Raw genomic sequence first — 1048674 nt, 5'->3', positions numbered from 1 at the left:
CTACTAGGGGCATGCAGCTGTTGAAAGAGATGAACAGTTACGAGTGAGAGGAGTTGTGGGTATAGACAGTTCCTGAGTAGGAGAGAGCTGTATTTGAAGTGTGAGAGAAGAGGGCTGGCAGAACAGGAGGGCAGAGAGCTCTTCTCCATGGAGCTCCCAATCTAGGGGGAGGGGTGAGATGGACAGGTGACATGAAAGTCATCAATGTGCACCACAAAACACCTTGATTGACAGCACATATGAAGCTGCTGGCCTATTCTCAGGTACAACCTGCTGCCTCTTTAGAAGAACCAGTCCTTTCACTAAATGATACTTTTCTATTTTCTCCTAACACACTGTTTAACCTATGAGAGCCACCAAGACTTCTGATGGGCCTGGGTGCTGGAGGGCACAGTCATAGAAGGCGGTATAATCCCCCCCTTCCTCATTTAGTACATTACTAAGGTATGCACTGCTGCAAAGTACTTACAGGGGGCGTGGTCCCTCCAGGCTAATGTAGCTTAATCATAATAACGGGATGTAGTTAATATCTCGGCTGTCATAATACAGACGCCAGGATCCCGACAGCCGAGAATGCCGACGGCTGCGCCAGGGCTATTCCCACTTGTGGTTGTCCATGACACCCAAAGAGTGGGAATAGAACCTGTGGCGAGCACAGCGAGCCACCGAACCCGCAAAGGGGCTTTCTATCACTCACCCAGCCAGGGTCCCGGTGTCGGTATACTGACCTCTGGGATCCTGGTTGCCGGGATTCCGTCCCCAACCCACAATCACACTGTGCCCAAAAATGGGATTCTCTGCCACAGTGCAGCTGAATTGAAGGAAATTGCATCTTATTATAAATATAGACGGGTGACCTAAAACTGCCTGCTCACATGTGGTGGTAATGACAAGTATTTCTGCATAATGGAAGTTGCTGTGCACCCCTCCACACAGTAAGGAACTAAGGAACACACCTACACTGTAGATATGCGTTCTACCTTTTATCTCATTTCAATATCACCCCACAAAATGAAATGCACTACTCTGAAAATTAAGAGAACCAGTGCATACTCTGGACTTAAAAAGAAATACTGCCATTTCACCAATCTCCTCCCATCGACCAGCGTCATTTCTGTACATCTGCAAATGCCTTAGTCTTGCTTCGCAAATACACGCTTTTCTGCTTCTGTGCTATTGAGGTACCAGTTCCTTCAGAGAGGATTTTAGGATTTTTTGCTGTCCATTTTTGTTTTGCCTTGTAAATGAGGTTTAATGCCTTCAGTGAAACTATTGTATCATAGCATCCAGATAATTAGTACCGTACGTAAAAGGCATATAGAATGAGAGTGACATCTAGTGGATACAATTTGGCATTGCATTCGACAGTTAAGTACTTGAGAGAAATTTCTCATACCACGTGATTTTACGCACAGACGTCAGCGATATCTGTTCCTGTCACCTCATATAATGATACAAGTTAATGGATGCTACTATGATAGAAGACTGCTGGAAACAGAGGCGTAACTAGGGTTTTTGGAGCCCAGGGCAAGATGGAAAATGGCGCCCCCCCCCCCCCCCCCCCAAAAAAAAAAAAACAGCAAAAGAAGCATGTGCGCGCGTCGACAAAATGGGCGTGGCCACACTCCAGAAGGGGCGTGGCCATGCGCCAGAAGGGGTGTGGCCACTGAAAATGGCCCACGGTGCCAGTTACATTGCCCCACAGTGCCAGATACAATGCCAGATACATGCCCCACAGTGCCAGATACATTGCCCCACAGTGCCAGTTTCATTGCCAGATACATTGCCCCACAGTGCCAGTTACATTGCCAGATACATTGCCCCACAGTGCCAGTTACATTGCCCCACAGTGCCAGATACATGCCCCACAGTGCCCAACTGTGCCAGATACATGCCCCACTGTGCCAAATACATGCCCCACTGTGCCAGATACATGCCCCACTGTGCCAGATACATGCCCCATTGTGCCCTACTGTGCCAGATACATGCCCCTCTGTGCCAGATACATGCCCCACTGTGCCAGATACATGCCCCACTGTGCCAGATACATGCCCCACTGTGCCAGATACATGCCCCACTGTGCGGCCCCTCCGGTCACTCACCTGCTGTTGTGTCTGTGAGGGGAGGAGAGCGCAGCGTCGCGCCTCTCCTTCCCCTCACCGTTCCTGGTCTCCGGCGGCTGTGTGGCGCCGGTTCGCCAGCCAATCAGAGCTCGCGGACCGGCAGCCAATCAGGAGCCGGTCCGCAAGCTCTGATTGGCTAACGCCGGAGACCGGACACACGCAGCGCTGCTGGCAGCGCTGCTAGTGCTCTGGCGGCGGTGAGGGGAGGGAGAGACGCTGCGCTCTCCTCCCCTCACATTTCGGCGTGATGGGGGCGAGTGGGGCATGATGCCCTGGCCGCCGGTGGCGCCCCCCTCTCCTGGGCCTGCCAAGGCGCCCAGGGCACGTGCCCCACTCGCCCTACCCTTGTTACGCCTCTGGCTGGAAATCACAGATTATCATACAGTATACACAGCATGATTAAAGGAACATGTGTTCGAACACATATGAATATTTTTAGCTTCTGAAAAACTCTATTCAAATTATTTAAGGAAATGACCACAAAGTTACATCGCTTGGTGAAAGTGTATGCCGTATATTTAGGTTTTTAGAAATTGTTGGCAATGGGCCCAGGGGCAAATGCAGGATTTCTGGAGGGGGATTTTTGCAAGCCCATGAAGGATGCATAATTAGGATGTAACAAGCTATAGTCTGCCCCAGCAAAGTACAGTTTATATAATACAGTAAAGTACCTCAGACATAATCAGGCCCAATGATCACGGTAAGCCACTTACCAGACTCTCTCTGGTGCAATGATTGACCAACAGTAAAAGAAAGGAAAATGGTGACCTCACAGACAATAATATTTGTATTATCCTTCCCCAATTTTATTTACTAGGATTTGATACCTGTTTTAACTACGGGAAGGTGCACCCAGGAAGTTTACATAATTGTACAACATACTGTACACAAAAGAAAGTATTCCCATTAAGGGACACTCACGGACTAATATCACAAGCTTTATTAATACTGTAATAGTCAGCTACTGTATATTCGGTGACCATAAATTTTTTTACAATTTTACATTTATTTCAGGGTTTTTTTTAAAAACAGTGACATATAAGGTGATAAATGTGAAATAGTGACAAATGTGTGAAATAACTAATTAAAATACTACTGTATAACCACTGTCTGTTTGTGTTATTTCAGTGGCATAATATCTTGTGACAAATCTCATTAACAAATCAAGCCTTAGCAGGAACCTGTCAGTCAGACTGGTCCCCACGAGGTCTTTGCTATCGCAGTTCTACATGTATTATGAGCAGTTTCCCCCCTCCATGAACAAACAGCACAGTACAGTACAGGCAAAGCCAGCACCCAGGTAACCCTCACCGGCCCAGCTGAGGCCAGTATCTCTGTTTTCCACCAGCAGGCATTAGAGAAACCCTGTGGTTGCTCAGAATGTCATGGCAGCAGGTACCAGTAGAACTGTGTCTTCCAACACAATCCCTGACACCAGCACGCCCCCAACATGCCCGCCAACAAAAGCCACCCCTAAGACATGCCTATTGGAATTGAATGGATCTCCAATGTGAGTGACAAATGTACCAACCACTTCAGCAACACTCCCGCTACTATAACACTTTCAAGATGGACCATCTCTGTGTGTCTGACTGGCCACCTCCCAAAACATTTCCAATACATTTCTGATACCGTGCATCTGACTCACAACTGTACCTCTGTGAATGCACAGTCTAATGCATGCACCATAGATGTTTTTATGGTTTTTCAACCACGTGCGGTAGCAGAGAATTATTAGAATAAGGCCCACATCTCCTATCAAATAAGACAATAAAAACAATAGACACAATACAATCACCATGCTTTAGTGGCATAAATCCCAGTGGAAAACAACCCGGAATGTAGATCACTAATGCAGTCACATTTGAGGACTAGAAGAAGCCGATTTTCTTGTGGACAGCACCTTCAACCAATCACTAACCAAAGGTCAACGAGGAGTAGAGACAGATTTAGCAGAATGAGCATGTTGACTGACAGTCATGGTGTCTCGTGTGGAGGCTGGCAGAGAGTCCCTTAGAACAAAGAAGACGCTGAACCTCGTCCAGGGTCTTGGCTGGATGGAATCTATTTTGGTTATTTTATCATGATACAAAAATGAAATCCCCAGCGGTAGTGGTAGCGAATGTTACTGTCTCTAAGCAGAGAAGTGATAGGATTGAAATCTCTCCTTTTAAAAAGTGAAGCTGGAGCAATATACTGTGTACCTGAAGTGAATGCACTTGAAACGACACAGACGGAAGCTTCCTGGTCTCACCGAGAATGTCCTATTTAGCAGTATAGTAGTGACAACAAAGAATAACATCTCTAGGCTGAAAAAAAGTCCTGGGATTAAGGGGGCGGAGGGTCCTATGCGCTTTGTCTAGCATGAGATGGTCCTCAGGAGCAGCAGGAGACAGGTGAGTAAAAAGCTTTTTAGGTATTTATCTTGGAGGGCAATTCAACCTCCTCTGGGATGCCCCTGATACAGAGGTTATTACTTCTAACTTTGTTGTCTTGGTCTTATTGATGTTGCAGAAGAAGCACGTCTTGTTTCAGACTTTGAAGTTCAACATCTGTCGCTTGTTGCGAAAAGATCACGTCATCTAATTTGGATTCAAGGTGATCACTCCTGCCACCAAGGTCATTAATCTCAGCCTTAAGAAAATTAACTGCTTTATAAACTTCCAATCAGACTGCTTGAACAGCCAGGCTGCGCAGGTAGGAGTCGTTGTCTAATCGATTCTTTCACAATTAAATTGCAGGGCAGTGCAACACACAAACTGTGCACCCTTGTCCTGTGCTTGGTGGCCCCCAGCATGTGAGTAGATGGATGCAGATTTTGCTGCGGAAGCAAGATCTGCGTCCATCTCAGAATAGCCCCTCACAGTCCATATAAATAACCAGCACAACGCTGAGTGGAATCCAAGAAGACAGTAAACAGTGAGTACAGCAGCAGATGGGATGAACCACAGGTACACCGGACGGACTTGAAGTTAAGTGTTGGTGGCAAGTCTGTGTGCAGTGTGGTAGCCACAGAGCTGTTAAATATTTACACAGTGGTAATGAAGTTCACTGAAGGTTGGCAGCGTGGAAGCAGCAACGCTGATAGATGTAATACAGGAAGGTGGAATTCAGGTAATGGCAGTAGTACATGGGGAGTAGAGTAATCACTGGAACAAACACAGGATATGCTGGAGCCTAGAACAATCCTTTAGAAAGGAACACAGTTGTTCAGGCAATGAGCTGTTCCTTGAGTCAGGTTGATATTAGTGATGAGCACCGGAAATTTTTCGGGTTTTGTGTTTTGGTTTTGGGTTCGGTTCCGCGGCCGTGTTTTGGGTTCGAACGCGTTTTGGCAAAACCTCACCGAATTTTATTTGTCGGATTCGGGTGTGTTTTGGATTCGGGTGTTTTTTTCAAAAAACCCTAAAAAACAGCTTAAATCATAGAATTTGGGGGTCATTTTGATCCCAAAGTATTATTAACCTCAATAACCATAATTTCCACTCATTTTCAGTCTATTCTGAACACCTCACACCTCACAATATTATTTTTAGTCCTAAAATTTGCACCGAGGTCGCTGGATGGCTAAGCTAAGCGACCCAAGTGGCCGACACAAACACCTGGCCCATCTAGGAGTGGCACTGCAGTGTCACGCAGGATGGCCCTTCCAAAAAACACTCCCCAAACAGCACATGACGCAAAGAAAAAAAGAGGCGCAATGAGGTAGCTGTGTGAGTAAGCTAAGCGACCCTAGTGGCCGACACAAACACCTGGCCCATCTAGGAGTGGCACTGCAGTGTCACGCAGGATGGCCCTTCCAAAAAACACTCCCCAAACAGCACATGACGCAAAGAAAAAAAGAGGCGCAATGAGGTAGCTGTGTGAGTAAGCTAAGCGACCCTAGTGGCCGACACAAACACCTGGCCCATCTAGGAGTGGCACTGCAGTGTCACGCAGGATGGCCCTTCCAAAAAACACTCCCCAAACAGCACATGACGCAAAGAAAAAAAGAGGCGCAATGAGGTAGCTGTGTGAGTAAGCTAAGCGACCCTAGTGGCCGACACAAACACCTGGCCCATCTAGGAGTGGCACTGCAGTGTCACGCAGGATGGCCCTTCCAAAAAACACCCCCCAAACAGCACATGATGCAAAGAAAAATGAAAGAAAAAAGAGGTGCAAGATGGAATTGTCCTTGGGCCCTCCCACCCACCCTTATGTTGTATAAACAGGACATGCACACTTTAACCAACCCATCATTTCAGTGACAGGGTCTGCCACACGACTGTGACTGAAATGACGGGTTGGTTTGGACCCCCACCAAAAAATAAGAATTTACTTACCGATAATTCTATTTCTCGTAGTCCGTAGTGGATGCTGGGGACTCCGTAAGGACCATGGGGAATAGCGGCTCCGCAGGAGACTGGGCACAAAAGTAAAGCTTTAGAACTACCTGGTGTGCACTGGCTCCTCCCCCCATGACCCTCCTCCAAGCCTCAGTTAGGATACTGTGCCCGGACGAGCGTACACAATAAGGAAGGATTTTGAATCCCGGGTAAGACTCATACCAGCCACACCAATCACACTGTATAACTCGTGATCTAAACCCAGTTAACAGCATGATAACAGAGGAGCCTCTAGAAAAGATGGCTCACTACAGCAATAACCCGATTTTTTTGGTAACAATAACTATGTACCAGTATTGCAGACAATCCGCACTTGGGATGGGCGCCCAGCATCCACTACGGACTACGAGAAATAGAATTATCGGTAAGTAAATTCTTATTTTCTCTAACGTCCTAAGTGGATGCTGGGGACTCCGTAAGGACCATGGGGATTTTACCAAAGCTCCCAAACGGGCGGGAGAGTGCGGATGACTCTGCAGCACCAAATGAGAGAACTCCAGGTCCTCCTCAGCCAGGTTATCAATTTTGTAGAATTTTACAAACGTATTTGCTCCTGACCAAGTAGCTGCTCGGCAAAGTTGTAAAGCCGAGACCCCTCGGGCAGCCGCCCAAGATGAGCCCATCTTCCTTGTGGAGTGGGCATTTACAGATTTTTGGCTGTGGCAGGCCTGCCACAGAATGTGCAAGCTGAATTGTACTACAAATCCAACGAGCAATAGTCTGCTTAGAAGCAGGAGCACCCAGCCTGTTGGGTGCATACAGGATAAACAGCGAGTCAGATTTTCTGACTCCAGCCGTCCTGGAAACATATATTTTCAGGGCCCTGACAACGTCTAGCACTTGGAGTCCTCCAAGTCCCTAGTAGCCGCAGGCACCACAATAGATTGGTTCAGGTGAAACGCTGAAACCACCTTAGGGAGAAACTGAGGACGAGTCCTCAATTCCGCCCTGTCCGAATGGAAAATCAGATAAGGGCTTTTACAGGATAAAGCCGCCAATTCTGACACGCGCCTGGCCCAGGCCAGGGCCAACAGCATGACCACTTTCCATGTGAGATATTTTAACTCCACAGATTTAAGTGGTTCAACCCAATGTGACTTTTGGAACCCAAAAATTACATTGAGATCCCAAGGTGCCACTGGAGGCACAAAAGGAGGCTGTATATGCAGTACCCCTTTTACAAACGTCTGAACTTCAGGGACTGAAGCTAGTTCTTTTTGGAAGAAAATTGACAGGGCCGAAATTTGAACCTTAATGGACCCCAATTTCAGGTCCATAGACACTCCTGTTTGCAGGAAATGTAGGAATCGACCCAGTTGAATTTCCTCCGTCGGGCCTTACTGGCCTCGCACCACGCAACATATTTTTGCCAAATGCGGTGATAATGTTTTGCGGTTACATCCTTCCTGGCTTTGATCAGGATAGGGATGACTTCATCCGGAATGCCTTTTTTCCTTCAGGATCCGGCGTTCAACCGCCATGCCGTCAAACGCCGCCACGGTAAGTCTTGGAACAGACAGGGTCCTTGCTGGAGCAGGTCCCTTCTTAGAGGTAGAGGCCACGGATCCTCCGTGAGCATCTCTTGAAGTTCCGGTTACCAAGTCCTTCTTGGCCAATCCAGAGCCACGAATATAGTGCTTACTCCTCTCCATCTTATCAATCTCAGTACCTTGGGTATGAGAGGCAGAGGAGGGAACACATACACTGACTGGTACACCCACGGTGTTACCAGAGCGTCTACAGCTATTGCCTGAGGGTCCCTTGACCTGGCGCAATACCTGTCGAGTTTTTCCCAACGGTTTATAATCATGTGGAAGACTTCTGGGTGAAGTCCCCACTCTCCCGGGTGGAGGTCGTGCTGAGGAAGTCTGCTTCCCAGTTGTCCACTCCCGGAATGAATACTGCTGACAGTGCTATCACATGATTTTCCGCCCAGCGAAGAATCCTTGCAGCTTCTGCCATTGCCCTCCTGCTTCTTGTGCCACCCTGTCTGTTTACGTGGGTGACTGCCGTGATGTTGTCCGACTGGATCAACACCGGCTGACCTTGAAGCAGAGGTCTTGCTAAGCTTAGAGCATTATAATGGCCCTTAGCTTCAGGATATTTATGTGAAGTGATGTCTCCAGGCTTGACCATAAGCCCTGGAAATTCCTTCCCTGTGTGACTGCTCCCCAGCCTCGCAGGCTGGCATCCGTGGTCACCAGGACCCAGTCCTGAATGCCGAATCTGCGGCCCTCTAGAAGATGAGCACTCTGCAACCACCACAGGAGGGACACCCTTGTCCTTGGTGACAGGGTTATCCGCTGATGCATCTGAAGATGCGACCCGGACCATTTGTCCAGCAGGTCCCACTGAAAAGTTCTTGCGTGGAATCTGCCGAATGGGATTGCTTCGTAGGAAGCCACCATTTTACCCAGAACCCTTGTGCATTGATGCACTGAGACTTGGCTCGGTTTTAGGAGGTTCCTGACTAGCTCGGATAACTCCCTGGCTTTCTCCTCCGGGAGAAACACCTTTTTCTGGACTGTGTCCAGGATCATCCCTAGGAACAGAAGACGAGTCGTCGGAACCAGCTGCGATTTTGGAATATTGAGAATCCAATCGTGCTGCCGCAACACTACCTGAGATAGTGCTACACCGACCTCCAACTGTTCCCTGGATCTTACCCTTATCAGGGAATCGTCCAAGTAAGGGATAACTAAAATTCCCTTCTTTCGAAGGAATATCATCATTTCGGCCATTACCTTGGTAAAGACCCGGGGTGCCGTAGACCATCCATACGGCAGCGTCTGAACTGATAGTGACAGTTCTGTACCATAAACCTGAGGTACCCTTGGTGAGAAGGGTAAATTTGGACATGAATGTAAGCATCCTTGATGTCCCGAGACATCATGTAGTCCCCTTCTTCCAGGTTTCTTAATCACTGCTCTGAGTGACCCAATCTTGAATTTGAACCTCTGTATGTAAGTGTTCAAAAATTTTAGATTTAGAATCGGTCTCACCGAGCCGTCCGGCTTCGGTACCACAACAGTGTGGAATAATACCCCGTTCCCTGTTGCAGGAGGGGTACCTTGATTATCACCTGCTGGGAATACAGCTTGTGAATGGCTTCCAAAACTGTCTCCCTGTCAGAAGGAGACATCGGTAAAGCCGACTTTAGGAAACGGCGAGGGGGAGACGTCTCGAATTCCAATTTGTACCCCTGAGATATCACCTGAAGGATCCAGGGGTCTACTTGCGAGTGAGCCCACTGCGCGCTGAAATTCATTGAGACGGGCCCCCCACCGTGCCTGATTCTGCTTGTAAAGCCCCAGCGTCATACTGAGGGCTTGGCAGAGGCGGGAGAGGGTTTCTGTTCCTGGGAACTGGCTGATTTCTGCAGCCTTTTTCCTCTCCCTCTGTCACGTGGCAGAAATGAGGAACCTTTTGCCCGCTTGTCCACGAAAAGACTGCGCCTGATAATACGGCGTCTTCTCATGTTGAGAGGCGACCTGGGGTACAAACGTGGATTTCCCAGCTGTTGCCGTGGCCACCAGGTCTGAAAGACCGACCCCAATATAACTCCTCCCCTTAATAAGGCAATACTTCCAAATGCCGTTTGGAATCCGCATCACCTGACCACTGTCGTGTCCATAACCCTCTACTGGTAGAAATGGACAACGCACTTATACTTGATGCCAGTCGGCAAATATTCCGCTGTGCATCACGCATATATAGAAATGCATCTTTTAAATGCTCTATAGGCAAAAATATACTGTCCCTATCTAGGGTATCAATATTTTCAGTCAGGGAATCCGACCACGCCAATTCAGCACTGCACATCCAGGCTGAGGCGATTGCTGGTCGCAGTATAACACCAGTATGTGTGTAAATACATTTTAGGATACCCTCCTGCTTTCTATCAGCAGGATCCTTAAGGGCTGCCATCTCAGGAGAGGGTAGAGCCCTTACAAACGTGTGAGCGCTTTATCCACCCTAGGGGGTGTTTCCCAACGCACCCTAACCTCTGGCGGGAAAGGATATAATGCCAATAACATTTTAGAAATTATCAGTTGTTATCGGGGGGAAACCCACGCATCATCACACACCTCATTTAATTTCTCAGATTCAGGAAAACTACAGGTAGTTTTTCCTCACCGAACATAATACCCCTTTTTGGTGGTACTCGTATTATCAGAAATGTGTAAAACATTTTTCATTGCCTCAATCATGTAACGTGTGGCCCTACTGGAAGTCACATTTGTCTCTTCACCGTCGACACTGGAGTCAGTATCCGTGTCGGCGTCTATATCTGCCATCTGAGGTAACGGGCGCTTTAGAGCCCCTGACGGCCTATGAGACGTCTGGACAGGCACAAGCTGAGTAGCCGGCTGTCTCATGTCAACCACTGTCTTTTATACAGAGCTGACACTGTCACGTAATTCCTTCCAACAGTTCATCCACTCAGGTGTCGACCCCCTAGGGGGTGACATCACTATTACAGGCAATCTGCTCCGTCTCCACATCATTTTTCTCCTCATACATGTCGACACAAACGTACCGACACACAGCACACACACAGGGAATGCTCTGATAGAGGACAGGACCCCACTAGCCCTTTGGGGAGACAGAGGGAGAGTTTGCCAGCACACACCAGAGCGCTATATATATACAGGGATAACCTTATATAAGTGTTTTTCCCCTTATAGCTGCTGTATTGTTAATACTGCGCCTAATTAGTGCCCCCCTCTCTTTTTTAACCCTTTCTGTAGTGTAGTGACTGCAGGGGAGAGCCAGGGGAGCTTCCCTCCAACTGAGCTGTGAGGGAAAATGGCGCCAGTGTGCTGAGGAGATAGGCTCCGCCCCTTTTTCGCTGACTTTTCTCCTGCTTTTTTATGGATTCTGGCAGGGGTTAAAATTCATCCATATAGCCCTGGGGGCTATATGTGATGTATTTTCGCCAGCCAAGGTGTTTTTATTGCTGCTCAGGGCGCCCCCCCCTAGCGCCCTGCACCCTCAGTGACCGAAGTGTGAAGTGTGCTGAGAAGCAATGGCGCACAGCTGCAGTGCTGTGCGCTATCTTGGTGAAGACAGGACGTCTTCTGCCGCCGATTTTCCGGACCTCTTCTGTCTTCTGGCTCTGTAAGGGGGCCGGCGGCGCGGCTCTGGGACCCATCCATGGCTGGGCCTGTGATCGTCCCTCTGGAGCTAATGTCCAGTAGCCTAAGAAGCCCAATCCACTCTGCACGCAGGTGAGTTCGCTTCTTCTCCCCTTAGTCCCTCGATGCAGTGAGCCTGTTGCCAGCAGGTCTCACTGAAAATAAAAAACCTAAAACTAAACTTTTCACTAAGCAGCTCAGGAGAGCCACCTAGTGTGCACCCTTCTCGTTCGGGCACAAAAATCTAACTGAGGCTTGGAGGAGGGTCATGGGGGGAGGAGCCAGTGCACACCAGGTAGTCCTAAAGCTTTACTTTTGTGCCCAGTCTCCTGCGGAGCCGCTATTCCCCATGGTCCTTACGGAGTCCCCAGCATCCACTTAGGACGTAAGAGAAAAGAAGCAATTAATCTCTCCTTGCACAAACTGGCTCTACAGAGGCAAGATGTCCACCTCATCATCATCCTCCGATATATCACCGTGTACATCCCCCTCCTCACAGATTATCAATTCGTCCCCACTGGAATCCACCATCTCAGCTCCCTGTGTACTTTGTGGAGGCAATTGCTGCTGGTCAATGTCTCCACGGAGGAATTGATTATAATTCATTTTAATGAACATCATCTTCTCCACATTTTCTGGATGTAACCTCGTACGCCGATTGCTGACAAGGTGAGCGGCGGCACTAAACACTCTTTCGGAGTACACACTTGTGGGAGGGCAACTTAGGTAGAATAAAGCCAGTTTGTGCAAGGGCCTCCAAATTGCCTCTTTTTCCTGCCAGTATAAGTACGGACTGTCTGACGTGCCTACTTGGATGCGGTCACTCATATAATCCTCCACCATTCTTTCAATGGGGAGATAATCATATGCAGTGACAGTAGACGACATGTCCGTAATCGTTGTCAGGTCCTTCAGTCCGGACCAGATGTCAGCATCAGCAGTCGCTCCAGACTGCCCTGCATCACCGCCAGCGGGTGGGCTCGGAATTCTGAGCCTTTTCCTCGCACCCCCAGTTGCGGGAGAATGTGAAGGAGGAGATGTTGACAGGTCGCGTTCCGCTTGACTTGACAATTTTGTCACCAGCAGTACTTTGAACCCCAGCAGACTTATGTCTGCCGGAAAGAGAGATCCAAGGTAGGTTTTAAATCTAGGATCGAGCACGGTGGCCAAAATGTAGTGCTCTGATTTCAACAGATTGACCACCCGTGAATCCTTGTTAAGCGAATTAAGGGCTCCATCCACAAGTCCCACATGCCTAGCGGAATCGCTCTGTGTTAGCTCCTCCTTCAATGTCTCCAGCTTCTTCTGCAAAAGCCTGATGAGGGGAATGACCTGACTCAGGCTGGCAGTGTCTGAACTGACTTCACGTGTGGCAAGTTCAAAAGGTTGCAGTACCTTGCACAACGTTGAAATCATTCTCCACTGCGCTTGAGACAGGTGCATTTCACCTCCTATATCGTGCTCAGTTGTATAGGCTTGAATGGCCTTTTGCTGCTCCTCCAACCTCTGAAGCATATAGAGGGTTGAATTCCACCTCGTTACCACTTCTTGCTTCAGATGATGGCAGGGCAGGTTCAGGCCTTTTTGGTGGTGCTCCAGTCTTCTGTACGTGGTGCCTGTACGCCGAAAGTGTCCCGCAATTCTTCTGGCCACCGACAGCATCTCTTGCACACCCCTCTCGTTTTTTAAATAATTCTGCACCACCAAATTCAAGGTATGTGCAAAACATGGGACGTGCTGGAATTTGCCCAGATTTAATGCACACACAATATTGCTGGCGTTGTCCGATGCCACAAATCCACAGGAGAGTCCAATTGGGGTAAGCCATTCTGCGATGATCTTCCTCAGTTGCCGTAAGAGGTTTTTAGCTGTGTGCGTATTCTGGAAAGCGGTGATACAAAGCGTAGCCTGCCTAGGAAAGAGTTGGCGTTTGCGAGATGCTGCTACTGGTGCCGCCGCTGCTGTTCTTGCGGCGGGAGTCCATACATCTACCCAGTGGGCTGTCACAGTCATATAGTCCTGAGCCTGCCCTGCTCCACTTGTCCACATGTCCGTGGTTAAGTGGACATTGGGTACAACTGCATTTTTTAGGACACTGGTGTTAGGGTCTCCTGCCCTGTGCTGCCACGTCGTCATGGCAACCGGGAGACAAGTGCTAGCGGAGTAACCTGAGCGTAGCTGATACTACGGTTCGGGTCTTTTGCTGTGCAGTGGTTACAGGCTCTGTGCACGGCAGGGGATCCGGTGCTGGTTTTTGTGCTCACAGTCTGTGAGGTCTGAGTGGGGCGTGGACAGCACCTGCTATATAAACCCTCTTCTCAGGTTAGGCAGATGCTGCTGAATCTTTGTTGGTTAGTCAGTTCCTGAAAGCTAGCTAGTACTGTGTAAACTTTGTATTTGTTTGTTGCTTACTGCAAATAGGCCTTGGGATTTGGTATTACACTCTGCCAATCCAGACCTAGCAGTAAGACTGGAGTCAGTCGTTTAACCTGCTGGGGTTCTTTTGCTACTCTGTGAACCTAGCAAGTTTGCGGCTGTATTCTCAGACTTGCCTGCCAAAATCCTTTCTCACTGTGCAAGGTGTTCAGGTGTCAGTTTAGTGGCAGTAAGCTGAACCAGTGCACTGCAAGTGAGGACTAGGATTGTGGAGACTCTCCTTGTGTCTATTATTCCATCTCTGACCAAGGAGTTTACTGCCACACCCGTTGGTAACCCTTTAGGGTTTTGCTGTTGCCCTTAGCAACAGCATTTCGGGTTCTCTACGTATTAAATCACTACATCTCGCTTCTTTCCATCTGAGCATTCCTAATACTAGGGAGACACCCAGTTTCTTAGCCTTTGGGCTTCTCTGTTCACTTTGTGTTTATTTTGTTACCCTATCACCTTCTGTGTATGTAATGTCATATTCCCCAGTCTGTCTGTGAGTTCATTTGTTTTGCATCCCTCACCGTTCAGACACCAGTACATTCCTGCCGGCACTGGTGTGCATAACACATGGGTCCTCTGAGAGCATTTCTTGCAGTTCCGGGTACCGAGTCCTTCTTGGCCAATCCGGAGCAAAGAATATTGTTCACACTCCTCCGTTTATTACAATTCTCAGCCCTTGGGTCTGAGAGGAAGAGGAGGGAATATATAGACCGACTGGAACACCCACGGTGTTACTAGTGCGACCACAGCTATCGCCTGAGAGTCCCTTGACCCAGCGTAAAAGCTTTTTTATCTTTTTATTGAGGTGGGACGCCATGTAGTCCACCTGAGGCAGTTTCCATCAATTTGCAAAACTGCGTGAAGACTTCCTGATGAAGTCACCACTTTCCCGGGTGGAGGTCGTGTCCACTCCCGGAATGAACACTGCTGACAGTGCGCTTACTTGATTCTCCGCCCAGCGAAGAATTATGGTGGCTTCTACCCTCGCCACCCTGCTCCTTGTGCCGCCCTGGCGGTTTACATGAGCCCCTGCGGTCTGACTGGATCAGAACCGGTTGGTCGCGAAGCAGGAACTCCGCTTGACTTAGGGCGTTGTATATGGCCCTTAGTTCCAGGATATTGATGTGAAGGCAAGTCTGTTGGCTTGACCACAAACCTTGGAATTTTCTTCCCTGTGTAACTGCCCCCCACCCTCGGAGGCTTGCATCCGTGGTCACCAGGACCCAGTCCTGAATGCCGAATCTGCGACCCTCGAGAAGGTGAGCACTCCGCAGCCACCACAGGAGAGACACCCTGGCCCTGGGGGATAGGGTGATTAACCGATGCATCTGAAGATGTGATCCGGACCACTTGTCCAGTAAGTTCCATTGTCCTTGCATGGAACCAGCCGAAGGGGATGGCCTCGTATGATGCCATCATCCTTCCCAGGACTCGAGTGCAGTGATGTACTGACACCTGTTTTGGTTTTCAATAGATTCCTGACCAATGTCATGAGCTCCTGAGCTCTCTCTATCGTATCGGGAGATAAACCCTCTTCTGGTCTGTGCCTAGGATCATGCCTAGGCGAGGCAGATGAGCTGTAGGAACCAACTGCGACTTCGGAATATATAGAATCCAGTCGTGTTGCCGTTTCACTTCCAGAGAAGGTGATACGCTATCCAGCAACTGCTCTCTTGATCTCGCTTTTATGAGGAGATCATCCAAGTATGTGATAATAGTGACACCTTGCTTCCGCAGGAGCACCATCATATCCACCATTACCTTGGTGAAATTGGTAATGACAATCCCGTACCGCAATTCTGAGGTACGCCTGATGAGGTGGATAAATGGGGACACGAAGGTATGCATCCCTTATGTCCCGATTCATTTCAGGCTTGCAATGACCGCTCTTAGCGATTCCATCTTGAACCTGAACCTTTTCAGGTATATGTTCAGGGATTTTAATTCAATATGGGTCTAACCGAACCGTCTGGTTTCGGGATTATAACATGGTCGAATAATTACACCCTCTTGTTGAAGGAGGGGACCCTTGACCACCACCACCTGTTGAAGATACAATTTACGAATTGCAGTTAACACTGGCTCCCTCTCTTGGGGGGAAGCCCGCCGGGTCCTCGGTGAGGGGGCATCTTCTCACAGTCCAGCCTGTATCCCTGCGATACAATTTCTATTGCCCAGGGATCTAACAGGGAGTGAACCCACTTGTGGCTGAACTTACGAAGGCGTGTCCCCATCGGGCCTAGCTCCGCCTGTGGAGCCCCAGCGACATGCAGTGGATTTTGTAGAGGCCGGGGAGGACTTCTGTTCCTGGGGACTAGCTGTGTTGTACAGCTTCTTTCCTCTGCCCCCGGCTCTGACAAGAAAGGACGCACCTCAGACTTTCTTGTTTCTTTATTCGAAAAGCTGCATTTAATAATGTCGTGCTTTCCTAGGCTGTGCAGGAATATAAGGCAAAATATCAGAATTACCAGCTATAGCTGTGGAGACCAGGCCCGAGAACCTTTCTCCACACAATCCTCAGCCTTCCATATGCCTCTTAAGTCGGCATCATCTGTCCAATGTATATTCTACAGGACACGTCAAGCAGAAATCGACATAGCTTTTGTCTCTAGGACCCAGTATACTCATGTCCCTTTGGGCATGCTTTATAATTATATATCTATCACTTAAGACAGCATCTTAAAATATTTATATGCATACTAGGGTCTCAATCCCTGCTGATAAGGTACCTGTCCACGCTGCCACAGCGCTATAAACCCATGCCGACACAATTGCCGGTCTGGGTAGTATACTAGAATGTGCACACTATCTGCAGGATCCCTGAGAATAGCTAGTGCAAACAGGACACCCAAGGGGAAGATTCTCAACACATCCTGGCCCTAGTGGGGAAAGGATACAGCCTGAGAATTCTCTTGTGGGAAGCTGCCGTCTCTTGTCTGGAGATTCCCGCTCTTTTTCCTCATGAGAGGAGGGAAATTTACCTCAGCATTCTTCCCCTTAACATGTGTACTCTCGTGTCAGGGACAGATGAGTCATCAGTGATATGCAATCATCTTTTATTCCAATAATCATATATTGAATATCTTTTAGCCCTCTTGGCTGTAACTTTGCATTATCGTAGTCGAGAGTGGAGTTAAACTCCGTGTCGATACTTTGTTATTTTGGATAGTGAACATAGAGAGACTCTGAAGGACTCTGTGACATAGGGACCAGGGCCGTAACTAGCGGGGGGCTAGGGGGGCACGTGACCTGGGCGCAGCATTCTGGGGGACGCAGAGAGAGAGAGAGAACAGGTGGCAGACCCGGCAGCAGCAGCGATATACATAACTTGGAGCTCGCGGCTGTGAGAGGCGGACCCGCGATGGAGCTGTGACAAAGATGCCGGCTTCTCCTTGGAGCACTGGTGAAGCCGCGCCTCCCGAGTCTGCCTCTCACAGCCGTGGCTGTCACTCACCACAAGGTTCAGGCACCGCTGTGATTACTCAGCTCTCTGGCAGCCTGCTGAAGTCACTAGAGGAGGCAGCCAGCAGAGTGTCAGTGCAATCTCTGCTACGCCCTGCCTCCCGCCCTGCAATCTCTGCTATGCCCTGCCTTCTCTGCAAGTGACCTTTATTATATGGTGGCTGGTCCCTGCTCCAGGACCAGCCACCCGTGTGCTTCGCTGATGTGAACCAGGTGGCCCGCCCCCCTTCATCCACCGAGCCCACTCCATACTGCCCTAATTTAAACTATGGATCTCCATAGTAGCACAGAGGAGCTAAGAATTAAAGACACACCTTACTAAAGGTAAGCTTATGTGGAGTCAGTAAGATGTTGTAATGTTATTGTAGGGAATGGGGGCTGTAGTGTAGTTGTGTAGTGTAGTAGATATGGTATGTAGTGCAGTGTATAGGAACATGTAGTGTAGTAATGTAGTGCAGCGTATAAGGGGTTATAGTGTAGTAATGTAGTACAGTGTATAGGGGTATGTAGTGTAGTGCAGTGTGGCATATAGGGGGATATTTGTGATGTAGTATAGTGATGTAGTGTAATGATGCAGTGCAGTTACGTCGTGCAATGTATGGGGACAAACGGGGCATGTAGTGGAAGATGCTGTTAGGGAGGCCATGTGACAGAAGTTAAGAACATCTGGGGCACACGGTGGACATGTGGGGAACACGCTGCTGTGTGACATATGACAGATGCTTAGGGCATCTGGGGCACACAGGGGGGCAGTATAGTCTAATAGTATCCACTTTTTTCTAAATATATGGTCATTTAGTGTGATAATGCGTGTGTGGTGCATTGGAGAGTGAGAGGGGGGGGGGGGGCGCCAAATTGCAGCCTTGCCCCGGGTGCCGAAAATCCTAGTTTCGGCCCTGTAGGGACAGACCAGGGTAGATTTCCTTTCTGTTCCCTAACCTTTTGTGCAATAATTTTACCTCAGCACTTACACATATCCAAACAGGTGTCGGCGTTGTTGACGGAGACACCCTCCCACACACTTATCCGCTCTATCACCTCCTTAGAGGAGCCTTTTACCTCAGACATATCGACACACCACACACACAGGGGATGCTCTATTTGAAGACAGTTCCCCCACCAGGCCCTTTGGAGAGACAGAGAGAGAGTATGCCAGCACACACCACAGCGCTATATAATACAGGGATGTACACTATACTGAGTGATTTTTCCCCTATAGCAGCTTATATACACAGTTTTGCGCCTAAATTTAAGTGCCCCCCCTCTCTTTTTTACCCTTTGTGTACCAGGATACTGCAGGGGAGAGCCTGGGGAGCTGTGAAGAGAAAATGGCGCCGGTGTGCTGAGGAAGAAGGCCCGGCCCCCTCAGCGGCGGGCTTCTGTCCTTTTATGTACTTTAATGGCGGGGGTTAATGCACATATACAGTTTATCAGACTGTATTATGTGCTTTTCGCCAAGTAAGGTAATCTAATTGCTGCCCAGGGCGCCCCCCCCAGCGCCCTGCACCCATCAGTGACCGGAATGTGTGGTGTGCTAAGGGAGCAATGGCGCACAGCTGCAGTGCTGTGCGCTACCTTAATGAAGACCGGAGTCTTCAGCCGCCGATTTTCAACTTCTCTTCGTTCTTCTGGCTCTGCAAGGGGGACGGCGGCGCGGCTCCGGGACCGGACGACCGAGGACTGGGCCTGTGTTCGATCCCTCTGGAGCTATTGGTGTCCAGTAGCCTTAGAAGCCCAAGCTAGCTGCAAGCAGGTAGGTTCGCGTCTCTCCCCTCAGTCCCACGTAGCAGTGAGTCTGTTGCCAGCAGATCTCACTGAAAATAAAAAACCTAACAAATACTTTCTTTTCTAGGAAACTCAGGAGAGCCCCTAGGGTGCATCCAGCTCTGGCCGGGCACAGATACTAACTGAGGTCTGGAGGAGGGGCATAGAGGGAGGAGCCAGTGCACACCAGATATAGTACCTAATCTTTCTTTTAAGAGTGCCCAGTCTCCTGCGGAGCCTGTCTATACCCCATGGTCCTTACGGAGTACCCAGCATCCACTAGGACGTCAGAGAAAACAAAATGGATTATCTTATGCTTTATACTATACTAGTGAATATAGATCACCTTTGATATTGTGATTATTAGGTGTATGCATAATATACGTACTATCCCGTAGTACATATATATAGCTGTTAGGCCTTCAGCAGGTTGTCTCTGTCACAGTATTCGACAGCTCCACCCTTTGATCAGGGACATTATCCATGTGCCCTGTCATCTCAGGGGAATTTCTGGGAATGTATAGTTCGCTAATAATCATTTCATGTAGTATTGCTATTCTGCGTCTGACAGTAGCCTTCTAAATACAACATAGGCCGCACCTGTAGGCAGTGAACATCAAACGAATGGCTATAATCACGTCGGGGTCACCAAAGAATAAACCTCATCACAGAATACATCATCACATACAATATACTTAAAAAACATTTTCCTAATCCTTAAAATTGAATACTAGGATTTAAACATTTATCCTTTCCAGTCCATATCATAATGTCTTGGTTAAAGTTCTTCTTTTACATCATGGGCCTCCTTTATATACTTGGCAATACACGTATCAGGATCTGTAATGTCTTTGGTCAAATAAGCAGAGCAGTGAACTCAAAGTGATGGTCCCGGAAATCAAACACTATCCTCCAATTTGTGGTATTACAGAATGTAAAACAATGTGGTAGTATAATAGTTCATGTCCAATGTCCTGGAATCATCATAAATATCCACTGTCCTGGAATGTCCTATCATAAAGTTCAATCATGTTATCAATAACTTTTAAATGAAATAAAACGTCAACTCCCAGTTGATTAATCATACGACTTCATTAGCCATAGGAGAACTTATTAGCCACCTTTACCAATTCGAGGTTTTATTGATGCTCTGGTGGCAGGAACATGTTTCCTGATTACTGAGTCAATTACTCTTTTTAGGAATAGTTCATCCTGCAAGAAAACTTTTCTCAAGTTATTATGTGTTTTTGTATAAAATTGCTAAATGAATCTTCTTAAATAACAAACATCTTCAGAATTAATAGGTAACCAATTGTATATCATATCCTAAGGACATAGTGACAACTAACATTCCCCGTTATGTATGATATCTTCTTTAGCTTTTGAATCTACTCCTGGTAAAATACATTTACTAAATCATAAACTTTAATGAACATCCTATGTAACCATTACTCTTTATATACCTAACTCATTATATCTAGCACATCTAGAAACATTAGGTTTGTATAATGTAACAATCCTTTCACATTCCCTTAAATCAATCTTTCTTATCTGCATAAGTTAATTTTTCCTGTATTATTGACCTATTTTATTTCCACTAACTGAAATACACCCGATATGTGTAGCTGATATTATCACCAGTGGTTCTTTCTTGAGATACTGTTGTATCTATACACATGTACCTGTTTCATTATTATTACAACTCTATAAAGTTTTGGTAATCGCATCAAATGTAACTTACATAGAGAACTTTGGTCTGTTACTAAAATGCTGATGTCTTTGTATACATATCTAACAATTATAATAATAATTAGCAATACAACTTATATAGCAGCAGTACCCAAAATCTTTCCAACAATTAATGGTATTGCTGGACTGGATACTCCTCAGAATAATATCTTAAATTATTAAATTATCCATACATTAATCTATATATCTCTCTTCAAGTGGAGTATAATACTCACAACCAAGTTTTTTCAAAGTGTGTTCATTACACCGGTCATAAATCTCTCTGGATTTCCTGCTTAGAAATAAAAGAGGAAGGAAGGGTCTTATTGAAATAATTCCCATCCACAATAATGGATGAGTACTCATACCTACACCACATGTCTGCTCGCTCTCTCTTCAAAGAAAAAAAATCAAGTCAGTCTTAATGCTGTTATAAATAACATCGCTCCCAGTATACTTTCAGAAATATTAAAAGTCCTGTAGGATATTAGCTTATAAGCACATAGTCTATTATCAATGATCATAATCATCTCCATCTCGATTGAAGGGTTCATTCAAATATAACTCTGTGGTAGTAACAGTAGTAAAAGTCTCTGTATCTCCATACAATTGTTTTTTTTGTTAGTATTTAGGTTCCTTTAAGCTCTGGTCTCTGACCTTTTCATTTCATTGCAAGCTCATGGATCTAGGTGTCCTTCTTCTGCAGTCTTTTCAACGGCTGTATCAGTAGTCAGCGGTACTTGCCCAGGACCATCCTATGCGATCTGTAATGGAACCGAAACATAAGCAACTTCTCACCATAACACCGTCTCCACTCTCTCAGTGATTTGTCCTGTGCCGAACTGTGTGTTTTCGTGTTGGTTAAATATCTTTCCAAGGTTCTTGCAGCTTTTGATATTCTTGTAACTGTTTAAATAATTTGTGTGACACATTTGAACCGTCAAATCATTTTGTAGTTTTGATTCAGTCTCTGGATAATATATCTTTGCTCTGGATAATATATCTTCAAAAAGAATAACAAAAAATTATATAGAAGAGAGACTAAGCAGAGGCTTAGGTGTAATTCTACCACTATTGAACCAACGATTGGACCATGCCATGATTAAAATTCTGCCTTTCCTGTCTCTTTTGTAGATTAATAATGCTTAATTCTTTAAACCTTCCCTGTCAAATTATTACTTTTTATTCTCAACATTACACATATTAATTGAAAAATATTTTCCAAACTCCTATAAACTCTTTCTATCAGTAAAGAAACGTTACTGCCTTTGAAACAATAGATCACACATCTGGCCTTATTATTCATTTCTCAAATAGCGCAGCAAACTCCGTTGCTTTACTTTACCCCTTAACACCTGTTACACATACTATAGTTCCTTTTTAACATTAAACTATGTTGTATTAAAACAATGTTGTTTTTTAATCAACCCAAACATCTGCAGTAAACATGCTGTAGCTTTCTTTATCACCATCACTATCCCTCTCATTATCACATAATTTGTTATTTTGGTCATATGCCAGAACACAATGTACACTTCTCCATTAAACTTCATCCTACCATAGAAAGCTTGTGAATCTATTTCATGATAGTTACCCTTAGATTTGCATAACTCATGACATTTCCCATTAATAAAAGTTGGCAGCAACACTTTATTATTACTAATACTAATTCACTAATTCACATACTAATTTCGGTTAACACACTGTAATTCACCATCCCATTATCCCCTATGGATGCTAGAGAAAGTTTTCTCCAGTTACTGTCAGTTTTTAAATGCAATGTAATTCTTTATAATTGTCTTACTCATCCACATTATATTCCTTATACTCCCCACTTTTGGGGGTGAGGAAGACAAGTATGCAGCTGTATCAAAGCTGTATACTGTCAGAGGTAAGATGTACACATCATACAAAATCAACTGCTTAACCACAGTTTTAAACATTTTTTTTTTGTTCTTGCTTATACATAAGTTGTTGGTTTGGCTCTGACTGTGTATCCATAATGTCTTATTCATGATAAAGTGTAATATATTGTATTACCTTCTATAAAAAAAATTTTTTTTATGAACTTGAATGCATGCACCCAGCATTTACAAAAAAATTACTGTATTTAGAGCTTTATCATCTGGTCATACATATATATCTATTAATAAATGTGTACCAAGGCTCCACCCTCTGAGGGTTTTAACTGTCTTTGGCCTAGTGCCAAATAATGACCTATGTAGTTAACTATGTCAGCACACCGTTGAATTTTGTCTTGCGACACCTTGTGTCCTGTTCTGCAAGAAAACACAACTGTTTAGTATCTGACACCAATACTTCAAATAATTTATAGCACAAAGGTATATCATCCACATACTAGTTACACCATCTGTAGGTAAAAAGAATATAGGTTATTTTTGCAAGTACAAAGAAAGACTGTCTATAAATCTTTTGCATAATCTAGTCCAATACAGTGTAATTTATTCCATCAACATTACATTTTTTTTTCTCATTGGGTAGTCTGTATTCTACCATTACTTACACACCAGGTTAGTAATCATACTACATCATCATACTATACATTTATAAATTTCTTTGCTTATCTCAAAATATCTTTCAGACTGGCCAGTCCACTCAGTCCACTCTTCACAAGATCTACGTCTCACATCCACACTCATTATTTGCTTCCATGCACAACTACAAACTTTCCTTGGACTGTATCCATTCTATGGAATGCCTTGCCACATACACGGATTCCCTGAAAACTTACAAACTTATCAACACCGCTCACATTATCTGTATAGCTTTTCTATGCAATCATATCCCCACACTTTCTGGCTACGGAACCTGATTCATCACTGCATATCGTGCAGTCCACTAAGAACCTCTGCAATCTATATCTAATACAGTATATCAATGCCTATACTTTGTTAAGGATTTTAGCAAGCATATCCTTTACCTCCATTAATAGAATCACAGGGTAAGTGATATATATATATATATATGCCATGTATCCAACTGAATCTGTCCCTACTCTATACTTTCTGGAATCTGTAGAAATACCTCATCCGTGATGCAGTATATTTTACACTGTAACTTACAAATTAGGTTTCTTCCAAATAACTTTGAAGAATTGGCTAAAAGTATGTTAATACTGGAATCGTAGTGATTAATTGCTTGTAGCAATCTGTGATTTACAGCATATACTTTACAGAATGATACCTTTATCTTTCCTTATGATTTTAGCTGCTGCTGCTTTGAAAACTCTCCCCCCGTACAGTCCACATCTGAGAAGGAGAAGTATTGTTTGCAGCCTTAGGGCGTAGTCTTCTTGACTGTCTGCCAGATGCAAATCTGTTAGCGATAACGCTGTTAGCGCTGACATTTCTAGCCTGTATATGCTGCTGGGATTTTTCCTGATTACAGTTATGCTCCCATAACTACACTTTTTTTTATTCTTGGCAGCTTTTTCTACAGACTATCTGTTTAAGATATTAGTTCTTATATTTAAAAAAATAGAGTAGATCATTTGTATAACAAACATTTAAACTTGCAAATCATTGTCCTCCAACAGCATTTGTAGCGCAAAACATATCTAGAGTATTGCTTATGCTTATTATGATCTATCATTAGATGAAAAAAAATCAAAACTCACTGAACCCTTTTTTTTTTTCCTTTCTCTCTCATGGCTTATGCTGCTGCTGGAAGGGGGGGTAAGGCACAAGTTTGGGCTGTCACAGCTTCATAGCTCTCTGTGCTACACAGCGTTGGAAACTGAAGACTTATTCTACAGGGGATTTAAGACTATCTAGATATTAAACAATACCATATGGAGCAAAAGTTTTACTTCATAGTTAAATAATAACACCAGATAAACACATTTTTAACTACACAGCTTTTAGATCTGCCAAAAGCCATTTGAACATGAACACTCAAATTTTTAATTCTATTTTTTTGCTTCAGTTCACCACATATATATAAACCTTATTTACAAGACTTGTAAACATGCCAAACAGTCACAGACATGTTTCTATTAGACACCGATCTGAGAATATACTTCATAGAACAAACACTGAACTTTTATGTTTGACATACAAGACACCATAAAACACAAAATGACATACAGTTTCGCCAGCGCAAGGGCGTGTTCTTTTGGTACCAAAGTTTTATAGTCTTTTTTTTTTTTCATAAGTTGGGCGCCCATACATTAAATAATAATAAAAAACAGTTTGCAAACTTCAATATCTTGCAGATTTCAACAGTTTTGCCGATTTCAAAATACGCTTAGTATTGGTTGATCAGGCCAATATTATACAGCATAATTGAAATGCACAACATAGTTTGTTTTTCTTCACATTTTCTGTAGACTGTACCACTTGGTCACAGTACTATACAAAATTGGTGCTTCTATGGAATATTTCTTCCATACATGATATGCACACTTAGGGTTAATCCTCCCTGCCCTTCCCATACGCTGAAAAATTTGCAATCCCTGCAATTTTTCACACACGCGACACGTCTGTCAACTGGGAAACTGCAGTAGTCCCTCTTATCACAAACTACAATCACAAAGCAACACGCCAAGTTAAAAGTTGCCTGTCTCTTAGTGCACTACAATGTTAGCAAACAGACTTAGGTTATGGTTAACACAACACCTCTTTAGAGTTGCTCAGTTCTATTGTGCACAATAAACAATGTTAATAAACAAGGTTAGCAAACAGACTCAGAATATACTTGGGACTCTAGTCCGTAGATTCCGTTATTTACCAGAATCCATATATGATTTAAAACAATCAGCAGCTACACAGTATTACAGAATAAAATTTCAATCAAATTACTTATAATCAACTATAATCTCGGGTAATCACCCTATTTATTTCATTTACCCTTCTTGCACATGTATGTCGCTACTCACTAGGGATGTGATTTATGTGTTTTCACATTACTTTGGCCCTTATCTTATCTGACACTCACAGTGTTAACTGTGAGCTCAGATTGGAATCCATTCAAACCCAATGAAAAAGGTCCAAGCATTCACTCACACAATTACTCTCATAATGTGAAAAACAGAGGTCACTATTTCTCTGCCCATATACAACTTTTGAATTAATTAATTAATTTTACATGCACAACAAACACGACAAGATCAGGTCCCTGGGTTATTTTCCTAGCTTAGTCAATCTCCTCACTCCTAATTCTCATATTATAAATATAAAATCACACAGACAGCTAGCAGGCATAGAAACAGCATGTACTGGAATATAGCACATACCATGTTATTCCATACTTACCAGTGCTGTAATGACTTGGGATATTCCTTCCATCCTCAGCTGCTGGCTGGCTGGCACACCCCTTTGAGAATTCGATGAAGAGATTGAGATATATAGGTCCAAACTACGAGCCCCCACATTGTTGAATACTTAGGGTTAATAAAATTAACCATCTTATTGCTGTTTGAGTTGTTGTTAGGTAAAAGAATGAATTGAAATTAGATTTAGAAAAATCAATTAATTATTTATTAAAAAGGCCACGCCCGCATACAGGTTGAGAGGGAACATCCTCTCAAGCCTGGGTCAAAATGCTTCAACAGATACATGTCAAAACAATGATTTTTTATAACATACCAGTTACGCCCCATTCTTATAACCCTCCCATATAAGTTCATTCATCTGGAATACAGTGTTATGCAATATTAGGACAATTGGCACAAACAAACAAGAAATATTTAATCACGTCAGAGTCACAGGTTTTTGACCCAGTGGTCTCCATAAGTCCTTGATAATATTAAAATATCCAATTCCTATTTTTCCATTGTCTACAGTGTGTGTGTGGGGGGGTAATTCCTTTTTTGGAATTAAACAGAACTTCAGATGTGCGTACGTGGAATTAGTACTAGCCAATAAAGTTGTTTTCGTCTTTCTTTCTGTGTATAGAGTTCAAATGGAATACAAATGAATATGTGCTGTATCATCTAGCTAAAAACAAAATGGATTGTCTTATGCTTTATACTATATTAGTGAATATAGATCACCTTTGATATTGTGATTATTAGGTGTATGCATAATATACGTACTATCCCGTAGTACATATATATAGCTGTTAGGCCTTCAGCAGGTTGTCTCTGTCACAGTATTCGACAGAGACTGAGTAGTACCCAAATTGCGAGCCAACAAGTTAGTAGTAGGATTGGAACCCAGGACTACAGCAGTGCCTACGTGCCTAGATATATGGCCTGTGTTGTGAGAAACGGGAGTGCTAGATTCTTCTTCGGAGATTGGCATAATGCTCAAAGCCCCCTCCTGGGGCTGAACTAAGGCAGGAGCCCTTTCTTCACTGGCCTGGGCTAAGGCAGGAGCCCCCTCTTCACGGGGCTGGGCTGAGGCAGGAGCCCCCTCTTCACGGGGCTGGGCTGAGGCAGGAGCCCCCTCTTCACGGGCTGGGCTGAGGCAGGAGCCCCCTCTTCACGGGGCTGGGCTGAGGCAGGAGCCCCCTCTTCACGGGGCTGGGCTGAGGCAGGAGCCCCCTCTTCACGGGGATGGGCTGAGGCAGGAGCCCCCTCTTCACGGGGCTGGGCTGAGGCAAGAGCCCCCTCTTCATGGGGCTGGGCTGAGGCAAGAGCCCCCTCTTCACGGGGCTGGGCTGAGGCAAGAGCCCCCTCTTCACGGGGCTGGGCTGAGGCAAGAGCCCCCTCTTCACGGGGCTGGGCTGAGGCAAGAGCCCCCTCTTCACGGGGCTGGGCAGCGCTCTGAAGACTCTCTGGCTTGTCAGCGCTCTGAAGACTCTCTGGCTGGGCAGCGCTCTGAAGACTCTCTGGCTGGGCAGCGCTCTGAAGACTCTCTGGCTGGGCAGCGCTCTGAAGACTCTCTGGGGCTGGACCCTCTGAACCCCTCACTGGGGCTGGACGCTCTGAACCCCTCACTGGGGCTGGACGCTCTTAACCCCTCACTGGTACTGGACGCTCTGAACCCCTCACTGGGACTGGACGCTCTGAACCCCTCACTGGGGCTGGACGCTCTGAACCCCTCACTGGGGCTGGACGCTCTGAACCCCTCACTGGGGCTGGACGCTCTGAACCCCTCACTGGGTATGGACGCTCTGAACCCCTCACTGGGGCTGGACGCTCTGAACCCCTCACTGGGGCTGGACGCTCTGAACCTCTCACTGGGGCTGGACGCTCTGAAGAACCCCCTCTTGGGGCTGAACGCTCTGAAGAACCCCCTCTTGGGGCTGAACGCTCTGAAGAACCCCCTCTTGGGGCTGAACGCTCTGAAGAACCCCCTCTTGGGGCTGGACGCTCTGAAGAACCCCCTCTTGGGGCTGGATGCTCTGAAGAACCCCCTCTTGGGGCTGGACACTCTGAAGAACCCCCTCTTGGGGCTGGACACTCTGAAGAACCCCCTCTTGGGGCTGGACGATCTGAAGAACCCCCTCTTGGGGCTGGACACTCTGAACCCCTCACTGGGGCTCGACGCTCTGAACCCCTCACTGGGGCTGGACACTCTGAAGAACCCCCTCTTGGGGCTGGACACTCTGAAGAACCCCCTCTTGGGGCTGGACACTCTGAAGAACCCCCTCTTGGGGCTGGACACACTGAAGAACCCCCTCTTGGGGCTGGACACTCTGAAGAACCCCCTCTTGGGGCTGGACACTCTTAAGAACCCCCTCTTGGGGCTGGACACTCTTAAGAACCCCCTCTTGGGGCTGGACACTCTGAAGAACCCCCTCCTGGGGCGACAGGCTTGGAAACTCCTCCTGGGGCAACAGGCTCGGAAACTTTAGGTGGAAGACCAGTTTTGTGACAGATGGTATTTAAAGATTGAAGATGCACTCTGCCCCCATTTCTTGCTTTTCGAATGGGACAAGTTAGAATAAAATGTCCTTGACCCCCACAATACAGGCAAAGTTTATTGTCTCTATGATGCTGGCATTCTGTTTCTGAGAGGCTAGGTCGAGGGAAACTTTGGAACCTGCCTCTTGTCTGTGGAGGAGAGGTGCCCCTAGCATGCCTAGTCCATGGGTCAGAAGAAAACTCCTTTTCTGGAGCTATTTTACTGGGGTCACCAGTCTCTCCAGGAATTCAGGTAGAATGCATAGAATACTGGATACTAAAGTCTGTCGCTGGTCTAACTTTTCCTTTAAAATCCCCAGTTGTAAGAAATCTGAAGAAGGTGATGTCCTGGGAGCTGAGGGGTTAACGAGCTGTGAGAAAACTCCCTCAGGCAGACTGCAATAATCTCCCCTGCTGTTTGTTTTTGGCCAGTTCATACTGTCAGAATCCGTTTGGATTTCCCATTGTGAGAACATATTAGCAGGGACTGATGTTCACGGTACAATAGCAAGTTTATTAAAGCAGTGTACAACTGTAAACAATAAATATAAACCAGGAATAACTAGAGAACACAAAAAGAAAGGGAGAACTGAGGGGACATGGGATGCCAGGAGACTGTGAATACACGGGATGCCAGGAGACTGTGAGTACATGAAAACGGTGTAGACTGTGGAAATACTAGAGACACTGTGGACTGTGAAGGCACTTTGCAATAGGATTGTTCAGTAGTGGATATTGCACCATAGCAGGATGCAATTGAACAGGGAATGCAGGGTTGCAGGATTGCACTGTGGTAGAGTATGTAACATACCAGGATAACAGGATTGCACTGTAGCAGGATCACAGGATAGCACTGTGGTAGAGTATGCAACCTAGCAGGATAACAGATTGCACTGTAGCAGGATCACAGGATAGCACTGTGGTAGAGTATGCACTGTAGCAGGATAACAGGATTGCACTGTAGCTGGATCACAGGATAGCACTGTGGTAGAGTGTGCAACATACCAGGATAACAGGATTGTACTGTAGCAGGATCACAGGATAGCACCGTGGTAGAGTATGCAACGTAGCAGGATAACAGGATTGCACTGTAGCAGGATCACAGGATAGCACCGTGGTAGAGTATGCACTGTAGCAGGATAACAGGATTGCACTGTAGCTGGATCACAGGATAGCTCTGTGGTACAGTATGCACTGTAGCAGGATAACAGGATTGCACTGTAGCTGGATCACAGGACAGCACTGTGGTAGAGTATGCACTGTAGCAGGATAACAGGATTGCACTGTAGCTGGATCACAGGATAGCACTGTGGTAGAGTATGCACTGTAGCAGGATAACAGGATTGCACTGTAGCTGGATCACAGGATAGCACTGTGGTAGAGTATGCACTGTAGCAGGATAACAGGATTGCACTGTAGCTGGATCACAGGATAGCACTGAGGTAGAGTATGCACTGTAGCAGGATAACAGGATTTCACTGTAGCTGGATCACAGGATAGCACTGTGGTAGAGTATGCACTGTAGCAGGATAATAGGATTGCACTGTAGCTGGATCACAGGATAGCACTGTGGTAGAGTATGCACTGTAGCAGGATAACAGGATTGCACTGTAGCTGGATCACAGGATAGCACTGTGGTAGAGTATGCACTGTAGCAGGATAACAGGATTGCACTGTAGCAGGATCACAGGATAGCACTGTGGTAGAACCTGGCAGTTCTATGGATAATTTAGCAGTAGAGACCAGCATAACCAGGACCAGGAACTGAGACAACCTTGACACGATGAACTGGCAACAGGGAGCCTGTGTGGCTGGCCTAAGTAGTGAGTTCAGGTGCTGCTCACAGTTGTGGTAACAGCTAATAATCAAGCTGCAGATACAGAGCAGAGTGCTGAGCACCAGAGCAGAGAGCGCCACCCCAGGCATGGAGGAGAAACTGCATGGATCGTGACAGTTATGCTGCATCAGACCAGTGGTAGTGTCCTGGCCATCAGTCATTCCAGTGACCAGGCAGTCACAATGGTATACGCTGCTGCTATGTCCACTGCTGCTGAATTATTATAATAATAATAATAATAATAATAATAACAACAACAGGTCCCTTACAGTGTTGCAATGTTGTGCTGCATCAGACCAGTGGTAGTGTCCTGGCCATCAGTCATTCCAGTGACCAGGCAGTCACAGTGGTATGCGCTGCTGCTATATGTCCACTGCTGCCATATTATTATAATAAAAATAATAATAATAATAATAAGTTATAACAACAACAACAACAAGTCCCTTACAGTGTTGCTGTGTTGTGCTGCATCAGACCAGTGAAGGTGTCCTGGCCATCAGTCATTCCAGTGACCAGGCAGTCACAGTGGTATACGCTTCTACTATATGTCCACTGCTGCTGTATTATAATAATAATAATAATAATAATAATAATAATAACAACAACAAATCCCTCACAGTGTTGCTGTGTTGTGCTGCATCAGACCAGTGGTAGTGTCCTGGCCATCAGCCATCAGTCATTCCTGTGCCGCATATTGTATTATATAACTTTAAAAAAATAATGGAAAACAAAAATTTGGAGGATGAAATAGGGAAAGATCAAGAACCACTTCCTCCTAGTGCTGAAGCTGCTGCCACTTGCCATGACATAGACGATGAAATGCCATCAACGTCATCTGCCAAGGCCAATGCCCAATGTGATAGTAAAGGGCATGTAAAATCCAAAAAGCCAAAGTTCAGTAAAAAAAAACCAAAAAATAAATTTAAATGGTCTGAGGAGAAATGTAAACTTGCCAATATGCCATTTATGACACGGTGTGGCAAGAAACGGCTGAGGCCCTGGCCTATGTTCAAGACTAGTGGTTCAGCTTCACATGACGATGGAAGCCCTCATAACTGAGGCCTTGACACTTATGTTGGTGTTAGACGTGCGTCTGGTATCCGCCATTAGTGCAGTGGGATTTAGACGATTGATGGAGGTATTGTGTCCCCGGTACCAAATCCCATCTAGATTCCACTTCACTAGGCAGGCGATACCGAGATTTTGCCAGTTAAGTCCAGTGATTTGGATTTATAATTCCAGTGATTTTTGCCATTTTATTCCAGTGATTTTGCCATTTAATTCCAGTGATTTGGACGTATAATTCCAGTGATTTGGACATATAATTCCAGTGATTTTGCCATTTAATTCCAGTGATTTGGACGTATAATTCCCGTGGTTTTGCCATTTAATTCCAGTGATTTTGCCATTTAATTCCAGTGATTTGGACGTATAATTCCAATGATTTGGACATATAATTCCAGTGATTTTGCCATTTAAATCCAGTGATTTGGACGTATAATTCCAGTGATTTTGTCATTTAATTCCAGTAATTTTGCCATTTAATTCCAGTGATTTGGACGTATAATTCCAGTGATTTGGACATATAATTCCAGTGATTTGCCATTTAATTCCAGTGATTTGGACGTATAATTCCAGTGATTTGGACGTATAATTCCAGTGATTTGGACATTTAATTACAGTGATTTTGCCATCTAATTCCAGTGATTTGGACGTATAATTCCAGTGATTTTGCCATATAATTCCAGTGATTTGGACGTATAACTCCATTGATTTTGCCATTTAATTACAGTGATTTTGCCATTTAATTACAGTGATCCTGCCGTAAATCCAGTGATCCTGCCGTATAAATCCAGTGATCCTGCCGTATAAGTCCAGTGATCCTGCCGTATAAGTTCAGTCCAGTGATACTGCCGTATATACAGTATACCCTGTTTCAAAGCCGATTACTGAGGCCATAACAACTATGCTGGTGTTAGACGTGCGTCCGGTATCCACCATTAGTGCAGTGGGACTGCAGTGCCAACCCTAGATGGGCCAGGTGTTTGTGCCGCACACTTGTGTCGCTTAGCTTAGTCATACAGCTACCTCATTACCCTCTTTTACTTCTTGGCATGATGTGCTGTTTGGGGACAATTTTTTAAAGTCCCATCCTGTCTGACACTTCCGTATATGGGGTGGTATTCATGTGACCGCCGGTCAGCTGACCGGCAGTCACATGACCTCCTCCATGAGCCCGACGGCTCACTATCCCGATGGTCGGCATGCCGACCAACAGGGACTATTTCCACTCGTGGGTGTCCATGACACCCATAGAGTGGGAATAGAACCCGTGGCAACCGCAGGTCGCCACCGAGCCCGCAAGGGGCTTGCTGCACTCGCCCATCCCCGCCGGGATCCCGGCGTCGGTATGCTGCCGGGATCCCGGCGTCGGTAAGGTGACCGGCGGTCAGGAGACCGCCGGTCACCAGTACTACACCCCCGTATATGCCCAGTGGTACTGCCATTTAACTCCAGTGATTTGGATTTATAATTCCAGTGATTTTGCCATTTAATTCCAGTGATTTGGACGTATAATTCCAGTGGGAATTGTTTGTGTCGCTTGGCTTAGTCATACAGCTACCTCATTGCACCTCTTCTACATCTTTGCATGAGGTGCTGTCTGGGGACTAGCTTTTGAATAGTGTCATCTTGTCTGCAACTGCAGTGCCACTCCTAGATGGGCCAGGTGTTCTTGCCGCACACTTGTGTCGCTTAGCTTAGTCATACAGCGACCTCGGTGCAACTTTTAGGCCTATTAACAATATTGTGAGGTGTTCAGAATAGACTGGAAATGATTGGAAATAAATGCTATTGAGGGTAATAATAACGTAGGAGCAAAATTACCCTCAAATTCTGTGATTTTAGCTGTTTTTATGGGTTTTTAAAAAAATCATCCAGATCCAGATCCAAAACACGAAAGGGTGATTTTGGCAAAACCAAAACACGAAAGTGGAATTAGAACCAAAACCAAATCACAAAACACGAAAAGTACCAGCCGCACATCTCTAAATTAAACATGCAGCGGGTTCAATATGGTCAGAAAGACAGGTAATATGACCAGCACAGAGATGCTGGCAAGATGGGAATCAGAAGGGAGCTACAAAAGAGCCCTCTGATTATTCACAGCACTTGGGGAGGCAAGTAACTAGATATGTGCGGCGGGCACTTTTCGTGTTTTGTGTTTTGGATCTCGATCCCTGCTCGTGTTTTGGATCTGGATTGCTTTTGCCAAAACCACCCTTTCGGGTTTTGGTTTTGGATCTGGTTGATTTAAAAAAAAAAAAAAAAAAATTATATATATATATATATATATATATATATATATATACAGTACACTGCTCAAAAAAAAATAAGATTTTACTTACCGGTAAATCTATTTCTCGTAGTCCGTAGTGGATACTGGGGACTCCGTAAGGACCATGGGGAATAGACGGGCTCCGCAGGAGACATGGGCACTTTAAGAAAGAATTTAGATTCTGGTGTGCTCTGGCTCCTCCCTCTATGTCCCTCCTCCAGACCTCAGTTAGAGAAACTGTGCCCGGAAGAGCTAACAGTACAAGGAAAGGATTTTGGAAATCCAGGGCAAGACTCATACCAGCCACACCAATCACACCGTATAACTTGTGATAAACTTACCCAGTCAACAGTATGAACAACAACAGAGCATCAGTTCAACCCTGATGCAACAATAACATAGCCCTTATTGCAGCAATAACTATATACAAGTATTGCAGAAGAAGTCCGCACTTGGGACGGGCGCCCAGCATCCACTACGGACTACGAGAAATAGATTTACCGGTAAGTAAAATCTTATTTTCTCTAACGTCCTAGTGGATGCTGGGGACTCCGTAAGGACCATGGGGATTATACCAAAGCTCCCAAACGGGCGGGAGAGTGCGGATGACTCTGCAGCACTGATTGAGCAAACACAAGGTCCTCCTCAGCCAGGGTATCAAACTTGTAGAACTTTGCAAAAGTGTTTGAACCTGACCAAGTAGCCGCTCGGCACAGCTGTAATGCCGAGACCCCTTGGGCAGCCGCCCAAGAAGAGCCCAACTTCCTAGTGGAATGGGCCTTAACTGATTTTGGCAGCGGCAATCCAGCCGCAGAATGAGCCTGCTGAATCGTATTACAGATCCAGCGAGCAATAGTTTGCTTTGAAGCAGGAGCACCAAGCTTGTTGGAAGCATACAGGATAAACAAAGATTCTGTTTTCCTGACCCTAGCCGTTCTGGCTACATAAACCTTCAAAGCCCTGACCACATCAAGTAACTCGGAATCCTCCAAGTCAGTAGTAGCCACAGGCACCACAATAGGTTGGTTTATATGAAAGGATGAAACCACTTTTGGCAGAAACTGTGGACGGGTCCGCAATTCTGCTCTATCCGCATGGAAAACCAGATAGGGGCTTTTATGTGACAAAGCCGCTAATTCTGACACACGCCTAGCCGAAGCCAATGCTAGTAGCATGACCACCTTGCCACGTGAGATATTTCAATTCCACCTTCTTGAGTGGTTCAAACCAGTGGGATTTCAGGAAACTCAACACCACATTAAGATCCCAAGGTGCCACCGGGGGCACAAAAGGGGGCTGAATACGCAGCACTCCCTTCACAAACGTCTGAACTTCAGGTAGAGAAGCCAGCTCTTTTTGAAAGAAAATGGATAGGGCCGAAATCTGGACCTTAATGGAACCCAATTTTAGGCCCAAAGTCACTCCTGGCTGTAGGAAGTGAAGGAAACGGCCCAGCTGGAATTCCTCCGTAGGGGCATTCCTGGCCTCACACCAAGCAACATATTTTCGCCATATACGGTGATAATCTTAAGCTGTCACGTCCTTCCTAGCCTTTATCAGCGTAGGAATGACCTCATCTGAAATGCCTTTTACCGCTAGGATCTGGCGTTCAACCGCCATGCCGTCAAACGCAGCCGCAGTAATTCTTGGAACAGACAGGGCCCTTGTTGCAACAAGTCCTGTCTTAGAGGAAGAGGCCACGGGTCCTCTGTGAGCATTTCTTGCAGATCTGGATACCAAGTCCTTCTTGGCCAATCCGGAACAATGAGTATTGTTCTCACTCCTCTTTTACTTATGGGTATGAGAGGAAGAGGAGAAAATACATAGACCGACTGGAACACCCACGGTGTCACCAGTGCGTCCACAGCTATCGCCTGAGGGTCTCATGACCTGGCGCAATACCTCTGTAGCTTTTTGTTGAGGCGGGATGCCATCATGTCCACCTGTGGCAGTTCCCACCGACTTGCAATCTGCGTGAAGACCTCTTGATGAAGTCCCCACTCTCCCGGGTGGAGGTCGTGCCTGCTGAGGAAGTCTGCTTCCCAGTTGTCCACTCCCGGGATGAACACTGCTGACAGTACGTTTACGTGATTCTCCGCCCAGCGAAGAATTCTGGTGGCTTCTGACTGAATCAGAACCGGTTGGTCGCGAAGCAGGGTCTCCGCTTGACGTAGGGCGTTGTATACGGCCCTTAGTTCCAGGATGTTGATGTGAAGGCAAGTCTCCTGACTTGACCACAGACCTTGGAAATTTCTTCCCTGTGTGACTGCTCCCCACCCTCGGAGGCTTGCATCCGTGGTCACCAGGACCCAGTCCTGAATGCCGAATCTGCGGCCCTCGAGAAGGTGAGCACTCTGCAGCCACCACAGGAGAGACCTGGGGGAAAGGGTGATTAACCGATGCATCTGAAGATGTGATCCGGACCACTTGTCCAGTAAGTCCTCGCATGGAACCTGCCGAAGGGAATGGCCTCGTATGATCCTTCCCAGGACTCGAGTGCAGTGATGCACTGACACCTGTTTTGGTTTTAATAGGTTCCTGACCAGTGTCATGAGCTCCTGAGCTCTCTCTATCGGGAGATAAACTCTTTTCTGGTCTGTATCTAGAATCATGCCTAGGAAAGGCAGATGAGCCGTAGGAACCCACTGGGACTTTGGAATATTTAGAATCCAGCCGTGTTGCTGTTACACTTCCAGAGAAAGTGATACTCTGTTCAGCAACTGCTCTCTTGATCTCGCTTTTATGAGGAGATCGTCCAAGTACGGGATAATTGTGACACCTTGCTTCCGCAGGAGTACCATCATTTCCGCCATTACCTTGGTGAAGATTCTCTCGGGGCCGTGGAGAGACCAAACGGCAATGTCTGAAATTGGTAATGACAATCCTGTACCGCAAATCTGAGGTACGCCTGATGAGGTGGATAAATGGGAACATGAAGGTATGCATCCTTTATGTCCAGAGACACCATAAAATCTCCCCCTTGCAGGCTTGCGATGACCGCTCTTAGCGATTCCATCTTGAACTTGAACCTTTTCAGGTATATGTTCAGGGATTTTAAATTCAATATAGGTCTGACCGAACCGTTCGGTTTCGGGGCTACAACATGGTCGAATAATAACCCCCTCCTTGTTGAAGGAGGGGAACCTTGACCACCACCTGTTGAAGATACAATTTGTGAATTACAGTTAACACTATTTCCCTCTCGTGGGGAGAAGCCGGCAGGGCCGTCGGTGAGGGGGCATCTCCTCAAAGTCCAGCTTGTATCCCTGAGACACAATATCTATTGCCCAGGGATCCAACAGGGAGCGAACCCACTTGTGGCTGAAATTACGAAGACGTGGCCCCACCGGGCCTAGCTCCGCCTATGGAGCACCAGCGACATGCGGTGGATTTTGTAGAGGCTGGGGAGGACTTCTGTTCCTGGGAACTAGCTGTGTTGTGCAGCTTCTTTCCTCTGCCCCCTGCCTCTGGCAAGAAAGGACGCACCTCGGACTTTCTTGTTTCTTTGTGATCGAAAGGCTGCATTTGATAATGTCGTGCTTTCCTAGGCTGTGCAGTGTCAAACTCGAAAAATATTGTTATTCTCATGCCTTGTACTAACCCCATGTGCTTGCCCGCTGCACGTGCACATTCTCTCCCGTGCGTGCGCATATTTGCAGTTGCGTGACGGCGCCTCCACGGACATGCGCTCAAGCGCGTGGTATGTGCATTTACTGTAGAATTTGTGTGCGTCTGGCGGGCGACTCGATTGTCACATAGTTAATCCACATAGTGTATTTCATAGGTTATGGTCTCCTTAATAATATCAGTAAGTTTGTTTAGTGTAACTGGTTCATGGACAGAGAGATCCCTCTTTACATGATACGAAGGATCAGACAGGTTTTGAGCAGTGGTGTTTAGTATGCAACGGTAGAGTACATTATTAGTAACATTCCGGTGTTGGTTTGAAAGAGATTAATCGCTCCTGCGAATAGTTATGGTTATAAGAAGTTTATGGACATTTACTGTATTTGCAATTCATTATCCATGCGGCGGGAATCCTGAGATTCCCTCCCACCTGAGCAGTATGAAATAGTCACAGCCCACCTGTTTGAATCAACCTATGACCTTTTGTTATAATGTGAAGACAGATTCCTGTGTCCAATGAACAATGAGATTGTAGGCCCCTTTGTAGTGTACTGTATGTAGTGTATATAAGAACAGCCAGTCTGGGCCAGCTCAGTCTACTCTCCACAACGGTTTTCATCATTGACTAACTAGAGAGCTGGTACCAGGACTGCGCAGCGATCATTCCCCAGTGTGTAAGTTTTTCTCTGTAACCAACTTGTTCTCTGTTTGTATTTGCCATACTCTCTCTCTCTCTCTGTTATTGTTAAACTGTTGTATATTGTATAATTTCTGTTATTTCTGTTTAGGTGTTTATGTTAGTGCTGTAGTGTATAAGATGTAACTGTTTTCCCCTTTTACATACTAAAATCTCGTTAGTAAAGGTTTTGGAACCTTAAAAGGAATTTGTGTGTTTATCATTACATTGCTAAGGGTATTCGGAGCATCTCAATCGCTCAAGCGGCTTTTATGTAATAGAGGTTAATCAGCGTTACATTGTGTTGCATACAAGGTTTACTGTGTATCATCCTGTGAGCGTCTGCGCCGCTCGTGTTCCTCTCGTGGGCACAGCGATCGCTACGCTAGTAGTGTAGCATTACGGTACTCGGACCGCCTATAGCGTGCTCGATACCCAGCGTAAGCCGTGAGCGAACGTGCCGCTCGTGCGTCTCGACCACGGCCTAGCGTCTGCTACGCTAAGTGCGTACCCTTACGGTACCCCGTACGCCCATTGCGTACTGAGTCTCTTACCAGTATATAGCGAATGTTATAAGATAAATAATTAGCTTTATCAATTGGCGGCTCGTCCGTCCTCCACATATCCGCTCTAGCGAACACAAGCAGACTTTATCTGTCAGCAAAGGGCGGGAAGGCGTATCCCTTCGTATCCGTGTTGGTGGTGAGGGATACGGTAGTGCTAACTAGATAAGCGTCTGCATCGCTACGCTGTAGGAGTGCTGGTGGAATCCGGAACCGGAAGGTAAGAACAGTACGCTATTGTCTTTTAAAACTGTTTTATTCCTGTTTGATACACATTGCGTACGCAACACACGCACACACCTGCATTTTTCATTTGTGTAATTTCACATCTCGCTTTCCTGTTTGCCATTTATCATTGATAACGTGCTGAGAAAGATTTGTTGCTATTGGTAGTTAAAAGTAAAATTAATACGTAAGGGAGTAATTTGTAAAACACGCACACGGCTTGCCTAAGATACAAGGAAGTTCTGTGTGGTGCTCAGTAAATGATTACAGTTAAATATAATTTGCATTGATAGAAACGTGTTACTTGTGTTACTGTGGATGTGTCTGGCCTGTGTACACGTGTCCTTAGCAAAGGGCGGGACAAGCGTACGCGACGCAAGGGCTGATGCACGTAGCGTATATTACGCAACGGAGCGTATGGGTACGCCCACGTAATACAAATCACATGATAGTATTGTTTTAGTAGGCGATACGGAGGCAACGTGATAATAGCGCAAGTCAATCTCAGTGTCCTAAATTTTAGCGTAAATAATCCTTCTCTTGTTGTAACTCCTTTTGGGACTAAGACTGCGATACTGAATGAAAGGGATTTCTGCGCAGAAACGAAAGTAAAGAGTATATGAGGTGAAAGAGTGTGTATACATACATATAAGTTTCTCATTTTTGGGTGGAACCACAGGAAATCGAGTTCTCGTGAGGTACATACGTGAAAGTGACAGCGCGGTGGCTTGGAAGGCATCCCTTGTTAAACATATTAAAATAAGAGCATTAGAGTATAGCAGACCAGGAGGTCACGGACCAGGAGATCCAGAGACAGACCAGGAGGTCTAGGTACAGCGGACTAGGAAGTCCGCTATAGATAGAGTCAAGAAGCACAACACCAGGAGGGTTGGTGCAATACCCATATAGGCCATTAAGCTCTGGCTGAAGGAATTCGCAGCCACAATTTTCGATTCCACTGGTCGTTCCGCACATAAGATTAGTTGCTTATGTGCAGAACGATTGTACCGCATGTAATTGTGTGCATTAGTTAGTAACTTGACCCAGTACCATTTGCGTACGCTAGAGGGGTCATAAACGCTATTTGTACATTCTAACGTGATTTGTGTAATTTTTTTTATTTTAAGGGAGGTTCACTGGTCACTCAGGAATTCTCCAGCAACTGATGTTTACTGGGAAGGGTTTAGTGCTCTTCAGATCACACACGTTCCAGTAAATAGAGGTTCAGGTCGCAGGGGCCCTAGGTTGAGTACGCCAGCGCTAAGGCAGTGTGTGGGCGTATTGGTCGACGTGGGCGAGTGAGTGAAGGTACTCGGTAAACTTTCACCGTCGGCCTACCCCGGACATCTTGGTTTTTGTAAGGGTTCGCTGAAGACCCTGATTTGAAGGTCAGAGGTAGTGAAAGCAACAACTGCAAAGATGGGGGCCAGTTGTTCAGGTAGGGGGCGATCAACCCTGGTTCAGGTTGATTTAGTAAACCGGCCAATCGGGTAGGCAAGGTATATCATGTGTGAGAAATACGGTTCACACACAGAGGTTTTGTGCGATGAATGGGAAAGAATGACTGTGCATGACGGGGAAAAGTTCCCACAGGTAGGCAGTTTTAGCCCCGAGGTGTTACAAAATCTAAGGAGAAGGATATGTCTCATTAAATCTGCAAAGAGACGGATCAAACATTATGATTATTTACAATTATGGCAACAGGAAGGTGAAATACAGAGAGGATTGGCTCAAGCGGCTGGATCTAACCCTATCAGGAAACTGATAGCCACCGCACCACCACCACCATACATAACGGGAGAGAAAGTGGTTACAGAGAATGGCACACTGGTGTATGATAAACATGCACTTAGTAACTGTATAGATGTTAAGAATAATGTAACTAAGATTGTTGATGCTAATACTAACTCGTGCAAGCTGTACCCTGTTTTAAACTTTCCCCAGGATTGTGACCAAGAGGATGAACCCACAACAATATCGGCACTCTCTCTAGCAGCCACCATAGCAGAAACAACAGTGGGCACGTCCCAACCAGTAAGAGCAGTATCAAAGGCCCCTAGTGGAGGGACAGGTGAGGTCGTATCAACTGGTAAGTACGGCACTGTACACTATGCTGAAACCATTACACCACATGTTATAGAATCTACTCAGAATGATGTTATTGAACTTAATCCCGTTAGGGTAATTGCAGTACCAAATGGGAAAACTGACACTTCAGGAGTCACTCCTGTCAGAAACATCGCCATGCACTGCCCTTTTCCCCAAACGGAATTAAGATCAATGGTGTCTGAATTCCCTGATCCTAGGAAAGATTTAGTTGCAAGCCAGAAGTACATTAGAGAGCTAGGACATACTGTGGAGCCCAATAACAAAGATTGGCGGACATTGCTGAGGGCATGTTTACCCTCCAATGTTGACTCAGCGAGATTTACAGCTGACTGTAGACTAGATGAAGAGGTACCCCTTACTGAGGAGTACAATCAAGATAATGTGAAAAGAATTAATTTGCAGCTGGGAGTATATTTTCTCCATCAAGCAAAAAGAGGGAGAAATAGCTGCTGATTATTTTCATCGGGCACTACAGGAAATGGCTAAGTATACAGGGATAGAAGACATTAAGACAAATGTGAATCATAGAGAAGTAGCAGTATCTGTGTTAATGGATGGTTTAAAGGAAGTATTGAGGACGAGGGTACAGACCACCCAACCATGTTGGCGAGGTTTGTCGGTGGCTACTTTGAGAGAGGCCGCTATTGATCATGATCGGAACATCACCAGACACAGGGAGTCGCAGAGTGATAAGCTGATGGCCGTAAGTATACAGGCCCTTACCACAAGGCCAACTCAGCATAAGTCTCAGACCCCTGTGGGTAAGTCAAATGTGGTAACTTGTTATTACTGTCATAAAGAGGGACATTTTGCACGAGACTGTAGATTGAAAAGTGCACCAAAATCATATCAACCCCCTAGACAACGACATGACACACGAAATTGGGATCAAGGACCGCAGAGACGGAGTTATGAGCCACACGCAGGGGAAACAAAAAGGTATCCCCCAAGAAGAGACTGGAAAGTCTCTGATAGTTCCCATTTACCCCCTTCACAGGTAATAGCTGCCAGCGCAATGCAGGGAGGTCACCACATACAATAGGGGTGGGGCCACACCTGTAGTCTGCAGCCAGTGAAATTAATTGCGAGCCTTGGAAGTGAACCCGAGGTCACAATTGATGTAGCTGGTAAATCTCTAAATTTCCTTGTAGATACGGGGGCGGCCAAGTCAGTGATAAATTCGACCGTGGGCATGAGAACCACTGGTAAAACAATTCCAGCCATGGGAGTAACAGGAGTAGTACAACACTATCCTTTAAGCAAACCTGCAGAGATTACGATAGGGCCTTTGCACACCAAGCATTCTTTTCTGCTGGCTGCATCGGCTCCGACTAATCTCCTAGGGAGAGATTTACTGTGCAAAATGGGATGTGTCATATATTGTACTCCTGAAGGTGTGTTCTTGGACATACCCGAAAACCACGCTCAGGAAGTGCAGGATATGCTAGACTCCCCAACAAGATTAATGTCACACACTGTTATTGTAAATAGGTGTCCATCCAAAGTAGAGGAAATGATTTCCCAGATACCGGAATCACTTTGGACCAAGGATGGACAAGACACTGGATTAATGGCAAACGTAGCCCCAGTAGTTGTACAAGTAAAAGATGGTAGGATAGCTCCAAAAATCCCACAATACCCTCTGAAGCCAGAGGTGGAGTTAGGAGTTTACCCTGTAATAGAGCGCTTGCTACAACAGGGCATTCTGGTAAGGACGTCCAGCACTGCCAATAGTCCCATCTTCCCTGTTAAAAAGAGTGGGGGGAGGGGTTACAGATTAGTGCAGGATCTAAGAGGGATCAACAAAATAGTTGAGAGTCAATTCCCCGTAATGTGCCAAATCCAGCTGTCATCCTTATGCAAATCCCTCCCACTGCCAAATTTTTCACTGTGATTGACCTCTGCTCCGCCTTCTTCTCGGTATCTCTGCACCCTGACAGTCAATACTTATTCGCATTTACATACAGAGGAGTTCAGTACACCTGGACTCGCTTACCACAAGGTTTCATTGACAGTTTGTGACCCTGCCACAAACCCAGCAACAGATTAGAACGTTTTTAGGAATGTGTAGGTATTGCCGCAACTGGATCCCAGGTTTTTCCATACTAGCCTTGCCTTTACAGGAGATGGTCTCCTCAAATAAACCTGATCGGATTTCGCACACAGACGAGTCTGAGATGGCATTTGAGAGACTTAAACAATGCCTAACGCAGGCACCAGCATTAGGCATGCCATTATGGAAAACCCTTTGAGCTGTACGGAACAGAGAGTGCTGGGTGCGTGGCAGGTGTCTTAACTCAGAAGCATGGTGATGCCAGCAGGCCGGTAGCCTACTATAGCGCTCAGCTAGACACGGTAGCGCGATCCCTCCCCACATGCTTGCGAAGTGTTGCAGCAATAGCATTGCTAGTAAGTAAAAGCGAAGATGTAGTACTAGGACACAACCTCACAATTCATACACCACATGCAGTGTCAGCTTTACTGAATTCGGCCCAAACCAGACACGTCTCATCAGCACGGTTTACAAGATGGGAATTGGCATTGATGGCCCCCGTAAATATCACCATAAGGAGATGCAGCGCATTAAATCCTGCAACATATCTCCCAGGTGTGCCTGGACAGGCACAAAGGGTGGAGGATGAGAGTGATGGTGAAGGAGGATTTAGTAAGGAAAATGACACACATGATTGTATGGAATATTTGACTCAAAATTTCACGGCAAGGCCTGACATCAGTGACAACCCACTGGAAGATGTAGATTTTACTTTCTACACTGACGGCAGTTGTCACAGACAGACAGACTCGGGAGACTTGTGTACTGGATACGCAGTCGTAGATGACCAAGGTACCATAGAAGCTGAACCCCTAGGCCCACCACACTCAGCACAAGTTGCTGAACTGGTTGCCCTAACCAGAGCATGCGAATTGGCTAAAGGCAAATCAGCCAATATCTACACAGATTCTAGGTACGCCTTCGGAGTAGTCCATGATTTCGGGGCCCTATGGCGCCTCAGAAATTTCATGACGGCAGCTGGCACACCCGTAGCGCATGCAGCCCACATCAAAAGACTTCTAACAGCGATACAGGAACCCGACAGAGTGGTTGTTATCAAGTGTAAAGCTCACACGTATAGCCAAGACCCAGTATCACTTGGTAACAGCCGAGCAGACGAAGCTGCTAAATCAGCAGCCAGTAACCCCACACAGACAGACAGCACACAACTGATGGTATTTAATACTGTAAACACACAGAAATTATATGAAATGCAAAATTTGTGTTCACCACAAAAAAAGGCAGTTTGGAGGTCAAAAGGATATGGCCAGGAGTCCTCAGGACTCTGGACAGACGGACAGGGTAAGCCAGTGGCACCCAGAGCATACCTTCCAAGTCTAGCGGAAGCGGCACATGGACTGACTCATCTAGGCAAAGAAGGAATGTGTAAGTTGGTAAGAGCTTATTGGTGCGCCCCAGGATTTTCTTCCCATGCGGGTAAAAGAGCGATGACATGTCTCACCTGCTTGAGGAAGAATATCGGAAAGGCAATACCAACAGAGCCATCCCATATCCCTCCTACAGATGGTCCTTTCCAGGTAATACAAATTGATTTCATACAATTGCCACCTTGTAGAAATTTAAAATATGTATTGGTTTGTATTGACGTGTTCTCAAATTGGGTTGAAGCATTTCCCGCGGCCACAAATACCGCTGTGTTTACTGCAAAGAAAATTGTGCAGGAATTTGTGTGTAGGTACGGTATCCCTAGAATCATTGAGAGTGATAGGGGTACCCATTTTACAGGTGAAGTTTTTCAAGCAATGTGTAAGTTAATGGGAATTAATAGTAAGCTGCACACTCCGTACCGCCCCCAGGCGAGTGCGAAAGTGGAAAGAGTGAACAGCACTATTAAAAACAAATTAAGGAAGGTAATGGCTGAAACAGGATTGTTGTGGCCCGAAGCTTTGCCAATCGTATTATACAGCATCATAACCACTCCCAGGTCCCCTCTTAATCTTTCTCCTTTTGAAATTCTGTTTGGTCGACGACCCCATGTTATGATTAACCCCCAGGATGATTTGAAATGTAACAATGAAGTCACTGTAAAGTATTTAGTTAAGATGAGTAAGCAATTGAGGAATCAGAATGATAATCTAAAGTTGGTGATTCCTGATTTACCAGACAGTAATTGTCATGACATTGAACCTGGGGATTATGTAATGATACGGAATTTTCTACGCTCAGGTTGCCTTATTGACAGATGGGAAGGACCATATCGAGTCTTATTGACCAGCACGACAGCATTGAAGGTTGCCGAGAGAGAGACTTGGGTCCATTCGTCTCATTGTAAAAAGGTTGCTGACCCAGAAAGGTCCCGTGATAAAGAACAGACGGTAGAGGTTGTATCACTAGAGTGTCTGTTCCGGGAAAGTTGAGACGACACCTGAGCGCTGAGAATAATAAGACCGGAGGCATTTGTCGAGCCAGATTTCTTTTTCCCTTTTGCTATTTTCTCCAGTTCCCATCTCCCTCCTATTCTCCTCCCCCCTTCTTATTTTTCTCCTTTTCCTCCTATAAGATGGACTTGCCCCAAGAGACTGTGATCCGGATTTTCCTGTTGACCATGATGTTGACCAGAGCAGTCTGTTTCGGTGAGAGTACCATGGAGTTCGAGAAAGGATCTGGAATGGGTTCTGATGACCAGGATGGAGGCGTAGTTTTCCAAGAGCAACATAATCACAGAGTAAAGGCGAGTATCAGAAAACGATCTGGTAGCATTGACAATAGAAGGAATTGTGAAGGATTGTTAGCTGAAGAGAACTGCATCTGTAGGCATTGTGACAATATAGTTGAGGATGGGTGTATCAAGAAATGTCAGTCCAGTTTTAATGTCCACATGGACCGGCATCCATTGGGTGACTATCACTCCTTAGTGGGTAAAGTGTTAAATCAGACAGACTGTTGGGTATGCTCTCAAGTACCTCAAGGTCATAGCAAATCAGGACTAGTACCATTCCCTTTAACTGTAGGAGAGGTACTTGAGTTAAGTGGTGGGAGGCCGGTGGACAAGAGGTTTAATATCTCTAGTCCTCCTAGTTTGAAGCTCCACCAGTATCATGTGGATAGGTCCTTAGTATGCTTTAACATTTCCAATCCCCGAAAGCCGGGAAATTGGGAAGTGTCATGGAGTAATCAAACCATGACCTTTTCATATAGAGCCGATAGAATGCCCATAGACACAGACCTTATACGCCAGATAGCCAACAGTGGAAAATATTTCCGGTATAGGTACACTCTAGGAAGTAGGACCATGCGAGTTGGAGAAGTATCACCAGGATACTGTGCACATATCGTACAACCTGATACGTGTACTAGACAGATGGAAGAGTTAGGGTTAGGAGATTTCACATGGAAAATTTGTAACATGGTTATGTCATACTCCGTCCCATATGTTCTCCCCGATGATGCATATTTCATATGCGGGAGAAAGGCGTATAAGTGGCTTGCCCCAAACTCAGAGGGATTGTGTTACATTGGAAAAGTACTGCCTGAAGTAATGACTGTATCCCATAACAAAATGAAAGACATTCACCGCGGTGCCCAAGCTCCTTATTACACTCATTACGAGCACGTCGTTAAAAGGCACCTGATAGAGAGGACAGAGCATCCGGCCTCTGATCTGATCCATGAATCCACCGGGATTCAATTCTTACTCGCGTTAGATATCACTCGTACCGCCAGAGGAGTGATAAATTATAGATATATATCTGCGCTAGCAAACTTGTTAGACAATATCACCGAAATGTATGACGACACGTTCAGGTACACTGGGAAAGAGTTACAAGCCTACAAAACAGAGCTGGTTCAGCATAGGATGATTCTCAATTATCTCACAGCAGTGACAGGCGGGTATTGTGTTACCCTAGCAACTCAGTATGGTGTAAAGTGCTGCACGTATATTACAAACAGCACTGAGGACCCGGCCGAGGTTATAGACCAAAAGATGGATGACATTTTGCAATTAAAGTGGGAGTTTCGAAGGAAACACAATCTCACACTCGCTGCTGTGGGTAATGAGCTGACCAGTTGGGTGTCATGGTTGAACCCACGAAATTGGTTCTCTGGTTTAGGAGAATGGACCCAAGGTATTATAATGGACGTAGGGAAATTTCTCTTATGTATTCTGGGAGTCGTCATATTGGTTGGCCTGATATTTAGATGCGTTCAGGCTTTAACGAAGTGTAAAGGTAGTACCAGAGTGATGAGTCTGAGGAGCGAGGACACTGTAATAACAACTAATTTGATTTATGACCCAACGATAGAGACAATGTTGTAATGAAAATGTGATTCCACGGTCCGTTTCTTTCACCCGTTTCTCCTTTGTTTTCCTCCAAGGTACAAAGACATCCGCTTGGAAGAAGAATTTGACAACCTCTTTTATACAGACCATTGATGAACTATGCCACAAGCCCCCAATATCCCTAGTGACTTTAACTTTTACGATAGCCCAATACTTTAGAGACTGTAATTTTATGGACAATGGAAAAGCTTTTGCTCGCTATTTATAGCAAAAGCACAGAGAGACATCAGACAACATGTACATCAAGACAAGACACCAGACAAGACCTCAATCGGCGACTGTTTATTTAAACTCACATAGTTTACGACTGCATTTATAACGATTGTTTCTTATCTTCATCTCTACAACCTCCAGGTAATGACACACATAGTCGACAGGGAATATAGACACATATATCAGCATTCACATGTTCCCCCCCTTTCATGTGTCATCAACTAAATGTGCTCCCCCATTTGTTGCAACCAAAAGCCGAAAAGAGCTCGGTAGAGTTTGACAGCCCATCCACAGACCCTTGATAAGGGATAAGAAGGATTCAAATGTATACTTCGCAATACCTCGAAGCTTGATTTAAAACACGTACGGCACAATGATACATGACCCCTCAAACATGGATTTCATACACACATGCTTTTACTATCTCACTAGGTCATATCTTTCTAACCTTCTCCTCTCCTCCCTTACCCAATCATAAAAAGGACATATATTTTTCTGTTTTGTTTAGGAAGTGGCAGTTATTGGCGACTGCCAAAGGGTGGACTGTCAAAGTCGAAAAATATCGTTATTCTTATGCCTTGTACTAACCCCATGCGCTTGCCCGCTGCACGTGCACATTCTCTCCCGTGCGTGCGCATATTCGCAGTTGCGTGGCGGCGCCTCCACGGACATGCGCTCAAGCGCGTGGTATGTGCATTTACGGTAGAGTTTGTGTGCGTCTGGCGGGCGACTCGATTGTCACATAGTTAATCCACATAGTGTATTTCATAGGTTATGGTCTCCTTAATAATATCAGTAAGTTTGTTTAGTGTAACTGGTTCATGGACAGAGAGATCCCTCTTTACATGATACGAAGGGTCAGACAGGTTTTGAGCAGTGGTGTTTAGTATGCAACGGTAGAGTATATTATTAGTAACATTCCGGTGTTGGTTTGAAAGAGATTAATCGCTCCTGCGAATAGTTATGGTTATAAGAAGTTTATGGACATTTACTGTATTTGCAATTCATTATCCATGCGGCGGTAATCCTGAGATTCCCTCCCACCTGAGCAGTATGAAATAGTCACAGCCCACCTGTTTGAATCAACCTATGACCTTTTGTTATAATGTGAAGACAGATTCCTGTGTCCAATGAACAATGAGATTGTAGGCCCCTTTGTAGTGTACTGTATGTAGTGTATATAAGAACAGCCAGTCTGGGCCAGCTCAGTCTACTCTCCACAACGGTTTTCATCATTGACTAACTAGAGAGCTGGTACCAGGACTGCGCAGCGATCATTCCCCAGTGTGTAAGTTTTTCTCTGTAACCAACTTGTTCTCTGTTTGTATTTGCCATACTCTCTCTCTCTCTCTCTGTTATTGTTAAACTGTTGTATATTGTATAATTTCTGTTATTTCTGTTTAGGTGTTTATGTTAGTGCTGTAGTGTATAAGATATAACTGTTTTCCCCTTTTACATACTAAAATCTCGTTAGTAAAGGTTTTGGAACCTTAAAAGGAATTTGTATGTTTATCATTACATTGCTAAGGGTATTCGGAGCATCTCAATCGCTCAAGCGGCTTTTATGTAATAGAGGTTAATCAGCGTTACATTGTGTTGCATACAAGGTTTACTGTGTGTCATCCTGTGAGCGTCTGCGCCGCTCGTGTTCCTCTCGCGGGCACAGCGTCCACTACGCTAGTAGCGTAGCATTACAGTACTCGGACCGCTTATAGCGTGCTCGATACCCAGCGTAAGCCGTGAGCGAACGTGCCGCTCGTGCGTCTCGACCACGGCCTAGCGTCTGCTACGCTAAGTGCGTACCCTTACGGTACCCCGTACGCCCATTGCGTACTGAGTCTCTTACCAGTATATAGCGAATGTTATAAGATAAATAATTAGCTTTATCAGCAGGAATATAAGGCAAAAGATCAGAATTACCAGCTATAGCTGTGGAGACCAGGTCCGAGATCCCTTCTCCACACAATCCTCAGCCTTCCATATGCCTCTTAAGTCGGCATCACCTGTCCATTGCATATTCTACAGGACACGTCAATCAGAAATCGACATAGCGTTGACTCTAGAACCCAGTAGACTAATGTCTCTTTGGGCATGTTTTATATATATATCTCTTAAGACAGCATCTTTAATATATATATCTATATATATATACCTATATATATATATATACATACTAGGGTCTCAATCTCTGCTGTTAAGTTACCTGTCATCGCTGCTACAGCGCTATAAACCCATGCCGACACAATCGCCGGTCTGAGTAGTGTACCAGAATGTGCACGCTATCTGCAGGATCCCTGAGGATAGCTGTTAAGTCAGGGCTACCTTTTGGGCTAACGTGACACCCTAGGGGAAGATTCCCATTGTATCCTGGCCCTAGTAGGGAAAGGATACTCCCTGAGAATTCTTTGTGGGAAACTGCAGTCTCTTGTCTGGAGATTCCCGCTCTTTTTCATCATGAGAGGAGGGAAATTTACCTCAGCTTTCTTCCCCTTAAACATGTGTACCCTTGTGTCAGGGACAGATGAGTCATCAGTGATATGCAAATCATTTTTTATTACAATAATCATATATTGAATACTTTCCTGCCATTTTGGCTGTAACTTTGCATTATCGTAGTCGACACTGCAGTCAGACTCTGTGTCGATATCAGTGTCTATTATTTTGGATAGTGAGCATTGAGAGACTCTGAAGGTCTCTGCGACATAGGGACAGACATGGGTAGATTCCCTGTCTGTTCTCTAATCTTTTGTGCAATAAATTCACCTTAGCACTTAATTACACATATCCAAACAGGTGTCGGCGTTGTCGACGGAGACACCCCTCACACACACATTTGCTCCATCTCCTCCTTAGGGGAGCCTTTTACCTCAGACATGTCGACACACAAGTACCGACACACCACACACTCAGGGAATGCTCATCTGTAGACAATTCCCCCACAAGGCCCTTTGGAGAGACAGAGAGAGAGTATGCCAGCACACACCCAAGCGCTATTAACCCAGGAATAACACAGTAACTTAATGTTAACCCAGTAGCTGCTGTTTATATTGATCTTTGCGCCTAATTATGTGCCCCCCCCTCTCTTTTTACCCTCTTCTACCGTGTATCTGCAGGGGAGAGGCTGCGGAGCTTCCTCTCAGCGGTGCTGTGGAGAAAAAACATGGCGCTGGTGAGTGCTGAGGAAGAAGCCCCGCCCCCTCGGCGGCGGGCTTCTGTCCCGCTTAAATATACATTTTCTTGGCGCGGGCTCATACATATATACAGTGCCCAACTGTATATATGTGTACTTTTGCCAAAAGAGGTCCACATGCTGCCCAGGGCGCCCCCCCCCCCTCCTGCGCCCTGCACCCTTACAGTGACCGGAGTATGTGAGGTGTGTTTGGAGCAATGGTGCACAGATGCAGTGCTGTGCGTTACCTCATGTGAAGAACGGAGTCTTCTGCCGCCGATTTCGAAGTCTTCTTGCTTCTCATACTCACCCGGCTTCAGTCTTCCGGCTCTGCGAGGGGGACGGCAGCGCGGCTCTGGGAGCAGACGACGAGGGTGAGATCCTGTGTACGATCCCTCTGGAGCTAATGGTGTCCAGTAGCCTAAGAAGCAGGACCTAGCTTCAGAGAGTAGGGATGCTTCTCTCCCCTCAGTCCCACGATGCAGGGAGTCTGTTGCCAGCAGAGCTCCCTGAAAATAAAAAACCTAACAAAATACTTACTTACAGCAAGCTCAGGAGAGCCCGCTGAACAGAACCCAGCTCGTCCGGGCACAGATTCAAACTGAGGTCTGGAGGAGGAACATAGAGGGAGGAGCCAGAGCACACCAGAATCTAATTCTTTCTTAAAGTGCCCATGTCTCCTGCGGAGCCCGTCTATTCCCCATGGTCCACTAGGACGTTAGAGAAATAAAGGGAACACTTATGTAACTCCAAGTCAATCACACTTCTGTGAAATCAAACTGTCCACTTAGGAAGCAACACTGATTGACAATCAATTTCACATGCTGTTGTGCAAATGGAATAGACAACAGGTGGAAATTATAGGCAATTAGCAAGACACCCCCAATAAAGGAGTTGTTCTGCAGGTGGCGATCACAGACCACTTCTCAGCTCCTATGCTTTCTGGCTGATGTTTTCGTCACTTTTGAAAGCTGGCGGTGCTTTCACTCTAGTGGTAGCATGAGACGGAGTCTACAACCCACACAAGTGGCTCAGTAGTGCAGCTCATCCAGGATGGCACATCAATGCGAGCTGTGGCAAGAAGGTTTGCTGTGTCTGTCAGCGTAGTGTCCAGAGCATGGAGGCGCTACCAGGAGACAGGCCAGTACATCAGGAGACGTGGAGGAGGCCGTAGGAGGGCAACAACCCAGCAGCAGGACCGCTACCTACGCCTTTGTGCAAGGAGGAACAGGAGGAGCACTGCCAGAGCCTTGCAAAATGACCTCCAGCAAGCCACAAATGTGCATGTGTCTACTCAAACGTTCAGAAACAGACTCCATGAGGGTGGTATGAAGGCCCGACGTCCATAGGTGGGGATTGTGCTTACAGCCCAACACCGTGCAGGACGTTTGGCATTTGCCAGAGAACACCAAGATTGGCAAATTCGCCACTGGCGCCCTGTGCTCTTCACAGATGAAAGCAGGTTCTCACTGAGCACATGTGACAGACATGACAGAGTCTGGAGATGCCAAGGAGAACGTTCTGCTGCCTGCAACATCCTCCAGTATGACCGGTTTAGCAGTGGGTCAGTAATGGTGTGGGGTGGCATTTCTTTGGGGGGCCGAACAGCCCTCCATGTGCTCGCCAGAGGTAGCCTGACTGCCATTAGGTACCGAGATGAGATCCTCAGACCCCTTGTGAGACCATATGCTGGTGCGGTTGGCCCTGGGTTTCTCCTAATGCAAGACAATGCTAGACCTCATGTGGCTGGAGTGTGTCAGCAGTTCCTGCAAGATGAAGGCATTGATGGGACATAATGTCTCGCTCCATCCACCAACGCCACGTTGCACCACAGACTGTCCAGGAGTTGGCGGATGCTTTAGTCCAAATGCCCGACTGTCGGGCGTTTGATCGCTCGGGGTGCCGGAGTCGGCATGGTGACCACCGGGATCTCGAGCACCAGTCACATGACCAGATCTCCTTTGTTCACTTCTATCTATGGGGGTCATTCCGAGTTGTTCGCTCGTTGCCGATTTTCGCTATGCTGCGATTTGTTGCAAAATGCGCATGCGCAAGGCACGCAGGACGCATGCGCTTAGTTATTTAACAAAAAACTTAGTAGATTTGCTGTGGATTCTGCAGCGCTTTTCAGTCGCTCTGCTGATCAGTGAGTGATTGACAGGAAAGGGGCGTTTCTGGGTGGTAACTGAGCGTTTTCCGGGAGTGTGCTAAAAAACGCAGGCGGGTCAGGGAAAAACGCGGGAATGTCTGGAGAAATGGGGGAGTGGCTGGCCAAACACAGGGCGTGTTTGTGACGTCAAACCAGGAACTAAATGAACTGAGCTGATCGCAATCTGTGAGTAGGTCTGGAGCTACTCAGAAACGGCAAACAATTATTTAGTAGCAGTTCTGCTAATCTTTCGTTCTCTATTCTGCTAAGCTAAGATACACTCCCAGAGGGCGGCGGCCTAGCATGTGCAATGCTGCTAAAAGCAGCTAGCGAGCGAACAACTCGGAATGACCCCCAATGAGCCCTGTGATCTATGCAGTTTGAACCGAATTGCAAGTTTAAAAAATAAGAATTTACTTACCGATAATTCTATTTCTCGTAGTCCGTAGTGGATGCTGGGGACTCCGTAAGGACCATGGGGAATAGCGGCTCCGCAGGAGACTGGGCACATCTAAAGAAAGCTTTAGGACTATGTGGTGTGCACTGGCTCCTCCCCCTATGACCCTCCTCCAAGCCTCAGTTAGGATACTGTGCCCGGACGAGCGTACACAATAAGGAAGGATTTTGAATCCCGGGTAAGACTCATACCAGCCACACCAATCACACCGTACAACTTGTGATCTGAACCCAGTTAACAGCATGATAACAGAGGAGCCTCTAGAAAAGATGGCTCACTACAGCAATAACCCGATTTTTTGGTAACAATAACTATGTACCAGTATTGCAGACAATCCGCACTTGGGATGGGCGCCCAGCATCCACTACGGACTACGAGAAATAGAATTATCGGTAAGTAAATTCTTATTTTCTCTAACGTCCTAAGTGGATGCTGGGGACTCCGTAAGGACCATGGGGATTATACCAAAGCTCCCAAACGGGCGGGAGAGTGCGGATGACTCTGCAGCACCAAATGAGAGAACTCCAGGTCCTCCTCAGCCAGGGTATCAATTTTGTAGAATTTTACAAACGTATTTGCTCCTGACCAAGTAGCTGCTCGGCAAAGTTGTAAAGCCGAGACCCCTCGGGCAGCCGCCCAAGATGAGCCCATCTTCCTTGTGGAGTGGGCATTTACAGATTTTTGGCTGTGGCAGGCCTGCCACCGAAAGTGCAAGCTGAATTGTACAACAAATCCAACGAGCAATAGTCTGCTTAGAAGCAGGAGCACCCAGCTTGTTGGGTGCATACAGGATAAACAGCGAGTCAGTTTTCCTGACTCCAGCCGTCCTGGAAACATATATTTTCAGGGCCCTGACAACGTCTAGCAACTTGGAGTCCTCCAAGTCCCTAGTAGCCGCAGGCACCACAATAGGTTGGTTCAGGTGAAACGCTGAAACCACCTTAGGGAGAAACTGAGGACGAGTCCTCAATTCCGCCCTGTCCGAATGGAAAATCAGATAAGGGCTTTTACAGGATAAAGCCGCCAATTCTGACACGCGCCTGGCCCAGGCCAGGGCCAACAGCATGACCACATTCCATGTGAGATATTTTAACTCCACAGATTTAAGTGGTTCAAACCCATGTGACTTTTGGAACCCAAAAACTACATTGAGATCCCAAGTGCCACTGAAGGCACAAAAGGAGGCTGTATATGCAGTACCCCTTTTACAAACGTCTGAACTTCAGGAACTGAAGCTAGTTCTTTTTTGGAAGAAAATTGACAGGGCCGAAATTTGAACCTTAATGGACCCCAATTTCAGGCCCATAGACACTCCTGTTTGCAGGAAATGTAGGAAACGACCCAGTTGAATTTCCTCCGTCGGGCCTTACTGGCCTCGCACCACGCACATATTTTCGCCAAATGCGGTGATAATGTTTTGCGGTTACATCCTTCCTGGCTTTGATCAGGATAGGGATGACTTCATCCGGAATGCCTTTTCAGGATCCGGCGTTCAACCGCCATGCCGTCAAACGCAGCCGCGGTAAGTCTTGGAACAGACAGGGTCCTTGCTGGAGCAGGTCCCTTCTTAGAGGTAGAGGCCACGGATCCTCCGTGAGCACCTCTTGAAGTTCCGGTTACCAAGTCCTTCTTGGCCAATCCGGAGCCACGAATATAGTGCTTACTCCTCTCCATCTTATCAATCTCAGTACCTTGGGTATGAGAGGCAGAGGAGGGAACACATACACTGACTGGTACACCCACGGTGTTACCAGAACGTCTACAGCTATTGCCTGAGGGTCCTTTGACCTGGCGCAATACCTGTCGAGTTTTTCCCAACGGTTTATAATCATGTGGAAGACTTCTGGGTGAAGTCCCCACTCTCCCGGGTGGAGGTCGTGCTGAGGAAGTCTGCTTCCCAGTTGTCCACTCCCGGAATGAATACTGCTGACAGTGCTATCACATGATTTTCCGCCCAGCGAAGAATCCTTGCAGCTTCTGCCATTGCCCTCCTGCTTCTTGTGCCACCCTGTCTGTTTACGTGGGTGACTGCCGTTATGTTGTCCGACTGGATCAACACCGGCTGACCTTGAAGCAGAGGTCTTGCTAAGCTTAGAGCATTTGAAATGGCCCTTAGCTTCAGGATATTTATGTGAAGTGATGTCTCCAGACTTGACCATAAGCCCTGGATATTCCTTCCCTGTGTGACTGCTCCCCAGCCTCGCAGGCTGGCATCCGTGGTCACCAGGACCCAGTCCTGAATGCCGAATCTGCGGCCCTCTAGAAGATGAGCACTCTGCAACCACCACAGGAGAGACACCCTTGTCCTTGGTGACAGGGTTATCCGCTGATGCATCTGAAGATGCGACCCGGACCATTTGTCCAGCAGGTCCCACTGGAAAGTTCTTGCGTGGAATCTGCCGAATGGGATTGCTTCGTAGGAAGCCACCATTTTACCCAGAACCCTTGTGCATTGATGCACTGAGACTTGGCTCGGTTTTAGGAGGTTCCTGACTAGCTCGGATAACTCCCTGGCTTTCTCCTCCGGGAGAAAAGCCTTTTTCTGGACTGTGTCCAGGATCATCCCTAGGAACAGAAGACAAGTCGTCGGAACCAGCTGCGATTTTGGAATATTAAGAATCCAATCGTGCTGCCGCAACACTACCTGAAATAGTGCTACACCGACCTCCAACTGTTCCCTGGATCTTACCCTTATCAGGGAATCTTCCAAGTAAAGGATAACTAAAATTCCCTTCCTTCGAAGGAATATCATAATTTCGGCCATTACCTTGGTAAAGACCCGGGGTGCCGTGGACCATCCATACGGCAGCGTCTGAACTGATAGTGACAGTTCTGTACCATAAACCTGAGGTACCCTTGATGAGAAGGGTAAATTTTGACATGAAGGTAAGCATCCTTGATGTCCCGAGACATCATGTAGTCCCCTTCTTCCAGGTTCGTAATCACTGCTCTGAGTGACTCAATCTTGAATTTGAACCTCTGTATGTAAGTGTTCAAAGATTTTAGATTTAGAATCGGTCTCACCGAGCCGTCTGGCTCCGGTACCACAACAGTGTGGAATAATACCCCGTTCCCTGTTGCAGGAGGGGTACCTTGTTATCACCTGCTGGGAATACAGCTTGTGAATGGCTTCCAAAACAGTCTCCCTGTCAGAAGGAGACATTGGTAAAGCCGACTTTAGGAAACGGCGAGGGGGAGACGTCTCGAATTCTAATTTGTACCCCTGAGATATCACCTGAAGGATCCAGGGGTCTACTTGCGAGTGAGCCCACTGCGCGCTGAAATTCATTGAGACGGGTCCCCTACCGTGCCTGATTCTGCTTGTAAAGCCCCAGCGTCATACTGAGGGCTTGGCAGAGGCGGGAGAGGGTTTCTGTTCCTGGGAACTGGCTGATTTCTGCAGCCTTTTTCCTCTCCCTCTGTCACGGCTCTGGGGAGACAGAGGGAGAGTTTGCCAGCACACACCAGAGCGCTATATATATACAGGGATAACCTTATATAAGTGTTTTTCCCCTTATAGCTGCTGTATCTTTAATACTGCGCATAATTAGTGCCCCCCCTCTCTTTTATAACCCTTTCTGTAGTGTAGTGACTGCAGGGGAGAGACAGAGAGCTTCCCTCCAACGGAGCTGTGAGGGAAAATGGCGCCAGTGTGCTGAGGAGATAGGCTCCGCCCCCTTATCGGCGGCCTTATCTCCCGTTTTTCTATGTATTTTGGCAGGGGTTAAATGCATCCATATAGCCCAGGAGCTATATGTGATGCATTCTTTTGCCATCCAAGGTGTTTATTATTGCGTCTCAGGGCGCTCCCCCCCAGCGCCCTGCACCCTCAGTGACCGGAGTGTGAAGTGTGCTGAGAGCAATGGCGCACAGCTGCAGTGCTGTGCGCTACCTTGTTGAAGACAGGACGTCTTCTGCCGCCGATTTTCCGGACCTCTTCTGCCTTCTGGCTCTGTAAGGGGGCCGGCGGCGCGGCTCTGGGACCCATCCAGGCTGGGCCTGTGATCGTCCCTCTGGAGCTAATGTCCAGTAGCCTAAGAAGCCCAATCCACTCTGCACGCAGGTGAGTTCGCTTCTTCTCCCCTTAGTCCCTCGATGCAGTGAGCCTGTTGCCAGCAGGTCTCACTGAAAATAAAAAACCTAAACTAAAACTTTCACTAAGAAGCTCAGGAGAGCCCCTAGTGTGCACCCTTCTCGTTCGGGCACAGAGATCTAACTGAGGCTTGGAGGAGGGTCATAGGGGGAGGAGCCAGTGCACACCACATAGTCCTAAAGCTTTCTTTAGATGTGCCCAGTCTCCTGCGGAGCCGCTATTCCCCATGGTCCTTACGGAGTCCCCAGCATCCACTTAGGACGTTAGAGAAATATATATATATGTTTAAATATTTCTATTGTTTGAACTTGTTGTTGCACTTTACTCCAGTGCGGTTTGTTCACGTGCTCTTTGTTCACCTTAGTGCGCTTTGTTCAAGGACAATTCCATCTTGCACCACTTTTTATTTCTGCCACTGCTATGTGGCAATGTTTCATAGCGCTACAAACTGCTGTGTGTTTGTGACATCAAAGATGCCACTGATAGCATCGCCCACCCCTATTGCTTGAGGATGATTAAGGGCCCCAGTGCATTGCTTTGCCCAGGAGCCTACGCTGCTGTCAAGATGGCCCAACCCACACACATATGTAAATATATATACACGTCACTGGTTACACCTCCATATCAGTAGCTACACACCTGCAGTGTTGGTCACACCCCGTATGGTGGCACGCAATAGGCCCTTCAGAAATTTTAGCTCCAGGCCCATGATGTCCTTAATCTGGCACTGGTTCTGCTGCATCAGTCACAGTGGCGGTGTCCTCTGCTGCCGTATGTCCAGTGCTGCTGTATAATAAGTCCCTTACAATGTTGTTGTGTTGTGCTGCATCAGACCAGTGGTAGTGTCCTGTCCATCAGTCATTCCAGTGACCAGGCAGTCACAGTGGTATACGCTGCTGCTATATGTCCACTGCTGCCGTATTATAATAATAATAATAATAATAATAATAACAACAACAACAAGTCCCTCACAGTGTTGCTGTGTTGTGCTGCATCAGACCAGTGGTAGTGTCCTGGCCATCAGCCATCAGTCATTCCTGTGCCGCATATTGTGTTATATAACTTAAAAAAAATAATGGAAAACAAAAATTTGGAGGATAAAATAGGGAAAGATCAAGAACCACTTCCTCCTAGTGCTGAAGCTGCTGCCATTTGCCATGACATAGACGATGAAATGCCATCAACGTCATCTGCCAAGGCCAATGCCCAATGTGATAGTAAAGGGCATGTAAAATCCAAAAAGCCAAAGTTCAGTAAAAAAAAAAAAAAATTAAATGGTCTGAGGAGAAATGTAAACTTGCCAATATGCCATTTATGACACGGAGTGGCAAGGAACGGCTGAGGCCCTGGCCTATGTTTAAGACTAGTGGTTCAGCTTCACATGATGATGGAAGCCCTTATAACTGAGGCCTTGACACTTATGTTGGTGTTAGACGTGTGTCTGGTATCCGCCATTAGTGCAGTGGGATTTAGTCGATTGATGGAGGTATTGTGTCCCCGGTACCAAATCCCATCTAGATTCCACTTCACTAGGCAGGCGATACCGAGATTTTGCCAGTTAATTCCAGTGATTTGGACGTATAATTCCAGTGATTTTGCCATTTAATTCCAGTGATTTTGCCATTTAATTCCAGTGATTTGGACGTATAATTGCAGTGATTTGGAAGTATAATTCCAGTGATTTTGCCATTTAATTCCAGTGATTTGGACGTATAATTTCAGTGATTTGGACGTATAATTCCAGTGATTTGGACGTATAATTCCAGTGATTTGGACATTTAATTCCAGTGATTTTGCCATCTAATTCCAGTGATTTTGCCATCTAATTCCAGTGATTTGGACGTATAATTCCAGTGATTTGGACGTATAATTCCAGTGATTTTGCCATATAATTACAGTGATTTAGACGTATGACTCCAGTGATTTTGCCATTTAATTACAGTGATCCTTCCGTAAATCCAGTGATCCTGCCGTATAAGTCCAGTGATCCTGCCGTATAATTACAGTGGTACTGGCGTATAAGTCCAGTCCAGTGATACTGCCGTATATACAGTATACCGTTTCAAAGCCGATTACTGAGGCCATAACAACTATGCTGGTGTTAGACGTGCGTCCGGTATCCACCATTAGTGCAGTGGGACTGCAGTGCCAACCCTAGATGGGCCAGGTGTTTGTGCCGCATACTTGTGTTGCTTAGCTTAGTCATACAGCTACCTCATTGCCCTCTTTTACTTCTTGGCATGATGTGCTGTTTGGGGACTATTTTTTTAAAGTGCCATCCTGTCTGACACTTCCGTATATGTCCAGTGGTACTGCCATTTAACTCCAGTGATTTGGACGTATAATTCCAGTGATTTTGCCATTTAATTCCAGTGATTTTGCCATTTAATTCCAGTGATTTGGACGTATAATTCCAGTGGGAATTGTTTGTGTCGCTTGGCTTAGTCATACAGCTACCTCATTGCACCTCTTCTACATCTTTGCATGAGGTGCTGTTTGGGGACTAGTTTTTGAATAGTGTCATCTTGTCTGCAACTGCAGTGCCACTCCTAGATGGGCCAGGTGTTCTTGCCGCACACTTGTGTCGCTTAGCTTAGTCATACAGCGACCTTGGTGCAACTTTTAGGCCTATAAACAATATTGTGAGGTGTTCAGAATAGACTGGAAATGATTGGAAATAAATGTTATTGAGGGTAATAATAACGTAGGAGCAAAATTACCCTCAAATTCTGTGATTTTAGCTGTTTTTTATGGTTTTTTTCAAAAATCATCCAGATCCAAAACACAAAAGGGTGATTTTGGCAAAACCAAAACACGAAAGTGGAATTAGAACCAAAACCAAAACACAAAACACGAAAAGTGCCAGCCGCACATCTCTAAATTAAACATGCAGCGGGTTCAATATGGTCAGAAAGACAGGTAATATGACCAGCACAGAGATGCTGGCAAGATGGGAATCAGAAGGGAGCTACAAAAGAGCCCTCTGATTATTCACAGCACTTGGGGAGGCAAGTAACTAGATATGTGCGGCGGGCACTTTTCGAGTTTTGTGTTTTGGATCTCGATCCCTGCTCGTGTTTTGGATCTGGATTGGTTTTGCCAAAACCACCCTTTCGGGTTTTGGTTTTGGATCTGGTTGATTTAAAAAAATATATATATATATATGTCACTGACCTAGGTTGGGGGTGTTGTGAACTCGGGGGTTCTTCCGATGGTAGGGAAGAGGAACCACAGTTGGGTCGGAACAGGGATGGCCTGATATAGGTCTTCCTCATACAGGACTCTGACAGTAAGGCTTGGTGAAAATATTGAAGAACTTTATTGCAGGAAGGGAGCAACACAATGTCACATAGCAGAGAGGGAACGTATGGGGGAATGTCCAGGCATATAGAAGAACTTGTAAGCAATGTTAAAGATACTAATAAATGAAGTACTTGTGAGTGATGGTGAAAGACACTGAGAACGATGGTTTAAAGATGCTGATGATTGAAGAGCTTGTGAGCGGTGTTAAAAGATACTGGTGACTGAAGAACTTGTGAGCGATGTTTTTAAACACACTGATGATTTGAAGAACTTGTGAACGGTGTTTAAAGACACTGATGATTTGTAGAATTTGAGAGCGGTGTTTAAAGACACTGATGACTTGTAGAACTTGAGAGCGGTGTTTGAAGACTCTGATGATTTGTAGAACTTGAGAGCGGTGTTTTAAAGACACTGATGATTTGTAGAACTTGAGAGCGGCGATTAAAGACACTGATGATTTGTAGAACTTGAGAGCGGTGGTTAAAGACACTGATGATTTGTATAACTTGAGAGCGGTGATTAAAGACACTGATGATTTGTAGAACTTGAGAGCGGTGATTAAAGACACTGATGATTTGTAGAACTTGAGAGCGGTGGTTAAAGACACTGATGATTTGTAGAACTTGAGAGCGGTGATTAAAGACACTGATGATTTGTATAACTTGAGAGCGGTGGTTAAAGACACTGATGATTTGTATAACTTGAGAGCGGCGTTTAGCCCGCAGCCCGCGCTGACTCCAGGAAGCACTGGTGACTGGACCGCAGAGGAACACACCAGCCGCTGGGAACGCTGGAAACTGTGCAGCAACTGGCACCTGGAAATTCCGGAGACACTGGAGTACAAATGCAGAGAGACTCGCCGGGAACAAGAGCACTGGCATCCACTTCAGGGGAAAAGACGATACTCAGGCGCCGAGGCTCTGCCCGGCGTCTGACTTTGAATCTCCCGCCTCCGCCGGATTGGCGGAACAGTTTGATGATGTCACCTGCTCCCCGCCTACGTGATGCCGGGTGTCATGGCCAATCCTTCGTGGCCAATCTGGAACAATGAGTATTGTTCTCACTCCTCTTTTTCTTATTATCCTCAGCACCTTGGGTATGAGAGGAAGAGGAGGAAATACATAGACCGTCTGAAACACCCACGGTGTCACCAGGGCGTCTACAGCTATCACCTGAGGGTCTCTTGACCTGGCGCAATACCTCTGTAGCTTTTTGTTGAGGATCCAAAATCCAAAAGGGTGATTTTGGCAAAACCAAAACACGAAAGTGGAATTAGAACCAAAACCAAAACACAAAACACGAAAAGTGCCAGCCGCACATCTCTAAATTAAACATGCAGCGGGTTCAATATGGTCAGAAAGACAGGTAATATGACCAGCACAGAGATGCTGGCAAGATGGGAATCAGAAGGGAGCTACAAAAGAGCCCTCTGATTATTCACAGCACTTGGGGAGGCAAGTAACTAGATATGTGCGGCGGGCACTTTTCGAGTTTTGTGTTTTGGATCTCGATCCCTGCTCGTGTTTTGGATCTGGATTGGTTTTGCCAAAACCACCCTTTCGGGTTTTGGTTTTGGATCTGGTTGATTTAAAAAAATATATATATATATATATATATGTCACTGACCTAGGTTGGGGGTGTTGTGAACTCGGGGGTTCTTCCGATGGTAGGGAAGAGGAACCACAGTTGGGTCGGAACAGGGATGGCCTGATATAGGTCTTCCTCATACAGGACTCTGACAGTAAGGCTTGGTGAAAATATTGAAGAACTTTATTGCAGGAAGGGAGCAACACAATGTCACATAGCAGAGAGGGAACGTATGGGGGAATGTCCAGGCATATAGAAGAACTTGTAAGCAATGTTAAAGATACTAATAAATGAAGTACTTGTGAGTGATGGTGAAAGACACTGAGAACGATGGTTTAAAGATGCTGATGATTGAAGAGCTTGTGAGCGGTGTTAAAAGATACTGGTGACTGAAGAACTTGTGAGCGATGTTTTTAAACACACTGATGATTTGAAGAACTTGTGAACGGTGTTTAAAGACACTGATGATTTGTAGAATTTGAGAGCGGTGTTTAAAGACACTGATGACTTGTAGAACTTGAGAGCGGTGTTTGAAGACTCTGATGATTTGTAGAACTTGAGAGCGGTGTTTTAAAGACACTGATGATTTGTAGAACTTGAGAGCGGCGATTAAAGACACTGATGATTTGTAGAACTTGAGAGCGGTGGTTAAAGACACTGATGATTTGTATAACTTGAGAGCGGTGATTAAAGACACTGATGATTTGTAGAACTTGAGAGCGGTGATTAAAGACACTGATGATTTGTAGAACTTGAGAGCGGTGGTTAAAGACACTGATGATTTGTAGAACTTGAGAGCGGTGATTAAAGACACTGATGATTTGTATAACTTGAGAGCGGTGGTTAAAGACACTGATGATTTGTATAACTTGAGAGCGGCGTTTAGCCCGCAGCCCGCGCTGACTCCAGGAAGCACTGGTGACTGGACCGCAGAGGAACACACCAGCCGCTGGGAACGCTGGAAACTGTGCAGCAACTGGCACCTGGAAATTCCGGAGACACTGGAGTACAACTGCAGAGAGACTCGCCGGGAACAAGAGCACTGGCATCCACTTCAGGGGAAAAGACGATACTCAGGCGCCGAGGCTCTGCCCGGCGTCTGACTTTGAATCTCCCGCCTCCGCCGGATTGGCGGAACAGTTTGATGATGTCACCTGCTCCCCGCCTATGTGATGCCGGGTGTCATGGCCAATCCTTCGTGGCCAATCTGGAACAATGAGTATTGTTCTCACTCCTCTTTTTCTTATTATCCTCAGCACCTTGGGTATGAGAGGAAGAGGAGGAAATACATAGACCGTCTGAAACACCCACGGTGTCACCAGGGCGTCTACAGCTATCACCTGAGGGTCTCTTGACCTGGCGCAATACCTCTGTAGCTTTTTGTTGAGGCGGGATGCCATCATGTCCACCTGTGGCAGTTCCCACCGACTTGTAACCTGTGCGAAGACTTCCTGATGAAGTCCCCACTCTCCCGGGTGGAGGTCGTGTCTGCTGAGGAAGTCTGCTTCCCAGTTGTCCACTCCCGGGATGAACACTGCTGACAGTGCGCTTACGTGATTCTCCGCCCAGCGAAGAATTCTGGTGGCTTCCGCCATCGCCACTCTGCTCCTTGTGCCGCCTTGGCGGTTTACATGAGCCACTGCGGTGATGTTGTCTGACTGAATCAGAACCGGTTGGTCGCGAAGCAGGGTCTCCGCTTGACGTAGGGCGTTGTATATGGCCCTTAGTTCCAGGATGTTGATGTGAAGGCAAGTCTCTTGACTTGACCACAGATCTTGGAAATTTCTTCCCTGTGTGACTGCTCCCCAACCTCAGAAGCTTGCGTCCGTGGTCACCAGGACCCAGTCCTGAATGCCGAATCTGCGGCCCTCGAGAAGATGAGCGCTCTGCAGCCACCACAGGAGTGACACCCTGGCCCTGGGGGATAGGGTGATTAACCGATGCATCTGAAGATGTGATCCGGACCACTTGTCCAGTAAGTCCCATTGAAAAGTCCTCGCATGGAACCTGCCGAAGGGAATGGCCTCGTATGATGCCACCATCTTTCCCAGGACTCGAGTGCAGTGATGCACTGACACCTGTTTTGGTTTTAATAGGTTCCTGACCAGTGTCATAAGTTCCTGAGCTTTCTCCATCGGGAGATAAACCCTTTTCTGGTCTGTGTCTAGAATCATGCCCAGGAAAGGCAGACGAGTCGTAGGAATCAACTGCGACTTTGGCATATTGAGAATCCAGCCATGTTGCCGTAACACTTCCAGAGAAAGTGCTACGCTGATCAGCAACTGCTCTCTTGATCTCGCTTTTATGAGGAGATCGTCCAAGTATGGGATAATTGTGACTCCTTGCTTCCGCAGGAGTACCATCATTTCCGCCATTACCTTGGTAAATATTCTCGGCGTCGAGGAGAGACCAAACGGCAACGTCTGAAATTGGTAATGACAATCCTGTACCACAAATCTGAGGTACGCCTGATGAGGTGGATAAATGGGGACATGAAGGTATGCATCCTTTATGTCCAGAGACACCATAAAATCCCCCCCTTCCAGGCTTGCGATGACCGCTCTCAGCGATTCCATCTTGAACTTGAACCTTTTCAGGTATATGTTCAGGGATTTTAAATTCAATATGGGTCTGACCGAACCATCCGGTTTCGGGACTACAAACATGGTCGAATATTAACCCCTTCCTTGTTGAAGGAGGGGAACCTTGACCACCACCTGTTGAAGATACAATTTGTGAATTGCAGTTAACACTAATTCCCTCTCGTGGGAGGAAGCTGGCAGGGCCGATTTGAGGTATCGGTGAGGGGGCATCTCCTCGAATTCCAGCTTGTATCCCTGAGACACAATACCTATTGCCCAGGGATCCAACTGGGAGTGAACCCACTTGTGGCTGAAATTTCGAAGACGTGCCCCCACCGGGCCTAGCTCCGCCTGTGGAGCCCCAGCGTCATGCGGTGGATTTTGTAGAGGCCGGGGAGGACTTCTGTTCCTGGGAACTAGCTGTACTGTGCAGCTTCTTTCCTTTGCCCTTGCCTCTGGCAAGAAAGAACGCACCTCGGACTATCTGTTTTTCTGTGATCGAAAGGACTGCATTTGATAATACGGTGCTCTCTTAGGCTGTGAGGAAATATATGGCAAAAAATTTGACTTTCCAGCAGTAGCTGTGGAGACCAGGTCCGAGAGACCCTCCCCAAACAATTCCTCACCCTTGTAAGGTAAAACCTCCATATTGTTATGAACCACAGGTAGTGGTTCATTTCTATTTTATGTTTATTTAGTTGTCTTGCATGCCAGGATTTCCCATTGCTCTGTTTTAGATTACTCTTGTCTGCTGCCGCTGGTGAGTCTGTGCAATTGCAGCTTGTTCCCATGTGTTCAGCCTCATCTGGCTGCTAATTGCATCTTGTCAGCTTGGAGTCCTGCAATAGGCCAGCTGCACTGGATTATTAATTAGGCCTCTCTGTTATATGCTGGCTGATTGCAGTTCGCAGATGCTGGTGATATTTCTGGGTTTTCAGTCTGCTTGAGTTCTGAGCTTGGTTCCTGCTAGTTCCTGAGCTTCCTGAATGCTGAATCTGTTTGCTGAAAGTGTTTCCAGTCCTGCTGTATCCGGTCGTTCCTGTTCTCAGTTGTCCTGTACTCGGAAGTCGTCATCTGTTCCTGGAGTCCTGACTGAGCACCTTTGAACATCCAGTGGTGTTCGTGAGTCACGGCGTAGCCGTGTGTTGCGGCTTGGGCCGCTTAATTATTTATCTTTTATTATTTGTGTTCCGGAGCTTTTGCAGAGGATTCCACTCCCACAGATCCACTCTGGTATCCAGCGGTGCTGGGTAGGAGTACGGACTAGTGGATTTTGGTTGTCCTTTTCCCTGGCGGGTTACCACACATACCTCAGGTTTAGTCAGTTAGCTTGTAGCCCCTGGCCTGGTTGTTTAGTCAGAGGGCCCCTTGTTATCACCCTGTCTCGGATTTCCCTTTGTCTCCCATTAAGACCTGAGGGGGCATCGGAGTTGGGCAGACATAATCCGCCCTTCAAACGCGGCTGCCATGGGCTCAAGCAACCATAGTCTCGCAGGGGATTTCTGACCACACGGGCGAGACAACGGAGTTAGGGCGCCAGGGGCTATTCCCTTTCCATTCCCCTTTCCCAGCATTACGTCCTGGTGCTCTGGACTCGCTTCATAACATCTCCCTTGTTCTGAGCACCAGGAACCTAACATTATCACCAGCCATACTACAAAAAAGAAATAAAACTTTTTTTTCTATTTTGGCCCAGTCCAGTGTCTAGTCTAGAATCCAGTCCGGTGTTTTGAATCCAGTCCGGTGTTTTGAATCCAGTCCGGTGTTTTGAATCCAGTCCGGTGTTTTGAATCCAGTCCGGTGTTTAGAATCCAGTCCGGTGTTTAAAAAAAAAAAAAGTCTTGTTTTGTTTAGCAAAATTTAGTCTTGCCTTGCCTTGTCTTGCCTTGCCTTGTCTTGCCTTGCCTTGCCTTGTCTTGTCTTGTCTCGTCTAGTTTTAAATCCTCCTATGTCTACTATGCAAGCCCTGCAGGCATCTCTCGCAGCTCTGAACTCTGTATTCAGTGCTTTGAGACCAGAGCGACTAGAAGTTTTGCAGCAATCCCTAAAGCAACTGCAAAACCTTCTGACTAAAATCTTGCTCATTTTGCCAGAAGTCGTTGAGAGTACATCTATCTCTAAAGAGACTCTTGCTCACAGTATGGTGACAAGAGAATCCTCTGGTCTAATTGAAGAGAAAAGGTTTAAAAGTTTTCTGCGGCCCAGGCTCTCAGAAGAGGAGCGTCTGCGTCGCAGAAACTTAAACTTATGCCTATATTGTGGGGGTTTAGGCCATTATCTGCAGACCTGTGAGTTGCGCAAGCCAAAGTGTGGTGACGAGTCTTGCCCTCTGGCCAAGTTGAGTCATGATACAAGACCTACTCCTGTCTCTACTGTGGCAGAGGCACTTGTCACACAACCCACACAAAAAAGCTCTCTGTCCTATAATTGGGGTCCTTGGGCAAGGGAGCCCCATTATAGATTCAGGAATCAAAAGAGAATGTTTCTCTCCTCTCTTGAGGTTCCTGTGGAAGCGGAGTTGCAAGTCCCTGGAGTGATGCCTGATGCCCAGGTTCCTGGAGTGGTGCCTGATGCCCAGGTTCCTGGAGTGGTGCCCGATGCCCAGGTTCCTGGAGTGGTGCCCGATGCCCAGGTTCCTGGAGTGGTGCCCGATGCCCAGGGTCCTGGAGTGGTGCCCGATGCCCAGGGTCCTGGAGTGGTGCCCGATGCCCAGGGTCCTGGAGTGGTGCCCGATGCCCAGGGTCCTGGAGTGGTGCCCGATGCCCAGGGTCCTGGAGTGGTGCCCGTAGCCCAGGGTCCTGGAGTGGTGCCCGTAGCCCAGGGTCCTGGAGTGGTGCCCGTAGCCCAGGGTGCTGGAGCGGTACCCGATGCCCAGAGTGCTGGAGCGGTACCCGATGCCCAGAGTGCTGGAGCGGTACCCGATGCCCAGAATGCTAGAGCGGTACCCGATGCCCAGAGTGCTGGAGCGGTACCCGATGCCCAGAGTGCTGGAGCGGTACCCGATGCCCAGAGTGCTGGAGCGGTACCTGATGCCCTAGCTTATAGAGGGACATCAAATATTATAGTTCAGGTGTCCATATCGGAAGGGGTCTCAGAAGCTGTTACCCCAGGTAGGGACTTGAAAAGCGCAACCCTAGAAAGGGTCTCTAAAACCATAGTTCTTGAGGGGAACTCGAGAAGCAAAACCCCAGAAGGGATCTTTGAAGTAATATCCCCAAGTGGGGTCTCGAGAGACGCAGCCCCAAAGAAGGGTCTAGAAGTCGCTTCCCCAGGAAAGAACTTAAGAAGCATAGCATTAGTGGAGGATCTGAACGTTATTGCTTCAGCAAAAGTCCCGGAAGTCATAGTCCCGGGAGAACTTTCGATAATTATCGACTCAGAGAGGGAGGCCGATGGCCCGATCCCAGTCAGGGAGGCCAACGGCCCGGTCCCAGTAAAAGAATCCGAGGTGCTGGCCCCAGCGGGGTTCTCGGAGGCCACTGCCCCAGCGGGGTTCTCGGAAGCCACTGCCCCAGCAGGGTTCCCGGACGCCACTGTCCCAGCGGGGTTCCCGGAGGCCACTGCCCCAGCGGGGTTCCCGGAGGCCACTGCCCCAGCGGGGTCCCCGGAGGCCACTGCCCCAGCGGGGTCCCCAGAGGCCACTGCCCCAGCGGGGTCCCCGGAGGCCACTGCCCCAGCGGGGTCCCCGGAAGTCACTGCCCCGGGTGGGGTTCAGAAAGTCACTGCCCCGGGTGGGGTTCAGAAAGTCACTGCCCCGGGTGGGGTTCAGAAAGTCACTGCCCCAGGTGGGGTTCAGAAAGTCACTGCCCCGGGTGGGGTTCAGAAAGTCTCAGCCCCGGGTGGGGTTCAGAGAGTCTCAGCCTCGAGTAAGGTCAATAGTGACCAGGTCCTAGCAAAGCACTCCAGTCAGTCAGATGAGAAGGAAACAGATCCTGACTCTGATATCTCAACATCCATAACCTTTGATGGGGACTTCGCCCAATTTCTGGCGCTTTTCAAACACTATTACACTATTATGTTGTCTAGACCATTTCTGGGCATCACTTCAGAAAACCTTGGGCTCTATCTGATTTATTCTTTTAGAGGAGAGCCTTCTGAGTGGGCAACCAGCCTAATGAAAGCTGAAGATCCCATTCTTCAGGATCCCCTAGCATTCTGTGATGCAATTGTTAAAAGATACGGTTCCAAAGAAATTGGTTCAGGTTCCTCTAAGTCACCCGTCTTGTCTGCTGAGAGTCCACCAAATACTGTAAACTCTGCACAAGAGTCCCAGCCCGATGTTTTGACTGCAGGATGTGCTTTTTTGACTTCTTCTTCTTCTAATAATAGTACTTTACCAGAAAGTTCAGCTCCCAAGGGTAAGAAACCTGTCTCTGATTTGAACGCAGCCTTGCTGGGTGGTACCATCAGTTCAGACAATGTTTGGGGAATTACCTTGGTCAGACCTAAAGAGCTTTGTAAAAAGAAGAAGAAGAAAAAGAAATAATTTTTTGACTCTTGCCTTGATTTAAAAAAAAAAAAAAAAAAAAAAGAGTTTTTTTTTTCTCCTTGTGTTGTGTCCTGTGGCCACCGTTAGGGGGAGGGCACTGTTACAAGTTGTTGCTACAGCTTGTTTTTGTTTTCTTGTCTGTTAGACCAGTGTGTCAGGTTTTTTTTTTTTTTTTTTTTGTATCCCTTGTTCTGGATAGTCTGAATTTTGGGGTCTTTTGACCCCTCCTCAAGGGGGGGGGGGGGTAATGTTATGAGCCACGGCTGTGGCTCATTCCTGTTTTGCATTTTTGTTATGTATTTTATGTTATACTTCTGTTTATGTTCCCCGTGGGTGTCATGGGGTGCTCGGAGCTCACCCTTAAGGAGGGGATACTGTTATGAACCACAGGTAGTGGTTCATTTCTATTTTATGTTTATTTAGTTGTCTTGCATGCCAGGATTTCCCATTGCTCTGTTTTAGATTACTCTTGTCTGCTGCCGCTGGTGAGTCTGTGCAATTGCAGCTTGTTCCCATGTGTTCAGCCTCATCTGGCTGCTAATTGCATCTTGTCAGCTTGGAGTCCTGCAATAGGCCAGCTGCACTGGATTATTAATTAGGCCTCTCTGTTATATGCTGGCTGATTGCAGTTCGCAGATGCTGGTGATATTTCTGGGTTTTCAGTCTGCTTGAGTTCTGAGCTTGGTTCCTGCTAGTTCCTGAGCTTCCTGAATGCTGAATCTGTTTGCTGAAAGTGTTTCCAGTCCTGCTGTATCCGGTCGTTCCTGTTCTCAGTTGTCCTGTACTCGGAAGTCGTCATCTGTTCCTGGAGTCCTGACTGAGCACCTTTGAACATCCAGTGGTGTTCGTGAGTCACGGCGTAGCCGTGTGTTGCGGCTTGGGCCGCTTAATTATTTATCTTTTATTATTTGTGTTCCGGAGCTTTTGCGGAGGATTCCGCTCCCACAGATCCACTCTGGTATCCAGCGGTGCTGGGTAGGAGTACGGACTAGTGGATTTTGGTTGTCCTTTTCCCTGGCGGGTTACCGCACATACCTCAGGTTTAGTCAGTTAGCTTGTAGCCCCTGGCCTGGTTGTTTAGTCAGAGGGCCCCTTGTTATCACCCTGTCTCGGATTTCCCTTTGTCTCCCATTAAGACCTGAGGGGGCATCGGAGTTGGGCAGACATAATCCGCCCTTCAAACGCGGCTGCCATGGGCTCAAGCAACCATAGTCTCGCAGGGGATTTCTGACCACACGGGCGAGACAACGGAGTTAGGGCGCCAGGGGCTATTCCCTTTCCATTCCCCTTTCCCAGCATTACGTCCTGGTGCTCTGGACTCGCTTCATAACATCTCCCTTGTTCTGAGCACCAGGAACCTAACACATATGACTTTTTGAGTCGGCATCACCTGTCCATTGCCGAGTCCACAGGACCCTTCTTGCAGAAATTGACATAGCATTTATTCTAGTACCCAGTAGACTAATGTCTCTTTGAGCATCTCTCATATATAGGACAGCGTCTTTAATATGCCCCAAAGGTCAACAATATAGTATCCTTGTCTAAGGTATCAATTTCCTCAGATAAGGTATCCGTCCATGCTGCTACAGCACTACACACCCAGGCCGACGCGATCGCCGGCCTCAGTAAGGTACTTGAATGTGTATAAATGGACTTCAGGGTAATCTCCTGTTTTCTATCCGCAGCATCTTTGAGGGTAGCCGTATCCTGTGACGGCAGGGCTACCTTCTTGGATAAGCGTGTTAAAGCTTTGTCCACCCTAGGGGAGGATTCCCAGCGTAACCTGTCCGTTGGCGGGAAAGGATACGCCATAAGAATCCTTTTGGAAATCTGCAGTTTTTTATCTGGAGATTCCCAAGCCTTTTCACATAACTCATTTAGCTCGTGTGAGGGGGGAAAGGTTACCTGTGGCTTCTTTTACCCATACATATGTACTCTCCTATCAGGGACTGGGGTTTCCTCTGTGATGTGCAACACATCCTTAATTGCTATAATCATATAACGGATGGATTTAGCCAATTTTGGCTGTAATTTTGCATCATCATAATCGACACTGGAGTCAGAATCCATGTCGGTATCCGTGTCAACAATTTGGGATAGTGGGCGCTTCTGAGACCCTGTCGGCCTCTGCGACATAGGATCAGGCATGGGTTGGGACCCTGACTGTCCTGAGGCTTCAGCTTTTTCTAACCTTTTATGTAAGGAATTAACATTATCATTTAAAACCTTCCACATATCCATCCAATCAGGTGTCGGCGCCGTCGGCGGAGACACCACATTCATTTGCTCTGCTTCCACATAGCCTTCCTCATCAGACATGTCGACACAAGCGTACCGACACACCACACACACACACAGGGAATGTTCTTTTTGAAGACAGTTCCCCCACAAGGCCCTATGGAGAGACAGAGAGAGAGTATGCCAGCACACACCCCAGCGCTATAACCCAGGAATAACACAGTAACTTAATGTTAACCCAGTAGCTGCTGTTTATATTGTGTTTTTGCGCCTAATTTATGTGCCCCCCCTCTCTTTTTACCCTCTTCTACCGTGAATCTGCAGGGGAAAGCCTGGGGAGCTTCCTCTCAGCGGAGCTGTGGAGAAAAAATGGCGCTGGTGAGTGCTGAGGAAGAAGCCCCGCCCCCTCGACGGCGGGCTTCTGTCCCGCTTAAATATGCATTTTCTTGGTGGGGGCTCATACATATATACAGTGCCCAACTGTATATATGTTTACTTTTGCCAAAAAGAGGTTCCAAATGCTGCCCAGGACGCCCCCCCCTGCGCCCTGCACCCTGCACCCTTACAGTGACCGGAGTATGTGAGGTGTGTGGGAGCAATGGCGCACAGCTGCAGTGCTGTGCGTTACCTCAGTGAAGAACGGAGTCTTCTGCCGCCGATTTGAAGTCTTCTTGCTTCTCATACTCACACGGCTTCTGTCTTCCGGCTCTGCGAGGGGGACGGCGGCGCGGCTCTGGGATCGGACGGCGAGGGTGAGATCCTGCGTACGATCCCTCTGGAGCTAATGGTGTCCAGTAGCCTAAGAAGCAGGACCTAGCTTCAGGGAGTAGGGCTGCTTCTCTCCCCTCTGTCCCACGATGCAGGGAGTCTGTTGCCAGCAGAGCTCCCTGAAAATAAAAAACCTAACAAAATACTTTCTCTCAGCGAACTCAGGAGAACTCACTGAAAAGCACCCAGCTCGTCTGGGCACAGTATCAAACTGAGGTCTGGAGGAGGGGCATAGAGGGAGGAGCCAGAGCACACCAGAACCTAAATTCTTTCTTAAAGTGCCCATGCCTCCTGCGGAGCCCGTCTATCCCCATGGTCCTTACGGAGTCCCCAGCATCCACTAGGACGTTAGAGAAAATAGATTTTATCCGCGGTAGCTGTGGAAACCAGGTCCGCGAGACCTTCCCCAAATAAATCCTCACCTTTGTAAGGTAAAACTTCCATATGCTTCTTTAAGTCAGCATCACCCGTCCATTGGCGGATCCACAGGGCTCGCCTAGCAGAAATCGCCATGGCATTGGCTCTCGAACCTAGCAGACCAACGTCTCTCTGAGCGTCTCTCATATATAAGACTGCGTGTTAATGTGACCTAAGGTCAATAAAATCGTATTCCTATCCAGGGTATCAATGTCAGCTGACAAATTATCTGTCCAAGCCGCAACAGCGCTACAAACCCAAGCCGACACTATTGCCGGTCTGAGCAAGGCACCTGTATGTGTATAAATTGATTTTAAGGTAGTTTCCTGTCTGCGATCAGCAGGATCCTTGAGGGCTGCCGTGTCTGGAGACGGTAGCGCCACCTTTTTGGACAAGCGCGTTAACGACTTGTCCACCCTGGGTGAGGATTCCCACTGTAACCTGTCCTGCGCAGGGAAGGGATACGCCATAAGAATTCTTTTGGGAATCTGCAGTTTCTTGTCTGGAGTTTCCCAAGCCTTTTCAAATAACGCGTTCAGCTCATGAGATGGGGGAAATGTTACCTCAGGTTTCTTTTCCTTAAACATGTGTACCCTCTTGTCAGGACAGAGGGGTCATCTGTGATATGTAAAACATCCTTTATTGCAATAATCATATAATGAATACTTTTGGCCACCCTTGGGTGTAACCTCGCATCATCATAGTCGACACTGGAGTCAGAATCCGTGTCGGTATCAGTGTCTGCTACTTAAGACAGGGGACGTTTCTGAGACCCTGAAGGTCCCTGTGACACAGTCAAAGCCATGGATTGACTCCCTGTTCTATCCCTGGACTCAGCTTTGTCCAGTCTCTGATGTAATAAAGACACATTTGCATTTAAAACATTCAACATATCAACCCAATCAGGTGTCGGCGTTGCCGACGGAGACACCACAATCATCAGCTCCACCTCCTCCTTAGATGAGCCTTCCGCTTCAGACATGCCGACACACGCGTACCGACACTCCCACACACTCAGGGACATATCTATATGGAGACAGTTCCCCAATAAGTAGAGATGTGCACCGGAAATTTTTCGGGTTTTGTGTTTTGGTTTTGGGTTCGGTTCCGCGGCAGTGTTTTGGGTTCGAACGCGTTTTGGCAAAACCTCACCGAATTTTTTTTGTCGTATTCGGGTGTGTTTTGGATTCGGGTGTTTTTTTCAAAAAACCCTAAAAAACAGCTTAAATCATAGAATTTGGGGGTCATTTTGATCCCAAAGTATTATTAACCTCAATAACCATAATTTCCACTCATTTTCAGTCTATTCTGAACACCTCACACCTCACAATATTATTTTTAGTCCTAGAATTTGCACCGAGGTCGCTGGATGACTAAGCTCAGTGACCCAAGTGGCCGACACAAACACCTGGCCCATCTAGGAGTGGCACTGCAGTGTCACGCAGGATGGCCCTTCCAAAAAACACTCCCCAAACAGCACATGACGCAAAGAAAAAAAGAGGCGCAATGAGGTAGCTGTGTGACTAAGCTCAGCGACCCAAGTGGCCGACACAAACACCTGGCCCATCTAGGAGTGGCACTGCAGTGTCAGGCAGGATGGCCCTTCCAAAAAATACTCCCCAAACAGCACATGACGCAAAGAAGAAAAAAAAGAGGCGCAATGAGGTAGCTGTGTGAGTAAGCTAAGCGACCCTAGTGGCCGACACAAACACCTGGCCCATCTAGGAGTGGCACTGCAGTGTCACGCAGGCTGGCCCTTCCAAAAAACACTCCCCAAACAGCACATGACGCAAAGAAAAATGAAAGAAAAAAGAGGTGCAAGATGGAATTGTCCTTGGGCCCTCCCACCCACCCTTATGTTGTATAAACAGGACATGCACACTTTAACCAACCCATCATTTCAGTGACAGGGTCTGCCACACGACTGTGACTGAAATGACGGGTTGGTTTGGACCCCCACCAAAAAAGAAGCAATTAATCTCTCCTTGCACAAACTGGCTCTACAGAGGCAAGATGTCCACCTCATCATCATCCTCCGATATATCACCGTGTACATCCCCCTCCTCACAGATTATCAATTCGTCCCCACTGGAATCCACCATCTCAGCTCCCTGTGTACTTTGTGGAGGCAATTGCTGCTGGTGAATGTCTCCACGGAGGAATTGATTATAATTCATTTTAATGAACATCATCTTCTCCACATTTTCTGGATGTAACCTCGTACGCCGATTGCTGACAAGGTGAGCGGCGGCACTAAACACTCTTTCGGAGTACACACTTGTGGGAGGGCAACTTAGGTAGAATAAAGCCAGTTTGTGCAAGGGCCTCCAAATTGCCTCTTTTTCCTGCCAGTATAAGTACGGACTGTCTGACGTGCCTACTTGGATGCGGTCACTCATATAATCCTCCACCATTCTTTCAATGGGGAGAGAATCATATGCAGTGACAGTAGACGACATGTCCGTAATCGTTGTCAGGTCCTTCAGTCCGGACCAGATGTCAGCATCAGCAGTCGCTCCAGACTGCCCTGCATCACCGCCAGCGGGTGGGCTCGGAATTCTGAGCCTTTTCCTCGCACCCCCAGTTGCGGGAGAATGTGAAGGAGGAGATGTTGACAGGTCGCGTTCCGCTTGACTTGACAATTTTCTCACCAGCAGTTCTTTGAACCCCTGCAGACTTGTGTCTGCCGGAAAGAGAGATCCAAGGTAGGTTTTAAATCTAGGATCGAGCACGGTGGCCAAAATGTAGTGCTCTGATTTCAACAGATTGACCACCCGTGAATCCTTGTTAAGCGAATTAAGGGCTCCATCCACAAGTCCCACATGCCTAGCGGAATCGCTCTGTGTTAGCTCCTCCTTCAATGTCTCCAGCTTCTTCTGCAAAAGCCTGATGAGGGGAATGACCTGACTCAGGCTGGCAGTGTCTGAACTGACTTCACGTGTGGCAAGTTCAAAAGGTTGCAGAACCTTGCACAACGTTGAAATCATTCTCCACTGCGCTTGAGACAGGTGCATTCCACCTCCTATATCGTGCTCAGTTGTATAGGCTTGAATGGCCTTTTGCTGCTCCTCCAACCTCTGAAGCATATAGAGGGTTGAATTCCACCTCGTTACCACTTCTTGCTTCAGATGATGGCAGGGCAGGTTCAGGCGTTTTTGGTGTTGCTCCAGTCTTCTGTACGTGGTGCCTGTACGCCGAAAGTGTCCCGCAATTCTTCTGGCCACCGACAGCATCTCTTGCACACCCCTCTCGTTTTTTAAATAATTCTGCACCACCAAATTCAAGGTATGTGCAAAACATGGGACGTGCTGGAATTTGCCCAGATTTAATGCACACACAATATTGCTGGCGTTGTCCGATGCCACAAATCCACAGGAGAGTCCAATTGGGGTAAGCCATTCTGCGATGATCTTCCTCAGTTGCCGTAAGAGGTTTTTAGCTGTGTGCGTATTCTGGAAAGCAGTGATACAAAGCGTAGCCTGCCTAGGAAAGAGTTGGCGTTTGCGAGATGCTGCTACTGGTGCCGCCGCTGCTGTTCTTGCGGCGGGAGTCCATACATCTACCAAGTGGGCTGTCACAGTCATATAGTCCTGAGTCTGCCCTGCTCCACTTGTCCACATGTCCGTGGTTAAGTGGACATTGGGTACAACTGCATTTTTTAGGACACTGGTGAGTCTTTTTCTGAGGTCTGTGTACATTTTCGGTATCGCCTGCCTAGAGAAATGGAACCTAGATGGTATTTGGTACCGGGGACACAGTACCTCCAACAAGTCTCTAGTTGCCTCTGCAGTAATGATGGATACCGGAACCACGTTTCTCACCGCCCAGGATGCCAAGGCCTCAGTTATCCGCTTTGCAGCAGGATGACTGCTGTGATATTTCATCTTCCTCGCAAAGGACTGTTGGACAGTCAATTGCTTGGTGGAAGTAGTAAAAGTGGTCTTACGACTTCCCCTCTGGGATGACCATCGACTCCCAGCAGCAACAACAGCAGCGCCAGCAGCAGTAGGCGTTACACGCAAGGATGCATCGGAGGAATCCCAGGCAGGAGAGGACTCGTCAGAATTGCCAGTGACATGGCCTGCAGGACTATTGGCATTCCTGGGGAAGGAGGAAATTGACACTGAGGGAGTTGGTGGGGTGGTTTGCGTGAGCTTGGTTACAAGAGGAAGGGATTTACTGGTCAGTGGACTGCTTCCGCTGTCGCCCAAAGTTTTTGAACTTGTCACTGACTTATGATGAATGCGCTGCAGGTGACGTATAAGGGAGGATGTTCCGAGGTGGTTAACGTCCTTACCCCTACTTATTACAGCTTGACAAAGGCAACACATGGCTTGACAAATGTTGTCCGCATTTCTGTTGAAATACTTCCACACTGAAGAGCTGATTTTTTTGGTATTTTCACCAGGCATGTCAATGGCCATATTCCTCCCACGGACAACAGGTGTCTCCCCGGGTGCCTGACTTAAACAAACCACCTCACCATCAGAATCCTCCTGGTCAATTTCCTCCCCAGCGCCAGCAACACCCATATCCTCCTCATCCTGGTGTACTTCAACACTGACATCTTCAATCTGACTATCAGGAACTGGACTGCGGGTGCTCCTTCCAGCACTTGCAGGGGGCGTGCAAATGGTGGAAGGCGCATGCTCTTCACGTCCAGTGTTGGGAAGGTCAGGCATCGCAACCGACACAATTGGACTCTCCTTGTGGATTTGTGATTTCGAAGAACGCACAGTTCTTTGCTGTGCTTTTGCCAGCTTAAGTCTTTTCATTTTTCTAGCGAGAGGCTGAGTGCTTCCATCCTCATGTGAAGCTGAACCACTAGCCATGAACATAGGCCAGGGCCTCAGCCGTTCCTTGCCACTCCGTGTGGTAAATGGCATATTGGCAAGTTTACACTTCTCCTCCGACGATTTTACTTTAGATTTTTGAGTCCTTTTTTTACTGATATTTGGTGTTTTGGATTTTACATGCTCTGTACTATGACATTGGGCATCGGCCTTGGCAGACGACGTTGATGGCATTTCATCGTCTCGGCCATGACTAGTGGCAGCAGCTTCAGCACGAGGTGGAAGTGGATCTTGATCTTTCCCTATTTTTGGAACCTCAACATTTTTGTTCTCCATATTTTAATAGGCACAACTAAAAGGCACCTCAGGTAAACAATGGAGATGGATGGATACTAGTATACTTATGGATGACGAGCGACTGCCGACACAGAGGTAGCTACAGCCGTGGACTACCGTACTGCGTCTGCTAGTATAGACTGGATGATAATGATATAAAAAAATATATATATCACTACTGCAGGACAGGTATATATTGTATAATGATGGACCTGCTGGACACTGTCAGCACTGCAGACTCCTAAACTACTAGTATGAAGAAGATAGAAAAAAAAAAAACCACCACAGGTAGGTATACAATTATGGACGAGCGACTGCCGACACAGAGGTAGCTACAGCCGTGGACTACCGTACTGCGTCTGCTAGTATAGACTGGATGATAATGATATAAAAAATATATATATATCACTACTGCAGGACAGGTATATATTGTATAATGACGGACCTGCTGGACACTGTCAGCACTGCAGACTCCTAAACTACTAGTATGAAGAAGATGGAAAAAAAAAAAAACACCACAGGTAGGTATACAATTATGGACGAGCGACTGCCGACACAGAGGTAGCTACAGCCGTGGACTACCGTACTGCGTCTGCTAGTATAGACTGGATGATAATGATATAAAAAATATATATATATCACTACTGCAGGACAGGTATATATTGTATAATGACGGACCTGCTGGACACTGTCAGCACTGCAGACTCCTAAACTACTAGTATGAAGAAGATAGAAAAAAAAAAAAACCACCACAGGTAGGTATACAATTATGGACGAGCGACTGCCGACACAGAGGTAGCTACAGCCGTGGACTACCGTACTGCGTCTGCTAGTATAGACTGGATGATAATGATATAAAAAATATATATATATATCACTACTGCAGGACAGGTATATATTGTATAATGACGGACCTGCTGGACACTGTCAGCACTGCAGACTCCTAAACTACTAGTATGAAGAAGATAGAAAAAAAAAACCACCACAGGGAGGTATACAATTATGGACGAGCGACTGCCGACACAGAGGTAGCTACAGCCGTGGACTACCGTACTGCGTCTGCTAGTATAGACTGGATGATAATGATATAAAAAATATATATATATCACTACTGCAGGACAGGTATATATTGTATAATGACGGACCTGCTGGACACTGTCAGCACTGCAGACTCCTAAACTACTAGTATGAAGAAGATGGAAAAAAAAAACCCCACCACAGGTAGGTATACAATTATGGACGAGCGACTGCCGACACAGAGGTAGCTACAGCCGTGGACTACCGTACTGCGTCTGCTAGTATAGAGTGGATGATAATGATATAAAAAATATATATATATCACTACTGCAGGACAGGTATATATTGTATAATGACGGACCTGCTGGACACTGTCAGCACTGCAGACTCCTAAACTACTAGTATGAAGAAGATAGAAAAAAAAAACCCACCACAGGTAGGTATACAATTATGGATGAGCGACTGCCGACACAGAGGTAGCTACAGCCGTGGACTACCGTACTGCGTCTGCTAGTATAGACTGGATGATAATGATATAAAAAATATATATATATCACTACTGCAGGACAGGTATATATTGTATAATGATGGACCTGCTGGACACTGTCAGCACTGCAGACTCCTAAACTACTAGTATGAAGAAGATAGAAAAAAAAAAAACCACCACAGGTAGGTATACAATTATGGACGAGCGACTGCCGACACAGAGGTAGCTACAGCCGTGGACTACCGTACTGCGTCTGCTAGTATAGACTGGATGATAATGATATAAAAAATATATATATATCACTACTGCAGGACAGGTATATATTGTATAATGACGGACCTGCTGGACACTGTCAGCACTGCAGACTCCTAAACTACTAGTATGAAGAAGATAGAAATATAATGAATGACGGACCTGCTGGACACTGTCAGCAGAATGCGTTTATAGAATAAAAAAAAAAAACACCACACGAGTGTTTAACTTTTTCAAGCAGACAATATACTGGTGGTCACTGCTGGTCAGTCACACTGGCACTCTGGCAGCAAAAGTGTGCACTGTTAAATATGTACTCCTGCTATAACTGCTCCCCAGTCTCCCCCACAATTAAGCTGTGTGAGCAGTGAGCACTACTCAGCACAGTCAGATATACATAGATGATATTATCATGCAGCACACTGAGGCTGAGCACAGATATGGTATGTGACTGTGTATTGTTTTTTTTCAGGCAGAGAACGGATTATATTAAATAATAAATAAAACTGGTGGTCACCACTAGTATAACTATCAGCAAAACTCTGCACTCTCTGAGTACTCCTAATGCTCCAGTAAATCAAGTGTCTCACTCTCTATCTAAACGGAGAGGACGCCAGCCACGTCCTCTCCCTATCAATCTCAATGCACGTGTGAAAATGGCGGCGACGCGCGGCTCCTTATATAGAATCCGAGTCTCGCGATAGAATCCGAGTCTCGCGAGAATCCGACAGCAGGATGATGACGTTCGGGCGCTTGGGTTAGCCGAGCAAGGCGGGAAGATCCGAGTCTGCCTCGGACCCGTGTAAAAAGCGTGAAGTTCGGGGGGGTTCGGATTCCGAGGAACCGAACCCGCTCATCTCTACCAATAAGGCCCTTTGGAGAGACAGAGAGAGAGTATGCCAGCACACACCCAGCGCCAACTTACACTGGAAACAAATTCCCAGACAAAACAGCGCTTTTATATAAATAAATATATATATACACTCACTGCGCCAAATAAAAGTGCCCCCCCCCCTCTTTTTTGCCCTCTGTCACCGTGTTCAGCAGGGGAGAGTCCGGGGAGCCAGCTTCTCTGCAGTGTGCTGTGGAGAAAATGGCACTGGTTAGTGCTGGAGGATCAAGCTCCGCCCCCTCAGCTGCGGGCTTCGGTCCCGCTCAAATTTCCAATACTGGCGGGGGATTATTTAATATACTGCCTCGCAGCCTATATATATATGTTAGCCAGTCCCTAGAGGTTTAACATTGCTGCCCAGGGCCCCCCCCTGCGCCCTGCACCCTTCAGTGCCCGCTGTGTGTGTTGTGTGTGGGAGCAATGGCGTGCAGCGTTACCGATGCGCGTTACCTCAGAGAAGATCTGAAGTCTTCTGCCGCCTTTGAAGTCTTCTTTCTTCTTATACTCACCCGGCTTCTATCTTCCGGCTCTGTGAGGAGGACAGCGGCACGGCTCCGGGAAGAACGGCGAGGGTGAGACCTGCGTTCCGACCCTCTGGAGCTAATGGTGTCCAGTAGCCTAAGAAGCAGAGCCTAACATTTAAGTAGGTCTGCTTCTCTCCCCTCAGTCCCACGATGCAGGGAGCCTGTTGCCAGCAGTGCTCCCTGAAAATAAAAAACCTAACAAAATTATTTTTCAGAGAAACTCAGGAGAGCTCCCCTGTAATGCACCCAGTCTCCTCTGGGCACAGGATCTAACTGAGGTCTGGAGGAGGGGCATAGAGGGAGGTGCCAGTGCACACCCATCTAAAGTTCTTTATAGTGCCCATGTCTCCTGCGGAGCCCGTCTATACCCCATGGTCCTTACGGAGTCCCCAGCATCCTCTAGGACGTAAGAGAAAATTATTTGGATAATAATCCTTTTATTTGGAGTTATTATATTTATATGCAGCACAGGAGCGCATACCCCTAAACCACACACATACACACACGGCAAAGCCTGTCAAAATTATTTGGATAATAACCCTTTTATTTGGAGTTATTATAATAATATGAAGCACAGAAGCGCATACCCCTAAACCACACACACGGCAAAGCCTGTAAAAAATATTTGGATAAAAACCCTTTTATTTGACGTTATCTACTATATAAAAGTGAAAATGTGTCCTTCTGTTTGTCTTTCTATACAGATCCACAGTTTACAAGCGAAGATTGTGAAATTTGGCATACAAGCGTATTAAAACATGCCGAAGGCAACTAAAAAAATTAGAAATCCCTAGCACCCCTAGGGGGCGTGACAGCAGCACAGAGTATATCAGGAGACAGCATAACTGCAGGATTGCTGCACCCATGTACTCCAAAATTGATACACATCTATCTTACACTCTGGAAACAAACACTGTGGGGGAAAGACACCCCTAGCACCCCTAGGGATGAGGCAGCAGCACTGAGTATTTCAGGAGACAACATAACTCCCGAATGCCTGGACCAATTTACAACAAACTTGGTACACATATGACTTACAAGCTGGAAACAAACACTGTGGGTGTAAGACACCCCTAGCACCCCCAGGGGCGATGCAGCAGCACAGAGTTTTTTAGCAGACAACATAACTCTGGAATGTCTGGAGCGATTTACACCAAACTTACTACACATATGACTTAGACTCTGGGAACAAACACTGTGGGGGTAACACACCACTAGCACCCATAGGGGGTGGGCCAGCAGCACAGACTTTATCAGGACATGCATGATATGTCAGTGGTGACAGGGCTGCATGTGACAGGGCCAGTGACATGATGTGAGCAGGGGAATGCAGGTAGCACAAACCCACACACAGAGAGTTATATAGTGGAAGTAGCACGGTTCCCCAGCAGCACAAAGTATATCAGGAGATACATAATGTGCTGCGCTATATAAGAAACTGTAAAAAGATCGATAATTTCAGTGGGGCACTGACATGATGTGAGGAGGGGAATGGAGGCAGCAGTAAGCCACAGAATGAGAGTTGTATAGTGGGAAGAAGAGCAGGGTCCCTTGGGGGAACACAAAGGGGTCCGGCCACTACACAAAGTGCGTCAGAGAAGCAAGATATGCCTATATACTAGATCTCCAACCAACGTAAATTAATGAACAACTATCATTTTAATTTACCATCGTCATACTGTAGCGAAGCACGGGTATTCAGCTATCTACAATGTTATTTTTACTATGTGTTTAATATTTAAATTTATTTTTGTAAAAAGACATTCTTAAAATCCTGGGCAATGCCGGGTACTCCAGCTAGTTATAATAATATGCAGCACAGGATAGTGTACCCCTAAACCCACACACATGTCAAATACTGTAAAAATTATTTGGATTAAATATTAAGAACCCATTTATTTGGAGTAAATAATATACAGCACAGGACAGCACCACTGGACTTATACAGCTGTATCGCTGGACTTATATGGCAGCACCACTGGACTGGACTTATACAGCCACCACTGGATTTATGGCAGCACAGGATACCACCACTGGACTGAGGCAGCACCACTTGACTGGACTTATACAGCTGCACCACTGGACTTATGGCATTACAGGACACCACCACTGGAGTGACTGGACTGATGCAGCACAAGACACCACTACTGGACTGATGCAGCTGAAGACAGCACCACTGGACTGGACTTATACAGCAGTACCGCTGGACTTATACGGCATTACCACAGGACTAATACGGCAGCACCCCTGGACTTATATGGCAGTTCTGCTGGACTTATATGGCAGTTCTGCTGGACTTATATGGCAGCACCACTGGACTGGACTTATATAGCAGCACCACTGGACTTATGGCAGCACAGGACACCACCACTGGAGTGACTGGACTGATGCAGCACAAGACACCAGAACTGGACTGATGCAGCACAAGACAGCACCACAGGACTGGACTTATACAGCACCACTGGAGTTATACGGCTGTACCGCTGGACTTATACGGCAGTACCCCTAGACTTATCTGGTAGAACCGTAGGACTTATATGGCTGTACCGCTAGACTTATATAGCTGTACCACTGGACTTATACGGCAGTACCGCTGGGCTTATATGGCAGTACCGCTGGAGTTATACAGCAGTATCACTGTACTGTACTTATATGGCAGCATCACAGCACAGGACTTATGCAGCACAAAACAGCACCACTGGACTTATGGCAACACAGGACACCATCACTGGAGTGACTGGACTGATGCAGCACAAGACACCAGAAATGGACGGATGCAGCACAAGACAGCACCACTGGACTGGAGTTATACGGCAGTACCACTGGAGTTATATGGCAGTGCCGCTGGAGTTATATGGCAGTACCGCTGGAGTTATATGGCAGTACCGCTGGACTTATCTGGCAGAACCGCTGGACTTATCTGGCAGAACCGCTGGACTTATCTGGCAGAACCGCTGGACTTATATGGCTGTACCACTGGACTGGACTTATACGGCAGCACCACTGGACTGGACTTGTACGGCAGCACCACTGTACTGGACTTATATGGCAGCATCACTGGACTGGACTTATATAGCAGCACCACTGGACTTATGGTAGCACAAGACACCAGAACTGGACTGATGCAGCACAGGACAGCACCACTGGACTGGACTTATACAGCACCACTGGACTTTTATATGGCATTATATGGCAGTACACCTGGACTTATACGGCAGTACCCCTGGACTTATACGGCAGTACTCATGGACTTATACGCCTGTACCGCTGGACTTATATGCCTGTACCGCTGGACTTATACGGCTGTACCGCTGGACTTATACGGCTGTACCGCTGGACTTATACGGCTGTACCGCTGGATTTATACGGTACACTGGACTTATATGGCAGCACCACTGGACTGGACTTATATAGCAGCACCACTGGACTTATGGCCACACAGGACACCACCACACTAATTATTGCAGCACAGGACACCACCACTGGACTGATGCAGCACAAAACTGTCTTTTCCTCTGGCAAAGGCTCCCCACTTATCTGCAGCAGTCCTCCATGGCTGCGTTTTTGGTCCACAGCATTTCTCGCTTTGCACCAACTCCCTAAGTTAACTTATGTGAATGACACCAACGTTATCGTTCCATTCTGACCTCTCTTTACTGCTCTACTCTCCCACATGACACAATAGCTTCTCCGCAATCTCCACTTGGATGGCTAAATATAAGCTCAACATATCACAAGAGGAGCTTTCCACCACCAATTGTCACATTCTCCTCAACAGTCATCACCACGTTCCCCATATGTGCTACCTAGGATCATCATTGACTTTACCCTTAACTGAACTCTTCACATTCTGTCTTAAGCCCCATCCTATCAACTTCATAGTCGCAACAATACAAAGATTCACCGTTTACTCTTTCTGGATGTCACAAGACAATTGTATAATACTCTCATCTCCTGTGCTTGATTATTGTAATCTCCTCTTCTCTGACCTGTTTGTCTCATATCTGGCCGTGCTGCAATCCATCCCAAATGTGGTAGCACACCTAGTCTTCAAACTCCACCTCTTTGCAAAACACTCCTTTGGCTCCTCATTCCTTCTAGAAAATAGTTTAACTTTCTTATGCACACCTATAAAACACTAACACTTCCCTTCGCCTATATCTCCAACCTGGTCTATAAGTACTCTTTTACTCGACCATCCTGTTCTGTCTCTCTTCCTCTACTATCACCTCCTCACACTTGCATCATCAGGATTTTACCTGTGCTGCTTCCCAGCTTTGGAACTTAGTGCTCTGTATTACCAGACTCACGTCCATCTTTCAAGCACTTCCTCAAAATTAATTTTTTTGTGCTCACCTACCTGCCCCATCCGAGATAACGGACTCCTTATGCTCCACCGTCCTTTCCACTCTTCTCACCACCATTTGTTTCCTTGTTCTTACTGAAAGTTAGCTCTCGCGATCATGGCCCTCCCTACCACCATTCCCTTAGTTCTCTTAGAAAGGTTTTATCTACAGTAGTCTGGATGTATCTCCATAAGTAAATGCTTTTATAATTATCTAATTGATTTTTAGTGATGCTTTTGTTTCTCTTGCCCCTTACAATATTTGTATTTTAATTGGTATATTTTCTCATCTGGCTCGCAGGGCCATATTTTGTGGCCCACAGAAAGTAGTGTAGATACAGTGAGAATTGGGATGTTGGGACAGAAATTACATTGCAGTGTTTCTGTCTTGGTTCCCCTCATATATCTACCACTCTACACTGAGCTTTGCAGAGGATGGGGACTCAACGTTGTCAGCGTCCGGAGTCTTACCGGTACGCTGGGGCCGTGGGGCTGGCTTCCTTGGCGATGTGCGGGCAGCGGCGGAGGTGGGCTGCTGCGCCAGATCCGTGGGCAGCAGTAGCGGCAGTGAGGGCGTCCGCTCGTGGCGGCGGGACGTCGCTACAGTGGGTCGCTCTTGCTGAGCCATTGCTAGGAGACCAGGGGCAGTGAGCAATGTGGCTTTGCAAAAAGGTCTGCATTACTGGGCGCCGCCATGTTGGAGACCAAGTTTTGAGCATAGTTCCTGTTTCCTGTCTCTTCCAACCAATCCAGGTAAGCTCTCCTATAAAAGGGGGCTGGTTTAGGACAGGGATGCCAGTGCTTCAAGTTACAACCCTGTTGTAGGTGCTTTAGCCTGTGCTCCCAGGATTCCTGCTGTATTCTGGTTCCTCCTGATCCTGCTTGGTCGGTTCTCGGTTATTGCTGCAGCCCTGCCGTTCCTACCCTGCTACTGCCTGTGGAAGCGCCCCTGGAAAACCCGGTCCAGTAAGACTCTTTGGGCACAGTCGGCCCCGGGTCTTCTGCCTCGTCTTTCAAGCCACACTCCACAGATCTCCTTCACCAGCCGCGCCTTTGTACCACTGACCACCGCCTGCAGATTATCATCTTCAGCCTCGTTTTCCAAACCACAGTCCACAGTCCTTGTTCCCAGCCACTTCTTTAACCATCATCCACAGTTCCACAGTTCATCATCTACAGTCTCGCCTTTCAAAACACAGTCCACAATTCTTTGCCTCCAGCCATGTCTTAACCATCGTGCTCTAGCCTCGGTTCTCTACCTCAGCCCTGTACATAATAAATACTTTCCACTGACTCTCCCCGCCTACGTTCTTCATTGCTCCGTGTCCCATGCGAAGGAACTATATCCAGCCTCCTCATCTGGTTCATTCACAGCCTGCTACCTCCTCGGGCAAATCTCAGCTGCCGGATCCTCAAACTCTGCTAGACGTGACAGTAAGCACTGGCCCAATGGATTCGATGGGTGATCAGGCCTCAGGAGGGGATTCAACTACAGATATCTGGTCTCGCTTAAGTAAGCAGGAGGCCACACAATCTCAAATCGTGCAGTTCATGCAGAGTATGTCCGAACGTCTCGATTCTCTCTGTGTTGCCATGACGGCCTCTCAAGTATCTACAGCTGCTCCCACATGCTTCCTCCTGTACCAGTACCACTTCCACGGTTGCATTTGCCACCTCCCAATAAATTCGATGGGAATCCAAAACAATGCCGCAGGTTTCTTTACCAGTGCGAAATACAGTTCGAACTACAGTCGGCCAACTTCCCATCGGCACGAACCAAAGTAGCCTATATAATTTCTTTACTTACCGGGCAAGCGTTGGAATGGGCTTCACCTTTGTGGGAGAGGATGGATCCCATCTAATCTAACTATCCAGAATTCGTGGCCACCTTCCGAAAAATCTTCGATGAACCGGGCAGGACTTCAGCTGCCTCGTTGGAGATCCTGCGTCTGCGTCAGGGCACGCGTACGATCAGTCAGTACGTGATCCAGTTTTGCACCCTTTCCTCGGAACTGAACTGGAACGAGGAGGCTCTCATTGCAGCTTTCTGGAGCGGTCTCTCCGAAAAGATCAAAGATGACCTCGCAACTCAGGACGTACCTGATAAGTTGGATACACTAATTTCTTTATGCAATAAGTTAGACCTGAGGTACAGAGAATGCTGTATGGAGAGGTTGTGGTCAGATCGCCCAAAGCCTAGAGTTGTTCTTCCACCAACACCATCATCACCAACTGCGGAAGAACCCATGCAGATTAATCGTTCCTGCCTCTCCAATGAAGAACGTCAGAGACGGCGACAAGGGAACCTCTGCCTGTATTGTGGTGCATCTGATCACTTTGTTAAAACGTGCAATCTACGTCCGGGAAACGCCCGCTCCTAGTTTGTGCTGGAGAGGTCAAGCTAGGAGAATTCCTAGAATTACATACCAAGAAAGAGTCTGTCCTGTTAACCCCATTGGAGCTCCCTTCTTCTTCTCTTCTCATCCCTGCACTACTCGACTCCGGAGCCGCCGAAAGCTTCATTACGTCAGCTCTGGTCAAACGATCTGGAATACAAACAGTTCCTTTGGATCGTACCATTTCTGTTACCGCAGTGGATGGAAGTTATATCCCTGAGGGTATTATATCCTATTCCTCTCAAGATGAAGGTCGGAGTTCTCCATTCAGAAGAAATCTCTTTCCTTTTAATTCCTAAAGCCTCTCATGAACTAATCCTAGGGTTTCCATGGTTAATCAGACACAATCCCCACATAGATTGGCAAACTATGGATGTTCTCTCTTGGGGACAAGACTGTTTTCAGAACTGTCTACCTTCAGTTAGACCTCTCCTTTCTTCCAGCCCTTCCAGCCTTCCTGTGGAGTACCAAGCTTTTCAAGATGTTTTCAGTAAGCAAGGGGCGGACACCTTGCCTCCGCATCGTACTTGGGATTGTCCCACTGAGCTAGTACCGGGTAAGACTCCTCCCCGAGGTCGAATTTACCCTCTCTCACTTCCCGAGACACAGGCCATGTCGGAGTATATCCGGGAGAACTTGGAGAAAGGGTTCATCAGGTCTTCTACATCTCCGGCTGGAGCAGGGTTTTTCTTTGTCAAAAAGAAAGATGGGGGGTTGCGGCCCTGTATTGACTATAGAGGTCTCAATGACATAACAGTTAAGAACAGATATTCGTTACCTCTGATTTCAGAACTGTTCGACCGTGTTAAAGGAGCTACTGTATTTACTAAGTTGGACTTACGGGGGGGCCTACAATCTTATACGTATTCGCCCAGGGGACGAATGGAAGACGGCATTTAATACCCGCGATGGCCATTATGAATACCTGGTAATGCCTTTTGGCCTATGTAACGCCCCAGCCGTCTTTCAAGAGTTCGTTAACGAAATCTTCAGAGATCTTCTCTATGACTGCTTGGTAGTATATCTGAATGACATCCTCATTTTTTCTAAGGATCTGAAGACCCATCGGGAACAAGTTAGAGAAGTGCACCTTTGAAGTACCCACAATTCCATTCCTCGGTTACATTCTTTCAGGGCAGAAGTTACAGATGGACCCCGCTAAAGTCCAGGCGATTCAGGATTGGGCACTTCCAGCTACCCTTAAAGGAATTCAACGTTTCCTGGGGTTTGCTAACTTCTACCGAAGATTCATTCAAAATTATTCTTCTGTCATAGCTCCTATAACCGCATTAACTAGGAAAGGAGCCGATCCTGCCAAGTGGTCTCCTGAGGCTTTGGAAGCTTTTTCATCTTTAAAGGAGGCCTTCACGACTGCCCCAGTTCTTCGACAACCCGATCTCAGCCGTCCGTTCCTGGTGGAGGTTGATGCCTCTACTGTGGGAGTGGGAGCAGTATTATCTCAGCTTTTCGAGGACAAGAAGATGCATCCCTGTGCGTTCTTCTCGCGAAGATTCTCCCCCGCTGAACAGAATTATGCTATTGGGGAACAGGAATTACTGGCAATTAAGTTGGCCTTTGAGGAGTGGAGGTATTTGTTGGAGGGAGCTCAGCATCCAATTTCGGTAACCACAGATCACAAGAACCTCCTGTATCTACAGTCAGCCCGATGTCTGAACCCACGCCAAGCAAGATGGGCACTCTTCTTTACCCGTTTTAATTTTAAACTCAGTTACCGACCAGGTTCCCTCAACAAAAAGGCAGATGCCTTATCTCGCTCCCTAAGTTCAGAAGAACCCTCTGACCGTTCAAAAGAGCAATTTATCCTGGAATCCACCTCTTTTTCTGCAACTAATACCTCTCCACTTCCTCCTCCAGGGAAGATCTTCGTTGCACCAAATCTGCGCAAAAAACTTCTCACATGGGCTCACTCCTCCTCCTCCTTCATGGGCCATGCGGGCGGTCATAAGACACTTAAATTAATTCAGCGCTCCTACTGGTGGCCTCATCTCAGGACTGACGTTCAGGAATTCGTGGCTGCCTGTCCAAAATGTGCTCAGCATAAAAGTGCCAAAGGTCCACCAGCCGGGTTACTCCATCCGTTACCGGTACCACTAAGACCATGGACGCATATTTCTATGGACTTTATTACATATTTACTTATGTCTGGTGGGCGGAACACCGTATGGGTCATAGTTGACCGATTATCTAAAATGGCACACTTTGTTCCTCTGGCTAACCTTCCATCTGCATCCCAGTTGGCAAAATTGTTTATAACAGAGATCTTTCGACTCCATGGTCTACCACAGGAAATCGTGTCTGATAGAGGTCCTCAATTTGTGGCCAAGTTTTGGAGATCCCTATGTTCTGCTCTTGGCGTGAAATTAAACTTCTCCTCAGGCTATCATCCCCAAACGGATGGTCAAACAGAGAGAGTGAACCAGGATCTGGAGACTTTTCTGCGTTTATTCATGTCCTCCTCACAGGACAACTGGCTGGACTTCCTCCCATTCGCAGAATTTGCCCATAACAATCTTTATCACTCTGCCACAAAATCTTCTCCATTCTTCATTAATTATGGTTACCATCCAAGAGTTCCTGACTTCCAACTTCTGCCTACGCATGAGGTTCCTGCCGCAGAGTCAACACTTTTACAACTTACTGAAGCCTGGAAACAAGTTCACAAGACTTTGCTCAAGACTTCCAAGAGATATAAGACCTATGCAGATCTGAAACGAAAAGCTGTACCAAGCCTTAAGGTAGGAGATCGTGTTTGGGTTTCCACACGTATTCTAAGATTAAAGGTCCCTACAAAAAAGTTTGCTCCCAGATTTATTGTGCCTTACCCAATCGAAAAAGTATTGAATCCTGAGGCTTACAAAGTGAAATTACCTCCGCAGTTAAGAATTCCTAATGCATTTCATATTTCCCTCTTAAAACCATTGGTACTTAATCGGTTCAGAGCCGCTCTGCCTAAATCACCAAAGATCCAATCAGCACATGGAGACAAATTTGAGATTCACAAGATCCTTGATTCTCGCAGACGTTATAGTCGCATCCAGTACCTTGTCGATTGGAAGGAGTATGGGCCAGAGAAGAGATCTTGGGTAGATGCAGAGGATGTCTATGCTCCAAGACTTCTTCATGCCAAGTTTCCAACTAAACCACATAGGTGTCCGGAGTCCACCCGCAAAGGGGGGGGGGGGTACTGTCAGCGTCCGGAGTCTTACCGGTACGCTGGGGCTGCGGGGCTGGCTTCCTTTGCGATGTGCGGGCAGCGGCGGAGGTGGGCTGCTGCGCCAGATCCGAGGGCAGCAGTAGCGGCGGTGAGGGGGTCCGCTCGTGGCGGCGGGACGTCGCTACAGTGGGTCGCTCTTGCTGAGCCATTGCTAGGAGACCAGGGGCAGTGAGCAATGTGGCTTTGCAAAAAGGTCTGCATTACTGGGCGCTGCTATGTTGGAGACCAAGTTTTGAGCATAGTTCCTGTTTCCTGTCTCTTCCAGCCAATCCAGGGGAAGCTCTCCCTATAAAAGGGGGCTGGTTTAGGACAAGGATGCCAGTGCTTCAAGTTACAACCCTGTTGTAGGTGCTTTAGCCTGTGCTCCCAGGATTCCTGCTGTATTCTGGTTCCTCCTGATCCTGCTTGGTCGGTTCTCGGTTACTGCTGCAGCCCTACCGTTCCTACCCTGCTACTGCCTGTGGAAGCGCCCCTGGAAAACCCGGTCCAGTAAGACTCTTTGGGCACAGTCGGCCCCGGGTCTTCTGCCTCGTCTTTCAAGCCACACTCCACAGATCTCCTTCACCAGCCACGCCTTTGTACCACCGACCACCGCCTGCAGATTATCATCTTCAGCCTCGTTTTCCAAACCACAGTCCACAGTCCTTGTCTCCAGCCACGTCTTCAACCATCATCCACAGTTCCACAGTTCATCATCTACAGTCTCGCCTTTCAAAACACAGTCCACAGTTCTTTGCCTCCAGCCACGTCTTAACCATCGTGCTCCAGCCTCGGTTCTCTACCTCAGCCCTGTACATAATAAATACTTTCCATTGACTCTCAAACCCCGTCTACGTTCTTCATTGCTCCGTGTCCCATGCGAAGGAACTATGGCCCTCATTCCGAGTTGTTCGCTATTTGCCGAATATCGCTATATTGCGATTAGTCGCTTACTGCGCATGCGCAATGTTCGCAGAGCGCATGCGCTTAGTTATTTTACTCAAAAGTTAGGTATTTTACTCACGGCATTACGAGGATTTTTCTTCGTTCTGGTGATCGGAGTGTGATTGACAGGAAGTGGGTGTTTCTGGGCGGAAACTAGCCGTTTTATGGGTGTGTGTGAAAAAACGCTGCCGTTTCTGGGAAAAACGCAGGAGTGGCTGGAGAAACGGGGGAGTGCCTGGGCGAACGCTGGGTGTGTTTGTGACGTCAAACCAGGAACGAAACTGACAACTGATCGCAGTGGCAGAGTAAGTGTCGAGCTACTCAGAAACTGCTAAGAAATTTCTATTCGCAATTTTGCGAATCTTTCGTTCGCAATTCTGCTATGCTAAGATACACTCCCAGAGGGCGGCGGCTTAGCGTGTGCAATGCTGCTAAAAGCAGCTAGCGAGCGAACAACTCGGAATGAGGGCCTATATCCAGCCTCCTCATCTGGTTCATTCACAGCCTGCTACCTCCTCGGGCAAATCTCAGCTGCCGGATCCTCAAACTCTGCTAGACGTGACAAACGTACAGTATTTAATGCATCTGAAAAAAGGCATATCTACAATGTGACTTATCTCCTATATATTTGCCTTGTGTGTGCCTGGCCCTCTAACGCTGGGCGGAGTTAGAGGCCTGGGTGGAGTTACCAGCTCCTGCCCTGCACAGAACTGAGCAGCAGACACGTCATCCCACCACATCTCCAACCAGGTACGTAGCACGGCGACCACAGCCCACCCTCCCCACAAGACCAAGGCACACTCTCTCCCCCCCCCCCCCCTGCAGTGTGTACAGCCGCCGGCCTCCCTCTACACGCCGCGGCTACATTCACCCCCGCTAATAGCTCACACTGCTGCTGTGTCGCGGATACACACTACCGCAGCACGGCCGCACAGCGGACTTCCCCCCCCCCCCTGCACAGTCTACACACACGCCGGCCTCCCGCTACACGCCCCTCATACATTCACCCCCGCTAATAGCTCACACTGCTGCCGTGTCGCGGATACACACTACCGCAGCACGGCCGCACATTGGACTCCCCCCCCTTCCCCCTGCACAGTCTACACACACCCAGGCCTCCCGCTACACGCCCCTCATACATTCACCCCCGCTAATAGCTCACACTGCTGCCGTGTCGCGGATACACACTCCCGCTGCACGGCCGCACATTGGACTCCCCCCCCTTCCCCCTGCACAGTCTACACACACGCCGGCCTCCCGCTACACGCCCCTCATACATTCACCCCCGCTAATAGCTCACACTGCTGCCGTGTCACGGATACACACTCCCGCAGCACGGCCGCACAGCGGACTCCCCCCCCCCCCCTGCAGTCTGGACAGACGCCGGCCTCCCGCTACACGCCCCTCATACATTCACCCCCGCTAATATCTCACACACCTCACCCATGGCCCCCCCACACAGTCCCGCAGCACGGCCACCCACAGCACGGACGCACACACTCCCCAACACCGCCCCACACAGCCTCCTGTCCACAGTGCACCATGGCCACATAGTCCCGCAGCACGGACGCACATATTCCCCAGCACGGTCGACCACAGGCCACCCTCCACACAAACACTGTCTTCCCTCCCTGCACAGTGTGTACAGCCGCTTAACCCCCTCCCCACACCGCGGACACATTCACCCCCCCCCAACATCTGGCACACTGCTGCCATGCCGCGGCAACACAATCCCGCAGCACTACGCACACACCACACTTGCATACAGACCCCAGCACGCACGCACAGCGAACACTCTCCCCACAAGCCCCACACACACTACCTTCCATCCCTGCACACTGTGTGCCACCGGACCCCCTCCCCACACCGCTAATACATGCACCCCCACCAACATCTGACACACTACAGCCACGGCGCACACCCACAGAGTCCCGCAGCACACCCGCACACAGTCCCCAACACCGCCACACACAGACTACTTTCCCCACAAGCCCAACACAAACTGTCTGCCGACCCTGCACACTGTGTTACGCCGTGCCCCGTCCACACACCTAGCCTAGAAACCACCCTCTCCAACATCGCTCACACTACATCCACATACACCTTAACTTTTATGGAGAGATTACGGGGGCGTAGCCCCTTACGACGGTGTGAAGAGTGCCCGTAGGGCGCGATGAATCACCTAGTGCAGGTTAAATAGGTTTGTTTTTCTTAAGAAACATAAGAACTGCTGTTGCATGGGGATATGGACCCTGCAATATGCATGCTGAATGCACATGTAATATTCACCTGCATTCGATGTAAATGCACTTGTCTGAACAGCCTTTTTCAGCTTCTCCATAGAGTGCAACCACCATCTGCTCAGAAATTTGGTAAGGGAATTGAGACAATTTCAGAGAACTGCAGTTCTCTAAAAGTGATTATTTCTAAGTTCTTAGTGTTTGTTCCAGTTAAAGGCTAATTTCGCTTTCAAGTATTTTTCTCTTAATGTTGAAATGCAGAAGACAGACCTTAAGGGTCAAAATGTGGCCAAAATAGACCTGCAACCTTTCACTGTTTACAATTTCTAGTACAGTATATAAGCAGTAATCTGCCTTTATGCTTCTGTCATACTTCAATGTGGTACAGATACAGTCGTTAAAGAGATTGGGACGAATGATGGACTCTAATGTTTAATATCACTGAGCTGGACTTATACAGCAGCAGCACCACTGGACTTATGGCAGCACAGGACACCACCACTGGAGTGACTGGACTGATGCCGCACAAGACACTACCACTGGACTGATGCAGCACAAGACAGCACCATTGGACTGGACTTATACAGCAGCACTGGACTTATGGCAGCACAGGACACCACCACTGGACTTATGGCAGCACAGGACACCACCACTGGAGTGACTGGACTGGTGCAGCACAAGACACCACCACTGGAATGACACAAAATAACAGGTCGCCACCCCACGCGCCACGCTACTTTACCGCACAGACACTGAGGAGACACGTCCTCTCGCTACACTCTCCAGGACTGGAGTGAAAATGGCGGCGATGCGCGGCTTCTTATATGAAATCCAAAACCCACGAGAATCTGACAGTGGGATGATGATGTTTTGCCTCGTTCTGGTTTCTGGATCTGGTGGGAAAAACCAAGCCGGACTCAGATCCGGACTCGGAGCGTGAAGTTCGGGGGGGTTCGGTTCTCATGGAACTGAACCCGCTCATCTCTACAAGAAACTAGGCAGGACAGAGAGAGACACTAAACGTGGCTCCATGTAAACAAGGCCATCTGCCGGAAGCCTCATGACCAACAGGCTAAATTAGCATTGTGCTCCTAGGCAACATTCAAAATTGCGTCTCTGTACCATGCAGAATGAGAGATTTGTCAAGAATGGCAGAAATTCTTTGTTGAAATATGAAAATATCTGTTATAAGTGAACAAGAGGTAGACTGTTACTGAGACCCTTGAAACTCTATTCAACATAGGCGGCGTCTAGTTGATCGCACGGGCTGCAAAAAGTGGCAGCGTGCGATCAACTCGGAATAAGGGACAGCCTTGTGTACCTGTAGGTCTGTCTGTTATTACTCTGTTTTAGTCTATGACTGTTGTTCCAATTGCAAAGCGCAACGGATTTTGCTGTGCTATATAAGAAACTGTTAATAAATAAATAACGTGGACAAAATATACTGCACCTATAGATAATATTACTACTATTATTTGCCATTTTATATCTTGCAAAAGATATTGGGGTATATGCAATTGCGGTCGAATTCCCGAAATTGTCGAATTTCGGGTCATTTTCGACCAAAAAAAAAAATCGCCTATGCAATTCAGTGCTTTCCGACCAAAAAACGGACTTTCAAAATTCGACTTTTTGAAATTCGACTTTTTGCAAATTCGACTTTTCTGCAATGATACAAGTGCTGCAATTCGACCAAAGCATATTCAATTCAAGTTTGGAAATTCGACAGCAGTGCTTTTAGACAGCAAATTCGTCATTTTCAATCCGCCACACTTTGGAGGGTGAAAACAAATAAAAAAATTTTAAACATGTTTTTTTTTGTGTTTTTTGGGGGGGAATAGCAGATCTATTTATATTAGAAGGGATTAGGTACTTTTTTTTTTTTTTTGGAGGCACAAATATTATTTATATATTTTTTAAAATATTAATTTTTTTTTTTTATGCTGGAACGGTGAAATCATAAAAAAAAATGGCGTGGGGTCCCCCCTCCAAAGCATAACCAGCCTCGGGCTCTTCGAGCTGGTCCTGGTTCTAAAAATGCGGGGAAAAAATTGACAGGGGATCCCCCGTATTTTTAAAACCAGCACCGGGCTCTGCGCCTGGTGCTGGTGCCAAAAATACGGGGGACAAAAAGAGTAGGGGTCCCCTGTATTTTTAACACCAGCATCGGGCTCCACTAGCTGGACAGATAATGCCACAGCCGGGGGTCACTTTTATGCCGTGCCCTGCGGCCGTGGCATTAAATATCCAACTAGTCACCCCTGGCCGGGGTACCCTGGGGGAGTGGGGACCCCTTCAATCAAGGGGTCCCCCCCCCCCAGCCACCCAAGGGCCAGGGGTGAAGCCCGAGGCTGCCCCCCCCCCCATCCAATGGGCTGCGGATGGGGGGGCTGATAGCCTTTTGTGATAATAAAAAGATATTGTTTTTTCCAGTAGTACTACAAGTCCCAGCAAGCCTCCCCCGCAAGCTGGTACTTGGAGAACCACAAGTACCAGCATGCGGGAGAAAAACGGGCCCGCTGGTACCTGTAGTACTACTGGGAAAAAAATACCCAAATAAAAACAGGACACACACACCGTCGACAGTAAAACTTTATTTCATACGTCGACACACACATACCTATGTTCACACGCCGACATCGGTCCTCTTCTCCATGTAGAATCCACGGATACCTGAAAAGAAAAGATCAATATACTCACCTCAGCCATGGTCCAGAGATAAATCCACGTACTTGGCAAAAAAACAAACCGAACACCCGCTCCATGCCGGACTGAAAGGGGTCCCATGCTGACACATGGGACACCTTTCCACGAATGAGACCTGTCAGTGACAGCTGTCACAGAAAGGTCTCTAAGCCAATCAGGAAGCGCAACTTCGTTGCGCTCACCTGATTGGCTGTTCGCTGTCTGTACTGTGACAGCACATCGCAAAGCCGCTCCATTACTTTCAATGGTGGGAACTTAGCGGCTAGCGGTAAGGTCACCCGCCGGTCAGCGGCTGACCGGCGGGTGACCCCACCGCTACCCGCAAAGTTCCCACCATTGAAAGTAATGGAGCGGCTTTGCGATGTGCTGTCACAGTACAGACAGCGCACAGCCAATCAGGTGAGCGCCACGGAAGTAGCGCTTCCTGATTGGCTGAAGGGACGTCAGTGACAGGAGTCACGTGATGTCCCGGCATTCGGGAGAAAGGGGTCTGATGTGAAAACATTGGACCCCTTTCTAGTCCGGTATGGAGCGGGTTTTTGCGTGTTTTTTTTTTTAAACAAGTACGTGGATTTTACTCTCTGGACGTGGATTTATCTCTGGACGCTGGAAGGTGAGTATAATTTTTTCACAGGTACCCTCGGATCGTCGGAGACCGTGGCAGTCGGCGTGTCAACATAGGTAAGTATGTGTGTGTCGGTAGTGTGTAATAAAGTTTTACTATCAAGGTGTGTGTGTCCTGTTTTTATTTGGGTATTTTTTTCCCAGTAGTACTACAGGTACCAGCGGACCCGTTTTTCTCCCGCATGCTGGTACTTGTGGTTCTCCAAGTACCAGCTTGCGGGGGAGGCTTGCTGGGACTTGTAGTACTACTGGAAAAAACAATATCTTTTTATTATCACAAAAGGCTATCAGCCCCCCCATCCGCAGCCCATTGGATGGGGGGGGGACAGCCTCGGGCTTCACCCCTGGCCCTTGGGTGGCTGGGGGGGGGGACCCCTTGATTGAAGGGGTCCCCACTCCCCCAGGGTACCCCGGCCAGGGGTGACTAGTTGGATATTTAATGCCACGGCCGCAGGGCACGGCATAAAAGTGACCCCCGGCTGTGGCATTATCTGTCCAGCTAGTGGAGCCCGATGCTGGTGTTAAAAATACGGGGGACCCCTACTCTTTGTGTCCCCCGTATTTTTGGCACCAGCACCAGGCGCAGAGCCCGGTGCTGGTTTTAAAAATACGGGGGATCCCTGGCCAATTTTTCCCCTGCATTTTTAGAACCAGGACCAGCTCGATGAGCCCGAGGCTGGTTATGCTTTGGAGGGGGGACCCCACGCCATTTTTTTTCCGGGTTTTTCACGTTTTTTTACCGTTTTTTAAAATCGCGGCAAAATCCGCCAAATCGGCCGATTTTCGCCCGCGACTCTGGCGAATCCGTTTTTCATTGAATATGGTGAATTCCGGAAGCCACCTTCCGGGATTCACCTGTCGAATTGAGTCGAATTAAAAAACGGCGAAAATTGCCGCGAATTCGACCGCAATTGCATATACCCCATAATAGTACATATTTCATAATACAGAGCATTTAGACGAAGCTGAAGTTAGCTTCTTATTCGGCCAGCTTCTTATTCACTTCCTATTCAGCTCCAGTTTCTTATTCGGCTCCAGCTTCTTATTCAGAGAATATTATATTAAAGTAAATTAAAGAAGGATAGATCAATAAGTTAACATTGCATAAACTTGAAATATTGTGCCTTATACCAATTTACATTACATTTTGCATCAAACAAAAATAATTTGGGCATGAAAATGGTGGTAAAGTGGGCACAGGCACCAGATTTCACCATTTTGAATAAGAAGCGGTTGCTGGACAAAGGTTAAACAGCATTGGTCAACAGATTTCACACTTGAAACCCACACAGGGTGGTCACTTACATATAACCTGCTTGCAACTTGCCTTGACCAACAAGCATTTGGGCATGAAAATGGATGGTAAAGCGGGCCAAGGCACAAGATTTCACCATTTTGAATAAGAAGCTGTAATTCTGCAAGGGTTAAACAGCGTTGGTCAACAGATTTGCCACTTGAAACCCACACAGCGTGGTCACTTACATATTATCCACCTGCAATTTGCCTTGACCAACAAGCATTTGGCCATGAAAATGGGTGGTAAAGCGAGCACAGTCACCAGATTTCATTATTTTGAATTAGAAGCTGTAGTTCTGCAAGGGTTAAATAGCGTTGGTCAACAGATTTCATACTTGAAACCCAGGAAGAGTGGTCAGTTACATGTCACCCACCTGCAATTTGTCTTGACTAACAAGCATTTAGGCATGAAAATGGTGGTAAAGCGGGCACAGTCACCAGATTTCATCATTTGAACAAGAAGCTGTAGTTCTGCAAGGGTTAAACAGCATTAACAGATTTGAAACTTGAAACCCACACAGGGTGGTCACTTACATAACATCCACCTGCAATTTGCCTTGACCAACAAGTATTTGGGCATGAAATGGGTGGTAAAGCAGGCACAGGCACCAGACTTGTAGTTCTGCTACAGTTAAACAGTGTTGGTCAACAGATGTGAGATCTGAAACCTACACATGGCAGTCACTTATATATCACAAACTTGCAATTTGCCTTGACCAACAAGCATTTGGGTATGAAAATGGGTGTCAAAGTGGGCACAGACACCATATTTCATCATTTGAATAACGAGTTTTATGGTAAGAAGTACTTACCCTTGTTAAAACTCTTTCTGCGAGGTACACTGGGCTCCACAAGTCTGGATAATGGGGTGTAGAGTAGGATCCCGATCCGAGGCACCAACAGGCTCAAAGCTTTGACTGTTCTCAGAATGCACAGCACCGCCCCCTATATCACCCCGCCTCCCAGCACAGGAGCTCAGTTTAGTTAACCAGTCCAATGCAGTAGCAGGAAAAGAGACGACAACGGTTAGTAGCCACATACACCACACTCTCACGACAAGAGAAGTGTCAGCGGCTGATGCCATATCAACCCAAAGACGCTAAGTGTGTCAGGGTGGGCGCCTTGTGGAGCCCAGTGTACCTCGCAGAAAGAGTTTTAACAAGGGTAAGTTCTTACCATAAAACTCGTTTTCTGCTGCGATGTACACTGGGCTCCACAAGTCTGGACAATGGGGATGTTCTAAAGCAGTTCCTTATGGGAGGGGACGCACTGTAGCGGGCACAAGAACCCGGCGTCCAAAGGAAGCATCCTGGGAAGCGGCAGTATCGAAGGCATAGAACCTTATGAACATGTTCCCGGAGGACCATGTAGCCGCCTTGCAAAATTGGTCAAGGGTCGCACCACGTTGGGCCGCCCAAGAAGGTCCAACAGACCGAGTAGAATGGGCCGTAATGTGAACTGGAGCTGACAGACCAGCCTTCACATAAGCATGCGCAATCACCATTCTAATCCACCTGGCCAGGGTCTGCTTGTGAGCAGGCCAGCCACGTTTGTGAAATCCAAACAAAACAAAGAGAGAATCAGACTTTCGAATAGAAGCAGTTCTCTTCACATAGATACGGAGAGCCCGTACCACATCCAAAGACCGCTCTTTGGGAGACAAATCAGGAGAGACAAAAGCTGGAACCACAATCTCCTGATTAAGGTGGAACGAAGAAACCACCTTAGGTAAATATCCGATCGAGTCCGAAGAACCGCTCGGTCACAGTGAAAAATCAGATATGGGGTACTACAAGACAAGGCCCCCAAATCCGACATTCTTCTAGCAGAGGCAATAGCCAGCAAGAACACCACCTTAAGGGAAAGCCACTTAAGGTCAGATGAACCAAGAGGTTCAAATGGAGGCTCCTGCAACGCCTCCAAAACCACCGACAAGTCCCAAGGAGCCACAGGCGGGACATAGGGAGGTTGGATACGCAACACACCCTGAGTGAAAGTATGAACATCAGGTAAAGTCGCAATTTTTCTCTGAAACCACACCAACAAGGCAGAAATATGAACCTTGAGGGAGGCCAGACGCAGGCCTAAATCTAGGCCCTGCTGTAGAAAAGCCAAAAGTTTGGCTGTACTAAACTTGGAAGCGTCATAATGGTTAGATGCACACCAAACAAAGTAGGAATGCCAGACCCGATGGTAAATCCGAGCAGAGGCCGGTTTCCGGGCCCGCAACATAGTTTTAATGACCTCTTCAGAAAAACCCTTAGCTCTTAAGACGGAAGCTTTAAGAGCCACGCCGTCAAAGACAGCCGGGCTAGGTCCTGGTAGACACAGGGGCCCTGAACGAGGAGGTCTGGGCGTAGTGGAAGTAGAAGTGGACGCTCTGACGATAGGCCTTGCAGGTCTGAGAACCAGTGCCGTCTGGGCCACGCCGGAGCTATGAGAAGCAGATTTCCTTTTTCTTGCTTGAACTTCCGAATTACCCTGGGCAGGAGTGACACCGGAGGGAACATGTACAGCAGCCGAAACCTCCACGGCACCGCCAGCACATCCACGAATGCTGCTTGAGGATCCCTTGTCCTTGCTCCGAAAACCGGAACCTTGTGATTGTGTTGAGACGCCATCAGATCCACATCTGGAAGACCCCACCGTTCCACGAGGAGTTGAAACACTTCTGGATGGAGGCCCCACTCGCCGGCATGCACGTCCTTAAGACTGAGAAAGTCCGCTTCCCAATTCAGGACTCCCGGAATGAATATTGACGATATTGCCGGTAGATGGCGTTCTGCCCAACGTAGAATCCGTGAGACTTCCTTCATTGCCAAACGGCTTTGAGTGCCGCCTTGATGATTTATGTAAGCCACTGTGGTGGCGTTGTCCGACTGTACTTGAACATGACGGTTCTGAATCAAATGCTGGGCTAGGTTCAACGCATTGAAGACCGCCCGCAATTCCAGAATGTTGATCGAGAGGAGAGATTCCTCCTTGGTCCACCGACCCTGCAAGGAGTGCTGCTCCAGCACCGCGCCCCAACCTCTTAGACTGGCATCTGTCGTCAACAGGACCCAGTTGGATATCCAGAAGGGACGGCCTCTGCACAATCGTCGGTCCTGGAGCCACCAGAGCAGCGACAGACGGACCTCCGGAGTCAAAGAGATCATTGGAGACCTGATCCGGTGAGGCAGGCCGTCCCACTTGGCTAGAATAAGCTTATGGAGGGGGCGAGAATGGAATTGAGCATACTCTACCATGTCGAATGCTGACACCATGAGGCCCAGCACCTGCATTGCCGACTGTATCGACACTTGCGGACGAGAAAGGAAGCAACAAATCCTGTCCTGAAGTTTCAGGACTTTCTCCTGAAACAAGAACAACCTCTGGTTGTGAGTGTCCAACAGCGCTCCCAGATGCACCATGCTCTAAGCAGGGAACAGGGAGGATTTCTTCCAGTTGATGAGCCACCCGTGGGCTTGTAGAAACCGGACCGTCATATCCAGATGACGCAGGAGAAGATCTGGGGAATTTGCCAGAATTAATAAGTCGTCCAGATACGGCAGTATCCTGACCCCTTGATGGCGGAGTACCGCCGTCATCACCGCCATAACTTTGGTGAAGACTCGCGGAGCCGTTGTTAAACCAAAAGGTAATGCCTGAAACTGGTAATGGAGGTTGCCAATAGCGAACCTCAGGTATTGTTGATGTGACACTGCTATAGGAATATGCAGGTAAGCATCTTGTATGTTCAGGGAGAAAATGTAGTCCCCAGGTTCCAAGGCCAGAACTATAGAGCGAAGGGTTTCCATACGGAACTTGGAAACCTTCACAAACTTGTTCAGTGCCTTGAGGTTGAGAATGGGCCGGGAGGACCCATTCGGTTTCGGGACTAGAAACAGCGGAAAATAGTACCCCCGGCCCCTCTGAGCAAGAGGCACCTGTACTACGACTCCTGTATCCAGGAGGGTCTGTACCACCGAATGCAGAGTGTTTGCCTTTGTCTGGTCCGACGGGACGTCTGTCTTGCAAACTCAATGAGGGGGTCGGTTTTTGAAGGCTATGGCGTAACCTCGAGTGACGACTTCCCGTACCCAGGCATCTGAAGTGGTCTTCAACCATTCTTGGGTATACCCTAGAAGCCGGCCCCCCACCCTGGGATCCCCCAGGGGGAGGCCCGCCCCGTCATGCGGCAGGCTTATCGGTCTTGGTTGCTGGCTGACGGGCAGCCCAGGCTCTTTTGGGCTTCGGCTTACCAGGTTTGGAAGTGCGGGCCTGCTTATGGTACGCCTGACCTTTTGCTTTACCGAAAGGACGTGCCTTTGGCCTTCGACACAGAAGGAGCTGTATTAGGCAGACAGGCAGTTTTGGCAGTGGCCAAGTCAGCCACTATCTTATTTAAGTCCTCCCCAAACAGAATATCCCCCTTGAAAGGGAGTACCTCCAGGGTTTTTCTAGGGTCCAGATCCACAGACCAGGATCTCAGCCACAATATCCTGCGAGCCAGGACTGACGTAGTAGAGGCCTTGGCTGCTAGGATACCGGCATCAGAAGCCACCTCTTTAATATAGCGAGAAGCTGTGACAATATATGACAAGCATTGTCTAGCATGGTTAGAGGAGACTTCAGCTTCTAACTCCAAGGCCCATGCTTCAATAGCCTCTGCCGCCCATGTAGCTGCAATAGTGGGCCTTTGTGCAGCACCCGTGAGGGTGTAAATCGCTTTTAGACAACCCTCGACACATTTATCCATAGACTCTTTTAGAGACGTGACGGTAGTGACAGGTAGAGCTGAGGAAACCACCATCCTAGCCACATGTGAGTCTACTGGAGGCGTTTCCCAATTCTTAGACAGCTCTGGCGCGAGGGGATAGCGAGCCAGCATCTTCTTTTGAGGCACAAACTTCGTACCCGGGCTTTGCCAGGGCTCCTGACGTATATCCACTAGGTGGTCAGAGTGAGGCAAAACTTGTTTAATCACCTTCTAACGCTTGAACCTATCTGGTTTCTTCGGAGGAACGGATGGCTCGGGATCATCCGTAATCTGCAGAATTAATTTAATAGCCTTCAAAAGATCAGGAACATCCACATGTGAACTACCCTCCCCATCAGCCGTATCTGAGTCAGAACCTGTGAGGTCAGTGTATGTGCTGTCTTCATCAGACGAGGTGTCATTGACAGCAGTGGATTGTGAGGAGACGAGCGCTTGCTTAGAGGACCTCTTGGACTTAGGCGAGCGTTGGTCAGACTTTTTAGTAGTCAGGGACTGGTTCAACTTCTTTAATTGAGCAGATAAATCGTCCGCCCACGGCGGGTTAGCTGCAGGGACCACATATGGTTGTACCGGCATTGGGGGTCCCATAGGGGGTGTTAGTTTATGAACTAGCGTATGCAGAAGCGTGGAAAAAGTGGCCCACGGAGGGTGAGTATGTGCCTCCGTTGCCACAGTCCCACTGGGGGGCAAGGAGCCTCCAGAACCAGAGCACACAGCTGCTATATTCTCCCCACATGTGCCTGTGGCTTTAGCAACACCAGCAGTGTGTTCTGCCCCAGAACCGTTACCTTCAGAAGCAGACATGATATAACTTGCAGTATGAGGTAACACAGTACAATTATTAGCAGCACTATATCCCTAAACCCAAACCCCTGCGCAGTGTAGTCAGCACCAGCAGAGATAAAGGAGAGATATGATGAATAAATCACAGAGAAAAATACGTAATACAGTATATCTTTGTGAAAATCCTATATTAAATAACACCTGACGCACCAAGCCCCCTCAGGTTATAGAATATAGGGATAGCAAGTTGAGTGAAAGACACGAGATGGACACCACTCAGCTATCAATGCGCACACAAATAGTCACAGTTTGTACAATGCAGAGGTTATTACAGACAATAATACTGCACTGGACTAGCTTACACAGCTATATAGTCAATAGATATAACACTACACAGTAAGAAACTGGATGTATATCACAGGGTAATTGTACTATAAACCCCTGACTAAATGCACTCTTTCTTAACTAACACTGACTAAAAAGGCAGGTAGAATACTTAAGTGTCATGTAAAGGCACAGCGCTGACAACCAGGCGGCTTTACATAGGATTTGCCCAAGCAGTCCCAGGAACAGTGAGCTGAGGAGTAATGGCACCGCAGACACTGACAGGGAGTGAGGAAAAGACAGAGATGCAGCTCCAGGGCGGGAACACTTGCTGGAAATGGCGCCCTGGGGCTGGGGGAGGGGCTTCAGGTCTAAGCCTTATCCCCCTTGCTGGCAAAACCACCGGGTACTGTGGGCGATATTAAAATCGGTTTTAAGAGAAAACCTGACCTGCGCCCATGCCCTGGTGATCTAGTGGGATCGCCTGTATCCACAGTGTCCACCGCCAGCGCGCACGGCCCGCCTCCCACTAACCGCGCCGGATTGCGATAAAGACCGGGTCCCACGAGCGGGACCCACTTACCACCTCCCGAAGCGCGACCACGCGATCCTGGAGAGCCCCAGCCGTGTGTGTCTAACATGAAGAAAACCGGTGCCTCCGCTGTAGGTACCCAGCAAACAGGGCTCGGGAGTGTACAGCGCCGCTGGGGAGAGCTGGAGCTGCAGCAGTGAATGTCACAAGACATTTACCACCGCTGCTGCCCTTGAAGTCTTCACTTTTTACCTCATAAAAAGCTTTTCTATAGGGCTGCTTTGGAGCAGCCCCTCTGTTAAGTGCCTGCTTACTGCAGCACCAACTGACAAACTGAGCTCCTATGCTGGGAGGCGGGGTGATATAGGGGGCGGCGCTGTGCATTCTGGGAACAGTCAAAGCTTTGAGCTTGTTGGTGACTCGGATCGGGATCATACTCTACACCCCATTGTCCAGACTTGTGGAGCCCAGTGTACCCCGCAGCAGAAAATAAGCTGTAGTTCTGCAAGGGTTAAACAGCGTTGGTCAACAGATTTCACACTAGAAACCCACACAAGGTGTTCAATTACATATCACCAGCCTGCAATTTGCCTTGACCAACAAGCATTTGGGCATGAAAATGGTGGTAAAGCGGGCAGAGACACCAGATTTTGTCATATTGAATAAATTACTGTAGTTCTGCATGGGTTAAACAGCAATGGTCAACAGATTTGACACTAGAAACCCAGACAGGGTAGTCACTTACATATCACCCACTTGCAATCTGCCTTGACCAACAAGCATTTGGGAATGAAAATGGGTGTCAAATCGGGGACAGACACCAGATTTCGTCATTTTGAATAAGAAGCTGTAGTTCTGCAAGGGTTACACAGCGTTGGTCAACAGATTTGACTTGAAACCCACACAGGGTGGTCACTTACATATCAATGACTTGCAATTTGCCTTGACCAGCAAGCATTTGGGCATGAAAATGGGTGGTAAAAGGGGCACAGACCCCAGATTTTGTAATTTTGAATAAGAAGCTGTACTTCCACCAGGTGTAGTATTGTATGCCGGCGGCCGGGCTCCCGGCGACCAGCATACCGGCGCCGGGAGACCGGCCACCGGCATATCGACAGCGTTGCGAGCGCACATGAGCCCCTTGCGGGCACGGTGACACACGCCATGCTATTCTATTCTCCCTCCAGGGGGGTCGTGGACCCACACGAGGGAGAAAAAGTGTCGGTGTGTCGGCTGTCGGGATTCCGACGCCGGTATACTGTGCGCCGGGATCCCGACAGTCAGCATACTGAAGACCACCCCTTCCACTAGGGTTCAACAGCGTTGGTCAACAGATTTCAGGTCTCAAATTGGTCAAGGCAAATTGCAAGTTTGTGATATATAAGTGACTACCATCTGTGGGTTTCAGGTCTCACATCTGTTGACCAAAGCTGTTTAACCCTAGCAGAACTACAGCTTCTTATTCAAAATTACAAAGTCTGGGGCCTGTGCCCGCTTTACCACCCATTTTCATGCCCAAATGCGTGTTGGTCAAGGCAAATTGCAGATGCGTGATATGTAAGTGACCACCCTGTGTGGGTTTCAAGCGTCAAATCTGCTGACCAACGCTGTTTAACCCTTGCAGAATTACAGCTTCTTATTAAAAATGGTGAAATCTTGTGACTGTGCCCGCTTTACCAACCATTTTCATGCCCAAATGCTTGTTGGTCAAGGCAAATTGCAGGTGGGTGATATGTAAGTGACCACCCTGTGTGGGTTTCAAGTGGCAAATCTGTTGACCAATGCTTTTTAACCCTTGCAGAACTACAGCTCCTTATTCAAAATCATGAGATCTCTCTGTTCATAAATTGGTCCCAGGTAGATTATTAGTGATTACTTGCCACATATTCTCCCAAACATACACATTTATAGTGCTCTATGCACCCAATCAAGACCAACCGTCCTGTTATTGCTCTTATCTTCCCCGTCTTGAATCCCTTTTTGCAGGTATTGTTGTCCTGGGAGGTGACTTAAACTGGACTATGGACCCATCCATTGACACTTAGCCTACCACCCCTAAATTTTCTAAACAAAAACATAAACAGGTTAAAAGGGTATTTCTCGAACTCCAACTTGCTGACTTTTGGAGGGTTACACACCCTTCTGACCGGGATTTCTCATTCTACTCTCACCCACATCAGGTTTATTCCTGTTTAGATTACTTGTTTTTAAGCCACAGACACCTCCCTTTGCTATACGAAGCTTCCATTGGCTATATTACTTGGTCGGACCACACTCCGGTGTTTATGACACTTTCGGCTCCGTCTCGGTCTCCTGGCCACTGGACCTGGCGCCTTAATGAATCTGTCCTTCAGGATAAGTACTGTAAGGGTGAATTAAACAAGACGCTATCCGATTATTGTTCCATTAATGACACAGAGGAGGTCTCGAAAGTGACTGTTTGGGAAGCATATAGATGTGATATATGGGCAAATTGATACAATTGGGCTCTTACATGAAAAGGGAAAAAGTGGCCCTTACTACCGCACTACTCCACAAAATTACTTATTTAGAGACTCTCCACAAATCCCTCTGTCCCCTTCAGAATTCGTAGAATTGACTGAGGCTCGCACACAATTAAAGAAAATCCTCAACAAAATTTTGAGATTAGGTGACTGTGCCCGCTTTACCACCCATTTTCATGCCCAGATGCTTGTTGGTCAAGGCAAATTGCAGGTCAGTGATATGTAAGTGACCACAATGTGTGGGTTTTATGCATCAAATCTGTTAACCAACGCTATTTAACCCTTGCACAACTACAGCTTCTTAATCAATATGGTGAAATCTGGTGTCTGTGCCCGCTTTACCACCCATTTTCATACCAAAATGCTTATTGGTCAAGGCAAATTGCAGGTCAGTGATATGTAAGTGACTACCCTGTGTGGGTTTCAAGTGGCAAATCTGTTGACCAACGCTATTTAACCCATGCAGAATTACAGCTTCTTATTCAAAATGGTGAAATCTGGTGACGGTGCCCGCTTTACCACCCATTTTCATGCCCAAATGCTTGTTGGTCAAGGCAAATTGCAGGTGGGTGATATGTGACTACCCTGCGTGGGTTTCAAGTGGCAAATCTGTTGACCAACGCTATTTAACCCATGCAGATCTACAGCTTCTTATTCAAAATGGTGAAATCTGGTGACTGTGCCCGCTTTACCACCCATTTTCATGCCCAAATGCTTGTTGGTCAAGGCAAATTGCAGGTGGGTGATATGTAAGTGACCATTCTGTGTGGGTTTCAAGTGTCAAATCTGTTGACCAATGCAGTTTAACCCTTGCAGAACTACAGCTTCTTATTCAAAATGGTGAAATCTGGTGACTGTGCTCCCTTTACCACCCATTTTCATGCCCAAATGCTTGTTGGTCAAGGCAAATTGCAGGTGGGTGATATGTAAGTGACCACCCTGTGTAGGTTTCAAGTGGCAAATCTGTTGACCAACGCTATTTAACCCTTGCAGAACTACAGCTTCAGATTCAAAATGATGAAATCTGGTGACTGTGCCCGCTTTACCACGATTTTTATGCCCAAATAATTTTTGTTTAATGCAAACTGTAATGTATATTGGTATAAGGCACAATATTTCAAGTTTATGCAATGTTAACTTATTGATCTATCCTTATTTAATTTATTTTAATATAATATTTTCTGAATAAGAAGCTGGAGCTGAATAAGAAGTGAATAAGAAGTTGGAGCTGAATAAGAAGTGAATAAGAAGCTGGCTGAATAAGAAGCTAACTTCAGCCTCGTAGCATTTAGGGGCTAATTCAACAAGGAACGTAAAACTGCAAAAATTGCGAAAATACGCACACAACAGTCATGCATGAAGTAAAATCTGAGACAAAAAATACAACTTCTGAGAAGTAGCAAAAACTGCGTATACACTACGAAAACTAGGTGTGTAGGGGGCATACACGCCTAGTTTTGTATACTGCAATCATTGTAAACTGTAATCATTGCTTCATTACCCCCAGCTGATACACCTCACACTGCTGACCACAATTCACTTTACTCATGCTGCTTTCACATCACAAAACCTGCTTTTGAAACGGTTCTTTAAACGGTTCTTAAAACGGGTCTGAGCAGTTAAACCCCCTTCACATCGCATGTTGTAACCAGTATATTACCATTTCATTACCGTTTTGGTGCCTATCACACTGAACCCGTTTCACCCATAGAAAACAGTGGTTGTCATTATAAATGGACTTTTCTGGCCCACACATTATTAATAATTATTAATTAATTATTTATTTATTTATTAATAATTTGGATAGTCGTACGATGGAACCCAGCAGCTTGAAGCATTTTAACCATGTTTTTATATGAGTGCATCCTTGACTGTCCCAGTTATTTGTCTGCAGATTTCCTCATCCTCTCTGATTCTTAGCAGCTCCCTCACCTCTTCGTCACTCCAAGTTGCCATTGTATAATATATTTGCAGTAAGAAAACACTTCTAAACCCACTCTCATGTGTCTGATGTGTTTTTCCTCCAGCTTCCTGCTTCTGCCTGGTGACATCACACCTCCTGTGGCTTGGAAATACCGTTTCAGAGCCTTTCACACTGCACAGTGAAACGGTTCTGAACCGGGTAGGACCCTGCTTTTTAACCGTTTCAAAATACCAGTATTTTGAAAACGGTAAATTCAAGGTGGCCCTTTCACATCGCAGCTAGAACCGTTTAGGAAGGCTGAAAAATCGTCAATTTACCGGGTTAAAGCTGCGGTGTGAAAGGGGTATAAGTAACCTAATAATTATTTAAGTTAATAACAATGCAAGTTTGTCAAGAACACACTTGTTTTCCTACAAACATGTACAGTACAATAACATTTACAAGCAAGTTTTTTGTTTTTGTTTTTTTGGTTAATGGCTTTTCTTTTTGTTTAAAAGCTGAGGTTTTTTATGATTTAAAGCAGCAAACAATGTATTATCTTCAAAAATCATACCCACATACATGTGTAAGGTTATTTGTTTTTTTTTACCCTTGACAAAGAAAATAAGATTTTAAACCTACTGGTAAATCTTTTTCTCATAGTCCGTAGAAGATGCTGGGGACTCCGTAAGGACCATGGGGAATAGACTGGCTCCACAGGAGACATGGGCACTAAAAAGAACTTTAGGTATGGGTGTGCACTGGCTCCTCCCTCTATGCCCCGCCTCCAGACCTCAGTTAGAGAAACTGTGCCCAGAGGAGACGGACAGTACGAAGAAAGGATTTTGTAAATCCAAGGGCAAGATTCATACCAGCCACACCATTCACACCGTAAAACATGGGAGATACGAACCAGTCAACAGTATGAAACAAAACCAGTATCAGTCCAAAACTGATCCAACTGAAAAATAATAAGATTTTACTTACCGATAAATCTATTTCTCATAGTCCGTAGTGGATGCTGGGGACTCCGTCAGGACCATGGGGATTAGCGGCTCCGCAGGAGACAGGGCACAAAAAGTAAGCTTTTAGGATCACATGGTGTGTACTGGCTCCTCCCCCTATGACCCTCCTCCAAGCCTCAGTTAGGTACTGTGCCCGGACGAGCGTACACAATAAGGAAGGATCTTGAATCCCGGGTAAGACTCATACCAGCCACACCAATCACACCGTACAACTTGTGATTTGAACCCAGTTAACAGTATGATAACAACGAAGGAGCCTCTGAAAAGATGGCCCACAACAATAATAACCCGATTTTTGTAACAATAATTATGTACAAGTAATGCAGACAATCCGCACTTGGGATGGGCGCCCAGCATCCACTACGGACTATGAGAAATAGATTTATCGGTAAGTAAAATCTTATTTTCTCTAACGTCCTAGTGGATGCTGGGGACTCCGTCAGGACCATGGGGATTATACCAAAGCTCCCAAACGGGCGGGAGAGTGCGGATGACTCTGCAGCACCGAATGAGAGAACTCCAGGTCCTCCTCAGCCAGGGTATCAAATTTGTAGAATTTTACAAACGTGTTCCCCCCTGACCACGTAGCTGCTCGGCAAAGTTGTAAAGCCGAGACCCCTCGGGCAGCCGCCCAAGATGAGCCCACCTTCCTTGTGGAATGGGCATTTACAGATTTTGGCTGTGGCAGGCCTGCCACAGAATGTGCAAGCTGAATTGTACTACAAATCCAACGAGCAATAGTCTGCTTAGAAGCAGGAGCACCCAGCTTTTTGGGTGCATACAATATAAACAGCAAGTCAGACTTTCTGACTTCAGCCGTCCTGGAATTATATATATATATATATATTTTCAGGGCCCTGACAACGTCTAGCAACTTGGAGTCCTCCAAGTCCCTAGTAGCCGCAGGCACCACAATAGGTTGTTTCAGGTGAAACGCTGACACCACCTTAGGAAGAAACTGGGGACGAGTCCGCAGTTCTGCCCTGTCCGAATGGAAAATCAAATATGGGCTTTTGTAAGACAAAGCCGCCAATTCTAACACTCGCCTGGCCGAGGCCAGGGCCAACAGCATGGTCACTTTCCATGTGAGATATTTCAAATCCACAGATTTGAGCGGTTCAAACCAATATGATTTGAGGAATCCCAACACTACGTTGAGATCCCACGGTGCCACTGGAGGCACAAAAGGGGCTGTATATGCAATACTCCCTTGACAAATGTCTGGACTTCAGGAACTGAAGCCAATTCTTTCTGGAAGAAAATCTACAGGGCCGAAACTTGAACCTTAATGGACCCCAATTTGAGGCTCATAGACACTCCTGTTTGCAGGAAGTGCAGAAATCGACCTAGTTGAAATTTCTTCGTGGGGCCTTCCTGGCCTCACCCACGCAACATATTTTCACCACATGTGGTGATAACGTTGTGCGGTCACCTCCTTCTTGGCTTTGACCAGGGTAGGTATGACCTCTTACGGAATGCCTTTTCCCTTAGGATCCGGCGTTCAACCGCCATGCCGTCAAACGCAGCCGCGGTAAGTCTTGGAACAGACATGGTACTTGCTGAAGCAAGTCCCTTCTTAGCTCCCGAGGCCATTAGTCCTCTGTGAGCATCTCTTGAAATTCCGGGTACCAAGTCCCTCTTGGCCAATCCGGAGCCACGAGTATAGTTCTTACTCCTCTACGTCTTATAATTCTCAATACCTTGGTTATGAGAAGCAGAGGAGGGAACACATACACCGACTGTTACACCCACGGTGTTACCAGGACATCCACAGCTATCGCCTGAAGGTCTCGTGACCTGGCGCAATACCTGTCCCGTTTTTTGTTCGGGCGGGATGCCATCATGTCCACCTTTGGTCTTTCCCAACGGTTCACAATCATGCGGAAAACTTCCCGATGAAGTTCCCACTCTCCCGGGTGGAGGTCGTGCCTGCTGAGGAAGTCTGCTTCCCAGTCGTCCACTCCCGGAATGAACACTGCTGACAGTGCTATCACATGATTTTCCGCCTAGCGAAAAATCCTTGCAGTTTTGCCACTGCCCTCCTGCTTCTTGTGCCGCCCTTTCTGTTTACGTGGGCGACTGCCGTGATGTTATCCCACTGGATCAATACCGGCTGACCTTGAAGCAGAGGTCTTGCTAAGTTTAGAGCATTATAAATTTGCTCTTAGCTCCAGTATATTTATGTGGAGAGAATTCTCCAGACTTGATCACACTCCCTGGAAATTTTTTTTCCCTGTGTGACTGCTCTCCAGCCTCTCAGGCTGGCCTCCGTGGTCACCAGCACCCAATCCTGAATGCCGAATCTGCGGCCCTCTAGAAGATGAGCACTCTGTAATCACCACAGGAGAGACACCCTTGTCCTTGGATATAGGGTTATCCGCTGATGCATCTGAAGATGCGATCCGGACCATTTGTCCAGCAGATCCCACTGAAGAGTTCTTGCGTGAAATCTGCCGAATGGAATCGCTTCGTAATAAGCCACCATTTTTACCAGGACTCTTGTGCAATGATGCACTGACACTTTTCCTGGTTTTAGGAGGATCCCGATTAGCTCGGATAACTCCCTGGCTTTCTCCTCTGGGAGAAACACCTTTTTCTGGACTGTGTCCAGAATCATCCCTAGGACCAGCAGACGTGTCGCCGGAACAACTGCGGTTTTGGAATATTTAGAATCCACCCGTGTTGTCGTATAACTACTTGAGATAGTGCTACTCCGACCTCCAACTGTTCTCTGGACCTTGTTCTTATCAGGAAGTCGTCCATTTTCTTTGAAGACGAATCCTCATTTCGGTCATTACCTTGGTAAGGACCCGGGGTGCCTTGGACAATCCAACGGCATCGTCTGAAACTGATAGTGACAGTTCTGTACCACGAACCTGAGGTACCCTCGGTGAGAAAGGCAAATTTTTGGGACATGGAGGTAAGCATCCCTGATGTCCCGGGACACCATATAGTCCCCTTCTTCCCGGTTCGCTATCACTGCTCTGAGTGACTCCATCTGGATTTTAACTTTTGTAAGTGTTCAAATATTTCAGATTTAGAATAGGTCTCACCTAGCCTTCTGGCTTCAGTACCACCATATAGTGTGGAATAATACCCCTTTCCTTGTTGTAGGAGGGGTACTTTGATTATCACCTGCTGGGAATACAGCTTGTGAATTGTTTTCAATACTGCCTGTCGGAGGGAGACATTGGTACAGCAGACTACAGGAACCTGCGAGGGGGAAACGTCTCGACATTCCAATCTGTACCCCTTGGATACTACTTGTAGGATCCAGGGGTCCTGTACGGTCCCAGCGTCATGCTGAGAACTTGGTAGAAGCGTTGGAGGGCTTCTGTTCCTGGGAATGGGCTGCCTGCTGCAGTCTTCTTCCCTTTCCTCTATCCCTGGGCAGATATGACTCTTATAGGGACGAAAGGACTGAGGCTGAAAAGACGGTGTCTTTTTCTGCAGAGATGTGACTTAGGGTAAAAAACGGTGGATTTTCCAGCAGTTGCCGTGACCACCAGGTCCCATGGACCGACCCCAAATAACTCCTCCCCTTTATACGGCAATACATCTTTGTGCCGTTTGGAATCTGCATCACCTGACCACTGTCGTGTCCATAAACATCTTCTTGCAGATATGGACATCGCATTTACTCTTGATGCCAGAGTGCAAATATCCCTCTGCGCATCTCGCATATATAGAAATGCATCCTTTAAATGCTCTATAGTCAATAAAATACTGTCCCTGTCAAGGGTATCAATATTTTTAGTCAGGGAATCCGACCAAGCCACCTCAGCTCTGCACATCCAGGCTGAGGCGATCGCTGGTCGCAGTATAACACCAGCATGTGTGTGTATACTTTTTAGGATATTTTCCAGCCTCCTATCAGCTGGCTCCTTAAGTACGGCCCTATCTGTAGATGGTACCGCCACTTGTTCTGATAAGCATGTGAGCGCCTTATCCACCCTAAGGGGTGTTTCCCAACGCGCCCTAACTTCTGGCGGGAAAGGGTATACCGCCAATAATTTTCTATCGGGGGAAACCCACGCATCATCACACACTTCAATTAATTTATCTGATTCAGGAAAAACTACAGGTAGTTTTTTCACATCCCACATAATACCCTTTTTTGTGGTACTTGTAGTATCAGAAATATGTAACACCTCCTTCATTGCCCTTAACGTGTGGCCCTAAAGGAAAATACGTTTGTTTCTTCACCGTCGACACTGAAATCAGTGTCCGTGTCTGGGTCTGTGTCGACCGACTGAGGTAAATGGGCGTTTTACAGCCCCTGACGGTGTTTGAGACGCCTGGACAGGTACTAATTTGTTCGCCGGCCGTCTCATGTCGTCAACCGGCTTGCAGCGTGTTGACATTATCACGTAATTCCATAAATAAGCCATCCATTCCGGTGTCGACTCCCTAGAGAGTGACATCACCATTACAGGCAATTTGCTCCGCCTCCTCACCAACATTTTCCTCATACATGTCGACACACACGTACCGACATACAGCACACACATAGGGAATGCTCTGATAGAGGACAGGACCCACTAGCCCTTTGGGGAGACAGAGGGAGAGTTTGCCAGCACACACCAAAACGCTATAATTATATAGGGACAACCTTTATATAAGTGTTCCTCCCTTATAGCATTTAATATATATTCATATCGCCAAATCAGTGCCCCCCCTCTCTGTTTTAACCCTGTTTCTGTAGTGCAGTGCAGGGGAGAGCATGGGAGCCTTCCCACCAGCATTTCTGTGAGGGAAAATGGCGCTGTGTGCTGAGGAGAATAGGCCCCGCCCCCGGGCTTCTTCTCCGGAGTTTGTGATATCTGGCAGGGGTTAAATACATCCATATAGCCTCAAGGGCTATATGTGATGTATTTTTCGCCATACAGGTATTATACATTGCTGCCCAGGGCGCCCCCCCCCCCGCGCCCTGCACCCTCCGTGACCGCTGTGTGAAGTGTGCTGACAACAATGGCGCACAGCTGCAGTGCTGTGCGCTACCTGATGAAGACTGAAAGTCTTCTGCCGCCTGGTTCCGGACCTCTTCAATCTTCAGCATCTGCAAGGGGGGTCGGCGGCGCGGCTCCGGGACGAACCCCAGGGCGAGACCTGTGTTCCGACTCCCTCTGGAGCTAATGGTGTCCAGTAGCCTAAGAAGCCAATCCATCCTGCACGCAGGTGAGTTCACTTCTCTCCCCTAAGTCCCTCGATGCAGTGAGCCTGTTGCCAGCAGGACTCACTGAAAATAAAGAACCTAAAAACTTTTTCTAAGCAACTCTTTAAGAGAGCCACCTAGATTGCACCCTGCTCGGACGGGCACAAAAACCTAACTGAGGCTTGGAGGAGGGTCATAGGGGGAGGAGCCAGTACACACCATGTGATCCTAAAAGCTTACTTTTTGTGCCCTGTCTCCTGCGGAGCCGCTAATCCCCATGGTCCTGACGGAGTCCCCAGCATCCACTAGGACGTTAGAGAAATAACCCTTATGTAAGCAACAACTATATACAAGTTTTGCAGCATGTTGTCAGCACTGGGACGGGCGCCCAGCATCCTCTACGGACTACGAGAAAAAGATTTACCGGTAGGTTTAAAATCTTATTTTCTCTTACGTCCTAGAGGATGCTGGGGACTCCGTAAGGACCATGGGGATTATACCAAAGCTTCCAAACGGGCGGGAGAGTGCGGATGACTCTGCAGCACCGAATGAGCAAACATTAGGTCCTCATCAGCCAGGGTATCAAACTTGTAGAATTTTGCAAAAGTGTTTGAACCCGACCAGGTTGCTGCTCGGCAAAGTTGTAACGCCGAGACGCCCCGGGCAGCCGCCCAAGAAGAGCCCACCTTCCTAGTGGAATGGGCCTTAACCGAATTCGGTAACGGCAATCCAGCCGTAGAATGAGCCTGCTGAATCGTGTTACAGATCTAGCGAGCAATAGTCTGCTTAGACGCAGGAGCGCCAACCTTGTTGGCTGCATACAGGATAAACAGAGCCTCTGTTTTCCTAACCCGAGCCGTCCTGGCCAAATAAATTTTCAATGCCCTGACCACATCCAGGGACTTGGAATCCTCCACGTCCCTTGTAGCCACAGGCACCACAATAGGTTGGTTCATATGAAAAGAAGAAACCACCTTAGGAAAAAATTGAGGACGAGTCCGCAACTCAGCTCTATCCACATGGAAAATCAGATAAGGGCTTTTGTGAGACAAAGCCGCCAACTCCGACACTCTCCGCGCCGAAGCCAAGGCCAATAACATGATCACTTTCCAAGTGAGATACTTCAACTCAACTGTTTGAAGCGGTTCAAACCAGTGAGACTTAAGAAACCGTAACACCACGTTAAGGTCCCATGGTGCCACCGGAGGCACAAAAGGAGGCTGGATATGCAGCACCCCCTTCACGAAAGTCTGGACTTCCGGAAGAGAAGCCAATTCTTTTTGAAAGAGAATGGATAGGGCCGAAATCTGAACCTTAATGGAGCCTAACTTTAGGCCCAAATTTACTCCAGTTTGCAGGAAGTGGAGAAAACGGCCCAGATGGAATTCTTCCGGAGGAGCAGTCTTGGCTTCACACCAAGACACATACTTCCTCCAGATACGGGGATAATGTTTCGATGTCACCTCCTTCCTAGCCTTAATCAGAGTAGGAATGACCTCCTCCGGAATGCCCTTCTCCGCTAGGATCCTGCGTTCAACCGCCATGCCGTCAAACGCAGTCGCGGTGAGTCCTGGAACAAACAGGGTGTCACAACTGAGGGCCTGAGCTGACCGGGAGGCAGCCTCAGTTGTAGGGGCTGAGATGTAACGGAACCTGGGAGGTTGTATCAGACCCCTAGACATGTAAGTAACATGTAGAATAACTGCCCGAAGGCGTGACCACGACAACCAGGATAAAAGTCAATGATGTTTATTATGACAAACTCCGTAACACAGCAGCAGTAAAAGGAAACATAAAAGTCAACAGAGGATAAATACAATTCCTGGGTACTACAGGGTGGCAAGGGCCACAGGCACTGGTAGTGTGAGACAGTTCTTATAATCTTCTAGTTGGAAAGTCCTTACCAGGCCTGACTGTAGCAATGGAGAGAACCCAGGATCGTACCAGCTGATGTTCCAGGAAAGGCTGGGCTGCTGAAGGTAAAACGGCTGCTGTGGATACTGGCTGGAACCAGACTGTTGTTGGTACGGAGTGGATACTGGCTGGAACCAGTTAAATAATAAACGAACTTGAGAGCGATGAAATAATAATGAAGTTTGGAGTTTGAGAGCGGTGAAATAATAATACCGGTGGAGAGTGGTAAACTGCAGAAAAGGACACCGGCCCTTTAAGAGAAGCTGTACACTGCTGGAAGCTAGGCTGGAAGCAGGTGATTGTTTGAGAGCGGTGAAATAATAATACCGGTGGAGAGTGGTAAACTGCAGAAAGGACACCGGCCCTTTAAGAGAAGCTGTACACTGCTGGAAGCTGGGCTGGAAGCAGGTGATTGTTGTAGCTGGAAACAGGTGAGTCCAGAATGGATCGGAGAGTCAGGCTACACCGCAGATGGAATGCTGGTGCGGGTCTCTATAGCAGAAGTCTGGAGACAGGAGCTGGAACCTGGAAGACAACCACAGGAGAGAGACAAACTGGAACTAGGTTAGACAACCAAAGCACTGACGCCTTCCTTGCTCAGGCACAGCATATTTATACCTGCAGCAAGGAAGGGGTTGGCTAGGCAATTATGCAGATTAACAATACAGACAGCAGATTGGTGGAAATGATCAGATGACAAAATCCAAGATGGCTGCGCCCATGCAGACACTTGGAGGGAAGTTTGGTTTGTAATCCATGTGAGAATTGAAACAGCAATGGCGGCGCCGGCCACAGGAGACAGGAGACGCCAGACTGATGATTGCACATCTAAACCACGCGGGCACAGCGGAGGCCGCGGCTGACGTAATCGCCACTCTGACACTCTGCATGCAGGAACTCAGGGACAGCGGTGGAGGCCGCGGGGAACGCCATTCCAGATGTTACATGGCGCCGCGGTGACCGCGTCTCAGAGTGACAGGAGAGGAGGCAGGAATGTGGACATCAGTGTAACGGATGGGATCCGGTCCTGGAACGCTGAGCCAGCCTCAGGAGGCATCTGAAGGGTAAGTAATGGCGTCCAGATACCCGGATCGTGACAGCACCCCCCCTTTAGGAGTGGCCCCAGGACACTTCTTAGGCTTTAAAGGAAACTTTGCGTGGAAATTTCGGACCAAGGCAGGAGCATGGACGTCTGAGGCATTGGTCCAAGAGCGTTCTTCAGGACCATAGCCCTTCCAGTCAATGAGGTTTTGTAACTGACCGTAACGGAAACGTGAGTCCAAAATCTTGGCCACCTCGTACTCGACTCCCCGTTGAGTCTGAACTTTGGGAGCTGGAGGAAGTGCGGAATGAAACCGATTCAGGATCAGCGGTTTCAACAAAGAAACATGAAATGTCCTGGGTATTTTCAAGAAGGATGGTAACTGTAACCTGTAGGCAACAGGATTGATGACTTGTTCAATCTTGAAGGGTCCGATGTAGCGAGGTGCAAATTTCATGCTGGGAACTCTCAACCTCAAATTCTTCGTGGACAGCCACACACGATCACCCACCTTGAGAGCAGGAACCGCTCTACGCTTCCTATCGGCAAACTTCTTATACCTGAATGAGGCTTTAAGCAGGGCTGCGCGGACGTTCCTCCAGTTATTTGAAAACTGTTGCAAGGTGACATCCACTGCTGGAACAGAAGTTGCGGGAAGCGGTTGGAATTCTGGGACTTTAGGGTGGAATCCATAATTAATGAAGAATGGTGTAGAAGAAGATGAGGAATGGTATTGATTGTTGTGGCTGAACTCGGCCCAAGGAAGGAGTTGAACCCAGTCATCTTGAGAGGAAGACACATATATACGGAGGAAGGCCTCCAAGTCCTGATTCACCCTCTCGGTTTGACCATTGGTCTGAGGATGGTAAGCCGTGGAAAACTTTAACTTGACTTGGAGGGCTTGACACAAACTTCGCCAAAATTTGGCTACAAATTGTACTCCACGATCCGAGATGATCTCTTCAGGAAGACCGTGAAGTCGGAAGATCTCTTGTATAAACACTTGAGCCAACTTGGAAGCTGACGGAAGACCGGTGAGAGGGATGAAATGTGCCATCTTGGTGAACCGGTCAACTACCACCCAGATGGTATTAAACTTGTTGCAGATAGGTAGATCGGAAACAAAGTCCATCGACAAATGGGTCCAAGGTCGACGGGGAACAGATAATGGAACCAGTTGCCCCGCAGGCGACTGGCGGGAGACTTTGTGTTGGGCACACTTTGGGCAGGAGGCAATAAATTCCATAACGTCCTTCTTCAGAGTTGGCCACCAGTAGGACCTAGAAATAAATTCAAGGGTTTTCTGAATGCCTGTATGTCCAGAAAAACGGGAAGCATGGGCCCAATGCATGAGCTTCTTCCTTAGAACTGGCTTAACAAAACTTTTCCCTGGTGGAGGCGTAGAGTCCATCCCTACCGTGGAGAATGCCAACGGATTAATAATAGGATGCTTGTCTGCAGACTCGGACTCATTTTCTTGCTCCCATGAGCGGGAAAGGGCATCGGCCTTACGAGAACCCGGACAGAACTGGAGTTTAAAGTCAAACCTAGAGAAGAAAAGTGCCCATCTGGCCTGACGAGGATTCAGACATTGTGCGCCTTTGAGATATAAAAGATTTTTGTGGTCGGTAAGTATGGTGATTGAGTGGGAAGCTCCCTCCAACAGGTATCTCCACTCCTCCAGAGCGAGCTTGATGGCTAGCAACTCCTGATCGCCAATGGCATAGTTGCGCTCAGCTGGGGAGAACTTCCGGGAGAAAAAACTGCAAGGATGTAGATGTCCATCTTTGGCCCTCTGGGATAACACTGCTCCTACTCCAACGGAGGAGGCATCTACCTCTAAGATAAAAGGAGAGTCGGTGTCGGGCTGTTTCAGAACTGGTGCAGAGATGAACCGTTGCTTCAGAAGGTGAAAGGCCTGTGTAGCTTCCTCGGACCACTTGGACGGATTAGCACCTTTCCTGGTTAATGCAGTGATAGGCGCCACAATGGTGGAAAAGTCTCGTATAAATTTTCTATAATAATTGGCGAACCCTAAGAACCTCTGGACCCCTTTGAGGCTTAAGGGTATAGGCCAATTCTGGATTGCTTGGAGTTTCTCAGGATCCATCTCTAGTCCGGAACCGGACACAATGTAACCTAGAAACGGAATGGTTTTAACTTCAAACACACACTTCTCCAATTTACAATAGAGGTGATTGACACGGAGACGGGAAAGAACCTCTTTTACCCAGAAACGATGATCTTCGAGATTATTAGCAAAGATGAGGATGTCGTCTAGATAAACCACGACATGGCGGTACAAGATGTCCCTGAAAATCTCATTCACGAAGTGCTGGAAGACTGCTGGAGCGTTGCTCAATCCGAAGGGCATGACGAGGTACTCATAATGTCCGTCACGGGTGTTAAAGGCGGTCTTCCACTCGTCACCCTCACGGATTCGGATGAGATTGTAGGCACCCCTCAAGTCCAGCTTTGTGAAAATAGTTGCACCACTAACTCTATCAAAGAGCTCGGTAATCAGGGGTAAAGGGTATCGGTTCTTGACGGTAATGTCGTTCAGACCTCTGTAGTCGATGCACGGACGCAGACCACCGTCTTTCTTCTTAACGAAGAAGAAGCCTGCGCCGGCTGGAGAAGAAGATGGTCGGATGAAACCCTTCGCCAGGTTCTCTTTGATGTACTCTTCCATGGAGTGTGTCTCAGGCAGAGACAACGGATAAGTTCGGCCTCGCGGTGGAACCTTCCCTGGAATGAGGTCGATTGGGCAGTCCCATTCTCTATGAGGAGGAAGGATATCAGCAGAGGCTTTACTGAACACGTCCGTGAAGTCTTGATATGGAGGAGGCGGAACATCAGATGACCTGGGGAAGGAAGAACAAACAGGAAGAACTTTGGCTAAACAAGTCTCAGCACAGGAGGGACCCCATGCCAGTATTTGCGTAGTCGTCCAGTCAATTGATGGGTTGTGGAGACGGAGCCATGGAAGGCCTAAAACCACTGGATGTGTGGCTCTTGGAATCACTAAAAAAGAAATATACTCAGAATGAAGAACTCCCACTCTCAGACGAACTGGAAGAGTCCTTAAGGAAATGACTGCGTCAAAAATCTTGCTGCCATCCACGGCAGTCAAAGAGATGGACGAAGACAGTCTCTCGGTGGGTAGGGACCACCGTTTAACATAAGCTTCGGTTATGAAATTCCCAGCTGCTCCGGAATCAAGGAGGGCAATGACGTTCCTGTAACGTTGAGCAATTTGGAGCAACACTGGGAGGTTACAGTCATGAGGAAATGGAGAGGAGATCATTACTCCTAGCCGTCCCTCTCCTTGGCGAGCTAGGATCTGGAGTTTCCCGGACGTTTGGGACAGGCATTGATAGTGTGCGACGGAGCTGCACAGTAGAGACAGAGAGACTCAGAGAGACGTCTTCGGCGCTCAGCGGGAGATAGACGGGAACGACTAATTTGCATAGGCTCATCCTTGGATGGAGATGGTTGACGAGGAGGAGGAGCAGAAGATTTAGGAGTAGATGATCTTCCTCGCTCGGTTGCTCTCTCTCTGAAACGTAGATCAACCTTCGTGCAAAGAGAAATTAGCTCATCCAACTTAGAGGGCAAGTCTCTGGTAGCTAACTCATCCTTGATGCGTTCTGATAAGCCATGCCAGAATGCAGCATACAGGGCCTCGTCGTTCCATGCCAGTTCGGATGCCAGGATTTTAAACTGTATAAGATACTGTCCCACAGTACGTGTTCCTTGGCGTAAACGGAGAATCTCAGATGAAGCAGATGTTATCCGGCCTGGCTCGTCGAAGATGCGCCTGAATGTAGCTACAAAGTCAGTATAGGAGGATAGCAGGGGATCAGACTTCTCCCATAAAGGTGATGCCCAGTCAAGGGCTGAGCCACTGAGAAGGGAGATGATATAGGCAATTTTGGTACGGTCACTGAAGAAATTGCCAGGTAGAAGCTCAAAGTGGATTTCACATTGATTGAGAAATCCCCTGCAGAACCTTGGAGATCCATCAAATTTTGCTGGCGTTGGAAGATGAAGATGTGGACTGGAAATGGGTAAGGTGGGTGGGGTTACAGCTGGTGTCACTGTAGTGGACGCACCGGACGTGCCAGGTCCACGGAGGGTCGTTTGAATCCCATCCAGCCGTATAGAGAGATCCTGGAGACAGCGGATGATGTGGCCCTGTGCAGCCTCCTGATGTTCAAGTCGGGCTGCCAGTTCTTGCATCGGCCTGGCCGCTTGATCCTGGTCTCCGGCTGGATTCATTAGGTCAGTGCTTACTGTCACAACTGAGGGCCTGAGCTGACCGGGAGGCAGCCTCAGTTGTAGGGGCTGAGATGTAACGGAACCTGGGAGGTTGTATCAGACCCCTAGACATGTAAGTAACATGTAGAATAACTGCCCGAAGGCGTGACCAGGACAACCAGGATAAAAGTCAATGATGTTTATTATGACAAACTCCGTAACACAGCAGCAGTAAAAGGAAACATAAAAGTCAACAGAGGATAAATACAATTCCTGGGTACTACAGGGTGGCAAGGGCCACAGGCACTGGTAGTGTGAGACAGTTCTTATAATCTTCTAGTTGGAAAGTCCTTACCAGGCCTGACTGTAGCAATGGAGAGAACCCAGGATCGTACCAGCTGATGTTCCAGGAAAGGCTGGGCAGCTGAAGGCAAAACGGCTGCTGTGGATACTGGCTGGAACCAGACTGTTGTTGGTACGGAGTGGATACTGGCTGGAACCAGTTAAATAATAAACGAACTTGAGAGCGATGAAATAATAATGAAGTTTGGAGTTTGAGAGCGGTGAAATAATAATACCGGTGGAGAGTGGTAAACTGCAGAAAAGGACACCGGCCCTTTAAGAGAAGCTGTACACTGCTGGAAGCTAGGCTGGAAGCAGGTGATTGTTTGAGAGCGGTGAAATAATAATACCGGTGGAGAGTGGTAAACTGCAGAAAGGACACCGGCCCTTTAAGAGAAGCTGTACACTGCTGGAAGCTGGGCTGGAAGCAGGTGATTGTTGTAGCTGGAAACAGGTGAGTCCAGAATGGATCGGAGAGTCAGGCTACACCGCAGATGGAATGCTGGTGCGGGTCTCTATAGCAGAAGTCTGGAGACAGGAGCTGGAACCTGGAAGACAACCACAGGAGAGAGACAAACTGGAACTAGGTTAGACAACCAAAGCACTGACGCCTTCCTTGCTCAGGCACAGCATATTTATACCTGCAGCAAGGAAGGGGTTGGCTAGGCAATTATGCAGATTAACAATACAGACAGCAGATTGGTGGAAATGATCAGATGACAAAATCCAAGATGGCTGCGCCCATGCAGACACTTGGAGGGAAGTTTGGTTTGTAATCCATGTGAGAATTGAAACAGCAATGGCGGCGCCGGCCACAGGAGACAGGAGACGCCAGACTGATGATTGCACATCTAAACCACGCGGGCACAGCGGAGGCCGCGGCTGACGTAATCGCCACTCTGACACTCTGCATGCAGGAACTCAGGGACAGCGGTGGAGGCCGCGGGGAACGCCATTCCAGATGTTACATGGCGCCGCGGTGACCGCGTCTCAGAGTGACAGGAGAGGAGGCAGGAATGTGGACATCAGTGTAACGGATGGGATCCGGTCCTGGAACGCTGAGCCAGCCTCAGGAGGCATCTGAAGGGTAAGTAATGGCGTCCAGATACCCGGATCGTGACACAGGGCCCTTGTTGTAACAGGTCTTCCCTGAGAGGAAGAGGCCACGGATCTTCTGTGAGCATTTCCTGCAGATCCGGATACCGGGCCCTTCGAGGCCAATCTGGAACAATGAGAATTGCCTGAACCCCTCTTCTTCTTATGATTCTCAGTATTTTTGAGATGAGAGGAAGAGGAGGGAACACATAGACCAACTGAAACACCCACGGTGTCACCAGTGCGTCCACTGCGACCGCCTGAGGGTCCCTTGACCTGGCGCAATATCTCTGAAGTTTCTTGTTGAGACGTGAAGCCATCATGTCTATTTGAGGCAGTCCCCACTGACTTGCAATCTCTGCGAAGACTTCCTGATGAAGTCGCCACTCTCCTGGATGCAGATCGTGTCTGCTGAGGAAGTCTGCTTCCCAGTTGTCCACTCCCGGAATGAAGACTGCTGTCAGAGCGCTTCCATGACTCATCGCCCATCGAAAAATCTTTGAGGCTTCTGTCATTGCCACTCTGCTCCTTGTGCCGCCTTGGCGGTTTACATGAGCCACTGCTGTGATGTTGTCTGACTGAATCAGAACCCGTAGACCTTGAAGTAAGGTCTGCGCCTGACGAAGGCCGTTGTATATGGCCCTTAATTCCAGAATGTTGATGTGTAGACAAGCCTCCTGGCTTGACCACAGACCTTGGAAGTTTCTTCCCTGTGTGACTGCTCCCCATCCTCGGAGGCTCGCGTCCGTGGTCACCAGAACCCAGTCCTGGATGCCGAACCTGCGACCCTCTAGAAGGTGAGTACTCTGAAGCCACCACAGGAGAGACACCCTGGCCCTGGGGGACAGGCGGATCATCTGATGAATCTGTAGATGTGACCCAGACCACTTGTCCAGAAGGTCCCACTGAAAAGTCCTGGCATGGAACCTGCCGAATGGAATGGCCTCGTAAGACGCCACCATTTTTCCCAGCACTCGAGTGCAGTTATGTACCGACACCCTGTCTGGCTTCAACAGGTCCTTGACCAAGCTCTGAAGTTCCTGGGCCTTTTCTTTTGGAAGAAAAACCCTCTTTTGTTCCGTGTCCAGAATCATGCCTAAGAAAGGCAATCGGGTCGTTGGAACTAACTGTGAGTCTGGTAGGTTTAGGATCCAACCGTGTTGTTGCAACACCCTCAGGAAGAGTGATACGCTGTCCATCAATCGTTCTCTCGATCTCGCTTTTATCAGGAGATCGTCCAAATATGGGATAATTGTGACACCCTGCTTGCGCAGGAGCACCATCATCTCTGCCATTAATTTGGTAAAAATCCTCGGGTCCGTGGAAAGCCCAAACAGCAACGTCTGAAATTGGTAATGACAATCCTGCACCACAAATCTCAGGAACGCCTGATTAAGTTGATAAATGGGGACATGAAGGTATGCATCCTTTATGTCCAGGGACACCATATAATCTCCCCCTTCCAGACTTGCGATGACCGCTCTGAGCGATTCCATCTTGAACTTGAACCTCTTCAAGTATAGGTTTAAGGATTTTAAATTCAGAATGGGTCTGACCGAACCGTCCGGTTTCGGGACCACAAACAGGGGGAACTTTGACCACCACTTGTTGAAGGCACAACTTTTGAATTGCTGCCAGAACTACCTCCCTCTCTGGGGAAGAAGTCGGCAGTGCCGATTTGAAAAACCGGCGAGGAGGCACCTCTTTGAATTCCAGCTTGTACCCCTGGGAAACAATGTCTATTGCCCAGGGATCCACCTGAGAGTGAACCCAGACATGGCTGAAAAGACGAAGACGTGCCCCCACAGGAGCGGACTCCTCCCGCGGAGCCCCAGCTTCATGCGATGGATTTAGTAGAAGCCAGGGAGGACCTTTGTTCCTGGGAACTGGCTGTAGTTGGCAGCTTTTCCCCCTTGCCCTTACCTCTGGCAAGAAAGGAAGATCCCCGAGCTCTCTTGGATTTATGCGACCGAAAGGACTGCATCTGATAATGTGGCGCTTTCTTAGGCTGTGAGGAAACATAAGGTAAAAAAATAAGATTTTACTCACCGGTAAATCTATTTCTCGTAGTCCGTAGTGGATGCTGGGGACTCCGTAAGGACCATGGGGAATAGACGGGCTCCGCAGGAGACTGGGCACTCTAAGAAAGAATTAGGACTACTGGTGTGCACTGGCTCCTCCCTCTATGCCCCTCCTCCAGACCTCAGTTAAGGAAACTGTGCCCGGAAGAGCTGACATTACAAGGAAAGGATTTTGGAATCCAGGGTAAGACTCATACCAGCCACACCAATCACACCGTATAACTTGTGATAACATACCCAGTTAACAGTATGAACAACAACAGAGCATCCACCAAACGGATTCCAACATAACATAACCCTTTATTAAGCAATAACTATATACAAGTATTGCAGAAGAAGTCCGCACTTGGGACGGGCGCCCAGCATCCACTACGGACTACGAGAAATAGAATTACCGGTGAGTAAAATCTTATTTTCTCTAACGTCCTAGTGGATGCTGGGGACTCCGTAAGGACCATGGGGATTATACCAAAGCTCCCAAACGGGCGGGAGAGTGCGGATGACTCTGCAGCACCGAATGAGCAAACACAAGGTCCTCCTCAGCCAGGGTATCAAACTTGTAGAACTTTGCAAAAGTGTTTGAACCTGACCAAGTAGCCGCTCGGCACAGCTGTAATGCCGAGACGCCTCGGGCAGCCGCCCAAGAAGAGCCCACCTTCCTAGTGGAATGGGCTTTTACTGATTTTGGATGCGGCAATCCAGCCGCAGAATGATCCTGCTGAATCGTGTTACAGAGCCAGCGAGCAATAGTTTGCTTTGAAGCAGGAGCACCCAGCTTGTTGGATGCATACAGGATAAACAGCGACTCAGTTTTCCTGACTCCAGCCGTTCTGGCTACATAAACCTTCAAAGCCCTGACTACATCTAGTAACTTGGAACCTTCCAAGTCACGAGTAGCCGCAGGCACCACAATAGGTTGGTTCAAATGAAAAGAGGACACCACCTTTAGCAGAAATTGCGGACGAGTCCGTAACTTTGCCCTGTCCATATGGAAAACCAGATAGGGGCTTTTATGTAACAAAGCCGCCAATTCTGACACACGCCTAGCCGAAGCTAAGGACAATAGCATGACCACCTTCCACGTGAGATATTTTAACTCCACGGTTTTAAGTGGCTCAAACCAGTGTGACTTCAGGAAACTCAACACCACGTTAAGATCCCAAGGTGCCACTGGTGGCACAAAAGGGGGCTAAATATGCAGCACTCCCCTTACAACTGCAGGAAGAGAAGCCAGTTCCTTTTGAAAGAAAATGGATAGGGCTGAAATCTGGACCTTAATGGACCCCAATTTTAAGCCCAAAGTCACTCCCGACTGTAGGAAGTGAAGGAAACGGCCCAGCTGGAATTCCTCTGTAGGGGCATTCCTGGCCTCACACCAAGCAACATATTTTTGCCATATACAGTGATAATGTTTAGCCGTCACGTCCTCCCTAGCCTTTTTCTGCTAGGATCCGGCATTCAACCGCCATGCCGTCAAACGCAGCCGCGGTAAGTCTTGGAACAGACAGGGCCCCTATTGTAACAGATCCTGTCTGAGAGGCAGAGGCCATGGGTCCTCTGTGAGCATTTCTTGCAGATCCGGATCCCAAGTCCTTCTTGGCCAATCCGGAACAATGAGTATTGTTCTCACTCCTCTTTTTCTTATGATTCTCAGCCCCTTGGGTATGAGAGGAAGAGGAGGAAACACATAAACCGACTGGAACACCCACGGTGTCCACAGCTATCGCCTGAGGGTCTCTTGACCTGGCGCAATACATTTGTAGCTTTTTGTTGAGGCGGGATGCCATCATGTCCACCTGTGGCAGTTCCCATCGATTTGTAATCTGTGTGAAGACTTCTTGATGAAGTCCCCACTCTCCCGGGTGGAGGTCGTGCCTGCTGAGGAAGTCTGCTTCCCCGTTGTCCACTCCCGGAATGAACACTGCTGACAGTGCTCATACGTGATTCTCCGCCCAGCGAAGAATTCTGGTGGCTTCCGCCATCGCCACCCTGCTCCTTGTGCCGCTTTGGCGGTTTACATGAGCCACTGCGGTGATATTGTCTGATTGAATCAGCACCGATTGGTTGCGAAGCAGGGTCTCCGCTTGACTTAGGGCGTTGTATATGGCCCTTAGTTCCAGGATATTGATGTGAAGGCAAGTCTCCTGACTTGACCACAGCCTTTGGAAACTTCTTCCCTGAGTGACTGCCCCCCACCCTCAGAGGCTTGCCTCCGTGGTCACCAGGACCCAGTCCTGAATGCCGAACCTGCGACCCTCGAGAAGGTGAGTACTTTGCAGCCACCACAGAAGAGACACCCTGGCCCTGGGGGATAGGGTGATCAGCCGATGCATCTGTAGATGCGATCCGGAACACTTGTCCAACAGATCCCATTGAAAAGGTCCTCGCATGGAACCTGCCGAAGGGAATGGCTTCATATGACGCCACCATCTTTCCCAGGACTCGCGTGCAGTGATGCACCGACACCTGTTTTGGTTTTAAGAGGTCTCTGACCAGTGTCATGAGTTCCTGAGCCTTCTCCGTCGGGAGAAAAACCGTCTTCTGGTTTGTGTCCAGAATCATGCCCAGAGAGGGCAGACGTGTCGTAGGAATCAGCTGCGACTTTGGAATATTCAGAATCCAGCCGTGCTGTTGTAACACTTCCCAAGAGTGTGCTACGCTGATCAGCAACTGCTCCCTGGACCTCGTCTTTATGAGGAGATCGTCCAAGTATGGGATAATTGTGACTCCCTGCTTTCGCAGGAGCACCATCATTTCCGCCATTACCTTGGTAAATATTCTCGGTGCCGTGGAGAGACCAAACGGCAACGTCTGGATTTGGTAATGACAGTCCTGTACCACAAATCTGAGGTACCCCTGATGAGGTGGATAAATGGGGACATGCAGGTAAGCATCCTTTATGTCCAGAGACACCATAAAATCCCCCTCTTCCAGGCTTGCAATGACCGCTCTGAGCGATTCCATCTTGAACTTGAACCTTTTCAGGTAAATGTTCAGGGATTTTAAATTCAAAATGGGTCTGACCGAACCGTCCGGTTTCGGTACCACAAACATTGTGAAATAGTAACCCCTCCCCTGTTGAAGGAGGGTAACCTGCACCACCACCTGCTGGAGATATAATTTGTGATTTGCCTGTAACACTAATTCCCTCTCTGAGGGGGAAGCTGGCAGGGCCGTCGGTGAGGGGGCATCTCCTCAAAGTCCAGCTTGCATCCCTGAGACACAATATCTATTGCCCAGGGATCTAACAGGGAGTGAACCCACTTGTGGCTGAACTTACACAGGCGTGCCCCCACCGGGCCTAGCTTCGCCTGTAGAGCCCCAGGGACATGCGGTGGATTTTTGTAGAGGCCGGGGAGGACTTCTGTTCCTGGGACCTAGCTGTGTTGCGCAGCTTCTTTCCTCTGCCCCCGCCTCTGGCAAGAAAGGACGCACCTCGGACTTTCTTGTTTCTTTGGTCGCAAGGCTGCATTTGATAATGCTTTCCTAGGCTGTGCAGGAATATACGTCAAAATATCAGAGTTACCAGCTATAGCTGTGGAGACCAGGTCCGAGAACCCTTCTCCACACAATCCTCAGCCTTACATATGCCTCTTCAAGTCGGCATCATCTGTCCATTGCATATTCTACAGGACACGTCAAGCAGAAATCGACATAGCTTTGTCTCTAGGACCCAGTATACTCATGTCTCTTTGGGCATGTTTTATAAATATATATATCTATTAAGACAGTATCTTTAATATATATATCTCTCTCTCTCTCTCTCTCTCTATATATGTATATATATATATATATATATCTACATACTAGGGTCTCAATCTCTGATAAGGTAACTGTCCACGCTGCCACAGCGCTATAAACCCATGCCGACGCAATCGCCGGTCTGAGTAGTGTACCAGAATGTGCACGCTATCTGCAGGATCCCTGAGAATAGCTGTTACGACAGGGCTACCTTTTGTGATACCCCAGGGGAAGATTCCCATCGTAACCTGGCCCTAGTGGGGAAAGGATACTGCCTGAGAATTCTTTGTGGGAAACTGCAGTGTCTTGTCTGGAGATTCCCGCTCTTTTTCATCATGAGAGGAGGGAAAATAAGAATTTACTCACCGGTAATTCTATTTCTCGTAGTCCGTAGTGGATGCTGGGTACTCCGTAAGGACCATGGGGAATAGACGGGCTCCGCAGGAGACTGGGCACACTTAAAAGAAAGATTAGGTACTATATCTGGTGTGCACTGGCTCCTCCCTCTATGCCCCTCCTCCAGACCTCAGTTAAGGAAACTGTGCCCGGAAGAGCTGACATTACTAGGAAAGGATTTGGAATCCAGGGTAAGACTCATACCAGCCACACCAATCACACTGTACAACTTGTGATAACCATACCCAGTTAACAGTATGAACAACAACTGAGCCTCAGTCAACAGATGGCTCAAAACAATAGCCCTTTAGGTAAGCAATAACTATATACATGTATTGCAGAGAGTCCGCACTTTGGGACGGGCTCCCAGCATCCACTACGGACTACGAGAAATAGAATTACCGGTGAGTAAATTCTTATTTTCTCTGACGTCCTAGTGGATGCTGGGTACTCCGTAAGGACCATGGGGATTATACCAAAGCTCCCAAATGGGCGGGAGAGTGCGGATGACTCTGCAGCACCGAATGAGCAAAGGCAAGGTCCTCCTCAGCCAGGGTATCAAACTTGTAGAACTTAGCAAATGTGTTTGAACCCGACCAAGTAGCAGCTCGGCAAAGCTGTAAAGCCGAGACCCCTCGGGCAGCCGCCCAAGAAGAGCCCACCTTCCTTGTGGAATGGGCTTTTACTGATTTAGGATGCGGCAATCCTGCCGCAGAATGAGCTTGCTGAATCGTGCTACAGATCCAGCGCGCAATAGTTTGCTTTGAAGCAGGAGCACCCAGCTTGTTGGGCGCATGCAGGATAAACAGCGAGTCAGTTTTCCTGACTCCAGCCGTCCTGGCTATATATATTTTCAAAGCCCTGACTACATCTAGTAACTTGGAGTCCTCCAAGTCCCTAGTAGCCGCAGGCACCACAATAGGTTGGTTCAAATGAAACGCTGATACCACCTTAGGGAGAAATTGGGGACGAGTCCTCAATTCTGCCCTGTCCATATGGAAGATCAGATAAGGGCTTTTACACGACAAAGCCGCCAATTCTGACACACGCCTAGCCGAAGCTAAGGCCAATAGCATGACCACTTTCCACGTGAGATATTTTAGCTCCACGGTCTTAAGTGGCTCAAACCAGGGGGATTTCAGGAAATCCAACACAACGTTAAGATCCCAAGGTGCCACTGGTGGCACAAAAGAGGGCTGAATATGCAGCACTCCCTTAACAAACGTCTGAACTTCAGGTAGTGAAGCCAGTTCTTTTTGAAAGAAAATAGATAGGGCCGAAATCTGGACCTTTATGGATCCTAATTTTAGGCCCATAGTCACTCCTGACTGTAGGAAGTGCAGGAATCGACCCAGCTGGAATTCCTCTGTAGGGGCCTTCCTGGCCTCACACCAAGCAACATATTTTCGCCATATACGGTGATAATGTTGTGCTGTCACATCTTTCCTAGCCTTTATCAGCGTAGGAATCACTTCATCTGGAATGCCCTTTTCCGTTAGGATCCGGCGTTCAACCGCCATGCCGTCAAACGCAGCCGCGGTAAGTCTTGGAACAGACAGGGCCCCTGCTGTAAAAGGTCCTGTCTGAGAGGCAGAGGCCATGGTTCCTCTGAGATCATTTCTTGTAGTACTGGGTACCAAGTTCTTCTTGGCCAATCCGGAACGATGAGTATAGTTCTTACTCCTCTCTTTCTTACTATCCTCAGTATCTTGGGTATGAGAGGAAGAGGAGGGAACACATAAACCGACTGGTACACCCACGGTGTCACTAGTGCGTCCACAGCTATCGCCTGAGGGTCTCTTGACCTGCCGCAATATTTTTTTAGCTTTTTGTTGAGGTGGGACGCCATCATGTCCACCTGTGGCCGTTCCCAACGGTTTACAATCTGCGTGAAGACTTCTGGATGAAGTCCCCACTCTCCCGGGTGGAGGTCGTGCCTGCTGAGGAAGTCTGCTTCCAAGTTGTCCACTCCCGGAATGAACACTGCTGACAGTGCTAGCACGTGATTTTCCGCCCATCGGAGAATCCTTGTGGCTTCTGCCATCGCCATCCTGCTTCTTGTGCCGCCCTGGCGGTTTACATGGGCGACCGCCAAGATGTTGTCTGATTGAATCAGAACTGGTTGGTTTTGAAGCAGGGGCTCTGCTTGACTCAAGGCGTTGTAAATGGCCCTTAGTTCCAGTATATTTATGTGTAGTGAAGTCTCCTGACTTGACCACTGTCCCTGGAAGTTCCTTCCCTGAGTGACTGCCCCCCATCTTCGGAGGCTTGCGTCCGTGGTCACCAGGATCCAGTCCTGTATGCCGAATCTGCGGCCCTCGAGAAGATGAGCACTCTGCAGCCACCACAGCAGAGACACCCTGGCCCTTGGGGACAGGGTGATCAACCGATGCATCTGAAGATGCGATCCGGACCATTTGTCTAACAGATCCCACTGAAAGATCCTTGCATGGAACCTGCCGAAGGGAATTGCTTCGTAAGAAGCCACCATCTTTCCCAGGACTCGCGTGCAGTGATGCACCGACACCTGTTTTGGTTTCAGGAGGTCCCTGACCAGCGATGACAATTCCTGGGCCTTCTCCACCGGGAAAAACACCTTCTTCTGTTCTGTGTCCAGAATCATGCCCAGGAAGAGCAGACGCGTCGCAGGAATCAGCTGCGACTTTGGGATATTCAGAATCCAGCCGTGCTGTTGCAACACTTCCCGAGAAAGTGCTACGCTGACTAACAACTGCTCTCTGGACCTTGCCTTTATAAGGAGATCGTCCAAGTACGGGATAATTATAACTCCCTTCTTCCGAAGGAGTATCATCATTCCGGCCATTACCTTGGTAAATACCCTCGGTGCCGTGGACAGACCAAACGGCAACGTCTGGAATTGGTAATGACAGTCCTGTACCACAAACCTGAGGTACTCCTGGTGAGGTGGATAAATGGGGACATGCAGATAAGCGTCCTTGATGTCCAGCGACACCATAAAATCCCCCTCTTCCAGGCTTGCAATAACCGCCCTGAGCGATTCCATTTTGAACTTGAACTTCCTTACATAAGTGTTCAAGGATTTTAAATTTAGAATGGGTCTCACCGAACCGTCCGGTTTCGGTACCACAAACATTGTGGTATAGTAACCCCGTCCCTGTTGAAGGAGGGGAACCTTGATAATCACCTGCTGAAGGTACAGCTTGTGAATAGCCGCCAGCACTACCTCCCTTTCCCTGGGAGCCGCTGGCAATGCTGATTTGAGGTAACGGCGAGGGGGAGTCGCCTCGAACTCCAGCTTGTATCCCTGAGATACCACTTGTAGAACCCAGAGATCCACCTGTGAGCGAACCCACTGGTCGCTGAAGTTCCGGAGACGCGCCCCCACCGCACCCGGCTCCACCTGTGGAGCCCCAGCGTCATGCGGTGGACTTAGTGGAAGCAGGGGAGGATTTTTGTTCCTGGGAACTGGCTGTCTGGTGCAGCTTTTTTCCTCTACCCCTGCCTCTGGGCAGAAAGGATGCGCCTCTGACTCGCTTGCCTTTCTGAGGCCAAAAGGACTGTACTTGATAATACGGTGCTTTCTTAGGCTGTGAGGGAACCTGAGGTAAAAAAGTCGACTTCCCAGCTGTTGCTGTGGATACGAGGTCCGAGAAACCGTCCCCAAACAATTCCTCACCCTTATAAGGCAAAACCTCCATGTGCCTTTTAGAATCAGCATCACCTGTCCACTGCCGAGTCCATTATACTCTCCTGGCAGAAATGGACATTGCATTAATTCTAGATGCCAGCCGGCAAATGTCCCTCTGTGCATCCCTCATATACAAGACGACGTTGTCACAACTGAGGGCCTGAGCTGACGGGAGGCAGCCTCAGTTGTAGGGGCTGAGATGTACCGGAACCTGGGAGGTTGTATCAGACCCCTGGACATGTAAGTAACATGAATAATAACTGCCCGAAGGCGTGACCACGACAACTTGGATAAAAGTCAATGATGTTTATTATGACAACTCCGCAACACAGCAGCAGTAAAAGAAAACGTAAAAGTCAGCAAAGAATAAATACAGTTCCTGGGTACTACAGGATGGCAGGAGCCACAGGGCACTGGTAGTGTGAGATAGTTCTTATGATCTTCTAGATGGAAAGTCCTTACCAGGCCCGACTGTAGCAATGAAGATAACCCAGGATTGTGCCAGCTGGTGTTCCAGGAAAAGCTGGGTTGCTGAAGATAAAACAGCTGCTGTGGATACTGGCTGGAACCAGACTGTTGTTAGCACGGAGTGGATACTGGCTGGAACCAGTTAAATAATAAATGAACTTGGGAGCGATGAAATATGAACTGAAATGTAGAACTTGAGAGCGGAGAAATAATAATACCGGTGGAGAGTGGTAAAGTGTAGAAAGGACACCGGCCCTTTAAGGGAAGCTGTACTCTGCTGGAAGCTGAGCTGGAAGCAGGTAATGTTGTAGCTGGAAACAGATGAATCCACAATGGATTGGAGAGTCAGGCTACACCGCAGGTGGAATGCTGGTGCGGGTCTCTATGGTGGAAGTCTTGAGACAGGAGCTGGAACCTGGAAGACAATCACAGGAGAGAGACAAACAGGAACTAGGTTTGACAACCAAAGCACTGACGCCTTCCTTGCTCAGGCACAGTGTATTTATACCTGCAGCAAGGAAGGGATTGGCTAGGCAATTATGCAGATTATCAATACTGAGAACAGATTGGTGGAAATGATCAGCTGACAGAATCCAAGATGGCTGCGCCCATGCAGACACTTGGAGGGAAGTTTGGTTTGTAATCCATGTGGTAATGAAAACAGTAATGGCGGCGCCGGCCACCGGAGACAGGAGGCGCCAGGCTGACAGATGCACATCCAACCACGCGGACACAGCGGAGGCCGCGGCTGACGTAATCGCCACTCAGATACTCTGCATGCAGAAGTTCAGGGACGGCGGCGGAGGCCGCGGGAGACGCCATGCCAGGTGTAATATGGCGTTTACTGTGACAGCGTCCCAGAGTGACAGGAGAGGATACAGGAATGTACACATCAGGATAACAGATGGAATCCGGTCCTGGAGCGCTGAGCCAGCCTTAGGAGGCATCTGATGGGTAAGAAATGGCGTCCAGATACCCGGATCGTGACAGCACCCCCCCCTTTAGGAGTGGCCCCAGGACACTTCTTTGGCTTTTGAGGAAACTTGGAATGGAATCTCCGGACCAAGGCAGGAGCATGGACATCAGAAGCATTGGTCCATGAACGTTCCTCAGGACCATAACCTTTCCAGTCAATAAGATATTGTAGTTGACCGTAACGGTGACGTGAGTCCAGGATCTTGGCCACTTCATACTCAACGCCTCGTTGAGTTTGGACTTTCGGAGTTGGAGGAAGTGAGGAATGAAACCGATTCAAGATCAGCGGTTTCAACAGGGAAACATGGAATGTCCTGGGTATTTTTAAGAAGGGAGGCAACTGGAGTCTGTATGCAACAGGATTGATGACTTGTTCAATCTTGAAAGGACCGATATAGCGAGGTGCAAACTTCATACTGGGAACTCTTAACCTCAAATTCTTTGTGGATAACCATACCCGATCACCCACCTTGAGAGCAGGAACTGCTCGACGCTTCTTATCCGCAAACTTCTTGTACCTGAACGATGCCTTGAGCAGAGCAGATCGTACGCTCTTCCAGATATTGACAAACTGATGCAAGGTGATATCCACTGCGGGAACAGAAGTTGCTGGAAGCGGTTGGAACTCAGGGACTTTAGGGTGGAATCCAAAGTTGGTGAAGAATGGTGTTGAAGAAGATGAAGAATGATACTGGTTGTTATGACAGAACTCGGCCCAGGGAAGTAATTGAACCCAGTCATCTTGAGAGGAGGACACATAGATGCGGAGGAAGGACTCCAAGTCCTGATTCACCCTCTCAGTTTGACCATTGGTCTGAGGATGGTAAGCCGTGGAAAACTTTAGCTTGACTTGGAGGACTTGACATAAACTTCGCCAGAATTTGGCTGTGAATTGAACTCCTCGATCTGAGATAATTTCTTCTGGAAGACCGTGGAGTCGAAAGATCTCTTGTATGAATACTTGAGCCAACTTGGAAGCTGACGGAAGACCGGTGAGAGGAATGAAGTGTGCCATCTTGGTGAACCGGTCAACTACCACCCAGATGGTATTAAACTTGTTGCACATGGGCAAATCTGTAATAAAATCCATCGACAAATGGGTCCATGGTCGACGGGGAACAGATAGTGGAACCAGTTGCCCCGCAGGCGACTGGCGGGATACTTTATGTTGAGCACACTTTGGGCAAGATGCAATAAACTCCAAAACGTCCTTTTTCAGAGTTGGCCACCAATAGGACCTAGAGATAAACTCCAGGGTTTTTTGGATACCTGTATGTCCGGCAAAACGGGAAGCATGGGCCCAATGCATGAGCTTCTTCCTTAGCATCGGCTTCACAAAACTTTTCCCTGATGGGGGCGTAGAGTCCATCCCTACCGTGGAGAATGCCAACGGATTTATAATAGGATGCTTGTCTGAAGACTCTGACTCATTTTCTTGCTCCCATGAGCGGGAAAGGGCATCGGCCTTGCGATTCTGAGAGCCCGGACAGAACTGGAGTTTAAAGTCGAACCTGGAAAAGAAAAGTGCCCATCTGGCCTGACGAGGGTTGAGACATTGTGCGCCCTTCAGGTATAAAAGGTTCTTGTGGTCTGTAAGTATGGTGATTGAATGAGAAGCTCCCTCCAACAGATACCTCCACTCTTCTAGAGCGAGCTTGATGGCTAGCAACTCCTGGTCGCCAATGGCATAGTTGCGCTCAGCTGGGGAGAACTTCCGGGAGAAGAAACTGCAAGGGTGTAAATGGCCATCTTTAGCCCTCTGAGATAACACCGCTCCTACTCCAACGGAGGAGGCATCCACCTCTAAGATGAAAGGAGAGTCGATGTCAGGCTGTTTCAGAACAGGCGCAGAGATGAACCTTTGTTTTAAAAGATGAAATGCTTGCATGGCTTCTTCAGACCACTTGGACGGGTTAGCACCCTTCTTAGTGAAAGCAGTAATAGGCGCCACAATGGTGGAAAAGTCTCGTATAAACTTTCGGTAATAGTTGGCGAACCCTAAGAACCTCTGGACCCCTTTGAGGGTTAAGGGTACCAGCCAATTTTGGATTGCTTGTAGTTTCTCAGGATCCATCTCTAGTCCGGAACCGGACACAATGTACCCTAGAAACGGAATGGACTTGACTTCAAAGACGCATTTTTCTAATTTGCAATAGAGATGATTGACACGGAGACGGGACAGAACCTCTTTAACCCAAAAACGATGTTCCTCTAAATCGTTGGGAAAAATGAGGATATCGTCTAGATAGACCACGACATGACGGTATAGAATGTCTCTGAAGATCTCATTGACAAAATGCTGGAAGACAGCTGGAGCATTGCTCAATCCGAAGGGCATGACGAGGTACTCATAATGTCCGTCACAGGTGTTAAAGGCGGTCTTCCACTCGTCACCCTCACGGATCCGGATGAGATTGTATGCACCTCGCAAGTCCAGCTTTGTAAAGATGGTAGCTCCGCTAACTCTGTCAAAGAGCTCAGTAATCAGGGGTAAAGGATAACGGTTCTTGATGGTAATGTCGTTCAAACCTCTGTAGTCGATGCACGGCCGCAGACCACCATCTTTCTTTTTTACAAAAAAGAAGCCTGCGCCGGCTGGAGAAGAAGAAGGTCGAATGAACCCCTTTGCTAGGTTCTCTTTAATATATTCCTCCATAGAATGCGTCTCAGGCAGAGACAACGGATAAGTTCGGCCTCGAGGTGGAACCTTCCCTGGAACGAGATCAATCGGACAGTCCCATTCTCTATGAGGAGGAAGGATATCAGCAGAAGCTTTACTGAACACATCCGTGAAATCTTGATATGGAGGAGGTGGAACATCAGACGACCTGCTGGAGGAAGAACAGACAGGCAATACTTTAAACAAACATGTCTCAGCACAGGAGGAACCCCATGCCAGGATTTGCGTAGTCGTCCAATCAATTGTAGGATTGTGAAGACGGAGCCATGGAAGGCCCAGGACCACAGGATGTGTGGCTCTTGGAATCACTAAAAAAGAAATAAGTTCGGAATGAAGAACTCCCACTCTCAGACGAACTGGTAGAGTCCTTAAGGAAATAACTGCATCAAAAATTTTGCTGCCATCCACGGCAGTTAAAGAAATGGACGAAGGAAGTCTCTCGGTGGGTAGGGACCACCGTTTAACATAGGCTTCGGTAATAAAGTTCCCAGCTGCTCCGGAATCAAGGAGGGCAATGACGTTCCGATAACGTTGAGCAACTTGAAGCGAGTCTGGGAGATTACAATCTTGAGGAGATGGAGAGGAGATCATTACTCCTAGCCGGCCCTCTCCTTGGCGAGCTAGGATTTGGAGTTTCCCGGACGTTTGGGACAGGCATTAATGGTGTGAGACGGAGCTGCACAATAGAGACAGAGAAACTCGGAGAGACGTCTTCGGCGCTCAGCAGGAGTTAAACGGGAACGGCCAAGTTGCATGGGCTCATCTTTAGATGGTGACAGTTGACGAGGAGGAGGAGCAGAAGATTTTGGAGCAGATGATCTTCCACGCTCAGTTGCTCTCTCTCTGAAACGTAAATCAACTTTCGTGCAGAGTGAGATTAGCTCATCTAACTTAGAAGGTAAGTCTCTGGTAGCTAACTCATCTTTAATACGCTCAGATAAGCCATGCCAGAATGCAGCATACAGGGCCTCGTCGTTCCATGCCAGTTCGGATGCCAGGATCTGGAACTGTATCAGATATTGTCCTACAGTACGTGACCCCTGGCGTAAACGGAGAATCTCGGATGAAGCTGAGGTTACCCGGCCTGGCTCGTCGAAGATGCGCCTGAATGTTGACACGAAGGCAGTGTAGGAAGATAGCAGGGTGTCGGACCTCTCCCATAACGGTGATGCCCAATCAAGGGCTGAGCCACTGAGAAGAGAAATAATGTAGGCAATTTTTGTACGGTCACTGGGAAAATTGCCAGGTTGTAGCTCAAACTGAATCTCACACTGGTTGAGAAATCCCCTGCAGAATCTTGGAGATCCGTCAAATTTTGCTGGCGTTGGAAGATGAAGACGTGGAGCAGAAGTGGGTAAGGTGGGTGGGGTTATAGCTGGAGTCACTGTGGTTGACGCACCAGACGCGCCTGATCCACGGAGAGTTGTCTGAATCCCATCCAGCCGAGTAGAGAGATCCTGGAGACAGCGGATGATGTGGCCCTGTGCAGCCTCCTGATGTTCTAGTCGGGCTGCCAGTTCTTGCATCGGTCTGGCCGCTTGATCCTGGTCTCCGGCTGGATTCATTAGGTCAGTGCTTACTGTCACAACTGAGGGCCTGAGCTGACGGGAGGCAGCCTCAGTTGTAGGGGCTGAGATGTACCGGAACCTGGGAGGTTGTATCAGACCCCTGGACATGTAAGTAACATGAATAATAACTGCCCGAAGGCGTGACCACGACAACTTGGATAAAAGTCAATGATGTTTATTATGACAACTCCGCAACACAGCAGCAGTAAAAGAAAACGTAAAAGTCAGCAAAGAATAAATACAGTTCCTGGGTACTACAGGATGGCAGGAGCCACAGGGCACTGGTAGTGTGAGATAGTTCTTATGATCTTCTAGATGGAAAGTCCTTACCAGGCCCGACTGTAGCAATGGAGATAACCCAGGATTGTGCCAGCTGGTGTTCCAGGAAAAGCTGGGTTGCTGAAGATAAAACAGCTGCTGTGGATACTGGCTGGAACCAGACTGTTGTTAGCACGGAGTGGATACTGGCTGGAACCAGTTAAATAATAAATGAACTTGGGAGCGATGAAATATGAACTGAAATGTAGAACTTGAGAGCGGAGAAATAATAATACCGGTGGAGAGTGGTAAAGTGTAGAAAGGACACCGGCCCTTTAAGGGAAGCTGTACTCTGCTGGAAGCTGAGCTGGAAGCAGGTAATGTTGTAGCTGGAAACAGATGAATCCACAATGGATTGGAGAGTCAGGCTACACCGCAGGTGGAATGCTGGTGCGGGTCTCTATGGTGGAAGTCTTGAGACAGGAGCTGGAACCTGGAAGACAATCACAGGAGAGAGACAAACAGGAACTAGGTTTGACAACCAAAGCACTGACGCCTTCCTTGCTCAGGCACAGTGTATTTATACCTGCAGCAAGGAAGGGATTGGCTAGGCAATTATGCAGATTATCAATACTGAGAACAGATTGGTGGAAATGATCAGCTGACAGAATCCAAGATGGCTGCGCCCATGCAGACACTTGGAGGGAAGTTTGGTTTGTAATCCATGTGGTAATGAAAACAGTAATGGCGGCGCCGGCCACCGGAGACAGGAGGCGCCAGGCTGACAGATGCACATCCAACCACGCGGACACAGCGGAGGCCGCGCCTGACGTAATCGCCACTCAGATACTCTGCATGCAGAAGTTCAGGGACGGCGGCGGAGGCCGCGGGAGACGCCATGCCAGGTGTAATATGGCGTTTACTGTGACAGCGTCCCAGAGTGACAGGAGAGGATACAGGAATGTACACATCAGGATAACAGATGGAATCCGGTCCTGGAGCGCTGAGCCAGCCTTAGGAGGCATCTGATGGGTAAGAAATGGCGTCCAGATACCCGAATCGTGACAGACGTCCTTTATATGCTCTATGGTTAGCAAAATAGCATCCCTGTCGAGGGTATCAATGTTGTCTGACAGGGTATCAGACCATGCTGCTGCAGCACTACACATCCATGCTGAAGCAATAGCAGGTCTCAGTATAGTACCTGAGTGTGTATAAACAGACTTCAGGATAGCCTCCTGCTTCCTATCTGCAGGCTCGTTTAGGGCGGCCGTATCCTGAGACGGCAGTGCCACCCTTTTAGATAATCGTGTGAGCGCCTTGTCCACCCTAGGGGACGTCTCCCAGCGTAACCTATCCATTGGCGGGAAAGGGTACGCCATCAGTAACCTCTTAGAAACCACTAGTTTCTTATCAGGGGAACACCACGCTTCCTCACACAATTCATCTAACTCATCAGATGGGGGAAAAGTCACTGGCTGCTTTTTCTCCCCAAACATAATACCCTTTTTAGTGGTAACTGGGTTAATGTCAGAAATGTGCAACACATTTTTCATTGCCGTAATCATGCATCGGATGGCCCTTGTGGACTGTACATTTGTCTCATCCTCGTCTACACTGGAGTCAGACTCCGTGTTGACATCTGTGTCTGCCATCTGAGCTAGCGGGCGTTTTTGAGCCCCTGATGGCCTCTGAGACGCCTGGGCAGGCGCGGGCTGAGATGCTGGCTGTCCCAAGGCTGTTACATCATCGAACCTTTTATGTAAAGAGTTGACACTGTCGGTTAATACCTTCCACATATCCATCCACTCTGGTGTCGGCCCCGTAGGGGGCGACATCACACTTATCGGCTCCTGCTCCGCCTCCACGTAGCCCTCCTCATCAAACATGTCGACACAGCCGTACCGACACACCGCACACACACAGGGAATGCTCTGACTGAGGACAGGACCCCACAAAGTCCTTTGGGGAGACAGAGAGAGAGTATGCCAGCACACACCACAGCGCTATATAACACAGGGATTTCCACTATACTGAGTGATTTTTCCCAATAGCTGCTAATACACAAATTGCGCCTAAATTTATGTGCCCCCCCCTCTCTTTTTTACCCTTGTCGTACTGGATACTGCAGGGGAGAACCTGGGGAGCGTCCTTCCAGCGGAGCTGTGAAGAGAAAATGGCGCTGGCTGTGCTGAGGAAGTTAGCCCCGCCCCCTCAGCGGCGGGCTTCTCCCGCTTTTTCTAATGTTAATGGCGGGGGTTTTTGCACATATACAGTGTTATACACTGTATTATGTGCTAATTTATGCCAAAAGGTAAACTAATTGCTGCCCAGGGCGCCCCCCCCAGCGCCCTGCACCCAACAGTGACCGGAGTGTGTGGTGTGCTATGGGAGCAATGGCGCACAGCTGCAGTGCTGTGCGCTACCTTAATGAAGACAGGAGTCTTCAGCCGCCATTTTTCATCTTTATCTTCCGTCTTCTGGCTCTGCAAGGGGGACGGCGGCGCGGCTCTGGGAACGGACGATCGAGGTCAGGCCCTGTGTTCGATCCCTCTGGAGCTAATGGTGTCCAGTAGCCTAGAAGCACAAGCTAGCTGCAAGCAGGTAGGTTTGCTTCTCTCCCCTAAGTCCCACGTAGCAGTGAGTCTGTTGCCAGCAGATCTCACTGAAAATAAAAAACCTAACAAATACTTTTCTTTATAGTGAACTCAGGAGAGCCCACTAAGTGCATCCAGCTCAGGCCGGGCACAGATTCTAACTGAGGTCTGGAGGAGGGGCATAGAGGGAGGAGCCAGTGCACACCAGATGTAGTACCTAATCTTTTCTTTAAAGAAGTGCCCAGTCTCCTGCGGAGCCGTCTATTCCCCATGGTCCTTACGGAGTACCCAGCATCCACTAGGACGTCAGAGAAAGTTGATTTACCTGCAGTAGCCGTGGAAACCAGGTCTGCGAGACCTTCCCCAAACAATTCCTCACCCTTGTAAGGTAAAACCTCCATATGCCGCTTTGAATCGGCATCACCCGTCCACAGTGCTCGCCTGGCAGAAATCGCCATAGCATTCGCTCTGGACCCCAGTATGCCTACATCCCTCTGAGCCTCTCTCATATAAAGGACCGAATCCTTAATATGGCCCAGGGTCAATAAAATATTTCCTTATCCATTGTATCCACATCAGTAGATAAGGTATCAGTCCACGCTATAACAGCGCTACAAACCCAGGCCGACGCTATTGCCGGTCTGAGTAAGATACCGTTATGGGTGTAAATTGACTTCAAGGTAGTTTCCTGCTTGCGATCAGCAGGATCCCTGAGGGCCGCTGTATCCTGAGACGGCAGCGCCACCTTTTTGGAAAGGCGCGTCAACGCCTTGTCCACCCTTGGGGAGGATTCCCACCGTATCCTGTCCTTGATCGGGAAAGGATACGCCATAAGAATCCTTTTGGGAATCTGCAGTTTCTTGTCTGGAGTTTCCCAAGCATTTTCAAATAACTCATTTAATTCAAAAGAAGGTGGAAAAGTAACCCCAGGCTTCTTTTCTTTAAACATGTGGATTTTAGGATTAGGCACCGCGGGGTAATCTATAATATGCAGCACATCCTTTATAGCAATAATCATATAATGAATACTCTTTGCCAATTTTGGCTGCAACCTGCATCATCATAATCGATACTGGATTCAAAATCTGTGTCGATATCAGTGTCAACTACCGGAGAAAGTGGGCGTTTTTGAGACCTCGAAGGCCCCTGTGACATAGGGAAAGGCAGGGTATGACCCTTTGTACTGTCCCTGGACTCTGCTTTGTCCAAACGTTTGTGCAATTAATTCACATTTGCATTTAAAATATTCCACATTTCCATCCAGTCATGTGTCGGCGTTGCCGACGGAGACACCACACTCATGCGCTCCACCTCATCCCTAGGAGAGCCTTCCGCTTCAGACATGCCGACACACACGTACTGACACACCACACACTCAGGGAAGACTCTATCTGGAGACAGTTTCCCCACAAGGACCTTTGGAGAGACAGAGAGAGAGTATGCCAGCACACACCCAGCGCCAATAACCCTGGACAAAAAAATTACCCAGACACAGCGCTATTTGTATATTCACTGCGCCAAATTATGTGTCCCCCCCTTCTTTAAAACCCTCTGTCACCGGTGATCAGCAGGGGAGAGTCCGGGGAGCCAGCTTCTCAGCGTGTGCTTGTGGAGAAAATGGCGCTAGTGAGTGCTGAGGGAGAAGCCCCGCCCCTCAGTGGCGGGCTTCGGTCCCGCTCTTTGACCAAACTGGCGGGGATACCAAAACACAAATAAGTGTATATTTACTTACAGCCAGCCTAGAGGAATACATTGCTGCCCAGGGCGCCCCCCCCCCTCCCCCCCCCCCGCATCCAACAGTGTGCGCTGTGTGTGTTCTGTGTGTGAGCAATGGCGCGCAGCGTTACCTCAGTGAAGATCTGAAGTCTTCTGCCGCCTCTGAAGTCTTCTGCCTTCCTATACTCACCTGGTTTCTCTCTTCCGGCTCTGCGAAGGAGGACGGCGGCGCGGCTCCGGGACGAACCGCTAGGGGAGACCTGCGTTCTGACTCCCTCTGGAGCTAATGGTGTCCAGTAGTCTAAGAAGCAGAACCTAGCATTTAAGTAGGTCTGCTTCTCTCTCCTCTGTCCCACGATGCAGGGAGCCTGTTGCCAGCACTGCAGGTCTCCCTGAAAATAAAAAACCTAACAAAATACTTTCTTTTCAGGAAGCTCAGGAGAGCTCCCTGTAGGGCACCCAGTCTCCTCTGGGCACAGTATTAAACTGAGGTCTGGAGGAGGGGCATAGAAGGAGGAGCCAGTGCACACCCATACCTAAAGTTCTTTTTAGTGCCCATGTCTCCTGTGGAGCCCGTCTATTCCCCATGGTCCTTACGGAGTCCCCAGCATCCTCTAGGACGTAAGAGAAACATATGTTCAATAACATCACCACAATAATTGTGATTTTGTGGACATTTTAATTATAAACCACTTTTGTTTTGTTTTTTAAATATTTTCACATTGAACAAAATAATAACAAAGAAAATAAGAATTTACTTACCGATAATTCTATTTCTCGTAGTCCGTAGTGGATGCTGGGGACTCCGTAAGGACCATGGGGAATAGCGGCTCCGCAGGAGACTGGGCACAAAAGTAAAGCTTTAGAACTACCTGGTGTGCACTGGCTCCTCCCCCTATGACCCTCCTCCAAGCCTCAGTTAGGATACTGTGCCCGGACGAGCGTACACAATAAGGAAGGATTTTGAATCCCGGGTAAGACTCATACCAGCCACACCAATCACACCATATAACTTGTGATCTAAACCCAGTTAACAGCATGATAACAGAGGAGCCTCTAGAAAAGATGGCTCACTACAGCAATAACCCGATTTTTTGGTAACAATAACTATGTACCAGTATTGCAGACAATCCGCACTTGGGATGGGCGCCCAGCATCCACTACGGACTACGAGAAATAGAATTATCGGTAAGTAAATTCTTATTTTCTCTAACGTCCTAAGTGGATGCTGGGGACTCCGTAAGGACCATGGGGATTATACCAAAGCTCCCAAACGGGCGGGAGAGTGCGGATGACTCTGCAGCACCAAATGAGAGAACTCCCGGTCCTCCTCAGCCAGGGTATCAAATTTGTAGAATTTTACAAACGTATTTGCTCCTGACCAAGTAGCTGCTCGGCAAAGTTGTAAAGCCGAGACCCCTCGGGCAGCAGCCCAAGATGAGCCCACCTTCCTTGTGGAATGGGCTTTTACAGATTTTGGCTGTGGCAGGCCTGCCACAGAATGTGCAAGCTGAATTGTACTACAAATCCAACGAGCAATAGTCTGCTTAGAAGCAGGAGCACCCAGCTTGTTGGGTGCATACAGAATAAACAACGAGTCAGATTTTCTGACTCCAGCCGTCCTGGAAACCTATATTTCCAGGGCTCTGACAACGTCTAGCAACTTGGAGTCCTCCAAGTCCCTAGTAGCCGCAGGCACCACAATAGGTTGATTCAGGTGAAACGCTGAAAACCACCTTAGGGAGAAACTGAGGACAAGTCCTCAATTCCGCCCTGTCCGAATGGAAAATCAGATGAGGGCTTTTACAGGATAAAGCCGCCAATTCTGACACGCACCTGGCCCAGGCCAGGGCCAACAGCATGACCACTTTCCATGTGAGATATTTTAACTCCACAGACTCAAGTGGTTCAAACCAATGTGACTTTTTGGAACCCAAAAACTACATTTAGATCCCAAGGTGCCACTGGAGGCACAAAAGGAGGCTGTATATACAGTACCCCTTTCACAAACGTCTGAACTTCAGGGACTGAAGCTAGTTCTTTTTGGAAGAAAATTGACAGGGCCGAAATTTGAACCTTAATGGACCCCCATTTCAGGCCCATAGACACTCCTGTTTGCAGGAAATGTAGGAATCGATCTAGTTGAAAATTCCTCCGTCGGGGCCTTACTGGCCTCGCACCACGCAACATATTTTCGCCAAATGCGGTGATAATGTTTTGCGGTTATATCTTTCCTGGCTTTGATCAGGATAGGGATGACTTCATCCGGAATGCCTTTTTCCTTCAGGATCCGGCGTTCAACCGCCCTGCCGTTAAACGCAGCCGCGGTAAGTCTTGGAACAGACAGGGTCCTTGCTGGAGCAGGTCCCTTCTTAGAGGTAGAGGCCACGGATCCTCCGTGAGCATCTCTTGAAGTTCCGGTTACCAAGTCCTTCTTGGCCAATCCGGAGCCACGAATATAGTGCTTACTCCTCTCCATCTTATAATTCTCAGTACCTTGGTCATGAGAGGCAGAGGAGGGAACACATACACTGACTGGTACACCCACTGTGTTACCAGAGCGTCTACAGCTATTGCCTGAGGGTCCCTTGACCTGGCGCAATACTTGTCGAGTTTTATAAACATGTGGAAGACTTCTGGGTGAAGTCCCCACTCTCCCGGGTGGAGGTCGTGTCTGCTGAGGAAGTCTGCTTCCCAGTTGTCCACTCCCGGAATGAATACTGCTGACAGTGCTATCACATGATTTTCCGCCCAGCGAAGAATCCTTGCAGCTTCTGCCATTTGCCCTTCTGCTTCTTGTGTCACCCTGTCTGTTTACGTGGGTGACTGCCGTGATGTTGTCCGAATGGATCAACTCCGGGTGACCTTGAAGCAGAGGTCTTGCTGAGCTTAGAGCATTGTAAATGGCCCTTAGCTTCAGGATATTTATGTGAAGTGATGTCTCCAGGCTTGACCATAAGCTCTGGAAATTCCTTCCCTGTGTGACTGCTCCCCAGCCTCGCAGGCTGGCATCCGTGGTCACCAGGACCCAGTCCTGAATGTGCGGCCCTCTAGAAGATGAGCACTCTGCAACCACCACAGGAGAGACACCCTTGTGCTTGGTGACAGGGTTATCTGCTGATGCATCTGAAGATGCGACCCAGACCATTTGTCCAGCAGGTCCCACTGGAAAGTTCTTGCGTGGAATCTGCCGCATGGGATTGCTTCATTGGAAGCCACCATTTTTTCCAGAACCATCTCATTGATGTACTGAGACTTGGCTCGGTTATAGGAGGTTCCCGACTAGCTCGGATAACTCCCTGACTTTCTCCTCCGGGAGAAACACCTTTTTCTGAACTGTGTCCAGGATCATCCCTAAGAACAGAAGACGAGTCGTCGGAATCAGCTGCGATTTTGGAATATTGAGAATCCAATCGTGCTGCCGCAACACTACCTGAGTGTCACAACTGAGGGCCTGAGCTGACGGGAGGCAGCCTCAGTTGTAGGGGCTGAGATGTACCGGAACCTGGGAGGTTGTATCAGACCCCTGGACATGTAAGTAACATGAATAATAACTGCCCGAAGGCGTGACCACGACAACTTAGATAAAAGTCAATGATGTTTATTATGACAACTCCGCATCACAGCAGCAATAAAAGAAAACGTAAAAGTCAGCAAAGAATAAATACAGTTCCTGAGTACTACAGCATGGCAGGAGCCACAGGGCACTGGTAGTGTGAGATAGTTCTTATGATCTTCTAGATGGAAAGTCCTTACCAGGCCCGGCTGTAGCAATGGAGATAACCCAGGATTATACCAGCTGGTGTTCCAGGAAGAGCTGGGTTGCTGAAGGTAAAACAGCTGCTGTGGATACTGGCTGGAACCAGACTGTTGTTAGCACGGAGTGGATACTGGCTGGAACCAGTTAAATAATAAATGAACTTTGGGAGCGATGAAATGATAATTCCGGTGGAGAGTGGTAAAGTGTAGAAAGGACACCGGCCCTTTAAGGGAAGCTGTACTCTGCTGGAAGCTGAGGCTGGAAGCAGGTAGTGTTGTAGCTGGAAACAGATGAATCCACAATGGATTGGAGAGTCAGGCTACACCGCAGGTGGAATGCTGGTGCGGGTCTCTATGGTGGAAGTCTTGAGACAGGAGCTGGAACCTGGAAGACAATCATAGAAGAGAGACAAACAGGAACTAGGTTTGACAACCAAAGCACTGACGTCTTCCTTGCTCAGGTACAGCTTACTTATACCTGCAGCAAGGAAGGGGTTGGCTAGGCAATTATGCAAATCAACAACACAGACAGCAGATTGGTGGAAATGATCAGATGACAGAATCCAAGATGGCTGCGCCCATGCAGACACTTGGAGGGAAGTTTGGTTTGTAATCCATGTGGTCTGGGAAACAGTAATGGCGGCGCCGGCCACCGGAGACAGGAGACGCCAGGCTGATAGATGCACATTTAACCACGCGGGCACAGCGGAGGCCGCGGCTGATGAAAAGACCACTCTGTATGTGGAAACTCAGGAACAGCGGAATCCGGTCCTGGAACGCTGAGCCCGCCTTAGGAGGCATCTGAAGGGTAAGTAATGGCGTCCAGATACCCGGATCGTGACAGCACCCCCCCCTTTAGGAGTGGCCCCAGGACACTTCTTAGGCTTTAAAGGAAACTTTGCGTGGAAATTTCGGACCAAGGCAGGAGCATGGACGTCAGAGGCATTGGTCCAAGAGCGTTCTTCAGGACCATAGCCCTTCCAGTCAATGAGATACTGAAGTTGACCGTAACGGTGACGTGAGTCCAGGATCTTGGCCACTTCATACTCAACGCCTCGTTGAGTTTGGACTTTCGGAGTTGGTGGAAGTGAGGAATGAAACCGATTCAAGATTAGCGGTTTCAACAGGGAAACATGGAATGTCCTGGGTATTTTTAAGAAGGGAGGTAACTGGAGTCTGTAAGCAACAGGATTGATGACTTGATCAATTTTGAAAGGACCGATGTAGCGAGGTGCAAACTTCATACTGGGAACTCTTAACCTCAAATTCTTCGTGGATAACCATACCCGATCACCCACCTTGAGAGCAGGAACTGCTCGACGCTTCTTATCCGCAAACTTCTTGTACCTGAACGATGCCTTGAGCAGAGCTGATCGTACGCTCTTCCAGATATTGGCAAACTGATGCAAGGTGATATCCACTGCGGGAACAGAAGTTGCTGGAAGCGGTTGGAACTCAGGGACTTTAGGGTGGAATCCAAAGTTGGTGAAGAATGGTGTTGAAGAAGATGAAGAATGATACTGGTTGTTATGACAGAACTCGGCCCAGGGAAGTAATTGAACCCAGTCATCTTGAGAGGAGGACACATAGATGCGGAGGAAGGCCTCCAAGTCCTGATTCACCCTCTCAGTTTGACCATTGGTCTGAGGATGGTAAGCCGTGGAAAACTTTAACTTGACTTGGAGGACTTGACATAAACTTCGCCAGAATTTGGCTGTGAATTGAACTCCTCGATCTGAGATAATTTCTTCTGGAAGACCGTGGAGTCGGAAGATCTCTTGTATGAATACTTGAGCCAACTTGGAAGCTGACGGAAGACCGGTGAGAGGAATGAAGTGTGCCATCTTGGTGAACCGGTCAACTACCACCCAGATGGTATTGAACTTGTTGCACATGGGCAAATCTGTAATAAAATCCATCGACAAATGGGTCCATGGTCGACGGGGAACAGATAGTGGAACCAGTTGCCCCGCAGGCGACTGGCGGGATACTTTATGTTGAGCACACTTTGGGCAAGATGCAATAAACTCCAAAACGTCCTTTTTCAGAGTTGGCCACCAATAGGACCTAGAGATAAACTCCAGGGTTTTTTGGATACCTGTATGTCCGGCAAAACGGGAAGCATGGGCCCAATGCATGAGCTTCTTCCTTAGTGTCGGCTTCACAAAACTTTTCCCTGATGGGGGCGTAGAGTCCATCCCTACCGTGGAGAATGCCAACGGATTTATAATAGGATGCTTGTCTGAAGACTCTGACTCATTTTCTTGCTCCCATGAGCGGGAAAGGGCATCGGCCTTGCGATTCTGAGAGCCCGGACAGAACTGGAGTTTAAAGTCGAACCTGGAAAAGAAAAGTGCCCATCTGGCCTGACGAGGGTTGAGACATTGTGCGCCTTTTAGATATAGAAGGTTCTTGTGGTCTGTAAGGATGGTGATTGAATGAGAAGCTCCCTCCAACAGATATCTCCACTCCTCTAGAGCGAGCTTGATGGCTAGCAACTCCTGGTCGCCAATGGCATAGTTGCGCTCCGCTGGGGAGAACTTCCGTGAGAAGAAACTGCAAGGATGTAAATGACCATCTTTAGCCCTCTGAGATAACACCGCTCCTACTCCAACGGAGGAGGCATCCACCTCTAAGATGAAAGGAGAGTCGATGTCAGGCTGTTTCAGGACAGGTGCAGAGATGAACCTCTGTTTTAAAAGATGAAAAGCTTGCATGGCTTCTTCAGACCACTTGGACGGGTTAGCACCCTTCTTGGTGAAAGCAGCAATAGGCGCCACAATGGTGGAAAAGTCTCGTATAAACTTTCGGTAATAATTGGCGAACCCTAAGAACCTCTGGACCCCTTTGAGGGTTAAGGGTACCGGCCAATTCTGGATTGCTTGTAGTTTCTCAGGATCCATCTCTAGTCCGGAACCGGACACAATGTACCCTAGAAACGGAATGGACTTGACTTCAAAGACGCATTTCTCTAATTTGCAGTAGAGATGATTGACACGGAGACGGGACAGAACCTCCTTTACCCAGAAACGATGTTCCTCTAAATCGTTGGCAAAAATGAGGATATCATCTAGATAGACCACGACATGACGGTATAGAATGTCTCTGAAGATCTCATTGACGAAATGCTGGAAGACAGCTGGAGCATTGCTCAATCCGAAGGGCATGACGAGGTACTCATAATGTCCGTCACGGGTGTTAAATGCGGTCTTCCACTCGTCACCCTCACGGATCCGGATGAGATTGTATGCACCTCTCAGGTCCAGCTTTGTAAAGATGGTAGCTCCGCTAACTCTGTCAAAGAGCTCAGTAATCAGGGGTAAAGGATAGCGGTTCTTGATGGTAATGTCGTTCAAACCTCTGTAGTCGATGCACGGCCGCAGACCACCATCTTTCTTCTTTACAAAAAAGAAGCCTGCGCCGGCTGGAGAAGAAGAAGGTCGAATGAACCCCTTTGCTAGGTTCTCTTTAATGTATTCCTCCATAGAATGTGTCTCGGGGAGAGACAACGGATAAGTTCGGCCTCGAGGTGGAACCTTCCCTGGAACGAGATCAATCGGGCAGTCCCATTCTCTATGAGGAGGAAGGATATCAGCAGAAGCTTTACTGAACACATCCGTGAAATCTTGATATGGAGGAGGTGGAACATCAGACGACCTGGGGGAGGAAGAACAGACAGGCAACACTTTAAACAAACATGTCTTAGTACAGGAGGAACCCCATGCCAGGATTTGCGTAGTCGTCCAATCAATTGTAGGATTGTGAAGACGGAGCCATGGAAGGCCCAGGACCACAGGATGTGTGGCTCTTGGAATCACTAAAAATGAAATAAGTTCGGAATGAAGAACTCCCACTCTCAGACGAACTGGTAGAGTCCTTAGAGAAATAACTGTATCAAAAATTTTACTGCCATCCACAGCAGTTAAGGAAAAGGACGAAGGAAGTCTCTCGGTGGGTAGGGACCACCGTTTAACATAGGCTTCAGTAATAAAGTTCCCAGCTGCTCCGGAATCCAGGAGGGCAATGACGTTCTGATAACGTTGAGCAACTTGAAGCGAGACTGGGAGGTTACAATCTTGAGGAGATGGAGAGGAGATCATTACTCCTAGCCGGCCCTCTCCTTGGCGAGCTAGGATTTGGAGTTTCCCGGACGTTTGGGACAGGCATTAATGGTGTGAGACGGAGCTGCACAATACAGACAGAGAAACTCGGAGAGACGTCTTCGGCGCTCAGCAGGAGTTAAACGGGAACGGCCAATTTGCATGGGTTCATCTGTAGTTGGTGACAGTTGGCGAGGAGGAGGAGTAGAAGATTTTGGAGCAGATGATCTTCCACGCTCAGTTGCTCTCTCTCTGAAACGCAAGTCAACTTTCGTACAAAGTGAGATTAGCTCATCTAACTTGGAGGGTAAGTCTCTGGTAGCTAACTCATCTTTAATACGCTCGGATAAACCATGCCAGAATGCAGCATACAGGGCCTCGTCGTTCCATGCCAGTTCGGATGCCAGGATCTGGAACTGTATAAGATATTGTCCTACAGTACGTGATTCCTGGCGTAAACGGAGAATCTCAGACGAAGCTGAAGTTACCCGGCCTGGCTCGTCGAAGATGCGCCTGAATGTTGACACAAATGCAGTGTAAGAAGATAGCAGGGTGTCGGACCTCTCCCATAACGGTGATGCCCAATCAAGGGCTGAGCCACTGAGAAGAGAAATAATGTAGGCAATTTTTGTACGGTCACTGGGAAAATTGCCAGGTTGTAGCTCAAACTGAATCTCACACTGGTTGAGAAATCCCCTGCAGAATCTTGGAGATCCGTCAAATTTTGCTGGCGTTGGAAGATGAAGACGTGGAGCAGAAATGGGTAAGGTGGGTGGGGTTATAGCTGGAGTCACTGTGGTTGACGCACCAGACGCGCCTGATCCACGGAGAGTTGTCTGAATCCCATCCAGCCGAGTAGAGAGATCCTGGAGACAGCGGATGATGTGGCCCTGTGCAGCCTCCTGATGTTCTAGTCGGGCTGCCAGTTCTTGCATCGGCCTGGCCGCTTGATCCTGGTCTCCGGCTGGATTCATTAGGTCAGTGCTTACTGTCACAACTGAGGGCCTGAGCTGACGGGAGGCAGCCTCAGTTGTAGGGGCTGAGATGTACCGGAACCTGGGAGGTTGTATCAGACCCCTGGACATGTAAGTAACATGAATAATAACTGCCCGAAGGCGTGACCACGACAACTTAGATAAAAGTCAATGATGTTTATTATGACAACTCCGCATCACAGCAGCAATAAAAGAAAACGTAAAAGTCAGCAAAGAATAAATACAGTTCCTGAGTACTACAGCATGGCAGGAGCCACAGGGCACTGGTAGTGTGAGATAGTTCTTATGATCTTCTAGATGGAAAGTCCTTACCAGGCCCGGCTGTAGCAATGGAGATAACCCAGGATTATACCAGCTGGTGTTCCAGGAAGAGCTGGGTTGCTGAAGGTAAAACAGCTGCTGTGGATACTGGCTGGAACCAGACTGTTGTTAGCACGGAGTGGATACTGGCTGGAACCAGTTAAATAATAAATGAACTTTGGGAGCGATGAAATGATAATTCCGGTGGAGAGTGGTAAAGTGTAGAAAGGACACCGGCCCTTTAAGGGAAGCTGTACTCTGCTGGAAGCTGAGGCTGGAAGCAGGTAGTGTTGTAGCTGGAAACAGATGAATCCACAATGGATTGGAGAGTCAGGCTACACCGCAGGTGGAATGCTGGTGCGGGTCTCTATGGTGGAAGTCTTGAGACAGGAGCTGGAACCTGGAAGACAATCATAGAAGAGAGACAAACAGGAACTAGGTTTGACAACCAAAGCACTGACGTCTTCCTTGCTCAGGTACAGCTTACTTATACCTGCAGCAAGGAAGGGGTTGGCTAGGCAATTATGCAAATCAACAACACAGACAGCAGATTGGTGGAAATGATCAGATGACAGAATCCAAGATGGCTGCGCCCATGCAGACACTTGGAGGGAAGTTTGGTTTGTAATCCATGTGGTCTGGGAAACAGTAATGGCGGCGCCGGCCACCGGAGACAGGAGACGCCAGGCTGATAGATGCACATTTAACCACGCGGGCACAGCGGAGGCCGCGGCTGATGAAAAGACCACTCTGTATGTGGAAACTCAGGAACAGCGGAATCCGGTCCTGGAACGCTGAGCCCGCCTTAGGAGGCATCTGAAGGGTAAGTAATGGCGTCCAGATACCCGGATCGTGACACTGAGATAGTGCTACACCGACCTCCAACTGTTCCCTGGATCTTACCCTTATCAGGGAATCGTCCAAGTAAGGGATAACTAAAATTCCCTTCCTTTGAAGGAGTATCATAATTTCGGCCATTACCTTGGTAAAGACCCAGGGTGCCGTGGACCATCCATACGGCAGCGTCTGAAACTGATAGTGACAGTTCTGTACCATAAACCTGAGGTACCCTTGGTGAGAAGGGTAATTGGGACATTAAGGTAAGCATCCTTGATGTACCGAGACATCATGTAGTCCTCTTCTTCCAGGTTCGCAATCACTGCTCTGAGTGACTCAATCTTGAATTTGAACCTCTGTATGTAAGTGTTCAAAGATTTTAGATTTAGAATCGGTCTCACCGAGCCGTCCGGCTTCGGTACCACAACAGTGTGGAATAATACCCCGTTCCCTGTTGCAGGAGGGGTACCTTGATTATCACCTGCTGGGAATACAGCTTGTGAATGGCTTCCAAAACTGTCTCCCTGTCAGAAGGAGACATCGGTAAAGCCGACTTTAGGAAACGGCGAGGGGGAGACGTCTCGAATTCCAATTTGTACCCCTGAGATATCACCTGAAGGATCTAGGGGTCTACTTGCGAGTGAGCCCACTGCGCGCTGAAATTCATTGAGACGGGCCCCCACCGTGCCTGATTCTGCTTGTAAAGCCCCAGCGTCATACTGAGGGCTTGGCAGAGGCGGGAGAGGGTTTCTGTTCCTGGGAACTGGCTGATTTCTGCAGCCTTTTTCCTCTCCCTCTGTCACGGGGCAGAAATGAGGAACCTTTTGCCCGCTTGCCCACGAAAAGACTGCGCCTGATAATACGGCGTCTTCTCATGTTGAGAGGCGACCTGGGGTACAAACGTGGATTTCCCAGCTGTTGCCGTGGCCACCAGGTCTGAAAGACCGACCCCAAATAACTCCTCCCCTTAATAAGGCAATACTTCCAAATGCCGTTTGGAATCCGCATCACCTGACCACTGTCGTGTCCATAACCCTCTACTGGTAGAAATGGACAACGCACTTAGACTTGATGCCAGTCGGCAAATATTCCGCTGTGCATCACGCATATATAGAAATGCATCTTTTAAATGCTCTATAGGCAATAATATACTGTCCCTATCTAGGGTATCAATATTTTCAGTCAGGGAATCCGACCACGCCAACCCAGCACTGCACATCCAGGCTGAGGCGATTGCTGGTCGCAGTATAACACCAGTATGTGTGTAAATACCTTTTAGGATGCCCTCCTGCTTTCTATCAGCAGGATCCTTAAGGGTGGCCATCTCAGGAGAGGGTAGAGCCCTTGTTCTTACAAGCGTGTGAGCGCTTTATCCACCCTAGGGGGTGTTTCCCAACGCACACTAACCTCTGGCGGGAAAGGATATAATGCCAATAACATTTTAGAAATTATCAGTTGTTATCGGGGGAAAACCACGCATCATCACACACCTCATTTAATTTCTCAGATTCAGGAAAACTACAGGTAGTTTTTCCTCACCGAACATAATACCCCTTTTTGGTGGTACTCGTATTATCAGAAATGTGTAAAACATTTCTCTAACGTCCTAGTGGATGCTGGGGACTCCGTCAGGACCATGGGGAATAGCGGGCTCCGCAGGAGACAGGGCACATCTAAAAAGCTTTTTAGGTCACATGGTGTGTACTGGCCCCTCCCCCTATGACCCTCCTCCAAGCCTCAGTTAGGTTTTTGTGCCCGTCCGAGAAGGGTGCAAACTGGATGGCTCTCTTAAGGAGCTGTTTAGTAAAGTTTTTTTTTAGGTTTCTAATCAGTGATTCCTGCTGGCGACAGGATCACTGCAACGAGGGACTTAGGGGAGAGACTTGCAACTCACCTGCGTGCAGGAGGATTGAAGTTTTAGGCTACTGGACACTGAGCTCCAGAGGGAGTCGGAACACAGGTCAGCCTGGGGTTCGTCCCGGAGCCGCGCCGCCGATCCCCCTTACAGACGCTGAAGAAAGACGGCGGAACGGAGGTCCGGAAACAGGCGGCAGAAGACTTCACAGTCTTCAGAGAGGTAGCGCACAGCACTGCAGCTGTGCGCCATTGTTGCTACACGGCTCACTGACACGGTCACGGAGGGTGCAGGGCGCTGCTGGGGGCGCCCTGGGCAGCAATATAAATACCTATTTGGCAAATAAATACATCACATATAGCCATTAAGGCTATATGTATGTATTTAACCCAGGCCAGTTTTCCTAATAACCGGGAGAAAAGCCCGCCGTGAAAGGGGCGGAGCTTATTCTCCTCAGCACTCAGCGCCATTTTCCTGACCAGCTCCGCTGGTGAGGAAGGCTCCCACTCTCCCCTGCACTACAGAAACAGGGTTAAAGAGAAGGGGGGCATAAATTGGCGATATAATTATATATTAAGAGCCCATATATAGAAACAACACCTTCTAGGGTTGTTATATACATTATGGCGCTTTTGGTGTGTGCTGGCAAACTCTCCCTCTGTCTCCCCAAAGGGCTAGTGGGTCCTGTCCTCTATCAGAGCATTCCCTGTATGTGTGTGCTGTAGGTCGGTACGTGTGTGTCGACATGTATGAGGAAAATGTTGGTGAGGAGACGGAGAAAATTGCCTGTAATGGTGATGTCACTCTCTAGGGAGTCGACACCAGAATGGATGGCTTACTTATGGAATTACGTGATAATGTCAACACGCTGCAAGCCGGTTGACGACATGAGACAGCCGGCGGACAAATTAGTATCGGTCCAGGCGTCTCAGACACCGTCAGGGGCTTGTAAAAACGCCCAATTACCTCAGTCGGTCGACAGACACTGACACGGACACTGACCCCAGTGTCGACGGTGAAGAAACAAACGTATTTTTCCTTTAGGGCCACAAGTTACATGTTAAGGGCAATGAAGGAGGTGTTACGTATTTCTGATACCACAAGTACCACAAATAAGGGTATTTTGTAGGGTGGGAATAAACTACTTGTAGTTTTGCCTGAATCAGATAAATTAAATGAAGTGTGTGATGATACGTGGGGTTCCTCCGACAGAAAGTTATGGGCGGTATACCCTTTTTCCCGCCAGTAGTAAGGGCGAGTTGGAAAACACACCTTAGGGTGGACAAGGCGCTCACACGCTTATAAAAAACATGGCGTTACCGTTTCCAGATACGGCCGCCCTCAAGGAGCCAGCTGATAGGAAGCTGGAAAATATCATAACAGTATATACACACATACTGGTGTTATACTACGACCAGCAATCGCCTCAGCCTGGATGTGCAGCGCTGAGGGGGCTTGGTCGGATTTCCTGACTGAAAATTTTGATACCCTTGACAGGGACAGGATTTTATTGTCTATAGAGCATTTTAAGGATGCATTTCTATATATGTGTGATGCGCAGAGGCATATTTGCATTCTGGCATCAAGAGTAAATGTGATGTACATATCTGCCAGACGAAGACACGACAGTGGTCAGGTGAGGCAGATTCCAGACGGCATATGGAAGTATTGCCGTATAAAGGGGCGGTCCATTGGACCTGGTGGCCATGGCAACAGCTGAAAAATCCACCTTTTGTTACCCCGAGTCACATATTGGCAGAAAAGGACACAGTCTTTTCAGTCTCAGTCCTTTCGTCCCCATACGGGCAGGCGGGCGAAGGCCAGTCATATCTGCCCAGGGGGAGAGGAAAGGGTAGAAGACTGCAGCAAGCAGCTCATTCCCAGGAACAGAAGCTCCTCACGGCTTCTGCCAAGTCCGCAGCATAACGCTGGGGCCGTACAAGCGGACTCAGGTGCGGTAGGGGGTCATCTCAAGAGTTTCAGCAACACTCGCAAGGGAACTCCGGGATCCTACATGTAATATCCCAGGTGTACATTGGAAATTCGAGACGTCTCCCCCTCACACAATTCACAGGCTGTATTCCCAGCAGGTGATAATCAAAGTACCCTTCTTACAACAAGGAAGGGGGTAGTATTCCACACTATATTGTGGTACTGAAGCCAACCGGCTCGGTGAGATCTGAAATATTTGAACACTTACATACAAGCGTTCAAATCAAGATGGAGTCACTCGGAGCAGTGATAGCGAACCAGGAAGAAGGGGACGATATGATGTCACTGGATATCAGGGACGTTTACCTACAGGTCCAAATTTGCCCTTCTCACCAAGGGTACTTCAGGTTCCTGGTACAGAACTGTCACTATCAGTTCAGACGCTGCCGTTTGGATTGTCCACGGCGCCCCGGGTCTTTACCAAGGTAATGGCCGGAATGATGATTTTTCTTAAAAGAAACATGGACGCTTTCCTGATAAGGGCAAGGTCCAGAGAACAGTTGGAGGTCGGAGTAGCACTATCTTAAGTAGTTCTACGACAGCACGAGTGGATTCTAAATATTCCAAAATCGCAGCTTTTTCCGACGACACGTCTACTGTTCCTAGGGAAGATTCTGGACACAGTCCAGAAAAACGTGTTTCTCCCAGTGGAGAAAACCAGGGAGTTATCCGAGCTAATCGGGATCCTCCTAAAACCAGGAAAAGTGTCAGTGCATCATTGCACAAGAGTCCTGGTAAAAATGGTGGCTTATTACGAAGCAATTCCATTCGGCAGATTTCCCGCAAGAACTCTTCAGTGGGATCTGCTGGACAAATGGTCCGGATCGCATCCTCAGATGCATCAGCGGATAACCCTATATCCAAGGAAAAGGGTGTCTCTCCTGTGGTGATTACAGAGTGCTCATCTTCTAGAGGGCCGCAGATTCGGCATTCAGGATTGGATGCCGGTGACCACGGAGGCCAGCCTGAGAGGCTGGGGAACAGTCACACAGGGAAAAAATTTCCAGGGAAGTGTGATTAAGTCTGGAGAATTCTCTCCGCATAAATAAGCTTAGAGCAAATTTATAATGCTCTAAACTTAGCTAGACCTCTGCTTCAAGGTCAGCCGGTATTGATCCAGTGGGATAACATCACGGCAGTCGCCCACGTAAACAGAAGGGCGGCACAAGAAGCAGGAGGGCAGTGAAAACTGCAAGGATTTTTCGCTAGGCGGAAAATCATGTGATAGCACTGTCAGCAGTGTTCTTTCCGGGAGTGGACGACTGGGAAGCAGACTTCCTCAGCAGGCATGACCTCCACCCGGGAGAGTGGAAACTTCATAGGGAAGTTTTTCAACATGATTGGGGACCGTTGGCAAAGACCAAGGGTGGACATGATGGCGTCCCGCCCGAACAAAAAACGGGACGGGTATTCCGCCAGGTCATGAGACCTTCAGGCGATAGCTGTGGATGTTCTGGTAACACCGTGGGTGTACCAGTCTGTGTATGTGTTCCCTCCTCTGTTTCTCATAACCAGGGTATTGAGAATTATAAGACATAGAGGAGTATGAACTATACTAGTGGCTCCGGATTGGCCAAGAGGGACTTGGTACCCGGAACTTCAAGAAATGCTCACAGAGGACTAAGGGCCTGGGGAGCTAAGAAGGGACTTGATTCAGCAAGTGCCATGTCTGTTCCAAGACTTACCGCGGCTGCGTTTGACGGCATGGCGGTTGAATGCCGGATCCTGAGGGGAAAAGGCATTCCATAAGAGGTCATACCTACCCTGGTCAAAGCCAGGAAGGAGGTGACCGCACAACGTCATCACCACATGTGGTGAAAATATGTTGCGTGGGTGAGGCCAGGAAGGCTCCACGACGGAAATTCAACTAGGTCGATTTCTACACTTCCTGAAAACAGGAGTGTTTTGGACCTCAAATTGGGGTTCATTAACATTTAAATTTCGGCCCTGTAGATTTTCTTCCAGAAAGAATTGACTTCAGTTCCTGAAGTCCAGATTGTAAAGGATGTATTGCATATACAGCTTTTTTGTGCCCCTAGGGGCACCGTGAGATCTCAACATAGTGTTGGGATTTCTTAAAATCATATTGGTTTGAACCGCTCAAATCTGTGGATTTGAAATATCTCACATGGAAAGTGACCATGCTGTTGACAAATATCTCACATGGGAAGTGACCATGTTGTTAGCCCTGGCCTCGGCCAGGCGATTGTCAGAATGGGCGGCTTTGTCTTACAAAAGCCCATATTAAAATTTTCCATTTGAACAGGACAGAACTGGGACTCGTCTCCAGTTTCTTCATAAAGGGGTGTCAGCGTTTTCACCTGAAACAACCTCTTGTGGTGCCTGCGGCTACTAGGGACTTGGAGGACTCCAAGTTACTAGACGTGGTCAGGGCCCTAAAAATATATATATATATATATATATATATATATATAGTTAGGACGGCTGGAGTCAGAAAGTCTGACTTGCTGTTTATACTGTATACACCCAACAAGCTGGGTGCTCATGCTTCTAAGCAGTCTATTGCACGCTGGATTTGTAGTACAATTCAGCTTGCACATTCTGTGGCAGGCCTGCCACAGACGAAATATGTAGATGCCCATTCCACAAGGAAGGTGGGCTCATCCTGGGCGGCTGCCCGAGGAGTCTCGGCATTACAACTTTGCCGAGCAGCTACGTGGTCAGGGGAGAACACGTTTGTAAAATTTTACAAATTTTGATACTCTGGCTAAGGAGGACCTGGAGTTCTCTCATTCGGTGCTGCAGAGTCATCCGCACTCTCCCGCCCGTTTGGGAGCTTTGGTATAATCCCCATGGTCCTGACGGAGTCCCCAGCATCCACTAGGACGTTAGAGAAAATAAGAATTTACTTACCGATAATTCTATTTCTCGTAGTCCGTAGTGGATGCTGGGCGCCCATCCCAAGTGCGGATTGTCTGCAATGCTTGTACATAGTTATTGTTACAAAAAATCGGGTTATTACTATTGTTGTGAGCCATCTTTTCGGAGGCTACTTCGTTTTGTTATCATACTGTTAACTGGGTTCAGATCACAAGTTGTACGGTGTGATTGGTGTGGCTGGTATGAGTCTTACCCGGGATTCAAGATCCTTCCTTATTGTGTACGCTCGTCCGGGCACAGTACCTAACTGAGGCTTGGAGGAGGGTCATAGGGGGAGGGGCCAGTACACACCATGTGACCTAAAAAGCTTTTTAGATGTGCCCTGTCTCCTGCGGAGCCCGCTATTCCCCATGGTCCTGACGGAGTCCCCAGCATCCACTACGGACTACGAGAAATAGAATTATCGGTAAGTAAATTCTTATTTTTTCATTGCCTCAATCATGTAACGTGTGGCCCTACTGGAAGTCACATTTGTCTCTTCACCGTCGACACTGGAGTCAGTATCCGTGTCGGCGTCTATATCTGCCATCTGAGGTAACGGGTGCTTTAGAGCCCCTGACGGCCTATGAGACGTCTGGACAGGCACAAGCTGAGTAGCCGGCTGTCTCATGTCAACCACTGTCTTTTATACAGAGCTGACACTGTTACGTAATTCCTTCCAACAGTTTATCCACTCAGGTGTCGACCCCCTAGGGGGTGACATCACTATTACAGGCAATCTGCTCCATCTCCACATCATTTTTCTCCTCATACATGTCGACACAAACGTACCGACATACAGCACACACACAGGGAATGCTCTGATAGAGGACAGGACCCCACTAGCCCTTTGGGGAGACAGAGGGAGAGTTTGCCAGCACACACCAGAGCGCTATATATATATATACAGGGATAACCTTATATAAGTGTTTTTCCCCTTATAGCTGCTGTGTCTTTAATACTGCGCGTAATTAGTGCCCCCCTTCTCTTTTTTAACCCTTTCTGTAGTGTAGTGACTGCAGGGGAGAGCCAGGGAGCTTCCCTCCAACGGAGCTGTGAGGGAAAATGGCGCCAGTGTGCTGAGGAGATAGGCTCCGCCCCCTTATCGGCGGCCTTATCTCCCGTTTTTCTATGTATTCTTGCAGGGGTTAAATTCATCCATATAGCCCAGGAGCTATATGTGATGCATTTTTTGCCATCCAAGGTGTTTTTATTGCGTCTCAGGGCGCCCCCCCCCCCAGCGCCCTGCACCCTCAGTGACTGGAGTGTGAAGTGTGCTGAGAGCAATGGCGCACAGCTGCAGTGCTGTGCGCTACCTTGTTGAAGACAGGACGTCTTCTGTCGCCGATTTTCCGGACCTCTTCTGTCTTCTGGCTCTGTAAGGGGGCCGGCGGCGCGGCTCTGGGACCCATCCATGGCTGGGCCTGTGATGGTCCCTCTGGAGCTAATGTCCAGTAGCCTAAGAAGCCCAATCCACTCTGCACGCAGGTGAGTTCGCTTCTTCTCCCCTTAGTCCCTCGATGCAGTGAGCCTGTTGCCAGCAGGTCTCACTGAAAATAAAAAACCTAAAACTAAACTTTTCACTAAGCAGCTCAGGAGAGCCACCTAGTGTGCACCCTTCTCGTTCGGGCACAAAAATCTAACTGAGGCTTGGAGGAGGGTCATAGGGGGAGGAGCCAGTGCACACCAGGTAGTTCTAAAGCTTTACTTTTGTGCCCAGTCTCCTGCGGAGCCGCTATTCCCCATGGTCCTTACGGAGTCCCCAGCATCCACTTAGGACGTTAGAGAAACATTAATATGTCATGTAGGTAAACTTTCAACAAAGTTTTTTTTCTTTTCAGCCTGCATTTGTGGATTCACCAGCAGGAGTCGCTTGTCTTGTTCGACGCATCCTGTCAGTAGGCATGTTATGCGTGGCTGATGTTAAATTGTGACATCAGAAACCTTTACGCAAAAAATGTGACAAAGTGTACATTTTTTCGCAAAAAATGCGGACTTTTAAAGCTCATCGCAAAATTTGCAAATTTGACAAGTCCACCTTTTTTTTGGTAACATTAAATTAGTGTTGCAAATTTTCCGTTTGGGCGTGCTTTCGCAATTGGTCGCAATTTTTGCTAATTTTTACAATTCTTAGTAAATTAGCCCCTTAGTCCATATTAAGGGGCTAATTCAGTAAGGATAGCAAATTCTGCTAATCAGTAGAATTTGCTATCCTTTTTCTCGCATGCTGGGGGCCGCCCAGCATACTGACCGACACCCCCCCCCCCCCCTCCCCTCCCCTTCGACAAGCAGAAATTGCAATAGTTTCGCAATTACTGCTTGCTAGCAGAAGCTAAAGATGACTCCTGCCGGCGCAGCTTAGCTGCGGTCGCAGGAGTCCCGGCGCCATTTTACCTGTCGCGGCAGCAACGTGTGCCGCAGCGACCACGCCCCAGAGAAGACTCCGGTTGTCTGCTTCCGTCCACCGTTCGGGTCGCCCCGCCCTGGAGTCTGAGTGTTGGCACTCCCCCCCCTCTGCCTAATTGACATGCAGAGGCAATTGCATTTTCTGTGGCCCCCCACAGAAAGTGCGGGCACATGCGTAGTACGAGCGCTCCTCATGCGCCCGCCGGCCCACCACAAACATTCCGGTTGGATCGCGATTTGCGATCCAACCTGAATTAGCACCAAACCTGCGGGGTAGATGCTAGAATCAAGTGGGCTGAGGGACCTTTTCCGTAAGTGGGAGGAGTTACGACACAAGGGGGAGGAGCTAGGCCAGCGGGATAGTTCCTCTACTATCCACGCCACCAACTATTACCTTTAGTAATTAGGTGGTGAGCGAAGCGGAGCGGAGCGAGCCACCGTGCCCGAAGCGTGGCGAGCGAAGCGAGCCCGCGAGGGTACTTTTCGGGTACCCTGTTCATCCGTAGCTCCTCCCCCTGGTGACGTAGCTCCTCCCCTCAATACGTCACAAGGTCCCTTCAGCCCCTTCGATATAGAACCAACCCAAACCTGATGACTACTGTGTGGGCGTGTGTACTCGCGTATAGTTAAACCAAACGACGACCACGCCGGAAATCATACTTTTCCCTTAACAATCATGGACGCAATCTCTTATTCTACTTCCGGTCCCACCTTTTTTCCGGTAGTCGCTGTCCGTGACGTACGATTCTCGCGACTCTAGCCCCGCCGGCGCATCATCACCAGGTACAGCAGAAACATGGCGGATATGGCAGAGGGTAAGTAGATTATAGTTTTGCTTTCATGCATATTACAGAAAGCAGACTGCAGGGATATGGCTTGGAGCTGTTTCATGCTGCCATCCATCATTGCTGTATGAAGGAGGGAATACAAAGATTTATCACTGACTGATGAACATTCGTCTTCACGTTAAATATTTATTTAGTTTCCTGTGTTGTTTTTTTTTATTTTGTTTCTATGTAGCTGTGTTTATAGAGAGACCTTTTCTGCAGTGTATTTTAACCAGTCCCCAAAATGAAACGTGTTTAAGGTATCTGGCTTCTCACAATATGGATTTTAGCAAGAGCGCGGAAAGTAATTTAGTAATTTACTCTATTGGTGCAGGAATTTAATATTAATTTGAAAACACTTCATTATGATAATAACATGCAGATTCAGTTAATGTTGGAAAGCGAAGTGAGGAAATCCTGTTTCTGTAACCTGTATTATAGCATTGCTTCACATTCCGGTAACCTTGCAGCTAATTAAATCTGTCCCTTATAGTAGTTGCACATACAGTAGGTAACTATAGTGGGAAATGTTTTCATGCAAGTTTTAGTTGCACTAAATTGGGGCACCATGCCCGAAGCATGGCAAGCTAAGCGTGCCTTGCGAGGGGCCACGGTGCACTAATTGGGGTTCCCAGTCACTTTACAAAGAAAACAACTCTAAAAAAAAGTTTTTAAAAAAAAAAACCTCCTGTCGATCTAATGCATGTTGACCAATAGTGGTCGACCTAATGACCCATACCCATCTCACCATGCTCTTCCCTATGCTGTTGTTTAGCTAAATGTTTGAGTTGGTTACGTCATTGATCTTTGTAACATTGTTGCTGTATACACTACCTAGTAAAATAATGGGCTTATTTATTTATAACAACTGCCCTGCACTGCCTTTATTATTGGCTTATATAACATATTCTTTTAGGGAGTGTCTCATATTTTTCTCATCAGGCATATGTTTAGGACCTTGTGTTTTTTTTTATGCTTTAAGTGTGGCAAATTTTGTTTTTAACAGTTCTATATTACACAAGAAATAGACATTATTCGTTAGATAAAGCAAGTGACACAAGTGTCAGCACGACAGTTTACCATTCTGTGAAGAATACGTTCTGCTGCAGAGCATTTCCATGCCTGTTATCTACTATACATAGGGCAAAATTCAGTTAGCCCTATAAGTTGCCTTAACGTGTTTCCATCAGCATTGCGTGTTGCGTCTCAGGAGGCTAACTCTGATCACAGCCTGCGGAGGTGCGAGCAGAATCGGCCAACTGTAACTGCCCACAGCACCTCATGGTTATATGAATCCAGACCTTTGATATAGAAGAAACCATGGGCAAAGTATTTCAGCCACACTACTTTCACATCTGTAATATGAAGTTTGGAGTGACCACTTAATTTAGGATTGTGAATCATGGTAAAATATAAATGTATTTATTTTATTTTTTTAAGTTTCTAAGTATGGTTTTTATGGAGCTTTTATTTAGGTTTCACATCTATTTTTTATGTATACTTACTGTGTTATCTCTTTGCAGGTAGCATAGATGACCAGATTGAATACACTGCCGCGCAGGTAAGGTAGAAAAAAAAGAAAAAAGATCACAGGCTAACCAAATTCATATTATTCTGTACATGCTCAATTCCTTACATTTTAGGGGTTCTGCAGTGTAAGGGATATTGGCTAATAATAGGGCGATTGGGGTTGGATGATAGTGTGCAGTTCTAACATATCAGCTCTCAGCTAGGCAACTTACATACAGGAAGCACATTTCCTGTCATGGTACCAAATTTCCATTAGAAATAAGTTTTCACTATCTGAAACTCATACTAGCAGGCCTTCTAGCAGCTGATGACTTAGTTATGAGTTCAACTCAATTATTTTTCCTTGCATAACTATAGCCATTCTTTACAAAAGAAAAGTTGGCACTATATCCATCTCGGTGTCAGCAAAACATTGTGGATCTATATCTTATGTTAATGTTTTTAGGCTCACGATGATGGTGAGATCTCCTCTACAGCTGCGAGACTGGCCCAGGTAAGGATGTGATTGGGAAATTACACGTAGCTACAAAGTATAGATGTTATAGCTGCTTTTATGGTACTCCCGCCTTTCTTTACTTAGTGTTTTGTGTTTTTTTTTTTTTTTTCCTAATTAAATGTTTACCTTACACTTTTCTTTCAATTAGCAGTTCCACAATTTTGTTATGGGACCATATAACTGCTTACTTATCGTTCATGGCAGCTATATGATGTAGCTGACTTCTGATGTCTACCATATAAACACTGGTGAGAGAGAATATATATATATATCTCTATATCTCCTATATATTAGCCCAAGTCTGTGACTCTGTGCTGGGCGGAGTCACAGATGTGGGCTAAGCTACTGACGTCACACACCCTTCTCCCCCCGGACCTGCGCCGAAGATGTGAGGGCGGGAGGCGACGCTCTGTCTGAAGCCGAGCGCCTGTCACTCCCGCTCCCCGCCTGAGCCCCGGCGCCTCTCTCCTGCCGTCTGCCCAGTGAGGAGAGAGGCAACCCTCCGTCCGGACCTCCAGGTACAGCGGGTCCCCGGCTGCCGGGGGGGGTGAGGAAAGATGTGCCTGGCGCCCTGGGGGGGGAAGATGTGCCTGCCGAGGGGGAAGGACCCACAACATCTACAGACATCCTCCCCCATCCGCATTCATTCCCCGCAACCAACCCCACCCGCACCACCTCCTGACCTCCTACCCCACTGCACCCATCCCTCAACCACCCGCAGCGCCTCCAGACCCCCTCCCCCATCTGCCACACTCCCGCACCTGCTCCTCCCCCACATGCATCGCTTCTGGACCCCCTACCCCACCCTCAGCGCACTCACCCCTTCCCCACCCGCACCACCTTCTGACAGCCTGCCCCACTGCACCCGCCCCTCCACCACCCGCAGCACCTCCCAACCCCCTCCCCCATGTGCTGCACCTGCCCCTCCCCCACACACGGCGCACTCGCCCCTTCCCCACCTGCAGCGCCTCCGGAACCCCCTCCCCCATCCGCCAGATCCCCGTACCTGCCCCTCCCCTACCCGCCGCACCTACCCGCTGCTCCTCTTGACCCCATCTGCCAAACCCCCCTACGCCACACGCGTCACTTCCGGACCCCCTACCCCACCCGCGGTGCACTCGCCCCTTCACCACCTGCAGCGCCTCCGGAACCCCCTCACCCATCCCCCAGATCCCCGTACCTGCCCCTACCCGCGGCACCCCCCGCTCTCCTCCACCCATACCGCCTCCGGATCCCACTCCCCCGCACATCCCCACCTGCAGCGCCTCACGACCCCATCCGCGTTCTCCCCCACACCCGCTGCATTCTGTACAGTGTGCCCTGCAGGCGCTGTTCACACCGTCGCAAGGGACTACGCCCCCTTCACCATCCAACGCCCTTTCATTGTGCAATATTTAACCACTCACAAAACTAGGAATGCAGGTAATACTTCATATAATACATATATAGAACGGCATACAGGGGTTAAGGGGGCGTAGCCCCTTACGACGGTGTGAAGAGCGCCCGCAGGGCGCGATGAATCACCTAGTATATATGTGTGTGTATATATATATATATATATATATATATATATATATATATATATATATATATATATATATATATATATATATATATATATATATTCTCTATATATCATTTTCTGAGGCATTTTCTCTGTAGGATAAGTACAGAAAGCCTCAAAATATGACTTGTTGGACTTGCTTGAAATTGGATTGAGAAACTTCTTTTTTTTGTCCATACAGTGACACTTTTACGTTTTACCTGTGGCTCAATTACTTGTGTTCGGAACATGGTGGATTATTTCCAATATCTACTGGTTAAGGACTTTAAGAAAAAAAAAGGATATCCTTCTCCATTCCCTTTATAAGTTTTGTTACATATATGTATATGTATTGTTTTGTTTTGTTTTGTTTTGTTCAGATGGCTGGCATGCCCCTCTCCAATCTACAAGCACCCCCACCGCCTACCATGGGGATGGGCTTTCCACTTGGCCTGAACACAGAAGGCAATAAACCACCACAAAATGATGGACGTCCTATGGTTAGCTGCTCTTTTTATTTTGTTGTTTTCTCTAGTGAGATAAGTATGATATCTTTTACATATTGTTCCGAAACTGTATTCTTATCAGCATTATCTTTCCTTTAATAAATCACACTCTCACTTGGTGCATTCTCTTTTCTTTCCATCTTTTAGGCATCACTCATTGAACAAGATTCCTCCACCATAAGGTCCCTTCTTCTTCCCAGAGGTAATGAGATAAGATTTTGCCATGGGAGTTCACATCTTTATTTTTAGTGCACTTTAGTAATCTGCTCTTCTGTGTAACTGTAGGCAACCTTCCGATTGCTACTGCTATCCCTCCACCCTCCATCGCCCGGCAACGTCTTCTCAATCAGCTATCGGGAGATGATTCCAGAGAGGTACAATATTCCTATGTGATCTAGTATTTTGCAACTGTGCATTAGTGATATTATGTTTGTGTCTCTTTTTTTAATCTGAAGACTTGAATGACGCACATTCTGCTGTACTGTTTGTCATATTGATTTATTGTTAGGGGGAGTGGCTGTATATTTATCACTGTTATTCCTTTTCCGTCTATCTATTAAATACTGTTTTCTTGTTGGCGCCCTGCATTTCTGAAAATTATATATCTGCTTTGATGTTTAGATGGAGGACTCCTCCATGGGTCCAAAGATTCCCCAAGTTCTTGAGAAAATTCTCCAGCTTAAGGAGATCAGACAAGAAGAGATGATTGTGTCAGTGGCTACAGGTAATAATAACTTTTCTATGATCAATGAGAAAATCTATTGGTGAATAAAATGAAGAACAGAAATTTCTCGTACGTCCTAGAGGCTGCTGGTTTTCATATTATTAGTACCATGGGGTATAGATGGGTCCACCAGGAGCCATGGGCACTCTAAGACTTTGATAGTGTGGGCTGGCTCCTCCCTCTATGCCCCTCCTACCACCGGAGGGGGGGGGGGGAGGGAGGGAGAGTAGTGTCCACCCCGCTGAGGTTAATGGCCACACTCTCCACTGACAGGACACTGAGCTCCTGAGTGTGATGATCGTTATCCCCCAAGGCGACCGCTCACTCCCGCAGCTTGTCGCCACCCCCTAACAGAGCCAGAAGATCGTGGTGGTGAGTGTAATACTGGTGACCCGACAAGTGGGGAGCCGGTATAAATGGCGGCATCAGGGTGCGGGGCGCAGTACTAACACTGCGCTCCGGAAGGCTCAGTGGTAATGATGCGGCGCTGTGAGGGGTTCCCTGGGCCAGCAACGATACCCTATTCACTGGTCACTCAGCTAGCAGGGACTTCGGTGGCGCTGCTAGCGCCGCTACCTCAGGCCAGTTTAAAGATTTAAATTGTGCGGGAAGACGTGCCATGTTAAGGGGGCGGAGCTTCTCGGAGTGGAATCCGGCGCCATTTTCTCCCTGCAGATCCACCACTGAGCTGCTGACAGGGAGCGCTGACCCTCCACAACTCCAGTTATCCTGTGCGGTACCAGTGGGTGGTAGAAGGGGGGGAATTCTGTATTTTGCTGTGTATTTCTATTAAGGGTACACAGCGCCATGCAGTTGTTTTATAACTGCCTATTGGGGCGCTGTGTGTGCTGGCTCCAAGCTTTATTTCTCTGAAAGTACTGGGGGGGGGGGGGGGGGGGGGGTGGACTGTGTCTGACATTTTCCTGTGTGTGTATGCAAATTCCCACATAACCATGTCCAGGGACTCTGTGTCTTGTGAGGCAGAATATGTATCTTCTCCAGAGGAATCCATTCCATGTACTCAGGAATGTAATATTTTGTCTCAGCCCTCTGAATCTGACCACAGTGGGTGGCTTCTAATAAGGGAATGATATCCCAGATTTCTACTAGGATTGCGCATTATGAGACTGAATCACAGATTTTAAAACAATCTGTGGAGGCTTTGTCTGGTTCTGTCCCCACTACCTCAAAATCCCCTGGTGTATCCAAAAAACGTGCGCTTGCTCAAATTATGCAGGTCGACACGGACACCGACTCTGACACGACAGAGATTGATGCGGATATGCAAGGGGTGAGGCTTCCCTGGCAAGAGGGGTGCAACTCATGATTGAGGCTATTGGTATGTGTTACACATTACTGACAAACCACTTGAACAGGTAGAGGAGGCTTGCTTTACAGACAATGAGAAAGTCTCCCTGACCTTTCTGGCATCTAAGGAATTAAAAGCATTATTTGAAAAATCCTGGGAAAATCCAGAGGAAAAAGCTTCAGATTCCAAAAAGGTTTCTTATAGCTCTTCCTGTCCCTGAGGATGACAGGAAAAAGTGGTAAACCCGCCTATTGTAGACTCTTCTGTATGTAGACTGTCTAAGAAGGTGATTTTACCTGTCCTGGGGTCTACCGCGTTGAAAGAACTGGCAGACCGCAAGATTGAAACTACACTCAAATCCATATACACTGCTTCAGGAGTGGCATTAAGGCCCACTATTGCCTGTGCATGGATTTCTAAAGCCACAGTAAAGTGGTCAGGCACGTTACTAGAGGAATTAGATTCTATGGCTAGAAGTGACATTGAATTGTTTTACGTAACATACAGGATTCTGCGGGTTTCATGGTGGAGGCCATGAATGACCAGGGTAATCTGACTGCAAGGACGTCGTCCATGGCTGTTTCAGCACGCAGGGGACTCTGGCTACGTCAATGGTCTGCAGACGTGGAATCCAGGAGAAGTGTGGAGAACCTACCTTTCACAGTTCAGGCTCTATTTGGGGAAGCATTGGATGCGTGGATCTCCACAGCAACCGCTGGTAAGTCAACCTTTCTTCCCTCAGCCTCTCCGACGACGAAGAAACCTTTTTCTACGTCCTCTGTGCAGTCCTTTCGGTCTGCAAAAGCTAAAAAGTCCAAGGCTCCTACCACTTTCTGCAGAGGTAGGCGTGCAAAATCCACAAAGCCGGCACCTGCTGGTGCCCAAGAACAGAAACCTGCCTCTGTGTCCTCAAAATCCTCAGCATGACGGTGGACCTCCCTGCCTGGAGAACGGGCAGGTGGGAGCGAGGCTTAGACGTTTCATTCACGTTTGGGTGTCGTCCGGTCTGGATCCCTGGGTACTGGATATTGTGTCCCAGGGATTCAAACTGGGGTTTCAAGAACTCCCACCCCACAGGTTTTTCAAATCAGGCCTGCCAGCTTTGCTGACAGAAAGAGCTATCCTTCAGGAAGCCATTCACAAATTGGAAAGGTCTGCTATTATTGTTCCAGTCCCACCTCATCTGGTACACCAGGGTTACTATTCAAACCTTTTCGTGGTACCGAAATCGGATGGTTCGGTCAGGCCAATTTTGAACCTGAAGTCGCTAAACCCTTATCTGAGGGAATTCAAGTTCAAAATGGAGTCTCTGAGAGCGGTGATCTCAGGGCTAGAGGAGGGAGAATTAATGGTATCTCTAGATATCAAGGACGCTTACCTCCACATTCTGATTTGGCCACCACACCAGGCTTATCTCAGATTTGCACTGTTGGATTGTCACTATCCGTTCCAGGCACTGCCATTCGGCCTCTCCACAGCACCGAGGGTGTCCATCAAGGTAATGGCAGCGATGATGATTCTCCTCCAAGCAGGGGGTGAATATAATTCCATATCTGGACGATCTGCTGATAAAGGCAGCTTCCAGGGAAAGGTTGTTGCAGTCCATTGCTCTTGCGACTCAACTGCCCAGGGAACACGGATGGATCCTGAATCTTTTAAAGTCACATTTGGAGCCGACAAGGAGATTCTTTCCTAGGGATGATCCTCGACATGGAGATGCACAGGGTATTTCTTCCAGTGGAAAAAGCGTTGGTGATACAAACGATGGTCCGGGATGTATTGAGCCTTGCCCGGGTATCTGTTCATCAGTGCACTCTCCTTCTGGGGAAGATGGTTGCCTCCTACGAGGCGCTATAGTACGGAAGATTTCATGCACGGTCCTTCCAACTGGATCTTCTGGACAAGTGGTCGGGATCTCACCTGCACATGCACCAGAGGATACATCTGTCACCGAAAGCCAGGATTTCACTCCTGTGGTGGCTACAACTGCCTCACCTTCTCGAGGGACGCAGGTTCGGGATTCAGAACTGGATCCTTCTAACCACAGATGCAAGTCTCAGAGGTTGGGGTGCAGTCACCCAAGGGGAAATCTTCTAAGGAAGTTGGTCAAGACTAATACATTCTAGAGCTAAGAGCCGTGTACAACGGCCTTCTACAAGCGGCGCATCTTCTACAAGATCAAGCCATTTAGGTACATAGAAACATAGAATTTGACGGCAGATAAGAACCACTTGGCCCATCTAGTCTGCCCCTTTTTTTATCCTTTAGGCAATCTCAACCCTTTCTGAACCTTAATTCTTTGTAAGGATATTCATATGCCTATCCCAAGCATGTTTAAATTGCTCTACAGTCTTAGCCACTACCACCTCTGATGGGAGACTATTCCACTTATCCACTACCCTTTCTGTGAAGTAATTTTTCCTTAAATTTCCCCTGAACCTCCCCCCCTCCAGTCTCAGTGTATGTCCTCGAGTTCTAATATTTCTCTTCCTTTGAAGAATGTTTCCCTCCTGAACTTTAAGACCCTTGATATATTTGAAAGTTTCTATCATGTCCCCCCTTTCCCTTCTCTCCTCCAAACTATACATGTTAAGATCTTTTAGCCTTTCCGGGTACGTTTTGTGATGTAGGCCATGCACCATTTTAGTTGCCCTTCTTTGTACACTCTCTAATGTATTTATATCCTTCTGGAGATATGGTCTCCAGAACTGGACACAGTATTCCAGATGGGGCCGCACCAATGACCTATACAGTGGCATTATCACTTCTTTTTTCCTACTACTGATTCCTCTCCCTATGCAACCAAGCATCTGACTTGCCTTTCTCATTGCTTTGTTGCATTGCTTTCCTGCCTTCAAGTCACTTGAAATAGTGACTCCTAAATCCCTTTCTTCCTCAGTAGTTTCCATTATAGTACCCTTGATACTATATTTAGCCTTTGGGTTTTTGAGACCCAAGTGCATGATTTTGCATTTTTTAGCATTAAAGTGTAGTTGCCACGTTCTGGACCATTTCTCAAGCCTACCTAGGTCATGAATCATTTGTTTTACCCCTCCCGGTGTGTCTACCCTGTTGCATATCTTTGTATCATCTGCAAAAAGGCATTCCTTCCCTTCAATACCATCTGCAATATCACCAACAAAGATATTAAAGAGAACTGGACCAAGTACAGATCCCTGGGGTACTCCACTGGTAACATTTACCTCCATAGATTGCACTCCATTAAGTACAACTGTCTGTTTCCTATCCTGCAACCAGGTTCTTATCCATTTAACTGTTTTATAATCCACCCCCACGCTTTCAAGTTTATTTAGCAGTCTGCGATGTTGGACAGTGTCAAATGCCTTACTAAAGTCTAGATATGCTACATCTACAGCTCCTCCTTGATCTATTATTTTCGTCACAGAGTCAAAAAAGTTAATAAGATTTGTTCGGCATGATCTCCCACCAGTAAATCCATGCTGTTTTGGATCCTGTAAGTGGTTTGATTTAAGATATTCCACAACTTTCTTTTAATAGTTTTTCCATTACTTTCCCTACTACTGATGTAAGGCTTACTGGTCTGTAGTTACTTGCTTCTTCCTTGCTTCCACTTTTGTGCAGTGGAACTACATTTGCTCTTTTCCAGTCCTCTGGAATAGCACCTGTATTTAGTGACTGGTTAAATAATTCTGTTAAAGGTGTAACCAGCACATCTTTTAGCTCTTTGAGTATCCTTGGGTGTATCCCATCTGGTCCCATTGATTTATCCACTTTTAGTTGTGAAAGTTCTGTTAGGACCTTCTCCTCTGTAAATGTACTTTCATCTACCTTATTTTTATGAATGTCCTTGCAACTTAACTGTGGCCCCATCCCTTCTTCTGTAGTAAATACTGAGCAAAAATAATTATTTAGGTGATCTGCTATTGCCTTGTCACCCTCCACCAAATGCTCACTCTCTGTCTTAAGTTTTATTATTCCTCCATTTGATTTTCTCCTTTCACTTATATACTTAAAAAAAAAAGTTTTGCCCCCTTTATCTACTGACTGGGCCATTTTCTCCTCAGTTTCTGCCTTTGCACGTCTGATCACTTTCTTAGCATCCTTCCGTCTGTCAAGATACACCTCTTTGTCATTATTATTTTGAGTCTGTTTGTATTTCCTAAAAGCCATCTTTTTTGCTTTCACACTAGTTGATACTTCTTTTGTGAACCACACTGGCTTCCTTTTCCTGGTGCTTTTTCTAACCCTTTTGATACAAAGATCAGTTGTACTTAATATTGCACTTTTCAGTTTTTCCCACCTCTCCTGCACTCCCAAGTTCCACCAGTCCGCCAATGAATCACTTAAACAGCTCCCCATTTTTGCAAAGTCAGCATTTCTAAAATCCAACACCTTTGTTTTTGTGTGACAGGTGTTGAATCCTGTCTTTATACTAAACCATACTGCTTGATGATCACTGGATCCCAGGTGCTCACCCACATATATGTTGGATATCCTATCACCATTTGTAAGAATTAAATCTAATATTGAATCTTTGCGAGTGGGCTCCGTCACCAATTGCTTGAGAGATGCTCCCTGTAAGGAATGTAGAAATTTGCCACTTGTAGGTGAACTTGCAAAAGACCCCTCCCAATTTACATCAGGTAAATTAAAGTCTCCCATGATTATGACTTCTCCCTTTAAAGACATTTTAGTGATGTCCAACAATAGGTTCCTGTCCAAATCCTGCCCCTGGCCTGGTGGTCTATAGATCACCCCAATGCGAATAACATCCTTCTCCCCGGTTTCTATGGTGACCCAAAGGGCCTCAGTTTAGTCTTCAATATTTTGTATTAAAGTAGCATTTATGCTTTCTTTCACATACATTGCTACCCCTCCTCCTATTCTTCCTATTCTATCCTTCCTAAATATATTGTATCCTGGTATAGCTATGTCCCAGAGCTCTGGTTTCTCTTCAGAACGAACAAATCTTTCGCCTTTTACTAAAGATCTCCGTGGAGAGGAGCCAAACCGAGTTTTACAAATCCTTGGAGTGACGCCCACCAATCTGGGCTATATATATATATATATATATATATATATATATATATATATATATATATATATATATATATATATATATATATATATATATCATATATAATATATATATCAGGAATCACACTGTGTCCTTTACACCATGAATACACCTCCCTAAATGTAAAGATATAGTACACCTGACCACAATGACCAAATGATCAAAGGAGGTAAACACCAGAGAGCATGCAATAATAAACTGTTTCACTGTGCAACTTCCCCACACATGCAATGCCAATTACAAGCCAATCATTACATCAAAAAACATACATGAGTTTGCATAAGAGAGAGCTGTAGTGAGCAGTTTGTGGAAGTCTTTTCATAGTGTAAAGAGACAGATAACATTAGTACAGGTGAGAATTCAGTTGGTTTTGGTAAGCTATAGACATAAATTTGAGTAGTTGTGGATAAAGTGGAAAGGTCTTGCAGCGTTCCTATCACAGATTTAAGTTCTAAATATGGGTTACTCAGGCTGGAGTAGTTTGATGTGTAGAGGAATTGGACTCACATTTGTTTGAAAGCTGTCCTTTAGTGGCCCAGATTGTGGAATGATTGTTCTTCTGTTTTCCTTCGGTTTAACGTTGGTGTAACGTTGAAATTATTTTTAAACTTGTAGTTATCCTTTGAATAATGTCCTTTGAAGTAATGGCCCACAAGCCTACGGCCTAAGCCTTCCTGGTGCTCTTTAAGTAATAGTCGGACAATGTAATGACGGTGGCCTACATTAACCGACAGGGCGGAACGAAGAGCAGAGCTGCAATGTCAGAGGTAACACGAATCCTCCTCTGGGCAGAAAGGCACGCGTTGGCGCTGTCAGCAATCTTCATTCCGGGAGTGGACAACTGGGAAGCGGACTTCCTCAGCAGACACGATCTCATCCAGGAGAGTGGGGCTTCTATCCGGAGGTGACAAGTCTTTGGGGTGTACCTCAAATAGACAACATGGCCTCCTGTCTCAACAAGAAGCTTCGGAGGTCCTGTTCCAGGTCACGAGACCCACAAGCAGTGGCGGTGGACGCCTTGGTGACTCCGTGGGTGTTCCAGTCAGTGTACGTGTTTCCTCCTCTTCCACGGATTCTAAAACTCATAAAGAGAACAGGAGTTCAGGCTAGATCCAAGGCCTCTTCCTCTTCGGGAGGACCTTCTGCGACAGGGGCCGTTTGCTTATCAAGACTTACCACGGCTACGTTTGTCGGCATGGAGGTTGAACTCCAGATTTTAGCTCGGAAGGGCATTCCGAACAAGGTTATTCCTACCCTGATACAGGCTAGGAAAGGAGTAACGTCTGAACATTACCATCGCATATGGAAAAAGTATGTCTCTTGGTGTGAATCCAAGAAGTTTCCTATGGTGGAGTTTCAACTGGGACGGTTTCTCCTCTTTCTGCAAGCAGGTGTGGATATGGGCCTGAGTTTGGGTTCCGTAAAGGCCCAGATTTCGGCCTTATCCGTTTTCTTCCAGAAACAACTGTCTTCACTTCCTGAGGTTCAGACTTTCTTAAAAGGGGTTCTGCACATCCAGCCTCCCTTTGTGCCTCCTACGGCGCCCTGGGATCTTAACGTGGTGTTACAGTTCCTCCAATCGGGTTGGTTCCAGCCTCTACCGGGGGTTGAGGTCAAGTTTCTCACGTGGAAGGCTGTCACTTTGTTGGTCTTGGCTTCTGCTAGGTGTGTGTCGGAGTTGAGGGCTTTGTCTTGTAAAAGCCCCTACTTGATCTTCCATGAAGATAGAGCTGAGCTCCGAACGCGTCAGCAGTTCCTTCCGAAGGTTGTGTCGGCATTTCATGTCAACCAACCTATTGTGGTGCCAGTTGCTACTGACTCCTCCGTTCCATCAAAGTCCTTGGATGTTGTAAGGGCTCTGAAAATGTATGTGAAGAGGACGGCTCGTCACAGAAAATCGGACTCTGTTTGTTCTGTATGATCCCAAGAAAATTGGGGGTCCTGCATCTAAGCAGACGATATCTCGCTGGATCAGGGTCACTGTCCAGCATGCATATTCTACGGCTGGGTTGCCGTGTCCAAAATCTGTTAAAGCCCATTCTACTCGTAAGGTGGATTCTTCCTGGGCAGCTGCCCGGGGTGTCTCGGCTTTACAACTTTGCCGTGCAGCTACTTGGTCTGGGTCGAACACATTTGCTAAGTTCTACAAGTTCGATACTTTGGCCTAAAGTTTGGTCAATCAGTTCTGCAGGAGCCTACGCGCTCTCCCTCCCGTTCTAGGAGCTTTGGTACATCCCCATGGTACTAATATGGACCCCAGCATCCTCTAGGACGTAAGAGAAAATAGGATTTTAATTACCTGGTGGTAAATCCTATTCTCATAGTCCGTAGAGGATGCTGGGCACACTGCAGTTAAGTACTGTTTTTGTTACTTGGTTAAGTAATATTGTTCAGCCGTTGCTGAGTTTTCCACTATCTGTGTAAAATTCTTCTCTCAAAGTTGTCCGTCTCCTCGGGCACAGTTTCTAGACTGGGTCTGGTAGGAGGGGCACAGTGGGAGGAGCCAGCCCACACTATCAGTCTTAAAGTGCCAATGTCTCCTGGTGGAACCGTCTATACCCCATGGTACTAATATAGACCCCAGTATCCTCTACGGACTACGAAAAAAGGATTTACCGGTAGGTAATTAAAATCCTATTTTCTGAGTTATCACTGATCCTCCCCTTCAATAGAATATGTCCCTTTTTTATTAAGGTAATTAATGCTTTTTAGTGTGTGTGTGTGTGTGTGTGTGTGTGTGTGTTTTTTTCTTCCCATAAGCAGCATTTTCACCTCACAGCACCTTTTACCACCTCCTCCCTCTGTAAACCCTTAATGCTTTCTGCTCTTTGACATTTCTCCTGGTTTGCCTCTTACTTGTCAAATTGCATCATCTTTGTCTCTACACCCAGCTGTACCTCTCCTTCCCATTAGGATCCCTCAAGACTCTGATTTTCTTCTCCTTTTACACCACTTATAGGCCCAAATGTATTAAGATTTCTCTGACGTCCTAGTGGATGCTGGGAACTCCGTAAGGACCATGGGGAATAGCGGCTCCGCAGGAGACACGGCACAAAAGTAAAGCTTTAGGACTACCTGGTGTGCACTGGCTCCTCCCCCTATGACCCTCCTCCAAGCCTCAGTTAGATTTTTGTGCCCGATCGAGAAGGGTGCACACTAGGGGCTCTCCTGAGCTGCTTAGTGAAAAGTTTAGTTTTAGGTTTTTTATTTTCAGTGAGACCTGCTGGCAACAGGCTCACTGCATCGAGGGACTAAGGGGAGAAGAAGCGAACTCACCTGCGTGCAGAGTGGATTGGGCTTCTTAGGCTACTGGACACCATTAGCTCCAGAGGGATCGAACACAGGCCCAGCCATGGAGTCCGGTCCCAGAGCCGCGCCGCCGGCCCCCTTACAGAGCCAGAAGCAAGAAGAGGTCCGGAAAATCGGCGGCAGAAGACATCCTGTCTTCACCAAGGTAGCGCACAGCACTGCAGCTGTGCGCCATTGCTCCTCAGCACACTTCACACTTCGGTCACTGAGGGTGCAGGGCGCTAGGGGGGGGCGCCCTGAGCAGCAATAAAAACACCTTGGCTGGCGAAAATACATCACATATAGCCCCCAGGGCTATATGGATGAATTTTAACCCCTGCCAGATTACACTGAAAAACGGGAGAAAAGGCCGCCGATAAGGGGGCGGAGCCTATCTCCTCAGCACACTGGCGCCATTTTCCCTCACAGCTCCGTTGGAGGGAAGCTCCCTGGCTCTCCCCTGCAGTCACTACACTACAGAAAGGGTTAAAAAAGAGAGGGGGGCACTAATTAGGCGCAGTATAAACAATACAGCAGCTATAAGGGGAAAAACACTTATATAAGGTTATCCCTGTAAATATATATAGCGCTCTGGTGTGTGCTGGCAAACTCTCCCTCTGTCTCCCCAAAGGGCTAGTGGGGTCCTGTCCTCTATCAGAGCATTCCCTGTGTGTGTGCTGTGTGTCGGTACGTTTGTGTCGACCTGTATGAGGAGGAAAATTATGTGGAGGCGGAGCAAATTGCCTGTAATAGGGATGTCACCCCCTAGGGGGTCGACACCTGAGTGGATGAACTGCTGGAAGGAATTACATAACAGTGTCAGCTCTTTACAAAAGACAGTGATTGACATGAGACAGCCGGCTACTCAGCTTGTGCCTGTCCAGACGTCTCATAGGCCGTCAGGGGCTCTAAAGCGCCCGTTCCCTCAGATGGCAGATATAGACGCCGACACGGATACTGACTCCAGTGTCGACGGTGAAGAGACAAATATGACTTCCAGTAGGGCCACACGTTACATGATTGAGGCAATGGAAAATGTTTTACACATTTCTGATAATACGAGTACCACCAATAGGGGTATTATGTTCAGTGAGGAAAAACTACCTGTAGTTTTCCTGAATCTGAGAAATTAAATGAGGTGTGTGATGAAGCGTGGGTTTCCCCCGATAAAAAAACTGATCATTTCTAAAAAGTTATTGGCATATATCCTTTCCCGCCAGAGGTTAGGGTGCGTTGGGAAACACCCCCTAGGGGGGATAAAGCGCTCACACGCTTGTCAAAACAAGGGCTCTACCCTCTCCGGAGATGGCCGCCCTTAAGGATCCTGCTGATAGAAAGCAGGAGGGTATCCTAAAATGTATTTACACACATACTGGTGTTATACTGCGACCAGCAATCGCCTCAGCCTGGATGTGCAGTGCTGGGTTGGCGTGGTCGGATTCCCTGACTGAAAATATTGATACCCTAGATAGGGACAGTATATTATTGCCTGTAGAGCATTTAAAAGATGCATTTCTATATATGGGTGATGCACAGCGGGATATTTGCCGACTGGCATCAAGAGTAAGTGCGCTGTCCATTTCTGCCAGAAGAGGGTTATGGACACGACAGTGGTCAGGTGATGTGGATTCCAAATGGCATATGGAAGTATTGCCTTATAAAGGGGAGGAGTTATTTGGGGTCGGTCTTTCAGACCTGGTGGCCACGGCAACAGCTGGGAAATCCACGTTTTTACCCCAGGTCGCCTCTCAACATAAGAAGACGCCGTATTATCAGGCGCAGTCCTTTCGTTCCCATAAGGGCACGTGGGCAAAAGGTTCCTCATTTCTGCCCCGTGACAGAGGGAGAGGGAAACGGCTGCAGAAATCAGCCAGTTCCCAGGAACAGAAGCCCTCTCCCGCCTCTGCCAAGCCCTCAGCATGACGCTGGGGCTTTACAAGCAGACAGGGAGGCAGTGTTGGAAGCCATTCACAAGCTGTATTCCCAGCAGGTGATAATTAAGGTACCCCTCCTGCAACAGGGAAAGGGGTATTACTCCACACTGTTGTGGTACCGAAGCCGGACGGCTCGGTGAGACCGATTTTAAATCTAAAATCTTTGAACACTTACATACAGAGGTTCAAATTCAAGAGAAGGGGACTACATGGTGTCTCTGGACATCAAGGATGCTTACCTTCATGTCCAAATTTACCCTTCTCACCAAGGGTACCTCAGGTTTGTGGTACAGAGCTGTCACTATCAGTTTCAGACGCTGCCGTTTGGATGGTCCACGGCACCCCGGGTCTTTACCAAGGTAATGACCGAAATGATGATACTCCTTCGAAGGAAGGGAGTTTTAGTTATTCCTTACTTGGACGATCTCCTGATAAGGGTAAGATCCTGGGAACAGTTGGAGGTCGGTGTAGCACTATCTCAGGTAGTGTTGCGACAGCACGATTGGATTCTCAATATTCCAAAATCGCAGCTGGTTCCGACGACTCGTCTTCTGTTCCTAGGGATGATTCTGGACACAGTTCAGAAAAAGGTGTTTCTCCTGGAGGAGAGAGCCAGGGAGTTATCCGAGCTAGTCAGGAACCTCCTAAAACCGAGCCAAGTCTCAGTGCATCAATGCACAAGGGTTCTGGGAAAAATGGTAGCTTCCTACGAAGCAAAGGCCATTCGGCAGATTCCACGCAAGAACTTTCCAGTGGGACCTGCTGGACAAATGGTCCGGGTCGCATCTTAAGATGCATCAGCGGATAACCCGGTCACCAAAGACAAGGGTGTCCCTCCTGTGGTGGTTGCAGAGTGCTCATCTTCTAGAGGGCCGCAGAGTCGGCATGCAGGACTGGGTCCTGGTGACCACGGATGCCAGCCTGCGAGGCTGGGGAGCAGTCACACAGGGAAAAAATTTCCAGGGCTTATGGTCAAGCCTGGAGACATCATTTCACATAAATATCCTGGAGCTAAGGGCCATTTACAATGCTCTCAGCTTAGCAAGACCTCTGCTTCAAGGTCAGCCGGTGTTGATCCAGTCGGACAACATCACGGCAGTCACCCATGTAAACAGACAGGGTGGCACAAGAAGCAGTCAATGGCAGAAGCTGCAAGGATTCTTCGCTGGGCGGAAAATCATGGGATAGCACTGTCAGCAGTATTCATTCCGGGAGTGGACAACTGGGAAGCAGACTTCCTCAGCAGGCACGGCCTCCACCCGGGAGAGTGGGGACTTCACCCAGAAGTCTTCCACATGATTGTAAACCATTGGGAAAAACCAAAGGTGGACATGATGGCGTCCCGCCTAAACAAAAAATTGGACAGGTATTGTGCCAGGTCAAGGGACCCTCAGGCAATAGCTGTGGACGCTCTGGTAACACCGTGGGTGTACCAGTCAGTGTATGTGTTTCCTCCTCTTCCTCTCATACCAAAAGTACTGAGAATTATAAGACGGAGGGGAGTAAGAACTATACTCGTGGCTCCGGATTGGCCAAGAAGGACTTGGTACCCGGAACTTCAAGAGATGCTCACGGAGGACCCGTGGCCTCTACCTCTAAGAAGGGACCTGCTCCAGCAAGGACCCTGTCTATTCCGAGACTTACCGCGGCTGCGTTTAACGGCAGGGCGGTTGAACGCCGGATCCTGAAGGAAAAAGGCATTCCGGATGAAGTCATCCCTACCCTGATCAAGCCAGGAAGGATGTAACCGCAAAGCATTATCACCGCATTTGGCGAAAATATGTTGCGGGGTGCGAGGCCAGTAAGGCCCCGATGGAGGAATTTTCAACTAGGTCGATTCCTGCATTTCCTGTAAACAGGAGTGTCTATGTGCCTAAAATTGGGGTCCATTAAGGTTCAAATTTCGGCCTTGTCAATTTTCTTCCAGAAAGAACTAACTTCAGTTCCTGAAGTTCAGACGTTTTGTAAAAGGGGTACTGCATTTACAGCCTCCTTTTTGTGCCTCCAGTGGCACCTTGGGATCTCAATGTAGTTTTGGGGTTCCTAAAGTCACATTGCTTTGAACCACTTGAGTCTGTGGAGTTAAAATATCTCACATGGAAAGTGGTCATGTTGTTGGCCCTGGCCTCGGCCAGGCGCGTGTCAGAATTGGGGGCTTTATCCTGTAAAGGCCCTTATCTGATCTTCCAGACAGGGCGGAATTGAGGACTCATCCTCAATTTCTCCCTAAGGTGTTTTCAGCGTTTCATGTGAACCAGCCTATTGTGGTACCTGCGGCTACTAGGGACTTGGAGGACTCCAAGTTGCTGGATGTAGTCAGGGCCCTGAAAATATATGTTTCCAGGACGGCTGGAGTCAGAAAATCTGACTCGCTGTTTATCCTGTATGCACCCAACAAGCTGGGTGCTCCTGCTTCTAAGCAGACTATTGCTCGTTGGATTTGTAGCACAATTCAGCTTGCACATTCTGTGGCAGGCCTGCCACAGCCAAAATCTGTAAAAGCCCATTCCACAGGGAAAGGGGCTCATCTTGGGCGGCTGCCCGAGGGGTCTCGGCTTTACAACTTTGCCGAGCAGCTACTTGGTCAGGGGCAAACACGTTTGCTAAATTCTACAAATTTGATACCCTGGCTGAGGAGGACCTGGAGTTCTCTCATTCGGTGCTGCAGAGTCATCCGCACTCTCCCGCCCGTTTGGGAGCTTTGGTATAATCCCCATGGTCCTTACGGAGTTCCCAGCATCCACTAGGACGTCAGAGAAAATAAGAATTTACTTACCGATAATTCTATTTCTCATAGTCCGTAGTGGATGCTGGGCGCCCATCCCAAGTGCGGATTGTCTGCAATACTTGTACATAGTTATTGTTACAAAAATCGGGTTATTGTGGTTGTGAGCCATCTTTCCAGAGGCTCCTCTGTTATCATGCTGTTAACTGGATTCAGATCACAGGTTGTACGGTGTGATCGGTGTGGCTGGTATGAGTCTTACCCAGGATTCATAAATCCTTCCTTATTGTGTACGCTCGTCCGGGCACAGTATCCTAACTGAGGCTTGGAGGAGGGTCATAGGGGGAGGAGCCAGTGCACACCAGGTAGTCCTAAAGCTTTACTTTTGTGCCCAGTCTCCTGCGGAGCTGCTATTCCCCATGGTCCTTACGGAGTTCCCAGCATCCACTACGGACTATGAGAAATAGAATTATCGGTAAGTAAATTCTTATTTAACAAGAGATAAATTGGGGACTTATTAAGAGTGATAAATGACAAGCCAATCAGCTTCCTAACTGCTATGTCACAGGCTGTGTTTGAAAAATTACGAGCTGGTTGGTTGGTCATTTATCACTCTTTATCCGTCCTCACTGTTGGGTAAATGTATAAAGCAGTGATAAGAGTGGAAAAGTTGCCCATGGCAACCAATCAGCTGCTCTGTATAATTTTATAGTATGCAAATGATACATTTTACTTCAGTGCTGATTGGTTGCCATGGACAACTTCTCCACTGGCTCACTTCTTCACTCTTATCACTGCTTCATACATTTACCCCTTTATCTTAAGGTTTGATACATTTGGGCCTTAAGTTCCTCTGGTCTCTGCTACCACCTGTATGCCAATGACCCTTTAATTTACCTCTTTCCCTGATCTTTCTCCAATATCACCTCCTGTATGTCAGCTTCTCCACTTGTCACAACGTGTCTAGGAACTTAACTACCCCCCTCTATCCCTCTTCTCTGTTCCCCAAGACCTTTGTTTGAGTGTCTTCCTTGACTGCACTTTTTTTTTTTTTAAACTGCATATAATTCCTCTCCCAATTCCACCATTTCCACATCTGTCACATTATTAAGATCCAGCTATTTCTCACCCTGGAAGCTACTCATATTTCAACTTTACTACTGTATTCTGCTCCTCTCTGGCCTTCCATCTCCAACCTTGCCCCTCTTTAATCTTTCTCTTGCAGCAAGGCTGGGGGAAACTGGACCATGGGATTGCAGGTTGGGGCTGGAGTTGGCACTTAAACTGCAGCTTTTAAAATTAGCTCCTCCCCAGTGTTCTTTAGGTGACTACGGAGTAGGACATGTTTTAGGGAACCTTTTGAGGTTTCATTTTACCGACATTGTTTCTTCGGGTACTCGATCGCATCACAGATCAACCGGTGATGGTTATCTTAGTGGCTCCAGACTGGCCACGCAGGTTGTGGTATGCCGACATTCTCAAACTGTCCGTAGGTCCTGGGTGGTGTCTTCCACTTCGACCAGACCTACTACTACAAGGTGCGTTTCTAAATGAGGAACTTCCTCGGTTGACTTTAGTGTTCTGGCATTTGAGACCAAGGTTTTGAAAGCTAAAGGATTTTCTCGCTCAGTAGTCCGTACTATGCCGTGAGCCTGGAAACTGGTTTTGTCACGGAATTTCCACAGGGCATAGAAACTCCTACATCGGGGGTGGTTGGGGGTTTGGAGGTCAGTTTAAAGCTTTGTTCTTTAAAAGTACAAATTTCAGCCCTGTCAAATTATTTCTATAGGCGTTTGGCCCTTCTTCCAGATGTCAGTACCTTTTTTACAGTGTGGTGTGTATTAAATCACCGTTTTGTCTGCCATTAGTGCTGTGGGATCTTAGTCTGGTCCTACCGCTCTATAACAAGCTACATTTGAGCCTTTTGATTCAGCGGATCTTCAGTTTGTTACTTCTATGCTGGTGTTCTTTTTGGCTATTGCTTCAGCTTGGTGTGTTTCCGATTCGAGGCCTTTGTCTTGTAAGCCACCTTTTCCCGTCTTCCATGATGATAGGAACTGTACAAAGAACTGCCCTGTGTTCCAGCTGAAAACTGTTTCGGCTTTACACATAAACGTGGTTGGCCTGCTACAAAGTAGACGATTGCGCATTGTATCCGCTTGGTCATCACTTGAGTCTATTCTAGTGTGGTGCGACTGGCACCAGACCGGGTGTCGGCACATTCCACTAGGGCAATGGCGAACTCCTGGGCAGCGTGACATGGGGCTTTGGTAGAACAGGTCTGCCATGCAGCTACATTGTCCTCTGTCTACACATTTGCTCATGTTTACCATTGTCCTGTTTTGCCTACGGTGACGCTCACTTTGGGCATACAGTTTTCCAATCAGACAGCATAAGCATTCCCTCTCCTGGGGGTAGCTGTTGAACATCTCCTGGTCCAATGTCCCCCAGCCTTGCTGCAAGAGAAAAGAGACTTTTTGGTTACTTACGCTTGAATCCTGTTAAGCAGGCTGGGGGACACTGCATTCTCTCCCTCATGCTCAGTTGTACTGGGTTTTTGGTTCTTGACTGTCTTTTCCCTACTGGTCTGTTTCTCCTGCAGGGTCCACAGATTATCCACAGGATAAACATTTGTATATGAGGTAGCATCAGCGGATTGGCACCAACGATCAAAGATTTTAGCCTCCCATAATGCAACGGGCCAGTCCCCTATGTCCCTGGCTCAAGCAATTCAGTCTTTTTGTTGGTGCGTCAGGAGTCGAACCACGATCTTTGAGCTGCTCACTCTGGCAGCCATAAGCTTGTTGTTTTAATTTATTTTTATAGTCTTATGTTTTTTGAGCGAGTTTTCTAAAAAGTGTCGTACACGTACATTAGAAAGAGTCGCTCCAACAACTCTCCGCCGCGTCGCGACAATACTTACCCACGTGTACAGTGCTGTTTCGGCGGGCGTCTGTGTCGGATGTACTAGCAAGTCCAGCTGACGTTACCAGGTTGTGGCCGGAGCAGGGGTAGAAGGTAAGGCATCGGTTCATCTTAGCGGGGGGAGATGCAAGACACAGCCGCACTGTTTCGGGAAGGAGACTACCGAACATTCGCTGACGCGGCTACCACCTCGGGTGGACCAGCGCTAGGCCCCAGGGATCATAGGCTCCAGGGATTAGTGTGAGGCCATGATCCCTGGGGTTGATGTCGGTAATGGGGAGTAAGATGCTCTCCTGGTCGCCCCTCCCCCCGGTTCATGACCAGTTTCCCGCCATGAACTGATTTTCCGCTTCCGTCTGATACGCTATGTATCTAAAGGTCCCAGTCGCAGCATAGGAGGCTGTGTGACTTGGGCATCGGTGTTCACTGTAGGTTCACTGGGCGTTTGTGTACACTATTGGCGTCAGGATCCACTCAGCATTCATTAACGTATTGATCGATTCTGGAAGCGGGGTGAAGTCTCCCTGTATTCCACTTAACTGAGCCGGGTGATACAGCACTAAGGGGGTAATTCAGAGTTGATCGCAGCAGCAAATTTGTTAGCAGTTGGGCAAAACCACGTGGTCTGCAGTTATGGCAGGTATAACATTTGCAGAGAGAGTTAGATTTGGGTGGGTTATTTTGCTTCTGTTCAGGGTAAATACTGGCTGCTTTATATTTACACTGCAATTTAGATTTCAGATTGAACACACCCCACCCAAATCTAACTAATATTTGCTGCTGCGATCAACTCTGAATTAGGCCCCAAGTCTCTACCTACCATTAAGTATGAGTAGTTGGAAAAGTGCATGATGCATATGAGTCTGTAAACTATAGCGGTTTCTTTTGCTGTGTGACTGAATACGTTTAAAGTCCTATATAAGGAATTGCAGTAATTTGTTTCTCCTACATACTTGAAATTTATCTGTAGTTGAATATGTGCTTATTATACTAATGTGTATCCTGTGACTGATTGCTAGTGTGATTGCTGACTTTACTATTTCTGTCAGTTTCTGTGTATATACTGATCCTCAATGCTGGTGCAAAGCAGGGAGGTATCGGATTGTATGTCACTTTAACAAGTTTTAAAGTGATTTCAGTCATAAATTGTGTCGTTAACACTGTACAGGTGTGTGATTTGTATATCATGTCTAAGAGATGCAAGGGTGAAGAGGATACACTCCACAGCTGCACCAACACTCATTTCATGTTTGTCTTGCAAATCTGGGTTAACCTCTCAGGATCTGGTTCAAAATGGATTGTGTGCAAACTGTTTTAGCTTTCACCAAAGCCTCCTGAATAATCCAATGCAGGCACAGGTTCAAGTTGAACCCCCATGGGCTACTTTTGCACAGACATTATCCAATATAGCTGAGCGGATAATGCCAGCTCCTTTGTCAAGGATAGGTTACCCAGTTAACCCTTACATGTAACATTCCCCCTGGGGTTATCACATCCAGTCCAGGAATCTGCAGCCTTTCAACAAAAACAGGCTGAGAGGCCGATGGAAAGTATATCACAGAGACATGAAACAACATCTACACAGTCTACACATGTTTCAGATGGGGACTCGTTTGAGGATGAGGACTCATCACATTCCGGATCTGCATACAGAGATGAGGATGAAGGTCTCAGCTCAGTGGACATACATGAGCTAATTAGTGCTATGAAAGCCATTCTATCCTTGGTGGAGGCAGCAGAGCCTTAGTTAAAATCCAAGGCACCTGTGTTTAAACGTCCCAAAACAGTCAGGACTGAATTTCCTGGGTCAGAACAACTGATGGAGATTACACAAGAGGCTTGGGTAAACCCAAGTAAGAAGCTTAGAATTCCAACGAAATGCATTTCCCATTATCCTCTTCCAGCTGGCGACTGTTTAAAAAGGTAGGTGGCTCCCAAAGTAGATACACATGTCATTCGATTGATGTGAAAATCTACATTACCTCTGCCTTCAACATCATTAAATGATGTTGCGGATAGGAAAATAAATTTACTCCTTGTCTGGGGCAATTGTAAGTCCTGCCGTAGCCTCAGCCGGGATGGCAAAAGCAGTGGCAGCCTGGGTTGATGCATTGGAGGATGATCTTTCATTGGTATCTAGAGAGCACAAATCCCATATTGCACATATTAAACGGGGCTATTTTTATGGAAGAAGCAGCCTTGAATATGGGTACTATTGACTCTCAAGCATCAGCCTCAGCAGTAGCAGCTCGCAGAGCTGTTTGGCTATGTACATGGAATGCTGAAAGTTTTGGAGTCTCTGCCTTTTACTGGAGATATTCTTTTTGGTAAAGAATTAAACAGTATTTTGGAGTCAGAAGCAGACTCCAAGAAAGTGAAGTTTCCTTCCACACACAAATCCAAACCTAGATTTCCAGCTTTTCGGCCCTTTCGGACCCAGGGAAAAGCAAGGAAAGGGTTATGGCAAACCGTCTCATTCTGACAAGTCTGGTAAGATTAAAAAGCATTGGCTACCAGAGGGCCAACTTCCAAGCCAGAAGATAAGCCATCAGCCTGATGGTTCGGGCCTCCACCTAGGGGATCCCAGGGTGGGAGGCTAACGTCTTCATTTTGCACAGATCTGGCAGCAGTCCACCACAGATGCCTGGGTGCAAGAAGCGGTATCTTGCATTTATGCGTTTGCCTTCAAGAAACACCCTCCTCAAAGGTTTATTTGTACCAGCCTGTCTTCAGTGGAAACAAAGGCCAGGGCTTTGCAAGAGGAAGTTCAGAAGTTGCTTCAGTCAGGAGTGATAAATCCAGTTCCTCCAGTGCAACGAGGACAAGGTTTTTATTCCAACCTGTTTCTAGTTCAGAAGCCAAATGGGTCGTTCCGGCCCATAATCAATCTCAAAGTGCTGAACAAGTACATTTGGGTGCCTCTGTTTCATTTGGAGACTTTTACGTTCCATTATTTTGGCCACAGAGTCGGAGGATTTTATGGTATCCCTGGATATACAGGATACTTACTGACGTGTTCCTCTAGCACTGTCCCATCAGTGCTAGACAGTGCTATCTCAGTTTTGCTATTCTTCAGCAACACTTTCAGTTTCAGGCCCTACCATTTGGACTGGCCACAGCTCCCAGAGTGTTCACCAAATTTATGGTGGTTATGGCGGCTTAACTCTGTCGGCAGGGAATAAGAATTTTTCCATCGATTTATTAATCCTGGCACAATCTCAGAAATTGCTTCAGTATCATCTGCAACAGACAATAGCTTGTTTGCAGAGACAAGGTTGGCTCATAAATTGGGCAAAGTCGTCCCTGGTTCCATCACAACGGATAACTCTCTTGCGGGCTGTGTTGGAATACGTGTTTTCAGATAGTAATTTTACCTCTGAACAAAATATCCCAAAATTAGTCGAGGATCCAGGAGCTGCTACACAGTCAAAGGGTATCCATTCACGCAGCAATGCGTGTGATGGGAATGGATATGTCGACATGGTGGCGTATGCTCAGTTCCACTCGAGGCCTCTACAACATCTGATCCTTTCCAAATGGAATGGGTTACATCAGACAAAAAAAATGCAGACTATGGTCCTTCCTCTGGAAGTAAGAAGGTCATTAGCCTGGTGTCTACAGGGAGACCCTTTTGGATATCAGATTGGGAGGTTCTGACAATGGATGCTGGTCTTCAGGGCTTGGGGAGCAGTGTCCGGAAGAAGTTCCTTCCAAGGGCAGTGGACCAAGGAAGAAAGTTGGCTGCCAATAAATATATTGGACCTTCGGGCCATATATATATGGCACTCATTCGGGCAAAGGGCATTCTTCAGGGTAAACCAGTTCAAATTTGCTTGGAAAATGTGACTGCAGTAGCATACCTCAATCATCAGGGAGGAACTCCAAGCCAAAAAGCAATGAAGGAGGTAAGCTGCATGTTAAGATGGGCAGAACTTCATCATCCAGCCTTGTCCGCAGTGTTCATTCCGGGAGTCCTAAACTGGGAAGTGGATTTTCTCAGTCGACGCACCATTCATGCAAACAAATGGACTTTACACCCTGAGGTCTTCCAGACTCTGGTAGACAAGTGAGGGTTACCGGAGATAGATCGCATGGCGTCCCGTCAGAACAACAAAGTTCCCGCATACGGGTAAAAGACAAAGGATCCCAGGGCATCCTATGTTTCCACCGATTGCCCTGTTGCCCAGGGTGATGCAAAAGGTAAAACAAGTGAAGGGTGCCATGATACTAATAGCTCTGGTACACAGATCTGCAGAGGCTGTTGGTGTATTCTCCGTTCCTACTCCCTTAACGTCCAGACCCCCCCCACCCCCCCTCAATAGCCTCCCTAGATTATAAACTCTTCAAGCTGAGTACGGTGCTGCGAAGCCTGTGTGGTGCCATAAGTTAAAAGGAGATAATGATAATAAAAGTAAAGGATACATGCTTGCAAAAAACTCTTCCCAGTGTTCCAGTGAATCTGTTTTAACAGCTTTCAGAGTAAAGGGGCCTACACATGGTGCAATATTTCTTCTAATATGAACTATGTAGTCCATGTCGGAAGAAAATATAGTGCATATCGCAACTTGTGGAAACTCCTTGCGATGCTGATGTGGCATCGCAAGGAAAAATAGACTCTGCAGGTAGCCCAACATTGACTGTATCGGTGGTGCTGGGCTCTGGCAACATCAAATAGTCAATGTCGGCATTTCCTGCATTGCGCCCTGTGTACCCGGCTTTAGATAGTTTACTAGCCAGTCTCCCCCCTCTTCTATTCTGTGAGATTTAGTGGGAATAAGCCAAAATGTAGGTTTTAATCAATAAAATAGTGTGAAACCTGAAGTAATATAACAGTTCTTACAGTGGAGTGTTTCAGTTTTCATTTAATTTTGACAGCGCTTGTCTTATAGCTTCTTAATTGACCTACTCCATATCTCATGTCTACATTATTTCTCATACGTCCTAGGGGATGCTGGGGATGCTTCAAGAACCATGGGGTATAGACGGGATCCGCAGGAGACATGAGCAGACTATAAGACTTTGAATGGGTGTGAACTGGCTCCTCCCTCTATGCTCCTCCTCCAGACTCAAGTTAGATTCTGTGCCCAGAGAGACTGGTCACACACTGAGGAGCTCTACTGAGTTTCTTGGAAAAGACCTTATGTTAGGTTTATTATTTTCAGGGAGACCTGCTGGCAACAGGCTCCCTGCATCGTGGGACTGAGGGGAGAGAAGCAGACCTACTTCTGAGTTCAAGGGCTCTGCTTCTTAGGCTACTGGACACCATTAGCTCCAGAGGGTTCGATCACTTAGTGCGCCTAGCTGCTTGTTCCCGGAGCCGCGCCGTCACCCCCTTTACAGAGCCAGAAGACAGAAGCTGGGTGAGTATTGGAAGATCAGAAGACGGCGTTTGAGGTACCGCGCAGCGGTCGCGCTGCGCGCCATGCTCCCACACATAACACGGCACTGCAGGGCGCAGGGGGGGCGCCCTGGGCAGCATTGTACCCTCAAATGGCACTGGCAAAAGTAAAAACAGTGCCTAGGCACTAGTTAAGGGACCCCCGCCAGTATAAATATAACATTTAAGCGGGACTGAAGCGCGCCATGTAGGGGGCGTGGCTTAGCCCTCACAGCTCTGACGAAGGGGCTGCGTCCCCGAAACGTAGATCTAATAAAGACACGGCTTTGCTTCACTTCAATTACAAGACTCCCAGTGCTGCACTTATTTCCACAGATAGATATATATATAGATATATATATATATAGATATATATATAATTTTTTTTTTTTTTTTTTATTATTTTTTTTTTATATTAACCAGTCTGGGCAGTCTTTTACTCGCTTCAGTACCGGGATAGGCGCTGGGTTGTGAGCTGGCAGAACACTCTCTCTCTCTCTCTCTCTCTCTCTCTCTCTCTCTCTCTCTCTCTCTCTCTCTCTCTCTCTCTCTCTCTCTCTCTCTCTCTCTCTCTGTGTCTCTCTCTCTCTCTCTCTCTGTGTCTCTCTCTCTCTCTCTCTCTGTGTCTCTCTCTCTCTCTCTCTCTGTCTCTCTCTCTCTCTCTCTCTGTCTCTCTCTCTCTCTCTCTCTCTCTCTCTCTGTCTGTCTGTCTGTGTTGTGGGTCTTTCTCCTATAGCCCCAGTGTGGTTGTGGGTGTCGACATGTCTGAGGCTGAGTGCTCTTCCCAGGAGGAGGCTGGAGTGGGGACAGAAAATACTGTGAGTGACCGTGTCGGCACCGCCGACGGATGATTGGGTAAATATGTTGAGTGTTTTAAATGCAAATGTGACTCGGTTGACTCAGAGATTTGATAGATCTGAGTCTAAGAACCAGACATGGAGGAAATCCATGGAGGATGCTTTGTCACAAGCTCAGACCCCTTCGGGGTCACATAAACGTGCATTTACCCAGATAGCTGATACAGATAACGACACGGACTCTGATTCCAGTGTCGACTGTAGTGATGCCAGATTAAATACAAAACTGACTAAAAGCATTCAGTACATGATTGTGGCAATAAAAGAAGTGTTGCATATAACAGAGGACCGTGCTGTCCCTGATACAAGGGTCTGTATGTATAAAGGAAAGAAACCTGAGGTAACGTTTCCTCCCTCTCATGAACTGAACGCGCTTTTTGAAAAGGCTTGGGAAAATCCTGACAAGAAGATACAGGTTCCCAAAAGAATTCCAGTGGCATATCCGTTTCCATTTGGGGACAGGGAAACGTGGGAGTCAACCCCCATGGTAGACAAAGCTTTATCGCGTCTATCCAAAAAGGTGGCACTTCCGTCTCCTGACATGGCAGCCCTAAAAGATCCTGAGGATCGTAAGCCGGAAAATACACTAAAATCCATTTATGTCACTACAGGGTCGCTACTCAGGCCTGCCATTGCTTCGGCATAGGTGAGTAGCGCTATTGAAAAGTGGGCAGACAACTTGTCATCTGAGAGAGATACTCTAGACAGGGATAACGTGCTTTTGACTCTGGGTCATATCAGGGACGCTGCAGCATATTTAAAAGAAGCTGTAAGAGATATTGGCCTTTTGGGATCAAGGGCAAATGCCATGGCAGTCTCAGCAAGGAGAGCATTGTGGATTCATCAATGGAATGCTGACGCTGACTCTAAGAAGGCGATGGAGTCGTTACCGTTTAACGGTAGTGTCCTGTTTGGTGACGGCCTCACTGACCTGGTGTCTGCGGCCACCATGGGTAAGTCGTCATTTTTACCTTATATTCCTGAACAACAGAAGAAAATGCCTCACTATCAGATGCAGTCCTTTCTGCCCAATAAATTCAAAAAAAGGACGAGGATCCTCCTTCCTTGCTGCGAGAGGAAGGGGAAAAAGGTCACAGGCTGTGGCAAGTTTCCAAGAGCAGAAGTCCTCTCCGGCTTCTACCAAATCCACCGCATGATGCTGGGGCTCCTCTGCGGGAGTCCACACCGGTGGGGGCACGTCTCAGACTTTTCAGTCAGGTCTGGGTGCACTCGGACCTGGATCCTTGGATATTAGAAATAGTAACCCAAGGATACAGATTAGAGTTTCAAGACGTGCCCCCTCACCGATTTTTCAAATCGGCCTTGCCAGCTTCTCTTATAGAAAGTGAGGTAGTATGTGCTGCGATACTAAAGTTGTGTCAAAATCAAGTAACCCCCGTCACAACAGGGGGAAGGCTTTTATTCGAGCCTGTTCGTGGTCCCGAAGCCGGATGGCTCAGTCAGACCGATTCTGAACCTAAAATCCCTCAATTTCTTCCTAAAAAAAATTCAAATTCAAGATGGAATCTCTCCGAGCACTGATCGCCAGTCTGGAGTAGGGGGATTTTATGGTGTCGGTCGACATAAAGGATGCCTACTTGCATGTCCCCATATATCCTCCACATCAGGCTTACCTGAGGTTTGCTTTTCAGGATTGTCATTACCAATTTCAGACGTTGCCGTTTGGTCTGTCCACGGTTCCGAGGATTTTCACCAAAGTAATGGCGGAAATTATGGTTCTCCTGTGCAAGCAGGGAATCACAATTATCCCGTACTTGGACGATCTCCTCATATAGGCGAGATCCAAGGAGCAATTGCTGAAAAATGTTGCCCTTTCATTGACTATTCTGCAACAGCATGGTTGGCTCCTAAATTTGCCAAAATCACAGTTGGATCCGACGACACGGCTGTCATTCCTGGGTATGATTCTGGATACAGAATTGCAGAGAGTTTTTCTTCCAGTGGAGAAGGGTCGGGAAATACAGAACATGGTAAAACAGATTCTGAAACCAGCGAAGGTGTCAGTTCTTCAATGCACTCGGTTGCTGGGGAAGATGGTGGCGGCCCACGAGGCCATTCCGTATGGCAGGTTCCATGCCAGGGTGTTTAAGTGGGACCTGTTGGACAAGTGGTCCGGGTCTTACCTGGACATGCACCGGCAAATAATTCCATCTCCCAGGACCAGAATCTCCCTTCTGTGGTGGCTGCACAGTTCTCACCTTCTGGAGGGATGCAGGTTCGGGATTCAGGATTGGATCCTGGTGACCACAGATGCAATGCTCCGAGGCTGGGAAGCAGTCACACAGGGAAGAAATTTTCAGGGAAAGTGGTCAATCCAGGAAGCTTGTCTAGACACAAACATTCTGGAATTAAGGGCCATTTACAACGGCATTCTGCAAGCAGAACGTCTTCTTCGAGGTCTGCCTGTCTTGATTCAGTCAGACAACGTGACAGCAGTGACGTACATAAACTGCCAGGGCGGAACAAGGAGCAGAGCGGTGATGGCCGAGCCCACAAAGATTCTTCGCTGGGCGGAAAGACATGCCAGCGCTCTGTCAGCAGTCTTCATTCCAGGAGTGGACAACTGGGAAGCAGACTTCCTCAGCAGACACGATCTCCATCCAGGAGAGTGGGGTCTTCATCGAGAGGTCTTTGCAGAAGTGACAAGTCGTTGGGGAATTCCTCAAGTAGACATGATGGCGTCATGCCTCAACAAGAAACTTCAGAGATATTGTTCTAGGTCATGGGACCCTCAAGCGATAGCGGTGGACGCCCTAGTGACACCGTGGGTGTTTCTGTCGGTATATGTGTTCCCTCCACTTCCACTCATTCCAAAGGTGATAAAAATTATAAGAAGAACAAGGGTTCAGGCGATACTCATTGTTCCGGATTGGCCAAGAAGGGCCTGGTATCCAGATCTTCAGGAGTTGCTCATAGAAGATTCCTGGCCTCTTCCTCTTCGGGAGGCTGTTGCAACAGGTACCGTGCGTGTATCAAGACTTACCGCGGCTGCGTTTGACAGAGTGGCGGTTGAACGCTAAATCCTAGCCCGAAAGGGTATTCCCAGTGAAGTCATTCCCACACTTCTTCAGGCTAGTAACAGCAAAGCATTACCACCGTATTTGGAGACCATATGTGTCTTGGTGTGAATCCAAGAAGGCTCCTACGGAAGAATTTCACCTGGGGCGTTTGCTCCATTTTTTGCAAGCAGGTGTGGATGCGGGCCTAAAGTTAGGCTCCATTAAAGTACAGATTTCGGCCTTGTCGATCTTCTTCTTTTTTTTTTTCCCCAGAAAGAATTGGCCTCCCTTCCAGAAGTTCAGACCTTCGTGAAAGGCGTGCTACACATCCAACCTCCATTTGTGCCTCCTGTGGCACCGTGGGATCTTAATGTGGTGTTGCAGTTCCTGCAATCGCATTGGTTTGAACCTTTGCACAAGGTTGAGTTAAAATTCCTTACTTGGAAAGAAGTCATGTTGTTGGCGTCCGCAAGGCGGGTGTCTGAGTTGGCGGCTTTGTCTCACAAAAGCCCCTATTTAATCTTACATGCTGATAGAGCAGAGTTGAGAACTCGTCAGCAATTTCTGCCAAAAGTGGTTTCATCATTTCACGTGAACCAGCCTATTGTGGTGCCAGTGGCTACTGACGCCTTGGCGGAATCAAAGTCTCTCGATGTGGTCAGAGCTTTGAAGCTCTATGTCGCCAGAACGGCTCAGATTAGGAAAACAAAGGCTCTGTTTGTCCTGTGGGCTCCCAACAAGATTGGGGCTCCTGCTTCTAAGCAGACTATTGCACGCTGGATTTGTAATACGATTCAGCAGGCTCACTCTACGGCAGGATTGCCGTTACCGAAATCGGTGAAAGCCCATTCTACCAGAAAGGTGGGCTCATCCTGGGCGGCTGCCCGAGGGGTCTCGGCGTTACAACTTTGCTGAGCTGCTACTTGGTCGGGATCAAACACCTTTGCCAAGTTTTACAAGTTAGATACTCTGGCTGAGGAAGACCTCTTGTTTGGTCAATCGGTGCTGCAGAGTCATCCGCATTCTCCCGCCTGTTCAAGAGCTTTGGAATAAACCCCATGGTTCTTGAAGCATCCCCAGCATCCTCTAGGACGTATGAGAAAATAGGATTTTAATACCTACCGGTAAATCCTTTTCGCTTAGTCCGTAGAGGATGCTGGGCGACCGTCCCAGTGCAGGCTGTATCTGCAGTTTGGTTATGGTTACGCTCATGTTGCGTTGAGTTCAGTCAATCTGTGACTGTTGTTGGTCATTCTGTTGAATGCGTTGTTGTTGAATGCCATGTTGTATGGTGTGTTTGAGGTGGGAGCTGGTATGTATCTCACCTTAGTTTTAAAATAATTAAATAAATCCTTTTCCTCGAAATGTCCGTCTCCCTGGGCACAGTTCCTATAACTGGAGTCTGAAGGAGGGACATAAAGGGAGGAGCCAGTTCACACCAATTCAAAGTCTTATATTGTGCCCATGTCTCCTGCGGATCCCATCTATACCCCATGGTACTTGAAGCATCCGCAGCATCCTTTACGGACTAAGAGAAAAGGATTTACCGGTAGGTATTAAAATCCTATTTTCTCTATACACTGTATATGTTTAATATTCTGAGAGGGACAGAAGTTTTTGTCATGCTTTTATCTTTTTTTTATGGAAATTTATACTTCCAAGTTCATCTTTAACATTTTAGAAGAAGAAGATTATGATAATGATCCTCGGCAGGCTTACACAGCATCCGAGACAGAAGAGGAGACCACTGGACAAAAGAAGGAGGTATGAGGAGAACACCGAAAGGAATATGGGGAAGTGGCCTTTGTGTAAATCAATGATTTCATTAGGAATATGGGACCTGATGATGATAATGCGAATTATAATATAAACAAAGCACTAAGTTCTGGAAATAAGTTATTATGTATTGATGGATTATTAAATCTAAAATACCAATATACAGCTTATGCATAATGAGAATATACAGTTGTGTAGTGAAGACCAAATTATACAGGTTACTGGTTTCGGTCTACAAAATTATTATAAAAGCACTTGTGAATGATTTTTGAATGATGTTTTGGTTTGTTGCCGATTTTATTTTTTACTTTAAAGCTTGCATTGATGTTTAGTCGAGACCACGTTTTCATTTTTTCAGTTAAATTCGTTGCCCAGAGTTGAGTAAACATGGTATACATTCGTATAATAATTTTTTATTTATATAGTGCTTTTCTCCAGCAATAGAACACATTTCTCTAGCATCCGTAAGGGATATTGGGGAATCTAGTACGATGGGTATAGATGGGGTCCAAAGGAGCCAGTGCATTTTAAATTTCTTCAACTGGGTGTGCTGGCTCCTCCCCTCTATGCCCCCTCCCACAGGCAGTTTAGAAAAAGGGCCCTCAGGAGAGGATGCACATCTCTGAGCTCCAGAGAGTTTTCTACAATTTCTTTTTCATGTTTGTCATTTTCGGTATGTTGTTTGGGCAACAGCATAACTGCACCATGGGAGTTGGGGGGGGAAGGGGTCGTCACCGGCCTTACAGAGGTGCAGAGCCGCTTTCACGCTGCAGGATCATGGTCCTGAGGGGTTGTTGTTCAGCGGGGCACTGCGCCTTGGCTGTCACAGCTGCAGCACGCCGCACACCCCTAACTCTGCCTGAAGGGGACATCTGTGGTGAGTAAAAACCGGGGGCCCCGGTTCACTGTGCGGCTGACCACGGGCGTGGCGTACGGGACCCTACCAGGGGTGGGTCCCGCTAAAATCCCCCGTGTAGACTGGGACAAAACTGCTTAGACTAGCACTTGTGATGCTATAAGGAGCTATAATATAAACTTATATTATACAAGCTATAAAGAGACTTTGCTAGTATAGTATATCACTGTAGCTCCGGCGCCATTGTAGGGGGCGGAGCTACCTCAGAGCGGGACCAGAGGCATTTTGGCGCCTTCCTCTGCTTAGTGCAGCCATCCAGAGCGTACACAGCGCTTCCGGACTCCTCGGCAACGCTGGATATCTGGTACAGGGTGTAGCAAAGGGGGAGAGCCGCTATTGTACACTATCTGGGTCCTCTACAGAACAGAATTTGTTGGTGTTTACTGTGATATAGTTAGCTGACAGCCTACCTGGGGCTGTACAGCTAGGGGTGTGCTGGTGTCCTTCTCTCTGTGTGTGTCCTCTCACATACAGTAGGGCAGGTTTGCAGTATAACTGTCTGGGTGTATGTGTATGTAATTGTGCTTACTGTGAAACAGGGGTAAACATAAGCTGTGCAGTGTATGCCACACTTGATTCTCTCCATTATCATTTGATTTTATTTCATGTGAAAAATGCAGTCAATCTTCACAAGTCAGTGAAGTGGCTGGGGGAGAGGGTCCAGAGCCCCACTGGCTTGGATCTCTTAAAACTATGATGTCAGACTTCCGGTGGGCGGGCCGAACGACCCGGCTGCCCCTCTGCAGAGCTCTCCCTCCAGGCGCGCTACCTAACCTATCCCAGCGGCCTAACCTGGACCGGGGACCCCGCAATTTCACCTGCGGGTCCCGGAGATAATAGGGAGCAAAGTGGAGTGTGTCCCGGCTCGCTCCCCCCCCCTTCCCCCCTCTGCTTCACCCGCCGGAGTCCGCACACGCAGTGTGCAGTGAATGACGGCGGCCATCTTGGACCTCGTGGAGGATCGAGACTAGGCCGCCTGAGGGATCCCGGACCGCTCATAGCATCCCGCTGTGTCCCACGGCAGCCCGACGGACCCCAGACCGCTGGCTGGCAACCCCACTCCTCCAGGCATGTGCGGAAGTGTCTCACCCTGCCGCTGCAGCCGCCCTGTCTCCCCCTGGCCCTCGTGGAGGATCGATACCGGGCTGCATGAGGGATCCCGGACCGCGCATAACTTCCCGCTGTGTCCCCTGACGGCTCACCGGACCCCGCAGACTAACAACCCTATTTCTCCAGGTACGTGCGGAAGTACCCCGCCCTTCCGCTGCAGCCGCCGGGTCCCTTGTCTGGGAGCCTGGTGTGCCCCGTGCCCCCTGCCCTCATTGAGGAGGGGCGGACCCCCGCAGTCCCTGCACCGCACCACCAGCCTAAACCATCGGCTGACCGGCACTGGTGGCAACATATACATCCTGCTGCTCCCTGCTTGTGCCTATCGGAGAGGAAAACACACTACGCGGCCAAGGCTTCTCAGGTACCGCGCTGGTTGCTGCCTGAGCTCTGCCCTTGCTGCTATTACAAGTCGCCTCCCTACCTCCCCTCCCTACTACATTTGAGCCTGGATGAAGCTTAATTTACTTTGGCCTTCCTGAATACAGTTATTATTTTGCCCCTGCCACTGGCCTCCTCTCCCGCTCCAGTGCTGCCTGACCACCACCTTCCTGGGGAACTGAAAACCTCTTGCTACACACCCCCGCCTTTCTTGTTCTCCGAGTGATGGACTTTCCTTTACCCTTACCGGGCTACTCTTGAATCACATTCTCCACTATGGAAAAATACGTGGCTAAAACGCCCCGCACGAATAGGAATTCTCAAAATAAAAATAAACCAGCAGCTAAAGATAAAGAGCATAGCCCTCTCCAGCAGGGGTACCCGTCCTCCCCCCGGTAGGAGAGACGCAGATGACCTGTCGCTTGCCGAAGTCCGAGCTAGCCCGTCCTCCATACAAAAGGCCAGAGAAATCTCCGAGATCATCTCGCCTCTTTTAGACGCAAAGTTGGCGCCATTGATGGAGGCCATTACGTCAGCGGCAGCTCAATTGACCCAACACACACAACGTTTGGCAGAGGCCGAGGACCGGATCTCCACCTTAGAGGATGATCATCATGCGATCCAATCACTACAGCAATCACATGACAGCACACTGATGGCCATGAGCGATAAACTCGAGGATTTGGAAAATCGCAACCGCCGGAACAACTTGCGCCTGATTGGCCTCCCAGAATCGGTTAAACAGAAAGACCTACTGGACTTGGTTACCTGCTGGCTCCCCACAACTCTTGATCTGCCCCCCTCGCCCACTTCCTATCTGGTTGAACGAGCACACCGCATCGGCCCCGATAGACGATCTTCACGATCCTCCCAATCACGCCCTAGGCCTGTAATTTTCAAGCTACTAAACTACCTTGATTAGGTGAAGATTATGGAGGCCTATCGCAGATGCTCTGACCTCCGTTATGAAGAATCCAAACTTCTGCTCTTTCAGGACTTTTCTTTCCAAGTTTCAACGCAACGAAGAGAATTCTCCCCTGTCTGCAAAGATCTATTTTCCAAAAACATCAGATTCGCTCTTCTTTACCCTGCAAAATTAAGAATCTTTCATGCCGGCAAACCACATTACTTCGATACCCCGGACTCTGCTCGAAACTTTCTCCAAGTCTCTACCCGCATCACAGTCTGATTCTGGGATGGACGATGCTGATTGACTTCTCTAAAACCAAGCACTTCTTTTTCTTTATCTTAGTCTATTTTCTCTCTTCTTTCTTCTACGATGGCTAGTACTCTGTTGACTATTTACATTTGGCTCCTACAGCCACTGCTGTGTGAGTGTTATTCTCACCCGTTGAGGTTGCGGGGATGGCGGGAGGTTCTTCTTCCATTTTCTCTGTCAGCCCCTTTCTCTTCTTTTTCTATTCATACTAAGGTTTCTGTTACATATGGATGGTTTTTACTACTGTCATATTGGGTTAAAAATGTAAAAATGTTTTTGACAGGTGGCCAATGTTATATTGGTTAGTATTTTCGACATGTATCTTTGTATCTTAATGTTTCGTTATATGTTTATTGTGACTTCCTGACGTATTCCTTTTGTCCCTCCCCCGCTCGCTGGGACGGGGGTTTGGGCTTTAGATTGTGGATTCTCCTTCTGCGTTCCATTGGACTAGGCATTGGCTAATGCCGGTCCCTAAGGATGCTGAGTCCCCCTTTGATAGCTCAAAGAGGTCTCTCAAGTTTCTCGTGGAACGTAGAGGGCCTGAACACACCAATTAAGAGGAAAAAAATGCTGAACCACCTCAGGAAATTCCATCCTGATGTGGTGTTTCTACAAGAAACGCACTGGCGCCTTACTGATCCTAATAGACTTAGGTACACTTGGGTTGGAGATTTTAGAAGCGCCTCCTACACTACCAAAACAAGGGGAGTATTACTCCTGTTTCGTAAATCACTACACTATGTAATTAGGGAGGAATGGATAGACCCAGAGGGTCGATTTTTGTTTTTAAAGGTGGATATCGAGGGGGAATGGTTCACTCTGGCGTGCATCTACGCCCCCACAGGACCAAACACTTCCTTTTTCTCAGACATCTGTTAATTTACAGGACTGGGTGGAAGGCCCCTTGATTTTAGGGGGAGATCTTAATGTTGTTTTAGACCCGATGTTAGACGTGTCAGGCGGACCCAGACAATTGGGCTTGAGTAGTCCGACTCCTCCACCATTGTCCCTAATGCTAGACACACTGCAGCTCATGGACCCCTGGCGATTCCTTTATCCTGACTCTAGGGAATACTCTTTCTTCTCACACCCACATAAAATATTCTCTAGCTTAGACTACTGGCTAATATCCGCCTCTTTGATCCATAGAGTAGATGACGCCGCCATAGCCAATATTCTTCTATCAGACCATGCCCCCGTCACCCTATCGATTGCTTTGACCACACCCCACTCGTATTCTCATATTTGGCGGTTCCCAGAACATCTAGCCCATTCGGAAGACTTCAAACTCTATTTGACCCAATCATATCTTAATTATACATGTGATAATGCAACACATATTGATGATATGAACCTCTTTTGGCAGGCTTCTAAGCCGGGTATTAGAGGACAAATAATCTCATATGTTGCTGCTAGAAAGAAACAGCTTCGGGAGAGGATGGCCAAGGCTTCCCTCCAGGTTGCTTCTGCTTATTCCCAGTTACTAGCTGATCCGTCCGAAATGAATAGAGTACTATATAAAGATGCTAAATTAGTCCATGATACCCTTTGCACTGAACAAGCCAAACTGTTTCTCTCCTTCCAGTCCAACAAATATTTTCGATGGGGTAATCGCTCCGGGAAATTATTGGCAAATATGGTGAAGGCTCACACGTCCCCTAAATATATTTCCTCTATTCGAGACACTCACACCCCACCCGCAGTGACACAGGAAACAATTAGTGACACCTTCCTGACCTTCTTTGAAACGTTATATACCGCCCCCCCCTGACCAACCAGCAATTAGCGCAGACTTTCTGACACAAGCTGGCCTTCCCACTTTGTCGGAATAGGACAAAGATTTTCTTACTACTCCCATCACTACAGCGGAATTGGAAGCGGCCGTTAAATCTTTAACCAATGGGAAGTCCCCGGGCCCTGACGGACTATCGGCGGCCTATTATAAACTACTCCTCCCACATATAAGTGACCACCTGCTAACATTATACAACTCAATCTTAACAGGACATCCAGCCCCACCTGGTTTTAACATAGCACGGGTTATAGTCCTCCCCAAACCTAACAAAGATCACACTTTAGTCTCGTCTTACAGGCCAATCTTATTATTAAATCAAGATTTTACATTATTCACGAAGATGCTTGCTTCCCGCCTCCAGCTGGTTCTACCCAAACTGCTCCATCCTGCTCAGACAGGATTTTTACGCAATAGACACTCTGTACGTAATGTCCGTTCTTTACTAGCGGCCATGATTAAAACTCATGACTCACTGGAGACCGGAAACATAGTCCTGAGCTGCGATGCAGACAAAGCCTTTGACCGGGTCTCTTGGGACCATATGTGTAGAATACTTAGGTTTCAGAATTTCGGTTTGATTTTCTCCAGGTGTTTCGTACCCTCTATCAAACTCCACAAGCCTTCCTAACGATTAATGGTCACAACTCCAGACTCTCTTCCCTACAACGTGGCACCAGACAGGGCTGCCCCCTATCCCCCCTACTCTTTAACTTAGCCCTAGATCCTCTTCTCCGCCACTTTATAAAGGAAACGAGATGGCAGGGTATAAAATTGGCGGATCGAGAACTTAAATTCTCGGCATTCGCGGATGACATTTTACTTTACTTCAGCAACCCCCAGTTGGGCATACCACACCTACTCGACATTTTAGACTCCTTCGAACAAGTATCTGGGTTCAAAATCAACTATTCTAAAACGGAGGCCCTGGCCTTTTTTCCCTCTGCCAAATTGGATTGGGGCGACACTTTCCCATTCCACTGGGCCACGAATAATTGTATTACCTATCTAGGTATTGTGTTCCCAAATCATCCTGCTGAACTATATTCCCTTAACTTTTCCCCATTGTTCGCTAGGACATATACTGACTTCGCTAGGTGGGCCCACCTCCCCCTCACGTACACAGGCAGGAGTCATTTGTACAAAATGATCAGTTTCCTGTGTTTCTTATACGTTCTTCAGATGCTTCCGCTGATCCCGCCCAGGGATATATTCATTCAATTGGACAAGGCACTATCCAAATTTATTTGGGCGGGCAAACGCCCTAGATTCTCATTGTTTAAACTACGTCAACCTCGGTCCCTTGGGGGCTTGAATTTGCCGTGTCTATATACTTATGCTCTAGCGGCCAACTACAGGATTGCCTTGGACTGGATAGGCGGACAAAACACATATGCTAATACATATTTAGAACAATCCTTTGCACCTTCTTGGAATCTGGTATCCCTATTACACACAACTCCCAATTCCATGCCGCATAATGTAAAGAACAATTTACTTTTGTCCTCTACCTGTGCGGCCTGGCGATCGGTCCGCTCACAGCTTAAACTATCGCGACACACGTCGCTATTCTTACCTCTATGGGGTAACCCAAACTTTAAACCCCACACAACTTCTCCCATATTTCATACTTGGTATGACGGAGGTCTGAAATACATCCATCATTTTTTAGACACTGGTAATTTATCCTTGCTTACACATTCACAGGTTATGGCACGTTTTCCACACTAAAGGGGGGTACACACGGAGAGATCCGTGCTTAAAAGCTAAGCAATCTTGGTAGATTGCTTTGATTTTAAGCACGGATCTGCCGTGTGTATGCCCCCCAGCGATAGCGATGCGCGGCCCCGCTGTGCTGAGCGGGGTGAGAGATGTGTGCTGAGCGGTCTGTGTTAAGATCGCTCAGCAAACATCTCTCCCGTGAGTACCCCCCTTTACAGATCCCATTATTCCCCTTCCTTCAAGCCTGTAGCTATGTGCAAAGGGTTCTGTCCTTGATTCCATTACAGGATAAATCCCACAATCTAGATGCAATCCTACGCCTGAACGCGAATAGTTGCTTTTCTACAGCCCTCATACACTCACACTCTCGCATCTTACTAGATATAGAATCTGGCTCAGTGGGACTCATGAAATGGAGACTGGAGTTTCCGGATCTTTCTCTGAAACTGATTTTAGAGGCTAACACCTACTTGGATAAAACACTGGGTTCAATTTCATATTCAGAAATGCACCAGAAAATCTTGCATAGAGCGTATGTCACCCCAAAATTGCGACACCTTATCGGGGATGCCTCTTCATCCCATTGCTTCAAATGTGCTGCCCCAGATGCAGATCTGGTCCATTGTCTATGGTCCTGCCCTAAGGTGCAGGCTCTCTGGCAAGCACTCCAGTCATATATCACAACAGTCCTACAGATACAGTTTGATATCACTAAAACATGGGCATTTTGGGGCATATATCCGAAACCCTCCCCTGTCAGACTGTCTAAAGGACAGCGCATTTTATTAATTAAACTAGCAGCTGCCACCAAGAAGACAATCCTTTCCCAGTGGATCTCTGCCGATCCCATACCCATCTCACTATTACAACCTAGGATCTCTCATCTTTTCCACCTTGACTGGACTAACACCACTTTACAGAAAGAAAAAATGACTGCACAATTCTTTCATATTTGGCTACCCTATGTCCTAACTCTTCCCCCGATCATAAAGGAGGCTCTACGAAACTGTTTTAAGGATACTAAATGGTATATTCTGGAGACTCTTGATTCCACAGCCCCCTTCTGATCGCACTATTATTAAATACTCAACTAGCCTATTGTTATTGCTATCCCTTGTTATACGATACCTAGGTATTTCCTCTAGTGTGTAGTATTGATATCGTTCGGGGCCTAAGTGGAGCACTATTGCCATTATAGATTCTATCACTGTTACGACTTTATGTAATTTTTCTTTTAATGTGTTCATGTAATACATGTTGTTTCTCATTTGACAAAAAATAAATAAATAAACTATGATGTCAAATGTCATCCCAGCTGACTGCTAATGTGCAGAAGACCCAGCTATTGCAACAAGCTGTTGCAGATTTAGCTGCTAGGGCAGATGCGGCATAGCCCTCTTTCTCTCATGCAGGACCACAAAAAAGTGGTTTACCTGTACTACTCTCTGATACAGATGAGGATATACAGGAGGATGGGGAGGACTAAGACCCCGTTAGTGGGGATCCCAATTCTGCTCAGGGTATTGAACCCCTAATTCTGGCTATACGAGACGTGTTATAGATCCCTCTAGAGGACGCTGCGTCACAAAACAAGCCTAATGTCACTTTCCCTACAGAGTTAGATGACCTATTCAAGCTGGCCTGGAAAAATCCAGACAAAAAATTCCAAGTGTCCAAAAAAATTTTTGCACACTTTCCCATTTGCTCCTGAAGGTAGGAAATTTTGGGAGGAACCCCCAGTGGTTGATGTCTCAGTCTCTTGACTGTCCAAAAAGGTGGTGATGCCTGCCCCGAGCTCCTTTACCATAAAGGATCCCGGGGATAGGAAAATAGAGACTACACTCAAATCTATTTACATGGCAGCAGGTGTATCGCAAAGGCCGGTCATTGCGGGTTGCCATGCCATGCATTCCTGGGCCACTCAAATTCAGGGGGGCCTCTCAGGGGATATTCCCTTGGTCACTATGGTGACCCTCCTAAAACACATTCAGGACACTACATGTGTCCCCTGTGATTCGCTCAAGGAGATGGGGAACATCTATGCTAGGACTTCTGCCATGAAGTGTGTTGGTGCACAGGGCCTTGCGGTTGCGTCAGTGGATTGCGGACGCACAAGCCAAACATAGTGTGGAATACCTCCCCTTTTATGGGGAATGGCTCTTTGGGGTTGAATTAGATACTTGGATTTCCAAAGTTACGGCTGGGAAATCTACGTTTCTCCCCTCCGAGGCCCCGCCGGCGAGACGCTCCTACCCGGGGCCGTCTGTCCAGTCCTTTCAGTCTCACAGATTTCGATCTAAGGCCAGAGGTGCCTCCAATGCGACTAGAGGCACCAGAGGTAAGTCTAGAAAGCCTGCAAACACCAGCTCTCAGGAACAGACCACCAGTTCTGCTTCCGCTAAGGCCTCAGCATAACTGTGCCCATCCACCACGAGGGGATCTCGAGGTGGGAGCTAGACTGCGTCACTTCAGCCGCGTCTGGGAGGCTTCCTGCCAGGATACCTGGGTCAGAGATCTCGTTTCTCAGGGCTACAAGCTGGAGTTCGACTGTACTCCTCCCCAATAATTTTTCAAATCAAGCTTACCAGCTTTGGAGGATATGCAAATTACATTGCAACAGGCCATCCTAAAGTTGGTCCAGTCCCACGTGATTGTTCCAGTACCAATACCACAACGCGGAAAAGGGTTTTACTCAAACCTGTTTGTGGTACCGAAACCGGACGATTCCGTAAGACCCATTTTGAATCTCAAGTCTTTGAATCCTTACCTGGAGGTGTTCAAGTTCAAAATGGAATCCCTGCAGGCAGTGATTGTGGGTTTGGAAGAACAGGAATTCATGGTCTCCTTGGATATCAAGGATGCCTACCTCCATATTCCGATTTGGCCGCCTCATCAGGCGTACCTGCGGTTTGCCCTGCTGGACAATCACTTCCAATTCCAGGCACTGCCCTTCGGCCTGTCCACAGCTCCGAGTGTGTTCACAAAGGTGATGGCAGAAATGATGTTCCAGCTCTGGGTCCAAGGAGTCAACATTGTTCCTTATCTGGACTACCTTCTGATCAAAGCAAGATCCATGGAGCTTTTGTTGCTCCATATCGACCATACTATCCAATTTCTGTCACGCCATGGGTGGATTCTCAACTTACAGAAGTCCCACCTGGAGCTGACTCAGCGGCTTCTGTTCCTGGGGATGTTGATGGATACTGTGGCCCTAGCAGAGGAAAAGGTGAGAACACTTCAGGAGATGGTCCGCCTGGTGATCCGACCTGCTCGAGTGTCCATCCATCTTTGCATAAGATTGTTGGGGAAGATGGATTCCTCATATGAGGCGCTCCAATATGGCATGTTCCATGCCAGAACTTTTCAGCTGGATCTCCTGAGCAAATGGTCCGGTTCACATCTTCAGATGCACCGGATGATACAGCTGTCGCCTCAGGCCAGGCTTTCCCTCCTGTAATGGCTGCAGTCCTCCAATCTACTGGAGGTCCGGAGTTTTTTAATTCAGGATTGGATCCTCCTCATGGCAGATTTGAGTCTACGAGGATGGGGAGCTGTCACCCAAGGGGCGCAGTTCCAGGGCAGGTGGTCTGCCCACAAAAGCCTACTTCCGATCAACGTTCTGGAACTTTGGGCGATTTACAATGCTCTGATTCAGGCCTCTCCTCTGCTCAAGGGTCACGCAATCCAGGTGCCGTCGGACAACGCCACAGTAGTGGCATACATCAACCGACAAGGAGGGACAAGAAGCAGGGCCTGCATGTGAGAGGTGTCAAAGATACTTGTCTGGGCGGAAAGAAATGCAAGAGCAATCTTCATTCCGGGTGTGGACAACTGGGAAGCGGACTTCCTGAGTCGTAACGATCTCCACCAACGGGTATTCTAGCAGGTCATCAACCGGTCGGGCTGCCTGCAAATAGATATGATGGCTTCTCGTCTCCACAAGAAACTTCCCTGGTATTGCTCACGAATCAGAGTCCCTCAGGTGAGGGCAGTGTACGCACTGACGTCGCCTTTGCCTTATCGGCTGGTTTACATGTTTCTTCCGATTCAGTTGCTCCCAAGGGTGCTCAAGCGCATTAAAAAACATGGGGGTCAAGGCAATTCTAATTGCCCCGGATTGGCCTCGGAGGGCTTGATATGCGGATCTTCTGGACATGTCTGTCGAAGACCCTTGGCCTGTACCACTACGAAGAGATCTTCAACAAGGACCATTCGTCTACCCGGACTTACGGCATCTTCGTTTGACGGCATGGAGGTTGAGCGGAACATTCTAGCTCACAAGGGCCTTTCCAAGAAGGTTATTACCTGTACTATCATGGTTTAGGCCAGGAAACCTGTGACGTCAAAACACTATCATCATCCTAGTGCGGGGAACGCACGTATCCACCTGCAGAGTTCTACTTGGAACGTTTCTTGCGTTTCCTGCAGGCTGGTGTGGATAAGGGCTTACGTCTGGGTTCCATTAAGGTCCAGATTTCAGCTCTCTCCATTTTCTTCCAGAAGAAATTGGCACTGTTGCCAGAAGTTCAGACCTCCTTGCAGGTGGTACTCCACATTCAGCATCCTTTTGTGCCGCCTACGGCGCCCTGGGATTTGAATGTAGTGTTGGAATTTCTACAGTCCTCCTGGTTTGAACCTCTGATGACGGTAGAAGACGACGATGTTACTGGCCCTGGCTTCTGCTCGACGCGTCTCGAAATTGGGGGCCTTGTCGTGTCTTTTACGAGGACAGAGCGGAGCTCTGGACTAGGCAGCAGTTCCTGCCAAAGGTTGTCTCTGCGTTTCACTTGAATCAGCCTATTGTGACTCCATCCAGTTTTGGCGCTTCTGCTCCTCCAGAGACATTGGATGCTGTGTGAGCCTTGAAGATCCATGTCAAGAGAACTGCTCGGATCAGAAAGACGGATTCTTTGTTCGTTGTCTATGATGCACAGAAAAAGGGTTGTCCTGCTTCAAAGCAGTCCATTGCTCGTTGGATTAGGCTTACTATTCAACAGGCCTATGTGTCGGCAGCCTTGCCTATTCCTAAGTCTCTGAAGGCCCACTCTACAAGATCAGTGGGTACTTCCTGGGCGGCTGCCCGTGGAGTCTCGGCCTTGCAACATTGCTGAGCTGCTACCTGGTCGCGGAAGAACACTTTTGTGAAGTTCTACAAGTTTGATACCCTGGCCAAAGAGGATACCCAGTTTGGGCAGGCAGTGCTGCAGCAGTCTCTGCATGTCCCCGCCCGTTCTGGAAGCTTTAGGACGTCCCCATCATTCTAGACTCCCCAATATCCCTTTATGGATGCTAGAGAAAATAGGATTTTAATTACCTACCAGTAAATCCTTTTCTCTTAGTTCATAAGGGATATTGGGCGCCCGCCTCAGTGCGTTGACTTTTTTGTAAATTCTTGTTATGTGATTACCTGTGCAGCTGTTGCTGCTGTTGTTACCAGCCGTTGCTGGTTGTTATATGTAGTGGTGTGCTGGTATGTAAATCTCACCACTCTTTGTTATCATATTTCCTTCTCTCATATACGTCCTTTCTCCTTTGGCCACGTTTTTACCTATAACTGAGCTGTAGGAGGAGGCATAGAGGGGAGGAGCCAGCACACCCAGTTGAAGAAATGTAAATTGCACTGGCTCTTTTGGACCCAGTCTATACCCATCGTACTAGATTCCCCAATATCCCTTATGGACTACGAGAAAAGGATTTACTGGTAGGTAATAAAATCCTATTTTTACAAAGGATTTTCAATTACAGCATGTAGAAAACCGCACACAACACACACACACACACACACAAAAATAAATACCTAGAGAGCACAAAAAGCATAATGTAGGGTTATTGCAGTCATTTTTGGTAATAAATTCCACGGGTTGTATATAATTCTACCCATGAAAGATACCAGATGAGACAGCTGTATTCAGAACACTACGTAGGATTACCCTGGGTGGAATAGAGCGCTCCTAGAGTAGATTACTCAAAATGTGGTTGCAGCATCCTAACGCTCGCAGTAGGTCCTAACATAATAGTCTGGTCCGTGTATTTTTGATTCCATCCACGAGTGTACCAGGTGAGGAAGCCATGTTGGACGTACTACAAAGGTGGTACTGTGGGACATATACTATACAAGCACCTAAGGCATATATTGGAAAACTGACACGTGTAATATCATATACACCATCCGAAGCAGGCATCTGGGGTGCACTGGGTAGGTTGCTGCTGGCAGGGTGTGCAAATAATAGAGGTATAGCATACAGTGGGGGTCACAGGAAAAAATATTAAGAAAAAAGCAAAACACAGTGGTATAAAAGGCATATTAAAACATTGGTGAGGTCAAAATAAAATTAATGGAATTAGATTTTACGTTTCTCCAGGGAGCAGAAGATGATATTTGCAGTAGTAAGGGAGCAATGAGGTCCAGTCACATGGGTAGAGGAGACCGTCAGCAGGGGTCCCGGAGGACTGTTTACAGTAGTGGAGGTTTAGAAGTGGGCACAAGCTGGAAGCATCGGGAGGATTGAGGAATTGGTGTCAGACAGTAGATAGTGGAGTAGTGTGGCAAGAGAGTTGGAGATGAAGAGTTCATGGATAGCAGGCAGTTTGTTACAGATGGATCTGGAATTCCAGGGGGCATAGGAGAAAGGTATAGGGCAAAGTGGGGAGATATGGAAGAGACTTGTGGGGATGGGCTGGGAGGGAGATGAGGGCAGGGAGTTAGGATGGGTATTGGCTTGGTGTGTGGAAACATGTTGGCAGTTAAATAGCAGTATAAAAATAGATAAGTTGAGAGGAGAAAATATAGCGGGAAAATAACACAAGTTGAGCACATTCAGAGTTGATGCTCAAGCCGGTAAGTAGTTGAGAGAGTTAAGCTGAGACAATGCACATAAATTGATGAAGTACAGTAGATCAGAGAACAGTGAAAGTTAGAAGTACAACTACAATAGCGTGTTTAAAGAGAAATAAACAGGAGATATTATGAGTACATAAAGAAAATACTGGGATAAATAGTGTTTAAAAGTGCATGGATGTGTGTATGATAAAAGCAATGGCAATGCAGACTGGAATTTAAGTGGCATAAAGGAAAGTTGTTATTGGTACAGAAATGATGAAGTCAGAAGTTTTGAAAAACAAAAAGTAAACTAATAAGAGCAGCAAGCAAAGTGATTAAGTCATTGCAATGTACAGGGAAGGAGTTCAGCAAGGCGTGTCCAGGTTATGGAGACGGCAAGTGTTTGAGGTAGTGGGTTAGACGACCTAGTAGTTACATTAAAGCAGTCCTTAAGAACAGAGATGGCTGATAGTGTTCTTCTGTTTAACTCCTGAATAACTCCAGCTTCTATGTAAAAATTCTTATAGCACTTTGTACTGAGCGATTTGGTAAAGTTGACATGAATAAGAGTACATTCTTCTGAATCCTATCTGCTGTATACAGATCCCCAGTGTTGTATACTGCTAAAATGTTAGAAGTTCTCTCCAAATCATTGGCTCATTTAGGCTGCTGGTTCTCATGTATTTTTAACTTTGGGAACTGTGTTATCAGCCTAAAGTTAGTCATATTGTTTTCATCATTCCCCAAAAAATAAAGTAGGTGGGTGTATCATATACAACTGAACGCTTTCTTTCTCACAGAAAAGTCGCAGGAGAAGAAACCGTAAGAAAAGAACACGCAGAAGAGCAGCTACCACCATTGTGGTGGTAGATGAACTGAATGAGGCAGCAGAGGCTGACACAATAGCAGGGAAAGTGGAAATAGAATATGTGACAGAGGAGCCAGACATCTATGATCCTAACTTCATTTTCTTCAAAAGGATCTTTCAGGCATTTAAGGTGCTTTGTTTGACTTACCTTCTTTGAAACTGTGTGAATGGTTTAGGTGTTGATCAGTATTCTGGAACATGACAATTAAGTAGAGTCAGTGAGGCTGATTTGAATTCTGGATGCTACATAGATTCTATTTTATGTGTGAAAGTTTTACATCTATGCAAATGTGCAACAAGGAATTCATCTTAACTGTAGAAATGTGACAAAGGATGGATGGTAATCTTTGTCGGTGTTAAAGGCCCTTTCTATTCTCTGTCTCACGTCATCTTAAGCTGGGTATACACTAAACGATATGTCATCCGATTCGGCTGATTGAATGGACATGTACCCACTGATGCTGGTGATGCATGCGCGCTCCTGCAGGTCGTCGTCTGCGACCTAATTCGGCCATAAATGCAGGGCTGACTGGTTGTCATTAGCGAGAGCTATGCTGCCAAATGCAGCATGGTCCCCTATGTCGCTGCCCACATCAAGTGTGTATGCACTTGCCAATGCCTGATCCCGTCGCTGCTGATGTCTGGCTGGGTACATATTGCAGGGACGTGCAGTCAGGGGAGGCAGTGCCTCCCCTGTCATTAATGATTAAATTAAAACAAAGTAGATACTTATGACAGATTCTGTGTCATAAGTATCTTATTTATAAAAATGTGATCATTTTTTTGGTTTAAACCTTGTTTAGTTCATTTAGGAGCACCACGAACGGTGCATCCCGCTGCCAAGTATAAATGGCCGGAAGCACGGGGCGGACAGGGGGCGTGGGCAAGCAGAGTGCTGTAAAAGCCCATTAACAAAAACAGTGTTAGCGGCACCCATACAAGTGCCTCCGTGCAGGGACGTGCTTTCAGCTCATATGAAAGCACGCCCCTGTCACTGAAGGCGATGTGATTGGGCACCAGATTCAGCACTGACAGTGACTGTATCCGGCTGTCACTGTCAGTGCTGTACAGGGTGGGAGATAGCTAGTGTCAGCTGCACCTGCATCATATACGCGTCCCTGTGCTCCCCGTCATCACACATGCGGCCCTGTGCGCCCCCCCCCTGTCATCAGATGTGCGGCCCCCCCATCTTCAGTAGTGCAGTCCGTGCGCCCCCCCCCTGTCATTATACGTGCGGGTGTGTGACCCCCCCTCCCGTCATCAGATGTGCGGCCCCCTCCCCCAGTCATCTGATGTGCGGCCCCCTCCCCCAGTCATCTGATGTGCGGCCCCCTCCCCCAGTCATCTGATGTGCGGCCCCCTCCCCCAGTCATCTGATGTGCGGCCCCCTCCCCCAGTCATCTGATGTGCGGCCCCCTCCCCCGGTCATCTGATGTGCGGCCCCCCTCCCCCGGTCATCTGATGTGCGGCCCCCTCCCCCGGTCATCTGATGTGCGGCCCCCTCCCCCGGTCATCTGATGTGCGGCCCCCTCCCCCGGTCATCTGATGTGCGGTCCGTGTGCCTCCCCCGGTCATCAGATGTGCGGTCCGTGTGGCCCCTCCCCCGGTCATCAGATGTGTGGTCCGTGCGCCCCCCCTCATCAGAAGTGTGGGCCGTGCGCCCCCCCGTCATCATATGTGCGGTCCGTGCGCCCCCCCCCCCCCTGTCATCAGATGTGCGGTCCGTGTGGCCCCTCCCCAGGTCATCAGATGTGCGGTCCGTGCCTCCCCTGTCATCAGATGTGCGTCCGTGCGGTGAGGCCGGTGAGGGCCCCCCCCCCCGGCGGTCACATGCCCTGTCCTCCGCTCGTACCAAGATGCCTATGAATGAAAGCATCTCCTGACTGGCGCACCGCACCCGCACTACGCTGCGCCCGCCCTCCCTGCTATATCCCAGCAGTGACAGGAGCCGCAGTGTAACAGCATAGCGGCAGCAGGAAGCAAACGGACCTAGGCACTATCTGCAGCACTGCTGGGCCGGCTCCACACAGCAAGCTGCAGGCGCTGACACTGTAGTAAGTGTCAGCATACATTTACTACTTTATTTCCACTCATCAAATCTCTCCACCCCTCACCCTCTCTCTCCCCCCCCTCCCTTCCTCTCTCTATCTTTCTGCCTCTCCCTCCCCCTCTCTTTCTTTCTTTCTTTCTCCCTGTCCCTCCCCCCTCCCTTCCTCTCTCTATAGGTGGGTACACACTGGAAGATATATCTGCCGATCATTTGATCGTCCGATATATCTATGGACGGATCGGGCAGTGTGTTGAGCATACACACTGGCCGATCCGTCGGGGACTGACGTCATGAACTGGGCGGGCGCGTACACACGCCCGCCCAGTTCAGCTGTCAATCACCGCCGGCCGCCGAAGCATGTGTACAGGCAGTCGGCCGACCGCCCGTACACACACAGCGATGTGCCAATATATCGGTAGATATATTGGCTGTCGGCTGTGCTGCGGGGCCAACACGATACGTCTGTGAACGACTGAGTTCACAGACGTATCGGCCGTACACACTGTCCGATGGACCCGCGATATATCGGCCGTTCAAGAGAACGGATGATATATCGGCTAGTGTGTACGGGCTTTATCCCTCTCTTTCTCTCTCCCTCAGTCCATCTCCCTCTCACTTACTTTCTTTCTCTCTCTCTCTCTCTCTCTCTCTCTCTCTCTCTCTCTCTCTCTCTCTCTCTCTCTCTCTCTCTCTCTCTCTCTCTCTCTCTCTCTCTCTCTCTCTCTCTCTCTCTCTCTCTCTCTCATTCCCCCCTCTCCTTCTCCCTCAGCAGTGGTCGAGGTGGTGTGTGGGTGGAGGTTAAGGTGGTGCCCTGTGGGTCCCCAGAAATGAGAGAGAGAGTAAATAAATAAATATATATGTATATATGTGTGTGTGTTAAGCAGTGTGGGTGGCACGCATGGGACTGGCATTCAATTCAAATAAGTGGACAAAAACCGTCTACTTCATGATCAATGTTTCGGTATTACTAACCTCCGCCAGGATCCTGATGAAGGTTAGTAATAATACCAAAACGTTGATCGTGAAGGAGACTCGTGTCCAGTTATTTGAATTGAATGCCAGTCCCATGCGTGCCACCCGCACTGCTGATATATTCCTAGAATGAGAGCTACCGTATATATATTAGTTCTTAGAGGGCCCCCATGTCTTCAGCACCGCGGGCCCCCCGGAGCCTTAATCCGGCTCTGGCCATGATGAGTCGGACTGACTTATTACAGTACGCTGCAGCCGGCTGTAGTAAAGCAGGAAGAGGAGAGGCTTTTTCCCTTCCCTCTTCTCCGCTACTCCTGAGTGCAGCGTCCACCTGAGCAGGCACAAGCGACATGCAAGCTGCCGAGGAGGCCCCTGACCAGCAGCGACTCACCAGCACCTGGCAGCAGCAGCCCTCAAGAGCAAACGGTCAGTGAGTGGGTTTTTGGTAGAGGGATTTTATATATATGTATATGTATGTGTATATATAATTTTTTTTTTTTTTTTACCCTGGCACTCAGTTACAGCACTAGGACGCACTTTATTATTATGAAACATCAGGCTGCTTGATGGGATTAGGAGTCCCTGCCTTTCTTTCTCTCTCTCTCTCTCTCTCTCTCTCTCTCTCTCTCTCTCTCTCTCTCTCTCTCTCTCTCTCTCTCCCTCACTACTCTCAGCTATTGTGTTAATACCCCATGTTTTCTTCTGTCAACTTCATAGTGCGGCACCCACGGCGACCCCTACACATTTTGTACACACACTAGCCAGTGCCTCACCAGCCACTGACCTCACCGCACGCCACTGACACATTGTATAGTGTGTACCCAGCTTTAGTCTATACTTGTATTGTATCTATGCGAGATTATGTTTTGTGTGTTTGTACAAATAATGATGTGCTTTGTGAGATAAGATTTGTGAACAGACATGCAGAACTTTACACTCTACATGTTGTGTGAATTTGCAGCTGACAGATGATGTAAAACGAGAAAAAGAAAAAGAGCCAGAAAAAGTGGAGAAAGTGGAGCCTGTTGTTCCCAGGAAACGTTTCGAGGAAGAGCAAATGGATAGTGATAGCGACAGCGATGATGAGGTTAGAATTGGAGATGGAGCATAAATATTGGACTTCCAGTGTATTTATTTTTAACCAATTATGATTATTTTCATTTACAGGTTTTTCCTAGCAGAGCTTAGTATTTTTCGTTTTCTCCTTATGAACTTCAAATACAGTACTTTATTTTGCTACGTGTCTTCGCTTTCAACATTTACTTTATGCCCAGCTGTTTGCAGTGCATCCTTTGTCTAAACTTATTTTCTTTAACTACTTGTCTTTTGTTTACAGGACAAAAGGAATGATGCACCTAAACTGTCTAAGAAAAAGTTGAGGAGAATGAATAGGTTCACTGTGGCAGAACTGAAACAGGTAACAAAGCAGGAGATGACTGGGGGGAAGCATCAAAGAATGGAGGATGTAGTTTTGCATATGTGTGGGCTGAAGCATAAATGGTGAATAACAGAGATAAGTGAAATAGTTATGTACTGTGCTTAATTTGGATAGAAAGAAGAGTGTTGACAGAAGCAGGAAGCTTTCCAAGTAGCAGAAATAAGAAGTGACTGTGTTGATTGATATTGAGTGCATGATTTGAGCCAGTATCAGGAAGGCAAACCTTAATTGCATTGTTTGTATTTCCTCAGCTGGTATCACGTCCAGATGTGGTGGAGATGCATGATGTCACTGCTCAAGACCCCAAACTTCTTGTACACTTGAAAGGGACCAGGAATTCTGTTCCTGTTCCCCGTCACTGGTGCTTCAAACGCAAATACCTACAGGGCAAGAGAGGAATTGAAAAACCACCCTTCCAACTGCCTGACTTTATTAAAAGGACAGGCATTCAGGAAATGAGGGAAGCACTTCAAGAAAAGGTAAAGATGCAAACTAAATTAACAAAGTAACTGTATATAGAAACATAGAATTTGACGGCAGATAAGAACCACTTGGCCCATCTAGTCTGCCCATGTACGTACGTACACACACTCTAGAGTAACCTTTTTTTTTTTTTGGGGGGGGGGGGGGGGAGCCATTAAACCTACCAGTATATTTTTGTATTGTGGGAGGAAACCGGAGTACCCAGAGAAAACCCATGCAAGTATGGGGAGAATATACAAACTCCACACAGGGCCTTGGTGGGAATTGAACCCAGGACTTCAGTGCTGTGAGGAAATAATGCTGACCATTACACCATCCGTACTGCCCATGGCTGATTTTAATAGTTGTCTGAAGGTGGACACTAAATATTCATAATGTGCTTGTTGGAAAATGTGTCCAAAAGGTGATTTTCCCAAACCTCCCCCCCCCAATGTGGCTGTACTGTTTGTGCACCCAGTTTTGAAAGTGCTCCTGTCTCATTGATTTTAAAGCCATGGTCAAACCTTGGTGTTCCGTACTGCATTAGATAAATCATTTTCTGTTACTGTGTCTCATCAGCAATAGTGCACAAAATAAAGTTTTCCAGTTGTTTTCTAGTATTATATAGTATTTTATTTTTATAACATTTCCTCATTAAATCTGTTACTACTTCTAAATAAAGGAGGAGCAAAAGACAATGAAGTCCAAAATGAGAGAGAAGGTCCGACCGAAGATGGGAAAAATTGACATAGACTATCAGAAGCTCCATGATGCATTCTTCAAATGGCAAAGCAAGCCAAAATTGACCATCCATGGAGACCTGTACTATGAGGTGAGGAAAAAGTAACTGAACACAGCAGTAACATTTTTATAGGCAACCATATGGGCATTACGACACATAGGGGCAGATGTATAAAGCCTGGAGAAGTGATAAAGCAGTGATAAGTGCAAGGTGATAACACACCAGCCAGTCAGTTTACATATTGAAGCTGATTGGCTGGTGCGTTATCACCTTGCACTGATCACTGCTATATCACTTCTTCAGGCTTAATACATCTGCCCCATACTGACTAATACTGACCCATACTGACTAAGATGATGCATGAATGAACTTGTTTTCTGACCATAAGATTTTTTTTCTCTGTATTATGATCTGAAAGAGGTCACTGGGTTATTAATGTAGCATTGCAATGTAGGCAGAGAAGGAAGTGGCATTGCTGCTTCAGCAACTTTGCACTGAGCAGATTGTAGATACAAACTATATATATCTCTAATAAATAATATTGAACTCTGAGAGCTCAAATGTCAAAAAGGATCTCCTCTGTGACACATATGCAAAACGAATTCAGGCTTTTACCAAGTCTTACTGGTTTTAATACCTATATATTGCCATGCCTTTACTCCTCTTATGTAGCCCATACACTTGTGCGATAGGGCATACAATCCTTCGATTTCGACAGTATCTGAGAGAAATCGAAGGATTGTATGCACATTTTAGGTACCATGAGATGCGATGCGCAGACACGCTGCTCGAATGTCGCGTCTCATGATAGTAAATGCTGCACATAATTTTCGCATCGCAGTGCGATCGCATGTGTTTTTTATAAACACATGCAATATATCGCACTGCGTTGTGCGATGGGCACCCGACTCGGCGGTGACGTGCCCATCATCTGATTACCATGCGATTTATTGCATGGTAATCACTTTGGCTGTTCAGGTGCGATTTCATTGCACCTGAACTGCCGGTGCGATGCCCCGCGATGTCGCGGGGCATTGCACAAGTGTATGGACACCATAAGGAGGACACTGCTTAAGGCGATGATAAATTTATTACTTTGAAAGTTTGTATGTATATCAATATAGATAATAACACTTGAACTGCTTTATAACATCCACCTTTCGAACCCTTGATTCCGGTGCAGATGAAATTTGTAACATAGAAGACAGTATTTGTTTTTGGATATTAAGAAGACCGGCAGCGAAGTTGCTCTGTCTTGTAGGTCTCCATATATAACTTTTAATGAAGACAAATCTTTTGCATGAAGAACAGTTCTTTTTATTTCTCTGACGTCCTAGTGGATGCTGGGGACTCCGTCAGGACCATGGGGAATAGCGGCTCCGCAGGAGACAGGGCACAAAATTTAAAAGTTTGACCACTAGGTGGTGTGTACTGGCTCCTCCCCCTATGACCCTCCTCCAAGCCTCAGTTAGGTTTTTGTGCCCATCCGAGCAGGGTGCAATCTAGGTGGCTCTCATAAAGAGCTGCTTAGAGTAAAAGTTTTGATAGTTTTATTATTTTCAGTGAGTCCTGCTGGCAACAGGCTCACTGCAACGAGGGACCTAGGGGAGAAGAAGTGAACTCACCTGCGTGCAGGATGGATTTGCTTCTTAGGCTACTGGACACTAGCTCCAGAGGGACGATCACAGGTACAGCCTGGATGGGTCACCGGAGCCGCGCCGCCGACCCCCTTGCAGATGCCGAAGTAAGAAGAGGTCCAGAAACCGGCGGCTGAAGGCTTTTCAGTCTTCATGAGGTAGCACACAGCACTGCAGCTGTGCGCCATTGCGCTCAGGCACACTTCACACCGGCGGTCACTGAGGGTGCAGGGCGCTGGGGGGGGCGCCCTGGGCAGCAATGTTAATACCTTTCTGGCTAAAAAGAATACATCACATATAGTCCATGAGGCTATATGGATGTATTTCACCCCTGCCAGGTCTCAGAAAAACCGGGAGAAGAGCCCGCCGGAATAGGGGGCGGGGCCTATCTCCTCAGCACACAGCGCCATTTTCCTACACAGCTCCGCTGCTAGGAAGGCTCCCAGGCTCTCCCCTGCACTGCACTACAGAAACAGGGTAAAAAACAGAGAGGGGGGGGCATTTTTTGGCGATATTATATATATTTAAGCAGCTATAAGGAAACAACACTTATATAAGGTTGTTCCTATATAATTATAGCGCTTTGGTGTGTGCTGGCAAACTCTCCCTCTGTCTCCCCAAAGGGCTAGTGGGGTCCTGTCTTCTATCAGAGCATTCCCTGTGTGTCTGCTGTGTGTCGGTACGTGTGTGTCGACATGTATGAGGACGATGTTGGTGTGGAGGCGGAGCAATTGCCGGTAATGGTGATGTCACCCCCTAGGGAGTCGACACCGGAATGGATGGCTTTGTTTATGGAATTACGTGATAATGTCAGCACGCTGCAAAAGTCGGTTGACGACATGAGACGACCGGCAAACCAGTTAGTACCTGTACAGGCGTCTCAAACACCGCCAGGGGCTGTAAAACGCCTTTGCCTCAGTCGGTCGACACAGACCCAGACACGGACACCGAATCTAGTGTCGACGGTGAAGAAACGAACGTATTTTCCAGTAGGGCCACACGTTATATGATCACGGCAATGAAGGAGGCTTTGCATATCTCTGATACTGCAAGTACCACAAAAAGGGGTATTATGTGGGGTCTGAAAAAACTACCTGTAGTTTTTCCTGAATCAGAGGAATTGAATGACGTGTGTGATGAAGCGTGGGTTACCCCTGATAAAAAAACTGCTAATTTCAAAGAAGTTATTGGCGTTATACCCTTTCCCGCCAGAGGTTAGGGCGCGCTGGGAAACACCCCCTAGGGTGGACAAGGCGCTCACACGTTTATCCAAACAAGTGGCGTTACCGTCTCCTGATACGGCCGCCCTCAAGGATCCAGCTGATAGGAGGCTGGAAAATACTCTAAAAAGTATATACACACATACTGGTGTTATACTGCGACCAGCAATCGCCTCAGCCTGGATGTGCAGTGCTGGGGTGGCTTGGTCGGATTCCCTGACTGAAAATATTGATACCCTGGATAGGGACAGTATTTTATTGACTATAGAGCAATTAAAGGATGCATTCCTTTATATGCGAGATGCACAGAGGGATATCTGCACTCTGGCATCAAGAGTAAGTGCGATGTCCATATCTGCCAGAAGAAGTCTATGGACACGACAGTGGTCAGGCGATGCGGATTCCAAACGGCATATGGAAGTATTGCCGTATAAAGGGGAGGAATTATTTGGGGTCGGTCTATCGGATTTGGTAGCCACGGCAACAGCCGGGAAGTCCACCTTTTTACCTCAGACCCCCTCCCAGCAGAAAAAGACGCAGTCTTTTCAGCCGCAGTCCTTTCGTTCCTATAAGAACAAGCGAGCAAAAGGACATTCATATTTGCCCCGAGGCAAAGGAAAGGGTAAGAGACTGCAGCAAGCAGCCCCTTCCCAGGAGCAGAAGTCCTCCCCGGCTTCTGCAAAGGCCTCAGCATGACGCTGGGACCTTACAAGCGGACTCAGGGGCGGTGGGGGGTCGCCTCAAGAATTTCAGCGCACAGTGGGCTCACTCGCAGGTGGACCCCTGGATCCTGCAGGTAGTATCTCAGGGTTACAGGTTGGAATTCGAGAAGTCTCCCCCTCGCCGGTTCCTAAAATCTGCTTTGCCAACGTCTCCCTCAGACAGGGCGACGGTATTGGAAGCCATTCACAAGCTGTATTCTCAGCAGGTGATAATCAAGGTACCCCTTCTACAACAGGGAAAGGGGTATTACTCCACGCTATTTGTGGTACCGAAGCCGGACGGCTCGGTAAGACCTATTCTAAATCTGAAATCTCTGAACCTGTACATACAAAAATTCAAGTTCAAGATGGAGTCACTCAGAGCAGTGATAGCGAATCTGGAAGAAGGGGATTTTATGGTGTCCTTGGACATCAAGGATGCTTACCTTCATGTCCCAATTTGCCCTTCACACCAAGGGTACCTCAGGTTCGTGGTACAAAACTGTCATTATCGGTTTCAGACGCTGCCGTTTGGATTGTCCACAGCACCCAGGGTCTTTACCAAGGTAATGGCCGAAATGATGATCCTTCTTCGAAGAGAAGGCGTATTAATTATCCCTTACTTGGACGATCTCCTGATAAGGGCAAGATCCAGAGAACAGCTGGAGGTCGGAGTAGCACTAACTCAAGTAGTGCTCCAACAGCACGGGTGGATTCTGAATTTTCCAAAATCCCAACTGATCCCGACGACACGTCTGCTGTTCCTAGGGATGATTCTGGACACTGTTCAGAAAAAGGTATTTCTTCCGGAGGAGAAAGCCAGGGAGTTATCCGAATTCGTCAGGAACCTCCTAAAACCTGGGACAATGTCTGTGCATCAATGCACAAGAGTCCTGGAAAAAAGGGTCTCTCTGTTATGGTGGTTGCAGAGTGCTCATCTGTTAGAGGGCCGCAGATTCGGCATACAGAACTGGGTCCTAGTGACCACGGATGCCAGCCTGAGAGGCTGGGGAGCGGTCACACAAGGAAGAAACTTCCAGGGCGTGTGGTCAAGCCTGGAAACGTCTCTTCACATAAATATACTGGAACTAAGAGCAATCTACAATGCTCTAAGCCTGGCAAACCCTCTGCTTCAGGGTCAGCCGGTGTTGATCCAGTCGGACAACATCACGGCAGTCGCCCACGTAAACAGACAGGGCGGCACAAGAAGCAGGAGGGCAATGGCAGAGGCTGCAAGGATTCTTCGCTGGGCGGAAAATCATGTGATAGCACTGTCAGCAGTGTTCATCCCGGGAGTGGACAACTGGGAAGCAGACTTCCTCAGCAGACACGATCTTCACCCGGGAGAGTGGGGACTTCATCCAGAAGTCTTCCACATGATTGTAGTCCATTGGGAAAGACCAATGGTGGACATGATGGCGTCCCGCCTCAACAAAAAACTGGACAGGTATTGCGCCAGGTCAAGAGACCCTCAGGCAATAGCTGTGGACGCTCTGGTAACACCATGGGTGTACCAGTCAGTGTATGTGTTTCCTCCTCTGCCTCTCATACCCAAGGTACTGAGAATTATACGGCAAAGGGGAGTAAGAACGATACTAGTGGCTCCGGACTGGCCAAGAAGGACTTGGTACCCGGAACTTCAGGAGATGCTCACGGAAGATCCGTGGCCTCTACCTCTAAGAAGGGATCTGCTTCAGCAGGGACCGTGTCTATTCCAAGACTTACCGCGGCTGCGTTTGACGGCATGGCGGTTGAACGCCGGATCCTAAGGGAAAAAGGCATTCCGGAAGAGGTCATCCCTACCCTGGTCAAAGCCAGGAAGGAGGTGACTGCACAACATTATCACTGCATTTGGAGAAAATATGTTGCATGGTGTGAGGCCAGGAAGGCCCCGACAGAGGAATTTCAACTGGGTCGATTCCTACATTTCCTGCAAACAGGATTATCTATGGGCCTCAAATTAGGGTCCATTAAGGTTCAAATTTCGGCCCTGTCGATTTTCTTCCAGAAAGAATTGGCTTCAGTTCCTGAAGTCCAGACTTTTGTAAAAGGAGTACTACATATACAGCCCCCGGTTGTGCCCCCAGTGGCACCTTGGGATCTCAATGTAGTTTTGGATTTTCTCAAATCCCATTGGTTTGAGCCACTCAAATCGGTAGATTTGAAATATCTTACATGGAAAGTAACCATGCTACTGGCCCTGGCTTCAGCCAGGAGAGTGTCGGAATTGGCGGCTTTATCGTATAAAAGCCCATATCTGATTTTCCATTCGGACAGGGCAGAATTGAGGACGCGTCCTCATTTTCTGCCTAAGGTGGTATCAGCGTTTCACCTGAACCAGCCTATTGTGGTGCCTGCGGCTACTAGCGATTTGGAGGATTCCAAGTTGCTGGACGTTGTCAGAGCATTGAAAATATATATTTCAAGGACGGCTGGAGTCAGAAAATCTGACTCGCTGTTTATACTGTATGCACCCAACAAGCTGGGTGCTCCTGCTTCTAAGCAGACGATTGCTCGTTGGATTTGTAGCACAATTCAACTGGCACATTCTGTGGCAGGCCTGCCACAGCCTAAATCTGTCAATGCCCACTCCACAAGGAAGGTGGGCTCATCTTGGGCGGCTGCCCGAGGGGTCTCGGCATTACAACTCTGCCGAGCAGCTACGTGGTCAGGGGAGAACACGTTTGTAAAATTCTACAAATTTGATACCCTGGCTAAGGAGGACCTGGAGTTCTCTCATTCGGTGCTGCAGAGTCATCCGCACTCTCCCGCCCGTTTGGGAGCTTTGGTATAATCCCCATGGTCCTGACGGAGTCCCCAGCATCCACTAGGACGTCAGAGAAAATAAGAATTTACTCACCGGTAATTCTATTTCTCGTAGTCCGTAGTGGATGCTGGGCGCCCATCCCAAGTGCGGATTGTCTGCAATACTTGTACATAGTTATTGTTACAAAAAAAATCGGGTTGTTTATTGTTGTGAGCCATCTTTTCAGAGGCTCCTACGTTATCATACTGTTAACTGGGTTCAGATCACAAGTTGTACGGTGTGATTGGTGTGGCTGGTATGAGTCTTACCCGGGATTCAAAATCCTTCCTTATTGTGTACGCTCGTCCGGGCACAGTATCCTAACTGAGGCTTGGAGGAGGGTCATAGGGGGAGGAGCCAGTACACACCACCTAGTGGTCAAACTTTTAAATTTTGTGCCCTGTCTCCTGCGGAGCCGCTATTCCCCATGGTCCTGACGGAGTCCCCAGCATCCACTACGGACTACGAGAAATAGAATTACCGGTGAGTAAATTCTTATTTTTTTTGGTGTGGGTGGGTTTAGAACAGAGGTAGTAATCTGCTTTCAATTAAATCAGTATGCTGTGATTCCAACTTTGTCATGAAAGGGAAGGGATCCTTTCTCTTGTTAGATGTCTTCTGCACTCTGAGAACCTATGTTAATAGGACTCTAGAGACTTATACAATGGATGACCTTGGGCCTAATTCAGACATGATCGCTAGGCTGCATTTTCTCACAGCCTGCGATCAGGTCTGAACTGCGCATGCACCGCAATGCGCAGGCGCGTGGGCGACTGCACCGGGTGTTGGTGCATAGCGACGAGATGGTGCGAAAAAAGCGATCCCTCGGGCAATCGCAAGGAGATTGACAGGAAGAGGGTGTTTGTGGGTGGTAACTGACCGTTTTCATGGAGTGTCTGGAAAAACGCAGGCGTGTCCAGGCGTTGGAAGGGAGGGTGTGTAACGTCAAATCCGGTTCGGAAAGGCTGAAGTGATCGCAGCAGCTGAATAAGTCCTGGGCTGCGCAGAAACCGCACAAAATCAGTTTGTGCAGCTCTGCTACACATGCGTTCGCACACTTGCACAACTAAAATACACTCCCCCAGTAGGCGGCGACTATCTGATCGCAGGGCTGCAAAAATCGCTGCTCCGCGATCAGGTCTGAATTACCCCCCTTATCCTCTGTTATACTCACAAGAGAGGTTGCCAGATGGGTTACTTCAGTATTTCTCTGACGTCCTAGTGGATGCTGGGACTCCGTCAGGACCATGGGGAATAGCGGCTCCGCAGGAGACAGGGCACAAAATTTAAAAGTTTGACCACTAGGTGGTGTGTACTAGCTCCTCCCCCTATGACCCTCCTCCAAGCCCCAGTTAGGTTTTTGTGCCCGTCCGAGCAGGGTGCAATCTAGGTGGCTCTCATAAAGAGCTGCTTAGAGTAAAAGTTTTGATAGGTTTCTTATTTTCAGTGAGTCCTGCTGGCAACAGGCTCACTGTTACGAGGGACCTAGGGGAGAAGAAGTGAACTCACCTGCGTGCAGGATGGATTTGCTTCTTAGGCTACTGGACACTAGCTCCAGAGGGACGATCACAGGTACAGCCTGGATGGGTCACCGGAGCCGCGCCGCCGACCCCCTTGCAGATGCCGAAGTAAGAAGAGGTCCAGAAACCGGCGGCTGAAGGCTTTTCAGTCTTCTTGAGGTAGCGCACAGCACTGCAGCTGTGCGCCATTGCGCTCAGGCACACTTCACACCAGCGGTCACTGAGGGTGCAGGGCGCTGGGGGGGGGGGCGCCCTGGGCAGCAATGAGATTACCTTTCTGGCTAAAAAGAATACATCACATATAGTCCCTGAGGCTATTTGGATGTATTTCACCCCTGCCAGGTCTCAGAAAAACCGGGAGAAGAGCCCGCCGGAATAGGGGGCGGGGCCTATCTCCTCAGCACACAGCGCCATTTTCCTACACAGCTCCGCTGCTAGGAAGGCTCCCAGGCTCTCCCCTGCACTGCACTACAGAAACAGGGTAAAAAACAGAGAGGGGGGGGCATTTTTTGGCGATATTATATATATATTTAAGCAGCTATAAGGAAACAACACTTATACAGGTTGAGTCTCCCTTATCCAAAATGCTTGGGACAGAAGGTATTTTGGATATCGGATTTTTCCGTATTTTGGAATAATTGCATACCATAAAGAGATATCAAGGAGATGGGACCTAAATCTAAGCACAGAATGCATTTATGTTACATATACACCTTATACACACAGCCTGAAGGTCATTTTAGACAATATTTTTTATAACTTTGTGCATTAAACAAAGTGTGTCTACATTCACACAATTCATTTATGTTTCATATACACCTTATACACAAAGCCTAAAGGTCATTTAATACAATATTTTTAATAACTTTATGTATTAAACAAAGTTTGTGTACATTGAGCCATCAAAAAACAAAGGTTTCACTATCTCACTCTCACTCAAAAAAGTCCGTATTTCGGAATATTCCGTATTTCGGAATATATGGATATGGGATACTCAACCTGTATAAGGTTGTTCCTATATAATTATAGCGCTTTGGTGTGTGCTGGCAAACTCTCCCTCTGTCTCCCCAAAGGGCTAGTGGGGTCCTGTCTTCTATCAGAGCATTCCCTGTGTGTCTGCTGTGTGTCGGTACGTGTGTGTCGACATGTATGAGGACGATGTTGGTGTGGAGGCGGAGCAATTGCCGGTAATGGTGATGTCACCCCCTAGGGAGTCGACACCGGAATGGATGGCTTTGTTTATGGAATTACGTGATAATGTCAGCACGCTGCAAAAGTCGGTTGACGACATGAGACGGCCGACAAACCAATTAGCACCTGTACAGGCGTCTCAAACACCGTCAGGGGCTGTAAAACGCCCTTTGCCTCAGTCGGTCGACACAGACCCAGACACGGACACCGAATCTAGTGTCGACGGTGAAGAAACGAACGTATTTTCCAGTAGGGCCACACGTTATATGATCACGGCAATGAAGGAGGCTTTGCATATCTCTGATACTGCAAGTACCACAAAAAGGGGTATTATGTGGGGTCTGAAAAAACTACCTGTAGTTTTTCCTGAATCAGAGGAATTGAATGACGTGTGTGATGAAGCGTGGGTTACCCCTGATAAAAAACTGCTAATTTCAAAGAAGTTATTGGCATTATACCCTTTCCCGCCAGAGGTTAGGGCGCGCTGGGAAACACCCCCTAGGGTGGACAAGGCGCTCACACGTTTATCCAAACAAGTGGCGTTACAGTCTCCTGATACGGCCGCCCTCAAGGATCCAGCTGATAGGAGGCTGGAAAATACTCTAAAAAGTATATACACACATACTGGTGTTATACTGCGACCAGCAATCGCCTCAGCCTGGATGTGCAGTGCTGGGGTGGCTTGGTCGGAGTCCCTGACTGAAAATATTGATACCCTGGATAGGGACAGTATTTTATTGACTATAGAGCAATTAAAGGATGCATTCCTTTATATGCGAGATGCACAGAGAGATATCTGCACTCTGGCATCAAGAGTAAGTGCGATGTCCATATCTGCCAGAAGAAGTCTATGGACACGACAGTGGTCAGGCGATGCGGATTCCAAACGGCATATGGAAGTATTACCGTATAAAGGGGAGGAATTATTTGGGGTCGGTCTATCGGATTTGGTAGCCACGGCAACAGCCGGGAAGTCCACCTTTTTACCTCAAGTCCCCTCCCAACAGAAAAAGACGCAGTCTTTTCAGCCGCAGTCCTTTCGTTCCTATAAGAACAAGCGAGCAAAAGGACATTCATATTTGCCCCGAGGCAAAGGAAAGGGTAAGAGACTGCACCAAGCAGCCCCTTCCCAGGAGCAGAAGTCCTCCCCGGCTTCTGCAAAGGCCTCAGCATGACGCTGGGACCTTACAAGCGGACTCAGGGGCGGTGGGGGGTCGCCTCAAGAATTTCAGCGCACAGTGGGCTCACTCGCAGGTGGACCCCTGGATCCTGCAGGTGGTATCTCAGGGTTACAGGTTGGAATTCGAGAAGTCTCCCCCTCGCCGGTTCCTAAAGTCTGCTTTGCCAACGTCTCCCTCCGACAGGGCGACGGTATTGGAAGCCATTCACAAGCTGTATTCTCAGCAGGTGATAGTCAAGGTACCCCTTCTACAACAGGGAAAGGGGTATTACTCCACGCTATTTGTGGTACCGAAGCCGGACGGCTCGGTAAGACCTATTTTAAATCTGAAATCTCTGAACCTGTACATACAAAAATTCAAGTTCAAGATGGAGTCACTCAGAGCAGTGATAGCGAATCTGGAAGAAGGGGATTTTATGGTGTCCTTGGACATCAAGGATGCTTACCTTCATGTCCCAATTTGCCCTTCACACCAAGGGTTCCTCAGGTTCGTGGTACAAAACTGTCATTATCAGTTTCAGACGCTGCCGTTTGGATTGTCCACGGCACCCAGGGTCTTTACCAAGGTGATGGCCGAAATGATGATCCTTCTTCGAAGAGAAGGCGTATTAATTATCCCTTACTTGGACGATCTCCTGATAAGGGCAAGATCCAGAGAACAGCTGGAGGTCGGAGTAGCACTAACTCAAGTAGTGCTCCAACAGCACGGGTGGATTCTGAATTTTCCAAAATCCCAACTGATCCCGACGACACGTCTGCTGTTCCTAGGGAGGATTCTGGACACTGTTCAGAAAAAGGTATTTCTTCCAGAGGAGAAAGCCAGGGAGTTATCCGAACTAGTCAGAAACCTCCTAAAACCAGGGACAGTGTCTGTGCATCAATGCACAAGAGTCCTGGGAAAAATGGTGGCTTCTTACGAAGCGATTCCATTCGGCAGATTCCATGCACAAATTTTTCAGTGGGATCTGCTAGACAAATGGTCCGGATCGCATCTGCAGATGCATCAGCGGATAAAATTGTCGACAAGGACAAGGGTCTCTCTGCTATGGTGGTTGCAGAGTGCTCATCTGTTGGAGGGCCGCAGATTCGGCATACAGAACTGGGTCCTAGTGACCACGGATGCCAGCCTGAGAGGCTGGGGAGCGGTCACACAAGGAAGAAACTTCTAGGGCGTGTGGTCAAGCCTGGAAACGTCTCTTCACATAAATATACTGGAACTAAGAGCAATCTACAATGCTCTAAGCCTGGCAAAACCTCTGCTTCAGGGTCAGCCGGTGTTGATCCAGTCGAACAACATCACGGCAGTCGCCCACGTAAACAGACAGGGCGGCACAAGAAGCAGGAGGGCAATGGCAGAAGCTGCAAGGATTCTTCGCTGGGCGGAAAATCATGTGATAGCACTGTCGGCAGTGTTCATTCCGGGAGTGGACAACTGGGAAGCAGACTTCCTCAGCAGACACGATCTTCACCCGGGAGAGTGGGGACTTCATCCAGAAGTCTTCCACATGATTGTAGTCCATTGGGAAAGACCAATGGTGGACATGATGGCGTCCCGCCTCAACAAAAAACTGGACAGGTATTGCGCCAGGTCAAGAGATCCTCAGGCAATAGCTGTGGACGCTCTGGTAACACCATGGGTGTACCAGTCAGTGTATGTGTTCCCTCCTCTGCCTCTCATACCCAAGGTACTGAGAATTATACGGCAAAGGGGAGTAAGAACGATACTAGTGGCTCCGGACTGGCCAAGAAGGACTTGGTACCCGGAACTTCAGGAGATGCTCACGGAAGATCCGTGGCCTCTACCTCTAAGAAGGGATCTGCTTCAGCAGGGACCGTGTCTATTCCAAGACTTACCGCGGCTGCGTTTGACGGCATGGCGGTTGAACGCCGGATCCTAAAGGAAAAAGGCATTCCGGAAGAGGTCATCCCTACCCTGGTCAAAGCCAGGAAGGAGGTGACTGCACAACATTATCACCGCATTTGGAGAAAATATGTTGCATGGTGTGAGGCCAGGAAGGCCCCGACAGAGGAATTTCAACTGGGTCGATTCCTACATTTCCTGCAAACAGGATTATCTATGGGCCTCAAATTAGGGTCCATTAAGGTTCAAATTTCGGCCCTGTCGATTTTCTTCCAGAAAGAATTGGCTTCAGTTCCTGAAGTCCAGACTTTTGTAAAAGGAGTACTACATATACAGCCCCCGGTTGTGCCCCCAGTGGCACCGTGGGATCTCAATGTAGTTTTGGATTTTCTCAAATCCCATTGGTTTGAGCCACTCAAATCGGTAGATTTGAAATATCTTACATGGAAAGTAACCATGCTACTGGCCCTGGCTTCAGCCAGGAGAGTGTCGGAATTGGCGGCTTTATCGTATAAAAGCCCATATCTGATTTTCCATTCGGACAGGGCAGAATTGAGGACGCGTCCTCATTTTCTGCCTAAGGTGGTATCAGCGTTTCACCTGAACCAGCCTATTGTGGTGCCTGCGGCTACTAGCGATTTGGAGGATTCCAAGTTGCTGGACGTTGTCAGAGCATTGAAAATATATATATTTCAAGGACGGCTGGAGTCAGAAAATCTGACTCGCTGTTTATACTATATGCACCCAACAAGATGGGTGCTCCTGCTTCTAAGCAGACGATTGCTCGTTGGATTTGTAGCACAATTCAACTGGCACATTCTGTGGCAGGCCTGCCACAGCCTAAATCTGTCAATGCCCACTCCACAAGGAAGGTGGGCTCATCTTGGGCGGCTGCCCGAGGGGGTCTCGGCATTACAACTCTGCCGAGCAGCTACGTGGTCAGGGGAGAACACGTTTGTAAAATTCTACAAATTTGATACCCTGGCTAAGGAGGACCATTCGGTGCTGCAGAGTCATCCGCACTCTCCCGCCCGTTTGGGAGCTTTGGTATAATCCCCATGGTCCTGACGGAGTCCCAGCATCCACTAGGACGTCAGAGAAAATAAGATTTTACTTACCGATAAATCTATTTCTCATAGTCCGTAGTGGATGCTGGGCGCCCATCCCAAGTGCGGATTGTCTGCAATACTTGTACATAGTTATTGTTACAAAAAAATCGGGTTGTTTATTGTTGTGAGCCATCTTTTCAGAGGCTCCTACGTTATCATACTGTTAACTGGGTTCAGATCACAAGTTGTACGGTGTGATTGGTGTGGCTGGTATGAGTCTTACCCGGGATTCAAAATCCTTCCTTATTGTGTACGCTCGTCCGGGCACAGTATCCTAACTGAGGCTTGGAGGAGGGTCATAGGGGGAGGAGCCAGTACACACCACCTAGTGGTCAAACTTTAAAATTTTGTGCCCTGTCTCCTGCGGAGCCGCTATTCCCCATGGTCCTGACGGAGTCCCAGCATCCACTACGGACTATGAGAAATAGATTTATCGGTAAGTAAAATCTTATTTTTTCTCTAGCATCCATAAGGGATATTGGGGAGACTTAGTACGATGGGGTATAGACGGGGTCTAAAGGAGCCGGTGCACTTAAAATTTCTTCACTGGTTGTTCTGGCTCCTCCCTCTATGCCCCCTCCCACAGGCAGTTTAGAAAAAAGTGCCCTCAGGAGAGGATGCACATCTCCGCAGCTCCAGAGATTTTTCTTCAGTTTCTTTTAAACTTTTACTATTTTCGGTATGCTGTTTGGGCAACAGCATACCTGCACCGTGGGAGCTAGGGGAGAGACGGTCACCCACCTTGCAAGTTGTCAAGAGCCTCTTCACCACTGCAGGACCACCGTCCTGAGAGGTGGTTTGTACAGCTGGGCACTGCGCCTTAGCTGTCGCAATCGCAGCATGCCGCACATACCTAACAATAGCTTGAAGGGGATGACAATGGTGAGTACAAATCCGCTAGGGGGGTCCCCCGATCCAAAAATGCGGCTAACATGCAGTGGATGCATATGGGACCCTCCCTGTGTACACACTGGCTAGCGGTGGCTTAAACTAGCACTTGTGTTATGTTTTTAAGCTATTTGGGAGATATTGCCAGTATAAAAAACGCTGGAGCTCTGGTGCCATTGGTGGGTCGGAGCTACCTCTGAGCGGGACCAGCGGTATTTTGGCGCCTTCCTCTGCTTGCAGCAGGCACACACAGCTCCTTCTGACACTCAGAAAACGCTGGAAAGCTGGTACAGGGTGTAGCAAAGGGGGAGAAACGCTATGTACACAATCTGTGTCCTGTAAGGGACTGTGGTCATAGGTGTTTCACTGTGATATAACAGCTTACAGCCTCACTGGGGCTGTGTAGGTGGGGTGAGCTGGTCTCCTCTCTCTATCTCCCCCTCACATACAGTAAGGGGCAGGCTTGCTAGTTATCACTTGTATGTGTGTGTGATTGTGCTTTACTGTGAATATGGGTAAACACAAACTATGCAGTGTATGCCACAGCAGATTCTCTCCCTTATCTGATTCTGTATCATGTGAACAATGCAGCCAATCTTCACAACTCGGTGAAGGGGCTGGGGGAGAGGGTCAAGAGCCTTCCTGGCTTGGTGCCCTTAAAAATATGATGTCTAATATGTCCTCACAACTCGCTGCTAATGTTAAAAAAACTCAGCTACTACAACTGGCTGTAGCAGACTTAGCTGCCAGGGTAGACGTTACACAGCTCCCCCTCTCTCACTCAGGACCACAGAAGCGTGGTTTACCTGCTCTACTCTCTGATTCAAATGAAGATGTACAGGAGAATTTGGATCCTGTTAGTGGGGATTCCACTTCTGCTCAGGGTATTGAAACCCTCATTCTGGCTATAGCGTCACAGTAGTTGTTTTTCTTTACACAGAACAAGCTTAAAGTCACTTTCCCTGATTCTGCAGAGTTAGATGACCTGTTCAAGTGATCCTGGAAAAATCAATACAAAAAATGGCAAGTGTCAAAAAGATTTTGCACACTTTCCCCATTTGCTCCTGAAGGTAGGATATTCTGGGAAGAACCCCCGGGGGTTGACTTATCAGTCTCTTGACTGTCTAAAAAGGCGGTGCTGCTGCCCCGGGCTCCTTTACCATAAAAAGACCCTGGGGACAGAAAAATAGAGACTTCACAGCAGCAGGTGTATCGCAAAGGCCGGTCATAGCGAGTTGCTGAATGACCCATGCCATTCATACGTAGGCTACTCAAATTCAGGAGGGCCTCTCCGGGGATATGCCTCTGGTCACTACGGTGACTCTACTGAGGCACATTCAGGACACTGCACGTGTCCTCTGTGACTCACTCAAGGAGATGGGCAATATTAATGCTAGGACCTCTGCCATGGCAGTGTCGGCGCGCAGGGCCTTGTGGTTACGTCAGTGGATAGCGGACGCAGTGTCCAAGCGCAGTGTGGAATCTCTCCCCTTTGCTGGGGAATGGCTCTTCAGGTTTGAGTTGGATACGTGGAGTTCTAAGGTTAGTGTGGGGAAATCCACGCTTCTCACCTCTGGGGCCCCGTCAGCTAGGCGTTCCTACCCAGGGCTGTCTGTTCAGTCCTTTCGGGCTAACAGATTTTGATCTAGGGTCAGAGGTGTCTCCAATGCGGCTAAAGGCTCCAGAGGTAAGACAAGAATACCTGCAAAAACCAGTTCTCAGGAACAGAGCACCAGTTCTGCTTCCACTAAGTCCTCAGTATGATTGTGCCCACCAACACCGAGGGGATCTCGAGGTGGGAGCTAGACTGCGTCACTTCAGGCATGTCTGGGAGGCTTCCTGCCAGGATACATGGGTCAAGGACCTCATTTCTCAGGGCTACAAGCTGGAGTTCGAGGGTGCTCCTCCCCAACGATTTTTCAAATCAAGCTTATCAGCTTTGGAGGATACGCAAGTTACGTTGCAACAAGCCATCCAAAAGTTGGTCCAGTCCCACATCATTGTTCCAGTACCAATACAACAACGGGAAAAGGGTTAGTACTTCAACCTGTTTGTGGTACCGAAGCCGGATGGTTCGGTAAGGCCCATTTTGAATCTCAAGTCCTTGAACCATTACCTAAAGGTTTTCAAGTTCAAAATGGAATCCTTAAGAGCAGTAATTGCGGGCCTGGAAGAACAGGGATTCATGGTCTCCCTGGATATCAAGGACTCCTATCTTCATATTCCGATTTGGCCACCTCATCAGGCTAATCTGAGGTTTGTCCTACTGGACGATCACTACCTGTTCCAGGCACTACCCTTTGGCCTGCCCACAGCTCAGAGGGTGTTCACAAGGGTAATGGCAGAGATGACGTTCCGGGTCCAGGGGGTCAGTGTTGTCCCTTACCTGGACGATCTCCTGATAAAAGCAAGATCCAGGGAGCTTTTATTGCTCCATATCGACCGCACTATCCAACTTCTGTCACACCATGGGTGGACTCTCATTTACAGAACTCCCACCTGGAGCCGACTCAGCGGCTCCCGTTCCTGGTGATGTTACTGGACACTGTGGCCCAGAAGGTGTTCCTCCTGGAGGACAAGGCCAGAGCACTTCAGGAGACGGTCTGCATGGTGATCCGATCTGCTCGAGTGTTCATCCATCTTTGAGAAGATATGTCTCTTGGTGCAAGGAACGCACGTATCCGCCTGCGGAGTTCCACTTGGGACGTTTCCTACGTTTCCTGCAGGCTGGTGTGGATAAGGGCTTACGTCTGGGTTCCATTAAGGTCCAGATTTCAGCTCTCAATTTTCTTCCAGAAGAAATTGGCACTGTTGCCAGAAGTTCAGACCTTCTTGCAAGGGGTACTTCACATTCAACCTCCTTTTCTGCCGCCCACGGCACCCTGGGATTTGAATGTAGTTTTGGAATTTCTACAGTCCTCCTGGTTTGAACCTCTGATAACTGAGGAAGGCAAGTACCTCACGTGGAAGACGGTGATGTTATTGGCCCTGGCTTCTGCTAGGTGTGTCTCAGAATTGGGGACCTTATCGTGTAAAAGCTCCTACTTGGTCTTTGAGGACAGAGCGGAGCTCAGGACTAGGCAACAGTTCCTGCCGAAAGTTGTCTCTACATTCCACCTCAATCAACCTATTGTGGTTCCGTCAAGTTCCGACCTTTCTGCTCCTCCTGAGGCATTGGATGCTGTGAGAGCCTTGAAGATCTATGTCAAGAGAACGTCTCGAATTCGAAAGACTTGATTCCTTGTTCATGCTCTGATGCACAGAAAAAGGTTTGCCCTGCTTCTAAGCAGTCCATTGCTCGTTGGCTTAGGCTGACTATCCAACAGGCCTATGTGTCGGCAGTCTTGCCTGTTCCTGAGTCTCTCTAAAGGCCCACTCTACAAGATCGGTGGGCACTTCCTGGGCGGCTGCCCGTGGAGTCTCGGCCTATTATGCTGAGCTGCTACCTGGTCGCGGAAGAACACTTTTGTTAAGTTCTACAAGTTTGATACCCTGGTCAAAGAGGATTCCCAGTTTGGGCAGGCGGTGCTGCAGCAGTCTCCGCACGTTCCCGCCCGTTCGGGAAGCTTTGGGACATCCCCATCGTACTAAGTCTCCCCAATATCCCTTATGGATGCTAGAGAAAATTTTCTCGTAGTCCATAAGGGATATTGGGCGCCCGCCTCAAGTGCGTTGACTTTTTTGCAGGTTGTCTTTTCTATAGTTACCTGTTCAGCTGTTGCTGTTTGATTACCAGCCGTTGCTGGTTGTTTTGTGTTCGTGGTGTATAAATTTCACCACTCGTTGTTTATGTTCCTTTTCTCATGTATGTCCTTTCTCCTTCAGGCACTGTTTTACCTATAACTGCCTGTGGGAGGGGGCATAGAGGGGAGGAGCCAGCACTCCCAGTGAAGAAATTTTAAGTGCACTGGCTCCTTTGGACCCCATCTATACCCCATCATACTAAGTCTCCCCAATATCCCTTATGGACTACGAGAAAAGGATTTACCAGTAGGTAATTAAAATCCTATTTCTCTTTCATCCACTAGGACACTGGAGTCTCATACAGTAGGGGTGTGAAGCTTGCAACCGGAGGTGTGGCACAATCTAAAAATTAGCATTGTCTGCACAGCCGGCTCCTCCCCCTTCACATCCCTCCTTCCCCAGTTTGCGCTGGAGGTACAGCACGTGGGAGCACTGAGCCCCTGACTAAAATCTAAAACAAGTGTACTGCGTCCACCTAATAAAGGGAGACAGCCTGTTTTCTATTGGAGAGACAAAGATCCCTTTTGAAGGGACCTGCATCTCTCGACAAGGAGATCCTCTAATCAAGGCAGATTGAGTACTGGTTGCTATAATAGGGCCATGTTATTTTTTTTATTATTCTTTTCCCCTGTCAGCAGTTTAATGTCTTTCCCTAGTTTGCATCACACATGAGGTCGCCACAACAAGCGGTCACCAGGGTGTACCGCGGGTCTGGAGAGCGCGCCGGGGGGGAGAAAAAATTATTATTTTTTTTAATTTCATTTATTTATATATTTTTGGCCTGTTCTTTTTTTCTCTATAAGGAGGGGAACAGTACTTCCAGCCGAATCCGATACCTTTGCTTCCATCATCTCACAGCCTTTCTCTTCCTAGTTTAAAGGGTGAAAGCGCTGCGAAGTACCCTGGTAGGGGGTTTAAACAACATGTCTAAAGCATCAACCAAGACCTCCAAGACCTGTTATGTTTGTACGAAGTGTAACAAGAAGAGTAAGCGGGTTGGCAGCTCCGGGGTGTGCGACTCCTGCTTAGACAAGGATACTCCACCTGGAGATGGCAGAATCACGCAGGCAGCAAACGGAATAGGCTGCGGGATTCTCAAAGACGATGGAGGAATTTCTCATCAGGTTAACACCGCCCGCACAAGCAGAAACGACTGTGCGCAAGGCTGTTAAAAGACCTCTTCCTATTATACCGGAATCAGAGGAGGAAGAGGGTCTTCTCATTGATACAGAGGAAGGTGAGTTAATTGAATCTAACCTAGATGCCGGTTTTCCGGAAGAGGACACGGCAATCTCGGGTCTTGATTCTTTAATTGACGCGGTAAAGGAGATCCTAAACTTTAAGGTAGAAGAGGTAAAGGAGCCAGAGGATTTCGAATTGTTCGAATCCCAAAAACCGCGTTCAGCAGTGTTTCCCATTCCCAAATCCCTCCAATCTCAAATGGAGGAGGCTTGGAAACAACCTGACAAACGCTTTCAATTTCCGAAGAGGTTTCAAGTAACTTATCCCCTACCTAAGGGTGTAATGGATAAGTGTGAGACTCCACCAGTAGTGGATGCTTCCTTAGGAAGTTTGTCGAAGAAGACAATCTTACCAATACCTAATGTGACGACTTTAAAGGATGCTCCAGATCGTAAGGTTGACACAGCTTGAAAGTAAATTTTTGTAGCAGCAGGTGCAGCACAGAGACCTACGATTGTCTGTGCTTGGGTCAACAAGGCCATGGGAGCATGGTCTGGGCGTATTGTACAGGCTGTTGAGGAGAAAAATAGCTTAGAGGAGATTACACAACTGGCGGAACACATTTGAGAATCTGCTGCATACTTGTGTCAAGCCTCAAAGGATATTAGAAAGATAGCATTGCACATCTCCGCATCGGCCATATCAGCTAGACTGATTTTATGGCTCAGAGAATCGCAAGGAGACTCTGACACCAAGAAGGTGGTAGAATCCATCCCCTTTGGGGGTGAGATGCTTTTCGGTCCAGAGATGGACAAGTGGATTTCGCAAGCTACAGCAGGGAAGGCCACCTCTCTACCTACTCCTTATACGAGAGCCACTCTACTGATTAGGAGAGGTTATTCGGGACCAGCGTTCAATTCATTTAGATCACAGTCCTTTCGAGCCTGAGGAAGAGGTTTCGGTACTCAAGTACGTGGGGGCAGAGGTAGAGGCCGCTCACAGGCAGCAGCCAGAAAGAAGGATAAACCTGCTGACAAAACCGTGACATGACAGCCTACCAGCTCACCTGGGGTCCCCCTTGGTGGGCGCACATCTGGAAGGTTTTTGGGACATCTGGGCCAAAACCTCACCAGAACTTTGGATAAACAACATAATCTCCCAGGGGTACAAACTGGATTTTCAACAGAGGCCTCACAGTCCGTTTTTAACAACGGGATTGCCTCGGTGCCCTCAGAAAGCAAAAGCACTACTGACAGCAATTCAAAAATTGCTACGGTCAGAGGTCATTATTCCAGTTCCCGCCTCTCAGAGAGGAACGCGTTTCTATTCCAATCTTTTTGTAGTGCCAAAGCCAGATGGGACGGTCAGACCGATACTCAATTGAAAAGTTTTAAACCAGTTTCTAAGGGTCTACAAATTCAAGATGGAATCAATCCAGTCGGTCATTGCAGGCTTAGAACAAGGCGAGTTCATGGTATCCATGGACATAAAGGATGCATGTCCCAATCTGGGCTCCTCACCAGGCTTATTTAAGGTTCGCACTGGTGACTGATCACTACCAATTCAGGGCCTTGCCGTTCGGTCTATCATCAGCCCCAAGAATCTTTACGAAGATCGTGGCAATCATGGTTGCAGAATTGAGACGGTTGAGGGTCACGATTATACCTTATCTAGACAATCTACTGATCAAGGCATCCTCTCTGGAACAGTTGATCAAGGATGTTCAAACATCTCATCAATTTCTTCTTCAACATGGGTGGATTGTGAATTTCCAGAAATTCAACCTCATGCCAACTCAACGGATTCAATTCCTCTGTCCCATCTTGACACTGTACAATTGAGAGTATTCCTACCAGAGAACAAGGTCCAGGACCTACAGAGATTAGTGGCTCAGGTACTGAGGACACAAACTGTTTCTCTACACCTCTGTGTGCAATTTCTCGGGAAGATGATGGCGTCATTTCGAAGCTCTCCAATACGGCAGACTTCATTCCAGACCATTCCAGATGAACCTCATTACTCAGGGAGCAGGGTCACACTGGCTCTTGCATCGAAGAATCCAACTTCCACCAAAGATACGGATCTCCTTAATTTGGTGGTCGCTACACAAAAACCTTGCTGCAGGCAAGAGATTCGGCATTTCTGATTGGAGGATCCTGACAACGGACGCCAGTCTCAGAGTTTGGGGTGCCGTCTTAGAGGAGCATCAGTTTCAGGGCAGATGGACGCTACTGGAGAGCAGCCTACCCATAAACATTCTCGAACTAAGAGCAGTTTACTTAGCCGAAGACCTAGTCAGGGGTCAACACGTAAAGATACAGTCTGACAATGTCACGACGACGGCTTACATAAACCGTCAAAGAGGAACAAAGAGCAGGATGGCGTTAAAGGAAGCCATAAAGATCCTGTTGTGGGCAGAAAGGTGTAACATCATCCTCTCGGCAGTGTTCATTCCAGGTGTGGAGAACTGGGAAGCAGATTATCTCAGTCGCCAGGACATGAATCCGGGAGAGTGGTGCCTACATCCACGGATTTTCAACATGGTGGTGAGGAGATGGGGTCTACCTCAAGTGGACCTAATGACGTCTCGGCACAACCATCAGCTGCCCAGATGTGTCCAGGACAAGAGATCCAGCAGCAGAAGGAGTGGACGCATTAACAATTCCTTGGTGTTACAGGAGGGTTTACATTTTTCCACCTTTCCCACTCATACCCAGGGTTCTGAAAAGGGTGAAACGAGAACGAGTGTGGGCAATTCTAATCGCACCAGATTGGCCCCGCAGGAGTTGGTACTCAGACCTGCGGGGGTTACTAGCGGAAGATCGTTGGCGGTTACCTCAGAGAGAGAACCTGCTGTCTTAGGGACTGTTCCTACACCCAGACCTGAACAGGCTGCGTTTAATGGCGTGGCTATTGAAACCCGGATCTTAAGAAACAGAGGGATACCAAGAACGGCCATTCCTACGATGATTGCCGCTAGGAAGCCGGTCACAGCCATGCACTAATACAGGATTTGAAAGAAGTACATGGACTGGTGTCGGGAATGTGGGTGGAATTTGACGAACTTCCACTTATCCAGACTTCTACTTTTCCTTCAGGCCGGTCTAGATGTAGGACTGAGGCTGGGCTCTCTGAAGGTTCAAATTTCGTCTCTCTCCATCCTATTTAAATAGTGGTTAGCATCCTTACCAGAGGTTCAAACCTTTTTTACAGGGGGTCCTGAGGATACAACCCCCTTTTCGTCCTCCCACTGCGACATGGGACTTAAATTTGGTGTTTGAATTTTTTAAATCGCCAACTTTTGAGCCGTTAGCAAGCACAGACCTGAAATATCTCTCTTGGAAGGTCACATTATTGCTTGCCTTGGCTTCGGCCAGGATGGTTTCTGAGTTGGAAGCCTTATCGTGTAAGAGTCCCTTTTTAATTTTTCATGAGGATAGGGCAGAACTCCGTACAAGAGCAGATTTCCTTCCTAAGGCTGTTTCGGGGTTTCACGTAAACCAGCTAATTGTGGTACCATCTTTCCAGGGGCTCGCAGATGGGGATGTGTCCTTGGATGTTATCGGAGATTTACGGGTATACGTACAAGTTACTTCGTCCTTCAGAAAGTTGGACCATTTGTTTATTCTTTGTGATGGGCCAAAGAAGGGTTGGCCAGCATCTAAGCAGTCTTTGTCTAGATGGATTAGACTTGCCATTCGGCAAGCTTATATTTCCTGTGGCAAACAGGTTCCGGTTCAGACGGGTGCTCATACCACCAGATTAGTGGGTGCCTCATGGGCGGCTGCCAGAGATGCTTCCACTACTCAACTTTGAAGAGCGGCAACGTGGTCCTCAGCCCACACGTTCGCAAAATGTTACAAGTTTGATACCTTTGCGTCCGGAGACTCTTAAGTTTGGATGCTTAGTTTTGCAGGCCACCGACAGCACTCCCTCCCTGGGGGATAACTTTGGGACGTCACCTACTGTATAAGACTCCACTGTTCCCTAGTGGATGAAAGAGAAAAGAGGATTTTGGTACTTACCGATAAATCCATTTCTCTGAATCCTCTAGGGGACACTAGACGCCCGCCTCGGTGCTGTCAACCTGCTGTGTTCAAAGTTCGTGTTCAAACAGTTCGTGCAAACAGCGTTGGTTTTTCTGTTAAGAGTTTCTTGGATACTGTTTGATATGTTGTACGGTTCGGTTCCTCGCCATGGCTATAGTATCATATCCTATTCTGTCAGTCAAATTTTTCAAACTGGGGAAGGAGGGATGTGAAGGGGGAGGAGCCGGCTGTGCAGATATTGCTAATTTTTAGATTGCGTCACACCTCCGGTAGCAAGCTTCACACCCCTACTGTATACGACTCCAGTGTGCCCTAGAGGATTCAGAGAAATGGTTTTATCGGTAAGTACCAAAATCCTCTTTTTGATAATTTTACATCTCCTAGAATGTGAGGGCAAATTCTATTGGATTAGTTTTTCGTGTGCAGCGTGTTATGCAGCCTCCTGGTGCTCTTTTCAATCATTCGCTAACTTTTACGGATTCATGGTTTTTAATTTTTTTTATTTTTGGACCGTACTGTAGGTGTGACATTCAGTATCTCCTGAATGTATCTACCTTTAGGGACAACTTTAGGACATCCCCCAAGAGGATGATAGAGCACACTGCAATTTGTCATTCATCCACTCTGGGAAACAATGCTAACCTTGTTGCATGAGTAATGGTGGGTACACACTGATAGATATATCTGCAGATCAGTTGATCAATAGACGGATCAGGCAGTGTTCTGTGCATACACACTGCCTGATCCGTCGGGGACTGACGTCATGAACTGGGCGGGCGTGTACACACGGCCGCCCTGTTCAGTTGTCAATCGCCGCCGGCTGCCGCAGCTTGTGTACGGGCGGTCAGCTGGTCGCCTGTACACACACAGCTATGTGCCAATATATCTGTAGATATATTGGCCGCCGGCTGTGCTGCAGGGCCGACGCGATATGTCTGTGTACGAGGAAGTTCAGACATATCGCCCGTACACAAATCACTAGAACGCCCGATTTATCGGCCAGTGTGTACTGGCTTTTAGCCCTTAGTGTTAAAGTGAAAAGTGTATGAATGAGAAAAGAGGATTTTTGAACTTACCAGTAAATTTCTCTAAATCCATTTGCGTTCCCACCACTACTTTTGCTCTATTACCATTATTACGCTCTATGTTTTGAGGGATTTTGATTGTTCTGTTCTATAGTATGTGGTTTGTTAGTCTGTATCCTGATCTCTGATTGGTGATCGAACAGAGTGTAGAGAAGAAATGCTAAACTGCAAGCAAATTCATAACTTTGTATTGACTCCTTCAAAAGCAAAAAGGTTAGCAAATAGAGAGGTATTTATCTGCAATTCCAAAAATCTTCTTTTTGTACTTTATATTAAATCTTTTTTGTCTGAAACCATTAGGGGTACAGGGCACCCCACACCTTTTACACTGCAGGTCTCTCCTACAATGCTGAATGCGGTCAGAGGACATTGGGTTTTCCGCTAGTTTAATTCTGTTATATCTCCTGTGAAATGTGATTGGTAAATTACTAACTTCCTTGGAAGATTACAGCATTGTTTTTTAAATTCAGTCCTCGGGACACCCTAACAGTGCATGTTTTCCATATCTTCTTGCTGGAGAACAGGTGTATTCATTACTGACTAACACATTTTCAAAGATACACAGGTGTTTCTAATTATTTCACTTGTTCCATTAAACCAGGCATTCCCAACCACGGTCCTCAAGGCACACTAATGGGCCCTACTCACTGGCCGAGGTGCCCGACGGCCGATACGGCCGACGAGCGACCCGGCAGCGGGGGGGGCAGTGACGGGGGGAGTGAAGCTTCTTCACTCCCCCCGTCACCCGGCTCCATAGACGTGCAGGCAAATATGGACGAGATCGTCCATATTGGCCTGCATGCACAGCCGACAGGAGACCAGCGATGAACGAGCGCGGGGACGCGCATCGTTCATCGCTTAAGTCTCCACACTGAAAGATATGAACGAGATCTCGTTCATTTATGAACGAGATCGTTCATATCTTTCAAAATATCGGCCAGTGTGTAGGGCCCATAACAGTGCAGGTTTTAGTGATATCCAGGCTTCAGCACAGGTGACTTAATTAGTTGCTCGGTTATTTTGATTTAACCATCTGTGCTGCAGCCTGGATATCACTAAAACCTGCACTGTTGGTGTGCCTTGAGGACCGTGGTTGGGAATGCCTGCATTAAACAGACGATATATATCTGTAGTACATCAGTGGGTGTGTCCACCCATTATGTCTGGGAATGACGTCATTCACCGACCTATAAGGTTGACCCTACTTCACAGATAATGCCGATATATTGGCATGTCTGGCTGTGTGTACAAGTGACCTGCCCGACCGCCCGTGCGCTGATTGTAGGGACTGACATCACAGCTCAGCGGACAAATTCAAATGCCGCTCAGTTGTGATGTCAGAACAGACACATCGATTGATAAGTGGATCTGTCAACCTAGTGCGTACCCACCCTAACACTTTGCAAAATATGTCTTACAATGCTCCATCTTCTGGCTAAGCTTTTATACATCAATGGTTCCAGCATCCCCCCTTCCAATGCACTAAGGGGTCTATGTAAAATAAGCCTTGGCGAGAGAGAGAGTGGACAGAGCTAAAAGAACCAACCAACCAGCTGCTGTCATTTCTCTGTCATCCATCTGAGGGACGCTGCGCAGTTACTTGTGGGGTTAGAGGTGTGTGGTAGTGGAGTTTGGCACAGAATCTATCAAAAAGCTGCCTCCTCCCCCCTCTAACCCCTCCCATCTCCTTCCTGCTCAGCCATCACTCAGTTTTAGTTTTGTGCCTGTGGAGTACAGACACAGTTTTTCTTTCTCCTTAGATTTTTTTTTTTTTTTAGTTTATTTTCAGGTGTACCTAGTCCCTGGTACTACTGGAGTGGGTTTAGCATCCCACTCTGAGCTGCTGCTGGAGGCCACCACACTTTGGTCACTGGGGCCTTTATTCACTTCAGGACGGCACAGTAAACCGGACAAGGCTACAAAGGGCAAAACTGCCTCAGTAGTTTATTTTTCCTGTTCACAGTGTGGCTCAAAGCTGGCTAAGGGTAGTGCTGACGCAGGTACCCTCTGTACTTCGTGCTCTGGTGCATCAGTGGCGGATCAGCAGGGAAGTTCCACAGATCAGTCTATGCCCCCATGGGTCAAGAACATGGTGGATGCCATTTCAGATTTGCGTCAGTCTAGGTCGGAGGCTGAATCTGCTCAAACTCAGGTGGAGCCTCTGTGGGCCCAAAATATGGGCAAGTGTCTTACTGATTTAACCCATTCTTTAAATAAGTTTGTTAATTCTGCCAGCAGTTCCGCTGCTATTAAACGACCATAGCCGTTACCCGCTTTAGCGTTTCCGGGAGAGGAGTTGGATTCTCTGACATCTCCATTGGAGGAAGGGGAGGTAGATCCTGAATGGGACGAAGTTTCGGCTTGGGAAGATGAGGAGCTATCTACTAGTTCAGGTGTTAGATTACTAATAGAAGCCATTCGTCAGACTCTTAATATTCAGGATACAGCAGTGGCGGAGACTTCCTCTTCCTTCTTCAAATGACAGAAGAGACGGGTTATTGCCTTCCCTTCTTACTCTCACTTTGCGGATATTTTAAAAGAACCCTGGCTTAAACCGGATTCTCGTTTCCAGGCTCCTAAGAAATTAAAATTTCTATATCCTTTTACGGAGGAAGATACAAAATTTTGGGAGCCAGCCCCAAAGGTAGACGCTCCTATTTCACATTTGGCAAAAGCTACGGTTATTCCTTCGGTTCAGTCCGTGACCTTAAAAGACCCTACCGATAGGAAAATAGAAGAATTACTAAAATCTGTTTTCTTTATCAGGTGTCTCTCTCCGTCCAGTTCTGGCGGGTGCCTCGGTCCTTAAGGCCGTGGATGAATGGCTAGCACAGGTCGTATTTGGAATGCAGTCGGACGATCCGTCGGAAGCCATTCAATTAGCAGAACAGATTTCGAAGGCACTTACTTATGTAGGTGAGGCCTTGTTAGATTCTGTTGCGATACAGTCTCGGGTTTCTGCCTTGACCGTATCGGCAAGACGGTCTCTTTGGCTTAGGGTTTGGAATGCTGATTCGGACTCAAAGCAGACCTTGACGGCAGTTCCTTTTGAAGGGGAGTTTCTTTTTGGGTCGGAGTTGAAGAAGATTATTTCAGATACTACTGGAGGAAAGAGCCCCTTTCTTCCATCTGCTCCTCACAAACCGAAACCTACAAGGTTTCGGTCCTTTCGTACGCAGGGCAGAGGTAGTTTCCAGTCCTTTCGTGCCTTCTCCAGATTTCCACGAAGAGGGGCATTCAGAGGTAGAGGATCTCAAGCTACTCGCAGACCGGCCAGTAAGCCTGCCGACAAGCCTGATGCATGACGCTTCAGGTCTTCCGAAGGGATCGATGAAGGTTGGGGCTCGGTTACTTCAGGTCAGGGAAGTGTGGCTCCTGTCGAAACCAGATCGGTGGGTAATTGGGGTCATATCCAGAGGATATATGTTGGATCTCGAAGAGACAGCCCCATTCCGGCTATTCGTCACACCTCTCCCAGACGATCCCTCCAGACGTCAAGCTCTTCTTCAGGCAACAGCAACCCTCTTACAAAATGGAGTAAACCTTCCGGTTCCCTCTCCTCAGAGGGGTCGGGGTTTTTACTCGGGTCTTTTTCTCGTGGACAAACCGGATGGTTCGTTCCGACCCATTCTGAATCTAAAAGCCCTCAACCCGTATCTCTCAACCCAAAAATTCAAGATGGAATCAATTCGTTCAATTATCGCCGCCATGGAGCCAGGGGAATATTTGGCTTCAATAGACATAAAAGACGCCTACTTACATGTCCCGATTTGGATAGGTCATCAACTTCTTCTGAGATTTGCAGCCGGGCCGTGGCATTTTCAGTTTCAGGCTCTTCCCTTTGGTCTCTCTACGGCTCCTCGGGTCATGGGTCATGTCGTCGCGGTTCTCCGTTGTCAAGGGGTCAACATCACTCCATACTTGGACGATCTGTTGGTCAAGGCCCCGTCAGCGGAAATTCTCACTCAGAACCTGCGTCTAACGACAGAGACTCTGCAGTCGTTCGGGTGGATAATCAACTTTCCAAAGTAGTCTTTACTTCCTTCCCAGAAAATGGTTTTTCTGGGACTTTTATTCAATACCAACAGCCAGAAGGTGTTTCTTCCTATGGACAAGATTCAGGATCTGCAGTCCAGAATCCGGACCCTGTTACACTTACCGGTAGTGTCGGTCCTCAGATGCATGCAGGTGTTGGGCAAGATGGTGTCCTCCTTCGAGGCAGTCCCATACGCCAGATTTTATGCCCGAACTCTTCAGGCTCAGATTCTCAGCTGTTGGGCTCGGCCGGATCCACGTCTCGAATTGCAGTTGATCCGCTTGCCAGTAAAGACTCGTCAGTCGCTTCACTGGTGGCTTCACAGTCACAATTTGAGAAAAGGAGCACCGTTCACGGTTTGGTCTTGGTTGATGGTCACCACGGACGCAAGTCTCAGCGGTTGGGGAGCAGTGTTCCAGACTCATCACTTCCAGGGGCGCTGGACCAGTCAGGAGTCAAAATTACAGATCAACATTCTGGAATTGAGGGCGATCCGGTACGCACTCCTTCAGATTCAAACCATGGTACAGGGTCATCCGGTTCGTGTGCAGTCCGACAATGCCACAGCAGTGGCTTACATCAACAGACGGAGGAACTCGCAGCTGGTCCGCAATGAGAGAAGTCGCTCAGATTCTCACGTGGGCGGAACGTTGGGTTCCCGTAATATCCGCAATTCACATTCCCGGAGTCGAGAACTGGGAAGCAGATTTTTTGAGTCGTCACACGATTTATCCGGGAGAATGGGAACTTCACCAGGAAGTGTTTCTCTCTCTAGTGGACCGCTGGGGACTGCCAGACGTAGACCTAATGGCGTCTCGACTCAACAAGAAACGTCCTCACTATGGCTCGCGGACTCAGGATCCTCAAGCATTTCTAATCGATGCTCTAACAGCTCCGTGGCAGTTTCAACTGAGTTACGTGTTTCCGCCGATTCCACTGCTTCCACGTCTACTTCAACGCATTCGGCGAGAAGCTCTCGCAATAATTCTGGTGGCTCCAGATTGGCCACGCCGACAGTGGTACACTCTTCTGAGCAGCATGGTCGTCTGAGACCCCCTTCGTCTCCCCCTGCGACCAGATCTTCTTCTTCAAGGGCCTTGTCGCCACCCAGATTTAAGTCGGCTGGCTTTGACGGCTTGGTTCTTGAATCCAAGATTTTAAAAGCAAAAGGTCTTTCGCGTTCTGTTGTACAGACGATGATTCGGGCTAGGAAGCCGGTGACTTCCGGCATTTACCACAGGGTATGGCGTATTTACATTGCTTGGTGCGAAAAGCAGGGCTTGACTCCGCATTTGTTTAGACTTCCTCGCCTGCTCTCTTTCCTTCAGGAGGGTCTCGATAAGGGCCTGAGGCTTTCTTCACTAAAGAGTCAGGTTTCAGCTTTGTCGGTTCTTTTTCAAAAGAAACTAGCGATCATTCCAGAGGTTCAAACATTCCTTCAGGGAGTACTTCGAATTCAACCACCTTTCTCTTTCATCCACTAGGGGACACTGGAGTCTTATACAGTAGGGGTGTGAAGCTTGCAACCGGAGGTGTGGCACAATCTAAAATTAGCATTGTCTGCACAGCCGGTTCCTCCCCCTTCACAGCCCTCCTCCCTCAGTTTGAAAAATTGTGCCAAGGAGGTAACAGGCACAGAAGGAGCTCCTGCTCCATTTCAATACTGAGACTGAGTTAACCTAATGAAAAGGGGGACGAAAGTCTTAACAATAGAGAGACAATGATCCCTACTAAAGGGGATCTGCATCTCTCCTCAGAAAATCCGGAGCACAGAGTCAGCAGTGAGTACTGGTTGTAAAAGGGCCCTAGTTATAGTTAAACTTTAGATACAGGGCATAAAAAGAAAAAGAACAGTAACAAATAGCTTTTTCATGGATCCAGGAGGCAGTTTAACAGTCTCCCTCCCGCAGACCACACACGCTGTTAACCTTCTAGCTCTAAGCACTGGAACTCAGCAGCACAGCTTTCCCCACCGCCCCCCTCCTTCCCCTGGCGCTGTGACACAAGGGGAGACAGCAAACTGGCCAGCTAGACAAGGGATCACTTTTAAATACCGCTTCATGTCCGCTCCCCCGTCCGCCCCTCCTGCCTATACAAACGGAGGGCTGAGGGAAACATAGCGCGGCTGTCAACGGCCGTATAACGCCTCCGCTTAAACACAGCGGGATACTTCAAAAGTGCCTCCCGCTGAAACGATCTATCGCGGCTAGCAGCCGCAGCTTCCCCTGCAATCCGCCGGGACCTGGGCTGTACCCCCCACACGCCTCCCGCCGCCGGCGTTAGTACGAGGGCGCTGGGGGGCTGGAACATCTGACAGGGGAGAAGAGCAGCAGCGGCTTCTCAACGCGGCTGCCGTATAACTTAATACCTGGCAGGTTAGCAAGCTCCCCCGCCGCCCCCCTTCTTTTATAGACCTCCAGCTGCCAGCGCAACATGGAGGGAACTGGGGGAGACAATAAATGTGGAGGGAATGTATAGAAAACGGGCTGGGGCAGAGTGACACTTTAGTGAATATATATATATATCTATATATTAAATATATAGTGGCGGCCATTTTAAAACTATTAGAGGCGCCTAAAAGTTTCCATTAGAAGGTATACGCCCCTTTAGACTAGTTAGGCTTCCAGACCAGTCATAGCAACGGAACAGATTTTGTTATGATAGAACACTGCTCCCTCTAGTGGATATTTTATATATAGGACTCTGCTGCAATGGATTTTCAATGTACTCTAACAAAGAGTTGGCTATATATTTTCAAGGGACTTCTACACAAAACAAAATTAAGGGAACGACTGGATCACAAACCCGACCCCAGAACTGAAATACAGTTGGGTGTGCGAGGGTGGCAACAGCTGGTGATATTATTCTTATTATTCTTATTATTACTTAAATTTTTTATTTTTTATGTATAGGTCCACATTTACCTTAACCTTTAATAGGATTACTGAGACTTGCCAGTCGGACTTAATCCCCTGCTGTAATGACTTAATCCCCTGCTGTATTGTTCGAAGACAATAGCCGAAGGGTTTATGCTAAGAAGTCATGTTGTGCCTATGCGCAGAAAACTAGTCGAGATAACCGGGGACTCATCTGTAGTATATAATGAAATTATCCAGCTAGATGAATCCGGTGTACCTTTAATATCCATCACCCTTTACGGTCTTTCTGTTCCTATTATAAAGGTGGAAAGCACTGAGAAGCGCTCTATGGGGTGCGGCTTCAGATGTTAAAAGCACTTACCAAGAGCTTATTATGTGTGCACAAACTGTAATAAGATCAGCGCTAGTTTGGGTAACTCCCGGGTATGCGTTCCTGTTTAGTTAAAGGCGCTCAACACGGGAGCAAGGTTCCGCCAAAGATTTCAAAAGAAATGTCAGAGACCATGGAGGTATTCTGATTTAACTGAATCCCTCCTGCGCAAGCATTATGCAATGTGAGCAAGGCGTTTCAGAGAAACCTCCCCATCTTACACGAAGGAGGAAGAGGGTCTTATAGTTGAAAGGGCGAGATAATTGAGTCTGCCTTAGTTCAGGAGTTTAGATTCCCTTATAGAAGCGGTTATGGAGATCCTAAGTTTCCTGACGTAAGGAGTTAAGGAACCAGAGTGTTTTTCGATTTTATTCGTATCCCTCTCCTCGTTGACAAATGTCACCTATGCCTAACGTGACCGCCTAAAAGGATATGTCCTGTCGCAGGGTGCACACTGCATTAAAATCACATTTTATAACAGCACATTTGTAGCATGGGCTGGGCGTAAAAGTCGCCTGGAGGAAATTTCTCAGCAGAGCATATCCAAGAATCAGCGACTTATATGTGCCAGACTTCAAGGGTCGCTAGTAACACAGCGTCCCACATCTCTGTTTTGGCCAGTTACACTAGAAGAATTTTATGGCTCAGAGAATGGCTAGTGGTCTACGATTCCAGGAGTAGAGGCTGTTCCATTTTGGGGATTAGATGTTATTTTAGGAGTTAGACAAGTGGATTTTGCAGGCAACTACAGCGAAATCTACCTTTATACCTACTACTTACTCGAGCACCACTTCACACGTTAGAGGAGGTTGCTCGGGACCAGTGTTTAAGTTCATTCGATCGCTGTCGTACCTAGCCAGAAGACCGTCGACACCACAAAAGCAGGACAAACCTATGGCAGGAGGGTCTTCCTGCTCACCTGGGGTCCACCTTGGGGACGTCTGGGCCAAAACATCACCAGACGTCTGGGTCACCAAGATATTTCCCAGGGTTACTGGATAGAAGTGCAAGAGTGTACACTCAGGCTGTTTATTAACAACGCGAGGGCCTAAGGTGCCCGTTGCGAGCAGGAGCGTTACAGAAGGCAAGAATCCTGCATACAAAGGCTTAAGTCGCCAGTCCCTAATCCTCACTGAGGAACGGGATTTTATTCAAAACTTTTGGTAATGCAAAATACCTTCATATTCCGATTCGGACCCCTCACCAAGCTTACTTAAGATTTGCACCGGTGTGGGATCACTAGCGAATCAGGGCCCTGCCTGTCTATAATCAGCCCCAAGACTCTTTATAAAGATCATAACAATAGCGATGACAGGATTGAGACAGTTGGGGGTCACGATCATACCTTATCAAGACGATCTACTGCTCAAGACCTCTTCACAGAAACAGCTGATAAAGGATGCTCAGCATCTCATCGAATTCTCATTCAACATGGGTGGATTGTGAACTTCCAGAAATCCAACCTCATGCCAACTCAAGGGAGTCAATTCCTCTGTCTCATCTTGAACACTATACAATTGAGAGTATTCCTACCAGAGCACTAGATCCAGGACCCACAAAGGTTAGTGGCTCAGGTACGGAGGACACAGATGGTTTCTCTACACCTCTGTGTGCCACTTCTAGAGAAGAGGGTGGCGTCATTCACAGCGCTCCGGTACGACAGACTTAATTCCCGACCATTCCAGATGACACTCATTGCTCAGGGAGCAGATTCGCACTGGCTTCTACATCAAAGAATCCAACATCCACCACGCATACGACCCTACGGATTTGGTTGTCATTGCACAAGAATCTCGCAGCATACAAGAGATTCGGCATTTGGGATTGGAGGATCCTGACAACGGACGTCAGTCTCAGAGGTTGGGATACCGTCCTAGTGGTACAAAGTCCTAACGGTTTGCAGATTCAGGATGGAATAAATCCAGTCAGTTATTGCGGGCTTAGAGCATGAAGGGCAGCCTGCCCAGATACATTCTCGAACTGAGAGCTGTTTACAATGCGCTTCTCTTAGCCGCAGACCTAGTCATGGGTCAACACTCAACGATACAGTCGGACAATGTCACGACGACTGCTTACATAAACCATCAAGTAGGAACAAAGAGCAGGATGGCATTAAAGAAAGCCACAAAGATCTTGTTGTGGGAAGAAGGGCGAAACATCATCCTCTCTGCAGTGTTCATTCCAGGTGTGGAAAACTGGAAAGCAAATGATCTCAGCCGCCAGGACATGCATCCGGGAGAGTAGTGCCTACATCCACGGATTTTCGACACGGGGGTGAGGAGATGTGGTATACCTCTAGTCGATCTAATGGCGCCTCGGCGAAACCATCAGCTTCCCAGATCTGTGTCCAGGACAAAATATCCAGCAGCAGAAGGAGTGGACGCAGTAACACTTCCTTGGTGTTACAGGAGGGTTTACATTTCTCCACCTTTCCCACTCATACCAAGGGTTCTGAAACGGTTGAACCGAGAATGAGTATGGGCAATTCTAATTGCACCAGATTGGCCCCAAAGGAGTGGGTACTCTGATCTGCGAGGGTTACTAGTGAAAGATCCTTGGCGATTACCTCAAAGGGAGGACCTGCTATCTCAGGGACTGTTCCAACACCCAGACCTGCATAGGCTGCGTTTAACGGCGTGGTTATTGTAACACGGATCTTAAGAAACAGAGGGATACCTAGAACGGCCATTCCTATGATGATTACCGCTAGGAAGCCGGTGACAGCCCTGCACTACTACAGGATTTGGAAGAGGTACATGGACTGGTGTCAAGACCGTGGGTGGAATTCGGCGAATTCCAGACTTCTACTATTCCTTCAGACCGGTCTAGATGTAGGACTGAGACTGGGCTCTCTGAACGTTCAAATTTCGTCTCTCTCCATCCTAGGTCAGCAAGCAGTTAGCATTCTTGCCAGAGGTTCAAGTTTTTTTACAGGGGGTTCTGAGGATACAACCCCCTTTTCGCCCTACAAAGGCGCCATTGGACTTAAATTTGGGTTGGAATTTTTCATATATCCAACATTTGAGTCGTTGACAAGAACAGACCTGAACTATTCCTATTGGAAGGTCACGTTCTTGCTTGCCTTGGTTTCGCCAGGCGGGTTCCTGAGTGGGAGCCTTATTGTGTTAGTCCTTTGAATATCTCATGGAGTTAGAGCAGAACTCCGTACAAGAACAGGTTTCCTTCTTAAGGTTGTTTCGTGGTTTCACGTAAACCAGCCACTTGTGGTCCCATCTTTCCGAGGTCTCGCAGATGGGGACGTGTCCTTGGATGTTGTCCGAGCTTTACGGGTATACGTACAAGTTACGTCGTCCTTCAGAATGTCGGACCATTGTTTGTTCTTTATGATGGGCCAAAGACGGGTTGGCCAGCATCTACGCAGTCTGTGTCTAGGTGAATTCGACTTGCTTATATTTCCTGTAGCAAACAGGTTCCGGTTCAGACGGGTGCTCCTACCAGATCAGTGGGTGCCTCGTGGACGGCCGTCAGAGGTGTTTTCACTACTCAACTTTGCAGAGCGGCGACGTGGTCCTCAGCCCACACGTTCGCGAAATTTTACAAGTTTGATGCCCTGGCGTCCGGACGCTCTAAGTTCGGACGTTTAGTTTTGCATGCCACTGACAGCACTCCCTCCCTGGGGGATAACTTTGGGACGTCCCCTACTGTATAAGACTCCAGTGTCCCCTAGTGGATGAAAGAGAAAAGAGGATTTTGGTACTTACCGATAAATCCATTTCTCTGAATCCTCTAGGGGACACTGGACGCCCGCCTCGGTGGTGTCAGTCTGCTGGGTTCACACTTCCTGTTAAAAGGACTCTTGTGACCCACGTAGTTAGTCCCAGGACTTTGACAAACAAGGTCATAGGATCAAATCACATTGTGGCTCTGTGCCTAATATGGATTTTACATAGTTTTTCCAAACAGCGTTGATTTTCCAGTTAAGAGTTCTTGGGTGCTGTTTGATAGGTTGTACGGTTCGGTTCCTCGCCATGTGCTCAAGTGTCATGTCCTATTCTCTCAGTCACGTTTTCCAAACTGAGGGAGGAGGGCTGTGAAGGGGGAGGAACCGGCTGTGCAGACAATGCTAATTTTAGATTGTGCCACACCTCCGGTAGCAAGCTTCACACCCCTACTGTATAAGACTCCAGTGTCCCCTAGAGGATTCAGAGAAATGGATTTATCGGTAAGTACCAAAATCCTCTTTTTGTTCCTCCGGTTCCTCCCTGGGATTTAAACTTGCTCCTTACGGCCCTTAAAAAATCTCCATTTGAGCCTTTGGAATCTGTGGAACTGCGTTATCTGACACAAAAAGTTTTTTTTTCTTTTGGCTATTGCTTCCGCTAGACGAGTGTCTGAGTTGGCGGCTCTTTCTTGCAGGCCACCCTTGTTAGTGTTTCATGAGAACCGGGTGGTTCTGCGGACTAAGCCTTCTTTCCTTCCAAAGGTTGTTGCAGCATTTCATTTAAATCAGGACATTGTCCTTCCAGCTTTTACTCCGTCGTCTTCTCCTGGGGAGAATTCCTATTTGACCCTCCTGGATGTTGTTCGGGCCTTACGTATTTATTTGTCTCGCACGGAGTCTTTCCGTCGTATGGATACCTTGTTGGTGTTGATTGATGCTCCCAAACGAGGTTGGCCGGCTTCCAAGAACACTGTGGCCCGTTGGGTAACTTCGGCCATCAGACAGGCTTGTGTGTCGTCAAATGTTTTGGTTCCTGACTCAATCAGGGCTCATTCGACTAGAGCAGTTGGAGCATCTTGGGCTGTTCGCGGTGGTGCATCTATTGAGCAGCTGTGCAGGGCGGCGACCTGGTCGTCAGTCCATACTTTCACAAAGTTTTACCGTTTTCATACTTTTGGTTTGGAGACTGCCTCTGTTGGGCGTCGTATTTTACAGATTGCTATGCCGTCAACGTCTCCTTCCTCTCATTAGCTTGCTTTGGGAAATCCCACAAGTAACGGCGCAGCGTCCCTCAGATGGATGACAGAGAAATAGGGATTTTTGTTTACTTACCGTAAAATCTTTCTCTGAGTCCATATGGGGGACGCTGCGATCCCTCCCGTAGTTTTGTCTGGTTTATTTGGTTGTTTTTTTGTTCGGGTCTATCTCCTTTGGCTTGGCTAAACGTTAACTGAGTGATGGCTGGGCAGGAAGGAGATGGGAGGAGTTAGAGGGGGGAGGAGGAGGAGGCAGCTTTTTGATAGATTCTGTGCCAAACTCCACTACCACACACACCTCTAACCCCACAAGTAACGGCGCAGCGTCTCCCAGATGGACTCAGAGAGAGAGATTTTACGGTAAGTAAACAAAAATCCCTATTTTTCAAACACAGCCTGTAAAATGGCAGTTAGGAACTGACTGGTACTTTATCTCTGTCTACTCTATCTCCAAGGTTTAGTAAATAGACCCCTAAATACCAAAGGGTTTTAACAGAAGTACAAAAATCACAGATCCCATCACTCTACATCAAGGTCTCTTAACCATTTAGGCCCTTAGAAAATGCATAGAACATTTTTTAGATTGTTACTATACAATATGTGGAGACAATATTAGTGCAGGTTGAGTTTCCCATATCCAAATATTCCGAAATACGGCATTTTTTGAGTGAGACTGAGATAGTGAAACTTTGTTTTCTGATGGCTCAGTGTACACAAACTTTGTTTAATGCACAAAGTTATTACAAATATTGGCTAAAATGACCTTCAGGCTGTGTGTATAAGGTGTATATGGAACATAAATGCATTCTGTGCTTTGACTTGGGTCCCATCACCATGGTATCTCATTATGGCATGCAATTATTCCAAAATACGGAAAAATCCAATGTCCAAAATACCTCTGGTCCCAAGCATTTTGGATAAAGGATACTCAACCTGTATTGTGATTTATGGCAAACTTTTGATTATATGCACTGCTAGACTATTCCATAAGATCAGTCATAATGATTCTCCTATTTACTGCTTATTCTGTGAAAGCAGTGAACACGAGTCATTTTTTCCTTTTCTTTCTGATACTAGGGAAAAGAGTTTGAAACCCGTTTGAAGGAGAAGAAGCCAGGCGACTTATCTGATGAGTTGAGGATAACTCTGGGAATGCCTGTGGGACTGGTGAGTTTGCCTGCAATGATGGGCAGATACATAGCAATGCACAACAATAATGTGTTGTACATTTCGCCTTTGCCTTGCTCAACTTCAGTACATCCAGATAACAAAGGTGCTAAAGCATATGCTATAAATACTTTGGGGAGACGGCTATGTGTACTGTAAATAGAGATCTATGATTTAATGCATTAGTCTTTCCTCTATTCACCTGTTAAAAAAACAATAGTTGTATTCAGCAGATGCCCATGTGCAAAAGTAACTTTGTGTTTGAATATGTATGTTGAGTCAGTCATCCTGTATATGTGGCATATGTGATCTGTCCATGTATATCTGCCTGTGTATGTGGTAATTTCATGCTTGCCTTGTTTTTGTGTTTTTCCGTTGCAGAACTCTCATAAAGTGCCCCCTCCCTGGCTTATTGCAATGCAGAGATATGGGCCACCCCCTTCATATCCCAATCTTAAAATCCCTGGTCTGAATTCTCCAATTCCTGAGGTAAGGGCGTTAAACCTGCTCTTTCTTTCTACTTTAATCTTCTTTATTCAACCTCATATTGGTAGATAGACTTTGTTGCTGTTGTCTGATGTGCATTTTTCCACTTGCCTTTACTTGTAGTGCTGCTATTCCTTCACACCTTTATTTACTTTTTATTTCATTACTTTAGGGCTGTTCGTTTGGATACCATGCAGGTGGCTGGGGAAAGCCACCAGTAGATGAAATGGGAAAACCCCTTTATGGAGATGTTTTTGGGACAAATGCATCTGATTTTCAGGTAAACTGGTGTTCCATTATTATATTGCACATTAGTTTGACTGCCTTGTGGTTCTATACGTGCAGTTATTCTGGTCTTCGATATGTAACAAGTGACTTTCTCAGAGTTGGGGGAGGGGCTATCAGTTTAGCACAAATTGTTTTAAATTTGCTTCTCCAGCTTTGAAGTTTCTCTATTGTCAGCCATGAACCAGAAGGATGATGATCTCCATTTCTTCGTTTCTGAGACAATTCTAGGAGACTGCCTGCAGCAGCAATATCACTGTTCGCAGTGATAAACAGTCTGCCCTGAGCCAGAAAGAATACTGTGCCTCTACAACATAGTTCATAAATGGTGGTAGACTTGTAAAGTCCTTTATAGCTTAAGATATTTCTACTGAGCACATCACATTTTTGGCTGAATCAATAAGGTGACACTGAGTAAACCCACTTGTTCCCGCTCTAGTTCTCCCTTACAATGCTGTTGGATGACATGGTTTCTACTCTCTCTTATTGGAAATGTGAATCCATACAGCTTTCTATACATCTGTATGTATTGTCTGTCTTTTTATAGAGTAAGAATGAAGAAGAAGATATAGACAGGACTCCTTGGGGAGAGCTGGAACTTTCTGATGATGAATCATCCTCCGAGGAAGAAGATGAAGAGAGTGATGAAGATAAACCAGATGAGACTGGATTCATTACACCTGCTGATAGGTAAGTGGCATTAGATCACAGAAAATCGCAGGTTGCATCATTCGCCATGATAGATTAGGAATTTAGAATATATATATATATTTTTTAACTTTATTTTAACTATCCATACTTTTATTATTTATTAATGTTCTTTTACTCCTTTACAGTGGTCTAATTACTCCAGGAGGGTTTTCCTCTGTTCCTGCTGGCATGGAAACACCAGAACTTATTGAGTTGCGAAAGAAGAAGAATGAAGAAGCCATGGATGGGTAAGAACAATTTCCATAGCTCCAAGTAATGTCATCACACAAACTCAGTGTCTTGCAGGTTGTTATAAATATCCACTTCAAATATAGTAGACTACTACTGATGGAATTGGATTTGTGGTCCTCGCATTATATTTTAAAAATGTAGACTTACTCCTGTATATTATAATACTCAAAAAAAAAAAAAAAAAATTTGTTTTTTCTCTTAAATCACGTAACGTCTCCTAGGGAGATCTGTAACGTTGTTACTTTCAACCAGTATGATTTTAATATATAAGCAGTGCCTCTCTGTATATGGTAAGGGATAGAAATCAAAGGTACATTTTTGAATGGGTAGAAGTTCACCTCTTTTCTGTAACATTTATTTTAGTTTTTTGTATTTTATACAAAGGTCAAGGATTAATCTGTACACCTTACATTAACTATACTGGCAGATGGGGATGTTTTTGTCCCATTTTAGTCTAAGGATTTGCTTTAGAACTGGCTCCCTTTTTATTTGATCTGTTATTTTAGACTTTCTCCTACACCCGCACATAAACACAAACACCCCTCTGTGCTTGATGTAATGAATTTACAAGACTTATCTAATTGTAAGATAGCTGTCAACATTGCCCATACACATAAAGCATATGTCAGCAATGATTCCTAGAAATAATTATAAAAACACCGCATAGTGCAGTAGATAAAATAATATCTAATAAGATGTGAATACAGTTATAATATAGGAAACTAGAGAGAGCTTATATTCAATATTGCACTAAAGGTTTGGCTAGTCCATACATAGACTGGCTCTGAGCCGTGCTTTCCCGGCCACTGAACTGGTTTCTCTTTCATCCATCTGGGGGACGCTGCGCTGTTACTTGTGGGTTATAGTGTGTGGATGGGAGTTTGGCACAGAATCAAAACTAACTCCTCCCCCTCTAACCCCTCCCATCTCCAGCCTACCACTAGATCACCTCAGTTTTAGTTTTGTGCCTGAGGAGTACAGGCACAGATTTCCTTATCTATAGATTTTAGTTAGGTTTTATTTATTTCTTTTAGATTTTTCCAATTATACTTAGTCCCTGTTCACAGGTGACAAGTATAACAGGAGTGGGGTTAGTCAGTATGCATTTACTCACTCCTTTTCGCCTCAGGGGAGTCACCATACTGAGGTCACTGGGGCATGCTCATTCCGGGCCTCAGATCCGAGGAGGCAACAGATCTGTCACGGTAGGGCAGCGAAATACCCCCCCCCCCGTTCCTAACACCCCCCCCCCCCCGTTCCCCCACCCCCCCTCCTGTTCCCTCTAATATGTATGGGGGGGACTGTTTTCACAGGGCGCACTAGCAGACGGGATCACTCAGATCACCACCGCTAGTTTAACTGAACAGAGCGCTAAGGTCCCTTCATGGAAGGGGACGTATAGCGCGGGGCAGGCAGCTCTAGCGAACGGTATCTCTCAGATCACCGCCGCTAGTGTAACAGGGCAGAGTGCTGAAGGTCCCTTCAGGGAAGGGAATGTATGGCGCTCGGGTTACTGAAGGGGAGCGGTAACCGCGGCGGGACGCAGGGGGAGATGATGTCTTCCCGCCTTGCACTCCCGCCCTGCAGCGTCCGCCGTCCTCACTCTGGGGGCGGGTCCCAGCTTCAGGAGCTATCTTCTTGCTTGCTGCCGGAGTGGAAGCGGGGGACACTGCGCTGACGCCACACACTGACAGATCAAGCATCTCACCCTGTATATCTCACAGGCGGGGAGCAGCATGATAGCAAGTATTGCTAGGCTTTTGATATTGTAGAAAGTATCCTGCATAGCTCGATGGGCTAGTAACTGGTGTCTGTACTGGCAATGGTGGTCGGTTCCTAGGTTCAAATCCCATGAGTCTGAGGTTTCCCAAATGCTGTCATTACATTACTTTAGAGTTATTTTAGTACTCACACTGTGAGCTTTACAGGAGGGGTACACAATTTTTCAGCATATGTATAAGGTTTTCTCTGGAAGCCTTATATAGAATTTTCCTGGTTCCTTTATTTAATAAGTCACTGATAGAAAATAGCAATGGCTAGTAAGCCAGACAAACCTGCTAAAGGGAAGACAGGCTCAGCTGTATATTTTGCCTGTTCTCAGTGTGGTTCAAAGCTGTCAAAGGGTAGCACGGATCCTGGTTCGCTCTGCACGGCATGCTTCGTGACACCTACACCTACAGTAGAGCAGCCTAGTGTATCAGCAGATCAGTCAGTCGCTCCTTGGGCCAGGAACATGGCCGACGCTATTGCTGATTTACGTCAATCCCAGTCAGGGGTGGATTCTGGTCAGTCGGCTATGGAGCCACCTTGTGCAAGGAATATGGAAAAAAGTATTGCAGACTTAGCACAGTCTATTAACAAGATTGTGACCGCTTCAAGTTCAGCGGCCGCTAAACGACAGCATCCGTTGGCCACTATCACCTTCCCAGGAGAGGACTTGGATCCGGTATCCGCTCCTCTGGAGGAGGGTGAACTGGAGTCTGAGTGGGAGGATACTTCCGCCTGGGAAGAAGAGGAATTATCTACAAGTTCAGGTGTCAGATTATTGATTGAGGCCATCCGTCAGACTCTTAATATTCAGGATTCGGCGGAGGCAGAGACTTCGTCAGGTTTCTTCAAGCGTCAGAAAATACAAGTAATAGTCTTTACGTCTTATACTCATTTCGCAGACATTTTGAAGGAACCTTGGCTTAAGCCAGATTCACGATTTCACGCTCCTAAGAAATAAAAAAATTTGTATCCTTTTGCAGATGAAGACACAAAATTCTGGGAATCTGCTCCGAAAGTGGATGCTCCTATTTCTCATTTGGCGAAGGCTACGGTAATTCCTTCGGCACAATCAGTGACATTAAAGGATCCAACAGATCGGAAGATTGAAGCTATTCTTAAATCGATTTTTGAATAGTCAGGTATTTCTCTGCGCCCAATACTTGCTAGTGCCTGGGTCCTTAAAGCCGTTGATGAATGGTTGGCCCAGGTGGTATCTGGCATGCAGTCGGATGACCCATCAGAGGCTATTTAGCTGGCTGAACAGATCTCTGAGGTTGTCACCTTTGTTGGTGAGGCCTTGCTAGACTCTGTCTCACTACAGTTGCAGGTATCTGCTCAGGCGGTTACAGCAAGGTGTGCGCTATGGCTTCGTGTTTGGAACGCTGACTCTGATTCAAAACAGACATAGACAGCGGTTCCATTTGAAGGAGAGTTCCTCTTTGGTTCAGAGCTTAAAAAGATTATCTCTGATACTACAGGTGGTAAGAGTCCGTTTCTTCCAGTTGCTCCTCAGAAGTCAAGAGCGACTAGTTTTCGATCCTTCCGTACTCAGAGTAGGGGCGGTTTCCAGTCCTTTCGAGCCTTTTCAAGATTTCCACGTGGAGGCGTGTACCGTGGTAGGGGCACAGGCACCTCGCAGAGCGGCATTCAAACCTGACGACAAACCTGCAGCATGACGCAAGGACTCCCCTGGAGGGATCCTTGGTGGTGGGAGCACGGTTACTACAGTTCAGAGAGGTGTGGCTCCTGTCGCATCCGGATCAGTGGGTGACTGGAGTCATAACCCGAGGTTACATTTTGGATTTCGAAGAACCTGTTTCTTCATCACTCCTCTTCTGAGCGATCCCTCCAGACGACAAGCAATAACTCAGGCTACTTCCACGCTTTTGAAACCAGGAGTAATTCGTTCAGTTCCCAGAGCTCAACGCGGTCAAGGGTTTTACTCAAGCCTTTTTCTGGTAAACAAACCGGACGGTTCATTTCGACCCATTTTAAATCTAAAGTGCCTGAATCCTTACCTTTCTGCAATGGAATCGATTCGTTCAATCATCGCAGCCATGGAACCAGAGGAGTATTTGGCATCTATCGACATAAAGGACGCTTATCTCCATGTTCTAATTTGGTCGGGTCATCAATGTCTGTTGAGGTTCGCACTAGGGCCCTGGCATTTCCAGTTTCAGGCTCTTCCCTTCAGTCTTTCCACGGCCCCTCGAGTATTTACAAAAATATTGGGTCACATGGTGGCGGTGCTCAGAGAGGTCAAGGGATCAACATTACTCCTTACCTGGACGATCTACTTCTAAAAGCTTCCTCGCCGGAACTTCTACAACGCACCACGACCACTCTGCAGTCCTTCGGATGGATTGTGAATTTCCAAAAATCTTCCCTGACTCCCTCTCAGGAGATAGTGTTTCTAGGTCTACTGTTCGACACAAGGAGGCAGAGGGTTTTTCTACCTCAGGACAAGATTCAGGATCTCAGGTCAAGGATTCGCACTCTGTTGCAATTGCCGAGGGTGTCGGTTCTCAGATGTATGCAGGTGTTGGGCAAAATGGTAGCAACGTTCGAGGCGGTACCATATGCCAGATTTCATGCTCGTGCCCTTCAGTCGCAGATTCTGGGCTCTTGGAATCAGATGGGTCCGCATCTGGACTTGCAATTATGCCAACTGTCGGTTCAGACTCGACAGTCTCTACTTTGGTGGCTTCACAGTCCAAATCTAACCAAGGGAGCACCGTTCACGGTATGGGATTGGATGATGGTCACCACGGACGCCAGCCTCACCGGTTGGGGGGCGGTGTTCAGTCTCAACATCTCCAGGGGCTCTGGAGCGTTCAGGAATCGCAGTTACCAATCAACATTTTAGAGTTAAGAGCAATTCGGTACTCTCTGGTTCCAGATACAGGACAGTGTCGGGGGTCACCCAGTACGCATTCAGTCAGACAACGCAACAGCAGTAGCTTACATAAACAAGCAGGGAGGAACTCGCAGTTGGAGAGCCATGAAGGAAGTCACACACACATTCTACAGTGGGCGGAGAAGTGGATTCCGGCCTTATCCGCAAATCACATTCCAGGGGTAGACAACTGGGAAGCAGATTTCTTAAGCCGCCACATAATACATCCGGGGGAATGGGAACTTCATCAAGAAGTCTTTCTGACCCTGGTGTCTCAGTGGGGAACACCCGACATCGATCTCATGGCATCCCGCCTGAACCGAAAGTTACCTCAGTACGGCTCTTGCACTCAGGACCCTCAAGCAACGCTAATTGATGCATTCACAGCCCCGTGGCAATTTCGTCTCGGATATGTGTTCCCTCCAATTCCCTTGATACCGCGTCTTCAACGCATTCGCAGAGAAGGTCTACCAATCATTCTTGTAGCACCGGACTGGCCTCGACGTCAGTGGTACACTCTTCTTCGCAGCATGGTGGTCGGGGAACCGTTCCGTCTTCCTCTACGACCCGATCTCCTCTTACAGGGTCCTTGTCACCATCAGGGTTTAGATCGTCTGGCTTTGACGGCTTGGTTCTTGAATCCAACATTTTAAGAGCTAAAGAGTTATCTCGTCCAGTGGTAAAAACCATGCTTCAGGCTAGGAAGCCTGTCGCTTCTCGTATTTATCACAGGGTATGGCGTATTTACATTGCTTGGTGTGAAAGGCGTGGGTTGTCCGCACACCTCTTCCAGTTACCTCGTCTGCTCTCTTTTTTTTTTCTCCAGGAGGGTCTGACTAAGGGACTTCGTTTGTCTTCCCTTAAAGGACAGGTTTCAGCACTGTCGGTACTTTTTCAAAAAAGTTTGGCTGTCATTCCGGAAGTTCAGACCTTCTTGTTGAGTTACGCTTTCTTACTCTTAAAGTGGTTTTTCTCTTGGCCATTGCCTCGGCTAGGCGTGTTTCTGAGTTGGCAGCACTTTCTTGCAGGCCACCTTTGTTGGTTTTTCACGACAATCGAGTGGTTTTACGTACAAAGCCTTCCTTTCTGCCTAAGGTTGTGTCGGCTTTCCATATGAATCAGGACATTGTTCTTCCGGCGTTTGTTCCAGAATCTTCTGGAGGGGATTGCCATTTGGCCTCCTTGGATGTTGTTAGAGCATTCCGCATATATTTGTCCCGTACAGAATCTATTCGACGTACGGATACCTTATTGATTTTGTTTGCTGCGCCCAAGCGTGGCTGGCCGGCCTCTAAAAATAGTGTTACGCTGGGTTACTTCTGCTATTAGGCAGGCTTATGTTTCCTCAGAGTTACCTATTCCTGATTCTTTGAGGGCTCATTCGACTAGAGCTGTTGGGGCCTCTTGGACTGTGCGCGGTGGAGTGTCCATCGAGCAGTTATGTCGAGCGGCAACCTGGTCTTCCGTGCATACCTTCACAAAGTTCTACCGTTTTCATACTTTTGGTTTGGAGTCTGCCTCTGTTGGGCGTCAGATTTTACGGACGGCTATGCCGTCCACGTCTCCCTCCTCTAATTAGCTTGCTTTGGGAAATCCCACAAGTAACAGCGCAGCGTCCCCCAGATGGATGAAAGAGAAATGGGGATTTTTGTTACTTACCGTAAAATCTTTATCTGATTCCATCTGGGGGACGCTGCGATCCCTCCCGTATTTTTGTCTGGTTTCCTTGGTCAGGTTCTATCCTACCTCCTCTGGCTTTGCTAAACGTTAACTGAGGTGATCTAGTGGAGACGGGAGGGGTTAGAGGGGGAGGAGTTAGTTTTGATAGGTTCTGTGCCAAACTCCCATCCACACACTCTAACCCAGAAGTAACAGCGCAGCGTCCCCCAGATGGAATCGGAGAGAGAGAGACTTTACGGTAAGTAACAAAAATCCCCATTTTTTGGGTTTTTATTTTTTTATTTCTTCATGTCCATTTTGTCTGGTGTATGGATGTGTGTATGTCTGTTTATATTATACAATTTAATATGCACTCCTGTGTTCATGGATGACTGATCGCATCGGAGATCTAAAAGAAAATAAACAAAATATGCAGTTGTGGTACACACCAAGTGCATGATTCAGAGATGAACGTTAATCACACATCCACTGAGTCTTTGAACGCAAATGCAGCAGGAGGGGTGTAGTGTGAAAAGACCCCCACTGCTGGTATTTCCATTCCAATGGAGGTGTGGCATTGAATCATCTGCATAAACATCGGACAGCTGTGCAACCCTCAGGTTACTCAGGATGTCCAGTTAATTAACACAGCCAGGGCCAATTAAGCTGCGGCCACTGGGTTTCACACACCCAGAAAACTGGACTAACCCACCCCCATTTTCTGGAATGGTGCACCCCGACACCCCTCAAGCGGCTGCAGACTGTCACTTACCTGATATCTTCTGCTTTACTGCATCCGTCATTGCTATTCCTGATCTGTACATGTGCAGTGCAGCTCAAAAATAACCAGAAAACTGGGAAATATTACTCCAGTATCCAACTCTGAATGAGGCTCCAAGTATGTTAGTTAGATCAGAGCAGGTTGACTCAGCTGTGATGAAATATTTTTCATGCAGAAATTGCTTCTATTATTTCTTTTCAATTCATCACTTCTGCAGAATTCTTTGTGTAGTCAGCATACATCAATGTTGTCCTCTCCACATGTTTGATTTCTGCTTGTTTTTTATTTTATGTTCAACAGTACAGAGACACCACTGCTCTTTACCGTGCTTCCAGAGAAGAGGACAGCTACTGTTGGTGGTGCCATAATGGGATCCACTCACATCTATGAGATGTCCACGGTGAGTTGGGAAGTGAGCGGGGAACAGTGAAATGGTGCATACAGTGGACTGTTGGAAAACTGGGGAATAAAAAGTAGATCTATCTTATATGGTCATGCAGTGCCGTTTCTAGCGGCGGGCGAGCCGTGCAACCGCACGGGGCGCCCGCCGCGGCACTTTGTTACTCCTTATCGCCTCTGCCCGAGCGCTCCTGCTCGGGGGGCGGGGCTTCGCGGAATGACGCGTTTGCGTCGTGACGTCACGACGCAAACGCGTCATTCCGCGAAGCCCCGCCCCCCGAGCAGGAGCGCTCGGGCAGAGGCGATAAGGAGATAAGCATGAAAGGAGGAGGCGGCCGGCGCGAGGGACGTGAGTCGGCGGGACCGAAGAGCGGGAAGACGTAAGTATTCTCTCTCTCCCCCCCTCTCTCCCCCCACTTGAAACCTGCCTGCCGCTGCCGCACTGTGTAAAATGGGGACACCTGCCTATGGGGATACCTACCTGCCGCACTGTGTAAAATGGGGACACCTGCCTATGGGGATACCTACCTGCCGCACTGTGTAAAATGGGGACACCTGCCTATGGGGATACCTGCCTGCCGCACTGTGTAAAATGGGGACACCTGCCTATGGGGATACCTACCTGCCGCACTGTGTAAAATGGGGACACCTGCCTATGGGGATACCTGCCTGCCGCACTGTGTAAAATGGGGACACCTGCCTATGGGGATACCTACCTGCCGCACTGTGTAAAATGGGGACACCTGCCTATGGGGATACCTGCCTGCCGCACTGTGTAAAATGGGGGCACCTGCCTGCGTACTGTGTAAAATGGGGGCACCTGCCTGCGTACTGTGTAAAATGGGGGCACCTGCCTGCGTACTGTGTAAAATGGGGGCACCTGCCTGCGTACTGTGTAAAATGGGGGCACCTGCCTGCGTACTGTGTAAAATGGGGATACCTGCCTGCGTACTGTGTAAAATGGGGATACCTGCCTGCCGTACTGTGTAAAATGGGGATATCTGCCCGCCGTACTGTTTAAAATGGGGATATCTGCCTGCCGTACTGTGTAAAATGGGGATACCTGCCTGCCACACTGTGTAAAATGGGGGCGCCTGCGTACTGTGTAAAATGGGGATATCTGCCTGCCGCACTTTGTAAAATGGGGACACCTGCCTGCCGCGCTGTGTAAAATGGGGACGCCTGCCTGCCGCGCTGTGTAATATGGGGACACTTGCCTGCTGTAATGTGTAAAAAGGGGACTTTTTTATTTTTATTTTCTTTCCTTCCTTCCTGTGGTGAATGTGATATCAGAAGAGGCCACGCCCACTTTAATGAGACCACACCCATTTTAATCAGGCCACACACCCTTGTCGGGAGCGCACGCGCCTTCTTTTTCTTTTTATGGCTATATGGGGGGGGGGCACGCATTTTTTTTTTTAGAGCAATTGGGGGGGGGGGGGGGGGGCGCATTTTGAAATCTCGCACTGGGAGCCAAATTGTCTAGAAACGGCCCTGTGGTCATGTCAGTATGTGGCTTGAGATGTTTAAGTGTGAGCTTTAGAACACTCCTAAAATCCATTTCACTATAGACAGAGCAGATTTTTTTTTCTGTTAAACCTGCTTGACTGAGCTCTCCTTAGGGCTAAAACACACAAGCCAGCATTTGCCGGCCGGGAAAAAGCCGGATGGCTTTTTCCCGTGCCGGCATTGTAATGAACAGTGAGAGGCTACAGGGCCTCACACTGCACGGCCCCGGCCCGGCTGCCGGGTTGCAGCCCGAACTATCCACTGGAAGATCCGGCTGCCGGGCCGTCTTTGCAGCCAGTAAACCGTGTGTGTGAAGGGGAGCTTTCACACACAACGGGTTTTTTCTCAAGCCGTGTCTGATGCTGCGCATGCGCACAGCATCACACACGGCTCAAAGCCGTCCTGTGTGCGAGACTCTGCCGGTTTCTCCCAGATGGCAAAAAGCCGGACAAAGTTTGTCCGGCTTTTTGCCATCCGGGAGAAACCGGTCAGTGTGTTACAGCCCTTAGTTTTGAAGTAGGTGGAGATAAAACCACCCGTAACCAGAGATCAATGCATTTACCTTTGTGGAGGATAGTGACCTTATCCACACATGTGACTGGTTTAGCGAGAGGGTGGGCTCATGTGACATCGGCTATCATGATGCAAGGAAGGGAATGAGGGAGGCAAAAAGCAAGCCACAGACTAGATACTGCAAAACTCATCTTAGATCAAGTTGTTCCCTTTCTATCTTCAGGTCATCAGAAGTATTTTATTACCACATGAGTCAATAAATCGCTGCAGAAATGTTTCCTGAAATGTTCGGGTTTGATGCAACTGCACATATCCATAGAAGCAATGATCGCTAAAGTTTAATAGGATTAGATTGTGACTCTAACCGTTTACTAAAGAAGGTTACAAATTTGCAGCTTTGAAGTACTGAAGCCATCTGTTAAGTCATTGCCTAATCATATAATGTAGTTGATAAGATGCACTGTAGGTAATGACTTAGAGTGAAATACATTTTAAGTCTTGTAAACTTCTACCTCCACCCCTTCCCCAGGCCCTTTCCCGTAGAGGTGCACCCACAGAGCCACAAGGTGTAGAGGTAGCACTGGCACCAGAAGAGCTTGAAATGGATCCATCTGCAATGACACAGAAATATGAAGAACGAGTCCGGGAAGCTCAGGAGCAAGTACAAAAAGAGGACTTCAGTGACATGGTGGCTGAACACGCAGCCAAGCAAAAGGTTTGCTTTTACGATAGAAACCATCTTTATTGTATTTAACGAGCATTTTACTCATGTTTTTAATTGTTACTTATTATTCTTATTGTGCCACCTAATGTATGCTCAGCTAATTAAAAGTAATTGCCAGTTATTTGGTCTCGTCCATAGATCATTATATTTTTTTACTTGTTTACAATTACTGAAGACAGATACTTTCTGATGGTTTTTTTTTTATGTCACATGCAGTTCTCAAATCGTTGTAATTTATTCAATTCTTATGTCATATAATTAATTTTTTATTCTTCACCTTGTTTGCATAGCAAAAGAAAAGGAAGGGACAACCGCAAGACTCTCGTTCAGGAGGCAAAAAATACAAGGAGTTCAAGTTCTGAGTACACTCAATTTCCTCTTTGTTTTCATTCCTTGTCGATCACTTATGTTTTTTTTTGTTTGTTTGTTTTTTTCGTTTTGTAATAAAGCCTGTTTATCTGTCTTATAATTGTCGTTTGATTTTTGCATATATCAGTAAACAGAAGATTGATAAAGTGTAGTGGGCAGGCATAGACTAAATTTGTGAAGAACATGTTCGGAATACTCTGCTGTAAGTTGAGGCGATATTGTACTTGAGTTAATGTTGAATCCATGAAGTCGAAAACTGCCGAAAAGACGGCAGTTTTCAACTTTTTTAGGTCGGAAGGGGTTCCAACCTATTCAAGCTAAACCCAAATTATTCGACAAGTCGAGGAATTCGACTTGTTGAAAAGCACGTGGATCAGCGAAATAGCTGCCGATTTCGACCATCTCAATTCGACTTTAAAAAAAAGTCGAAGTGAGATGCGGGGAGAGCCGTGGGCAGACGGGGGAGAGCAGCGCCGGAGGATGTCAGAGCTGCTGCTCACAGCAGTGTTCACCCAGCTCTAGCAAGCGAGACCTCGCTTGCTGGAGCTGGGTGGACGCTGCAGTGAGCGGCGGCTGTGACATCCTCCGGCTACGCTGGCCGCTGCTCTCCCCCGTCTCAGCTCCCGCATCTCAATTCGACTTTTTTTTAAATCGAATTGAGATTACATTGAATAGCCCAGGTTGGATCCATTCCGACAAATGAATGTCTGAATGGATCCGACTTCAATTGAATATACCCCTATATGTTGTGCATGCATCCCTGTCTTTAATGCGCATATGCCGTTCATGCTCAAAGCGATTTGTGCACATTCATACGCAGCATTTTTCCAAATGTATTATTTTATCGTTTTAGTTTTTATTTCATAAAACATTTGCATATTTTGCTTTTGTGTCATACTTTCAATATCCATTTTCTTAGACTCTTCAGCAAAGTAGAGCACATTAGCACATGAAAAGTGCTTTAAATCTGAAATTTGTCCTCAATCATAGATATGTACATAATAACCCAAATTATTTTGTTCAAGGAAAACTTGCTGGGAAATACAGACGTGACCTCATACATCTTGCCTCAATACGCCACATAGCAGGAGATGTCTGGCGTGCGTGAGCTGACTGGTCCCATGCAACTCTGTTGGCATCGGTTCACTATTGTTGCTGATAATGCATCTTACATCGCTATGCGAACAAGACGCACAAGCAGACTCTTGCGGTTATGCAGTTGCTATGCAAATTGGATGTACAAGCAGCTTGTGCTGAATAAAATTATATTCGTCATGCCTATATTCTGTGTACTACTGCGGTTGTATCTGCATAAGAAATGCTACATTACAGTGATTTCTGTAACGTGCCATTTCATATACAGATACAGCCACATTCACGCACAGAATATAGGCTAGTCACATATTTTAATCCACATAAGCCGCTTGCACATTCAATTTACATAGCAGAGCGAATAAGAGACTTTTTAATGGAAAAAGTCACACACAAATACGCTCTGCACTACTGAGTCACTAGAAGGGCTGTTCAACGTGACTGAAGCAAGGATGTATGAGGACACATCTGTGTGACTTATTTGTTATTTATGTAAATGAAAGTTTACATTTAAGTTTTTTTAGTCTACAGTTCTAGCTGAAAAGACAGCACAGGATAAGAATTCATAGGTGAAAATTAGGATTTTAATTACCTACCAGTAAATCCTTTTCTCGTAGTCCGTAGAGGATGCTGGGGTCAACGTTCGTACCATGGAGTATAGACTGGTCCACCAGGAGCCATTGGCACTTTATGAGTTTGACAGTGTGGGGTGGCTCCTCCCTCTATGCCCCTCCTACCACACTCAGTCTAGAAACTGTGCCCGAGGAGACGGACATCTTCGAGAGAAGGATTATACACAGATAGTGGCGAGATTCATACCAGCTCACACATACAAGGCAAACCAAGCTAACGAGCTTGTAACTCGGCAAAAGCTGAAACATTACTTAACCAAGTAACAAAGGCAGTACTCCACCAAGAACAAAGTTAAACTGAATCAGATAACCACTGCAGGATCACGAAGCGCTGGGCGGGCGCCCAGCACCCTCTACGGACTACGAGAAAAGGATTTACCGGTAGGTAATTATAATCCTATTTTCTCTTACATTCTAGAGCAGGCATTCCCAACCACGGTCCTCAAGGCACACCAACAGTGCAGGTTTTAGTGATATCCAGGCTTCAGCACAGGTGACTTAATTAGTAGCTCAGTTATTTTGATTTAACCATCTGTGCTGCAGCCTGGATATCACTAAAACCTGCACTGTTGGTGTGCCTTGAGGACCGTGGTTGGGAATGCCTGTTCTAGAGGATGCTGGGGTCCACATTAGTACCATGGGGATGTACCAAAGCTCCCAGAATGGGAGGGAGAGCGCAGAGGCTCCTGCAGAACTGACTGACCAAATTTTAGGTCCTCAGAGGCCAAAGTATCGAACTTGTAGAACTTAGCAAATGTGTTCTACCCTGACCAAGTAGCCGCTCGGCAAAGTTGTAAAGCCAAGACACCCCGGGCAGCTGCCCAGGAAGAACCCACCTTACGAGAAGAGTGGGCCTTAACAGATTTGGGACATGGCACTCCTGCCGTAGAATACACATGCTGGACAGTGAACCAAATCCAGCGAGAAATCGTCTGCTTAGAAGCAGGACATCCAATTTTCTTGGGATCATATAGGACAAACAAAGAGTCCGATTTTCTGTGACGAGCAGTCCTCTTCACATAGATCTTCAAAGCTCTCGCCACGTCCAAGGACTTTGATGTAATTGAGGAGTCAGTAGCCACTGGCACCACAATTGGTTGGTTGATATGAAAAGCCGATGCATCCTTTGGAAGGAACTGCTGACGCTTCCTGAGCTCAGCTCTGTCTTCATGGAAGATTAAATAGGGGCTTTTACAGGATAAAGCCCCTGACTGACACACGTCGAGCAGAAGCTAAGGCCAACAAAGTGACTGACTTCCATGTGAGAAACTTGACCTCAACCTCCTGTAGAGGCTCAAACCAATCCGATTGCAGGAACTGTAACACCACGTTAAGATCCAACGGGTGCCGTCAGCTCCTCAAAGGGAGGTTGGAGGTGCAAAACCCCTTTCAAAAAGGTCTGAACCTCAGGGAGGGCAGCCAATTGTTTCTGGAAAAAAATAGATAAGGCTGAAATCTGGACCTTTACGGATCCCAAACGCAGACCCATATCCACACCTGCTTGCAGGAAGAGGAGAAACCGTCCGAGTTGAAACTCCACCATAGGAAATTTCTTGGAATCACACCAAGACACACATTTTTTCCAAATGCGATGGTAATGTTTAGGCGTTACCCCTTTCCCAGCCTGTATCAGGATAGGCATAACCTTGCTTGGAATACCCTTACGGGCTAAGATCTGGTGTTCAACCGCCATGCCGTCAAAAGTAGCCGCGGTAAGTCCTGATAAGCAAACGGCCCCTGTTGCAGAAGGTCCTCGCGAAGAGAGAGGCCACGGTTCTTCCAGCAGTAGATCCAGAAGATCCGCGTACCAAGCTCGCCCTGGCCAGTCTGGAGCAATGAGAATTGCCCGAACCCTTGTTGTTTTTATGAGCTTTAGGATTCTTGGAATAAGTGGAAATGGAGGGAACACATACACTGACTGGAACACCCACAGAGTTACTAGGGCTTCCACCGCCCACTGCTTGTGGGTCTCTGGACCTGGAACAGTACCTCCAAAGTTTTATTGAGACGTGAGGCCATCATGTCTATTTGAGGCACGCCCCAACGACTGGTCACGTTTGTAAAAACCTCCGGATGGAGGCCCCATTCCCCTGGATGGAGATTGTGTCTGCTGAGGAAGTCTGCTTCCCAGTTGTCCACACCTGAAAGGAAGATCGCCGACAGCGCCAACGCGTGCTCTTTGTTCCTCCCTGTTTGTTTATTTAGGCCACCGCCGTTACATTGTCCGAGTGTACTTGAATGGCCTGATCTTATAGAAGATGAGCGGCTTGGAGAAGACCGTACACGGCTCTTAATTCCAGAATATTTATTGGAAGAATGGCTTCCTGATTTGACCATCTTCCTTGGAAGGTTTCCCCCTGGTTGACCGCTCCCCAACCTCTGAGACTTGTATCTGTGGTCAGAAGGATCCAGTTCTGAATTCCGAACCTGCGGCCCTCCAGAAGGTGAGGCATTTACAGCCACCAGAGGTGCAAAATCCTTGCCTTCGGCGACAGACGTATTCTCTGGTGCATGTGCAGATGAGACCCCGACCATTTGTCCAGGAGATCCAGTTGGAAGGGTCGAGCACGGAATATTCTGTACTGTAGAGTCTCGTATGAGGCCACTATCTTCCCCAGAAGGTGAATGCACTGATGAACTGATACCCGGGAAGGCTTCAAGACATCCCAGACCATAGACTGTATCACCAATGCTTTCTCCCTTGGAAGAAACACCCTCTGCACTTCCGTGTCGCGGACCATCCCCAGAAAAGACAATCTCCTTGTCGGCTCCAAATGTGATTTCGGAAGGTTCAGGATCTAACCGTGATTCCTGAGCAGTTGAGTCGTAAGAGTAATCAACTGTAACAACCTCTCCCTGGATACTGCCTTTATCAGCAGATCATCAAAGTAGAATTATGTTTACTCCCTGCCTGCGGAGAACCATCATCTCCGCCATCACCTTGGTGAACACGCTCAGTGCTGTGGAGAGGCCGAATGGCAGAGCCTGAAACTGAAAGTGACTGTCTAACAGTACAAATCTGAGATAAGCCTGGTGCGTCCGCCAAATCGGAATGTGGAGGTACGCATCCTTGATATCCAGGGATACCAGAAACTCCCCCTCCTCCAGACCTGAGATCACCGCTCTCAGAGATTCCATTTTGAATTTTAACTCCCTCAGATAGGGGTTCAAAGATTTAAAATTCAAAATTGGTCTGACCGAACCATCCGATTTCGGTACCACGAAAAGGTTCGAATAGTAACCTTTGTTGTGCATATGAGGTGGTACTGGGACAATGACCTTGTGACCCTGCCAATTTTTGGATGGCTTCCTGTAGGATAGCCCTGTCTGGCAGCAATACTGGCAAGCCTGATTTGAAGAATCGGTGAGGCGGGAGCTCCTGAAATTCCAGCCTGTACCCCTGGGACACAATATCTTGCACCCAGGGGTCCAGGCCCGACGTCACCCAAATGTGACTGAACATTCTGAGCCTCGCCCCCACCGGTCCTTCCTCCGGGCCGTGCGTTCCACCGTCATGCTGAGGATTTTGATGTACCAGAAGCAGGCTTCTGGTCCTGGTAGCATGCAGCAGCAGGTTTTTTGGATTTTGCCCGCCCTCCTCTAAAGAAGGTGTTATGCTGCTTTTTTGTTCTCGTTTTAGGAGTCCGAAAGGACTGTGACGTAGCTGAAGAAACAGGTTTCTTCATGGCAGGCGCAGCTGAAGGAAGAAAGGGTGACTTACCCGCTGTTGCTGTGGAGATCCACGCATCTAGTGCTTCCCCAAATAGGGCTTAACTTGTGTAGGGTAGGTTCTCCACGCCTTTCCTGGATTCCGTGTCAGCAGACCATTGGTGCAGCCAGAGCCCTCTACGAGCTGAGACCGACATGGAAGATATCCCAGCAGCCATCGAACCAAGGTCCTTCATGGATTCTACCGTAAATCCTGCAGAATCCTGTATGTTACGTAAGAACAATTCAATGTCACATTTATCCATTGTATCCAATTCCTCAAGTAATGTGCCAGACCACTTTACTATAGCTTTAGAAATCTATGCACAAGCAATAGTAGGCCGTAATATCGCCCCTGAAGCCGTGTATATGGATTTGAGCATAGTGTCAATTTTGCGATCAGCCGGTTCTTGCAACACGTCAGATCCCGGGACAGGTAAAACCACCTTTTTTGACAGTCTGGATACCGATGCGTCAACTATGGGTGAGGTTTCCCATTTCTTTCTTGGGATCTGGAATTTTTACTCTGGGTTTTCCCAGGATTTTTCGAATATAGCATTTAATTCTTTAGACGCAGGAAAGGTTAGCGAGGCTTTCTTAGTATTGGTGAAGTAAGCCTCATCAACCTGCTCAGGTATTGTGTCAACAATATTTAATACATCTCTAATGGCTTCAATCATTAACTGCACCCCTTTTGCAAGAGATGCAGCCCCGATCAGCACTTCCCCATCACCATCTACCTTGTCAGAGTCTGTGTCGTCTTGCATATTCTGGGCAAGAGCACGTTTTTGAGAGTGAGTGCCAGGGGGCCCTGAAGGTGCTGACCCGGACCAAACAGCCATAGAGGTCTGTAAAACCTGAGTTGCATTTTCATTTTGTGCTACTCTAGTAGAAATCTGAGAAATCATACTCCTTGACAGAGGTTAACCACTCCAGTTCTCTTAATGGAATCTGTGCTAAACCAGAGCAATCCTGATTACATGGAATGGGATCATCCTGAGATGACATATCTTCCGCAGCATATGACACAGAATCTCTAGACATGGCTTATGTGAGACAGCAAGCAACCCCACACACATGGAAATGGCAGACAGAGTTCCCCCACTAAGAATGCCAAGAGAGAGACAGAGTTTGGAGCCAACCCACACACACTGCCTTGGGAGATAAGGACACCCCTTACCAGCACTAACTGTGTACCTTAATAGATTACACAGTCTAAATCACAGCCCCCCCCCCTTCTACAACCCCCTGGTACCGTTACAAGGCAGCTGGAGTCTATGTGGAGGGACAGCTCTCCCCTGTCAGCATCTGCATGCAGGAAAGATGGCGCTGAACGCTGCTGGGTCCGCTGGGAAGCTCCGCCCCCTTCCATGGCGCTGTCTCCCGCTCATGTTTGAATTTTTATACTGGCCTGAGGTGAATTGCTGGCGGTGATCTGGGGTCCCCAACAGGCTGTATGACCAGTTTGGGTTGTAGACGCTGGCTCAAGGCGCCCTCAAAGCTCTGCACCATGTACCGCTGAGTCCCGGAGCGCAGACCCTGTTGCCGCCATCTTCACACCAGCTTCCCGCTTGTCAGGGGGCCGGTAACTAACTCGCCACCGACGTCTTCTGGCTCTGCGAGGGGGTTGGCGGCATGCTGCTGGGGTGAGCGATCCCATGTGACTGTGAGCGATCTGTCCACTCAGGAGCTCAGTGTCCTGTCAGCGGAGATAGTGGCTCGCACCCCTCAGGACGGACACTACTCCCCCTTCCCCCCCTTAGTCCCATGAAGTAGGGAGGCTGTTACCAGCAGCCTCCCTGTGCTTAAACTCTATTCCAAAAAAAATAAAACTAAAGAAACTCCTATGGAGCTCCCCTAGCTGTGACCGGCTCCTCCGGGCACATTTTCTAAACTGAGTCTGGTAGGAGGGGTGTAGAGGGAGGAGCCAGCCCACACTCTCAAAGTGCTAATGGCTCCTGGTGGACCCATCTATACCTCCATGGTACTAATGTGGACCCCAGCATCCTCTAGGACGTAAGAGAAATTTTACTTTCATTTGTACCCGAAAATACACCTGTACAGTTTTTATGTTAATTTCAAAACTTAGAGACGTGTTCTTTACATGGTGTAATGTTCTTTGTAACCGAACGCCACCATTCATCTTCTACATGGCACTAAAACCATTTTCGGCTGACTGGTACCTGGATAACCGCACAGTCCACCACCTTGTGTTAGTAATAGCTCTGCAATGGTTTATCCTCCTTGTAGAGGGCATTTAGGATCATCTGTCTCTCCGGTCATATAACTTCCAGTAGCAGAAGTAGTATTTGACCTCTGCAGTACAATCATTAGCTCAAAGACTGCTAATATTTTGTTTCTCACAATCCATTGGAAACAAAACTGTTTTCGCATGATATATAAAAATGTTCTATCAGGAAAGAGCTGTGTTTTTGTTTTCTTATAACTAATTGGAATCCAAACAAATGATCATGTAATTTCCCTTTTGGAAAATATTTCCTATTGTATATGTACGTGCATGCCTAGATCCTACTTAGTATCGCCATAGAAAATTGGTATAAAGCTGCCTTCCTTATATTTTCTTCAACATTTCCCGTGACATACTTAACGTGTTTATTTGTTGTTACAAGTAACAACAAGCACCTGTAACAGTCTAAGCAAACTCAAAGTGTCTTGCAGTTTGTCATAAATAGCCACTTCAAATATAGAAAAAGACTTCTGATTTGGAGGCACTCTTGTGGTGCACACATTTTCTTTTTCATCCACTAGGGGTCACTGGAGTACTCTTGGGATATGGATGGGACGTTAGCAGGATAGGCACATTTAAATATTTAAATTAGTAACTCTCCACCCCCCTCCATACTCCCAAGGTACCTCAGTGTTTTTTCTGTGCTCAATCAGGGTAGAGCACACGTGGAGATTCTCCACGTTATTTCTATTTTTTACTTTTCTTTTTCTTTTGTATTTTTCCTTTTTACTCTTAATCCCTTCACAACTTATAAAAGAAGCTTGGGTCCGGGATTGTGGAAGCTGCTGGTGCAGCTATTGGCTTGTCGGCGCTTACCAGAGGAGCACCGCCATAGACCACAAGCAGCTCAGAGATTGTCACTGAGCTGCAGGAAGGAGCTGAACAGAGCTTACACGAGAAGCCCTATCATAGCCTCCAACATCATCCTCAGGTAAGAGCGGGCAGGCACCACTCCTTTCATGTGCATTGCGGGGGGATCGGGGTGGTCAGATCACGCTGCCGCCTGCCGTGTGGGGACTGCTAGTTTATTAAGTAATCTGCTCCCACTGCCTCTTCCCTAGCCCTACCGCATACACTGGTACCGCTGGCCGCCCACCGCCGCTGCTTCCCGGCTCCCGCCCGCTGATAGTTCTCACTGAAGTGGAGCTCGTGGTGGGGATCCGGGTACCGCTGACCGCCCACCGCCGTTCCCCAGTTCCCGGCCGCTGATGGCTCTCGCTGAAGGGGAGCTCACAGTGGGGATCCTGCCGCACACAGCTTCCACACTGCCTGCGGCTCAGCCCTCACTCAGACCGCAGACAGCGCTCACTGCTGCCGTGGTCTGTCTCCATTACAAGCAGTGCCGCTGCAGGGGGGAAATCGTGGGGGGAGGTAATGCCCACAGCAGCAGCAGTAGTCCTAAGTCTGCTTGTAAGGCTATGAGTCATATTAATAAGCTGGGATAATAAGGCTGTATTACTATAATGTATTACTGTATCACTTTAAAGGGGTTATAAATGTAACGGTAAAGCATACATATAACCTCACATGATTGCTGTGTTATACACTGGATTATAAGCACATGACTGGGGGCCATTTTAACTCAACTTCCTACTTCTTCCAGGAAGTTTGCAGTCCTACAACACTCGGCCACTGGATGTAGCAGGGGTGTTAGTAGGAATTTTGTACAGTTCAGGTTTCAGATAGTGTGGCCACGTGCACTGCACATCAGCCATATACACAATTTAATAAAATTTTTACTGTTGTGGGACTTGTGTGTACTTGTATACTTGTTTGTGTACATCAGGCATGTCCAACCTGCGGCCCTCCAGCTGTTGTGAAACTACATATCCCAGCATGCCCTGACACTGTTTTGCTGTCAGAGAATGCTAAAGCTGTGTCAGGGCATGCTGGGATGTGTAGTTTCTCAACAGCTGGAGGGCCGCAGGTTGGACATGCCTGGTGTACACAGTAAGTAAGGCGCACCTGCAAAATCAAAAAAGCAGCTTAACTGCAAGGTCTGTGCGAGTGTGTTACCTGATGTAGCTACCACATGCACAGTATGTTTTGGAAATACAGCTACAAATACGGTTTCTTCTGATCGTCCATGGACAATGCTAGTGGATGTAATGTCTGGGTTACAATCGGAATTGGCCACCGCTCGAAAGGAGCGTGAGGCGGCTAGATCTGAGGCTCGGGTGATACCGTCTGAGATACCGGAAGGGTCTCAGGAGATGTCTATGACTTTGCAAGGGTTACAAGGTCCAAGTCTAGCTCGGTACAGAAAGATAGTTATCATTTGTCTTATAAATTACCAGTTTCTGCTATGTTACATTCTGACGATTCAATGCCAAACCTAACATCGCAAGATGAACATGAGGAGGGTGAATTGGACTAGCAGTCAGATAGTGAGGTTACTGATAGTCCAGCCATTGATAATCTCATCAGGGCAGTACGTCAGGTTCTAAATTTTACGGTGTTAAAGAACCTTTCAAATGATGGTGTCATTTGCTAAACGAAAAAGATCTCCGGTGTGTGTTCCTTATTCAGATTCTATTAATAAGCAGTTAACAGAGGCTTGGAAGAATCCGGATAAACCCGTTCCCAGAGTCTGACGCCTAAATGGGAGAATCCACCGACTGTGGATTCGTCGGTGTCAAAACTTTCTAAAAAGTTCCATTCCAGTACCAGCTGCTACTACGCTTAAAGACCTGTCAGAGCGCAAGCTAGAAGCTATGCTAAAGTTAATGTATACAGCAGTAGGGGTGTTGCTTAGACCTGCTTTGGTGGGAGTTTGGGTGAATAAAGCTGGAATTGCATGGATAACACAGCTCAAGTCGGCCCTACAGGACGACCACCTTATACTTCTCGCTGATCACATCTGTGAATCAGCCGAGTATCTATGTACGGCTTCTATGGATGTCGGCCAGGTTACTGCTCGCCTTTCAGCTTCACTAGTTGCGGCGCAACGTGCACTTTGGCTGTGTTCTTGGCTGGCGGAGGCAGAGTCCAAAATGAGGAATAGAAGCATTACCTTACGCTGGTGAGATGATGTTTGGTCCTGAATTGGACAAATGGATTTCTCAGGCCACAGGGGGGATAAAATCTGTTTTCCTACCATTGCCTACACAGGTTCCTAAACGAAAAATATTCAAGACCAGCATTCAAATCCTTTAGAACTCAGTCCTTTCGAGGCCGTGCTAGAGGTACAACCACACACAGTAGACGTAGTAGAGGATGGGGTTTTCAACAAACCACTAACCGTCGTCAGGACGCTAAGTCCAGTGGCATGACGGGCTTCCAGCCCATCTCGGGTCTTCAGTTGTGGGATCACATCTTCAGACTTTTCATTTGGCGTGGTTTCATACGTCCACAGATGGGTGGACCCGCAATTTATTGTTAAAAGGTTACAAAATAGAGTTCGATTGTCTTCCACCAATGCGCTTTTTCAAGACAGGTCTGCCTGTGTCAGAAGACAAAAAGGCGGTTATACAGACCGTGATTCAGCCTCTGCTAGATTCAGCAGTTTTTATTCCGGTTCCAATTCAGCAACAGGGTCAAGGTTATTATTGCAGTCTTTTTGTAGTACCAAAGTCGGATGGCTCTGTCAGATGATATTGAACCTAAAGGGGCTTAATCAGTACGTCACTTACTACAGATTCAAGATGGAATCCCTGCGGTCAGTGATTACAGGTTTAGAGTCACGGGAATTCATGATTGCGCTGGATCTCAAGGATGCGTACTTACACATTGCCATTTGGCCACCGCATCAGGTGTACTTAAGGTTTGCAGTACAACAAACCTATTATCAATTTCAGGCCCTGCTGTTTGGCCTCTCGGCAGCACTTCGGGTATTCACAAAAGTGTTGTCTGTGATGATGGCTCATCTCAGATCCCTGGGACTGATAATAGTTCCGTACTTAGACGACCTTCTCATCAAAGCTCCGTATCAACAGATACTCCTTCAACATGCCTTGCTAACTTACAATGTACTAGTTCAGCACGGTTGGATTGTTGACTTCAAGAAATCAAACCTGATTCCGTCTCAAAGACTTCAATTCCTATGAATTATTCTCGATACGGTGGATCAACAAAAATTACCTGCTAGAACAGAAAGTACAAAGTATTCGTCATCTGGTACAGTTAGTGCTCAAACCACAGACAGTCTCGGTGCATTCGGCTATTAGGAAAGATGGTAGCGTCTTTCGAAGCGCTCCAGTTCGGAAGATTTCACTCACGTCCTTTTCAACTAGATGTTCTCGCACAGTGGTCAGGATCGCATCTACAAATTCATCAGATGGTGCTGTTGTCTCCACGGGCCAGAGTATCACTACTCTGATGTCTCCAAGTACACAATCTCACCGCAGGGAAAAGGTTCAGCGTCTGGAATTGGATAATTCTAACGACGGACGTGAGTCTCAGAGGTTGGGAAGCAGTGGTCCAAAATTGTTAGCTTCAGGGTCTCTGGTCAGACCAGGAAAGATTACTGTTAATAAATGTCCTGGAACTCAGGGCAATTTACAACGCGCTACGACAAGCAGTACACATGGTCCAGTCAGACAACACGACGGCAGTCGCATACATCATCAAACAAGGAGGAACAACGAAGTCGCATGGCCATGCGGGAAGTTGCTCGAATCCTCAGTTGGGCCGAGCATCACCAGGTGATATTGTCGGCAGTGTTCATTCCAGGAGGGAACAACTGGGAGGCAGATTATCTCAGCCGTCCGGATTTTCATCCAGGAGAATGGGCATTAAATCCAGAAGTGTTTCAGATGTTGGTCCAGCGGTGGGGTTACCCACAGGTGGATCTAATGACATCTCGCCAAAATCATCAAACATCCCAATATGTGTTCAGAACACGAGATCCAAAGGCAGTGGATGCTCTCACGATCGCGTGGCCGTACAGCCTCATGTATATTTCCACAGTTTCCGCTGCTTCCTCGTTTGCTAAAGCGTATCAAACCAGAGTCCACGACAGTCATACTAGTGGCGACTCATTGGCCTCGGAGAGCATGGTTCTCGGATCTCCGCGGGCTACTCGCAGACGATCCTTGGCCGTTACCGCTACGTCCGGACCTGTTACAACAGGGTCCGTACCTGTACCCCGGTTTATCGCGGCTGTGTTTGACGGGGTGGCTGTTGAAACCGCCCTCTTAAGAAGAGAGGGCATTCCAGAATCTGTTATACCAACCATGTTACGTGCTAGGAAGCCAGTTACGGCAGCTCATTATCACAGGATTTGGCGTGCCTATATAGGGCGGTGTGAAGCTCGGAAGTTTCTGACATCTTTCAAGTTATCCCCTCTCTTGCTATTTTTACAGACTGGGTTAGATGGAGGACTACGTTTATCTACACTAAAGGTGCAGGTCTCTGCCTTGTCAATTTACTTTGAAAGGCGTTTGGCTCTTTTGCCAACAGTACACACTTTCCTGCAAAGGTGTCCTCAGTACAACCTCCATTTATACCACCTACAGCTCCATGGGACTTGAATCTGGTGTTAGATTTTTTACAGTCTTCACTTTTTGAACCCTTACAACAGGTGGATGTTAAGTTTCTCACTTGGAAAACCGTTTTTCTGCTAGCCTTAGCCTCAGCAAAGCGTGTTTCAGAATTGGGTGCCTTGTCATGCAAGCCACCGTATTTGGTGTTTCGTGATGACAGAGCAGAACTTCGGATGAACCCCGCTTTCCTACCAAAGGTAGTATCATCTCTTCACATCAATCAACCAATTGTAGTTCCGGTATTATCAGAAAGTGCAGGAACTCCAGCTACTTTGGATGTGGTACGCGCACTATGTGTTTATGTAGCCCAAACATCTACAGCACGTAAAACGGATACATTGTTTGTACTCTATGATGCAGTAAAGATGGGTTGGCCAGCTTCCAAGCAAACCTTGTCCAGATGGATTAAGCTGACCATACGTCATGCTTACCTTCATGCTAGGCTACAACCTCCTACATCAGTTTCAGCTCATTCCACATGTTCTGTGGGAACTTCATGGCCAGCAGGTCGTGGAGCTTCTACGTCACAACTATGCCATGCGGCTACATGGTCATCAGTGCACATGTTTGTGCGCTTATACAAGTTTTAGTCAAGAAAATACCATTAGAATCCAGAGGCGCTCAAAAAAAACAAATAAAATACATTCATAGTGCATCAAATGTATACAAAAGACCAGATCAATTTTAAATCTTTTTGGTGAGTCTTATACCTAAAATATGGGTCTACTTTTTTAGGAGTAGACAGTCACGTTTTTGGGGGGAGCTGAAGTTCCACCAGTATGGATTCTGTATACCTCTGATCTTCTTCTCCACACTTGATACCCAAAAAAGAGAGACAAAAACCTCCAATGGTGCAATACCTTTTATTCACTGTACTAAACATATAAAAAGGGATAGGGCTGGTCTCTCACCATATGAAGTGGTCTACCAATTAAGTAGACAATAACAGCAAGTTTTTAAAGATGGTTACACTTGGGCGTCCCCGGAACCAGCCGTCCAACTCCACAGGTGATGTCACAACCGTCTCCCTCACAACAAAGTCCTCCTGCCGACGCGTTTCGACACAAGCAGTGTCTTCATCAAGGCATAAGGAGGATCTAACATTTCAACCTATATATACCCATCTTAATTAACAATGGGGCAGACCTATTTCCAGACATGGAACAACTATCTTCTAAAATTCCTATAACAACACTAACATCACATTCAATTTCAAATCCAGTCCACATTTTACAGTGAGCCACAGATTCCCGCCATAAAGGAAAGCCGGTCTTCAGACAGTAATTCCCGCCGGCCGGAAGTCGTCATCACGGCCGCGACCGGAAGTGTGTCATCGACGATCCACTCCACCTGGAAGAAACGGGTGCACGGCTTCATGTATCCCACCGGAAGTGTGTTGTCCATGTGATCTCTTCTTTATATTCAGAGATTCACCATTCTCGGCCATATTGGTTTCATTAAAAGTCCTAAACAAAGTCACTTTAATGAAGGGAATCACCTCAGGAGAAGGGGAAAACACCGGAATTAAATTATTTCTAAACAACATTAAAACAACTCTTAATTCCTATAAATAATGTGAGACATATTCTAATAGGAGAATTTTGGAATAAACTCTGTAAAATAAGTTTTCTTAGAAAAATTCCATTACAAAATACATAGAATTTTTATAAAAACCATTTCAATTCGAAATCTTTGTTAAGTCCTTTCGGGGCGAGGGTACCACAGTTATAGATCATGGTCATTTCACTTTTAGCTAGTTTGGACCCCAAATCATTTCCCCTACTGTCTCCCCTAATGTGTTTCAAACCATAAAAATTCCTGATGTGGGTTATATCGCAATTGTGGATGTTTTTAAAGTGTAAAGAAAGGGCATGCGTTTCCATACCTTTTGTGATATTCCTCAAATGTTCTCCCAATCCTACTTTTAGGGGTCTCCCCGTGCGCCCAATATAAAATTGGCCGCACGTGCACTCGATGCAATAAATTACATTTGAGGTATGACATGTGATTAGATCCGTTACCATAACCTTTTTATTGTTGATCTTAACCTCTGTTATTTTCATACCAAAAGTATTCTTTACTTTCTTACAACTCGTGCATAACCCACATCTATAAAAACCAGTGGATAAAGTTTTAGGACCTTTTGGCGATACAGGGCACATACTCCGTACCAATTTTGTTTTGAGGTTGGGGGCCCGCCTCAATATGCACAATGGATTTGAAGGTAAATCTTCCTCTATCACTGGATCCTTCTTTAACACTTGCTAGTGCTTCTTAAAAATCCGTTGAACCTTAATATGCTGTGATGAAAAGTTCGTAATGAAAGCCAATTTAAATTTATCCTCTTGTTTCCCTTTTTCCTTGCCCACTGGTTTCCTTAAAATAGTGTCTCTATTCAATTCTAAGACTTCTTGGAAAGCCTTTTCCGTCTTATCTTTATCGTACCCACATTCATTAAAACATTGTGCCATTTCACCAGCTTGTGTCTGAAAAACTTCCTTTTCCGAACAGTTTTTCCTCAATCTCCTAAATTGTCCTGATGGTATAGACTATAACCATCTTTCATGGTGACAACTGTCCCTGGAGATAAAGGATCTAGAATCGGTGGGCTTGATAAAATTCTAGATCCTTTATCTCCAGGGACAGTTGTCACCATGAAAGATGGTTATAGTCTATACCATCAGGACAATTTAGGAGATTGAGGAAAAACTGTTCGGAAAAGGAAGTTTTTCAGACACAAGCTGGTGAAATGGCACAATGTTTTAATAAATGTGGGTACGATAAAGATAAGACGGAAAAGGCTTTCCAAGAAGTCTTAGAATTGAATAGAGACACTATTTTAAGGAAACCAGTGGGCAAGGAAAAAGGGAAACGAGGATAAATTTAAATTGGCTTTCATTACGAACTTTTCATCACAGCATATTAAGGTTCAACGGATTTTTAAGAAGCACTGGCAAGTGTTAAAGAAGGATCCAGTGATAGGGGAAGATTTACCTTCAAATCCATTTTGCATATTGAGGCGGGCCCCCAACCTCAAAACAAAATTGGTACGGAGTATGTGCCCTGTATCGCCAAAAGGTCCTAAAACTTTATCCACTGGTTTTTATAGATGTGGGTTATGCACGAGTTGTAAGAAAGTAAAGAACACTTTTGGTATGAAAATAACAGAGGTTAAGATCAACAATAAAAAGGTTAAGGTAACGGATCTAATCACGTCATACCTCAAATGTAGTTTATTGCATCGAGTGCACGTGCGGCAAATTTTATATTGGGCGCACGGGGAGACCCCTAAAAGTAAGATTGGGAGAACATTTGAGGAATATCACAAAAGGTATGGAAATGCATGCCCTTTCTTTACACTTTAAAAACATCCACAATTGCGATATAACCCACATCAGGAATTTTTATGGTTTGAAACACATTAGGAGAGACAGTAGGGGAAATGATTTGGGGTCCAAACTAGCTAAAAGTGAAATGACCATGATCTATAACTGTGGTACCCTCGCCCCGAAAGGACTTAACAAAGATTTCAAATTGAAATGGTTTTTATAAAAATTCTATGTCTTTTTTAATGGAATTTTTCTAAGAAAACTTATTTTATAGTGTTTATTCCAAAATTCTCCTATTAGAATATGTCTCACATTATTTATAGGAATTAAGAGTTGTTTTAATGTTGTCTATAAATAATTTTATTCCGGTGTTTTCCCCTTCTCCTGAGGTGATTCCCTTCATTAAAGTGACTTTGTTTGGGACTTTTAATGAAACCAATATGGCCGAGAATGGTGAATCTCTGAATAGAAAGAAGAGATCACATGGACAACACACTTCCGGTGGGATACATGAAGCCGTGCACCCGTTTCTTCCGGGTGGAGTGGATCGTCGATGACGCACTTCCGGTCGCGGGCGCAATGACGCTCTTCCGGTCGCGGTCGTCATGACGACTTCCGGCCGGCGGGAATTACTGGCTGAAGAGGACAGGCTTTCCTTTATGGCGGGAATCTGTGGCTCACTGTAAAATGTGGACTGGATTTGAAATTGAATGTGATGTTAGTGGTGTTATGGGAATTTTAGAAGATAGTTGTTCCATGTCTGGAAATAGGTCTGCCCCATTGTTAATTAAGATGGGTATATATAGGTTGAAATGTCAGATCCTCCTTATGCCTTGATGAAGACACTGCTTGTGTCGAAAGGCGTCGGCAGGAGGACTTTGTTGTGAGGGAGACGGTTGTGAAATCACCTGTGGAGTTGGACGGCTGGTTCCGGGGACGCCCAAGTGTAACCATCTTTAAAAACTTGCTGTTATTGTCTACTTTATTTGTAGACCACTTCATATGGTGAGAGACCATCCCTATCCCTTTTTGTATGTTTAGTACAGTGAATAAAAGGTATTGCACCATTGGAGGTTTTTGTCTCTCTTTTTTGGGTATCAAGTGTGGAGAAGAAGACCAGAGGTATACAGAATCCATACTGGTGGAACTTCAGCTCCCCCCAAAAACGTGACTGTCTACTCCTAAAAAAGTAGACCCATATTTTAGGTATAAGACTCACCAAAAAGATTTAAAATTTATCTGGTCTTTTGTATACATTTGATGCACTATGAATGTATTTTATTTGGGGGGTTTTTAGCGCCTCTCGATTCTAATGGTATTTTCTTGACTACAACCGTTTCTGGAGTGTGGGGTGACACTTCTTCATCCATTTTTGAAATCAGAAGGCAGCCATTATCATAACTTGTTTACTTGCTTATACAAGTTTGATACGTTTGCGCCATCAGCATCTAGCTTTGGCCGTCTAGTGTTACAGGTGCCAAACAGCTCTCCCGCCCAAGGGTGAAACTTTGGTATGTCCCAAGACTACTCCAGTGACCCCTAGTGGATGAAAAAGAAAATGGTATATTGGTACTTACCAGATAAATCCTTTTCTTTGAATCCACAGGGGGCACTGGGCGCCCACCCAGAGCAGTTTTTACCTGTCTTGTGGTAAGTTCAGTGAATCTTATGGTAACACATTCTCACCGACCTGTTCAAATGTTCAGGTGATAGCTATTATTGTGCCAACTGTTTAGTTGTCCGTTACGTTATGTGTCAACTTTATTGTTGTCCGTTATGTTATAATGTTATATGTAATTCTCTGTTGTTCATCTTCTCTATCGCTCCTGTTCGGCTTAGTAAAAAACACTGAGGTACCTTGGGAGTATGGAGGGGGTGGAGAGTTACTAATTTAAATATTTAAATGTGCCTATCCTGCTAACGCCCCGTCCACATCCCAAGAGTACTCCAGTGCCCCCTGTGGATTCAAAGAAAAGGATTTATCTGGTAAGTACCAAAATCCTAATATTTAAAAATAATGTAGACCTATTCATACACATTATTATTATTATTATTATTATTATTATTATTATTATTATTATTATTTCTCTAGCATCCATAAGGGATACTGGGGTCACTTAGTATGATGGGGTATAGATGGGGTCCAAAGAAGCCAGTGCACTTTAAATTTCTTCAACTGGTTGTGCTGGCTCCACCCCTCTATGCACCCTCTCACAGCCAGTTTAGAAAAATTTGCCCTCAAGAGAGGATGCACACTCTGGAGCTCCAGAGGATTTTTTTTCAGTTCTTTTACATTTTTTATTTATGTTACAGAGTATCCATCTCCTGCACAGGGGATTGAATCCCTCATACTTGCTATCAGGGATGTGTTAAAAATCCCAGCGGAAGATGCTGCAGTACAGCAGTCATTCTCTTCACAAAAAAAGAGTTAGCGTCACCTTCCCTGATTCTTAGGAACTTGATGACATGTTTAAGTCAGCCTGGAAAACCCCTGTTAAAAGATTCCAGGTTACAAGATGTTTTCTAAACACCTTCCCATTTACCGCTGAAGGCAGGATAAATATTGGGAAGAGCCCCCTGCTGTGGACGTATCTGTCTCACGACTATCTAAAAAGGTGGTATTACCGGTTCCTGGCACCTCTACCTTAAAGGATCCTGGGGATAGGAAAATAGAGACTACATTAAAATGTATTTACACAGCAGCTGGGGTATCGCAAAGACCTGTGATAGCGGGTTGCTGGATCACACATGCCATTCACACGTGGGCGGTCCAGACTCAAGAGGGCCTTGCGGGGATTATGTCTCTGGTGAATATGGTTACACTGGTAAAACACATTCAGGATACTGCTCGCGTCCTGTGTGACTCTATCAAGGAGATAGGTGCTATTAATGCAAGGACTACTGCCATGGCAGTGTTTGCGCGGAGAGCCTTGTGGCTGCATCAGTGGATAGCAGACGCAGAGTCTAAGCGCAATGTGGAGGCGCTTCCTTTCTCAGGTGAGTGGTTATTCAGGGTCGAGTTGGATACGTGGATTTCAAAGGCTACTGCGGGGAAGTCCACGTTTCTCCTCTCTGGGGCCCCACCGGCCAGGCGCTCCTACCCGGGGCCATCTCTACAGTCCTTTCGGACCACTAGATTTAGGTCAAGAGCCAGAGGAGCCTCAAATGCTGCAAGAGGCACCAGAAGCAAGACAAGGAAACCAGCCGCTGCAGGTTCTCAGGAACAAAGCACTAGCTCTGCTTCCACCAAGGCCTCGGCATGACGGTGTCCCCCCACCCCGAGGGAATCTCAAGGTAGGAGCTCTGTTGCGTCACTTCAGCCACATCTTGGAAAGCTCCTGCCAGGATGCCTGGGTAAGGGATCTAATTTCTCAGGGCTACAAGCTGGAGTTCGACAGTGTTCCTCCCCACCGATTTTTCAAATCAAGCTTACCAGTTTTGGAGGATACGCGAATTACACTGCAACTGGCCATTCTGAAGTTGGTCCAATCCCAAGTCATTGTTCCAGTGCCACTGCAACAACAGGAGGAGGGTTACTACTACAACCTGTTTCTGGTACCAAAACCGGACGGTTCGGTAATGCCCATTTTGAATTTAAAATCCTTGAACCCTTACCTAAGGTTCTTCAAGTTCAAGATGGAATCCTTGCGAGCAGTGATTTCGGGTCTGGAAGAATGGGAGTTTATGCTTTCGCTGGATATAGAGGATGCTTATCTTCATATTCCGATTTGGCCACCTCCATCGGGCTTACCTACGTTTTGCCCTGTTGAACGACCATTACCAGTTCCAGGCGTTGCCCTTTGGCCTGTCCACGGCTCCGAGGATCTTCACGAAGGTGATGGCGGAAATGATGTTTCAGCTCAGAGTCCAGTGGGTCAACATCGACCCTTATTTGGACGATCTCTTGATAAAGGCGAGATCCAGGGAGCTTCTGTTGCTCAATATCAACTGCACTATTCGGCTTCTGTCAAATCATGGCTGAATTCTCAATTTGCAGAAGTCTCACCTGAAACCTACTCAGCGGCTCCTGTTCCTGGGGATGTTTCTGGATACAGTGACTCAGAAGGTATTCCTCCCAGAGGACAAGGAAAGGATGCTCCAGGAGATTGTGTCTTAAGGCCGAATCGGATCTCCATCCATATTTGCATACGATTGTTGGGAAAGATGGTACACTAGCCTCCTGTGAGGCTATCCAGTACGGAAGGTTCCATGCCAGAACTTTTCAATTGGATCTCCTGAGCAAGTGCTCTGGCTCACATCTTTAGATGCATCAGATCATACGCCTCCCACCTCAGGCCAGGATTTCCCTCCTGTGGTAGCTACAGTCCTCAAACCTGCTGGAAGTTCGAAGTCTTGGGATTCAGGATTGGATCCTCCTCACAACTGACGCGAGTCTGAGAGGATGGGGAGCTCTTACCCGAGGGGCTCAGTTCCAGGGCAGGTGGATAGCCTGCGAAGCCCTACTTCTGATCAACATTCTGCAACTTTGGGCGATCTACAATGCTCTGCTTCAGGCCTCTCCTCTACTCCGGGATCAGGCCATTCAAGTGCAGATGGTGGCATACATCAAACGGCAGGGCGTAACGAAGAGCAGAGCCTGCATGAGCTCTGGGCAGAAAGAAATGCAAGAATAATGTTGGCAATCTTTATTCCGGGGGTAGACAACTGGGAAGCAGGCTTCCTAAGTCATCACGACCTCCACCTGGGAGAGTGGGGCCTCTACCCACAGGTGTTTCAACAGATCACTGACCTGCGGGGCTGCCCACAGATCGACTTGATGGCATCTTTTCTCAACACGAAGCTTCGCCGGTATTGTTCAAGAACCAGGGATCCTCAGGCGATAGCAGTGAATGGACTGACGCCGCCGTGGCCTTACCGGTTGGTCTACCTGTTTCCTCTGATTCTGTTGTTCCCGAGGGTGCTAAAGAGCTCAGGCATCAGAGTCCAGGCAATTCTGATTGCCCCAGACTGGCCTCGGAGGGCGTGGTACGTGGATCTTCGAGACATGTCCGTCGAAGATCCTTCGCCTCTACCAATGAGAAGAGACCTTAAGCAAGGCCCGTTCGTCTTCCAGGACTTGCGGTGGCTTCGTTTGACGGCATGGTGTTTGAGCGGAACATCCTAGCTCGCAAAGGCCTTTCCAGAAAGGCTATTACAACCAGGTTTCATGTCAGGAAGCCTGTGACGTCAAGACACTACCATAATATCTGGAGGAGATATGTCTCCTGGTGCGAGGAGTGCACATATCCTTCTGCGGATTTTCACCTGCATTTCCTGCAGGCTGGAGTGGATATGGGCTATTTTCTGCCAGAAGAAGTTGACAGTGTTGCCAGAAGTTCAGACCTTCTTACAAGGGGTACTTCACATACATCCTCCCTTTGTGCCACCAACGGCACCCTTGGATTTGAATGTGGTATTGGATTTTCTTCAGTCCTCCTGGTTTGAACCGTTGATGACGGTAGAAGACAAGTACCTTACGTGAATGACGGTAATGTTACTGGCCCTGGCTTCTGCTAGGCGTGTCTCTGAATTGGGGGCCTTGTCATGTAAAAGTCCATACTTGGTCTTTTATGAAGACAGATCAGCGCTCCGGACTAGGCAGCAGTTTCTGCTGAAGGTTGACTCTGCATTCCACTTGACCCAACCTATAGTGGTCCCGTCAAGTTATGGCACTTCTGCTTATCCGGACGCATTGGATGCTGTGCGAGCCTTGAAGATCTATATTAAGGACGGCTCTGATCAGAAAGACGGATTCCCTGTTTGTGATCTATGATGTGCAGAAAAAGGGTTGCCCTTCTACTAAGTCCATTGTTCGTAGGCTTAGACTGTCTATCCAGCAGGCCTATGTGTCAGCAGCCTTACCTGTTCCTAAGTCTCTGAAGGCCCACTCTACAAGATCGGTGGGGTCTTCCTGGCCGGTTGCCCATGGGATCTCGGCCTTGCAACTATGCCAAGCTGCTACCTGGTTGGGGAAGAACATCTTTGTGAAGTTCTACAAGTTTGATACCCTGGCCAAAGAGGATACCCAGTTTGGGCAGGTGGTGATGCAGACGTCTCTGCCCGTTCTGGAAGCTTTGGAACATCCCCATCGTGCTAATTCCCCAGTATCCCTTATGGATGCTAGTGAAAATATACGTTATGGTAAGAACTTACCGTTGATAACGTGATTTCTCTTATGTCCACAGGTATCCACAGGATAACATTGGGATATTGTCGAGCGACAGCGAAAATGGCACCAACACGGTCACGAGCTTTCTGGCCTCCCAGGATGCATTGAGGCCTCCACTATATAGTCCCGCCCACTGACTCAGTCAGATCAGTTCTTTCCACAGCGATTTTAGGCAGGAACATTAGGTAGAGACCTGTACAGGCGATAAGAACACACATGCACACCCTTCCATGCAAGAAGGAAGAGGTTTAGTGATTGTCTAGATCCTCAAATCAGATGCGTCAGGGTGGGATCCCTGTGGATACCTGTGGACATAAGAGAAATTACGTTATCAACGGTAAGTTCTTACCATAACGTATATTTCTCTGGCTGGGTCCACAGGATTATCCACAGGATAACATTGGGATTCCCAAAGCCATTTTAGTGGTGGGGATGCTCCTGATTGCACAGGTGGACCTTTCGCCCGAAGTCTGCGTCATGAGAGGCAAAAGTATCCAAGGCATAATGTCTGATGAATGTGTTTATGGAAGACCATGTGGCTGCCCTACATATCTGTTCTGCTGATGCACCCTGCTGTGCTGCCCAAGAAGGACCTACCTTACGTGTAGAGTGTGCAGAGACATTAGCCGGAATAGGGAGATCTGCATGAGAATAAGCTTCTGATATTACCATTCGGAGCCATCTCGCCAGCGTCTGTTTACTAGCAGGCCAACCTCTCCTATGGAATCCGTAGAGGATGAAGAGAGAATCTGTTTTCCTGATGGCACTAGTACGATCTATGTAGATTCTTAAAGCCCGGACCACATCCAGCGACGCTTCTCCCGCAGATAGTCCCGATATCTGAAAAGCTGGGACTACAATTTCTTCATTCAGGTGAAACTTTGATACCACCTTTGGAAGATAGCTAGATCTCGTTCTGAGAACTGCTCTGTGTGGAAAAAACTTAGGAAAGGAGACTTACATGTTAATGCTCCTAAATCTGACACTCTTCTGGCTGACGCCATTGCCAGTAAAAAAAAGAACTTTAACCGTTGACCACTTAAGATCTGCTCTCTCAAGTGGTTCAAACAAAGGACCCTGGAGAAATTTAAGAACTAAATTCAAATCCCAGCGAGCTGCAGGAGGAGCAAATGGAGGTTGAATATGTACTACTCCTTGGAAAAATGTACGTACATCCTGTAAATCAGCAATCTTCTGCTGAAACCATACAGTCAATGCCGAGACTTGCACCCTCAAGGAAGCAACCTTTTATCCAATCCTGCCTGAAGGAAATCCAAAATCCTAGCTACTTTAAAAGATCTCTGATTGTAATTTTTTCCAGTACACCAGTGAATATAGGCTTGCCATATTCTATGATACACACGGGCCGAAGAAGGCTTTCTTGCTCTAAGCATGGTTTGGATTACTTGTTTCGAAAAATCCTTTAGCCTCTAAGATAGAGGTTTCAACAGCCACGCCGTCAAAGATAGGCGATCCAGATGACTGTGATAACAAGGACCCTGCATTAACAGATCTGGACGTTGAGGGAGCAGTATCGGTGCTTCCATGGACATTCTCAACAGATCTGTGTACCAATGCCTTCTTGGCCAAGCTGGAGCTATTAGAATAATTGCTCCTTTTGCCTGTTTTATCTTTCTCACAACTCTGGGTAACAGAGATATCGGAGGGAACAGATATGCCAGCTGAAACCTCCATTCTACTGACAGTGCGTCTACCAGGACCGCTCCTGGGTCCCTTGTTCTTGATCCATACCTCGGAACCTTGTTGTTTAGACGAGACGCCATAAGGTCTATCTCCGCTAGACCCCATCTGTTCACCAGTGTCTGAAACACTTCCGGGTGTAGTGCCCATTCGGTTTCCTAAATGGTATGCCGACTGAGAAAATCCGCTTCCCAATTTAGTACACCCGGGACAAATACTGCTGACAATGCCGGGAGATGGAGTTCCGCCCATCTTAGAATGGGAGTTACTTCCTCCATCAGACTCTTGCTGTGAGTTCCTCCTTGATGATTGAGGTATGCTACTGCCGTCGCATTGTCTGAGCGGATCTGGACTGGTCTTCCTTGTAGATTGTCCTTTGCCTGAACTAGAGCCAAGTAAACGGCCCTTATCTCCAACAGATTTATCGGCAGGCGACTTTCCCTTGCGGTCCATTTTCCCTGGAACCATGGGCTTCCGAGTACCGCCCCCCAGCCTTGCAGGCTGGCATCTGTTGTCAGGACTTGCCACTCTTTTATCCAAAAGGGTCTCCCTTTGTTTAAATGGTCTGTCTGTAGCCACCACGCTAGAGACCATTTTACATTTACTGGAATCTTTATCATCTGCTTCTTTATCGTTTGATGATTTCCGTTCCATTTGGTCAAAATCAGGTGCTGCAATGGTCTGGAGTGGAATTGCGCATATTCCACCATGTCGAAGGTTGATACCATCAGACCCAACAGTCGCATTGCTGCATGGACTGACATTGTCTGGGCTTGCAACGCTTCCTGAGCCATGACCTGCACTTTGACTATCTTTTTCTCTGGCAAGATAACTTTCTATAGGTCTGAATCCAATATGGCCCCCAAATGAACCATCCGCTGTGACGGATTCAGAGACGACTTCTCCCAATTTATGAGCCACCCGTGTCTCTGTAAACAAACTATCGTCTGTTGAAGATGGCTCAACAGTAAACCTTGCAACTGTGCTAAGATTAACAGGTCGTCGAGGTATGGGAATATTCTTATCCCCTGCTTGCGCAGACAAGCTGCCATAACCACCATGATCTTGGTAAACACCCTGGGTGCTGTAGCTAGCCCGAAAGGCAGAGCTTGGAACTGGAAATGTTCCTGGAGGATGGCAAACCTGAGGTAACACTGATGTGACAGTGCTATAGGCACATGTAGGTAAGCATCCCGTACATCCAGAGATACCATGTAATCTCCCGGTTCCATAGCCAACATTATGGAGCGTAACGTCTCCATGTGGAACTTCGGGATCCATATGTATTTGTTCAACATTTTCGGATTTAGAATCGGTCGATATGACCCATTTGGTTTCTGGATTAGAAATAGATTGGAGTAATACCCCTGTCCCTTTTGTGATGAAGGTACTGGGACAATCACACCTGACTGCAGTAATTTTTGGACTGCTTCTTGCAGGGCATTGGCCTTTGACTCTATACGAGACGGGCTGGTGCAAAAAAATCTTTGAGGAGGCTGCCTCCTGAACGGGAACCCATACCCCTGAGATACTACCTTCTGCACCCAGGCATCAGCTGTTGACTGTTGCCATATGTGTGCAAATTGAAGGAGTCGGCCCCCAACCCTGGAATCCTCCAGGCGGAGGCCCGTCTCTTCAGGCTGAGGGTTTCTGTTCAGGTTTGGAAGCTGGCTTTTTGCTAGCCCACTGCTTCCTACCCCTGGATTTAAACTGGGGTTGTTTAGGCTCCTCTTTTGCTTTCGCTTTGCTTTGCTAACGAAAAGAGCGAAATTTTAAACCGTTGGACTTAGGGTTATAGGTAGCCGGAAACCTGACCTTTTTCGATTCAGCCTCTGATTCTAGGATATCCGATAAAGGTTTTCCAAATAATATATTACCCACAAAAGGCAATGCTTCCAATTCTTTCTTGGATTCCGCATCTGCCTTCCAGGTACGTAGCCAAATTGCTCTGCGAGCGACTACTGTCAAGGCTGAAGCTTTAGAAGCATCTGTACCTACATCAATTGCTGCTTCTTCCAAATACTGGGCAGATTGTCTTAAATGGCAAAAACAATCCTCTTGCTCCCCCGAAGGAGAAGGGATGCTGTTCTCTAGTTCCTCTATCCATTCGCCCATAGCCTTTGCTACCCAGGCCGAAGCCATAGCAGGTCTTACCACTGCTCCTACTATAGAAAAAATATTTTTCAAAAGGCTCTCTACCCTTCTGTCTGTGACATCATTCAAAGAGGTAGATGACAGTGGTAAAGCAGATTTATGCACGAGTCGCAGAACATGTGCATCTACTTTTGGAGGAACTTCTCTCTTCGAACAATCCCCAGCAGGAAATGGATAATAAGAATCCCATCCTTTAGGAATCTTATACTTTTTACTGGGCGCCGCCCAAGACTCATCCATCATTTCCGTCAACTCATCTGACGCTGGAAATTCAGCTTTCACTGATTTTGTTCGTTTAAATACAGGTGCTTTTGCTTTTAACGCTGTCTTGGCTGGCTCTTCCAAAGAAAGCACAGCCTTCACGGCATTAATAAGTTCAGGTACATCTTCTGAACTAAAGCTTTGCGACTGATCATCATACGGAGTTGAATCTATTGTTTCCTCATCATCATCCGATGTATCATCTTGTGTAGTCACCTGATTTGAGGGTCAGAACAGGACTGACATTACATAGAAAAGTTAGCACACATACTAGCAGTCAGTCACATGTTAAAGCATTAGACATTGTCATATGAGAATACAACCTCCAAAACAACTTATACATAAGTAGGAAAATTGTACTTCTGTTTTAACTGGTTCTATTTTCAACATAACATGCAGAAAACACAGTAATATACAGGTCTCATATGCAATAGGTATTAAAAATTAACAATGCATACTAAGAAGTAGAGAGAATTTCTAGTACTGTATACCCTGCCTCCAGAGAGCGGGATGCAGGGAGACTCACCACACTTCCATATCCAAGCAAATACGCTCGTAAGACACTGAATGGATTCAGACGCTACTGGTGTACACTGCCGCTCTTGATAACTGATAACGGACACGGACGCTCACCAACGGACGCTGAGCGACTTCCACGTGTATGCAGACGCTAAGGCCTGCGACTCGGTCTGGGCGGGTTTATATCCAGTGTACACAACCGCAGCGTCTAAGCTGCGACCGAGTACTCTCGTGGTAGCGTCTGAGCCGGAAGTGAGGTCATTTAGTTCATGAAACGAGAGACGCAGGAACTGGCCATGAACTCGGAGGAGGGACGGCCAGGAGAGCGTCTGAATCCCCCCGTTGACTTAAACTCCCAGGATCGCGGCCTCTACCTAGTCCTGGTGCCTATGATCCCCAGAGCGTAGCGCTGTCACACTCGAGATGTTCGGCGCATCAACACACTGTTTGTAGTCTCCACCAAAACAGTGTAGCTGTGTCCTGACCCCTCTAGTAAGAGGAAGTCCATAGACTCACCGTCTCCCCCATGCTCTGGCCACAGCCTGGTTACGTCTGCTGGACCTGCTAGAACATCCGACACAGATGCCCGTCGAGACAGCACTGATACCCGAAGGTAAGCGTTGTTGCGACCCGTTGGGGAGTTGTTGGAGCGACTCTTTCTAATATGCGTTTAAGACGCTGTTAAGAGAAGTTGCTCTATAAAAACATTATAGTAAGTCTATAAAAATAAAGTAATGAAAACTTGAGGCTGCTTTCACAGCAGCCCTGTGACCATGCGGCTTCCTGCCGCACCAAGCAAAAAACTGATCTGACTGAGTCAGTGGGCGGGACTATATAGTGGAGGCCCCAATGCATCCTGGGAGGCCAGAAAGCTCGTGACCGTGTTGGTGCCATTTTCGCTGTCGCTCGACAATATCCCAATGTTATCCGATGGATAATCCTGTGGACCCAGCCAGAGAAATAGGATTTTAATTTCCTACCGGTAAATCCTTTTCTCGTAGTCCATAAGGGATACTGGGTGCTCGCCTCAGTGCATTGACACTTCTGCACGTTTTTCTTATATCGGACTGATTGGGAAAGAAAAGAGGAATCTGTATTTGGCGCACAGTTGGAGAGTAAATATAATTTTAAATTTAACTTTTAATGTTTATTAATTAAAATAATGTGAAACACAGAGGTTAAAAAGTGACAGACAACATATATGTGAATGAAGAAAGAATAAAGATTTGTGAAATAAAGATTTAAAATGGTGTTTACGCATTGTTCTACTTGCTATATATCACCTTGAGAGACTTGCTCCTAAATATTAATGGGTTGCAAGAGAAGGTTACAGTGACTCTGGCGCAATGAGAGCGTGACTCAAACCATTTTGTATTTGGGCTTGATTATAGCTGTACCAAATCTGGCACCTGCTATACCTTACTCTACTGTATAAGGTGTCTGCTATTGGTATTGTTAATAGACTGCCCACTTATGAGTCATCTCCTTGCTCTCTCATTATGGGACATGAAGTGTCTCAATTTCTTTACAGACAAATACTTTAATAGGGAGAAGTAGAACCAACTTCTCAGTTAGTTCAATGGTTCTGCTTCCGCTGACAGGACACCCTTAGCTCCTGAAGGGTGCTGAACACAGCTCCAGCCTAGCCAGCGTTCACTCCCACAGCACTGCCGCCACCCCCTAACAGAGCCAGAAGTCAGAAGACAGGTGAGTAAATATTGGAGTCCTGCAGAGAGGGGTCCTCCGGTCATCGTGGCGGCATACAGGTACAGCGCAGGGCGCTTTGTGTGGACTGGCAATTCCCTTTGTGTGTTTTTCTCTGACAGACATTAGGAAGGTCTGTCCCCAATAGGCCCCCGTGTGCCTGTGGGGGTGTGTGTGAGTTTACAGTACACGTGTGCAACATGTCAGAACACAGGGAGGATTCTTCTCCAGAGGAACCCATATTAGAAGCACAAGAGGGTAATATGGTGGCCCTTCCCTCTCAGAAGGAGCCGTTGTGGGTGAGACCATTGCAAACTAATACGTCACAACTTGCTAAAAAAATTTCAGAGTCTGAACAACAGACCAGGTATTGGAGACAGTCTGTGGAAGACGCGTTATTAGCGATTCCCTCACTTTCCTCCACTCACAACCCTTCCAGTTCACCTAAAAGGTCTCTCCCAAATTAGGCAGGGGGACACAGACACAGATTCCGACACGGATGTAGACACTGGAGAGTTGAGAGGAGTTGATCCCAAATTGTCGAAAAGCATTCAATGTATGATAGTCACTATAAAAGAGGTGTTTGAATTTCCTGAAGCAAAATCACTACCCGAGGAAAAAGATTATTTTAAATGAAATAAAAAAACAGGTGGTGACTTTCCCTCCTAAGGATTTGAATGCATTTTATGAAGAAGCTTGGTCTAACCCTGAAAAGAAATTTTCTATTCCCAAGAGGATACGTGTTGCATACCCGTTCCCTGAGGACGACAGATGTAAATGGGAGTAGATGGTAGACACCTTAGTTTCCAGACTGTCTAAGAAAATCATTTTGCCGGCACCAGGGTCAGCTTTCTAAAAAGAACCTGCTGACCGCAAACTGGAATCTACGTTAAAATCTCTCTCTCTCTCTCTCTCTCTCTCTCCCTCTCTCTCTCTATATATATATATATATATATATATATATATATATATATATAGAGAGAGAGAGAGAGAGCTAATGGAACGGCACTCAGACCCACCATTGCGTGTGCGTGGGTGGGTAATGCTGTGGAAAAATGGTCCGACAACTTATTACTTAATATAGACACAGTTGATAAAGATGACCTGATCCTAAATCTCAGTCATATCAAGGATACTGCAGGTTATTTAGTAGAAGCTATGGTTTATTAAATTCAAGATCCTCTGCTATGGCGATTTCAGCTCACAGGGCTCTATGGATTCGTCAGTGGAATGCTGATGTAGAATCAAAGCGAAATATTGAGGCATTCCCTTACACTGGTGAGGCACTATTTGGTGACAAACTGGACGCCATGATTTCAACGACAACATCAGGCAAGTCCGCTTTTCTGCCTTCTGCAGCACCTCTGGCTAAGAAAGATTTTCATACTCATACGATGCAGTCCTTTCGTCCCAACAAATATAAAAAGGCAAAAGGTACCCCCTTCGCTGGTCGAGGGCGGGGTAGAGGTCGAAAACCTGCCACACAGGCAGGTTCCCAAGGGCAGAAGCCAACTGCTGCTTCTGCTACAACCACTGCATGACGCTGGGACTCCCCTTCAGGGGTCCGGTCGGTTGGGGGGCGATCTACTATTCTTCAGTCAGGTCTGGGTTCACTCAGGTCTAGATCCTTGGGTACTACAGATAGTATCTCAAGGGTACAAACTGGAATTTCAAGATCTTCCCCATGCCAATTTTTCGAATCAGCCTTACCAGTTTCTGTTCAGGACAGCACAAAAGTGCTGGACGCAATACAGAAATTATGTCAAAACAATGTAATTTCCTTGGTTCCTGTAATGCAAAGAAAAACAGGGTTTTATTCAAGTCTGTTTGTGGTACCGAAGCCGGACGGTTCGGTCAGACCGATTTTAAACTTAAAATCCTTGAATCTTCATCTGAAACTGTTCAAATTCAAAATGGAGTCACTGAGGGCAGTAATTTCCAATCTGGAAGAGGGGGAATTTATGGTGTCAGCGGACATCAAAGATGTTTATTTGCATGTTCCCATATACCCTCCACATCAAGCGTACCTGAGGTTTGCAATTCAAGACTGTCACTATCCGTTTCGGACGTTTCCTTTCGGCCTCTCCACGGCTCCGAGAATATTCACCAAAGTGATGGCGGAGATGATGGTTCTCCTTCGCAAGAAAGGAGTCAACATAATTCCTTACCTGGACGATCTCCTCATAAAGGCGAGATCCAAGGAAACGTTAGTGCAGAACATCGCACTGTCCATGACGGTGCTTCAACAGCACGGTTGGATTATCAACCTTCCAAAATCTCAGTTGGAACCAACTATGAGATTATCATTCCTGGGAATGATATTGGACACCGAGGTACAGAAGATATTCTTACCTCTGGAAAAGGCTCTGGAAATTCAGAGGCTGGTCAAACTACTTTTGAAACCAACACGCGTGTCGATCCATCAGTGCATCCGCCTGATGGGCAAGATGGTAGCAGCTTATGAGGTACTACAATATGGCCAATTCCATGCCAGGGTTTTCCAGTGGGACCTGCTGGACAAGTGGTCAGGATTGCATCTTCACATGCATCGAACAATAATCCTGTCGGCAAAGACGAGTTTCACTCCTGCGGTGGCTACAAACTTCTCACCTATTGCAGGGACGCAGGTTCGGGATTCATGCCTGGGTCCTGGTAATCACGGATGCAAGTCTCCGAGGTTGGGGAGCAGTCAGGGAAAACTTCCAAGGAAGATAGTCAAGCCAAGAAACGCTTCTTCACATAAACATTCTGGAGTTGAGGGCAGTCTACTACTGCCTTCAACAAGCAGTTCATCTTCCTCAAGGTCATCCCATCCAGATCCAATCAGACCATGGCAGAGGTGACCAAAATACTCCTCTGGGCAGAAAAACATGCAACAGCTCTGTCAGCGGTCTTCATTCCGGGAGTGGACTTCCTCAGCAGACACGATCTCCATCCCGGGGAGTGGGGCCTCCACCCCCGAATTATTTGTGGAAATAACAAGTTCTTGAAGTATTGTTCCAGGTCGAGAGACCCACAAGCAATAGCAGTGGATGCACTGGTGACCCAGTGGGTGTTCCAGTCAGTGTACGTCTTCCCTCCACTTCCTCTAATACCCAAAACTCTCAAGATTATAAGAAGAACAAGGGTGCGGGCGATACTCATCGCCCCAGATTGGCCAAGAAGGGCTTGGTATCCAGATCTTCAGGAGTTACGGATAGAAGATCCTTGGTTTCTTCCTCTTCGAGAGGACATTCTTCAACAGGGGCCGCTGGTTTATCCAGACTTACCGCGGCTGCATTTGACAGCATGGCTGTTGAACGCCAGATCCTAGCTCGTAAGGGTATTCCAAATGAAGTCATTCCCACACTTATTCAGACCAGGAAAGGGGTAACGTCCAAGCATTACCATCTTATTTGGAGAAAATGTTTCTTGGTGTGAATCCAAGAAGTCTCCTCCGAGTTTCAATTAGGACGTCTTCTCCTATTTCTACAAGCTGGTGTGGATGCGGGCTTAAGATTAGAATCTATCAAGGTCCAAATTTCGCCTTTGCCCATTTTCTTTCAGAAACAGTTGGCCTCCCTTCCTGAGGTTTAGACGTTTGTAAAAGGGGTTCTGCGCATCCAACCACATTTGTGCCCCCCGCGGCACCATGGGACCTTAATGTGGTGTTGCAGTTCCTTAAGTCGGACTGGTTTGAGCCTCTGCAGGAGGTGGAATTGAAGATTCTCACTTGGAAAGTGGTCATGCTACTGGCCTTGGCATCAGGCAGACTTGTGTCTGAATTAGGGTCTTTGTCTCACAAGAGCCCTTAATTTTTCATGAAGATAGAGCTGAACTAAGAACACGTCAGCAATTTCTTCCCAAGGTTGTGTCTTCTTTCCATATTAACCAACCTATAGTGGTGCCAGTGGCTTCTGACACCTCAGCCGTTTCCAAGTCCTTAGATGTCGTCAGGGCTTTGAGGATTTATGTTACTAGAACGGCTTGGATTAGGAAAACAGAGGTTCTGTTTATCCTTTATGACCCCCACAAAATATGGTGTCCTGTTTCTAAGAAGACTATTGCACGCTGGATTAGAGGTAAGATTCAGCATGCTCATTCCCCGGCAGGATTGCCAATACCGACTTCAGTTAAGGCCCACTCTACACGGAAAGTGGGTTCTTCCTGGGTGGCTGGCCAGGGTGTCTCGGCCTTGCAAATTTGCCGAGCAGCTACTTGGTCGGGTGCAAACACGTTTGCTAAATTTTACAGGTTTGACACCTTTACTGCTGATGACCTTCTCTTTGGTCAGTCAGTGCTGCAGGAACATTAGCACTTCCCGCCCGTACTGGGAGCTTTGGTATATCCCCATGGTACTAAAGTGGACCCCAGCATACTCTAGGACGTAAGAGAAAATAGGATTTTAATATACTTACCGGTAAATCCTTTTCTCGTAGTCCGTAGAGGATGCTGGGCGCCCGCCCAGTACTCGTTCTTCCTGCATTGTATATTTTCTTCTTACACATGTTTGCGTGTGTTATGTTATTTTACAGCAGTTGCTGTTGTGTTAATTATGCTTCGTGACATGTTGTCAGTTGTGACAATGCTAAATTCTTTTGTCGTATAAACAACCCTTAATGAAGTCTAAGAACACTGTACGCTGTTTACTTAAGAAGTACCGGAAGGGTACGCCAGTTGCGTAGCGATCGCTCAGCCGTAGGCGAGACGCTCAAGCGTCACGTTCGCTCACGGCCCAGTGATCACAGGACAGCACGTTGTTGGCTATGACTAGAGTAATGATTCGCTATGGCGTAGCGTACGCTCGAGACCACGAGGAGATCACCAGCGGCGCAGACGCTCACAACGCTATTCCTTTATGTCTAAAACTTTTATCAATGAAATACACAGAATACCTTAATGTGAATACAGGGTGATTGTGCAACTTTGTGTAACCTAACTAACTACAAAGCTGCTTGAGCGTCACCGACGCTCAAGTGAACACTTAAAACTATAGAAAATACACAGAATACTGGTTTAGGGTCCAAAGCCTATTAACTGTATTATATCTAATATACTTGTAAAAAGAATAACAGTACAAATGATACACTACAATATAACAGAGACTTCCTAACCAAAATACAATACTATCTAATACAATACAATACTAGTCTAGGGGAGATGTGAGAGAAAAGAGAAGGGAGAGAGAGAAATGGAGAGAGATGAGAGAAATTGGCTCACAGTAAGACAATGATTACGGAGAGAAAACTTACGCACAAGGGGAAACGATCGCATGCGCCTGGACATCCAGCACCCGATTTTCAGCAATGAGAACCGTTGAAGAGTGAGAGCTGGATGTGGTCGGCCTGCCTATTTATGCCCCACACACAATGCAATCCAATGGTCCCTACAATCCTGTCGTCCATTGGACACAGGAATTCGGCTTCGCATCATAACAAAAGGTCATAGGTTGATTCATACAGGTGGGCTGTGACGATTTCCAACAGCTCAGGTGGGTGGGAAACTGGGTTTCCCGCCGCATACCTGAGTATGAGTAAATAATAGAAATGGACATAAACTTCTTATGTCCATAACTATCCGCACGAGCGATTAATACGCTCCAAACCAACACCGGAATATTGTTAATTAAATACTCTTCCGATGGGTACCAAACACTGCTATATGATTCCTGTTAGACCCTTCGTACCATACAAAGAGGGATTCCTCCGTTCAGGGACGTTCTATGTTAACTAAACTTTCAGAAACCATTAAAGGGATCATGATCTATAAACTACATTAATTATGAAAATGTGTAACGAATGAGTCGCACGCTACGACTACATAAACTCTACCGTAAATACGCATACCGTGCGCCCGCGGGTGCACGCTATTGCGGGTATGCGCCTTCACGGGAGAGCGTACGCATGCGCAGCGCGGACCAGCGTGAGGTGCAAATATGGCAGCATGTATAGAGATATTTTTCTGACTTTGACAGTCCACCCTTTGGCAGTCAATAATAACTGCCACCTTCTAAAACATTTCAAAAGGAGAAAAATATATGTCAGGGGTTAATTCATTTCCATGGTTGGGTAGGGGAGGAGAGAGGAGTAGGTGTGAAGAGGGTATGACCTAGTGAGATAGCAGAAGCATGTGTGTATGAGTCCATGTTTGGGGGGGTCATGTATCATCGTGCCGTACGTGTTGTAAATCAAGCTTCGAGGTATTGCGAAGTATACATTTGAATTCCTTCTTATCCTGTGGTACAGGTCTGTGGATGGGCTGTCAAACTTTACCGAGCTCTTTTCGGATTTTTTAACAAAATGGGGAGCACATTTTAGTTGATGATACATGAATGGGGGAATATGTGATTGTTGATATCTGTGCCTGTATTCCCTATACTATGTGTGTTATTACCTGAGGGTTGTAGAGATGAAGATGAAGAACACTTATGGAAAATGCAATGATATTCTATGTCAGGTAAATGTACATCTGTCGTCAAAGTTTTGTTCGGTATCAGTTGAAAGTCGTCTTCTTTGCGCTGTTTTGCTCCTTAGGCATGAGCAACAAGCTTTGTCAGTGCCATCAGATTTACAAAGAATGTTGGGCTAGCGTGAGTTTAAAAATACTAGGGAAACTGGGGATCCATGGCAAAGTTCATCAAGTGTCCATTTCTCAAGTGGTCAAAACTCTTTCTTTGGTCCATCCGTTGTCTGTATAGCGTCTCGTCAACTTCCTCATCCAAGGGGGTCTTGTTATCTTGGAGAAAAGCAGAAAAACAGGTGAAAGAAACGGACCGTATAATCGCATTTTCATCACATCCTGGTTTCTATCATTGGGTCATAAATCAAATCCAGGTTAATTACGGTTTCCTCACTCCTCAAGCTCATCACTTTTGTACTTTGTTTGCACCTCATTAAAGCCTGCCCGCATCTAAATATCAATCCAATGGATATAACAACACCCAAGATACATAGTAGAAACTTTCCAACATCCATTATGACTCCTTGAGCCCAGTCTCCTAAACCGGAGAACCAATTTCGCGGGTTCAACCATGACACCCAACCAGTCAGCTCATTACCTACAGCAGCAAGGGTGAGATTGTGTTTTCGGCGAAATTCCCACTTCAATTGGAGAATATCGTCCATCTTTTGGTCTATGACCTCTACCGGATCCTCGGTGCTATTTGTGATATACGTGCAACACTTTACGCCGTACTGTGTTGCCAATGTAACACAATATCCGCCTGTTACTGCTGTAAGATAATTAAGAACCATCCTATGCTGAACTAGTTCTGTTTTGTAGGCTTGAAGTTCTCTTCCAGTGTATCTAAACGTGTCATCATACATTTCAGTGATATTATCTAACAAATTGGCGAGTGCGGAAATGTATCTATAATTCATCACTCCTCGAGCGGTGCGAGTGAAATCTAACGCTACCAGAACCTGAATCCCGGTGGATTCATGGATAAGATCAGAGGCCGGATGCTCTAACCTTTCTGACAGTTGTCTTTTAACTCGGTGCTCGTAATGAGTGTGAGTATAAGGAGCTTGGGCACCACGGTGTATGTCCTTCATTTTGTCATGTGTTACAGTCATCACTTCAGGCAATACTTTTCCAATATAACACAATCCTTCAGAGTTTGGGGCAAGCCACTTGTACGCCTTTCTCCCGCATATGAAATATGCATCATCGGGGAGAACATATGGGACGGAGAAGGACATTACCATGTTACACACCTTCCAGGTGAACTCTCCTGACCCTAATTCTTCCATCTGCTTAATGCACGTATCAGTTTGTACGATATGTGCACAGTATCCTGGTGATACCTCTCCAACTCTAGTAATCCTATTTCCTAAGGTATATCGATACCGGAAAGATTTTCCTCTACTGGCTATGTGGCGTACAAGCTCTGTATCTGTAGGCATTCTATCTGCTCTATGCGAAAAGGTCATGGTAAGGTTGCTCCATGACACTTCCCAATTTCCCGGCTTACGGGGATTGGAGATATTAAAACATAAGAGGGACCTATCCACATGGTATTGGTGGAGCTTCAAACTAGGAGGGCTGGAGATGTTAAACCTCCGGTCCACCGGTCTCCCACCACTTAGCTCAAGTACCTCCCCTAACGTTAAAGGAAATGGTACTAGCCCTGATTTGCTATGACCCTGAGGTACTTGAGAGCATACCCAACAATCTGTTTGGTTTAGTACGTTACCCACTAAGGAGTGATAGTCACTCAATGGATGCCGGTCCATATGGATATTAAAACTGGATTGGCATTTCTTTATGCATCCATCTTCAATCAAATTGTCACAAAGCCTACAGATACAGTTTTCTTCAGCTAACAATCCATCACAATTTCTTCTATCGGATCGTTTTCTGATACTCGCCTTTGCTTGTTGGTTTGGTTGATCTTGGAAAACTACGCCTCCATCATCATAATCGGAACTCATTCCAGAACCTCTCTCGACCTCTATGGTACTCTCGCCGGAACAGACTGCTCTGGTCAACATCATGGTTAACATCAAAATCCGGATCACAGTCTCTTGGGGCAAGTCCATCTTTGAGGAGAAAATAGAGAAGAATGAGAAGGGGGAAAAAGAAATTTTAAGGAAGAGGGGATGGGAAGTGGAGAAAAACAATAAAAGGGAGAGGGGAGTCGACAACTGCTTTCGGTCTTCAAGGCTCAGGTGTCGCCTCAGTCCTCCTGGAACAGACACTCCAGTGATACAACCTCTACCGTCTGTTCCTTATCACGGGACTTCTCTGGATCAGCAACCTTCTTGCAGTGGGATGAATGGACCCAAGTCTCTCTCTCAGCAACCTTCAATGCTGTGGTGCTAGTCAATAAGACCTGGTATGGTCCTTCCCATCTATCAATAAGACAACCTGAGCGTAGAAAATTTCGTATCATTACATAATCCCCAGGTTCAATGTCATGACAATTGCTACCTGGTAAATCAGGAATCACCAACTTCAGATTATCATTTTGATTCCTCAACTGCTTACTCATGTTAATCAAGTATTTTACAGTTACTTCATGGTTACATTTTAAATCATCCTGAGGGTTAATCATGACATGCGGTTGTCGACCAAACAAGATTTCAAAAGGGGACAGATTAAGAGGGGACCTGGGAGTGGTTCTGATGCTATACAAAACAATGGGTAAAGCTTCTGGCCACGTCAATCCTGTCTCTGCCATTACTTTACTCAATTTATTTTTAATAGTGCTGTTCACTCTTTCGACCTTCGCACTCGCCTGTGGACGGTACGGAGTGTGCAGCTTGCTATCAATTCCCATCAACTTACACATTCCTTGAAAGACGTCACCGGTAAAATGGGTACCCCTATCACTTTCAATGATTCTAGGGATACCATATCTACATACAAATTCCTGCACAATTTTCTTAGCTGTAAACATAGCGGTATTTGTGGCTGCTGGAAAAGCTTCGACCCAATTCGAGAAAACATCTATACAAACAAGTACATATTTCAAATTTCGACATGGGGGTAATTGAATGAAGTCCATTTGTATTACCTGAAAAGGGCCGCCGGCAGGTGGGATATGGGATGGTTCTGTAGGTATTGCCTTTCCAATATTCTTTCTCAGACAGGTAAGGCATGACATTGCTCTTTTACTTGCATGAGAGGAGAATCCTGGGGCGCACCAGTATGCTCTTACCAATTTGCACATCCCCTCCTTGCCTAGATGAGTCAGCCCGTGAGCTGCTTCAGCCAGACATGGAAGATATGCTCTGGGGGCCACTGGTTTACCATGTCCATCCGTCCAGAGCCCTGAGGACTCCTGGCCATATCCCTTTGCCTTCCAGACTGCTCTTTCCTGTGTGGAACACAAATTCTGCATCTCACACAACTTCTGTGTGTTGATGGTATTAAATACCATCAGTTGTGTGGTGTCTGTCTGTCTGGGGGTAGCAGCTGCAAGCTTTGCGGCTTCGTCTGCTCGGCTGTTACCAAGGGATACTGGGTCTTGACTATATGTGTGTGCTTTACATTTGATAACAGCCACTCTGTCGGGTTCCTGTATCGCTGTTAGAAGCCTTTTTATATAAGCTGCATGCGCTATCGGTGTACCAGCTGCCGTCATGAAATTTCTGAGGCGCCATAGGGCTCCGAAATCATGTACTACCCCGAAGGCGTATCTAGAATCGGTGTAGATATTGGCTGACTTACCCTTAGCCAATTCACATGCTCTGGTTAGGGCGACCAGTTCAGCAACCTGGGCTGAGTGAGGTGGACCTAGCGGTTCCGCTTCTATGGTGTCTTGGTCATCTACGACTGCGTATCCAGTACACAAGTCTCCCGAGTCTGACTGTCTATGACAACTACCGTCAGTGTAGAACGTGAGTTCTGCATCTTCCAGTGGATTGTCACTGATGTCAGGCCTTGCGGTAAAATTTTGGGTCAAATATTCCATACAATCATGTGTATCTTCCTTTGTATTAAATCCTCCTTCCCCATATCTCTCACCTTCCACCCTTTGTGTCTGACCAGGCACACCTGGGAGAAATGTTGCAGGATTTAATGCGCTGCATCTCCTTATGGTGATGTTTACTGGGGCCTTTAGTGCCAATTCCCATCTTGTAAACCTTGCTGATGAGACGTGTCTGGTTTGGGCAGAATTCAATAAGGCAGATACCGCATGTGGTGTATGGATTGTGAGGTTGTGGCCTAGCACGACATCTTCGCTTTTTGTCACTAGCAATGCTATCGCAGCAACGCTTCGCAAGCATGTGGGGAGGGACCGCGCTACCGTATCTAGCTGAGCGCTGTAGTATGCAACTGGCCTGCTGGCATCACCGTGTTTTTGGGTTAGTACACCTGCTGCGCAACCAGCACTTTCTGTTCCGTATAGTTCAAAGGGTTTCCCATAGTCTGGCATACCTAGTGCTGGCGCCTGCGTTAGGCACTGTTTGAGTCTCTCAAATGCTGTTTCGGATTCGTCGGTATGCGAGATCCTATCAGGTTTGTTTGAGGAGACCATTTCCTGCAGAGGTAACGCCAATATGGAAAACCCTGGGATCCAATTACGGCAATACCCACACATTCCTAAAAACGTCCTGATCTGTTGCTGGGTTTGTGGCAGTGTCATGTCTCTAATGGCTTGGATTCTATCAGCGGTCAGGTGTCTCAGTCCTTGTGTTAGACAGTGTCCCAAATATTTTACCTTAGTTTGGCATAATTGCAACTTGTCTTTGGAAACCTTGTGACCTGTGTCTGAAAGATGAAACAGGAGCTGTTTCGTATCCTTCAGGGATGCTTCCAATGAATCAGAACACAGTAGTAAATCATCCACATACTGTATCAATACTGATCCACTCTCTGTTTGGAAAGACTGTAAACAATCATGCAAAGCCTGAGAAAATATACTTGGACTATCTATGAAACCTTGGGGTAACCGAGTCCACGTGTATTGGACTCCTCTGTATGTGAATGCAAACAAATATTGGCTGTCAGGATGCAGAGGTACCGAAAAGAAAGCGGAGCAGAGGTCAATAACAGTGAAAAATTTGGCAGTGGGAGGAATTTGCATTAGGATGACAGCTGGATTAGGCACTACGGGGAACTGACTCTCAACTATTTTGTTAATCCCCCTTAGATCCTGCACTAACCTGTAACCCCTCCCCCCACTCTTTTTAACAGGGAAGATGGGACTATTTGCTGTGCTGGACGTTCTTACCAGAATGCCCTGTTGCAGCAAGCGCTCTATTACTGGGAAAACTCCTAACTCCACCTCTGGCTTCAGAGGATACTGTGGGATTTTTGGAGCTATCCTACCATCTTTTACTTGTACAACTACTGGAGCTACGTTTGCCATTAATCCAGTGTTCTGTCCATCTTTTGTCCAAAGTGACTCTGGTATCTGAGATGTCATCTCTTCTACTTGGGATGGATTCCTATTTGTCATAATGGAATGTGACATTAATTTTGATGGGGAGTCTAACATGTCTCGTACCTCCTGAGCGTGATTCTCAGGAATGTCCAAGAATACACCTTCAGGAGTACAATAAATGACGCAACCCATTTTACATAGTAAGTCTCTACCCAGGAGATTAGTTGGTGCAGATGCAGCCAGCAAAAAGGAATGCTTGGTATGCAAAGGCCCTATTGTAATCTCGGCTGGTTTGCTAACAGGGTAGTGCTGGACTACTCCTGTTACTCCCATGGCTGGAATTGTCCTACCAGTGGTTCTCATGCCCACTGTCGAATTTATCACTGACTTGGCCGCCCCTGTGTCTACAAGAAAGTTTAAAGTTTTACCAGCTACATTGATTGCGATCTCTGGTTCACTTCCAAGACTGGCAATCAATTTTACTGGCTGCAGATTACAGGTATGGCCACACCCCTAGTGGGTATGCTGACCTCCCTGAATCCCGCTGGCAGCGACTACTTGTGAGGGGGTTAGCTGGGAACTACCAGAGGCATGCCAATCTCTGTTCGGGGGGTATCTTTTTGTTTCCCCTGTATGTGGCTCATAACTCCGCCTCTGTGGATCCTGATCCCAATGTCTTGTGTTGTGTCGTTGTCTAGGGGGTTGGTATGATTTTGGTACATTTCTTACTCTACATTCTCGTGCATAGTGTCCCGGTCTGTTACAGGAATAACAAGTTATTACAGTTGACTTACTTACAGGATTCGATGGTACATACGCAGGCTGCTTTGTGGTCAGTGCCTGTATACTTACTGACATTAACTTATCACTTTGCGACTCTCTGTGCCTGGTGATGTTTCTGTCGTGATCAATAGCAGCCTCTCTCAAGGTGGACACTGACAGACCTCGCCAACATGGTTGCGTAGTCTGTACCCTAGCCTTTAATGTTTCCTTTAAACCATCCATCAGTACAGATACTGCTACTTCTTGATGGTTTGGGTTGGTCCTAATGTCTTCTATACCAGTGTATTTTGCCATTTCTAATAGTGCTCGGTGAAAATATTCTGTTGCCGTTTCGGACTCCTTTTGCTTAATGGAAAATATTTTATTCCATTTAGCAACGGCTGGGAAATACTCTTTTAGCTGCAAATTTATCCTTTTTACATTATCCTTGTCGTATACATCGGTAAGTGGTATATCTTTGTCTAGTCCACAATCAGCCAAGAATTGAACTGAGTCGACATTGGAAGGTAAGCAAGCTCTTAGCACTATCTGCCAATCCTTATTATTGGGCTCTAAGTGTTTCCTAGATCCCTGATGTATTTTTGGCTTGCCACCAAATCTTTTCTGGGGTCTGGGAATTCAGACACGATAGTCCTCAATTCCATTCTAGTAAACGGGCAATACATGGCAATGTTCCTAACGGGTGTGGCTCCTGATGCATCCGTTTTCCCATTGGGAACTACTATCACCTTAACTGGATTAACTCTAACAACTTCATTCTGTGTAGATTCTACAGCTTGTGGTGAAATTGTTTCAGTGTAATGCATGGTGCCGTACTTACCCGTTGACACGACCTCACCTATCCCTCCGCTAGGGGCCTTCGCTAATCTCGTAGGTGTTGCTGTGCCTACTGTGGTCTCTGCTATAGTGGCTGCGAGAGAGAGAGCTGAAATTGTTGCCGAATCGTCTTCTTGATCACACTCCTGGGGAAGGTTCAAAACAGGGTACAACTTGCACGGGTTAATAATTGCATGAGTTACTTGGTTAACATCATTAACATTTACAGGGTTACTAAGTGTTTGTGTTTTACAACCCAGTGCGTTTCTCTCCGCAATCAACTTCTCTCCTGCTATATATGGTGGTGGCGGGGCTGTTGCAATCAATTTTCTGTTAGGACCAGCCCCCGCCGCCAGAGCCAAACCTCTCTGTATCTCACCTTCCTGGTGCCATAACTGTAAATAATCATGATGTTGAATTCGTCTCTTTGTTGATTTTATGAGACATATCCTCCTCCTTAAATTTTGTAACACTTCTGTGCTGAAGCTACCTATTCTTGGGAATTTGTCCCTGTCTTGTACAGTCATTCTCTCCCATTCATCACATAAAACCTCTGTGTGACTTCCGTATTTTTCACACATGATGTACCTTGCCGACCCTACTGGTCGGTTCTCTGAATCAACCCGAACCGAGGTTGATCGCCCCCTACCTGAACAATTGGCCCCCATAATCTGCAGGTGTTGCTTACTACTCCTGTGATCTTTATATCACGGTCTTCAGCGAACCCTTACAGCAAACCAAATTATTCACAATAGGCCGGCGGTGGCGGTTTACCGAGTACCCCACTCACTCGCCCACCTCGACCAATACGACCTGATCACACCGATATGGTGCTGGCGTACTCGATACAGGGCCCCTATGGAACCTTCGGTTTACTGGAACATATGAGGGTTACCCGCAGGACACTTACTCTTTCCAGTAAAGGTGGGGTTGTTAGATAGTTCCTGAGTGACCAGCGAACTTCCCTTCCAAAAATAAAAAATTACACAAATCACGTCAGAATGTACAAATAGCGTTTGTGACCACTTTACTCTAATGGTATTAGGTCAGATTACTAACTACTGCACACAATTACGTGCGGTACAATCGTTCAGTACATGAGCACTACTTGTCATGTACTGAAAGATCAATGGAATCGAAAATTTCGGCTGCGAATTCCTTCAGCATGAGCTTGTATGGCCTATATGGGTTCTGCACCAACACCCCAGGCGTTGTGCCTCTTGTACCTTTATAGCGGACCTCTTTGTCTATTTTACCTGTTACCTTATGACCTCCTGGTCTGTTGCCTTATGACCTCCTGGTCTGTTACCTTATGACCTCCTGGTCTGTTACCTTATGACCTCCTGGTCTGTTACCTTATGGTCCGCTATACTCTAATGCTCAAATATTATTTAACCAGGGATGCCTCCCTAGCCACCGTATATGTCACTTACACGTATGTTCCTTGACGAGTACCCGACTTTCCTTTTGGTTCAACCTCTAAGTTATATAAACTTATGTGATAAAAACACACTCACTCAACACATGTACACTTTGTTTCTATATCTATTTCTGCGCAGAAATTTTCTTCAGCCCAGCTGTGTTACCAATTAGGAGCAGGATCTGTTAAACTAAATTTCAGATTTTTTTTTTTTTTTTTCAAAAATAGATTTGCGTTATTTACCGCGTCGCGTTATTTATCGCCTTTGCGTTAATTATCGCTTTTGTGCTAAAATCCAACTTTTTCGTGACTTGAGCTACGTGGGCGTAACCGGACGCTACGTTGCGTAATGTACGCTGCGTGCGTCTGCCTTTGGATTGCGTACGCTAGTCTTTGTTAGAGACACGTGTACGCAAAACAAAGATCCACCGTAACACAATTTCTACTTTTATCAATGTAGATGATCCCTGATCATCTACCGCACACCACACTGGCTGCCTTATCTCCTAGACAAGCCGTGTGTTGGTCTATACTTTAACTATTACCTCTACTATGAAATAACAGCAAATCTCTTTTTGCACTTTCTATCAACTATAAAAATTGGCAAACAGGAATAGTGATATACGAAATTGAAAAAGAAATGTAGATATATATGTATGCGTGCGTGTATACGCAAGACAGAAGAAAAATAAACAGTTTTAAAAGACACAAGCGTTTTGTTCTTACTTCCGGTTCCCGGATTCCTTCAGCACTCTTTATCTAAGTGAAGCAGACGCTTATCCCGTCAGCACTGCGAGACAACCTCCCACCCTTTGCTGGAGGATAATGTCTGCTGATCTACCTAGTGCAGATATGAGAAGGACAGGACGAGTCCCCAATTGACAATGCTAAATTCTTTTGTCGTATAAACAACCCTTAATGAAGTCTAAGAACACTGTACGCTGTTTACTTAAGAAGTACCGGAAGGGTACGCCAGTTGCGTAGCGATCGCTCAGCCGTAGGCGAGACGCTCAAGCGTCACGTTCGCTCACGGCCCAGTGATCACAGGACAGCACGTTGTTGGCTATGACTAGAGTAATGATTCGCTATGGCGTAGCGTACGCTCGAGACCACGAGGAGATCACCAGCGGTGCAGACGCTCACAACGCTATTCCTTTATGTCTAAAACTTTTATCAATGAAATACACAGAATACCTTAATGTGAATACAGGGTGATTGTGCAACTTTGTGTAACCTAACTAACTACAAAGCTGCTTGAGCGTCACCGACGCTCAAGTGAACACTTAAAACTATAGAAAATACACAGAATACTGGTTTAGGGTCCAAAGCCTATTAACTGTATTATATCTAATATACTTGTAAAAAGAATAACAGTACAAATGATACACTACAATATAACAGAGACTTCCTAACCAAAATACAATACTATCTAATACAATACAATACTAGTCTAGGGGAGATGTGAGAGAAAAGAGAAGGGAGAGAGAGAAATGGAGAGAGATGAGAGAAATTGGCTCACAGTAAGACAATGATTACGGAGAGAAAACTTACGCACAAGGGGAAACGATCGCATGCGCCTGGACATCCAGCACCCGATTTTCAGCAATGAGAACCGTTGAAGAGTGAGAGCTGGATGTGGTCGGCCTGCCTATTTATGCCCCACACACAATGCAATCCAATGGTCCCTACAATCCTGTCGTCCATTGGACACAGGAATTCGGTTTCGCATCATAACAAAAGGTCATAGGTTGATTCATACAGGTGGGCTGTGACGATTTCCAACAGCTCAGGTGGGTGGGAAACTGGGTTTCCCGCCGCATACCTGAGTATGAGTAAATAATAGAAATGGACATAAACTTCTTATGTCCATAACTATCCGCACGAGCGATTAATACGCTCCAAACCAACACCGGAATATTGTTAATTAAATACTCTTCCGATGGGTACCAAACACTGCTATATGATTCCTGTTAGACCCTTCGTACCATACAAAGAGGGATTCCTCCGTTCAGGGACGTTCTATGTTAACTAAACTTTCAGAAACCATTAAAGGGATCATGATCTATAAACTACATTAATTATGAAAATGTGTAACGAATGAGTCGCACGCTACGACTACATAAACTCTACCGTAAATACGCATACCGTGCGCCCGCGGGTGCACGCTATTGCGGGTATGCGCCTTCACGGGAGAGCGTACGCATGCGCAGCGCGGACCAGCGTGAGGTGCAAATATGGCAGCATGTATAGAGATATTTTTCTGACTTTGACAGTTGTATGCCGTGTTGTGAGGCATGTGAGAGCGGTGTGAGCTGGTATGAATCTCACCAATAGTTTAATGTTAAATCTTCTCTCGAAGTTGTCCGTCTCCTCGGGCACAGTTCCTATATTGAGGTCTAGAGGAGTGGCATAGAGGGAGGAGCCAGTTCACACAGCTAAAAAAAAGTCTTAAAGTGCCCAGGGCTCCTGCGGAACAGTCTATACCCCATAGCACTAAAGTGGACTCCAGCATCCTCTACGGACTATGAGAAAAGGATTTACTGGTAGGTATATTAAAATCCTATTTTTTGGGGGGTTAGCACTTTTTAAATAGACATTGGATCCATCGGATCAGAGCCGTAACTAGGTGTATGCCGATGGTGCCTTGCCCACAGCGCAAATGCAGTGAGGGCGCACCATCGGTCATCACACCTGCTAGCTCCGAGCCCAGACTGCTGATGGTGCGCTGCCTGTGTCCCGCTGATGGCGGCGCCACCCACCTGTGTCTTTCTGAAGCCACCGCCTGGACACAACCGTGTCCCGCTGAAGCCGCTGCCACCCACCCACCTGTGTTCCGCAACTTCCTCTGAACTTGAAGCCGCCGCCCACCCATGTCCATGTCAGGTGGGTGGGCGGCTTCAAGTTCAGAGGAAGTTTTCAAGACGCTGCGGCGTCTGTGTGACAGGCAGCCTTTTCAATGGCCCAGTGGCAGCCCGGCCCCCTCCCCTGCAATTCGGAAGCCGCTGCTGCCCACAAGACTCCTGCTGCTGAAGCCGCTACCCGCCCGTGTCCCGGTGAAGCTGCCGCCGCCCGCCCGCAACAGCACGTGACTACACTACATGACACTATACTACACTACACTATACTACACTATATTACACTACACTACACTACACCACAGTACACTTCACTACACTACACCCTAAGGGTAGGAGGGGGGGGTTTAAGGGGGAACCTGCCTGCCGTACTGTGTTGAAGGGGGACTCTGCCTGCCATAATGTGTAAAAGGGGGACTCTGCTGTAATGTGTAAAAGGGGGATGCTCTCTGCCATAATGTGTAAAAAGGGGACGCTCTCTGCCGTAATGTGTAAAAAAGGGGACGCTGTCTGCCGTAATGTGTAAAAAAGGGGACGCTGTCTGCCGTAATGTGTAAAAAAGGGGACGCGCTCTGCCGTAATGTATAAAAAAGGGGACACTCTCTGATGTAATGTATAAAAAGGGGACACTGCCGTAATGTGTAAAAAGGGGGGCGCTGTCTGCCGTAATGTGTAAAAAGGGGACGCTGTCTGCCGTAATGTGTAAAAAGGGGGGCGCTGTCTGCCGTAATGTGTAAAAAAGGGGACGCTGTCTGCCGTAATTTGTAAAAAAAAAAAAAAAGGGCACGCTGTCTGCCGTAATGTGTAAAGAGATGACGCTGTCTGCCGTAATGTGTAAAAAGGGGCTCTACCTGGTGTAGTGATGCTACTGTGCGGCATAATTTGAATAATGGAGACTACTGTGCACCATTATATGAATTGGTGATATTTTGTGGCCACAAACCTTTCCCGTGGAGCCACGCCCCTATATTTTTTGTGCGCGTCTACGCCACACACTGCCGCCAGTTTGCATTAAGGGGGGGGGGGGGCGCACCGATGCCGTTTCTTGCACACAGCGCTAAAATGTCTAGTTATGGCACTGCTTAGGATTATTCAGAATGATCTTATATTGCTTAGTTCAGGCTACAGTGTCTGTGGGTGAGTGGATACAGTTTATATAAGTCATTCAATTTTGATATTATTTGTATCCACAGCCACTCCACAGAAATTCATAGATAAGTGGTAATATTATGTATCAATTTGATTCTTTTGTATCTATTTGTAGCTGCTTATGAGTCATCAGCTAGCACTACTGTGTTAAAAATTGAATGTTTAGGTATAGAACAGGAACCGGCAACTGGCGGACCGCGGTCCATCTCCGGACCGCAATGGACAGAACAGCGGACCGGTTTACTAATCTAAGATAGACTCTAATTATAAATACTGGCAGGGGAAGGAAGATGGCAGTCACACTGTAATGACGCAGAGAGGCAAGAGCGTCCATCTTCCTTCCCCTGCAGAGCGTCCTGACGCGGCGTCCCACGTGAGCGGGCTGACGCGACGACTCTTGTGAGTAGGCTGACGCGACGTCACGGGACTGATGGAGGCTGAGTGGATCCCACGCACCACAGCGTGGAGGAGCCCTGACTGGACCCAGCCCCCGCACCCAGGGGACTCACCCTCTCAAGAGGAAACCAAGCTACCAGGCGGCGGAACCGAGAAGCACTTTTTAGTGCGTCTGCGGGTTGCGGCCTGCCCGTCCCCACGTACGTGGGCTTTGTACATAAGGGTGAGCAGTCATATTTTGAAACATATTTTGTGTCTGTATTGCACAAGAAAAGATACTGCGCTCCACTGTAGGGGTTTGGGACGCAATTAATTCTTACACCCTGGGAGTAAAGAAGTCATCGTATACATAAGATTACAATTAGGTATTACAAATGTATACAAATAAAAAAGTGAAGTATCACTGGCGCAAGATGTGTAATCGCCCATTAGTGGGGAAATATCACAGCCCAGGGTTTTAATCCAAACACAATGGGACATTCACAAGAACAAATACACAAACTTCTCAGTGCAGTGTGTATTTGTTTTATTATAATAAATTGATTTTTATTACTGATTTTCATCCCATTGTGTTGTGTGTGAATTAAAACCCTGGGCTGTGATATTCCCCACTAATTACACATCTTTAAGGACTGTCCTAGCGCCAGTGATACTTCACTTTTTTCATTTGTATACTATTCTAAAGAAATTGGTGTTTTTTCCCCCCCTGTGGAGTGGTGTATCAAGGCAGCTGAGTCCTTTCTATTTGCTTACTGTAGATCAGGTGAATCCTGCATCCGGACCAAGTCTGGAACGGCACAAAGGGCACCCGGTGACGCTGCAGTATCCGTGGAGTTACTCAAACATTGTGCTGTGGATAAACATGTTTTATAAAAAGCGTAAAGTTGACACTGAAAATAGGAAGTTTCTGTCGGAGTGGACCTAACTATACTGTTTTACGTTGCCTGAAAGAACTGGAGCTGTTCCACTTTGCCTCATATGCACCAAGGCGGTCGCTATTATTAAAAGTGGAAATTTAAAGCGACATTACGAAACAAATCATCAGGATTTTCATAAAAAGTTTCCTCCTGGTAGTGCAGCGCGTAAAGACAAACTGCAGTCTTGTCCGTCTTACAAAAATAGTACGGCTATACTAGTTCGGTGCATGAGCGAACAACAAAAATCTGCAGAAGCAGCGTTACACATATCCTGGACGCTTAGTAAGCACCAGAAGCCATTTTCGGACTCTCAGATCATAAAAGAATGTATGTTGGAAACAGTCATAGCACTTTTTGAAGAGAAGAAGGACATTCTTGCAGCTATTCAAAGCATTCCTTTGTCATCAAGAAGCAATACAAGAAGAACAGAAATTTTAGCTGCTGACAACAAAAGCAGCTTGCTCGAACTTCTACATAAGGCACCTTGTTACGCCATTGCACTTGACGAATCTTGCGACATTGTTGACAATGAACAAATGTCCATTTTTGGGGGTAATTCCAAGTTGATCGCAGCAGGAAATTTTTTAGCAGTTGGGCAAAACCATGTGCACTGCAGGGGGGGGCAGATATAATATTTGCAGAGAGCTAGATTTGGGTGGGGCGTGTTCAAACTGGAATCTAGATTGTAAAAATAAAGCAACCAGTATTTACCCTGCACAGAAACAAAATAACCTACACAAATTTAACTCTCTCTGCAAATGTTATATCTGTCCCCCCTGCAGTGCACATGGTTTTGCCCAATTGCTAACAAACTTGGTGCTGCGATCAACTCAGAATTACCCCCTTTGTGCGATGTTATGACGTTGAAAGTAAACTATTTAGAGATGAGTTGCTAGCAATATTGCCATTTAAAGGCAAGACTCGCAGAGAAGATTTGTTCAAGACTTTTGATGAATTCATTACAAAATCAAACATTAGCTATGATAAAATTGTGTCCATTTCCACTGACGGCGCCCCGGCCATGATAGGCAAAGAAAAGGGTTTGGTAAAGAGAATCAGGGATAAGAATGCTGGGATATTATCTTATCAGTGCATAATTCATCAGACATCCCTTTGTGGCAAACTCAGTGCTACATTGAAAGACGTAATGGACACCTTGGCCAGTATTTACTAAAAATCCGAGTTTGGCCGATTTGTTTTTTTTTTTCTAAGTCCCAATCCGGGAATTCAAGCAGAAAACTCGGCAGTGTCTGGTCTATTCGTAATGGTTTGATTGGCAAAGTTCTGAAATACGAATGAATAGACCATCGGTCAAACGCGGTTGTTATTTCATACAATACGGGCATTCACTATTCATTCGTATTTGGGTGTTAGTCTCTGAGTGCTCAAGTGCGGGTCTATTTTTTTTCGATTCGTTAAAAAAAGCAGCAAAAAAATAGGCCTGCTTTTTCCAGTCGAGTTTGGATAACTATGCACGGATCAGTGAGATCTGTGCATGGTTATCTATGGGAAAGGGTCTGTTTAGTGTAAAAACTGAAAAAAAAATGCGTGGGGTCCCCCCTCCTAAGCATAACAAGCCTCGGGCTCTTTGAGTTGGTCCTGGTTGAAAAAATATGGGGGAAAAAATTACAGGGGTTCCCCCATATTTAATCAACCAGCACCGGGCTCTGTGCCTGGTCCTGGTTCCAAAAATACGGGGGACAAAAAGCGTAGGGGTCCCCCGTATTTTTCAAACCAGCACCGGGCTACACTAGCCAGGTACATAATGCCACAGCCGGGGGACACTTTTATAGTGGTCCCTGCGGCCCTGGCATTACATACCCAACTAGTCACCCCTGGCCGGGGTACCCTGGAGGAGTGGGAACCAATTAAATCAAGGGGTCCCCCCTCCAGCCACCCAAGGGCCAGGGGTGAAGCCCGAGGCTGTCCCCCCCATCCAAGGGTAGCAGATGGGAGGCTGATAGCCTTTTGAAAAAATTTGAATATTGTTTTTAGTAGCAGTACTACAAGTCCCAGCAAGCCTCCCCCGCAAGCTGGTACTTGGAGAACCACAAGTACCAGCATGCGGTGGAAAACCGGGCCCGCTGGTACCTGTAGTACTACTACTAAAAAAATACCCCCAAAAAAACAGGACACACACACCGTGAAAGTATAATTTTATTACATACATGCACACCTCCAAACATACATACTTACCTATGTTCACACGAGGCTCTGTCCTCTTGTCCCTGTAGAATCCTTGGGGTAATTGTGAAAAAAAATATACTCACATAATCCAGTGTAGATTGTGTCCAATGTATAATCCACGTACTTGGCAAAACAAAAAAATGGAAACCCGACCACGCACTGAAAGGGGTCCCATGTTTACACATGGGACCCCTTTCCCCGACTGCCAGGACCCCCCTGACTCCTGTCAAAGAGGGTCCCTTCAGCCAATCAGGGAGCGCCACGTCATGCCACTCTCCTGATTGGCTGTGTGCTCCTGTAGTGTCTGTAAGGCAGCACACTGCAGAGATACAATGGAGCGCCTATGCGCTCCATTGTAGCCAATGGTGGGAACTTTGCGGTCAGCGGTTGACCGAAAGTAACCTCACCGCTGACCGCAAAGTTCCCACCATTGGCTACAATGGAGCGCATAGGCGCTACATTGTATCTCTGCCGTGTGCTGCATCACAGACACTACAGGAGCACACAGCCAATCAGGAGAGTGCCACGACATGGCGCTCCCTGATTGGCTGAAGGGACCCTCTTTGACAGGAGTCAGGGGGGGTCCTGGCAGTCGGGGAAAGGGGTCCCATGTGTAAACATGGGACCCCTTTCAGTGCGTGGATCGGGTATGCGGTTTGTTTTTTTGCCAAGTACGTAGATTATTAAAAAAAGGACACGACACACTGGATTTAGGTGAGTATAATTTTATTTTCAGGTACCCTGGAATCGACGTCGAGACGTGGGCTGAGTCGGCGTCTGAACATAGGTAAGTATGTAATAAAGTTGTACTTTCAAGGTGTGTGTGTGTCCTGTTTTTATTTGGGTATTTTTTTTGCAGAAGAACTATAGGTACCAGCGGGCCCGTTTAACCCCCGCATACTGGTACTTGTGGTTCTCCAAGTACCAGCTTGCGGGGGAGGCTTGCAGGGACTTGTAGTTCTTGTGCAAAAAACAATATTCTTTTATTTTACACTTGGCTATCAGCCCCCCATCCGCAGCCCATGGATGGGGGGGACAGCCTCGGGCTTCACCCCTGGCCCTTGGGTGGCTGGATGGGGGGACCCCTTGATTTAAGGGGTCCCCACTCCTCCAGGGTACCCCGGCCAGGGATGACTAGTTAGTGATGTAATGCCAGGGCCACAGGGACCTATATAAAAGTGTCCCCCGGCTGTGGCATTATCTCTCTGACTAGTGGAGCCCGGTGCTGGTTCAAAAAATACGGGGGACCCCTACGCTTTTTGTCCCCCGTATTTTTTGCACCAGGACCAGGCGCAGAGCCCGGTACTGGTTGATCAAATATGGGGGAACCCCTGTCAATTTTCCCCCCATATTTTTTCAACCAGTTCCGGCTCAAAGAGCCCGAGGCTGGTTATGCTTAGGAGGGGGGACCCCACGCAATTTTTTTCAGATTTTTAAACACTTTAAAAACCTTTTTAAGGTACACAATGAAGCCCTGCACGGATCTCACAGATCCGGCCGGGATTCCTTGTGTTTTGTCAGGCAGTGTTTTACTCATCACTCCCGTAAAACACTGCCTGATATTACGAATCACATCGACATCGGAAAATACAAATTGTGAAAAGTCGGCAGCTTAGTGAATGACCGTATCAGGATTCAAAAAGTTGCAGTAAAATGCACCCGATACCATTCGAGTTCAAACACCCTTCAAAACGGCCAAAACACGAATCTTTGTAAATATACCCCCTTGATTAAGTTGATCAATTTTATGAGGTCTCGCTCTGCTCTTCAGCACAGACAGTTCAAAGAGTTCTTGTCTGAATGTGATTTGGCCTATTCCGATTTATTACAACACAACAATGTTCGCTGGCTGAGTAAAGGCCAAGTTATTGAACGATTTTGGTACATAAAAGATGAAGTGACAGCATTCCTGGAAAATTTGAATACCGAAGAAGCAAGGAAGTACATGGAGTTCCTAGCCAACAAGTGCAATATGCTAGATGTGTCTTTTCTGAAAGACATTCTCAAAAATTTAAATGAACTTAATACCGAGTTGCAAGGGAACGGAAAGTTAATATGTGATCTGATACAAAGTGTCTCTGCTTTCCGTCGCAAGCTTGATATATTTGAAAAAGACATTGAAAAGCAAGAATTTATTCATTTTCCAACTACTCTTCAATTAAGAAAAAATAATGCTGAAATGAACACTGCAGTATTTACAAGTTTTGTCTCAGATCTTAGGAGGGAATTTGCAGCAAGATTCCAAGACTTTGCAGAGATAGGGAAACTGTCACATTTTATAAAAACTCCTTATGAAGTTTCTCCAGCAGGAGAATGGACTGGACTGATGTAGCTGAGAAGTTGTTGAATTTCAAAACCTACCCTTCAAATGGAGATAATCGACATGCAAGAAGATGCTTCCTTGAAAATTTACAAAACTGCATCCACTGAAGATTTTGGGGCTAAGCATGTTTTAGACAAGTACGCAAATTGTAAAAAAAACTGGCTATCAACATAGCCACCATGTTTGGCTCCACATACATATGTGAGACCTCTTTTGCCAAGATGAATTTTCTGAAAAACAGACATCGATCAAGGTTAACAGATGCCCACCTTGAAAACACTCTGCGTATTAGTTGTTCTCCAAGAGTTCCAAACTTTAATATACTGTCTCAGGATAGGAAGTGCAATTTCTCGCATTAAGGGAGTGATTCAGGTTGGTTTGCAAAAGCAAAGTTCTTCTTTAATGTACAAAAACATGTGCACTGCAGGTGGGACTGAAGTAAAATGTGCAGAGAGAGTTACATTTGGGTGGGGTGTGTTCAAACTGAAACCTAAATTGCAGTATAAAAATAAAGCAGCCAGTATTTACCCTGCACAGAAACAAAATAACTCACCAAACTGTAACTCTCTCTGCACGTTCCATCAGCCCCACCTGCAGTGCACATGGGGCCTAATTCAGAATTGATCGCAGAAGCAAATTTGTTAGCAGTTGGGAAAAAACATGTTCACTGCAGGGGGGGGGGGGCAGATATAACATGTGCAGAGAGCGTTAGATTTGGGTGGGGTGTGTTCAAACTGACAGAAATCGAAATTGCAGTGTAAAAATAAAGCAGCCAGTATTTACCCTGCAAAGATCAAAATAACCCATCTAAATCTAACTCTCTCTGCAAATGTTATATCTGCCACACCTGCAGTGCACATGATTTTGCACAACTGCTAACAATTTTGCTGCTACGATCAACTCTGAATTACCTCCATGGTTTTGTCCATTAAAGAAGGAATTTGCTTTTGCAAACCAACCTGAATCACTGCCTAAGAGTAACATAAAGACTCGTAATCGTAATGTCTAGTAAAGTTTTATTTAAGGCTTAAAATTCCTTTTAAGGAATGTAGTATATTACTTGTTTCAGCAACAAAATAAAAGCTTGTTATTATTTACATTCCAGATATTTAATTTTGTGTTTTTTTGGACCTCGATCAAAATAATTAGATAACATCCGGACTCCATTAAAAATTACTTGCCTACCCTGCCTTATACAGTAGAGTAAGGTATAGCAGGTGCCAGATTTGGTACAGCTATAATCAAGCCCAAATACAAAATGGTTTGAGTCACACTCTCTCATTGCGCCAGAGTCACTGTAACCTTCTCTTGCAACCCATTAATATTTAGGAGCAAGTCTCTCAAGGTGATATATAGCAAGTAGAAGGTCTCAGTCACTCAATGTGTTGTAAAATTATAAACACTGTATTGAATGAATTATAACCAGTGATTTGAACAGGCGATTAATAAGGGACCAGATACAATAAACCAGAACAAGGCGTGGACACCATTTTAAATCTTTATTTTTTCTTCATTCACATATATGTTAAGTCTGTCACTTTTTAATCTCTATGTTTCACTGTAGTCTAAGATAAATCTGTGAGTTATTTTCACATTATTTTAATTCATAAACATTAAAAGTTATATTTAAAATGTATATTTACTCTCCAACTGTGCGTCAACAAATACAGATTCCTGGGGGGGCGTGGCTTGGCCGAGCATGGAGTAAGGAGCTAGGAGTTAGAGCTCCGTCTATCCTGCTTTCTTTATCCTGATTCCCCCGCTGGTGGCTGCTACTGACCTGGCTCATCCGTTGTGACTCTTAACCCTGCTAATTTTGAGGGGTCTGCGGGACTGTGTTTCTGCCCTGGGGGGGCGCTGGACGGATCGCGGCCTACACCGCTCAGCCTCACTCCTTCCGCCCGGCGCCATCTTGGGAACTAATAGCGGAGGCCGGAGCCGCGCTGGGACGGAGCTCTCTTCACTCGCACCCTCTGCTGTTTTTTGCTGAACCGGAGGTCGGTGTGTGTCCCTGTCTCCTTCCATCTTGCGTCTGGCGGGCTGAATGTCCCTGTGTGGCGGTGATAGTTACTGACAGTGCGAGGGTACATCTGTCTGCACGGACCGTCCCTCCTCATGTCCCCTGCCTCCCTGCACTGCTGGTCGGAGCCTCCCAGTCTACACTACTCTGCCTGCGGGGCTGCCTGGATACCTGCAGCTATCCTGCTCTACCTACACTGCTGGTTGACGCTTCCATATCTACACTACTCTCCAGGAGGGTCCACTCAGAAGCCTGCTGTTGATTATACTGCCTGACTACTGTCACTAAAGATTTCCTTTTCCTTGCCTGGGTTCATTCACCTGCGTGAGACTCTAGAGGCCTGGGGATTTTACAGCCTGTGGTGAGCACGTATTGTTTGTTCTATATCATTGCTGAGGGAGTCCTCTCTCTGCACCCGTGTTCCACCCGTGTCCCATCATGGTGCGTGGGGGCAGTGCTGCTGCTGCTACCGCTGCTGCTAAGCTTGAAAAATATGCTAGAGGCTCTCAATCCTCCTCCCAACCCACCCGGGGTGCTGCTCCCCCATCCCCCCCTTCCCCCTCGGGGTCACCTCCTCGAGAGGACGACACGTCTCAGTCGACGCAGCAAATTCTTTTGGCCATATCCACGTCCGAACACAGAGTCATGGATAAAATCGGCCAAGTACAAGTGGATATCACTTTAATCAGACATGACATGCAAAAGATTCGTGAACGGGTGGGGGAGGCGGAGCACCGTATCTCCGACCTAGAAGACGTCACCAATCCTCTTAAAGATACGGTTTCCAACCTCACAACCCAGATGTCAGCAGTTAAGGCGAAGCTTTCCGATATTGAGGGAAGACTGCGTCGTAATAACGTTCGCTTTGTGGGCCTCCCGGAGAGAGCGGAGGGCTCCTCCCCAGAATCGTTCCTCGAAACATGGCTTCTCCGTTTATTTCAACGCGATGACTTTGGTCCTCAGTTTTCTGTGAAGAGGGCCCACCGATTGCCTGCCAGGGCTCCTCCCCCGGGCGCACCTGCACACACTTTCATAGCCCGTTTTCTACATTACAGGGACCGGGATGCGGTCCTGCGGCTGGCCCGCACACAGGGTCCTTTGAAATTTGACAACCATGATATTTCTGTTTATCCGGACTTTGCCGTAGATGTCCAGAAGTCGCGTACGCAGTTCCTTCAGGTCAAAAGAAAGCTTCGTGACCATCAAATTCAATATGCCATGTTGTTTCCGGCACGTTTAAGGGTGGTGTATGATGGCTCCACACACTTCTAAAATACCCCTCAGGAGGCAGACCCTGGCCCCCTATCTGAGGACTGTCTCTCCCTCAGAGGTCGCATTGTCTGCTGGGTTTTGTACTCCTCCTATCCATGTAGCGGGGATGATCTTTATTTCTAGGAGCTGAATGCTAGGATATAGCCTTTTTGTAGAGGCAATAGTTGTCTCTACTCCCTAGGGTTGTTATAGGTTTTCAGCCTTAGTTTAGTTAGGTTTTTTTTGGGATCCAGGCGTGTCTAGTTTGGGATGGATATGCAGGGAGGGGGGGGGGGGGGTTGGGATGTTCTGGGTTTGTTCTTTTTTTTTTGTATATGTATTGCTCCATGTGTCACTGTGCTATTTTTTTTCTTGAACTGTAATGTGTCCATGATTGTTTCTATATATGCCTTCTGGTCTCCGGATGCTCTGCCTGTCTGCTGGCGGGGGGCCGTAGTGATCCCTTTGCTCCTTCCTCCCCTACACTATGGGTTCCTCTCTGTTGCGTGCCTTGCTTGCCTTGGATTTTCCTCTTCTCCTGCCTCTCCATATTTGCCCCTTGCTTCTTTTCTCCTTCTGTCCTTTCTCTCTTGTACCCATGGCTGCAGGGGTTGATGGACTCCGCATACTCAGCTGGAATGTGAGGGGCCTGAACGACCGCATAAAGCGGGCTCTGGTTTTATCTCAGGTGAGAAAGTATAGGGCAGATGTCATATGCCTCTCCGAAACGCACTTGGTTGGTACTAGAACCTTGGCTCTCAGGAAGCCCTGGGTGGGTCTCTCCTATCATTCCACCTTCTCTGCTAACTCCAGGGGGGTTTCAGTTTTGGTGCGGAAGTCTGTTAATTTCCATTTAGTTCATAGCCAAATTGACCAATATGGCAGGTATGTATTTCTTAGGGCCTATGTTAACCGTACACTTTTGCACATACTTGCTGTTTATGTCCCCCCCCCCCCCCCCCCCCCTACAATAATGAAGTACTCAGGCAGGCAATGTCGTTTATTGCTACTTCTCCCTCAGCACCGGTCCTTTGCATCGGAGACTTCAATAATGTTTTAGATAAAGTTTTAGATAGGTGGGCTGAACTTCCCCCTTCTCTACCCTCTGCTTCCCCGTCCCCCACACCGTTTGTGAGGTTGGTTTCCAAGCTTGGACTCCTGGATGTTTGGAGGTTGAGACACCCCAAACAACTCCAATACTCCTGCCACTCGGCCAGCTTTCACTCGTTCTCGAGAATAGATTTGTCCCTCGTCTCCCCTGATCTCACTGCTAGAATACTGGATGTCCAGTACCTTCAGAGGGGAATCTCGGACCACTCACCTTTGCTGGTAGCCCTAGATTCTGTGCCTGTCAGTGGGGCTAAACTGTGGAAATTGAATCCCTTCTGGTTGACCTTGTTGACTGACCACGAGGCCTTGATTAGTGAGTGGAGTGATTTTGGGGTTCATAATGCGTCCTGTTCTGATCAACTGGTTAAGCATGACGTATTTAAAGCTTCACTACGGGGCTCCTTCATACGACAAATAGCTAGTGTCAAGAAATCTAGTAGGGAGGAGGAGGTGCGCCTGGAGCTTGCCTGTTCCAAATCCGAGTCTGTTTACCTTACTACTAGGACCCTTGGTGATCGAGTAAGATGGGATTTGGCCAGGAAAGCCTGGTCTGACCACTTGCTTGATAAATCAAGGGGCAAATTACTTTTCTCCCAGCACACCCTCTATTCACAATCGGACACGGGGGGTAGTTACTTGGCCTTTCTGGCTCGGGGGGAGAGAACTGGGGGTTCCATTCAGCAGATCTGTGATACTCAGGGGGAAATGGTATATGCCACTCTTGAAATAGCCCAGGTTTTCCAGTCCTTTTATTCCTCGTTGTATGCCTCTAAAGTCACCTATACCCCCACTCAACTACAGCAATATCTTTCATACATTGCCCTGCCGCAGTTGTCCCAACAATCTGTAGATATTTTAGATGCTAATATCACTCCAGAGGAGGTTGAGGCTGCTATTGCCTCCTTCCCTAATAAAAAGGCCCCGGGTAGCGACGGTATACCGGTTGAAGTCTATAGACAATATCGTGCATACTTTGTCCCCTATCTTTTGACTCTCTTTAATGCCTTGTTGGAGGGTGCTCGTCTACCTCCCTCTATGTCCGAAGCTATTATTGTGGTGACCCTTAAAACCGGGTAAAGACCCTACGGCCCCGGAGTCCTACCGCCCAATCTCATTGCTACCTACTGATGTCAAGATTTTGGCCAAAATTCTGGCACTTAGACTCAATAGTGTTATCACCTCGATCATTCATGATGATCAGACAGGATTTATGCCAGGCAAGTCCACTCTCCAAAATTTGAGGCGACTGTTTTGTCACCTGCAGATGGGGGACCGGCCCGAGTCGGGGGCTGTGGTGGTTTCCTTGGATGCTGCCAAGGCCTTCGACTCTGTGGAATGGGAGTATTTGTGGGAAGTCCTTAGACGGTTTGCTTTTGGCCCCAAATTTATACGCTGGGTACAATTACTCTATTCCTCCCCCGTGGCTCGAATATCTGTCAATGGCTATGTGACGTCCCCATATGCTTTGTCCCGTGGTACTAGACAGGGCTGCCCACTGTCCCCTGCCCTTTTTGCCCTGGCTGTAGAGCCATTGGCATGTTTCATCAGAGCGTCCCCTGATGTTAGGGGCATCACTATTGACGGACATGAGGATGTTATTGCATTATATGCCGATGACATGCTCTTGTTCCTCAGAGACCCTGATGCTTCCCTGACCTCCCTCCTGGGTATTGTTGATACATTTGGCCTTTACTCCGGCCTGACTATCAACTGGAATAAATCTAATGTCTTTCCCATATCTGGTATTCTTCCTGACCCGTTGCCAGTTGTGTCCTCCTTGGCCTGGACTCTTCGCTTTCAGTATCTTGGTGTCTGGATCACTCCTAATGTTAAGTCTTTTGTACATCAAAACATTGACCAGGTCACGGTGGATCTGAAGCGACGGATTCATGTATGGAAGAAGCTTCCCCTTACTGTCACGGGTCGCATTAACCTGATCAAGATGGTGATGCAACCAAAATATCTTTATCTATTGCAGCACTCTCCTACCTATATCCCCAAGAAAATTTTCACTAACATTGATATTGTGCTTTCCTCCTTTGTTTGGGGCGACAAACGCCTAGGGTTGCCCTGAGAGCTCTGGTTAGGGCTAAATTGGATGGAGGTTTGGGCTTTCCCAATCTCCGGGCCTATTATCTAGCTGCTCAACTTGCACATTTGTCTAATTGGATTCTCAGTAGAGATAGTCCCACGTTTGAGAGATTCTTTGCCCAGTGTGTGGGGTCTCATTTCTCCCCTCTCCAGTTCCTTCTTTCTGCCTCTTCTACTGCTGGTCTTCCTCCTTTACTCCGTCAGTCGCTACTTGTGTGGCGTCAAGCTCACTCCTACTATACATGGCAAGGTACAGACTCTGACACGCCACTTTGGTTCAACCCAGGGTATAGGGAGTTGTTGCAGCTCTCACAGGACAACATATGGATTGGGGCGGGCCTTACCACAGTTTCGCAACTGTATGATAACGGTGTTTTCAAATCTTTCACACAACTGAAGGAGGAGCTTGAAATATCCAATAGATCCTTTTATCGCTATCTACAGCTCCGCCATGCGGTGCAGGCACAGTTTGGGACCTCGCCCCCGTCCATTTCTGACTCCCCAATTAAAGATATGGTTAGGAATTTGGGTGCAAGACACCAAGTTTTCATTTTATATGGTATTCTTAATGCCCACATCTGTCCGAATATATTTGACCAACTTAAACTTAAATGGGAGCAAGACATTGGCTCAATTACAGATGACCAGTGGCTACAGGTGTTGAGCTCACTTAAATATTCTACTCAGTGTGTCAAATATCAGCAGGTTTATTTCTTTGTTCTGCATAGGACGTACAGAACTCCAGTTTCTTTATGTAAAGCAGGCCTACGGCCTGATAGTACCTGCCCCAGATGTGGTGCCCCTGAATCTACCTTTTGGCACCTATTATGGCTGTGCCCCACTGTATATGCCTTTTGGGAAGCAGTTTGGTCGGACATTCTGCTCACTGAACCTACGCTGCCCCCCCTCTCTCCTACTATATGTATGTTTGCGCTAGACTTAGAGGAATCCTACTGCCCGGCACTATATAAATATGTTCTTTACCTGACTACCTTAGCTAAGGTGATTATAGCGCGTAACTGGTTTGCTACTTCTTCCCCCAATGTGTACAACTGGCGAGCCCTAGTAAATGAGGTGTCAGGACATGAGAGGTTTACACATAGGTCTAGAGGGACCCTACCCCATTACTTTAGCAAGTGGTATAGGTGGAATACCTCCCGTCTGGCTACAGCTGGAGCTCTATTCTCTGACTAATTGAGGCTTAGTATGTGAATTTGCGATGTTGCCGTGACACTTATTATCTTTTTCTATGTGACACTGTGACACAGATGGTATTATTTAATGTATTCTTCCTGTAATTTTTTCTTTGTTTTGTTTGATGTTCTGGTTTTGTTCTGGTTTTGTTCTGTATTTAATGTTTTTTTTTCTTTTCCCTGTGAAAAACTTCAATAAAAAATTACACAAGTTAAAAAAAAAACAAATACAGATTCCTCTTTTCTCTCCCAATCAGTACGATTATCAAGTATACTGTAGTTGGCAGCACCCCCTACACAATAAATGAATTTTCTCATTAATTAACCAAAAGGGGTTTCTTAGAACCGATGTATCACATATGAACATTGATAATTACAAGCAGAGAGTGCAGATACCCAACCCATGTGTGGTTTTTCTTATATACAAGTATACATGTTCAGCTGTTGCTGTTTTGCCAGCCGTTGCTGGTCGGTTTGTGGTGTGCTGGTGCGTGAATCTCACCACTCAATGTTTATGTTCCTTCTCTCAAGCATGTCCATTCTCCTTCAGGCACAGTTTTACCTAGACTGGCTGTGATAGGGGGCATAGAGGGGAGGAGTCAGCATATCCAGTTGAAGAAATTTAAAGTGCACTGGCTCCTTTGGACCCCATCTATACCCCATCGAACTAAGTGACCCCAGTATCCCTTATGGATTACGAGAAAAGGATTTACCGGTAGGTAATTAAAATCCTATTTATTATCCTTTATTTATATGGCGCCACAAGGGTTCCGCAAGTACATAAATAATCAAAACAGGAAAACAGCGACTTACAGTTGAAGACAATATAGGACAAGTACAGGGTAAATAAACATAGCTGTGTCAGCAGATGACACTAAAATAAGTATCAGTTGGCAGAAAACTGCATGATTTGGTACAGTTGAAGATTATTAAAGTAAGAAAAAGGATAAGCACATGAGAGAAGAGGGCCCTACTCGTTTGAGCTTACATTCTAAAGGGAGGGGCTGACAGACAGTGGTAACACAGATGGGGTATAAAGAGCATGGAGCAGAGGGTTAGGATGAGATTTGGCTGGGTTTGGTGAAGAAGTGGGTCTTGAAAGCACGTTTGAAGTTTTGTAGAGAGGTAGGGAATTCCAGAGAAAGGGAGCAGCATGTGAACAATCTTGGAGGTAAGAGTGGGGGAAGTAATCACTAGGCAGGAGAGTTGGCGTGCATTAGCACAGCAAAGAGGATGGGTGGGAGTGTAAAGGGAGAAAAGGTCAGAGATGGGTGATAAGGAAGAGTGGGTAAGGGCTTTGTGGGCGAGTGTGAGAAGCTTGAATTGGATTCTGAAAGGGAAAGTAAGCCAATGAAAGGGATAAATGTGTTTTATGAGAAAGATACACCAACCTGCAGCATTGAGAATAGATTGGAGTGGAGAGAGGCATTTGGCAGGGATGCCAGCCAGAAGGAGATTACAGTAGTCTAGTCTGAAGATGACCAGTGACTGAATAAGGGTCTTAGTAGCATCTTGTGTCAGAAAGGGTCTGATCCTGGAAATATTTTTTTTAATGAAAACAGCAGGTATGTGAGAGGTGCTGAATTTGTGGTTTGAAGGAGAGGGAGGAGTCAAGGATTACTCCAAGACAGCGCACTTTGGGGCTAGAGGAGATAGAAGTGCCATCAATAAATAATGAAATTGTGGGAGGTGAGGTTGTGGGGGAGGGTAGGAAGATGATCACCTCAGTCTTAGACATGTTAAGTTTAAGAAAGCGCTGGGACATCCAAGAAGAGATAGCAAAGAAATAGTTGGAGATATGAGTGGGGTAGAGGTCCGGGGAGGAAAGGTAGATTTGAGTATCATCAGCATAGAGATGATGTTGAAAGTCAAAAGAACTAATGAGTTCACCTAAAGAGGATGTATAGAGAGAGAAAAGGAAAGGATCAACAACAGAACCTTTGGGGACACCTAGTGGGTGGTGGAGTCATTATTTATGAGAGGAGACAGAATGAATGGTCAGAGAGGTAGGAAGACAGCCAATAGAGGGCAGTATCATGCAGACCAATGGAGTGAAGGATTTACAGAAGGAGAGGGTGATCAAAAGCAGCAGAGAGGTCAAGAAGAATAAACAGAAAGTAGTGTCCCTTAGATTTAGCAGCATGGAGGTCATTGCAGACTTTTGTGAGGGCAGTTTCAGTGTAGTGGAGTGGAGAGGATGGAAGCCAGACTGGAATGGGTCAAGCAGTGAGGAAAGAAAGGAAGTAAGGCGGTTGTAGACAATATGCTCAAGGAGTTTGGAGGCAAAAGGGAGGAGAGATGGATCGGTAGTTGTAGAGAGTGTTAGGGTCAAGGTTGGGTTTTTTAAGAATAGTTGGAATGAATGCATGCTTGAAGGCAGAGGGGACAGTGCCTGATGAGAGGAGGAGATTAAGAAGGTGGGAAAGATGGGAGCAGGCAAAAGGAGAGAGGTAGCGGCTGAGGCAGGAGGGAATAGGGTCAAGTGGGGAGGTGATGGTACGGGGGAACAGATGAGCCATGACTTTCTCACCAGATACATGGGAGATGTTAGAGTTGGTGAGAGGGATGGTTTAGGGTGGTAAGGGATAGGAGGTGGCTGATGGTCTGGTGTGATGTCCTGACGTATGGACTCAATTTTATATGTGAAATGGCAAAGTCAAGAGCAGAGAGCGAGAAGGGGAGACTAGGTGTAGGTGAGCAGAGAAGTGAGTTGAGAGTGGCAAAGAGGTGCAGGGTTTGGAAGACTGGGAGAAGATGAGGTTCTTGAAGTATGACTGTTTAGTGAGTGAAAGAGCAGCACTGAAGGACGAGAACATAAGTTTGAAATGGAAGAAGTCTACCTTAGAGCGTGATTTCCTCCAGTGTTTCTCAGCAGTACATGAGCATTTTTGCAGATATCTGGTGCATTTGGTGTGCCTGGGTTGAGGTATTAATTTGTGAGGGTGAATAGTGGTTGGTGGAGTGACAAGAGTCAAGAGCAGAAGGAATGCATTGTATAGGGAAGTGTCTTGTTCAGGGCATCAGAGAGAGAGAATAGGAGAGAGAAGCGGGTCAAACAAGGAGGATAGGAATGTGGTGTCAATAGCCTCAATGTTACGCTTAGTGATGGTAGACTTAGGAGGTAGAGATGGGGAAGCAGAGAGAAAATTTAAAGTAGAGCAGGTGCTAGTCAGAGAGGGGAAATGGGGAGTTGGAGAAATAAGAAATATCACAACGGTGAGTAGTGACCAGATCCAATGAGCTCCCATTCACATAGGAGGGTGAGGAGGTCCACTGGGAGAGACCAAGTGAAGATGTGAAGTTAAGGAGTTTAGAGGCAAGCGATATTGCACAGTGACGTCATGCTGCGACCAGGCCGTGCATGCAATTTTGGACGATGAATTCAGATTGAGCTGAATGCACTGCCGACCTGAGAATCGTCAAAGACCCGTGGGACCACGCATTGGCTGTCATCAGCCAGTGGGTGGCCCCACGGGTCATTTACTATATCGCCTAGTGTGCACACACCTTTAGACACAAACTTTCTCCAGCAGGGTCCACAGGTTATCCACAGGATAACAATGGGATATGATGAAGTGACCAATAGATCAAAGCTTTTCTGGCCTTCCAGCATGCAACGGGCCCATCCATATATCCACGCCTCCTTGCTCAGGCAAATCCATTTTTTGTTTGGTGCAGCAGGAGCCAGACCATGATCAGAGGGCTGCTGGTTTTTAGCAGCCCTAAGCTTTCTTATTTTATTTTTATAGTCTTACTAATTTTCCTGAGTGATCTTTCTAAACAGCGTCTCATACGTAACTTGGAAAGAGTCGCTCCAACAACTCTCTGCCGGGTTGCGACAATGCTTACCCACGAGTACAGTGCTGTTTTGGTGGGCAACTGTGTCGGATATACTAGCAGGTCCAGCAGATGTTACCAGGCTGTGGCCGGAGCACGGGGAGAAGATAAGGCATCGGTTCCACTTAGAAGGGGAATACGGACACAGCCGCACTGTTTTGGGAGGAGACCACCAAACAGTCGATGACGCAGCTGCCACCTCGGGTGCACCAGCTCTAGTCCTTAGGGATCAGAGGCTCCAGGAATAGTATGAGGCCACGATCCCTAGGGTTGATGTCAGCAGTGGGGAGTCAGATGCTCTCCTGGTCGCCCCTCCCCCCGGTTCATGACCAGTTTCCTCCGAGTCTCCCGCCAAGAACTGTTTCTCGCTTCCATCTCAGACGCTGTAAATGAAGGGGACCCAGTCGCAGCATAGGCGGCTGTGTGACTGGTGCGTCCGTGTTCACTGAGCGTCTGTGTTCACTATAGGTTCATGGAGCTGCAGTGTACACTAGTAGCATCTGGATCAACTCAGCGTTCACTAACGTATTGATCGGTCCTGGAAGCGAGGCGAGTCTCCCTGTATCCCACTCTACTGAGTACGGGTTATACAGCACTAAGTCTCTATCTACCCTTTGAGTACGAATAGTTAGATAAGTGCCTATTGCATATGAGTCTGTATACAGTTACTGTTGTTTCTTTCGCATTGCGCATCAATACGTTAGATCTGTTTAAACATGATGCAGTAATATGTTCTCCTACATACTTAAAATGTAGTTGTAGTTGATGATGTGCTCATATTGCTTATTATACTAATGTATAACATGTGACTGACTGCTAGTGTGATTGCTGACTTTACTATATTTCTGTCAGTTTGTTTATTCTGATTCTCAATGCTGGTGCATGGCCTACCCTTTAAGAAGTGATTACAGTCACAAATTGTGTAGTACACTGGAAGTATTGATTATTTATCATGTCTAAGAGCGGCAAAGGTGATAAAGGTACACTCACAGCAACACCAACACTCATATAATGTTTGTCTTGCAAAGCTGTGTTATCCTCTCAGGATCTGGTTCAGGATGGTTTGTGTGCAAATTGTTTTAGCTTTCACCAGGGGTTAATGAAAAATACAAGGTAGATTCAGGTGCAGATGGATTCACCTTGGGTTATGTTTGCACAGACTTTATCCAGTATAGTTGACCGGATGGTGTATCACTTCCAGCAGCAGCTTCTCAAAAGAAACAAGCTGATAAGCCGGTGGTAAGTAAATCTTCACCCTCACAGGCTACATATGATTCAGATGAGGATTCATCGGAAGATGAAAGCTCAATAAATACGAAGCATACGAAGAGGAGGAGGAAGGTCTAAGCTTGGTGGATATAGCTGAGTTAATTAAAGCAATGAAAGCCATTCTGTTCTTAGAGGATTCAGCAGAGCCTGTGTTAAAAACCAAGGCACCTGTGTTTAAACATCCTAAAACAGTTAAGACTGATTTTCCAGGATCAGATCAGCTGACGGAAATTATGGAAGAGTTTAGAATTCCTAAGAAATGGAATTCCAATTATCCTCTTCCAGCTGGGGATTGTTTAAAAAGGGAGGTGGCTCCTAAAGTAGATACGCATGTAATTCGATTAGTGCGAAAATCTACATTATCTTTGCCTTCAACATCATTAAATGATATCACGGATAGGAGAGTGGATGGTTTTCTAAAAAACATTTTTTCCCAGTCTGGTGCAGTCATAAGGCCAGCCATGGCTTCAGCTTGGATGGCAAAGGCAGTGGCTGCCTGGGCTGATATATTGGAGGGGGATTTTTCTATAGCTTCTAGAGAGCAAAAATCCCATATAGCTCATATAAAACAGGCTGCAATGTTCCTGGAAGAAGCAGCATTGGATATGGGTACTATTGCCTCCAGGGCATCAGCTTCAACAATAGCTGCTTACAGAGCAGTTTGGCTACATGCGTGGAAAGCTGATTCAGAATCTAAGAAAGTTTTGGAATCTTTGCCCTTTTCTGGAGATATTCTTTTTGGTAAAGAATTGACAGATATCCTGGAGTCAGAAGCAGACTCCAAGAAGGTCAAGTTTCCTTCCACATACAATTTCAAACCTAAAGTTCCGGCCTATCGGTCTCAAGGAAAAGCTAAAGGAAAAAGTGATGTCAAGCAGCCCCAATACAAGAAGTCTGGTAAGACTAAAAAGCATTGGGCTACCAGAGGACCGGTTGGGAAAACAGATAATAAGCTATCAGCCTGATGCTGCGGGCCTCCACCTGGGGAACTCCAGGGTGGGGGGGCTGACTTCTTCAGTTTGCACAGATCTGGTGGTATCTCTAGGTTATGCTTTTGCCTTCAAGAAGCACCCTCCTCAAAGGATTTTTTGTACCAGCCTGTCTCGGGTAGAGACGAAGGCCAGGGCTTTGTTAGAAGCAGTTCAGAAATTGCTTCAGTCAGGAGTAGTCATTCCAGTTCCTCCTGCACGAGGATAGGGTTTTTACTCCAAGCTGTTTTTAGTTCAGAAGCCAAATGGGTCATTTCGGCTCATTCTCAATCTCAAAGTAATGAACAAATACATTTGGGTACCTCTGTTTACATGGAGACGTTACGTTTCATCAATTTGGCTGTGGAGCCAGGGGATTATATGGTATCCCTGGGTATACAGGATGCTTACCTACATGTTCCTGTAGCACTGTCCCATCAGATCCTCCAAAAGCATTTTCAGTTCCAGGCCCTTGTTACGCACACCAGTGCTAACAGGAGTATACTGGTGTATGAACAGAGAGGGAAGCGAAGCAAACGAACTCACAGACAGTATAACATAACATACACAGGAGGTGATGGAATAACTAATAAACACAAAGTGAACGGAGAAGCCCAAAGGCTCAGGAATTGGGTGTCTCCCTAGTGTCAGGAATGCTCAGATGGAATAGAGCGGACCATGAAGCGATGTGTAGTGATTTAACATGTGGAGCACCTGAAATGATGTTGCTAAGAGCAACAGAAAAAAAACCCAAAGGGTTACCAACGGGTGTGGGAATAAACTCCTTGGTCAGAGATAGAAATATAGACACAAGGAGAGTATCCACAATCCTAACCCCCACTTGCAGGGCACAGGTTCAGCTTACTGCCACTAAACTGACACCTGGACGCCCTGCACAGTGAGGGAGGATTAAGCAAGCAGGTCTGAGAGTACAGCCGCAAACCTGCTGGGTTCACAGAATAGCAAAAGAACCCCAGCAGGTCAAACAACTGACTCCGGTCTTACTGCTAGGTCCGGATTGGCAGAATGTAGTACCGAATCCCAAGGCCTGTAAATATAATGTTTCATGCGCTTTGTGTTACTAAAGCTGCTCAAATAAAATAATGGAAATTGATAAACAGTAATGAGCGCTTAGAAAAGTTATAGAAGGAAGTGACAGGTAAAAAACTTTTTTACCTGTCACTTCCTTCTATAACTTTTCTAAGTGCTCATTACTGTTTATCGAATCCCAAGGCCTATTCGCAGTAAGCAACAAGTAAATACAAAGTCACACAGCACTAGCTAACTCTCTGGAACTGACTAACAAACAAAGATTCAGCAGCATTTGCCTAGCCTGAGAGGATGGTTTATATAGCAGGTGCTGTCCACGCCCCACTCAGACCTCACAGACCGTGAGCACAAAACCAGCGCCGGATTCCCTGCCGTGCACAGAGCCTGTAACCACTACACAGTAAAAACCCGGACCGGAGTATCAGCTGCGCTCAGGTTACTTCGCTAACACTTGCCTCCCGGTTGCCATGGCGACGTGGCAGCACAGAGCAGGAGATCCTAACAGTACCCCCCCCCTCTGATGAGGGGTCAAAGAACCCCTACCACCGGGTTTATCGGGGAACTGCGAGAAGAAAGAGCGTATCAGTCTGGGGGCATGAAGATCACAACTGCGCACCCACGACCGCTCCTCCAGGCCATACCCCTTCCAGTGCACCAAAAATGACAGCCGACCCCGAACCATCTTGGAGTCAAGAACCCTTTCAACCACAAACTCCCTCTGACCCCGTATCAGAAGAGGAGAAGGTCTTCCACTGGAAGAAGGATTACTAACCGCCAGTTTTAAAAGGGAACAATGAAATGTTTTATTGATACCCAATGAACGGGGCAGATCTAACTGAAATGCCACCGGATTGATAACCCTGGTGATCTTAACAGGGCCGATGAACCGGGGGCCAAACTTATGAGATGGCTGTCTTAACTTCAAATTCTTGGTGGACAACCAGACGAAGTCTCCTAATTTGAAGCTGCAGGGTCTTCTCCGCTTATCAAAAACCCTTTTGGTCACTAATGACACAGACACAAGGGCTTTCTTCACTTTCCTCCAAATACCCCTAAGGACCGAAACAACAGAGGAACCACCAGACGTGGAATCCAGTGGGTCAAAAAAATTGGCCTTAGGATGATGCCCATACACACAAAGGAAGGGAGAGATCCCTGTAGCAGAGTGAGCCGCGTTGTTATAGGCAAACTCCGCCATGGACAGATGAGCAATCCAGTCAGTATGACACTTGGAGACATAACACCTGAGGAACTGCTCCAAGGACTGGTTCACCCTCTCAGTCTGCCCATTAGACTGTGGATGGTAGCCTGACGACAAGCTCACAGAAATCTGGAGATCAGAACAAAATGCCCTCCAGAATTTGGCCACAAACTGGGATCCACGGTCAGAGACTACATCAAGTGGCAACCCGTGGAGGCGCACAACATGCTGCATAAATAACTCAGACAGGCGTCTGGCCGATGGCAACCCAACCAGTGGAACGAAATGCGCCATCTTCGAAAACCTGTCAACGACAACCCAAATGGCTGTCATCCCCGAGGATTTGGGCAAGTCCACCACAAAATCCATGGAAATGTGGGTCCATGGCTTAGACGGAATAGAGAGTGGATGTAATGGTCCGACAGGAACCCCTCTAGAAGTTTTATTTCGGGCACAAACGTCACATGCCCGAACCCACTGATCCACATCCCTAGCCACCGAGGGCCACCACACCGCCCTAGACAGCAACTACCGAGTTCTGGCAATACCCGGATGCCCTGCCGACCTCTTGGCATGGAATTCCAGGAACACTCGCTGTCTTAACCTAGGAGGCACAAACAAGAGACCTACCGGAAGGTCTGGAGGAGCCTGCTCCTGTGCTCTAAGGACTAATGATAAGAGGTCCTGGGTAATGCCCACTTTAATACATGATGGGGACACAATGGGCAATGGCTGCTTGGTGGTCTCTTGAACTGGAGCAAAACTCCGCGAGAGCGCATCAGCCTTGATGTTTTTTGACCCAGGGCGATATGTTATCAAAAAATTAAAGCGAGCAAAAAACAAAGCCCATCGTGCCTGCCTGGCATTGAGCCGCTTCGCTGACTCTAAATATGCCAGATTCTTATGGTCGGTGAGAATTGAGACCACAAACTTAGCCCCCTCAAGCCAGTGTCTCCACTCCCCGAGTGCATCCTTTATAGCCAACAATTCCCGGTTACCCACATCATAATTCATCTTGGCAGACGAAAATTTACGGGAAAAATAAGCACAGGGATGAAGGCGATTATCAGACACCCCCATCTGAGAGAGCACTGCCCCAATACCTATCTCAGAGGCATCCACTTCTACCACAAAAGGACGCTCTGGATCTGGGTGTCGCAGCACCTTGGCCGAGACAAATGCCCTTTTGAGACGGGCAAAGGCCGCTTTGGCCTCACAAGACCAGTGAGCAACATCCGCCCCTTTCTTAGTGAGTGCCACCAAGGGGGCCACTATAGACGAAAATCCAGCGATAAACCGTCTATAAAAATTTGCAAAGCCCAGAAAACGCTGAAGCGCCTTCAAACTAGTGGGCTGCACCCAATCCAGGACTGCCTGTACCTTAGAACCCTCCATTTGGAAACCTTCTGAGGAGATAATATACCCTAGAAATGCGATTTGCTGGACTTCAAACTCGCACTTCTCCAGCTTCGCCCTAAGCTGGTGGTCTCTGAGTTTCTGGAGGACTAAGCGTACATGCTTCCGATGTTCCTCCAGGGAATGAGAGAAGATTAGGATGTCATCTAGATAAACAACTAAGAATCTATCCAAATATTCCCTGAGCACATCGTTCATGAATTCCTGGAAGACTGCCGGGGCATTAGAGAGCCCAAAAGGCATCACCAAATATTCATAATGCCCTGAGTGGGTATTAAAGGCAGTCTTCCATTCATCCCCCTCTCTTATTCGGATTAGATTGTAAGCACTGCGTAGGTCAATCTTAGAAAAAATGGTGGCAGTACGAAGCAGGTCAAACAAAACCGAAATGAGAGGCAGTGGGTACGAGTTTTTAATCGTGATACGGTTCAATTCCCTGAAGTCGATGCAGGGTCGCAACGAACCATCCTTTTTACCAACGAAAAAGAACCCCGACCCAACTGGGGACTGTGAGGGTCTGATAAATCCCTTAGCCAAGTTCTCCTGAATGTACTCTGCCATAGCCTGAGTCTCAGGACGTGACAGGGAGTACAACCTGCTCTTGGGAAGCTTAGCATCCGGCAACAAATCAATGGCACAGTCATAGGGGAGATGGGGAGGTAGTACCTCCGCAACTTTTTTGGAGAACACATCCGCAAAATCTGCATAACATCCTGGCAATCCTGGCAAACTTAGCTGCGAGAGCCTGACTGGAAGGCTCAAGCAACTCCTGAAACAATCACTACCCCAACTAAGAATCTCCCCAGAGACCCAGTCAAATTGAGGGTTCTGGGCCCTTAACCAGGGTAACCCCAAAACCAATGGGGCAAAAGAACAGACAGTCACATAAAAAGACAATTTTTCAGAGTGTGTGGCTCCAATAAACAAAGGAATTTGGCTGGTGCAGGAGGTAATTTTACCCTGGGACAATGGTTCCCCGTTTAACCCACAGATCTCAATCTCTGATGCCAAAGGTACTGAGGGAACAGAGTGTTCCAGGGTGAATTGACGGTCCATGAAAACCCCATCGGTCCCACTGTCAACAAAGGCCTCAGTCTTGACAGTTTGACCGAGGATCTCCAAAGTCACCGGAATGAGAAAAGTCTTTTTAGGAAATTCTGACTTCTGGCCTGACAGGATATTTCCCATCACCCTCAGGCCCTGAAGTTTTCATTTTTTTCTGGGCATGATACTACAACATGACCTTTATTCCCACAGTACAAACACAAACCCTGCGGTCTCCTCCGCATCTTCTCACGCGAGGAGAGGCGGGTAGCCCCAATCTGCATAGGCTCCTCGGAATATTCCTCAGAGTCTGAGGTTCCCGTGGGAATAAAGGAAACTGCGGTCTCCCTTTTAAGCCTACGCTCTCTCAGCCGTCTATCCACCCGGATGGATAACTGTATGAGCTGATCTAAGCTATCAGACGAGGGATATTGTACCAGTTGGTCCTTTATCTGGTCAGAAAGGCCCCTTCGGTACTGGTTTCTCAGGGCTGGGTCATTCCACTGGGTATCATGAGCCAACCTCCGAAACTCCGTACTATAAACCTCAGCTGGCCGTCGCCCTTGCTTAAGAACCGTAATCTGAGCCTCGGCTGAAGCCATCTTGTCAGGGTCATCATACAAAATGCCCAGTGCCGTAAAAAAAGCATCAACACTTTTAAGCGACGGACAGTCAGGCTGTAACCCATATGCCCAGACCTGTGGGTCTCCTTGTAGCAAGGAAATCACCATGCCCACCGGCTGAATCTCCGACCCAGAAGACTGGGGCCTAAGCCTGAAATATAGCTTACAGCTCTCCTTGAAACAAAAAAACTGCGAGGGATCTCCAGAAAAACGATCCGGGAGATTTACTTTCGGCTCCTTAACCCCTGAACTTGCCGCTACTGCTGCGGGAGCTCCGCTAGCGGCCTGCGGGGTGTTCATTTTAATGGACATCTCATTAAATTGTCGAGTCAGGACCTGCACCTGATCGACCACCTGTTGCAAAGTATTTTGAGGGGTATGCTCCATATTCCCACAAAATTTCAACAGGAGTAGGGCTGCTGAATATGTTACGCACACCAGTGCTAACAGGAGTATACCGGTGTATGAACAGAGAGGGAAGCGAAGCAAATGAACTCACAGACAGTATAACATAACATACACAGGAGGTGATGGAATAACTAATAAACACAAAGTGAACGGAGAAGCCCAAAGGCTCAGGAATTGGGTGTCTCCCTAGTGTCAGGAATGCTCAGATGGAATAGAGCGGACAATGAAGCGATGTGTAGTGATTTAACATGTGGAGCACCTGAAATGATGTTGCTAAGAGCAACAGAAAAAACCCCAAAGGGTTACCAACGGGTGTGGGAATAAACTCCTTGGTCAGAGATAGAAATATAGACACAAGGAGAGTATCCACAATCCTAACCCCCACTTGCAGGGCACAGGTTCAGCTTACTGCCACTAAACTGACACCTGGACGCCCTGCACAGTGAGGGAGGATTAAGCAAGCAGGTCTGAGAGTACAGCCGCAAACCTGCTGGGTTCACAGAATAGCAAAAGAACCCCAGCAGGTCAAACAACTGACTCCAGTCTTACTGCTAGGTCCGGATTGGCAGAATGAAGTACCGAATCCCAAGGCCTATTCGCAGTAAGCAACAAGTAAATACAAAGTCACACAGTACTAGCTAACTCTCTGGAACTGACTAACAAACAACGATTCAGCAGCATTTGCCTAGCCTGAGAGGATGGTTTATATAGCAGGTGCTGTCCACGCCCCACTCAGACCTCACAGACTGTGAGCACAAAACCAGCGCCGGATTCCCTGCCGTGCACAGAGCCTGTAACCACTACACAGTAAAAACCCGGACCGGAGTATCAGCTGCGCTCAGGTTACTTCGCTAACACTTGCCTCCCGGTTGCCATGGCGACGTGGCAGCACAGAGCAGGAGATCCTAACAGCCCTAGATTTTGGGTTAGCCACAGCTCCCAGAGCATTTACCAAGATTATGGTGGTAATGGCAGCTTATCTCCACCAACAGGGGATAAGAATATTTCTATACCTCAACGATCTTTTAATCCTGGCACAGACGCAGGAATTGCTGCTATGTCATCTGCAACAGACAATAACGTGTCTGCAGAAACACGGGTGGATCATAAATTGTGCAAAATTGTCTCTGGTTCCATCACAACGGATGACTCACTTGGGGGCTGTACTGGATTCAAGGCTTCAGAGAGTAATTTTACCTCTGAATAAGATATCCAAGGTCCAGTCAAGGATTCAGGACTTGTTACACAGTCAAAAGGTATCCATTCACGCAGCAATGCTCGTGATGGGTTTGATGGTGTCAACATTCGACATAGTGGAGTATGCACAATTCCACTCGAGGCCTCTGCAGCATCTGATTCTTGCCAAATGGAATGGGTTGCATCAGATAATAAAAACACAGACTGTTTATTACGATAGAAGTAAGAAGGTCATTAGCCTGGTGGCTACAGACATCCCATCTGGACAAGGGGAGACCCTTTTGGATATCAGATTGGGAAATTCTGATGACAGACGCCTGTCTCCAGGGCTGGGGAGCAGTGTCAGGAAGGTTGTGTTTTCAGGGGCAATGGACCAAGGAAGAAAGTTGCCTGCCAATAAACATATTGGAACTTCGGGCCATATACAGGGCACTGATTCAGGCAAAGGACATTCTTCAGGGAAAACCAGTCCAGATCCGCTCGGACAATGCGACGACATTAGCGTACCTCAACCATCAAGGAGAAATTTGCAGCTGAAAAGCGTTGTAGGAGGTAAGTCACATACTAAAGTGGGCAGAACTTCATCATCCAGCCCTGTCTGCAGTGTTCGTTCTGGGAGTCCTAAACTGGGAAGCGGACTTTCTCAGTCAACACGCCAATCAGGCAAGCGAATGGGCTCTACACCCGGAGGTCTTCCAGACTCTAGTAGACAAGTGGGGGTTGCCAGAGATAGATCTCATGGCGTCCCATCTGAACAACAAAGTGTTCAATAACAAAGGATCCCAGAGCGATCTTTGTGGATGCCCTGTCGGTGAGATGGGATTTTCATCTGGCTTATTTGTTTCCTCCAATCACCCTATTTCCCATGGTGGTGATAAAGATAAAGCAAGGAAAAGGTGCCGTGATACTAATAGCTCCGGCTTAGCCCAGAAGACATTGGTACACAGATCTGCAGAGGATGTCGCTGGATGTTTCACTTCTGCTCCCTTAACGTCCAGATCTACTGATGCAGGGTCTTTGTTATCACAGACATCTGGATCCACTGTCTTTTTTTTTTAAACATTAGAATTTTTATTGAAGATTTTTCACACAGAAATGGGGAACAGAAAAAAGAGAAAAGGGGAACATAGGGGAAGTCCGGAATGGTTACCATAATCAAAGCACTTGTAACGCACAGTTGGATGGATATACAGTTGGTTACATTAGGCATTCAGAATCAAGAAGAAGAAGAAACACAAAAAAGAGGCTTAGCACAAACAAACACTAAGAAAAAAATAAAAAAAATAAAAATCATCTGATATCACAACATTCTTATAGAGGTCAATCTAGGTGGGATGAAGCACAGATAAAGCAATTGGAGAGCTATAGACGGTTAGCCTACCTTCTCTCCCCCTATAGTCGGACCAACCTAACCATTTCAGGTGAATAGAATTAGCTGAGGAAGAGTATTTAGCTTCCGCTGTTTCAAAAATAAAATGTTTGTGAATCTTATTTTGAATAAACGCTAAAGAAGGGAGATTCTCAGATTTCCACAATTGGGCTATAGCAGCTTTAGTAGCTATCAAAATATGCCCCAAGACGTAGCGATCGCCTGTAGAAAGAAGGTCTACGAACAAATGAAATAATGCTAAAGCTGGGCCCAGGGGGATGGTGACTCCTAAAATCATGCTAATCATATTGAAAACTTCTCTCCAAAGTGGTTGTATAAGTGGGCACGCCCAGAAAATATGAAAGATATCCCCCGTTGAGCCACATTTCCGCCAACATAATTTAGATTGTGAAGGCCAGATCCTATTTTGTCTTTCAGGGGTGAAGTAGGCCCTCTGTATAAGCTTGTAGAACATTTCAGAGTGGTTAATACATTTGGAAACTTTAAAACAAGACCTAAATATACCGTCCCAGTCTGCATCAGTAAAGGATCTATTCAAATCTCTTTCCCATAAAATCTGAGCTTTGAATTTAGATTGTGTGCTGTTAGTCAATTGAAAATGATACCACCACGTAATCCCACCTTTATGTGAGGATGTCTCCAGTCAGCTTTTAATGTAAGCCGGAAAAGAAGGTTTGTGAAGATGTGGAGCCCGTGAGTGTAACCAACTTCTCACCTGCAAATATTTGAAAAAGTCTTGAGTCCGAATCCCAAATCTCTCTTGTATTTGAGAAAAGTACATCAAGACGTCACCTATAAAAAAATCGCCTACCTTGGAGAGGCCCCTCCGAATCCAGTCTTCCAGGGTAATATTAGGAATCAAGGACATAAGAGCAGATAACGACAGACATGGGGACGGTAATTTAATCTCTTCCGAAGAGGACACTAGTTTATGCCATGAATCTAGGGTCGTTTTAATAGACTTGCAAGATCCGGATCTACTTTGGGCAGCAGAGGGTGGCAACCAAAACAAATCAGAAAGAGTAACAGTATTCAAATAAGAAGCTTCCAGAATAACCCACGGTTTCATGCTCGAGGTGTCAAACCAGTCCCTAGACTGACTTAACAAACAAGCAGCATGGTACTTTTCTATGTCCGGGAAAGCTACCCCACCGGATTGTTTGGGCAGAATAAGAATCTTTTTAGCAATTTTCGGCCTAGAGCCTCCCCACACGTATCTAATCAGGACCTGGTTAAATTTCTTATAGAAGAGTTTGGGAAGGGGTCTTGGTATGGCACGAAATAGATACATTAATTTCGGCAATAAGACCATCTTGGCAGCAGCAATCCTACCCAGCCAAGACACCTCCTGCAGCATCCACTCCCCAGTCAGCTCCGTAAAGGCTTTTAATAACGGGGCATAATTACATTCAATTAAATTATCTTCACTGGACAAATTAATCCCTAGATATCTCAAGGAGCAGGATTTCCAGGCATATTTGTACGTTTCCTTCAACCGAGAGACCACAGTCGGAGATATATTGAGTGGGAGGGCCTCAGTTTTATTAGTATTTAGTTTGTAAAAGGAAACATCCGAATAGTCTTGAAGAACGGCATGTAGTACTGGCAAGGAAGTCTCAGGATCAGAAAGACATAACAAAATGTCGTCCGCAAATAAGCTGATTTTGTGGGAAATACCCCCTATAACAGGGCCACTAATCGAGTCCCAGGATCTAATGCAAGCTGCCAGGGGTTCTATCGCCAACGCAAAAATAATAGGAGATAACGGGCAGCCCTGACGAGTGCCATTAGAGATATTAAAGGGTGAAGAAAGGTATCCATTAACAAAGACCCTCGCACAGGGCGTGGAATAGAGAGCCAGGATAGAGTCTAAGATCCTACCAGAGAAGCCAAATTTGGCCAGAGTTAATCTGATAAAGTCCCAGTTCAACCTATCGAACGCCTTTTCGGCATCCAGAGACAAAACTAGGAGGGGTTCTTTTCTACAGGCAGAATGTTCAATGACATTAATCACCCTTCGCAGATTATCTGGGGCCTGTCTGTTTAAGACGAAGCCCACTTGATCAGGGTTGATCAGAGAGGGGAGGAGGGGACTGATACGGTTGCCAATTAATTTGGCATAGAGTTTTAAATCCATATTTAATAGAGCAATTGGTCTAAAATTTTGGACTGAGGTGGGAGTTTTCCCCGGTTTGGGGATGGTGATGATCTGAGCTTCCAGCATTTCTTTGGGGAAGCACCCAACTTCTGAGGCTTCATTAAACACCGATAGGAGCACTGGAGCCAAACTCTCCTTAAAAGATTTATAGAAACCAGAATGATAACCATCGGGTCCCGGGGCCTTTTCTGCTGGGAGGGAGTCAATAGCTTTTTCGACTTCTGCTAGAGTCCAAGGCGCACTAAGAGAGCTACAAGACTCCGGTGACAGCGAAGGGAGAGGAAATTTGCCCAGAAAATTCTAAACATCCGTGCCTGTAGGTTGAAAAGTGGAAGAATCCTCCTTCAAGTTATATAGTTTGGCGTAATAAGATGCAAAAACTTTTGCAATTTCGTCAGGATCATAGACTCTCTTACCCCTATCCGAGTGGATAATGTGAATTTTTTTCTTTAGCCTTCCTGCCTCTCAGCTTCCTTGCCAGCAGTCTACCAACCCGGTTACCATAAGCATAGAATTTTTGGTTCAGTCTATGTAGGTTGCGTTGGACTTTCGCTAAATAGAAAACGTTTACCGCCTCTCTGGCTTCCTGCAATGATCTAAGGAGGGTTTTATCATGTGGGTGTGTCTTGTGAGCACTCTCAAGGGAAGCGACTGCAAGCTCAGCTTGTTCACATTTTTTACGATATTCCCTTTTAAGTTTAGCTGCTGTTTGAATCGCTGTCCCTCGTGTTACTGCTTTGAGGGCACACCAGAATGTAAAGATGGATGTCTCCCGAGGAGAGTTCTCAGAGAGGTAATAATCCATAGTGGTTTGGATAGCCTGCTTAGTCTCCGGCTGAAGGAGACTTTGTTTACCTAAGCGCCAGGGGGCCGGGGTAGTCTTTCTACTACCAATATCCCATTCGATGAATAGTGGGGAGTGATCCGACCAGGACATGGGGAGAATGGAAATTTTACAGATGGACTGTAGAGTCCACTTATCCGCTAAAGCAAGGTCTATTCTGGTATAAGAGTCATGTACTGGAGAATAAAATGTGTAGTCCGTGTCCATTGGGTGTTTAACGCGCCATAGGTCTAAAAGATAATTTTCCGCCAATAACTGGCGGAAGCCCTTCGCATTCCTATGGAGCTGACTGGAGAGTGAGGTCCGCTTGCCAGAGTTATCAACCAAAAGGGTCAAGGGTAAAATTAAAGTCCCCCATGAGAAGTAAAGCGCCTGTGGCCAATTGTTGTACCTTAGCACAGAGTTTCCTACAAAATGCTAGTTGCTTGGTGTTCGGGGCATAGCAGGAAACTATCGTCACCTCTTTATTTTCAAGAGTACCCACTAAAATTAGAATTCTCCCCTCCGGGTCGCAGTATTGTGACGTGAGGGAAAAAGCGCAATGTTGAGACATTAAGATTGCCACCCCCGCCTTCTTCGCTGGTCCATTGGCCAAATAGCAATGGGGAAATCTCACATTAGTAAACCGTGGAGGGGCTGATTTAATAAAATGTGTCTCTTGGACGGCTATGATTTGAGCTTTAATTTTATGAAAATAATTTAATGCTAACTTCCTCTTATGTGAGGAGTTAAGACCCTTCGCATTTATAGAAACAATGTTAACCATACTGCAAAGGAATCGAAGATTGCATAGTTACCATCAGCCAGCTGGCATGTAGAAAGTTTGAGCAACAATTTCCGGACAGAAGGAGAGGAAAAGGGAAAGAAAGGACAAGAAAAAGGAGAATAACAGTTAAAGGAAACATAACATTAACCCCTCTTGGGGGCATGGTTGGACGCCTAACCATGGCGACTCAGAATTAGTCTGTGGGGGGTAGTGGTCAATCTGCCCACACCCGAACTAAAATTCAACAAGATGCAGTTCCTCGGACCTTTATCTCTGGTCCCCCGTACCGCCAGCCTTCGGGACTAAAAAAAAAAAGAAAATAAGTATTCTAGGGTAAAATACCCAGCTACCAAAGAGACGTGGGCGGTAGACGGAGCAACAGAGGCAGACAACAAACAGTAAACCAGCTGTGTCGAGGCATCACCTGGAGAACAGGCTAACAGCATTCAAATCGGCCTTACATAGACACCCGTAATAAGCAACTGCCAAGGAACTGGTGTAAAATATGAAACATGACATAACAAAATGATTAGAAAGATACAAAAACAATGCAAGTGTAGTGGAACAGAGGATACTCAGAGCTCAGCAGCCGACGAGGCCCAGTCCCGCTGAAGGCCCCGTTCGGGAGAGGTGTGTGTAGAAGAGCTTACAGAGTTCCATGACGCGAGGATCTTTTTCCCCTCCTCGACATTTGTTATAACGACAGTAGAACCTTCTCGAGAAATAAGCAACTTTGTAGGAAATCCCCATCTGTATAGAATGTTCTCTCTGCGTAGCACTGACGTGATGGGGTAAAGAGAGCGCCTTTTCGCTAGAGTAGCAGAGGACAGGTCTCCGAATATCTGAAGTGAGCCCAAAGCCTCCGAAGCAGTATCCGAGGGTCTAGCAGCTTTCAAAATTGCCTCCTTCACGTGGAAATAATGTACCCTCATAAGAACGTCTCGGGGGACCCCATCAGGAGCGTTCCAAACTTTAGGGAGCCTATGGATGCGATCAATCAGAAAGTCCGCCGAGCGGTATGAGGGAAGGAGTTTGCTAAAGAGGTCAACTGCAAAGTCGTTTAAAGCGCTATTGGCGACAGCCTCCGGAACACCTCGCAACTTTATATTGTTACGTCTCGATCTGTCCTCTAGTTCAGAAAGCTTGTCCTTGAGTGCCGTTACCTCGGTTTGAAGCAGTTCATGGGAAGAGATCAGGTCATTATGCAACGACACTATTTCACCCATTTTTGTTTCTAGGTGATCGGTGCGGCCACCAATCTCATCAATAGATCTCTGGCATTCCTTCATAGTCGCTCTGAATTCAGCCGCAACTTCATCCTTAAATTGCGTTAGGAGATGCTTCATAGCGCCCACCGTAAGTGAGTCACTGTCCTCGATAGAGCTGGTGTGTGTGGTAACAGTGATAGGGGCAGACGCATCTCGAAGTGGCGAGGACACAGGTACAACAGATTTAGAGGAGCCACTCCGTACATCTTTTGATTTAGCGGTTTGAGGAGAAGGTTTAAAGAACGCCACTTGTAAAACAGATTTAGCGGCCTTATATTTCTTGGGAGGCATAATAAAGCTGACCGACACAAATAACGGGACTGGAGATAGGAGTAATATCAATCAGAGAAGGATCCACATGAAGGTTGAGTTGTCATGTCATGTCATGTCAAAGAAGCAGTCGGGTGGAGGCAGAATTGTCTCAGAGCAGTCACATCATAATCATAATAGCGTGGTCAATCCACCATGGGGACATCGCATCCGATAGTCATGGCAGGTGCTGGGATAGCTGCGTTTCTATGAAGACTGCAGAATAATATGTATTATGTATCGAGTACACTGTGGGAGAAGTGCATGTAGTTACACCCAGTGGCCACAAGATGGGGCAGTTGTAGTAGAAGAAGGCACTGCTGAGTGAAATTCCAAAGCACCACAGGAAAGGGTATTGCCCAGATCTCTCAACAGAGGCCCCAGAGTGGGAACACAGTCAAGATTGTGCCAGAGGGCCACCAGACTCAATGCAGCCCCAGGTCAGAGTCCCCCACAGCACACAGGCACACTACCTCTGATTATCCTGCCCCTCCAGAGAATCCAAGATGGGCACCGCGTCTCCTGGGCGCCTGTCTCCCTGCTGTCCCCCACTGCCAGATGCCTCCTCTGCCTGCTGTACACGGTGGGTGACCTCTCTGGGGGTCTGGGGAAGCCAGCCATTGGTGCCTGCGCCCGGGGGGGGGGGGGTATCCGCGCTGCTTCCCGGCGCCGCGTCCCCGCTATGGATCTCCAAACGCGGGTGTAAAATGTACGCGAGGCCCCGGCTTCCGGAGGTGCGTAGGCCGCAACCTGTAGGAACAGAGCAAACTGCTCCGTGGCGAACTCTGCTGGGCACAGGTGTGTTACAGGGGGGGATGTAGAGCCCCCGGAGGGTGTCCACTGAGGGTGTTGACCCTGAAAAACAACTTTAATGAAGGTGGGTAGAGGAGCCAGGTAGAAGCACGTCTGCACTCACCATCCAGAACACGCCCCCTGGATCGACTGTCTTTGACGGCGTGGCTCTTGAAACCTCTGTCATTAAGTCAAGAGGATTCTCACAACAGGTAACTCAAACTATGCTCAGAGCAAGGAAACCTTCCTCAGCTTGCATTTATCACTGAATATGACAAACCAATATTCATTGGTGCAGTGAACGGAAAATGGATCCTAAATCTTTCAGAGTTTCCAGGGTCTTAGCATTCCTTCAGGCAGGAATGGATAAAGGTTTGAAGGTGGCTTCCTTGAGAGTGCAAGTATCAACATGGACTGTATGGTTCCAAAAGAAAATTGCCAATTTACAGGATGTGTGTACTTTTTTACAGGGAATGCTGCGCATTCAACCTCCTTTTGTTCCTCCTACAGTGACTTGGGACTTAAGTCTAGTCATGAAAGCCCTTCAAGTTGCCCCGTTTGAACCACTAAATAAAGTGGATCTTAAATGGTTGTCAGCTAAAGTTCTCTGTCTACTGGCTATGGCGTCAGCTAGAAAAGTATCGGATTTAGGGGCATTATCATGTCATTCCCCATTTCTGATTTTTTTATCCAGATAAAGCAGTTCTCAGAACTAGATCTGGGTATCTTCCGAAGGTGGTGTCTAAATTCCACCTTTAATTAAGAAATTGTAGTCCCGGCTTTCCAGGTACCGGGCCTTTCTGCGGCAGATGCATCGCTGGACGTGGTCCATGCATTAAGGATCTACGTGGATCGTACCAGTGCCTTCAGAAAGACAGATTCTCTCGTCATTCTCTACAGATTTCACAAGAGAGGATGGCCTGCTGATAAGCAGACGCTGGAAAGATGGCTTCGAATGACTATTTCAGAAGCATATTCTCAGGCTGATCTCCCAGTTCCAGCTAATGTCTCTGCTCACTCTACTTGTAAGGTAGGTCCATCTTGGGCAGCACAACGTGGTGCTTCAGCAGAACAGATATGTAAGGCAGCCACATGGTCTTCCATTAACACATTCATTAGACATTATGCCTTGGATAACTTTGCCTCTCATGACACTGAATTCGGGCGAAGGATTCTCCTGTCCAATCAGGAGCGTCCCCACCACTAAATTGCTTTGGGAAATCCCATTGCTATCCTGTGGATAACCTGTAGACTCTGATGGAGAAATATACGTTATGGTAAGAACTTACCGTTGATAACAGTATTTCTCTTATGTCCTAGAGGATGCTGGGGTCCACATTAGTACCACGGGGTATAGACTGGTCCATTAGGAGCCATTGGCACTTTAAGAGTTTGAGAGTGTGAGGTGGATCCTCCCTCTATGCCCCTCCTACCAGACTCAGTTTAGAAAATGTGCCCGGAGGAGCCGGTCACAGCTAGGGGAGCTCTACAGAGTTTCTCTAGTGAAAGTTTTTTTTTTTAGAGTTTATTATTTTACAGGGAGGTTGCTGGCAACAGCCTCCCTGCTTCATGGGACTAAGTAGTGTCCGCCCTGTGGGGTCTGAGCCACTGTCTCCACTGACAGGACACTGAGCTCCTGAGGGGATCGAACGATCCCCACCACAGGGGATCGCTCACCCCAGCAGCATGCCGCCATTGGCACTTTAAGAGCTAGAAGATCAGTGTCGAGTTAGTCACCGCCCCCCTGAGCCGGTGTGAAGATGGCGGCAACAGGGTATGGAGCGCAGTACTAACTGCACTCCGGGGCTCAGTGGTACATAGTGCGGTGCTGTGAGGGGCGCCTTGAGCCAGTGCCTACACCCTACACTGACCTCCAAGCCTGTCAGGGTCCCAGGATCGCTGCCAGCACAATTCCTCAGGCCAGTATAATCTTCAGAAGAACGGGAAGACAGCGCCATGTAAGGGGGCGGAGCTTCTCCTCAGAGCGGACCCAGCAGCATTCAGCGCCATTTTCCTGCATGCAGAAGCGCAGTCAGTGAGAGCTGTCCCCTCCAATTCAACTCCAGCTATCTGTTACGGTACCAGGGGGTTGTAGAAAGGGGGGGAGGCTGTGTACAGACTGTATAACCTATTAAGGTGCACAGTCAGCGCTGGTTAGGGGTCTCCCTATCTTTTAGCGCTGTGTGTGGGTTGGCTCCAATCTCTGTGTCTCTCTTGCCATTCTTATGGAGGAAACTCTGTCTGCCCTTCCCTGTGTGTGTATGGAGCGTCTGTGGTCTCCATTAAGCTATGTCCAGGGACTCTGTGTTAGCGCAGATACCAGCAAGGGAGCCTGAGTGGATATCCTCTATTAAAACTATGATTTCTCAGATTTCTACTAAGGTTGCACAGAATAAATCTGCAACTCAGGTTTCACAGAACTCTATGGCAGTTTGGTCCGGTTCTGTTACCTCAGGACCCCCTACTGTATGTTCCCACAAACGTGCTCTTGCCCAGATTATGCAAGATGACACAGATACCGACTCTGACATGGCAGACGGTGATAGGGATGTGCTGAAGGGGGCAGCATCCCTTGCAAAAGGGGTGCAGTTGATGCTAGAGGCCATTAGGGATGTGTTGAATATTGCTGATACAACACCTGCGCAGGTTGAGGAGGCTTACTTCACTGACAATAAGAAAGCCTCGCTAACCCTCCCTAATTAAATGCTATATTTGAGATAGCCAGGGAAAACCCAGAGAAAAAATTCCAGATCCCAAGAAGAGTTCTGATTGCTTTCCCTTTCCCTGAGTAGGATAGGAAAAAATGGGAAAACCCACCCATAGTTGATGCATCTGTGTCCAGACTCTCAAAAAAGGTGGTTTTACCTCTTCCAGGATCTACCGCGTTAAAAGAACCGGCTGATCGCAAAATTGACACTACGCTCAAATACATATATACGGCTTCAGGAGCGATACTGCGTCCTACTATTGCCTGTGCATGGATTTCCAAAGCTATAGCAAGTGGTCAGGCAAGTTACTTGAGGATTTGGATACAATGGATAAAAGTGAAGTTGAATTGTTTTTACGTTACATTCAGGATTCTGCAGGATTTATGGTGGAATCCATGAAAGACCTGGGTTCTGATGAAGGAAAATCAAATATACATCTGTATTGCCTCAGAAATTGTGCTTTTAAACTTATAGTTTCAGCATCTGTAACTAGTATTTTAATTTCCATATAGAGTCAATTCACCTGAAGTAAGGTTTTCTGTCAACCTTTGTTCTATCTTCTGACTAAGAGTGTACGTGTCTCAATAGAGACCCTTGTATTTAGATAACCAGAACCTAATGACATTTTATGAAGTTTTATGTCAGGAGAAAGAGGACATGATAATGAATATCTGATGGATCCCTGCTTTGGACAAGCAACATGTTATTATGAACAAGAATGACCCTTATACTGACAAGGCCTATTGAGGAACCCATTTGATGTGCACAGGAGATCCAGGATTCATGGAGCCAGTCTTCCATCCTCAGGAGATCGGTCATTGCAATTAGCTCAGCTGACCATATTTGGCACTTCCAGTTATTGCCCATCAACCAATCCATGTTCCACATGTTATCTAGATGTACGCCCTATTGATCAATTAGTTATGAATTATTGTATAATTATGTACTATATATATGTACACCTGACTGTCCTGAAGACACAGGTTCATTGATGAAGTCTGTCTTGGGTCACGCTTCTCTGCGCAGAATAATAGGCGTGGCTTCCGATTTGATAATAAATTCTATATGCTGAATATCATTGCAACGGAGACTCCCAAATTCTTATTATAGATAATTAGCATTAACATATGGGAGCATCGTCCGATTAGCTTCATCCCGCTGCTACGGAAGACCACCTTTCCCAGATGCAACAGACAAAAGGGACATCAGCCGGATGCACTCAGAGGTAACTATACCTTTTTTTATATATACATAAAACCTGTACCCTTGCTCTGCTGACTCTGGTCAAAGTATTCTGTGGCTGCTGGGACACTAGCTATACTGAACTAGGGAAAGTTGGTGAGTTCTTGTGATCCATATTCATGCATAATTAAGTAGCACATTCATGCACTGTTATGTCTTTTAAATTAAGGTTTTTCTCTCTCCTCTCTCTGCTCTGTTTGCCAAGGCACTGATAGTACTGCGTAGTATGCATATAGCATTGAGATAAAGGGAAATTGATTGCCTCATCCTAACTGATGCCGCTGTATTATTGTGTTATTTGATAGTCTAAAGTACACAGATAAGATATTGTATGATTTATGCAGGCTTCAATAGAAACTTGAGTTTAGTTTTGTTTTTGATATTGTTTTAGTTACGGAATACTATTCCCTATGAAGGAATAAGGGAATAAAGAAGTGTGTCACTTGCTGGTATATGACTTATAAGTTTGGCTCCCCAAATTTCTGAAAGACGCTGATACGCTGTCTATTGGAGACTCTTTGTCGCCACAGAGAGCAGTCCAGGCTATAAATTGTGAGTAATAATATACTGTGTTGTTGAAAAATGGGAAGTGACTCTTCAAAGAATAATGATGGTACGGCTGTTAGTTGTATGTTCAGCCTCTATGGACAGCAATGTGTCTAGTATGTTTCTAAGTGGAATGACATCACACAGGATGAGACTGTACCATTTCCTAAAACGGGCAGTTTTGACCCCGCAGCACTTCAATGCCTTGAGAAGCGGATAAAGTCAGTTATAAAACCTAATGAGCGCAGGGATATCTTCCATGTCTGTCTCAGCTCGCAGAGGACTTTGGCTGTGCCAGTGGTCTGCCAACGCGGAATCCAGGAGAGGTGTGAAGACCCTACCCTACACAGGTCAGGCTCTCTTTGGGGAAGCGTTGGATGCGTGGATTTCTACAGCTACAGCAGTTAAGTCTTCTTTTCTTCCCTCAGCTGCACCTGCTATGAAGAAGCCTTTTTCTTCAGCTGCATCACAGTCCTTTCAGGCTGCTAAAACAAGAAAGGCCAAGCCGTTCAACACCTTCTTCAGAGGTCGGCCAAAATCCAAGAAACCTGCTGCTGCGGATTCCCAGGAACAAAAGCCTGCTTCAGGTACGCCAAAGTCCTCAGCATGACGGTGGACCGTGCGGCCTGGTGGTGGGACCAGTGGCGTCGAGACTCAGGCATTTCAGTCACGTCTGGGTGTCATCCAGCCTGGACCCCATGGTACAGGATATTGTGTCCCAGGGATACAGGCTGGAGTTTCAAGATCTCCCTCCTCACCGTTTCTTCAAGTCAGGCTTACCAGCTTTGCTGGCAGACAGGGCTATCCTACAGGAAGCCATCCAGAAGTTGGTGGAGGCACAGGTCAATGTACCAGTTCCACCCAATGTGCAAAACAAGGGTTACTATTTGAACTTTTTCATGGTACCGAAACCGGATGGTTCGGTCAGGCCCACTTTAAACTTAAAATTGCTAAATCCCTTTCTGAGAGAGTTCAAGTTCAAAATGGAGTCTCTGAGGGCGGTGATATCAGGTCTGGAAGAGGTGGAATTCCTGGTATACCTAGATATCAAGGATATGTACCTCCACATTCCGATTTGCCCGCCGCATCAAGCTTATCTCCTATTCGCTCTGTTGGACAGTCATTTTCAAATCCAGGCCCTGCCATTCGGCCTCTCCACAGCACCGGTTCTCCTCCACAGACAGGGGGTGAACATAATTCCATATCTGGACGATCTGCTGATAAAGGCATTGTCCAAGGAGAAGCTGTTACAGTCCATTGTTCTCACGAACCATCTACTCAGGGAACACGGTTGGATCCTGTATCTTGTATCTTCAAAAATCACATTTGGAGCCGACCAGGAGGTTGTCCTTTCTGGGAATGATCCTCGACATGGAAGTGCAGAGGGTGTTTCTCCCAGAGGAGGAAGAGTTGGTGATACAAACAATGGTCCGGGATGTTCTGAAACCAGCCCGGGTGTCTGTTCATCAGTGCATTCGCCTTCTGGGGAAGATGGTGGCCTCTTGCGAGGCTCTGCAGTATGGAAGGTTTCATGCTCAGCCCTTCCAACTGTATCTCCTGGACAAGTGGTCGGGATCTCATCTACACATGCACCAGAGAATATGTCTGTCGCCAAAGGCCAGGATTTCACTCCTCTGTTGGCTACAATTACCTCACCTTCTAGAGGGCCGCAAGTTCGGGATTCAGGACTAGATTCTTCTAACCACGGATGCAAGTCTCTGGGGCTGGGGTGCAGTCACTCAAGGGAAGCCCTTAGAAGGAAGGTGGTCAAGACAGTAATCCGGTCTGCCAATAAACATTCTGGAACTAAGAGCTGTCTACAATGGTCTTCTCCAAACGACCCAACTTCTGCGAGATCGGGCCATTCAAGTGCAGTAGGACAATGTAACGACAGTAGCTTACATAAACCGAGAGGGCGGAACGAAGAGCAGAGCTGCAATGTCAGAGGTAACAAGAATCATCCTCTTGGCAGAAAAACATGCGATGGTGCTGTCTGTAATCTTCATCCCGGGAGTGGACAACTGGGAAGCGGACTTCCTCAGCAGACATGATCTCCATCCAGGAGAGTGGGGACTCCATCCGGAGGTGTTCACAGAGGTAACAGATCTTTGGGGTGTACCTCAAATAGACATGATGGCCTCTTGTCTCAGCAAGAAGATTCGGCGGTATTGTTCCAGGTCGAGGGACCTGCAAGCAGTGGCGGTGGACGCCCTAGTGACTTCGTGGGTGTTCCAGTTGGTGTACGTGTTTCCTCTACTTCCACTCTGAGATTGCATTAGAGTGCAATTTATCACAAGGTAAGTAAAAAAATTTTTTGACATAGATTAAATAGAAACACAAATCTTAAAAATAGATGTGTGTTAAGTGTATCCAAGCTATTATTGCAAGGAGCTTATATGCTCAACGTGGGTCAATAGGTTCTATCATAGTTGAATTCCATTTACTTAACCTGAAAAGTCTTAACCTTGAGGATTGCATTAAGATGTAATTATTCCAAAACTATTGGTGGAAGTCTTCAATTCATACTGACTAATGCCAGTTATAGGAGTGATCTAGACTCAATGCCTAATGTGTATCTTAGAATGTTACTACTCCAAGAAGTCTGAAAAAGATGTATGTATCATCAGATTTGGTGAGATCATAATAATTTCATGTCTCGATTATGGTTTTAAATTTTAAGATATAAAGAGAACATTCACAAGAAAGGTTGATAACTGTTGTTTTCATTCATTCCTTTAGGTGTCATGCTATCTAGAAGAAAAATCCATCTAGTTTCTCTCTTTAGCAGTTCACCATCTAGGTCTCCTCCCCTTATGCCCAAGGTGACTTTCTCTAGGGCAAATGCTTTGAGGCCTTTAGGGGAGCCATCATGAAATCTCAGGAAATGCTTGGCAACAGGTGTCAGGATTTTAAAATTTGCTTGATCTTTCTTAGCATTCCTGACAGAACCCACGTGTTCCAAGATCCTCTGTTTTAGAGGTCTGATGGTCTTGCCTATATAGCCTTTGCCACAAGGGCATTCAAGGCGATATATGACTCCCGAAGTTCGACAATCCACATAGTACTTGATGTACAAGGTCTTTTTGAATTTATCCTGTAATGATTTAGTTTCCACCATATATTGGCAAGCCTTGCAATTTTTGCACTTATAAAAGCCTTCTGAGTTGTACAGGCTTTTGGAAATAGATGGTAGATGACTTATAACCAAAGTATCTCTCAGGCTTCTCGATCTCCTCCAGCTTGCCTGGACCTTTTGAGGTAGGATTTCACAGAGGTCTGTGTCCATCATTAGAACTGGCCAATGTCTCTGTAGGCTTTGTAGAATGAGTCTCCATTCTGTGTTAAATGTGCCTATGAATCTAGGGCACTCTTTATCCTGTTGTGGTTTTCTATCCAGATTGGGGACCAGTAAAGAGTCTCTTGTTCTTTTATGTGTCTCCTTTTTGGCAGTTCTTATAACTTCCCTACTGTATCCTCTAGTTTTAAACCTACTGGCAAGTTCATGGGATCTCCTCTTGTAGGTCTGAGGGTTGGAGCAATTCCTTTTGATCCTCAGGAATTCTCCTTTCAGTACCCCTCTAATGGTAGCAGGTAGATGTGAGCTGCTTGCATGCAAGATACTGTTCGTAGCTGTCTCTTTACGGTAAAGGTCTGTAGATACAGTCCTATCTCCCTCCATTCTGATTCTTAGATCTAGGAAGTGTATTTCTTCCTGACTTATTTCGGAGGTTAGTTTTAAGTTCAGTGAGTTGTTATTGAGTTTTGCAATAATGGTAATGGTATATTGCTTTTGCGGCAACAAGATACAGATTGCTCTCTGAACAATTAAGAGATGCAGGTGATATATTTCAATCATGTGGCAATGCACGGGCTTGCCACTAATGATGTATAGATACGAGTAGTCCCAACGGATAGCAACACGTCATAAAATGTGAAATACCCGCGCCGCTGACCGATTGGGAGCGGACTGAATAAAAGGTTACCTCATCCGCTGCCTCAGGTTACCCTGACGAAGCGAATGCGAAACGTACGTAGGACTTGAGCGTCCTACATATCTGTTTCTCGTGTCTAATTATATAGTACACTCCATAACAATTGAACATCTGTATAGTACTGACTGTGCAGCCTCCTAATTCATATTACGGCATTGAGCGGTGCAGCGACAGCCGGTGAGATAAGGGTGATTGCGACCAGTACAGGGGCCGCCCTGCACCGTGTGTACTTATTAAGATCCGAGACTGCACAACATGCCTAGATAGCAGAGCTGATATTGTAACAAAAGGACTCGATATGCTGTCATCTATCGGAGCTGGCAAATATATATTACAAGGGTCATAGATACAGTGGGAGCCAGATAAACATATATGATACGTGCAGAATGTGCCACTTACTATAAGAATAGATACAAGGTCCAGACCATAAGTATATGGATGTTATGTACACAATTAGATGGTAGCCCTATAATTAATTCTGATACCTACAAGTTATATTAGAATAATAGTCTGTGATATATTATTTCTTATTTACTCTATATTGAATTATTCATAAATACAGCAATACCTGACACTTTAAGTGAGAGGTAGAATTATTGTTCATCTGATACTATAGGTGAGAGATGATTCACTGATTGTACAGTGGAATAATATACGGATGACACCTGACACTATATGTGAGAGGTGACTTGTTGATGTAACCATCATTTGGTACATCTGACACTATAAGTGAGAGATGGTCCACGTATTTTCACTGTGGAGATATATGTGAAAGACACCTGCCACTATAATTGACAGACACTCTGTGGTTTGAATCCATACTATAATATCGAAGTACTTTTACTTTATAATTGGATTCTATAAGTGAACAAGGTTTCGGATTATATAGAACTATACTCATCATCACTTAGAGGTTATTACTAATTTTTCCCTTACTATCATTCAAGCCAATTAACTATAAGGCTTGCTGGTCTCTTATTCATTAGACTGAACGGAATAGGATAATAAAGATCTATATATTCAGACTACCTCCTACAGAAGCACTACAAGGCATACATAGATGCAACATCAGTTGCAAGGTTTAATTCCATCTAAGGAATAGGTCTGGGCAGTAAGCCAAGGACCAAAAAAATCTATAATAAGAGGCACACTGTTACAAATTCATGACTGTATCATTCATAGCTTTGTAACCATATTCCAACCTGCTACAAATTGATGATTGTATCATTTTCAGCTCTGTAACCAAATTCCATCGAGAGATATGTCTGGGCAGTGAGCCAAGAATCAAATAAATAAATAACAAGAGATATATTGTCACAAATTTTATGATTGTATCATTTACAGCTGTACCTAGTCTATCTGCCATGCAGTTTATTTCAAATCTCTATAAGGATACACCATAATAAATGAGCTGTATTAATACCTAGAAAAAATTATAAGAAATAGATAGAGATCTACATGGAGTGTATTTAGACATTATATTTGGAGAACAGATACGAAAGAGACGCTCACAGTTTTTAATATCTTTGTTTATTGTCTTGTGTAAGTTCACAGTCTCGTTATGTTGTCACAATAAAAGTATATGTTTTTAGAATATTTCGCAGTAGTTATCTCAGAGGGCATGAAATAGACCATGTCGATACATACATATTTTTAAGAAATGAATTAAAAGTTAATTTTTATTATAACATAATATCTAGTGCACCAGTGTCCTGCTTCTAAGCAGACTATCTCTCACTGGATCAGGTACATTATCCAGCATGCGTATTCTACGGCAGGATTGCCGTGTCCTACGTCTGTTAAGGCCCACTCTACTCATAAGGTGGGTTCTTCCTGGGCGGCTGCCCGGGGTGTCTCGGCTTTACAGCTTTGCCAAGCGGCTACTTGGTCTGAGTCGAACACGTTCGCAAAGTTCTACAATTTCGATACTTTGGCCTCTGAGGACCTACAGTTTGGTTGGTCAGTTTTGCAGGAGCCTCCGGGCTCTCCCTCCCGATCTAGCAGCTTTGGTACATCCCCATGGTACTAATGTGGACCCCAGCATCCTCTAGGACGTAAGAGAAAATAGGATTTTAATGACCTACTAGTAAATCCTCTTCTCGCAGTCCGTAGAGGATGCTGGGCACCCACCCAGCGCTTCGTTTTCCTGTAATGGTTTTCTGGTTCAGTACAACTTTGTTTTTAGTTAAGTACTGCATTGTTACTTGGTAAGTAATGTTTCAGTGGTTGCTGAGTTTCCAAGCTTGTTAGCTTGGTTTGCCTTGTATGTGTGAGCTGGTATGAATCTCGCCACTATCTGCGTATAATCCTTCTCTCGAAGATGTCCGTCTCCTTGGGCACAGTTTCTATACTGAGTATGGTAGAAGGGGCATAGAGGGAGGAGCCAGCCCACACTCTTAAACTCTTAAAGGGCCAATGGCTCCTGGTGGACCCGTCTATACCCCATGGTACTAATGTGAACCCCAGCATCCTCTACGGACTACGAGAAAAGGATTTACCAGTAGGTAATTAAAATCCTATTTTTTCCTAAGTCCACAGGGATCCAACCCTGATGCACCTGATTTGAGGATCCTTTTACTCGCTAACCTCTTCCTTCTTGTACGGAAGGGTGTGCATGTGTATTCTTATCGCCTGATTAGGACTATCTATGATGCTCCTGCCTTGAGCGTTGCAATACAACTGATTTGCCTGAGCATGGAGGCGGGGATATATGGACGGGCCTGTTGCATGCTGGGAGGCCGGAAAAGCTTTGACTGATTGGTGCAAAACCGCTGTCGCTTCATCATATCCCATTGTGATCCTGTGGACTTAGGAGAAATTCCGTTATCAACAGTAAGTTCTTACCATAACATATATTTACTGGTAGATGTTTTTGTCCCATTTCAGTCTAGGGCAGTGGTTTCCAAACGTTTTTGTGTCACAGCGCCCTAGAGTATCAGATTTTTTTTCATGGCACCTCTAGGCCAAATGTTTCTTATTGAGAAATTCTGTAAAAATAAATAAATATTCAAATTAGGTAAATTGTGGTTGTATGTCATCCCTAGACTCCGTTATGTGGTGAAGGACAGGATTCACTTCTGTTTGTGAAAGCCACAACCACTGGTTTTGTCTATTACATTGACCTTAAATAATTTTTAATTGGTCGCGGACCATCAACCCATGGCACACCTGCAAGTACCCCGAGCCACCTCAGGGTGTCTAGGCACACCGTTTGAGAACCACTGGTTTAGGGCTTTGCTTTGGAAACCCTCCTCTACTACACACACACTGGAACTTGGGCATGCAGCCAGGGCTAAGCTCTATTATGATGTTTTTTTCAAAGATTGGGGGACAAAGTCAATTAATGCTCTCACTATAATAAAATACACATATACAATACATGATATGTGAAAGTCCATGTAAGGGATCTCCCCGGAGACTGTGTGGTATTTTCAACTCTCTCTTGGACTTTCAAGTGTTCACAAATATTCCTGCAGAGGATGGTCTCAAAATTCATGTAATCAGAGAAGAACAAAAAGAAAGCAATATAGTGTAATATGTTCCAAAACTGAAGAAAGTTTCAAACACTGAAGGCGTTTTCAACAGAGATTTCTCCTTCACCAGTAAGTGGGTCTAAGATTATCGTACCATACTCACACCCAAGAGAAGTAAGGTCCATATGTAATGGTTTCTCTCATGTCCTAAAGGATACTGGGGATCCATTTAGTATCATGGGGTATAGACGGGTTCACTAGGAGCCTTGGGCACTTTAAGCCTGGCTGCTTCGTGGGACATGGGGGGGAACGGCCCAATCTCTTGAAGGGTTAATGGTCCCGTTCCCTGCTGACAGGACACTAGCTCCTGAGGGAACTATTCACACGACCCACCACGGCAAGCATTCATTCCCGCGGCACGCCGCTACCCCTAATAGAGCCAGAAGAGAGAAGAGTGGTGAGTACTAAGCCGGCGTCCCGGCTAGCGGGTCGCCAGCCATTATGGTGGCATGAGGGTACAGAGATGCATGGCTTCTTTGGGGGCGGCGGAGTTTCCAGACTTAGTACACAGTGCGAATGCGCCACTTCTGAGGGAGCAAACTGAGTCTAAGTACACTACGGGTTTACACAGTACCCAGACTGGCATTATAGACTTAAAAGGCGACTGACTCCATTTTAAGCACTAACATTACTTCAGCCAGTATAAAAAAAGTGATTAGACCGCGCACCATTGACGGGGTGGGGCTTCACTATGAGTGGATTCAGCAGCTTACCAGTGCCATTTTCCCTCTGCAGTTGACACAGACGCTGACAGGGACGTGCAGCTCCTCCGGAGAGACTCCAGATTACCTCAGCGGTATCAGGGGGCCAAAGCAGGGGGGGAGCGCTTACTACTAGTGTACTAAGTCCCCAATCTGGGTACTTAGTCTGCGACCTGGCTAAGCTTGGCATTAGCAGTAAGGGCACTGTGTGCTAGCTCCAGGATATCTCTGTGTCTCTCCTGAAGGGCTCTTTCTGGGTTAATTGTGCTTTTAACCTTTTTCCAGTGTGTGTGTGCTGTCACTATCATAGTATGTCAGACAAAGAGTGTGTTTCATGTAATGCACAGTGTTCATCTTCTCCAGGGGGTTCACAGCAGTTTACTCAGTGCAGTGTACCCTCCCAGGCTAGTGGGGCAGAGCCAGCTTGGCTGGATAACATTAGGGGAATGATTTCCAATATCTCTTCTAAATTGTCCCGCAATAAGAAAGAGACGCAATACTTAAGACAATCGATGACTGAGTTTATGAACAGAGACTCAGTACCCAAACCAGCGTCTCAATCCCCTGCCATTTGTCCGCAAAAACGTCCTTTGGCTCATATCCTGCAGTCTGACTCTGATGATGATGGGTCAGACATGGAGGAGGGGGAGGTGGACTCAGAGGTGGGGGAGGCTACTCTGTCACAGGGAATAGAGGCTCTCATAGAAGCTATGAGAGACATTCTGCATATCCCTGATAAAGTAACAGAGGAGAATGAGGAGTCTTAATCCTCAGCCACTTTTCCTGTGTCAAAGGAACTAAATACAATATTTGAAGAACCTGGGTTAATCCTGATAGGAAATTTCAGATCCCTAAAAGGTTGATATCATCTTTTACCTTTCCTCCTGAGGTTAGAAAAAATTAGGAAAATCCACCGATAGTGGATGCATCAGTATCTAGGCTGTCATGGAAAATTGTATTGCCTGTCCCTGGTGCAGCTTCCCTAAAAGACACGGCTGATCGTAGAATTGAGAATACACTAAAATCTTTGTATACAGCTGCTGGTGTGGCACAGAGACCCACTATAGCATGTGGGTGGATTACTAAGGCCATCGCAAACTGGTTGGGTAACCTAATTGAGGGGTTAGGTACCTTGCCTAAGGGGGTGATTATTTTACTCCTGCAACATATACAGAACTCTGCAAATTTTATGGTGGAAGCCATAAAAGAAATAAGCTTACTTAATGCAGTGGCGTCACAAGGGGGGTGCAGGGGGTGCGGCCCGCAACCGGGTGTCACCCGCCAATGGGTGACACCAAAATGCCTGCTTCTGCTCAGTGACAGCTGCAGTTACATTATGTGCAGCACTCGACTCCTGTCACTGAGCAGAAGGCGGCACTGCACATACAGCACTCCATGAGAGGCAGCACGCACCTCCCGAACCCCCCAAGTGACGAAAAACGGGGGTCGGGAATCAAAGCCCTGCCCCCTCCGCAAAGCCATGCCCCCTCCGCAAAGCCACACCCCTTTATATGCCGGCGCCGCACCGGGTGTGCAAGGCGTTGGTGAAACCTCTGCTTAATGCTAGAGATGTGCGGCTGGCACTTTTCGTGTTTTGGTTCTAATTCAGCTTTTGTGTTTTGGTTTTGGCTTGGTTTTGCCAAAACCACCCTTTCGGGTTTTGGTTTTGTATCTGGATGATTTTTGAAAAAAACATAAAAACAGCTAAAATCACAGAATTTGGGGGTAATTTTGCCCCAACGGTATTATTAACCTCAATAACATTAATTTCCACTCATTTGCAGTCTATTCTGAACACCTCACAATATAATTTTTGGGCCAAAAGGTTGCACCGAGGTGGCTGTATGACTAAGCTAATGTTAGGTTCCTTGTGCTCAGAACAAGGGAGATGTTATAAAGAGAGTCCAGAGCACCAGGACGTAATGCTGGGAAAGGGAAACGGAATGGGAATAGCCCCTGGCACCCTACCTCCGTTGTTTTACCCGTGCTGTCAATTCACTCTTGCGAGACTATGGTTTCTTGGGCCCATGGCAGCCGTGTTTGAAGGGCGGATTAAGTCTGCCCAACTCCGATGCCCCCTCAGGTCTTAAAGAGAGACAAAGAGTGAACTGAGACAGGGTAATAACAAGGGGCCCTCTAACTGAAACAACCAAAGCCAGGGGCTACTGACTAGCCTAAAACTAAATGTATGTGCGGCTTGCCGCCAAAGGAAAAGAACAACAAAGGAAATGCTGTCCACACGCCGACACAATACTTTTGTGTATCGGCGGAGACAGCATAAGCAGAACCCTCTGCAAAACACCAGTGACAGATATAACCAAGGAATACAGCGGCCTAGGCCGACGGACGCGGCAGAGCCGCTACTCACGGAACCGGTACAAATACTGGGAAACGGACAGGAACCCCGAATGCTGCCGACACAGACTCTCAGAACTGGAGGACAGGCAGAATCCAAAAACGACAGACCGGTGGACACCAAGAAGCCAGAAACTCGACCAGGCATAGGCAAAGCCACAGGACTTCTGGACAGGAATGCTTCACGGCAGGACACGGGATCAGACACAGGAATCGACACAGGGACTGACACAGAAATCGACACAGGAAGCAGCTAGACAGACACTGCTAGACAGGAGCTCAGGAACTGGCAGGAACAAGCTCAGAACTCAAGCACTCTGGAAGACTGGAAACCTAGAAATATCACCAGCGTCTGTGAATTGCACTCAGCCAGCATATAACAGAGAGGCCTAATTAATTATGTCATGCAGCTGCCCTGTTGCATGACTCCAAACTGACAAGATGCAATTAGCAGCCAGGTGAGGCAGAACACATGGGAACAAGCTGCAATTACACAGACTCACCACCGGCAGCAAACAAGAGTATTCTTAAACAGAGCAACGGGAAATCCTGGCCTGCAAGACAACTTATAAACATAAAATAGGAATGAACCACTACCTGTGGTTCATAACAGTATCCTCTCCTTAAGGGTGAGATCCGAGCACCCCATGACACCCACGGGGAACATAAACAGAAGTATAACATAAAATACATAACCAAAATGCAAAATGGAAATGAGCCACAGCCGTGGCTCATAACAGCTAAGCGACACAAGTGGGCGGCACAAACACCTGACCCATCTAGGAGTGGCACTGCAGTGTCAGACAGGATGGCAGATTTAAAAAATAGACCCCAAACAGCACCTGATGCAAAGAAGAAAAAGAGATGCAATGAGGTAGCTGGATGACTAAGCTAAGCGACACAAGTGTGCGGCACAAACACCTGGCCCATCTAGGAGTGGCACTGCAGTGTCAGACAGGATGGCACTTAAAAAAAACACTAGTCCCCAAATAGCACATGATGCAAAGAAGAAAAAGAGGTGCAAGATGGAATTGTCCTTTGGCCCTCCCACCCACCATTATGTTGTATAAACAGGACATGCACACTTTAACAAACCCATCATATCAGTGACAGGGTCTGCCACACGACTGTGGCTGAAATGACTGTTTTTTTGGGCCCCCACCAAAAAAGAAGCAATCAATCTCTCCTTGCACAAACTGGCTCTGCAGAGGCAAGATGTCGACCTCATCCTCATCCTCTGATTCCTCACCCCTTTCACTGTGTACATCCTCCTCACAGAGTATTAATTTGTCCCCACTGGAATCCACCATCACAGGTCCCTGTGTACTTTCTGGAGGCAATTGCTAGTAAAGGTCTTCCCGGAGGAATTTACAATTCGTTTTGATGAACATCATCTTCTCCACATTTAGTGGAAGTAACCTCCTACGCCTATCGCTGACAAGGTTACCGGCTGCACTAAACACTCTTTCGGAGTACACACTGGAGGGGGGGGCAACTTAGGTAAAATAAAGCCAGTTGTGCAAGGGCATCCAAATTGGCTCTTTTTCCTGCCAGTATACATACAGACTGTCTGACATGCCTACTTGGATGCTGTCACTCATATAATCCTCCACCATTCTTTCAATGGTGACAGAATCATATGCAGTGACAGCAGACATGTCCGTAATTGGTGGCAGGTCCTTCAGTCCGGAAGAGATGTTACCTTTTGCTCCTGTCTGCCCTGCATGACCGCCAGCTGCTGATGGGTCACGTTCCGCTTGAGTTGACAATTTGCTCACCAGCAGGTCATTGCACCTCTGCACACTTGTGTCTGCCGGAAAGAGAGATACAACGTAGGCTTCAAACCTGGGATCGAACACGGTGGCCAAAGTGTAGTGCTCTGATTTCAACAGATTGACCACCCTTGAATCCTGGCAAAGCGAATGAAGGTCTCCATCCACAAGTCCCACATACTTTGCGGAATTGCTCCATCTTTGCTCCTCTTTCAATTTCTCCAGCTGCTTCTGCAAAAGTAACAAACAAAAAACCAAGTGGCGCTTGACAATCAGATAATGAGAAACATTTATTAAATGTAAATAAAATACAATACAGCAACCTCCCGGGGGTGTGATACAATTTTAAAACATCACAATAATGTTGATAAACAATATAATATGGTTAAACACCTGATATATGATTTTAGCACCTATTAAAAACAAATAATGAAGATTCAATTACCAATATTACCAAGAGGGTCCCGGATTGTGCAGAGTTCAATGTGTACACTAAAATGTACAGGTGATTTCCAAATGGATAACTCACAGTTGTGTGCATAAAGAATTTTGCATATGGCACAAATTGAATACGTTATTCAGCCGGTATGAACGAATATAATGATGAATGGAAATACATGCACCTCTTGACGCTGGGCAGGAGCTTTCGATGCCTGCTCCCTGGAGCTATCCCGTTGGCCATGGAAATGTTGAACAGGGAATGTTGATGAATGAAGAACGGTGCTGCGGCGCGCAGGGAGCTTGTTTTATCCGTCCTCACCCAGACGATGTTGCATCTGAAAGCTCCGTGTCTCCAACACGGAGACCGATGACTGGTGAAGCCGGAGTAATAGCAGGGGTCAGGCCGAGTGCACTGACCAACAGCCAGCCTGTCGTTCGTGCCGCCAGGCAGTGTTAGAGCGGCTGAGGCTGGAGCTGTGTAAGTAGAAAGCTGCTGGCTGGGATCTCCGAGCCGTAGCAGTCAAACTGGGCTCCTATGCACGGCTCTGGAGGGAGATTGAAGTACACAGCGGTACTGATCCTCACGGAGTAACCTGTGTTCCTTAAATCATATATCAGGTGTTTAGCCATATTATATTGTTTATCAACATTATTGTGATGTTTTAACATTGTATCACACCCCCGGGAGGTTGCTGTATTGTATTTTATTTATATTTAATAAGTGTTTCTCATTATCTGATTGTCAAGCGCCACTTGGTTTTTTGTTTGTTACTTATGTGTGTTAAGGGATTGGCAATTCCCTTTTACAAGAGGCTGCTGACAATCACATTGCAGTTATACTCACCAGAGCGCATAGTGCTTTCTTTCACATTGCTTCTGCAAAAGCCTGATGAGGGGAATGACCTGACTCAAGCTGGCAGTGTCTGAACTGACTCCACGTGTGACAAGTTCGAAGGATTGGAGATCCTTGCACAAGACTGAAATCATTCTCCACTGTGCTTGAGTCAGGTGAATTCCCCCTCCTTTGCCTATATCGTAGGTGGATGTATAGGCTTGAATGGCCTTTTGCTGCTCCTCCATCCTCTGAAGCATATAGAGTGTTGAATTCCACCTCATTATAACCTCTTGCTTCAGTTGATGACAGGGCAGGTTCAGGCGTGTTTGCTGGCACTCCAGTCTTCGGCACGCGGTGGCTGAATGCCGGAAGTGGCCTGCAATTTTTCGGCCCACCGACAGCATCCACTGCACACCCCTGTAATTTTTCAAAAAATTCTGCACCACCAAATTAATTGTATGTGCAAAACATGGGACGTGCTGGAATTTGCCCAGATGTAATGCACGCACAATATTGGTGGTGTTGTACGATATCACAAATCCCCAGGAGAGTCCAATTGCCATTCTGCGATGATGTTCCTCAGTTTCCGTAAGAGGTTGTCAGCTGTGTGCCTCTTACGGAAAGCGGTAATACATAGCGTAGCCTGCGTAGGAACGAGTTGGCGTTTGCGAAATGCTGCTACTGGTGCCGCTGCTGTTGTTGCTGGAGGAGCCCATACATCTACCCAGTGGGCTGTTACAGTCATATAGTCCTTAGTCTGCCCTGTTCCACTTGTCCACATGTCCGTGGTTAAGTGGACAGTGGATACAACCGCATTTTGTAGGACACTGGTTACTTTTTCTGACGCCTGTGTACATTCTCTGTATCGCCTGCCTAGAGAAGTGGAACATAGATGGGATTTGATACCGGGGACACAGTGCCTCCAACAATTCTCTAAGTCCCACTGAACTAATGGCGGATACCGGACGCACGTCTAACAACAACATAGCTGTCAAGGCCTCAGTTATCCACTTTGCAAAAGGATGACTGCTGTCATATTTAATTTTCCTCACAAAGGACTGTTGGACAGTCAGTTGCTTACTGGAATTAGCACAAGTGGTCTTCCGACTTCCCCTCTGGGATGACGATCGACTCCCAGCAGCAGCAACAACAGCAGCGGCAGCAACAGCAGGCGTGCCACTCAAAGATCCTATGGAGGAATCCCAGTTAGGAGAGGATTCCTCAGTTTTGACAGTGACATGGCCTGCATGACTACTGACATTCCTGACTGAGGAGGAAGTTGACGTTGAGGGCATTGGTGGTGTGGCTTGCAGGAGCTTGGGTACAGGAGGAAGAAGGGATTTAGGTGTCAGTGGACTGCTTACGCTCTTACCCAAAGTTTCACAACTTGACACTGACTTCTGATGAATGCGCAGCAGGTGACGTTTAAGGGAGGATGTTCCTAGGTGGTTAACATCCTTACCCCTACTTATTACAGATTGACAGAGGCAACAGATGGCTTGACACCTGTTGTCCTTGGGACGAAGAAGCCCATTGTGATGCCTAGGTAAACTACCAAAAAAGCCACCTCTTCGGTGTGGAATTATTTCTCCACAAATCCGGACAACAGGTGTCAAGCCATCTGTTGCCTCTGTCAATCTGTAATAAGTAGGGGTAAGGATGTTAACCACCTAGGAACATCCTCCCTTAAACGTCACCTGCTGCGCATTCAAGGGAGGATGTTCCTAGGTGGTTAACATCCTTACCCCTACTTATTACAGATTGACAGAGGCAACAGATGGCTTGACACCTGTTGTCCGGATTTGTGGAGAAATAATTCCACACCGAAGAGGTGGCTTTTTTGGTAGTTTACCTAGGCATCACAATGGGCTTCTTCGTCCCAAGGACAACAGGTGTCTCCCCCATTGCCTGACTTAAACAAACCACATCACCATCAGAATCCTCATCATCAACTTCCTCCTCAGCGCCAGCAACACTCATATCCTCATCCTGGTGTACTTCAACAGTGACATCTTCAATTTCAATATCAGGAACAGGACTGTGGGTGCTCCTTCCAGCACTTGCAGGGGGCGTACAAATGGTGGAAGGAGCCACCTCTTCCCGTCCAGTGTTGGGAAGGTCAGGCATCGCAACCGCCGACACACTTGGACTCTCCTTGGGGATTTGTGATAAAATCTCAGAACTCACAGTTCTTTTCTGTGCTCTTTCCAGCTTAACTCTTTTAATTTTTCTAGCGGGAGGATGAGGGCTTCCATCATCATGTGAAGCTGAACCACTAGCCATGAACTTAGGCCAGGGCCTCAGCCGTTCCTTGCCACTCCGTGTCGTAAATGGCATATTGGCAAGTTTACGTTTCTCTACCAAAAAAGAAGAGGAAAAGACTCTCGTTTTTTCGGGGGCACTCATTGAAAAATATTGCATAAAATCTAACTTTTATTAATTACCATTAAAAGCTGTTGCCACCAACCAGGACTGGGACAAAAACATACACACATAAATACAAAAATGACAAAACAATAGAAAACAACAAAAAAATGACAAAAAAACCACACCTAGGTTTGCGTGTGGTATGAACACGCCATGGGGAGATATGCCTGACGCAGTCAGGGCCAATATGATAAATACTGACACTAGTTCCTGCAACAGTTAGCCTTAACAGTCCCCTAACAGAAGGAGACAAATAGTGGGCTGGTATAGTCGGCTAACACAGGAAACAGAAACACTGTAGATAGATTTACCAACAATACTTCAGTCTCTTGTAATAAATGCTACTGGCGTAGAGTAAATAAGTAACAATGATGGTTTAGTGTGTGTTCAAACTTCATAGTAAGTGCAGTCTCCCCATAGATTGCATTTCATTGGTTCCTTTAAAGAGGTAGTAGCGAAATAATCTTAGTATTTATTCAGGATCTAGGATATAAATATCCATAATATAAACAAAAAATAATAATAATAATCTTGTAAATGTTACAGTGCAAATACTGTTAATTTTAACTTTCACAAGAGGCATTTTTGGATACTAATGGATTGAATAATTAGTATGTCTTTTGAGAATTTTGTTCCCAATTGATAGGGAATGGGAGACTAATATTGACACCTGGACGTAATGCACACACCAGGTCTCATCAGGCACCAGCACAGGCTTAATTGATAGCCACACACCTTTGCTCCTGATTGTACATTACCTAGTTATAAACAACTCCAACACCCGGTTACAGGGTGTCTCACTGAGGAAGCCAGAAAGCGAAACAGCTGTCTGAGGAGACTCAGTGCAGTGCAGCCAGAGCCGGAACCACACACCCTGATATCCACGCGCAATCTTAGGTACCTTTCCTTTCGAGTGACAGCCGGCGGGTCCACATGGTGGGTAACGGATCCTGCAATACCCTGCGGCATCAGGACCGTTACTACCATTAGGGTCCCAGCACTGTTACCAAACTACTTTCTTCCAGGCACTATAGGCAAAAAAGAGGTACCGCTCACCTTGCATCAATGTATTTACATATGCAAGGAAGCAGCATACACTCATAAGGGGATTGGTGCTCTTTATTTCATCTTACTGATAACATGTATCTTTAAATCTCCCTTTTTTCAATGCTCTCTCATTGTCGCAAGGAGAACTCAGAGGACATCCTGCGCTGTTACATCAGGGTGCCCGTGGGTGATCTTTTCAAAAGCAGAAGCATTCTACCTGTTTCTAACCCTTAGGTGCAGATGGGACACGCTCATTCACTGTATTAATGCATGTCACACAGTGAACAGTAGCCACCCCACTACATCTATGATAGGAGTGCCTTTTTCTTCCCCTTTTCTGCAATCTGCAGCAGCTCATTTGCTCTTCACCTCTCTAATTCACCAATATGACACATGTGTCAGAGGATAGATTGGATATTTACCCTGGTTACATTGATTCCTGCATATTGAAATGATGGATATATATGAAGAGCAACAGTGATATATATATATATATATATATATATAACATGTATGTTCCTGCACTCACATCAGAACAATAAACAACAGTGAGGTGCTCCCTAGTGGAGATCTCCCTAACAGGGTAGACCCACAATATTTAAACAAAAGTCCAACAGTGTGGAGGTGCACTCGTCGAGTTCAAACAGTCAGCGACTTCAATTTGTTCACAACAGCTTTACTTCAGTCTATATTCGGCTCATTAGGTCGACGTTTCGATCCTCATTCAGGGATCTTTCTCAAGACAGGCTTCGATTTACATACAATATTTTGAAAGCATCATATATTGATTATCAGAAAATCAATATGTCATGTTCGGACAATAAATGTGCTGTATGGTTTAGTCAGGCTTACTTCTAACGGGATTTGGTGTGGTTACTTAGACACACAATCACGGAGCAACTCAGACAACATAGGAAATCACCACAGTGTGAGAAATGCTGACACCCTCTACAGCACATTTATTGTCCGAACATGACATATTGATTTTCTGATAATCAATATATGATGCTTTCAAAATATTGTATGTAAATCGAAGCCTGTCTTGAGAAAGATCCCTGAATGAGGATCGAAACGTCGACCTAATGAGCCGAATATAGACTGAAATAAAGCTGTTGTGAACAAATTGAAGTCGCTGACTGTTTGAACTCGACGAGTGCACCTCCACACTGTTGGACTTTTGTTTATATATATATATATATATATATATATATATATATATATATATTTATTTATTTTTTTGCTACAGCTTGTTTTTGAGGCATACTAGATACGTCTGCCCAGACAACTTCAATTAGTAATTGCCTGCCTGTACCTGAGATACAGATCAGGGTGTTTTTTATAGTGGATACTCGATACCAAGAAATTATTTACTAATATAAGGCTTACCGGTTTACTGCACTGAGAAAATTAACAGTATTTGCACTGTAACATTTACAAGATTATTATTATTATTATTTTTTGTTTATATTATAGATATTTATATCCTAGATCCTGAATAAATACTATGATTATTTCGCTACTACCTCTTTATAGGAACCAATGACATGCAATCTATGGGGAGACTGCACTTACTATGAAGTTTGAACACACACTAAACCATCATTGTTACTTATTTACTCTACGCCAGTAGCATTTTTTACAAGAGACTGAAGTATTGTTGGTAAATCTATCTACAGTGTTTCTGTTTCCTGTGTTAGCCGACTATACCAGCCCACTATTTGTCGCCTTCTGTTAGGGGACTGTTAAGGCTAACTGTTGCTGGAACTAGTGTCAGTATTTATCATATTGGCCCTGACTGCGTCAGGCATATCTCCCCATGGCGTGTTCATACCACACGCAAACCTAGGTGTGGTTTTTTTTGTCATTTTTTTTTTTTGTTTTCTATTGTTTTGTCATGTTTGTATTTATGTGTGTATGTTTTTGTCCCAGTCCTGGTTGGTGGCAACAGCTTTTAATGGTAATTAATAAAAGTTAGATTTTATGCAATATTTTTCAATGAGTGCCCCCCAAAAAACGAGAGTCTTTTCCTCTTCTTTTTTGGTATACTAGTGTTCACTCTCAGGGGTGCACCTCCACATGAGTTACTGCTATAGTATCCTTCAATGAAGGATTAAATTCTAAACTACTGTGGTTTTTTCCAATTCATTCAGTGTCATATCATATTTCACCACCTGTGCTCAAGTTTCCCATATCCCCTTTCTCCCTCTACATTAAAGTTTACGTTTCTCCTCAGACAATTTAAATTTCTTTTTTGGGGTCTTTTTACTGAACTTTGGCTTTTTGGATTTTACATGCCCCCTACTATGACATTGAGCATCAGCCTTGGCAGACAACGTTGATGGCATTTCATCGTCTATGTCATGGCTAATGGCAGCAGCTTCAGCACTAGGAGGAAGTGGTTCTTGCTCTTTCCCTATTTTATCCTCCAAATTTTTGTTCTCCATTATTTTTTGGGAGTTATATAAGACAATATGCGGCACAGGAATGACTGTAATGATTGATGACCAGGACATTACCACTGGTCTGATGCAGCACAACACAGCAACACTGTAAGGGACTTCTTGTTGTTGATAATAATGATGATAATAATAATAATAATAATAATAATATTATTATTATTATTATACGGCAGCAGTGGACATATAGCAGCAGCGTATACCACTGTGACTGCCTCGTCACTGGAATAACTGATGGACAGGACACTACCACTGGTCTGATGCAGCACAATACAACAACACTGTAAGGGACTTGTGGTTGTTATAATTATTAGAATACTGCAGCAGTGGACATATAGCAGCAGCGTGTATAGGGGGTAATTCCAAGTTGATCGCAGCAGGAAATTTTTTAGCAGTTGGGCAAAACCATGTGAGTGCAGGGGGGCAGATATAACATTTGCAGAGAGAATTAGATTTGGGTGGGTTATTTTGTTTCTGTGCAGGGTAACTACTGGCTGCTTTATTTTTACACTGCAATTTAGATTGCAGATTGAACTAACCACACCCAAATCTATCTCTCTCTGCACATGTTATATCTGCCTCCCCTGCAGTGCACATGGTTTTGCCCAATTGCTAACAAAATACCTGCTGCGATCAACTCAGAATTACCCCCATAGTCACTGTAATGACTGATGGCCAGGACTCTACCACTGGTCTGATGCAGCATAACACAGCAACACTGTAAGGGACTTGTTGTTATTATTATTATACGGCAGCAGTGGACATATAGCAGCAGCGTATACCACTGTGACTGCCTCGTCACTGGAATGACGGACAGGACACTACCACTGGTCTAATGCAGCACAACAACAATGTAAGGGACTTGTGGTTGTTGTTATTATTATTATAATACTGTAGCAGTGGACATATAGCAGAAGCATATATCGTCACTGGAATGACTGATGGACAGGACACTACCACTGGTCTGATTCAGCACAACACAACACCACTTTATACAGCTACACTGGATATATGGCAGCAGAGGACACCCAACACTGTGACTGGCTGGACTGATGCAGCACAATACCCTGACTACACTGGACAGCACAACACAGCACCACTTTATACAGCTACACTGGATATATGGCAGCAGAGGACACCAACTCTGTAACTGGCTGGACTGATGCAGAACAATACACTGACTACACTGGACAGCACAACACAGCACAAGACTCGCCACCCCACTTTCCCGCTCCCACACAGACACTGAACACTGAGGACATATCCTCTCAATACACTCTCCGAGACAGGAGTAAAAATGGCCGCGACGCGCGGCTCCTTATATGGAATCCAAATCCCGCAAGAATCTGACAGCAGGATGATGACGTTTTGCCGCGTTCGGGTTTCCGAGTCAGGCGGGAAAACCCGAGCCTGACTCAGAAGGCAAAGTCCGTTAGGGTTCAGTTCTCTTAGAACCGAACCCGCTCATCTCTACTTAATGCACGCACCACTGTTATGGCAGTGTCAGCACGCAGAGGCTTATGGCTATGCCAGTGGACTGCAGGATGCGGACTCCAGGAAAGGTGTGGAAGGCCTACCCTTCAAAGGAGAGGCCTTATTTGCAGATGAACTAGACAAATGGATCTCCAGAGCTACTGCGGGTAAGTCCACATATCTTTCTTCTGCAGCTCCCCTATCCAGGAAGGCCTACTCAGGACCTAATCTACAGTCCTTTTGGACTGCCAAGTTTAAGGGTAAAACCAGAGGTACTTCTACAGCCACCAGAGGTGCTAGAGGTAAACCACGAAAACCAGCAACTGCAGGTTCACAGGAACAGAGCTCAAGTTCTGCTTCCTCAAAGCCTTCAGCATGACGGTGGACCATGATGCCTGGAAGACCGGCAGGTGGGAGCCCAACTAAAATTTTTCAGTCACATCTGGACAACATCATGCCAGGATTCCTGGGTCATAGATATTATTTCCCAGGGCTACAGACTGGAGTTTCAGGAGCTCCCACCTCACAGAGTCTTCAGATCGGGCTTACCAGTTTCACAGGAAGCAAGTATAACCTTACAGGATGCCATTCAAAAACTGGTACAGACTCAGGTCATTGTTCCAGTTTCACTTCATCTGCAAAACAAGGGGTATTATTCCAACCTGTTTCTAGTACCGAAACCAGGCGGTTCGATAAGGACGACTTTGAACCTTAAGTCATTGAACCAGTACTTACGAGTGTTCCAATTCAAAATGGAGTCTCTGAGAGCGGGGATCTCAGGTCTGGAAGAAGGGGAATTCCTAGTGTCTATGTATATCAAGGATGCGTACCTTCACATTATGGCTCAACAATACGGTATATAGATAATGATGTCCATAGCATAAGGGAAGAAACTAACATCGGGGGGTGGGGGGGGGTATAGAAAGTCTTAATAGGTCAAATAGAGATAGTAGTGAGGAAGGCTGTATTAAGTATGATGGTGGTGGAAAGGGTGGGAAAAGAAAAACAGTCAGTAAGGGTAGTTTTAGAAGGGCACTTGTAAATTTGGATAAGATACCATTAAAACAAATGGGCATGGGAAATACTAAGCTAAAATGTATGCTTGCGAACGCAAGGAGCCTATCAGGTAACATGGGGGAATTGGAATGGCTTGTATCAAAGTCTCAGTATGATATTATAGGTATTACTGAAATATGGTGGGACGACTCTCCCGACTCGGGGCAATATTTACTAATATTCGTGTTTGAGTCCGTTTGTGTAGTGTTTAAACTCGTTTTGTATCGGGTGCATTTTCATGCAACTTTTTGAATCCATATACGCAAAGTTACTAAGCATTCGACTTTATGGTTTTCGTGTTTTCCGATGTCGATGCCAGTCGTGTTTTTTGGGCACATTTACGGCCTTCATTGTCGTTTGCGTACGTGTTTTTGTTGTATTTGCTGTTTTTTTTCCTAAGTTAAACGCGGCAGGGTTTTTTTTTTTCCCGCGGCCGCATTTTCACTTTCAGTTTCGATTTTCATCCCCGTTCGGGATTGGTTGTGTTTCAGATGGTAGGAGTGTCTGTGCGCAACCATATAAATACGCCCCAAACCGTCCGCACCTCGTGGGTTTAGTTAGTGGTGAGGAGGAGGGAGGTTGTGCTGTGGAGGTAGGTGAATTTGTGGTTTGGTGAGGAGTGTTGGTAGCGATTTCTGAGTGTGGTATTGTGTTTGAAAGTCGTCTTGTCATTCTTGTCTTGTATTTTGTGGCTTTGTCTCATTTTGTGTCCAAGGTATTTTTCTTTATAGTCCCTTGTCAGTGTGTGTGTGTGTGTGTGAGTTGTGTAGTGGTAGTGGAGGAGTGTGTTGTTTGTGTTTTTTTTTTCTTCTGTGTTAACTGTTTAGACACATAATTATGTGTGACTCAGAGGTGGGTGAGGTGGAGGGCGTGAGTGAGGGGGAGGAGGTAGGTCAGGTGGAGGAGGTGAGTGTTAGTGAGGTGGAGGAGGTTGCTGCAGCAGCCTCAAGTGATAGTGACAGTCAGAGTGCTCCGCAGCCACGCACCACTACTAAGAGTGGGCGGAATGTTAAGTTTAGTTTTTCAGAAAATGTGTCATTGGTGCGTGAGCTGATGAAGTATCAGAGGCAGCTATTTGGGCCTGAGTCCGCCAAGGTGCCAACACGGAGGAAGACTGTGTTGTGGGCGAAAGTAGTTGCTGCTGTCAATAGTGAGGGGGTGGTCAAGCGGACGGAGGACACGTGCCGCAAACGGTACTATAACATAAAGCGACGTGTCAAGTCCAAAATGGCCAAGGAGGCCAAGTCGGCTCGGAAAACCGGTGGTGGGCAGCCCTATATTGCAAGTTATCTGGGGTATGAGGAGCCCATGCGGAATCTAATACCTCCAGAAGTTGTCTCTGCAACCCATGTCCGGGATTCAGATAGGCTCAGGAAGAATGGTGAGCATGTGTATTTGCATTTACATTTTTTTTTTTTTGTAATGTGTGTAATGTGACGTTGCATATTACTCCCATCTTCAAGTGTGTGTCAGCAAATACATTGTTTTGGTTAATGTTTTATATAAAAGCCAATGTAACATCTTACTTTATTGTATGTCATGTGTTTTTCTGACAGATATTTTGCATGTGTAGTTTGGACTTGGTGTGTCTCTGAATTGTCCTGCAATAATGTTTTACTTTTGGGCGTTTTTGTAGAAAAAATTGTGACTATGTTTTATATTTAAGTGATCCATGTGCAATTTTTTTTAAAAATGTGGTTGTCATGTTAGAGGCTGGAGTACTGGAAAGTGGTTTGGAAACCACTTACATGTGTAATGTCATCTTTATATAATGTTAATTATTTAATTTAAAAACCAATTTGTTTTTTTGTTTTGTTTTTTTTTTGCTTGTATTTGTACCATGACACCACACTGCAGTGTAATTTTTTTTTAAATTGCTGTATTTTGTTTTTGCTCATATAGTGGTAATGTGTCTTTGGAGTGCCACATCACAGAGCAAATTATATATTGCATCTGTAATATTTTTCCTTCCAATACAAAATGAAGTTGTGTGTTTTTTTTTTTTTTTTTAAATCTTTTCTTGAACTTGTGGCCTATGTCAGTGTCCTGTACATGTTTTCCTGTGTTGATGTTGCCATAGTGCATATGTGTTTTGGTCATTGTTTTTTTTTATTTTTTTATTTCTGGTCCTTATGTTTGTTTTAAATAAAAACCAAGCATTTCTAAAAGAATAAATGTTTATAAGCATAATGGGTGGATGTATACACAATAGCATGATTTTTTAATATAATTCATTTTATACAGTGTCTGAAAAAAACAGTACTACTCGTCGGCCAGTAACTCCTATCACATCTGATGATGATGACGCTGCGGAAGCAGGTAAAGTGTCCATTGTAGTATAGGGTATGCTTGTAAAGGAATGGGCATAACAAAATTGCACTTTCATTAAAAGGTCCATCAAAAGAAGTATGGAGCAGCAGAAGTGGCACTTCTGTAAGACATCACCACAAAAAACCTGTGGCCGAAAAGAAAGCAAGGTCGTATGTCCCGGCACAAACACAGCAGGCTACCCCGCCACGAAGATTATCGTCCGTATGTTCTGTACCCCCACTCCAAATTTTGGACACACCTCCAAGACGTCATCCACACTCCCCTCATCTTGATTGTGAGTATCAAACTGAAAAAAATGTGTAAAATGTCAGAACATAATCAAAATCAGTCATAACCGCATTAAGTAAAAACACATCCAAAACTAAAATACTTACCGCAGTAAGTAAAAGCTGAAATGGAATCCAAGCTAAATGGCCTTGTCCACATCCAGTAAAGATATGTATGTCCACTTGAGCCATACAGTATGACATTGGGTGTAAGATGCTGCAACAAAAAAGCATGTTGGTTTGTTTTCAAAAAGTAAGGTTGTTTTTCCAAAATTCACATGTGTGCTTGAGGTAACATTGCAAAATACATATAAAAACATTACTATGTTTGTTTGAACAAAGCTATAAGGTAACACATTATGTATTCCAATGTGTTTTTATGATGGAGTATGTGTGAGCTACAATAAAACTAAAGTGTTTGCTTTCACAATTAAGTAACCAGACACATTTACCTCAAACAGGCATATGTATGCATTTAAGCTATGAGTGATGATGTTGCTAGCCAGAATAGTTGAAAGCAACAGTGAATGACATGTGTTCCATGTGTAGTGTTTTTTTAACATTTCACAAACATATGGATAGCTAACGGAGATTTGTTTAACATTTTAGCTTCGAGTCCTGGGAACAGCATCCCTCCGCAACAACCCCAACACAGTGACATGGAGGAGACAAACATCTTAGAAATGCAGCCATTAATGCAAGGAATGAGCTCCCCAGCACCTGTGAGTACACCACCACAGCAAAGCACACCACCACCACAACACAGCCCAACAACACCAGGAACACAAGGCCCTGATCAGGTGTTTTGGACTATTTGGGCTAGACAGCAGGCCACTAATGAAGATTGCCTGCATAAGCAGACACAAATGTTTGCAAGCCTACCATCTCACCTCAGAAGAATATCAAGAAATCTGAGTAGACAAAATTAACAAACAACCAGAATAGGCAATACCATGGAATTCATGCGTACAGACATTACACAGGTCATGGGCAACTTACAGCGCATAATGGAAGAACAGCACAGACAACAGCAAAGTTATATGAGCATTTTTCAAAACAATCAAAAGATTAATGAAAGTTTATTTCGAATAGTAGACAATCAAAATGCTGCTACACGTAAACTCAATGCCATCCTCACTAACCTGAATGAAACACTCAGATGCATGCACCAACAGCAAACAAGCAGCAGTTCTGGTACGACTACTCCAAATATCACGCCAGTCTCATCACCACCAAGACGGTCCACCAGAGCACGACAACATGACAGTGCTAAAGGCAAAGGGCAGGACAAGCAGCCACCCCAAAAAACGTGAAAAAAAACAAGTTAGACATTTGTGATAAGTAACTCAAAATAGTTAGCAAGTGTTTTTGTTGCTAAAAAAATATAACACTTAGCTCCTTGACCCTTTTTTCAACATCATTAATTATAAGTGGGCCAACAAAAAAACATAAATTTAGTACGCACATTTATTAATTAACATTTTTTTTTGGTATTGGAGGAGGGAAATGTTGATGGAGCCACACATACATGTTAGCAGGAAGTAAACTGACCACTTGATTTTTTTCTAATCATTACTCTTTCTAGATTCCAATCATTCTCTTTGCCTGCAGATACAATAATTGCCAGCCAGGCAGAATGTCTTTAGCAGGAAGTAAACTGACCACTTGATTTTTTTTCTAATCATTACTCTTTCTAGATACCAATCATTCTCTTTGCCTGCAGACAATCCAAATTACAATGTTAGTGATACATATCTTAGCTATCTTATCTATACAACATTACAAGAAGAACAGAATTGAGTTGCGTAAAAAGCTTGTAATATGTTGCCTTTGTTTTGTTTTAAAAACATTGTCCAAATGAATGTCAGTATTGTTGGGACATGTTTGTGTGTGATCAAAATTATTAAGCATGTTTTTACACATGATGCTGAAACAAACAAATATGTACTTTTACAACAAAAATCAAAAACTGTGTATAATAATGTATATGTGTGGCAAACTGTGTATTTACTTACACATCATCAAGTTTACAGCATCAAACATTAGGAAATAAATTATTCCTGATTTACAGTAAGTTTGTGAGTCTTAAATATGATGGAGCATCACACATAGGGACACATGTATTCCTCAAGGCTAACATATTATATGTTGAGGAGTGTTTTTTGGGAACACAGGTTCTCAAACTCGGCCCTCAGGAACCCACACAGTGCATGTTTTGCAGGTCTCCTCACAGAATCACAAGTGACATAATTAGCTCCACCTGTGAACCTTTTAACATATGTCTGTGAGTAATTCATACACCTGTGCTTCTACTGGGTTACGAGAAAAACATGCACTGTGTGTGGTCCTGAGGGCCGAGTTTGTGAACCTGTGCATTAGGACGTTACACACAATGATAAAGTGAAATACTAAATGGATGATGTGGGCTTGTAAGAAATTAGCACTGCAAGTTTACGATCACTTATCCAGACTTAATGCATGCCACTCATAATCTGTTGTTTTGAGATTAAAAATACACACAATACACATGCGACATTTGTTTTTCATATAGTGAGGGTATGTTTGTATGTGTCAAGGAGACAGACACATTCTGAGTAATGAAAATTTGTATAGTTTGCTGCGCTGTGAAAAAAGCTGCTCAGGTTATTTTTGGAGTGCAATTTTGGAGATTTGAGCCGAGCGCTATGTATGATAATGCGTAGTGTTCTGTGTAATTGTGTAAAAAATAAATATAAAATAAGATAATAAAAATAACAATAAAAAATAAAATACAAATAAATAAATATAAATAAGTGAAAATAAATTAATAAAAAACAGCTCCTCTGTTGATATTTTGTTGGAGCTTTAAGATGCTTTTTTCAGCAGGTAGGAAAGTCTTTCAAATGAACTATCCCTAACTTACCCTGTTTCTTCTTCTTTAATGTGGCCGTGATCGGGAGTAACTTCCGTTGTTGATGGTGGTGGTGTTACTTTTGCTGGGTAAGCTAGCCTCTCCTGTGCTGAGGCTGTGGCTGCTACCCGAGTGCCTTACCCACTTGCCGTGCTGCGGCCGCTCCGCCGTAGCCGGAAGTTCGGATCTTCACTTCCGGTAGTTCGAGTGCTGGCGGCGGCGGTACTGGCGTCCTTTTGTGTCTTGCTTCTTCTTATCCAACGCGTTCCGAATCCCAGTCTGGATTCTTTCTCAAGGAGATGTTAAAATGTTTGTGATTAGGTTCCTTTTTATATGCTAACTTTATTTAAAAAAACAGGAAGTGACCGGAACCGGACGTGAGGTTTCCGGCGGCAACCTCATGGTAAAACAAGAGGGGAATATATACAAAAGTATTCCCAGAGTTAAAAAATGTGAGACAATTGCACTTAAAAGGAAGGGAAAAGGGGAGGGAGAGAGAAATTATAAAAAAATAAAAATAAAGTTGAAATTAAGATAAGACTAAAATTACAAATAAATAATAATAAATAAAAATAAAAATAAATAAATATAAAAATAAAATAAAATCAAAATAAAATTAAATAAAAAATAAAAATAATAATGAAAATAATAATGAAAATAAAAATAAATATAAAAATAAAAATATAAAAATAAAAATGATACTGAACAAATAATGATATATATGTGATGTGGTAATGAAAATGAGGATTACAAGAAAACGTTCAGCTCTATGTCGATGTTTAGACCATATGGTTCTAAGGTCTTCATTCTGTATATCCATTCAGTTTATTTTTTCTTTAATGTTTTCACAATGTCTTCTCCTCAGCTGACCCACAGTTTTCTACCGATTTCACAAGAACCACAATATCATAACAAAAAAAGTAAAGGATTCCACCACTGCACGACTTGTGCTGGCTGTAGGAATCAGAAAACTTCAACAAAACCAACAATCATCTTCAAATCCAACACAACAAAAGAAGAATTTGAAATTAGAGATCAAGTAACCTGCCATACAGAAGGGGTCATCTATATCTTGGAATGCACATGCGGAAAGCAGTACGTGGGGCAAACCAAACGCAAACTGAGAACAAGGATAGCAGAACATGTTTACAATATAAAAAGAGGTTTGAAAACACACAGCGTGTCAGCTCACTTCCTCGAACAACACAATCAAGACCCCATTGGGTTAATATTCATTGGGATCCAAAATGTTGAACCTGATTGGAGAGAAGACATTGTGAAAACATTAAAGAAAAAAGAAACTGAATGGATATACAGAATGAAGACCTTAGAACCATATGGTCTAAACATCGACATAGAGCTGAACGTTTTCTTGTAATCCTCATTTTCATTACCACATCACATATATATCATTATTTGCTCAGTATCATTTTTATTTTTAGATTTATTTTTATTTTATTTTTATTTTCATTATTATTTTTATTTTTTTATTTTATTTTATTTTTATATTTATTTATTTTTATTTATTTTTAATTTTAGTCTTATCTTAATTTAAACTTTATTTTATTTTTATTTCTCTCCCTCCCCTTTCTTTTAAGTGCAATTGTCTCACATTTTTTAACGCTGGGAATACTTTTGTATATATTCCCCTCTTGTTTTACCATGAGGTTGCCGCCGGAAACCTCACTTCCGGTTCCGGTCACTTCCTGTTTTTAAAATAAAGTTAGCATATAAAAAGGAACCTAATCACAAACATTTTAACATCTCCTTGAGAAAGAATCCAGACTGGGATTTGAAACACATTGGATAAGAAGAAGCAAGACACAAAGGACGCCAGTACCACCGCCGCCAGCACTCGAACTACCGGAAGTGAAGATCCGAACTTCCGGTTATGGCAGAGCAGCCGCAGCACGGCAAGTGGGAAAGGGACTCGGGTAGCAGCCACAGCCTCAACACAGGAGAGGCTAGCTTACCCAGCAAAAGTAACACCACCACCACCATCAACAACGGAAGTTACTCCCGATCATGGCCACATTAAAGAAGAAGAAACAGGGTAAGTTAGGGATAGTTCATTTGAAAGACTTTGCTACCTGCTGAAAAAGCATCTTAAAGCTCCAACAAAATATCAACAGAGGAGCTGTAAACATTGCACTTTCCCTTTCCCTCCTTATTAATTTATTTTCACTTATTTATATTTATTTATTTGTATTTTTTTTTTATTGTTGTTTTTATTATCTTATTTTATATTTCTTTTTTACACAATTACACAGAACACTACGCATTATCATACATTCTGAGTAATGGATTTTGGAAAAAAAGGCAAAACATCTATGTATGAATACACAACAAATGAAATAAGCAAACCAAGCTTACCTTAGAAATAGCGATTGATGATCTGTTGCCTAACCTGCCTCCCTACATCAGTACTCCAAGTATCACCAGATGTCTCTAATTCCTCTGCTTGCTGGCTGCTTTCTTCCTCCTCCTCAACATGTGGCAAATGTTGTTGCAAACACATGTTATGAAGAAAGCAGCAGCAGTACACAATTTGAGTCACCTTGGAGGGACTATACAACAAAAGGCCACCAGACTTATCCAGACACCGAAACCTAGATTTCAGCACACCAAAACATCTTTCTATCACATTCCGCGTGGACTTATGTGCATTATTGTAATTGTGTTCAGCAGAGGTATCAGGTCGGGACAATGGATTTAGAAGCCAAGAGAAACAGCCATATCCTCCATCACCTAAAAGACAGATATAGTAACGTGATTCATGTTAAGATACAGCAACACATAAGTAACACACTGTGGGGCAGATGTATTAACCTGTAGAAGGCATAAGGAAGTGAAAAACCAGTGATATGTGCAAGGTAATAAAGGCAGCAGACAATCTGTTCCTAAATGTTAATTTACATATTGGATCAGATTGGCTGGTGCCTTTATCACCTTGCACAGATCACTGGTTTCTCACTTCCTTATGCCTTCTACAGGTTAATACATCTGCACCTGTATTTGGACAAAGTATACGCAGGCCTACACATATCAAATTACATACCCAGCAGCCATTCATCTGGCATTTGTCTGTCCTCAAACTTATCAAAGAGGGATGACTGAATGAGGAAGAAGGAGTCATGGCAGCCCCCAGGGTAACCAGCAACAACACTCATTATTTTGAGATTTGCATCACAAACCACCTGCACATTTGTGGAGTGTTCGAAATGGCGGTTTGTATATATGTGCTGCCTGCCCCTAGGTGGTCTCAGCTGAATGTGTGTGCAATCTATGGCTCCAAGCACATTGGGCATGCCAGCCAGCTCATAGAAATCTACCCTGATGGCATGCCACTGAGACTCCTGGGTAGGGAAGCAGATTGAGGCCTCGATGTGGGGCTGCAAAACAGCCAACACCTGTGTGAACATTTTAAAGAACAATAAACATGAGATTTTAGGACAGAACTGGCCACTGAGAAATTAAAACAAACACAAAACAGAAGAGGTCGTTAGGTATACATCACCTGTGTTAAGATTCTGGAAAATGAGGGCTGTGAGATTCCTATGAGATCCCCAGACACAGCCTGAAAGCTGCCAGTAGCCATAAAGTGCAACACAGCCAGGAGTTTGTGCAGGCCTGAGACAGGGCGAGAGCGTGCTGTCTCAGGGTCTAGGCCCAGTTTGATAAGGTCATACAGACGGAAAATGTTGTTACGATTTAGACGGAACATCTGTATGACCTTATCATCGGACAATGTGTTCAAGTTTAAACGCCCCCTAAAAAAACGAGGCCTGCGCAGCCTCCGTGGAACCTGTACAACCTGCTGACCATGTTCAGTTTCTTGGCCCTGGGTACTTACAGGCTGATGTCTGAGTCTGAGGAATCCCACAGCACACAAAAGATCACTGGCCCACAGTCCTGCTGCCATTTCTGAGTGTAGGTGTATTGAAATGGGCCTAACATCCTTTTATAGGCATCCTAATTCAGGTGTGAGTGATTTTTTTATTTGCAACACATGTAAACACGACTGAAAAAAGCAGGTCTATTTTTTTGCCGCTTTTTTTAACGAATCGCAAAAAAATACGACCGCATTTGAGCACTCAGAGACTAACACCCAAATACGAATGAATAGTGAATTCCCGTATTCTATGAAATAACAGCCGTGTTTGACCGATGGTCTATTCATTCGTATTTCGGAACGTTGTCATTCAAACCATTACGAATAGACCAGACACTGCCGAGATAGGTGCTTAGTGAATTCCCGGATTGGGACTTAGAAAAAAAAACACAAATCGGCCAAACTCGGATTTTTAGTAAATACTGGCCTGGGTTGCAAATTTGGAGGAGTATTCTCTTTTCAGGAGAGAGAGGGCTACCAAAAGGGGAGGAGGGGTTTGTCTCTTTGTTAAACCATAGCTAAAACCATACTTAATAGATGTTATTTACGAGGGGACTGGAGATAACGTGGAGTCACTATGGGTTGAGATCACTAGTGGGAGCACTGAAGCAAAGAAACTAATCATTGCACGTTCTACAAGCAACCAGATATTAACATACTTGAGGAGGAACAACCCTTACAGCAAATTGAAAAAGCTGCAGGAATTGGGGACATCCTAGTGTTAGGGGATTTTAACTATCCTGATAGCAGCAGGTTCTTAAATACATTAAAGGATCAAAACTTGACTTAATTAGTCGAGGACCCAACTAGAGGTAAAACTATTCTGGACCTAATTATTACCAATAATGTGGACATTACAGTATATCAAACACTAAAGTTGGGGAGATCTTGGGAAACCGTAATCACTATATGATCACATTCGACATCAGTTTCAAGAAACATAGCTATAGGGGAGCAACCAAAACATTTAACTTTAGAAAAGCTAACTTCAATATGCTGAGACAGGCACTAAACGTCATTGACTGGGAAGTTTTGTTTCATGGTAAAAACACTACGGAAATGTGGGATGTTTTAAAAGGTTTGCATGATAGCAATATTCACAAATTTATTCCCTTGAGCAGTAAACGCAGGAGTACTAAACACAAGCCAATGTGGCTTAATAAGGAGGTCAAAGAAGCAATGGCTAACAAGAGGCATGCTTTCAAAACATTTAAATCTAATGGAGGGGAGGAGTCATTCCAGTATTATAAGGAATGCAATAATAGATGCAAAAGAGTAATAAGAGCTGGTAAATTAGAAACGAAAAGCAAATAGCTATAGAGAGTAAAACCGATGCTAAAAAGTTTTATAAGTACATCAACAGTAAAAGGTTAAAGGAGGAGAACATAGGCCCTTTAAAGGATGAATTGGGAGCTTTAATAAATGATGATAAAATAAAAGCAGAAATACTGAACAATTTTTTCTCCTCAGTATTCACCAGGGAGAATCAGACGGTGACAGTGGGGCATAATGATAGTGAAGGTAATGACTCTTGGCTTGAAGCTTGTTTAAGTGAGGTAGTAGTCCTGGAGAGACTAAGCAACATAAAGATTAATAAATCACCAGGCCCAGATGGTTTTCATCCAAGGGTTATTATGGAACTTAGGTCACAGCTAGCAAAACCCCTATACTTGATTTTCCATAGTTCAATAGATCAGGCATGGTACCAAAGGACTGACGCACAGCTGAGGTAGTGCCTTTATTTAAAAAAGGAACTAAAAATAATCCTGGTAACTATAGACCAGTTAGTTAACCTCTATAGTGGGTAAAATATTGGAAGGCATTTTGAGGGACAGCATATACGATTATCTGCGGGCTACTAAGTTTATTAGCAAAAGTCAGGATGGGTTTGTAAGGGACAGATCATGTCAAACAAACTTAATTAGCTTAAAGGAGGAAGTGAGCGAGAATCTTGACCAGGAAAAAGCAGTGGATGTGGTGTATTTAGATTTAGCAAAAGCCTTAGATACAGTGCTTCATAGGAGGCTGATCATCAAATTAAGGGACCTTGGCCTAGGAAATACTATTTGCACATGGATAAGTAATTGGCTGGATAGAGTACAACAAGTAGTGGTCAATGGGATGTTCTCCAGCTGGGCACCAGTAGTAAGCGGAATATTGCAAGGGTCTGTACTTGTCCCGCTACTGTTCAATATATTTATCAATGATCTAGGTATAGGCCTGGTAAGCACAGTGTCAATCTTTGCAGATGACACTAAACTGTGTAAGGTAATTAATTCAGAAAGCGATGTGGAGTCTCTACAGAATGACTTACTTAAACTTGAAACCTGGGCATCTAAATGGAGAATGAGGTTCAATATAGAAAATTGCAAAGTTATTCATTTTGGGACAAAAACACACTTGAATCCCACGCTCTAAATGGGGAAAATATAGGGGTAACTGTGGTGGAAAAAGATTTGGGAGTGCTCCTAGATAATAGGCTTAATAACCAGTACACAATGTCAAAATGCATCAAAGAAGGCAAGTAAAGTGCTTGCGTGCATAAAACGGGGCATTGAGACAAGGGACGAGGATGTAATCCTGCTGCTGTACAAATCATTGGTACGTCCGCACCTGGAATATTGTGTTCAATTTTGGGCACCATATTATAAAAAAGATATGGAGGAACTAGAAAGAGTTCAAAGGCGAGCTACTAAATTGATTAAATGGTTAGAGACACTGGAGTATGAGGAAATGCTTACTAGGCTAGATATATAACACCAAAAATGTATAAGTGCGCTTCAGTGACTCAAAACACAGTAAATAATTAGTGGGTGTTTGTTTTCACACACAAAAACCAAGAGACTTGTTTATAATGTAACCGTTTTACTATAACAAATATAATGTTACAATTTAAGAAGTTAGATGAAATGTAGCAGCTCAAGTTTAGCACACAACAATAAATGTACAACAGCACATATTAAAATAATACACAAAAATCCATTCAAGCTGGTAATTGATTCAGCAATAGATCAAACAGAGGTGGCCTGTTGATATATAAAACTCAGTGTCTCTTAGCTATGCCACTAGTGCCACAAAGTTATTTACTCGTTAATAAAATAAAATATAATGGTGATCTCCCAGATGTAAATGAACAAATGACTCCAATTATCCCATCACTGGCGTCCCAGTGCAGGGTAAGTCCTCCTTATATAGTTTTACCCGATCAAGCGGGATTTGTATTATTTACCCCCCTCTGGAGATGTACTCCCACTGCAGCACTATAGCACAAGTGCAATAACTATCATCCAAGTGGGTACCTTCATAGATTCCAGCTGGTGGGCAGCGTTGAAAGCACAAAAATGGAGGCAGCGGAGACCACAAGCGGCCGACACTACAGCGAGCACGGTCACAAACCTCAGTGAGCGGCACGATCGTGAGTGTAGCGGATAGCCTCTGTAGGCGGCACACATAGATGCGGCAGGGATCGGCACATATGCAAGCGGTAGGAGACCTCCATGAGCGGCACACAGACAGTGGCTGGATATTCAAACAGGGAATGATCCAACGGGTGATGACGTCAACACGCTTCGTCTTGTTAATTCTCGGGACGTCCTCAAGACTTTTGCAAAGCCTTAGTTTGTGCAGCTAGTGAACCCCGAACATAAGTGAAATAAATTAAAAATGTATAATCTATTCTTGCGCCAGGAGTATTTGGTGTTGAATGCACATATTCTACTAGGCTAAATATGTATATATATATATATATATATATATATATATATATATATATATATATAGAAAAGAGGTGTCTAAGAGGAGACATTATTAATATCTTCAAATAATAAGATTTTACTCACCGGTAAATCTATTTCTCGTAGTTCGTAGTGGATGCTGGGAACTCCGTAAGGACCATGGGGAATAGCAACACCGCAGGAGACTGGCCACAACTAAAAGAAAGCTTTTAGACTAACTGGTGTGCACTGGCTCCTCCCACTATGACCCTCCTCCAAGCCTCAGTTAGGATACTGTGCCCGGAAGAGCTGACACAATAAGGAAGGATTTTGAATCCCGGGTAAGACTCCAGCCACACCAATCACACCGTATAACTTGTGATACTATACCCAGTTAACAGTATGAAATATAACTGAGCCTCTCAACAGATGGCTCAACAATAACCCTTAGTTAGGCAATAACTACATACAAGTATTGCAGACAATCCGCACTTGGGATGGGCGCCCAGCATCCACTACGGACTACGAGATATAGATTTACCGGTGAGTAAAATCTTATTTTCTCTGACGTCCTAGTGGATGCTGGGAACTCCGTAAGGACCATGGGGATTATACCAAAGCTCCCAAACGGGCGGGAGAGTGCGGATGACTCTGCAGCACCGAATGAGAGAACTCAAGGTCCTCCTCAGCCAGGGTATCAAATTTGTAGAAATTTGCAAACGTGTTTGCCCCTGACCAAGTTGCAGCTCGGCAAAGTTGTAAAGCCGAGACCCCTCGGGCAGCCGCCCAAGATGAGCCCACTTTCCTCGTGGAATGGGCTTTTACTGATTTAGGATGCGGCAATCCAGCCGCCGAATGCTCCAGCTGAATTGTGCTACAAATTCAGCGAGCAATAGTCTGCTTAGAAGCAGGAGCACCTATTTTGTTGGGTGCCTACAGGATAAAAAGCGAGTCAGTTTTCCTGACTCCAGCCGTCCTGGAAATATAAATTTTTAAGGCCCTGACTACGTCTAGTAACTTGGAATCTTCCAAGTCCCTAGTAGCCGCAGGCACTACAATAGGTTGGTTTAAGTGAAAAGCTGATACCACCTTAGGGAGAAACTGGGGACGAGTCCTCAATTCCGCCCTATCCATATGGAAAATCAGATAAGGGCTTTTACATGACAAAGCCGCCAATTCTGACACACGCCTGGCCGAAGCCAAGGCCAATAACATGACCACTTTCCACATGAGATATTTCAAATCCACAGTTTTAAGTGGCTCAAACCAATGTGATTTTAGGAAACTCAACACCACGTTGAGATCCCAAGGTGCCACAGGAGGCACAAAAGGGGGCTGAATATGTAGCACTCCCTTTACAAATGTCTGAACTCCAGGCAGTGAAGCCAGTTCTTTCTGGAAGAAAATCGACAGAGCCGAAATCTGGACCTTAATGGAACCCAAGTTTAGGCCCATAGTCACTCCTGACTGTAGGAAGTGCAGAAAACGACCCAGCTGAAATTCCTCTGTTGGGGCCTTCCTGGCCTCACACCACGCAACATATTTTCGCCAAATACGGTGATAATGGTTTGCGGTTACTTCTTTCCTGGCTTTTATCAGCGTAGGAATGACTTCCTCCGGAATGCCTTTTTCCTTTAGGATCCGGAATTCAACCGCCATGCCGTCAAACGCAGCCGCGGTAAGTCTTGGAACAGACAGGGCCCCTGCTGTAGCAGATCCTGCCTGAGCGGTAGAGGCCATGGGTCCTCTGATATCATTTCTTGAAGTTCTGGGTACCAAGCTCTTCTTGGCCCATCCGGAACCACGAGTATCGTTCTTACTCCTCGCTTTCTTATTATTCTCAGTACCTTTGGTATGAGAGGCAGAGGAGGGAATACATAAACCGACTGGTACACCCACGGTGTCACTAGAGCGTCCACAGCTATTGCCTGAGGGTCCCTTGACCTGGCGTAATATCTAGTTTTTTGTTTAGGCGGGACGCCATCATGTCCACCTGTGGCCTTTCCCAACGGTTTACCAACAGATTGGAAGACTTCTGGATGAAGTCCCCACTCTCCCGGGTGTAGGTCGTGTCTGCTGAGGAAGTCTGCTTCCCAGTTGTCCACTCCCGGAATGAACACTGCTGACAGTGCTAAGACGTGATTCTCCGCCCATCGGAGAATCCTTGTGGCTTCTGCCATCGCCATCCTGCTTCTTGTGCCGCCCTGTTGGTTTACAAGGGCGACTGCCGTGATGTTGTCTGATTGGATCAGTACCGGCTGGTTTTGAAGCAGAGGCCTTGCCAGACTTAGGGCATTGTAAATGGCTCTCAGTTCCAGAATATTTATGTGTAGGGACGACTCCTGACTTGACCAAAGTCCTTGGAAATTTCTTCCCTGTGTGACTGCCCCCCAGCCTCGAAGGCTGGCATTCGTGGTTACCAGGACCCAGTCCTGTATGCCGAATCTGCGGCCCTCTTGAAGATGAGCACTCTGCAGCCACCACAGTAGAGATACCCTGGTCCTTGGAGACAGGGTTATCAGCCGATGCATCTGAAGATGCGATCCCGACCACTTGTCCAAGAGGTCCCACTGAAAGGTTCTTGCATGGAACCTGCCGAATGGAATTTTGCTTCGTAAGAAGCTACCATTTTTCCCAGGACTCGTGTGCAGTGATGCACCGATACCTGTTTTGGTTTCAGGAGGTCTCTGACTAGAGAGGACAGCTCCTTGGCTTTCTCCTGCAGGAGAAACACTTTTTTCTGTTCTGTGTCCAGAACCATCCCCAGGAACAGTAGGCGTGTGGTAGGAACCAGCTGTGACTTTGGAATGTATAGAATCCATCCGTGCTGTTGTAGCACTTCCCGAGATAGTGCTACTCCGACCAACAACTGCTCCTTGGACCTCGCCTTTATAAGGAGATCGTCCAAGTACGGGATAATTAAAACTCCCTTTTTTTGAAGGAGTATCATCATTTCTGCCATTACCTTGGTAAAGACCCTCGGTGCCGTGGACAGTCCAAACGGCAGTGTTTGGAATTGGTAATGGCAATCCTGTACCACAAATCTGAGGTACTCCTGGTGAGGATGGTAAATGGGGACATGTAGGTAAGCATCCTTGATGTCCAGGGATACCATGTAATCCCCCTCCTCCAGGCTTGCAATAACCGCCCTGAGCGATTCCATCTTGAACTTGAATTTTTTTATGTATGTTTTCAAGGATTTCAATTTAAAATGGGTCTCACCGAACCGTCCAGTTTCGGTACCACAAACAGTGTGGAATAGTAACCCCGTCCTTGTTGAAGTAGGGGCACCTTGACTATCACCTGCTGGGAATACAGCTTGTGAATTGCCTCTAGCACAGCCTCCCTGCCTGAGGGAGTTGTCGGCAAGGCAGATTTGAGGAAACGGCGGGGGGGAGACGCCTCGAATTCCAGCTTGTACCCCTGAGATACTACTTGAAGGATCCAGGGATCCACCTGTGAGCGAGCCCACTGATCGCTGAAATTTTTGAGGCGGCCCCCCACCGTACCTGGCTACGCCTGTGGAGCCCCCGCGTCATGCGGTGGACTCAGGAGAAGCGGGGGAAGAATTTTGATTCTGGGAACTGGCTGGCTGGTGCAGCTTTTTCCCTCTTCCATCGTCTCTGTGCAGAAAGGAAGCGCCTTTGACCCGCTTGCTTTTCTGAAGCCGAAAGGACTGTACCTGATAATACAGTGCTTTCTTAGGCTGTGAGGAAACCTGAGGTAAAAAAATTTCTTCCCAGCTGTTGCTGTGGATACGAGATCCCAGAGACCATCCCCAAACAATTCCTCACCCTTATAAGGCTCTATGTGCCTTTTAAAGTCAGCATCCCCTGTCCAGTGTCGGGTCTCTAATACCCTCCTGACAGAATGGACATTGCATTAATTCTGTATGCCAGCCGGCAAAATATCCCCCTGTGCATCCCTCATATATAAGACGACGTCTTATGTTCGCAAAATAGTATCCCTGTTTGACAGGGTTACAGACCACGCTGCAGCAGCACTATCTGCAGGTCTCAGTCTAGTACCTGAGTGTGTAAATACAGACTTCAGGATAGCCTCCTGCTTTTTATCAGCAGGTACCTTCAAAGTGGCCGTATCCTAAGACGGCAGTGCCACCTTTTTTGACAAACGTGTGAGCGCCTTATCCACCCTAGGGGATATCTCCCAGCGTAACTTATCCTCTGGCGGGAAAGGGTACGCCATCAGTAACTTTTTAGAAATGACCAGTTTCTTATCGGGGGAACCCACGCTTTTTCACACTTCATTCACTCATTTGATGGGGGAACAAAACACTGCCTGCTTTTTCTCCCCAAACATAAAACCCTTTTTTAGTGGTACTTGGGTTAATGTCAGAAATGTGTAACACATTTTTTATTGCCGGGATCATGTAACGGATGTTCCTAGTGGATTGTGTATATGTCTCAACCTCGTCGACACTGGAGTCAGACTCCGTGTCGACATCTGTGTCTGCCATCTGAGGGAGCGGGCATTTTTGAGCCCCTGATGGCCTTTGAGATGCCTGGGCAGGCGCGGGCTGAGAAGCCGGCTGTCCCATAGCTGTTACGTCATCCAGCCTTTTATGTAAGGAGTTGACACTGTCGGTTTATACCTTCCACCTATCCATCCAATCTGGTGTCGGCCCCACAGGGGGCGACATCACATTTATCGGAATCTGCTCTGCCATCACATAAGCCTCCTCATCAAACGTGTCGACACAGCCGTACCGACACACCGCACACACACAGGGAATGCTCTGACTGAGGACAGGACCCCACACAGCCCTTTGGGGAGACAGAGAGAGAGTATGCCAGCACACACCAGAGCGCTATATAATTTAGGGATTAACACTATATTGAGTGAATTTTTCCCAATAGCTGCTTGTATATACAATATTGCGCCTAAATTTAGTGCCCCCCCCCCTCTCTTTTTAACCCTTTGAGCCTGCAAACTACAGGGGAGAGCCTGGGGAGCTGTCTTCCAGCTGCACTGTGAAGAGAAAATGGCGCCAGTGTGCTGAGGGAGATAGCTCCGCCCCTTTTTCGCGGACTTTTCTCCCGCTTTTTTATGGATTCTGGCAGGGGTATTTATCACATATATAGCCTCTGGGGCTATATATTGTGATATATTTGCCAGCCAAGGTGTTTTTATTGCTGCTCAGGGCGCCCCCCCCCCAGCGCCCTGCACCCTCAGTGACCGGAGTGTGAGGTGTGTATGAGGAGCAATGGCGCACAGCTGCAGTGCTGTGCGCTACCTTGGTGAAGACTGATGTCTTCTGCCGCCGATTTTCCGGACCTCTTCTTGCTTCTGGCTCTGTAAGGGGGACGGCGGCGCGGCTCCGGGAACGAACACCAAGGCCAGTACCATGCGGTCGATCCCTCTGGAGCTAATGGTGTCCAGTAGCCTAAGAAGCCCAAGCTAGCTGCAAGCAGGTAGGTTCGCTTCTTCTCCCCTTAGTCCCTCGATGCAGTGAGCCTGTTGCCAGCAGGTCTCACTGTAAAATAAAAAACCTAAAATAAACTTTCTTTCTAGGAGCTCAGGAGAGCCCCTAGTGTGCATCTAGCTCGGCCGGGCACAGAAATCTAACTGAGGCTTGGAGGAGGGTCATAGTGGGAGGAGCCAGTGCACACCAGGTAGTCTAAAAGCTTTCTTTTAGTTGTGCCCAGTCTCCTGCGGAGCCGCTATTCCCCATGGTCCTTACGGAGTTCCCAGCATCCACTAGGACGTCAGAGAAATATAAAGGGTCATTACAAGGAATTGGCAGTGGACTTGTTTATTAAAAGAACTCTGTATATAGGGCACATGGGCACTCACTGAGGCTAAAGGAGAGAAAATTCTGTACACAAGGTATGAAAGGGTTCTTCACAGTAAGGGCAATAAAGATTTGGAACTCCCTGCCGGAGAAGGTAATAATGGTAGACTCTTTAAATGCATTTAAAAACAGATTGGACAAATTTCTGGGAGTGGTAAGAATCATAGTTGTCAATTGGTACTAAACAATTACTTCAGCAGGTGCATTATAATATGAACAGCTTAACACAATAATTGTTGAACCCGATGGGCTTTTTGCCTCTTTTCAATCTCACTAACTATGTAACATTCTGATTTGGCCGCCTCATCAGGCTTATCTATGGTTTGCACTGCAGGACTGCCGTTACCAGTTCCAGGACCTGCCGCCATTTGGCCTCTCCATGGCACCGAAAGTGTTCACCAAGGTGATGGCAGAGATGATGTTTCTACTCTGCAAACAGGGAGTGAACATAATTCCATACCTGGATGATCTTCTTATAAAGGCACCATCCAGGGAGCAGTTGATGGCCAGTATTCGCCTCTCAACCAGACTACTCCTGGATCACGGGTGGATTCTGAACTTACCAAAATCTCACCTGGAACCGACGCAGAGGCTTTCCTTTCTGGGAATGATACTAGATACGGAATCTCAGAGAGTGTTCCTTCCCGTGGAGAAGGTTCTGGAAATCCAGTTGATGGTTCAGGCTGTCCTGAAGCCAACCCGAATCTCAGTGCATCTGTGCATTCGCCTTCTGGGGAAAAGGGTGTCCTCTTACGGGCCGCTTCAGTATGTAAGGTTTCATGTGCGGCCCATCCAGCTAGATATATTGGACAAATTGTCCGAATTACATCTTCACATGCACCAGAGGATCCGTCTGTCTCGTAGAGCCAGGATCTCCCTTCTGTGGTGGCTATAGACTTCTCACCTCGTCGAGGGTCAGAGGTTCAGGATTCAGAATTGGATTCTGCTAACCACAGGCGCAGGCCTCAGAGATTGGGGAGCAGTCACCCAGGAGGTGCAGTTTCAAGGAAGATTGTACAAGTCAGGAAGTCGTCCATCCAATAAACATCCTGGAACTCAGGGGTATCTACAACGCCCTTCTGCAGGCCTCATCTCTACTTCGGAAATCAGGCCATTGATGTCCAGTCGGACAATGTAACGGTGGTAACGTACATAAACCGACAGAGCGGAATGAAAAGCAGAGCAGCAATGTCAGCGCTGTCAAAAATTCTCCTCTGGGCAGAAAAACATGCCGTGGTGTTGTCGGCGGTCTTCATTCTGGGAGTAGACAATTGGGATGCAGACTTCCTCAGCAGACACGACCTGCACCCGGGGGAGTGGAGCCTTCACCGAGAGGCGTTCAGGTGCTTGACACGTCGGTGGGGATATCCACAGATCAACATGATGGCCTCTCGTCTCAACAAGAAACTCAAGCTGTATTGTTCCAGGTCGAGAGACCCACATCTGTCTCTCTACTGTATGTCCCTACTATGGGGAAAATTCAATTGTTTAATTTCACCTGATCTACCATCTAAAGTGACGGGAGATTGCAGAGCGATATGCAATTGTCCCCCATGATCGTGCCCATATCAGTCGGGTTTAGCTGTGTAAACTGGCAAAACCTGACTAAACAGATGGACACGGCGTGAAAAGTCCACGGGGTACGAACTGAAGATCTCGGGCCCATTGGCAGCAACATTTGAATAGTGCCGACAGGCATGTGTGGGTGCAGGGACCCGCGATAACATTTGAATTCCCCCTTTATATCTATCTGTCTACTGTGTGTGTATATATAGATATATATATACATATACTATATATATAAATATATATATCTACTGTATGTGTGTAGGGGTTGGGTCTCAAATGCTGGCGGGCGAGATGCCTGCGCTCAGAATACCGACCACTGCATCCTGCTGTTTAGAATCCTGAAAGGGGTCATGAAGCAAGCTACCCCTCACCTCCCCGTTGGTGCCTAACTCCTCTTCCCCACAGCCTATCCCCAACCCTCCCCCGCAGCATAAACCTAACCCCAGACAATCGGGATCCCGGCTGGCATTCTGAACAGAGTCGGGATTCCGGCGTTGGCCTTTTGGCAGCTGGGATCCTGACCAGATCCCATCTGTATGTATATCTCTACCTGTCTATCTACTGTAGAGATTATATTATATCTGCCACTTACTACAGTGTGTAAAAGGTTGCCCTGTGCTCCATACCAGTCCCAGTATGGAAGTAGACAAATATATATCCAATATCCGGCTGAACTCAGGGACGTAGAGTAGGACATACTGTGTGTGTGTGTGTGTGTGTGTGTGTGTGTGTGTGTGTGTGTGTGTGTGTGTATATGTATGTATGTATATATATATTTATATTGTCTACATGTATCCAGTATAATCTATTCTGCATTTATCCAACTAGGATACTCTTGTGGCCCTCTATAGTACTACTATGATGTGCAAAGTCTTAAGATTCCGAAGATGTGTCTTCCAGCGCTTTTAGAACCCTTCTGGAGTTGCTGAGATGCCCTACCAAGGCTGCTGCTCTACAGTTTTCAGACTCCGGACTGGAGGTGTCATAACACCCATTCTCTTCTGATGCAATCTTTCTTATGAGTCCATTGGAACCCTTTCAAGTTGCTACAATCTGATATTCAGACACATGACAGACTAATAACACTGTATCAATACAAACACAACGGTATGCTGGGACCTACAATTTCACAAAAATGGAAAAGCTGGCTACTGTCCAGGCCTAACATGACGTAGTGGAGAAACACTTGTAGATATTTGTGGGGAAAGCCCTTGTGAGCCACTAGCAATGAAACAGCCATTAGCATTGTAGTACAGTTACTGATGGTGGTGGCTGACCTTTACTTTAGTCAACTCAGTGCCGGATTTCCACTAGGCACATGTCTAGGAGCGGCACAGCAGTTTCCCTCCCCAAAACCAGAGGAGCATTACAGAAGTCATCTCTCCTTCTTGTGGTGGTTTTAAGTGCGGCGGGGCTAGCAGGGTGGGCAGACACCCCGCCAGCGCCATCAGTGGCTGCCTGCGCTGTTCATCACCCACCCTGGCTGCCTCCCACTGCACGCATCCCACCGCCAGCCTTCTGCTGGCCGCATATCCTCTCCCCTTCCCGTCTGTCCGCACTTCCCCCCCTCCCCCATTGCAGCTACACACTTGAGGTTGGGCAGGAAGAGCTGGGAGCCAAGGAACCGGATGGTGGTGAGTGACAAACACACTCTCTCACTCTTTCTCATCTGGTGCAATGCTTTAAGGGGCTACCTGGTGCAATGTGTATACAGTAGACCCCATCCCCCCACATCAGAGCAGTGGCACAGCACGACATTCTCCTCTCCCGCCACCGCAGCTGAGGATGAAGGGCGGACGGACAGGTGGGTCGGGAGGAATGGCTGCAGAGGCAGCGAGCAAAGGTACAGCTGGTGAGTTATTAAGCCCTGTAAACAGGGTTTTTTTGGATTTTCAGCACCCGATGTCATTGTGCTTGGAGGAGGGGGGCGGGCAATATCATTGTACCTAGGGGCAGCCTGACCCCTAAATCCAGCCCTGAGTCCAGTCAGTATTTTTCTGTGATATCATGCTCTCTGTTGGATACAGTGCCCTCAGGGATAAATTTACAACTGCCGCTTAGTGGAAATGTAAAATTGTATTAAGAGACAGATTTTCTACGTGTCTGTATTTCAAAGCCAATGATGATTTTAAAGTGGCAACAGAAATAAATGCTTAATGAGTCTGGTTTAGCATTCATTTCTGTGGCTGCTTTTTACCCACTGGTGTATCTATAATGGGTGTGCTGCGGTGCACACCCTGCACCCATGTTCTTTACTTCCTTCTCCGGAATCTGGTGTTGGCAGCTGCAACTCTGCACAAATCACTGAGCAAATGGTGTGGTGGCCATTTTACCAGTGATATGCTCATGAACAGTAGGAAAATCATAGGGAAATGGCCACCACACTTTTTCCCGGAGACCTGTGGATGTGCAGCAGACTCGCACAACACCAGAGTCTACACCATGCCTCGTCAGCCAGTGAGGTTGGGCCCATCCGGAGAATGCACATGCGCTCCCTCCTCTCTTAATATGCCTCTGCTGTATAGGAATTCATATTGGTGGTCTATAAATCTATTAGAACCTGTAATCTGAACAGCAAAGGGCAAAGGGGTAGATGTGCTAAGCTTCTACAAATGAAAAGTGGTAGTGTTGCCATAGCAACCAATCAGGCTCTAGCTATCATTTCTCTTGCATTCTAGAAAGGGTGAGGTTCATAGGGTCGACAGTCACTTAGGTCGACCCACTATTGGTCGACAGTGTTTAAGTCAAAATGAGCAAGGTCGACATGACAAAAGGTTGACATGATTTTATTTTTAAATGTTGGTGTCGATTTCTTCGTAGAGTGACCGGGAACCCCAACTAGTGCACCATGTCCCCTCACATGGCTCCCTTTGCTCACCATGCTTCGGACAAGATGCCTCCCTGCACTCGGCACAGCTTACTGTTCCCAATCGTAGTCCACGTGGATCGTAAAGTATGAGAAAGTTAAAAAAACGTGAAAAACCTAATGTCGACATTTTGTCATGTCGACCTAGTGACCACGTCGACCTAGAAACCATGTTGGCCTAATGCATGTTGACCAATAGTGGTCGACCTAATGACTGTCGACCTAGAGACCGGATACCCCTAGAAAATGATAGTCAGAATCTAGTGGCTCTGGGTAATACCATTTTTAGACGCATTAGTAAATCTACCCCAAATTGTTTTAAAAGAATGATTTAGTATTATACCTTAATGAAATTAATTATGAATACAGTTTGCATTTAAAATGTTGTGATATATTGCTGCAGCTTTTTTAGCAGAATAAATTTTACAATAAATGTAATAAACACAAGTTTATAGTAATGTACGTTAATATGCAAGTAGGGGAGGCAATAGCCCTGATGGAGGTAAGCGCTGTAGGATTGGGTCAAGGGAGTGTGTCATCGGATTTCGCCCCTTTTAGAGAATGGAGGGGAAGAGAAAAGTAGGGACTTGACGATCAGATACTGCAGGCAAGTGCAGGGTATTAAGTGATGTAGAGAAGATGGGAGGTCCATGGGATGAAGGACTGGAGGTGACCTGGAGAGAGCAAAAGGCTGAAGCACAGAAAGATTGTCCTCTTTGCATTTCCCTCCCACTCTCCCCTACTAACACTGCAAACCTTTCTGTGTAGAATATTTCTTTTTGGAATGGGTGGTGCGAGGAACACAATTGCAATCTAAAACAGAACTGCAAGTACAATTTTAGCCATTTGGGGCCTAATTCAGACCTGATCGCTGGGCAGCAATTTTCTCTTACGTCCTAGGGGATACTGGAAATCCAATTAGTAGCATGGGGTATAGACGGGTCCACTTGGAGCCATGGGCACTATAGAAGTTTGATAATGGGTGTTGGCTCCTCCCTCTATGCCCCTCCTACCAGACTCAGTTTAGAACATATATGCCCGATGGAGCCAGTCACATCTCTGGAAGCTCCTGAAGAGTTTTCTGCATTTATTTTAAAAGTTTGTTATTTTCAGTCAGGACTGGATGGCACCAGCCTGCCTGCTTTGTGAGACTTAGGGGGGATAACGGCCCAACCCCACTAAGGGTTAATGGTCCCATTCCCCGCTGACAGGACGCTAGCTCCTGAGGGAACAATTCGCAAGCCCCACCATGGCGAACGTACATTCCCGCAGCACGCCGCCACCCCTAACAGAGCCAGAAGAATGAAGAGTGGTGAGTACCAAGCCGGCGTCCCTGTTAGTGGGTCGCTGGCCATTATGGCGGCATCAGGGTACAGGACGCACGGCTTCTACATGGGGCGGACTGAGTCTCCAGACTTAGTACACAGTACCCAGACTTGCATTACAGCTTAAAAGGTGGCTTACTCCATTTTATGCACTCAGACAAATAAAGCCAGTAAAGAAGAGCGGGAAGACCGTGCACCATTGAAGGGGCAGTGCTTCACTATGAGCGGATCCAGCAGCTCACAGGCGCCATTTTACCCTACTGCAGCTACACAGACGCTGACTGCAGGGAAGGAATAGTACCCTGTGGTGAGCCACTGGGCCCGATGCATGGCGAGCGCTGTGAGCCCGCGAGGGGACATGTTGTCAGGATTCTGGTAGATGGGATGCCGTTGTTGGTCTAGTGACAGCCGCCATCCCGTCAGCCACGATTTCATATGTATTAACTTGAAAGGTAGCCAAATAGTCCCAAAGTAAATCTTTTTAAGAGAGTAGAGGCCTCATGATTTTGTACCATATCATCCAATGTCAAATAAAAATATACATAAAATTGTTACAAAGTCTGATGACATTTGTAGCATTCCTAAGTGTCCGATGTGATTTCCAATGTATGCTGGCACTGTCCGAATATCCAGTAGTGGATTGAAATTGCCTTCTGTGCCAGATTCTTGTAATAAATGTATATAAAAGAAATGCCATGTGTGAAGCTCTGCTATGCTTTTCATTTACAACAGAATTATTTTTAGTTGGTTTTCTTTAATAGGCAAAACCATATTGCACTGCAGGTGGGGCACATTTAACATTTGCAGAGAGATTGAGACTTGGGTGGGATATATCATTTCTGTGCATAGTAAATATTGGCTGCTTTTTTTACACTGCAATTTATATTTCAGTTCACTGGTAGCCTATATTAATTAGCCATAGTATTCCTCTTCAGGGGCAAACGCAGGATTTTCATGGGAGGGTTTCCGTACATGTATGTATGTGTAATATATACATACACACAGCATGCATACTGTACACACATACACACTTAGCATACATACACACAGCAGGCACACACACATGGCATACTTACAAAAACACATATACACACTGCAGGCACACACACAGAGCATACATACACACAGCATATACACAGACATAGCACACATACATATGCATACACACATAGCATACATACAGCATATACACACACATAGCACATACATATGCATACACACATAGCATACATACAGCATATACACACACATAGCACATACATACAGCATATAAACACACATAGCATGCATATATACATAAATACATATAGCATATATGCAAAATACAAACATAGCATACATACAGCATATACACACAAACATAGCATACATACAGCATATACACACTCATAGCATGTACATACAGCATATACACACATAGCATACATACATAAATACATATAGCATATACACAAACATAGCATACATACAGCATATACACACAAACATAGCATACATACATACAGCATATACACACATAACATACATACAGCATATATACACACACACATAGCATATTCATACAGCATTTACACACACATAGCATGTTCATACAGCATATACACACATACAGAATGTACACAAATAGCATGTATACATATAGCATATACCAGGGCTGGCCAAACCAGTCCTCGAGATCTACCAACAGTTCACATTTTCCAGACCACCTAGTCGGTGCACAGGTGTAGTCATTACTAATTAAGAAGTGCTGCATTCATTCCTAACTGACAATTCTACAGATCTCCAGGAGCCCTGGAAAACATGAACTGTTGGTAGATCTTGAGGACCGGTTTGGCCAGCCCTGGCATATACACACACAGCACATACATACATCATATACACGCATTACATGTATACATACAGCATATACACACACATAGCACATACATACAGCATATACACACAAATCCTGGAAAGAGAAAATCAGGATGAAAATTTCAAGTCCTTCATTGTGGATAGTATCAGGTTCATCCTATCAAATAATTTATTTTGGTTTGAAACCTTTTTACCTACAATTACATGGGACAGCCACGGGCACCAGGTTCGCCCCTAGTTATGCCAACCTATTCATGGCACACTGGGAAGATCTATCAGTGTACAGTGGCCGTGAGTTTGGGGTGAACCTGGTTCTGTGGAAAAGGTACATTGAGGACATTTTCTTTATTTGGAGGGAGGACCCCACATCACTGAACTCCTTCTGTGAATATCTAAATACGAACAGTAAGAATATCCAATTAACATTCAATATCAGTAAAGAGTACGTTCATTTTCTTGATTTATCCATATTTGTTGAAGATGGACAAATCCAAACTCGAACATATATAAAACCTACCGACTGCAATTCTTATATCCCTTATGACAGTATTCACCACCCTAACTGGCTCTCGTCAGTCCCAAAGAGCCAATTCCAACAACTACGAAAGATTTGTTCGAAATTAAGCGATTATAAAGAACAAGGTGAGACCTTAAAAAAACAGTTTAATGGGAAAAGGATACGACAGTATTCGACTAGAAGATCCATATGAAAAATATGAGAAAATCAAAACGGATTCCATGTTGAGACCAAGGAATCAGGAAGATAAAGAAGAGAAAGCTGAAGGAAAAACGGGGATTACATTTATTACAAAATTTAACAGTCAATATAAGGAATTCGAACATATTATTAAGAGAAATTGGAGACTGCTACTTCAAGATCCAATCATCAAGGATTACGTGACTGTAAAACCCCAGAGCGGACAACATAAGGAAAAAATAAGAATTTACTCACCGGTAATTCTATTTCTCGTAGCCCGTAGTGGATGCTGGGAACTCCGTTAGGACCATGGGGAATAGACGGGCTCCGCAGGAGACTGGGCACTCTAAGAAAAGATTAGGTACTATCTGGTGTGCACTGGCTCCTCCCTCTATGCCCCTCCTCCAGACCTCAGTTAGGGAAACTGTGCCCGGAAGAGCTGACATTACAAGGAAAGGAAATTTTTAATCCAGGGTAAGACCCATACCAGCCACACCAATCACACCGTACAACTTGTGATAACCTTACCCAGTTAACAGTATGAACAACAACTGAGCCTCACTCAACGGATGGCTCATAACAATAACCCTTAGTTAAGCAATAACTATATACACTTATTGCAGAAAATCCGCACTTGGGACGGGCGCCCAGCATCCACTACGGACTACGAGAAATAGAATTACCGGTGAGTAAATTCTTATTTTCTCTGACGTCCTAGTGGATGCTGGGAACTCCGTAAGGACCATGGGGATTATACCAAAGCTCCCAAACGGGCGGGAGAGTGCGGATGACTCTGCAGCACTGAATGAGCAAACACAAGGTCCTCCTCAGCCAGGGTATCAAACTTGTAGAACTTTGCAAATGTGTTTGAACCCGACCAAGTAGCTGCTCGGCAAAGTTGTAAAGCCGAGACCCCTCGGGCAGCCGCCCAAGAAGAGCCCACCTTCCTTGTGGAATGGGCCTTCACCGATTTTGGATGCGGCAATCCAGCCGCAGAATGAGCCTGCTGAATCGTGCTACAGATCCAGCGAGCAATAGTTTGCTTTGAAGCAGGAGCACCCAGCTTGTTGGGTGCATGCAAGATAAACAGCGAGTCAGTCTTCCTGACTCCAGCCGTTCTGGAAACATATATTTTCAGGGCCCTGACTACGTCCAGCAACTTGGAGTCCTCCAAGTCCCGAGTAGCCGCAGGCACCACAATAGGTTGGTTCAAATGAAACGATGACACCACCTTCGGGAGAAATTGGGGACGAGTCCTCAATTCTGCCCTGTCCATATGGAAGATCAGATATGGACTTTTACATGACAAAGCCGCCAATTCCGACACACGCCTAGCCGATGCTAAGGCCAACAGCATGACCACTTTCCACGTGAGATACTTTAGCTCCACGGTCTTAAGTGGCTCAAACCAGTGTGATTTCAGGAAATACAACACAACGTTAAGATCCCAAGGTGCCACTGGAGGCACAAAAGGGGGCTGAATATGCAGCACTCCCTTAACAAACGTCCGAACTTCAGGTAGTGAAACCAGTTCTTTTTGAAAGAAAATGGATTGGGCCGAAATCTGGACCTTTATGGACCCCAATTTTAGGCCCATAGTCACCCCTGACTGTAGGAAGTGCAGGAAACGACCCAGTTGGAATTCCTCTGTAGGGGCCTTCCTGGCCTCACACCAAGCAACATACTTCCGCCATATATACGATGATAATGTTTTGCTGTCACGTCTTTCCTAGCCTTTATCAGCGTAGGAATAACTTCATCCGGAATGCCTTTTTCCGCTAGGATCCGGCGTTCAACCGCCATGCCGTCAAACGCAGCCGCGGTAAGTCTTGAAACAGACAGGGCCCTTGTTGCAGCAGGTCCTGTCTGAGAGGCAGAGGCCATGGGTCCTCTGTGCGCATTTCTTGTAGTTCCGGGTACCAAGTCCTTCTTGGCCAGTCCGGAACAATGAGTATTGTTCTTATTCCTTTCTTTCTTACTATTCTAAGTACTTTTGGTATGAGAGGAAGAGGAGGAAACACATATACCCACAGGTACACCCACGGTGTCACTAGGGCGTCCACAGCTACCGCCTGAGGGTCCCTTGACCTGGCGCAATATCTTTTTCGCTTTTTGTTGAGGCGGGACGCCATCATGTCCACCTGTGGCAGTTCCCATCGGTTTGCAATCAGTTGGAAGACTTCTTGATGAAGTCCCCACTCTCCCGGGTGGAGGTAGTGTCTGCTGAGGAAGTCTGCTTCCCAGTTGTCCACTCCCGGAATGAACACTGCTGACAGTGCTTGCACATGATTCTCCGCCCATCGAAGAATCTTTGTGGCTTCCGCCATTGCCATCCTGCTTCTTGTGCCGCCCTGGCGGTTTACATGGGCGACCGCCGTGATGTTGTCTGACTGAATCAGCACTGGTCGGATTTGAAGCAGGGGCTCTGCTTGACTCAGGGCGTTGTAAATGGCCCTTAGTTCCAGTATATTTATGTGTAGAGAAGTCTCCAGACTTGACCACAGCCCTTGGAAGTTTTTTCCCTGAGTGACTGCCCCCCACCCTCGGAGGCTTGAATCCGTGGTCACCAGGACCCAGTCCTGTATGCCGAACCTGCGGCCCTCGAGAAGGTGAGCACTCTGCAGCCACCACAGAAGAGACACCCTGGCCCTTGGGGACAGGGTGATCAGCCGATGCATCTGAAGATGGGATCCGGACCACTTGTCCAACAGATCCCACTGAAAGATCCTCTCATGGAACCTGCCGAAGGGAATGGCTTCGTATGAAGCCACCATCTTTCCCAAGACTCGCGTGCAGTGATGCACCGATACCTGTTTTGGTTTCAGGAGGTCCCTGACCAGAGATGCTAATTCCTGGGCCTTCTCCACCGGGAGAAACACCTTCTTCTGTTCTGTGTCCAGAATCATACCCAGGAAAAGCAGACGCATCGTAGGAATCAGCTGCGACTTTGGAACATTCAGAATCCAGCCGTGCTGCTGCAACACTTCCTGAGAGAGTGCTACGCTGATCAACAACTGCTCCCTAGACCTCGCCTTTATGAGGAGATCGTCCAAGTACGGGATAATTATAACCCCCTTCTGCCGAAGGAGTATCATCATTTCGGCCATTACATTGGTAAAAATTCTCGGTGCCGTGGACAGGCCAAACGGCAACGTCTGGAATTGGTAATGACAGTCTTGTACCACAAATCTGAGGTACTCCTGGTGAGGTGGATAAATGGGGACATGCAAGTAAGCATCTTTGATGTCCAGCGACACCATAAAATCCCCCTCTTCCAGGCTTGCAATAACCGCTCTGAGCGATTCCATTTTGAACTTGAATTTCTTTATATAAGTGTTCAAGGATTTTAAATTCAGAATGGGTCTCACCGAACCATCCGGTTTCAGTACCACAAACATTGTGGAATAGTAACCCCTTCCCTGTTGAAGGAGGGGGACCCTGACAATCACTTGCTGGAGGTACAGCTTGTGAATTGCCGCCAGCACTACCTCCCTTTCCATGGGGGAAGCTGGCAAGGCTGATTTGAGGTAACTGCGGGGGGGGGGGGGGGTCGCTTCGAATTCTAGCTTGTATCCCTAAGATACAATTTGTATAGCCCAGAGATCCACCTGTGAGCGAACCCACTGGCTGCTGAAGTTTCGGAGACGCGCCCCCACCGCACCTGGCTCCGCCTGTGGAGCCCCAACGTCATGCGGTGGACTTAGTGGAAGCAGGGGAGGACTTTTGTTCCTGGGAACTGGCTGCATGGTGCAGCTTCTTACCTCTACCCTTGCCTCTGGCAAGAAAGGATGTGCCCCTGACTCTCTTGCCTTTCTGGGAACGAAAGGACTGCATTTGATAATACGGTGCTTTCTTAGGCTGTGAGGAAACCTGAGGCAAGAAAGTCGACTTTCCAGCTGTCGCTGTAGACACGAGGTCCGACAGACCGTCCCCAGACAATTCCTCACCCTTAGAAGGCAAAACCTCCATGTGTTTTTTAGAATCAGCATCTCCTGTCCATTGCCGAGTCCATAAGACCCTCCTGGCAGAAATGGACATAGAACAACAAGTGATGTTGAATACACCGTTGGCGCTCCCACCCTTTAAACAAAAGTCACGTGATAGTCTTAGTGAAATAGTCCCAAAATGAATCCTATGTCTCGCTTGCAGTGCCGGAGCGGGCGGCGGCACTGCAAGTCTGTGAGAGGAGTGTGGCGCCGCAAATCTGTGAGAGGAGTGTGCCACCGCAAGTCTGTGAGAGGACTGTGAAGGAGACAGATTGTAGTCAAACAAGGTCCAGCGGCCAGCATTTTGCGTGAAGAGAGGAGGGAGGAATTCCGGAACCTTCCATTTTTTACTCTTTTCATTGCTCCATGCTGGGAGCCCGACACGGTACGGTTCCAGTTTTATTATAGAGTGAACTTGTCACTTTTATTGGATATGAGCATTTTATGTATTTTATAATTGAATAAACTCATTTCTGTCTAAAATACTACACTATATACGTTATTTCTTATTTTTATGTATAACATCTACGTATAAGGAAAATCTCGAATTTAATTTTGAAATTGGAGAAGAATTAACACCCAGAAGGAAGGACACTGCAAGCGAGACATAGGATTCATTTTGGGACTATTTCACTAAGACGATCACGTGACTTTTGTTTAAAGGGTGGGAGCGCCAACGGTGTATTCAACATCACTTGTTGTCCATTAGCTATTTGGGTGACTGGGAGTCACCAGAATACACGTAGGCTGCTTCTGTTTCCACCAAGCGCTATTTTCTGTTTCACTCATATATTTTCAGAAATGGACATAGCATTAATTCTAGAGCCCAGCAGGCAAATGTCCCTCTGAGCATCCCGCATATATAAGACGACGTCTTTGATATGGCCCAGGGTTAGCAAAACAGTATCTCTGTCGAGGGAATCTATGTCGTCTAACAGAGTATCTGTCCACGCTGCTACAGCACTACACATCCAGGCTGAAGCAATAGCAGGTCTCAGTAGAGTACCAGAGTGTGTATACACTGACTTCAGAATAGCTTCCTGCTTTCTATCCGCAGGCTCCTTTAGGGCAGCCGTATCCTGAGATGGCAGGGCCACCTTTTTAGATAAGCGTGTCAGTGCCTTGTCCACCCTAGGGGATGTTTCCCAACGTAACCTGTCCGTTGGCGGGAAAGGGTACGCCATCAGTAACCTCTTAGAAATCACTAATTTCTTATCAGGGGAACTCCACGCATCTTAACACAATTCATTTAATTCATCAGATGGGGGAAAAGTCACTGGCTGCTTTTTCTCCCCAAACATATAAACCCTCTTGGTATTAACCGGGTTACTCTCAGAAATGTGTAATACATCTTTCATTGCAATAATCATGTATCGGATGGCCTTGGTCATTTTAGACTGTAAACGTGCCTCATCATCGTCGACACTGGAGTCGGACTCCGTGTCGGCATCTGTGTCAACCATCTGAGATAGAGGGCGTTTATGAGCCCCTGACGGTTTCTGAGTCGCCTGGGCAGGTGCGGGTTCAGACCCCGGCTGTCCCAAGGCTGCAGCGTCATCAAACCTTTTATGTAAGGAGTTTACATTGTCATTTAAGACCTTCCACATATCCATCCAATCAGGTGTCGGCCCCGACGGGGGCGATACCACACTTATCTGCCCTTGCTCCGCCTCCACGTAACCTTCCTTATCAAACATGTCGACACAGCCGTACCGACACCCCGCACACACACAGGGAATGCTCAGACTGAGGACAGGACCCCACAAAGTCCTTTGGGGAGACAGAGAGAGAGTATGCCAGCACACACCACAGCGCTATATAACACAGGGATTTTCACTGCTAATAAGTGATTTACCCAATAGCTGCTTTTTTTGTATTGTTTTGCGCCTAAATTTATGTGCCCCCCCTCTCTTTTTAACCCGTCTTGTACCTGGATACTGCAGGGGAGAGCCTGGGGAGCTGCTTTCAGCGGAGCTGTGAAGGGAAAATGGCGCTGGTGTGCTGAGGAAGAAGGCCCCGCCCCCTCAGTGGCGGGCTTCTGTCCCGCTTTCCATGTAAAAAAATGGCGGGGTTTTTTACATATATACAGTGCTAGACTGTATATATGTATGTTTTTATGCCAAAGGTACTTCAATTGCAGCCCAGGGCGCCCCCCCCCCCCCCAGCGCCCTGCACCCTACAGTGACCAGAGTGTGTAAGTGTGCTGGGAGCAATGGCGCACAGCTGCGGTGCTGTGCGCTACCTTAATGAAGACAGGAGTCTTCAGCCGCCGATTTCGTCATCTTCAAGCTTCTGTTCTTCTGGCTCTGCAAAGGGGACGGCGGCGCGGCTCCGGGAACGGACGATCGAGGACAGGTGCCTGTGTTCGAACCCTCTGGAGCTAATGGTGTCCAGTAGCCTAAGAAGCACAAACTAGCTGCAAGCAGGTAGGTTTGCTTCTCTCCCCTTAGTCCCACGTAGCAGTGAGTCTGTTGCCAGCAGAAGCTCACTGAAAATAAAAAACCTAATAAATACTTTCTTTACTAGTAAGCTCAGGAGAGCCCACTAGGAACATCCAGCTCTGGCCGGGCACAGATTCTAACTGAGGTCTGGAGGAGGGGCATAGAGGGAGGAGCCAGTGCACACCAGATAGTACCTAATCTTTTCTTTAGAGTGCCCAGTCTCCTGCGGAGCCCGTCTATTCCCCATGGTCCTTACGGAGTTCCCAGCATCCACTAGGACGTCAGAGAAAAGTGGTTAGGAGTGCACTGGAAGTCCCGGATAGAACCATGACCATTCGATCCAAGGGATTCTATAGATGCGGAACCTGCCAGATGTGCAGAAATGGTAAAAGCCGAAACTCCACCATCACCATATACACCTCGACTACTAATAAGAAAGAATTTTATATTGGGGATTTCATCACCTGCGATAGTAAAAACGTGGTTTAACTGATCCAATGTACATGCAACAAACTGTACGTCAAAAGGACGACACGGAAACTCAAGGAAAGGATGAGTGAACACTTGAGAAACATCAGAAAAGGCATAGACACTCATGGAGTATCCGCACACTTTAAGAGAGATCATATGTGTAAAATCTCTGAAGTCTCATTATTTTGTGGAATCCAGTTAGCCCAAAAAAACTGGAGAAAAAATAATGTTGAGGTAAGACTAGTGAGGACAGAAATGCGCACTATCTTTAATTTGGGGACCCTACAACCAAATGGAATGAACCTAGACTTTGAAACAAAGTGGTTCCTCTGAATATTCATTTCCTTAAGCCATCTGTACGAGATATCTTATTCATAGCCAGTGTGGGATATGGACATTTAATTTGGTCTAGTCCACCTTGTGCCATCATAAAATGGTCCCTATTCATTATACATTATCTATACTGGCCCATTATATGTTATTTAAAACCACCCTATTCATATATTATGTAATTTTGACATCATTCATCACATTCATCCACACTCATTATTGTTGATGTACATTTATGAGGATCTACATTATGTACAATAGAAATGTACTCAAAGTTCTTCATATTCCCATATCACTATAATTTTAGTCCTGTAAACAGGCTGTTCTGTTTTTCATAATATTGATCTGTCATAGTTTGAATATGCTACACCGCCTTTCTCGATACTTGCTGTGTCCACCTTTGAGTTTAACAATTATCTTCCCTTCAGGTCAAGAACTGGCAAGGTGTGCTGTACTTTGGTTATACTTTCTTGTATATACTATTTTATTCCCTAAAAGCCCCATAATTCCTATCTGGGCCCCGGTAGGAAAGATTTTTTTGAAAGATTGCTTTTGTGAAATTTTATTGTGTAGCACGTATAAGATGTATGTTTGCTGTTGGCGGAAGTGGCACGTTCCACTGCGGACTGGTGGAACGCATGACATATCACTTCCGGTTTTTAGGGGAACACATTCCTCACTGAGCAGGCGGCTGTGCGCTCCACCGTGATATGATGTAGCGCGCAGCGGACCGCCTTCCAGCGTAAGAGGGGAAAGACTGCTACTTCCGCCGGAAGCTGTGCGTTCCACTGTGGGACGGTGGAATGCACAGCGGGTAATTCACTCCCCTTTTATGTACTTTTTTCTTTTACAATTGGGATCCCACTATGTGTACAAATAGGATTTTAATTACCTACCGGTAAATCCTTTTCTCATAGTCCGTAGAGGATGCTGGGGTCCACATTAGTACCATGGGGTATAGATGGATCCACCAGGAGCCATGGGCACTTTAAGAGTTTATGCCCCTCCTACCAGACAGTCTAGAAACTGTGCCCGAGGAGACGGACATACTTCGAGAGAAGAAAATACACAGATAGTGGTAAGATTCATACCAGCTCACACATAGCAATGTAAACCAGGCTCAACAGCCTGAACAATCTCAGCAATGGCTGAACACAATACTTAAACAAGTAACAACACAGTACTAAACCAAATAACAAGGTAGTACTGAACCAAGAAACAACTGCAGGAAAACGAAGCGCTGGGCGGGCGCCCAGCATCCTCTACGGACTACGAGAAAAGGATTTACTGGTAGGTTATTAAAATCCTATTTTCTCTTACGTCCTAGAGGATGCTGGGGTCCACATTAGTACCATGGGGATGTACCAAAGCTCCCAAGGGAGAGCGTGGAGGCTCCTGCAGAACTGACTGACCAAACTGTAGGTCCTCAGAGGCCAAAGTATCAAACTTGAAGAACTTAGCAAAAGTGTTCGGCCCCGACCAAGTAGCTGTTCTGCACAGCTGCAAAGCCGAGACCCCGGGGCAGCCACCCAGGAAGAACCCACCTTACAAGTAGAGTGAGCCTTAACAGATTTTGGACACGGCAAACCTGCCGTGGAATAAGCATGCTGGATAGTGAACCTGATCCAGCGACAAATCGTCTGCTTAGAAGCAGGACACCCAATCTTGTTGGGATCATAAAGGACAAACAGAGAGTCTTACTTTCTGTAATGGGAAGTCCTCTTCACATAAATCCTCAAAGCCCTCACAACATCCAAGGACTTTGAGGTAATTGAGGAGTCAGTAGCCACTGGCACCACAATAGGTTGGTTGATATGAGAGGAAGAAACTGCTGAAGCATCCTGAGCTCAGCTCTATCTTCATAGAAAATCAAATAGGGGCTCTTGTAGGACACTGCCCCCAATTTAGACACACGCCTTGCCAGAGCTAATGCAACAGTGTGACCACCTTCCAAGTAAGAAACTTGACCTCAACCTCCTGTAGAGGTTCGAACCAATCCGATTGCAGGAACTGCAACACTATGTTAAGATCCCAAGGTGCCGTAGGAGGCACAAAGGGAGGCTGGATGTGCAGACCCCCTTTCAAGAAAGTCTGAACCTCAGGGAGGGAAGCCAACTGCTTCTGGAAGAAAATGGACAAGGCCGAAAGCTGGACTTTAATGGAGCCCAAACGTAGGCCCACATCCACACCTGCTTGCAGGAAGAGGAGAAACCGCTCAAGTTGAAACTCCACCCTAGGAAATTTCTTGGATTCACACCAAAACACATAATTTTTCCAAATGCGATGGTAATGTTTAGACGTTACTCCTTTCCTAGCCTGTATCATACACTGACAGAAACACCCACGGAGTTACCAGGGCTTCCACCACCACTGGCTGTGGGTCCCTCGACCTGGAACAATACCTCCGAAGCTTCTTGTTGAGACGTGAGGCCATCATGTCTGTTTGACGTGACTTGTCACCTCTGCAAACACCTCTGGGTGGAGGCCCCACTCTCCCGGATGGAGATCGTGTCTGCTGAGGAAGTCCTCTTCCCAGTTGTCTACACCCGGAATGAAGATTGGTGACAGCACCACCGTGTGCTTTTCCGCCATGAGGATGATTCTTGTTACCTCTGATATTGCAGCTCTGCTCTTCGTTCCGCCTTGTCGGTTTAAATAGGCCACTGTCGTTACATTGTCCGACTGAGTTTGAATGGCCCAATCTATAGAAGATGAGCCACGTGTAGAAGACCATTGTACATGGCTCTTAGTTCCAGAATGTTTATTGGAAGGCTGGATTCCAGACTTGACCACCTTCCTTGGAAGTTTCCCCCTGGGTGACTGCTCCCCAACCTCTGAGACTTGCATCCATGGTTAGAAGAATCCAATTCTAAATCCCAAACCTGCGGCCCTCCAGTAGATGAGAAGTTTGCAGCCACCAGAGGAGCGAGATTCTGGCTTTCGGTGACAGACGTATCCTCTGGTGCATGTGAAGATTAGACCCTGACCATTTGTCCAGGAGATCCAGCTGGAAAGACCGTGCATGAAATCTTCCGTACTGTAGAGCCTCGTAGGAGGCAACCATCTTCCCCAGAAGGTGAATGCACTGATGAACCGATACTCGGGCTGGCTTCAGGACATCCCGTACCATTGATTTGATCACCAATGCTTTCTCTACCGGCAGAAACACCCTCTGAACTTCAGTGTCGAGAATCATCCCCAGGAAGGACAGTCTTCTCGTCGGTTCCAAATGTGACTTTGGAAGATTCAGCATCCAACCGTGATCCTGGAGCTGTCGAGTTGTGAGAGCAATGGACTGCAACAACTTCTCCCTGGATAATGCTTTTATCAACAGATCATCCAGATATGGAATTATATTCACACCCTGCTTGCGAATCAGAAGCATAATCTCTGCCATTACCTTGGTGAACACCCTCAGTGCCGTGGATAGGCCGAATGGCAGCGTCTGGAACTGATAGTGACAGTCCAACAGTGCCAACCTGAGATAAGCCTGGTGTGGCAGCCAAATAGGAATGTAAAGAAATGCATCCTTGATATCTAAGGATACCAGGAATTCCCCTCCTCCAGACCTGAGATCACCGCTCTCAGAGATTCCACCTTGAACTTGATTCCCTCAAATATGTATTTAACGATTTGAGGTTCAATTTTGGTCTGACCAAACCGTCTGGCTTTGGCACCACAAAAAGGTTTGAATAGTAACCCTTGTTTACCAGGTGAGATGGAACTGGAACAATGACATTTGCCCTTTCCAATTTTTGAATGTCTTCTTGTAAGATAGCCCTTTCTGTCAGCAAAGCTGGTAAGCCTGACTTGAAAAATCTGTGAGGTGGGAGCTCTTGAAACTCAAGTCTGTACCCCTGAGATACAATATCTTGTATCCAGGGGTCCAGGCCTGAGGATGTCCAGACCTGACTGAAATTTTGTAGATGTGCTCACACCTGCCCAACCTCCAGGCTGGGAGGTCCACCGTCATGCTGAGGATTTTGAGGAAACAGAGCTCGGCTTCTGTTCCTGGGAACCTGTCGGTGCAGGTTTTCTGGATTTTCCTCGACCATCTCTGAAGAAGGTGGCCAGGGACTTGGACTTCTTAACCTTTGCGGTTCGAAAGGACTGCATTGTAGATGCAGAAAAGGATGTCTTTGGTGTCGGAGTGGCTGAGGGAAGAAAGGTTGACTTACCCGCGGTTGCCGTGGAGATCCACGCATCCAAAGCCTCCCCAAATAGAGCCTGACCTGTGTAGGGTAGGTAATCCACACTCTTCTTGGATTCCGCATCCGCAGACCACTGGCGCAGCCAGAGTCCCTGCGTGCCGACACAGCCATGGAAGATGTCCGTGCAGTCAGATTACCAATGTCCTTCATGGCCTCCACCATGAAACCCACAGAATCCTGTATGTGACGTAAAAACAATTCAATGTCACTTCTATCCATAGTATCTAAATCCTCTAGTAATGTGCCTGACCACTTTACTATGGCTTTAGAAATCCATGCACAAGCAATAGTGGGCCTAAGAGCCACGCCTGAAGCAGTGTATATGGATTTGAGTGTAGTCTTAATTTTGCGGTCTGCTGGTTCTTTCAAAGCGGTAGACCCAGGGACAGGTAAAACCACCTTTTTAGACAATCTGGAAACAGAAGCGTCTACTGTAGGAGGGTTTGCCCACTTTTTCCTATCCTCTTCAGGGAAAGGGAAAGGAAAAGCAACCAGAACTCTCTTTGGGATCTGGATTTTTTTCTCTGGGTTTTCCCAGGATTTTTCAAATATAGCGTTACCTTTCCTGCATCTAGGGAATTTAAGGGCGACTTTCTTATTTTCAGTAAAATAAGCCTCCTCGACCTGTTCAGGAATGTGTAAAACATCCCTAATGGCCTCAATCATTAGTTGTACCCCCTTAGCAAGGGATGCCTCCCCCGCAGTATGTCCCCATCACCGTCATCCGTATCAGAGTCGGTATCCGTGTCGACTTGCATTACTTGGGCAAGTGCATGCTTTTGGGGGCATAAACTAGGGGACTTAGATGAGGTAGTGGGAGCTGAATACGATAAAACCTCCACAGATTGTTTTAAAACCTGTGTTTCAGTCTCATAATTAGCTATCCTAGATGAAATCTGGGATATCATACCTTAATAGAAGCCACCCACTTGGGTTCGGGTTCAGAGGGCTGAGACAGTGTATTGCATTCCTGAGTTCATGGAATAGACTTCTGGAGAATATACATACTCTGCAGCACAAGATACAGAGTCCCTAGACATGGCAATGAGGGATATATAGCATACACACACACAAACACACATACACAAAAATTGTCAGACAGTTTCCCCCAGTACCTTCAGAGAGACATAGAGTTATGTAAGCCAGCCCACACAGCGCCCCAGTAGACAGATATATAATAAATGCCTGGCACTGACTGTGCAACCTTAATAGACTACACAGTAATGTTATTAACAATCACTCCACCCCCCCCCCCCTTCTATAACCCCCTGGTACCGAACAGGATAGCTGGAATTATGTGGAGGGTCAGCGCTCCCTGTCAGCGTCTCAGTAGTGTGATCTGCAGGGAGAAAATGGTGCTGGTGAGTGCTGGATCCGCTCTGAGGTGAAGCTCCCCCCCTAAAATGGTGCTTCTTCCCGCACTTTGTAACATTATACTGGCCTGAGGTAAATGTTGCTAGCAGTAGTACAGTGTCCCTGATAGCTGCTATGACCAGTTTAAGGGTGCTTGCGCTGGCCCAGGGCGCCCCTCACAGCAACGCACTCTGTACCTCTGAGCCCTCTGGAGCGCAGCTGCAGCGCTGCGCTCCCACCCTGATGCTGCCATTCTCACCGGATCCCCGCTTGTCGGGTCACCGGTGTCCAACGCAACACCGACGCCTTCTGGCTCTGTTAGGGGGTGGCGGTAGTGCTGCGGGATCGAGCTGTCGCCTCAGGTGCTTGCGATCGACACCCTCAGGAGCTCAGTGTCCTGTCAGCGGTGCTAGTGGCCATTAACCTCGGAGGGTTGGACACTACTCCCCCCCCCCCCCCCCCCTTAGTCCCACAAAGCAGGGAGGCTGTTGCCAGCAGCCTCCCTGTGCCTAACGCTAATAACAATAGGAAAACTAGAAAAACTATGGAGCTCCCCTAGCTGTGACCGGCTCCTCCGGGCTCATTTTCTAAACTGAGTCTTGTAGGAAAGGCATAGAGGGAGGAGCCAGCCCACACTATTAAACTCTTAAAGTGCCCATGGTCCTGTTGGACCCGTCTATACCCCATGGTACTAATGTGGACCCCAGCATCCTCTAGGACGTAAGAGAAATATGGAATATATGTATATATATTTATAAGGTCCTTTACATGTAAATTTATTTTCTATTTTATGCGATGTTACTAATCTCGCCCCAGATAAAGGACTTCCTGCCTACAATTATACAACCATGCCCTCAACACATACCTTGACAAAAACTGTGGTCGACATGCGTTGGTGAGAGGGCTATAGGGACGTGCAGTCAGGGGAGGCAGTGCCTCCCCTGTCATAATGAGTAAAATAACACAAAGAAGATATTTATAAAACATATTCTGTTTCATAAATATCTTCTTTGCATTTTTATAATAATCATTGCCCTGTAAATGCAGTCCAGTGTTTATGCGAGGCAGCAGGATCTCTGCCTCCCATTGATAATTGGCAACCGTCTGAAGCGGGGGGCGGGGCCAAGCCACGGGCTTTAAAAGCCCATTGAAAAACATGAGGAAAGAGGCAGCTATATCGCTGCCTCATTGACGGGGCTGTGCCTTCAGCCCAGATGAAATCACGCCCCCTGTCAGTCATAGGACAGCAGATCTTGCCCTGGTTCTGAGTAACTGGCCAGAGGGCTGAGAATTGTATTAAGCCACGCCCCCTACTGTGATTAATGCGGAAGCACCCGAGCACACTGGAGCAGCCAAAGCAGTGCAAGGATTCCTGGCAACACCAGACTTTCTTCAGCCTCAGCTGTTTCACAAACAGCATTTGACATGTGCCTGACCCCTGTCTGGAGGAGACTGATACCATCATGGGAGACGCAAGCTCTGTGTACATGAAAGGTAAGCAGCTAGCAGCCAGGGACCATCAATCATTGCCACTCTGCACTATATGACCGGCATTTACATAGGTGACAGCAATACAGGGTGAGTAACCCTCAGCTCCATAACTTTGTTCACAGACACAGGATAGAGTTGCTCCTTACTGTACTAAAGAGCTCATTCAGCAGCAATTCTGGCCATCTGCACATGCGCAGCGCGCGTGCGGTACCGTTCTTATAGGGATCGCATCTTGGAAGAAAGCGATTGCTATGTAAATGGACATTAGTGGAGGGGCGGCGACATGGCGTTGGGATGGTATGGTCCGGACAACGGAGGCGCTTTCTGGGCAGCTACAACAAGACGTCACACGCGGCCACTGCAGCCTACCTGCATATGCAGGGGGTCAACCTTAATTCCTGACTCAGCATCGCTAATTCCTGACTCAGCATCGCTAGCCGCCGATTAGCATGCTGGGAGTGATGTGCTGTGACGGCTGCCGGGGGTGCTGTGCATGTGTGGTCAGCTAAGACCACACTGCACAGCGCCCTCTTCCAGGGAGGGTTCCGGGGGAATCCTCTACTGGCTACAAGTGCAGTGTGTAGCCCATAGGCTACAATGGACTACCACCATCAATGGCAGCAGCCAATATCGGGATTGCTTTGCATTAAGAATATTGGTAAATCATGCAGCATAACATAGAAACATATGGGGGATGCGACTGCTGACGGAATGGAGGGATCGCAGCAGGCTGCGGTCACTGCTTCTTACATTCGGGGGATACTTAATATTTGTGGCTAACTCCCTAAAATGGGTGTTTTTGGGGATATAGCCACAAATATACAATACTAAATGGGCCCCACTCTGTCGTAACATTTGAGCAATTATAAAACACTGAGATCTATGCTTGAATGAAATCCTTTTATTAAGGTGTCTATGCATGAAACAACACTGGCGTATTTATAATGGGTGCAGTGTGTGCAGGGGGGGGGGGGGGGGTCCAGGGGGCCCCACACCGCACACCCTGCACCCATTAATAGAAATATTTACCCTCCGGAGTCCTGCAGCACAGCAGCAGCGCAGTCAAAATCACTGGGAAAATGATGCGGCGCCATTTTCCCAGTGTTTCGCACATGCGCAGTAGGTAAATCACTGGGAAAATGGCTGCCGCGCCATTTTCCTGGAGATCTGCGCTGGCACTGTAGACTCTGGGACCGTAGTGCCCAGAGTCTACACAGCGCTGTCAGGTAGAGAGGAGGGGCCCAGCCAGAGTCTGCACACGGGCCTCCTCCTCTCTAGAAACGCCCCTGTGAAGTAGTGAAAAGAGTGGAGAAATAGACCAGTGGAAAAGTTGTCGATGGCAACCAATCAGCATCTCCCTTACATTTTACAGAATGTACTTGAGAAAGGCATCCTACACAGCAGATTGGTTGCTATGGGCAACTTCACTGGTCCATTTCTCCACTCTTTTCACTACTTCATGGATATTTGCATATTTATAACTAGACTCAGCTGCTGAATTCTTTCTGTTTTGATGTGTGGCAACGTGTGAGCCTTGCGTTATACTGTGGTTTTATTCACCCAAACTATACTGTAAAGATCCCCTTCCACCCCCATGTGTGCCTCCCTAGCAACTGACTTCACCGCACGTCACTGTATGGACACCTGAGGACTTTCTAGGTCATCCTTTTTAGAGGTGAGGTAATCCAGATACTTCTTTACTCTCTGGAATTGGGTTTAACATCCACCTAGACCGACTTTAATGGTGCTGCCCACTTGTTTTATTATTACCTATGTATGAAGTTTTTATAAATACATTTTTAATTTTAATACCATATTCTACACTCCTGATACATTATTTCCTCCATATATATGCAGGATACTCGTGAGATTGGGAGGAGCTGTGAGTCACAATTGAGGACTCAAGACGTATAAAAAGGAACCGCTACGGACGTCTTGACACATCGAACACTGTGAGTAGGGTACGCCCACATTCCTAGAGTGTTCCCACATCCCTAAAATCTCGGTTGACAACATATTGGGTGTCTTATTAAAGAAACCGCTATACTGTATATGTTGACCAGTACTTACTGATGTAAGTATGGTACGTTCTCTATACTTACCTTGAAAGTAAATTTAAAGAAATTTTAAGAGAGGGAATATACCCTTATGATGTGAATTTTATCAGATTGGCTGTTTTTTTGGATTCCTTTCCCCTTCCTTGAGATCTTATAAGACAAGAAACGCTGTGCGTGACCATTTACCTCAGTGGGAAGATTCAAGAATGAAAGATACCTTTACATGAGGAGAATTTCACACTTAGACATGAGTACGGTACGCATACACCATCATCCCCTAAGGAAATTGAGGAAGCACATGTGAAGCTAGACCACATGACATTGTTGTAACATTTTTTCTTTTGAGGGACGTTGGACTTTAGGAAGATTGCACTTCCAGTGAGAATACCACTTCAAGGAACACTGTTGGGATGCTCTTTTCTTCTGTAATTTTTAGACCATCTTTGTTCCCTCACTTACTTAATTAGACTTTTGTCAGTGCGCGGTGGAGCCAAACTCAATTTGTTCTTTATTCTGTCTTTTATCGGGTGTAGAGTGACACCCACAGTGTACCCCCACTGCAGCCGCTAAGGGCGCAGCAGTTTTCTATATACTCCATTTTCATATACACACATAGCATGTAAACATACAGCATATACACACACATAGCATGTATACATAAAAGTATATATATATATACACACACACACACACACACACACACACACACACACACACACACACACACACACACACACACACAAACACAGCATACATACAGCATATGCACACACACATAGCATGTATACATACAGCATATACACACAGCACATACATACAGCATGTACACACAAATAGCCCATACATACAGCATATACACACACATACATAGCATACATACAGCATATACACACACATACATAGCATACATACAGCATATACACACACATAGCACATACATATAGCATATACACACACATAGCACATACATATAGCATACACACACACACACACACACACACACACACACACACACACACACACACACACACATCATGTCCCCCTCCACCTCAAACATCAGGACAATGGGTGCCTCACCCGTCCAGCATAACTAAGCCCCGGTATATGCACACACCTGCTCGCTGCTCTCTGCCTCACCCGACTCTGGCCAGCTCTGATACAGAAGTCACATGGGACGGGAGAACTGCCCGGGAGAAGCTGCACACACTGCCTCTGCAGCTACAGCAGCTCCTCCTACACACTCTGCCAGCCGCACAGCCACAGCCTGCCTCCTCAGTCAGTCAGTCAGTCACAGTGTGATAGGAGGCAGCTACCGGCAGCCGCACAGCATGGGGCTTAGTTAAAAAATATATAAATAAAAATCGGTAAGCTGTGGCGATAGATCGGCGAGCAGGGGGGGTTTCTAGGTACTCGGAAACCACCTCCCTGCGTGCGCGTATTAGTGATGAGCGGGTGCGGATCCTCGGGATCCGAACCCGCCCGAACATCACCTTTATATTCACGGGTCCGAGCAACTCGGATCCTCCCGCCTTGCTCGGTTAACCCGAGCGCGCCCGAACGTCATCATCCCGCGGTCGGATTCTCGCGAGATTCGTATTCTATATAAGGAGCCGCGCATCGCCACCATTTTTCACTCGTGCATTGGAGATGATCGTGAGAGGACGTGGCTGGCGTCCTCTCAGTTTCTATGTTCAGTGGGCTGCAAATTGTGCTGCAAATATCTGTGCTCAGTGTGCTGCAAATATCTGTGCTCAGTGTGCTGCAAGTGCAAATATCTACGTTCTCTGCCTGAAAACGCTCCATATCTGACTGTGCTCAGTGTGCTGCAAATATCTGTGCTCAGTGTGCTAATTGCTTTATTGGGGGGACTGGGGACCAGCAGTATTATATAGTAGGAGGACAGTGCAGAGTTTTGCTGACCAGTGACCACCAGTGTTATACGTTCTCTGCCTGAAAAACGCTCCATATCTGTGCTGCATTGTAGTATATAGTAGGAAGACAGTGCAGAATTTTGCTGACCACCAGTATAACTATATATATAGCAGTACGGTACAGTAGTCCACTGCTCTACCTACCTCTGTGTCGTCAAGTATACTATCCATCCATACCTGTGGTGCATTTCAGTTTTGCACAGTTTGCTGACCACCAGTATATATAATATATAACAGTACGGTACAGTAGGCCACTGCTCTACCTACCTCTGTGTCATCAAGTATACTATCCATCCATACCTGTGGTGCATTTCAATTTTGCACAGTTTGCTGACCACCAGTATATATAATATATAGCAGTACGGTACAGTAGGCCACTGCTCTACCTACCTCTGTGTTGTCAAGTATACTATCCATCCATACCTGTGGTGTATTTTAGTTGTTGTGCGCAGTATATATAGTAGGAGGACAGTGCATAATTTTACTGACCACTAGTATATAATATATAGCAGTACGGTACAGTAGGCCATTGCTATTGATATATTACTGGCATATAATTCCACACAAAATGGAGAACAAAAATGTGGAGGGTAAAATAGGGAAAGATCAAGATCCACTTCCACCTCGTGCTGAAGCTGCTGTCACTAGTCATGGCCGAGACATTGAAATGCCATCAACGTCGTCTGCCAAGGCCGATGCCCAATGTCATAGTAGAGAGCATGTAAAATCCAAAAAACAAAAGTTCAGTAAAATGACCCAAAAATCAAAATTAAAAGCGTCTGATGAGAAGCGTAAACTTGCCAATATGCCATTTACGACATGGAGTGGCAAGGGATGGTTGAGGCCCTGGCCTATGTTCATGGCTAGTGGTTCAGATTCACATGAGGATGGAAGCACTCATCCTCTCGTTAGAAAACTGCAGTGCCACTCCTAGATGGGTTAGGTGTTTGTGTCGGCCACTTGGGTCGCTTAGCTTAGTCACACAGCGACCTTGGTGCACCTCTTTTTTTCTTTGCATCATGTGCTGTTTGGGGACTATTTTCTAAATCTGCCATCCTGTCTGACACTGCAGTGCCACTCCTAGATGGGCCAGGTGTTTGTGTCGGCCACTTGGGTCGCTTAGCTTAGTCACACAGCGACCTCATTGCACCTCTTTTTTTCTTTGCATCATGTGCTGTTTGGGGACTATTTTTTGAAGTGCCATCCTGTCTGACACTGCAGTGCCACTCCTAGATGGGCCAGGTGTTTGTGTCGGCCACTTGGGTCGCTTAGATTAGTCACACAGCTACCTCGTTGCACCTCTTTTTTTCTTTGCATCATGTGCTGTTTGGGGACTATTTTTTTGAAGTGCCATCCTGTCTGACACTGCAGTGCCACTCTTAGATGGGCCAGGTGTTTGTATCGGCCACTTGGGTCGCTTAGCTTAGTCACACAGCTACCTCATTGCGCCTCTTTTTTTCTTTGCATCATGTGCTGTTTGGGGACTATTTTTTTGAAGTGCCATCCTGTCTGACACTGCAGTGCCACTCCTAGATGGGCCAGGTGTTTGTGTCGGTCACTTGGGTCGCTTAGCTTAGTCATCCAGCGACCTCGGTGCAAATTTTAGGACTAAAAATAATATTGTGAGGTGTGAGGTGTTCAGAATAGACTGAAAATGAGTGGAAATTATGGTTATTGAGGTTAATAATACTATGGGATCAAAATGACCCCCAAATTCTATGATTTAAGCTGTTTTTGAGGGTTTTTTGTAAAAAAAACACCCGAATCCAAAACACACCCGAATCCGACAAAAAATTTTCAGGGAGGTTTTGGCAAAACGCGTCCGAATCCAAAACGCGGTCGCAGAACCGAATCCAAAACCAAAACCCAAAAAATTTCCGGTGCACATCACTAGCGCGTATGATCTTGTTGCGAGCCGCCGCAGCTCATCCTCTCTGCAGGTCCCGGTCATTGTTAGGTGACCGAATGTCATAGTACTTCCGGACGGCAGCTTCCTGCTGGTCGCTAGGCAACGGAGATGCCTGGTGGCCAAAGGGGCATATGTGGCTGCCTCTAAACATGCAACACTTCAGCTGCATGGAGTACTCATTAATTGAGGCTTGGCTGAGCTAGACTCCGGATTGGTTCCTCTGCTCTTTATATTGCAGTCAGCCCTGCCAGGACCTGCTGGTTATAGCTTATGCCTGCAGTGTGAGCCTCTGGTCTGTGTTCTTGGTGCCTGTAACCTTCTGTCTGTCTCAGTATTCCTGTTGATTCCTGGAAAACCCTGTATGACTGACCTGCTATACCTGCTGCCAGTATCCTGTCCAACTGGTTCCATTCCACCGGCAGCTAGAATCCTGTGTGACTGGCCTGCTTCACCAACTGCCAGTATCATGTTAAGCTCATTCCATTCCACCACCAGCTAGAATCCTGTGTGACTAGCCTGCTTCACCAACTACCAGTATCATCTTAAGCTTGTTCCTTTCCACCACCAGCTAGAATCATGTGTGAACGGCCTGCTTCACCAACTGCCAGTATTTTGTTAAGCTGGTTCCATTCCACCGACAGCTAGGCTCCTGTGTAACTGGCCTGCTTTACAAACTGTCAGAATTCTGTTAAGCTGGTTCCATTCTACTGTGAGCTAGAATCCTGTGTGACTGGTGTGCTCCATCTACTGCCAGTATCCTGCAACTGGTCCTGCTCTAACAACAGCATATGCTTCAGACTGGCCCTGCTCCAATTCTAGAATATCCTGCAAGCTAGTCCTGCTCCAACTCCAGCATATCCTGCAAACTGGTCCTACACTAACTCCAGCAAATCATGCAAGCTGGTCTTGCCTTAACTTTAGCATATCCTGCAAGCTGGTCCTTCTCCTAAGTTTCCAGCATGTCTACAATTTGTACCAGAGCCGGCTCTAGACCTTGTGGCGCCCAGGGCGGAAGTTTCCTGTGGCGCCCCCCGTTCCCCGCCTCCAGGTAAAATACAGTTGGTGCACGCCAAGGGCGCACGCCCCAAAACAGGGGCGTGGCTTCTTCATAGTTATCCCCCTGTACTTGTGCCCCGTTGTAGCTGTGCCCCCAATAGCTGTACCCCCAGCAGCTGTTCCCCCTGTAGCAGTGCCCCCTTTAGTAGTGCCCCCTGTACAGAGGCAGAACACTGGGAGACAACTGAGTAATCTGCCGCCGGGCTCCCGCTCTGAAGGGGGGCACCTCTCCTCCCATTCTGTGACACCAGTGAATTAAGTTAATTGATAGCTGCCGCTATCTTTTAGTGGCCGACTTCCTCACTGGTACCTGCACCTTACAAATCACACCCTCTTTATTGTACACATTTTACAAGTGTCATACCCAGGATTAGAACCCATGACCTATTACACTGGAAGCAGACACCTTACTGATGAAGCTGTTTGTGTCTGTATAGGAAATCTGAGAATTTTAACTATATGAAGATACTTCTCTGACAATTACACGTAACTTCATATAGTTAGCATTCTCGTGCTTCCTCTACAGGAGCAAATAGCTCCATCAGTAAAGTGTCTGCTGACACACACACACACACACACACACACACACACACACACACACACACACACACACACACACACACACACACACTTATCTTGATATAGGAAATATGGGGGCACCAATATTTATCTTGCCTCCGGGCAACTGGGACGAACTTACGCCACTGCCGCTGTAGCAGTGCCCCCAGTATCTGTCCCCTGTAGTTGTGCCCCTGTAGATTTGCCCCCCAGTAGCTGTGCCCCCAGTAGTTGTGCCCCCCTGTAGATTTGCCCCCAGTAGCTGTGCCCCCTGTAGCAGTGCACCCTGTAGTTATGCACCTAGTAGTTGTGCCCCCTGTAGCTGTGCCCCTAGTAGCAGTGCCCCCTGTAGCAGTGCCCCCAGTAGCTGTGCCCCTTGTAGCTGTGCCCCCCGTTGATTTGCCCCAGTAGCTGTTCCCCCTGTAGCAGTGCCCCCAGTATGTGCCCCCTGTAGATCTGCCCCCAGTAGCTGTGCCTCTTGTAGCTGTGCCCCTGTAGTAGTGCCCCCAGTATGTGCCCCCTGTAGTAGCGCTGCTTTGAAACCCTAGAAAAACCCCCACAATACTTACCAGCCTCGCTCCTGCTTCCGGACCGCTGCTGCTGCTGTCTCCGGGCGCTGCTTCCTCTCTATGGGAGATACGCCATGACGTCTCTCCCATAGCAGAGCCGCACTGACACTAGGGGTCAATTTTGACCTCTAGCGTCAGTCAGCGACGCCGGCTGCAGCGGGCGCACACGGCGCTCGCTGCAACTGGGGAGCGAGTAGGGAGGGAGGGTGGATCAGTAGCGGCTCAACGCGGCGGCGCCCTCAGGGTAGCAGCGCCCCGGGCAAAAAGCCTGCTTGCCCGTGGCAAGAGCCGCTACTGATTTGTACCCTATACCTCATGATTACCTTACGAATTACATAGGGCCTTACTGTTCTGAGCATAAGACCAAGCAGTCACTTACGTACTGGTAAGTGCACTTGCTTTATGGGAACAGCGGGTGACTGTTAGTGGCATGAAGACCTTGCTAGAGTGACTCTAGGGGTCTCATGTGAATTTGGTATATCATAACACCTTTACACAGGGCCGGATTAACAGTGGGGCGGATGGAGCTGCAGCTCCAGGCCCCCCATTGAAAATAGGCCCACAGGATCGCTCCAGTGATGACAGGAAAATAAAATCCTGTCATCAGCAGCAGCTCACTCACCTCACGTCTGCCCGGTCACCTTGACCCCGACTCGGCTGGCTGAAGTCCCGGCCACCCCAGGACCTGACCGAGACTGGCTTCACCGGCATGAATCTGCCTGAGGCTCCGCCCCCAGGCCCTTCTGAGGCTCCGCCCCATACAGCCGAAGCCCCGCCCCCGTCATCCGACTTCTCACTGGCAGCAGCACATACTGTAAAGCCTTGCGCCCTGTCTGGTGTGGGGCTGCACACAGTGCACAGTGCGCATAAGAAATGTAACAGCCAGAACAGGAGAAGAGCAAGATAGGTGGTGGGTGGTGCCACAAACTCAGTACATAAATTATGTAAGAAAACAGGGGGCATAAGTGAATTATATTTTAAAAGGGGGGACATGATGCTCAAGTTATATAAAGGGGAGATAGTGGGCATAAGTTGCATAAACATATACAGTGGGATGTACTATCACTAATCGCCACCCCTCACCGCTAATCACCTATGTACTAACATATGTGATTAACATCGCAATGCGGTATAGGAGGCCCCTGCGATGTTGTCTGCAGGGGTCGGCGGGGGTCTCCGTCACCTCCCAGACACGGAGGTGATGTGTGCAGGGAGTCCCCGGGCTCCTCCTCCTCCCCCCTGCAGCCGGAAGGAGACAAGTCTGTGCTGTGGGGGAGAAGGAGGAGGGGGGCCGCACTAGCAACTTACTGCACACAGGTATGCCGGGATGGGGAGGTCGTCGTGAGCGAGGATGCAGCGGCGGTAAGAAGCCCATTTGCTTCTATAGGGTATCGCCATCAAAAGATGATGATACCCTCTGCGGCGTAAACCCGGTGGCCTGGGGTTAGTACATATGAAAATGCGGTAAAACCCCGGAAACAGGTGTTTTACCGCATTTTCCCTTTAGTACATCCCGCCCATAAGGAGGAACAGGGCCACAAGTTTAATATGAAGAAGATCAGGAGGCACAACTTAGGTATGAAAGGGGGGATCTGGGTACAATGTAAATAAATATATATAAGGGGGGCAAGTGACAATAAATGTAATATGTAAAGGGGTATGTGGCATAAATTAATAAAAGCATACATTAACATTTTATTTAAGATACGATAGCGGCATAAGTTAAATATATAAGAGGGGTGGGCACTAGTTAAATTAATATTTAAGGGGGGACAGGAGACACAACTTAAATATAAATAGGTGGGGTGCAGGTGGCAGAGCAATATATTCTAATGGGGACAGGGGCATACGTGAACTATAAAAGGGAGAACTGGAAGCACAAGATAAATATGTAATGGTGGACAGGGAACACGTTAAATATATAAGAGGAGACCGGGGTACAACTAAAATATATATAAATATGTAAGCGGAGAGCATGTGACATAAAGTACACATTAATTAAGCATAAAAAGGGACAGGTTGTACACATCAGACGTTATATAAGGAGTGAAGGCAGGTGACATATAAGAATTAAATACTGTATAAATATTTATAGGGAAATTACACAAAAATGTAATTTGTTCATGTTGTTTAACCCAAGGTATTGGCATCATTTTGGTATGCCCTGGCAATCTATGGGGCTAACTGCATGGTCACACATTGGGGGTAATTTCAAGATGATCGCAGCAGAATTTTTTTTAGCAGTTGGGCAAAACCATGTGCACTGCAGGGCAGTGACGTGCGGTGAGGTCATTGGCTGGGGAGGCACTGAGATAGATATATATATATATATATATATATATATATATATAGTGGTCGAACTGGAAATTTTGAAGTGACGGTATGCAAAAGTCAAGGATGCAATTATTTCGGCGCGCGAGCTCCAGAAGAGTGGACGTGGTCACCCAATAGGGGGCGTGTGCAGTGTAGTAGAACCCCTTATACTATCTAGTACTGGTGCCCCTTTCACCTTATAGCACACAGTACGAGCTGAAATTCACATTATAGCACACGGTACAAGCCAAAATTCACATTGTAGCACACTGAATGAGCCGAAATTCACATTGTAGCGCGCTGAATGAGCCAAAATTCACATTGTAGCACACTGAATGAGCCGAAATTCAAATTGTAGCACTGAATGAGCCGAAATTCACATTGTAGCACACTGAATGAGCCGAAATTCACATTGTAGCACACTGAATGAGCCGAAATTCACATTGTAGCACACTGAATGAGCCGAAATTCACATTGTAGCACACTGAATGAGCCGACATTAACATTGTAGCACACTGAATGAGCCGACATTAACATTGTAGCACACTGAATGAGCCGAAATTCACATTGTAGCACACTGAATAAGCCGAAATTCACATTGTAGCACACTGAATGAGCCGAAATTCACATTGTAGCACACTGAATGAGCAGACAGTCACATTGTAGCACACTGAATGAGTGAAATTCACATTGTAGCACACTGAATGAGCCGACATTCACATTGTAGCACACTGAATGAGCCGACAGTCACATTGTAGCGCACTGAATGAGTCGACATTCACATTGTAGCACACTGAATGAGCCGACAGTCACATTGTAGCACACTGAATGAGCCGAAATTCACATTGTAGCACACTGAATGAGCCGACAGTCACACTGTAGCACACTGAATGAGCCGACATTAACATTGTAGCACATTGAATGAGCCGAAATTCACATTGTATCACACTGAATGAGCCGACAGTCACATAGTAGCACACTGAATGAGCCGACAGTCACACTGTAGCACACTGAATGAGCCGACATTAACATTGTAGCACACTGAATGAGCCGACATTAACATTGTAGCACAATGAATGAGCCGAAATTCACATAGTAGCACACTGAATGAGCCGAAATTGTGACAGCAGAGACAGGGAGAGAGTGACGGCAGGGAGAGAGAGAGAGTGACGGCAGGGAGAGAGAGAGTGACGGCAGGGAGAGAGAGAGTGACGGCAGGGAGAGACAGAGAGTGTGACGACAGTGACAGCAGGGAGAGTGACAGTAGAGACAGGGACAGTAACGACAGGGAGAGAGGGTGACAGCAGGGGAACATTACCTGAATGTGGTCGGCGGAGGCACCCATGGGCAGCGGCGGTGATAAGGAGTCCTTTGGTGCGATGAGGTCCTTCTAACCGCCATTTGTTGCGGGTGAGCAGCTGGTGGCTGGTGGCGGTGAGCGGCGGGCGGCTGGCGGCGGTGAGCAGCATGCCAGGGGCGTAAGTTAATACCAGACGCCCGGAGGTGAAAAAGATCATATTGCCCCGCCCACTCAGCCCAGTTCAGGTATACACACAAAGCCACATATACACGCATACAAACACATATATAAAAATACACAACCCGCCACATTTACAAACAGGCATACACACATATTATACCACTTATACACAAATAGCCACACATATAGCCACATATCTACATGCTCATAGTCACACACACGCAGCCACATTTACACACACACACGTCCCCACACTGACACTCTCCTCCATTAGTTCCAGACTGAGCTGTCAGTGGGGCAGGAGCCGGGCTGGCGGCGGCGGGCGGCTGAGAGGCTGTGAGCCGCGGCCTTTCATGCGGGAGCCGGGCGGTTATGAGCGGTCAGTGGGGCGGGGGGCCGGAGCAGGGCTGGCGGCGGCGGGCGGCTGGACGGCTGTGAGCCGCGGATCTTCATGCGGGAGCCGGGCAGTTTTGACCTATCAGTGGGGCGGGGGACGGGAGCCGGGCTGGCGGCGGCGGCGGGCGGCTGTGAGCCGCGGGTCTTCATGCGGGAGCCGGGCAGTTTTGACCTATCAGTGGGGCGGGGACGGGAGCCGGGCTGGCGGCGGCGGGCGGCTGGACGGCTGTGAGCCGCTGCTTTTCATGCGGGAGCCGGGCAGTTGTGAGCCGTGGGAGCCGGGGGCAGTTGAGGAGTGGAGCGGGGATGGGACATGGGAGAAGGTAGGAGCTAGTAGGTGGTGACAGGACCAAAATTACCGCTGTCACAGTGATGTGCGTGCTTTCAGATACGCTGAAAGCACGCCCCTGCTGTTCAGCGGCACTTGGACAGGTGCCGCTTCCATTAGTTTTTTCAATGGGCTTTTACAGCCCTCTGCTTGTCCCCGCCCCCTGCTTCCGGCCGATAACAATGGAGAGCGGGAGGCACCGTTCTCGGTGCCGCACAAATACATTTCAACAGCCATTTCAACTGAAAAATTATTAACATAATATAAATAAAATACTTTTGACACAGAATATGTGTCATAAGTATCTTCTTTGTATTATCTTAATAATTAATCACAGGGGAGGCACTGCCTCTCCTGCCTCCCCTGACTGCACGTCCCTGCTGCAGGGGGGCAGATATAACATTTGCAGAGAGAGTTACATTTGGGTGGGTTATATTGTTTCTGTGCAGGGTAAATACTGGCTGCTTTATTTTTACACTGCAATTTAGATTTCAGTTTGAAGACATCCCATCCAAATCTAACTCTCTCTGCACATGTTATATCTGCCTCCCCTGCAGTGCACATGGGTGGTCATTCCGAGTTGTTCGCTCGCAAGCTGCTTTTAGCAGCTTTGCACACGCTAAGCCGCCGCCTACTGGGACTGAATCTTAGCATAGTAAAATTGCGAACTAAAGATTAGCAGAATTGCGAATAGACACTTAGCAGTTTCTGAGTAGCTCCAGACTTACTCGGCAACTGCGATCAGTTCAGTCAGTTTCGTTCCTGGTTTGACGTCACAAACACTCCCAGCGTTCGCCCAGACACTCCCCCGTTTCTTCAGACACTCCCGCGTTTTTGCCAGAAACGGCAGCGTTTTTTCACACACCCCCATAAAACGGCCAGTTTCCGCCCAGAAAAACCCACTTCCTGTCAATCACATTACGATCACCAGAACGAAGAAAAAACCTCGTAATGCCGTGAGTAAAATACCTAACTGCATAGCAAATTTACTTGGCGCAGTTGCAGTGCGAACATTGCGCATGCGCAATTAGCGGAAAATCGCTGCGATGCGAAGAAAAATACCGAGCGAACAACTCGGAATGACCACCATGGTTTTGCCCAACTGCTAAAAAATTTCCTGCTGCGATCAACTTGGAATTACCCCCATTATGTATTTTTTCCACAAGTTTTATGGTGATTTTCTTTAAACAAAGCTGTTATTGCTGTTAATGTACGATGTGCTTGATATTGCTCTTATGTCATAGAATGGAACTCATGACGTTGATCTGTGTATTATAGAGTTTTCTCCTATAAAAGGTCATTTGTATGTCATAAAGTTATAGATGATTCAATTTATTCACAGAGCTGAGGTTGTGGGTTTGATTTCCACCATTGCTCTAACTGTGTGGAGTTTGTATATTCTCCCCGTGCGTGCGTGAGTTTCCTTCAGGTACTCCGGTTTCCTCCCACAGATTAATTAACCCTAGTGTGTGTGCGTGTACATGTGATAGGGAACATAGGGCCTAATTCAGTAATGATTGCATGTGCAAAGCTTTGCAAATGTAATCCTTACCAATGCAAATGCAGGTGGAGGTGCAAAACACATCCTTCCTGCATTTGCGATCTCTAAACTGCGATCCGATCGCAGTTCTGTGACTTCAGGCTGAGAGCTTACTCAGACTAGCAGTCGCAGTCATTGGCCTCACCACTCGCGTTTCCACGACCGTCGGGCGTCCGTGCCCCTTCCTCCGAATGCCTCTGTGTGCTCTTAGTAATAACAGTAAGGTGAGTGTGACATATATTAATAACACTGTACAATGTAGAGCGCCACAGTATGGAGGGAACAGCCCTGTGCCCCCAGCTGTCAGCTGAACATCTGTTCCGGGCTGTGCTTGACTCATCTTCTAGGTCAGGGGCAGCCTGGGATTCCCCCAGACGCTCCTCCCACTCTCCCGTCTCCTCCTTCTCTGCATTGAGCAGGAAAACACGAGGAGTACTGTATGTGCCTTGTATGATGGCGAGGAGTACAGGATACGGATTGATAGCTACCCTCCAACCCCAACACTTGTAGTTCAAATAGTCATAAACTGCTCACATGTACGATGTCTAGGCACAGAAAAAGTTAATTACCAGAGAAAAAGACCAATGTTCATGTATTTGGGTTGGGTATGCGTGACCGGCAGTCAGGAGACCGCCGTTCAGCATACCTCCGGCGGGATCGCGGCTGGGGAATGCCAGCGCAGGGGGTGAGGCAACAAGCCCCTTGCACAGGTTTTATTCCCCCTTCTATGGGTGTTGTGGACACCCACGGGTGGGAATAGTCACTCTTGGTTGGCATGCTGACTGTCGGGATTCTCATGGGCGGGATGTAGGGGGAGGTAATGTGACCAGCGGTCTCCTGACCGCCAGTCACATAACTACATCCCATGTATTTACCTAATTTGTGTTTTCAGAGTGGACTTATTTATACCCCTTTCAGACAGAAAATGAAATTACCGGGTGAAGCAGTTCCACCCGGTAATTTCATGAAACACACGGGTCCTTTTTCTGTGTGAAAAGGTCGACCCAGGTTGAAATTCCCAGGACTTCGACCCTGGATTTGACCAGGGTCGGAGACACAGGAATTTCGACACGGGTTGACCCTTTCACACAGACAAAATACCGTGTTGATCTGCAAATTACCGGGTCGAAATTTTCGACCCGGTAATTTGTTTGTCTGTGTGAAAGGGGGGTAAGGGAGGTCTCGGCAAAATGACCTGGCATTGAAATGCCAGGTAATTGCCGGGACCTTCAGACTTTTCTGTCTGAAAGTGGTATAAATAACCAGTATTTGCATTCTGGCAGACTTTGAAAGAATAGTTTTCAAGGAGCACCATTTTCTTACTCCCCTTATGTTTCACACTGGCTGCCAGGGCCGTAACTACGTGTGTGCCAAGGGGGCTTGGCACACAGCGCAGTTGCCCTGGGGGCGCAACGGCCAGCGGCATGTATGAGTCAAATTGACTCATTACATGCCGCCTCTGTGTGCGCCGTGCGCCGCGCTGGAGGAGAGAGACCAGCGCCGGGTTCAAGGAGGAGGAGGGAGGGGGAGCAGGGAGCCGCAGCAGCGCTATTTGATTGGTAGTAAGCGCCGCTGCAGCATCCCCCTCTCCTTCTGTATTGGCTGCCCGGCGCTGCTATGGATGCTGGGATGCGGTTCCTTCATCCCAGCATCCACAGCAGCGCCAGGCAACCAATACAGAAGGAGAGGGGGATGCTGCAGCGGCGCTTACTACCAATCAAATAGCGCTGCTGCGGCTCCCTGCTCCCCCTCCCTCCTCCTCCTTCTCACCTCACACAGCCTGCACCGAGAGGGAGCTGCACGAGGAGCCTGTCAGCGGGGAAAAGGTAAGTATGTCTCTCTCTCTCTCTCTCTCTCTCTTTCTCTCTCTCTCTCTCAGGGGGACACCGTCTGCCGCAATGTGTAAAAAGGGGTCCTGGCTGCCGCAATGTATAAAAAGGGGGTCTGGCTGCCGCAATGTGTAAAAAGGGGGCCTGGCTGCCGCAATGTGTAAAATGGGGTCCTGGCTGCCGCAATGTGTAAAAAGGGGGACTGGCTGCCGCAATGTGTAAAATGGAGTCCTGGCTGCCGCAATGTGTAAAAAGGGGGACTGGCTGCCGTAATGTGTAAAAAGGGGGGGTCCTGGCTGCCGCAATGTGTAAAATGGGGTCCTGGCTACCGCAATGTGTAAAAAGGGGTCCTGGCTGCCGCAATGTGTAAAAAGGGGGACTGGCTGCCGTAATGTGTAAAAAGGGGGGGTCCTGGCTGCCGCAATGTGTAAAATGGGGTCCTGGCTGCCGCAATGTGTAAAAAGGGGGACTGGCTGCCACAATGTATAAAAAGGGGGTCTGGCTGCCGCAATGTGTAAAAAGGGTGCCTGGCTGCCGCAATGTGTAAAGAGGGGGCCTGGCTGCCGCAATGTGTAAAGAGGGGGACTGGCTGCCGTAATGTGTAAAAAGGGGGACGCTGTCTGCTGTAATGTATAAAAGGGGCTCTACCTGGTGTAGTGGCGCTACTGTGCAGCGTAATTTGAATAATGTAGACTACTGTGCACCGTAGTATGAATTGCTGTTATTTTGTGGCCACGCCCCTTCCCCCGTGAAGCCACGCCCCTATAAATTTTTCGCGCGCCTGCGGCGCGCACTGCCCCTGTCTTACATGTGGGGGCGCCACTGTCGTTTCTTGCACACAGCGCTAAAATGGCTAGTTACGGCACTGCTGGCTGCGCAGCCTGCAGGGGTAGAGGGGGCAGGCATGGAAACGTGAGGAGCTGCTGCAATACTGTAGGCCTGCTCTATCTGACAGTTTCTGAGCGCTGCGGCTGTAAAGTAAGGTCAGTATGTTTGTCAGTAAGTGTAATCTGTGTCAGTAAGGGGTGTCTGTTAGTAAGTGGTATCTGTAAGAAGTGTCTGTGTCAGTAAGTGTGTTTGTGTCAGTAAGTGTGTCTGTGTCAGTAAGTGATATTTGTCAGTAAGGGCTGTTTGTGTCAGTAAATGTGATTGTGTCAGTAAGGTGTGTCAGTTTGTATGTGCTAGTAAGTGTGCATTTGTGTCAGTAAATGGAATCTGTTTTATTAAGGGGTGGCTGAGTCAGTAAGTGGTATCTGTCAGCAAGGTGTATTTGTGAGTCAGTAAGGGGTGTCTGTCATTAAGTATTTATGTGGCAATAAGTGATGTATGTGTCCGTAATGGGTATCTGTCAGTAAGTGGTGTCTGTGTCAATAAATCTGCGTATCAGTGTTTGTCAGTAAGGTGTGTTAGTATGTGTCAGTAAGTCTGTGTCAATAAGTGGTGTGTGTGTGTGTGTCTGTATCAGTGTGTTTGTGTCAGTAAGTGGAATCTGTGTCAGTAGGGGGTGTATGTGTCGTAAGTGGTGTCTGTCAGTAAGTGTGTCTGTCAGTAAGTGGTGTCTGCTCCATATTGCCCCATCTTTTCTAATCTTTCCACATCTGCTCTGTTTTGCCCCACCATTGCCCCCTTTCTATTTCTGTGCATGTTGATACAGCTCTCTGTATTATATGGTGGTCACTGTGATGCTCCTTGCACGATATGGCGGTCACTGATGCTCTGTGTTATATGGTAGCCACAAACTTTTTCTTGTTACAGTTAACTATTAATTGGTTGAAGGTAGGCCCTAGCTATGATCTTCATGGAGATAGCCACACTCATGGCACAGGCCACACGCCATATTTAGACCACAGTACACATATCACATCACTATTCACACCACCACAGCGCTTGCCACACCTCCTTCTGAGGCACACAATAGGCCCTTCATAAATTTCAGCTCCAGGCCCATGTGAACCTTAATCTGGCACTGCCTTTACATGCAATCTAGGGTCAGCTGTGCTGGTGAATAAGCGTTTACATACACAAATTGTTTAGAACACTAAGGGCCTAATTCAGACCTGATTGCTAGCAGGCGATTTTTGCACTGCTGCGATCAGATCGTCGCCACCTACTGGGGGAGTGTATTTTAGCTGTGCAAGTGTGCGAACGCATGTGTAGCAGAGCTGTGCAAACAGATCTTGTACAGTCTCTGCACAGCCCAGGACATACTCAGCCGCTGCGATCACTTCAGCCTGTCCGGGACCGGAATTGACATCATGAAACCTCCCTGCAAATGCTTGGACACGCCTGCATTTTTCCAACCACTCCCTGTAAACGGTCAGTTACCACCCACAAACGCCCTCTTCCTGTCAATCTCCTTGTGATCGCCCATGTGAATGCATTCTTCGCACAAAGCCATCGCTAAGCGGCGATCCTGCGCATTGCAGTGCATATGCATGCGCAGTTTAGACTTGATCGCAGGCTGTACGAAAACGCAGCCTAGAAATCAGGTCTGAATTACCCCCAAAGGGTGGTATTCAATTCTTTTCACCCCCTTCCACACCCGTTCTGTTTCTGATGACTGGGGTGATATAATCATTTCAGCTCGCTACTTATTTAAATACACTGACAATAATATCAACAGCCCATCACCATAAAAACACATTCACAAACCTCCTACAGCATTATCTCTCTCTCCTGCTTCTATTAGCTGGTGACATTTCACCAAATCCAGGCCCAAACCACTTGCCCCACTCACATTTATATGAATCACAGCATTACATAAATTCAGCTAAACTCACAAACATCTCCCATCACCTTACAAATCACTAAAATAAGCCTTTGGAATGCACGCTCTGTTTGCAACAAACTAACATCCATCCATGACCTCTTCATATCTAACAACTTCAACCTGCTGGCCATAACAGAAACATGGCTCACACAATCAGACATGGACTACCTTACAGCACTGTCACACGGTGGTCACCAACTCATACACATACACACCTCCAGGCCTGCTAACAGTAAAAGTGGTGAGGATGGAATATTACTAACCCAATCTTTCATATACACAGTTTTACCACATGTTCCACCACTCACATAATTTGAAGTACATTCTGTTGGAATTTACACTCCTTTCTCTCTGCGTGTTGCAGCTGTTTATCACCCACCTGGGCAACCCAAACACACTTTCTGGAAGATTTTTCTGCCTGACTTCCTATCCTCTGACATCTCCACTATCATCATGGGTGATTTCAATATCGCTATTGATAGTCCAAAATCTGCTGCTCATGCCTCCAGACTACTCTCTCTAACCTACTCTTTTGGCTTCTCCCAATGGACTGACGCCTCTATTCATCAGGAGGGCCACTGCCTTGATCTTGTATTCACCAGACTATGCTCAGTTTCCAAATTAACTAGCACTCTTTTACATCTCTCAGATGGGATGTAATTATGTGACCGGCGGTCTCCCCCTATAGCCCGCCCACTTAAAATGCCGACAGTCGGCGTGCTGACTAGCAGGGACTATTCTCAGTCATGGGTGCCACGACACCCACAGAGTGGGAATAGAACCTGTGGCTAGCACAGCTCACCACCGTGCCCGCAAGATGCTTGTTGATCTCGCCCCCCCCGCCGGATACTGCCACTGGGATACTGTCATCGGTATGGTGACCGGTGGTCTCCTGGCCGCCGGTCACGCATACCCAACCCACTCAGATCACAAACCTGTTATCTGCATGCTCTCCCCCATTACTTCAAACTCAATGCCACTGAAGTCTTCAAATCCTCCTCAAACCTGCTGAAATATTAATGCTATTCATTTTCAAGACCTTTCGTCCTTTCTACTAGAGATGAGCGGGTTCGGATCCTCGGAATCCGAACCCGCCCGAACTTCAGGTTTTTTTACACGGGGCCGAGCGACTCGGATCTTCCCGCCTTGCTCAGTTAACCCGAGCGCGCCCGAACGTCATCATCCCGCTGTCGGATTCTCGCGAGGCTCGTATTCTATCGCGAGACTCGGATTCTATATAAGGAGCCGCGCGTCGCCGCCATTTTCACACGTGCATTGAGATTGATAGGGAGAGGACGTGGCTGGCGTCCTCTCCGTTTAGACTAGAGTACTAGAGAGAGACACAAATTTTGGGGAGCATATTATTAGGAGGAGTACTACTTGCTGCTGATAGTGTGACCAGTGACCACCAGTTTAATTAATCCGTTCTCTGCCTGAAAAAAAACGATACACAGTGTGACACAGTCACATACCATATCTGTGCTCAGCCCAGTGTGCTGCATCATATGTAATACTGTATATCATTATCTGACTGTGCTGAGTGCTCACTGCTCACACAGCTTAATTGTGGGGGAGACTGGGGAGCAGTTATAGCAGGAGTACATATTTTAAGTACAGTGCACACTTTTGCTGCCAGAGTGCCACTGCCAGTGTGACTGACCAGTGACCACTGACCACCAGTATTGTGATTGTCTGCTGACCACCAGTATATTGTGATTGTCTGCCTGAAAAAGTTAAACACTCGTCGTGTGGTGTTTTTATAAACGCATTCTGCAGACAGTGTCCAGCAGGTCCGTCATTACATAATATATACCTGTCCGGCTGCAGTACTAGTGTGATATATATATATTTTAATTTTATCTCATTATCATCCAGTCTATATTAGCAGCAGACACAGTACGGTAGTCCACGGCTGTAGCTACCTCTGTGTCGGCAGTCGCTCGTCCATCCATAATTGTATACCACCTACCCGTGGTTTTTTTTTTTCCTATCTTCTTGATACTAGTAGCTTACTTTAGGAGTCTGCAGTGCTGAGTCTGACAGACAGTGTCCAGCAGGTCCGTCATTACATAATATATACCTGTCCGGCTGCAGTACTAGTGTGATATATATATATATTTTAATTTTATCTCATTATCATCCAGTCTATATTAGCAGCAGACACAGTACAGTAGTCCACGGCTGTAGCTACCTCTGTGTCGGCAGTCGCTCGTCCATCCATAATTGTATACCACCTACCCGTGGTTTTTTTTTTTTTGCTATCTTCTTGATACTAGTAGCTTACTTTAGGAGTCTGCAGTGCTGACAGACAGTGTCCAGCAGGTCCGTCATTACATAATATATACCTGTCCGGCTGCAGTACTAGTGTGATATATATATATATTTTAATTTTATCTCATTATCATCCAGTCTATATTAGCAGCAGACACAGTACGGTAGTCCACGGCTGTAGCTACCTCTGTGTCGGCAGTCGCTCGTCCATCCATAATTGTATACCACCTACCCGTGGTTTTTTTTTTTTCTATCTTCTTGATACTAGTAGCTTACTTTAGGAGTCTGCAGTGCTGAGTCTGACAGACAGTGTCCAGCAGGTCCGTCATTACATAATATCTACCTGTCCGGCTGCAGTACTAGTGTGATATATATATATATTTTAATTTTATCTCATTATCATCCAGTCTATATTAGCAGCAGACACAGTACGGTAGTCCACGGCTGTAGCTACCTCTGTGTCGGCAGTCGCTCGTCATCCATAAGTATACTAGTATCCATCCATCTCCATTGTTTACCTGAGGTGCCTTTTAGTTGTGCCTATTAAAATATGGAGAACAAAAATGTTGAGGTTCCAAAAATAGGGAAAGATCAAGATCGACTTCCACCTCGTGCTGAAGCTGCTGCCACTAGTCATGGCCGAGACGATGAAATGCCATCAACGTCGTCTGCCAAGGCCGATGCCCAATGTCATAGTACAGAGCATGTAAAATCCAAAACACCAAATATCAGTAAAAAAAGGACTCAAAAATCTAAAATAAAATTGTCGTCGGAGAAGCGTAAACTTGCCAATATGCCATTTACCACACGGAGTGGCAAGGAACGGCTGAGGCCCTGGCCTATGTTCATGGCTAGTGGTTCAGCTTCACATGAGGATGGAAGCACTCAGCCTCTCGCTAGAAAAATGAAAAGACTCAAGCTGGCAAAAGCACAGCAAAGAACTGTGCGTTCTTCGAAATCCCAAATCCACAAGGAGAGTCCAATTGTGTCGGTTGCGATGCCTGACCTTCCCAACACTGGACGTGAAGAGCATGCGCCTTCCACCATTTGCACGCCCCCTGCAAGTGCTGGAAGGAGCACCCGCAGTCCAGTTCCTGATAGTCAGATTGAAGATGTCAGTGTTGAAGTACACCAGGATGAGGAGGATATGGGTGTTGCTGGCGCTGGGGAGGAAATTGACAAGGAGGATTCTGATGGTGAGGTGGTTTGTTTAAGTCAGGCACCCGGGGAGACACCTGTTGTCCGTGGGAGGAATATGGCCATTGACATGCCTGGTGAAAATACCAAAAAAATCAGCTCTTCGGTGTGGAAATATTTCAACAGAAATGCGGACAACATTTGTCAAGCCGTGTGTTGCCTTTGTCAAGCTGTAATAAGTAGGGGTAAGGACGTTAACCACCTCGGAACATCCTCCCTTATACGTCACCTGCAGCGCATTCATAATAAGTCAGTGACAAGTTCAAAAACTTTGGGCGACAGCGGAAGCAGTCCACTGACCAGTAAATCCCTTCCTCTTGTAACCAAGCTCACGCAAACCACCCCACCAACTCCCTCAGTGTCAATTTCCTCCTTCCCCAGGAATGCCAATAGTCCTGCAGGCCATGTCACTGGCAATTCTGACGAGTCCTCTCCTGTCTGGGATTCCTCCGATGCATCCTTGCGTGTAACGCCTACTGCTGCTGGCGCAGCTGTTGTTGCTGCTGGGAGTCGATGGTCATCCCAGAGGGGAAGTCGTAAGCCCACTTTTACTACTTCCACCAAGCAATTGACTGTCTAACAGTCCTTTGCGAGGAAGATGAAATATCACAGCAGTCATCCTGTTGCAAAGCGGATAACTGAGGCCTTGACAACTATGTTGGTGTTAGACGTGCGTCCGGTATCCGCCGTTAGTTCACAGGGAACTAGACAATTTCTTGAGGTAGTGTGCCCCCGTTATCAAATACCATCTAGGTTCCACTTCTCTAGGCAGGCGATACCGAGAATGTACACGGACGTCAGAAAAAGACTCACCAGTGTCCTAAAAAATGCAGTTGTACCCAATGTCCACTTAACCATGGACATGTGGACAAGTGGAGCAGGGCAGGGTCAGGACTATATGACTGTGACAGCCCACTGGGTAGATGTATGGACTCCCGCCGCAAGAACAGCAGCGGCGGCACCAGTAGCAGCATCTCGCAAACGCCAACTCTTTCCTAGGCAGGCTACGCTTTGTATCACCGGTTTCCAGAATACGCACACAGCTGAAAACCTCTTACGGCAACTGAGGAAGATCATCGCGGAATGGCTTACCCCAATTGGACTCTCTTGTGGATTTGTGGCATCGGACAACGCCAGCAATATTGTGTGTGCATTAAATATGGGCAAATTCCAGCACGTCCCATGTTTTGCACATACCTTGAATTTGGTGGTGCAGAATTATTTAAAAAACGAGAGGGGCGTGCAAGAGATGCTGGCGGTGGCCAGAAGAATTGCGGGACACTTTCGGCGTACAGGCACCACGTACAGAAGACTGGAGCACCACCAAAAACGCCTGAACCTGCCCTGCCATCATCTGAAGCAAGAAGTGGTAACGAGGTGGAATTCAACCCTATATATGCTTCAGAGGTTGGAGGAGCAGCAAAAGGCCATTCAAGCCTATACAATTGAGCACGATATAGGAGGTGGAATGCACCTGTCTCAAGCGCAGTGGAGAATGATTTCAACGTTGTGCAAGGTTCTGCTGCCCTTTGAACTTGCCACACGTGAAGTCAGTTCAGACACTGCCAGCCTGAGTCAGGTCATTCCCCTCATCAGGCTTTTGCAGAAGAAGCTGGAGACATTGAAGGAGGAGCTAACACAGAGCGATTCCGCTAGGCATGTGGGACTTGTGGATGGAGCCCTTAATTCGCTTAACAAGGATTCACGGGTGGTCAATCTGTTGAAATCAGAGCACTACATTTTGGCCACCGTGCTCGATCCTAGATTTAAAACCTACCTTGGATCTCTCTTTCCGGCACACACAAGTCTGCTGGGGTTCAAAGACCTGCTGGTGAGAAAATTGTCAAGTCAAGCGGAACGCGACCTGTCAACATCTCCTCCTTCACATTCTCCCGCAACTGGGGGTGCGAGGAAAAGGCTCAGAATTCCGAGCCCACCCGCTGGCGGTGATGCAGGGCAGTCTGGAGCGACTGCTGATGCTGACATCTGGTCCGGACTGAAGGACCTGCCAACGATTACGGACATGTCGTCTACTGGCACTGCATATGATTCTCTCCCCATTGAAAGAATGGTGGAGGATTATATGAGTGACCGCATCCAAGTAGGCACGTCAGACAGTCCGTACTTATACTGGCAGGAAAAAGAGGCAATTTGGAGGCCCTTGCACAAACTGGCTTTATTCTACCTAAGTTGCCCTCCCACAAGTGTGTACTCCGAAAGAGTGTTTAGTGCCGCCGCTCACCTTGTCAGCAATCGGCGTACGAGGTTACTTCCAGAAAATGTGGAGAAGATGATGTTCATTAAAATGAATTATAATCAATTCCTCCGTGGAGACATTGACCAGCAGCAATTGCCTCCACAAAGTACACAGGGAGCTGAGATGGTGGATTCCAGTGGGGACGAATTGATAATCTGTGAGGAGGGGGATGTACACGGTGATATATCGGAGGATGATGATGAGGTGGACATCTTGCCTCTGTAGAGCCAGTTTGTGCAAGGAGAGATTAATTGCTTCTTTTTTGGTGGGGGTCCAAACCAACCCGTCATTTCAGTCACAGTCGTGTGGCAGACCCTGTCACTGAAATGATGGGTTGGTTAAAGTGTGCATGTCCTGTTTATACAACATAAGGGTGGGTGGGAGGGCCCAAGGACAATTCCATCTTGCACCTCTTTTTTCTTTCATTTTTCTTTGCGTCATGTGCTGTTTGGGGAGTATTTTTTTTGAAGGGCCATCCTGCGTGACACTGCAGTGCCACTCCTAGATGGGCCAGGTGTTTGTGTCGGCCACTAGGGTCGCTTATCTTACTCACACAGCTACCTCATTGCGCCTCTTTTTTTCTTTGCGTCATGTGCTGTTTGGGGAGTGTTTTTTGGAAGGGCCATCCTGCGTGACACTGCAGTGCCACTCCTAGATGGGCCAGGTGTTTGTGTCGGCCACTAGGGTCGCTTATCTTACTCACACAGCTACCTCATTGCGCCTCTTTTTTTCTTTGCGTCATGTGCTGTTTGGGGAGTGTTTTTTGGAAGGGCCATCCTGCGTGACACTGCAGTGCCACTCCTAGATGGGCCAGGTGTTTGTGTCGGCCACTAGGGTCGCTTAGCTTACTCACACAGCTACCTCATTGCGCCTCTTTTTTTCTTTGCGTCATGTGCTGTTTGGGGAGTGTTTTTTGGAAGGGCCATCCTGCGTGACACTGCAGTGCCACTCCTAGATGGGCCAGGTGTTTGTGTCGGCCACTAGGGTCGCTTAGCTTAGTCAACCAGCGACCTCGGTGCAAATTTTAGGACTAAAAATAATATTGTGAGGTGTGAGGTGTTCAGAATAGACTGAAAATGAGTGGAAATTATGGTTTTTGAGGTTAATAATACTTTGGGATCAAAATGACCCCCAAATTCTATGATTTAAGCTGTTTTTTAGTGTTTTTTGAAAAAAACACCCGAATCCAAAACACACCCGAATCCGACAAAAAAAATTCGGTGAGGTTTTGCCAAAACGCGGTCGAACCCAAAACACGGCCGCGGAACCGAACCCAAAACCAAAACCCGAAAAATTTCAAGTGCACATCTCTACTTTCTACAACAACTGCTCTCACCAATTTCTGCATTCACTTCTCCTGAGATAGCTGTATCACACCTGAGCCAGACTCTTTTTATAGCCCTTGATGAAGTGGCTCCAGTTACCTATCACACTCCACGTAGGCTTAGATGTCAACCATGGCACTCGAAATTAACAAGACACCTACAAAAACTCTCGAGTAAAGTTGAACCTCAGTGGCTTAAATCTCGTAAAACAAGCAACTTCCTCACGCATAACCCTATCTACTACTCCCATACCAATGCCAATTTTTTTTTTCCAAACTCTAATCTCTGTTCAAGCCTCTAACTCAGGCATTCCGAACCACGGTCCTCAAGGCACACTAAAGGCCCGTACACACTGGTCGATATATCGTCCGTTCTCTTGATCGGCCGATATATTGCGGGACCGTCGGCCAGTGTGTATGGCCGATACGTCTGTGAACTCCGTCGTTCACAGACGTATCGCGTCGGCCACGCAGCACAGCCGACGGCCAATATATCTAACGATATATTGGCGCGTCGCTGTGTGTGTACGACCGCCCGTACACATGCTGCGGCGGCCGGCGGTGATTGACAGGTGAACTGGGCGGGCGGGCGGGCGCCCGCCCAGTTCATGACGTCAGTCCCCCGACGGATCAGGCAGTGTGTATGCACAGCACACTGCCCGATCCGTACATAGATATATCTGCAGATCAATTGATCTGCAGATATATCTATTAGTGTGTACCAACCTTAACAGTGCAGGTTTTAGTGATATCCAGGCTTGAGCACAGGTGACTTAATTAGCACCTCAGTTATTTTGATTTAACCATCTGTGCTGCAGCCTGGATATCACTAAAACCTGCACTGTTGGTGTGCCTTGAGGACCGCGGTTGGGAATGCCTGCTCTAACTCCAAGCAACTTTTTAATACATTTAAATCACTTCTCAACCCTTCCTCACCCAACCCACCAGCCACTATCAGTGCCACCAGCCACAAGATCTTGCTTCCTACTTCAAGGACAAGATTGATAAAATCCAAGATGAAATGGTATGTTCTCCCTCAACCAGTGAACTGCTCAATTCCCTACCTGAACCATCTGGCACATTATCTTCATTTGATCCCACAAATGAAGATGGCGTATCAACACTCTTATCCTCCTACTCTACTACTCTCCTCTTGATCTTATACCCTCACAAATAACTAAAGCTATGAATGAGACATCCATAGATAAATCTGTGTCTTTTACACCGATTTATTCAACCTTACTATATATATATATATATATATATATATAGGAAATATAGAGATTGGTGGCACTCACGCAGACTTGATAAATGCAGGAAGAAGTTTCTTTATTTGCCAAACTAAACTTCTTCCTGCATTTATCAAGTCTGCGTGAGTGCCACCAATCTCTATATTTCCTATATTGTCTATTACTGACCTGGAGGGCACCGCAGCAAAGGTATTTTTTCACTTTTTTGGAGTGCCAGTATGACTTTGGATATATATATATATATATATATACACATAGCCCTTTCTGATATGCATCACATTAACATGCAATTTTTTACCCAGTCATATATTGGTGGTGCCGACAGGGCCACCCACCCGCGTCTGTGTCCCTAATATAGTTTTCACTTGGGAACAACATTCATCCACCTGCATGTTGACACACATGTCCCAATCAGGAGTCGGCGGTGCCGACAGGGTCACTCCCACAGCCGTTTTGGGAAGCACTCCGCCTCAGACATGCCGACACACGTGTACCAAACATGTCAGAGAGACACAGAAAGAGTTTGCCAGCTCATAACCCAGCGCTTAATCAACAGTTCTGAACACTATAGAATGTCCCCAAACCTGCAGCGCTTTTATATTAAACATATATTGCACCAATTTTACTGTGCCCCCGCCCCGTTTTGCACCCTGATACTTTCAGCAGTGTGAGGAAGGACCAGCGTCTCTGCAAGAGAAAATGGCGCTGGCTGTGTGAGCTGTGAGGGCTAAGCCCCGCCCCGTAATGGTGCGCTTCAGTCCCGCTATTTTTGTTAAAATCTTTATACTGGCGGGGGTTAGGACAGTGCCCCGGCACCTATGTCCCCTGTTGCCAGTCCTATATTGAGGTATATATGCCACCCAGGCCTCCCCCCCCCCCCCCCCCCGCGCCCTGTAGTGCCTCTGTGTGTGGGAGCATGGTGCGCAGCGTGCGATCGCTGTGCGGTACCTCAGAAGCCGTCACTGAAGTCTTCTTTGCTTCTTCTACTCACCTGTCTTCTGACTTCTGGCTCTGCAAGGGGGGTGACGGCCGGCACTGGGAATGAGCCACTAGGCGTACCTAGTGATCAAACCCTCAGGAGCTAATGGTGTTCTGTAGCCAAAGAAGCAGAGCCTTGAAACTCACAGAAGTAGGTCTGACTTCTCTCCCCTAAGTCCTACGAAGCAGGGAGACTGTTGCCAGCAGTACTCCCTGAAAATAATAAACCTAACATAAAGTATTTTCAGAGAAACTCAGTAGAGCTCCTCAGTGTGCATCCAGTCTGCCTGGACACAGATTCTAAACTGGAGTCTGGAGGAGGGGCATAGAGGGAGGAGTCAGGTCACACCCTTTGAAAGTCTTAAAGTGCCCATGTCTCCTGCGGATCCCGTCTATACCCCATGGTTCTTGAAGTGACCCCAGCATCCTCTAGGACATATGAGAAACAGGGTATAGTAGGAATTATTTCCTGCCACTAACAGATCTTTAGGGCAGTGATTCCGATTTGTCCATACGATTTTGACTATATAGTCAAAATCGTAAGAAAAGTTAGTGCAAATTGCACAATGTGTATGCTCTTGTGATGCCGATGCGTGCTTCCGACAGGCAGGCAGACTGTGCAGGCAGGGTTGATATTGGCTAGATCGGAGGCTCATGCCTCCGGACAGTATCTAGCCGATTTTCTGCCATAAGCGAAATTGCACCGTGTGTATGCACCATTACAGTTAGCATTTTCCGGGTCACCGAGCTGGGCATGGGTGTATGACCAACTGTCACATTTTCCAGGTCACCTTCCTGGGCACAGGTGTATGACCAACTGTCCCATTTACCAAGTCACCTAGCTGGGCACGGGTATATGACCAACTGTCACATTTTCCAGATCACCTAGCTGGGCACAAGTGCGTGACCAACTATCACATTCTAAAGATCCACAGTTGTCCTGGAAAATGTGAGCGGTTTGGAGTCTGAGGAAAGAGTTTGAGAACCACTGTTATACAGGTCCTCTGGCCAGAAATCTATGTTTATTTTAAAAAATTTTATTAAGTCGGCAGAGTGCTGTTGTGTTAAACTGATGATATATGTAAATCTGTATTTATGTGTTAAGGTGCATACACACGGAACAATAGAACACACGATGTAGGCGTTCCCATTCGAACGGAACAACCAATTGTTTACATTGTTCCGTGTGTATGAAAGAGAACTAAGCCAATGCGCACACCTGCAGATTGCTTGCGACAGCCTCTGATCTTTTGTACATGCAAGAAGATCTGAGGCTGTCGCTAGCGATGCCATGCTGCCGAATGCAGCAGGGCACCCGCGCTACCCCCCCAAGCATCTATTGTCGCCACCGGCATCGGTAAGTGTGTATGCACTTGTCAATGCCAGCCCTGCTTCCAGGTCCCGTCGCAGACCATAAGTAGTAGTCACGTGTGTACCCACCTTTACATTCTAGAGGTCACATTTGAGCAGGGACGTTTCTTGGGGCGGGCGAGCCGTGCAATCGCACGGTGCGCCCGCCGCGGCACTGACTGTGGCTCCCTGGCTTCCCCCTCCTCCCTCTCCCTGAGTACCGAGCTCGGGGGGCGGAGTTTCGCTGAATGACGTGGTTGCGTCATGACGTAACCGCATCATCCCGCGAAACTCCGCCCCCCATGGGGAGCCAAGCTAAGAAGGAGAGGCGGCCGGCACAAGGAGCGACTGGTGAGGCGGTCCGAAGAGCGGGAATCACCTCTCTAAGTATTCTCTCTCTCTCTAAAATGGGGACACTTGCCTGCCATAATGTGTAAATAGGGGGACACTTGCCTGCCATAATGTGTAAAAAGGGGACACTTGCCTGCCGTAATGTGTAAAAAGGGGGACACTTGCCTGCAAACAGCCCTGCATTTGAGTCACCTATTTATACATCATAACAAGATACCTTGTAACTACAGAGAAGACTGGGATCAGGTGTAACATGCATTTCTTTACAGCTCAGTCAGACACAGTCTCACTGTAATGGGCCCTACACAATGGACGATATCTAAGACCGATATGAATGATATAGTGTTCATATATGTTCGAGTGGAGGCACCGACGTTGAACAATGCGCGTTCCTGCGGTCATTCATCGTTGATTTTTCATCATTTTTCAATGGAAGCCATCATTTATATCGATCATCATTCAAATCACTCTAGTCGTCCAGTGTGTAGGGCCCATGAGTCAGATGCAATAAACAGGCAATGCCAATGTTCACGTAGTTGAGTGACTATATGCAATTGTGCGTGCACAAAAAATTCTGAAAACCCCTACAAAAGTGTATGCACAAAGATATTGCAATTGGTATCAGAAAGGTGGTGGAAAAGAGGATTAATTACCTACCGGTAAATCCTTTTCTCGTAGTCCGTAGAGGATGCTGGGGTCCACATTAGTACCATGGGGTATAGACGGGTCCCTTGGGAGCCATGGGCACTTTAAGAGTTTAATAGTGTGGGCTGGCTCCTCCCTCTATGCCCCTACTACCAGACTCAGTCTAGAAACTGTGCCTGAGGAGATGGACATACTTCGAGAGAAGGAAATACACAGATAGTGGTGAGATTCACACCAGCTCACACTTACCAGAAATCCAAGCAAACCAGCTTGAAACAAGTCCGCAATGGCTGAACAACAGTACTTAACCAAATAACAAGGCAGTACTTAACTAAGTAACAGATGCAGGAAAACAAAACGCTGGGCGGGCGCCCAGCATCCTCTATGGACTACGAGAAAAGGATTTACCAGTAGGTAATTAAAATCCTATTTTCTCTATCGTCCTAAGTGGATGCTGGGGTTCCTGAAAGGACCATGGAGAATAGCGGCTCCGCAGGAGACAGGGCACAAAAAAGTAAAGCTTTACTAGGTCAGGTGGTGTGCACTGGCTCCTCCCCCTATGACCCTCCTCCAGACTCCAGTTAGATTTTGTGCCCGAACGAGAAGGGTGCAATCTAGGTGGCTCTCCTAAAGAGCTGCTTAGAGAAAGTTTAGTTTAGGTTTTTTTTTCTTTACAGTGAGTCCTGCTGGCAACAGGATCACTGCAACGTGGGACTTAGGGGGAAAGTAGTAAACTCACCTGCATGCAGAGTGGATTTGCTGCTTGGCTACTGGACACCATTAGCTCCAGAGGGATCGAACACAGGCCCAGCCGTGGAGTCCGGTCCCGGAGCCGCGCCGCCGACCCCCTTGCAGATGCTGAAGCGTGAAGAGGTCCGGAAACCGGCGGCTGAAGACTCCTCAGTCTTCATAAGGTAGCGCACAGCACTGCAGCTGTGCGCCATTTTCCTCTCAGCACACTTCACTGGGCAGTCACTGAGGGTGCAGAGCGCTGGGGGGGGGCGCTCTGAGAGGCAAATATAAACCTTATACAAGGCTAAAAATACCTCACATATAGCCCATAGGGGCTATATGGAGATATTTAACCCCTGCCTGACTGGAAAAATAGCGGGAGAAGAACCCGCCGAAAAAGGGGCGGGGCCTATCTCCTCAGCACACGGCGCCATTTTCTGTCACAGCTCCGCTGGTCAGAACGGCTCCCAGGTCTCTCCCCTGCACTGCACTACAGAAACAGGGTAAAACAGAGAGGGGGGGCACATTAATGGCTATATATATATATATATTAAAGCAGCTATAAGGGAGCACTTAATATAAGGATATCCCTTGTATATATAGCGCTTTGTGGTGTGTGCTGGCAGACTCTCCCTCTGTCTCCCCAAAAGGGCTAGTGGGTCCTGTCTTCATTAGAGCATTCCCTGTGAGTTTGCGGTGTGTGTCGGTACGTGGTGTCGACATGTATGAGGACGATATTGGTGTGGAGGCGGAGCAATTGCCAAATATGCAGATGTCACCCCCCAGGGGGTCGACACCAGAATGGATGCCTTTATTTGTGGAATTACGTGATGGTTTATCTTCCCTTAAACAGTCAGTTGAGGACATGAGGCGGCCGGACAATCAATTAATGCCTGTCCAGGCGCCTCAAACACCGTCAGGGGCTGTAAAACGCCCTTTGCCTCAGTCGGTCGACACAGACCCAGACACGGGCACTGATTCCAGTGACGACGGTAGAAATTCAAACGTATTTTCCAGTAGGGCCACACGTTATATGATTTTGGCAATGAAGGAGACGTTACATTTAGCTGATACTACAGATACCGTAAAACAGGGTATTATGTATGGTGTGAAAAAACTACAAACAGTTTTTCCTGAATCAGAAGAATTAAATGACGTGTGTGATGAAGCGTGGGTTGCTCCTGATAAAAAGTTGATAATTTCAAAAAAGTTATTGGCATTATACCCTTTCCCGCCAGAGGTTAGGGCGCGCTGGGAAACACCCCCTAAGGTGGACAAGGCGCTCACACGCTTATCCAAACAAGTGGCGTTACCCTCTCCTGAGACGGCCGCACTTAAGGATCCATCAGATAGAAAGATGGAAGTTATTCAAAAGAATATATACACACATGCAGGTGTTATACTACGACCAGCTATAGCAACTGCCTGGATGTGCAGTGCTGGAGTAGTTTGGTCAGAATCCCTGATTGAAAATATTGATACCCTAGATAGGGACAATGTTTTACTGTCGTTAGAACAAATAAAGGATGCATTTATCTATATGCGTGATGCACAGAGGGATATTTGCACACTGGCATCTCGGGTGAGTGCTATGTCCATTTCAGCCAGAAGAGCCTTATGGACACGACAGTGGACAGGCGATGCGGATTCAAAACGTCACATGGAGGTTTTGCCGTATAAAGGGGAGGAGTTATTTGGAGTTGGTCTATCAGACTTGGTGGCCACGGCTACTGCCGGGAAATCCACTTTTTTACCTCAAGTCACTCCCCAACAGAGAAAGGCACCGACCTTTCAACCGCAGCCTTTTCGCTCCTACAAAAATAAGAGAGCAAAGGGCTTGTCGTACCTGCCACGAGGCAGAGGAAGAGGGAAGAGACACCAACAGGCAGCTCCTTCCCAGGAACAGAAGCCCTCCCCGGCTCCTGCAAAAACCTCAGCATGACGCTGGGGCCTCTCAAGCGGACTCGGGGACAGTGGGGGGCCGTCTCAAAAATTACAGCGCGCAGTGGGCTCACTCGCAGGTAGACCCCTGGATCCTGCAGATAATATCTCAGGGGTACAGGTTGGAATTAGAGACGGATCCTCCTCATCGTTTCCTGAAGTCTGCCTTACCAACCGTCTCTTCCGAAAGGGAGAGGGTGTTGGAAGCCATTCACAAGCTGTACGCTCAGCAGGTGATAGTCAAAGTACCCCTATTACAACAAGGAAAGGGGTATTATTCCACTCTATTTGTGGTACCGAAGCCGGATGGCTCGGTAAGGCCTATTCTAAATCTGAAGTCCTTGAACCTCTACATAAAAAAGTTCAAGTTCAAGATGGAGTCACTCAGAGCAGTGATAGCGAACCTGGAAGAAGGGGACTTTATGGTATCCTTGGACATCAAGGATGCGTATCTACACGTTCCGATTTACCCCGCACACCAGGGGTACCTCAGGTTCATTGTTCAAAACTGTCACTATCAGTTTCAGACGCTGCCGTTCGGATTGTCCACGGCGCCTCGGGTCTTTACCAAGGTAATGGCCGAGATGATGATTCTTCTTCGAAGAAAAGGCGTATTAGTTATCCCATACTTGGACGATCTCCTAATAAGGGCAAGGTCCAGAGAACAGCTGGAGACAGCTTTAGCACTATCTCAAGAGGTGCTAAGACAACACGGGTGGATTCTGAATATTCCAAAATCCCATTTAATCCCGACAACTCGTCTGCTGTTCCTAGGAATGATTCTGGACACGGTTCAGAAAAAGGTTTTCCTTCCAGAGGAAAAAGCCAAGGAGTTATCCGATCTGGTCAGGAACCTCCTAAAACCAGGAAAAGTGTCAGTACATCAATGCACAAGAGTCCTGGGAAAAATGGTGGCTTCTTACGAAGCAATTCCATTCGGCAGATTCCATGCAAGAATATTCCAAAGGGATCTGTTGGACAAATGGTCAGGGTCGCATCTGCAGATGCACCTGCGAATAACCCTGTCACCAAAGACAAGGGTGTCACTTCTGTGGTGGTTGCAGAAGGCTCACCTATTAGAAGGCCGCAGATTCGGCATTCAGGATTGGATCCTGGTGACCACGGACGCCAGCCTGAGAGGCTGGGGAGCAGTCACACAAGGAAGAAACTTCCAGGGAGTATGGACGAGTCTGGAAAAGTCTCTTCACATAAACATTCTGGAACTAAGAGCAATCTACAATGCTCTAAGCCAGGCGGAACTTCTCCTGCAAGGAAAGCCGGTGTTGATTCAGTCGGACAACATCACGGCGGTCGCCCATGTAAACAGGCAGGGCGGCACAAGAAGCAGGAGTGCAATGGCAGAAGCTGCCAAGATTCTTCGCTGGGCGGAGAATCACGTGATAGCACTGTCAGCAGTGTTCATCCCGGGCGTGGACAACTGGGAAGCAGACTTCCTCAGCAGACACGATCTTCATCCGGGAGAGTGGGGTCTACATCCAGAAGTCTTCAACATGTTAATAGACCGTTGGGAAAGACCAATTGTAGACATGATGGCGTCTCGCCTCAACAAGAAACTGGACAAATATTGCGCCAGGTCAAGAGATCCACAGGCAATAGCTGTGGACGCACTGGTAACTCCTTGGGTGTACCAGTCAGTGTATGTGTTTCCTCCTCTGCCGCTCATACCAAAGGTATTGAAGATCATACGGCAAAGAAGAGTAAGAACAATACTAGTGGTTCCGGATTGGCCGAGAAGGACTTGGTATCCGGAACTTCAAGAGATGCTCACGGACGAACCGTGGCCTCTACCTCTGAGAAGGGACCTGCTACAGCAGGGTCCCTGTCTTTTTCAAGACTTACCGCGGCTGCGTTTGACGGCATGGCGGTTGAACGCCAGATCCTAAAAGGGAAAGGCATTCCAGAAGAAGTCATTCCTACCTTGATTAAGGCACGGAAGGAAGTCACCGTGAAACATTATCACCGCATTTGGCGAAAATATGTAGCGTGGTGCGAGGATCGGAGGGTTCCGACGGAGGAATTCCAACTGGGTCGTTTCCTACATTTCCTGCAATCAGGATTATCTATGGGTCTCAAATTGGGATCCATTAAGGTTCAAATTTCGGCCCTGTCAATATTCTTCCAAAAAGAATTGGCCTCTGTCCCTGAGGTCCAGACTTTTGTCAAGGGAGTACTGCATATACAGCCTCCTGTGGTGCCTCCGGTGGCACCGTGGGATCTAAATGTAGTTTTAGATTTCCTCAAATCCCATTGGTTTGAACCATTGAAAAAGGTGGATTTGAAATATCTCACATTGAAAGTGACTATGTTACTAGCCCTGGCCTCTGCCAGGAGAGTATCTGAATTGGCGGCTTTATCTTATAAAAGTCCTTATCTAATCTTCCATTCGGATAGGGCAGAACTGCGGACTCGTCCGCATTTTCTCCCTAAAGTGGTATCAGCATTTCATCTGAACCAACCTATTGTGGTGCCTGCGGCCACTAGCGACTTGGAGGACTCCAAGTTGTTGGACGTTGTCAGAGCCTTAAAAATATACATTGCAAGGACGGCTGGAGTCAGAAAATCTGACTCGCTGTTTATATTGTATGCACCCAACAAGTTGGGCGCACCTGCTTCTAAGCAGTCGATTGCTCGTTGGATTTGTAACACAATTCAACTTGCACATTCTGTGGCAGGCCTGCCACAGCCTAAAACTGTAAAAGCCCACTCCACAAGGAAGGTGGGCTCATCTTGGGCGGCTGCCCGAGGGGTCTCGGCATTACAACTCTGCCGAGCAGCTACGTGGTCGGGGGAGAACACGTTTGTAAAATTTTACAAATTTGATACCCTGGCAAAGGAGGACCTGGAGTTCTCTCATTCGGTGCTGCAGAGTCATCCGCACTCTCCCGCCCGTTTGGGAGCTTTGGTATAATCCCCATGGTCCTTTCAGGAACCCCAGCATCCACTTAGGACGATAGAGAAAATAAGAATTTACTTACCGATAATTCTATTTCTCGGAGTCCGTAGTGGATGCTGGGCGCCCATCCCAAGTGCGGATTATCTGCAATACTTGTACATAGTTATTGTTAACTAATTCGGGTTATTGTTAAGGAGCCATCTTTAAGAGGCCCTTTCTGTTGTCATACTGTTAACTGGGTTTAGATCACAAGTTGTACGGTGTGATTGGTGTGGCTGGTATGAGTCTTACCCGGGATTCAAAATGCCTCCCTTATTGTGTATGCTCGTCCGGGCACAGTACCTAACTGGAGTCTGGAGGAGGGTCATAGGGGGAGGAGCCAGTGCACACCACCTGACCTAGTAAAGCTTTACTTTTTTGTGCCCTGTCTCCTGCGGAGCCGCTATTCTCCATGGTCCTTTCAGGAACCCCAGCATCCACTACGGACTCCGAGAAATAGAATTATCGGTAAGTAAATTCTTATTTTCTCTTACATCCTAGAGGATGCTGGGGTCCACATTAGTACCATGGGGATGTACCAAAGCTTCCAGTACGGGAGGGAGAGTGCGGAGGCTCCTGCAGAACCGATTGACCAAACTTTAAGTCCTCAGAGGCCAAAGTATCGAACTTGTAGAACTTAGCAAACGTGTTCGATCATGACCAAGTTCCGCTCGGCAAAGTTGTAAAGCCGAGACACCCTGTGCAGCTGCCCAGGAAGAACCCACTTAACGAGTAGAGTGAACCTTAACAGATTTTGGACACGGCAAGCCTGCCGTAGAATAAGCATGCTGGATAGTAAACCTGATCAAGCGAGAAATCGTCTGCCTAGAAGCAGGACACCCAACCTTGTTGGGATCATAAAGGACAAACAGAGCGTCCGACTTTCTGTGACGAGAAGTTTTCTTCACATAAATCTTCAAAGCCCTTACAACATCCAAGGATTTTGAAGTAATTGAGGAGTCAGTAGCCACTGGCACCACAATAGGTTGGTTGATATGAAAAGCTGACACAACCTTCGGAAGAAATTGCTGACGCATCCTGAGCTCAGCTCTATCTTCATGGAAAATCAAGTAGGGGCTCTTGCAGGACAATGCCCCCAATTCCGACACACGTCTATAGCAGATGCTTATGCCAATAGTGTGACCGCCTTCCAAGTAAGAAATTTGACATCAATCTCCTGTAAAGGTTCGAACCAATCCGACTGCAGGAACTGCAGCACCACATTAAGATCCCAATGTGCCGTAGGAGGCACAAAGGGAGGTCGGATGTGCAGAACCCCTTTTCAAGAAAGTCTGGACCTCAGAGAGGGAAGCCAACTGCTTCTGGAAGAAAATGGACAAGGCCGAAATCTGGACTTTAATGGAGCCCAAACGTAGGACCACATCCACACCTGCTTGCAGGAAGAGGAGAAACCGCTCAAGTTGAAACTCCACCGTAGGAAACTTCTTGGATTCACACCAAGACACATACTTTTTCCAAATGCGATGGTAATGTTTAGATGTTACTCCTTTCCTAGCCTGTATCAAGGTAGGGATAACCTTGTTCAGAATCCCCTTCCGAGCTAAGATCTGGCGTTCAACCTCCATGCCGTCAAACGTAGCCGCGGTAAGTCTTGATAAGCTAATGGCCCCTGTTGCTGAAGGTCCTCGCAAAGAGGAAGAGGCCTCGGATCTTCCAGCAGTAACTCCAGAAGATCCGTGTACCAAGCCCTTCTTGGCCAGCCGGAGCAATGAGGATCGCCTGAACTCTTGTTCTTTTTATTAGTTTGAGAATCCTTGGGATGAGTGGAAGTGGATGGAACACATACACTGACTTGAACACCCACGGAGATACCAGGGCGTCCACCGCCACTGCCTGTGGGTCTCTCGACATGGAACAGTACCTCCGAAGCTTCTTGTTGAGGCGGGAGGCCATCATGTCTATATGAGGTACGCCCCATAGACTTTTCACTTCCGCGAACACCTCCGGATGGAGGCCCCACTCTCCTGGATGTGTCCACTCCCGGAATGAAGATTGCTGACAGCGCCACCGCATGCTTTTCCGCCCAGGGGATGATTCTTGTTACCTCTGATATTGCAGCTCTGCTCTTCGTTTTACCTGGTTGGTTTATGTAGGCCACTGTCGTTACATTGTCCGACTGAACCTGAATGGCCTGATCTTTCAGAAGATGTGCCACTTGTAGAAAACCGTTGTACATGGCCATTAGTTCCAGAATGTTTATCGGAAGGATGGATTCCAGACTAGACCACTTTTCTTGGAAGTTTTCCCCTTGGGTGACTCCACCCCAACCTCTGAGACTTGCATCCGTGGTTAGGAGGATCCAATTCTGAATCCCAAACCTGCGGCCCTCTAGTAGGTGAGAAGTTTGCAGCCACCAGAGGAGCGAGATTCTGGTTTCCGGTGACAGACGTATCCTCTGGTGCATGTGAAGATGAGATCCCGACCATTTGTCCAGGAGATCCAGTTGGAAAGACAGTGCATGAAATCTTCCGTACTGTAGAGCCTCGTAGGAGGCAACCATCTTCCCCAGAAAGCGAATGCACTGATGAACCGATACCCAAGCTCACTTCAGGACATCCCGGACCATTGTTTGTATCACCAACGCTTTCTCCGCCATCAGAAACACCCTCTGTACTTCCGTGTCGAGGATCATCCCCAGGAAGGACAGTCTCCTTGTCGGCTCCAAATGCGACTTTGGAAGATTCTGTATCCATCCATGATACTGGAGTAGTTGAGTTCAGAGAGCAATGCTCTGTAACAGCTTCTCCAAGAAAGGCGCTTTTATCAGCAGATCGTCCAGATAAGGAATTATGTTCACACCCTGCTTGCAGGGGAGTAGCATCATCTCCGCCATGACCTTGGTGAACACCTTCGGTGCCGTGGAGAGGCCAAACGGCAGTGCCTGGAACTGATAGTGACAGTCCAGCAGTGCAAATCTTAGATAAGCCTGGTGAGGCGGCCAGATCGTAATGTGAAGGTACGCATCCTTGATATCTTTTGATACCAGAAATTCCCCTCCTCCAGACCTGAGATCACCGCTCTCAGAAACTCCATCTTGAATTTGAATTCCCTCCAATAAGGGTTCAATGACTTTAGGTTCAATATTGGCCTGACCGAACCATCCGGTTTCGGTACCACAAACAGGTTTGAGTAAAAACCCTTGTTTTTGAGGTGAGGTGGAACTGGAACAATGACATTTGCCTTTAGCATTTTTAAATGGCTTCCTGTAGGATAGCACTTTCTGGCAGCAAAGCTGGTAAGCCTGATATGAAGAATCTGTGAGGTGGGAGTTCTTGAAACTACGGTCTGTACCCCTGGGCAACAATATCTTGTACCCAGGGGTCTAGGCATGATGACGCCCAGACGTGACTGAAATTTGAGTCTTGCTCCCACTTGCCCGACCTCCAAGCTGGGAGGTCCACCGTCATGCCGAGGATTTTGAGGAAGCAGAACCAGGTTTCTGTTCCTATGAACCTGCTGGAGCAGATTTTCTGGATTTCCCCCGACCTCCTCTAAAGAAAGTGGAAGGGGGTTTGGACCTTTTAACTTTCGCGGTCCGAAAGAACTGCATACTAGACGTAGGATAAGATTTCCTAGTCGGCGGTGTTGCTGAGGGAAGGTAGGATGACTTACCCACAGTTGCCGTGGAGATCCACGCATCTAATGCTTCCCCAAACAGAGCCTGACCTGTGAAGGGCAGGTTCTCCACACTTTTCTTGGATTCCGCATCCGCAGGCCATTGGCGTAGCCAGAGTCCCCTGCATGCCAAGACAGCCATGGAAGAAGCCCTCGCATTAAAATAGCCAAGGTCCTTCATGGCCTTCACCATGAAACCCGCAGAATCCTGTATGTGATGTAAAAACAATTCAATGTCACGTCTAGCCATAGAATCCAATTCCAACTATGGCTTTAGAAATCCACGCTCAGGCAATAGTGGGTCTTAAAGCTACGCCAGTAGCTGTGTATAGTGATTTGAGCGTAGTCAGGTAAAACCACCTTCTTTGACAACCTAGATACAGAAGCATCTATTACAGGCGGGATTTCCCACTTTTTCCTGTCCTCCTCAGGGAAAGGAAAAGCAATGAGAACCCTTTTTGGGATCTGGAATTTTTTCTCCAGGTTTTCCCAGGATTTTTCAAACAATGCATTTAGTTCCTCAGACGCAGGGAATGTAAGGGAGGATTTCTTATTGTCAGTAAAGTAAGCCTCCTCTCCTCTACATGCTCAGGTACCTTATCAGTAATGTGTAAAATGTCCCTAATAGCCTCAATCATGAGTTGCACCCCCTTAGCAAGGGATGCATCTCACCCGTGCATATCCCCATCACCGTCCTCTGTATCAGAGTCAGTATCCCTGTCAGCTTGCATTATATGGGCAAGAGAACGCTTTTTAGGGTATACAATTGGGGTCTTTGATGAGGTAGTGGGAGCTGAATATGACAAAGGCCATCATTCCGAGTTGTTCGCTCGCTAGCTGCTTTTAGCAGCTTTGCACACGCTAAGACGCCGCCTACTGGGAGTGAATTTTAGCTTTGCAGAATTGCGAACGAAAGATTCGCAGAATTGCGAAAATAAATTTCTTTGCAGTTTCTGAGTAGCTCGAGACTTACTCTGCCACTGCGATCAGTTCAGTCAGTTTCGTTCCTGGTTGGACGTCACAAACACACCCTGCGTTTGCCCAGACACTCCCCCGTTTCTCCAGCCACTCCCGCGTTTTTCCCAGAAACGGCAGCGTTTTTTCGCACACACCCATAAAACGGTCAGTTTCCGCCCAGAAACACCCACTTCCTGTCAATCACACTTCGATCACCAGAACGAAGAAATTTCTTCGTTAAGCCGTGAGTAAAATACCAAACTTTTTTGCAAATTTACTTGGCGCAGACGCACTGCGAACATTGCGCATGCGCAGTTTGCGACTAATCGCTCCGTTGCGAAAAACACTAACGAGCGAACAACTCGGAATGAGGGCAAAAACCTCCACAGACTTTCTCAAAACCTGTGTTTCAGTCTCATTTTGAGCTATCTGAGGTGAAATCTGGGATATCATTCCCCTAATACATAGGTTCTCAAACTCGGTCCTCAGGACCCCACACAGTGCTTGTTTTGCAGGTTACTCACTGACACATTTTAAAAGGTCCACAGGTGGAGCTAATTATTTCACTTGCGATTCTGTGAGGAGACCTGCAAAACATGCACTGTGTGGGGTCCTGAGGTCCGAGTTTGAGAACCTGTGCCCTAATAGAATCCACCCATGGGGGTTCGGATTCAGAAGGCTGAGACAGTATATTACAGTCCTGAGTACATGGAATAGACTATTCAGGAGACGATACACACTCTGCAGCACAAGAAACAGGGTTCCTAGACATTTTTAGTTGACCTATACAAAAACACACACACACACACACACACACACACACACACACACGAAAATGCAGACACAGTTTCCCCCAGGGTACCTTCAGATAGACACAGAGTATGTGGAGCCAGCCACACAGCGCCGCAGTAGGCAGTTAATACACTAAACGGCCAGCGCTGACTGAATAACCTTAATAGATTAAACAGTGATTACTACACTCTACCCCCCCCCCCCCCCGTCTATAACACCCTGGTACCGCAGAGGTATGCTGGAGTTACGTGGAGGGCAGCGCTCCCTGTCAGCATCTCTTCAGTGTGATCTGCAGGGAGAAACTGGCGCTGGTGAGTGCTGGATCCGCACTGAGGAGAAGTCCCGCACCCTGTAATGGCGCATCTTCCCGCTTTCACAGAGTATACTGGCCTGAGGCGATTTAGCTGCTAACAGTGGGATTAGCCCGTTAGCATATGTGACCAGTGTATGATATTTGTGCTAGCCCAGGGCGCCCCTCATAGCACCGCACATCAAGTACCGCTGAGCCCTCTGGAGCGCAGCCTGTCAGAGCTGTGCTCCCACCCTTGTGCCGCCATTCCTGCCGGCGACCCGCTTACCGGGTCGCCAGCGTCATACTCACCACTCTTCTATCTTCTATCTTCTGTTAGGGGGTGGCGGCCGTGCTGCGGGAGTGAGCGGTCACCTCGTGGGCTTGCGACCGGCACCCTCAGGAGCTCAGTGTCCTGTCAGCGGAGATAGAGAACCATTGACTTCTAGAGTTGGTTCCTACTCCCCCCACTAAGTCCCATGAAGCAGGGAGGCTGTTGCCAGCAGCCTTCCTGTACCGAACACTCTTAGAAAAACAATAAAACTAGAAAAACTCCTAGGAGCGCCCCTAGCTGTGACCGGCTCCACCGGGCACATTTTCTAAACTGAGTCTGGTAGGAGGGGCATAGAGGGAGGAGCCAGCTCATACTATTAAACTCTTAAAGTGCCCATGGCTCCCAAGGGACCCGTCTATACCCCATGGTACTAATGTGGACCCCAACATAATCTAGGACGTAAGAGAAAAGTGAATGATAACGTTTCTGGGTGGAGGCTAGAAATGCACACAAGAATCCGACGTTCAGTGGGCGTGCTAATGCAAGGGTCTGTGTTTACTTATGCACAGCTGAAAGCATAGAAGGCCGCGGTCAGACAAAGAATCACGAGTAGGGCCCTCTTCCCTCATGTGTTTATCCTTTTTCTTTATTAATCTTCAGTTGCACCAAATCCAGCAGTCTTCTGCCACCTGATACTTATTCCAGTGTCATCTGCTGATGTAGATATTCTTATTTACCCTGTACTTGTCTTATATTGTCGTCAACTGTAAGTTACCGATTTCCTGTTTTGATTATTTGTTTATGTACTCTGTAATTGGGCGCTGCGGAACCCTTGTGGCGCCATATAAAGGATAACAATAATAATAATAATAAATGCACCAGCTATAGGGCTGGTGCAATTTTTGATAAAGCGACTGATCGTAGCGTATAAGGATGCACCAACTGATATTGCAGCATGCACGGATGCTAGAAGTGGGAGTCTCAGTCCCAACAGATTCCGCCGCACAAATGTACACAATGAAGGGTCTTTTTATCAGTATTTGCATAAAGCTGCAGACACCAATAAAATAGGATTTTAATAACCTACCGGTAAATCCTTTTTTCGTAGTCCGTAGAGGATGCTGGGGTCCATTTTAGTACCATGGGGTATAGACGGTTCCGCAGGAGCCTTCGGCACTTTAAGACTTTTTAACAGTGTGAACTGGCTCCTCCCTCTATGCCCCTCCTCCAGACCTCAGTATAGGAACTGTGCTCGAGGAGACGTACATATTCGAGAGAGGATTTACTAATAAACTTGTGGCGAGATTCACACCAGCTCTCACCATATACAAGAAACATGTCGGCTAACATGGCCTTTAACATAACTCATGCCAACCAGCATGTATAACGTAACAGCAACAGCTGTCAACATCTAAACATAAGTTAATTAGCAGGAAAAATAGAGCACTGGGCGGGCGCCCAGCATCTTCTACGGACTACGAGAAAAGGATTTACCGGTAGGTTATTAAAATCCTATTTTCTGTTACGTCCTAGAGGATGCTGGGGTCCATTTTAGTACCATGGGGATATACCAAAGCTCCCAGTACGGGCGGGAAAGTGCTAATGTTCCTGCAGAAAGGACTGACCAAATTTTAGGTCGTCAGCAGCCAAGGTGTCAAACTTATAAAACTTAGCGAACGTGTTTGCACCTGACCAAGTAGCAGCTCGGCATTTGCAATGCCGAGACACCCCAGGCAGCCGCCCAGGACGAACCCACTTTCCTTGTAAAGTGGGCTTTTACCGAAATCGGTAAAGGCAATCCTGCCGTGGAATGAGCGTGCTGAATGGTACCTCAGATCCAGCGCGCAATAGTCTGCTTAGAAGCAGGACCCTCAATCTTGTTGGGGTCATAGAGGACAAACAAAGATTCTGTTTTCCTATTCTTAGCCGTTCTTGTGACATAAGTCCTCAACGCTCTGACGACATCCAAGGACTTTGGGACGGCTGAGGTGTCAGAAGCCACTGGCACCACCACTGGTTGGTTGATATGAAAAGAAAACACAACCTTTGGAAGAAAGTGCTGACGTGTTCTCAGTTCAGCCCTATCTTCATAAAATATTAAGTAAGGACTCTTGTGTACCAGAGCTCCTAACTCAGACACTCGTCTGCTTGAGGCCAAGGCCAATAGCATGACCACCTTCCAAGTGAGAAACTTCAACTCCACCTCTTGTAGAGGCTCAAACCAGTCCGATTTAAGGAACTGCAACACCACATTAAGATCCCATGGCGCCGCAGGAGGCACAAAGGTAGGTTGGAATGCAGAACCCCTTTCACGAAGGTCTGGACCTCAGGAAGAGAAGCCAATTGTTTCTGAAAGAAAACTGAGAAGGCCAAAATCTGAACCTTGATAGATCCTAATCTCAGTCCAGCATCCACACCCGCCTGTAGAAACAGGAGAAGTCGTCCTAATTGAAACTCCACTGCAGGAGACTTCTTGGATTCACACCAAGATACATATTTTCTCCAAATCCGATGGTAATTTTTGGACGTTACCCCTTTTGTGACCAGAATAAGTGTGGGAATGACTTCATTGGGAATACCCTTACGGGCTAGGATCTGGCGCTCAACAGCCATGCCGTCAAACGCATCCGCGGTAAGTCCTGATAAACTAACGGCCCCTGCTGAAGCAGGTCCTCGCGAAGAGGAATAGGCTGAGGATCTTCCAGTAATAACTCTTGAAGATCTGGATACCAAGCTCTCCTTGGCCAATCTGGAGCAATGAGAATTGCTCGAACCCTTGTTCTTCTGATGATCTTGAGAATTTTTGGTATTAGTGGAAGTGGAGGGAACAGATACACCGACTGAAACACCCACTGGGTCACCAGTGCATCTATCGCTATTGCTTGTGGGTCTCTGGACCTGGAACAATATTTCTGAAGCTTCTTGTTGAGGCGTGATGCCATCATATCCACTTGAGGAACGCCCCAGTGACTTGCCACCTCCGCAAAGACTTCTGGGTGGAGGCCCCATTCTCCTGGATGGAGATCGTGTCTGCTGAGGAAGTCTGCTTCCCAGATGTCCACTCCCGGAATGAAAATTGCCGACAGAGGTTTTGCATGTCTTTCTGCCCAGAGGAGTATCTTTGTCATCTCTGCCATTGCCGCTCTGCTTTTTGTTCCGCCTTGATGGTTTATGTAAACTACTGCCGTTACATTGTCTGACTGGATCTGTATGGGACGACCTTGAAGAAGATGTGCCGCCTGATGCAGACTGTTGTACACAGTTCTCAATTCCAGAATGTTTATGTGAAGTCGAGTTTCTTGACTTGACCACCTTCCTTGGAAGCTTTCGCCTTGCGTGACTGCTCCCCATCCTTGGCGACTTGCATCCGTGGTCACCAGGATCCATGTCTGAATCCCGAACCTGCGTCCCTCCAGGATGTGAGACATTTATAGCCACCACAGGAGCGAAATTCTGGCTTTTGCTGACAAGATTATCTTTTGATGCATGTGGAGATGCGACCCGGACCACTTGTCCAGTAGGTCCCACTGGAAGACCCTGGCATGGAATCGCCAATATTGTAGCGCCTCGTAAGCCACTACCATTTTCCCCAACAGGCGAATGCACTGATGAATTGATACTGTTCTTGGTCTCAAAAGTTGTTTGACCATGCTCTGGATCTCCTGAGCCTTTTCCACCGTTAGAAATACTCTCTGTACCTCGGTGTCCAGTATCATTCCCAAAAATGATAACCTCATCGTCGGTTCCAACTGAGATTTTGGAAAGTTGATGATCCAACCGTGCTGTTGAAGTACCGTCAGGGATAACTCTATGTTCTGGATTAGCTTGTCCCTGGATCTCGCTTTTATGAGGAGATCGTCCAGGTATGGAATTATGTTGACTCCTTGTTTGCGAAGGAGAATCATCATCTCCGCCATCACCTTGGTGAATACTCTCTGAGCCATGGAGAGCCCGAACAGTAATGCCTGGAATTGGTAGTGGCAATCCTGAACTGCAAACCTTGGGTATGTTTGATGTGGCGGGTAAATGGGGACATGCAAGTAAGCATCCTTGATGTCCACTGACACCAGAAATTCCTTTTCTTTCAAGCTGGAAATCACCGCTCTCAAGGATTCCATCTTGAATTTGAATCTTTTTAAATAAAGATTCAGAGATTTTAGGTTTAAAATCGGCTTGACCGAGCCATCCGGCTTCGGTACTACAAACAGGCTTGAATCAAAGCCTTGATTCCTTTGTTCGGCAGGAACCAAGGCAATTTTTTTGTCTTGACATAATTTGTGTATTGCGTTCAGGACATTTGCGCTGTCCTGAGCAGAAACTGGTAAGGCTGATTTGAAAAATCGGCATGGGGGAAGGTCCTGAAATTCCAACTTGTAACCTTGGGATATTATCTGTAAAACCCAAGGATCCAGGTCTGAGCGAAGCCAGACCTGGCTGAAAAATAGTAGACGTGCCCCCACCCGATCACACTCCCGCAGAGGAGCCCCAGTGTCATGCTGTGGTTTTTTCAGAAGTAGTTGCTGACTTCTGCTCATGGGAGCCTGAGGGTGTTGTACGTTTTCTACCTTTTCCTCTCCCTTTTCCTGTGAAAAAAGGGGTACTTTTAGCCTTTTTGTACTTGTTTGTACTTGTTGGGCCGAAAGGACTGCATAATATGAGAATTATATACTTTTTTAGCCGGCGTAGCTGCTGACGGCAGAAATGCTGACTTGCCAGATGTAGTAGTTGATATCATGGCATCTAATTTCTCTCCAAAGAGGGCCTTACCATTGTATGGGAGCGCCTCAATATTTATTTTGGATTCTACATCAGCATTCCATTGGCGTATCCAGAACGCCCTGCGGGCTGAAACCACCATAGCAGAGGCACGTGAGCCCAGTAAGCCTACGTCCTTCATAGCCTCAACCAAATAACCTGCAGAATCTTTGATATGACCTAGAATTTGCAGCATGTCATCTTTATCGACCGTGTCAATATTAACAATGAAGTTATCTGCCCACTTTTCGACTGCGTTATCTACCCACGCAGAAGCAATTGTGGGCCTAAGTAATGTACCCGCAGCAACACAGATGAACTTTAAAGTCGTCTCTAATTTGCGGTCGCTGGTTCTTTTAATGAAGCTGACCCTGGGGCAGGCAAAATGATTTTCTTTGACAACCTAGAAACTGAGGTGTCTATCATTGGGGGTGTCTCCCACTTACGCATATCCTCTTCTGGGAAAGGGTACTCTACCCGCAACCTTTTAGGGATAGCAAATTTATTTTTCGGGTTAGCCCAGGATTCCTCAAAAAATGTATTTAAGTCCTTAGACGGAGGAAAAGTCACCACCTGTTTTTTTATTTAATTTAAAATAATCTTTTTCCTCAGGTGGAGGTGTTGTGTCAGGAAATTCCAACCTCTTTTATAGCGACTATCATACATTGAATGCTCTTAGCCAGTTTGGGGTCTACCCCTCTCAAATCCCCAGTGTCGACGTCAGTGTCGGAATCTGTGTCAGTGTCCCTTTGCATAATTTGGGCCAGGGACCTTTTCTGGGAACTGGAGGGGTCCCGAGTGGATGATGTGGAACAATCAGCAAATAGAGCATCTTCCACAGACTGCCTCCAATGCTTTGTCTGTTCCTCAGACTCAGAGAATTTCTTCGCTAGTTTAGCCATATTACTCTGCAGCTTTCTCACCCACACAAGCTCAGAACACTCTTGTGTCTCTAACATGGGTTCCTCTGGGGAAGAACTTTCTCTAGACATGTTACACGCGTGTATAGTCACACCACTCACACACACACACACTAATGGGGACAGACCTACACTAATGTCTGTCAGAGGGACCCAGAGGGAATTGCCAGTCCACAACACGCGCCCTATATGTATTACATACGATGAATATACATATATACCAAAACAGCGCTTTTTTATCCAATGTGAAGCCCGCAGACTTCAACAAATTATGTGCTCCCCTCCCCTTATATAACACCCTGGTACTTGTATCAGTGATGTGTGAGGAGAAGTAGCCTGCAGGATCAGTGCTCCGGCGTCTCTGTGAGGAGAAAATGGCGCTAATTGAGTGTTACAATCAATTCTGAGGTGAATCCCCGCCCCCTGTAATGGAGCGGTTCAGCCACGGTAATATTTATACTGGCAGGGGGTGGTGTACATCAGCGGCTCACATGTATGTACATTTTGCCAGTGAGAGTAAGGATTTGTCATGTCCCTCAGAGCGCGCCCCTCCCCGCGCGCTCTGCACCCTGCACTGAGAGACATGTTGCTGCGCAGCGTCCCGCGCTGCACTGGTACCTTTACGCTGCCATGATGACCGGAGGGCCCCTCTCTGCAGGTCTGTGGTTAATACTCACCAGCCTTCTGACTTCTGGCTTTGTTAGGGGGTGGCGGCAGTGCTGTGGGAGTGAGCAGCAGCCAGGCAAGGGCTGTGTTCAGTACCCTTCAGGAGCTAATGGCGTCCTGTCAGCGGAAGCAGAGCCATTAAGCTAACTGAGAATTTGGTTCCTACTTCCCCCCCTAAGTCCCACGAAGCAGGGAAGCTGTTGCCAGCAGCTTCCCTGTAAAATAAAAAAACCTAACAAAGTCATTTCCAGCAGAACTCTGTAGAGCTCAACTGGTGTGCATCCAGTCTCCCGGGCACATTTTCTAAACTGAGGTCTGGAGGCGGGGCATAGAGGGAGGGGCAAGTTCACTGTTAAAATAAGATTTTACTCACCGGTAAATCTATTTCTCGTAGTCCGTAGTGGATGCTGGGAACTCCGTAAGGACCATGGGGAATAGCGGCTCCGCAGGAGACTGGGCACAACTAAAGAAAGCTTTAGGTCACCTGGTGTGCACTGGCTCCTCCCACTATGACCCTCCTCCAAGCCTCAGTTAGGACACTGTGCCCGGACGAGCTGACATAATAAGGAAGGATTTTGAATCCCGGGTAAGACTCATACCAGCCACACCAATCACACCGTATAACTCGTGATACTATACCCAATTAACAGTATGAATATAACTGAGCCTCTCAACAGATGGCTCAACAATAACCCTTTAGTTAGGCAATAACTATATACAAATATTGCAGACAATCCGCACTTGGGATGGGCGCCCAGCATCCACTACGGACTACGAGAAATAGATTTAACGGTGAGTAAAATCTTATTTTCTCTGACGTCCTAGTGGATGCTGGGAACTCCGTAAGGACCATGGGGATTATACCAAAGCTCCCAAACGGGCGGGAGAGTGCGGATGACTCTGCAGCACCGAATGAGAGAACTCCAGGTCCTCCTCAGCCAGGGTATCAATTTTGTAGAATTTAGCAAACGTGTTTGCCCCTGACCAAGTTGCAGCTCGGCAAAGTTGGAAAGCCGAGACCCCTCGGGCAGCTGCCCAAGATGAGCCCACCTTCCTTGTGGAATGGGCTTTTACAGATTTTGGCTGCGGTAGTCCAGCCGCAGAATGCGCCAGCTGAATTGTGCTACAAATCCAGCGAGCAATAGTCTGCTTAGAAGCAGGAGCACCCAGTTTGCTGGGTGCATACAGGATAAACAGCGAGTCAGTTCTCCTGACTCTAGCCGTCCTGGAAACATAATTTTTCAAGGCCCTGACTACGTCCAGTAACTTGGAATCCTCCAAGTCCCTAGTAGCCGCAGGCACTACAATAGTTGGTTCAAGTGAAAAGCTGATATCACCTTAGGGAGAAACTGGGGACGAGTCCTCAATTCTGCCCTATCCATATGGAAAATCAGATAAGGACTTTTATATGACAAAGCCGCCAATTCTGATACACGCCTGGCCGAAGCCAAGGCCAATAACATGACCACTTTCCGCGTGAGATATTTTAGATCCACGGTTTTTAGTGGCTCACACCAATGTGATTTTAAGAAACTCAACACCACGTTGAGAACCCAAGGTGCCACTGGAGGCACAACCGGGGGCTGAATATGCAGCACTCCTTTTACAATGTCTGAACTTCAGGTACTGAAGCTAGTTCTTTTTGGAAGAAAATCGACAGAGCCGAGATCTGTACCTTAATGGAGCCTAATTTTAGGCCCATAGACACTCCTGCTTGTAGGAAATGCAGAAATCGACCTAGTTGAAATTCCTCTGTTGGGGCCTTTTTGGCCCCACACCAAGCAACATATTTTCGCCTTATGCGGTGATAATGTTTTGCAGTTACATCTTTCCTGGCTTGAATCAGCGTAGGAATGACTTCCTCCGGAATGCCCTTTTCCTTTAGGATCCGGCGTTCAACCGCCATGCCGTCAAAACGTAGCCGCGGTAAGTCTTGGAACAGACAGGGCCCCTGCTGCCGCAGGTCCTGTCTGAGCGGCAGAGGCCATGGGTCCTCTGATATAATTTCTTGAAGTTCTGGGTACCAAGCTCTTCTTGGCCAATCCGGAACCACGAGTATCGTTCTTACTCCTCGCCTTCCTATTATTCTCAGTACCTTTTGTATGAGAGGCAGAGGGAGGAACACATAAACCGACTGGTACACCCACGGTGTTACCAGAGCGTCCACAGCTATCGCCTGAGGGTCCTTTGACCTGGCGCAATATCTTTTATAGCTTTTTGTTGAGGCGGGACGCCATCATGTCCACCTGTGGCCTTTCCCAATGGTGTACAATCCTTTGGAAGACTTCTGGATGAAATCCCCACTCTCCCGGGTGGAGGTCGTGTCCGCTGAGAAGATCTGCTTCCCAGTCGTCCACTCCGGGAATGAACACTGCTGACAGTGTTAACACATGATTTTCCGCCCATCGGAGAATCCTTGTGGCTTCTGCCATCGCCATCCTGCTTCTTGTGCCGCCCCGTTGGTTTACATGGGCGACTGCCGTGATGTTGTCTGATTGGATCAGTACCGGCTGGTTTTGAAGCAGAGGCCTTGCCTGACTCAGGGCATTGTAAATGGCCCTCAGTTCCAGAATATTTATGTGTAGGGAAGTCACTTGACTTGACCAAAGTCCCTGGAAGTTTTTTCCCTGTGTGACTGCCCCCCAGCCTCAAAGGCTGGCATCCATGGTCACTAGGACCTAGTCCTGTATGCCGAACCTGCGGCCCTCTTGCATGGAACCTGCCGAATGGGATTGCTTCGTAGGAAGCTACCATTTTTTCCCAGGACTCGCGTGCAATGATGCACCGATACCTGTTTTTGCTTCAGGAGGTCTCTGACTAGAGATGACAGTTCCTTGGCTTTCTCCTCCGGGAGAAACACTTATTTCAGTTCTGTGTCCAGAACCATCCCCAGGAACAGTAGACGTGTCGTAGGAACCAGCTGTGACTTTGGACTGTTTAGAATCCAACCGTGCTGTTGTAGCACTTTCCAAAATAGTGCTACCCCGACTAGCAACTGCTCCTTGGACCTTGCCCTTATAAGGATATTGTCCAAGTATGGGATAATTAAAACTCCCTTTTTTCGAAGGAGTATCATCATTTTGGCCATTACCTTGGTAAACACCCTCGGTGCCATGTACAGTCCAAACGGCAGTGTCTGGACTTGGTAATGGTAATCCTGTACCACAAAATAAGAATTTACTTACCGATAATTCTATTTCTCGGAGTCCGTAGTGGATGCTGGGGTTCCTGAAAGGACCATGGGGGAATAGCGGCTCCGCAGGAGACAGGGCACAAAAGTAAAGCTTTCCGATCAGGTGGTGTGCACTGGCTCCTCCCCCCATGACCCTCCTCCAAGCCAGTTAGGTACTGTGCCCGGACGAGCCTACACAATAAGGGAGGAATTTTGAATCCCGGGTAAGACGCATACCAGCCACACCAATCACACCGTACAACTTGTGATCAAACCCAGTTAACAGTATGATAACAGAGGAGCCTCTGAAAGATGGCTTCCTAAACAATAACCCGAATTAGTTAACAATAACTATGTACAATTATTGCAGATAATCCGCACTTGGGATGGGCGCCCAGCATCCACTACGGACTCCGAGAAATAGAATTATCGGTAAGTAAATTCTTATTTTCTCTATCGTCCTAGTGGATGCTGGGGTTCCTGAAAGGACCATGGGGATTATACCAAAGCTCCCAAACGGGCGGGAGAGTGCGGATGACTCTGCAGCACCGAATGAGAGAACTCCAGGTCCTCCTTAGCCAGAGTATCAAATTTGTAAAATTTTACAAACGTGTTCTCCCCTGACCACGTAGCTGCTCGGCAAAGTTGTAATGCCGAGACCCCTCGGGCAGCCGCCCAAGATGAGCCCACCTTCCTTGTGGAGTGGGCCTTTACAGATTTAGGCTGTGGCAGGCCTGCCACAGAATGAGCAAGCTGAATTGTACTACAAATCCAACGAGCAATAGTCTGCTTAGAAGCAGGAGCACCCAGCTTGTTGGGTGCATACAGGATAAACAGCGAATCAGATTTTCTGACTCCAGCTGTCCTTGCAATATATATTTTTAATGCTCTGACAACGTCCAGTAACTTGGAGTCCTCCAAGTCACTTGTAGCCGCAGGCACTACAATAGGCTGGTTCAGATGAAATGCTGACACCACCTTAGGGAGAAAATGCGGACGAGTCCGCAGTTCTGCCCTGTCCGAATGGAAAATCAGATATGGGCTTTTGTAAGATAAAGCTGCCAGTTCTGACACTCTCCTGGCCGAAGCCAGGGCTAGTAACATGGTCACTTTCCATGTGAGATATTTTAAATCCACCTTTTTTAGTGGTTCAAACCAATGAGATTTTAGAAATTCCAAAACCACATTGAGATCCCACGGTGCCACTGGAGGCACCACAGGAGGCTGTATATGCAGCACTCCCTTAACAAAAGTCTGGACTTCAGGAACTGAAGCCAATTCTTTTTGAAAGAAAATCGACAGGGCCGAAATTTGAACCTTAATAGATCCCAATTTGAGACCCATAGACAATCCTGATTGCAGGAAATGTAGGAATCGACCCAGTTGAAATTCCTCCGTCGGAGCACTCCGATCCTCGCACCACGCAACATATCTTCGCCAAATGCGGTGATAGTGTTGCACGGTTACTTCCTTCCCTGCTTTAATCAAAGTAGGAATGACTTCTTCCGGCATGCCTTTTTCCTTTAGGATCCGGCGTTCAACCGCCATGCCGTCAAACGCAGCCGCGGTAAGTCTTGAAACAGACAGGGACCCTGCTGAAGCAAGTCCCTCCTTAGAGGTAGAGGCCACGGATCTTCCGTGATCATCTCTTGAAGTTCCGGGTACCAAGTCCTTCTTGGCCAATCCGGAACCACTAGTATCGTTCTTACGCCTCTTTGCCGTATAATTCTCAATACTTTTGGTATGAGAGGCAGAGGAGGAAACACATACACCGACTGGTACACCCAAGGCGTTACCAGCGCGTCCACAGCTATTGCCTGCGGATCTCTTGACCTGGCGCAATACCTGTCCAGTTTTTTGTTGAGGCGAGACGCCATCATGTCCACCATTGGTCTTTCCCAACGGGTTACCAGCATGTGGAAGACTTCCGGATGAAGTCCCCACTCTCCCGGGTGAAGGTCGTGTCTGCTGAGGAAGTCTGCTTCCCAGTTGTCCACTCCCGGGATGAACACTGCTGACAGTGCTATCACATGATTCTCTGCCCAGCGAAGAATCCTTGCAGCTTCTGCCATTGCACTCCTGCTTCTTGTGCCGCCCTGTCTGTTTACATGGGCGACTGCCGTGATGTTGTCCGACTGGATCAACACCGGTTTTCCTTGAAGCAGAGGTTCTGCCTGGCTTAGAGCATTGTAGATTGCTCTTAGTTCCAGAATGTTTATGTGAAGAGACGTTTCCAGGCTCGTCCACACTCCCTGGAAGTTTCTTCCTTGTGTGACTGCTCCCCAGCCTCTCAGGCTGGCGTCCGTGGTCACCAGGATCCAATCCTGTATGCCGAATCTGCGGCCCTCCAATAGATGAGCACTCTGCAACCACCACAGAAGAGATACCCTTGTCCTTGGAGACAGGGTTATCCGCTGGTGCATCTGAAGATGCGACCCTGACCATTTGTCTAACAGATCCCTCTGGAAAATTCGTGCATGGAATCTGCCGAATGGAATTGCTTCGTAAGAAGCCACCATTTTTCCCAGGACTCTTGTGCATTGATGTACAGACACCTTTCCTGGTTTTAGGAGGTTCCTGACAAGCTCGGACAACTCCTTGGCTTTTTCCTCCGGGAGAAAAACCTTTTTCTGAACCGTGTCCAGAATCATCCCTAGGAACAGCAGACGAGTTGTCGGCATTAACTGGGATTTTGGAATATTCAGAATCCAGCCGTGCTGTTTTAGCACTTCTTGAGACAGTGCTAATCCCCTCTCTAGCTGTTCTCTGGACCTTGCCCTTATTAGGAGATCGTCCAAGTATGGGATAATTAATACGCCTTTTCTTCGAAGAAGAATCATCATCTCGGCCATTACCTTTGTAAAGACCCGAGGTGCCGTGGACAATCCGAACGGCAGCGTCTGAAACTGATAGTGACAGTTTTGTACAACGAACCTGAGGTACCCCTGGTGTGAGGGGTAAATTGGAACGTGGAGGTACGCATCCTTGATGTCCAAGGACACCATAAAGTCCCCTTCTTCCAGGTTCGCTATCACTGCTCTGAGTGACTCCATTTTGAACTTGAACTTCTTTATGTACAGGTTCAAGGACTTCAGATTTAGAATAGGTCTTACCGAGCCGTCCGGCTTCGGTACCACAAATAGAGTGGAATAATACCCCTTTCCCTGTTGTAGAAGAGGTACCTTGACTATCACCTGCTGAGAGTACAGCTTGTGAATGGCTTCCAAAACCGTCTCCCTTTCGGAGGGGGACGTTGGTAAAGCAGACTTCAGGAAACGGCGAGGCGGATCTGTCTCTAGTTCCAACCTGTACCCCTGAGATATTATCTGCAGGATCCAGGGATCTACCTGCGAGTGAGCCCACTGCGCGCTGAAATTCTTGAGACGACCGCCCACCGCCCCCGAGTCCGCTTGAGAAGCCCCAGCGTCATGCTGAGGCTTTTGTAGAAGCGGGGGGAGGGCTTCTGTTCCTGGGAAGGAGCTGCCTGTTGGTGTCTCTTCCCCCTTCCTCTGCCACGTGGCAGATATGAATATCCCTTTGCTCTCTTGTTTTTAAAGGAACGAAAGGGCTGCGGTTGAAAAGTCGGTGTCTTTTTCTGTTGGGGAGTAGCTTGAGGTAAAAAGGTGGATTTCCCGGCTGTAGCCGTGGCCACCAAATCTGATAGACCGACTCCAAATAACTCCTCCCCTTTATACGGCAAAACTTCCATATGCCGTTTTGAGTCCGCATCGCCTGACCACTGTCGCGTCCATAAACTTCTTCTGGCCGAAATGGACATAGCACTTACCCGTGATGCCAGTGTGCAGATATCCCTCTGTGCATCACGCATATAAAGAAATGCATCCTTTATTTGCTCTAAAGACAGTAAAACATTGTCCCTATCCAGGGTATCAATATTTTCAATCAGGGACTCTGACCAAACTACTCCAGCACTGCACATCCAGGCTGACGCTATAGCTGGTCGTAGTATAACACCTGTATGTGTGTTTCTTTAATTGCGGCCGTCTCAGGAGAGGGTAACGCCACTTGTTTAGATAAGCGTGTGAGCGCCTTATCCACCCTAGGAGGTGTTTCCCAGCGCGCCCTAACCTCTGACGGGAAAGGGTATAAAGCTAATAACTTCTTTGAAATTAGCATCTTTTTATCGGGGGCAACCCACGCTTCATCACATACATCATTTAGTTCTTCTGATTCAGGAAAAACTATAGGTAGTTTTTTCACACCCCACATAATACCCTGTTTAGTGGTACCTGTAGTATCAGCTAAATGTAACGCCTCCTTCATTGCCAAAATCATATAACGTGTGGCCCTACTGGAAAATACGGTTGATTCGTCACCGTCGCCACTGGAATCAGTGCCTGTGTCTGGGTCTGTGTCGACCGACTGAGGCAAAGGGCGTTTTACAGCCCCTGACGGTGTTTGAGGCGCCTGGACAGGCACTAACTGATTGTCCGGCCGTCTCATGTCGTCAAACGACTGCTTTAGCGTGTTGACACTATCCCGTAATTCCATAAATAAAGGCATCCATTCTGGTGTCGACCCCCTAGGAGGTGACATCCCCATATTTGGCAATTGCTCCGCCTCCACACCAATATCGTCCTCATACATGTCGACACACACGTACCGACACACAGCAGACACACAGGGAATGCTCTTAACGAAGACAGGACCCCACTAGCCCTTTGGGGAAACAGAGGGAGAGTTTGCCAGCACACACCAAAAGCGCTATATATGACAGGGATAGCCTTATAATAAGTGCTCCCTGTATAGCTGCTTTTATAATATAATTTTTGCCACTATTTTGCCCCCCCTCTCTTGTTTTACCCTGTTTCTGTAGTGCAGTGCAGGGGAGAGACCTGGGAGCCGTCCTGACCAGCGGAGCTGTGTAAGGAAAATGGCGCTGTGTGCTGAGGAGATAGGCCCCGCCCCTTTTCCGGCGGGCTCGTCTCCCGCTCTTTAGTGTATTCTGGCAGGGGTTAAATATCTCCATATAGCCCCGGAGGCTATATGTGAGGTATTTTTTAGCCAAATAGGTTTTCATTTGCCTCCCAGGGCGCTCCCCTCCCAGCGCCCTGCACCCTCAGTGACTGCCGTGTGAAGTGTGCTGAGAGGAAAATGGCGCACAGCTGCAGTGCTGTGCGCTACCTTTAGAAGACTGAGGAGTCTTCTGCCGCCGATTCTGGACCTCTTCATGTTTCAGCGTCTGCAAGGGGGCCGGCGGCGAGGCTCCGGTGACCATCCAGGCTGTACCTGTGATCGTCCCTCTGGAGCTGATGTCCAGTAGCCAAGAAGCCAATCCATCCTGCACGCAGGTGAGTTCACTTCTTCTCCCCTAAGTCCCTCGTTGCAGTGATCCTGTTGCCAGCAGGACTCACTGTAAAATAAAAAACCTAAGCTAAACTTTCTCTAAGCAGCTCTTTAGGAGAGCCACCTAGATTGCACCCTTCTCGGCCGGGCACAAAAATCTAACTGGCTTGGAGGAGGGTCATGGGGGGAGGAGCCAGTGCACACCACCTGATCGGAAAGCTTTACTTTTGTGCCCTGTCTCCTGCGGAGCCGCTATTCCCCCATGGTCCTTTCAGGAACCCCAGCATCCACTAGGACGATAGAGAAATCTGAGGTACTCCTGGCGAGGATGGTAAATGGGGACATGCAGGTAAGCATCCTTGATGTCCCGGGATCCCATGTAATCCCCCTCGTCCAGGCTTGCAATAACCGCCCTGAGCGATTCCATCTTGAACTTTAATTTCTCTGACGTCCTAAGTGGATGCTGGGGACTCCGTCAGGACCATGGGGATTAGCGGCTCCGCAGGAGACAGGGCACAAAACTAAAGCTTTAGGATCAGGTGGTGTGTACTGGCTCCTCCCCCTATGACCCTCCTCCAAGCCTCAGTTAGGTTTTTGTGCCCCTCCGAGCAGGGTGCAATCTAGGTGGCTCTCTTAAGGAGCTGCTTAGAAAAAGTTTTTAGGTTTCTTATTTTCAGTGAGTCCTGCTGGCAACAGGCTCACTGCATCGAGGGACTTAGGGGAGAGAAGTTCAACTCACCTGCGTGCAGGATGGATTGGCTTCTTAGGCTACTGGACACCATTAGCTCCAGAGGGAGTCGGAACACAGGTCTCACCCTGGGGTTCGTCCCGGAGCCGCGCCGCCGACCCCCCTTGCAGATGCTGAAGATTGAAGGTCCAGAAACCGGCGGCAGAAGGCTTTTCAGTCTTCATGAAGGTAGCGCACAGCACTGCAGCTGTGCGCCATTGTTGTCACACACTTCACACCAACGGTCACGGAGGGTGCAGGGCGTTGCTGGGGGCGCCCTGGGCAGCAATGTATAATACCTTATTCTGGCTAAAAATACATCACATATAGCCCCTGGAGGCTATATGGATGTATTTAACCCCTGCCAGGTCTCAGAAAAACGGGAGAAGAAGCCCGCCGAAAAGGGGGCGGGGCCTATTCTCCTCAGCACACAGCGCCATTTTCCCTCACAGAAAGGCTGGTGGGAAGGCTCCCAGGCTCTCCCCTGCACTGCACTACAGAAACAGGGTTAAAACAGAGAGGGGGGGCACTTATTTGGCGATATGTATATATATATTAAAATGCTATAAGGGAAAAACACTTATATAAAGGTTGTCCCTGTATAATATAGCGTTTTTGGTGTGTGCTGGCAAACTCTCCCTCTGTCTCCCCAAAGGGCTAGTGGGGTCCTGTCCTCTATCAGAGCATTCCCTGTGTGTGTGCTGTGTGTCGGTACTTGTGTGTCGACATGTATGAGGACTATGTTGGTGAGGAGGCGGAGCAATTGCCGGTAATGGTGATGTCACTCTCTAGGGAGTCGACACCGGAATGGATGGCTTATTTAAGGAATTACGTGATAATGTCAACACGCTGCAAGGTCGGTTGACGACATGAGACGGCCGGCAAACCAATTAGTACCTGTCCAGGCGTCTAAAACACCGTCAGGGGCGTTAAAACGTCCTTTTACCTCAGTCGGTCGACACAGACACAGACACGGACACTGACTCCAGTGTCGACGGTGAAGAAACAAACGTATTTTCCTTTAGGGCCACACGTTACTTGTTAAGGGCAATGAAGGAGATGTTACATATTTCTGATACTACAAGTACCACAAAAAAGGGTATTATGTGGAGTGTGAAAAAACTACATGTGGTTTTTCCTGAATCAGATAAATTAAATGAAGTGTGTGATGATGCGTGGGTTTCCCCCGATAGAAAATTATTGGCGGTATACCCTTTCCCGCCAGAAGTTATGGCGCGTTGGGAAACACACCTTAGGGTGGATAAGGCGCTCACACGCTTATAAAAACAAGTGGCGTTACCGTCTCCAGATACGGACGCCCTCAAGGAGCCAACTGATAGGAGGTTGGAAAATATCCTAAAAAGTATATACACACATACTGGCGTTATACTGCGACCAGCGATCGCCTCAGCCTGGATGGGCAGCGCTGGGGTGGCTTGGTCGGATTCCCTGACTGGAAATATAGATACCCTTGACAGGGACAGTATTTTATTGACTATAGAGCATTTAAAAGATGCATTTCTATATATGCAAAACTCTGGCATCAAGAGTAAGTGCGATGTCCATATCTGCCAGACGATGTTTATGGACACGACAGTGGTCAGGTGATGCAGATTCCAAACGGCACATGGAAGTATTGCCGTATAAAGGGGAGGAGTTATTTGGGGTCGGTCCATCGGACCTGGTGGCCACGGCAACAGCTAGAAAATCCACCTTTTTTACCCCAAGTCACATCTCAGCAGAAAAAGACATAGTTTTTTCAGCCTCAGTCCTTTCGTCCCCATAATATCTGCCCAGGGATAGAGGTAAGGGAAGAAGACTGCAGCAGGCAGCCCATTCCCAGGAACAGAAGCCTTCCACCGCTTCTGCCAAGTCCTCAGCATGACGCTGGGGCCGTACAAACAGGTGCGGTGGGGGGTCGTCTCAAGAGTTTCAGCACGTAGTGGGCTCACTCGCAAGTGGACCCCTGGATCCTACAAGTAGTATCCCAGGGGTACAGATTGGAAATTCGAGACGTCTCCCCTTCGCAGGTTCCTGAAGTTTGCTTTACCAACGTCTACCTCCGACAGGGAGGCAGTATTGGAAACAATTCACAAGCTGTATTCCCAGCAGGTGATAATCAAAGTACCCCTCCTACAACAAGTAAAGGGGTATTATTCCACACTATATTGTGGTACTGAAGCCAGACGGCTCGGTGAGACCTATTCTAAATGGAGTCACTCAGAGCAGTGATAGCGAACCAGGAAGAAGGGGACTATATGGTGTCCCTGGACATCAAGGATGCTTACCTCCATGTCCAAATTTGCCCTTCTCACAAAGGGTACCTCAGGTTCGTGGTACAAAACTGTCACTATCAGTTTCAGACGCTGCCGTTTGGATTGTCCACGGCACCCCGGGTCTTTACCAAGGTAATGGCCGAAATTATGATTCTTCTTCAAAGAAAAGGCGTCTTAATTATCCCTTACTTGGACGATCTCCTGATAAGGGCAAGGTCCAGAGAACAGTTGGAGGTCTGAGTAGCACTATCTCAAGTAGTTCTACGACAGCACGGGTGGATTCTAAATATTCCAAAATCGCAGCTGTCTCCGACGACACGTCTGCTGTCCCTAGGGATGATTTTGGACACAGTCCAGAAAAAGGTGTTTCTCCCGGAGGAGAAAGCCAGGGAGTTATCCGAGCTAGTCAGGAACCTCCAAAAACCAGGAAAAGTGTCAGTGCATCATTGCACAAGGGTCCTGGGAAAAATGGTGGCTTCTTACGAAGCGATTCCATTCGGCAGATTTCACGCAAGAACTTTTCAGTGGGATCTGCTGGACAAATGGTCCGGATCGCATCTTCAGATGCATCAGCGGATAACCCTGTCTTCAAGGACAAGGGTGTCTCTTCTGTGGTGGCTGCAGAGTGCTCATCTACTAAAGTGCCACAGTTATGCATTCAGGACTGGGTCCTGGTGACCACGGATTCCAGCTTGAAAGGCTGGGGAGCAGTCACACAGGGAAAAAATTTCCAGGGAGTGTGATCAAGTCTGGGGACTTCTCTCCGCATAAATATACTGGAGCTAAGAGCAATTTACAATGCTCTAAGCTTAGCAAGACCTCTGCTTCAAGGTCAGCCGGTATTGATCCAGTGGGACAACATCACGGCAGTCGCCCACGTAAACAGACAGGGCGGCACAAGAAGCAGGAGGACAATGGCAGAAACTGCAAGGATTCTTCGCTGGGCGGAAAATCATGTGATAGCACTGTCAGCAGTTTTCATTCCGGGAGTGGACAACTGGGAAGCAGACTTCCTCAGCACGACCTCCACCCGGGAGAGTGGGGACTTCATCGAGAAGTTGTTTCCACATGATTGTGCACCGTTGGGAAAGACCAAAGGTGGACATGATGGCGTCCCGCCTGAACAAAAAACTGGACAGGTATTGCGCCAGGTCAAGAGACCCTCAGGAAATAGCTGTGGACGTTCTGGTAACACCATGGGTGTACCAGTCGGTGTATGTGTTCCCTCCTCTGCTTCTCATACCAAAGGTACTGAGAATTATAAGACGTAGAGGAGTAAGAACTATACTCGTGGCTCCGGATAGGCCAAGAAGGACTTGGTACCCGGAACTTCATGAGAGGCTCACAGAGGACTCAGGGCCTCTGCCGATAAGAAGGGACTTGCTTCAGCAAGTACCGTGTCTGTTCCAAGACTTACCGCGGGTGCGTTTGACGGCATGGCGGTTGAACGCCGGATCCGAAGGGAAAAAAGGCATTCCGGAAGAGGTCATTCCTACCCTGGTCAAAGCCAGGAAGGAGGTGACCGCACAACATTATCACCACATGTGGCGAAAATATGTTGCGTGGTGTGAGGCCAGGAAGGCCCCACGAAGAAATTTCAACTCGGTCGATTCCTGCATTTCCTGCAAACAGGAGTGTCTATGGGCCTCAAATTGGGGTCCATTAAGGTTCAAATTTCGGCCCTGTCGATTTTCTTCCAGAAAGAATTGGCTTCAGTTCCTGAAGTCCAGAAATTTGACAAGGGAGTACTGCATATACAACCCCCTTTTTGTGCCTCCAGTGGCACTGTGGGATCTCAACGTAGTCCTGGGATTCCTCAAATCACGTTGGTTTAAACCGCTCAAATCTGTGGATTTGAAATATCTCACATGGAAAGTGACCATGATGTTGGCCCTGGCCTCGGCCAGGCGAGTGTCAGAATTGGCGGCTTTGTCTCACAAAAGCCCATATCTGATTGTCCATTCGGACAGGGCAGAGCTGCGGACTCGTCCCCAGTTTCTCCCTAAGGTGGTGTCAGCGTTTCATCTGAACCAGCTTATTGTGGTACCTGCGGCTACTAGAGACTTGGAGGACTCCAAGTTGCTAGATGTTGTCAGGGCCCTGAAAATATAGATTTCCAGGACGGCTGGAGTCAGGAAAACTGACTTGCTGTTATCCTGTATGCACCCAAAAAACTGGGTGCTCTTGCTTCTAAGCAGACGATTGCTAGTTGAATGTGTAGTACAATTCAGCTTGCACATTCTGTGGCAGGACTGCCACAGCCAAAATATATAAATGCCCATTCCACAAGGAAGGTGGGCTCATCTTGGGCGACTGCCCGAGGGGTCTCGGCTTTACAACTTTGCCGAGCTGCTACTTGGTCAGGGGCACACCCTGGCTGAGGAGGACCTGGAGTTCTCTCACTCGGTGCTGCAGAGTCATCCGCACTCTCCCGCCCGTTTGGGAGCTTTGGTATAATCCCCATGGTCCTGACGGAGTCCCCAGCATCCACTTAGGACGTCAGAGAAAATAAGATTTTACTTACCGATAAATCTATTTCTCGTAGTCCGTAGTGGATGCTGGGCGCCCATCCCAAGTGCGGATTGTCTGCAATACTTGTACATAGTTATTGTTACAAAAAAATCGGGTTGTTATTGTTGTGAGCCGTCTGTTCAGAGGCTCCTACGTTTGTCATACTGTTAACTGGGTTTAGATCACAAGTTATACGGTGTGATTGGTGTGGCTGGTATGAGTCTTACCCGGGATTCAATATCCTTCCTTATTGTGTACGCTCGTCCGGGCACAGTATCCTAACTGAGGCTTGGAGGAGGGTCATAGGGGGAGGAGCCAGTACACACCACCTGATCCTAAAGCTTTAGTTTTGTGCCCTGTCTCCTGCGGAGCCGCTAATCCCCATGGTCCTGACGGAGTCCCCAGCATCCACTACGGACTACGAGAAATAGATTTATCGGTAAGTAAAATCTTATTTTTTTTATGTATGTGTTCAAGGATTTTAAATATAAAATGGGTCACACCGAACCATGCGGTTTCGGTACCCCAAACCGTGTGGAATAGTAACCCCGTCCTTGTTGAAGTAGGGGCACCTTGAGTATTACCTGCTGGGAATACAGCTTATTAATTGCCTCTAGCGCAGCCTCCCTGCCTGAGGGAGTTGTCGGCAAGGCATATTTGAGGAAACGGCGGGGGGGGGGGGAGACATCTCGAATTCCAGCTTGTACCCCTGAAATACTACTTGAATGAAACAGGGATCCACCTGTGAGCGAGCCCACTGATCGCTGAAATTTTTCTGAGACGGCCCCCCACCGTACCTGGCTACACCTGTGGAGCCCCCGCGTCATGCTGTGGACTCAGAGGAAGCGAGAGAAGAATTTTGATTCTGGGAACAGGCTGACTGGTGCAGCTTTTTCCCTCTCCCCATGTCTCTGTACAGAAAGGAAGCGCCTTTGACCCGCTTGCTTTTCTGAAGCGGAAAGGACTGTACCTGATAATACAGTGCTTTCTTAGTCTGTGAGGAAACCTGAGGTAATGGATACGAGGTCCCAGAGACCATCCCCAAATAATTCCTCACCCTTATAAGGCAGAGTCTCTATGCGCCTTTTAAAGTCAGCATCACCTGTCCAGTGACAGGTCTCTAATACCCTCCTGACAGAATGGTCATTACATTCATTTTGGATGCCAGCCGGCAAAATATCCCTCTGTGCATCCCTCATATATAAGACGACGTCTTTAATATGTTCTCATGTGTGACAGGGTCACCGACCACGCTGCAGCAGCACGATCTGCAGGTCTCAGTCTAGTACCTGAGTGTGTAAATACAGACTTCAGGATAGCCTCCTGCTTTTTATCAACAGGTACCTTCAAAGTGGCCGTTCCTAAAACGGCAGTGCCACCTTTTTTGACAACCGTGTGAGCGCCTTATCCACCCTAGGGGATATCTCCCAGCGTAACTTATCCTCTGGCGGGAAAGGGTACGCCATCAGTAACTTTTTAGAAATTACCAGTTTCTTATCGGGGGGAACCCACGCTTTTCACACACTTCATTCATTCATCTGATGGGGGAACAAAACACTGCCTGCTTTTTCTCCCCAAACATAAAACCCTTTTTTAGTGGTACTTGGGTTAATGTCAGAAATGTGTAACACATTTTTTATTGCCGGGATTAAGTCACGGATGTTCCTAGTGGATTGTGTATATGTCTCAACCTTGTCGACACTGGAGTTAGACTCCGTGTCGACATCTGTGTCTGCCATCTGAGTGAGCGGGCGTTTTTTTTTTTTTTTGAGCCCCTGATGGCCTTTGAGACGCCTGGGCAGGCGCGGACTGAGAAGCCGGCTGTCCCACAGCTGTTACGTCATCCACCCTTTTATGTAAGGAGTTGACACTGTCGGTTAATACCTTTCACCTAACCATCCACTCTGGTGTCGGCCCCACAGGGGGCGACATCACATTTATCGGCATCTGCTCCGTCACCATATAAGCCTCATCATTAAACATGTCGACACAGCTGTACCGACACACCGCACACACACAGGGAATGCTCTGACTGAGGACAGGACCCCACAAAGCCCTTTGGGGAGACAGAGAGAGAGTATGCGAGCACACACCAGAGCGCTATATAATGTGGGGATTAACACTATAACTGAGTGAAATTTCCCCAATAGCTGCTTGTATATATAATATTGCGCCTAAATTTAGTGCCCCCCCCTCTCTTTTTAACCCTTTGAGCCTGAAAACTACAGGGGAGAGCCTGGGGAGCTTTCTTCCAGCTGCACTGTGAAGAGAAAATGGCGCCAGTGTGTCTGAGGGAGATAGCTCCGCCCCTTTTTCGCAGACTTTTCTCCCGCTTTTTTCTGGATTCTGGCAGGGGTATTTACCACATATATAGCCTCTGGGGCTATATATTGTGGTATTTTTGCCAGCCAAGGTGTTAATATTGCTGCTCAGGGCGCCCCCCCCCAGCGCCCTGCACCCTCAGTGACCGGAGTGTGAGGTGTACATGAGGAGCAATGGCGCACAGCTGCAGTGCTGTGCGCTACCTTGGTGAAGACTGATGTCTTCTGCCGCCGATTTTCCGGACCTCTTCTTGCTTCTGGCTCTGTAAGGGGGACGGCGGCGCGGCTCCGGGACCGAACACCAAGGACTGGGCCTGCGGTCGATCCCTCTGGAGCTAATGGTGTCCAGTAGCCTAAGAAGCCCAATCCGGCTGCAAGCAGGCGAGTTCGCTTCTTCTCCCCTTAGTCCCTCGCTGCAGTGAGCCTGTTGCCAGCAGGTCTCACTGAAAATAAAAAACCTAAATCTATACTTTCTTTCTAAGGGCTCAGGAGAGCCCCTAGTGTGCATCCAACCTCGGCCGGGCACAAAATCTAACTGAGGCTTGGAGGAGGGTCATAGTGGGAGGAGCCAGTGCACACCAGGTGACCTAAAGCTTTCTTTAGTTGTGCCCAGTCTCCTGCGGAGCCGCTATTCCCCATGGTCCTTACGGAGTTCCCAGCATCAACTAGGACGTCAGAGAAAAAGTCTTAAAGTGCCGAAGGCTCCTGCGAAACCGTCTATACCCCATGGTACTAAAATGGACCCCAGCATCCTCTAGGACGTAAGAGAAACTGTGATGCGTGCACATCTGCGTCCTCTGAACCCAACAGTGTACAGTATACCGTTCTATACATTTCTCAGGAGGCACACCCTAATGAATTGTGCTGCGCACGACAGTCGCTACGTCCGAACATGACCCTCTCCAGGAGGGACAGAACGCTCTGTTCCTGGACTTCCCTATTAATTTAGGATTGACATCACCTGTGTTGAACTTGTTAAAGAGAAAGCTATTTTACAACAGGTGATGGCAATCCGAAAAATAAGAGAAGTCCAGAAACAGAGCATTTTGTCCCTCCTGCAATGGGCCATGTTGGGAGGTAGGCAGTGTAATATTTATATTTTACAATAGAAAAACACTGCACTGACAGGTATTATAAGGATTACAGATTATGGTAGGATGAATCAGACATCTCCTACTGTCATCCCACAGGCCCAGAGTAGTAGCCAGGGGCCACATTTGACAGACTCTACTATAGCCGCAGGTGAGACACTGTCACTAACTGAGACAGCCGTGCTCCCTACACCATGATTGGTCAGCACAGCGATGACGTCAAGGAAGGAAGCCTCGCCCGTAAACATCGCTCAGCAGCGCTGATTGGCTGCAAGCAGGGAAGGCGCATGTTACAAGCCACGGTCATCTGTGATTGGTCGCGTGACTCGCGTCCTGCCCGTCCACGAGCACTCCTCCTCCGCCCGTGATTGGCCGGTGTCTCAGTCTCCTCTGGTCTCACTCTCTTCGCCATGTCCGAGCGCTCCGTGTCTACGGGGCCCTCGGGGGCCACCGTCATCTCCACACCGGGGGGGTCCTCCCTCAGCGGTGACGTTCCCGTTACTGGCCCCGCCCCGGCCGCAGGAGGTCCGGTTCGCATGAACTTATACGCGACCTGGGAGACAGACAGAGGCAGTGCGGCCTGCGTACCCAGGTGTGACGTAAGCACGTACTGTGATGTCATTCACACCTGCAGCTGAATAGGCGGGAGGAGTTAGGGAAGTCCTATGTATGACTGAGTGACGGTGTGTGGAGAGGGTGGGCAATGGGCACAGGCAGAGCAGCTGTATACCACTTATACTTATGTACTTTATGCACCTTCACCAGTGAATGCAGCAGGGCTATGTGTGTGGGAGTAGTGCATAAGGGTACGCCAGAATGCACTGTGTATTCCTGGATAATGTTTAGAGACACCCGACTTTACACCCACATACTTCCCTTGTGTAAACACGCTGCAGGCTGCTATTAGTAGGATATTGGCATCACTGGTTGACAATAAACAAGCAGCTGGTACAGGTTGAGTATCCCTTATCCAAAATTCAAAATCACACATTTTTGGTTCCCCTACTAAGATAATAACACATACATCTATATATTATACGTCTATATAATATATCTATATATACACACATAATATAGATGTCATTAGCTTGGTAGGAGAACCAAAAATGGGGGATTTTGGATAAGGGATGCTCAACCTGTAGTGTGTTTGTGTAAGAGAAATGTTATGTTTAGGTGAAGAGAAAGGGTGCATCTAAATATTGTCCTGGAATGCACAGTGTGATGCTGTCTGGCAGCTGGTACAACCGTTGCCAAGGTGGGCTGTTCTGAGTGTGTGTGTGTCCTTTCACATCTCCTGTACCAAAGCTTTCTAGGTGATTGGGTGGACATTTTGCAGCAGACTGTATATTCTTTGTGGTGCTACTATTCAGTGGGGATTTGGAAAGTTTGTTATTTATTATCAGTTATTTATATAGCGCACACATATTCCGCAGCGCTGTACAGAGAATATTTGCCCATTCACATCAGTCCCTGCCCCAGTGGAGCTTACAATCTGTTCCCTATCACATGTACACACACACATTCACGTTAGGTTAATTTTCGTTGGGAGCCAATTAACCTACCAGTATATTTTTGGATTGTGGGAGGAAACCCACGCAAGCACGGGGACAATATACAAACTCCACACAGTTAGGGCCATGGTGGGAATTGAACCCATGACCTCAGTGCTGTGAGGCAGCAATGCTAACCATTACACCATCTGTACCGTAAAGTTCTAAAGACAGCTATCTAACTGCTCTTTAATGTTTGTTTCATTGTTCCACCTCATTTGGTTGCGACCCACTGTACCTGGTCAGTTGGCTCCTCCTGAGTGGCTCGGTGTGGGGCCTCGATGTAGTAGATTTGCAGGGCCACTACTTGGTCCTTTACACACACTTTTATTTGTTTCTACTGGTTAGACTCCTTCGCCTCCAGAGATGCTGGGAACGTTCCTTCTGTAAGTGGACAGCTTTGGGACGTCCCCATTGTCTCACTCCAGTGTCCCTCATGGCTGAGAGGGAAACAAAATTTGGGTTCTTACTGTCTAAATCTGTTTCTCTGATGCCGTTGGGGACACTGGACACCCTCCCGTTTAGTCCTGGTTTTCCTGGGTGTGATTCGCTTGCTGTGTCTAAAGACTCGGGTTACTCAGAATGTCCGTGAAACCGCACGGTCATGTCAGTAACACTGCTTCAAAGGAAGCAACCACTGGCTTCAGCACACTCAGAAAACGGAACTCTATCAGCAGCATGTCAATCATGCTGTGGCTTTTGGGGCACTGCGACTTTGGACGCAGGACCAAATCTGCACATCTACGGAAATCTCAGCATCAGACCCTCAGTTGCTTTGAGAGGTCACATGGACTTGGTGCATACTTGCTGACTATTCCTGAGTGTCATGGAGACTCCCTGAAATAGTGGTGAACTCCATGAATTCCTGAAGAGTCTAGCAATGTCCCTGAGGCTGGGCTGGGTGTGCGCAATAAAGTGATAACATCATTACTTGCAAATCACCATGGAGAAAAGCATAAGAAGAATTTGTACTACAAGAAAATGGGTACTGCTCTTCAGCACACTGAAAGCCTACAGGCATGTCCAAACTGCGGCCCTCCAGCTGTTGAGAAACTACACATCCCAGCATGCCCTGACACAGCTTTAGCATTCTCTGACATCAAAACTGTATCAAGGCATGCTGGGATATGTAGTTTCACAACAGCTGGAGGGCCGCAGTTTGGACATGCCTGCAGAGCTGTGTGCTAAAGTATGTGTGAAGAATTATAGCTGTAGTGCAAAAGGAGATGTGTTCTCCAGAGACTGTGTGTTACATTACAGCAGGGGTCAGGGAACTTTTTCACCTTTTACCCCAAAATATATTTAGATACGCAGATGTTACCCCCTTTAGTTGATTATATTATTGTGCATATATACTGGTTATCACTGTTTATATGGCATTTCTGAGATAATGTGTGTGTGTGTGTGTTTATATATATATATATATATATATATATATATATATAAAGTTGGAGAGATAGGGTTCGGCGCTCAGTGTTGCTAAAAAATGGTAAATTAAAAAGCCAAAAAATATATATATGTATAACATTTATTTTATATAATTTTTTTTTAAATATATATGAGAGTAAAAAAAGTACATAAAAACATAAAAGTATGAACCAAGTAAATTTTACAAGGATAAGGAGATCAACTTAACTTAAGAAACAGCAGGGGATTAGTGCAGGAAACCCAACGCGTTTCGTCTCATCAGACTTCTTCAAAGGGAAGGGACATAATGAGCTTCCCTGTCTATTTATAGCCAGAGTACCTGGTAAAGGGGTTGTGACATCACTGGTGGTCACATGATGCAATTAAATATTGCAGGCTTTAAAAATACTTTTTAGTGCAATGGAATTACATGAGCTAGACATTCAGAGCAGAGTTAGTGGTTCTAGAGATCAAAAAACGGGTTTTAAATAGTCTACAGTCCATAAATACAGTAAATACGATATATTAGTGGCATTTCCGCCAAACTTCCGGTGCCGGGTGCCGGATCTTCGTCACGTCCGCCCCACTTCCGGTCCGTGATTGCGCATGCGCCCGCGGAGTCTCCCGGCTTTCAGGATGTTCTCTACGCTTGTGTCCACGGCTGTCCTCGGCAGGCGTCAGAGTGTGCAGGAGGGTTCTGTCTCTAAGGACTCTGTCTCTTTTTTTACTCTCATATATATTAACATTTTTTTTATATAAAATAAATTTTATACATATATATATATTTTTTGGCTTTTTAATTTACCATTTTTTAGCAACACTGGGCGCCGAACCCTATCTCTCCAACTTTCTATACGTCTAGCAGTGCGGTACCGGCACTGCATCCTTAGGGCCCGGCAGACACCTTTAATGAGGTTATGTGTGTTTTCTTATGGTAATTTTTAGGTAATTTTAATCTCATTTTAGATTATTTACTATAATTCTTTTTACTGAGATCATACTTCACAAGTGGCGCTGTACCTCTCCCCCTCTCTCTCTCTCTCTCTCTCTCTATATATATATATATATATCTATCTATCCAAGCAAAAAGTAATACAGGTGCGCTAGTTTTGGATAATCAGTCCTTTAGGCATATAGCTCCAGGCTGAAGCACAGGCACTAATAGGTGCCGCAGCAAACTTCAAACAGGGGACTCCGGACTTCTAGAAAAAAAAAATAAATAAAAAAAAAAAAAAAAATATATATATATATATATATATATATAACATAGTATCTAAGGTTGAAAAAAGACAATTGTCCATCGAGTACAACCAATTTGTGGTCTCCTATGCACGATTATTTTGTAAAATTTTTTGACTGAAGTTGATGACTGCCGTTACGTTTTACACCTCTTTTTTATAATAACCATATTGCGTGACTATGCCCCGTAACCCTGGATATCCTTATCCATTAGGAATTTATCTAACCCATTCTTAAAGGTGTTGACTGAGTCAGCCATTACAACTCCCTCAGGCAGGGAATTCCAAACATGTATCATCCTTACCGTAAAAAAGCCTTTACGCCGTATTGTGTGGAATCTCCTCTCCTCTAACCTGAGCGAGTGTCCACGAGTTCTCTGTGTTAATCTAACCAAGAACAGGTCCTGCGCAAGATCTGTATATTGTCCCCTTATATATTTGTAAATGTTGATCATGTCCCCTCTTAATCTCCTCTTTTCCAGTGTAAACTTGCCTAGTCTTGCAAGCCTTTCCTCGTATTCCACCGTCTCCATACCCTTAATTAGTTTGGTCGCCCGCCTTTGAACCTTTTCTAGCACCAGGATATCCTTTTTGTAGTAAGGTGCCCAGAATTGTACACAGTATTCAAGGTGTGGCCTCACAAGTGATTTATATAATGGGAGTATAATACTCTCGTCCCTAGCATCAATTCCCCGTTTTATGCATGCTAATATCTTTTCTCTAACGTCCTAGTGGATGCTGGGGACTCCGAAAGGACCATGGGGAATAGCGGCTCCGCAGGAGATGGGCACAAAGTAAAAGCTTTAGGACTAGCTGGTGTGCACTGGCTCCTCCCCCTATGACCCTCCTCCAAGCCTCAGTTAAGATTTTGTGCCCGAACGAGAAGGGTGCAATCTAGGTGGCTCTCCTGAGCTGCTTAGAGTAAAAGTTTAAATAGGTTTTTTTATTTTCAGTGAGACCTGCTGGCAACAGGCTCACTGCATCGAGGGACTAAGGGGAGAAGAAGCGAACTCACCTGCGTGCAGAGTGGATTGGGCTTCTTAGGCTACTGGACATTAGCTCCAGAGGGACGATCACAGGCCCAGCCATGGATGGGTCCCGGAGCCGCGCCGCCGGCCCCCTTACAGAGCCAGAAGAGTGAAGAGGTCCGGAAAATCGGCGGCAGAAGACGTCCTGTCTTCAATAAGGTAGCGCACAGCACCGCAGCTGTGCGCCATTGCTCTCAGCACACTTCACACTCCGGTCACTGAGGGTGCAGGGCGCTGGGGGGGGCGCCCTGGGACGCAATGAAAATACCTTAAATGGCTAAAAATACATCACATATAGCTCCTGGGCTATATGGATGTATTTAACCCCTGCCAGTTTTCCACAAAAAAGCGGAAGAAAGGCCGCCGAAAAAGGGGCGGAGCCTATCTCCTCAGCACACAAGCGCCATTTTTTCCTCACAGCTCCGTTGGAGGAAGGCTCCCTGACTCTCCCCTGCAGTCCTGCACAACAGAAACAGGGTAAAACAAGAGAGGGGGGGGCACTAAATTGGCATATTAATATATACAGCAGCTATATTAGGGAAAAACACTTATATAAGGTTATCCCTGTATATATATAGCGCTCTGGTGTGTGCTGGCAAACTCTCCCTCTGTCTCCCCAAAGGGCTAGTGGGGTCCTGTCCTCTATCAGAGCATTCCCTGTGTGTGTGCTGTGTGTCGGTACGCTGTGTCGACATGTATGAGGAGGAAAATGGTGTGGAGGCGGAGCAATTGCCTGTGTTAGTGATGTCACCCCCTAGGGAGTCGACACCTGACTGGATGGTCTTATGGAAAGAATTACGTGATAGTGTCGGCACTTTACAAAAGACTGTTGACATGAGACAGCCGGCAAATCAGTTAATACCTGTACAGGCGTCTCAAACACCGTCAGGGGCTATAAAACGCCCGTTACCTCAGGTCGATACAGACACTGACACGGACACTGACTCCAGTGTCGACGGTGAGGAAACAAACGTATTTTCCAGTAGGGCCACACGTTACATGATCACGGCAATGAAGGAGGTTTTGAACATTTCTGATACTACAAGTACCACAAAAAAGGGTATTATGTGGGGTGTGATAAAACTACCAGTAGTTTTTCCTGAATCAGATGAATTAAATGAGGTGTGTAATGAAGCGTGGGTTTCCCCCGATAAAAAACTGCTAATTTCTAAAAAATTATTGGCATTATACCCTTTCCCGCCAGAGGTTAGGGCGCGTTGGGAAACACCCCCTAGCGTAGATAAGGCGCTCACACGCTTATCAAAACAAGTGCCGTTACCGTCCCCTGATACGGCCGCCCTCAAGGAACCAGCTGATAGGAAGCTGGAAAATATCCTTAAAAGTATATACACACATACTGGTATTATACTGCGACCAGCAATCGCCTCAGCCTGGATGTGCAGTGCTGGGGTGGCTTGGTCGGATTCCCTGACTGAAAATATTGATACCCTGGACAGGGACAATATATTATTGACTATAGAGCATTTAAAGGATGCATTTCTATATATGCGAGATGCACAGAGGGATATTTGCACTCTGGCATCAAGAGTAAGTGCGATGTCCATTTCTGCCAGAAGAGGATTATGGACGCGACAGTGGTCAGGGGATGCGGATTCCAAACGGCATATGGATATTGCCGTATAAAGGGGAGGAGTTATTTGGGGTCGGTCTATCGGACCTGGTGGCCACGGCAACGGCTGGAAAATCCACCTTTTTACCCCAAGTCACCTCGCAGCAGAAAAAGATACCGTCTTTTCAGGCTCAGTCCTTTCGTCCCCATAAGGGCAAGCGGGCAAAAGGCCACTCATATCTGCCCCGGGGCAGAGGAAGGGGAAAAAGACTGCAGCAAACAGCCTCTTCCCACGAACAGAAGCCCTCCCCCGCTTCTGCCAAGTCCTCAGCATGACGCTGGGGCCTTACAAGCGGACTCAGGCACGGTGGGGGCCCGTCTCAAGAATTTCAGCGCGCAGTGGGCACACTCGCAAGTGGACCCCTGGATCCTGCAGGTAGTATCTCAGGGGTACAAATTGGAATTCGAGACGTCTCCCCCTCGCCGGTTCCTGAAGTCTGCTTTACCAACGTCTCCCCCCGACAGGGAGGCGGTATTGGAAGCCATTCACAAGCTGTATTCCCAGCAGGTGATAATCAAGGTACCCCTCCTACAACAGGGAAAGGGGTATTATTCCACGCTGTTTGTGGTACCGAAGCCGGACGGCTCGGTGAGACCCATTTTAAATCTGAAATCCTTGAACACTTACATAAAAAGGTTCAAGTTCAAGATGGAGTCACTCAGAGCAGTGATAGCGAACCTGGAAGAAGGGGACTATATGGTGTCTCTGGACATCAAGGATGTTTACCTCCATGTCCCAATTTGCCCTTCTCACCAAGGGTACCTCAGGTTTGTGGTACAGAACTGTCACTATCAGTTTCAGACGCTGCCGTTTGGATTGTCCACGGCACCCCGGGTCTTTACCAAGGTAATGGCCGAAATGACGATTCTTCTTCGAAGAAAAGGCGTCTTAATTATCCCTTACTTGGACGATCTCCTGATAAGTGCAAGGTCCAGAGAACAGTTAGAGGTCGGAGTAGCACTATCTCAAGTAGTACTACGACAGCACGGATGGATTCTAAATATTCCAAAATCGCAGCTGATTCCGACGACACGTCTGCTGTTCTTAGGGATGATTCTGGACACAGTACAGAAAAAGGTGTTTCTCCCGGAGGAGAAAGCCAAGGAGTTATCCGACCTAGTCAGGAACCTCCTAAGACCAGGCCAAGTGTCAGTACATCAATGCACAAGGGTCCTGGGAAAGATGGTGGCTTCTTACGAAGCGATTCCATTCGGCAGATTCCACGCAAGAACTTTTCAGTAGGATCTGCTGGACAAATGGTCCGGATCGCATCTTCAAATGCATCAGCGGATAACCCTGTCTCCAAGGACAAGGGTGTCTCTCCTGTGCTGGTTACAGAGTGCTCATCTCCTAGAGGGCCGCAGATTCGGCATTCAGGATTGGGTCCTGGTGACCACGGATGCCAGCCTGAGAGGCTGGGGAGCAGTCACACAGGGAAGAAATTTCCAGGGCTTGTGGTCAAGCATGGAAACGTCACTTCACATAAATATCCTGGAACTAAGGGCCATTTACAATGCCCTAAGTCAGGCAAGACCTCTGCTTCAGGGTCAGCCGGTGTTGATCCAGTCGGACAACATCACGGCAGTCGCCCACGTAAACAGACAGGGCGGCACAAGAAGCAGGAGGGCAATGATGGAAGTGGCAAGGATTCTTCGCTGGGCGGAGAATCATGTGATAGCACTGTCAGCAGTGTTCATTCCGGGAGTGGACAACTGGGAAGCAGACTTCCTCAGCAGACACGATCTTCACCCGGGGGAGTGGGGACTTCACCCAGAAGTCTTCCACATGATTGTGAACCGTTGGGAAAAGCCAAAGGTGGACATGATGGCATCCCGCCTCAACAAAAAACTGGACAGATATTGCGCCAGGTCAAGGGACCCTCAGGCAATAGCTGTGGACGCTCTGGTAACACCGTGGGTGTACCAGTCAGTGTATGTGTTCCCTCCTCTTCCTCTCATACCAAAAGTACTGAGAATCATAAGAAGGAGAGGAGTAAAGACTATACTCGTGGCTCCGGATTGGCCAAGAAGGACTTGGTACCCGGAAATTCAAGAGATGCTCACGGAAGACCCGTGGCCTCTACCTCTAAGAAAGGACCTGCTCCAGCAGGGACCATGTCTGTTCCAAGACTTACCGCGGCTGCGTTTGACGGCATGGCGGTTGAACGCCGGATCCTGAAGGAAAAAGGCATTCCGGATGAAGTCATCCCTACCCTGATCAAAGCCAGGAAGGATGTAACCATACAACATTATCACCGTATTTGGCGTAAATATGTTGCGTGGTGCGAGGCCAGGAAGGCCCCTACAGAGGAATTTCAACTGGGTCGGTTCCTGCATTTCCTGCAAACAGGACTGTCTATGGGCCTCAAATTAGGGTCCATTAAGGTTCAAATTTCGGCCCTGTCAATATTCTTCCAAAAAGAACTGGCTTCTGTTCCTGAAGTTCAGACGTTTGTCAAGGGAGTACTGCATATACAGCCTCCTTTTGTGCCTCCAGTGGCACCTTGGGATCTCAATGTAGTTTTGGGATTCCTAAAATCACATTGGTTTGAAACACTCACCACTGTGGACTTAAAATATCTCACATGGAAAGTGGTAATGCTGTTAGCCCTGGCTTCAGCCAGGCGTGTCTCAGAATTGGCGGCTTTATCCTATAAAAGCCCTTACCTAATTTTTCATACGGACAGGGCAGAATTGAGGACTCGTCCTCAATTTCTTCCTAAGGTGGTTTCAGCATTTCACTTAAACCAGCCTATTGTGGTGCCTGCGGCTACTAGGGACTTGGAGGATTCCAAGTTGCTGGACGTAGTCAGGGCCCTGAAAATATATGTTTCCAGGACGGCTGGAGTCAGAAAATCTGATTCGCTGTTTATCCTGTATGCACCCAGCAAGCTGGGTGCTCCTGCTTCTAAGCAGACGATTGCTCGTTGGATTTGTAGTACAATTCAGCTTGCACATTCTGTGGCAGGCCTGCCACAGCCAAAATCTGTAAAAGCCCATTCCACACGGAAAGTGGGCTCATCTTGGGCGGCTGCCCGAGGGGTCTCGGCTTTACAACTTTGCCGAGCAGCTACTTGGTCAGGGGCAAACACGTTTGCTAAATTCTACAAATTTGATACCCTGGCTGAGGAGGACCTGGAGTTCTCTCATTCGGTGCTGCAGAGTCATCCGCACTCTCCCGCCCGTTTGGGAGCTTTGGTATAATCCCCATGGTCCTTTCGGAGTCCCAGGCATCCACTAGGACGTTAGAGAAAATAAGAATTTACTTACCGATAATTCTATTTCTCATAGTCCGTAGTGGATGCTGGGCGCCCATCCCAAGTGCGGATTGTCTGCATTACTTGTTTATAGTTATTGTTACAAAAATCGGGTTATTGTTGTTGTGAGCCATCTTTTCAGAGGCTTCTTCTGTTATCATGCTGTTAACTGGGTTCAGATCACAAGTTGTACGGTGTGATTGGTGTGGCTGGTATGAGTCTTACCCGGGATTCAAAATCCTTCCTTATTGTGTACGCTGGTCCGGGCACAGTATCCTAACTGAGGCTTGGAGGAGGGTCATAGGGGGAGGAGCCAGTGCACACCAGCTAGTCCTAAAGCTTTTACTTTGTGCCCTGTCTCCTGCGGAGCCGCTATTCCCCATGGTCCTTTCGGAGTCCCCAGCATCCACTACGGACTATGAGAAATAGAATTATCGGTAAGTAAATTCTTATTATTAGCCTTCTTTGCTGCAGTCCTACTTTGGGTACTACTGCTTAGTTTGCTATCTATGATGACACCTAAGTCCTTTTCCAGTACAGAATCCCCTAATTTTACCCCATTTATTAGGTAGGTGTTATATTTGTTCTTGTTACCACAGTGCATTACCTTACACTTGTCTGTATTGAAGCGCATTCTCCATTTCGCTGCCCAAGCTTCTAGTTTAACTAAGTCATTCTGAAGCGACTCAGCATCCCCCTCCGCATTTATAACTACACAATTTGGTATCATCTGCAAAAATTGACACCATGCTCTCTAGACCTTCTGTTAGGTCGTTAATGAAAATATTGAACAATAGCGGTCCTAATACTGAGCCTTGCGGCACACCACTTATCACTTCAGTCCAAGTTGAAAAAGATCCATTAACCACAACGCGCTGCTCCCTATTATTTAACCAGTTTTTGACCCAAGTGCATACTGTGCTTCCTAGCCCTGATTCTATATATATATATATATATATATATATATATATATATATATATATATATATATTCTTTTTTTATTATTATTTTCACCAGTTATTTTTTGGCAATGAATGGGTTAATTGACACGTTCCCTCCAAAACACCAGAATGAATGTAAGAAAGATGGATGAGGGGGGATGGGGGCACGACTTTTAGGAGACAGATGGTCACATCCTCACCTCAGTAATGTCAGTGGGAATTTCCCACTGTTATGTGGGCCACTGTCTGATCCTGCGGAACTCCGTCAGCGGTCTGCCACAGAACACTTCAAGTTCTGTGTGTAGGTTGGTGGGCGGACAGGACAGGACAGCGCAGGACGGGTGTGCGTGCGTGAGGGAGCGTAGAGTGACGTCAGCACGTTACACTGCGGCCAGGAACACAACGCAGGGCGGGCAGGTGGGAGCGCGGTGTGATGTCAGCACGTCACATCGCGAGCCGGCCGGTGCTGGACGGGGCTGTGTCTCAGCAGCGCAAACGTCCATTACCCCCAGGAATTTCATTTTTACCCCATTTGGGGTAATTTACCCCTGTTCCCCGACCACTGCATTACAGATAGTGTATGCTGTATTATAGGTGACCTGTTCCCAAAAATGCGTGCTGCACTACAGGAGATGCGTGTGCACATGAACCTAGTGGAAGAGAGAGTGGAGTTAAAGGTGGTCATTTAATAATAATAATAATAATTTTATTTATATATCGCTTTTCTCCAGGTGGGCTCAAAGTCGCTTTACAAGCATCAAAAACCTAGCACAGAGGTTTAGTATTACAGCAAAATTAAAACAAACAAAAAAAGTGAACATAGTGTTTATAATGAACTTAACGCAGGGTTGTCACAGCCATTTAAGATGCATTAAAACAGAGTGCAGAACTTTAATGCACAGTCACACTTATGTTAAAGCACTTCTTGTTAGTGAGTTCATGGGCTAAAGAACAAACAGCTATGCAGACTCTTTATGTGGCCATTGTAGATTTTTATTTATTGCCTCATATCACATTTGCACATTACCTACCTTATCTAACTGTTAAATAACTTGGTAAATAAAGAAACATCAGAACTGTATCTATAAAGTCGGATTTAAGCCAATTTTATGACACCACTCTCTGTGTCCTCATTTTATGTTACCTTGAGGTATTGCCAGTGCTATTTTTGTAGAAAAATATGTTCATGAATTCCCATGGGGCAGTGGTGGGTGGAGCTGTGGGTAATGTGGGAGGAGCTACACTGGGGGAGGGCGACCGTTGCAAGAATAAAGAATTGCGTGCGCCGCAAAAAGGGGTGTGGTCTTGCTGTAAGGGGGCGTGGCTTTGCTGCAAGGGACATGGTCTTGCAGGAAAAGACTACCTTATACCCCAGTTTTGGAACCCACACGCCCAGACATTGCCTACCACAGGCAAAAAAAAATAATCTAGATTCATGCCCCTTACATTATTTGTCATTTTGCCTCCTCATAGTAATGCCCATTACACATTATACCACACACCGTAATGCCCATTAAACAATATGCCACACACCATAATGCCTATTACACAATATGCCACACACCATAATGCCCATTACACATTATGCCACACACCGTAATGTCCATTACGCAATATGCCACACACCATAATGCTTGTTACACATTATGCCACACAACGTAATGATGGTTACACATTATGCCACACACCGTAATGCCTATTACACATTATGCCACACAATGTAATGTCTATTACATGTTATGCCACACACCGTAATGTCTATTACACATTATGCCACACACCGTAATGTCTATTACACGTTATGCCACACACCATAACGCCAATTACATATTATGCCACACCCAGTTATGGCCCTGACACTATTTTATGCCCCATACACAATAATGCCCCTTACAAATTATGCAACACAGTAAGGCTTCTAATTACTTTTATCTTTTGTCAGGGGTCTCATGCTCATTGCAAAGGGTTTCATGCAAGTTGTCAGAGGGTTTCATGCTCTGGGTTCCATGGGGGGTAATTCCAAGTTGATCGCAGCAGGAAATGTTTTTAGCAGTTGGGCAAAACCATGTGCACTGCATGGGGGGCAGATATAACATTTGCAGAGAGCGTTAGATTTGGGTGGGTTATTTTATGTCTGTGCAGGGTAAATACTGGCTGCTTTATTTTTACACTGCAAATTAGATTGCAGATTGAGCACATCACACCCAAATCTAACTCTCTCTGCACATGTTATATCTGCCTCCCCTGCAGTGCACATGGTTTTGCCCAATTGCTAACAGAATTCCTGCTGCGATCAACTTGGAATTACCCCCCATGCTCTTTGCCAGGGGTTTCATGCACGTTGCCAGGTGTTTCATGTGCGTTGCCAGGGGTTTCCTGCACGTTGCCAGGGGTTTCATGTACGTTGTTAGTGGTCTCCTGCGCGTTGCCAATGGTTTCATGCGCATTGTCAGGGGTCTCATGCTCGTTGTCAGGGGTGAGGGCGGTGGCGGGCAGTGAGTATAGCCACTGGTAGCCACAGTAAACGTCCTGGCAGCTGCCCCATTAAAGTTTGGGAGGGTGGGTGTGGGCATCAGTATGTATATTGCTAGTCCCCCACAGCCCCCATAGTGGATTGAGATGCACTGGGGGCTGCAGAAGCGCTTCCGTCCATAGCACTGTAAAAAAACCCTCCTAAAATGCTCGCCAAATGTGACCTCTAGCGACTGTCTCCTCCGCGACAGCCATTATTGGTGGGTTTTTTTACGCTGCTATAGACGGAAGCTCTTCCGCAGCCCTTGTTGCGTCTCAATCCACTACAGGGGCTGCGGGGGACTAGCGATATACTTACTGATGCCCGCACCCACCCTCCCAAACTTTGAGGAGGAAGCGGCCAGGACATTCCAGGACACTGTTCCAGGTGACATAATTTTGAAGAACACCTTCAGGAACGGCATTCCAGCTGAAAAATAGCCCGGGGTATTGCTTTCTTAGTACACAAATGATTGCTTTGCAGGTCTCAGAGATGATATGTCCTAAAGCTTGCGGATAGATGAGGGAGCCAAACTTGAGATCAGCCAGGGACCTGCCAGTAGCCAGGAAGCATAGGCCCTCATTCCGAGTTGTTCGCTCGCAAGCTGCTTTTAGCAGATTTACTCACGCTAAGCTGCCGCCTACTGGGAGTGAATCTTAGCTTCTTAAAATTGCGAACGACGTATTCGCAATATTGCGATTACACCTCTCTTAGCAGTTTCTGAGTAGCTCCAGACTTACTCGGCATCTGCGATCAGTTCAGTGCTTGTCGTTCCTGGTTTGACGTCACAAACACACCCAGCGTTCGCCCAGACACTCCTCCGTTTCTCCAGCCACTCCCGCGTTTTTCCCAGAAACGGTAGCGTTTTTCCGCACACACCCATAAAACGGCCCGTTTCCGCCCAGTAACACCCACTTCCTGTCAATCACACTACGATCACCAGAACAATGAGAAAGCCGTGAGTAAAATTCCTAACTGCATAGCAAATTTACTTGGCGCAGACGCACTGCGGACATTGCGCATGCGCACTAAGCGGAAAATCGCTGCAATGCGAAAAAAAATACAGAGCGAACAACTCGGAATGACCCCCATAGTGTTGCAACCAATTTCTCCTCCGCACAAATGGCCTTCCGTAACCTGGTATCTCAGTGTAGGGAGTCACCAGATGTAGTATTTCTATGACAGCATAGGCAGCCACAGCTTGAAAGCGATGAGCATCCATAACTATCAGAGCAAGGAAGCACTTTGTAGAGCAAAACAACGCAGAGCAGTAAGCTATGTAGAGCGTTCAGAAGGTAAACCTAGCTTCAGAAAACACAAAGCAACACTGCACAGAGAAAATGGCATTTTCCGTATTTCCTCTTTCTCTAACGTCCTAAGTGGATGCTGGGAACTCCGTAAGGACCATGGGAATAGCGGCTCCGCAGGAGACTGGGCACAACTAAAGAAAGCTTTAGGACTACCTGGTGTGCACTGGCTCCTCCCTCTATGACCCTCCTCCAGACCTCAGTTAGAATTTTGTGCCCGGCCGAGCTGGATGCACACTAGGGGCTCTCCTGAGCTCTTAGAAAGAAAGTAATATTTAGGTTTTTTATTTTCAGTAAGATCTGCTGGCAACAGACTCACTGCTACGAGGGACCTAGGGGAGAGAAGCGAACCTACCTGCTTGCAGCTAGCTTGGGCTTCTAGGCTACTGGACACCATTAGCTCCAGAGGGATCGAACACAGGCCCAGCCTCGGTCGTCCGGTCCCGGAGCCGCGCCGCCGTCCCCCTAGCAGAGCCAGAAGCAAGAAGACGTTCCTGGAAATCGGCGGCAGAAGACTTCGGTCATCATTAAGGTAGCGCACAGCACTGCAGCTGTGCGCCATTGCTCCCCAGGCACACCACACACTCCGGTCACTGATGGGTGCAGGGCGCTGGGGAGGGGGGGGGGGGGGGGGGGGGAGGGGGGGCGCCCTGGGCTGCAATATAAGTACCTTACTTGGCAAATTAACACATAATATAGCCTTTAAGACTATATATGTGTAAAATCCCCTGCCATAACTGTATAAAAAAAGCGGGAGAAGCCCGCCGGAAAAGGGGCGGGGCTATCTCCCTCAGCACACTGGCGCCATTTTCCCTCACAGCTCCGCTGGAAGGATCGCTCCCCAGGCTCTCCCCTGCAGTTCCAGACTACATAGGGTAAAAAAGAGAGGGGGGGCACTAAATTTAGGCGCAATCTGTGATATATAAGCAGCTATAAGGGGTAAAATCACTGTGTAGTGTGTATCCCTGTTTTATATAGCGCTCTGGTGTGTGCTGGCATACTCTCTCTCTGTCTCCCCAAAGGGCTTTGTGGGGTCCTGTCCTCAGTCAGAGCATTCCCTGTGTGTGTGCGGTGTGTCGGTACGGCTGTGTCGACATGTTTGATGAGGAGGCTTATGTGGAGGCGGAGCAGGTGCCGATAAATGTGATGTCACCCCCTGCGGGGTCGACACCTGAGTGGATGGATATGTGAAAGGAATTACGCGACAGTGTCAACTCCTTACATAAAAGGTTTGACGACATATCAGATGTGGGACATCCGGCTTCTCAGCCCGTGCCTGCCCAGACGTCTCAAAAGCCATCAGGGGCTCTAAAACGCCCGCTACCTCAGATGGCAGACACAGATGTCGACACAGATACTGACTCCAGTGTCGACGATGATAAGACTAGTGTACATTCCAATAGAGCCAGACGTTATATGATTACGGCAATGAAAAATGTGTTGCACATTTCTGATATTACCCCAGGTACCACAAAAAAGGGTATTATGTTTGGGGAGAAAAAACTACCAGTGGTTTTTCCCCCTTCTGATGAATTAAATGAAGTGTGTGAAGAAGCGTGGGCTTCCCCCGATAAGAAACTAGTAATTTCTAAAAAGTTACTAATGGCGTACCCTTTCCCGCCAGAGGATAGGTCACGTTGGGAGACATCCCCTAGGGTAGATAAAGCGCTCACACGCCTGTCAAAGAATGTGGCACTACCGTCTCCGGACACGGCCGTCCTAAAGGAGCCTGCTGATAGGAAGCAGGAAGCTATCCTGAAGTCTGTTTATACACACTCAGGTATTATACTGAGACCAGCTATTGCTTCAGCATGGATGTGCAGTGCTGCAGCTGCGTGGTCAGATTCCCTGTCAGAAAATGTTGATACCTTAGACAGGGACACTATATTGCTAACCATAGAGCATATTAAAGACGCAGTCTTATACATGAGAGATGCACAGAGGGATATTTGCCGGCTGGCATCTAAAATAAGTGCAATGTCCATTTCTGCCAGGAGGGGTTTATGGACTCGGCAGTGGACAGGGGATGCAGATTCTAAAAGGCACATGGAAGTTTTGCCTTACAAGGGTGAGGAGTTGTTTGGGGATGGTCTCTCGGACCTCGTTTCCACAGCGACAGCTGGGAAGTCAGCATTTTTACCCCATGTTCCCTCACAGCAAAAGAAAGCACCGTATTATCAGGTACAGTCCTTTCGGCCCCAGAAAGGCAAGCGGGTTAGAGGCGCGTCCTTTCTGCCCAGAGGCAGAGGTAGAGGGAAAAAGCTGCAACATACAGCCAGTTCCCAGGAACAAAAGTCCTCCCCCGCTTCCTCTAAGTCCACCGCATGACGCTGGGGCTCCACAGGCGGAGCCAGGTACGGTGGGGGCCCGTCTCAAGAACTTCAGCAACCAGTGGGCTCGCTCACGGGTGGATCCCTGGATTCTACAGGTAGTATCTCAGGGGTACAAGCTGGAATTCGAGACGTCTCCCCCTCGCCGTTTCCTCAAATCTGCCTTGCCAACAGCTCCCCCGGACAGGGAGGCAGTGCTGGAGGCAATTCACAAGCTGTATTCGCAGCAGGTGATAGTCAAGGTACCCCTCCTTCAACAAGGAAGGGGTTACTATTCCACAATGTTTGTGGTACCGAAACCGGACGGTTCGGTGAGACCCATTTTAAATTTGAAATCCTTGAACACCTATATAAAAAGGTTCAAGTTCAAGATGGAATCGCTCAGGGCGGTTATTTCAAGCCTGGAGGAAGGGGATTACATGGTATCACTGGACATCAAGGATGCTTACCTACATGTCCCCATTTACCTTCCTCACCAGGAGTACCTCAGATTTGTGGTACAGGACTGTCATTACCAATTCCAGACGTTGCCGTTTGGTCTGTCCACGGCACCGAGGGTATTTACCAAGGTAATGGCCGAAATGATGATACTCCTTCGAAAAAAGGGAGTTTTAATTATCCCATACTTGGACGATCTCCTTATAAAGGCGAGGTCCAGGGAGCAGTTGTTGGTCGGGGTAGCACTATCTCGGGAGGTGCTACAACAGCACGGTTGGATTCTGAATATTCCAAAGTCACAGCTGGTTCCTACGACACGTCTACTGTTTCTGGGGATGGTTCTGGACACAGACCAGAAAAGGGTGTTTCTCCCGGAGGAGAAAGCCAAGGAGTTGTCGTCTCTAGTCAGAGATCTCCTGAAACCAAAACAGGTCTCGGTGCATCACTGCACGCGAGTCCTGGGAAAAATGGTAGCTTCCTACGAAGCAATTCCATTCGGCAGGTTCCATGCAAGAATTTTTCAGTGGGATCTGTTGGACAAGTGGTCCGGATTCCATCTTCAGATGCATCGGCTGATAACCCTGTCTCCAAGGACCAGGGTGTCTCTGCTGTGGTGGCTGCAGAGTGCTCATCTTGTAGAGGGCCGCAGATTCGGCATACAGGACTGGGTCCTGGTGACCACGGATGCCAGCCTTCGAGGCTGGGGGGCAGTCACACAGGGAAGAAACTTCCAAGGGCTATGGTCAAGCCAGGAGATTTCCCTACACATAAATATTCTGGAACTAAGGGCCATCTACAATGCCCTAAGTCAGGCAAGACCCCTGCTTCAAAACCAGCCGGTACTGATCCAGTCAGACAACATCACAGCGGTCGCCCATGTAAACCGACAGGGCGGCACGAGAAGCAGGACGGCGATGGCAGAAGCCACAAGGATTCTCCGATGAGCGGAAAATCACGTTAGCACTGTCAGCAGTGTTCATACCGGGAGTGGACAACTGGGAAGCAGACTTCCTCAGCAGGCACGACCTCCACCCGGGAGAGTGGGGACTTCATCCAGAAGTCTTTCAGCTGATTGTAAATCGCTGGGAACGGCCACAGGTGGACATGATGGCGTCCCGCCTCAACAAAAAGCTAGAAAGACATTGCGCCAGGTCAAGAGACCCTCAGGCAATAGCTGTGGACGCTCTAGTGATACCGTGGGTGTACCAGTCGGTTTATGTGTTCTTTCCTCTTCCTCTCATACCCAAGGTACTGAGGATAATAAGACGAAGAGGAGTAAGAACTATACTCATTGTTCCGGATTGGCCAAGAAGAGCTGGTACCCAGAACTTCAAGAAATGATCTCAGAGGACCCATGGCCTCTGCCGCTCAGACAGGACCTGCTGCAGCAGGGGCCCTGTCTGTTCCAATACTTACCGCGGCTGCGTTTGACGGCATGGTGGTTGAACGCCGGATCCTGAAGGAAAAGGGCATTCCGGAGGAAGTCATCCCTACGCTGATTAAAGCTAGGAAAGAAGTGACCGCAAACCATTATCACCGCATATGGCGAAAATGTGTTGCGTGGTGTGAGGCCAGGAAGGCCCCAACGGAGGAATTTCAGCTGGGCCGTTTTCTGCACTTCCTACAGTCAGGGGTGACTATGGGCCTAAAATTGGGTTACATTAAGGTCCAGATTTCGGCTCTATCGATTTTCTTCCAGAAAGAACTGGCTTCACTACCTGAAGTTCAGACATTTGTTAATGGAGTGCTGCATATTCAGCCCCCTTTTGTGCCCCCAGTGGCACCTTGGGATCTCAACGTGGTGTTGAATTTCCTAAAGTCACATTGGTTTGAAATATCTCACGTGGAAAGTGGTCATGCTGTTGGCCTTGGCTTCGGCCAGGCGTGTGTCAGAATTGGCGGCTTTATCATGTAAAAGCCCTTATCTGATTTTCCATATGGATAGGGCGGAATTGAGGACTCGTCCCCAATTTCTCCCAAAGGTGGTTTCAGCTTTTCATTTGAACCAGCCTATTGTGGTGCCTGCGGCTACTCGTGACTTGGAGGATTCCAAGTTGCTGGACGTAGTCCTGGCCCTAAAAATCTATGTTTCCAGGACAGCTGGAGTCAGAAAGACTGACTCGCTATTTATCCTGCATGCACCCAACAAGTTGGGTGCGCCTGCTTCAAAGCAGACTATTGCTCGCTAGATCTGTAGCACGATTCAACTTGCACATTCTGCAGCTGGACTGCCGCATCCTAAATCTGTAAAAGCCCATTCCACGAGGAAGGTGGGCTCTTCTTGGGCGGCTGCCCGAGGGGTCTCGGCTTTACAACTTTGCCGAGCAGCTACTTGGTCGGGGTCAAACACATTTGCTAAATTCTACAAGTTTGATACCCTGGCTGAGGAGGACCTAGAGTTTGCTCATTCGGTGCTGCAGAGTCATCCGCACTCTCCCGCCCGTTTGGGAGCTTTGGAATAATCCCCATGGTCCTTACGGAGTTCCCAGCACCCACTTAGGACGTTAGAGAAAATAAGATTTTACTCACCGGTAAATCTATTTCTCGTAGTCCGTAGTGGATGCTGGGCGCCCGTCCCAAGTGCGGATTGTCTGCAATACTTGTATATAGTTATTGGTTAACTAAAGGGTTATTGTTGAGCCATCTGTTGAGAGGCTCAGTTATATTTCATACTGTTAACTGGGTATAGTATCACGAGTTATACGGTGTGATTGGTGTAGCTGGTATGAGTCTTACCCGGGATTCCAAATCTTTTCCTTATTGTGTCAGCTCTTCCGGGCACAGTATCCTAACTAGGGTCTGGAGGAGGGTCATAGAGGGAGGAGCCAGTGCACACCAGGTAGTCCTAAAGCTTTCTTTAGTTGTGCCCAGTCTCCTGCGGAGCCGCTATTCCCCATGGTCCTTACGGAGTTCCCAGCATCCACTACGGACTACGAGAAATAGATTTACCGGTGAGTAAAATCTTATTTTTTACTGCACAGCCCACTGTGCACTGTACAGCCCATTATTCAAATTTCAAGGGGATCCTAACGACAGTTGTTCTAGTGTGTATTAAAACAGCGATAAATTGCTAGCGACCTAATGATACAACATATCGTTAGGAAGAGCGCAGTGTATGTATGCTCAATACCGCTTGTTCTGGGCTCAAGGTAAATCGTCAGTGAAGTCGTAACAATTGCTGGTCACTCCAGTCTGTACCCTCCCCCAGATGAAGCAGCTCACGCCCTCTTCAGCACAGCTTGAAATACTTTTTTAAAAGTAGGCAAGTGCTGTATGACAGTAAATGAAATATTAAAATTTCAAAACACCAATACATTTTTATGAAAACATTGAAAACCAAGAAACTGTTCACACTGCTCTTTCACAGCATTCTTAAGGGCCCTACACACTTAAAGATTTCCCTTAACGATATGAACGTTCTCGTTCATTAATGAACGAGAACTCGTTCATATCGTTCAGTGTGTAGATACCAATGATGAACGATGCTCAGCCCCGCGCTCGTTCATCGTTGGTGCCCGGTCGCTTATGCATGCATGCCAATATGGACAATCTCGTCTATATTAGCATGCAGTGCTATGGAGCTGGGTGACGGGGGGAGTGAAGAAACTTCACTCCTCCCCCCCCGTCACCTTTCCTCTGCCGCTGGGTTGCCTAGTGTGTAGAGGGCTTTACTGTACATTAGTATGAATTTACAATCATAGTCCATTGCCTTGCGGCAACTCCAGAGCATAAGTGGAGGATTTCATAGGAAAAGGAAACATTTTTGGGAACAAATGGTTTCCATTACAACCAGTTGATATGTTGTCGATGTAATACATATTTTCTTCCTAGGCTGTTTTCTCTGACTCTTCGGAAACTTATTATGTTGAAAGACCTAGATAAAGATTTACCATCCGTTGTTATTGCCGTAAAGCTTCAGGTAAATCCTTTTAATGTATACACTGACTATATTATTTATAACAAGGGCACTTCTTATATTTCTAATGGGGGACTTAGCATTTTATTTATAATGGGGCAGTAATAATGTTGAGGGGCACTTAGGGGTATATTCAATTGAAGTCAGATCCATTCCGACATTCATTTGTCGGAATGGATCCAACCTGGGCTATTCAATGCATTATCATTTCAACTTTAAAAAAAGTCGGATTGAGATGTGGGGGGGGGGGGGGGGAGACGGGGGAGAGCCGCGGGCAGACGGGGGAGAGCAGCGCTACAGCAGCAGCTATATAGCCGCTGCTGTAGCGATGCTCTCCCCCGTCTGCCTGCGGCTCTCCCCCGTCTCCCCTCCTCGTATGTCTGTCTCTCCCCGTCCCTCCTCTCCATGGCCCCACATCACAACCGCCGCTCACGACAGCGTCCACCGGGCTCCAGCAAGCGAGGTCTTGCTTGCTGGAGCCGGGTGGATGCTGCTGCGAGCAGCGGCTGTGACATCGTCCTGCTCCCCCCGTCTGGCTGCCCGCGGCTCTCCCCGTCACTGATCCCGCATCCCACTCACTTCGACTTTTTTTTAAAGTCGAAGTGAGATGGTCGAAAAGGGGGCCAAAACCGGCAGCTATACCGCCGATCCACGTGCTTTTTCGACAAGTCGAATTCCTCGACTTGTCGAATATATTGAATAGGTCAGAACCCCTTCCGACCTAAAAAAGTCGAAAACTGCCGTCAATTGAACTCAATTCAATTGAACATACCCCTTAATTACTAATTGCTAATTATTAGCTGTCCATTAGTCAGAGGTATGTTGAGCTGCATATTCAGCATTGGGCCTAATGCTGGGTAGTGCTGGGCTTTTAGGAATTGAAGGAAAAGGGTTTTCTTCAAAATGTTTGTATTGGTTTTCCCATTCTGACAGGCAGGATAGCTCAAACAGAATCTAGTGTGCATTATTTCGCCTATCAGAACAATGTATAAAAAAAATCCTGCATTCTTTCTGGTTTTGTTATTAAATATTTAGTAAGATATTTTCTCTAACGTCCTAAGTGGATGCTGGGGACTCCGTCAGGACCATGGGGATAGCGGCTCCGCAGGAGACAGGGCACAAAAATAAAGCTTTAGGATTAGGTGGTGTGTACTGGCTCCTCCCCCTATGACCCTCCTCCAAGCCTCAGTTAGGTTTTTGTGCCCGTCCGAGCAGGGTGCAATCTAGGTGGCTCTCCTAAAGAGCTGCTTAGAAAAAGTTTTTTAGGTTTTTTATTTTCAGTGAGTCCTGCTGGCAACAGGCTCACTGCATCGAGGGACTTAGGGGAGAGAATTTCAACTCACCTGCGTGCAGGATGGATTGGATTCTTAGGCTACTGGACACCATTAGCTCCAGAGGGAGTCGGAACACAGGTCTCACCCTGGGGTTCGTCCCGGAGCCGCGCCGCCGACCCCCCTTACAGATGCTGAAGATTGAAGGTCCGGAAACAGGCGGCAGAAGGCTCTTCAGTCTTCATGAAGGTAGCGCACAGCACTGCAGCTGTGCGCCATTGTTGTCACACACTTCACACCAAGCGGTCACGGAGGGTGCAGGGCGCTGCTGGGGCGCCCTGGGCAGCAATATTTTAATACCTTATGGCAAAAGAATACATCACATATAGCCATTGAGGCTATATGTATGTATTTAACCCATGCCAGTTATCTAAAACTACGGGAGGAAAGCCCGCCGAAATAGGGGGCGGGGCTTATTCTCCTCAGCACACAGCGCCATTTTCCTGCTCAGCTCCGCTGTGAGGAAGGCTCCCAGGACTCTCCCCTGCACTGCACTACAGAAACAGGGTAAAACAGAGAGGGGGGGCATTTTTTGGCGATATATTGGATATATTTAAGCTGCTATAAGGAACAACACTTATATAAGGTTGTTCCCATATATATTATGGCGCTTGGGTGTGTGCTGGCAAACTCTCCCTCTGTCTCCCCAAAGGGCTAGTGGGGTCCTGTCTTCGATAAGAGCATTCCCTGTGTGTCTGCTGTGTGTCGGTACGTGTGTGTCGACATGTATGAGGACGATGTTGGTGTGGAGGCAGAGCAATTGCCGATAATGGTGATGTCACCCCCCAGGGAGTCGACACCGGAATGGATGGCTTTGTTTATGGAATTACGTGATAATGTCAGCACATTACAAAAATCAGTTGACGACATGAGACGGCCGGCAAACCAGTTAGTACCTGCCCAGGCGTCTCAGACACCGTCAGGGGCTGTAAAGCGCCCTTTACCTCAGTCGGTCGACACAGACCCAGACACAGACACTGAATCTAGTGTCGACGGTGATGAAACAAACGTATTTTCAAGTAGGGCCACACGTTATATGATCACGGCAATGAAGGAGGCTTTGCATATCTCTGATACTGCAAGTACCACAAAAAGGGGTATTATGTGGGGGGTGAAAAAACTACCTGTAGTTTTTCCTGAATCAGAGGAATTAAATGATGTATGTGATGAAGCGTGGGTTAACCCAGATAGAAAAATGCTAATTTCAAAAAAGTTATTAGCATTATACCCTTTCCCGCCAGAGGTTAGGGCGCGCTGGGAAACACCCCCTAGGGTGGATAAGGCGCTCACACGCTTATCAAAACAAGTGGCGTTACCGTCTCCTGATACGGCCGCCCTCAGGGATCCAGCGGATAGGAGACTGGAAACTACCCTAAAAAGTATATACACACATACTGGTGTTATACTGCGACCAGCCATCGCCTCAGCCTGGATGTGCAGTGCTGGGGTCGTCTGGTTGGATTCCCTGACTGAAAATATTGATACCCTGGATAGGGACAGTATTTTATTGACTATAGAGCAATTAAAGGATGCTTTCCTTTATATGCGAGATGCGCAGAGAGATATTTGCACTCTGGCATCGAGAGTAAATGCGATGTCCATATCTGCCAGAAGGAGTTTATGGACGCGACAGTGGTCAGGTGATGCGGATTCCAAACGACATATGGAAGTATTGCCGTATAAAGGGGTGGAATTATTTGGCGTCGGTCTATCGGATCTGGTTGCCACGGCAACTGCCGGAAAATCCACCTTTTTACCTCAGACCCCCTCCCAACAGAAAAAGACACCGTCTTTTCAGCCGCAGTCCTTTCGGTCCTATAAGAACAAGCGGACAAAAGGACAGTCATATCTGCCTCGGGGCAGAGGAAGGGGTAAGAGAGGGCAGCAAGCAGCCCCTGCCCAGGAACAGAAGCCCTCCCCGGGTTCTGCAAAGCCCTCAGCATGACACTGGGGCCTTACAAGCGGACTCAGGAGCGGTGGGGGGTCGACTCAAGAATTTCAGCGCACAGTGGGCTTGCTCACAGGTGGACCCCTGGATTCTGCAGGTAGTATCTCAGGGTTACAGGTTGGAATTCGAGAAGTCTCCCCCTCGCCGGTTCCTAAAGTCTGCTTTGACAACGTCTCCCTCAGACAGGGCGACGGTATTGGAAGCCATTCACAAGCTGTTTTCTCAGCAGGTGATAGTCAAGGTACCCCTCCTACAACAGGGAAAGGGGTATTACTCCACGCTATTTGTGGTACCGAAGCCGGACGGCTCGGTAAGACCTATTCTAAATCTGAAATCTTTGAACCTGTACATACAAAAATTCAAGTTCAAGATGGAGTCACTCAGAGCAGTGATAGCGAATCTGGAAGAAGGGGACTTTATGGTGTCCCTGGACATAAAGGATGCTTACCTGCATGTCCCAATTTGCCCTTCACATCAAGGGTACCTCAGGTTCGTGGTGCAAAACTGTCATTATCAGTTTCAGACGCTGCCGTTTGGATTGTCCACGGCACCTCGGGTCTTTACCAAGGTAATGGCCGAAATGATGATTCTTCTGCGAAGAAGAGGCGTATTAATTATCCCTTACTTGGACGATCTCCTGATAAGGGCAAGGTCCAGAGAACAGCTGGAGGACGGAGTAGCACTAACCCAACTAGTGCTGCAACAACACGGGTGGATTCTGAATTTTCCAAAATCTCAGTTGACCCCGACGACACGTCTGCTGTTCCTGGGAATGATTCTGGACACGGTTCAGAAAAAGGTGTTTCTTCCGGAGGAGAAAGCCAGGGAGTTATCCAAACTTGTCAGGAACCTCCTAAAACCAGGGACAGTGTCTGTGCATCAATGCACAAGAGTCCTGGGAAAGATGGTGGCTTCTTACGAAGCGATTCCATTCGGCAGATTCCACGCACGAACTTTTCAGTGGGATCTGCTGGACAAATGGTCCGGATCGCATCTGCAGATGCATCAGCGGATAACCTTATCGCCACGGACAAGGGTGTCTCTTCTGTGGTGGTTGCAGAGTGCTCATCTGTTAGAGGGCCGCAGATTCGGCATACAGGACTGGGTCCTGGTGACCGCGGATGCCAGTCTGAGAGGCTGGGGAGCGGTCACACAGGGAAGAAACTTCCAGGGAGTATGGTCAAGCCTGGAGATGTCTCTTCACATAAATATACTGGAGCTAAGAGCGATTTACAATGCTCTAAGTCTGGCAAAACCCCTGCTTCAGGGTCAGCCGGTGTTGATCCAGTCGGACAACATCACGGCAGTCGCCCACGTAAACAGATAGTGCGGCACAAGAAGCAGGACAGCAATGGCAGAAGCTGCAAGGATTCTTCGCTGGGCGGAAGATCATGTGATAGCACTGTCAGCAGTATTCATTCCGGGAGTGGACAACTGGGAAGCAGACTTCCTCAGCAGACACGATCTACACCCGGGAGAGTGGGGACTTCATCCAGAAGTCTTCCACATGATTGTGAACCGTTGGGAAAAACCAATGGTGGATATGATGGCGTCCCGCCTCAACAAAAAACTGGACAGGTATTGCGCCAGGTCAAGAGACCCTCAGGCAATAGCTGTGGACGCTCTGGTAACACCGTGGGTGTTCCAGTCAGTGTATGTGTTCCCTCCTCTGCCTCTCATACCAAAAGTACTGAGAATTATACGGCAAAAGGGAGTAAGAACGATACTAGTGGCTCCGGATTGGCCAAGAAGAACTTGGTACCCGGAACTTCAAGAGATGCTCACGGAGGATCCGTGGCCTCTACCTCTAAGACGGGACCTGCTTCAGCAGGGACCGTGTCTATTCCAAGACTTACCGCGGCTGCGTTTGACGGCATGGCGGTTGAACGCCGAATTCTAAGGGAAAAAGGCATTCCGGAAGAGGTCATTCCTACACTGGTAAAAGCCAGGAAGGAGGTGACTGCACAACATTATCACCGCATTTGGAGAAAATATGTTGCGTGGTGTGAGGCCAGGAAGGCCCCCACGGAGGAATTTCAACTGGGTCGATTCCTACATTTCCTGCAAACAGGATTGTCTATGGGCCTCAAATTGGGGTCCATTAAGGTTAAAATTTCGGCCCTGTCGATTTTCTTCCAGAAAGAATTGGCTTCAGTTCCTGAAGTCCAGACTTTTGTAAAAGGAGTACTACATATACAGCCCCCGGTTGTGCCCCCAGTGGCACCGTGGGATCTTAATGTAGTCTTGGATTTTCTCAAATCCCATTGGTTTGAGCCGCTCAAATCGGTGGAGTTGAAGTATCTTACATGGAAAGTAACCATGCTACTGGCCCTGGCTTCAGCCAGGAGAGTATCAGAATTGGCGGCTTTATCATATAAGAGCCCATATCTGATTTTCCATACGGACAGGGCAGAACTGCGGACGCGTCCTCATTTTCTGCCTAAGGTGGTGTCAGCGTTTCACCTGAACCAGCCTATTGTGGTGCCTGCGGCTACTAACGATTTGGAGGATTCCAAGTTGTTGGACGTGGTCCGGACATTGAAAATATATATTTCAAGAACGGCGGGAGTCAGAAAGTCTGACTCACTGTTTATATTGTATGCACCCAACAAGATGGGTGCTCCTGCTTCTAAGCAGACGATTGCTCGTTGGATTTGTAGCACAATTCAACTTGCACATTCTGTGGCAGGCTTGCCACAACCTAAATCTGTCAAGGCCCATTCCACAAGGAAAGTGGGCTCATCCTGGGCGGCTGCCCGGGGGGTCTCGGCATTACAACTCTGCCGAGCTGCTACTTGGTCAGGGCCAAACACGTTTGCAAAATTCTACAAATTTGATACCCTGGCTGAGGAGGATCTTGAGTTCTTTCATTCGGTGCTGCAGAGTCATCCGCACTCTCCCGCCCGTTTGGGAGCTTTGGTATAATCCCCATGGTCCTGACGGAGTCCCCAGCATCCACTTAGGACGTTAGAGAAAATCAGAATTTACTTACCGATAATTCTATTTCTCGTAGTCCGTAGTGGATGCTGGGCGCCCATCCCAAGTGCGGATTGTCTGCAATACTTGTACATAGTTATTGTTACAAACAAATTCGGGTTGTTATTGTTGTGAGCCGTCTGTTCAGAGGCTCCTACGTTTGTCATACTGGTAACTGGGTTCAGATCACAAGTTATACGGTGTGATTGGTGTGGCTGGTATGAGTCTTACCCGGGATTCAATATCCTTCCTTATTGTGTACGCTCGTCCGGGCACAGTATCCTAACTGAGGCTTGGAGGAGGGTCATAGGGGGAGGAGCCAGTACACACCACCTAATCCTAAAGCTTTATTTTTGTGCCCTGTCTCCTGCGGAGCCGCTATCCCCATGGTCCTGACGGAGTCCCCAGCATCCACTACGGACTACGAGAAATAGAATTATCGGTAAGTAAATTCTTATTATTATATATTTAGTAAATATTTAGTTAAATATAATAATTTTAAAAAAATGTTAACGAAGTCCTGTTTTATGTTCAGTGTTCTTAAAACAGATCAATTTAGTCTCCTAACTAATAAACGTCTCTCTTCATTTACAGGGCTCAAAAAGAATTTTGCGCTCAAATGAAATTTCTCTGCCAGCTAGCGGGGTTTCAGAGACTGAACTACAGTTAACATTCTCTCTGCAGGTGACTCAATAGCTTTCTTTCCTTCCCTTTTTGAGATGCTTTTCTCACTTACATCTCTATTTTCCCTGTATGTCTGCTAAATATCCTTACTGTTCTTTATATTTTTATCTTATCTTTACAATTCTTTCCTATTTCATGGTCATTTTTTAATACCAGTGGCATACCTAGTGCTAATGCTTAACACATCCTTTGTGTGTATGTGTGTGTGTTTGTTTCTACGAAAAAGCGCTTTTGCATTTTCCATTTTGTATTACTATACAGATTTAGTTAATTATAGTAGGACTAATGCGTAACCATACCTTATCTTATTTTCAATGTCATCTGTCTCTGAGTGCACTTTATATGTTTTAATATGTTTAGTCTATCTACCAGTAGCGGGCACTCAGGATTTTTGCTACGGGCACACAGGATTTTTGCCCGGGGCGCCACCTTCCGAAGGGCGCCGCCGCCGTGGCAAGATCCGCTACTGGTGGTGCCCCACGCATCTGTGCGGTGCTGTGCTGTCACTGCTGTGCGGTGCGCGATGATGTCATCGTGCACCGCATGGCATTGTGGGACCGGCACATAGATGCTAGGGGTCATAATTGACCTCTAGTGTCTATGCTGTGCTATGGGAGAGACGTCATGACGATCAGAGGAGTGGCGTCGGAGACGGAGGTCAGCTGCGGTCGGGAATCAGGAGCGGGGATGGTGAGTATTCATTTATTTATTTTTCTGCAGCGGGGTACACTGGGTTCCACAGGGATAACATCGGGGTGTAGAGTAGATCTTGATCCGAGGCACCAACACGCTAAAGCTTTGACTGTTCCCAAGATGCTCAGCGCCGCCTCCTCTATAACCCCACCTCCGTGTACAGGAGCTCAGTCTGTAAGTTGGTGTCTGCAGTGCAGGCAGCTAACAGGTGCAGCCCTGAAAAAGAGCTTTTAAAAGTGAAGATAGAAGACTTCAACGGATGCAGCAGAGGCACTGTCCGTGCTAGATGTCATTCTGACATCTCCTGCTGCAGCTTCCTCACCTCCCCCAGCGGCGCTGTATACTCCCGTGTCCCTGGTTGCCGGGTACTTACAGCGGAGACTCCGGTTCTCTACAGGCACACACATCAGCTGCAGCTCTCCGGGATCGCGTGGCCGCATTCAGGGAGGAGGTAAGAGGGTCCCCCAGGTGGAACCCGCTGGAAATCGCGATCCGGCGCTGCCATTAGGCGGGCCGCGCGCGCTGGGGTGGACACTTTGTCAGTACAGGGATCCCACTAGACCACCAGGGCAGGGGCACAGGGCAGTTTTACTGAAAACCGTTTTCATATGGCCCACAGTACCCGGTGATGAAGTCCAGCAAGGGGATAAGGCTCTGACCTGTAGCCCCTCCACCAGCCCCAGGGCGCCATTTAGAGTAAATGTTCCCGTCCTGGAGCTGCATCTCTATCGCTCTCCCTCACTCCCTGTCAATGTTTGGGACTGTTTGGGCAAAGCCTCCTCTGTAAAGATGCCTGCATTATCAGCGCTGTGCATTTTACAGGACACTACAGTACTGTATTCTACATGTCTGTTGACAGTGTTAGTTACGAAACGGTGCATTACTTCAGGGTAATGTAGTACAAGTACCCTGTGATATACATCCAGTCTTTACTGTGCATTGTTATATCTATTACTCTGTATAGCTTTACTTAGTATTGCTAGTCCAGTGCAGTTTTAGTGCTTGTCATAATTTCTCTTATGTCCTAGAGGATGCTGGGGTCCACATTAGTACCATGGGGATATAGACGGGGCCACTAGGAGCCACTGGCACTTTAAGAGTTTGAGAGTGTAGGCTGGCTACTCCCTCTATGCCCCTCCTACCAGACTCAGTTTAGAAAATGTGCCCGGAGGAACCGGTCACAGCTAGGGGAGCTCTACAGAGCTTCTTTAGTAAAAGTTTATTTTAGAGTTTTTTTATTTTACAGGGAGGCCGCTGGCAACAGCCTCCCTGCTTCGTGGGACTATGGGGGGGAGTAGTGTCCACCCTGCGGGGTCTGAGCCACTATCTTCTGACAGGACACTGAGCCCATGAGGGGATCGAACGTTCCCCCCCACAGGGGATCGCTCACCCCAGCAGCTTGCCGCCACCCCCTTACAGAGCCAGAAGATCGGTGGCGAGTTAGTCACCGCCCCCCCTAGCAAGCGTGGAGCCCGTGTGAAGATGGCGGCAACAGGGTATGGAGCGCAGTACTAACTGTGCTTCGGGGCTCAGCGGTACATAGTGCGGCGCTGTGAGGGGCGCCCTGAGCCATCGCCTACACCCTACACTGGTCACACAGTCTGTCGGGGTCCTGGGATCTCTGCCAGCATAAATCCTCAGGCCAGTATAATGAAGAGCGGGAAGACCGCGCCATTCAGGGGGCGGAGCTTCTCCTCAGAGCGGACCCAGCAGCGTTCAGCGCCATTTTCCTGCCTGCAGAAACGCTTTCAGTGATGTGCAATCCCTCCAGAGCAACTCCAGCTATCTCTCACGGTACCAGGGATTTGTAGAAGGGGGGGGAGGCTGTGTAAAGACTGTGTAACCTATTAAGGTACGCAGTCAGCGCTGGTTTAGAGTCTCCCTATACCTGGAAAGCGCTGTGTGTGGGTTGGCTCCAATCTCTGTGTCTCTCTTGCCATTCTTGGGGGTGAAACTCTGTCTGTACTCCCCTGTGTGTGTGGAATGTCTGTGGTCTCCATTAGCTATGTCCAGGGACTCTGTGTCATTTGCTGCAGAGGATATGTCCTCTCAGGATGATCCCATTCCATGTAATCAGGATTGCACTGTTTTAGCACAGATACCAGCAAGGGAGCCTGAATGGTTGTCCTCTATCAAATCCATGATTTCTCTTACGTCCTAGAGGATGCTGGGGTCCATATTAGTACCATGGGGTATAGACAGGTCCACCAGGAGCCATTGGCACTTTAAGAGTTTAATAGTGTGGGCTGGCTCCTCCCTCTATGCCCCTCCTACCAGACTCAGTTTAGAAAATGTGCCCGGAGGAGCCGGATACAGCTAGGGGAGCTCTACAAAGTTCTCTTAAAAAATCGTTTTTTATTTCTTTTCAGGTTTTGTTATTTTACAGGGAGGCTGCTGGCGACAGCCTCCCTGCAGCGAGGGGGGGGTGGTGGTGGGGGAGCAGTGTCCGCCCTGCGGGGTCTTGAGCCACTGCTCCCGCTGACTGGACGTCCGCTCTAAAGGAGTCTGATCGCACCCCGCCACAGGGGAACGCTCGCCCCGGCAGCTAGCCGCTGCCCCTTCAGGTGCTGAAGAAGTGTCGAGTAAGTCACTGTCCCCCCTTGCAAGCGGGGGGACAGTATGAAGAGGGCGGCTAGAGGGTAGGAGCGCGCTCCTGGAAGGCTTAGCGGTACTGCGGTGCGGCGCTGGGGGGGGGGGGGGGGCGCCCTGGGCCAGCTGCGGACCCTACACTGGTCACATCAAGCCTGTCGGGGTCTGCGGATCCAGGCCAGCACAACTCCTCCGGACAGTATAATCATTCAGAGAGCGGGAAGACAGCACCATTGAGGGGACGAAGCTTCTCCTCAGAGCGGACCCAGCAGCGTTCTGCGACATTTTTCCTGCCTGCACTCACTGCAGAGTGGATCCAGGTCCCTCCAGAGCAATCTCCAGCTATCTGTACGGTACCAGGGGGTTGTAGAAGGGGGGGGAGGCTGTATTATAGGCTGTGTTACCTATTAAGGGGCACAGCCAGCGCGGGTTTAGGGTCTCCCTATACTCAAATAGCGCTGTGTGTAGGTTGGCTCCAATCTCTGTGTCTCTCTGCCACTCTTGGGGGGGGGGGGAACTCTGTCTACATAATACCCTGTGTGTTTGTGGGGTGTTTGAGGGTGTGTGACAACATGTATAGGGACACTGTTTCATATGCTGCAGAGGATTTGTCTTCCCAGGAGGACTCCATACCATGTAATCAGGATTGCACTGTTTCAGCGCAGATCCCAGCTAGAGAGCCAGAATGGTTAGTCTCTCTGAGGGGGACTATTTCTTAGATTTCTGATAGGGTGGCTAGGACTGAGCATGCCACTCAGGTCCTCCAGTCCTCTATGGTTGTATGGTCTGATACTGCCTCCTCGGGGGTCCCCTGCGGTACATTCTCACAAACGTGCACTTGCAATTATGCAGGATGACACGGACAACGACTCTGACGCTGCAGACGGTGACGGGGATGTATTGAGGGGGACAGCATCCCTTGCTAAGGGGGTGCAGTTGATGATTGAGGCTGTTAGGGATGTTTTACACATTTCGGACACAGCTTCGGAACAGGTGGAGGAGGCCTTCTTTACAGATAATAAGAAGCCTCCCCTCACTTTCCCGGCATCCACACAATTAAATGCTATCTTTGAAAAGGCATGGGAAACTCCGGAAAAGAAATTCCAGATTGCCAAGAGGGTCTTGGTGGCTTTTCCCTTCCCTGAGGAAGATAGAAAGAGATGGGAGTCCCCACCGATCGTAGACGCCTGTCACGGTCCGGCGGATCGGGTTCCGGGACCAGCGGTACTTACCTGTCCGGATGCTCTGGCGCGGTCCCTCCGGTGGGGGTGCGGGCTGCTGGCGAGGGGCACAACTTGCAGGCATGTCTGGGAGGAGAGGGCTCAGAAGCAGCAGCAAACATTTGTGCAGCTTCCAGCTGCAGAGGTTCGGGATGGGCGTCGCCGCCTTGGAAGGGTCGGCTAATCTAAAACACTCAGTCACCTGCAAGGTTTGCAAAACCAATGGGAAACAGTCTGCAGGTATAAATCTAGGGATTTCTGGGTAAGCAAATTGCCAGTGCAACGTCTCTCACACAGCATTGTGTGTGCTAGTTCCCTGTGCTCCACAGCATTGCTTCTATAGCATCCTGTTCCCTGAGTTCTCACCTGGATTGCTGGATCTACACCCGGTTTTTTCTCTAACGTCCTAAGTGGATGCTGGGGACTCCGTAAGGACCATGGGGGAATAGCGGCTCCACAGGAGACTGGGCACATCTAAAGAAAGCTTTAGGACTATCTGGTGTGCACTGGCTCCTCCCCCTATGACCCTCCTCCAAGCCTCAGTTAGATCTCTGTGCCCGAACGAGAAGGGTGCACACTAGGGGCTCTCCTGAGCTTCTTAGTGAAAGTTTTAGTTTAGGTTTTTTATTTTCAGTGAGACCTGCTGGCAACAGGCTCACTGCATCGAGGGACTAAGGGGAGAAGAAGCGAACTCACCTGCGTGCAGAGTGGATTGGGCTTCTTAGGCTACTGGACATTAGCTCCAGAGGGACGATCACAGGCCCAGCTTGGATGGGTCCCAGAGCCGCGCCGCCGGCCCCCTTACAGAGCCAGAAGGCAGAAGAGGTCCGGAAAATCGGCGGCAGAAGACGTCCTGTCTTCAACAAGGTAGCGCACAGCACTGCAGCTGTGCGCCATTGCTCTCAGCACACTTCACACTCCGGTCACTGAGGGTGCAGGGCGCTGGGGGGGGGGCGCCCTGAGACGCAATAAAAACACCTTGGATGGCAAAAAAAAAATGCATCACATATAGCTCCTGGGCTATATGGATGCATTTAACCCCTGCCAGAATACATAGAAAAACGGGAGATAAGGCCGCCGTTAAGGGGGCGGAGCCTATCTCCTCAGCACACTGGCGCCATTTTCTCTCACAGCTCCGTTGGAGGGAAGCTCCCTGGCTCTCCCCTGCAGTCACTACACTACAGAAAGGGTTAAAAAAGAGAGGGGGGCACTAATTAGGCGCAGTATTAACTATACAGCAGCTATAAGGGGAAAAACACTTATATAAGGTTATCCCTGTATATATATAGCGCTCTGGTGTGTGCTGGCAAACTCTCCCTCTGTCTCCCCAAAGGGCTAGTGGGGTCCTGTCCTCTATCAAAGCATTCCCTGTGTGTGTGCTGTATGTCGGTACTTTTGTGTCGACATGTATGAGGAGAAAAATGATGTGGAGACGGAGCAGATTGCCTGTAATAGTGATGTCACCCCCTAGGGGGTCGACACCTGAGTGGATGAACTGTTGGAAGAAATTACGTGACAGTGTCAGCTCTGTATAAAAGACAGTGGTTGACATGAGACAGCCGGCTACTCAGCTTGTGCCTGTCCAGACGTCTCATAGGCCGTCAGGGGCTCTAAAGCGCCCGTTACCTCAGATGGCAGATATAGACGCCGACACGGATACTGACTCCAGTGTCGACGGTGAAGAGACAAATGTGACTTCCAGTAGGGCCACACGTTACATGATTGAGGCAATGAAAAAGGTTAGGGTGCGTTGGGAAACACCCCCTAGGGTGGATAAAGCGCTCACACGCTTGTAAGGGCTCTACCCTCTCCTGAGATGGCCGCCCTTAAGGATCCTGCTGATAGAAAGCAGGAGGGTATCCTAAAATGTATTTACACACATTCTGGTGTTATACTGCGACCAGCAATCGCCTCAGCCTGGATGTGCAGTGCTGGGTTGGCGTGGTCGGATTCCCTGACTGAAAATATTGATACCCTAGATAGGGACAGTATATTTTTGCCTATAGAGCATTTAAAAGATGCATTTCTATATATGCGTGATGCACAGCGGAATATTTGCCGACTGGCATCAAGTCTAAGTGCGTTGTCCATTTCTACCAGTAGAGGGTTATGGACACGTCAGTGGTCAGGTGATGCGTATTCCAAACGGCATTTGGAAGTATTGCCTTATTAAGGGGAGGAGTTATTTGGGGTCGGTCTTTCAGACCTGGTGGCCACGGCAACAGCTGGGAAATCCACGTTTGTACCCCAGGTCGCCTCTCAACATGAGAAGACGCCGTATTATCAGGCGCAGTCTTTTCGTGGACAAGCGGGCAAAAGGTTCCTCATTTCTGCCCCGTGACAGAGGGAGAGGAAAAAGGCTGCAGAAATCAGCCAGTTCCCAGGAACAGAAACCCTCTCCCGCCTCTGCCAAGCCCTCAGTATACGCTGGGGCTTTACAAGCAGAATCAGGCACGGTGGGGGGCCCGTCTCAATGAATTTCAGCGCGCAGTGGGCTCACTCGCAAGTAGACCCCTGGATCCTTCAGGTGATATCTCAGGGGTACAAATTAGAATTCGAGACGTCTCCCCCTCGCCGTTTCCTAAAGTCGGCTTTACCGATGTCTCCTTCTGACAGGGAGACAGTTTTGGAAGCTATTCACAAGCTGTATTCCCAGCAGGTGATAATCAAGATACCCCTCCTGCAACAGGGAACGGGGTATTATTCCACACTGTTGTGGTACCGAAGCAGGACGGCTCGGTGAGACCGATTCTAAATCTAAAATCTTTGAACACTTACATACAGAGGTTCAAATTCAAGATTGAGTCACTCAGAGCAGTGATTGCGAACCTGGAAGAAGGGGACTACATGATGTCTCGGGACATCAAGGATGCTTACCTTCATGTCAAAATTTACCCTTCTCACCAAGGGTACCTCAGGTTTATGGTACAGAACTGTCACTATCAGTTCAGACGCTGCCGTATGGATGGTCCACGGCACCCCGGGTCTTTACCAAGGTAATGGCCGAAACGATGATATTCCTTCGAAGGAAGGGAATTTTAGTTATCCCTTACTTGGACAATTCCCTGATAAGGGTAAGATCCAGGGAACAGTTGGAGGTCGGTGTAGCACTATCTCAGGTAGTGTTGCGGCAGCACGATTGGATTCTCAATATTCCAAAATCGCAGCTGGTTCCGACGACTTGTCTTCTGTTCCTAGGGATGATCCTGGACACAGTCCAGAAAAAGGTGTTTCTCCCGGAGGAGAAAGCCAGGGAGTTATCCGAGCTAGTCAGGAACCTCCTAAAACCGAGCCAAGTCTAAGTGCATCAATGCACAAGGGTTCTGGGTAAAATGGTGGCTTCCTACGAAGCAATCCCATTCGGCAGATTCCACGCAAGAACTTTCCAGTGGGACCTGCTGGACAAATGGTCCGGGTCGCATCTTCAGATGCATCCGCGGATAACCCTGTCACCAAGGACAAGGGTGTCCCTCCTGTGGTGGTTGCAGAGTGCTCATTTTCTAGAGGGCCGCAGATTCGGCATTCAGGACTGGGTCCTGGTGACCACGGATGCCAGCCTGCGAGGCTGGGGAGCAGTCACACAGGGAAGGAATATCCAGGGCTTATGGTCAAGCCTGGAGACATCACTTCACATAAATATCCTGAAGCTAAGGGACATTTACAATGCTCTAAGCTTAGCAAGACCTCTGCTTCAAGGTCAGCCGGTGTTGATCCAGTCGGACAACATCACGGCAGTCACCCACGTAAACAGACAGGGTGGCACAAGAAGCAGGAGGGCAATGGCAGAAGCTGCAAGGATTCTTCGCTGGGCGGAAAATCATGTGATAGCACTGTCGGCAGTATTCATTCCGGGAGTGGACAACTGGGAAGCAGACTTCCTCAGCACGACCTCCACCCGGGAGAGTGGGGACTTCATCCAGAAGTCTTCCACATGATTATAAACCGTTGGGAAAAACTCGACAGGTATTGCGCCAGGTCCAGGGACCCTCAGGCAATAGCTGTAGACGCTCTGGTAACACCGTGGGTGTACCAGTCAGGGTATGTGTTCCCTCCTCTGCCTCTCCTACCCAAGGTACTGAGATTGATAAGATGGAGAGGAGTAAGCACTATATTCGTGGCTCCGGATTGGCCAAGAAGGACTTGGTAACCGGAACTTCAAGAGATGCTCACGGAGGATCCGTGGCCTCTACCTCTAAGAAGGGACCTGCTCCAGAAAGGACCCTGTCTGTTCCAAGACTTACCGCGGCTGCGTTTGACGGCATGGTGGTTGAACGCCGGATCCTGAAGGAAAAAAGGCATTCTGGATGAAGTCATCCCTATCCTGATCAAAGCCAGGAAGGATGTAACCGCAAAAACATTATCACCGCAATTGGCGAAAATATGTTGCGTGGTGCGAGGCCAGTAAGGCCCGACGGAGGAAATTCAACTGGGTCGATTCCTACATTTCCTGCAAACAGGAGTGTCTATGGGCCTGAAATTGGGGTCCATTAAGGTTCAAATTTCGGCCCTGTCAATTTTCTTCCAAAAAGAACTAGCTTCAGTCCCTGAAGTTTAGACGTTTGTAAAAGGGGTACTGCATATACAGCCTCCTTTTGTGCCTCCAGTGGCACTTTGGGATCTCAATGTAGTTTTGGGTTCCAAAAGTCACATTGGTTTGAACCACTTAAATCTGTGGAGTTAAAATATCTCATATGGAAAGTGGTCATGCTGTTGGCCCTGGCCTGGGCCAGGCGCGTGTCAGAATTGGCGGCTTTATCCTGAAAAAGCCCTTATCTGATTTTCCATTCGGACAGGGCGGAATTGAGGACTCGTCCTCAGTTTTCTCCCTAAGGTGGTTTCAGCGTTTCACCTGAACCAACCTATTTGTGGTGCCTGCGGCTACTAGGGACTTGGAGGACTCCAAGTTGCTAGACGTTGTCAGGGCCCTGAAAATATATGTTTCCAGGACGGCTGGAGTCAGGAAATCTGACTCGCTGTTTATCCTGTATGCACCCAACAAGCTGGGTGCTCCTGCTTCTAAGCAGATTATTGCTCGTTGGATTTGTAGTACAATTCAGCTTGCACATTCTGTGGCAGGCCTGCCACAGCCAAAAATCTGTAAATGCCCACTCCACAAGGAAGGTGGGCTCATCTTGGGCGGCTGCCCGAGGGGTCTCGGCTTTACAACTTTGCCGAGCAGCTACTTGGTCAGGAGCAAATACGTTTGTAAAATTCTACAAAATTGATATCCTGGCTGAGGAGGACCTGGAGTTCTCTCATTTGGTGCTGCAGAGTCATCCGCACTCTCCCGCCCGTTTGGGAGCTTTGGTATAATCCCCATGGTCCTTACGGAGTCCCCAGCATCCACTTAGGACGTTAGAGAAAATAAGAATTTACTTACCGATAATTCTATTTCTCATAGTCCGTAGTGGATGCTGGGCGCCCATCCCAAGTGCGGATTGTCTGCAATACTGGTACATAGTTATTGTTACCAAAAAATCGGGTTATTGCTGTAGTGAGCCATCTTTTCTAGAGGCTCCTCTGTTATCATGCTGTTAACTGGGTTCAGATCACAAGTTGTACGGTGTGATTGGTGTGGCTGGTATGAGTCTTACCCGGGATTCAAAATCCTTCCTTATTGTGTACGCTCGTCCGGGCACAGTATCCTAACTGAGGCTTGGAGGAGGGTCATAGGGGGAGGAGCCAGTGCACACCAGATAGTCCTAAAGCTTTCTTTAGATGTGCCCAGTCTCCTGTGGAGCCGCTATTCCCCCATGGTCCTTACGGAGTCCCCAGCATCCACTACGGACTATGAGAAATAGAATTATCGGTAAGTAAATTCTTATTTTCTCCTCGTATGCTGACCTCTCCGAGTCACCATCCCTCTCAGCGAGTCTCAGTTACCCCAGTCTACAGTCTTCCTATCCGGGTTTCCGCCAGACGTTCGTCCACAGACGTACAGGTCCTGCCGACGCAACCGCTCTAACAAGTAAACAGCTAGGGCACCTGTGGAACCTCCTTTAAAGCTCTATGAAAAGACTTTCATTCAACCTGCTCGGCTAATCCTGCCTAAAGTCACCGATACCAAACTGCACCCCACAATTCCGGATTCACAAAACCCAGTCCCCGTGACAGTTTGCACTGGCAGTATGGATCCGGAGGGTGCTCATGGTTCCGGTACGGATCTTCTGCAGGGCATAGCAGCTCGTCTGGAGAGTCTAGAGGAATCCCAGCGCCAATTAGCTTAATTTATTCAAGGGATGGCTACCCGCCAGGATTCCATGCAAGCCGACATTGCTCATGTCGCCACTGGTCGACGCCCGGAGACTCAGCAAGTCCCGACCGCCCCAGTTCCTATGGTAGCTTCCCCTTCATCCCTGCGACTACCGACGCCCACCAAATTCGACGGGAACCCGAAGATGTGCCGCGGGTTCTTAAACCAGTGCGAGATTCATTTCTCTTTACAGCCCTTTAACTTCCCATCACAGAAGGCAAAGGTAGCATATATCGTCTCCCTCCTGGCCGGTCCAGCCCTGGATTGGGTGTCACCCCTGTGGGAGAGAGCTGATTCTCTACTTGACAAATATGATGAATTCATCGCTACCTTCCGAAAATTTTTCGATGAGCCCGGAAGAACCACGTCGGCATCAATCGAGATAATGCGCCTCCGGCAGGGAGACCGGTCTGTGGGACAGTATGTAGTACAATTCCAGACCTATGCTTCAGAATTACGGTGGAATGAGGAGGCACTAGTATCGGCCTTCTGGAAAGGTCTGTCTGACAAAATCAAGGACGAGTTGGCTACCCGGGACCTTCCGCCCAAATTAGACGACTTGATTTCCCTTTGTACCAAGATTGACCTTCGTTTTAGAGAGCGACAGTTAGAGAAGAATCGTGGGGAGCGCCCAAGGTTCCGTCCTCCTCCGCCTTCTTCCTCGAGTGTGTCAGCTGAAGCGTCCCAGGATGAGTCTATGCAGATCAATAGGGCTCGTCTCTCGCCAGAGGAGCGTCCGAGAAGGCGCAGGGAGAACTTGTGCCTATACTGCGGAGGTTCTGGACATTTGGTAGCCTCTTGCACCCAGCATCCGGAAAACTAGCGCTCCTGACCAGAAGAGGAGACATTAGGTTAGGAGTGGTGACATCGTCTCCATCTCGTTCTGAGCCTGTCCTAGAGGTTTCTTTGGGCCTGCCACAGGGTTCTAAAGGGTTTTTCTCTCTCCTAGATTCGGGAGCTGCTGAAAACTTTATCACGGCAGATGTGGTACAGCGACTACGGATTCCTACAGTTGAGCTTTCCTGACCAATTGCCCTTTTCCGCTGTAGATGGAAGTCGAATCTGCAGTGGAGTAGTTACCCACCAGACTCTTCGCCTTCAGCTATGTGTAGGAGCTCTCCATAAGGAGTTACTTAATTTCTTAGTCATTCCAATAGCTACTCATGAAATTGTTTTGGGACTTCCTTGGCTCCAGAAGCACAACCCAAGAATCGATTGGGTGAATATGCAAATTTTGGCCTGGGGAGAGTCGTGTGCTCAAACTTGTCTACAAGTGTTAAACATGTGAATAAGAGCCAACTGGAGATCCTACCACAAATTCCGTCTCAGTATTCCTCCTTTTCTGATGTCTTCAGCAAACAGGCAGCAGAAGTCTTACCACCCCACAGACCCTGGGACTGCCCTATTGACCTGATTCCGGGAAAGATTCCTCCTAAAGGGCGAATATATCCTCTATCGGCCCCTGAGACCGACTCCATGTCGCAATACATCAAGAAAAATCTAGCTAGAGGATTTATTTGGCCTTCTACCTCTCCAGCCGGTGTGGGGTTCTTTTTCGTCCAAAAAAGGATGGTGGTCTTCGTCCCTGCATCGACTACCGGGGTCTGAACGACATAACAATAAAAAATCGTTACCCGTTGCCCTTGATCTCAGAGCTATTTGACCGGGTTAAGGGTGCCTCTGTCTTTACCAAGTTGGACCTCAGGTGAGCATACAACCTGATCGGATCAGAGCAGGTGACGAATGGAAAACGGCGTTCAACACTCGTGATGGGTACTTCGAGTATTTAGTCATGCCCTTCGGGCTTAGCAACGCACCAGCAGTTTTCCAAAATTTTGTAAATGAAATTTTCAGTGATTTACTCTATAGTTCTGTAGTAGTCTATTTAGATGACATACTCATTTTCTCAACCAACCTGAAAGATCACCATTCTCAAGTCCAAGAGGTGCTGCGGAGGCTTCGCCAACATCATTTGTACTGCAAATTGAAAAAATGTCTTTTCGAACAATCCTCCATGCCCTTCCTGGGCTACATAATATCTGGTTCAGGATTAGAGATGGATCCAGCCAAGGTACAAGCGGTTCTAAATTGGTCCAAACCCACCACCCTTAAAGTAATCCAACACTTTTTGGGTTTTGCAAATTTCTACCGGAGATTTATCAAAGGATTCTCCTCTATAGTGGCACCTATCACCGCTCTCACTCGAAAGGAGGCTAATCCCAGAGAATGGTCAACATCTGTAGATGAAGCTTTCCAACGATTAAAACAGGCTTTTACTACAGCTCCAGTGTTGAGGCAACCCGATGTCAATAAAGCCTTTGTTTTAGAGGTAGATGCTTCGGCCGATGCTGTGGGAGCAGTTCTCTCCCAACGTCTGAATGACAACAAACTTCATCCTTGCGGGTTCTTTTCCAAGAAGTTCTTACCAGCAGAAAGGAACTATACGACCGGAGAGCAAGAACTACTGGCTGTTAAGTTAGCATTGGAAGAGTGGCGGTATCTCTTGGAGGGGGCTAAGTTTCCTATCACTATTTTCACTGATTACAAGAATTTAATCTTTCTCAGGAATATTCAGTGTTTGAATCCTCGTATAGCCCGATGGGCAATGTTCTTCTCAAGATTTAATTTCTCCCTAACCTTTCGACCTGGTTCTCAAAACCAGAAGGCAGATGCTCTCTCCCGATCCTACTCCTCTGAGGATTCCAACGACTCTCCTTCTCCTCAGCCTGTATTGGAGTTTCGGAACTTCGCCTCCACTAAACTACAGCCTCCATTGGGAAAAGTGTTCGTACCTCCTCACCTTCGGAAGAAATTACTGACCTGGGCCCATACCTCTCGGTTTTCCGTTCATGCTGGAGTCCATAAGACAACCAACCTTATCCAACGCTCGTATTGGTGGCCTGCACTGAAGTCTGATGTTTCCTCTTATATCGCCTCCTGCACCAAGTGTGCACAGCATAAGATCCCTCGTCTTCGGCCAGCGGGAGAGCTAATACCCCTAACTATTCCTAAGATGCCATGGACCCACCTTTCTATGGACTTCATCATGGATTTACCCTCTTGTAAAGGATTTACTACTATTTGGGTAATCATAGACCGCTTCTCTAAGATGGCTCGTTTCGTACCTCTTAAGAGTCTTCCCACCGCACCCGAGTTAGCTCAGCTTTTCATTGCAGAGATCTTCAAGTCCCACGGTCTTCCGACCGAAATTGTTTCTGACTGGGGAGTCCAGTTCGTGGCTTGATTCTGGAGGGCTCTCTGTGCTGCCCTACGGGAACAGTTAAAATTCTCAACGGCATATCATCCTCAAACCAATGGAAGTACAGAGAGAGTCAATCAAGACTTGGAGATGTTCCTCAGAATTCATGTCTCTTCTTCTCAAGACGACTGGCTAGAACTACTACGATGGGCAGAGTTTGCTCACAACAACTCATACCACTCTTCTACAGGTCATACCCCTTTCTATACCGTATATGGCTTCCATCCTCGAGTTCCTCAGTTCCTGGCTTTACCAGCTCAAGATCTTCCTGCGGTTCAGGAATCTCTCAAGAGACGTTCCGGAGTTTGGCGAAAAGTTCACCGAAATCTACAAAAAGCCTCCGCTCGCTATAAGTTCTGGGCTGAGAAGAAGGGTGGTACCTAAATTGGCAGTTGGAGATCAGGTCTGGCTCTCTACGCGCAATTTAAGGTTACGTGTTCCATTTATGAAGTTCGCTCCTCGCTACATTTGGCCCTTCCCAGTTGAACAAATCATCAATTCCGTAACTTATAGGCTTAAGTTACCCCCGTACCTGAAAGTCTTCCCAGCCTTTCATGTTTCTCTTTTGAAGCCTTTAGTGTTAAACAAGTTTTGTAAGATCCTTCCTCGCTCTCCAAAGGTTGTCACGGATCGTGGTATTGAATTCGAGATCAAGAAGATCCTTGACTCCCGAGTAAGACATGGACGTCTACAATATCTTCTGGATTGGAAGGGCTACGGTCCTGAGGAGCGTTTCTGGGAGGATTCTTTGGATGTTCATGCTCCCGCTTTACTTCACAAGTTCCATGAAGAAAATCCCAGCAAACCTGGTGGCCGTCCAGTGGCCATCCCTAAAAGGGGGGGTAATGTCACGGTCCGGCGGATCGGGTTTCGGGACCAGCGGTACTTACCTGTCCGGATGCTCTGCCGCGGTCCCTCCGGTGGGGGTGCGGGCTGCTGGCGAGGGGCACAACTTGCAGGCATGTTTTGGAGGAGAGGGCTCAGAGGCAGCAGCAAACATTTGTGCAGCTTCCAGCTGCAGAGGTCCGGGATGGGCGTCGCCGCCTTGGAAGGGTCAGCTAATCTAAAACACTCAGTCACCTGCAAGGTTTGCAAAACCAATGGGAAACAGTCTGCAGGTATAAATCTAGGGATTTCTGGGTAAGCAAATTGCCAGTGCAACGTCTCTCACACAGCCTTGTGTGTGCTAGTTCCCTGTGCTCCACAGCATTGCTTCTAAAGCATCCTGTTCCCTGAGTTCTCACCTGGATTGCTGGATCTACACCCGGTTATTTCTCCTCGTATGCTGACCTCTCCGAGTCACCATCCCTCTCAGCGAGTCTCAGTTACCCCAGACTACAGTCTTCCTATCCGGGTTTCCGCCAGACGTCCGTCCACAGACGTACAGGTCCTGCCGACGCAACCGCTCTAACAAGTAAACAGCTAGGGCACCTGTGGAACCTCCTTTAAAGCTCTATGAAAAGACTTTCATTCAACCTGCTCGGCTAATCCTGCCTAAAGTCACCGATACCAAACCGCACGCCACAATTCCGGATTCACAAAAGCCAGTCCCCGTGACAACGCCTCTGTCTCCAGGCTGTCCAAACAGGTGGTATTACCGATCTCGGGGTCTACCGCGTTAAAGGACCCGGCAAATCGCAAGGTGGATGCTATGCTGAAATCCATTTACACGGCTTCAGGGGCTATATTGCGGCCTACTATAGCCTGTGCTTGGATTGCTAAAGCTATTGCCAGGTGGTCAATCACTCTACAGGAGGAGTCGTCTACGTTGGACAAAGGTGACGTTGATTTATTTTTACGTAATATTCAGGATTCTGCAGGGTTCCTGGTGGATTCCATGAAAGACCTGGGTTCCATGGCTGCGGGGATCTCCTCCATGTCTGTCTCGGCTCGCAGGGGTCCCTGGCTGCGCAACAGGTCTGTGGACGCGGAATCCAGGAAGTGTGTGGAGAGCCTACCATACAAAGGTCAGGCTCTCTTTGGGGAGGCGCTGGATGCGTGGATTGCCACGGCTACCGCGGGTAAGTCTCCTTTTCTCCCCTCAGCTGCACCGGCTATGAAGAAGCCTTTTTCATCTTCCACGTCACAGTCCTTTCGTCCCGCAAGGCCTAGAAAGAATAAGCCTTTGAACACCCTCTTCAGAGGTGGTCGTGCCAAAGGAAAGAAACCTGCTCCCGCAGGTTCCCAGACCCAGAAGCCCGCTTCTGATACCACTAAGTCCTCCGCATGACGGTGGACAGCTAGGCCTGGAGGAAGGTCAGGTGGGGGCAAGACTCCGGCAGTTCAGCCACGTCTGGGTGTCGTCGGGTCTGGACCCCTGGGTTTTTGGATATAGTGTCCAGAGGGTACAGACTGGAGTACCAAGATCCCCCGCCTCACCGTTTCTTCAAGTCAGGCTTGCCAGCCCTGCTGGCGGACAGGACAATTCTTCTGGAGGCCATCAAGAAATTGGTGGTATCAGAGGTCATTGTTCCGGTCCCACCTAAACAGTGGAACAAGGGTTATTATTCGAACCTTTTTGTGGTACCAAAACCGGATGGTTCGGTACAGCCTATTCTAAATCTTAAAGTCTTTGAACCCTTACCTCAGGGAGTTCAAATTCAAGATGGAATCTCTGAGAGCTGTCATCTCAAGACTGACGGAGGGCGAGTTCCTGGTGTCTCTGGACATCAAGGATGCTTACCTCCACATTCCCATTTGGGCGCCGCATCAAGCATATCTCAGATTTGCACTGATGGACGATCACTATCAGTTCCAGGCGCTGCCGTTTGGCCTCTCTACGGCACCGAGGATCTTCAAGGTAATGGCGGAGATGATGGTTCTCCTCCGCAAACGGGGTGAACATAATTCCATATCTGGACGATCTCCTGATCAAGGCGTCGTCCAAGGAGAGGTTGTTGCGGTCCATCGCGCTCACGACACAGCTGCTCAGGAAGCACGGTTGGATCCTGAACCTTCCAAAGTGTCATCTGGAGCCGACAAGGCGGCTGTCTTTCCTGGGAATGATCCTCGACACGGAAGTGCAGAGGGTATTTCTCCCGGTGGAAAAAGCGTTGGTGATTCAAACAATGGCCCGGGATGTCCTAAGACCTACCTGGGTATCGGTTCATAAATGCATACGCCTTCTGGGGAAGATGGTTGCCGTCTACGAGGCTCTGCAGTATGGCAGGTTTCAACTGGACCTCTTGGACCAGTGGTCGGGCTCTCACCTACACATGCACAAGAGGATTCGCCTGTCTCCGAAAGCCAGGATTCACTCCTCTAGTGGCTGCAACTTCCACACCTTCTGGAAGGGCGAAGGTTCGGCATTCAAGACTGGATCCTTTTAACCACAGATGCGAGTCTAAGAGGTTGGGGAGCAGTCGCTCTGGGAGAAACCTTCCAGGGACGATGGTCGGATCAGGAGTGACTCCTTCCAATAAACATCCTGGAACTCAGGGCCGTGTACAACGCCCTTCTGCAGGCAGCACACCTTCTACAGCATCATGCTGTTCAGGTGCAGTCGGACCACAGTGGCCTACATAAATCGTCAAGGCGGAACAAAGAGCAGGGCTGCCATGGCAGAGGTGTCAAAAATCCTCAGCTAGGCAGAAAGGCACGCGGTGGCGATGTCAGCAATCTTCATTTCGGGCGTAGACAACTGGGAAGCAGACTTCCTCAGCAGACACGATCTCCATCCAGGGGAGTGGGGCCTCCATCCGGAGGTGTTCGAGGAGGTAACCAGTTGGTGGTGAGTTCCCCACATAGACATGATGGCCTCACGCCTCAACAAGAAGCTACGGAGGTACTGTTCCAGGACAAGAGACCCACAGGCAGTGGCGGTGGACGCACTGGTAACACCGTGGGTGTTCAAGTCAGTGGATGTGTTCCCTCCACTTCCTCTGATACCAAAGGTTCTTCAGCTCGTGAGAAGAACAAAGGTTCTGGCAATCCTCATTGCTCCGGACTGGCCAAGGAGGGCTTGGTACGCAGATCTGCTGGATCTTCTGCTGGTAGATCCATGGCCTTTACCTCTTCGGGAGGATCTGCTTCTGCAGGGGCCGTTCGCTTATCAAGACTTACCGCGGCTACGTTTGACGGCATGGCGGTTAAACGCCAGATTTTAGCTCGGAAAGGTATTCCGAGTGAGGTCATTCCTACCCTGATACAGGCCAGGAAGGGGGTAATGTCTAAACATTACCATCGCATTTGGAAGAAATATGTTTCTTGGTGTGAGGCCAAGAAGTTTCCGGCGGTGGAGTTTCAACTTGGACGTTTTCTCCTTTTCCTGCAAGCAGGGGTGGATATGGGACTGAGATTGGGCTCCATCAAGGTCCAGATCCCTGCTTTGTACATCTTCTTCCAAAAACAATTGGCTGTTCTTCCTGAGGATCAGACCTTTTCGAAAGGGGTTCTGCACATCCAGTCTCCCTTTGTGGTGTCTACGGCTCCATGAGATCTTGATGTGGTGTTGCAGTTCCTGAAATCTGCTTGGTTTGAGCCTCCGCAGGAGGCTGATTTCAAGTTTCTCATGTGGAAGGCGGTCACCTTGTTTGCCTTGGCTTCTTCACGACGCGGGTCGGAATTGGGGGCTTTATCTTGTAAAAGACCCTATCTGATCTTCCATGAAGACAGGGCGGAACTTAGGACTCGTCCACAGTTCCTGCCTAAGGTTGTGTCGGCTTTCCACATCAACCAACCTATTGTGGTGCCAGTGGCTACTGACTCCTCAATTACTTCAAAGGCCTTGGATGTAGTGAGGACTTTGAAGATTTACGTGAAGAGGACGGCTCGTCATAGGAAAAGTGAATCTCTGTTTGTCCTCTATGATCCAAAGAAAATTGGATGTCCTGCTTCTAAGCAGTCGATTTCCCGCTGGATCAGGTTCACTATCCACCATGCTTATTTCAAGGCAGGATTGCCGTGTCCAAAATCTGTAAAGGCCCACTCTACTCGTAAAGTGGGCTCTTCCTGGGGGGCTGCCCGGGGTGTCACGGCGGTACAACTCTGCCGACCAGCTACTTGGTCTGGGTCGAACACGTTTGCCAAGTTTTACAAGTTCGATGCTTTGGCCTCTGATGACCTCAAGTATGGTCAAGCAGTGTTGCAGGAGCCTCCGCGCTCTCCCTCCCGTACTGGGAGCTTTGGTACATCCCATGGTACTAATATGGACCCCAGCATCCTCTAGGACGTAAGAGAAAATAGGATTTTGGTTACCTACCGGTAAATCCTTTTCTCGTAGTCCGTAGAGGATGCTGGGCGCCCGCCCAGCGCTTCGTTTTCCTGCATTGTTTTTTATGGTTCAGTGTTACCTAGTTTCTAGGTAAGTTCTGCGTTATTTACTGTTTCAGCTGTTGCTGAGTTGTTCCGGCATGTTGGCCGGATTCGCATGTTTGTGTGAGCTGGTATGAATCTCGCCACTATCTGTGTATTTCCTTCTCTCGAAGTATGTCGTCCCCTCGGGCACAGTTTCTAGACTGAGTCTGGTAGGAGGGGCATAGAGGGAGGAGCCAGCCCACACTATTAAACTCGTAAAGTGCCAATGGCTCCTGGTGGACCCATCTATACCCCATGGTACTAATATGGTCCCCAGCATCCTCTACGGACTACGAGAAAAGGATTTACCGGTAGGTAACGAAAATCCTATTTTCTCAGATTTCTATTAGGGTTGCACAAAATGAATCTGCAACTCAGGTTTTACTGAGCTCTATGGCAGTTTGGTCCATTTCTGTTACCTCAGGGCCCCCCTCAGGAGTTTCCCATAAACGTGCTCTTGCACAGATTATGCAGGATGACACGGATACCAACTCTGACACGGCAGATGGTGATGGGGATGTGCTTAGGGGGGCCGCACCTCTTGCTAAAGGGGTGCAGTTAATGATAGAGGCTATGGCCCTCATTCCGAGTTGTTCGCTCGCAAGCTGCTTTTAGCAGCTTTGCACACGCTAAGCCGCCGCCTACTGGGAGTGAATCTTAGCATAGTAAAATTGCGAACGAAAGATTAGCAGAATTGCGAATAGACACTTCTTAGCAGTTTCTGAGTATCTCCACACTTACTCGGCAACTGCGATCAGTTCAGTCAGTTTCGTTCCTGGGCCCTCATTCCGAGTTGTTCGCTCGCAAGCTGCTTTTAGCAGCTTTACACACGCTAAGCCGCCGTCTACTGGGAGTGAATCTTCGCTTCTTAAAATTGCGAACGAAAGATTCTCAAAATTGCGATTACACACCTCTTAGCAGTTTCTGAGTAGCTTCAAACTTACTCGGCATCTGCGATCAGTTCAGTGCTTGTCGTTCCTGGTTTGACGTCACAAACACACCCAGCGTTCGCCCAGACACTCCTCCGTTTCTCCAGCCACTCCCGCGTTTTTCCCAGAAACGGTAGCTTTTTTTCACACACACCCATAAAACTGCCAGTTTCCGCCCAGAAACACCCACTTCCTGTCAATCACATTACGATCACCAGAACAAAGAAAAAACCGTGAGTAAAATTCCTAACTGCATAGCAAATTTACTTGGCGCAGTCGCACTGCGGACATTGCGCATGCGCACTAAGCGGAAAATCGCTGCGATGCGAAAAAATTTACCGAGCGAACAACTCAGAATGACCCCCCTGGTTTGACGTCACAAACACTCCCAGCGTTCGCCCAGACACTCCCCCGTTTCTTCAGACACTCCCGCGTTTTTCCCAGAAACGGCAGCGTTTTTTCACACACACCCATAAAACGGTCAGTTTCCGCCCAGAAACACCCACTTCCTGTCAATCACATTCCGATCACCAGAACGAAGAAAAAACCTCGTAATGCCGTGAGTAAAATTCCTAACTGCATAGCAAATTTACTTGGCGCAGTCGCAGTGCGAACATTGCGCATGCGCAATTAGCGGAAAATCGCTGCGATGCGAAGAAAATTACAGAGCGAACAACTCGGAATGACCACCTATAAGTGATGTGTTGAATATTGCAGATACAACACCGGAACAGGTTGAGGAGACTTACTTCAGAATTGAAGGCTATATTTAAGAAAGCATAGGAAAACCCGGAGAAACAATTCCTGATCCCTGGAAGTGTTCTGGTTGCTTTTCCCTTCCCTGAGGAGGATAGGAAAAAATAGGAAAACCCACCTATAGTGGACGTGTCTGTATCCAGACTCTCAAAAAAGGTGATTTTGCCTGTTCCTGGATCTACCCCCTTAAAGGAGCCGGCTGATCGCAAAATTGATACTACGCTCAAATCCATATACACGGCTTCAGGGGCGATACTACGGCCCACTATTGCCTGTGCATGGATTTCCAAAGCTATAGTAAAGTGGTCAGGCACGTTACTTGAGGATTTGGATACTATGGATACAAGTGACGTAGAATTGTTTTTACGTAACATTCAGGATTCTGCAGGATTTATGGTGGAATCCATGAAGGACCTGGGTTCAGTGGCTGCAGGAATTTCTTCCATGTCTGTTTCAGCTCGTTGAGGACTGTGGCTGCACCAGTGGTCTGCCGACGCGGAATCCAGGAGAGGTGTGGAGACCCTACCCTACACATGTCAGGCTCTCATTGGGGAAGCGGGTAAGTCACTCTTTCTTCCCTCAGCTGCACCTCCGGATGGTTCGGTCAGGCTCATTCTGAACTTAAAATCACTAAACCCCTTTCTAAGGGAGTTCAAGTTCAAAATGGAGTCTTTATGGGCAGTGATATCAGGTCTGGAGGAGGGGGATTTCCTGGTATCCCTGGATATCAAGGATGCGTACCTCCGCATTCCGATTTGGCTGCCGCATCAAGCTTATCTTCGATTCGCACTGTTGGACTGTCATTTTCAGTTCCATGCCTTGCCATTCGGCCTCTCCACAGCACCGAGGGTATTCACCAAGGTGATGGCGGAAATGATGGTTCTCCTCAGCAGACAGGGGGTGAACATAATTCCATATCTGGACGATCTGCTGATAAAAGCAGCTTCTCAGGAAACATGGTTGGATTCTGAATCTTCCAAAATCTCATTTGGAACCAACGAGGAGGTTGTCCTTTCTGGGAATGATCCTCGACACGGAAGTGCAGAGGGTGTTTCTTCCAGGGGAAACAGCGTTAATGATACAAACAGTGGTCCGGGATGTCCTGAAGCCAACCCTGGTGTCGGGTCATCAGTGCATTCGATTTCTGGGGAAGATGGTGGCCTCTTACGAGGCTCTGCAGTAAGGGAGGTTTCACGCTCGGTCCTTCCAATTGGATCTCCTGGACAAGTGGTCAGGGTCACATCTACACATGCACCAGAGAATACGTCTGTCGCCAAAGGCCAGGATTTCACTCCTCTGGTGGCTGCAATTACCTCACCTTCTGGAGGGCCACAGGTTCGGGATTCAGGACTGGATCCTTCTAACCAAGGATGCAAGTCTCGGGGCCTGGGGCGCAGTCACTCAAGGGGAAACTTTCCAAGAAAGGTGGTCAAGTTTGGAAGCTGGCCTGCCGATAAACATTCTGGAACTAAGAGCCATCTACAACAGTCTTCTCCAGGCGGCCCATCTTCTGAGAAATCGGGCCATTCAAGTGCAGTCGGACAGTGTAACGACAGTGGCTTACATAAACCGAAAGGGCGGAATGAAAAGCAGAGCTGCAATGTCAGAGGTAACAAGAATCATCCTCTGGGCAGAAAAACACGCGTTGGCGCTGTCAGCAATCTTCATTCCGGGAGTAGGCAACTGGGAAGCGGACTCCCTCAGCAGACACGATCTCCATCCAGGGGAGTGGGGTTTCCATCCGGAGGTCTCAAGGAGGTAACAGATCTTTTGGGGCCAAATCGACATGATGGCCTCTCGTCTCAACAAGAAGCTTTATCGGTATTGTTCCAGGTCGAGGGACCCGCAAGCAGTGGCGGCGGACGCCCTAGTGACTCCGTGGGTCTTCCAGTCAGTGTACGTGTTTCCTCCACTTCCACTCATTCCAAGAGTTCTCAAACTCATAAGGAGAACAAGAGTTCAGGCAATCCTCATTGCTCCGGACTGGCCAAGAAGGGCTTGGTACGCGGATCTTATGGATTTACTGCTAGAAGAGCCGAGGCCCTCTTCCTCTTCAGGAGGACCTGCTGCAGCAGGAGCCATTTGCTTATCAAGATTTACCATGGCTAAGTTTGACGGCATGGAGGTTGAACGCCAGATACTAGCTCGGAAGGGCATTCCGAACAAGGTTATTCCTACCCTGATGCAGGCTAGGAAAGGAGTAAAGTCAAAACATTACCATCGTATATGGAAAAAATATGTATCTTGGTGTGAGTCCAAGAAGTTTCCTGCGGTGGAGTTTCAACTGGGACGTTTTCGTCTTTTCCTGCAAACAGGTTTGGATATGGGCCTGAGGTTAGGATCCATAAAGGTCCAAATTTCGGCCCTATCCATTTTCTTCCAGAAACAGTTGGCTGGCCTCCCTGAGTTTCAGACTTTTTTGAAAGGGATTCTGCACATCCAACCTCCCTTTGTACTGCCTACGGCGCCTTGGGATCTTAACGTGGTGTTGCAGTTCCTCCAGTCGGACTGGTTTGAGCCTCTACAGGAGGTTGAGGTCAAGTTTCTCACGTGGAAGGCTGTCACGTTGTTGGCCTTAGCTTCTGCTAGACGTGTGTCGGAGTTGGGGGCTTTGTCATGTAAAAGCCCATACTTGATCTTCCATGAAGACAGAGCTGAGCTTCGGACACGTCAGCAGTTTCTTCCGAAGGTTGTGTCGGCACTTCATATCAACCAACCTATTGTGGTGCCAGTTGCGACTGACTCCTCAATTTCATCAAATGCTTTAGATGTTGTAAGGGCTCTAAAGATCTATGTGAGGAGGACTGCTCGTCACAGAAAATCGGACTCTCTGTGTGTCCTTTATGATCCCCCAAAAATTGTTTGTCCTTCTAAGCAGACGATCTCTCGCTTGATCACTATCCAGCATGCGTATTCTATGGCATGCTTGCCGTGTCCTACGTCTGTTAAGGCCCACTCTACTCGTAAGGTGGGTTCTTCCTGGGCGGCTGCCCGGGGTGTCTCGGCCTTACAACTCTGCCGAGCTGCTACTTGGTCGGGGGCGAACACGTTCGCAAAGTTCTACAGGTTCGATACTTTGGCCTCTGAGGACCTTAAGTTAGGTCAATTGGTTCTGCAGGAGCCTCTGCGCTCTTCCTCCTGTTCTGGGAGCTTTGGTACATCCCCATGGTACTTATGTGGACCACAGCATCCTCTAGGACGTAAGAGAAAATAGGATTTTAATTACCTACCGGTAAATCCTTTTCTCGTAGTCCGTAGAGGATGCTGGGCGCCTGCCCAGCGCTTCGTGATCCTGCAGTGGTTATTTAATTCAGTACTGCTTAGTTCTAGGTTGGTTAAGTACTGTATTGTTACTTGGTAAGTAATCTTGTTCAGCCGTTGCTGATGTTTCAAGCTAGTTTACCTTGTGTGTGAGCTGGTGGGAATCTCGCCACTATCTGTGTAAAATCCTTCTCTCGAAGATGTCCGTCTCCTCGGGCACAGTTTCTAGACTGAGTCTGGTAGGAGGGGCATAGAGGGAGGAGCCAGCCCACACTCTCAAACTCTTAAAGTGCCAGTGGCTCCTAGTGGACCCGTCTATACCCCCATGGTACTAATTTGGACCCCAGCATCTTCTACGGACTACGAGAAAAGGATTTACTGGTAGGTAATTAAAATCTTATTTTCTGCATTGTACATGTGACTGTGTGTGTGTGCATATAGCTGCTGCGTGATTTCTACTCTGTGTATCTCACTCAGATTGCTATCCCTATATTCTGTACCCCGAGGGGGGCTAAGTGCATCAGGGTAATTTTCTCTTACGTCCTAGAGGATGCTGGGGACTCCATAAGGACCACGGGGTATAGACGGGATCCGCAGGAGACATGGGCACACTATAAGACTTTGAATGGGTGTGAACTGGCTCCTCCCTCTATGCCCCTCCTCCAGACCTCAGTTAGATTCTGTGCCCAGAGAGACTGGACACACACTAGGGGAGCTCTCCTGAGTTTCTCTGAAAAGACTTTGTTAGGTTTTTTATTTTCAGGGAGACCTGCTGGCTACAGGCTCCCTGCTTCGTGGGAGTGAGGGGAGAGAAGCAGACCTACTTCTTCTGAGTTAAAGGCTCTGCTTCTTAGGCTACTGGACACCGTTAGCTCCAGAGGGTTCGATCACTTGGTGCGCCTAGCTGCTTGTTCCCGAAGCCGCGCCGTCAACACCCTCACAGAAGCCAGAAGAAAGAAGCCGGGTGAGTATATAGAAGAACAGAAGACTTCAGTGATGGCAGAAGACTTCAGTAACGAGGTACAGCGCAGCGGTCGCGCTACACGCCATGCTCCCACACATACTTCCAACGGCATTTACACGGTGCAGGGCGCAGGGGGGGCGCCCTGGGCAGCATGTTACTGAGGTAAAGACTGGCTGAAAGAGATATATTAGAAGTGCCTAGGCACTATATATAGCCCCCGCCAGTATAAAGATTGAAATTTGAGCGGGACTACAGCGCGCCAAGGTGGGGGCGTGGCTTAGCCCTCACAGCTTACCAGCGCCATTTTCTCTCTACAACAGACTGCAGAGACGCTGACCCGGACCCCCACTCTCCTGATCAAGTAACATGGAGCAAAAGGGGGGGGGCCACAGTAATTTGGTGCTATTATAACAGCGCAGACATCTGATATTCTTTCTCAGTACTGAAATAGGCGCTGGGGTGTGAGCTGGTAAACTCCCTATGTGTTTCTCTAACAGGCTTCCCTGTGGGTCTGTCCCCTATAGCCAGTGTGTGGGTGTGCGTGTCGGTACGGTGTGTCAACATGTCTGAGGCTGAGTGCTCCTCCCCGGAGGAAATTGCTGGGGGCGCTGAGAAGGATTTGGGAGTGACTCTGTCGGCACCGCCGACTGCTGATTGGGTGAATATGTTGAGTACATTGAATGCAAATGTGGCGTTATTGACTAAAAGGCTGGATAAATCTGATTCTCAGGCACAAACGTGGAGAAAATCCATGGAGGACGCCTTGTCTCAGGTACAGGCCCCCACAGGGTCACAAAAGCGTTCATTTACCCAAATAGCGTATACTGATATCGACACGGACTCTGATTCCAGTGTCGACTATAGTGAGGCCAGTTTACATCCAAAATTGGTTAAGAGTATTCAGTACATGATTGTGGCTATTAAAGATGTTTTACATATTTCTGAAGTACCTGCTGTTCCAGATACACGGGTTTGTTTGTATAAGGAAAAGAAGCCTGAGGTGACGTTTCCCCCCTCTCATGAACTGAACGCTCTTTGTGAAAAGGCTTGGGAATCTCTTGATAAAAGGTGTCAAATTCCCAAGAGAATTTTTATGGCATATCCTTTCCCCTCTGACGACAGGGAAAAGTGGGAGTCATCTCCCAATGTGTACAAGGCTCTGTCACGGCTGTCCAAGAAGGTGGCGCTTCCGTCTCCCGACACTGCTGCCCTCAAGGACCCTGCGGATCGTAAGCAGGAAACGACATTAAAGGCCATTTATGTCACTACGGGTGCACTGCTCAGACCTGCCGTGGCGTCGGCATGGGTGAGTAGTGCTATTGCTAAGTGGGCGGATAATTTGGCATCTGACATGGATACCCTGGATAGGGATAACATTCTTTTGACTCTCGGTTATATCAGGGACGCTGCAGCTTAACTAAAGGATGCGGCGAGGGATATTGGCCTCTTGGGATCAAGGGCCAATGCCATGGCAGTCTCAGCCAGGAGAGCGCTGTGGATTCATCAATGGAATGCTGATGCCGACTCCAAGAAAGCTATGGAAGCTCTCCCATATAAAGGTAGTGTCTTGTTTGGTGACGGCCTCGCTGACCTGGTGTTTACCGCTACAGCGGGTAAGTCATCCTTTCTTCCTTATGTTCCGACACAACAGAAAAAGGCACCCCATTATCAGATGCAGTCTTTTCGGCCTAATAAATACAAAATAGAAAGAGGGTCGTCCTTCCTTGCCTCTAAAGGTAGAGGTAGGGGAAAAAGGTCGCCTGCAGTGCCAGGCTCCCAGGACCAGAGGTCCTCCCCGCCCTCCGCATGACGCTGGGGCTCCCCTACGGGAGTCTGTACCGGTGGGGGCACATCTACGACTCTTCAGTCAGGTCTGGTTTCACTCGGGCCTAGATCCTTGGGTGTTAAGACATAGTGTCCCAAGGGTACAAACTGTAGTTTCAGGAGGTGCCCCCCACCGATTTTTCAAATCAGCCTTGCCAGTTTCTATCCCAGAAAGGGAAGTAGTGAGTGCTGCGATACAAAAGCTGTGTCAACAGAGTGTTATTGTCCCGGTACCCCCGTCTCAACGGGGAGAAGTGTTTTATTCGAGCCTCTTTGTCGTACCAAAGCCGGACGGCTCAGTCAGACCGATCCTGAACCTAAAATCCCTCAATCTATATTTGAAAACTTTCAAGTTCAAGATGGAATCTCTTCGAGCATGATCTCCAGTCTAGAAGGGGGGGATTTTATGGCGTCAGTCGACATAAAAGATGCCTACTTACATGTCCCAATATATCCTCCACATCAAGCTTTCCTGAGGTTTGCGGTGCAGGATTGTCATTACCAATTTCAGACGTTGCCGTTTGGTTTTTCCACGGCCCCGAGGGTCTTCACCAAGGTAATGGCGGAAATGATGGTACTCCTACGCAAGCAGGGTGTCACAATTATCCCGTACTTGGACGATATCCTGATAAAGGCGAGATCAAAGGAGCAGTTGCTAAGAAATGTGGAAATCTCCCTGACAGTTCTGCAACATCATGGTTGGATTCTAAATTTGCCAAAGTCACATGTTGATTCCGACAACTCGGTTGTCTTTCTTGGGCATGATCCTGGACAAAGAACTGCAGAGAGTGTTTCTTCCAGCGGAAAAAGCTCTGGAAATCCAATTCATGGTCAAGGAGATTCTGAAACCGGCAAGAGTGTCTATTCATCAATGCACTCGGGTGCTGGGGAAGATGGTTGCAGCTTACAAAGCCATTCCGTTTGGCAGGTTTCATGCCCGGGTGTTTCAGTGGGACCTGTTGGACAAATGGTCCGGGTCTCACCTGCATATGCACCGAAAAATAAGTCTCTCCTGTGGTGGCTTCAAAGTTCTCACCTCCTAGAGGGACGCAGGTTCGGGATCCAGGATTGGGTCCTGCTGACTACGGATGCAAGTCTCCGAGGCTGGGGAGCAGTCACACAAGAAAGAAGTTTCCAGGGAAAATGGTCAAGCCAGGAAACTTGTCTCCACATAAACGTTCTGGAATTAAGAGCCATTTACAACGGCCTTCTGCAAGCGGAACACTTTCTTCGAGGTCTACCTGTCCTGATACAGTCGGACAAAGTAACAGCGGTGGCGTACGTCAACCGCCAGGGCGGAACAAAGAGCAGAGCGGCGATGGCGGAGGCCACAAGAGTTCTCCGCTGGGCGGAAAAGCACGTGAGCGCTCTGTCAGCAGTCTTCCTTCCGGGCGTGGACAACTGGGAAGCAGACTTCCTCAGCAGACACGATCTCCATCCAGGAGAGTGGGGTCTTCATCAAGAGGTCTTTGCAGAAGTGACAAGTCGTTGGGGAATTCCTCAAATAGACATGATGGCGTCTCGCCTCAACAAGAAGCTTCCGAGGTATTGTTCCAGGTCAAGGACCCTCAAGCCAGTGCAGTGGACGCGATGGTAACTCCGTGGGTGTTTCAGTCGGTTTATGTGTTCCCTTCACTTCCTCTCATTCCAAAAGTGTTGAGGATCATAAGACGAACAAGGGTTCCGGCAGTACTCGTCGTTACAGATTGGCCACGGAGGGCCTGGTATCCGGATCTTCAGGAATTGCTCATAGAAGATCCTTGGCCTCTTCCTCTCAGAGAGGACCTGTTACTGCAGGGGCCATGCGTATTTCAAGACTTGCCGCGGCTGCGTTTGACGGCGTGGAAGTTGAACGCCAAATCCTAGCTCGAAAAGGTATTCCCGGGGAAGTCGTCCCCACTCTCCTTAAGGCTAGAAAGGAGGTCACGGCTAAGCATTATCACCGTATTTGGAAAAATATGTGTCATGGTTTGAAGCCAAGAAAGCTCCTACGGAGGAGTTTCAGCTGGGGCGTTTCCTCAATTTTTTGCAGACAGGCGTGGATGCAGGCCTAAAATTGGGTTCCATAAAAGTGCAGATTTCGGCTTTATCTATTTTTAAAAAAGAATTGGCCGCCCTTCCAGAGGTTCAGACTTTCATGAAGGGAGTGTTGCACATCCATCCTCCATTTGTGCCACCCGTGGCTCCGTGGGATCTTGACGTGGTGTTGCAATTTCTTATGTCTCACTGGTTTGAACCTTTGCGAAAGGTTGAGTTGAAATTCCTCACTTGGAAAGTGGTCATGCTTTTGGCCTTGGCGTCCGCAAGACGGGTGTCGGTGTTGGCGGCTCTGTCTCACAAGAGCCCCTATTTGATTTTCCATGAGGATAGAGCGGAATTGAGAACTCGTCAACAATTTCTGCCGAAGGTAGTTTCTTCATTTCACATAAACCAACCCATTGTGGTGCCTGTGGCTACGGGTGCCTTGGCTATATAAAAATCTCTCGATGTAGTTAGAGCTTTGAAAATTTATGTCGCCAGAACGGCTCAAATTAGGAAATCAGAGGCTCTGTTTGTCCTATATGCTCCCAACAAAATTGGGGCTCCTGCTTCCAAGCAGACTATTGCACGCTGGATCTGTAATACGATTCGGCATGCTCATTCTACGGCTGGATTGCCGTTACCGAAGTCGGTGAAAGCCCATTCTACCAGAAAGGTGGGCTCATCTTGGGCGGCTGCCCGAGAGGTCTCGGCGCTCAACTTTGCCGAGCAGCTACGTGGTCGGGTTCAAACACTTTTGCTAAGTTCTACAAGTTTGATACCCTGGCTGATGAGGACCTCATGTTTGCTCAATCGGTGCTGCAGAGTCGTCCGCACTCTCCCACCTGGTCTGGAGCTTTGGTATAGACCCCATGGTCCTTTTGGAGTCCCCAGCATCCTCTAGGACGTAAGAGAAAATAGGATTTTAATACCTACCGCTAAATCCTTTTCTCCCAGTCCGTAGAGGATTGTGGGCGCCCATCCCAGTGCGGACTGTTACTTGCAGTTGTATTGATAGTTGTTGTTTTCGGTTACACGAAGGTTGTGTATCGGTTATATTCAGCTTGTTGCTGTTTTTCGTTCATACTGTTATCTGGTATTCCTGGTAATCCAGTTTGTACGGTGTGTTGTGGTGGGAGCTGGTATGTATCTCACCCTTAGTTTAACAAAAATCCTTTTCCTCGAAATGTCCGTCTCCCTGGGCACAGTTCCTATAACTGAGGTCTGGAGGAGGGGCATAGACGGAGGAGCCAGTTCACACCCATTCAAAGTCTTATAGTGTGCCCATGTCTCCTGCGGATCCCGTCTATACCCCGTGGTTCTTTTGGAGTCCCCAGCATCCTCTAATGACTAGGAGAAAAGGATTTACCGGTAGGTAATAAAATCCTATTATTTGATATATGTATGTATGCCTCTCGAATCCTCTGTTTGTGATTTCACACTGTACAATAGGGTTCTTGGTAAGGTATTATACTGCTGATATTGTATAGCGTTGCCTGTGATTTACGCTTTCAGATATGTCAGTTTCAAGGGGCGACGGTGCTGTGGCTGATCCCACAATGCATGTTTTCGACTCTGACACGCTGCAGACACATTAGAGGAAAACATAGCAGCTCTTCAGGTTCTGGGGGTTCACTACCCTCTAGTAGAGCCGTAGCAACGGGGGTCCATAATGACCCACCTTGGGCTACTTTCTTTACTGTACTAAATACGCTGGTAACTAGACTCCGTGATCGCAAAAACGCGCTATGGCGCGTATTTTACCCTGAAACAGCCTCCTGGGACCCACGTTTAGAAGATGAGCGGGTCACACAGGACGCGCTCATCTTGATCTGTATGTTCTCGCCCTAGCCAGTCAGTGGCACACAGGAGGTGACTGGCTATTTCCCCAGCCAATCATCTCCTGTAGTCTCTACCAATCATTGCCTGCAGTGTCTCCCTCTTATTGCCCGCGAGTCCGGCACGTTTTGAATCCTTCGGCTCCTGCCCGCTGCGCGCCGTTGACCCTGGGCTCCGCCGCCAGCACCATGAATCTGTGCTGCAGCACTGGCAGAGACTGGCCCCGCTCACCCGGCCAGCGACACCAGCACCCTCTTCCGCAACTGTGAGACTGCTCGATCCTGTCACTACTTCCATGCTGTACTCTGTGTCCAGGCAGAGACAGCTTGATACCCCGTGCCCCTGCACTGTCCCGATCGGCATCTGCCCTGTGGTCCCAGCCCGGTGTCCGCCAGGCGGCATGGGTGCCCGGGCCGCAGAAGGCTGTGTGTGGGAGACGGGACATCATGTGTCATGTGCGCCACTGGCCCCAGTCCCAGGAATGCTCACTCCCCCACCCGGAGGGTGCGGATCAGGGCTCTGTCTGTCAGCAGCGCAGGGGGCTAGGGGGTTCCCGTGCTCCCATCCTAGTTAGTGTTCCCGCTAAGCTGATTTCACAGGGGGCCATGCCTTGCACCTTTTTTGTTCGCCCATCCGCCCTGCAGTACTCACGTGGACTGCCTTGAGGACCGCCGCACCCCGCCCCGCTGTTATCAAAGTGCCCGCTTCCCGGCGTGCACCCAGCTTAGTGGTCTCAGCCTCCCCGCGCTGCTGTGTCAGCGCATAGCGGCTCACACAGCTCTTCCAGGTTGCTGTTTTCCCCCTTCTCCGATTGTAGGCTGTAGGACGCTGGCTGGATCTGGTGAGCCAGGACGGCTGGGTTTGCCTCTCCCGCAGAGACAGACCGAGCCCTCCTGTCTGTCTGAAGTTTAAAGAAGGGCCAGTGAGGAGTCTCACCCTTTTGCTGGCCGTGTGAAAAAGGGCAGTCCCGCAGCGGCATGAGCTCCTTCCCCGCAGCTGCTGTGACACACACTTCAAACTGGCTTGGTTTGTAACTTTTGGCTACTAGTGCAGTGGATGCCCCCTTTTACTTTAATCTGGCACCACTTTGATCTGTTATATAAAATGCCTTGTGCCTCTTTAGCATTTTAAGTAGTACAGCACATCATAGTACTGCCAGATTAAGGAACTACAGCACATTTTATATAGTAGATCATAGTGTTGCCAGATTAAAAAGTAATGATGAAACAAGGAGCATTTTATTATAAAATCCCTTGTGCCTCATTACCTTTATGTGCCCGCTGCTGCTTGCTGCCCTCCAGAGTGATTAAAAGGGGGCATGTTGTGAGGCCACACCCCCTTTCTGTGGGAGTGCGTGCACAGCTGTGCCCTCCTTGGTGTCTAGCACCCCGCCCTAAAAAATTCCTAGAGTGAACATTACAGTTATATGTCCCCGGCTACAGTGCTGATCACATGACTTTTTGCAGTGTATGCTGCTGGAGATATCTGGCCGTAAATTTGTTGTATTAGTGTAGTAAAAGCACAGAGACCCGTGTACTGACCCGCCTGGGGATTGCAGGGTGCATCTCCGTGATGAGTGTTCTCGCATTACATATGTGTAAAAGTTCTGTGAGTCTCTTTACAGTGATGATGTGTTCATTGCCTGGGATAACTGAGACCCTTGTCTTGAAGGATCATCTTTGGTATGGGTACAGATGACAGTAGTTCTAGGCTACAACCACAACCAGCACACATTAGCAAATTACTATGACTTGTAGTGTACAATCCTGTGCTATGACATTACGCTTCCTTTTCTTCCCAGTAAAATGCCCATGTTAGGTTATAGAGCCAGGTAGATGTTAGTTAAATTTTTTCCTCATCTAATATTCTTCTAACATCACTTCTGAATAAAACTTATCCATACAAATAATAGGAAAATGTCCCAAACAGAAAGATACAATTAATGTGTCGAATGTGTCTGATTCCTGGGCAATGTGTGTTGTTTCACCCTCAGGAATTGAGTAATGATATAGTTGATAAAGCAAATGTCAGGGTTAAACCGCTAAAACATCCTGCCACGTGAATAAATGATATGTCCTGTTCACATGAAAGGGAGTACTTGGTGGAAGCTGGGGCACGCCCCCATTAATGACGCCAGCAGGGCTACACCTCCTCCCCGGTTGGCCACATCCCCTTTTCGAGGCACGGTTCACGCCCGGCACCTATGCACCCTGTCCTGCCCCACTCCTAGGTTTAATACTACTGCATGATACAGTAGATTACGAGCAATGTACCATTCCATGTTACATTTAGTAGCATGGGTTCATTGTATCATCCCATCTCAGGGTGTGTGACGTCAGCTTCGGCCCCGATCAGCCTGCTTCTATCGCACTGTAGGAGTAGGTCATGGGTTACACACAGTCTGCACCCGCTACTCAGACTAGAAAAAAACATTCGATGGTGAGTGTGATGCGAATGGATTTGCAGTTGTCCGCTGACTGGAGATTTTTTTTGGACGGCATACAGTACGCATGCATTCGCACACTTGTATGGGGCGGGTGTTCACCCTGTTTGGGTAGCGGCTATCTGATCGCAGCCCTCTACAAAATCGCAGAGGAGCGATCAGGTCTGAATTAATCCCACAGTGCAGTAGTTGTGTTATGTACTTTTAGTCGTTGCCTAAATGTTCAAGTTAGATTGTAGTTGTAAACTAAAAAAGCAGAATAGTTGAATATAAACCAAATGCTTTTGGCATAATGGTGTGTGTGTGTTACATATGACTATGTGCATGTTTATACAATGTGTTTTTTTATATAATATCACACACACACACACACACACACACACACACACACACACTATATTTCTCTGACGTCCTAGTGGATGCTGGGGACTCCGTAAGGACCATGGGGAATAGCGGCTCCGCAGGAGACTGGGCACGACTAAGAAAGATTTAGGACTACCTGGTGTGCACTGGCTCCTCCCTCTATGCCCCTCCTCCAGACCTCAGTTAGAATTTTGTGCCCGACCGAGCTGGTTGCACACTAGGGGCTCTCCTGAGCTCTTAGAAAAGAAAGTATATTTAGGTTTTTTATTTTCAGTGAGATCTGCTGGCAACAGACTCACTGCTACGAGGGACTGAGGGGAGAAGAAGCGGACCTACCTGCTTGCAGCTAGCTTGGGCTTCTTAGGCTACTGGACACCATTAGCTCCAGAGGGATCGAATACAGGCCCAGCCTCGGTCGTCCGGTCCCGGAGCCGCGCCGCCGTCCCCCTTGCAGAGCCAGAAGCAAGAAGCACGTCCAGGAAATCGGCGGCTGAAGACTCCGGTCTTCATTAAGGTAGCGCACAGCACTGCAGCTGTGCGCCATTGCTCCCCATGCACACCACACGCTCCGGTCACTGATGGGTGCAGGGCGCTGGGGGGGGGGGGGCCCTGGGCTGCAATAAGAGTACCTTAGCTTGGCAAAAAAACACATAATATAGTCAGTAAGACTATATATGTGTAAAATCCCCTGCCAAAAATATCCTGAAAAAAGCGGGAGAAGTCCGCCGAGAAGGGGGCGGGGCTATCTCCCTCAGCACACTGGCGCCATTTCCTCTCACAGCTCCGCTGGAAGGACGCTCCCAAGGCTCTCCCCTGCAGTGTCCAGGCTCAATAGGGTAAAAAAGAGAGGGGGGGCACTAAATTTAGGCGCAAACTGTGTATTATAGCAGCTATAGGGGAAAAATCACTGTGTGTAGTGTGTATCCCTGCATTATATAGCGCTCTGGTGTGTGCTGGCATACTCTCTCTCTGTCTCCCCAAAGGACTTTGTGGGGTCCTGTCCTCAGTCAGAGCATTCCCTGTGTGTGTGCGGTGTGTCGGTATGGCTGTGTCGACATGTTTGATGAGGAGGCTTATGTGGAGGCGGAGCAGGTGCCGATAAATGTGATGTCACCCCCTGCGGGGTCGACACCTGAATGGATGGACATGTGGAAGGAATTACGCGACAGTGTAAACTCCTTACATAAAAGGTTTGACGACATAGCAGATGTGGGACAGCCGGCTTCTCAGCCCGTGCCTGCCCAGGCGTCTCAAAAGCCATCAGGGGCTCTAAAACGCCCACTACCTCAGATGGCAGACATAGATGTCGACACGGATACTGACTCCAGTGTCGACGACGATGAGACTAGTGTACATTCCAATAGAGCCACTCGTTATATGATTACGGCAATGAAAAATGTGTTGCACATTTCTGATATTACCCCAGGTACCACAAAAAAGGGTATTATATTTGGGGAGAAAAAGCTACCAGTGGTTTTTCCCCCATCTGATGAATTAAATGAAGTGTGTGAAGAAGCGTGGGCTTCCCCCGATAAGAAACTGGTAATTTCTAAAAAGTTACTAATGGCGTACCCTTTCCCGCCAGAGGACAGGTCACGTTGGGAGACATCCCCTAGGGTGGATAAAGCGCTCACACGTCTGTCAAAAAAGGTGGCACTACCGTCTCCGGACACGGCCGCCCTAAAGGAGCCTGCGGATAGAAAGCAGGAGGCTATCCTGAAGTCTGTATATACACACTCAGGAATTATACTGAGACCGGCTATTGCTTCAGCATGGATGTGCAGTGCTGCAGCTGCGTGGTCAGATTCCCTGTCAGAAAACATTGATACCCTAGGCAGGGACACTATATTGCTAACCATAGAGCATATTAAAGACGCTGTCTTATACATGAGAGATGCACAGAGGGATATTTACTGGCTGGCATCTAAAATAAATGCAATGTCCATTTCTGCCAGGAGAGGATTGTGGACTCGGCAGTGGACAGGAGATACAGATTCTAAAAGGCACATGGAAGTTTTGCCTTACAAGGGTGAGGAGTTGTTTGGGGATGGTCTCTCGGACCTCGTTTCCACAGCGACAGCTGGGAAGTCAGCATTTTTACCCCATGTTCCCTCACAGCCAAAGAAAGCACCGTATTATCAGGTACAGTCCTTTCGGCCCCAGAAAGGCAAGCGGGTGATGTCACTCTCTAGGGAGTCGACACCGGAATGGATGGCTTATTTAGGGAATTACGTGATAATGTCAACACGCTGCAAGGTCGGTTGACAACATGAGACGGCCGGCAAACAAATTAGTACCTGTCCAGGCGTCTCAAACACCGTCAGGGGCTTTAAAACGCCCATTTACCTCAGTCGGTCGACACAGACACAGACACGGACACTGACTCCAGTGTCGACGGTGAAGAAACAAACGTATTTTCCTTTAGGGCCACACGTTACATGTTAAGGGCAATGAAGGAGGTGTTACATATTTCTGATACTACAAGTACCACAAAAAAGGGTATTATGTGGGGTGTGAAAAAACTACCTGTAGTTTTTCCTGAATCAGATAAATTAAATGAAGGCGCTCACACGCTTATCACAAGTGGCGTTACCGTCTCCAGATACGGCCGCCCTCAAGGAGCCAGCTGATAGGAGGCTGGAAAATATCCTAAAAAGTATATACACACATACTGGTGTTATACTGCGACCAGCGATCGCCTCAGCCTGGATGTGCAGCGCTGGGGTGGCTTGGTCGGATTCCCTGACTGAAAATATTGATACCCTTGACAGGGACAGTATTTTATTGACTATAGAGCATTTGAAGGATGCATTTCTATATATGCGAGATGCACAGAGGGATATTTGCACTCTGGCATCAAGAGTAAGTGCGATGTCCATATCTGCCAGAAGATGTTTATGGACACGACAGTGGTCAGGTGATGCAGATTCCAAACGGCACATGGAAGTATTGCCGTATAAAGGGGAGGAGTTATTTGGGGTCGGTCCATCGGACCTGGTGGCCACGGCAACAGCTGGAAAATCCACCTTTTTTACCCCAAGTCACATCTCAGCAGAAAAAGACACCGTCTTTTCAGCCTCAGTCCTTTCGTCCCCATAAGGGCAAGCGGGCAAAAGGCCAGTCATATCTGCCCAGGGATAGAGGAAAGGGAAGAAGACTGCAGCAGGCAGCCCATTCCCAGGAACAGAAGCCCTCCACCGCTTCTACCAAGTCCTCAGCATGACGCTGGGGCCGTACAAGCGGACTCAGGTGCGGTGGGGGGTCGTCTCAAGAGTTTCAGCACGCAGTGGGCTCACTCGCAAGTGGACCCCTGGAGCCTACAAGTAGTATCCCAGGGGTACAGATTGGAAATTCGAGACGTCTCCCCCTCGCAGGTTCCTGAAGTCTGCTTTACCAACGTCTCCCTCCGACAGGGAGGCAGTATTGGAAACAATTCACAAGCTGTATTCCCAGCAGGTGATAATCAAAGTACCCCTCCTACAACAAGGAAAGGGGTATTATTCCACACTATATTGTGGTACTGAAGCCAGACGGCTCGGTGAGACCTATTCTAAATCTGAAATATTTGAACACTTACATACAAAGGTTCAAATCAAGATGGAGTCACTCAGAGCAGTGATAGCGAACCAGGAAGAAGGGGACTATATGGTGTCCCTGGACATCAGGGATGCTTACCTCCATGTCCCAATTTGCCCTTCTCACCAAGGGTACCTCAGGTTCGTGGTACAGAACTGTCACTATCAGTTTCAGACGCTGCCGTTTGGATTGTCCACGGCACCCCGGGTCTTTACCAAGGTAATGACCGAAATGATGATTCTTCTTCAAAGAAAATGGACGATCTCCTGATAAGGGCAAGGTCCAGAGAACAGTTGGAGGTCGGAGTAGCACTATCTCAAGTAGTTCTACGACAGCACGGGTGGATTCTAAATATTCCAAAATCGCAGCTGTTTCCGACGACACGTCTGCTGTTCCTAGGGATGATTCTGGACACAGTCCAGAAAAGGGTGTTTCTCCCGGAGAAGAAAGCCAGGGAGTTATCCGAGCTAGTCAGGAACCTCCTAAAACCAGGAAAAAGTGTCAGTGCATCATTGCACAAGGGTCCTGGGAAAAATGGTGGCTTCTTACGAAGCGATTCCATTCGGCAGATTTCTACTTTTCAGTGGGATCTGCTGGAAAAATGGTCCGGATCGCATCTTCAGATGCATCAGCGGATAACCCTGTCTCCAAGGACAAGGGTGTTTCTTCTGCGGTGGCTGCAGAGTGCTCATCTATTAAAGGGCCGCAGATTCAGCATTCAGGACTGGGTCCTGGTGACCACGGATGCCAGCCTGAGAGGCTGGGGAGCAGTCACACAGGGAAAAAATTTCCAGGGAGTGTGATATAGTCTGGAGACTTCTCTCCACGTAAATATACTGGAGCTAAGGGCAATTTACAATGCTCTAAGCTTAGCAAGACCTCTGCTTCAAGGTCAGCCGGTATTGATCCAGTGGGACAACATCACGGCAGTCGCCCACGTAAACAGACAGGGCGGCACAAGAAGCAGGAGGGCAATGGCAGAAACTGCAAGGATTCTTCGCTGGGCGGAAAATCATGTGATAACACTGTCAGCAGTGTTCATTCCGGGAGTGGACAACTGGGAAGCAGACTACCTCAGCAGGCACGACCTCCACCCGGGAGAGTGGGGACTTCATCGGGAAGTCTTCCACATGATTGTGAACCGTTGGGAAAGACCAAAGGTGGACATGATGGCGTCCCGCCTGAACAAAAAACTGGACAGGTATTGCGCCAGGTCAAGAGACCCTCAGGCAATAGCTGTGGACGTTCTGGTAACACCGTGGGTGTACCAGTCGGTGTATGTGTTCCCTCCTCTGCTTCTCATACCCAAGGTACTGAGAATTATAAGACGTAGAGGAGTAAGAACTATACTCGTGGCTCCGGATTGGCCAAGAAGGACTTGGTACCCGGAACTTCAAGAAATGCTCACAGAGGACTCATGGCCTCTGCCGCTAAGAAGGGACTTGCTTCAGCAAGTACCATGTCTGTTCCAAGACTTACCGCGGCTGCGTTTGACGGCATGGCGGTGGAACGCCGGATCCTAAGGGAAAAAGGCATTCCGGAAGAGGTCATTCCTACCCTGGTCAAAGCCAGGAAGGAGGTGACCGCACAACATTATCACCACATGTGGCGAAAATATGTTGCGTGGTGTGAGGCCAGGAAGGCCCCACGAAGAAATTTCAACTCGGTCGATTCCTGCATTTCCTGCAAACAGGAGTGTCTATGGGTCTCAAATTGGGGTCCATTAGGGTTCAAATTTCGGCCCTGTCAATTTTCTTCCAGAAAAGATTGGCTTCAGTTCCTGAAGTCCAGAAGTTTGTCAAGGGAGTACTGCATATACAACCCCCTTTTGTGCCTCCAGTGGCACTGTGGGATCTCAACGTAGTTCTGGGATTCCTCAAATCACATTGGTTTAAACCGCTCAAATCTGTGGATTTGAAATATCTCACATGGAAAGTGACCATGCTGTTGGCCCTGGCCTCGGCCAGGCGAGTGTCAGAATTGGCGGCTTTGTCTCACAAAACCCATATCTGATTGTCCATTCGGACAGGGCAGAGCTGCGGACTCGTCCCCAGTTTCTCCCTAAGGTGGTGTCAGCGTTTCACCTGCACCAGCTTATTGTGGTACCTGCGGCTACTAGGGACTTGGAGGACTCCAAGTTGCTGGATGTTGTCAGGGCCCTGAAAATATAGGTTCCAGGACGGCTGGAGTCAGGAAAACTGACTTGCTGTTATCCTGTAGGCACCCAAAAAACTGGGTGCTCTTGCTTCTAAGCAGACGATTGCTAGTTGGATGTGTAGTACAATTCAGCTTGCACATTCTGTGGCAGGCCTGCCACAGCCAAAATATGTAAATGCCCATTCCACAAGGAAGGTGGGCTCATCTTGGGCGGCTGCCCGAGGGGTCTCGGCTTTACAACTTTGCCGAGCTGCTACTTGGTAAGGGGCACACCCTGGCTGAGGAGGACCTGGAGTTCTCTCATTCGGTGCTGCAGAGTCATCCGCACTCTCCCGCCCGTTTGGGAGCTTTGGTATAATCCCCATGGTCCTGACGGAGTCCCCAGCATCCACTTAGGACGTCAGAGAAAATAAGAATTTACTTACCGATAATTCTATTTCTCGTAGTCCGTAGTGGATGCTGGGCGCCCATCCCAAGTGCGGATTGTCTGCAATACTTGTACATAGTTATTGTTACAAAAATCGGGTTATTATTGTTGTGAGCCATCTTTTCAGAGGCTCCGCTGTTATCATGCTGTTAACTGGGTTCAGATCACAGGTTGTACAGTGTGATTGGTGTGGCTGGTATGAGTCTTACCCGGGATTCAAAATCCTTCCTTATTGTGTACGCTCGTCCGGGCACAGTATCCTAACTGAGGCTTGGAGGAGGGTCATAGGGGGAGGAGCCAGTGCACACCACCTGATCCTAGAGCTTTTACTTTTGTGCCCTGTCTCCTGCGGAGCCGCTATTCCCCATGGTCCTGACGGAGTCCCCAGCATCCACTACGGACTACGAGAAATAGAATTATCGGTAAGTAAATTCTTATTTTTTTGGTGTACACAAACTTTGTTTAATACACAAAGTTATTAAACATATTGTGTTAAATGACCTTCAGGCTGTGTGTATAAGGTGTATATGGAAAATAAATGAATTGTGTGAATGTACTCAAACTTTGTTTAATGCAAAAAGTTATTAACAATATTGACTAAAATCACCTTCAGGCTATATGTATATGGTGTATATGAAACATAAATACATTCTGTGCTTAGACTTGGGTCCCATCACCATGATATCTCATTATGATATGCAATTATTCCAAAATACGGAAAAATCCGATATCCAAAATACTTCTGGTCCCGAGCATTTTGGATATGGGATACTCAACCTGTATATATAATCTTGAAACTTGGCAGGTAGCTTCTTCTTAGGTCCCAGGTGCTTGCTAAGAACCGGTTTTATAAATGTCACTGCCCATGCACGGAAATCGCCAAAAATGTATGTATGTATGTATGTATGTATGTATGTATGTATGTATGTATGTATGTGTATATGTATGTTCCAGCATAACTCCTGAATGCCTGCAGCAATTTACACCAAACTTGGTACACATATGACTTACAATCTGGGAACAAACACTGTGGGGGTAACACAACCCTAGCACCCCTAGGGGAGGGCCAGCAGTACAGACTATATCAGGACATGCATGACATGTCAGTGACGACAGGGCTTCATGTGACAGTGGCAATGACTTGATGTGAGGAGGGGAATGGAGGTAGCAAGAAGCCACACGCTGAGAGTCGTATAGTGGGAGGAACAGGGTCCCCAACTGCACAGAATATATTAGGAGATGCATGATATGTCAGGCAGGACAGGGCTGCATGTGACAGGGACAGTGACATGATGTCAGGAGGGGAATGGAGGTAGCACGAACCCACACACTGAGACTTATATAGTAGAAGTAGCAGGGTCCCCCAGCAGCACAGAGTATATCAGGAGAAGCATAATGTGCTGCGCTATATAACAAACTGTAAATACATTTATCATTTCACAGGGGCACTGACATGATGTGAGGAGGGGAATGGAGGCAGCAAAAAGCCACAGACTGAGAGTTGTATAGTGGGAAGAGCAGGGTCACTTGGAGGACCAAAAAGGGTTACGGCCACTATACAAAGTGGGCCAGGGAAGCAAGATATGCCTGTATACCAGATCTCCAACCAACATAAATTAACGAACAACTATAATTCCAATTTACTATCCTTATCCCGTAGTGAAGCATGGGTTTTCAGTTAGTGTAGAATATATAGGGGGTGGGGGAGGCTCGACTGCACACCCTAATTATAAACACAATAAGATGTGCTACCATGCTGGCAAAACATGTGTCCCTAAGACTTTAGTTAATTGTTCCTCATGTTCTTTCATCCATAGTATCCACACTTCTTAAAACGGAATGCTAATCGCTTACAGATCATGTTGCAAAGAAGAAAAAGATACAAGAACCGAACTATCCTGGGTTATAAAAGCCTGGCTGTAGGAGTAATTAATATGGCAGAGGTGAGACAAGAACAATGACAAATACAGTATGTAAGAATATCGGCCCTCATTCCGAGTTGTTCGCTCGCAAGCTGCTTTTAGCAGCTTTACACACGCCGCCTACTGGGAGTGAATCTTAGCTTCTTAAAATTGCGAACGAAAGATTCTCAAAATTGCGATTACACACCTCTTAGCAGTTTCTGAGTAGCTTCAAACTTACTCGGCATCTGCGATCAGTTCAGTGCTTGTCGTTCCTGGTTTGACGTCACAAACACACCCAGCGTTCGCCCAGACACTCCTCCGTTTCTCCAGCCACTCCCGCGTTTTTCCGAGAAACTGTAGCGTTTTTTTGCACACACCCATAAAACGGCCTGTTTCCGCCCAGAAACACCCACTTCCTGTCAATCACATTACGATCACCAGAACGAAGAAATAAACGTGAGTAAAATTCCTAACTGCATAGCAAATTTACTTGGCGCAGTCGCACTGCGGACATTGCGCATGCGCATTCGCGACTAATCGCTCCGTTGCGAAAAAAAATAACGAGCGAACAACTCGGAATGACCCCCATTGACCAAGGCCCTCATTCCGAGTTGTTCGCTCGGTAATTTTCTTCGCATTGCAGCGATTTTCCGCTAATTGCGCATGTGCAATGTTCGCACTGCGACTGCGCCAAGTAAATTTGCTATGCATTTAGGTATTTTACTCACGGCATAACAAGGTTTTTTCTTCGTTCTGGTGATCGTAATGTGATTGACAGGAAGTGGGTGTTTCTGGGCGGAAACTGGCCGTTTTATAGGTGTGTGTGTGAAAAAACGCTGCCGTTTCTGGGAAAAACGCGGGAGTGTCTAAAGAAACGGGGGAGTGTCTGGGCGAATGCTGGGAGTGTTTGTGACGTCAAACCAGGAACGAAACTGACTGAACTGATCGCAGTTGCCGAGTAAGTGTGGAGCTACTCAGAAACTGCTAAGAAGTGTCTATTCACAATTCTGCTAATCTTTCGTTCGCAATTTTACTATGCTAAGATTCACTCCCAGTAGGCGGCAGCTTAGCGTGTGCAAAGCTGCTAAAAGCAGCTTGTGAGCGAACAACTCGGAATGACCACCCAAGATTTTATTTTTGACATAGAATAGTATAAATAAAAGACATTTAGGTGCTGATGCAAAATTATATCTATAAGGGTTATATTGTTATTATTATCATGTATTTATATAACACATCCAGGTTACACACTGTATACTGATAATATACTGTATGTAATTCATCAGTTCCTTGTCCATTGGAGTTTACAGTCTTTATTCCCTAACATAGCAACGCGCACAAACATAGACACTAGGGTTTATTTAGTCAGAATCCATTCCAATACATAGCAATATCATTCCAAAACTTGATTCTTTTAATCATCACATTAATCCTTTACAGTCCTGTCATTGCAGCCGCTGTAGAAAATAGCATTGGGTCTATAAACCATTATGTTTAGTTCTTGACCATGAATGATCGCTATTTGTTCTAATATGAAAGCACTGGAATGCTTCTATATTGTCTAACGAAATCCAAGTTAAATCCCATCAGCATGGTAGCTAGGCTATCTCGTCTTTTGTTTGCACACTAAAAAGTCTTCTTCGTACTCTCATATGTACATGCAAAGAAAGGTACTGTAGTCAGGAAAGTCAAAATGCGTGACCTTATCCAAAATAAGAGGGGTAGTCCACAGGTTATCCACAGGATAACATTGGGATACGATGACGCAACAGCGGATTTGCACCAATCGGTCAGTGCTTTCGGCCTCCCAGCATGCAACGGACTCGTCCACATATCCCTGCCTCCTGGCTCAGGCAAATTAGTTTTTCTGCAGCAGAGTACACTGGGTTCCACAGGGATAACATCGGGGTGGAGAGTAGGATCTTGATCCGAGACACCAACAGGCTACAGCTTTGACTGTTCCCAAGATGCTCAGCACCGCCTCCTCTATAAACCCGCCTCCTTGCACAGGAGCTCAGTTTGTAAGTTGGTGCCTGCAGTGCATTCAGCTAACAGGCGCAGCCCTGAAAAGAGCTTTTAAAAGTGAAGATTGAAGACTTCAAGGGCTGCAGCAGAGGCACTGTCCGTGCTAGATGTCATTCTGACATCTCCTGCTGCAGCTCCCTCACCTCCCCCAGCGGCGCTGTATACTCCCGTGTCCCTGGTTGCCGGGTACTTACAGCTGAGACTCCGGTTATCTACTTTAGGCACACACACCAGCCGCAGCTCTCCGGGATCGCGTGGCCGCATTCAGGGAGGAGGTAAGAGGGTCCCCCAGGTGGGACCCGCTGGAAACCGCGGTGGCGTGGACTCTGTGTCAGTATAGAGATCCCACTAGACCACCAGGACAGGGGCACAGGTCGGTTTTACTAAAAAACGTTTTCATATGGCCCATAGTACCCAGTGGTGAAGTCCAGCAAGGGGATAAGGCTCTGACCTGTAGCCCCTCCACCATCCCCAGGGCGCCATTTAGAGTAAATGTTCCCGCCCTGGAGCTGCATCTCTCTCTCCCTCACTCCCTGTCCGCGTTTGGGCGCCATCTTCACATGCTGAGCTGATCCTGGGACCGTTTGGGCAAAGCCTCCTCTGTAAAGCTGCCTGCATTATCAGCACTGTGCATTTTACAGGACACTTAAGTATTCTACATTTCTCTAACGTCCTAGTGGATGCTGGGGACTCCGAAAGGACCATGGGGAATAGCGGCTCCGCAGGAGACTGGGCACAAAGTAAAAGCTTTAGGACTAGCTGGTGTGCACTGGCTCCTCCCCCTATGACCCTCCTCCAAGCCTCAGTTAAGATTTTGTGCCCGAACGAGAAGGGTGCAATCTAGGTGGCTCTCCTGAGCTGCTTAGAGTAAAAGTTTAAATAGGTTTTTTTATTTTCAGTGAGACCTGCTGGCAACAGGCTCACTGCATCGAGGGACTAAGGGGAGAAGAAGCGAACTCACCTGCGTGCAGAGTGGATTGGGCTTCTTAGGCTACTGGACATTAGCTCCAGAGGGACGATCACAGGCCCAGCCATGGATGGGTCCCGGAGCCGCGCCGCCGGCCCCCTTACAGAGCCAGAAGAGTGAAGAGGTCCGGAAAATCGGCGGCAGAAGACGTCCTGTCTTCAATAAGGTAGCGCACAGCACCGCAGCTGTGCGCCATTGCTCTCAGCACACTTCACACTCCGGTCACTGAGGGTGCAGGGCGCTGGGGGGGGCGCCCTGGGACGCAATGAAAATACCTTAAATGGCTAAAAATACATCACATATAGCTCCTGGGCTATATGGATGTATTTAACCCCTGCCAGTTTTCCACAAAAAAGCGGGAGAAAGGCCGCCGAAAAAGGGGCGGAGCCTATCTCCTCAGCACACAAGCGCCATTTTTTCCTCACAGCTCCGTTGGAGGAAGGCTCCCTGACTCTCCCCTGCAGTCCTGCACTACAGAAACAGGGTAAAACAAGAGAGGGGGGGCACTAAATTGGCATATTAATATATACAGCAGCTATATTAGGGAAAAACACTTATATAAGGTTATCCCTGTATATATATATATATAGCGCTCTGGTGTGTGCTGGCAAACTCTCCCTCTGTCTCCCCAAAGGGCTAGTGGGGTCCTGTCCTCTATCAGAGCATTCCCTGTGTGTGTGCTGTGTGTCGGTACGCTGTGTCGACATGTATGAGGAGGAAAATGGTGTGGAGGCGGAGCAATTGCCTGTGTTAGTGATGTCACCCCCTAGGGAGTCGACACCTGACTGGATGGTCTTATGGAAAGAATTACGTGATAGTGTCGGCACTTTACAAAAGACTGTTGACGACATGAGACAGCCGGCAAATCAGTTAATACCTGTACAGGCGTCTCAAACACCGTCAGGGGCTATAAAACGCCCGTTACCTCAGGTCGATACAGACACTGACACGGACACTGACTCCAGTGTCGACGGTGAGGAAACAAACGTATTTTCCAGTAGGGCCACACGTTACATGATCACGGCAATGAAGGAGGTTTTGAACATTTCTGATACTACAAGTACCACAAAAAAGGGTATTATGTGGGGTGTGAAAAAACTACCCGTAGTTTTTCCTGAATCAGATGAATTAAATGAGGTGTGTGATGAAGCGTGGGTTTCCCCCGATAAAAAACTGCTAATTTCTAAAAAATTATTGGCATTATACCCTTTCCCGCCAGAGGTTAGGGCGCGTTGGGAAACACCCCCTAGCGTAGATAAGGCGCTCACACGCTTATCAAAACAAGTGGCGTTACCGTCCCCTGATACGGCCGCCCTCAAGGAACCAGCTGATAGGAAGCTGGAAAATATCCTTAAAAGTATATACACACATACTGGTATTATACTGCGACCAGCAATCGCCTCAGCCTGGATGTGCAGTGCTGGGGTGGCTTGGTCGGATTCCCTGACTGAAAATATTGATACCCTGGACAGGGACAATATATTATTGACTATAGAGCATTTAAAGGATGCATTTCTATATATGCGAGATGCACAGAGGGATATTTGCACTCTGGCATCAAGAGTAAGTGCGATGTCCATTTCTGCCAGAAGAGGATTATGGACGCGACAGTGGTCAGGGGATGCGGATTCCAAACGGCATATGGAAGTATTGCCGTATAAAGGGGAGGAGTTATTTGGGGTCGGTCTATCGGACCTGGTGGCCACGGCAACGGCTGGAAAATCCACCTTTTTACCCCAAGTCACCTCGCAGCAGAAAAAGATACCGTCTTTTCAGGCTCAGTCCTTTCGTCCCCATAAGGGCAAGCGGGCAAAAGGCCACTCATATCTGCCCCGGGGCAGAGGAAGGGGAAAAAGACTGCAGCAAACAGCCTCTTCCCACGAACAGAAGCCCTCCCCCGCTTCTGCCAAGTCCTCAGCATGACGCTGGGGCCTTACAAGCGGACTCAGGCACGGTGGGGGCCCGTCTCAAGAATTTCAGCGCGCAGTGGGCACACTCGCAAGTGGACCCCTGGATCCTGCAGGTAGTATCTCAGGGGTACAAATTGGAATTCGAGACGTCTCCCCCTCGCCGGTTCCTGAAGTCTGCTTTACCAACGTCTCCCCCCGACAGGGAGGCGGTATTGGAAGCCATTCACAAGCTGTATTCCCAGCAGGTGATAATCAAGGTACCCCTCCTACAACAGGGAAAGGGGTATTATTCCACGCTGTTTGTGGTACCGAAGCCGGACGGCTCGGTGAGACCCATTTTAAATCTGAAATCCTTGAACACTTACATAAAAAGGTTCAAGTTCAAGATGGAGTCACTCAGAGCAGTGATAGCGAACCTGGAAGAAGGGGACTATATGGTGTCTCTGGACATCAAGGATGCTTACCTCCATGTCCCAATTTGCCCTTCTCACCAAGGGTACCTCAGGTTTGTGGTACAGAACTGTCACTATCAGTTTCAGACGCTGCCGTTTGGATTGTCCACGGCACCCCGGGTCTTTACCAAGGTAATGGCCGAAATGATGATTCTTCTTCGAAGAAAAGGCGTCTTAATTATCCCTTACTTGGACGATCTCCTGATAAGGGCAAGGTCCAGAGAACAGTTAGAGGTCGGAGTAGCACTATCTCAAGTAGTACTACGACAGCACGGATGGATTCTAAATATTCCAAAATCGCAGCTGATTCCGACGACACGTCTGCTGTTCCTAGGGATGATTCTGGACACAGTACAGAAAAAGGTGTTTCTCCCGGAGGAGAAAGCCAAGGAGTTATCCGACCTAGTCAGGAACCTCCTAAGACCAGGCCAAGTGTCAGTACATCAATGCACAAGGGTCCTGGGAAAGATGGTGGCTTCTTACGAAGCGATTCCATGCGGCAGATTCCACGCAAGAACTTTTCAGTGGGATCTGCTGGACAAATGGTCCGGATCGCATCTTCAAATGCATCAGCGGATAACCCTGTCTCCAAGGACAAGGGTGTCTCTCCTGTGGTGGTTACAGAGTGCTCATCTCCTAGAGGGCTGCAGATTCGGCATTCAGGATTGGGTCCTGGTGACCACGGATGCCAGCCTGAGAGGCTGGGGAGCAGTCACACAGGGAAGAAATTTCCAGGGCTTGTGGTCAAGCATGGAAACGTCACTTCACATAAATATCCTGGAACTAAGGGCCATTTACAATGCCCTAAGTCAGGCAAGACCTCTGCTTCAGGGTCAGCCGGTGTTGATCCAGTCGGACAACATCACGGCAGTCGCCCACGTAAACAGACAGGGCGGCACAAGAAGCAGGAGGGCAATGATGGAAGTGGCAAGGATTCTTCGCTGGGCGGAGAATCATGTGATAGCACTGTCAGCAGTGTTCATTCCGGGAGTGGACAACTGGGAAGCAGACTTCCTCAGCAGATACGATCTTCAACCGGGGGAGTGGGGACTTCACCCAGAAGTCTTCCACATGATTGTGAACCCTTGGGAAAAACCAAAGGTGGACATGATGGCGTCCCGCCTCAACAAAAAACTGGACAGATATTGCGCCAGGTCAAGGGACCCTCAGGCAATAGCTGTGGACGCTCTGGTAACACCGTGGGTGTACCAGTCAGTGTATGTGTTCCCTCCTCTTCCTCTCATACCAAAAGTACTGAGAATCATAAGAAGGAGAGGAGTAAAGACTATACTCGTGGCTCCGGATTGGCCAAGAAGGACTTGGTACCCGGAAATTCAAGAGATGCTCACGGAAGACCCGTGGCCTCTACCTCTAAGAAAGGACCTGCTCCAGCAGGGACCATGTCTGTTCCAAGACTTACCGCGGCTGCGTTTGACGGCATGGCGGTTGAACGCCGGATCCTGAAGGAAAAAGGCATTCCTGATGAAGTCATCCCTACCCTGATCAAAGCCAGGAAGGATGTAACCATACAACATTATCACCGTATTTGGCGTAAATATGTTGTGTGGTGCGAGGCCAGGAAGGCCCCTACAGAGGAATGTCAACTGGGTCGTTTCCTGCATTTCCTGCAAACAGGACTGTCTATGGGCCTCAAATTAGGGTCCATTAAGGTTCAAATTTCGGCCCTGTCAATATTCTTCCAAAAAGAACTGGCTTCTGTTCCTGAAGTTCAGACGTTTGTCAAGGGAGTACTGCATATACAGCCTCCTTTTGTGCCTCCAGTGGCACCTTGGGATCTCAATGTAGTTTTGGGATTCCTAAAATCACATTGGTTTGAACCACTCACCACTGTGGACTTAAAATATCTCACATGGAAAGTGGTAGTGCTGTTAGCCCTGGCTTCAGCCAGGCGTGTCTCAGAATTGGCGGCTTTATCCTATAAAAGCCCTTACCTAATTTTTCATACGGACAGGGCAGAATTGAGGACTCGTCCTCAATTTCTTCCTAAGGTGGTTTCAGCATTTCACTTAAACCAGCCTATTGTGGTGCCTGCGGCTACTAGGGACTTGGAGGATTCCAAGTTGCTGGACGTAGTCAGGGCCCTGAAAATATATGTTTCCAGGACGGCTGGAGTCAGAAAATCTGATTCGCTGTTTATCCTGTATGCACCCAACAAGCTGGGTGCTCCTGCTTCTAAGCAGACGATTGCTCGTTGGATTTGTAGTACAATTCAGCTTGCACATTCTGTGGCAGGCCTGCCACAGCCAAAATCTGTAAAAGCCCATTCCACACGGAAAGTGGGCTCATCTTGGGCGGCTGCCCGAGGGGTCTCGGCTTTACAACTTTGCCGAGCAGCTACTTGGTCAGGGGCAAACACGTTTGCTAAATTCTACAAATTTGATACCCTGGCTGAGGAGGACCTGGAGTTCTCTCATTCGGTGCTGCAGAGTCATCCGCACTCTCCCGCCCGTTTGGGAGCTTTGGTATAATCCCCATGGTCCTTTCGGAGTCCCCAGCATCCACTAGGACGTTAGAGAAAATAAGAATTTACTTACCGATAATTCTATTTCTCATAGTCCGTAGTGGATGCTGGGCGCCCATCCCAAGTGCGGATTGTCTGCATTACTTGTACATAGTTATTGTTACAAAAATCGGGTTATTGTTGTTGTGAGCCATCTTTTCAGGGGCTCCTTCTGTTATCATGCTGTTAACTGGGTTCAGATCACAAGTTGTACGGTGTGATTGGTGTGGCTGGTATGAGTCTTACCCGGGATTCAAAATCCTTCCTTATTGTGTACGCTCGTCCGGGCACAGTATCCTAACTGAGGCTTGGAGGAGGGTCATAGGGGGAGGAGCCAGTGCACACCAGCTAGTCCTAAAGCTTTTACTTTGTGCCCAGTCTCCTGCGGAGCCGCTATTCCCCATGGTCCTTTCGGAGTCCCCAGCATCCACTACGGACTATGAGAAATAGAATTATCGGTAAGTAAATTCTTATTATCTGTTGACAATGTTAGTTAAGAAACGGTGCATTACTTCAGGGTTATGTAGTACAAGTACCCTGTGATATACATCCAGTCTTTACTGTGCATTGTTATATCTATTACTCTGTATAGCTTTACTTAGTATTACTTAGTATTGCTAGTCCAGTGCAGTTTTATTGCTTGTCATAATTTCTCTGACGTCCTAGTGGATGCTGGGGACTCCGTAAGGACCATGGGGAATAGACGGCTCCGCAGGAGACTGGGCACATCTAAGAAAGATTTAGGACTATCTGGTGTGCACTGGCTCCTCCCCCTATGACCCTCCTCCAAGCCTCAGTTAGATTTCTGTGCCCGGCTGAGCTGGATGCACACTAGGGGCTCTCCTGAGCTCCTAGAAGAAAGTATAGTTTAGGTTTTTTATTTTCAGTGAGACCTGCTGGCAACAGGCTCACTGCAACGAGGGACTAAGGGGAGAAGAAGCGAACCTACCTAAGTGGTGGTAGCTTGGGCTTCTTAGGCTACTGGACACCATTAGCTCCAGAGGGATCGAACACAGGACCCGACCTCGTCGTCCGTTCCCGGAGCCGCGCCGCCGTCCCCCTTACAGAGCCAGAAACAAGAAGGTGGTCCGGAAAATCGGCGGCTGAAGACTTCTGTCTTCTCCAAGGTAGCGCACAGCACTGCAGCTGTGCGCCATTGCTCCTCATGCACACCACACACTGCGGTCACTGATGGGTGCAGGGCGCTGGGGGGGGGCGCCCTGAGCAGCAATAATAACACCTTGGCTGGCAAAACTAACACCATATATAGCCCCAGAGGCTATATAGGTGTATATTAACCCCTGCCAGAAACGATAAAATAGCGGGAGAAAGCCCGCCGAAAAAGGGGCGGAGCCAACTCCCTCAGCACACTGGCGCCATTATTCCCTCACAGCTTCGCTGGAAGGAAGCTCCCTGGCTCTCCCCTGCAGTCCTGCACTTCAGAAAGGGTAAAAAAGAGAGGGGGGGCACAATTTAGGCGCAGTATATATATATTATAGGCAGCTATAGGGGAAAACACTCTGTATAGTGATATCCCTGTGTTATATAGCGCCCTGGTGTGTGCTGGCATACTCTCCCTCTGTCTCCCCAAAGGGCTTTGTGGGGTCCTGTCCTCTGTAAGAGCATTCCCTGTGTGTCTGCTGGGTGTCGGTACTGCTGTGTCGACATGTATGATGAGGATAATGATGTGGAGGTGGAGCAAATGCCTGTGAATGTGATGTCACCCCCTGCGGGGTCGACACCAGTGTGGATGGACTTATGGAAGGAATTACGTGACAGTGTCAGCTCCTTACATAAAAGGTTTGACGACATAGGACAGCCGGCTACTCAGCTTGTGCCTGTCCAAGCGTCTCAAATGTCATCAGGGGCTATAAAACGCCCGCTACCTCAGATGACAGATACAGATGTCGACACGGATACCGACTCCAGTGTCGACGATGATGAGACGAGTGTACCCTCCAATAGATCCACCCGTTATATGATTGAGGCTATGAAAAATGTTTTACACATTTCTGATGATACCCCAGGTACCACAAAAAAGGGTATTATGTTTGGTGAGAAAAAACTACCAGTAGTTTTTCCTGCATCTGACGAATTAAATGAGGTGTGTGAGGAAGCGTGGACTTCCCCAGATAAGAAATTGATCATTTCTAAACGGTTAATGGCTGCGTACCCTTTCCCGCCAGAGGATAGGTCACGCTGGGAAACACCCCCTAGGGTAGATAAAGCATTGACACGCTTATCAAAGAAGGTGGCACTACCGTCTCCGGATACGGCCGCCCTAAAAGAACCTGCTGATAGAAAGCTGGAAAGTACCCTAAAAGCTATATACACACACACTGGCATTATATTGAGACCCGCTATTGCATCAGCTTGGATGTGCAGTGCTGCTGCTGCGTGGTCAGACTCCCTGTCGGAAAACATTGATACCATGGATAGGGACAATATTTTGCTAACGATTGACCTTATAAAAGACGCGGTCTTATACATGCGTGATGCACAGAGGGATATTTGCCGGCTGGCATCAAAAATAAGCGCTATGTCCATTGCCGCCAGACGGGGGTTATGGACTAGGCAATGGTCAGGTGATGCCGACTCCAAGCGGCACATGGAAGTTTTACCCTATAAAGGGGCGGAACTTTTTGGGGAAGGTCTTTCAGACCTCGTTTCCACAGCTACTGCTGGGAAATCGACTTTTTTGCCACAAGCTACCCCACAGCAAAAGAAAGCACCGTATTATCAGGTACAGTCCTTTCGGCCCCAGAAAAATAAGCGGGCTAGAGGCTCATCCTTTCTGCCAAGGGGCAGAGGAAAGGGGAAAAAGCTGCAGCACACAGCTAGTTCCCTGGAGCAGAAGTCCTCCCCTGCGTCCGGAAAGTCCACAGCATGACGCTGGGGCTGCTCAGGCGGAATCGGGAACGGTGGGGGCACGTCTCAGGTTTTTCAGCACACAGTGGGCTCTCTCACAAGTGGATCCCTGGGTCCTTCAAGTAGTATCTCAGGGGTACAGGCTGGAATTCGTGACGTCTCCCCCCCGCCGTTTCCTAAAATCTGCCTTGCCGGCAACTCCCTCTGCCAGGGAGGCAGTGTTGGTGGCTATTCAAAAACTGTATTCACAGAAAGTGATCGTCAAGGTACCCCTCCTTCAGCAAGGAAAGGGGTACTACTCCACAATGTTTGTGGTACCGAAACCGGACGGTTCGGTGAGACCCATCTTAAATTTAAAAACCTTGAACACTTATATCAAAAGGTTCAAGTTCAAGATGGAATCACTCAGGGCGGTTATTGCGAGCCTGGAGGAGGGGGATTACATGGTATCCCTGGACATCAAGGATGCGTACCTGCATGTCCCCATTTACCCTCCGCACCAGGAGTACCTCAGATTTGTGGTACAGGACTGTCACTATCAGTTCCAGACGCTGCCGTTCGGGTTATCCACGGCACCGAGGGTCTTTACCAAGGTAATGGCCGAAATGATGATACTCCTTCGCAAGAAGGGAGTTTTAATTATCCCGTACTTGGACGATCTCCTGATAAAGGCGAGGTCCAAAGAACAGTTGATAGTGGGGGTGGCACTTTCTCAGGAAGTGCTACAACAGCACGGCTGGATTCTAAACATTCCAAAGTCACAGCTGGTCCCGACGACACGTCTTCTGTTCCTGGGAATGATTCTGGACACAGACCAGAAAAGAGTGTTTCTTCCACTGGAAAAAGCAGAGGAATTGTCATCTCTGGTCAGAGACATTCTAAAACCAGGAAAAGTGTCGGTACATCAATGCACACGAGTCCTGGGAAAAATGGTAGCTTCGTACGAAGCAATTCCATTCGGAAGGTTCCACGCAAGGACGTTCCAGTGGGACCTGTTGGACAAATGGTCCGGGTCCCATCTCCAGATGCAACAGCGGATAACCCTATCGGCCAGAACCAGGGTGTCGCTGCTGTGGTGGCTGCAGAGGGCTCATCTACTAGAGGGCCGCAGATTCGGAATACAGGACTGGGTCCTGGTGACCACGGATGCCAGCCTTCGGGGCTGGGGGGCAGTCACAAAGGGAAGAAATTTCCAAGGACTGTGGTCAAATCAGGAGATTTCTCTTCACATAAATATCCTGGAGCTAAGGGCCATTTACAATGCCCTAAGCCAGGCAAGACCCCTGCTTCAAAACCAGCCGGTACTGATCCAGTCAGACAACATCACGGCGGTCGCCCATGTAAACAGACAGGGCGGCACGAGAAGCAGGATGGCGATGGCAGAAGCCACAAGGATTCTCAGATGGGCAGAGAATCATGTGTTAGCACTGACGGCAGTGTTCATTCCGGGAGTGGACAACTGGGAAGCAGACTTCCTCAGCAGGCACGACCTCCACCCGGGAGAATGGGGACTTCATCCAGAAGTCTTCCAAATGCTGGTCAACCGGTGGGAAAAACCACAGGTAGACATGATGGCGTCCCGCCTCAACAAGAAGTTGAAAAGATATTGCGCCCGGTCAAGAGACCCTCAGGCGATAGCGGTGGACGCTCTGGTGACACCATGGGTGTACCAGTCGGTTTATGTGTTTCCTCCTCTACCTCTCATACCCAAGGTACTGAGAATAATAAGAAGGCGAGGAGTGAAAACCATACTCGTGGTTCCGGATTGGCCAAGAAGAGCTTGGTACCCGGAACTTCAAGAGATGCTTACAGAGGACCCTTGGCCTCTGCCGCTCAGACAAGACCTGCTGCAGCAGGGACCCTGTCTGTTCCAAGACTTACCGCGGCTGCGTTTGACGGCATGGCGGTTGAACACCGGATCCTGAAGGAAAAGGGTATTCCGGAGGAAGTCATCCCTACCCTGATCAAAGCCAGGAAGGATGTCACCGCAAGACATTATCACCGCATTTGGCGAAAATATGTTGCTTGGTGTGAGGCCATGAAGGCCCCGACGGAGGAATTTCAACTGGGTCGATTCCTGCACTTCCTGCAAGCAGGGGTGACGTTGGGCCTCAAATTGGGGTCCATAAAGGTCCAGATTTCGGCTCTGTCGATTTTCTTCCAAAAAGAACTGGCTTCACTGCCCGAAGTTCAGACTTTTGTCAAAGGAGTACTGCATATTCAGCCTCCTTTTGTGCCCCCAGTGGCACCTTGGGATCTCAATGTGGTTTTGGCATTCCTGAAATCACATTGGTTCGAACCACTTAAGACTGTGGATTTAAAATATCTCACGTGGAAAGTGGTCATGCTGTTGGCCTTGGCGTCGGCCAGGCGGGTTTCAGAATTGGCGGCTTTGTCTTGTAAAAGCCCTTATCTGATTTTCCATATGGATAGGGCAGAATTGAGGACTCGTCCTCAGTTTCTCCCAAAGGTGGTCTCAGCTTTTCACTTGAACCAACCTATTGTGGTGCCTGCGGCTACTAGGGACTTGGAGGATTCCACCAAGCTGGGTGCTCCTGCTTCTAAGCAGTCTATTGCGCGCTGGATTTGTAGCACTATTCAGCTGGCGCATTCTGCGGTAGGCTTACCGCAGCCTAAATCTGTAAAAGCCCATTCCACATGGAAGGTGGGCTCATCTTGGGCGGCTGCCCGAGGGGTCTCGGCTTTACAACTTTGCCGAGCAGCTACTTGGTCGGGGGCAAACACGTTTGCAAAATTCTACAAATTTGATACCCTGGCTGAGGAGGACCTGGAATTCTCTCATTCGGTGCTGCAGAGTCATCCGCACTCTCCCGCCCGTTTGGGAGCTTTGGTATAATCCCCATGGTCCTTACGGAGTCCCCAGCATCCACTAGGACGTCAGAGAAAATAAGATTTTACTCACCGGTAAATCTATTTCTCGTAGTCCGTAGTGGATGCTGGGCGCCCATCCCAAGTGCGGATTGTCTGCAATACTTGTACATAGTTATTATTACAAAAATCGGGTTTTGTTGTGAGCCATCTCTTCAGAGGCTCCATTTGTTATCATACTGTTAACCGGGGTTCCTATCACGTGTTATATGGTGTGATTGGTGTGGCTGGTATGAGTCTTACCCGGGATTCAAAAATCCTTCCTTATTGTGTCAGCTCTTCCGGGCACAGTTCCTAACTGAGGCTTGGAGGAGGGTCATAGGGGGAGGAGCCAGTGCACACCAGATAGTCCTAAATCTTTCTTAGATGTGCACAGTCTCCTGCGGAGCCGTCTATTCCCCATGGTCCTTACGGAGTCCCCAGCATCCACTACGGACTACGAGAAATAGATTTACCGGTGAGTAAAATCTTATTTTCTGCATTGTACATGTGACTGTGTGTGTGTGCATATAGCTGCTGCGTGATTTCTACTCCGTGTATCTCACTCAGATTGCTATCCCTATATTCTGTACCCTGAGGGGGGCTAAGTGCGTCAGGGTCATTATTTGATTTCACAGGATATACTTATTGTGTATTTCTCTGACGTCCTAGTGGATGCTGGGTACTCCGTAAGGACCATGGGGAATAGACGGGCTCCGCAGGAGACTGGGCACTCCAAAGAAAAGATTAGGTACTACATCTGGTGTGCACTGGCTCCTCCCTCTATGCCCCTCCTCCAGACCTCAGTTAGAATCTGTGCCCGGCCAGAGCTGGTTGCACACTAGGGGCTCTCCTGAGCTTCCTAGAAAGAAAAGTATTTGTTAGGTTTTTTATTTTCAGTGAGATCTGCTGGCAACAGACTCACTGCTACGTGGGACTTAGGGGAGAGAAGCAAACCTACCTGCTTGCAGCTAGGTTGTGCTTCTAGGCTACTGGACACCATTAGCTCCAGAGGGATCGAACACAGGACCCGACCTCGATCGTCCGTTCCCGGAGCCGCGCCGCCGTCCCCCTTGCAGAGCCAGAAGACGGAAGAAACCGGAGGAAATCGGCGGCTGAAGACTTCGGTCTTCATTAAGGTAGCGCACAGCACTGCAGCTGTGCGCCATTGCTCCCTATGCACACCACACACTCCGGTCACTGATGGGTGCAGGGCGCTGGGGGGGGGCGCCCTGGGCAGCAATTAGAGTACCTTACATGGCAAAAAGCACATAATACAGTCTAATAAACTGTATATGTGCATAATCCCCCGCCATAAAAGTATATACAAAAGCGGGAGAAGTCCGCCGAGAAGGGGGCGGGGCTATCTCCCTCAGCACACCGGCGCCATTTCATCTTCACAGCTCCGCTGGAAGACAGCTCCCTAGGCTTTCCCCTGCAGTTTCCAGGCTCAAAGGGTAAAAAAGAGAGGGGGGGCACTAAATTTAGGCGCAAACTGAGTATATTAAGCAGCTATAGGGAAAAATCACTTTTGTTAGTGTAAATCCCTGTTTATATAGCGCTGTGGTGTGTGCTGGCATACTCTCTCTCTGTCTCCCCAAAGGACTTTGTGGGGTCCTGTCCTCAGTCAGAGCATTCCCTGTGTGTGTGCGGTATGTCGGTACGGCTGTGTCGACATGTTTGATGAGGAGGGTTACGTGGAGGCGGAGCAGGAGCCGATAAGTGTGATGTCACCCCCTGTGGGGCCGACACCGGAGTGGATGGATATGTGGAAGGTTTTAACCGACAGTGTCAACTCCTTATATAAAAGGTTTGACGACGTGACAGCCATGGGACAGTCGGCATCTCAGCCCGCGCCTGCCCAGGCGTCTCAGAGGCCATCAGGGGCTCAAAAACGCCCGCTAGCTCAGATGGCAGACACAGATGTCGACACGGAGTCTGACTCCAGTGTCGACGAAGATGAGACAAATGTACAGTCCACAAGGGCCATCCGATGTATGATTACGGCTATGAAAGATGTTTTACACATTTCTGACATAAACCCGGTTACCACAAAAAAGGCTATTATGTTTGGGGAGAAAAAGCAGCCTGTGACTTTTCCCCCATCTGATGATTTATATGAATTGTGTGAGGAAGCATGGTGTTCCCCTGATAAGAAACTAGTAATTTCTAAGAGGTTACTGATGGCGTACCCTTTCCCGCCAACGGATAGGTTACGATGGGAAACGTCCCCTAGGGTGGACAAGGCGCTCACACGCTTATCTAAAAGGGTGGCACTGCCGTCTCAGGATACGGCCGCCTTAAAGGAGCCTGCAGATAGAAAGCAGGAGGCTATCCTGAAGTCTGTATATACACACTCAGGTACTATACTAAGACCTGCAATTGCTTCGGCATGGATGTGTAGTGCTGCAGCAGCATGGTCTGATACCCTGTCAGACAATATTGATACCCTCGACAGGGACACTATTTTGCTAACTATAGAGCATATAAAGGACGTAGTCTTATATATGAGGGATGCACAGAGGGACATTTGCCGGCTGGCATCCAGAATTAATGCGATGTCCATTTCTGCCAGGAGTGTATTATGGACTCGGCAGTGGACAGGTGATGCCGATTCTAAAAGGCACATGGAGGTTTTGCCTTATAAGGGTGAGGAATTGTTTGGGGACGGTCTCTCGGACCTTGTATCCACAGCGACAGCTGGGAAGTCGACTTTTTTACCTCACGTTCCCTCACAGCCTAAGAAAGCACCGTATTACCAAGTACAGTCCTTTCGGCCTCAGAAAGGCAAGCGTGTCAGAGGCGCATCCTTTCTGCCCAGAGGCAGGGGAAGAGGAAAGAAGCTGCATCAGACAGCCAGTTCCCAGGAACAAAAATCCTCCCCTGCTTCCACAAAATCCACCGCATGACGCTGGGGCTCCACAGGTGGAGCCAGGTGCGGTGGGGGCGCGTCTCCGGAACTTCAGCGACCAGTGGGTTCGCTCACAGGTGGATCTCTGGGTCCTACAAGTGGTATCTCAGGGATACAAGCTGGAGTTCGAGGCGACTCCCCCTTGCCGTTACCTCAAATCAGCCTTGCCAGCCACTCCCAAGGAAAGGGAGGTAGTACTGGCGGCAATTCACAAGCTGTACCTCCAGCAGGTGATAATCAAAGTTCCCCTCTTTCAAATGTTTGTGGTACCGAAACCAGACGGTTCAGTGAGACCCATTCTAAATTTGAAATCCTTGAACACTTATATAAGGAAGTTCAAGTTCAAAATGGAATCGCTCAGGGCGGTTATTGCAAGCCTGGAAGAGGAGGATTACATGGTATCACTGGATATCAAGGATGCTAACCTACATGTCCCCATTTACCCACCTCACCAGGTGTACCTCCGATTTGTGGTACAGGACTGCCATTACCAATTCCAGACGTTGCCGTTTGGTCTGTCTACGGCACCGAGGGTATTTACCAAGGTAATGGCCGAAATGATGATACTCCTTCGAAAGAAGGGAGTTATAATTATCCTGTACTTGGACGATCTCCTTATAAAGGCGAGGTCCAGGGAGCAGTTGTTGGTCGGAGTACCACTATCTCAGGAAGTGCTACAACAGCACGGCTGGATTCTGAATATCCCGAAGTCGCAGCTGGTTCCTACGACGCGTCTGCTGTTCCTGGGTATGATTCTGGACACAGAACAGAAGAAGGTGTTTCTCCCGGAGGAGAAGGCCAAGGAGTTGTCATCTCTGGTCAGAGACCTCCTAAAACCAAAACAGGTGTCGGTGCATCACTGCACGCGAGTCCTGGGAAAGATGGTAGCTTCTTACGAGGCAATTCCATTCGGCAGGTTCCATGCAAGGATCTTTCAGTGGGATCTGTTAGACAAGTGGTCCGGATCGCATCTTCAGATGCATCGGTTGATCACCCTGTCCCCGAGGGCCAGGGTGTCTCTGCTGTGGTGGCTGCAGAGTGCTCATCTACTCGAGGGCCGCAGATTCGGCATACAGAACTGGGTCCTGGTGACCACGGATGCAAGCCTCCGAGGTTGGGGGGCAGTCACGCAGGGAAGAAACTTCCAAGGACAATGGTCGAGTCAGGAAGCTTCCCTACACATAGGCATTCTGGAACTAAGGGCCATTTACAATGCCCTAAGTCAGGCAAAACCCCTGCTTCAAAAACAACCGGTGCTGATTCAGTCAGACAACATCACGGCGGTCGCCCATGTAAACCGACAGGGCGGCACAAGAAGCAGGATGGCGATGGCAGAAGCCACAAGGATTCTCCGATGGGCGGAAAATCACGTGATAGCACTGTCTGCAGTGTTCATTCCGGGAGTGGACAACTGGGAAGCAGACTTCCTCAGCAGGCACGACCTCCACCCGGGAGAGTGGGGACTTCATCCAGAAGTCTTCCAGCTGATTGTAAATCGTTGGGAAAGGCCACAGGTGGACATGATGGCGTCCCGCCTCAACAAAAGCTAAAAAGATATTGCGCCAGGTCAAGGGACCCTCAGGCGATAGCTGTGGACGCTGTAGTGACACCGTGGGTGTACCAGTCGGTTTATGTGTTCCCTCCTCTTCCTCTCATACCAAAGGTACTGAGGATAAAAAGAAAGAGAGGAGTAAGAACTATACTTATCGTTCCGGACTGGCCAAGAAGAACTTGGTACCCGGAACTACAAGAAATGATCTCAGAGGACCCTTGGCCTCTGCCTCTCAGACAGGACCTGCTACAGCAGGGGCCCTGTCTGTTCCATGACTTACCGCGGCTGCGTTTGACGGCATGGCGGTTGAACGCCGGATCCTGATGGAAAAGGGCATTCCGGTTGAAGTCATTCCTACGCTGATAAAAGCTAGGAAGGATGTGACAGCAAAACATTATCACCGCATATGGCGAAAATATGTGGCTTGGTGTGAGGCTATGAAGGCCCCAACGGAAGAATTTCAGCTGGGTCGATTTCTGCACTTCCTACAGTCAGGAGTGACTATGGGCCTAAAATTGGGATCCATTAAAGTCCAGATTTCGACCCTGTCTATTTTCTTTCAAAAAGAACTGGCTTCACTGCCTGAAGTTCAGACGTTTGTTAAGGGAGTGCTGCATATTCAGCCCCCTTTTGTGCCCCCAGTGGCACCTTGGGATCTCAACGTTGTGTTGGATTTCCTAAAATCACATTGGTTTGAGCCACTTCAGACCGTGGAGTTGAAATATCTCACGTGGAAAGTGGTCATGCTTTTGGCCTTGGCTTCGGCTAGGCGTGTGTCAGAGTTGGCGGCTTTGTCATGCAAAAGCCCCTATCTGATCTTCCATATGGACAGGGCAGAATTGAGGACTCGTCCCCAATTTCTCCCTAAGGTGGTTTCAGCGTTCCATTTGAACCAACCTATTGTGGTGCCTGCGGCTACTCAGGACTTGTAGGCTTCCAAGTTGCTGGATGTAGTCCGGGCCCTGAAAATCTATGTTTCCAGGACGGCTAGAGTCAGAAAAACTGACTCGCTGTTTATCCTGCATGCACCCAACAAGCTGGGTGCTCCTGCTTCAAAGCAGACTATTGCTCGCTGGATCTGTTGCACGATTCAACTTGCACATTCTGCGGCTGGACTGCCGCATCCTAAATCAGTCAAAGCCCATTCCACGAGGAAGGTGGGCTCTTCTTGGGCGGCTGCCCGAGGGGTCTCGGCTTTACAACTTTGCCGAGCTGCTACCTGGTCGGGATCAAACACGTTTGCAAAATTCTACAAGTTTGATACCCTGGCTGAGGAGGACCTTGAGTTTGCTCATTCGGTGCTGCAGAGTCATCCGCACTCTCCCGCCCGTTTGGGAGCTTTGGTATAATCCCCATGGTCCTTACGGAGTACCCAGCATCCACTAGGACGTCAGAGAAAATAAGATTTTACTCACCGGTAAATCTATTTCTCGTAGTCCGTAGTGGATGCTGGGAGCCCGTCCCAAGTGCGGAATTCTGCAATACTTGTATATAGTTATTGCTTAACTATAGGGTTTTTTGTTCTGAGCCATCAGTTTAATGAGGCTCAGTGGTTGTTCATACTGTTAACTGGGTATAATTATCACAAGTTGTACGGTGTGATTGGTGTGGCTGGTATGAGTCTTACCCTGGATTCCAAATCCTTTCCTAGTAATGTCAGCTCTTCCGGGCACAGTTTCCCTAACTGAGGTCTGGAGGAGGGGCATAGAGGGAGGAGCCAGTGCACACCAGATGTAGTACCTAATCTTTTCTTTAGAGTGCCCAGTCTCCTGCGGAGCCCGTCTATTCCCCATGGTCCTTACGGAGTACTCAGCATCCACTACGGACTACGAGAAATAGATTTACCGGTGAGTAAAATCTTATTTTCTCTTACGTCCTAGAGGATCCTGGGGTCTACATTAGTACCATGGGGATATAGACGAGTCCACTAGGAGCCATTGGCACTTTAAGATTTTGAGAGTGTGGCCTGGCTCCTCCCTCTATGCCCCCCCTACCAGACTCTGTTTAGAAAATGTGCCTGGAGGAGCCGGTCACAGCTAGGGAAGCTCCTAGAGCTTCTTTAGTTTTATTATTTTCTCTTACGTTCTAGAGGATGCTGGGGACTCCGTAAGGACCATGCAGAAGAGCGTGTCGCTCTCCCTGAGAATGCTACAACAACACGGTTGGATTCTCAATCTGCCAAAGTCACAATTGATTCTAACGACTCGACTATCATTCCTAGGCATGATTCTGGACACGGAACAGAAGAGGGTTTTTCTCCCGATGTAAAAAGCCCAGGACCTCCAGAACATGGTCAGAGACTTGCTAAAACCAAAAAGATTGTCTGTTCATCAATGCACTCGAGTTCTGGGGAAAATGGTGGCAGCCTACGAGGCCATCCCCTTCGGCAGGTTTCATGCAAGGACGTTTCAGTGGGACCTCCTGGACAAGTGGTCCGGGTCCCATCTACTAATACATCAGAAGATAAGCCTGTCCCCCAGGGCCAGGGTGTCTCTCCTGTGGTGGCTGCAAAGTACTCACCTTCTAGAGGGTCGCAGGTTCGGCATTCAAGACTGGGTTCTGGTGACCACGGACGCGAGCCTCCGAGGATTGGGAGCAGTCACACAAGGAAGAAATTTTCAGGGGCTATGGTCAAGCCAGGAGGCTTGTCTACACATCAACGTACTGGAATTGAGGGCCATATACAACGGCCTTCGACAAGCGGAGAATCTTCTTCGCGACCTACCGATTCTGATTCAATCAGACAACGTCACAGCCGTGGCTCATGTAAACCGACAAGGCGGAACAAGGAGCAGAGTGGCAATGGCGGAAGCCACCAGGATTCTTCGCTGGGCGGAAAATCACGTAAGCGCTCTGTCAGCGGTCTTCATTCCGGGAGTGGACAACTGGGAAGCAGACTTCCTCAGCAGACACGATCTCCATCCAGGAGAGTGGGGACTTCATCAAGAAGTTTTTACAGAGATAACAGGTCTTTGGGGAATTCCTCACATAGACATGATGGCGTCACGCCTCAACAAGAAGCTTCGGAGGTATTTTACCAGGTCAAGAGACCCTCAGGCAGTAGCGGTGGACGCCCTGGTGACACCTTGGGTGTTTCAGTCGGTTTATGTGTTCCCCCCTCTTCCTCTCATCTCAAAAATATTGAGTCATAAGACAAAAAAAGAGTGAAAACAATCCTCATTGTTCCAGATTGGCCTCGAAGGGCCTGATATTCAGATCTTCAGGAGATGCTCACAGAAGATCCATGGCCTCTTCCTCTCAGGGAGGACCTATTACAACAGGGGCCCTGCGTGTTCCAAGACTTACCGCGGTTACGTTTCACGGCATGGCGGTTGAACACAGAATCCTAGCTGGGAAAGGTATTCCGGAGGAAAGTCATCCCTACTCTGATAAAGGCTAGGAAGGAGGTGACGGCAAAACATTATCATCGTATCTGGAGGAAGTATTTTTCTTGGTGTGAAGCCAAGAATGCTCCTACGGAAGATTTCCATCTGGGCCGTTTTCTCCACTTTCTACAGACAGGAGTGGATATGGGCCTAAAATTAGGCTCCATTAAGGTACAGATTTCGGCCCTGTCTATTTTCTTTCAGAAAGAATTGGCTTCTCTCCCGACTTTTGTAAAGGAAGTGCTGCACATCCAGCCTCCTTTTGTGCCCCCAGTGGCACCTTGGGACCTTAACATGGTGTTACGGTTCCTGAAGTCTCACTGGTTTGAACCTCTTCAAACAGCTGAATTGAAATTTCTCACTTGGAAGGTGGTCATGTTGTTGGTCTTGGCATCTGCAAGGCGGGTGTCCGAATTGGCGGCCTTGTCTTACAAGAGCCCCTATTTGACTTTCCATGTGGATAGAGCAGAGTTGAGGACTCGTCCTCAACTTTTGCCTAAGGTGGTTTCTTCATTTCATATGAACCAACCTATTGTGGTGCCTGTGGCTACGGGTGACTTGGAGGATTCCAAGTCCCTGGATGTAGTCAGGGCCTTAAAAATCTATGTAGCCAGGACGGCTCGGGTTAGGAAAACAGAAGCACTGTTTGTCCTGTATGCAGCCAACAAAGTCTGCTCTATCCACATGGAAAGTCAAATAGGGGCTCTTGTGAGACAAGGCCGCCAATTCGGACACCCGCCTTGCAGATGCCAAGGCCAACAACATGACCACCTTCCAAGTGAGAAATTTCAATTCAGCTGTTTGAAGAGGTTCAATTCAGACTATTGCTCACTGGATCTGTAACACGATTCAGCAGGCTCATTCTACTGCAGGATTGCCGTTACCAAATTCGGTAAAGGCCCATTCCACTAGGAAGGTGGCCTCTTCTTGGGCGTCTCGGCTTTACAGCTTTGCCGAGCAGCTACCTGGTCAGGATCAAACACTTTTGCAAAGGTCTATAAGTTTGATACCCTGGCTGATGAGGACCTTGCGTTTGCTCAGTTGGTGCTGCAGAGTCGTCCGCACTCTCCTGCCCGGTCTGGAGCTTTGGTATAAACCCCATGGTCCTTACGGAGTCCCCAGCATCCTCTAGGACGTACGAGAAAATAAGATTTTAAACCTACCAGTAAATCTTTTTCTCCTAGTCCGTAGAGGATGATGGGCGCCCGTCCCAGTGCGGACAAAATCTGCAAGGCTTGTATATAGTTGTTGCTTACATAAGGGTTATGTTACAGTTGAGATCAGTCTTTAGCTGATACTTTTTTGTTCATACTGTTAACTGGTTGCGTATAGTCCAGGTTATACGGTGTGGATGGTGTGGAATGGTATGAATCTTGCCCTTAGATTAACAAAATTCTTTCATCGTATTGTCCATCTCCTCTGGGCACAGTTTCTCTAACTGAGGTCTGGAGGAGGGGCATAGAGGGAGGAGCCAGTGCACACCCATTCTAAAGTTCTTTATAGTGCCCATGTCTCCTGCGGAACCCGTCTATACGAGACGTATAGACGGGCTCCGTATAGACGGGCTCTATACGTCTATATGAGAAAATGGCGCTGGTTAGTGCTGAGGGACCAAGCTCCGCCCCCTCCAGCGGCGGGCTTCGGTCCCGCTCAAAGTATCTCAAAACTGGCGGGGGATTCAAAGAAATACTGCCTCTGCAGTGTCCAACCTAATAATGCCAGATATAGAGGTTTTATTGCTGCCCAGGGCGCGCCCCCGCTCCCTGCACCCATCAGTGCCTGCTAGTGTGTGTAGTGTGTGGGAGCAATGGCGCGCAGCGTTACCGCTGCACGCTTACCTCAGTGAAGATCTGAAGTCTTCTGCCGCCTTGAAGTTGAATCCAACCGTGTTGTTGTAGCACTCTCAGGGAGAGCAACACGCTCTTCTGCATGGTCCTTACGGAGTCCCCAGCATCCTCTACGGACTAGGAGAAAAAGATTTACCGGTAGGTTTAAAATCTTATTTTCTAAGAGTTAGTTAGGCACAGGGAGGCTGCTGGAAACAGCCTCCCTGCTTTGTGGGACTAAGGAAGGAGTAGTGTCCGCCCTGCAGGGTTTGAGCTACTATCTCCGCTGACAGGACACTGAGCTCCTGAGGGTGATGATCGTTAGCCGACCCAGGCGATCGCTCACTCCCGCAGCATGCCGCCACCCCCTTACAGAGCCAGAAGATTCCTGTGGCGAGTTAGTCACCGGTCCCCCATAGCAAGCGGGGAGCCGGTGTGAAGATGGCGGCAACAGGGTGGGAGCGCAGTATTAACTGCGCTCCGGAGGCTCAGCGGTACATAGTGCGGCGCTGTGAGGGGCGCCCTGAGCCAGCGCCTATACCCTACACTGGTCACCAAGGCTGTCAGGTACCTCGGTAACGCTGCCAGCACATTTCCTCAGGCCAGTATAAAGAAATGAAGAGCGGGAAGCAGCGCCATGTTCAGGGGGGCGGAGCTTCTCAGAGCGGTTCAGCAGCGTTCAGTGCCATTTTTCTGCGTGCAGATCCTGTACAGAGACGCTGACAGGGAGAGCTGTCCCTCCAAGCAACTCCAGCTATCCTGTGCGGTACCAGGGGATTGTAGAAGGGGGAAGGGTGGCTGTGTAAATACTGTGTAGTCTATTAAGGTACACAGTAAGCGCCTGGTAGTTGTATTATATCTACCTAGGAAGCGCTGTGTGTGGGTTGGCTCCAATCTCTGTGTTTCTCTGTGCCATACTTGGGGGGAAACTGTGTCTGACATTTCCCTGTGTGTGTGTGTTGTCTCACATAGCCATGTCTAGGGACTCTGTGTCTTATGCTGCAAAGGATATTTCCTCTCAGGAGGAATCCATTCCATGTACACAGGAATGTAATGTCTTGTTTCAGATACCTATTAATGAGCCGGAGTGGTTAACCTCTATTAAGGGTATGATCTCTCTGATTTCTACTAGGGTAGCTCATACTGAGACTGAAACTCAGGTTTTAAAGAAGTCTATCAGGTATATGCAATTCACGGCGAATTGCGGCAATTTTTCGCCGTTTTTTTTTCCGACTCAATTCGCCAGGTGAATTCCGGCAGGTGCCTGCCGGAATTCACCATATTCAATGAAAAACAGATTCGCCAGAATCGCGGGCGAAAATCGGCCGATTTGGCGGATTTTGCCGCAATTTTAAAAAACGGTAAAAAACGGGAAAAACCGAAAAAAAAATGGCGTGGGGTCCCCCCTCCAAAGCATAACCAGCCTCGGGCTCATCGAGCTGGTCCTGGTTCTAAAAATCCGGGGAAAAATTGGCCAGGGATCCCCCGTATTTTTAAAACCAGCACCGGGCTCTGCTGTCACTGACAGGTCTCATTCGTGGAAAGGTGTCCCATGTGTCAGCATGGGACCCCTTTCAGTCCGGTGGTCGGGTATTTGCGTTTGTTTTCACCCTCCAAAGTGTGGCGGATTGAAAATGACGAATTTGCTGTCTAAAAGCACTGCTGTCGAATTTCCAAACTTGAATTGAATATGCTTTGGTCGAATTGCAGCACTTGTATCATTGCAAAAAAGTCGAATTTGCAAAAAGTCGAATTTCAAAAAGTCGAATTTTGAAAGTCCGTTTTTTGGTCGGAAAGCACTGAATTGCATAGGCGATTTTTTTTTTTGGTCGAAAATGACCCGAAATTCGACAATTTCGGGAATTCGACTGCAATTGCATATACCCCTATGGCAGTTTGGTCAGGTTCTGTTCCTATACCTTCAAAATCTCCTAGCATACAATTCCTTCAAAATCCCCTAGCATACACCCACAGAAACGTGCACTTGCCCAGATTATGCAAGATGACATGGATACTGACGCTGACACGGCAGACGGTGATGGGGAGGTGTTGAGGGGGGCGGCATCTCTTGCAAAAGGGGTGCAGCTAATGATTGAGGCCATTAGAGATGTGTTAAATATTACTGACAACACCTGAGCAGGTTGATGAGGCTTACTTCACAGATAATAAGAAAGCCTTTCTAACCTTCTCTGCGTCTAAAGAATTAAACGCTTTATTTGAAAAATCCTGGGAAAACCCAGAGAAAAAACAGGATTTTAATACCTACCGGTAAATCCTTTTCTCCTAGTCTGTGGAGGATGCTGGGATCCACTTCAGTACCATGGGGTATAGACGGTTCCGCAGGAGCCATGGGCATGTTAAGACTTTTTCAGAGTGTGAACTGGCTCCTCCCTCTATGCCCTTCCTCCAGACCTCAGTATAGGAACTGTGCCCAGGGAGACGGACATTTCGAGGAAAGGATTTATTTAAAAGTTAATGGTGATATTCATACCAGCTCACACCTCAACCATGCCGCACACATGGCATTCAACACAACACATGCCAACGGGCATGAACAATACAGCAACCGTGCTGAAAACATTTTTAATAAATTAACAACTGCAGGTAAAGTGCGCACTGGGCTGGGTGGCCAGCATCCCCTACGGACTAGGAGAAAAGGATTTACCGGTAGGTATTAAAATCCTGTTTTCTCATACGTCCTAGAGGATGCTGGGGTCCACTTCAGTACCATGGGGTTATAACAAAGCTCCAGTACGGGCGGGAGAGTGCGGATGACCCTGCAGCACCGATTGACCAAACTGTAGGTCCTCATCGGCCAAGGTGTCAAACTTGTAAAACTTTGCAAACGTGTTTGCCCCTGACCAAGTAGTTGCTTGGCAAAGCTGTAATGCCGAGACGCCCCGGGCAGCCGCCCAGGACGAGCCCACCTTTCTAGTAGAATGGGCAGTCACCGAATTCGGTACTGGCAATCCTGCTGTGGAATAAGCATGCTGAATCGTACCTCTGATCCAGCGCGCAATAGTCTGCTTAGAAGCAGTACACCAAATCTTGTTGGGAGCATACAGGACAAACAGCGCCTCTGTTTTTCTTATCCGAGCCGTTCTGGCGACATAGATTTTCAAAGCCCTGACCACGTCCAGAGACTTTGAATCAGTGAAGGTGTCAGTAGCCACTGGCACCACAATAGGTTGGTTTATATGGAAAGAAGAAACCACCTTTGGAAGAAATTGCTGACGAGTTCGTAACTCAGCCCTATCTTCATGGAAAACCAAGTAAGGGCTCTTGTGAGACAAGGCCCCCAACTCAGACACCCGCCTTGCGGATGCCAAGGTCAACAGCATGACCACTTACCAGGTGAGAAATTTCAACTCAATCTCCTGGAGAGGTTCAAACCAATCCGATTGAAGGAATCGTAACATCACGTTAAGATCCCATGGTGCCACAGGAGGCACAAATGGAGGTTGGATGTGTAGCACCCCTTTCACGAATGTCTGAACTTCTGGAATGGAGGCCAATTGTTTCTGAAAGAAACCGGACAAAGCCGAAATCTGGACCTTGATTGAACCCAATCGTAGGCCTGCATCCACACCCGCCTGGAGAAAATGTAGAAAACGTCCTAACTTAAACTCTTCCGTTGAAACCTTCTTGGTTTCACACCAAGACACATATTTTCTCCAAATACGGTGTTAATGTTTAGACGTTACTCCTTTCCTGGCCTGAATAAGAGTGGGAATGACTTCTTTGGGAATGCCCTTTCGGGCTAGGATCCGGTGCTCAACAGCCATGCCGTTAAACGTAGCCGCGGTAAGTCTTGATACACGCACGGCCCCTGCTGCAGCAGGTCCTCGCGGAGAGGAAGAGGCCGAGGATCTTCTATGAGCAACTCCTGAAGATCTGGATACCAAGCCCTCCTTGGCCAATCTGGGACAACGAGGATTGCCCGAACTCCTGTTCTCCTTATTATTTTGAGAGCTTTTGGTATCAGTGGAAGTGGAGGGAAGACATACACTGACCAAAACACCCACTGGGCCACCAGTGCATCCACTGCTATTGCTTGAGGGTCTCTCGACCTGGAACAATATCTCTGAAGCTTCTTGTTGCGACGAGACGCCATCATGTCTATTTGAGGAATTCCCCAAAGACCTGTCAACTCTGCGAATACTTCTTGGTGGAGGCCCCATTCTCCTGGATGGAGATCGTGTCTGCTGAGGAAGTCTGCTTCCCAGTATTCCACACCCGGAATGAAAATTGCTGACAGAGCTCTTGCATGTCTTTCTGCCCAGCGGAGGATCTTTGACACCTCTGCCATTGCCGCTCTGCTTTTCGTTCCGCCCTGACGGTTTATGTACATCACTGCTGTTACATTGTCTGACTGGATCAGTACGGGTTGATCTTGTAGAAGGTCGTTGTAAATGGCTCTCAGCTCCAGAACATTTATGTGAAGACAAGTTTCTTGACTTGACCATCTTCCTTGGAAGCTTTCCCCTTGTGTGACAGCTCTCCAGCCTCGGAGACTTGCATTCGTGGTCACCAGGATCCAGTCCTGAATCCCGAATCTGCGTCCCTCTAGTAGTTGAGAACTGTGTAGCCACCACAGGAGCAAAATTATGGCTTTGGATGACAGGATTATCCTCTGATGCATGTGTAGATAGGATTCTGGACCACTTGTCCAACAGGTCCCACTGGAATACTCTGGCATGGAATCGGCCAAACTGTATGGCCTCGTAGGCCGCTACCATCTTTCCCAACAACTGAATGCATTGATGAATCGACACTCTTGTTGGTTTCAGGGCTTGTTTGACCACTCTCTGGATTTCCAGAGCCTTTCCTACTGGAAGAAATACCATCTGTACTTCCATGTCCAGTATCATCCCCAGAAAGGACAATCTTGTCGTCGGTTCCAATTGTGACTTTGGAAAATGTATTATCCAACCGTGATGTTGAAGTATTGTCAGGGAGAGTGCAATATCTTGCACCAGCTTTTCTCTGGACCTCACTTTTATCAGGAGATCGTCCAGGTATGGAATTATATTGACTCCTTTCTGTCGAAGGAGGACCATCATCTCCGCCATTACCTTGGTGAACACCCTCGGAGCCGTGGAAAGTCCGAACGGCAACGTCTGAAACTGGTAATGACAATCCTGCACTGCGAATCTCAGATAAGCTTGATGCGGAGGATAAATGGGAACATGTAAGTAGGCATCTTTTATGTCCACCGACACCATGAATTCCCCCCGCTCCAGACTGGAAATCACTGCCCTCAGAGATTCCATCTTGAACTTGAACCTTTGCAGGTAGAGATTCAGATTTTTCAGGTTTAGGATTGGTCTGACCGAGCCGTCCGGCTTCGGAACTACAAATAGGCTTGAATAAAACCCTTCTCCTTGTTGTGACAAAAGGGAACCAGGACAATGACTTGGTCCTGACACAATTTTTGTATTGCTGCTGCTACTACTTCCCTGTCTGGAAGAGAAGCTGGTAAGGCCGATTTGAAAAATCGGCCTGGGGGAACGTCTTGAAACTCTATTTGCAAGATCCACGGGTCCAGACCAGATTAAACCCAGAACTGACTGAAAAGTGTCAGACGTGCCCCCACCTGAGCGGACTACCGCAAGGGAGCCCCAGCATCATGCTAAAGATTTGGCAGAAGCAGTGGTTGATTTCTGCTCCTGTGATCCCGGAGACGCTGCAGACTTTTTTCCTTTTCCCCTTCCTCTACCCGCAAAGAAAGGGGAACCTTTACCCTTTTTGTATTTATTGGGCCGATAGGACTGCATCTGAGAGTGATGTGTCTTTTTCGCCGGCGCAGGAGAATACGGCAAGAATGTCGACTTACCTGCGGTAGCCGCAGGGACTAAAGCATCTAGCCCATCTCCAAACAAGGCCTCACCTTTATACGGGAGAGCCTCCATATTTCTTTTGGAATCTGCGTCAGCATTCTATTGGCGAATCCACAACGCCCTCCTTGCTGAAATAGCCATGGTAGCAGCTTTTGATCCCAAAAGCCCAATATCTTTCATGGCCTCTAGCATATATGCAGCAGCGTCTTTGATATGACCCAACGTTAGGAGAATCTCGTCTTTATCTATTGTGTCAATCTCTGATGACAAGTTTTCTGACCACTTTTTAATAGCACTACTCACCCACGCACAGGCAATGGTAGGCCTGAGTAGTGTCCAATTGGCCACATAAATAGATTTTAACGTAGTCTCTAACTTACGGTCTGCCGGCTCCTTTAGGGACGCCGTCCCAGGCGCAGGGAGAATCACCTTTTTTGTTAAACGTGACAGGGCACTGTCTAAAACGGGGGGTGACTCCCACCTTTTCCTGTCCTCTGCCGGGAAAGGATAAGCTACCTGAATTCTTTTGGGAATCTGAAATTTATTTTCAGGGTTTACCCAGACTCCCTCAAAGAGAGTGTTCAGCTCATGAGATGGAGGAAGAGTTACGTTAATTCTCTTTTCTCTTACGTCCTAGAGGATGCTGGGGACTCCGTAAGGACCATGGGGATAGACGGGCTCCGCAGGAGACATGGGCACTTTAAGAAAGACTTTAGGTATGGGTGTGCACTGGCTCTTCCCTCTTTGCCCCTCCTCCAGACCTCAGTTTACTACTGTGCCCAGAGGAGACTGGGTGCATTACAGGGAGTTCTCCTGAGTTTCCTGTCAGAAAGTATTTTGATAGGTTTTTTTATTTTCAGGGAGCCTGCTGGCAACAGACTCCCTGCATCGAGGGACTGAGGGGAGAGAAGCAGACCTACTTCTGTGAGTTTCAGGGCTCTGCTTCTTAGGCTACTGGACACCATTAGCTCCAGAGGGATCGGTACGCAGGTCTCACCCTCGCCGTCCGTCCCAGAGCCGCGCCGCCGTCCTCCTCACAGAGCCGGAAGATAGAAGCCGGGTGAGTATGAGAAGAAAAGAAGACTTCAAAGGCGGCAGAAGACTTCATGATCTTCACTGAGGTAACGCACAGCGGTGAAGCTGTACGCCATTTCTCCCATACACCTCACACACGACAGTCACTGTAAGGGTGCAGGGCGCAGGGGGGGCAGCATATAAACCTCTTTTCTGGCAAAAATAGACATATATACAGTTGGGCACTGTATATATAATGAGCCCCCGCCAGTTTCAGTATATTTGAGCGGGGACAGAAGCCCGCCGCCGAGGGGGCGGGGCTTCTCCCTCAGCACTCACCAGCGCCATTTTCTCCACAGCACAGCGCTGAGAGGAAGCTCCCCGGACTCTCCCCTGCTTAACCACGGTAAAAGAGAGTTTTGAAGAAGGGGGGGGGGGGGGCACATAATTTGGCGCATTTATACATGTACCAACAGCGCTACTGGGTAAACATATTTATATAGTGTTTTTTCCTGGGTCATATAGTGCTGGGTGTGTGCTGGCAGACTCTCTCTCTGTCTCTCCAAAGGGCCTTGTGGGGGAACTGTCTTCAGATAAGAGGATTCCCTGTGTGTGTGTGGTGTGTCGGTACGCGTGTGTCGACATGTCTGAGGTAGAAGGCTTTCAGGGAGAGGAGGAGGAGAGAATGAGTGTGGTGTCTCCGTCGACAACGCCGACACCTGACTGGATGGATATGTGTGAAGGTTTTAAATGCAAATGTAAATTTTTTGCACAAAAGATTAGACAAAGCTGAAGCTAGGGAACAGCCAGGGAGTCAACCCATGTCTGTCCCTTTGTCGCAGGGACCTTCGGGGTCTCAAAAGCGCCCACTATCCCAAATTGTAGACACAGATACCGACACGGATTCTGACTCCAGTGTCGACTACGATGATGCAAAATTACAGCCAAAAGTGGCTAAATGTATTCGATATATGATCATTGCAATAAAAGATGTTTTGCATATCACAGAGGAACCCCCTGTCCCTGACACGAGGGTACACATGTATAAGGGAAAGAAACCTGAGGTAACCTTTCCCCCCTCACATGAGTTGAATGAATTATGTGAAAAAGCTTGGGAATCTCCAGACAAAAAACTGCAGATTCCCAAAAGGATTCTTATGGCGTATCCTTTCCCGCCAACAGACAGAATACGGTGGGAATCCTCCCCTAAGGTGGATAAGGCATTATCCAAAAAGGTAGCGCTGCCATCCCAAGATACGGCTACCCTCAGGGACCCTGCTGACCGCAAGCAGGAGATTATCTTGAAGTCCATTTACACACATTCTGGTACCTTGCTCAGACCGGCGATTGCGTCGGCCTGGGTTTGTAGCGCGGTAGCAGCATGGACAGATACCTTATCAGCGGATATTGAGACCCTAGATAAGGATACCATTTTATTGACCCTGGGACATATAAAAGACGCGGCCTTATATATGAGAGATGCTCAAAGAGACATTAGTCTACTGGGTTCTAGAATCAACGCGATGTCCATTTCTGCTAGACGAGTCCTATGGACCCGGCAATGGACAGGTGATGCCGACTCAAAGAGGCATATGGAGGTTTTACCTTACAAGGGTGAGGAATTGTTTGGGGAAGGTCTCTCGGACCTGGTCTCCACAGCTACAGCTGGTAAATCAAATTTTCTACCTTATATTCCCTCACAGCCTAAGAAAGCCCCACATTATCAAATGCAGTCCTTTCGATCACAAAGAAACAAGAAAATACAGGTGCGTCCTTTCTTGCCAGAGGTAAGGGCAGAGGAAAAAAGCTGCACAACACAGCTAGTTCCCAGGAACAGAAGTCCTCCCCGGCCTCTACAAAATCCACCGCATGACGCTGGGGCTCCGCTACAGGAGTCCGCCCCATTGGGGGCACGTCTTCGAGTTTTCAGCCACATCTGGGTTCACTCACAGGTGGATCCCTGGGCAATAGAAATTGTTTCCCAGGGTTACAAGCTGGAATTCGAAGAGGTGCCTCCTCGCCGGTTTTTCAAATCGGCACTACCAGCTTCTCCCCCGGAAAGGGAGATAGTGTTAAATGCAATTCACAAATTGTATCTTCAACAGGTGGTGGTCAAGGTTCTCCTGCTTCAACAAGGGAGGGGATATTACTCAACCCTATTTGTGGTCCCGAAACCGGACGGTTCGGTCAGACCCATTTTAAATTTAAAATCCCTGAACCTATACTTGAAGAGGTTCAAGTTCAAGATGGAATCGCTCAGAGCGGTCATCGCCAGCCTGGAAGGGGGGGATTTTATGGTATCCCTGGACATAAAGGTTGCATACCTTCATGTTCCCATTTATCCACCTCATCAGGCGTACCTGAGATTTGCGGTACAGGATTGTCATTACCAATTTCAGACGTTGCCGTTTGGGCTTTCCACGGCCCCGAGAATTTTCACCAAGGTAATGGCGGAAATGATGGTGCTCCTGCGCAAGCAAGGTGTCACAATTATCCCGTACTTGGACGATCTCCTCATAAAAGCGAGATCAAGAGAGCAGTTACTGAACAGTGTGTCACTTTCACTGAAGGTGTTACAGCAACACGGCTGGATTCTCAATATCCCGAAGTCGCAGTTGGTTCCTACGACTAGTCTGACCTTCCTGGGCTTGATTCTGGATACAGACCAGGAAAAGGTTTATCTTCCGATAGAAAAAGCTCAGGAACTCATGACTCTGGTCAGGAAATTATTGAAGCCAAAACAGGTGTCAGTGCACCACTGCACTCGAGTCCTGGGAAAGATGGTGGCATCATACGAAGCCATTCCCTTCAGCAGGTTCCATGCGAGGACTTTCCAATGGGACCTATTGGACAAGTGGTCCGGGTCACATCTACAAATGCATCGGTTGATCACCCTGTCCCCCAGAGCCAGGGTATCTCTCCTGTGGTGGCTGCAGAGTGCTCACCTTCTAGAGGGACGCAGGTTCGGCATTCAGGACTGGATCCTGGTGACCACGGACGCGAGCCTCCGAGGTTGGGGTGCAGTCACACAGGGAAGAAACTTCCAAGGTCTTTGGTCAAGTCAAGAGACTTGTCTTCACATCAACATCCTGGAACTGAGGGCCATATACAACGCCCTACGTCAAGCGGAGACCTTACTGCGCGACCGACCAGTACTGATCCAGTCAGACAACATCACCGCAGTGGCTCATGTAAACCGCCAGGGCGGCACAAGGAGCAGAGTGGCAATGGCGGAAGCCGCCAGGATTCTTCGCTGGGCGGAAAATCATGTAAGAGCACTGTCAGCAGTGTTCATTCCGGGAGTGGACAACTGGGAAGCAGACTTCCTCAGCAGACACGACCTGCATCCAGGAGAGTGGGGACTTCATCAGGAAGTCTTCGCACAGATTGCAAGTCAGTGGGGACTGCCCCAGATAGACATGATGGCATCCCGCCTCAACAAAAAGCTGCAGAGGTATTGCACCAGATCCAAAGACCCTCTGGCGGTAGCTGTAGACGCCCTAGTGACACCGTGGGTGTTCCAGTCGGTCTATGTGTTTCCTCCTCTTCCTCTCATCCCAAAGGTGTTGAGAATAATAAGGAAAAGAGGAGTACAGACAATTCTCATTGTTCCAGATTGGCCACGAAGGACCTGGTATCCAGATCTACTGGAAATGCTCACAGAAGATCCATGGCCTCTTCCTCTACGACAGGACTTGTTGCAACAGGGGCCCTGTCTGTTCCAAGACTTACTGCTACTGCGTTTGACGGAATGGCGGTTGAACGCCGGATCCTAGCGGAAAAGGGCATTCGGGATGAGGTCATTCCTACTCTGATAAAGGCTAGGAAGGACGTGACAGCTAAACATTATCACCGTATATGGCGAAAATATGTTGCTTGGTGTGGGGCCAGGAATGCTCCTCCGGAAGAATTCAATCTGGGCCGTTTCCTTCACTTCCTACAAACTGGAGTGAATTTGGGCCTAAAATTAGGCTCCATTAAGGTTCAGATTTTGGCCTTATCCATTTTCTTTCAAAAGGAATTGGCTTCTCTCCTAGAAGTACAGACTTTTGTAAAGGGAGTGCTGCATATTCAGCCTGCTTTTGTACCTCCGGTGGCACCTTGGGACCTCAACGTGGTGTTGAGTTTCCTTAAGTCACACTGGTTTGAACCACTTAAAACGGTGGAGTTGAAATATCTCACTTGGAAAGTGGTCATGTTGTTAGCCTTGGCTTCGGCTAGGCGAGTATCGGAATTGGCGGCTTTGTCTCATAAAAGCCCCTATCTAGTTTTCCATATAGATAGAGCGGAATTGCGAACCCGCCCTCAATTCTTGCCTAAGGTGGTGTCATCTTTTCATATGAACCAACCTATTGTGGTACCTGTGGCTACGCGCGACTTGGAGGATTCCGAGTCCCTTGATGTAGTCAGGGCTTTGAAAATTTACGTGGCCAGAACGGCTAGAGTCAGGAAAACAGAAGCACTGTTTGTCCTCTATGCGGCCAACAAGGTTGGCGCACCTGCTTCAAAGCAGACTATTGCTCGCTGGATCTGTAACACGATTCAGCAGGCTCATTCCACGGCTGGATTGCCGTTACCAAAATCGGTAAAGGCCCATTCAACAAGGAAGGTGGGCTCTTCTTGGGCGGGGTCTCTGCACTACAGCTGTGCCGAGCTGCTACTTGGTCGGGTTCAAACACCTTTGCAAAGTTCTACAAGTTTGATACCCTGGCTGAGGAGGACCTCCTGTTTGCTCAATCGGTGCTGCAGAGTCATCCGCACTCTCCCGCCCGTTTGGGAGCTTTGGTACAATTCCCATGGTCCTTACGGCGTCCCCAGCATCCTCTAGGATGTAAGAGAAAAAAAGATTTTAAACTTACCAGTAAATCTTTTTCTCGTAGTCCGTAGAGGATGCTGGGCGCCCGTCCCAAGTGCGGACTACTTCTGCAAGACTTGTATATAGTTTTGCTTACATAAGGGTTATGCTATAGTTTTCATCGGTATTGGACTGATGTTATGTTAGTTTCATACTGTTATCACGTAATTCTTTCACCCATTCAGGCTCGTGGTGTGCCGGCAGCGCCACCACATTACAACTCTGTGTCCCTAAAATGGCTTCCTCAGGGGAAGAGCTTCCTGCCTCAGAGATGTCACACACGTGCACAAACACACCACAGACACTCCGGGGTTTATAGGGGACAGACCCACAGTAAAATCTGTCTGAAGGACACAGAAAGGATTTTCCAGTTCACAACTCAGTGCCAATATAAAATTCCTGTGTAATCTAAAATGTCCACAGAGACCTGTAGCGCTTTTATAATGTCAAATTATACAATACAGCACCAAATACCCTGTGCCCCCCCTTAATTTCACCCTGATACTTGGTTTAGTAGAGGACCAGCGTTTCTTCTCCTGCAGCCTGTGTGGAGAAAATGGCGCTGAGCAGTGTGCTGGCTGCCTGAGGAGGAAGCCCCGTCCCCGAAATGGTGCGTTTCTCCTCAGAAATTTCAACACTATTTTTTATACTGGGGGGGGGTCTAGAACGGTGCCTCAGCATCGTATGTCCCCTTTTAGCCAGTTTTGAGTAGGTTTCATGCTGCCCAGGGGACAAACGTTAGGAGAATCTCGTCTTTATCTATTGTGTCAATCTCTGATGGGAACATTTTCTAAACTGAGGTCTGGAGGCGGGGCATAGAGGGAGGAGCCAGTTCACACTCTGAAAAAGTCTTAAAGTGCCCATGGCTCCTGCGGAACCGTCTATACCCAATGGTACTGAAGTGGACCCCATCATCCTCTAGGACGTATGAGAAAATTCCAGATTCCCAAAAGGATTCTGGTTGCTTTTCCCTTCCCTGAGGAACACAGAAAAAAATGCGAAAACCCACCCGTAGTTGATGCATCTGTTTCCAGACTGTCGAAAAAAGTGGTTTTACCTGTCCCTGGATCTACCGCGTTAAAAGAACCGGCTGATCGTAAGATTGACACTACGCTCAAATCCATATACACTGCTTCAGGGGTGGTGCTGAGGCCTACTGTTGCCTGCACATGGATCTCTAAAGCTATAGTAAAGTGGTCAGGCACGTTCCTAGAGGATTTGGATTCAATGGATAGAAGTGACATTGAATTATTTTTACGTAACATACAGGATTCTGCGGGGTTCATGGTGGAATCCATGAAGGACCTGGGTACACTGAGTGTAAGAATATCTTCCATGTCTGTCTCAGCTCGCAGGGGACTCTGGCTTTGCCAGTGGTCTGCAGACGCGGAATCCAGGAGAAGTGTGGAGAACCTACCCTACACAGGTCAGGCTCTATTTGGGGAAGCATTGGATGCGTGGATTTCCACGGCAACCGCGGGTAAGTCACCTTTTCTTCCCTCAGCTACGCCTCCTACGAAGAAACCCTTTTCTTCCTCTGCATCGCAGTCCTTTCGGACTGATAAGACAAAAAAGTCCAAGCTTACTACCACCTTGGTGTGAGCAGGCAAAATACAAAAAACCTGCTCCCACAGGCTCCCAGGACCAGAGTCCTGCTTCTGGTACCTTCAAATCCTCAGCATGACGGTGGACCACACAGCCTGGAGGATGGGCTGGTGGGGGCGAGACTCAGACGTTTCAGCCACGTCTAGGTGTTGTCCAGCCTGTACCCCTGGGTACTGGATATTGTGTCCCAGGGGTACAAACTGGAGTTTCAAGAAACCCCACCTCGCCGATTCTTCAAATCAGGCTTGCCAGCTTTACTGACAGACAGAAATGTACTACTTGGAAGCTATCCAAAAATTGGAAAAGTCAAAGGTCATTGTTCCAGTTCCACCTCATATGCACAACGTGGGTTAATATTCAAACCTTTTCGTGGTACTGAAACCGGATGGTCTGGTCAGACCAATTTTGAACTTGAAATAGCTAAACCCTTATCTAAGGGAGTTCAAATTAAAAATGGTGTCTCTAAGAGTGGTGATCTCAGGTCTGGAGGAGGGGGAGTTTCTGGTATCCCTGGATATCAAGGATGCATATCTCCACATTCCGATTTGGCCTCCGCACCAGGCTTATCTCAGATTTGCACTGTTAGACAGTCACTATCAGTTTCAGGCACTGCCATTCAGTCTCTCCACAGCGCCGAGGGTGTTCACCAAGGTGATGGCAAAGATGATGGTTCTCCTCCGCAGACAGGGAGTGAACATAATTCCATACCTGGATGATCTGCTGATAAAGGCGTGGTCCAGGGAGAAGCTGTTGCAAACCATTGATCTTACGACTCATCTGCTCAGGGTCCATGTTTGGATCCTGAACCTTACAAAGTCACATTTTTAACCGACAAGGAGATTGTCTTTCCTAGGGATGATCCTCGACACGGAAGTGCAGAGGGTGTTTCTACTGGTGGAGAAAGCGTTGGTGATACAATCAATGGTTCGGGATGTCCTGAAGCCAGCCAGGGTATCGATTCATCAGTGCATTCGTCTTCTGGGGAAGATTGTTGCCTCTTACGAGGCTCTGCAATTCCGAAGGTTTCATGATCGATACTTCCAATTGGATCTCCTAGACAAGTGGTCAGGTTCTCATCTACATATGCACCTGAGGATACGTCTGTCGCCGAAAGCAAGGATTTCACTCCTTTTTTGGCTACAATGGCCTCACCTTCTGGAAGGCCGCAGGTTTGGTAGTCAGGACTGGATCCTTCTAACCACGGATGCAAGTCTCCGAGGCTGGGGCGCAGTCGCTCAAGGGGAAACCTTCCAAGAAAGGTGGTTAAGTCTGGAATCCAGTCTTCCAATAAACATTCTGGAACTAAGAGCCGTATACAACGGTCTTCTCCAAGTGACACATCTTCTGCGAGATCGACCCATTCAAGTGCAGTCGGACAATGTAACGACAGTGGCCTACATAAACCGACAAGGCAGAACAAAGAGCAGAGCTGCAGTGTCAGAGGTGACAAGAATCAGCATTCTCTCGGCAGAAAAGCACGCGTTAGCACTGTCAGCAATTTTCATTCCGGGAGTGGACAATTGGGAATTGGACTTCCTCAGCAGACACGATCTCCATTCGGGAGAGTGGGTCCTCCATCCGGAGGTGTTCACGGAGGTGACAAATCTTTGGGGGGTTCCTCAAATAGACATGATGGCCTCCCACCTCAACAAAAAACTTCGGAGGTATAACTCCAGGTCAAGAGACCCGCAAGCAGTGGCGGTGGACGCCCTGGTAACTCCGTGGGTGTTCCAGTCGGTGTACGTGTTTCCTCCACTTCCACTCATTCCAAGGATTCTAAAGCTCATAAGGAGAACAAGAGTTCAAGCAATCCTCATTGCTCTGGACTGGCCAAGAAGGGCTTGGTACGCAGATCTTCTGGATCTACTGCTGGAAGATCTGAGGCCTCTTCCTCTTCGGGAGGACCTGCTGCAGCAGGGGCCGTTGGCTTATCAAGACTTACCGTGGCTACGTTTGACGGCATGGAGGTTGAACGCCAGATCTTAGCTCGGAGGGGCATTCCGAACAAGGTTACTCCTACCCTGATACAGGCTAGGAAAGGAATAACGTCTAAACATTACCATCGCATTTGAAAAAAGTATGTATCTTGGTGTGAGGCCAAGAAGTTTCCTACGGTGGAGTTTCAACTGGGACGGTATCTCCCCTCCTACAAGCAGGTGTGGATATGGGCCTGAGGTTGGGATCCGTAAAGGTCCAGATTTCAGCCCTATCCATTTTCTTCCAGAAACAATTGGCTTCCCTCCCTGAGGTTCAGACTCTCTTGAAAAGGGTTCTGCACATCCACCCTCCCTTTGTGCCACCTACAGCGCCCTGGGATCTTAACGTGGAGTTACAGTTCCTCCAATCGGATTGGTTCGAGCTTCTACCAGATGTTTAGGTCAAGTTTCTCATGTGGAAGGCTGTCACTTTGTTGGCCTTAGCTTCTGTTAGACGTGTGTCGGAGTTGTGGGCTTTGTCTTGTAAGGGCCCCTACTTGATCTTCCATGAAGATAGAGCTGAGCTCCGGACACGTCAGCAGTTCCTTCCGAAGGTTGTGTCGGCATTTCATATCAACCAACCTATTGTGGTTCCAGTTGCTACTGACTCCTCAGTTTAATCAAAGTCCTTGGATGTTGTAAGGGCTCTGAAAATCTATGTGAAGAAGACTGCTCGTCACAGATAATCGGACTCTCTGTTTGTCCTATATGATCCCAAGAAAATTGGGTGTCCTGCTTCTAAGCAGACTATCTCTCGCTGGATCAGGTTCACTATCCAGCATGCGTATTCTACAGCAGGATTGCCGTGTCCTACATCTGTTAAGGCCCACTCTACTCGTAAAGGTGGGTTCTTCCTGAATGGCTGCCCGGGGTGTCTCGGCTTTACAGCTTTGCAGAGCGGCTACTTGGTCTGGGTCGGACACGTTTGCTAAGTTCTACAAGTTCGATACTTTGGCCTCTGAGGATCTGAAGTTTGGTGAATCAGTTCTGCAGTAGCCTTCGCACTCTCCCTCCCGTTCTGTGAGCTTTGGTACATTCCCATGGTACTAATGTGGACCCCAGCATCCTCTAGGACGTAAGAGAAAATAGGATTTTAATTACCTACCAGTAAATCCTTTTCTCGTAGTCCGTAGAGGATGTTGGGCGCTCGCCCAGCGCTTTGTTTTCCTGCAGTGGTTATCTGGTTCAGTACAACTTTGTTTTAGTTAAGTACTGCATTGTTACTTGGTAAGTAATGTTTCAGCGGTTGCTGAGTTTCAATCTAGTTAGCTTGGTTTGCCTTGTATGTGTGAGCTGGTTTTGAATCTCGCCACTATCTGTGTATAATCCTTCTCTCGAAGATGTCCGTCTCCTCGTGCACAGTTTCTAGACTGAGTCTGGTAGGAGGGGCATAGAGGGAGGAGCCAGCCCACACTCTCAAACTCTTAAAGTGCCAATGGCTCCTAGTGGACCCGTCTATACCCCATGGTACTAATGTGGACCCCAGTATCCTCTACGGACTACGAGAAAAAGATTTACCGGTAGTTAATTAAAATCCTATTTTCTGCAGTGGGGTACACTGTGTTCCACAGGGAAAACATCGGGTGTAGAGTGGGAAGCCGGTGGTGCAGCGTCGCTTGTTCTATGTGGGAGGAGTCAGCGGTATTTTGCATTTGTCTGTGCGGTGCCAGTGTACTTGGGGGGTGTGGCCGATCGGAGATGCATTGTGCCCGCTGTTCTGGGGTAAGGGTAGATGATACAGATGCCAGCACGCCACTCAGCATAGTAGGAAGTAGGAGGTTAGGCGGTTGCAGAGAGTAGCTGCAGCAGCAGTGGTGCCTACTCTTCTGTCATAAGAGATGAGTGACTGTCACTGTGATTAAAGTAGTTGGACTAGTTATCCTCCTTCTTATCGTTCAGTTGGGGGAGAGTTGAAACCTTTCAAACTTTACCCCTACACTAGTACGATTATTTGTGATATATCAGACATGTTTGATTTTATTAACTAGTTTGACAGATCGTTTTTTGGTGTGTGGGAGCAAACAGTTGATGATCATTTGCTCCCCCACACTGGCCTATTATCAAAAAAACAGCCAACTAGTTGGCTAGTTGGAACAATATCCTTTTGATGTGTAGCCAGCATAAGGCTAGGTTTTGTATGGCATAGCTAAATCAGTGGGTCAGCAGTACAGGTAGACCCCAATTATCCAGCACCTGATGCTCTGGCACCTCTTTTGGACACATCAGGTGCCGGGGGAAAGTTAGGCTGCAGGTGGAAGTTAGGCTGCCGGAGGTCTTAGGTAGGCTGCAGAATAATTAAACCTGTGATGATATGGACTAGTAGCTGCTATAGTATTTACTAATATAACCAATGTATGCATGAGTACCAAAAGTAGTCCAGCCTCTTCAAAACCTTAAGTGTTTAAGTTATGTTTTTGGTTGGAAACAAAAAGTGAAAAACAAAACTAAAATAAAAGTTAAAACCAAAACACATCTGTTTTTGCCTTAAATCACCATAAAATCTTGACTGAAATATAGATGTTTGGTTCTCAGGCAAATTTCATGGTAATATGTTAGGTTTGCGCTGAATATATATTAGTGACCCTAGCAAAAAGATGGTAAAGTATGATTTGTATGTTTTACTTTCATCCTTTCAGTCTGATGATGTAACATAAAAAAATCTCTGAACTTATGTTTCCAAAAGCAGAAATGAATGCATGCCAGCCATGATTATATTTTCCTGCATGCAGTTATAAGCGTGGTTGTGCGCTGACCACCAATATGTAAAACTTGGTTAGCTATCAAAAGAGATGTATTTACTCTTTGACCAGTTGACTCACAGAACTTTGCCTTCTTGAGAATCCACAATTATAGCCAGATACACCTTTTTATTCGCAAGGGGAGATGGGACTGAAATGAATGACTCGGTATAGAGCATGGGCTTTCAGAAAACATGCAAGATGTGCTCCACAAACATCTGTACTTTCAGTTGTGCATCCTGAAGAAGAACATTTTGCTTTGGAAATTACAAAATGTAAATGATTTACTATTGCAACCACTGCTGCCCATATCATTGAAACATCTAGTTGTATTGGTGTCTCTGGCATTAAAGTGCTTGTAAAAGAGATGACTTTGATACTGGGAAAATCTTGGTATTAGAGGGGCCCATGATAAAAGTACTGTGCATTGGTAGCATACACATAAATGTCTCAGGCTCACCCCATTGCAAAAATATCTTGTCATTCATAGGTAAACCCATGTTCTAAAGGTTGGGAGTGCTTATGCCTACCAGCTACAGTGTAAACAGTCAGTCTGGACAGATTTTAGACGTTATGCTAAGGGTTACCTTGAGTATCCAGGCTGTGATCCCAGACCACCCTATAGAAACATTCCTTTTTTCTCTTACGTCCTAGAGGATGCTGGGGTTCAATTTAGTACCATGGGGTATAGACGGGTCCTTTGGGAGCCACTGGCACTTTAAGAGTTTAATAGTGTGGGCTGGCTCCTCCCTCTATGCCCCTACTACCAGATTCAGTTTAGAAAATGTGCCTGGAGGAGCCGGTCACAGCTAGGGGAGCTCCTAGGAGTTTTTTTAGTTTTATTATTTTCTTGAGTTAGTTAGGTACTGGCAACAGCCTCCCTGCTTCGTGGGACTTAGGGGGGGAGTAGGAAACAACTTCCTGAAGAGTTAATTGTTCTCTATCTCCGCTTACAGGACACTGAGCTCCTGAGGGTACTGATCGTTAGCCCACGAGGCGACCGCTCACTCCCGCAGCATGCCGCCATCCCCTAACAGAGCCAGAAGATTGAAGATGTGGTGAGTACAGCGCCGGCGTCCCGGTTAGCGGGTCGCTGGCGGGTATGGCGGCACTAGGGTGGGCACGCAGCTCTGACAGGCTGCGCTTCAGGAAGGCTCAGGAACACACTGTGTAGATGCTGTGAAGGGCGTCCTGAGCCAGTGTGAATACACCCTACACTGGTCCAGCAGCTAAAGGGCTAATCCCGCTGTTAGCACTAACAAAACCTCAGGCCAGTTTAAACATTAGTGCGGGAAGCCGCCCGCCATTACAAGGGGCAGGGCTTCCTCTCAGAGCGGATCCAGCACTCACCAGCACCATTTTCTCCCTGCAGATCGTAGGAGATGCTGACATGGAGCGCTGCCCTCCACGTGCTTCCAGCTGTACCTCTGCGGTAACAGGGTTATAGACAAGGGGGGACGTGTGATAATACAACTAATTACCCTATTCAGGGTAGTTAGTCAGCGCCAGGCTTTTATCATAATAATTGCCTACAGGGGCGCTGTGTGGCTGGCTCCTTATACTCTGTGTCTCTCTGAAGGTACTCTGGGGGAAACTGTGGCTGACATTTTCCTGTGTGTGTGTAAGTGTGTATATCCCACATTACCATTTCCAAGGATTCTGTGTCCTGTGCTGCAGAGTGTTTATCTTCTCCCGAGGAGTCTATTCCATATACTCAGGAATGCAATATACTGTCTCAGCCTTCTGAATCCGAACCCCCATGGGTGGATTCTTTAAGGGGGATGATATCCCAGATTTCAACAAGGATGTCACATTCTGAGAGGGAGACACAATTTTTGAGAAAATCTGTGGAGGGCTTGCAGGCTTCAGACCCCACTACTTAGTCTAAAACCCACCTACATACCCACATTAACGTCTACTTGCCCAGATAATGCAAGCTGACACGGATACCGACTCTGATACAAGGGACGGTGATGAGGAAATGCAGGGGGGGGGGATGCTTTCCTTGCTAAAGGGGTGCAACTAATGATTGAAGCCATTAGGGATGTTTTACACATTACTGAGAAGGTACCTGAGCAGGAAGAGGAGACTTACTTTACTGTAAATAAGACATCCTCGCTTACCTTCCCTGGTTCTAAGGAGTTAAACTCCTTGTTTGAAAAATCCTGAGAAAACCCAGAGAAAAAATTCCAGATCCCTAAAAGAATTCTCATTGCTTTTCCTTTCCCTGAAGAGGACAGGAAAAAGTGGGAAAATCCACCTGTAGTAGACGCTTCTGTATCTAGGTTGTCAAAAAAGGTGGTTTTACCTGTCCCCGGTTCAACCGCCTTAAAGGAGCCGGCTGACCGCAAGATAGAGACTACGCTCAAATCACTATACACGGCTACAGGCGTGGCCTTAAGGCCCACTATTGCTTGTGCGTGGATTTCTAAAGCCATAGTAAAGTGGTCAGCACATTACTAGAGGAATTAGATACTATGGACAAGGAGTGACATTGACTTGTTTTTACGTCACATACAGGATTCGGCAGGTTTCATGGTGGAAGCCATGAAGGACATTGGCCTGCTTAATGCAAGGGCTACTTCCATGGCAGTCTCGGCATGCAGAGGACTCTGGCTACGCCAGTGGACTGCGGATGATGAATCCAAGAAGAGCGTGGAAAATCTACCTTTCACAGGTCAGGCCCTGTTTGGGGAAGCACTGGATGCGTGGATATCCACGGCAACTGCGGGTAAGTCGACCTTTCTTCCCTCTGCAGCTGCACCGGCTAGGAAATCTTATCCTGCGCCGACGCTGCAGTCCTTTTGGACTGCGATATTTAAAAAATCCAAGGGTCCCCCCCACCTTCTTTAGAGGAGGTCGGGGAAAATCCAGAAAACCTGCACCAACAGGTTCCCAGGAGCAGAAACCAGATACTGCTTCCTCCAAGTCTTCAGCATGACGGTTAACCTCACAGCCTGGGGATCGAGCAGGTGGGAGCGAGACTAAAAGATTTCAGTCATGTCTGGGCGGCTTCGTGCCTAGACCCCTGGGTAAAAGATATTGTTACCCAGGGTTAAAGACTGGAATTTCAAGTACTCCCACCTCACACATTATTCAAATCAGGCTTACAAGCTTTGCTGACAGAAAGTACAATTCTGCAGGAAGCCATTCAAAAATTTGTACAAACAAATGTAATTGTTCCAGTTCCACCTCACCTAAAAAACAGGGGTTATTCCTCAAACCTGTTTGTAGTACCGAAGCCGGACGGTTCGGTAAGGCCAATATTGAACCTAAAGTCCTTGAACCCATACTTACAAGTGTTCAAGTTCAAGATGGAGTCTCTGAGAGCGGTGGTCTCAGGTCTGGAGGAGGGGGAATTCCTAGTATCCCTGGATATTAAGGATGCATACCTTCACATTCCGATCTGGCCGCCTCACCAGGATTATCTAAGGTGGGCACTACAGGACTGTCACTACCAGTTCCAGGCCCTACCATTTGGCTTCTCCATAGTACCGAGGGTGTTCACCAAGGTCATGACGGAGATGATGCTCCTCCTACGCAAACAGGGAGTGAACATAATTCCATATCTGGACGATCTGCTGATAAAGGCATCTTCCAGGGAGAAGCTGTTGCAGAGTATTGCTCTCTCAACTCGACTACTCCAGGATCATGGGTGGATCCTGAACCTTCCAAAGTCACATTTGGAACCGACAAGGAGACTACCTTTCCTGGGGATGATACTCGATACGGAAGTACAGCGGGTGTTTCTACCTCTGGAGAAAGTGTTGGTGATCCAATCAATGGTCTAGGGTGTCTTGAAACCAGCCCAGGTATCGGTTCATCAGTGCATTCGCCTTCTGGGAAAAATGGTGGCCTCCTATGAGTCTCTACAGTACGGAAGATTCCATGCACGGTTCTTCCAGCTGGATCTCCTGGACAAGTGGTCGGGATCACATCTTCACATGCACCAGCGGATACGCCTGTCGTCGTAAGTCAGGTTTCACTCCTCTGGTGGCTGCAAACTCCTCACTTGCTCGAGGGCCGCAGGTTCGGGATTCAGAACTGGATTCTTCTAACCACGGATGCAAGCCTCAGAGGTTGGGGAGCAGTCACCCAGGGGGAAAACTTCCAAGGAAGGTTGTCAAGTCAGTAATCTGTACTTCCAATAAAAGTTCTGGAACTAAGGGCCATATACAACGGCCTTCTACAAGCGGCACATCTTCTGCAAGATCGGGCCATTCAGGTTCAGTCAGAAAACGTCACAACGGTGTCCTACATAAACAGGCAGGGCGGAACGAAGAGCAGAGCTGCAGTGTCAGAGGTAACGAGAATCCTCCTCTGGGCAGAAAGGCACGCGCTGGCACTGTCTGCGATCTTCATTCCGGGAGTGGACAACTGGGAAGCAGACTTCCTCAGCAGACACGATCTCCATCCAGGAAAATGGGGACTCCACCCGGAAGTTTTCGCAGCGGTAACAAGGCGGTGGGGCGTACCTCACATAGACATGATGGCCACTCGCCTCAACAAGAAGCTTCGGAGGTACTGTTCCAGGTCAAGGGACTCACAAGCAGTGGCTGTGGACGCCCTGGTAACTCCGTGGGTGTTCCACTCGGTGTATGTATTCCCTCCACTTCCACTCATCCCAAGGATTCTCAAACTAATAAAAAGAACAAAAGTTCAGGTGATCCTCATTGCTCCGGACTGGCCAAGACGGGCTTGGTATGCGGATCTTCTGGAATTACTGCTGGAGGATCCGAGGCCTCTTCCTCTTCGCGAGGACCTTCTACAACAGGGGCCGTTCATTATCAAGACTTACCGCGGCTACGTTTGACGGCATGGAGGTTGAACAACATATCTTAGCTAGGAAGGGCATTCCGAACAAGGTCATTCCTACTCTGATCCAAGCTAGGAAGGGGGTAACGTCTAAACATTACCACCGGATTTGGAAAAAGTATGTGTCTTGGTGTGAATCCAAGAATTTGCCTACGGTGGCGTTTCATCTGGGACGTTTCCTCCTCTTTCTGCAAGCAGGTGTGGATATGGGCCTATGCTTGGGCTCCATCAAGGTCCAGATTTCGGCCTTGTCCATTTTCTACCAGAAACAATTGGCTGCTCTCCCTGAGGTTCAGACTTTCTTAAAGGAGTTCTGCACATCCATCCACCCTTTGTGCCTCCTATGACACCTTGGAATCTTAATGTGGTGCTGCAGTTCCTGCAATCGTATTGGTTCGAACCTTTACAGGAGGTGGACTTAAAGTTTCTTACTTTGGAAGACAGTCACACTGTTAGCTTTGGCATCTGCAAGACATGTATCTGAATTGGGGGCATTGTCGCACAAGAGCCCCTACTTGATTTTCCTTGAAGATAGGGCTGAACTCAGAACGCGTCAGCAATTTCTTCCAAAGGTTGTGTCGACTTTTCATATCAACCAACCTATTGTGGTGCCAGTGGCTACTGACACCTCGATTACCTCAAAGTCCCTGGATGTTGTGCGCGCTTTGAAAATATATGTGAAGAGAACTACTTGTCACAGGAAGTCGGACGCACTTTTTGTCCTTTATGATCCCAACAAGATTGGGTGTCCTGCTTCTAAGCAGACTATTTCTCGCTGGATCAGGCTTACTATCCAGCATGCATATTCAACAGTAGGTTTGGCTTGTCCAAAATCTGTTCAGGCCCACTCTACAAGTAAAGTAGGTTCTTCCTGGGCGGCTGCCCGGGTGTCTTGGCTCTTCAGCTTTGCCGAGCGGCTACTTGGTCTGGGTCGAACACATTTGCTAAGTTTTACAAGTTCGATACTTTGGCCTCTGAGGACCTAAAGTTTGGTCAATCAGTTCTGCAGGAACCTCAGCACTCTCCCACCTGGTTTGGGAGCTTTGATACATCCCCATGGTACTAAATTGGACTCCAGCATCCTCTAGGACGTAAGAGAAAACAGGATTTTAATTACCTACCGGTAAAGCCTTTTCTTCGTAATCCTGCATTGTTGCTTGGTTACGTTTGTTGGTTGAGCCGTTGCTGACTCGTTCCAAGTTGGTTAGCTTGGCTTTCCTTTTTGTTATGTGTGAGCTGGTGTGAATCTCATTCTCTCTAAGTATGTCCGTCTCCTCAGGCACAGTTTCTAGACTGAGTCTGGTAGGAGGGGCATAGAGGGAGGAGCCAGCCCACCTTATTAAACTCTTAAAGTGCCAATGGCTCCCAAAGGACCCGTCTATACCCCTTGGTACTAAATTGGACCCCAGCATCCTCTACGGACTACGAGAAAAGGATTACCGGTAGGTAATTAAATCCCGTTTTTACTGACCTATTACAATCCCAAGTGATTATCTCCAAAACATGGAAACAAAAGAAAAGTAATTATAAGAACTGGCACTCCTAAGGGGTTCTAATCAGGAGGGCAAAAGTTCATTGGTCACTTTTATTATAGTTACTACTGTGAACGCTAGTGTTAATCTTTAGACTAAGTCTGATGCTAGTATGAATGCTGGTAGTGATGCTAATGTTACCTTGTCTGATATCAGTGTATTACGCTTCCAACAGTCAGGGCTTAGATTGCAAGAAGCCCTTACCAAAAGTTTGAGTGCCACAGTCAACCTCCACTAGGTATTATGAAGATTTTCCATTATGAGTTACTTCTGAAAAATTGTCTCACAAATGAAACTTTTCCTTTTCATTATGTTGTTATAGATCAGGGTACAAATTTCATGTCTCAACTGATACACGGGATACAGAGGCTCTTAATAGTTTTCTTGGTTTGGATGCCAATCTACCATCCTCGGTTGGATGGTTTCATCTAGAATTAATTATACAATTTAATCTAAATGTAATTGCACTTTGACAAACAAGGAATAATAGGATGAAATGTGATGCATTCTCCCTTTATGTCTGTTTACAATGTAGTAAGTTCCCCAAGCTTCCACCAGCTAGTCATAGTCTGACTTCTATTTTTCTTGAAGCTTCAAAGCATACAAAACTGTATATGGCTTTTAAAAGAGATTACTCCAGTTGAAAATAAAGCTGTTTGGACTCCATTTCACTTCCATTTGTTTCCAGAACTTCATGGATAAGGTTCTACATAAGCACCTGAATTATGCAGAGCCATGTCAAATCCAAATAAGCTGTGAGAAGTCCTTAAGTCAATTTGTGCTGAGCCACTTGCAGCCAGTCTACAGAAATGTTGGCAAAAAGATTTGGAAGAATATATGGGACGCTCCTTTGAAGTGGAGTTCCTGCTGCCTCTTCCTAACACCTATGGATCAATCCCAAAAAAGATCCAAAACTAGAAAAACTAAAAGATAGGTTGGTGTTGAAGTTGGCGCTGGAATAGCTGATGATTCAGCTGGAGATAATATTGTTGGGGTGTAAAAAAAAAAAAAAAAAAAAGGTGAAATGAAAAAAAATAGGGTAATGAATCATTTATACTTATCCTAGATGGTTTTTCCAATATATTTCTGGTTATTCAGATGATGAAGGTGGTGATGGTGTACTTCTCTCCATCTTGGATTGGATCTCAAAATGAAATGGTGAAAAGAAAAAGATAACAAAGTTTTCAATGTGGATTCTTCAAAGCTCCATATGTATAATATTTCACTTATGATGATAGGTGACAAGTGATGTGACGTATGAACAGAGGATTTCTTCAAAAGGAAATGAAGTGGGTGACAAATAAACGTATCAAGGTATCTTTTAAAGTGGTAATGGTGAATTTTAAGCGTACCTAACTTACAATAAAATATAAAAATTGAAGCTCATGAAGGTATCTTTTTTACTGAACTGCGTACCGGCACTCACTGGTTAGTGCGTCCTCCGTCTGCATATAAAGGTATCTTTACCCAGTCAGAATCCAACAACCACTCCCATATTAATAAAAAGGGGGTTTATTGGGTAAAAACAATTGAACACATAAGAACAATGGAGCATTGACCGCAGGAAAAAAAAAACGCCTGACAGAGGAACTTGCACGACCAACTATATTCAACCCTAATGGGCCCGGTACCCTATGGGTCAAACAAAAACAATAGAAGTCGTAACTTTCCTCAGCCGTGCAGGTAAAGTTCCCAGCGTGCAATAACTCCTTCCACCCAACGCGTTTCGAGTAACTTCTCTTTATCAAGGCTGGTGATGAAGTAAAAGTCTGAACTATTTATAGTAAAACAAATATTTCCTTGGCGTCGCGTCACTTCCGGTTCCGGGATTGACCGGAAGTGCGGGTCCGAAGTTGTAGGACTCTCTTCTTTAAAAGTAATGGAGGAATGTCTGAATGTCCCCAAGTATGTAGGTCTGCCTGGTATAAAAAACTGAAGGCTGGGATCTGGTAGATACAGAATAGCGGCAGGTGTTAGCCGCGACTGGAAGTGAGCACTGCACATCATGGGAAATGTAGTCTTCTAAAACCGGTAGTTGTCGTTTGTATTGCCCGCAATCGGGATTGATTCTGAAGATGGAGTTTAGCTTGCAAATACTCGAGTCCCAGTTAGAAAAGGATGGTATTTGGTCATCGCAGTAATGATAAATTTATAAGTTGAACTAAAAGGAAAGAAATACATAGGGAAACTTTTTGATTGTCAATATATTTACTTAAGATGATATGATTAAATATTTCTTATAGCAATAAAGGTGTTAGTGAAAAGGCTAAAAAATCTATATAAATTTGGTTCTGTGATTTTTTTATAGGAACCATTTAAGTTCAAAATCTTGACTGAGTCCATTTGGACTCAATGTCTTTAATTCAGAGATGGTGCGCATCTCAGTTCGCGCAAGTTTCTTCTCTGTGTTTTTATCTTTCCATGTCGCCTTGATGTGTTTCAAACCTACAATTTTTTTAATATGGTTGATAGAGCAACTATGGTTGGATTTAAAATGATTAGAAAGGTGATGTATGGTTAATCCTTTTTTTTATATTTCTTAAATGTTCTGAGATGTGTATTTTTAGGGGTCTGGTGGTTCTCCCTATGTAGGCGAGACCACAAGTACATTCAACCAGGTAGATCACATTCGGGGTGTTACATGTGATAAAGTCTCTAATTTTTATTTCTGCTGCGGGTTACACTGGGCTCCACAAGGATTAACATCGGGGTGTAGAGTAGGATCTTGATCCGAGGCACCAACAGGCTCAAAGCTTTGACCTTCTTCCCAAGATGCATAGTGCCGCCTCCTATATCACCCCGCCTCCGTGCACAGGAGCTCAGTTTGTAAGTTGGTGCCTTGCAGTATGCAGGCACTTAACAGGGGCTGTTCTAGGCAGCCTTTTCAGAGCTTCATTTACAGACTGAAAGACAGAAGAAATGTATGAAGATTTACAGGGCTGCTGCAGGCAAAGTCTCATAGACTTTCCTGCGTGCAGCTCCATCACACCCAGCGGCGCTGTATACTCCCACGCCGCGGGTGCCAGGACACTGCAGCGGAGACGCCGGCTTCTTCCCTCTTCACGTGAGTCACACACACGCCGCCGTCTCCCGGATCGCGGGGCTGCTGACAAGGGGGAGGTAAGGGGCTTCTGTGGACACGGATTACTGAGCTGATGTTCCACTAGCCACCAGGGATATACTTTATGGGCACAGGTCAGGGGGGACGTTGTAGCATTCCCCCCGTTTTCTTTACTGCCCGCACGCCCGGTGGAGATGCCAGCAGGGGGAGCAGGCCGGACCTGATGTCCCTTCCCCCAGCCCCAGGGCGCCATTTATGTAATGTTCCCGCCCTGGAGCTGCTTCCTTCTCCCTCTCTCCCGGTCAGCAGCCATTACAGATTGAGCCTTGCTGTTCCTGGGATTGCTGGGGCAAATCCTCCTCTGTGGAACCGCCTGACTGCCAGTGCTGTGCTTCCTACAGGACACTTGAGTATTCTACCTGTCACTGGGACTGTGTTAGTTAAGAAAGAGTGCATACTTTCAGGGTTGTGTGGTACAAACAGCCTGTGATATACATCCAGTGCTTACTGTGTTTGTTATATCTATTGTTATCACATATAGCCATACTGAGTATTATTTTGTATTGCTAGTCCAGTGCAGTTTATGGTTCATAATTTCTGCATGGTACACTTGTGACTATATATGTGTGTGTGCATGTAGCTGCTGCGTGGTTGCCTTATTGCAGGGTATTTCACTCAGCGTGCTATTCCTATTTCTCTATCGTCCTAGTGGATGCTGGGGTTCCTGAAAGGACCATGGGGAATAGCGGCTCCGCAGGAGACAGGGCACAAAAAGTAAAGCTTTACGATCAGGTGGTGTGTACTGGCTCCTCCCCCTATGACCCTCCTCCAAGCCTCAGTTAGATTTTTGTGCCCGGCCGAGAAGGGTGCAATCTAGGTGGCTCTCCTAAAGAGCTGCTTAGAAAAGTTTAGCTTAGGTTTTTTATTTTACAGTGAGTCCTGCTGGCAACAGGATCACTGCAACGAGGGACTTAGGGGAGAAGAAGTGAACTCACCTGCGTGCAGGATGGATTGGCTTCTTGGCTACTGGACATTAGCTCCAGAGAGACGATCACAGGTACAGCCTGGATGGTCACCGGAGCCTCGCCGCCGGCCCCCTTGCAGATGCTGAAACGAGAAGAGGTCCAGAATCGGCGGCAGAAGACTCCTCAGTCTTCTTAAGGTAGCGCACAGCACTGCAGCTGTGCGCCATTTTCCTCTCAGCACACTTCACACGGCAGTCACTGAGGGTGCAGGGCGCTGGGAGGGGGGCGCCCTGGGAGGCAAATGAAAACCTTTTTTGGCTAAAAATACCTCACATATAGCCTCCGGGGGCTATATGGAGATATTTAACCCCTGCCAGAATCCACTAAAGAGCGGGAGACGAGCCCGCCGAAAAAGGGGCGGGGCCTATCTCCTCAGCACACAGCGCCATTTTCCTCACACAGCTCCGCTGGTCAGGAAGGCTCCCAGGCTCTCCCCTGCACTGCACTACAGAAACAGGGTAAAACAAGAGAGGGGGGGCAAAATTGTGGCAAAACTATATTATTAAAGCAGCTATACAGGGAGCACTTATTATAAGGCTATCCCTGTCATATATAGCGCTTTTGGTGTGTGCTGGCAAACTCTCCCTCTGTCTCCCCAAAGGGCTAGTGGGGTCCTGTCTTCGTTAAGAGCATTCCCTGTGTGTCTGCTGTGTGTCGGTACGTGTGTGTCGACATGTATGAGGACGATATTGGTGTGGAGGCGGAGCAATTGCCAAATATGGGGATGTCACCTCCTAGGGGGTCGACACCAGAATGGATGCCTTTATTTATGGAATTACGGGATAGTGTCAACACGCTAAAGCAGTCGTTTGACGACATGAGACGGCCGGACAATCAATTAGTGCCTGTCCAGGCGCCTCAAACACCGTCAGGGGCTGTAAAACGCCCTTTGCCTCAGTCGGTCGACACAGACCCAGACACAGGCACTGATTCCAGTGGCGACGGTGACGAATCAACCGTATTTTCTAGTAGGGCCACACGTTATATGATTTTGGCAATGAAGGAGGCGTTACATATTGCTGATACTACAGGTACCACAAAACAGGGTATCATGTGGGGTGTGAAAAAACTACCTATAGTTTTTCCTGAATCAGATGAATTAAATGAGATGTGTGATGAAGCGTGGGTTGCCCCCGATAAAAAAATGCTAATTTCAAAGAAGTTATTAGCTTTATACCCTTTCCCGCCAGAGGTTAGGGCGCGCTGGGAAACACCTCCTAGGGTGGACAAGGCGCTCACACGCTTATCAAAACAAGTGGCGTTACCCTCTCCTGAGACGGCCGCACTTAAAGATCCAGCAGATAGGAGGATGGAAAATATCCAAAAAAGTATATACACACATACAGGTGTTATACTACGACCAGCTATAGCGACTGCCTGGATGTGCAGTGCTGGGGTAGCTTGGTCAGAGTCCCTGATTGAAAATATTGATACCCTGGATAGGGACAATGTTTTACTGTCTTTAGAGCAAATAAAGGATGCATTTCTTTATATGCGTGATGCACAGAGGGATATCTGCACACTGGCATCACGGGTAAGTGCTATGTCCATTTCGGCCAGAAGAAGTTTATGGACGCAACAGTGGTCAGGCGATGCGGACTCAAAACGGCATATGGAAGTTTTGCCGTATAAAGGGGAGGAGTTATTTGGTGTCGGTCTATCGGATTTGGTGGCCACGGCTACAGCCGGGAAATCCACCTTTTTACCTCAAGTCACTCCCCAACAGAAAAAGACACCGACTTTTCAACCGCAGCCCTTTCGTTCCTTTAAAAACAAGAGAGCAAAGGGATATTCATATCTGCCACGAGGCAGAGGAAGGGGGAAGAGACAGCAACAGGCAGCTCCTTCCCAGGAACAGAAGCCCTCCCCCGCTTCTACAAAAACCTCAGCATGACGCTGGGGCTTCTCAAGCGGACTCGGGGGCGGTGGGGGGTCGTCTCAAGAATTTCAGCGCGCAGTGGGCTCACTCGCAGGTAGATCCCTGGATCCTGCAGATAATATCTCAGGGGTACAGGTTGGAACTAGAGACGGATCCACCTCGCCGTTTCCTGAAGTCTGATTTACCAACGTCCCCCTCCGACAGGGTGACGGTCTTGGAAGCCATTCACAAGCTGTACTCTCAGCAGGTGATAGTCAAGGTACCCCTTTTACAACAAGGAAAGGGGTATTATTCCACTCTATTTGTGGTACCGAAGCCGGATGGCTCGGTAAGACCTATTCTAAATCTGAAATCCTTGAACCTGTACATAAAGAAGTTCAAGTTCAAGATGAAGTCACTCAGAGCAGTGATAGCGAACCTGGAAGAAGGGGACTTTATGGTATCCTTGGACATCAAGGATGCGTATCTCCACGTTCCAATTTACCCCTCACACCAGGGGTACCTCAGGTTCGTCGTACAGAACTGTCACTATCAGTTTCAGACGCTGCCGTTCGGATTGTCCACGGCACCTCGGGTCTTTACCAAGGTAATGGCCGAGATGATGATTCTTCTTCGAAGAAAAGGCGTATTAATTATCCCATACTTGGACGATCTCCTAATAAGGGCAAGGTCCAGAGAACAGCTAGAGATGGGATTAGCACTGTCTCAAGAAGTGCTAAAACAGCACGGGTGGATTCTGAATATTCCAAAATCCCAGTTAATTCCGACAACACGTCTGCTGTTCCTAGGGATGATTCTGGACACGGTTCAGAAAAAGGTTTTTCTCCCGGAGGAAAAAGCCAAGGAGTTATCCGAGCTTGTCAGGAACCTCCTAAAACCAGGAAAGGTGTCTGTACATCAATGCACAAGAGTCCTGGGAAAAATGGTGGCTTCTTACGAAGCAATTCCATTCGGCAGATTCCACGCAAGAATTTTCCAGAGGGATCTGTTGGACAAATGGTCAGGGTCGCATCTTCAGATGCACCAGCGGATAACCCTGTCTCCAAGGACAAGGGTATCTCTTCTGTGGTGGTTGCAGAGTGCTCATCTATTGGAGGGCCGCAGATTCGGCATACAGGATTGGATCCTGGTGACCACGGACGCCAGCCTGAGAGGCTGGGGAGCAGTCACACAAGGAAGAAACTTCCAGGGCGTGTGGTCGAGCCTGGAAACGTCTCTTCACATAAACATTCTGGAACTAAGAGCAATCTACAATGCTCTAAGCCAGGCAGAACCTCTGCTTCAAGGAAAACCGGTGTTGATCCAGTCGGACAACATCACGGCAGTCGCCCATGTGAACAGACAGGGCGGCACAAGAAGCAGGAGTGCAATGGCAGAAGCTGCAAGGATTCTTCGCTGGGCAGAGAATCATGTGATAGCACTGTCAGCAGTGTTCATCCCGGGAGTGGACAACTGGGAAGCAGACTTCCTCAGCAGACACGACCTTCACCCGGGAGAGTGGGGACTTCATCCAGAAGTTTTCCACATGCTGGTAACCCGTTGGGAAAGACCAATGGTGGACATGATGGCGTCTCGCCTCAACAAAAAACTGGACAGGTATTGCGCCAGGTCAAGAGATCCGCAGGCAATAGCTGCGGACGCGCTGGTAACGCCTTGGGTGTACCAGTCGGTGTATGTGTTTCCTCCTCTGCCTCTCATACCAAAAGTATTGAGAATTATACGGCAAAGAGGCGTAAGAACGATACTAGTGGTTCCGGATTGGCCAAGAAGGACTTGGTACCCGGAACTTCAAGAGATGATCACGGAAGATCCGTGGCCTCTACCTCTGAGAAGGGACTTGCTTCAGCAGGGTCCCTGTCTGTTTCAAGACTTACCGCGGCTGCGTTTGACGGCATGGCGGTTGAACGCCGGATCCTAAAGGAAAAAGGCATGCCGGAAGAAGTCATTCCTACTTTGATTAAAGCAAGGAAGGAAGTAACCGCGCAACATTATCACCGCATTTGGCGAAAATATGTTGCGTGGTGCGAGGATCGGAGTGCTCCGACGGAGGAATTTCAACTGGGTCGATTCCTACATTTCCTGCAATCAGGATTGTCTATGGGTCTCAAATTGGGATCTATTAAGGTTCAAATTTCGGCCCTGTCGATTTTCTTCCAAAAAGAATTGGCTTCAGTTCCTGAAGTCCAGACTTTTGTTAAGGGAGTGCTGCATATACAGCCCCCTGTGGTGCCTCCAGTGGCACCGTGGGATCTCAATGTTGTTTTGGACTTTCTCAAATCTCATTGGTTTGAACCACTAAAAACTGTGGATTTGAAATATCTCACATGGAAAGTGACCATGCTACTAGCCCTGGCTTCGGCCAGGAGAGTGTCAGAACTGGCAGCTTTATCTTACAAAAGCCCATATCTGATTTTCCATTCGGACAGGGCAGAACTGCGGACTCGTCCGCATTTTCTCCCTAAGGTGGTGTCAGCATTTCATCTGAACCAACCTATTGTAGTGCCTGCGGCTACAAGCGACTTGGAGGACTCCAAGTTGTTGGACGTTGTCAGAGCTTTAAAAATATACATTTCAAGGACAGCTGGAGTCAGGAAATCTGACTCGCTGTTTATACTATATGCTCCCAACAAGTTGGGCGCTCCTGCGTCTAAGCAGACTATTGCTCGCTGGATTTGTAGTACGATTCAGCTTGCACATTCTGTGGCAGGCCTGCCACAGCCAAAATCGGTAAAAGCCCACTCCACAAGGAAGGTGGGTTCTTCTTGGGCGGCTGCCCGAGGGGTCTCGGCATTACAACTCTGCCGAGCGGCTACGTGGTCGGGGGAGAACACGTTTGTAAAATTCTACAAATTTGATACCCTGGCTAAGGAGGACCTGGAGTTCTCTCATTCGGTGCTGCAGAGTCATCCGCACTCTCCCGCCCGTTTGGGAGCTTTGGTATAATCCCCATGGTCCTTTCAGGAACCCCAGCATCCACTAGGACGATAGAGAAAATAAGAATTTACTTACCGATAATTCTATTTCTCGGAGTCCGTAGTGGATGCTGGGCGCCCATCCCAAGTGCGGATTATCTGCATTACTTGTACATAGTTACAAAAATCGGGTTATTATTGTTGTGAGCCATCTTTTCAGAGGCTCCGCTGTTATCATACTGTTAACTGGGTTTAGATCACAGGTTGTACGGTGTGATTGGTGTGGCTGGTATGAGTCTTACCCGGGATTCATAAATCCTTCCTTATTGTGTACGCTCGTCCGGGCACAGTACCTAACTGAGGCTTGGAGGAGGGTCATAGGGGGAGGAGCCAGTACACACCACCTGATCGTAAAGCTTTACTTTTTGTGCCCTGTCTCCTGCGGAGCCGCTATTCCCCATGGTCCTTTCAGGAACCCCAGCATCCACTACGGACTCCGAGAAATAGAATTATCGGTAAGTAAATTCTTATTATTGCTATACCTGAGGGGGCCATGTGTTTCAGGTTTTTCTATATTAATATAGGATTGTATCACAAGATATACTGACAGGGTATTTTACTTGTGAGTTATAGTCAACATATATTCTATATCTAAAGTCAAATCCCCAAAGGGAGGGGAAAGAAAAAAGAAATCATTTTTTTTGTGCGGTGCACACAACCCAATATCCAATATATTAAAATATTTTTCTTTATTGATAAATTTGTTAAAAAATCCCTATGTTATTCGTATTTATAGGCAAAATTGCCACACTTAATATTTATTAATTTTATGAATAATTAAGGATATTAATCAGACTGGTATTGTCCTTAAATTTGTAATCAAGCGAAGTAATAAAAGATAGTAAGGAAAGTGAAAAAGAATGAAAATTAAGTGAATAAAGATTAAAAAAACAAAGCTGATGTGTCGAGTGCTTTTTGTATTTATGTGATAAGATGGTCCTAATGTGCGTGAACCGTACTGGTTCCCACTGAGTTATATTGACATAAAAGGTTCTTACTGGGAAATACGTGAATATTTAACTGCAATAATACTCATTACTGGGATATGTTCCCCAGATGCAATATGGTATTAATAATTGTGATAGTAAATGTGTGTCGGTTAACAGATGATTTCAGACAAAGACACAGATCCTGTATTGTAATAATTATTGCAAGTTCCACACAGTCCCATCCCTGGGGTGTTGCATATTATACCTGCAGAGTTCGTTTACTTAAGGTGATTTATTATGTCTTTTGTTGTAGTGCAAAAGATATATGTGGGGTCAGAGATAAGTCACTCAATAGAGCACCCAAAGTTGCCACATTACCCACATCAAGTGCTATATAGGCACAGTTGCCTGAATAATATTGGCAAACTGGACTATGAATTTGCTATGAAATATTATGTCGCTACAATGTCCTGCTAAATCACCACCTTTGATTTCCCATGTGATCTGTGACTCAGAAAAGACCCAAAGATAGTCAGTTGACACAATAATTTGGGCCAGCAATAAGTCCTATGTGGTCATCCAGCGCCCCATCTGATATGATGTGCGCGATTTAAATATATCACCGTGCAGTCTGTAGTTGCAGTTAGTGCCTCTATAGTTGGATTCTTGCTTTCTGCTCCTAATATTGCGCAGTTCTCATTCTCATTAATAGAGATCTCAATCCAACTCAATCCATATGCTTATACACTTGATAATAAACGTACTCCTGCTAGATGTTTAGCGGTGCAGTGATTGCTTTCAAGTGTCTTACTGTCATATATATTATTGCAATTAGACAGGCAATTACACCGCTCATCTGATATGCTGTATGCAGGTTGATGTTAACACATTCACCTATATTTTTAATTTCTATAAACTCTACCTATAAGTTTGGCAGTGCAGTGATTGTTAAGGTGCAGCACGTCAGTGGAGTGTCACAATGGAGATTATTAATTCCTGAGAATACTGCTATAAGTTTGGTAGTACTGTAATTCATTTCTAATTTCTAACAGTCACATATATTTTACAGTAGTACGGGCGGTTGTGCCGCTCGTCAGGTACACTGTATACAGGTTAATGATAGCACGTTCTCCTGTGTAGATACTGCTACCAGTTTGGCTGTGCCGTTGTTAGTTTCCAATTTCTGACAATCACATATGTTTCACAATGAGACGAGCGGTTACACCGCTCGTTAGACACACTGTATACAAGCGAATAATAACACCTTCTCCTGTGATCTTAAATATCAATACTTTCTACTATATATTCATCAGTGCAGTAATTGATTTCAGATTTCTACCCGTCACATATAGTATTATGACTGGGCGGGCAGTTGCACCGCTCGTCGTAACGTTATCTGCAGGTTAACAGAGGCACATTCCCCTATGTACGTACACACATTAGATCGGACACTTTTTCTAACATTTTTTCTAACATTTATATTTAGCACATTAGACACATCAGCCTAACGCCAATGCACATTTCGCTCATAGGCTTCCTCAGGGCACTATAGTGGCCTGAGGAAGCCTATGAGCGAAATGTGCATTGGCGTTAGGCTGATGTGTCTAATGTGCTAAATATAAATGTTAGAAAAAATGTTAGAAAAAGTGTCCGATCTAATGTGTGTACGTACATAGGGGAATGTGCCTCTGTTAACCTGCAGATAACGTTACGACGAGCGGTGCAACTGCCCGCCCAGTCATAATACTATATGTGACGGGTAGAAATCTGAAATCAATTACTGCACTGATGAATATATAGTAGAAAGTATTGATATTTAAGATCACAGGAGAAGGTGTTATTATTCGCTTGTATACAGTGTGTCTAACGAGCGGTGTAACCGCTCGTCTCATTGTGAAACATATGTGATTGTCAGAAATTGGAAACTAACAACGGCACAGCCAAACTGGTAGCAGTATCTACACAGGAGAACGTGCTATCATTAACCTGTATACAGTGTACCTGACGAGCGGCACAACCGCCCGTACTACTGTAAAATATATGTGACTGTTAGAAATTAGAAACGAATTACAGTACTACCAAACTTATAGCAGTATTCTCAGGAATTAATAATCTCCATTGTGACACTCCACTGACGTGCTGCACCTTAACAATCACTGCACTGCCAAACTTATAGGTAGAGTTTATAGAAATTAAAAATATAGGTGAATGTGTTAACATCAACCTGCATACAGCATATCAGATGAGCGGTGTAATTGCCTGTCTAATTGCAATAATATATATGACAGTAAGACACTTGAAAGCAATCACTGCACCGCTAAACATCTAGCAGGAGTACGTTTATTATCAAGTGTATAAGCATATGGATTGAGTTGGATTGAGATCTCTATTAATGAGAATGAGAACTGCGCAATATTAGGAGCAGAAAGCAAGAATCCAACTATAGAGGCACTAACTGCAACTACAGACTGCACGGTGATATATTTAAATCGCGCACATCATATCAGATGGGGCGCTGGATGACCACATAGGACTTATTGCTGGCCCAAATTATTGTGTCAACTGACTATCTTTGGGTCTTTTCTGAGTCACAGATCACATGGGAAATCAAAGGTGGTGATTTAGCAGGACATTGTAGCGACATAATATTTCATAGCAAATTCATAGTCCAGTTTGCCAATATTATTCAGGCAACTGTGCCTATATAGCACTTGATGTGGGTAATGTGGCAACTTTGGGTGCTCTATTGAGTGACTTATCTCTGACCCCACATATATCTTTTGCACTACAACAAAAGACATAATAAATCACCTTAAGTAAACGAACTCTGCAGGTATAATATGCAACACCCCAGGGATGGGACTGTGTGGAACTTGCAATAATTATTACAATACAGGATCTGTGTCTTTGTCTGAAATCATCTGTTAACCGACACACATTTACTATCACAATTATTAATACCATATTGCATCTGGGGAACATATCCCAGTAATGAGTATTATTGCAGTTAAATATTCACGTATTTCCCAGTAAGAACCTTTTATGTCAATATAACTCAGTGGGAACCAGTACGGTTCACGCACATTAGGACCATCTTATCACATAAATACAAAAAGCACTCGACACATCAGCTTTGTTTTTTTAATCTTTATTCACTTAATTTTCATTCTTTTTCACTTTCCTTACTATCTTTTATTACTTCGCTTGATTACAAATTTAAGGACAATACCAGTCTGATTAATATCCTTAATTATTCATAAAATTAATAAATATTAAGTGTGGCAATTTTGCCTATAAATACGAATAACATAGGGATTTTTTAACAAATTTATCAATAAAGAAAAATATTTTAATATATTGGATATTGGGTTGTGTGCACCGCACAAAAAAACTGATTTCTTTTTTCTTTCCCCTCCCTTTGGGGATTTGACTTTATTCCTTGACCTAAATCAGTTGGTAGCACCTATAATTACCTTTAGAACGTCCCACGATTTATTCACTTAATTGTGATAGTGGTATTATTTAATATAAAGGTACCCCAAGTATATAAACTATCAGGACAGTTATATCCTGGTGCGGGTTACTCTCCAATTGGGAGGAGAATTTACTTTCTCCACCTTTTGGAAAATCTGAAAATATATTCTATATCTATTGAACTCCCGGTCTGTGCCATCTTAGTCTTCTGTTCTGAGAGTTCTTGATAGGTATAGTGCTGCTACACTTTGTACCAGATTGCCCATTATTGTGCACACTGCTATGTCTGCTTCACATGGCAATGACGCTGGGGCCTCTCCCACACTGTGTGGTAGTGAGGACGCGGACGTAACAGAGGATAATATGGCAGCTGAGAGTTTAGGTTCAGGGGGTTCCTTACCCACCAGTGGGTCGGTAGCACCTGGGGCATCCCAAGACCCACCTTGGGCTACATTTTCCACATTGTTAAACACGCTCGTAACTAAATTGACGCCCACTGTGGGACCACCTGTACCACTGCAACAGTTTATGGTCCCTGCTGTTAACCCGCCATGGGCGGATTAGCTTTCCACTCAGTTACAGCATTTGAACCGATCGATTACTAAATCCAAGTGTCACTCTCGCCCGCCTAAGACTAAGTCGTCTTCTAAACAGGCCATTACCTCCTCCCAATCCACTGCTATCCTAGACACGTCCTCTGACAAGGATGGCGCATATACTAATCCCACAGACACTGACACAGATGTTTCTGTTGGGGAGGGGAAGTCATTGGTGGATGTCCCGGATTTGATTGATGCTATTAGGCTCATTCTTCAGGTGTCTGATGATCCTGAGCCTGTGGCGGTCTCTTAGAATCCGATTTAACCATAAGATGGTGGTTAAACAAGTTTTACCTCATTCTCAACACCTGGCTGACATACGTCAGGACTCATGGGATAATCCGGGAACGGAATTCACACCGCCTAAGGGACTGTTGGCTTGCTATCCTCTCTCTGCGGAGCTATGTAAAAAATTGGGAAACTCCTCCTCCTGTAGATTCTCATGTGGCGCGCATGGTAGTTTCCTCTGCTCTGCCAGTAACTACCATCACCTCTCTGAAGGAACTGACGGGTAGACGTGTGGAGGGTTGTTTGAAAGCGATTTACACTCTAACGGGGGCTATGCTTAGGCCAACCATTATAGCAACTTGGGCTGCTGAAGCTGTTGAGGCGTGGGCTCAGGAGCTAGAGGCGGAGCTGCCTTCCAACGCATCTGAGCATGCTCGACAATGTCTCTCGTATATTACCACGGCTTCTCTGTACCTTAAGGAGGCGGCCTCCGATGCCGGAGTGCTGGCGGCCAAGCTACTATTACGTCCGTCTTGGCTAGACGTATCCTTTGGTTGAGATCCTGGTCGGTGGATATGGATTCCAAGAAAACCCTGGAGGTGCATTCTTTCAAGGGAGACATTCTCTTTGGAGAAGACCTCGATAAGATTGTGGCTGATCTGGCTACTGCTAAAACAACTTGCCTTCCTAGTGCGGCTCCTTGCATGCAGAATGCTAAAAGTACTTACCCTCGGCCCTTTCGTCCTCCAGGTAAATCAGAAGGTCAGGCGTACCCAAACTAAGCTCGTGCTTCCAGACCTGCCAAGCCCAGACCGAAGCGAGCCTGGGCTGCCCGTCAGCCTGCTTCCAAAACTGACAAGCCTGCCGCATAACGGGGTTGATCTCCCTCTGGGAGATCCCAGGGTGAGGGGCCGACTTCTAGGTTTTGCCCAGGAATGGTTGAAGACCACTTCCGATGCCTGGGTAAGGGAAGTCGTCGCTCGAGGTTACGCTGTACCCTTCAAGAATCGTCCCCCTCATCGATTTTGCCTGACAGATGTGCCTCTGGATCCGGCAAAAGCAAACATGTTGCACTCGGTGGTACATTCCCTCCTGATCACAGGAGTGGTGGTACAGGTGCCTCTGGCTCAGAGAGGCAAGGGGTACTATTCACTGCTGTTTCTAGTCCCGAAACCGAACGGGTCCTCGCGGCCCATATTCAATCTGAAGTCCTTGAACAAGCATGTGCGGTTCTCCAAGTTTCGTATGGAAACTCTGCGCTCTATTGTCCTGGCCATGGAACCTGGGGACTATATGGTCTCCCTGGACATACAGGATGCCTACCTGCATATCCCTATTGCGGTATTCCATCAACAGTACCTGCGGTTTGCGGTGTGCAACCTTCATTACCAATTTTGGGCGTTACCCTTTGGTTTGACAACGGCTCCCCGAGTTTTCACCAAAGTAATGGCGGTCATGACGGCTACACTCCGCCGTCAAGGGGTCAGGATCCTACCGTACTTGGACGATTTGTTGATCCTCGCAAATTCCCCAGAACTTCTCCTGTGTCATCTCGATCTGACGGTCCAGTGCATGACAGCCCATGGGTGGCTGATCAACTGGAAGAAATCCTCCTTGGTTCCTGCTCGGAGCAGGTTACACCTTGGAAGCGTTATTGGACAATCACAACCAACGATTGTCCCTGTCTCAGGAGAAAGTCCTGAAGCTTCTGGACAGGATTTGATGCTTCCTATCTCGTCCGCAAGTGTCGATACATTCGGCAATGCAAGTGCTAGGTCTCATGGTATCGTCTTTCGACATGGTGGAGTATGCTCAGTTCCACTCTCGCCCTCTGCAGACATTGATTCTAACCAAGTGGGACGGCCTGCCTCACCGGATAAGATCTCACATGATCTCATTGTCTCCGGAGGTCCGCCTGTCACTGAGCGGGTGGCTGCAGGACCAACAATTAAGCAGAGGCCGTCCCTTCTGTATATCCGACTGGGTCCTTCTGACAACGGATGCCAGTCTGAGAGGTTGTTGGAACAACACTCTCTTCAGGGTCGGTGGACCAGTCTCTACTCCCGATAAATATTCTAGAACTGCGGGCAGTGTTCAATGAGTTGACAATGGCCCAGCATCTCATACAGAACAGACCTGTTCAAGTACAATTGGACAACGCCACCACTGTGGCGTACATCAATCATCAAGTCAGCACTCGAAGCCGCATGGCAATGAAGGAAGTATCAAGGATTCTTCAGTGGGCAGAATGCCATCTGCCGGCCATATCCGCAGTGTTCATTCCGGCCGTCCTGAACTGGGAAGCGGACTATCTCAGTCATCAGGACGTACACGCAGGAGAGTTGAGCCTCCATCCGGAGGTGTTTCAACTTCTCGTTGACACGTGGGGCCTTCCAGATGTGGATCTGATGACGTCTCAACACAATCACAAGGTTCCGTTCTTCGGAGCAAGGACAAGGGATCCTCGAGCTGCGTTCGTGGCCGCTCTGGCACTTCCATGGTACTTTCAGCTACTGTACGTATTCCCTCCAGTGTCACTCGTGCCCAGAGTAATACGTAAGTTCAAGCAAGAAGGAGGAAACCTGCTTCTGGTCGCTCCATCGTGGCCCAGACGGCACTGGTTCTCTGATCTACTGGGTCTCTCGTGGGATCGTCCCCTTCTACTTCCACAACGACCAGACCTCCTCGTTCAGGGCCCTTGTGTTTACCAGGATTTAGCCTGTCTGTCTTTGACGGCATGGCCCTTGAGGCTTCCGTCCTAAGGGCCAAGGGTTTTTCTGAGGCGGTCGTTCAACTTATGTTGAAGGTCCGTATGCCGGCTTCTGCTCGGATCTACCATAGGGTCTGGAATGCTTACTTTACTTGGTGTGCGACTACCAATCATGACGTTTTCAAGTTTAGTACGGCCAAACAGTTGGCCTTTCTACAACAGGACCTGGACTTAGGCCTGCGTCTGGCCTCCCTCAAGGTTCACATGTCTGCCTTGTCGGTTTGGTTTCAGAGAAAAAGTGCTACCCTACCTGATGTCCATACATTCATTAAGGGTGGGTTGCGGGATCAGCCTCCTTATGTGCCACCTGTGGCCCCTTGGGACTTGTCGGTGGTTTTGGAGGCCTTACAAGAGTCCATTCGAACCTCTTGCATCTGCTGACCTTAAGTGGCTTTCCCTTAAGGTTTTATTCTTGCTGGCGATTGCTTCAGCTAGAAGGGTCTCGGACTTGGGTGCCTTATCCTGTAAGCCCCCCTATTTGATTTTTCACCGTGACCGGTCGGTTCTTAGAACGGGGACAGGTTATTTACCTACGGTGGTATCTTCCTTCCACCTTAACCAGGAGATTGTGGTTCCGGCCCTTAATTCTCTGAGTTGTCTTCCAAAGAGCGGTCTTTGGATGTGGTATGGGTGGAGAGCCCTATGTGAAGAGAACTTCCTCCATTAGGAAATCTGATTCTCTTTTTGTATTGTTTGGTTTTCACAAACGTGGCTGGCCTGCTTCCAAGCAATCTTTGGCCAGATGGATTAGAATGGTGATTGCACATGTTTATGTACAAGCTGGTCGTCCGGTTCCTGCTACCATTAAAGCCCATTCTGCTTGGTCGGTTGGACCTTCTTGGGTGGCCCACCATGGTGCGACCCTTGATCAATTGTGCAAGTCGGCTACGTGGTCCTCAGTGAACACGTTCATAAGGTTATATGCCTTCGATATTTCCGCCTCCCAGGATGCTTCCTTTGGACGCTGGGTTCTTGTGACCGCTACAGTGCGTCCCCTCCCATAAGGAACTGCTTTAGGTCATCCCCGATGTTAATTCTTGTGGAGCCCAGTGTACCCCGCAGCAGAAAACGAGATTTATGGTAAGAACTTACCGTTGTTAAATCTCTTTCTGCGAGGTACACTGGGCTCCACAAGGCGACCACCCTGACGCACTTTGCTTCTTTGGGTTGGTGTGGCATTAGCCGCTGACACCCTCCCCTTTGGTGAGTGTGTGGTCTATGTGGCTACTCATGTTTGTTGTCTTGGTACTGCATTGGGCTGGTTAACGAAACTGAGCTCCTGTGCACGGAAGCGGGGTGATATAGGAGGCGGTGCTATGCATCTTGGGAAGAAGGTCAAAGCTTTGAGCCTGTTGGTGCCTCGGATCAAGATCCTACTCTACACCCCGATGTTAATCTTTGTGAAGCCCAGTGTACCTCGCAGAAAGAGATTTAACAACGGTAAGTTCTTACCATAAATCTCGTTTTTTACATTATTGATCTCTATTTCTGTATGTTTACTGGTTGTGTCTTTGATGTTCCTACATCCAATGCATAGCTCACATCTATAAAACCCCTTACTACGCATAAGATTTCTCGAAGGCATAGGTAGTGCACTTTTCACCAATTGATTCTTCAGATTCCTGAATTTTCGATATATGATAGTAGGCTTCTCAGGAATTATTTTATTAAGTATTGGATCTCGATGTAGCAGATGCCAATTTTTCCAAATTATTTGCTCCAATTGAGTATGCTGGGCATCAAACTGAGTGATGAAAGCCCATTGAGAATTATTTTTTATTGTTTACTGGAGTGGTTTTAGGAGCTAATAAGATTTCCCTATTCTTTTCCTGAGTTTCTTCCATGATGTCATTTAGCATTTCTTCTTTATACCCTTTAGCTATGAAATTTTGTTTCATTTGTGTCATTTGTTCCTTACAGGTTTTTTTTTTTACTGCAATTGCACCGAATTCTAAGGAATTGGCTTTTGGGGACTCCTTTAAGCCACAGATGATGATGCTGGCTATCCGTGGACTAGGCACTAAAGAGTTTGACAAATTTGTCGACGTTCAAAAATTCATTAGAAAAATTACATTGCGCAAATTTTTCGCTATGTGGGAAAATAGCAATAAAACCATCAATGAAGAACATCAAGAACACACAAAGAAGTTTCGGAAGATATAAAGAAAATAAGAAAAAAATCCAGCTTTTATCCCACCCATATCAAAGGGAATTTTGTGGACACATTCACCAAAGTTTTTTTGGAAGAGATAGAACATCTGAAAAAAACAAAACGGAAATCCAGCTTAACAAGAAAAGAAAAGGAACTCTTACAGAACCTCGCCGAGGATACCAATATAATTATAAAACCCTGCGACAAGGGAGATGGCATCGCCATTCTCAATAAAGAAGACTACATCAAGGAAGTTTATCGACAACTAGAGGATGTTAAAACGTACAAGAAATTAAAAAATTACCCCTCCAACGGAATAACTGAAAACTTTCATAAACTCTTAACCACTAACTTGGATAGTGGAGGAATCATGAGTTTGAATATGTTAATATATCAGATGCCATCACACCGACCATATACATACTCCCCAAAATTTATAAACGTGTCACGCAACCGCCCGGCAGACCCATCATTGCCGGCACCAACAGTCTGACTTCTAATCTTTCTGCACTTATCGACTCATTTTTTCTAACGTCCTAGTGGATGCTGGGGACTCCGAAAGGACCATGGGGAATAGCGGCTCCGCAGGAGACTGGGCACAAAGTAAAAGCTTTAGGACTAGCTGGTGTGCACTGGCTCCTCCCCCTATGACCCTCCTCCAAGCCTCAGTTAAGATTTTGTGCCCGAACGAGAAGGGTGCAATCTAGGTGGCTCTCCTGAGCTGCTTAGAGTAAAAGTTTAAATAGGTTTTTTTATTTTCAGTGAGACCTGCTGGCAACAGGCTCACTGCATCGAGGGACTAAGGGGAGAAGAAGCGAACTCACCTGCGTGCAGAGTGGATTGGGCTTCTTAGGCTACTGGACATTAGCTCCAGAGGGACGATCACAGGCCCAGCCATGGATGGGTCCCGGAGCCGCGCCGCCGGCCCCCTTACAGAGCCAGAAGAGTGAAGAGGTCCGGAAAATCGGCGGCAGAAGACGTCCTGTCTTCAATAAGGTAGCGCACAGCACCGCAGCTGTGCGCCATTGCTCTCAGCACACTTCACACTCCGGTCACTGAGGGTGCAGGGCGCTGGGGGGGGGGGGGGGGGCGCCCTGGGACGCAATGAAAATACCTTAAATGGCTAAAAATACATCACATATAGCTCCTGGGCTATATGGATGTATTTAACCCCTGCCAGTTTTCCACAAAAAAGCGGGAGAAAGGCCGCCGAAAAAGGGGCGGAGCCTATCTCCTCAGCACACAAGCGCCATTTTTTCCTCACAGCTCCGTTGGAGGAAGGCTCCCTGACTCTCCCCTGCAGTCCTGCACAACAGAAACAGGGTAAAACAAGAGAGGGGGGGCACTAAATTGGCATATTAATATATACAGCAGCTATATTAGGGAAAAACACTTATATAAGGTTATCCCTGTATATATATATAGCGCTCTGGTGTGTGCTGGCAAACTCTCCCTCTGTCTCCCCAAAGGGCTAGTGGGGTCCTGTCCTCTATCAGAGCATTCCCTGTGTGTGTGCTGTGTGTCGGTACGCTGTGTCGACATGTATGAGGAGGAAAATGGTGTGGAGGCGGAGCAATTGCCTGTGTTAGTGATGTCACCCCCTAGGGAGTCGACACCTGACTGGATGGTCTTATGGAAAGAATTACGTGATAGTGTCGGCACTTTACAAAAGACTGTTGACGACATGAGACAGCCGGCAAATCAGTTAATACCTGTACAGGCGTCTCAAACACCGTCAGGGGCTATAAAACGCCCGTTACCTCAGGTCGATACAGACACTGACACGGACACTGACTCCAGTGTCGACGGTGAGGAAACAAACGTATTTTCCAGTAGGGCCACACGTTACATGATCACGGCAATGAAGGAGGTTTTGAACATTTCTGATACTACAAGTACCACAAAAAAGGGTATTATGTGGGGTGTGAAAAAACTACCCGTAGTTTTTCCTGAATCAGATGAATTAAATGAGGTGTGTGATGAAGCGTGGGTTTCCCCCAATAAAAAACTGCTAATTTCTAAAAAATTATTGGCATTATACCCTTTCCCGCCAGAGGTTAGGGCGCGTTGGGAAACACCCTCTAGCGTAGATAAGGCGCTCACACGCTTATCAAAACAAGTGGCGTTACCGTCCCCTGATACGGCCGCCCTCAAGGAACCAGCTGATAGGAAGCTGGAAAATATCCTTAAAAGTATATACACACATACTGGTATTATACTGCGACCAGCAATCGCCTCAGCCTGGATGTGCAGTGCTGGGGTGGCTTGGTCGGATTCCCTGACTGAAAATATTGATACCCTGGACAGGGACAATATATTATTGACTATAGAGCATTTAAAGGATGCATTTCTATATATGCGAGATGCACAGAGGGATATTTGCACTCTGGCATCAAGAGTAAGTGCGATGTCCATTTCTGCCAGAAGAGGATTATGGACGCGACAGTGGTCAGGGGATGCGGATTCCAAACGGCATATGGATATTGCCGTATAAAGGGGAGGAGTTATTTGGGGTCGGTCTATCGGACCTGGTGGCCACGGCAACGGCTGGAAAATCCACTTTTTTACCCCAAGTCACCTCGCAGCAGAAAAAGATACCGTCTTTTCAGGCTCAGTCCTTTCGTCCCCATAAGGGCAAGCGGGCAAAAGGCCACTCATATCTGCCCCGGGGCAGAGGAAGGGGAAAAAGACTGCAGCAAACAGCCTCTTCCCACGAACAGAAGCCCTCCCCCGCTTCTGCCAAGTCCTCAGCATGACGCTGGGGCCTTACAAGCGGACTCAGGCACGGTGGGGGCCCGTCTCAAGAATTTCAGCGCGCAGTGGGCACACTCGCAAGTGGACCCCTGGATCCTGCAGGTAGTATCTCAGGGGTACAAATTGGAATTCGAGACGTCTCCCCCTCGCCGGTTCCTGAAGTCTGCTTTACCAACGTCTCCCCCCGACAGGGAGGCGGTATTGTAAGCCATTCACAAGCTGTATTCCCAGCAGGTGATAATCAAGGTACCCCTCCTACAACAGGGAAAGGGGTATTATTCCACGCTGTTTGTGGTACCGAAGCCGGACGGCTCGGTGAGACCCATTTTAAATCTGAAATCCTTGAACACTTACATAAAAAGGTTTAAGTTCAAGATGGAGTCACTCAGAGCAGTGATAGCGAACCTGGAAGAAGGGGACTATATGGTGTCTCTGGACATCAAGGATGCTTACCTCCATGTCCCAATTTGCCCTTCTCACCAAGGGTACCTCAGGTTTGTGGTACAGAACTGTCACTATCAGTTTCAGACGCTGCCGTTTGGATTGTCCACGGCACCCCGGGTCTTTACCAAGGTAATGGCCGAAAGGATGATTCTTCTTAGAAGAAAAGGCGTCTTAATTATCCCTTACTTGGACGATCTCCTGATAAGGGCAAGGTCCAGAGAACAGTTAGAGGTCGGAGTAGCACTATCTCAAGTAGTACTACGACAGCACGGATGGATTCTAAATATTCCAAAATCGCAGCTGATTCCGACGACAAGTCTGCTGTTCTTAGGGATGATTCTGGACACAGTACAGAAAAAGGTGTTTCTCCCGGAGGAGAAAGCCAAGGAGTTATCCGACCTAGTCAGGAACCACCATCTGGGAAAGATGGTGGCTTCTTACGAAGCGATTCCATTCGGCAGATTCCACGCAAGAACTTTTCAGTGGGATCTGCTGGACAAATGGTCCGGATCGCATCTTCAAATGCATCAGCGGATAACCCTGTCTCCAAGGACAAGGGTGTCTCTCCTGTGGTGGTTACAGAGTGCTCATCTCCTAGAGGGCCGCAGATTTGGCATTCAGGATTGGGTCCTGGTGACCACGGATGCCAGCCTGAGAGGCTGGGGAGCAGTCACACAGGGAAGAAATTTCCAGGGCTTGTGGTCAAGCATGGAAACGTCACTTCACATAAATATCCTGGAACTAAGGGCCATTTACAATGCCCTAAGTCAGGCAAGACCTCTGCTTCAGGGTCAGCTGGTGTTGATCCAGTCGGACAACATCACGGCAGTCGCCCACGTAAACAAACAGGGCGGCACAAGAAGCAGGAGGGCAATGATGGAAGTGGCAAGGATTCTTCGCTGGGCGGAGAATCATGTGATAGCACTGTCAGCAGTGTTCATTCCGGGAGTGGACAACTGGGAAGCAGACTTCCTCAGCAGACACGATCTTCACCCGGGGGAGTGGGGACTTCACCCAGAAGTCTTCCACATGATTGTGAACCGTTGGGAAAAACCAAAGGTGGACATGATGGCGTCCCGCCTCAACAAAAAACTGGACAGATATTGCGCCAGGTCAAGGGACCCTCAGGCAATAGCTGTGGACGCTCTGGTAACACCGTGGGTGTACCAGTCAGTGTATGTGTTCCCTCCTCTTCCTCTCATACCAAAAGTACTGAGAATCGTAAGAAGGAGAGGAGTAAAGACTATACTCGTGGCTCCGGATTGGCCAAGAAGGACTTGGTACCCGGAAATTCAAGAGATGCTCACGGAAGACCCGTGGCCTCTACCTCTAAGAAAGGACCTGCTCCAGCAGGGACCATGTCTGTTCCAAGACTTACCGCGGCTGCGTTTGACGGCATGGCGGTTGAACGCCGGATCCTGAAGGAAAAAGGCATTCCGGATGAAGTCATCCCTACCCTGATCAAAGCCAGGAAGGATGTAACCATACAACATTATCACCGTATTTGGCGTAAATATGTTGCGTGGTGCGAGGCCAGGAAGGCCCCTACAGAGGAATTTCAACTGGGTCGGTTCCTGCATTTCCTGCAAACAGGACTGTCTATGGGCCTCAAATTAGGGTCCATTAAGGTTCAAATTTCGGCCCTGTCAATATTCTTCCAAAAAGAACTGGCTTCTGTTCCTGAAGTTCAGACGTTTGTCAAGGGAGTACTGCATATACAGCCTCCTTTTGTGCCTCCAGTGGCACCTTGGGATCTCAATGTAGTTTTGGGATTCCTAAAATCACATTGGTTTGAACCACTCACCACTGTGGACTTAAAATATCTCACATGGAAAGTGGTAATGCTGTTAGCCCTGGCTTCAGCCAGGCGTGTCTCAGAATTGGCGGCTTTATCCTATAAAAGCCCTTACCTAATTTTTCATACGGACAGGGCAGAATTGAGGACTCGTCCTCAATTTCTTCCTAAGGTGGTTTCAGCATTTCACTTAAACCAGCCTATTGTGGTGCCTGCGGCTACTAGGGACTTGGAGGATTCCAAGTTGCTGGACGTAGTCAGGGCCCTGAAAATATATGTTTCCAGGACGGCTGGAGTCAGAAAATCTGATTCGCTGTTTATCCTGTATGCACCCAGCAAGCTGGGTGCTCCTGCTTCTAAGCAGACGATTGCTCGTTGGATTTGTAGTACAATTCAGCTTGCACATTCTGTGGCAGGCCTGCCACAGCCAAAATCTGTAAAAGCCCATTCCACACGGAAAGTGGGCTCATCTTGGGCGGCTGCCCGAGGGGTCTCGGCTTTACAACTTTGCCGAGCAGCTACTTGGTCAGGGGCAAACACGTTTGCTAAATTCTACAAATTTGATACCCTGGCTGAGGAGGACCTGGAGTTCTCTCATTCGGTGCTGCAGAGTCATCCGCACTCTCCCGCCCGTTTGGGAGCTTTGGTATAATCCCCATGGTCCTTTCGGAGTCCCCAGCATCCACTAGGACGTTAGAGAAAATAAGAATTTACTTACCGATAATTCTATTTCTCATAGTCCGTAGTGGATGTCTGCATTACTTGTACATAGTTATTGTTACAAAAATCGGGTTATTGTTGTTGTGAGCCATCTTTTCAGAGGCTCCTTCTGTTATCATGCTTTTAACTGGTTTCAGATCACAAGTTGTACGGTGTGATTGGTGTGGCTGGTATGAGTCTTACCCGGGATTCAAAATCCTTCCTTATTGTGTACGCTCGTCCGGGCACAGTATCCTAACTGAGGCTTGGAGGAGGGTCATAGGGGGAGGAGCCAGTGCACACCAGCTAGTCCTAAAGCTTTTACTTTGTGCCCAGTCTCCTGCGGAGCCGCTATTCCCCATGGTCCTTTCGGAGTCCCCAGCATCCACTACGGACTATGAGAAATAGAATTATCGGTAAGTAAATTCTTATTTTTACAACCACTTGTCATCAAAAATCGATCTTATTTAAAAGATACCAGAGATACATTGAGAAAGTAAAAAAATTTAAGTGGGGACCTAACATCCGTTTGGCTTCGGCCGATGTTACTTCATTGTACGCATGCATAGAACATGACAAAGGAGTTGAAGCAATCACATGGTTTTTGAACAAATCGGAATATCCACAGGAGAAAATACAATTTATCCTCGACGCTATAAAATTTATCTTGGAAAACTATTTTTTCTTTTTCAATTGGGAATTTTTTTCTGCAATGTACAGTAACCGCCATGGGGACCAAATTTACCCCAAAATACGCTAATCTCTACATGAGTTTTTGGGAGGAATCCCATATTTACAACAGCGTAGCTTGGGGCACCAACCTAATAGAGTGGCATCGATATATCGGCAACGTTTTACTGTTGTGGATAGGTGAAGAGCTTAATACCTTCTTTCAAGAATTAAACATCAACAAATTTCAATCTGTATTTTACAGTAACACACAGTCAAGAACAGATTAACTTTCTAGATTTAACCATCTACATAGAAAATTAAATCATCCAAACCAAAACGTTTCAAAAATCCACCGATTGTAACACCTGTGGCTTAAAGGAGTCCCCAAAAGCCAATTCCTTAGAATTCAACACAATTGCAGTCAAAAAGAAACCCTGTAAGGAACAAATGACACAAATAAGACAAAATGTCATAGCTAAAGGGTATAAAGAAGAAATTCTAAATGACATCATGGAAGAAACTCAAGAAAGGAATAGGGAAATTTTATTAGCTCCTAAAACCACTCCAGTAAACAATAAAAATAAAAATAATTCTCAATGGGCTTTCATCACTCAGTTTGATGTCCAGCATACTCAATTGGAGCGAATTATTCGGAAAAATTGGCATTTGCTGCATCGCGATCCAATACTTAATAAAATGATTCCTGAGAAGCCCACTATCATATATCGAAAATCCAGAAATCTGAAGAATCAATTGGTGAAAAGTGCACTACCTATGCCTTCGAGAAATCTTATACATAGTAAGGGGTTTTATAGATGTGGGCTATGCATCGGATGTAGGAACATCAAAGACACAACCAGTAAACATACAGAAATAGAGATCAATAATGTAAAAATAAAAATTAGAGACTTTATCACATGTAACACCCCGAATGTGATCTACCTGGTTGAATATACTTGTGGTCTCGCCTACATAGGGAGAACCACCAGACCCCTAAAAATACACATCTGAGAACATTTAAGAAATATAAAAAAAGGTTTAACCACACATCACCTTTCTAATCATTTTAAATCCAACCATAGTTGCTCTATCAACCATATTAAAAAATTTGTAGGATTGAAACACATCAAGGCGACATGGAAAGATAAAAACACAGAGAAGAAACTTGCGCAAACTTAGATGCGCACCATCTTTGAATTAAAGACATTGAGTCCAAATGGACTCAATCAAGATTTTGAACTTAAATGGTTCCTATAAAAAAATCACAGAACCATATTTATATATATTTTTTAGCCTTTTCACTAACACCTTTATTGCTATAAGAAATATTTAATCATATCATCTTATGTAAATATGTTGACAATCAAAAAGTTTCACTATGTATTTTTTTCTTTTTAGTTCAACTTATAAATTTATCATTACTGCGATGACCAAATACCATCCTTTTCTAACTGGGACTCCAGTATTTGCAAGCTACACTCTATCTGAAGCTTAATAGAATGAGAGATGGCCACACAAGAAAAATTACACTTCCCAGAAATCTTCAGAATCGGTCCCGATTGCGGGCAATACAAACGACAACTTCTGGTTTTAGAAGACTACATTTCCCATGATGCGCAGCACCCACTTGCGGTCTCGGCTAACACATTTGCCGCTATTCTGCATCTACCAGATCCCAGCCTTCAGTTTTTTATACCAGGCAGACCTACATACTTGGGGACATTCAGACACTCCTCCATTACTTTTAAATAACTACAGGAGAGAGTCCTACAACTTCGGACCCGCACTTCCGGTCAATCCCGGGACCGGAAGTGACGCGACGCCAAGGAAATATTTGTTTTACTATAAATAGTTCAGACTTTCATTTCATCACCAGCCTTGATAAAGAGAAGTTACTCGAAACGCGTTGGCTGGATGGAGTTATTGCACGCTGGGACCTTCACCTGCATGGCTGAGGAAAGGTACGACCTCTCTTATTTTTGTTTGACTCATAGGGTACCGGGCCCATTAGGGTTGAATATAGTTGGTCGTGCAAGTTCCTCTGTCAGGCTTTTTTTTTTCTGCGGTCAATGCTCCATTGTTCTTATGTGTTCATTTATTTTTACCCAATAAACAACCCCCTTTGTATTAATATGGGAGTGTTTGTTGGATTCTGACTGGGTAAAGATACCTTTATATGCAGACGGAGGACGCACTAACCAGTGAGTACCGGTACGCAGTTGAGTAAAAAAGATACCTTAATGAGCTTTAATTTTTATCTTTTTTTGTAAGCTAGGTACGCTTAAGATTCACCATTACCACTTTAAAAGATACCTTGATATGTTATTTGTCACCCACTTCATGTAAGTGAGGTATGATTAGTCCTTTTGAAGAAATCCTCTGTTCATATACGTAACACCACTTGTCACCTATCATCATAAATGAAATATTATACATATGGAGCTTTGAAGAATCCACATTGAAAACTTTGTTATCTTTTTCTTTTTACCATTTCATTTTGCGATCCAATCCACGACGGAGAGAAGTACATCATCACCACCTTCATCATCTGAATAACCAGAAATATATTGGAAAAACCATCTAGGATAAGTATAAATTATTCATTACCCTATTTTTTTCATTTCACCTTTTTTTCAACACCCAAACAATATTATCTCCAGTTTACAGAAATGTGCCTACGGGCAAATTTGATACAAAATATTTAAGCTATGTTATGATGCATTATGCTATAAAAATTCTGGTTACTAACGTCCAGGCTTAGAATGGTGCCTCTGTCTCACAAATAAAAGAGGGTATGGCTTTTTCTTGACTTAGAGCAGTGGTTCTTAGCTCCAGTCTTCAAGTACACCCAACAGATTATGTTTTCTGAATTGTATTAATCATGCACAGGTGAGTTAATCTATTTTGCTGGGTCAGTAATTATCCAACTTGATTCCTCAGATAGAAATCCTGAAAACATGACTTGTCGGGTACTTGAAGACTGGGCTTGAGAACCACTGGCTTAGAAGGCTACTTTATGAGGTTTATACTTCACTTTTCCACCTCACTAATCCCTTTAGCAAATTGATTGAAAAAATTGACTACTACATTGTGTCCATGGAAATTACATAACAAAGTTTAAACGGTTCATTGCCAGAGCCCTCTGCTTTAGTTCCCTGATTTTATATTCTTACGTTGCAGGGCAGTACTGAGTCAAGACTTTTTGGGGATAGATCACTCAGTCTTATGCCTAAAATGGAACCTCTATCCCTTGGAAGTGAAGTATTTTGAAGTTGAGAATGACTGCTTTTTGGCAGTAGTGATTATTCACTATTACCTTAGGAGTGTACTGGTATTTTGTGCTGGTCACTGACCTTGCTCCTCTGTTATACACCATGGACAGTGCTATTTTATGACTGACACCATGCCTATTTTGAAGCAGAGTCTCTGCCATGTGCTAGCTAAGCCTAGAATCCAAATGCTGCTATCATTTGTTGTACTAGGTTGCTGTGTTCCTGATTATATTACAGTTACAGCAATATCAGACCCTCCAACATGACCCGCCCCACTAGGTACAAAATGCTCTGTTTCTGGACTTCCCTCTTAATTTATGATTTCCATTACCTGTGTTGAACTAGTTAAATGATAAGAAAGCTGTTTCTTCACAGGTGATGGCAATAATAAATTAAGAGGGAAGTCCAGAAACAGAGCATTTTGTACCTAGTGGGCGGGTCATGTTGGAGGGTATGCAATATTTCTTGATTACTTTGTATGTTTTACTGTATGGCTTCCTGCACCTCTGACAGTGAAAGTCACATGATAACAACTTCCTCGTTTTCTCATTACTAATTCAACAGTTCCCTATATAATGCATGTAAAGCATATGTGGAAACTAGATAGTAAAAACAATGAATTGAGCAAAAGCTGTAGAAAAGTATGCACATGTAAACACATTAGTGTCTCCTGAAGGGAGCATAACACTTTTAAAGTGATAATGTGTGTATGCCTGATGCATAGTGATTATTGCATCTGTACTGTATCTTATGCAAATTTGCTTTATACTGTTCATGCTTATTCTACCTCTTACGCTTGCTGGTGTCTGGGTAGGTAGGATCAGGACAGTCTAATGTAGGACGATTACAGAAACAGGGTAATTTAGATCTGGTCGTAGATGTACTAACTTTAGCACATCTACGATCAGATTCTCTGACATGCGGGGGGACGCCCTGCACAGGACTAGTCCGCCCTGCATGTCAGGCCCTACCCCCCCACTTACTCCCCCGCAAGGGCGATGCTTTTGCATCCGCTGAGTAGCTCCCTCCCTGCCACGGTCCGCACCCACAACGGTCCAAACACTCCTGCGTTGTCCGGACCGCTCCTCACCAATGGTGTTCTAACGCCGTTGGCACGCCCCCTCCCGCCTCGCGACGCCCTCTGCCTGTCAATCAGGCAGAGGCGATCGCAGCCCTGAGATGCTGTTAGCATCTCACTGGCCCTCCCGGAGCTCGGGCGCACTCCACAAAGGGCTTCAGACTGAGATCGCTGCCGCTGCAACCATCCAGTCTGAATTACCCCCCACCGTATGTTCTCACAATTGCAAACACAGGTGGACAATAAATATAATGTATTTACATCTGAGAAATCTATACTATTTGCTGTAAATAGCAGATAATGATGATAATGATTATTGCCAGAATTAGTAAACTGATTGTAATTGGAGATTTCTTGATGCATAGATTCTGTTTTTTTAAATGTATTTATCCTGTATTCTGCTTTTTTTTCTATACGCAAGATAGGTAGTTGTTTAATTACAGATGTTTTATTAAGTTTAATTATTGCATTATAGTAAGTTTGTTGGACATAAAAGAAATGATCTAAAACATGAATGCAAGTGGTATGTAGGTGTCTGGTGTGTCAAAAATAAGAATAATGATGCTGGTTCTCTACTTCTTAATTAAACATACATATCTTTATTAAAAAAAAAAATAATTAATCAGCAGTTGATAGCACTCAAAATAATCATATGATCACTACACAAGAATATATACACAGACACATATACTGTAGTATTGATATTCAGTTCTGTTGCTACAGATAAAAGTAATGTGTTAGTTCAGCTGTAATTGCTGAATGTTATTCAATTATATGTTGTTAACTGATTTGCTTAGTTTGTACTTGTTAAGCATCTGGCTGGTGTTTAATTATGAAAGAGGTTTTTATTTCCTCTAATCAACCTTTTACTCAGAACAAGAGAAGGGATTGTTTTATTTTCAATGTTTACCCTCCTCCCCTCTGTTCATCTCAGGTCTTACAGTTTCCCAGCGAGAGCGGCCTCGTTTTGTCTCTTCATAGTCATGCCAAGGATGTTTCTTTGCCTGTTGCTGAGATAAACATCCATTCACTCTCCAGTCAGCCAATTGATCACGAGGGACCAAAAGCCAAATTGTCTGGTATGACTGATGACTTAATATTTGTGTTCCTTAAGAAATGTAAATTGGTTTTTATTTTAACATGGAAACACATTAGACTATATGTAGAAAGTAATTCTAAGCATATTTTACTTCTCTTCTTTTGTACAAGGCGGTTATTGACTGCAATATTTTCTGGGAAATGTATTGGTCATGTAGGATGGTTCGAAGGATACAACTTTTTGTGATTCAGGGAATATGTGTGCTAGCAGAGTCACTGTTATATGATTTACTGAGGCAATATGGGGACTAATACAGTTAAGTTTCTCTCTTGTAACGTGCAGGGTCTCAATGACAAGATAAAGAGGGCGTTAGTCCTTAGGCAACTCAAACGTTACGAGACGGATGTTATATGTCTGCTGGAAACTCATCTAGTCGGGGGTAAAGTTATGTCTCTGAAAAGGCACTGGGTGGGTTGGCATACCATTCGACCCATACCTCCTCTTCTAGTGGTGTGTCAGTCCTGGTCAGGAAAACGGTCCCGTTTACAGTGGAGCAAGTACAAATTGACATGTGGGGCAGATCAGTTTTTATTAAATGTCAAATACATTCAGTGTCTCTAATATTAATAGCTGTTTATATACCGCCTCCATATATCCATGATGTTCTTAAAAAAGCTGCAGAGTTTATTGCTAAATTCCCTAAAAATCCAGTGATTAACTTGGGAGATTACAATAACACCCTAAATCCGGCCCTGGACAGACTCACTGGTACCAGGGAGGGTCCCAGACAGGGCAGTGGCCCGTTCAAAGCTCTTCTGGAGGGCATGGGGTTGATAGATGTATGGCGTCAGAAGTACCCTGATGTTAGACAGTATTCCTGTTTTTCACTCACACACTCCGCTTTTTCTAGGATAGATCTGGCCTTGGTGTCCCCTGAGCTACTACCGTGAGTTCGATCAGTACAGTATGAAACAAGGGGACTATCTGATCATTCCCCGATATCACTGGGTATGGGGGGGCTGAGGGGTCAGGCATTTTGGAAATAAATCAATTTTAGCTCACTCGAATGGGAATGGGTGTGGAATTGGAGGGTATGTGGGCAGAGTTTATGGAACTTAATGAAGGTACGGCTTCCCTGTCAATACTTTGGGATGCGTTATGGTCATATATACAGGCGGTGGCAACTTTAAATAGGTCATATAGAAAGGTGGAAATTGAGTTGGAGGCTTCTTGTGGAGCTCTAGAAATTGCTTTTCTCTGACGTCCTAGTGTATGCTGGGAACTCCGTAAGGACCATGGGGAATAGACGGGCTCCGCAGGAGACTGGGCACTCTAAAGAAAAGATTAGGTACTATCTGGTGTGCACTGGCTCCTCCCTCTATGCCCCTCCTCCAGACCTCCGTTAGAATCTGTGCCCGGCCAGAGCTGGGTGCTCCTAGTGGGCTCTCCTGAGCTTACTAGTAAAGAAAGTATTTATTAGGTTTTTTATTTTCAGTGAGCTTCTGCTGGCAACAGACTCACTGCTACGTAGGACTAAGGGGAGAGAAGCAAACCTACCTGCTTGCAGCTAGCTTGTGCTTCTTAGGCTACTGGACACCAAAGGCACCTGTCCTCGATCGTCCGTTCCTGGAGCCGCGCCGCCGTCCCCCTCGCAGAGCCAGAAGAACAGAAGCTTGAAGACGACGAAATCGGCGGCAGAAGACTCCTGTCTTCATTTAAGGTAGCGCACAGCACCGCAGCTGTGCGCCATTGCTCCCAGCACACTTACACACTCCGGTCACTGTAGGGTGCAGGGCGCTGGGGGGGGGGGGGGCGCCCTGGGCAGCAATTGAAGTACCTTTTGGCAATAAAAATACATACATACAGTCTGACACTGTATATATGTAAAAACCCCCGCCATTTTTTTACACAGAAAGCGGGACAGAAGCCCGCCACTGAGGGGGCGGGGCCTTCTTCCTCAGCACACCAGCGCCATTTTCTCTTCACAGCTCAGCTGGAAGCAGCTCCCCAGGCTCTCCCCTGCAGTATCCAGGTACAAGAAGGGTAAAAAAGAGAGGGGGGGGCACATAAATTTAGGCGCAAATAAAACATATAAGGCAGCTATTGGGTAATCACTTATTATAAGTGAAAATCCCTGTGTTATATAGCGCTGTGGTGTGTGCTGGCATACTCTCTCTCTGTCTCCCCAAAGGACTTTGTGGGGTCCTGTCCTCAGTCTGAGCATTCCATGTGTGTGTGCGGTGTGTCGGTACGGCTGTGTCGACATGTTTGATGAGGAGGGTTACGTGGAGGCGGAGCAAGGGCAGATAAGTGTGGTGTCGCCCCCGTCGGGGCCGACACCTGATTGGATGGATATGTGGAAGGTCTTAAACGACAATGTAAGCTCCTTACATAAAAGGTTTGATGACGCTGCAGCCTTGGGACAGCCGGGGTCTCAGCCCGCGCCTGCCCAGGCGACTCAGAAACCGTCAGGGGCTCATAAACGCCCTCTATCTCAGATGGTTGACACAGATGTCGACACGGAGTCCGACTCAAGTGTCGACGATGATGAGGCACATTTACAGTCTAAAATGACTAAGGCCATCCGATACATGATTATTGCAATGAAAGATGTATTACACATTTCTGAGATTAACCCTGTTAATACCAAGAGGGTTTATATGTTTGGGGAGAAAAAGCAGCCAGTGACTTTTCCCCCATCTGATGAATTAAATGAATTATGTGAAGAAGCGTGGAGTTCCCCTGATAAAAAACTAGTGATTTCTAAGAGGTTACTGATGGCGTACCCTTTCCCGCCAACGGACAGGTTACGTTGGGAAACATCCCCTAGGGTGGACAAGGCACTGACACGCTTATCTAAAAAGGTGGCCCTGCCATCTCAGGATACGGCCGCCCTAAAGGAGCCTGCGGATAGAAAGCAGGAAGCTATCCTGAAGTCTGTGTATACACACTCTGGTACTCTACTGAGACCTGCTATTGCTTCAGCCTGGATGTGTAGTGCTGTAGCAGCATGGACAGATACTCTGTCAGACGACATAGATTCCCTCGACAGGGATACTGTTTTGCTAACCCTGGGCCATATAAAAGACGTCGTCTTATATATGCGGGATGCTCAGAGGGACATTTGCCTGCTGGGCTCTAGAATTAATGCTATGTCCATTTCTGCCAGGAGGGTCTTATGGACTCGGCAATGGACAGGAGATGCTGATTCTAAAAAACACATGGAGGTTTTGCCTTATAAGGGTGAGGAATTGTTTGGGGACGGTCTATCGGACCTCGTGTCCACAGCGAGAGCTGGAAAGTCGACTTTCTTGCCTCAGGTTTCCTCACAGCCTAAGAAAGCACCATATTATCAAATGCTGTCCTTTCGTTCTCAGAAAGGCAAGAGGGTCAGGGGCGCATCCTTTCTTGCCAGAGGCAGGGGTAGAGGTAAGAAGCTGCACCATGCAGCCAGTTCCCAGGAACAAAAGTCCTCCCCTGCTTCCACTAAGTCCACCGCATGACGTTGGGGCTCCACAGGCAAAGCCAGGTGCGGTGGGGGCGCGTCTCCGAAACTTCAGCAACCAGTGGGTTCGCTCACAGGTGGATCTCTGGGCTGTACAAATTGTATCTCAGGGATACAAGCTGGAGTTCGAAGCGACTCCCCCCCGCTGTTACCTCAAATCAGCCTTGCCAGCTTCCCCCAGGGAGGTAGTACTGGCGGCAATTCACAAGCTGTACCTCCAGCAAGTGATTATCAGGGTCCCCCTCCTTCAACAGGGAAGGGGTTACTATTCCACAATGTTTGTGGTACCTAAACCGGACGGTTTGGTGAGACCCATTCTGAATTTAAAATCCTTGAACACTTATATAAAGAAATTCAAGTTCAAAATGGAATCGCTCAGAGCGGTTATTGCAAGCCTGGAAGAGGGGGATTTTATGGTGTCGCTGGACATCAAGGATGCTTACTTGCATGTCCCCATTTACCCACTTCACCAGGAGTACCTCAGGTTTGTGGTACAGGACTGACATTACCAGTTCCAGACGTTGCCGTTTGGCCTGTCCACGGCACCGAGGATATTTACCAAGGTAATGGCCGAAATGATGATACTCCTTCGGAAGAAGGGAGTAATAGTTATCACGTACTTGGACGATCTCCTCATAAAGGCGAGGTCCAGAGAGCAGTTGTTGATCAGCGTAGCACTCTCTCAGGAAGTGTTGCAACAGCACGGCTGGATTCTGAATGTTCCAAAGTCGCAGCTGATTCCTACGACGCGTCTGCTTTTCCTGGGCATGATTCTGGACACAGAACAGAAGAAGGTGTTTCTCTCGGTGGAGAAGGCCCAGGAATTAGCATCTCTGGTCCGGGACCTCCTGAAACCAAAACAGGTATCGGTGCATCACTGCACGTGAGTCCTGGGAAAGATGGTGGCTTCATACGAAGCCATTCCCTTCGGCAGGTTCCATGCAAGGATCTCTCAGTGGGATCTGTTGGACAAGTGGTCCGGATCGCATCTTCAGATGCATCAGCTGATCACCCTGTCCCCAAGGGCCAGGGTGTCTCTTGTGTGGTGGCTGCAGAGTGCTCACCTTCTCGAGGGCCGCAGGTTCGGCATACAGGACTGGGTACTGGTGACCACGGATGCAAGCCTCCGAGGATGGGGGGCAGTCACTCAGGGAAGAAACTTCCAAGGGCTGTGGTCAAGTCTGGAGACTTCTCTACACATAAATATACTGGAACTAAGGGCCATTTACAACGCCCTGAGTCAAGCAGAGCCCCTGCTTCGAAACCGGCCAGTGCTGATTCAGTCAGACAACATCACGGCGGTCGCCCATGTAAACCGTCAGGGCGGCACAAGAAGCAGGATGGCAATGGCGGAAGCCACAAAGATTCTTCGGTGGGCAGAGAATCACGTGCAAGCACTGTCAGCAGTGTTCATTCCGGGAGTGGACAACTGGGAAGCAGACTTCCTCAGCAGACACGACCTCCACCCGGGAGAGTGGGGACTTCATCAAGAAGTCTTCACACAGATTGCAAAGTGATGGGAACTGCCACTGGTGGACATGATGGCGTCCCGCCTCAACAAAAAGCTAAAAAGATATTGCGCCAGGTCAAAGGACCCTCAGGCGATAGCTGTGGACGCCCTAGTGACACCGTGGGTGTACCAGTCGGTATATGTGTTTCCTCCTCTTCCTCTCATTCCCAAGGTACTGAGGATAGTAAGAAAGAGAGGAATAAGAACAATACTCATTGTTCCGGATTGGCCAAGAAGGACTTGGTACCCGGAACTGCAAGAAATGCGCACAGAGGACCCATGGCCTCTGCCTCTTAGACAGGACCTGCTGCAACAAGGGCCCTGTCTGTTCCAAGATTTAACGCGGCTGCGTTTGACGGCATGGCGGTTGAACGCCGGATCCTAGCGGAAAAAGGCATTCCGGAGGAAGTTATTCCTACGCTGATAAAGGCTAGGAAGGACGTGACAGCAAAACATTATCACCATATATGGCGAAAATATGTTGCTTGGTGTGAGGCCAGGACGGCCCCTACAGAGGAATTCCAGCCGGGTCGATTCCTGCACTTCCTACAGTCAGGGATGACTATGGGCCTAAAATTGGGGTCCATAAAGGTCCAGATTTCGGCCCTATCCATTTTCTTTCAAAAAGAACTGGCTTCACTGCCTGAGGTTCAGACGTTTGTTAAGGGAGTGCTGCATATTCAGCCCCCTTTTGTGCCACCAGTGGCACCCTGGGATCTTAACGTTGTGTTGGATTTCCTGAAATCCCACTGGTTTGAGCCACTTAAGACCGTGGAACTAAAGTATCTCACGTGGAAAGTGGTCATGCTGTTGGCCTTAGCATCGGCTAGGCGTGTGTCGGAATTGGCGGCTTTGTCATGTAAAAGCCCATATTTGATCTTCCATATGGACAGGGCAGAATTGAGGACTCGTCCCCAATTTCTCCCAAAGGTGGTATCATCGTTTCATTTGAACCAACCTATTGTGGTGCCTGTGGCTACTCGGGACTTGGAGGACTCCAAGTTGCTGGACGTAGTCAGGGCTTTGAAAATATATGTTTCCAGAACGGCTGGAGTCAGGAAGACTGACTCGCTGTTTATCCTGCATGCACCCAACAAGCTGGGTGCTCCTGCTTCAAAGCAAACTATTGCTCGCTGTATCTGTAGCACGATTCAGCTGGCTCATTCTGCGGCTGGATTGCCGCATCCAAAATCAGTAAAAGCCCATTCCACAAGGAAGGTGGGCTCTTCTTGGGCGGCTGCCCGAGGGGTCTCGGCTTTACAGCTTTGCCGAGCGGCTACTTGGTCGGGTTCAAACACCTTTGCCAAGTTCTACAAGTTTGATACCCTGGCTGAGGAGGACCTTGTGTTTGCTCATTCGGTGCTGCAGAGTCATCCGCACTCTCCCGCCCGTTTGGGAGCTTTGGTATAATCCCCATGGTCCTTACGGAGTTCCCAGCATCCACTAGGACGTCAGAGAAAATAAGAATTTTCTCACCGGTAATTCTATTTCTCGTAGTACGTAGTGGATGCTGGGCGCCCGTCCCAAGTGCGGACTTTCTGCAATACGTGTATATAGTTATTGCTTAAATAAGGGTTATTGTTATGAGCCATCCGTTGAGTGAGGCTCAGTTGTTGTTCATACTGTTAACTGGGTAAGGTTATCACAAGTTGTACGGTGTGATTGGTGTGGCTGGTATGAGTCTTACCCGGGATTCCAAAAATCCTTTCCTTGTAATGTCAGCTCTTCCGGGCACAGTTTCCCTAACTGAGGTCTGGAGGAGGGGCATAGAGGGAGGTGCCAGTGCACACCAGATAGTACCTAATCTTTTCTTTAGAGTGCCCAGTCTCCTGCGGAGCCCGTCTATTCCCCATGGTCCTTACGGAGTTCCCAGCATCCACTATGGACTACGAGAAATAGAATTACCGGTGAGTAAATTCTTATTATTTATCTGACAATTTAGGCTCCTCTAAGGAAGCCTTGGTACGTGCTCAGAGGGAATGGAATGACTGACTGATAAGGAAAAATATAGGATGCTTTTCACTAAACACTCACAGTACGCAACTGGGGATAGATTGGGTAGCTTCTTGGCTAGATTGACGCGCGCTGAGCAACCATCTAACATTATTATAGAAATTCGTGGTCAAGATGGCAATATGTATAATCAACCCCTTGATATAGCCAAACAATTTCTTGATTACAATTGTCGTCTATATAGTGTCAGGGCCATGTGTTTTTGTGAATCCGTTAACCCTGGACCAACCGAAGGTATAGGTGCTGGGGTTTGATGAAAGCAGGGAGTACAAAGAAAGTTCTGTTTCATACTGTATATTTCTCTTACATCCTAGAGGATGCTGGGGACTCCGTAAGGACCATGGGGTATAGACGGTCTCCGCAGGAGACATGGGCACTATAAAGAACTTTAGAATGGGTGTGCACTGGCTCCTCCCTCTATGCCCCTCCTCCAGACCTCTGTTAGATCCTATGCCCAGAGGAGATTGGGTGCACTACAGGGGAGCTCTCCTGAGTTTCTCTGATTAAAAGAATTTTGTTAGGTTTTTTATTTTTAAGGGAGCCCTGCTGGCAACAGGCTCCCTGCATCGTGGGACTGAGGAGAGAGAAGCAGACCTACTTAAGTGATAGGCTCTGCTTCTTAGGCTACTGGACACCATTAGCTCCAGAGGGATCGGAACGCAGGTCTCACCCTCGCCGTTCGTCCCAGAGCCGCGCCGCCGTCCTCCTTGCAGAGCCGGAAGATAGAAGCCGGGTGAGTATTAGAAGAAAGAAGACATCACAGGCGGCAGAAGACTTCTGATCTTCACTGAGGTAACGCTCCCACACACAACACACACTGAGGCACGGATGGGTGCAGGGTGCGGGGGGGGGGGGGGGGGACATTCCTGGGAAGCAATATAAAACCTCTAGGCTGGCATTTTAGTATATATGGGCTGCGGAGGCAATATATATACAAATCCCCCGCCAGTATTGTATTTTTGAGCGGGACCGAAGTCCGCCGCTGAGGGGGCGGAGCTTGATTTCACAGCACTGACCAGCGCCATTTTCTCCACAGCACACTGCAGAGAAGCTGGCTCCCCGGACTCTGCCCTGCTGAACACGGTGACAGAGGGCTTAAAAAGAGGGGGGAGGGGGGGGGGGGGGGGGGGGGCACTTAATTTGGCAGTGAAGGTATATTGAATAATATTAAAGCACTGTGTCTGGGAAATTGTTTTCAGGGTCATTGGCGCTGGGTGTGTGCTGGCATACTCTCTCCCTGTCTCTCCAAAGGGCCTTATTGGGGGACTGTCTCCAGGTTGGATATTTCCCTGAGTGTGTGCGGGTGTCGGTACGTGTGTGTCAGCATATCTGAAGCGGAAGGCTCTTCTAGGGAGGAGGTGGAGCAAATGAGTGTGGTGTCTCCGTCGGCAACGCCGACACCTGATTGGTTGGATATTTGGAATGTTTTAAATGCAAATGTGAATTTATTACATAAATGTTGGACAAAGCGGAGTCCAGGGAAAATGCAGGGAGTCCATCCTTGCCTTTTACTATATCACAGGGCCCTTCTGGGTCTCAGAAGCGCCCGCTATCCCAAATAGCAGACACTGATACCGACACGGATTCTGACTCCAGTGTCGACTACGATAATACGAGGTTGCAGCCAAAGTTGGCAAAAAGTATTCATTATATGATTATTGCAATAAAAGATGTGTTGCATATCACGGATGACCCCTCTGTACCTGACACGAGGGTCCACATGTTTAAAGAAAAGAAACCGGAGGTTACTTTTCCCCCTTCCCATGAGTTAAATGAGTTGTTTGAAAGGGCTTGGGAAACTCCAGACAAGAAACTGCAGATTCCCAAAAGGATTCTTATGGCGTATCCTTTCCCGGCTAAGGACAGGATACGGTGGGAATCCTCCCCCAGGGTGGACAAGGCGCTTATCCAAAAAGGTGGCGCTGCCGTCGCAAGATACCGCAGCCCTCAAGGATCCTGCTGATCGCAGGCAGGAGACTAACTTGAAGTCAATTTATACACATACTGGTACCTTTCTCAGACCGGCGATAGCGTCGGCTTGGGATTGTAGCGCTGTAGCAGTGTGGACAGATACCTTGCCTGCTGACATTGATACCTTGGATAAAGATACCATTTTACTGACCTTAGGTCATATAAAAGATGCTGTCCTATATATGAGAGATGCTCAGAGAGACGTTGGCCTACTGGGTTCCAGAGCCAACGCCATGGCGATTTCTGCTAGGCGAGCCCTGTGGACCCGCCAATGGACGGGTGATGCAGACTCAAAGAGGCATATGGAGGTTTTGCCTTACAAGGGTGAGGACTTATTTGGGGAAGGTCTCACGGACCTGGTTTCCACAGCTACCGCAGGTAAATCCGCTTTTTCACCTTATGTTTCCTCACAGCCAAAGAAAACGCCACATTATCAGATGCAGTCCTTTCGGTCGCATAAATCCAAAGGACGGGGATCTTCCTTTCTCGCCAGAGGTAAGGGCAGAGGGAAAAAGCTGCCAGCTACAGCTAGTTCCCAGGAGCAGAAGTCCTCCCCGGCTTCTACTAAATCCACCGCATGACGCTGGGGCTCCGTTGAGGGAGTCCGCCCCAGTGGAGGCACGTCTTCGACTTTTCAGCCACGTCTGGGTTCAATCACAGGTGGATCCCTGGGCAATAGAAATTGTTTCCCAGGGTTACAAGCTGGAATTCGAAAATGTGCCTCCTCACCGTTTTTTTCAAATCGGCCCTACCAGCTTCTTCCCCAGAGAGGGAGGTAGTTTTAAGTGCAATTCAAAAACCGTGTCTTCAACAAGTGGTGGTCAAAGTTCCCCTGCTTCAACAGGGGACGGGGCACTACTCAACTCTGGTTCTGGTCCCGAAACCGGACGGTTCGGTCACACCCATTCTGAATTTAAAATCCTTAAACCTATACTTGAACAGGTTCAAATTCAAGATGGAATCGCTCAGAGCGGTCATCGCCAGCCTGGAAGGGGGGATTATATGGTGTCTCTGGACATAAAGGATGCATACCTTCATGTCCCCATATATCCTCCTCATCAGGCGTTCCTGAGGTTTGCTGTACAGGATTGTCATTACCAATTTCAGACGTTGCCGTTTGGACTTTCCACGGCCCCGAGGATTTTCACCAAGGTAATGGCGGAAATGATGGTGCTCCTGCGCAAGCAGGGAGTCACAATTATCCCGTACTTGGACGATCTCCTGATAAAAGCGAGATCGAGAGAACAGTTGCTGAACAACGTGTCACTCTCCCTGAGGCTGTTGCAGCAGCTCGGCTGGATTCTCAATCTACCAAAGTCACAGTTGGTTCCAACGACCCGATTGCCTTTCTTAGGCATGATTCTGGACACGGAACAAAAAAGGTTTTTTGTCCCATTGGAAAAGGCCCAGTAACTCCAGAGCTTGGTCAGGGACCTGTTGAAGCCGAAAAGGGTGTCGGTCCATCAATGCACTCGAGTTCTGGGAAAGATGGTGGCGTCTTACGAGGCCATTCCCTTCGGCAGGTTCCATGCGAGGACTTTTCAGTGGGACCTTCTGGACAAGTGGTCCGGGTCCCATCTACATATTCATCAGAAGATCAGCCTGTCCCCCAGGGCCAGGGTATCTCTCTTGTGGTGGCTGCAGAGTACTCACCTTCTAGAGGGTCGCAGGTTCGGCATTCAAGACTGGGTTCTGGTGACCACGGACGCGAGCCTCTGAGGATGGGGAGCAGTCACACTGGGAAGAAACTTCCAGGGACTGTGGTCAAGCCAGGAGGCTTGTCTACACATCAACGTACTGGAATTGAGGGCCATATACAACGGCCTCCGTCGAGTGGAGAATCTTCTTCGCGACCTACCGGTTCTGATTCAATCAGACAACGTCGCAGCCGTGGCTCATGTAAACCGCCAAGGCGGGACAAGGAGCAGAGTGGCAATGGCGGAAGCCACCAGGATTCTGCGCTGGGCGGAAAATCACGTTAGCGCTCTGTCAGCGATATTCATTCTGGGAGTGGACAACTGGGAAGCAGACTTCCTCAGCAGACACGATCTCCATCCAGGAGAGTGGGGTCTTCATCAAGAAGTCTTTGCAGAAATAGCAAGTCTTTGGGGACTTCCTCAAATAGACATGATGGCGTCACGCCTCAACAATAAACTTACGAGGTATTGTGCCAGGTCAAGGGACCCTCAGGCAGTAGCAGTGGACGCCCTGGTGACACCGTGGGTGTTTCAGCCGGTCTATGTGTTCCCTCCTCTTCCTCTCATCTCAAAAGTATTGAGACTCATAAGAAGAAAAGGAGTACAGACAATTCCGGATCTACAGGAAATGCTCACAGAAGATCCATGGCCGCTTCCTCTCAGAGAGGACCTGTTGCAACAGGGGCCCTGTCTGTTCCAAGGCTTACCGCGGCTGCGTTTGACGGCATGGCGGTTGAACGCCAGATCCTAGCAGGGAAGGGCATTCCGGACGAAGTCATCCCTACTCTGATAAAGGCTAGGAAGGAGGTGACAGCAAAACATTATCACCGTGACTGGGGGAAATATGTCTCTTGGGGGGAAATTTACTAAGCTCCCTATTTTGACCGAGATGCCGTTTTTTCATCAAAGTGTCATCTCGGTAATTTATTAAACACTAATCACGGCAGAGATGAGGGCATTCGTAATTTTTTGCAAGTCCAAGTAGAAAATTACGAATGAATACACCATCGGTCAAAACGCGGCTGTTTAAGTATGAATCTCGGTCATTTACTAAGAAGTGCAAAGCAAAAAACAAACAAACACTGCCGTGAAAAATTACAACTCGTAAAAAAGTGCTAAAAAAAAACAGACCTTTTTTTTTTATTCGTGATTGGATAGGCATGCACGGATCCATGAGATCCGTGCATGTATATCAGCGGGAAGGGGTGGGAAAGTGCTTATTTTTTTAAAAAAAATTGCGTGGGGTCCCCCCTCCTAAGCATAACCAGCCTCGGGCTCTTTGAGCCGATCCTGGTTGCAGAAATATGTCAAAAAAAATGACAGGGGTTCCCCCATATTTAAGCAACCAGCATCGGGCTCTGCGCCTGGTCCTGGTCCCAAAAATACGGGGGACAAAAAGAGTAGGGGTCCCCCGTATTTTTAAAACCAGCACCGGGCTCCACTAGCTGGACAGATAATGCCACAGCCGGGGGTCACTTTTATATAGTGCCCTGCGGCCGTGGCATCAAAAATCCAACTAGTCACTCCTGGCCGGGGTACCCTGGGGGAGTGGGGACCCCTTCAATCAAGGGGTCCCCCCCCCCAGCCACCCAAGGGCCAGGGGTGAAGCCCGAGGCTGTCCCCCCCATCCAATGGGCTGCGGATGGGGAGGCTGATAGCCTTTGTTGTAAAAGAAAATATATTGTTTTTAGTAGCAGTACTACAAGGCCCAGCAAGCCTCCCCCGCATGCTGGTACTTGGAGAACCACAAGTACCAGCATGCGACGGAAAAACGGGCCCGCTGGTACCTGTAGTACTACTACTAAAAAAATACCCAAAAAAAGACAAGACACACACACCGTGAAAGTATAATTTTATTACATACATACACACATACATACATACTTACCTTAAGTTCCCACGCAGGTCGGTCCTCTTCTCCAGTAGAATCCAAGGGGTACCTGTTGAAGAAATTATACTCACGAGATCCAGGGGTCCAGGCTCCTCGGGAAATCCAGGGGTAATCCACGTACTTGAAAAAAATAACAAAACGGTGTCCCGACCACGAACTGAAAGGGGACCCATGTTTGCACATGGGTCACCTTTCCACGAATGCCAGAAACCCACTTTGACTTCTGTCTAAGTGGGTTTCTTCAGCCAATCAGGGAGCGCCACGTTGTAGCACTCTCCTGATCAGCTGTGTGCTCCTGTCCTCACTGACAGGCAGCACACGGCAGTGTTACAATGTAGCGCCTATGCGCTACATTGTAACCAATGCTGGGAACTTTCTGCTCAGCGGTGACGTCACTTTAGGTCAACCGCAGGGCAGAAAGTTCCCATCATTGGTTACAATGTAGCGCATAGGCGCTACATTGTAACACTGCCGTGTGCTGCCTGTCAGTGAGGACAGGAGCACACAGCTGATCAGGAGAGTGCTACAACGTGGCGCTCCCTGATTGGCTGAAGAAACCCACTTAGACAGAAGTCAAAGTGGGTTTCTGGCATTCGTGGAAAGGTGACCCATGTGCAAACATGGGTCCCCTTTCAGTTCGTGGTCGGGACACCGTTTTGTTATTTTTTTCAAGTACGTGGATTACCCCTGGATTTCCCGAGGAGCCTGGACCCCTGGATCTCGTGAGTATAATTTCTTCAACAGGTACCCCTTGGATTCTACTGGAGAAGAGGACCGACCTGCGTGGGAACTTAAGGTAAGTATGTAAGTATGTGTGTATGTATGTAATAAAATTATACTTTCACGGTGTGTGTGTGTTGTCTTTATTGGGGTATTTTTTTAGTAGTAGTACTACAGGTACCAGCGGGCCCGTTTTTCCGTCGCATGCTGGTACTTGTGGTTCTCCAAGTACCAGCATGCGGGGGAGGCTTGCTGGGCCTTGTAGTACTGCTACTAAAAACAATATCTTTTCTTTTACAACAAAGGCTATCAGCCTCCCCATCCGCAGCCCATTGGATGGGGGGGGGACAGCCTCGGGCTTCACCCCTGGCCCTTGGGTGGCTGGGGGGGGGGACCCCTTGATTGAAGGGGTCCCCACTCCCCCAGGGTACCCCGGCCAGGGGTGACTAGATGGATTTTTGATGCCACGGCCGCAGGGCACTATATAAAAGTGACCCCCGGCTGTGGCATTATCTGTCCAGCTAGTGGAGCCCGGTGCTGGTTTTAAAAATACGGGGGACCCCTACTCTTTTTGTCCCCCGTATTTTTGGAACCAGGACCAGGCGCAGAGCCCGATGCTGGTTGCTTAAATATGGGGGAACCCCTGTCATTTTTTTCCCCATATTTCGGCAACCAGGATCGGCTCAAAGAGCCTGAGGCTGGTTATGCTTAGGAGGGGGGACCCCACGCAATTTTTTTTTTTTAATTTTATAGTGTTTAATTAAAAAAAAAAAAAAAATAGAACCCCAGCACGGATCACACAGATCCGGCCGAGATTAATTGTAAAAAAGTCGGCAGTGTTTTGCTAATCACTGCCGTAAAAAACACAAAAAAAACACGAATGACATCGACATCGGAAGAAAAGAAAAACCCGAATACGACAGCTTAGTAAATCCATCGTAACAAATTCAAAAAGTTGCAGTTTTACACTTTCGATGTCATTCGTGATTGAACTTTGACCTGAAACGGGAAAATACGAATCTTAGTAAATTTACCCCTTGGTGTGAAATCAAGAATGCTCCTCCGGAAGATTTCCATCTGGGCCGTTTTCTCCACTTCCTACAGACTGGAGTTTATATGGGCCTAAAATTAGGCTCCATTAAGGTTCAGATTTCGGCCCTATCCATTTTCTTTCAGAAGGAATTGGCTTCTCTACCAGAAGTCCAGACTTTTGTGAAGGGAGTGCTGCATATCCAGCCTCCTTTTGTGCCTCCAGTGGCACCATGGAACCTTAACGTGGTGTTACAATTCCTTAAGTCTCCCTGGTTTGAGCCTCTTCAATCCGTGGAATTAAAGTATCTCACTTGGAAGCTGGTCATGTTGTTGGCCTTGGCATCGGCAAGGCGAGTGTCTGAGTTGGCGGCTTTGTCTCACAAAAGCCCCTATCTGATTTTCCATGTGGATAGAGCTGAGTTGCGGACTCGTCCTCAATTTTTGCCTAAGGTGGTTTCCTCTTTTCATATGAACCAACCTATTGTGGTGCCTGTGGCTGCGCTGGACTTGGAGGATTCCGAGTCCCTTGATGTGGTCAGGGCATTGAAAATTTATGTAGCCAGAACGGCTCGGGTTAGGAAAACAGAGGCACTGTTTGTCCTGTATGCAGCCAACAAGGTTGGCGCTCCTGCTTCTAAGTAGACTATTGCTCGCTGGATCTGTAACACGATTCAGCAGGCTCATTCTACGGCTGGATTGCCGTTACCAAATTCGGTAAAAGCTCATTCCACTAGGAAGGTGGGCTCTTCTTGGGCGGCTGCCCGAGGCGTCTCGGCACTGCAGCTTTGCCGAGCGGCGACTTGGTCGGGGTCAAACACTTCTGCTAAATTCTACAAGTTTGATACCTTGGCTGAGGAGGACCTCATGTTTGCTCAATCGGTGCTGCAGAGTCATCCGCACTCTCCCGCCCGTTTTGGAGCTTTGGTGTAATCCCCATGGTCCTTACGGAGTCCCCAGCATCCTCTAGGACGTAAGAGAAAATAAGATTTTAAACCTACCGGTAAATCTTTTTCTCCTAGTCCGTAGAGGATGCTGGGCGCCCGTCCCAGTGCGGACAACATTCTGCAAGACTTGTATATAGTTATTGCTTGCATAAGGGTTATGTTACAGTTTTGATCGGTCTTTGACTGATGCTGTTTATTTCATACTGTTGACTGGTTCGTATATTCCAGGTTATATGGTGTGGATGGTGTGGGCTGGTATGAATCTTGCCCTTAGATTAACAATATCCTTTCCTCGTACTGTCCGTCCTCTCTGGGCACATTTTCTCTAACTGAGGTCTGGAGGAGGGGCATAGAGGGAGGAGCCAGTGCACACCCATTCTAAAGTTTTTTATAGTGCCCATGTCTCCTGCGGAGCCCGTCTATACCCCATGGTCCTTACGGAGTCCCCAGCATCCTCTACGGACTAGGAGAAAAAGATTTACCGGTAGGTTTAAAATCTTATTTTATTCCAGTAAGGAGTTAAATGACAATTATTAGTCACCATATATATATATACTAACGTATTGCAATGAATGGTATAATGATAAGCAGGAACTGTCTTAAAGATGCATTGAAGAAATGTTAATACAACTGAGTTTAAACAGGCTTAAATGAATGAAGAATTGTCCAAATGAAGCAATGATTGGTGCCAAGCTGTAAGGAGTGTTAACTGGATATTGTAAACATAAATGAATAACTGTAGAGACTTGTACTGAAGCTTAAAGGTTAAACTGGCAGGCTGTGAAGAATTGTCCTTGATTGCAGCAACAATGAAAATACAATACTGAATGGAATACTTGCAAGTTGTGGAGATGACACTTGAAGCACTGTGAAACTGCAGCAGACGACAATGGTGAAGAATGAGTTAAACTGGATGATTAGAGAACGAGAAGCAGGATGAAGTGGAAACTTCCACAGACTGTGATTATAGCAGGCAGTCACTAAACAGAGAAACCTCACACAGGACTCCGGGGATTCCACTTGTTGCCACTTGGGGAGTGATTAACAGCACAGCAGGTAGCTGGTGGATCTCTTGCTGTGAAGACTGCAGGAAGACCCCTGGGAGCGGAAGGCGATATCAGGACCACTGGAACTACACAGGATATCACGGAGAGAGCACAGAGCTAGGGCATAGAGTAGATACAACAAAGCACTGGCTCAGAGTAACAATCCCAGCCTACTTAAAGGCAGCACAAGCATGGGATTGGCTAATACTTACCCACAGGTGTTTCACAAGTGCTCTCAGGTGCTCATTTGGTATCCAACATGTCCACCTCCTATACTGTAGACACACAGCGGTCCCCGCACTCTCGGCTCCCAGAACCTGCATCGACTCTAACGCTGACCATGCCGCGTCCCCACACAGCCGCACAGCACCGCGAGCAACCACTCCGGCAACGGATGAAACCCTGAACCCACAGTGGTGAATGATCGGTTCGTGACATATAGTACTAGGTTCACTTGCGATGATAGTGCCCTACGGACTTTTCTTGCTGCTGTCCCCTTGCCGACATTGACTTCTGGAACACGTGACTTTCTTGATTCCCCACTCTCCCTTGATGAAACAGAAACGGCCATAAAATCAGTCCCTGGTGGTAAAGCACTGGGATTAGATGGCATCCATCTTGAATTGTATTAAAAAACATGGTGATTTCTATGTACCCAGATTATTAGCACTATTTAATGGGATATTAGAGTTGGAGTCATTGCCAGGATCTATGTCTGAGGCATTGATCATAGTGCTGTTGAAACCAGATAAGGACCCCACTAGAGTGGGGTCGTATAGGCCCATATCTTTCCTACCTACAGACATAAAAATTTTAGCCAAAGTATTGCAATTAGGCTTAATTCAGTTATTGCACAGTTGATTTATGAGGACCAGACCGGCTTTATGCCTGGTAAATCCACTTTGATTAATCTCAGGAGATTGTTTACCCACCTTTAGGTCCCCCGTAGGGATGCCCATCAGTTGAGTGGGCATTCCCATGGGGGACCATGGAGAAATTTGGGATAGGTCCCAGTTTTATCAAATGGATCAAACTAATGTATTCCGATCCTAGTGCTAGAGTATCCGTTAATGGATTTATTTCCTCCTCATTTCCATTACAAAGAGGGACCAGACAGGGTTTCACCCTTTCCCCCACTCTGTTTGCATTGGCGATGGAGCCGTTGGCTTGCCTTATTCGACATACTGATGCCATATCTGGGTTTGACATGGTTCAAGAGTGAACAAAATTGCATTGTATGCGAATGATATATTGCTATTTGTGTCCAATTACGCAGTCACCATGCCTCTGAGCCTTAATATTATTAATGAATTTGGAAAATATTCCGGGTTGCTGATTAATTGGTAAAATTCTTGTATAATGCCATTTAGGGGGCCGTGTCCTGGGATTCCTATCAAACATCTTCAACTTCAGTGGGTGGATGGTTTTAAATATCTAGGTATATGGGTATCGAACGACCCGACTCGTTACGTGGCTCTAAACGTACAGCCCCAGTTAGATTACTTAAAATCTAGGATAGCGGTTTGGGGTAAACTTCCGCTTACGGTCACGGGACGGATTAGCCTGATTAAAATGATGGTCCAGCCCAAATTGTTGTTTGTCTTACAACACTCCCCAATTTATATTTCCCAGTCAGTATTTAAACGAATAGATAGTATGCTATCCTCGATTATTTGGTCTAGCACGAGGGTGGACACTGCATGACCTGCATGAGGGATTCTGGGGGTATGGCATTGCCCTTCTTTAGACTTTATTATTATGCCGCGCAACTGACCAATATTTCTGAATGGCATACGGACGAGACTGGGCTAGCTCTCCCTACTTTGGTGGTCTCCGACTTGATTCATGGACTTACACCATTGAATTTTTGCTCTCTGGTAATATTGGCTTGATCAAGCTCCTGCTATTTAAACAAGCAATATTGATCTGGAAACAGGCTAATGCTCCTATGCAGATGGTGGGATGGGATCCAGATACCCCGCTGAATGGCATTGTTGGTCTTAAAGAACTGATGGGACTACATTTACATGTGATATTGGGCAGGAGGGGCATCAACTCTATTGGGCAAATATATTTGAGGACCATATTTAAAACATTCTCTCAGTTACAATCGGATTATCCGATTCCCCATACTTAGATTTATCGTTATCTACAATTAAGACATGCGTGCTCTGCTCAATTTCCTGATAACTCTCTTAACCTTCAACAATCACCTGTCAAACAAATGTTTATATCACTGGGTAGCTCCCATCTTGTTTCTCAGATATACTCTACACTGCATGATGCACATCCTGGGAATGACTTGCCACATCTTCGTGCACAATGGGACGCTGACTTGGGTCCTATATCCCAGGATACCTGGGATGCTGCCTTGAATGGTCCACGTATTCCCTCCACTTCCGTGAGGTTTCAGCAAATCCAGTTATTTATACTCACTTTAGAGAGGAAGAAGCCGGCGCCTCCGCTGCAGTGACACGGCAACCAGGGTGCGGGAGTATACAGCGCCGCTGGGGGTGATGGAGCTGCACGCAGGAAAGTCTATGAGACTTTGCCTGTAGCAGCCCTTGTAGTCTTCTAACATTTTCTTCTGTCAGTATTGTAAAAATGAAGCTCTGAAAAGGCTGCTTAGGGCAGCCTCCTGTTAAGTGCCTACATACTGCATGGCACCAGCTTACAAACTGAGCTCACTGGCATGGAGGCGGGGTTATAGAGGAGGCGACACTGTGCATCTTGGAACAGTTAAAAGCTTTGAGCCTGTTGGTGCCTCGGATCAAGATCCTACTCTACACCCCGATGTGAATCCTTGTGGAGCCCAGTGTACCTCGCAGAAAGAGATTTAACAATGGTAAGTTCTTACCATAAATCTCGTTATTTATACTTCATAGAGTATACATGACGCCTGAGCGTCTACGTAGAATAGGAGGTAGGGAGGATTCTAGATGTCCTAAGTGTAAATCACTGGATGGTATGTTTTGGCACCTGTGATTAAGTTATTTTGGACTGAAACTATTCGGATTATTGCCTCCACTGGATTTCCCCTGGGTGCGTGCACTACAGTGTGTTTGTTGCCTGCCTTTGATGATGTTCTTGACAAAAATACGCAGCGTTATGTTGTCAACCTGTGTACGTTGGTAAAAGTTTGTATAGCCAGGCTATGGCTATCTTCTAGCGGCCCTAGGACCTCAGCTTGGCTGTCTCTCACAAATGAGGTTGTAAACCATGAGCAATATGTGTATTTGTGTAGACAAGCAGAAGCTAAATGCTATATATCTGGGAGAGATGGTTAGACTCACCATTTATGCAACAATAAGAGAATCTGAATTTGATCTGCTGCTAGGAATGTGCTGTCTATAATAGTGATTTTCTTGAGTGTACTTTGGTGACTGTTATGTGCTCTATATATGTAATTCTACTGTATATAACCACAAAAAGTAATGACCATTGTCAATATTTTATTGTTTCATATTCTTTATTAGAAATTTGATTGCATTTTAATTGTTACATGCAGTGATAGCTACTTTTTGGAGGGTTTCACAGTTAAGGGGGGTACTCACGGAGCGATCGCTGCTTAAAATCTAAGCAATCTGACTAGATTGCTTAGATTTTAAGCACGATCGCTCCGTGTGTAGCCCCCTTAGCGATAGCGATGCGCAGCCCCGCGCATCGCTATCGCTGCTGCTAGATTGGCCTGCATGCAGGCCAATCTAGCGGGTCGCTCACTTCACCCGCTGGGTGAAGTGAGCGGCCCCCCCGTCTCCCCCCGCCCGCTCAGCACAGATCGCGCTGTGCTGAGCGCCGGGAGAGATGTGTGCTGAGCGGTTCGCTCAGCACACATCTCTCTGCCATCGGCCAGTGAGTACTGGCCTTTAAGTTGTATATTACAATTGCAAAAAACTCAATAAAAACTATTTTAAATTTAAAAAAAACAAACAAACCTGGTGACCCTGAATTAGCCAAAAAGGTAATGATATTCCAACTTTCTCAGCACGGTTGAAGCGCCTTGGCTATTGCCCATCCAACTAGTCATGGGTCATTTCTCCATCAGGACATAGCTCGTTGGAATTTTGGTACTCACTAATAAATCTTTTTCTCCTAATCCATCTATGGGACATAGCAATCCTTCCCTTTCTCTGTTATGCAGGGCCATCACTAGCATCTTTAATTTTCAGTGGGGAAGGGCCCTACTCAATTGAGAGCATTTCCTTTCTAATTGGCTACAGAATCATCACTGAAGTTTCTCATACGTCCTAAAGGATGCTGGGGTCCACATTAGTACCATGGGGTATAGACGGGTCCACTAGGAGCCACTGGCACTTTTAAGAGTTGGTAACAGTGTGGGCTGGCTCCAAGCTCTGTGTTTCTCTGTGGCATACTTGGGGGGAAACTGTGTCTGACATTTTCCTGTGTGTGTGTGTGTGGGTGTTTGGTTCTCACATAGCCATGTCTAGGGACTCTGTGTTTTATGCTGCAGAGGACATTTCCTCTCGGGAGGTATCCATGCCTGTACACAGGAATGTAATGTTTTGTCTCAGATCCCTATTACTGAGCCTGAGTGGTTGACCTCTATTAAGGGAATGATCTCTCAGATCTCTACTAGGGCAGCTCATACTGAGACTGAAACTCGGGTATTAAAGAAGTCTATGGCTGTTTGGCCAGGTTGTGTACCTATTCCTTCATAATCCCCTAGCATATTCCCACAAAAACGTGCACTGGCCAGATTATGCAAGATGACACGGATTCCAACTCTGACACGGCTGACGGTGATGGGGATGTGCTGAGGGGAGCAGCATCCCTGGCTAAGTGGGTGCAGCTCATGATTGAGGCTATTAGAGATGTGTTAAACATTTCTGACACAACACCTGAGCAGGTTGAGGAGGCTTACTTCACAGACAATAAGAAAGCCTCGCTAACCTTCCCTGCGTCTAAAGAATTAAACACTTTATTTGCAAAATCCTGGGAAAACTCGGAGAGAAAATTCCAGATTCCCAAAAGGGTTTTGGTTGCATTTCCTTTCCCTGAGGAGGACAGAAAAAAATGGGAAAACCCACCCATAGTTAACGCATCTGTTTCCAGTCTGTCAAAGAAGGTGGTTTTACCTGTCTCTGGATCTACCGCGTTAAAAGAACCGGCTGATCGTAAGATTAATAACACGCTCAAATCCATATACACTGCTTCAGGGGTGGCATTAAGGCCTACTATTGCCTGTGCATGGTTGCCTGTGCATGGATTTCTAAAGCTATAGTAAAGTGGTCAGGCACATTACTAGTGGACTTAGATACAATGGACAGAAATTACATTGAACTGTTTTTACGTAACATACAGGATTCTGCGGGGTTCATGGTGGAATCCATGAAGCACCTGGGTACGCTGACTGCAAGGATATCTTCCATGTCTGTCTCAGCTCACAGGGGACTCTGGCTACGCCAATTGTCTGCAGACGCGGAATCCAGGAGAAGTGTGGAGAACCTACCCTACACAGGTCTGGCTCTATTTGGGGAAGCATTGGATGCGTGGATTTCCACAGCAACCGCAGGTAAGTCATCTTTACTTCCCTCAGCTACGCCTTTTACGAAGAAACTATTTTCTTCCTCTACATCCCAGTACTTTCGGACCGCAAAGACAAAAAAGTCCAAGCCTTCTTTAGAGGTGGTCGTGCAAAATCCAAAAAGCCTGCTCCCACAGGCTCCCAGGTCCAGAAACGTGCCTCTGGTTCCTCAAAAACCTCAACAAAACGGTGGACCGCGACGCCTGGAGGACGGGCTGGTGGGTGCAAGGCTCAGATGTTTCAGCCATGTCTGGGTGTCGTCCGGCCTGGATCCCTGGGTACAGGATATTGTGTCCCAGGGGTACAGACTGGAGTTTCAAGAACTCCCGCCTCACTGGTTCTTCAAATCAGGCTTGCCGGCTTTGAAGACAGACAGGGCTTTCCTTCAGGAAGCCATCCAAAAAATTGGAAAAGTCAGAGGTCATTGTTCCAGTTCCACCTCATATGCAACATATGGGTTTCTATACGAACCTTTTCGTGGTACCGAACTTGAAATCGCTAAACCCTTATCTAAGGGTATTCAAATTCAAAATGGAGTTTCTGAGAGCGGTGATCTCAGATCTGGAGGAGAGGGAATTTCTGGTATCCCTGGATATCAAGGATGCGTACATCCACATTCCTATTTGGCCGCCGCACCAGGCCTTTCTCAGATTTGCACTGTTAGACAGTCACTATCAATTTCAGGCACTGCCAATCTGCCTCTCCACAGCACCGAGGGTGTTCACCAAGGTGATGGCAGAGATGATGGTGCTTCTCCGCAGACATGGAGTGAACATTATTCCATATCTGGACGATCAGCTGATAAAGGCATCGATCAGGGAGAAGTTGTTGCAGTCGATTGCTTTCACGACTCGTCTGCTTAGGGAACATGGTTGGATCCTGAACCTTCCAAAGTCACATTTGGAGCCGACAAGGAGATTGTCTTTCCTAGGGATGATCCTCGACACGGAAGTGCAGAGGGTGTTTCTGCCGGAGGAGAAAGCGTTGGTGATTCAAACAATGGTCCGGGATGTCCTGAAGCCAGCCCGGGTATCAGTTCATCAGTGCATTCGCCTTCTGGGGAAGATGGTTGCCTCCTACGAGGCTCTACAGTACGGAAGATTTCATGCTCGATTCTACCAACTGGATCTCCTGGACAAGTGATCGGGGTCTCATCTACATTTACACCTGAGGATTAGTCTGTCACCGAAGGCAAGGATTTCACTGCTCTGGTGGCTGCAGATGTCTCATCTTCTGAAGGGCCGCAGGTTCGGGATTCAGGACTGGATACTTCTAACTACGGATGCAAGTCTCCGGAGATGGGGCGCAGTCACTCAAGGGAAAACCTTCCAAGGAAGGTGGTGCGACCTGGAATCCGGTCTTCCAATAAACATTCTGGAACTTAGAGTCGTGTAAAACGGTCTTCTTCAAGCGGCAGATCTTCTGCGAGATCGAGCCATTCAAGTGCAGTCGGACAATGTGACGATGGTGGCCTACATAAACCAACAGGGCGGAACGAAGAGCAGAGCTGCAATGTCAGGTGACAAGAATCATCCTCTGGGCAGAAAAACACGCATTGGCGCTGTCAGCAATCTTCATTCCGGGCGTAGACAGCTGGGAAGCGGATTTCCTCAGCAGACACAATCTCCATCCAGGGAAATGGGGCCTCCATCCAGAGGTGTTCACGGAGGTGACAAGAATTTGGGGGGTACCTCAAATCGACATAATGGCCTCAACAAGAAGCTTCGGAGGGATTGTTCCAGGTCGAGGGACCCGCAAGCAATGGCGGTGGACGCCCTGGTGACTCCATGGGTGTTCCAGTCAGTGTATGTGTTTCCTCCACTTATTCCAAGGATTCTAAAAACAAGAGTTCAGGCAATCCTCATTGCTCCGGACTGGCCAAGAAGGGCTTGGTATGTGGATCTTCCTGATCTACTGCTGGAAGATCCGAGGCCTCTTCCTCTTCAGGAGGACCTTCTGCAACAGGGTCCATTTGCTTATCAAGACTTACCACGGCTACGTTTGACGGCATGGAGGTTGACCGCCAGATATTAGCTCAGAAGGGCATTCCGAATAAGGTCATTCCTACCCTGATACAGGCTAGGAAAGGTGTAACGTCTAAACATTACCATCGCATTTGGAAAGCTGTGTCTTGGTGTGAATCCAAGAAGTTTCCTACGGTGCAGTTTCGACTGGGACGTTTTCTCCTCTTCCTGCAAGCAGGTGTGGATATGGACCTGCGTTTAGGATCCATAAAGGTCCAGATTTCGGCCTTAGCCATTTTCTTCCAGAAACAACTGGCTTCCATCCCTGAGGTTCAGACTTTTTTGAAAGGGGTTCTGCACATCCAGCTTCCCTTTGTGCCGCCTACGGCGCCTTGGGATCTTAACATGGTGTTACAGTTCCTCCAATCGGATTGGTTCGAGCCTCTACAGGAGGTTGAGGTCAAGTTTCTCACGTGGAAGGCTGTCACTTTGTTGGCCTTAGCTTCAGCTAGACGTGTTTAGGAGTTGGGGGCTTTGTCTTGTAAAAGTCCCTACTTGATCTTCCATGAAGATAGAGCTGAGCTCTGGACACGTCAGTAATTCCTTCCAAAGGTTGTGTCGGCTTTTCATATCAACCAACCTATAGTGGTGCCAGTTGCAACTGACTCCTCAATTCCATCAAAGTTGTAAGGGCTCTGAAAATTTATGCGAGGAGGACTGCTCGTCACAGAAAATCGGACTCTCTGTTTGTCCTGTATGATTCCATGAAAATTTGGTGTACTGCTTCTAAGCAGATGATCTCTCGCTGGATCAGCTTCACTATCCAGCATGCGTATTCTACGGCAGGATTGCCGTGTCCAAAATCTGTTAAGGTCCACTCTACTCGTAAGGTGGGTTCTTCCTGGGCGGCTGCCCGGGGTGTCTCGGCTTTACAGCTTTACCGAGCGGCTACTTGGTCTGGGTCGAACACGATTGCTAAGTTCTACAGGTTCGATACTTTGGCCTCTGATGACCTAAGGTTCGGTCAATCAGTTCTGCAGGAGCCTCCGCGCTCTCCCTCCCGTTCTGGGAGGTTTGGTACATCCCCATGGTACTAATGTGGACCCCAGGATCCTCTAGGACGTAAGAGAAAATAGGATTTTAATTACCTACCGGTAAATCCTTTTCTCGTAGTCCGTAGAGGATGCTGGGCGCCCACCCAGCGCTTCGTTATCCTGCAGTGGTTACTTGGTCAGTACTGCTTTGTTCTTAGTTAAGTAATGCGTTATTACTTGTTTCAGTAATGTTATTCAGCTGTTGCTGAGTTTTTTTTAGCTAGTTAGCTTTGTTTCCCTTGTTGTGTGAGCTGGTGTGAATCTCTGTGTAAATTCCTTCTCTCAAAGTATGTCCGTCTCCTCGGGCACAGTTTCTAGACTGAGTCTGGTAGGAGGGGCATAGAGGGAGGAGCCAGCCCACACTGTTAAACTCTTAAAGTGCCAGTGGCTCCTAGTGGACCCGTTTATACCCCATGGTACTAATGTGGACCCCAGAATCCTCTATGGACTACGAGAAAAGGATTTACCGGTAGGTAATGAAAATCCTATTTTTGGCTGTCATGGAGGCTCTGTTTAGATCAAAAGGTGTAAAGGTCATTATAGAAGACACCCTCATGAAACAGGCTTCACCAAATGAATCTGCCTCTCATGTTGGTAACATTGGTGTCTCCTGGTTGGGTAATGAATTACCCAATTACCCTACCCTTCAACACCAGCTTTGTTGGGTCTCAAGCTAGTTTCCATTCTCCAGTGCATGAATCTGTTGGGGAGGATGATTTCTTGCTTTAAAGCTGTATAGTTTACCTGCTTTAATTCACACCATGCCAGATCTAAATCTTGGCCAGGTGGTCAAGGTCCACCCCCTTCCTGGCATTCCAGTTATTCTATTTGTTTCTGTGGGTCTGGCAGTTACTGCTGTTCAGAAAATGTTATAAGTTCGCTGTTTTTGTGTCTAAGCGGGAAATGTATCCCCTGTCATCGATGGCTTACTTCCACTTGTTTTTCTAAAGGTTATTAGTGTAGACCACTAGTACGGACTAGGACGTAGTTATAACCAATATATATATACCACCTATTTTCAATTATTATGCTAAATAAATTGATAACGTATATATGGTAATAACGTCGTGCAAAATACTCCGCCTCACAGAACATATATGTTAACTATGAGTATACAATTGGAGCAGTCAAATGCAATCTGCACCATAATATTGGTTTTCAAACTGTTTCTGATATCAAAATGATTATTACATATAGAAATATCTGGGTTTTCAGGAACATTAAGTGTATTGATCGCAGCACCTATCTCTCTTGCTAGTGAATGACTGTGTTGTCATTCACATTAATATCCATGTAACCCTGTGTGGCAAAAAGTTCCAGAATGTATCTTAATTTGATGGAGTCCAGGAATTCCAAACATTAATAGGTATGGTAACTAAAAGATAAAGAGTCCCAGGAGTATGTTAACGGTTTCCCTTTCTGCTGTTGTTCCATGTGCCTAGGCGTACCTGGGCAGTGAATGGTACAATGAGAGCGGGGAAAATACCGTTAGCCTGGAGACTGAAAGGACAGAATAGTGCGAGCCACTTCTACTGTCCACGCTCTATATCCCCCCTCCCCTGTTGTGAAAACACATTGCAGGAGGAGTACGTAGATATGGAGCAGTGGATGAGAGGGCGGCTCTGAAATACCTGTAAGCTTCCTTGTCGAGCGTGTCCTTCTAAGCGCAATCAAGGCTAGATCAGCGTGTGGAAAGCCACTATGGAGGTAAAACCTCAAGTCGGGTAGGATTCCCGTGTCTCCGTAGTTATTAACCGTCCTTAGCGCTATCAGAGGGACGCCAGAAAGGGTAGGATTCCTATACCCTCGTAGATGCTGCACGTCCTAAGCGCTGTCTGAGATATGTCAGCGTGTAAGAGGACGCTGCGGGAAACGGGACGCCGGGTCGGGTAAGATTCCCGTACCTGTGTATGTCCTATACGTCCTAGTCCCGCTGGTGATATCCGTCCTGAGCGCTGTCCAAGGGACGCCAAGAGGGGTAGGATTCTTATGCCCCCGTAGATGCTGCACGTCCTGAGCGCTGTTAGCGTGTGAGAAAACGCTGCGGGAGCTGGACGCCGGGTCGGATAGAATTCCCGTGCCTCCGTGTGTCCTGTACGTCCTAGTCCCGCTGATGATTAAGCGCTGTCTGAGCTGTATTAGCGTGTGGGAAGACGCTGCGGGAGCTGGACGCCTGGTCGGGTAGGATTCCCGTACCTCCGTGTGTCCTGTACGTCCTAGTCCCGCTGATGATTAAGCGCTGCCTGAGCTGTATTAGCGTGTGGGAAGACGCTGCGGGAGCTGGACGCCGGGTCGTGTAGGATTCCCGTACCTCCGTGTGTCCTGTACGTCCTAGTCCCGCTAATGATTGATGATGACGTACGTTTCACATTGAGCTTGATCACATCAGTGACGCCATATGGAGGTGGGCAGTATTTAAAGCAGATACGAAATACTGATCAGTTCAATTAGCTAAGGCTGAATACAATCGTCCCTAATTGGTAATCACATTGCACCAAAAAACCGTGCTGATATTGTTAGTTATATTTATAAAATCGCACCAAGTTGGACCAAAATAAATGTGTTATTTGTTATATACATATCAAATGAAAAGATGGGCAGTAGCCTATCATAATAACAGAGGTAAGTTAACGTTTCTAACATCAATTTCAAATTACGGAAAAAAGAACCCAGCATTTATTGAAGAAAATTGTACCGGATATTAATCTCATTAGGTGCACCACTGTATCAAACCCCTGCTGATGTATACCCACATAAATAAGTGAATACTAAAATATATTAGGCTACCCCTGTGTAGTATATATTTATTTATATAGGCCCTGTTGTTTAAATCACCACTATGTCCTACTAACACGGAATTAAATGACATTAGGTGCTAATCCACCCAAAGAGAGCTAAAATAAAATAAAAATTGAAAAATTAGTTAATTAAAAAATTAAAAAATTGCTTAAAAAGGTTACACAATTAACTCACTTATAAAGTAAAAAATATAACATGAGTGACATATATTTCTGTAAGTGTAAACTAATTGCACAGTGAGAATGAAATTATGTGAGTTATATGAATAGTGAGTGCAGTGATAATAAAATCACTGTAAACTGAGAGACATTGTGATCAGATATTTATGTGTATAATAAGCTTAAATAGGAAGTGAGTGTATGAATAATGATGTACTAAGTGCATATTATAAACAAAGTGTAAAAAATATAAAGACTAAAATGTAATGTAGTATTATTAGACAAATTAAGTGAAAAAAATGTAGTAAAGACAAAAGCAATAGCATAAGGGGATTATACTATGCATAGATAGTAGATGGATAAAACAATTAATTTATACCTTAAGTAAATGTTGTGACTATAAAAACATATATAAAGACATATAATAAAGATAAATAAATTAATGTGATAAAGTATATGGTAAAGCATTATGAATACTTTATTAACTGAAATGGGGAAAAGAGGCAGCTATGGTAATAAACTTTAGTATTTTTATCAGGTTGGTACTCCTAACTGGGATATATGAAAAGTAAGTAGAAAAAATGGTGAGTTATGAGAGAAACAGGAAAAAGAGGAGGGAGAAAAAATCCTGAGGCAGTACAGGAAAAAGATTGGGCCACTAAGTGTGAGAGACATATAAAAAACAATAATAATAGGAGGGAGAAGAGATCCTGAGGCGGTACAGGAGAATGATTGAGCCACTATACAGATGATCATGTGGGAAGAAAGGCCCCATAATTAATATTCTCATTTAGACCTTTAGGTGTCATAGAATTCAACTTAAAGATCCATTTACTTTCCAGATTTTGTAGTTCCCTAGAGGGATCTCCTCCCCTAATGCCCATTCTTAATCTCTCAAGGCAAAAGAACTTAAGTTCACGTGGAGACTTGGAGTGTCGTCGTTGGAAGTGTCTGGCTACCGATGTTATCTGCCTGAATCTTATTAGGTCCGTTTCCACATTTCTTATACAGGTTGAGTCTCCCTTATCCAAAATGCTTGGGACCAGAGGTATTTTGGATATGGGATTTTTCCGTATTTTGGAATAATTGCCTACCATAATGTGATATCATGGTGATGGGACCTAAATATAAGCACAGAATGCATTTATGTTTCATATACACCATATACACACAGCCTGAAGGTCATTTTAGACAATATATTTTATAACTTTGTGCATTAAACAAAGTGTGTGTACATTCACACAATTCATTTATGTTTCATATACACCTTATACACACAGCCTGAAGGACATTTAATACAATATTTTTAATAACTTTGTGTATTAAACAAAGTTTGTGTACATTGAGCCATCAGAAAACAAAGGTTTCACTATCTCACTCTCACTCCAAAAAGTCCGTATTTCGGAATATTCCGTATTTCGGAATATTTGGATATGGGATACTCAACCTGTATTGCCCATGTGCTCTAATATGCGGGTTTTGACCATTCTAGTGGTCATTCCTACATATAGCATCTTACATGGGCATTGTATACAGTAGATGACATTTGAAGTCTGGCAATTAGAGAACTCATGTATTTTGAGATCATTCCCTTCCCTGTCTGTAACGTTTGGTCTCGTTACGACGTGTGCACAGACTGCACAGGATCCACAGGGATATGTACCTTTAATTTTACTTTCCCGTCTTGGAAAGCGGCAAAAGTGGCTCTTGACCAACTTATCACCTATATTGGGTGATTTTTTCCAACTCATTGACACTGCCGGTCCCAGATTCCTTGCCAGATCTGGGTCATTAAGTAATAAAGGCCAGTGTTTGTTGATTATCCCCCTTATCTCCTTCCATTCTCGGCAAAAATCCCCAACAAATCGTATCTCGGGTTTCTTTATGTCCTTCAGCTGTGTTGATCTCTTACTCTCCTGAAGGATAAGTGAATGCCTGTCAATGTGGAGGAGGGTTCTGCTAGCTTTTTTAATGCATCTCATACTGTATCCTCTCTCTCGCAATCTCCCTGTAAGTTCCTTGCTCTTGATTTTATATATCTCATCATCCGAGCAGTTCCGTCTCAGTCTTAAAAATTCGCCCCTAGGTATATTCTGGACTGTGGCAGGAAGATGCGAGCTGGTACTGAGCAACAGACTATTAGTAGCCGTATCCTTCCTATAGAGTTCTGTTGCCAGCATCCCATTCTTATCCCTATAGATTCTGAGGTCCAGAAACGGAATGGACTCTCTGCTGATCTCATAGGTCAGTTTGAGATTCAAATCATTGTTGTTTAATTGTTAAATAAACTCTTTAAGTGGTTTTTCTTCTCCTTCCCAGATAACGAAAATGTCGTCTATGTAGCGCATCCAAACGATTACTCTGCTGGTAAATGGTTCATTAGTTTCGTTGAATACCACCTCCTTCTCCCACCATCCTAAGTACAGGTTGGCATACGTCGGTGCGCAAGCCGCGCCCATTGCTGTTCCACGTATTTGGGTAAAGAATGTGTCAGTAAACGTATTCTTGTGGAGAACAAAATGCAGAAGCTGCAGTAGGAAGGAATTAAATTCACTAGAGCCTTCCATTTTGAGAAAATACTCCACTGCTGCTAGACCCTTTGCATGGTCAATGCTGCTGTACAGTGACTCTACATCTAGGCCCACTAGAATATGATTATCTTCCAGCTTGACATAATGTAGCTTGGCAATGACATCTCCTGTATCACGTGTGTATGAGGGCAGGGCAGTCATATGCTTGCGCAGATGAGTGTCTATGAAGATACTCGCTTTCTCTGACACACCTCCTATGCCGGACACTATCGGCCTGCCTGGGGGGTTATTCAGATTTTTATGAACCTTCGGCAAAAGATAGAAGGTTGGAGTTCTGGGGTGATCCACTCTCAAGAAATCCGACTCCTGCTTAGTAATTACCTCATCTTTTAATGCTTTCTCTATAAGTCGATTGAGGGTTAGTTTGCAGTTGTCAGTGGGATTGAACAGTGTTTTAGCATAACACTCAGGGTCACTCAGCTGTCTCATGGCCTCTTTGACATACATTTCCTTTGGCCATAAGACAACGTTGCCTCCTTTATCGGATGGTTTCACAACCACATCTTCACATTTTTGGATCTCATTGAGAGCTCTCCTTTCCCCTTTTGTAAGATTATCTTTATATTTGAACTTTTTTCTCTGTATTTCATCCAGATCCTTGCTGACCATATCCATAAATATCCTAACTTCAGGGCAGATTTGATCCTGGGGGAAAAAAGGTTGATCTCTTTTTACAGATGGCTCTACCCCTTTCTTGAGTTGTTCTTGGGGCACTTTCTAGGGTGAGTTCTTGTAGAATCGAAATCATTTCTTGATCCTGTTCCGTACATCCCTCAAAGTATTCCAAAGCTCCATAATCCTGAGTGTTGGGTAAATGCTGAGGTGATAGGGAGGGTGATACGGCCAACCTCTCTGCTTGTTGCATTTCCTTATGGGAAAACAGTTTTGTTAAAAGTAATTTACGACAAAATAATTTGGTGTCTTTTTCCCACTGGAAACGATTGAAGCTTTTTTGAGGGGCAAAGGAAAGACCCTTTCTCAGGACTGCTTCTTGTTCATATGTTAGGGAGTGCTCAGAGAGATTGATGATTTTCAGAGAGGATTCTTTATCTAGTATTTTCTGTTGTTTATCTTTCTCCTCGGATATCTGTGCGTTACCGGAGTCTCCCATCTCTGGGGATCGTAGCTTCCTCTTTGCCCCCCTCCTCGTCTTTCTTTTGCGGGGCGGCCTCTTGCCCCCCGCGTTGCCCCTAAAAAAGGGTCTTGGTCAGTGTTGAATTGCCTCCTAGAATCAACAATATTAGATTCGTAGGCATCCTCCCCTCCTGATGATTCTACTTCAGATGATGTATACGATTCTTGATATCTCGATTTGGGGTTTTTCTCTCTCAGCCTTCTACTATTCCACCTGAAAACATTGTTACTTGAAAAGTCCCTTTTATCCCGTACATATTTTTTCTTTTTCCTTTCGATAATAATGTCTTCATAGCTCTCCAATTCTTACTCTTGTTTCTCAAATAATTTCTGGAACTGTGTATCTTTCTCCCAGACTTCTAGGCTCTTACCGAGCCTTTCAATTTCTTTATCGCATTCTTCTAAGATCAAATTGTCATGTTTAGCTAGAATGCCCATAAGATCTTGGATTAGCACCTAATGTCATTTAATTCCGTGTTAGTAGGATATAGTGGTGATTTAAACAACAGGGCCTATATAAATAAATTTCTCTAACGTCCTAGTGGATGCTGGGAACTCCGTAAGGACCATGGGGAATAGCGGGCTCCGAAGGAGGCTGGGCACTCTAGAAAGATCTTAGACTACCTTGTGTGCACTGGCTCCTCCCACTATGACCCTCCTCCAAGCCTCAGTTAGATTTCGTGCCCGGCCGAGGTTGGATGCACACTAGGGGCTCTCCTGAGCTCTTAGAAAGTTATAGTCTTAGAATTTGTTCTTTTCAGTGAGACCTGCTGGCAACAGGCTCACTGCAGCGAGGGACTAAGGGGAGAAGAAGCGAACTCGCCTGCTTGCAGCCGGATTGGGCTTCTTAGGCTACTGGACACCATTAGCTCCAGAGGGATCGACCGCAGGCCCAGCCTTGATGTTCGGTCCCGGAGCCGCGCCGCCGTCCCCCTTACAGAGCCAGAAGCAAGAAGATGGTCCGGAAAATCGGCGGCATGAAGACTCAGTCTTCACCAAGGTAGCGCACAGCACTGCAGCTGTGCGCCATTGCTCCTCTCACACACTTCATACTCCGGTCACTGAGGGTGCAGGGCGCTGGGGGGGGGGGGCGCCCTGAGGCAGCAATAAAAACACCTTGGCTGGCAAAAATACCTCAATATATAGCCCCAGGGGCTATATATGAGGTAAATACCCCTGCCAGAAGTCCATAAAAAACGGGAGAATAGGCCACGAAAAAGGGGCGGAGCCTATCTCCTCAGCACACTGGCGCCATTTTCCCTCACAGCTCCGTTGGAGGGAAGCTCCCTGGCTCTCCCCTGCAGTCTACAAGGGTTAAAAAAAGAGAGAGGGGGCACTAAATTTAGGCGCAGTATACATTATATATATAGATATAAAGCTATAGGGGACATAACTCAGTTAGTCCCTGCAGTATATAGCGCTCTGGTGTGTGCTGGCATACTCTCACTCTGTCCCTCCAAAGGGCTTTTGTGGGTCCTGTCCTCGTTTAGAGCATTCCCTGTGTGTCTGCGGTGTGTCGGTACGACTGTGTCGACATGTTGAATGAGGAGGCTTATATGGTGACGGAACAGAGGCCGATATATGTGATGTCGCCCCCTGTGGGGCCGACACCAGAGTGGATAGAGAGGTAAAAGGTATTAACCGACAGTGTCAACTCCTTACATAAAAGGGTGGATGACGTAACAGCTGTGGGACAGCCGGCTTCGCAGCCCGCGCCTGCCCAGGCGTCTCAAAGGCCATCAGGGGCTCAAAAACGCCCGCTCTCTCAGATGGCAGACACAGATGTCGACACGGAGTCTGACTCCAGTGTCGACAATGTGGAGACATATACACAATCCAATCCGTGACTTGATCCCGGCAATAAAAAATGTGTTATACATTTCTGACTTTAACCTCTATAAATGGGTTTTAGGTTTGGGGAGAAAAAAACAGGCAGTGTTTTGTTCCCCCATCAGATGAATAAATGAAGTGTGTGAAAAGCGTGGGTTCCCCCGTTAAGAAACTGGTAATTTATAAAAAGTTACTGATGGCGTACCCTTTCCCGCCAGGAGGATAAGTTACGCTGGGAGATATCCCCTAGGGTGGATAAGGCGCTCACACGTTTGTCAAAAAAGGTGGCACTGCCGTCTTAGGATACAGCCACTTATAGGTACCTGTTGATAAAAAACAGGAGGCTATCCTGAAGTCTGTATTTACACACTCAGGTACTAGACTGAGACCTGCAGATAGTGCTGCTGCAGCGTGGTTGGTGACCCTGTCAAACAGGGATAATAGTTGGCAAACATAAAAACATATTAAAGACGTTGTCTTATATATGGGGGATGCACAGAGGGATATTTTGCCGGCTGGCATCCAAAATAAATGTAATGTCCATTCTGTCAGGAGGGTATTAGAGACCTGTCACTGGACAGGTGATGCTGACTTAAAAAGCGCATAGAGAGCCTTATAAGTGTGAGGAATTATTTGGGGATGGTCTCTGGGACCTCGTATCCACAGCAACTGCTGGGAAGAAATAATTTTACCTCAGGTTTCCTCACAGAAAAAGGTACAGTCCTTTCGGCTTCAGAAAAGCAAGCGGGTCAAATGGCGCTTCCTTTCTGTACAGAGACAAGGGTAGAGGGAAAAAGCTGCACCAGTCAGCCTGTTCCCAGAATCAAGATTCTTCCCCCGCCTCCTGTGAGTACACACCATGACGCGGGTGCTCCACAGGTGTAGCCAGGTACGGTGGGGGGCCGCCTCAAAAATTTCAGCAATTAGTGGGCTCGCTCACAGGTGGATCCCTGTTTCTTCCAAGTAGTATTTCAGGGGTACAAGCTGGAATTAGAGATGTCTCCCCCCAGCCGTTTCCTAAAATATGCCTTGCTGACAACTCCCTCAGGCAGGGAGGCTGTGCTAGAGGCAATTAATAAGCGGTATTCCCAGCAGGTAATACTCAAGGTGCCCCTACTTCAACAAGGACGGGGTTACTATTCCACACGGGTTGGGGTACCGAAACCGCATGGTTCGGTGTGACCCATTTTATATTTAAAATCCTTGAACATAAAAAAATTCAAGTTCAAGATGGAATCGCTCAGGGCGGTTATTGCAAGCCTGGACGAGGGGGATTACATGGTATCCCGGGACATCAAGGATGCTTACCTGCATGTCCCCATTTACCATCCTCGCCAGGAGTACCTCAGATTTGTGGTACAGGATTACCATTACCAAGTCCAGACACTGCCGTTTGGACTGTACATGGCACCGAGGGTGTTTTATCAAGGTAATGGCCGAAATGATGATACTCCTTCAAAAAAAGGGAGTTGTAATTTTCCCGTACTTGGACAATCTCGTTATAAGGGCGAGGTCCAAGGAGCAGTTGGTAGTCGGGGTAGCACTATTTTGGAAAGTGCTACAACAGCATAGGTGGATTCTAAACAGTCCAAAGTCACAGCTGGTTCCTATGACACGTCTACTGTTCCTGGGGATGGTTCTGGACATAAACCAGAAATAGTGTTTCTCCCGGAGGAGAAAGCCAAGGAGTTGTCATCTCTAGTCAGAGACCTCCTGAAACCAAAATAGGTAGCGGTGCATCATTGCACGCGAGTCCTGGGAAAAATGGTAGCTTCTTACGAAGCAATCCCATTAGGCAGGTTCCATACAAGAACTTTTCAGAGGGACCTGTTGGACAAGTGGTCCGGATCGCATCTTCCGATGCATAGGCTGATAACCCTGTCTCCAAGGACCAGGGTATCTCTACTGTGGTGGCTGCAGAGTGCCCATCTTCAAGAGGGCCGCAGGTTCGGCATACAGGACTAGGTCCTAGTGACCATGGATTCCAGCCTTTGAGGCTGGGGGGCAGTCACATAGGGAAGAAACTTCCAGGGACTTTGGTCAAGTCAGGTTATTTCCCTACACATAAATATTCTGGATCTGAGGGCCATTTACAATGCCCTGAGGCCAGCAAGGCCTCTGCTTCAAAACCAGCCGGTACTGATCCAATCAGACAACATCACGGCAGTCGCCCATGTAAACAACAGGGCGGCACAAAAAGCAGGATGGCGATGGCAGAAGCCACAAGGATTCTCCGATAGGCGTAAAATCATGTGTTAGCACTGTCAGCAGTGTTCATTCCCGGAGTGGACAACTGGGAAGCAGATCTTCTCAACAGACACGACCTCCACCCGGGAGAATGGGGACTTCCTCCAGAAGTCTTCCAATAGGATTGTACACCATTGGGAAAGGCCACAGGTGGACATGATGGCGTCCCGCCTTAACAAAAAGCTATAAAAGATATTGCTCCAGGTCAAGGGACCCTCAGGCGATAGCTATGGACGCTCTGGTAACACCGTGGGTGTACCAGTCGGTTTAGGTGTTCTCCCCTCTGCCTCTCATACCAAAGGTACTGAGAATAATAAGAAGGCGAGGAGTAAGAACGATACTCGTGGATGGCCAAGAAGAGCTTGGTACCCAGAACTTCAAGAATTTATATCAGAGGACCCATGGCCTCTGCCACTCAGTCAGGACCTGCGGCAGCAGGGGCCCTGTCTGTTCCAAGACTTACCGCGGCTGCGTTTGACGGCATGGCGGTTGAACGCCGGATCCTGAAGGAAAAGGGCATTCCGGAGGAAGTAATTCCTACGCTTACTAAAGCCAGGAGAGAGGTTACAGCAACTCATTATCACCGCATATGGCGAAAATATGTTGCATGGTGTGAGGCCGAAAGGGCCCCAACAGAGGAATTTCAACTAGGTCGATTTCTGCATTTCCTGCAAGCAGGAGTGACTATGGGCCTTAAATTGGGTTCCATTAAGGTACAGATCTCGGCTCTGTCGATTTTCTTTCAAAAAAGAACTAGCTTCAGTACCTGAAGTTCAGACATTTATAAAAGGAGTGCTGCATAGTCAGCCCCCGTTTGTGCCTCCTGTGGCACCTTGGGTTCTCAACGTGGTGTTGAGTTTTCTTAAAATCACATTGGTTTGAACCACTAAAAACCGTGGATCTGAAATATCTCACATGGAAGGTGGTTATGTTATTGGCCTTGGCTTCTGCCAGGCGAGTATCAGAATTGGCGGCTTTGTCTTGTAAAAGCCCTTATTTGATTTTCCATATGGATAGGGCAGAATTGAGGACTCGTCCCCAGTTTCTCCCTAAGGTGGTGTCAGCGTTTCACCTGAACCAGCCTATTGTGGTGCCTGCGGCTACTAAGGATTTGGAAGACTCCAAGTTGCTAGACGTTGTCAGGGCCCTGAAAATATATGTTTCCAGGACGGCTGGAGTCAGAAAATCTGACTCGCTGTTTATCCTATATGCACCCAACAAGCTGGGTGCTCCTGCTTCTAAGCAGACTATTGCTCGTTGGATTTGTAGTACAATTCAGCTTGCACATACTGTGGCAGGCCTGCCACAGCCAAAATCTGTCAATGCCCATTCCACAAGGAAGGTGGGCTCATCCTGGGCGGCTGCCCGAGGGGTCACGGCTTTACAACTTTGCCGAGCAGCTACTTGGTCAGGGGCAAACACGTTTGCAAAATTCTACAAATTTGATACCCTGGCTGAGGAGGACCAGGAGTTCTCTCATTCGGTGCTGCAGAGTCATCCGCACTCTCCCGCCCGTTTGGGAGCTTTGGTATAATCCCCATGGTCCTTACGGAGTTCCCAGCATCCACTAGGACGTTAGAGAAAATAAGAATTTACTCACCGGTAATTCTATTTCTCGTAGTCCGTAGTGGATGCTGGGCGCCCATCCCAAGTGCGGTTTATCTGCATTACTTGTACATAGTTATTGTTAACTAAATCGGGTTATTGTTGAGCCATCTGTTGAGAGGCTCTATTGTTTCATACTGTTAACTGTGTTTCATATCACGAGTTGTACGGTGTGATTGGTGTGGCTGGTATGAGTCTTACCCGGGATTCAAAATCCTTCCTTATTGTGTACGCTCGTCCGGGCACGGTACCTAACTGAGGCTTGGAGGAGGGTCATAGTGGGAGGAGCCAGTGCACACCAGGTAGTCTAAGATCTTTCTAGAGTGCCCAGCCTCCTTCGGAGCCCGCTATTCCCCATGGTCCTTACGGAGTTCCCAGCATCCACTACGGACTACGAGAAATAGAATTACCGGTGAGTAAATTCTTATTATATACTACACAGGGGTAGCCTAATATATTTTAGTATTCACTTATTTATGTGGGTATACATCAGCAGGGGTTTGATACAGTGGTGCACCTAATGAGATTAATATCCAGTACAATTTTCTCCAATAAATGCTGGGTTCTTTTTTCCGTAATTTGAAATTGATGTTAGAAACGTTAACTTACCTCTGTTATTATGATAGGCTACTGCCCATCTTTTCATTTGATATGTATATAACAAATAACACATTTATTTTGGTCCAACTTGGTGCGATTTTATAAATATAACTAACAATATCAGCACGGTTTTTTGGTGCAATGTGATTACCAATTAGGGACGATTGTATTCAGCCTTAGCTAATTGAACTGATCAGTATTTCGTATCTGCTTTAAATACTGCCGACCTCCATATGGCGTCACTAATGTTATCAAGCTCAATGTGAAACGTACGTCATCATCAATCATTAGCGGGACTAGGACGTACAGGACACACGGAGGTACGGGAATCCTACCCGACCAGGCGTCCAGCTCCCGCAGCGTCTTCCCACACGCTAATACCGCTCAGACAGCGCTTAATCATCAGCGGGACTAGGACGTACAGGACACACGGAGGTACGGGAATCCTACCCGACCCGGCGTCCAGCTCCCGCAGCGTCTTCCCACACGCTAATACAGCTCAGACAGCGCTTAATCATCAGCGGGACTAGGACGTACAGGACACACGGAGGCACGGGAATTCTACCCGACCCGGCGTCCAGCTCCCGCAGCGTTTTCTCACACGCTAACAGCGTTTAGGACGTGCAGCATCTACGGGGGCATAAGAATCCTACCCCTCTTGGCGTCCCTTGGACAGCGCTCAGGACGGATATCACCAGCGGGACTAGGACGTATAGGACATACACAGGTACGGGAATCTTACCCGACCCGGCGTCCCGTTTCCCGCAGCGTCCTCTTACACGCTGACATATCTCAGACAGCGCTTAGGACGTGCAGCATCTACGAGGGTATAGGAATCCTACCCTTTCTGGCGTCCCTCTGATAGCGCTAAGGACGGTTAATAACTACGGAGACACGGGAATCCTACCCGACTTGAGGTTTTACCTCCATAGTGGCTTTCCACACGCTGATCTAGCCTTGATTGCGCTTAGAAGGACACGCTCGACAAGGAAGCTTACAGGTATTTCAGAGCCGCCCTCTCATCCACTGCTCCATATCTACGTACTCCTCCTGCAATGTGTTTTCACAACAGGGGAGGGGGGATATAGAGCGTGGACAGTAGAAGTGGCTCGCACTATTCTGTCCTTTCAGTCTTCAGGCTAACGATATTTTCCCCGCTCTCATTGTACCATTCACTGCCCAGGTACGCCTAGGCACATGGAACAACAGCAGAAAGGGAAACCGTTAACATACTCCTGGGACTCTTTATCTTTTAGTTACCATACCTATTAATGTTTGGAATTCCTGGACTCCATCAAATTAAGATACATTCTGGAACTTTTTGCCACACAGGGTTACATGGATATTAATGTGAATGACAACACAGTCATTCACTAGCAAGAGAGATAGGTGCTGCGATCAACACACTTAATGTTCCTGAAAACCCAGATATTTCTATATGTAATAATCATTTTGATATCAGAAACAGTTTGAAAACCAATATTATGGTGCAGATTGCATTTGACTGCTCCAATTGTATACTCATAGTTAACATATATGTTCTGTGAGGCGGAGTATTTTGCACGACGTTATTACCATATATACGTGATCAATTTATTTAGCATAATAATTGAAAATAGGTGGTATATATATTGGTTATACAGATTTTGAGACAGTATCAATATTATCTGTTCTCTTGTATTAATGGTCTTTCTCGTTATAATTGTATCCTGTCACTATGGATACATAAACACGTATCAAATTACATCTGCACAGTCACTGCAGTCTGAACAATAGACTAGCAGACTAAGTGTACATATGTTACAATACGCATCTATATTGTTTCCTTTTGCAATCCAAAGACGAGAAGTTGCCAGGAACAGGGGCTCCTTTAGAGTTAATTTAGGAAACCACATTTTTTCTGAATTGAATTGATCATCACAAGAACACAGCGCTTAATTTCTCCTCACTTTAACAGTAACCGCATATTTTTTAGTGGCTACCATCTGAGCTATGACCGTGATTACAAACTAATATAGTTTTGGTAATGGGTGATTTAGAAAACCATTATAGCAATAATTATTCACAGTAATATATCACTAAGCTTGACATACAATTTTATTTGCTCTAATCAGATGGAAATGGTAATTACCATCCATTAATAGTAATTTAGTGTATAATCTTATAGGTGTTTACTCTCAGGTTATCAAATATACTTACTAGCCTGGCTATAGAGTTTTATTTTAAAAATATGTAATAAAAGTTAAATTTTATAGATTATAATCATTTCAAAAGAGTGCGCCACACACTAAGCTCTTTTTTAGTGCAGTACCCACTAGTGGTCTACACTAATAACCTTTAGAAAAATTACTGTAACTCCAGCTTAGTGGCGCACCTCCAGCCTGATATATATATCACCTGGTCCCTTCATAAAAGATAGGACCATTAATCTCCTTCATTGGTTGGTTTCGTTTAAATTTAAATTATATTGTTAATTTTTGTGACCTGTGCACTGTCCCCCTGACACTTCTGTGTCCCTCCCTAGAGAATCATTATATGTACTGAGACTGTTCTCAGTTTCCAGGACTTTTTGCACGGTATCTGATATCTACATACATCGCTTGTATCTTTTCTAAGACAGGATCTTGGTACTTGAGAAGTAATATCACCACTTGACAATGGCAAATTTCTCTCTAAGAGATGCCCTTAATGGTAGACGAAAAATGGGGGATTTGAGCAACATATTTCCAGATACAACAACACAACAAGATATGGACCCCAAATGGGAAGATGATTTACTCAAACTCAAACAATTACTACAGAGACAGATACGTACGAAATGGGACTTAATTAGCCTGGAAAATTATATGAAGAACAAAATAACACCAAGAGGTCTTAGACCCAGGATATTTCCGGCTTTCGATTTAGTCTCTGATAATTTGAATAAGGAATGGGAGAGCTGTCTGCTAAAATGCTCTCAAGATCTTATGGGCATTCTAGCTAAACATGACAATTTGATCTTAGAAGAATGCAATAAAGAAATTGAAAGGCTCGGTAAGAGCCTAGAAGTCTGGGAGAAAGATACACAGTTCCAGAAATTATTTGAGAAACAAGAGAAAGAATTGGAGAGCTATGAAGACATTATTATCGAAAGGAAAAAGAAAAAATATGTACGGGATAAAAGGGACTTTTCAAGTAACAATGTTTTCAGGTGGAATAGTAGAAGGCTGAGAGAGAAAAACCCCAAATCGAGATATCAAGAATCGTATACATCATCTGAAGTAGAATCATCAGGAGGGGAGGATGCCTACGAATCTAATATTGTTGATTCTAGGAGGCAATTCAACACTGACCAAGACCCTTTTTTAGGGGCAACGCGGGGGGCAAGAGGCCGCCCCGCAAAAGAAAGACGAGGAGTGGGGCAAAGAGGAAGCTACGATCCCCAGAGATGGGAGACTCCGGTAACGCACAGATATCCGAGGAGAAAGATAAACAACAGAAAATACTAGATAAAGAATCCTCTCTGAAAATCATCAATCTCTCTGAGCACTCCCTAACATATGAACAAGAAGCAGTCCTGAGAAAGGGTCTTTCCTTTGCCCCTCAAAAAAGCTTCAATCGTTTCCAGTGGGAAAAAGACACCAAATTATTTTGTCGTAAATTACTTTTAACAAAACTGTTTTCCCATAAGGAAATGCAACAAGCAGAGAGGTTGGCCGTATCACCCTCCCTATCACCTCAGCATTTACCCAACACTCAGGATTATGGAGCTTTGGAATACTTTGAGGGATGTACGGAACAGGATCAAGAAATGATTTCGATTCTACAAGAACTCACCCTAGAAAGTGCCCCAAGAACAACTCAAGAAAGGGGTAGAGCCATCTGTAAAAAGAGATCAACCTTTTTCCTCCAGGATCAAATCTGCCCTGAAGTTAGGATATTTATGGATATGGTCAGCAAGGATCTGGATGAAATACAGAGAAAAAAGTTCAAATATAAAGATAATCTTACAAAAGGGGAAAGGAGAGCTCTCAATGAGATCCAAAAATGTGAAGATGTGGTTGTGAAACCATCCGATAAAGGAGGCAATGTTGTCTTATGGCCAAAGGAAATGTATGTCAAAGAGGCCATGAGACAGCTGAGTGACCCTGAGTGTTATGCTAAAACACTGTTCAATCCCACTGACAACTGCAAACTAACCCTCAATCGACTTATAGAGAAAGCATTAAAAGATGAGGTAATTACTAAGCAGGAGTCGGATTTCTTGAGAGTGGATCACCCCAGAACTCCAACCTTCTATCTTTTGCCGAAGGTTCATAAAAATCTGAATAACCCCCCAGGCAGGCCGATAGTGTCCGGCATAGGAGGTGTGTCGGAGAAAGCGAGTATCTTCATAGACACTCATCTGCGCAAGCATGTGACTGCCCTGCCCTCATACACACGTGATACAGGAGATGTCATTGCCAAGCTACATGATGTCAAGCTGGAAGATAATCATATTCTAGTGGGCCTAGATGTAGAGTCACTGTACAGCAGCATTGACCATGCAAAGGGTCTAGCAGCAGTGGAGTATTTTTTTTCAAAATGGAAGGCTCTAGTGAATTTAATTCCTTCCTACTGCAGCTTCTGCATTTTGTTCTCCACAAGAATACGTTTACGTTTGCTGACACATTCTTTACCCAAATACGTGGAACAGCAATGGGCGCGGCTTGCGCACCGACGTATGCCAACCTGTACTTAGGATGGTGGGAGAAGGAGGTGGTATTCAACGAAACTAATGAACCATTTACCAGCAGAGTAATCGTTTGGATGCGCTACATAGACGACATTTTCGTTATCTGGGAAGGAGAAGAAAAACCACTTAAAGAGTTTATTCAACAATTAAACAACAATGATTTGAATCTCAAACTGACCTATGAGATCAGCAGAGAGTCCATTCCGTTTCTGGACCTCAGAATCTATAGGGATAAGAATGGGATGCTGGCAACAGAACTCTATAGGAAGGATACGGCTACTAATAGTCTGTTGCTCAGTACCAGCTCGCATCTTCCTGCCACAGTCCAGAATATACCTAGGGGCGAATTTTTAAGACTGAGATGGAACTGCTCGGATGATGAGATATATAAAATCAAGAGCAAGGAACTTACAGGGAGATTGCGAGAGAGAGGATACAGTATGAGATGCATTAAAAAAGCTAGCAGAACCCTCCTCCACATTGACAGGCATTCACTTATCCTTCAGGAGAGTAAGAGATCAACACAGCTGAAGGACATAAAGAAACCCGAGATACGATTTGTTGGGGATTTTTGCCGAGAATGGAAGGAGATAAGGGGGATAATCAACAAACACTGGCCTTTATTACTTAATGACCCAGATCTGGCAAGGAATCTGGGACCGGCAGTGTCAATGAGTTGGAAAAAATCACCCAATATAGGTGATAAGTTGGTCAAGAGCCACTTTTGCCGCTTTCCAAGACGGGAAAGTAAAATTAAAGGTACATATCCCTGTGGATCCTGTGCAGTCTGTGCACACGTCGTAACGAGACCAAACGTTACAGACAGGGAAGGGAATGATCTCAAAATACATGAGTTCTCTAATTGCCAGACTTCAAATGTCATCTACTGTATACAATGCCCATGTAAGATGCTATATGTAGGAATGACCACTAGAATGGTCAAAACCCGCATATTAGAGCACATGGGCAATATAAGAAATGTGGAAACGGACCTAATAAGATTCAGGCAGATAACATCGGTAGCCAGACACTTCCAACGACCACTCTCCAAGTCTCCACGTGAACTTAACTTCTTTTGCCTTGAGAGATTAAGAATGGGCATTAGGGGAGGAGATCCCTCTAGGGAACTACAAAAACTGGAAAGTAAATGGATCTTTAAGTTGAATTCTATGACACCTAAAGGTCTAAATGAGAATATTAATTATGGGGCCTTTCTTCCCACATGATCATCTGTATAGTGGCTCAATCATTCTCCTGTACCGCCTCAGGATCTCTTCTCCCTCCTATTATTATTGTTTTTTATATGTCTCTCACACTTAGTGGCCCAATCTTTTTCCTGTACTGCCTCAGGATTTTTTCTCCCTCCTCTTTTTCCTGTTTCTCTCATAACTCACCATTTTTTCTACTTACTTTTCATATATCCCAGTTAGGAGTACCAACCTGATAAAAATACTAAAGTTTATTACCATAGCTGCCTCTTCTCCCCATTTCAGTTAATAAAGTATTCATAATGCTTTACCATATACTTTATCACATTAATTTATTTATCTTTATTATATGTCTTTATATATGTTTTTATAGTCACAACATTTACTTAAGGTATAAATTAATTGTTTTATCCATCTACTATCTATGCATAGTATAATCCCCTTATGCTATTGCTTTTGTCTTTACTACATTTTTTTCACTTAATTTGTCTAATAATACTACATTACATTTTAGTCTTTATATTTTTTACACTTTGTTTATAATATGCACTTAGTACATCATTATTCATACACTCACTTCCTATTTAAGCTTATTATACACATAAATATCTGATCACAATGTCTCTCAGTTTACAGTGATTTTATTATCACTGCACTCACTATTCATATAACTCACATAATTTCATTCTCACTGTGCAATTAGTTTACACTTACAGAAATATATGTCACTCATGTTATATTTTTTACTTTATAAGTGAGTTAATTGTTTAACCTTTTTAAGCAATTTTTTAATTTTTTAATTAACTAATTTTTCAATTTTTATTTTATTTTAGCTCTCTTTGGGTGGATTAGCACCTAATGTCATTTAATTCCGTGTTAGTAGGACATAGTGGTGATTTAAACAACAGGGCCTATATAAATAAATATATACTACACAGGGGTAGCCTAATATATTTTAGTATTCACTTATTTATGTGGGTATACATCAGCAGGGGTTTGATACAGTGGTGCACCTAATGAGATTAATATCCGGTACAATTTTCTCCAATAAATGCTGGGTTCTTTTTTCCGTAATTTGAAATTGATGTTAGAAACGTTAACTTACCTCTGTTATTATGATAGGCTACTGCCCATCTTTTCATTTGATATGTATATAACAAATAACACATTTATTTTGGTCCAACTTGGTGCGATTTTATAAATATAACTAACAATATCAGCACGTTTTTTTGGTGCAATGTGATTACCAATTAGGGACGATTGTATTCAGCCTTAGCTAATTGAACTGATCAGTATTTCGTATCTGCTTTAAATACTGCCCACCTCCATATGGCGTCACTGATGTGATCAAGCTCAATGTGAAACGTACGTCATCATCAATCATTAGCGGGACTAGGACGTACAGGACACACGGAGGTACGGGAATCCTACCCGAACCCGGCGTCCAGCTCCCGCAGCGTCTTCCCACACGCTAATACAGCTCAGACAGCGCTTAATCATCAGCGGGACTAGGACGTACAGGACACACGGAGGTACGGGAATTCTACCCGACCCGGCGTCCAGCTCCCGCAGCGTTTTCTCACACGCTAACAGCGCTCAGGACGTGCAGCATCTACGGGGGCATAAGAATCCTACCCCTCTTGGCGTCCCTTGGACAGCGCTCAGGACGGATATCACCAGCGGGACTAGGACGTATAGGACATACACAGGTACGGGAATCTTACCCGACCCGGCGTCCCGTTTCCCGCAGCGTCCTCTCACACGCTGACATATCTCAGACAGCGCTTAGGACGTGCAGCATCTACGAGGGTATAGGAATCCTACCCTTTCTGGCGTCCCTCTGATAGCGCTAAGGACGGTTAATAACTACGGAGACACGGGAATCCTACCCGACTTGAGGTTTTACCTCCATAGTGGCTTTCCACACGCTGATCTAGCCTTGATTGCGCTTAGAAGGACACGCTCGACAAGGAAGCTTACAGGTATTTCAGAGCCGCCCTCTCATCCACTGCTCCATATCTACGTACTCCTCCTGCAATGTGTTTTCACAACAGGGGAGGGGGGATATAGAGCGTGGACAGTAGAAGTGGCTCGCACTATTCTGTCCTTTCAGTCTCCAGGCTAACAGTATTTTCCCCGCTCTCATTGTACCATTCACTGCCCAGGTACGCCTAGGCACATGGAACAACAGCAGAAAGGGAAACCGTTAACATACTCCTGGGACTCTTTATCTTTTAGTTACCATACCTATTAATGTTTGGAATTCCTGGACTCCATCAAATTAAGATACATTCTGGAACTTTTTGCCACACAGGGTTACATGGATATTAATGTGAATGACAACACAGTCATTCACTAGCAAGAGAGATAGGTGCTGCGATCAATACACTTAATGTTCCTGAAAACCCAGATATTTCTATATGTAATAATCATTTTGATATCAGAAACAGTTTGAAAACCAATATTATGGTGCAGATTGCATTTGACTGCTCCAATTGTATACTCATAGTTAACATATATGTTCTGTGAGGCGGAGTATTTTGCACGACGTTATTACCATATATACGTGATCAATTTATTTAGCATAATAATTGAAAATAGGTGGTATATATATTGGTTATAAGCAAGATGTTATGTTACATATGATTGACAAATTTCTATTACAGATTTTGAGACAGTATCAATATTATCTGTTCTCTTGTATTAATGGTCTTTTTCGTTATAATTGTATTCTGTCACTATGGATACATAAACACGTATCAAATTACATCTGCACAGTCACTGCAGTCTGAACAATAGACTAGCAGACTAAGTGTACATATGTTACAATACGCATCTATATTGTTTCCTTTTGCAATCCAAAGACGAGAAGTTGCCAGGAACAGGGGCTCCTTTAGAGTTAATTTAGGAAACCACATTTTTTCTGAATTGAATTGATCATCACAAGAACACAGCGCTCAATTTCTCCTCACTTTAACAGTAACCGCATATTTTTTAGTGGCTACCATCTGAGCTATGACCGTGATTACAAACTAATATAGTTTTGGTAATGGGTGCTTTAGAAAACCATTATAGCAATAATTATTCACAGTAATATATCACTAAGCTTGACATACAATTTTATTTGCTCTAATCAGATGGAAATGGTAATTACCATCCATTAATAGTAATTTAGTGTATAATCTTATAGGTGTTTACTCTCAGGTTATCAAATATACTTACTAGCCTGGCTATAGAGTTTTATTTTAAAAATATGTAATAAAAGTTACATTTTATAGATTATAATTATTTCAAAAGAGTGCGCCACACACTAAGCTCTTTTTTAGTGCAGTACCCACTAGTGGTCTACACTAATAACCTTTAGAAAAATTACTGTAACTCCAGCTTAGTGGCGCACCTCCAGCCTGATATATATATCACCTGGTCCCTTCATAAAAGATAGGACCATTAATCTCCTTCATTGGTTGGTTTCGTTTAAATTTAAATTATATTGTTAATTTTTGTGACCTGTGCACTGTCCCCCTGACACTTCTGTGTCCCTCCCTAGAGAATCATTACTTCCACTTGTGTCCACTAGCATGTCACAATTTCTTCTTGCCAATACAGGTTGAGTATCCCATATCCAAATATTCCGAAATACGGACTTTTTGTAGTGAGAGTGAGATAGTGAAACCTTTGTTTTTTGATGGCTCAATGTACACAAACTTTGTTTAATACACAAAGTTATTAAAAATATTGTATTAAATGACCTCCAGGCTGTGTGTATAAGGTGTATACGAAACATAAATGAATTGTGTGAATATACACCCACTTTGTTTAATACACAAAGTTATAAAAAATATTGGCTAAAATGACCTTCAGGCTGTGTACAAGGTGTATATGAAACATAAATGCATTCTGTGCTTAGATTTAGGTCCCATTACCATGATATCTCATTATGGTATACAATTATTCCAAAATACGGAAAAATCCGATATCCAAAATACCTCTGGTCCCAAGCATTTTAGATAAGGGATACTCAACCTGTATACAGTTGTCTTAGCAATGAAGATACTTATGGATTTTTACTCACTGGCATATTTGCGGAATTTAGCCCATAGGCAACAGTAGCTAAAGTCATTTAAAGATGGCGTTCACTTTCGGGATCAAGTTCAGGAGCTTAATACATACTGCTAGATTGCAGCCCCATAGAAATCTTTGGCGACAGCTCTGCCTTGGGATCGCACCTGATATTTCCGATATCTGCAGCTCACCTTTATAATACATATGGGGATCCAAAAGTGATGCGATAATCTTTAAAAAATTGTAGTTATCAATGGATTTACAACAATTACATATTTGATACATCTCACTCTAAAAACATATGCTGAGTATACCCTCTCCTTGGGGCAGTGTAAAATATAAAAAACACAGCTTTTCCAACAGTAGCTTTAGAACAACCCGAAGGTGCAACAGTGCCCACTCATATGGGTAAATATTAAAAAAAGAATATTTTTGTACTTGCCATAAAATTTGTTTCACAAAATCCAGTAGTAGCAACTGAATATTACTATAAATGAATTCTTATTTCCTGGCTGATACCAGTAATTCTGCTATGTTATTGGTCACATACATATGCCAACAACTTAAAAATCAAGAGTTTTATTAAAACTCATTTGCTGCCGGCCATTTCTTACATTTGCTTCTTGCTCATTTTTAAAGATTACTATAATTGTATGTATTATATAGTGCCTTGTGGTCTGTGTATTTATAGTAATAAAACTGTGGACAAGATGTAATGCTACCAGAGTTCGGAGGCCGTGCAGGATGCCGGCCGAACTCAGACGTTTTCTTAAAGGAGCAATCACTTAAAAGGCAAAACCATGTAAGTGATTGCCCCTTTAAAAAAAGTCAGAGTTCGGCCTGCATCCTGCATGACTGCCGAACTTGGGCGCATTACATTTGGCCCTGTGTTTCAGTATTTGCTAAATGAATTGGTTCAAAGTCTGTGACAAACTTAAAACTGAAATCTTCTCTGAAAATATAGAAACTAAAATAATATCAATGTTCCTGAGTAAAGATCAGATTTTAGTTTTAGTAACATATATATCTTGTACTCAGATCGTTCCCCAGATATTGAAAATTATTCAGAAGATGAAGATGAAAGTTTCTCTTCAGAGCAGGAGGGAAGTGATGACCCCTTGCATGGACAGGTAAGAACGCTGTATATTAAATCATTGTAGGTCATTTACAGTTTATGTTTCATCATGTGTCTTGATTTGGTCCGGAAAAATATTAGGCAAACGCATTGTTATGAGATAAATTGCTGGACTGATGCTTTTTCCCATTTATCCATATATAAACTAATATTCTGCAAAATAAAGGTTTAGAATGTTTACAGCAGCACAGTGTATTTCAGTATATGTGTTTGCTAAACTTGTGGGAATGTAGTGACCTCTCCAAACACATGGGCCCTCATTCCGAGTTGATCGGTCGCAAGGCGAATTTAGCAGAGTTACACACGCTAAGCCGCCGCCTACTGGGAGTGAATCTTAGCTTCTTAAAATTGCGACCGATGTATTCGCAATATTGCGATTACTAACTACTTAGCAGTTTCTGAGTAGCTCCAGACTTACTCTGCCTGTGCGATCATTTCAGTGCTTGTCGTTCCTGGTTGACGTCACAAACACACCCAGCGTTCGCCCAGGCACTCCCACCGTTTCCCCGGCCACTCCTGCGTTTTTTCCGGAAACGGTAGCGTTTTCAGCCACACGCCCCTGAAACGCCGTGTTTCCGCCCAGTAACACCCATTTCCTGTCAATCACATTACGATCGCCGGAGCGAAGAAAAAGCCGTGAGTAAAATTACTTTCTTCATAGTAAAGTTACTTGGCGCAGTCGCAGTGCGAACATTGCGCATGCGTACTAAGCGGATTTTCACTGCGATGCGATGAAAAATACCGAGCGAACAACTCGGAATGAGGGCCATTATTGTGTACGCGAGGACAGGCCTGCATGTGACTAGATGTTGAAGGCAAGCTGGAGATGGAGGCAAGCATGATTGTTACAGTGTCATGAGGTAGCACCAATAAGTGCAGTAATTGACGATGATGGACCCCACTCTGAAGATAATTAAAAGTGTATAAATAATAGTAGGTGGAGACCATTGTAGTATAGCTTTAAGATACAGGCTTGAAACAAGCAGGACCTGGATGATAAGTTTGGTACAACATGTAATGCTTAGAAGTGGGATGTGCTTGAGACTTCAGGAGTTAACTGTAGCATTGGTAAAGACCACATGCTAATTTCTGATACTCAGTACGGGAGACTAGTATAGCAGCTGAATTCATGGTCAAGTCTAGTCAGGTACACCATAATAGATAGTGGTGGTCATAGTCAAAGGTGGGCTCTGGTACACAATAACAGAGGCCAGGTTAGATAGCGTTGCTCAGAGTCAAAGCCGGGTGGACATCAAGCCTAACATGAGGATACTTAGCAGGGTAAGAGACAGAATGCATTGTTAAAGGAAGACTGTAGTTGGCAACAGAAAAGACATAATGACAAGTTCTAGATACTGACATAAAGAACTCAATAATTTAGCAACAAAGTTGCTGTGCCGTCAGATATATTGTAGCTTAATGCTAATAATTATATTGGACTGAGTGTGTCCTGCCCATAGTGTATCCTGCTTGTTAATCTGAGCTGTGTCCTTCCCGTTAGTCTGAGCTGTTCCACTGAACACCCATGGGAATAGGGAACTGCAACCCCTGCACTTTCTATGTCTCAGATTAGATGCCAGAGAAGGTGGGTCTTCTTCTGTCTTCAAGACTTGTTATCTATTCGGGGGAAAAACAAAAATACACATAGATGATGAGAGACTACTCCTTCAATGAGCCCTTATATTGTCAAGTCCCTGTCCTTTTCTTGACATGTCTGGTTTGCCACTGATTATTAGCCAGGCTACATTTTCCTTTCTGCCTGTCAATGTACCTAAAATGCAGGGCAGTAGGTTTCACTCCTGACTATAGATAAAGAAAGGGTTCAGACAGTGTGAGCGAAATCCTCTGCTTATCTTGGTAGACAGCAAGATGGAAACAGATTTGGTCAATTAAGTGATTGTCTTCCACTACATCAAAAAATAGTATGTCCACCCAGGAGCGCCTGTTGCAAGAGCCTATCTGCTTTTCTACTTGGCTCAGATATTATTCTATATTTCAAATGCTTGGGTAAGGTACAGCAGAGATATCACCCAGATTTTTTTTTGCCACTTGTCTCCCCAGAGACTAAGCTATAAATCTTTCAGGAATGGTCATTCTAGTATTGGAAGAGCAGAAGGAAACTGGGTTCTATTCTATTATCTTCTTGGTCCAAAAGTCACAACAGATCCTTTCGGCCTATTTTGAACCAAAAGACTCTATAGGTGTAGGACAAGTTCAAGATGGAATCTCTGAGATCTGTCATAAACAACACTTAATGGATTGAATTTGCAGACAGTTCAATCTTGTTGTTTCCAATTTTGGACTCTTATCTAGTGACATTTCCATTTGTGTTCATGAATATTATGCCAGTAATGGCTGCTCTTCTGAGATCCAGACGGTGACAGTTATTCCTTATCTGGACTTTTTATTGATCAAGATGGTGTTCTCAGCATTGCTTCAAGCATGAGACTGCTAAAATATTATATTGTGGGTGGATCATCAACTATCAAAAGTCCAATCATATGCCTACCCAGAGGCTTGTCTTTCTGGGGCTTCTGTTCAACACCTGACAGTAGAAGTTTTCTTTGTCAGAAGACAAAATAGATTGATTACAGTTTCTGTTAACTCCCAGATGTACATTGTGTTTTTTTGCAAGGTAGTCTGGGGATGGTTTCAACCTTCAAGGCAGTGCAATTTGTACAGTTCCATTAGAAGATACAAATTGAGCTTGTGTTGAAATGGAACAAGTCATCCTATTACCTGACCAGTCAATTCATATGCTGTCTCCAAGTGCGCGCCTATCATTTCTCTGGTGGCTAAGGGTTGAAAGCCTCAGCAGAAGCCATTTCTTCACCAAGTGTGACTGGACAGTCATGATGAAAGATGCCAGCATTAATGGCTGACACAAGGTTGTTCTTTTTTTTGTCTGGTTCATTGTCTTTGGACTCCAGTGGAAGCAAAGCTTCCTATAATGTGCTAGAATTAAAAATCTGGGGTAGCTGTTTGTGAATTGGATATAGGATGATGGATGAAATGTTGCTGCAGGAGCTTCTCACATGACAGCTACTGTGTCTTATGCAGAGGTTCTGTCCCTGGTGACTTACTTGACACGGGCATTCTAAGCAGCCACAGCGCAGGAGGTGGATCTGTGAATCCGGCGTTGGGCGTCTCTGTTTAAAAGCCTGTAACTGCAACATTTGCATATCTTCTCAGATACATCAGGCTTTGCGTCCACCTCTGAATCAGTCACATTCATAATGCAAAGAACGTTGGACCAAGACACAAGCACAGAATGAAAGTTTTTATTTATGCCTCAATACACACAACGATCACTTTCTTCTTTTAAGATTCAAATGCTTTAATACTGTGCGTTATTTCTGTGGTCTAATTGCTGACTGTAATCACACAGATTGCAGCAGCACCATATAAACATTAATGGGAGTGATTTAAACGCATTCATAATGCTTGCTGATTATCATCATCATCATCATCATCATCATTATCCTTAGTTCTGCTGCAATAGATCTGCCTCCAAACAGGCACATATGTGTCTTTCTTATGTCAGTATGTGGCAGATGTTGCTTATGTAAGAAGTTAAAAGCCACCTCCTGACCTGTTATGGCACAAATTGTTGTATGTGCAACATATAGCTCTGTCAGTATGGCTATAAATGGCACAGTTGAAAGAATTGCAGATTGTGAGGTGGTGGACACACACACACACACACACACACACACACACACACACACACACACACACGCTATACATGAGCCCATATAGCTGTTATATTTTCTATATGATGGTGCGCCTACACTAGATTTTGTCCTAGTATTCAGTTTGGTCATACATGCGAGTGGCCAAATTGAATGGTAATTTAGCCAAGTAGTAAGTTTGGCCAACTTGACAGTTCTTTTAATTGAATAACAATGTGCTCAAGTGTCACAGTGTGCAGTCAGTGCCGGCCCCATTTTTATAGCTATGAAGCAAGCTGTGTGAAACACATTTATATAATTTCTCTAACGTCCTAGTGGGTGCTGGGGACTCCGTAAGGACCATGGGGAATAGACGGGCTCCGCAGGAGACTAGGCACTCTAAGAAAGATTTAGTACTACTGGTGTGCACTGGCTGCTCCCTCTATGCCCCTCCTCCAGACCTCAGTTAGAATCTGTGCCCGGACAGAGATGGGTGCATTTTAGTGAGCTCTCCTGAGCTTGCTAATAAGAAAGTATTTCTCTGACGTCCTAGTGGATGCTGGGAACTCCGTAAGGACCATGGGGAATAGACGGGCTCCGCAGGAGACTGGGCACTCTAAAAGAAAGATTAGGTACTATCTGGTGTGCACTGGCTCCTCCCTCTATGCCCCTCCTCAAGACCTCAGTTAGAATCTGTGCCCGGCCAGAGCTGGGTGCTCCTAGTGGGCTCTCCTGAGCTTGCTAGAAAAGAAAGTATTTGTTAGGTTTTTTATTTTCAGTGAGATCTGCTGGCAACAGACTCACTGCTACGTGGGACTGAGGGGAGAGAAGCAAACCTACCTGCTTGCAGCTAGCTTGTGCTTCTTAGGCTACTGGACACCATTAGCTCCAGAGGGTTCGAACACAGGGCCTGACCTCGATCGTCCGTTCCCGGAGCCGCGCCGCTGTCCCCCTTGCAGAGCCAGAAGACAGAAGAGAAGCGATTAAATCGGCGGCAGAAGACTCCTGTCTTCATTAAGGTAGCGCACTGCACCACAGCTGTGCGCCATTGCTCCCACAGCACACCACACACTCCGGTCACTGTAGGGTGCAGGGCGCTGGGGGGGGGCGCCCTGGGCAGCAATTATAATACCTTTTGGCACTTAAAATACACATAATACAGTCTGAAAACTGTATATGTGTAAAAAACCCCGCCATTAAGTTACATAAAACGCGGGACAGAAGCCCGCCGCTGAGGGGGCGGGGCCTTCTTCCTCAGCACACCAGCGCCATTTTCCCTTCACAGCTCCGCTGGAAGCAGCTCCCCAGGCTCTCCCCTGCAGTATCCTGATACAAGAAGGGTGAAAAAGAGAGGGGGGGGCACATAAATTTAGGCGCAAAATAAGATATTTAAGCAGCTATTGGGTAAATCACTTTTTATAGTGTAAATCCCTGTGTTATATAGCGCTGTGGTGTGTGCTGGCATACTCTCTCTCTGTCTCCCCAAAGGACTTTGTTGGGTCCTGTCCTCAATCTGAGCATTCCCTGTGTGTGTGCGGTGTGTCGGTACGGCTGTGTCGACATGTTTGATGAGGAGGGTTACGTGGAGGCGGAGCAGGGGCAGATAAGTGTGGTGTCGCCCCCGACGGGGCCGACACCTGATTGGATGGATATGTGGAAGGTCTTAACCGACAGTGTCAACTCCTTACATAAAAGGTTCGATGACGCAGCCTTGGGACAGCCGGGGTCTCAGCCCGCGCCTGCCCAGGCGACTCAGAAGCCGTCAGGGGCTCATAAACGCCTGCTAGCTCAGATGGTAGACACAGATGTCGACACGGAGTCTGACTCCAGTGTAGATGAGGATGAGACAAATGTACAGTCTACAAAAGCCATCCGATGCATGATTACTGCAATGAAAGATGTATTGCACATTTCTGATATTAACCCGGTTACCACCAAGAGGGGTATTATGTTTGGGGAGAAAAAGCAGCCAGTGACTTTTCCCCCATCTGATGAATTAAATGATTTGTGTGAAGAAGCGGGGAGTTCCCCCGATAAGAAACTAGTGATTTCTAAGAGGTTACTGATGGCGTACCCTTTCCCGCCAACGGATAGGTTACGTTGGGAAACATCCCCTAGGGTGGACAAGGCGCTAACACGCTTATCTAAAAGGGTGGCACTGCCGTCTCAGGATACGGCCGCCCTAAAGGAGCCTGCGGATAGAAAGCAGGAAGCTATCCTGAAGTCTGTGTATACACACTCTGGTACTCTACTGAGACCTGCTATTGCTTCAGCCTGGATGTGTAGTGCTGCAGCAGCATGGACTGATACCCTGTCAGACAACATTTATTCCCTCGACAGGGATACTGTTTTGCTAACCATCGAACATATAAAAGACGTCGTCTTATATATGCGGGATGCCCAGAGGGACATTTGCCTGCTGGCATCTAGAATTAATGCAATGTCCATTTCTGCCAGGAGAGTATTATGGACTCGGCAGTGGACAGGTGATGCTGATTCTAATAAACACATGGAGGTTTTGCCTTATAAGGGTGAGGAATTGTTTGGGGACGGTCTCTCGGACCTCGTATCCACAGCAACTGCTGGGAAGTCGACTTTTTTACCTCAGGTTCCCTCACAGCCTAAGAAAGCACTGTATTATCAAGTGCAGTCCTTTCGGCCTCAGAAAGGCAAGCGGGTCAGAGGAGCATCCTTTCTGGCCAGAGGCAAGGGTAGAGGAAAGAAGCTGCACCAGGCAGCCAGTTCCCAGGAACAAAAATCCTCCCCTGCTTCCACTAAGTCCACCGCATGACGTTGGGGCTCCACAGGCGGAGCCAGGTGCGGTGGTGCGTCTCCGAAACTTCAGCAACCAGTGGGTTCGCTCACAAGTGGATCTCTGGGCTGTACAAATTGTATCTCAGGGATACAAGCTGGAGTTCGAGGCGACTCCCCCTCGCCGTTACCTCAAATCAGCCTTGCCAGCTGCTCCCAGAAAAAGGGAGGTAGTACTGGCGGCAATTCACAAGCTGTACCTCCAGCAGGTGATAATCAAGGTCCCCCTCCTTCAACAGGGCAGGGGTTACTATTCCACAATGTTTGTGGTACCGAAACCGGACGGTTCGGTGAGACCCATTCTGAATTTAAAATCCTTGAACACTTATATAAAGAAGTTCAAGTTCAAAATGGAATCGCTCAGGGCGGTTATTGCAAGCCTGGAAGAGAGGGTTTTATGGTGTCGCTGGACATCAAGGATGCTTACTTGCATGTCCCCATTTACCCACCTCACCAGGAATACCTCAGGTTTGTGGTACAGGACTGTCATTACCAATTCCAGACGTTGCCGTTTGGTCTCTCCACGGCACAGAGAATATTTACCAAGGTAATGGCCGAAATGATGATACTCCTTCGGAAGAAGGGAGTTATAATTATCCCGTACTTGGACGATCTCCTCATAAAGGCGAGGTCCAGAGAGCAGTTGTTGATCAGCGTAGCACTCTCTCAGGAAGTGTTGCAACAGCACGGCTGGATTCTGAATATCCCAAAGTCGCAGCTGATTCCTGCGACGCGTCTGCTTTTCCTGGGCATGATTCTGGACACAGAACAGAAGAAGGTGTTTCTCCCGGTGGAGAAGGCCCAGGAATTGTCATCTCTGGTCAGGGACCTCCTGAAACCAAAACAGGTGTCGGTGCATCACTGCACGCGAGTCCTGGGAAAGATGGTGGCTTCTTACGAAGCAATTCCCTTCGGCAGGTTCCATGCAAGGATCTTTCAGTGGGATCTGTTGGACAAATGGTCCGGATCGCATCTTCAGATGCATCGGTTGATCACCCTGTCCCCAAGGGCCAGGGTGTCTCTGCTGTGGTGGCTGCAGAGTGCTCACCTTCTCGAGGGCCGCAGGTTCGGCATACAGGACTGGGTCCTGGTGCCCACGGATGCAAGCCTCCGAGGATGGGGGGCAGTCACTCAGGGAAGAAACTTCCAAGGACAGTGGTCAAGTCTGGAGACTTCTCTACACATAAATATACTGGAACTAAGGGCCATTTACAACGCCCTGAGTCAAGCAGAGCCCCTGCTTCAAAACCACCCAGTACTGATTCAGTCAGACAACATCACGGCGGTCGCCCATGTAAACCGCCAGGGCGGCACGAGAAGCAGGATGGCAATGGCAGAAGCCACAAGGATTCTTCGATGGGCGGAGAGTCACGTACTAGCACTGTCAGCAGTGTTCATTCCGGGAGTGGACAACTGGGAAGCAGACTTCCTCAGCAGGCACGACCTCCACCCGGGAGAGTGGGGACTTCATCAAGAAGTCTTTGCGCAGCTTGTAGGTCGGTGGGAACTGCCACTGGTGGACATGATGGCATCCCGCCTCAACAAAAAGCTACAGAGGTATTGCGCCAGGTCACGAGACTCTCAGGCGATAGCTGTAGACGCACTGGTGACACCGTGGATGTTCCAGTCGGTTTATGTGTTTGCTCCTTTTCCTCTCTTACCCAAGGTGCTGAGAATCATAAGGAAAAGAGGAGTGAGAACAATACTCATTGTTCCGGATTGGCCAAGAAGGACTTGGTATCCAGAGCTGCAAGAAATGCTCACAGAGGACCCATGGCCTCTGACTCTAGGGCAGGATCTGTTGCAGCAGGGACCTTGTATGTTCCAAGACTTACCGCAGCTGCGTTTGACGGCATGGCGGTTGGACGCCGGATCCTAGTAGAAAAGAGGGATTCCGGATGAGGTTATTCCTACGCTGATAAGGGCTAGGAAGGACGTGACGGCTAAACATTATCACCGTATACGGCGAAAATATGTTGCTGGGTGTGAGGCCAGGAATGCCTCTACAGAGGAAGTCCAGCTGGGCCGTTTCCTTCACTTCCTACAGTCGGGAGTGACTTTGGGCCTAGAATTGGGGTCCATTAAGGTCCAGATTTCGGCCCGATCCATTTTCTTCATACAAGAACTAGCTTCTCTACCTGAAGTTCAGACGTTTGTAAAGGGAGTGCTGCATATTCAGCCCCTTTTTTGTGCCACCAGTGGCACCTTGGGATCTTAACGTGGTGTTGAGTTTCCAGAAATCTCACTGGTTTGAGCCGCTTAAGACCGTGGAGTTAAAATATCTCACGTGGAAAGTGGTCAAAAATTGGCCGCTTTGTCATGTAAAAGCCCCTATCTGGTTTTCCATATGGACAGGGCAGAATTACGGACTCGTCCGCAATTTCTGCCAAAGGTGGTGTCATGTGAACCAACCTATTGTGGTGCCTGCGGCTACTCGTGACTTGGAGGATTCCAAGTTACTAGATGTAGTCAGGGCTTTGAAGATTTATGTAGCCAGATCGGCTGGAGTCAGGAAACCTGACTCGCTGTTTATCCTGTATGCATCCAACAAGCTGGGTGCTCCTGCTTCAAAGCAAACTATTGCTCGCTGGATCTGTAACACGATTCAGCAGGCTCATTCTGCGGCTGGCTTGCCGCCTCCAAAATCAGTAAAAGCCCATTCCACAAGGAAGGTGGGCTCTTCTTGGGCGGCTGCCCGAGGGGTCTCGGCATTACAACTTTGCCGAGCAGCTACTTGGTCGGGTTCAAACACTTTTGCAATGTTCTACAAGTTTGATACCCTGGCTGAGGAGGACCTTGTGTTTGTTCATTCGGTGCTGCAGAGTCATCCGCACTCTCCCGCCCGTTTGGGAGCTTTGGTATAATCCCCATGGTCCTTACGGAGTCCCCAGCATCCACTAGGACGTTAGAGAAAATAAGATTTTACTCACCGGTAAATCTATTTCTCGTAGTCCGTAGTGGATGCTGGGCGCCCGTCCGAAGTGCGGACTTCCTTTGCAATACTTGTATATAGTTATTGCTTACATAAGGGTTATGTTATGGTTGCATCAGGTTTGTCTGATGCTCTGTTGTTGTTCATACTGTTGACTGGGTATGTTATCACAAGTTATACGGTGTGATTGGTGTGGCTGGTATGAGTCTTACCCTGGATTCCAAAAATCCTTTCCTTGTAATGTCAGCTCTTCCGGGCACAGTTTCCCTAACTGAGGTCTGGAGGAGGGGCATAGAGGGAGGTGCCAGTGCACACCAGATAGTACCTAATCTTTTCTTTAGAGTGCCCAGTCTCCTGCGGAGCCCGTCTATTCCCCATGGTCCTTACGGAGTCCCCAGCATCCACTACGGACTACGAGAAATAGATTTACCGGTGAGTAAAATCTTATTTTTTCATATTCATCTGTTTGTGAGAGTGGTTTATGTTTTTTTTTGTATAGAACTGAGAAAAATGTACCTTGCATTAATAATCTGTTATCCTGCTGTTTATACTCAAGTAATTTCTAGTTGCAAACAGCAAATGTTGTTGTTGACTAATCTAGATACATGTTTGCTATGTTCTAAGGTTCACTAAAAGCTCTATTTTTATTCATAATAATGTTTCTTTGTCAAATGAGCATATAAATGGAAAGCGCTTTGGATGTATTCTGTACATACAGTACAGTATAAATATATTACATAATTATGTTTCTCAGGATTTTTTCTATGAGGATGAAGATGTCAGGAAGGTGAAGAAATCACGAAGAAAAATCCAAGCCTCATCAGCCATAACTAGAGTGAGACAACCTTTTAATGGGATACGGTCGTTATGGTGACCCAACTTAGGTCGACAATCATTGGGTCGACCACAATAGGTCGACATGCATTAGGTTGGCAGGGTAACTAGGTCGACATGGTCATTAGGTCGACCTGTACTAGGTTGACAGGTCTAAAGGTCGACATGAGTTTTTTAAAAAAAAAAATCTCTTCATTTTTTTGATTTTTCCATACTTGATGATCCACATGGACTACGATTGGAACGGTAACCTGTGCCGAGCGAAGCAGTAGCGGAGCAAGGCACCTTGCCCGCTCGCTCACCATGCGAGGGAACACAGTGCACTAATTGGGGTTCCCCATCACTTTACGAAGAAAACGACACCCAAATTTTTTCCCAAAACTCATGTCAACCTTTTCACATGTCGACCTAACGACCATGCCGACCTAGTTACCCTGTCGACCTAACGCATGTCGACCTATCGTGGGTGACCCAATGACTGTCGACCTACGTTGAGTCAACCCAACGACCCATACCCCTTTTAATACTCTCTTGTTTTAAGTATTTTACTATGGGGTATATGCAATTGCGGTCGAATTCCCGAAATTGTCGAAAAACTGGACTTTTTCGCCAAAAAAAAAAAAAATCGACAATGCAATTCAGTACTTTCCGTCAAAAAACGGACTTTCAAAATTCGACTTTTTGAAATTCGGCATTTGTCAAATTCGACTTTTCTGCAATGGTACAAATGCAGCAATTCGACAAAAGTATATTCAATTGAAGTTTGGAAATTCGACAACAGTGCTTTTAGACAGTAAATTCGTCATTTTCAATCCGCCACACTTTGGTGGGTGAATCTAATTAAAACATTTTTAAACATGTTTTTTTTGGTGTTTTTTTTATTGGTAATAGCATATCTATTTATATTAGAAGGGATTAGGTACTTGGTTTGTGTTTTTGTGATGCACAAGTATTATTTATATATTTTAAAAATATATATATATATTTTTTTAGATGGAATGGTAAAATCCCGGAAAAAAATGGCGTGGGGTCCCCCCTCCAAAGCATAACCAGCCTCGGGCTCTTCGAGCTGGTCCTGGTTCTAAAAATCCGGGGTAAAAATGGACAGGGGATCCCCCGTATTTTTAAAACCAGCACCGGGCTCTGCGCCTGGTGCTGGTGCAAAAAATACGGGGGACAAAAAGAGTAGGGGTCCCCCGTATTTTTTACACCAGCATCGGGCTCCACTAGCTGGACAGATAATGCCACAGCCGGGGGTCACTTTTATACAGTGCCCTGCGGCCGTGGCATTAAATATCCAACTAGTCACCCCTGGCCGGGGTACCCTGGGGGAGTGGGGACCCCTTCAATCAAGGGGTCCCCCCCCCCAGCCACCCAAGGGCCAGGGGTGAAGCCCGAGGCTGTCCCCCCCCCATCCAAGGGCTGCGGATGGGAGGCTTATAGCCTTGAGAAAATGTACCAGCATGCGGGAGAAAAACGGGCCCGCTGGTACCTGTAGTACTACTGGAAAAAAAATACCCAAATAAAAACAGGAGACACACACCTTGAGAGTAAAACTTTATTGCACACCTGCCGACACACACATACTTACTTATGTTGACACGAAGCAGTCGGTCCTCTTCTCCAAGTAGAATCCACGGGTCCCTGAAAATAAAAGATAATTATACTCACCTGATCCAGGGTCCAGATTATAGTCCACGTACTTGGCAAAACAACAAACCGAACACCCGCACCAAACGTACCTTCTGCCAATCAGCGAGCGCAACGTCCTGGCACTCTGCTGATTGGCTGCACGTCTGAGCTGTCAGACAGCGCCTCGCAAAGCCTCTCCATTATACTCAATGGTGGGAACTTTGCGTCAGCGGTGAGGTCACCCGCGGTCAGCGGCTGACCGCGGGTAACCCCACCGCTACCCGCAAAGTTCCCACCATTGAAAGTAATGGAGAGGCTTTGCGATGCGCTGTCTGAGGTCACACGCGCATACAGCCAATCAGGTGAGTGCAACGAAGTAGCGCTTCCTGATTGGCTGAAGGGACCTCGGTGACAGGAGTCACGTGGTGTCCCGGCATTCGGGTAAAGGGGTCTCATGTGTAAACATGGGACCCCTTTCAGTCCGCAGGATCGGCTGTTCGTTTTCTTTTTTTGCCAAGTACGAGGATTTATATCTGGACACTGGATTGAGGTGAGTATAATTTGATTCACAGGTACCCCGGATCGTCGGATCAGGAGACGTGGCAGTCGGCGGGTCAACATAGGTAAGTATGTGTGTGTCGGCAGGTGTGCAATAAAGTTTTACTCTCAAGGTGTGTGTCTCCTGTTTTTATTTGGGTATTTTTTTTCCAGTAGTACTACAGGTACCAGCGGGCCCGTTTTTCTCCCGCATGCTGGTACTTGTGGTTCTCCAAGTACCAGCTTGCGGGGGAGGCTTGCTGGGACTTGTAGTACTACAGGAAAAAACAATATTCTTTACATTTTCTCAAGGCTATCAGCCTCCCATCCGCAGCCCTTGGATGGGGGGGACAGCCTCGGGCTTCACCCCTGGCCCTTGGGTGGCTGGGGGGGGGACCCCTTGATTGAAGGGGTCCCCACTCCCCCAGGGTACCCCGGCCAGGGGTGACTAGTTGGATATTTAATGCCACGGCCGCAGGGCACTGTATAAAAGTGACCCCCGGCTGTGGCATTATCTGTCCAGCTAGTGGAGCCCGATGCTGGTGTAAAAAATACGGGGGACCCCTACTCTTTTTGTCCCCCGTATTTTTTGCACCAGCACCAGGCGCAGATCCCGGTGCTGGTTTTAAAAATACGGGGGATCCCCTGTCCATTTTTACCCTGGATTTTTAGAACCAGGACCAGCTCGAAGAGCCCGAGGCTGGTTATGCTTTGGAGGGGGGACCCCACGCCATTTTTTCCCGTGTTTTTTCCCGTTTTTACCCGTTTTTAATAAAACGGAACAAATCCGTCAAGTCGGCCGTTTTTCGGCAGCGGGACTGTCGAATCCGTTTTTTATTGCATGTGGTCAATTTCGGCACCCACTTGCCGAAATTAGACTGTCGAATTGTGTCGAATTGAAAAACGGATGATAATTTGCCGCGATTCGCCGCTAATTGCATATACCCCTATATCTCATTGTTGGTCATCTTTTTATTTGCTTGTTTAAACATATTGTATTCAAGCTAAAGCATCAAACATACTATGCTCCACATGGGATAGGGGCTGATGTGAATGATTTATTCTGTAAAGCATTGCATAATACGGTGGGATTAACATAAGTTATAATAATAGTAATTCTCGAGGAAGATAGTAAAATCATGTATCTTTTGTTACCTGTTTCATACTGTATGTTGTATTTTAAGTTTTCTGTTTATACTTTTGACACTTAACTTATATCCAACTTCTTCCTCTCATTACAGCAACCAAACATTAAGCAGAAGCTTAAGTCACTTCTGAACAGATTTAAAGTCTCAGAAGAGGTAAAGATGTACACTGTTTTCTTACTTCTATCTTTGTGCAGCTTCCCTCTTTAATCCAGTTATTGGAACAAGACAATGGGGGTCATTCTGAGTTGATCGCACGTAGCAACTTTTTGCTGCCCGTGCGATCAACTAGACGCCGCCTATGGGGGAGGGCGTTTTTTGCAAAGCAAGGCTACGAACGCTTGTGCAGCCGAGCTATGCAAAAAAAGTTTTGTGTAGAAGTAGACCAGGGTAAGAGTTACTTACCCTATGCGATCGATCCAGCTATGCAGTTCCCGGAACTGACGTCAGACAACCGCCCTTCAAACACCTGGACACACCTGCGTTCGCCGCACTACTCCCAGAAAACGGTCAGTTGACGCCCCGGAACGCCTTCCTCCTGTCAATCTTCTTGCGGTCGCCACTGCGGCCGCTTTCTTCGTTAGCGGCATCGCTGCCCGGCGACGGCTGTCGCTGGGCAACGACGCGCCTGTGCAATGCGGCCGCCGCGCATGCGCATTTCCGACCCAATTGCACGGCTGCGTAGAAGTGCAGCGTGTGATCGCGTCTGAATGACCCTCAATGTTAGATCCAACATGCTAGAGAAACTGAAATATTAAGCAATAAATTCTGTTGACATTATTGGATTTTTATTTTATATTTTGCAGTTAGCAAACATTTCTTACTCATTTGTTGAAGCACTTAAAAACTAAAACTGGCCATTCAACAGAATGAGTTTTTTCCAACTAGCCAACTAGTTGGCTGGTTTGAATTATAATCGGCCAGTGTGTGGGAGCAAATGATAATCAGTTTGCTCACATACACCAAAAAAGTGCAAAAACACTCATTCCAATTCATTGGGAAAATCAAACATATACTGCTGCATCCTGGCCCGGACATCACCAGTCAGATGCGGCGTTGCTGGGGGAGAGATGCTGCTTGATAATGCAGTCAGCTGGTGGCAGTCACTTCTGCAGAGTGAGAGAAAGCAGCTAACAACCCCCTCCCACCACCAGAGCAGTCAACACCATGCAGCCCCCTCCCTTCCAGCCACCCTGTACAGCTGGCACTGTACAACCCCCCCCCACTCACACACACACACAAAAAAAAATGAAAAGAAAAAGAAAACACGTACCATACTGCTGGTACTGCACCCCCATCGTAAAGCCGGTGCTGAGACAGCAGCCGAAGCTAGCATCTTCCTCCCAGAAAAAAAGATATGGCGCTGACTAATAAAAATACAGAGCACCCATTATCCCAGTAGCTGTCGATTAGGTCCCTATAATTCTAAACAATGACATAAAAAAATTTGATGAACTAAAAATAGCAGGTAATTTATAAAAAAAAATCTAATTACTCTGGCCAAAGTTTTTTTTAATAAATTACCTCTTATTTGTAGCGCTTCATATTTTCTTTATAGCAACATGCATCCCCCCACTACCACTACCAGCGCGGCTTCAGCTTCTTCAAATTAGCCGGTGGATAGGGTAACACAGGGCGCGGCAGACAGACCCCTTAGAGCACTGAAAGAAAATTACCAAGGTAATAGGCCCGGCGCTGTTAAAATGGGATGCTTATCCTAAGCAGCTGTTTAAAAGGATAGTTAATCCCTGAGAGGAACAAATAGTAAAAGGTATATACAGCGCTCTAAACTGGATATGGAAAACCAATTATGTTTTATTACATAAAAATTGTTGCAACAAATAAACAATTAAAAATTGAAAGTTAATAAATAAACCATTAGATTATACTGGTAGGGCAAGCACAGCAATTTCTTGGTATATTACCACATATGGAGGCCGGACATGTTCCACTATATATAGAGTCCATGGAAATGTGCCACAGTCGTGGGGATGGATTTAATACCAGCAGATGACAGTCCACATAAATTCAGAAGACAGACCTTTGTGTGCTTGATTCCGGACAAAGTTCAGTCCTATTGAAAGCTGGGTCTCATGTGCCTTTGTGGATATCTGCCAATTCCCCGTTTGTGCAGTATACTAATAGGCGGTTTCCAGGTTTATATGATGAAATCTGTGGTGCCCTCTATCCCAACGCGTTTCGCTGTATCAACAGCTTTATCAAGGTATCTACCATACCTTGATAAAGCTGTTGATACAGCGAAACGCGTTGGTTTAGAGGAGCCGGGCACCACAGATTTCATCATTTAAACCTGTGCTTGCCCTACCAGTATAATCTAATGGTTTATTTATTAACTTTCAATTTTTAATTGTTTATTTGTTGCAACAATTTTTATGTAATAAAACATAATTGGTTTTCCATATCCAGTTTAGAGCGCTGTATATACCTTTTACTATTTGTCCCTTAGAGCACTGACCTTTTTCCTGGCTGCGGGTGTCTGACTCCCCCAGGTTGCTTGTACGCTCTGGGGTCCCTGGCCTGAATCAGCAGCAAATGTCCCAGCAGCTGCAGGTCAGATCACCCAGTGCTCTGGGAGATTGAGGATGGGCTGTCATAATAAAAGTGTCAGAGGACCTGCAAACCCCCTCCACACTAACTTCTCCCCTTACTATCCTGTACAGTCATTTACCCCACCCCTGACTATACCACAGGATTTTCCCCAGTAACTTCACTCTTTACCATCATGTGCAGTCACATACCCCCCATCCACACCAGTTGTGCTCCTTTAATGTCCCCCCTTACATTCTGTGACCCCAGATAGTATTTCACACCCTGTATTTACATTTATTGTCCCACACCCCTCCCTTGTCAGCCGGTGTATTATACATCTTAAAAATGTTTATGTTGTATGTGTTTGTATATACAGATGTAATCATGCAACGATTATCTGCACATGGCTGCATCTCTTCTCACCGGTGAGCCATCAATGCAATGCGTGAGGTGAAGCAGAGCCTATCCTGTCATACTAATGTGTAAATCAGAGGTTTGACTATATAAAGTATATGAAAAATACAAAGAAAATATTAGAAATATCTTCTTTGTATTATTCTAATCCTTTTTATGGTCAAAACTCTGGGTCAAAAAGTCTATGGCAAGTGAGGCAGTGCCTATCTTTTCCACCAATCTCTGATCAAAACTCACCAAATTTCCAGCATTATATACTGCTGCATCTTTGCATAATGCCCACATGAACCCTTTGGCTCATATATTGTGAGTAAATCTGGCTCTGGTACTAGCCAGTACCTCCTGAGCCATTTTCCACACCGCACTATGTGTGTAACCCCCCCCCCCCCCCTTCGGCAGCACTCAGGATAACAAAAATGTTGGTTTAATATTGAAACGTTGATACCTGAAACAAGTTCCTTCTATTCCTTCATGCCGTGAGTGATGCCGGCGGGGGTTACATATCATCGCTAACATGGTTTGTTAGTTCTGGAGGGCATCGGCTTTTACATTGTACTTATCGAACCGTGGAACTTTGGTGTGCCGCTAACTGCTGTACATATATGTATGTATGTATATCTATCTATCTATCTATCTATCTATCTATCTATCTATCTATCTATCTATCTAAATATATTTTTGAAAGAATGCACTCACCAGTCTTGTCCACAAGGTCCTTGACCCTGTAATGATGTGAGGTTGGATTAAAAATCACTTTTTTCATTGTGGACAAGACTGGTGAGTGCATTCTTTGAAAAATATATTTATTATTGGAATTTCTCTATCGTCCTAAGTGGATGCTGGGGTTCCTGAAAGGACCATGGGGAATAGCGGCTCCGCAGGAGACAGGGCACAAAAAAGTAAAGCTTTACTAGGTCAGGTGGTGTGCACTGGCTCCTCCCCCTATGACCCTCCTCCAGACTCCAGTTAGATTTTGTGCCCGAACGAGAAGGGTGCAATCTAGGTGGCTCTCCTAAAGAGCTGCTTAGAGAAAGTTTAGTTTAGGTTTTTTTCTTTACAGTGAGTCCTGCTGGCAACAGGATCACTGCAACGTGGGACTTAGGGGGAAAGTAGTAAACTCACCTGCATGCAGAGTGGATTTGCTGCTTGGCTACTGGACACCATTAGCTCCAGAGGGATCGAACACAGGCCCAGCCGTGGAGTCCGGTCCCGGAGCCGCGCCGCCGACCCCCTTGCAGATGCTGAAGCGTGAAGAGGTCCGGAAACCGGCGGCTGAAGACTCCTCAGTCTTCATAAGGTAGCGCACAGCACTGCAGCTGTGCGCCATTTTCCTCTCAGCACACTTCACTGGGCAGTCACTGAGGGTGCAGAGCGCTGGGGGGGGGCGCTCTGAGAGGCAAATATAAACCTTATACAAGGCTAAAAATACCTCACATATAGCCCATAGGGGCTATATGGAGATATTTAACCCCTGCCTGACTGGAAAAATAGCGGGAGAAGAACCCGCCGAAAAAGGGGCGGGGCCTATCTCCTCAGCACACGGCGCCATTTTCTGTCACAGCTCCGCTGGTCAGAACGGCTCCCAGGTCTCTCCCCTGCACTGCACTACAGAAACAGGGTAAAACAGAGAGGGGGGGCACATTAATGGCTATATATATATATATTAAAGCAGCTATAAGGGAGCACTTAATATAAGGATATCCCTTGTATATATAGCGCTTTGTGGTGTGTGCTGGCAGACTCTCCCTCTGTCTCCCCAAAAGGGCTAGTGGGTCCTGTCTTCATTAGAGCATTCCCTGTGAGTTTGCGGTGTGTGTCGGTACGTGGTGTCGACATGTATGAGGACGATATTGGTGTGGAGGCGGAGCAATTGCCAAATATGCAGATGTCACCCCCCAGGGGGTCGACACCAGAATGGATGCCTTTATTTGTGGAATTACGTGATGGTTTATCTTCCCTTAAACAGTCAGTTGAGGACATGAGGCGGCCGGACAATCAATTAATGCCTGTCCAGGCGCCTCAAACACCGTCAGGGGCTGTAAAACGCCCTTTGCCTCAGTCGGTCGACACAGACCCAGACACGGGCACTGATTCCAGTGACGACGGTAGAAATTCAAACGTATTTTCCAGTAGGGCCACACGTTATATGATTTTGGCAATGAAGGAGACGTTACATTTAGCTGATACTACAGATACCGTAAAACAGGGTATTATGTATGGTGTGAAAAAACTACAAACAGTTTTTCCTGAATCAGAAGAATTAAATGACGTGTGTGATGAAGCGTGGGTTGCTCCTGATAAAAAGTTGATAATTTCAAAAAAGTTATTGGCATTATACCCTTTCCCGCCAGAGGTTAGGGCGCGCTGGGAAACACCCCCTAAGGTGGACAAGGCGCTCACACGCTTATCCAAACAAGTGGCGTTACCCTCTCCTGAGACGGCCGCACTTAAGGATCCATCAGATAGAAAGATGGAAGTTATTCAAAAGAATATATACACACATGCAGGTGTTATACTACGACCAGCTATAGCAACTGCCTGGATGTGCAGTGCTGGAGTAGTTTGGTCAGAATCCCTGATTGAAAATATTGATACCCTAGATAGGGACAATGTTTTACTGTCGTTAGAACAAATAAAGGATGCATTTATCTATATGCGTGATGCACAGAGGGATATTTGCACACTGGCATCTCGGGTGAGTGCTATGTCCATTTCAGCCAGAAGAGCCTTATGGACACGACAGTGGACAGGCGATGCGGATTCAAAACGTCACATGGAGGTTTTGCCGTATAAAGGGGAGGAGTTATTTGGAGTTGGTCTATCAGACTTGGTGGCCACGGCTACTGCCGGGAAATCCACTTTTTTACCTCAAGTCACTCCCCAACAGAGAAAGGCACCGACCTTTCAACCGCAGCCTTTTCGCTCCTACAAAAATAAGAGAGCAAAGGGCTTGTCGTACCTGCCACGAGGCAGAGGAAGAGGGAAGAGACACCAACAGGCAGCTCCTTCCCAGGAACAGAAGCCCTCCCCGGCTCCTGCAAAAACCTCAGCATGACGCTGGGGCCTCTCAAGCGGACTCGGGGACAGTGGGGGGCCGTCTCAAAAATTACAGCGCGCAGTGGGCTCACTCGCAGGTAGACCCCTGGATCCTGCAGATAATATCTCAGGGGTACAGGTTGGAATTAGAGACGGATCCTCCTCATCGTTTCCTGAAGTCTGCCTTACCAACCGTCTCTTCCGAAAGGGAGAGGGTGTTGGAAGCCATTCACAAGCTGTACGCTCAGCAGGTGATAGTCAAAGTACCCCTATTACAACAAGGAAAGGGGTATTATTCCACTCTATTTGTGGTACCGAAGCCGGATGGCTCGGTAAGGCCTATTCTAAATCTGAAGTCCTTGAACCTCTACATAAAAAAGTTCAAGTTCAAGATGGAGTCACTCAGAGCAGTGATAGCGAACCTGGAAGAAGGGGACTTTATGGTATCCTTGGACATCAAGGATGCGTATCTACACGTTCCGATTTACCCCGCACACCAGGGGTACCTCAGGTTCATTGTTCAAAACTGTCACTATCAGTTTCAGACGCTGCCGTTCGGATTGTCCACGGCGCCTCGGGTCTTTACCAAGGTAATGGCCGAGATGATGATTCTTCTTCGAAGAAAAGGCGTATTAGTTATCCCATACTTGGACGATCTCCTAATAAGGGCAAGGTCCAGAGAACAGCTGGAGACAGCTTTAGCACTATCTCAAGAGGTGCTAAGACAACACGGGTGGATTCTGAATATTCCAAAATCCCATTTAATCCCGACAACTCGTCTGCTGTTCCTAGGAATGATTCTGGACACGGTTCAGAAAAAGGTTTTCCTTCCAGAGGAAAAAGCCAAGGAGTTATCCGATCTGGTCAGGAACCTCCTAAAACCAGGAAAAGTGTCAGTACATCAATGCACAAGAGTCCTGGGAAAAATGGTGGCTTCTTACGAAGCAATTCCATTCGGCAGATTCCATGCAAGAATATTCCGAAGGGATCTGTTGGACAAATGGTCAGGGTCGCATCTGCAGATGCACCTGCGAATAACCCTGTCACCAAAGACAAGGGTGTCACTTCTGTGGTGGTTGCAGAAGGCTCACCTATTAGAAGGCCGCAGATTCGGCATTCAGGATTGGATCCTGGTGACCACGGACGCCAGCCTGAGAGGCTGGGGAGCAGTCACACAAGGAAGAAACTTCCAGGGAGTATGGACGAGTCTGGAAAAGTCTCTTCACATAAACATTCTGGAACTAAGAGCAATCTACAATGCTCTAAGCCAGGCGGAACTTCTCCTGCAAGGAAAGCCGGTGTTGATTCAGTCGGACAACATCACGGCGGTCGCCCATGTAAACAGGAAGGGCGGCACAAGAAGCAGGAGTGCAATGGCAGAAGCTGCCAAGATTCTTCGCTGGGCGGAGAATCACGTGATAGCACTGTCAGCAGTGTTCATCCCGGGCGTGGACAACTGGGAAGCAGACTTCCTCAGCAGACACGATCTTCATCCGGGAGAGTGGGGTCTACATCCAGAAGTCTTCAACATGTTAATAGACCGTTGGGAAAGACCAATTGTAGACATGATGGCGTCTCGCCTCAACAAGAAACTGGACAAATATTGCGCCAGGTCAAGAGATCCACAGGCAATAGCTGTGGACGCACTGGTAACTCCTTGGGTGTACCAGTCAGTGTATGTGTTTCCTCCTCTGCCGCTCATACCAAAGGTATTGAAGATCATACGGCAAAGAAGAGTAAGAACAATACTAGTGGTTCCGGATTGGCCGAGAAGGACTTGGTATCCGGAACTTCAAGAGATGCTCACGGACGAACCGTGGCCTCTACCTCTGAGAAGGGACCTGCTACAGCAGGGTCCCTGTCTTTTTCAAGACTTACCGCGGCTGCGTTTGACGGCATGGCGGTTGAACGCCAGATCCTAAAAGGGAAAGGCATTCCAGAAGAAGTCATTCCTACCTTGATTAAGGCACGGAAGGAAGTCACCGTGAAACATTATCACCGCATTTGGCGAAAATATGTAGCGTGGTGCGAGGATCGGAGGGTTCCGACGGAGGAATTCCAACTGGGTCGTTTCCTACATTTCCTGCAATCAGGATTATCTATGGGTCTCAAATTGGGATCCATTAAGGTTCAAATTTCGGCCCTGTCAATATTCTTCCAAAAAGAATTGGCCTCTGTCCCTGAGGTCCAGACTTTTGTCAAGGGAGTACTGCATATACAGCCTCCTGTGGTGCCTCCGGTGGCACCGTGGGATCTAAATGTAGTTTTAGATTTCCTCAAATCCCATTGGTTTGAACCATTGAAAAAGGTGGATTTGAAATATCTCACATTGAAAGTGACTATGTTACTAGCCCTGGCCTCTGCCAGGAGAGTATCTGAATTGGCGGCTTTATCTTATAAAAGTCCTTATCTAATCTTCCATTCGGATAGGGCAGAACTGCGGACTCGTCCGCATTTTCTCCCTAAAGTGGTATCAGCATTTCATCTGAACCAACCTATTGTGGTGCCTGCGGCCACTAGCGACTTGGAGGACTCCAAGTTGTTGGACGTTGTCAGAGCCTTAAAAATATACATTGCAAGGACGGCTGGAGTCAGAAAATCTGACTCGCTGTTTATATTGTATGCACCCAACAAGTTGGGCGCACCTGCTTCTAAGCAGTCGATTGCTCGTTGGATTTGTAACACAATTCAACTTGCACATTCTGTGGCAGGCCTGCCACAGCCTAAAACTGTAAAAGCCCACTCCACAAGGAAGGTGGGCTCATCTTGGGCGGCTGCCCGAGGGGTCTCGGCATTACAACTCTGCCGAGCAGCTACGTGGTCGGGGGAGAACACGTTTGTAAAATTTTACAAATTTGATACCCTGGCAAAGGAGGACCTGGAGTTCTCTCATTCGGTGCTGCAGAGTCATCCGCACTCTCCCGCCCGTTTGGGAGCTTTGGTATAATCCCCATGGTCCTTTCAGGAACCCCAGCATCCACTTAGGACGATAGAGAAAATAAGAATTTACTTACCGATAATTCTATTTCTCGGAGTCCGTAGTGGATGCTGGGCGCCCATCCCAAGTGCGGATTATCTGCAATACTTGTATATAGTTATTGTTAACTAATTCGGGTTATTGTTAAGGAGCCATCTTTAAGAGGCCCTTTCTGTTGTCATACTGTTAACTGGGTTTAGATCACAAGTTGTACGGTGTGATTGGTGTGGCTGGTATGAGTCTTACCCGGGATTCAAAATGCCTCCCTTATTGTGTATGCTCGTCCGGGCACAGTACCTAACTGGAGTCTGGAGGAGGGTCATAGGGGGAGGAGCCAGTGCACACCACCTGACCTAGTAAAGCTTTACTTTTTTGTGCCCTGTCTCCTGCGGAGCCGCTATTCCCCATGGTCCTTTCAGGAACCCCAGCATCCACTACGGACTCCGAGAAATAGAATTATCGGTAAGTAAATTCTTATTTTTTCCTGGATTGGAAGGTCTCTGGATTATGCACCCCAGCGGTTGTGGCCAATCAATTTGTGAGTGCAACTCTTATGTACAAAAGATATCTCTCTCTCTCTTTCTCTCTCTCTCTCTCTCTCTCTCTCTCTCTCTCTCTCTCTCTCTCTCTCTCTCTATATATATATATATATATATATATATATATATATATATATATATATACCTCCCCAAAGGTGCGACACTCCTGGCTTGAACAAAGAGGCGAGACGCTTGAAGTTCAATTAACGTTTCAGTTGTTAAACTGTCATCAGAATATCAAAAGCATACATACATTACTAACCTTTAAATAGAACACCACCGTGTGTCAGGCTAGCTGGAGCGGGACCACGCACCCGTCCAGGGACGCCTTCAAATGACGTCATTCCGTTGCCGCAGCCCCGGAGCGTCAGTGCCATCACCAAGGTAACACAGACAACAAATCAATCGTGAACATACTGTCCATGCTGTAACAGAGAATTGATACAATAAATAGATGCACATTGTTTAGAAAGCGCTAACCCTGCGTACATTATACTTGGGATGATAAAGCCTCCATAGCTGCTTTACACCACATTATTAACTTTATTAATCTACCTACAATCATACTTTACCCTCATAGCACCTAAAGCATTAAAAGGAATTGATGATATTATTAACAGTACTTCTTAGAGAAAACAACTTAAGGAGATATTTTCATTTAAACCCCTCGGTTGCACCACCCCCAGTCTATCTATCCACCGGGCTTCACATTGTATCAATTTTTGAGACCTATTACCTCCTCTAAGCGAGGCCGGAATATGGTCTATCATTCTATATCTCAAAGACGAGAGAGGATGTTGATCTTTTACAAAATGTCTGGGGACGGGCTGATCACTAGACTTTCCTACCGACGTAGGAAAGTCCACAAGGACAGATTAATTGATATACAACGTAACTGCTGTTGCAGTTGAGCTGATGACGTATCTGTATATTTTTACCTGTGTGTGGATGAGGGAATACATCTCCTGGCAGAAGAAATTGACAGGTGACACACGAGCACCGTATACAGCCCAATTTTCTGGATTGAGAAAATACTGGTTGTTGCATACTTTGTTTTTTTGATATATCAGCCTTCACTAAAAAATCTCGGAGGTTGCGTCCCCGTGAATAGCAGGGCATTAACTTAGTATTTGTTACCCCTAGATGTTTATCAGTGCTGACTAACGACCAGTGTTTTTATATCCTGTTCTATATCCCAGAGCGGCTAGAATTCCCATGTCTGTTAGTAGATGGGGAATACCAACAACAAGTATATACACTCCACTCTAGTTCTGTGGGCGGCAGCTCAGTTCACTAGGTACATGGCAGTAAATTTGAAAATGGGGAAGATGGAATAAGCGCCTAGTGGTGTATTACTAATTTGTTAGTGTACACAGACAACACACAAATATGTATTCTGCGTACCAGATGATCTATTAAGTCAGGCACATCAAATAAAGTTCTCGTAGTAGTAAATGTGGATGTTGTTGATGAAGCCGAAGACTGTTCTTCTAAATCTTTGATCTTACAATCTTTAGTCTCTGAATTTCCACTTTTTATTTTGGTAGCTTGAGACAGTTGTGCAGGAAGGGAGGGACTACTTGTGTTCACCTTTGTGCCTTTAAGATTTGCAACCTTCTCTTTATGCTGTTTCCCAAGGACATGTGCTTGCCACAACAATTCACTTTTAATCTTTACACTCAAAGCTCTGATCTTCCTGTCGACATTGTCAACATTCATATTCTACCTGCAGCGGAAATTGTTGACAGGAAGATATGAGGTTTGAGTGTACAGCTCATAAATTAATTGTTGCACAAATACAAGTAATGTACTGATGGAATGGAAAGAATTATGGGTAACATAGACAGGTTCAGGTCATGTAAAAGGTTAAAGGTAACAACATCTCTCCAGCTTATACAAGTGCATGGGTTCAGGAAAAGAGTTAGGATATTCCAAGTAAATCAGAAAAACACTTCCAAAATTCCTGGAACTAGATCAAATTACGGTCTGGTGTCTGGCACATTTGTATATCCAAACAGGAAATAGGCAACATATTTAACAACATAGCTAGGTGTAAAAATGAGGCATCAGCCAGAAAATGGGGATTCCACGGAGTAAGCAATAAAAGTTGTTTAACAGATATTTTACAAGTACAGATCGATTGGAGGTATTAAATTAACAAGGCTAGAGAAATTCAACCAGGGTAGAAAATGGAGCAGATCTGACTACGGGTTCACTACGGTATGCCGGCGGTCGGGCTCCCGGCGACCAGCATACTGGCGCCGGGAGGCCGACCGCCGGCTTACCGACAGTGTTGCGAGCGCAAATGAGCCCCTTGCGGGCTCGCTACGCGCGCCACGCTATTTTATTCTCCCTCCAGGGGGGACGTGGACCCCCACGAGGGAGAATAAGTGTCGGTATGCCGGCTGTCGGGATCCCGGCGCCGGTATACTGTGCGCCGGGATCCCGTCAGTCGGCATACTGAAGACCACCCCTGACTACAGTGTAATAGCAAAGTTTCTATTCCTAAGCAGGAAAAGTGTAAATAGCATACGGTAAAATTCAATGTTGAATGGAAAACTTATTGAGCCAGTTAATTAAAGTAAACCTGCCGTCATACTCTTCCAAGTTAATATTTTTTTTAAACAATAATGTGTTTTTTTTATGCAATAATGTCAAGTTAATATTTTTTAACCACTTCACTGGCTAATATTTTTTTCCAGAAACTGCTCAGAAACCGTCTGTTTTTTAATGCTTTAATTATTCCTCACACATAATTGCCATATACTGCTATTTAGCTTGGCGATGCGGCACAGCGTGGCGGACGCACCCTATTGTTTATCTAATAATAGCGGAGCTAATGTCAGGCTATAAATAGCCTAATGGATAATCTTTGCCTGGACACCTTTTGTGATGTAGGCTGAAGACTGGAGTATATAGAGCACGTCTAGGAAGGGATGAAACCACTCAGCTGACTGGACAAGCCTAGGCTAACTCTTTGTCCAATCTATTACAGGACTTTCAGAGCTCACAGCGCATCCCAGCTGAGTTAGCAAGATCATTTCTCCTTTTACTTCCTCCTCCAGTGTCTCAGGAAACTTCTCTTTCCATCAGAGAGCATTTGTCCAGTGGTGTTCAGGACCTATGGTGATGCCACTGGTTGGCTCAAAGCTTGGGAAAGTTCATAGAAGACCTAGTAAAAGTTTCCTCATTCCTAGAGTTAGTTTTAAAGTCTACATGTACTTCTAAGCTTTGTAAGCACAAGAGTGTCACAGTGGTTCAGTCCTGGGAGTAGTCAGACTCAGTGTCTTCCCCTCAAGAGGTTAAGGTTTCAGACTATGTATTTCCCTTGTGTTTAATGAAGATTTATGTAGATATTGTGGTAAAAATAAGTTAGTGCAATAGACTCTAGCAATTCAACACCATATTCGGATGCTTCATTTTACTGTTTGAAAGGAAGCATAAACAGTCTATTTATTTTTCTTCCTCTCCCCATTTGGAAGATTTACTGTGTGATGCATTGACAAAACCAGACAGAAATCTCAACGTTTCTGATTGAAGACCCTTTGTAATCTTCTTAGTAAGCATAGTGGCAGAGAAATAAGAGGCCACCCCTATAGTAGATGCCCACAGTGTGCTTATAAAAGAACACAACTTTTCATATCCCGAGTGCACTCTGCTCACTTGGGAACATCTATGGTGGTGGAAGCCCATCTGCTTCTCTTCCAGGATCTGTGGTTCAGTTTCACTTTAGATTCTTGAATGAGAAACTCATAGGTCCAGGATATACTGTTATCATACAGATTTTCTCACCAAGACATTTTCTCTTACGTCCTAGAGGATGCTGGGGACTCCGTAAGGACCATGGGGAATAGAAGGGCTCCACAGGAGACATGGGCACTAAAAAAGAACTTTAGGTATGGGTGTGCACTGGCTCCTCCCTCTATGCCCCTCCTCCAGACCTCAGTTTGATACTGTGCCCAGAGGAGACTGGGTGCATTACAGCGAGCTCTCCTGAGTTTCCTGGAGAAAAGTATTTTGTTAGGTTTTTTATTTTCAGGGAGACCTGCTGGCAACAGGCTCCATGCATCGTGGGACAGAGGAGAGAGAAGCAGACCTACTTAAATGTTAGGCTCTGCTTCTTAAGCTACTGGACACCATTAGCTCCAGAGGGAGTCAGAACGCAGGTCTCCCCTTGCGGTTCGTCCCGGAGCCGCGCCGCCGCCCACCTCGCAGAGCCGGAAGATAGAAGCCGGGTGAGTATTGGAAGGCAGAAGACTTCAGAGGCGGCAGAAGACTTTAGAGCTCCACGAGGTAACGCGCAGCGGTAACGCTGCGCGCCATTGCTCCCACACAAAACACACAGCGCACACTGTTGGGTGCAGGGCGCAGGGGGGGGGGCGCCCTGGGCAGCAGTGTTATACCTCTAGGACTGGCTATATAGATATATACACTTTATTTGGTGTTATTTATGAGAATTCCCCGCCAGTTTGTTTGAAAGAGCGGGACCGAAGCCCGTCACTGAGGGGGCGGAGCTTGTTCCTCAGCACTCACCAGTGCCATTTTCTCCACAGCACACACTGAGAAGCTGGCTCCCCGGACTCTCCCCTGCTGATCACCGGTGACAGAGGGTTTTAAATAAGGGGGGGGGGGGGCACATAATTGGCGCAGTATATATATATATATAAAAGAGCGCTATATCTGGGTAATTTTTTCCAGGGTTATTGGCGCTGGGTGTGTGCTGGCATACTCTCTCTCTGTCTTTCCAAAGGGCCTTGTGGGGGATCTATCTCCAGATTAGAGATTTCCCTGAGTGTGTGCAGTGTCGGTACGTGCGTGTCGGCATGTCTGAAGCGGAAGGCTCTCCTAGGGATGAGGTGGAGCGCATGAGTGTGGTGTCTCCGCCGGCAACGCCGACACAGGACTGGTTGGATATGTGGAATGTCTTAAATGCAAATGTAAATTTATTGCACAAACGTTTGGACAAAGCAGAGTCCAGGGATTGTACATGCCCTGCCTTTCCCTATGTCACAGGTGCCTTCTGAGTCTCAAAAACGCCCACTTTCTCCAGTAGTAGACACAGATACCGACACGGATTCTGAATCCAGTGTCGATTATGATGATGCAAGGTTGCAGACAAAATTGGTAAAGAGTATTCATTATATGATTATTGCTATAAAGGATGTGCTGCATATTATAGATGATCCCGCTGTACCTAATCCAAGGGTCCACATGTTTAAAGAAAAGAAACCTGAGGTTACCTTTCCACCTTCTTTTGAATTAAATGAGTTATTTGAAATTGACTTCAAGGTAGTCTCCTGCTTGCGATCAGCAGGATCCCTGAGGGTTGCGGTATCCTGAGACGGCAGCGCCACCTTTTTGGAAAGGCGCGTTAACGCTTTGTCCACCCTTGGGGAGGATTCCCACCGTATCCTGTCCCTGATCGGGAAAGGATACGCCATAAGAATCCTTTTGGGAATCTGCAGTTTCTTGTCTGGAGTTTTCCAGACAAGAAACTGCAGATTCCCAAAAGGATTCTTATGGCGTATCCTTTCCCGATCAGGGACAGGATACAGTGGGAATCCTCCCCAAGGGTGGACAAAGCGTTGACGCGCCTTTCCAAAAAGGTGGCGCTGCCGTCTCAGGATACCGCAACCCTCAGGGATCCTGCTGATCGCAAGCAGGAGACTACCTTGAAGTCAATTTACACACATACTGGTACATTACTCAGGCCGGCAATAGCGTCGGCCTGGGTTTGTAGCGCTGTAATAGCGTGGACCGATACCTTATCTGCTGATTTGGATGCGATGGATAAGGTAACTATTTTGTTGACCCTGGGCCATATTAAGGATGCGGTCATTTATATGAGAGAGGCTCAGAGGCATGTGGGCATACTGGGGTCCAGAGCGAACGCTATGGCGATTTCTGCCAGGCGAGCACTGTGGACCCGACAGTGGACGGGTGATGCCGACTCGAAACGGCATATGTAGGTTTTGCCTTACAAGGGTGAGGAACTGTTTGGGGAAGGCCTCACGGACCTAGTTTCCACGGCTACGGCAGGTACATCAGCTTTTTTACCTTATGTTTCCTCACAGCCTAAGAAAACACCACATTATCAGATGCAGTCCTTTCGGTCGCTTAAATCCAAGAGAGCTCGGGGATCTTCTTTTCTTGCCAGAGGTAAGGGCAAGGGGAAAAAGCTGCCAGCTACAGCCAGTTCCCAGGAACAGAAGTCCTCCCGGCTTCTACTAAATCCACCGCATGACGCTGGGGCTCCGCTGGGGGAGTCCGCTCCAGTGGGGGCACGTCTTCGTCTTTTCAGCCAAGTCTGGGTTCACTCTCAGGTGGATCCCTGGGCAATAGACATTGTTTCCCAGGGGTACAAGCTGGAATTCGAAGAGGTGCCTCCTCGCCGGTTTTTCAAATCGGCACTACCGACTTCTTCCCCAGAGAGGGAAGTAGTTTGGCAGCAATTCAAAAGTTGCGCCTTCAACAAGTGGTGGTCGAAGTTCCCCTGCTGCAGCGGGGGATGGGCTATTACTCAACCCTGTTTGTGGTCCCGAAACCGGACGGTTCGGTCAGACCCATTCTGAATTTAAAATCCTTAAACCTATACTTGAAGAGGTTCAAGTTCAAGATGGAATCGCTCAGAGCGGTCATCGCAAGCCTGGAAGGGGGAGATTATATGGTGTCCCTGGACATAAAGGATGCATACCTTCATGTCCCCATATATCAACCTCATCAGGCGTTCCTGAGATTTGTTGTGCAGGATTGTCATTACCAATTTCAGACGTTGCCGTTTGGGCTTTCCACGGCCCCGAGGATTTTTACCAAATTAATGGCGGAAATGATGGTGCGCCTGCACAAGCAGGGTGTCACAATTATCCCATACTTGGACGATCTCCTGATAAAAGGAGATCGAGAGAACAGTTGCTGGACAGCGTATCACTCTCCCTGAGGGTATTGCAACAACACGGTTGGATGCTCAATCTACCGAAGTCACAGTTGGTTCCACCGACCCGATTGCCTTTCTTAGGCATGATTCTGGACACGGAACGGAAGAAGGTCTTTCTCCCGATGGAAAAGGCCCAGGAATTTCAGAGCTTGGTCAGAGACCTGTTAAAGCCAGACAGGGTGTCGGTACATCACTGCACTCGAGTTCTGGGAAAAATGGTGGCGTCTTACGAGGCCATTTCATTCGGCAGGTTCCATGCAAGGACTTTTCAGTGGGATCTTCTGGACAAGTGGTCCGGGTCACATCTACAGATTCATCAGATGGTCCGCCTGTCCCCCAGGGCCAGGGTATCTCTCCTGTGGTGGCTGCAGAGTGCTCACCTTCTAGAGGGTCGCAGGTTCGGCATTCAGGAGTGGGTTCTGGTAACCACGGACGCAAGCCTCCGAGGATGGGGAGCAGTCACACAGGGAAGAAACTTCCAAGGTCTTTGGTCAAACCAGGAGGCTTGTCTACACATCAACGTACTAGAATTAAGGGCCATATACAACGGCCTTCGTCAAGCGGAGACTTTACTTCGAGGTCTACCGGTTCTGATTCAGTCAGACAACATCACAGCAGTGGCACATGTAAACCGCCAAGGCGGCACAAGGAGCAGAGGGGCAATGGCGGAAGCCTCAAAGATTCTTTGATGGGCGGAGAGTCATGTAAGCGCTCTGACAGCAGTCTTCATTCCAGGAGTGGACAACTGGGAGCAGACTTCCTAAGCAGACACGATCTGCATCCAGGAGAGTGGGGACTTCATCAGGAAGTCTTCGCAGAGATTGCAAGTCAGTGGGGACTGCCTCAAATAGACATGATGACTTCGCGCCTCAACAAGAAACTTCCGAGATATTGCGCCAGGTCAAAGGACCCTCAGGCGGTTGCAGGGGACGCACTGGTGACACCGTGAGTGTTTCAGTCGGTCTATGTGTTCCCTCCTCTTCCTCTCATCTCAAAGATACTGAAAATCATAAGACGAAGAGGGATTCAGACAATTCTCATTGTTCCAGGTTGGCCTCGAAGGGCCTGGTATCCGGATCTGCAGGAAATGCTCACAGAAGATCCGTGGCCTCTTCCTCTCAGGGAAGACCTGTTACAACAAGGGCCCTGTCTGTTCCAGGACTTACCGCGACTGCGTTTGACGGCATGGCGGTTGAACGCAGGATCCTAGCGGAGAAGGGCATTCCTGATGAGGTCATTCCTACTCTGATAAAGGCTAGGAAGGAGGTGACATCGAAACATTATCACCGGATCTGGAGGAAGTATGTGTCTTGGTGCGAAGCCAAGACTGCTCCTCCGGAAGAATTCCATCTGGGCCGTTTTCTCCACTTCTTGCAAACTGGAGTGAATTTGGGCCTAAAGTTAGGCTCCATTAAGGTTCAGATTTCGGCCCTATCCATTTTCTTTGAAAAGGAATTGGCTTCTCTTCCAGAAGTCCAGACGTTCGTGAAAGGGGTGCTGCATATCCAGCCTCCTTTTGTGCCTCCAGTGGCACCATGGGACCTTAACGTGGTGTTACGGTTTCTTTAGTCTCACTGGTTTGAACCTCTTCAAACAGTTGAATTGAAGTATCTCACTTGGAAGGTGGTCATGTTATTGGCCTTGGCTTCGGCGCGGCGAGTGTCGGAGTTGGCGGCTTTGTCTCACAAAAGCCCCTATCTGATTTTCCATGTGGATAGAGATGAGTTGTGGACTCGTCCTCAATTTTTGCCTAAGGTGGTTTCTTCTTTTCATATGAACCAACCTACTGTGGTGCCTGTGGCTACAGGGGACGTGGAGGATTCCGAGTCCCTGGATGTGGTCAGGGCATTGAAAATTTATGTGGCCAGAACGGCTCGGGTTAGGAAAACAGAGGCCCTGTTTATCCTGTATGCAGCCAACAAAGTTGGCGCTCCTGCTTCTAAGCAGACTATTGCTCGCTGGATTTGTAACACGATTCAGCAGGCTCATTCTACGGCTGGATTGCCGTTACCGAATTCGGTAAAGGCCCATTCCACTAGGAAGGTGGGCTCTTCTTGGGCGGCTGCCCGAGGCGTCTCGGCATTACAACTTTGCCGAGCGGCGACTTGGTCAGGTTCAAACACTTTTGCAAAATTCTACAAGTTTGATACCTTGGCTGAGGAGGACCTCATGTTTGCTCATTAGGTGCCGCAGAGTCATCCGCACTCTCCCGCCTGTTTTGGAGCTTTGATATAATCCCCATGGTCCTTACGGAGTCCCCTGCATCCTCTAGGACGTAAGAGAAAATAAGATTTTAAACCTACCGGTAAATCTTTTTCTCCTAGTCCGTAGAGGATGCTGGGCGCCCGTCCCAGTGCGGACAACATCCTGCAAAACTTGTATATAGTTGTTGCTTACATAAGGGTTATATTTCAGTTTGGATCAGTCTTGGATGATACTGTTTTGTTTCATACTGTTGACTGGTTCGAATATCCCATGTTATACGGTGTGAATGGTGTGGCTGGTATGAATCTTGCCCTTGGATTTCCAAAATCCTTTCCTCGTATTGTACGTCTCCTCTGGGCACAGTTTCTCTAACTGAGGTCTGGAGGAGGGGCATAGAGGGAGGAGCCAGTGCACACCCATACCTAAAGTTCTTTTTTAGTGCCCATGTCTCCTGTGGAGCCTGTCTATTCCCCATGGTCCTTACGGAGTCCCCAGCATCCTCTACGGACTAGGAGAAAAAGATTTACCGGTAGGTTTAAAATCTTATTTTTTCACTACTGGCCTTTCCAGAGCCAAAACAAGATGCTTGGCTATTCAGGAAACCATTCAGTCATTATTTGCTTTGGGGCAGGTTACTCCAGTGCCAGAGGAACAGAAGAGATTGAGATTCAATTAAAGAGTGGGATGTAATGAGTCCGAGATCACCCGAGGTGCGGGATGGTGGCCAATATGGGACATTATTTTTTAAATGGGCAACCACTTACAAGGCATGGTTTTGCTTTGTAAGTGTTGACCCTTTAAACAAAGTCTGGGATCGTCCGGCATTCCGTACCTCCGGCGATGTCGGACTCCCATTACATCCCGCTGAAAATCTTTTCTTAATTCAGAAGACAAACAAATCCACCTTAAACACAGAACTTTGGGTGAGGTTCTGTTTGGTTTCTGAGATTGGTGGTCAACAACATGGTATGACACAAGTCCTTGGTCTCTATGGGCACCAATGATGCAAACCTGTATATTTTGATCTCTGATCTCAGTGCATTCTCACATTTCTCTTACGTCCTAGAGGATGCTGGGGACTCCGTAAGGACGATGGAGTATAGACGGGCTCCGCAGGAGACATGGGCACTTTAAGACTTTAGATGGGTGTGAACTGGCTCCTCCCTCTATGCCCCTCCTCCAGACCTCAGTTAGATCCTGTGCCCAGAGGAGACTGGATGCACTGCAGGGGAGCTCTACTGAGTTTCTCAGAAAATATTTTTGTTAGGTTTTTTATTTTCAGGGAGCACTGTTGGCAACAGGCTCCCTGCTTCGTGGGACTGAGGGGAGAGAATCAGACCCACTTTCCTGGACTGATGGGCTCTGCTTCTTAGGCTACTGGACACCATTAGCTCCAGAGGGTAGGAACACAGGTGTCGTCCTTGCTGTTCATCCCAGAGCCGCGCCGCCGTCCTCCTCACAGAGCCAGAAGATAGAAGCCGGGTAAGTGTAAGAAGCAAGAAGACTTCAGAGGCGGCAGAAGACTTCAGGTCTTCATGAGGTACCGCGCAGCGGTCGCGCTGCGCTCCATTGCTCCCACAACACACACAGGCACAGCAAGGGTGCAGGGCGCTGGGTGGGCGCCCTGGGCAGCAATTTTCACCTCAAATAAGTCTGGCACAGTTATATAGATACTGCAGAGGCAGTATATAATAAATCCCCTGCCAGTTTAAAGAAAAAGAGCGGGACCGAAGCCCGCCGTCAGGGGGCGGAGCTTGATCCTCCAGCACTAACCAGCGCCATTTTCTCCACAGCAAGCTGCAGAGAAGCTGCCCCCGGACTCTCCCCTGCTGAACAAGTAACAGGGGGCAAAAACGAGGGGCGGGGGCACATTTATTTGGTGCTAAATTGTGTAGATATAACGCTTTACAGGCTGGGACTTTGTTTCATTGTCTAGTGGCGCTGGGTGTGTGCTGGCATACTCTCTCTCTGTCTCTCCAAAGGGCCTTATTGTGGGTCTGTAACTATATTCAGATATCCCAGTGTGTGTGGGGGTGTCAGTACGTGTGTGTCGACATGTCTGAAGCGGAAGGCTCGTCTAGGGAGGATGCAGAGCAGATGGTGGTGGTGTCTCCGTCGGCACAGCCGACGCCTGATTGGTTGGACATGTGGAATGTTTTAAATGCTAATGTGACTCTATTACATAAGAGATTGGACAAAGCAGAGTCCAAGGACAATGCAGGGAGTCAATCCATGGCTTTGGCTGAGTCACAAGACCCTTCAGGGTCCCATAAACGTCCCTTCTTCCAGATAGCAGACACTGATACCGACACGGATTCTGAATCCAGTGTCGACTATGATGATGCGAGGTTGCACCCAAGAGTGGCCAAGAGTATTCAATATATGATTTTTGCAATAAAAGATGTTTTGCATGTCACAGAGGACCCCTCTGTCCCTGACACGAGGGTCTGCATGTTTAAGGAAAAGAAACCTGAGGTAACGTTTCCCCCATCTCATGAGCTGAACACTTTATTTGAAAAGGCTTGGGAAACTCCAGACAAGAGACTGCAGGTTCCCAAGAGAATTATTATGGCGTATCCTTTCCCCTCAAAGGACAGGTTACGGTGGGAATCCTCGCCCACGGTGGACAAGGCCTTGACGCGCTTGTCCAAAAAGGTTGCGCTACCGTCCCCGGATACGGCGGCCCTAAAGGATCCTGCGGATCGCAGGCAGGAAACTACCTTAAAATCAATTTATGCGATTACGGGAGACCTGCTCAGACCTGCATTAGCGTCGGCATGGATGGGTAGCGCAATTGCAGCGTGGGCAGATGACTTGTCATCTGACATTGACACATTAGATAAAGATAGTATTTTGTTGACCTTGGGTCACATTAAGGACGCAACGTTATATATGAGAGAGGCTGCGAGAGATATTGGGCTGTTGGGTTCAAGAGCCAATGCCATGGCAGTTTCTGCTAGAAGGTCCCTGTGGACCCGTCAATGGACAGGGGATGCTGATTCGAAGAGACATATGGAGGCTTTGCCTTACAAAGGTGAAGTTTTATTTGGGGAGGGCCTCGCGGACCTGGTTTCCACAGCTACCGCGGGTAAGTCTTCTTTTTTGCCTTGTGTTCCCCCACAGCAAAAGAAAACACCTCAATACCAGCTGCAGTCCTTTCGGTCGCATAAGTTCAGAAAGGGTCAGGGCTCTTCCTTCCTCGCCAGAGGAAAAGGTAGAGGGAAAAGAACACCAGCTACAGCTAGTTCCCAGGAACAAAAATCCTCCCCGGCCTCTACAAAATCCACCGCATGACGCTGGGGCTTCGCTGCGGGAGTCCGCATCGGTGGGGGCATGTCTTCGTCTCTACAGCCAGGTCTGGGTTCAGTCGGATTTGGACCCTTGGGTGGTCGAAATTGTATCCCAAGGCTACAAACTGAAGTTCAAAGATGTGCCCCCACACCGATTTTTCAAATCGGCCTTGCCAGCTTCTCCCCCAGAGAGGGAAATAGTTTCAGCTGCCATACAAAAGCTGTGTCAACAGCAGGTGATTATCAAGGTTCCCCTTAGGGCAACAGGGGAAAGGGTTTTATTCAACCCTATTTGTGGTCCCGAAGCCGGATGGCTCGGCCAGACCAATTCTGAATCTTAAATCCCTAAACCTATATTTGAAAAGGTTCAAATTCAAGATGTAATCTCTCCGGGCAGTGATCTCCAGCCTAGAAGGGGGGGATTTTATGGTGTCACTAGACATAAAGGATGCATACCTTCATGTCCCCATATATCCTCATCAGGCGTACCTGAGATTCACTGTACAGGATTGTCATTACCAATTTCAGACGTTGCCGTTTGGGCTTTCCACGGCCCCGAGAATTTTCACCAAGGTAATGGCAGAAATGATGGTGCTTCTGCGCAAGCAGGGGGTCACAATTATCCCATACTTGGACGATCTCCTGATAAAGGCAAGGTCAAGAGATCAGTTACTAAAAAGCGTGTTTCTCTCCCTGAGAGAACTACAACAACACGGCTGGATTCTAAATCTACCAAAGTCGCAGTTGGTTCCGACAACTCGACTGTCATTTTTGGCATGATTCTGGACACGGAAAAAAAGAGTGTTTTTCTCCCAGTGGAAAAAGTCCAGGAACTCCAGAGCATGGTCAAGGACCTGCTGACACCAAAAAGAGTGTCAGTTCATCAATGCACTCGAATATTGGGAAAGATGGTGGCGGCCTACGAGGCCATTCCGTTCGGCAGGTTCCATGCAAGAACTTTTCAGTGGGACCTTCTGGACAAGTGGTCAGGGTCCCATCTACAGATGCATCGGAGGATAAGCCTGTCCCCCAGGGCCAGGGTCTCTCTCCTGTGGTGGCTCCAGAGTGCTCACCTTCTAGAGGGTCGCAGGTTCGGCTTTCAAGATTGGGTACTTGTGACCACGGACGCGAGCCTCCGAGGATGGGGAGCAGTCACACAAGGCAGAAATTTTCATGGAATATGGTCAAGCCAGGAGGCTTGTCTACATATCAATGTGCTGGAATTAAGAGCCATATACAACGGCCTGCAACAGGCGGAGAGTCTTCTTAGCAACCTACCCGTTCTGATCCAATCAGACAACGTCACAGCCGTGGCGCATGTAAACCGCCAGGACGGGACAAGGAGCAGAGCAGCAATGGCAGAAGCCACCAGGATTCTTCGCTGGGCGGAAAATCATGTAAGCGCTCTGTCAGCGGTCTTCATTCCGGGAGTAGACAACTGGGAAGCAGACTTCCTCAGCAGACACGATCTCCATCCAGAGGTCTTTGCAGAAGTAACAAGTCGTTGGGGACTTCCTCAAATAGACATGATGGCGTCACGCCTCAACAGAAAGCTTCGGACGTATTGTTCCAGGTCAAGGGACCCTGAGGCAGTGGCTGTGGGTGCCCTGGTGACACCGTGGGTGTTTCAGTCGGTCTATGTGTTCCCTCCACTTCCGCTTATCTAAAAAATACTAAGAATCATAAGACGAACAAGTGTGCAGACAATACTCATTGTTCCAGATTGGCCTCGAAGGGCCTGGTATTTATATCTTCAGGAAATGATCACAGAAGATCCGTGGCCTCGTCCTCTCAGGGAGGACCTGTTACAACAGGGACCCTGTGTGTTCCAAGACTTACCGCGGTTACGTTTGACGGCATGGCGGTTGAACACCAAATCCTAGCTAGGAACGGTATTCCGGGGGAAGTCATCCCTACTCTAATCAAAACTAGGAAGGAGGTAACGGCGAAGCATTATCACCGTATCTGGAGGAAATATGTGTCTTGGTGTGAAGCCAAGATTTTCAGCTGGGTCGTTTTCTCCATTTTCTGCAGACAGGAGTGGATATGGGCCTAAAGTTAGGCTCCATTAAGGTGCAGATTTCGGCCTTATCTATATTCTTTCAGAAGGAATTGGCTTCTCTCCCAGAAGTCCAGACTTTTGTAAAGGGAGTGCTGCACATCCAACCTCCTTTTGTGCCCCCAGTGGCACCGTGGGACCTTAATGTGGTGTTACAGTTCCTTAAATTACACTGGTTTGAACCTCTTCAAACAGTTGAATTAAAATTTCTCACTTGAAAGGTGGTTATGTTGTTGGCTTTGGCATCTGCGAGGCGGGTGTCCGAATTGGCGGCTTTGTGTCACAAGAGCCCTTATCTGATTTTCCATGTGGCTCGAGCAGAGTTAAGAACTCGTCCTCAATTTCTGCCTAAGGTGGTTTCGTCGTTTCATATGAATCAACCTATTGTGGTGCCTGTGGCTATGGGGGACTGGAAGGATTCCAAGTACCTGGATGTAGTCAGGGCCTTAAAAATGTATGTAGCCAGGACGGCTCGGGTTAGGAAAACAGAAGCACTGTTTGTCCTGTATGCAGCCAACAAGGTTGGCGCTCCTGTTTCTAAGCAGACTATTGCTCGCTGGATCTGTAACACGATTCAGCAGGCTCATTCTACGGCGGGATTGCCGTTACCAAATTCGGTAAAGGCCCATTCCACTAGAAAGGTGGGCTCTTCTTGGGCGGCTGCCCGAGGCATCTCGGCATTACAGCTTTGCCGAGCAGCTACTTGGTCGGTTTCAAACACTTTTGCTAAATTCTACAAGTTTGATACCCTGGCTAAGGAGGACCTCATGTTTGTTCATTCGGTGCTGCAGAGTCATCCGCACTCTCCCGCCCGGTCTGGAGCTTTGGTATAATCCCCATTGTCCTTACGGAGTCCCCAGCATCCTCTAGGACGTAAGAGAAAATAAGATTTTAAACCTACCAGTAAATCTTTTTCTCCTAGTCCGTAGAGGATGCTGGGCGCCCGTCCCAGTGCGGACTATTTCTGCAAGACTTGTATATAGTTGTTGCTTACATAAGGGTTATGTTACAGTTGAGATCAGTCTCTGGCTGATGCTGTTTTGTTCATGCTGTTAACTGGTTTAGTATGTTTCATGTTGTTCGGTGTGTATGGTGTGGGCTGGTGTGTATCTCGCCTTTAGATTAACAAAAATCCTTTCCTCGTACTGTCCGTCTCCTCTGGGCACAGTTCTATAACTGAGGTCTGGAGGATGGGCATAGAGGGTGGAGCCAGTTCACACCCATCTAAAGTCTTAGAGTGCCCATGTCTCCTGCGGAGCCCGTCTATACCCCATGGTCCTTACGGAGTCCCCAGCATCCTCTACGGACTAGGAGAAAAAGATTTACCGGTAGGTTTAAAATCTTATTTTTCACTTGAGAATTTTCACATTCAGTTTCAGACTCTACACTTCGGTTTGGTGACAAAACTATATGTGTTTACAATCATGAAATGTATGATACCAATTCTGATGTTCAGATCATATCATTCTTTTGATAGATAATAATATGTTGAACAAGGAAGGATCAGTGACCTTTCTTCAGGAACATGTGCAGGAAATATTGCAGACCTTGAAGTCCTATGGTTGAATAATTAACTACCAAAAATTATGCCCAATATTTAAAAGGGCAATGCTTTTACTAGCTAGACATCGCTAGTGTTGTCCTTTTACTTATTGAGCATAAATACAATCCAAAGCGCCGGGTTGATTTGTAAATAAACCTCTTTGTCTACATGGGCATTTCAGTTGTTCCTCAGGGGGCTGAGGGTCAACAACCTGACCAAGGGTTCTGGACCATTGTGATGACGGATGCGAGCCTTTGGGGCTTGGCGTGGTTATGCTTCAGTGTAGTTTACAAAAGGCCACTCCAGAGAAGTTGATACTCATGGTAATTGTATTAGAAACAAGATGGTGTTAGAGGCTTGAGTCACAAGTTGCATGGAAATGCCATACAAATTGAATAAGGCAATGCCATGCATCAATCATCAAGAACGTTCCAAGATCTCCATGGCAATGGGAGAAACCACAATAATTATGCACTGGGCAGAACAAAATATTCCAGCAATTTTAGCAGTGTCTGGCCAGTGTCATTGTCTGACGTATCTACCGTGGAAAATGGTCTCTACATCTGGAAGTGTTTTAGCAAATCGTGGAAAAATGTGTTTAATCAAATGAAGACATGATGGCATCACTGTTGAGCCACAAAGTGGAGCACTTCAAAGCACAATCAAATCAATTGATTTGCAGATATTTAGGGGTTCCTATGTTGGTTCCACGGACCATTCATTTAATATACCAGTTCCCTTCTGTAGCATTTTTTCTACAGGTTCTCAAGATACAGTATGTCACCTTTGTACTTACAGAGGTTGTCTATCTTACAGATCTCCATGTCTCTTTTTCCTGTGCTTAGAACCAATCAGTCTCTTCAACAAGTATGCGTTTTCGCTATGGTCACCTTATGGTCCTAGGCCTGCGCTAAGTGCAGTCTTTAGATGTAGGTTCCCTTTTCTTGTTGGATGTTGTTTCCTATGTTAATAGCACACTGGATATTTACTACACAGGTTATCTCTTGGTGCTCTGTGGTGCCCATGAGAGGGGTTGGCCCACAGCAGCAAATTGCTAAATAATTTACTTTAGTAAATCTTCAGGTTTACATTGGAGCAAAGAATACCTGCCCTAAAAATGAAAATGGAGGCCCTTTCTACCAGATTATAGAGCACCTCCTTGGTGGCACAACAGAGAGCCTCATCTGAGCACCTGTGTCGTACAGCCACCTGGTTCCCAGTTCATAGGTTCAAAGTTTACATGTTTAATGTTTTGTGCATCCACAGATGGTAAAGATATAGAAGGATGATAACTTTAAGTGTAGTAAAGATTTTAAATTGAGTGCCAAACAACATATACGTCAAGGTCCAGTGTTACTTAATGGATTCAGAAAAATGTATTTCATGTAAATACAAAAATCCTGTTTTTTCTTTTCATTTCAATGATAATACTTTTTTTTAGGTTGGATTTGGTCTGGATCATGTGTCTCGTGATGAGATTCGGGAAGAAGATCTTGATGATTTATATGACAGTCTAGAAATGTTTAACCCAAGTGACAGCTGCCCAGAGTTAGAAGAAAGTGAGAGTGTCTTGAGCACCCCCAAGCCAAAGCTTAGGTACAGACCGTCCCCTGTGCTTTCTTTTTGTAAATCTGTTATAATATTTTTGGATAGATTATTAGTCTGACATATTACATTTGTTTGACTGCCTAGACCATTCTTTGAGGGGGTTTCTCAGTCCAGTTCACAAACAGAAATCGGAAGCCTAAACAGTAAAGGAAGCCAAGGAAGAGACATCAGCAGTCCGGTGAGCACATTGTGGGAAAATTATCATGAAATGGAGAAAGAATTTAATGTTTGGACAAAATAAAATAAGTAATACAGGATGCTTGAAGTGTAATAATATCATTTTCAAAGATGGACTGTTTCTGATTGTACTTTTCAGGGGGATCTTTCACTTGAGGTGAAGATGTCTCGTCAGGAAGATTTGATGGACACAGAGAGTCAGGTGCAGCTAAATAGAATTATACTCATTTATATGTAATTTAAAGTGCATTTCTTAAATCTATAAAAAGTTGTATCTCAATCCACATTTTTATGTTATTGTTATATTCAATATTGTAATATCAGGCAGTAGTAGTGATCTCTCAGAGTACAGTATCATAGTTTAATATATTTTTTAAAATGATTTACATGTATTGCAATTATGTCATTAAGAGCAAAGAGGCTGTACAAACACAACAAATCAATTGATACAAGCAGGAACCCTGGAATTTCCTAAATAAAGACTTTAGCATAGTATAAGAATGTGCAATGCAGAGAGGTATTGCCTTACTAAATAGCTAAGTGAGGCCCAACAGTGCTTCTCATATTCAAGAATAATGTCAATTGCCACACAACTGTTGTGAATTACAATCTGTGTTCAATATTCAGTTTCCTATGTAAGTCCATAATGTTTCTCCTGGTCCTAACTTTGTACGTGCAAAATTTTGCTCCTTGTCCCAGTTTTTGTCCATATGGAATTTAACTATTGAACATTTTATCTGCTGTGGTTCTTGAATTTGAGCAGCTCAGCAGAACTATTCCAATCCTGATTCTCCTTGTTGTCTTCTTGTTACAGGATGTTTCTTTGGATGTCTCGCAAGATGTAGACAGTCTGTCTGAAACACTTACTTTTTCAGTCCCTGAAAAATCTAAATCTGTGAAAAGTCCCAAGTGAGCCACAATCTTTCACCTTTTTTCTAAATTGTAATACATCTCTATTATTATAATTTTTTTTATTATCGTGAACCTTTATATAATCACAAACAGAGCAGAGCTTTACAGAGTTTACTAGGATTTTTGGTCACTTACAATGGAATCCTTTTCTCTTAAGCAGGCTGGGCGACACTGGACCATGGGATTGCATGTTGGGGCTGGAGTTTGGCACATAATGTAAACTGTAGCTTTAAACCCAAGCTCCTCCCCCCTGCACTCCTATTATTCCAGTACTGCTTTAAAAGAGTCCAGAAAGGAGTAGCAGTAACCCAGTGAAACTGTTAGAACAGTCAAACAAACCAGTAGGGAAAAGACGGTTAAGAAACAATACCTCGCACAACTGAGTGGGAGCGAGGGAACGCAGTGTCACCCAGCCTGTTGAAGAGAATAGGATTCAATGGTAAGTGACCAAAAATCCTATTTTCTCTTGCAGCAAGGTTGGGCAACACTGGACCATGGGACGTTCAATAGCCAACCCCAGGATAGGGAATGCTTAGGCTGCGTGACTGGAAAACTGCACGCTCAAATGGGCATCGCCAGAGTCTAAAACCTGAAGACAAGCCAACGTGTGCCTCATTTCCCAGGAGTGCATTACCACCCTAGTGGAATGCGTGGACGTTCAGCACCAGAAGAGCGTTGAGTGATGACAGACTGGCTGCAACACGCAGTGGTCTGCATTGTAGCCAGCCAACTGCATTGTAAAGAAAAATTAGAGAATCTGTGCAGCGTACAGAAGAAACATTGTTCAAGTAAATCTGCATAACTCAGCATTCGCCTGGCAAAGTCAGATCATCTTGGTCCCATGAAGTCGCTGAGGAAGGAGAAAACCAGAACAACAGGTTTTCTGGTATCTGTTGAAAACCAAAACAACATCCGGCTGTATTGTAGAAACCGTATGGAGAACCACACTGTCGTCCTGGAAGATGAAAAAGGCAGCTTACAGGGAAACACGTTGAGGTGAGAGTGAAAAGTCATAAGGAAAAACTGCTTTCAAGAAACTAACTACAGCTGCACTAAATGTACAGGCTCAAAATTAACCTGTTTAAAAGCTAATATGACCAGCGGACCAAAAGGTGGTTGAATACGCACCTCGGCCTGCAAAAATGGTGGAAACCTCTGGAAGAGGGGCAACATGTTGCTAGAAATAAATTGACAGGCCTGAAATTTGTCCTGTCAAAAGACCAAGTTTGAAGCCCGACTCCAAACCCTACTGACGGAAGGCCAAGAAATGAGACAGGTGAAGTCTGGAGGTATGAACTATGTTCTGTTCACCCCGCAAGATGTAGGGTCTCAAAACTCTGTGGCAAGTGCGAGACAAAAAATGAGTTCCGGCTCACATGATGGTACGGACTACAGAGAGCGAAAAACGTTAGCTTTAAAACTTGGTTTCAAAAGCCAGGTCATTAAAGCCAACTGGAGAAGGTCCTCATGTAGAAAAGGACCTCGTTGCAGCAGGTGCAGTTGAAGTGGAAAACACCACTCTAAACTTACCGACATTTTGAGACTGTCGGGTACTACGACTTGTTTTGCCAATCTGGAGCTACTACAATCACCATTACCTGGTGGTCTCTCAGGCTTGGAGCAAATAGATCGGCAGAGTGAGCCGTGTCTGACGATGACCAAAGGCGTCGGAGCTGAAAATCCACCCTATCCTAGAAAAACTTGCACCCATGGTCACAGTGACCGAAATCGGAGTGACCAAGGATCGAAATCAGTGGAAATGAGCCAACAATGGAGAGTGGAGTGAACTATAAGCTGAGACGAGAGGGACTATGTACACCGTGAGTAATTGTGGAGAAACTCCTACAGTTTACTCCTTCTGCGAGAGGAAACCAGCATACTGAATGATCTCAAAGATGAAGACCACTGTTCCCAGCTGCTTGATGTACAGCAAGATAAATAGAATAGGTAACCACAGTACTCTGTTGACTCCGCCCCCACCTTGATGAAACTAAGCTCTGGAGCCTGGAATGAACACCCGCCACAGAGAGGTTAAATAAACACTCCCAGGTACTGACAAGGCATTAGGTGAGACTTTCAAAATTCTGCTGTGGTCCTGAAGGAACTGTTCCATGTGGACTTGCCAACAGGGAAGTCAAATTGACCTGCAATAGGTGACTTACCAAACAAGGGCTGACCACAATGTCACACTGGTGCAACAGGCTAGTCATCACCGCCATGATTTATGGGAGAGCGCGTGGGTCCGTGGCCCTGCCATTCGGATAGAGACAAACTGGCATCGAACTGGACGAGTGAGTAAGGCCCTGGCCAAGTGCAAACGTGAAAATATACGCCCCTGATGTTGAGGGAGGCTAAAATTCCGGTGGTCTCTATGCAGTGGATAACTGATCAGAGAGATTCCATTCAAACATAATCCATCCAAAGCTTGGAGTTTAAGGCACGAATATATAAGAGCGGCCGGAAAGGAGCAATAACCCCTTTTCTCTTACGTCCTAGAGGATACTGGGGATCCATTTAGTACCATGGGGTATAGACGGGTCCACTAGGAGCCATGGGCACTTTAAGAATTTGATAGTGTGGGCTGGCTCCTCCCTCTATGCTCCTCCTATCAGACTCAGTTTAGAAAATCTGCCCGGAGGAGCCGGTCACGCTTATGGAAGCTCCTGAAGAGTTTTCTGCATTTATTTTTCTGTTTGTTATTTTCAGGCAGGACTGGATGGCACCAGCCTGCCTGCTTCGTGGGACTTAGGGGGGGGGACAGCCCAACCTCTTGAAGGGTCAATGGTCCCGTTCCCCTCTGACAGGACACTAGCTCCTGGGGGAACTATTTGCAAGCCCCACCATGGCGAGCGTACATTCCCGCAGCATGCCGCCACCCCTAACAGAGCCAGAAGAAAGAAGAGTGGTGAGTGCTAAGCCAGCTTCCTGGTTAGCGGGTCGTCTGCCATTATGGCGGCATGAGGGTACGGAGACGCATGGCTTCTAACCGGGGCAGATTGCGTCTCCAGACTCAGTACACACCTGCATCTCAGTACACTGTACACAGTACCCAGACTGGCAATCAAAGCTTTAAAACGGATCTGTCTCCATTTCAAGCACAAAAATACCTCAACCAGTATAAATAAGCGTGAAGACCGCGCACCATTGAAGGGGCGGGGCTTCACTATGAGCGGAAACAGCAGCTCACCAGCGCCATTTTCCCTCTGCAGTGGACAAAGACGCTGACTGACAGGGACGCGCAGCTCCTCCGATGTGACTCCAGATTACATCAGCGGTACCAGGGGTTCATAGCAGGGGGGAGCGATTATTAGTGTACTAAGTACCCACTCTGGATACTTAGTCTGCGACCTGACTAAGCTTGGAATTAGCAATAAGGGCGCGGTGTGCTGGCTCCAATATCTGTGTCTCCCTGGAAGGGCTCTTTGTGGGTTAGTTGTGTTTTTATCCTTTCCGGTGTGTGTGTGCTGTCACATTTACAATATGTCAGGCAAAAAGTGTGTTTCATGTACGGCAGAGTGTTCCTCTTCTCCAGGGAGTTCACTACTATGTAGTGCACCTTCTCAGGCTAGCGGGGCTGAACCAGCGTGGCTGGATTACATTAAAGGAATGATTTCCAATATCTCTAATAAATTGTCCCGCCATGAGAAAGAGACGTAATGCTTAAGACAGTCTGTGGATAAGATCTTGAATAGAGACTTAGGGGGTCATTCCAAGTTGATCGCTCGCTAGCAGTTTTTAGCAGCCGTGCAAACGCTATGCCGCCACCCACTGGGAGTGTATTTTAGCTTAGCAGAAGTGCGAACGAACGTATCGCAGAGCGCATGCAAAAAATGTTTGTGTAGTTTCAGAGTAGCTCAAAACCTACTCAGCCCTTGTGATCACTTCAGCCTATTCAGTTCCGGATTTGACGTCACACACCTGCCCAGCCACGCCTGCGTTTTTTCTGGCACGCTTGCGTTTTCCCAAACACTCCCTTAAAACGGTCAGTTTGTCACCCAGAAACGCCCACTTTATGTCAATAACTCTGTGGCAACCAGTGCGACTGAAATGCATCGCTAGACCCTGTGCAAAACTACATAATTCGTTGTGCCCGTACGTCGTGCGTGCGCATTGCACCGCATACGCATGCGCAGAACTGCCTTTTTCTCTTACGTCCTAGAGGATGCTGGGGACTCCGTAAGTACCATGCTGGGGACTCCGTAAGGACCATGGGGTATAGACGGCTCCGCAGGAGACATGGGCACTGTAAAGCTTTAGAATGGGTGTGCACTGCCTCCTCCCTCTGTGCCCCTCCTCCAGACCTCAGTTAGTTCCTGTTCCCAGTGGAGACTGGATGCACTGTAGGGGAGCTCTCCTGAGTTTCTCTGAAAAAGCTTTTGTTAGGTTTATTATTTTCAGGGAGCACTGCTGGCAACAGGCTCCCTGCTTCGTAGGACTGAGGGGAGAGAAGCAGACCTACTTAAATGATAGGCTCTTCTTCTTAGGCTACTGGACATCATTAGCTCCAGAGGGAGTCGGAACACAGGTCCCACCCTTGAGTTCGTCCCAGAGCCGCGCCGCCGTCCTCTTCACAGAGCCGGAAGATAGAAGCCGGGTGAGTATAAGAAGAAAGAAGACTTCAAAGGCGGCAGAAGACTTCAGATCTTCATGAGGTTACGTGCAGTGGTAACGCTGCGCGCCATTGCTCCCAGATCACACACACAGGCACCACAGTAAGGGTGCAGGGCGCAGGGGGGGGCGCCCTGGGCAGCATTAATAGACCTCACATAACACTGGCAAAGTACTTATATACACTATAAAGGATGTATATTTCAGAATCCCCCGCCAGTATAAAGATTTAGAGCAGGAACGAAGCCCGCCGTCTGGGGGCGGAGCTTGTTTCCACCAGCACTAACCAGCGCCATTTTTTCTCCTCAGCATACAGAGAAGCGGCTCGGACTCTCCCCTGCTGTTAGTTAATACAGAGGGTCAAAACGAGGGGGGGGGGGGGGGGGCACATTTATTGGCGCAAATATGTGGTGTTTTACACTTGTAATAAAAAGCGCTGACAGACTGGTTTTTTTTTGTCTCAGTATACAGTGGCGCTGGGTGTGTGCTGGCATACTCTCTCTCTGTCTCTCCTAAGGGCCTTATGGTGGGTCAGTCCCCATTATATTAGGTATCCCTGTGTGTGTGGGGATGTCAGTACGTCTGTGTCGACATGTCTGAGGTGGAAGGCTCATATAGGGAGGAGGCAGAGCAGATGATTGTGGTGTCTCCGTCGGCGCCGCCGACACCTGATTGAATGAATATGTGGGACGTTTTAAATGCTAATGTGACTTTATTACAAAGTTTGGGCAAAGCTGAGTCCAAGGATTAAAGCAGGGAGTCAATCCATAGCTTTTACTGTGTCACAGGGCCCTTCGGGGTCGCAGAACCGTCCCTTTTCACAGGTAGTAAACACCAGTACCGACACGGATTCTGACTCCAGTGTCGACGGTGATTATGCTAAGTTGCGCCCAAGGGTGGACAAGTGTATTCAGTATATGATTGTAACAATTAAAGATGTTTTGCATATCACTGAGGACCTTTCTGTCTCTGACACAAAGGTCGGCATGTTTAAGGGAAAGAATCCTGAGGTAACTTTTCCCCCATCTCGACAAGGCATTTACGTGCTTGTCGAAAAAAGGGGGGTGCTACCTTCCCCTGATACGGCAGCCCTTAAGAGTCCTGCTGATTGCAGACAGGAAACTACCTTAAAATCAATTTATACATATGGGTGCCCTACTAAGGCCGGCAGTAGCGTCGGCATGGGTGGGTGGCGCAGTTGCAACGCGGGCGGATATCTTGTCATCTGACATTGACACCCTAGAAAAAGATACCATTTTGGTGATCTTGGGTCACATTAAAGACGCAGCATAACATATGAGAGAAGCTGCGAGTGATATTGGGCTGTTGGGTTCAAGAGCCAATGCCATGCAGATCTATGTTAGACGGTCCCTGTGGACCTGCCAAAGGACAGGTATGCTGTTTAAAAAAAAAAAAAAAGACTTTGCCTTACAAAGGTGAAGTTTTATTTGGGGAGGGCCTCGCGGATCTGGTAACCACAGCGACCGCGTGTAAATCTACTCTCTTGCCTTATGTTCCCCCACAGGAAAAGAAAACACGGCAGTATCAAATGCAGTCCCTTCGGTCGCATAAGTTCAGAAAGGGTCGGGGCTCTGGGCTCTTCCTTCCTTGCCAGAGGTTGAGGTAGAGGGAAAAGAACACCAGCTACGGCTATTTCCCAGGGACAAGAGTCCACCCCGTCCTCTACAAAATCCACTACCTGACGCGGGGGCTCCGCTGAGGGAGCCCGCGCTGGTGGGGGCACGTCTTCGACTCTTCAGACAAGTCTGGGTTCAGTCGGACTTGGATCCTTGGGCGGTAAAAATTGTATCCCAGGGATGCAAATTAGAATTCGAAGATGTGCCTCCTCAACGATTTTTCAAATCGGTCTTGCCAGTTTCCTCCTCAGAGAGGGAAACAGTGGCAGCTACCATACAGAAACTGTATCATCAGTATGTGATTATCAAGGTTCCCCTTCTACAGGGGAAGGGGTTTTATTCAAGCTTTTGTTGTGGTCCCGAAACCGGATGGCTCGGTCAGGCCCATTCTGAATCTAAAATCCCTGAACCTATATCTGAAAAGGTTCAAATTCGAGATGGAATCTCTCCGGGCAGTGATCTCCAGCCTGGAAGGGGAGGTTTTTATGGTGTCACTTGACATAAAGGATGTATACCTTCATGTCCCCATTTATCCTCCTCATCAGGCGTGCCTAAGATTCGCGTTACAGGATTGTTATTCCCACGTCCGACAAGTTAATGGCGGACATGATGGTGATCCTGCGTAAGCAAGGCGTCACATTTATCCCATACTTGGACGATCTCCTGGTAAAGGCAAGTTCAAGGGGAAAATTATTACAAAGCGTATCTCTCTCCCTGAGAATACTACAACAACACGGCGGGATCCTAAATCTACCAACGTCACAGTTGGTTCCAACAACTCGACTGCCGTTTTTGGACATGATTCTGGACATAGAAAATCAAAAGGTCTTTCTCCCAGAGGAAAGAGCCCACGTACTCAAGAACATGGTCAGAGACTAAATGCACTAATTTATTAGGAAGGATAGTGGCGGCCTACGAGGCCATTCCGCACGGACCTTCGTGGGATCTTCTAGACAAGTGGTCAGGGTCCCACCGTCACATACAGCGGAGCCCGGTCCCCCCGGGCCAGTCTCTATCTCTCTCTCTCCCCTGTGGTGACTCCAGAGTGCTCACCTTCTAGAGGGTCGCAGGTTCGGCATTCAAGATTGGGTTCTTGTGACTACGGACGCGAGCCTCCGAGGATGGGGAGCAGTCACACAGGGAAACAATGTTCAGAAAATATGGTCAGGCCAAGAGGCTTAGCCACACATCAATGTGCTGAAATTGAGGGCCATTTGCAACAGCCTCAAACAATAGGAGAATTTTCTTCGCAATCCTGCCTGTTCTGATCCAGTCAGACAACGTCGCGGCAGTGACGCAGGCGAACCGCCAGGGCGGGACAAAAAGCAGAGCAGAAATGGCAGAAGCCACCAGGATTCTTTGCGGTGCGAAAAAGCATGTAAGCGCTGTCAGAGGTCTTCATTACAGAGGACACAATCTCCATCTAAGAGAGTGGGGACTTCATCAGGAAGTCTTTACAATGGGGAAAAGTCGTTGAGGACTTCCTCATATAGACATGAGGGCATCACGCCTCAACAGGGAGATTCGGACGTATTGTTCCAGGTCGAGGGACCCTTAGGCAGCGGCGGTGGACGCCCTGGTGACACCGTGGGTGTTCAGTCGGTCTATCTGCTCCCTCCAGTTCCTCTCATCTCAAATTGAGAATCATATTACAAACAAGAGTGCAGACGATACTCATTGTTCCAGATTGGCCTCGAAGGGCCTGGTATGCAGATCTTCAGGGACTGCTCTCGGAAGATCCGTGGCCCCTTCTTCACAGGTAGAACCTGCTACTACAGGGGCCGTACGTGTTCCAAAACTTACTGCGGTTACGTTTGACGGCATGGCGGTTGAACACCATATCCTAGCTAAAAAGGGTATTCCAGAGGAGGTCGTTCCTACTCTTATTAAAGCTAGGAAAGATGTTACGGCGAAGAAACATCACCGTATCTGGAGAAAATATGTGTCTTGGTGTGAAGCCAAGGAGGTTCCTACTGAGGATTTCCAACTAGGATGTTTTCTCCATATTCTACAGACAGGAGTGGTTATGGGCCTAAAGTTAGGCTCAATTAAAGTGCAGATTTCTGCCTTATCCATATTCTTTCAGAAGGAGTTGGCTTCTCTCACAGAAGTCCAGACTTTGGTAAAAAGAGCGTTACACATCCAGGCCCTCATTCCGAGTTGTTCGCTCGCAAGCTGCTTTTAGCGGCTTTGCACACGCTAAGCCGCCGCCTACTGGGAGTGAATCTTAGCTTAGCAAAATTGCGAACGAAAGATTCGCAATATTGCGAAAAGACTTCTCTGTGCAGTTTCTGAGTAGCTCGAGACTTACTCTGCCAGTGCGATCAGTTCAGTGCTTGTCGTTCCTGGTTTGACGTCACAAACACACCCAGCGTTCGCCCAGACACTCCTCCGTTTCTCCAGCCACTCCCGCGTTTTTCCCAGAAACGGTAGCGTTTTTTCAAACACTCCCATAAAACGGCCAGTTTCCGCCCAGAAACACTCACTTCCTGTCAATCACATTACGATCACCAGAACGAAGAAAAAACCTTGTAATGCCGTGAGTAAAATACCTAACTGCATAGCAAATTTACTTGGCGCAGTCGCAGTGCGAACATTGCGCATGCGCAGTTAGCGGAAAATTGCTGCGATGCGAAGAAAATTACCGAGCGAACAACTCGGAATGACCACCCCAACCTCTTTTTGTGCCCCCAGTGGCACCATGTGACCTTAACGTGGTGTTGAGTTTCCTTAAGTCACAATAGTTTGAACCGCTTCAAACAGTTAAATTAAAGTTTTATTTAGCCAGAACGGCTATGGTTAGGAAAACAGATGCACTGTTTGTCCTGTAGGCAGCCAACAAGGTTGGCGCTCCTGCTTCTAAGCAGACTATTGCTAGCTGGATCGGTAACACGATTCAGCAGGTTAATTTTACGGCTGATTTGCCGGTACCAAATTCAGAAAAGGCCCATTCCACTAGGAGGATGGGCTCTTCTTGGGCGGATGCCCGTGGCATCTCGGCATTACAGTTGTGCCTAGCAGCTACTTGGTCGGGTTCAAACACTTTTTAAAAATTCTATAAGTTTGATACCCTGGCTGATGAGGACCTCGTGTTTGCTCAGTCGGTGCTGCAGAGTCATCCGCACTCTCCCGCCCGTTCTGGAGCTTTGGTATCAACCCCATGGTCCTTACGGAGTCCCCAGCATCCTCTAGGACGTAAGAGAAAATAAGATTTTAAACCTACCGGTAAATCTTTTTCTCCTAGTCCGTAGAGGATGCTGGGCGCCCGTCCCAGTGCGGAAACATTCTGCAAGACTTGTATATAGTTGTTGCATACTTAAGGGTTAAGTTACAGTTGAGATCGGCCTATGGCTGATGCTGTTTTTATTCATACTGTTAACTGGTTATTGTATACCACGTTGTACGGTGTGTATGGTGTGGGCTGGTGTGTATCTCGCCCTTAGATAACAAAATCCTTTTCCTCGTACTGTCAGTCTCCTCTGAGCACAGTCCTAACTGAGGTCTGGAGGAGGGGCATAGAGGGAGGAGCCAGTGCACACCCATTCTGAAGATTACAGTACCCATGTCTCCTGCGGAGCCGTCTATACCCCATGGTCCTTACGGAGTCCCCAGCATGGTCCTTACGGAGTCCCCAGCATCCTCTACGGACTAGGAGAAAAAGATTTACCGGTAGGTTTAAAATCTTATTTTTTCTCTGACGTCCTAGTGGATGCTGGGTACTCCGTAAGGACCATGGGGAATAGACGGGCTCCGCAGGAGACTGGGCACTCTTAAAAGAAAGATTAGGTACTACATCTGGTGTGCACTGGCTCCTCCCTCTATGCCCCTCCTCCAGACCTCAGTTAGAATCTGTGCCCGGCCAGAGCTGGATGCACTCTAGGGGCTCTCCTAAGCTTCCTAGAAAGAAAGTATTTGTTAGGTTTTTTATTTTCAGTGAGATCTGCTGGCAACAGACTCACTGCTACGTGGGACTGAGGGGAGAGAAGCGAACCTACCTGCTTGCAGCTAGCTTGGGCTTCTTAGGCTACTCGACACCATTAGCTCCAGAGGGATCGAACACAGGCCCAGTCCTCGGTCGTCCGGTCCCGGAGCCGCGCTGCCGTCCCCCTTGCAAAACCAGAAGAACCGAAGAGAATTTGAAAATCGGCGGCTGAAGACTCCGGTCTTCATTAAGGTAGCGCACAGCACTGCAGCTGTGCGCCATTGCTCCCTCTGCACACCACACACTCCGGTCACTGATGGGTGCAGGGCGCTGGGGGGGGCGCCCTGGGCAGCAATTAGAGTACCTTACATGGCTAAATAGCACATAATACAGCTAATATACTGTATATGTGCATAATCCCCCGCCATAAAGCATATAAAAAAGCGGGAGAAGTCCGCCGAGAAAGGGGCGGGGCTATCTTCCTCAGCACACGGGCGCCATTTTCTCTTCACAGCTCCGCTGGAAGGCAGCTACCCAGGCTCTCCCCTGCAGTTTCCAGGCTTCAAGGGTAAAAAAGAGAGGGGGGGCACTAAATTTAGGTGCAAACTGTGTATAATAAGCTGCTATAGGGAAAAATCACTCACTTTAGTGTAAATCCCTGGTTATATAGCGCTGTGGTGTGTGCTGGCATACTCTCTCTCTGTCTCCCCAAAGGACTTTGTGGGGTCCTGTCCTCAGTCAGAGCATTCCCTGTGTGTGTGTGTGCGGTGTGTCGGTACGGCTGTGTCGACATGTTTGATGAGGACGCTTACGTGCAGGCGGAGCAGGAGCCGATAAGTGTGATGTCGCCCCCTGCGGGGCCGACACCAGAGTGGATGGATATGTGGAAGGTATTAACCGACAGTGTCAACTCCTTGCATAAAAGGTTCGATTATGTAACAGCTTTGGGACAGCCGGCATCTCAGCCAGCGCCTGCCCAAACGTCTCAGAGGCCATCAGGGGTTCAAAAACGCCCGCTACCTCAGATGGCAGACACAGATGTCGACACGGAGTCTGACTCCAGTGTCGACGAGGATGAGACAAATGTACAATCCACAAGGGCCATACGATGTATGATTACGGCAATGAAAAACGTGTTACACATTTCTGACATTAAACCGGTTACCACAAAAAAGGGTATTATGTTTGGGGAGAAAAAGCAGCCAGTGACTTTTCCCCCATCTGATGAGTTAAATGAATTGTGTGAAGAAGCGTGGTGTTCCCCAGATATGAAACTAGTAATTTCTAAGCGGTTACTAATGGCGTACCCTTTCCCGCCAACGGATAGGTTACGCTGGGAGACATCCCCTAAGGTGGACAAGGCGCTCACACGCTTATCAAAAAAGGTGGCACTGCCGTCTCAGGATACGGCCGCCTTAAAGGAGCCTGCAGATAGAAAGCAGGAGGCTATCCTGAAGTCTGTGTATACACACTTAGGTACTATACTGAGACCTGCTATTGCTTCAGCATGGATGTGTAGTGCTGCAGCAGCATGGTCTGATTCCCTGTCAGATAACATTGATTCCCTTGACAGGGATACTATTTTGCTAACTATAGAGCATATTAAAGACGTAGTCTTATATATGAGAGATGCACAGAGGGACATTTGCCGGCTGGCATCTAGAATTAATGCAATGTCCATTTCTGCCAGGAGAGTATTATGGACTCGGCAGTGGACAGGTGATGCTGATTCTAAAAGGCACATGGAAGTTTTGCCTTATAAGGGTGAGGAATTGTTTGGGGACGGTCTCGGACCTCGTGTCCACAGCAACAGCTGGGAAATCGACTTTTTTACCTCAGGTTCCCTCACAGCCTAATAAAGCACCGTATTATCAAGTACAGTCCTTTCGGCCTCAGAAAGGCAAGCGGGTCAGAGGCGCGTCCTTTCTGCCCAGAGGCAGGGGTAGAGGGAAAAAGCTGCACCAAACAGCCAGTTCCCAGGAACAAATATCCTCACCTGCTTCCACTAAGTCCACCGCATGACGCTGGGGCTCCACAGGTGGAGCCAGGTGCGGTGGGGGCCGGTCTCCGGAACTTCAGCGACCAGTGGGTTCGCTCACAGGTGGATCTCTGGGTTCTACAGGTATCTCAGGGATACAAGCTGGAGTTCGAGACGTCTTTCCCTCGCCGTTACCTCAAATCAGCCTTGCCTGCTACTCCCAAGGAAAGGGAGGTAGTACTGGCGGCAATTCACAAGCTGTACCTCCAGCAGGTGATAATCAAAGTTCCTCTCCTTCAACAGGGACGAGGTTGCTATTCCACAATGTTTGTGATACCGAAACCAGACGGTTCGGTGAGACCCATTCTAAACTTAAAATCCTTGAACACTTATATAAGGAAGTTCAAGCTCAAAATAGAATCGCTCAGGGCGGTTATTGCAAGCCTGGAAGAGGGGGATTTTATGGTGTCACTGGACATCATGGATGCTTACCTACATGTCCCCATTTACCCACCTCACCAGGAGTACCTCAAGGTTGTGGTACAGAACTGCCATTACCAATTCCAGACGTTGCCGTTGGGTCTGTCCACGGCACCGAGGGTGTGTACCAAGGTAATGACCGAAATGATGATACTACTTCGAAAGAAGGGAGTTATAATTATCCCGTACTTGGACGATCTCCTTATAAAGGCGAGGTCCAAGGAGCAGTTGTTGATCGGTGTAGCACTATCTCAGGAAGTGCTACAACAGCACGGCTGGATTCTGAATATCCCAAAGTCGCAGCTGGTTCCTACGACGCGTCTGCTGATATTGGGCATGTTTCTGGACACAGAACAGAAGAAGGTGTTTCTCCCGGAGGAGAAGGCCAAGGAGTTGTCATCTCTGGTCAGAGACCTCCTGAAACCAAAACAGGTGTCGGTGCATCATTGCACGCGAGTCCTGGGAAAGATGGTAGCTTCTTACGAAGCAATTCCCTTCGGCAGGTTCCATGCAAGAAACTTTCAGTGGGACCTGTTAGTGAGGATCGCATCTTCAGATGCATCGGCTGATCACCCTGTCTCCGAGGGCCAGGGTGTCTCTGCTGTGGTGGCTGCAGAGTGCTCATCTTCTCGAGAGCCGCAGATTCGGCATTCAGGACTGGGTCCTGGTGACCACGGATGCAAGCCTCCGAGGTTGGGGAGCAGTCACTCAGGGAAGAAACTTCCAAGTACAATGGTCGAGTCAGGAGACTTCCCTACACATAAATATTCTGGACCTAAGGGCCATTTGCAATGCCCTAAGACAAGCAGAACCCCTGCTTCAAAACCAGCCGGTGCTGATTCAGTCAGACAACATCACGGCTGTCGCCCATGTAAACCGACAAGGCGGCACAAGAAGCAGGATGGCGTTGGCAGAAGCCACAAGGATTCTCCGATGGGCGGAGAATCACGTGCTAACACTGTCAGCAGTGTTCATTCTGGGTGTGGAAAACTAGGAAGCAGACTTCCTCAGCAGGCACGACCTCCACCCGGGAGAGTGGGGACTTCATCCAGAAGTCTTCACGCAGATTGTAGACCGTTGGGAACGGCCACAGGTGGACATGATGGCGTCCCGCCTCAACAAAATACTAAAAAAGTATTGCGCCAGGTCAAGAGACCCTCAGGCGATAGCTGTGGACGCACTAGTGACACCGTGGGTGTACCAGTCGGTTTGTGTGTTCCCTCCTCTTCCTCTCATACACAAGGTACGGAGGATAGTAAGTAAGAAAGGAGTAAGAACTATACTCGTAGTTCCGGTTTTGCCAAGAAGAACTTGGTACCCAGAACTACAAGAAATGATCTCGGAGGACCCATGGCCTCTGTCTATCAGACAGGACCTGTTACTGCAGGGGCCCTGTCTGTTCCAAGACTTACCGCGGCTGCGTTTGAAGGCTTGGCGGTTGAACGCCGGATCCTAACGGAAAAGGGCGTTCCAGATGCAGTGATTCCTACGCTGTTAAAGGCTAGGAAAGACGCTGCCTGAAGTTCAGACGTTGTTAAGGGAGTGCTGCATATTCAGCCCCTTTTTTGTGCCTCAAGTGGCACCTTGGGATCTCAACGTAGTGTTGGATTTCCTAAAATCACATTGTTTTTAGCCACTTCAGACCGTGGAGTTGAAGCATCTCACGTGGAAAGTGGTCATGCGTTTGGCCTTGGCTTCGGCTAGGCGTGTGTCAGAATTGGCGGCTTTGTCATGTAAAAGCCCTTATCTGATCTTCCATATGGACAGAGCAGAATTGAGGAATCGTACCCAATTTCTCCCTAAGGTGGTATCAGCGTTTCATTTGAACCAACCTATTGTGGTGCCTGCGGCTACTCGGGACTTGGAGGATTCCAAGTTGCTGGACGTAGTCCGGGCCCTGAAAATCTATGTTTCCAGGACGGCTAGAGTCAGAAAAACTGACTCGCTGTTTATCCTGCATGCACCCAACAAGCTGGGTGCTCCTGCTTCTAAAAGCAGACTATTGCTCGCTGGATCTGTAGCACGATTCAACTTGCACATTCTGCGGCTGGACTGCCGCATCCTAAATCAGTCAAAGCCCATTCCACGAGGAAGGTGGACTCTTCTTGGGCGGCTGCCCGAGGGGTCTCGGCTTTACAACTTGGCCGAGCTGCTACCTGGTCGGGGTCAAACACGTTTGCAAAATTCTACAAGTTTGATACCCTGGTTGAGAAAGACCTTGAGTTTGCTCATTCGGTGCTGCAGAGTCATCCGCACTCTCCCGCCCGTTTGGGAGCTTTGGTATAATCCCCATGGTCCTTACGGAGTACCCAGCATCCACTAGGACGTCAGAGAAAATAAGAATTTACTCACCGGTAATTCTATTTCTCGTAGTCCGTAGTGGATGCTGGGAGCCCGTCCCAAGTGCGGACTTTCTGCAATACATGTATATAGTTATTGCTTAACTATAGGGTTTTGTTATGAACCATCTGTTAAATGAGGCTCAGTTGTTGTTCATACTGTTAACTGGGTATAGTTATCACAAGTTGTACGGTGTGATTGGTGTGGCTGGTATGAGTCTTACCCTGGATTCCAAATCCTTTCCTAGTAATGTCAGCTCTTCCGGGCACAGTTTCCTTAACTGAGGTCTGGAGGAGGGGCATAGAGGGAGGAGCCAGTGCACACCAGATGTAGTACCTAATCTTTCTGTTAAGAGTGCCCAGTCTCCTGCGGAGCCCGTCTATTCCCCATGGTCCTTACGGAGTACCCAGCATCCACTACGGACTACGAGAAATAGAATTACCGGTGAGTAAATTCTTATTTTTTGCCTGATCGCTGCGAACAAATGCAGCTAGGGATCAACTCGGAATGATCCCCTTAGTCCCCAAACAAGCGTCTCAGTCCCCTGCCATTTGCCCGCAAGAACGATCCCTGGCCCATACCCTGCAGTCTGACTCTGACGCTGAGGGGTCAGACATGGAGGAGGGGGAGGTGGACCCGGGGGGGGGGGGGGGGATGCTGTCTGTCACAGGGAATAGAGGCTCTTATAGAAGCTATCAGAGATGTTCTGCAAATTCCTAATAAGGTGGCATAGGAGTGTGAGGAATCTTATTTTAATGTAAAAAAGAATGCCTCAGTCACTTTTCCTGTGTCAAAGGAATTGAATACCATGTTTGAAGAACCGTTGGCTAATCCTGATAAGAAATGTAAAATCCCTAGGAGGTTACTCTCATCCTTTCCTTTTCCTCCTGAGGATAGGGAAAAATGGGAAAGTCCACTGATAGTGGATGCATCAGTGTCCAGGTGGCCACGAAAAATTGTATTACCTGTCCTGGGTGCAGCCTCCCTGAAAGACACGGCTGATCGTAAAATTGAGACTACACTCAAATCCTTGTACACGGCTGCTGGGGTGACCCAGAGACCCACTATAGCATGTGTGTGGATTACTAAAGCCATTTCTAAATGGTCTGGTAACCTAATTGAGGGGTTAGATTCCTTATCTAGGGGGGAGATTGTTTTACTCCTGCAGCATATACAGGACTCTGCGAACTTTATGGTGGAAGCCATAAAAGTAGTGGGTTTGCTTAATGCATGTACCACTGCTATGTCAGTGTCAGCATGCAGGGGCTTATGGTTACGCCATAGGACTGCGGACGCGGACTCCAGGAAAGGCGTGGAAGGCCTACCCTTCACAGGAGAGGCCTTATTTGGAGACAAACTAGACAATTGGATCTACAAAGCTACTGCGGGTAAGTCCACATATCTTCCTTCTGCAGCTCCCCCAACCAGGAAGACCTACTCAGGACCTACTCTACAGTCTTTTCGGACTGCCAAGTTTAAGGGCAAAGTCAGAGGATTTTCTACAGCCAACAGAGGCGCTAGAGGTATACCACGCAAACAACTGCTGGTTCTCAGGAACAGTGCTCCAGCTCTGCTTCCTCAAAGTCTTCAGCATGACCTTGGATCGCGATGCCTGGAAGACTGGCAGGTGGGAGCCCGACTAAAAAATTTCAGTCACATCTGGACAACATCATGCTAGGATCCCTGGATCATAGATCTTATTTCCCAGGGCTACAGACTAGAGTTTCAGGATCTCCCACCTCACAGATTCTTCAAATCAGGCTTACCAGTTTCACAAGAGGCAAGTATAACCTTACAGGATGCCATTCAAAAACTGGTACAGACTCAGGTCATTGTTCCAGTTCCACCTCATCTGCATAACAAGGGATATTGGGGGTCATTCCGAGTTGAGCTTTCATTCGCTGAGCAGTGATCAGGCATAAAATTGGCACTTCTGCGCATGCATATGTAGCGCAATTACAACGAACGATGTAGTTTCAAACAAGGTCTAGCAAAGCTTTTCAGTCGCACTTTTGGCCGCAGAGTGATTGACAGGGAGAGGGCGTTTCTGGGTGTCAACTGACCGTTTTCAGGGAGTGTTCGTAAAAACGCAGGCGTGCCAGGAAAAACGCAGGCGTGGCTGGGCGAACGCAGGGCGTGTTCGTGACGTCAAAACAGGACCTGAATAGTCTGAAGCTTCTCTGAAACTGCACAAAATTATTTTGTAGCCGTTCTGCGATCCTTTCGTTCGCACTTCTGCTAAGCTAAAATACACTCCCAGTGGGAGGCGGCATAGCTGCTAGCGAGCGAACAACTTGGAATGACCACCATTATTCCAACTTGTTTGTGGTACTGAAACCGGACGGTTCGGTAAGGCCAATTTTGAATCTAAAATCGTTGAACCCGTACTTACGAGTGTTCAAATTCAAGACGGAGTCTCTGAGAGCGGTGATCTCAGGTCTGGAGGAGGAGGAATTCCTAGTGTCTCTGTATGCGTACCTTCACATTCCGATCTGGCCGCCTCACCAGGCTTATCTACGATTTGCACTACAGGACTGTCACTACCAGTTCCAGGCCCTGCCTTTCGGTCTCTCCACGGGACCGAGGGTGTTCAACGAGGTGATGGCAGAGCAAGCAGGGAGTGAAAATATTTCCGTACAATGGACAATCTTCTTATAAAGGCTCCGTCTTAACCAGGGAGAGGTTGTTGAACAGCATTGGCCTCACAACCAAACTACTCCTGGATCACGGGTGGATTCTAAATCTTCCGAAATCTCACTTAGAGCCAACTCGGAGGCTCCTATTTCTGGGAATGATACTGGACACACAGTCGCAGAAAGTTTTTCTTTCATTGGAAAAGGTATTGGTAATCCAGTCAATGGTTCGGGATGTCCTGAAGCCAACTCGGATATCGGTGCATCTATGCATTCGCCTTCTGGGGAAAATGGTGGCCTCTTACAAGGCTCTTCAGTATGGAAGGTTTCATGCAAGACCCTTCCAGCTCGACCTGTTGGATAAATGGTCGGATCTCATCTTCACATGCACCAGAGGATCCGTCTGTCGCCAAAGGCCAGAAACTCCCTTCTGTGGTGGCTACAGACTTCTCACCCAATCGAGGGCCGACGGTTCGGGATTCAAAATTGAATTCTGCTAACCACGGACGCAAACCTCAGAGGTTGGGGAGCAGTCACCCAGGGGGTGCAGTTTCAAGGAAGATAGTCAAGTCAGGATGTCACCCTTCTAATCAACATTCTGGAACTCAGGGCTATATACAACACCCTTCTGCAGGCCTCATATCTTCTTCAAGATCGGGCAACTCAGGTCCAGTCGGACAATGTGACGGCAGTGACGTACATAAACCGACAGGGCGGAACGAAAAGCAGAGCAGCAATGTCAGAGGTGTCAAGAATGCTCCTCTAGGTAGAAAAACAAGCTGCGGCATTGTCGGCGCTCTTCATTCCGGGAGTAGACAACTGGGAAGCAGAATTCCTCAGCAGACACGACCTGCACCAGGTCGAGAGACCCACAGACAGTGGCAGTGGACGCTCTGACGACTCCGTGGGTCTATCAGATGGTGTAAGTGTTTCCTCCACTTCCTCTAATCCCAAGAATTCTGAAAAGGATAAAAAGGGAAAAGGTTCAAGCAGTTCTCATTGCTCCAAACTGGCCAAGAAGGGCCTGGTACGCAGACCTTCTGGAGATGCTTCTCGAAGATCTGTGGCCTCTACCTCTTCGCGAGGATCTTCTGCAACAGTGCCCGTTCGTCTATCAAGACTTACCATGTCTACGTTTGATGGCATGGAAGTTGAAAGGCTGATTCTAGCCAGGAGAGGCATCCCTGACAAGGTCATCCCGACTATGATCCAAGCCAGGAAGGGGGTAACGTCTAAACATTACCACCGTATTTGGAAGAAATACGTCTCTTGTTGTGAGAGCAGAAAATATTCTGTGGTGGAATTTCATCTGGGAAGTTTCCTGCTTTTTCTGCAGTCGGGTGTGGATGTGTGCCTACGTTTGGGCTCCATAAAAGTCCAGATTTCGGCCTTGTCCATTTTCTTTCAGAAACAGTTGGCTTCTCTTCCTGAGGTCCAGATGTTCTTGAAAGGTGTTCTGCACATCCAACCTCCCTTTGTGCCTCCCACGGCACCTTGGGATCTCAATTTGGTGATGCAGTTCCTCCAATCGGACTGGTTTGAACCGTTACAGGAGGTAGATGTAAAATATCTTACGTGGAAGACCGTCACACTGTTGGCCTTGGCTTCAGCAAGACGTGTGTCGGAACTGGAGGTGTTGTCTTACAAGAGCTCCTATTTAATTTTCCATGAGGATAGAGCTGAGGTGTCTGCGTTTCATATCAACCAACCTATTATGGTTCCGGTTGTTACCGACACCTCTGTTATTTCAAAGTCTTTGGATGTTGTGAGGGCTTTGAAGGTGTATGTGAAGAGAGCAGCTTGTCACAGGAAATCGGACTCGCTGTTTGTTCTTTACGATCCCAATAAGATTTGATATCCTGCTTCAAAGCAGTCAGTTGCACGCTGGATCAAGCTCACTATCCAGCATGCTTATTCCACGGCAAAATTGCCTGTTCCTAAATCTGTTCAGGCCCACTCGACTAGGTCGATGGGTTCTTCTTGGGTGGCTGCCCGCGGTGTCTTGGCCTTACAGCTCTGCCAAGCAGCTACTTGGTCAGGTTCAAACACGTTTGCAAAGTTCTACAAGTTCGATACTTTGGCCTCTGAGAACCTTCAGTTTGGTCAATCAGTTCTGCAGGAACCTCAGCACTCTCCCACCCGGTTTGGGAGCTTTGGTACTTCACCATGGTACTAAATGGATCCCTAGTATCTGTAGGACATAAGAGAAAATCGGATTTCTCTGACGTCCTAAGTGGATGCTTTACAGTAAGATCTGCTGGCAACAGACTCACTGCAGCGAGGGACTAAGGGGAGAAGAAGTGAACCTACCTAACTGGTGGTAGTTTGGGCTTCTTAGGCTACTGGACACCATTAGCTCCAGAGGGATCGACCGCAGGACCCGACCTTGGTGTTCGTTCCCAGAGCCGCGTCGCCGGCCCCCTTACAGAGCCAGAAGCAAGAAGTGTTCCGGAAAATCGGCGGCAGAAGACTTCTGTCTTCAACAAGGTAGCGCATAGCACTGCAGCTGTGCGCCATTGCTCCTCATGCACACCTCACACTCCGGTCACTGACGGGTGCAGGGCGCTGGGGGGGGGCGCCCTGAGGGCAATATAAGACACCTTGGCTGGCAAATCTTCACAATATATAGTCCCAGGGCTATATATGTGATAAATTACCCCTGCCAGAATCCATGAAAAAAGCGGGAGAAAAGTCAGCCGAAAAAGGGGCGGGGCTATCTCCCTCAGCACACTGGCGCCATTTTTTCTTCACAGTGCAGCTGGAAGACAGCTCCCCAGGCTCTCCCCTGTAGTTTTCAGGCTCAAAGGGTTAAAAAGAGAGGGGGGGGCACTAAATTTAGGCGCAATATGTGTATACAAGCAGCTATTGGGGGAAAATCACTCAGTTATAGTGTTAATCCCTGCATTATATAGCGCTCTGGTGTGTGCTGGCATACTTTCTCTCTGTCTCCCCAAAGGACTTTGTGGGGTCCTGTCCTCAGTCAGAGCATTCCCTGTGTGTGTGCGGTGTGTCGGTACGGCTGTGTCGACATGTTGGATGAGGAAGGTTACGTGGAGGCGGAGCAGAGGCCGATAAATGGGATGTCGCCCCCTGTGGGGCCGACACCAGAGTGGATGGATAGGTGGAAGGTATTAACCGACAATGTTAACTCCTTACATAAAAGGCTGGATGACGTAACAGCTGTGGGACAGCCGGCTTCTCAGCCCGCGCCTGCCCAGGCGTCTCAAAGGCCATCAGGGGCTCAAAAAACGCCCGTTACCTCAGATGGCAGACACAGATGTCGGCACGGAGTCTGACTCCAGTGTCGACGAGGTTGAGACATATACACAATCCACTAGGAACATCCGTTGCATGATCTCGGCAATGAAAAATGTGTTACACATTTCTGACATGAACCCAAGTACCACATAAAAGGGGTTTTATGTTTGGGGAGAAAAAGCAGCCAGTGTTTTGTTCCCCCATCAGATGAGTGAATGAAGTGTGTAAAGAGCGTGGGTTCCCCCGATAAGAAAATGGTAATTTCTAAAAAGTTACTGCTGGCGTACCCTTTCCCGCCAGAGGATAGGTCACGTTGGGAGATATCCCCTAGGGTGGATAAGGCGCTCACACGTTTGTCAAAAAAGGTGGCACTGCGACTTTGAAGGAGCCTGCTGATAAAAAGCAGGAGACTATCCTGAAGTCTGTATATACACACTCAGGTACTATACTGAGACCTGCATTTGCCTCAGCAAAAATAGTGCTGCTGCAGCGTGGTCTGATACCCTGTCAGATAATATTAATACCCTAGACAGTGATAATATTTTGCTAACATAGAGCATATTAAAGACGTCGTCTTATATATGAAGGATGCACAGAGGGATATTTGCCGGCTGGCATCCAGAATTAATGCAATGTCCATTCTGCCAGGAGGGTATTAGAGACCCGGCAGTGGACAGGTGATGCTGCCTTTAAAAGGCACATGGAGATTCTGCCTTATAAGGGTGAGGAATTGTTTGGGGATGGTCTCTGGGACCTCATATCCACAGCAACAGCTGGGAGGAAATTTTTTTACCTCAGGTTTCCTCACAGCCTAAGAAAGCACCGTATTTTCAGGTACAGTCCTTTCGGCTTCAGAAAAGCAAGCGGGTCAAAGGCGCTTCCTTTCTGCACAGAGACAAGGGAAGAAGGAAAAAGCTGCACCAGACAGCCAGTTCCCAGGAGCAAAAATCTTCCCCCGCTTCCTCTGAGTCCACCGCATGACGCTGGGGCTCCACAGGTGGAGACAGGTGCGGTGGGGGCGCGTCTCGGGAACTTCAGGGACCAGTGGGCTTGCCCACAGGTGGATCCCTAGGTTCTGCAAGTAGTATCACAGGGATACAGGCTGGAGTTCGAGGCGACTCCCCCTCGCCGTTACCTCACATCAGCCTTGCCTGCTGCCCTCGGAGAAAGGGAGGTAGTACTGGCGGCAATTCACATGCTGTACTTCCAGCAGGTGAAATCAAGGTCCCCCTACTTCAACAAGGCCGGGGTTACTGTTCCAAAATGTTGTGGTACCGAAACCAGACGGTTCAGTGAGACCCATTCTAAAATTGAAATCCTTGAACACTTATATACGAAGGTTCAAGTTCAAAATGGAATCGCTCAGGGCGATTATTGCAAGCCTGGAGAATTTCATGGTATCACTAGACATCAAGGATGCTTACCTGCATGTCCCTATTTACCTTCTTCACCAGGAGTACCTCTAAATTGTGGTACAGGATGGTCATTACCAATTCCAGACGTTGCCGTTGGTCTGTCCCCGGCACCGAGGGTATTTACCAAGTTAATGGCCGAAATAATTATCCCGTGCTTGGACGATCTTCTTATAAAGGCGAGGTCCAGGGAGCAGTTGTTCGTCGGAGTAGCACTATCTCGGGAAGTGCTACAACAGCACGGCTGGATTCTGAATATTCCAAAGTCGCAGCTGGTTCCTACGACGCGTCTACTGTTCCTGGGTATGGTTCTGGACACAGAACAGGATAAAAAGGGTTTCTCCCGGAGGAGAAGTCCTAGGAGTTGTCGTCTCTAGACAGAGACCTCCTAATACAAATACAGGTGTCGGTGCATCAATGCACGCGAGCCCTGGGAAAGATGGTAGCTTCTTACGAAGAAATTCCATTCGCCAGGTCCCATGCAAGGATCTTCCAGTGGGAGCTGTTGGACAAGTGGTCCGGGTTGCATCTTCAGATGCGTCGGCGGATAACCCTGTCTCCAAGGGCCAGGGTGTCGCTGTTGTGGTGGCTGCAGAGTGCTCATCTTCTAGGGGGCCGCAGATTCGGCATACAGGACTGGGTCCTGGTGACCACGGATGCCAGCCTTCGAGGCTGGGGGGCAGTCACACAGGGAAGAAACTTCCAAGGACTATGGAAAAGTCAGGAGACTTCCCTACACATAAATATTCCGGAACTAAGGGCCATTTACAATGCCCTAAGTCAGGCTAGACCCCTGCTTCAACACTGGCCGGTGCTGATCTAGTCAGACAACATCACGGCGGTCGCTCATGTAAACCGACAGGGCGGCACAAGAAGCAGGATGGCGATGGCAGTAGCCACAAGAATTCTCCGATGGGCGGAAAATCATGTGTTAGCACTGTCAGCAGTGTTCATTCCCGGAGTGGACAACTGGGAAGCAGACTTTCTCAGCAGACACGACCTCCACCCGGGAGAGTGGGGACTTCATCCAGAAGTCTTCCAAATGATTGTACACCGTTGGGAAAGGCCACAGGTGGACATGATGGCGTCCCGCCTCAACAAAAAGCTACAAAGATATTGCGCCAGGTCAAGGGACCCTCAGGCGATAGTTGTGGACGCTCTGGTAACACCGTGGGTGTACCAGTCGGTGTATGTGTTCCCTTCTCTGCCTCTCTTACCCAGGGTAATGAGAATAATAAGAAGGAGAGGAGTAAGAACTATACTCATTGTTCCGGATTGGCCAAGAAGAGCTTGGTACCCAGAACTCCAAGAAATGATCTCAGAGGACCCATGGCCTCTGCCGCTCAGACAGGACCTGCTGCAGCAGGGGGCCTGTCTGTTCCAAGACATACCGCGGCTGCGTTTGACGGCATGGCGGTTGAACGCCGGATCCTGAAGGAAAAAGGCATTCCGGAGGAAGTTATCCCTACGCTATTTAAAGCTAGGAAAAAAGTGAACGCAAACCATTATCACCGCATATGGCGGAAATATGTTGCGTGCTGTGAGGTTTGGAAGGCCCCAAAGGAGGAATTTCAGCTAGGTCGATTTCTGCACTTCCTACAGTCAGGGTGACTATGGGCCTAAAATTGGGTTCCATTAAGGTCCAGATTTCGGCTCTATCGAATTTCTTCCAAAATAGAACTGGCTTCACTGCCTGAAGTTCAGACTTTTGTTAAGGGAGTGCTGCATAGTCAGCCCCCGTTTGTGCCTCCAGGGGCACCGTGGGATCTCAACGTGGTGTTGGATTTCCTGAAGTCGCATTGGGTTGAGCCACTTAAATCCGTGGAGCTACGATACCTCACGTGGAAAGTGGTCATGCTGTTGGCCTTGGCGTCGGCCAGGCGTGTATCAGAATTGGCGGCTTTGTCATGCAAAAGCCCTTATCTGTTTTTTTATATGGGTAAGGCGGAATTGAGGACTCGTTCCCAATTCCTTCCTAAGGTGGTATCAGTTTTTTCATGTGAACCAACCTATTGTGGTGCCTGCGGCTACTTGGGACTTGGAGGATTCCAAGTTACTGGACGTAGTCAGGGCCCTGAAAAGTATATGTTTCCAGGACGGCTGGAGTCAGGAAAACTGACTCGCTATTTATCCTGTATGCACCCAACAAGCTGGGTGCTCCTGCTTCTAAGCAGACTATTGCTCGCTGGATCTGTAGCACGATTCAACTTGCACATTCTGCGGCTGGACTGCCGCACCCTAAATCTGTACAAGCCCATTCCACGAGGAAAGGGGGCTCTTCTTGGGCGGCTGCCCGAGGGGTCTCGGCTTTACAAATTTGCCGAGCTGTTACTTGGTCGGGTTCAAACATTTTTGCAAGAGTCTACAAGTTTGATACCCTGGCTGAGGAGGACCTAGAGTTTGCTCATTCGGTGCTGCAGAGTCATCCGTACTCTCCCGCCCGTTTGGGAGCTTTGGTATAAATCCCCATGGTCCTTACGGAGTCCCAGCATCCACTTAGGACGTCAGAGAAAAAATAAGATTTTACTCACCGGTAAATCTATTTCTCGTAGTCCGTAGTGGATGCTGGGCGCCCATCCCAAGTGCGGATTGTCTGCAATACTTGTTTATAGTTATTGCCTAACTAAAGGGTTATGGTTGAGCCATCTGTTGAGAGGCTCAGTTATATTTCATACTGTTAACTGGGTATAGTCTCACGAGTTATACGGTGTGATTGGTGTGGCTGGTATGAGTCTTCCCGGGATTCAAAATCCTTCCTTATTGTGTCAGCTCTTCCGGACACAGTATCCTAACTGAGGTCTGGAGGAGGGTCATAGTGGGAGGAGCCAGTGCACACCAGGTAGTCCTAAAGCTTTCTTTAGTTGAGCCCAGTCTCCTGCGGAGCCGCTATTCCCCATGGTCCTTACGGAGTCCCCAGCATCCACTACGGACTACGAGAAATAGATTTACCGGTGAGTAAAATCTTATTTTTTATTACCTACCGGTAAATCCTTTTTTCGTAGTCCGTAGAGGATACCGGACGCCCACACGTTGCTTTGTTCTTCCTGCACTGTTACTTGGTTAAGTATTATTGTTTGTTTTAGCTGTTGCTGTTCCAAGTTTGGTTAGCTTAGCTTTCCTCTTGTTTGTGTGTGCTGGTTCGGAATCTCACCTCTATCCTTTTATATCCTTCTCTCAAAGTATGTCCATCTCCAATGTCTGGTAGGAGGGGCATAGAGGGAGGAGCCATCCCACACTATCAAATTCTTAAAGTGCCCATGGCTCCTAGTGGACCCGTCTATACACCATGGTACTAAATGGATCCCCAGTATCCTCTACGGACTACGAGAAAAGGATTTACCGGTAGGTAATTAAAATCCTATTATTAAAATAAAGAAAATATTGCCAGATCAAAGGTAACTCATTCCTTCACATTATGGGAAGGGCAGCGAAGTGGAGGACCCCAAGGTCAAGTACGAAACCCATGGAACTGATGTCCAGTATGCAGATATTTGAAAACTACTCCACCCAGGGGACTTTAAACTGGAGTAGGCATTTACCTATTTTCGTCTGGATTGAATGGGTAAAGACCCCGGTAGGCACTAGGCATCATAGTCCACCGTAAAAAATATTGGATTAACAACCCGCATACTAAGCACTGAGCCAAAGGGCCTAACAAGCAATGGCAGCTGAAGCGAATAGCACCACCAGAACCTTGTTTCACATGGTCTCACATAAGACTTCGCCACTGTCCCAGCTGCTTTGCCGAGTCCCGCAAACAATTCCTTCAGAGTATGACAATGACTGTCTTGGCCAAAGTTTTCATGGGCCAAGTGCTCGCCCCCCCCCCCTGCACTGAGACCAGCCACATGTAGTTACCCATCCTGAAACCAGTAAAAAGAGACTTGAGACATCTATCAAACCTCTTGTCCAGTGGATCCCAAATGATGCAGAGTCCAAAACTCCAAGCACTCTGTGCTCCGTGAATCATACCACCGGACATCCCTGTGCCACATGTACTGCCATAAGAGATGCAAACCCGTGAGGAATAGAAAACTCTCTATCCTGTGTACCTGAGTTGTCTGAACAAAATGAGAAAAGGACCTGATTCTGCTTGGGTATCAAGTCCTGAAAGGTAAGGCACTGACGACCGCAATGAGGAGATCCTTAATCCTGTGACACATGGAACAATCCAAATTCTCGCCATCCAGAAGATCTATCCCAAATGGAATCTCGCTCTCCTCACCTTTTGATCCTGGGCCTCCAATTGATCCTGGGAAGATGGACGACGTGTGCAGCCTGCACACAGCCGAGGATCCTCAATGCACTGAGCCATACACAAGGAAACTTTGCGGACTCTGAAGCCAACCACTCCATGGTATTAGGCCCGGGCTGGGCAGACACTGGTCGAGCTGTCCTCCCTATCAAGTTATTGTCGGGAGCCAGTACACTTTTGGATAGGTGAACACACCAACTCCATACCGCCAGGGCTCGGTGGGACGAACCCATAATCTCAGTGCCACGAGGCATCAGCAGTGCAAACCATACCGCCTCTGGTGAAGGCGAAACTAGGTGGGTAAAATGGCACAGCAGTGGGTGGATCCAGTTTCTTCTACTAAAGCACAAGCAGTTGTTTACGCCAAACACTGTCCGGCGGAGAGTCCAAGCCTATGACTGCTCTGCTATGTGTGACACAGCACTCCTGACACCTTCAACATACACTGATAACTACACAGAGAGTGTGAGACACAGCAAGTCATATTGTACATAGATAAGTATAGGTGAGCGTGACACTGCAACGTATACTGATGACCATACTGTACATAGACGAGTATGAGACACAGCAATGTATAGTGTACATAGATATGCATAGGTGAGAGTGACACTGCAACATATACTGATGACTGCACATACTGTAGGTAAGTGTGAGACACAGCAATATATATAGCGTACATAGATACACATGGGTGAGAGTGACACTGCAATATATACTGATAAACACACTGATGTAATTGTATGAGACAATATATGGTACTTAGATACGCATTTACGTGCCACCAGAGACCACCCATCCCCATAGCAACCTGACATTGCTGCGCGGGGGACTAAAATATGAACCACAGGCGGTACACTGAGGCACATAAATAAATAATTTAATAAATAGATAAATAAATAATTAGTAACAACTAACAAGTGACAAGAGGGTACTTAGCTACCTCCATTCTCCACAGAGGAGAGGAGTGTAGGGAGGCTAGAAGGTGCTGTTTAGACAGCGATACTAAAGGAGCCACCTTGGATTTGTTACTGCGGCTGCCAGCTCATTGTAGCTTCAAGTAAAGGACAACAGGCAGGCAGACCAGCATGGGGAGACAAGCTGCTCTAGTCCACACCCCCTTCACAGATTCTACTCTCCGACTGCAGTGTAGAGCCCACTGCTGTGTGGGGATACACTGGGAGCACCGGAGAACCCGGCGCCAGCCTGTGTAACAGGGAGCCTCTGCAGAGTCCCTTCTAAAATTGCGCAGCCATCAGGGACTGTACAACACCTTCCACCCTCCGAGAAGGTGAAGGTGCACACCAGAACAGGGTCCAGGCGATCTCCCAAGAAGACCGGAGTGTAATTGGAGAAGCGACCAGCTGATCAGCCCCCCCACTGCTGCCACATAATGGAAAGTCCGTCCTGGGCTCCCTGCAGCCTCCGCACTCATGCTGAACACTGCCAGAAGCAGCGTGCAGCTGAAGAACTAACTATATACTGTATTTAAAAAAATTATAATAAAAATGACAACAAAAGTAAAAGGTAGCTATCTACTGCCCCTAAAATGTATCCTACTCCATGAGGCACGTAAAGTAGATTGGAATTATTGGAGTACAGGGAGGAGATGGTTGGGTTTAATGCTACAGTTTATATTAAGTGCCAAACTCCAGCCCCAACATTCAATCCCATGGTCCAGTGTCGCCCAGCCTTACTGCAAGAGAAATTTCATTTAAAGCACACAATTTAATGAAACAGAGGTATACAGGTACAATCCTCTCCAGGCTCTGTATGGGGCATTTCCAAGAGAAAGATGGGAGACATGAGACCGAACAATGCAGAAGAGCTGAAGGTCGCTATTGAAGCATCCTGGTCTTCCATAACACCTTAGCAGTGCCACAGGCTGATAGAATCCATGCCACGCCGCATTGAGGCAGTAATTCAGGCAAAAGGGGCCCAAACCAAGTACTGAGTACATATGCATGATTATACTTTTCAGAGGGTCAACATTTCTATATTTAAAATCCTTTTTTTATTGATTTTATGTAATATTCAAATTTTCTGAGATTTTGTATTTGAGGTTATCTTAAACTGTAAGGCACAATCATCAAAATTATAACAAATAAATGCTTGAAATATCTGACTTTGCATGTAATGAGTCTATAATATATTAGTTTCACCTTTTAAGTTGAATTACTGAAATAAATGAACTTTTGCACGATATTCTAATTTTCTGAGTTTCACCTGTATTTACTAAAGTGCCGTTTTTTTTTTTTTTTTTAAAGTGGCCATGTTTCCCATAGCAACCAATCAGATTCTACTTATTTATCTAATACCTTCTAGAAGGGGATCCGGTCTGAAGATCGACAGTGTCTAGGTCGACAATGTTTAGGTCGACCACTATAGGTCGACAGTCACTAGGTCGACATGGATGGAAGGTCGACAGGGTTTCTAGGTCGACATGTGGTAGGTCGACAGGTCTAAAGGTCGACATGAGTTTTTCACATTTTTTTTGGGGGGGGGGGATTTTTTCATACTTAACGATCCACGTGGACTACGATTGGAACGGTAAAGTGTGCCGAGCGAAGCGGTAGCGGAGCGAAGGCACCATGCCCGAAGCATGGCGAGCGAAGCGAGCCATGCGAGGGGACGCGGTGCACTAATTTGGGATCCCGGTCACTCTACGAAGAAAGCGACACCAACATTTTTCCCCCCCTCATGTCGACCTTTAGACCTGTCGACCTAGCACATGTCGACCTAGAAACCCTGTCGACCTTCCATCCATGTCGACCTAATGACTGTCGACCTATAGTGGTCGACCTAAACATTGTCGACCTAGATACTGTCGATAAAACGAACCACACCCTCTAGAAGATAATAGCTAGGATCTGATTGGTTGCTGTGGGCAACATCTCCACTTTAGTAAATATACTCCATACAGGTCTATTCAATTGAAGTCGGAACTGCCGTCTAGTCGGAAAGACGTCAGTTTCCGACTTTTTTAGGTTGCATCATAATTCGACCTATTCAATGGTACTGCCGTTTTTCCGACTTGTCATCAATTCCGACTTGTCGGAAAACATATGGATCGGCGGATTAGCTGCAGATTCACGTGTTTTGTCGGATTAGCGCTCAATCCCAACATGATTTTTGCCCGTTTTCAACAATACTGATCCGACTTTAAAAAAAGTCGGATCAGCATTGTTGGAAACGGGCAAAACCTGTCGGAATTGCTCGCTAATTGAATACTGCACTGTCGGATTAATGTCTAAAATCTCTACTATACAAACAGGCTAACATTAACGTACCACTATATATAATTGTGGAAGGAAATCCACACGACATGTGGAAACTATGAAAACTCAACACATATGCACTTGGCTTGGGAACAGTACTAACCACTTTATCATGCGCCACCCCGAGTTTTGAGATTTGATTACTTTTATCACATATTTTCTGATTCCTGACAGCGTTACACCTCAGGGTAAAAGAAGCGTCTCTCTGAAAGAGAAACCCCCTAGCAAAGGACTTTCTGAAAGAACGCAAAGTACAGAGAGTGAGAGAACAGCAGACATAGGACAGAACACACAGGTATAATGACAGAGTTGAATTGCTATGCAAGTTATATGACTTGATGACATAATTTACTTGTTTTATATTTCTTGTGACTGTAAAATGTTTTCATTTTACTTTTTATTTATGTCACAGGTTCCCCGGAAGCTATTACTTGATCAGTTAAATCAGAACCTCTCTGATCCATCTCTTCTAGAAACTATTATTATCGTGCAGACTTCAGATTGGCAAGGACAGGTACAGCAATGTGTGGTTTTCTGAATTTGCCCTTGTCTAAAGCTGGGTACACACTGGGCAAACTCCCCTAGTTAGCAATCAGCGCTATATTGCTAATTAGGGGAGATCGCCAGTGCATACACACTGAACGATATCGATGAACGATATCGTTCGGTGACATAATCCCCCGCACTCCCCGAACATGCAGCTCAAGGATATAGTTAAAGTTGAGCTGCATGTTTGGTAGATTGTGCCTGAACGAGAACGACTTTTGGGTGCGTGCATTGTTCAGGCATACACACTACTAGACGATATGAACAATACAGATCTTAAAAAAGATTGTTATCGTTCATAACGTTTAGTGTATCGCCCAGTGTTTACGGGGCTTTACTCTCCTTTTCTCATGTTCATCCAGGCAGCTTTGCCAAACCTGATCTCAGTTCATTCAAAACTTGCTCACACTTGTGCCAGTGATGTAAATAGAATCAACATGTCATTGACTAGAGATGGAGGTTAAATTTAATCAAGTATGCTGAATTGTGAGTAAAATCTTTCTCTGCAGATCATTAGACAAGTAAATAAAGCATCTGTAATACAGATTCATCGAACAAGTCGCTGTTAGCTGGCAAAAGCAGCAGCACAGTGCAGGGTGTACAAATGCTTTTAAATTATGTCCATCTTTTGTAGAATTGCTATAGGTATAGGATATGATTCTGAGTCACAAGCAATCCATACAAAATGTCGTTGTTCACAAAGTAGAGCAATTTTTTTGCAGCTACTCATGTGCAGAGCTTTCTGAAAACCCAGATGGTGCATATGTTATGTGCTGTTGTGATCAATTCAGTCGGTATCAGACTGGGAGGTGGCTAGAAGTACATGCAAAAATGGTCTGTTCAGTGAGCGTGTTATGGGAATGTCGCAGGCGTGTCAATGCAAGCGGCTGTGTTCCCAAACACACAGATGCAGGTATAGTAGGCCATAGTCAGACGGAGAAACTGCATGTGTATTAGCACTGGTTCAAGTTTCAATGGTGTGACTGATGGTGACGTATAATGGAGGCACCAATTGATATTACACCATGCACAAATGCCTAAAGTGGGCATCTCAGTCTTTGCACATTCAACGGAACTGATGTATAACAAGAAAGGAGCTTGTAACAGCCTTTGCATAAACTCACAGACGGGTGCTGTGTATGACTCAGAATCATGCTCATATTATTCATAACAATGCAGTCAGTTTGCAACAGGTTCTAATAAAAATGTGTACTATTGAGTAGTTATTCTCTCCAACCTACTGTTACCCACGCTTCTGTTTTTATAACGTTAAAGCTTAATACCAAAACTTTCTTTTGTCACTTCACTATAGGGAACTCCAATTAGCTGAATGAGTGCTTAGACCAGTGGTTCCTGAACACGGTCCTCAAGGCACCCCAACAATCCAGGTTTTATGGATATCCCTGCTTGTGCACAAACCGACTGAGGTACTAATTAAGTCACCTGTTCTTAGGCATGGATAGCCCTGAAACCTGGACTGTTTGGGGTTCCTTGAGGACCAAGTTTGGGAACCATTGTCTTAGACAAAGGAATTCTGGGAATGTGTGCTTTACTAGCTAGTGAATATTTCCTGTAATAATTCCTTACCTATCAGGGACAGCACTTAAACCTATATTTTAGTATGGACTGCTGCTGGATACGTAGGGGGCAGTTTAATTAGCAGCTTGGCCTTCATGCTCTGTGTCAGAAAAGTTTACCTAATAGAGGTGTGCAGGAAAAATGGGATTTTGGTACTTAACGATAAATCCTTTTCTCTGAAGCCACAGGGGTCACTGGACGCCCACCCAGCGCTATTCACCTGCCTCTGTTGTTGTTCAAGTTTGAAAGAGTTAATATTTCATGTGTGTTTTTTTCTTTCCTTGTTCTAGTGTTTTCTACTCCTCTTTGACCGGTCTCCTCTCGGCTAATTCTTAACTGAGGCTGATGGGGGATAGAGGGGGACGAGCTTTCACACTTCTTTAAAATTTAAAGTGCCAGACTCCCTATAGCCACCCTATACCCCAGTGTCAGCATGTTCCAGTGTCCCCTGTGGTTTCAGAGAAAAGGATTTATGGCTATGTACCATTATGTCCTAGAGGATGCTGGGGTCCATTTTAGTACCATGGGGTATAGACTGTTCCGCAGGAGCCTTCGGCACTTTAAGACTTTTTAACAGTGTGAACTGGCTCCTCCCTATATGCCCCTCCTCCAGACCTCAGTTTAGAAAATGTGCCCAGGAGACTGGATGCACACCAGTGGAGCTATACAGGGTTCTGCTGGAAAATACTTTGTTAGGTTTTTTATTTTACAGGGAAGCTGCTGGCAACAGCTTCCCTGCTTCGTGGGACTTAGGGGGGGAAGTAGGAACCAACTTTTCAGTTAGTTTAATGGCTCTGCTTCCGCTGACAGGACACTATTAGCTCCTGAAGGGTACTGAACACAGCCCTTGCCTGGCTGCTGCTCACTCCCACAGCACTGCCGCCACCCCCTAACAGAGCCAGAAGTCAGAAGGCTGGTGAGTAGTTACCGGAGACCTGCAGAGAGGGGCCCTCCAGTCATCGTGGCGGCATAAAGGAACGCTGCGCAAAAACATGTCTCTCAGCACAGGGTGCAGAGCGTGTGCAGGGGGGGGGGGGCACGCTCTGAGGGACATGATAAATCCTTACTCTCACTGGCGACAAAGTACACACAAGGGAGCCGCTGTTGTACATACCCCTGCCAGTATAAATATCATATTACTGTGGCTGAACCGCGCCATTACAGGAGGCGGGGCTTCACCTCAGAATTGCTTGCAACACTCATTTGGCGCCATTTTCTCCTCACAGAGACGCCGGAGCGCTGATCCTGCAGGCTGCCTCTCCTCACACATCGCTGATACAAGTACCAGGGTGTTATAGAAGGGGAGGGGAGCACATAATTTATTGAAGTCTGCGGGCTTCACATTGGATATAAAGCGCTGTTTTGGTATATATGTATATTCATTGTATGTAATACATATAGGGCGCGTGGTGTAGACTGGCAATTCCCTCTGGGTCCCTCTGACAGACATTAGTGTAAGTCTGTCCCCATTAGCTCCCGTGTGTGTGTGAGTGGTGTGACTGTACACGCGTGTAACATGTCTAGAGAAAGCTCTTCCCCAGAGGAACCCATTTTAGAGGTACAAGAGTGTTTTGAGCCTGTGTGGGTGAGAAAGCTGCAGAGTAATATGGCTAAACTAGCGAAGAAATTCTCTGAGTATGAGGAACAGACAAAGCATTGGACTCAGTCTGTGGAAGATGCTCTATTTGCTGATTGTTCCACATCATCCACTTGGGACCTCTACAGTTCCCAGAAAAGGTCCCTGGCCCAAATTATGCAAAGGGACACTGACACAGATTCCGACACTGAAGTCGACACTGGGGATTTGAGGGGGGTAGACCCCAAACTGGCTAAGAGCATTCAATGTATGATAGTCGCTATAAAAGAGGTTGGAATTTCCTGACACAACACCTCCACCTGAGGAAAAAGATTATTTTAAATTAAATAAAAAACAGGTGGTGACTTTTCCTCCATCTAAGGACTTAAATAAATTTTTTGGGGAATCCTGGGCTAACCCGAAAAATAAATTTGCTATCCCTAAAAGGTTGCGGGTAGCGTACCCTTTCCCAGAAGAGGATAGGCGTAAGTGGGAGTCACCCCCAATGATAGACACCTCAATTTCTAGGTTGTCAAAGAAAATAATTTTATCTGCCCCGTGGTCAGCTTCATTAAAAGAACCTGCTGACCGCAAATTAGAGACGACTTTAAAGTCCATCTATGTTGCTACGGGTACGTTACGCAGGCCCACAATTGCTTCTGCGTGGGTAGGTAACGCAGTCGAAAAGTGGGCAGATAACGTGATTGTTAATATTGACACGGTCAATAAAGATGACATGCTGCAAATTCTAGGTCATATCAAAGATTCTGCAGGTTATTTGGTTGAGGCTATGAAGGACATGGTCTTACTGGGCTCACGTGCCTCGGCTATGGTGGTTTCAGCCCGCAAGGAGCTCTGGAAACGCCAATGGAATGCTGACGCAGAATCCAAAAGAAATATTGAGGCGCTCCCATACAATGGTGAGGCCCACATTGGAGAGAAATTAGATGCCATGATATCAACTACTACATCTGGCAAGTCAGCATATCTGCCGTCAGCAGCTACACTGGCAAAAAAAGTACATTATTCTCATACTATGCAGTCCTTTCGGCCCAACAAGTACAAAAAGGCTAAAAGTACCCCTTTTTTCACAGGAAAAGGGAGAGGAAAAGGTAGAAAACCTACAACACCCTCAGGCTCCCAAGAGCAGAAGTCAGCAACTACTTCTGCAAAGACCACATCATGACGCTGGGGCTCCTCTGTGGAAGTGCGAGCAGGTGGGGGCACGTCTACTATTTTTCAGCCAGGTCTGGCTTCGCTCAGACCTGGATCCTTGGATTTTACAGATAATATCCCAAGGTTACAAGTTGGAATTTCAAGACCTTCCCCATGCCGATTTTTCAAATCAGCCTTACCAGTTTCTGCTCAGGACAGCGCAAATGTCCTGAATGCAATACACAAATTATGTCAAGACAAAGTAATTGCCTTGGTTCCTGCCGAACAAAGTAATCAAGGCTTTTATTCAAGCATGTTTGTAGTACCGAAGCCGGATGGCTCGGTCAGGCCGATTTTAAACCTAAAATCTCTGAATCTTTATTTCAAAAGATTCAAATTCAAGATGGAATCCTTGAGAGTGGTGATTTCCAGCTTGGAAGAAAAGGAATTTCTGGTGTCAGTGGACATCAAGGATGCTTACTTGCATGTCCCTATTTCCCCGCCACATCAAGCATACCTGAGGTTTGCAGTTCAGGATTTGCCACTACCAATTCCAGACAAGGAGTCAACACAATTCCATACTTGGACGATCTCCTCATAAAAGCGAGATCCAGGGACAAGTTAATTCAGAACATAGCGTTATCCCTGACGATACTTCAACAGCACGATTGGATCATCAACTTTCCAAAATCTCAGTTGGAACCGACGATGAGGTTATCATTTTTGGGAATGATACTGGACACCGAGGTACAGAAAGTATTTCTACCGATGGAAAAGGCTCAGGAGATCCAAAGCATGGTCAAACAACTTTTGAGACCAAGAACAGTATCAATTCATCAGGGCATTCGCCTGTTGGGGAAAATGGTAGCGGCTTACGAGGCGCTACAATATGGCCGATTCCATGCCAGGGTCTTCCAGTGGGACCTACTGGATAAGTGGTCCGGGTCGCATCTCCACATGCATCAAAAGATAATCTTGTCAGCAAAAGCCAGAATTTCGCTCCTGTGGTGGCTACAAATGTCTCACCTCCTGGAGGGACGCAGGTTCAGGATTCAGACCTGGATCCTGGTGACCACGGATGCAAGTCTCCGAGGACGGGGAGCAGTCACGCAAGGCAAAAGCTTCCAAGGAAGGTGGTCAAGTCAAGAAACTCGCCTTCACATAAACATTCTGGAGTTGAGAGCTGTGTACAACAGTCTTCATCATGCGGCACATCTTCTTCAAGGTTGTCCCATACAGATCCAGTCAGACAATGTAACGGCAGTAGCTTACATAAACAGTCAAGGCGGAACAAAAAGCAGAGCGGCAATGGCAGAGGTGACAAAGATACTCCTCTGGGCAGAAAGACATGCAAAAGCTCTGTCTGCAATTTTCATTCCGGGAGTGGACAACTGGGAAGCAGATTTACTCAGCAGACACGATCTCCATCCAGGAGAATGGGGCCTCCACCCAGAAGTCTTTGCGGAGGTGGTAAGTCGTTAGGGCATTCCTCAAGTGGATATGATGGCATCACGCCTCAACAAGAAGCTTCGGAAATATTGTTCCAGGTCGAGAGACTCACAAGCAATAGCGATAGATGCACTGGTGAGTCACTGGGTCTTTCAGTCGGTGTATCTGTTCCCTCCACTTCCTCTTATTCCAAAAGTTCTCAAGATCATCAGAAGAACAAGAGTTTGAGCAATACTTATTGCTCCAGATTTGCCAAGGAGGGCTTGGTATCCAGATCTTCAAGAGTAATTACTGGAAGATCCTCGGCCTCTTCCTCTTCGCAAGGACCTGCTTCAGCAGGGGCCGTTAGTTTATCAGGTCTTACCGCTGCTGCGTTTGACGGCATGGCTGCTGAGCTCCAGATCCTAGCCCGTAAGGGTATTCCCAAGGAAGTCATTCCCATACTTATTCTGGCCAGGAAAGGGGTAACGTCCAAACATTACCATCGTATTTGGAGAAAATATGTCTCTTGGTGTGAATCCAAGAAGTGTCCTGCGGTGGAGTTTCAATTAGGACGACTTCTCCTATTTCTACAGGATGCTGGATTGAGATTAGGATCTATCAAGGTACAGATTTCGGCCTTGTCAGGTTTCTTTCAGAAACAATTGGCTTCTCTGCCTGAGGTCAAGATTTCGTGAAGGGGGTTCTGTACATACAAACTCCCTTTGTGCCTCCTGCGGCGCCATGGGATCTTAATGTGGTGTTGCAGTTCCTTAAATCGGACTGGTTTGAGCCTCTACAAGAGGTAGAGTTGAAGTTTCTCACTTGGAAAGTGGCCATGCTGTTGGCCTTGGCCTCAAGCAGACGAGTGTATGAGTTAGGAGCTCTGTCACACAAGAGTCCTTACTTAATATTTCATGAAGATAGGGCTGAACTGAGAACACGTCAACACTTTCTTCCGAAGGTTGTGTCTTCTTTTCATATCAACCAACCAGTGGTGGTGCCAGTGGCTTCTGACACCTCAGCTGTCCCAAAGTCCTTGGATGTCGTCAGAGCGTTGAGGACTTTTGCCACAAGAACGGCTAGGATAAGGAAAACAGAATCTTTGTTTGTCCTCTATGACCCCAACAAGATTGGGGGTCCTTCTTCTAAGCAGACTACTGCGCGCTGGATCAGGGGTACCATTCAGCACGCTCATTCCATGGCAGGATTGCCGTTACCAACTTCGGTAAAAGCCCACTCTACAAGGAAAGTGGGTTCGTCCTGGGCGACTTCCCAGGGTGTCTCGGCAGTGCAAATCTGCCGAGCTGCTACTTGGTCAGGTGCAAACACGTTTGCTAAGTTTTATAAGTTTGACACCTTGGCTGCTGACGACCTAAAATTTGGTCAGTCAGTTCTGCAGGAACATTAGCACTTTCCCGCCCGTACTGGGAGCTTTGGTATATCCCCATGGTACTAAAATGGAGACGTAAGAGAAAATAGGATTTTAATAACCTACCGGTAAATCCTTTTCGCGTAGTCCGTATAGGATGCTGGCCCAGTGCTCCATTTTTCCTGCTGATTATGTTTAATTTTTTGCACACATGTGTTTACATGTTGACAGCTGTTGCTGTTGAGTTATACATGTTGGTTGACATGACTTATGTTAAAGGCCATGTTAGCCGACATGTTTCTTGTGTATGGTGTGAGCTGGTGTGAATCTCGCCACAAGTTTATTAGTAAATCCTCTCTCGAATATGTACGTCTTGTTAGGCGCCGGGGTCCGCTTGTCCGCGCGACCCGGCGCCTAGCAACTGGGGACGCCGTGCACGTACAGCCGCCGGCTCCCTAGCAACGCTAGACGCCGGGCGTGCTGAAGCCGCACGGACCCTAGCAACGGGGACGCCACTGGCGGACCGCGTTCCCCGTTGCTGGGTTTTAGGATTTAATGCGTTCACCTGTTCTCTGGCCGTGCAGCAAGGCAGCTGCACGGCATTTAGTCCAATCAGCCTCTAAACAGCTGATTGGAGGACTCCCTGTTAAGTACACTCCCAGGGCTTCTCACAGACGCCGGTAATAGCTTCCTGCATGCTGCCTTTGTTTGCTGAGAGTCTGTTTCCAGTCCTGCTGTATCCGGTCATTCCAGTCCTCAGAAGTCCTGTACTCGGGAGTTACCATCTCGTCCCTGGAGTCCTGACTGATCACCGTTTTATATCCAGTGGTGTTCGTGAGTTGCGGCTCTGCCGTGTGTTGCGGCTCAGCCGCTTTACCTTTTATATTTTGTGTTTGGAGCATTTGCGGAGGGTTCCGCTTCCACAAGTCCTCTCTGGTACTCGGCGGTGCCGGGTAGGAGAATTGGACAAGTGGATATTTTGGTTGTCCTTTTCCTTGGCGGTTTCTCCGCACATATTATAGTTTTGAGTTTGCTTAGCCCCTGGCCTGGTTGTTTAGTTAGAGGGCCTCTTGTTATCACCCTGTCTCGGGTTTCCCTTTGTCTCTCATTAAGACTGGGGGGCATCGAAGTTGGGCAGACATAATCCGCCCTTCAAACGCGGCTGTCAAGGGCTCAAGAAACCATAGTCTCGCAGGGGATTTCTGACAACACGGGTGAGACAACAGAGTTAGGGCGCCAGGGGCTATTTTCCTGTCCTGCTCCCTTCCCCAGCATTCCGTTCCAGTGCTCCGGTCCTTGCCATAAGATCTCCTCTGACCAGAGTGCTGGAATCATAACATTATTACCGGCCATACCAAAACTTAAAATTAAATGGGGTTTAATTTTTTCTCATTCAGTTTTGTGAGAGTTTATCGGCCTCATGAATCCAACAGGTTTAGGGCCAAATCCTGGTCAGCTCTTAGTCAGCCAGATTCAAGAACTTACTCAGATGGTTCAGGATCTTTCTGTTCGGGTGAAGTCGCAGGAAGATCTTTTGCGAGCTTCCCCAAGGGTAGTCCCTGAACCAAAGATGCATTTGCCTGACCGTTTTTCTGGTGATAGAAAAGAGTTTTTTAATTTTAAAGAATCCTGTAAACTTTATTTTCGTTTAAGACCGACTTCCTCGGGTACTGAATCTCAGCGGGTCGGGATTATTATTTCTTTGCTCCAGGGGGGGGTCCTCAGACCTGGGCATTTGGTTTAAGAGCACAGGATCCGGCATTGTTGTCAGTTGACGCTTTTTTTGAGTCTTTAGGGCTCTTGTATGATGACCCTGATAGAGAGGCGTCCGCTGAAAGTCAGTTGCGCGCTCTCAGACAGGGTAGAAATCCTGCGGAGGTTTATTGTACGGAGTTTCGCCGTTGGTCGAACGACTGTGGCTGGAATGACCCAGCCCTGCGCAGTCAGTTTCGCCTCGGCTTATCAGAGTCTCTAAAAGATAGTCTCCTTCAGTACCCCGCTCCTGAGACTCTCGATAAACTCATGGAGCTTTCTATTAAGATTGATCGTCGTCTCAGAGAGCGGAGGGCTGAAAAAGGAGCAACTGTAAGGTCAACTCCGTGTGTATATTCCATTCCTGAAGACGTAGAGGAGCCCATGCAGATGGGTCTCTCCTGGCTGTCTCCTGAAGAAAGAGCCAGAAGGCAAAATTCTGGTCTTTGTCTGTACTGTGGGGGTAAGGGACATTTTGCTCGTAATTGTCCGAAGTCGGGAAACGCTTTGACCAGGTGAATTGTGAGGGGGTTCACCTAGGTCTGCAGCTTATCTCCTCGAATAACTCCCTTTTAGTCCCAGTTAAAGTTTCCTTTGGCAGCCTCAGTTCTTCGGTGTCGGCTTTTGTTGACAGTGGAGCTGCAGGAAACTTTATGGATTTAACTTGGGCTAAGGCCTTAGGCATTCCTCAGTTACCTTTGGGTAGGTGTGTCACCGTGCATGGCTTAGATGGGAGTCCGCTGTCTAATGGGATTATTTCTCTCCGTACACCTCCTGTACTACTTACAGTAGGAGCTCTACATTCCGAGAAAATCGAGTTCTTTCTTACACATTGCCCAGCAGTTCCAGTTGTTCTGGGTCACCCTTGGCTGGCCTTTCATAATCCCACCATTGATTGGCGGTCGGGGGAGATTTCACAGTGGGGTACTTTTTGTGATAAGGAATGTATCACGTTTCCAGTCAGAGTAGCAGCTATCATTCCAGAACCCATTCCGGTGGAATACCAGGAGTTTGCTGATATTTTCTCCAAAGGCAATGCGGACATTCTGCCTCCCCATCGGCCTTATGATTGTGCTATTGAGTTAATTCCTGGTGCCGCATTGCCAAAGGGAAGATTATATGCATTATCCGGGCCAGAAACTGCGGCTATGAATGATTATGTAAAGGAGAGCCTTGAGAAAGGATTTATTAGACCATCAAAATCTCCTTTAAGTGCAGGCTTCTTCTTTGTGGAAAAAAAGGATGACTCGCTTAGACCTTGCATTGATTTTAGAGCCCTGAATAAGATCTCAGTTAAGAACACCTATCCTTTGCCGTTGATTTCTGTACTCTTTGATCAGTTACGTTCTGCTGTGATTTTTTCTAAAATTGACCTTAGAGGAGCGTACAACCTCATCCGAATTAAATCTGGAGATGAGTGGAAAACGGCCTTCAGTACTCAGTCGGGTCACTACGAGTACCTGGTGATGCCGTTCGGCTTGTCTAATGCTCCAGCAGTTTTTCAAGACCTCATTAACGATGTGCTCCGTGACTTCCTAGGGAAATTCGTGGTCGTTTACTTAGACGACATCCTGATTTATTCTGAATCAATGGAACAACATGTTACCCAGGTGCGTCTGGTTCTTCAAAAGTTACGTGAGAATCATTTATATGCCAAGCTGGAGAAGTGTGAGTTTCATGTCACGGAAGTATCTTTTTTAGGGTACATTATTTCCCCTCTGGGATTTTCCATGGAACCAAAGAAGCTCCAGGCCATCCTTAGTTGGGCGCAACCCACCAATTTAAAAGCAATTCAGCGCTTTTTAGGGTTTGCGAATTATTATAGGAGGTCCATTCATTCTTTTTCTGACCTGGTTGCTCCCATTGTAGCTCTGACAAAGAAAGGAGCGGATCCTACCAACTGGTCGCGTGAAGCTGACTTGTCCTTCCGGGCCTTGAAACAAGCCTTTGTCTCGGCTCCAGTCCTCAGACATCCCAATCCGGAATTGCCCTTTGTTGTGGAGGTTGATGCCTCGGAGGTTGGAGTGGGGGCTATCCTTTCTCAAAAGGATCCGGAGTCTCTGGAGTTACATCCTTGTGCCTTTATGTCCAGGAAATTCTCCTCCGCTGAATCCAACTATGACGTTGGTAATCGGGAGTTACTGGCGGTAAAGTGGGCTTTCGAGGAGTGGAGGCATTGGCTGGAGGGAGCAAAACATACTATTTCAGTATTGACTGACCATAAAAACCTGCAATACATCGAATCGGCTAAACGGCTTAATGCCCGGCAGGCACGTTGGGCTTTATTTTTTACTCGTTTCAAATTTATAATCACTTTCAGGCCTGGTTCCAAGAATACTAAGGCTGATGCCCTGTCACGCAGCTTTCTTCCGGTTCACAATAACAGTCCTGTTACTCCCATACTTCCATCTTCGGTCATCTGGGCAGGCCTCACACAAGATTTATTTACCCAGTTAAAACAGCTTCAACACCAAGCTCCTGGAAATACTCCTGCTGGTCGTCTTTACGTCCCTGAGTTTTTGAGAGCTACTGTTTTAACGGAATTCCATGATAACAAAGTTTCCGGGCATCCGGGAATCTCTAAGACTTTGGAGTTAGTCTCTCGCTCAGTATGGTGGCCTGGTCTTTCTAAAGACGTTAGGGAGTTTGTTTATTCATGTCAGGTTTGTGCACAGCATAAGGTTCCCCGTTCCTTGCCTATCGGGCAACTTATGCCCTTAAATGTTCCTCTCAGGCCATGGTCCCATATTTCCATGGATTTTGTGGTTGGCCTTCCCCTTTCAGCTGGATTCCGAGTCATATGGGTGGTAGTGGACCGTTTTAGCAAGATGGCTCATTTTATTGCTCTCCCCCGATTGCCTTCTGCCCAAGGGTTGGCAGTTTTGTTTCTCCGCCATGTTTTCAGACTTCATGGGTTGCCTACTGATATTGTTTCTGATCGGGGTCCACAATTCATCGCACAATTCTGGAAATGTTTTTGTGCCTCATTAAAGATGAAATTGTCGTTAACATCCGGTTACCACCCACAATCCAACGGGCAAACCGAGTGAGTTAACCAATCATTGAAACAGTATTTGCGCTTGTATTCTGCCAAACTCCAGAATGATTGGTCCGAGTTTCTTCCGTTGGCGGAGTTTGCTTACAATAATTCTTGTCATTCCTCCACTAAAGAGTCTCCATTCTTTTCAGTTTTTGGTTTTCACCCCAGAGCTAATTCTTTTTTTCATCATTCCTCAGTCTCCTCGCTAACCTTAACCTCCCATCTCAGAGCCATTTGGAAAAAAGTGCACCTTGCTCTCAGAAAAGCGGCCTTTCGAGAGAAGAAATTTTCTGACAGGCTCCGACGTCCTTGCACTTTTAAGGTGGGAGATAGGGTATGGTTGTCGACTCGTAACATCAGGCTTCGACAATCCTCGGCTAGATTGGGACCCAAATTTATTGGGCCATTTCTTATTATTAAAAGAGTCAACCCAGTTGCCTTTCGGTTACGTTTACCAAGATCTCTCAGGATTGGTAATACGTTTCATTGTTCCCTGTTGAAACAATACGTTTCTTCCAGTAGATTTCCTCGGAGGATCTCTCAGGGTAGATCTCCGGTGGATGTACAGGGACAACAGGAGTTCTTGGTGGAGAAGGTTCTCGATTCCAAATTGTCCCGGGGCCGGCTTTATTTTCTGGTTCACTGGAGAGGCTATGGTCCGGAGGAAAGGTCTTGGGTCCTGGATAAGGATCTTCATGCCCCGAGGCTCAAGAGGGCATTTTTTCGGGAATTTCCTCGGAAACCTGGCTTTAGGGGTTCCTTGACCCCTCCTCAAGGGGGGGGGTACTGTTAGGCGCCGGGGTCCGCTTGTCCGCGCGACCCGGCACCTAGCAACTGGGGACGCCGTGCACGTACAGCCGCCGGCTCCCTAGCAACGCTAGATGCCGGGCGTGCTGAAGCCGCACGGACCCTAGCAACGGGGACGCCACTGGCAGACCGCGTTCCCCGTTGCTGGGTTTTAGGATTTAATGCGTACACCTGTTCTCTGGCCGTGCAGCAAGGCAGCTGCACGGCATTTAGTCCAATCAGCCTCTAAACAGCTGATTGGAGGACTCCCTGTTAAGTACACTCCCAGGGCTTCTCACAGACGCCGGTAATAGCTTCCTGCATGCTGCCTTTGTTTGCTGAGAGTCTGTTTCCAGTCCTGCTGTATCCGGTCATTCCAGTCCTCAGAAGTCCTGTACTCGGGAGTTACCATCTCGTCCCTGGAGTCCTGACTGATCACCGTTTTATATCCAGTGGTGTTCGTGAGTTGCGGCTCTGCCGTGTGTTGCGGCTCAGCCGCTTTACCTTTTATATTTTGTGTTTGGAGCATTTGCGGAGGGTTCCGCTTCCACAAGTCCTCTCTGGTACTCGGCGGTGCCGGGTAGGAGAATTGGACAAGTGGATATTTTGGTTGTCCTTTTCCTTGGCGGTTTCTCCGCACATATTATAGTTTTGAGTTTGCTTAGCCCCTGGCCTGGTTGTTTAGTTAGAGGGCCTCTTGTTATCACCCTGTCTCGGGTTTCCCTTTGTCTCTCATTAAGACCGGGGGGCATCGAAGTTGGGCAGACATAATCCGCCCTTCAAACGCGGCTGCCAAGGGCTCAAGAAACCATAGTCTCGCAGGGGATTTCTGACAACACGGGTGAGACAACAGAGTTAGGGCGCCAGGGGCTATTTTCCTGTCCTGCTCCCTTCCCCAGCATTCCGTTCCAGTGCTCCGGTCCTTGCCATAAGATCTCCTCTGACCAGAGTGCTGGAATCATAACACGTCTCCTCGGACACAGTTCCTATACTGAGGTCTGGAGGAGGGGCATAGAGGGAGGAGCCAGTTCACACTGTTAAAAAGTAAAGTGCCGAAGGCTCCTGCGGAACCGTCTATACCCCATGGTACTAAAATGGACCCCAGCATCCTCTACGGACTACTAGAAAAGGATTTACCGGTATGTTATTAAAACCCTATTTTCTCAGTCAGCCTTTAGGGGACACTGGAACACGTTGACACTGGGGATGTCCAAAAGTTTCCCCCTGGGCAGGTGATCGCTGAGGAACCTACAACACAAGACGGCCAAAATTAGAAGCAGAAGTCGAAAACGTGTCAAACTTGTAAATTTTAACAAAAGTATGACTATGAGACCAAGCTGCCACCCGGCAGAGTTGTGTCATGGTGGCTTCACGACTAGCAGCCCACGATGCCCCTACAGAATGTGTGAAGTGAGCAGAAATGGACACCGGTGGCCATTGAGCCTTTTGAAGATAAGCCTGATGAATTCGCATGCAAATCCATTGTGCCAAAGTCTGCTTCGTAGCTGGACATCCCCGGAGTGGTGCATCACAAAGAACAAATAAAGCATCCGACTTCCGTAGGGGCGCTGTTCAGCCGACATAAATCTTCAAAGCTAGAACTACATCCAGAGTTGAAGGTGTACCAGAATCATTCCGTAATGACGGGATCACAATCAGCTGATTGATATGGAAAGCCAAAACGACCTTCGGAAGAAAAGACAAATCTGTTCTTAATTCAGCTTGGTCTTCATGGAAGATGAGGTAAGGTGGTTTGCAGGACAAAGCACTCAACTTGGAAACCTTCCGAGCAGAAGCCAAAGCCAGTGAAAAGACCGTCTTCCATATTAGGTATTTGAGATCTACATCCTCCAGAGGCTCATAAAAAACTAGACTGAAGGAAAGCAAGCACGAGATTAAAGTCCCAAGGTGCCGTGGGTAGCGCAAATGGTGGTTGTAGCCTTAGAACTCCTTACAAGAAAGTCTGAACTTCCTGAAGAAGCACCAATCTGCACTGGAAGAAGATTGACAACGTGGAAATTTGAACTTTTAGAGATCCCAGACAGAGTCCCGAATCCAATCCTGCTTGAAGAAAAAGTAGAAACTGGGACAGTAGAAAGGACCCAGTCTGAAAGCTGTGACGTTCGCACCAAGCCACATAAGAACGTCATATGCAGTGGTAATGGGCTGCTGTAGCTGGTTTTCTAGCCCGTAACATTGTGGGAATAACAGCATCCCATGACGGCTCAAGATGGCGGCCTCAATAGCCACCCCGTTAAACGCAGTCACAGTAAATTGGGGTGAACAAAATTACCCTGTTGTTACAGATCCCGATGTAGAGGCAGTTGAAGCAGCGGAAATAGTGGAAACAGGTAGACAAGGTTGTACGGACAATGAACCTTTACAGCGTCCACCGCTTCTGCCTGAGGATTCCGTGTACTAGACACGTGTCGAGAAAGTTGATAATTCAGTCTGGACGCCATGAGGTCGACCTGTGGGCAACCCCACCATCGCACTAGTACTTCAAAAGCTTCTGGGTGTAGAGCCCATTCTCCCGGATAAAGATCCTAGCGACGGAGGTAGTCGGCTTCCCAGTTGTCCACAACCAGAATAAACAGCGTAAAGAATGACATTGTTGCGTTCGGCCCAGCATAGAATCCATGCAAATTGCTGCTCGACTGCGAGTACCGCTCTGTTTGTTTACACAGGCAAAAGCAGTCGCGTTGTCTGACTGAATTCTTACCGCCCTGGAGCGGAGAACGTGGGCACTGTCCAGTAGCGCATCGTAGATCGCTCTCAGGGGGTAATTCTGAGTTGATCTCAGCAGGAACTTTGTTAGCAGTTGGGCAAAACCATGTGCACTGCAGGGGAGGCAGATATAACATGTGCAGAGAGAGTTAGATTTTGGTGGGTTATTTTGTTTCTGTGCATGGTAAAAAAATGGCTGCTTTATTTTTACACTGTAATTTAGATTGCAGATTGAACACACCACACCCAAATCTAACTCACTCTGCACATGTTATAGCTGCCTCCCCTGCAGTGCACATGGTTTTGCCCAACTGCTAACAAAGTTCCTGCTGCGATCAACTCAGAATTACCCCCTCAGTTCCAACACATTTATCGGTAATTGAGATTCCTGAGGTGACCAACCGCCCTGAAACTGCAAATCCAGTACCACTGCATCCCATCCTAGGAGACTGGCATCTGTCGTAAGAACAATACAATCCCATATTCCGAATCTCTTGCCGGCTGTAAAATTGTTCATCTGAAGTCATCTGAAGTAACAGTCTGGTTCGAGTAGTTAAACGTATCAATTGATGTGTCACTGACCTGGGTTGGGAGTGTTGAGAACTCGGGGGTTCTTCCGATGATCGGGAAGAGGAACCACAGGTGGGCCGGAGTAGAGATGGCCGGATATAGGTTTTCCTCATGCAGAACTTAGCAGCCACCAAAGTTCGTGGTTGATGCTAGAGATCCTCAGGATGACCGGAACTTGAGAGCGGTGCTGAGGAACACTGACTTCTGGGAGCACACGGAATGGTGTGAGGCTTGAGAGCGATGCTGAAGCACACTGACCGCTGGGAGCACACGGAATGGTGTGAGACTTGAGAGCGATGCTGAAGCACACTGACCGCTGGGAGCACACGGAATGGTGTGAGGCTTGAGAGCGATGCTGAAGCACACTGACCGCTGGGAGCACACGGAATGGTGTGAGGCTTGAGAGCGATGCTGAAGCACACTGACCGCTGGGAGCACATGGAATGGTGTGAAGGGAGGTTTGCTGGATGCTGGAAACACTGGAGATTTGTACAATAGAAAAGCACACTGGACGCTGGAAGCACACAGAATGGTGTGCAGGGAGGTATGCTGGATGCTGGAAACACTGGAGATTTGTACAATAGAAAAGCACACTGGACGCTGGAAGCACACAGAATGGTGTGCAGGGAGGTATGCTGGATGCTGGAAACACTTGGAGATTTGTACAGCAGCAACAGGAGCACTGGAGATCACCTCCAAAGTAGAGACGATACTCAGGTGCCGGGGCTCTGCCCGGCGTCTGGTTTTGAATTCCCCATCCTATCTGGATTGGCGGCATGGACCGATGACGTCACCCGCTCCCCACCCACGTGACGCCGGGTGCAATGGCGGCGCCTACACTCCGGGGAACCGCCGGGAGCAGCGCCAGTCAGACGCCGGGACCCGACGACCGCCGGAGGCGGGGACCGCCAGGAGGACCAGCGGGCACGCAGGGTTAAGCGCGGCGGACGCTGCCCCTGGCATGTGACAGTACCCCCTTCTCCAGGAGTGGCCCCCGGACACTTCCCGGGCTTCGTTGGATGTTTGGAATGGAAGATCCGAACTAGTCGAGGAGCTGTGACTTCGGAAGCTTTTACCCAACTTCTTTCCTCAGGACCATAGCCTTTCCACTCCACTAGGTATTGAAGACTCTTGTGGTAGTAGCGGGAGTCGAGAATCGTTTTGATCTCAAATTCTGTTCCAACTTTGGTCTCCTCCGAAACTGGACTAGGGGACTCTGACTGGAAACGATTTAAAATGAGAGGCCGAAGGAGAGAAACATGGAAAGAATTTGGGACACGAAAGTGAGAGGGCAAACCCAATTTGCAGACTACAGGGTTCAGGACTTGCAAAACTGGGTAAGGGCCGATGAACCTTGGAGCAAATTTCATAGCGGGCACTCTTAGACGGAGGTTGCGGGTGGAGAGCCATACCCTGTAGCCAACCTTGTATTGAGGAGCTGCTCGTCGTCTTTTGTCTGCAAAGAACTTGTATCGAATGGAGATTTTCCTGAGATTAGCATGAACCTTACTCCAGATTTGACTGAAGTGCCGAAGAGTGGAAGTAACAGCAGGAATATCCTCTGAAGGAAGGAGTGGTAACTCTGGAATTCGTAGATGGAATCCATAATTGATGAAGAATGGAGACTCACCAGTGGAAGAGTGATACAGATAGTTATGGGCAAACTCAGCCCAGGGTAACAGCTCCACCCAGTCGTCCTGTGAAGGGGAGAGATAAATGCGGAGAAATGTCTCTAAATCCTGGTTGACTCGTTCGGTTTGACCATTGGTTTGTGGATGATAAGCAGATGAGAATTTGAGTTTTCTTTGTAAGGCCGAGCAGAGAGCCCTCCAGAACCTTGCAGTGAACTGTACCCCTCGATCAGAGACTACTTCCTGAGGTAACCCGTGCAAGCGAAAGCGTTCTCGGATAAACAGTAGAGCCAACTTGGGAGCCGTTGGTAGACCTGTCAACGGAACAAAGTGTGCCATTTTTGAAAAGCGGTCAATAATCACCCAGATGGTATTGCAACCCTCGGAGAGGGGTAACTCGGTAATGAAGTCCATAGAAATATGGGTCCAAGGTTTCCTAGGAATGGACAGTGGACGAAGCAGACCAGCAGGAGGCAAACGAGGAGTTTTGTGCTGGGCACACTGAGGACAAGAGTTGACATAATCTTGTATATCCCTTCTCATGGTGTTCCACCAATATGATCTTCGTAGAAATTCGAACATTTTCTGGGCTCCCGGGTGACCAGAAAACTTGGAGATATGGGCCCGCTGCAGTATCTTTGGTCGAAATTCAACTGATACTGACATTCTCCCAGGAGGAGGGCCTAGAGAAGTAGGAGCTGCGGAAATGGAAACTGGACTGATAATTAAACTCTTCTCAAGGGAATTCTCTTCATCCGAGGCCGTTAGGGAACGGGACAGAGCGTCAGCTTTGGCATTGAGAGTCCCAGCCCGGTACTTAATAACAAACGAGAACCAAGTGAAGAAGAGCGCCCATCTAGCTTGACGGGGGTTCAGGCATAGGGCAGTTTTGATATACAACAAGTTCTTGTGGTCGGTGTAAATATTAATTAGATGTTTAGCACCTTCCAATAAATATCTCCATTCTTCTAAGGCAGATTTTATTGCCAAAAGTTCCTGATCTCCAATAGTGTAGTTCCGTTCAGCAGAGGAGAACTTACGAGAATGGAAACCACATGGATGCAGCTTCCCATCAGAAGAGTACTGTGAAAGAACGGCTCAGATGCCGACTGAGGAGGCATCGACTTCCAAGAAGAATGGTTCTGTAAAATTTGGCTGTTGGAGTACCGGAGCTGACATAAAAGCTGATTTCAACCGGGCAAACGCTACTATGGCTTCGGGAGACCACAGACTTGGATCGGACCCCTTTTTTGTCAATGCAGTAATGGGTGCAACAATGGTGGAGAATCCCTTAATGAATTTTCTGTAGTAATTCGCAAAGCCCAGGAATCTTTGTACTGCTTTCAGAGAGAGAGGCTGAGTCCAATCCCGAATGGCCGTGAGTTTTTCCGGATCCATGCGAAGCTCCGTACCTGAGATGACATAACCGAGAAATGGAATTGAAGGGACCTCAAAGGTACATTTGGTAATTTTGCCATAGAGACGATTCCTTCGTAGACGGAAAAGTACCTCTTTGACCTGTACTCTGTGCTCCGCAAGATTCTTGGAAAATATCAGAATGTCATCCAAATACACCACTACACTTTGGTATAACATATCTCGGAAGATCTCGTTTACGAATCCCTGGATAACGGCAGGAGCATTACTGAGGCCGAACGGCATTACCAGATATTCGTAATGCCCATCCCTGGTATTGAAGGCAGTCTTCCATTCGTCCCCCTGTCGGATGCGTATAAGATTATAGGCTCCCCTCAAGTCGAGCTTCGTAAAAACGTGGGCTCCACGAACCCTATCAAATAGCTCCGTGATTAGTGGCAAGGGATATTTATTCTTAATGGTGATATCGTTTAAGCCACGATTATCGATACATGGTCTTAACCCCCCGTCCTCCTTCTTCACGAAGAAGAAACCCGCTCCAGCCGGGGAGGTAGAGGACGGATGAACCCTTTAAGAAGATTAGACTTAATATATTCCGACATAGCCTGGCTCTCAGGTAGTGATAAGGGATATGTGCGACCCCGGGGTGGCATCTTCCCTGGGATAAGCTCAATGGGACAGTCCCAGGTTCTATGGGGTGGTAACTGATCAGCCGCCTGTTCAGAGAAGACATCTGCGAACTCCCGATAGGCCTCCGGAATGAGTTCTTACTCCGAACTGGAAGATGCACGGAGCGGATAAACGGGTGTGATGCAACTAGAGTGACAAAACGAACTCAGGACAATATTTGCGAAGACTTCCAGTCGACGTGAGGGTTATGAGTTTTGGGCCAAGGCAACCCCAGGACAAGATCGTGGGGCATCTCCGGAATCACTAGGAACTCTAAACGCTCTTGATGTAGAGCTCTGACCTGTAATTTGATGGGCTTTGTGCGACTTGTAATAAGACCATTGGTTATTTTGGTACCGTTGATAGCAGTCAACGTAATAGGTCGTTTGATAGGCTGCAGCTTTAAACCCAGCCTCTGAACACACAAAAGGGAAACAAAATTTCCTGCAGCCCCAGAGTCCAGTAGGGCATTAAGAGATTTGGCAACTGACTCGGAAAACAGAGACACAGAGAGTACACAATCCATAGTCGGAGAAGATTTGGTCGTGACCCCCAACTTGACTCCTCCAGAACAAGCTAGGCCTGCCCGTTTCCCGGATGGGATTTACTTAACTTGATAAAGTGATCTGCGGCTCCACAGTAAAGGCAAAGTTTACCCTCACGACGGCGCTGTCGTTCCTCCGGAGACAGTCGAGATCGGTAGATTTGCATGGGTTCGTCCGGACATGGTACAGCCGCTTGCCTAGGAGGAGGAAGCCGAAACCTGGACCGATCCGACCGACTACGTTCACCACCATGCTCCTGCATGCGGAGGTCCACCTTGATGCAGAGTGAGATCAACTCTTCTAGTGGATCCGGCAGATCCCTAGTGACCAGCTCGTCCTTCAGACGATCAGAGAGCCCGTTCCAGAAGGCGACCCTGAGAGCATAATTATTCCTATTCCAGCGTAGCTCTGAGGCAATGGTCTGGAAATGCACAACGTACTGGCCCATAGAACGAGAGCCCTGACGAACACGAAGCAAATCAGTGGAAGCGGCGGTCGCCCTGCCGGGCTCGTCGAAGATTCTTCGGAAGGACGCGATGAAAATGGTGTAATTGGAAACCAATGGATCAGATCGTTCCCATAACGGAGACACCCAATCCAACGCTGAACCTTCTAGCAAGGAAATAATATAAGCCACTTTAGACCGATCCGTGGCGAAATTGTGTGAAAGAAGTTCAAAATGCACCTCGCACTGGTTTAGAAAACCGCGGCAATTCTTTGGATTCCCATTATAGCGGGAGGGAGTAGGAAGCTGAAGACGTGACCTGATTCCAGCCGAGGGTTGGACATTACTGGAAACGGCTACCGGAGCGGGTACAGGAACAGGAGCCGGAATAACTGAAGCCAGAGATGCTTGAATTTGATCCAGACAGCCGGACAATTCCTGGAGATACTGCATTACTTGGCCCTGTGCCGCCTCTTGACTCTGAACTCGGGAAGCCAAATTTTGGATGGCGCTTGACTGTGTTCCGATCCCCCGGGTCCATGAGGCCTGAGTATACTGTCACTGACCTGGGTTGGGAGTGTTGAGAACTCGGGGGTTCTTCCGATGATCGGGAAGAGGAACCGCGGATATAGGTTTTCCTCAAGCAGCCACCAAAGTTCGTGGTTGATGCTAGAGATCCTCAGGATGACCGGAACTTGAGAGCGGTGCTGAGGAACACTGACCGCTGGGAGCACACGGAATGGTGTGAGGCTTGAGAGCGATGCTGAAGCACACTGACCGCTGGGAGCACACGGAATGGTGTGAGACTTGAGAGCGATGCTGAAGCACACTGACCGCTCGGAGCACACGGAATGGTGTGAGGCTTCAGAGCGATGCTGAAGCACACTGACCGCTGGGAGCACACGGAATGGTGTGAAGGGAGGTTTGCTGGATGCTTGAAACACTGGAGATTTGTACAATAGAAAAGCACACTGGACGCTGGAAGCAAACAGAATGGTGTGCAAGGAAGTATGCTGGATGCTGGAAACACTGGAGATTTGTACAATAGAAAAGCACGCTGGAAGCACACAGAATGGTGTGCAGGGAGGTATGCTGGATGCTGGAAACACTTGGAGATTTGTACAGCAGCAACAGGAGCACTGGAGATCACCTCCAAAGTAGAGACGATACTCAGGTGCCGGGGCTCTGCCCGGCGTCTGGTTTTGAATTCCCCGCCCTATCTGGATTGGCGGCATGGACCGATGACGTCACCCGCTCCCCGCCCACGTGACGCCGGGTGCAATGGCGGAGCCCACACTCCGGGGAACCGCCGGGAGCAGCGCCAGCCAGACGCCGGGACCCGACGACCACCGGAGGCGGGGCCTGCCAGGAGGACCAGCGGGCACGCAGGGGTAAGCGCGGCGGCCGCTGCCCCTGGCGTGTGACATGATGCAGGGTTAAGCGAGACCCCCACCATTGATGCAATAGGTCCAGTTGAAAAGGACGGGAATGAAATTGACTGAACTGTAGGGCTTCAAAGGCCGCAACCATCTTCCCCAACAAGCGAATGCACAAGTGTACTGAAACTGTCCTCTGCTTGTGTAGTTTCTGAACCATAAGGTGGATACTCTGTGCTTTGTCTTCCGGTAGGAAGACTTTCTGAGCATTCGTGTCCAGTATCATCCCTAGAAACTGAAGATGCTGTGATGGTAGAGGGTTGGATTTCTTGAAAATGCTTATCCAACCGTGTCTTACTAAGACGTTGTAAGCTAGCAGAGCATGCTCCTGGAGAAGAACTTTGGATGGTGCCTTTATTAGCAGATAGTCCAAGTAAGGGATGATTGTAACTCCCAATGACCTGAGATGAGCAATCATGACTGACATGATTTTAGTAAATACTCTGGGAACTGTAGACAGTCCGAATGGTAAGGCTCTGAATTGAAAATGGTCCTGTTGTTTCTCAAATCTTAGAAACGCTTGGTGTGGTTCCCAGATCGGGATATGTAGGTAGGCATCCTTTATATCCAGGGATACTAGATATTCCATGGGTTCTAAGCTTGCGATGACCGAAGTGATCGATTCCATCTTGAATTGGTAATAAGCTAGAAGCTGATTCAGGGACTTTAGATTCAGGATTGGTCTTACCGATCTGTCTTGTTTTGAAACTTCAAAAAGATTTGAATAGAAACCCTGCTTCCTTTGGTGAAGTGGAGCCGGCATTAACGGCCAGGGATTGTATTTCCCCCTAGAGGCCAATTCTTTTGTCTTGCGCTACGTGCAAACCTGTTGTGAAAAACTTGGCTGGCGGTAAAACTTTGAAATCTAGTTTGTATGCCATGGATATGAGATTGCGACCCACAGATTCATGGACAGGAGAAACCAATCGTCCTGAAAAGTTCAAAGGCGGGCCCCCACTGTGGATACTCCCAGGTGGGAGGGGAGACCGACATGCAGAGTCTTTTCTGCAGGTTTAGGTTCTTGACGACGGGCAACTGGTTGCAGTTTACCACGTCCTCTACCTCTCTGAGGTGTAGCATTTCCTTTTCCTCGAAAGGCTTGTGCTGTCTGAAAGGAACAATAGGCAGTCCCCACATAGGGACGTCTTGTATGTGTAATCAGAGTTGGGCGATAAGTGGATTTCCCCCACCGTGGCCTGAGAAATCCTCGTCTAATTCCTTACCAAAAAGGGACTCTCCGGCAAATGGATGAGCTTCTACAGCCCTCTTAGATTCTGCATCCACCTGCCATGAATGCAGCCACAATGCTCTCCTATCTGTGAAAGCAGATGCTGATATTCTGGAATTAACCTGACCAATATCTTTAGCAACTTCACATAAGTAAATTGCAGTTTTTTAAATGTGTTCTGCCAAAATAATCACTTTGTCAACCGGAACCCCTGCCTGTATATCCTTGATTAACTTTGTGGCCTAGTGTTCTACTACCTTATTGACCCAGGAGCAGACTAGTGTCGGCCTAAGCAACACTCCAGTCGCCATAAAGATTGACCTTAAAGTAGTGTCTAATTTTCTGTCAGACAGGTCTTTCAGAGATGTAGACCCCAGGACTGGTAACTCTGTCTTCTTCGACAGCCTTGAAAGCGTTGACTTCACCTGTGAGGGGGATTCCCTTTCCCATTTTCCAGTCATCGAGGTTGGAAAATGGTAATTTTCCTGGAATCTCTTTGGCAATCCTTATCAGGGTTTTTCCAAGCCTCTGACAGTTGATCATCAAGTATTTGATAGAAAGTATAGGTGACCGACCAGCGTTGCTTTTTCCCAAACAAGGTTGTATCTGGCGAATTCGGTGCTACTGTGTCAGATATGTTTAATATCTGTTGCATTGCCAAAATAAGGGGTTCTACACCATGTGCAAAATCCTAAGGAGATAAATCCTCTGATTCCAAGATCTCACCTAACTCACGATCGTCCTCATCTACTTCGTCTTGGGACATGCGTTCTTCCCCTCTTCCTTTTCTGTCGTAAAGATGCCTTAGACTGTTTCACAGAAGGATCTAGAAGCTTTGTTAGACCTTCTACCGACATAGCAAGATCAGCAACCCAAGGCGGTTCAGCAGCAACACAAGTGGAAGGTAATCTAAACACCTGTGTGAGATCAGCAGCCTCGAGACTTACGCATTGCAGCAAGTTCGCTATGTAATTGAGACATAGTAACTGAGAGAGCTACCGCCCAAGGAGGGAAAATGGTGTCCTGAGAGGAGCCAGATTGACCCATCTCTGCAGCACAAGCATCACACAAGGAAGAATCATCATCAGTGTGAGCTTTTTTATAGCATTTGGAGCAAACAAACAATTTTTGTGTTGCCTTTGCAGTTGTTCCCCTGCCTGTCATTGTAAAGGCTGAGAACACACTCTTGCAAAACACACCCAAACATAGTAAAGTTTCGTAGATATAGAGCTAGGCAGGAGATAGAGGGAGGTATGTGAGCTGAATATATATATATATATATATATCCCTTATAGAAATAAATATATATACAACTCCCTTAGCAAACAGCCTGTAACTCATGATATGCAGGATTTAAGACAAGCAGGGGAATGTAACATGAAACCACTCTGTCCTACAGTGAAGAGAGAGAAGATTGCAACATTGTTAGCACACTGCTGTAGCTAACGTGCAGCACGTGTGATCTGTGATTGCGATGGGAGACACATGGGAACGCGCATTGCATCGCAATCGCACAAAAAGGACATGCGATGTGACACTTTTCATGCAATCCGTCTCAGCAATTCGTCTCAATTGCATGAAAACATGTGGAACCTGAAATGAGGTAAAACCGCTGTGAATCAGCGATAACAGTAAACGACTGCCGGCTGTAGCCTTCATCATAAACAGCCGCCATGCCAAACAGTCCCTATCCCCATTATGTGATAGAGAGGAAGGAGGGGGAAGAGTATGCTGCTGTGTTCCCCCATCTATTGTGTGCGCTCTGATGGCGGAACAGGTGAACAGTTACCACTGCCGAACACCTCAGGATTTCGGCTGTCTGGTGCGGGTAACAGCGCTTCTCATATAAGGTCTGTTAATCCCTGTCCCGCGCACCGAGGAGTATCAGGGACCCGGACCCCACTTCTCACATAAGTGGGGAAGGATTATCCTGAGGCCAAGAAACAAGAAGGAGAAATGAAATCAAGTAAAAATAAATCCAGGCAAGAGCTCAGCCAAGTGTGACAGGCTCCCTCGGCACTATTCTAAAACTGGGGGCTGATGGGGGATAGAGGGGGAGGAGCTTTCACACTGCTTTAAAATTTAAAGTGCCAGACTCCCTATAGCCACCCATCTATACCCCAGTGTCAGCATGTTCCAGTGTCCCCTAATGGCTGACTGAGAAATTAGCAATTCCGAGGTACCATAAATAATAGATCAACTGTTTGATATCCAGTATTGCAGGATGTCTGGGGGCTCATTGCAGCTAATTGAATCGACCCATTAGACACAGAAAAATCATACTTTCTCAATTTTTTCCCCCTGAAAATAGTTTGTCCTTAACTATCTAAAGTATTAATTTTTATATTTATAGAAAACTGCAATGTCAAAAGATTTGAAATTCAAACACGCTAATGTCTATGAGATGACTCATCTCATAGGTACTGGTGAGGGTACTCTTGCATTTCGTATGTCCTCCCTGTGAAGAGAAAAGGCTTTTCATTTTGGGATGCCTGAATTCAACAGTGATTATGTCCGTCCCAGAATGCAGGCACTTCCTTGTTGGCAAGGTTGACATACTACTTCAAACATGTTTACCAGATTGACAGACATCACAACTGTAATCTGATAATGTCAAATATTACCTTTGAACATAAATCTATATACTAATACCGTGGGGCCGCTAGACCACGTGCACGTGCTACGCACTTTGTACGCTATTTGCGTACAGAGTCCCGCACGTGGTACGCACTTGGCGTACACACGCTGCACTGAGTGTACGGAATACACACAGCGGGCACACACACAGTCAATAACCTTTAAACCTTGTTAACTAAACACAGTAAGAATATGCTTATACTCTAAACCTTAATGATCAAATACTGTAACCATGTAACGCTTAAAACCTTTAACAATATGTATGCTGTTTGAGGGATTAAGACGCTAAGAGAGCCCTTTGCAGGAAAGTGAAAACACAAGACCGAGTTTGGTTAAAACCACAGCAGCTCTAACACTGCCGTGGATTGTTTCAGAGTAAAAGGGGAAAACAGTACAAATTATACACTACAAACTACCAGGGAAGACAGAGAATAATCGCTACAGAGAATATACATACGTGGGAAATCGTTCGCAAGCGCGACCTGGAATCCAGTCCTCAGCTGTTCAGGAAGAAAGCCTTCAGAGACATTGAGGCTGGCCAGGCAACAGTGGTCTTTATATACACAACATACATTCGCAATACAATGGTATCAGTAATCTCATTGTTCATTGGACACAGGAATGTGTCTCTACATTACAGGAAAGGTCATAGGTGGATTTGAACAGGTGGGCTGTGTCTTTCCCCAACTGCTCAGGTGGGAGGTATCCTCAGGATTCCCGCCGCATGTGTAATTTACAGCAAATACAGTTAATGTTCATAAACTACTTTTGTACATAACTATACGCAGGAGCGAGCGATCCTTTCCTAACTAACATCGGAATGTTACCCTTAAAATACCCTACAGCTGGATACTAGACACCACATTTCAACCTTTATCTGACCCTTCCTATCATGCAAAGAGGCATCTCTCTGTCCAGGAACAGTTTAAACTAATTATACTTGCTGGCATGGTCTAGGGGAATATTAACTACAAAATGCACTATTTGGGTTAAATATGCTACGATCGAGTCGCACGCTACACGCTCACAAACTCTACCGTAAATGCGCATCCCACGCGCCAAAGCGCATGGCCGTGGAAGCTGCGTTACGCAAAGTGCGGATATGCGCACGCACGGCAGAGCGAGTGCACGCGCAGCGGGCATGTGCATGGGGTTAGTACAAAAGGATATGCATCATGATATTTTTCGACTTTGACAAATCTATTACTGGTAAAGCAGCACGTTTAAAGTTGTACTGGCACTCTATTTAACATGCTGTGAGTAGTATGTTAACCTTGTTGACGTGCAAACACCTGCATCTGGGATCAGCATAAATAAGTTGACCTAGTGACTGTCAGTCCACTAACAACTGTACTTCCCTTTCACTTTAATTATCTGGTACTGTTAGATACAATGTATGGAAATAGCAGTTTACATTATGTATGGTAAAATAACTTCCTTGTGGTTTATAATATTTATTATATACAGCAGGTGTCTGCAAATGAGTGCTATGGGGTAAATGTAATAGGGTGTGAAAAGCTGGAGGTGTGGGAGTTTGTGTGAGAATGACTGTGATTTTAAGCGCCAATCATTTTGCCTTGTAAATGATTGCCACTTTAAAAATACAGGCATTCTTACACAAACTCCTGCACCAACGGTTTCTCACACCCTATTACATTTACCACCATTTCTTTAATTTAGCTAATATTGCACATTGCTAAACCTCAAGAGAAAGTAGTTTTTGGTGTAAAACAGTGATTTCTGCAGCGGGATACACTGGTATTCCACAGGGAATAACATCGGGGTGTAGAGTTGGATATTGATCCGAGGCACCAACAGGCTAAAGCTTTGACTTTTCCCAGGATGCACTGCACCGCCTCCTCTATATCCCCACCTCCTGGCACTGGTGCTCAGTTTGTAAGTTGGTGCTTGCAGTGCAGGCAGCTAACAGGGAGAGCTGCGCTAGGCAGCCCTGAAAAGAACTTTTCTGAAGAAAGAAGACTTCAAGGGTCGCAGCACTGGCACTTGGTGCTATATGTCATTCTGACATATCGTGCTGCGGCTCCCTCACCTTCCCCAGCGGCGCTGTATACTCCCGCGCCCTGGTTGCCGGGTACTTATAGCGGAGGCGCTCCGGTCTCATCAGGCACACACACACCGCCGCTGCTCTCCAGGATCGCATGGCCGTACGTTAAGGGAGGAGGTAAGAAGGTGTCCAGATGGGACCCGCCGAAATCGCAATCCGGGACGCCGTCTCCAGAGAAGGACCGTGCTGCTGGCGTGGACACTGTGGCCGTACAGCGACCCAACCATATCCACCAGGGCAAGGAGCACAGGTCGGATTTACTAAAATCCGTTTTCCATAGGCTCCATAGTACCTAGTGGTGAAGTCCAGCTAGGAGAAAGGGCGCTGACCTGTAGCCCCTCCCCCAGCCCCAGGCGCCATCTACAGCAGATGTTCCCGCCCTGGAGCTGCATCTCTCTCTCTCCCTCACTCCCTATCAGCGTTTGGGCGCCATTACACAGAGCTGCGCTGATTCTGGGACTGCTGGGCACTGTCTCCTCTGTAAAGCCGCCTACCTCATCAGCGCTGTGCATTTATAGGACACAAGTATTCTACATGTTGTTTAGACAGTGTTAGTTAAGAACAAGTACATACCTACAGGAATATTTAGTACAAGTATTCTGTGATATACATCCAGTGTTTACTGTGCATTGTTATATCTGTATACATACATAGCTTTACTTAGTATTGCTAGTCCAGTGCAGTTTTATTGTTGTGTGTAATAATTCCTGCATTGTACATGTGACTGTGTGTGCCTATAGCTGCTGTGTGGTTCCTATTCCGTGTATCTCACACATATTGCTATCCCTATATTCTGTACCCTGAAGGGGGCTAAGTGCGTCAGGGTCTCATATATAGTATTTCACAGGATATACTGTTTGGTATTTTTCTCTGTGTATTTCAGGCACCATATACCACTTAAATTCTCTGTTTGTGATCTGCATTTGCAATCACGCTCCACAGGGTGTTTTTGCCAGGTACTGTGTCTGGCTATATTGTACTGTTACGTCCTAGGGCTACATTCTCCAATAATGTCTGCATCACAGGGCGGGAGATTCATAGCTGATCCTGCGTCATGCAGTGCTGACACCACGGATTTATCTGAGGAAAACATTCCAGTTGAGGGTCCAGGCACTGGGGGTTCTGTACCCCTCGGTCAGCCTGCATACCAAGACCCACCTTGGGCTGCTTTTTCCAGTTTACTGACTACGCTAGTAACGAGACTTGCGCCCCCCTGTGGGACCTCCTGTGCCTTTACAATCACATACAATCACATATTGTCCCTGTTGTAAATCCACCATGGGTGGATACTCTGTCGACTCAGTTACAACAGTTAAATCAGTCTTTGGTTAAACAAAAGCCTGACCCTCCTAGGACCAAAGGCTCATCTAAGCGGTCCATTTCTTCCTCACAATCCACTCATATTTCGGATACTTCATCCGATGAAGATGGGGTATATTCTGATCCATCAGACACTGATGCAGATGCTTCTGATGGGGAATCTACATCACAGGTTGATGTTCCTGACCTCTTGGAGGCTATCAAACTGATTCTTCAGATCGATGATGAAATTGACCCTCCAGATGCGTCTAAGAAACCTGATAAGTTCAAACGTTAGAAGGTTACTAAATTAGTCTTGCCACATTCTTACCATCTGGTTGACATACGTCAGGAATCCTGGGCGTCTCCAGGAAAGAAATTCTCCCTGTCTAAAAAGATGCTAGCTCGTTATCCCCTCGCTGCAGAGTTAAGTAAGAATTGGGAAACACCACCTCCCGTGGACTCACATGTCGCACGTCTTGTGGTGTCTTCTACTCTGCCTATCACTACCTTCACCTCTCTGAAAGAACCATCGGATAAGCGTGTGGAGGGTTGTTTGAAGTCTATTTACACTCTTGCGGGTGCTGTACATAGACCTACTATAGCAGCTTCTTGGGTTGTGAAAGCTATTGGAGCCTGGGCTCAAGAAGTTGAGGCGGAGCTATCTCCTAATTTTTCTGTTAATGCCAGACAGTGTCTTTCATATATCACCACAGCCTCTCATTACATTCAGGAGGCGGCCTCTGATGCCGGCGTGCTGGCGGTCAAAGCATCTACTATGTCCATTCTGGCTCGGATTCCATGGTTGCGGTCCTGGTCTGTGGATCTGGACTCTAAAAAGACCTTGGATGTGATCCCTTTTAAGGGAAACATCATTTTTGGGGAAGATCTGAACAAGATTGTTGCTGACTTAGCGTCTGCTAAGACTGCATGTCTGCCGAGTACTAATCCTTCGGCTCCAAAGGCTAAGAGTACCACCTTTCTCTTACGTCCTAGAGGATGCTGGGGTCCATATTAGTACCCTGGGGGTATAGACGGGTCCACCAGGAGCCATTGGCACTTTAAGAGTTTAACAGTGTGGGCTGGCTCCTCCCTCTATGCCCCTCCTACCAGACACAGTTTAGAAAATGTGCCCGGAGGAGCCGGTCACAGCTAAGGGAGGTCTACAGAGCTTCTTTAGTAAAAGTTTTTTTAGCATTCGTTATTTTACAGGAAGGATGCTGTCAGCCTCCCTGCATCGAGGGATTGAGGGGGGGAGCAGTGTCCACCCTGCAGTGTCTGAGCCACTGTCTCCGCTGACTGGACACTGAGCTCCAGAAGGAATAGATCGCTCCCCGCCGCAGGGGAACGCTCACCCCGGCAGCATGCCGCCACCTCCTTGCAGAGCTGAAGTGTGGCGAGTGAGTCATCAGCTCCCTGGCAAGCGGGGAGCCATGTGAAGAAGGCGGCTACAGGGTAGGGAGCGCAGTACTGACTGCGCTCCGGGGGCTCAGCGGTACATGGTGCAGCGCTGTGAGGGGCGCCCTGAGCCGGCGTCTTAACCCTGCACTGACCAGAAAGCCTGTCGGGGTCCTCGGATCTCTGCCAGCATAAAATCCTCAGGCCAGTATAATCTTGGAAGAGCGGGAAGACAGCGCCATTCAGGGGGCAGAGCTTTTCCTCAGAGCGGACCCAGCAGCATTCAGCGCCATTTTCCTGCCTGCAGACACGCTGCCTGTGAAGAGCAGTCCCTCCAGAGCAACTCCAGCTATCTCTACTGTACCAGGGGTTGTAGAAGGGAGGGGAGGCTGTGTATAGACTGTGTCACCTATTAAGGGACACAGTCAGCGCTGGTAAAGGGTCTCCCTATACCTGTATAGCGCTGTGTGTGGGTTGGCTCCAATCTCTGTGTCTCTCTGCCATTCTTGGGGGGGGAAACTCTGTCTTCCCTGTACCCTGTGTGTATGTGGGGTGTGCAAGCAACCATGTCTAGAGACTCTGTCTCATATGCTGCAGAGGATATATCTTCTCAGGAAGATCCCATCCCATATAATCAGGATTGCACTGTTGTAGCGCAGATCCCGGCTAGGGAACCGGAGTGGTTAGCCTCTCTTAGGGAGGCTATTTCTCAGATTTCTGAAAGGGTTGCAAGGACTGAGCATGCAACTCGGGTATTGCAGTCCTCTATGGCAGTATGGTCCGGTACTGCTCCCCCGAGGCCTTCTGCGGTACATTCTCACAAACGTGCTCTTGCCCAAATTACATAGGATGACACAGATACCGATTCTGACACAGCAGACGGTGATGGGGATGTGTCAAGGGGGACGGCATCACTTGCTAAAGGGGTGCAGTTGATGATTGAGGCCATGCAGGATGTGTTAAATATTTCTGACATACCTCCTGAGCAGGTTGAGGAGGCTTTTTTCATAGACAGTAAGAAAGCCCCTCTCACCTTCCCTGCTTCTAAGGAATTAAATGCCATTTTTGAAAAGGCCTGGGAAAACCCGGAGAAAAAATTCTAGATCCCTAAAAGGGTTCTGGTTGCTTTTCCCTTCCCGGAGGACGATAGAAAAAAATGGGAGTCCCCGCCTATAGTTAATGCCTCTGTTTCCAGGGTGTCAAAACAAGTGGTTTTGCCTGTCCCGGGATCTACCGCGTTGAAAGACCCGGCGGATCGCAAGGTGGATGCTACGCTCAAATCCATATACACGGCTTCAGGGACAATACTGTGGCCTATTATTGCCTGTGCATGGATTTCAAAAGCAATAGCAAAGTGGTCAGTCACTCTGCAGGAGGACTTGACTACGATGGATAAAGGTGACGTTAATTTGTTTTTACGTAACATACAGGGTTCTGCAGAGTTTCTGGTGGAATCCATGAAGGATCTGGGTTCCATGGCTGCGGGGTTCTCCATGTCCGTCTCGGCTCGCACGGTTCTCTGGCTGCGCCAATGGTCTGCAGATGCGGAGTCCATGAAGAGTGTGGAGAGCCTACCCTATACAGGTTAGGCTCTGTTTGGGGAGGCGCTGGATGCGTGGATTGCCACAGCTACAGCGGGGAAGTCTACTTTTCTCCCCTCAGCTGCACCGGCTATGAAGAAGCCTTTTTGCTCCCAACACGTCACAGTCCTTTCGGCCCACTAGGACTAGAAAGAACAAGCCCTCTCACACCTTCTTTAGAGGTGGTCGTGCCAAATCCAAAAAGCCTGCTCCCGCAGGTTCCTGGTACCAAAAGCCTGCTTCTGGTGCCTTAAAGTCCTCAGCATGATGGTGGACCGCACAGCCTGGAAGTAGGTCAGGTGGGAGCGAGGCTTCGGCATTTCAGCCACGTCTGGGTGTCGTCCGGCCTGGATCCCTGTATACAGGATATCGTGTCCCGGGGGTACAGGCTGGAGTTTCAAACTCTTCCACCTCACCGATTCTTCAAATCAGGCTTGCCGGCTTTGCCGGCAGACAGCTATTTTACTGGACGCTATCCAAAAATTGGTATTTTCGGAGGTCATTGTTCCAGTTCCACCTCATCAGTTGAACAAAGGTTACTATTCGAACCTTTTTGTGGTACCGAAACCGGATGGTTCGGTCAGGCCAATTCTGAACTTGAAATCATTGAACCCTTATCTCAGGGACTTCAAATTCAAAATGGAGTCTCTGCGAGCGGTTATATCAGGACTGACGGAGTGGGAGTTCCTGGTGTCCCTGGACATCAAGGATGCGTACCTCCACATTCCCATATGGTTGCCGTATCAGGCTTACCTCAGGTTTGCACTGTTAGACGATCACTATCAGTTTCAGGCACTGCCATTCGGTCTCTCCACAGCAACAAGGATTTTCACCAAGGTAATGGCAGAGATGATGGTTCTCCACCGCAAGCAGGGGGTGAACATAATTCCGTATCTGGACGACCTGCTGATCAAGGCATCGTCCAGGGAGAAGTTGTTAAGATCCATTGCTCTCACGACGCATCTGTTCAAGGTGCACGGTTAGATCCTGAACCTTCCAAAGTCTCATCTGGAGCCGACAAGGAGGCTCTCTTTCCAGGGGATGATCCTCGACACGGAGGTGCAGAGGGTGTTTCTACCGGTGGAGAAAGCGTTGGTGATTCAAACGATGGTCCGGGATGTCTTGAAGCCGGCCCGGGTATCGGTTCATCAGTGCATCCGCCTTTTGGGGAAGATGGTTGCCTCCTACGAGGCTCTGCAATACGGGAGGTTTCATGCTCGGTCCTTTCAACTGGATCTCTTGGACCAGTGGTCGGGATCTCACCTACATATGCACCAGAGGATACGTCTGTCGCCTAAAGCGAGGATTTCGCTCCTCTGGTGGCTGCAACTACCTCACCTTCTGGAGAGCCGAAGGTTCGGATTTCAGGACTGGATCCTTCTCACCACGGATGCAAGTCTAAGAGGTTGGGAGCAGTCACTCAAGGGGAAACCTTCCAAGGAAGGTGGTCAAGTCAGGAATCCCCTCTTCCGATAAACATCCTGGAGCTAAGAGCCGTATACAACGGCCTTCTTCAAGCGGCACACCTTCTACAGGATCGGGCTGTTCAGGTGCAGTTGGACAACGTGACCACAGTGGCCTACATAAACCGACAAGGCGGAACGAAGAACAGGGCTGCAAAGTCAGAGTTGTCAAGAATCCTCCTCTGGGCAGAAAGGCACGCTGTAGCGATGTCAGCAATCTTAATTTCGGGGGTAAACAACTGAGAAGCGGACGTTCTCAGTAGACACTATCTCCATCCAGGAGAGTGGGGCCTCCACCCGGAGGTGTTCGAGGAGGTAACCGGTTGGTGGGGGGTTCCTCACATAGATATGATGGCCTCCCGCCTCAACAAGAAGCTGCAGAGGTACTGTTCCAAGTCGAGAGACCCACAAGCAGTGGCAGTGGACTCACTGGTAACACCGTGGGTGTTCCCGTCAGTGTATGTGTCCCCTCCACTTCCTCTCATTCCAAGAGTTCTACAGCTTGTAAAAAGAACAAAGGTTCTGGCAATCCTCATTGCTCCGGACTGGCCAAGGAGGGCTTGGTACGCGGATCTACTGGATCTCCTGCTGGAAGATCCAAGGCCTCTGCCTCTTCGGGAGGATCTTCTACTACAGGGGCCGTTCACTTATTAAGGCTTACCACGGCTACGTTTGACGGCATGGCGGAAGGGTATTCCGAGCGAGGTTATTCCTACCCTGATACAGGCTAGGAAGGGGGTAACGTCTAAACATTACCATCGAATTTGGAAAAAGTATGTGTCTTGGTGTGAATCCAAGAAGTTTCCTGCGGTTAAGTTTCAACTTGGACGGTTTCTCCTTTTCCTGCAAGCAGGTGTGAGATTGGGCTCCATCAAGGTCCACATTTCGGCCTTATCCATTTTCTTCCAGAAACAATTGGCTGTCCTCCCTGAGGTTCAGACCTTTTGAAATGGGTTCTGCACATCCAGCCCCCTTTTGTGGCGCCAACGGCACCATGGGATCTGGATGTGGTGTTGCAGTTCCTGCAATCGGATTGGTTTGAGCCTCTACAGGAGGCTGAAATCAAGTTTCTCACATGGAAGGTGGTAACTTTGTTGGCCTTGGCTTCTGCTCGACGTGTGTCAGAATTGGGGGCTTTGTCCTGTAAAAGTCCCTATCTGGTCTTCCATGAAGATAGGGCGGAACTCAGGACTCGTCCACAGTTCCTTCCTAAGGTTGTGTCGGCTTTTCATATCAACCAACCTATTGTGGTGCCAGTGGCTACTGACTCCTCAATTGCTTCAAAGGCCTTGGATGTTGTGAGGACTTTGAAGATTTATGTGAAGAGGACTACTCATCTCAGGAAATCTGACTCTTTGTCCTCTATGATCCCAAGAAAATTGGGTGTCCTGCTTCTAAGCAGTCGATTTCTCGCTGGATCAAGTTCACCATCCAGCATGCCTATTCTACGGCAGGATTGCTGTGTCCAAAATCGGTTAAGGCCCACTCTACTCGTAAAGTGGGTTCTTCCTGGTCAGCTGCCCGGGGTGTCTCGGCCTTACAGCTTTGCCGAGCAGCTACTTGGTCTGGTTCGAACACGTTTGCTAAGTTTTACAAGTTCAAAACTTTGGCCTCTGATGACCTCAAGTTTGGTCAAGCAGTTCTGCAGGAGCCTGCGCGCTCTCCCTCCCGTTCTGGGAGGTTTGGTACATCCCCAGGGTACTAATATGGATCCCAGCATCCTCTAGAACGTAAGAGAAAATAGGATTTTAATTACCTACCGGTAAATCATTTTCTTGTAGTCTGTAGAGGATGCTGGGCGCCCACCCTGCGCTTCTTTATCCTGCAGTGGTTATATTGGTTCAGTACTTCCATGTTCCTAGGTAAGTTCTGTGTTCGTTCCTGTTTCAGTACTGTTTCAGCTGTTGCTGAGTTCTCCGGCCTGTTGGCCGGATTTGCCTTGTTGTGTGAGCTGGTATGAATCTCGCCACTATCTGTGTAATTCCTTCTCTCGAAGTATGTCGTCTCCTCAGGCACAGTTTCTAGACTGAGTCTGGTAGGTGGGGCATAGAGGGAGGAGCCAGCCCACACTGTTATACTCTTAAAGTGCCAATGGCTCCTGGTGGACCCGTCTATACCCCAGGGTACTAATATGGACCCCAGCATCCTCTATGGACTACGAGAAAAGGATTTACCGGTAGGTAATTAAAATCCTATTTTCGTTCCTTTCGACCTCCAAGTAAAGCAAAGGGTACCCGAAACAGGCTCGCACTTCCAAAACCTCTAAGCCCAAACCTAAACTTACCTGGGCTGCCCGTCAGCCTGCTTCCAAATCAGACAAGCCTGCTGTATGACGGGGCGGGCCTCCCCCTGGGGGATCCCAGGGTGGGAGGCTGACTTCTTTGGTTCGCCCATGTATGGTTACAGACCACTTCAGACGCCTGGGTGAGGTAAGTCGTCACTCACGGATACACCATCTCTTTCAAGAAACGTCCCCCTCGCCAGTTTTGCTCGACAAATATCCCTTCGGATCCGTTAAAAGCAAGAACTTTACATTTGGTGGTACAATACCTCCTGGATACAGGAGTGATAGTGCCAGTGCCTCTGTCTCAGAGAGGCAGGGGGTACTATTGAACGCTGTTCCTAGTTCCTAAACCGAATGGATCCTCCCGGCCTATTCTCAACCTTAAATCTTTGAACAAATTTGTGAAGGTATCCAAATTCCGTATTCAAACTCTTCGCTCTGTTGTTCTGTCTTTGGAGCCCAAAGACTATATGGTATCCCTGGACATACAGGATGCTTACCTACATATCTCTGTTGCCATGTCGCATCAGCAATATCTGCGGTTTGCTATTGGCAACCTCCATTATCAATTCCAAGCCTTGCCCTTTGGACTGACCACGGCTCCGCAAATTTTCACCAAGGTCATGGCGGTCATGATGGCTCTTCTCCGCTGTCAGGGTATCAGGATCCTGCCATATCTGGACGACTTGTTGATGCTGGCGAACAGAGGTTCTCCTCCGTCGTCTGGAACTAACGGTCCAATTCCTACAAGCCCATGGGTGGCTCATCAACTGGATGAAATCCTCGCTGGTCCCTGCTCAGAGCATGGTGCACCTGGGGATGTTATTAGACACACACAACCAAAAATTGTTCTTGTCTCCGGAGAAGGTCCAGAAAATTCAGGACAGGATAAGATGCTTCCTCGCACGGCCACTGGTGTCGATACACTCGGTGATGCAAGTACTAGGCCTCATGGTGTCTGCTTTCGACACGGTAGAGTACGCTCAATTTCATTCTCGCCCTCTGCATCGGTTAATCCTTTCCAAGTGGGACGGCCTGCTTCACTGGATCAGGTCTCGCATGATTTCCTTGACTCCGGAAGTTTGTCTGTCTCTGATCTGGTGGCTCCAGGACCGACGATTGAGCAGGGGTCGTCTCTTCTGGATCTCCAACTGGGTCCTCCTAACGACGGATGCCAGACTGCGAGGTTGGGGCGTGGTGTTGGAGCAACACTCTCTTCAGGGTCGGTAGACCAGGGAGGAATCTCTCCTCCCGATAAACATTCTGGAGTTGTGGGTGGTGTTCAACACCTTAAAACTAGCCCTGCCTCTGATACAGAACAGGCCTATACAAGTATAGTCGTACAACGCCACCACGGTGGCGTACATAAATCATCAAGGCGGCACTCGAAGCCGCATGGCAATGTTGGAAGTGTTAAAGATTCTTCTATGGGCGGAACGCCATCTGCCAGCAATATCGGCAGTGTTCATTCCGAGGGTCCTCAACTGCGAAGCGGACTTCCTGAGTCTTCAGGACGTACACGCCGGAGAGTGGAGTTTTCATCTGGAGATCTTTCAACTCCTAGTGGACAAGTGGGGCCTACCAGATGTAGACCTGATGGCGTCTCGACACAATCACAAGGTTCTGGTCTTCACAGCAAGGACAAGGGATCCTCAAGCAGCGTTCGTGGGCGCACTGACAATTCCATGGGTCTTTCGGCTGCCGTATGTGTTCCCTCCGGTGTCACTCCTGCCCAGGGTAATAAGGAAGTTCAAGCAAGAAGGAGGAATACTACTTCTAATCGATCCAGCATGGCCCAGACGGCATTGGTTCTCAGACCTTTAGGGTCTCTCGATAGAGCGTCCTCTTCTACTTTCGCAACACCCAGACCTCCTCGTTCAGGTCACTTGTGTCTACCAGGATCTGGCCCGACTGGCTTTGACGGCGTGGCTCTTGAAGCTTCAGTCCTGAGGGCCAAAGGTTTTTCTGAGGCGGTCATTCAAACGATGTTGAAAGCCCGTAAACCGGCTTTGGCTCGGATGTATTATAGGGTCTGGAATTCTTACTTCACCTGGTGTGCGGCTAAGAATTATGATGCATACAAGTTCAGTACTGCCAAACTTTTGGCGTTTCTGCAACAGGGCCTGGACTTAGGCCTTCGTCTGGCCTCCCTCAAGGTTCATATTTCAGCCTTGTCGATATGGTTTCAGAGAAAAATTGCGTCTCTATCTGAAGTTCATACTTTCAACTCAGGGTGTTTTAAGGATGCAACCTCCCTATGTCCCTCCTGTGACTTCTTGGGATTTGTCTGTTGTTCTGGATGCCCTACAAAAGTCTTCGTTTGAACTTTTTGAGTCTGTGGACCTTAAATGGCTTATGCTTAAGGTCTTGTTTTTGCTGGCTATTGCCTCTGCTAGAAGGGTTTCAGACTTAGGTGCTTTATCCTGTCGGTCACCCTTTCTGATTTTTCACCGTGACCTTGCGATTCTTAGAACTCGCCCAGGTTATCTACCTAAGGCGGTGTCGTCTTTCCACCTTATCTAAGAGATTGTTTTTCCGGCCTTTATCTCTCCTGGTTTGTCATCCAAAGAATGGTCTTTGGATGCTCTCCGTATATTTGTGAAGAGAACCGCTTCTCTTAGGAGACCTGATTCTCTCTTTGTCTTTTTTGGTTTTCACAAACGTGGCTGGCCTGCGAATAAGCAGACCTTGGCCAGATGGATTAGAATGGTGATTGCTCAAGCTTATGAGCAGACTGGTCTTCCAGCTCCTTCTACTATCAAGGCCCTTTCTACTCGGTCTGTTGGACCTTCTTGGGCGGCCCACCGTGATGCGTCCCTAGAACAATTGTGCAAGGCGGCTACATGGTCCTCAGTGAACACGTTAATCAGGTTCTATGCCTTTGATACTTCCGCCTCTCAGGATGCTTCCTTTGGACGCTGGGTTCTTGTGCCCGCTACAGTGCGTCCCCTCCCATGAGGAACTGCTTTAGGACATCCCCAATGTTATTCCCTGTGGAATACCAGTGTACCCCGCTGCAGAAAAGAAGATTTATAGTAAAACTTACCATTGTTAAATCTCTTTCTGCGAGGTACACTGGATTCCACAGGATGCCCCCCTGACGCACTTAGCTTCTTTGGGTTTGTATGGCATTGGCCACTGGTACCTTCTCCTGTCTTGAGAATGTGGTTCGCTGTGGCTACTAACTACTATCGTCTCTTTTACCTGCTACTGCATTGTACTGGTTAACAAAACTAAGCTCCAGTGCCTGGAGGCGGGGATATAGAGGAGGCGGTACAGTCCATCCTGGGAACAGTCAAAGCTTTAGCCTGTTGGTGCCTCGGCTCAAGATCCAACTCTACACCCCGATGTTATTCCTTGTGGAATCCAGTGTAGCTCGCAGAAAGAGATTTAACAATAGTAAGTGTTACCATAAATCTCCCTTTATGTCATAATATAGTAAGCGGTACCTGAAAAAAAGCAGTCATTTTACAACAATATTATCCCTTGTTTTAACCTTTTATTAAAACAAACCTGAAATTATCCCCTTATTACCATTTACACCACCGTCTGTGATTGTATTCCGAGTCTCATACAAATGACAAAGAATTACAGTGCATTACCTCTACATAATATGTATTTGATTATTTTGAATGTACTGTAAATTTCTTCCACTATTCTATGCTGATTATATGACTCTTTATATTCCAGTTTGTTTCAACTCTGTTCCAGCAGCAGCATAAGCCATGTGTATGTGTAACGTGCTCATCAGATGTACAGTGTGCCCTGACTGCGATACTTACGCGAATACAGAGACAGTAAGTTAATTAACTTACACTTTTTTTTTGTAATATAATATAAAATGCTAAAAATCCTTTGCGACAGCAAGCCTAAACAATCTCTCCTTGATATATAGATGTGTCCTCACATAACTAGCCTCAATACTCCATGTGATTCGAGATGTCTTTCAACCCGAAAATTTGTCTTAGTTGCAATGCGATGCAAGTAGGACACACCTGCAGACTATTGATTAATTTGATATGCAACACTTGTAAATCTGTCTGCGTATGTATACGTAGCACAATGGAACTTGGTGTGGGAAAAGTAACGGCTGATGCATCATAGCACTTCGTATGAAGATTCAGACTCAGTTGCACACAGATATACAAGTGTATATCAAATGAATCAGTGCAGTCTCCTGGTATGTCTCAGTGTGTCACAATGCAACTAAGATGCATTTTCAGGTAAAAGACGTCCGGCGCTAGCAGAATCACATGGGACCTGGCACAACGAGAGGGGCACGACTGCAGCAATAATATGAGGTCACATAATGTACTAATTTCCATATTGCCTTACATTGTAAAACCATATAGGCACAGTGCCTTAAAAAATATGTGTTATTGGGTTGCTCTGCATATTACACAGAATTTCCTTTTCTTATTTATTCATTTATTATGTATATGGCAAGAGATGTAAAAAATTTCAATTATCTGATTCTATATCATTGTATTCTGTTTTCTACACCAGTACATAGTACTCTTTTTGTGATAGCAATGGAAAAAGCCTTGCACCATGGTAAGAAGTAGTAGTTCTTTCCTATTAGAATATCAGCTCTGAGATGGTCCTGCAGCCAGGTGTAGGATCTTATAAGCATTCCATTGGAAGATCAAGGGGGTCATTTCTGAGTTGATCGCTCGCTGCCGATTTTCGCAGCGCAGAAATCAGATGAAAAAGTGGCATTTATGCGCATGCGTATGGGCCGCAATGTGCACGCGCGTTGTACGGGTACAAAGCCCGTTGTGGTTGTGCACAGGTTCTATCTAAGTTTTTCTTCGCACTGGCGGCCGCAAGAAGATTGATAGGAAGGGGGCGTTTTTGAGTGTCAATTGACCGTTTTCAGGGAGTGTTTGAAAAAACGCAGGCGTGGCTGGGCATTCGCTGGGCGGGTGTATGACGTCAAATCCGGACACGAATAGGCTGAAGTGATCACAAGCGCTGAGTAGGTTCAGAGCTACTCTGAAACTGCACAAACTGTTTTTGCAGAGCTCGGCTGCACAAGTGTTCGCACTTCTGCTAAGCTAAAGTACACTCCCAGTGGGCGGCGGCATAGCGTTTGCACGGCTGCTAAAACTAGCTAGCGAGCGAACAACTCGGAATGACCCCCCCAAGTACAATACAATAGAGTGCATTATTGGAATGCATGAATGGTGCAGGATTGGAATGGTGCAGTTAGATTTTTTTCTTATTTAGTATAATAATTTGATGGGCAGAAGAAAATGTAGAATTTCTTAGGCTTCTACAAGATTCTGCCAAATTTAGGGATTTTTGCTGTATCTGATTATTTCTCTAACGTCCTAGAGGATGCTGGGGACTCCGTAAGGACCATGGGGATAGACGGGCTCCACAGGAGACATGGGCACTTTAAGAAAGTCTTTAGACCTGGGTGTGCACTGGCTCCTCCCTCTATGCCCCTCCTCCAGACCTCAGTTTGATACTGTGCCCAGAGGAGCTGGGTGCTTTTCAGTGAGCTCTCCTGAGTTTGCTGATAGAAAGTATTTTGTTAGGTTTTTATTTTCAGGGAGCTCTGCTGGCAACAGACTCCCTGCATCGAGGGACTGAGGGGAGAGAAGCAGCCCTACTTGAGTTTCAAGGTCCTGCTTCTTAGGCTACTGGACACTATTAGCTCCAGAGGGATTGGTACGCAGGATCTCACCCTAGCCGTCCGTCCCAGAGCCGCGCCGCCGTCCCCCTCGCAGAGTCGGAAGATAGAAGCCGGGTGAGTATGAGAAGAAAAGAAGACTTCATGATCTTCACTGAGGTAACGCACAGCACTGCAGCTGTGCGCCATTGCTCCCATACACCTCACATACTCCGGTCACTGTAAGGGTGCAGGGCGCAGGGGGGGGCGCCATGGGCAGCAATATAAACCTCTTATTTGGCAAAAGGAGCATATATACAGCTGGACACTGTATATATGCAGGAGCCCCCGCCAATTTTACACTTTTAGCGGGACAGAAGCCCGCCATCGAGGGGGCGGGGCTTCTCCATCAGCACTCACCAGCGCCATGTTTTTTTCCACAGCACCGCTGAGAGGAAGCTCCCCGGACTCTCCCCTGCTTATACCACGGTAGAAGAGAGGGTTTTAAAGAAGAGGGAGGGCACATAATTCGGCGCAGATAATAACAGCGCTACTGGGTAAACATTAAATTGCTGTGTTTTTTCCTGGGTTATATAGCGCTGGGGTGTATGCTGGTATACTCTCTCTCTGTCTCTCCAAAGGGCCTTGTGGGGGAATTGTCTTCAGATGAGCATTCCCTGAGTGTGTGGTGTGTCGGTACGTGTGTGTCGACATGTCTGAGGTAAAAGGCTCTCCTAAGGAGGAGATGGAGCAAATGTGTGTGTGAGTGGTGTCTCCGTCGACAACGCCGACACCTGATTGGATATGTGAAATTGAGTGCTAAGGTAAATTTATTGCACAAAAGATTAGAGAACAGACAGTGAATCTACATATGTCTGTCCCTATGTCGCAGAGACCTTCAGAGTCTCACAACGCTCACTATTCAAAATTTCTCCTTCATCCACTAGGGGCCACTGGAGCGTAGTTACAATGGGGAAATAGTAGGCAGTAATTGGGAGCTGGCACTTTAAAATTCTCACACTGTGGCTAGCTCCTCCCCTACTATCTCCCCTCCAAGCCAGTCTTAGTTAGTGCCCGAGGGAGCTGGTTCACTTGGGTTTAGCTGAAGAATTTTTTTTTTTTTTTTTTTCTTTCATACACACACAGACTGGCAGCTCTGCCACTGCCAGTCTGCACCGCGGGAGCTGCCGGCGGGGTCCCATCGCAGCTGCGTGCGGCTCGGGATGGGCCCCGGCTGAGGGAGACACTGAGCTCTCCTGAGTTGGCCGGACACCGCTGCGTGCGGCGCGTGTCGGGGCCGCTCCACCAGCAGAAGATTCCGGCAGCAGGGCAGCGGTGAGTATAAGTGGCCGGACACCGCTGCGTGCGGCGCGTGTTGGGGCCGCTCTGTCGAGCAGTGTAAACACCGCTGAGTGCGGCGTGTGTCGGGAAGGACAGTGGTGAGTACAATCTCCCCCCTCCTTCCAGACTGATTTATTATTTTACACTGTCAGTATTAAGGTGCATATGTGGTGCTTACTCCCCAGTAGGCTGGAGCGTCTCAAGGGCGCACTTTGTATTTTAAACATTAGTGGGAGCTTCAGCCCGCTCTGTAAGCGGGCTCAGCGCTCTCCACTCCCCGGCCGCAGTATATATGCAGCCGGGTGATACATGCTTCCCGCTTATTTTTGCATGGGCGCCGAAGGTGGAGGGGGCGGAGCTAACTCCCGCTCCGTACGGCGGGCTCAGCGCTCTCCGCTCCCCGGCCGCAGCATACAGGCGGCCGGGGAGATACAGGGCGCTTCACGCTTCAGGTACAGCAGCGGGTTTAATTTTTGAAATTGGCGCCGTAGCGGGGGGGGCGGAGCTAACTCCCGCTCTGTACGGCGGGCTCAGCGCTCTCCGCTCCCCGGCCGCTATAGCATCGCGCACAAGTCCTCCACTCCCCGGCCGCTACAGCACCGCTTAATAGTCCTCTGCTCCCCGGGGCCGCTGCAATGAAGTTATTTTACAGATAACAGGGGAGGGTGAAGCTTATTCCCGCTTGACTCAGCGGACTCCCGGCGGCGGCTCGCAGCGCTCATTGTCACATTCTGTGCAGTGAGATGCTAAAATTTTGGGTTTATCTCACTTTGTCTGCCATTCCTCCCTGCAGGAGAGTCCTCTGCCCGGCATTTCATAGAGGCTGTAGATCAGGGAGCCTGCTCTATAACAGGAGCTGGGGCTCAGCTCATTAATGATTGAAATCTAGTGTGCAATATTTATTTACCCTACAGTATTTCACATAGACAGTATTTATCTACCCTGTTGGGTTCACTGTGTGTGGGGGGGTTTGTGTGTGTATAGTATATATATATATATATGTATGTGTGCGGGTGTATGTGTATATGTATGTATATATATATATATATATATATATATGCATACAATGCCATATATAGGGGGTAAAACAAACCACTTCCGCAATGTTTTATAATAACAAAATACCCCACCTTGCCACATAACATTTTCCCCCATCTTTTCTCGCAAGCTGGCCACCTTTTTGAAAAGCCAGCGGAACCTCCGAAAATTTCTGGTGCACCTAAATTAGCGGTATACTACATACAGGGCGGGGCGTTGCCTTCCCTTTATTATTCCTTGGTGTCAATGGGTACTAATGCTATTAGTAATTTGGGGAATGTGTATATATGAAACAGTGTGGCTCAGCACACTAATCCCCTAAACACCCAACCACAGAGGCCTGGGTTCAAGTACCACAACAGATACTTTAAGGCATCAGACAAATAGCGCTGCGGCTCAGTACGCTTGTAGCGGGTATCTGAACAGGAGGATCAGGGTTTGAACAGCGCAGCGCTACTGGTTCACCAGAAAGTTTATTTGAATCGTGTCGGTCTCTACACATTATAGTGCAGACCTTACATAGCGCTGTGTTTATTTAACCCACCTTTTCTCCTTTCGTTTGTCTCACCTGGGATAGTCAAAGAATTCCCTCTTAGGTGTGAAGTATGCGGTGGAGCCATCTGCATAGCCCTCCACGCACCTGCAGGACACTCCTGTTTGAACAGCTCAGATTATGCAGGTAATGTCACTGTTAACCAGAGACCTTGTACGTCATTTCACCTCTCCAGGGGGGTCATTCCGAGTTGTTCGCTCGTTATTTTTTTCTCGCAACGGAGCAATTAGTCGCTAATGCGCATGCGCAATGTCCGCAGTGCGACTGCGCCAAGTAAATTTGCTATACAGTTAGGTTTTTTACTCACGGCATTACGAGGTTTTTTCTTCGTTCTGGTGATCGTAATGTGATTGACAGGAAGTGGGTGTTTCTGGGCGGAAACTGGCCGTTTTATGGGTGTGTGTGAAAAAACGCTACCGTTTCTGGGAAAAACGCGGGAGTGGCTGGAGAAACGGAGGAGTGTCTGGACGAACGCTGGGTGTGTTTGTAACGTCAAACCAGGAACGACAAGCACTGAACTGATCGCAGATGCCGAGTAAGTCTGGAGCTACTCAGAAACTGCTAAGAAGTGTCTATTCGCAATTCTGCTAATCTTTCGTTCGCAATTTTGATAAGCTAAGATTCACTCCCAGTAGGCGGCGGCTTAGCGTGTGCAAAGCTGCTAAAAGCAGCTTGCGAGCGAACAACTCGGAATGACCCCCCAGGTTTCTAAAAGAACCTTGCTAACCTCCCATGTTACACGACTTGGCAGTGGAAAGGCCTCTCTGGGAGGAGGCGACAGATGTCCAGGATACGGAGGTTGTCGGTTTTCGGTGCAGTCTCAACCAGTGTCTCAGAATATCCAGGTGCATTATACAGCAGTTCGTCTGATACTGCAGGTAAAGGAGGCGGTCACGTCAGGTTCATCAGGGTTCGACGCTGATGACGAAATGGTCCAGTTTCGGATGAGCTGGGCAGGCTCCGGTAGGCGGCTTGCAGACACCCGCATACACAAGTTCAGGTATAAAACAATGTTTGTTTTCCTATCCTTTCCCCGCAGACGGAAGGAAATGGTATCAGAACCTCTCCAGGGTATACCCCTCAAGGTATCACCGGTCCAACAAGCTGCCGTTTTCCTGAGGCAACATTGCTCAGGTATCCATCGAAGACACATATACGGCAGCGGGGTTCTACCTTGTCCGGAGCAGGTAGGTTGTGGAACAATTGTCCTCTAGGTTACAGGATAATTTGCATCAGGATCAATTGATACTTTGGGACAGATCAGAATCACGATTCTGCTGTAGGTTCTTTTGAGGTCTCCACGTCTGCAGACTCGGAATCTGCATTTTCGCTTGGGCTGTCTTAACCCGACGACTTCTGGGGCTGCGACAGTGACAGGTGAACATGAAATCCTACGGGGCAGATGGTTCAGGGGAAGGAACTTTCTGCAGGATTTCATGAACCATTGGAGGTAAGTCCACTTTTCTTTCTCCTACTGCTGCCCCAGCTTCAAGACAGACCTTTACCGGTCTTTCCTTTAGATCCTTCCGTGCCTTTTCAAGCTTTCGACTACACACGGGCGATATCTCCGTCACCAGGGGATCTCAGGGTAACAGGCTGAAGCAGAGGTTCAGCATCCTCGGTCCAGTCTGACTTTAAGTCATCCTATACACCCACTACAGGTCAAACCTTCCTACCACCTGGAGGGTCCCAGGGTAGGCGCATGTCGGTGGTCCTACGGGGAGTACTGAGAAGGCTTGGGCGGTTACAGACCAGATTTTGGAGTACAACCGTCTCAGGAGTCAAGAGAGTCATACTGCAGTCGGCGCTCCATATGCTTCTAACCGCAAAGGATGTTGATCCCTGTTTTTCAGATATCATTTGAATCGGGACAGTTCTCAGGCCTTTGTTTTCTTTTCACGTTCCGAAGCCTGTTGGCTCGGCCAGGCCTATTCTGGCCTTAGAATCCTTTCAGTCTGTGATTGCTAGTTTTGAACAAGATAGAGAGTTTTACGTGTCCCTTGTCTGCATTCGCATTACAGGATACTCATTTTCACTGTCAGTCCTTTCCATTCGGTCTCTCTTCCGCTCCCACAGGGTTCAGGAAGATCACAGAATAACTCTTTTCCAAGGGCAGGAAGTACGTTGGTTCCCTAATGGGACAATCTGCTGCTACTATCCCGCTCTGTACATTAGGTGGCTTCTGAATATCCGGAGGATCTAGGAGCTTCTGGTTCGACACGGATCCAAAATTATGCTCCTCGTAGACGTTTCTCAACAGGGTCTGTCGGAGGATTTTTCCTTCCTCGGCACCAGGTACTCTATTTCTTCAGTCAAGCTGCGACGCAATGAGGGGTCGCCTACATTCTCCTCTGAGCGGAGGACAACAATCTTCTTTCCAGGTCAAGCCGCCAGGTCAGACTCCCGGGTGAGGGGACATTCCCCGGAGTTTTGTCAACTGGTCCGCTGTTGGCGGAGATTTCGGATCGACCTCAGGGCGTTCTGACTGACTCTTTAACCCTTTACTACTCTCGGACGTGAGCTCTGGCGGCAGTAGCCGAGGACGCCCTCAGGGCTCCTGGGAGTTTTCTGGTTATTCTATCCTGCCTCCTTTTCTATTTCTACCTCACTTTCGGTAACACAGGAGGGGAATATGCGTGCTAGTCCTCTCGGTGGCTCCGGTTGGGCCACGCATGACTTGAAGATACAGCTACACCTGTTGTCAGTAGAGGAGCCTTGGCTCCTACCTCGACTGGACTATCTACTTCAACAGGGTCCTTTTCTTTGTTCAATCTTACACGGGTCTCATTTAACCGTGTGACTGTTCTCGAGACCTCAGAAGGGAGGAGTTCCCTAGTTCGGTTAGGCCTACTGGGCCCCGATTTCAGAAGTCTGTTACCTCTTCTCGCTTTTGCCACTTTTGGAAAACTTTATGGGACATAATAAGGATAAAAGAGTTTTCCCCTTCTTTCAGTTACCATTCAGCCGTCATCTTTGGTTTCTCTGGGAGGTTTTGCTCCGCTGCGCTTCAAACCACATTGACCTGAATTTTAGGTCTATGCCTTTTTCGGTTTTCTTCCAAAAGAGATTTGCCTGGCGGCCGTAAGTTCGGGCTCTCTTTCGGAGAGTACTCTATTGGCAACTCCTCCGGCTAAGCTTCGGTCTCAGCGGTCGTTTCTTCCAAAGGGGATGTCCGTTTTTCATATAAATCTGACACTAGTGTTTTTCAGTCCTCTTTGACTGTTGTCAGGGCTCACCGACTCTCTCTACAGAGGTCTTAGGCTATTCGACGAAGTGTTTTTCTTCTTTGTTCTATACGATGCTCCCGTACTAAATAGCCGGGGTCCCCGCATATGCTGGGCTGTTGGATACATCTGACCATCAGACAGTCTTCTTGGCGGTTGCTCGGGAGCCTCCGTTTTCCAATTCAGCGCACTTAGCGCGCGTTGTGGGACCTTCGTGGGCAGCTGCCCGTGGGGTCTCCATGAATACTTTGTCGGGCGGCTACTTGGTCGGACCGACATTCGTTTTGTCAAATTCTACAAGTTTGACACTTTTGCGGCCTCTGCATCACAGTTTGGCCGAGCGGTTTTACAGGACTCTCAGCGCTCTCCCACCCGATTTGGGAGCTCTGGGACGTCCCCATTGTAACTACGCTCCAGTGGCCCCTAGTGGATGAAGGAGAAATCAGGATTTTGGTACTTACCGATAAATCCCTTTCTCCGATTCCACAGGGGCCACTGGACGCCCGCCCAGCGCTATTCCTCCTTGTTTTTTGCTTAACGGTTTGCAGATCACCATATGACTGCTTGTTGAGTTCAGGCTAGCCGGTTGTTTGTTAGGTTCTGTTCCAGGTTTGGTTTGTGTTATCCTGGTTTACAGGGCTTCATTAACCTCCTCTATCTTACGGTTTGTTTATTCCAGCTCTCCTCGGGCACAGTTTTACGTAGACTGGCTTGGAGGGGAGATAGTAGGGGAGGAGCTAGCCACAGTGTGAGAATTTTAAAGTGCCAGCTCCCAATTACTGCCTACTATTTCCCCATTGTAACTACGCTCCAGTGGCCCCTGTGGAATCGGAGAAAGGGATTTATCGGTAAGTACCAAAATCCTGATAATAGACACTGATATCGACACGGAGTCTGACTCCAGTGTCGACTACGATAATGCAAAGTTACAGCCAAAACTGGCAGAAAAGTATTCAATATATGATTATTGTAATAAAAGATGTTTTGCATATCACTGATGACTCATCTGTCCCTGACACGAGGGTACAAATGTTTAAGGGGAAGAAAGCTGAGGTAAATTTCCCTCCTCTCTTGAAGAAAAAGAGCGGGAATCTCCAGACAAGAGACTGCAGATTCCCACAAAGAATTCTCAGGGAGTATCCTTTCCCTACTAGGGCCAGGATACGATGGGAATCTTCCCCTAGGGTGGACAAAGCGTTGTCACGTTTACCCAAAAGGTAGCGCTGACTTAACAGCTATCCTCAGGGATCCTGCAGATAGCATGCAGTAAAAGTACTTTGAAGTCCATTTACACACATTCTGGTACACTACTCAGACCGGCGATTGTGTCGGCATGGGTTTATAGCGCTGTAGCAGCGTGGACAGCGGAGATTGAAACCCTAGATAAGGATACCATGTTATTGACCCTAGTATATATATATATATATATATATATATATATTTATATATATATATATATATATAAAAAAAAGATGCTGTCTTTTATATATATATATATATATATATATATATAAAACATGCCCAAAGAGACATTAGTCTACTGGGTTCTAGAGTCAACGCTATGTCGATTTCTGCTAGACGTGTCCTGTGGAACATGCAATGGACAGGTGATGCCGACTAAAAGAGGCATATGGAAGGTTTACCTTACAAGGCTGAGGAATTGTGTGGAGAAGGGCTCTCGGACTTGGTCTCCACAGCTATAGCTGGTAATTCTGATCTTTTGCCTTATATTCCCTCACAGAAAGCACGACATTATCAAATGCAGTCCTTTCGGTCGCAGAATAACAAGAAAGTACGAGGAGCGTCCTTTCTTACCAGAGGTAAGGACACAGGGCACAGCTAGTTCCCAGGAACAAAAGTCCTCCCCGGCCTCTACTACATCCACCGCATGACGCTGGAGCTCCGCTAAGGGAGTCCGTCCCAGTGGGAGCACGTCTTTGACTCTTCAGCCACATCTGAGTTCACTCACAGGTGGATCCCGGGGCAATAAAAATTGTTTCTCAGGGTTACAAGCTGGATTTCGAAGGGTGCCTCCTCGCCGGTTTTCCTTATCGGACCTACCGGCTTCTCCCCCAGAAAGGGAGATAATATTAAATACAATTCACACATTGTATCTCCAACAGGTGGTGCTCAAGGTTCCCCTCCTGCAACAAGGAAGGCGATATGACTCAACCTTGGCTGTAGTCCCGAAACTGTACGGTTCGGTCAGACTTATTTTAAAATTAAAATCTCTGAACCTATACGGGAAAAGGTTCAAATTTAAAGTGGAATCGCCCAGAGCGATCATCGCCAGCCTGGAAGGGGGGGATTTGATGGTGTATCTAGACATAAAGGCTGCTTCATGTTCCCATTTATCTACCCCATCAGGCGTACCTGGTAATTGCGGTACAGGATTGTCATTACCAATTTCAGGGTAATTGGCGGAAATAATGGTGCTCCTACGCAAGCAAGGAGTCACAGTTATCCCATACTTGGATGATCTCCTTATAAGGGCGAGATCAAAAGAGCAGTTGTTGAACAGCATGTCACTTTCGCTGAAGGTGTCACAGCAACACTGCTGGATTCTCAATTTCCCGAGGTCATAGTTGGTTCCTATAACTCGTCTGCCCTTCTTGGGTATGATTCTGGATACAGACCCCAGAAATGGGTTTACCTTCAGATAGAGAAGGCCCAGGAACTCATGACTCTAGTCAGGGACCTATTGAAACCAAGACAGGTGTCAGTGCATCACTGCACTCGAGTCCTGGGAAAAACATTCCCTTCGGCAGGTTCCATGCAAGGACTTCAAATGGGACCTACTGGACAAGTGGTCCGGGTCACATCTACAGATTCATCAGTTGATCACCCTATCCCCCAGGGCCAGGGTATCTCTCCTGTGGTGGCTGCAGAGTGCTCACCTTCTAGAGGGCCGCAGATTCGGCATTCAGGACTGGATCCTGGTGACCACGGACGCGAGCCTCCGAGGCTGGGGAGCAGTCACACAGGGAAGAAATTTCCAAGGTCTTTGGTCAAGTCAAGAGACTTGTCTTCACATCATCATATTGGAACTAAGGGCCATATACAACGCCCTACGTCAAGCGGAGACCTTTCTTCGCGACCAACCGGTTCTGATCCAGTCAGACAACGTCACCGCAGTAGCTCATGTAAACCGCCAAGGCGGCACAAGGAGCAGAGTGGCGATGGCGGAAGCCACCAGAATTCTTCGCTGGGCGGAGAATCATGTAAGAGCACTGTCAACAGTGTTCATTCCGGAAGTGAACAACTGGGAAGCAGACTTCCTCACCAGACATACGTCCTGGAGAGTGGAGACTTCATCAGGAAGTCTTCGCACAGATTGCAGTTCGGTGGAACTGCCACAGATAGACATGATGGCGTCCCGCCTCAATAAAAAGCTGCAGAGTTATTACGCCTGGTCAAGAGACCCTCAGGCAGTAGCGGTAGACGCCCTAGTGACACCGTGGGTGTTCCAGTCAGTCTATGTATTTCCTCCTCTTCCTCTCATACCCAAGGGTTGAGAATAATAAGAAAAAGGAGGAGTGATAAAAAATCCTCATTGTTCCAGATTGGCCACGAAGGATCTGGTATCCGTATCTGCAGGAAATGCTTACAGAAGATCCGTGGCCTCTTCCTCTAAGGCAGGACCTATTGCAGCAGGGCCCATGTCTGTTCCAAGACTTACCGCGGCTGCATTTGACGGCATGGCGGTTGAACGCCGGATCCTAGCTGAAAAAGGCATTTCGGATGAGGTCATTCCTACGCTGATAAAGGCTAGGAAGGACGTGACATCTAAACATTATCACCGTATATGGCGAAAATATGTTTCTTGGTGTGAGGCCAGGAATGCTCCTATGGAAGAATTCCATCTGGGCCGTTTCCTTCACTTCCTACAAACTGGAGTGAATTTAGGCCTAAAACTTTGGCTCCATTAAGGTTCAGATTTCGGCCCTATCCATTTTCTTTCAAAAAGAATTGGCTTCTCTCCCAGAAGTTCAGACTTTTGTGAAGGGAGTGCTGCATTTTCAGCCTCCTTTTGTACCTCTGGTGGAGTCCTGGGACCTTAACGTGGTGTTAAGTTTCCTTAAGTCACACTGGTTTGAACTACCTAAAACGGTAGAGTTAACATATTTCACTTGGAAGGTGGTCATGTTATTAGCCTTGGCTGCGGCTAGGCAAGTGTCGGAATTGGCGGCTTTGTCTCATAAAAGCCCCTATCTGGTTTTCCATGTCGATAGAGCGGAGTTGCGGACACGTCCTCAATTCCTACCTAAGGTGGTATCATCCTTTCATATGAACCAACCTATTGTGGTGCCTGTGGCTACGCGTGACTTGGAGGACTCCAAGTCCCTGGATGTGGTCAGGGCTTTGAAAATTTACGTAGCCTGAACGGCTAGAGTCAGAAAAACAGGATCACTGTTTGTCCTGTATGCTGCCAACAAGCTTGGCGCTCCTGCTTCAAAGCAGACTATTGCCCGCTGGATTTGTAACACCATTCAGCTCATTCTACGGCGGGATTGCCGTTGCCTAAATCGGTTAGGGCCCATTCCACTAGGAAGGTGGGCTCTTCTTGGGCGGCTGCCCGAGGGGTCTCGGCATTACAGTTGTGCCGAGCTGCTACTTGGTCAGGTTCAAACACTTTTGCTAAGTTCTACAAGTTTGATACCCTGGCTGAGGAGGACCTCTAGTTTGCTCAATCGGTGCTGCAGAGTCATCCGCACTCTCCCGCCCGTTTGGGAGCTTTGGTATAATTCCCATGGTCCTTACGGAGTCCCCAGCATCCTCTAGGACGTTAGAGAAAATAAGATTTTAAACCTACCGGTAAATCTTTTTCTCGTAGTCCGTAGAGGATGCTGGGCGCCCGTCCCAAGTGCGGACTACTTCTGCAATACTTGTATATAGTTATTGCTTCAATAAGGGTTATGTTATAGTTGCATCGGTCCTGAACTGATGATATGTTGGTTTCATACTGTTAACTGGGTAGTTATCACAAGTTATACGGTGTGATTGGTGTGGCTGGTATGAATCTTGCCCTTGGATTAACAAAATCCTTTCCTCGTACTGTCCGTCTCCTCTGGGCACAGTTTCTCTAACTGTGGTCTGGAGGAGGGGCATAGAGGGAGGAGCCAGTGCACACCCAGGTCTAAAGACTTTCTTAAAGTGCCCATGTCTCCTGCGGAGCCCGTCTATCTCCATGGTCCTTACTGAGTCCCCCGCATCCTCTACGGACTACGAGAAAAAGATTTACCGGTAGGTTTAAAATCTTATTTTTTCCTTATCTAAGAATGTCTATTTACAAAAATAAATGTAAATATTAAACACACAGTATAAATAACATTGTAGATAGCTGAATACCCGTGCTTCGCTACGGGATGAGGATGGTAAATTAGAATGATAGTTGTTCCTTAATTTACGTTGGTTGGAGATCTAGTATATAGGCATATCACGCTTCCCTGACACACTTTGTGTAGTGGCCGGACCTCTTTTAGGTCCCCCAAGGAACTCTGCTCTTCCCACTAAACAACTCCCCGTCTGTGGCTTCCTGCTGTCTCCATTCCGCTCCTCACATCATGTCAGTGCCCCTGTGAAATTATCTATTTTCTGCTGCGGGGTACACTGGGCTCCTCAAGGATTAACATTGGGGTGTAGAGTAGGCTCTTGATCCGAGGCACCAACAGGCTCAAAGCTTTGACTGTTCCCAAGATGCACAGCGCCGCCTCCTCTATAACCCCGCCTCCGTGCATAGGAGCTCAGTTTGTAAGTTGGTGCCATGCAATAAGCAAGCAATAAACAGGGGGGCTGCTCTTGCAGCCTGTATTATAGCTTAATTTCAGAAGACAGAAGAAATTTGAAGACTTCAAGGGCTGCAGCTTTCCTGAATGTCAGATAGGCATCCTCTGCTGCAGCTCCATCACTCCCCCAGCGGCGCTGTATACTCCCGCGCCCTGGTTGCCGGGTCACTACAGCGGAGGTTCCAAAGTCTTTCCTGTCAGTCACACACACTCGCCGCTGTCTTCCCGGATCGCGTGGCCACAGGTACATGTGGAGGTAAGGGGTCTCTTTGGCCCGCTTTTACCGCGATCCGGCGCGGCCGTGAGGGGGGGGGGGGGGGCGCGCGCGCTGGCGTGGCCACTGTAAAGGGCAGCCGCTCCACTAGTCACCGGGACACTGGGCGTTTTTGACAGCTCGCAGTGCCCGGTGGGGAAGCCAGCAGGGGGATAAGGCCTAACCTGTAGCCCCTCCCCCAGCCCCAGGGCACCATTTCGGTAAATGTTCCCGCCCTGGAGCTGCATATCTCTCCCTCACTCCCTGTCAGCCGCCATCACACGGAGTTGCGCTGTTCCTGGGACTGCTGGGGCAAATCCTCCTTTATAAAACCGTCTGCTTGCCAGCGCTGTGCATTTTACAGGACACTTAAGTATTCTACCTGTCAAGGGACAGTCTTAGTTAAGAAAGAGTGCATACATTCGGGGTTGTGTGGTACAAACACCCTGTGATATACATCCAGTATCTACTGTGTTTTGTTGTATCTACTGTTTACATATATAGCTATATCGAGTATTACTTTGTATTGCTAGTCCAGTGCAGTTTTATGGTGTATAATTTCTGCATGGTAGGCTTGTGACTATATATGTGTGTGTGCATGTAGCTGCTGCGTGGCTGCCATCTCGGGTATTTCACTCAGCTTGCTACTCCTATATATTGTAACCTGAGGGGGCTACGTGCGTCAGGTTTATAAACTGACATAGGCTTTTCACAAGATATACTTGCTGTGTATTTTTCTAAGTCAGCTCTCTGGGAGTTCTTGCTAGGTATATCGCTGCTAAGATTGTACTAGGTTGCTTGATATTGTTCTCATTATGTCAGCTTCACGAGGCAACGGAACTGGGGCTTCTCCCACATTGCGTGGTGGTGATGCTGCAGTCACTTTTGAGGATAACATGGCAGGTGATCGTTCAGGTTCAGGGGGTTCCTTACCCCCCAGTGGGTCTGTAGCACCGGGGGCAACTAATGACCCACCTTGGGCTACCTTCTCCACGTTGTTGAATACGCTAGTAACTAAACTTACGCCCCCTGTGGGACCTCCTATGCCACTGCAGCAATTTATGGTCCCTACTGTCAATCCGCCGTGGGCGGATGAAATCTCGACACAGTACAGCACTTGAACCGTTCACTGACTAAACATAAGTCTCACTCTCGCCCACCTAAGACTAAGTCGTCTTCTAAATGGGCCGCTACATCCTCACAATCCACCGCTGTCCCGGACACATGCTCTGAGGAGGATGGTGCGTATACTGATACCATAGACACTGACTCTGATGTTTCTGATGGGGAGGGCAAGTCACTGGTGGATGTCCCTGATTTGATTGAGGCTATCAGGCTCATTTTTCAGGTCTCTGGTGATTCTGAGCCTGCAGCTGTCTCTAACAATCCAGACAGATTTAAACGTAAGAAAGTGATTAAACAAGTTTTACCTCATTCTCAACACCTGACGGACATGCGTCAGGAATCCTGGAGAAAATGCAGGTACGAAATTCCCACCGCATAAGAGACTGTTGGCTCGCTATCCTTTCTCTGTGGAGCTATGTAAAAATTGGGAAACTCCTCCGCCTGTAGATTCTCATGTGGCTCGCATGGTAGTTTCCTCAGCTCTGCCAAGTAACTACTGTCACCTCTCTGAAGTAACCGATGGATAGACGTGTGGAGGGTTGTCTAAAAGCGATTTATACCCTAGTGGGGGCCGTGCATAGGCCAACCATTGCAGCAACTTGGGCTGCTGAAGCTGTTGAAGCATGGGCTCAGGAGCTGGAGGCGGAGCTGCCTTCTGACATTTCTGATCATGCTAGACAATGTCTCTCACATATTTTGCCACGGCTTCTCTATTCCTTTAATGAGGCAGCTTCTGATGCCGAGGGTGCTGGCGGCCAAGGCTGCCACTACGTCCATCTTGGCTCGCCGTATCCTGTGGTTGAGATCCTGGTTGGTGGATATGGATTCTAAGAAAACCCTGGAGGTGCTTCCTTTGAAAGGAGACATTCTTTTTGGTGAAGACCTGAATAAGATTGTGGCTGATCTGGCTACTGCTAAAACAGCTTGCCTACCTAGTACGGCTCCTTCCGCACAGAAGGCTAAAAGTACTTTACCTCGGCCCTTTTGTCCTCCAGGTAAAGCAAAAGGTCAGGCGTACCCGAAGCAGACTCGTGCTTCCAAACCTGCCAAGCCCAGACCGAAGCGAGCCTGGGCTACCCGTCAGCCTGCTTCCAAAACTGACAAGCCTGCCGCATGACGGGGCGGGCCTCCCTCTAGGGGATCCCAGGGTGGGGGGCAGACTTCTAGGTTTTGCCCAGGAATGGTTGAAGACCACTTCAGATACCTGGGTAAGGGAAGTCGTCACTCGAGGTTACGCAGTACCCTTCAACAACCGTCCCCCTCATCGATTTTGCCTGACAGATGCCCCTTTGGATCCAATGAAGGCAAACACTCTCCATTCGGTGGTACAATCCCTCCTGACCACAGGAGTGGTGGTATGGGTGCATCTGGCTCAGCGAGGCAAAGGGTTCTATTCACTGCTGTTTCTAGTCCCGAAACCGAACGGGTCCTCGCGGCCCATTCTCAATCTCAAGTCCATGAACAAGAACGTGAGAAACTCCAAGTTTCGTATGGAAACTCGTCGCTTTATTATTCTGGCCTTAGAGCCTAGCGACTATATGGTCTCCCTGGACATACAGGATGCCTACCTGCATATTCCTATTGCAGTGTCTCTTCAGCAGTACCTGAGGTTTGCGGTGGGCAACCTTCACTACCAATTTCAGGCGTTACCCTTTGGTTTGACAACGGCTCCCCGAGTTTTCACCAAAGTGATGGCGATCATGACGGCTACACTCCGCCGTCAAGGGGTCAGGATCCTGCCGTACTTGGACGATTTGTTGATCCTGCCAAATTCCCCAGAAATTCTCCTGTGTTATCTAGATCTGACTGTCCAGGTCATGACAGCCCACGGGTGGCTTGTCAACTGGAAAAAATCATCCCTGGTTCCTGCTCGGAGCATGGTACACCTGGGAGCATTATTGGACACCCACAACCAGCTGTTGTTCTTGTCTCAGGAGAAGGTACTGAAACTTCAGGACAGGACTCGATACTTCCTATCTCGTCCGCAAGTGTCGATTCACTCTGCAATGCAAGTGCTAGGTCTCATGGTGTCGGCTTTTGACATGGTAGAGTATGCTTAATTCCATTCTCGCCCTCTGCAGAAGTTAATTCTGACCAAGTGGGACGGCCTGCCTCACCGGATCAGATCTCACATGATCTCCTTGTCTCCGGAGGTCCGCCTGTCACTGAGCTGGTGGCTTCAGGACCATCGATTGAGCAGGGGCCGTCCCTTCTGGATATCCAACTGGGTCCTGCTGATGACAGATGCCAGTCTGAGAAGTTGGGGCGCGGTGTTGGAACAACACTCTCTTCAGGGTCGGTGGACCGAGGAGGAGTCTCTACTACTGATAAACATTATGGAGCTGCGGGCAGTGTTCAATGCGTTGACAATGGCCCAGCATCTGATACAGAACAGACCTGTTCAAGTACAATCCGACAACGCCACCACGGTGGCGTACATCAATCATCAAGGCGGCACAGAAGCCGCATGGCAATGAGGGAAGTATCAAGGATTCTTCAGTGGACAGAACGCCATCTGCCGGCCATATCCGCAGTGTTCATTCCGGGGGTCCTAAACTGGGAAGCGGACTTTCTCAGTCGTCAGGACGTACACGCCGGAGAATGGAGCCTTCATCCAGAAGTGCTTCAACTTCTCGTGGACCAGTGGGTCCTTCCAGATGTGGACCTGATGGCGTCTTGACACAACCACAAGGTTCCGGTCTTCGGAGCAAGGACAAGAAATCCTCAAGCAGCGTTCGTGGATGCTCTGGCAATTCCATGGAACTTTCGGCTGCCGTATATGTTTCCTCAGGTGTCACTCCTTCCCAGAGTCATACGGAAGTTCAAGCAAGAAGAAGGAAACTTACTTCTGGTCGCTCCAGCGTGGCCCAGGCGGCACTGGTTCTCCGATCTACAGGGCCTCTCGTTGGATCGTCCCCTTCTATTTTCACAACGACCAGACCTCCTCGTTCAGGGCCCTTGTGTTTACCAGGACTTGGCCCGTCTGGCTTTGACGGTGTGGCTCTTGAAGCTTCCATCCTGAGCGCCAAGGGTTTTTCTGAGGCGGTCGTTCAAACTAAGCCGGCTTCTGCTCGGATCTACCATAAGGTCTGGAATGCTTACTTTACTTGCTGTGGGTCTCACAATCTGGATTTAGGCCTGTGTCTGGCTTCCCTCAAGGTTCACATTTCGGCCTTGTCAGTTTGGTTTCAGAGAAAGATCGCTACCCTACCTGATATTCATACATTCACTCAGAGTGTGCTGAGGATTCAACCCCCTTATGTGCCACCTGTGGCCCCTTGGGATCTGTCGGTGGTTTTGGAGGCTTTACAAGAGTCTCCGTTTGAGCCTCTTACCTCTGCTGACCTTAAGTGGCTTTCCCTTAAGGTGTTGTTTTTGCTGGCTATTGCTTCAGCTAGAAGGGTCTCAGACTTGGGTGCCTTATCCTCTAAGTCCCCCTATTTGATTTTTCACCGTGACCGGGCGGTTCTTCGGACACGCCCAGGTTATTTACCCAAGGTGGTGTCTTCTTTCCACCTTAATCAGGAGATTGTGGTTCCGGCCTTTAATTCTCCTGAGTTGTCTTCCAAAGAGCGGAGTTTGAATGTGGTACGGGCTCTCCGTATCTATGTGAAGAGAACTTCCTCCGTTAGGAAATCCGATTCTCTTTGTGTTGTTTGGTTTTCACAAACGTGGCTGGCCTGCTTCTAAGCAGACATTGGCCAGATGGATTAGAATGGCGATTACACATGCTTATGTACAGGCCGGTCGTCCGGTTCCTGCTACCATCAAAGCCCATTCTACTCGGTCGGTTGGACCTTCTTGGGCGGCCCATCGTAGTGCGACCCTTGAACAATTGTGCAAGGCGGCTACGTGGTCTTTGAGGAACACGTTTATTATGTTCTATGCCTTTGATACTGCCGCTTCCCAGGATGCTTCCTTTGGACTCCGGGTTCTTGTCCCCTCCCATAAGGAACTGCTTTAGGACATCCCCGATGTTATTCCTTGTGGAGCCCAGTGTACCCCGCAGCAGAAAACTAGATTTATGGTAAGAAATTACCGTTGTTAAATCTCTTTCTGCGAGGTACACTGGGCTCCACAAGGCGCCCACCCTGACGCACTTAGCTTTTTTTGGTTGGTATTGGCATAGCTGCTGACACTCTCTCCTGTGGTGAGTGTGTGGTGTAATTGGCTACGAGCGGTTGTCGTCTCTGGTACCTGCTGCTGCATTGGGCTGGTTAACTAAACTGAGCTCACTGGCATGGAGGCAGGGTTATAGAGGAGGCGGCGCTGTGCATCTTGGGAACAGTCTAAAGCTTTGAGCCTGTTGGTGCCTCGGATCAAGATCCTACTCTACACCCCCGATGTTATTCCTTGTGGAGCCCAGTGTACCTTGCAGAAAGAGATTTAACAACGGTAAGTTCTTACCATAAATCTCGTTTTTTGTACTTACTGGTAAATGCTTTTCTCTGAGTCCATCTGGGGAACACTGTATTCCCACCCTTATGCTCAGTTTTTTGTTCATGGGTAGTACACCCTTTGTTTAGGGCTCCTTTTGAAGTTGTACTGAGACCCATGGGTTGCAGAGAGGGAGGAGCTACTTTCTTAAAGTTTTACTATTCTAATTAAGTGTCAACTCCCTCGGTCCCATCAAGCAACACCATTGTCCAGTGTCCCTGAGATGGATTTAGAGAAAAGGATTTAATGATAAGTGGAAAAATCCAGTTGTTGTAGTCAAGGTCCTGCGCTCATACTTACCGTGGTTTCTGTGGCTCATTCCTCCTCCTCACCTGGCTCTGTGAGGTATCTAATGCTGTCGTGGAAGTGACACAGAGTTGTTATTGACCATTTCTTTATGATTTTAGCTGTATAGTGTTCACTAGAAATTGCCGGGTTACACATTTAGGGAAACATGTTTAAGATGTGTAATATTAGTTTAGCTGATTTAATAAAACAAATATATTTGACTTTTGCCAGTGATAGTGATGCATTTGGGGCCTGATTCATGTCTGTAAGTAAAACAAAAAAAAGCACACAACTGGACAACACCATGTTGCACTGTTGGTGGGGCTAATGTAACATATTTAGATTTGGGTGGGTTATATTTGTTCTTCTGTGCTGCTGGCTGCTTTTGTATGTAGCCGGCAAATGTTAGACAGCTTTACATTTACGCTGAAATTTAAATTTCAGTTTGATTACACCCCACCCAAATCTAAATGTCTCTGCACGTTACATCTGCCCCACCTGCAGTATAACATAGTTTTGCCCAGTTGCTTGCTTTTTTGCTCTGCTTACAAACATGAATCAGGCCCTTGGTTTGTTAAGCACAATGGGTCATAGTTGAGGCTAAAACTGTACTGACATTTACATTGTTAATCAAGAAATGCTCTGCAGATTATATTTTAGCAGAGCATTTCTTGATTAATCATAGGTTAAACAAGTACCTGGATATGTCTTACTCTTCTAATGTGATCAATTAAGTAATGTATTGTACTTTGGTTTTGCAGTTATCACATGGCACCAGGACCACCACGACCTCTAAAAGTTGTGTGTGCGGGAGGACACACATTTCTTAGTTTCCTTCTTGGAGCATATGTCACAAATTTAGCAGGAAGAACTTCTGACTGGTTAGGCTACCTGCGCTTCCTATTAATCCCACTGGGTGAGACAAATCTTCGAAGATGCAACAAAATAGACAACACTGTTTCAAGCTAAAGTACTATTAAACATTATCTTCAAACATGTAATTATAGACTTTTAGTGATCAATTCTTTACATATATCCCAATGTCCAGTACTTGTGGTCCTTACAATCACTTATACTTTGGGTTTCCTGTTAGTGTTAGTAGCAGATCTAGCGAAAGGATATAATTTTGCACCTGGATGGAATTTGTATTTCTCAAACATCTATTGGGGGACACTACAACAATACCGTGCATCCGAAAAGTATTCACAGCACTTTGCTTTTTCCACATTTTGTTATATTACAGCCTTATTCCAAACTGGAATAAATTAATTTTTCCCTCAAAATTTTACACACACTACCCCATAATGACAATGTGAAAAAAACTTTTTTGCGACTTTTGCAAATTTATTAAAAATAAAACACTAAGAAATCACATGTACATAAGTATTCACAGCCTTTGCTCAATACTTTGTTGATGCACCTTTGGTAGCAATTACTGCCTCAAGTCTTTTTGAATATGATGCCACAAAGTTGGCACACCTATCTTTGGGCAGTTTGCCCATTCCTCTTTGCAGCACCTCTCAGGCTCCATTAGGTTGGATGGGAAGCGTCGTACACAACCATTTTCAGATCTTTCCAGAGATGTTCAATCGGATTCAAGTCTGGGCTCTGGCTGGGCCACTCAAGGACATTCACAGAGTTGTCCTGAAGCCACTCCTTTAATATCTTGGCTGTGTGCTTAGGGTCTTTGTCCTGCTGAAAGATGAACCGTCACCCGAGTCTGAGGTCAGCAGCGCTCTGGAGCAGGTTTTCATCCAGAATGTCTCTGTACATTGCTTCATTCATCTTTCCCTCTATCCTGACTAGTCTCCCAGTTCCTGCCGCTGAAAAACATCCCCACAGCATGATACTGCCACCACCATGCTTCACTGTAAGGATTGTATTGGCCTGGTGATGAGCGGTGCCTGGTTTCCTCCAAACATGACGCCTGGCATTCACGCTAAAGAGTTCAATCTTTGTCTCATCAGACCAGAGAATTTTGTTTCTCATGGTCTGAGAGTCCTTCAGGTGCATTTTGGCAAACTCAATGCGGCCTGCCATGTGCTTTTTACTCAGGAGTGGCTTACATCTGGTCCTCTGCCATACAGGCCTGATTGGTGGATTGCTAAAGAGATGGTTGTCTTTCTGGAAGGTTTCTTCTCTCTCCACAGGGGAATGGTGTAGCTCTGACAGAGTGACCATCGGGTTCTTTGACACCTCCCTGACTAGGGCCCTTCTCCCACAATCGCTCAGTTTAGACGGTCGGCCAGCTCTAGGAAGAGTCCTCGTTGTTCTGAACTTCTTCCATTTATTGATGATGAAGTCCACCATTCTCATTGGGACCTTCAAAGCAGCAGACATTTTTCTGTACCCTTCCCCAGATTTGTGCCTCGAGACAATTCTGTCTCGGAGGTCTACAGACAATTCCTTTGACTTAATGCTTGATTTGTGCTCAGACATGCACTGTCAAGTGTGAGACCTTATATAGACAGGTGTGTGCCTTTCCAAATCATGTCCAATCAACTTAATTTACCACAGGTGGACTCCAATTAAGCTGTAGGAACATCTTAAGGATGATCACTGGAAACAGCATGCACCTGAGCTAAATTTTGAGCTTCATGGCAAAGGCTGTGATTACTTCTGTACATGTGATTTCTAATTTTTTTTATTTTTAATAAATTTGCAAAAATCTTAAAAACTTTTTTTTCACATTGCCAATATGGGGTATTGTGTGTAGAATTTTAAGGGAAAAAAATTATTTATTCCAGTTTGGAATAAGGCTGTAACATAACAAAATGGGGAAAAGGTTTAAGCGCTGTGAATACTTTCCGGATACACTGTATATTTTTAATGTTTTATTATCTACAGTATGTTTATATTTATTACCTTAATTGTGAGCTGCAGTGGCCATTTTTTTCTCAGTATTGTCTCAACATGTATAAAGCAAAGAATAGTACTCACTAGTGGTCACACTGCCACTTGCCCATTGCCATGCTGTCATGATGGTCACTGGAGATCCCAGTCACAGACCCAACTTACCTGTTTCGCTGCTCCTGCTCTGCTTTCCCGCCGGCGTCTGCATACTAAATGTGCATCTGGTTCTGGTGTTCTCCATATGGGGATTCCTTTTGGCTCCGGATGAAGGTCGCCGCCATCTTCCTTCGGGTCAGCTGACCGATGTACCACCAATGAGAAGTCATTTCCTGGTTCCCCGGAGCTCTCAGCAAGCCAGCAGTCACTATCAAGGGACTTCCTAAAGCGCTGGCGGATTGCCAGAGCAATGTCTCTCACTGCCTACAGCGTGAGTAGATTCTCTGTCCACCCCAGTGTAGTCCCTCTGATCCTTCCAGCTTTGTGTCAAGTATCACTTGAAATTGACCAGGTGTTGCCCAAGGAGGGCTATGACTCCCCAGGCTGTTACAGCACATCTGGATCTCCCTGCGATATTGGGTGCTTGCGAAGATTACCTAGTTACCTAGTCCCTCACTATCATAGGGATGTGATGGTTGAAATTGATATTATCGCTCATGTGTGTATACGTCATTGCAAACCACTCTTTCAAGCTTCTTGCTTTGACAACAGTGTTAATGCGCCAAAGAAAAGCGGGTGTAGACTTGAAACATGATGGAGGAAGACTAACCTGGTAGAGGATAAGTTAAAACGAATCAAGCATAAAGAAGAATATCAATCCACTTTCTCATACGTCCTAGAGGATGCTGGGGTCCACTTCAGTACCATGGGGTATAGACGGTTCCGCAGGAGCCATGGGCCTTTTAAGACTTTTCAAGGGTGTGAACTGGCTCCTCCCTTTATGCCCCTCCTCCAGACCTCAGTTTTAGAAATGTGCCCAGGCAGACTGGATGCACTCCAGAGGAGCTCTACTGAGTTTCTCTGAAAAGACTTCTGTTAGGTTTTTTATTTTCAGGGAAAACTGCTGGCAACAGTCTCCCTGCTTCGTGGGACTGAGGGGGCAGAAGTAGGAACCAACTTCCTAAAGAGTTTCATGGCTCTGCTTCTGGCTGACAGGATACCATTAGCTCCTGAAGGGAACTGAACGCTAGCCGTGCATAGATGCTCACTTCCACAGCACGCCGTCACCCCCCTCACAGAGCCAGAAGTCAGAAGACAGGTGAGTGTTAGAAGACAGATCTTCAATCAAGAAAGTGACGGCTAAAGGTACCGCGCGGCTGGCGGGAGCGCAGCGCGCCATACTGCCCACACAACACAGGCACTGCAAGGTGCAGGGGTAGGGGGGGGCGCCCTGGGCAGCATGAAACCTATTGAAACTGGCATAAATAAGGGCATAAGTTGCTGAGGCACAGTCCTACCCCCGCCAGTATAAAAAATTACCTCATAAAAGCTGAGGAGAAACACGCCATTGAAGAGTGGAGCTTCCTCCTCAGTCAGCCAGCACACTGCTCAGTGCCATTTTCTCTCCTTCCAGGCTGCAGAGAAGAACACTGGTCCTCCTCCACTGCTGAACAAGTATCAGGGTGCAAAACGGGGGACCACAGTGAATTTGGTGTTATATAATTGTGTGATTAACATTATAAAAGTGCTGCATGTCGGTGGGCATTTTGTGTTCACAGACATTGTGTTACTGGCACTGGGTTGTGAACTGGCAAATTCTATCTGTGTCCCTCTGACAGATTTTACTGTGGGTCTGTCCCCTATAAGTCCCACAGTGTCTGTGGTGTGGTTGTGCACGTGTGTGACATATCTGAGGCAGGGAACTCTTCCTCTGTGGGAGACATGTTAGGGACACAGAGGTGTAATATGACACCAAGAGCCTGACTGAGTGAAAGGTTACATGATAGTGTGAATCATATCAGTAAGAGGTTGGACTGAATCTCATGCAGAAAACTGAAAATAATCTGTTGAAGATGTGATTTTTAATAATTCTGCCTTTCATCCATATAATTCTTCCAATGGAAAAGGTTCTGGCAATCCAGAAAATGGTCAACAGATATTGAAACCAACAAGCGTGTCGATCCATCAATGCATTCGGTTGTTGGGGAAAATGGTAGCGGCCTACGAGGCCATACAGTTTGGCCGATTTCATGCCAGAGTATTCCAGTGGGACCAGTTGGACAAGTGGTCCGGATCCCACCTACACATGCACCGGAAAATAATCCTGTCCCCCAAAGCCAGGATTTCGCTCCTGTGGTGGCTACACAGTTCTCACCTACTAGAGGGACGCAGGTTTGGGATTCACGACTGGGTCCTAATAACCACGGATGCAAGTCTCCGAGGCTGGGGATCTGTCACACAGGGGGAAAGCTTCCAAGGAAAATGGTCAAGTCAGGAAGCCTGCCTTCACATAAACGTTCTGGAATTGAGAGCCATTTACAACGGCCTTCTACAAGCGGTACATCTTCTTCAAGATCATCCCGTGCAGATCCAGTTGGACAATGTAACAGCAGTCACGTACATAAACAGGCAAGGCGGAACGAAAAGCAAAGTGGCAATAGCAGAGGTGACAAGGATTCTCCTCTGGGCAGAAAGACATGTAAGAGCTCTGTCAGCAATTTTCATTCCGGGAGGGCAACTGGGAAGCATCCAGGAGAGTGGGGCCTCCACCAAGAAGTCTTCGCAGAGGTGACAAGTCTTTGGGGAGTTCCTCAAGTAGACATGATGGCATCTCGTCTAAACAAGTGATATTGTTCCAGGTCGAGAGACCCTCAAGCAATAGCAGTGGATGCACTGGTGACCCAGTGGGTGTTTCGGTCGGTATGTTTTCCCTCCACTTCCACTGATTCCAAACGTTCTCAAAATAATAAGAAGAAGAACAAGAGTTTGAGCAATCTTCATTGCCCCAGACTGGCCAAGGAGGGCTTGGTATCCAGATCTTCAGGAGTTGCTCATAGAAGATCCTCTGCCTCTTCCTCCTCGAGAGGACCTACTACAGCAGGGGCCGTGTGTGTGTATCAAGACCTACCGCGGCTACGTTTGACGGCATGGCTGTTGAGCGTCGGATCCTAGCCCAAAAGGTTATTCCCAAGGAAGTCATCCCCACTCTTATTCAGGCCAGGAAAGGAGTAACGTCTAAACATTACCACCGTATTTGGAGAAAATATGTGTCTTGTTGTGAATCCAAGAAGGCTCCTACGGAACAGTTTGACTTGGGACGTTTTCTCCATTTTCTGCAGGCTGGTGTGGATGCGGGCCTTAGATTGGGTTCAATCAAGGTCCAAATTTCGGCCTTATCAGTTTTCTTTCAAAAACAATTGGCCTCCTTTCCAGAAGTTCAGACGTTCGTGAAAGGGGTTCTTCACATCCAGCCTCCATTTGTGCCTCCAGTGGCACCATGGGACCTTAATGTGGTGTTGCAGATCCTTCAATCGCATTGGTTTGAACCTCTGCAGGAGATAGAATTGAAGTTTCTCACTTGGAAAGTGGTGATGCTGTTGGCCTTGGCATCCGTAAAGCGGGTATCTGAGTTGGGGGCCTTGTCTCACAAGAGCCCTTACCTGATCTTCCATGAAGATAGGGCAGAGTTAAGAACTCGTCAACAATTTCTTCCAAAGGTGGTTTCGTCCTTCCACATAAACCAACCTATTGTGGTGCCAGTAGCTACTGACACTTTCACTGAGTCACAGTCTCTAGAGGTGGTTAGAGCTTTGAAGATTTATGTCGCAAGAACAGCTTGGTTACGGAAAACAGGTTCTGTTTGTCCTGTATGCTTCCAGCAAGATTGGGTGTCCTGCTTCTAAGCAGACTATTGCGCGCTGTATCAGAGGGACAATTCAGCACGCTCATTCTACGGCAGGCTTGCCGGTACCGAAGTCGGTGAAGGCCCATTCTACTAGGAAAGTGGGCTCATCCTGGGCCGCTACAACTTTGCCGAGCGGCTACTTGGTCAGGGTCAAACACATTTGCTAAATTTTATAAGTTTGACACTTTGGCCGATGAGGACCTCAAGTTTGGTCAGTCGGTGCTGCAGGGTCATCCGCACTCTCCCGCCCGTACTGGAGCTTTGGTATAACCCCATGGTACTGAAGTGGACCCCAGCATCCTCTAGGACGAATGAGAAAATAGGATTTTAATACCTACCGGTAAATCCTTTTCTCCTAGTCCGTAGAGGATGCTGGGCACCCGACCCAGTGCGTACTTTACCTGCAGTTTGTTCTTTATAGTTACACAAGTTGTGTTTCATTTGTTTTCAGCATGTTGCTGTAAATGGTTCATGCCTGTTGGCGTGTGTCATGTTGAATGCCATGTTGTGCGGCATGGTTGAGGTGTGAGCTGGTATGAATCTCACCATTAGTATAAAAGTAAATCCTTTCCTCGAAATGTCCGTCTCCCTGGGCACAGTTCCTATAACTAAGGTCTGGAGGAGGGGCATAGAGGGAGGAGCCAGTTCACACCCTTGAAAAGTCTTAAAGTGCCCATGGCTCCTGCGGAACCGTCTATACCCCATGGTACTGAAGTGGACCCCAGCATCCTCTACGGACTAGGAGAAAAGGATTTACCGGTAGGTATTGAAACCTATTTTCTCTTATGTCCTAGAGGATGCTGTGGACTCCAAAAGAACCATGGGGTATAGACGGGATACGCAGGAGCTTGGGCACACTGAAAAGACTTTGACTGGGTGTGAACTGGCTCCTCCCTCTATGCCCCTTCTCCAGACCTCAGTTAGACTTTGTGCCCAGGACTGACTGGACACTCACTAGGGGAGCTCTCCTGAGTTTCTCTAGAAAAGACTTTATGCTAGGTTTTTTTTTTCAGGGAGACCTGCTGGCTACAGGCTCCCTGCATCGTGGGACTGAGGGGAGAGAAGCAGACCTACTTCTTCTTAGTTAAGGGCTCTGCTTCTTAGGCTACTGGACACCATTAGCTCCAGAGGGTTCGATCACTTGGTGCGTCTAGCTGCTTGTTCCCGGAGCCGCGCCGTCATCCCCCTCACAGAAGCCAGTAGAAAGAAGTCGGTTGAGTATGCAGAAGACAGAAGACTTCAGTGACGGCAGAAGACTCCAGTAACGAGGTACAGCAAAATGCTTTTCGGTGCCTCGGCACCGTTTTTCATACCGCCGCCGGCATTTTCATATTTCAAATTTTAGCGGGCTGAAGCGCGCCGGGAAGGGGCAGGGCTTAGCCGCACAGCTCACCAGCGCCATTTTCTCTCATCCACGCCGCTGCAGAGAACGCTGGCCCGGGACCTCCAAGCTCCACTACAAGTAACAGGGAGCTAATTGGGGGTGGGGGGGGGGGGGCACAGTAATTGGTGCATCATTATTGTTTTCCATAGGGATATATGGGGGCTGGGGTGTGAGCTGGCATACTCCCTCTGTTCTTCTCTATCCAGGCTTCCTTGTGGGTCTGTCCCCTAGCTGAGGCGGTGTGTGTGTGTCGGTGTGTCGATACTCCGTGTCGGCATGTCTGAGGCTGAGTGTTATTCCCCGGAGGAGGTTGCTGGGGGAGCAGATGTGGGTCTGGAGTTGGCCCTGTCGGCGCAGCCGACACCTGATTTACTTACAATGTTAAGTACGCTTAATACAAATGTGGCCTCTTTGTCTAAAAGGTTGGATAAATCGGAGTTTCAGACTCAGGTATGGAGGAAATCCATGGAGGATTCTTTGTCTCAGGTGCAGACCCCATCAGGGTCGCAAAAGCGGACTTTTACTCAGGTGGTAGATACGGATACCGACACGGATTCTGATTCCGATGTCGACTTTACTGAGGCTGCTTTACATCCACGATTAGTTAAGAGTATTCAATACATGATTGTGGCTATAAAGGATGTTTTACATATTACTGACGAACCTGCGGTGCAGGAAACAAGGATTTGCTTGTTCAAAGGGAAAAAACCTGAGGTGAAGTTTCCCCCCTCTCATGAAATGAATACTCTTTGCGAAAAGGTTTTGGAGTTGCCGGATAAGAGATGGCAGATTCCCAAGAGAATTTACATGGCGTATCCTTTCCCCTCTGATGACAGGGAAAAATGGGAGTCGTTTCCAAATGTCGACAAGGCTCTATCCCGGTTGTCTAAGAAGGTGGCGCTTCCGTCCCCTGACACGGCAGCTCTCAAGGATCCGGCGGATCGTAAGCTGGAGACGTTTCTGAAGTCCATTTTCGCTAATACGGTTGCATTGCTCAGACCTGCTGTGGCGTCTGTATGGGTGAGTAGTGCTATTGCTAAATGGGCTGAGAATTTAGCTGCTGATATGGATACGCTTGATAAAGATAATGTTCTTTTAACTCTTGGTTATATCAAGGACGCTGCTGATTACCTGAAGGATGCGGCGAGGGATGTTGGTCTCTTGGGATCAAGGGCCAATGCCATGGCGATCTCGGCCAGGAGAGCGCTGTGGATTCATCAATGGAATGCTGATGCCAACTCCAAGAGAGCTATGGAAGCTCTCCCCTTCAAAGGTAATGTCTTGTTTAGTGACAGCTTGGCTGATCTGGTGTCTACCGCGACGGCGGGTAAGTCATCTTTTCTTCCTTATGTTCCCACACAACAGAAAAAGACACCACATCAGCAGATGCAGTCCTTTCGTCCCAATAAATACAAGCGTGGAAAAGGTTTGTCCTTCCTCGCTTCAAAGGGTAGAGGAAGGGGAAGAAAGTCGCCTGCAGTATCAGGCGCCCAGGACCAAAAGTCCTCCCCTGCCTCTACAAAGTCCACCGCATGACGCTGGGGCTTCCCTGGGGGAGCCCGGACCGGTGGGGGGCCGTCTGCGAATCTTCAGTCAGGTCTGGGTTCAATCAGGCCTGGATCCTTGGGTCCTAGATATAGTATCTCAGGGATACAAGCTGGAGTTTCAGGAGGTGCACCCTCACCGGTTTTTCATTTCGGCCTAACCAGTGTCTCTTCCGGACAGGGAGGTGGTGAAGGCAGCAATACAAAAATTGTGTCAACAGAGGGTCATTGTTCCCGTTCCCCCGTCCCAACGGGGGGAGGGGTTCTACTCGAGCCTCTTTGTGGTACCGAAACCGGACGGTTCGGTCAGACCGATTCTGAACCTAAAGTCCCTCAATCCATACTTGAAGGTTTTCAAGTTCAAGATAGAATCTCTTTGAGCTGTGATTTCCAGCCTAGAAGGGGGGGGGACTTTATGGCGTCAGTCGACATAAAGGATGCCTACTTACACGTCCCGATATATCCTCCGCATCAAGCTTTCCTCAGGTTTGCGGTACAGGATTCTCATTACCAATTTCAGACGTTGCCGTTTGGGCTTTCCACTGCCCCGAGGATTTTCACCAAAGTCATGGCAGAAATGATGGTTCTCCTTCGCAAGCAAGGGGTTACCATTATCCCGTACTTGGACGATCTCCTGATAAAGGCGAGGTCCAGGGAACGGTTGCCGAGAAATGTGGATTTGTTTCTGTCCGTTCTGCGACAACACGGTTGGCTGCTAAATCTGCCAAAGTCTCAGTTGATTCCGACCACCCGGTTGCCCTTTCTGGGCATGATTCTGGACATGGGCTTTGGGCTTACGGAAGGTGTTTCTTCCGGAAGACAAAGCTCTGGAATTGCAGACGATGGTCAGGGTACTTCTGAGGCCGAACAGTGTGTCGATTCATCAATGTACTCGGGTTCTGGGGAAAATGGTTGCGGCGTACGAAGCCATTCCGTTTGGCAGGTTTCATGCCCGGGTGTTTCAGTGGGATCTGCTGAGCAAGTGGTCCGGCTTTCACCTGCACATGCACCGGAAGATAAGTCTATCTCCCAGGGCCAGGATTTCTCTACTGTGGTGGCTACAAAGTTCTCACCTCCTAGGAGGGCGACGATTCGGTATCCTGGATTGGGTCCTGTTGACAACAGATGCAAGTCTCCGAGGCTGGGGCGCAGTCACCCAGGGAAGAAATTTCCAGGAGAAATGGTCGCTCCAGGAATCTTGTCTCCACATAAATGTTCTCGAGTTAAGAGCCATTTACAACGGCCTGCTACAAGCAAGAAGCCTTCTTCAGGGTCGGCCTGTCCTGATACAGTCGGACAACTTAACAGCGGTGGCGCATATAAACCGTCAAGGCGGAACAAGGAGCAGGGCGGCTATGGCGGAGGCCACAAGAATCCTTCGCTGGGCGGAACAGCACGTGAGCGCTCTGTCAGCAGTCTTTCTTCCGGGAGTGGATAACTGGGAAGCAGACTTCCTCAGCAGACACGATCTCCATCCGGGAGAGTGGGCTCTTCATCAAGAGGTATTTGCAGAAGTGACAAAGCATTGGGGAACTCTGCTGATCGACATGATGGCGTCTCGCCTCAACAAGAAGCTTCCGAGGTATTGTTCCAGGTCAAGGGACCCCCAAGCCAGTGCAGTGGACGCCCTGGTAACTCCGTGGGTGTTTCAGTCGGTGTATGTGTTCCCTTCGCTTCCTCTCATTCTAAAAGTACTGGGAATCATTTGACGAGCAAGAGTGCAATCGATTCTTGTCGTTCCAGATTGGCCAAAAAGGGCCTGGTATCCAGATCTTCAGGAATTACTTGTGGAAGATCCTTGGCCGCTCCCTCTAAGAGAAGACCTGTTATTGCAGGGACCATGCGTGTTTCCAGACTTACCGCGGCTGCGTTTGACGGCATGGAAGTTGAGCGCCAAATCTTAGCTCTGAAAGGTATTCCCGGGGAGGTCATTCCCACTCTCCTTAAGGCAAGGAAGGAAGTTACGGCGAAACATTATCACCGTATTTGGAGAAAGTATGTTTTGTGGTGTGAGACTAAAGCTGCTCCTGCGGAAGAATTTCACTTGGGTCGGTTTCTCCATTTTTTGCAGGCAGGCGTCGATGCCGGCCTGAAATTGGGTTCCATCAAGGTGCAGATTGCGGCTTTATCTATCTTCTTTCAGAAGGAATTGGCTGTTCTCCCTGAGGTTCAGACTTTTGTGAAGGGAGTGATGCATATCCATCCTCCGTTTGTGCCCCCGGTGGCACCATGGGATCTTGACGTAGTCTTACAGTTTCTTATGTCTTCCTGGTTTGAACCTTTGCGTAAGGTTGAATTTAAGTTTCTCACTTGGAAGGTGGTCATGCTGTTGGCTCTGGCATCTGCCAGGCGGGTGTCTGAGTTGGCGGCCTTATCTCACAAAAGTCCGTACTTGATCTTCCATTCGGATAGAGCGGAATTGAGGACTCGTCAACAATTTCTGCCGAAGGTGGTTTCTTCGTTTCACATTAACCAACCTATTGTGGTACCTGTGGCTACAGATGCTGTGGCAGTTCCAAAGTCTCTTGATGTTGTGAGAGCTTTGAAGGTATACGTTGCCAGAACGGCGGTGGCCAGGAAAACAGAGGCGCTGTTTGTCCTGTATGCTTCCAACAAGATCTCCAACAAGAATTAAGGTTAAAAAAGGGTTGAGATTGCCTAAAGGATAAAATAAAAAAGGGGCAGACTAGATGGGCCAAGTGGTTCTTATCTGCCGTCAAATTCTATGTTTCTATGTAAGATTGGTCATCCTGCTTCGAAGCAGACTATTGCACGCTGGATTTGTAGTACGATTCAGCAAGCTCATTCTTCGGCTGGGTTACCGGTGCCGAAATCAGTGAAGGCCCATTCTACCAGGAAGGTGGGCTCATCTTGGGCAGCTGCCCGAGGGGTCTCGGCACTTCAGCTTTGCCGAGCAGCTACGTAGTTGGGTTCAAACACCTTTGCTAAGTTTTACAAGTTTGATACCCTGGCTGAGGAGGACCTCATGTTTGCTCAATCGGTGCTGCAGAGTCGTCCGCACTCTCCCGCCCGGTCTGGAGCTTTGGTATAGACCCCATGGTCCTTTTGGAGTCCCCAGCATCCTCTAGGACGTAAGAGAAAATAGGATTTTAGTACCTACCGGTAAATCCTTTTCTCCTAGTCCGTAGAGGATGCTGGGCGCCCATCCCAGTGCGGACAGTTACTTGCAGTGTATTCTTATTAGTTGCATTGATTTACACACGGGTTGTGTATTTGTTGTTTCAGCTTGTTGCTGTAGTTAAATTCATACTGTTATCTGGTTTACGGTTACTCCGGTTGTACGGTATGTTGTGGTGTGGGCTGGTAGGTTCTTGCCCTTAGTTTGAACAAAAATATTTTCCTCGAAATGTCCGTCTCTCCTGGGCACAGTTCCTATAACTGAGGTCTGGAGGAGGGGCATAGAGGGAGGAGCCAGTTCACACCCAGTCAAAGTCTTTTCAGTGTGCCCAAGCTCCTGCGGATCCCGTCTATACCCCATGGTCCTTTTGGAGTCCCCAGCATCCTCTACAGACTAGGAGAAAAGGATTTACCGGTAGGTACTAAAATCCTATTATCACCCATAAGAAAACAGAGTTCCTGTCAAATGACATCATGGCAGCAAACAATAGGCCAGCTCAGCTCTTCCATGCAGTGGAGAAGCTTTGCAAGCCAGCACGCTTGCAGTCTGATGAAATGCTCTCCCAATCAAGGGAGCTATGAGTTCGAAACTTCTTTGCAGATAAAGTATCCTCCATCCGGGCTGGAATCTCCACAGTGCCATCAAAGGAGTGACAGGTTTTTCCAAGCCTGTAGACAAAAGAAAGAAAAAGTATTCCAAAGTGGGGCTCTCATTGAACTGATTGGACTAATATCTCTAGTTAGGATATACAGTGGGGCTCCCCAATAAATTTATGATAAAATATAACCTTTATTAATATTTGTATAAAATACTGTATATAGGCCCTCATTCCGCGTCGTTCGCTCGGTAATTTTCTTCGCATCGCAACGTTTTTCTGCTTAGTACGCATGCGCAATGTTCGCACTGCGACTGCGCCAAGTAAATTTGCTTTGAAGATAGTATTTTTACTCACAGCTTTTTCTTCGCTCAGGCGATCGTAGTGTGATTGACAGGAAATGGGTGTTACTGGGCGGAAACACGGCGTTTTATGGGCGTGTGGATAAAAACGCTACCGTTTCCGGAAAAAACGCGGGAGTGGCTGGAGAAACGGAGGAGTGTCTGGGCGAACGCTGGGTGTGTTTGTGACGTCAAACCAGGAACGACAAGCACTGAACTGATCGCAGATGCCGAGTAAGTCTGAAGCTACTCTGAAACTGCTAAGTAGTTTGTAATCGCAATATTGCGAATACATCGTTCGCAATTTTAAGAAGCTAAGATTCACTCCCAGTAGGCGGCGGCTTAGCGTGTGTAACTCTGCTAAAATCGCCTTGCGAGCGAACAACTCGGAATGAGGGCCATAGCTTGCGAAATATTACAAAAAATGTGGAACAGTAATGGTGATTATCACCATTACTGTTTCACATTTTTTGTAATACTTCGCAAGCTATATACAGTATTTTATACAAATATTAATAAAGGTTATATTTTATCATAAATTTATTGGGGAGCCCCAATGTATATTCTAACTAGAGATATTATTCAAATCAGTTCAATGAGTGCCCCACTTTGGAATACTTTTTCTTTCTTTTGTCTACATGATTAATTTATTCCAGGCATCACCCCCATTCGGTAACAACAATAGATTTAACAATATGATAATTCCCGATGATCTTTATATAGGGGATATGGGAGAAAACTGATTGGTTTAATGGTTTTATCATTATTAGGGTCTGTGCTGACTTTTTTTCAGAGGTTTCCAAGCCTGCCAATGTCAGCTACATGTTGTCATGGACCAGCTTTGACCCAATGAATGTAAAAGACATTTTCTGAAATTGCCCAAATTTTGTGTCTCACTACCTGTGATCTGTCTTAACCAAGCTTCTAGTAATGTGTATGGACACAATTGGCCCTGTATTTGTAAATAGTTCAATGCTTTTTGCAGACAGGCTTTTTTCCTAGACCACTAAAGGAGGTCCTTATGATAGAACCTCAACATCAGAGGCCAAGACTGCAGCATACCAGCCATCTGGACTTACACCTGGGGGTACAGAATGACAAAACACTGATCGTGTGCGCAATCTTGGCATTTGTCAGTTATCAGCCACAATCAAATCCTCATTTTTTCATCTGAGGAATGTAGCAAGAATCAAGAACTTAGGGGCAGATGTATTAAGCCTGGAGACTGCATAAGGAAGTGATAAACCAGTGATAAGTGCAAGGTGGTAAACGCACCAGCCAATCAGTTCCTGACTGTTAATTTACATATTGGAGGTGATTGGCTGGTTCGTTTATCACCTTGCACTTATCACTGGTTTATCACTTCCTTGTGCCTTCTCCAGGTTAATACATCGGGTGTGGTATTGAAAGTCGACAGTAACTTGGTCGACAGTAACTAGGTCGACAGGGTCTTTAGGTCGACATGTTCTAGGTCGACAGGTCAAAAGGTCGACATGAGTTTTTAATGTTATTTTGGTGTCGTTTTCTTCGTAGAGTGACCGGGAACCCCAATTAGTGCACCGCGTCCCCTCGCATGGCTCGCTTCGCTCGCCATGCTTCGGGTATGGTGCCTTCGCTTCGCTCGGCACAGATTACCGTTCCAATCGTAGTCCACGTGGATCGTTAAGTATGAAAAGGTTCAAAAAAAGAAAAAAATTGTGAAAAACTCATGTCGACCTTTTGACCTGTCGACCTAGAACATGTCAACCTAAAGACCATGTCGACCTAGACACCCTGTCGACCTAGTTACTGTCGACCAATAGTGGTCGACCTAGACATTGTCGACTTAGTTACTGTCGACTTTCAGTCCGGATCCCTAATACATCTGCCCCTTAATTCCCTGTGAAGATCTGCCAAAAGTCAAACATGCATTTGTATCTTTGATTAGACTACTGCAATTCCCTCTACAGTATTTTGGGCTCCCAGCAAAAGTTTTGCACCTCTTACAGCTGGTACAAAATGCAGCTACCAGGATGTTAAACCAGCCAGCCACATAACACACATTCTCTACTCCCTCCACTGGCTGCTTGTAAGATGGCAAATCTATTTCAAGATTGGCTTATTGACTTTTAAAGCCCTTCATAACCAGGACCCTATGTACCCAGAGCAGCTTCTGATTCAATACTGCCTTGCTCGATTACTGTGATCTCTAGATTCTCCTGTAATTCATCTGGGGTCAAGCTTTTAGTCATGCAACTCCAACTGTATGGAACTCGCTTCTCAGCACAGTTTGAGAGGCCCCCACTCTAGAATACTTCGAAAATAGACACAAGACATTCCTGCTTACTTAAGCATTTCCTTAATGTCCCTTTAGTATCTCCATGCTCTCTGTATGTTATGAAAAGCTTTTCTGTTCTTCATTGTTTCTGTACTATATTATGTTCATTCTGTCTGTTAAGTGCCTTGAGTTCTATTGTAGAAAGAGTGCCCTATAAATAAACTGATTATTATTATTATTATTATTATTATTATTAATATTTTCTGCTGCTTATTATCTTCTAAATTATCTAGGACATGCTCTGGGCCAAACCTCAAAACTGTCCACATATTTAATGTTTGCAACCCATTGTACCTTGCATGATTTTGCCAAGATGCACCTATTTGGGTCTGTCTGTTAAAAAATAGTTTCATTTATGTACCAATCACAGGAGTACATCAGAACAGTCAGGAAAAATTGTGCATCCTTGCATTTCTACTATTATGCTGCTTTCAGATCGCAAATGCCGGATCCCACCCGGTAAGAGAAACGTGTCCTTACCGGGTGGGATCCGGCATTTGCGCTCCTTTGCTGGCTTTCCGACCCGGCAATATACCGGGACGGTTGCCATAGCAGCGGGGGGGCGCAGCAGGGGCGGGGGTGGAGGCGGCGCTGGGAGATGAGCTCATCTCCTGCGCCGCCTCTCCCTATGCTGCACCTGACCCGGTATTCAACCCGGTAATAACCCTTCTTTTTTTACCTGGTTGAATTACCGGGTCAGGCGACCCGCTAATTCACCAAAGGAGCTTTCACATCGCACACTGACCCGTTTCGACACGGCAATATGCCGTGTTGATACCGGGTTATTTGTGCGATGTGAAAGGGGTATTAGTAAGTTATATAACCAAATTACCTGGTAGATATCATTTACATTTTATTTTTTTTGTTGTTTTGCAGGGTCTCATCCTGTGTGTAAATATATTTCTTCCATGGATCCTCGTTATGCATCTCTTTTCTTTGATGCTTCCTGGCGAGAACTATTCAATAGATCTGAGGCTCCAGTAATAGGTAAGATTTTTCTGTATTTGTTGATGATATTTAAAAAAAAAAAAAAAAAAGGTGAAACGAGTTGTTATATGTTTATATGTAGAGTGGTTTGTTACAAAAATAAAATGCCTAGTTAGCATTTACAATAACTGTTGTATTGATATTAAATCTGTCTGTCCATTTACTGGTGCAGAAAACTTGCATAACAGCCTGTTGTCACCTGAGGATTTTGTTCCTCTCCTCATCGAGGCTCTGTTGCAGAATCTTTATGTACGATAACTGCTGATTAGTAATAATAGACCTTTTGATATTGCATCATAAGTAAAGTAACAAAGCACTTAAGCTGTCACCAAATGGCAATATGACTGTTGCTATCAGCCCTATGCCTTAAAAACTAATAAACACAAAATAATATTTGATTAATAGATTGGCTCATTAATGCAGGTAGAAGATGACCACTGTAAACTTTAACATAGAAACATACAATTTGATGGCAGATATGATCAGCTTGTCCCATCTAGTCTGCCCATGTATATACACACGCTAGGGTTAATTTTTTGTTGAGAGCCAGTTAACCTACCAGTTTTTTGGGGTTGTGGGAAGAGACTTGAGTACCCAGAGGAACCCACACAGGCACAGTGAGAATATACAAATTCCAAATAGTTAGCGCCATGGAAGGAATTGAACCGATGACCTCAGTGCTGTGAGGCAGTAATGATATCCATTTTACTGTCCGTGCTGCCAGTAACGTTTTCATCAAGTTATCTTCTGGCAGCAATTCTAGGCACTCATTTAATATCCAGATGTGACCTAGCAACCTGGACACACTGCTGGACGGTTGGATACTGGCCCAAGCGTATTAACAGAGAAGGAGGCTCGTGTCCATCCTCCTCCGTCAGGGCCCCCTCCTCTGCAGCCTGCGCCCGTCAGCGCAATAGAGTCTGAGCACTATAGGGGCACAGACTCTATTGCGCATGCGCAAATCTCCGGGGTAAATGGCGCAGTGGCCATTTTCCAGAGATTACCTTACTGTGCGTGCGCAAATCTCTGGAAATATGCCCACCGCGCCATTTACTGGAGATTTGTAGAGAGATGCTGCTGCGGGTGGGGGACTCCGGAGAGGTCAGTATTGAAAAAATGGGTGCAGAGTGTGCGGTGTGGGACCCCCAGGACTCCAGTTGCCCGTGTGTACCACACACACTGCACCCATTATAGATACGCCACTGAATACTGGCCACCCCCATATGTAGCCAAATTGGGAAGTAATCCTGTGACCTGGGGTTCAGTCTGTCAGGATGTGGCCACTTAATGGCCAACATAATGTAAAGAGAGATTTGGGGTACAGGTTGAGTCTCCCTTATCCAAAATGCTTGGGACCAGAGGTACTTTGGATATGGGATTTTTCCGTATTTTGGAATAATTGCATACCATAGTGAGATATCATGGTGATGGGACCTAAATCTAAGCACAGAATGCATTTATGTTACATATACACCTTATACACACAGCCTGAAGGTCATTTTAGCCAATATTTTTTATAACTTTGTGCATTAAGCAAAGTGTGTCTACATTCACACAATTCATTTATGTTTCATATACACCTTATATACACAGCCTGAAGGTCATTTAATACAATATTTTTAATAACTTTGTGTATTAAACAAAGTTTGTGTACATTGAGACATCAAAAAATAAAGGTTTCACTATCTCACTCTCACTTAAAAAAGTCCGTATTTCGGAATATTCCGTATTTCGGAATATATGGATATGGGATACTCAACCTGTACTTAACTTGAGTCAAATGGCTTTTACAGTGCATCCAGAAAGTATTCACAGCGCTTCACTTTTTCCCAATTTTGTTATGTTACAGCCTTATTCCAAACTGGAATAAATTAATTTTCTCATACGTCCTAGAGGATGCTGGGGATACTTCAAGAACCATGGGGTATAGACGGGATCCACAGGAGACATGGGCACACTATAAGACTTTGAATGGGTGTGAACTGGCTCCTCCCTCTATGCCCCTCCCCCAGACTCCAGTTAGTTAGATTCTGTGCCCAGTGAGACTGGATGCACACTGAGGAGCTCTCCAGAGTTTCTCAGAAAAAAGAGTTAGGTTTATTATTTTCAGGGAGACCTGCTGGCAACAGGTTCCCTGCATCGTGGGACTGAGGGGAGAGAAGCAGACCTACTTCTCTGAGTTCAAAGGCTCTGCTTCTTAGGCTACTGGACACCATTAGCTCCAGAGGGTTTGATCACTTGGTGCGCCTAGCTGCTTGTTCCCGGAGCCACGCCGTCACCCCCCTCACAGAGCCAGATTCAGTGACGGCAGAAGACGGCTTTTGAGGTGCCATGTAGCGGCCGCGCTACGCGCCATGCTCCAACATGAGAACGGCACTGCAGGGTGCAGGGCGCCCTGGTCAGCATAGGACCCTCAAATAGCACTGGCAGATGTGTAAACAGTGCCTAGGCACTAATTACGGACCCCCGCCAGTATAAATATGTGATTTAAGCGGGAATGAAGCGCCCCATGAAGGGGGCGTGGCTTAGCCCTCACAGCTCTGACCAGCGCCATTTTCTCTTCACAGAAGCTGCAGAGACGCTGAGCCTGGCCTCCCACACTACTGTACAAGTAACAGGGTGCAAAACGGGGGGGGGGGGGGGGGCACAAGAGATTTGGTGCTAATTATTTACATATAAAAGCGCTAACAGGTCTGGACAGTCTTTTACTCACTTCAGTACCGGGATAGGCGCTGGGTTGTGAGCTGGCAGAACTCCCTCTGTGTCTCTCTTACAGGCTTTGTTGTGGGTCTGTCTCCTATAGCCCAGTGTGGTTGTGGGTGTCGGTATGTGTGTGTAGACATGTCTGAGCCTGAGTGCTCTTCCCAGGAGGAGGCTGGAGTGGGGACAGAAAAGACTGTGAGAGTGACCGTGTCGGCACCGCCGACGGATGATTGGATAAATATGTTGAAAGAACCAGACATGGAGAAAATCCATGGAGGATGCATTGTCACAAGCTCAGACCCCTTCGGGGTCACAGAAACGTGCATTTACCCAGATAGCAGATACAGATACCGACACGGACTCTGATTCCAGTGTCAACTAAGTAATGCCAGATTGAATCCAAAACTGGCTAAGAGCATTCAGTACATGATTGTGGCATTAAAAGAAGTGTTGCATATAACAGAGGACCCTGCTATTCCTGATACTAGGGTCTGTATGTATAAAGGAAAGAAACCTGAGGTAACGTTTCCTCCCTCATGAACTGAACGCTCTTTTTTAAAAGGCTTGGGAAAATACTGACAAGAAGATACAGGTTCCCATAAGAATTCCAGTGGCATATCCGTTTCCATTTGGGGACAGGGAAAAGTGGGAGTCAACCCCCACGGTAGACAAAGCTTTATCGCATCTATCCAAAAAGGTGGCGCTTCCGTCTCCTGACACGGCAACCCTAAAGGATCCTGCGGATCGTAAGCAGGAAAATGCACTAAAATCCATTTATGTCACTACGGGTTCGCTACTCAGGCCTGCCGTTGCTTCGGCATGGGTGAGTAGCGCTATTGAAAAGTGGGCAGATAACTTGTCATCTGAGATAGATACCCTAGACAGGGATAACGTGCTTTTGACTCTGGGTCATATCAGGGACGCTGCAGCATATTTAAAAGAAGCTGTAAGGGATATTGGCCTTTTGGGATCAAGGGCCAATGCCATGGCAGTCTCAGCAAGGAGAGCATTGTGGATTCATCAATGGAATGCTGATGCTGACTCTAAGAAGGCGATGGAGTCGTCACCGTTTAACGGTAGTGTCTTGTTTGGTGACGGCCTCACTGACCTGGTGTCTACGGCTACCGCGGGTAAGTCATCATTTTTACCTTATGTTCCTGCACAACAAAAGAACACCCCCCACGATCAGATGCAGTCCTTTCGGCCCAATAAATATAAAAAAGGATGAGGGTCCTCCTTCCTTGCTGCGAGAGGAAAAGGAAGGGGACAAAGGTCACAGGCTGCGGCAAGTTCCCAAGAGCAGAAGTCCTCTCCGGCTTCTACCAAATCCACCGCATGACGCTGGGGCTCCTCTGCGGGAGTCCGCACCGGTGGGGGCACGTCTCAAACTTTTCAGTCAGGTCTGGGTGCACTCGGACCTGGATCCTTGGATATTAGAAATAGTAACCCAAGGGTACAGATTAGAGTTTCAAGAGGTGCCCCCTCACCAATTTTTCAAATCGGCCGTGCCAGCTTCTCTTCTAGAAAGGGAGGTAGTATGCGCTGCGATACTAAAGTTGTGTCAAAATCAAGTAATTGTCACGGTACCCCCGTCACAACAGGGGGAGGGCTTAGTCAGACCGATTCTGAACCTAAAATCCCTCAATTTCTTTCTAAAAAAATTCAAATTCAAGATGGAATCTCTCTGAGCAGTGATCTCCAGTCTGGAGAAGGGGGATTTTATGGTGTCGGTTGACATAAAGGATGCCTACTTACACGTCCCCATATATCCTCCACATCAGGCTTACCTGAGGTTTGCTGTTCAGGATTGTCATTACCAATTTCAGACGTTGCCATTTGGTCTGTCCACGTCTCCGAGGATTTTCACCAAAGTAATGGCAGAAATAATGGTTCTCCTGCGCAAGCAGGGAATCACAATTATCCCGTACTTGGACGATCTCCTCATAAAGGCGAGATCCAATGAGCAATTGCTGAAAAATGTTGCCCTTTCACTGACGATTCTGCAACAGCATGGTTGGCTCCTAAACTTGCCAAAATCACAGTTGGTTCCGACGACACGGCTGTCGTTCCTGGGTATGATTCTGGATACAGAATTGCAGAGAGTTTTTCTTCCAGTGGAAAAGGCTTTGGAAATACAGAACATGGTAAAACAGATTCTGAAAACCAGCAAAAGTGTCTGTTCTTCAATGCACTCGGTTGCTGGGGAATATGGTGGTGGCCTACGAGGCCATTCCGTATGGCAGGTTCCATGCCAGGGTGTTTCAGTGGGATCTGTTGGACAAGTGATCCGGGTCTCACCTGGACATGCACCGGAAAATAATCCTATCTTCCAGGACCAGGATCTCCCTTCTGTGGTGGCTGCACAGTTCTCACCTTCTGGAGGGACGCAGGTTCGGGATTCAGGATTGGATCCTGGTGACCACAGATGCAAGCCTCCGAGGCTGGGGAGCAGTCACACAGGGGAGAAATTTTCAGGGAAAGTGGTCAAGTCAGGAGGCTTGTCTGCACATAAACATTCTGGAATTAAGGACCATTTACAACGCCATTCTGCAAGCAGAACATCTTCTTCGCGGTCTGCCCGTCTTGATTCAGTCAGACAACGTAACAGCAGTGGCGTACATAAACCACCAGGGCGGAACAAGGAGCAGAGCGGCGATGGCCGAGGCCACGAAGATTCTTCGCTGGGCGGAAAGACATGCCAGCGCTCTGTCAGCAGTCTTCATTCCAGGAGTGGACAACTTGGAAGCAGACTTCCTCAGCAGACACGATCTCCATCCAGGAGAGTGGGGTCTTCATCGAGAGGTCTTTGCAGAAGTGACAAGTTGTTGGGGAATTCCTCAAGTAGACATGATGGCGTCCCGCCTCAACAAGAAACTTTAAGGGGCCGTGCGTGTATCAAGACTTACCGCGGCTGTGTTTGACGCCATGGAGGTTGAACGCCAAATCCTAGCCCGGAAGGGTATTCCCAGTGAAGTCATTCCCACTCTTCTTCAGGCTAGAAAAGAAGTAACGGCAAAGCATTACCACCGTATTTGGAGGAAATATGTGTCTTGGTTTGAATCCAAGAAGGCTCGTACGGAAGAATTTCAACTGGGGCGTTTACTCCATTTTTTGCAAGCAGGTGTGGATGTGGGCCTAAAGTTGGGCTCCATTAAAGTACAGATTTCGGCCTTGTCTATCTTTTTTCAGAAATAATTGGCCTCCCTTCCAGAAGTTCAGACCTTCGTGAAAGGCGTGCTACACATCCAACCTCCATTTGTGCCTCCTGTGGCACCGTGGGATCTTAATGTGGTATTGCAGTTCCTGCAATCGCATTGGTTTGAAACTTTGCGTAATGTTGAGTTAAAATTCCTTACTTGGAAAGTAGTCATGTTGTTGGCCTTGGCGTCCGCAAGGCGGGTGTCTGAGTTGGCGGCTTTTTCTCACAAAAGCCCCTATTTAATCTTCCATGCTGATAGAGCGGAGTTGAGAACTCGTCAGCAATTTCTGCCAAAAGTGGTTTAATCTTTTCACGTGAACCAGCCTATTGTGGTGCCGGTGGCTACTGACACCCTGGCGGAATCGAAGTCTCTCGATGTGGTCAGAGCTTTGAAAATCTATGTCGCCAGGACGGCTCAGATTAGGAAAACAGAGGCTATGTTTGTCCTGTGGGCTCCCAACAAGATTGGGGCTCCTGCTTCTAAGCAGACTATTGCACGCTGGATCTGTAATACGATTCAGCAGGCTCATTCTGCGGCAGGATTGCCGTTACCGAAATCGGTGAAAGCCCATTCTACCAGAAAGGTGGGCTCATCCTGGGCGGCTGTCCAAGGGGTCTCGGCGTTACAACTTTGCCGAGCTGCTACTTGGTCGGGATCAAACACCTTTGCGAAGTTCCACAAGTTTGATACCCTGGCTGAGGAGGACCTCTTGTTTGGTCAATCGGTGCTGCAGAGTCATCCGCACTCTCCCGCCCGTTCTAGAGCTTTGGTATAAACCCCATGGTTCTTGAAGCATCCCCAGCATCCTCTAGGACGTATCAGAAAATAGGATTTTAATACCTACCGGTAAATCCTTTTCTCTTAGTCCGTAGAGGATGCTGGGCGCCCGTCCCAGTGCGGGCTGTATCTGCAGTTTGGTTATGGTTACGCTCCTGTTGAGTTGAGTTCATTCAGTCTGTGACTGATGCTGGCCGAACGCAGGGTGTGTTTGTGACGTCAAACCAGTTACGAAACGGACTGAGCTGATCGCAGTGTAGGAGTAAGTCTCGAGCTACTCAGAAATTGCTAAGAATTTTCTATTTGCAATTCTGCTAATCTTTCATTCGCAATTCTGCTATGCTAAGATACACTCCCAGAGGGCGGCGGCCTAGCGTGTGCAATGCTGCTAAAATCTGCTAGCGAGCGAACAACTCGGAATGACCCCCTATACCCCATAATGACAACGTGGAAAAAGTTTTTTTGAGATTTTTGCAAATTTATTAAAAATAAAAAACTAAGAAATCACATGTACATAAGTATTCACAGCCTTTGCTCAATACTTTGTTATTGCACCTTTGGCAACAATTACAGCCCCAAGTCTTTCTGAATATGATACCACAAGCTTGGCACACCTATCTTTGGGCAGTTTCGCCCATTCCTCTTTGCAGCACCTCTCAGGCTCCATTAGGTTGGATGGGAAACGTCGTACACAGCCATTTTCAGATCTTTCCAGAGATGTTCAATCGGATTCAAGTCTGGGCTCTGGCTGGGCCACTCAAGGACATTCACAGAGTTGTCCTGAAGCCACTCCTTTGATATTGTGACTATGTGCTTAGGGTCGTTGTGATACTGAAAGATGAACCGTCTCCCCAGTCTGAGGTCAGTAGCGCTCTGGAGCAGGTTTTTATCCAGAATGTCTCTACATTGCTGCATTCATCTTTCCCTCTATCCTGACTAGTCTCCCAGTTCCTGTCGATGAAACACATCTCCACAGCATGATTCTGCCACCACCATGCTTCATTGTAGGGATAATATCGGCCTGGTGATGAGCAGTGCCTGGTTTCCTCCAAACCTGACACCTGGCATTCACACCAAAGAGTTCAATCTTTGTCTCATCAGACCAGAGAATTTTGTTTCTCATGGTCTGAGTATCCTTCAGGTGCATTTTGACAAACTCCAAGTGGGCTGCCATTTGCTGTTTACTAAGGAGTGGCCATCTGGCCACTCTATCATACATGCCTGATTGGTGGATTGCTGTATAGATGGTTGTCCTTCTGGAAGGTTCTCCTCTCTCCAAAGAGGAATGCTGTAGCTCTGACAGAGTGACCATCACCTCTCTGAATAGGGCCCTTCTCCCCCGATCGCTCAGTTTAGATGGCCGGCCAGCTCTAGGAAGAATCCTGGTGTTTCCGAACTTCTTCCATTTACGTTTGATGGAGGCCACTGTGTTCATTGGGACCTTCAAAGCAGCAGATAGGCTTTGATTACTTATGTATATGTGATTTCTTATTTTTTTTATTTAATAAATTTGCAAAAATGTTCAAAATTTTTTTTTCATGTTGTCATTATGGGGTATTGTGTGCAAACTTTTAAGGGAAAAATTAATTAATTCCAATTTGGAATAAGGCTGTAAATTAACAAAATGTGGAAAAAGTGAAGCACTGTGAATACTTTCCGGATGTACTGTATATGCATTTAAAAAAAAAAAATGAAAGCTAATTTTTTTCCAGCAAAATAAGTTTATATTTGGGCCATTTTAGGAGATGAAAAAGAAAAGTAGAAAAAGATCAACTACTCCCATCTGCAAACATTTGTCCAACTCATAAAACACCCCAATATACCTGTCCCATACCTTGAACCACGAATTCCATCACTTTGCACTTTTTCACCCCAAAATTACATGTTATTATTGGCCAGCTAAAAATAAATAAAAAAAACGTTAAATTGCCTACTTAGGGGAGGGAGAGGTGTCCAAGGGGGTTCTGAACCAAATCCTGACATTTTTACTGTAAAAGAGCTTTTCCCCAACTTTGCACCTGCTCAGAGTAGTTGAAGGGAAATTCACGGTAAAATTATTGTCAATAAATTATTGTGGCTAATTGAATAGGGGTCTTTTACGATTTGAAGTAAAATGGCAGTTTTTTGCGCAAAAAAAAAAGGGTTATTGCAGCTAACTGAATACTCCCATATATGTAACTAGAAATCTGCACATATACATAGAAATAAACAAATGAAAATACTCCCCTGGCGGGCAAAATTATACCTAATGGTAATTTTTGTTTTTAATGAGAGAATTATAATTAAACATTAAAATACTTATACAGGCAATCAAAATCCCATTATTTTTCTTTCATAGTCTTTTAAAGTATACTTTAAAGTTCAATTTAAACATTACTCATCTGCCTTAGGTTGATAATGCTAATTGAACCCACTTTTTTTTTTTTTCAACAAAAAAATTAAGTATGAAGTAAAGGAATGTACTGTATAATGAACTCAGGCAAGATTGATAAAACATTTTTTACTGGAATATCCATGTTGTGATTGGCAAAGGGTCAAAATGTCAAAGTGATACGTGGACTAGGCACTGAGATGTGAATTTTTTTTCCGGATACCCTTCAAAAACAAACAGAGCATCAAAAGTGGCATTTCCAAGCAATTTTTCGAAACTTTGACCCCCTATATCTCAAAAACTGGTATGCCTAGAGAATAAAAATTTGACATGGTTTACTAGCTATGTGATAGTATCAAATGTACCAAGTATCATGAAACTCTAAGTCGGCGGGTGTCATGCCTGGGTGAACTGACATGGAATAACCCTTACACTATCTTATACTCCATACTCCCCTGGATGGCACCTAAGCCCTGGTTTTCCTTACCTGTCCTATATTGTCTTGAACCGTAAGTGCTGTGTACTTGTTTGCTCATTTGATTATGTACTGGGTATTAGGTGCTGCGGATCCCTTTTGCCAATATATAAATAAAGGTTAATAATAAATGAACATTTCATCATTAATTTTAAATGTCCTAAACCATTCAATATTTTGTTTCTATGAAGAACCCTTTGATGTCATTGGTCGTATAATGCAGTACGTGGGTGGAGCCAATAACTCTCACCAGCTACCAATTGCAGAAGCCATGTTAACCTGCAAACATAAGCTGTAAGTAGCCAGAGTATCAGGAGTAAATTGGAGTGCACTATAGATTTGTCGCAGAGATTTGGCTTGATAATAGAAAGCACAGATATTTTATCTGGTGAGATCAAGCAGATCATTGTAAAGGTCATGTTTTCTATTAAGCATTTGTATGTACACCTAATAAATAATTATGTATATGCTGCAATAGTTCATATGGCTAAGATTTTGTACTGTGAGAGGCATATCACACTTGCATAGGATGAATATTACAGGTTCAACATTCTCAAACATGAATCTTTTGACACTTAAGGAACGGTGGCGATGGATGACTATCGTTGAACGATATAGCGTTCAATGATATAGTGCGTACACACTGAACGTTATCGTTCAGTGATAACGTTCAGTGACGTCATATCCGCCATTCCCAAACATGCAGTTCTGCCTGACATTGACGTGTTGAGCTGCATGTCAGCTGAATATTGATGAATGCTGAGCGATGTGCAAGAGCGCGCATCGTTCATCACTGACCCCCATACACACTGGCCGATTTCATGCTAAAAATAAACGTCAACAACATAAATGTCGTTAGCGTTTATTTTTTTGTGCAGAAATCGGCTAGTGTGTAGGCCCCTTTACATTGGATTAATACAAAATAAGGCAAGTTGGTTTTTACGTTTAAAAGGCATGTATTTGCTAATATTGTGCCCAGATTGCATTACAGATGTGGATATTGATAAATGGGCTCCTTAGTGAGGACATGGAGCAGAATGCTGTAGCACATCTGAGACATGACACTTTCTCTTACTTTCTCAGCCAGGAGGATGATTCTTATCAGAAGTTTATCCCATTCATAGGGGTAAGTAGCATAGAGATTACTTAATTTAAATTGATGGATTTATTTTTCAGAAAGCTGCAAACTTGTCTATTTCTCTATCGTCCTAGTGGATGCTGGGGTTCCTGAAAGGACCATGGGGAATAGCGGCTCCGCAGGAGACAGGGCACAAAAAGTAAAGCTTTAGGATCAGGTGGTGTGCACTGGCTCCTCCCCCTATGACCCTCCTCCAAGCCAGTTAGATTTTGTGCCCGGCCGAGAAGGGTGCAATTCTAGGTGGCTCTCATAAAGAGCTGCTTAGAGAGTTTAGCTTAGGTTTTTTATTTTACAGTGATTCCTGCTGGCAACAGGATCACTGCAACGAGGGACAGAGGGGAGAAGAAGTGAACTCACCTGCGTGCAGGATGGATTGGCTTCTTGGCTACTGGACATGAAGCTCCAGAGGGACGATCACAGGTACAGCCTGGATGGTCACCGGAGCCACGCCGCCGGCCCCCTCACAGATGCTGAAGCAAGAAGAGGTCCAGAATCGGCGGCTGAAGACTCCTGCAGTCTTCTTAAGGTAGCGCACAGCACTGCAGCTGTGCGCCATTTTCCTCTCAGCACACTTCACACGGCAGTCACTGAGGGTGCAGGGCGCTGGGGGGGGGCGCCCTGGGAGGCAAATGAAAACCTTTAAAAAGGCTAAAAATACCTCACATATAGCCCCAGAGGCTATATGGAGATATTTACCCCTGCCTAAATGTACTAAATAGCGGGAGACGAGCCCGCCGGAAAAGGGGCGGGGCCTATCTCCTCAGCACACGGCGCCATTTTCTGTCACAGCTCCGCTGGTCAGGAAGGCTCCCAGGTCTCTCCCCTGCACTGCACTACAGAAACAGGGTATAACAGAGAGGGGGGGCAAAATAAATGGCTATATATATATATATTAATATAAAAGCAGCTATAAGGGAGCACTTAATCATAAGGCTATCCCTGTCATATATAGCGCTTTTTGGTGTGTGCTGGCAGACTCTCCCTCTGTCTCCCCAAAGGGCTAGTGGGTCCTGTCTTCGTATAGAGCATTCCCTGTGTGTCTGCTGTGTGTCGGTACGTGTGTGTCGACATGTATGAGGACGATATTGGCGTGGAGGCGGAGCAATTGCCTGTAATGGTGATGTCACTCTCTAGGGAGTCGACACCGGAATGGATGGCTTATTTAGGAAATTACGTGATAATGTCAACACGCTGCAAAGTCGGTTGACGACATGAGACGGCCGACAAACAATTAGTACGGTCCAGACGTCTCAAAAACACCGTCAAGGGTTTTTAAAACGCCCGTTTACTTTAGTCGGTCGACACAGACACAGACAGGGACACTGAATCCAGTGTCGACGGTGAATAAACAAACGTATTCCTTATTAGGGCCACACGTTAAAGGCAATGAAGGAGGTGTTACGTATTTCTGATACTACAAGTACCACAAAAGAGGGTATTATGTGGGATGTGAAAAAACTACCATAGTTTTTCCTGAATCAGATAAATTAAATAAAGTGTGTGATGATGCGTGGGTTCCCCCCGATAGAAAATTATGGGCGGTATACCCTTTCCCGCCAGAAGTTAGGGCGCGTTGGGAAACACCCCTTAAGGTGGATAAGGCGCTCACACGCTTATCAAAACAAGTGGCGGTACCGTCTATAGATAGGGCCGTCCTCAAGGACCAGCTGACAAGGCTGGAAAATATAATAAAAAGTATATACACACATACTGGTGTTATACTGCGGCCAGCGATCGCCTCAGCCTGGATGTGCAGAGCTAGGGTGGCTTGGTCGGATTCCCTGACTAAAAATATTGATACCCTTGACAGGGACAGTATTTTATTGACTATAGAGCATTTCTATATATGCGAGATGCACAGAGGGATATTTGCACTCTGGCATCATGAATAAACGCGATGTCCATAACTGCCAGAAGATGTTATGGACACGACAGTGGTCAGGTGATGCAGATTCCAAACGGCACAGTATGGCCGTATAAAGGAAGAGGACTTGTTTGGGGTCGGTCCATCGGACCTGGTGGTCACGGCAACTGCTGGAAAATCCACCGTTTTTTACCCTAAGTCACATCTCTGCAGAAAAAGACACCGTCTTTTCAGCCTCAGTCCTCTCGTCCCTATAAGATTATATCTGCCCAGGGATAGAGGAAAGGGAAGAAGACTGCAGCAGGCAGCCCATTCCCAGGAACAGAAGCGTTCCACCGCGTCTGACAAGTTCTCAGCATGGCGCTGAGACCGTACAGGACCCCTGGATCCTACAAGTAGTATCCCGGGGGTACAGATGGGAATGTCGAGACGTTTCCCCTTCGCAGGCTCCTGAAGTCTGCTTTACCAAGTCTCCCTCCGACAAGGAGGTAGTATGGGAAAAAATTCACAAGCTGTATTCCCAGCAGGTGATAATTAAATTACCCCTCCTACTACAGAAAAGGGGTATTATTCCACACTATATTGTGGTACTGAAGCCAGAAGGCTAGGTGAGACTTATTCTAAAAAAATTTTTTTGAACACTTACAAAGGTTCAAATTAAGATGAAGTCACTCAGAGCAGTGATAACGAACCAGGAAGAAAGGGACTATATAGTGTCCCGGGACATCAGGGATGCTTACCTCTATGTCCCAAATTTGCCCTTCTCACTAAGGGTACCTCAGGTTCGTGGTGCAGAACTGTCACTATCAGTTTCAGACGCTGCCGTTTGGATTGTCCACGGCACCCCGGGGTCTTTACCAAGGTAATGGCCGAAATGATGATTCTTCTTCGAAGAAAAGGCGTCTTAATTATCCCTTACTTGGACGATCTCCTGATAGGGGCATAGTCCAGGGAACAGTTGGAGGTCGGAGTAGCACTATCTCGGATACTGCTACAATCAGCACGGGTGGATTCTAAATATTCCAAAATCGCAGCTGATCCCGACGACACGTCTGCTGTGCCTAGGGATGATTCTGGACACAGTCCAGAAAAAGGTGTTTCTCCCGGAAGAGAAAGCCAGGGAGTTATCCGAGCAAATCAGGAACCTCCTAAAAACAGTGCATCATTGCACAAGGGTCCTGGGTAAAAATGGTGGCTTCCTACGAAGCAATTCCATTCGGCAGATTTCACGTAAGAACTTTTCAGTGGGATCTGCTGGACAAATGGTCCGGATCGCATCTTCAGATGCATCAGCGGATAACCCAATATCCAAGGACAAGGGTGTCTCTCCTGTGGTGGTTATAGAGTGCTCATCTTCTAGAGGGCCGCAGATTCGGCATTCAGGATTGGATGCTGGTAACCACGGAGCCCAGCCTGAGAGGCTGGGGAGCAGTCACACAAGGGAAAAATTTCCAGGGAGTGTGATCAAGTATGGAGACTTTTCTCCACATAAATATACTGGAGCTAAGGGTAAATTTATAATGCTCTAAGCTTAGCAAGACCTCTGCTTCAAGGTCAGCCGGTATTGATCCAGTGGGAAAAACATCACGGCAGTCGCCCACGTAAACAGACAGGGCGACACAAGAAGCAGGAGGGCAATGGCAGAAACTGCAAGGACTTTTCGCTGGGCGGAAAATCATGTGATAACACTGTCAGCAGTTTTTCATCCCGGGAATGGAAACTGGGAAGCAGACTTCCTCAGCACGACCTCCACCCGGGAGAGTGGAAACTTCATTGAGAAGTTTTTTTCCACATGATTGTAAACCGTTGGGAAATACCAAAGGTGGACATGATGGCGTCCCGTCTGAACAAAAAAACGGGACAGGTATTGCGCCAGGTCAAGAGACTCTCAGGCAATAGATGTGGACGTTCTGGTAACACCGTGGGTGTACCAGTCGGTGTATGTGTTCCCTCCTCTGCTTCTCATACCTAAGGTGCTGAGAATTATAAGACGTAGAGGAGTAAGAACTATACTCATGGCTCCGGATTGGCCAAGAAGGACTTTGTACCCGGAACTTCAAGAGATGCTTACAGAGGTCTTATGGCCTCTGCCGCTAAGAAGGGACTTGCTTCAGCAAGTACCATGTCTGTTCCAAGACTTACCGCAGCTGCGTTTGTCGGCATGGCGATGGAAAGCCGGATCCTAAGGGAAAAAAGGCATTCCGGAAGAGGTCATTCCTACCCTGGTCAAAGCCAGAAAGGAGGTGACCGCACAACATTATCACCACGTGTGGCGAAAATATGTTGCGTGGTGTGAGGCCAGGAAGGCCCCACAAAGAAATTTCAACTCGGTCGTTTCCTGCATTTCCTGCAAACAGGAGTGTCTATGGGCCTCAAATTGGGGTCCATTAAGGTTCAAATTCGGCCCTGTAAATTTTCTTCCAGAAAGAATTGGCTTCAGTTCCTGAAGTCCAGAAGTTTGTCAAGGGAGTATTGCATATACAAACCCCTTTTTTGTGCCTCCAGTGGCACTGTGGGATCTCAACGTTGTTCTGGGATTCCTCAAATCACATTGGTTTAAAACCAGTCAAATATGTGGATTTGAAGCATCTCACATAAAAAGTGACCATGCTCTTGGCCCTGGCTTGGACCAGGCGAGTGTCAAATTGGTGGTTTTTTCTCAAAAAAGCCCATATCTGTTTGTCCATTCGGACAGGGCAGAGCTGCGGACTCGTCCCCAGTTCTCTCCCTAAGGTGGTGTCAGTGTTTCACCTGAACCAGCTTATTGTGGTGCCTTGCACCTACTAGGGACTTGGAGGACTCCAGGTTGCTAGAAGTTGTCAGGGCCCTGAAAATATGTTCCAGGACAGCTGGAGTCAGAAAATCTGACTCGCTGTTTATACTGTATGCACCCAACAAGTTGGGTGCGCCTGCTTCTAAGCAGTCGATTGCTCGTTGGATTTGTAACACAATTCAACTTGCACATTCTGAGGCAGGCCTGCCACAGTCTAAATCGGTTAAGGCCCATTCCACAAGGAAGGTGGGCTCATCTTGGGCGGCTGCCCGAGAGGTCTCGGCATTACAACTCTGCCGAGCAGATACGTGGTCAGGGGTGAACACGTTTGTAAAATTCTACAAATTTGATATCCTGGCAAAAGAGGACCTGGAGTTCTCTCATTCGGTGCTGCAGAGTCATCCGCACTCTCCCGCCCGTTTGGGAGCTTTGGTATAATCCCCATGGTCCTTTCAGGAACCCCAGCATCCACTAGGACGATAGAGAAAATAAGAATTTACTTACCGATAATTCTATTTCTCGGAGTCCGTAGTGGATGCTGGGCGCCCATCCCAAGTGCGGATTATCTGCAATACTTGTACATAGTTACAAAAATCGGGTTATTATTGTTGTGAGCCATCTTTTCAGAGGCTCCGCTGTTATCATACTGTTAACTGGGTTTAGATCACAAGTTGTACGGTGTGATTGGTGTGGCTGGTATGAGTCTTACCCGGGATTCAAAATTCCTCCCTTATTGTGTACGCTCGTCCGGGCACAGTACCTAACTGGCTTGGAGGAGGGTCATAGGGGGAGGAGCCAGTGCACACCACCTGATCCTAAAGCTTTACTTTTTGTGCCCTGTCTCCTGCGGAGCCGCTATTCCCCATGGTCCTTTCAGGAACCCCAGCATCCACTACGGACTCCGAGAAATAGAATTATCGGTAAGTAAATTCTTATTTTTATTTCTAAAGCTGTTTATCAAAATAGCATTTCTCTATCGTCCTAGTGGATGCTGGGGTTCCTGAAAGGACCATGGGGAATAGCGGCTCCGCAGGAGACAGGGCACAAAAAGTAAAGCTTTAGGATCAGGTGGTGTGCACTGGCTCCTCCCCCTATGACCCTCCTCCAAGCCTCAGTTAGATTTTTGTGCCCGGCCGAGAAGGGTGCAATCTAGGTGGCTCTCCTAAAGAGCTGCTTAGAAAAGTTTAGCTTAGGTTTTTTATTTTACAGTGAGTCCTGCTGGCAACAGGATCACTGCAACGAGGGACTTAGGGGAGAAGAAGTGAACTCACCTGCGTGCAGGATGGATTGGCTTCTTTGGCTACTGGACATTAGCTCCAGAGGGACGATCACAGGTACAGCCTGGATGGTCACCGGAGCCTCGCCGCCGGCCCCCTTGCAGATGCTGAAACAAGAAGAAGGTCCAGAATCGGCGGCATGAAGACTCCTCAGTCTTCTTAAGGTAGCGCACAGCACTGCAGCTGTGCGCCATTTCCTCTCAGCACACTTCACACGGCAGTCACTGAGGGTGCAGGGCGCTGGGAGGGGGGCGCCCTGGGAGGCAATGAAAACCTATTTTTGGCTAAAAATACCTCACATATAGCCTCCGGGGGCTATATGGAGATATTTAACCCCTGCCAGAATCCGTTAAGAGCGGGAGACGAGGCCGCCGAAAAAGGGGCGGGGCCTATCTCCTCAGCACACAGCGCCATTTTCCCTCACAGAAAGGCTGGAGGGAAGGCTCCCAGGCTCTCCCCTGCACTGCACTACAGAAACAGGGTTAAAACAGAGAGGGGGGGCACTAATTTGGCGTTAGAAATATATAAAAAAGATGCTATAAGGGAAAACACTTATATAAGGTTGTCCCTATATAATTATAGCGTTTTTGGTGTGTGCTGGCAAACTCTCCCTCTGTCTCTCCAAAGGGCTAGTAGGTCCTGTCCTCTATCAGAGCATTCCCTGTGTGTGTGCTGTGTGTCGGTACGTGTGTGTCGACATGTATGAGGACGATGTTGGTGAGGAGGCGGAGCAATTGCCTGTAATGGTGATGTCACTCTCTAGGGAGTCGACACCGGAATGGATGGCTTATTTAGGGAATTACGTGATAATGTCAACACGCGGCAAGGTCGGTTGACGACATGAGACGGCCGACAAACAATTAGTACCGGTCCAGACGTCTCAAAAACACCGTCAGGGGTTTTAAAACGCCCGTTTACTTTAGTCGGTCGACACAGACACAGACAGGGACACTGAATCCAGTGTCGACGGTGAATAAACAAACGTATTCCTTATTAGGGCCACACGTTAAGGGCAATGAAGGAGGTGTTACATATTTCTGATACTACAAGTACCACAAAAGAGGGTATTATGTGGGATGTGAAAAAACTACCGTAGTTTTTCCTGAATCAGATAAATTAAATGAAGTGTGTGATGATGCGTGGGTTCCCCCCGATAGAAAATATGGGCGGTATACCCTTTCCCGCCAGAAGTTAGGGCGCGTTGGGAAACACCCCTTAGGGTGGATAAGGCGCTCACACGCTTATCAGAACAAGTGGCGGTACCGTCTATAGATAGGGCCGTCCTCAAGGAGCCAGCTGACAGGAGGCTGGAAAATATCATAAAAAGTATATACACACATACTGGTGTTATACTGCGACCAGCGATCGCCTCAGCCTGGATGTGCAGAGCTGGGGTGGCTTGGTCGGATTCCCTGACTAAAAATATTGATACCCTTGACAGGGACAGTATTTTATTGACTATAGAGCATTTAAAGGATGCATTTCTATATATGCGAGATGCACAGAGGGATATTTGCACTCTGGCATCAAGAGTAAGTGCGATGTCCATATCTGCCAGAAGATGTTTATGGACACGACAGTGGTCAGGTGATGCAGATTCCAAACGGCACAAAGGTGTATTGCCGTATAAAGGAAGAGGAGTTATTTGGGGTCGGTCCATCGGACCTGGTGGCCACGGCAACTGCTGGAAAATCCACCGTTTTTACCCTAAGTCACATCTCTGCAGAAAAAGACACCGTCTTTTCAGCTTCAGTCCTTTCGTCCCTATAAGAGTCATATCTGCCCAGGGATAGAGGAAAGGGAAGAAGACTGCAGCAGGCAGCCCATTCCCAGGAACAGAAGCGTTCCACCGCTTCTGACAAGCTCTCAGCAGGACGCTGAGACCGTACAGGACCCCTGGATCCTACAAGTAGTATCCCAGGGGTACAGATTGGAATGTCGAGACGTTTCCCCTGCGCAGGCTCCTGAAGTCTGCTTTACCAAGGTCTCCCTCCGACAAGGAGGCAGTATGGGAAACAATTCACGAGCTGTATTCCCAGCAGGTGATAATTAAATTACCCCTCCTACAACAAGAAAAGGGGTATTATTCCACACTATATTGTGGTACTGAAGCCAGAAGGCTAGGTGAGACCTATTCTAAATCTAAAAAAATTTGAACACTTACAAAGGTTCAAATCAAGATGGAGTCACTCAGAGCAGTGATAACGAACCGGGAAGAAGGGGACTATATGGTGTCCCGAGACATCAGGGATGCTTACCTCCATGTCCCAAATTTGCCCTTATCACTAAGGGTACCTCAGGTTCGTGGTACAGAACTGTCACTATCAGTTTCAGACGCTGCCGTTTGGATTGTCCACGGCACCCCGGGTCTTTACCAAGGTAATGGCCGAAATGATGGTTCTTCTTCGAAGAAAAGGCGTCTTAATTATCCCTTACTTGGACGATCTCCTGATAAGGGCAAAGTCCAGGGAACAGTTGGAGGTCGGAGTAGCACTATCTCGGATACTGTTACAACAGCAGGGGTGGATTCTAAATATTCCAAATTCGCAGCTGATCCCGACAACAAGTCTCCTGTGCTTAGGGATGATTCTGGACACAGTCCAGAAAAAGGTGTTTCTCCCGGAAGAGAAAGCCAGGGAGTTATCCGAGCTAGTCAGGAACCTCCTAAAATCAGTGCATCATTGCACAAGGGCCATGGTAAAAAAATGGTGACTTCCTTTGAAGCAATTCCAGTCGGCAGATTTCATGCAAGAACTTTTCAGTGGGATCTGCTGGACAAATGGTCCGGATCGCATCTTCAGATGCATCAGCGGATAACCCTATATCCAAGGACAAGGGTGTCTCTCCTGTGGTGGTTACAGAGTGCTCATCTTCTAGAGGGCCGCAGATTCGGCATTCAGTTTTGGATGTTGGTGACCACGGAGGCCAGCCCGAGAGGCTGGGGAGCAGTCACACAAGGAAAAAATTTCCAGGGAGTGTGATCAAGTCTGGAGACTTTTCTCCACATAAATATAGCTAAGGGTAAATTTATAATGCTCTACGATTAGCAAGACCTCTGCTTCAAGGTCAGCCGGTATTGATCCAGTGGGATAAAACATCACGGCAGTCGCCCACGTAAATAGACAGGGCGGCACAAGAAGCAGGAGGGCAGTGGCAAAAACTGCAAGGACTTTTCGCTGGGCGGAAAATCATGTGATAGCACTGTCAGCAGTGTTTCATTCCGGGAATGGAAACTGGGAAGCAGACTTCCTCAGTAGGCACGACCTCCACCCGGCAGAGTGGGAACTTCATGGGGAAGTTTTCCACATGATTGTAAACCGTTGGGAATTACCAAAGGTGGACATGATGGCGTCCCGTCTGAACAAAAAACGGGACAGGTATTGCGCCAGGTTAAGAGACCCTCAGGCAATAGCTGTGGACGTTCTGGTAACACCGTGGGTGTACCAGTCGGTGTATGTGTTCCATCCTCTGCTTTTCATACCTAAGGTACTGAGAATTAAAAGACGTAGAGGAGTAAGAACTATACTCATGGCTCCGGATTGGCCAAAAAGGACTTGGTACCCGGAACTTCAAGAGATGCTCACAGAGGACTTATGGCCTCTGCCGCTAAGAAGGGACTTGTTTCAGCAAGTACCATGTCTGTTCCAAGACTTACCGCAGCTGCGTTTGACGGCATGGCGGTGGAACGCCGGATCCTAAGGGAAAAGGCATTCAGGAAGAGGTCATTCCTACCCTGGTCAAAGCCAGAAAGGAGGTGACCGCACAACATTATCACCACATGTGGCGAAAATATGTTGCGTGGTGTGAGGCCAGGAAGGCCCCACGAAGAAATTTCAACTCGGTCGATTCCTGCATTTCCTGCAAACAGGGGTGTCTATGGGCCTCAAATTGGGGTCCATTAAGGTTCAAATTTCGGCCCTGTCGATTTTTCTTCCAGAAAGAATTGGCTTCAGTTCCTGAAGTCCAGAAGTTTGTCAAGGGAGTATTGCATATACAACCCCCTTTTGTGCCTCCAGTGGCACTGTGGGATCTCAACGTAGTTCTGGGATTCCTCAAAACACATTGGTTTAAAACCAGTCAAATCTGTGGATTTGAAGCATCTCACATGAAAAGTGAACATGCTCTTGGACCTGGCCTGGACCAGGCGAGTGTAAAATTGGTGGTTTTTTTCTCAAAAAAGCCCATATCTGTTTGTCCATTCGGACAGGGCAGAGCTGCGGACTCGTCCCCAGTTCTCTCCCTAAGGTGGTGTCAGTGTTTCACCTGAACCAGCTTATTGTGGTGTCTTGCGCCTACTAGGGACTTGGAGGACTCCAAGTTGCTAGATGTGGTCAGGGCCCTGAAAATATAGGTTCCAGGACGGCTGGAGTCAGGAAAACTGACTTGCTGTTATCCTGTATGCACCCAACAAACTGGGTGCTCTTGCTTCTAAGCAGACTTTTGCTAGTTGGATGTGTAATACAATTCAGCTTGCACATTCTGTGGCAGGCCTGCCACAGCCAAAATATGTAAATGCCCATTCCACAAGGAAGGTGGGCTCATCTTGGGCGGCTGCCCGAGGGGTCTCGGCTTTACAACTTTGCCGAGCGGCTATTTAGTCAGGGGCAAACACGTTTGTAAACTCCTACAAATTTGATAACCTGGCTAAGGAGGACCTGGAGTTCTCTCATTCGGTGCTGCAGAGTCATCCGCACTCTCCCGCCCGTTTGGGAGCTTTGGTATAATCCCCATGGTTCTTTCAGGAACCCCAGCATCCACTAGGACGATAGAGAAAATAAGAATTTACTTACCGATAATTCTATTTCTCGGAGTCCGTAGTGGATGCTGGGCGCCCATCCCAAGTGCGGATTATCTGCAATACTTGTACATAGTTACAAAAATCGGGTTATTATTGTTGTGAGCCATCTTTCAGAGGCTCCGCTGTTATCATACTGTTAACTGGGTTCAGATCACAGGTTGTACAGTGTGATTGGTGTGGCTGGTATGAGTCTTACCCGGGATTCATAAATCCTTCCTTATTGTGTACGCTCGTCCGGGCACAGTATCCTAACTGAGGCTTGGAGGAGGGTCATAGGGGGAGGAGCCAGTGCACACCACCTGATCCTAAAGCTTTACTTTTTGTGCCCTGTCTCCTGCGGAGCCGCTATTCCCCATGGTCCTTTCAGGAACCCCAGCATCCACTACGGACTCCGAGAAATAGAATTATCGGTAAGTAAATTCTTATTTTTCCAAACATCAGATCTGTACCTAATTTCATTATACAGATATGTCCTCATACATCTTTGCTGCAGTCGTGCTAAGCAGCCCCTCTCGGCACGCTAGGTCTCGTGAGAATCTTCTAGCATCGAGCATCTTTTTTGCTGAAAATGCATCTTAGTTGCAATGCAGTGTGACTAGGATGCACGAGCTGACTATGCTAATTCATTTGATATAACACTTTTATGTCTGTCTGACTGAGTCTCTGGATCTGTGTACAAAATGATACGATGTACAGTAGCTGCCAAAACAAGCTTTGTCCTGCTCCATATACAGTCAAAGTCACACACAATATACAAGTGTCATATATCAAATTAATCAGCACAGTTTCTTTGTGTGTCCTAGTCATAGTGCGTTATGTCTAAGATGCATTTTCAGCAAAAGACGTTGCACGGGACCTGCCGGCTCCTTCACTACAAGCATCTGGTTCTGCATGGTGTGTTGAGGCTAGATGTATGAGGACACATCTGTATACTCACTGTAAAATACTGAAATCACAATTTTTATTCTTGTGCATTTATTTGAAACTAAATATTTCTCTTACGTGTTAGAGGATACTGGGGATCCATTTAGTACCATGGTGTATAGACAGGTCCTCTAGGAGCCATGGGCACTTTAAGAATTTGATAGTGTGGACTGGCTCCTCCCTCTATGCCCCTCCTACCGGACTCGGTTTAGAAAATGTGCCCGGAGGAGGCAGTCACGCATACGGAAGCTCCTGAAGAGTTTTTTGCATTTATTTTATATGTTTGTTATTTTCAGGCAGGGCTGATTGGCACCAGCCTGCCTGCTTCGTGGTACTTAGGGGGAGGGGGGGGGATAATGGCCCAACCTCTTGAAGGGTAAATGGCCCAGTTCCCCGCTGACAGGACACTGAGCTCCTGAGGGAACTATTTGCAAGCCCCAGAAGAAAGAAGAGTGGTGGGTACTAAGCCGGCGTCCCGACTAGCGGGGCGCCGCCCATTATGGCGGCATGGGGGTACGGAGACGCACGGCTTCTAACCGGGGCGGATTGCGTCTCCAGACACAGTACACAACTGTGTCACAGTACACTGTACACAGTACCCACACTGGCAAAAACAGCCTTAAAACGGTTTTCTCTCCATTTTAAGCAACAGATTACCTCAGCCAGTATAAAAAAAGCGGGGAGAACGCGCGCCATTGAAGGGGCGGAGCTTCACTATGAGAGGATCCAGCAGCTCACCAGCGCCATTTTCCCTCTGCAGTGGACACAGACGCTGACGGACAGGGATGTGCAGCTCCTCCAGTGTAACTCCAGATTACCTCAGCGGTACCAGGGGGTCATAGCAGGGGGATAGCGACTATTAGTGTACTAAGTCCCCTATCAGGGTACTTAGTCTGCGACCCGGCTAAGCTTGGCATTAGCGATAAGGGCGCGGTGGGGGCTGGTTCCAAATTACTCTGTGTCTCTCTGAAGGGCTCTTTGTGGGTTAATTGTGCTTATCCTTTTCCTGTGTGTGTGTGTGCTGTCACATTTACATTATGTCAGGCAAACAGTGTGTTTCTTGTACAGCGGAGTGTTCCTCTTCACCAGGGGGCTCACTACTGGGTACTCAGGGCAGTGCACCTTCCCAGAATAGCGGGGCTGAACCGGAATGGGTTAATTCCATTAAGGGAATGATCTCAAATATTTCTACAAAGCTATCCCGCAATGAGAAAGAGACGCAATACTTAAGACAGACTGTGGATAAGTTGATGAATAGAGACCCAGTCCCCAAAACCAGCGTCTCAATCCCCTCCCATTTGTCCACAAAAATGATCTCTGGCCCATATCCTGCAGTCTGACTCTGACGCTGATGGGTCAGACATGGAGGAGGGTGAGGTGGATTCGGAGTGGGGGGGGGGGGGATGCTAATATGTCACAGGGAACAGAAGCTCTTATAGAGGCTATCAGAGATGTTCTGCAAATTCCAAATAAGGTGTTAGAGGAGTGTGGGGAATCTTATTTTAATGTAAAAAAGAAGTCCTCAGTCACTTTTCCTGCATCAATGGAATTGAATACCCTGTTTGAAGAACTGTGGGTTAATCCTGATAAGAAATTTAAAATCCCTAAAAGGTTGCTCTCATCTTTTCCTTTTCCTCTGGAGGATAGGAAAAAATGGGAATGTCATGATCCGGGTTACAGGACACCATTATTTACCTTTCAGGTGTCTCCTGAGGCTGGCTCAGCGTTCCAGGGCCGGGTCTCAATCATGCTGCTGAACATCCTTACTTTATATCTCCTCCCTGCCAGTCTGCAGATGCTGTCACGAGGAACTCTTATAAGTGGAATGGCGTTTCTAGCCCATCGCGGCCTCCGCCGCCATTACTGCACTCTCAGCACTTGGACGGCTCTGCATAGCGTCTCCTGTCAGCCGCGGCCTCCGCCGCCATTGCTGCGCTCTCAGCGCCTGGATGGATCAGTGTGGCGTCCCCTGTCAGCTGCGGCCTTTGCCGCTATTATTACAGTTTAAAGCACTAACAGGTGTGTGCGGTGCCTCTCGCCCGTTGTGGCCTCTGCCGCCGGCTCTATGGGTTTGCTGTGCAGCTTGGCATCCACTGTCCCCTGCGGCCGCAGCCGCCATTACTGCAAAATCTCCATATGGGATTACAAACCAGGTTTCCCTCCCAGTATGGGCGCAGCCATGTTAGTTCTGATCACCTGACACTATTTCCTCCAATCTACACCACCGCTGAGTTCTGCCTGATTGCTGATCCAATCCCTGCACTGCTGAGGGTATAAAAGGACTGATCCTGAACCAGGAAGGTGTCAGTGCTTTGGTTGTCATTACCAGTGTATCCTGTCTCTGCTCTCTGTGATTACTAACTGTGTTCCAGGTATTCCAGCTCCTGTGTCTCCAGTTCTTCAGAGACCCGCACCAATCACCACCTTGTGGTGCCTGCCTGACTCCATGGTATCCTCATTGCCTTCTGTTATTGGCAGTACTGTAAAACACCAGCTTCCAGCATTGGGCTTCCAGCGGTGTTCAGCTTCCTGATGTCACCGGTGCTCCGTCATCGGTTTCCCTAGTATCTTCAGTGTTCAAATCATCTGTTCTTCAAATTCATCGATCTCTAGCGTCACCAGTGTCATTCAACTCCTCTGCTAACACTGGCTCATCTGCACTTCATGCACAGTTCTTTGTTACCGGTTCCATCCGGCACAACCGGCAGTCTACGTGTACTACTCTCTCTACAGCACATTCAGCCTCTGTACAACATCTGCTGACCAGTTCCAGTTTCTATCTACCATACAGCACTTAGGTGACGGTAAAAGGACTTTCCATCTCCTAATCTCCCAAGCTAGCCTTGTGCGGATACCTCACCTAAGGGAATACCAGCTTTGCTATTTCTTGTGGAACTGTGTATTGCTTTTAATCATTCTCATATCATATCTTTGCAATTGCCGATGTACCATCAGAACTGTGTTCAATAAACAAACATTAATTTTATCCTTGTTGTCGTGGTCACACCTTCGGGCACTGGTGGTACAAGTCATCTGTATGTCTAGGAGTCCTATTCTACCGCCCAGATTTACATTTACACCAGCCCCTACAACTGATGCTGTTTCAGGTCAACACCAGCCCTCAGTTGTGACAGTAAGCACTGACCTAATGAATCCGGTCGGAGACCAAGCGGCCAGGCCAGTGCAAGAACTAACAGCCTGACTTGAACATCAGGAGGCTGCACAAGGCCATGTTATTCGCTGTCTTCAGGATCTTTCCTCTCGGCTAGATGGAATCCAAACGACCCTCCGTGGTTCCGGGGCATCTGGTGTACCAACGGCAGTACCCAGAGTGGTAACCCCACCCACCATACCCATTTCTGTTCCACGTCTTCAGTTACCGACTCCAACGAAATTTGATGGGTCCCCAAAAGCCTGCAGGGGATTCCTCAACCAGTGCGAAATTCATTTCGAGCTACAGCCTGGCAGTTTTCCAACTGATCACACAAAGGTTGTCTACATTATTTCCCTCCTCAGTGGCTCCGCCATGGATTGGGCATCACTGTTATGGGAGAGATCTGATCCTTTGCTGTCTTCTTATACAGACTTTGTAGTAACATTCAGGTGTATCTTGGATGAGCCAGGTCGTGTATCTTCAGCCTCTTCTGAGATTCTCCGTTTACGCCAGGGGACACGAACTGTCGGACAGTATCTAATACAGTTCCAGATTCTAGCATCAGAACTGGCATGGAACGATGATGCCTTGTATGCAGCCTTCTGGCATGGCCTATCTGAGCGTATTAAGGACGAATTGGCTACCAGGGATTTGCCTCCAAAGTCGAATTAACTTATATCTCTGTGCACCAAAGTCGATCTACGGTTTCGAGAAAGGGCAATAGAGCGAGGGAGGTCATCATTTCCCAAGTCTACTCCTCCTCGTCAACCATCTCCGCTCAAAGACGAACCCATGCAGATAGATCATTCTCGTCTATCTCCGGCAGAGCGTAGAAGACGTCTATCTGAGCATCTCTGTCTCTATTGTGCTGCACCATCTCTTGTTATTAATGCCTGTCCCAAGCGTCCGGGAAACTCCAAGTCCTAGCCCACCAAGGAGAGGGTCGGCTAGGAGCAATGCATTCCTCTCCATCTTCAAGTGATTGTAATCTCCCAGTTTCGCTCCAAGTGGCTCAGCGCACTAAGAACATTATTGCCTTGTTAGACTCAGGAGCAGCTGGGAATTTTATGACTAAGGAATACGTCAAGCGGTGGTCTCTACCCACCGAGAGACTTTCGTCTTCCATATCTTTGACAGCCGTGGATGGCAGCAAGATTTCTGATGCAGTCATTTCTTTCAAGACTCTACCAGTTCGTCTGAAAGTAGGAGTTCTTCATTCAGAATTAATTTCTATTTTGGTGATTCCAAAGGCCAGTCATCCGGTGGTTCTGGGCCTCCCATGGCTTCGTTTACATAATCCTCTGATTGACTGGAGGACGACCCATAACCTGGCGTGGGGACCGTCCTGCTCTGAGACCTGCCTTTCCAAAGTGCTTCCTGTATGCTCTTCATCCTCCAAGTCTTCTGATGTTCCACCTCTTCAGTATCAAGACTATACTGATGTCTTCAGTAAAGCTTCTGCCGATGTCCTTCCCCCACACACGGAGTGGGATTGTCCTATTGACCTTATCCCAGGGAACGTTCCACCCCGAGGCCGAACGTATCCATTGTCTGTACCAGAGACTCATTCCATGGAGGAATATATTAAAGAGAACTTGGCAAAGGGTTTCATCCGACCTTCTTCTTCTCCAGCTGGCGCAGGTTTCTTCTTCGTTAAGAAGAAAGACGGTGGCCTGCGGCCATGCATCGACTATAGAGGTTTGAACGACTTCACTGTAAAAAAACGGTATCCTCTGCCTCTGATTACCGAACTCTTTGATCGGGTTAGCGGAGCAACCACCTTCACGAAATTAGATTTGAGGGGTGCCTATAACCTCATTCGGATCCGGAAGGGTGACGAGTGGAAGACCGCATTTAACACCCGTGATGGACATTATGAGTACCTCGTCATGCCTTTCGGACTCAGTAACGCTCCAGCTGTTTTCCAACACTTCGTTAACGAGATCTTTAGAGATATCCTCTATCGTCATGTCGTGGTGTACCTCAATGACATCCTTATTTTTGCCAATGATTTGGAGGAACATCGCTTTTGGGTGAAGGAAGTCTTGTCTCGTTTTCATGCCAATCATCTTTATTGTAAATTGAAAAAATGTGTCTTTGAAGTCAAGTCCATTCCGTTTCTAGGCTACATTGTGTCCGGTTCCGGACTAGAGATGGACCCTGAGAAACTACAAGCTATCCAGGATTGGTCAATACCTACAACCCTCAAGGGTGTTCAGAGATTTCTAGGATACGCCAATTATTACAGATAATTTATTTGAGACTTTTCCACCATTGTGGCTCCTATCACTGCCTTTACCAAAAAAGGGTGCTAATCCCTCCAAGTGGTCCAAAGAAGCTGTTCAAGCCTTCCATCTATTGAAGCAAAGGTTCATCTCAGCTCCGGTGTTGAAACAGACAGATACCAACTCGCCGTTCACCCTTGAGGTGGATGCCTCCTCTGTTGGAGTGGGCGCGGTCCTGTCTCAAAGAGGCAAAGATGGTCATCTGCATCCTTGTGGCTTCTTCTCCCGGAAGTTTTCCCCTGCTGAGCGCAATTACGCCATTGGCGATCAGGAATTGTTGGCTATCAAGCTCGCTCTAGAAGAGTAGAGATATTTGCTAGAAGGAGCTTCCCATACCATCACAATTCTTACAGACCACAAAAATCTCCTGTATTTGAAAGGTGCACAATGTCTCAACCCCCGTCAGTCCAGATGGGCCCTTTTTTTTTCTAGGTTCGACTTTAAACTCCAGTTCTGTCCGGGGTCACAGAATCACAAGGCTGATGCCCTTTCCCGCTCCTGGGAGCAAGAAAATGAGTCAGAGTCTACGGACAAGCATCCTATCATCAATCCAGTGGCATTCTCCACGGTAAGGATGGACTCTATGCCCCCATCAGGGAAAAGTTTTGTAAAGCCGGCTCTAAGGAAGAAGCTCATGCATTGGGCACACGCTTCCCGTTTTACCGGACATGCGGGCATCCAGAAAACCCTTGAATTCATCTCCAGGTCCTACTGGTGGCCGACCCTGAAGAAGGACGTTACTGAGTTTATTGCTTCCTGCCCAAAATGTGCTCAACATAAAGTGCCTCGCCAGGCTGGGCAACTGGTTCCGTTATCTGTTCCTCATCGTCCGTGGACCCATTTGTCAATGGACTTTATTACAGACCTTCCTATACGTAACAAGTTTAATACCATCTGGGTGGTAGTTGACCGGTTCACCAAGATGGCTCATTTCATTCCTCTTACCGGTCTTCCGTCAGCTTCCAAGTTGGCTCAAGTGTTCATTCAGGAGATCTTTAGACTGCATGGCCTCCCAGAGGAGATAATTTCTGACAGAGGAGTACAGTTCATAGTCAAATTTTGGCAAAGCTTATGTTTGGCCCTCCAAGTCAAATTAAAATTCTCCACAGCGTATCACCCCCAGACTAATGGTCAAACTGAGAGGGTGAATCAGGACTTGGAGACCTTCCTCCGAATTTACGTATCTTCCTCCCAAGATGACTGGGTTCAACTTCTTCCCTGGGCCGAGTTCTGCCATAACAACCAATACCACTCGTCATCCTCTTCCACGCCATTCTTCACCAACTATGGATTTCACCCTAAACTTCCGGAATTTCAACCGCTTCCAGCAACTTCAGTGCCAGCAGCTGATATCACTCTTCGTCAGTTTTCAAATAACTGGAAGAATGTCAGAGCGGCTCTACTCAAGGCATCTTTTAGATATAAGAAGTTTGCAGATAAGAAGCGTGCCCTTAAAGTGGGTGATCGTGTTTGGCTATCTACGAAGAATTTGAGGTTAAGGGTTCCAAGCATGAAGTTTGCTCCGCGATATATTGGCCTTTTTCTAATTGAACAAGTAATCAACCCAGTGGCTTACAAACTTCAGCTACCTCCATTCTTTAAAATTCCCAGGACGTTTTACGCTTCCCTTCTGAAACCGCTGATCCTGAATCGGTTCCATTCAGCACTTCCTTCGGCTCCTAAAGTCCAGACTCAACGTGGTGTTGAGTATGAAGTCGCCAAGATTCTGGATTCACGCTTCCGTTATGGTCAACTTCAGTACCTGATCGATTGGAAGTGCCATGGCCCTGAGGAACGCTCCTGGACCAATGCTTCAGATGTCCATGCTCCTACATTAGTTCGGAATTTCCATTCCAAGTTCCCTCAGAAGCCAAAGAAGTGTCCTGGGGCCACTCCTAAAGGGGGGGAGGTGCTGTCATGATCCGGGTGTTACAGGACACCATTATTTACCTTTCAGGTGTCTCCTGAGGCTGGCTCAGCGTTCCAGGGCCGGGTCTCAATCATGCTACTGAACATCCTTACTTCATATCTCCTCCCTGCCAGTCTGCAGATGCTGTCACAAGGAACTCTTATAAGTGGAATGGCGTTTCTAGCCCATCGCGGCCACCGCCGCCATTACTGCACTCTCAGCACTTGGACGGCTCTGCATACCGTCTCCTGTCAGCCGCGGCCTCCGCCGCCATTGCTGCGCTCTCAGCACCTGGATGGATCAGTGTGACGTCCCCTGTCAGCTTCGGCCTTTGCCGCTATTATTACAGTTTAAAGCACTAACAGGTCTGTGCGGTGCATCTCGCCTGCTGTGGCCTCTGCCGCCGGCTCTGTGGGTTTGCTGTGCAGCTTGGCGTCCACTGTCCCCTGCGGCCGCAGCCGCCATTTCTGCAAAATCTCCATATGGGATTACAAACCAGGTTTCCCTCCAAAGACCAGTATGGGCGCAGCCATGTTGGTTCTGATCACATGACGCTATTTCCTCCAATCTACACCACCGCTGAGTTCTGCCCGATTGCTGATCCAATCCCTGCACTGCTGAGGTTATAAAAGGACTGATCCTGAACCAGGAAGGTGTCAGTGCTTTAGTTGTCATTACCAGTGTATCCTGTCTCTGCTTTCTGTGATTACTAACTGTGTTCCAGGTATTCCAGCTCCTGTGTCTCCAGTTCTTCAGAGACCCGCACCAATCACCACCTTGCGGTGCCTGCCTGACTCCATGGTATCCTCATTGCCTTCTGCTATTGGCAGTACTGTAAAACACCGGCTTCCAGCATTGGGCTTCCAGCGGTGTTCAGCTTCCTGATGACACCGGTGCTCCGTCACCGGTTTCCCTAGTATCTTCAGTGCTCAAGTCATCTGTTCTTCAAATTGATCGATCTCCTCTAGCGTCACCAGTGTCATTCAACTCCTCTGCTAACACTGCTCTTTATCCACAGTTCTTTGTTACCGGTTCCATCCGGCACAACCGGCAGTATACGTGTACTACTCTCTCTACAGCACATTCAGCCTCTGTACAACATCTGCTGACCAGTTCCAACTTCTATCTACCATACAGCACTTAGGTGACGGTAAAAGGACTTTCCATCTCCTAATCTCCCAAGCTAGCCTTGTGCGGATACCTCACCTAAGGGAATACCAGGTTTGCTATTTCTTGTGGAACTGTGTATTGCTTTTAATCATTCTCATATCATATCTTTGCAATTGCCGATGTACCATCAGAACTGTGTTCAATAAACAAACATTAATTTTATCCTTGTTGTCGTGGTCACACCTTCGGGCACTGGTGGTACAAGTCATCTGTATGTCTAGGAGTCCTATTCTACCGCCCAGATTTACATTTACACCAGCCCCTACAACTGAGGCTGTTTCAGGTCAACACCAGCCCTCAGTTGTGACAGGGAAAATCCACCGATAGTGGATGCATCAGTCTCTAGGCTGTCACGTAAAATTGTATTGCCTGTCCCTGGTGCAGCCTCCCTAAAAGATACGGCTGATCGTAAAATTGAGACTACACTCAAACCATTGTACAGAGCTGCTGGGGTGGCCCAAAGACCCACTATTGCATGTGCGTGGATCACAAAAGCCATTGCTAAATACTCAGGTAACCTAATTGAATGGTTGGATTCCTTGTCTGGGGGGATGTTGTTTTACTCCTGCAGCATATACAGGACTCCTCAAACTTTATGGTGGAAGCCATAATAGAAATTGGTTTGCTTAATGCACGCACCACCGCTATGGCAGTGTCAGCACGCAGGGGCTTGTGGCTGCGCCAGTGGACAGCTGATGTGGACTCCAGGAAAGGCGTGGAAGGCCTACCATTCACAGGAGAGGCCTTGTTTGGAGACGAACTAGACAAATGGATCTCCAAAGCTACTGCGGGTAAGTCTACGTGTCTTCCTTCTGCAGCTACCCCAGCCAGGAAAGCTTATTCAGCTTCAAATTTTTCGGGCAGCCATATTTAAGGGAAAATCCAGAAGTGCTTCTACAGCCTCCAGAGGCGTAAGAGGTAAACCACGCAAACCAGCAACTGCAGGTGTTCAGGAACAGAGCTCAGGCTCTGCTTTCTCAAAGCCATCAGCACAATGGTGGACCACGAGGCCTGGAGGTCTGTCAGGTGGGAGCCCGACTACAATTTTTCAGTCACATCTAGTCAAGTTCGTGCCGGGATCCCTGGGTAATAGACCTTATTTCCCAGGGCTACAGACTGGAGTTCCAAGAGCTCCCACCTCACAGATTCTTCAAATCAGGCTTACCAGCTTCACAAGAGGCAAGTATAACTTTACAGCAGGCCATCCAAAAACTGGTACAGACTCAAGTCATTGTTCCAGTTCCACCTCATCTACACAACAAGGGGTACTATTCCAACTTGTTTGTAGTACTGAAACCGGACGGTTCAGTATGTCCGATTCTGAACCCCAAGTCCTTGAACCCGTTCTTAAGAGTGTTCAAGTTCAAGATGGAGTCTCTGAGAGCGTTGGTCTCAGGTCTGGAGGAAGGGGAATTCCTTGTGTCTCTGGATATCAAGGATGCGTACCTTCACATTCCAATCTGGCCACCTCACCAGGCTTATCTATGGTTTGCACTACAGGACTGTCACTACCAGTTCCAAGCCCTGCCATTTGGTCTCTCCACGACACCGAAGGTGTTCACCAAAGTGATGGCAGAGATGATGTTTATACTCCGCAAGCAGGGAGTGAACATAATTCCATACTTGGATGATCTTCTGATAAAGGCGCCATCCAGGGAGAGATTGCTGGACAGCATTGACCTATTAACCAAACTTCTCCAGGATCACGGGTGGATTCTGAACCTTCCAAATCTCACCTAGAACCAACACGGAGGCTCCCATTCCTGGGAATGATACTGGACACGGAGTCGCAGAAACTGGTCCTTCCGTTGGAAAAGGCATTGGTAATCCAGTCGATGGTTCGGGATGTCCTGAAGCCAACCCGGATATCTTTGCATTTATGCATTCGCCTTCTGGGGAAAATGGTGGCCTCTTAGGAGGTGCTTCAATATGGAAGGTTTCACGCGAGACCCTTCCAGCTCGATCTGTTGGACAAATGGTTCGGATCTCATCTTCATGCACCAGAGGATTCGTCTGTCACCAAAAGCCAGGATCTCCCTTCTGTGGTGGCTACAGACCTCACACTTCGTCAAGGGTCCGAGGTTCGGAATTCAGGACTGGATCCTGTTAATGTTAACCACGGATGCAAGCCTCCAAAGTTGGGGAGCAGTCACCCAGGTGGTGCAGTTTCAAGGAAGATGGTCAAGTCAGGAAGTTGTCGTTCCAATCAACATTCTAGAACTCAGGGCCATATACAACGCCCTCCTGCAGGCCTCTTATCTTCTTCAGGATTGGGCCATTCAAGTCCAGTCAGGCAATATAACGGCAGTGACGTACATAAACCGACAAGGCAGAACTAAAAGCAGAGCAGCAATGTTAGAGATGTCAAGAATTCTCCTCTGGGCAGAAAAAAATGCTGTGGCATTGTCAGCGGTCTTCATTCCGGGAGTAGACAACTGGGAAGCAGACTTCCTCAGCAGACACGACCTGCACTCGGGGGAGTGGGGCCTTCACCCGGAAGTGTTCAGGTGCTTGACACGTCGGTGGGGATATCCACAAATCAACATGATGGTCTCTCGTCTCAACAAGAACCGCAAGCGGTATTGTTACAGGTCGAGAGACCCACAGGCAGTGGCGGTAGACGCTTTGGCGACTCCATGGGTCTATCAGATGGTGTACGTGTTTCCTCCACTTCGTCTGATCCCAATAATTCTCAAAAGAATAAAAAGGGAAAAGGTTCAAGCAATACTCATTGCTCTGGACTGGCCAAGAAGGGCCTGGTACGCGGACCTTCTGGTGATGCTCCTCAAAGATCCGTGGCCTTTACCTCTTCGCGAGGATCTTCTGCAACAGGGCCCCTTCGTCTATCGGGACTTACCGCGGCTACGTTTGACGGCATGGAAGTTGAACGGCTGATTCTAGCCAGAAGAGGGATCCCTAACAAAGTTATCCCGATTATGAAGCCAGGAAGGGGATAACGTCTAAACATATACTGTATTTGGAAGAAATACGTCTCCTGGTGTGAGAGCAGAACTTATTCTGCGGTGGAATTTCACCTGGGACGTTTCCTGCTTTTTCTGCAGGCAGGTGTACATGTGTGCCTACGTTTGGGCTCCACAAAAGTCCAGATTTCGGCCTTGCCCATTTTCTTTCAGAAACAATTGGCTACTCTCCCTGAAGTCCAGACGTTTTTGAAAGGTGATCTGCACATCCAACCTCCCTTTTTGCCTCCCACGGCACCTTGCAGTTCCTCCAATAGGACTGGTTTGAACTATTACAGGAGGTAGACGTAAAATATCTAATGTGGAAGACCGTCACACTGTTGGCCTTGACTTCAGCAAGACGTGTGTCGGAGCTGAGGGCTTTGTCTCACAAGAGCCCCTATTTAATTATCCATGAGGACAGAGCTGAACTCAGAACTCGTCAGCAATTTCTTCCGAAAGTGGTGTCAGCGTTTCACATCAACCAGCCTATTGTGGTTCCGGTTATCACCAACACTTCCGCTACTTCAAAGTCTTTGGATGTTGTGAGGGCTTATGAAATTATACGTAAAAAGGACAGCTCGTCACAGGAAATCCGACTCGCTGTTTGTTCTATATGATCCCAATAAAATTGGGTGTCCTGCTTCAAAGCAGACACTTTGCTCGCTGGATCAGGCTCACTATCCGGCATGCTTATTCAACAGCAGGTTTGCTGGTTCCAAAATCTGTACAGGTCCACTGTACTAGTTCGGTGGGTTCTTCCTGGGCGGCTGCCCGGGGTGTCTCTGCTTTACAGCTCTGCCGAGCGGCTACTTGGTCGAGTTCGAAAACGTTTGCTAAGCTCTACAAGTTCGATACTTTGGCCACTGAGGACCTTCAGTTTGGTCAATCAGTTCTGCAGGAACCTCAACACACTCCCACCCGGTTTGGGAGTTTTGGTACATCCCCATGGTACTAAATGGATCTCTGGTATCCTCTAGGACGTAAGAGAAAATCGGATTTTAATTACCTACCGTTAAATCCTTTTTTCGTAGTCTGTAGAGGATACTGGGCGTCCGCCAGGTGCTTCATTTTTCCTGCACTGTTACTTGGTTAAGTATTGTTGGTTCAGCTGTTGCTGTTCCTGTTCCTGTTTGAAGTTGGGTTAGCATAGCTTTCCTCTGTTTGTGTGTGCTGTTTCGGAATCTCACTACTATCTTTATCTATCCTTCCCTCAAAGTATGTCCGTCTCCTCAGGCACATTTTTTAAACTGGTAGGACGGGCATAGAGGGAGGAGCCAGCCCACACTATCAAATTCTTAACGTGCCCATTGCTCCAGGTGGACCCGTCTATACCCCCTGGTACTAAATGGATCGCCAGTATCCTCTACGGACTATGAGAAAATGATTTACCAGTAGGTAATTAAAATCCTATTTTTATTGCAATTAATGAGCATGACATGAACATTAATTGTATCCATTAAAAATAAACAATTGACATAAAATGCAGAGCTGCAAGTGTATTAATTATGCATATTACATAAAATCTTGTTTTTTTGTAAATTACGCTTATAGGGTACGTTATGCTTTTACGCTAAATTACACTAAAACTATAAGATATGCTTAATCGGTCAACTGAAATAGTGTGCCCCGATGGATGTAAGAGACAAGAGGACCTTAGTACTTGTGCTATATGTTTTATTTCTAATCAAGAGGTTCCCAAACTCCGCCATTATGGTCCAGGTTTTAAGAAATCCACGCTAGACTGAAGTACTAAGTCACCTGTGCTCAAGCATGGATATCCTTAAAACCCCCAATGTAATGGCAGAGTTTGGGAACCTCTGTTGTAATCCCACTTGGAGACACTGGGACAATCTTGTACAGAGGTTCTGGTAGGAGCTTGGGATTTTTAAATAAAAATAAACAAACTCCAAGTACCTCTGTCAGCTGAGAAGCCTCGGTTTAGTCTTCTGGCACAGTACTTCTAGCCTCAATTGACTTTTTTTTGTGCTTAATTTACTACAGTTATCTGTTTGTAGCACTGGCAGACATAGAAATGTAGACTATATCTATTATAGCAAAATAAAAAAAACATTATTATTATCCTATATAATAAAAGGCTAACGCTGCTCCTCACCTCTATGAGGGGAATTCAAGTGTGTTGCGTTCCTACAGTCACTTGATTGTGCCCGACAGAGCAATTCAAGTGTTTCTCTGTTTGGGCGCGCACAGCCGCCGGCACTTACATTGCTGTTATGTTGTTCTGTCATTTTGACTGACTGGTAACTAGTTGTTGTGTAAACCTATTTATTGTAGGTATCTGTTTCCGTATGACAAAGTATTTTATTTCCTATACTTGCAGCATAAGCGATGCTTGTTTCAAACTAGATGAGATTACTTTGGATAAATTGTAGCTGTTGAAGCTGCACTGCCACCTACTAAGTAAATCTTACTAAGCTTTTACCTACCCTAGACAGAACCTCGGAGACTGATCCATGCTTATCTCATTCCAAGAGCTGCAGTTGTTATCACAGAACTGTCCAATAAAAAGTAGGAGGACAGAGAATAGAAGGTGAGCTTGAGGACCAATCACAAGTACAAACTGAGAACTTGCGACTTATGATTGGTCCATCCACTCGCACACCTTATTCACGACTGTTTAAAAGAGGCAAGCTGAATTGCTCTGGGAACAATGGCTGTATGAAAAAGCCCCTCCGGCTCTGGCTAGGATAGAGGCAGAGTTGTCCAGAAGCGTATATATGTCTGTTTTCAGATGTAGTGACTGAACCAAAGGAGCTGGTACAAGTAAACATTAATAAAGATGACAGGTATCAAACTAAGGGTCTTCTTCCAAGTTGCACACAATTCCGATGTTGACGGAGTTGAGAATTTTTTTCCTACAGATGTATGGTGATGTTAGCATAGTGTTGCGGGTATTTTGCTGAAGGTGCTTGCATTCACAGATACTCAGTCGTTCAGTTTGGAGGCCATAATCAGACCAAAATATCTGCTCCTGCCAAAGGGCTAATGCAAGTTTGGTGGTGCGACTAATGGTAGCTTCTAAAGATACACCAGCAGTATTGCAGTGTCTAGAGATGCTGCAAGTGGGTGTATTAGTTCTTCCACATTTATCTGCATGGGTGTACTCTAGTGAAGAACTTTGTAGCGGCATTTGCATTAAGTCTCAGATAGACAACCGCCAATAGATACAGCTACGACTCCTTCTGCGTCCATCTCTAAATCAGGCCCTAAGTGTACATTTTATTTACACTGAATTAATATTGATTTAGATCTGAACATAAAAAGGCAAAGCAAGATTATGTACAGAGGATGTATCTTCTTTTATGAAAGACTACTTCCACCGACTAGCCTAAATCTTTAATTATTGTAATTAGTTATTACTGATCTATTTTACCAACATTTGTTATGAACAATATTGACTGATCACTGAATGTTTAATTCATTTCAGTCATCACTTCAAAGAATGTTTCTCATTCTCATCCATTTCTCCCTTTCCTCTTGTTATGAAAGACTCTCATATATTGAGCTTTTCTCCTTGTGTCTTCCTGTACATTTTCCTTTGGGGTCTCCTTCCTCTCATTGGCCCTCATGTCCCCCTGCAGGTGGTGAAAGTCGGACTGGTGGAGACGTCCCCCCCAAATACTGGTATGTGAGGAAGAAGCACTCCCTAAACTGTACCAGCCCTCCAATCCTAACATATACGTCTTTCTCTGTAACTTTTAATACACATTTCCCTCACTCTCCCTGACTCTTTCATTTGATAATCTTTCACAGATGCAGAGGATTCTGTCACCCTTGGGGTTGGTCTCCCTTCTACATCCCCCCCTACTTCAACTGGGCTCCCACGAGATAGTTCAGCTACACCTCCATCTTCTCCATCACTCAATGCTGGTCTCCAAGGAAGCACAGGGTAAGGTAATATAGGGAAGAGAGCAATCTATGATATTAAGTATGACTGGTCATAATTGAGTTATACTAAAATAAATTAACCAGAGATGTTTAGTAGTTTATTAACTTTGAACATGGATTGCATATGGATTATGTTAAGAGCAAAGCCTGTAGACAACGAAAATATATGGAAACACTCAGGTATATGCATAGGTCTTTAGTAGTAGCCTGCATAAAAAAAAGTCCAACCTCTCTAGAATTTTATGAAAACAGATGCTCTGCTCCACAATAGACCCCTGTTCCACTAAATGAATCACAATAGTAGCCAAATTGTATAACTCCTAATGTGGGTGATCAGCACTTATTTTAATGTCAGTCAGAGTACTCTGTAGAATGTCTACAATGTCCACCATGATATTCTATATAATGTACAAAAACAAACAGTACTGCAATCCCCTAGGTAGATCTCCACTGAATGTCTTTAAACAGTTTTACTAAATGTGTCTCCACAATCACAAACCTTGCTATCGTTTACAGTATGTTCCAAGATTGCCATCTCTATCCCTCCAGTACAGATCCTAACAATGGGCTTTCTGTCTCTATCCCACCAGTACAGATCCATAACAATGGGCTTCCGTCTCTATCCCTTCAGTACAGATCCTTACAGTGGGCTTTCGTCTCTATCCCCCCAGTACAGATCCATAACAATGGGCTTCCATCTCTATCCCTCCAGTTCAGGTCCTTACAATGGGCTTCTGTCTTTATCCCTCCAATACAGATCCATAACAATGGGTTTCCGTCTCTATCCCTCCAGTACAGATCCATAATAGTGGGCTTCCATCTCTATCCCTCCAGTACAGATCCATAACAGTGGGCTTCCGTCTCTATCCCTCCAGTACAGATCCATTACAATGGGCTTCCGTCTCTATCTCTCCAGTACAGATCCTTACAATGGGCTTCCGTCTTTATCCCTCCAATACAGATCCATAACAATGGGCTTCCGTCTCTATCCCTCCAGTACAGATCCTTACAATGGGCTTCCGTCTCTATACCTCCAGTACAGATCCATAACAATGGGCTTCCATCTCTATCCCTCCAGTACAGATCCATAACAATGGGCTTCCGTCTCTATCCCTCCAGTACAGATCCTTACAATCTTTCATACACATTAAAGTAATAATTAGTGCATAATTCAAACTCATAATTCAAGCTTGGTATGGCACCTTTGTATTGCAGCAACGTGGTCATCTGCCTATACGTTCATCAAATTCCTTAATACCTTCGCCTCCACAGATGCGGGTTTCGGGTGTAGGGTTCTTAGCGCAATACAAGAGCATCCCCTCCCTTAGGAAGACTGCTTTGTAATCCTTTTCTCTGAGTCCATGGGATACACAGGGTGCCCACCCTGACACACCTGCCATACAGAGTTATTTATCACTGTTACAGGTTCCTCCTTTCACCATCACTTTGTATGTTTGATCTGTGCGTATGACAGTCTTCATTCTCTTTCCTCTTGCTGCTCCCCTTGGGCTTGTTAACTAAACTGAAACCTGAGGCAGGGGAAGGGGTATATGGGGAAGGGGAGTCTGTGCTGCTGGGTAAGGACATTTCTCATACGTCCTAGAGGATGCTGGGGACTCCAAAAGGACCATGGGGGGCATAGACGGATCCGCAGGAGCTTGGGCACACTATAAAGACTTAAACTGGGTGTGAACTGGCTCCTCCCTCTATGCCCCTCCTCCAGACCTCAGTTAGACTTTGTGCCCAGGAGTGATGGGTCACACACTAGGGGAGCTCTCCTGAGTTTCTCTGAAAGACTTTATTGTTAGGTTTTTTATTTTCAGGAAGACCTGCTGGCTACAGGCTCCCTGCAGCGTGGGAGTGAGGGGAGAGAAGCAGACCTACCTCTGTGAGTTTCAAGGCTCTGCTTCTCGGCTACTGGACACCATTAGCTCCAGAGGGTTCGATCACTTGGTGCGCCTAGCTGCTTGTTCCCGGAGCCACGCCGTCAATCCCCTCACAGAAGCCAGAAGAAAGAAGCCGGGTGAGTATGTGAAGAACAGAAGACTTCAGTGACGGCAGAAGACTTCAGTAACGGAGGTAACAGATCGTGCTACACTCCATGCTCCCACACACCAACGCACTCTCAGGGTGCAGGGCGCTGGGGGGGAGCGCCCTGGGCAGCAGGTTACTGGGTTTTCCTTAGGGACTGACATAAAAGTGGATCGGTGCCTGGACACTGTAGATCCTACCCCCGTCAGCATATAGCACATTCCCCCCCCCCCGGGTGCGGGGCCCTGGGGGGGTGGGCGCCCTGGACAGCTTATTACTGTGGCCATTTTATCTTATAACTGGTGCTGCTGGGGCTCCGGGTCCCAGTCCCCCGGCAGCTCATCGTGGCGCATTGCGCGCCGTTTCCTTCCCGCCGCCGGCTCTCCCGGGTGCAGGGCGCTGGGGAGGGGAGTGCCCTGGGCAACTTATTTTACAGTAAAACGTCCGGCGGGGCCGGGGCGCTCTGCCCCGGACCCCGCCAGCATGTTCCCGCTCGCTACGCGCCAACTTCCTCCGACGCCGGCTCCAGGGGTGCAGTGCGCCGAGACGGAGGGGAGCGCCCTGGGCTGCAGACTAGTCCCCGGCGCCGCACACGATACCGCTGGGCATAAAGGCGGTCGTGCGCCGCACCGGTGCTCCCACACACCAACGGTTTACTTGGGTGCAGGGTGCAAGGGGGCGCCCTGAGCGTGAATGTGAATGTTTATATATATATATATATATGTATAATTATAGTGAATGTACACTATATAAGGACCCAGTATATGATGGTTTCACTTATGGGGTGAAAAAACGCTGGGAGGAGGTGGAGCTTAGTCCTCGGAACGAGTCAGCGCCATTTTCCTCACATTCCCCCCAGAACTTGCTGTATAGTAAGATGGAGGGGGGGGGGGGGGGCACAGTGGTTATACTGCTATATGGTTGTCATATAGCACGGTGTTGGATATGGGTTGCATAATCCTGGTGGTACTACATACATTCACTGTCCCTGTTAGTCTACCCACTATTGGTTAGTCGATATATGTCGACGGTGTGGGGGTTTAGCTACGAGCGGTTGTGAAAAAAGCTGGTGGCTGCGCCGGCACACGGTGGTGCTTGATTCGGTGAACTAAGTGATTTGGAGAGGAGTGTACAGCGCTGAAAAACCCTTAAAATCTGGATAGTGTCAATTAAGAGCATATAAGGAAGATCCGGATCTACTACAGTGTATCTTGAGAAAGGGGGCGGACCCCCGAAACCGGTTGATGCTGTAGTGACGTGGGAACTGATCCAGGAGAGAGCTGCAACTTACCCGCACGCCTGAGGCTGTTTGCCGTTACAGCGGACTGAGATATTCCGGACATCTCAGTGGTGAAGCACAGCCTCTGTCTGGGAGCGGGTATGCGTTCCGTGTTCTCCTTCTTTTTTTAAAGAAAAATTTGTTACGTCTTTGTGAATAAATTCCCTAAGGGGTACTTCTTTTTATCCATTTGTGATTGGTCTGTTGGAGTCCTGAATCCTGATGACACCAGATGGGATTAAGGAATACAAAGATACCTTTCAGTGAACGGTATTGGTTTTTTTAAAGTGAGTGTCAGTTTCATAGTGAGCACAGCAAAAAACAGAGATTCTGTTTAAACCGATCTCACTACTGACAATCAGCTGGATATCAAGTTTGCATAACGATTACCAACTGCTCTAATTAATGCACTCTATGTCATATGCTTTTTCACTAATTATCCACTAAGCTATTTATTAGAGCTTGTATTACGCCCATTTGTATGTACAAAGGATAGAAGTTTGCATAACGATTACCAACTGCTCTAATTAATGCTCTCTATATCATATGCTTTTTCACTAATTATCCACTAAGCTATCTGTTAGAGCTTGGATTACTGCCCATTTTTATGTACAAAGGATAGAATAATCCTTTTTGTGTTTTATATATAGACACTATCCAGATTTTAAGGGTTTTTCAGCGCTGTACACTCCTCTCCAAATCTCTTTTTTGTGCAGTGTTAACTACAGGTGTTGGTGTATACCTGGGATTGGAGTTGAGCAGCTGATTACCAGCGCTGTGAGGGGGAATAATTTCTGTTTTCATTCGGTGAACTAAGTGTTACCAAGTTGGTTTTTTGTGTGCTTAAAACAGTGAACACAGAAGGGAAGTCACAATGTTTTGTGATGCCCTGTCGGCATCAACGGTATTTCCTGGGTGAAAGAATTAGCAGGCTGTTATTGCCTTGTACCTATATATATATATATGAATATATGTATTCGGTGTTTGGGGGGGGGGAGTCTTATCAAAATTGTATTTGTATGATTCCCTCAGACCTCTCGGGGTTCCCAGTTATTATTATTATTATTAATTTTTGCCCGCTTACTATCCCTTGCTGTCGACATTTACTAAGTTTCTGTTGACCATAACGTTACAGGTAATTCCACATCGGGTACATGTCAGTACATGGTCATACACATTCCCAACACATTACTGTCTCTAGGGACCTGGCTGGTCGGGACAATCCACTTGCATATAGGTTACGTCTATATGTTTATATAGGTAGATATGGGTTTATATATGCATGTTTTGAATATATATGTTATATCGTGTGTGGCAGGAGGTTTATCAATTAATGCTGAAATAATGGTATTCTTATCCTGTCCTGACCGCTCTGTTGACTAAGCTCTACATTGGCCGTGACGAGTTGGTTTCGATCCACTCGAGGAGTCCGAATATTATTCTCTTCACAACGCGGAGAGAAAATTATGACAGTCAACTCCTGGTCAACGCAGAGCCCGGTCGCAAAAGATCATATACAGGCAGCTAAGTGAAATTTTATTTCTATTGTTTGTCCTTATTTGCACTGTATACTTTTGAGAAAGTGTGGTATTTGGGTAGGCATCCGACAGTATTACCCTACCCAGAGTGGGTAATCCTTGCCTATGTTTGTTCTAAATTATAACATTACAGCAGGCTGCCACGTGACAGCAAGAGGTGTGACCGGTAAATTGCGGAGGATGTACCAGAGAAAGCTGGAGGGAGGTGTACAGCTGTGGGTGTGGCCTCTGTTCGGTAATTCTCGGCGGATTCCTCTGGTAAGCCTAATTTCGTGAATTAGCCTACTTCACGACGGTTGGTGATGCATTCTTTTATGCGGTGCAGTCATTGGTAACCGGTTCGATACCATTCTTGTTTTTCCTTTTCTGTGCAGACAGTGAAAGGCGAAAAGGTAAGTGTTCTACAGCCTTGTTAGGTTCGCAGAAGTGGAGGTTGTTTTCTTTTTTTTTCTACTACTTCAACCACTGGTCGCTGAGTCGATCTGGCGGGTTCCCACTCCGGTGACCACTTGTCTGATGAGTTTCAGTTGGTCCAGAATTAGACTAGGACCTGTGAGTTATTCATAGAATATAAAGGAGGACATTCTGGGTTCCAGTTGTTTTTCCTTACTGTTTTTCTAATAGTTTTGCCGCTCCCCTCTGGGAGGGGAGGTAATACGCGACGCCATGCAGTGGTGCGTCAGGTTCAGGACAATCTCTGGCTGTCCCTGTATTAAGGTGCAAATCATTGGGTCTCTCTGACTGTTTTTGACACAGGGATTGGCTGTTGTTCCCAATGACGCAGATGTTGAAATTGGGGTTCAGAGTAGGTGCTGATCGGTTTTGGTTCAGTGTTTTTTCCTGTGGAAAGAGGTCTGAGGATACAGAGTCAGATCGGTTTTGGGGTGACACCACATCAATTTCTTCCGTCATAAAGCAGATGGCTGTGGCCTAAGAGGTTTTTTCCGGTGAGCAGATCTATTACCAGATGGGTTTTTAGGGGACCAGTTGGGAACGTGGTCTGGAGTTTACCTGCGAATGCTCAGGAATATAATCCTAACTGCCAGGACATCGCTCCTGTGGTGTCTGGCCGGTTCTCTTCTTCTAAAGGAATGAAGGTTCGGGATCCAGCTTTAGACCCTGGTAGCCGTGCATGCAGCTCCCCGATGCGGGGGAGCAGTCCTTTGCAAGGGACGAATTTCCAGAGCCTATAGTCAAGTTAAAAAGCTGGTCTGCTGTAAGCTTTCTGGAATTGAGAGCTATTTTTCGACGAACGTTTTCTTCGAGGGCTGCCCGTGTTAGTTCTGCCGGACGACTTGTCAGCAGCGGCGTAGGTAGGCCGCTAGGGCGGAACATGGGGCAAGCGGTATTGGCAGAAGTTGCACAGTTTGCGGTTGAAGGGGAGGTCTGGAAAACGCTATATTAGCAGCCTTCGTTCCGGAGGTAATGACAGGGAAATAGAGTTCCTCTGCCGACGTGATATCCAGCCGGAGAAGATTCGGTCATCATCGAGAAGCATTCCCAGACGTGTCGAGTCTTTGAGGAGTATTGCAATGGGATATGTTGGCGATTCGCTTCAACGAGAGGCCTCAAGGAGATTTTACCAGGTCAAGGGACGCTCAAGATATAGTAGTGGACATCCTCATAACACCGTGGGTGTCTTTAGTCGGTCTATGTGGTTTCTCCGCTTTAACTTTTCTCATGGTGGTGTGCGGAAGATGTTGGAAGGTTCCGGTGATCCTCTTGAATCCGGTCTAGAAGTGAGGGTTGGCTATCCAGTTTCATGATTTACTCATAGAAGTTTACGGCCCTCTTCCTCTACGTGAGGTAATGTTACAACAAGAACAGGGAGTGTAGCATGACTTACCGCGGCTGTGTCTGACGGTGAGGCGGTTGAATGCCATGTCCTAAGCCGAACGAGTATTCATGGTGTAGTCGTTTCCTCAATTCTTCAGGCTACGAAAGAACTAACGACAAAGGGTTACCAACGTAGTTGGAGTACCTAGATGTCTCGGTGTCTTCCACAAAGACTTTTTTGGAAGTTGTTCAGCTTTGTCTGGCTTATCCATACTTTACAAGCCGGTGTGGAGGCAAGCATAATAACTTTCTTTACAAAATTTCTCTTTCGGAAGGTGGTCATGCTATTGGCTTTAACATCCGCAAGGCGGTGTCGAAAGTGGTGTTTTTTGTCTCACAAAAGCCTGTTTTGATTTTTCAGGTGGATAGTGAGGAATTGGGTACTAGGTTGGTAGTTCTACCTAGAGTGGTTTCTGGATTTGAAAGAAATCCATCTTTTTTGTTGCTGGTAATTTTTAGGCATTAGCCGTTTCAAATTTCCTTGATCTAGCTGGGGATTTGAGTATGTGGGTCGCCAATTGGGCTCAGTGTGAAGTAACAGGAGCTCTGTTCTATGGCATGTTTCCCAGCGTGGTTTAGAAGACTGTGTTATGCAGTCTGTTACAGGCTGAATCTGTGATGCGGTTTGGCGTGTTTATTATACGGCTGGATTGCCGTCACCGAAGTAGGTGGGCTTACTCTCGGGCGGATGCCCGGGGAGTCTCGGCAGGTCAACTTTGCCGAGAGGATTCTTGGTCGGGTTCAAACGCTTTTGCTTTGCTCTACAAGTTTGGTTTCCTGATTGTTGGGGACTGTTTTGTTGGCTCATGCGGTGCTGCAGAGTCGTCCGCATTCTCCCGCCCGGTTTGGAGCTTTGGTATAATCCCCATGGTCCTTTTGGAGTCCCCAGCATCCTCTAGGACGTATGAGAAAATAGGATTTTGGTACTTACAGGTAAATCCTTTTCTCTTAGTCCGTAGAGGATGCTGGGCGCCCGTCCCAGTGCGTACTGTGTCTGCAGTTATTGATTTGGATTACACCCTGGTGATGTGTTTTTCTCTGTCAGGCGTTTGATACCGTTGTTCATGCCATGGCATGCGGGGTGTTATTGTTGCTTATGTGGAAACACGGTTGGTGTTACGTATTTTCTCAGCATGTGGGTGTGTTTTTGTGCATACCGTTGGCTGGTATTCTACTGAATGCCAAGTTCTACGGTGTGTTTGAGGTGTGAGCTGGTAGGACACTCACTGTGTTATAACAATGAATTCTTTCCTTGAAATGTCCATCTCTCCTGAGCACAGTTTTCTAACTGAGGTCTGGAGGAGGGGCATGGAGGGAGGAGCCAGTTCACACCCAGTTTAAGTCTTTATAGTGTGCCCAAGCTCCTGCGGATCCGTCTATACCCCCCATGGTCCTTTTGGAGTCCCCAGCATCCTCTACGGACTAAGAGAAAAGGATTTACCGGTAAGTATCAAAATCCTATTTTAACTGTTTGGTGCCAAGTCTCTGCTCACCACCTTTACCCATCATGATCCCTGTGTCCCCTATAGACTCAGAGACAAGGATTTTACAGGTAAAGGCAAAAATCTCCTTGTAATTTAATGGTAGTTATCCGTTACTGTTTTTGAAGACCTTGGTGACATAAAAAAGCTTATTATTTCTCATACGTCCTAGAGGATGCTGGGGACTCCAAAAGGACCATGGGGTATAGACGGGATCTGCAGGAGACATGGGCACTTTAAGACTTTGAATGGGTGTGAACTGGCTCCTTCCTCTATGCCCCTCCTCCAGACTCCAGTTAGATTCTGTGCCCAGAGAGACTGGACACTAAACAGGGGAGCTCTCCTGAGTTTCTCTGGAAAAGACTTTATTTAGGTTTATTATTTTCAGGGAGCACTGCTGGCAACAGGCTCCCTGCTTCGTGGGACTGAGGGGAGAGAAGCAGACCTACTTCTGTGAGTTAAAGACTCTGCTTCTTAGGCTACTGGACACCATTAGCTCCAGAGGGTCTGATCACTTGGTATAGCCTAGCTGCTCGTTCCCGGAGCCGCGCCGTTGTCCCCCTCACAGAGCCAGAAGAAAAAAGCCGGGTAACTGAAGTACAGAAGACTTCAGTACAGACGGCAGAAGACTTCAGCGTCTCTGAGGTACCGCGCAGCAGTTGCGCTGCGCGCCATTGCTCCCACACACTAGCAGCACTACAAGGGTGCAGGGCGCAGGGGGGGCGCCCTGGGCAGCAATAGACCTCATATAGATTAACTGGCAAAGAGGTATACAGTGCATAGGCACTGTATACAGACCCCCGCCAGTATAAAAATTCCAAAAAGTAGCGGGACTGAAGTGCGCCGACGAGGGGGCGTGGCTTAGCCCTCACTGCTCTATCCAGCGCCATTTTCTCCTTACAGAGACGCTGGCCCCGCCAAAAACACTGATGAACAGCTCACAGTGTAAAAAAGGGGGGGGGGGCACAGTGGTTTAGTGCAATATAGGTTGAAAAATAAAGCACTATATGTATAATGAGCGTGTGGTAAATGAGCTGGTAAACGTTCTCTGTGTTTTCCCTCTCAGATAATGGGATCTACTCCTTATAGTCCGTGTAATGTCGGTGGGTGTTTAGTACACGTGTGTCGACATGTCTGTGTGCTCTGTCACAAACGGCTATGGGAATCCCTCTGTCGGCACCACCGACTCCTGATGGCACTTGATTCATGAAATTAAGTGTCAGCTTGTCAATAATGGTATGTTTTTCCAATAAGAAAACACTATATGGGAAACACAGGTGTGTGTGGAGTGACTCTGTCAACACCAACTAATCTGACTGGGTAAAAAAATTGACATGCTAATGTGATGCATTTCAAAAAGCTATACATGTGTATATATATATATGTATATGGTACGGTTGCATTGATCTGTGGCTTGAGCACAGACGTAGTGCTATTGGTGGGGGCGTAATATTAATAATATATATATATTTCCCTCAGACCCCTCGGGGTCGCAAGAATGTTATTTTGCCCAGTTACTACTCCCTGTTGTCGACACAAATACTATGTCTTATGTCGGCCATAATGTTTCCTGTTTAGATCCACAACATCGGCATTCAGTAAATGTTTATACACATTAAGAACGTATTAATGTCACTAGGGACCCTGCTGTTCCTGACTAAGATATATATATATATATATATATATATATATATATATGGGATATGTATATATAGATATATGGGTGTATATGTGTATTTAAATGTGTATATTTATACAAAAAATGTATAATGAATGCTGAAGTAAACTTTTCCTTCTCATGTGCTGGTCGCTCAGTTGAATAACTCTAGGTCAGCCGGGACATGATGGTTTCAAATCATCACGAGGAGTCCGAGTGTTTATTCTTTTCCCGCCGTGGATAGAATAAAGTGAGAGTCAACCCCTGTTCTGCACGGGGCCCTGTCACAAAGGATCGTTTACAGGAAGCTAAGTGATGTTTTAATTATATGCTTTGATTATACTTGCATTGCATGCGCAGAGGAGAGTGCTTGTATACAGGAATGGTCGGTTACTTTTCTCATCCGATATAATTACCCTGGGGAGGGATGTGATACTCCTTAAGTTGGGTCATATCTAGAACTTTGCAGCATACTGCCGTGCGACTACAAGGGATGGGACTCTTGGGTGCGCGGGCCTCTTCCATGGCGGTCTCGGCTAGGAGGACGTTGTGGATTCACCAAAGGGATGCAAATGCTGACTCCGGAAAGAAGTGGAGTCTCTTCCCCATGAAGGTGAAGCCTGGTTTGGTGATGGCCTTGTTAATATACTCTCGGCAAGTGCCATGAGTAAGTCTACCTTCTTCCCCTGTGTTCCCTCACAACGGTTAGTGACGCATTGTTGTAGGATGCAGTCATTTCGACCGAATAGATAAAGATTCCCCTTTTCCTTGCAGGTAAAGGAAGGTAAAAAAGGTAAGATATCAGTTGCCTTTTCAGGTTCACAGGAGCAGAAATCATCCGTTGTTTTCTGCCACGTCCACCGCAGGACGTTGGGTCTATCTTGCGGGGGCCCACACCGGTGGGACCACGTCTAAAACTCTGCAGTCAGTCCTCGGAAGGACATGGACCAGTGAGTTAAGGATAGAATCCCTAAGGGGACATACGGGAGTTTCCAGGCGTTCCCCTCACCGATTTTTTCAAAACGACCTTACCGATCCTCCTCATGACAGGGAGGTAGTATGTGAAGTGGTGTCAGGATCAGGTCATGGTCCTGCTGTTCCGGTTTAAAAAAAATAAAAAAAAATAATAAAAGAGAAGAAGCTGTTATTCAAGCTTTTTCATGCTCCCGAGGCCGGACAAATCACAATATTCCTGCTTAAACTCCATGAGGAGTTCTCTCATGGCAGGGTTCTCCACTCTGAAGGAGGATGAAGGAGGTCTAGTTACGGTGTCTTCCGCATTAGGCTTCCCTGAGGATTGTTGTTGCCATTTCACTAGGGCGATGGCAGTATACTAGGTTTCCTTCGATGATAAGAAGTCATATTTATTCTGTACTGGATCGCTCTCCGAATTACGGAGAGATCAAGAAGCCAAATGGTGCAAAATGTTTTTTTCTCCTTGACAGTTCTTCAATAACAGGACTTGCCAGAATTCCTGTTGGTCCCAACGACACGGTGATCGGTTTGGGCAATATTATTAAATGCAGTACTGAGGAGACCTGCAACGGTGTCAATCCGTCACTACATTCAATTGCTGAAAAAGATGGTTGCGGCCTATGAGGTCATTCAGTGAGCAGGTTGCAGACCTGAGTGTTTAACGGGACCTGTTGGACAAGTGGTCCGGTTCCCACCTGGGATAATCATGGTTTCAAGACCAGTATCTCGCTCCTGGGGTAGCGACGCAATTCTCACTGAGGACAAGGGTCAAGTTAGGATACTTGTCGCCTCATTAACGGTCTACAGTTAAGGGCCGTTATAACGGTTATCCACAGACAATAGCCGGAGATGAAATGGCAAAAGCTAGAAAGATTTCCCGGTGGGCGACGAAAACAGTTACGTGCTCTATCAGCAAGGTTCGTTCCAAGAGTGGCCAACCAGGAAGCAGACTTCCTCGGTGGACACATTCTCCGTCCAGGACAAGATGGTGTCTCGCCTCGACAAGAAACTTCAGAAATATTGTTCCAGGTCGAGGGTCCCTCAAGCGATAGCGGTGGACGCCCTAGTGACACCGTGGGTGTTTCGGTTGGTCTATGTGTTCCCTCCACTTCCACTTTTTCCAATAGTGTTAAAGATTATAAGAGGAACAAAGGTTCAGGTGATACTCATTGTTCCCGACTAGTCGAGGAGGGCTGGTGTCCGGATCTTCAGCATTTACTCATAGGGGATCCCTGACTTCTTCCTCTGCGAGAGGATCTGTTATCGCAGGGGCTGTGTGTGTTCCACGACTTACCGCGGTTTCCATTGACGACTTGGAGATGGAACGTCGGATCCCAGTCCGAAAGGGTATTCCCAGTGGAGTCATCCCTACTCTTCTTCAGGTTGGAAAGACGTAACATCAAAACATTACCACCATATTTGGAGGAAATTAGGTGTCTTGATGTGAATCCAAGAAGGTTCCTACGGAAGAATTCCAGCTGGATCGTTTTCTCCATTCTTTTGTTGCAAGATTGTGTGGATGCGATCTTAGGTTGGGCTCGATTAAGGTTCAGATTTCAGCCTTATCGGTTTTCTTCCAAAAACAATTGGCCTCCTTTCCAGAGTTTCAAACTTTCGTTAAAGGAGTCTTACACAGCCATCCTTCCTCTGTGCCTCTATGGCACCATGGGATCTTTACGTGGTGTTGCAGTTCCTGCAATTTCTTTGGAAAGTGGTCATGTGGTTGACCTTGGCATCCGCAAGGCGGGTGTCTGAGTTGGCGGCTGGGTCTCACAAGAGCCCTGTTTAATCTTCCATGAAGATAGAGCGGAATTGAGAACTCGGCACCAGTTTCTGCCAGATGTGGTTTCCTCGGTTTATCTTGAACCAACCTATTGTGGTGCCGGTGGCTCCTGACGCCTGGGCGACATCGAAGTATCTCGATGTGGTCTGAATTTTGAAAATTTTGTGTTGCCAGATTGGCTCAGATCAGGAAAACGGAGGCTCTGTTTATCCTATATACTCCCAACAAGATTGGGGTTCCTGCTTCCAAGCAGACCATTGCACGCTGGATCTGTAATACGATTAAGCTTGCTCGTTTTTACGGCTGAATTGCCGTTACCGAAATCGGTGAAGGCTCATTCTACCAGGAAGGTGGGCTCATCCTGGGCGGCTGCCCGAGGGGTCTCGTTTTATAGCCTTGCAAGAGCAGCCACTTGGTCGGGTTCGAACAAGTTTACAAATATTCTACAAGTTTGATACCCTGGCTGATGAGGACCTCTTGTTTGGGCAATCGGTGCTGCAGAGTCGTCCGCACTCTCCTGCCCGTTCTAGAGCTTTGGTATAGACCCCATGGTCCTTTTGGAGTCCCCAGCATCCTCTAGGATGTATGAGAAAATAGGATTTTAATACCTACCGGTAAATCCTTTTCTCTTAGTCCGTAGAGGATGCTGGGCGCCCGTCCCAGTGCGTACTGTTTCTGCAGTTATTGGTTATGGTTACACTCATGTTGTGTTTCGTTTCAGTCAGTCTGTTGCTGACGTTATTCATGCCATGGCATGCGTATACTATTATTGGTTGTGTTTACACACAGGTTGTGTTACATTTTCGGTCAGCATATTGCTGTATATTTTTTCATGCCTGGTGTTCGGCTGGTGTTCTATTGAATGCCACGTTCTACGACATGTTTGAGGTGTGAGCTGGTATAACGCTCACCGTGTTTGAACAATAAATTCTTTCCTCGAAATGTCCATCTCCCTGGGCACAGTTCTATAACTGGAGTCTGGAGGAGGGGCAAAGTCTTAAAGTGCCCATGTCTCCTGCGGATCCCGTCTATACCCCATGGTCCTTTTGGAGTTCCCAGCATCCCCTACGGACTAAGAGAAAAGGATTTACCGGTAGGTATTAAAATCAATGTTCTGTTTACTTTTCATGAAATTAATAAAACTCAGCTTTTCTCTAACATTGTACCTTCATCGTAGGTATATTGTTTGGTGCTGGCTGTCTGCTGTTTGCCTTCCTATACTCAGGGGGCCATGTGCACCATACACTATGCATACATTTTACAAGGGGTGTGCAATAAGTTTCTGGATGTGCAGTGCATAGTTAGAGTAGACAAATTTGACTATCTGGTTGTGAACTGTACTGTCTCACTAAATTTCTTGTTAAATTTCAAGGCACAGAACTGTATATATAAGCAGCATGTTCACTTCCTTCACAAACTTGTTATGGAGCTCAACAGAGGCCACTGGAGAATCATGATCTTCTATGACTACGTCACCATGAGTGGCATGTGACAGTAGGAGAGTTTTGACCAACTGTGAGCTGCTTTTAGGGAGGAAGCACCATCCTGAACCACTGTTTTTGAGTGGCTATCAGAATTTTGGCACGAGAGATGGTCCCTGGAAGACAAGGAGCGTTGCGACTGACCTGTTCCGCCATCACCGAGGACAACATTGCTGGTGTGCAGGCCTTAGTTAAGGGTGAATGCCAGGGTTACCGTGGCTCAGTTAGAAAAGGACAAAGGCATCTCATTGGAATCCATCCGCTTGATACTCAATGAAAAGCTTGGCCTGGGCAAGGTTTTTGTAAGCTGGGTGCCCCAGCAACTTACTCGAGAGCAGAATAAGGCTCGGGTGACTTTGTGCCACAACATGCTGTCCAGGTTCGATGCCGGTTGCTCAAACTCTGTCTGGGGTATAATCAGTGCTGATGAATCCCGGATCTACAATTTCCAAACAACAGTCAGCCCAGTGGACCCCAGTTAAAGGTGCACAGCCACAGAAGCTCCAAAATGGGCGCAGCATGGCCAAGCAGTAATGTAGCTGCCGTGCAACAGTGCACCGTCACTCGGGACTGGTACGCCAACCAGTGCCTGCCGCAAGTGCTGGAAGCCATTTCCAGGTGTCATCCAAGAACTTGCGCTAGTGGTACCCCTCTCCATCACGACAATCTACCTGCCCACAAGTCCAGGAAAATGGTGGATTATTTGGCCCATAAATGCATCCAGGAGTTTGGTCATCTGCAGTACAGACCAGACCTGGCCCCCCTACGACTTCTTTGTGCTCCCATAAATCAAGCGCAAGATACGTGGAATACGTTTTGAGTCACCAGTAGCTGCAGTGGAGACCTTCATGTAGAAGTCAAACCTACTTTGGACTGGTCCAGCTGTTTCCTCAAGTGGTTTAGTGCATGCAACTTTTAGACTCCTCTGGTGAATACTTGAATAAAATACATTTTATCTATCCGGAAACTTATTGCACATCCCTCGCAGACCGGCCATATGCACAGTGTGTATATAGATATTTCCCTTTCTGACTAGGGCATAGCATAGAAATCAATTCTTCCATTTAAGGCATGTAAATTGAATTAAACTAGAGTCTGACACATGCTTCCTTTCATACCATAGGCCCACTCCAGATGCTCTGGGATTGCAGGTTGATTACTGGCTAAGCTGTGACCGAAGAAAAGAGAGAGAAGGTGGAGGGAAGAATACTCTCCGTAGCATTTTCCGTTCTGTTGTTGTGTCACGCCTACCAGGACCAGATACCCCACTTGGCAGCATGAGCTTGAGTGTAGTAACCACAGAGCCACGAAATAAGAAAGGTGATTTACATGTAGTTTATTGAAAAGTATTGCTAACTGCTGTATCACACTGCAACATATACATTATTTCTCTAACGTCCTAGTGGATGCTGGGGACTCCGTCAGGACCATGGGGAATAGCGGCTCCGCAGGAGACAGGGCACAAAAGCAAGCTTTTAGGATCACATGGTGTGTACTGGCTCCTCCCCCTATGACCCTCCTCCAAGCCTCAGTTAGGTTTTTGTGCCCGGCCGAGAAGGGTGCAATCTAGGTGGCTCTCTTAAAGAGTTACTTAGAAAAAGTTTTTAGGTTCTTTATTTTCAGTGAGTCCTGCTGGCAACAGGCTCACTGCATCGAGGGACTTAGGGGAGAGATTTTCAACTCACCTGCGTGCAGGATGGATTGGATTCTTAGGCTACTGGACATAGCTCCAGAGGGAGTCGGAACACAGGGCTCGCCCTGGGGTTCGTCCCGGAGCCGCGCCGCCGACCCCCCTTGCAGACGCTGAAGATGAAGAGGTCCGGAACCAGGCGGCAGAAGACTCTCAGTCTTCATCAGGTAGCGCACAGCACTGCAGCTGTGCGCCATTGTTGTCAGCACACTTCACACAGCGGTCACGGAGGGTGCAGGGCGCTGGAGGGGGGCGCCCTGGGCAGCAATGTATAATACCTGTATGGCGAAAAATACATCACATATAGCCCTTGAGGCTATATGGATGTATTTAACCCCTGCCAGATATCTAAAACTCCGGAGAAGAAGCCCGCCGAAAAGGGGGCGGGGCCTATTCTCCTCAGCACACAGCGCCATTTTCCCTCACAGAAAGGCTGGTGGGAAGGCTCCCATGCTCTCCCCTGCACTGCACTACAGAAACAGGGTTAAAACAGAGAGGGGGGGCACTGATTTGGCGATATGTATATATATTAAAATGCTATAAGGGAGGAACACTTATATAAAGGTTGTCCCTGGATAATTATAGCGTTTTGGTGTGTGCTGGCAAACTCTCCCTCTGTCTCCCCAAAGGGCTAGTGGGTCCTGTCCTCTATCAGAGCATTCCCTATGTGTGTGCTGTATGTCGGTACGTGTGTGTCGACATGTATGAGGAAAATATTGGTGAGGAGGCGGAGCAAATTGCCTGTAATGGTGATGTCACTCTCTAGGAAGTCGACACCGGAATGGATGGCTTATTTATGGAAATTACGTGACAATGTCAACACGCTGCAAGCCGGTTGACGACATGAGAGGGCCGGCGAACAAATTAGTATCTGTCCAGGCGTCTCAAACACCGTCAGGGGCTGTAAAATGCCCATTTACCTCAGTCGGTCGACACAGACCCAGACACGGACACTGATTTCAGTGTCGACGGTGAAGAAACAAACGTATTTTCTTTTAGGGCCACACGTTAAGGGCAATGAAGGAGGTGTTACATATTTCTGATACTCCAAGTACCACAAAAAAGGGTATTATGTGTGAGGTGAAAAAACTACCTGTAGTTTTTCCTGAATCAGATAAATTAAATGAAGTGTGTGATGATGCGTGGGTTTCCCCCGATAGAAAATTATTGGCGGTATACCCTTTCCCGCCAGAAGTTAAGGCGCGGTGGGAAACACCCCTCAGGGTGGATAAGGCGCTCACACGCTTATCAGAACAAGTAGCGGTACCATCTACGGATAGGGCCGTACTTAAGGAGCCAGCTGATAGGAGGCTGAAAAATATCCTAAAAAGTATACACACACATGCTGGTGTTATACTGCGACCAGCGATCGCCTCAGCCTGGATGTGCAGAGCTGAGGTGGCTTGGTCGGATTCCCTGACTAAAAATATTGATACCTTTGACAGGGACAGTATTTTATTGACTATAGAGCATTTAAAGGATGCATTTCTATATATGCGAGATGCGCAGAGGGATATTTGCACTCTGGCATCAAGAGTAAATGCGATGTCCATATCTGCAAGAAGATGTTTATGGACACGACAGTGGTCAGGTGATGCAGATTCCAAACGGCACAAAGATGTATTGCCGTATAAAGGGGAGGAGTTATTTGGGGTCGGTCCATGGGACCTGGTGGCCAGGGCAACTGCTGGAAAATCCACCGTTTTTTACCCTAAGTCACATCTCTGCAGAAAAAGACACCGTCTTTTCAGCCTCAGTCCTTTCGTCCCTATAAGAGTCATATCTGCCCAGGGATAGAGGAAAGGGAAGAAGACTGCAGCAGGCAGCCCATTCCCAGGAACAGAAGCCCTCCACCGCTTCTACCAAGTTCTCAGCATGACGCTGGGACCGTACAGGACCCCTGGATCCTACAAGTAGTATCCAAGGGGTACAGATTGGAATGTCGAGAGGTTTCCCCCCTCGCAGGTTCCTGTAGTCTGCTGTACCAATGTCTCCCTCCGACAGGGAGGCAGTATTGAAAACAATTCACAAGCTGTATTCCCAGCAGGTGATAATAAAATTACCCCTCCGACAACAAGGAAAGGGGTATTACTCCACACTATATGGTGGTACTGAAGGCTAGGTGAGACCTATTCTAAATCTGAAAAATTTGAACACTTACAAGGGTTCAAATCCAGATGGAGTCACTCAGAGCAGTGATAGCAAAGAACAAGGGGACTATATGGTGTCCCGGGACATCAGGGATGCTTACCTCCATGTCCCAAAATTTGCCTTTTCTCACCAAGGGTACCTCAGGTTCGTGGTACAGAACTGTCACTATCAGTTTCAAGACGATGCCGTTGGATTGTCCAAGGCACCCCGGGTCCTTACCAAGGTAATGACCGAAAGGAGGATTCGTCTTCAAAGAAAATGGACGACCTCCTGATAAGAACAAGGTCCAGAGAACAGTTGGAGGTCGGAGTAGCACTATCTCAAGTAGTTCTACGACAGCACGGGTGGATTCTAAATATTCCAAAACCGCAGTTGTTCCGACGACACGTCTGCTGGTCCTAGGGATGATTCTGGACACAGTCCAGGAAAAGGTGTTTCTCCCAGAGGAGAAAGCCAGGGAGTTATCCGAGCTAATCGGGATCCTCCTAAAACCAGGAAAAGTGTCAGTGCATCATTGCACAAGAGTCCTGGTAAAAATGGTGGCTTATTACGAAGCGCTTCCATTCGGCAGATTTCACGCAAGAACTCTTCAGTGGGATCTGCTGGACAAATGGTCCGGATCGCATCTTCAGATGCATCAGCGGATAACCCTATATCCAAGGACAAGGGTGTCTCTCCTGTGGTGATTACAGAGTGCTCATCTTCTAGAGGGCCGCAGATTCGGCATTCAGGATTGGATGCTCGTGACCACGGAGGCCAGCCTGAGAGGCTGGGGAGCAGTCACACAAGGAGTGTGATCAAGTCTAGAGAATTCTCTCCACACAAATATACTGGAGCTAAGAGCAAATTTATAATGCTCTAAGCTTAGCAAGACCTCTGCTTCAAGGTCAGCCGGTATTGATCCAGTGGGATAACATCACGGCAGTCGCCCACGTAAACAGAAAGGGCGGCATAAGAAGCAGGAGGGCAGTGGCAAAACTGCAAGGATTTTTCGCTAGGCGGAAAATCATGTGATAGCACTGTCAGCAGTGTTCATTCCGGGAGTGGACGACTGGGAAGCAGACTTCCTCAGCAGGCACGACCTCCACCCGGGAGAGTGGGAACTTCATCGGGAAGTTTTCCGCATGATTGTGAACCGTTGGGAAAGACCAAAGGTGGACATGATGGCGTCCCGCCCGAACAAAAAATGGGACAGGTATTGCGCCAGGTCACGAGACCTTCAGGCGATAGCTGTGGACGTCCTGGTAACACCGTGGGTGTAACAGTCGGTGTATGTGTTCCCTCCTCTGCTTCTCATAACCAAGGTATTGAGAATTATAAGACATAGAGGAGTAAGAACTATACTCGTGGCTCCGGATTGGCCAAGAGGGACTTGGTAACCGGAACTTCAAGAGATGCTCACAGAGGACTAATGGCCTCGGGAGCTAAGAAGGGATTTGCTTTCAGCAAGTACCATGTCTGTTCCAAGAGGAACCGTGGCATCGGCCTTTAAGAAAGGACCTGCTCCAGCAGGGACCTTGTCTGTTCCAAGACTTACCGCGACTGCGTTTGACGGTATGGCGGTTTGAACGCCGGATCCTAAGGGAAAAGGCATTCCGGAAGAGGTCATACCTACCCTGGTCAAAGCCAGGAAGGAGGTGACCGCACAACGTTATCACCACATGTGGTAAAAATATGTTGCGTGGGTGAGGCCAGGAAGACCCCACGAAAAAATTTCAACTAGGTCGATTTCTGCACTTCCTGCAAACAGGAGTGTCTATGAGCCTCAAATTGGGGTCCATTAAGGTTCAAGTTTCGGCCCTATAGATTTTCTTCCAGAAAGAATTGGCTTCAGTTCCTGAAGTCCAGACGTTTGTCAAGGGAGTATTGCATATACAGCCCTTGTGTGCCTCCAGTGGCACCGTGGGATCTCAACGTAGTGTTGGGATTCCTCAAATCATATTGGTTTGAACCACTCAAATCTGTGGATTTGAAATATCTCACATGGAAAGTGACCATGCTGTTGGCCCTGGCCTCGGCCAGGCGATTGTCAAAATTGGCGGCTTTGTCTTACAAAAGCCCATATTTGATTTTCCATTCGGACAGGGCAGAACTGCGGACTCGTCCCCAGTTTCTTCCTAAGGTGGTGTCAGCGTTTCACCTGAAACAACCTATTGTGGTGCCTGCGGCTACTAGGGACTTGGAGGACTCCAAGTTGCTAGACGTTGTCAGGGCCCTGAAAATATATATATATATATATAATTCCAGGACGGCTGGAGTCAGAAAGTCTGACTTGCTGTTTATATTGTAGGCACCCAAAAAGCTGGGTGCTCCTGCTTCTAAGCAGACTATTGCTCGTTGGATTTGTAGTACAATTCAGCTTGCACATTCTGTGGCAGGCCTGCCACAGCCAAAATCTGTAAATGCCCATTCCACAAGGAAGGTGGGCTCATCTTGGGCGGCTGCCCGAGGGGTCTCGGCTTTACAACTTTGCCGAGCAGCTACTTGGTCAGGGGCAAACACGTTTGCTAAATTCTACAAATTTGATACCCTGGCTGAGGAGGACCTGGAGTTCTCTCATTCGGTGCTGCAGAGTCATCCGCACTCTCCCGCCCGTTTGGGAGCTTTGGTATAATCCCCATGGTCCTGACGGAGTCCCCAGCATCCACTAGGACGTTAGAGAAAATAAGATTTTACTTACCGATAAATCTATTTCTCATAGTCCGTAGTGGATGCTGGGCGCCCATCCCAAGTGCGGATTGTCTGCATTACTTGTACATAGTTATTGTTACAAAAAAAAATCGGGTTATTATTGTTGTGAGCCATCTTTTTTAGAGGCTACTTCATTGTTATCATACTGTTAACTGGGTTCAAATCACAAGTTGTACGGTGTGATTGGTGTGGCTGGTATGAGTCTTACCCGGGATTCAAGATCCTTCCTTATTGTGTACGCTCGTCCGGGCACAGTACCTAACTGAGGCTTGGAGGAGGGTCATAGGGGGAGGAGCCAGTACACACCATGTGATCCTAAAAGCTTGCTTTTGTGCCCTGTCTCCTGCGGAGCCGCTATTCCCCATGGTCCTGACGGAGTCCCCAGCATCCACTACGGACTATGAGAAATAGATTTATCGGTAAGTAAAATCTTATTTATGCCCCTATATTGCTTTATCATGATAAATTATAGCATGATGTTTTACCACTGCATTCCAAATTTGACAGTACAGTATTCACTTATGAAACTACTACATAGATATAGTTCAAAGGCAAGGTAAGTGAGCAGTCATCTTTTGATTCTCAGTTGTGGAAAGCTTGCTCCTCTCAACTTCATTCAAGTCTAGATCACTTTTAATGGTAAATGCAGTTTAGTGCTTACAGGAGTATGTGATGTGTGAATGTGCCCTAAAAAAACGGATCCAGTAAAAGCTTGATCCTGCCTGACAGGAAGTCTTTGGTGGGCCACGGAAATGGGTGAAACTACTGAAGACAGCTTTTATAAACTATTTACTTGAGAGGATGCAGTATGTCTGTCAGAAGTAAAGAAAACCAACACTGATGATTAGTGAATCCTCTCTCACACTGGTGAATCACAGTCAATAACTAGAATCAGACCTGCACAAAGGGATATTGTGCAGAGCCTCTTGTATAACAGGAGGTAGGTCATGTGAAAGTTGCAATCCCACAATAAACACAGGTTAAGGGACCATGCCCAGGGAGGTAATCATGACCATACTTAGCCTTTGGAGTGAATTGTAATTAGCTTTTCGGGTGAATAGTAATTTATCCCTTGACTGCCAACACTTTTCCTTCACAGAAAGGCCAGATCTAGAGAAAAAGACATTTAGACCTGCAGCTGTTCTTTTCTGTGTCTCTCTACAGGGCAGTACAATTTCTTGCATTCAGTAAAGCAAGGAGCTGGTATGCTGATTAAGGGGGAAATTATAAAGTTGATGTAATTTCTGTCATCTCAATTTACTTTGTGAACTCTGGATCATATCTGAGAAGTTTCAAGTTTCATGCAGGCTACAAAAGTTTTTATCCTATCCCAAGCATGGAAATAGAAAAAGTCCACTACCAAAAGGTTTGCCACCATAACTTGCTTGTCTGGGATCACAATTTCTCTGATCATGACCATGGTGGCTCATAAGGTGACTGCAGACACAAAATGTGGTGCCATCGTTTTTAACTTCATGGCAGCCATAACTTCTTAGCTGAGTAGAAACAGGAAAAAAATAACAAAGCAAGTTCAGGGCGGAATCACTGAGTGACAATAGTTGCTGCTCAAAAGTAACAAATGTGGGGCTGCAGATTTGGTCGTCCTCTTCAGTTTTACTGAATGCACAAGGAGGTCATTGGTAAGCTGTGGAATGCTGGAAACTGCTCTGCTGTAAACTACAGTATCACAAAGGATTTCTGCAACATACGTCGTGAACCATCATTACAAAGGACAAAGAGCACCCTCTTTAGTTAAGACCTGTTTTGGGTGTTTTCTTGGAAAATTTTACTTAAGTTTAGTTAGCAACTCTATTTTTCTCAGTGTTATTTTGGAGTCAGCTGAAGGGAAGATAACCAGCAAAACTCAACATCATGTTTGGACAGCATTTGATAAACCTTCAGCCAATGATTATGTAGGGACTTTTTGTGTTTATTGTATCCCTCGGTTCAGTGCCTTGAAAAAAGTAAATGGTTAATTTCCTGGATGGTAACATCAATAAGTTTGTTATTACATTTGTCACCATGGTGCAATATGATACTCTTGCCAAGGCTGCTCTCCAAGATAAATAAAAAAAAGCATAGTGTTCTTACTACAATGGATTTTTAAAGATCTGTTTAACAAAGAGACTTAACCATTTGTAGATCTTTCAGGATGAAGACGCTTTAGTTGGGTGCAGTGCCTAAAATTGATGCAGCTCTAGTCTGTCTATAAGGGCAACTGTTCCATTAGAAGATGGAGGCCCACTGTATGATATGGATAGGAAGATGCAAAGCTGTTGAAGAAACTTCATGTTCCTTGGGAACATTGCTTAAGTCCAGTTTGCCTATGGCTTCAGTCACAAGGGCAAAGAACCTTTATAAAGATATGCAAGAAAGTCTACAAAGGCAATATTTAATTAATTAAATACATTTATTTAACTCAGAAATGGATTGGTGTTCTTTCTGAAGCTGTACTATATGCAGGTACCTTCTCATCCAAAACTATGCCTCTAGCAGTAGTCCCCAGAAGAGACCCACAGCTTCACACATAGGTATCTGTCCCAAAGTCAAAGACTCATTTAATAACCTTTCCGTTTTTGATGACTTTCTATTTCAGTAAAAATGGACTCTATGATTCAGACAGTCAACGGTGGTAATTCCCATAAGTTGCTATAGGATAGTATAACATTAGAAGTTGCAAACACGTCAGAGAAGCACAAAGCCATTGACCAATAAGCTTTCTATTCAGCATATTGGTGGTACAACATTTAAACATCCTTTACATTATTTGATGAATGAGGAACATAAGTTGGTGCACTATGCTGCACAGTGGATCTTTTCTAACCATCCTCTGCAGAGTCCTATTGGGGTACAGGATTTCAAAGTATGTAGAGAAATGGATGCCGGCCACAATACCTGCCACAGCGTGTTTGCAACATCATCAACCAAGTATTCAAGATAGAATTCCACTTTATACCCAGAGGAAATATCTTAATGAGATATATTCTTTGCATTGGAGAGATTACCTTCCTGCAATAGATTGAACGGATGTGATTTCTACTGCTGGGTACACTGGGCTACACAAGGATTAACATCGAGGTGTAGAGTAGGATCTTGATCCGAGGCACCAACAGGCTCAAAGCTTTGACTGTTCCCAAGATGCACAGCGCCGTCTCCTCTATAACCCCACCTCCGTGCACAGGAGCTCAGCTTGTAAGTTGGTGCCATGCAGTAAGCAGGCATACAACAGGAGGGCTGCCTTTTGTAGCCCATAGATGGCTTTATTTGAAGAAAAAGAAAAGAAGATATGCTTTTACAGACTTCAAGGGCTGCAGTGTGAAAGTCACATAGACTTTTTTTGCTGCAGCTTCATCACCCCCAGCGGCGCTGTATACTCCCGCGCCCTGGTTGCCGGGTATCTACAACGGAGGCTCCGGTGTCTTTCTACAGTCAGTCACACACACGCCGCTGACCTCCAGGATCGCGTGGCCGCAGGTACAGGGGAGTTAAAGGGGTCTCTTTGGCCACACTTTACCGCGATTCGGCGCGGCCGTGGGAGGCGGGCCGCGCACACGCTGGCGTGGACACTGTTATTGGGCAGCCGCTCTACTAGCCACCAGGGACTTTGGGCACAGGTATGGGAGTTTTTATTCTCTTAAAGCCCCATTTTCAGAGCCCGCAGCGCCCGGTGGGGATGCCAGCAGGGGGAGAAGGCCTAACCTGTAGCCCGTCCCCCAGCCCCAGGGTGCCATTTCTGAAAATGTTCCCGCCCTGGAGCTGCATTTCTCTCCCTCACTCCCTGTCAACAGCCATCACAAACTGAGCTGAGCTGTTCCTGGGACTTCTGGGGCAAATCCTCCTCTGTAAAGCCGCCTGATCGCCAGCGCTGTGCATTTTACAGGACACTTAAGTATTCTACTTGTCACTGGGACAGTGTTAGTTAAGAAAGAGTGCATACATTCAGGGTTGTGTGGTACAAACGCCCTGTGATATACAGTACATCCAGTATCTACTGTGCTTTGTTATATCTATTGTTGACACATATAGCCATACTGAGTATTACTTTGTATTGCTAGTCCAGTGCAGTTTTATGGTGCATAATTTCTGCATGGTACGCTTGTGACTATATATGTGTGTGTGCATGTAGCTGCTGCGTGGCTGCCTTATTGGGTATTTCACTCAGCGTGCTATTCCTATATTCCATAACCTGTGGGGGCTAACTGTTTCAGGTTTTCTGTATAATATAGGATTTGTTTCACAAGATATACTTGCTGTGTATTTTTCCTTGTGATTTATAGTCACCCTATATATCTCTTGCACTCCCGGTTTGTGCTGACAGTCACATTTCACTGGGAGTTCTTGCTAGGTATATTGCTGCTAAGACTTGTACCAGGTTGCCCAATATTGTGCACATTATTATGTCAGCTACACGTGGCAACGAGCTGGGGCTTCTCCCACATTGCGTGGTGGTGATGCCGCAGACGTGTTGGAGGAAAATATGGCAGCTGAGAGTTCAGGTTCAGGGGGTTCCTTACCCCCCAGTGGGTTTGTAGCACCAGGGGCATCACATGACCCACCTTGGGCTACCTTTTCCACGCTGTTAAATACGCTTGTAACTAAATTGGCGCTCCCTGTGGGACCACCTGTGGCATTGCAGCAGTTTATGGTCCCTGCTATTAATCCACCCTGGTCAGATTAAACCTCCATTCAATTACAGCAATTGAACCGGTCATTGACTAAATCTAAGTGTCACTCTCGCCCGCCTAAGACTAAGACGTCTTCTAAACGGGCCATTACCTCCTCCCAATCCACTGCTATCCCAGAAACGTCCTCTGAGGAGGATGGTGCATATATTGATCCCACAGACACTGACTCAGATGTTTCTGATGGGGAAGGAAAATCATTGGTGAATGTCCCGGATTTGATTGATGCAGTTAGGCTCATTCTTCGGGATCAGTACTAAATGCCACCGGCCGGAATCCCGGCGGTTGAAATACCGACGCCGGAATCCCGACCACACAATCCTGACAGGGGTGGCGAGCGGAACGCAGCCCCTTGCGGGCACGGTGCCTCGCTACGCTCGACACACTATTATATTCTCCCTCTATGGGTGTCGTGGACACCCACAGAGGGAGAATATGTCGGGATTGTGGCGGTCGGGATTCCGGCGTCGGTATTTCGACCGCCGGGATTCCGGCCGGCGGCATCTTGACCGCATCCCCATTCTTCAGGTGTCTGATGATCCTGAGCCTGAGGCTGTCTCTAAAAAGCCAGATAGATTTAAACGTAAGAAGGTGGTTAAACAAGTTTTACCTTATTCTCAACACCTGGCTGACATACGTCAGGAATCCTGGGAAAATCCAGGGACAAAATTCACACCAAATAAGAGGCTGTTGGCTCACTATCCTCTCTCCGCGGAGCTATGCAAAAATTGGGAAACTACTCCGCCTCTAGATTCTCATGTAGCGCGCATGGTAGTTTCCTCTGCTCTGCCAGTAACTACCGTCACTTCTCTGAAGGAACCGATGTGTAGACGTATGGATGGTTGTTTGAAAGCGATTTACACCCTAACGGGCTGTGCATAGGCCAACTATTGCAGCGACATGGGCTGCTGAAGCTGTTGATACGTGGGCTCAGGAGCTAGAGGCGGGGCTGCCTTCTAATGCTTCTGAGCATGTTCAACAAATGTCTCTCATATATTACCACGGCTTCTCTGTACCTTAAGGAGGCTGCCTCCGATGCAGGTGTGCTCGCGGCCAAGGCTGCTACTACGTCCGTCTTGGCCAGACGTATCCTTTGGTTGAGATCGTGGTTGGTGGATATGGATTACAAGAAAACCCGGGAGGTGTTTCCTTTCAAGAGACACATCTCTTTGGAGAAGACCTCAATAAGATTGTGGCTGATCTGGCTACTGCTAAAACAGCTTGCCTACCTAGTACAGCTCCTTCCGCACAGAAGGCTAAAAGTACTTTCCCTCGGCCCTTTCGTCCTCCAGGTAAAGCAAAAGGTCAGGCGTACCCAAAGTAAGCTCGTGCTTCCAGACCTGCCAAGCCCAGACCAAAGCGAGCCTGGGCTGCCCGTCAGCCTGCTTCCAAAACTGACATGCCTGCCGCATGACGGGGCGGGCCTCCCTCTGGGGGATCCCAGGGTGGGGGGCCGACTTCTAGGTTTATCCCAGGAATGGTTGAAGACCACTTCAGATACCTGGGTAAGAGAAGTCGTCACTCGAGGTTACGCCGTACCCTTCAAGAATCGTCCCCCTCATCAATTTTGCCTGACAGATGTTCCTCTGGACCCGGCAAAAGCAAACACTCTGCGTTCGGTGGTACATTCCCTCCTGACCACAGGAGTGGTAGTACAGGTGCCTCTGGCTCAGAGAGGCAAGGGATACTATTCACTGCTGTTTTTAGTCCCAGAGCCAAACTGGTCCTCGCGGCCCATTCTCAATCTGAAGTCCTTGAACACGTATGTGCTGGTCTCCAAGTTTCGTATGGAAACTCTGCGCTCTATTGTTCTGGCCTTGGAGCCTGGGGACTATATGGTCTCCCTGGACATACAGGATGCCTAATATTCCCATTGCAGTGTCTCATCAGCAGTACCTGAGGTTCGTGTTGGGCAACCTTCATCACCAATTTCTGGTGTTACCCTTTGGTTTGACAACGGCTCCCCGAGTTTTCACCAAAGTTATGGCGGTCATGACGGCTACACTTCACCGTCAAGGGGTCAGGATACTACCGTACCTAGACGATTTGTTGATCCTTCCCCAGAAATTCTCCTGTGTCATCAAGATCTGACTGTCCAGGTCATGACAGCCCACGGGTGGCTTGTCAACTGGAAGAAATCATCCCTGGTTCCTGATCGGAGCATGGTACACCTGGGAGCGTTATTGGACACTCACAACCAGCGGTTGTTCTTGTCTCAGGAGAAAGTCCTGAAATTTCAGGACAAGAACCGATGCTTCCTATCTAATCTGCAAGTGTCGATTCATTCGGCAATGCAAGTGCTAGGTCTCATGGTGTCGGCTTTTGACATGGTGGAGTATGCTCAATTCCATTCTCGCCCTCTGCAGAAGTTGATTTTGTCAAAGTGGGACGGCCTGCCTCACCGGATCAGCTCTCACATGATCTCCTTGTCTCCGGAGGTCCGCCTGTCACTGAGCTGGTGGCTTCAGGACCAACGATTGAGCAGGGGCCGTCCCTTCTGGATATCCAACTGGGTCCTGCTGACGACGGATGCCAGTCTGAGAGGTTGGGGCGCCGTGTTGGAACGGGTGTGGTTCTTCAAATCGACAGTGTCTAGGTCGACAATGTTTAGGTCGACCACTATAGGTCGACAGTCACTAGGTCGACATGGATGGAAGGTCGACAGGGTTTCTAGGTCGACATGTGCTAGGTCGACAGGTCTAAAGGTCGACATGAGGATTTTTTTTTGTGTGTCGTTTTCTTCGTAAAGTTACCGGGATCCCAAATTAGTGCACCGCGTCCCCTCGCATGGCTCGCTTCGCTCGCCATGCTTCGGGCATGGTGCCTTTGCTCCGCTACCGCTTCGCTCGGCACACTTTAATGTTACAATCGTAGTCCACGTGGATCGTTAAGTATGAAAAAATTCAAAAAAAGAAAAAAAATTTGAAAAACTCATGTCGACCTTTAGACCTGTCGACCTAGCACATGTCGACCTAGAAACCCTGTCGACCTTCCATGTCGACCTAGTGACTGTCGATCTATAGTGGTCGACCTAAACATTGTCGACCTAGACACTGTCGATCTTCAGACCGGATCCCGTTGGAACAACACTCTCTCCAGGGTCGGTGGACCGAGGAGGAGTCTCTACTCCCGATAAACATTCTGGAACTGCAGGCAGTGTTCAATGCGTTAACAATTGCCCAGCATCTGATACAGAACAGACCTGTTCAAGTACAATCGGACGACGCCACCACGGTGGCGTACATCAATCATCAAGGCGGCACTTGAAGCCGCATGGCAATGAGGGAAGTATCAAGGATTCTTCAGTGGGCAGAACGCCATCTGCCGGCCATATCAGCAGTGTTCATTCCGGGCATTCTGAACTGGGAAGCGGACTATCTCAGTCGTCAGGACGTACACGCCGGAGAATGGAGCCTACATCCAGAAGTGTTTCAACTTCTCGTGGACAAGTGGGGTCTTCCAGATGTGGACCTGATGGCGTCTCGACACAATCACAAGGTTCCGGTCTTCGGAGCAAGGACAAGGGATCCTCAAGCAGCGTTCGTGGATGCTCTGTCAATCCCATGGAACGTTCGGCTACCGTATGTGTTCCCTCCGGTGTCACTCCTGCCCAGAGTAATAAGGAAGTTCAAACAAGAAGAAGGAAACCTACTTCTGGTCGCTCCAGCGTGGCCCAGGCTGCACTGGTTCTCCGATCTACAGGGCCTCTCGTTGGATCGTCCCCTTCTACTTCCACGACGTCCAGATCTCCTCATTCAGGGCCCTTGTGTTTACCAGGATTTGGCCCGTCTGGCTTTGACGGCGTGGCTCTTGAAGCTTCCGTCCTCAGGGCCAAAGGTTTTTCTGAGGTGGTCATTCAAACTATGTTGAAGGCCCGTAAGCCGGCTTCTGCTCGGATCTACCATAGGGTTTGGAATGCTTACTTTACTTGGTGTGCGTCTCACAATCATGACGTTTTTAAGTTTAGTATGGCCAAACTTTTGGCCCTTCTACAACAGGGCCTGGACTTAGGCCTGCGTCTGGCCTCCCTCAAGGTTCACATCTCTGCCTTGTCGGTTTGGTTTCAGAGAAAGATTGCTGCCCTACCTGATGTCCATACATTCACTCAGAGCGTGTTGCGGATTCAGCCTCCTTATGTGCCACCTGTGGCCCCTTGGGATCTGTCGGTGGTTTTGGAGGCCTTGCAAGAGTCTCCGTTTGAACCTCTTGCTTCTGCTGACGTTAAGTGGCTTTCCCTTAAGCTGCTATTTTTGCTGGCTATTGCTTCAGCTAGAAGGGTCTTGGACTTGGGTGCCTTATCCTGTAAGTCTCCCCATCTGATTTTTCACTGTGACCAGGCGGTTCTTAGAACGCGGCCAGGTTATTTACCCAAGGTGGTGTCTTCCTTCCACCTTAACCAGGAGATTGTGGTCCCGGCCTTTAATTCTCCTGAATTGTCTACCAAAGAGCGGTCTTTGGATGTAGTATGGGCTCTCCGTATCTATGTGAAGAGAACATCCTCCATTAGGAAATCTGATTCTCTTTTCGTGTTGTTTGGTTTTCACAAACGTGGCTGACCTGCTTACAAGCAGACTCAGGCCAGATGGATTAGAATGGTGATTGCACATGCTCATGTACAGGCTGGTCGTCCGGTTCCTGCTACCATCAAAGCCCATTCTACTCGGTCGTTGGACCTTCTTGGGCGGCCCACTGTGGTGCGACCCTTGAACAATTGTGCTAGGCGGCTACGTGGTCCTCAGGGAACACGTTCATTAGGTTCTATGCCTTCGATACTTCCGCCTCCCAGGATGCTTCCTTTGGACGCCGGGTTCTTGTGCCTGCTACAGTGCGTCCCCTCCCATAAGGAACTGCTTTAGGACATCCCCGATGTTAATCCTTGTGGAGCCCATTGTAACCCCGCAGCAGAAAACGAGATTTATGGTAAGAACTTACCTTTGCTAAATCTCTTTCTGCGAGATACACTGGGCTCCACCAGGCGCCCACCCTAACGCACTTAGCTTCTTTGGGTTGGTATGGCATAGCCGCTGACACCCTCTCCTGTGGTGAGTGTGTGGTGTAATTCTCTACGAGCGGTTGTCATCTCTGGTACCTGCTACTGCATTGGGCTGGTTAACGAAACTGAGCTCCTGTGCACGGAGGCGGGGTTATAGAGGAGACGGCGCTGTGCATCTTGGGAACAGTCAAAGCTTTGAGCCTGTTGGTGCCTCAGATCAAGATCCTACTCTACACCCCGATGTTAATCCTTGTGGAGCCCAGTGTACCTCGCAGAAAGAGATTTAACAAAGGTAAGTACTTACCATAAATCTCGTTTTTTGTACTTACTGGTAAATGCTTTTCTCTGAGTCCATCTGGGGAACACTGTATTCCCACCCTTATGCTCAGTTTTTTGTTCATGGGTAGTACACCCTTTGTTTAGGGCTCCTTTTGAAGTTGTACTGAGACCCATGGGTTGCAGAGAGGGAGGAGCTACTTTCTTAAATAAATCTCGTTTTTTCTGATTAGTGCTGTAATATAGAAACATAGAATTTGACGGCAGATTAGAACCACATGGCTCATACAGTCTGCCTTTTAGGGTTACGGTATTAAGGTTAGGGTATTAGGGATAGTTTAGAGGTTTTGGTTAGGATATTAAGGGGGGCAGGCGTGTCCAGACCATTGGCGGTGGTGGGGGGGGTGGGCTGGCCGCGGCAGCTGCATGACGTCGCACGCAGCTGCTGCGTCCCAGGACTCGGCCAGTAGCTCCCTGCCAGCGCGCAGGAGCTGCAATGGCATGGGGGTACTTGTCAGGTACAAAAGCATCACCGCTGTGCGATGCATTTGTACCTTTGTGCGGGGGGAGGGGATGGGGGGTAGGGCCTGACATGCGGGGTGGACTAGCCCTGTGCTGGGCGTCCCCCCGCATGTCAGAGTAAATTATGTTATATGTGCTAAATTTAGCACATCTGCGATCAACTCTGAATTAACCCCTAAGGTTTAGTTCAACATCTTATCTAAACAATATCAGCTTCTCAGACTCTGCTTGACCATGGCTGCTCTCAGAAAAGAATTATGGTATGGCCTTAATTGGATGGCATGTGCTGATAACACTCCCCGCCCATATCGCTGTTTGATACATCTACTCCAATGTAACTTGCCATGGAAAAAGTCATGGCCAGTGAATCATAGTACTTCTTATGCAGATTTAGAGACTTAGTCGCACACAGGTTTACAAGTGTTGTATATCAAATTAATCAGCACAGTCTCCTAGTGAATCCTATTCGGACTGTTTTGTGACTAAGAGACATTTTGGGCAACAAGAAAAAAAACAGACGCAAGCAGAGGTCAACAGGAACTGTTGACTCTCTCCCAAAAGGCATCTCCCGCTGCATAGCATATTGAGGTAAGATGTTCAGCTGGACCTACTAAATGAATGGGATTGCAATACAGCTTCTCTAGAATATGCCATCCATCTTATAGCTGTCACAAAGATAACCCTTGGATAGTAGTAAGATCCAAAATGAAGATCATGCTATGTCCCTCCTAGAACTATAATAGATTGTATTCATCACAGACTCAAGCTCCAGACGTCTTATCTACTTACAGGTGTGTCCACTTACATCTAGCCACCTGGCACGTTAAACAGTCCTTCTAGTCACGCCATGCCGAGCACAGAGCACCATTAAACTGCATCATATTTGCAAAACGATGCGAATAGGATGCACAAGCAACTTATGCTGATTATAATGATATGCGGCATGTTATATAGGTAATACCTATATTCTGTGTACGACCTTGGCTGTAACTGCATAAGAAATGTTACGCTACAGTATCTTCCTAGAAATGTACCATTTCTTATACAGATACAGCCGCAGACACACACACAATATAGTCATGCCGCATACCATTTTAATCAGCAGTCTGTTTGTGCGTCATATTCGCATTGCGATGTGAATAAGACTCATTTTCAGCAAAAAAAAATGCCCCCAGATGTTAACGAAGTTGCACAGGACCTGTCAGCTCACTCATGCCAGGCATCTCCCGCTGCGTGGAGTACTGAAGCAAGATGTATGAGGTCACATCTGTATATGGTGGTAAAAGAATTATGGCTAAAGAGAGAAAAAGTGTTTCACGCAATAATTGTGGAACTGAAAGCATGCAATTCAGCATTTTCAAACTGTATGAAGTATACATTACATCTAGATTAACAATCAGGCAGATTGGTCTACAAATCTAGGCCTCCACAACAAATAGGACCATCATGATTAAAGCATGATGATGACCAGCTGCCCAGCTAATCACACAGTCCTCTTTAAGTAATAAGTATAAAAGTTATATTTCTATTTTCCTCAAAATTATGCAATTTCTCTTACGTCCTAGAGGATGCTGGGGACACCAAAAGGACCATGGGGTATAGACGGGATCCGCAGGAGCTTGGGCACACTAAAAGACTTAAGACTGGGTGTGAACTGGCTCCTCCCTCTATGCCCCTCCTCCAGACCTCAGTTAGACTTTGTGCCCAGGAGTGACTGGATGCACACTGGGGAGCTCTACAGAGTTCTCTCAGAAAATACTTTTTGTTAGGTTTTTTATTTTCAGGGAGACCTGATGGCTACAGGCTCCCTGCAGCGTGGGAGTGAGGGAGGAGAAGCAGGACCTACTTCTGTGAGTTTCAAGGCTCTGCTTCTCGGCTGCTGGACACCATTAGCTCCAGAGGGTTCGATCACTTGGTGCGCCTAGCTGCTTGTTCCCGGAGCCACGCCGTCACCCCCTCACAGAAGCCAGAAGAAAGAAGTCGGGTGAGTATGAGAAGATCAGAAGACTTCAGGACGGCAGAAGACTTCAGTGACAGAAGGTACAGCACAGCGGTCACGCTGTGCTCCATGCTCCCACACACATATCACCGACGGTATTTCACTGGGTGCAGGGCGCTGGGGGGGCGCCCTGGGCAGCATGCTACTGGAGTTCTTCTTGGCGGCGCAAAGATTGTGGGTGCCTCGGCACAGAATACAGACCCCCGCCGGCATTTTTTACGAATTTGAAGGGGGTGGAGCTTTGACCCGCAGCTCACCGGTGCCGTTTTCTCTGCAACTCGCGGCTGCAGGAGAGAGACGCTGCGGGGACCTCCACGCTTATACAAGTAACTGGGGACTTGTTCTGAGGGGGGCCGCAGGGTTGGTGCTTTACAATAGTCAGCGCTGGGTACATATATCGTGCTTTGCGATATATGGGCGCTGGGGTGTGGGCTGGCATACTCCCTCTGTGTCCTCTATCTGGGCTTGGTTGTTGGACCTGTCACCTAGCAGGGATTCTCTGTGTATGGTGGTGTGTCGGTACTGTGTGTCGACATGTCTGAGGCGGAAGCTTATTCACCGGAGGAGGTTATTGGGGGAGTGGATGCGGGGCTAGAATTGGGAATGTCGACGCAGCCGACACCGGATTTGCTAGCATTACTCAGTACGTTAAACTCGAATGTAACTTCCTTATCAAAGAGGTTAGATAAGTCTGAGGCGCAAACCCAGGTGTGGAAAAAATCCATGGAAGAGGCTTTGTCTCAGGTTCAAACCCCATCTGGGTCGCAAAAGCTGCCGTTTAATCAGGTGGGGGATGCTGATACCGACACGGACTCTGATTCCGACGTTGATTTTACTGAGGCAGCGTTACATCCCCGTTTGGTTAAGAGTATTCAGTACATGATTGTGGCTATAAAAGATGTTTTACACATTTCTGATGAACCTGCGGTTCAGGAAACAAGGATTTGCTTATTCAAAGAAAAGAAACCTGAGGTAAAATTTCCCCCATCTCATGAAATGAATACTCTTTGTGAAAAGGCTTGGGAGTCGCCGGATAAGAAATGGCAGATTCCAAAGAGAATTTACATGGCGTATCCTTTTCCCTCTAATGACAGGGAAAAATGGGAGGCATCTCCAAATGTTGACAAAGCCTTATCTCGTTTGTCTAAGAAAGTGGCACTTCCGTCTCCCGACACGGCAGCTCTCAAGGATCCGGCGGATCGCAAGCTGGAGACGTCTTTGAAGTCCATTTTCGCTAATTCGGGTGCATTACTCAGACCTGCTGTGGTGTCGTTATGGGTGAGTAGTGCTATTGCTAAATGGGCTGAGAATTTAGCTAATGATATGGATACTCTTGATAAGGATAATGTCCTTCTAACTCTCGGTTATATTAAGGACGCTGCAGATTACATAAAAGATGCGGCGAGGGACATCTGTCTCTTGGGTTCAAGAACCAGTGCCATGTCAATATCCGCCAGAAGGGCCCTGTGGATCCATCAATGGAACGCTGATGCCGACTCCAAGAGGGCTATGGAAGCGCTACCCTTCAAAGGTAATGTCTTGTTTGGGGACGGCTTGGCTGACCTGGTCTCGACCGCGACTGCGGGTAAGTCCTCTTTTCTTCCTTATGTTCCCACACAACAGAAAAAGGCACCACATCAACAGATGCAGTCCTTTCGTCACAATAAATACAGGCGTGGAAAAGATTTGTCTTTCCTCGCCTCAAAGGGTACAGGGCGAGGAAGAAAACTTCCTGCAGCCTCAGGCGCACAGGACCAGAAGTCCTCCCCGGCTGCTACCAAATCCACCGCATGACGCTGGGGCTTCCCTGGGGGAGTCCGAACCGGTGGGGGGCCGTCTACAAAATTTCAGTCAGGTCTGGATTCAATCAGGCCTGGATCCTTGAATACTAGAGATCGTGTCTCAGGGATACAAGCTGGAGTTTCAGGAGTTGCCCCTTCACCGGTTCTTCATTTCGGCGTTACCAGTAGTTCTACCGGACAGGGAAGTGGTGTTAGCAGCAATTCAAAAACTGTGTCTACAGAGGGTCATTATTCCCGTTCCCTCGTCGCAGCGGGGGGAGGGGATTTACTCGAGCCTCTTTGTAGTGCCGAAACCGGACGGTTCGGTCAGACCAATTCTAAATCTAAAATCCCTCAATCCATACTTGAAAGTTTTCAAATTCAAGATGGAATCCCTTCGAGCTGTGATCTCCAGCCTAGAAGGGGGGGATTTTATGGCGTCATTCGACATAAAGGATGCCTACTTGCATGTCCCGATATATCCTCCGCATCAGGCTTTCCTCAGGTTTGCGATACAGGATGCTCATTACCAATTTCAGACGTTGTCGTTTGGGCTTTCCACGGCTCCGAGGATTTTCACCAAGGTCATGGCGGAAATGATGGTTCTACTTCGCAAACGGGGTTTCAATTATCCCGTACTTGGACGATCTCCTGATAAAGGCGAGGTCCAAGGAACGATTGCTGAGAAGTGTGGAGGTGTCTCTATCGGTTCTGCGACAACATGGATGGGTTCTCAATTTGCCGAAATCCCAGTTGACTCCGACCACTCGGCTTACGTTCCTGGGCATGGTTCTGGACACGGAGTTACAGAAGGTATTCCTTCCAGAAGAAAAGGCTCTGGAATTGCAGACGATGGTCAGAGAACTTCTGAAGCCGTCGAGTGTGTCGATACATCATTGTACTCGGGTTCTGGGGAAGATGGTTGCGGCGTACGAAGCCATTCCCTACGGCAGATTTCATGCCCGCGTGTTTCAGTGGGACTTGCTGAGCAAATGGTCCGGGTCTCATCTACACATTCACCGGAAAATAAGTTTATCTCCCAGAGCCAGAATTTCTCTCCTGTGGTGGCTACAAGCTCATCACCTCCTGGGAGGACGCCAATTCGGTATCTGGGAGTGGGTGCTTCTGACAACAGATGCAAGTCTCCGGGGCTGGGGTGCAGTCACCCAAGGAAGAAACTTCCAGGGAAAATGGTCTGTCCAGGAAGCTTGTCTCCACATAAATGTTCTAGAGTTAAGAGCCATTTACAACGACCTGCTCCAAGCAGGAAGTCTTCTTCAGGGTCGACCGGTCCTGGTACAGTCAGACAACATCACAGCGGTGGCCCATATAAACTGGCAAGGCGGAACAAGGAGCAGAGCGGCAATGACGGAAGCCACAAAGATACTTCGCTGGGCGGAACAACACATCAGCGCACTGTCAGCAGTTTTCCTACCGGGGGTGGACAACTGGGAAGCGGATTTTCTCAGCAGACACAACCTCCATCCTGGAGAGTGGGCTCTGCACCAAGAGGTCTTTGCAGAGGTGACAAGACGCTGGGGAATTCCGTTAATAGACATGATGGCGTCTCGGCTCAACAAGAAGCTCCCGAGGTATTGTTCCAGAGCAAGGGACCCATAGGCCACGGCGGTGGACGCCCTGGTGTCTCCGTGGGTTTTCCGGTCGGTGTATGTGTTCCCTCCTCTTCCTCTCATTCCAAAGGTGCTGGGGATCATTCGTCGGGCAAGGGTTCAGGCGATTCTCGTCGTTCCAGACTGGCCAAGAAGGGCCTGGTATCCGGATCTTCAGGACTTACTGGTGGAAGATCCTTGGCCGCTTCCTCTAAGGGAGGATCTGTTGTTACAGGGTCCATGCATGTTTCCGGACTTACCGCGGCTGCGTTTGACGGCATGGAGGTTGAGCGCCAGATCTTAGCTCGTAAGGGTATTCCCAGGGAGGTCATTCCAACTCTTATTAAGGCTAGGAAAGAGGTTACGGCGAAGCACTATCACCGTATCTGGAGGAAGTATGTTTCCTGGTGTGAGGTTAAAAAGACTCCTGCTGAGGATTTTCACTTGGGTCGTTTTCTCCACTTTTTACAGGCGGGTGTAGATGCAGGCCTGAAATTGGGTTCCATCAAAGTGCAAATTTCGGCTTTGTCTATTTTCTTTCAAAAAGAGTTAGCTGCCCTCCCAGAGGTTCAGACTTTTGTGAAGGGTGTAATGCATATCAATCCACCGTTTGTACCGCCTGTAGCGCCATGGGACCTTGATGTCGTCTTACGGTTCCTCATGTCTTCCTGGTTTGAACCTTTGCGGAAGGTTGAGTTAAAGTTTCTCACTTGGAAGGTGGTTATGCTTTTGGCGCTGGCATCTGCCAGGCGAGTATCGGAATTGGCAGCGTTATCTCATAAGAGTCCGTACTTGATTTTTCATTCAGATAGGGCGGAATTGAGGACTCGTCAACAATTTCTGCCAAAGGTGGTTTCGTCGTTTCACATTAACTAACCTATTGTAGTTCCGGTGGCTACGGAAGAGGTGGCGATTCCAAAATCTCTGGATGTTGTAAGAGCGTTAAAAGTTTACGTTTCTAGGACAGCTGTTACTAGGAAAACTGAAGCGTTGTTTGTTTTGTATGCAGCCAACAAGGTTGGTCATCCTGCGTCAAAACAGACTATTGCACGCTGGATTTATAGTACGATCCAGCAAGCTCATTCTTCGGTGGGGTTGCCAGTGCCAAAGTCGGTTAAACCCCATTCTACCAGGAAGGTGGGCTCCTCTTGGGCGGCTGCCCGAGGTGTTTCGGCACTACAGCTTTGCCGAGCGGCTACTTGGTCGGGTTCGAACACTTTTGCAAAATTCTATAAGTTCGATACCCTTGCCGATGAGGACCTGGCGTTTGCTCAGTCGGTGCTGCAGAGTCGTCCGCACTCTCCCGCCCGTTCTGGAGCTTTGGTATAATCCCCATGGTCCTTTTGGAGTCCCCAGCATCCTCTAGGACGTAAGAGAAAATAGGATTTTGGTACTCACCGTTAAATCCTTTTCTCCTAGTCCGTAGAGGATGCTGGGCGCCCATCCCAGTGCGGACTATTTCTTGCATTATATATATGTTTTCTTACTGGTTACGTTAGTTTATACACGACTGGTGTATTGGGTTATTGCAGCTGGTTGCTGGAGTTTTATGCATACTGTTATCTGGTTTGGTGTTATTCCGGTTATACGGTATGTTTATGGTGTGGGCTGGTAATTTGGTAGCCCTTAGTTAAGACAAAAATCTTTCCTTGTAATGTCCGTCTCTCCTGGGCACAGTTCCTATAACTGAGGTCTGGAGGAGGGGCATAGAGGGAGGAGCCAGTTCACACCCAGTCTTAAGTCTTTTAGTGTGCCCAAGCTCCTGCGGATCCCGTCTATACCCCATGGTCCTTTTGGAGTCCCCAGCATCCTCGACGGACTAGGAGAAAAGGATTTAACGGTGAGTACCAAAATCCTATTTTTCATAGTCTTGGTATTTAGGAAAACATTGGGGCTGATAATTTATGGGGTATACATGCCCACATGACTCTGCCATATCCACGCAGCGCTGGTCACACCTCCCCTGCTTCTCACAATACGACAATAGACTCTGGATTATTTCCAGCTCCAAGCTCTTGTCCCTTAATCCAGCCCTGCTGAAGACACGATCATCTCACAATATTCTCCAACAACCAGACTGGAGTTGCATTCATATATCACTAAGGTGAAACAAGAAACAACCGTGACGGTGGAGGTATCAACAATAATGTAATAGGCAGAAAGGAAATAATATTCCAGTCTGTGTTGCATATAGCAGGCATAGACTACATTACTTATTTCCTCTTATTACCCATACTCCACGAAAGAGCAAGAAAAAAATGTAGATGTCATAGTAGTGGCTCTGTTTTGGCCCTACCACCTATGGTTTGCAGTGTCTTGGGGAATGCTTTGGGATAGCCTTGGGTCAGGGGTTGTATCTTCTGCATCATAGACCTCAAGTATGCAGCTGTCATGTCGATATTCAGACTATTGACACCAAAATGTTGTTATAGTCTGTATGTTGACATTCTCATTGTCATCCTGGACATAATGTCAACATTCACATTGTCATCATGGACATAATGTCGACATTCCCATTGTCATCATGGACATAATGTCAACATTCACATTGTCATCATGGACATAATGTCGACATTCTCATTGTCATCATGGACATAAAGTCAACATTCACATTGTCATCATGGACATAATGTCGACATTCCCATTGTCATCATGGACATAATGTCAACATTCACATTGTCATCATGGACATAATGTCGACATTGGCATAATTTGGACAGGCACAATGTAGACAGTCCATTTTAGTGTTAGGTTTAAGGTATTAGGATGCGGTTAGGGTTAGTGCTCAAATTAGCTATGTCAACATTCACAATGTCAATATTCTGGCACTGTTGATGTTGTGACCATCGACATGTCACATGTCTGCATAACATCCATGTCGACATTCTGAATGTTGACATTTTTATTTGCACAAATTTAGCCGATGTTTGGGTTAAGAAGGTGATGGAGAAGTGGTAGGAGCAGCTTGTAGACAGTGAGCCAGATTATAATTTATAGCCAGTGCTGATGTTCACGATCGCACTGCGCATCAGCCAAGGTGCCGCTGCGATGCCGCCCTCAGTAAGGATTTATTCACAGTGATTAACAGGAAGGGACTATTTGAGGGAGGTAACCGGGAGTGGTGGCAAAAACGCAGGTGTGTCATGTCCGCTTTCAGGGGCATGTTTCTTGCAGCTGCTATTATGTATTTAGACAAACACGGCATCAGCATCGCTACTGCCACGACCTGTCTGCATGACTACAGATTCGGTAGAGTCTTTGGACCATAGACTCGTGAGGTGGGGGTTGGGGCGTTTCATGTTCCTAATTTCTGCGTCAATGCTGCTTATGTGTACGCAGGTGCTGAGGACTTTGTGTTAGCTCCGGTGGGTGCCTCTTTCCTTTTGTGGGTGGCTGCTTCACTTTCAATCATTAGCAAGTATGCAGGCTGAAACATCGCAGCTGCATGGACATGTATGTACAGATCGGAATCAGGCCCAGAGTGCAGTCATGAAAACCCAATTGGCTGAACTTGGTTGAGCACATTTTTGAGGAGTTAGATTATCTGAGAAACAGAGCTCTGGATGCTTATTAGGGCTAGGATTTCAGATTCTGTATGGTCACCATTGCCTTCTCAGATTCATTCCCATCATTTTCAAGCTCTACCTTTCTGGCCTGGTGACAACAATAAAGGTGTTTAAGAAGATTATGCCTAATCTTCTAAAATCCAGGGGGGACTATTATTTCTTAGCTGGAGACATGTTCATCAAGACGGAGAATAAAATATAGTACCGTGTCAAAGGATTGTTTTTCTAGGGCTATAGTTTGATACCCAACAGTTAAAGGTGTTTTTGCAACAAGATTAAAATAATCTCTTTTGACTGTTAGACGGACATGTTTCATATTTAAAAGCATGTAGTCCAAGATATTTTTTCTCTTTTGAAGAATCATATGTTTTTAGGCATGGGTCAGACATACAGATAGTACAATGGGGTATAGACGGGGTCCAAAGGAGCCAGTGCACTTTTAATTTCTTCAACTGTGTGTGCCGGCTCCTCCCCTTTATGCCCCCTCCCACAGGCAGTTTAGAAAAAAGTGCCCTCAGGAGAGGATTCACATCTCTGAGCTCCAGAGAGATTTCTTCGATTTATTTTTTCTGTTTGTTATTTTCTGTATGCTGTCTGGGCAACAGCATACCTGCACCGTGGGAGTTAGGGGGGGAGGGACAGTCACCGGCTTTACGAGGTGCAGAGCCGCTTCCCCGCTGCAGGATCACTGTCCTGAGGGGTTGTTGTTCAGCGGGGCACTGCGCCTTGGCTGTAACAGTCGCAGCACAACGCACACCCCTAGTGCTGACCTATTCAAACAGGCCTGAAAAAAAACAGACAAAAAATTCCAAGCGTCCAAAAAGTTTTTGCGCACTTTCCCATTTGCTCCTGAAGGTCGAACATTTTTGGAGGAATCCCCTGGGGTGGATGTATCCATCTCTCGTCTGTCTTAAAAGGCGGTGCTGCCTGCCCCGGGCTCCTTTACCATGAAGGATCCTGGGTATAGGAATATAGAGACTACCCTAAAGTCTATATACACGGCAGTCGGTATATCACAAAGGCCGGTTATTGCGGGTTGCTGAATGACCCATGCCATTCATTCCTGGGCCACACAAATTCAGGCGGGGCTCTCAGGGGAATATGCCCTTAGTTATGGGTATGGGTCGTTGGGTCGACTCAGCTTAGGTCAACAGTCATTAGGTCGACATGCATTAGGTTGACAGGGGCAATAGGTCAAAAGGTCGATATGGGTTTTTGGACTTTTTTTGGTGTTGTTTTCTTCGTAAAGTGACGGTGAACCCCAATTAGTGCACCGTGTCCACTCGCATGGCTCGCTACGCTCACCATACTTAGTGCAAGGTACCTCGATCCGTTACCGCTGCGCTCAGCACTGGTTACCGTTCCCAATTGTAGTCCACATGGATCGTCAAGTATGAAAAAGTCCAAAAATTAAGGGAAAAAAAGTGAAAAACTCATGTCGACATTTTGACCTGTCGACCTAGTACATGTCGACCTAATGACCATGTTGACCTATTGGCCATGTCGACCTGATGCATGTCGACCTAATCTGTGTCGACCTAACGACCATATCTCTTAGTTACTATGGTATTCCTCCTAAAACACATTCAGGACACTACACATGTCCTCTGTGATTCTCTCAAGGAGATGGGGAACATTAATGCTCGGACTTCTGCCATGCAGTGTCGGCGTGCAGGGCCTTGTGGTTGCATCAGTCGATAACGGACGCGGAATCTAAACGTAGTGTGGAATCCCTCCCCTTTTCGGGGGAATGGCTCTTTGGGGTTGAATTGGATACCTGGATTTCCAAAGTTACGGATGGGAAAGCCACGTTTCTCCCCTCTGGGGCCCTGTCAGCGTGACGCTGCTATCCGGGACCGTCGTTTCGGTCTCACAGATTTCGATCTAAGGCCAGGGGTGCCTCCAATGCAATTAGAGGCACCAGAGGTAAGTCCAGAAAACTTGCCAGCACCAGTGAACAGTCCTTTGGTTCTGCGTCCACAAAGGCCTCAGCATGACAGTGCTCACCCACCCCGAGGAGATCTCGAGGTTGGAGCTCGAATGCGTCACTTCAGCCGCGTCTGGGAGACTTCCTGCCAGGAAACCTGGGTCAGAGATCTCGTTTCTCTGGGCTACAAGCTGGAGTTCGACAGTACACCTCCCCAACGATTTTTCAAATCAAGCTTACCATCTTTGGAGGATAAGTTGGTCCAGTCCCACGTCATTGTTCCTATACCAATACCGCAACGCGGCATGGGGTTTTACTCAAACCTGCTTGTGGTGCCGAAACCGGACGGTTCAGTCAGACCTATTTTAAATCTAAAATCCTTGAATCCTTATTTGAAGGTGTTCAAGATGGAATCCCTGCGAGTAGTGATTGTGGGCCTGGAAGAATAGGAATTTATGGTCTCCTCTGACATCAAGGACGCCTACCTACATATTCCGATTTGGCCGCCTCATCAATTGGGTTTTATCACTTCCAATTACAGGCACTACCCTTTGGCCTGTCCACAGCCCCGAGGGTATTCACGAAGGTGATGGTGGAGATGATGTTCCAACTCCAGGTCCAGGGGGGGTCAATGTTGTCCATTATCTGGACGATCTTCTGATAAAAGCCTGATCCAAGGAGCTTTTGTTGCTCTATAATCAACCGCACTATCCATCTTCTGTCAGACCATGGATGGATCCTCAACTTACAGAAGTCCCACCTGGAGCCAACTCAGAGGCTCCTGTTCCTGGGGATGTTGCTAGATACTGTGGCCCAGAAGGTGTTTCTACCAGAGGACAAGGCAAATACACTTCAGGAGATGGTCCGCATACTGCTCAGACCTACTCGAGTGTCCGTCCATCTTTGCATATGATTGTTGGGAAAGGTGGTTGCCTCATACAAGGCAATCCAGTATGGGAGGTTCCATGCCAGAACGTTTCAGTTGGATCTCCTGAGCAAGTGGTCCAGGTCGCATCTACAGATGCACCGGATGATTCGGCTGTCACCTCAGGCCAGGATTTCCCTCCAGTGGTGGCTACAGTCCTCCAATCTCCTGGAAGGCCATAGTTTCGGGATTCAGGATTGGACCCTCCTCACGACGGATGCAAGTCTGCAGGGATGGGGAGCTGCCACCCAAGGGGCGCAGTTCCAGGGCAGGTGGTCAGCCCACGAGGCCCTCCTTCCGATCAACATTCTGGAACTTCAGGCGATCTATAATGCTCTTCTTCAGGCCTCTCCTCTGCTCAAGGATCACGCGATCCAGGTACAGTCGGACAACGCCACTGCAATGGCGTATATCAAACGTCAAGGAGGGACAAATAGCCGACCCTGCATGCAAGAGGTGTCAGAGATACTCCACTGGGCAGAAAGAAATGCAAGAGCAATGTCAGCAATCTTCATTCCGGGTGTGGACAACTGGGAGGCGGACTTCCTGAGTCGTCATGATCTCCACGTGGGGGCTTCACCATCTGGTGTTGCAGCAGATCATCGACCAATGGGGTTGCCCACAAATAGACATGTTGGCTTCTCGTCTCAACAAGAAACTTCCCTGGTATTGCTCATTGACCAGGGACCCTCAGGCGCGGGCAGTGGATGCACTGGCGTCGCCTTGGCCGTACCGGCTGGTCTACCTGTTTCCTCCGATTCCATTGCTCCCAAGGGTGCTAAAGCGAATCAGGAATCAAGGAGTCCAGGCAATTCTGAATTGCCCGGATTGGCCTCGGAGGGCGTGGTACGCAGATCTTCTGGACATGTCCGTCGAAGACCCTTGGCCTCTACCACTAAGAAGAAAACTTCTTCAACAAGGACCGTTCGTCTACCTGGACTTACGGCGACTTTGTTTGACGGCGTGGTGGTTGAGCAGAACATCCTAGCTCAAAAGGGCCTTTCCAAGAAGGCTATTGCAGCCATGGTTCAGGCCAGGACTCTTGTGACGTCAAAACACTATCATCATATCTGGAGGAGATATGTCTCTTGGTGCAAGGAATGCACGTATCCGCCTGCAGAGTTTCACTTGGGATGTTTCTTATGTTTCCTGCAGGCTGGTGTGGATAAGGGCTTATGTCTGGGTTCCATTAAGGTCCAGATTTCATCCCTCTCCATTTTCTTCCAGAAGAAATTGGCAGTGTTGCCAGAAGTTCAGACCTTCTTGCAAGGGGTACTCCACATACAACCTCCTTTTGTGCCACCTACGGAACCCTGGGATAAGTCCGTACTTGGTCTTTTATGAGGACAGAGCGGAGCTCCGGACTAGACAGCAGTTCCTGCCAAAGGTTGTCTCCGCATTTCTCCTGAATCAACCTATTGTGATTCCGTCCAGTTCTTATGATTCTGCTCCTCCGGAGGCATTGAATGCTGTGCGGGGCTTGAAGATCTATGTCAAGCACACAGCTCGGGTCAGAAAAACGGATTCCTTGTTCGTGCTCTATAATGCACAGAAAAAGGGTTGTCCTGCTTCAAAGCAGTCTATTGCTCGTTGGATTAGCCTTACTATCCAACAGGCCTATGTGTCGGCAGCCTTACCTGTTTCTAAGTCTCTGAAGGCCCACTCTACAACATCAGTGGGCTCTTCCTGGGCAGCTGCCCGTGGAGTCTCGGCCTTGCAACTATGCCGAGCTGCTACCTGGTCAGGGAAGAACACCTTTGTAAAGTTCTACAAATTTGATACCCTGGCCAAACTGGATACCCAGTTTGGGCAGGCGGTGCTGCAGCAGTCTCCGCTCGTTCTGTAACCTTTGGGACGTCCCCATCATACTAGATTCCCCAATATCCCTTACCGGTAAATCCTATTCTCGTAGTCCATAAGGGATATTGGGCCTAATTCTGAGTTGATCGCAGCAGGAAATTTATTAGCAGTTGGGCAAAACCATGTGCACTGCAGGGGAGGGCAGATATAACATGTGCAGAGAGAGTTAGATTTGGGTGTGGTGTTTTCAAACTGAAATCTAAATTGCAGTGTAAAAATAAAGCAGCCAGTATTTACCCTGCACAGAAACAAAATAACCCACCCAAATCTAACTCTCTCTGCAAATGTTATATCTGCCCCCGCTGCAGTGCACATGGTTTTGCCCAATTGCTAACAAACTTGCTGCTGTGATCAATTCAGAATTACCCCTATTGGGCGCCCGCCTCAGTGCGTTGACTTCTCTGCAGGTTCTCTGTTATGTGGTTACCTGTTCAGCTATTGCTGCTGTTGTTGCCAGCCGTTGCTGATTGTTATATGTTAGTGGTGTACTGGTATTAAATCTCATCACTCTTTTTTATCATGTTCCTTCTCTTATATATGTCCTTTCTCCTTCGGGCACGTTTTAACCTATAACTGCCTGTGGGAGGGGGAATAGAGGGCAGGAGCCAGCACACCCAGTTGAAGAAATTTAAATTTGAAGTGCACTGGCTTCTTTGGACCCCGTCTATACCGCTTCGTACTAGATTCCCCAATATCGCTTATGGACTACGAGAAAAGGATTTACCGGTAGGTTTTAAAATCCTATTTTTTATGTTTTTACATTTCAGTGCCAACTATTTTCTTAAGTAAGAAGCCAAAAGAAAAAGAAACTGATGCCAAAAGTCAAATAATAGAAGGAATTACAAGATTGATATGTTCTGCGCGCCAGCAGCAAACCATGCTAAGAGGTAAGGTGGTGGATATGACACACAGAAAAACACTGCACTGTAATTGCTGAAATGCTTTAAAATAATATACTAACAATTAAAAATCTGCTCATCATGTAAAAATGATTAGGCACATAGGTATTATTATTATTATTTGTATCCTTTATTTATATGGCACCACAAGGGTTCTGCAGCGCACAGTTACAGGGTGCATAAACAAATAAGCAAAACAGGAAAACAGCAGTTTACAGTTGATGACAGTATAGGACAAGTACAGAGTAAATAAACATAGGCCCTCATTCCGAGTTGTTCGCTCGGTATTTTTCATCGCATCGCAGTGAAAATCCGCTTAGTACGCATGCGCAATGTTCGCACTGCGACTGCGCCAAGTAACTTTACTATGTAGAAAGTTATTTTACTCACGGCTTTTTCATCGCTCCGGCGATCGTAATGTGATTGACAGGAAATGGGTGTTACTGGGCGGAAACACGGCGTTTCAGGGGCGTGTGGCTGAAAACGCTACCGTTTCCGGAAAAAACGCAGGAGTGGCCGGGGAAACGGTGGGAGTGCCTGGGCGAACGCTGGGTGTGTTTGTGACGTCAACCAGGAACGACAAGCACTGAACTGATCGCACAGGCAGAGTAAGTCTGGAGCTACTCTGAAACTGCTAAGTAGTTAGTAATCGCAATATTGCGAATACATCGGTCGCAATTTTAAGAAGCTAAGATTCACTCCCAGTAGGCGGCGGCTTAGCGTGTGTAACTCTGCTAAATTCGCCTTGCGACCGATCAACTCGGAATGAGGGCCATAGTTACATCAGCAGATGACACTGAAATAAGTATCAGGTGGCAGAAGACTGCAGGATTTGGTGCAGTTGAAGATTATTAAAGTAAGAAAAGGATAGGCACATGAGGGAAGAGGGCTTACATTCAAAATGGTATAATTATTACTTTACTAAATTCACATCCAAATACAAGATATAAGTAATTTATTAAAAAACACACAATAGATAAATAATCCCTGAATTAAAACTCTGCTCTCCTGCTGGAGTTACAGTAGATGGGGATGTAGTCAACATCACGACTGTTAGAATCCAGACACATTGCGACTGTAAGTATTAGGGTGTGGGAGGGTTAGGGTTAGGCTGTGTGTGGGGTGTGTTAGGGGGTGGGTAAGAGTTACAATATTTACCAAAATGTGTTGGGATTATGACAGTCGGGATGCCGCTGTCTGTATTTTGACCTTCTGCATTCTGACTGTCGGGGTCCCCTACCCAACCCGATAGATGTGTTTGTCGCATTTATTAATCTCTTTGATGTTACACTTGTAACAACTGTCTACATTAATAATCTCTTTTAATACCACACATAAACTTTAAATCAGAGATGAAGCATGCAATAGGTGCAGTAAATACTTAGGGGTATATGCAATTGCGGGCGAATCGCGGCAAATTATCGCCGTTTTTTTAATTCGACACAATTCGACAGGTGAATTCCGGCAGGTGGCTGCCGGAATTCACCATATTCAATGAAAAACGGATTCGACATTCCCGCGGGCGAAAAACGTCCGATTTGCCGGATTTTGCCGCGAATTAAAAAAACGGGAAAAACCCGGAAAAAAATGGCGTGGGGTCCCCCCTCCAAAGCATAACCAGCCTCGGGCTCTTCGAGCTGGTCCTGGTTCTAAAAATGCGGGGAAAATTTGACAGGGGATCCCCCGTATTTTTAAAACCAGCACCGGGATCTGCGCCTGGTGCTGGTGCAAAAAATACGGGGGACAAAAAGAGTAGGGGTCCCCCGTATTTTATACACCAGCATCGGGCTCCACTAGCTGGACAGATAATGCCACAGCCGGGGGTCACTTTTATACAGTGCCCTGTGGCCGTGGCATTAAATATCCAACTAGTCACCCCTGGCCAGGGTACCCTGGGGGAGTGGGGACCCCTTCAATCAAGGGGTCCCCCCCCCTAGCCACCCAAGGGCCAGGGGTGAAGCTCGAGGCTGTCCCCCCCATCCAAGGGCTGCGGATGGGAGGCTGATAGCCTTGAGAAAAATGTCAGAATATTGTTTTTTCCAGTAGTACTACAAGTCCCAGCAAGCCTCCCCCGCAAGCTGGTACTTGGAGAACCACAAGTACCAGCATGCGGGAGAAAAACGGTCCCGCTGGTACCTGTAGTACTACTGGGGAAAAAATACCCAAATAAAAACAGGGGACACACACCGTGACAAGTACAACTTTATTACATACTGCCGACACACACATACTTACCTATGTTGACACGCCGACTGCCACAGTCTCCGACGATCCGAGGGTACCTGTGAAAAAATTATACTCACCTTCCAGCGTCCAGAGATAAATCCACGTCCAGAGTATAATCCAGGTACTTGGCAAAATAAAAAAACGCAAAAACCCGTGCCAGCGGACTGAAAGGGGTCCCATATTGCAGCACTTGTATCATTGCAGAAAAGTCGAATTTGACAAAAGTCGAATTTCAAAAAGTCGAATTTTGAAAGTCCGTTTTTTTGACGGAAAGCACTGAATTGCATTGACGATTTTATTTTTTTTGGCGAAAAATTCCCGAAATTCAACAATTTCGGGAATTCGACCGCAATTGCATATACCCCTTAGTCCTCTAATTATGAAGAGTACTTCGGCACTGAACTAATTTATGTCCTTATGACTGTGCCTAATCCAAATAACTTTCTGGTTTCCAGTCAAGGTTGTAGGATACTCCACACTGTAATGTTAAATCGTTAATGGTATAGTGTATTTCTCAGAGGCAAACAACAAATCACAGCCTTAAGAGTGCCCTATTATATAGTGGGTTCAGGCAATGGAGCCACGTGTTAGTGGGCAGAGAACACCGCTACTTGTTCATAGACCTATGCTTGTTTCACTACCCACAGTGTAGCTCCGGTGGCGGGAGTCCTCTGGATGCTGGGAAGGATGGGACCAAACTGTTGGAAGGGCTATGTCCAACAGATTGTGAACCCGCTATACGATAAGGGCACCTGCACAGATCAGACACACTTCTATCAGAGGTTGACATAGAGCATGGGAGAAAGAGCGCTGTTGAAATTATTATTATATCTATGTGTACATCAGATAAGTGGCTGGCTGTACACAGTAAAATGATGCTTCACTATTTCCACCACGTGCATTTACTGGTTGATGCACAAAGCTAGGTACATGTTAAATTCTGGAGACAGTTCCAGAGGCTGTAAAATGGGCTTGCACCTTAAAATGCCCTTGGTGTACAATTCAACACACAAGTGCACATAGAATAGCATTTCAGGTCCACACATTTAACAGATTGCGATTGAGCCTTTATGTCTAAAGATGGCCATACACCTAAAGATTTATTGTCCGATCTGGCATGTTGGAATAAAAAATCTGGTAATGGGTGGGAGCAAATGACAATTGACCATTTGCTCCAAAATGCCTGAAAACTGACAAAAACGTACTTTTAGACAAATTGATTGGATTAAATGGATTTGACCAATTTGTCTGACCATTTTTGAGAGTTTTTTGGCATTTCGGAAGCAAATGTCAATTGTCATTTGCTCCCATACATTACCAGATTTTCGTTCCAACCAGCTAGATTTGACAATAAATCTTTAGGTGTATGGCCAGCTTTACTTTTCAACATTTCGCCTTTGAGATTTGTTTTTAATGTTTCTTATCAATCATCCCATTCTCTTTCATATTCTTTGCTGTTCAGTACATACCTTCACATCAGCTGCCTCTTTATTTCCTTACTACGTGGCCCACTGCTGTTCACATGTCCTCTTCTTACAGTATTCTTACATCTATTTTTTTATTTCTTTACTGTTCTGGTCCCAAAATCATGTTTTATTCCTTATGTCTTTCAGTCACAGTTGATGGACGTCTCTTCAGTGATGTGAAGTTTTTCCAAGTGGCATCTCAGTGGCCGACCCATGTCAAATATTTTCCTGTTGGCATTTTTAGCTCAAGTGGAAAACCATGATATTCCTCAAATTCAAGCCTAAACAAATGTTCAGCTTTACACACCGTAAACATGCATTAGTATACACAAAACTACCCCTTAGTGAACTGTGACACTGTATTGTATGTCCTTTCATGCCAGTGTCATTATCATCATATTTCTCCAACTGATAAACTATCTCATCTGTTAAGGTACTGTAGTAATGACACCACCTGTTACATCTTCTTCTGTAAAATCTACATATGGAGAAACACAAGACCCAAATTGTTACACGTACATTATAACACTCAGAGAACAGTCATATATAGATAGATGTTGCTTATTGTATTGTATCATGTATATCTCTAGTGCCATTCATGTCAATGATTACAAGATTTTTTATAACATAGTAGCAAACTTACACAATGAGTAACTCACAGCAACCAGTCAAACATTGATGGTCTTGTGCAAAGTAAATAAACACAAATAAATGTCTGGTTACTATGGCCTACTACACTGAGCATGTTTGCCCTTAATGTTAGCTAATGAACTTCAAAGAAAAAAGAGAACGATATATGAGTAACATACAAATATGAAATGTGATCTATTGCTTATGTCAGGAGTCTAGACAAAAATGTCATTACATCCTCCATTGACTTCTCTTGGTTGATACAGCTCCACTGCCTTCGGCTAAGAACCATAATGATGCAGTTTCTGATGAATTGCAGTGAATACCCTTTTGATTGTTGCTTAATTTTGAATTTTAGTGAAAAACAAGTTGAACAGTGTTATTATTATCCTCCGCTGTTACATAGTGTTGACCGTATTAGCCAATTTCTGAGTTAAGGGAGAAAATATATATAATGCAGTGGATGTTATTTTGGAATGGTGCATTATATTAGTAGTACTGAAAATGCACTTAAATACCTGTCAAACAATGTTACATTTCTTTCTCAAGTCCTTTCATCCACTGTTACATACAGTACTGTACATGCTGATACTTCTCATACACTGTACTATGGATACAAAGTCCTCACATACACTGTTACACACATGCAGATGGGAAACATACCATGTTGCATGCTTATCATACAGTGTTACATACTTACACATACCTGACATACACACTTACCTGCTGTCAGATAGAGGATGTGCAGTGTAGTATTTGCACAAGTATGTACAAGTGTTCAATTGCATATCTAATAATAAATATCTGAACTTCTCTGTTACATTCCTAATGTACACAGCTACATGTGCACAAATATGTCTCATACACTACAGTATAACATCCACACAAATATCTATCATACACTTTCCATATAAGTAAAATGCTGAAATACACAAACAAAGCACAACCAAGGCAGCCTATCGTACATACACGTGGGTAACCTTAAACCCAAGGGAACATGCTAGGGAAGGAGAGAGTGTGCAGTAACCAGAGGCGCCAAACTGTGAAATAAATAGAATTAAAACAAAGTACTTATCTCTTGTTGCTCTCAGTTTCAATACATTGGTTATTCGTGCATATGGGGAGAGAGATAGCACAGAATATAGTGTGATATTGTCACAGACAATATAATGTATTAAATAAAATCAGGAGTGTTTGTTAGACACTGTGGGCATTATCCCTCATTGCAAACCAACGCTGGACTTTTACCTACTTCTAGCATGGAGGCTTTTTAGCTATTCACTGCTTATTTGTTATCGCTGATTGATTTAATTGTTGGACTATGATGCACTCCAACACGGAGTCATCTATGTCTACTTTTATTACTTAGTGTCAGAAGCTGATTTTATTTATCTGTGACAATATCACACTATATTCTGTTCTATCTCTCTCCCCATATGCACGAATAACCAATTTATTGAAACTGTGAGGAACAACAGAGAAGTCATTTGTCTTTATTCTATTTATTTTACAGTTTGGCGCCGTTGGTTATTGCACACTATCTCTTTACTTAGCACTTTAAATATAAGTACTTACTGTACATACCCTAAATGTCATGATACATGGCCACAAACGTCGGACTTGTATACATTGTTGCATGAACACAAATATCTGTCCTAAACTGTTACCATAAGCTAAACAAAAAAAAAATTACATGCCACATGCAAACACCAGTAGTTGCGTATATATACTCCCACTTGTAGAGTCCTTATACCTTGTGTGATCCTACACACTCCATAATCTACTATTTAAGCACTCCCTTCCCAATCTATCATCCCTTTTCACTTGCTTCATTCTTAATGTCTTAATATGTGTATAGTATTTACAAAGCACAATGTACTTCAGCACCCAGTGGGTTTTCAAGCAACTCCTACCCTTCAGTCTGTCTTCCCTTTTGTCCTCTTATCCCAATTGTCTGTGTTGCACAAATGTATATAATTTGCTTCCAGTTTCTTTTTATGTTTTGTATTGTTTTTAAAATTATTTCATTAAAGTTTTTGTGGTTTATATAGTGAGGTGTTGTGATTTGTGAACGCAATCTAAGCCGGCTCTATAACCAACATAGAAAGTAGTACACATAATAAGCATAATAACTGGAGCAGTCTCACGCTCGGCTAGCAAACGGTTCATAAATGTTTTCTGTGTAAAGGAAAATGGCTAAATATGGAAGGCTTAACTATAATTTTGTAGCTAAAATATACTCTTTGTACGATGCAAAATTATTTCATTAAAAGTGTATATTCCCTTCTAATACCTAATAGGCAGATGCAGAGTTGAATTTATGTCTATTGTTGGAGTATGGGGTAACTATTACATGTTGACATACAGAATGTTGACATTTATTATATTGACACCTTGGGTGTGATACACCATACCAGCGGTAAGGATGCCGGTGGTCACATGACTGACACCAGCATCCCGACACTGGAAATGCCGGCAGGGGATGAAGTAATTATTTTACCTGTACCCTAACCTAGCTCCAACCGACCTGGGGTGGCGGCTAGGACTATGATTCGGGAGATGGTGGCTAGGGCTAAAACTCAGGGGTTGGTGACTACGGCTAACCACACACACACACCCCCACTCTAGTTCCTAACCCTAACTCCCTTCCGGGGCCCTAAATTTAAAAGTCACCCTGATACCTACCGGGATTGCGAGTGGTGTCGGGATACCGGTGTCGGTCACATGACCGCCGGCATCCTGACTGCCGGGATGCTAACCATATCCTAATACCATAATGTGCACATAGTCTGAATGCTGACATTCACAATGTTGACATGGCCATACTGTAATGTATTATTATTATTTTTTTAGAATAACCACATAGTGAATGTCACAAACAGAAATTAGGGGCGCGCTGTCAATATTGGCTGGTAAGGGGTTTGTCTATCCCCTAAGGTAGTTGAAAAAAATAATAATAAATGAAGCAGCGCTTGCTATAAAAGAATATATAAAACTTCTAAAAATGTATGGTATGTTATAAGCCAGGACAATTTATTGAAACAAATTAATATACATATAATAAAAAAAGTGTGCCACAATATTCATATATAAGTGACAAATGGTTATGTAGGAGAGCCACTGGTTAACGCAAATAAACTCCCAATACTGGAAAAGGAACTACTCCAATAATGTCCATATGTCCATCAATAAGCAGCAAATACCCAGCAGGTTTACCAGATTGTAGAACAGTCCCCAACGATCTCTCAGTATTATCTATAAAACATTTTTGCTGTGGGGTCCTCCTCACGGTATTCAAAAATGTTGCAGATGGATCAGAAGAATGGTCCAAATAACACCTAGATGGTGAGTATCAATAGTCCTGAATATGCCACTTGTACTAATGACCAGTGGTTATTGGGGGTCATTCCGAGTTGATTGCATGCTGCCGATTTTCGCAGCGCAGCGATAAGGTTACTACTGCGCATGCGTATGCACCGCAATGCACACGCGCATCGTACGGGTACAAACAGCATTCTTGCTGTGCAATGCTTCTAGCGACGATTCCATTTGCACAGCCGTTAGCAAGGAGATTGACAGAAAGAGGGCGTTTATGGGTGTCAACTGACCGTTTCTGGGAGTGGTAGGGAAAACGCAGGCGTTTGCAGGGCGGGTGTCTGACGTCAATTCCGGGACGGAACAGGCTGAAGTGATCACAAGGGCTGAGTAAGTTCAGACCTACTCAGAAACTGCAAAAAACTTTTTCGTCCCGCTCGGCTGCACATGCAATTGCACATTTGCAAAGCGAAAATACACTCCCCCGTGGGTGGCGACTATGCGTTTGCACGGCTGCAAAAAGTAGCTAGCGAGCGATCAACTCAGAATGAGGGCCATTATCGGGCTATTTAACAAAAGCACAATTCAAACAAAGGAAAAAATACTCATATAAGCGCTTAATAAAAAAGTCAAAAATACATTCCTTATATGTTGTGTGATAAGTATCCTTGGGGCAGATGTATTATCCTGGAGAAGGCATAAGGAAGTGATAAACCAGTGATATGTGCAAGGTGATAAAGGCACCAGCCAATCAGCTCCAATATGTAAATTAACAGTTAGGATGTGATTGGCTGGTGCCTTTATCACCTTCCACATATCACTGGTTTATCACTTCCTTATGCCTTCTCAAGGTTAATACATCTGCCCCCTTGTTCCTTCTGTCAATCTGCCGTCCATGATGGTTTTGAACAGTAGGTTTTCAGATTCAGCGGATATAAAAAGACAAATAAAACAAAAATTGTGTAGGACAGTCTTATAGCATGTTGATTCTATGCAGCCCACTGGAACCCAAGGGGGAAAACAATGCAACTCAGGAGAGCATACTCCAACTCACAATGAAGCCCCACCGAATGTGTGCATAGGGGTTTCTTTATTTCTTTAAGCCCTCATGTGACCTTCACCTCAGAGAATAGAAGGGGATGCGTACCCTACTAACTTATGAGCAAGGAAAGTATCACACTTTTAGATGTGTACCACACTCACAGGCGAGGTAGTAATGTGACTCCTATCTGGGTTTCTTTATCCACCATCCTAGACAGTCATTCCGATCCAAAGACCACAGGTATTCGAAATACAATTGGTGGTGTATGGTTCAAAAAAATCAAAGCAGAAGAATCCAGACCACTTAAGAAGCTCTTTATATTAAAAATGGCATTGATTACACAAACCCCATAGTTGGGATAAAATCACATGAAAAATAGAAACAATGATAAAAAAAAGACAGTACATGAATAATTAAAAAATCAGGCACAGGGGAAAAAAGAGCACCAAAAATCACCGTAAATTGGAAGATCCGGACCCCCAAACAGATAAGTAATGGAGTATTACCTTTCGTCGCTGATAGTAGAAAAAGTTAAAAAGCCACAATGCCCACTTCTGTCAACGCGTTTCGGCTCTATTGGAGCCTTTGTCAAGACATGTGGGCACTGTGAAAACCACTACTATTTAACTAGAAGGTAGCCAATCCGAACATACCAGGAAATGACATCATAATTCATGAAACTTAATAGAACATGACAAAAAATACATTATATAACAAATCACAATAATGAAACAGATTTACAACGCATAATAGCATTGTTACAATTCAATTTATCTCAGATTTACACAAAAAATACATATACTTCGGGGGATCTAACACGGAAGTTTGACCCCGGAAGTAAATGCACATCACATTCCAAAAATAATGTTAATTATAAATATATGAAACTTACGTGTCAGGCCATATGTATGTATTTTATGGTTCTCAAAATGAGGATCCTGTGGTTCAAATGTCCTGACCGTCACTAAAGAACATGGCGCGGCGGTGTTTCCTGCGTTCTACCGCCGCGTTGCTGCGTTCCAAGACGGCCACACACTTCCATCTAAACAGAAATGACAGGTACACGTAATGGTTATAGAGAATGAGGTACTGCGGCGCCGCATGCGTTCCACCACGGAGCCGCTGTAACCCAGGAGACCCCTATGGTTTCCGTCGTGCCGGAAATGACACATGCGTGTCAGCCAGTCTCCGTACTATGTACCACATATGCGAAGGTGTGCCCGATTATAAACATAACAATACTAATGTGGCATGACACACAATAAAAGGATATACATTTCTGCTTCAAATAAATATTACTTTTATCTAGATTCTTTTTACATACATAAGAAAATACAATTAATTGTGTCTATCCACACGGGGGGATCAACGATCGCCGCGTCGCTCGGGAACAGGCGTCCATAACAAGCTGTTTTCCCCACCGGTGGAAGGCACAAAACGAAATCAGATTAAAAGAAAATAAAATATACAAAAGAAGAATGCTATCCCCACATAATGGTTGTCCACAAAGATTCATCTGAGTATTTATTCGGAAGATCGCATATTCATATCTAAGACAAACTGAAAAAAGTGTTAACACAAAAGAACAGCCAAACCATGACACCTTACCCACTTCTATGAACAAAAGCTAAGATTCCCTACAATAGTAATAAAGAGAAAGGGGCATAAATAGGATCTTTTATTTAAAAAGGAAGCAATCACGGTAGTGAAAGAAACAGATAGAAGGCAGCTTTTAGAACCTAGGGGGTCATTCTGAGTTGTTCGTTCGCTAGCAGATTTTAGCAGCATTGCACACGCTAGGCCGCCGCCCTCTGGGAGTGTATCTCCGCTTAGCAGAATTGCGAACGAAAGATTAGCAGAATTGCGAATAGAAATTTCTTAGCAGTTTCTGAGTATCTAGAGACTTACTCCTACACTGCGATCAGCTCAGCCCGTTTCGTTCCTGGTTTGACGTCACAAACACACCCTGCGTTCGGCCAGCCACTACCCCGTTTCTCCAGCCACTCCTGCATTTTATCCTGGCACGCCTGCGTTTTTCCGCACACTCCCAGAAAACAGTCAGTTTCCGCCCAGAAACACCCACTTCCTGTCAATCACACTCCGATCACTTCAACTATGAAAATTCTTCGTTCGGACGTGAGTAAATCTACTAAGCTTTGTGCTAAAATAGTTAGCGCATGCGCACTGCGTACCATGCGCATGTGCATTTCTCTGACGTCCTAGTGGATGCTGGGAACTCCGTAAGGACCATGGGGAATAGACGGGCTCCGCAGGAGACTGGGCACTCTAAAAGAAAGATTAGGTACTATCTGGTGTGCACTGGCTCCTCCCTCTATGCCCCTCCTCCAGACCCCAGTTAGAATCTGTGCCCGGCTCGAGCTGGTTGCACACTAGGGGCTCTCCTGAGCTTCTAGTAAAGAAAGTATTTATTAGGTTTTTTATTTTCAGTGAGATCTGCTGGCAACAGACTCACTGCTACGAGGGACTTAGGGGAGAGAAGCGAACCTACCTGCTTGCAGCTAGCTTGGGCTTCTAGGCTACTGGACACCATTAGCTCCAGAGGGATCGAACACAGGCCCAGCCTCGGTCGTCCGGTCCCGGAGCCGCGCCGCTGTCCCCCTTGCAGAGCCAGAAGACGGAAGATTCCGAGGAGAAAATCGGCGGCTGAAGACTCCGGTCTTCATTAAGGTAGCCCACAGCACTGCAGCTGTGCGCCATTGCTCCCCATGCACACCACATACTCCGGTCACTGATGGGTGCAGGGCGCTGGGGGGGGGGGCGCCCTGGGCTGCAATTAGAGTACCTTAACATGGCAAAAAACACATAATATAGTCTAATAAACTATATATGTGTAAAAATCCCCTGCCATAATATTAATAAAAGAGCGGGATAAGCCCTTCTCGGTGGGGCTATCTCCCTCAGCACACTGGCGCCATTTTCTCTTCACAGTTCCACTGGAAGACAGCTCCCCAGGCTCTCACCTGCAGTTTCCAGGCTCAAAGGGTTAAAAAGAGAGGGGGGGCACTAAATTTAGGCGCGAACTATACATGTTAAGCAGCTATAGGGAAAAATTACTTTCTGTAATAGTGTAAATCCCTAATTATATAGCGCTGTGGTGTGTGCTGGCATACTCTCTCTCTGTCTCCCCAAAGGACTTTGTGGGGTCCTGTCCTCAGTCAGAGCATTCCCTGTGTGTTTGCGGTGTGTCGGTACGGCTGTGTCGACATGTTTGATGAGGAGGCTTATGTGGAGGCGGAGCAGGTGCCGATAAATGTGATGTCACCCCCTGCGGGGTCGACACCAGAGTGGATGGATATGTGGACGGTATTAACCGACAGTGTCAACTCCTTACATAAAGGATGGATGACGTAACAGCCGTGGGACAGCCGGCTTCTCAGTCCGTGCCTGCCCAGGCGTCTCAAAGACCATCAGGGGCTCACAAACGCCCGCTACCTCAGATGGCAGATACAGATGTCGACACGGAGTCTGACTCCAGTGTCGACGAGGATGAGACATATACACAATCCACAAGGGGCATCCGTTGCATGATTACGGCAATGAAAAATATGTTACACATTTCTGACATTAACCCAGGTACCACTAAAAAGGGTATTATGTTTGGGGAGAAAAAGTAGCCAGTGTTTTTTCCCCCATCAGATGAGTTGAATGAAGTGTGTGAAGAAGCGAGGGGTTCCCCCGATAAGAAACTGGTAATTTCTAAAAAGTTACTGATGGCGTACCCTTTCCCGCCAGAGGATAGGTCACGTTGGGAGATATCTCCTAGGGTGGATAAGGCGCTCACACGCTTGTCAAAAAAGGTGGCACTGCCGTCTCAGGATACGGCCGCCTTGAAGGAGCCTGCGGATAGAAAGCAGGAGGCTATCCTGAAGTCTGTATATACACACTCAGTTCAAAAGAAACAAAGAAATCCCGCACCAGATTGATTTTGATAATAGATGGTGGTCACAGGGAAATAGTCTCTCAGTAACTATGAATATTACAGATACATGATTACAGACTGGTGCTACCCACTAATCCTAAAGTACATACAAACAAGGTAAAAGAAAGGGGATTAGTTTCTCTGGGTGCACTCTTTTTCCCAGGACCAATAAAGATTTTTGATATCAGATCTGTGTCTTTATACTTTTATTATATATATATGTATATATTAACACTTGATTTGTAATACCTACCAATACCCATATGGAATAACTCAACTTTATTAATGTCCCATATGAAGTATTATGACCCTACTGCCAGCATAGTACAGTGTGATGTCATGTGACAGTATATAACATAGATAGCCTTTATTCTCCATATATGCCTGTGGCATCTGATAAAAGAGAATAGGAATTTATCCACTGTATATATAGCTATAGGACATGAGATATTTGTGTATTACATTACAAAAATAGCAAGTACGATTACTGTCAATACAGAACATTAGCTAAATACAGATGGATCACCTTCCATTGGGGCTATATAGCACACGAACACACAATAACTGAAGTCGGAGATTATGAATTGATCCCTCTTTAAATGGTGTGTATATGAATAATGTGTAATGCTATTAGCTCAAAAGGCTATATAATATAATTAATAAATCTCACATGCATATACTGTACATATATGTATGAATATTTTGATGTAAGTAATATCCCAAATGTGTCTCCTGCCTACAATAAGAAATCACTTATAATTACACTCCATTTGGAAAGAGATACTGCAGGTCTCTATAACACAGTATGGTTACAACATAGCAAGAGATCTTGCTTAGATTTAGTAACATTTGTATCAAGATAACACTCTGGCACCAGGTGCAACATTTAAAAGTAACCATTATGGGGGCGTGGCCTGACCGGGAAAGGGAATAGCTGCACTTCCAGTGAGCTCCTGAACAGCTACCCTTTTTATACCCTCTTTTACCCACTTTCCCCTCTGAAAACACGCTCTGCCAGGCGTCCTCATCACCTGCCACCGCCGGCGATTCAGCGCGGGGTGAACTGCGACGCCGGGAGACGCTATTAAGGGTCTCTCCGGATTGCGGCCTTCCCTACCAGAAAAGCCGGGGACTCGAGTACCCGCTCCGGCCCGCCGGCTGAGCTCCACGGCGGGAATCGCGGGAGAACGGAGCCGCGGACGCCAGCTCGGAATAGAGCCTATCAGACATACTGCCTGCCCTCTCTCCTGGCCTGATGACCTGCACAGACAGAAGCCTTATTACCACCTTGCTGGCACATCACATGAGGTGAGAGACAAGACAGGCTCTGCTGCACTCAGGCTGTGTATAGCTGCGGTGGCCATTTTCTCCCCAGCACATTACATTACAGCCTAATCTAGGAACACTTTGCTGGACTGTTAGCTTTACTCATTCCTGCTGGATCCTCTCCCTAACCTCTTGCCTTGCTACCTACATTACTGGGGCTTATTTCTACATGTTGCTGGAAGTCATAAGCTATTCTTCAGTATATTATCTGGGTGCTCCCTCTGCTGTTCCCCAATACTCCCGGTCTGTAGCTACATGTGAAGCCTGTCATCTTTCACATTAACCCCCCCTGGTTCCTGTGATTTGCATTACCATAGTTTTTGCATTACCCACAATTTGCCTCAGAAGTTCTCTGTATTGGATGAAGACCTTGGCAGCGCTGCTGGTCAGGCTGTTACTGTGTTCTTCTGCATTATTCGTATATCTACATATGCTTCTAAAGGCCCTCTCACAGGAATATCTACTCAGGTACTCTGCAATGTGATTTTATCTACGCAATGAGCTGATAGCCTCGCTCACCGGCCTCATCTTACTTACTCCAGTAGAGACATTTCCACTTGTCACTGTTACTGCCAATCTGGGTTTTTCTTTTTTTTTTTTTCTGAATATAATATTGTCCTGGTGGCTGCTTATATGGAAAAATATCTTACGCCTCCTGCCTCCGCACAACCTCTTCAACCACGCCAGGAAAAGAGAAGGGCAGACCCCAACATGTCTTCGGACTCTGCTATCGTTGCATTATCTCCTACCGCCAAAAAATCGGTAGCCCCTCAGGACTCGTATGTTACATATAATGATGTGGTAGATGCTATTAAGGCGACCATGGGGCCGCTACTCTCACAAGCAGTTTCAGATATAACTTCTCAACTGCAACACCTTACCCACCGGGTTGCTGAAACGGAACATAGGGTCGGTACCCTGTTTCAAGACGTCTCGCATCTCACACAAGTGGTTCCCAAATTGGAAAAGGACACCTACTATCTTTGGAACAAGGTAGATGACCTTGAAAATCGGTCCAGGAGAAATAACATTCGACTAGTGGGGCTCCCGGAAGCAGTTAAGGGCCCGGCTCTAGCTCATTTTGTTCGTAACACTCTCCCAACCCTCTTAGGAATCGAATCTGAATGTCGTGATCTCATCATTGAACGAGTTCACAGAGTGGGTCAACATTCCGCAGCTACGTCTACCCGCCCTCGAGTTGTCCTGTTTCGATGTCTTAATTACTTACATAAACAGTTGCTCTGGTCAGCGTCCCGCAACAAAAAATGTATTCCCTGGGAGTCATCGAAGTTATACCTTTTTCAAGATTTCTCAGTGGAATTATCTCGAGCCCGTAAGGCTTTTTCCCCAGTGTGCTCCCGCTTAGTGGCAGACCAACGTAAATTTGCCCTGATCTACCCAGCCAAGCTGAGACTGTTTGATGGTTCTTCTTACAAGGATTTCAACACTCCCGCTGATGCAGAGGCTTTCTTGGCGGAAGAGAGTCGTTCTACGCCCCAAGGGGATATTGCAGATACTCCTCCGGTTACTCGCTGACCTCCTCTCAGTTCATGTGGACACTGCTTTGTTCTAATACGTTGTTTTTCTTTGTTTCTTTTTTTCCATTGAAAAATGCATCCCTTCGTTAAAAAGTCACTACGAATTGTTATGCAAATATGCCTTATTTTCTAATATTACAGGTATACTACTGATAATATGTTTTCTGCCTGAGTTTGAGGCCTAGTTACTTATTTTTCACATTGATTCAGTTTTTAGAGGCTTATCTCGCCCATTGTGTTTTGCTATTAGATTCATCAAACACTTGCCATGATTATAATGGCACTGGTTTTGACGTTGCAGATTTATGTTTGTTCTCATTCCATGTCATCCCGTGTTTGTGTTTGTCTCTTCCCTTTTGTCTCCTCTCCCACCCCCCATTCCATTTTTTGTTCATCTGACAGGTCAAGTGGGGATGTTCGTAACCGGTTCCTGCATTACTCACCTATCACTTAAATGTCTGTACGCTTAGGCACGTGGAATGTCGGAGGAATTAACTCCCCGGCTAAAAGACGCAAGATTCTTACCTATATTTCCAAACTAAAGGTAGATATCATATGTATCCAAGAAACACATTTGACTCACACTGAATCCCTGAAACTGCAAACACTAGGTTGGAAATTGTTAGTTGCTGCACCTTATAACTCTAAATCCCGAGGCATAGCTATACTGGCCAAAAAATCCTTATCCGTTTCTATTTCTAATTCAATTATTGACCCGGAAGGGCGGTATCTGATTACTGATATTGTAATCAATAACTCCCCATATACCCTCTGCACGATCTATGCCCCAAATGTTTATAAAAGATCCTTCTTTAGCACTTTACTGACCAAATTATTACAACATAGCTCAAAGTCCCTGATTTTATTGGGAGATTTTAATCTTATCTCCTCCCCGATTCTTGACAGGTCCTCCACTTCAAAGTCTCCCATCTCGCTCCCTAAATTGGGTATACCAGCGCTTTCCAAGCAACTCAGCTTGATTGATGTTTGGCGAGCTATGAACCCAATAGACAAAGAATTCACCTGCCTCTCTGCTGCTCACCAGACACTCTCCCGCATAGATTTTATTTTATTATCTTCCTCCTTATTCCCCAAAGTGCAGGATGTTGTTATTGAACCTATAGGGTTATCTGACCATGCGTTAGTATGGTTATCGCTACAGTAGACAAGGGCCCTTATAGATTATGGAAATTCCCTAATTATTTGTCCCAGTCCATTTCTTTCCGGCAAAAATTAGAATCTGCTTGGATGGACTTTAAACATGCTAATGCTGATTGTGAAACTTCGGACCCACTTTTGTTTTGGCAGACGGGCAAAGCGGTCCTCCGCGGTGTCATAATCTCCTACCTGGCGGCTGAGAATAGACGCTTAGCCGCCATGTATCTTGATTTACAGTCTAAATTGACGGAATCTTATCAGTCCTTTAAGTCGGACCCTACCCCTTCCAATAAGTCGGTGTACTGCACTGCAAAAATTCATTTTGATGAATATTTTAAAATCAAAAGTGATCGCTCCCTTTTTTCCACTAACTATAAATTTCATAGGTTTGGAAACAAGACGGGCCGTCTCCTTTCCAATCTCCTGAAAGGTTCACAACCGCCTATGTTGGTCCACCCGTTACGTCGAGATGACGGTTCTGTGGCAAACTCGAGCGACCAGATCACTGATATTATGAAAACTTTCTATGAATCCATATACTCTGACCCTCAAGATATTGATCCCCCTTCCACTGATGAGGTTCCCCCCAGTTCTTGGACGTTTCCACCCCTTCCCCAATTTCCAGATGAATTCTCTCATCTACTAGAAGCCCCTGTCTCTATAGAAGAAGTCACTAGGGTTATTCAGCAATCAAAATCATTGAAAGCCCCAGGCCCAGATGGTCTATCAGCGGAATTTTACAAAATTTTATTACCTAGGATTGGGGAAAGCTTGGTTGCTTTCTACAATGGTATTATTTCTTCCAAATCGGTTCCACTCTACTTCAATTCAGCGATTATTAAGTTACTCCCCAAACAGGGCAAAGATTTATCTCTACCTGGTTCCTATAGACCTATTTCTTTATTAAACTGTGATTATAAAATATTTACAAAAATTCTGGCTGACAGATTGAAACTATATTTACCCCAAATTATTCATCCGGATCAGACCGGTTTCATATTAGGAAGACATTCAGTAGTTAATGTTCGAAAAATTTTGGCAGCGATTCACCACACGAGCCCTTCTACCCCCCCCAGTCTGCTAATTTCTTTTGACGCAGAAAAAGCGTTTGATTTAGTTAGTTGGAAATATCTTTTCACTGCTTTACGCCGGTTTGGTTTCCCCCCAGCTTTTATTTCTATATTACAAACACTATACCATTCCCCCTTCTCACAAATTTCCTGTAACGGTTCCATATCGTCTGCCTTCGCCATTTCACGTGGGACACGCCAAGGCTGCCCTCTATCCCCCATTCTTTTTGCCATCGCCATGGAACCTCTGGCGATTGCTATACGGCTTTCTGCTACGATTGAAGGTATTACCATTCGTTCCAAAATACTCAAAGTTTCCCTATATGCAGACGATATGGTACTTTTTCTTTTCAACCCGGCATCCTCTCTTCCAGCTGTCCTAAACCTCATCTCCTCTTTTGGCTCTGTCTCTGGTTACAAAGTCAATTTAGACAAATCAGCGATCCTCCCCATTAGTGGCTCTCCCTCTTATTTTCAATCACTGCCCATTCTTCAAGCTTTCCACATTGCCCAGTCTTCTCTTAAATACTTAGGTATTCATATATCGACCTCACTGTCGGACATTTATGCCCTTAACTTTACCCCCATCATCGCCAAGCTGAAATCATACCTAGACAATTGGCTATCCCTGCCTATTTCCCTCTTAGGCAGAATAGCAGCTATAAAGAGTGTACTGTTTCCCAAAATCTTCTATGTTATGCAAATGCTCCCGTTTAGACTCCTCGCTAAAGATATCAAAAATTTAAATACCCTCTTTTCCCGGTTCCTATGGCAAGGGAAACGTCCAAGAATTGCGTTCGCTAAATTAAGATTGCCCCGTAAGGAGGGAGGTCTAGGTTTTCCAGATCTAGCCTTATATTCGGACGCAATATTTTTTCGATATGTCAGTGACTGGTTGCTCGAGACTAACTCTTACCCAGATAATCAACTGGACTCTGCTCTATTTGCCCCTTACTCCCCCAATGCACTGTTACACTCCAGATTAGCGGATATTCCTCCATTTATTAAAGACAATCCTCTATTCATAGATACTTATCGGACCTGGATTAATATTAATAAAAAATTTCATGGTAACTCCAGCTATTCCCCGTATGTGGCATTATGGGGAAATCCGGCTTTTCCCCCTTCACTATCTAATGTGGGTTTTCTTCATTGGAAGGAAAAAGGTTTAGCCTCAATAGCGAAGGTATTTGACACTGGTGGCCGTCTATATTCATTTGCGGATCTTCAGTCCCGTTATTCCATTCCTGCTCAGCATTTCTATATGTTTCTTCAAGCACGTCACTACATCCAATCCCTATGTATCCCATCACCTACTGACAATAGAACGAACACGCTCCTTTCCTTGCTTAAGCTCATTTCCTCTGTGCCTTATAAAATCAGTCTACTATATACCTCCTTAGCCTCCTTGTCAGCCTCGGCTCACTGGGAACCCACCCTAAAGAAATGGTCTTTAGATGTGCCTAGTATCAAACTTTTACCAGACCTGATATCTTCATATGATAACACGCTTAGATTCCTGCAATCTTCCTATCTGCAAGAAGTTCACATTAGGATGGTACACAGAGCATATATAGCCCCTGCACAACGGAGGTATATGACACCCCTTGAATCCGGTGCATGCGTTAAATGCAAAATGTCACATGCAACATTTATTCACTGTGTTTGGGAATGTGGCAAAATTAAACGGTTTTGGAATAAAGTGATTCAGTTTATAAATGCTATGTTTTCTACTCATGTACACCCTGAACCTTTGGCATGTCTCTGTGGGAATTTCAAAGCTTGGGACTTAGGTCCCGATAAGAAATTTAAACTCCATTTATTGTCTTTAGTTATCACGATTGCCAAAAAGATTATTCTCATTCACTGGATTCATTCCTCCTCTCCCTCGCTATCAGAGGTCAAACAAAAATTGTTGCAAATAATGTATTACGAGCGAAGGGCTACTATTCCTGATATTGATATGGGCGTGGAGAAATTTTACCGTAAATGGGAATTTTTTATTAACACTTTGGAAATACAGACACAAAATCATATTCTTAAATTATTCGAAAATACTACCTGGAACTTGCTTAGGAATCTCTCTGCCGATTCTTAAATATGTCTCAGCTATATAAGTATTTTAAATATTATATATGACAGGGTTATGAACCCCTGATTCCCGTTGACAGTTTCTCACCTCCCTTCCCCCCCCTCCCGCTCCCTTCCCTTCTTCCCCTGGATGTTGTTTGTAGTGTTTTGTTTTGTTCGTCTTTCCCCCCTCTTTTTTGGGTTTTATATTCATACTGTACCGTACCATGAAGATTATTGTTAGACTCTCGTATTATTTTATGTTATGTCTGCCAATGAGCTGGTGGAGTTTATTTTTTTTACAAATCTCCCCCTAACCCTCCAGCTAATGTGGTAAGATTGTTTTTCTGTTGAGATTTTCATTGTCTATGCAAACCACTAGCCTAATTGTACTTGTTCATGCCTATTCGGTACTGTAATTGATTTTCTCTATTCCTATTAGAAAACCAATAAAATATATTTACAAAAAAAAAAAAAGTAACCATTATGTCTAGCAGGATGAAAGCACAGAATTAATATCTATGTTGGGAAAGCTTGTCCCTATCTAACAACAAAAGGCTCATAGACAATCTAGAGCAATTATTGTTTATACTAACACAATAAGGTTGATACAGATATAGGAAGAATCCTATTACCAATAAGGGAGTATTATTACAAAAATAAAGAATACATGTACAGATATATACAAACAGAGAACCCAGCACTCACCAAAGTAAACTCACTTATCCTCAATAATTCAATAAATAAATGATGGGGGTTTAGTTGGTGGATTGGCCAATGCACGGAAGCCTGCATACCGATTTTCAAGGTACCCCACCTTCATGCAGGTCCTACACTATCACAGAGTCTTAATACCTGACTACCACACTGCTGCATCATCTGCCTGCTAGATGTAATGTGTACCTGCCACAGACTTTATGGCTTTTAAAGGCACACTAGTCACCTATTGCACTGGCTCAAAGATGATTGCTAAAGAACAGCTGAGACAGGTTCAGGATAATAAAGTCCACACAGGGGTGCATGAGAAAGCTAGCAGCCACGGTTAATAAGAGCTAACCATAGATTAACCCCTTCATATACACACAGAGGAAAAACCACAGCACTCACCACACCAGAAGCGGGGCACAGCTATGCACTTACCACTCACAGGGTGGGGTGCATGTAACACTGCACTCTCCACCACAGAAGCGGGGTACACAGCTGTACTTACCACTCACAGGGCGGGGTGCATGTAGCCCATGACCACATCGCTCTAATAAATACAAACAGAGAACCCAGCACTCACCAAAGTAAACTCACTTATCCTCAACAATTCAATACTTTGGTGAGTGCTGGGTTCTCTGTTTGTATTTATTAGAGCGATGTGGTCATGGGCTACATGCACCCCGCCCTGTGAGTGGTAAGTACAGCTGTGTACCCCGCTTCTGTGGTGGAGAGTGCAGTGTTACATGCACCCCACCCTGTGAGTGGTAAGTGCATAGCTGTGCCCCGCTTCTGGTGTGGTGAGTGCTGTGGTTTTTCCTCTGTGTGTGTACAGATATATATATATATATATATATCCGAACATTTTTTTCTTCTTAGGAATAAAACAGTGGAATACTATGTATATATAGAATATTAATCAATGACAGGCGGCACACGGCTTTGATTTTAATCTTCTTTATTATTTGACACCAGGACAAATAAATTTTCTCTTTTTCTTTATTTGTCCATTTTTCTGATTCACGTCTACTATTCTTTATTGTTTTTATATTTCACTTTTTTTGAAATAAAAGCATATATCACCCGTTTGGGATAAGCACTGGAAGTCCAATTCACTACAGAGCCAGCTGTATCAGGTCTCCTGAACGGGATCCAGTTGATTAGAGCCTTGTTCTTGGGCGCGCTTTCGGTCCAAAGACCTTCCTCAGAATGCTTTGATATATGCTTTTATTTCATGCTTTATGTGAGTGTGTTTTTGTCAAAATAAATCTTTTTTATGGTGAAGCTGTACTGTACTATATATTTATCCCTCTGAGTTTTCAGTACATTAAGATACCCGTTGGAATTGAGGACCTAGCCATCTGGTGGATGATATGCAGTACTGACTCATATTTATGTGAGTTGAACTAATAAACTTCTCTTTGTATTTTACCTAAATTGGTTGTACTATGTCTGTTTGCGTTAATCTTACAGATGTCAACTCTCTCTGAAAAGAGGTTAATTTACATCCATTGTAAATTCCATTACTAATAAGTAAGCTGTCAATATTTATTTGGTGTATGGTAGCGCCAGGTGTGGTAATTTTTTGTTTTCAGTGTTCTATTCGGGGTCTTGGTGAAGGCTCATCTGTACCATACAGGCTGCCACTATATATTTTTAAGCGCGGATCAAACCACATATTCTGTTTTCTTCACAGAATGTTCTACCTTTAGGAGCAAATGGGAAAGTGTGCAAAAATCTTTTTGACACTTGCTATTTTTTGTCTGGATTTTTCCAGGTTAACTTAAACAGGTCATCTAACTCTGCAGAATCAAGGAAAGTTACATTAGGCTTATTCTGTGTAAAGAAAAACGACTGCTGTGACACAGCGCCCTCTAGAGGGAGTTTTAATACGTCACGTATAGCCAGAATGAGGTTTTCAATACCCTGAGCAGAAGTGGAATCCCCACTAACAGGATCCAAGTCCTCCTCATCCTCCTGTACATCTTTATCTGAATCAGAGAGTAGAGCAGGTAAACCACGCTTTTGTGGTCCTGAGTGAGAGAGGGGGGCTGTGTAACATCTGCCCTGGCAGCTAAGTCTGCAACAGCCTGTTGTAGTAGCTGAGTTTTTTTAACATTAGCAGTGAGTTGTGATGACATATCAGATATCATATTTTTAAGGGCCCCTAGCCAGGAAGGCTTTTGATCCTCTCCCCCAGCCCCCTCACTGAGTTGTGAAGATTGGCTGCATTGTTCACATGAAACAGATTCAGATGATAAGCAAGAGAGTCTGGTGTGGCATACACTGCAAAGTTTGTGTTTACCCATATTCACAGTAAAGCACAATCACACACACATACACAGACAAGTAATAACTAGCAAGCCTGCCCCTTACGGTATGTGAGAGGGAGATAGAGAGAGAGGACCAGCGAGACCCAGTGAGGCTGTAAGCTGTTATATCACAGTGAAACACCTATGATTACTGTCCTTTATATGACACAGATTGTGTACAATAGCGGCTCTCCCCCTTTGCTACACCCTGTATTTCCAGCATTTTCTGAGTGTCAGGAGGAGCTGTGTGTGCCTTCTGCTGCTGCTGTAAGCAGAGGAAGGCGCCAAAATACAGCTGGTCCCGCTCTGAGGTAGTTCAACCTCCCCTCCCCCCAATGGTACCGGTGCTACAATGTTCTTTATAGTGTTCTGGCAAAGACTCCCAATTAGCTTAAAAACATCACACAAGTGCTAGTTTAAGCCACCGCCTGCCAGTGTACACAGGGGGCTATAGCAGGTCCCCCCAGGAGGGTCCCGTATGCCTCCCCTGTGTGTCAGCCGCACTTTGAACCAGGGGACCCCCCTAGTGGGGCCCCCGGTTTGTACTCACCACTGTCGTCACCTTCAGGCTATTGTTAGGGGTGTGCAGCGTGCTGTGATTGCGACTGCTAAGGCGCAGTCCCCCGCTGAACAAACAACCTCTCAGGACAGTGGTCCTACAGTGGGGAAGCAGCTCTGACACCTCGCAAGGCCGGTGACTGCACCCCCCATCCTCTAACTCCCATGGTGCAGGTATGTTGTATGCATGCCGAAAATAATAAAAGTTTAAAAGAAATTGTAGAATACTCTCTGGAGCTCAGAGATGTGCATCCTCTCCTGAGGGAACTTTTTTCTAACCTGCCTGTGGGAGGGGGCATAGAGGGGAGGAGCCAGCACACCCAGTGAAGAAATTTAAAGTGCACTGGCTCCTTTGGACCCCGTCTATACCCCATCTTACTAAGTCTCCCCAACATCCCTTATGGATGCTAGAGAAATGTCCCATTTTTGTGCGATAACATATGGGATCACAGATAGTTATCTCAATCCATGTGTTATCGCTGGCTTCAAGGGCTGCTTATCGATACTCAATAAGTGGGCTTATGCTAGCCCCGATACTGAGTTCCAGGTATCGGTGGCTAACTGAATAGCCCCTGGCAACTCAATTAGCTGCAGTTCATTACCACAGTTAATTGAAACCCCCCCCCCCCCCCCCCCAACCTGAAAAATAAAATTTTACAAAAACAGGCACTTGTACTCTTTCACACAATAAAAATAATATTGTTTTATATTATGCATACATTAGTAGCAAGGCTATCAAAAAAGCCATTATAATGACTAAAGGTTTCAATATTAAAACGCTTACATTGAACAGGTGTCCTGTAGTTCATCAGCTGCTTCTGTATTTTATGTAGCTAAATAAATATGAGTACAGCAATGCAGTAGTGTGATTTTGAGCGGAAAAAAATAACACATTAACAGATCTTTGCTAACTTTACCCACTGAATAGTATCACGGTTATGGATAATATCAGGATTGAACATTAGCATTATTTATCTGTTCGTGAAAATATAAAACAACTCTTTGTCTACAGTATTTCCACCTGGAGATTTACGGTATTCTTGTGGTTTGGATGTACTGTACAGTATTTAATGCTCACATCCACTAAATCATATGGAACCCATGAATGTACGGTTCTTTTCCATAATGGTTTTTATTTTGTTACATGTCCTCTTATGAAAATACATATAAAAAAAAACATTGAGAGAGAAAAAAACAGTTGAAAATACAGCACTGTTCTTCCAAAAGGGATTATAAGGAATCACATGAAAGCCTTAAACTGGCCATACACTAGGACGATATCGTGTACGAATGTATGATTTTGACACGTTGTTTGTGCATGTTTTAGGTACGATTATGATGCAATGCGTGGTCTCGCGGGTCGAAAATGGCATCCTTTGATCATATGTGCAGCCCATATTATCCGTCATATTCGTATGCACATTGGGGGCAATTCAGAGTTGATCGCAGCAGCAAATTTGTTAGCAGTTGGGCAAAACCATGGGGGTAATTCAGAGTTGATCACAGCAGCAAATTTGTTAGCAGTTGGTCAAAACCATGGGGGTAATTCCAAGTTGATCGCAGCAGGAATTTTTTTAGCAGTTGGGCAAAACCATGTGCACTGCAGGGGGGGCAGATATAACATTTGCAGAGAGAGTTAGATTTGGGTGGGTTATTTAGTTTTTGTGCAGGGTAAATACTGGCTGCTTTATTTTTACACTGCAATTTAGATTGCAAATTGAACTCACCACACCCAAATCTATCTCTCTCTGCAAATGTTATATCTGCCCCCCCTGCAGTGCACATGGTTTTGCCCAACTGCTAAAATATTTCCTGCTGCGATCAACTTGGAATTACCATGGCCCTCATTCCGAGTCGTTCGCTCGTTCTTTTTTTTCGCATCGCAGTGAAAATCAGCTTAGAGCGCATGCGCAATGTTCGCACTGCGACTGCGCTAAGTAATTCTGCTATGAAGAAAGGATTTTTACTCACGGCTTTTTGTTCGCACCGGCGAACGTAGTGTGATTGACAGGAAATGGGTGTTACTGGGCGGAAACACGGCGTTTTATGGGCGTGTGGCTGAAAACGCTACCGTTTCCGGAAAAAACGCAGGAGTGGCCGGAGAAACGGGGGAGTGTCTGGGCGAACGCTGGGAGTGTTTGTGACGTCAAACCAGGAACGACAAGCACTGAACTGATCGCACAGGCAGAGTAAGTCTGGAGCTACTCTAAAACTGCTAAGTTTTTTTTGTTCGCAATATTGCGTAAACTTCGTTCGCACTTTTAAGATGCTAAGATACACTCCCAGTAGGCGTAGACTAAGCGTGTGTAACTCTGCTAAATTCGCCTTGCGACCGATCAACTCGGAATGAGGGCCCATGTGCACTGCAGGAGTGGCAGATATAACATTTGCAGAGAGAGTTAGATTTGCGTGGGTTATTTTGTTTCTGTCCAGTGTAAATACTAGAGATGTGCGGCGGGCACTTTTCGTGTTTTGGTTCTGAATCCATGCTCGTGTTTTGGATCTGCATTGGTTTTGCCAAAACCACCCTTTCGTGTTTTGGATTTGGATGATTTTTGAAAAAAACAAAAACAGCTAAAATCACAGAATTTGGGGGTAATTTTGATCCTACGGTATTATTAACCTCAATAACTTTAATTTCCACTCATTTCCAGTCTATTCTGAACACTGCACACCTCACAATATTGTATTTAGGCCAAAAGGTAGCACCAAGGTGGCTGTATGAGTAAGCTATGCGACACAAGTGTGCGGCACAAACACCTGGCCCATCTAGGAGTGGCACTGCAGTGTCAGACAGGATGGCACTTAATAAAAAAATAGACCCCAAACAGCACATCATGCAAAGAAGTAAAAGAGGTGCAATGAGGTAGCTGAATGACTAAGCTTTTTTTTTTCAATATGTATTTTATTGAAGCTCACACATAAAAGAAGACACATTATATGCGTGGGAGTTAAAACAGAGATCATACAGAGAAGAGCTTCACATTTTTAACAATTTAACTACACATACATCCATTACAGCGTGTCTTCAGCTGGAGGTAAGAGATTAAAAAAAATAAAGGGAAACATAAAAAAGGAGCAAAGAAGGCCACTAGATTTGAAATATAACAAATAGACAATCCATCTATAAGGACGTATGCAATTCAACCAATTGAAACATAAAAATCAAAAATAGAAATAGCTTGGTGAACAAATAACAAACTATGGGCCCAAGGTCGTCAATCCATCCACAGAGCGGTCCATCCTTGTAGGAAAGGGGGTTTAGGAAGAGGAGAAGAAATAGAGAGGAGGGATAGGGATATAAGAAAGAAAAGAATAGTAGACAAGGGGGTGTAAAGTCGGAAAAGGAAAGGAAACGAGGCAAAGAACCTAAGTCACCTAGAGAGGAATGGGGTTTCTACTGTCCAAAAGTTGGTGGGAGTACCACGTAGTATGTTGGAAACAGTGTCTAAGAGCTAATTTAGTCGAGGGAGGCAGAGTTCAAATGTACTTGTCCCAGCAACGGAACAGGGCAGAAGTTAAAAGTTCCTTATGAAGGGAGGTCTCTAGCCAGTCCATGGTGAATAGGAAAAGGAGGCGAGAGGTGGGCATAGACACAGTGGGTAATGCATTGTGTATCCATTGTTGGAGAATAGCCTTCCGGCCTACCACTGACAGGAGCATTATCAATTTTTTATCATCTTTAGGGATCCCCGGTGGATCCGCAAGAAAACCAAAGACAGCCCATTATGCAGTGCAATGGAATGAAAGATCAAGAACTGTAGTGCCATAAGCATACAAATCAGTCCAAAACGTCCGTATATAATTACATTCCCAGAAGCAAATTTATGTCGGCTTCAGCAGCAGTACATTTAACACAACTCGCATCTTCCACTATGCCTATAAGATGACGCCTCTTAGGAGATAGATATGCTCTGTGGAGCATTTTATATGTCATTTCCTGATATGAGCTTGCAGGTATAAGCTTCATATTTAGGCAAAAGGTGTCCAGGATCTGCTCAGCAGACACAGAAGGAACCTGTAAGGCCCATTTGCCAATCTGAGGGAAGTCTGTATTAGGGTCAATTTCAATACGTATCCGAGAATATATGACGAATATAGAATAGGTGCCTGTACCAATAAGCATGTCTAATGAGTTGATATTGTCCTTGTTTTGCAAAAGGGGTGTAACCAATTGCAAATAATGAAGAGCCTGCAGATAATGGAATTTATGACGAGGGCTTATATCAAATCTTGCTCCTGCCTCTTCGAAAGAAAGCGGGGTATGAGAAGTATTTAGAAGACTGCGGAGATTATGAATACCAGAAGAGTGCCACTCTGTAAAGGGCTGTGCAGCTTTTCCATTCTGGAATTCAAAATTGCCAACAAAAGGGAGAAACAGGGAATGAAAATGTTGGAGACCGAGGGACTTCCTAGACAACTTCCAGGCCCGAACAGTGGAGTCTAGTAATAGGTTATCGAGATGAGAGGGCGGCAAATCAGAAGGGCGGGCATGTAATAGATAACTTAGGGAAAGAGGTGCACAAATTTGGGATTCCAGAGCCACATCAGTAAATCTGCTTGTGCCCTTAATCCAGTCAAAGGCAAAGCGCAACAGACACACCAAATTGTATTGCCTAACATCAGGTAAGTTCACCCCTCCTTTACAGACCGATTGGGAGAGCTTTTTAGCACTCTTATTACACCAAATAAATTTTGAAAATATGGAGTTAAGAAGGGGTAAATCCGATTTTGCAAAGGGGGAGTCATTTGTAATACATATAAAAGTTTGGGGAAGCTGGCCATTCTAATCAGATTACAACGGCCCAGGAGATTGAGTAGGAGGGTTTGCCAGAGTCTAAGCTCTGTTCTTATTTTACGGATAATAGGTGGGATATTAGCAGAATAGAGGTTGATAGGATTAGGGGGAAGATGGATACCCAGGTATGTGATGTGAGAACCGGCCCATCGGAAGGGGAATGGGGTCACCCAATTTGCGCGCACTTGTTCAAATATGGCCAATGCTTCGGATTTATCAAAGTTGATAGAAAATCCTACAAAAGAGAAAAAAATTGGTAATAGCGTCTATAACCGCCTGTATAGAACGCCGAGGATCAGATACAAAGAGAAGAATGTCATCTGCAATCGCGATTACCTTCAACGTCCTACGCCCTACCAAACTTCCCTTAAACTCTGGCAAAAGGGTAATATAGCGTATGAAGGGTTCAAGTGACAGCCCTGTCTGGTACCTCGTTCCAGGGTAAAAGGGAGGGAAGAAACAATGTTACCCACCACCTGTGCCGTAGGCAAATTGTACAAGTTGTGTATCAGGTCGCAGAAGGACTGGCCGAAACGCTGATGATGTAACACTCTAGCAAGATGTGGCCAAGCTATTTTATCGAAAGCTTTCTGAGCGTCTAAATTATCAAGGATATTATCCTCTTCTTTGTGGAGACGCGACTGAGTAATAGCTGCCACTGCGGCCCTAACTCCTTGTATTGATTGTCTATTTTTAATAAAGCCAAGTTGCGCAGGGGAGATTAAACGAGTGAGACAGGACTGTAGTCGGTTGGCCACTAGTTTAGTCAAAATCTTGAAATCCTGGTTAAGGAGTGATATCGGCCTATAAGAACTAACAAGGGAGGGATCTTTCTCAGGTTTTGCCAGCACTATGATTGTGGCTTCATTAAAACAAAGGGGGGACTCACCGGAGTGAAGGATATGATTGTAAAGTTTGGTAAGGGTCTTCCTAGACAACTTCCAGGCCCGAACAGTGGAGTCTAGTAATAGGTTATTGAGATGAGAGGGCGGCAAATCAGAAGGGCGGGCAATTCAGGGCCAATTCAGCGCAGAGCATTTTATAGTATTCGGCTCAAAGCCATTGGGGCCGGGTCTTTTGTTATTGGGAAGAGATTTGGTAGTAAGAAGAAGTTCCTGTTCCGTAATGGGGCCATCCAGGAAGTCCCTTTCCTCCTGGGAGAGTGTAGTTAGTTGTGCCTTTTCTAAAATGGTGAGGCTATCAGCAACATTATCTTCCTCGCTAGTATATAAAGATTTGTAAAACCGCATGAATTCATCACAAATGGCAGAAGGGTCAGTAACAATAGAGTCAGACGCATGAACTGTGTTAACCCACGTGTGAGAAATTGGCTCTTTGAGTTGATTAGCCAAGAGTCTCCCCAATTTATTACCCCACCTATGAACGCCTGCTGAAATCATAAGAGGTCTGGGCATGTTCAGTAAAGAAGGTGTCATAAATACGTTTAGCTGAAAGATATGAGTCTTTGAGCATCAGAGCTATGACGTTTATATTGTCTGTAGGCCGAGGTAAGTGTACCATTTAATTCTTGTAGATGATTGTAAAACTTCCAGCGTTTAGAATGAATATAAGACATGATGAGATCTCTGAGAACAGCCTTAGAGGCTCCCCAGAACAATGGGACATCAGCCTCTTGGTCTGCGTTATCTAAAGTGTAAATATGCCAGGTGTGTCTTAAGTGTAGTAAAAAAATCTTGGGAGTGTCGCAGGTAGGCTGGGAAGCACCAGCATTTAGTAAAAAGCTGAGGCAAAGTCAATTGTATAGACAGAGTGATTGTGGCATGGTCAGAAATGACAATATTAGTAATGGTCGACTGGGAGACCTTAGAAAATAAGTGGGATGATATAAAAATGTAGTCAATACGGGAGTGAGTTGAGTGAGGGTGGGTATAAAATGAAAAGTCCCTGAGCATGGGATGCAGTATCCGCCAGGGGTCTGAAAGAGCAAGTTGAGAGCAGAAAGAGGATAAGAGATCAGAGAAAGGGCCTGGATGGGCAGCACTTACCCCGGACATGTCCATGGATGAATCGACAACCAGGTTGAAGTCTCCTCCAATAATAAGATTACGGCCACCCCAGGACAGAAGTTTCTCTAAAATTGTAGCAAAGAAAATATTTTGAGAAGTAGTAGGTGCATACATATTAAGTAAAGTATATACCACATCGTCAAGTAAAACATCCTTCAAAATAAACCTGCCTTCAGGGTCTATAAATTTTTGCTCGATAGAATAGTGTAGGTTCTTGTGGAAGACAATAGTTATGCCTCTAGATTTATTGCTGTGGGGGGCGGAAATACATTCCCTAATCCAAGGGGCTCATAAAGTATTCCTCTGGTCGTCAAGCCAATGCGTTTCCTGGAGGAAAACAATTTGTGGGGATAGTCGTTTAAGGTGGGATAGGACTTTTTTTTACGTTTAATAGGGTGATTAAGCCCTTCGCCATTCCAGGAAACAATATTGAGGGACAGAAGTCTAGATTCTTCTTTTGTATTCAGATTTAAAGGGGTAGCAATGGGAATGCTAACCTACACCTACAGATGGAAATTTAAACAAAAAGAAATCAGCAATAAAAAAGGGTCTCCCCACGTCCCAGCGAGCGAGGAGAGGGTCCCTCAAGACAGACTGAGACCCAGGGCAATGGCAGGCACACAGAAAAAATCAAGAAAATCAGCATCACATAGAACAAAAAATATGAGCAGAACATTGAAATCAGTCGCGCACATCCCTTGTACACTATAGCCACCACAAGTGAGGCCCAAATACAAGAAAATAATCATTTATACATGACAAGCAGCTGTATGCGGGCAAGAGAAAAAACAATACCAAGTCATCATATTCAAGTGTCAAGACGAGTGAAGTGGGCTTTAGAAAAAGAAAAGCAGCTTGCCATCCTCGAGGACCCTCAGGTGGGCATACAATAAAGAGAACTTGATATTAGTATCAAACAGCCGTTTGCATAGTGAAGCAAACTCCCTTCGCTTGTTAGCCACGAGCGGAGAAGTCCTGGAAAATGAGAAGACGTTCTCCCTTGTAGGTTATGCTAGCGGTCTTGCGGTAGTGTTCCAAGAGTTTCATCTTGTTGGCATAGTTTAAGACTCTTAGTATAACAGGTCGGGGGCGAACAGATGAATTTTTCCGAATTTTTCCGATCTGGGCCCACTCCGTGCAACCGCTCAATAGCCAGTGGAACACCCTTCAAGTCCATTGCTAACTGCTTTGGGATCCAGGTAGATAATAGGTCCAAAACTTCATATTCTTTCAGAGATTCTAGGATACCAATCACCCTCAAATTGACTGCAATTCTCCAGGTCATCTAGTTTATCGGTCAGACCAATTATATACTTCTGTTGGGATGCATTGGTCTGCTGAGCCGTCTGTAGGTTATCCTCCAATGAGGAGATGCGTTGCTTAGCCTCGTCCAGACGGCTAGAGCGATGGATCAATTGGGTTAACGTAGAATCAATCGCCTCTGAGACCTGCCAGTTTTTCGTCCAGAAGGGGACCCAGTACAGCAGGATGCAGAATAATCAGAGTTGGAGGTGTTACCGTAGGGAGTGTCCTCACGGGAGGCCAGAGCTGAACCCGCAGGAGTCATCAGAGCAGGTACCAGAATTTTTTTCATATAAAATGGTAATCGCAGTTATAGAAGAAATGACAAGTCGCAGAGAGTGGGTTAGGCAGGTGAGTATTCAGGCCTCACATCGGTGGCAATGAGGATAGTTGAAATCACATCTTAGTGGTTAAGTCATGTCGGACAGTATAGTGTTCAGTGAGCATGACAGTAGAGGTCCACTGGGATGAGTGAACTATTTAGATAGAAGCACTATCCGTATTCCAGTGGAAGGGATATAGTAGATAAATAAGACACAGTCAGGTGGACAAAGCAGTATGAGGACCTTGCTCTAAAAAGTTCAGGCTGAGAGGGGGCAGTATGGCAGGGAGTCTGGGGAATGAGCAAATGAGGGGAGAGCAGGCTGAACCATCTGTATATGTAATAGGCAGAATACCTGCAGTGGCGGTAGTGGCTGTGCAGTCTTAACGGGTATCTATCCACAACAAAGCACTGTAAGGGTTAATAGGGAGTGGAAATGTGCAGAGAGAGACCCACAGTGCTTCCTTACCAGATACTCAGGTACAGAGGAGGACAGAGCCACAGTGGGAACAGGTGCTGGGTGAGCAGCAGTGCAGAGCTACAGACAAGATGGCCACCGCCTCTATGGAGAGTCCTACAGGGAGACACAGGGCAGCTGTGCTGGAAGCGGATGGTGGAACACCCACCCGCCAGTCATCCAGAGCCCTCCAAGGGCGGGAGTGAGGTCAGAGGCTGCAGAGGAGGTGAGAGAAAGGCGACCGCGGCCACCGGCCAGGGTGCGGCGGGAGGCCACCGAAATTGAGGTCCCGGCGTCAGAGGGCTGACAGGCCGCAACCCGCGGGAGCGTGCGAGACGGTCCCCGGCTCCGCGGCTCTGTCAATGCCTGCAGCGGGAGGCACAGCAGTAGTAGGGGAAGGGTAACTGGGGTGTAGGAGCGGGGAAAAGCCGGCAGGGAGGAGGGTGGTTTAGTAAATAAGCAGGAGCTCCAAAGAGCTGTGCCTGTTCTTCACTGCCGCTAGGCCACGCCCCTGTATGACTAAGCTAAGCGACACAAGTGTGTGGCACAAACACCTGGCCCATCTTGGAGTGGCACTGCAGTGTTAGACAGGATGGCACTTAAAAAAATATAGTCCCCAAACAGCACATCATGCAAAGAAGTAAACGAGGTGCAATGAGGTAGCTGTATGAGTAAGCTAAGCGACACAAGTGTGCGGCACAAACACCTGGCCCATCTAGGAGTGGCACTGCAGTGGCAGACAGGATAGCACTTAAAAAAACTAGTCCCCAAACAGCACATCATGCAAAGACGTAAAAGAGGTGCAATGAGGTAGTTGGATGGCTAAGCTAAGCGACACAAGTGTGTGGCACAAACACCTGGCCTATCTACGGTTGGCACTGCAGTCCCACTGCACTAATGGCGGATACCGGAAGCACGTCTAACACCAATATAGCTGTCAAGGCCTCATTTATCCACTTTGCAACAGGATGACTGCTGTCTTATTTCATCTTCCTCGCAAAGGACTGTTGTACTACATCAACTAAGCGAATGACTGTCCAAGTGGTCTTCTGACTTCCCCTCTGGGATGACGATCCCCTCCCAGCAGTAACAACAGCAGTGTCAGCAGCAGCAGTAGGAGGAAGTGGTTCTTGATCTTTCCCTATTTTATCTTCCACATTTTTGTTCTTTATTATTTTTCTGGAGTTATATAACAAAATGCAGCAAAGGACAGCATATCTCTACACCACACAGGGCAAACCCTCTAAAAATTACTTGGATGAAATATTAATATCCCCTTAATTTGGAGTAAATAATATACAGCACAGGAGAGCACCACTGAACTTATATGGCAGCACCACTGGACTGGACTTATACGGCAGTACCACTGGACTGAATTTATACACCAGTACCACTGGATTTATATGGCAGTACCAATGGACATATACGGCAGTACCACTGGACTAATATGGCAGTACCACTGGACTGGACTTATATGGCAGTATCACTGGACTTATATGCCAGTACCACTGGACATATACTTCAGTATCACTGGAATTATACGTCAGTATCACTGGAATTATATGGCAGTACCACTGGACTTATACAGCAGTATCACTGGACTGGATTTATACGGCAGTACCACTGGACATATATGCCAGTATCACTGGACTGGATTTATACGCCAGTACCACTGGAGATATACGGCAGTATCACTTGAATTATATGGCAGTATCACTGGAATTATATGGCAGTACCACTGGAATTATACAGCAGTATCACTGGACTGGATTTATACGGCAGTACCACTGGACATATATGCCAGTATCACTGGACTGGATTTATACGGCAGTACCACTGGACATATATGCCAGTATCACTGGACTGGATTTATACGCCAGTACCACTGGAGATATACGGCAGTATCACTTGAATTATATGGCAGTATCACTGGAATTATATGGCAGTACCACTGGAATTATACAGCAGTATCACTGGACTGGATTTATACGGCAGTACCACTGGACATATATGCCAGTATCACTGGACTGGATTTATACGCCAGTACCACTGGAGATATACGGCAGTATCACTTGAATTATATGGCAGTGTCACTGGATTTCTATGGCAGTACCGCTGGACATACACGGCAGTATCATTGGACATATACGGCAGTATCACTGGACATATATGGCAGTACCACTAGACTTATACAGCAGCACAGGGACACCACCACTGGACTGATGCAGGACAACACAGCACCACTGCAATGGACTGGACTTATACAGCAGCACTGGACATATGGCAGCAGAGGACACCACCACTGTGACTGGACTGATGCAGCACAAGACATCACCACTGGACTGATGCAGCACAAGACAGCACTACTGGACTGGATTTATACAGCAGCACTGGACATATGGCAGTAGAGGACACCACCACTATGACTGGACTGATGCAGCACAAGACACTACCACTGCACTGATGCAGGACAACACAGCACCACTGCACTGGACTTATACAGCTACACTGGACATATGGCAGCAGAGGACACCACCACTGTGACTGGATTGATGCATCATGAGACACTACACTGGACTGAGCAGCACAAGACAGCACTGGAATCACCACCCCACTTTCCCTCCCGCACAGACACTGAGGACGGAGACACGTCCTCTCGCTACACTCTCCAATGCCGGAGTGAAAATGGCGGCGATGTGCAGCTCCTTATATGAAATCCAAAACCCGCGAGAATCCGACAGCGGGATGATGACGTTTTGCATCGTTCTGGTTTCCGAGTCAGGCGGGAAAACCCGAGCCGGGCTCGGATCCGAGTTCGGGTAGTGAAGTCTGGTAGGGTTCGGTTCTCAACCGAACTCACTCATCTCTAGTAAATACTGGCTGCTTTATTTTTAAACCGCGATTTAGAGTTCAGTTTGAACACACCCCACCCAAATCTAACTCACTGCAGATGTGATATCTGCTCCCCCCCCCCTGCAGTGCACATGGGGCCTAATTCAGACCTGATCGTAGCAGCAACTGTGTTAGCAGATGGGCAAAACCATGTGCACTGCAGGTGGGGCAGATATAACATGTGCAGAGAGAGTTAGATTTGGGTGGGGTGTGTTCAAACTGAACTCTAAATTGCAGTGTAAAAAGAAAGCAGCCAGTAATTACCCTACAAATAAACAATATAACCCACCCAAATCTAATTCTCTCTGCACATGTTATATCTGCCCCTCACCCCCCCCCCCTGCAGTGCACATGGTTTTGCCCATCTGATAACAAATTTGCTGCCACAATCAGTTCTGAATTAGGCCCCTGGTTTTGCCCAACTGCTAACAAATTTGCTGCTGCAATCAACTCTGAATTAGGCCCATTGGGGTCATTCCGAGTTATTGCTAGTTATTGCTAGTTGCTTTTAGCAGCATTGCACACGCTAGGCCGCCGCCCTCTGGGAGTGTATCTTAGCTTAGCAGAATTGCGAACGAAAGATTAGCAGAATTGCGATTAAATAATTCTTTGCAGTTTCTGAGTAGATCAAGACTTACTCCTACACTGCGATCAGCTCAGCCCGTTTTGTTCCTGGTTTGACGTCACAAACACGCCCTGCGTTCGGCCAGCCACTCCCCCGTTTTTCCAGACACTCCCGCGTTTTATCCTGGCACACCTGCGTTTTTCCACACACTCCCAGAAAACGGTCAGTTTCCGCCCAGAAACACCCACTTCCTGTCAATCACACTCCGATCACTTCAACAATGGAAATTCTTCGTTCGGACGTGAGTAAATCTACTAAGTTTTGTGCTAAAATACTTAGCGCATGCGCGCTGCAAACCATGCGCATGCGCATTTTTGCCTTAATCGCTCCGTTGCGAAAATCGGCAACGAGCGAACAACTCGAAAACACCCCCATTGTACCATGTTTAATGCACATACAATGCATCGTTTGATGGAACATTCGATCAGCATTATTTTGAGTGGCATTTTTTTCAAGGTGATCACATGCTTTTTGTGAGGCTTCATCATATGCACATTGTGTGTCCAAAAAACAAACAAATCGTGTGTCCAGAGCTCCCAGGGGAATTGAAAAGAAATTGTGACAAGAATGGGATTGGATGCTGGTCGTCCTAGTGTATGGCTATTGTATTCCCTGGGATTGACAAAATGTCTAATTCTATATCTATGATTTTGTGGCGAGAAAAGAATCTTGGGACATTGGCATTTTAGCTGGTCCCATAATGTCCACTCAAGGAAGGTCAAATCGTTTTTTCAAACTGGTCGACCATTCCCCTGGAATTACTTGCCTTCTGCTCAGATAGTCCGACATTACATTTTTCTTTCCTGCCCATGGGATGCTGAAAGTGACTAGATTTCTATCTTCTCAAGGAAATCATTTTGATTTAAGAAAAGCCACCTATGGGGGTAATTCTGAGTTGATCGCAGCAGCAAATTTGTTAGCAGTTGGGCAAAACCATGTGCACTGCAGGTGTGGCAGATATAACATTTGCAGAGAGAGTTAGATTTGGGTTTGTTATTTTGTTACTGTGCAGGGTAAATACTGGCTGCTTTATTTTTACACTGCAATTTAGATTTCAGTTTGAACACACCACACCCAAATCTAACACTCTCTGCACATGTTATATCTACTCCCCTGCAGTGCACATGGTTTTGTCCAACTGCTAACAAATTTGCTGCTGCGATCAACTCTGAATTACCCCCATAGGGCCTGAGTTGATCACAGCAGCAATTTTGTTAGCAGTTGGGCAAAACCATGGGGGTGATTCCAAGTTGATTGCAGCAGGAATTATGTTAGCAGTTGGGCAAAACCATGTGCACTGCAGGGGAGGCAGATTTAGCATGTGCAGAGAGAGTTAGATTTGGGTGTGGTGTGTTCAATCTGCAATCTAATTTGCAGTTTAAAAATAAAGCAGCCAGTATTTACCCTGCACAGAAATAAAATAACCCACCCAAATCTAACTCTTTCTGCACGTTATATCTACCTCCCCTGCAGTGCACATGCTTATGCCCAACTGCTAACAAAATTCCTGCTGCGATCAACTTGGAATTACCCCCCATGTGCACTGCAGGAGGGGCAGATATAATGTGCAGAGAGAGTTAGATTTGGGTGGGGTGTATTCAAACTGAAATCTAAATTGCAGTGTAAAATAAAGCAGCCAGTATTTACCCTGCACAGAAACAAAATAATCCACCCAAGTCTAACGCTTTCTGCACATGTTATATCTGCCACCCCTGCAGTGCACATGGTTTTGCCCAGTTGCTATCAAAAATCCTGCTGCGATCAACTTGGAATTACCCCCATGGTTTTGCCCAACTGCTAACAAAATTCCTGCTGCGATCAACTTGGAATTACCCCCTATGTCCTGTTGTCTGTGAATATGGGCCCTCATTCCGAGTTGTTCGCTCGCAAGGCGAATGTAGCAGAGTTACACACGCTAAGCCGCCGCCTACTGGGAGTGAATCTTAGCTTCTTAAAATTGCGACCGACGTACGCGCAATATTGCGATTACAAACGAGTTAGCAGTTTCTGAGTTGCTTCAGACTTACTCTGCCTGTGCGATCAGTTCAGTGCTTTTCGTTCCTGGCTGACGTCATAAACACACCCAGCGTTCGCCCAGGCACTCCCACCGTTTCTCCGGCCACTCCTGCGTTTTTTCCGGAAACGGTAGCGTTTCCAGCCACACGCCCCTAAAACGCCGTGCATCCGCCCAGTAACACCCATTTCCTGTCAATCACAATGCGAACGTCGGAGCGATGAAAATGCCGTGAGTAAACTTACTTTCTTCATAGTAAAGTTACTTGGCGCAGTCGCAGTGCGAACATTGCGCATGCGCACTAAGAGAATTCTCACTGCGATGCGATGAAAAACTCCGAGCGAACAACTCGGAATGAGGGCCATAGTTACATGCTTTTCCTTCAACTGTTGGTAAAACTGTTGAATTGCTTCTGATTTTGCTTTCATTTCAAGCATACAGAATGTATGATAAGTTTTGCTTAATTATGTCCCGTGTACTGTCCTTGGGAGGAGTTGATTTTCCCATTCCCTAGCACTGGAATTTGTGGTTGGTGTCATAGATTTCTTGGTACTGTAGTTCTTCATAATCTGATATATGATGTCACACCACTGGGAAATCTAGATGAAGATTGCTGATCTTGCCCAGGGATCTCTACCCCCAACAGTTTGAAGCCCATCATTACTGTTATAAATTGATGAGTCTGTACTTAGGGCTTAATTCAAGGTTGATTGCAAAACAACATTTCTCTAGCATCCATAAGGGATACTGGGGACTTCGTACAATGGGGTATAGACAGGGTCCAAAGGAGCCGGTGCACTTTAAATTTCTTCAACTGGGTGTACTGGCTCCTCCCCTCTATGCCCCCTCCCACAGGCAGTTTAGATAAATGTGCCCTCAGGAGAGGATGCACACTCTGGAGCTCCAGAGAGTTTTCTTCAGTTTATTTTAAAACTTTATTATTTTCGGTATGCTGTTTGGGCAACAGCATACCTGCACTGTGGGAGTTAGGGGGGAGGGGGGGGGGGGGGCGGTTACCTGTCTCTTTAGGCGTTAGAGCCGCTTCCCTGCTGCAGGACCACCATCCTGAGAGGTTGTTGCACAGCGGGGCACTGCACCTTAGCGGTCACAATCGCAGCACGCCGCGCACCCCTAACATTGACTGAAGGTGAGAAGAGTGGTGAGTACAAACCGGGGTCCACGCTAGGGGGGTTCCCCAGTTCTCGGTGCGGTGCATATGCAGGGGCGGCATACAAGACCCTCCCTGGTGAGATCCGCTATAGTCCCCCTGTGTACACTGGCAGCGGTAGTGAAAACTAGCACTTATGTGATATTTTACACTTATATGGAGACTTTGCCAGTATAAATATCTATAGAGCTCTGGTGCCATTACAGGGGGTGGAGTTTCCTCAGAGATGGACCAGCAGCATTTTGGCGCCATCCTCTGCTTACAAACGCAGCAGCAGGCACACACAGCTCCTCCAGACACTCAGGATATGCAGGAAAACTGGTACAGGGGTGTAGCAAAGGGGGAGAGCCGCTATTGTACAGAATCTGTGCTCTGAAAAGGACAAAAACTCCGGTGTTAAACCATGATAAAACGGCTTGCAGTCTCACTGGGGCTGCCTAGCTTGGGTGTGCTGTTCTTTCCTCTGTGGCTCCCTCTCACATACAGTAAGGGCAGGCTTGCTGTTGTATTACTTGTCTGTGTGAATATGGATATAAGTGTTGTCTACTGTAACATGGTAAAACACCAATTATGCAGACCTAGCTGCATGGGCATATGATAAACAGCCCCCCCCCCCGGATCGAGGTTACCTGCTTTTACTCTCAGAATCTGATAAGGAGATACAGGAGGAGGGGAAGGAATTGGATCCTGTTACTGGGGATTCCCCTTCTGTACAGGGTATTGAGCCCTTCATACTTGCTATGAGACATGTTAAAACTCCCTCTAGAGGACGCTGCAGCACAGCAGTCGTTTTTCTTAGCACAGAACAAAATCAGTGTCACTTTCCCTGATTCTGCAGAACTGGATGGGATGCGGTCAAGATCCCGCCGGACGGGACACCGGGATCCCGACCGGCACAATCCCGACATATTCTCCCTCTGTGGGTGTCCATGACACCCATAGAGGGAGAATAATGAGATTTATGGTAAGAACTTACCATTGTTAAATCTCTTTCTATGAGGTATACTGGGCTCCACAAGGCATTAAATCGGGGGTGTAGAGTAGGATCTTGATCCAAGGCACCAGCAGGCTCAAAGCTTTTGACTGTTCCCAAGATGCACAGCGCTGCCTCCTCTATAACCCTGCCTCTATGCCAGGGAGCTCAGTTTTGTTAACCAGCCCAATGCAGTAGCAGGTACCAGAGACGACAACCGATCGTAGCCAAATACACCACACACTCACCGCAGGAGAGGGTGTCAGCGGCTATGCCAATACCAACCCAAAAAAGCTAAGTGCTTCAGGGTGGACGCCTTGTGGAGCCCAGTGTACCTCGCAGAAAGAGATTTAACAATGGTAAGTTCTTACCATAAATCTCATTTTCTGCTGCGGGGTACACTGGGCTCCACAAGGAATTACATCGGGGATGTCCCAAAGCAATTCCTCACGGGAGGGGACGCACTGTAGCGGGCACAAGAACCCGGCGTCCAAAGGAAGCATCCTGGGAAGTGGCAGTATCGAAGGCATAGAACCTAATAAACGTTTTCCCTGAGGACCACGTAGCTGCCTTGCACAACTGTTCAAGGGTCACACCACGGTGGGCCACCCAAGAAGGTCCAACCGACCGAGTAGAATGGTCCGTAATGGTAGCAGGAGCTGGACGACCAGCCTGTACATAAGCATGTGCAATCACCATTCTAATCCATCTGGCCAGAGTCTGCTTGGAAGCAGGCAAGCCACGTTTATGGAGGAAGTTCTCTTCACATAGATACAGAGAGCCCGTACCACATTCAAAGACCTTTTCTTTGGGAGACAACTCAGGAGAATTAAAGGCCGGAACCACAATCTCCTTGTTAAGGTGGAAAGAAGACACCACCTTAGGCAAATAACCTGTCCGCGTTCTAAGAACCGCCCGGTCACTGTGAAAAATCAAATAGGGAGACTTGCAGGACAAGGCACCCAAGTCCGAGCCCTTCTAGCTGAAGCAATAGCCAGCAAGAAAAGGACCTTAAGGGAAAGCCACTTAAGGTCAGCAGAGGCAAGAGGCTCAAATGGAGACACTTGCAAGGCCTCCAAAACCACCGACAAGTCCCAAGGGGCCACAGGCGGCACATAAAGAGGCTGAATCCGCAACATACCCTGAGTGAATGTATGGACATCAGGTAGGGTGGCAATCTTTCTCTGAAACCAAACCGACAAGGCAGAGATGTGAACCTTGAGGCAGGCCTGATGCAGGCCTAAGTCCAGGCCCTGTTGTAGGAAGGCCAACAGTTTTGCCGTGCTAAGCTTGAAAACATCATGATTGTGAGACGCACACCAAGTAAAGTAAGCATTCCAGACTCTATGGTAAATCCGAGCAGAAGCTGGCTTACGGGCCTTCAACATAGTTTGAACGACCGCCTCAGAAAAACCCTTTGCCCTCAGGACGGAAACCTCAAGAGCCATGCCGTCAAAGCCAGATGGGCCAAGTCCTGGTAAACACAAGGTCCCTGAATGAGGAGGTCTGGTCATTGTAGGAAGTAGAAGGGGACAATCTAGCGAGAGGCCCTGTAGATCAGAGAACCAGTGCTGTTTGGGCCACGCTGGAGCTAGCAGAAGTAGTTTTCCTCCATCTTGCTTGAACTTACGCATTACTCTGGGCAGGAGTGACACCGGAGGGAACACGTACGGCAGCTGAAAGTTCCATGGGATTGACAGAGCATCCACGAACGCTGCTTGAGGATCCCTTGTCCTTGCTTCGAAGACCGGAACCTTGTGATTGTGTCAAGACGCCATCAGGCCCACATCTGGGAGGCCCCACTTGTCCATGAGAAGTTGAAACACCTCTGGATGTAGGCTCCATTCTCCGGCATGCACGTCCTGACGACTGATATAGTCCGCCTCCCAGTTCAGAACGCCCGGAATGAACACTGCTGATATGGCTGCCAGATGGCGTTCTGCCCACTGAAGAATCCTTAATACTTCCCTCATTGCCATGCGGCTTCGAGTGCTACCTTGAGGATTTATGTATGCCACCGTGGTGGTGTTGTCCGACTGTACTTGAACAGGTCTATTCTGAATTAGATGCTGGGCCATCGTCAACACGTTGAACACTGCCCGCAGTTCCAGAATATTCATTGGGAGCAGAGACTCCTCCTTGGTCCACCGACCCTGAAGAGAGTGTTGTTCCAACACTGCGCCCCAACCTCTCAGACTGGCATCCGTCATCAGAAGGACCCAGTTGGATATCCAGAAGAGACGGCCCCTGCTCAATCGTTGGTCCTGCAGCTACCAACTCAGTGACAGGCGGACCTCCAGAGACAATGAGATCATGTGAGATCTGATCCGGTGAAGAAGGCCGTCCCACTTGGTCAGAATTAGCATCTGCAGAGGGCGAGAGTGGAACTGAGCATACTCCACCATGTCGAAAGGCAACAACATGAGACCCAGCACTTGCATTGCCAAATGTATCAACACTTGCAGTCGAGATAGGAAGCATCGAATCCTGTCCTGAAGCTTCAGGACTTTCTCCTGAGACAGGGACAACCGTTGGTTGTGAGTGTCCAATAACGTTCCCAGTTATAACATGCTCCGAGAAGGAACCAGGGAGGATTTCTTCCAGTTGATCAGCCACCCGTGGGCTTTCATGCACTGGACCGTCAGATCGAGATGACACAGAAGTTCTGGGGAATTTGCCAGGATCAACAAATCATCCAAGTACGGTAGGATCCTGACCCCTTGACGGCGGAGAGTAGCCGTCATGACCACCATTACTTTGGTGAAGACTCGGGGAGCCGTTGTCAAACCAAAGGGTAACGCCCAAAATTGGTTGCCCACCGCAAACCGCAGGTACTGTTGAGGAGATACCGCAATAGGAATATGCAGGTAGGTATCCTGTATGTCCAGGGAGACCATATAGTCCTCAGGCTCCATGGTCAGAACAATAGAGCGCAGAGTTTCCATACGAAACTTTGAGACCTGCACATGTTTGTTCAAGGACTTCAGATTGAGAATGGGCCGCGTGTTCGGTTTCGGGACTAGAAACAGCGTGAAATAGTACCCCTTGCCTCTCTGAGCCAGAGGCACCTGTGACCAGGAGGGAATGTACCAATGAGTGCAACATGTTTGCTTTTGCCGGATCCAGAGGCACATCTGTCAGACAAAACCGCTGCGGGGGACGATTCTTGAAAGGTATGGCATAACCTCAAGCGACGACTTCCCTTGCCCAGGCATCTGAAGTGGTCTTCAACCATTCCTGGGCAAAACCTAGAAGTCGGCCCCCTACCCTGGGATCCACCAGAGGGAGGCCCGCCCCGTCATGCGGCAGGCTTGTCAGTTTTGGAAGCTGGCTGATGGGCAGCCCAGGCACGCTTTGGTCTGGGCTTGTTTGGTCTGGAAGCACGAGCTTGCTTTGGTACGCCTGACCTTTTGCTTTACCTGGAGTACGAAAGAGCCAAGGGAAAGTACTTTTAGCCTTCTGTGCGGAAGGAGCCGTACTAGGTAGGCAAGCTGTTTTAGCCGTAGCCAGATCAGCCACAATCTTATTTAGGTCTTCTCCAAAGAGAATGTCTCCTTTGAAAGGAAGCACCTCCAGGGTTTTCCTGGAATCCAACTCCACCGACCAGGATCTCAACCAAAGGATACGTCTGGCCAAGACGGATGCAGTAGCAGTCTTGGCCGCGAGCACCCCAGCATCGGAGGCCACCTCCTTAAGGTACAGAGAAGCCATGGCAATATATGAGAGACATTGTCGAGCAGGCTCAGACGCGTCGGCAGACAGTTCCGCCTCGAGTTCCTGAGCAGACTTCAGGATAGCCTCCTGCTTTCTATCCGCAGGCTCCTTTAAGGCGGCCGTATCCTGAGACGGCAGTGCCACCTTTTTTGACAAGCGTGTGAGCGCTTTATCCACCCTCGGGGATGTCTCCCAACGTAACCTGTCCTCTGGCGGGAAAGGGTACGCCATCAGTAACTTTTTAGAAATCACTAGTTTCTTATCGGGGGAAGCCCACGCTTCTTCACACACTTCATTCAACTCATCTGATGGGGGAAAAACCACTGGTTGCTTTTTCTCCCCAAACATAATACCCTTTTTAGTGGTACCTGGGTTAATATCAGAAATGTGCAACACATTTTTCATTGCCGTAATCATGCAACGGATGGCCCTAGTGGAATGTACATTAGTCTCGTCATCGTCGACACTGGAGTCAGACTCCGTGTCGACATCTGTGTCTGCCATCTGAGGTAGCGGGCGTTTTTGAGCCCCTGATGGCCTTTGAGACGCCTGGGCAGGCACTGGCTGAGAAGCCGGCTGTCCCACAGCTGTTATGTCATCGAACCTTTTATGTAAGGAGTTGACACTGTCGTGTAAAACCTTCCACATATCCATCCACTCTGGTGTCGACCCCGTAGGGGGTGACATCACATTTATCGGCACCTGCTCCGCCTCCACATAAGCCTCCTCATCAAACATGTCGACACAGCCGTACCGACACACCGCACACACACAGGGAATGCTCTGACTGAGGACAGGACCCCACAAAGTCCTTTGGGGAGACAGAGAGAGAGTATGCCAGCACACACCACAGCGCTATATAAACAGGGATTTACACTATTACAGAAAGTGATTTTCCCTATAGCAGCTATACAATACAGTTTTGCGCCTAAATTTAGTGCCCCCCCTCTCTTTTTTACCCTTTGAGCCTGGAAACTGCAGGGGAGAGCCTGGGGAGCTGTCTTCCAGCAGAGCTGTGAAGAGGAAATGGCGCCAGTGTGCTGAGGGAGATAGCCCCGCCCCTTTTTTGGCGGGCTTCTCCCGCTCTTATTATATTAATATTATGGCAGGGGATTTTTGCACATATATAGTTTATTAGACTATATTATGTGCTTTTTGCCAATTTAAGGTACTCTAATTGCAGCCCAGGGCGCCCCCCCCCCAGCGCCCTGCACCCATCAGTGACCGGAGTATGTGGTGTGCATGGGGAGCAATGGCGCACAGCTGCAGTGCTGTGCGCTACCTTAATGAAGACCGCCGATTTCCAGGACATTCTTCTTGCTTCTGGCTCTGCAAGGGGGACGGCGGCGCGGCTCCGGGACCGGACGACCGAGGCTGGGCCTGTGTTCGATCCCTCTGGAGCTAATGGTGTCCAGTAGCCTAGAAGCCCAAGCTAGCTGCAAGCAGGTAGGTTCGCTTCTCTCCCCTAAGTCCCTCGTAGCAGTGAGTCTGTTGCCAGCAGATCTCACTGAAAATAAAAAACCTAATAAATACTTTCTTTTCTAGAAGCTCAGGAGAGCCCCTAGTGTGCAACCAGCTCGAGCCGGGCACAGATTCTAACTGAGGTCTGGAGGAGGGGCATAGAGGGAGGAGCCAGTGCACACCAGTAGTCCTAATTCTTTCTTAGAGTGCCCAGTGTCCTGCGGAGCCCGTCTATTCCCCATGGTCCTTACGGAGTTCCCAGCATCCACTAGGACGTCAGAGAAATTGCTTTTAAACAGCCCTCCACACGTCTATCCATTGGTTCCTTCAGAGAGGTGACTGTAGTTGCTGGCAGAGCAGAGGAAACAACCATACGCGCCACATGAGAATCAACCGGCGGTGGGGTTTCCCAATTTTTACACACCTCCATAGAAAGAGGATAGCGAGCCAACAGTCTCTTATTCGGTGTAAACTTTGTCCCCGAATTTTCCCAAGATACCTGACGTATGTCAGCCAGGTGTTTAGAGAAGGGAAAAACCTGTTTAACCACCTTCTTACGTTTAAACCTATCCGGTTTCTTGGAGAAAGTTTCAGGCTCAGAATCATCAGACACTTGAAGAATGAGCTGAATCGCCTCAATCAAATCCAGAACATCCATGGATGACTTTCCTTCCCCATCTGAAACATCAGCGTCAGTGTCATCGGGGTCAGTATATGCACCTTCCTCCTCTGAGGATGTGTCGGTTAAAGACGTGGATTGGGAGGAGGTAATGGCCCGTTTAGAAGACGATTTAGGCCTATATTTACTAATAATCCGAGTTTGACCGATTTGTGTTTTTTTTTCTAAGTCCCAACACGGGAATTCACTAAGCACAAATCTTGGCAGTGTTTGGGCTATTCGTTATGGTTTTCAAGGCTAAGTTCAGAAATACGAATGAATAGACCATCGGTCAAATGCAGCTGTTATTTCATACAACACGGGTATTCACTATTAATTCGTATTTGAATGTTAGTCTCTGAATGCTCAAGTGCGGGTGTTTTTTTTTGAGATTCGTTAAAAAAAGCAGCAAAAAAATAGACCTGCTTTTTCCTGGCGAGTTTGGATAATCATGCACGGATCAGTGAGATCTGTGCATGGTTATCTATGGGAAAGGGTCGTTTAGTGTAAAAACTTAAAAAAAAAATTGTGTGGGGTCCTCCCTCCTAAGCATAACCAGCCTCGGGCTCTTTGAGCCAATCCTGGTTGCAAAAATATGGGGGGAAATTGACAGGGGTTCCCCCATATTTTAACAACCAGCACCGGGCTCCACTAGTCAGAGAGATAATGCCACAGCCAGGGGACACTTTTATATAGGTCTCTGCGGCCCTGGCATTAAATCACTAACTAGTCACCCATGGTCGGGGTACCCTGGAGGAGTGGGGACCCCATAAATCAAGGGGTTCTCCCCTCCAGCCACCCAAGGGCCAGGGGTGAAGCCCGAGGCTGTCCCCCCCATCCAAGGTCTGCGGATGGGGGGCTGATAGCCATGTGTAAAAAAAAGAATATTGTTTTTTGTAGCAGTACTACAAGTCCCAGCAAGCCTCCCCCGCAAGCTGGTACTTGGAGAACCACAAGTACCAGCATGCGGGGGGGGGGGGGGGGCGGGCCCGCTGGTACCTGTAGTACTACTACAAAAAAAATACCCAAATAAAAACAGAACTCACACACCTTGGGACCTTGGTTTACACATGGGACCCCTTTCAGTGCGTGGTTCGGGTTTTTCGGTTTGTTTTTTTGCCAAGTACATGGATTACAAGCTCAGAAGAGCACAGATCTACACTGGATTTTTGTGAGTATAATTTTATTCACAGGTACCCCATGGATTCTACTTGGAGAAGTGGACCGACCCTCGTGTGAACATAGGTAAGTATGTGTGAATGTAGGTGTGCATGTATGTAATAAAGTTTTACTTTCAAGGTGTGTGAGTTCTGTTTTCATTTGGATATTTTTTTTGTAGTAGTACTACAGGTACCAGCGGGCCCTTCTCCCCCCCGCATGCTGGTACTTGTGGTTCTCCAAGTACCAGCTTGCGGGGGAGGCTTGCTGGGACTTGTAGTACTGCTACAAAAAACAATATTCTTTTTTTTACACATGGCTATCAGCCCCCCATCCGCAGCCCTTGGATGGGGGGGAGGGGGGGACAGCCTCGGGCTTCACCCCTGGCCCTTGGGTGGCTGGAGGGGGAACCCCTTGATTTAAGCGGTCCCCACTCCTCCAGGGTACCCCGGCCAGGGGTGACTAGTTAGTGATTTAACGCCAGGGCCGCAGGGACCTATATAAAAGTGGCATTATCTCTCTGACTAGTGGAGCCCGGTGCTGGTGTTAAAAATACGGGGGACCCCTACGCTTTTTGTCCCCTGTATTTTTGGCACCAGGACCAGGCGCAGAGCCCGGTGCTGGTTGTTAAAATATGGGGAAACCCCTGTCAATTTTTTCCCCATATTTTTGCAACCAGGACCGGCTCAAAGAGCCCGAGGCTGGTTGTGCTTAGGAGGGGGGACCCCACGCAATTTTATTTTTGAATTTTAACACTTTATTTTTTTTTTTAAAGGTGCACAATGAAGCCCTGCACGGATCTCACAGATCCGGCCGGGATTCCTTGTGTTTTGTCAGGCAGTGTTTTACTCATCACTCCCGTAAAACACTGCCTGACATTACGAATCACATCGACATCGGAAAAGACGAATGTTGCAAACTCGGCAGATTAGTAAATGACCGTATCAGGATTCAAAAAGTTGCAGTAAAATGCACCCGATACCATTCGAGTTCAAACACCCTTAAAAACGGCTAAAACACGAATATTAGTAAATATACCCCTTAGTCTTAGGTGGGCGAGAGTGAGACTTAGAATTAGTCATAGATCGGTTCAAATGCTGCAGCTGAATGGAAAGCTAATCCGCCCATAGCGGGTTCACAGCAGGGACCATAAACTGCTGCAGTGGCACAGGTGGTCCCACAGGGGGCGTCAATTTAGTCACAAGCGTGCTTAGCAATGTGGAGAATGTAGCCCAAGGCGGATCCTGTGATGCCCCAAGCGCTACTGACCCACTGGGGGGTAATGAACCTCCTGAACCTGAACTCTCAGCTGCTAAATTATCCTCCGTTGCGTCAGCGGCTTCACTACCACGCAGTGTGGGAGAGGCCCCAACATCATTGCCACGTGTAGCAGACATAACTATGGTGGTCATTCCGAGTTGTACGCTCGCTGACGATTTTCGCAGTGCAGCGATCAAATGAAAAAACTGCAAAAATGTGCATGCGCATGGTACGCAGCACGCATGTGCTAAGTACTTTCACACAAAACTTTGTAGATTTCCACAAGCTCGAGCGACGTTTTTTCATTGCTCGAGTGATCGTAGTATGATTGACAGGAAGTGGGTGTTTCTGGGCGGAAACTGGCCGTTTTCAGGGAGTGTGCTAAAAAACTCAGGTGTGCCAGGTAAAAACGCAGGAATAGCTGAAGAAACGGGGGAGTGGCTGGCCGAACGCAGGGCGTGTTTGTGACGTCAAACCAGGAACTGAACGGACTGAGGTGATCACAGTCTAGGAGTAGGTCTGGAGCTACTCAGAAACTGCAGGGAATTATTTAGTAGCAGTTCTGCTAATCTTTCGTTCGCTATTCTGCTAAGATACACTCCCAGAGGGCGGCAGCCTAGCGTGTGCAATGCTGCTAAAAGCAGCTAGCGAGCGAACAACTCGGAATGAGGGCCAATGTGCACAATAATGGGCAACCCGGTACAAGGTGTAGCAGCACTATACCTAGCAAGAACACTCAGACGGCACAGACCGGAGGTTCAATAGCTATAGAGTATATGGTGACTATAAATCACAAGCAAAAATACCCCGACAGTATATTTTGTGATATAATCCTACATTGAAAATAGAAAAACCTGAAACACTTGGCCCCCTCAGGTACAGCAATATAGGAATAGCACGCTGAGTTAAATACCCTGTAATAAGGCAACCACGCAGCAGCTACATGCACACACACACACACACACACATATATAGTCACAAGTGTACCATGCAGAAATTATGTACCATAAACTGCACTGGACTAGCAATACAAAGTAATACTCAGTATGGCTATATGTGATAACAATAGATATAACAAACACAGTAAGCACTGGATGTATATCACAGGGTGTTTGTACCACACAACCCTGAAGGTATGCACTCTTTCTTAACTAACACAGTCCCAGTGACAGGTAGAATACTCAAGTTCCCTGTAGGAAGCACAGCACTGGCAGTCAGGCGGTTCCACAGAGGAGGATTTGCCCCAGCAATCCCAGGAACAGCAAGGCTCAAGCTGAAATGGCCGCTGACCAGGAGTGAAGGAGAAGGAGGCAGCTCCAGGGCAGGAACATTGTAGAAATGGCGCCCTGGGGCTGGGGGGAGGGGCCTCAGGTCCGACCTGCTCCCCCTGCTGGCATCCCCACCGGGTGTGCGGGCAGAATATAAAACCGGGGAATTATACTAAATCCCCCTGACCTGTGCCCTGAATAATACCCTGGTGGCTAGTGGAGCAAGCTGCCCAGTAATCAGTGCCCACACCAGCGCGCGCGGCCCGCCTCCTACGGCCGCGCCGGATCGCAGTAAAGTGTGGCACAGGAGCCCCTTTCCTCCCCCTTTGTCTGTGGCCCCGCGATCCCGTAGACGGCGGCGTGTGTATGACTCACAGTTAAGAAGAAGAAGCCTCCGTCTCCGCTGCAGTGACCCGGCTACTCCGGCGCGGAAGTATACAACGCCGCTGGGTGTGATGGAGCTGCACGCTGAAAAGTCTGTAAGACTTTACCAGCAGCAGCCCTTGAAGTCTTTAAACAGAATCCACTGTTCAGTCTATGTATAATTACTTTGAAAAATGCTGCTTAAGGCAGCCACCTGTAAAGTGCCTGCATACTGCAAGGCACCAACTTACAAACTGAGCTCCCTGGCATTGAGGCGGGGTTATAGAGGAGGCGGCACTGTGCATCTTGGGAACAGTCAAAAGCTTTGAGCCTGTGGGTGCCTCGGATCAAGATCCTACTCTACACCCCTGATGTAATACCTTGTGGAGCCCAGTGTACACCGCAGCAGAAAAATTAGTGTGCCGAGCGTAGCGAGGCACCTTGCCCGCAGCGTGGCGAGCGCAGTGAGCCTGCAAGGGGCTGCGTTGCACTTGCCCCCCTGTTGGGATTGTGCCAGTCGGGATCCCAGTGGCGGTTTTTGACCGCCGGGATTCCGTCCGGCGGGATCTCGTACTGATCCCAACTGGATGACCTGTTTAAGTTAGCCTGGACAAATCCAGATAAGAAATATCAAGTGACAAAACAATTTTTGCACACGTTCCCATTTGCTCCTGAAGGCAGGAAAAACTGGGAAGAATCCCTGGCCGTAAACATATCAGTCTCTCGCTTATCTAAAAAGGCAGTACTACCAGCTCCGGACTCCTTTACCATAAAGGACCCTGGGGATAGGAAAATAGAGACTACATTGAAATCTATTTACACAGCGGATGTTATATCACAAATACTGGTCACAGTGGGTTGCTGGATGATGCATGTCATTCATACATGGGCTACTAAAATTCAGTAGGGCCTCTCTGGAGATATGTGCCTGGTCACTGCTGTGACTCTTCTAAAACACATTCAAGACACTGCACGACTGTGTGACTCTCAAGGATATACGCAATATTAATGCTAGGACCTCTGCTATGGTAGTGTCGGTGCGCAGAGCTTTGTGTCTGTGTCAGTGGATAGCAAATGCAGATTCCAAGCAAATTGTAGAGTCTCTTCCTTTTTCATGGGATTGGCTCTTCGGGGTTGAGTTGGGTACACGGATTTCCAAGGTTACTGCAGGAAATTTCACGTTTCTCCCATCTGGTGCCCCGCCGGCTAGGCGTTCCTACCCGGGGCCGCCTACCCAGTCCTTTCAATCTGCCAGGTTCAGATCAAGAGCCAGAGGCGCCTCCACCACGGCGAGAGGCACCAGAGGTAAGACTAGAAAACCAGCCGCCGCAGGTTCTCAGGAACAAAACACTAGTTCAGCTTCCACTAAGGCCTCAGCATGACGGTGCCTCCCCACCCCAAGGGGACCTCGAGTGGGAGCTTGACTGCGTCACTTCAGCCGAGTCTAGGAAAGCTCCTGCCAGGATGCCTGGGTAAGAGACCTAATTTCTCAGGGCTACAAGCTGGAGTTCGACGGTGCTCCTCCCCAACGATTTTTCAAATCAAGCTTACTAGTTTTGGAGGATACACGAGTTACGCTGCAACAGGCCATCCAAAAGTTGGTCCAGTCCCATGTCATTGTGCAGTGCCACTACAACAACAGGGAAAGGGTTACTACTCCAACCTGTTTGCGGTACAGAAACCGGACGGTTCTGTGATGCCCATTTTGAATCTAAAATCCTTGAACCCTTACCTAAAGGTTTTCAAGTTCAAGATGGAATCCTTGCGAGCAGTGATTGCGGGTCTGGAAGAACAGGAGTTCATGGTCTCGCTGGATATAAAGGACGCTTATCTCCATATTCCAATTTGGCCGCCTCACCAGGCTTACCTGTGGTTCGCCATGCTGAATGATCACTAACAGTTCCAGGCGCTACCCTTCGGACTGTCCACAGAAGGTCTTCATGAAGGTAATGGCAGGGATGATGTTCCAGCTCCAAGTCCAGGGGGTAAACGTCGTCCCTTACCTGGACAATCTCTTGATAAAAGTGAGATCCCAGGAGCTACTATTGCTCGGTATAGACTGCACTATCCAACTTGGATGCTTCAGTAAATGGTCAGAGCGGTCCTACGGCCAACTCGGATATCCATCCATCTTTTTCAGAAAGCCTGCAATGTCAAAACACTATCATCATATCTGGAAACAATATGTTTCTTAGTGTGAGGAGCGTCAATATCCTCCTGCAGAATTCAGCCTGGGACGTTTCTTATGTTTCCTGCTGGCTGGTGTGGATATGGGCTTACGTCTGGGCTCCCTTAAGGTTAAGATTTCAGCCCTCTCTGTTTTCTTCCAGAGGTAATTGGCGATGTTGCCAGAAGTTCAGACCTTCTTGCAAGGAGTGCTTCGCGTACAGTCTCCCTTTGTGCCACCAACGGCACCCTGGGATTTGAATGTGGTTTGGGATTTTCTACAATCCTCCTGGTTTGAACCACTGATGATAGCAGAACTCAAGTACCTTACACGGAAGACAGTAATGTTATTGGCCCTGGCTTCTGCTAGACATGTATTGGAACAAACAGAAAGAAAAAGTATTCCTTGAATAGGGCACGCAGGGACTAATACGATTAGAGTTAACTACAAGTCATTACCCTTTAGGATAATGACCACTAATATTAAAATATAACTTTTATTAATTATCGTTAATAGCTAGCGAAATATGTGAAGTGAAATGTGAAAAAATGTGAAAAAATATGAAAAAATATATAGTGATATAAAAAGCTAAACCACTGTATATATATGATTGATTTGTACTTCCTTATTAGGATAAATTCCTGATCGCTGACACAGTATGTTGTCACAATGTGACAATCAAATGAGAAATGTATTGTGAATTGTTGGACTTATTGTTGGTCCAAATATAGCACAGGAAAGCTGTGACTGCGCTTCAATTAATTGCACAGCTTCCTGTTGATGGTGTAAGTATCGCCATTAACAATAACTTGTATTCTTATGTGTTAGACAGTAACCATCGTGTTTTATTGTTAATTATATGTAGAGATGTGCACCGGAAATTTTTCGGGTTTTGTGTTTTGGTTTTGGGTTCGGTTCCGCGGCCGTGTTTTGGGTTCGACCGCGTTTTGGCAAAACCTCACCGATTTTTTTTTTGTCGGATTCGGGTGTGTTTTGGATTCGGGTGTTTTTTTCAAAAAACACTAAAAAACAGCTTAAATCATAGAATTTGGGGGTCATTTTGATCCCAAAGTATTATTAACCTCAAAAACCATAATTTACACTCATTTTCAGTCTATTCTGAATACCTCACAATATTATTTTTAGTCCTAAAATTTGCACCGAGGTCGCTGGATGACTAAGCTAAGCGACCCTAGTGGCCGACACAAACACCTGGCCCATCTAGGAGTGGCACTGCAGTGTCACGCAGGATGTCCCTTCCAAAAAAACCTCCCCAAACAGCACATGACGCAAAGAAAAAAAGAGGCGCAATGAGGTAGCTGTGTGAGTAAGCTAAGCGACCCTAGTGGCCGACACAAACACCTGGCCCATCTAGGAGTGGCACTGCAGTGTCACGCAGGATGTCCCTTCCAAAAAACCCTCCCCAAACAGCACATGACGCAAAGAAAAAAAGAGGCGCAATGAGGTAGCTGTGTGAGTAAGCTAAGCGACCCTAGTGGCCGACACAAACACCTGGCCCATCTAGGAGTGGCACTGCAGTGTCACGCAGGATGTCCCTTCCAAAAAACCCTCCCCAAACAGCACATGACGCAAAGAAAAAAAGAGGCGCAATGAGGTAGCTGTGTGAGTAAGCTAAGCGACCCTAGTGGCCGACACAAACACCTGGCCCATCTAGGAGTGGCACTGCAGTGTCACGCAGGATGTCCCTTCCAAAAAACCCTCCCCAAACAGCACATGACGCAAAGAAAAAAAGAGGCGCAATGAGGTAGCTGTGTGAGTAAGATAAGCGACCCTAGTGGCCGACACAAACACCGGGCCCATCTAGGAGTGGCACTGCAGTGGCACGCAGGATGGCCCTTCCAAAAAACCCTCCCCAAACAGCACATGACGCAAAGAAAAAAAGAGGCGCAATGAGGTAGCTGTGTGAGTAAGATAAGCGACCCTAGTGGCCGACACAAACACCGGGCCCATCTAGAAGTGGCACTGCAGTGTCACGCAGGATGTCCCTTCCAAAAAACCCTCCCCAAACAGCACATAACGCAAAGAAAAAAAGAGGCGCAATGAGGTAGCTGTGTGAGTAAGCTAAGCGACCCTAGTGGCCGACACAAACACCAGGCCCATCTAGGAGTGGCACTGCAGTGTCACGCAGGATGTCCCTTCCAAAAAACCCTCCCCAAACAGCACATGACGCAAAGAAAAAAAGAGGCGCAATGAGGTAGCTGTGTGAGTAAGATAAGCGACCCTAGTGGCCGACACAAACACCGGGCCCATCTAGGAGTGGCACTGCAGTGTCACGCAGGATGTCCCTTCCAAAAAACCCTCCCCAAACAGCACATGACGCAAAGAAAAAAAGAGGCGCAATGAGGTAGCTGTGTGAGTAAGATAAGCGACCCTAGTGGCCGACACAAACACCGGGCCCATCTAGGAGTGGCACTGCAGTGTCACGCAGGATGTCCCTTCCAAAAAACCCTCCCCAAACAGCACATGACGCAAAGAAAAAAAGAGGCGCAATGAGGTAGCTGTGTGAGTAAGCTAAGCGACCCTAGTGGCCGACACAAACACCGGGCCCATCTAGGAGTGGCACTGCAGTGTCACGCAGGATGTCCCTTCCAAAAAACCCTCCCCAAACAGCACATGACGCAAAGAAAAAAAGAGGCGCAATGAGGTAGCTGTGTGAGTAAGATAAGCGACCCTAGTGGCCGACACAAACACCGGGCCCATCTAGGAGTGGCACTGCAGTGGCACGCAGGATGGCCCTTCCAAAAAACCCTCCCCAAACAGCACATGACGCAAAAAATTTAATTAAGAAAAATTAATTAATTAATTAAATTAAGAAAAATTAAAGAAAAAAGAGGTGCAAGATGGAATTGTCCTTGGGCCCTCCCACCCACCCTTATGTTGTATAAACAGGACATGCACACTTTAACCAACCCATCATTTCAGTGACAGGGTCTGCCACACGACTGTGACTGAAATGACGGGTTGGTTTGGACCCCCACCAAAAAAGAAGCAATTAATCGCTCCTTGCACAAACTGGCTCTACATAGGCACGATCTCCACCTCATCATCATCCTCCGATATATCACCGTGTACATCCCCCTCCTCACAGATTATCAATTCGTCCCCACTGGAATCCACCATCTCAGCTCCCTGTGTACTTTGTGGAGGCAATTGCTGCTGGTCAATGTGGGAGGGCAACTTAGGTAGAATAAAGCCAGTTTGTGCAAGGGCCTCCAAATTGCCTCTTTTTCCTGCCACTTTAAGTACGTACTGTGTGACGTGCCTACTTGGATGCGGTCACTCATATAATCCTCCACCATTCTTTCAATGGTGAGAGAATCATATGCAGTGACAGTAGACGACATGTCCGTAATCGTTGTCAGGTCCTTCAGTCCGGACCAGATGTCAGCATCAGCAGTCGCTCCAGACTGCCCTGCATCACCGCCAGCGGGTGGGCTCGGAATTCTGAGCCTTTTCCTCGCACCCCCAGTTGCGGGAGAATGTGAAGGAGGAGATGTTGACAGGTCGCGTTCCGCTTGACTTGACAATTTTGTCACCAGCAGGTCTTTGAACCCCAGCAGACTTGTGTCTGCCGGAAAGAAAGATCCAAGGTAGGCTTTAAATCTAGGATCGAGCACGGTGGCCAAAATGTAGTGCTCTGATTTCAACAGATTGACCACCCGTGAATCCTTGTTAAGCGAATTAAGGGCTCCATCCACAAGTCCCACATACCTAGCGGAATCGCTCCGTGTTAGCTCCTCCTTCAATGTCTCCAGCTTCTTCTGCAAAAGCCTGATGAGGGGAATGACCTGACTCAGGCTGGCAGTGTCTGAACTGACTTCACGTGTGGCAAGTTCAAAGGGCATCAGAACCTTGCACAATGTTGAAATCATTCTTCACTGCGCTTGAGACAGGTGCATTCCACCTCCTATATCGTGCTCAATTGTATAGGCTTGAATGGCCTTTTGCTGCTCCTCCAACCTCTGAAGCATATAGAGGGTTGAATTCCACCTCGTTACCACTTCTTGCTTCAGATGATGGCAGGGCAGGTTCAGTTGTTTTTGGTGGTGCTCCAGTCTTCTGTACGTGGTGCCTGTACGCCGAAAGTGTCCCGCAATTCTTCTGGCCACCGACAGCATCTCTTGCACGCCCCTGTCGTTTTTTAAAAAATTCTGCACCACCAAATTCAAGGTATGTGCAAAACATGGGACGTGCTGGAATTTGCCCATATTTAATGCACACACAATATTGCTGGCGTTGTCCGATGCCACAAATCCACAGGAGAGTCCAATTGGGGTAAGCCATTCCGCGATGATCTTCCTCAGTTGCCGTAAGAGGTTTTCAGCTGTGTGCGTATTCTGGAAAGCGGTGATACAAAGCGTAGCCTGCCTAGGAAAGAGTTTGCGTTTGCGAGATGCTGCTACTGGTGCCGCCGCTGCTGTTCTTGCGGCGGGAGTCCATACATCTACCCAGTGGGCTGTCACAGTCATATAGTCCTGACCCTGCCCTGCTCCGTGGTTAAGTGGACATTGGGTACAACTGCATTTTTTAGGACACTGGTGAGTCTTTTTCTGACGTCCGTGTACATTATCGGTATCGCCTGCCTAGAGAAGTGGAACCTAGATGGTATTTGGTAACGGGGGCACACTACCTCAAGAAATTGTCTAGTTCCCTGTGAACTAACGGCGGATACCGGACGCACGTCTAACACCAACATAGTTGTCAAGGCCTCAGTTATCCGCTTTGCAGCAGGATGACTGCTGTGATATTTCATCTTCCTCGCAAAGGACTGTTGGACAGTCAATTGCTTACTGGAAGTAGTACAAGTGGGCTTACGACTTCCCCTCTGGGATGACCATCGACTCCCAGCAGCAACAACAGCAGCGCCAGCAGCAGTAGGCGTTACACGCAAGGATGCATCGGAGGAATCCCAGGCAGGAGAGGAATCGTCAGAATTGCCAGTGACATGGCCTGCAGGACTATTGGCATTCCTGGGGAAGGAGGAAATTGACACTGAGGGAGTTGGTGGGGTGGTTTGCGTGAGCTTGGTTACAAGAGGAAGGGATTTACTGGTCAGTGGACTGCTTCCGCTGTCACCCAAAGTTTTTGAACTTGTCACTGACTTATTATGAATGTGCTGCAGGTGACGTATAAGGGAGGATGTTCCGAGGTGGTTAACGTCCTTACCCCTACTTATTACAGCTTGACAAAGGCAACACACGGCTTGACATATGTTGTCCGCATTTCTGGTGAAATACTTCCACACCGAAGAGCTGATTTTTTTGGTATTTTGACCAGGCATGTCAATGGCCCTATTCCTCCCACGGACAACAGGTGTCTCCCCGGGTGCCTGACTTAAACAAACCACCTCACCATCAGAATCCTCCTGGTCAATTTCCTCCCCAGCGCCAGCAACACCCATATCCTCCTCATCCTGGTGTACTTCAACACTGACATCTTCAATCTGACTATCAGGAACTGGACTGCGGGTGCTCCTTCCAGCACTTGCAGGGGGCGTGCAAATGGTGGAAGGCGCATGCTCTTCACGTCCAGTGTTGGGAAGGTCAGGCATCGCAACCGACACAATTGGAGTCGGACTCTCCTTGTGGATTTGGGATTTCGAAGAACGCACAGTTCTTTGCGGTGCTACTGCTTTTGCCAGCTTGAGTCTTTTCATTTTTCTAGCGAGAGGCTGAGTGCTTCCATCCTCATGTGAAGCTGAACCACTAGCCATGAACATAGGCCAGGGCCTCAGCCGTTCCTTGCCACTCTGTGTGGTAAATAGCATATTGGCAAGTTTACGCTTCTCCTCCGACAATTTTATTTTAGGTTTTGGAGTCCTTTTTTTACTGATATTTGGTGTTTTGGATTTTACATGCTCTGTACTATGACATTGGGCATCGGCCTTGGCAGACGACGTTGCTGACATTTCATCGTCTCGGCCATGACTAGTGGCAGCAGCTTCAGCACGAGGTGGAAGTGGATCTTGATCTTTCCCTAATTTTGGAACCTCAACATTTTTGTTCTCCATATTTTAATAGGCACAACTAAAAGGCACCTCAGGTAAACAATGGAGATGGATGGATACTAGTATACTTATGGATGGACTGCCGAGTGCCGACACAGAGGTAGCTACAGCCGTGGACTACCGTACTGTGTCTGCTGCTAATATAGACTGGATGATAATGAGATGAAATCAATATAATATCACTAGTACTGCAGCCGGACAGGTATGTATATTTATTATGTAATGACTGATGACGGACCTGCTGGACACTGTCAGCTCAGCAGCACCGCAGACTGCTACAGTAAGCTACTATACTATAGTAGTATGTACAAAGAAGAAAGAAAAAAAAAAACACGGGGAGGTGGTATACAATTATGGATGGACTGCCGAGTGCCGACACAGAGGTAGCTACAGCCGTGGACTACCGTACTGTGTCTGCTGCTAATATAGACTGGATGATAATGAGATGAAATCAATATAATATCACTAGTACTGCAGCCGGACAGGTATGTATATTTATTATGTAATGACTGATGACGGACCTGCTGGACACTGTCAGCTCAGCAGCACCGCAGACTGCTACAGTAAGCTACTATACTATAGTAGTATGTACAAAGAAGAAAGAAAAAAAAAAACCACGGGGAGGTGGTATACAATTAAGGATGGACTGCCGAGTGCCGACACAGAGGTAGCTACAGCCGTGGACTACCGTACTGTGTCTGCTGCTAATATAGACTGGATGATAATGAGATGAAATCAATATAATATCACTAGTACTGCAGCCGGACAGGTATGTATATTTATTATGTAATGACTGATGACGGACCTGCTGGACACTGTCAGCTCAGCAGCACCGCAGACTGCTACAGTAAGCTACTATACTATAGTAGTATGTACAAAGAAGAAAGAAAAAAAAAAACCACGGGGAGGTGGTATACAATTATGGATGGACTGCCGAGTGCCGACACAGAGGTAGCTACAGCCGTGGACTAACGTACTGTGTCTGCTGCTAATATAGACTGGATGATAATGAGATGAAATCAATATAATATCACTAGTACTGCAGCCGGACAGGTATGTATATTTATTATGTAATGACTGATGACGGACCTGCTGGACACTGTCAGCTCAGCAGCACCGCAGACTGCTACAGTAAGCTACTATACTATAGTAGTATGTACAAAGAAGAAAGAAAAAAAAAAAACCACGGGGAGGTGGTATACAATTATGGATGGACTGCCGAGTGCCGACACAGAGGTAGCTACAGCCGTGGACTACCGTACTGTGTCTGCTGCTAATATAGACTGGATGATAATGAGATGAAATCAATATAATATCACTAGTACTGCAGCCGGACAGGTATGTATATTTATTATGTAATGACTGATGACGGACCTGCTGGACACTGTCAGCTCAGCAGCACCGCAGACTGCTACAGTAAGCTACTATACTATAGTAGTATGTACAAAGAAGAAAGAAAAAAAAAAACCACGGGGAGGTGGTATACAATTATGGATGGACTGCCGAGTGCCGACACAGAGGTAGCTACAGCCGTGGACTAACGTACTGTGTCTGCTGCTAATATAGACTGGATGATAATGAGATGAAATCAATATAATATCACTAGTACTGCAGCCGGACAGGTATGTATATTTATTATGTAATGACTGATGATGGACCTGCTGGACACTGTCAGCTCAGCAGCACCGCAGACTGCTACTGTAAGCTACTATACTATAGTAGTATGTACAAAGAAGAAAGAAAAAAAAAACACGGGGAGGTGGTATACAATTATGGATGGACTGCCGAGTGCCGACACAGAGGTAGCTACAGCCGTGGACTACCGTACTGTGTCTGCTGCTAATATAGACTGGATGATAATGAGATGAAATCAATATAATATCACTAGCACTGCAGCCGGACAGGTATGTATATTTATTATGTAATGACTGATGACGGACCTGCTGGACACTGTCAGCTCAGCAGCACCGCAGACTGCTACAGTAAGCTACTATACTATAGTAGTATGTACAAAGAAGAAAGAAAAAAAAAAAACCACGGGGAGGTGGTATACAATTATGGATGGACTGCCGAGTGCCGACACAGAGGTAGCTACAGCCGTGGACTAACGTACTGTGTCTGCTGCTAATATAGACTGGATGATAATGAGATGAAATCAATATAATATCACTAGTACTACAGCCGGACAGGTATGTATATTTATTATGTAATGACTGATGACGGACCTGCTGGACACTGTCAGCTCAGCAGCACCGCAGACTGCTACAGTAAGCTACTATACTATAGTAGTATGTACAAAGAAGAAAGAAAAAAAAAAACCACGGGGAGGTGGTATACAATTATGGATGGACTGCCGAGTGCCGACACAGAGGTAGCTACAGCCGTGGACTAACGTACTGTGTCTGCTGCTAATATAGACTGGATGATTGATAATGAGATGAAATCAATATAATATCACTAGTACTGCAGCCGGACAGGTATGTATATTTATTATGTAATGACTGATGACGGACCTGCTGGACACTGTCAGCTCAGCAGCACCGCAGACTGCTACAGTAAGCTACTATACTATAGTAGTATGTACAAAGAAGAAAGAAAAAAAAAAAACACGGGGAGGTGGTATACAATTATGGATGGACTGCCGAGTGCCGACACAGAGGTAGCTACAGCCGTGGACTACCGTACTGTGTCTGCTGCTAATATAGACTGGATGATAATGAGATGAAATCAATATAATATCACTAGTACTGCAGCCGGACAGGTATGTATATTTATTATGTAATGACTGATGACGGACCTGCTGGACACTGTCAGCTCAGCAGCACCGCAGACTGCTACAGTAAGCTACTATACTATAGTAGTATGCACAAAGAAGAAAGAAAAAAAAAAAAACCACGGGGAGGTGGTATACAATTATGGATGAACTGCCGAGTGCCGACACAGAGGTAGCTACAGCCGTGCACTAACGTACTGTGTCTGCTGCTAATATAGACTGGATGATAATGAGATGAAATCAATATAATATCACTAGTACTGCAGCCGGACAGGTATGTATATTTATTATGTAATGACTGATGACGGACCTGCTGGACACTGTCAGCTCAGCAGCACCGCAGACTGCTACAGTAAGCTACTATACTATAGTAGTATGTACAAAGAAGAAAGAAAAAAAAAACCACGGGTAGGTGGTATACAATTATGGATGGACTGCCGAGTGCCGACACAGAGGTAGCTACAGCCGTGGACTAACGTACTGTGTCTGCTGCTAATATAGACTGGATGATAATGAGATGAAATCAATATATATGTATATATAATATCACTAGTACTGCAGCCGGACAGGTATATATATTTATTATGTAATGACTGATGACGGACCTGCTGGACACTGTCAGCTCAGCAGCACCGCAGACTGCTACAGTAAGCTACTATAGTAGTATGTATAAAGAAGAATGAAAAAAAAAAAACACGGGTAGGTGGTATACAATATTATATATATATATATATTATATACAATTATATATATATATATATATATATATATATATATATATATTAAACTGGTGGTGGTGATTGATTATTAAACTGGTGGTCAGGTCACTGGTCACACTATCAGCAACTTGCAAGTAGTACTCCTAAGCAGACAATCACAAAATATATTATACTGGTCTGGTGGTCAGTGTGGTCACAATGGCAGTGTGGCACTGACTCTGGCAGCAAAAGTGTGCACTGTACGTTATATGTACTCCTGAGTCCTGCTCTCAGACTCTAACTGCTCCCCACTGTCAGTGTCTCCCCCACAAGTCAGATAATTAATACAGTCACACTATCTAATCTATATCACTTCAGCAAGTAGTAGTAGTATAGTAGTACTCCTCCTAATAATGCTCCCCAAAATTACTACTACTGTGTCTCTCTCTACTGTCTCACTCTCTTCTCTAAACGGAGAGGACGCCAGCCACGTCCTCTCCCTATGAATCTCAATGCACGTGTGAAAATGGCGGCGACGCGCGGCTCCTTATATAGAATCCGAGTCTCGCGATAGAATCCGAGCCTCGCGAGAATCCGACAGCGGGATGATGACGTTCGGGCGCGCTCGGGTTAACCGAGCAAGGCGGGAAGATCCGAGTCGCTCGGACCCGTGTAAAAAACCCTGAAGTTCGGGTGGGTTCGGATTCCGAGGAACCGAACCCGCTCATCTCTAATTATATGCACCGTATGATATCTCACGTGCTAATCTGACTTCACAGACATTTCTCCACTGTTCATAATCACTCCATAAATTGACAAACTGTTATGAACGATTGCACGAACCCACAAATCCAATGACTGGATATGTTAGGGATTAATTACTGTGCATACCTAATCCACCGCAGGCATGAGCCCACTGCTAGTATATTGTGCAGCGCATGTGTGGTGATTAGTCCTAACTGGATATATATGGGATATTAGCTTAATTTTCAGAGTCCTATTGCCAACAGCCTTACGTTTTGATGGTCTGCGGCTAAATTGGCAGCTGTAAACTCGATCTTATTTGGCTGTTCAAAGGTAGCTCAGTATTCCCGCTACCAGCAGCTAAAGATTAACAGCTAATAAATGTTTAATATATTAGTCCTCAGACATATCACCAAAAAACAGCCTCATATATTATCCTATAATAGATAATTCATTATTCAGGATGTCTGTATTCTTAATAGAGGCAGCTCAAGACTGCTGTTATTGATCACATCACCCCACACATATATCTGTCAGTTAAAGTGAAACATACACTGCATCCGACATACATGTAATACTTTAGAATTCACACGTTATTCATATACCTTGCAATATGTCCCTAGTGCGTGTTATACACTCGTTTAGTACACAGTGAATTACAGATAGAATGAGTGAATTGACCTAGTATCACACAGTATGTTCCACTGCCTGTTATTATATGCAGTGGTCAGTGCGGCTTCCACTTATTAGCGGCTAGATGTGTCAGCTCATTGCCGTTACTATTGTAACACATCCATTCCGCTGCCTACAGTCTCATCTATTCATGCACATACGTGCAATCGTTTATTAGTACAGCGACATAAATATAACACCAATCATATATTCAATAATTGTAGGGCTTTCACACCCATTATCAGTGGTTTTAGCTAGATAGAAACGGACACGTTTGCACGTGTGCCGCTTAACCTAACGATCGTTTCGCTTAGACAGCTTAATCATAGGAACCCGAACGTCGGGCAGAAGGAAGCTATATACACCTGTCTCATTTGTAATTGGCTATACTAGTTGATTGACATTATCTTCCACCAATTGGCTTCAGCATAATTCTCCAGCATGGTCTCACTATCGGAGCACTCATCTGTCATGTTGATGGATTCCATCAACATGGTATTTCGATAAATTTAAAGAAGAAGGGAAAGGAAATATGGAATGAAATGAATGTTACATCTATCAAATTTTTGTCCAGACCATAAATCGCATATTCATGAAAATTAGTTCCTTACACATGTCCTTTTGTAGATGGATTATCACACTCAGAAAACTCCAAATCTATTCCAATACGATATTGATATTTATTTGTAGCATTCTCAAGAGGAGATCTAACGTATATGGGAAATGTTAAAATATAATATATATTGACATGCTCCTAATAAATCTAGTGTATAGTCATATGTGTATAACACATGTACATAAAATTGTGAGTATACAAATAACTTTCGTGACATATGTGAATATTAAATAATACAACCCAAATATGTATTATTATTGTTGTGATTACTACTCGATAAATATATGTTCGTGAATAATATTCTCGAACCATAAATACATGATTAATAAATGATTATAGTTGTAGTGTTTTGTGTAACGTGAGATATATTGGTAAACAATCGTGTGCCTACAATGGTGTATACAATAAAATAGTGCAAGTGTACAAACTCATAACCCGTGCTAAAAATATTTAAACAGCCAAATAAAGTAAATGACCACCAAAGTGATACACAGAGAATTATACATAACTAAAATAAATTAATAAATAAATAAATGGATAAATATTTTCTATCCTCATTCCCATATTCTCTTCTTATATTTTGTTGATATCTTATGTACACCCATTTTTAAACAAAAAAAAAAAAAGGGGGGGAGGGGGGGCCATTTCTTCATCCCTCACGTATTATAGGAAGGCACCGAAATTAATATGCTCGTTTAGTCCATGGGGTTGTAAACCATTTAGTAAGAAGGTCCATCGACTCTCCCTCTTTGATAGTTCATGCATTGTATTGCCACCCCTGATTCCCATATGGACTTGTTCTATTCCGAATGCCTTTAGATCTGAAGTTCTTCCATCATGTTTATCATAGAAATGTTTAGCTACCGATGTAAGTTGTTTAAATCTACTATGATCTCTTTTGCTGTTCCTTATTGTACCTACGTGTTCAAGAACTCTCTGCTTCAGTGGTCTGGACGTCATTCCAACATATCTTTTATTACATGTGCAGGTAAGACAATAAATTACCCCAGAGGTCTTACAATTTATATAATCTTTGATTACATGTGTTCTGTCAAATTTGTCCTTGAATATGGTCGTTTTATCCATATAGTCACAGGCTTTACATTCCCCACATCTGTAGGATCCTGTAATAGCCTTCCTCTTGTTTTTTTCCGAACCATAATGGCTATGGACCAGATTGTCCCTCAGATTCGTGGCTCGTCGCCAGCTAATGGATGGTCTGGGGCCAAGTTTATCTGCCAAATCTGGGTCCAGAGTCAAGATCGACCAATGTTTATTCAAAATTCTCTGGATTTCCTCCCATTCAGCACAGTAATCACCAATGAATCTAATGATCTCTGTTTTTTTGGATCTCGCATTATTGGGATGTAGTAGATGGTTCCTATCCGTTTGTTGTGCTTGATATTTGGCTTTCTTTATTGCCCTCTTACTATAGCCTCTTTTGTAGAGTCTCTCACTTAGTTCCTTAGCTCTCATGTCAAATTTAGTCATATCTGAACAATTTCTCCTCATTCTGAGAAATTCTCCTCTCGGAATACTCTTCAGAACAGGGGGGTAATGTGCACTGGATTTATGTAACACGCTGTTTGTAGCTGTATGTTTCCTATGGAGATCTGTGGAGATTGTCCCATCCTCCATTTTCGTTATTTTCAGATCTAAAAACGTCACCATTGTGGCGCTTATCTCACAAGTCAGCTTGAGATTCAAGTCATTTGTGTTTAGGACTTTCAAGAATTCCCTGAATTTGTCACAAGGACCATCTCATAATATCAGGAGGTCGTCTATGTACCTCATCCATACCAATATGTATTGGGTGTATGGTTCCATATTTTCATGGAAGACAATTGTCTCCTCCCACCATCCCAAATACATATTAGCATAGGTGGGGGCACACGCCGCCCCCATCGCTGTGCCCCTCACCTGCAGGTAATATTTGTCATCGAATACAAAGAAATTCTTCTGTAATACAAAAGTCAGAAGTTTGATCATAAATTTTCCAAAATCAGTGCTTCCATCCTTATTAATGAAGAATTCTACTGATTCGATTCCCTTGACATGCAAAATACTTGTGTAGAGAGATTCTACATCACACGTAATGAGTAGAACCTGCTCACTGACATGAATCTCATCCAGTTTACATAGGACCTCCATTGTGTCCTTAACATAGGATGGTAAGCTGATCACAAACTTCCTGAGATGGCTATCAAGGAATTTGCTTACTTGTTCAGTAAGACTCTCCATACCGGACACAATCGGGCGTCCGGGAGGTGTTGTTTCGTTTTTATGAATCTTCGGAAGCAAGTACAGTGTGGGGATTTTCGGTTCCTCAACTTCCAAAAACTTGAACTCTGTTTTGTTGATGGTCCCTTCTTCATACGCTGACGTGATCAGTCGATCGTATTGTCTTTTGTAGATCTCTATAGGATTAGATAATAGGCGTTTATAGCATTTTGTATCATTTAATTGTGTCATCGCCTCATTCAAATACAGCTGTTTATCCCAAATGACCACATTACCTCCTTTATCTGAAGGTTTAATTTGAACATTGTCCCAAGTTCTTATATCATTCAGGGCTTTCCTCTCTTCTTGAGTAAGGTTATCATTCATAAAGGATCTCTTTTCATGGGTTTTCCCAAGTGCATCCAATTCTTTGGATACAATTTCCATAAAGATACCAACATTAGGGCAGATATTCCCCTGAGGAAAAAAGTTTCCTTTCTTTTTACAGATGGGTCTTTGACTAGATATTATATTGTCTTCCTCACTAGTCAATTCCTCAAGCATTTGAATTGCTGCCCAATCTTCCTCTGTAAGTTCTTGATGAGCCTTATTCTCTTGTAGGTCTACATTGGTGTCTTGTTTTTTAAGCGAGTAAAATTTATTGAGTAGTATCTTACGCCCAAAGAGATGGAGATCTTTCTCCAAATTAAACCTATCAAAATGTCTAGCTGGAGAAAAGGAAAGACCCTTGCTAAGAACTGAAATGTGAGAATCTGTGAGTACCATGCTAGATAGATTGATAATTCTTAAACGGTCCTCTGTCACCCCATTTTCATCTATTTTCGCTTCTGCGTTCTCTTGGAGTAACGTGGCGTTCCCTGATTGTCCCATCTTCCACGATTTTGTGTGCTTCTTCCCTCTCCTGATCTTCCTCCTTTTCCGACCACACGGTCTTCCGTGGGTCCAGGGGCTACATCTAAAAAATCTCTGTTAGAATGTGAGGGTAGGTTAGCTTTTAATTGAAAAGGTCGATGGGAATCCTCAGCTTCTGAGGAGTCCTGATCAGTTGACGTGAAGCTGTGTGATGGTCTTCTTTTCTGATGGAAAGTCTCTTTCTGTCGATGTCATCTAAAGACCTGATTGAGAGCATAATCTCGTTTGTCTCTCATAAACTTGGTCTTTTTACGATCCATGATCTCTGTCTCTAATTTACTAAGATCATTTTTATATTTCTCAAATGTCTGTTGAAAAGTTATTTCTTGTTCATGGACCTTCAATTTATTGGTAAGAGCTTCAATTTCTTTACTACATTGATCTAATATCAAATTATCGTGTTTGACCAAAATCAACATGAGATCATGCGAACATTTCTTTAAAACCTCTTCCCACTCTAATTTGAGATTCTCAGTATTGAGATCATATACAGGGAACACCCTGGGTCTCAAGCCTCTTGGGGTGATTTTATGTTTAATATAATTGTCAAAAGTGGTCATTTCCCACCAAGTTTTCATTTGTTTGGTGAGAAGTTGTTTTAGTGATGTGAGGTCATCATTCCAATTGCTGGTATGTTTAGGGTCCCCTCCTATTGTTTCTGAGAAGATAGACCCAACATCATTGTTCCACTTTTCTCTTCTACTTAATCATTCTGCAGTAAGGCTAAAATTAGCCATGGTAGCTTCCTTCTAAAGATTAGTATAGATTATATTAAGGTTGAATACCCCAAAAAAATGTATTATATATGTTTTGTCGTGCTGGATCAAGATCTGAGGATAGACTTCAGTGGTTTTAATGATTGGAAAGTAATAGATCGCACAGACGTATATTATGTTTAATTTTTTGTGTGTATTGTTGTAGAGATGAGCGGTTTCGGTTCCTCTGAATCCGAACCCGCCCGAACTTCAGGTTTTTTACACGGGTCCGAGCAGGCTCGGATCTTCCCGCCTTTCTCGGCTAACCCGAGCGCGCCCGAACGTCATCATCACGCTGTCGGATTCTCGCGAGGCTCGGATTCTATCGCGAGACTCGGATTCTATATAAGGAGCCGCACGTCGCCGCCATTTTCACACGTGCATTGAGAGTCATAGGGAGAGGACGTGGCTGGCGTCCTCTCCGTTTAGAGAAGAGAGAGACACAGTATTTTCGGGGAGCATTATTAGGAGGAGTACTACTGTATACTACTATACTACTTGCTGAAGTGATATTTATAGATTAGATAGTGTGACTGTAAGTGTATTATCTGACTTGTGGGGGAGACACTGACAGTGGGGAGCAGTTAGAGTCTGAGAGCAGGACTCAGGAGTACATATAACGTACAGTGCACACTTTTGCTGCCAGAGTCAGTGCCACACTGCCATTGTTGTGACCACACTGACCACCAGTATAATAATATATTTTGTGATTGTCTGCTTAGGCCTCGGAGTACTAGTTGCAAGTTGCAATGTGACCTGTCCTGAAGTGACCACCAGTTTAATAATAAATCACCACCAGTTTAATATATATATATATATATATATATATATATAAAATTGTATATAATATATATATATATATATATATATATATATATATATATAATATTGTATACCACCTACCCGTGGTTTTTTTTTTTTTCATTCTTCTTTATACATACTACTATAGTAGCTTACTGTAGCAGTCTGCGGTGCTGTGCTGACCTGACAGTGTCCAGCAGGTCCGTCATCAGTCATTACATAATAAATATATATAGTACCTGTCCGGCTGCAGTACTAGTGATATTATATTGATTTCATCTCATTATCAATAATTTATCATCCAGTCTAGACTCTATATTAGCAGCAGACACAGTACGTTAGTCCACGGCTGTAGCTACCTCTGTGTCGGCACTCGGCAGTCCATCCATAATTGTATACCACCTACCCGTGGTTTTTTTTTTTTCTTTCTTCTTTGTACATACTACTATAGAGTATAGTAGCTTACTGTAGCAGTCTGCGGTGCTGCTGAGCTGACAGTGTCCAGCAGGTCCGTCATCAGTCATCATTACCTAATAAATATATTATCTACCTGTCCGGCTGCAGTACTAGTGATATTATATATACATACATATATATATTGATTTCATCTCATTATCAATCATCCAGTCTATATTAGCAGCAGACACAGTACATTAGTCCACGGCTGTAGCTACCTCTGTGTCGGCACTCAGCAGTCCATCCATAATTGTATACCACCTACCCGTGGTTTTTTTTTTTCTTTCTTCTTTGTACATACTACTATAGTATAGTAGCTTACTGTAGCAGTCTGCGGTGCTGCTGAGCTGACAGTGTCCAGCAGGTCCGTCATCAGTCATCATTACCTAATAAATATATTATCTACCTGTCCGGCTGCAGTACTAGTGATATTATATATACATACATATATATATTGATTTCATCTCATTATCAATCATCCAGTCTATATTAGCAGCAGACACAGTACGTTAGTCCACGGCTGTAGCTACCTCTGTGTCGGCACTCGGCAGTCCATCCATAATTGTATACCACCTACCCGTGGTTTTTTTCTTTTCTTTCTTCTTTGTACATACTACTATAGTATAGTAGCTTACTGTAGCTGTCTGCGGTGCTGCTGAGCTGACAGTGTCCAGCAGGTCCGTCATCAGTCATCATTACCTAATAAATATATTATCTACCTGTCCGGCTGCAGTACTAGTGATATTATATATACATACATATATATATTGATTTCATCTCATTATCAATCATCCAGTCTATATTAGCAGCAGACACAGTACGTTAGTCCACGGCTGTAGCTACCTCTGTGTCGGCACTCGGCAGTCCATCCATAATTGTATACCACCTACCCGTGGTTTTTTTTTTCTTTCTTCTTTGTACATACTACTATAGTATAGTAGCTTACTGTAGCAGTCTGCGGTGCTGCTGAGCTGACAGTGTCCAGCAGGTCCGTCATCAGTCATCATTACCTAATAAATATATTATCTACTTGTCCGGCTGCAGTACTAGTGATAATATATATACATACATATATATATTGATTTCATCTCATTATCAATCATCCAGTCTATATTAGCAGCAGACACAGTACGTTAGTCCACGGCTGTAGCTACCTCTGTGTCGGCACTCGGCAGTCCATCCATAAGTATACTAGTATCCATCCATCTCCATTGTTTACCTGAGGTGCCTTTTAGTTGTGCCTATTAAAATATGGATAACAAAAATGTTGAGGTTCCAAAATTAGGGAAAGATCAAGATCCACTTCCACCTCGTGCTGAAGCTGCTGCCACTAGTCATGGCCGAGACGATGAAATGCCAGCAACGTCGTCTGCCAAGGCCGATGCCCAATGTCATAGTACAGAGCATGTCAAATCCAAAACACCAAATATCAGTAAAAAAAGGACTCCAAAACCTAAAATAAAATTGTCGGAGGAGAAGCGTAAACTTGCCAATATGCCATTTACCACACGGAGTGGCAAGGAACGGCTGAGGCCCTGGCCTATGTTCATGGCTAGTGGTTCAGCTTCACATGAGGATGGAAGCACTCAGCCTCTCGCTAGAAAACTGAAAAGACTCAAGCTGGCAAAAGCACCGCAAAGAACTGTGCGTTCTTCGAAATCCCAAATCCACAAGGAGAGTCCAATTGTGTCGGTTGCGATGCCTGACCTTCCCAACACTGGACGTGAAGAGCATGCGCCTTCCACCATTTGCACGCCCCCTGCAAGTGCTGGAAGGAGCACCCGCAGTCCAGTTCCTGATAGTCAGATTGAAGATGTCAGTGTTGAAGTACACCAGGATGAGGAGGATATGGGTGTTGCTGGCGCTGGGGAGGAAATTGACCAGGAGGATTCTGATGGTGAGGTGGTTTGTTTAAGTCAGGCACCCGGGGAGACACCTGTTGTCCGTGGGAGGAATATGGCCGTTGACATGCCTGGTGAAAATACCAAAAAAATCAGCTCTTCAGTGTGGAGGTATTTCAACAGAAAAGCGGACAACAGGTGTCAAGCCGTGTGTTGCCTTTGTCAAGCTGTAATAAGTAGGGGTAAGGACGTTAACCACCTCGGAACATCCTCCCTTATACGTCACCTGCAGTGCATTCATAATAAGTCAGTGACAAGTTCAAAAACTTTGGGCGACAGCGGAAGCAGTCCACTGACCAGTAAATCCCTTCCTCTTGTAACCAAGCTCACGCAAACCACCCCACCAACTCCCTCAGTGTCAATTTCCTCCTTCCCCAGGAATGCCAATAGTCCTGCAGGCCATGTCACTGGCAATTCTGACGAGTCCTCTCCTGCCTGGGATTCCTCCGATGCATCCTTGCGTGTTACGCCTACTGCTGCTGGCGCTGCTGTTGTTGCTGCTGGGAGTCGATGGTCATCCCAGAGGGGAAGTCGTAAGCCCACTTGTACTACTTCCAGTAAGTAATTGACTGTCCAACAGTCCTTTGCGAGGAAGATGAAATATCACAGCAGTCATCCTGCTGCAAAGCGGATAACTGAGGCCTTGACAACTATGTTGGTGTTAGACGTGCGTCCGGTATCCGCCGTTAGTTCACAGGGAACTAGACAATTTATTGAGGCAGTGTGCCCCCGTTACCAAATACCATCTAGGTTCCACTTCTCTAGGCAGGCGATACCGAGAATGTACACGGACGTCAGAAAAAGACTCACCAGTGTCCTAAAAAATGCAGTTGTACCCAATGTCCACTTAACCACGGACATGTGGACAAGTGGAGCAGGGCAGGGTCAGGACTATATGACTGACAGCCCACTGGGTAGATGTATGGACTCCCGCCGCAAGAACAGCAGCGGCGGCACCAGTAGCAGCATCTCGCAAACGCCAACTCTTTCCTAGGCAGGCTACGCTTTGTATCACCGCTTTCCAGAATACGCACACAGCTGAAAACCTCTTTCGGCAACTGAGGAAGATCATCGCGGAATGGCTTACCCCAATTGGACTCTCCTGTGGATTTGTGGCATCGGACAACGCCAGCAATATTGTGTGTGCATTAAATATGGGCAAATTCCAACACGTCCCATGTTTTGCACATACCTTGAATTTGGTGGTGCAGAATTTTTAAAAAAACGACAGGGGCGTGCAAGAGATGCTGTCGGTGGCCAGAAGAATTGCGGGACACTTTCGGCGTACAGGCACCACGTACAGAAGACTGGAGCACCACCAAAAACTACTGAACCTGCCCTGCCATCATCTGAAGCAAGAAGTGGTAACGAGGTGGAATTCAACCCTCTATATGCTTCAGAGGTTGGAGGAGCAGCAAAAGGCCATTCAAGCCTATACAATTGAGCACGATATAGGAGGTGGAATGCACCTGTCTCAAGCGCAGTGGAGAATGATTTCAACGTTGTGCAAGGTTCTGATGCCCTTTGAACTTGCCACACGTGAAGTCAGTTCAGACACTGCCAGCCTGAGTCAGGTCATTCCCCTCATCAGGCTTTTGCAGAAGAAGCTGGAGACATTGAAGGAGGAGCTAACACGGAGCGATTCCGCTAGGCATGTGGGACTTGTGGATGGAGCCCTTAATTCGCTTAACAAGGATTCACGGGTGGTCAATCTGTTGAAATCAGAGCACTACATTTTGGCCACCGTGCTCGATCCTAGATTTAAAGCCTACCTTGGATCTCTCTTTCCGGCAGACACAAGTCTGCTGGGGTTCAAAGACCTGCTGGTGAGAAAATTGTCAAGTCAAGCGGAACGCGACCTGTCAACATCTCCTCCTTCACATTCTCCCGCAACTGGGGGTGCGAGGAAAAGGCTCAGAATTCCGAGCCCACCCGCTGGCGGTGATGCAGGGCAGTCTGGAGCGACTGCTGATGCTGACATCTGGTCCGGACTGAAGGACCTGACAACGATTACGGACATGTCGTCTACTGTCACTGCATATGATTCTCTCACCATTGAAAGAATGGTGGAGGATTATATGAGTGACCGCATCCAAGTAGGCACGTCACACAGTCCGTACTTATACTGGCAGGAAAAAGAGGCAATTTGGAGGCCCTTGCACAAACTGGCTTTATTCTACCTAAGTTGCCCTCCCAAAAGTGTGTACTCCGAAAGAGTGTTTAGTGCCGCCGCTCACCTTGTCAGCAATCGGCGTACGAGGTTACATCCAGAAAATGTGGAGAAGATGATGTTCATTAAAATGAATTATAATCAATTCCTCCGTGGAGACATTGACCAGCAGCAATTGCCTCCACAAAGTACACAGGGAGCTGAGATGGTGGATTCCAGTGGGGACGAATTGATAATCTGTGAGGAGGGGGATGTACACGGTGATATATCGGAGGATGATGATGAGGTGGACATCTTGCCTCTGTAGAGCCAGTTTGTGCAAGGAGAGATTAATTGCTTCTTTTTTGGTGGGGGTCCAAACCAACCCGTCATTTCAGTCACAGTCGTGTGGCAGACCCTGTCACTGAAATGATGGGTTGGTTAAAGTGTGCATGTCCTGTTTATACAACATAAGGGTGGGTGGGAGGGCCCAAGGACAATTCCATCTTGCACCTCTTTTTTCTTTAATTTTTCTTTGCGCCATGGGCTGTTTGGGGAGGGTTTTTTGGAAGGGACATCCTGCGTGACACTGCAGTGCCACTCCTAGATGGGCCCGGTGTTTGTGTCGGCCACTAGGGTCGCTTATCTTACTCACACAGCTACCTCATTGCGCCTCTTTTTTTCTTTGCGTCATGTGCTGTTTGGGGAGGGTTTTTTGGAAGGGACATCCTGCGTGACACTGCAGTGACACTCCTAGATGGGCCCGGTGTTTGTGTCGGCCACTAGGGTCGCTTATCTTACTCACACAGCTACCTCATTGCGCCTCTTTTTTTCTTTGCGTCATGTGCTGTTTGGGGAGGGTTTTTTGGAAGGGACATCCTGCGTGACACTGCAGTGACACTCCTAGATGGGCCCGGTGTTTGTGTCGGCCACTAGGGTCGCTTATTTTACTCACACAGCTACCTCATTGCGCCTCTTTTTTTCTTTGCGTCATGTGCTGTTTGGGGAGGGTTTTTTGGAAGGGACATCCTGCGTGACACTGCAGTGACACTCCTAGATGGGCCCGGTGTTTGTGTCGGCCACTAGGGTCGCTTAGCTTAGTCATCCAGCGACCTAGGTGCAAATTTTAGGACTAAAAATAATATTGTGAGGTGTGAGGTATTCAGAATAGACTGAAAATGAGTGTAAATTATGGTTTTTGAGGTTAATAATACTTTGGGATCAAAATGACCCCCAAATTCTATGATTTAAGCTGTTTTTTAGTGTTTTTTGAAAAAAACACCCGAATCCAAAACACACCCGAATCCGACAAAAAAAATTCGGTGAGGTTTTGCCAAAACGCGGTCGAACCCAAAACACGGCCGCGGAACCGAACCCAAAACCAAAACACAAAACCCGAAAAATTTCCGGCGCTCATCTCTATATTGTTGTCCTTTCCCCATTTAGAAAATAATTAATCTAAAAAAATATAAAAATAAATAACAATATATCTATAGGGAGGTGCACCTGGAATAAAGGTTGTATATTGGAACAAACAGAAAGAAAAAGTATTCCTTGAATAGGGCACGCAGGGACTAATACGATTAGAGTTAACTACAAGTCATTACCCTTTAGGATAATGACCACTAATATTAAAATATAACTTTTATTAATTATCGTTAATAGCTAGCGAAATATGTGAAGTGAAATGTGAAAAAATTTGAAAAAATATGAAAAAATATATAGTGATATAAAAAGCTAAACCACTGTATATATATGATTGATTTGTACTTCCTTATTAGGATAAATTCCTGATCGCTGACACAGTATGTTGTCACAATGTGACAATCAAATGAGAAATGTATTGTGAATTGTTGGACTTATTGTTGGTCCAAATATAGCACAGGAAAGCTGTGACTGCGCTTCAATTAATTGCACAGCTTCCTGTTGATGGTGTAAGTATCGCCATTAACAATAACTTGTATTCTTATGTGTTAGACAGTAACCATCGTGTTTTATTGTTAATTATATGCACCGTATGATATCTCACGGTGATAATCTGACTTCACAGACATTTCTCCACTGTTCATAATCACTCCATAAATTGACAAACTGTTATGAACGATTGCACGAACCCACAAATCCAATGACTGGATATGTTAGGGATTATTTACTGTGCATACCTTATCCACCGCAGGCATGAGCCCACTGCTAGTATATTGTGCAGCGCATGTGTGGTGATTAGTCCTAACTGGATATATATGGGATATTAGCTTAATTTTCAGAGTCCTATCGCCAACAGTCGGTGGCCAGAAGAATTGCGGGACACTTTCGGCGTACAGGCACCACGTACAGAAGACTGGAGCACCACCAAAAACTACTGAACCTGCCCTGCCATCATCTGAAGCAAGAAGTGGTAACGAGGTGGAATTCAACCCTCTATATGCTTCAGAGGTTGGAGGAGCAGCAAAAGGCCATTCAAGCCTATACAATTGAGCACGATATAGGAGGTGGAATGCACCTGTCTCAAGCGCAGTGGAGAATGATTTCAACGTTGTGCAAGGTTCTGATGCCCTTTGAACTTGCCACACGTGAAGTCAGTTCAGACACTGCCAGCCTGAGTCAGGTCATTCCCCTCATCAGGCTTTTGCAGAAGAAGCTGGAGACATTGAAGGAGGAGCTAACACGGAGCGATTCCGCTAGGCATGTGGGACTTGTGGATGGAGCCCTTAATTCGCTTAACAAGGATTCACGGGTGGTCAATCTGTTGAAATCAGAGCACTACATTTTGGCCACCGTGCTCGATCCTAGATTTAAAGCCTACCTTGGATCTCTCTTTCCGGCAGACACAAGTCTGCTGGGGTTCAAAGACCTGCTGGTGAGAAAATTGTCAAGTCAAGCGGAACGCGACCTGTCAACATCTCCTCCTTCACATTCTCCCGCAACTGGGGTTGCGAGGAAAAGGCTCAGAATTCCGAGCCCACCCGCTGGCGGTGATGCAGGGCAGTCTGGAGCGACTGCTGATGCTGACATCTGGTCCGGACTGAAGGACCTGACAACGATTACGGACATGTCGTCTACTGTCACTGCATATGATTCTCTCACCATTGAAAGAATGGTGGAGGATTATATGAGTGACCGCATCCAAGTAGGCACGTCACACAGTCCGTACTTATACTGGCAGGAAAAAGAGGCAATTTGGAGGCCCTTGCACAAACCGGCTTTATTCTACCTAAGTTGCCCTCCCAAAAGTGTGTACTCCGAAAGAGTGTTTAGTGCCGCCGCTCACCTTGTCAGCAATCGGCGTACGAGGTTACATCCAGAAAATGTGGAGAAGATGATGTTCATTAAAATGAATTATAATCAATTCCTCCGTGGAGACATTGACCAGCAGCAATTGCCTCCACAAAGTACACAGGGAGCTGAGATGGTGGATTCCAGTGGGGACGAATTGATAATCTGTGAGGAGGGGGATGTACACGGTGATATATCGGAGGATGATGATGAGGTGGACATCTTGCCTCTGTAGAGCCAGTTTGTGCAAGGAGAGATTAATTGCTTCTTTTTTGGTGGGGGTCCAAACCAACCCGTCATTTCAGTCACAGTCGTGTGGCAGACCCTGTCACTGAAATGATGGGTTGGTTAAAGTGTGCATGTCCTGTTTATACAACATAAGGGTGGGTGGGAGGGCCCAAGGACAATTCCATCTTGCACCTCTTTTTTCTTTAATTTTTCTTTGCGTCATGTGCTGTTTGGGGAGGGTTTTTTGGAAGGGACATCCTGCGTGACACTGCAGTGCCACTCCTAGATGGGCCCGGTGTTTGTGTCGGCCACTAGGGTCGCTTATCTTACTCACACAGCTACCTCATTGCGCCTCTTTTTTTCTTTGCGTCATGTGCTGTTTGGGGAGGGTTTTTTGGAAGGGACATCCTGCGTGACACTGCAGTGACACTCCTAGATGGGCCCGGTGTTTGTGTCGGCCACTAGGGTCGCTTATCTTACTCACACAGCTACCTCATTGCGCCTCTTTTTTTCTTTGCGTCATGTGCTGTTTGGGGAGGGTTTTTTGGAAGGGACATCCTGCGTGACACTGCAGTGCCACTCCTAGATGGGCCCGGTGTTTGTGTCGGCCACTAGGGTCGCTTATCTTACTCACACAGCTACCTCATTGCGCCTCTTTTTTTCTTTGCGTCATGTGCTGTTTGGGGAGGGTTTTTTGGAAGGGACATCCTGCGTGACACTGCAGTGCCACTCCTAGATGGGCCCGGTGTTTGTGTCGGCCACTAGGGTCGCTTATCTTACTCACACAGCTACCTCATTGCGCCTCTTTTTTTCTTTGCGTCATGTGCTGTTTGGGGAGGGTTTTTTGGAAGGGACATCCTGCGTGACACTGCAGTGACACTCCTAGATGGGCCCGGTGTTTGTGTCGGCCACTAGGGTCGCTTATTTTACTCACACAGCTACCTCATTGCGCCTCTTTTTTTCTTTGCGTCATGTGCTGTTTGGGGAGGGTTTTTTGGAAGGGACATCCTGTGTGACACTGCAGTGACACTCCTAGATGGGCCCGGTGTTTGTGTCGGCCACTAGGGTCGCTTAGCTTAGTCATCCAGCGACCTAGGTGCAAATTTTAGGACTAAAAATAATATTGTGAGGTGTGAGGTATTCAGAATAGACTGAAAATTAGTGTAAATTATGGTTTTTGAGGTTAATAATACTTTGGGATCAAAATGACCCCCAAATTCTATGATTTAAGCTGTTTTTTAGTGTTTTTTGAAAAAAACACCCGAATCCAAAACACACCCGAATCCGACAAAAAAAATTCGGTGAGGTTTTGCCAAAACGCGGTCGAACCCAAAACACGGCCGCGGAACCGAACCCAAAACCAAAACACAAAACCCGAAAAATTTCCGGCGCTCATCTCTATATTGTTGTCCTTTCCCCATTTAGAAAATAATTAATCTAAAAAAATATAAAAATAAATAACAATATATCTATAGGGAGGTGCACCTGGAATAAAGGTTGTATATTGGAACAAACAGAAAGAAAAAGTATTCCTTGAATAGGGCACGCAGGGACTAATACGATTAGAGTTAACTACAAGTCATTACCCTTTAGGATAATGACCACTAATATTAAAATATAACTTTTATTAATTATCGTTAATGGCTAGCGAAATATGTGAAGTGAAATGTGAAAAAATGTGAAAAAATATAAAAAAATATATAGTGATATAAAAAGCTAAACCACTGTATATATATGATTGATTTGTACTTCCTTATTAGGATAAATTCCTGATCGCTGACACAGTATGTTGTCACAATGTGACAATCAAATGAGAAATGTATTGTGAATTGTTGGACTTATTGTTGGTCCAAATATAGCACAGGAAAGCTGTGACTGCGCTTCAATTAATTGCACAGCTTCCTGTTGATGGTGTAAGTATCGCCATTAACAATAACTTGTATTCTTATGTGTTAGACAGTAACCATCGTGTTTTATTGTTAATTATATGCACCGTATGATATCTCACGGTGATAATCTGACTTCACAGACATTTCTCCACTGTTCATAATCACTCCATAAATTGACAAACTGTTATGAACGATTGCACGAACCCACAAATCCAATGACTGGATATGTTAGGGATTATTTACTGTGCATACCTAATCCACCGCAGGCATGAGCCCACTGCTAGTATATTGTGCAGCGCATGTGTGGTGATTAGTCCTAACTGGATATATATGGGATATTAGCTTAATTTTCAGAGTCCTATTGCCAACAGCCTTACGTTTTGATGGTCTGCGGCTAAATTGGCAGCTGTAAACTCGATCTTATTTGGCTGTTCAAAGGTAGCTCAGTATTCCCGCTACCAGCGGCTAAAGATTAACAGCTAATAAATGTTTAATATATTAGTCCTCAGACATATCACCAAAAAACAGCCTCATATATTATCCTATAATAGATAATTCATTATTCAGGATGTCTGTATTCTTAATAGAGGCAGCTCAAGACTGCTGTTATTGATCACATCACCCCACACATATATCTGTCAGTTAAAGTGAAACATACACTGCATCCGACATACATGTAATACTTTAGAATTCACACGTTATTTATATACCTTGCAATATGTCCCTAGTGCGTGTTATACACTCGTTTAGTACACAGTGAATTACAGATAGAATGAGTGAATTGACCTAGTATCACACAGTATGTTCCACTGCCTGTTATTATATGCAGTGGTCAGTGCGGCTTCCACTTATTAGCGGCTAGATGTGTCAGCTCATTGCCGTTACTATTGTAACACATCCATTCCGCTGCCTACGGTCTCATCTATTCATGCACATACGTGCAATCGTTAATTAGTACAGCGACATAAATATAACACCAATATTATATTCAATAATTGTAGGGCTTTCACACCCATTATCAGTGGTTTTAGCTAGATAGAAACGGACACGTTTGCACGTGTGCCGCTTAACCTAACGATCGTTTCGCTTAGACAGCTTAATCATAGGAACCCGAACGTCGGGCAGAAGGAAGCTATATACACCTGTCTCATTTGTAATTGGCTATACTAGTTGATTGACATTATCTTCCACCAATTGGCTTCAGCATAATTCTCCAGCATGGTCTCACTATCGGAGCACTCATCTGTCATGTTGATGGATTCCATCAACATGGTATTTCGATAAATTTAAAGAAGAAGGGAAAGGAAATATGGAATGAAGTGAATGTTACATCTATCAAATTTTTGTCCAGACCATAAATTGCATATTCATGAAAATTAGTTCCTTACACATGTCCTTTTGTAGATGGATTATCACACTCAGAAAACTCCAAATCTATTCCAATACGATATTGATATTTATTTGTAGCATTCTCAAGAGGAGATCTAACGTATATGGGAAATGTTAAAATATAATATACATTGACATGCTCCTAATAAATCTAGTGTATAGTCATATGTGTATAACACATGTACATAAAATTGTGAGTATACAAATAACTTTCGTGACATATGTGAATATTAAATAATACAACCCAAATATGTATTATTATTGTTGTGATTACTACTCGATAAATATATGTTCGTGAATAATATTCTCGAACCATAAATACATGATTAATAAATGATTATAGTTGTAGTGTTTTGTGTAACGTGAGATATATTGGTAAACAATCGTGTACCTACAATGGTGTATACAATAAAATAGTGCAAGTGTACAAACTCATAACCCGTGCTAAAAATATTTAAACAGCCAGATAAAGTAAATGACCACCAAAGTGATACACAGAGAATTATACATAACTAAAATAAATTAATAAATAAATAAATGGATAAATATTTTCTATCCTCATTCCCATATTCTCTTCTTATATTTTGTTGATATCTTATGTACACCCATTTTTAAACAAAAAAAAAAAAAAGGGGGGAGGGGGGGGGGGCCATTTCTTCATCCCTCACGTATTATAGGAAGGCACCGAAATTAATATGCTCGTTTAGTCCATGGGGTTGTAAACCATTTAGTAAGAAGGTCCATCGACTCTCCCTCTTTGATAGTTCATGCATTGTATTGCCACCCCTGATTCCCATATGGACTTGTTCTATTCCGAATGCTTTTAGATCTGAAGTTCTTCCATCATGTTTATCATAGAAATGTTTAGCTACCGATGTAAGTTGTTTAAATCTACTATGATCTCTTTTGCTGTTCCTTATTGTACCTACGTGTTCAAGAACTCTCTGCTTCAATGGTCTGGACGTCATTCCAACATATCTTTTATTACATGTGCAGGTAAGACAATAAATTACCCCAGAGGTCTTACAATTAATATAATCTTTGATTACATGTGTTCTGTCAAATTTGTCCTTGAATATGGTCGTTTTATCCATATAGTCACAGGCTTTACATTCCCCACATCTGTAGGATCCTGTAATAGCCTTCCTCTTGTTTTTTTCCGAACCATAATGGCTATGGACCAGATTGTCCCTCAGATTCGTGGCTCGTCGCCAGCTAATGGATGGTCTGGGGCCAAGTTTATCTGCCAAATCTGGGTCCAGAGTCAAGATCGACCAATGTTTATTCAAAATTCTCTGGATTTCCTCCCATTTAGCACAGTAATCACCAATGAATCTAATGATCTCTGTTTTTTTGGATCTCGCATTATTGGGATGTAGTAGATGGTTCCTATCCGTTTGTTGTGCTTGATATTTGGCTTTCTTTATTGCCCTCTTACTATAGCCTCTTTTGTAGAGTCTCTCACTTAGTTCCTTAGCTCTCATGTCAAATTTAGTCATATCTGAACAATTTCTCCTCATTCTGAGAAATTCTCCTCTCGGAATACTCTTCAGAACAGGGGGGTAATGTGCACTGGATTTATGTAACACGCTGTTTGTAGCTGTATGTTTCCTATGGAGATCTGTGGAGATTGTCCCATCCTCCATTTTCGTTATTTTCAGATCTAAAAACGTCACCATTGTGGCGCTTATCTCACAAGTCAGCTTGAGATTCAAGTCATTTGTGTTTAGGACTTTCAAGAATTCCCTGAATTTGTCACAAGGACCATCCCATAATATCAGGAGGTCGTCTATGTACCTCATCCATACCAATATGTATTGGGTGTATGGTTCCATATTTTCATGGAAGACAATTGTCTCCTCCCACCATCCCAAATACATATTAGCATAGGTGGGGGCACACGCCGCCCCCATCGCTGTGCCCCTCACCTGCAGGTAATATTTGTCATCGAATACAAAGAAATTCTTCTGTAATACAAAAGTCAGAAGTTTGATCATAAATTTTCCAAAATCAGTGCTTCCATCCTTATTAATGAAGAATTCTACTGATTCGATTCCCTTGACATGCAAAATACTTGTGTAGAGAGATTCTACATCACACGTAATGAGTAGAACCTGCTCACTGACATGAATCTCATCCAGTTTACATAGGACTTCCATTGTGTCCTTAACATAGGATGGTAAGCTGATCACAAACTTCCTGAGATGGGTATCAAGGAATTTGCTTGCTTGTTCAGTAAGACTCTCCATACCGGACACAATCGGGCGTCCGGGAGGTGTTGTTTCGTTTTTATGAATCTTCGGAAGCAAGTACAGTGTGGGGATTTTCGGTTCCTCAACTTCCAAAAACTTGAACTCTGTTTTGTTGATGGTCCCTTCTTCATACGCTGACGTGATCAGTCGATCGTATTGTCTTTTGTAGATCTCCATAGGATTAGATAATAGGCGTTTATAGCATTTTGTATCATTTAATTGTGTCATCGCCTCATTCAAATAAGCTGTTTATCCCAAATGACCACATTACCTCCTTTATCTGAAGGTTTAATTTGAACATTGTCCCAAGTTCTTATATCATTCAGGGCTTTCCTCTCTTCTTGAGTAAGGTTATCATTCATAAAGGATCTCTTTTCATGGGTTTTCCCAAGTGCATCCAATTCTTTGGATACAATTTCCATAAAGATACCAACATTAGGGCAGATATTCCCCTGAGGAAAAAAGTTTCCTTTCTTTTTACAGATGGGTCTTTGACTAGATATTATATTGTCTTCCTCACTAGTCAATTCCTCAAGCATTTGAATTGCTGCCCAATCTTCCTCTGTAAGTTCTTGATGAGCCTTACTCTCTTGTAGGTCTACATTGGTGTCTTGTTTTTTAAGCAAGTAAAATTTATTGAGTAGTATCTTACGCCCAAAGAGATGGAGATCTTTCTCCAAATTAAACCTATCAAAATGTCTAGCTGGAGAAAAGGAAAGACCCTTGCTGAGAACTGAAATGTGAGAATCTGTGAGTACCATGCTAGATAGATTGATAATTCTTAAACGGTCCTCTGTCACCCCATTTTCATCTATTTTCGCTTCTGCGTTCTCTTGGAGTAACGTGGCGTTCCCTGATTGTCCCATCTTCCACGATTTTGTGTGCTTCTTCCCTCTCCTGATCTTCCTCCTTTTCCGACCACACGGTCTTCCGTGGGTCCAGGGGCTACATCTAAAAAATCTCTGTTAGAATGTGAGGGTAGGTTAGCTTTTAATTGAAAAGGTCGATGGGAATCCTCAGCTTCTGAGGAGTCCTGATCAGTTGACGTGAAGCTGTGTGATGGTCTTCTTTTCTGATGGAAAGTCTCTTTCTGTCGATTCCATCTAAAGACCTGATTGAGAGCATAATCTCGTTTGTCTCTCATAAACTTGGTCTTTTTACGATCCATGATCTCTGTCTCTAATTTACTAAGATCATTTTTATATTTCTCAAATGTCTGTTGAAAAGTTATTTCTTGTTCATGGACCTTCAATTTATTGGTAAGAGCTTCAATTTCTTTACTACATTGATCTAATATCAAATTATCGTGTTTGACCAAAATCAACATGAGATCATGCGAACATTTCTTTAAAACCTCTTCCCACTCTAATTTGAGATTCTCAGTATTGAGATCATATACAGGGAACACCCTGGGTCTCAAGCCTCGTGGGGTGATTTATGTTTAATATAATTGTCAAAAGTGGTCATTTCCCACCAAGTTTTCATTTGTTTGGTGAGAAGTTGTTTTAGTGATGTGAGGTCATCATTCCAATTGCTGGTATGTTTAGGGTCCCCTCCTATTGTTTCTGAGAAGATAGACCCAACATCATTGTTCCACTTTTCTCTTCTACTTAATCATTCTGCAGTAAGGCTAAAATTAGCCATGGTAGCTTCCTTCTAAAGATTAGTATAGATTATATTAAGGTTGAATACCCCAAAAAAATGTATTATATATGTTTTGTCGTGCTGGATCAAGATCTGAGGATAGACCTCAGTGGTTTTAATGATTGGAAAGTAATAGATCGCACAGACTTATATTATGTTTAATTTTTTGTGTGTATTGTTGTCCTTTCCCCATTTAGAAAATAATTAATCTAAAAAAATATAAAAATAAATAACAATATATCTATAGGGAGGTGCACCTGGAATAAAGGTTGTATATTGGAACAAACAGAAAGAAAAAGTATTCCTTGAATAGGGCACGCAGGGACTAATACGATTAGAGTTAACTACAAGTCATTACCCTTTAGGATAATGACCACTAATATTAAAATATAACTTTTATTAATTATCGTTAATAGCTAGCGAAATATGTGAAGTGAAATGTGAAAAAATGTGAAAAAATATGAAAAAATATATAGTGATATAAAAAGCTAAACCACTGTATATATATGATTGATTTGTACTTCCTTATTAGGATAAATTCCTGATCGCTGACACAGTATGTTGTCACAATGTGACAATCAAATGAGAAATGTATTGTGAATTGTTGGACTTATTGTTGGTCCAAATATAGCACAGGAAAGCTGTGACTGCGCTTCAATTAATTGCACAGCTTCCTGTTGATGGTGTAAGTATCGCCATTAACAATAACTTGTATTCTTATGTGTTAGACAGTAACCATCGTGTTTTATTGTTAATTATATGCACCGTATGATATCTCACGGTGCTAATCTGACTTCACAGACATCTCTCCACTGTTCATAATCACTCCATAAATTGACAAACTGTTATGAACGATTGCACGAACCCACAAATCCAATGACTGGATATGTTAGGGATTATTTACTGTGCATACCTAATCCACCGCAGGCATGAGCCCACTGCTAGTATATTGTGCAGCGCATGTGTGGTGATTAGCCCTAACTGGATATATATGGGATATTAGCTTAATTTTCAGAGTCCTATTGCCAACAGCCTTACGTTTTGATGGTCTGTGGCTAAATTGGCAGCTGTAAACTCGATCTTATTTGGCTGTTCAAAGGTAGCTCAGTATTCCCACTACCAGCGGCTAAAGATTAACAGCTAATAAATGTTTAATATATTAGTCCTCAGACATATCACCAAAAAACAGCCTCATATATTATCCTATAATGGATAATTCATTATTCAGGATGTCTGTATTCTTAATAGAGGCAGCTCAAGACTGCTGTTATTGATCACATCACCCCACACATATATCTGTCAGTTAAAGTGAAACATACACTGCATCCGACATACATGTAATACTTTAGAATTCACACGTTATTCATATACCTTGCAATATGTCCCTAGTGCGTGTTATACACTCGTTTAGTACACAGTGAATTACACATAGAATGAGTGAATTGACCTAGTATCACACAGTATGTTCCACTGCCTGTTATTATATGCAGTGGTCAGTGCGGCTTCCACTTATTAGCGGCTAGATGTGTCAGCTCATTGCCGTTACTATTGTAACACATCCATTCCGCTGCCTACGGTCTCATCTATTCATGCACATACGTGCAATCGTTAATTAGTACAGCGACATAAATATAACACCAATCATATATTCAATAATTGTAGGGCTTTCACACCCATTATCAGTGGTTTTAGCTAGATAGAAACGGACACGTTTGCACGTGTGCCGCTTAACCTAACGATCGTTTCGCTTAGACAGCTTAATCATAGGAACCCGAAGGTCGGGCAGAAGGAAGCTATATACACCTGTCTCATTTGTAATTGGCTATACTAGTTGATTGACATTATCTTCCACCAATTGGCTTCAGCATAATTCTCCAGCATGGTCTCACTATCGGAGCACTCATCTGTCATGTTGATGGATTCCATCAACATGGTATTTCGATAAATTTAAAGAAGAAGGGAAAGGAAATATGGAATGAAATGAATGTTACATCTATCAAATTTTTGTCCAGACCATAAATCGCATATTCATGAAAATTAGTTCCTTACACATGTCCTTTTGTAGATGGATTATCACACTCAGAAAACTCCAAATCTATTCCAATACGATATTGATATTTATTTGTAGCATTCTCAAGAGGAGATCTAACGTATATGGGAAATGTTAAAATATAATATACATTGACATGCTCCTAATAAATCTAGTGTATAGTCATATGTGTATAACACATGTACATAAAATTGTGAGTATACAAATAACTTTCGTGACATATGTGAATATTAAATAATACAACCCAAATATGTATTATTATTGTTGTGATTACTACTCGATAAATATATGTTCGTGAATAATATTCTCGAACCATAAATACATGATTAATAAATGATTATAGTTGTAGTGTTTTGTGTAACGTGAGATATATTGGTAAACAATCGTGTACCTACAATGGTGTATACAATAAAATAGTGCAAGTGTACAAACTCATAACCCGTGCTAAAAATATTTAAACAGCCAAATAAAGTAAATGACCACCAAAGTGATACACAGAGAATTATACATAACTAAAATAAATTAATAAATAAATAAATGGATAAATATTTTCTATCCTCATTCCCATATTCTCTTCTTATATTTTGTTGATATCTTATGTACACCCATTTTTAAAAAAAAAAAAAAAAAAAAAAAAGGGGGAGGGGGGGGGGGGGGCATTTCTTCATCCCTCACGTATTATAGGAAGGCACCGAAATTAATATGCTCGTTTAGTCCATGGGGTTGTAAACCATTTAGTAAGAAGGTCCATCGACTCTCCCTCTTTGATAGTTCATGCATTGTATTGCCACCCCTGATTCCCATATGGACTTGTTCTATTCCGAATGCCTTTAGATCTGAAGTTCTTCCATCATGTTTATCATAGAAATGTTTAGCTACCGATGTAAGTTGTTTAAATCTACTATGATCTCTTTTGCTGTTCCTTATTGTACCTACGTGTTCAAGAACTCTCTGCTTCAATGGTCTGGACGTCATTCCAACATATCTTTTATTACATGTGCAGGTAAGACAATAAATTACCCCAGAGGTCTTACAATTAATATAATCTTTGATTACATGTGTTCTGTCAAATTTGTCCTTGAATATGGTCGTTTTATCCATATAGTCACAGGCTTTACATTCCCCACATCTGTAGGATCCTGTAATAGCCTTCCTCTTGTTTTTTTCCGAACCATAATGGCTATGGACCAGATTGTCCCTCAGATTCGTGGCTCGTCGCCAGCTAATGGATGGTCTGGGGCCAAGTTTATCTGCCAAATCTGGGTCCAGAGTCAAGATCGACCAATGTTTATTCAAAATTCTCTGGATTTCCTCCCATTCAGCACAGTAATCACCAATGAATCTAATGATCTCTGTTTTTTTGGATCTCGCATTATTGGGATGTAGTAGATGGTTCCTATCCGTTTGTTGTGCTTGATATTTGGCTTTCTTTATTGCCCTCTTACTATAGCCTCTTTTGTAGAGTCTCTCACTCTATTTTAATATTAGTGGTCATTATCCTAAAGGGTAATGACTTGTAGTTAACTCTAATCATATTAGTCCCTGCGTGCCCTATTCAAGGAATACTTTTTCTTTCTGTTTGTTCCAATATACAACCTTTATTCCAGGTGCACCTCCCTATAGATATATTGTTATTTATTTTTATATTTTTTTAGATTAATTATTTTCTAAATGGGGAAAGGACAACAATACACACAAAAAATTAAACATAATATACGTCTGTGCGATCTATTACTTTCCAATCTTCTGCTAGAAATGTCTCAGAATTGGTGGCTTTATCGTGTAAAAGTCCTTACTTGGGGGCTAATTCAGACCTGATTGCTGCTGTGCGTATTTGCACAACAGCGATCAGGTCTGAAGTGCGCATGCACCGGCGCATGGCAGATAGCCGATGGCTGTCTTAGTCCTGCGATCGCCTCTTCCTGACCATTTGGGGGTAGACCGTGGCCGCTGCGTGACGTCACATGCAGCCGCTGTGACCCAGGCAGTGACGATTAGCTCCCTGCCAGCGCGCAGGAGCTGCTCTGGCAGCGAGCTACTCCTACAGTACCAAAGTATCGCCGCTGTGCGATGCTTTTGTACTTGTACAATGGGGTAGGGCCTGACATGCGGGGCGGACTAGCCCTGTGATGGGCATCCCCCCACATGTCAGGGAAGCTGATCGTAGATGTATTAAATTTAGCACATCTACGATCAGGTCTGAAATCCCCACTAGGTCTTTTACGAAGACAGAGCAGAGCTCAGGACTCGGCAGCAGTTCCTGCTGAACTCTGCATTCCACTTGTCTCTGCATTCCACTTGAACCAACCTATTGTGCTTCCATCTAGTTCTGGCACTTCTGCTCCTCCAGAGGCATTGGATGCTGTGCGAGCCTTGAAGATCTATGTCAAGAGGACATAGTAACATAGTAATTGAGGTTGAATAGAGGCTTTATACAGCGACAGGATTACATCCGAGTCCCTTGTCTCAATTCCCCTTTTTATGCACGCTAGCACCTTACTTGCCTTCTTTACTACGTTTTGACATTGTGTATGGTTATTAAGCCTATTATCAATGAATACCCCCAAATCTTTTTCCAACTCTGATTCCCCTAGGCTTTCTCCATTTAATATGTAGGTTGCGAGTTTGTTTTTAGTCCCAAAATGCATAACCTTGCATTTGTCTGTATTGAACCTCATTTTCCATTTAGACGGTTCGGGGCAGCCAATCTTGAACCTCAAATCTCTGAACCCGTATCTGCGTGTTTTTTTAAGTTCAAGATACAATCTCTAAAAGTGGTGATTTCTGGCCTGGGAGAAGGGGAATTCCTGGTATCCCAGGATATCAAGGATGCACACCTGCACATCCCGATATGGCCCCCTCATCAGGCTTATCTCAGATTTGCATTACAAGACCGCCACTTCCAGTTTCGGGCCTTGCCTTTTGGCCTCTCCACGGCACCAAGGCTGTTCACAAAAGTTTTGGTTGAAATGATGCTACAACTCCGCATGATGGGAATGAATATCGCTTTTATGAGGAGACCGTCCAAGTAAGGGACGGTGTCCAGGGAGCAACTGTTGCAAAGCATCAACTTGACTACACGTCTTCTTACGGATCACGGGTGGATCCTAAATCAACAAAAATCACACTTGGAACCATCACAGAGACTTCAGTTCCTGGGGATGATTCTGGACACTGTGTCTCAGAAAATATTTCTCCCTATGGACAAAGCCTTGACAATTCAGGCTATGGTCCACTCCATGCTCAAGCCCTGCAAGATCTCGGTACACCTTTGCGTCTGCCTACTAGGCAAGATGGTGGCCTCCTATGAGGAAATTCAGTACGGAAGGTTTAATGCCTGGCCGTTCCAACTGGATCTGTTGGACAGGTGGTCGGAGTCGTACCTACACATGCACCAGAAGATATCACTTTCACCGAAAGCGAGGATTTTCCTGTTATGATGGTTGCAGATATCTCACCTAGTGGAAGGTCGACAGTTCGGAATCCAGTCTTGGATTCTGTTAACAACGGATGCGAGCCTCCGTGGTTGGGGTGCGGTGACCCAAGGGGCTCAGTTCCAAGGAAGGTGGTCGAGTCAGGAGTATTCTCTTCTGATAAAAATTCTGGAACTCAGGGCGATTTACAATGCCCTTCTACAGGCCTCCTCTCTCCTCCAACATCATGCCATACAGGTCCCGAGCTGTGAGAATGACTTTCTTAGCCAATCAGTGGTCAGCCCATTGATTTCAATGGGACTAGGAGCCCGAATCCAAAACCCGGGAGATCCGAGATACGTCACTGGGAATGATGATGTTTTACTTGTGCTTCTGGATACAAGGCAGGCAAGGATATCTGAGTCGCGGCCCGGATCTACTCAGATCCCAGAAGTTAGGGTGGGGAACCGAGCCGCTCATCTCTAATTTAGTTACAGTTACTGTATGTGAGCACAAGCTTACTGTACTCCAGATCATAAAACTCTTGATAAACATGTGCAGTTCAAAATTGCATATTGTTTGCATAAATACACACGACATCCAACTCTACATAAGCCACAATATTTCTACATAGTTAATACAGTTAACTTTTTTTTGTGAATATTATAAGTTTGTTTATTTAGCACTCTTTACTGTATGCATAGATGAAATATTTGTTTTTCAAGTGTTTTTAATTAATCCCCAGTTATATTTAAACTAATAATTATATTAATTAGTTTCATTAAGTCTTTGTTTTCTTTCAGAAGCACTCATGGGACTTCCACTCATTCAGTGTTTACTATTATGGATACGGAAACTCGATTATTACCCTCATGCAGTAAGCATATAAAAGAGCAGGAGCAGAAAACCAGAGTAAGTATTAAGATCATGACAGCTGGGCTGTGGGTCAGTATTGCAGAATATATTTTTTATTAAAGACCCCCCACACATCTGAAGAGTCACAACCTAAACATTATTTGCAGCATTATTTTGTGTTAGATTGTCACTGAGATCATGAGATAGATGCTCTCATAATATTGCAGTATCTCTGATACTTATATTGGTAAGTGGAACAAAGATTTATAAAAGTGTTTTTTCTTTCTTCAATATTTGTAGCCGATATCAGCTGCTTTTAATCATTATTTACAATGGGTAGAAGGGGAGGTAATCAAGTTGCCGGCTGCCGGGATCCCGGCGGGTGGGATACCGACACTGTAATCCTGACACCCGGTGAAATAAAGGTTGCCACTGGGCCCGAAGCATGGTGATCGCAGTGAGCTCGTGAGTGGACATGCTGACCGCCGGGATCATGACAGCCGGGATATCATACTGAATCCGGTAGAAGTGATTTTAAAAGAAACATTATTTAAAAAAAAAAAACTATGAAAAATAGAGTTAAGGATACTTTTAATGATGTAAAGTGTTCGAAGCAAATTCTCCCCACATTGTGTGCAGGTCAGACGGAAGCCATTTAAGAAAGCTCCACAATAAATATACTCAATATTGTATAATAAATAAATGTACATTTCAGTATAGTGACAGGTCAGATGGCTAAGACTTTGGGTCAGTTTGAGCAGCTTGACATGCATTGCAGTATACAGTATAGTACTGACAGGCTCTGTATTTAGGCAAAGGGGCTTCTGTAATAGCCTGTGAGATGGAAGTTGTGTGGGAATAAGGTGAGTATGCCCGTATCTTTAAAGCGGCATTCATTTACAAGGCAAAATTGGTTTTACCTTGTAAATAATTGCCGTTTTTAAAATATGGGCATTCTCACTGGAATTGCCACACAGCTTGCATTTTGCAGGCTATTACATAAGCCCCAAGGTGTATATGTACTAAGCAGTGTCTTTTCAAGGCCGCAGCTTGTCAGTAACTCTGGCCTCAAGATATTTAAGGGCAATAATTATACATTTAAAACAAGGAGTGTTTTGTATGTACCGGAATATTACTGCCCTTTTTTAATTCCTTCATAAATGTATTGTATCAAAAATATAGTAATCTGCTGTAATATATGTCTAAAAGGGAGTGCATTATCCAGATATGGGATGAAATGCCGGTTGTTGGCATTCCAGGGATTTAGGAGACATATGCCGAAACCATCACTGGCTCGCTGCGCTCGCCACGCTATGGGCCCGGTGGCGAGCTTTGCCCACCACACTATTATATTCCCCCGTCGGGTGGTGGCGTGGACCACCACCCGAGTGTAAATATTGTGCTTCAGTCGGTATTCCAACTACTTGCATTTATCCGACTGTCGGGATTCTGGTGTCGGTATCCTGCGCGTCGGAATACCGACAGCTAGTAAATTTACTGCATCCCCTTTATACTTCATCTGCAAAGTTGTCTATAATATTATTATTATCTATAAGGCAAAATAACAAGAGGGCATTATTTTATCATGTACATACTAGTATATCCTTGGCTGAACTAAAGAAAAAACACCTACAAACTGGTACAGCTGAGAACTCAAATAAGGGAAAAAGAAATACTAATACTGCAGCCAAAACTGGTTCATTTGTATATACTGTAAATTATTTACATTGTATATCTTGAATTGTTAAGTCTGAAAAAAACACACAACAGCTATCTATAGTGGAACTGCAACACGTTTCTATGACACGACAGACTGGAGAGGACATAAAATAAAGACTAAGGGACTGATTCTGAGTTATGAGCAAAGCAAAAAAAAAAAAAGCAAGTAGCTTTGCACCTGGACAAACCATGTTGCCATGGAAGGTGTGCGAATACATTTTTTTCTTCTGTGCATGCAAGGTAAATACTGACTGCTTTTGAATGAAACGCAACTTTATTTTTACACTGCAATTTGGATTTGAGTTTGGACACATTCCATCCAGATCTAAATCTCCTTGTATATTTGAAGTCTGCCCCACATGCAGTGCAACATGGTTTTGCCAAAATGAAAATTTACAGTACTTACTCTATTTGCTTTGCCCCCAATTCTGAATGAGCCGCTAAGAATTCAGCTTAAATAATATTTAAAAACTACATGTAGAACTAGCAGAGGTAAATCAAGATGACTACTCTAAGCTAAAAATGTGTTGATTTAATTTGTTTCTTATGTAAAAGAATTGTACACCACTTTGCACATTAATTTTCCCAATGATATTACTCATTTTCCAACATGTCAAGATTGACAATCAAAAATTAGCTTTTACTTATTTGGTGCAAGGTGCAAAACAGAAGCCAGTGTCCAATTGCATACTATGGTTTATTATTAGTACATGAGCCAAACTGTATTTACTTTGCGTCCCACAGATAATGCTTCACCTGATTACATGTATCCTAAGCAAGTATGGTTTACATATAGCGTATGAAATAATATATATATACGGCAGTGCAGTATTGTGACAAGTTGATAAAAAAATAAAAAAACAACACCCAGATGAATGGGAGGAAACACACTGGTACCCCCTTCAGACTCCAGATCAAAGGTAATCCCCTTGTGGGATGACGCTTCTGAAGAAGAACAATGAGGGGTCATTCCGAGTTGATTGCTCGCTGCCGATTTTCGCAGTGCAGCGATCAGGTTACTACTGCGCATGCGTATGCACCGCAATGCGCACGCGCATCATACGGGTACAAACAGCATTGTTGCTGTGCAATGGTTCTAGCGACGAATCCATTCGCACAACCGATCGCACGGAGATTGACAGGAAGAGGGTGTTTATGGGTGTCAACTGACCGTTTCTGGGAGTGGTAGGAAAAATGCAGGCATGTCCAGGCGTTTGCAGGGCGGGTGTCTACCGTCAATTCCGAGACCGGACAGGCTGAAGTGATCACAAGGGCTGAGTAAGTCCAGGGCTACACAGAAACTGCAAAAAGCTTTTTCGTCCCGCTCAGCTGCACAAGCGTTGGCACACTTGCAAAGCGAAAATACACTCCCCTAGAGGCGGCGACTATCTGATCGCTGCTCTGCAAAAAATAGCTAGCGAGCGATCAACTAGGAATGACCTCCAATATACATTCAAAACGGTTTAAGCGGGATAAGGAAACCAGCATACTATATGTGGATACACGGATCTACATTATCCTAAAGTACTTTCACAGAGGCCAGCGGGTTCCAAGGACCTTGCAGGATCTATGAGATGTGTCCATTCCATTATCTGCATACATTGTGGTGTAGTGACTTTGGTGGATCTTTGTGGTATGTAATTTTATATGCCTGTGATAAATTCATGCTTTATGAGTGTTCTTGTACCAGTAAACGTTTTAAGTGTCACAAGGTATGTGCATATTTTCTGTTTGTATATTGTTCTTCTTGATGTGTTTCCCACCTATTAACATAAATTAATAAGATGCAGTGAAGATGATAATTTTTGCTATGCTACTACTAATTAAGTTGCCATCTAGTAAGGTGCCACCCTGCAAGGGGAAAGATTACCTTTGATATGACGTGTGACAAAATGACATGGAACTGGACTGAGAACCTTTTTTTGTATCACTCATTTCTCACAGCATAATGTATATTGTTATTTCCGGTTATTAGGTATATTTTATAGAGATGAGCGGGTTCGGTTTCTCTGAATCCGAACCCGCCAGAACTTCATGTTTTTTTCACGGGTCCGAGCGACTCGGATCTTCCCGCCTTGCTCGGTTAACCCGAGCGCGCCCGAACGTCATCATGACGCTGTCGGATTCTCGCGAGGCTCGGATTCTATCGCGAGACTCGGATTCTATATAAGGAGCCGCGCGTCGCCGCCATTTTCACACGTGCATTGAGATTGATAGGGAGAGGACGTGGCTGGCGTCCTCTCCATTTAGATTATAAGAGACTGAGAGAGATTTACTGGAGCTGACTAGGAGGAGTACTGTTACTGTAGAAGTGTAGAGACTGAGTGGAGAGAGTTTACTAGTGAGGACAGTGCAGTTTACTTTATAATCCGTTCTCTGCCTGAAAAAAGCGATACACAGCACACAGTGACTCAGTCACATACCATATCTGTGTGCACTGCTCAGGCTCAGGCCAGTGTGCTGCATCATCTATTATCTATATATAATATTATATATATCTGTCTGACTGCTCAGCTCACACAGCTTATAATTGTGGGGGAGACTGGGGAGCACTACTGCAGTGCCAGTTATAGGTTATAGCAGGAGCCAGGAGTACATAATATATTATATAGTGAGTGACCACCAGACACACAGTGCAGTTTATTTAATATATCCGTTCTCTGCCTGAAAAAAGCGATACACACAGTGACTCAGTCAGTCACATACCATATCTGTGTGCACTGCTCAGGCTCAGGCCAGTGTGCTGCATCATCTATATATATTATATATCTGTCTGACTGCTCAGCTCACACAGCTTATAATTGTGGGGGAGACTGGGGAGCACTACTGCAGTGCCAGTTATAGGTTATAGCAGGAGCCAGGAGTACATAATATTATATTAAAATTAAACAGTGCACACTTTTGCTGCAGGAGTGCCACTGCCAGTGTGACTAGTGACCAGTGACCTGACCACCAGTATATATAATATTAGTAGTATACTATCTCTTTATCAACCAGTCTATATTAGCAGCAGACACAGTACAGTGCGGTAGTTCACGGCTGTGGCTACCTCTGTGTCGGCACTCGGCAGCCCGTCCATAATTGTATATACCACCTAACCGTGGTTTTTTTTTCTTTCTTTATACATACATACTAGTTACGAGTATACTATCTCTTTATCAACCAGTCTATATTAGCAGCAGACACAGTACAGTGCGGTAGTTCACGGCTGTGGCTACCTCTGTGTCGGCACTCGGCAGCCCGTCCATAATTGTATATACCACCTAACCGTGGTTTTTTTTTCTTTCTTTATACATACATACTAGTTACGAGTATACTATCTCTTTATCAACCAGTCTATATATTAGCAGCAGACACAGTACAGTGCGGTAGTTCACGGCTGTGGCTACCTCTGTGTCGGCACTCGGCAGCCCGTCCATAATTGTATATACCACCTAACCGTGGTTTTTTTTTCTTTCTTTATACATACATACTAGTTACGAGTATACTATCTCTTTATCAACCAGTCTATATATTAGCAGCAGACACAGTACAGTGCGGTAGTTCACGGCTGTGGCTACCTCTGTGTCGGCACTCGGCAGCCCGTCCATAATTGTATATACCACCTAACCGTGGTTTTTTTTTCTTTCTTTATACATACATACTAGTTACGAGTATACTATCTCTTTATCAACCAGTCTATATATTAGCAGCAGACACAGTACAGTGCGGTAGTTCACGGCTGTGGCTACCTCTGTGTCGGCACTCGGCAGCCCGTCCATAATTGTATATACCACCTAACCGTGGTTTTTTTTTCTTTCTTTATACATACATACTAGTTACGAGTATACTATCTCTTTATCAACCAGTCTATATATTAGCAGCAGACACAGTACAGTGCGGTAGTTCACGGCTGTGGCTACCTCTGTGTCGGCACTCGGCAGCCCGTCCATAATTGTATATACCACCTAACCGTGGTTTTTTTTTCTTTCTTTATACATACATACTAGTTACGAGTATACTATCTCTTTATCAACCAGTCTATATATTAGCAGCAGACACAGTACAGTGCGGTAGTTCACGGCTGTGGCTACCTCTGTGTCGGCACTCGGCAGCCCGTCCATAATTGTATATACCACCTAACCGTGTTTTTTTTTTCTTTCTTTATACATACATACTAGTTACGAGTATACTATCTCTTTATCAACCAGTCTATATATTAGCAGCAGACACAGTACAGTGCGGTAGTTCACGGCTGTGGCTACCTCTGTGTCGGCACTCGGCAGCCCGTCCATAATTGTATATACCACCTAACCGTGGTTTTTTTTTCTTTCTTTATACATACATACTAGTTACGAGTATACTATCTCTTTATCAACCAGTCTATATATTAGCAGCAGACACAGTACAGTGCGGTAGTTCACGGCTGTGGCTACCTCTGTGTCGGCACTCGGCAGCCCGTCCATAATTGTATATACCACCTAACCGTGGTTTTTTTTTCTTTCTTTATACATACATACTAGTTACGAGTATACTATCTCTTTATCAACCAGTCTATATATTAGCAGCAGACACAGTACAGTGCGGTAGTTCACGGCTGTGGCTACCTCTGTGTCGGCACTCGGCAGCCCGTCCATAATTGTATATACCACCTAACCGTGGTTTTTTTTTCTTTCTTTATACATACATACTAGTTACGAGTATACTATCTCTTTATCAACCAGTCTATATATTAGCAGCAGACACAGTACAGTGCGGTAGTTCACGGCTGTGGCTACCTCTGTGTCGGCACTCGGCAGCCCGTCCATAATTGTATATACCACCTAACCGTGGTTTTTTTTCCTTTCTTTATACATACATACTAGTTACGAGTATACTATCTCTTTATCAACCAGTCTATATATTAGCAGCAGACACAGTACAGTGCGGTAGTTCACGGCTGTGGCTACCTCTGTGTCGGCACTCGGCAGCCCGTCCATAATTGTATATACCACCTAACCGTGGTTTTTTTTTCTTTCTTTATACATACATACTAGTTACGAGTATACTATCTCTTTATCAACCAGTCTATATATTAGCAGCAGACACAGTACAGTGCGGTAGTTCACGGCTGTGGCTACCTCTGTGTCGGCACTCGGCAGCCCGTCCATAATTGTATATACCACCTAACCGTGTTTTTTTTTTCTTTCTTTATACATACATACTAGTTACGAGTATACTATCTCTTTATCAACCAGTCTATATATTAGCAGCAGACACAGTACAGTGCGGTAGTTCACGGCTGTGGCTACCTCTGTGTCGGCACTCGGCAGCCCGTCCATAATTGTATATACCACCTAACCGTGGTTTTTTTTTCTTTCTTTATACATACATACTAGTTACGAGTATACTATCTCTTTATCAACCAGTCTATATATTAGCAGCAGACACAGTACAGTGCGGTAGTTCACGGCTGTGGCTACCTCTGTGTCGGCACTCGGCAGCCCGTCCATAATTGTATATACCACCTAACCGTGGTTTTTTTTTCTTTCTTTATACATACATACTAGTTACGAGTATACTATCTCTTTATCAACCAGTCTATATATTAGCAGCAGACACAGTACAGTGCGGTAGTTCACGGCTGTGGCTACCTCTGTGTCGGCACTCGGCAGCCCGTCCATAATTGTATATACCACCTAACCGTGGTTTTTTTTTCTTTCTTTATACATACATACATACTAGTTACGAGTATACTATCTCTTTATCAACCAGTCTATATATTAGCAGCAGACACAGTACAGTGCGGTAGTTCACGGCTGTGGCTACCTCTGTGTCGGCACTCGGCAGCCCGTCCATAATTGTATATACCACCTAACCGTGTTTTTTCTTTCTTTCTTTATACATACATACTAGTTACGAGTATACTATCTCTTTATCAACCAGTCTATATATTAGCAGCAGACACAGTACAGTGCGGTAGTTCACGGCTGTGGCTACCTCTGTGTCGGCACTCGGCAGCCCGTCCATAATTGTATATACCACCTAACCGTGGTTTTTCTTTCTTTCTTTATACATACATACTAGTTACGAGTATACTATCTCTTTATCAACCAGTCTATATATTAGCAGCAGACACAGTACAGTGCGGTAGTTCACGGCTGTGGCTACCTCTGTGTCGGCACTCGGCAGCCCGTCCATAATTGTATACTAGTATCCAATCCATCCATCTCCATTGTTTACCTGAGGTGCCTTTTAGTTGTGCCTATTAAAATATGGAGAACAAAAATGTTGAGGTTCCAAAATTAGGGAAAGATCAAGATCCACTTCCACCTCGTGCTGAAGCTGCTGCCACTAGTCATGGCCGAGACGATGAAATGCCAGCAACGTCGTCTGCCAAGGCCGATGCCCAATGTCATAGTACAGAGCATGTCAAATCCAAAACACCAAATATCAGTAAAAAAAGGACTCCAAAACCTAAAATAAAATTGTCGGAGGAGAAGCGTAAACTTGCCAATATGCCATTTACCACACGGAGTGGCAAGGAACGGCTGAGGCCCTGGCCTATGTTCATGGCTAGTGGTTCAGCTTCACATGAGGATGGAAGCACTCAGCCTCTCGCTAGAAAAATGAAAAAACTCAAGCTGGCAAAAGCAGCACAGCAAAAAACTGTGCATTCTTCGAAATCCCAAATCCACAAGGAGAGTCCAATTGTGTCGGTTGCGATGCCTGACCTTCCCAACACTGGACGTGAAGAGCATGCGCCTTCCACCATTTGCACGCCCCCTGCAAGTGCTGGAAGGAGCACCCGCTGTCCAGTTCCTGATAGTCAGATTGAAGATGTCAGTGTTGAAGTACACCAGGATGAGGAGGATATGGGTGTTGCTGGCGCTGGGGAGGAAATTGACCAGGAGGATTCTGATGGTGAGGTGGTTTGTTTAAGTCAGGCACCCGGGGAGACACCTGTTGTCCATGGGAGGAATATGGCCGTTGACATGCCAGGTGAAAATACCAAAAAAATCAGCTCTTCGGTGTGGAGGTATTTCACCAGAAATGCGGACAACAGGTGTCAAGCCGTGTGTTCCCTTTGTCAAGCTGTAATAAGTAGGGGTAAGGACGTTAACCACCTCGGAACATCCTCCCTTATACGTCACCTGCAGCGCATTCATAATAAGTCAGTGACAAGTTCAAAAACTTTGGGTGACAGCGGAAGCAGTCCACTGACCAGTAAATCCCTTCCTCTTGTAACCAAGCTCACGCAAACCACCCCACCAACTCCCTCAGTGTCAATTTCCTCCTTCCCCAGGAATGCCAATAGTCCTGCAGGCCATGTCACTGGCAATTCTGACGAGTCCTCTCCTGCCTGGGATTCCTCCGATGCATCCTTGCGTGTAACGCCTACTGCTGCTGGCGCTGCTGTTGTTGCCGCTGGGAGTCGATGGCATCCCAGAGGGGAAGTCGTAAGCCCACTTGTACTACTTCCAGTAAGCAATTGACTGTCCAACAGTCCTTTGCGAGGAAGATGAAATATCACAGCAGTCATCCTACTGCAAAGCGGATAACTGAGTCCTTGACAACTATGTTGGTGTTAGACGTGCGTCCGGTATCCGCCGTTAGTTCACAGGGAACTAGACAATTTATTGAGGCAGTGTGCCCCCGTTACCAAATACCATCTAGGTTCCACTTCTCTAGGCAGGCGATACCGAGAATGTACACGGACGTCAGAAAAAGACTCACCAGTGTCCTAAAAAATGCAGTTGTACCCAATGTCCACTTAACCACGGACATGTGGACAAGTGGAGCAGGGCAGGGTCAGGACTATATGACTGTGACAGCCCACTGGGTAGATGTATGGACTCCCGCCGCAAGAACAGCAGCGGCGGCACCAGTAGCAGCATCTCGCAAACGCCAACTCTTTCCTAGGCAGGCTACGCTTTGTATCACCGCTTTCCAGAATACGCACACAGCTGAAAACCTCTTACGGCAACTGAGGAAGATCATCGCGGAATGGCTTACCCCAATTGGACTCTCTTGTGGATTTGTGGCATCGGACAACGCCAGCAATATTGTGTGTGCATTAAATATGGGCAAATTCCAGCACGTCCCATGTTTTGCACATACCTTGAATTTGGTGGTGCAGAATTTTTTAAAAAACGACAGGGGCGTGCAAGAGATGCTGTCGGTGGCCAGAAAAATTGCGGGACACTTTCGGCGTACAGGCACCACGTACAGAAGACTGGAGCACCACCAAAAACTACTGAACCTGCCCTGCCATCATCTGAAGCAAGAAGTGGTAACGAGGTGGAATTCAACCCTCTATATGCTTCAGAGGTTGGAGGAGCAGCAAAAGGCCATTCAAGCCTATACAATTGAGCACGATATAGGAGGTGGAATGCACCTGTCTCAAGTGCAGTGGAGAATGATTTCAACGTTGTGCAAGGTTCTGATGCCCTTTGAACTTGCCACACGTGAAGTCAGTTCAGACACTGCCAGCCTGAGTCAGGTCATTCCCCTCATCAGGCTTTTGCAGAAGAAGCTGGAGGCATTGAAGAAGGAGCTAAAAGGGAGCGATTCCGCTAGGCATGTGGGACTTGTGGATGCAGCCCTTAATTCGCTTAACAAGGATTCACGGGTGGTCAATCTGTTGAAATCAGAGCACTACATTTTGGCCACCGTGCTCGATCCTAGATTTAAAGCCTACCTTGGATCTCTCTTTCCGGCAGACACAGGTCTGCTGGGGTTGAAAGACCTGCTGGTGACAAAATTGTCAAGTCAAGCGGAACGCGACCTGTCAACATCTCCTCCTTCACATTCTCCCGCAACTGGGGGTGCGAGGAAAAGGCTCAGAATTCCGAGCCCACCCGCTGGCGGTGATGCAGGGCAGTCTGGAGCGACTGCTGATGCTGACATCTGGTCCGGACTGAAGGACCTGACAACGATTACGGACATGTCGTCTACTGTCTCTGCATATGATTCTCTCAACATTGATAGAATGGTGGAGGATTATATGAGTGACCGCATCCAAGTAGGCACGTCACACAGTCCGTACTTATACTGGCAGGAAAAAGAGGCAATTTGGAGGCCCTTGCACAAACTGGCTTTATTCTACCTAAGTTGCCCTCCCACAAGTGTGTACTCCGAAAGAGTGTTTAGTGCCGCCGCTCACCTTGTCAGCAATCGGCGTACGAGGTTACATCCAGAAAATGTGGAGAAGATGATGTTCATTAAAATGAATTATAATCAATTCCTCCGCGGAGACATTGACCAGCAGCAATTGCCTCCACAAAGTACACAGGGAGCTGAGATGGTGGATTCCAGTGGGGACGAATTGATAATCTGTGAGGAGGGGGATGTACACGGTGATATATCGGAGGGTGAAGATGAGGTGGACATCTTGCCTCTGTAGAGCCAGTTTGTGCAAGGAGAGATTAATTGCTTCTTTTTTGGGGGGGGTCCAAACCAACCCGTCATATCAGTCACAGTCGTGTGGCAGACCCTGTCACTGAAATGATGGGTTGGTTAAAGTGTGCATGTCCTGTTTTGTTTATACAACATAAGGGTGGGTGGGAGGGCCCAAGGACAATTCCATCTTGCACCTCTTTTTTCTTTTCTTTTTCTTTGCATCATGTGCTGATTGGGGAGGGTTTTTTGGAAGGGACATCCTGCGTGACACTGCAGTGCCACTCCTAGATGGGCCCGGTGTTTGTGTCGGCCACTAGGGTCGCTAATCTTACTCACACAGCTACCTCATTGCGCCTCTTTTTTTCTTTGCGTCATGTGCTGTTTGGGGAGGGTTTTTTGGAAGGGACATCCTGCGTGACACTGCAGTGCCACTCCTAGATGGGCCCGGTGTTTGTGTCGGCCACTAGGGTCGCTTATCTTACTCACACAGCGACCTCGGTGCAAATTTTAGGACTAAAAATAATATTGTGAGGTGTGAGGTATTCAGAATAGACTGAAAATGAGTGTAAATTATGGTTTTTGAGGTTAATAATACTTTGGGATCAAAATGACCCCCAAATTCTATGATTTAAGCTGTTTTTTAGTGTTTTTTGAAAAAAACACCCGAATCCAAAACACACCCGAATCCGACAAAAAAAATTCGGTGAGGTTTTGCCAAAACGCGTTCGAACCCAAAACACGGCCGCGGAACCGAACCCAAAACCAAAACACAAAACCCGAAAAATTTCAGGCGCTCATCTCTAATATTTTACCCTTGCTAATACCTGCAATATTGTATGTATTGGAAATATAAAGACCATTGCCATATTGTGTGAGTATACTGTAGCAGCACAGCAGAAGCCATAGTGTGTGACAGGATGGAAAGCCAGGCAGCTGTGCTAGCTAAATTACAATGCGTGTCACATGTGCTAGTCCATAGTTTGAAGTGTGACAGGGGTTGTTCGTAATGTAGTCAGAATAATGTCTGAGTGACTGGAAGGATAGCTAGCTGGCAGCCCAGGTTATTTATCTAGGTCAACAGGTAATCTGAGAGGTACTTAGGTTAGAACTCCCCAAAGACGTACAATGTGTCTCCACAGTACTATAATGGCTGAAATATAATTGGGATATGCATTAGTATGTTCAGTGCCAATGTTACTATAACAAAATGTATCTCAGACTGAGGGAATTCAATTGTTGTTGATAGGTGTGTACTGCCATTTCGGCAGCGTTTAAACACCAGCAATGGCACCCCATCAGGCACCCTTTGCCGAGCCAGCCAAATTTGCACAAAAGTGCTCATTACCCTATGGGGCAGCAAACACCGTACAGTGCAGCTATTGCCGCACAGACTCCGCCTGGTGTATTTTACCAGCAATTGAATTCCCCCCTTAAATAATGTAACACTGCAAATACAGTTTATCAAATGTCTTAATGTTTCACCTAAGTGTGAGGTGTCAAGTGTCATATCATTCCCTGATATAATAGTGTACCTTTTGTTAGGTGTATCCAGAGGTGTAGCAAGGTGTCATGGTGCCTGGAGCAAGGTATGTTTTGCCGCCCCCTCCCCTGTACTGAATTGGGGTCGTGGCCTCCAGGGCCGGTTCTAGACCTAGTGACATCCAAGGCGAAAGTTTCCTTTGGCACGCCCCCCCCCCCACACACACACCCAGAGGTTAAGCATAGTGCGCGCCGAAAGTGTGCGGCAATAATAGGAGCGTGGTTTCATAGGGAAGGGGCATGGCCACAGTTATGCCCCCTGTAGTTATGGACCCAGTTGTTGTGCCCCCAGTAGATTTGCCCCCTGTAGATGTGCCCCCAGTAGATGTGCCCGGAGTAGTTGTGTCCCCTGTAGCTGTGCCCTCAGTAAGTGTGCCCCCAGTGGGTGTGCCTCTTGTAGCTGTGCCCAGAGTAATTGTGCACCCTGCTCTGTGCCCCCTATAGATTTGCCCCCAGTAGTTGTGCCCCCTGTAGATTTGCCCCCAATAGATGTGCCCCCTGTATCTGTGCCCCAGTAGGTGTGCCCCCTGTAGCTGTGGCCCCAGTAGCTGTGCCCCCTATAGATTTGCCCCAGTAGCTGTGCCCCCTATACATTTGCCGCCAGTAGTTGTGCCCCCTGTAGATTTGCCCCCTGTAGCTGTGGCCCCAGTAGGTGTGCCCCCTATAGATTTGCCCCCAGTAGTTGTGCCCCCTGTAGCTGTGCCCCCTGTAGCTGTGGCCCCAGTAGGTGTGCCTCCTATAGGTTTGCCCCCAGTAGCTGTACCCACTATAGATTTGCCCCCAGTAGTTGTGCCCCCTGTAGATTTGCCCCCCGTAGCTGTGCCCCCAGTAGGTGTGCCCCCTGTAGCTGTGGTCCAGTAGGTGTGCCCCTGTAGCTGTGCTCCCTGGTATCGCCAAAAACAGAAAATAAAATAAAAACAAAACAAACAAAAAATACTCATCTGCCCGCTCCTGCTTCCCGAGTCCCGTCTGCTGCTGGCCGCGTCTCCGACGTCCGTGCGAGTGATGCGTGATGGAGGGGAGGGGGGCGGAGAGGAGGGACGGGAGGGGAGCGGAGAGGAGGGACGGGAGGCGAGGGGAGGGAGAGACTTGAAGCAGCTCGGGCTTCCGGCTGTCAGTCACTGACAGCTGTGGCTGCAAGCTGCTTGCGGCCAGGCGGAGGTTCCGGCGGAGTAGAACTGCGGCGCCCTGTGCTGTCTTGGGCGCCTGGAGCTCAAGCTCCACCGGAACCACCCTCCCTACGCCCCTGGGTGTATCCAGCCAATAGCTAATTCGGTTTGTCTTTCCATTATGTACCTAAGGCACCAGGCGGTATTTAACAGTTATATGATTTAAGTGTTCGCTGACAGTCCCCTGCGGAGAGGGGGGATTGGGATATCCTGACCCTATCCCTTGAGTAGACTTTTTGGCACCAGAACAGATATGCCAGACAGCTGCTGTATATAAGGAGTCGAATGCAAGAAAGTAGCATTGATTTGTGTGTAATTCTACAAGATAGGATCAGTGCAGAACCAAATCCTTTCTTCTTTCTGCAGGTATATATGCAGAGCAATTTCTCAATGGAGAGCAATCTATTGTGGAAGATCCTGGTGTATCAGACATCAGCACGAAACCCTCTGTGCTACATATTGCTGTGCCACCAGCAGAAACCCTACCAGGATAGGGTCTGTATGAGCAAGTACCCCATGCTGGGAGACACAGGATTTTCTAGCTAATAGTAGTGGTAACAAAAAGGGATTTTGAACCGTTCACCTGTGTGGCGCAATGCTGCCCGTCCACTATAAACACCAAAGTAAAAATCACTGGTTTTTACAAAAACAATATGTAATGGGAAAATATGGAATGGTATCTATCTGTGTACAGGGCGCATAAGAAACACTTATCACATAAAGCACATCCCTTATTTCTGAGGAAAGAAGGTATCCTTCGTATGGAGACTTGAGAACTTCTCTGGTTTATTATTCCTCCTCTCGAAGTACCGTGCAGTGATCCCAATGTTCATAAAAGACAAAAGGCAAAGGAAACAAATGTGTAGAACAGTTTCACACCACTCTGAATATTTCCACAACTCAGAAAACAGAAGGGCGTATCCCACTCACACAGAAACAAGTGAGTGGAAACCCAGTACTGTGAGTAGCCTTGGATGACTAAAGTTGGATCCGTTTTTACTGCTGGAATTTTTTTTTTTTTTATTTATCTGTAAGCACTTTTCATGCACTTTGGAATTTTGGAAATAAATTCCCCCCTTTTTAAACATACAAAGAGGAACTTCTTTTATTTTTCCTGTGTATCCTATGTGGACTAACGTTGTGTTGGGACTTACGTGACTTTGGATAAAGATACCTTGATAGGAGTCGACTATCCATACACTCAGTGAGTTGTGGTACGCATATTATTGGTGTTAAGAAATAAAAGATACCTTTATATGTATGTTTCAACTGCAAATTGTGTAAGTTGGGGTACGCATCTGACAGATTCTAAAGATACCTTTATGTGATTTATCACCATACCTCCAGTGTGAGTTTTGGTACGCTCCTGAGATTTGTACCTTAATATCATAAGGACATCCATTTATCAAAGATACCTTTATTGGTTTCCACTCACTTGTTTCTGTGTCAGTGGGGTACGCCCTTCTGTTTTCTGAGTTGTGGAAAATTCAGAGTGGTGTGAAACTGTTCTACACATTTGTTTCCTTTGCCTTTTATCTTTTATGAACATTGGGATCACTGCACGGTACTTCGAGAGGAGGAATAATAAACCAGAGAAGTTCTCAAGTCTCCATACGAAGGATACCTTCTTTCCTCAGAAATAAGGGATGTGCTTTATGTGATAAGTGTTTCTTATGCGCCCTGTACACAGATAGATACCATTCCATATTTTCCCAATAGTAGTGGTAAGGCTGCAGAATATTGAGATTGTTATATTAGGGTGCCGACTTTGAGAGGCTGCTGGAGGATACATGCTACCATTTACTCTGTGCCATGTAAACATCATATGGTGTTGTGTTGTCATTTTTTTTTTATATATCTTGGTCTGCCTAGTGCAGGGGTAGCCAACTCTGGTCCTCGAGAGCTATCAACAGTTCATGTTTTCCAGCTCACCTAGCAGGTGCACAGGTGCAGTCGTTACTCGCTGACAAATTTTAAAAGATCCACAGGTGGAGCTAATTACACTACTTCACTTGTGATTGAGTGAGGAGACCTGGAAAACATTAACTGTTGGTAGCTCTCCAATACCAGGGTTGGCTACCCCTGGCCTAGTGAATTGAATCCAACCAAGGGTAACCACCATCCCAGCTAAGTAAAGTTTCTTTGCATTTTGCTGTAATAGTAGGATCACTCAGTCCAGTGTCACAGGAACCAGGAAGGCTGAGAGGGATGCAAACATTTGCAGTCCAAGCGCAAAGCACAGGCTACACAGTACCCAGAGGAAGCCAATCAGATAAGCTACAAAAAATGGGAGCCATGAACACACACAGCTCCCTAAAGCTGGGCTCCGGTAAATATGCCAGACAAGGGAAATTGCCACTACCCAGGATGACTCCAGGTCATAGCTAGTGGAAAAACTACACCAATGGGACCAGTCCCTACTTGATGAGGCAGTCAGTGAAGTGAGCATGCTATTTGCAAAACTGTCTGAGATGAACTTTAATAAGGAAAGTGAGGAGAACTTTCCAGATGTGGTGGGAGACTGGTCCAAGGAGACAGTGGTGAGTTATTATACCACGTCACTGCCCGAGGAGCAGACGTCACTGGAACCCTTAGACCTGGCCCTACTTTTTCAGGAGCAGTAAGGCTTCCTAATATTGCAGATGACATACAGACAAACCTCACCACAGGTCAGTCAGCAGTGTATAGTGGAAGCTGTGACTATGGTCAGATTAGCCAAGAGCTGCCGGGAAGTCCCGGGTCGATGGATCTGGAGACGGGCTTATGCTGGTAAAAAGCAAAGCTACCTTAAATTTTACCCAGTTTTCAGGGTTGGGTGGCCAAGTGGAAGCCACAGTCCTGGAAAAAGTCAGAAAGTTAGCAGAATGAAGGCTCCATGCAGCCTAGCAACCAAGCACCAGAGATACCACATTCAGGACAAGTCTGGAAATGGTGCCATTGATGTGGATACTGGAGGCATCTCTGTCTTGAGTGTCCCAGGAAGGGAGGTCAATCAGACCAATCCCCACCCATGGGTGTTGTTGGCACAAGCCAACCCTGGGAAAATAAACACTACCACCATGATTCACCAGAGGTGAGAGTTCTAAATGCCACTTGCAAGGTTGTGGGCAGTGGAAAGGAGAGCAACAGGCAGAGGAAGAACTTCCACCTCTACACACCAGTAACAATCGAGTGCCAGCAGCCAATTTTCATCATGTCAGGGCATGTGAGGATGAGTAGCCAAGGCCATCCTAAGTGGGAGTTAGTCCTAGGAAAGGAGAATAAGTCTAGATTACAAGAATCCCAGTTACTAGATCCAGATTTTGAAGGTATGCGGACAATATATTATATAAGACAGGGATGGCAGAGCAATGTTCTTGGTTGGATGGGTTGCTGTATACAGTGCCCAGTCCAAATCGTAAGTTCAAGCTTGTATCCTGTTCCGAATATTAGGGTCAGTTCCTAGCTCAGGCCCATGGGAAGAGGGTTCCAATCCCCGGGGGAAATGGAGAATATGATCCTGGCTCAGACAGCAGTTTATATAGATGGGTTTAGTAAAGGATGTAGACCGTTAAATAGCCAAATGTGCAGACTGCCAGAATAAGTTAGGACAGGCCGGCATGAGTGAAAGTCAGACACAGGAGGAGTGTAGGCAGCATAGACCATTGGATACTAAAAACTGCATATTGTGACTGTCAATAGTCTCTGGATGAGTTAGCAAGCAGCAGGCAGTTGGTCCATAAGCAGACGCTGACCAAGGAAATGAGTACTCCCAGGACAGGAAGGGAGTGGGGGAGGTGGCAGCATAGCCAGGCAGGTCCCCAGGCAACCAGGGAAAGGCATTGGGTAGGTCACACAGGCAGTATGGCTCAGAGTAGCTACTGGAGCAGGAGACTGAGACTTCCAGCAGAGGTTCAGGGAATTGACCGGTGCTAGCAGCTACAAGAAAACAACATGTGGCAACAAGTGGACAATGAAAGCTGTGCACAGCACAGCAGGAATTGGTTAAACTTGTCGGGACAACATACTGTACAACCTACAGTAATGTCTGTAGAAGAGACTGGGGCTCAAGTTTAAAAGTGTGGGGGATGTTATGTAATGAAATGTGATGGAACCTTTTTTTATCACTCGTTTGAATTAAATCCCACCAAGGATAATTACCATCCTAGCTAAGTGTGGTTTCCTCACATGGGGGGTCATTCCGAGTTGTTCACTCGCTAGCAGATTTTAGCAGCATTGCACACGTTAGGCCACCGCCCTCTGGGAGTGTATCTTAGCTTAGCAGAATTGCGAATGAAAGATTAGCAGAATTGCGAATAGAAAATTCTTAGCAGTTTCTGAGTAGCTCGAGACTTACTCCTACACTGCGATCAGCTCAGCCCGTTTCGTTCCTGGTTTGACGTCACAAACACACGCTGCATTCGGCCAGCCACTCCCCCGTTTCTCCAGACACTCCCGCGTTTTATCCTGGCACGCCTGCGTTTTTCCGCACACTCCCAGAAAACAGTCAGTTTCCTCCCAGAAACACCCACTTCCTGTCAATCACACTCCGAACACTTCAACAATGAAAATTCTTCATTCGGACGTGAGTAAATCTACTAAGTTTTGAGCTAAAATACTTAGCGCATGCGCACTGCGTACCATGCGCATTTTCGCCTTAATCACTCCGTTGCGAAAATCGGCAACGAGCGAACAACTCGGAATGACCCCCCCATGGAGTCTGAAAGGGTCACTAGTGTGTTATTCCATTTACCTGGGTGTTTTTTGTCAAATTTTCATAATATTGCACTATGTATGTTTTGTCTCTTTTTTCATATGCTTTATGTGAACCATACTTGCTAAAGATACATGTAACCAGGAGAAGCGCAGTGTAGGATGAATATCATTATATTTCAGCAGAACGGACGGTGTAATGGTAAGCATTACTGCCTCACAGCACTGGGGGCATGGGTTCTATTCCCACCATGGCCCGAACTGTGTGTAGTTTGTTTATTCTCCCTGTACTTGCGTGGGTTTCCTCCCACAATCCAAAAATATACTTGTAGGTTAATAGGCTCTCAACAAAAATTAACCCTTGCATAAATGTGTGTGCTTGTATTTGTCACACCTGCTGTGTCCCTTGTCTTGTTGCACAAATTGACAGGGATACGGTCGTTAGGATGACAGGGACACTAGGTCAAACATGGTAATTAGGTTGAAATGTACTAGGTCAAAAGGTCGACATGAGTTTTTCAAATTTTTTAAATTTTTGGACCTTTCCATACTTTACGATCCACGTTGACTACAATTGGGAATGGTTACCTTGCCCAAAGCATAACAAGCGAAGCGAGCCATGCAAGGGGACACTGTGCACTAATTGGGGTTCCCTGACACTTTTTACGAAGAAAACGACACCAAAAAAAGTAAAAAAAAGATCATACCGACCTTTTCACCTGTCGACAGGGATGGACTGGGGACTCTGGCCGGCCTTTGCACTCGTGAGCATGTGCGCGCACAAGAAAGGGGGCGCACGCGCCATGTAAAGGGCGCGTGGACACTGCAAATGGGAGCGTGTTGCGAGTCAGGGGGTGTGGACTCGTGGCACGCCCCCATACTGCTTAGCAATGGAGCACCCCTTGCAGCGGTGGCGGCAACTGGGGACAAACCAGAGAGCCGGGAGCTGCGCTGAGCGCAGCCTTCCCGGCTATCTCTGGACCAGATCAGCTCACAAGACCATCGGCCCTTCTGGCATGTGCCAAAAAAGCCAGATGGCCAGTCCGGCCCTGCCTGTCGACCTAGCACATGTCGACCTAATGAACATGTCAACCCAGTGTCCCTGTCGACCTAAGTTGGGTCGACACAACAACCCATACCCAATTGACAAATCAATTTATAAAGAAGGCCTTAGAGATCACTGTTCCTTATGAAATTATGAATAATGTGAAAGCTGTTTGAAATATATTTGGATTACCTAATGTATTATTTACTATTTAACAGTTACTTTCATACAGTATACTGTACACAGAAACTTACACAGCAGTTGTATATTCAGGAGCTCATACAATTTGTTTTCTACATTTCTAGAGTCTTAAAATCTCCAGTCAATTAAGCATGTGTGAGGACAATCAGACTGCAATCAGTGATGTATTACTCCTGGGATTCCAGATTCCTGACAACTTCAGGATCATACTCTTTATTATCTTACTTTGTATTTACATTATTATATTAGTAGGAAATCTCTTGATCATTGTAGTAGTGCTGGTCAGTGACAATCTCAGACACCCCATGTACATTTTCATTCAAAATCTTGCCTTAACCGACATGCTTTTTCCTTCCACTGTTGTACCACAATTATTGTATATTATATTGTGGGATAGATGCAAAATATTTATAACTAAATGTATTATTCAATTGTATATGTATAGTTTCTTTCTGATTGTTCAGTGCTTACTATTAACATCGATGTCCTATGACCGATATCTGGCCATCTGTGACCCATTACATTATTCTTCTCTGATGAATATTAATAACTGCTATAAATTGGTGAACCTGGCCTGGATTTTAGCTTTTTCACTGGATTTTAGCGAAATGATTTCAATGTTTCAGTTGGAGTTTTGTAATTCAAATGTCATTGATCACTTTTTTTGTGACTTTGCATTTATCCTTGAGATATCATCATCTGATACATCCATAATAACATGGGAAGATTGGTTTCTGACAACTTCTACAATATTGCTTCCATTTCTATGTGTAATAGCATCTTATGTGTGTATCCTCATCACCATCCTCAGGATGTCGTCCAGCACTGGGAGGAAGAAAGCCTTCTCCACCTGCAGCTCTCACCTGCTTGTTGTCTGTATATACTATGGGACTCTGGTGGCTTTATATATAGTGCCTTCTGGAGACAATTCCCATAATACAAATAAGTTTAAATCTTTAATAAACACTATGCTAACTCCATTAAGCAATCCACTAATATACAGTTTGAGGAACAAGGAGATAATGGGCGCCTTGCAGAGATTAATCAGCAAACATATTCAGTTGAAGTGGAATTTGTGTGATTAGATCTGGTTAGATGTACTGCGTTGAACTCAATTAGGTGCAAGTAGCTTGTACCTGTGAGTTACTGCAGCTACAGTATATACTACACTTACTGTATGATAATGCCAGATTCACCGAGTTTGTTTGCAGCCCATGAGCCAATGTGTGAGTCCAGTGTGAATCCAAGTTAGAAGGGAGGCGAGTTCCAATGCCAGCATTTACACTTTGTATTAATAGCAACTCACCCCCTTGTGTGCTGGGGTGAGTTATACCCCTTTCACATCGCAAAAATAACCCGGTATATTGCCGAGTTTGAGCCGTGTCAACCCGGTTTGAGGTGCAGTGTGAAAGCGCCATTATGAATTTACCGTGTCAAACAACCCGGTACTTTAACCCGTGTAAAAAGAAGGATCCTACACGGTTCAGAACCGGTTCATTTGGCAGTGTGAAAGCCTCAGACCCGCTATATTCAACCCGGTAATCTTAAAAAGGAGGTGATAGGTTGTCTCCCTGCATGATGTCACCTGTCTGAACCCGGAAATAAACAGGCAGCACGCTTTAAACAGTGTGTTTTTATTTATACTACATTCACAGTGCTGCATTGCTACAGTGCTTGGAGAATATGGCAAACTGAAGTGAGGATGAGGTTAGGGAGCTGTTACGGATAAGAGGGGAGTCGGAAATCACCCACCAAATGAGCTACAAGCTACAGAATGTGAGAAGCTCAAATATCCTCTCACAGGCTGAATCCAAGAGCAGTACAGCTGAGACTATCACAAAGTCTATAGAGACATGTGCTGTGTCGGCCATGATTGCTGCACTACTGAGCACTCCCCAGCCCCTCCTTGTAATACCTTTCAAACCTCATCAATAGGAGACAGAAAAGTCCATTTATAATGACATCACAAATGTTTTCAAAGGGTGAACCGGGTTCAGTGTGAAAGGCACCAACCCGGGAATAACCCAGTAATAACACGGCTCCAAACTGCGATGTGAAAGGGGTATAGTGTGTTCAGACCCGGGTCGGAAGCGTGTTCAAAAGCCGGTTCTTTACCGGGTTAGCGATGTGAAAGCGGTATTAATTGGTTTTCCCCATTAAATCATGATGCCACATTTAGGTTAAGTCATCAGAGCAAGTGAACAAGAAAATAAAGGGAGTACAGGGATGCACCAGTAGTTTGGAGCAGGCCAAAGGTTGGACCATTTACTGCAACAAGTAAAGCGCAGTTTAAGAATGGAGCAGCAGATAGGATGGTGGTGTATACTAAATGAGCTATACTGTTCTACAAGATATGTGCTGGAGTGATGAAGGTGAATCTTTATATGTTCTTATTATGTTGTATCCCAAGAAATGTGCTGGAGTGATGAAGAAGGTGAATCTTTATATGTTCTTATTATGTTGTATCCCAAGAAATGTGCTGGAGTGATGAAGAAGGTGAATATACATATGTACTTATTATTTTGGGTCCCAAGATATGTGCTGGATGAAAATGAAATAAAGAGAGTTTATTTTCTAAGACAAGATAGTATGTTTGAAATCATCCTGAAACATTGCTGTTTACCAACAGCTGTGTCCATGGGGCGTATGTATCTATTGGCCAGGATGGCATTTGCCAGGGGTGCCAGCAGAGGCGGGGCGCCGCCCAGCGGTGCCAACCACGGCCATTAGGTAGCAGCTGAATCCATTCCTTTCCCCTCCCGTCCCCCCCCCCCGCACTGGATAGTTCCTCACCTGCTGTAAGGGCCTGCAATGAACACAGCATGCAGCAGCATCCCGCCGCGGTCTGGAACTGCACCGCACTACAAACAAGAAACTCTACATAAACTAAACCTCCCAGCAGCCCTTGCAACTAGGAGCTCCCAGCAGCAATGGCTGCTGGGAGGTGTACTTAATGTACAGTTTCTTGTTAGTAGAGCTGTGTAGTGCCAGACACCGGCGTCAATTTCAGCGGCTGCCGCTGCTGTTTGCTGTGTCCAATGTTGGCTGTCACAGCAGGTGAGGAAGTACGGGGGTAAAGGGGTTCAGCTGCTGTCTCTCAAAGTGCAAGAATTATTTATATATATATATATATATAATGTGTGTGTGTGTGTGTGTGTGTGTGTGTATATACAGTGTATATATATATATATATATATATATATAAAATATATGTGTGTTTATATATATATATATATATATATATATATATGTATAAATACAGTAAAAGACCGGCACTCACTTAATGATCAGCATGGCGCCCGGTGCCCTCAGCAACGACAAAGTTAGACACATGAGAGAAGGAGAAGCGGCACTCACGGCTGGATATAAATAAGTACAGAGACCACAGCAATACGTATCAACGTTTCAATTCCAAAGAATTTTCGTCAGGATACAGATAACACATACCAAAATCGCTCACCTTATATCCCTCACCAATTGTGTCCAGGTGTGCTCGCTGGGCGGCCCGGTGGTCCGGAAGCGGCACCTAAGAACGACGTCACCGCGCATGCGGCTGACGTCAGTGCATCCCATCACCATGGTAACCCGGGAACGTGTGTACAAAAGGAACTGGGGGAAATACAATGTCTACATATTGGAAAATGGTCACACTCCATATGCTATAATAAATAGAAAAACATATAGAGAACACACTGATATCTACTTAGCAATAATAGAAATAGATGAACCCAGAATAAACATTATATATGTTAGCTCAATACTCCATGTCCCCATAACGCAGCACCATGACATGGCACGACAGAGAGTGATTAATCAATTAAAACCAGACAAAGGTATCGCATCATTGAGCCCCCTCGGACTGATAGTGTCTAGACGAAAAATCCAGCGGGATTCACATCTTAATAAAGCAGCCCCCCGATCACCGCCCCTCAACGACAGGGGAATATGATCGATCATCCTGTATTTTAAACTGACTAAACTATGTCTGGCAGCCACAAAGTGGCGAGCAACAGGTTGGTCGCTAGAGCCACTCGCTAATGCTAATCTAATAGCAGAACGGTGAGCCGTCATCCGCTCCTTAAATTTACGAGTAGTTTTACCTACATATACCAGTCCACAAGGACATACGATCTGATACACAACAAAGGTTGACTCACAAGTCAAATGATGTCTTATTGAAAATTTCCTGCCAGACCAAGGATGGCAGAAAGTTTCACCAGTAAGCATGAATTTGCATGTAGTACATGCACACTTAAAACATCCATGCGGTTTTTGTTGTAAGAATCCTGTAGAGGATTTACCTTTACCTGATATATCTGTTTTTACCAACATATCACGTAAATTCCTCGCACGCTTATAGCAAGGCATAAGTCTAGTGTCAGCCAGACCAAGATCACTGTCAGATTGAACAAGCGTCCAATGTTTCTTAGAAATTTTGTTAATATTGCTAGACAGGGTGTTAAATTGATTGACCCAGGGTAAAGTGGATTTAGAGACACTATCCTGTTTTTTACAAAGTAGATTATTTCTATCCATAGCAAGAACCTTATCTTTGATTACTTTTAAGTGTTTCAAGCTGTATCCTCTGACTAGAAATTTATTAATTAACTCATCCAGTTGTAACGCTGCTACTTCACAATCACTATTAATGCGCATAATGCGCATCATTTGTGAATAGGGTAACCCACGTTTCAGACTGTCAGGATGGCAACTAGTGTTGTGCAAAAAGGTATTCCGATCAGTACTTTTAGAGAATACCGTTGTATGAATTCTGGATTGTTCAACCCTAATTAGAACATCCAGAAATTCAATTTCACATTGACTCATTTTGTATGTTAATTTAACTGGACTGGTACTTTTATTGTGGCTCTCCAGCACCTGAGTCAGTTTATCACAAGGGCCATTCCAAAAAGGAGGAGATCATCTATATACCTGGTATAAAAAAACACCATGGAAGATAAAGATGGATCACTAAAAAAGATGTCAAATTCAACGTCAAACATATATATATTAGCATATGTCGGAGCGACGGCAGAACCCATCGCACAACCACGATTTTGTAAAAAGAACTTATTGTTATACAGAAAAAAAATTCTTATTCAGAATTAATTCTAATAAAATCAGAATCATATCAATGTGGGACAACGACATTTCACTCTTAGAAGTCAAAAACTTCTTAACCGCCATTAACCCTTCCTGGTGAGGGATCACAGTGTAAAGGCTAGTTACATCTATGGTAACCAACCAAATATCATCAGGTAAGACCCCCAAATTGGCTAATTTGTTAAGTAGCATAGTGGTATCCATTAAAAACAATGGCTGTTCATGTAGCAAAGGTTGTAAAATGCAGTCCTGCAGAATGGATGTCGGTTGAAACAACGATCCGCGTGCGGAGATAATTGGGCGACCAGGAGGGGGATTAATGCCTTTGTGTATTTTTGGCAAAGTATACAACAAAGGAACTAACGGAAATTCAGGGATAAGTAAATCAAATACTTCATCAGAAATAAACCCCACGTCCTTTGCCATAATCAATGCTTCTTTAAGTTCCTTTGCAAAAATAGTAGTTGGATTGCCACGTAATCTACAGTAAACTCTAGAGATGAGCGGGTTCGGTTTCTCTGAAACCGAACCCGCACGAACTTCATGTTTTTTTCACGGGTCCGAGCAGACTCGGATCCTCCCGCCTTGCTCGGTTAACCCGAGCGCGCCCGAACGTCATCATGACGCTGTCGGATTCTCGCGAGACTCGGATTCTATATAAGGAGCCGCGCGACGCCGCCATTTTCACACGTGCATTGAGATTGATAGGGAGAGGACGTGGCTGGCGTCCTCTCCATTAGAAATTAGATTAGAAGAGAGAGAGAGATTGTGCAGAGTCAGACAGAGTTTACCACAGTGACCAGTGCAGTTGTTGTTAGTTAACTTTTATTTATTTTAATATAATATATCCGTTCTCTGCTATATCCGTTCTCTGCCTGAAAAAAAACGATACACAGCAGCAGCCAGTCACACAGTGTGACTCAGTCTGTGTGCACTCAGCTCAGCCCAGTGTGCTGCACATCAATGTATAAAAGGCAAAGCTTATAATAATTGTGGGGGAGACTGGGGAGCACTGCAGGTTGTTATAGCAGGAGCCCCCAGGAGTACATAATATTATATTAATTTAAAATTAAACAGTGCACACTTTTGCTGCAGGAGTGCCACTGCCAGTGTGACTAGTGGTGACCAGTGCCTGACCACCAGTATAGTAGTATATTGTTGTATGTATTGTATACTATCTCTTTATCAACCAGTCTATATTAGCAGCAGACACAGTACAGTGCGGTAGTTCACGGCTGTGGCTACCTCTGTGTCGGCAGTCGGAACTCGGCAGGCAGTCCGTCCATCCATAATTGTATTACAATATATACCACCTAACCGTGGTATTTTTTTTTCTTTCTTTATACCGTCGTCATAGTGTCATACTAGTTGTTACGAGTATACTACTATCTCTTTATCAACCAGTGTACAGTGCGGTAGTTCACGGCTGTGGCTACCTCTGTGTCGGCAGTCGGCAGGCAGTCCGTCCATCCATAATTGTATTATTATTATAATATATACCACCTAACCGTGGTTTTTTTTTCATTCTTTATACCGTCATAGTGTCATACTAGTTGTTACGAGTATACTACTATCTCTTTATCAACCAGTGTACAGTGCGGTAGTTCACGGCTGTGGCTACCTCTGTGTCGGCAGTCGGCAGGCAGTCCGTCCATCCATAATTGTATTATTATTATAATATATACCACCTAACTGTGGTATTTTTTTTTCTTTCTTTATACCGTCGTCATAGTGTCATACTAGTTGTTACGAGTATACTACTATCTCTTTATCAACCAGTGTACAGTGCGGTAGTTCACGGCTGTGGCTACCTCTGTGTCGGCAGTCGGCAGGCAGTCCGTCCATCCATAATTGTATTATTATTATAATATATACCACCTAACCGTGGTTTTTTTTTCATTCTTTATACCGTCGTCATAGTGTCATACTAGTTGTTACGAGTATACTACTATCTCTTTATCAACCAGTGTACAGTGCGGTAGTTCACGGCTGTGGCTACCTCTGTGTCGGAACTCGGCAGGCAGTCCGTCCATCCATAATTGTATTATTATTATAATATATACCACCTAACCGTGGTTTTTTTTTCATTCTTTATACCGTCGTCATAGTGTCATACTAGTTGTTACGAGTATACTACTATCTCTTTATCAACCAGTGTACAGTGCGGTAGTTCACGGCTGTGGCTACCTCTGTGTCGGCAGTCGGCAGGCAGTCCGTCCATCCATAATTGTATTATTATTATAATATATACCACCTAACCGTGGTTTTTTTTTAATTCTTTATACCGTCGTCATAGTGTCATACTAGTTGTTACGAGTATACTACTATCTCTTTATCAACCAGTGTACAGTGCGGTAGTTCACGGCTGTGGCTACCTCTGTGTCGGAACTCGGCAGGCAGTCCGTCCATCCATAATTGTATTATATACCACCTAACCGTGGTTTTTTTATACCACCTAACCGTGGCAGTCCGTCCATAATTGTATACTAGTATCCAATCCATCCATCTCCATTGTTTACCTGAGGTGCCTTTTAGTTCTGCCTATAAAATATGGAGAACAAAAAAGTTGAGGTTCCAAAATTAGGGAAAGATCAAGATCCACTTCCACCTCGTGCTGAAGCTGCTGCCACTAGTCATGGCCGAGACGATGAAATGCCAGCAACGTCGTCTGCCAAGGCCGATGCCCAATGTCATAGTACAGAGCATGTCAAATCCAAAACACCAAATATCAGAAAAAAAAGGACTCCAAAACCTAAAATAAAATTGTCGGAGGAGAAGCGTAAACTTGCCAATATGCCATTTACCACACGGAGTGGCAAGGAACGGCTGAGGCCCTGGCCTATGTTCATGGCTAGTGGTTCAGCTTCACATGAGGATGGAAGCACTCAGCCTCTCGCTAGAAAAATGAAAAGACTCAAGCTGGCAAAAGCAGCACAGCAAAGAACTGTGCATTCTTCGAAATCCCAAATCCGAATTCCGAGCCCACCCGCTGGCGGTGATGCAGGGCAGTCTGGAGCGACTGCTGATGCTGACATCTGGTCCGGACTGAAGGACCTGACAACCATTACGGACATGTCGTCTACTGTCACTGCATATGATTCTCTCACCATTGATAGAATGGTGGAGGATTATATGAGTGACCGCATCCAAGTAGGCACGTCACACAGTCCGTACTTATACTGGCAGGAAAAAGAGGCAATTTGGAGGCCCTTGCACAAACTGGCTTTATGCTACCTAAGTTGCCCTCCCACAAGTGTGTACTCCGAAAGAGTGTTTAGTGCCGCCGCTCACCTTGTCAGCAATCGGCGTACGAGGTTACATCCAGAAAATGTGGAGAAGATGATGTTCATTAAAATGAATTATAATCAATTCCTCCGCGGAGACATTGACCAGCAGCAATTGCCTCCACAAAGTACACAGGGAGCTGACATGGTGGATTCCAGTGGGGACGAATTGATAATCTGTGAGGAGGGGGATGTACACGGTGATATATCGGAGGATGATGATGAGGTGGACATCTTGCCTCTGTAGAGCCAGTTTGTGCAAGGAGAGATTAATTGCTTCTTTTTTGGTGGGGGTCCAAACCAACCCGTCATTTCAGTCACAGTCGTGTGGCAGACCCTGTCACTGAAATGATGGGTTGGTTAAAGTGTGCATGTCCTGTTTTGTTTATACAACATAAGGGTGGGTGGGAAGGGCCCAAGGACAATTCCATCTTGCACCTCTTTTTTCTTTTATTTTTCTTTGCGTCATGTGCTGTTTGGGGAGGGTTTTTTGGAAGGGACATCCTGCGTGACACTGCAGTGCCACTCCTAGATGGGCCCGGTGTTTGTGTCGGCCACTAGGGTCGCTTATCTTTCTCACACAGTCAGCTACCTCATTGCGCCTCTTTTTTTCTTTGCATCATGTGCTGTTTGGGGAGGGTTTTTTGGAAGGGACATCCTGCGTGACACTGCAGTGCCACTCCTAGATGGGCCCGGTGTTTGTGTCGGCCACTAGGGTCGCTTATCTTTCTCACACAGTCAGCTACCTCATTGCGCCTCTTTTTTTCTTTGCGTCATGTGCTGTTTGGGGAGGGTTTTTTGGAAGGGACATCCTGCGTGACACTGCAGTGCCACTCCTAGATGGGCCAGGTGTTTGTGTCGGCCACTAGGGTCGCTAATCTTACTCACACAGCTACCTCATTGCGCCTCTTTTTTTCTTTGCGTCATGTGCTGTTTGGGGAGGGTTTTTTGGAAGGGACATCCTGCGTGACACTGCAGTGCCACTCCTAGATGGGCCCGGTGTTTGTGTCGGCCACTAGGGTCGCTTATCTTTCTCACACAGTCAGCTACCTCATTGCGCCTCTTTTTTTCTTTGCGTCATGTGCTGTTTGGGGAGGGTTTTTTGGAAGGGACATCCTGCGTGACACTGCAGTGCCACTCCTAGATGGGCCCGGTGTTTGTGTCGGCCACTAGGGTCGCTTATCTTTCTCACACAGTCAGCTACCTCATTGCGCCTCTTTTTTTCTTTGCGTCATGTGCTGTTTGGGGAGGGTTTTTTGGAAGGGACATCCTGCGTGACACTGCAGTGCCACTCCTAGATGGGCCCGGTGTTTGTGTCGGCCACTAGGGTCGCTAATCTTACTCACACAGCTACCTCATTGCGCCTCTTTTTTTCTTTGCGTCATGTGCTGTTTGGGGAGGGTTTTTTGGAAGGGACATCCTGCGTGACACTGCAGTGCCACTCCTAGATGGGCCCGGTGTTTGTGTCGGCCACTAGGGTCGCTGAGCTTAGTCATCCAGCGACCTCGGTGCAAATTTTAGGACTAAAAATAATATTGTGAGGTGTAAGGTGTTCAGAATAGACTGAAAATGAGTGTTAATTATGGTTATTGAGGTTAATAATACTATGGGATCAAAATGACCCCCAAATTCAATGTTTTAAGATGTTTTTTAGGGTTTTTTGAAAAAACCACCCGAATCCAAAACACACCCGAATCCGACAAAAAAAATTCGGTGAGGTTTTGCCAAAACGCGGTCGAACCCAAAACACGGCCGCGGAACCGAACCCAAAACCAAAACACAAAACCCGAAAAATTTCAGGCGCTCATCTCTAGTAAACTCCCGGTTCGTCCAACTGCCGTTGAATCTCCTTTTTATAATCAGGTAAGTCTTGCAGCACGATGGCTCCCCCTTTATCTGCTGGACGTATAATTAATAGATCATTTTTAGACAAAGATTTAAGAGCTGATCGTTCAGAATTGGTCAAATTGAAGTATGTCTTATCAGTCGAAGTAGATAATGAGCCCACGTCTTGATCCAATATTCTAATAAAAGTTTTAATACTGGCATTGTTGGAAAGTGGATCAAACGATGACTTCTTCTTAAACTGACATAATTTCGTAGGGATCGTAGAGATCGTGGAGGGTGTGGATGTTGATTTATCCAAAAAGAATTCTCTCAATTTCAACTTACGATTAAGTTGATTCTTCTCAACTTGCCACTGTAACGGATCGAACTGGTTACTCGGAACGAATGAGAGGCCTTTAGATAAGACCTTCTTTTCATTAATTGAAAGTTCATAACTGGACAAATTGCAAATCAGTTCTTCTTGTTTTTCACGGACTTGGTTTTTCCACGCCCGGCTGCGCTTGTATTGGCCACCTCTCCTTGTATGTCTACTTTGCGTGCATATTTTCTGCGTGTGGTCATCCCTAAAGGGACATTCCTACCACCACGCTTTCCACTGGTTGATTCATATTCACTGTTAGTACTGCTGTTCTCAGCCGAGGTCTCGGTGTCAATGGCAGATCGTGGGTATCTCCGCCCACGAAAAAACGGGCGTCTGTTCTCATGATTAGAACCTGATAACCAACGGTATACTTGGTGGTTCTCATAATCATTTTCCACTTTAGCAAATTTGTCCTTTTTGAACTTAGTAAGATCCCTTTTATAAGTAGCAATCTGATTATTTAATTTGGATATCCAATCACCCTCATTATCTGAGATAAGCGTCGGCATATGTATTGTCTCAAATTTACTGATTTTATCTTTTAATATTTGTACCTCTTTGTTAGAGAATTCAATTACTAGTAGCATCGTGCTGCAAGACTTACCTGATTATAAAAAGGAGATTCAACGGCAGTTGGACGAACCGGGAGTTTACTGTAGATTACGTGGCAATCCAACTACTATTTTTGCAAAGGAACTTAAAGAAGCATTGATTATGGCAAAGGACGTGGGGTTTATTTCTGATGAAGTATTTGATTTACTTATCCCTGAATTTCCGTTAGTTCCTTTGTTGTATACTTTGCCAAAAATACACAAAGGCATTAATCCCCCTCCTGGTCGCCCAATTATCTCCGCACGCGGATCGTTGTTTCAACCGACATCCATTCTGCTGGACTGCATTTTACAACCTTTGCTACATGAACAGCCATTGTTTTTAATGGATACCACTATGCTACTTAACAAATTAGCCAATTTGGGGGTCTTACCTGATGATATTTGGTTGGTTACCATAGATGTAACAAGCCTTTACACTGTGATCCCTCACCAGGAAGGGTTAATGGCGGTTAAGAAGTTTTTGACTTCTAAGAGTGAAATGTCGTTGTCCCACATTGATAAGATTCTGATTTTATTAGAATTAATTCTGAATAAGAATTTTTTTCTGTATGACAATAAGTTCTTTTTACAAAATCGTGGTTGTGCGATGGGTTCTGCCGTCGCTCCGACATATGCTAATATATATATGTTTGACGTTGAATTTGACATCTTTTTTAGTGATCCATCTTTATCTTCCATGGTGTTTTTTTATACCAGGTATATAGATGATCTCCTTCTTTTTTGGAATGGCCCTTGTGATAAACTGACTCAGGTGCTGGAGAGCCACAATAAAAGTACCAGTCCAGTTAAATTAACATACAAAATGAGTCAATGTGAAATTGAATTTCTGGATGTTCTAATTAGGGTTGAACAATCCAGAATTCATACAACGGTATTCTCTAAAAGTACTGATCGGAATACCTTTTTGCACAACACTAGTTGCCATCCTGACAGTCTGAAACGTGGGTTACCCTATTCACAAATGATGCGCATTATGCGCATTAATAGTGATTGTGAAGTAGCAGCGTTACAAATGGATGAGTTAATTAATAAATTTCTAGTCAGAGGATACAGCTTGAAACACTTAAAAGTAATCAAAGATAAGGTTCTTGCTATGGATAGAAATAATCTACTTTGTAAAAAACAGGATAGTGTCTCTAAATCCACTTTACCCTGGGTCAATCAATTTAACACCCTGTCTAGCAATATTAACAAAATTTCTAAGAAACATTGGACGCTTGTTCAATCTGACAGTGATCTTGGTCTGGCTGACACTAGACTTATGCCTTGCTATAAGCGTGCGAGGAATTTACGTGATATGTTGGTAAAAACAGATATATCAGGTAAAGGTAAATCCTCTACAGGATTCTTACAACAAAAACCGCATGGATGTTTTAAGTGTGCATGTACTACATGCAAATTCATGCTTACTGGTGAAACTTTCTGCCATCCTTGGTCTGGCAGGAAATTTTCAATAAGACATCATTTGACTTGTGAGTCAACCTTTGTTGTGTATCAGATCGTATGTCCTTGTGGACTGGTATATGTAGGTAAAACTACTCGTAAATTTAAGGAGCGGATGACGGCTCACCGTTCTGCTATTAGATTAGCATTAGCGAGTGGCTCTAGCGACCAACCTGTTGCTCGCCACTTTGTGGCTGCCAGACATAGTTTAGTCAGTTTAAAATACAGGATGATCGATCATATTCCCCTGTCGTTGAGGGGTGGTGATCGGGGGGCTGCTTTATTAAGATGTGAATCCCGCTGGATTTTTCGTCTAGACACTATCAGTCCGAGGGGGCTCAATGATGCGATACCTTTGTCTGGTTTTAATTGATTAATCACTCTCTGTCGTGCCATGTCATGGTGCTGCGTTATGGGGACATGGAGTATTGAGCTAACATATATAATGTTTATTCTGGGTTCATCTATTTCTATTATTGCTAAGTAGATATCAGTGTGTTCTCTATATGTTTTTCTATTTATTATAGCATATGGAGTGTGACCGTTTTCCAATATGTAGACATTGTATTTCCCCCAGTTCCTTTTGTACACACGTTCCCGGGTTACCATGGTGATGGGATGCACTGACGTCAGCCGCATGCGCGGTGACGTCGTTCTTAGGTGCCGCTTCCGGACCACCGGGCCGCCCAGCGAGCACACCTGGACACAATTGGTGAGGGATATAAGGTGAGCGATTTTGGTATGTGCTATCTGTATCCTGACGAAAATTATTTGGAATTGAAACGTTGATACGTATTGCTGTGGTCTCTGTACTTATTTATATCCAGCCGTGAGTGCCGCTTCTCCTTCTCTCATATATATATGTATACAGATGTGTCCTCCATTATCTTGGCTGGCTGAGGCGTTAGTCGCGATCGGACATACGCAGCGTGCCTGGGCACAATGAGGTGCGCCTAGTTGTAGGGAGGTGCACAGAGCGTTTGGCGTTACCTTTAGGTGTAATACCTGCAATCATCCACCAGATGTCGCTTATTAAAATCACCATTGCGCATGCATGTGGTCTCCATTAAAATACAATACCGAAATACATAGTAAGAACTACTTTACTGGTGCGTCTCATTACGCTACAATATGCTACAGTATGTCATACAGTATATAACAGTGTACAGACGTAAATACAGTAGTACAGTATATACAGACGCAAACGAACGTGATAAAGCCATGGTATAGTCCATTGACATTAGGAATATGTGAGCGTCCAAGTCCCGAAGACAAATCAACAAATAAAACCAGTAGTGTATACTGACGCAAATGAACGTGTAACAGGTACAGTGTGGTCTATTGATGTTAGGGATGTTGTATGTTAGCATCCAAATCCCATACCCATTACAGCATAATCAAAACCAATGGGCTTATGCATCTGTCATTTGGCAACGTGTCCGAGTGGTGATGCAGCTTCCCATGCTTAGAGTCCCGGGTTCGATTCTCTAAGTGCAAGTGCATGTTAATTTTTTCCTTACTATTGTACTGTACTATACTTTCACACAAGTTTTACATAAAGCAGGGCAAAGCTGCAGGAGCTGTATTCTATAAAATACACAGCGGCTACGAGGATAAGGTTCTATGCACCGTATGGTACAGATACATTTATGTAGCAGGCCAGACTCGATTAAAATGGCTACCACCCATGACCCCTTGATTTTTGGAAGCCCTCAGCTATCGAGCGGGTGACTGCATAGGTTTTACAAGTGACAGTGCAATGCTGAAGGAGCGTCTGAATAACCTAGCAAAATACACAGGGGCGATAGGGCTAGGCGAGCTCTACGCACATTATGATACACCGGACTCGATTGCATACCAAGTTGATAAAATGTCCGGTGCCCGTGACCCCCCACCTTGTGGCAGCGCTCAGCTATGGGGCGAGTGATGGCATAGGTTTTACAGGCTACAGGTCAATGCTGAAGGAGCGTCACAATCCCCTAGCTAAAATACACAGGGGTGATAGGGCTAGGCGAGCTCTATGCACATTATGATACACCGGACTCGATCACAGGTTGATTTCAATCTACACTCTATTACATTGAGCGATTATTTTCGTGTCAAAAAAATCCCTCGGGGATTCAGGGTACGGAACTGCCCGACTATCGGTAGATTTGACCCTGTGTTCTGTCGCAAGTGGGTATCCATTTTAAATAAATGTTCATCCGACTTAATGCTACTAGTAATTGAATTCTCTAACAAAGAGGTACAAATATTAAAAGATAAAATCAGTAAATTTGAGACAATACATATGCCGACGCTTATCTCAGATAATGAGGGTGATTGGATATCCAAATTAAATAATCAGATTGCTACTTATAAAAGGGATCTTATTAAGTTCAAAAAGGACAAATTTGCTAAAGTGGAAATTGATTATGAGAACCACCAAGTATACCGTTGGTTATCAGGTTCTAATCATGAGAACAGACGCCCGTTTTTTCGTGGGCGGAGATACCCACGATCTGCCATTGACACCGAGACCTCGGCTGAGAACAGCAGTACTAACAGTGAATATGAATCAACCAGTGGAAAGCGTGGTGGTAGGAATGTCCCTATAGGGATGACCACACGCAGAAAATATGCACGCAAAGTAGACACACAAGGAGAGGTGGCCAATACAAGCGCAGCCGGGCGTGGAAAAACCAAGTCCATGAAAAACAAGAAGAACTGATTTGCAATTTGTCCAGTTATGAACTTTCAATTAATGAAAAGAAGGTCTTATCTAAAGGCCTCTCATTCGTTCCGAGTAACCAGTTCGATCCGTTACAGTGGCAAGTTGAGAAGAATCAACTTAATCGTAAGTTGAAATTGAGAGAATTCTTTTTGGATAAATCAACATCCACACCCTCCACGATCTCTACGATCCCTACGAAATTATGTCAGTTTAAGAAGAAGTCATCGTTTGATCCACTTTCCAACAATGCCAGTATTAAAACTTTTATTAGAATATTGGATCAAGACGTGGGCTCATTATCTACTTCGACTGATAAGACATACTCCAATTTGACCAATTCTGAACGATCAGCTCTTAAATCTTTGTCTAAAAATGATCTATTAATTATACGCCCAGCAGATAAAGGGGGAGCCATCGTGCTGCAAGACTTACCTGATTATAAAAAGGAGATTCAACGGCAGTTGGACGAACCGGGAGTTTACTGTAGATTACGTGGCAATCCAACTACTATTTTTGCAAAGGAACTTAAAGAAGCATTGATTATGGCAAAGGACGTGGGGTTTATTTCTGATGAAGTATTTGATTTACTTATCCCTGAATTTCCGTTAGTTCCTTTGTTGTATACTTTGCCAAAAATACACAAAGGCATTAATCCCCCTCCTGGTCGCCCAATTATCTCCGCACGCGGATCGTTGTTTCAACCGACATCCATTCTGCTGGACTGCATTTTACAACCTTTGCTACATGAACAGCCATTGTTTTTAATGGATACCACTATGCTACTTAACAAATTAGCCAATTTGGGGGTCTTACCTGATGATATTTGGTTGGTTACCATAGATGTAACTAGCCTTTACACTGTGATCCCTCACCAGGAAGGGTTAATGGCGGTTAAGAAGTTTTTGACTTCTAAGAGTGAAATGTCGTTGTCCCACATTGATATGATTCTGATTTTATTAGAATTAATTCTGAATAAGAATTTTTTTTCTGTATGACAATAAGTTCTTTTTACAAAATCGTGGTTGTGCGATGGGTTCTGCCGTCGCTCCGACATATGCTAATATATATATGTTTGACGTTGAATTTGACATCTTTTTTAGTGATCCATCTTTATCTTCCATGGTGTTTTTTTTATACCAGGTATATAGATGATCTCCTTCTTTTTTGGAATGGCCCTTGTGATAAACTGACTCAGCTGCTGGAGAGCCACAATAAAAGTACCAGTCCAGTTAAATTAACATACAAAATGAGTCAATGTGAAATTGAATTTCTGGATGTTCTAATTAGGGTTGAACAATCCAGAATTCATACAACGGTATTCTCTAAAAGTACTGATCGGAATACCTTTTTGCACAACACTAGTTGCCATCCTGACAGTCTGAAACGTGGGTTACCCTATTCACAAATGATGCGCATTATGCGCATTAATAGTGATTGTGAAGTAGCAGCGTTACAAATGGATGAGTTAATTAATAAATTTCTAGTCAGAGGATACAGCTTAAAACACTTAAAAGTAATAAAAGATAAGGTTCTTGCTATGGATAGAAATAATCTACTTTGTAAAAAACAGGATAGTGTCTCTAAATCCACTTTACCCTGGGTCAATCAATTTAACACCCTGTCTAGCAATATTAACAAAATTTCTAAGAAACATTGGACGCTTGTTCAATCTGACAGTGATCTTGGTCTGGCTGACACTAGACTTATGCCTTGCTATAAGCGTGCGAGGAATTTACGTGATATGTTGGTAAAAACAGATATATCAGGTAAAGGTAAATCCTCTACAGGATTCTTACAACAAAAACCGCATGGATGTTTTAAGTGTGCATGTACTACATGCAAATTCATGCTTACTGGTGAAACTTTCTGCCATCCTTGGTCTGGCAGGAAATTTTCAATAAGACATCATTTGACTTGTGAGTCAACCTTTGTTGTGTATCAGATCGTATGTCCTTGTGGACTGGTATATGTAGGTAAAACTACTCGTAAATTTAAGGAGCGGATGACGGCTCACCGTTCTGCTATTAGATTAGCATTAGCGAGTGGCTCTAGCGACCAACCTGTTGCTCGCCACTTTGTGGCTGCCAGACATAGTTTAGTCAGTTTAAAATACAGGATGATCGATCATATTCCCCTGTCGTTGAGCTGCTTTATTAAGATGTGAATCCTGCTGGATTTTTCGTCTAGACACTATCAGTCCGAGGGGGCTCAATGATGCGATACCTTTGTCTGGTTTTAATTGATTAATCACTCTCTGTCGTGCCATGTCATGGTGCTGCGTTATGGGGACATGGAGTATTGAGCTAACATATATAATGTTTATTCTGGGTTCATCTATTTCTATTATTGCTAAGTAGATATCAGTGTGTTCTCTATATGTTTTTCTATTTATTATAGCATATGGAGTGTGACCGTTTTCCAATATGTAGACATTGTATTTCCCCCAATTCCTTTTGTACACACGTTCCCGGGTTACCATGGTGATGGGATGCACTGACGTCAGCCGCATGCGCGGTGACGTCATTCTTAGGTGCCGCTTCCGGACCACCGGGCCGCCCAGCGAGCACACCTGGACACAATTGGTGAGGGATATAAGGTGAGCGATTTTGGTATGTGTTATCTGTATCCTGACAAAAATTCTTTGGAATTGAAACGTTGATACGTATTGCTGTGGTCTCTGTACTTATTTATATCCAGCCGTGAGTGCCGCTTCTCCTTCTCTCATATATATATGTATACAGATGTGTCCTCCATTATCTTGGCTGGCTGAGGCGTTAGTCGCGATCGGACATACGCAGCGTGCCTGGGCACAATGAGGTGCGCCTAGTTGTAGGGAGGTGCACAGAGCGTTTGGCGTTACCTTTAGGTGTAATACCTGCAATCATCCACCAGATGTCGCTTATTAAAATCACCATTGCGCATGCATGTGGTCTCCATTAAAATACAATACCGAAATACATAGTAAGAACTACTTTACTGGTGCGTCTCATTACGCTACAATATGCTACAGTATGTCATACAGTATATGACAGTGTACAGACGTAAATACAGTAGTACAGTATATACAGACGCAAACGAACGTGATAAAGCCATGGTATAGTCCATTGACATTAGGAATATGTGAGCGTCCAAGTCCCGAAGACAAATCAACAAATAAAACCAGTAGTGTATACTGACGCAAATGAACGTGTAACAGGTACAGTGTGGTCTATTGATGTTAGGGATGTTGTATGTTAGCATCCAAATCCCATACCCATTACAGCATAATCAAAACCAATGGGCTTATGCATCTGTCATTTGGCAACGTGTCCGAGTGGTGATGCAGCTTCCCATGCTTAGAGTCCCGGGTTCGATTCCCTAAGTGCAAGTGCATGTTAATTTTTTCCTTACTATTGTACTGTACTATACTTTCACACAAGTTTTACATAAAGCAGGGCAAAGCTGCAGGAGCTGTATTCTATAAAATACACAGCGGCTACGAGGATAAGGTTCTATGCACCGTATGGTACAGATACATTTATGTAGCAGGCCAGACTCGATTAAAATGGCTACCACCCATGACCCCTTGATTTTTGGAAGCCCTCAGCTATCGAGCGGGTGACTGCATAGATTTTGCAAGTGACAGTGCAATGCTGAAGGAGCGTCTGAATAACCTAGCAAAATACACAGGGGCGATAGGGCTAGGCGAGCTCTACGCACATTATGATACACTGGACTCGATCGCATACCAAGTTGATAAAATGTCCGGTGCCCGTGACCCCCCACCTTGTGGCAACGCTCAGCTATGGGGCGAGTGATGCCATAGGTTTTACAGGCTACAGGTCAATGCTGAAGGAGCGTCACAATCCCCTAGCTAAAATACACAGGGGTGATAGGGCTAGGCGAGCTCTATGCACATTATGATACACCGGACTCGATCACATAGCAAGTTGACAAAATGCCTGCCACCCGACTCTCCCCACCTCATGGCAGCACTCAACTACAGAGCGAGCGGTGACATAGGCTTTGCAGGCTATGGGGCAATGCTGAAGGAGCGTGTGAATACCCTAGCTGAAACACAAAGCGGCGATAGGGATAGGTGAGCTCTATGCACATTACGATACACCGGACTCGATCACATACCAAGTTGTTAAAATGTCTGGCGTCCGTGACCCCCCACCTTGTGGCACTGCTCAGCTATGGGGCGACTGACAACATAGGTTTTGCAGGCTACAGTGCAATGCTGAAGGAGCGCCTGAATACCCTAGCTAAAATACACAGGGTTGATAGGGATAGGCAAGCTCTATGCACAATACGATACTTTACCATACCCTCCAACATTTTACACATGAAAACTGGTTCAAATTAGGAAAGGTGGCGTGGTCACGGGTAAAAGGAGTGTGGGCCACGCTCCCTTTCCTATACTTTCACTGTTAATTTGGAGAGTCAAAAAATGCTACAAAGCCCTTTTTGGCAGGTACAGACCATAAAAAAGGTACTGTGTCTGCCAAAAAGGTACAGTTGGAGGGTACTGTATGCGATACACCGGGCTCGATTGCATAGCAAGTTGGCAAAATGGCAGCCACCCGTTATCTATCCCTTGCCCCGTGGAAGCCCTCAGCCATGGAGCGAGTGACTGCATAGGTTTTGCAGACTACAGGGCAATGCTGAAGGAGCGTCTCAATACCCTAGCAAAAATACACAGGAGCAATGATGTCCCGTAGAGTGCTCAATTAATAAATATAGTATATACAGATGAGTACAGTATGGTCCATTAAAGTCAGGGAAACAGTACAATACAGTATGTGAGTGGCCAAGTCCCCTAGCCATTAGGGCATAATCTAAAACCAATGGCATGGGATCACTGCTTACTGTACAATTTTACATGAGATTGTGTAATCTGTCATGAGCCATTTTTTCCCTGACACTTTATTTATTCTATTGTAATATACTGTAATGTACTGTTACTGTACTTTACATTCAATAGAGATCCTGTACACAGGTTTTACATGAATCAGGGTAATGCTGCAGGAGCATCTCATTATGCTATCTAAAATACACCAAGACTATGGGTGGGGATACAGTAAGTGAGTCCTGTCACCATAAGCTGTATGCTGTGTACAGCAGATTTCTGTCCGGAATGCATTTGCGTGTTTTGAATTAAAAATAATAATTTACTGTAAATTTAGTGTATACAGCATACATCACCTCTAATACACATTTTCAATATATTGTATAGTCCTGTACATGGAGCATTTTCTTTACTGATCCATTTATTTATTTATTTTTAATTCACCCTGTATACTGAACCTTCGGTCCTCCAGCTGTTGTTGAACAAACTACACATATAGTACCAGCATGCCTTGCTAGTTTTTGCTATTTGGCTGTGCTAAAACTGTTGCAGGGCATGCTGGGATGTTTAGTTCAACAACGGCTGGAGGACTAAGGGTTTTTGCCATAATACAGTAGAATACTGTATGTATAAAGTACCATATTAAAGAAGCAATTTAAGAAAACTCACAAAGCATGGCTACTGTGCTTTAAATCCTCTTATAGTCTGAGATTTCAAGCCATGCCATACTGTACATGGCAGGATAAAGTAGATACTGTACAGTACTGTATGTACAGTACAGTGTGGACAGATCTCTACTGTATGCATTAAATTTCAAATGCAATTTAGAGTTACCTTGTCCAAAGTCTTTCATCTGTTTAACTAAAAACTAGATGGTCCAAGTGGTTCTTACAGTATCTTCCATCAAAATCTAGGTTTCTTTTACAGTACCTACTGTATTACTAATAAAACATTTGCACCTCACACTTACGAGTATTAGCAGACATTGAGATAATGTACAGTACAGTAAGATGCTTGCTGGTACATTGGATAGGTTCTCTACCGCAGGGGTGGCTAGGAGGGGGTTGCTTAGAGTCAGGACTGCTTTGCGCAAATACTGTACAGTAGCAGTCATACTGTACCTGTCAGGCCCGCCATCAGGGAAGTGCTGTGGGTACAGCTGTCCGAGGCCTTGCCTCCTAACAGAGAGGAGAGGGCCCGGCTGTTCATGCCGCCGTCTGCCCGCCGTGATGCCCCTGCTCACTTTTCATGACAGAGTCCTGGCACTGTCACAGGAGAGGACGCTGCAAGCTTCTATTGTAAACGTCCCTCCAAAAATGGCCACCGCCTCAGAGGAGACAGTTATTAAAGATACCAGAGGAGGCTCCTCTAGTATCTTTAATAACTGTCTCTGAGGCGGCGGCCATTTTTGCAGGGACGTTTACAATAGAATCTTGCAGCGTACTCTCCCCCTCCTGTGACAGTGCCAGATCTCGATCATGAAAAGGGGCAGAGCTTCATGAAATCGAGGGGGCGGAGCTACATGGGACTAGGCTGCTACCACATCTACTACATCTGCGGTCAGTTTGTGATAGGTAAGTTGAGGGAGAGTGAGTGGGAGAAAGAAAGTGTGTGTGTGTGTGTGTGTATGTATGTATATATATATATATATATATATATATATAATTATTATTTTTTAAATTATATATATATATATATATATATATAGGTAACAGGCTGTATGGCAAACAGTGGCACTCAGAGACTGACACAGCGAGAATAAAGTGCTGGTGCTTTTAATTCATGGCTGGTGAATCCAACGTTTCGGGGCACGCAAGCCCCTTTTTCAAGGTGAGCCAAAAACAATACAAAGTGTGCAAACAGTGAATAACATTTACCTTTATGGTGAGGAAGACCCACGTGTGGGAAAGACTGCAGCATCCGGGGGAGCCTGGAGCTTCCGTCCCGGATGTAGTGACGTGTCAGTGTTGCGGTCACGTGTCCTCCAGCGCGTCTCAGGCCGCCCCGTTGCCATGACATCCTGACGCTCCATGGTTGCTATGGACGTCTGAGGCAAGTGCGGGTGCCGGGGTCGCGGAGGAGGCGCGACTTCAGACTGGGGGTGATTAATAGTGCAAGTAATAATTGCGAGTAGGGAAGAAAATGTTACACTATGCTGTCATAACATAAAGCAAGTGATTAAAAATGCATACCGGCTTGAGTAAAAGGTCTCCTGGTTATCTAGCACTTAAATTATCATAGTTATTATATACAAAGCTGACTGCTAGTATGGTAAACCCCTAATCTATACAGTGTTATACCGATATTCAAGCTGAGTTCTATGTAGCATGCATAAGTCACACAGAGTAAGGACTACTGAGCCTAGTGCACCACCGAAGATATCGGAGGTGCAACCGTCCTTTTAATCAGGTGATGGAGACTGGTAAGTGTTGCTCAGAAAACACTCCATTGGATTCTGTCATTGAGACCTTTCGGCCTCACGGTGTCCAATCTGTACATCCACGTTGCCTCTCGTCTAAGTAGGGTAGCTGCTCTGTCTCCACCTCTCAGATTGGTGGGAATATGATCAATAATTTGGAACTGCAGGTCTTTCAATGTATGTCGCTTGTCGATGTAATGTCTGGCCACAGGTTGTTCCGATTTCTTGGTTAAAAGTGCTGCTTTTAGTGCGGACCTGTGCAAGGCAAAGCGTTCCCTGGCATTGCGTATGGTCTTACCTACATACTGCTGTTTGCATGGACACGTGATTAAGTAGACTACGTGTGTCGTCGTGCAGGTGAGTACATGTTTAATGTTGTAGGAAGACCCGGTGGAGGTAGATTTAAACCTTGAGCCAGTGATCATTGTTTTGCAGGTTTCACAGCCTAAACATTTATAGCAGCCTGCTGCTTTTGTAAGAAAATTGGTGGTAGGTGCTGAATCGAATCCTGTAATGTCTGGATGTACCACAAAGTCTTTAATGCTTCTACCTTTTTTGTAGCACATCATGGGTCTTTTCCTCCTTAGCCCGATTAAGTTCTTATCGGTGGAGTCTATGGGCCACAGTGCTTTGAGAGCCCGTGGGATCACTGCACTGGATGTGTTGTATTGTGCCACAAATGGTACAATGTCGTTCCTCTTCTTGATGGTGGGTGCTAGGAGTTGGTCTCTATTTGTAATCAGGATTTTTTGTTCATTAGTGAGTAATAATTTGCTGTTGTAACCTCTCTCTTTAAACCTTGCGGTCACGTTGTTCAAAGCAGATTCCAATTGTGTCGGATCACTGGTGATTCTGGCTGCCCTCATGTATTGGGATTTAGGAAGCCCCTTTTTGAGGGCAGTGGGATGGTGGCTGTTGTAGCGTAATAAAGTGTTTTTATCGGTTGGCTTGTGGTACACTTCAGTGTGGAGCATGCCATCCTTGATGATGATGTTAACGTCCAGATAATTTAATTTGTTGGGGTCACACTGCGATGTGACTCTAATGGTGGACGGTCTGGTGTTAATGGCTTCGATGAACCTTTCAAACCTTTCTTTGCCACCGGTCCAGAGCAGAAACACATCATCTATATATCTACAGTAGTGTAGAATATATTGTGTGTAAACGTCGTTGTTGAAAAACATGGACTGCTCTTCCTCTAGCATGAAGACGTTAGCGAACGAGGGAGATACATTGCTTCCCATGGAGCAGCCGCTTAATTGCCGGTAATATTTTCCGTCAAATAAGAAATAATTGCGGGTTAGTATTAGTTCGAGTAGTTGCAGGAACAAACTGTGATCAAAGTTCTTCATGTTGGATTTGATTAAAAATGATCTCATTGCCGCTAGCCCTTGGTCGTGCGGAATGCAGGTGTACAGGCTGCAAATGTCTACCGTGCAGATGATGGTTTCCGCGGGTACCGTACCGACTGTTTTGAGTAAATTTAAAAAGCTGGTAGTGTCCTTGAGGTAGTTCGGTTGTGCCAGAATGAGTGGCTGCAATATACTATCCAGGAAGATGGAAATTGGCTGGAAAAGTGCTTTGTGCGCGGAAATTATCGGTCTGCCCGGGGGATGATCCAAACTTTTATGTATTTTGGGAACCAAAAATAACAAGGGGACAACTGGGAAATCTTGTTTAAGCGCTTTGCATAATTTGCTGGTTATTAACCCGGTATTATGTGCTGAGTCAAGAATGTTGTCCACTTCAATTTTAAACTGTTTGGTTGGATCAGCGGTCAGTGCTTCATAGACTGATGTGTCGCCCAGCTGGCGGTATGTTTCATATTTATAGTCACTTGTGTTCATAATGACTATTCCGCCCCCCTTGTCGGCGGGGCGGATCACGATGTCCTTGTAGGTGGCAAGTTGCTTTAAAGCTTTGAATTCAGAGCGTGACATGTTGCGGTGGTGGCTCTGGTTGGCCTGGGTGTATTTCGTCAGGGATTCGTCCAGTAGCCGTGTAAAGGTCTTTATTGAAGGATTGGACGACGGTGGGTCAAATTTGGAGCTACGAGCAGAATTAATAAAGGACTGGTGCGGTTCCAAACTAGTGACTGGTGTTTGATCTTGAAAGTGCTCTTGTAAACGGAGTTTGCGGGTGAACTTGTGTAGATCGATTTGCCAGGTCAATTCATCAAATTCATTTGTAGGGACAAATGAGAGTCCATGATTTAATACTTTGATTTCCAATGGAGTAAGTTCTCAGTCAGAAAGATTATAGATGGTGTTCACTTCTTGTTTCTGGAGCCTTTTGTTTTGTTGTCCCCTACGGGTGGGCGCCCTCTGGTTTTTGTGCCTGCCCCTGTGGCAGGCTTTGCCCCTAAAGGGGGGTCCTGAGCTTCTGGGGGGCCTTCAGAATCGGCTAAGACGAAATCGCTGTCGCTGTTAGAGGTGACATTGTCTTTCTGCCTCTCTTCCCTTCGTCTTCGCCAACTGAATTTTGATCGGTAGTTATATGGCTTATGTTCACCGGGTTCCCCCCCGGAAAGCCATCGGTAGACTCGGTTGGTTTCATAATCTTCCTGGACTGTTAATAATTTGACCCGTTTAAATTTAATCAACTCTTTTTTGTGGTTGTCGCAGAGCCACCACCGCAACATGTCACGCTCTGAATTCAAAGCTTTAAAGCAACTTGCCACCTACAAGGACATCGTGATCCGCCCCGCCGACAAGGGGGGCGGAATAGTCATTATGA

The 1048674-nt window shown here is 46.8% G+C and overlaps 2 protein-coding genes and 1 non-coding gene across 5 annotated transcripts; all 3 read left to right on the top strand.

Moving 5' to 3' along the window:
- The first annotated feature begins 164675 nt into the window (after positions 1–164675).
- On the top strand, positions 164676–268398 carry SF3B2 (splicing factor 3b subunit 2). 2 transcript variants are annotated; one of them, XM_063945170.1, is made up of 21 exons: positions 164676–164829; positions 166365–166402; positions 166817–166864; positions 168791–168910; positions 169064–169118; positions 169202–169290; positions 169538–169640; positions 197816–197898; positions 212671–212868; positions 216722–216847; positions 217097–217177; positions 217450–217677; positions 218343–218492; positions 255876–255965; positions 256347–256454; positions 256624–256731; positions 257284–257426; positions 257573–257674; positions 265085–265184; positions 267735–267920; positions 268220–268398. In XM_063945170.1, exons 1-21 carry the CDS (start codon positions 164811–164813, stop codon positions 268289–268291), a joined length of 2247 nt encoding a protein of 748 aa, XP_063801240.1. In that variant the 5' UTR covers positions 164676–164810; the 3' UTR covers positions 268292–268398. The 2 variants fall into 2 exon arrangements, with proteins under 2 accessions (XP_063801240.1, XP_063801241.1); XM_063945171.1 differs by lacking the exon at positions 164676–164829 and adding an exon at positions 165079–165101.
- Positions 175870–175985, top strand: LOC134971054 (U5 spliceosomal RNA). Its single transcript, XR_010190206.1, has one exon. It is a non-coding gene; the product is annotated as a U5 spliceosomal RNA (small nuclear RNA).
- A 149711-nt stretch (positions 268399–418109) lies between the features above and the next one.
- On the top strand, positions 418110–920246 carry PACS1 (phosphofurin acidic cluster sorting protein 1). Of its 2 annotated transcripts, XM_063945169.1 has the most exons (25): positions 418110–418246; positions 420101–420195; positions 505392–505479; positions 512326–512415; positions 554100–554225; positions 632585–632729; positions 681608–681699; positions 691873–691953; positions 695363–695422; positions 722255–722409; positions 722506–722599; positions 722738–722800; positions 723413–723507; positions 753483–753603; positions 753721–753822; positions 793586–793692; positions 814319–814473; positions 830448–830558; positions 840276–840378; positions 841168–841210; positions 867939–867981; positions 868111–868246; positions 883430–883626; positions 913747–913866; positions 917718–920246. In XM_063945169.1, the coding sequence occupies exons 3-25, from the start codon at positions 505423–505425 to the stop codon at positions 917831–917833; spliced, it is 2412 nt and encodes an 803-aa protein (XP_063801239.1). In that variant the 5' UTR covers positions 418110–418246; positions 420101–420195; positions 505392–505422; the 3' UTR covers positions 917834–920246. The 2 variants fall into 2 exon arrangements, with proteins under 2 accessions (XP_063801239.1, XP_063801238.1); XM_063945168.1 differs by lacking the exons at positions 418110–418246; positions 420101–420195 and adding an exon at positions 484249–484514.
- The last annotated feature ends 128428 nt before the right edge of the window (positions 920247–1048674 follow it).

Source organism: Pseudophryne corroboree, chromosome 11 (genome assembly GCF_028390025.1).
Source record: "Pseudophryne corroboree isolate aPseCor3 chromosome 11, aPseCor3.hap2, whole genome shotgun sequence".
NCBI classification, from domain to species: Eukaryota; Metazoa; Chordata; class Amphibia; order Anura; family Myobatrachidae; genus Pseudophryne; species Pseudophryne corroboree.
The sequence above is the reverse complement of the archived record's forward strand: the minus strand, read 5'-3'. Positions and strand labels throughout refer to the sequence as shown.

What these genes read in the sequence shown, in the direction of transcription:
- SF3B2 (XM_063945170.1), top strand. An exon ending in GGGAAGCACTTCAAGAAAAG is followed by an intron (nt 217,678 to 218,342) that starts GTAAAGATGCAA and finishes TTCTAAATAAAG; the next exon opens with GAGGAGCAAAAGACAATGAA. An exon ending in AACACGCAGCCAAGCAAAAG is followed by an intron (nt 267,921 to 268,219) that starts GTTTGCTTTTAC and finishes TTGTTTGCATAG; the next exon opens with CAAAAGAAAAGGAAGGGACA.
- PACS1 (XM_063945168.1), top strand. Translation starts at nt 484,333, where the DNA reads ATGTCCGAGCGCTCCGTGTCTACGGGGCCCTCGGGGGCCACCGTCATC. An exon ending in AGTGCGGCCTGCGTACCCAG is followed by an intron (nt 484,515 to 505,391) that starts GTGTGACGTAAG and finishes TTTTCTTCCTAG; the next exon opens with GCTGTTTTCTCTGACTCTTC. An exon ending in AGTTTATCCCATTCATAGGG is followed by an intron (nt 841,211 to 867,938) that starts GTAAGTAGCATA and finishes GTCCCCCTGCAG; the next exon opens with GTGGTGAAAGTCGGACTGGT.